The sequence below is a fragment of the Callithrix jacchus genome, chromosome 7 (genome assembly GCF_049354715.1).
Source record: "Callithrix jacchus isolate 240 chromosome 7, calJac240_pri, whole genome shotgun sequence".
In the NCBI taxonomy this organism is placed as follows: domain Eukaryota; kingdom Metazoa; phylum Chordata; class Mammalia; order Primates; family Cebidae; genus Callithrix; species Callithrix jacchus.
This window is the reverse complement of record NC_133508.1, coordinates 86886919-87990707: the sequence shown is the minus strand read 5'-3', so window position 1 is coordinate 87990707 and position 1103789 is coordinate 86886919. Positions and strand designations below refer to the sequence as shown.

Below are 1103789 nucleotides of genomic sequence, written 5' to 3'. Positions count from 1 at the left end.
AGGGGACATTTTAGGGTTACTAATTGGCCTAATTTTAATATTATTTTTCTCTGGAAATAAGGAGGCTCCAGCAGAGAGAGAGATATGGAAGAATGGCCAGTTAGTGGAGCAATCAGAATATACAGTTTATTGATTAAGTTCGCTATCTTAGGTCAGCATAGTTCATGGTGCCCCCAAGTAAATACAATAATATCAAAGATCACAGATCAGTGATAACCATATGAGATATAATATAATAAAATAATTTGAAATGTCATGAGAATTGCCAAAATGTAACACAGAGACATGAAGTGAATACATGTTTGGAAAAATGGCATCACTGGTAGATGTGCTTGATGCAGGGTTATCATAAACCTTTAGTTTATTAAAAAATACAATATTTGTAAAGCACAATAAAGCGAAGCACAATAAAATGAGGTATGCCTGTAATTGTCACTTGACTGGCTTAAGATGGGTTACTTACCAGTAGCTCACATGTAAATTATTAATTTCTCCTTTTGCTTCCAAAAGCATTTTACAGTGATCATCTCTTCAATACATCTGTGAGGTAAATAGATGGCAATTATGGTTAACCTTATCCCTATTGGGATATCAGGAATAACGAGAGGTAAATTACCTATTTAAGGTCACCTAGGGAATCAGTGGCAGAGTCAAAATATTTTTTAAACTGCAATTCTAACTTCCATAAAGACATGCTGATGAGCTTCTATGAAACTAATAGTTGTTACAGTTAATCTGGGATTCAAATATGATCAAGTTTCAAAAGAAACCCATATAATGAATACAATATTGCACAAATATGATTTTTTCTCTTTTTCTTCTTAGCAAAACTGTTTCAAAGAATGAAACATTTCCCTGAACTGTATATTACATGAAAATTTTCGCATGGTCCTTGTCTCCTGAACTGTGTCAATGTAAATACAATTGCTAATTATATAAAGTATACACCCATGTACACATATGTAACAAAAGTAGAAAAATGGCATTTAATAAAGTCTTCACCAATATCAACAGTTATTGGCAAAAATTTGAATAATTCATTTTTATAAAAGTAACATTTCTTTTTAGTATATAAAGAAAATCAGTTTATTTTAACAATATAAACTCCAAGATAGAGTCTTAGTTTTACTAAGGCTGTGAACATTAGCTCATATTTTAGATGAAATCCTTTCAAATTCTATTAAATTCTCAAGTATGGGAGTTTACACTAATGAAGCTTGGGTGTATTGAATGCCAAGCAAAATGCTACTCAAGGTTTAAAGATGCTGAAATCTCTGGATTGAATAACTTTTTGGTCCCTTTAAAAATTGTTGATGTTTTACTTTTTTTGTCGAGAGCTATTAAAGCTTGACTAGAAAGGCATCTGCAGATATGTGGTGTTATCTCTATTGTGTAATGTTCAGTTTTTTCAAATGGAAAAATGGCTTTCCCTCTGCATGCTCAGCATTCAGGTACTGGTTCAACCAGAAAATGCCTCAGATCAATGAAATGGATGGTACAGTTTTGGGGACTATGTAAGCCCTTCTAATTTTCAGTGTTCTTCCATGTTTGTTATAGAAGATCAAAGCTTGGTGGAAACACATGCTCATCTCACATAAGAGGAATGAGGCTTAAAAAAGCAAATGCAAATGGTGACCTTTAAAAATAATTCAAGTTGGTTCATAAAGTGTTTTAAAACCTAAAAAAAAAGGCATTAGTTCTGAGAAATAAATATGACAGAATCAAAACTGCCTTTATTAGTTTATATATTGTTTTTCACAAGACTCTCATTGATTTGTGTATAAGCATCAGTTCCCCCTTTTTAAATATATATTGGTTTGGTCCTTAGAAAATTTAAGTAAACTTTCTAATTATAGCAAATGAAAAAAAAACCAGTGCCATGATGAACATACATGTGCATGTTTCTTTATAATAGAATGATTTCTGGTGTTCATGAAATCCCTCAGGTTTTGTCTATCTGGGAAAGTTTTTTCTCCTTCATGTCTGAAGGATATTTATGCTGGATATACTAATTTTTTTGTTTGTTTTAAAAATTTTTATTTATTAATTTATTTTAATAGAGGTAGGGTTTCATCATGTTAGCCAGGCTGGTCTCAAACTCCTGACCTCAGGTAATCCACCCAAAGTGCTGGGATTACAGGTGTGAGCCACCACCATGCCCGGCCTGGGTATACTATTATAGAATAAACTTTTAAAATCCTTCACCACTTTAAATATGTCCTGGCATTCTCTCTTGCCCTGTAAGGTTTTCACTGAAAAGTGTCCTGACAGACATATTGGAATTCCGTTGTATGTTATTTCTTCCTTTTCTGTTGCTGCTTTTAGGATCCTTTCTTTATTGATTATTAAACATCTTGAGGCAATCTTCTTTGGCTTAAATCTGCTTGGTATTCTATAACCTTCTTGTACTTGAATATTATATCTTTCTCTAGAAGTTCTCATTATTATCCCTTTCAATAAGCTTTCTACCCCATCTCTCTATCTCCCCTTTAAGACCAAAAACTCTTAGATTTGCCCTTTTGAGGCTATTTTCTAGAACTTGTGGGTGTGCTTCTTTCTTTTTTATTCTCTTTTCTTTCCTCTCCTCTGTCTGTTTTCAAATAGCCTACCTTCAAGCTAATTCTTTCCTCTGCTTGATGAATTCTGCTGGTAAAAGACTCTGATGCATTTTTCAGTATGTCAATTGTATTTTCAACTCCAGAATTTCTTCTTGATTCTTTTTAATTCTTTCAATCTCTATGTTAAATTTATCTGATAGGATTTTGAATCCCTCCTCTGTATTATCTTGAGTTTCATTGCATTTCCTCAAAGAGCTATTTTGAATTCTCCATCTAAAGGGCCACCTCTCTCTCTCTCTCTCTCGGAATGGTCCCTGGTGTGGTAGTTCATTTGGTGAGATCACATTGTCGTAGATGGCCTTGATGCCTGTGGATGCTTGTTGATGTCTGAGCATTGAAGAGTTAAGTGTTTTTTGTAGTCTTTGCAGTCTGGGCTTGTTTGTACCTGTCCTTTTTAGTAAGGCTTCTCAAATATTTGAAGGGACTTGGGTGTTGTGATCAAAGTTTTTGGTCACTACAGCCATAACTGCATTAGGGGCACCCCAAACTGAGTAATTCTATGGCTCTTACAGACTCCTAGAGGTACTGCCTTGGTGGTCTTGGATAAGACCAGGAAGAACTCTCTGGATTACAAGGCAGAGACTTGTTCCCTTCCCTTACTTTCTGTCAAACAAGTGGAATATTGCTCTGTGTGCTGAGATGCCTACAGCTGGGAGAGCTACTGGGACTGTGCTGATTTAAACCTGAAGTTAGCATGGTACTGGGTCTTACCTAAAGCCTGTGGTAATCACTACCTGGCTACTGCCTATGTTCACTCAAGGCCTTAGGGCTCTACAATCAGCAGGTGGCAAAAGCCAGCCAGGATTGCATCCTTCCCTTCAGGGCAGCAAGTTACCCCTAATGCTAGGTGGGTCCAGAGATGTTGTCTGAGAGCCTGAAGTCAGAAACTTTAGGAAACTACCTGGTGCTCTATTTTACAATTGAGCTGGCACCTTGGCTGCAAGACAGTCTTCCCCACTCTTCCTCCCACTTTCTACAAGCAGAGAAGTCTCTCTCCATGGCTTTGGTAAGTACTGCCTGGCTACCTCTGATATTTACTCAAGGCCTAAGGGCTCTCCAGTCAACTCGTGGTGAATGTTGCCAGGCCTGGGACTCTCCCTTCAGGGCAATGGGCTCCCCTGTGGCCCAGGGCAGGTCCAGAAATGCTGTCCAAGAGCCAAGGCTGAAATCAGGGACCCCAAGAGACTGCTTGGTGCTCTACCCCACTGTGGCCAAGCTGGTATCTAAGCTGCAAGATCAAGTCTCCTTTACTCTTCCCTCTCCTTTTCTCAAACAGAAGGCTCTCCCTATAACCACCATAGATGGGAATGTGCTGGGTTACACCTAAAGCCAACATGTCTCTGAGTCTCACCCAAGGCTGATGGCAAATACTGCCTGGGTATTGCTGCTGGTTATTCAGGGCCCAAGGCTCTTAGGTTAGCCGATGATGAATCCTGCCAGGACTGGGTTCTTCCCTTCCAGGCAGTGGATTCCCTTTTAGCCCAGGGTGTGTCTAGAAATGTCATCCAGAAGCTAGGGCCTGGAATAGGAGCCCCAAGACTCTGTCTGGTGCAATACCCTAAGTGGCTGACCTGGTATCCAAGTTGCAAGACAAAACTCTTTTTTACTTTTTGCTCTCCTCTCCTCAAGCAGAGGGAAGGAGTCTTTTTTGTAGCTGCAAGCTGTGCTGCCTAGGAATGGAAGAGAGGTGTGCAAACACTCCTTTGGTTGCCTTGGTTGGTGTCTCACTAGGTTACTTGCCCCCAACTCCACTGGTTCCAAGCTCAGCACAGCAGCATTACTTGCTGAGAAATTGCAGTCCTTGTGGCCTAGACTGCCTTTCAAGTGTAATTAGGGCTCTAGAACACTTCAGCCCATGGTGGCAAGGCTTGCTGGAACTTAGGTTCTGACAATGGTTCTATTGGGATGGGCAATTCTCTTCTGTCTATGGCTGGTGTAAATGCTCCCTCCATGGGATCTGTCTGAGTTCTGCCTGGTATTTCTTTCTGCTGTAACAGGGCAGCACTGAGTTCCAAGGCAAAGTCCCACAGTCACTGCACTTTCCTCTTCCAAGCACACAGATTCTCTTTGCACTACAGAGCTGCTGTGGGGGATGGGGAAGGGGTGGCACTGGCAATTCAAAACTCTTTCCTACCCTCTTTAGTGCCTCTTTCACTGATATGAACTTTAAACCAAGTACTGTGAATGCTCATTTGATTATTGGTTCTTATAAAGGTGCTTTTTTGAGTGGATAGTTGTTCAACTGTGGATTGAACAATTGTTCAATTGTTGTGGATAGTTGCTGGGAGGACAATCAATTAAGTCTTCTATTTGTCCATCTTGCTCTGCCTCCACCCCCAAAGTGTTTTAATTTCCTTCTTAATTTCTTCATTGGCCCATTGATCATTTGGGAGCATATTGTGTAATTTCCATGTGTTGTGTAGTTTCTCAGGTTCCTCTTGCTACTGACTTCTAGTTTCATTCCATTGTGGTTAAAAAAAGATACTTGACATTATTTCTACTTTTTTCAATTTGTTGAGGCTTGCTTTATGGCCTAATATATGGTCTATTCTGTAGAATGTTCCATGTGCTGATGGAACTAAAAGTGTATTCTACAGTAATTGGGTGCAATGGACTGTAAATGTTAGATCTATTTTGTCCAGTGTACAGTTTAACCTCAATGTTTCTTTGTTGATTTTCTGTGGGGAAATGATCTGTCCATTTCTGAGAGAGGGCTGTTGAAATCACCTACTATTACTGCATTACAATCTCTCTCTCCCTTTTGATCTATTGTTTGCTTTATATACTTGGATACTCCAGTAGTGGTGCAGAAATATTTATAATTGTTATTTCCTCTTGCTGAATTGACCCCTTTATCATTATACAGTGACCATCTTAGTCTCTTTTTATAGGTGTGTAGTCCATTTTATCTGATGTAAGTTTAGCTATTCCTGCTCTTTTTTGCTTTCCACTTGCATGGAATAACATTTTTCACATCTTCACTTTCAATCTGTGTGTGTTTTTATAGTTGAGGTGGATTTTTTTCAGGCAGTATACAACTGGGTCTTGTTTCTTTATACATTCATATACTTTGTGACTTTTAATTAAAGAATGGCGTCCACTTACATTCAGTGTTATTATTGACAAGTTGGGACTTACTGATGCCATTTTGTTGATGTTTTCCTGGTTGTTTTGTAACTCTTCCTTTCTTCCCATCTTCCTTTGTAATTAAGTGTTCTTTACTAGTAGTATATTTTAATTTATGACATCTTATTTTTATTGTAACTATTATAGGTTTTTTTGCATAATGGTTATCATGAGGATTACAAAAAAATCTTATAAATATAACCAGTTATTGGGAGGCCAAGGCGGGTGGATCACGAGGTCAAGAGATCGAGACCATCCTGGTCAAATTGGTGAAACCCCATCTCTACTCAAAATACAAAAAATTAGCTGGGCATGGTGGCACGTGCCTGTAATCCCAGCTACTCGGGAGGCTGAGGCGGGAGAATTGCCTGAACCCAGGAGGCGGAGGTTGCAGTGAGCCGAGATTGCACCATTGCACTCCAGCCTGGACAACAAGAGCGAAACTCCGTCTCAAAAAAATGTATATATATATATAACCAGTTATTTTAAAGAGATGACAACTTATCTTAGATCACAAAAAATAGAAACAAAAGATAAACTTAAAAACTCTGTACTTTAACTCCACCCTCCACACACATTTTGTTGTCTCAATTTACATATTTTTATATTGTCTATCTATTAACAGGTTGCTATAGCAATTATTGTTTTTGATGTATTTGTCTTTTAGGCTTCATACTAGAGGTATGCATGGATTGCACACCATAATTACACTATTGGAATATTCTCTGGTTGTCCTTATAATTAATTTTACCAGTAGGTTTTATACGTTCAAATGTTTCTTTTTGCATGTTAGTGTTTTTTCTTTCAGATTGAAAAACTCTATGATTTCTGGTAAGAAAGGACTAGTGGTAGTAAATTCTCTTAGTTTTTGTTTTTCATGAACAGACTATCTTTCCTTGCTGAATACAGTATTCTTGGGTGGCAGTTCTTTTTTTTCAGCTCTTTGAACTCTTGGTGTCAAGCAGTCCTCCTACATCATCCTCCCAAAGCACTGGATTACAAGTGTGTGTCCTCATGCCCAGCTTTATTTCAGCATCTTTAAAAATTTTTCTTTTTGTTTTATTAATATGTTATATTACATTAATTGTTTTTAACAACTTTACTGAAGTATAATTGGTACAACCCCCATATATATTTAGCATATACTATTTGAGTCTGAATTTATGCATATACTTGTGATACTCCCATCATAATTAGGATAATAAACATATCCACATTAAGCATTCATACCATAAGTAACACACACACACACACACACACACACACGAAGAAACTTCTGGAAGTGAACATGGACAGATAAGCTAACAGTTTATTACATGTCAGACAAACTATGTATTTGTTTACACTATCACACTTAGTAATACTGTATAATCCTTTTAATATGTTTTGTATTCAGTTTGCTGGCATTACCCTGAATATTTCTTTGTGGACATTCAAGAGAGATATGTTCTGTAGTTTTCTTTTCTTGTGCTGCTTTTGTGTGGTTGTTAGATTATGGTAATCCTGGCCTAGTAAAATTAATGGAGAAGTATTCCCTCCTTTTCTGTTTTTTGTAAAAGTATTTGTGAATTGTTTTTTTTAATTCTTAATTAAAAATTGGCAGGGTGCACTTGTGATACCACTTGGATCTGAGATATTCTTTGTAAAAGTTTTAAAAATCAATTTAATATCTTTACTTTTTACAGATTTATTGATGTCTTCTATTACTTCTTGAGTTTGTTTTTTAATCATTTTTATCTTTATATAAGTTTGCTTATAATTTGGAGTGTTCCAATTTCTCTCATTGTCGTGGTAGTTGATATACAAAAATAATGTGGGAGAATGAGTCAATCCAGGAATACCCTATCTAAGGGTCCTCTGATATAGGAGAGAGAAAACAACTATAACTGCTGTACCTACCTACCCCTCAGATTTACTGTATGAGACAAATTAGATATTGAATTTAAAGTAAATTAAGAAATTATGCCATTTTATTTTGAGTTTTATCCAAATAGTAGACTGAGCCTATATCTTCTTTTGTGTCAAAATTTAGGTAACATAAAAAATGCAGCTTGTAATTAGAAAAAAATACAAAATAGTATCATGAGGGATTCTATCAATGGTCAATAATTTCATGAACCATAGTGGCTAATTTTTAATATTTGTACAGCACATGGAATATATATTTATTGTGTTCATATATTTATTATACACCAAACAATTGATTTTATGATAATGTCACCTAAGATAATTTCAAATGTGCCAATTTATTCTTTTCAATGAATCATTGTGTGATATACTTAAAACTATAATGTATTAGGAATACATGTTAAAGTGGTTTGGGAAAATGCGTAATACATTCTTTCAGCATCTTGAAAATGTAGTCCCACTCCCTACTGTCCTGCATAGTTTCTGCTAAGAAGTCTCCTGCCAGACAACTTGGAGTTCTTTCATGTTATTTGCTTCTTTTCTCTTGCTACTTTTAGAATCCTCTCTTTGTCCTTGAACTTTGAACATTTGATTATTATATGCCTTGGGTTAGTCTTATTTGGGCCAAGTCTCTCTGGTGTTCTCTGACCTTTCTGTATATCTTTTATATATTTTTCAAGTTTTGGAAAGTTTTCTGTTATTATTTCTTTCAGTAAGCTTTCTACTCCTTGTTCTTGCTCAAATCCCTCTTGAATACCAATAACTTAGATTTTGTCTTTTGAGATAACTTTCTATAAATCTTCTAGGCAGTCTTCACTCTTTTACATTCTTTTTCCTCCTCTGATTGTGTAATTTCAAATACCCTGTCTTTTTCTTTCTTTTTTTCTTTCTTTCTTTCTCTTTCTTTCCTTCTTTCTTTTCTTTCTTTTTCTTTTTTCCTTTTTTTTTGTGACAGAGTTTTATTGCCCAGGCCAGAATGCAATGGCATGATCTTGGCTCACTGCCACTAGAGAACAAGAGAAGTCTGCTGACCTTCTCCTGGATTCAAGTGATTCTCCTGCCTCAACCTCCAAAGTAACTGGAATTATAGGCACCCACAGGCACAGGTACCCACCACCATGCCTGGCTAGTTTTGTATTTTAAGCAGAGATGGAATTTCACCATGTTATCCAGGCTGGTCTCAAACTCCTGACTTCAGGTGATTGATTCACCTGCCTCAGCCTCCTAAAGTGCTGGAATTATAGGTATGAGCCACCACACCCGGCCATGTGTTCCTTTTTTTTTTTTTTTTTTTTTTTTTGAGATAGAGTCTTGCTCTGTTACCCAGGCTGAAATACAATGGCATGATCTCAGTTCACTGCAACCTCTGCCTCCCAGGTTTAAGTAATTCTCCCTCTTCAGCCTCCCAAGTAGCTAGGATTACAGGTGTATGCCACCACACCCAGCTAGTTTTTCATGTTTTTAGTAGAGATGGGGTTTCACCATGTTGGTCAGACTGGTCTTGAACTCATGACCTCAATGATCTGCCTGCCTTGGCCTCCCAAAGTGCTAGGATTACAGGCATGAGCCACCATGCCTGATTTCTTACTGCTTTTTGATTTTTTCCTCTGCTTGATCCATTTGCTGCTGAGAGTCTCTAATTATTTGTCACTTCAGCCAATGTATTTCTTAGTTCCAAGATTTGCTGATTTTTAAAAAATTATTTCAGAATCTTTGTTAAATTTCTCCTATAAATTTCTGAATTGTTTTTCAGTCATCTTGGAGGTCACTGAGTTTCCTTAAAACTGCTGCTTTGAATAATTGGTCAGAGACCTCATTTTAGTCATCTTGTTAAGGTCAGTCACTGGTTCTTTGTTCATTTGGGGAAATCTCTGTTTGCTAATATTTCTTATGGATGTATGTCTGTGTTTGCAGTGAAAGATTATTTATCCAATAATATCTGTCTCACTTGTTTTGATTTTTATTGGGTATGTTTGCTGAGAGATTCATGGTAATTTACGTGTTGAATTCCTTACTTTTTAAAATGTCAGGTCTTAGAGAAATCACCTAATACCCAAGTGGAAGTTGCAAAGGATCTCTCAAGAGAACATGTATTCTCATCCTGTCATTCATAGAAATATCTGAATTGTCAATATGAAAGACACACTACATACATGTGTCACGAATTGGTATGATTTGAATATATGTCCCCACCAAATCTCATGTTAAACTGTAATCCCCAGTGTTGAAGATGTGGCCTGTGGGAGATATTTAGATCATGGGGCAGATCCCTCATGGCTTGGTGCTGTCTTCATGATATTGAGTTCTTGTTTTGTGGTAATGTGTGCCCCCCTGACTCTCTCTTGCTCCTGCTTTCACCATGTGATGTGCTTGCTCCCCCTTCACCTTCTGCCATGAGTAAAAGCTCTCACCCCAGAAGCTGAGCAGATGCCAGCAGTATGCTTGTATAACCTGCAGAACTATGAGCCAGTTAAACCTCGTTTCTTTAAAAATTACCCAGTCTCAGATATTCCTTTATGGCAAAGCGAAAACAGCCTAATATACCAATTCAATCACTAAGGGCATTTTTAAAATGGCGTTAGGGAGTATTATTTAAAGCTGCAGAAATAGATGTTGAACAGTTTTGATGCCACTAGAGAACAAGAGAAGTCTGCCAAACTTCAGGCCAAGGTAGTCTTCCAATTTTATCCCTCAAGTTTCCTCTGAATTTTCCTAGGTTCTCTTCACTGTAACTCTTCTTCCAAAAGTTCAATGGGTTATAAGCCAGAAGACAAATGTGCATCACTGCCTAGGATAAGTATGTGTTAGTTTCCCTGACTTGAATTAGGAAGATGTGATGTCACTAAGGCCATTGTTTGCTTTTCTCCCTGCAGTTGCAGCATCCTCTGGTGGGCATTACACTTTATAGTTTTTAAGAAAGGCTTTTATAGCTTTTGAGGAATAGCTTTTATAGCTTTTGGCATAGAAACAAAATATATAGTGCTTCATTATTTTCATTAAGGTATTAATGTCACAAAGCACCATTTAGTGCTTATTGTAAGATTTAAATATATAAGAGAAATCAAATTATATAAATACAAATAATATTAATATTATCACTAATAAGTGGTAATATGCTATTCTGAAAACATTTCCACTCAAAAAACAGTTTTTAGAGTTGGGATCTGACTCTGTTGTCCAGGCTAGAGTACAATGACATAATCATAACTCACTGCAGCCTTGAATCCCTGGACTCAAATGATCTTCCTTCCTCAGCCTCCCCAAGTAGCTGGGACTACAGATGCATGTTACTATGCTCAATTAATTTTTAAAAAATGTTTTCTATTTCTAATTATTTGGAGGTGGAACCACACTATGTGGTCCAGGCTGGCCTAGAATTCTTGGCCTCAAGCAATCCTCCTTACCTCCCAAGACAGTGGGATTATAGGTATAAGCCACTATGCCTAGGTTCAATTAAAATTTTAAGAGGAGGACATCAGCTAGATTGTTGACTAGAAGCTCCTGTGCTTGTCTCTCACACAAAGACAGCCAAAGTAATGAATAAACAAATATAATTTGATGAAAATAACTGAAGGAGGAAACAGAAATATGTCAAAGTAGTAGTATAGGCTGGCACAGTGGCTCATGGCTATAATCCCAGCACTTTGGGAGGCCAAGGCAGCGGCTCACTTGAGGTCAGGAGTTTGGGACCAGACTGGCCAACATGGTGAAACCTCATCTCTACTAAAAATACAAAAATCAGCTGGGCATGGTGGTGCACACCCATAAACCCAGCTATTCAGGTGGCTGAGGCATGATAATTGCTTAAACCTGGGAGACAGAGGTTGCAATGAGCCAAGATTACACCACAGCACTCCAGCCTGGGTGACGAAATGAGACTTCATCTCAAAAAGAAAGAAAAAAGTAGTAATATAAACTCTGTAGAACATAGAAACCCAGGATAGTTGCATAGAGAAAAGAAGGAAGCGGCTCACATTCTACACCAGCTATACTCCAGTCAGGACCAGCTCAGAACCAGGATGAACTTTTCAGTGGAGGGAAAAGGTAAGCAAGAGGAACCCAGCAGCCCTCATCACCACTGAGGTTACCTACAGTCCTTACCACTGGGAAATCCTGTATTCCTCAAAGGTGCTAAGCACATCAGAGGGAATTGCCTGGTATCCCTATGGCTGCACTTTCCCCAGAGAAGGAGTCAATGCTGCACTCTGCCCATCATGTGCTGCTGCTCTGCTGTGCTGTCTTAGATCCAGAACCATGGCTGGAGGGAGTCCTGCTCTGGAGTTGAGTGGCTATTGCACCTCCATTCTCGACACTTTGTTACATCTGTACCACCACTGTCTGGTGGTTCACAATCCCTGAATCAAGCAGCTGCTACATGCTATTCCATTGGGTCAAGCTGCTGTGCCCTACCCTTCCCAGTGACTGCTGTACCCTGCCCCCCCAGTGCAGGAGCTGCAGCTGCAGCATCCTACCTTCCAGGGATATGGTGCCTTGGCCACCCAGATCAGTAATGCCCCTAGCACTGGAGCTAAAGCAGTGCCTCCTGGGAAACTGGTGCCCTGGCTACCCAGAGCAGTCATGTCCCCCTGTACTGGACCTCAGTCAATGTTTTCTGGGGAACTGGTACTGTGGCCACTCAGAGCAGCCATCCCTCCCTACCCGCCACCCCATGTTGGAGCTGACAAATCACTCCACTTCACAAATTTATGGGTCCCTTGGCCGAGCCAAGCAGCTGCAGTTCCCAGGGCTGAGCCAACATGGTGCCCCACATCCCAGGAAAACAGAGCATTGGGTGAACTGAAACAACCTACTCTCGAGGCTGAATGACTGCAGAACCCTGCTTCCATGAAACTGGACTCTCCCCTAGCAAAGGATGTACCCTGCCTTCCCAGGGAGAAGAGTCATCACTGTGCTGCTCCCTGTACCCCAGGGCCCAAGCCACAGCTATCCCCTGCTATTCCTGGGACATTAGTGTCACTGCACTTGACTTCACAGAGCCTGGAATGCTACTATGTCCTCCCATCCCACAGTCTGGGGTCCCCACCACACAGTTTCTCATCCCCCGCCAGGGCCTGAGTTGCTGCTGTGCCCTATAAGCTTCTGGTTCCCAAATTGCAGCTGTGCCCTGCTTCCCAAAGCCTGAGACTGTGGAGCACCCCTTCTTTACCAAAGCTGGGCCAATACTGTGTTCTGCTCCTCAGTGGCAGAGTCACAGCTACAACCTAGCCCCCTAGGCCTGAGCAGCTGGGGTATGCACCAGAGTCACAGACCTCAGCTTTAAGGCAGTCAGGACCTACCTATGCCTCAGAGAGTGAACTTGTGTCCAAATTCCCAGGTGCCACAGTAGACTGATGAGGTCCTGAGCACACGACCCTGGCTCCACAGCTGCTCTGAGCATGTCTTCCCTGGAACCCAGTGCCATTGCAGTTGCTTGTGGTTCCTGTCAGACTTGATACCAAGAAGGATTCCCTCAGTAAAGACTCCCCATTTTGGGGAAAACAAACACAGGAGGACCCTAAAAGCCATTGCCACTGAGGACACTAATGGCACATGCTGCTGCCACCCTTGCAACAAACTTCTGCAGCCTAAGTCACTAAGACACTCATGTCATGACTGACATTGATTGCAGCTGAAGATTCCGCATGGCAGCTATACTATTACATCTGCTTGTAACCAAAGCCTCCACACCCTTCAAACTGCACCCTAAGACCCATCTTCAGGTAAAAGCCTTTTCATATGAAAATCACTCTGTAAAGTTTGGAAACACTGAGAATTCCACCAGATGTGCAGACACCAATTCACAGACAGAAATACATGAAAAAGAAAAAATGGGGCCAGGTGCGGTGGCTTACGCCTGTAATCCCAGCACTTTGAGAGGCTGAGGCAGGCAGATCATGAGGTCAAGCGATTGACACCATTCTGGCCAACATGGTGAAATCCTGCCTCTAAAAAAAAAGAAAAAGAAAAAGGAAATATGACATCACCAAAAGAACAAAATAATTCTCCAATAACTGACCCTAAAGAAAAGTAAATTTATAGATTTCCTGTAAAGGAATTCAAGATAATGATCTTAAGGAAGCTCAGCAAGATACATGAGAATACAGACAGACAATTCAATGAAATTAGAAAAACAACAAAAATGTAAATTACAGGGAAGACTAAAAGTTTACAGTATTTATGTGACCAAATTCAAGACATTATCATCTTAAAATAGTCTATTGTAACTATAAGAAGTTTTATATAAGCCCCATACAGATACACAAATGAGAAAGATAAAGAATTAAAGCTTAGCGACTAGACAAAATTACCAAACCACAAAGGTGGACTACAGAGAGAAAGCAAAAAAAAAAAAAAAAAAAAAAGTGACTAGAAGACAACAGTAAAAAGCAGTTCTAAGAGGGAAGTATGTAGCAATAAATGCCTATGTTAAAAAAGGAGGAAGATCGAAGATCTCAAATAGCCTAACATTACACATCAAAGGGCTAGAAAAGGAACTAAACCTAATGTTAGCAGAGGGAGGATCAGAACAGAAATACATTAAAAAGAGAACAGTAAAATTATAGGAAAAATTAACAAAATCAGGAGTTTGTTCTTTGAAAAAATAACCAAAATCAACAAACCCCTAGCTAAGTACTAAGTATGAAGAAAAGAGAGAAGACACAAATAAACAAAATCAGAAATGAAAGTGGAGACATTATAACAGATACCTTAGGACAAAAGTATCATAAGGGATTATTATGAACTTGATATGCCACCAAGTTGGATAACCTGAAAGAAATAATAACCTAACAAGACTCAATTAGAAAGAATAGGTAGCTTGAACACACTAAAGACAAGCAAAAAGACTAAAAAAGTAATCTGATGATGCACCTTAAGGAACTAGAAAAGCAAGAACAAACCAAACCCAAAATTAGTAGAAAGAAAAAAATAATAAAAGTCAGAGAAGAAATAAACAAAGTAGAAACTAAAAGAAATACAAAAGATCAATGAAACAAAATGTTGGTATTTTGAAAAGATAAAATTAACAAACTATTAACTAAACATTCGCTAAACTGACTCCCCTTTTAAAATTTTTTAACTAAGCTCCTTGAGCCATATCACTCCCTCTTTTTTAATAAAGAGAGAAGACTCAAAGTCAGAAATGAAAAAGGAGGCATCACAATAGATACTACAAATATACAAATGATTAACAGAGACTATTTTAAACACCTATACACCAAAACAAACATACAAACAAACAAAAAACTAGAGGAAATGTATAAATTCCTGGCCACATGTAACCCACCAAGATTTAACCAAGAAGGAATGAAAAACCTGAACAGATCAGTAACAAGTAATGAGATTGACTCAGTAATATAAAGTCTCCCAACAAAGAAAAGTCCAGGAGCAAATGAGTTTACCACTGAATTCCACCAAACTTTTAAAGAAAAACTAACAATTCTTCTCAAACTATTTAAAAAATCTGAAGAGAAAAGGGATTCTTCTTAATTCATTCTGTGAGACCAGCATTACCCTGATGAAAAACCAGACAAGGACACAACAACAACAAAATTACAGGGCAATATCCTTCATGAACATAGACACAAATGTTTTCAATAAAATGCTAGCAAGCTGAATCCAACAACATATGGAAAAGATAAAACACTGTGATCAAGTGGGTCTTATCCTGAGGATTCAAGGATGGCTCAATATATACAAATCAATACGTGTGGTATATCACAACAACAGAATGAAGGATAAAAAGTGTATGACTATCTTGATTGATGCAGAAAAAGCATTTCATAACATTCAACATCCCTTCATGATACAAACTATTCAACAAATTAGTCATAGAAGGAGCATATCTCAAGACAACAAAGTCCATATATTAGAAAACCCACAGCTAACATCATATTGAATGGGGAAAAGCTGGAGGACTTTCCTCTAAGAAATGAAGTAAGATAAGGATGCCACCTTTATTTAGTGTATTACAGAAGTCCTAGCCAGAACAATTGGGCAAGAGAAAGAAAGAGCATCCAAACAGGAAAAGAGAAATTCAAACTGTCCCTCTTGCAGATGACATGATTTTATATATGGAAAACCCTAAAGACTGCACCAAAAACTCTTAGAAGAGATAAACAAATTCAGTAAAGTTGTAGGATACAAAATTAACAAACAAAAATCAGTAGTGTTTCTATAGACCAATAACAAACTAGCTGAAAAAGAAATCCGGAAAGCAAGCCCATTTATAATAGCTACAAAAAATAAAATACCTAGGAATAAGTTTAATCAAGGAGGTAAAAGATCTCTACAATGAATATTTTAAAACATCGATGAAAGAAATTGAAGAAGACAAACAAATGGAAAGACATCCCATGCTCATGGATCAAAGTAATTAATATTGTTGGCCTGATATGGTGGCTCACACCTGTAGTCCTAGCACTTTGGGAGGTAGAGGCAGGTGGATCACCTAAGGTCAGGAATTCGAGACCAGCCTGACCAACATAGTGAAACCCTGTCTCTACTAAAAATATAAAATTAGCCAGGCATGGTGATGCAAGCCTGTAATCCCAGCTATTCAGGAGAATTGCTTGAACGCGGGAGGTGGAACTTGCAGTGAGACAAGGTGGCGCCACTGCACTCCAACCTGGGTAACAAGAGTGAAACTCCATCTCAAAAAAAAAAAAAAATTAATATTGTTAAAATGACCATACTACCCATGTTCCTTGCAGCATTATGGACAATTGTCACAATATGGGAACAACCTAAGTGTCTATAAACAGATGGATAAATAAAGAAAACATGGTATAATACACAACAAAATACTATTCAGCCTTTAAAAAGAAGAAAATCCTGTTATTTGTGACAGCATGAATGAATCTGGTAGATACTATGTTAAGTGAAATAAGCCAGGCATAGAAAGACAAATACCACATGATCTTACTTATATGGAATCTTAAAAAGTTGAACTGGTGCAGTGGCTCACACCTATAATCCCAGCACTTGGGGAGGTCAAGACAGGCAGATCACTTGAGGTCAGGAGTTCGAGACCAGCCTGGCCGACATGGTGAACTCCCATCTCTACTAAAAATACAAAAGTTGGCTGGGTATGGTGGCACCCACCTGTAATTCCAGCTACTTGGAGGCTGAGGCATGAGAATCACTTGAACCCTGGAGGCCGAGGTTGCAGTGAGCCAAGATTGCACCACTACACTCCAGCCTGGGTGACAGGGTGAGATGCCATCTTAAAAAAAAAGTTGAACTAATTGAAGTAGAGAGTAGAATGGCGGTGGAGGGTGAAGTGGTGGTGGAGAAATTATTTTCTCTTTACTATAGTGTAGAATGGTGGAATGGGGGGCAATGGTGTAACAAAAAAAAGAAAAAATAATTTAGATTTACTTGAGAGTATATCACCCTCAAATACCAACTTAGCTCACTTTTTTTAAGCTTTAGATAGTGAAGAGCTGAGGTAGACATCAGCTTATAACTGCTTAAAGAGGAGAAAATTGCAGATATGCAAAGATGCAATTTGGGTAGCATCTTTACACATGGAGGGGAATAAGGCAAAGTTGTTAAATTTATGTCATTAAGAGATCTGTGATACATGATGCCAGCAAGAAAAAAAATTAAAACTGCTGCTCAAATAGTTTCAATAGTTCCCTAAAGTTCAAACTTCTATCATAAGATTCTAGATCTTTTTATGAATAAAGAAAACATACAAAGAGTGCAAAGGCATTACTAATTCTCTGTTGCTAGACAGGCCACATGGTTTAAGGAATGAATGTAGGATTTGGAGACAGGATTTGAATTGAAGTCCCTTGCTCCAATACTCAGCAGCATTGCTATTTTAGTTACTAAATTCGATTTTGCCTCAATTGTCTTTCAAACTTTGTCTCCCAATGCATTTGCTTGCCATATATATACCTTGTTTTTCTTTTCACGCCAGAATACTCATCACTTCCTAATTATGCCCCAAGTTTGTCCCAAGTTTTCCATCTTTAGTCATCATTTACCTAGTTCCATACTTCTGAAATGCTTTTCACTCAACTTTTTTACTTGTTGGAAGCTTGCCTGTTTTTTTTAAAGTTTAGTATAAATGCCACTTTGTCTATGAAGCCATTTCAGATTTCACCAGAGAATTAATTCTCCTTCACCTTTTTTTTTTTTTTTTTTTTTTTGACACAGAGTCTTACTCTGTCACCCTGGCTGTAGTGCAGATGGCATGATCTTGGCTCACTGCAACCTCCACCTCCCAGCTTCAAGCAATTATCTGCCTCAGCCTCCCAAGTAGTTGGTATTACAGGTGTGTGCCACCATGCCCAGCTAACTTCTTGTATTTTTAGTAGAGATGGGGTTTCACCATCTTGGCCAGGCTGGTCTTGAACTCCTGACCTTGTGATCCACATACCTTGACCTCCCAAAGTGCTGGGATTACAGGTGTGAGCCACCACACCCAGCCTCTCCTTCACCTTTCTTACCTCTATTTGTAGTTTATCTATAGCACCATCAGCCTATTATCTGTCTCACAAAATCACATAAAGTCAGAACTGGAACCTGAAAGAGACTGACAGCTGAAGGGGCAGTTTGGTCACTTTAGTTCTCCCTTAATATCAATAGATCTCTATCCAAGCCATCCCAAATACAGTCTAAATATTATGTGCTTGCTATTGTCAGTATCAAGACAAGTCTCCTAAATCTCACTTCCAATCAGAATGCACATTCTTAAGCTCCTCTTTAAGGAAATCCAGGACCTCTTACAGCTAAGAGGTGGTCTTTTCCACTAGATAGTAAACTCTTTTCAGAGCTATGTTTTCATATCCCTCAGAGTTCCTGACTACATTCCCTATTTGCTGCACTGAAGGAAAAACAAAAATCCCTCAAGAATCAGGAGAAACAGCAAGACCCCTTCTTGACAAAAATAAAACTCAGGTGTGGTGGCGTACACCTGTAGTGAGGTTGAGATGGGAAGATTGCTTGAGCCCAGGAGTTTGAGGATACAGTGAGGTATGCACTCCAGCCTGGGTGACAAAGTGAGACCTTGTCTCAAAAGAAAGAAAGAGAGAAAGAAGGAAAGAGAGAGAGAAGGAAAGACAGAGAAAAGGGGAGGGGAGGGGAGGGGAGGGGAAAAAAAAAAAGACCAGTCAGGAGGAGGCAACTGAGCATGCATGTGCTAAGGCTATTTTAACAAAAGGTCAGTAGAAAGAGATGCCTTTTTATCATTAAAAGATCTAAAACTTATGCTAGTAAGAAGAATATGAATGTGGTGCACATATCAGATGAGAGCTATTGACAAAAGATTAATTTTCACAGTGAGAGATGTCTAGATGTCTGATTTTAATATACATCTAAGAGAAGGTCTTAGATGTATATTAAATACAAAAGAGAGAAGGTCTTCTAAGGAAGAGAAAGTTCTCTGTCAAATCCCCTACAGTCTAGGGGATTTGGGATGAGGCATTCACTTCTCTGAATTTTGATTAAAGTGAAAATAGAGATTTCTGTGAGAAAGTTAAATGAGACAATGTAGGCAAAACTAGTTAAAACATTGTATTATATAAATATATAACATTTCAGGCCAGGCATGGTGGCTCACACCTGTAATCCCAGTGTTTTGGGAGGCCGAGGTGGGAGGATCACTTGAGCCCAAGAGTTTGAGACCAGCTTGGGCAACATAGCGAGACCCTCTCTTTACAGAAATAATAATAACAATTTAAAAACTTAGCTGGGCATGTTAGTGTGCACTTGTAGTCCTAGCTACTAGGGAGACTGAGGCAGGAAAATTGTTTGAGCCCAGGAGTTGGAAGCTGCCATGAGTTATGCTCACACCACTGCATCTCAGCCTAAGTTACAGAGTGAGACCTGTCCCTAAAATAAAAAAAAATACACACACTCAAAAGTTAAGTAGGAGGAAGTCTAATCTGACACATATTAGACTTCATTCTACTTACCCTGAAAAAATAATCCATTTAATACTTACATGGTTAAAGAAGATATTATTAGTACATTTGTGGTGAGAACTACATTAATGCTGTGAAAAAGAAATAATCATAAATATTCCAGAATTGATTTCAACTTTTTTCAGCAAAGAAATAATTTGTTGCTAGAAAGAGGACTTGTTAAAACCTCACTATGGAGGGACTCAAGATGGCGCAGTGAGAACAACCCAGGATTGAAGCTCTCGGTGAACGTGAGGAGGGTGAGTCAGGGCCGCATTTCCAGACGGATCTTTGTTGCCCACAGAATGGGGAAATTCCCAGGTATAAAAGAGACGTGGGATGCCAGGCAGAGGTTTTGGCTGGTGCAGCCGGCGGCCTGCGCTTTAGTGCAGCAGCGCTCCACAGCACTCCGCACAAAGCGCACTGGTCCGGGTGCCCTGTTGAACCGGCAATCTGAGACTTGAGAGGGCAGATTGGCATATCTATCTGACTGAACGGGACTTGGACAGTGAGCCAGGCCAGGAGATTCCAGGGAAACGGTGTTTGGGGTAGCACAGTGGGACAAACAAAACGGCGATTCCAAACGCTCTGGGTGGAGAGTTTCACTGCAGGCACAGTGGAACCCAGGACGGTGCAGCTCGGTGGGGGAGGGGCATCCGCCATTACCAAGGCAATCTGCCCCTACTGAGGTACATGCCCATTGCTGACGCAGGCTGCCGTTGCCGAGGCAACCTGCCACTACAGAGAGACTCCGCCACAGGGCGTAGGCCGTGGCAGCAGAGCAGAGACTGCAGCAGCAGGGCAGAGCCTGCAGCAACAGGGAGAACCTCACACCAGCAGGGCGGAGCCTCAGCAGGCAAATAGTGACTAGACTGCCTCCTAGCTGGGCAGGACAGCGCAACAGACACTCACAAAGAAAGCCCCAACCCCCTGAGACAGAGCAGCTGAGAAAAAAAGGGGTTTTTTAATGAGTTCTGCTGCAGCAAAATTAAACGTAGCAGCCTAACAGCCCTGAATGAACAACAGAGCTCACAGCTCAGCACTTGAGCTCCTATAAAGTACAGACTGTCTCCTCAAGCAGCTCCCTGACCCCTCTATATCCAAAAGACTGACATTTTGCAGGCATCATTCTGGGACAAAGACAGCAGAAAAAGAAACTGGTAGCATACCTCACTGTTCCGCAGCTGCTATTGGTGCACCCCAGACAAGCAGGGCCTGGAGTGAACCTCAACAGTCATACAGTGGAGGGGCTAGACTGGTAGAAGGAAAAGCAAGTAACAGAAATACTTCATCATCAACAATCTGGGCGTCCACTCAGAGACCCAATTGAAAAGTCAACAACTACTCAGACGACAGGTGGATAAATCCACAAAGATGGGAAGAAACCAGCGCAAAACTCCTCACCAGCAAGGGAACAAAGCTGGACAGAGAATGACTGTGACAAAATGACAGAATTAGACTTCAGAAGGTGGATAATGAGAAACTTTTGTGAGCTAAAAGAACATGTTTTAAATCAATGCAAAGAGACTAAGAACCTTGAAAAAAGATATGAAAAAAAATTCGAGGAAATGACAACAAGAATGGATAACTTAGAGAGGAATATGAATGAATTAAAGGAGCTGAAAAACACAATATGAGAACTTCGCGAAGCATGCACAAGTTTCAACAGCCGAATTGACCAAGCAGAAGAAAGAATATCAGAAGTCGAAGATCAACTCAATGAAATAAAATGAGAAACCAAGATCAGAGAAAAAAGCACAAAAAGGAATAAACAAAGTCTCCAAGAAATGTGGGACCATGTGAAGAGAGCTGACCTATGTTTGATAGGTGTACCAGAATATGACGAAGAGAATGAATCCAAGCTGGAAAATACTCTTCAGGACATTATCCAGGAAAATTTCCCCCACCTAGCAAGACAGGCCAACACTCAAAGGCAGGAAATACAGAGAACACCACAAAGATATTCTGCAAGAAGAGCACCCCCAAGGCACATAATCGTCAGATTCAACAAGGTTGAAATAAAGGAGAAAATACTAAGGGCATCCAGAGAGAAAGGTCGGGTCACCCACAAAGGGAAGCCCATCAGACTCACAGCGGATCTCTCGGCAGAAACACTACAAGCCAGAAGAGAGTGGGGGCCAATATTCAACATCCTTAAAGAAAAGAACTTTCAACCCAGAATTTCATATCCAGCCAAACTGAGCTTCATAAGTGAAGGAAAAAGAATCCTTTGCGAACAAGCAAGTAATCAGAGAGTTTGTCACCACCAGGCCTGCTTTACAAGAGCTCCTGAAAGAGGCACTACACATAGAAAGGAACAACCAGTACCAGCCATTCCAAAATCACACTAAATGCTAAAGAGCATCAACATAATGAAGAATCTACAACAACTAACAGGCAAAACAGCCAGCTAGCATCAAAATGGCAGTATCAAATTCACACATAACAATATTAACCCTAAATGTAAATGGACTAAATGCACCAATCAAAAGACACAGACTGACAAATTGGATAAAAAACCAAAACCCATCAGTGTGCTGTATCCAGGAAACCCAGCTCACATGCAAGGATACATAAAGGCTCAAAATGAAGGGATGGAGGAAGATTTACCAAGCAAATGGAGAGAAAAAAAAAGCAGGAGTTGCAATTCTCATCTTTGATAAAATAGACTTTAAAGCAAGAAAGATCAAAAGAGACAAAGAAAGCCATTACATAATGGTAAAAGGATCGATACAACAAGAAGAGCTAACGATCCTAAACATATATGGACCCAATACAGGAGCACCCAGATACATAAGGCAAGTTCTTAATGACTTACAGAGACTTAGACTCCCACACAATAATAGTGGGAGACTTTAACACTCCACTGTCAATATTAGACAGATCAACCAGACAGAAAATCAACAAGGATATCCAGGGCTTGAACTCAGACCTGGAGCAAGCAAACCCGATAGACATTTACAGAACTGTCCACCCTAAATGCACAGAATATACATTCTTCTCAGCACCGCATCACACCTACTCTAAAATTGACCACATAACTGGAAGTAAAGCAGTCCTCAGCAAATGCAAAACAACTGAAATCATAACAAACAGTCTCTCAGACCATAGTGCAATCAAGTTAGAACTCAGAATTCAGAAACCAACCGAAAACCACACAGCTTCATGGAAACTGAACAACTGGCCCTTGAATGTTGACTGGATAAACAATGAAATGAAGGCAGAAATAAAGAAGTTCTTCGAAACCAATGAGAATGAAGACACAACATGCCAGAATCTCTGGGACACATTTAAAGCAGTCTCTAGAGGAAAATATATAGCAATAAGTGCCCATATGAGGAGAATGGAGAGATCCAAAATTGACACCCTACCATCAAAATTGAAAGAGCTGCAGGAGCAAGATAAAAAAAACTCAAAACCCAGCAGAAGACAAGAAATAACTAAGATCAGAGCTGAACTGAAGGAGATTGAGACACGAAAAACCCTTCAAAAAATCAATAAACCCAAGAACTGGTTTTTTGAAAAGATCAACAAAAGAGACAGACCACTAGCCCGATTGATTAAAAATAAAAGAGAGAACAACCAAATAGATGCAATAAAAATGATAAAGGGGAAATCACCACAGATTCCACAGAAATTCAAACCATCATCAGAGAATATTACAAACAACTCTATGCACATAAACTAGTAAACCTGCAAGAAATGGATAAATTCCTGGACTCCTGTGTCCTCCCAAGCCTAAACCAGGAGGAAGCTGAAATTATGAATAGACCAATAACAAGGTCAGAAGTCGAGGCAGCAATTAAGAGCCTACCACACAAAAAAAGCTCAGGTACAGATGGGTTCACAGCTGAATTCTACCAGATACACAAAGAGGAGCTGGTACCATTCCTTCTGAAACTATTCCAAATAATCCAAAAAGAGGGAATCCTTCCCAAATCATTCTATGAGACCAATATCATCCTGATACCAAAATCCGGCAGAGACCCAACAAGAAAAGAAAACTTCAGGCCAATATCCATGATGAACATAGATGCAAAAATCTTCAAGAAAATATTGGCAAGCTGATTGCAACAGCAAATCAAAAACTTATCCATCATGATCAAGTAGGATTTATCCCAGGGATGCAAGGCTGGTTCAACATACGCAAGTCTATAAACGTAATTCACCACATAAACAGAACCAAAAACAAAAACCACATGATTATCTCAATTGATGCAGAGAAGGCATTGGACAAAATTCAACAGCTCTTTATGCTAAAAACCCTCAATAAACTCGGTATCGATGGAACGTATCTCAAAGTAATAAAAGCTATTTATGACAAACCAACAGCCAATATCATACTGAACGGGCAAAAACTGGAAGCATTCCCTTTGAAATCTGGCACTAGACAAGGATGCCCTCTTTCACCACTCCTATTCATTATAGTACTGGAAGTTCTAGCCAGAGCAATCAGGCAAGAAAAAGAAATAAAGGATATTCAAATAGGAAAGGAAGAAGCCAAATTGTCTCTATTTGCAGACAACATGATAGTATACCTAGGAGACCCCATCGCCTCAGCCCAAAAACTCCTGAAACTGATAAGCAACTTCAGCAAAGTCTCAGGATATAAAATCAATGTGCAAAAATCACAAGCATTCCTCTACAGCAATAACAGACTTAAAGAAAGCCAAATCAAGAACAAACTGCCATTCACAATTGCTACAAAAAGAATAAAATACCTTGGAATACAACTCACAAGGAATGTAAGGGAACTCTTCAAGGAAAACTACAAACCACTGCTCAATGAAATCAGAGAGGACACAAACAGATGGAGAAACATTCCATGTTCATGGTTAGGAAGAATTAATATCATGAAAATGGCTATACTGCCCAAAGTAATTTACAGAATCAATGCTATCCCCATCAAGCTACCATTGACTTTCTTCACAGAACTGGAAAAAACCACCATGAACTTCATATGGAACCAAAAGAGAGCCCGCATAGCCAAGTCAATCTAAGCAAAAAGAACACAGCAGGGGGTATCACACTACCGGATTTCAAACTATACTACAAGGCTACAGTAATCAAAACAGCATGGTACTGATACCAAAACAGAGATATAGACCAATGGAACAAAACAGAGGCATAGGAGGCAACACAACATATCTACAACCATACAATCTTTGATAAATCTGACAAAAACAAGCAATGGGGAAAGGATTTCCTGTTTAGCAAACAGTGTTGGGAAAACTGGCTAGCCATGTGCAGAAAGCAGAAACTGGACCCCTTCCTGACACCTTACACTAAAATTAACTCCAGATGGATTAAAGACTTAAACATAAGACCTGGCACCATAAAAACCCTAGAAGGAAATCTAGGCAAAACCATCCAGGACATAGGAGTAGGCAGGGACTTCATGAACAAAACACCAAAAGCATTGGCAACAAAAGCCAAAATAGACAGATGGGACCTAATCAAACTCCACAGCTTCTGCATGGCAAAAGAAACAGTCACTAGAGTGAATCGGCAACCAACAGAATGGGAAAAAATTTTTGCAGTTTACCCATCTGACAAAGGGCTGATATCCAGAATTTACAAAGAAATCAAACAGATTTACAGGAGAAAAACAAACAAGCCCATTCAAAAGTGGCCAAAGGATATGAACAGACACTTTACAAAAGAAGACATATATGAGGCCAACAATCATATGAAAAAATGCTCATCATCACTGGTCATCAGAGAGATGCAAATCAAAACCACATTGAGATACCATCTCACGCCAGTTAGAATGGCGATCATTAAAAAATCTGGAGACAACAGATGCTGGAGAGGATGTGGAGACAAAGGAACACTTTTACACTGTTGGTGGGAGTGTAAATTAGTTCAACCATTGTGGAAGACAGTGTGGCGATTCCTTAACGCCTTAGAAATAGAAATTCCATCTGACCCAGCAATCCCATTACTGGGTATATATCCAAAGGACTATACATTGTTCTACTATAAGGACACATGCACACGAATGTTCATTGCAGCACTATTTACAATAGCAAAGACCTGGAATCAACCCAAATGCCCATTGATGATAGACTGGATTGGGAAAATGTGGCACATATACACCATGGAATATTATGCAGCAATCAGAAATGATGAGTTCGTGTCATTTGTAGGGACATGGCTGAATCTGGAGAACATCATTCTCAGCAAACTGACACAAGAACAGAAAATGAAATACCGCATATTCTCACTCATAGGCGGGTGATGATAAATGAGAACACATGGACACAGAGGGGGAGTACTAAACACTGGGGTCTATTGGGGGGAAAAGGGGAGGGCCAGCGGGGGTGGGGAGGAGCTGGGGAGTTATAGCCTGGGGAGAAATGCCAAATGTGGGTGAAGGGGAGAAAGGAAGCAAAACGCACTGCCATGTGTGTACCTATGCAACTGTCTTGCATGTTCTGCACATGTACCCCAAAACCTAAAATGCAATAAAAAATTTTAAAAAAACCTCACTATGCAATTCCTTTTCACTCTGCTTACATAAACTCTTATTTAAAGGAGACCCTGTTAAGTACAATACCGTCACACATAAAACTGACAGAAGTTTTGAGGAGAGGGGAAAAGTACTTGGATCCTTAATTTTTTTTGTTCAAGATATGTATAAAAGTCACAGGTGTCCATATTCCTTATGACAGTTCTTTTATGTTAGGAACAGAGAAATAATGTCTTCAGAAGCTTTTCTCTAGTAACCTAGGATATATTTCAATGCAATGACCTTAGCCTAAATAATGAAAATTGAAGAACGAGTTAACTGGCAAAAGTATAATCTATGAAATTGTTGGACAACTATATAGCCTATGGACTGCTTTTGCAAATCTAAGAAATAACATTTTAAGATACTAATAATATGCACTCATACACAGGAAAAGCATTGTGATCTAAAGCTTACCTATAGTTACTGGGACAGTTTGATCATCTGTGGTGCACGTCTTTCTTTTATTTAAGGTACTTGAAGCAGCAGGCTTATAAAAGTTCAGTTTTAATGATGAGAAATCCATCTCACTAAGGAATATATAAAATTAACTATTAGTTTTCCGATTCCTCTTGTTTGTCTGGCAGTACTTTCTGGCCTTTGAGTTTTAAATCTATCAGAAGAAAATTATACTTTACATTTGTGAAAAATGTACCTGTGTTTTCCCCTGATGCTACTATTTTGTAGTTAAAATATACACATATAAATATACATATATTTACAATAAGACAATTTTTTTTTTAGTTTTAAATACATTTGAACTTATTAGGACACTCTCACAAATTTTTAAGAAATGTCATGTTAACTTTTTTGCGTTTTCCCCTTTGTCATTCCAAAGGAAGTTGGTTTTCCCCTGCGTTTTACTACTATTCAGTAGTAAAAAAATACATATATATTTATAGTAAGACAGTTTTTTTGTTAGTCTTTATTTCATAATCATAAACTTAACTCTGCAATCCAGCTAGGCATGGAAGGGAACAAGAAAATCATGGAAACCCAGAGGGAACTGCAGCAAGAGCACAGATTCTAGGATACTGTGAGCAAATGGGGTGGAGGGTGCTATCCTGAGCTACAGAAGGAATGGTCTAGTGGTTGAGATAAAACATAAGTCAAACTTACTAAAGTTGTCCACAGTCAGCAATGGTGGTATTCTTGCTGGTTTTGCCATTCCTGGACCCAAAGTGCTCCATGGCCTCCACAATATTCATGCCTTCTTTCACCTTGTCAAAGACCACATGCTTGCCATCCAACCACTCAGTCTTGACAGTGCAGATGAAAAACTGAGAACCATTTGTGTTGGGTCCAGCATTTGCCATGGACAAGATGCCAGGACCTGTATGCTTTAGAATGAAGTTCTCATCATCAAATTTCTTTCCATAGATGGACTTGCCATCAGTGCCATTATGGCGTGTGAAGTCCCCACCCTGACACATAAACTCTGGAATAATTCTGTGAAAGCAGGAACCCTTATAACCAAATCCTTTCTCTCCAGTGCTCAAGCATGAAAGTTTTCTGCTGTCTTTGGAACCTTGTCTGCAAACAGCTCGAAGGAGATGTGGCCCAAGGGCTCGCCGTTGACGGCAATGTCGAAGAACACGGTGGGTTTGACCATGGCTGATACTACAAAGCTCCAGGCGGCGGCGGTGGCATCTGCAAAGCCTATAACAAGACAGTTTTTAAAGTTTTTAATAATATATTCAATTTGTTAAGAGATTATCATGATTTTTAAATAAATGTAATAGTTTTTTGATGCATTTGTAATATTTGAATGTGATTTAATAACTTGAATGTGACATTGACTAATACCTTGAATATTCTTGTCCTGCTACAATAAAATCTACATTTTCTGTAACTTGACTCTTGCACTTTGGTTGATTTTGCTCAATGGAGGTTAGAAAGACCAAGGACTTTGACTTTGCTTTTTTTGGGTAAAGTTTGGTTGGTAAATAATTTTTCTGAAAATACTTGCCAAGAGTCTCTACCATTTATTAAACTGTGTAAAGACCGTAAACCTCCATGACATGCTTTCAAATAAAACACTGTGGGACTTTTGTCCCTTACTTTCCTATTTAACACACAGAATAGTTTTGAACACAGTTGTTTAAACAGGTCATATGATTTTCATGTTCTGAAACTCAAGTTATCTTTGAGTTAAGAAATGTTAACCATCTACTAGAAACATAATATCTATTTTTTGCTTTTAGTTTGAAATGATTGTTTCTGTCATTCCAAAGCAAGTTGGTTAAATTAAATACTAAGATACTTAATAACCCTTTTTAAACAAAATTTCCATGAGCTTTTCTCAATGATTTACCAACAATGTGTCAGATCACACTGTTAATTTTATTAAAGTATTTTGGATTAGGTATTCTTTTCAACTGCTTTCTTTTTTTTTTGTTAATTTAAAATTTTCTTATAATACATAATTTGATATCTCCATGTTTCTTCAAGTTTATAATTCCCAACAATATCACTTTTTCTGTTAAAGTAGAATTGTCTTTTTCTTGTTTATTTTTATAGATATTTTTATCTTGCTGACATTTTCTTGTTTGCATATTATAAAAATGATTTTTAAATATTTCCAAATAAAAGTTTTGTTGTCAATTCTTAACTTTATTTTGTGTTCAAACCCTTAGCTTGAATATCCACAAAATCATTTTCCTCCCAACACTTAGTAAGTTAAATTCTTTGAAGTATAGCCTGCTCTGAATTTTAAAATGGTAGCTGTCCAATATAAGTAGTTTAGTTTAGCACTCACAATTGATTCCCTTTTATTTAATCTGAAAAGCATAATAAAATACAACTATAGTATAACAAAACATGTGTTTTAGATCACATTGTTATTTAATATGAAATCATTAATGCTTGTTGTTATCATTGGTTTGTAAATCTCCAAGAAATGATTTAAAAATAACATTGAAAAAAATCTGCTGAATAATATGTATTCAGCAAGAATATGTAAGAAAATTGATCATAAAATAAAGCTGCCTTATGAAAATTTGATTCTATTAGCTTAATTTGGAAAAGTAATCAAAACCACGTTATCTGTTAAATCAAAGTAATGATAGTATTTACCTTACTAAGGATTAAGTAAGAGAGTGCATACAAAGCTAGCTCAATATAGTAGCTAGTACTCTAAAAACTTAATAAAAGCCAGCTATGATCACGCTCCCCCTACTTTCCATCCCATTCTGCACCCTCACCCCACCTCAGTCCCAAACTGCTTTTCCTCTGAAACTTCAACTCTTATATTCCACTCTTTGATGATAAAATGCTTTTCTCTGATCATTGTTTCAGTTTTTACTACCTTAATTCCACTATAATTTTAGTACATTGAGATTTTCATACACTTGACTTACCCCTCCCCACTCCCCCAATTTACTACCACTCTTAGGCTTTACTTCCAGCCCTGCTTCTTTTCCTATACAGCACAAAACCCCATAGTCTACAAATTTAATAGCACTTCCTTGGGTTTTGTTAATTCCTAATGGTGCATCAGTCATAGGATCTGAAACCAGAAAAACTCTGAAATTATGGATCTATCATTTACCAGCTGTGAGAACTAAGCAAGATGTTTAGCCTCTTTTGGTATATGTATAATGATGATTATTAGAGTTAAATGCAATAATGTATACAGAGCATTTACCACAGGGGCTGGCATATATTAGACCTTCAAGCTAATGCTTTTTTTTTTTTTAACTACACAAACAACTGATGATTACACATTCTTTATAAAACATTCACACAACACAAAAATATAAACAGTAAAAAGTTAAGTATTTTTTCATCTTGATCTCCCCTCTCGACACACACACACACACACACACACGCATGCATGCATACACACATACACTTCTCTCTCCGCAGATAACCACTGTTAACAGTCTGATCTGTATTATTCTGGACTAAATTCTATTTATTCATTGACTCTATGCTTAGGTACCATCTCTTTCTGAAGTTTTCTCTCATTCTCATACACGGGGTCAGTTAACTCCTCCTATTTGCTTCTATACCTTTATCAGAGTACCATAATGTATTTATGTTGTTTAATTTTTGGTTTATATTGAGCCTGAATTGTGACTATCCTGAGAGTGGGAGCTTTTTTTTTTTTTGTAGAGACAGGGTTTCACCATGTTGCCCAGGTTGGTCTTGATCTCCTGATCTCAAGCGATCTGTCTGCCTTGGCCTCCCAAGTGCTGGGATTACAGGCAGGAACCACTGTGACCGGCTGGGGGTTTTCTTTTTAATCTTTATATTCCTTGGTTTGTTGAAGTGTTTCATACATTTTTGTTGAAGGATAAATTACAGTGTCTTCATTCTCTTCATGGTCTAGTGGGATGCATAAATAATTGCAGGGGGAAAAGTAGGGTGTTAAGGAATCAGGTTAGAAACATATTCCAGATAAAGCAATAGTTAAGCATCCTAATAAGTGTGAACAGATGTAGACTACAGAAAACAGGAATGTGTGCCACAAAAAGAGTGGCACCACAATCAAACATTAATGTATGCCAAAAAAATTAAAAAGAAGTGCACACATCATATTAACACATTGAAACGATTATTTAGTTTAGTTTTTTTTTGAATTTTTTATTGGATTTTAGGTTTTGGGGTACATGAGCAGAGCATGCAAGAGAGTTGCGTAGGTACACGCATGGCAGTGTGCTTTGCTTTCCTTCTCCCCTTCACCCACATTTGGCATTTCTCCCCAGACTATCCCTCCCCACCACCCCCTCCCACTGGCCCTCCCCTTTTCCCCCAATAGGCCCCAGTGTTTAGTACTCCCCTTTCTGTGTCCATGTGTTCTCATTTTTCATCACCCACCTATGAGTGAGAATCTGCGGTGTTTCATTTTCTGTTCTTGTGTCAGTTTGCTGAGGATGATGTTCTCCAGATTCATCCATGTCCCTACAAACGACACAAACTCATCATTTCTGATTGCTGCATAATATTCCATGGTGTATGTGTGCCACATTTTTCCAATCCAGTCTATCATCGATGGGCATTTGGGTTGATTCCAGGTCTTTGCTATTGTAAACAGTGCTGCAATGAACATTCGTGTACATGTGTCCTTATAGTAGAACAATTTATAGTCTCCTGAATATATACCCAGTAATGGGATTGCTGGGTCAAATGGAATTTCTATTTCTAAGGCCTTGAGGAATCGCCACACTGTCTTCCACAATGGTTGAACTAATTTACACTCCCACCAACAGTGTAAAAGTGTTCCTTTGTCTCCACATCCTCTCCAGCATCTGTTGTCTCCAGATTTTTTAATGATCGCCATTCTAACTGGCGTGAGATGGTATCTCAATGTGGTTTTGATTCGCATCTCTCTGATGACCAGTGATGATGAGCATTTTTTCATATGATTGTTGGCCTCATATATGTCTTCTTTTGTAAAGTGTCTGTTCATATCCTTTGGCCACTTTTGAATGGGCTTGTTTGTTTTTCTCCTGTAAATCTGTTTGAGTTCTTTGTAAATTCTGGATATCAGCCCTTTGTCAGATGGGTAAACTGCAAAAATTTTTTCCCATTCTGTTGGTTGCCGATTCACTCTAGTGACTGTTTCTTTTGCCGTGCAGAAGCTGTGGAGTTTCATTAGGTCCCATTTGTCTATTTTGGCTTTTGTTGCCAATGCTTTTGGTGTTTTGTTCATGAAGTCCTTGCCTACTCCTATGTCCTGGATAGTTTTGCCTAGATTTCCTTCTAGGGTTTTTATGGTGCCAGGTCTTATGTTTAAGTCTTTAATCCATCTGGAGTTAATTTTAGTGTAAGGTGTCAGGAAGGGGTCCAGTTTCTGCTTTCTGCACATGGCTAGCCGGTTTTCCCAACACCATTTGTTAAACAGGGAATCCTTTCCCCATTGCTTGTTTTTGTCAGGTTTATCAAAGATTGTATAGTCGTAGATGTGTTGTGTTGCCTCTGGTGCCTCTGTTTTGTTCCATTGGTCTATATCTCTGTTTTGGTACCAGTACCATGCTGTTTTGATTACTGTAGCCTTGTAGTGTAGTTTGAAATCCGGTAGTGTGATGTCCCCCGCTGTGTTCTTTTTGCTTAGAATTGACTTGGCTATGCGGGCTCTCTTTTGGTTCCATATGAAGTTCATGGTGGTTTTTTCTAGTTCTGTGAAGAAAGTCAATGGAAGCTTGATGGGGATAGCATTGATTCTGCAAATTACTTTGGGCAGTATAGCCATTTTCACGATATTAATTCTTCCTAACCATGAACATGGAATGTTTCTCCATCTGTTTGTGTCCTCTCTGATTTTGTTGAGTAGTGGTTTGTAGTTTTCCTTGAAGAGGTCCCTTACGTTCCTTGTGAGTTGTATTCCAAGGTATTTTATTCTTTTTGTAGCAATTGTGAATGGCAGTTCGTTCTTGATTTGGCTTTCTTTAAGTCTGTTATTGCTGTAGAGGAATGCTTGTGATTTTTGCACATTGATTTTATATCCTGAGACTTTGCTGAAGTTGCTTATCAGTTTCAGGAGTTTTTGGGCTGAGGCGATGGGGTCTCCTAGGTATACTATCATGTCATCTGCAAATAGAGACAATTTGGCTTCCTTTTTTCCTATTTGAATATCCTTTATTTCTTTTTCTTGCCTGATTGCTCTGGCTAGAACTTCCAGTACTATAATGAATAGGAGTGGTGAAAGAGGGCATCCTTGTCTAGTGCCAGATTTCAAAGGGAATGCTTCCAGTTTTTGCCCATTCAGTATGATATTGGCTGTTGGTTTGTCATAAATAGCTTTTATTACTTTGAGATAAGTTCCATCGATACCGAGTTTATTGAGGGTTTTTAGCATAAAGGGCTGTTGAATTTTGTCCAATGCCTTCTCTGCGTCATTGAGATAATCATGTGGTTTTTGTTTTTGGTTCTGTTTATGTGGTGAATTACGTTTATAGACTTGCGTATGTTGAACCAGCCTTGCATCCCCAGGATAAACCCTACTTGATCATGATGGATAAGTTTTTGATTTGCTGTTGCAATCAGCTTGCCAATATTTTCTTGAAGATTTTTGCATCTATGTTCATCATGGATATTGGCCTGAAGTTTTCTTTTCTTGTTGGGTCTCTGCTGGGTTTTGGTATCAGGATGATATTAGTCTCATAAAATGATTTGGGAAGGCTTCCCTCTTTTTTGATTGTTTGAAATAGTTTTAGAAGGAATGGTACCAGCTCCTCTTTGTGTGTCTGGTAGAATTCGGCTGTGAATCCGTCTGTACCTGAGCTTTTTTTGAGTGGTAGGCTCTTAATTGCTGCCTCGACTTCTGACCTTGTTATTGGTCTATTCATAGTTTCAGCTTCCTCCTGGTTTAGGCTTGGGAGGACACAGGAGTCCAGGAATTTATTCATTTCTTGCAGGTTTACTAGTTTATGTGCGTAGAGTTGTTTGTAATATTCTCTGATGATGGTTTGAATTTCTGTGGAATCTGTGGTGATTTCCCCTTTATCATTTTTTATTGCATCTATTTGGTTGTTCTCTCTTTTCTTTTTAATCAATCGGGCTAGTGGTCTGTCTCTTTTGTTGATCTTTTCAAAAAACCAGCTCTTGGGTTTATTGATTTTTTGAAGGGTTTTTCGTGTCTCTATCTCCTTCAGTTCAGCTCTGATCTTAGTTATTTCTTGTCTTCTGCTGGGTTTTGAGTTTTTCTTATCTTGCTCCTGCAGCTCTTTCAACTTTGACGATAGGGTGTCAATTTTGGATCTCTCCATTCTCCTCATATGGGCACTTATTGCTATATACTTTCGTCTAGAGACTGCTTTAAATGTGTCCCAGAGATTCTGGCATGTTGTGTCTTCGTTCTCAGTGGTTTCGAAGAACTTCTTTATTTCTGTCTTCATTTCATTGTTTACCCCGTCAACATTCAAGAGCCAGTTGTTCAGTTTCCATGAAGCTGTGCGGTTCTGGGTTGGTTTGTTTCTTTATTCTGAGTTCTAACTTGATTGCACTATGGTCTGAGAGGCTGTTTGTTATGATTTTAGTTGTTTTGCATTTGTTGAGGAGTGCTTTACTTCCAATTATGTGGTCAATTTTAGAGTAGGTGTGATGTAGTGCTGAGAAGAATGTGTATTCTTGGGTTTGGGGTGGACAGTTCTGTAAATGTCTATCGGGTTTGCTTGCTCCAGGTCTGAGTTCAAGCCCTGGATATTCTTGTTGATTTTCTGTCTGGTTGATCTGTCTAATATTGACAGTGGAGTGTTAAAGTCTCCCACTATTATTGTGTGGGAGTCTAAGTCTCTGTAAGTCATTAAGAACTTGCCTTATGTATCTGGGTGCTCCTGCATTGGGTCCATATATGTTCAGGATCGTTAGCTCTTCTTGTTGTATCGATCCTTTTACCATTATGTAACGCCCTTCTCTGTCTCTTTTGATCTTTGTTGCTTTAAAGTCTATTTTATCAGAGATGAGAATTGCAACTCTTGCTTTTTTTTGCTCTCCATTTGCTTGGTAAATCTTCCTCCATCCCTTTATTTTGAGCCTTTGTGTATCCTTGCATGTGAGTTGGGTTTCCTGGATACAGCACACCAACGGGTTTTGGCTTTTTATCCAATTTGCCTGTCTGTGTCTTTTGATTGGTGCATTTAGTCCATTTACATTTAGGGTTAATATTGTTATGTGTGAATTTGATACTGCCATTTTGATGCTAAGTGGCTGTTTTGCCTGTTAGTTGTAGATTCCTCATTATGTTGATGCTCTTTAGCATTTAGTGTGATTTTGGAATGGCTGGTACTGGTTGTTCCTTTCTTTGTGTAGTGCCTCTTTCAGGAGCTCTTGTAAAGCAGGCCTGGTGGTGACAAAATCTCTGAGTACTTGCTTGTTCGCAAAGGATTTTATTTTTCCTTCACTTATGAAGCTCAGTTTGGCTGGATATGAAATTCTGGGTTGAAAGTTCTTTTCTTTAAGGATGTTGAATATTGGCCCCCACTCTCTTCTGGCTTGTAGTGTTTCTGCCGAGAGATCTGCTGTGAGTCTGATGGGCTTCCCTTTCAGGGGGGGGGTTCGGGCTTTATTTTTGGATGCCCGTTGAGGTGTCCCGCCCAGCTAGGAGGCAGACTAGCCACTGTTTGCCTGCCGAGGCTCCGCCCTACTGTTGTGTGGTTCACCCTGTTGCTGCAGGCTCTGCTGTTCTGCTGTGGTCTCCGCCACGCCCTGTGGCGGAGTCTCTCTGTTGTAGCGGGTTGCCTCGGCGACGGCAGGTTGTGTCAGCAGTGGGCGTGTATCTCAGTAGGGATGGGTTGCCTCGGCAACAGCTGGCTGCATCAGCAGTGGGTGTGTATCTCAGTTGGGGCGGGTTGCCTCGGTAATGGTGGACGCCCCTCCCCCTCAGAGCATCTCGGACCGTCTGCACGGGGATCGTTTGAAATCGCGATTTTGTTCATCTTACTGGGCTACCACAAATGCTCTGTCCCTGCAATCCCCTGGGCTGGCCCACTGTCCAAGTCTCGTTCAGTCTCAAGTCCAGCCCTCTCAAGTCTCAGGTTGCCGGTTCAACAGGACACCTGGACAAGCGTGCCCTGTGGGGAGCGCTGGGTAGGGCCAGCCACCGCCACCCTGGCTGCCGGCTTCACCAGGCAGAGGTACTGCCTGGCGTCCCGCGTCTCCTTTATACTTGGGAATTTCCCCGTTCTGTGGGCAACAAAGTTCAGTCTGGAAATGCAGCTCCGACTCACCTCTCTGCGGAATCAAGGAGAGCTCCAATCCTGGGTTATTCTCACAGCGCCATCTTGAGTCCTCTCCCCTTAGTTAATTTTTTTTTTTTTTGAGACAGAGTTTTGCTCTTGTTACCCAGGCTGGAATGCAATGGCGCAATCTCAGCTCACCACAACCTCCGCCTCCTGGGTTCAGGCAATTCTCCTGCCTCAGCCTCCTGAGTAGCTGGGATTACAGGCATGCACCACCATGCCCAGCTAATTTTTTTTTTTTTGGTATTTTTAGTAGAGACAGGGTTTCACCATGTTGGCCAGGATGGTCTCGATCTCTTGACCTTGTGATCCACCTGCCTCAGCCTCCCAAAGTGCTGGGATTACAGGCGTGAGCCACCGTGCCCGGCCAAGTTTTTATGAGCAAGAGACTTAACATCACTCTATGAGGTGGGTAATTATTATCTCCAGTTTACACAGAAATGAACTGAATGAATATGGACATTATCAATGCCCTGCCCATATCCTCTTGCCCACCACTAAGGCCACCTGCAGCTTTAGTGCCAGTTCCCATGTATCTCATGCCAATGGCTTCAAATCTCAACTACTTACCTTTCTGGTGGCAAGAGCATGCTGCTCAAGGGAAGGCTGCCAAGGGAAGTACCAGAGAATTACATTCCCAGGAGAAACCCTCAACTACCGAGGGAAGGGAACTGGTGCATCCCAGTTTTCTTGTCCCTGAGTGGAATAATTCTGAGTTCTGTTTTTTTATATAGTCTTTCAGAGGGTCTCCAGTAGAACTGAGTTCCAGTTGCCCTCAGTAGAAACCTATTAATTGACACAATTTTTATTGGTTTTCTTCCCTTCCTGGTCTCACTTTCTTACCATACTTCCCAAATAAAATTCTCTGTACCCTAATCCTTGTCTTAGGGCCTTAGCTGTGAGGGAGCCCAATTTAAGACACATAAATGGCTTAAAGTGATACATAGCTAATTCATGTGACTCCACCTAGCCCACCCTCCATTATACTACATTTTTAACTTGTTTTGAACATTCTTTTTCCAATTTATTAGGCATGTTACATAGGCTAGCAATTATGTTCGTATGTAGCATAAACTCAGAGGGTGGGGCTGTAGAAATTCAAAAGTGAAATACTAACTTTGAACACATCGTTTTTGACAGTGAATAAGATGGATCCCATTTTGAAAAACATTTGATGGATTATACTAATGGAAAATACATTCAAGTAGAATTGGTTGCTTTTATCATGTTCTCTGCCTAAGTTTCATATGTTAAGTTTCAGCAAATCTTAATTTTGGAATAAGTTAGTCTAGATATTACTTTTTACCCCTAGAGTGCAAAGTATACTTCATTATCATTTCAGCTCCTGCAAAAATAAGGTCGTACATAAAGGAGAGGCTCCTGACTTCTACCTTAATTAGTGTGTGGTGGGAAATTAGTTTCTTTCCAGAAAGTGTTCAGATGTAAGTAAGAAAATGGGGAATGCGGATTATGTCATTATTCCAAAGACAATTTTGGAAGGGCGAGAATAAGGCAACTGTTTTAGTTTTGGAGTTACACTCTTCTTTTTTTAAAAAGATTTGAGCCTTTCTTTACAATCAGTGCGAAGGATCCTTTACTGCAAGCCTCAGGTGTCAACTAGTGCACAGGCTCTTCAAGTGACTCTAGATCAGAGAGGAAAGCCATTGACTCCAAACCACCAAAGCCAAGTGTATGCCAAAGAATGGGAGCAAGAGAAAACGAGTGAAAATGGATGCCATGTTGCTAACTCAGACCTGCAAACAGGATACTCCACATAGGCCACCAACCTCCATGGGAGCAAAAGGAGTGGGGGCCCTTTTTTCCCTCCAGTACGTTTGAAGCTTTCTAGGGTGGCAGGAATAGAGAGTTAGAACTGAGGACAAGTGAGGAGCAATAAGACCAACCAGGCCTACTCACGAGCCTAGAGGTGATGTGCATGTCCAGAGCTTTTGCAACAGGGCTGTGCCTCTGCTACTGTCTGGAAGCCAGAGCCTGGAGAGCTGGAATCTCTGGAAAACCAGAACCTGAAGACAGGAGGCCTGAAGCTCGGGGATCAGAAGTTGTCGCCTCTTTTAGAACGGTTAGCTGAAGTTGGTGCCAGGCCCTGGTTGGATGTAACCTTTATGGAAGGGAACCAAGCCTCCCACTGCGCTCCCAGCAGTCTCCTCAAGTCAGTTGTCACAGTCCCCGATCTGGGCTCAGTTTCTTTTCAGGTAACCTGTTTCTGCAGCTCACCAAACCTAGTGGTGTGTCAGGTCTTCATCCTGGAGAATTTCACCTTTGCCCTTCCTTCTAGGCAGTGGCTACAGTGAAGAGGTTTAGGCTGTTTCCCCAGGGCACACTGCAGTTAAGTCACCTACTATTAGCATTTAAGTCAGCAGCATGTAGTAGATGTATATGTTCATCCAAGTCATGAAACAAAGGTCAAACAGTTTGACTTTTCATATCAACTTGGCTTATTAATTTAATATTTTTCAACCAACATGTGGTACTGAGAGTATTTGTGCCAAATCCTAAGGAAGTGAAACATAGTTCTTGGTCTCAGGGAGACCCAAATTAGGTAAGAATGCTCAATTCAAGCACATCAATACTTCTTCATAGGTGTTAAATTCAATAAGCATTTATTAAGCATCCATTAGTATTAAGCTCTGTGCTAGGTATCGAACATAGGAAGTTGAATCATTCTTTGTCCTAGTGCTCTGAGCTCACAGTGGTGGGGAAAGGGAAAGAGCAGAAAACAATTACCTTTAAAGGTACAAGACGGACACAGATCAATGCTACTACCCCAATTTAAACAATCAAAAGTACGGGAGACAGAAAACTGAGTTATATGTATAGAGAGAATTGGAAAGGCTTTGTAGAGGAGGTAACATGAGTAAGCTGGCCTTGGAAGGAGAGGTTATGTTTACAAGTAGAGTTCTGGCTTAAGTACTTTCTAACAGACCTTACATGAGGGATTTGCTCCATTTTTATCTTTTATTTTCTCCTGCCGTCTAGTCTGCTTTGCCATCCACTGATCCAGCCCTTTACCTGTTTTCTTGGAACTAGCCTATGCTAAGTTACCACATTTACAAAGGATAATCACCTTTTATTTAAAAAACCTTATTTCTGCAGGGATAGTATATGTGAAGAATGCATTTTCATTTTTTAGAATTTGTTTTAGCCAAGTCAACACAGCGAGGTTCCTGTAGCCCATCTGTTAGAACACAAAAATAGTCTCGCTATGTAGAAACAGATGTTTAAAATGGTATTCATTAAATGGATTCCACCTGTAATAGAAAACAGAAAGTGTATGCTAAAGGAATGTTGTAAGCTGGCAGTACTCACTATCACTTTCCATTCCGTTAGGAACGTATATTTCTGAGTAAAATCTTACTAATAGGAATATGCTTCTGGTTTTAGTGTCTAGTGACAGGGTTACACAATTACGCTAGACTCCTTAGGAGGACAGAAGTCAGGGGAAAAAGATAACTCTGGAGTGAGTGTCTTCTTACCAATGAACAAAGTTATCTTTGATAGAAAATTCATGACTACCCTATATTGGTGATAGAAATTAACATTGATTACCGATTACCTTCTGTGTCGGGTGCTTTGTTGTTCACTTTTAGAAGAACCCTATAATGGAGATATTATCCTTATTCTATAGGTGAGGAATTGGAGAATGTGCAATAGAGTAAATAACTTGCCCAAAGTCACAGCTAGACTGGAATCCAAGACTCACATTCCTAAGCCAATGTGCCCTTTCCACTATTTTGTTGTCAAATGCCAGGAGTTTGGCGTAGGTCTTATCGCTCTCCACATAGAAAGCCAATCACTGAGAAAGGGAATATTGCCCTGAAAGGAAAGCTTTATTGCAGATGATGTCAACCTAGTCATCAAATCTGTCTCCCCTTAACTGACGAAAATTATGGGCTTGTATAACAGGGAAGGAAAACAGGAGGGACTAGGAAGGGGAGCTGATCAACAAGGAACAGGTGCATCTCATTTTTCAGATGTGGCGATCTGGAAAGCCTCAGCTCCCTGCTGCTATCTGGGAGGCCTGATGGTGGTTTCCTGAGAAAGAAATTCTGATAAGACATATGTAAGTTTCTCAAGCTTCAGTTTTGTGGGAAGATTGGGCTAGTTTTAATTTCACACTGTTTTTGCAACAATGGAGGCACAAAGAGGTTAAGTCACTTATACTGTCAAGTGGCATATTTGGGATGTAAATCCAGGGCTCTCTGATTTCAAAACCCATACCCATGTCCCTCTTCTATATATTTTTGGTCTTTGCCTCTAGTTCATTTAGCCCCATTTATGGCATACAGAAAAAGCAAACACCATCTAGTGGAATAGACAGAGTTCTAAATTATAATTAGCAAGCCCAGGCTAGTTTTTTTTTTTTTTAAGACAGAGTCATGCTCTGTTGCCCAGGTTAGATGCAGTGGCGTGATCTTGGCTTGCTGCAACCTCCGCCTCCTGGGTTCAAGCGATTTTTCTGCCTCAGCCTCCGGAGTAGCTGGGATTACAGGTGTCCACCACTGCATTCAGCTAATTTTTGTATTTTTAGTACAGACAGGTTTTCACCACCTGCCTCGGCCTCCCAAAATGCTGGGATCATAAGTGTGAGCCACTGCGTCCGGCCATGCTAACATTTATAACTGTAAGCAGCTCAGAAAAGCATTATGCTAACTGGTGAAAATACATGAGCCATTTTTTAATGGCTATCAAAGGGAGATTAACTTTATTACTTCTTAAATCATAGCTTTTCACTCATTGATGCAACACATATTTGTTGATTTCTTACTTTGTGTGAGGCATAGGAGAACTCAGACAAATGTTTCTGTCTTCATAGAGTTTGCATCCTGATTGGAGATGCAGGCAACAAGATAAATATAAATAATTTGTTTATTTTACCTTGCAAAAAAAGACAAGTATAAATCAGAAAAGTATCTTGCACATTAGTTGATAAGTGTCGAATAGAAAAATAAAGTAGGGAGCAGGAGTGATGGCTCATGCCTGTAATCCCAGCACTTTGGGAGGCCGAGGCAGGTGGATCACTTGAGGTCAAGAGTTTGAGACCAGCCTGGCAAACATGAAGAAACCCCATCTTTACTAAAAATACAAAAAATTAGCCGGTCAGAGTGGCATATGCCTGTAATCTCAGCTACTCAGGAGGCTGAGGCAGGAGAATAGCTTGAACCCAGGAGGCAGAGGTTGCAATGAACTGAGATCACACCACTGCACTCCAGCCTGGGTGACAGAGTGAAACCCCATCTCAAAAAAAAAAAAAAAAAAAAAAGAAAGAAAAAGAAAAGAAAGTAGGGAATGGGTATGGTGGGGATGGTTGGAATCTTCCCTGTGGCCAGGGAGGACAATATCCAAAGGAGCCATGCAGAGATTTGCAGGAAATGTATTACAATGGATGGAATATCAAGCGTACAGGCTTTGAGATAGGTGTGGCAGGAGCCGAATATGGGAGGAGAAAATATTAAGATAAGACTGGAGTGATAATGAAAGGAGACTCAGATCATGAAGGACCTTGTGACTTCTAAAAAGGGCTTTGACTTTTATTCTGAGTGAGATGGAAACGTTGAAGGATATTGAAGTAATGAGCGACCTGATCTGCCTTCTATTTTAACAGGTAAGTTTGGCTGCTGTGTTGGGAATACAACAGTGGAAGAAGCACAGACATCAATTAGGAGGATATTGCAGTAAGTAACCCAAGTGAAGGATCCCAAACAAGACATTGGAGAGAGGAATAAAACTGAGGTCAGGGTAATTATTCCCCTGAATTTCTCCCTACGAGGTCACCTGGTTGTCTCTTGACAAAAGGCTATTATTCTTCTCAAGATAGCTAATTCTACAAAATTATTTCCTTTCAAATTGTAACCTCCTTTCTTGTCTCTTTGGGCCTAGGAGTGGTGGCATCTTGGCTACTACAGGTAGTAGTATTGACATTATTGAACTATCCCTAGAGGTTTGCCTATACCTATATCTTGTAAGTATTCCTTTATACAGTAAGCCCTCATTGCATTATACTTTTTCAAGTGTGCCATATGTTTCCTGTTGAAACTCTGATGGATACATGAATTCTTCAGTTTGAGATGCAATGTTTAAGTATTTCCATTAAATCAAGATTATCAATTATGTTCAAATATTCTATATTGCTGCATTTTAAAAAATCTGTATGATCTATGAGTTACTGACTGATACATTAAAATCTTCTATTATTATTATTATCCGGTGTCTTCAAGAACCAGATTCTCAAACAGAAGAGAGGAAATAATGTAGATTATAGGAGAGGTCATAAAAACTCTGTAGCACTAAATTTGAATTGGAAGTATTAATATGAACCTGAGGGATGTACTTATATGTGTATGTATGGATGTGTATCTTAGCCCTGTCCACCAAGACTAGAAAAATAACCAATCCAATTATAATGAGCAACCCTGGCACCCAGATACCCAGATTGTGGTTTTGAATTAACATTTGCTGCTCAAAGAAACCAAGGCATCTTAAAAAAATTGTTCATTCCAGGAAATGGGCAAGATGATCCTGGAACATCTTGTCATACTAGTTAGCAAGGAAGCTATCAAAGATTACTAAGTGATTTGCTTTGGCTCTGTGTCCCCACATGAATTTCATCTTGTAGCTCTCATAATTCCTACATGTTGTGAGAAGGGCCTGGTGAGAGGTGATGAAATTTTGGGGGTGGGTCTATCCTGTGCTGTTCTCATGATAGTGAATGAGTCTCATTGGATCTGATGGTTTTAAAAATGGAAATTTCCCTGCCAAGCTCTCTTTGCCTGCTGTCATCCACATAACACAGGACTTTGTTCCTCCTTGCCTTCCCCCATGATTGTGAGGCTTCCCCAGCCATGTGGAACTGTAAGTCCAATTAAACCTCTTTATTTTATAAATTGACCAGTCTTGGGTATGTCTTGATAAGCAGCATGAAAACAGAATAATACCGTAAATTGGTACTGAGAGTGGGGTGTTGCTGAAGATACCTGAAAATGTGGAAGTGACTTTGGAACGGGTTAACAGGCAGAGACTGCAAAAGTTTGGAGGCTCAGAAGAAGATAGGAAAATGTGGGAAAGTTTGTAATTTGTTGAATGGCTTTGCCCAAAATGCTGATAGCAATATGGACAATAAGGTCCAGGCTGAGGTGGTCTCAGATAGAGATGAAGAACTTGTTGGGAACTGGAGCAAAGGTGATCTTGTTATGTTTTAGCAAAGAGACTGGTGCCAATTTTCCCCTGCCCTAGAGATTTATGGAATTTTGAACTTGAGAGAGATGATTTAGGGTATGTGGCAGAAGAAATTTCTAAGCAGTAAAGGATTTAAGAGGTGACTTGGGTGCTGTTAAAAGCATTCAGTTTTAGAAGGGAAACAGGGCATTAAAATTTTAAAAATCTGTAGCCTGACAATGTAATAGAAGAGAAAATCCAATTCTCTGAGGAGAAATGTAAGCCAACTGTAGAAATTTGCATAAGTAACAAGAAGTCAAATATTAATCCCCAAGACAATAGAGAAAATGTCTGCAGGGCATATCAGAGGTCTTCATGGCAGCTCCCAGATGCTTAGGAGGTTTTGTGGGCTGGACCCAGGACCCCCGAGCTATATGCACCCTAGGGACTTGCCCTACATCCCAGTCACTCCAGCCATGGCTGAAAATGGCCAATGTAGGGCTTGAATTGTGGCTTCAGATGGTGCAAGTCCAAAGCCTTGGCAGCTTCCACATGGTCTTGAGCCCACAGGTGCAGAGAAGTCAAGAATTGAAGTTTGGGAACCTCTACCTAGATTTCAGAAGCTGTATGGAAATGCCTGGAAAAAGTTTGCTGCAGGAATGGGGCCCTCATGGAGACCTCTGCTAGGGCAGTGTGGAAGGGAAATGTGGAGTTAGAGCCTTCACATCGAGTCCCCACTGGAGCACAGCCTAGTGGAGCTGTGAGAAGAGGGCCGTTGTCCTCTAGACCCCAGAATGGTAGATCCACTGACAGCTTGCACCATGTACCTAGAAAAGCTGCAGGCACTAAATGCCAGCCCATGAAAGCTGGGCTGAGTGAGGCTATACCCTGCAAAGCCACAGGGGTGGAGCTGTCCAAGACAGCTCTTGCATCAGGGTGACCTGGGTGTGAGACATAGAGAACCCACCTCTTGCATCAGGGTAACCTAGATGTGAGACATGGAGTCAAAGAAGATTATCTTGGAGACTTAAGATTTTACTGCCACACTGGATTTCAGACTTGCATAGGCCCTGTAGCCCTTTTATTTTGGCTAATTTCTTGCATTTGAATGGCTGTATTTATCCAATGCCTGTACCCCTATTGTATCTAGGAGTAACTAACTTGCTTTTAATTTTACAGGCTCATAGGCAGAAGGGACTTGCCTTATCTCAGATAAGACTTTGGACTGTGGATGGGGCGTGGTGGCTAACACCTGTAATCTCAGCACTTTGGGAGGCTGAGGTGGGCAGATCAAGAGATTATTAGGTCAAGAGATCCAGACCATCCTGGCCAACATGGTGAAACACAAAAAATTAGATGGGCATGGTAGTGCATGCCTGTAGTCTCAACTACTCAGGAGGCTGAGGCAGAGGAATCACTTGAACCAGGAGGTGCAGGTTGCAGTGAGCTGAGACAGTACCCCTGCATGCTGCCTCAAAAAAAAAAAAAAAAAAAAGACTTCGGACTGTGGACTTTTGAGTTAATGCTGACATGAGTTGAGACTTTGGGGGACTGTTGGAAAGGCATGATTGGTTTTGAAATGTGAATATATAAGATTTGGGAGGGGCCGGGGCAGAATGATATGGTTTGGCTCTGTGCCCCCACCCAAATTTCACCTTATAATTCCCATGTGTTGTGGAAGGGACCTGGTGAGATGTAACTGAATTATGTGGTGGGTCTTTCCTGCACTGTCCTTGTGATGGTCCATGAGTCTTACAAGATCTGATGATTTTAGAAATGGAAATTTCCCTGCACAAGCTCTCTTTGCCTGCTGCCACCCATGTAAGATGGAACTTGCTTCTCCTTGCCTTCCACCATAATTGTAAGGCTTCCCCAGCCACATGGACTGTAAGTCCAATTAAACCTCTTTATTTTGTAAATTGACCAGTGTTGGGTATGTCTTTATCAGGAGCATGAAAACAGATTAATACACTAGGATTAAATCAAAACCACAAACTTGAAGTGGTTCCCATTCCAGATATGAGAGAAATTTAAGCTTCAATAAGGATCATAATCGCAACAGACTGAAACTCATCAAATCCATGAGTTCATAATGATAAAAAAATTGTGAGCACACAAATGGATTTGAGTAACAAATATGTTACCTTGAAAACCAATAAAGGAAAAGATCAAAAATTTAGCCTGCCTTTCCCAGGCTGGGTGCAATGGCTCATGTCTGTAATCACAGCACTTTGGGAGGCCAAGGCAGGCAGATCACCTGAGGTCAGGAGTTCAAGACCAGCCTGGCCAACATGGTGAAACCATGTCACTATTAAAAATACAAAAATTATCTGGGTGTGATGGCACACACCTGTAATCCCAACAACTCAGGAGACTAAGGCAGGAGAATTACTTGAACCTGGGAAGTGGAGGTTGCAGTGAGCTGAGACTACGTCACTGCACTCCAGCCTGGGACTCCATCTCAAAAAAAAAAAAAAAAAATTATCCTGCCTTTCCTACATGAATTATACCATTGGGTAACCAAATGATAGATGAAGAGAAGTGTCACTTTACTGAACTATTTCAACTAACAAAATAGAAATGTTAGAATTAGAAGACTGGGTGCAGTGTCTCACGCCTGTAATCCCAGCACTTTGGGAGGCCAAGGTGGATGGATCATTTGAGGTCAGGAGTTTGAAACCAGCCTGACCAATATGGTGAAACTCTGTCTCTACTAAAAATACAAAAAAAAAAAAAAAAAAAAAATAGCTGGACCTGTGGTCCCAGCTACTTGGGAGGCTGAGGCAGGAAAACTGCTTGAACCTGGGAGGTAGAGGTTGCAGTGAGCTGAGATCATGCCACTGCACTCCAGCCTGGGTGACAGAGTAAGACTCTGTCTTAAAAAAAAAAACCAAATGTTAGAATTAGAATACTACCACTTTGAAAGTCCCAGTAAATTAATGTCTATAAGTATTTAACAGCAATAATTGTTAATATCACAACCAGACATAACGTGCCTCTTAATGAAAGACCACAACACTATATGGTTTGGCCAAAGTGAATAACCCTGATTCTGTTCAGACCTCTGAATCTAGCTGCCGATTTGCAAGAAATAGAAGATTCAGAGAAACACAATGAATTGTATGCTCCTCTGACATAGTTTTAGGGTGGTCATTTTCTAATAATTCATTAAGCTACACATTTTTTTAAGCTGCACATTTTTATGTTACTCTTTGTGTTTTAGTTTATAGTAAAAAACAATAAATGAAATTTCCCACCATGCTTGGTAGAATTGCCTTTTCCTCCTTGGAGTTCTCTGTTTTTGTTCTCTCTCTCTCTCTCTCTCTCTGTGTGTGTGTGTGTGTGTGTGTGTGTGTGTGTGTGTTTATATATCTATCTTTATACAGTTTACCCTTGAACACCATGGGGCTTAGGGACACTGACCCCATGGAGTTGAAATCCACATGCAACTTTTTTTTGAGACAGGATCTTGCTCTGTCGCTCAGAAAACTGAAGCTCAGTGGCATGATCATGGCTCACTGTAGGCTTGACCTCCCAGGCCCAAATAATCCTCCTATGTCAGCTTCCCAGGTAGATGGGACCATAGATAAATACCAGCCTGGCTAATTTGTATTTTTTGTAGGGATAGGGTCCAGCCATGTTGCCCAGGCTGGTCTTGAACTTCTGGACTCAAGCAATCTGTCCTCCTCAGCCTCCCAAAGTGCTGGGATTATAGGCATGAGACACTGCGCCTGGCCACATATAATTTGTGACATGCAAAAAACTTAACTACTAATAGCTTTGATCTGAAGCTTTATTGATGACATAGTCAATTAACACATATTTTGTATGTTACGTGTATTGTATACTGTATAGTAATTAAGCAAGCTAGAGAAAATAAGTTATTAAGAAAATATGAAGGAAGAGAAAATGTATTCACTATTCATTAGGTGGAAGTGGATCACCAGAAACGTCTCCATCCCACTCAACATTGAGTAGGCTGAAGAGGTGGGATTGGTCTTTTTGTTTCAGGGGTGGCAGAGTTGGAAGAAAATCTGTGTATAAGTTGGACCTGCAGAGTTTAAGCCAATGTTGTTTTGGGGTTTTATATGTGTGTATATACACACACACACACATATGTATACACACATGTGTGTGTGCATGTATATTTGGCTATTTATGGTGGTAGTACCATTTGGGACAAACAAGAATGTAACTGAAGAACTTAAAATCTGGGGAATGAGATGTCCATATGGAGGCTTTGAAAAGCTTTGACATATAACTGGAAATTTTGAGGGCTACTCACAATGCAGAGAACTGTGGATGTGCCTGAGTTATGCACATGGTCAGAAAAGACTTGAGAAGGCCTTAAGCTCTCACCTCTGACTGACTTTGAGTCTGCACAAGCAAGAATTTACAGCTAAAGCAGAGATGTAAACTGCCTGCTGAGTGTTAAAGGTTTGCCCCAGTGTACACACAGGGACCCTCAGCAAAGCCTGGGAAACTTACTGATTGTAGATGTTTGAGGAAATCTCTGCAATTCTAAGCTGATGACTAAGCTAACTGAGCAGAGACTTCGATGACCACACATGAAAAAGGTTAGAGACTTTATAGATTTGGTTTAGGAAAGTTACTGAGAAAGAGCAACAACAACAACAACAAACAGAACAAATAACGAGCAATATTAATAAACCCTGGGAAAGGACAGAGTCTGATTTCCATAGCTGTTACATTATATTATTTAAAATTACTATTTTCAACAGGAAATTATGAGAGTCAAGGTAGGGCCCATATACTGGAAAAAAAGCAGTTAATAGAATCAGTCCCTCAGAAAGTCTCAATACTGAAGTTACGAGGCTAAGTTATTGAATCAGCTATATTAAATATTTGAAGAACTAAAGGAAGCTATGTCAAAAGAACCAAAGTATGAAAATGGTATAAAACTTAAGAGAGAATATCAGTAGGAGGTAGGTGGGGCCACCTAGGCAGCGAGCTGCAGTACGACCCTGGCACTCACCCAAGGACCCTGGAAGCTACTGTTACCCCGCCGGGCAGCATGGGCACCATGAGCAGCGCGGGACTGAATTCAAAGAAGGTAGCTGCTCTGATACAGAAACTGAATTCTGACCTCCAGTTCGTACTTGCTCAGAATGTCGGAACCACCACGATCTGCTGGACATCTGAAGCTGGCCACAGTGCAGCGCACGCAGCAGGCATTCCAGGACACCATGCCCCAGGAAGGCAAGCCCGTCACCAAGCAGAAGAGCTCAGGGCGATGTCTTTCCTTGTCTGAATGTAATGAGGCTTCCATTTGTGAAAAAATTAAATATTGGAGGATTTGAGTTTAGTCAATCTTACCTGTTTTTTGGGGACAAGGTTGAATGCTGTTATTTCCTCTCAAATGCTTTTGTGGAGGCAGCCCAGAGAAAAGAGCCTGAGGATGGGAGACTGGTGCAGTGTTTGCTTATGAACCCTGGAAATGATGGTGGCCAATGGGATATACTTGTCAATAGAGTTGCAAAATATGGTGTTATCCTTAATAAATGCTTCCCTGAATCTTATAGAACAGAGGCAACCAGAAGGATGAATGATACTCGAATCACAAGATGAGTTAATTCTGTATACAACTATGGAACCTGGTACACAGTGGAGCCACCATAGGAGCCACACAGGATGCTGTGATGAAGATGTTCCCAGTGGTGTGTTTCTGTTTGGGTGATCCACCAGACATTCACCTGGGAGTATCAAGACAAAGATAAAAATTATCAGAAGATTGGCCCCACAATACCCTTGGAGTTTTACAGGGAACATGTCAAGCCACTCTTCAACATGGAAGATAAGATTTGTTTGGTGAATGACCCTAGGCCCAGCACAAGTACAACAAACTTCACACAGTGGAATACTTAAGCAATATGGTTGGAGGGAGAAAAACTCTATACAACAACCATTGACTTCCTGTAAAAGATGGTTGCTGCCACCATCACAGATGGAGAGGCTGTGTGGTTTGGCTGTGATGTTGGAAAACACTTCAATGGCAAGCTGGGCCTCAGTGACATGAATGTCTAGGACCATGGGTTAGTGTTTGGTGTCTCCTTGAAGAACATGAATAAAGCAGAGAGGCTGACTTTTGGTGACTCACTTATGACCCACGCCATGACCTTCACTGCTGTCTCAGAGATGGATGATCAGGATGGTGCTTTCACGAAGTGGAGTGGAGAATTCATGGGGTGAAGACCATGGCCACAAAGGTTAACCTCTACATGACAGTTGAGTGGTTCTCTGAGTATGTCTATGAGGTGGTGTTGGACAGGAAGCATGTCCCTGAAGAGGTGCTAGCTGTGTTAGAGCAGGAACCCATTGTCCTGCCAGCATGGGACCCCATGGGAACTCTGGCTGAGCGATACTGCCTCCAGCTCTTTCCTCCTCCCATGGAATCTGACGTAGCTGCAAAGGACAGATTCAGGGACTGAAGCCAAAGTTATGTAAGGGACTATGTGTTGCCACAGGACACAGTAAGATTTCCAGTCTTCTCCAGGAACCTCTTCAGGAAATGTGCTTTATGCTGAAACAGAATACTCTTAAAGAAAATAAAAAGGGAAAGATCAGATCATACTGTCTATTCTCCTAATCTCTAACAGCTCAGGATCCCTTATAGCATTTTAACCAGATGTAATTGTTTGTCTTTAACTCTGTCAAAAAGTTTGGTTCTGTGACTGTGTTTTAATAAGAAGAGAAGATGAGTGACTGAGATATATGGAGAGCATGAAGACCTAATGCTCCTTGTTCCTAGAGTAGAGTGGAGGGGAGGGTGGCCTGAAAATTGAGCTCTCGGAACTGCATGCTGCCAGACAGTATCACTGTCTTTCCTCGATGGCAGTCACTGAATTTCATTTTTTCAAGGTAATTTCTTATGCCTCTAATAGCCCAAGAATGGGAGGTTGATCAGCTCTGACATGATTCCTTCCTATTCTGAACTGTGGGGAGCACAGCTCTGCTTGAGTCAGGTTTGAGTAGAGGCTTGGAGACTGTTGGATGAGAACAACCAAAATCTTATCATGGTCTCAGTTATAATCATTAGGGGGAGCTCTAGCCAAATGGTTTAACTTCTGCCTTTGGAACTGGGGATTGGGTGGGCAGAAAAAGGTGATATCCATTCTTTTTGATAACTAGATGGTGCTGAGAAGCTTTTGAATACAAACTTTGCTCAATGAGAAAAGAAAAAGAGAGAGAGAATATCAATAAAGAAATAGAATTTTTGATAATTTCTTTTTAAATAAAAGAACCAAATGGAAATTCTAGAATCAAAAAGTACTGACACAAAAAAATTCACTATAGAGGCTCAAGAGCAGATTTGAAAAAGAATCAGTGAACCTGAAGATAAATTAATTGAGAAAATCTGGCTGAGAAAGAAAGAATAAGATAAAAGGATGAGCAAAAATGGGCTTCCGGGTCAGCTGCTGCCACCGTCGCTGTGCCGCTGCGGCCGGGGGATTGGGCCGGGGACTCCACCGCCGACCGAGGGGAGCGGGCTCCGCTCGGCGCCGCTTTTTGCGACCTGGCCGTCAGCCCCACGTCGCCGGCCTGGAGGGGCGAGGAGGACGAGGGGGCCAAGGCTTCCTCCGGGGACATTGGCCCTCTGGATTATCAAGAGTTTGTAGCTGACATTGAATCCAGGCTGAGGATAGAAGGTGTGGAACTTAAAGAAGAATGGCAAGATGAAGATTTTCCAATACCTTTACCAGAAGATGATAGTACTGAAGCAGATATACTGGCTATAACTGGACCAGAGAACCGGCCTGGTTCCCTAGAAGTCAATGAAAATAAAGTGAGAAAGAAACTAATGCCTCCAGACATTAGCCTGACACTGGATCCTAGCGATGGCTCTGTGTTGTCGGACGATCTGGATGAAAGTGGGGAGATTGAGTTAGATGGCTTAGACACACCCTCTGAGAATGAGTTTGAGTGGGAAGATGATCTTCCAAAACCCAAGACTACTGAAGTAATTAGGAAAGGCTCAATTACTGAATATACAGCAGCAGAGGAAAAAGAAGATGGACGACGCTGGCGTATGTTCAGGATTGGAGAGCAGGACCACAGAGTTGACATGAAAGCGATTGAACCCTATAAAAAAGTTATCAGCCATGGGGGATATTATGGGGATGGATTAAATGCCATTGTTGTGTTTGCTGTCTGTTTCATGCCTGAAAGTAGTCAACCTAACTATAGATACCTGATGGACAATCTCTTTAAATATGTTATTGGCACTTTGGAGCTATTGGTAGCAGAGAACTACATGATAGTTTATTTAAATGGTGCGACAACTCGAAGAAAAATGCCCAGTCTGGGGTGGCTCAGGAAATGTTATCAGCAAATCGATAGAAGGTTACGGAAAAATCTAAAATCCCTAATCATTGTACATCCTTCTTGGTTTATCAGAACACTTCTGGCTGTTACAAGACCATTTATTAGCTCAAAATTCAGTCAAAAAATTAGATACGTCTTTAATTTGGCAGAACTAGCAGAACTTGTCCCCATGGAATACGTTGGCATACCAGAATGCATAAAACAAGTTGATCAAGAGCTTAATGGAAAGCAAGACGAACCGAGAAATGAACAGTAAGTTTGGCGTCTAGTCCAAACAAGACCGAAGAATGTGCTGATGACGCAGTGCTGTTTTTGCATTCATAATGCATTTGTTGGCCCATATTTTTATGTAACCTGTGACAAGATTGACTGACTCTTCTTAATGGACTTTTGTATAATACAAGGGACTGTTCACTGCTGTACTGGTTTGCAAATCTCTTGAATTTAGCTCTTTAATAGCTAACGGTATTATCATTGTATGTTTTATATTGCTGAATAGCAGAGAACCACACTTTATATACAACAGTTTTTGCATTTGTTTATTGAATGACACGTCATCTTCAGTGAAATATATGCATAAAAGGCAAAGGAAAGAAATGATATATATTTTTATGTTTTTAAGCAATATTTTTAAATGTATACCTGTCGTGTGGAAAAAATATGCAGGTAAATAAGACCATGATTTTGTAAAGTACATATTAGAATTTTTGTTTTTGTAGATGGTTAAATACATTTCCTAGGTAACTTGGAAAATTGAGTTTCTCATAAGGCAATGAACAGTTCAATTGATTCTCATGAATACCCAAAGATCATGTACATAATCAAAGTGTATTAGTCCATCCCAAGGTTCTTTTCTCATTTAACGTAATATCGTTTCATAATTCAGCAAGTGCATTGCATACTTTTTTCTTTTTAAAGACAAGCCAAAAAGCCATTTTTAGAACTAGAGGATTTAAGACATTAGGAATGGAGGTTTGTCAATATGTATATATGGGACGTTTTATTTTCTGACCTGAAGTCAGAACTTTATAAAAATCTCAAGTTTGTTCACTAATGTGAAATAAGCTGTGTGTCCAGGGCATTGCTCCCCTGAATGTGTGTGAGTGTTGTGTAGTATTGCAAAGGATATGATGAGTTATTCACTGTCACAACTTTTTCTGTAGAAAACAGGGGCTGCTTTTTAAACCGCTCTCACTGTGGGCACTTTACCAAAATACTTCCATATCAATTATTTGAACTCAGTAGTTGTTTGACCTAATTAGATGTGGTGTTTGTTCAAAATTCTATGAAATCATGTTTGACAATACTGTAAATTAGGTTAATTCTGTAAGTCTTAGAGAGCATCATTATATTGTGCTGTTTTGGATAACACATTTGATACAAGCATTTAAATGGTTTCATTTGGTAAGTACCATTACGTTGACATAAATTGTGTTTGTGCCTCCAGAAAAAAAAAAAAGGATGAGCAAAAATGAACAGAATCTCAGAGATCTATAGGATACCATCAAGCATATCAGTATATATATAATGGTAGTCTCAGAAGAAAGAAAAAGGAGCCAAAAATATGCTTGACAAAATAATGATCAAAAACTCCCCAACGTTGATGAAAAACATTAATCAACACATTAAAGAAGCTCAACAGACTCCAAGTATAGTTGACCCTTGAACAACATGGGTTTGAACTGTTCAGGTCCTTATATGGAACTTTCACCCACCTCTGCCATCCCTGAGTCAACAAGACCAACTCCTCTTTAGCCTATTCAATGTGAAAACAGAGAGGATGAAGTTCTTTCTGATTACCCATTTAATGAATAGTAAACATATTTTTCTTATTATTTTCTTTTCTCTGGCTGACTTAATTGTGAAAATACAGTATATGATACTTAGAACACAAAATATATGTTATTTAGCTGTTTATGTTATCAGTAAGACTTCTGGTCAGTAGTAGACTATTGGTAGTTAAGTTTTTGGGAAGTCAAAAGTTATATGTGGATTTTTTTCCTACCCTCTTCTCACATGTATATATGTGTGAATTTTTGACTAGTGGGGTTAGCACCCCAACCCCCATGTTATTCAAGGTTATGCTGTAGAATAAACTAAAAGAGATCCACACCTATACAAAACATAACCAACTGGAAAACCAAGGGTATGGAGAGTATCTTGAAAGCGGAAAGAGAGAAGCAACTCATCATCTATGAGGTATTCTTGATAAGATTAACAGCCAAATTCTCTCCAGTAACTTTATGAATATAAACTATTATTATGAATATAGACTATCAGACTGATTCTAGCTCTACATAAAAATATTTATGGACCATAACAAAGGGATTTGTTATGGACCACAACAAAAGGATTTATTCCAGGAATATAGGCTCAACATACATTATAATATTTATATAATATTTAATGTATGTAAACATACATTAAAATATTTATGGACCATGACAAAGCAATTTATTCCAGGAATATAGGCTCAACATGCATTATAATATATCATATTAATAGAATAATAGACAAAGCCACACAGTCATGTCACAGGTATGAAAAACACTCGACAAAATCCACACTTTAATGATGAAAAAAACAAACAAGAAACCTGGAATAGAAGGAAACTTCCTCAGCCTGAATAACAGTCTATGAAAACACACTGCTAATATCACTTTGTGGTGAAAGACTTGAAAAATTTCTCCCATCTCAGTCTGTGTTGCTATTAATATAAAGGCATACCTGAGGCTGGGTAATTCATAAAGAAAAGAGGTTCATTTGTCTCATGGTTCTGCAGGCTGCACAAGAAGCATGGCATCTGCATCTGCTTCTACTGAAGGCTCCAGACTGATTCTACTTACGTCAGAAAGTGAAGAGGAGCTGGTATATGCATATCATGTGGTGAGAGAGGAAGCGAGAGAGACTAGAGGAGGTGCCAGGCTCTTTTCAACAACCAGTTCTCATGGGAACTAAGAGTGACTCACTCTTATGAGAATGGCACAGAGCCATTCATGAAGGATCGACCCCCACAATCCAAACACCTCCTACCAGGACCCACCTTCAACACTGGGGATCAAATAGCAACATGAGACTTGGCAGGGCCAAACAAACCATATTTAAACCATAGTACCACCTAAGATCAAGAATAAGACAAGGACATTCACTCTTGCCATTTATATTCGGTGTTGTACCAAGGGCTGCATATCCGTCAGTCAGAATCCTTGTGTCATGGTATCCTTAAGGTGTAACTTTTCCAACTGGAAACCTCTGTGGCCAGTGGTGCCTTTGCCTGAGTTTTGCTCAGGCCTTGTTCCGCCCACTCAGGCTGGCAGGCTGCGCTCAGCTAGTGCTACTGGTCTGGCTCCCACACCTTCAAAGGATGAGCCAGGCATGAAGAGGTGAGGGGTGCATGAGTGAGCAAGTGCAAGGTCTGGCTGCTGCACACAGCTAGGCACATTGGCTGCTCTGGTGAGGTGGGCAGCTTCAGGTGCTGGGTCTGTGCAAGCCTGTGGCTGAATCAGTTGCACTGTGAGTGGCTTCCACTGTGGGCACACACATCTGAACAAGGTGCTAGAGTGGAGATGCTAGAAATCACAGAGCCCCAAAGAGGATGTCACAGCTCTTGCTGGGAGAGCCTGTGGGCCTGTGCTCCCTGAAGGGCCACAGATCTTCTCTGCTTCTCATTGCCTGCAATGTGACGAGTCAGGTGGAGGCAGGTGTTTAAGCCCTTTTTGTGTTATAGCTCTTTCAGTCCCACCACTCAGCAGTTCCCAAGTTCTTGTCCCGTGTCCAGGAAGAATGAGGTATGCAGACCACTGGAGGGTGAGCAAGGCAGAGAGGAACTTTCTTGAGCAAAAGAGTGATGGAACAGCTCTTGGGAGACCCGGAGTTGTTAGCTCCTTTCCACAGGCAGGTCATTCCAATGAGTGCAGCCCTCAGTGGAGAGGAGCCCCAGAGTGGGCAGCTCATTTTCATAGGCAGGTCATCCTGACAAATGTCTAGCTCTCAGTGGAGAGGAGACCCAGAGTGGGTAGCTTCTTTCTGCAGGCAGGTTATTCTGACAAGTGTCCAGCTCTTAGCAGAGAGGACACCTGGAGTGGATAGCTCCTTTCTGCAGCAGGTAGTCCTGATGAGTGTGGCCCTCAGCAGAGAGGAGATCCAGAGTGGGTAGCTTCTATCTGCAGGCAGGTTTTGTCTGGATGAGTGTCTAGCTCTCAGGGGAGAGGAAACCAGGAGTGCGTAGCTGCTTTCCACAGGCAGGTTGTACTGAGTAGTCAAGGAGACCCAAAGTGGGTAGCTCCTTCCTGCAGCTGGTAGTCCCAACATCTGTATGAGTCTGACCAGGTACAGAGTTTTTATGGGCTCAGAAGGGAGGAAGTATGTGCTGATTGGTCCATGGGTGGTCATGTGCAGGCCCAGGAAAAGCACTGTAAGTTCTCACTCCAGGCCACAGACTCCACCCTGAACTGACAGCCCAGTCCCCAGGCTTCATACCATCCCTGGCTTGAAGGTGGGGTTTCACTCGGGACCCACCCCTTTCTGCCCAGGAACCTGTCTGCCTCTTCCCACCATCAACATGTTGTCCATAGCATTCAGGCTCTTCATGCTAAGGGTTGCCTACAGGCCCACAGTGAGCCACCATCAGCACCCCCTTGGTCTTCCTCTCATGTTCTTCAGTTCCCAAAGTCTGGAGGGGTCTGAGACGGCAGGGGCCTGGCATGTCAGCACCATCCTGAGTGCATGCACACCCAGCTGGGTAACAATAGTGCCCAGGCTCTGCCACAACTTTACTCTGCCCTAGAGTGGGGGCCAGGAGCAGAGAGAGGCTAGTCAGTGAGAGCAGACATTTTCAAGCCTGTAGGGACAAGTGGCTTCCTGGGCCCCTGAGACCTCAGAAATGCCAGGGTCCAAAGCTGCAGCTGTGCCTGGGAGCATTGGGTAAGGGGTGACTTGGTAAGGGGTGGGATTCCCACCTGTTCCCAACCCCCGTGGGCTCAACAGACTGTGCAGCCCCAGCTGTGCCTCCCCTGTTGCAGCCAGCATCTTCACAGTGGTCACTCCAGATGGGCTGCTGCTGCCATCATTTGCACCAACCTGTAGGTGACAGTCTTCCTCCATGAAGCCAGGTCATATATTCTAGAAGTTACTGCTCCATCAAATGTTCAAAGAAACAGCACAAGGCTACAAGAATATACACACAAAATCAAAGAAACAGGACACCACCAAAGGAACACAATAATTTTCCAGTAACCAACCCCTGAAAAATGGGTATCTACAAATTGCCTTACAAACCATTAGATATAATTGTTTTTAAAGACGCTCAGCATGCAAGAGGAGAATACAATTTGACATGTCGGATCTCATCTGAAAACAGAGAAAGAATACATGAACCATACAAGAAGTTCAAAAGGAAGGTAGAACTTATAAAAAAAGAACCAAAGAAATTGTGGAACTGAAAAGCCTAATGAATTATATGAAAAATACAATAGAGAACTGCAAAAATAGACTATCAAGCAGAAGAAATAATTTGTGCCCTTGAAGACAGGTTATTTGAAATCATCCAGTCAGAGGAGAAGAAGAATAAAAAAGAGTGAAGAAAGTTTATAGGACTTATGGGAAACCATCAAGCAAACCAATATATGCATAATGAGAATACTAGAAGATGAAAAGCAAGAGAAAGAGGCAAAAAGCTTTTTAAAAAGATACTTTATGCATAGGCTTTACCATAAAAAAAAGTGAAACAAAAAATACTTTAAGTTCTGAGAGACATGTGCAGGTTTGTTACATAGGTACACATGTGCCATGGTGGTTTCCTGCACCCATCAATCTGTCATCTACATTAGATATTTCTCCTAATGCTATCCCTCCCCTAGCACCCACCAACAGACAGGCCCCAGTGTGTGATGTTCCCCTCCCTGTGCCCATATGTTCTCATTGTTTAACTCCCACTTTATGCAGTCTCTCATTAATGGGCATTTAGGTTGGTTCCAAGTCTTTGCTATTGTGAACAGTGCTACAATAAACATACATGAACATGTGTCTTTAGTGTAGAGTGATTTATAATCCTTTGGGTACATACCCAGTAAATGGTATTTCAAATAGTATTTCTGGTTCTAGATCCTTGAGGAATTGCCACACTGTCTTCCACAATGGTTGAACTAATTTACACTCCCACCAACAGTGTAAAAGTGTTCTTATTTTTCCACATCCTCTCCAGTATCTGTTGTTTCCTGACTTTTTAAGGATTGCCATTCTAACTGGCATGAGATAGTATCTCATTGTGGTTTTGATTTGCATTTCTCTAATGAGCAGTGATGATGAGCTTTTTTCATGTTTGTTGTCCACATAAATGCCTTCTTTTGAGAAGTGTCTGTTCATATCCTTTGCCCACTTTTTGATGGGGTTCTTTGTTTTTTTTCTTATAAATTTGTTTAAGTTATTTTTAGATTCTGGCCATGAGCATGGAATGTTTTTCCATTTGTTTGTGTCCTCTCTTATTTCCTTAAGCAGTGGTTTGTAGTTCTCCTTGAAGAGGTGCTTTGCATCACTTAATAAGTTGTATTCCTAGGTATTTAATTTTCTTTGTAGCAATTGTGAATGAGAGTTCACTTATGATTTGGCTCTCTGTTTGTCTGTTATGGGTGTATAGGAATGCTAGTAATTTTGTCACATTAATTTTGTATCCAGAGAATTTGCTGAAGTTGCTTATCAGCTTAAGGAGATTTTGATCTGAGATAATGGGGTTTTCTTTTCTTTTCTTTTTTTTTTTTTTTTTTGAGACAGTCTCACCCTGTCACCAGGCACCAGGCTGGAGTGCAGTGGCACAATCTCGGCTCACTGCAACCTCCGCCTCCCAGGTTCAAGCAATTCTTCTGCCTCAGCCTCCCAAGTAGCTGGGATTACAGGTGCACGCCACCATGCCCAGCTAATTTTTGTATTTTTTTTTAGTAGAGACAAGGTTTCACCATGTTGGCCAGGATGGTCTCGATCTCTTGACCTCATGATCTGCCTGCCTCAGCCTCCCAAAGTGCTGGGATTACAGGCTTGAGCCACTGCACCCGGCCCAGAGTTTTCTAAATATACAATCATGTCACCTGAAAACAGAGACAATTTTACCTCTTCTCTTCCTGTTTCAGTACCGTTTATTTCTTTCTTTTGCCTAATTGCCCTGGCCAGAACTTCCGATACTATGTTGAATAGGAGTGATGAGAGAGGGCATCCTTGTCTTGTGTTGGTTTTCAAAGGGAATGCTTCTAGCTTTTGCCCATTCAGTATGATATTGGCTGTGGGTTTGTCATAAATAGCTCTTATTATTTTGAGATACTTTACATCAATACCTAGTTTATTGAGAGTTTTTAGCATGAAGGAGTGTTGACGTTTATTGAAGGCCTTTTCTGCATCTATTGAGATAATCATGTGGTTTTTGTCTTTGATTCTGTTTATGTGATCGATTATGTTTATTGATTTGCATATGCTAAACCAGCCTTGCATTCCAGGGATAAAGCCGACTTGATTGTGGTGGATAAGCTTCTTGATATGTTGCTAGATTTGGTTTGCCAGTATTTTACTGAGTATTTTCACATTGATGTTCATCAGGGATATTGGCTGAAATTTTCTTTTTTTGTGTGTGTCTCTGCCAGGTTTTAGTATCACGATGATGCTGGCCTTATAAAATGAGTTAGGGAGAAGTCTCTCTTTTTCTATTGTTTGGAATAGTTTCAGAAAGAATGATAACAGCTTCTCTTTGTACCTCTGGTAGAATTCAACTGTGAATCTGTCTGGTCCTGGACTATTTTGGGCTGGTAGGCTATTAATTACTGCCTTGATTTCAGAACTTGTTATCGGGCTATTCAGGTATTTGACTTCTTCATGGTTTAGTCTTGGGAGGGTGTATGTGTCCAGGAATTTATCCATTTCTTCTAGATGTTCTAGTTTATTTGTGCAGAAGTGTTTATAGTATTGTCTGGTGGTAGCTTGTATTTCTGTGGGATCAGTGATGATATCCCCTTTATCATTTTTTATTCTGTCTGTTTGATTCTCCTCTTTTTTCTTCTTTATTAATCTGCCTAATGATCTATCTATTTCGTTAATCTTTTCAAAAAACCAGCTCCTGGATTCATTGATTTATTTGAAGTGTTTTCCATGTCTCTATCTCCTTCAGTTCTGCTCTGATCTTAGTTATTTCTTATCTACTGCTAGCTTTTGAATTTGTTTGCTCTTGCTTCTCTAGTTCTTTTAATTGTGATGTTAGGGTGTCAATTTTAGATCTTTCCCGCTTTCTCCTGTGGGCATTTAGTACTATAAATTCCCCTCTAAACACTGCTTTAGCTGTGTCCCAGAGATTCTGGTATGTAGTGTCTTTGTTCTCATTGGTTTCAAATAACTTCTTTATTTCTGCCTTAATTTCATTATTCTGTAGTCATTCAGGATCAAGTTCAGTTTCCATGTAGTTGTATGGTTTTGAGTGAGTTTCTTAATCCTGAGTTCTAATTTGACTGCACTGTGGTCTGATAGACTGTTTCGTTGTGATTTTTGTTATTTTGTATTTGCTGAGGAGTGTTTTACTTCCAATTATGTGGTCAATTTTAGAATAAGTGTGATGTGGTACTGAGAAGAATGTATATTCTGTTGACTTGGGGTGGCTAGTTCTGTAGATGCCTATTAGGTCTGGTTGGTCCAGAGCTGTGTTCAAGTCCTGAATATCCTTGCTAATTTTATGTCTCGTTGATCTAACATTGACAGTGGAGTGTTAAGTCTCCCACTATTATTGTATGGAAATCTCTTTGGAGGTTTCTAAGAACTTGCTTTATGAATCTGGGTGCTCCTGTACTGGGTGCATATATATTTCAGACAGTTAGCTCTTCTCATTGCATTGATCCTTTTACCATTATGTAATGCCCTTCTTCATCTTTTTTGATCTTCATTGGTTTAAAGTCTGTTTTATCAGAGGCTAGGATTACAACCCTGCTTTTTTTTTTTTGCTTTCCATTTGCTTCGTAAATATTCCTGCATCTCTCTGTATTGAGCCTGTGTGTGTCATTGCACGTGAGATGGGTCTCCTGAATACAGCACCAATAGGTCTCGATTCTTTATCCAATTTGCCGGTCTGTGTCTTTTAATTGGAGCATTTAGCTTGTTTAGATTTAAGGTTAATATTGTTATCTATTAATTTGATTCTGTCATTATGGTGCTAGCTGGTTATTTTGCCCATTAGCTGATGCAGTTTCTCATAGTGTCGATGGTCTTTACAATTTAGTATGTTTTTGCAGTGGCTGGTACCAGTTTTCCATCCCACGTTTAGTGCTTCCTTTAGGAACTCTTATAAGACAGGCCTGGTGGTGACAAAATCTCTCAGCATTTGCTTTTCTTTAATGGATATGATTTCTCCTTCACTTTATGCAGCTTAGTTTAGCTGGATATGAAATTCTGGTTTGAAAATTCTTTTTTAAGAATGTTGAATGTTGGCCCCCCTCTTTCCTCGCTTGTAGGGTTTCTGCAGAGATCTGCTGTTAGTCTGATGAGCTTCCCTTTGTGGGTAACCCTTTGTTTCTCTCTGGCTGCCCTTAACATTTTTTCCTTCATTTTAACCTTGATGAATCTGACAATTATGTGTCTTGGGGTTGTTCTTCTTGAGGAGTATCTTTGTGGTGTTCTCTGTATTTCCTGAATTGTAATGTTGGCCTGTCTTGCTAGGTTTGGGAAATTCTCCTGGATAATATCCTGAAGAGTGTTTGCCAACTTGATTCTGTTCTCCCCATCACTTTCAGGTACACCAATCAAACTTAGGTTTGGTCTTTTCACATAGTCCCATATTTCCTGGAGGCTTTGTTCATTCCTTTTCATTCTTTTTTCTCTAATCTTGTCTTATGCTTTATTTCATTAAGTTGATCTTCAATCTCTGATATCCTTTCTTCCACTTGATCAATTTGGCTATTGATACTTGTGTTAGCTTGACAAGGCTCACATGCTGTATTTTTTCAGCTCCATTAGGTCATCTATGTTCTTCTGTAAACTGGTTATTCTATTTAGCAATTCTTCTAACCCTTTTTCAAAGTTCTTAGCTTCCTTGCATTGGATTAGAACATGCTCCTTTAGCTCAGAGGAGTGTGTTATTACCCACCTTCTGAAGCCTACTTCTATCAGTTCATCAAACTCATTCTCTGACTGGTTTTGTTCCCTTGCTGGCAATGAGTTGTGATCATTTGTAAGAGAAGAGGTGTTCTGGTCTTTGGAATTGCCAGCCTTTTTGTGCTGGTTTTTCCTCATCTTTGTGGATTTATCTACTTTTAGTCTTTGATTTTGGTGACCTTCGGATAGGGTCTTTGTGTGGGCATCCTTTTCGTTGATGTTGATGCTATTCCTTTCTGTTTGTTAGTTTTCCTTCTAACTGCTGCAGGTCTGCTGGAGTTTACTGGAAGTATCACCAGCCAAAGCTGTAAAAATCAAAGATTGCTGCCTATTCCTTCCTCTGGAAGCTTCATCCCAGAGGGGCACCTGCCAGATGCCAGCCGGAGCTTTCCTGTATAAAGTGTCTGTCAACCCTTGCTGAGAGGTGTCTCCCAGTAAGGAGGCATGAGACCAGGGACCCACTTGAGGAAGCAGTCTGTCCCTTAGCAGAGCTCGAGCACTGTGCTGGGAGAACTGCTGCTCTCTTCAGAGCTGGTAGGCAGGAATGTTGAAGTCTGCTGAAGCTGCTCCCACAGCCACCCCTTCCTCCAGATGCTCTGTACCAGAGAGATGGGAGTTTTATCTATAAGCCCGTGACTGAGGCTGCTGCCTTTCTTTCAGAGATACCCTGCCCAGAAAGGAGGAATCTAGAGAGGCAGTCTTGCTACAGCAGCTTTGCCAAGCTGTGGTGGGCTGTACCCAGTCTGAACTTCCCCATGTCTTTGTTTACATTGTGAGGGGAAAACCACCTCAGTAATGGCAGATGCCCATCCTCCCTTCTTCCTTTCACCCACCAAGCTCAAGCATCACAGGTTGACTTCAGACTGTTGTGCTGGCAGTGAGAATTTCAATCCAGTGGATCTTAGCTTGCTGGGCTCATCGGGGGTAGGATCTACTGAGCTAGGCCACTTGGCTCCCTGGCTTCAGCCCCCTTTCCAGGGAAGTGAACAGTTCTGTCCCACTGGGGTTTTAGGCACCACTGGAGTATGAAAAACAACTCCTGCAGTGAGCTTGGTGTCTGCCCAAATGGCCACCCAGTTTTATGCTTGAAACCCGGGGCCCTAGTAGCATAAGCAAGCAAGGGAATCTCCTGATCTGTGGGTTGTGAAGACCATAGGAAAAGCGTAGTCTCTGGGCCAGAGTGCACCATTCCTTACAGCACAGTCCCTCGTGGCTTCTTTTGGCTAGGGGAAGGAGTTCCCCAATCACTTGCACTTCCCAGGTGAGACAATGCCCCTGCCCTGCTTAACCTCACCCTCCATGGGCTGCACCCACTGCCTAACTCATCCCAATGAGATGAGCCAGGTACCTCAGTTGAAAATGCAGAAATCATCCATCTTCTGCATTGATCTCGCTGGGAGCTGGAGACCAGAGCTGTTCCTGTTTAGTCATGTTGCTAGCCATCTTTGTAAAAAGCGTTTTCAAAGAAATAATGGGTTGAGTGCTGTGGCTCATACATATAGTCCCAGCTACTTGGAAGGCTGAGGCACAAGAATTGCTTGAACCCAGGAGGGGGAGGTTGCAGTGAGCTGAGATCATGCCACTGCACTCCAGCCTGGGTAATAGAGTGAGACTCTGTCAAAAAAAAAAAAAGAAGAGAGAGAGACAGAGAGAGTCATAAGGGACTGTTATGAACAATTTAATTATATACCAATAAACTGTATAACCAAAGATTATAACCATATACTCTACCAAGTTTGAATTAAGAAAATACAGAAAGCTTGAAGAGACCAATAACAAGTGAGAATAGCGGAGCGCGGTGGCTCACGTCTGTAATCCCAGCACTTTGGGAGGCCGAGGCGGGTGGATCACGAGGTCAAGAGATCGAGATCATCCTGGTCAACATGGTGAAACCCTGTCTCTACTAAAAATACAAAAAATTAGCTGGGCATGGTGGCGCATGCCTGTAATCTCAGCTACTCAGGAGGCTGAGGCAGGAGAATTGCCTGAACCCAGGTGGCGGAAGTTGCGGTGAGCCGAGATTGCTCCATTGCACTCCAGCTTGGGTAACAAGAGTGAAACCCTGTCTCAAAAAAAAAAAAAAAAAAAAAGTGAGAATACTGAGTCAATAATCAAAGCCTTCCAATAAAGAAAAACCCAGACCCAGATGGCTTCCTGGGTGAATTCTAGGAAACGTTTATAAAAGAATTAATATCATTTCTCCTTAAACTCTTCCAAAAAAGATAAGGAACACTTCCAAATTCATTCTGTGAGGCCAGCATCACCCTGACACCAAAACCAGATAAAATTACTATACAAAGAAAAAAAAAGAAAAGAAAACTAAAGGACAATAATCCTAATAAACATACATCCAAAAGTTCTCAATAAAATGCTACCAAGCTGAATTCAATTGCACATTAAAGGGATCATGCACTATGATAAAAGCAACTTGAGTTTATCCTTGGGAGGTAAGGATGGTTCACTATATGCAAATCAAACAATGAGATATAGCACATTAACAAAATGAAAGGAAAAAAACACATGATCTTCTCAATAGAGTCAGGAAAAACATTTAACAAAATTTGCCATTTATTCATGATTAAAGCTATAACAAAATAAATATAGTAGGAACTTACCTCAAAACAACAAAGATCATATATGAAAAGCCCAAACCCAACATCATAATGGGGAAAGGTCGAAAGCTTTCCCTTCAAGATCCAATACAAGGCTTGTTCATGCTTGCCACTTTTATTCAACATATTACTGGAAGTTCTTGCCAGAATAGACCAAAATAACATCCAAATTGTAAAAGAAGAAGTAAAATTATCTCTGTTTGCAGATGACACAATCAACTATGTACAAAACCCTAAAGGAAAATAAACTTTTGGAACTAATTAACCAATTCAGTAAAGTTGCAGGATAATCAACATACTAAAACACACAAACAGCAAAACTACCTGAAAAGGAAATTTTAAAAACAATTCCATTTACAATAACTACAAACTTAACCAAAACAGAAACACTTGCTTGCTGAAAATTATGAAACATTGATGAAGGGAATTGAATAAGACACAGATAAATGGAAATACATTCTATGTTCATGGATTGGAAGAGTCAATATTGTTAAAATGTTCACATTACCCAAAGTAATCTACAGATTCAGTACAATCTCTGTCAAAATCTCACTGACATTCCTTATAGAAATAGGAAAAATAATACTAAAATTCATATGGAACCACAATAGACCCCACATAGCCAAGTCAGTCTTGAGCAAGAAAAATGAAGCTGGAGGCATCACACTTCCTGACTTCAAAATATGTTACAAAGTGACATTAATCAAAGTAATGTGTTGCTGACATAAAAAACAGACATATACACTAATGGAACAGAATAGAGAACCCAGAAATAAATCTATGCATCTTCAGTCTACTGATCATGGACAAAGGTGCCAAGAACACACAATGGGAAAAGGATAGCCTCTTCCATATGTGGTGGGAGGAAAACTGATACAGGCATACTTAATTTTTTTGTAGTTTGCTTCACAGATACTGCATTTTTTTTTACAAAGTGAAGATTTGTGGCAACCCTGCATTGACCATGTCTATCAGTGCCATTTTTCCAATGGCAGGTGCTCACTTTTGGGTCTCTGTCACATTTAGGTAATTCTTTCGATATTTAAAATTTTGTTATTATTATATCTATTATGGTGATCTGTGGTCATTAATCTTTCATGCTACTATTGTAATTGCTTTGGGGCACCACAAACTGCACCCATATGAGATGGTGAACTTAATTGACAAGTATTGGGTGTGTTTTGACTGTCCCACCAACCAACATTCCCCCTTTCTCTCTCTCTCTGCTTGGGTCTTTTCCCCAAGACACAAGAATATTAAAATTAAGCCAACTAATCAAACTAAAATAGCCTATAATTGTAAAAGTGATAGAAAGAATTGCACATTTATTATCGTAAAAGCTAAAAGCAATTAAGCTTAATGAGGAAGGCATGTTGAAAGCTGAGGTGGGCTAAAAGCTTGCCCTCTTGCAGCAAACAATTAGCAAAGTTGTGAACGCAAAGGAAAAGTTCTTGAACGATATTAAGGTGCTACTTCAGTGAACATATGAATAATAAGAAAGCAAAACAGCCTTATTGTTCACAGGAGAAAGTTTAGTGGTCTAGATAGAAAATCAAACCAGTCACAATACTGTATTAAGCCAAAGCCTAATTCAGAACCAGGCCTTAATTCTCTTCAATTCTGTGAAGGTTAGGAGAGGTGAGGAAGCTGCAGAAGAAAAGTTTGAGACTAGCTAAGATAATTGATAACGAACAAATTTTCAATGTACACAAAATAGCCTTCTATTGGAAAAAGATGCCATCTAGGACTGTGATAGCTAAAGAGAAGTCAACGCCTGGCTTCATAGTTTCAAAGTACAGACTGACTCTCTCATTAGGGGCTAATATGGAATGTGACTTTCAGTTGAAGCCAATGCCCATCGACCATTCTGAAAATCCTAGGGCCCTTTGAAATTATGCCAAATCAATTCTGCCTGTGCTCTCTAAATGCAACAACAAAGCCTGAATGACAGCCCATCTTTTTACAGCGTGGTTTACTAAATATTTTAAGTCCACTCTTGAGACCTGCTACTCAGGAAAAAGATTCCTTTCAAACTATTACTGGTTATGGACATGCAACCAATTATCCAAGAGTTCTGATAGAGATGTGCAAGGAAATGAATATTGTTTTTATATCTGGTAACACAATATCCATTCTGCAGTTTGTGGGGCAAGGAGAAATTTTGAGTATCAAGCCTTATTTTTTAGAAATATATTTTGTAAGGCTATAGCTGCCATAGATTGTGATTCCTCTTACAGATCTGGGCAAAGTACATTGAAAACCTTCTGGAAAGGAACCACTATTCTAGATGCCATTAAGAAAATGCATCATTCATGGGAGGTCAAAATATCAGCATTAGCAGGAATTTGAAAGAAGTTGACTTCAGCCCTCATGAATGACTTTGAGCGGGTCAGGACTTCTGGGTAAGGAGTCACTGAAGATTGGTAGAAATATCAAGAGAACTGGAATTAGAAATGAAGCCTGAAGATGTGACTGAATTGCTGCAATCTCATGATAAAACTTGAATGGAAGAGGAGTTGCTTCTTATGGATGAGCAAACAGTGGTTTCTTATAATGGAATCTACTCCAGGTGAAGATGTGAACATTGCTGAAATGACAACAAAAAATTTAGGATATGACATAACCTTAGTTGATAAAGCAGCAGTAGAGCTTAAGAGGATTGAGGCCAATTTTGGAAGAAGTTATCCTGTGGGTAAAATGCTATCAAACAACATCACATGCCAGAGAGAAATCTTTCACACAGCCTGAAATTTTATATAAACAATTTAACCATGCTAGAACCATTTCAATAATTTATTTATATAGTTGAAGCACTTTGAGAGTGAGGATAATTACTTGCTAATATTTTATTTTATTAACAAACATTTTTAATGTTCATTTTTTTCATAAATAACTTTCATTTACAACATTTCCAAATAATGTTTGTATAGCCCAGCTATTTGATAAATATCCACAAGATGGTGCCATGGTTAACATGTTAACATGGGAATTTAAGAATTAAAAAGTAGAAGTGTTTGACGCATCATTGTATATGACAAAGTTAACATTAATTTTATGCTCTTATTATAATAATACTTAAGCATTTCAAATTTTTAATTTACTACATTTCACTATCAAAATTTATTATTTGTAAACATGTATTTCCTCATATGGAATATTAAGTAATAAAATGATATCCAAGTTACAAACACAAACATAAATTGGACTTTTTGTACTTCATAGATTAATGGATATGTCTTTAATGATCTCCTCAGTTTTTAATGCCAGGATTTAAAATAATATTCAAATGGCATCTCATTAACTAGTTTCAGTTAAACCTAGTTATTGGCAAGGTCTTTGCTAGCTGTGGACTGAATTGAGTTTCTCCTAGATTCATTTGTTGAAGTCCTAACCTCCAATGTGATATTTGGAGATGAGACTTTTGGGAGGTAACTAAAGTTAATGAGTTCTTGAGAGTGGGGTTTTCGTGATGGAATTGGTACCTTTATAGGAAGAGACACTAGAGAACTCACTTTCTCTCTGTCCATCATGGAGAACACAGCTAGAAGGTAGCCATCTCCTTGCCAGGAGATCCCTTACCAGAAACTGACTGTGCTGGTACACTGATGTCAGACTTCCAGCCTTTGGAACTGTGAGAAGATAAATGTCTGGGTCAGGTGCAGTGGCTCATGCCTGTAATCTCAGCATTTTGGGAGGCTGAGTCAGGAGGATCACTTGAGACCAGGAGCTTGAGACAAGCCTGGGAAACATAGTGAGACCTCTGTCTCTACAAAAAAAATTGTTTTTTTAATTAGCCTGGCATAGTAGTTCGTACCGGTAGTCCCAGCTACTTGAAGTCTGAGCAAGGAAGATTACTTGAGCCCTGGAATTTAAGGCTGAGTTGTGATTGCCACTGCACTCCAGCCTGGACAACAGAGTAAGACCCTGTCTCTAAAACAGAGTAACAAAACAAAACAAAAATAGCAAGAATAGCACAAAATCTTGTATATCCCTCACTCCAATTCACTACTTGTAAATGTTTTGCTACTTTAAAAAAAAATCACCTTTCTCTCTCTCACTCTCTCTCTCCCTACACACACACACATACATACATATTTATAGAATTTCCTGAGTCACTTGAGATTGAGAGTTATAAAAATAATGTTCCAAAATACTTCTGTGTATATTTCCTAAGAATAAGAAAACTCATGCTTATATATTCACAATACAATTAGCATAGGAAATGTAACATCAGTACATCAGTATTATCTAATGTACAGTCCATGTTCAATTTTTGCCAGTTTTCTAGTAATGTCCCTTATGACATTTATTTCCTTGATTCACAATTTAATCTAGGCTTACCCCTTGAATTTTGTTGCCACAGCTCTTTCATCTCCTTTTAATCTGAAATGATTTTCATCCTTTCTTTGTCTTTCATGATACTGATATTTTTAAAGTATACAGCCTAGTTGTTTTGCAAAATGTCCCTTGATTTGGATTTGTCTAATGTTTCCTCATGATCAGATTCAGATTATACATTTTTGACCAAATACTACATGACATGGTTTGGCTCTGTGTCCCCACCCAAATCTCATGTCAAATTGTAATTCCCAATGTTGAGGGGGTGGACCTGGTGGGAGGTGATTGGATCATGGGGTGGATTTCCCCCTTGCTGTTTTTGTGATAGTAAGTTAGTTCTCAGGAGATCTGGCTGATTAAAAATGTGTAGCACTTCCCACTTCGCTATCTCTCTCCTGTCACCACATGATGATGTGCTTGCTCCCCTTCCATCATGGCTCAGTGCAGCCTCAAACTCCCAGGCTCAAGCAATCTACTTGTTGGTTCTCTCTATGTAGGCCTTTCCCTGGGGCTACTTGAATATTTTTACAACATGGTGACTGACTTCCCCAAGAGCAAAAGATCAAAGCAAATCTAGACCAAAAGAGAAGCTAAAATGCCTTGTATCACCTAGCCTTGGCAATTATACATATTGTTAGCTCCATCATACTCTGGCTGTGGAACATACCAGCCTTGATTCATAGTGAGAGAAGACTCCAAAAGAGCATTAATAACAGGAGACGGACATCATTGGAGGCCAACATGGAGGCTGTCTACCATACCCAACCTAACCCTTCCACCTTATTTTCTCCAATCAATCCTAGGTAGTCAATTATGTCACTTATTTGTTTGTTTGTCATATGCTTCTCTCTTTTTTATTTTTGTAAAAATAAGGAGGTAGGTGCATATTCTGTTATTCTTCTATCTTATACAAAAGATAGCATATTTACTCTTCTTACTTTTTTTTCCACATTACACTATATCCTCAAAATCCCTCCATTTTGATTCATACAGATCTTTATTTTCTTTTACAGCTGCATACTCTGTTGCTTGATTGTGCCACAATTTATTCAACTAATCTCCAATGTATGAGTATATAGGTTTGTTTCAGTATTCTGTAATTACAAATAAGGGAGCAACAAATAATCTTGTAAACATGTATTTTCATATTGTTAGAGATGTGTCATTAGGGCAAATTTAGACATGGGATTGCTAATCAAAGGATAAATGTATACATAACTTGTTAGATATTGCCATATTATCCTGTATAGAAAAGATACTTTTTTTTTTTTTTGAGACGGAGTTTCACTGTTGTTACCCAGACTGGAGTGCAATGGCACAATCTTGGCTCACCGCAACCTTGGCCTTCTGGGTTCAAGCAATTCTCCTGCCTCAGCCTCCCGAGTAGCTGGGACTACAGGTGCGCACCACCATGCCCAGCTAATTTTTGTATTTTTAGTAGAGATGGAGTTTCACCTTGTTGACCAGGATGGTCTCGATCTCTTGACCTTGTGATCCACCCACCTTGGCCTCCCAAAGTGCTGAGATTATAAGCATGAGCCACCATACCCAGTCACTTTTTTTTTTTTTTGAGATGGAGTCTCACACTGTTTCCCAGACTGCAGTGCAGTGGTGTGATTTTGGCTTACTACAACCTCCACCTCCCAGGTTCAAGTGATTTTCCTGCCTCAATCTCCCAAATAGCTGGGACTACAGGCATGTGCCACCATGCCCGGCTAATTTTTTGTATTTTTAGTAGAAAGACAGTTTCACCATGTTGCCCAGGCTGGTCTCAAACTCCTGATGTCAAGTGATCCACCCATCTCTGCCTCCCAAATTGCTGGGATTACAGACATCACCCATCATGCCAGGCTGGGAAGATACTATTTTGCATTCCCATCAACAAAGTATGAGAGCACTGTTTCCTGATAGCCTCTCCAACACATTGTGTTGAAACGTTTGTTAAGTTTGGTCAATCAGACAGGTGAGAAATGTTATCATAGTGTAGTTTTTGACCTGAAGGACTCCCTTAAATATTTCTTGTAGTACAGGTTTGCTAGCAATGAATTCTCTCAATTTTTGTTTATTTGGAAATGATTTAAGTTCTTGTTCAGTTCTGAAAGATGGTTTTGCTGAATATAGAATTCTTGTCAGACAGTCTTTTTCTTTTAGCACTGTGACTATGTCCTCCCATGCCTTCTCACTTCCATGGTTTCTTCTAAGAAGTCATCTATTGGCTGGGCACGGTGGCTCACGCCTGTAATCCCAGCACTTTGGGAGGCTGAGGTGGGTGGATCACAAGGTCAAGAGATCGAGACCATCCTAGCCAACATGGTGAAACCCTGTCTCTACTAAAAATACAAAAATTAGCTGGGTGTGGTGATGCACACCTGTAACCCCAGCTACTTGGGAGGCTGAGACAGGAGAATTGCTTGAACCCAGGACGCAGAGGTTGCAGTGAGCTGAGATCGCACCACTGCACTTCAGCCTGGGACCTGGCGATGGAGCAAGACTCTGTCTCAAAAAAATGAAAAAGGTCATGTATTAATTGTATTCAGGATACCTTGTACATGATAAGTTGCATCCATCTCCTTGGCTGTTTTAGTATTCTCTTTGTCTTTCCATAGTTTGATTATGATGTGTCTAGATGTGGATCTCTTTGAATTTATTCTACTTGGAGTCCATTTGGCTACTTCAATACATAGATAATAAATGTTTTTTAAATAAAATCTGGGAAGTTTTCAGCTATTGTTTCTTCAAATATTTTTTTCTTCCCTGGAAAGAATATTTGAATAGTTTCACTTCTTCCAGAATTCCTGTTATGCATATGTTGATCTTCTTGATGGTGTTCCACAGGTCTTTGAAATTCTATTTATTTTTGTTCATTCTTCTTTCTTTCTGTTCCTCAAACCAGGTAATCTCAATTATGCATTCTCATATTCATAGTGATATATATATATATATATATATATATATATATTGCATAATGGCAGTCCCAGAAGAAAAGGAGAAAGAGAAAGGAGCAGAAAAAAAATTTTTGAAGATATAATGGCCCCAAATATCTCAAATTATACTCCAAAACATTAGTTTACACTTAAAGAAGCTTAATGGACTCTAAGTAGGTTTAACTTAAAGAAATTCACTCATAGACACAATCATAGACTTCTATAAGCCAGGCTTATGTTTTCTTTGGCAACACAATTTCCTAAAATATTTTAGGAAATACTTAGTAGATTTCTGACTTGCTTCCAGAAAACTCTGTGTTAATAATCACCCTCAAAATTGTTTTCTCAAGACTAATTTATTTGCATTTTTGTCTGTACAAGACCTATCCTTTCCTAATTTAATGGCAGCTTGAGTCCATTTAAATTAATAACAGGCTTAGGTGGAAAGGCATCATCTTTAATTCAATCTTTGCAGATATACTAACTGCAATTTTTCTGGAAAAGAAGTCTAAATGGAAGAAGCTTGAGAAAATTCTGGGCCTTATACTCTGTTGTTTGTGGGAACACAAGCACTTGAGTTTTTTGAACCCTCCTGAGCATGAGTAATTTAGATTTTAGTCCACTGGCATAAAGACTCCTTTAACAGAACTGAAATTTCTTTCATATCTGCTTGAAAATTGGCCAATTCTTGCCTGAATTCATTGCTTTCTTATAATATCTTGCTGCAAACAGCAACAAAGAGCCAATACACATTACATTCTGATATTTTCTAACCCTTTCATCTAGAATTTCAAGGTCTGTCAGCACATAATTGTACTTTCATGGCATCAGAGGCAGCAATTTATTAAGTATTTTGCCACAGCATACAAAGATAATCAGGTTTCCAGCATGCAATTGTTTTCTTTCCAAGAACTGCTAGACTATTATGCAGACACTGCTTATATGAGTAATTTTGACATAGCATCAGCCATTTTTAATATTACATACTCTGTCAGTCAGGGTTTGGTCCAGTTAACGAAAGTGACATTAGGCATTTTAAGCAGTAAATGCTTTAATATAAGGAGTTAGGTGCTTACAAAATCTTTGGTGAGTTGAGGAAGCATCTGCTTAACACCTGGAATGACTACCAAAATAAGTCTGAAGTGCTACACTGGGAGACAACTACCACTGACACCACCACTGCATCTATGCTTTAAGAGCTGCTGCCATGACTGTCTCTTACACTATAGAAGGTAAAGAATGAATATTAACACAGCAAACTAGAGATTACAAAGCATGAATTCAGGCAGAGAAACATTGCCTGCTGCTTCTTTACTCACAGGGTCAAAGACACTGAAATGCTATTGCAGAAAGCTGTACATTTACAAATCTTGCTTTTTAACAGCAGTAGACCAGACCTATAGCTAATAGCACCTATCATACTTTCACCTTCCAGCTCTCAGTTGGGTATATTTGACTGATGGAACCTCATTCATATCTAGAACTCTAGCCGCAAAAAGGAGTCTGGGAGAAGTATTTTAAAGCTTTCCAACCTCTCCAAACACACAGTTTGAGAAAATTAGTCTAAAAGAGTTACCATAGTCCATTAACATAGTTAATTTCATTAATAAATTTATTTATATTGCTAAGCTAAGTCCATTTAATCATGTTGCAGTTTTAAAATACATTGTTGGATTTAGTTATTTAGGATTTTTACATCTATTTTCTTGAATGAATTTGGCTTGTAAATTTTTCAATACTATTCTTATATATATGCTATGTCAAAGTTACTCTTGCCTCAGAAAGAATTAGCTTTTGCTCTATTTCTATGTTCTATTCTTGGAAAGTTTGGTAGAACTCTATTATTTGACACTAGCAAATAATAGACTTGGGAACCAGAAAATGGGAAAGAAGAGGAGTTGATTCTTATTTCATCATCTTTACATGTTATTTGTTTATGAAAGTTCTACTGCATGTTGTACTATTTTTTCCATTTAAAAAATCATTCCAGGAATTTATTTATCTAAGTTTTCAGATATTTTGGCAAATATGTCTCACTCTGTAACCCAGGCTGGAGTGCAGTGGCACAATCTGGGCTCATTGCAACCTCCATCTCCAGGCCTCAAATGATCCCAATTCCCCCATCTCAGCATCCCAAGTAGGGGGAACCACACCACCATGCCTGGCTAATTTTTGCCTTTTTTTTTTTTTGTAGAGACACAGTTTTGCCATCTTGCCTAGGTTGGTCTCAAACTCTTGAGCTCAAGCAGTCTGCTTAACTTAGCCTCTCAAAGTGTTGGGATTACTGGTGGGAGTTGCCACACCTGGCTTCATCATTTCTTATACAAGTTTAAAATCTTGGTTATATCTGTGATTTTTTTTTTCTTTTTTTAGGTTACAAAGAGACATATTTACTTTCTAGAACATGTTGATTTCTCCAACATAGATAGATGGGAGTTTTAAAAAAATTACCGGGCCAGGCATGGTTGCTTGAGCTTAGGAGTTCAAGACCAGTCTGGACAACATGGTGAAACCCTAGCTTTACAAAAAAACACAAAAATTAGTAGGGCATTGTAGCACATGCCTGTAGTACCCCCTACTCAGGATGCTGAGTTACAAAAATGGCTTGAGCCTGGGAAGCTGAGGTTGCAGTAAGCCAAGGTTGTGCCACTGCAACCCAGCCTGGGTTACAGAGCCAGATCCTGTCTCAAAAAAAAAAATTAATAAATGACTGTGCTTCTAAAGGTGCAAGGTTACATTCCACCCTGTAGAAAGCAGGGCAATGTTCATGTGGCTTAGAGTTCTCTTGTTTACATCCTAGAAACCAGAACAAATTCTATGGGACCACCCAGCCCCAACAGGCAGAACCAGCAGGAGAGGGCCACAGTCATCTTTGGATAGGACATGTGTGTGTGCATGTGCTGGAGAGACTCAGGCATAGAGAAAAGCCCAAGTGATATGGGGAAAGTGAGTCTCTTGGCTGCTCCAGTCCCTTCTTTCCAGGCACAAAGCTGTTGAACTTATTAGTCACATAGGTCCCCTTCATCTCACACCAGCTTTTAGTAAATGTGTGTACATGTATGGGTGTGTCATAGAGTCATTAAGTCCCTGAGCATTCCTAAATTTCAGTAATTTAGGTTTGCAGTTTCAGTAGAAATCTGTAAATGCCATTTAAAAGCAAATTTGCTAATTAGATCAGCAAGTTTACATTGCTTAATATCCAATGTCATATAAAAAAAGTGCCCCTGGGTACAGGCAAAATTATGTCTTACAGCCACTGGAACTTGTCTTTGTCAGCTATGTGAAGAAAAATTCACAGGTTGTTTATTTTATCTCTGCATTTTAAAGTAGCAAAATATTAAGCATTAGGTTATTAATTCTGTAACATCCCACAAGGGTTTATGACTACGCTGTGTTATTTAATTAATTTTCCCAGACTCTGGTATGATATATTCAATTTGCATTAGACTGCTTCCTTTCCCTCTTAGGCATTTGGTCTGCAAAGTTAGGAAGGTAAAAGTATCATTTTAAAAAATTATTTAAGAGACTTCACTTTGCCCAGGCTGGTCTTGAAATCCTAGACTCAAGTGATCCACCCGCCTCAGCCTCCCAAAGTGCTGGGATTACAGATGTGAGCTGGCACAACTGGCCAAAAGTATGGTTTTTAAGGACTTTACCTGTTGGGGATTTCCCAGTTGGTTCTCCTGGAGAGCACGCAGCTGGCCTGGAGCAGTTTGATGTTATAATACCAATCAGTGGGGAGAGAAGAGATGTATACCCCAAAGCCAAGGGGTGGCCAGGTGTAGGACAGCAGGATCTTCTACAGGATCCAAGGGGAAAGTTCTGACTGGACCCTGAGAAAGGACACTGGAGCCCATTTGGATAACCTGTGTCCTTCCAATGCCAGTTATCCCCAAGAGGGCCCCAAACCTGGGCCTCCCTGAGAAGTACAGATGTGCTGCTGCCTTGAGGAGCTAACACTGAGGTTTGGGAGGGGCTAACACTGAATTCACCACACAGCTATCAGAACCCAAATTTTGTACAAGTATACACAGGAAGTAAGCAGTTCTTGGTGATCCCAAAGAGGCCCACCCTTAAATAAACAAGAAGCCAAATGCCACCACACTGTTTTTTAAGGAAACATATCTACTCTTTCCAACCAGTGACCATGTATGGAGAGGGAATGGGGACAGTGGAAGGACACAGCTCAAATGAAGACATTGCTAACATCTTTCTACAGCTATCTACATTCATATCATTATCATCCAGTGTTCTCGTCTGCAGAGAGTAAGCATAACATTCTTCCCATGCTCCTGGCGAATGGGCCAAGCTGAACATAAGGCTTCCAGGGCACGACAGCAGAAGGGAAAACTTGCACTTTGTTGCAAAGGACTTCACACTATTTCATCCCCTCTGTTATCTAAGAGGCATCTTGACCCTTCCAAAATCAGATGTAAAAGACAAGGTCAGTAAAATTGGTCTCTATGCCACCTGAAATTATGATTAGCCATTGTGCCTGAACATGGCACTTTTTAAAAGATTTTTTTCTAAGTAAAATGGACCCCAAAGAACACAAAAATAAAGGGGGGTTATTTTTAATTTTTGAAAAACAGATAAAAATGAAAGATGTGAAGTATGGAAAGCAGAACAAGAGAGCTATGATTGTTTTCTGATTTTAGTTCTATATTCTCTCCCTTTCTCTCTTTCTCTTTTTACTGATATCTTTTCTTTTGATTGGTTCTGCATTAGTGTGCCATTGCATTTGTATTCTCAATATACAAAAGCAATAGGGAATCACTGGTAAAATCCCAGTCTCCCCAATGTGGATCATACTTTTGTTGGTGTTGGACTTGCATGGAACACCAACAAAAGCAACATGGAAGAGAAAGGAGTACTATTAGAAATATCTTTTCTGTCTTGTCCCTTGTCTGTGGTCCATAGTCCCCTTTGACTACAGGACATTCTTCTACACTTTGTAGGAGAAATCTCTCTGAAGTTTTCTTGTAGCTCTTGAGTTAGTTGATGAGAATAGATCTGAGATCTATCAATTCCCCTTTCCTGTGGCCTTTCTAGTATAGCATTTAATGGCAAAAGCCAGTAGATCAGAGTCCATCAGAGACAATGGTCATACTAGTTATTGATATATAAAGATTTATTTATTCTATTCTATTTATTTATTATTATTATTTTTCGAGATGGAGTCTTGCTCTGTCACCCAAGCTGAAGTGTAATGACGTGATCTCAGCTCACTGCAACCTCCACCTCCTGAGTTCAAGCAATTCTCCTGCCTCAGCTTCCTGAGTAGCTGGGATTACAGGCACCCATCATCATGCCAGCTAATTTTTGTAGAGATGGGGTTTCACCATGTTGGCCAGGTTGGTCTTGAAATTGTGACCTCAGGTCTTGGCCTCTCAATGTTCGGGATTATAGGAATGAGCCACCATGCCTGGTCAGGTTATTTATATATAAATAATTTAATATAAAGATTTTTAACTAGATAACTGAAAGGCAAACAGAGACCTGTAAGGTATGACAGAAGTAGCAATTGCAGGAAGCAGCTGTCACTCCTAGGGCTGAAAAAACACAGGGAAGATGTGAGAATTACTGAAATTTGGAAACTTAAAGGAGTGCCACAAAGACGAGACTCAGACACCTGAGGAGGCAGTGTTGCTTGATTGCTACTGGTAACCCTGAGTTTGAGGGGCCTCGTAGGCCTGGGACCCAAACCTCTGAGGAGGGGCACTCACAGGCTAAAGCTAGTACCTTTGGGGAGAAACAAGAATAATGAAGCTGGGTATGCAAGTGTTGGAACAACTGCATCCTGTATTTAGTCGAGGTGATGGGAAGGAACTCCTGTTGTGGGTGGAAGAATGACTGGGGTGCCTCTTGTGGGAACTGTAGGCAGACAGGGGCTCACAGAAGCCGAAACAGAGCCAATAGAAAAGAGCAAGTTTCTTCTTTCTCCTGCATCTTTGTAGTTCCCCTCAGTCACCAGCTATTGGTAAAACCACTTTTAATCTCCTGAAAGTTTTCTCACAGTTCTTATGTTAGTTGTTGAGGATTGTCCTGAAATCTACCAGCTACCTAGTTAAAGTCTGCAGAAACACAGGAATAGCATCACAAAGGATACTGTAGATTCTACACTGTAGAAGAATAGATTTGGAGCTCAGGGACAGTAAAGTAATAACTGAGACAGCCAGCACCTGCAGCTAGTTCACTGTCCTGTATGACAGGGGTCCCCAACCCCTGGACCATGAACGGTACTTGTCAGCCTGTTAGGAACAGGGCCATACAGCAGGAGAGGAGCCATGGCAAAGGAGCATTACCTCCTGAGTTCTGCCTCCTGTGAGATCAGCCATAGCATTAGATTCTTACAGGAGCACGAAGCCTATTGTGAACTGTGCATGCAAGGGATCTAGGTTGTGCATTCATTAGAAGAATCAACGGTGCTTTCCCCCACTCCCAGCCCTGTGGAAAAATTGTCTTCCATGAAACCAGTCCCTGGTGCCAAAAAGGTTGGGGACTGCTACTGTATGAAATCAAAAATTAGAGTTTGAATGTAATGGTTAATGCCACAGCTAAAATTCTATAGAAAGAATGATAACGCTAAAAGAGTGAGACTATTTCACTTCCTTTGGTTATAACTCTGCATCAGTCTGTCCTGCAGGCATGGCTTTGCAAACATGATTGGAATAAACAAAGGAGTTAGCCACCTACCATTACCTTTGGGCATTGCTTAGATAAGTATTGCTACTATTTGCTCCTCTTCTCCTATGCTCTTGGATAACATACTCTATTTATCCAACATATTCTAATTTTCTTCTTTTAGATTCATTAATACATTTAATAAATAAGGCCTAACTGGTCTAACAGCCTTTGTTTTATAGCATTGGCTCTACCTGCTGAACAGAAACTTCAATATCTGTAGAAGTGGTTTCAGAATCTCAATATATAAAAGAATCTGACAGTAATTTAGTTAAGAGCAATGCTTTTCAAATTCTGTATGGTGAAAAATTAGTTTTGTTTCTTATCGATCATATACCAATTCTTTTTTTTTTTTTTTTTAATTTGAGACAGAGTCTTGCTCCGTTGTCCTGGCTGGAGTACAGTGGTACCATCTCGGCTCACTGCAACCTCCATTTCCAAGGTTCACGTGATATCATGCCTCATCTTTCCTCCTGAGTAGCTGGGGTTACAGGTGTGCACCACCACACCTGGCTAATTTTTTTTTTTTTAAGATAGAGTCTCACTCTGTTGCCCAGGCTGGAGTGCAGTGATGGGATCTCAGCTCAGTGCAACCTCTGCCTCCTGGGTTTAAACAATTCTCCCTGCCTCAGCCTCCCAAGTAGCTGGGATTACAGACACCCACTACCACACCCAGCTAACTTTCTGTAGAGATGGGGTTTCGCCATATTGTCCAGGCTGGTCTTGAACTCCTGACCTCAAGCAATCCACCCACCTCGGCCTCCCAAAGTGCTGGGATTATAGGCATGAGCCACCATGCCTGGTCACCTAGCTAATTTTTTATGTTTTTAGTAGAGACAGGGTTTCACCATGTTGGCCAGGCTGATCTAGAACTCCTGGACTTAAGTGCCCCACCTGCTTTGGCCTCCCAAAGTGCTGGGATTACAGGTGCTTATCAATCATATACCAATACTTTTGAAAACACGATAAAAATGCATTAGCTAAAAAAAAGAAACAGTAAAAGAGATATACAAAAAGCAAGCTAATTTTTATTATCAGATTTGTCAGACATAAAATTACATTAATATTTCAATAAATATAACCAGTACAAACATCAAATAGGAATAAGAAAAAACATATAAATCTGTGTGCTTTTAATATCTTTTTTTGCTATATTACACTGGATATAATTTCCACCAAAATGTTGACTAGAAGTGGTAAGAGATAGCTTCCTTGAATAGAATACAGATTCAGAAATAAAGCCACATACTTGCAGCCATTTTATCTTTGACAAGACTGACAGAACAAGCAATGGGGAGAGGACATGCTATGTAATAAATGGTGCTGAATAACTGGCTAGCTGTAAACAGAAGAATGAAATGAGACCCTTACCTTTCACAAAAATTAACTCAATGTGTATTAAGTATTTAAATGAAAGACCTCAAACTAGAAAAATTCTTCAAGAAAACCTAGGAAATATCCTTCTTGATGCTGGCCCTGACAAATAATTTTTGGCTAAGTCCCCAAAAGCAATTGCAACCAAAACAAAAACTGACAAATGGGACCTAATTAAACTAAAGGGCTTCTGCACAGAAAAAGAAACTATCAACAGAGTAAAGAGATAACCTACAGAGTGGGAAATATCTGCAAACTATGCATCTGACAAAGGTCTAATGTCCAGAATCTATAAGGAATTTAACAACTGAACAAGCAAAAGCCAAATAACCCCGTTAAAAAATGGGCAAAGGGCAAGGTGTGGTGGTTCACAATTATAATCCCAGCACTTTGAGTGGCTGAGGCAGGCGGATCACCTGAGGGCAAGAGTTCAAGACCAGCCTGGCCAAGATGATAAAACCTCATCTCTGCGAAAAATACAAAAATTAGGTGGGCATGGTGCCACACACCTGTAGTCCCAGCTACTCAGGAAGCTGAGGCACAAGAATTGCTTGAACCTGGGAAGCAGAAGTTGCAGTGAGCTGAGATTGTACCACTGCACTCCAGCCTGGGTGATAGAGTGAGACTGTTTCAAAAAAAAAAAAAAAATGGGCAAAGGACATGAACAGACACTTCTCAAAAGAAGACATACAAGTGGCTGGTAAACATGAAAAAATGCTCCACTTCACCAATCATCAGAGAAATGCAAATCAAAACTGCAATGATACCATCATAACATCAGAATAGTTATTATTAAAAAGCCAAGATCAGGCACAGTGGCTCACGCCTGTAATCCCAGTACATTGGGAGGCTGAGGCAGGAGAATCACTTGAGTCCACAGGTTCAAAACCAGTCTGCGTAATATAGTGAGACCCCCCTCTTTACAAAATAAAAATAAAAATAAATCAGCCAGGTGCAGTGGTACACCACTATAGTCCCGCTACTCAGGAGGCTGAGGTGGGAAGATCACTTGAACCTAGAAGATTAAGGCTGCAGTGACCCATGATTATGCCACTGCACTCCAGCCTGGGCAACAGAGCAAGCCCTGTCTCAGGAAAAAAAAAATCAGATGTTGGAAAGTCTGTGGAGAAAAGAGAATGTAACTGTTGCTGGGAATGAAAATTCGTTCAGCTACTGTGGAAAGCAATTTGGATATTTCTAGAAGAACTTAACACAGAACTCCTATTTGACCCAGCAATCCCATTACTGAGTATATATCCATAAATTAATAAATAAATAATTCTACCAAAAAGACACATGTACTGACATGTTCATTACAGCACTATTCACAATAGCAAACACATGGAATCAATCTAGGTGCCCATCATTGGTGGATAAAAGAAAACGTGGTACATATACACTTTGGCATACTGTGTAGCCATTAAAAAAGAACAAAATCATGTCCTTTGCAACAGCATGAATGCACCTGGAGGCCATTATCCTAGGTGAATTAATGTAGGAACAGAAAAGCAAATATCATATGTTCTCATTTATAAGTAGCAGCTAAGCACTGGGCACTACAGACATAAAGATGGCAACAATAGAAACGGGACTGCTAGAGGAGGCAAGGAGGGAGGGAGGGAGGCAAGGATTGAAAAACTATTGGGTACTATGCTCAGTATTTAGGCGACAGGATCTGTCATATCCCAAACTTTGGCATCATACAATATGCCCAGGTAACTAATCTGCACATGTACCTCCTGAATCTAAAATAAACTTGGCCAAGTGCAGTGGCTCACACCTGTAATCCCAGCACTTTGGGAGGCTGAGGTGGGCAGATCACCTGAGGTCAGGGGTTTGAGACCAGCTTGGCCAACATGGTGAAACCCCATTCCTACTAAAAATACAAAAATTCGCCAGGTGTTGTGGTGGGTGCCTGTAGTCCCAGCTTCTTGGGAGGCTAAGGCACAATAATCGCATCAACATGGGAGGCGGAGGTTGCAGTGAGCCGAGATCGTGCCACTGCACTCCAGCCTGGGTGACACAGTGAGACTCCGTCTCAAAAAATAATAATAAAATAAAATAAAACGAAGTTATTTTGAAACAGAAAAAATAAAAATAACATATGGCTTCCTTGACTTAATCCTGATATTAGAAGGAAGTATTTAGTTTTGCATTATTAAATATGATGTTAGATGTTTAAGGTCATTTTTATCTTTAAGGTCTCTATTAGGTTGAGGAAATACTCTTATTTCTAGTTTGTAAAAAGATTTTATCACAAATAGGTGTGAAATTTTGTCATTTAGTTTTCTGACTTAATTGAAATTTTCATGCCTTTGTCCTTTATTCTGTTAATATGGCATATTAATGAATTTTCAACTGTTAAACCAATTCCTAGGATAAATCTTACTTGGTCATGGTGTATAATCCTTTTTATATGTTGTTGGATTCTATACACAAATGCTCTTTTTTTTTTTTTTTTTGAGGCAGAATCTCCCTCTGTTGCTCAGGCTTCAGTGCAGTGGTGCTATCTTGGCTCACTACAACCTCCTTTTCTGGAGTTCAGGGTATTCTCCCACATCAGCCTCCCAAGTAGCTGGGACTACAGGCACATGCCATCATGCCCAGCTAATTTTTATATTTTTGTAGAGATGGGGTTTCGCCATGTTGTCCAGGTAGTCTCGAACTCCTGGGTTTGAGTAATTCTCCCACCCTGGCCTCCCAAAGTGCTAAGATTACAGGCATGAGCCACCGTGTCTGACCTATTTACAAATACTTTGTTAAAGATTTTGCATTTGTGTTCATAAAGACTATTTGTTTATAGATTTCTTGTGACGTCTTTTTCTGGCTTTGGTATCAGAGTAATATTGTCCTTGTGAGTTAGGAAGTTTTCCTTCCTCTATTTTCTGAAAGAGTTTATATATAATTGGCATTATTTCTTCTTTAAATGTTTGATAGAATTTATCAGTGATTCTATCTGAGCCTGTGTGTATGCACATATACAATTGTGTGTGTGTGTGTGTGTGTGTGTAATTGTTTTATTACTGATTTATTTCTTTGTTATATGTCTATTCAGATTTTCTGTTACTTCTTAGATCAGTTTTGGTAATTCATGTTCCTCCAGGAATTTGTCTATATCATCTGTATTGTCTAAATTGGCATAAAGTTGTTTACAGTAATCCCCCTTGTTTTTTTCTTTTGAGACGGAGTCTCGCTCTGTCGCCCAGGCTGGAGTGCAGTGGCGCAGTCTCAGCTCACTTCAACCTCTGTCTCCAGGTTCAAGCGATTCTCCTCCTGAGTAGCTGGGATTACAAGTATGTGCTACCACACCCAGTTAATTTTTGTATTTTTAGTACAGATGGGGTTTCACCATGTTGGCTCGGTTGGTCTCAAACTGCTGCGCTCAAGTGATGCATCCATCCACCTTGGCCTCCCAAAGTGCCGAGATTACAGGCGTGAGCCACCACGCCCATCCAGTTCACAGTAATTCCTTTAACTTTGATTTCTTTTTTCTGTAGGATTGCTGGTTGGTGGCATATCCCTTCCTTCATTCCTTATTTTGATAATTTGGGTCTTTTTTTTCTTTGTCAATCTTGCTAAAGGTTTAATAATTTTGTTGATCATCTTAAACAACCAAATTTTGTTTTCACTGTTTCTTAAAGTTATTTTTTATTTTCTGTTTCATTGATGCTCACTGCTCTTTATTATTTTCTTCCTTTTGCTTTCTTTGGGTTTAATTCTTTTTGTTTGTTTTGTAAGGTTGTATCTTAGATATTGTCTTGAAACCTTTACTTTTTTTCTAATATATGTGTTTAAAGCTATATTTTCATCTCAACACTGTTTTATCTAAAAATTTAGTACGTTATGTGTTCATTCATTTTTGTTACCTTCCAAATGTTTTCTAATTTCTCTTGCGATTTCTTCATTGACCCATGAGTTATTTAAAATTACTTGGTTTAATTTCCAAATGTTTGGGAATTTCCCAAATTTCTTTCTGTTGTTGGTTTCTAATTTAATTCCATGGATTGGCAAGCATGTGCTTAATGATTACAATCCTTTTGAATTGGGGAACTTGTTTTACATGACCATATGACCTTGCATAAGAAGATGTATCTTTTTTTTTGAGACAGAGTCTGTTCTGTTCCCCAGGCTGGAGTACAGTGGTGTAATCACAGCTCACTGCAGCTTCAACTTCCCAGGCTCAAGTAATCCTATAGCCTCACCTGCCTGAGCAGCTGGGACTACAGGCCTGGATCAGTTTTTAAATTTTTAATAGAGATAAGGTCTCGCTATGTTGCCCAGACTGGTCTCAAACTCCTGTCCTCAAGCAATTCTCCCACCTCAACCTCCCAAAGTGCTGGCGTTACAAGCATGAGGCAACATGACCAGCCAAGAAGCTGTATTCTGCTCTTGTTGGGTGGACTATTCTAAAAATGCCTCCTAGGACAAGAGGTTGATAGTGTGAACTTTTCTCTTTTATTGTTGATTTTCTGCCTAGTTGTTCTATCAGTTATGAGAATGATATATTGAAATTTTTACCACAAACTGTTGAACTGTCAATTTCTCCCTTTAATTGTTATTTTTTGCATCATGTATTTCATGCCTCTGTTTTAGGTATATGCATATTTTAATTGCTTTATTTTCCTGGTATATTTAACTTTTTAACACTATGAAATACTCTTTGTCTTAAAATGTACTTTGTCTGATGTCAGTATAGTTACTCTAACTCTCTTATGGTTACTGTTTCCATGATACATATTTTTCTTTCATTTTATTTATACTTTTTATGATTGTACTTTTTACTTTTTACTATTTGTGTCTTTGAATCTAAAGTGTGTCTCTTATAAGTGGTGTATAGTTCTTCAATCTTGTCTTTTAAAAAGAAGCCTGAAATCCTCTGCCTTTTGGTTGGGATGTTCAGTCCATTTGCATTTAATTCATTATGATGTGGTTGGATATACATCTGCTGTTTTGCTAATGTCTAATGTCTTTTTCATTCCTCTGTTTTTTCTTTACTGTGTTCTTGTGTTAAATATATTTTAATGTATAATTTCAATTCCTCTGTTGACTTTTTTATCTGAATGTTTTGTAATTTTTTTCATATTTGTTCTAGAGATCACAATATGCTTCTTAATAAGACTATCTACTTCAGGTTAATACTAATTCAACTGCAGTAAAATATAGCAACTTCCTTTGTTAATATTGTTATATATATGTATATATACCATTAATTCAACAACAGTGTTATGATTGTTGCTTCATAAATCTTGTCTTGTAAAGAAATTAAGAGAAAAATAGATATTTATATAGACTTTTATATTTACCAACATTTTTACCATTTCTGATGCTCTTCATTTCTTCCTATGGATTCAAGTTATTGTCTTATGCCATTTCCTTTCAGTCTAAAGGACTTCCTTAGTATTGATTATAAGGTAGGTCTGCTAGCAGTGAATTCACTCAGTGCTTGTTTAATCTAGGAATGTCTTTATTTTTCCTTATTTTTTATTATAGAATTCTTTGGTGGTAGTTCCCTGACCCCACCCCCGGAACTTTGAACATACTCCCACTGCCTTTTATGTTCCATTGTTCCTGATAAGAAGACAACTGTTAATCATATTGTTGCTTTCCTGTCTTTAAATCTTTTTTTCTCTTGTTGCTTTTTATTTTTTTCTTCATACCTGTGGTTTGTGGAGCTTCTGGAATATTTAATGTTTTCTTACTTCAATCAAATTTGGGAAGAGTTCAACCATTATTGTTCAGTTAACTGTTCTATCCCTTTCTCCTCCTTTCCTTCCGAGACTTCCGCTACATATATGTTGGTATACTACATACATGTTAGTACATTTCATTTTTGAACTATAATTTTTCTATACCATGTTAGGTGGGAAGTTCTTTTTTCTCTGCACTTTGAAGGTATTATTTCATTTCTTCTGGCTTCAGTGATAGCTGCTGGGAGAGCTGTCCTTTTTCTCTAGAAAAGTGACCTATACATTTTATCTGGCTACTTTTAAGATCTATCATTTTTCATCTATATATATGTTTTTCAGTTTCTCAGCAATATATCTAGTAGTAGATTTCATTTCCTTTTTCTTTTTCTTCTGCTTATCCTGACTAGTACTTGTTATGGTTCTCATACCTATATATCCATGTTTTTCTTCAGTTCTGGAAAATTGTAAGCTAGTATTTCTTTGAGTATTATATTTCTTGCATTCTTTCCTGGAATCTACTTAGACATAAGTTAGAGCTTCTAACAGCTCTTAAACTCTCTTTAATGTTTTCTTTCTTGCTCTTTGTAATAGGCCCATTCTCACACTGCTATAAAGAAATAACATACATGAGGCCAACAAACATATGAAAAATGCTCATCATCACTGGTCATTAGAGAAATGCAAATCAAAACTACATTGAGATACCGCCTCACACCAGATAGAATGGTGATCATTAAAAAATCTGGAGACAACAGACACTGGAGAGGATATGGAGAAATAGGAACACTTTTACACTGTTGGTGGGGGTGTAAATTAGTTCAACCATTATGGAAGACAGTGTGGCAATCCCTTAAGGACCTAGACATAGAAATTCAGTGGACACTCAGAGGCAACTATTATGTGCCCAGCAGCTTTTAAGATTTAAAAAACAGGACAAATAAAACTGTATTTAAAAATGCAAAAAAAGAAAGAAAGAAAGAACTGAAACTGGGTAATTTGTAAAGAAAAGAGGCTTAAATGGCTCATGGTTCCACAGGCTGTACAGGAAGCATGGCTGGGGCACTCTCAAGAAACTTATGATAATGGTAAAAAATGATGGGAAAGCAGGGATATGTTACATGGCTCACAGTCTAGTAAGTATCTGCCAGGTATGAAGAAGGATAATTACAAATTGCTTGCTACATATTGTCCTTCATTAATGCTTGCTAGGATTTTGTTTGCGTTTTTAACAGGTTTACAGAATTACACTTACTCTCAGGTTGTGATATCTTGTTCTTCAAATCTTTTCCTCTTCATTTTTTTCTTTTTCTTTTTTTTTTAAGATGGGGGTAGGGATGATCTTGTTCTGATGCACAGGCTGGAGAACTTTGGCACAATCATGGGTCACTGCAAACTGGATCTTCTGAGCTCAAGCAATCCTCCCATCTCAGCCTCCCAAGTAGCTGGGACTACAAGCACTTGCCTCCATGCCTGGCTGATTTTATTTTATTTTTTTTTGTAGTACAGACAACGTGATGTTATGTTGCCCAGGCTGGTCTTGAGCTCCTAGGCTCAAGCAATCCTTCTGCCTTGGTCTCCCAAAGTGTTGGGATTACAGGCATGAGCCACTGCACACAGCCTGTATCTTTTTCAATCATGCTTTCCCATAGCCTCTGTTCCATAAGAAACCATATAAAATAAACCCTTTCTTTTATTTGAGTAATGTCATTAGAAATTATTAATAGATTCCAAGCATGGTAGCTCACGCCTATAACCCAGCACATTAGGAGGCCAAGACTAGAGGATCACTTGAGCACAGGAGTTTGAGACCAACCTGGGCAACATGGTAAGATCTAATCTCTTTAAAAATAAATAAGTAAATAATTTTAAAGGAAGAAATTATTAATAGACTTTTATTAGAAGAAGGAAACCATTGTATATCATGTCTGGATTTCAATTAATGCTCTCTGGACCTAATCTTCTTTGACAACAGATAGTGTATAAAAAGGGCATGTTTATTTGATAAATAATCAATAAAATGAGTAATTATATTAACAACAATATTCTAGGCTGGGCACGGTAGCTCATGCCTGTAATCCCAGCACTTTGGGAGACCGAGGCTGGTGGATCACTTGAGGTGGGAGTTCAAGAGCAGCCTGATCAACATAGTGAAACCCCGTCTCTACTAAAAATACAAAAATTAGCCAGGTGTGGTGGCCTGCACCTGTGGTCCCAGCTACTTGGGAGGCTGAGGCAGAAGAATTGTTTGAACCTGGGAGGCAGAGGTTGCAGGGAGCCGAGATCGTGCCACTGCACTACAGCCTGGGTGACAGAGTGAGACTCCATCTCAAAAGAAGAAAAAAAAGCTTATCTTGTATAAATATTAATCGTTTTCTAATGATTTGGTTAGAATGGATAGCTAACTTGTTAAGTAAGGTCATCGAAATTTTCAAAGATCTCAGCAGACTGGAATAATGGACCGACAGATTTCTAATAAGATACTTATTTCTAATAATTTCATAAGGCTAAATAATTTAAATTTGTTTTCAAAAATCAATTGCACATGTAAACTATGTTTATTAGCTGTAATATATGTGGAAAATATAGAGGTATTACTTTATAATTAATAGGAATCTATATGTTTTTGCTGTCTAAAAAGTCAATATCCATCGACATTAATAGCATTTAGAATGGTTAATTGGGATTCCTGAAGATTAGGAAAAAACAAATTTAAAAAAGTAAAAATAGAATGAATGGTAATGGTGCTATTCTATTGCAGTCAAAATACTTCTTGAATATAGAATTCAGTTGAGAATGGTGCACTTTAAGAGACAGAAGAAAAATTGGAGCATGTCCAGAAACAAAAAAGTAAAAATGTGAGGAAATTCCACTGTGTACATGAAGAAATTTGGAAGGAAATAGAATATTTAAGCAAGGGTGGGGGTGGGGAATTAGAACATAGTTGGTTTCTTTGCATATTTTAAGGCAGCAGTGTTAAAGAGAAGTGAGATTAATTTTGTGTGACCTTAGAAGATAGGATAGAAACAGGATAAAACACTCCCACTTGGGCAACAGATGGAGATCCTACCTCTAAAAGAAATATGGTTTTTACAGGAGGCATATATCAGGAAATAAAATTCTGTACCTTAATATGAGTTCCCTGTCACTGGAAGTATTCAAGTAAAGTCTATATGATCTCTTGTTGAAATCTTCATGAAGAATTCAAGTATTTATGAGGAGTTTTAGTTGAATATAGTATATTTCCTTGGTTTTTAGGTTTTTTGACATTTCGTTCAATTAAAAACATTTCTAATATTACTATTTTCTGATGCTAGTTAATTTTCTGAAGGCCTGATATTAGACGTTGAGAAGGCAGCAGAGCACGTAGTTGATAAGATCATAGACTTTGAAGTGATTGAGTTTAGGTCTGGCTCTGCTACTTATTATTAAAGCTTTATGACCTTGGTCCATTAACTTGCATATTTTGGAGCCTTTATCCAGACAAAAGCAATGTGTTTCCTCATTTGTAAAATGAGGATAATGATTCCTACCTTGTGAGGTTATTATAAAGATTTAATGACTTAGTATTTGTAAAATGCTTAGAACAGTAACAGGTATGTTGTAAGCACTATAAAAGTGTTACTAAAAAATAATGAGGATTTTTAGTAAAGGTTTTAAGGGACACTAGGTTTAAGACTGAACTCTAGGGCTGGGCGCGGTGGCTCACGCCTGTAATCCCAGCCCTTTGAGAGGCCGAGGCGGGTGGATCACGCGGTCAAGAGATCGAGACCATCCTGGTCAACATGGTGAAACCCCGTCTCTACTAAAAATACAAAATATTAGCTGGGCATGGTGGCGCGTGCCTATAATCCCAGCTACTCAGGAGGCTGAGACAGGAGAATTGCCTGAACCTAGGAGGCGGAGGTTGCGGTGAGCCGAGATCACGGTATTGCACTCCAGCCTGGGTAACAAGAGCGAAACTCGGTCTCAAAAAAAAAAAAAAAAAAAAAAAGACTGAACTCTATTTTATACGGTACATTTAAATGTCAAAATACATAGTTTTTACTTTGATTTCAACTTTTTGGTGCTGTTTTATTTTTAAATAACAGGAAGTCTTTTCGTGCCGTAATTTAAAAATAATAAATCTAATAAGATCAGTGAATTAATGATCCTGTGCTATGTAATGTTTAATGTTTACACATTAAAAACTTATTTGCTGTTATTTTCCCCTACATTTACTCTATATCAAGTTTAAATTCCAAAGCGTTTTACCCCTAACTTATTTTAAGACCTGACTTTCATCACTTTCTTTTTGCTCACCCCAAATGCAACAATTTCCTTGCTTAACTAACTTATGCATCTGGAGTTGCAACACAAAGGTCCCAAAACAGCACTTAAGAAACTATGATTTATACTTAATGTGTTACAGGTGGCTTCTCAGGAAAAATGCTTATTTCTAATGTCATTAAAATGATAAATTTCTAAATTCTCAAGTTCTATTTCTGTTAAAAGTTTACTGTGGTTCATTTTCTTCCAAATTTGGTTTTGCATACACATTCCCAAATATTTTTGACCTTATGTTTACAAGAATGAAATTACTGTTAAAATTCTAGTAGAAGTAGATGGATGTTAACAAATTCAGCAATAGGATTTCCTGCTATTAAAACATCATAAATTGTTTGGACTAATCTATGCTAGGCTTTATAACAGATTCTAGAGATCATCTGGCTAAAAAATTTACATTAAATTACTATCAAAATCAAGAGGAGTGTAATGGATAAGGCAATCTCAAATATAAACTACAACAAAATAAGCAACTACTATAGATTTTAACATTGAATTCTGAGATTAACTAGCAGCGAATTTATGTCCTTTGAGAATATTAACTCAGTTTCTAGTTTTTTTAAAGTGGTTTAAAATGAAATAAATGTGATAATCATGTTGTAAAAAAGCATTTGACTATACCTTTGCTAAGTTAATGTTTTCCATTTAAAACTACTTTTAAAATGTACATAGAGGGCCAAGTGTGGTGGCTCACGCCTATCATCCCAGCACCTTGGGATTCTGAGGCAGGCAAATTATGAGGGCAAGAGATCAAAACCATCCTGGCCAAAATGGTGAAACCCTGTATCTACTGAAAATACAAAAATTAGCTGGGCATGGTGGCCCGTGCCTGTAGTCCCAGCTACTCGGGAGGCTGAGGCAGGAGAATTGCTTGAATGCAGGAGGTGGAGGTTGCAGTGAGTCCAGATTGCACCATTGCACTCCAACCTGGGTAACAGAACAAGACTCCATCTCAAAAAAAAAAAAGAGAAACATACATAGAGGCCAAACATGATTTCTAGTAGCTTTGGTGTGTTACTGAAAACATGTATTGGTTTAAAGGAAAAAAGTGTATTGTACTACAGTTACACAACTAGGCTGAATTTTAGGTACATATTTATTTACCAATTAAATATCCATTATTTCAGTATAAAAGATAATCCTGTATAACTGAACAGGTGATATTTTAGGAACGAAGACAGCCATTTCTGTATTTTCTAATGTTTAATGGCATTGTGTTCCTGATGAATGAGGATATGAACAAGCTGTGCTAACTTAATTTGCCCCAGTTTTCCATGTTCTCATGGCTACTGTTAAGGAGAGAGAGTAGATCTACTGCTTGTTGGGCCTGCCATGGACAGAATTTTCTACCCACTATTTAGGTCATTTGGCTGATAAAATGGTTTCTGGGATCATGAACAATTTTCTACATTTGAATGTCTCCCCGTAACCAAAGAAAGTAAATTTAGTACCATCTTTGCAATATTCAAGTCCATAATGGGGTTGTGTCTTCTGAGCCCGTGAACTGTAAGGAAAGCCCTAATCTACTACTGAACATGTAGGAGAAACTCAATATAGAAACTACTAGGATTTTCCCTAATTGTTTTCTTGTTCTAACCCTGACCAAAACTCTTATTTTGCCTACTTTATGTCAGACCCTATGTTATGCATTAATAATATTTTAAAAACAAAACAAAAATGCCCATTCTGAAGGACTTTATAATCTAGTGAGTGTCAGAAAAATAAGAAAAGCTTTTAATACAGTTTGAAAATGTTATGATAGGATGCTAAAAGAATATAGCAAAAATGTACCTAATTATGCCTGAGTTGGCTTGGGAATGTTATCTGGATAACATAATGACTGAATTAAGATGTGAAATTTTGTGGAAATTACTGGGGAAAATTTAGGGTAAAATAAGAAGATGGTAGGTATATATATCCAAGGAAAGAACAGCATTTGCAAAGGCAAAGAGGTTTAAGAGTGTGTGGTATATTGTTTTAAAACACTAAATATTTTAGTATAGCCAGTAAACCAGGAACCTATCGTTAGAGTGCAGAAATATTTCTGGAAAGGCAACATCCAGGACAGGAAGTGTTTTCTTTTTTTTTTTTTTTTTTTTAAGACGGAGTCTCGCTCTGTCACCCAGCTTGAGTGCAATGGTGCAATCTCGGCTCACTGCAACCTCTGCCTCCCAGGTTCAAGCGATTCTCCTGCCTCCGCCTCCTGAGTAGCTCGGATTACAAGCACGTGTCACCACGCCCAGGTAATTTTTGTATTTTTAGTAAAGACAGAGTTTCACCATGTTGGTCAGGCTGGTCTCAAACTCCTGACCTCGTGATCCGCCCACTGCGGCCTCCCAAAGTGCTGGGATTACAGGCATGAGACATCATGACCAGCCAAGAAGGGTTTTCAATAAAATCCTGTGATAGAAAATTTCATTCTAAACATGGCACATTGTTAGACAGTTTTGTGGTAGCCATATTACCATTTTTCAAGGTAGTATGAGATATACATACAGCAAAGTGCATTAAGTCTAAAACTCTATGAATGGAAATATGTAAACACTTCTGTACCACTCAGACTAAAGATATTGAACATTTCTAGCACTCCAGATTCTCTCATGCTTCTTTCTTATCTATAACTATCACTCATCCAGACAACAATTATTCTAACTTATATTACCATGGATTAACTTTGCCTTCTCTCATACTCTTTCTAAACTTAAAAAAATTTATTCTTTCACTCAACATAATATTTGTGAGATTGATCCATGTTAATATATTGCAATACTAAGTGTTTTTTTCCTATTACTGGGTAGTCTCTAGTTATATGATTTTATCAGTTTGTACATTGTACTATTCACTGACATTTGCATTGTTTTCGTTTGTTTGCTACAATAAAATAAAAGTACTATAAATGTTCTTTGTGTATGTTAGTATGTTATTTGCATTTACATATGCATTCAGTTTTTCAGGTGGGTTCCTTTGGAGTGAATTGGATTTCTAGGTTTATTTGATACTGCCAAAAAGTTTTCTAAAGTGATTGTACCAATTTATACTTTCACCATCAATGTACAAGTTCTAATTAAACTACATTTTCTTCAATACCTGGTACTCTTAATTTTTTCATTACTATTTATTCTGGTGGGGTGTGATATCTCATTGTAGTTGTAAATTGCATTTCCCTAATGATAATGATGTGGATACTTATTGACCACTTGAACATCTTCTATTAGGAGGATGTGTTCAATTCTTTTGCAATTTTAATGTTTAAAAAAATGTTTTCCTTTATCTTATTTGTAGGAATTCTGTATAAACTCAGAATACATACAAAGGTTATATGTATGTATTGTGAATATTGTCTCTGTATTGTTGCTTCCTTTTCATTCTCTTACTGCTGTTTTCTTTATTTATTTTATTATTTTTTGAGACTAAGTTTTACTCTTATTGCCCAGGCTTGAGTGCAGTGGTGCGATCTTGACTCACTGCAACCTCTGCCTTCCAGGTTCAAGCGATTCTTCTGCCTCAGCCTCCCAAGTAGCTGGGATTTTGGGCATCTGCCACCATGCCTGGCTAATTTTTTGTATTTTCAGTAGAGACAGGGTTTCACCATGTTGGCCAGGCTGGTCTCGAACTCCTGACCTCAGATGATCCATCCACCTTAGACTTCTTACTGGTGTTTTTGATGAATTAAAGCTCTTAGTAAAGCTCAATTTATTAATTTTTATTTTACAGTTAGTGTTTCTTTGTATCCTGCTTAAATCTTTGCCTACAACAAGGTCATAAAGATATACTTCTATGTTTTCCCTCCACAAAGTTTATTGTTTGGTCTTCATAATTAGATTTGTGATTCATCTCAACTATTCTTATGGATGGTATGACTTAGGGGTTAAGTTTTGTTGTTTGTCTTACAGGTATTCAATTAGTCTAGCAACATTTGTTTAAAAATTTTTTTTTACTTAATTACAGTTATAACTTCATTGTAAATCAGGTGACTGTACATGTATGAATCTATTTCTGAACTCCCTATTCGGTACCATTATTGGTCTGTATGTCTATTGTGTCAATACTGCAATAATTACTCTAACTTTATAGTAAGTCTTAAAATCATGTTCTTCAAGATTATCTTGGCTATCCAAGTTCCCTTACACTTCCACATAAATTTTCGAATCAGCCTGTCAATTTCCACAAAGTTCAAACCTGGAATTTTGATTCATATTGCATTTAATATATAGATAAAGTTGTGAAAAATTGTCATATATTAATATTAAGGTTTATTCCTTCATGAACATTAATTACCTCTCTTTTTAGGAAGATGTTCTTTAATTTCTCCTAGCAGTGTCTCATAGTTTTCAGTGTAGAGCTCTTTCACATCTTTTGTTAGATTTAATCCTAGGTAGTGGCTTTTTAAGCACTATTGTCAATGATGTTGCTTTATAAATTTCACTTTTTTGTAGCTAGTATATAGAATTATAATTAATTTTTATTTATTAACCTTGTATCCACCTACCTTGCAAAATACAATTTTTTTTGTAGAATTTCTGTTATATACAATCATGTTATCTGCAATAATTTATTTTTTACTTTCTTTCCAATTTTTATACCTTGAATTTTTTTCTTATTGCACAGGTTGGGAGTTCTAATATAATACTAAGTAGATAGTAGTGAACACTGCTGTCATGTTTCCAAATTCAGGGGAAAGTGTCACCCCTATATCCTAGTGATAGGCTTTGTGCAGTTGCTTTTTATCAGACTTAAAAAATTTTTTTTCTTAGTTTGCTGAAAGCTTTTATCAGAAATAGGTGTTAAACTTTATCAAATGCTTCTGTTGCAGCTATTGAGATGATCTTGTTTTTCTTCTTATTGTGTTAATGCAGTAATTAAATTATTTAATTTTTCAAATGTTAAACCAGTTTTACTTCCTGGAATAAATCTAACTTGGTCATGATATGTTATCCTTTCTACACATCACAAGGTTTAATTTGTTAATATCTTGTTCAGGATTTTGGCATCTAAATTCATGGGAGATACTGGCCTGTAATTTTCCTTTTTTATATTGTCTTTCTCAAATGTTAAAGTTATTCTGGCTATATAAAATGAGTTGAGAAATGTTCATTCTTTCACTATAGTCTAAAAGAGGTTGTTAACATTGATGTTCTTTCCTTAAATGTTTGGAATAATTCTCCAGGAAACCATCTAGGCATGAAATTTTCTTTGTGGAAAGGGTTTTAATTATAAATACAAGTTTTTTTTTTTTTAACATCATTCAGATTTTTTCCTTCCTTCCTTCTTAACTTCCTCCCTCCTTCCCCTTCTTGCCCCCCTTCCCTCCCTCCCTTCATTCCTTCCTCCCTTCTTTCTTTCTTCCTTCCTTCCTTCCTTTCCTTTTTCCTTCCTTCTTTATATATTGTGAAACTACGTTATTAGGTGCATACAAATTTAGGATTGTTTTATGTTGCTTTTTAATTGAAATGTTAGTGATTATAAAATGTCTTTATATCTAGCAATACATCTGCCTTAAAGTTTACTTTTTCCCACATGAAAAAACCATGATAGGGTATTGTTTTTGGTTTTGATTAGGGTTTCTTTTCTTTTCTAAAATGGAGTTTTGCTCTTGTTACCAGACTAGAGTGTAGTGGTATGATCTCAGCTCACTGCAACCTCTGCCTCCTAGGTTCAAGCGATTCTCCTGCCTTAGCCTCCCAAGTAGCTGGGACGACAGGAGTATGCCATTATATCTGGCTATTTTTTTGTGTGTATTTTTTAATAGAGACAGGGTTTTCCCATTTTGGCCAGGCCATTCTTGAACTCCTGACCTCAGGTGATCTGCCTGCTTCGACCTCCCAAAGTGCTGGGATTACAGGCGTGAGCCACTGCACCCAGCCAGTTAGGGTTTATTTTCAACCTTTCTCTGTTCTTATCATTTTTTTTTTTCGAGATGGAGTCTCACTCTGTTGCCCAGGCTGGAGTGCAGTGGTGCAATCTCGGCTCACTGCAACTTCCGCCTCCCAGGTTCAAGCAATGCTCCTGCCTCAGCCTCCTGAGTAGCTGAGATTACAGGCATGTGCCACCACACCAGGCTAATTTTTTGTATTTTTAGTAGAGATGGGGTTTCACTATGTTAGCCAGGATGGTGTCGATCTCCTGACCTTGTGATCTGCCTGCCTTGGCCTCCCAAAGTGTTGGGATCACAGGCATGAACCACTGTGCCCGGCTCCCTTTTTTTTTTTTTTTCTTTTTTCTTTTTTTTTTTTTTTTGAGACAGAGTTTCACCATTATTGCCCAGGCTGGAGTGCAATGGCACAACCTCGGCTGACTGCAACCTCTGCTTCTTGGGTTCAAGCGATTCTCCTGCCTCAGCCTCCTGAGTAGCTGGGGTTAACAGTATGCTCCACTATGTCCAGCTAATTTTTGTATTTTTAGTACAGAGGGGGTTTCATTATGTTGGCCAGACTGGTCTTGAACTCCTGATCTCAGGCGATCCACCTGCCTTGGCCTCCCAAAGTGCTGGAATTATAGGCATGAGCCACCATGCCCAGCCTGTTCTTATCTTTATAGCATGTTCTCTGTAAAAAGCACACAACTGGTTCTTGCTTTTCAGTGATTCTGACAGTATTTATCTTTTATTTGGAGTGTCCATGTACATCTAATTTAAGTACTGATATATTTAAACCTACCATCTTGCCTTTTGTTTTCTAATTGTTTCATCTATCTTTGTTTCTTTACTTCTCCTTTTCTGTTGTCACCTTCCTCCTCTTCCTCATCTTGTTCTTGACTATTTGAGAATTTTTAGTTATACATTTTTTGGTATTCATCTCTTAAAGATCACCTTAGAGCTAAGTTTCTTCATCTTAGCACTATTGATATTTTGGAGCTGATATTCTTTGCTGTGAAAGGCTGTCCTGTACGTTGTAGGATATTTAGCAGCATCTCTGGCCTCTAGCCAGTAGCAACATCCCCCCCTTCTCCACTGTGACATCCAAAAATATCTCCAGACATTGGCAAATGTCCCCTGGGGTGGCCATATCAACCCTGGTTGAGAATTACTACTCCAGAGCAGTGCTGTGCAATAGATATATAAAAGCAAGCCATATATGTAATTTTAAATTTTGTAGTAGCCACATTAAAAAAGCAAAAAGAGAGAAGTTACATTAATTTGAATAATGTTTTATTTAACCAAATATACCCGATATACTATCATTTCAACACATATTTAATGTAAAAAATTGTTATAAGATATTTTACATTCTTTCATACTACAGCTTCCACATCGTTGTATGTTTTATTCTTACATTGGATTTCAGTTTGAGCTAGTCACATCAGGGGCTCCATAGTGACATGTGGCTAGTAGCTACCAAATTACACAATACTCTAGAGACCTCTTTATATTTGACTCATTATACTCACTCATCAGTAAGGCAGTAAATATACTCAAAGTAAATCAGTACTTCTACAACAGAAGAATCTTAAAACAGCTTAATTCCTTTTACTCCCCTTCATCCTTTTGTAGTGTTGTCATATATTTTATTTCTACATATGGAATAAACCTCACAAGACACCGTATATACTCCTCAACTTATGATGGGGTTGTGTTCTGATAAACCCATTCTAAATTGAAGATATCTAAGTCAAAAATGCATTTAGGGCCAGACCCAGTGGCTCACACCTATAATCTTAGTATTTTGGAAGGCTGAGGCAGGAGGATTGCCTGAGTCAGGAGTTGGAATACAAGCCTGGGCAATCTGGGGAGATCCCGTCTCTACAAAAATAATAAAAAAAAAATAGCCAGGTGTGGTGACATGCATGTGTGGTCCCAGTTACTCAGGAGGCTGAGACGGGAGGATTACTTGAGCCCAGGAAGTCGAGGCTGCAGTGAGTCCTGTTCTTGCCACTGCATTCCAGCCTGGGCAACAGAGCAAGACCCTGTCTCAATTTTTTCTTTTTAGAAAAAGCATTTAATAACCGAATCTACCAGGCATCATAGCTTAGTGTAGCCGACCTTCAGTATGCTTAGGACACTTCATTAGCCTACATGGGCAAAATTAACACAAAGTCTACTTTATAACAATATGTTGAATATCTCATGTAACTTATCGAATACGGTACTGAAAATGAAAAACAGAATGGTTGTATGGGTACTGAAAGTATGCTTTCTACTGAATGTTATTGCTTTTGCACCATTGTAAAGTTAAAAACTCTTAAGTTAACCCATTGCAAGTTGGGGACCATCTGTATTATAGTTATTGTTGCTTTTTAAAAATCTTTTATACTAACTCACATATTTACCTCTCTGGTATTTTTCATTTCTCCTGTAGCTCTGTACTTCATCTGAGATAATTTTTCTTCAGCCTAAAGAAAACTTATTTTAGAATTTATTGTGTGGATTTTCTGGCAATAAATTCACTTAGTTTTTGTTTTTTGGGGTTTTCCCCCCTTTGGTCTGAAGTTGTCTTTATTTCACCATTTTTTTCTTTTTCTTTCTTTCTTTCTTTTTTTTTTAATACAGGGTCTCACTCTGTCATCCAGGCTGGAGTGCAGTGGTACTAAATCAGCTCACTGCAACCATTGCCTCCCAGGCTCAAGCAATTCTCCTGCCTCGGCCTCCCAAGTAGCTGGGATTACAGGCATGCGCCACCATGCCTGAATAATTTTTAAATTTTTAGTAGAGGCAGGGTTGTATGTACCATGTTGGCCAGGCTGGTCTCAAACTCCTGGCCTTAAGTGATCCACCTGCCTCAGCCTCCCAAAGTGCTGGGATTACAGGCGTGAGCCACCATGCCTGGACTATCTCCCTTTATTCTGAAGAAAATTTTTTCTTGGTATAGAATTCTACATTAGAAATTCCTTTTAGCAAGTGAATGATGTCATTCCATAATCTTTATTGCTTCTGCTGAAAAGTCAGGAGGAAATCTTATTGTTGCTTTTTTAAAGATAATTATTCCTGTTTTCTAGTTGATGTTAAGATTATAGTTTTTTATTTCTGATTTTCAGAAGTTTTACCAAGCTGTATCTGGGCATGGTAATCTTTGCATTCTTCCTGAACCTCTTGAATATGTATTTTTTTTTAAGATACATGTATCTTTTGAGACAGGATCTCACTCTGTTGTTCAGGCTGAGTGCAGTGGTGCAATCATGGCTCACTGCAGCCTCAACTTCCTGGGCTCATATGATCCTTCCACCTCAGCCTTGTGAGTATCTGGGACCACAGGTACATACCACATGCCCAGATAATTTTGGGGGGTGGGTATTTTTTAGTAGAAATGGGGTTTCACCATGTTGCCAAGGCTGGTCTTGAACTCTAGAGTTCAAGCAATCTACCTGCATTAGCCTCCCAAAGTGCTGGGATTATATACCGTTGCACCTGGCCTGATATATTTTTTAAATAAAGTTTAGAAAATTATTGGCCATTATTTCTTTAATATTACTTCTGCCCCATTCTCTTTCTCTTCTCCATTCGTGATTCAAAATATATATGTTAGACCATTTGACTCTGTCCTTCATGTTTTTTATTACTGTTGTTTTTCTCATTTTTCTTTCTTTCTATGCTTCAGTTTGAATATTTGTATCTAACCTGTCTTTGGGTTCACTAGTCTTTCTAATATGTCCTTAAACCCATTTGATTAGTTTATTATTTTATTTCTGGATTGTTCATTTGATTCTTTTAAATACATTTTAATTGACTTGACTTTTTCACCTACTTATAAATCTCTTCTTTGATTTTATTTTTTACAAAGCATTATAATAGTGATTTTAAAACTCTTGGGGCCAGGCATGGTGGCTCACTCCTGTTAATCCCAACACTTCAGGAGGTCAAGGCAGGCTGGTCACTTGGGGCTAGGAGTTCAAGACCAGCATGGCCAACATGGTGAAACCCCATCTCTAAGAAGAAAAAATTGATTAATTAAAATTAAAATTAAAAAATGTGTCTGCTAATTCCACCATATAGATCATGGGTGGATTTGGCTCTATTTGTTTTTTATCTTGATTATTGATGTCCTTTTTCTTCTTCCTATATGCATTATAATTTTAATTATATGCATACATTGCATATAATAGAAAATATAGGTAATATTATTTTACATCAGAGATGGCTCAAACTTTTCCTTGTTAACTAGATGTGGTAAGGTGAAAATCACCACATCCAATCTGGAATTGAGCTAGGTTGAAGCTGAGGTATAGTTTTAATGAGACTTGGTTCACCTCTGATTTATCCCTGTTCATTAGAGGTGACCCTTCTGACCTTTTGGTTGAAAGATTGGTAAATCTGAAGTACTTGCCTAGGTAGGGAATACCTGAAATACCAATGGAGATTCATCTGTCCTTCAGAGATTTGAACACCATGAAATCACAAGATATTTTACTTTGCCTTCCCAGCCCAGCACCTTGCTCAAGTGTGACCACCTCAGGCTTTTGATTGAAAGCCTCATGAGTCTCTGTCTTCTCAGTCCTGAAATTTCTGTGCTGTGGAGTTTTGAACTTAATTCTTTCATGCCCCCATGTAGTTTTACAATCTGGCAAATTTCTTAAGAGGGAGGCCTGTTGCATATTTGTTGCAGGACCATTCACTTTATTTTAGCAAGGCTCTTTGTTATCTAAGCATCATGAAATTTCACTCTGCCTTCCTGGCCCAGGCCCACCAGTTTCCTGCTTCACTCTGTGAGAAGATGTCCCATGTGATAAACTGGTGGCACATTTGTAGCACCTTTAAATTCCAATCCATTATGCCGGCCCATGTAGCTGCCAATTGCTCTTCTGTTTCTCTTTTCCCCAAGGGAATACTTCTTATTAGTCCAAGCCCAATTCGTTAGTCTGTCCCTAGAATTAGAAAGTATGAGAAAAGAAAATAGTTATTGCCAGCTTCAGTAGAAGGGATTCTTCCTGCTGAAATTTTAATTCATCTAAATGAACACAGATGTATTGAAAAATGATTTTTGTAATTATTTGTCTTGTTTTTTCTTTTCTTTTTTTTTGAGACAGAGTCTTTGTCACCCAGATTGGAGTGCAGTGGCACAATCTCGGCTCACTGAAACCTCCACCTCCTGGGTTCAAGCTTCAGCCGCCCGAGTAGCTGGGATTACAGGTGTATGCCACCATGCCTGGCTAAGTTTTGTATTTTTAGTAGAGACAGGGTTTCACCGTGTTGACCAGGCTGGTCTTGAACTCCCGGCCTCAAGTTATCCACCTGCCTCAGCCTCCCAGAGAGTTGGGATTACAGGCGTGAGCCACTGTGCCCAGACTTACCAATTTTTTTCTAGTTGTTGCAGCAGAATATTGGTCTATCTTTCCTACTATATCCTATCTACAAGGTGAATTATTGTTATTTAAAGTGAATTTTCCATATTACTAATTAAATAGAGCTATTGTCATATATTTATTGGGCATTTGGATTTCTCTTTTTATAAAATATATATTAAGTTTTTGCCTCTTTTTTTCTACTAGATTATTTATTTTTTATTGATTCAAAGGAACTTTTCACATAGTCTTCTAGAATGGGTCTTTTTAAAGTTTTATGTGTTACAATTCTCTCTCCTGCTCTATGAATTTTTTACCTTTCTGTCAGTATGTAATACATCATAATAAAAAAGGTTAAAAATACTTTGGGAGATGTTGAGATTGAGATACCTGTGGCCCATCTAAGTACTAATATCTGGACCACAGATGTAGATTTGGGAGTATACTTGACACTTTATGAATTGCCTCAGATTCTCCACTAGTATTCCTGACCATCAGCTGCTTGCTCTGCCCTGGCCACTGCATAAATGGCCAATTTCACAGACTCTAGTGGGTCCAAATGGTTTTACAACTGATTTTTGGGGTTTCTCACTTCTCTCACAAATTCCAGACTTATATGAATGATGACACTACCAGGTATGGAATTTCGCTTATCCAGAAAGTACAGAAGGGGCCAGATGACAGGAGGGTATGGGGTAATTAACTCTGTGAGGGGCAAACTTTGCCAGTGGCGAATAGACACAGGAAAGAACCAACTAATAAATTCCATTTTCATTCTTTGCCAATAGATTTTTCTGAGGCATGTTTTTAAAAAAATATAAATATATATGTATATATATTTATACTTTATTAAAATATAAATGTATATACATATATATTTGTTACATAGGTTTGTTACATAGGTATACATGTGCCATGGTGGTTTGCTGCACCCAGCAACCTGTCATCTATATTAGGTATTTCTCCTAATGCTCTCCCTCCCCTGGCCCCCACCCCCAACAGGCCCCAGTGTGTGATATTCCCCTCCCTGTGTCCATCCATGTGTTCTCATTGTTCAACTCCCACTTATGAGTGAGAACATGCAGTGTTTGGTTTTCTGTTCCTGTGTTAGTTTGCTGAGAATGATGGTTTCCAGCTTCATCCATGTCCCTGCAAAGGACATGAACTCATCCTTTTTTATGGCTGCATAGTATTCTATAGTGTATATCTGCCACATTTTCTTTATCCAGTCTATCATTGATGGGCATTTGGGTTGGTTGCAAGTCTTTACTATTGCGAATAGTGCTGCAATAAACATACATGTGCATATGTCTTTATAGTAGAATGATTTATAATCCTTTGGGTATTTACCCAGTAATGGGATTGCTGGGTCAAATGGTATTTCTGGTTCTAGATTCTTGAGGAATTGCCACACTGTCTTCCACGATGGCTGAACTAATTTACACACCCACCAACAGTTTAAAAGTGTTCCTATTTCTCTACATCATCTCCAACATCTGTTATTTCCTGACTTTTTTATGATTGCCATTCTAACTGGCATGAGATAGTATCTCATTGTGGTTTTGATTTGCATTTCTCTAATGAGCAGTGATGATGAGCTTTTTTTCATATGTTTGTTGGCTGCATAAAGGTCTTCTTTTGAGAAGTGTCTGTTCATGTCCTTCACCCACTTTTTGACGGGGTTGTTTTCATCTTGTAAATTTGTTTAAGTTCCTTATAGATTCTGGATATTAGCCCTTTGTCAGATGGATACATTGCAAAAATTTTCTCCCACTCTTTAGGTTGCCTGTTCACTCTGGTAATAGTTTCTTTTGCTGTGCAGAAGTTCTTTAGTTTAATTAGATCTTATTTGTCAATTTTGGCTTTTGTTGCCATTGCTTTTGGTGTTTTAATCATGAAGTCTTTGCCCATGCCTATGTCTGGAATGGTATTGCCTAGGTTTTCTTCTAGGGTTTTTTGGTTTTATGTTTTATGTTTATGTCTTTAAAAATTAAGTTTTACATGATTAATTTAAAAATTAATCTTGGCCGGGCGCAGTGGCTCATACCTGCAATCGCGTCACTTTGGGAGGCCGAGGCAGGTGGATCACAAGGTCAAGAGATCGAGACCATCCTGGTCAGCATGGTAAAACCCCGTCTCTACTAAAAAAAATACAAAAAATTAGCTGGGCATGGTGGCGCGTGCCTGTAATCCCAGCTACTCAGGAGGCTGAGGCAGGAGAATTGCCTGAACCCAGGAGGCGGAGGTTGCGGTGAGCCGAGATTGCACCATTGCACTCCAGCCTGGGTAACGAGAGCGAAACTCCATCTCAAAAAAAAAAAAAAATTAATCTTGAGTTAATTTTTGTATATGGTGTAAGAAAGGAGTCCAGTTTCAGTTTTCTGCATATGGCTAGCCAGTTTTCCCAACACTATTTATTAAATAAATCATCCTTCCCCCATTGCTTGTTTTTATAAGGTTTTTCAAAGACCAGATGGTTATAGATGTGTGGCATTATTTCTGTTCTGTTCCATTGGTCTGTATATCTGTTTTGGTACCAGTACCATGCTGTTATAGTTACTGTAGTCTTGTAGTATAATTTGAAGTCAGACAGTCTGATGCCTCCAGCTTTGTTGTTTTTGTTAAGGATTTTCTTGGCTATATGGGCTCTTTTTTGGTTCCATATGAAGTTTAAAGTAGTTTTTTCTAATTCTGTGAAGAAAGTCAATGGTAGCTTGATGGGGATAGCATTGAATCTATAAGTTACTTTGGACAGTATCGCCATTTTCACAATATTGATTCTTCCTATCCGTGAGCATGGAAAGATTTTCCATTTGTTTGTGTCCTCTCTTATTTCCTTGAGCAGAGGTTTGTAGTTCTCCTTGAAAAGTTCCTTCACCACTTGCAAGTTGTATTCCTAGGTATTTTATTCTCTTTGTAGCAATTGTGATTGGGAGTTTACTCATGATTTGGCTCTCTATATTTGTCTATTACTGGTGTAAAGGAATGCTTGTGATATTAATTTTGTATCCTGAGACTTTGCTGAAGTTGCTTATCATCTTAAGGAAATTTTGGGTTGAGATAATGGGGTTTTCTAAATATACAATCATGTCATCTGCAAACAGAGACAATTTGACTTACTCTCTTCCTGTTTGAATATTCTTTATTTCTTTCTCTTGCCTGATTGCCCTGGCCAAAACTTCCAATACTATTTGAATAGGAGTGGTGAGAGAGAACATCTTTGTCTTGTGCTGGTTTTCAAAGGGTGCTTCCAGCTTTTACCCATTCAGTATGATATTGGCTGTGGGTCTGTCATAAATAGCTCTTATCATTTTGAGATACATTCCATCAATACCTAGTTTATTGAGAGTTTTTAGCATGAAAGGGTGTTGAAGTTTATCGAAGGCCTTTTCTGCATCTATTCAGATAATCATGTGCTTTTTGTCATTAGCTCTGTTTATATGATGGATTACATTTAATGATTTGCATATGTTAAACCAGCCTTGCATCCCTGGGATGAAACTGACTTGATCATGGTGGATAAACTTTTTGATGTGTTGCTGGATTTGGTTTGCCAGTATTTTATTGGGTATTTTTACATTAATGTTCATCAAGGATATTGGCCTTGAAATTTTCTTTTTTTGTTGTGTCTCTGCCAGGTTTTAGTATCAGGATGATGCTGGCCTCATAAAATAAGTTAGGGAGAAGTCCCTCTTTTTCTATTGTTTGAAATAGTTTCAGAAAGAATGATACCAGCTCCTCTTTGTACCTCTGGTAGAATTTGGCTGTGAATTCATCTGGTCCTGGGCTTTTGTTGGTTGATAGGCTATTAATTACTGCCTCAATTTCAGAACTTGTTATTGGTCTATTCAGGGATTTGACTTCTTCCCGAGTCAGTCTTGGGAGGGTGTATGTGTCCAGGAATTTATCTAGATGTTCTAGTTTATTTGTGTAGAGGTGTTTATAGTATTCTCTGGTGGTAGTTTGTATTTCTGTGGGATCAGTGATGATAGCCCCTTTATCATTTTTTATTGTGTCTATTTGATTCTCTTTTTTCTTCTTTATTAGTCTGGCTAATGGTCTATCTATTTTGTTAATCTTTTCAAAAAACCAGCTCCTGGATTCATTGATTTATTTGAAGTGTTTTTTATATCTCTATCTCCTTCAGTTCTGCTCTGATCTTAGTTACTTCTTGTCTTCTGCTAGCTGTTGAATTTGTTTGCTCTTGCTTCTCTAGTTCTTTTAATTGTGATGTTAGGGTGTCAATTTTAGATCTTTCCTGCTTTCGCCAGGCACGGTGGCTCACACCTGTAATCCCAGCACTTTGGGAGGCTGAGGCAGGTGGATCACCTGAGGTCAGGAGTTCGAGACCAGCCTGACCAATATGGTGAAGCCTCATCTTTAAAAATAAAAAAATGAAAAAAAAAATCTTTCCTGCTTTCTCCTGTGGGCCTTTAGTGCTATTAATTTCCCTCTATACCCTGCTTTAGCTGTGTCAAAAAAGATTCTGGTATGTTGTGTTTGTTCTCAATGGTTTCAAAGAACTTACTAATTTCTGCCTTACTTTTTTTTTTTTTGAGACGGAGTTTCGCTCTTGTTACCCAGGCTGGAGTGCAATGGCGTGATCTTGGCTCACTGCAACCTCCGCCTCTGGGGTTCAGGCAGTTCTTCTGCCTCAGCCTTTTGAGTAGCTGGGATTACAGGCACGTGCCACCGTGCCCAGCTAATTTTTTGTATTTTTAGTAGAGACGGGATTTCACCATGTTGACCAGGATGGTATCGATCTCTTGACCTCGTGATCCACCTGCCTCGGGTGATTCCAGGAGGTGGAGTGTTGAAGTCTCCCACTATTATTGTGTGGGAGTCTAAGTCTCTTTGTAGGTCTCTAAGAGCTTGCTTTATGAAGCTGGGTACCTCTGAATTGGATGAATATATATTAGGATAGTTAGCTCTTCTCATTGCATTGATCCCTTTACCATTATATAATGCCCATCTTTGTCTTTTTTGATCTTCATTGGTTTAACGTCTGTTCTATCAGAGACTAGGATTGCAACCGCTGCTTTTTTTTTATTGCTTTCCATTTTCTTGGTCAATATTCCTCCATCCCTTTATTTTGAGCCTATGTGTGTCTTTGCACATGAGATAGGTCTCCTGAATACAGCACACTGAAGGGTCTTGACTCTTTATCCAGTTTGCCAGTCTGTGTCTTTTAATTGGGGCATTTAGCCTGTTTACGTTTAAGGTTAATATTGTTATGTGTGAATTTGGTCCTGTCATTATGATGCTAGCTAGTTATTTTGCCCATTAGTTGTTGCAGTTTCTTCATAGTGTCAGTATTCTTTACAATTTGCTGTTTTTGCAGTGGCTGGTACTGGTTTTTCCATTCTATATTTAGTGCTTCCTTCGGGAGCTCTTGTAAGGCAGGCATGGTGGTGACAATATCTCTCAGCATTTGCTTGTCTGTGAAGGATTTTATTTCTCCTTTGCATATGAAGCTTAGTTTGGCTGGATATGAAATTTTGGGTTGACAATTCTTTTCTTTAAGCATATTGAGCTCAGCACAGTGGCTCATGCTTGTAATCCCAGCACTTTGGGAGGCTGAGGTGCGCAGATCATAAGGTCAGGGATCAAGACCATCCTGGCTAACATGGTGAAACCCTGTCTGTACTAAAAATACAAAAAATTAGCCGGGCATGGTGGCACATGGCTGTAATCCCAGCTACTTGGGAGGCTGAGGCAGAACAATTGAGAATAACTTGAACCCAGGAGGTGGAGGTTTCAGTGAGCCGAGATCATGCTTGGGCAGCAGAGCGAGACTGTGTCTCAAAAAAAATTGTTGAATCTTGGCCTCTACTCTCTTCTGGCTTGTAGGGTTTCTGCAGAGAGATCTGCTGTTAGTCTTATGGGCTTCCCTTTGTGGATAACTGATGTTTCTCTCTGGCTTCCCTTAACATTTTTTTCTTCATTTCAACCTTAGTGAATCTAACGATTATGTGTCTTGGGGTTGCCCTTCAGGAAGTATCTTTGTGGTGTTCTATGTATTTCCTGAATTTGAATGTTGGCCTGTCTTGTTAGGCTGGGGAAGTTTTCCTGGATAATATCCTGAAGAGTATTTTCCTACTTGGTTCTGTTCTCTCCATCATTTTAAGGTATATCAATCAAACATAGGTTTGGTCCTTTCACACAGTACCATATTTCTTGGAGGCTTTGTTCTTTCCTTTTCATTCTTTTTTCTCTAATCTTGTCTTCATGCTTTCCTTAAGTTGATCTTCAATCTCTGATATCCTTTCTTCTGCTTAATCGATTAGGCTATTGATATTTGTGTATGCTTCATAAAGTTCTTGTGCTGTGTTTTTCAGCTCCACCATGTCATTTATGTTCTTCTCTAAACTGGTTATTCTAGTTAGCAATTCCTCTACCCTTTTATCAAGGTTCTTAGCTTCCTTGCATTGAGTTAGAACATGCTCCTAATTTAGCTTGGAGGAGTTTGTTATTACCCACCTTCTGAAGCCTGCCTCCATTAATTTGTCAAATTTATTCTCCATCCAGTTTTGTTCCCTTACTGGTGAAGAGTTGTGATCCTTTGGAGGAGAAGAAGGGTTCTGGTTTTTTGAATTTTCAGATTTTTGCACTGTTTTTTCCTCATTTTCATGGATTTATCTACCTTTGGTCTTTGACGTTGGTGACTTTTGGATGGGGTTTCTGTGTGGATTACCTTTTTGTTGATGTTGATGCTATTCCTTTCTGTTAGTTTTCCTTCTAATGGTCAGGCCCCTCTGCTGCAGGTCTGCTGGAGTCTGCTGGAGGTCCACTCTAGACCCTGTTTGCCTGGGTATCACCAGCAGAGGCTGCAGAACAGCAAAAATTGCTGCCTGTTCCTACCTCTGAAAGTTTCATCCCAGAGGATCACCCACCAGATGCCAGCCAGATCTCTCCTGTGTGAGGTGTCTGTCGACCCCTGCAGGGAGGTGTCTCCCAGTACGGATACACAGGAGAAGGCAGTCTGTCCCTTAGCAGAGCTTAGCACTGTGCTGGGAGATCCACTGCTTTTTCAGAGCCAGCAGGCAGGAACATTTAAGTCTGCTGAAGCTGCTCCCATAGCTGCCCTTTCCCCAAGGTACTCTTTCTCCCAGGGAGATGGGAGTTTTATCTATAAGCCCCTCACTGGGGCTGCTTCTTTTCTTTTAGAGATGCCCTGCCCAAAGAGGAGGAATCTAGAGAGGCAGTCCAGCTACAGCAGCTTTGCCAAGCTGCAGTGGGCTCTGCCCAGTTAGAACTTCCCAGAAGCATTGTTTACATTGTGAGGGGAAAGCAGCCTACTGAAGCCTTAGTAATGGCAGAGACCCCTCCCTCCACCAAGCTCGAGTGTCCCCAGTCAACTTCAGACTGCTATACTGGCAGCAAGAATTTCAAGTCAGTGGATCTTGGCTTGCTGGGCTTCATGGGGGTGCAATCCACTGAGCTAGACCACTTGGCTCCCTGGCTTCAGCCCCTGTTCCAGGGGAGTGAACAGTTCTGTCTTGCTGGCATTCCAGGCATCACTGGGGTATGAAAAAAAAAATCCTGCAGCTAGCTCAGTGTCTGCCCAAACAGCCATACAGTTTTGTGCTTGAAGTCCAGGGCCCTGGTAGCATAGGCACCCAAGAGAATCTCTTGGTCTGTGGGTTGTGAAGACTGTGGGAAAAGTGTAGTGTCTGTACTGGAATACACCTTTCCTCACAGCACCTTCCCCAACCCCTTGCCCTTCCTGGGTGAGGCGACGCCCCACCCTGCTTTGGCTCACCCTCTGGGGGCTGCACCCACTGTCTAACTAGTCCCAATGAGATGAGCCTGGTACCTCATTTGGTAATGCAGAAATCACTCACCTTTTGTGTCGATCTCGCTGGGAGCTGCAGACTGGAGCTATTTCTGTTTGGCCATCTTGCCAGCCATCTCCACATGGTTTCTTTATAACCTGCCCAGAGATATCCTGTATGGATAAGTTTCTGGTTACGTAACTTTGAGAAGTAATGGTCAGTGTAGTAACACACCACCTTAAATTTGCTCCATATTTTTTCCTGTCTCAATTCCCTTTTTCCCTCACTGTTACATGAACAATTCAGCTTTGCCTCAGGATTTGTTTTCTAGAGAACCCAAATCTACAAATCAGGTAAGTTTTTCCTTCTCTCCTTTAAATTCTATCCACTCTCCCAATCCCTTTCCCTCTTCTGAAATAAAAAATATTATTTTTAGGTCCTGCTCAAACAGTGCTTTTTCCAGTTTACTTGTTAGATTCTTTTTTTCATTTGACCCTGCTAGAAGTTTTCCTCTTCTTTTTCTACAACACTTACCATTTTCCTCCTTATAATTATAACCTTTTCATTGAACAGGCTGGACCTGGTACAGTACTAGCACAAAGTAATTTTATTCTTTCCTACTGATTCCTTCAAGCCTACTCTCTCAGCTTTTTCTTCTCCATCCCTTTTCCATAGCTTTGGTGGTAACTTTTAGTAATTAAGATAAAAAAAGAAACCCTACCAGTTAATCTCTTTTTTAAAATAAAAAAAAAATGTCCAGTCCAAACTCTCCTCCTTCCAACTCTCATACAATTTAAACTTCTCCTGTACACAGTTTGGCCTGCTTTCTGTGTAATAGCCTTAGTTGGGGAGAGTGACATAATTGACTTCTTTTCTACTTCACCGCTTTGTGCTTCCCCTCTTACTCCTCCATTCACAAGACTATATTTGGATTAGAACAAAGGAAAAGGAGGAGAGGTAAGGGACAGAAAAATCTCGCTTGACTGATGGAGTTATAATCTGCCTCCAGGGTGCTCTTTGTGGCGGTTACACAATCGTTGGCTCTAACTTTAATAGAGCACTTTTGTAGACCCCTCTTTTAAATCCCCTGGGGATCTCTCTGTTCTCAATGCCTATTCCGCATATTAATTACAACTCCACCCAACATTAGTTTTTTAAAAATCTTCCTTAGTTAAAAAATAAAAACCCAGCCTTAGTTTCTGGCAGTCCACCCATCTGCCTTGTCCCTCTCAAGAAGACCCAATCTGGCTCTCTGGCACCTTTCTAAGCCAGGGATAGAAATTGAAGCCAGACTACAGTAGGGTGACCACAAGATTTTCTTATACTTATTCTGAGTACAGCACCTTAGCATTCAATAAATGCTAAGTTTTGTTATACCTCAGTGCCTCCACTAGGAGTCAAGGGGTGACCCAAAACTCTCAGCTTGGCAAGACTTTCTCTTGCACTAATTACTACTTTATTACCAAAATCTTCTCTGGGACCTTCAGAAGTAATCTTGTCATGTCATTTATCTCTGTTGTATCAAGCACTACAAAAAGCCCCAGATCTCACAGGTCACCCCTCTTACCCCAGATATAACCTCCATTAGGCTATGTACATTTCATTACCTGACCCCTTTTCCCAACTACCTCTGCTACTCATTACCATATTAACACCCTAGATCTTGTCTTACCTATAAACTATAACCTTTCCCTAATTTCCCTAATCAATTTCATGCATGTCACTCTTTAACCATCATCTCCTGTCTTTCCACTCACTCTCTTAGGGCTCCTGACTTTAATAATTCTCAAAGTTACCTGAAACTTAGACCCTATTGCTCCTATGACCTTTTACTTGTCCTTCACCCCACTTATGACCTCACACCATTCTTACCTACTTTAAACTCCATGGTTAATGATTATCATTACTTCCCTCCACACAACCTGCCTTGCTTTTCTCTCACTTTGGCAAGACTAGTGAAATTACACTCTCTACCATTATTCTCATATAGCTAAATGTGACTGGAGAAGAAAACAACAATACTGCCACTCTCACTTTAAATGTATCATCACTAGTCTCAAGTGGGCCATTAATGCTTTTCAGAAATTATACTATATACTCTACCACTCTCATAGAGAACGATTCATACCGTCTGTCGCCTCAATCTCTAATTTCTTTCCCTCCCCTTTCTCCTCTTCATTATGGGCTGTGCCTGCCAAATGGACTGAGCATTCTTCCATGATGTCTGAAGAGGGCCCTAGGGCAGAATTCAGGTTTACTGGAGAAGGAAATGGCAATGTGAGGTGAACTGGAATGGACTAACACATATGTGGCTGAAATCAGAAATGGCCTGTGAATATGTAATGTGGGTGCCAGAGACATCTGCTACAGAGGGGGAACATGCCATTGTTATAATAATTATTTTCAATTAAAAATGAAGTTGCTGGCCAGGTACGATGGCTCACGCCTGTAATCCTAGCACTTTGGGAGGCCGAGGTGGGTGGATCACCTGAGGTCAGGAGTTCAAGACCAGCCTGGCCATCATGGTGAAACCCATCTAAAAAAAAAAAAGATAAAAGGAAAAAAAAAAATGAAGTTGCCACTGGGCACAGCAGCTCATGCCTGTAATCCCAGCACTTTGGGAGGCTGAGGTGGGCAGATCATGAGGTCAGGAGTTCAAGACCAGCCTGACCAACATGGTGAAACTCCATCTTTACTAAAAATACAAAAATTAGCCAGGTGTTGTGGCATGCACCTGTAATCCCAGCTACTCAGGAGGCTGAGGCAGGAGAATTAAGTGAATCCAGGAGGCAGAGGTTGCAGTGAGCTGAGATTGTGCCACTGCATTCCAGCCCAGGTGACAGAGCGAGACTCCATCTCAAAACAAAAAAACAAAAAAACAAACAAAAAAAATTGCCTAGGCCATGAGTGGCAGCTCACACATGTAATCTCAGCACCTTGGGAGGCCGAGGTGGGAGGATCACTTGAGGCCAAAAGTTCAAGACCATGGTGAAACCCCATCGCTACTAAAAATACAAAAATTAGCCAGGCTTGGTTGTGCATCCCATCTATTTAGGAGGCTGAGGCAGAAGAATCACTTGAGCCAGGGAGGCGGAGCTTGCAGTGAGATGAGATCATGTCACTGAACTCCAGCCTGGGAGGCAGAGCAAAACCCTGCCTCAAAAAAAAAAAAAAAAAAGAAAAAGAAAAAGAAAAAGAGAATGAAGTTGCCTCTGTACAAAAACAGTTAAATCTGGAATCTATATTTCAATGGTTAGCCATTTTCTTTCTCAAAATCAAATTTAGTTTTTGGTTTAGTTAAGATGAAGTGGGAATATTCATTACATTTTTATTTATTGGTTTTCTTTTTTAAAATTGATTGATTGATTGATTTTCTATTACATGAACTGACGTTGAGGAATTTACAATCTATTTGGGACAGAAAAGATAATTTGTAATCTGTAAGACAAAAATTGGTGAATGGGCCGGGCGTGGTGGCTCACGCCTATAATCCCAGCACTTTGGGAGGCCGAGGCGGGTGGATCACGAGGTCAAGAGATCGAGACCATCCTGGTCAACAACATGAAATCTGTCTCTACTAAAAATACAAAAATGAGCTGGGCATGGTGGTGCGCGTCTGTAGTCCCAGCTACTCGGGAGGCTGAGGCAGGAGAATTGCTTGAATCCAGGAGGCGGAGGTTGCGGTGAGCCAAGATCATGCCATTGCACTCCAGCCTGGGTAACAACAGTGAAACTCTGTCTCAAAAAAAAAAAAAAGAGAGGACTCAAGATGGCGCTGTGAGAACAACCCAGGATTGAAGCTCGCAGTCAATGCGTGGAGGGGGTGAGTCAGGGCCGCATTTCCAGATGGATCTTTGTTGCCCACAGAACGGGGAAATTCCTAGGTATAGAGGAGATGCGGGATGCCAGGCAGAGGTTTTGGCTGGTGTAGCTGGCGGCCGGTGCGGAGGCGGCCTGCACTGTGGCGGCGCTACACAGTGCTCCGCTCAAAGCGCGCTCATCCGGGTGCCCTGTTGGGCTGGCAACCTGAGACTTGGAAGGGCTGAACTTGAGACAGAACAAGACTTGGACAGTGAGCCAGCCCAGGAGATTCCAGGGTGACAGCGTTCAAGGTAGCGCAGTGGGTCAAACAAAATGGCGATTACAAACGCTCCCCGTGGAGGGATTCCCTGAGGCCGCAGCTCCGTGGGGGAGGGGAGTCCGCCATTACCGAGGCAAACCACCCCTACTGAGGTACACGCCCATTGCTGACGCAGCCTGCCGTTGCCGGGGCAACCCACTACAACAGAGAGACTCCACCGCAGGGCGTAGCCCGTGGCAGCAGGGCGGAGACCGCAGCAGAAGGGCAGAGCCTGCAGCAACAGGGCGAACCTCACACCAGCAGGGCGGAGCCTCGGCAGGCAAATAGTGACTAGACTGCCTCCTAGCTGGGCAGGACAGCGCGGCGGACACTAACAAGGAAAGCCCCAACCCCGCCAGACAGAGCATCTGAGAAAAAAAGGGTTTTTTTTAATGAGTTATGTTGCAGCAGAATTAAACATAGCAGCCTAACAGCCCTGAATGAACAACAGAGCTCACAGCTCAGCACTTGAGCTCCTATAAAGTACGGACTGTCTCCTCAAGCAGCTCCTTGACCCCTCTATATCCAAAAGACTGACATTTGGCAGGCATCATTCTGGGACAAAGATAGCAGAAAAAGAAACTGGTAGCATCCCTTACTGTTCCACAGCTGCTATAGGTGCACCCCAGACAAGCAGGGACTGGAGTGGACCTCAGCAGTCGTACAGTGGAGGGGCTAGACTGGTAGAAGGAAAACCAAGTAACAGAAATACTTCATCATCAACAATCTGGGTGTCCACTCAGAGACCCAATCGAAAAGTCAGCAACTACACAGACGACAGGTGGATAAATCCACAAAGATGGGAAGAAACCAGTGCAAAAAGGTGGAAAACACCCGAAACCAGAACACCTCGCCTCCTAGAAAGGACCAAAACTCCTCACCAGCAAGGGAACAAAGCTGAATGGAGAATGACTGTGATGACATGACGAAATTAGACTTCAGAAGGTGGATAATGAGAAACTTTTGTGAGCTACAAGAACATGTTTTAAATCAGTGCAAAGAAAGTAAGAACCTTGAAAAAAGATATGAAAAAAGATTCGAGGAAATGATAACAAGAATGGATAACTTAGAGAGGAATATGAATGAATTAAAGGAGCTGAAAAACACAATATGAGAACTTCGCGAAGCACGCACAAGTTTCAATAGCCGAATTGACCAAGCAGAAGAAAGAATATCAGAAGTCGAAGATCAACTCAATGAAATAAAACGAGAAACCAAGATCAGAGAAAAAAGCACAAAAAAAAATGAACAAAGTGGGACTATGTGAAGAGACATAACCTAGGTTTGATAGGCGTACCAGAATGTGACGAAGAGAATGAATCCAAGCTGGAAAATACTCTTCAGGACATTATCCAGGAAAATTTCCCCCACCTAGCAAGACAGGCCAACACTCAATTGCAGGAAATACAGAGAACACCACAAAGATATTCCGCAAGAAGAGCAACCCCAAGGCACATAATCATCAGATTCAACAAGGTTGAAATAAAGGAGAAAATACTAAGGGCAGCCAGGGAGAAAGGTCGGGTCACCCACAAAGGGAAGCCCATCAGACTCACAGCAGATCTCTCGGCAGAAACACTACAAGCCAGAAGAGAGTGGGGGCCAATATTCAACATCCTTAAAGAAAAGAACTTTCAACCCAGAATTTCATATCCAGCCAAACTGAGCTTTAGAAGTGAAGGAAAAATAAAATCCTTTGTGAACAAGCAAGTACTCAGAGAGTTTGTCACCACCAGGCCTGCTTTACAAGAGCTCCTGAAAAAGGCACTACACATAGAAAGGAACAACCAGTACCAGCCATTCCAAAATCACACTAAATGCTAAAGAGCATCAACATAATGAAGAATCTACAACAACTAACGGGAAGAACAGCCAGCTAGCATCAAAATGGCAGTATCAAATTCACACATAACAATATTAACCCTAAATGTAAATGGACTAAATGCACCAATCAAAAGACACAGACTGGCAAATTGGATAAAAATCCAAAACCCATCAGTGTGCGGTATCCAGGAAACCCATCTCACATGCAAGGATACACAAAGGCTCAAAATAAAGGGATGGAGGAAGATTTACCAAGCAAATGGAGAGCAAAAAAAAGCAGGAGCTGCAATTTTCATCTCTGATAAAATAGACTTTAAAGCAACAAAGATCAAAAGAGACAAAGAAGGACATTACATAATGGTAAAAGGATCGATACAACAAGAAGAGCTAACGATCCTAAACATATATGGACTTAATACAGGAGCACCCAGATACATAAGGCAAGTTCTTAATGACTTACAAAGAGACTTAGACTCCCACACAATAATAGTGGGAGACTTTAACACTCCACTGTCAATATTAGACAGATCAACCAGACAGAAAATCAACAAGGATATCCAGGGCTTGAACTCAGACCTGGAACAAGCAAACCTGATAGACATTTACAGAACTCTCCACCTCAAATCCACAGAATATACATTCTTCTCAGCACCACATCACACCTACTCTAAAATTGACCACATAATTGGAAGTAAAGCACTGCTCTGCAAATGCAAAACAACTGAAATCATAACAAACAGCCTCTCAGACCATAGTGCAATCAAGTTAGAACTCAGAATTCAGAAACCAACCCAGAACCGCACAGCTTCATGGAAACTGAACAACTGGCTCTTGAATGTTGACTGGATAAACAAGGAAATGAAGGCAGAAATAAAGAAGTTTTTCGAAACCAGTGAGAACGAAGACACAACATGCCAGAATCTCTGGGACACATTTAAAGCAGTCTCTAGAGGAAAGTATATAGCAATAAGTGCCCATATGAGAAGAATGGAGAGATCCAAAATTGACACCCTATCGTCAAAATTGAAAGAGCTAGAGGAGCAAGATCAAAAAAACTCAAAACCCAGCAGAAGACAAGAAATAACTAAGATCAGAGCTGAACTGAAGGAGATTGAGACACGAAAAACCCTCCAAAAAAATCAATAAATCCAAGAGCTGGTTTTTTGAAAAGATCAACAAAATAGACAGACCACTAGCCAGACTGATTAAAAATAAAAGAGAGAACAACCAAATAGATGCAATAAAAAATGATAAAGGGGAAATCACCACAGATTCCACAGAAATTCAAACCATCATCAGAGAATATTACAAAAAACTCTATGCACATAAACTAGTAAACCTGAAAGAAATTGATTAAATCCTGGACTCCTGTGTCATCCCAAGCCTAAACCAGGAGGAAGCTGTAACTATGAATAGACCAATAACAAGGGCAGAAGTCGAGGCAGCAATTAAGAGCCTACCACACAAAAAAAGCCCAGGTCCAGACGGGTTCACAGCCGAATTCTACCAGACACACAAAGAGGAGCTGGTACCATTCCTTCTGATACTATTCCAAATAATCCAAAAAGAAGGAATCCTTCCCAAATCATTCTATGAGACCAATATCATCCTGATACCAAAACCCGGCAGAGACCCAACAAGAAAAGAAAACTTCAGGCCAATATCCATGATGAACATAGATGCAAAAATCTTCAATAAAATATTGGCAAGCGGATTGCAACAGCAAATCAGAAAACTTATTCATCATGATCAAGTAGGATTCATCCCGGGGATGCAAGGCTGGTTCAACATACGCAAGTCTATAAACGTAATTCACCACATAAACAGAACCAAAAACAAAAACCACATGATTATCTCAATTGATGCAGAGAAGGCATTTGACAAAATTCAACAGCCCTTTATGCTAAAAACCCTCAATAAACTCGGTATCGATGGAACGTATCTCAAAGTAATAAAAGCTGTTTATGACAAACCAACAGCCAATATCATACTTAATGGGCAAAAACTGGAAGCATTCCCTTTGAAATCCGGCACTAGACAAGGATGCCCTCTTTCACCACTCCTATTCAATATAGTACTGGAAGTTCTAGCCACAGCAATCAGGCAAGAAAAAGAAATAAAGGGTATTCAAATAGGAAAGGTGGATACCAAATTGCCTTTATTTGCAGACAACATAATAGTATACCTAGAAGACCCCATCGCCTCAGCCCAAAAACTCCTGAAACTGATAAGCAACTTCAGCAAAGTCTCAGGATATAAAATCAATGTGCAAAAATCACAAGCATTCTTCTACACCAATAACAGACTTAAAGAAAGCCAAATCAAGAACGAACTGCCATTCACAATTGCTACAAAAAGAATAAAATACCTTGGACTACAACTCACAAGGAACGTAAGGGACCTCTTCAAGGAAAACTACAAACCACTGCTCAACGAAATAAGAGAGGACACAAACAGATGGAGAAACATTCCATGTTCATGGTTAGGAAGAATTAATATCATCAAAATGGCTATACTGCCCAAAGTAATTTACAGAATCAACGCTATCCCCATCAAGCTACCATTGACTTTCTTCACAGAACTGGAAAAAACCACCATGAACTTCATATAGAACCAAAAGAGAGCCCGCATAGCCAAGTCAATTCTAAGCAAAAAGAACACAGTGGGGGGCATCACACTACCGGATTTCAAACTATACTACAAGGCTACAGTAATCAAAACAGCATGGTACTGGTACCAAAACAGAGATATAGACCAATGGAACAGAACAGAGGCATCGGAGGCAACACAACATATCTACAACCATACAATCTTTGATAAACCTGACAAAAACAAGCAATGGGGAAAGGATTCCCTGTTTAACAAATGGTGTTGGGAAAACTGGCTAGCCATGTGCAGAAAGCAGAAACTGGACCCCATCCTGACACCTTACACTAAAATTAACTCCAGATGGATTAGAGACATAAACATAAAACCTGGCACCAATAAACCCTAGAGGAAAATCTAGGCAAAACAATCCAAGACATAGGAGTAGGCAAGGACTTCATGAACAAAACACCAAAAGCATTGGCAACAAAGGCCAAAATAGACAAATGGGACCTAATGAAACTCCACAGCTTCTGCACGGCAAAAGAAACAGTCACTAGAGTGAATCGGCAACCAACAGAATGGGAAAAAATTTTTGCAGTTTACCCATCTGACAAAGGGCTGATATCCAGAATTTACAAAGAACTCAAACAGATTTACAGGAAAAAAACAAACAAGCCCATTCAAATTTGGCAAAGGAGATGAACAGACACTTTACGAAAGAAGACGTATATGAGGCCAACAATCATATGAAAAAATGCTCATTGTCACTGGTCATCAGAGAGATGCAAATCAAAACCACATTGAGATACCATCTCATGCCAGTTAGAATGGCGATCATTAAAAAATCTGGAGACAACAGATGCTGGAGAGGATGTGGAGAAAAAGGAACACTTTGACACTGTTGGTGGGAGTGTAAATTAGTTCAACCATTGTGGAAGACAGTGTGGCGATTCCTCAAGGCCTTAGAAATAGAAATTCCATTTGACCCAGCAATCCCATTACTGGGTATATATCCAAAGGACTATAAATCGTTCTACTATAAGGACACATGCACACGAATGTTCACTGCAGCACTGTTTACAATAGCAAAGACCTGGAATCCACCAAAATGCCCATCGATGATAGACTGGATTGGGAAATTGTGGCACAAATACACCATGGAATATTATCCAGCAATCAGAAATGATGAGTTTGTGTCGTTTGTAGGGACATGGATGAATCTGGAGAACATCATTCTCAGCAAACTGACACAAGGACAGAAAATGAAACACCGCATATTCTCAGTCATAGGCAGGTGATGAAAAATGAGAACACATGGACACAGGGAGGGGAGTACTAAACACTGGGGTCTATTGGGGGGAAAAGGGGAGGCCCAGCGGGAGGGGGCGGTGGGGAGGGATAGCCTGGGGAGAAATGCCAAATGTGGGTGAAGGGGAGAAAGGAAGCAAAACACACTGCCATGTGTGTAACTATGCAACTGTCTTGCATGTTCTGCACATGTACCCCCAACCTAAAATGCAATAAAAAATTTTTAAAAAAATTGGCAAATGATTCACAATGAAATATAAAAAATAAGTCCCATGAATTCAGATATGGAATGTTCAGGAAATAACATTTTAAATGTCATTTTAAAATATTAAATTTTTATTACTACAAGTAGTGGTATATTACTGCATTTTAAAAATATTAAATTGTTATTACTACAAGTAGTTGTAGTATGTTTGGCACCAAGATTGGATCATTTTGTTAACACATTTCCCCTCTCGATGAAAAGATTTTTTAAATAAAAATCAGAAAATGAAATGAATAATGATAATGGCCTGAAAATAAATAGAAACAGTGAAATATTCTTTTGTTCAAAAGAGGAAAATAAATATTAAAGTATGAAAAAATAAAGTAATTTCAATTAATTTAGTTTTTCTTTTCTTTTATTTATTTTTTGAGTTGGAGTTTCACTCTGTCATCCAGGCTGGAGTGCAGTGGTGTGATGGCTCGCTGCAACTTCCACCTCCTGGGTTCGAGTGAGTCTCCTGCCTCAGCTTCCTGATTAGATGCGATTACAGGTGCCCACCACCATGCCTAGCTAATTTTTGTATTTTTAATAGGGACAGGAGTTCACCATGTTGGTCAGGCTGGTCTCGAACTCCTGACCTCAAGTGATCTGCCCGCCTCGGCCTCCCAAAGTGCTTGGATTACAGGCATGATCTACCATGATGGGCCTAATTCATTTTTTAAATAGAAAAGAAAGGCTGGGCATGGTGGCTCACACCTGTAACCCAGCACTTTGGGAGGCTGAGGCAGGCGGATCCCTTGAGGCCAGGAGTTGGAGACCATCCTTAGCAACATGAAGGAACCCTGCCTCTACAAAAAATAACAAAAATTAGCCCAGTGTGGTGGCATGCGCCCGCAGTCCCAGCTACTCCAGAGGCTGAAGTGGGAGAATCACATGAGCCTGGGAGGTCAAGGTTGCAGTTAGCCGAAATCATGCCACTTGCACTCAAGCACCTGCCTGCAACAGAGTGAGACCCTGTCTCAAAAAAAAAAAAGAACAAAAGAAAGAAAAAAGTACGTGGGAAACAAACTTGTAGTAACAAATGACAACATTTTGTTTTTGAGCCTTAACTTCTATATATTTGTCAATGACTTCATCAACATTAATTTTCACATACTCACATTAAATAGACAGTATAGCCAGATTTGTCAATCTGTCTTCACTTACTGTTGATTGAAGAACTCTTTTTATTAATTTTAATTTTGAAAAGTTTTCTTCAAATGAAGCATCCTATCTACAAATAGGAAGTCTTAAACAAAAAGAATGTGGCAGAGATTCATAGCCATTGTCCCTCACAATAAATTTTAGAAATTATGTGTCTGTTTCTTCAGGATTGATTTGAGTGTCTTTCAAATGTTTCTATATTTTATATTTTAGCTGTTAAACACAGATAACTGCATGTAGTTATGTAAAATGACAGAATTGATGTAACTCAAGTATTTCTTCATCTTTACTATCTAGTATCATTATTTATACCAAGTTTGCTGTTTAAATGCAGGGGTTAGAGACAAGAACAGTATCTGCAGTGAGCTCAAGCAATTCTGAACCATTATGAACTTACTCAAAACAAATGTGCAGCTGAGTCTGATTGTGTCACAAGCTGACTATGAATAAACATCCATATAGAATATATATTTAAGTAATTAAAAATGTGCTAATTGGAAACGTGTATATTGCTAAAACTCACAGTGTAACTGCACAGTTGTCTAGAACGTAGACCAAGAAAACATTTTGAGGAGAGGGTATTTTATCACTGACATAGTTTAAAATTGTTGGTGCCTGGTGACTGTAAAAAGTAGATCTATCTTTAGTCAGTTTTATTATTGCTTTCAAATTCTCTACACTTAGTATACCTTAATGCATTCATTCAGAGCAGACTACTCCCACCACTGAATCCTTGGCACACCACTGACTGTAGGTAGGTTTCTAGTTTTAGTCTAAGCTATATGCCTATTTCTCGTATTTAGACTTAAAAGACCAGGGTATTAGGCCAACTAGGCATTTGCATGAATTGATTTGCATGAAGTTTGAAGAGGGGGCAGAGGTCATAAAAATAGCAGGGTGGCTGGGCGCAGTGGCTCACGCCTATAATCCCAGCACTTTGGGAGGCCGAGGCAGGTGGATCACAAGGTCAAGAGATTGAGACCATCCTGGTCAACATGGTGAAACCCTGTCTGTACTAAAAATACAAAAATTAGCTGGGCATGTTGGCACGCGCCTGTAGTCCCAGCTGCTCGGGAGGCTGAGGCAGGAGAATTGCTTGAATCCAGGAGGCAGAGATTGCGGTGAGCCGAGATCGCACCATTGCACTCCAGCCTGGTTAACAAGAGTGAAACTCCGTCTCAAAGAAAAAAAAAATAGCAGGGTGGGCCGGGCGTGGTGGCTCATGCCTGTAATCCCAGCACTTTGGGAAGCTGAGGCAGGCGGATTACCTGAAGTCCGGAGTTTGAGACCAGCCTGGCCAATGTGGTGAAACCTTGCCTCTACTAAAAAAAAAAAAAAGAAAAAAACCTACAAAAATTAGCCAAGTGTGGTGGCATGCACCTGTAATCCCAGCTACTCAGGAGGCTGAGGCACGAAAATCACTTAAACCTGAAAGGAGGAGGTTGCAGTGAGTCAAGATCGCACCATTGCACTTCAGCCTGGGCGACAGAACAAGACTCTGTCTCAAAAAAAAAAAAAAAAAAAAAAAAAAAAAAAAAAAAAAAAAAAAAAAAAAACAGCAGGGTGACACCAGGTGCTGTAGTTTAAATGCCTGTAACCCCAGCTCCTCAGGAGGCTTAGGCAGGATGATCTCTTAAGCCAGGAGTTTGAGTCTAGCATGGGCAAAATAGCAAGACCCTGTTTTAAAAAATTGTTTTTAAATGAATGTAACAATTGGGAAGGTGGCATGGAGGTCCTAAAGAATGGGCCCAACTAATAAATTTAAGTTTGAGCCCCTTAGGGACCAGTACTCCAACTAGAAACTGAAAAGGCTATTTTTATTTTTAACTTTTAATTTTTATGGGTACATAGTTGGTGTGTGTATTTGTGGAGTACATGAGATGTTTCGGTACAGGCATGCAATGCATAATAATTACATCATGGAAGATGGGGTATCCATCTCCTCAAGCATTCATCCCTTGTGTTACAAATAATCCAATTATATTAGTTATTTTTTAATGTACAATGAAATTATTATTAACTATGGTCACCCTGTTGTGCTATCAAATACTAGGTCTTATTTATTCTTTCTATTTTTTGTACCCATTAACCATTCCCACCTGCCTCCAACACCTACTACCCCTTCTAGCCTCTGGTAACCATGCTCCTACTCTGTCTCCATAAGTTCAATTGTTTTGATTTTTAGATCCCACCTATAAGTAAGAACATGTGATGTTTATCTTTCTGTGCCTGGCTTATTTCACTTAACATAATGACCTTTGGTTCCATCCACATTGTTGTTGCAAATGACAGAATCTCATTCTTTTTTATGGCTGAATAGTCCTCCATTATGTATAAGCACCATATTTTCTTTATCCGTTCATCTGCTGATGGACACTTAGGTTGCTTCCAAATCTTGGCTATTGTGAACAGTGCTGCAACAAATGTGGAAGTGCAGCTATTTCTTCAGTACACTGACTTCCTTTCTTTTGGATATATGCCCAACAGTGGAAATCCTGGATCATGTGATAGCTCTATTTTAAGGTTTTTGAGAAACCTCCAAACTGTTCTTTATTGTGGTTTCACTAATTTACATTCTTACCAACAATGTACAAAGATTCCCTTTTCTCCATATCGTCACCAGCATTTGTTATTGCCTCTCTTTTGGATATAACCCATTTTAACTGGAGGTAAGATGATATCTTGTAGTTTTGATTTGCATTTCTCTGATGATCAGTGATGTTGAGCACCTTTTCATATGCTTGTTTTATTTATGTCTTTTTTTTTTTTTTTTTTAAGGTGGAGTCTCACTCTTTTACCCAGTCTGGAGTGAAATGGCGAGATCTCGGCTCACTGCAATCTCTGCTTCCCAGGTTCAAGCGATTCTCCTGTCTCAGCCTCCGGATTAGCTGGGATTACAGGAGTGTACCACTACGCCTGGCTAATTTTTGTATTTTTATTTTTAGTAGAGACGAGGTTTTGCCATGTTGGCCAGGCTGGTCTCAAATTCCTAACCTCAAGCGATCCACCACTTTGGCCTCCCGAAGTGCTGGGATTACAGGCATGAGCTACCACGCCTGGCCTGTTTGTCTTCTTCTGAGAAACTTCTATTGAACTATTTTGTCGATTTTTAATTGGATTATTAAATTTTTTTCCTATAGAGTTATTTAAGCTCTGTATATATTCCAGTTACTAATCCCCTTGTCAGATGGACAGTTTGCAGATATTTTCTCCCATTCTTTGGGTTGTCTCTTTACTTTGTTGATTGTTCCCTTTGCTGTGCAGAAGATTTTTCATGTGATGTGATCCCATTTGTCCACTTTTGCTTTTGTTGCCTGTGCTTCTTGGGTATTATTCAAAAAATCTTTGCTCAGACCAATGTCCTGGAGAGTTTTCCCAAGTTTTCTTTTAGTAGTTTCATAGTTTGAGGTCTTAGATTTAAGTCTTTAATTCATTTTCATTTGAGTTTTGTATATGGTAAGAGATAAGGGTCAAGTTTTCCCAGCACCATTTATTGAAGAGACTGTCCTTTCACCAATGTATGTTCTTGACACCTTTGTTGAAAATGAGTTCACTGTAGGTGTGTGGATTTATTTCTGGGTTCTCTATTTTGTTCCATTGGTCTGTGTGTCTGTTTTTATGTCAGCACCATGTTGTTTTGATAACTATAGCTCTGTTGTATAATTTTAAGTCAAATAATATGAGTCCTCCAGTTTTGTTCTTTTTGCTTAAGATAGCTTTGCTATTCTGGGTCTTTGTTGTTCCATATACATTTTAGGATTTTTTTTTCTATTTCTGTGAAGAATGTCATTGGTATTTTGATAGGGATTGAATTGAATCTGTAGCTTACTTTGGGTACTATGGACATTTTAATATTGATTCTTCCAATCCATGAACATTTTTTGGTGTCCTCTTCAATTTCTCTCATCAGTGATTTATAGTTTTCCTTATAGAGATATTTTCCTTGTTTAAGTTAATTCCTAGGTATTTAATTTTATTTGTGGCTATTATGAATGGATTACTTTTAAATTTCTTTTTCAGATTGTTCACTGTTAGCATATAAAAATGCCACGGATTTTTGTATATTTATTTTGTAGCCTCCAACTTTTCAGAATTTGTTTATCAGTTTTAATAGTTTCTCATGGAGTCTTTAGGTTTTTCCAAATATAAGATAATACCATCTGCAAACAAAGATAAGTTGACTTCTTTTCCAATTTGGATCCCCTTTATTTTGTTCTCTTGTCTGATTGCCCCAAACAGGCTATTTTTAGAAATTACTCTGGGAAACCATAAGTCATGACTGGCATTGCTTGGTTCCAAGGTAAATAAAGTGAGGGAGAAGGGCATTCTCACCTCTTCTGTCCCAAATATTGCCCATTGAAAACTTGAAGAAGTTTATACTATTTTGGCACCTAAAGGATTTTGGCATATTGGCATCATCAGCTTTGGGAGCATCAGGACATAGTGCCTTTGGAATGAACATCAGAATACTCAAGATAATAGGCATCAGGACAAGTGGCAGTGCAGATGAATCATTAAATAATATCACAGGCAGTGGGAAATCAGGAGATTTCACTGAAGGGAGTCTTGCAGAAGAGTACTACATGACAGATGGTAGAAGAGGGACTATTCATGATCTCACATGAGATATACTCAGACTTCCAGACATAGCTGGGTGAGATTCTGGAGGTGGGAGACTGGAGATCCAATAATAATGAAAGCAAAAAACAAAACAAAACAAAAAACCTCTTAAGTACCCAGCTGTATGCTAGATTTCTTACTTTTCACAGGATCCTTCTACTCCTACAAACATACTCTAGTGTATGACACTAAATTCACCTTCAACTATTAGCTCATTTCTTTGCTCCTTTTCACAGCAAAATTCTCAAGCTTTTCTACACTCACTGTCCATTCTTCCCCATCTCCCATTTACTCTTCAACCCACTTCATTTCAGCTTCTGCCCTTATTACTTCATATGTAACTGAGACTACTCATGCCAATGTCATCAGCAACCTTAGTATTACCAAATCCAATCTTTCCTCATTCTATTTGACCTCTTTGCAGTATTCAGCACTTTTCTTCTTGAACTTTTCTTTCTAATATCTATGACATCATTGTCTCCTGATTTTTCTCCTCCCCTCTCTGGTTCTTTTTCTTAAGCTGTTTATTTATTTATTTATTCTATTTTTTCCTGGTTCTTCTGATATTTGAGCTCTAGTTGTTGGCATGTTCCCCAGATTAACTTACCCACTCCCAAAACTGGAAAGCTAAATTCTATCTCCAGCCTTAACCTCTTCTCAGCATTCAAGACACTCATATATAACCATTTATTTCAGTTTACCACTTGGAGATCTAATAAGCATTTAAAATTTAACAGGTCTAAAACTGAACTCCGACTATTTTCTGTCTTCCTTCCATCAAAAAAAAAAGGCTTTTTCTTTCTTGGTTCTCTTCACAGTAGGCACTCAATAATAATGAATAGAATGAATGAAAGAATGTTTTTACCTTACTTCATGTCATTCTATCAATAACCTTATACAGTCAGTCATTGTAGGTGCTAATTTTAGCACCATTCTTAAAATGAGGGAATTAGAGAGGTAAAGTGTGTATAACTTGCCTAAGGTCACAAAGCTTGTAAAGATTCAGAGCTAGGCTTTTAATCTGGGTGCTATTCTCTAAAGTTCACATGCTTCTTCTCTATGCCACAGTGGCTTCTGTTGAAACAAGGATGACGATTATAAATGAGATTATATTTGCGACTATAAACTAGTACAAATTAGAAAAACATAGGTTATATTATTATTAATGATAATGATGGTAACAATGATTATCAGCTTTCACATACCAGGCATCATTATAGGCTTTTAAAAAATTAATCAAGTTTATTATTTAACAGTTTTAGATTTATAGAAAAATTAAGCAGATAGTACAGAGAGTTCCCTTATACCCCTGACCTGATCCACACAGTTTCCCCTATTAGCATCTTACATTACAGTATGGTACATTATTATAATTAATAAACAAAAATATACATTATTATTAAAGTCCATAGTTTTTTCATGTTTTCTTAATTTTTACCTAATGTCCTTTTACTGTTCCATAATCCCATCCAGGATCCCACATTACATTTAGTTCTATTGTCTCTGTAGGTACCTGTTGGCTGTGACATTTTCTCAGACTTTGTTTTTCATGACCTTCCAGTTTTGAGTAGGACTGGTCAGGTATATTGTAGGATGCCTCTCTATTAGAATTTGTCTAATGTTTTTCTCATGATTAGACTGGGGTTATACATGTTTTAAAGGAATATCACAAATGTAAAGTGCCATTTTCATCACATACCAGGATTACACACCACCAACACAATTTTGGACTGTTGATGTTTACCTTCATTATTCAACTAAAGTAGTGTTTGTCAGGCTTTTCTGCTGTAAAATATCTCTTTTTTTTCTGCCTTTCCATGTTGTACTCTTTGCTAGAAAAATCACTATATGGAGCCCAAAATTCAGGAGTAGAGAGATGGGCTCCCCTTCTTTAGTGTGGAATATCTACATAATATATTTGGAATTCTTCTGTATGAGAGATTTATTCACTTCAATTTATTCAATCATTTATTTATATTAGTATGGACTCCTAGATACTTATAGTTTGAGTTATAATCCAATGCTACTTTATTTATTTTGTTGCTCAAATTGTTTCACCTTTTGTCATTACGAGTTCTTTCAATGGGCTTTTGTGCCCCTTTGACATATCCCATCTGCGTGTGTGTGTGAGTGGGATGGGGGGGATGTTTTGAACAATTCCTTACCTATGAGATGATCCTGGTTCATCTTGCATATTTGCTGCCCCAGTCCCTAGAATCAGCTATTTCTCCAAGAAGCCCTGGATCCTTTTCATAGAGAATGGTATTAGAAACCAAGATCTGAGCACTAAGTCTGCTCATTGCTAATGGGGTATCATTTCTTCTAGGCCTTCTCAGCTGACAGAAATATATGTGGGTATACTAATCCATATATATACACATATCTGTAAATATTTCAAAATGTAACCATTTGTATCTATATTAAGTTAAACATGGTTCTTACTGATGTCTCCAACTCTAGTCCACTACCACATGGATTATTCTAGCCTGTTCCCCTGGCTTGTCTGTAATCTCCCATTCATGAGAGAAATTCTATGTATATGATCTTATTTAATCCTATGAGGTAGCTATTATTATCTCATTTTATAGCTGAAGAAACTGAGGCTCAGTGATGATAAATTTTTTTTCAAATACATAGCGATTAGGAGGTGTAACTAAACTGGGCATGGTGGCTCATGGCTGTAATCTCAGAACTTTGGAAGGCTGAGACAAGGGAATCACTTGAGCCCATGAGTTTGAGACCAGCCTGGGCAACATAGTGAGACCACCATGAACTCCTGGACTCAAGCAATCCTCCCACTTCAGCCTCCCAAAATGCTGGGATTACAAGCATGAGCCACAAACAGGCATGAGCTTGTTAAATAAGTGGACTAGCCAAAAGCCAAATAGACAAATGGGACCTAATCAAACTCCACAGCTTCTGCACAGCAAAAGAAACAGTCACTAGAGTGAATCGGCAACCAACAGAATGGGAAAAAATTTTTGCAGTTTACCCATCTGACAAAGGGCTGATATCCAGAATTTACAAAGAACTCAAACAGATTTACAGGAAAAAAACAAACAAGCCCATTCAAAAGTGGGCAAAGGATATGAACAGACACTTTATGAAAGAAGACATATATGAGGCCAACAGTCATGTGAAAAAATGCTCATCATCACTGGTCATCAGAGAGATGCAAATCAAAACCACATTGAGATACCATCTCACGCCAGTTAGAATGGCGATCATTAAAAAATCTGGAGACAACAGATGCTGGAGAGGATGTGGAGAAAAAGGAACACTTTGACACTGTTGGTGGGAGTGTAAATTAGTTCAACCATTGTGGAAGACAGTGTGGCGATTCCTCAAGGCCTTAGAAATAGAAATTCCATTTGACCCAGCAATCCTATTACTGGGTATATATCCAAAGGACTATAAATCTTTCTACTATAAGGACACATGCACACGAATGTTCATTGCAGCACTGTTTACAATAGCAAAGACCTGGAATCAACCCAAATGCCCATCGATGATAGACTGGACTGGGAAAATGTGGCACATATACACCATGGAATATTATGCAGCAATCAGAAATGATGAGTTCGTGTCATTTGTAGGGACATGGCTGAATCTGGAGAACATCATTCTCAGCAAACTGACACAAGAACAGAAAATGAAATACCGCATATTCTCACTCATAGGCGGGTGATGAAAAATGAGAACATATGGACACAGGGAGGGGAGTACTAAACACTGGGGTCTATTGGGGGGAAAAGGGGAGGCCCAGTGGGGGGGGAGGTGGGGAGGAATAGCCTGGGGAGAAATGCCAAATGTGGGTGAAGGGGAGAAAGGAAGCAAAACACACTGCCATGTGTGTACCTATGCAACTGTCTTGCATGTTCTGCACATGTACCCCAAAACCTAAAATGCAATAAAAAATTAAAAAAAAATAAGTGGACTAGCAAGTTATCTACTATATGCCAGTCACAAGGAATACAATGGTGAAAAGATCAACATGGTTCCTGTCCTCCTGTAATTTACAGCCTTCTGGAGATTATAAAAAAGCAAGTAAAAAGGTTAAATCTTAGATAAGAGTTATGAATATAAAACTCTTTAGATAAGAGTTATGGAAACAAACAGAATGTTGAGATGGAGAATAAAGGAGGTAGAGGAAGTGTTACTTTCAAAAATAAGCAGCTAGCTTTTTAATGCATTTACCCATACAAGTCTATAGCTAACCAGAATCTGAGTATTTCAAACATCAACCTTCATTCAGATCACATATTCACAAAGATTATATTAATCAAGATCCTTGCATAAAACGAAAGGCATACTCAAAATACTTAAATTAAGAGAGTTTTATAAAAGAACGATTTGCATACTGGGCACAGCGGCTCACACCTGTAGTCCCAGCACTTTGGGAAGCCCAGGCAGGCAGATGGCTTGAGGTCGGGAGTTTGCAGACCTGGTGAAACCCTGTCTCTACTAAAAATACAAAAATTAGGCTGGGTGCAGTGGCTCATGCCTGTAATCCCAGCACTTTGGGAGTCTGAGGCAGGCGGTTCAGGAGTCCAGGAGCTGGAGACCAGCTTGACCAACATGGTAAAACCCCGTCTCTACTAAAAAAAAAAATACAAAAAACAAATAGCTGGGCGTGGTCGTGCGCACCTGTAATCCCAGCTACTCAAGATGCTGAGGCAGGAGAATCGTTTAAAGCCAGGAGGAGGAAGTTGCAGTGAGTCGAGATCACGCCACTGCACTCCAGCCTGGGCCACAGAGTAAGACTCCATCTCAGATTTAAAAAAAAAAAAAATATATATATATATATATATATATATATACACACACACACACACACACACAAATATATACACACATATACATATATATGTATATACACACATATACATATACATATATATGTATATACACACATATACATATACATATATATATGTATATACACACATATACATATACATATATATATATGTATATACACACATAAAAAATACAAAAATTAGCCAGGCCTAGTGGTGCATGCCTGTATTCCCAGCTACTTGGGAGGCTGAGGCAGAAGAATCATTTGAACCTGGGAGGCAGAGGTTGCAGTGAGCCGAGATCGTGCCACTGCACTCCAGCCTGGGCAACAGAGCAAGACTCTGTCTCAAAAAAAAACCAAAAAACTATTTACAGAGATATGGACAAGATTAAGGGAAAAAACAAGGGAAGCAAAACATCTTAAGAACCAAAGACAGCCAGAAGCCATTACAACACCCTTAGACCTGAAGGACATGGAAGTCAATGGGAACAAGGTATTAGGTGTCAGCTGAAAAGAAATTATATTTATTTATAATTTATTAAATATAATATAAATTTGTAATTTATTAATAAATTATATTTAAGCACAAGGCGGCACAAACCACTTCTATATAAATAGGCCTAAATTGTAATTCCATGTAAGCAAAAACTAAGTTTTTGTACCTCTGCACCTATTACAGTCCTCACATATAGTGGTGCTGTTGGATGCGATGTATACATGTGTATTGAATGTACAAATTGCATCCAACAGACATAACTTTCTTGAACAGCAATAATCATATGCAATTAAATGTAAAGAAATTATTTATTTTAAAGAGTTATAATTCTTCTAAAATTTTGCAGTTAAAACAGTTACTACAGTTACATAGGGTGACTTTTATAAGACTGTGTTTCAAGTTTAGAACTATGCCCTAATTGGCAATTATATATTTCAAATGAAGAAAACTGTTCTCTTGGGGGGGTCTAATGAAGAAACCAAATAAATCAGCAATAAACTGAGTAGAGGTTTTAAAGGATTCTTGAACAAAAATGTAATGCAGGTCTTTTTTTATGTTTAGGTTTACATGTGTGAGCAGTGAATTTAAATAGCCCCTTAGTAAAAAGTATTTTTATGCTAGGCATGGTGGCTCACTTCTGTAATCGTAGTACTCTGGGGTGCCAAGGCAGGCAAATTGCTTGAGGTCAGGAGTTTGACCTCAAGAATAGCCTGGTCAACATGGTGAAACCCTGTCTCTACTAAAAATACAAAAATTAGTTGGGAATGGTGGTGGGCACCTGTAATCCCATCTACTCAGGAGGCTGAGGTATGAGAATCACTTGAACCCAGGAGATGGAGGTTGCAGCAAGCTGAGATCCCACCACTGCACTGCAGCCTGGGTGACAGAGCAAGACTCTGTCTCAATAAAAGAAAGTATTTTTGCCATATAAAGGACTTTATCATGACTGCATATAACATCAAATTGTTCCATTCTATGTGAAAAAAGATTTATTAAGTATAAATATGACTTTTTAAAATAATAAACTGGCTCTAGATAATTTTAAATGTGTTAAAAATGATTTGTTTAGGTTGCAAAAATTAATTCACATTTGAAAACAGGCATTTTTTCTTATGTTTACACATAATATTTTATAGCACATTATAAACACTAAATGCTGTTTATTTTTCTTTCCATTTTTTCTAGTCTACCACATATGTATAGAATTTTAATGTTTATAACAGAGAACATAAGCAGTTAAACAATCATCCTGCAGCATTTTAGCCAAACTTTATCTTGCTGCCAGTATCCATTCATCCAGGTGCTTTGGGTAGAAATGACTTCATGCCCCAGAGATGGGCATGATTCAAGGTTGGACAAAGCCATAGTGATTACATCAGAGATTGGTATACCAGCTGATTAGAGCCAGTGAGGCACAATAATGAAGAAGGTAAAAAGTCATCTGATTCATAATACATAAATATGTTTTTGTGATGCAGTTGACAGGATTTGCTAATTATTTAGATGGTATAAAAGAAGAATCAAGATTGATTGTCCTTAGCACTTCGGTGATGGTAGGTCATTTACTGAGAGGAAACACAGAAGAAATAGGTTTTATGGAATAAAAGTTAAAAATTTAGTTTGGGATATCATAAATTTGAGATGCCTACTAGACACACAATAAGAGATGTTAATAAACAGTTGTACAAATGAGTTTAAGGGAAATTTAGAATTCCTTAGGGTAGATTCCTAGTAGTAGAGTTGCTGGATCAAAGGTTATGTTCATTTTTAGTGTTGTGCTGGAGCCAATATATTTGGCTTAGTGTTGGCTAAGATGGCCAGTGCAACATTGAATAGAAGTAGAGTGTGCATTCTCACCTTGTTCCTGATCTGAGAGAGAAAACATTCAGTATACCAATTAAATATGAGATCAGCTGTAAGTTTTGCCTAAATGCCTTTAGAGAATGAAGAAGTTCTATTTTCTTACTATTTTTGAGAGTTTCTATTTCAATCATGAATGGTTGCTGAGTTTTGCAAATGCTTTTTCTATATCAATTGAGATAATTATATGATTTTTCTTCTATACTTTGTGAATGCAGTGAATTAAATTGATTGACCTTTGAATGTTAAACCAACCTTGACTTCTGCACTAAACTTCACTTGCTCAAACTATATTACATATTATTGAATTCTATTTGCTAATATTTTGTTAAGAATTTTTGTATCTGTTGCCAGATGCAGTGGTTCATGCCTGTAATCCCAGCACTTTAAGAGGCTGAGGCAGGCAGATCACCTGAGGTCAGAAGTTCGACACCAGCCTGGCCACCATGGTGAAACGCCATCTCTACTAAAAAAAAATACGAAAAATTAGCTGGGCATGGTGGCACACACCTGTAGTCCCAGCTACTCAAGAGGCTGAGGCAGGAGAATTGCTTGAATCCAGGAGGCAGAGGTGCAGTGAGCTGAGATTGTGCCACTGTACTCCAGTCTCAGCAACAGAGCGAGACTCTGTCTCAAAAATAAATAAAATAAAATGAAAAAAATTATTTTTATATCTATGTTCATGAATGATAATCTTTTATTTTCTTGTAATGCCTGTTTAAATATCAGGTTATGCTGATGTCATAAAATGAATCAATAATTATTTCTCTCTCCTCTATTTTCTGAAAGAGTTTGTGTAGTATTGTTTCTTAAAAGTTTGATAAAATTAACCAGTATAGTCATTTGTACATGGAGTTTCCTCTACAGGAGTGTTTTAAATTAAGAATTCAGTTTCTTTCTTTTTCTTTCTTTTCTGCATACATTTGTTCACAATATTTCCCTTTATCCTTTAAATATCTGCAGTAATATTTGTTTTCTGTATTTCTTGATCAATCCAGCTAAAGGTTCATCAATATTATTAACCTTTTCAAAGAATCAACTCTTGGTATTTTCTAAGAACAAGGATATTTTCCTACATAATCACAGTGGCATCGCACCCAAGAAATTTAACACTGATATGATCATCTTGTCCAATTTTCAGTCCATATTGACATTTCCTTAATTGTCCAAAAATGTCCTTTGAAGTTGTCTTTATTCAATTGAAAATCCAAGCAAAGACCATGCATTGTTGCTGCATGTATTATCCTTTTAGTCACTTTTAATCTATAAAATTCATTCTTTTAATAGTTTACAATTTAGTGGTTTTAGTATATTCATAAAGTTGTGCAGCAATCACCAAAATCCAGTTCACCAACATTTTCATCACCCTGAAAGGAACTTTGTACCCATTAGCAGTAATTCCTAGTCTCCCCCTCTCACAGCCCCTGACAACCATTAATCTACTCCTGTCTTTATAAATGTGTCTGTTGTGGACATTTAATGTAAATGGAATTATACAATATGTGGTCTTTTTGTTGGCTTTTTCCACTCAGCATAATGTTTTCAAGGTTAATCTATGTTGTAGCATTTATCAGTACTTTTTATAACTGAAAATATTCCTTTGTATAGATATAGTATTTTGTTTATCCACTTATCACTCCATATCAGTTTATACAGCTCTTAAATTATAAACTTCTTTTCAAAAGACACAAGCTGAGCTTGGTGGCACTCATCTGTAATCCCTGCTACTTGGAAGGCTGATGTGGGAGGATCAGTTGAACCCAGGAGTTGAGCCCAGCTGGGCAACACAGTGGGACCCTGCCTTGGAAAAAAAGACACAAGAAAAATGACAAGCCAAGCCACAGAGGAGGAGACAATATCTACAAAACACGTAGTTGATAAAAGACTTGTATCCAGAATGTACAAAGGAAAAACTCAATAATAAGATAATAAAACAGAAACATAAAGATGAGCAAAAATTTTTAATAAACAATTTAACTTTTCTCTCTGGGTACTACCCTTTGGGATACTAGCTTTATAAAGGGGCCTTCTATCAGTCAACCCACTTTGCAGCTGCCCTAAGCTTTGGCTTTTATCCCTCTCTGAGTCTCTTTAAAATGAAATTTGCAGTTTACCAGGTGTTAGCAGTTGAACTGTGTCGCTCCAGAAGATGCTGAAGTCCTAACCTCCAGTACCTGTGAATGTGACTTTATTTGGAAATAGAATCTTTGCAGATGATCGAGTTAAGATGAAGTCATTAGGGTGGGCCCTAAATCAATATGATTGATGTCTTTCTAAAAAGTGAAGACACTGAAGGAAAACCATCTACAAGCCATGGAATGTCTGAGGTTATCAGAACCCAGGAGAAAGGAATGAAACAGATTCTCCTCACTGCCCTCAGAAAGAACCAATTCTATAAACACCTTGATTTCAGACTTCCAGGCTCCAGAACTGTGAAACAATAAATTTCGGTTTGAACAAGGCACTGAGTTTGTCGTACATTTTTATGGCAGCCTCACGAAACTAATACTCCAGGGATCAGTAGCTGCCCCCTAGAGCAGCTGGCACCAGGACTTGGCTTTTTCTCATTTTTGGTCTCTGTAGATTTTTGTTACTTTTTTCCTAATGCAACTCTGTATTCCAAAATATGTTTTAAAAAATGTGTTATCCAGCAATTTATTTGTTTTGTGCTGGGAAGATTTTAAAAGATATTTAGTTTTCATTTTGTTGGAAATGGAAGTCTACTTTATTCTTCAAGAATAACTTTCTGAAAATGGAGTTTGGTTTCTCTCAGGTACTTATTATTACTTCCCAAATGAAATTTATTATTTCTTTTATGTCTTAATTATGCCTAACATCCTACTGTATTCTGTACGTGGCATTTTGTTTCTCACAAAATTGCTAGTTTCTTGAGAGTTGAGATGGTGTCTTACTTCCATTGAATATAAGCATATAGAACAATACTTCACTTATAGTAAATATTTCCTAAATTACCTATTGGTTAAACTGAATGTACTTGTTTATTGACCAGATGCAAAGGTATGTAAAGTTGCTTGGTCTTAATTTGAAGATTTTATTAATTCACAGATGTCTGTGTTACTCAGGGTCATGGCCACCTAGGATGGGTTTTCTTTTTTTTCTGATTAATATAATTAAATACAGGTCTCAGGAAACCTATAGATTTATGGCCTGTCAAGTTTCCTATATTACAGTTTGAAGTGACTTTATTAATAAATATTATTTGTAAATATTACAACTCTGTAAATATTATACCCATTTTTCAAATTCAGAAAGGTCAGAGAGATTAAATTCCTGTTCCAAGGTGAGATATATATATAGTAAGTACCAGAGTTAGAAATAAGTTTATTTTGCCCTAAAGCCATTCACTATCCTACTACTTATTATGGATCCCATTTTGTAATGATTATGAAACTCCTTGCTGTTTTTCTATTCCTATTGGTATCAGAGTATCATCATATTTACTTAATCCAAAATAATGAAAGGTATCTTTCAAAATACTTGCTTATGTATGACTTTAACATTTTCTGTCCATACAGTCACTTTCCATTGTTCATTGATATATTTGTTAGACACAAACACCCTCAGAGGTTACAGGCTAGAAAAGCAAACATTTTGAGGTAGCTTTTCCTTTTTCTTCTCAGTAAGGAAAGGTTTCCATAGGACACTTAAATCCAAATCATAGCCTTCTATAAGATTTTCTTTAATAAGGCTGCTTTTGGGTGCAATCTGCACCACACACTACTATGCACTTGCTTATACCCTGCTTACTTTCTAGTTGCTATAGTATGCCATATGCAAATTTTATTTACCCAAATCATTTTTAAGTTCCTTGAGATCCAGCATGGATTTTCTGTTGCTGTGTATTCCTGTAATAGTGGCTATTAAAGGCTTACTGAGTACCAGGAACTTTGTACACATTTCCTTTATTATTTACAATAATAACATGGCAAATTAGATATTATTATTCCCATTTCACAGATGTGGAAAGCCTCAGATATAATTAGTCCCAAGACTGTAAACCTATTAAGTAACCATAATGATGGGTCCTTAATGTGTGATTGTTGAGTTAACAGATTTGTGGTAATTTTCCTGAAAGATCTTTCCATCTGGCCATAGTGCATTAGAAAAAGACACCAGTTTGTATCCTTATGCTATAAATTACTAGCCTGTGACTGTAGACAAGTTACTTAGCATCATCAAATCTGAGTTCCTGATTTGTAAAATGGGATAATAAAACCCAATCCATAAAGGAGTCATAAATATTAAACTAGGTCATACAGATGTAAGATAAATATTGATTTATTAACTTGCTTATGTGTTTCCTTTCTCTCTCTGAAATATGCACCGAATAAATAAGTGAATAAATTAAGAAGTACCAAAAAAAGGCATTTATCAAAGTATCTTTTTGTATAAATGATTTAATAGTCTATAAATTATGAGGAGAAAATTCAATATAATTCAGTATTTTGTTGAGCATTCTTCTATAAAACATCTTCAGATCATCCTCTCAGATCAATTACTATTACACTTGTAAATGGAGACCACTTGTTTTTAGCATGTTCAGATCCTTTTCCTAAATATCTAGGATTTTATTTCCTCCTACAATATTAGATAAGAGGCCAGTACTCTTTTAATCTAATGGGAAGGTATTTAAATCCCCTTTTCACTACTCCTTTTCCCCAAATTAATAGATAATTTTTGTGTGAGGTGATTTTTCCGTCAGGTGATTTAATATCATTGTTGTTGTGTAGCTTGAATTTTATGTCTGATGTTTTGATCTTCTTTCTCTTCAGCATGTTCTGTTGCTGAGTAGAGAAATCTCATAATAGCCATAGACTGTTCTATTGTTTAAATTCTGTGATAAACTCAAAACAATGATATAAAACATGACTTTAATATCTTTGTTTGTAGAAGACAAAAAAGTGCTACTAAAAATTCCCAGATCTCCATCCTGGTAATTCAAAACAGAATATTTTCCTTAGACGGCACTAATCTCTAAAACCCTTTTATGTTGGTAAGCCAAAACCTTTACTTGCTGATCTTAGGGCATGGTGCAAGATCTTTCAATAAGGTTTGATGAACCAACAAGTATTCTGGAGTACTTTTTGAGGAAATTTTAAAAATTAGAATATTAATAAGTTACTATGTATTGTTATAGATAATAGTCTTATGTTTGAATAACTGTGCATTTTGAACCTTTAAAATATAAATAAGCCTTTTTTTAAAAAATGAAAGCAATCATTGGTCTTCAGCTGATGTTGTTATGTACAATTCTCTATTATATTGCCAAATTAATATTTTACTTATGACATCTGTGGTGTCCCTCTGGACTAAAAAGACATACATATACTTTTTCTGTTAACTGTCTTTATATAGTTATTTGCTTTTCCAGTAGGTACATGGTATATTTAAACAACTGGAGGCAATTTATACTAGCTCAGAGTCATTTTGATCAGTCTTGAGCAAATTAACCAGCATTCAGTCAGCTCAGTGTTCTCTCCTATGTGGCCTTACTCTAGCTTCACATTGAATAGTCCCTCAGTTTAGTCCAGATGACCAACTGCATCCACTTACCCTTTCAGAATGGTGTTGTGCTTGCTATTTTTAGATAGAATATGTGTCTGCTGTATGTTAGTAAAACATGTAAATTATATATGTAATTTATACATAAGTAGTGTGTTTTTCTACTGTGTTTCAAAAGCATTATCCAAATGAAAATGGTAAAAAAACACTTCACATAAAACTGGAAAATGTTCCATACCAAGAAAATTAATTGGTTTAAATTTACCATTGTGATGCAATGAAGAAAATTTTTTTGGTCTTGTTTGCCCTGCTTTTGGATTCTTGGGCAAATGTCTTTTACTGGTCTTTTTTGTCCTGGCTTTTGGATTCTTTAGGAAATTGTCTATCATGTTATTAAATTAACCTACAGGCATTGCTATATAAAACATTTTAAATATTCATTATTCCTCTTGTCACTATCATACTTTCATTTCTAATGTTTGAAATTTCTAAATTGTGGATAAGTGGCTTTTTAATATGCCTCATGACTAGCTTTTGAAACATTAACTTAGGTAGAACAAGGATCTGCATTGGTGTTGTCTGTTCTAAGATTTTAATTATCTTTCCAGGATCATTAATTAAAATGATTTAACCTATATCTAAAACATTATCAGCTTATATTTCCGTAGTAGATCATAATTTGTCATCTTAAAATAGTAATGGGAAGTGAATTGATAGTATTTGTTCCACATCCATTTGCTTAGTACTGAACTTTAGTAAGAAATATCTCAACATACACACATATACATAAGGATACTCACATAGGACAGGACTACAACATTATTTTGATTAGCTGCTTAGTGCCGACTATATACTTATGGATAAACATAGCAAACCTTGGTCCATGTACAAAGTGTAAAATATAACTAGAAAATAACAAACACTACAATTAAAATATCTAATTTACCAGTAGGAGTAATTTATTTTTATCAATATGACAAATTAAAACGTGTTATTTTCTGAAGATCACAAATTAAGATTTTCTAGATCTAAATTATATGCTGAAAATCTTAGCATGTGTTTAAATATTAAATATCATAAAACATTTCAACTAATTTATATGCCAAACATAAATACACAATTGATGTAACCTAATGTACATTTTTTTCACTTAACTTTATTTTAAATACAATAGAGACTGAATGCTTTTTCACTCATAGGCCTATGATAAGTCTGAATTAATGGATATAATAGCTACTTTTTAGCATCAATAAATATGACTTTAAAAGGAAGCAATGTTTGTTAATAGGTAAACAGATGGCTGAAGAATCAGGAATAAAGAAGTACTGGAAATGTCTATCTATATGCTATTTTTGTTGATCACCTAAAATATGGAGACAAAAAAATGCAGATAAATTTTTTTTTAAAGAGAGGTGGACAGCCAAAACTATACGTGATAGTATAGTGAAATATTTTCTAAACCATTGTTTTTAATTCTGTTTTGAAAAAGAGACTTTGGAGTGATCAATTACTTTTATATCTCATGATGATTATTATATATTATCATTCATAGTTAAAAAGCATACCACAATATACAGTATTGTCTATGTGAATATTGAAACAAGGAATTTATCTTGTTAATCATCAAGTCCTGATTAATTTAACAATTTTATTTTATTTATTCTTCTAACGTGTCTTTTTCATCTTGAATCATCACCATACTATAACATTCTTGTTGATTTGCAAATTAATTATTTTAGGCCTTTGAAATGTTAGCAGTTATTCATAGCTGTCCCAAAGTTTGACAAAAATAAGAATACATGTTCATATTTAAATGGCCTGTATAGGTTTGGTGTGAAGTGCCTAAATTAGCAGAATGGGTATCAGAATGCTGATATATCACTGAGGACAGTTACTTTTTATGAAAATTATCTGAAGGAGAAAACTATGGAACAAGAACTCCCAGAAAAGTTCCACAATATAAGACAAGGATATATTTTATATATTGGCTGTGCATGGAATAGCCAAATTACTAAAAATCAGTTAAGTTTTTATTTATTTATTTTTTTACTTTAGAAAATCATGTTTCCAAAGCACAAATTTTAAACTCAGGACAAACCTCTTTACCAGCCAGTTGTGCAGACTGTCCACTGAGAAAGAACAGGGAGTGGATTGTATTTTAACATAGTTGTGATAAACAATTTAGTTGCATTTCTAGATAAAAATTCAACATTAAAAGATGTTGGCAGTTTTCCTTTTTATGTGATATTTCACTATTCATACAACTAATCTGAAAATCTAAGACATATAATGAAAATAAAATTCGAAAGATACTGCTTCATATGGTCAAGATAAAGTATCAGCTTTTTCTAAGTAACTATTTTTAGTTACTTAGAAAATTTAAGGAGCAGAAACTTCTGTCTCCAAAAATGTTCGGGAAGATTTGTGAGTTTTTCATGCATCAGTTTCAGAAACTGTTCCATTATTTCATGTTAAAAGACAATATCGCTTTAATTATGCCAAATTAAATCCGTTTGAAGTCCTAGTAAATTATTTCTTTCACAGCATGGCTTGTATGTAGCATTTCTTCTTAGTGCTCAAAAGAAATGACGTGTAGTTGGATAAGGATTGGTGGTTTTTTACTTCCTCCCCCAAAGAGCTGATGTTTTTGGCTGGTTGTTTTTTGTTTTTGTTTTTATTTCGTGGGGGCGGGGGAGACATGAGAGAAGAGAAAAAGGCTGTATTTAGAATTACTGAACAGGCCTACACTAAAATTCTTCCTTGTCTGATGAGGATGAGGGCTGGGGGAGAGAGGTGAGGTGAACAATTGAATTGTAATAGCACCTGCGTAGTTTTTAAAATGTACGATTTCTCCCCCGGTCTCGGGTCCCCCTCCTCGTATGTGCTGGTACCTCTGGACGGTTCAGTAGCCATTTTAGAACTCAGGAAGCAAAATATGTGAGTTCGACTGTGCTTCTGCAGGTGCTGTGGTGGCAAGGATAACCTTTGCTCGCTTGCCGGGTGTGTTACCATGCTGTTATTTAATGTCTTTGAGGATTAAAGACAGCACAGAAAATTCCAAACCCATATCCTAACACCTGAAGCTCGCTCAAGGTTTCTAGAGCAAATGACAAAACATTTCACTGGAACCTTAATTTAGCAAGTCTATATCCAGATCTGGGGATTTAAAAAAAAAAATTGTTTTGAGGCATCGTTGATGATCCACACAGTACTCAGTTTTCAAAACTATTCCGGGTTGAAAATAGACCCCTTTCTTGGTGTTTTGCGCACCCGAGCCCTGAAGTTCACTGTGTTTCAGGAGGAGGGTCTTTTGGAATTGAACGTGCATTTTCAGTCCTGAACGTCCAGTAATTTGTGGAAGTGGGTGTTGGGGGGGCAGACAAAACTGTAGGGCAACTTCCCGAATAGTCTGAGGGACTGAGAAGCCAGAGACGCATTTGCCTCCTCGCAACTGGACGCGAGGCTCAGAGCCCGACTGTCCTCAGCTGTCAGGGGGGAGGGGAAGACAGTGCTGGCGTCCGCGTCGGGCGCCGTTCGCTCAGCAGCCCCGCCGCGTCCCGCCGCCAGCTCACCTCCGCGAAGAGCTAGGCGCTCACCGGCCCGCTGGCCCTTGCTCCCAGGCCGGTCTCCGGCCCCAGTCCTCAGGCACAGGTCTCCAGAACCGTCCGGTGGGATGGCTGCCGCCTCCTCGGGGACCGCTGCCTGAGGGCCAGGGCCGGGGTCGCCTGGCCGCCCGGGGAACCCGCAGTTCCCGGGGCGCTGCGCTGGCGGCTAGGAGGCGCCGGCGCCCGCTCCCGCTCCTCCTCCCCGCCCCCCGCTCCCGCCTCCCGCCTGCGGCGCGGAGATCCTGCTCACCCCGACCGGCCGCCCGGCCGCGCACACACTTACTCCGAGGGCGCCTCCAAGGTTACCCGCGGGTGGGGGCTGGGGCAGGCTCCGGCCACTGGCCTCCTTCGCTGCTTTCCTATCGCTGCAGCCCTTCTGCTGCTCCAGGGCCACGGGGATCCAAACCCCAACGCAGAAGACGCTCCAAAGTCCGGGGAGGGAAGTCAAGCTGAGAGGCAGGCCGGCGTCTGGGCTGGGGGCGGCCTTAGTTGGCTCCTCGTGCCCCGACAGCCGGGTCAGGCGAGGTCGCGGCAGGAGGGGGCTGTGGCTCCGGCGGGCACGCTCCGTGCGGCGCAAGCTGGGCCGGGGGCAGCGCACAGGGGCTGCAGGCAGCACCGAGGCGCTCCGGGCCCGTAGGGGGGCAGAGACAAGCGGGCGGCCAGACCTGCCGAGAAAACTAACTAAATAAAAGGAGACTGTTATTTAAGGCGCGGAAATTTGAAATATTTGGACAGGAAGAGAAAAGAAAAGAAACCTTAGCGAGGGAGGGGGAAAAAACGCGAGCTAACGGTTTTGAAGCTCCCCCACCCCCTCCCCGGGCTTTTCTGCGCGCCCTAAGGGAGCTCTGGGCTCCAGCTTCCTCACTAGGGCCCCGGGGGCTGGAGATGGAGTCTGGAGAAGGATTTTCAGATAGACAGAAAAGATGTCTTCGAAGCCCCTCCGTGGAGGGCTTGGGTTGGCTATGGGCAGCGGTTTACCCGAGGTCTTAGGCGGGAAGTTTGTCTCCTGCCTCTCACTAGATTCCTGCATGGATCTGTTTTCATGGGACTGCCATATAAAAGCAGAATGGTCTCCAGAGACCGAGACAGGGACTTTCCCCGGTAGCCTTTTGATGAAGGTTGCTCAGGGCAGCCAAGAAGGCTGCGAGCACGACCGTTTCTTGCTCCGGCACTGTGATTACCCGGCGCCTATGGACTATTTACTTCTACCCCCGGCAAAAGCCGAAAGCACCTTTTTGAGAACTGAGATTTCGAAACCAGTCCTGGGCCACTGACTACACAACGTTCTTTGATCAATACGATAAGGGAAATATATCATTGCTTTCCTGGGACAGAATACTTAACCTACTTATTGATCAGTCACCCACTGTGTGTGTAAATGAACTCATCGCACCATTGCAAGATACATAATGTTTATCAGAAAACTATTAAGTCATTACCAAAATATGATAAAAGACACTTTGCTTAGCAGTTCGGGGACCAGAACGTGGACCGGGGTCATGTTAGTACCCTTCACCCCAGGTGTAAGCCTGGCTGCAGCTTACTGGGCAAAGGCTGAGCCCAAGTTTCCCGCTGTGGATGCGGACACAGCAGTGAATAACTGAATTTGAGAGCGCATCCTCTGCTTTGTATCCTGTCCTTACAACAGCGTCTTCCCCTGGAGCTCTGGGCACTCCATTAGTTAGCACTTGCATCCCCACTCTCTGCATCCGAATAAGTTCAGACCCCTCTCTCCCCACCTCAGGTCGCTAAAAATAGGGCCGCAGCAGCACCGTTTCGTCCATCCTATACATTTCGGCATGTTTAAGAGGCTTACAGAATATTGTTGAGGTTTTTGAGATTGAATAATGGCTTTTCATATTTCCTAGAGGGGACCACATAACTCATTTCTAAAATACTTAGATTAGCAAAGCTACTTCCTGCACAGAGCCAGAGTAATATGGCGATGTTTTAATGCCTAACAAATTTTAGGCTGATGAAAAGATAGCGTCCTTTCCTCTATTGTGCTCCGACCATCCGAGAACAAAGCAACTGCAGAAGTACTACTTTTTTTCTTTATGAACGTCCTATGCATTCATATTTGAAACCTCTAAAGGGAAATTTTACTTTATTAAATAAAGTAAATGCTGAGACATGTTGGATGCTGTGAAATCCATTAAACTGGATTTTAAAATCATAAACGCCCATCTTTACAATTGTAACATATAAGAAGGGTTCTTTTTAAAAAATTACTTTCAGTTAGTGTTTTGTTAAAAAATATTCGGCATATTGAAGTAGTATATTTTGTATATTGACTCTATTTTAAAATCCAAAGTACACTATTACTTCAAAACCATCTCAATCCCTACTTTTCTCTTAAATAAGTGTTTTAATTTTGTTGCCATCAAAAATAAATTTATTTTGTAATTTGTGGTTAAAGGTGTCAGAGGATGAAGTCTTTTTGCACTAAGGGAATGTAAATTTTACTGCAAAATTAAAAGGATTAACCTTTTCCTCCTATATTCTTTTATACTATCATGGAAAATAAATTATTGCAAACCACTTGCCTGCAACCCAGCCATTCCAATCCTTGTTAGGTCAGGCATCAGAAACATGTCCTTCAATAAACCTTAAGGTATTTTGTTCTTTTTGAAGTGAGGGCAGAGAGCTTATGAAGAGGGAGGGAACTTTCACTTAAAGCATCTTTGATCGTATAGGAGATGATGAATAAAATATGAATTTGTAAATGATAACTGCATTGAAATCCGTTGTTGAAAACTATAAATTAAAATGACAGAGTTATAGATGCTGGAAAATCATCTTGGAAATTTAATATTTCTACTTCCTTCAAAAAATATTTAAAAAAATTTTTTTAGGTAAATGTGCTCCTAAAAAGATTGTATATTATTTTACTAAAAAGTTTTGTGGAAAGTAAGTACCATTTGTGGGAGTGGCTCATTTATTATTAAATTATATTAAAAGTTTCTACATTTATTTTTCTGCAGATCTTAAAATAGTTATGACCTATAGATATAATTTATACATTTGTATTGCTGTGTTTTTCATTCCCTAAAAATTGGTATTTGCACTTTAATACTTAAACATTTTGTAGTTTTACATTTCTTACACTCAGGGAGAAAAAGTCTACATTACACTTAGTATATTTATGATATAATTTTGGAAAATATATTATTTAACCATTTGCTTCATTTTGTGATTAAAAATCAATTCATGGTAAGCACTTTTAAGATAGTATTTTCTTTTAAAACTGGGTTTTAGAGCTAAAATATATTTTCATATAGCTACTTTTGAACTCTGTCCTTCAACTATTTGACTTAACGTCAAGAAAAAGGGAAGATTGAACATTAGGAAAATTCACACTGAAATTTCAGGCTTGATCTTCAACAACAACAACAAAAAAGGTGTCCTTACTTTGTTTTAAAGCAGAAATACTAGGCACCAAAATGGACGGGACATGGGTAAAGGATGAAAACAATAATTGAATCATCAAGAGAATATGTCTAGTTTTCCCATTAGTCTACTTTTTCTAGTGTAAAGACTTAAGACATCAATAGCTTTTAGTACAGTTCTCCTTAGCAAGTGGCAAATTGTGTATGCGTTATAGAGGAGGGAAAATCACAGAAAAATGTCCTGTTTTGAAAGAGTTTTAATTAGGCAAAAGAAGCATCAGGACAAACCATTTTAAAAACAAAATCTTCAAGTTGGGTGTTCAGATTGGCAAAAGGGGAAGCAAGGAAAAAGCCAAGGAAAGATAAAATATTCAGAAGACAGTCAAAGCTATTTGCAATTACATGTTAGAACAGATTTTACAGGTGAAAAAGATGTTGCTTAAATATATTCATAAACCTGTTGTAAGATTTTCACTTATGCAGTTTCAGGAAATTTGGCTGCTTAAAATATGACAGAACTGTATTTTAACAAAGGACATTATAAGTCAGGATAGCCACCCAATTAACTGATAAAGTAGAGGCAATGTGGGGGAGCCCTTCCCACATTTATTGAAGATTTATGGCTCCCCCAGCCCCATTTGCCTGCATCAGGCTAACAACCTCGTTTCTCCCATAGAGCCTGGCCAAATCGCAGGCGGTGTCCCCCTTATGGTTCCGATGACCCACATTGCTGGCCGTGTGCTTCACCAGGAACTCCACCACCGGGAGGTGGCCTTCTTTGGCAGCCAAGTGCAAGGGCAGGTTCCCTTCATTATCCTCGATGTTAACATCAGCTTGAAACTCCAGTAAAGTCTGTAAAGTGTCCAGGAAACCTGCTCTGGCCGCATCATGAATGACAGCGAAGCCAGTTCGGTCTTTCAAATCAGGATTAGCACCTCTCAGTAGTAGTCTCCGGGCTATCTCGGGATTTCCAAGTTTCATAACCTGGAAAAGAAGTACAAATGGTAGAATCCTTCAAGTGCTCATGCTACAGAAATATTTTTAAATATCTACCTGTCCTTCCATTTATGTAACTATTTATTTTTTATGGAGTACTTGGGGAAGACCCATAGAATGGGGCTTGAAGCAGTCAAATGCAGAAAAGTGCTAGTAGGTGAAAGTAGAAGACAACTTCTAAAAATTGAGCTTCTATGATGAAACATCTTAAATGGGCCCAAAAGTAGAATAAATTGATCAATAAGATAGAATTTGTGCAATATGTATAGCATTTACTGACAATTCAGTTCTCTATGTTCTATGAAGAGTTATGTAATTTCATGAATTTATTAAAATAAAAGAAATGGAATTTTGGATTTAAATAAGAATCTCCTCTGTTTGTTCATGCTCATCAAATGTGCCAGTGATATTAATTCTAGAAAATCAAATGTGGTTAAACTTTATTTTCTAAATGGCTACTGCAAACAAATAAGGATGTTGAGTTTCTCTAAACCAACTCCATCAGCTAGTGTAAAAATGATGTCTTAAAAATCCAGGCCTAATATTTTCTTAAATGATCAATTTTTACAAGTTCCCTCCAAATAGATATAGCTCCAAATTTCCAAGCATTTCTTTAAAAATATTTTTTATTTGCAAGTTATTTAATATTGGCTACTAGGTGTATTCAATGCTTAGAATCCTTCATTTTAAGTTACAAAACATTACTCATTATTAAGGTGTTAAAAAACCACAGTGTTCTAAATTGCATGATATCAATTTATATAAAACTAAGTTCCTGATATGCCTTGTATCACAATAGAAAATTATTATATGACAACTGTTCTTGAAAATAATGAAATAGTCACTTTACTATATTCAAACTGTTTCTTGAAGTTCTGACAAGCCTCCTAATTTTCAAGTGAGCAAAAGAAGAAAAAGTAAGATATTTAATGGGTGTTTTGGGACACAGACAGCCTTGTCTTGTGGTTTAAGCTCATTGAATAATCAACTGGTGATTCTGTGTTAGTTCCTTTTTCAGTTATTATCAAGCATTTAAGGAATAGCTATTTGTAAATTGCCAACATTTTAAAAGTCAGAACGTGGTATTAACACTTGCTATCAACATGCAAATAATTCACATAACAAAGATTATCTACTGTTGTTTGAATATATTTCACTCTATAAGTGCTCTCTTATAAAATATCTTGTAGAACAGCATGCAAGTATAAAATACATATAATTTAGCTGTGAAAAAATACTACTTTCATTGACGTGTCACACATTTTCAGCATTTACTGGTTTGATTTATATTTAGGTATATTCATAATCTAAATTTATAATAAATAGCTTGCATAATAGATGCTCAGTGTTTATGAAATTAAATGCTAATGGAAAATACAAAGTCGATCTATCTTTTTTAAATGTTTAAGAAATAAACTATTCACACATTAAATAATAAAATATATTTAGAATTAATAATATCTTATAAATGCAAACTATATAGATGGACAAGATATTAAGCTCCCATGTTGATAAAACTCTGTTGACTTTTAGTTCTTCCTTTGGAGCAGTGCTAAAAAGTGATACATAATTTATTTTTCAAGAACGCCAATGAAACATACTTTTTAATTATTAAAAATTGATATCACCACAACTGTCTCTAAAGATTTAGGCATATTTAAGGACCTGGAATGAGAAAAATAAGAGACAGATCCTTGGATCTTTGTAAAGCAAATGTACGATTAAGGCCTTTGATGTTAACCTGATAGAAAAATGTACTCTAGGAAGGTAGAAAAGGCTTTTGAAATTGAATTAAACAAACATAATTGTAGAAAAAAATTCATCTTTTTTCACAGAAAATAATAGTAATATTGGAAATGATTTTGAAGAAAGTTCTTTCTTGACTTATGACACAACTTCAGAGTCAGAATTATACATATTGAAAATGAGCCTTGAAACTCCTGTTTCTGTGTGTGTGTGTGTGTATTTTATTATATGTAGAAGGACTAAGCCACAATAATTGAGTTGTACCTTGATAAGTATGTTTAATATAAACAAGATTGCAAAGTTGTATTTAAAATGTTTGTCAAAACTTTTTAAAAGAACAGTATTAATCTCTCAGTCTTCCTGTTCGTCAAAAATCCTGTAAAATGTTATTGTGAACATGGGTTAAGTAGCTTATTCTTTGTGAAATTTATATAATCTTTTGAGTTTTCAAAAGGAAACTTTTCAGTATATTAAATTTGTTACCTTGCTATCATCACTAAACCTGTTCAAAACTACTAAGTAAAAAAATCATTTCTTAATGTAGCAGAAATAACAAGATAAATAATTTAGTATCTGTGCATAAACTTCCTTAATACTGAAATTTTTGCAAGGTCAGTGTATTCTGATTAAAAATGTACAGATTGTACGAACTTTGTTAATAGTATATCTCCTGCCACTTAAATTTTTAATTCTTGTAACTGAAACAAAGCCCTCTAAAAACCCTCTCCCCACTGGGTTTTCAAAAACAGCTTCAAGTGTTGCATTTCCAAATAAGAATAGCTCATAAGAATATCATCAGGACTCTGATAAAACAACTATTTTAGACTATTTTGTCATTTTTCTGTTTCTAAGCTTTTCTTCTAAGTTACATGGTAACATTCAGAAGAGGAAAAAATATATCAGGTACAATACTTGGCAGCTGGACATGTGTCAATTGTTGCCTGTAAACCTAATTACTGAAAATTAGAGCACACCACGGCTTGACCGTAGAGACAAAGACACTGCAGCTGAGCTCTGATTAGAAAATTCAACTTTTTATTCCTCCCGACTCCTGAATTAGTGGATGGTATTACATTAACTGTGAAATGTACATCCTGTCCCGGTGCCCAGGGCACCCCTTCCAAACAAGGAAAGGTCGTTTGTCAAAACTTGAAGCATTTGAAGGAAAAACATCCTCACCAGTAGTTAAGAAAATCAACGATAAAGTCAATTATTGAGGGCAAAATACGTGAAACCACTAATAGCAGTGTATTTACTACAAATAATAATCATAATAATGTGTTTACAAAGCTGTCTTTAAAAACAAAGCAAAGCAAACAAACCTCGGCCCTACTATGACTACTTTAAAATCCCCACCGTCACAAAAACATTCCAAAAACTAAGACCAAACCTCGACCCTACTTGATATCAAGAATGTTATTGGATTTCAGGAGTTTGTTCAAAGTACGTCATTTTGAGAAGTTGGATCCACTTAAGATATAAAATATGGCAACCAACTAGGTTTAAAAACAGTGAAATTTTGAACCCTTGAAAGCATAAAAGCTATAATTCTAGAAACCCGGCTCACGTAGGCAACATTATTGACCTGTTTTCCCCACCTCTCTGAATACCAACCTGCAGCGCAGTCCTTCCAAATCCATTTTGCGCATTGACGTTTACATTATTTTGCAACAAACTAGTAAGTTGCTGTAGGTCCCCCCTGGCAGCTGCGGACGCCAACTCGTTCCCCCAAGGCTCGGCCATTCTTTAGGGTCCTGACGATCGGGAAAAGATGAATTAGTCGTTTTTCTTTTTCCCCTTTCCTTTGCTCCTAACCAGGCTGCATGATGGCATCGGAGACTGACAGAAGGACTGGGATGGTTAATCTGGAGTAGAGCTTGGTAGTAAATACTAGTAAGATCTGCCTGCCAAAAGCCCGCCCCTAGATTCACACGTGATTATTCAGCAAAACTGAGCCATTGGAGAGGGGCTCCTCGCCTCGCTTTTTAGCTTAACCCCTATGAAGAATTCTGAGGACTCCACGGAGAGACACACAGACACACAAACATTCCTGGTTAATGACTCCGGACGTCAGATGTAGGCAGAGCTGTCACGTACCTACGCTACAGATCTCCGTGAGGAGTGTGTGTGGAGACTTAAGGGACTAGATCGGGGCAGAAAATACCGCGGAAGGCAAGACATTCGGGGGGAAGAAAAGACATTCACCCACCCTTGTTCACGGTGGTGACTTGAGCCGTGTGCGGCAGAACTGCAGGGGCAGGTCCTCCAGGGGGCTCGGTTTCCATCCGTCTCGCCGAAGGGGTAATCCTGGGTCCTCCGCTGCTGGGAGAGCGCCGCGGTGGCTGGATGCTGACGTGCTCCGGGGGGTTAAAAGATGATCGCCAAAGGCGAACGGGAGTAGCAGTTCCTTGGCCCTCAAGTTACAGGTCGTAACTACTGCCCAGTGCTCTGGACTTCTCCAGAAAAGCCTTTAGTCGCGTCTGGGCCAAGCAGTGAGCTAATGCCGCTCAGGAAAGCTCTGGAGCTCGCCAGCCAGGCAGCCGCAGCCCCGCCGAGCCTCAGAGGCCGTGGGAGCCGGGCTCGGCGCGCGTCTCCGGAGGCTGCCGGGCGTGCGGCGGGTCCCGGAGAAGCCCGTCATGCCGGCCCCGCCAGGTCCCGGGACTCCCGGCAGCCTAAGGGAGGAGGAGAGCGATGCGGGAAGCGTCTAAGGGGCCCGGGCTGTTGGGGCAGCTCGCGGCAGCATTGCGGCTGCACTGGGCAGCCCCCCGGGAACTTCCTGCCTACGACCGAGCTCGTTCAGGCTTTCTGCTGCAGGCACTCATTGAGCTGCCGCCGTCGCCGTCCTATCCCGGTTTTGTGGGGTCTCCGGAGTTGGGGAGAGTCCGGGAAAGCGTAGGCCAAGTTCTGAATAGAGGTAGTCGCCACAGTTCCAGGGCGCAGCCAGTCCCGCCGCCGTCTCGGCGAGAGCTCAGCAGCTTCAGCGCCCGGTGCCACTTCGCCAACCTCTCGCGGTCCCTGGCCTGTGCCCCTTTGCTGCGGACAGGGCAGCCGCCAGCCAGCTGTGCCCTGGAGACGAGCCTGGCAGCACTGCTTACTCCCTGGACGCACCGCTCCCAGTGACAGTTTCTTTTGTAGCTGATCCCCTCCTAGATCGCCGGTCCCTGCTCTCTTCACCCCTACAGGCACTCGCGCGTCGCCCCTTTTTTTGCTTTTTTCCTTCCCTCCCTCTCTTGCTGCTTTTTTCGCTGAAACAATTGCTGCTTCTGCTGCCTCTCAGAGACGGTGCCGGTTTCTTCTCCCTTTTTTCCGACCTCATCAGCTTTTTTTGAAAAGAAAAAAATTGAGCGCTTTTTGAGTTGAAAAACCCGCCCCCATTTTAACGGCAGAGTTTTAAGGAGGCTCGGCGGAGTTGCAGCTCCGCGGGAGCGGGAAGGCCGGGCACCGCCCACGCCCCGCCCTCCGCCCCGCTGGCGCTCGCGCTAGCCGCCTCGCAAGCTCCGCCCGCCCGGCCCAGCGCCTTCACTCCCGCCTCGCGTTCCCCGCCTCCTCCCGTCTAGTCTCTCGCGCCGGCTCCCGCCCGCGGGCTAGGCGGCCTGGCCCCAGCTGGAGCGGGGTTCGGCACCGCGAAGCCCGGCCTGCCTTTCTTCTGCTAGCGGGTTGGGTCTGCGACGCGAACCCCCCAGCTGCCTCGATTCCTATGGGGGCGAGGGCGGGGGGTTGTTATTTAAGACGGTCTAGAAGGGCCGCAGAGCCTTTGAGGCTCGCGGAGCTGGTTGCGGGAAGGCGGAGAGCTAGCTGGCAAAAAGGGAGTCGTTCTCCAGCTCTAGCGGGGCAGGTCGGCCCGCCTCAGAGCTCCCCCGCCAGGCTAGCAAAGTTCGTGCGGCCAGGCCTGCCTTCTGCTGCCGCTGCCTCCTCTAGGGCGCTCGCGCTCTGTAAACTCGGCTGCTTTGGCTGAGCTCTGGGCCTCGGCCGGCCTCGCACCTGCTAGATCCACGCAGACGGCTGCGGTGGGCAGAGGTGGCCCCGGGGGTGGAGGGAAAAATCCGGGCTGCCACTAAGCGCAGTGCTCACAAAAAGCAAGTCTTGTATAGACTGAATTTTATGAAAACTTAAGTAGGTAAGAATAACGAACTCTGAAGCCTTAATCAAGGACTAGAAACTGAAATAGTCCAATTATTGGAGAAAAAGGAGAAAAGCAATCAAATTTAAAGCAAAATTTAAAATAAGTCGTGTGAAGTGTTTTCTAACAAAGTCATTTCTTTGTTGCCTAAGTTCTCTCACTACTTAGAAGCGGCTTGGTTTTTCGGGGGTCTCGGGTTAGGGAGGGTGTCTAGATGTAAAGGAATGGTCTCTCTCCTAATCCTTTACTTAATCATCCAACACCAATTTTTATTACTTTTAACTTCCTCTTTTAGTTGTGCGAGATAGGTTAACTATTGCTTTCTATATTTTTATACTCTTAATCCAACAGGGTTGCATGATGCACCCAGTGGTCAAAATGAAACCAAGCAAAAAATGACAAGTCTAATTAGAACCGGCCTTTGGCAAGCGGATGCGCAAGCAATATCTGTACCCTTCTCCCTGAAGTACACAGAGTATTAGCAACAAGACACACCAGAAACATCTGGATAATTATGTAGCAGCAGACTGGCTGATAGAGGGAGAGTTGAAGCTGGGAAAAATCTGGCAGTGTTTTCTTTAACGTAATTGTTGAGAAAAAAACTAGTTATCTTCTTCTTCTTTTTTTTTTTTTTTCTTTGAGACGGAGTTTCGCTCTTGTTACCCAGGCTGGAGTGCAATGGCGCGATCTCGGCTCACCGCAACCTCTGCCCCCTGGGTTCAGGCAATTCTCCTGCCTCAGCCTCCTGAGTAGCTGGGATTACAGGCACGCACCACCGTGCCCAGCTAATTTTTTGTAATTTTTAGTAGAGATAGGGGTTCACCATGTTGACCAGGATGGTCTCGATCTGTCGACCTCGTGATCCACCTGCCTCGGCCTCCCAAAGTGCCGGGATTACAGGCTTGAGTAGTTATCTTCTTAAGTAACTAAACTTGAATTGTGAATGAAATGAGAACTACAGAACAAGAAATTACATATATTTAGATGTTTCAAGTAGAAACATTTAAGATTCCATTTATACCAGTAAGAAATAAAAAATAATTTACTTTTGATTATTCTGGGAACTATGTAGTCTTTTCATACGGTCAGAGGGTGTGATGACATACTAGTACTGTTGGCTGATAAGAGAGAACTGGTTTTAGTCCAATTAATGAGGATTGCCTTCTAGCATTTATTATGGTTTCTTACTTAGAGATAAATTGTAAAGAGGAAGAATCTTAAATTGTATGATTATATAAAGTACGGGAAAACATGCTATAATTTTCATGAAATAAAATACTTTTTGCTGAACAACTCAGTAAATCAAATTTACGATAATTTAAGATGTACACAGAGTTGTATTAAGATTTTTGGAGACCCTAAGCACTAAAAAGATTTTGATGTTCTACCACATCTTCCTCATAAAGATCTAAAAAGAAAAATAACAGAACCCCAAAATAAGAGTAAAAAAGTCCAACAAAGTTCTGTTTTTTTTCCCCCATGATGGCTTCTTCAATGGTGTTGCTGAAATATTATTTGGGTTTTCTTTTTTCTTTTCTTTTTTTACATTCTGGTTTTGCTGGTGCTCTGAAGTATATGCTTCATCTGCCTATTGGGTAAACCAGAATTGGCAGTGCAGAGCTTAGGGTCTTAGTTCAGAAGGCATACATAAGTATTACAGTAACTCCAATGCAAATCTAGTGTTTATTGAGGCCTAGTTTACTAAAGTGGATTCACGGGTATCTCTACCCTCAATAAGCTTATATTCTAACATGGCTTACAAGAAACATTCACAATTAAGCTCTCTACTATATGGAGAGTGGTGGTTTCTCTTTTAACATTGTAATGATAAGTACATCAAATATTGAAATACAGCCTTTATTGTTAGATATTAAATACTAACAGTCATGAAAACCATTTTCTCCAGCAGTTCATAATCATTTAAAGAGACATAGAAATATGATCTAGTCAAATTATTCTGTGCTTTTCCCTCACTGACTCAGGTAGGCACAGTTTCTGAATGATTAACTTTTGGAAATGTGTATGTGGTATTTATCATTTCTTTAACTTGTCTCAAAGTCTTCCTTTTTGTTGTAGTTATAGATCAAGAGAGGTGAAAAACAGACTGGGCACCACCAGGCATGCTTTTTTTTTAAAAAATCACTTTATAATTGTGGCTTCAGCATTTTATTTCTGAGATTCAGTGGCTTTTTTCATATGGGTACTTATTTATGAAAATTTATCATTATTTTTATTTCATTTTTGAGACAGGTTCTCACTCTGTTGCCCAAGCTAGAGTGCAGTGGCTTGGTTATGATCATGGCTCACTGAAGCCTTGACTTCCCAGGCCCAAATGATCCTCCTACCTCAGCCTCCTGAGTAGCTGGAATTACAGGCGTGCATCACCACGCCCAACTAATTTTTGTATTTTTAGTACAGATGGGGTTTCACCATGTTGGTCAGACTGATCTTGAACTCCTGACCTGGTGACCTGGTGATCCACCTGCCTTGGCCTCCCAAAGTGCTGGGATTACAGGCGTGAGCATATATTAATCTTTATGCATATATTAATCTTTACAGCAATTCTGTGAGGTGACTATGATAATCCCCATTTTTCAGATGAGGGAATTGAGGCTGACAGAAATTGTGATTTAAAGTCAGTAAATAGTGGACATAGAATTTGAACTCAGTTCTTGGGGCTCCAAGCCTTATACTTTTTAGTTGCATTTACAGATCAAAATTATTTTATTGGTTGACAGTCCAGGGTCAGCCACTAGTCTCTTAAACAACATTAAATCACTAGATGAAATACATATGTGTAGTAGCGTTAGTGTTCTCATGAATTACATTATAAGCAGGAAGTATTATTTAAGAAATTGGTTATCTTAGCCAAAGAATCAAGGTTACCACTACCAGTAATCAGTCAAGTTGATAACACATGGCCCTGATATGATGTAACAAGGACATATCACCTCTTCCCCCAAATTTATAAACTCAGTGTAATTCTGAGAATACATTAGGCAATCCCAGATTGAGGGAGATTTTATAAAGTTCCTGACTCTTCAGACGTGTCCACTGAGAAACTGTACAGATTAGAAGAGGCTACTGAGACATGACAACTAAAAGTAATATGGTATTACTGGACTGTGGAACGAGAAAAGGACATTAGTGTAAAAATCCAAATAGCGCCTCTAGAATATAATAGTTTCTAGCAGTGTTAATTTCTTAGTTTTGATAGATGTACCATGATTAAATAAGATAGTAACATTAGAGAAAGATGGACTAAAAGCATATAGGAACAATCTGTACTATTACTATCTTAGGAAGCATTCTAAAATAATTTCAAATAAAGACTTAGTAAAATATAAATAATATTTATTTATTTATTTTTGTTTTTATTTTTCTTTGAGACAGAGTTTCACTCTGTTGCCCAGGCTGGAGTGCAATGGCGCAACCTCAGCTCACTGCAATCTCTGTCTCCTGGGTTCAAGCGATTTTCCTGCCTTAGCCTCTGCAAGTAGCTGGGATTACAGGCATGCGCCACCATGCCAAGCTAATTTTGTATTTTTAGTAGAGATGGGGTTTCTCTATGTTGGTCAGGCTGTTCTTGAACTCCTGACCTCTCAGGTGATCTGCCAGCCTCAGCCTCCCAAAGTGCTGGGATTACAGGCATGAGAAATAATATTTATTATTTATATTTGAAATAAAAATGATATAAAAGTTTCTTTTAAAAGAACATGGAGATTCTAGAAAAAGATCTGTATTTAACTTAGGCTGAGCTCCATGAACTCCTACTGTGGGCCAACTATGAGAATGAATAAATTAAAATGACTTTGCTTCTGCATGGACCGAATTTCTTTACATTTCCTTCTTTTGGTTTACAACACTTAAATAAAATTGTTTCTCTGGAGAAAAACAAAAAATGGAATTCTGGAGAAATGAAAAATGATTTTTTCTCCTAATTCAGTATTTATTTTTCTTCCCTTCTTTTCTCTATAGTAGATAATTACTCTGGATGCTAGGTATCCAACCATGAAGCGTTAGGCCTAGAGAAGAAACAGTGTCTTTGGGAATGGTATAAACTAAGCAGCATGGAAGGCAAATTGTAGAGAGGCAATAGGGTAAGTAGAAAAAGCACTAATTTGACCTAGCATTGAATCCTAGGTCTGTCACTTTGTAGCATGACTTTGAGCAAATTCTTAACTTGCCAGAGCAGCTTTTTATTCTGTAAAGTAGTAGTTGTAAACATTAAATGAGATAAAGTTTGTAATGTATCTGTACATAGTAGATTCCCAATAAAAATTAACAAATTCCAAATAACTCTCTGTTATTTCACAAGACTTTGCTATGTATGAACTATGGTGAATATAAAAACACAAGACATAAAATAGTTCATAATGTCAAGAAGCTTTTGACCTTTGGGGAGAGATTAAACATACATATATGAAAACAATTAGAGAAAAAAAAATTACAGGATTTACTAGAGCACTAAGTTGTGTTGTAAAGATAGTAAAAGCAGTGATTAGAAAGGAGAAAGATCCTTGCTGGCTTTAATTTTCTGAAAGGGGTGGTCTTGAGGAAAGCATTTAGGAACTGGTCGACAGGAATAACTAATATGTTTGGAGAGTTTTAAGGTTTATGAGGAGTTTTCACAAGCATTTTATCACTCAGCATTCAAAATCACAAGTTTTATTTACCCCGTTTTAGAGATAAAGAAAGAGAACCAGAGAGCCTTTGTCAAGGAGCAGAGTTGGAACTCAAAACATGAATACTGACTATGAAATTTATATTAGTTTGATACCAATATTTTATATTTTCTATGTATTTTCATAATTGCTTTCTCATTTATCAGAGGAAATAGTCCTGTCAGAAGCTGAAGTTAGAGAGATAGACTCATCCAAGTTCCCTCAGCTAATTATTTGGAAAAGCAATACTAATATATGCCTGAATGTCTAGTGTGTTCTTCCCACCTTTCTACAAACCATATTGTTTTAATTTCCAGATGGAGAGAAAGGAAGGAAAAAGGTAGCAACGTTTGATTGGGTTCTGATTGGGTTCTGAGATAGACATGCATCATCACAGAGAAAAACCCTCAACTTTTTAGGACTGCCTGGACCTTGGCCATATAACTAAAAAAAATTATTCCTGCCTTATACTGAGGGTGGCCTATATGAATGGGGCAACTGAATTGCCCCATTTATATTATTGGTGCTGTGTTTTCCTCATAATTCACATTTGTGCTGACTTTTGTAATTACTTTTTTTTAAAAAAAAATATTTATTTATTTATTTGGAAACAAAGTTTCGCTCTCGTTACCCAGGCTGTAGTGCAATGGCAAGATCTCGGCTCACAGCAACCTCTGCCTCCTGGGTTCAGGCAATTCTCCTGCCTCACCCTCCTTAGTAGCTGGGATTACAGGCACGCACCACCATGCCCAGCTAATTTTTTGTATTTTTAGTAGAGACGGAGTTTCACTATGTTGACCAGGATGATCTCGATCTCTTGACCTCGTGATCCACCCGCCTCGGCCTCCCAAAGTGCTAGGATTACAGGCGTGAGCCACCGCACCCGGCGGCCTTTATGCTATATGATGATTTCATTAGTTTTTATTTTAGCTCTATAGCATAAAATCAGCAATCTTATATTTTCACACTTTTACACACTTTCTAAAGCAAGTCAATGTCCTGTGACAGTCCAGAGCTGATATTTTCCCAAGTCAAGAATGAACAACTTCCACTGTTACACTTTCTCTAACCTGGATGACAATCACAAACTGTCACACTTCATTGTACATAGTCTTTGGCTATTTTAGATACAGAGGCTGTCAATTTCTGACCATGAGTTGAAACTTTCAATAATTTGGTGAATATTCCAAAATAGTTTCTTATGAAAATAAATAGGCCAGGCACGGCGGCTGAGGCCTGTAATCCCAGAACTTTGGAAGGCCAAGGCGGGCGGATCACGAGGTCAGGAGCTGGAGACCAGTCTGGCCAACACAGTGAAACCCTGTCTACTAAAAATGCAAAAAATTTAGCGGGGTGTGGTGTTGCAGTGAGCAGAGATCGCACCACTGCACTCCAGCCCGGGCGACAGTGGGAGACTCCGTCTCAAAAAAAGAAAAAAGAAAATAGACTGACCCTATATTCAAAGCTGGATTCAAGTTTTACACCATTTGTAAGATGTCTCAGCTTAAAAAAAAAACAAATAACTGCAGCAGTAGAAAAGTTTTCCCTTTTTTCCCCCTTTGGAACAACCCTGTTAACTGAAGGTTTTTATTTCTCATAACTACCTTATCAATTTTAAAAAATGCTCCTCCTCTTCTCTGGGACGACATTTTCACCTTTCTACGCTTCCCGGTCTCTCTCTTGTCTACCGTGGGAGTTTGGTTACTTCTATGTTACTTAGTCTGAGGATGCAGACGTCAGGGAGCTTGGGATTGGGTGTGACAGCGTGGAAGCAGTTTTGACAGGTTGAGCATGAGAAACTATATGAAGTTGTACTTTGGTGAAACGTTGCAGGGAAAACGTATATTTCTGAAATGCTGCTTGTTAGACGAGTTGTAAGAGAGTTCAGTTGGTTTCTGAGGCTGGATGTGTATTTGTGTGACTAACCACGCGAGGCGCACAATCTGGTCCCTGCGTCAGCTAGAGGGAAGCGCTACTCCTTTGCTTAAATCCAAACTGGAATAACCTGTTGCGAGACTTGAAGCTTCCGCAGCTGCAGGTTGCCGTCTCTGCTATCAGAGAAGAGATTCTGGCTGGGTAGTAGAGCGCCCAGCGCTTGACAGGAGGGCGGTCACGTGGAAGCCGCAAAGCGGCGCTTTGCGACCTCGATGACAGGCAAAATGTGCGACAGCCGTGGCGCTGGCCAACCAGGGGCGGAGGCGGCGGCCAGGGAGGAAGCGGAGGAGGCGGAGGCGGCCGTGGCGTTCACCCGCCCGCTCGCTCTCTCGGTTTCCCCGCCCCCGCCGGCTTAACGCAGCTGAAGGGAGCCGGGTGCGCGCTGCCGCAACCTACCCTCATCGTGGCCGGCGACTGTAAGACCAGACCCACATCCAGACCAATCTCCCTGTCCGGGCGTCTGCGACGCGGGCTGCGCAGGTTGCAGGCAGGCGGCCGGGGCGCCTGAAGGTTACCGAGTGCATGAGCGCCTAGCGCCTCCTGCGCTGCCCCGCCCGCCGGCCAGCCGGCCAGTTCGCCGGCTCGCCCGGCAGCCCCTCGGTGCCCGGCGGCGGCGGCGGCGGCGGCGGCGACGGTCGCAGGAAGCGCGGTCTCCCTCCCAGGTACGCGCTTTGCTCCGGGAGCCGCGGAACTCGGCGGCCGCCATGGCGTCCAACATGGACCGGGAGATGATCCTGGCGGATTTTCAGGTGAAGTATCTGGCCCTGTTCCCCTCCCACTTCCAACCTCGTGGGTTTCCGGTGCCACAAGGGTGGCTTCTTCCCAGCGTTTGAGCCCTACACTGGTGTGTGGTTTTTATACGGTACGTGGGTTTGTATGTGTTTGTGTGTGTGTGTGTTGTGAGATGTGGAGGAAAATATAATGTGTTAAGTGCGGGTTGAATGGGGTTGGAGGTATTAATGACTTTTGGGTTACTATGTGTGTGATGTTTCCTGTATTATGTGGGGGAACGTGTAGAATTTTGGTTTTAACTGGAACCATTAAGTATGGGGTGTTTTGGGTTTCATGAGATGTATGGAGTGTGGGCGTGGTGCGTGTGGTGTTATGGGCGTGGTGTATTTATATTATATTAAGGGAAAAGTGAAAAAACAGAATTGATGAGATTGGTGAGGGTACTGAGGCCCTCTTCAAGGAGGCGTAAACATTTGAGACTTTGCTTTATTGGAATCTTTGGAGAGTAAGAAGATAATGAGGAGACAGATAAGACTGTATTCCGGAGTATCACAAGCTTAATAAATTACCCATTCATATTCGCGGATTCCCTTCCCCTACAGACTTGAATTGCTTGGTTGGTGTTTTCTTCTTCAGGAATACTTTAAAGGATAAGTAAAGGCTGTTCTCTTAGTAAACCCAGCTGTAGTGCCACTGTCATGTAAGTACCTTATGGAGGCCCTTTGAAAGTAGAGCTGTATGCATTGTGAAAGACTTGGAGTTAGAACTAATACCCTGTGAGCTCTACCTTTGCCTTTTGATGTTTGTTGAAGAAATTATTTTAGTGAGATATTTTTAGCCATTTTGGCATCAACTTAGAAGATACTGTCAAGTATAGGCAGACGTTTCCTTCTCTTTAACGGTCATCATTGCACAGGGTCTAACACTAGCATAGTAGGTAGTATTTTTCCTTGCTGAGATCTTGTTGGGCTTTTCTCTCTCTCTGTTCCATGAAGTTCCTTATTTTTACGAATTAATGTTCAGATAACCATTTTCTCTGATATACAGGTATTAGGAATATGCATATATCTACTTGGATTAAACCATGACCTCCAAACTAATAAAGGAGGGTCCTTAAAAGTTGACCACTAGATTTTGATGTTTTGTAGGTTTAGGACTGGCCTGAGGCTTTTTGCCTGCCTAAAATTTTTTAAAATTTTCAGTTAATTGATTTTTTAGAGATGCACCTGGCCATGTACACCTGGGCTCAAGTGATCTTTGCCTGCCTTAGCCTTCCAAAGTGCTGGGATTACAAGTGCCACACCCAGCCCTAAGTTTTTCATCATTGTCTTTTTGTTTTGATTTTGTTCTTCAATTCAATCTCTTATCTAATGTTAACTGCACTGTGTGAAAAAGGACTCTATATTTCTAGTGTAGTTTTATCGTGTTAACAAAATTGTGTTCTGATGGCAAAGGCTTTGAACAACAAAGTATAGTTTTCCCTCATTAAAAACTTTATAAGGTAATTATAGCTTTGTTTTCATTTTACCTAACTTCTTACCTCTAATAACTTGCAGCTGCTTTCTATTTTTGTGTGTGTAACAATTATTATGCTTAACTGTTAACCTTGTATTGGCTATAGAACAGGAAATTTAGGCTTCTTGTACTCAGGCAAAGTAAGATTTTCCTGACAAGTATCAGGGATTTTGGTTTGGAAATGAAAGTTATCATTTTGATCACATTAATAGGATGGGAATAAGTTTTTCTCTTCAGATTAATGGTAATGCTATACACAGTTGTTTGCAAATGGAAAAAATAGAATGGCATCTGCAGTGAATAATTGTTTGCCTAATCGTGTTAACTTTATATTGTCAAATAGGTAAAAGAATGTTATTGATAGAAGAAAAAATTATTTAGGAAACTACACACATTAAACACAGCCATTTGTGGTTTAGGAACCTTGAGTCCTCTTACCAATGTTGGTCTTAGAAAAAAATGAATATTCTTCCTGTTTTTAATATTATATGAGTTTTTATAGGATTAACTTAAAAGCAAGCATTTATTCAGTTATAAGAAAACCAGGTAATTTGTTTTAAGGATTGCAGCTTAAGACTTAGCTTATGGATACTTGGATGACACTGGTCTCTTCTATAACTGGGCAAATCAATTTCCTCACCGGAAAGTGAATGTAGTAAAATTACATGTTTATGTCATATGATTATAAGGCTTAGTAGTAGTGTGAGAGCTCAGTATTGTCTTTGTAGAAAAGACATAATTTCCAAATTTGATTAGAATTAAAATAAATGTCACATTGTAATCATTGCTAGATACAGTGTCTAAATGTGGAAAAACCTTTGAGAAGGATTTTTGTATTTTTTTTTGACTATTTCAAGTCAATAGAGAAAATAATTCTGTCGAAATCAGTGAAGTGGTGATAAGTAGTGGGTAGAAGATTACAGCACAGACCTAATGGGATAGATTTGGAATATTATAGATGGGTGAATCTATTAGAAAGCAAATATTATTTCAAATTGTCTTCTAAAAAATCTTCTCCAGTCTGTTAATGAAAAAAAAATTGTGGTACAGTTCTTATCAAATTTACCATTTTAGCCATTTTAAAGTGTACAGTTCAGTGGCATTAAGTACATTCATAGTAGCTGTGCTACTATCACCACCATCCATCTCCAGAAAGCTTTTCATCTTGTAAACTTATTACCGTACTTATTAAACAGTAACTCCTTGTATCCCTCTCTCTTCAGCCTCTGACAATCACCATTCTACGGTCTATCTCTGAATTTGACTATTCTATTAATAGGTACCTGAGTGGAATCATACAGTATTTGTCCTTTTTTGTGACTGGCTTACTTCACTTAGCATAATGTGCCCAAGATTCATTCATGTTAGCATGCATCAGGATTTTATTTCTTTTAAAGACTAAATAATATTCTGTTGTATGGATACACCATATTTTGTTTATTCTTTCACCTTCCATGGACATTTAGGTTGTTTCTACCTTGTAGCTATTGTGAATCATGCTGCTATAAACATTGGTGTACAAGTATATGTTCCAGTTTCTGCTTTCAGTTCTTTTGTGTATATACCCAGAAGTTAAATTGCTGGATCACATAGTCATTCTATTTTTAATTTTTTGAGAAACTGTCATATTGCTTTCTATAGTGGCTGCACCACCAAAATTTTGGATGGAAAGCATGTCAGCATTTGGTTTAATAAATTAGTTTTAAAATCAGATCTGAGCAATTGAATTTAGAATTTGGAATAGTCGGCCGAAAATTAGTTTACATGTACGTAGTGTTAACATAGTACGCCACCAGTAAAGGAATGACTAGAGTAGTACACCTACAGTTCTTGCTGGCTAGAGCCAGGAGGGGGTGTAAAGGAATTTCCTGGGTTTAAAAAAACAGGCGGCATTGATGAATCATGAAGTTCCCTCTACTCCCCTTAATGGTTTTGTAACAAAGAGATACATTCAGGTGAAAGTTTAAAGTCTTTTTGTAACTATAGAATAACTGTTCTTTTTGTAATTGTAGATTTTTTAAACTTTTTTTGAGGTTAGAGAACATAAATCATTTGGTTTACTTATGTGAAAATAGTTATCCAAACAATTACAGTTGCTATCAAATAATTTCAATAGTATCAGTTACTACTTTTGATCTAGAGTCTTCTCCTCAATCTCTCTCTCTCTCTCTTTTTTTTTTTTTTTTTTTTTTGGTGATTCAGGGTCTCACTCTGTCACCCAGGCTGGAGTACAATGGAGTGATCACTGTAGCTTTGAACTTAGGGGCTCAACTGATCCTCTCACCTCAGCTTCCTGAGTAGCTGGGACTACAGATGTGTACCACCATGCCTGGCTAATTAAAAACAAATGTTTAGGCCAAGGATGGTGGCTCACACCTGTAATTTCAGCACTGTGGGAGGCCGAGGTAGCTGAATCATTTGAGATCAGGAGTTCAAGACCAGCCTGGCCAACATGGTGAAACCCATCTCTACTAAAAATTAGCCGAGCATGGTGGCTGGTGCCTCTAATCCCAGCTATGGGAGGCTAAGGCAGGAGAAACTCGAACCTGGGAGGTGGAGGTTGCAGTGAGCCGAGATCACACCACTGCACTCCAGGCTAGGTGACAGAGTGAGACTTTGTCTAAAAAAAAAAAAAAATTAAAAAAAATTAAAAATGGTTTTTTAGAGCTAGGGTCTCACCATGTTGCCCAGGCCGGTCTTGAACTCCTGGCCTTAAATGATCCTTCTGCCTCAGCCTCCAGAATGCTGAGATTATAGGTACGAGCCACCACACCTGGCCTGGTGTTATCTGTTTATTTATGTTTCTGTTGCTGTTAATATAGAGGCAGAGATCATGGCTGTACTCAAGTGAAGAAGGAAAGAGAACAGCTCTCACTAGTGGTAATACTTTGTTTTAGACTTTCTGAGAAACCCTTATCTGCCTTGCTAAAAAGGTATTCTTTCTGAATTTAGTTCCTTTGGTCATAGATTGAGCCCCTTTATTTCTTCTCTAATTTGACATTGATTTTAATGTTATTTTCGATTATGTTTCCTGTACCACACAAATGTGCTTTTGGTTTTTATCCCTGGTCTTTCCAGCTAGTAATATTTTTTGCTGCCTAAATTGCTTTATGAATTTTCTTTTTCTTTTTTGTTTTGAGATGGCGTTTTGCTCTTGTTGCCCAATGGAGTACAGTGGTGCAGTCTCAGCTCACTGCAACCTCTGCCTCCTGGGTTCAAGTGATTCTCCTGCCTCCGCCTCCCAAGTAGTTGGGATTACAGGTGAGCACTACTATGCCTGGCTGATTTTTGTACTTTTAGTAGAGATGGGGTTTCATCATCTTGGCCAGGCTGGTCTTGAACTGACCTCAGTTGATCCACCCACCTCAGCCTCCCAAAGTGCTGGGATTACAGGCATGAGCCACCTTGCCTGGCTGAATTTTCTTATATTGGGTTATCACCATGGGGCTTTGAAGCTTTCCTTTGCATATGAGCCCCTCTTTGAAGCATGGACTTTTCTGTTTCATGCTTACTTATGTTGAGTGACACATAAGTAGTTTCTGTCCCTTCATAACATTTTCTCTTTCTAAATGAAGCTGTGAATCCTTCTTCTTTCTTTTTTAGTTTGACCCAAAGAAATATCGTCTACAAAAGACAATACCAGCCTGAGCAGAAATGGTATTGATCCAAACAGATAGGTATCCTTTGTGATGTTGCGGATTAGGGACCAAACTAATTATCCATGGAACATTATATTTTATTCCTGGGAGCAAGTAATCTTGTTATTTGTCCTTTTTTTCCTTTTTCTTCTGTCATCTTTACTTATTAGAGAGACACATCATGTTGTTTAGTATTTGGATTGTAGGTCATTGGGAAAATAAGGTTTTTGCATGTAGAATAAAGTTTAATAGTTAGTTGTTACGGACATGGACTTTGGATTCTCATCACTTGTATTTAAATCACAGCCCTGCCACTGACTCTTCTTGTGTTCTTTGACCAATCACTTCCCACCCCTCTGCCTCAGTTTCCTCATATGAAAAATAAGTTAGTACATGTAAAGTGAGTGGAAAAGGTGTCTGACATAGAAAGTGTTCAACAACTTTTTGCTGTTATTTTTTGACAATTTTAAGGTATATACTTGTTCTCTGTTGGGAACTCTGTCAGAGATCACCTATTTGAAGCAGATCAGTTTTCCTTTTGTGGAAATTTAGACCCACAAAAGAGAAGTGACTTTTACAAAGTCATTGGTTGGTTTGAACAAATTTTTTTTTTTTTTGAGACAGGGTCTTACTTGGCCACCCAGGCTGGAGTGCAGTGTTGAGATCTTGGCTCAGTGCAACCTCCACCTCCCAGGTTCAAGCGATTCTCCTTCCTTAGCCTCCTGAGTAGCTGGGCTTACAGGCGCGTGACACCACACCATCTAATTTTTTTTTTTTGTATTTTTAGTAGAGACGGGGTTTCACCATATTGGCCAGGCTGGTCTTGAACTCCTGACCTCAAGTGATCTGCCCACCTTCGCCTCCCAAAGTGTTGGGATTACAGGTGTGAGTCACTTCACCCAGCTGAAACAAATATTTTATCCAGGTACACATAGTGTGTTTAAAACCTGCTCTTTAGAAAATTTTCCAAATGAGGAAACTTACATATAAAATAAATTAACAATGCCTGGCTATTATGTAGTATACCTTTAGGAAAGAAGGAAGGAAGAGAAAGGGGGCACTTTGTTTACCACTTAATGCGGTGCTTCTATGCTCACAGGTGTTCAGAAGCCTTGGAATGAACATAATGTCTCTAAATTTGCTGAGCATGATTGGGTTGATGCCTGTTGTTTGCCTAACAGGTTTTATGGACCTTGTAGATCAGGGGTTAGCAAACTATATCTTGCAGGTCAGCTGCCTGTTTTTATAAATAAGGATTGATTGGAACACAGCCATATGCATTCATTTCGCTTTATCTGTGGTGGTTTTCTTGCTACAGTGACAGATGAGTAGTTGAGACAGAGATTTTAATGGCCTATAAGCCTAAACTATTTACTGTCTGGGCATTTAAGGTAAAGTTATCTCCTTCCCTGCCTCCCCACCAACCCCAGTACTTTTCTAGGTTTTAGTACATTCAGAGAGCTGAAATGTTTGAATGCCTGCTAGGTAGCAACATGTGGTTACACCTCTATAAGGGGCAGTTGTTAGAGCAGTACTTAGGTAGACTGGCTGTAGCTGTTTTTGTTTGTTTGTTTTTTGTTTTGTTTTAGGTTTTCTTGGAAATGGTTCTTTGAGAAAGTAATTTACCCTTTATGGGCTTTATTTATTAGTCTATAAAGTGGTGATCTAGGCCATGTGTGGTGGCTCCCACCTGTATTCCCAACACTTTGGGAAGCAGAAGGGGGGGGGGGATCACTTAAGGCCAGGAGTTTGAGACCAGCCTGGGCAACATAGCAAGATCCTGTCTCTACAAAAAATTTTAAAATCAGTTGGGTGTGGTAGAATGTGCCTGTAGTCCTAGCTGCTCAGGAGGCTGAGGTGGGAGTATATGATTGCACGACTGCAAACCAGCCTGGGTGGGTGACAGAGACCCTGCCTCAAAAAAAAAAAAAAAAAAAAAAAAAAAGAATGGTGAGGTGATCTATGTGGAGAAATATGTACCTGTAAGCAGAAGACTGAACTAGGTCAGGTCAAATAGGGTCAGGACAATCACTTGGCAGCAGTGGGATAGAGGACACTCAATTGTAATTCAGGTAACTGATCTAGAGTAGGGGTGGGGAGATTATGGCTTGAAGGCCAAACCACCACCTTTTTTCTTTTGTAAATAAAGTCTTATTAGAATACAGTCATGCATGTTTGTTTACATATTGTCTCTCGTTATTTTTGTCCTTAATAGCAGAGTTGAGTAGTTGACTGCATGTCCTGCAAAGCCTAAAATATTTACCTTGCTCCTTTTAGGAAAGTTTGTTGATTCTTGATCTAGATCAATGTCTGGAAACATTTTGGTTGTCACAGCTTCAGGGTGCTACTGGCATTTAGTGCATAGAAGCAAAGGTTGCTGCTATACATTCTATAATGCACAGGCATCCCTAATAGTAAAGAATTTTCTGGTCCAAAATGTTGACAGTGTTGGAAAATCCTGTTTTAAATCAGTGGTTCTCAAACTTTAGTTTACATCAGAATAATTTGGAGCGTTTGTTAAACCACAGAGTTTCTGATTCAGTGGGTCTGACGTAGGATCTGCAAAGTTGCCTTTTTTTTTCCAGGTTTCCTGGTTATGCTGATGCTTCTGATCCAAGGACTACACTTGAGAATTGCTGAGCTAGATGACTTTTGACATTCCATCCATTCCTGTGATTGTTTGATTCTGTCATCTTAAGTACTGTTCCATTTCTGTGACTTGGCAAAATGTAGTATGATATGGGTTGGATGTTTGTCCCCTCCAAATCTTATATTGAAATATGACCTCCAAAGTTGGAGGTGAGTCCTAGAGGTAGGTATTGGATCATGGGGGTGGATCCTTCATAAAAGGCCTGTCACCATTCCTTTGGTGATGAGTGAATTCTTGCTCAGTTAGTTCACATGAGATCAGATTGTTTAAAAGAGTCTGGGACAGGCATGAGTGCAGTGTCTCATGCCTGTAATCTCAGCACTTTGGGAGGCCAAGGCAGGTAGATCACTTGAGGTTAGGAGTCTGAGACCAGCCTGGCCAACATGGTGAAATGCCATCTCTACTAAAAATAGAAAAATTAACCAGGCTTTGTGGCATGCACCTGTAGTCTCAGCTACTGCAGAGGCTGAGGCATGAGAACCACTTGGGCCTGGGAGGCAGAAGTGTCAGTGAGCTGAAATCATGTCACTGAACTCCAGCCTGGGTAACAGAGCAAGACTCTGTCTCAGAAAATTAAAAATAAAATAGGAGTCTGGGATCTTTACCCTTCTTTCCCTCTCTGGCTCCCTCTCTTACCATGTGAGAGTTGGGCTTGACTGTGAGAGGCCGTCTCCCACTTTTTCTTAGACCATGACTGTAAGCTCCCTGAAGCCCTCACCAGAAGCTAAGTAGATGTTGGCACCATGCTTTCTATGTGCCTTAAGAACCACGAGCCAATAAACCTCTTTTCTGTGTAAATTACCCAGCCTCAGATTTGTTTTTTTTGTAGCGACACAAGAATGGACTAACAGAATATATATTTCAGTATACTGATGGTTGATGCTTAGGCTGTTTCATGACTCTATGTTTTTGGATCCTTTTCATTTTCCTTTGGAAAATTTTGATTTCTCTTTTAAAAACCACCTCCTAACTTTTGCTTATAACATTCATACCTTGTACCCAGTTAGGGTTAATAGTTTCTTATGTATTGTATGTCTCTCTTCCTTTGAGTCTTAGGTTAGATTAATAGTGATCAATTTACATGTTTGTTTCTCCTACTGTCAGCTCTCGGGGAACAACTGTCTGGATCTTAATCATCTGTTCCTACAGTATCTAGTAAGAGGTTCTCAGTGACTATTTACTGAGGGAATATTCTTAATTTAGGCTGTTATGGTACAAACAGAATAAAATGGTAAATTTTTACGTATTTTTGATATCTACCATTGAAGCATGATTTTGAATAATAAAATCTGTCATTGGGAAAATAAAGATTTCATTAAATCGAGAGTTATTACTTTAAAGTGACTCATATATAGAGAAGTACAAAACACTTCTGTTCTCATTTAGCTTTTTTTTTTTTTTTTTGAGATAGAGTCTTGCTCTGTCACCAGGTGCCAGGCTGGAGTACAGGGGCACGATCTTGGCTCACTGCAACCTCTGCCTCCTGGGTTCAAGCAATTCTCCTGCCTCAGCCTCCCATGTAGTTGGGACTACAGGCGCACGCCACCATGCCCAGCTAATTTTTTTGTATTTTTAGTAGAGACGGGGTTTCACCATGTTGGCCAGGATGGTCTTGATCTCTTGACCTCGTGACCTCGTGATCGGCCCACCTTGGCCTCCCAAAGTGCTGGGATTACAGGCTTGAGGCACTGTGCCTGGCCCTCATTTAGCTTTTATTGAGGGGCTCAATAAGGTGATAAAATATAGGCCTTGAGGCCAGGAAGTTTGTTAAATTCTAATGTTGCTACTGAATTTGCTGTGTTATTCACTCTTCCTGATTATAATTTCACTCTCAAATGGTTTTTAAGGCAGATATTTTACTTTCAAGTCAAAATTGTTTACCATGTTAAATCACTAGTAGTTGACTTTTAAGGTCAGTTTAAATGAGATAATTTCAAAAAGCAGTCCGGTAAAATTAACAGAATAATTACACCTGCCTTTGTATTTATTTGTGGTGATGGTGGAATGATAGAGATAGGAAGAATGACATGTCAGGTTGTGGTAAAGAAAGAAGAGTTTTCAGGTTATGTGCACCTTAATGGCTTTCAGGTTGGGTGTGAGTCACCTAGTTTTCGCTTTGCATTTCATCCTGGCTCCCTGGATTCTTTAATGATTGAACTACATTAGAAGAGTGTTATTGAGAGGAAAGCTGCTGCTTTTTTGCCCTCCCCATCCTCTTTTTCTCTAAGGGAAAGCAGTGGTTGAATTTGTTTTTTAAAGTCAATTTTAGATGTATCCTTTGGCATATAGTTAAAGAGAGTTGGAGACACAATTGAGTATTCTTATTTTAAGTTTAATAGGAAAGGAGAAATAACACTAATTTCTAGCTTTTGATTACTTTGTATATGTCAGGTACTATGCTAGGCTCTTAACATCTAACTTTTACAGCGATCCTTTATTGGGATATAATGATATGGTTCTCCATGCATGGTTTCTGTATATCTTCTCAGCAGAGGCACTGAATGCCTTTGTTTCTACCTTTTCAAAGATTTTTGTATTCTGAACAGCCTTTGAAGATAAGAGATAATATCTCCCTTTGGGGTGAAGTAGGCATAATGTCTACCTTTGGAGTGAAGGAAATAGTGGAAGTATACTTTCCACTATAAAAGATTTGGGTTCTTTAGGCTGTGAGTTCCTCTTCTGTATGCATTTCACTGCATGTGCAGGTATCACTTGGCCTATTTTGTTTTGCCCTATAGGAAATGGGACTGGAGAACCAGCCAAAGAACATGCTGATACTTTGGCTATTAATATTGCTGTGAATCATATAGTTCATTGTGTCTGACCTGGGAGTCAATGTCTTCTGTCAGCATCCCTGAAACTGGCAGACTAAGTTGTTAGCTTGCAAATAGGATAAAACTCAGATCCTTTAGTTTTTAAGTTTTGGCATCAAGGATGGATGTTGACAGACACATGACATTCTGGAAGAAGAAAGATGAGAGTGTCCTCATAGGTTTGTTAACAGAATTGAGGGAAGTCCTTGGGAATTGGTAGAAACATGTTGACCAAATTAAGTGGTTCTCTGCTTTATTGACTGTTAAAAATGAGGTATAAGGAAAGTGATTACAGACTGAATTCCAGGACATAGGTTCAAAGACAGCTGTCTGAACATTCCTCTGGTTGTTGCCAACTCTCCTTTGGATGGGGAAGTTATTTTTCACCAGTCTGGAGTCAACCTTACATTCTCCCCAGTGTAATGACTGGGGAGATGTGTCCTGGTTGGGCAAAAGCTTCTGTTCCCTTTCAGACAAGAGTTATAAATGTATGTGTACCTACACTGAGTGTGAAAGGAAGCAAATTTGTAACTTATGTGGGCAGAAAAGAAAGTTGTTAGAATTTTGCTTTGCCTGAGAGATGGAGTACATAATGTCTCAGGGTTCAGTCCTCCTCTGGAGGAAACTTTAGTTACCACTTCAGTGTCTGAAGCAGAGTTGTTGCCTCATTGGGGTCATTAATTCTTAGAGGTTTCACCCTAAACCTGGTCCTGGTTTGCTGATGGTTTAGTCAAGCTGAAAGCTCACTGTGTCTCCTTGACTTCTAGGGTTGTTCAGCCTCTGTACTAGTTATGCAGACTGATAATGGATGTGATTGCTCTGCTCACTGGACAGAACTCAAGGCTTTTCTTATAGCTCTGATTGGTACTCTCATTGATGAGGCTTGTTATATTTCTACTGACCTTTGCCTATTGCTATTGGCCTAGCTCTTTGGTCTGCCACTTGGAAAGCTATAGACTTGACAAGTTAAAGACAGCTCTCCTTAAAGCTGTGAACTATGAAAACAAATTATACTTGCTGGTCAAACCGTCTGGATCACTCATATAGATGCCCATGGTAAGGGCCTGTCTTCTGCTGAAGCCCACTGGAATCAAGCTTCTAATTGAGAGTACACTTCCCAGAGCCATATTTATTATATTGGATATGATAAATATCAACAATCATAAATTGGACATAAAGCAAAGGACTGTGACACAGAGGGTACCATTATATGCCAGACTTGTGCCTCCTGCTAAAAATTTAATTGTTTGTCACATGATAAGAGAAGTCAGTGGCATGGAATGTGACTGCTGCCTGCTCCTGGCAGGTTGAATACACCGGACCTTTAACCTTCCTATCACCACAGCCAACTTCCTATCAATGGTGCCTCATTGCTGTTGACGTTTTTTCGTAGTTTTGATTTTGCTGTTCTAGTCCAATCAGTTGGCTCTGGCCACACCGTCATGATCCTAGAAACCAATCTGCATTATGCTTTTGGTTTTCTGAACTGTAGTGCAACTTTTATCATACAAGCCACTCAGCAATGAGCTGATTGTCAAGTTCATTGTCAAGTTCATATTTGATGCTTCCATGTTCCCTGCTGTTCATAGGCATCTGGTATGTGGATAAACATTGAATATTGGAACAGGTTCTTTGAAAATTGACTCAGTGATTTCTGATTCTACATTCTTCATCTCCTCTTAGTCCACACACCTTACTAAGTAAGCCAGTTTTGTCACTGATTGTAGCTGTCCTCAGAAAGGGATCATCTCATGTTGATCACTCCTGGGTAATGATCGGAATGGAAGGGGTGGGAGGTTATATAGCCCTATTTTGAGAATTCAGGATTCCACCCTGACCAGTTTTTGGCATGATGTTTCTTTTTCCCCCTAGTAACAACCCGAGGCCAGCCTGGTTGGTATGTGTCTTCTATGTGGCAGCTAGGCTAAAAGATGACTTAAGGAATTCAGACTTAATTCTTGTTCAGTTACCTGGATTCTCTTGTTGCATTGATATTGTTCTGAGTCATCAAGATAGCGACTGTTTGGTTGAGTATACTGCTTGCTGAGTCCCTGTATGGTGGACAATGGGGGCCATAATGGGTATCTGTAGGTTTTATACAAATTCCCTTGATCCTCTTGTACCTGACATTTCCAGATGAAAGGTCTGGGTGTTGTGAGTAAAAGATGATTGGGAAAAAGGTGAAGTTATAGCTACTGAATGGGACATGCTGATTTTGTGGGAATGGGCAGAGAGCAACAATCCTGATACTTGGGGGAGGGACCACCTTAAACTCCAGGAGGTTTGGAGAAGGGAAAGACATGCATGCTTATTCTCTTTCAGAATCACCCTCAAAGCCTTCTTCATAAAGGAAAACATTCTGGTGCAGCTCCTCCAAAGTGTTGTAAGCACAATAAGTTTAGCTGACTGCTGGGTCTGCCATCCCTCATGGCTCTGATCATGATTTGTCATTTCCCATAACCTTACTTGGAAATCTACTGGAAACAGTAGTGGTTGGCTCCAGGTCCCGTGCCTGCCATGCAAAACACCTGTGAATGCTTCTTTACTCCCAACTCAGAGATTCTGTGCAGGCAGATTTTGGCCGTCTAGATTATGGCCTGGACAAATGGGACAGATTGGACCGACTGCCATCATTCAGTCCTTTCAAAAATGAGGACTAGACTTATTGTTTTGAACTGAACTGGATGGGAACCCTGTGTTGGGACACAAGTTGACAATGCCTCCTTGACTGATGTAGGTCCTCCTTGGAAAGACCTGGTGATTCTAAACAACCTTTCCTTTTCCTGATGTACCATGTGTGTCCTTGGGACTGTACTTCTTTTGTGTAAGCCAGGTATTAGCTTATCTCCCTCCTAGAAACATGGACCTTCCTTTCCCTTTGAATGTTTGAGGAAACACTGTTAAATCTTGTAGCCCTTATATAACTGTGGAGATCTCTCTAAAATGAGGCCATCCTTGCTTACTTGGGGAAGCTTCCTGGAATGATGACTGATTTGTTATTTAGGCACACTCTGTGAACAATTATCTCTATGAGAGGAATCATTCAATTAGACTAGGCAGTGCAAAATTCATTCCTGAATTTTTAACTGAAGTAATCAGTGTCAACACCTTGGCCCTGGAAGACCTTAAGATCAGCCTCAATCTACTGACCAGAGTTGTTATGGATGATAAAATTGCCCTGGACTTTTTTCTTGTGAGCCAAGGCAGAGTCTGTACAATTGCTAATATATCTTATTGTTCCTAGATTAATACCTTAGGCCAAATGGAAAGTTCAATACAGAAAGCCACTTGGCCTTCTGAGGTAGGCCCTGATGGCTTATGGGATTTCATTTTCTTATTTGGGTGTGGGATTCGAAGAAACATGGTTGAAATCAGTTCTGAAAATTGACCTCATCCTACTGCTTGGGGTCTTGTTGCTGGTAGCCTTAATTAAATGATGTATGATATTTAGTTCAAGCCTCTGTCTGTTGGATCAATCAGAATGCCTGACAGAGTGGCATACTTGTGAGAAAATTTATCAGCTGCCAAAATGGTTAGAAATGAGAAGTGGATGTTGTTGGGACACAGTTCTCTATGTCTTGTATGTTTCTACACATCTTATGAATAGAGGACTGATTGTTCTAGATTTTCTTCTCTAGAATGTTATATTGCTACCAGACTAGATAGCATTTCCCCAGAGGACTGGTTGTTTACACCCTGAACATAAAGATACTTTCTCCCTCCACAGCAAAGGTCAGGTATGCTTACAGTCCATTATAAAAGATTCACATTCCCTAAGCTCAGGGTTCCTCTTCTGTAAATGCAATCCACTGTGTGTGTAGATGCCACCTAGTCCGCTCTGTGTCACCCTATGAGAAATTGGCCTTGGGAATTGATGTGAAAATTGCTGATACTCTGTAACAAAAAAAAAAAAAAAAAAGAAAAAAAGAAAAGAAAAAGAAAAAAACTAAAACTCCGGCTACCATTATTGTTGTGAGGAATAAAGTGCTTCGTCCTTGATGAAGTTCTGTATCTTCCTCCTGGCCAAGTTGTTAGCTTGCCAGTAAGTAGGGTGCATTCTTAGCTCTTCTGCAGTTCTTACCGCCTTGCAAGGTAGTTAATTCCTCATTTTGCAGATTGATCTTAGAGATAGTAATTATAATAACTACAACTAACATTTACTGAACATTTCATTCCCTTCCCCTCCTTCTCCATCCTCTTCCCTTAAAATACAGTGTAGTTTACAACAAAGTTCACATGTAATGTGGTACAGTGGCACCTTCATGGCTTACTACACCTGGCTAATTTTGTGTACACACACACACACACACACACACACACACAACTTTTGTAGGGACAGGGTTTTACTATGTTGCCCAGGCTGGTCTCGAACTCCTGGGCCCCAGTGATCTGCCCACCTTGGCCTCCCTAAGTACTGGCATTATAGGTGTGAGCCACTGCATCCATCCTGAACATTTTCTTTCTGCTGGGCTCTGTGGTAACTGTTTCATTTGCATTAGCTCATCTAATTGTTATATGCCATCTAATTTGTAATAGCCATTGTTAGTATTTCCATGTAAAGGTGAGAATATGGATGCGTAAAGAGGTTAAGTAATTATCTAATGTCAGATAGTGAATAACAAGGCTGGGATTGGAACTCATATTGGTTCGACTACAAAATAAAATGTATGTATGATCTTATATATCCACATTTTCTCAAATGGATATGCTGGGCAGTACTTAGCAGCAATTTACTGGAATAATATAAAAAGAAATATGTGGTTTTAAAAATCGTTTAAATATTTTCATGAAGAGTATATAAAATTTTACATGGATTTTAAATAGAAAATGAGATTTCAAAGACGTTGTAAGGTGGTAGCTTGCTTCTCTTTGGGTCCAATAGGGGAACATGTTTCCCTCCAATGAGGGAACATATTTCCCTTCTGTTGTTATGACCACAGTTGGTGGAAAAATTTAATAAGTACTGCACTTTGCCACATTGCCTTTTATAAAGCAAATCCAAATGCATCCAAGCTGGGCTTAGTAGCTCATGCCTGTAGTCCCAGCACTTTGGAAGCTGAGGTGGGAGGATCGATTGAGCCCAGGAGTTCAGTATTGCCTAGGCAATATAGTGACATCTTGTCTCTATAAAAAACTTGAAAAATTAGCTGGGGCCTGGTGCAGTGGCTCATGCTTGTAATCTCAGCACTTTGAGAGGCCAAGGTGAGTGGATCACTTGAGGTCAGGAGTTTGAGACCAGCCTGGTCAACTTGGTGAAATCCTGTCTCTGCCAAAGAAAGAAAATATAAAAATTAGCCGGGCATGGTGGCTGGCACCTTAGTCTCAGCTACTAGGGAGGCTGAGGCATAAGAATCACTTGGACTCAGGAGGTGGAGGTTGCAATGAGCTGAGGTGGAACTGCTGCACTCCATCCTGGGCAACAGAGTGAGCCCTGTCTCAAAAATACATACATACATACATATATAATAAAACAAATAAAATAAGCTGAGTGTGGCAACACACACCTGTAGTCCCAGGTATTCAAGAAGCTGAGATGGGAGGATTGCTTGATGCTGGTAGGTAGAAGTGAGTCAAGATTATACCACTGCACTCTAGCCTGAGTGACAGAGTGAGACTCTGTCTTAAGAAAAAAAAAAAAAAGCAAAAAAACCCCCAAACTGCATCCAAGTATTTTTTGATTCCCTCTTTTTCTTTATTCTTTAAAGATTTTTTTATTCTTTTATCCTATTGTAGCTTTGTGGCATGCAAAAAGAGAGGACAGTGTAGTTTTTCTGGTGTCCCTGCATTGACTAAGGCTAGTGGAGAGATGGAAAAACAAAATCTTCCAAAAAAATGAGAGCTTATTGACTGCTTATCTTGAAGCTGTGTGTGACAATGACTGCTACTGAGATTATGTAGTTACTAGTATTTTTACATCACTTTTACATTTATCAGTGCCTGTACATTACTTTCATTTTTAAAATTCTTTTTTGAAAGTACTAAAAGTACCTGTAAATAATTATGTTAAATTATATACATCTATATCAATGCTAAGTAATTTGCTTAATCTTTCTGGGAGTACTGTCAGTTTTGGGTATATTCTCAATGTCCTAGTAGTAGAATGTAAAAAAAAAGTAATGGTGTAGACAAGGCATGTTGGCTCATGCCTATAATCCCAGCACTTTTGGAAGCAGAGGCAGAATTGCTTGAGGCCAGCCAGGTGTTTGATAACAGCCTGGACAACATATTGAGACCCCATCTCTACAGAACGAGCAAATGAACAACAACAACAACAACAACAACAACAACAACAACAAAAACATAATGGTATAGTGGCAAAAGTTGATACATGTGAACTTTGTTGTAAACTACATTGTATTTTAGAAGAGTAAAATAATGCTTGCTGATTACTTTGGAATAACATAGTAAAAATACTTTGCCAGTGCTGACTGGATAAATATTTGATGATATGAAATAATTTCTTTTTAAAGTCTGGTAATATACTTATTGGTTTTTTTTTTTTTTAAGAAAAGGAGTCCTGCAGCTGGGCATGGTGGCTCCATGCCTGTAATCCCAGCAATTTGGGATGCCAGGGTGGGCAGATTCCTTGAGCTCAGGAGTTTGAGACCTGCCTAGGCAGCATGGTGAAACCCCATCTTTACAAAAAAATAGAAAAATTAGCCAAGTGTGGTGATGTGTCCCTGTAGTCCCAGCTACTCGGGCACAAGAATCGCTTGAACCCATGAGGCAGTGGTTGCAGTAAGCCAAGATCGTGCCGCCTCATTCCAGCCTGCATGACAGAGTGAGATCTTGTCTTAAAGAAAAAAAAAAAAAAGAAAAAAAAAGTACTTTTAGAGACATACTGTAATACTTATGGGTGAAATGATGTGTCTAGAATTTATTTCAAAATGGCCTTCAATAAATGTGATTCACCACATAAACAGAATTAAAAACAAAAACCATATGATCATTTCAATAGATGCAGAAAAAGCTTTCAAGAAAATCTACCATCATTTCATGATAAAAACCTTTCACTGACTGGGCATGGAAGGAACAAACCTCAAAAATAATAAGAGCCATCTATGACAAAACCACAGCTAATATCATACTTAATGGACAAAAACTGGGACCATTCCCCTTGAGAACCGGGACCAGACAAAGATGCCTGCTCTCACCACTTCTATTCATCATAGTACTGGTCATAGTACATAGTCCTAGCTAGAGCAGGCACTGAAATAGGAAATGAAGAAGACAGACTATATCTAGAAAACCCTAAGGTCTCTGCCAAAGTTCCTGGAACTGATAAACAATTTTAGCAAGGTTTCAGGATGTAAAATCAATGTACAAAAATCCAGTAGCATTTCTATACACCAGTAATGCCCAGGCTTAGAGTCAAACCAAGAACACAATCCCATTTACAATAGTCACAAAGAGTATGAAATACCTAGGAATACAGCTAACTAAAGACGTGAAAAATCTCTACAAGGAGAACTACAAAATGCTATTGAGCCTTGTCTGTCAAGGAAAGTATACCCTGAGCGGTCAGGCTGTGGCTGCTGTCAGTGAGTCCCTCTTCATCTCTAATCATGCCTATTAGGCAGAGGTGTTCCCAGGCTGCCCACAGTGCTCCAGGCCACACCCCCTCCCACACTCTCTTGAAGAGGGGGCCTCCTCCCAGGGCTCCAGGCCTGCTTGCCTGCACGTTTGCCTACCTCGTGACAGTGGTGTGTGGTGGCATTTGTGAATGCTAACTCCATCACCCGTTCCAGCACACTGCCAATAATTGGGGGAGGAAAAAACAAACAAACAAATAAACAAAATGCTGTTGAAAGAAATCAGAGTTGAAACAAATAAATTAAACAACATTTCATGCTTATGCATTGGAAGAATGAATAACATTAAAATAGCCATACTCTCCAGAGCAGTTTATACATTCAATGCTATTCCTATCAAACTACCAAGATTATTTTTAACAAAACTAAAAAAAGCTATTTTAAAATTCACATAGAAGCAAAAAAGGGTCCAAATAGCCAAAGCATTCCTAAGCAAAAGAACAAAATGGGAGGCATTACACCACCCAACTTCAGACTATGCTATTAGGCTCCAGTAACCAAAACAGCATGGTACTGGTACAAAAACAGACACATAAACCAATGGAACAGAATAGAAAACTCAGAAATAAAGTTGCACTTCTACAACTGTGATCTTTGAAAAGGCTGACAAAAACAAACAATGAGGAGAGAACCCCTTATTCAGTAAATGGTGCTGAGATAACTAGTTGTGTGTGGAAGGATGAAACTAGACCCTTACCTTTCACTATATATGAGAATTAACTCAAGATGGATTAAAGATTTAAATGAAAGCCCTCAAACTGGAAAAATCCCAGTAGAAGAAACCTAGGAAATGTCCTTCTTGTCATTGGCCTTGGCAAATAATTTTTGGTTAAGTCCCCAAAAGTAATTGCAACCAAAACAAAAATTGACAAGTGGGACCTCATTAAATTAAAGAGTTTCTGGACCACAAAAGAAACTATCAACAGGGTAAACAGAGAACCTACAGAATGGGAGAAAATATTTGCAAATTTATGCAGATCGTGTGTGTTTATAGCAGAGCCATAGCATTTCCAGGGGATGGATCCTGGGGGTACCCTGAATTAATGTGGATAGAGTCATTTTTTGATGAAAGGGTGCTGGGGACATACACAGCTGGTCCTAGGACTCAGTTTCATATGCATTCCTGCTGAGTTTTTAGAAGACCTTAATGAAGGTAGCAGCAAGGAGCTCCCTGCTGGCCAGGGAATATCTGTGTTGTAGTTGCTATTTGTTACCCATGGGAAATGTATGAAACTGTAGAGTCCTGGCTCTTAGTTATTTTTCACAATTGCTGTAGTAATGTCAGATAGGATGTTCTGAGCTTCCCTAAGCAGGCATTTACTCAGAATATTATTAGTGATATGATTAGAATTGTGGTCAGAGAAAGGAGATGGGTATATCATGGAGTTTTGTCGGTATAAACTATTGTGCCTAATTACAAAAAGTGTCTTTAATTCTTACTGTTTTAAATCAGAATGTACTGAGGGTATACCACACATTAATTTATTCAACAGATATTTATATGACCTCACATTGTCTTGTGATGTAAAGATGTAAGGAATACAGAGAAATACATATTACCTGACATGATTTTTATTCATATTTTCACTCACTTGACAAAAATTTATCAAATATCTGCTCTGTGGCAGGCATTATACTAGATGAATAGGAATTAGGAAGAGGAGGAAGAGATACAAAAATTAAGATGGGGCATTGTGCTTAAAATCCTCATAAATAAATAATATAGTGCAGAGTAACAATAAAGGAATATAGGACTTGGTTCCAGTGGTTAAAATGAGTATACTCATATAGTACTTTAAACTAAGAATATTAGATATAGGACAAAATACAGCTAACACTCAGATCAAAATACAACTAACTGTTGGTAAAACCATGAGAATCATGTGGTACACAGTGCCAGGGCTGAAATCCCTTCTCTGTCTTTCCTCATGTCCGTCTTTTGCTTGCAAACTTTTGGTAATTAGGGAATCACTACTTTGTAAGGCAGCTAATAAAATTTTACATCTTTGGAACTTACTGATTTACTTCAGGCCTATATAGAATATGCCCCCTCATATGAAGGCAACTATGTTAGCATTAACTCTTATTTGAGTCCTAATTTTTCAGTTTTTTCCACCACTCTTACTACTTAGCTCCTTTTCTCTGAATGTGCTTGTCTGTTAAACACTTCAAAAGAAGAGATCACCACGTCTCTACTAAAAATACAAAAAATTAGCGGGGCATGGTCGTGCGTGCCTGTAATCCCAGCTACTCAGGAGGCTGAGGCAAGAGAATTGCGTGAACCCAGGAGGCGGAGGAGGTTGCGGTGAGCCGAGATCGCGCCATTGCACTCCAGCCTGGGTAACAAGAGCTAAACTCCGTCTCAAAAAAAAAAAAAAAAAAAGAGAGATCAAGAATGAATACAGTATTCCAAAAGAGATTTGGAATACGGAAGAATGGCCTTTCCCCTAGTTGTGTACATTGTATTACTATTAATGCACAATGTAATACTAATACCTTACAATTTTGGCACATGTTGAGTAGGTGGTAACATAAAGATCTCACTTGAGTAAGGCATACCTCCCTCATCTTAAAGTCAGTCATTTTAATTTCTCCAGCTCAGTGAAGAACTTTATCTTAGTCAACTCGAATTTTTCTACCTGCTCTTAAATCATCTCTCTAGGAATTTCTGTAGGAGAAAGTAAGTTTTCTGCTACATTTCCTTTGGCTTCTGCATCTCTCTCTTTCAACTGACTCCCTCTTCATAACCTATTTCCAGGTTAAAAATTTGCCAGGCTTCTCCCGGTATAAAAAATACCTTTCATTGATCCTATGTTTTATTCTAGATGATTTCATATTTCTCTCTCTTTCCCTCCGTATTTTCAGCGTTAATGTACATTAAGAGTTTGTCCTGTCCCCTTCTCCTTTCTACCCTACCTCATCCCATATGGTTTCCAAATAAGCACCCTTTCTTTGGTTTTCACTCCATTAAATATATGCTGCTAAGTCTGAAAGCAGCAGCCTAATTTCTGTCCTGTTTTGAACTCCATATTAAATTGCTTGCATAGAATGAGGGGTCAAGCTCACTGCAGGCTAACAAAGGTCCTTGTGATTTGGCCTATATACCCTATAACTTGTGCTGTAGTAATGCTTTATTGCTTGTAATTTTCTTGAACTTATGTCATTTTGTGTCTCTGCTTTTGTCAGTTTTCCTTTCAGTTTTGCCTGACTCTGTCTTTGTAGACTTGTATGTAGGCATTTTTATCTCCTATGAAGTCTTCTCTGACAGTTACTTACTTCCTCCTCTGTATTTCTCATTCTTCTTCTTTTTTAAAAAAATAAATCTGCAATACTCATAAATATTTCTCATTCTTATATGTCCATCTGTCATTACAGTTATCACATTATTTTGTAAATATCTATTTGTCTTTCTAACTAATTTGTGAATTCTTTACAGCCAGGAGCTGTGCCTTATTTGTTTTGCTATTTTGGGTGTCTAGTATGCTTCCTGGCACATAGTGTGTTCTCACTGAATATTAAATTGAACTGAACTAGTTAATCTTGAGCTTGTTGAAATAAGGCAAAGATATGATTGGGTCTTTGGATCTTGGTTTTGTCATCAGAATGTAGCTGTTTGAGCTTTGCGTCATTTTATATATAAATGAACATTAGTTTGTGAACACTGTCTGAGTGTTCTGAGATTTGAGACTGTGTCATATTCATGTCTGTATTACTAGTACCTAATACATTGCCTGGTAAATGTCACAGTGTCAGTACTTACTGAAATGGGGCAAATGAAGTTGAAATCAGATGTAAGCATTCATGCTGCAAATATACCACATCAGTAGTAGCATTCATAATTACTTGTGTATATTAGCTTTAAGAATAAATCAGGTCAGGCATGGTGGCTCATGCCTGTAATCCCAGCACTTTGGGAGGCTGAGACAGGAAGATCACTTGAGGTCAGGAGTTGGAGACAGCCTGGCCAGCATGATGTAACCCCATCTCTACTAAAAATAAAAAAAAATTAGCTGGGGACGTGGTGGTGGGTGCTTATAATCCCAGCTACTTGGGAGGCTGAGGCATAAGAATTGCTTGAACCCGGCAGGCGGAGGATGCAGTGAGCTGATTCTCTGCCACTGCACTCCAGTGCCTGGGTGACAGAGTGAGACTCCACCTCAAAAAAAAGAAAAAAGAGTAAATCAGGTCAGGAGTAGTGACTCATGTCTGTAATCCCAACACTTTGGTGAGACCAGCCTGAGAAATATATGTTATATTCTTGGCATGCTAGTCAAGTTATACATCATAATGAATTCATGGTGATTTCTAATAATCATCCTTCCTAGAAAAAAATGTATAGGCCAACATCTTTATCAAAATTTTGGCATGAATTGATGGCAGTGTTCAAAGTTTGTAATTATCTTAACTTTTCTGTTTTTCCCTGTTGAAATTCTACCATTTGTCCTATTAAAAAAAATTCCCAAAGATTTCTTGTTGGTTATATGGATTTTATTGCCACATTTTTCAGTACGTTTGCAGTTAGTTGGTGTAAGACATAAATTTACAAATTGAAGAAGCTTAGTGAATACCAAGTGGGTTTAATACAAAGAAAATCACATGTAGGAACATCATAATCAAACTGCTGAAAACCAAAGATAAAGAGAAAAATCTTAAAACCATCCATAGGAGGGGGAAAAACATTCATGAATAGAACAATGAGAAGAGTGATAGCTAATGTCTAATCAGAAACAGTGGAATCCAGACTTTATTTCAACACTTTAAAGTGTTGAAAGAAAAAAAATTAACAAAAAATCAATGGAATTTTATATTCAGCAAAATTATCCTTCAAAATGAAAGTGAAGACTTTAACAAAAATTTTTAAGTTACTTATTTATTATTATTTTTGAAATAGGATCTCACTTTGTCACCCAGGCTTGACTGCAGTGGTGTGAACATGGCTCATTGCAGCCTTAATCTCCTGTGCTCACATGATCCTTCTACTTGAGCTTCTTGTGAAGCTGGGCCTACAGGTATATACCACCATGCTTGGCTAATTAAAAAAATTTTTTTTGTAGAGACAGAGTCTCACTTAATTGCCCAGGGTGGTCTTGAACTCCTGGGCTCAAGGGATTCTCCTGCCTTGGCCTCCCAAAGTACTGGAATAATAGGCATGAGCCACTGTACCTGGCTGAGCCATTGTTATATGACAAAACATGAGAAGATTTGTTGCCCACAGACCTGCATATTATAAGAAATTATGAAGAAATTTCTTTAGGTTGTAGAGGAATGGTATCAGATGGAAATATGGATCTATGGAAGACATGAAGAATGCTGAAAATTGCATATATATGGATAAGTATTTAAAACATAATATTATGTAGAAGTAAAATATGTGACAACAGTAGCAGAAAGGAAAGAAGTAAATGGACTTCTTTTGTTAGGTTCTTACATTATATGGGGTGTGGTAATATTAACTCAAGGTATACTGATAAGTTCTGGATGCCTATTGTAATTCTGAGAGCAACCACTAATAAACAGAAGAAATATAGTTAAAAAGTCAATAGAAGAGATAAAACGGATTACTAAAAATGTGGTGATATGGTTTGACTGTGTCCCCACCCAAATCTCAACTTGATTGTATCTCCCAGAATAACCACATGTTGTGGGAGGGACCCAGGGGGAGGTAATTGAATCATGGGGCCTGGTCTTTTTCTGGCTATTTGTCTGAAAATAAGTAAGTCTCACGAGATCTAATGGGTTTATCAGGGGTTTCTGCTTTTGCTTCCTCATTTTTCTCTTGCCGCTGCCATGTAAGAAGTACCTTTTGCCTCCTGCCATGATTCTGAGGCCTCCCCCGCCAATTTAACCTCTTTTTGTTCCCTGTTTTGGGTGTGTCTTCATCAGCAGCTTGAAAACAATCTAATAAAGTAAATTGGTACCAGTACAGTGGGGTGTTGCCGAAAAGATACCTGAAAATTTGGAAGCAATGTTGGAACTGGGCAACAGGCAGTGGTTGGAACAATTTGAAGGGCTCAGAAGACATGAAAATATGGGGAAGTGGGGAAGTTTGGAACCTCCTAGAGACTTGTCAAACGGCTTTGACAAAACTACTGATAATGATATGAACAATAAGGTCTAGTCTCAGCTGGTCTCAGATGGAGATGAGGAACTTGTTGGGAACTGGAGCAAAGGTGACTCTTGTTATGTTTTAGCAAAGAGACTGGTGGCATTTTGCCGCTGTCCTGGAGATTTATAGAACTTTGAACTTGAGGGAGATGATTTAGGGTATGTGGCAGAAGACATTTCTAAGCAGCAAAGCATTCAAAAGGTGACTTGGGTATGGTTAAAAGCATTCGATTTTAAAAGGGAAACAGCATAAAAGTTGAGAAAATATGCAGCCTGATGCAGTAGAAAAGAAAAACCCATTTTTTTAAGGAGAAATTCAAGTTGGCTGCAGAAATTTGCATAAGTAGCAAGGAGCCTAATATTAATACTCAAGACCATAGGGAAAAATGTCTCCAGGTCATATCAGAGACCTTTATGGCAGCCCCTCCCATTACAGGCCTGGAGGCCCAGGAGGAAAAAGTGGTTTCGTGGGCTGGGCCTAGGCTACTGTGTGTAGCCTAGGTACTTGACCTGTGTTCCAGCCACTCTAGCCATGGCTGAAACAGGCCAACATAGAGCTTGGCCTGTGGCTTCAGAAGGTGGAAGCCCCAAGCCTTGACAGCTTCCACATGATGTTGAGCCTGCAGGTGCACAGAAGTCAAGAATTGAGGTTTAGGAACCTCTGCCTAGATTTCAGAAGATGTATGGAAACACCTGGATGCCCTGGCAAAAGTTTGCTGCAGGGGCAGGGCTCTTATGGAGAACCTCTGCTAGGGCAGTACAGAATGGAAATGTGGGGTTGGAGCCCCCACACAGAGTCCCTGCTGGGGCACTGCCTAGTGCAGCTCTGAGAAGAGGGCCACCATCCTCCAGACCCCAGAATTGCAGATCCATTGAGAGCTTGCACCCTGTGCCTGGAAAAGCTGCAGACACTCTATGCCAGCTCATGAAAGCAACCAGGAGGGAAGCTGTACCCTGCAAAGCTACAGGGGCGGAGCTGCCGAAGACTATGGGAACCCACCTTTTGCATCAGCATGACCTGGATGTGGGACCTGGAGTGAAAGGAGATCATTTTGGAGCTTTAAAATATAAATGCCCCACTGGATTTCAGACTTGAATGGGCCCTGTAACTCATTTGTTTTGGCCAATTTCTCCCATTTGGAATGGCAGTGTTTACCTAATACCTGTAATCCCATTGAATCTAGGAAGTAACCAGCTTGCTTTTGGTTTTACAGGCTCATAGTTGGAAGGGACTTGCCTTGTCTTAGATAAGACTTTGGACTATGGACTTTTGTGTTAATGTTGAAATGAGTTTTGACTTAAGGGACTGTTGGGAAGGCACGATTGGTTTTGAAATGTGAGGACATGAGATTTGAAGGGGCCAGGGCGGAATGATACGGTTTGGTTGTGTCCCGACCCAAATCTCAACTTAAATTGTATCTCCCAGAATTGCCACATGTTGTGGGAGGGACCCAGGGGGAGGTAATTGAATCATGGGTGCCAGTCTTTCATGTGCCATTCTTGTGATAGTGAATAAGTCTCATGAGATCTGATGGGTTTATGAGGAGTTTCTGCTTTTGCTTTCTCTTCATTTTTCTCTCACTACCACCATGTAAGAAGTATCTTTCGCTTCCTGCTGTGATTCGGAGGCCTCTCCAGCCATGTAGAACTGTAAGTTCAATTAAACCTCTTTTTATTCCCAGTTTTGGATGTGTCTTTATCTGCAGCATGAAAACAAACTAATGCATATGCTCAATCCTAAAAAAATGCAGATAAGAAAATATAACTGAAGAAAAACAATGGGGACAGATTGAAAACAAAAGAACCAAGATAGTAAACTTACAGTAAGCTACTGCCATATTAGTAATTACATTAAATGTAAATAGGGTAAACAGTGATCAAAAGGTAGAGACTGTCAGGTTGGATGAAAATTAAATATTGATCTGTATTGTTTATAAGAGAAGCATCTGGAATACAAAGATGCTTCTCTAGGTTGTAAATAAAAGGATGGACAAACAACATATCTTGTAGACACCTATTATAACAAAGCTGCTGTGATTAATGAATATTAGACTTAGACTTAAAGTTAAGGAGTATTACTAGAAATAAAGGAGTATTGGCCCACAATATTTCTGTCTAACTCTAGTTATGTGGCCTTCTTTAGTTTTCTCATTGTAAAATTGGGCTATTATGTTTGGTGTTTTACTTGTGTTATTATTAATCCTTGTAGCAGCCTTGAAAGATTATTGTTATTCCCTTTGTATGAGTGAGAATACCGAGGCTCAGAGAGGTTAATAACTAAAGTAACAGGGCTAGTTAAATGATAAAGCTTGCATTTGAAGCTAGTTGTGCTTTGAATCAGAGTGTTTTTTCACTATACATTGTTTCCCGCCAATATACCTTCCTGAATAGTACTGTAGCCTAAGCTTTGATTCTGTATAAACACACCTACTTGGAAAAGCTCTCCTGAGGTCACCTACTTAGCTCATTATGCCCTTTTGGAATCCATTCTTCTTTAAAATAAAAGAAACATGATGTATTAAAATGTCATTAATAGGCTGTAATTGAGAATTTCTTGTGTTGGCATTGTGATTTTATCACTTATCACTACATTTCAAAGATACCTCTCTCTTGAAATGCTTTGTTAACTATAGCTCCAGATTCCCCTAAATAAATGTTAATTTTCTAGCATTTTGGTTAAGCTAAATGAAAAAAATGAGTGGCATAGATCATTGGAGTCTACTTGGAAAAAAGAAGATATTTGCATCATAGTGCTTATTGTTAATTCTTTATGCAATGAATTGCCAAATATATGTTGTTTATTTCTTAAGAGTTGTAGACTGTAAATTACTGATAATTTGCATAGCATTACATCATTTTTATAGCTTCTGGTAAGACAGACTACTTGTAAATTATAGTTTGTAATAATTATAAAAAAGCTAAGTATGGTTTGTGTTCATTTAAAGAACTTTATAAATCTTTAGATGTACTTTGTTACCTGAATAATTGTGAATCGTGAGGGCAGGAGCCGAATCTTTTACCCACTATATTTCCAGACCCTAGCACTATGCCTGACACATGATAGACATTCAATAAATATTTTTGGTGGTTTTATTATTTTTCCCAGTTTTTGTTTTCTGAAAGTCTTGTGTGAAAACTAGTGTGTAATGAAATTCCCAAGATGCGTTAAATGTTTGCTCCCTCTTGTGGCTAGAAAATATAAGCTCTTATAATGAATCTGTTCTCTAGTTTTTGTTACCAAAAGATATACTGTAAACAGTGTGCAAAATTTACTGAAATTTTTCTCTTTTTGAAGGGATCTGAATACAATTTTATTAGCCAAAGATCTTTTAGTTCACATATATTCATAACACATGCATAATTCTTGTTCAGGTATCATTTTTTAAAACTCTCCAGGATAACATTTATATACTAGTACTCAGTTTAGAACTTAAATAGCACTGTTTTTGGAGCCCACTCCTTCTGCTTTCTTTCTTTTTTTATTATTATTGTTTGAGACGGAGTTTCGCTCTTGTTGCCCAGGCTGGAGTGCAGTGGCGTGAGTTTGGCTCACTGCAATCTCCGCGTCCTGGGTTCATGTGATTCTCCTGCCTCAACCTCCTGAGTAGCTGGGATTACAGTCATGTGCCACCATGCCCGGCTAACTTTTTGTGTTTTTAGTAGAGATGGGGTGTCTCCATGTTGGCCAGGCTGGTTTCTAACTCCTGACCTCAGCTGATCTGCCCACTTTGGCCTCCCAAAGTGCTGGAATTACAGACATGAGCCACTGCACCTGGCCTGCTTTCATATGTATAAATCGTATAAATGATGAAAGAACTTTCTGTTTTAATTCTGTTAATAAAGCTATATTGGGGAAAAATGCCAAATGTGGGTGAAGGGGAGAAGAAAAGCAAAGCACACTGCCATGTGTGTACCTACGCAACTGTCTTGCATGCTCTGCTCATGTACCCCAAAACCTAAAATCCAATAAAAAATTAAAAAAAAAAATAAAGCTATATTAAATATTGTTGGATATCCTTTGACAGTATTATTGAACAATTATTTCCTAATAATGTCAAGCATTTTTTGTTTTGATTTAAAAAAGAATCATTTTGCTAGCCTTCCCAGTTTTTTTTTTTTTTTTTTTTGAGACAGGGTCTTGCTCTGTCACCCAGGCTAGGGTGCAGTGAGCTCAAGTGATCCTCCCATCTCTGACTCCCGTGCAGCTGGGACTACAGATGCATACCACCACGCCTGACTATTTCTTTGTATGTTTAATAGAGATGGTGTTTCATCATGTTGGCCAGGCTGGTCTTGAACTCCTGAGCTTGGCTTGGACTCCCAAAGTGCTGGGATTACAGGCGTGTGCCACTGCGCCTAGCCAGCCTTCCCCAGTTTTTAAATACAGAACACCTATTTTCTTTTAAGCATGATATTTTTATTCTAAAGAATTAGTGCCACTGAGACTAAAAGCAGCTGGGCTTTGGAAATGCTTTGACAGGTAGAATAAATCTTTTAAACAAAGGTTTAGATTCTTGACATTCTTTTCTCCATATACTCAGAGTCTTTCATATTATTTCCTTAGACCTTCATTTTTCTGTTATTAATAGTAAAAGTTGACTTTGATTTTGAGGCCACTTTTGAAATAGAACCAATATTTTTGCCATTTCAGAAAAATTATACTCTATGTGTCAAAGACAGATAGCATGCAGTAAAAGTGCACTGTAGTGTGGATGTTGGACTCTTCAGTAGGGCTCACTTCTTTGAAACCAGTCTAGCTATGAACATGATCCAGATCCTCACCTCAGCAAAATCACAGTTTGTTGTTAACTAAAGCAAATGAAAACCCTAAACTTTATGAAGGTGTAATAATCAGATAGCAGAGAACACAAATCCTAAGAGTATAGTTTGAACAATATGAACAAATCCATATAAACAACACTTTGGTTAAGAGAACAGAATATATAATAAGAGTAGAAAAAAAAAGGAGATTAGGGCTCATAGAGACACAGGGAAGAACAACATGAAGACACAGGGAGAAGACAGCCATCTACAATCCAAGGAGAGAGGCCTCAGAGGACACCCAAACTGCTGATACCTTGATCTTGGATTTATAGTCTCAAAATTGTGAGAAAATAAATTTATGTTGTTTAAACAAACAGAAAAAAAAAAGCAGAGTATAATCAGAGTTCCAGAAGCCTTCTTTCATTCAATTACCCCTTATCCTTCAGGGTAACCTAGTACATTGACTTCTAACATTACATATATATTAGTTTTGTCAGTTTTAAAACTTTATGTATATGAAACCACACAGCTTTTATTTTATTTTATTTATTTATTTTAAATTTTTAAATTTTTTTGGAGACAGGGCCTCACTCTGCTGTCCAGGCCAGAGTGCAGTAGCACCATCTTGGCTCAGGATTCAGCCTCAGCCTTCCAAGTAGCTGGGATTATAGGCGTGTGCCACCACATCGGTTGATGTTTTGTAATTTTAGTAGAAATGGGGTTTTATCATGTTGGCCAGGCTGGTCTCGAATTCCTGACCTGAAGTGATCCACCTGCCTTGGCCTCCCAGTGTACTGGGATTACAGGTGTGAGCCACCACACTTGGCCCCCATGCAGTAAGCTTTAAAAAAGAATTCTGGTAAAATATACATAACATAAAATTTATACTGTTTTAGTCATTTTAAACGTACAGTTCAGTGGTATTAAGTACCCTCACATTGTTATGTAGCATCACCACCACTCATCTCTAGAACTTTTTCATCTTCCCAAACTCTATTGATGAAACATTAACTCTCCATTCCCCTTTCTGCTTCTATACATTAACTACCTATTCTCCTTTCTGCTTCTGTGACTTTGAGTATTTATAGACATGATATTATACAATGATTGTCCTTTTATGTCTGGCTTATTTCACTTAACTTAATATTTTTAAGGTGTATCCATTTTATAGCATATGTCAGAATTTTCTTGCCTTTTTAAGGAGCAATAATAAATACTCTGTTGCATGAACACACTACATTTTATTCATTTATGGATGGACTTTTGAGTGTTTTATACATTTTGGCTATTGTCAGCAATGGTATTATGAACATGGGTGTATAAACGTGTTTTGAGTCTTTGCTTCCTTAGAAGTCTTTCGAGCATATGACCACAAGCACAATTACTGGATCATATGGTAATTTTTCCCCTTGTATTTTAAGTTGACATGTAATAATTATATACACTAGAGAAAAAAATAATTGTATATACTTACAGGATACAAAGTGATCTTTTCATAAGAATATGCAATGTGTAGTGATCAAATCAGGGTAATTAGTGTATCCATCACCTTAAACTTTTTTTTTCTTCTTGTTGGGAACATTTAAAGTCTGCTCTTTTAGCATTTTGAAAATATACAATAAATTGTAGTTAACCATGTCGCCTAAAGTGCTGTAGAACACCAGAACTCATTCCTCCTATCTAGCTGTAATTTTATATCTGTTAACCAGGTTCTCCCCATTTTCCCCTCCTCACCGCCTGTCCCAGTCTCTAATATCTACAATTCTGCACTCTAATTCCATGAGCTCAGAATTCTTTTTAGCTCCTACATATGACTGAGAGCATGTATTTATCTTTCTGTGCATTATTTAGTTTAATATACTGTCCTCCAGGCTTATCCATGTTGCTGCAAGTGTTAGGATTTTATTCTTTTTCTTTGTAGATTTTTTTTAATTTTTAAAGTTTAGAGACAGTGTCTTGCTGTTGTCCAGACTGGAGTGCAGTGGTATGATCATAGGTCTCAGTAATGTTAAACTCTGGGGCTTAAGCTATCCTCCCTCCTCTGTCTCCCAAGTAACTAGGACTACAAGCATGTGCCGCCATACCTGGCTAACTTGTTTTACTTTTTGTAGAGATAAGGTCTTGCAATGTTAACCAGGCAGATCTTCAACTCTTGGCCTTAAGTGATCCTCCTGCCTCAGTCTCCCAAATCACTGAGATTACATTACATGTATGAGACACACTACACCTGGCCCTATTTCATTCTTTTTCATGGAGGAATAGTATTCCATTGTGTATATAAATCACATTTTTCTTTATTTGCCTGTTGATGGACATTTAGGCTGACTCCATATCTGGGCTATTATGAATAGTGCTGCAGTAAACATGGGAGTGCAGGTATCCTTTTGATGTTGATTTCCTTTCTTTTGGATAAATTGTTGGATCATATACTACTATTTTTAGTTTTTTGAGAAAGCGCCACACTGTTTTATAATGACTGTACTAATTTATATTCCCACCAATAGTGTATAGGTTCCCTTTTCTCTGCATCCTTGTCAGCATTTGTTGTTTTTTGCCTTTGATAATAGCCATTCTAACTGGGGTGAAATGATTATTTGTTGGCCAATTTTATGTGTTCTTTTGAGAAATGTCTGTTCAGATCCTCTGCCCACTTTTTAGTAGTGGGATTATTTATTTGTTTCGCTGCTGAGTTGTTTGAATTTCTTGTATATTCTGGTTGTTAGTTCTTCGTTAGTCAAATGGTTTGTAAATATTTTCCTACCTACAGGTTGTCTCCTCACTGTTTTGATTGTTTCTTTTGCCCTGGACAAATTTAGTTTAGTGCAGACCCATTTGTCTGTTTTTGTTGTCTCTGTTTTTGTCCTGACATGTTTTCCGTTTTTTATTTCCCAGCATTTTTATAGCATTGAGTCTTATGTTTTAGTCTTTAATCCATTTTGAGTTAATTTATGTATACAGTGATAGCTAGAGGTCTAGTTTCACTCCTCTGCATATGCCTATTCATTTTTCTCAGCACCATTTATTGAAGAGATCGTTGTCTTCGCAATGTGTATTCTTAGCACTTTTGCTGAATATCAGTTGGCCACAAATATGTGGATTTATTAATATTTTGGGGCTCTCTGTTCTCTTTGTGTATCTGTTTGTTTTTTTTTGAGATGGAGTTTCGTTCTTGTTACCCAGGCTGGAGTGCAATGGCAAGATCTTGGCTCACAGCAACCTCCGCCTTCTGGGTTCAGGCAATTCTCCTGCCTCAGCCTCCTGAGTAGCTGGGATTACAGGCACGCACCACGGTGCCCAGCTAATTTTTTGTATTTTTAGTAGAGAAGGGGTTTCACCATGTTGACCAGGATCCACCCACCTCGGTCTCCCAAAGTGTTTGTTTTTTGAGACGGTGTTTCATACTCGTCACCCAGGCTGGAGTGCAATGGTGCAATCTCAGCTCACTGCAACCTCCGCCTCCTAGGTTTGAGTAATTCACCTGCCTCAGCCTCCCGAGTAGCTGGGATTACAGGCACCCACCACCACACCTGGCTAGTTTTTGTATTTTTTGTAGAGACAGGGTTTCACCATGTTGGCCAGGCTGGTTTTGAACTCTTGCACTCAGGTGATCTGCCTGCCTCAGCCTCCCAAAGTATTGGGATTACAGGTGTAAGCCACAGCACCTGGCCTATGTATCTTTTTTTTATACCAGTACCATGGTGTTTTGGTTACTATAGCTCTGCTATATATTTTGAGGTCAGTTTTGTTCTTTTTGCTGATTATTGCTTTGGGTATTAAGGGTCTTTTGTGCTACTGTACGAATTTTAGGATTGCTTTTTCTATTTCTATAAAGAATGTCCTTGACATTTTATAGAGATTATGCTGTATCTATAGATTGCTTTGGGTAGTTTGGTCATTTTAGTAATATTAATTCTTCTAATTAATGAGTATGGGATGCTTTGTTTGTGTTTTTACAATCTCTTTCATTAGTGTCATAATTTTCATTGCAGAGGTCTTTTACCACCTTGGTTAAATTGATTCCTAGGTTTTTGTTTTTTTTTTTAATTTAAATAGCTATTGTAAATTGGATTGGTTTCTTGATTTGTTTTTTCAAATTGTTCATTTTGGTGTATAAACGTACTAGCGATTTTTGTTTGTTTATTTTATATCTTGCAACTTCACTGAGTTTGTTTATCAGTTCTAAGAGTTTCTTGGTGAAGTGTTAGGTTTTTCTATATGTAAGATCATGTCATCTGCAAACAAGAATGATTTGACCTCTTCCTTTCTAATTAGGATGCCTTTTACTTCTTTCTCTTGTCTGATTGCTGTAGCTAAGACTTCTAGCAATATGTTTAATAACAATGGTGAAAGGGGGCATCTTTGACATGTTCCAGTTATTAGAGGAAAGTGTTTCAGTTTCTCCCCATTTGGTATGATATTAGCTGTGAGTCTGTCATATATGGCTTTTATTATTGAGATATGTTTCTTCTGCACTCAGTTGGGAGTTTTTTTAAAATCAGAAATGGATGTTGAATTTTATTGAAGGCTATTTCAGTGTCTATTTATTTAAAAAAATTGTTTTTTTTTTTTTTTTTTTTTTTTTTGGAGTTGGAGTCTCTTTCTCTGTTGCCAGGCTGGAATGCAGTGGCCTGATCTTGGCTCCCTGCAACCTCCACCTCCTGGTTCAAGCAATTCTCCTGCATCAGCCTCCTGAATAACTGGGACTACAGGCGTGCTAATACAGCTAATATTTGTATTTTTGGTAGAGATGGGGTTTCATCATGTTGGCCAGGATGGTCTCACTCTTTTGACCTTGTGATCCGCCCGCCTCTGCCTCCCAGAGTGTTGGGATTACAGGCGTGAGCCACTGCACTGGCCTTCAGTGTCTATTTAAATAATAATATGATTCTGGTTCTTGATTTTGTTAATATGATGTACTGTATTTATTGATTTGTGCATGTTGACTCATCTTTGCATTCCTGGCATGAATCCCCCTTATGATGAGTGATCTTTTTAATGTGCCATTGATTTCAGTTTGCTAGTATTTTGTTGAGGATTTTCAAATCTGTGTTCATCAGGGATATCGACCTGTAGTTTTCTTATTTTGTTGTATTTTGTCTGGTTTTGGTATCAGGGTAATGCTGTCTCATAGAAGGAATGGGAAAGAATTTCCTTCTTTTCAATTTTTTGAATATTTGAGAAGAATTGGTGTTAGTTTTTCTTAAGTGTTTTGTAGGATTCAGCAGTGAAGCCATCTGGTCCTGGGCTTCCCTTTTTTGAGAATTTTTTTTTTTTTTTTAAAGTTACAAGGTCTTACCCTTTCACCCAGGCTGAAATGCAGTGGTATTATCATAGCTCACTGCAGCTGCAAACTCCTAGAGTCAGGGGATCTTCCTGCCTCAGCCTCCCAAGTAGATAGGACTACAGGTTTGCACCTCCTTGCCTGGCTAAATTTTTTTGGAATACTGTTTGTAGTGATGGTTTATTCTGTGTTGCCCAGGCTGGTCACAAACTCCTGGATTCAAGCTTCCTTCCACCTCAGCCTCCCAAAGCATTGATATTATAGGTGTGAGTTACTGCACTTAGCTTTAGGAGACTTTATTACTGATTCAATCTTATTGCTCCTTATGGGTCTGTTAGGTTTTCTGTTTCTTCATGCTTTATTCTTGATGGTTATCTGTATCTAGAAATTTATCCATTTACTCTAGGTTTTCCAATTTGTTGGTATATAACTATTCATAATAACCTGCAATGATCTTTTGTGTTTCTTTGGTATCAGTTATGATGACTTCATTTTCATTTCTGAATTTTTTTTTTGTTAGTCTTATGAGCAGTTTATTGATGTTTTTTATCTTTTCAAAAAACCAACTTTTGTTGATCTTTTGTCTTTTGTTGTTTTTTGAGACCGAGTCTCACATTGTCACCTGGGCTGGAGTGCAGTGGCGCGATCTTTGCTCACTGCAACCTCCGCCTCCCAGGTTCATGCGATTCTTCTGCCTCAGCTTCCTGAGTAGCTGGGATTACAGGCGCACACCACTACACCCGGCTAATTTTTTGTATTTTTAGTAGAGATGGGGATTCACCATGTTAGCCAGGCTGGTCTTGAACTCCTAACCTCATGATCTGCCTGCCTCACCCTCCCAGCGTGCTGGGATTACAGACATGCGCCACTGAGTCTGGCCTTTTTTTTTTTTTTTTTAAACTCACTGTTTTGTTAACTTCTACTCTCAACCTTATTATTTCTTTCCTGTTGCTAATTTTGAGTTTGGTTTGTTCTTGCTTTTCAGGTTCCTTGAGGTGCATTGTTAGGTACTTTGTTTGAAATCGCTCTACTTTTTAATGTAGGGATTTATTATTATAGCTTTTCCTCTTAGCACTGCTTTTGCTGTATTCCATAGATCATGATAATTTCCATTTTAATTTATTTTAAGAAATTTTTTATTTTTTCCTTAATTCCTTTATGGAACCAGTGGTTATTCAGGAGCATATTATTTATGTTTTTATTTTTTGAGACATGGTCTTACTTTGTCGCCCAGGTTGGAGTACAGTGGTGTGATTATAGCTCACTGTAATCTTGAACTCTTCGACTCAAGTGATCCTCCCACTTCAGTCTCCTGAGTAGCTAGGACTACAGGTGAGTGCCACCGTGCCCAGCTATTTTTTTTACTTTTTATAGAGATGGCATCTTCTTTGTTGTCTCGGTGATCTTAAACTCTTAGGCTCAAACCATCTTCCTGCCTTGGCCTCTCAAAGTGCTGGGAGTTTAGGCATGAGGCACCGTGCCTGGCCAATGTTGTTTTAATTTTCATGGATTTTTTAGTTTCCAGAGTTGCTCTTGTTACTGGTTTCTAGCTGTATTTTATTATTTTCTGAGAATATACTTGATATTATTTTGATTTAAAAACATTTGTTGAGTCTTGTTTTGTGGCCTAATATGGGGTCTGTCCTAGAGAATATTCCATGTGCCGATGAGAAGAATGGGTATTCTGCAGCTTATGAATGAATTGGTCTGTAAATGTCTGTTAGATCTATTTTGTCTGTAATGGAGATGAGATTCGATGTTTTTTTGTTAATTTTCTGTCTAGATGACTTGCCAAGAGTGGAGTGTTGAAATCTCCAACTACTGTTGATTAGAATCTATCTCTCTTTTTGGATCTATTAGTATTTGTTTCAAATATCTGGGTTCTCTGGTGTTGGGTGAGTATACATTTATAATTGTTATATCCTCTTGTGGAATTAATCACTTTATCAGTATACAGTGACTTTTTTTTGGTCTCGTTTTACTGTTTATGAGTTGAAGTTTGTTTTATCTCATGTAAGTATAGTGACTCCTCCTTGCTTTTGATTTACATTTGCATGGAATATCTTTTTCTATCACTTCTCTTTCAGTCTATATGTGTCTTTACAGGTAAATGAGTTTATTGCAAGTAAAATGTGTCTTTACAGGTAAATGAGTTTAATGATAGTTGTATCATTTTTTTTCCCCATCATTCAGTCAGTATGTATCTGGGCGATTTAATCCTTTTATAGTCAAGATTATTATTTATAGGCGAGGACTTATTCCTGTCAGTTTAATTTTTTTCTCATTTTTAAAAATCTTTTGTTCCTTTCTTTCTTTCTTTAACTTTGCAGTTTGGTTATTTTCTTTTTTCTTTTTCTTTTTGAGATGGAGTTTCGCTCTTGTGTTGCGCAGGCTGGAGTGTGATGGCGTGATCTCAGCTCACTGCAACCTCTGTCTCCTGGGTTCAAGTGATTCTCCTGCCTCAGCCCCCAAGTAGCTGGGATTACAGGTGTGTACCACCACATCTGGCTAATTTTGTGTTTTTAGTAGAGACGGGGTTTCACGATGTTGGTCTTGAACTCCTGACCTCAGATCCATCTGCCTCGGCCTCTCAAAGTGCTGGGATTACAAGCATGAGCTACCACATGCAGCCTCTTTTTTTTTTTTTAAATACAGGTTCTGTCTCTGTTGCCCAGATTGGAGTGCAATGGTGTGTGATCTTGGCTTACAGCAACCTCCATCTCCTGGCTTCTAAGCAATTCTCCTATCTCAGCCTCCTCAGTAGCTAGGATTACAGGTGCGTGCCACCAGGCCTGGCTAATTTGTATTTTTGGTAGAGATGGGGTTTCACCATGTTAGCCTGGCTGGTCTCAAATGCCTGAGCTCAGGTGATCCACCTGCCTCGGTCTCCCAAAGTGCTGGGATTACAGGCGCCATTTGGTGGCTTTCTGTAGTGGTTACATTTGAGCCCTTTCCTTTTCTCATGTGTGTGTTTGCTTTCTACCAATGGGTTTTATCCTTTTTTTTTTTTTTCTTTTTTAAGACAAGGTCTTTGCTTTGTTTCCCAGGCTAGAGTAGAGTGGTGTAATCTTGGCTCACTGCACCCAGCTCAGGTGATCCTTCCACCTTAGCCTCCTGAGTAGCTAGGACTACAGTCATGCACCACCATTCCTGGCTAATTGTTATATTTTTAATAGAGATGGGATTTCACCATGTTACCCAGGCTGGTCTTAAACTCCTGGCCTCAAGCATTCTGCCCACCTTGGCTTCACAAAGTGCTGTGATTACAGGCATACCACACCTGGCCACTTTAATGTGGTTTCATGATGATAGATATTATTCTTTCACTTCTAGATGTAGGACCTCCTTAAACATTTCTTGTAGGACTGGTCTTGTTATGAATTCCCTCAGTGGTGACAGAGGTCGGGAGTGTCAAGCTGATTCTCAGACCCTTTGATGGTGCATGCAGCCACTGACAGTGGGTTGCCAGGTTGGGCAGGCCAGCCCACAGGCTTTAGGATGGCATCTGGGGGTGTTGGCCACTATAGGTGGGGCAGGTCGGTCCCTATGCCCTGGGTTGGCTCGCTCAGGCCCTGGCAGTTGTGGGCAGGGTGGGCCAACCTAAGGCCCCTGGATAGTGTATACCTCATATGATAATTGTATGTTTGGTTTTTTTTGAGGACACAGTGGGCTTTTGTCATAGATGTATTTTATTTTGTTACTGTATGCATTTACTTATTTCTTCTAGAGGTTTTTAAATAATGCAGAGTTTTCTTTAACCATTTGTCTGTGATAAAAGACAGCTATATTTCTTTCCAATCTTTATGACTTTTTCTTACTTTATTGCATGTGCTAGGACCTCTAGTACAGTGTTGAATAGAAGTGGTGACAGCAAACATTCTTGCCTTTTTCTCAATTGTAGGGAGAAATATTCAGTCTTTCACTATTAAGTGTGGTGTTAGCTATAGGTTTCTCATAGATGTCCTTCAGCTGGTTAAAGAAATTGCCTTCTATTCTTAGTTTGCCAAGTGTTTTTATTATGAATATTTATTAAATTTTTTTTTTTTGGGGTATTTACTATTTTTTTTTTTATTGCATTTTAGGTTTTGGGGTACATGTGCAGAGCATGCAATACAGATGCATAGGTACACACAGGGCAGTGTGTTTTGTTTGCTTTCTCCCCTTTACCCACATTTGGTATTTCTCCCCTGGCAATCCCTCCCCACCTCCCCCTCCCACTGGTCCTCCCCTTTTCCCCCTATAGACCCCAGTGTTTAGTACTCCCCTCTCTGTGTCCATGTGTTCTCATTTTTCATCACCCGCCTATGAGTGAGAATATGCAGTATTTCATTTTCTGTTCCTGTGTCAGTTTGCTGAGAATGATGTTCTCTAGATTCATCCATGTCCCTATGAACGACACGAACTCATCATTTCTGATTGCTGTATAATATTCCATGGTGTATATGTGCCACATTTTCCCAATCCAGTCTATCATCGATGGGCATTTGGGTTGATTCCAGGTCTTTGCTATTGTAAACAGTGCTGCAATGAACATTCGTGTGCATGTGTCCTTGTAGTAGAACGATTTATAGTCCTTTGGATATATACCCAGTAATGGGATTGCTGGGTCAAATGGGATTTCTATTTTTAAAGCCTTGAGGAATCGCCACACCGTCTTCCACAATGGTTGGACTAATTTACACTCCCACCAACAGTGTAAAAGTGTTCCTTTTTCTCCACATCCTCTCCAGCATCTGTTGTCTCCAGATTTTTTAATGATCGCCATTCTAACTGGCGTGAGATGGTATCTCAGTGTGGTTTTGATTTGCATCTCTCTGATGACCAGTGACGATGAGCATTTTTTCATATGATTGTTGGCCTCATATACGTCTTCTTTCGTAAAGTGTCTGTTCATATCCTTTGCCCACTTTTGAATGGGCTTGTTTGTTTTTTTCCTGTAAATCTGTTTGAGTTCTTTGTAAATTCTGGATATCAGCCCTTTGTCAGATGGGTAAACTGCAAAAATTTTTTCCCATTCTGTTGGTTGCCGATTCACACTAGAGACTGTTTCTTTTGCTGTGCAGAAGCTGTGGAGTTTCATTAGGTCCCATTTGTCTATTTTGGCTTTTGTTGCCAGTGCTTTTGGTGTTTTGTTCATGAAGTCCTTGCCTACTCCTATGTCTTGGATGGTTTTGCCTAGAGTACCTTCTAGGGTTTTTATGGTGCCGGGTCTTATGTTTAAGTCTTTAATCCATCTGGAGTTAATTTTGGTGTAAGGTGTCAGGAAGGGGTCCAGTTTCTGCTTTCTACACATGGCTAGCCAGTTTTCCCAACACCATTTGTTGAACAGGGAATCCTTTCCCCATTGCTTGTTTTTGTCAGGTTTATCAAAGATTGTATGGTTGTAGCTACTCTTTTTCTTTTTCTTTTTTTTGAGGCAGAGTCTTGGTCTGTCACCAGGCTTGAGTGCGGTGGTGCAATCTTGGTTCACTGCAACCTCCATCTCCCAGGTTCAAACGATTCTCCTGCCTCAGCCTCTTAGTAGCTGGGACTACAGGCGTGTGCCACCATGCCCAGCTGATTTTTTGTATTTTAGTAGACAGGGTTTCACAGCCTTGGCCATGATGGTCTTGATCTCCTGACCTTGTGATCTGCTCGCCTCAGCCTCCCAAAGTGCTGGGATTACAGGCATGAGCCACTGCGCCCGGCCTGAATATTCTTTTTCTTCTAGTGAAATGGTAATATAGATTTTCTCCTTTGTTTGGTTAATATGGTAAATTACGCTGATTTCTGAATGTTAAACCAACTCTGCATTGCTGAGGGAGCAACCTTAGTTGGTCATGAGTTGTTATCCTTTACAGAATCCTGGATTTGATTTGCTAATATTTTGTTAAGGATTTTTGCATCTATGTTCATGAGGAAAATTGGCCTGGATTTAGAGGAAGCTTGGATTCATCTGCCATATATCAGTGTTGTGAGCCAGGCAGTCAGGGACAATGTCTGTCAGCTGCAGTAGTACTTGGTGCTGTACCTATACCTTTTGGGAGCAGTAATGCCTGCTGTTTTTCTTCTACCTTCCAAAGTAAATTTTCTTTTTGTTTTTGAGATGGAGTCTTGCTCTGTTGCCCAGGCTGGAGTCTGGTGACACGATCTTGGTTCACTGCAGTCTCTGCCCCCTGGGCTCAAGCGATTCTCCTGCCTCAACCTCCTGAGTAGCTGGGACTACAGGTGAGTGCCACCATGCCCAGCTAACTTTTTGTATTTTTAGTAGAGATGGGGTTTCACTATATTGGCCAGGCTGGTCCTGAACTCGTGACCTCAGGTAGTCTACCTGACTTGGCCACCTAAAGTGTTGGGATTATAGGCATGAGGTACTGTGCCCAGCATGCACAAGTTTTTTTATGGCCATTCCTGACCTCACACCACTCAGGGAAGGAATTTTCAGAAATTTAGTTTCAGCTTAGGTGAGTTGATATAGTATGAAACCAGCAGATCTCATCTTTGCTATACTTCTAACATTGCTTTTTTCCCCACCCTTGTTCTAGAGATTACAATGTACATGGTTTACTTATCACAGTCTCTCTTAATTACTTTATACTATTTCATATAAATATAAGAACTTTATAAGAATATTCTTCTATTTACCTCCTTGCAGCCTTTAATTTATTCTTTTTATATATTTTATTTGTACATATTATATAGCTCATAATTATGTGATGATTTTTGCTTTAAAGAGTTCATTGTCTTTTTAAAGAATATCAGAAATAATTAAAAATGTCTTAAATTTACTATTTCTGATACTCTTTGTGTAGATTAGAGGTTCCATCTAGTATTATTTCCCTTCAGTTGAAAACCTTTGCTGTTTTTTATATGCAGATCTGTTGGTGAGAAATTCTCTCAGCTTTTGTTTATCTGGAAATTTCTTTCTTTTGATTTTTTCATTATGTGTGTGTTTTTCATTTAGGAGTTGTAGTCAGTGGCAAACCTGTCTGTTGGGCATTTAAAAGCATTTAGTAAAGAATATAAAACAAAATTATTAAGGAAGTAACATTCCTGACACTTCATAATTTTATTATTCTGCCTTTATTGATAAGTAAAAGTGTTTTTTGTTCTTTATAATTAAAAAGTTTTACTTTATGTGAGATTTACAATTAGTGCAATTTACTCTTTGTGAGTGGACAATTTTATGAGTTTTAATAATTGTATAGGCAGGATGTGTGGTGGCTTACTCCTGTAACCCCAGCACTTTGGGAGGCCAAGGTAGGTGGATCACTTGAGGCCAGAAAGGTTTCTTCATGGTCTCAATCATTCTGCATTCCCTATGTGAAACCATAGATTACTTTTGCCTGTGGTTGGTCTTCATGTAAATGAGGTCATACAGTGTGCAGTCTTTTGAGTATGGTTCATTTCTCTCAACTTAATGCCTTTGAGGTTCATCAGATAAATGTACTGTGAACATAATCTCCCAGTATGTGACTTATCTTTTTACTTTACCTTAGATTTTGGTGATTTCTCTGAGGTCTTAACCCTGGGCTGGTCTTATTGTTTTGTAAAACTGTCAAAAATTATGTTTTTTTTTTTTTTTCTTAAAGAGGCTTTTAACTAAGCTTTTTAGCTCTCTGACCCATAGATACATTGACTTTAGTAAATGTTGCTTGGGAAAAAAATCTGGCATTATGTTTGAGGCCCTTTGATTGCTGCAAACATCTCTGTTGGTTTCTGTTCTTATTTGTTGGTTCTGTTGATGCAAAACCTGTGTATTCAAGTTCTTGCTTGCAATTAAAAAGTCATTAGCAGAAGTCAGCTTATCTCTGAAATTCTCTTGATTTAGGAATCTTAAGCCATCTTGTTCTTGTTGCCTCCTCTGAAGAAGCTTTTCTTAGCCTGAAAATAGATTATTGCAGTATGTTTTTCAGCTTTTCAATTTGTTCTCAGCGAGAGTTAGTCTTCTGCAAGCTACCCTAGCTCATCTGGAAGCAGAACCTTTTGAATGTATTGATGGGAATACTTTTTAAAAATAGTTTGTATTTTAAGTTTTGCTGTTTACCCAAGCCTAAGCCATCATCTTCCACTGTTCTTAATTCCTCCTCTCCTTGTCTATTTTGATAGCTGATTCTCTTATGGTGATAGATTTGGGACTTTGTAGTTATCATGTGATTCATCTGGCAGAATCTTTCATTGCCAGTTATCTAGGACTTGGCTAATTAAAAATTAAAACTAGGGCTTGGTTCATTTCCCTTTATCTTTTAATTTCCTTTGATTTGTCTGCTTTTTATTTCTCTCTCTGTTTTGCTTATAATCATGAATGCATAAGATAGATATTGCCTTAACTTACTTATTGACATTAATTCTATCCTCTGCTAATACTTGCTATTCTCAGCAGCATTTGATCATTAAAACTTCATTTCTGTGTTTCTCTAAGTCTTCTAAGAGGAGTAATATGAAGGCTTCCATTCTCTTTCCAATCTATGATTTGTTAGTGCTCCTCTCCTTTCATTTGTCAAGACCTTTGCAACCTGTCAGGGAGTATGTCATGTGGGAAATTATTATCCTCTGAAGAGTTTGAAGATCTTTGTCTCTGTTTAGAAAGATTCATTTTACATCAAGGCTTCTGAAGAATTGGGGCTCTAGAACTCTGAGAAAGGACCTTTCAACTTGTCCATTAGGAAGAAGGGTAGTGTCACAAGAAAGAGGCATAATTATTATGAAATTGAGGAGTTTGTATGTGAAGATAAGTCCTAAAAGGAATGGTAATGCTTATGGTTAAAAGCCTAGGTTTTGGGATCAAGTAGCCTTGTGTTCTTTTCCTGTCTTTACTGCTTCTTAGCTGTGTGACTGAGTAATTTACTTAACCCTGTGTCATTTCCTCATATTGAAGATGGGGATATTAATAAGTTAAAGAATGCTATCAAGACTGAATACTATGTAAGTGTAAGAAATAGCATGGTGCCTGTCCTGCATTCTACCTTTCCTCCTCTCACCCCCTTTTGTTTGTTTTTTTCTGTCTTTCACACACTAGGCTTTCATCAGATGTCTGGTGATCTTTTATTATCTATTCACATTTAAGAGTATGTACTGAAAAATTATTTAGAAGCTCAGAGGACATGGGCTGGCATTATCAAACAGAGGGTTGTATTATCTTTAAGGTTATTGTTTGATTTGCTTTTTTCTTTGGGAACATCCAGGTGTCACTGTATGAAGTTATTTTCAGCTTTAGGGAAAAAAAAAAGGATTTTTAAAGGTTCCTGTTTGTCTACCAGTGTTCTAGAGTTGGATGGGAATAGGTACTGTGGCTCTCACCTTTCAGAATGCTGATTTAGCCTGATTTTCAGTCCAACAGTTCACTCTTGTCCTCCTATGGGACTAGTTTCCATGAGTCTGAAATACTTATTTCAACATCTCTAAAGTACATACCCCTTTTTTTGTGAGGAGGTGAAGAGGAAGGTTAGTTGCTTCACTGTGTGAAGATGGAGTTTGGGGAACTGGGAGGTTGCCTGTGGATTAAAAAAAAAAAAATCTCCTTTTTTTTTTTTTTTTTTTTTGCCCCCTGTCTTAGCTTTGCCTCCTGAGGTACCTGGAATATACCATTCCTGAGCCTTTCTTCAGGGCACCTCAGCTTACTTACCAGGCATCATCTCTGTAAACAGTTAGGTTTGGTCTTCTAATTTTTTTTTTTTTGGAGATGGAGTTTTGCTCTTGATGCCCAAGCTGGAGTGCAATGGTGCAATCTCGGCTCACTGCAACCTACCCGCACTGAGTTCAAGTGAGTCTCCTGCCTCAGCCTCTCTAGTATCTGGGATGACAGGCATGCACCATCACACACGGCTAATTTTGTATTTTTAGTAAAGATAGGGTTTCTCCATTTTGGTCAGGCTGGTCTCAAACTCCTGACCTCAGGTGATCCGCCCACTTCACCCTCCCAAAGTGCTGGGATTACAGGCGTGAGCCACTGTGCCCCGCTGATCTTCTACTCTTCTCAGTAGTTTACTATTTGTAACTGCATCATAACATGGTTCAGGGATATAGATATCTTATTGCATGAAAGATGCAGTTTGTTTTTCAGTAACTTGTTCTTGTTTTTAAGTCATGAATAAGAAGAGTAGAAGAGGACAGAAACATCTTCCTCTGTGAGCCTAGAACTAGAAGTCCAGATGTTTTAAAAACTGTGTGTGCAATGTGGAGAGCTGGTTAGGGGAGTTCATAATTTAGGAAGATCAGTTAGGAACCTATTGGAGAAATCCAAGGATAGGGAGAAACATGCTTGGTCTAGGCTGGTGAAAACAGATAAGAAGAAGGTGGGTGCACATATTAATAGTGATTTGTTTGGATCTAGGGAATGAGATGAAAGGAGAGATCTAGGACGACCATTTGGACATTACTTTGATAGTGAGACAGAAGAAATATGGCAATTATAGCATATTGTCTTTTCTATTGCTTTTCAGTTATGTGGGAGGGATCAGAAATCGATAAAGAGTTAAATAACCTATGAGACAAATAATAGAGTATTTGTATAATTAAATGCACGGTGATTGATACAGTTACTCAGAAGAGAACAGAATAGGCAGAACTCTGTTTTTCAGGAGCATAAGTGTAAAGGCATAAAATCTATCATCTTATGGCTGTTTTATCTGTCACATTCTCAAAATGAAATGTGCTAAGTAAATCAAGGTTTTTGTTTTGATGCACTAACTAGAGTAGTTTTGGAAAAGCAATTTGCCAATGGGCTAAGCTTGAAGAATAATTAAGAATTGATGGTAAACAATTAGAGAGTAGCATTGATTTTATTCTAGCGTATATTAAAAATGCTTCTTACTGGCTTGTATAGTTTTGTATACTTATTTACATGCCTTTGGTATCATAAACCAAATTCCCTCTTGGGTGTGTTTGGTGAATGGCGAAGATCTAACTTTAAAACACTGCTAAAATTAAATCATAGCTGTTAATACTAGGTTCTGATATTTCTGTGAAATGTGGCTTAAAAAATAAGAGAAGTTTGGCTGAGTCATCAGGAATCCATGGTCTGGTTCTTTCTTTGCAGACTAAAATATTTTATTTTTACTTGTTATCTATCAGTGCTAATGTTCTGGGAAGTTGATTCAGAGTAACAGATATACAGGAGACTGATCTGTTATGTGGAATATTAAGTTACAAAGAGATAGACATTTTTTTTGGAGATGGAGTTTCGCTCTTATCCAGGCTGGAGTGCAATGGCACGATCGGCTCACCGCAACATCTGCCTCCTGGGTTCAGGCAATTCTCCTGCCTCAGCCTCCTGAGTAGCTGGGATTACAGGCACGCGCCACCGTGCCCAGCGAATTTTTTGTATTTTTAGTAGAGACGGGGTTTCACCATTTTGACCAGGATGGTCTCGATCTGTGGACCTCGTAATCCACCCGCCTCGGCCTCCCAAAGTGCTGGAATTACAGGCTTGAGCCACCGCGCCTGGCCGAGATAGACATTTTTATATTGACCATGAGACTTGTAATCATTATTCAGAGCATCTTCTTCTTGGTAGGATACCTGAAAAACCAATTTGGTCACTAGAACATGGATGGGTGAGCATGGAAACAGAACAAATTACCTGTAGTGGTTTGGGGGATGGTTTACTCAGGCTATAGTAAGTCTAGAAAGTTATTCCTGCTCTATTTCTAGTGTTTGGATATTCATCCATCAGTTCCATCAGTACTATTTTTAGTATCTTTACTATGTCTTTAGTCTTTTGGACAGTAATAGACAAATTCTTGCTTCTCATTTTATTCCCAATACAATGTATAGAGACTACTTTTGTTAGAAACTCACTTAAGACATATATTATTGTGATTATTTTGATTGATAATTATCTGCTATTACTGACAGTTTACTCTTGATGAAATTTGAGAACAACTCAAGACTGTGCTACAGATTCTCTTCCTTTTTTGATGATAACATCTTGAAGAAATTAGCAAGGTAACTAACAGGTAGATTTAGCCCTTTGGTGTTGTGGCTTTAGATTCAGATTCTGGTTCTGCCACCAAGTAGCTGAGTAAAGTGCAGTTGCCACTTCCTTACTGCTAATACCTTCTCGTGCAAGGATGATGAGACAATTATGAATTAATGTGTCTAAAATGTCTGTGCAAAAGAAATGTTATTTGTATAGAACTGATTCATCTATTCATCCTTTTAGCAAATATTAATTGAACAGTCTACTGTTTCTCAGGCAATTTGTTATGTATTGGGTTATAACACTGATCATGATAGTCATAATCTGTGCACTCATGGCATGTGTAGTCCAGTGGGGGAAGAGAGGCACATTAACAGGCAATTATAAAACTGTATGGTAAATGCCATAATAAGTGACAGAGCATTTTTATAAGTGTTTTTAGAGGTGCTTTAAAAAGATGCAGTGCCAAAATAGTTTTTTTTTTTTTTTTTGGGCTGAAGTTTTATTTAAAACATAAAGGAAATGTTCCCCCAAAATGCTGGTGAACAAAGCAAAAGGATATGACACAGTGCTCTCTTCCTACGAGTTAGCCAGCCTATCCAAGTAAAGGGTAATATACAGTACTTAATGCTGGTAGAATTTCACAGTAGTTTAGTGTTAAGGATTATCTATGCCTAAATTATGAAGAGATTGTCAGTGTGTGATGATTAGTTCTGGGTTTACACCTTACTGGACATGAACAAGAGCCCCTACTCCTTGGCCATAGCCAAATCCCTTGGGCCCAAAGTTCTTTGCATAGCATCCTTTACAATAGATTTCACCTTCTTTTTCAGTCAGAGTTGTTGATTTAAATACCCTTCCCACACTTTGCACATCGGAAACAGTTTTTGTGCCAGGGCTTTCCAGCTCCAATGATTTTCTCGGCAGCATATACAGAATCCCCACATCTGGAACACTTCTCAGCACCCCCATATTTCTTTTTCTTTTTTTTTATTAATTGCATTTTAGGTTTTGGGGTACATGTGCAGAACATGCAAGATAGTTGCATAGGTACACACATAGCAGTCTGATTTGCTGCCTTCCTCCCCTTTACCCACATCTGGCATGTTTCCCCATGCTATCCCTCCCCAGCTCCCCCACCTGCTGTCCCTCCCCTATTCCCCGCAATAGACCCCAGTGTCTAGTGCTCCCCTCCCTGTGTCCATGTGTTTTCATTGTTCATCACCCACCTATGAGTGAGAACATGCGGTATTTCATTTTCTGTTCTTGTGTCAGTTTGCTGAGAATGTTGTTCTGCAGATTCATCCATGTCCCTACAAAGGACACGAACTCATCGTTTTTGATTGCTGCATAATATTCCATGGTGTATATGTGCCGCATTTTCCCAGTCCACTCTTATCATCGATGGGCATTTGGGTCGGTTCCAAGTCTTTGCTATTGTAAACAGTGCTGCAATGAACATTCATGTGCATGTGTCCTTATAGTAGACTGATTTATAGTCCTTTGGATATATACCTGGTAATGGGATTGCTGGGTCAAATGGAATTTCTATTTCTAAGGCCTTGAGGAATCGCCACACTGTCTTCCACAATGGTTGAACTAGTTTACACTCCCACCAACAGTGTAAAAGTGTTCCTATTTCTCCACATCCTCTCCACATCCTCTCCAGCATCTGCTGTCTCCATATTTTTTAATGATCGCCATTCTAACTGGCGTGAGATGGTATCTCAATGTAGTTTTCATTTGCATTTCTCTAATGGCCAGTGATGATGAGCATTTTTTCATATGTTTGTTGGCCTCATGTATGTCTTCTTTTGTAAAGTGTCTGTTCATATCCTTTGCCCATTTTTGAATGGGCTTGTTTGTTTTTTTCCTGTAAATCTGTTTGAGTTCTTTGTAAATTCTGGATATCAGCCCTTTGTCAGATGGGTAAACTGCAAAAATTTTTTCCCATTCTGTTGGTTGCCGATACACTCTAATGACTGTTTCTTTTGCCGTGCAGAAGCCGTGGAGTTTGATTAGGTCCCATTTGTCTATTTTGGCTTTTGTTGCCAATGCTTTCGGTGTTTTGGTCATGAAGTCCTGCCTACTCCTATGTCCTGAATGGTTTTGGGTTGATTTTCTTCTAGAGTTTTTATGGTGCCAGGTCTTATGTTTAAGTCTTTAATCCATCTGGAGTTAATTTTAGTGTAAAGTGTCAGGAAGGGGTCCAGTTTCTGCTTTCTATACATGGCTAGCCAGTTTTCCCAACACCATTTCTTAAACAGGGAATCCTTTCCCCATTGCTTGTTTTTGTCAGGTTTATCAAAGATTGTATGGTTGTAGATATGTTGTGTTGCCTCCGATGCCTCGGTTCTGTTCCATTGGTCTATATCTCTGTTTTGGTAACAGTGCCATGCTTTTTTGATTACTGTAGCCTTGTAGTATAATTTGAAGTCCAGTAGTGTGATACCTCCCGCTGTGTTCTTTTTGCTTAGAATTGACTTGGCTATGCGGGTTCTCTTTTGGTTCCATATGAAGTTTAAGGTGGTTTTTTTCCAGTTCTGTGAGGAAGGTCATTGGTAGCCTGATGGGGATAGCATTGAATCTGTAAATTACTTTGGGCAGTATGGCCATTTTCACGATATTGGTTCTTCCTAACCATGAACATGGAATGTTTCTCCGTCTGTTTGTGTCCTCTCTTATTTCGTTGAGCAGTGGTTTGTAGTTCTCCTTGAGGAGGTCCTTTATGTTCCTTGTGAGTTGTATTTCTAGGTATTTTATTGTTTTTGTAGCAATTGTGAATGGCAGTTCATTCTTGATTTGGCTCTCTTTAAGTCTGCTATTGGTGTATAGGAATGCTTGTGATTTTTGCATATTGATTTTATATCCTGAGACTTTGTTGAAGTTGCTTATCAGTTTCAGGAGCTTTTGGGCTGAGATGATGGGGTCTTCTAAATATACTGTCATGTCGTCTGCAAATAGAGACAGTCTCCTGAGTAGCTGGGATTACAGGCACGTGCCACCATGCCCAGCTAATTTTCATATTTTTAGTAGAGATGGGGTTTCACAATGTTGACCAGGATGGTCTTGATCTCTTGAGCTTGTGATCCACCCACCTCGGCCTTCCAAAATGCTGGGATTACAGGCATGAGCCACTGTGCCCAGCCTATTTCTTTTTCTTGTCTGAGTGCTCTGGCTAGAACTTCCAGTACTATATTGAATAAGAGTGGTGAGAGAGGGCATCCTTTCTAGTGCCAGATTTCAAAGGGAATGCTTCCAGTTTTTGCCCATTCAGTATGATTTTGACTGTTGGTGTGTCGTAAATAGCTTTTATTATTTTGAGATACGTTCCATCAATACTGAGTTTACTGAGGGTTTTTAGCATAAAGGGCTGTTAAATTTTGTCAAAGGCCTTCTCTGCGTCAATTGAGATAATCATGGGGTTTTTGTTTTTGGTTCTGTTTACGTGGTGTATTACGTTTATAGACTTGCGTATGTTGAACCAGCCTTGCATCCCCGGGATGAATCCTACTTGATCATGGTGGATAAGCTTTTTGATGTGCTGTTGCAATCGGCTTGCCAGTATTTTATTGAAGATTTTTGCATCTATGTTCATCGTGGGTATTGGGCTGAAGTTTTCTTTTCTTGTTGGATCTCTGCCGGCTTTTGGTATCAGGATGATGTTGGTCTCATCAAATGATTTGGGAAGGATTCCCTCTTTTTGGATTATTTGGAATAGTTTCAGAAGGAATGGTACCAGCTCCTCTTTGTGTGTCTGGTAGAATTTGGCTGTGAACCCATCTGGACTTGGGCTTTTTTTGTGTGGTAGGCTCTTAATTGCTGCCTAAACTTCAGACTTGTTATTGGTCTGTTCATAGTTTCGGCTTCCTCCTGGTTTAGGCTTGAGAGGACACAAGTGTTCAGGAATTTATCCATTTCCTCCAGGTTTACTATTTTATGTGCTTAGAGTTGTTTGTAATATTCTCTGATGATGGTTTGAATTTCTGTGGAATCTGTGGTGATTTCCCCTTTATTGTTTTTTATTGTATCTATTTGGTTGTTCTCTCTTTTCTATCAGTCTGGGTAGTGGTCTATTTTGTTGATCTTTTCAAAAAACCAGCTCTTGGATTTATTGATTTTTTTTGAAGGGTTTTTTTGTTTCTCTATCTCCTTCAGTTCAGCTCTGATCTTAGTTATTTCTTGTCTTCTGCTAGGTTTTGGGTATTTTTGATCTTGCTCCTCTAGCTCTTTCAATTTTGATGATAGGGTGTCAATTTTGGATCTCTCCACTTTTCTCATGTCGGGACTTATTGCTATGTATTTTCCTCTAGAGACTGCATTAAATGTGTCCCAGAGATTCTGGTATGTTGTGTGTTTGTTCTCGTTGGTTTCGAAGAACTACTTTATTTCTGCCTTCATTTCATTGTTTATCCAGTCAACGTTCAAGAGCCAGTTGTTCCGGTTTCCATGAAGCTGTGCGGTTCTGAGTTAGTTTCTGAATTCTGAGTTCTAACTTGATTGCACTATGGTCTCAGAGACTGTTTGTTATGATTTCAGTTGTTTTGCATTTTCTGAGGAGTGCTTTACTTCCAATTATGTGGTCAGTTTTAGAGCAGGTGTGATGTGGTGCTCAGAAGAAGGTATATTCTGTGGATTTGGGGTGGAGAGTCCTGTAAATGTCTATCAGGTTTGCTTGTTCCAGGTCCGAATTCAAGTCCTGGATATGCTTGTTAATTTTCTGTCTGGTTGATCTGTCTAATATTGACAGTGGAGTGTTAAAGTCTCCCACTATTATTGTGTGGGAGTCTAAGTCTCTTTGTAAGTCATTAAGAACTTGCCTTATATATCTGGGTGCTCCTGTATTGGGTCCATATATATTTAGGAACGTTAGCTCTTCTTGTTGTATCGATCCTTTTACCATTATGTAATGGCCTTCTTTGTCTCTTTTGATCTTTGTTGCTTTGAAGTCTATTTTATCAGAGATGAGAATTGCAACTTCTGCTTTTTTTTGCTCTCCATTTGCTTGGTAAATCTTCCTCCATCCCTTTATTTTGAGCCTTTGTGTATCCTTGCATGTGAGATGGGTTTCCTGGATACAGCACACCGATGGGTTTTGGCTTTTTATCGAATTTGCCAGTCTGTGTCTTTTGATTGGTGCATTTAGCCTATTTACATTTAGGGTTAATATTGTTATGTGTGAATTTGATACTGCCATGTTGATGCTAGCTGACTGTTTTGCCCATTAGTTGATGCAGATTCTTCATTTTGTTGATGCTCTTTAGCATTTGGTATGTTTTTGGAATGGCTGGTACTGGTTGTTCCTTTCTATGTATAGTGCCTCTTTCAGGAGCTCTTGTAAAGCAGGCCTGGTGGTGACAAAATCTCTGAGTACTTGCTTGTTTGGAAAGGATTTATTTTTTCTTCACTTCCGAAGCTCAGTTTGGCTGGATATGAAATTCTGGGTTGAAAGTTCTTGTCTTTAAGGATGTTGAATATTGGCCTGCACTCTCTTCTGGCTTGTAGGGTTTCTGCTGAGAGATCTGCTGTGAGTCTGATGGGCTTCCCTTTGTGGGTGACCTGACCTTTCTCTCTGGCTGCCCTTAGCATTTTCTCCTTCATTTCAACCCTGGTGAATCTGATGATTATGTGCCTTGGGGTTGCTCTTTTTGAGGAATATCTTTGTGGTGTTCTCTGTATTTCCTGGATTTGAATATTGACCTGCCTTGCTATGTTGGGGAAGTTTTCCTGGATAATATCCTGAAGAGTATTTTCCAGCGTGGATTCAGTCTCTTCATCACATTCAGGTGCACCTATCAAACGTAGATTAGGTCTCTTCACATAATCCCACATTTCTTGGAGACTTTGTTCAATCTTTTTGCGCTCTTTTCTCTAATCTTGCCTTCTCGTTTTATTTCGTTGAGTTGATCTTCGACCTCTGATATTCTTTCTTCTGCTTGGTCAATTCGGCTGTTGAAACTTGTGCATGCTTCGCGAAGTTCTCGTGTTGTGTTTTTCAGGTCCTTCAGTTTACTCATATTCCTCTCTAAGTTGTCCATTCTGTTATCATTTCCTCAAATCTCTTTTCAAATCTTTTTTCCAGGTTCTTAGTTTCTTTGCATTGATTTGGAACATGTTCTTTTAGCTCAGGGAAGTTTCTCATTACCCACCTTCTGAAGTATCATTCCGTCATTTCATCACACTCATTTTCCGTCCAGCTTTGTTCCCTTGCTGGTGAGGAGTTTTGGTCCTTTTTAGGAGGTGAGGTGTTCTGGTTTCGGGTGTTTTTCTCCCTTTTGCGCTGGTTTCTTTTCATCTTTGTGGATTTATTCACCTGTTGTCTGAGTGGTTGCTGATTTTCTGATTGGGTCTCTGGATGTACGTCCATATTGTTGATGATGATGTATTTCTGTTTCTTAGTTTTTCTTCTAACAGTCTGGCCCCACTGCTGTAGGACTGCTGAGGTCTACTCCAGGCCCTGCTTGCCTGGGGGTCATCTGTAGCAGCTGCGGAACCGTGAGGGTTGCTACCAGATTCTTCTTCTATCTTTGTCCCTGAATGATGCCCGCCAAATGTCAGTCTGAGCAGTCCTTTTTGAGGTGAGTCTTTGGATATACGGGGGTCAGGGAGCTGCTTGAGGAGACTGTCTGTACTTTATAGGAGCTCAAGGGCTGAGCTGCGAGTTCCGTTGTTCATTCAGGGCTGTTAGGCAGGTACGTTTAAGTCTGCTGCAGCAGAACTCTTAAGGCCCTTTTTTTTCTCTCAGGTGGTTTGTCCCAGGGAGTTAGGACTCCATTTATTAGTGTCTGTTGCACTGTCCTGTCCATGAAGGTGGCAGTCTAATCACTGCTTGTCTCTAGTGGCTATGCTGAGCTGCCGTGGCCTCTGCCGAGCTGCCGTGGGCTCCGCCCTATTGTCGTGGGCTCCGCCCTGCTGCCTTGTGTAATTCCCTGTAGTCCTGTTTTTATCGGTGTGCTCGCCTCTAGTGGTGGACTCTTTCTGTTATTGCGGGTTGCCTCGGCAACGGCAGGCTGCGTCAGCAATGGCAGTGTAGCTCCATAGGGGTCGAGTGCCTTGGTAATGGCTGAGGCCTCTGCCCCTCCGAGCTGCACCGTCCTGGGTTCAGCTGTGCTTGCCATAAAACTCTCAACCCCGAGCGTTTCCAAGTGCTGTTTTGTTTGTTTTTGTGGGGGTGGGACCTGCCGAACCTGATCACCTGGCTCCCTGCCTCAGAGCCCCCCACTTTTTTTTATTTGTTAAGTTGAACGGTTGACGCTCTCCTAGGTGTTCCAGTCGCCTGCTGCAAGGGCGCCGGGATCTGTGTGATTTCCAGTGCAGTGACCCACTGCTCCGGCTCAAACCACGTTGCTGCCCAGGAATCTCCTGGGCTGGCTTTCTGTTTAACTCTCGTTTAATCAGATGAATGTGCTAATCTGCTTTCCGAAATCTCCAATTGCCTGTTTAACAGGGCAACCAAACCAGCATATTTTGTACGGAGTGTCGCTACGCTGTGGCTTCGGCCCAAACAGTCGCGCCGGCCCAAACAGTGGGCGCTGGCCCAAACTGCCGCACGGCCCATGGGGCTCTTACACCTGGGAATCTCCTAGTCTGTGGACAATAAAGATCTGTATGGAAATGTGGCATCCGCTCACCCTCTGCGGATTGACTGGGAGCTGTAATCCTGAGTTGGTCCTACAGAGCCATCTTCCTAAGTCCCCCTCAAATAATTCTTTTAAGGGTTAGAAGTTAGGGATAGTTAAGGAAAGCTTTACTTAATGAGATATCTTAGATGGCAGAGAAGATGATAAACCAAGGAAATAGCATAGGAAATAACTTGAGCAAAAGGTGATAGTAGTTCGAATATACATTAGATATGAACAGATATCTGTGTTGTGCACTGGGGATAAAAAAAAAATGACTTAAGGCACAGGTCCTAAATTTCAAGAGATAAGAATGTAGTAGAAGAGAGAGAAGATAGGTTTGTAAACAAAATTATAGTCTGTTAAGTGCCCAGATTTATTTGGAGAGTAATAGGGAGAAGAACCAAGATTACCAGAAATAACACCTGAAGTGTATAGTTGGATAACTGTGATTTGATTGAAACTCCCATCCCAAATGATTTAATGTAGGATTTATATTAATATCCTTGGGTTCAGCATTTCCAGATTCAACCAACCACAAGTTGAAAATAATTGGGGAAAAAAACCAAACACAATAAAAATAATATATATAAAAAGCGGATATAGTATAACAGCTATTTACATACATTTACATTGTATTGGGTATTATCAGTAATCTCGAGGTGATTTAAAGTACAGTGGCGGACTGTGCATAGGGTATATGCAAATACTATGCCATTTTATAAAGGGACTTGTATTCTCAGATTTTGGTATCCAGGGGAGGGGCACTGAAACCAATCCCCATGCATACTAAGAGAGAACTGCATATAGTTTGTGTGACTTTGAATAAAGGGAGGTGAGTTTAGGGTAGTACACATCCAATAGAAAAAGAATGTGAGCCACATATATAATTTCAAAATTTTAAGTAGACTTATTTTTAGTAAAAATAGATGAATTAAATTTAATAATTCATTTTACCCAGTATAACCAAAGTATTATTTTAATATGTAATCAACATGAAAATTATTAATGAAATGTTTTCTTTAATTTCTAAGAAATGTAGTGTGTATTTTGTACTTACTGCACAGCTCAGTTCTTATTACACATACTTCAGATGCTCAGTAGTCACATAAGGTTAGTGGCTACCATATTAGATAGCACAGGTTTTAAAATTCTATTAAAGCTATTAGAATTTCTGGAATAGTTTCAAAAAATCCCTAAGTACTTTTTCTTTTATAATTATGGAAGGATCTTATTTACAGTAATCAACTAATCACTTCTATCGGTGACATGGACTGAAATCCTTATATTAGTAGGGTTTATGAGGAACTTTGAGAGTGATGCAATAACAAAATTTATACTCTTTGGAAGTTCATTATTTCCTAATGAAAATTAGGTGCCTTGTAATTTCATTAATCAAAGCTATCTAGAAATGTCATGGTTTACAGTGTGGAAGGAAGCTTGAAGAGCTGTTCTAAAAGAGCTGCTTATAGTACTACTGAACCATGTGATTGTTAACTAGCTGTAACAGGAATTGTTGTTTTTGAGACAGAATCTCACTCTGTTGCTCAGGCTGGAGTGCAGTGGTGTGATCTTGGCCCACTACAACCTCTGCCTTCTGGGTTCAAGGGATTCTCCAGCCTTAGCCTTCCAAGTAGCTGAGACCTCCGGTATATGCCACCATGCCTGGCTAATTTTTGCATTTTTTGTAGAAAATGTTGCCTAGGCTGGTCTTGAACTCCTGAGCTCAAAGTGATCTGCCTGCCTCAGCCTCTCAAAGTGCTGAGATTACAGGTATGAGCCACTGTGCCCAGCCAACAGTTGTTTTTTCTTTTTAATTTTTAAATTTTATTTTACAGAAACTATGTCTTAGTATGTAGCGCAGGCTGGTCTCAAACTGCTGGGCTTAAGCTGTCTTCCCACCTCGGCCTCCCAGAGTGCTGGACTTACAGAAATGAGCCACTGTGTTCAGCCCTGTAACAGTTGGCTTTAATAAGGCACAAATGTGTTTTGGGGAAGCTGAAGTATTATTTATAATAAATGGCTTAGACTTAAAATAATTGATCATTGTTTATTCCCTTCTTCCCCATCCCCTTTGGGTGCCCTAGGGTCTTTTTTTCTTTTGATGGTTTTTGTTGCATTTTATGAGAACAATAAATCTTAGCCCCGCAGGTGGATTCCTAACCATTTCAAGTAGGATTGTATTTTTTAGGAAGAAATAAGTAGCTGAATTACTAACACAGATTCATATTATTTTCATACAGATGTTGTTAATGAAAAACAAGTAGAGAAATATATAATGCATTCTGAATACTTCCATATTTTTGTATCTACTGGTTTTTTAATGTTTTAAACAATTCACTCTGTCACAGCAAAATCAAATGTTTAAATTGTAACTGTACATAGGGGAAGTGATTTTACCTCTATTAGAACTATATATAGTTATACATAGTGTATGAATATGTATACCCCCCCACATAAATAGAATTTACTAAGTGAAAGATAAATGTGAATGAATAAATTACTCATTTGAGGCTATATTATATATTAGTACATGATGATATTTATAAAAACTGACAATTTATATTGGAATCCTTTAACTGAAAGGGAAATATGAGAAAGGTACTTATTGAGCATGTGTTGTGAGCTTGTTGCTTAACTTACTCATTTACTTTTCATAACTTCATAAGGAAGGTATTATTTTTCTCTGTAGATAATAGGTAGAGAGATGAAGTAACTTGCTCTGGGTTGTAAAGTTTGTGAATTCAGACTCTGGTCCGACTCCAAAGCCTATACTCTTTGCTCTGTCACACTCAAAATTGCTTCCATCCATTCATCAGTCCATCATAACTCTGTTTAATGCAGGGAATTAGGAAGAAAACAATAACTACCACTGCAACAAAAAACACCTTAATTTTGCCAAATATTAGACTAAGAGAAACAAAATTGAAAGTAGTAAAAATGTAAAACAAATTATCATTTTCTAAGATTGTGGGATGTAATATGTTTTATGTGAAATGAAGCTTTTAGTCTTCATTTAGTTAGTTTAGAAAAAGTTGGAAGAATTTCTTTTCTGAAGTGTTTATGTAGGCTTTAATATGCTAAAATTTCTTGTAAGTTTTTGAGAGATAATATATACAGTTTCCTAGCTTATTTGCCATGAAACCTATCTTTCCAGGCATTTCTCAGATGATTAAAATTTTTTGAGGAACGCTGGAGCTATTCACAAAAAATGAAGAAAAAGTAAAGTAAATGGCAAGTATGAAGTAAAATATCTTCAGAACTCTCACACAAAGCGTAGACTGTTTCTTGTTCCTATCAACTGAAGGAAAATCCTTTATAATAAATAGAACATCCTAAGTAAATAAATGGGTGCCTTAGTATACTCAGAAGGATATTGCCTTAGTAGTAGGCAGGAAGTAGCTCTAATACTAAAGGCTTCTCTGTTAATGCCTAACAAAACTTAGAAGCCTGAAAATGATCAATTATTTTCAAGCATCTCAGAGCAAAGCTCAAGAATATTTAAAGGAGGCTGGTCTCAGTGGATCATGAGGTCAGGAGTTCAAGACCAAACTGGCCAATATGGTGAAACCCTGTCTGTACTTAAAAAAATAAATAAATTAGCCGGGCCTGGTGGCGTGCACTCATAGTTCCAGCTGCTTGGGAGTCTGAGGCAGGAGAATTGCTTGAACCTGGCAGGCAGAGGCTGCAGTGAGCAGAGATTGTGCCACTGCACTCTAGCCTGGGCAACAAAGCAAGACTCTGTCAAAAAAAAAACCCAAAAAACAGTATTTAAAGGAATACATAAATACCTAACATATAACAAGTATAAAAGTCACAGTATTTAAACCCATTAAAAAATTATCAAGCATGTAAGAAGCTGGAAGATATGACCCATAATCATGAGAAAAATCAATAGAGACCTAGAAATGATATAGATGATAGAAGGTCATTAAAACTTATACCTATATTTTATATGTTTAAAATAGTAGAGGAAAACATGAATAGGTTAAGGAAATACATTGAATATGTGAAAAAGTCCTAAATTAAACATCTTCAGATAAATAGCATAAATGTCTTAGATGAAAAATGCAATAAATGAGATTAACAGCAGATTAGACATTGCAGAGGAAAAATACTAATGAACTTGAAAACACAGAAGTAAGGAATTATGCAGAACAAAACAGAGAAAAAGCTGGGGAATTAAAAGAGAAACAGTGATATGTGGGACAATTTCAAGCAGTCTAAAAAACATCATTGGAATCCCTGGAAGGCAGAAATGGGAGGAGAGAGAAGACAGAAAAATATTTGAGGAAATAATCACCAAAATGTTCTAAATTTGAGGAAAACCATGAACCAACATATCAAAGAAGCCATTGAACCCCAAACACAGGGAACATGAAGAAAATTAGCATCAAATCAAATTGCTTAAAACCTGTGAAAATCGAAAAATTTAAGAAAAGTAAAAGGAAAAGATAGACACAAAGTTAACAAAGATAAGACTGACAGAAGACTTCCCATAATAAAGAATGCAAGCCAGAAGTCAGTGAAGGAATATCTATTTTTAAAATGTACAGTTTAGTTTTATATGGTCTGTCCTGAAGAATGCCCTATTCTCTCCCTTCTATGGGAAACATTTAAAAAATTATCTTTTATTTTTTCATTGTAAAAAAAATGAAGTATATGTGTCTATATTTTCATATTCTTATGAGTCATAAATGGTAGCATATTATACAGAGTTTTTTGTGCTGTTATTTTTTATTTGAGGATATATTCTGGAGATTTCTTCATTGTAGAATATAGGACAAGCTCAAATATACATATATATTTATTTTTATGTAATGTGTTTATCTGTATAGGTATAGATATCAGCTTATTTCTTTTATAACTTCATAGTGCTCCTAGAATTTTTTTTTTTTTTAATGAGATGGGATCTTGCTAGCTATGTTTATCTATGCTGGTGGGCAGTGCACTAGCAGTTCACAGGCATATCTTCTAACTCTTGAGCTCAAGAGATCCTCCTATCAGCCTCCTGGGTAGCTGAGAGTACAGGAATGCGCCATGGGCCTGGCTGGAGTATTTTTAAAATGTAAATCGTAGACATAGTATTTCACTTGAAACTAATGCTGTTGCTGTGCTAGCAAACAACTTCATAGTGAAGTGGCTGAAAACAATTATTTATTCTCATTCAGATATTTGCTAGGAGTTGGCTCATTGTTTGGGTGACTGTTTCAAGTTCCGGATCTGGTTGGTCAGAACAGATTGGGCTCAGATATGTTCCATGTGTATTTTTTCTGATATCCTCTGATGAGATCACAGATAAATCAAAGGAAAGATCTTATGATCATGATGACACAAAGTTAAGACTGCAAGCAGAAACTTATGATGCTTCTAAAGACTTAGGCTCAGAATTGTCACAATGTGACTTCTGATGATATTCTGCATTGGCAGAGTAAAGTCATATGTCTGAGCCTAGTGACAATGGAAAATATATATTAGCAGGAGGGACTGTAGAGTTGAATGGTATGGATGCATGGAAGACCACAGTCAGTTTTGTCCTTGCTCTATAAAATTAGAAAATTTTTAAAGTTGACTTTATAGTGAACATTTACACTGTCAGCCATTTTTCTCATAGAGTATATTATAGCTTTGGATATAATAAACTACACAGGATATAGTGTGGGGAGTCACATTGGAAGCAACCTAGTTCAGTTCCTTCTGAAAATAGGCATATATTTTATAATACCAATGATTAGTTGGCCACTTAAAAAATTCACTTATTTATTCATCTATATGTTTATCCATTTATTATTTAATATGGGAAAAGGAATGTAGCTGTGTCTTTCCAGAAGTTTAAGTTGTGGGAACAGACAATCACTCTCCTCTACTCATGCACGTCAGTGTGTATTGGATAAGTGGTGTATTAAATGGTGAAAGTTTGACATTGCCTCATAAGGGGGTAGTGATATGAGGGGAATTATTCAGAGATGACATTTACCAATACTGTGTGTTCCTGTCTATGAACATGGAATATCTCTTCATTTATTTATGTATTCTTTAATTACTTTAATTAGACTTTTATAGTTTTCCTAATATAGATCTTATACACATTTTGTTAGATTTATACCCATGTATTTAATTTTTAAGTGGAGCTAATGTAAATGGTGTTATGTTGAAAGGTGTTGAAATTCTATTTATTTATTGTTGGGTATGTAGGAAAGCAATTGACTTTTTCGTTTCCTTTTTTTTCCTTTGTGTTTAAATACATATAATGTAATATTTACCATCTTAAGCCATTTTTAAATATACAGATCCAATGGTATTAAGTATATTGTACAACCATCACTATTGTCCATCTCCATAACGTTTTCATCTAGCAAAACTGAAACTGCGTTAAACACAAATTTTCCTTTCCCTCGTGCCATTGTCTGACAGTCACTATTTTATTTTCTGTCTCTATGAATAGGTACTTTATTTTACTGGAATGATACAATCAGTATTTGTCTTTTTGTAACTGGCTCATTTCATTTAGCATAATGTCCTTAAAGGTTCGTTCATGTTGTAGCCTATATCAGAATTTCCTGCCTTTTTAAGGATAAGTAACATTCTGTTGCACATATATTCCACATTTTCTTTATCCATTTAACATCCATTCATGGACACTGAGGTTGCTTCCATATCTTGGCTATTATGAATATTGCTGTAGTGAACATGGGAGTACAGATCTTTTCTCATTTTTCTTTTTTTTTTTTTGAGGCGGAGTCTCGCTCTGTCACCAGGCCGGAGTGCATTGGCATGATCTCAGTTCACTGCCACCTCTGCCTCCCGGGTTCAAGCGATTCTCCTGCCTCAGCCTCCTGAGTAGCTGGGACTACAGGTATGTGACACCACACGCAGCTAATTTTTGTATTTTTAGTAGAGACGGGGTTTTACCATGTTGGCCGGGATGGTCTCCACCTCTTGACCTTGTGATCCGCCCACCTCAGCCTCCCAAAGTGCTGGAATTACAGGCGCGAGCCACTGTGCCCAGCCCTCATTTTTCTTTTCTTAAAAAACTTTTTAATTTTTGTGATACATAGCAGGTATATATATTTATAGGGCACATGAAATATTTTTATACAGGCATACACTGTGTAGTAATCACATCAGTGTAAATAGGGTATCAATAGGGTATCCATCACTTCAAGCATTTATCCTTTGTGTTACAAACAATCTAGTTATACTGTCTTTTTTTTTTTTTTTTTTTTTTTAAAGACAGGGTCTCACTCCATCACCCAGGCTGGAGTGCAGTGGTGCAATCACGGCTCACTGCAGTCTCAGCCTCCCAGCTCAGGTGACCCAAGCCTCTCAAGTAGCTACCTGGGACTTCAGGCATATACCACCATGCCTGGCTAATTTTTCTATTTTTTGGTAGCAAACAAGGGTGATTTGACTTCTTCTTTTCCAGGATGCCCTTTATTTGTTTCCCTTGTCTGATTGCTCCAGCTAGTACTTCCAGTACTATGTTGAATAGCAGTGGTGAAAGTGGGCATTCTTGTGTTTCCAATCTTAGAGGAAAGAATTTTAGTTTTTCCCCATTCAGTATGATGCTAGCTGTGGGTTCGTCATATATGGTTTTTCTTATGTTGAGTCTATACATGTTCTCTCTATACCCAGTGTGTTGAGGCTTTTCTTTTCCAATCATGAAGCGATATTGAATTTTATCAGATGCTTTTTCAGTATCTATTGCAGTCACCATATGGATTTTGTCCTTCATTATGTTGATATGATGTGCCACATTGATTGATTTGTGTATGTTGAACCAACCTTGCATCTCTGGGATAAATACCACTTGGTCATGATTAATGATCTTTTGATGTGCTGTTGAATTTAGTTTGTTGGTATTTTGTTGAGGATTTTTGCATCAATGTTCATCAGGGATGTTGGCCTGTAGTTTTGTTGTCATCGTCATTTTTTGAGGTGTCCTTGTCTTTTTGGTTATCAAGGTAACACTGGCCTCATAGAATGAGTTTGCAAGTATTCTCTCCTCTGTTTTTTGGAATAGTTTGAGTGGGATTGGTATTAGTTCTTCTTTAACTGTTTGGTAAGATTCAGTGAAGCCATCAGGTAAAGCTATCAGGTCACAGAATTTTCTTTTCTGGCAGACTTTTTATTACAGCTTTGATCTTGTTACTTGTTACTGGTCTATTCACGTTTTGGATTTCGTCAGGGTTCAGTCTTGGTAGTTGAGATGAGTTTAGGAATTTCCCCGTTTCATCTAAGTTTTCAAATTTATTGGCATATATATGTATATATATATTATTTGTTGGCATAAATTTATTGGTCGTGGTAGCCTCTAATCCTTTGAATTTCTGTGGTATGGGTTCTAATTTTTTTTTAAATCTGATTTTATTTATTTTCCTCTTTCTCTTTTATTTAGTCTGGTTAAAGGTTTGTCAATTTTCTTTTCTAAAAACCAGCTTTTAGTTTCATTCATCTTTCATATTGTTTTATTTGTTTTAATTTCATTTATTTCTGCTCTGATCTTTATTATTTCTTTTCTTCTACTAATTTTGGGCTTGCTTTGCGTTTATTTTTCTAGTTCTTTAAGATGCATCCTTAAGTTGTTTGCTTTTCCGCTTTTTGATGTAGGTGCTTATACTTATTAACGTCCCTCTTGGTACTTGGTACTTTCCTCTTGCTTTTGCTGTAGTCCCATAGGTTTTGGCATGCTGTGTTTTTATTATCATTTGTTTCAGTTGATTTTTCAAGTTCTTCCTTAATTTGTTCATTGACCCACTGGTCATTCAGGAGCATATTGTTTAATTTTCATGTATTTGTGTTGTTTCCAATATTTCTCATTATTGATTTCTAGGTTTATTCCATTGTGATCAGAGAAGATACTTGATATTCTTCTCCTTTTTTTTTTTTTTTAGTGTTTTAAGACCTGTTTTGTGGCCTAATAATATATGTTCTGCCCTTCAGAATGATTCATGTGCTATAGAGAATAATGTGTACTCTGCAAGAGGTTTTTCTTGCAACTTAGGTAACAGCTTGGCTATAGGGGTAGAGCACCAGGTGGGTTCCTGTGGTTCCTAACTTTCTGCCTTGGCTCTTGGCATTTTTGGACCTGCCTTGAAACAGAGTGGAACCCACTGCCTTGAAGACAGAGTCCCAGGCAAGCTGACTGAAGAGCCCTTGTTTTTTTAAATTTTCTTTTCTTTCTTTCTTTTTTTTTTTTTTGGTGACATCTCTCTGTCACCTAGGCTGGAGTGCAGTGGCTCACTGCAACCTCTACCTCCTGGGTTCAAGCGATTCTCATGCCCCAGCCTTCTGAGTAGTTGGGATTACAGGCATGCGCCACCATACCTGGCTAATTTTTGTATTTTTAGGAAAGACAGGGTTTCACCATATTGGCCAGGCTGGTCTCAACCTCCTGGCTTCAAGGGATCTGCCCCTTGGCCTCCAAAAGTGCTGGGATTACAGACAGCCTTTGGGCTTCAAGAGAACATTGGCAGCAGCATGGCAGTAGTCCCCATGGGTCTGTGGTGGTGATCACCACAAGGTGAGGTCCTCTTCCTATGGAAAGGGGAGGAAGTATGGGAAGGGCTACATCTTGTGGTGTGAGTACCAGTTCAGCTGCTGTATAATAGAATACCAGGTAGATTTCTAAGGTGTTTGATTCTAGTCTGGCTTCTATGCAGTATCCCTGGACCTGCCTAATGCCTAGGGGGAAATTTTCACACTTTAGGGAAGGACACAAGCCTGGTTGGCTTCACTGTCTACTGATTGTTGAGACCTGGGACCTTGTGCAAACATAGTCAGTAGCAAGGTATTAGTTACAGCCACTCTGGTACGTGACTCAGTACTATGCTGGCATCAGGTCTGACCCAGCATGGTCCCAGTGGTGGCGACCATAGCAGTGCTTGCTTCACTCCACCCTCAGCTCCAAGCAGTTCAGTACAGAGAGAGAGAGAGAGTCTCTGTTTGTTTGGGAGAAAGTATGGGAAAAGAAGAAGAGTTTTGCATGCTAATCCATAAAATTCTTCCAGATCTTCTCTAAGACCATCAAGGCAATACCTCTAGAAATCTCTAAGAGCTACAGTGTTACTGGGCTTGAGGTGCCGCCTAATGCAGGTATGACTTAGATCACAACACTGAAGTTCTTTCCAGTGCCTCAAAAGTTTTCCCAAGGACAGATACAAAGAAGTCCTGACTGCAAAAATTATAATAAATACCTAACTCATATATATATCCAGATACCAGGAAACATTCACAAGCACCAAGATTATCCAGGAAAACATGACCTCACCAAATGAGTTAAGTAAGGCACCAGGGACCAATCCTGGAGAAACAGGTCTATGACTTTTCAGACAGAGAATTCCAAAGAGCTGCTTTGAGGAAACTCAAAGAAATTCGAGGTAATATGGAAAAGGAATTCAGATATCAGAGAGATTGAATTAATTAAAAAGAATCAAGTAGAAATCTTTGAGTTAAAATGCAATTGAACGACTCAAGAATGCATTAAAGTCTTTTAGTAGCAGAATTTACCATACAAAAAGTATTAGTGAGCGTGAAGACAACCTTCTTAAAAATACAGTCAGAGGAGACAGAAGAAAAAAGAATAAAGAAAGAATGATGTGTGCCTTCTTTATTGTCGGCAGAAGATCTAGGAAATAGCCACAAAAGGGCAAATCTAAGAATTGCTGGTCTTAAAGAGGGAGTAGAGAAAGAGATAAGGGTAGAGAGTTTATTTAAAGGAATAACAGAGCTTCCCAAATCTAGAGAAAAATTCCAGTATCCAATTACAAAATGGTTATAAACACCAAGCAGATTCAACCTAGAGAAGACTACCTCAAGACATTTAAAAAAAATTTTTTTATGTTTTATTGCATTTTAGGTTTTGGGGTACATGTGCATACCTCAAGACATTTAATAATCAAACTCCAAGAGATCAAAGATAACATATCCTAAAAGCAGCAGGAGAAAAGAAACAACATGCAATGGAGCTCCAGTATGTCTGGCAGCAGACTTTTCAGTCGAAACCTTATAGGCTGGGAGAGAGTGGCATGACATATTTAAAGAGCTGAAGAAAAAAATCTTTGACCCTAGGACAATAGAAAATATTCAGTGAAAATAACCTTCAAATGTGAGGAGAAATACTTTCCCGGACAAAGAAAAGCGGCAGGATTTCGTCAACACCAGACCTGTCCTACATGAATTGTTAAAGGGAGTAGTTCAATCCGAAAGAAAAGGATGATAATGAGCAATAAGGTATCACCTGAGGGTAAAAAAAACCCTACTGGCAATAGTAAATACACAGAAAAACACTGAATATTATAATACTAGAATTGTGGTATGTAAACTGCTCTCAAGTAGAAAGCCTATGTGAACTGATCAAAAATAACTAACTTTTCAAGACATAGACAGTACACGAGATATAATAGAAAAAAACAAAATGTTAAAAAGAGTGGGGCCAACATTAAGGGGTAGAGTTTTTATTTTTGCTTCTTTTCTTGTTTATATAAACAGTTTCAAGTTTTTATCATCTTAAAATAATGGGTTATAAGATATTATTTGGAAGCCTCGTGGTAACCTCAAATAACACATACAACACACTCATACACAAAAAATAAAGAGCAATAAATTAACTCATACTACCAGAGAAAATCACCTTCAATAAAAGAAAGAAAGCAAGGCAGCAAGGAACAAAGAGAAGACCACAAAACAACCAGAAAACAAGTAACACAATGGCAGAAGTAAATCTTTGCTTACCATGATAACATTGATTGTAAATGGAGTAAACTCTTTAATGGAAAGAAAGTGACTGAATGGATATAAAAACAAGACACAAAGGATCTGCCTGCAAGAAGCACACTTCACCTGTAAAGACACACATAGACTGAAAATAAAGGGATGGAAAGAGCTATGCCATGTAATGGAAACCAAAAAAGAGCATGCATAACTATAGTTATATCACACAAAATAATATTCAAGAGAACTGTAAGAAAAGACAAAGGTTACTGTATAATGATAAATGGGTCAGTTCAAAAGGCTGTAACAATTGTGAATATATATTCATCTAACTGGAACACACCTAGATATGTAAAGCAAATATTATTAGAATTGTGTGTTTGTGTTTGTGTGTGTGAGAGAGAAAGAGATAAAAGAGAAAAAGAAGGAAAAAAGAAAGATGGAGAGAATGGGAAACCTTAATTCAGTAATAGCTGGAGACTTCAGCATTGGACAGATCATCTAGACAGGCAAAAATTGGACTTAATCTGCACTGTAAAATGAATGGACTTAATAGGTATTTACAGAACACTTTTTCCATCAGTTGCAAAATATACAGTTTTGCATATGGATCATTCTGAATGATATGTTAGGTCACAAAACTTGTCTTAAAGCATTAAAAAATAATAATAATATCAAACATCTTCTTTCTGACCACAATGGACTAAAACTAGAAATCAACAACAAGAGGAATTTGGGAAAGTATAGGAACACATGGAAATTAAACAATATGCTCCTGAATGACCAGTGGGTCAATGAAGAAATTAAGAAGGAATTTGAAATATTTCTTGAATCTAATGATAATGAAAACAGAACATACCAGAAAACTGCGGGACATAGCTAAAACAATACTATGAAGGAATTTTATGGCTGTAAATCCCTAAATCAAAAAAGAATTAACATTTTACAGAAACAGAGTAACAATGCATTTTAAAGGACTGGAAATGTAAGAGCAAATGAAACCCAAAATTAGTAGAAGAAAAGATAAAGATTAAGCAGAAATAAATGAAATTAGTATGAAGAAAACAATACAAAAAATCAATGAAAGGAAAGTTGTTTTTTCTGAAAAGATAAACAATACTGAAACATCTTTAGCCAGACTAAGAAAAGACAGAAGACTCAAATCAGAAATGAAAAATAAGACATTACATCTGATACTGTAGAAATTCAAAGGTTCATGAGTGGCTACTCTGAGCAACTATATGCCAATAAACTGACAAATCTAAAGGAAATAAATTTCTAGACAAATAAAATCTACCAAGATTGAACCATAAGGAAATCCAAAACCTGGAGACCAGTAACGAGCAGCAACATGATCGAAGGTGTAATGAAAAATCTGCCAGCAAAGAAAAGCCTCATTGGACTCATTGGTCTCAACTGCTGAATTCTAACATATCCTTAAAGAAGAACGAATACCAATTTTACTCAACCTAATCTGAAAAATAAAGGAGGGAATACTTAAAAACTCATTCTACAAGGCCAATGTTACCCTAATGCCAAAATCAGACAAAAACACATCAAAAAAAGAAAACTACAGCTTAATATCCCCTACTAATATTGATGCAAAAATCCTCAACAAAATACTAGCAAACCAAATTCAACAACACATTAAATTAAGTCATTTATCATGACCAATAATTACACCTTTTCTTGTCAGATACATCTGAGGGATCTAAGGATGGTTCAACATACACAAATAAATCTGCTTATATTTAAGAAAAATTTTCTTTTTTGGAGGCTGAATCTTGCTCTATGGCCCAGGCTGGAGTGCAGTGGTGTGATCTTGGATTACTGTAACCTCCACCTCCTGGGTTCAAGTGATTCTTCTGCCTCAGCCTCCCGAGTAACTGGGACTACAGGTGCATATCATCACGCCTGGCTAATTTTTTTTTTTTTTAAAGTATTGACAGGGTTTTGCCTGTTGGCCAAGCTAGTCTTGAACCCCTGGCCTCAAGTGATCCGTCCACTTCAGCCTCCCAAAGTGCTGGAATAACAGGCGTGAACCACTGTGCCTGGCCTATATTTAAGAATTTTTAACATATTGTCATATTTTTTATTTCTATGTATACATGTATGTTTGTTGCTTTGTTGTTTGAAAGTAACTTGTAGACATTATTATACTTCATTGTTAAATGCTTCAGCATGCAACTCTTAATGGGGACAATTTTTTTGTTTTTGTTTTTGTTTTGAGGTGGAGTCTCGCTGTGTTGCCCGGACTGGAGTGCAGTGGTGCATTCTCGGCTCACTGCAGCCTCCGCCTCCTGGTTTCAAGCAATTCTCCTGCCTCAGCCTCTCGAGTAGCTGGGATCACAGGCATGCATCACCATGCCTGCCTACTTTTTATATATCTAGTAGAGTTGGGGTTTCACCATGTTGGCCAGGCCATGCTGGTCTCGAACTTCTGATGTCAGGTGATCTGCCTACTTTGGCCTCCCAAAGTGTTGAGATTACAGGGTTGAGCCACTGTGCCTGGCCTAATTTCCTGTATACTCAATAGTATATTTACTTCCCAGTAAATTAGTAATTCCATAGTATCTTCTAAAATCCAGGCCACACTGAAAATTTCCCAGTTATGCAAAAAAAAATTTTTTTTATATCTTTTCCTGTCAGTATCTAATTTACAGTTATATGTTACATTTGGTAGTTGTATAGTTGTATCTTTATTCTCTTTTAATGTGGAAGAGGTCTCCTAACTCTTTGTGGTATTAACTTGTGAGGTATCCTGGATAGTCTTGTGAAATTTACATTTTAAATTTGTCCAGTTGTTTCTTCATGGTGTCATTTGACTTGTTCTTCCTTTAAGTCTAGAGACTTAGCAAGACATTGGTGAAAGACTGGTGGAAGACTTTGCATAATGAGTGATGATACCATCAAGTTTGTATCTTATTATACCAGAAAGCTTATATAAACCTGACATTGTCTTAGTATTTGTGATAGTTTGGTCATTTAATTTAGGTGGTGACTGGCAAATTTTAGCAAGTGATCTGGGGGTGATACTTTAGCATTTTGCAAATAAAAATCCATTTTTTAAAAGAATCAACATGGACTTTTATTTATTCAATGTATTATAATTCAGTATAGACATTTTTATTTTTCTTTTTATTTCGGATATTTTTATTTTTGATGTTCATATTTTCCCATACATTTGTTAGTTGGCCCAATGTTGTTTTGACATTTAGAGAGGCATTCCAATTGCATCCTGGCTGGGTAAATAGAGTTTTCCAGGTGGATCTAACAGTGACTTCCTAGTTATCAAATCTCATGGCATTTATGATCCCTGATTTTAGATTTCTTAGCTGCATTTCAAAATCAATGCATTAATCTAGTTGTTTTTTTTTTTCCGAGAAACTATGTATTTCGACATTTAAATATACTGTATAAAATAGAGTTCAGTCTTTTCTTTTTTTGAGACGGAGTTTTGCTCTTGTTACCCAGGCTGGAGTGCAGTGGCGCAATCTCGGCTCACCACAACCTCCGCCTCCTGAGTTCAGGCAATTCTCCTGCCTCAGCCTCCTGAGTAGCTGGGATTACCGGCATGCGCCACTATGCCCAGCTAATTTTTTGTATTTTTAGTAGAGACGGGGTTTCACTGTGTTGACCAGGATGGTCTTGATCTCTTGACCTCATCATCCACTTGCCTCGGCCTCCCAAAGTGCTGGGATTACAGGCATGAGCCACCGTGCCCGGCTCTGTTTTTTTTTTTAAAGACAAGAGTCTCACTCTGTTGCCCAGGCTGGAGTGCAGGGGTGCAATCTCGGCTCCTGGGTTCAAGTGATTCTCCTGCCTCAGCTTCCTGAGTGGCTGGGATGACAGGTGCCCACCACCATGTCCAGCTAATTATTGTATTTTTAGTAGAGATGGGGTTTCACCATGTTGGCCAGGCAGGTCTTTAACTCCTGGCCTCCGGCCATCCACCTGGGCCTCCCAAAGTGCTGGAATACAGGTGTAAGCCACCACACCCAGCCATTAATCTAGTATTTTCTGTGTTTGTGTGTGTGTACACATACATACATATTCATTCATTCATTCATTCATTCATTCATTCATTCATTCATTTGAGACAGAGTCTTGCTCTGTTGCCCAGGCCGGAATGCAGTGACGTGATCTCAGCTCATTGTGACCTGCGCCTTCTGGGCTCCAGCCATACTTCTACCTCAGTCTCCTAAGTAGCTGGGATTACAGGTGTGTGCCACCATGCCCAGCTAATTTTTAAATTTTTATATTTTCAGTAGAGACAGGATTTTACCATGTTAGGCTTGGTCTCAAACTCCTGACCTCAAGTGATCCACCCGCCTTGGCCTCCCAAAGTGCTGGAATTACAGGTGTGAGTCACTGTATCCAGCCTACATATATATTTAATGCAGCAACTCATCTTTCATTTTAGATCTTCTTACACTGTAAATTTACCATTCTTGTTGTGTTACTTTCAGGGTGTTTTGGGGCTTAATTTAGGATTTAGGCTTTAGTAATATGGAACTTGGTTTCTTTTAAACTGTGTGCTTTTATATGTATTGTGTGTGTGTGTGTGTGTGTGTGTGTGTGTGTATATACATATATACATTTTTTTCTGGGTTCGTTCCAAGTCTTTGCTATTGTAAAAAGTGCCACAATGAACCTAGAACTAGAAATACCATTTGATCCAGCAATCCCAATACTGGGTATTATAAATAGTTGTATTTTTTTTTCTTTTTTGAAAGAAAGAGAAAGAGAAAAGGGGGAGAGAGAACAGGAGTGTTGCTCTATTGCCCAGGCTGGAATACAATCTAGAAATAGGTATTAAAAACCTCTTTTTAAGCTGATGATTGTGCTTAACAGCGGAGACAGGAAGGAATAAGGAAAGAAAATAACAAACAAACAGCCAACCAATATTTCGTTTAAATCTGTGAAATGCTGTGCAAGTGCTGAAGAGTGATTTGCTTCCATTTATGTGGTCACTTTCAAAATAGGTATAATGTGATACTAAAAAAGAAATGTATGTTCTGTGGACCTGGGGTGTAGAATTCTATAAATATTCACTGAGTTTACTTGTTCCAGGTCTGAGTTCAAATCATAAATGTGTCTGTTAATTTTCTTTTCTTTTTTTTTTTTGAGACGGAGTTTCGCTCTTGTTACCCAGGCTGGAGTGCAATGGCGCGATCTCGGCTCACTGCAACCTCCGCCTCCTGGGTTCAGGCAATTCTCCTGCCTCAGCCTCCTGAGTAGCTGGGATTACAGGCATGTGCCACCATGCCCAGCTAATTTTTTGTATTTTTAGTAGAGACAGGTTTCACCATTTTGACCAGGATGGTCTTGATCTCTTGACCTTGTGATCTACCCGCCTCGGCCTCCCAAAGTGCTGGGATTACAGGCTTGAGCCACCACGCCCGGCTGTCTCTGTTAATTTTCTATCTCATTGATCCGTTGAATATTAACAATGTGGTGTCAGAGTCTCCCGCTATTAGTGTGGGAGTCCAAGTCTCTTTATAAGTCATTGAAAACTTGTTTTATATATCTGGGTGCCCCTATATTGGGTACATATATATTTATGATCATTGACTCCTATTGTTGCATTGATCTTTTTATCATTATGTAATGTCCTTCTTTGTTTCTTTTAGTCTTGGTTACTATTGTAGTCTATTTTGTCAGAGACGAAAGTTATGACTCCTGTTTTTTCTTTCTTTTTTTTGTTTGTTTGTTTTATTTTTCTTTTTTCTCCATTTGATTGGTGAGTCTTCCTCCAACCTTTTGTTTTGAGTCTTTGTTGTCCTTGCTTATGAGATGGATCTGGATACAGAGTGCCGATGTGTTTTGACTTTTTACTCAGTTTGCGTGTCTGTGTCTTTGATTGGGGCGTTTAATCCATTTAAATTCAGGATTAATATTGATATTTGTGAGTTTAATATTGTCATTTAATGCTGGCTGGCTATTTTGCCCATTAGTTGATATAAATACTTCATTATGGAGATACTCTTTATCTTTTGGAAAGTTTTTGGGTTGACTGATACTGGTTGTTCCTTTCTGTGTATAGTGCTTCTTTCAGAAGCTCTTGTAAAGCAGGCCTGGTGGTGATGAAATCTCTGAATGCTTGCTGGTTCATGAAAAATTTTATTTTTCCTTCATTTATAAAGCTTAGTTTGGCTGGATATGAGATTCTGGGTTGAAAATTCTTTTCTTTGAGGATATTGAATATTAACCCCTACTCTCTTCTAGCTTGTAGGGTTTCTGCTGAGAGATCTGCTGAAAGTCTGGTAGGCTTCCCTTTATGGGTAACCTGACCTTTCTCTCTAGCTGCCCTTAGAATTTTCTCTTTTATTTCAACCCTGGTGAATCTAACAATTACATGTCTTGGGGTTGCTCTACTTGAGGGATATCTTTGTGGTGTTCTCTGTATTACCTGGAGATGAGTATTGTCCCACCTTACTAGGTTAGGGAAGTTTTCCTGAATAATATCCTGAAGAATACTTTCCAGCTTGGATTCATTCTCTTCATGACATTCAGGTACACCTATCAAACATAAATTAGGTCTTTTCACATAGTCCCATATTCTTGGAGACTTTGCTCATTCCTTTTTATTTTTTCTTCTCTAATCTTGTCTTCTTGTTTCATTTCATTAAGTTGGTCTTTGACCTCTGATATCCTTTCTTCTGCTTGATCAATTCGAGTGTTAAAACCTATGCAGACTTCTTGGAGTTCTAGTATAGTATTCTTTAGTTCCATTAATTCACTTATATTCCTCTCTAAATTGTCTATTCTCGTTAGGATTTCGTCAAATCTTTTTTCAAAGTTCTTAGTTTCTTTACGTTGGGCTAGAACATGTTCTTTTAACTCACAGAAGTTTCTTATTATCCACCTTCTGAAGCCTAATTCTGTTATTGGAATGCACTTGTTTTCCATCAGGCCTTGTTCCCCTGTTGATGAGGAACTGTGATCCTCCTGAATCCCTTCTTCAATCAGCTCCAAACGTTGGCCAAAAGGGGAACCCGTATCGTTTACTCTGCACCAAGAACTGCCGCACCGGGGCACTGGCAAAACCGCAGAGCCTGAGGCAAGAGTCGCGCTGGCGACCCGTGGGGTTCCTCCACTGGCAATCTGCTGGTCCTTGTGCAAGAAAGATTTGTCTAAAAGTGTGGCATCCTCTTGTTCTCTGTGCTTTCACTGGGAGCCTAAGCTGCTAGTGGTCAGCCATCTTGGATCTCTCTGTAGTGTATATTTTATGTATTTATATTTTGGTGCAATAATCTTTGTTCAGAGTAATGACATTTCAGATGCTTACTGTTTTTTTTTTTTTTTTTTTAACATTGTTATTCTTCATGGGTATTGAAACAATGTGCTTTTTTAAAAGATGGGGTTTCACCATGATGGCCAGGCTGGTTTTGAACTCCTGATCTCAGGTAATCTACCCACCTCAGCCTCCCAAAGTGCTAGGATTACAGGCATGAGCCACCGTGCCCAGCGAAACAATGTCTTTTGTGGGAAGTCACCATTAAAATATATAGACTGAAATACATCCAAATACATCAACTGAAGAGCAAAAATCTTAGAATTTTCAGAGTTTCCAGCTTAAACATTTATGTTTTACCTGTGTATGTTTTCAATGCACGTATTAATGTTGCCTACTCATAATTGAACTTTTTCTATAGTCATTAAAGAATTTCTTAGTTCAACATTAAAATTACATATAGGGATTTAATATGATCCTTGGTGGTAGATGAAATAAGATTCAGGTGTTTTAGAAACCACTCTTATAATGTTAAAGATAACAGTGATGAGCTTGTTTTCTTTGCTTTATGGAAAACAACCTCAGCTCTGCAAAAGTACCTGCAGGTGTTGGGAAGAGTTTTCCTGGTTGATACTTTCAACTTACCCATATGTATGGAAGTATTTACTCAAATCCCTAGTGTTCTGTATCATAGTATCTGGAAGACTTAATTGTAGCCTGGATGTTCCTTCTTTTGGTAGTGTGAGGGAGTGTGATAGGTAGATTTTTGGAATAATTAACTCAGTCATATAAATAATCTGTTACCATCAAACTCAAGGTGGGACAGTATTTAAGTTTTCAGTCTTTCAGGATGAGTTAACCAGGAGTACAACTTTGAAAGTAGCCTAATTTTTGTATTTTTAGTAGAGGCAGGATTTTACCATGTTGGTCAGGCTAGTTTGGAACTCCTGACCTCAAATGATCCACCCAACTCAGCCTCCCAAATGTTGGGATTACAGGCGTGAGCCACCGTGCCCACCCTTATCTAATTCATTTATGCTTTCATTTAGCAAACACTTACCAAGAAAGGCAGTGCTATTGTAAGGATTTTAATAGGCATAATTATATCTATCTTGTGGTACTATTGAGAGGATCAAAAGGTATTGTAAATTGCTTGGCTCCTCATAAATAACTTGTTAATTTGCTACTAATGTGTAAAAGTTTTATGCTGAGGATACCAAATTGATTTTGAGTGTTTTTTGTGGTCTCAATTCCCTAATTTCAGAATTTTGTTACTTGAATATTCCTTGCTTCATTTTGGTAACTTTTATATCTCAGCTCTAGGTCTTAGGGTGAAGTGAGAAGAAACCACCCACAGCAGATGTTTCTATGTCTGCTTCAAAAGGTTGTGAGTTACCTGACTAGAATCCTAGCCTTTATTGGTTTCTTAGGCTTTTGAGTAATAGCTGAATTTAATTCTCTGAGGACTGCTTAGGAAAGCAGATAGCTTTGACTACCAGTGGACAACACTGTAACTCATCAAAAACAACTTTCATGCTTATTAAGTTCATTTTGTTTCAAGGGACACAGCGTTGAAGTCGAGATGAATCTCTAAATTTAACGTTATATTTTGGGAAGAAAGAATTGCAGTTTGGGGCATACACACAGATTGGGTGGTCTTTAGTATGTCTGAAGAACAAAGAAAAGGTTACTTTTATTAGAAAGAGAAATGTATTGTTTTGAAGTTAAGCTGATTGGTACAAGAGAAGCTTTTGGGAGCTGGCAAGCTTAGACTGGCGAGTGATAGTGGCAGATAAAACCAGTCTTAGTTCCACAACAGGTTGTTTCAGCAGCTGCTAGGTAAAACTGGTCTTAGAGTTATAGAAGGCCATTGAAGCAACTAGGCTTGTGGAAAATTTAATTCTTGGAGCAAGTGCTATGTGCCTTGAGAGCTTTTTCCCTCTGGCTCCTTGACTCCAATTTAGCTTGTTATCACAAGAATGCCTCAATATATAAACGTTCGCAACAGCCATTTCATTTAGTCAGCAGTAAACTGAAGGGAGAAAACACTAATTAGAATGATGAAACATTTCTTCCTGGCCAGGAGGGTACTTGAAAAACAAACCTGTTGCATATTGGTATAAAAAAGGAATAATGTAACTAGTAGAGCATACAGTAACTGTATATTTTCTATAATATAAAATATTTATATATTTAAAATTACATGTTTAATATTTACGTATTATAAATGTAATATTACATATGTATTGTAAATGTAATTATATTACATATGTAATATATACATGTATTTTAAATATTACATATTTATACCTATATTAGGGTTAGGTATAGGTAGCCCCAACCCTAATATATATTTACATGTGTTTTTACTATCTAATATAGGATATTTTTACCTATGGTTCTCTTCTGTTCCAGGATGCCATCTAAGATACCATATTAGATTTAGTTGCTGTGCTTCCTTAGGCTCCACTTGCAGTGTTAGTTTCACAGCCATACCTTGTTTTTGATGTCTGACAGTTTTCAGGAGTACCATTTAAATATTTTGTAAAATGTACCTTAATAGGGATTTGTCTATTGTTTTTCTCATGATTAAACTGGAGTTACAGGATTTGGGAAGGTAAAGTACCATTTTCATCACATTATATTTTAACATGACTTAGCATTGTTGATGCTGACCTTGATCACCTGGCTGAGTGTTATTAGGTTTCTCCACTGTAAAGATACTCTTTGTCCCCACTACCTACGCTGTGCTCTTGGGAAGGAAGTTACTATGTGCATCCCATACTTTAGGAACAGGGAATTATACTCAACCTCCTGAGGGTGGAGTAGCTACATAAATTATTTGAAATTCTTCTACACAGAGAATTTGTCTCTTCCTTATTTATTTATTCAATTGTTTATTTATAGCTATCTGGACTTGTGTATATTTATTTTATAATTTGGGTTATAGTTCAATACTACTTAATTTTGCTGAAATGTTTTAGGTTTTGGCTGGACTCTGTGGCTCATGCCTGTTATCTCAACATTTTGGGAGGCTGAGGCAGGCAGATCACCTGAGGTCAGGAGTTCCAGATCAGCCTGGCCAACGTGGCGAAACCCCGTCTCTACTGAAAATACAAAAATTAGCCAGGCATGGTGGCGTGTGCCTGTAATCTCAGCTACTCAGGAGGCTGAGACAGAAGAATCACTTGAATCTGGGAGGCAGAGGTTGCCATGAGCTGAGATTACACCACTGCACTCCAGCCTGGGTGATAGAGTGAGACTCCATCTCAAAAAAAAAAAAGAAAAAGAAAAAGAAATGTTTTAGCTTTGGCCATTAGGAGTTCCTTTCAGTTAGCTTTATATCCCTTTGACATATTCCTTTGCTGTATCCCCATCATTAGTATACATGTGTGTATGTATGTGTGGTGTGTTTACATTTGAACACCTACTTGCATTCTGGTACTACAAGATGTTCCAGGCTCATTTTGTATATTGCCTTCCTAGTACCAGTCCTAGAATGAGTCATTTCTATAAGGAACACCAGTTCCTTTTATTGGACAGTGGTATTACAGACTAAAATCAGGGTACTATGTATTCTTTTTTTTTTTTTATTGCATTTTCGGTTTTGGGGTACATGTGCAGAACATGCAAGATAGTTGCATAGGTACACACATAGCAGTCTGATTTGCTGTCTTCCTCCCCTTTACCCACATCTGGCATGTCCCCCCATGCTATCCCTCCCCGGCTTCCCCACCCGCTGTCCCTCCCATATTCCCCCCAACAGACCCCAGTGTGTAGTGCTTCCCTCCCTGTGTCCATGTGTTCTCATTGTTCATCACCCGCCTATGAGTGAGAATATGCGGTATTTCATATTTCATTTTCTGTTCTTGTGTCAGTTTGCTGAGAATGATGTTCTGCAGATTCATCCATGTCCCTACAAAGGACACGAACTCATCACTTCTGATTGCTGCATAATATTCCATGGTGTATATGTGCCACATTTTCCCAGTCCAGTCTATCATCGATGGGCATTTGGGTCGGTTCCAGGTCTTTGCTATTGTAAACAGTGCTGCAATGAACATTCGTGTGCATGTGTCCTTATAGTAGGACGATTTATAGTCCTTTGGATATATACCCAGTAATGGGATTGCTGGGTCAAATGGAATTTCTATATCTAGGTCCTTGAGGAATCGCCACACTGTCTTCCACAATGGTTGAACTAGTTTACACTCCCACCAACAGTGTAAAAGTGTTCCTATTTCTCCACATCCTCTCCACATCCTCTCCAGCATCTGCTGTCTCCATATTTTTTAATGATCGCCATTCTAACTGGCGTGAGATGGTATCTCAATGTAGTTTTAATTTGCATTTCTCTAATGGCCAGTGATGATGAGCATTTTTTCATATGTTTGTTGGCCTCATGTATGTCTTCTTTTGTAAAGTGTCTGTTCATATCCTTTGCCCATTTTTGAATGGGCTTGTTTGTTTTTTTCCTGTAAATCTGTTTGAGTTCTTTGTAAATTCTGGATATCAGCCCTTTGCCAGATGGGTAAATTGCAAAAATGTTTTCCCATTCTGTTGGTTGCCGATTGACTCTAATGACTGTTTCTTTTGCTGTGCAGAAGCCGTGGAGTTTGATTAGGTCCCATTTGTCTATTTGGCTTTTGATGCCAATGCTTTTGGTGTTTTGGTCATGAAGTCCTGGCCTACTCCTATGTCCTGAATGGTTTTGGGTTGATTTTCTTCTAGGGTTTTTATGGTGCCAGGTCTTATGTTTAAGTCTTTAATTTATCTGGAGTTAATTTTAGTGTAAGGTGTCAGGAAGGAGTTCAGTTTCTGCTTTCTGCACATGGCTAGTCAGTTTTCCCAACACCATTTATTAAACAGGGAATCCTTTCCCCATTGCTTGTTTTTGTCAGGTTTATCAAAGATTGTATGGTTGTAGATATGTTGTGTTGCCTCCGATGCCTCGAATCTGTTCCATTGGTCTACATCTCTGTTTTGCTGCCAGTACCATGATGTTTTGATTACTGTAGCTTTGTAGTATAGTTTAAAGTCCAGTAGTGTGATGCCTCCTGCTGTGTTCTTTTTGCTTAGAATTGACTTGGCTATATGGGCTCTCTTTTGGTTCCATGTGAAGTTTAAGGTAGTTTTTTCCAGTTCTGTGAAGAAAGTCATTGGTAGCTTGATGGGGATAGCGTTGAGTCTATAAATTACTTTGGGCCGTATGGCCATTTTCACAATATTGATTCTTCCTAACCATGAATATGGAATGTTTCTCCATCTGTTTGTGTCCTCTCTGATTTCGTTGAGCAGTGGTTTGTAGTTCTCCTTGAAGAGGTCCTTTACGTTCCTTGTTAGTTGTATTCCTAGTTAATTTATTCTCTTTGTAGCAATTGTGAATGGCAGTTCATTCTTGATTTGGTTCTCTTTAAGTCTGTTATTGGTGTATAGGAATGCTTGTGATTTCTGCACATTGATTTTATATCCTGAGACTTTGCTGAAGTTGCTTATCAGTTTCAGGAGTTTTTTGGCTGAGACGATGGGTTCTTCTAAATATACTATCATGTTGTCTGCAAATAGAGACAGTTTGGCTTCCTTCTTTCCTGTTTGAATACCCTTTATTTCTTTTTCTTGCCTGATTGCTCTGGCTAGAACTTCCGGTACTATATTGAGTAAGAGTGGTGAGAGAGGGCATCCTTGTCTAGTGCCAGATTTCAAAGGGAATGCTTCCAGCTTTTGCCCATTCAGTATGATATTGGCTGTTGGTTTGTCATAAATAGCTTTTATTATTTTGAGATACATTCCATCAATACCGAGTTCATTGAGGGTTTTTAGCATAAAGGGCTGTTGAATTTTGTCAAAGGTCTTCTCTGCGTCAATTGAGGTAATCATGGGGTTTTTGTTTTTGGTTTTGTTTATGTGGTTATAGACTTGTGTATGTTGAACCAGCCTTGCATCCCCGGGATGCATCCTACTTGATCATGGTGGATAAGCTTTCTGATGCGCTGTTGCAATCGGCTTGCCAGTATTTTATTGAAGATTTTTGCATCTACATTCATCATGGGTATTGGTCTGAAGTTTTTTTTTCCTCGTTGAGTCTCTGCCGGCTTTTGGTATCAGGATGATGTTGGTTTCGTAGAATGATTTGGGAAGGATTCCCTCTTTTTGGATTATTTGGAATACTTTCAGGAGGAATCGTAACAGTTCCTCTTTGTGTGTCTGGTAGAATTCGGCTGTGAACCCATCTGGACCTGGGCTTTTTTTGTGTGGTAGGCTCTTAATTGCTGCCTCAACTTCAGATCTTGTTATTGGTCTGTTCACAGTTTCGACTTTTTCCTGGTTTAGGCTAGGGAGGATACAAGTGTCTAGGAATTTATCCATTTCTTTCAGGTTTACTAGTTTATGTGCATAAAGTTGTTTGTGATATACTCTGATGATGGTTTGAATTTCTGTGGAATCTGTGGTGATTTCCCCTTTATCGTTTTTTATTGCATCTATTTGGTTGTTCTCTCTTTTCTTTTTTGTCAGTCTGGCTAGTGGTCTATTTTGTTGATCTTTTCAAAAAACCAGCTCTTGGATTTATTGATTTTTTGAAGGGTTTTTTGTTTCTCTATCTCCTTCAGTTCAGCTCTGATCTTAGTTATTTCTTGTCTTCTGCTGGGTTTTGAGTTTTTTTGATCTTGCTCCTCTAGCTCTTTCAATTTTGACGATAGGGTGTCAATTTTGGATCTCTCCATTCTCCTCATATGGGCACTTATTGGTATATACTTTCCTCTAGAGACTGCTTTAAATGTGTCCCAGAGATTCTGGTATGTTGTGTCTTCGTTCTCATTGGTTTCGAAGAACTTCTTTATTTCTGTCTTCATTTCATTGTTTACCCAGTCCACATTCAAGAGCCAATTGTTCAGTTTCCATGAAGCTGTGCGGTTCTGGGTTGGATTCTGAATTCTGAGTTCAAATTTGATTGGACTATGGTCTGAGAGGCTGTTTGTTATGATTTCAGTTGTTTTGCATTTGTTGAGCAGTGCTTTACTTCCAATTATGTGGTCAATTTTAGAGTAGGTGTGATGTGGTGCTGAGAAGAATGTGTATTCTTGGATTTGGGGTGGACAGTTCTGTGAATGTCTATCAGGTTTGCTTGCTCCAGGTCTGAGTTCAAGCCCTGGATATCCTTGTTGGTTTTCTGTCTGGTTGATCTGTCTAATATTGACAGTGGAGTGGTAAAGTCTCCCACTATTATTGTGTGGGAGTCTAAGTCTCTTTGTAAGTCATTAAGAACTTGCCTTATGTATCTGGGTGCTCCTGTATTGGGTCCATATATGTTCATGATCGTTAGCTCTTCTTGTTGTATCGATCCTTTTACCATTATGTAATGGCCTTCTTTGTCTCTTTTGATCTTTGTTGCTTTGAAGTCTATTTTATCAGAGATGAGAATTGCAACTCCTGCTTTTTTTTTTCTCTCCATTTGCTTGGTAAATCTTCCTCCATCCCTTTATTTTGAGCCTTTGTGTATCCTTGCATGTGAGATGGGTTTCCTGGATACAGCACACTGATGGGTTTTGGCTTTTTATCGAATTTGCCAGTCTGTGTCTTTTGATTGGTGCATTTAATCCATTTACATTTAGGGTTAATATTGTTATGTGTGAATTTGATACTGCCATGTTGATGCTAGCTGACTGTTTTGCCCATTAGTTGATGCAGATTGTTGATTTTGTTGATGCTTTTTAGCATTGTTATGTTTTTGGAATGGCTGGTACTGGTTATTTCTTTCTATGTGTAGTGCTTCTTTCAGGAGCTCTTGTAAAGCAGGCCTGGTGGTGACAAAATCTCTGAGTACTTGCTTGTTCACAAAGGATTTTATTTTTTCTTTACTTCTGAAGTTCAGTTTGGCTGGATATGAAATTCTGGGTTGAAAGTTCTTGTCTTTAAGGATGTTGAATATTGGCCTCCACTCTCTTCTGGCTTGCAGGGTTTCTGCCGAGAGATCTGCTGTGAGTCTGATGGGCTTCCCTTTGTGGGTGACCTGACCTTTCTCTCTGGCTGCCCTTAGCATTTTCTCCTTCATTTCAACCCTGGTGAATCTGATGATTATGTGCCTTGGGGTTGCTCTTTTTGAGGAATATCTTTGTGGTGTTCTCTGTATTTCCTGGATTTGAATATTGACCTGCCTTGCTATGTTGGGGAAGTTTTCCTGGATAATATCCTGAAGAGTATTTTCCAGCGTGGATTCAGTCTCTTCATCACATTCAGGTGCACCTATCAAACGTAGATTAGGTCTCTTCACATAATCCCACATTTCTTGGAGACTTTGTTCAATCTTTTTGCGCTCTTTTCTCTAATCTTGCCTTCTCGTTTTATTTCGTTGAGTTGATCTTCGACCTCTGATATTCTTTCTTCTGCTTGTTCAATCGGCTGTTGAAACTTGTGCATGCTTCGCGAAGTTTTTGTGTTGTGTTTTTCAGCTCCATCAGTTCACTCATATTTCTCTCTACGTTGTCCATTTTTGTTATCATTTCATCAAACCTTTTTTCAAGGTTCTTAGTTTCTTTGCGTTGACTTAGAACATGTTCTTTTAGCTCAAGGAAGTTTCTCATTACCCACCTTCTAAAGTCTGATTCTGTCATTTTGTCACACTCATTCTCCATCCAGGTTTGTTCCCTTGCTGGTGAGGAGTTGTGATCCCTTGTAGGAGGTGAGGTGTTCTCATTTCAGGCATTTTTCTCCTTTTTGTGCAGGTTTCTTCCCATCTTTGTGGGTTTATCCACCTGTTGTCTGAGTAGTTGCTGATTTTCCGATTGGGTCTCTGAGTGGACGTCCAGATTGTTGATGATGAAGTTATTTCTGTTTCTTAGTTTTCCTTCTAACAGACTGGCCCCTCTGCTTTAGGACTGCTGAGGTTTACTCCAGGCCCTGCTTGCCTGGGGGTCACCTGCAGCAGCTGCAGAACAGTAAGGGTTGCTAGTAGTTTCTTCTTCTTCTTCTATCTTTGTCCCAGAATGATGCCCGCTAAATGTCAGTCTGATCATTCCTTTGTGAGGTGAGTCTTTAGATATACGGGGGTTAGGGAGCTGCTTGAGGAGACAGTCTGTTCTTTATAGGAGCTCAAGTGCTGAGCTGTGAGCTCCATTGTTCATTCAGAGCTGCTAGGAAGGTATGTTTAAGTCTGCTGCAGCAGAACTCATAATCCCCTTATTGTTCCCCAGGTGCTCTGTCCCAGGGGGTTAGGGCTTTATTTATGGTATCCGTTGGGTTACTGCCTTTTTTTCCCCCTTCTGGGCTGTTCTGCCCAGCAGGGGGGCAGCCTAGTCACTGCCTGTAGAGGTTTTGCTCCGCCTCTGTTGTGGGTTCCTCCTGCTGCTGGCTCCGCCCTGCTGCTATTTGTGTTTCCCTGCAGTCCTGTTTATATGGGTGTGGTTAGAACTGCCACAGCAATGTTGGCCTACCTCTGTAATGGTGGACTCTCTCTGTTATGGCAGGTTGCCTCGGGAACGGCAGGCTGCATCAGCAATGGCAGACTACATCGTAGGGGTGGAGTGCCTCGGTAATGGCAGACGTTTCTCCCCCACAGAGCTGGGTTGTATGGGTTTCAGCTGTGCTGGTCGTGAAACTCTGAACTTTGAGCGTTTCCAATTGCTGTTTGTTTTTGTGGGTGTGGGACCCGCCGAGCCTGATCACCTGGCTCCCTGCCTCAGAGCCCCCCTTTTTTTTAAGTTGAACGTTTGACTCTCTCCCAGGTATTCCAGTTGCCTGCTGAAAGGGCGCCGGGATCTGTGTGATTTCCCGTGCGGCGACCCACTGCGCCGGCTGAAGCAATGTGGCTGCCTGGGAATCTCCTGGTCTGCTTTATGTTTGAATCCCGTTTAATCAGAAGAATGGGCTAATCTGCCTTCCTGGATCTCGAATTGCCAGTTTAACATGGTAACCAGACCAGTGTGTTTCGTATGGAGAGCCGCTTTCCTGCGGCAATGGCTGAAAGAGCCGCGCCGGCCACAAAAGCCATTCTGGTGACCCTTGGGGCTCCTCCACCTGGGAATCTCCTGGTCTGTGGGCAATAAAGATCTGTCTGGAAATACGGCATCCACTCACCCTCTGCGCTTTCACTGGTAGCTGCAATCCTCAGCTGCTCCTAACAGCGCCATCTTCCTATGAATTCTACTATGTATTCTTGATTTGACCTACAATTTCATGCCTCTTGTCTTTGGCCATGATGTTTTCTCTGTATGGATTGTTCTCTGCCTTTTGTCTGCCTGATGCACTCTGTTTCATCTTGAGCAGTACAAGGCTGCTCAGTACTGTGTCTTCTGGAATGAATACCTTTATTCTCTGTAGGTCATTTACTGTTTCTTTTTAGTCTTTTTGCACATTTTATATACTATTATAGCACAAATCCTACTGTAGTATTGTTTACATGTTTTTGTCCTCTTAGACAATGAGCTGCTTCAGGGCAATAGTTGGGGCCTTCTTATTTGTTAAAACACAAAAACACACATACAAAATAATAATAATAAAATAGTTGTCTTTTTGAGGAAAAAGATGGTGGTGATAATTAAATGAATGATTGGTTTTATTAAAACTAGAGTCTAGGGAGTTGGGGAGGAGTTGGTCAAAGATCCAAATTTCGGTTAGGAGCAAATTGAAGGCTGTATTATACAACATGATGACAGTAGTTAATAAGAATGTATGCATTAGGCGGGGGGAGCTGGTTCACGCCTGTAATCAACCCCAGCACTTTGGGAGGCTGGAAGGCTGAGGCAGGTGGATCACTAGGTCAGGAGTTTGAAACCACCCTAACCAACATGGTGAAACCCTGTCTCTTCTAAAAATACAAAAATGAGCCAGGTGTGGTGGTGAGTGCCTGTAATCCCAGCCAGTTGGGAGGCTGAGGCAGGAGAATTGCTTGAACCTGGGAGGCGGAGGTTGCAGTGAGCTGAGATCGCACCACTGCACTCCAGCCTGGACAACACAGTGAGACCCTGTGGCCAACAAAAAAAAAAAAAAAAGAGAATGTATGTATTGTATTTTTGAAAACTGGGTAGAGAGTTGATTATAGGTGTTCTCACCAAAAAAATGCTAAAATATGTAAGGAATACATATGTTAGCTCCATTTAACCATTCCACAATGTATATATATTTGAAAACATAATATTGTACATGATAAATGTATTCAAAAAATACATATTTTTGTTAACTAAAATACATAAATATAACAAGAAACCCCCAAAATCTACAGTCTGAAAGACTGTATTTATGCAAATAAACGAGTATAGTGACAGTTAGAACCCATTGCTTTTATAACAAAACAGTAGAATCATATTGGTATGATTTATAGAACACTTTGAAAAGCAAAGGAATATTCAATATTTTTTAATAGATATGATTTGTAATGTAAAAATATAAAAACCTGTTGGTATAACTTTGTCACACTTTTGGGGAGGGTTGAAGGAAAAGAAATGAGATACCAACTTGGGCAACATGACAAAACCCTGTCTCTACAAAAACAGAAAACAAAAAACAAAAATTAGTTTGGAGTGGTGGTGCATGCCTGTAGTCTCAGCTACTCTAGAGCCTGAGACAGGAGAACTGCTTGAGCCCGGGCGATTGAGGCTGCAGTGACCTGTGACTGCACCAATGCACTCCAGCCCAGATGACAGAGTGAGATCTTGTCTCCCAAAAAAAAAAAAAAAAAAAAAAAAGAAAGAAAATAAGATGAAGGATTGGAGAGTTAAATAATCTATGAACTTTTCTTACTTTTTTAGAAAGTGGGTTTAAAATATATATGGCAGTTGGCTGTGCATGGTGGCTAATTGCCAGTAGTCCTTGTACTTTGGGAGACTGAGGCAGGTGGATTGTATGAGACCAGTAGCTCAGGACCAGCCTGAATAATAGTGAGACTCAATCTCTACAAAAAATTTTAAAAAAATTAGCTGGGTTTTGTGATGCTTGCTTGTAGTCTTAGCTACTTGGGAAGCTGAGGTGGGAGGATCACTTGAGTGTAGGAGTTCAGTATTATAGTGAGCTGTGATCGCACTACTGTATTCCAGCCTGGGTGACAGGGTAAGACTCTGTCTCAAAACAAACAATAAATTAGAAAAATATGGCAAATATTAAAATTATGAAGTGTTGGTGGAGAGTATACCAGGACATGGGATAGTTTTCTTTTTATGTTTAAGAAGTTAGTTTTAAGACAGAATGAAGAAAATAATAAACAATAAACTTTTAAACAGTCTGGTAGACTGAACTGAAGACTGTCTTTAATACTAAATAAAATCAGCCAGTAAAATAGAATAAAGTAGTAACAGTAACAAAAATATTAAACATCGTCAGGCTAGAAAGGAAAACAATTCGCAGGTACTGAACTAAGAAGAGAAAATCACTGCCATTGCAATGGTTTTATCAAAACCTCCCAGGCTAAGCCCCAAATTTTGAGTCTCGCATACTCTGCATCATTTCTGCAGTTGCTTCCAGCAACTGACCCTCTCAACTGGATACAGATACTAGGAGCTGAAAACTGGTCTTATGCCTGGCGATGAGATATAATTTCTGTCCTGTAGAAGTGATGTAGAGTATGCAAGACCCAAAATTTGGGGCTTAGCCTGGGAGGTTTCTTGGCTTTGCACAGTAAAGAATTCAAGAATGGGACGGGCATGGTGGCTTACGGCTGTAATCCCAGCACTTTGGGAGTCCAAGGTGGGCAGATCACGAGGTCAGGAGTTCAAGACCAGCCTGACCAATATAATGAAACCTGGTCTCCACTAAAAATAACAAAAATTACCCAGATGTGGTGGTGTGTGCCTGTAGTCCCAGGTACTCAGGAGGCTGAGGCAGGGGAATCGCTTGAACCTGAAAGACGGAGGTTGCAGTGAGTCAAGATCGTGCTACTGCACTCCAGCATGGGTGACAGAGCGAGACTCCGTCTCAAAAAAAAAAAAAAGAAAAAAAGGAATTCAATAATGAGTCAGGCTGGGCACAGTGGCTCACACCTGTAATCCTAGCACTTTGGGAGGCCGAAGCGGGTGGATCACGAGGTCAGGAGATCGAGACCTTCCTGGTTAATATGGTGAAACCCTGTTTCTACTAAAAATTCAAAAATTAGCTGGGCAAGGTGGCATGTGCCTATAATCCCAGCTACTTGTGAGGCTGAGGCAGGAGAATTGCTTGAACCTGGGAGGCAGAGGTTGCAGTGAGCTGAGATCACACCATTGCACTCCAGCCTGGGCGACAGAGCTAGACTCCATCTCAAAAAAAAAAAAAGAGGGGGGAGAATGAGTCAGCATTCAGCAGTGAAACACGGCAGCTTTTTATCAAACTCTCACTGCTCCTTATGGAGCAGGGCTAACCTGTAGGCAGTGTGCCAAGAGCCCCTGTGGGCTATTGGCTAACAGTATTTATATTCCCTTTTAATAACTTGCAAATTAAGGGGCAGGTATTCAGAAATCCCTAGAAAAGGAGTAGTAACTTCTGTATTGTTGTGGCATTTGTGAAGTGTCATGGTGGTGGTGGGAGTAAGTATCTTATGCTAATAAACTGAGGGCCACTAGAGGTTACTTTTGGCGCCATCTGCAGGTTCTGGCCATTTTCTTCAGTTTGTAAGTCCTGCTGGTCTCCTGTTACAGAAGGAAGGAGCTATAAAAGCCTGGCATGTACATTTCAAATAATGTCTAGTACAATTTTACCTGAAGATTCAGGGAAGCATTAAAAACGGCAACCATTTACCCAGGGCCATAGGGGAAAAAGGCATCATTAGCTTCAAAAAGTTAGAACTACCAGGATACCTCAACAATGTTTTAGGTTCAGTTCTCGACCACTGCAATAAAATAGATATCTTAATAAAATGAGTCACTATTTTCTTGGTTTCCCAGTGCATATAAGTTATATTTACACTATTCTGTAATCCATGAAGTGTACAGAAGCATTATGTCTTTTAAAAAAAAAGGCATGTACCTTAATTTTAATATACTTTATTGTTAAAAAATGCTAATTTTCACCTGAGCCTTCAGCAAGTATTAATCTCTTTGCTGGCGAAGGGTCTTGCCTCAGCATTGGTGGCTGCTGACTGATCAAGACAGTGGTTGCTGAAAGTTGGGGTAGCTCTGGCAATTTCTTAAAATGAGACAACAATGACATTTGCTGCTTTGGTTGGCCTTTCTTTTATGAAAGGTTATTCTGTAGCATGCATTTCTGCTTGATAGCATTTACACACACTAGAGCTTCTTTCAAAATTAGAGTCAATCCTCTGAAACCCTACTGCTGCTTTATCTGTTAAGGTTATGTCATATGCTAAATATTTTGTTCTCATTTCAACAGTGTTCATAGCATCTACATCATCTCAAGAAACCACTTTGTTTGCTCATCCATAAGAAGCAACTTCTTATCTATTCAGGTTTTATCATAAGATTGCAGCAATTCCGTAATCCCAGCACTTTGGGAAGCTGAGGCGGGCGGATTACCAGGTCAAGAGATGGAGACCATCCTGGCCAACATGGTGAAACCCCATCTCTACTAAAAATACAAAAATTAGCTGGGTGTCATGGATGGTGTGCGCCTATAGTCCCAGCTACTTGGGAGGCTGAGGCAGGAGAATTGCTTGAAGCCGGGAGGTGGAGGTTACAGTGAGCTGAGATTGTGCCACTGTACTTCAGCCTGGCAACAGAGCGAGACTCTGTCTCAAAAAGCAGAAGATTGCAGCAATTCATGCATATCTTCCCACTCCACTTCTAATTCTAGTTATCTTGCTGTTTTCACCATATCTGTAGTGACTTCCTCTATCGAAGTCTTTAATTTCTCAAAATTATCCATGAGGTTTGGAATCAACTTTTCCCAAATTCCTGTTGATGTTGATATTTTGACCTCTTCCCATGAATTATGAATGTTCCTAATGGCATCTAAAATAGTGAATCCTTTCCAGAAAGTTTTCATTGCACTTTACCCAGATCTATAAGAGGAATCACTATCAATGGCAGCTATGACACCCTTATGAAATGTATTTTCTTAATAATAAGACTTGAAATTCAGAAATAATCCTTGACCCATGAGCTACAGAATAAATGTTGTGTTAGCAGCCAGAAAAACAACTTTGATCTCTTTGTACATTTCCATCTGAGCTCTTGAGTCACCAAGAACATTATCAATGAATAGTAATAGTTTGAAAAGAATCTGTTTTTCTGAGCAGTGAGTCCCAGAAGCTGGCTTAAAAGTATTCAGTAACCTATGCTGTAAAGAGATGTGCTGTCACTCAGGCTTTGTTGTTTCATTTAGAGACCACAGGCAGAATAGATTTAGTATAATTCTGAAGGGTTGTAGGATTTTCAGAACATTCACTAAGCATTGGCCTCAGTTTAAAGTCACCAGCTGCATTAGCCCCTAAAGAGAGAGTCAGCCTGCTCTTTGAAGCTCTGAAGCCAGACATTAACTTCTCTTTTGCTATGAAAGTCCTAGATGATGTCTTCTTTCAATAGAAGGCTGTTTCATCCACACAGACTGTTATTACTTGTTTAATGTAGGCATCTTCATCAATTATCTTAGCTAGGTCTTCTGAATAAAACTTACTACAGCTTCTACATCAGCACTTGCTGTTTCACCTAGGATTTTTATATTGTGGAGATGACTTCCTTCCTTGAACTTCATGAACCAACCTTTGCAAGCTTCAAACTCTTCTTCTTCAGTGTCCTCACCTGTGTCATAGAGTGTAAACAAGTTAGGTCCTTGATCTGCATTAGGTTTTGGCTTAAGCAAAAGTTTCAACTGGTTTGATCTTCTATTCAGAACACTAAAACTTTCTCCATATTAGCAATCAGGCTGTTTTGCTTTCTTATTATTTGTATATTTGCTGGAGTAACACTTAATTTCCCTTAATAACTTTTCCTTTGCATTCACAACTTGGCTATTTGGTACAAGGAACCTGGTTTTGAGCTTATCTCAACTTTCAGCATTTCTTTCTCATTAAGCATAATCATTTGTAGCTTTTGATTTAAAATGAGAAACATGACTTGAACACTTAGACGCTATTGTTGGGTTATTAATTGGCCTCATTTCAATATTGTGTCTGAGATAATAGGGAGTCCCAAGGAGAAGGAGAGAGATGGGAAACTGGCAGTTCTGTGGAGCAGTCAGGACACATATAACATTTATTGATGAAGTTCATTGTCTTATGTGGGCATGGTTCCTGGTGCCTCAAAACAATTACAATAGTAACATCAAAGATCATAGATTACCATAATATGTATAATAATAGTGAAAAAGTTTGAAACATTGTAAGAATTGCCAAAATGTGACACAGAAACATGCAATCAGCACCTACTATTGGAAAAATGGTTCTGATAGACTTGCTTGATGCAGGGATGCCAGAAACCTTTAATTTTTTAAATATATATTTTTTTGTATTTATTATTATTTTTTGGAGATGGAATTTCTCTCTGTTGCCTAGGTGGGCGTGCAGTGGTGTGATTTCGGCTCACTGCAACTTCTGCCTCCCAGGTTCAAGCGATTCTCCTGCCTCAGCCTCTGAAGTAGCTGGGACTACAGGTGCACGCCGCCACGCCCAGCTAATGTTTTGTATTTTAGTAGAGGCAGGGTCTCACCAAGTTGCCCAGGCTGGTCTCGAGCTCGAACTCCTGAGCTCATGCAGTTTGCCTGCCTCGGGCTTCCGAAGTGCTAGGATTACAGGCATGAGCCACTGTACCTTTTAAATTAAAAAAAAAAATGCAGTATCTGCAGAGTGTTGTAGAGTGTAATAAAATGAGTTTGCTTATACAAAATTCTGTCAAATGATTAAGATTGAATTTATACAAATTAAAACTGTTCGAGAACTAATGAAATCCATAAAGTTCCAGCCAATGCATGTACAGGAAACACTTTATAAGGATACCATCATAATGCATGGTATACAAATAAATTTTTCTGAAGATGAACTAGTTGTTAGACACTATATACCATGGGATAAGCCACAATCACTTTCAGCAGATGCCAAAATCATAGAACTAATAACTTGAGACCTGGTAACAAAGAGACTTCACAACAGGTATGTTTAAAATATATAAAACTGTAAAGAATAGAATTCATAAGCCAGAAATACTGAAAATATAGAATAGATTGGATTTTGTAAAGAATCTAAAAGTATATCCTCTAAGAAAAAAATCTATAATAGATAGGTAAATTGGAAAACTCTAGGCTTAAAAAATGATATAGAAGTTAGATTAAAGTGAATCATCACTATACAAATTTGTATGGAAAATTTAAAAGATGACAACTGGGTGTGGTGGCTCACACCTTTAATCTCAGCACTTTGGGAGGCCAAAATGGGTGGGTCATGAGGTAGGAGATAGAGACCATCCTGGCTAACATGATGAAACCCCATCTCTCCTAAAAATACAAAAAATTAGCCAGGTGTGGTGGCATGTGCTGTAATCCCAGCTACTCAGGAGGCTGAGGCAGGAGAATCGCTTGAACCCAGGAGGCAGAGGTTGCAGTGAGCTGAGATTGTACCACTGTACTCCAGCCTGGGTGAAAGAGCAAGACTCCATCTAAAAGAAAAAAAAGGAGGGAGGACTCAAGATGGCGCTGTGAGAACGACCCAGGATTGAAGCTCTCGGAAAATCCGCGGAGAGGTGAGTCACAGCTGAATTTCCAGACTGATCTTTGTTGCCCACAGAATGGGGAAATTCCCAAGTATAAAGGAGATGCGGGACGCCAGGCAGAGGTACTGCCTGGCAAAGCCTGCAGCCGGGGTGGCGGCGGCAGGCCCTACTCAGCGCTCCCCACAGGGCGCGCTTGTCCGGGTGCCCTGTTGAACCGGCAACCTGAGACTTGAGAGGGCTGGAATTGAGACTGAACGGGACTTGGACAGTGGGCCAGCCCAGGGGATTGCAGGGACACAGCATTTGGGGTAGCCCAGTAGGATGGACAAAACCGCGATTCCAAACGCTCCCCGTGCAGATGGTCCCTGAGACGCTCTGTGGGGGAGGGGCGTCCACCATTACCGAGGCAACCCGCCCCTACTGAGATACACGCCCACTGATGACGCAGCCTGCCGTTGCCGAGGCAACCCTCTACAACAGAGAGACTCGGCCGCAGTGCATAGCCCCAGCAGAAGAGCAGAGCCTGCAGCAACAGGGTGAACCACACAACAGCAGGGCGGAGCCTCGGCAGGCAAACAGTGACTAGACTGCCTCCTAGCTGGGCAGGACATCTCAACAGACATCCAAAAATAAAGCCCAAAACCCCCAAGACAGAGCATTTGAGAAAAAAAGGGTTTTTTTAATGAGCTCTGTTGCATCAGAATCAAACATAGCAGCCTAACAGCCCTGAATGAACAACAGAGCTCACAGCTCAGCAATTGAGCTCCTATAAAGTGCAGACTGTCTCCTCAAGCAGCTCCCTGACCCCTCTATATCCAAAAGACTGACATTTGGCAGGAATCATCCTGGGGCAAAGATAGCAGAAAAAGAAACTGGTAGCATCCCTCACTGTTCCACAGGTGCTATAGGTGCACCCCAGACAAGCAGGGCCTGGAGTGGACCTCAGCAGTCATACAGCAAAGGGGCTAGACTGGTAGAAGGAAACCCAAGTAACAGAAATACTTGATCATCAACAATCTGGGTGTCCACTCAGAGACCCAATCGAAAAGTCAGCAACTACGCAGACGACAAGCGGATAAATCCACAAAGATGGGAAGAAACCAGCGCAAAAAGGAGGAAAACACCTGAAACCAGAACACCTCGCCTCCTAGAAAGGACCAAAACTCCTCACCAGCAAGGGAACAAAGCTGGACGGAGAATGACTGTGACGAAATGACGGAATTAGACTTCAGAAGGTGGATAATGAGAAACTTTTGTGAGCTAAAAGAACATGTATTAAATCAATGCAAAGAAACTAAGGAACTTGAAAAAAGATATGAAAAAAGATTTGAGGAAATGATAACAAGAATGGATAACTTAGAGAGGAATATGAATGAATTAAAGGAGCTGAAAAACACAATACGAGAACTTCGCGAAGCATGCACAAGTTTCAATAGCTGAATTGACCAAGCAGAAGAAAGAATATCTGAAATCGAAGATCAACTCAATGAAATAAAACGAGAAACCAAGATCAGAGAAAAAAGCACAAAAAGGAATGAACAAAGTCTCCAAGAAATGTGGGACTATGTGAAAGACCTAACCTACGTTTGATAGGTGTACCAGAAGGGGACGAAGAGAATGAATCCAAGCTGGAAAATACTCTCCAGGACATCATCCAGGAAAATTTCCCCACCTAGCAAGACAGGCCAACACTCAATTGCAGGAAATACAGAGAACACCACAAAGATATTCCGCAGGAAGAGCAACCCCAAGGCACATAATCGTCAGATTCAACAAGGTTGAAATAAAGGAGAAAATACTAAGGGCAGCCAGAGAGAAAGGTCGGGTCACCCACAAAGGGAAGCCCATCAGACTCATAGCAGATCTCTCGGCAGAAACACTACAAGCCAGAAGAGAGTGGGGGCCAATATTCAACATTCTTAAAGAAAAGAACTTTCAACCGAGAATTTCATATCCAGCCAAACTGAGCTTCAGAAGTGAAGGAAAAATAAAATCCTTTGCGAACAAGCAAGTACTCAGAGATTTTGTCACCACCAGGCCTGCTTTACAAGAGCTCCTGAAAGAGGCACTACACATAGAAAGGAACAACCAGTACCAGCCATTCCAAAATCACACTAAATGCTAAAGAGCATCAACATAATGAAGACTCTACAACAACTAAAAGGCAAAACAGCCACTTAGCATCAAAATGGCAGTATCAAATTCACACATAACAATATTAACCCTAAATGTAAATGGATTAAATGCACCAATCAAAAGACACAGACTGGCAAATTCGATAAAAAGCCAAAACCCATCATCACTGTGCTGTATCCAGGAAACCCATCTCACATGCAAGGATACCCAAAGGCTCAAAATAAAGGGATGGAGGAAGATTTACCAAGCAAATGGAGAGCAAAAAAAAAGCAGGAGTTGCAATTCTCATCTCTGATAAAATAGACTTTAAAGCAACAAAGATCAAAAGAGACAAAGAAGGACATTACATAGTGGTAAAAGGATCGATACAACAAGAAGAGCTAACGATCATGAACATATATGGACCCAATACAGGAGCACCCAGATACATAAGGCAAGTTCTTAATGACTTACAAAGAGACTTAGACTCCCACACAATAATAGTGGGAGACTTTACCACTCCACTGTCAATATTAGACAGATCAACCAGACAGAAAATCAACAAGGATATCCAGGGCTTGAACTCAGACCTGGAGCAAGCAAACCTGATAGACATTCACAGAACTGTCCACCCCAAATCCAAGAATACACATTCTTCTCAGCACCACATCACTACTCTAAAATTGACCACATAATTGGAAGTAAAGCACTGCTCAACAAATGCAAAACAACTGAAATCATAACAAACAGCCTCTCAGACCATAGTCCAATCAAATTTGAACTCAGAATTCAGAATCCAACCCAGAACCGCACAGCTTCATGGAAACTGAACAATTGGCTCTTGAATGTGGACTGGGTAAACAATGAAATGAAGACAGAAATAAAGAAGTTCTTCGAAACCAATGAGAACGAAGACACAACATACCAGAATCTCTGGGACACATTTAAAGCAGTCTCTAGAGGAAAGTATATACCAATAAGTGCCCATAAGAGGAGAATGGAGAGATCCAAAATTGACACCCTATCGTCAAAATTGAAAGAGCTAGAGGAGCAAGATCAAAAAAACTCAAAACCCAGCAGAAGACAAGAAATAACTAAGATCAGAGCTGAACTGAAGGAGATTGAGACACGGAAAACCCTTCAAAAAAATCAATAAATCCAAGAGCTGCTTTTTGAAAACATCAACAAAATAGACAGACCACTAGCCAGATTGATTAAAAATAAAAGAGAGAACAACCAAATAGATGCAATAAAAAACGATAAAGGGGAAATCACCACAGATTCCACAGAAATTCAAACCATCATCAGAGAATATTACAAACAACTCTATGCACATAAACTAGTAAACCTGGAAGAAATGGATAAATTCCTGGACTCCTGTGTCCTCCCAAGCCTAAACCAGGAGGAAGCTAAAACTATGAATAGACCAGTAACAAGGTCAGAAGTCGAGGCAGCAATTAAGAGCCTACCACGCAAAAAAAGCCCAGGTCCAGATGGGTTCACAGCCGAATTCTACCAGACACACAAAGAGGAGCTGGTACCATTCCTTCTGAAACTATTCCAAATAATCCAAAAAGAAGGAATCCTTCCCAAATCATTTTATGAGACCAACATCATCCTGATACCAAAACCCGGCAGAGACCCAACAAGAAAAGAAAACTTCAGGCCAGTATCCATGATGAACATAGATGCAAAAATCTTCAATAAAATATTGGCAAGCCGATTGCAACAGCAAATCAAAAAACTTATTCATCATGATCAAGTAGGATTCATCCCGGGGATGCAAGGCTGGTTCAACATACGCAAGTCTATCAACGTAATTCACCTCATAAACAGAACCAAAAACAAAAACCACACGATTATCTCAATTGACGCAGAGAAGGCATTGGACAAAATTCAACAGCCCTTTATGCTAAAAACCCTCAATAAACTCGGTATCGATGGAACGTATCTCAAAGTAATAAAAGCAATTTATGACAAACCAACAGCCAATATCATACTGAATGGGCAAAAACTGGAAGCATTCCCTTTGAAATCCGGCACTAGACAAGGATGCCCTCTTTCACCACTCCTATTCAATATAGTACTGGAAGTTCTAGCCACAGCAATCAGGCAAGAAAAAGAAATAAAGGGTATTCAAATAGGAAAGGTGGAAGCCAACTTGTCTCTATTTGCAGACGACATGATAGTATACCTAGAAGACCCCATCGCCTCAGCCCAAAAACTCTTGAAACTGATAAGCAACTTCAGCAAAGTCTCAGGATATAAAATCAATGTGCAAAAATCACAAGCATTCCTCTACACCAATAACAGACTTAAAGAAAGCCAAATCAAGAACGAACTGCCATTCACAATTGCTACAAAAAGAATAAAATGCCTAGGAATACAACTCACAAGGAATGTAAGGGACCTCTTCAAGGAAAAGTACAAACCACTGCTCAACGAAATAAGAGAGGACACAAACAGATGGAGAAACATTCCATGTTCATGGTTAGGAAGAATTAATATCGTGAAAATGGCTATACTGCCCAAAGTAATTTACAGAATCAACGCTATCCCCATCAAGCTACCATTGACTTTCTTCACAGAACTGGAAAAAACCACCATGAACTTCATATGGAACCAAAAGAGAGCCTGTATAGCCAAGTCAATTCTAAGCAAAAGGAACACAGCGGGGGTATCACACTACCAGATTTCAAACTATACTACAAGACTACAGTAATCAAAACAGCATGGCACTGGTACCAAAACAGAGATATAGACCAATGGTACAAAACAGAGGCACCGGAGGCAACACAATATATCTACAACTATACAGTCTTTGATAAACCTGACAAAAACAAGCAATGGGGAAAGGATTCCCTGTTTAACAAATGGTGTGGGAAAACTGGCTAGCTATGTGCACAAAGCAGAAATTGGACCCCTTCCTGACACCTTACACTAAAATTAACTCCAGATGGATTAAAGACTTAAACACAAGACCTGGCAGGATAAAAATTCTAGAAGGAAATCCAGGCAAAACTATCCAGGACATAGGAGTAGGCAAGGACTTCATGACCAAAACACCAAAAGCATTGGCAACAAAAGCCAAAAGAGTCAAATGGGACCTAATGAAACTGCACAGCTTCTGCACGGCAAAAGCAACAGTCAGTAGAGTGAATCGGCAACCAACAGAATGGGAAAATATTTTTGCAGTTTACCCATCTGACAAAGGGCTGATATCCAGAATTTGCAAAGAACTCAAACAGATTTACAGGAAAAAAAACAAGCCCATTCAAATTTGGGCAAAGAATATGAACAGACACTTTATGAAAGAAGACATATATGAGGCCAACAATCATATGAAAAAATGCTCATCCTCACTGGTCATCAGAGAGATGCAAATCAAAACCACATTGAGATACCATCTCACGCCAGTTAGAATGGCGATCATTAAAAAATCTGGAGACAACAGATGCTGGAGAGGATGTGGAGAAAAAGGAACACTTTTACACTGTTGGTGGGAGTGTAAATTAGTTCAACCATTGTGGAAGACAGTGTGGCGATTCCTCAAGGCCTTAGGAATAGAAATTTCATTTGACCCAGCAATTTCATTACTGGGTATATATCCAAAAGACTATAAATCGTTCTACTATAAGGACACATGTACACGAATGTTCATTGCAGCACTGTTTACAATAGCAAAGACCTGGAATCAACCCAAATGCCCATTGATAATAGACTGGAATTGAAAAATGTGGCACATATACAGCATGGAATATTATGCAGCAATCAGAAATGATGAGTTTGTGTCGTTTGTAGGGACATGGATGAATCTGGAGAACATCATTCTCAGCAAACTGACACAAGAACAGAAAATGAAACACCGCATATTGTCAGTCATAGGCGGGTGATGAAAAATGAGAACACATAGACACAGGGAGGGGAGTACTAAACACTGGGGTCTATTGGGGGGAAAAGGGGAGGGCCAGTGGGAGGGGGTGGTGGGGAGGGATAACCTGGGGAGAAATGCCAAATGTGGGTGAAGGGGAGAAAGGAAGCAAAACACACTGCCATGTGTGTACCTATGCAACTGTCTTGCATGCTCTGTTCATGTACCCCAAAACCTAAAATGCAATAAAAAATTAAAAAATAAAATTAAAAAAAGAAGATTTAAAAAGATGACATGGAGGCTAGAATAAGATGCACCTACATGGCCAGTAGGAGCTCTGAAAGGGCAGAATTGATTATGTAGGAGAGATAATATTCAAATGAATAAAAGTAGAGAATGTCTTAGATGTATAAAAATATGCAACAGCAAACACCATGTCATATACTTGAACTCATAATAGCAAAAGAAAAAAATAAGCACCAATAGCCACCAGGGAATGGGATGTTTAGAAAACATGGCAGACTTAAGCCCAATCATAGTAATTACATGAAATGTAAGTACTTTAAATACTTTATATAAAAGCAGATATTTTATAGTAGATAAAAGCAAGACTTGACTGTAATCTGTCAGGTTAAAAATATGGAAAGTTATATACTATTAAACTATTATTGAAAAGCTAGATGACAGTATTAATACCAGACTAAATAGACTTTAGTACAAGACATATTACCAAAGATAAAAGAAACATAATCACAAGAGAATCAATTTTTCAAGAAGTTAACACTTCAAATTTGTATACACTCATTATAACAAGCAAAAATTAGCAAAACTGAAAGCGGATATAGACAAATCCACAGGTACAAGTGGAGATTTTCACAGTTCTCTCTCAGTAATTAATAGAACAAGTAGAATCAGTAAAGATACAGATAATTTGAACAGTAATATCAATAACTAGACTTAATTCCAATAGAGTAAATGGCAATTGTACACAATAACAGGTAGAATGCATATTTATGTGCATATGAAACAGTAGGCAATACAAATTATTGAGCTATTAACTCTTCATAAACTTTTAAGGACAGAAATGATACAGATAAAATTATACATCCACAATGGAATTAAATTAGAAACGAATAACAGAAAGATGTTTGGAAAACCCCTAAGTGTTAGGAATTAAGTAACATTCTTCCAAATATAAAACATCGGCCAAAAAACAGATCATGAGGAAAACTTTAGAAAAACCTTTGAACTGAGTGATAATGAAAACAATATAAAAATTTGTGAGATGTGGCTACAGCAGTGACTAGAGGTAAATTTGCAGCTGTAAATGATTACATCAGAAGGGAAGAAGGGATCAAAATTGTTGCTCTATACTTCCACCTTAAGAAGCTGGAAGAGCAACTTATGCCAAATAAGTGGAAAGAAGGAAATAAAGGTGAATCCAGAAATAAGTGAAATAAAAAATAGAGAAAATAATTAAACACTAGTAGTTAAAAAAATTTGTTTTTACATTTTTTAATTTTATCTTTTTAAAAAAATTCAGTAGTTTTTGGGGAAGAGGTGTTATTTGGTTACATGGATAACTTTTTCTTTAGTGGTGATTTCTGAGATTTTGGTGATCCCATCACCTGAGCACTGTACACTATTCCCATTGTGTAGTCTTTTATCCCTCACCCCACGCCCACCCTTCCCCTCAAGTCCCCAAAGTCCATTGTATCATTCTTAGGCCTTTGCATTCTCATAGCTTAGCTCCCACTAAAACTGAGAACATACAATGTTTGCCTTTCCATTCCTGAGTTACTTTACTCATGATGGTCTCCAACTCCATCTTGGTTGCTGCAAATGCCATTATTTTCTTCCTTTTTATGGCTGGGTAGTATTCCGTGGAATATATATACCACATTTTCTTTATTCACTCATTGATTGATGGAAATTTAGACTGGTTCCATATTTTTGTAATTGTGAATTGTGCTGCTATAAACATGTTGTGCAAGTGTCTTAATGACTTCTTTTCCTCTGGGTAGATACCTAGGAATGGGATTGCTGGATAAAATGGTGGACCTACTTTTAGATTTTGATTAAGGCCATCCTTGCAAGAGTAACATAGTATCACATTGTGGTTTTGATTTGCATTTGCCTGATCATTAGTGATGTTGAGCATTTTTTCATGTTTTTTTTTTTTTTTTTTTTTTTTGCCATTTGTATATCTTCTTTTGAGAATTGTCTATTCATATCCTTAGCCCCATTTTTGATAGGATTTTTTTTTTTTCTTGCTGTTTTGTTTGAGTTCCTTGTAGATTCAGGGTATTAGTTCTTTGTTGGATGCATAGTTTGCCAAGATTTTTTCCCACTCTGTGGGTTGTCTGTTTACACTGCTGATTGTTTCTTTTAATTTGCAGAAGGTTTTAAGATTAGTGTCACCTATTTATCTTGGATTTTGTTGCATTTGCTTTTGTGTTCTTGGTTATGAAGTCTTTTCCTAAGCCAATGTCCACAATAGTTTTTCCGGTGTTATCTTCTAGACTTGTATGGTTTTAGGTCTTAGATTTAAGTCTTTGTTCCATGCTGAGTTGAGTTTTAATAAGGTGAGAGATGAGAATCCAGTTTCATTCTTATGTGGTTAGCCAGTTATCCCAGCATCATTTGTTGAATAGAGTGTTCTTTCCCCACTTTATGTTTTTGTTTGCTTTGTTCAAAATTAGTTGGCTGTAAGTATTTGGCTTTATTTCTGTTCTGTATTCTGTTCCATTGGTCTATATGCCTATTTTTATGCTAATACTGTGATGTTTTGGTGACCATAGCCTTGTAGTATAGTTTGAAGTTCGGTAATGTGATCCCTCCAGATTTGTTCTTTTTGTTTAGTCTTAGTTTGGCTGTATTGGCACATTTTCAGTTTCATATGAATTTTAGGATTGTTTTTGCTAGATCTGTGAAGAATGATGATGGTATGTTGATGGCAATTGCATTGAAGTTGCAGATTGTTTTTGGCAGTATGGTCATCTTCCCAATGTTGATTTTACCCATCCATGAGTATGGGATGTGTCCATTTGGATCATCTATGATTTCTTTCAGCAGTGTTTTGTAGACATCTTTCACCTCCTTGGTTAAGTATATTCCTAAGTGGTGGTGGTGTTTTTGTTATTACTATTATTTGCAGCTGTTTTAAAAGAGATTGAGTTCTCAATCTGATTCTCAGCTTGGTCACTGTTAGCATATAGCGGGTGCTACTGATTTGTATATTGGATTTTGTATCCTGAAACTAAAACTAAATTCATTTATCATATCTAGGAGCTTTTTGGATGAGTCTTTAACTGTTTCCTAGGTATACAATTATATCATTAGCAGACAGCAACAGTTTGACTTGCTCTTTACTGATTTGGATGCCCTTTAATTCTGTCTCTTATCTGATTCCTCTGGCTAGCACTTCTAGTACTATGTTTAATAGAAGGTTGTGAAAGTGGGCATCCTTGTCTTGTTCCAGTTCTCGGGGAATGCTTTCAGCTTTTCCTGGAACTTCAGTATAATGTTAGCTGAGGGTTTGTGATTAATGGGTTTTATTACCTTAAGGTATGTCCTTTCTATTGCTGATTTTGCTGAGTGTTTTAATCACAGAGGGATGCTGGATTTTGTCAACTGCTTTTTCTGAATCTCTTGAGATGATCATGTGATTTTTTTGTTTTTAATTTTATGTGGTGTATGACGTTTACTGACTTGTGTATGTTAAACCATCCTGGCATTCCTGGTATGAAACTCATTTGATCAGGGCAGATTCTCTTTTTGATCTGCAGTTGGATTTGGTTAGTATCAGTTGTAATATCTCCCCTTTCATTTGTAATTGAACTTAGTTTGATCTTTTCTTTTGGTTCATCTAGGTAATGATCTGTTCATTTTGTTCATCTTTTCAAAGAACCAGCTTTTCGTTTCATATATCTTTTGTATTTTTGTTTGTTTGTCTCAATTTCATTTAGTTCTACTCTGACCTTGGTTATTTCCTTTTTTTTCTGCTGGGTTTGGGTTTGTTTTCTTCTTGTTTCTCTAATTTCTTTAGGTGTGACCTTAGATTGTCTTATCTGTGCTCTTTGAGACTTTTTGATGGTATGAACTTTCCTCTTATTACCACTTTTGCTGTATCCCAGAGGTTTTGATAGGTTATATCACTATTGTTCAATTCAAAGAATTTTTTAGTTTCTATCTTGATTTCATTGTTGACCCAAAGATCATTCAGGAGCAAATTATTTAGTTTCCATGTATTTGCATGGTTTCGAGGCTTTCTTTTGGAGCGATTTCCAATTTTATTCCACTGTGGTCTGACAGTATTTGATGTAATTTCCGTTTTTTTAAATTGATTGAAAATCATTTTGTGGCCTACCATATGGTCTGTCTTGGAGAATGTTCTCTGTACTGATGAATAGAATGTATATTCTGCAGTTGTTGGGTAGAATATTCTGTAAACATCTATTGAGTCCATTTGTTGTAGGGTATAGTTTAAGTCCATTGTTTCTTTGTTGACTTTCTGTCTTGATACCTGTCTAGTGCTGTCAGTGGAATATTGAAGTCTCCTGCTGTTACTGTGTTGCCATCCATCTCAGTGTTAGGTGTGTATATATTTAGCATTGTGATATTTTCCTGTTGGACTAGTCCCTTTATTGTTGTATAATGTCCCTCTTTGTCTTTTTTAACTGTTGCTTTAAAGTTTGTTTTGTCTGGTACAAGGATAGCTTACTTTTGGTGTCCATATGTCTGGAATATCTTCGTCCATCCCTTTACCTTTAGTTTCTATGAGTCTTTACCTGTTAGGCGAGTCTCTTGAAGACAACAGATAATTGGTTCGTGAATTTGTATCCATTCTGTCATTCTGTATATTTTAAGTGGAGCATTTAGGCCATTTACGTTCAATGTTAGGGTTGAGATCTGAGGTACAGTCACTCTGTTGTGCTAACAAATACTAGATCTTATTTCTCTAGTATTAAAAAAAAAACCAAACTCTTTTTGTACCCATTAACTATCTTGTCTTTATTCTCCTCTGCCCACTGCCCATGGCAGCTGCTAGTTACCGTCATTCTACTCTCTATCCAACATTCTCTATTTTTGATACTTTGTTCCTCTGGTTTCTTTTAGATTTTTGTTCATGATTTTTAGCTCTTTGAGCATGTTTAAAATGATGATTGATAGACTGTCTACTGAGTCTGACATCTGTTTTTCCTCAGGGATAGCTTCTGTTAATTTCTCCCTTGAGTGGGCCACGTACTTTGTTGCTTCTCTCTATACATATATTTAAATGGGCATTTAAAACATATATCTCTGGAACTTAGATTGGTCTTCATTCTCATGTTTTTTTTTTGTTGTTGTTGTTGCTTTCTGTGGGTTGCAATTGTTTGTTTAATGACTTCTAAACTATTTTTTTAACTTAGTTTTCTTTGTCACAGGTGGTTTCTGTCTTAGTCTACTTGTTCATCATAACAAAATACCATAGTCTAGTTGGCTTCAACAAAAGACATTTATGTTCTTGTAGTTCTTTGCTGATGGTCTGTCCTCAAGGTACCAGCATGGTCAGTTTCTGGTGAGGGCTCTCTTCCTGACTTGCAGATGGCTGACTTCTTACTGTGTTATCACCTGATACAATGGCGAGAGAGACAGCAATTTTTTTTTTTTTCTTAAAGTCTTTCAAGTTGAAACAAGTTCTTTGGTATCTCTTCTTACAAGGGCATTAATCTTTTTTTTTTTTTAATAACTTTTTATTTTTATTGACTTAGGAGTACAAGTGCAGTTGAGTTACATGGATATATTGTGTAGTGGTAAAGTTTGGGCTTTTAGTGACCTATCACCTAAATAGTGTACATTGTACCTGTTAAGTAGCATTTTGTCCCTTTTCCCCTCCTACCCTGCCATATTTTGGAGTCTCCAGTGTCTGTCATTCTACTCTGTATGTTTCCGTGTACCCACTGTTTAACTCTCACAAATAAGAACATAGGTTCTTGACTTTCTGTTTTGGGATCATTTCACTAAGGATAATTGCCTCCGGATTCATCCATGTAAGGGTACTAATCCTATCATGAAGGTTCTACCTTTATAACCTCATCTAGTAACCTTTGAGGTTACCGCTCAAAGACCTCATACCCAAATACCAGCATCGTGGAGTTTAGGATATCACCATGTAAATTTTGAGGAGGATGTTGATATTCAATCCATAGCAGTCTCTTGTTTTTAAGCTGTGGTTTACTAATGTTTTGTTTTTCTACTTTTGTTTTAGATTCGGGGGTACAGATAGAAATTTATAACCTGGGTATGTTGTGTGATGTTTGGGGTATGAATGATCTTGTCACTCAGGTACTCAACATAGTAACAAAATAGTCAACCCTTGCCTTTCTCCCCATTCTAGCAGTGCACTTTTATTGTTGCTATCTTTCTGTCCATGAGTACCCAATGTTTAGCTCTCAGTTATAAGTGAGAAAATGTGGTGTGTGGCTTTTTTCTTTCTGCATTAATTTGCTTAGGATTATGGCTTCCAGCTTAATCCATGGTGCTGCAAAGGACATGATGTAGCTATCTTCATGGCTGTATAGTATTCCACAATAACGCTGCAGGGGTTGATTATTCTTCCCCTTTTCATGGTCTTCCAGTTACTTAACACTTTCTAGTTCCAGGAATTCATCTGCAGTGTCTGTGCAGGTCACAGAGGTTACCATAGTGTCCATGGTGCCATCAGTCAGCTTAAAAGACCTTGCAAGTTGATTTCTTGACTATTTTCCAGAGCTCTGACACGCTTGATTCTGAAGGTTTTTGCTCAGTTTTTTAGTGTTTCTGTGGAGGAACAGATTACCTACTCTACCTTGGACTACACTCCATCTTAGAACTAGCTACTCCTCCATTTTTGTTGACAACACTGAGGAAGTGTATTTTTCTTGTGCTTTTTTATATTTATTGCTGTTGGGCTCTCTGTGCACTCCTTGTGATTCTTCTGTTCTCTTCTGTGCATATTCGCCCTATTGTAACTGTTCTTTATAGCTCTTATAAGTATTTGGGAGCTGTTGGATTACCCTCATTTATCTGAAAATGAAGATTGCATTTTTTGCCACTGTTTTACTTGTTTGCCTTAGTTTTATATGATATCCAGAATCAAAAGTGTTCCACTGTGCCCTCAAATTCCCTTTTGCTGCCCTTTCATCATTAGTCCTTAGTCTCATCCACATTCCTGCCAATCATTTACATTTCAGTTCTCATAATTTTGTCTTTTTCAGAATGTCATACAAGTGGAAACATATAGTCTATAGCCTAAACAAGGCTATATACTATATGTTATTTTGTGTTGTCAGTAGTTCATTTTTGTTTCTGAGTAGTTTGCTTTTCAGATGTACAGTTAAAGGACATTTGGGGTGTTTTTTGTTTTTAATAGAATAAAGCTGCTATAAAAATTCATATATAGGTTTTCATGTGAGCTAAAATACTCATATCTTTTGGAGAAATACCTAAGAGTGGGATTTTTGGGTCATAACTTTCTAAGAAATTGCCAAACTCTTCCCAAGTGGCTATATAATTTTGCATCCTGATCAATGTAGGAGAGTTCCAGTTCTTCTGCATCCTCACCACCCCTTGGTACTGTCAGTATTTGGGATTTTAATACTCTAACATGTGGAAGTGGTATCTCTCTGTGTTTTGCATTTCCCTAATGACTTATGATGTCAAGCATGTTTTCATGTGCTTAACTCATTATCTGTATATCTTTTTGGTGACTTTTCTGTTAAAATACTTTGTTTTAAATAATTTAGTTTTAGGTCAAGTGCAGTGTCTCACACCTGTAATCCCAACAATTTGGGAAGCTGAGCCAAGATGATTGCTTGAGCCCAAGAGTTTGAGATGGGCCTGAACAATGCTATCTCTTCAAAAAATGAAAAAAAATTAGCTGAGTGTGGCATCATGTACCTGTGGTCCCCGCTACTTGGGAGGCTGAGGTGGGATCATTGCCTGAGCACAGGAGGTCGAGGCTATAGTGAGCTGTGTTTGTGCCACTGCACTCTAGCTTGGACAATGTAGTGATGCCCTGTCTCTTAAAAAAAATTATATATATATATATTATATTAGTTTTATGAATTCTTATATTCTGTTTACAAATCCTCGGTTAGACATATATTTTGCAGCTATTTTTTTCCAAGTCTGTGATTGCCTTTTCTTAACCATGTCTTTCAAAGAGCAGTAGTTGGCTGAGCACGATGGCTCATGCCTGTAATCCCAGCATTTTCGGAGGCCAAGGTGGACAGATTACCTGAGGTCAGTTGTTCAAGACCAGCTTGACCAACATAGTGAAACCCTGTCTCTACTAAAAATACAAAAATTAGCTGGGTGTGATGGTGTGTGCCTGTAGTCTCAGCTATTCAGGAGGCAGGAGAATTGCTTGAACTCAGGAGGTGGAGGTTGCAGTCCGCAAAGATGGTGCCATTGCATTTTAGCCTAGGTGACAGAGTGAGACTCTGTCTAAAAAAAAAAAAGAGCAGTAGTAATTAATTTTAATAAAGTCAATTTTATCATAGTTTTGAGTTGTGCTTTTCCTGTTTTATCTAATTAACGTTTGCCTTGTCTGGTCACAAGTATGTGTTCCTATATTTTTTTTAAGAACAGTACCAGAAATATAATTTCATATATGTAGTTAAAATTTTTAAAATATTTATGTTAAAAGGGTAAAAAGAAATGTGTGAAATTAATTTTAACATTATGTTTTATTTAAGCCAGTTTGTCAAGCATTTCCATTTCCACATGTATTCTAAGGAAAAATTATTAATGAGATAGCTTACATTTTTAATTTTTGTGCTAAGTCTTACCTGATGTATATTTTGTACTTACAGCACATCTTAACTCAATTGAGCCACATTTCAAGGATTCATTAGCTACATATATCTAGTGGTTACCAGAGAGTGGCTGGTAGTAGCTATCAGACAGCAGAGATCTAGAATTTTTATTGGTTTATATTTTACTTTAGGTCTGTTAGACATTTTCAGTTAGTTTTTATATAAAGTACAAGTTATGAGTTGAAATTAATTTGTTTTACAGGTGGATGTCCATCAGAATCATTTGAATAAAAGTTGCTCTTGGTAATGAGAGATCATCTTGGGTGTCAAAGCTCAAGTTTTAAATGCGCTTTCTTTTGTTGCTTTATTTTCTTTAGAGCAGTGTAAATTTACTTTGTAATTAATAATGTCCACAGATATGTCAAATGCTTAGAGTTGCTAAACGTTTAGTGTTTGACTTTATTCATATACCTATTTGAATTTAAATTACATGTCATGCTATTTACATTTTTAAGTCTGATTTACCTCCCCATTTCTAAAATTATATGTAAAATGCTTATTTACTTTGTTTCCAGGCATGTACTGGCATTGAAAACATTGATGAAGCTATTACATTGCTTGAACAAAATAATTGGGACTTAGTGGTAAGTACTTTTTTCTTTCTCTGACCAGTAATTAAATTTTATGAATTCTTAAATGTCTTTAATATTTTTTCACACATGGGTCCAGGATACCATAGCTCATCTATAACTCTAAGCTGAATTAATAAATTCTAAATGCTATACCTTTTATATGAAGTTTATATTTAGCTCAGTATTAAATTTTTGTGAATACTTAGATAATTTAAATGACTTTTAAAGTTGTTCTCTTATTTTACTGTGTATTATGGTTCATCTTCCTATGTGGTATTTTGGTGGAGATGCTTGAAAGGAGAGAAGGGTCAGACTTGTCTGACTGAATAATTTATTTGATGTTTACCCCTCACTTCTGGGGCCTTCACTGGTAATTAATCCTTTCTAAAGCTGTTTTTTTTTTTTTGAGATGGAGTTTCGCTCTTGTTGCCCAGGCTGGAGTGCAATGGCGCGATCTCGGCTCACCGCAACCTCCGCCTCCTGGGTTCAGGCAATTCTCCTGCCTCAGCCTCCTGAGTAGCTGGGATTACAGGCACGCGCCACCATGCCCAGCTAATTTTTTGTATTTTTAGTAGAGACGGGGTTTCACCATGTTGACCAGGTTGGTCTCGATCTCTCGACCTCGTGATCCACCCACCTCGGCCTCCCAAAGTGCTGGGATTACAGGCTTGAGCCACCGTGCCCGGCCCTAAAGCTGTTAAAGTAGTTACATTCTGCTGTGGTTTTCCTTACAAACTTCAGGCAGTATATTATAGAGGTGGCTTAGTTTTTTCTTTCTTTTCTGGCAATAACTCAAAAGGCAAGGCAAAGCATATCACTAAACATTCACCTATTACAAAGCAGACTAAAAATGGATTGCGTAATGGTATTGGAGCAGTATTGGTTGTGTCATGATGACACAGACATCTCTTAATGCCTTTGAAATGCTAAAAAAAAAAAAAGTTTAAAATATAATTTTGAAGAAGTGCTAATTTTCAAAAGTCAGAACTTAAGACACGTACTTAGAGAAGTGAGTTTGGATATGTAGGTATATGTACACATATGTTATATGGGCTTACATAATTAACTGTTGATGTCCGTGTGCTTTATGTAGACTTACTAGTTCTTTAAACTTGCAATATGGAAAGCTTTTCTTCTCAGATTATAAAAGTAATGATGCTAATGTAATGAAATGAGAAGATGAAAAATTTACAAAGAAAATATTAATTACCTTTAATTGCATCACTCAGATAATAATTGTTGCACAGTTTTAAGGTATATTATTCCAGATTATCTTCTATAATTATGTGATTAAAAATTTTAAAAATATACAAGTGATTGTTTTATACCTTCTGTTCTGTAATCTGCATTTTTCACTGAATTGTGGCTGTTCAAACATTAAAGTTTGTCTAGTATTTCATAGTGTAGCTGTAACATAATAATTTAACCAACTAGTCCTATGTTTCTTGGGCATTTAAGATATTTGCAGCATTTTGCTATTATGAAATTACTGTAGAGAACATCCCTGCATATACATGTTACATATTTAACCTATTCTTTACCAGAAGAAATGGAATAAATTAAATTTGTAATTAAATTTCGGAGTCAAATTACATGCATATTTTTGGAGTGTTGAATACTTTTTAACCAAACGGACTTCCGATTGGTTTTACTAATTTAAAATTCTACCAATGATGTACATTTTTGAGATTTCCTATTTTGTTAAACCAATGCTTCCTTTTTTTGTGTTTTCATACTTGTCAAATTTTAGAAATATTTGTATAGCTTGACTTTAAATGTATATTTTTAACCACTGTTACTCGACTACAACAAAGTATGATATAGGTGACAGCTCCATGATTGCCATGTAGAGGAAAGGAGAAAGGCAGCAACTTAATTGAAATGATGCTTCCAGGTTTCTTGTCTTGAGTTTTCTTTCTCAATAAAAAGTGCTGTGTTTTATTTGGTTGTATATTTTGGGAGTGTCTATTGGAGAGGCTGATGGAAATTACTGGGGTGATTAAAAATTCCTCTATGCCACTCTTGCATGGTACTTATAAGGATGATATGGAATAGAGGAAAGGGTGATTGTGGGCTGGGAGTACAAGTCTTTAATGTGGGAATTACCAGTTTTGGGAGGGAAGTATGTTCCTTCCTTATCTGCTTCCTATTGGTTCATGTCCATTAGTTTTGAAGTTAAAACACTTATTGGTTGTGAATATTTTCTCAGTATAGCCTATGCAGAGTATTGCAAAAGGAGACTTTTCCCAGATAGTGTTGAATAACTGAATGGTAAGGTACACTATTTCTGAGTTATTTATTTAGAAAATATTCTAAGAACACTTGGGTTTAAAACACTGGTGTTATATTTGTGCAGAAATGCAATCATACATTGTATCAGGCCCAAGCAAAAACATCAGGCTGTCTTTCAGAACCTTTAATTTTGGCTTTCTTTTGAGATATATCTCCCAGCTGCCTTTTCTTCACAAATAATCCACTTTTATTAACAGTAAAGATTTACTGTGCTGGCTCGGTACAGTGGCTCATGCCTGTAATCCCAGCACTTTGGGAGGCTGAAGTGGGTGAATTACCTGAGGTCAGGAGTTCAAGACGAGCCTGGTTAACATGGTGAAACTCTGTCTCTAATAAAAGTACAAAAAATTAGGTGGGCATGGTGGCGGGTGCCTGCAATCCCAGCTACTCATGAAACTAAGGCAGGAGAATTGCTTGAACCGGGGAGGCAGACGTTGCAGTGAAATAAGATTGTGCGACTGTACTCCAGCCTGGGTAACAGAGCAAAACTCTGTCTCAAAAAAAAAAAGAAAGGATTTACTATGCTTTGTAGCAATCTTGCTGTTTACATTTTATCATTTCCCCTGTTTTTATACAGCGCCCACTTTGTTTTTTAAAAATTAAATTTAGGCCGGGTGCGGTGGCTCACGCCTGTAATCCCAGCACTTTGGGAGGCTGAAGCTGGTGGATCATGAGGTCAAGAGATTGAGACCATCCTGGTCAACATGGTGAAACCCCGTCTCTACTAAAAATACAAAAATTAGCTGGGTACGGTGGCGCATGCCTGTAATCCCAGCTACTCAGGAGGCTGAGGCAGGAGAATTGCCTGAACCCAGGAGGCGGAGGTTGCGGTGAGCCGAGATCGCGCCATTGCACTCCAGCCTGGGTAACAAGAGCGAAACTCTTGTCTCAAAAAAAAAAAAAAAAAAAAAAATTAAATTTAAATATTTTGAATAATTCATCACTGGTTTAAACTTTTCAGTAGCATCAAGGAACTTTACACTATGTTCTCTATATTTTGCTTATGTCTTATATTTTGTGTTTCTAAATTATTACTATCACTGCATTTTCTAGGCTTTACAGAATAGTTTACATTAATTGAGTTTTAACCTAGGACATGTCTGTATTTTGTATTTCCTGCGCATATCACCTGGATGTCTCCTTTGGTGTTTTTGTGCACATTTTTGCTAGGGAAATGTAAAGGAATCTCAGTCACTACAGTCTGGAATTGTGATGAAGTGAAAAAAAAAATCTAATAAAAAAACGCACTCAGTGAGCATTGAGTGCTTACAGTGCATCCGGATTTTTGCTAGATACAGTGAGGACTTAAAAAATAACACAAGAGCTGGGCGCGGTGGCTCAAGCCTGTAATCCCAGCACTTTGGGAGGCTGAGGCGGGTGGATCACGAGGTCAAGAGATCAAGACCATCCTGGTCAACATGGTGAAACCCCATCTCTACTAAAATTACAGAAAATTAGCTGGGCATGGTGGCGCGTGCCTGTAATCCCAGCTACTCAGGAGGCTGAGGCAGGAGAATTGCCTGAACCCAGGAGGTGGAGGTTGCGGTGAGCCAAGATCACGCCATTGCACTCCAGCCTGGGTAACAAGAGCGAAACTCCGTCTCAAAAAAAAAAGGAAAAAAATAACACAAGATATAGTCTCTAACTTTGAGAATTGTGCTGAAAAATCAGTAAGACACATGATCTCGGATCTGTGTGTATTACACAGGTCTAGTATTACTTATGAGAAATGCTTGGGACCAAAAGAATGTCCAGATTTTGGATTTTTTCCGATTTTGCAATATTTACATTATACTATTGAATATTAGTATTGCTAATCCAGAAATCTGAAATCCAAAATGTTTCATCAGGCATTTCCTGTTGAACATCCTGTTAGCACTCAAAAGGTTTAGGATTTCGGAACATTTTGGATTTTAAATTTTTGGATTAGGGATGCTCAAAGTAACTTCCTAAAAAAAGCAGTGATTGCAAATATTTTAGCTATTTTGTAGATCTAAACACACTTATAACACCTATTCTACATGAAAATAGAGTCCAGTCCCAGGAATTCTAGTTATTACTTACTTTTCCCAGATCTGTCACATTATTTTGTTATATAGGCTGCTATCTGCAAAAGAGGTATTCGAAACTCTGTTTTAAATACTCCACAGTTGGCTCTACTTATTTGGGGTAACCACAGGTTAGATTGTGTATATCAAAATTCTGAAAACAAAGTAATATGAACTAATACTTTTAGGAAATGTATCAGTCTACTGTTTTACTTGACAGGAATCCTGTGGGTCTCTTCCAAGGTTATCTCCTTCTAACTGTTGTCATTTTTCACATTGCTCTGCACTGAGAGTTAAGAGAAGCTGAATATCATTACAGTTGAGATTCCTTCTTTGAGATGAATATTTTCTATTTATATCCAGAAAGGTAAGTACCTAAGGAAGAACTAGTGAGAGTGAGTTTTAGAATCTTTTTCTGTGGAAGTGTGCTGTGTGAACATTCTAAATTCTAATCTAGGCCTTAGAATTGACCCACTTCTCACTTTCTGTTTTCACTATAGAAGAATTTGGGCCAGGGGAGAATAAAAATCTATATGGCTTATGTGATTTTGACTAATCAAAATGTTAGCTATAGTGGTAAACATATTGCCTTAATATTGAATTGAAGGAAGAGCCCTGGCTTTTCAAACCCCTTAGTAATTTATTGAGTATGGCCTGGGCCAAGTTACTTCTCTCTAACTTCTGAATTTCCTCATATAAAATAAAGGATTTGTACTAGATTATGCTCAAGCTCCCATGATATATGAAGTATTTCTGAAGGATCTATTATGTCCTAATTTTTTGTTAAAAAATCTGTGAATAGCAGTCATTTATAAATAGTAGTACAAAAAGATTTTTAGTAGAATTTTATAAGTTTGAAACATTTTAACACAGACTATTAAAAAATTCTTTTAACAACTTTATAGTGTAGATGATGGCAGGAGAAGATGCCCTGCCAGTTATTTTATACAAGTTCTCTAGATATGAAACTTCTTCAATAAGTTAAAATTTCCAATAATCTCTAGCAGTTCCAGGGAAAGATATCTGACATATACTTGATAACACAATGCCAAGTGAAATAAAGTGAAAGTAAACATTAATCTAGCCCATACTACATTTTAAGTGCACTGTGCTCTTAGGAAATGATTTTTGAACTTTGCACTCAATTTCTGCTGTAGTTTGCTGCCTCTGCTGACATTGCTGTTTTGCTGAAGAAAGACTCTATTCAGAGTGCTGTATTTATTTTCAACTACGTGTTTCAACCTATGGCGAGAGTGAAACAAATCTGCATATGTGTTTCTGTATTGTTATTTAATTTTTAGTCCTCAAAGATAATTTTGTACTAATAGAAGCTTATAGTACAGTCATTTACACTGAAGAGTCAAAACTAAGAAAAATCATAATGCACATAATCTACCTCATTTTAAGATCCATTGAGGTACTTTGAGACATTTCCACCAATTTTCACTTTTGAAAAACCATATTTTCATGATTGCCCTAACATTTTGTATAACAGTTTCTTCCACAGTTATTCTCAGGATTTGGCTATAGAAGTCCTCAAATATGCACTGCTTTTCTCACTTTATACAGTGTTATGAACACCTGCAGTTTTGTGAATGAATAGACTAACCATTGATAATAATGACTTTCTGTTCTCATCTGAAAGCAGCCAAGCATTGAGCACTGGCCTTCATCAGTGGCCATCAGACACTGGTTTATATTTGCACAGATGCTTGCTATAACAAAAGAGAAGTTACTATGAAAGAATAGCTCATTATATCAATTTCTGCTTTACTACAGCTCATTATATACAAAATTTTTCAATTTCTCAATTTTTAAGGTGACAATTATTCCATCTTCTATTGTCTCTTCTTTAATTGAGGGTTTATTTTGTGTTAGGTATCATGTCAAGTGACATACTTACATTATATCACTGAATCCTCACAGCAGTCCCAAAAGGTAAATAGGGAAATGTTAGATTATACAGATGAGAAACTGAGGGCTAACAAAGTTAAGTAAACTGTCCAAGCTTACATAGCTATTAAGTGGTAAAATTTTGAACCTAGGCCTGTCAGTTGATGAGGAATTGTCATAGCTGTAAACCACATTTTAAGATTACTTATTATATTTTCCCTACCTAGTATGCTGTTCTTCTCTGTACTAGTTTTTTCTTCCTGCTACTTATAAATAGTGTTATATTGGGTTTTGGCTGTAATCACATAGTGGTGCTTTACTCTAAATATGTTTGTGCTTTGTTTTCAAATAGATTCTCAGTTCTAGAGGAAAGGAATTGTGTTTCTTAGTAGTTTGTCTTTGGCACATAGTAGTTGCCTAATGAATACTTGACTGATTGAGTTTATTATTAGCAAGTTTATTTTTAGGTCTGTTCTTTCTCTATCGTTTGGATATTTGAGTATCTTTGCTGTTAAGACTTACTCTTACTGATACTACTTTTCCTTGTCTGGCAAACATAAGGTTTGAGGAAAGAGCAGGATAACCTAGATACTCAAGGAATAGGAAAGGGCTGATTTTGATATCTAACTGGTAAAATGACATGATTTCTACCAATTGTGGCTTTTTTAAGAAATACTTTTCACAAATCTTTTCTTTGCAGTTTTCTAAGCATGTCATACGAATCTTTCCTGTTTACATGTGGTTGTGCCGTTCTACTATAAGGAAAGCTCATTATATAGCCTAACCTATTTAAAAGTTTTTTTTTTTTTTATCAGTTCTGATTCTCAGGAGAAAACTTAAGGTGATAAAACACTGCTAAAATGTAATTAGGTGTGAAAGAATTTTTTTTTTACCTTTCAAAGGAAAATCTAAGTTTTTAGAAACATGAAATTCTCAGTTTACTAAATGCACATTGGTTTACCTGATCAAATCAAAACCCTTTGAAGTTCACAATTTTTCTCAATTGCAATTTGACCTTCTGCTTATTTTTACATTGGATTTTGCACTACCTATTGTATCATTTTGCCTACCACTGTAATCTAGTTCTAGATTTACTTTATTGCATGAAAGAAACATCTGTTTCATAAAATCTATGATAGACAACAGTTCAGAGGCTTTAGGACCCAATAAATATGTGTTGTGTTAATCCTCTAGCAGAACATGCTGGTGCCTATTGTTGAATGCATTTTGGAAACATGTAGCTAATATTTACTGTTTTTTGGTATCTAGTACTACTTATATAAATTGACAGTATAAATATGTTTTAGAACATAAACTATTTAAATGAAACAGGGATTCAGCTCACGGCTGGAAAACCAATTTAAAGGCTTTATGCTAATTCTGAACAAGTAGCATATGCTACTTATGACTTGGACATTTAAAAGAAAGTAAAAATTTAGACTGGGCGCTGTAGCGCATGCCTTATAGTCCCAGCACTTTGGGAAGCCAAGGTGGGTGAATCATTTAATTGAAGACCAGCGTGGCCAACATAGCAAAAACTCATCTCTACCAGAATATACAAAAATTAGCCCCACGTGGTGGTGCATGCCTGTGGTCCCAGCTACTCAGGAGGCTGAGGTGGGAGGATGGCTTGAATCTGGAAAGCAGAAGTTGCAGTGAGCTGAGATCACACCGTTGCACTTCAGCCTGGGTAACAGAGTGAGACACTGTCTCAAAAAAAAAAAAGAAGAAAAATGTAAATTGCTCCATTTTTAGATTGTTCATATCAATCAGATGCATTGTGTACTTAATGTTTTTTAAAGCTTACTAACCTACAAGCTAGCTTGATTTAATTTATTTTTATTACTGCAAGTTATTTAGACAAAATATCATCACAGCCAAGTTTAGCTTACCTGTAAATGTGATGACTTGACAGTTCTTCTTGCTGGTTTCAAAAATCAGCTGACATAAATCAGTAAGGGCTTGGAAAATAAAATAATATGGCAGTTAAAATTCCTGATCCTACTGTCAGTTTTTTAAAAATTTGCTATTTAATGGTAATATAATTTCTTAAAATTTTAAATTAGACTTCTCTATCTTTAAGTAAAATGTTAAAGTGTTCATGTACAAATATTAATCTCTTTTTGGTTTTGATTTATATTTAATGCTTAATTTTAAAATATTTTATATTTTTATATTATGCTCATCTAAATACTTCATCTCTTGTGCATGTACTCAATTTCTCTCAAACACATACTTGCTCTATATCTTAAAAAGCCAAGTTTAAAATTTATGTGGTAATTATAATTCTTTAGATTCCAAGGTATTCTAAGATTAATCTTTGTGTATATCTGCTTTAGTTACAGGAAACTGAATAGTGGAGTTGTTCTTTAAATGCTTTTGTTACTGGAGTTGGGCTTTCTTCTTTAGCTTAATGTTAAAAGCTCTACCATTTAACCCCTCTTCTTCATCATGAATGAGTTTTCATAACTCTTGGAGTGTGTATAACTTCATAATCTAGCTAGTTACCCTATAACCTCAAACATGCCATATGTATTTCTGCCTCTAAGTTTTTTGCTATTATTGGTCTCCCTTGGATGTTTTCCTCTATTTCGTGGTGACCATCCAGTGTTTTTTTTTTTTTTTCATAAAAGCCTTCAGGAACTATCCAAATTTCATCTTTCCTTTAAAGCTCACCTGAAGTCTTATCCCTTATTCCTTAACAGGCTATTCTCTCAGTGGGGACACCTGTCAATATTTTGTTGCCTCTTTCCCTCACTTAAACACACATGTGTGTGTACATGCACGCGCATGCACACACACACATACACACCCTCTTCTACATTTAAAGAGAATGTCTATTAATTGTTGAAAGGATTTAAATGATTTCCAGCTAAGGTGTGTAAGGAAGAGCTGTATTGATAGATGTACACTTTGATTCAAGATACAGCTGGGGAAATGCATCGTATGATACCTTTAATAAAGCCATGACTAGCAGCTGTGTAGATGTCTTTGAAGATATTTAAGTAGCCCTAATGTAATGTGATATTGTTACCAGCATGTTGGCGTTTTGACTCTTTTTTTTAACCGGGAGATTTATTGTATCTTTCTTATGCCAAAACTGACATATAGTTCTAGAGGTTAGTAGTCTATATAGTCAGAGTTCTGTATTTTAGGAGTATGGCAGGTCCAATAGCACTCTTACAAGTTCTGTGGCTGAATTTTGGGACTTATTTTTTTTCTTACTAATTGCTTTACTGCACAGAGGATGAATATTTTAAAATGTATAATGAGTGATAACAGTGTGCTTAGAACACAATGATATGTAAAAATGTAAAGGAACTACAGTAAACTTGCAAATGAGTGTAGAGCTCTCAATACCCTTTTTCAGACTTCTGCTAATGTTAACATCTTACAGCTACGGTACACAACAATTGGCACAGTGCTATTGGTAATTTTCTGTCTTTTCTTTCCCACCTTTTTGAGACAGAGTCTCATTTTGTTGCCCAGGCTGGAGTGCAGTGATGCAATCTCGGCTTACTGCAGCCTCCACCTCCCGGGTTCAAGCAATTCATCTGCCTCAGCCTTCCGAGTAGCTGGGACTTCAGGCATATGCCACCACACCTCCTAACTTTTGTATTTTTAGTAGAGACGGGGTTTCGCCATATTGGCCAGGCTGGTCTTGAATTCCTGACCCTGTGACCCGCCCGTTTCAACCTCCCAAAGTGCTGGGATTACAGGCGAAAGCCACTGTGCCTGGCCGAGTTTGAGCAATTCTTTTGCCTCAGCCTCCCTAGTAACTGGGACCACAGGTGTGTGCCACCACACCCAGCTAATTTGTATTTTTAGTAAAGACAGGGTTTCACCATGCTGGCCAGGCTAGTCTCGAACTCCTGACCTCAGGTGATCCACCTGCTGTGGCCTCCCAAAATGCCGGGATTACAGGTGTGAGCCACTGCGCCCAGCCAGTACTTTTCATACAGTACTACTGTGATATAATATTACTGTTATACTACTAGTACAATATTATATTATTTTATTTATTTACTTATTTATTTTTGAGATGGAGACTCACTCCCTCGCCCAGGCTGGAGTGCAGTGACACAGTCTCGGCTCACTGCAACCTTTGCCTCCCTGTTTAAGTGATTTTTCTGCCTTAGCCTCCTGGGTAGCTGGGATTACAGGTATGTACCACCACTCCTGGCAAATTTTTTTGCAATTTTAGTAGAGATGAGGTTTCATCACATTGGCCAGGCTGGTCTTGAACTCCTGACCTTGTGATCTGCCCACCTCAGCCTCCCAAAGTGCTAGGATTACAGGCGTGAGCCACAGTGCCCGGCCTAGTACAATATTATTAACTGTTGACCTTATTTGACTATTACTAGATTTTCTACTAATGTGCTTTTTCTGGTTCAAGATCAGATATAATGTCCACAATGCATTTTGTTTTCACATCTCTGTAGCCTCTTCCAACCTTTGCTAATTCTTCAGCCATTCCTTGTTCCATGACCTTGACACTTTGAGAGATTACTGATTGGGTATTTTGGGGCGTGTTCCTCAGTTTGGGTTTGTCTGGTGTTTTTTCTTGAGAGATTGAGTTTATGCATTCTTGGGAAGAATATCACAGGTGTGATTTTGTATTTTTCTCAGTATAACAGGAGGTACATGATGTCAATATGTGTTTTTATTGATGCTGTTAATTTTGACATGTGGTTAAGATAGTGTCTCCCAGTTTTCTCCACTGAAGAGTTACCGTTCTTCCCTTTGTAATTAGTAAGTATCTTGTGGGAAATATTTTGAGACTATGCAAATATCCTGTTTCTCATTAAATTTTGCCAATGAATTTCTTATCCTCCACTGACTTATAATTATACCTCTTAAAATTATTTTTAGTAGTTATTCTAGGATTAACAATATAATTTTTAATCAGACAGAACCTACATTAGGTAATAATATATTGCTTCATGTAACAGCACCATACAGCATTGTATTTCCAATTTTTCTGGTTTTTTTTTTTTTGGTATTATTTTTGTCATGTAATTTACTTTTGCATATGCCAGTAATATAATATTTTGCTACTGTTTTTACTTCTGGTAATCAGTTATCTGTTGGAGCAATTAACTGTAGGGAGAACATTAATTTAATTTTATTTTCATTTGGTTTAGTTCCATTTTTTAAAAAATTTTTTGGTATAAGTTTTTGTCTGACATAATATTCCTTTTGATTGAACTACTTTAGCATTTCTTGTAGAATGCATTTGTTGGCAATAAATTCTCAGTTTTTTTTTTGTTTTGGGAAGCTTTTATTTCTTCTTCATTTTTGAAAGGTGCTTTCACTAGATATGGAATTCTGTGTTGACAGGCTCTTTTTTAGACTTCGTGTTTTTTTTTTTCAGTTTCAATATGATATGCCTAGAGGTGTGTGTGTGTGTATGTTTGTGAGTGTGTGTGTTTCTAAAGCCTTGTAGCCGTGGTTGCGTTGGTGCTCTTGGATCTGTGATTTTGAAATATTTTTCTTCTTTATTGAGGTGAAATTTATATAATATATAGTTAAAGCATACATTTTAAAGCATACAATTCAGTGATATTGAGTGTATTCACAATGTTGTGAACCCACCAGCTTTATCTAGTTGGTTTTGAAAATTCGTGGTTAGTTTTTTCTTTTCTTTCTCTCTCCACTTTCTAAGATTCTGACTATGCATACATTAAATCATTTATTTTTTGTCTATAGCTTCTGTTTGTTCTTTTCAATGTGTTTCAGTTTGAGTAATTTTTAGCTCTATAGTTTCTATAGATTTATCTTCAGTTTCACTGATTCTTTCCTCTGTGTCAGTTCTACTAATGAGCCTGTTGTGGGCATTCTTCATCTCTGTGACTGTGTGTTTTTTTTTTTAATTTCAAGCATAGTTTCTTTTTCTTTACTGTAATTATGCATCTGATCTTAATGTGTTGTCTGTTTTTAAATTTATTGTTCTAACATCTGTGCTCTGTCTCGGTCTGTTTTTTTTTTTTTTAATTTCTAAAATGAAGTTTATTATTCAAAGCAAATAATAACATTGGTCTTCAATTTATTTTTATTTTGTTTTGATGTCACCACGTCGATCGGAAATGGTTTTCAATTTTTATTTCTGTGTGGTTATGGAGTCTGAATGACTAGCTCACAATCCCAGGTGATACTATAAGTTTTGCTCTTTACAATGGTGTTACTGTTGTTAGGGGAAAAGTCTTCACTGACAAAGAAATGACACTAATGAAAACAAAATCAAGAATGATCCACTGGTACCACAGATTACAGAGAAGCCGTTAGTAAGCAGTTCCCCACCTCTCACAGCAAAGGGATCAGGAGCTAAAAATATTTTAGAAAAATCATATAGCACCTGCAATACGCTCTTATATAAAGGCCAAGCTTGTAAACGATTCCTTCTCATCCATGCTGCTCAAATGTGAAGGTATTAAATATAAGGCTAAACTCTGGCGAATCTTCTCACTTCTTCCTCTTCTTTGTGTAATAGAATTTTTTTTTCAAGTGGGATTGGGACAGTCCCTTCACATTCTTTTAGTTCTTGGGTCAGAGTGTGTTTGACAATATTCAGTCTGATCACATCTATGTTTGGAGACAGGTGCTTCATCATGCTTTCAACAGTTGTGGTTGTTGCATAAAAATCCACCAGGAGATACCCACCTCTGTTGTGCCACTGATTGTGGGTGGAGATTTTACAAGGAAGTGCTTGCTCACTCAGGTTTTCCAAGTCCCTCACTATTGCTCCTCTGTCCATCAGAGGCTCTATTTTACGTTTCAGAGCAGCAGCAGTCTTTGCCGCATGGCTTTCAGGATTAAAGCCAGATCATAGCAGGGCATGCCCAGAGGCTCAGAATTGGTTCTTGGGATGTGAACAGGCAGGACATCAGGGATGACGGGGACCTACAGGTGGCTGGGCCGGACAGCTTCTGGGAGACAAAAGCACACTCCAGCCACACAAGCTGGGGCCCCTTCAGTCTGTTTCTTATGACAGCTTCTCACTTGAAAATGTACTTTTTCGTTTTTTTTTTTTTTTTTTTGTATGCTTTGTAATTTTTATTGAAAGCTGTACATCTTATGTAGCATAATATAGACAAAGGCAAATAGATTTTATGCTTGGAAATGAGTCTCCCTTTCTTTTATGCTAAGAGTTGGAGCATAATTTTGAGTTAGATTGCATTTGAGATTTATTTCTCCCAAGAAATTGTCCCAAGGAAAGGCAAACTTAGAAGGGATTCACATTCTGTTGAAGATGTAGTTCAGCCTACTGAATAGAGAAAACGTTCACTTGTTTGGCTACACCAGGACAGGGCTGGTTCATAGTCACTGGACAAGCAGTTAGCATCTTCTTCTGTGCAGGTCGGGGAGCAAATCAGCAAGGAGAAGAGTGGGTGCACAGTAGGGTTGCAAAGAGTGTGGGGTCCCTCTGTGCATGGACAGGCTGCACATAGGGGAAGGCAATTTGCAGGAGCAGCAGCGTGGTGCTAACCCTCTAATCACAGGAAAGGCAGGCTGTGTACAGGGTTTTACAGAGAAAGTAAGAGTCTTAGTGGGTGGGCAGGAGGTCTTTGAACACTAGTTTGCATGTTGAGAAGTCCATGGAAAGGTTATTGGTAGACTAAGACTGCAAGGTTGCAAAGAGAGTGTGTTCTGGACCGATGGCCGAGAATACTGGATATCCTCACACTCATACTGCCAGCTTCCATGTTGCAGCAAGAAACTGAAGGCAAGCATCTTCCTTCTGTGCCCTTCAAGTGCCTTTTACAGAGAAAGGTTAGTATCATGCTTGTTTTAAAGGAGAGCGATACCTATAGATTCCTCTTTTTTTTTTTTTTTTTCTTAAATTGCGGAACATAATTGAAGGATGCTTTTGGATCTGAGAGTCAATAAATTGATAACTGAGACAGATGGAGATATTGGATGACAGATAGTAAGCAGTCACTGTTGACGTGAGCTAGATGGAAGTCCCACCCCATTTTACATTTCTGTACCTTTTCTTATATTAAGCCTTTATTTGGAATCACTGTTCCTTGGTACTTAAAACATTTTCTTCCACACAGCCTTTCAAACATTTATCTTGCTCAGGGCACCGTCTGTTATAATCTTGATCATAACTTTATCGTTACCAACTACTGCCACCTCCTTCAATAATCTTATTTTCAGGCACACTAACACCATCTTATACCCATAACCTGACTTGGGAAATCCTTGAAGCACAGTAGCATCTGTAATTTACTGATACTGCCACCTTCACATTGTTTTCCAGATTCTTTGTATTCATTTTTCCTGAATCAATTTCTTGGCTTCATCATTATCTTAACACTGCTGTGGGATGAAAACTTGAAGCCCAGGTCTTCGGACTCTAGATTCAGGTAACAGTATAGTAGAGACGACAATTTTAACACTTAGGCCAGTTCCGTTCAGTTATATTTTGCTGTGCACAAATATCATTGATAGTGTCTTCCTCAGGCAGTATATTAAGGCTTATGGAATTATGTACAGGTTTAGCAGAAAAAGTGGATATCTGAGTATCTGCCACATACACATATTTCTCCCTGTAGCCATGTTTGTTTCAAAGCCTCTTAAAAATAGTTGCGATTGACAACCTGCAGAATGGGAGAAAATATTTGCAAACTATCCACCTGACAAGGGATTGAAAACCAGAACATATAAGGAACTGCAGAAAAACAAATGTTATGATTTTAAAAATAGGCAAATGATCTGAATAAACATTTCTCTAAAGAAGAAATGCAGATGGCCAACAGGTACATGAAAAAGTGTTAAGCATCACTAATCATCAGGGAAATGCTAATCAAAACCATAATGAAATATAATCTCATCCTAGTTAAAGTGGCTGTTATAAAAAAGACAGAAAATGTCAAATGCTGGTAAATGCAGACAGAGGAAGGGGAACACTTACACCCTGTTGGTGGGAATGTAAATTAGTACAGCCATTATGGAAAACAGTATGGAGGTTCCTCAAAAAAACAGAAAGAGCTGCCATATACCCAGCAATTTTCACAGCTAGGTATATATCCAAAATATGGGAAATCAGTATTTTGAAGTGGTATCTGCACCACTATGCTTATTGCAGTACTGTTTACAATAGCCAAGATATAGAATCAACCTAAGTGTTCATCAAAGGATGAATGAATAAAGGAAATGCAATACACACACACACACACACACACACACACACACACACACACAATGGAATATCATTCAGGCATAAAAAAATGAAATCCTGTCATTTACAGCAATATGGATAGAACTGGAGGACATTATGCTAAATGAAGTGTCAGGCACAGAAAGACAAATATTGCATGTTCTTATATGTGAGAGCTAAAAAGTTTCATCTCATTGAGGTAGTGAACAGAATGGTGGTAAACAGAGGCCGGAAGGGTGGTAGGGAGCAGGGGATGAAGAGAGGTTGGTTAGTGTGTACAAAATTAGATAGAAGGAATAAGTTCTGATATTCTGTAGCACAATAGAGTGACTATAATGAACAATAATTTATTGTCTATATGTAAGTAGCTAGATTTGGAGTGTCCCTAAAACAAAGAAATGATAAATGTTTGAGGTGATGGATATCCCTGTTACCCAGATTTGATCATTGTACATTATATGCTTGTATCAAAATATTACATGTACTCCATAAATATGTACAGCTATTATATATCCATAAAATGAAAAAAATTATGTCAGAAACCATAGACAAACTCTCTTAATCACATATGTGACACATAGCCCTCAATATTAAAAATTATCAGTTGTGATCACTAGTGGTGTGTTGAAGTAGAAAATTAAAGTGTTGGTTTTAGACAAAGATAACTGGCATTCAATAATATCCCTATATCTATCACCTGCCATGATGCTTTATGAAGCTAGTAAATAATTCCAAAATGAATTTATGTCATTCTCTTATTCTGAATGAATTCAAAAATTATGCTGAGTTCCTTACTATCTGCTAGCACTTTTTTAGGCACAGGGGATGTAGCAGTGAATAGGACAAAGGAAGTCCACAGTTTTGCTGGATTTTATATTCTTGAATAGATGGAAGTCAGATAATCTGCAAAAGTAAATTCATAAATATATAGTGTAATTTTATAATATGATAAATACCATGAAGAAAACCAAATAGAATAATAGAATAGTGTGACTAAAGATATAGAGAAGGTTATTTTATGTTGTAGAGTCAGATAAAGGTAGCATTTTAACTGAAATGTGAAAATGAGGAGCCAGCCAGGTGAAGATCTCAGGAAAAAGCACGGTGAAAACAGAGGGAAAAGCAAACGCAAAAGCACTGAGTTGAGAGCAAATGTGTTTCAGAAAGAGATAGAAATCTAATGTGGCTAGACGATAGTGAGCAAAGGAGTGTCTTTAGAGAAGACCAGGCAGACGTAGGGGATCTGGTTTTTATGACTTCGTAGACAAGAATTTTGTGTGTGGCAAGAATATTTTAGTTTTATTATTCATAATCCAAAAGTAATTTTTTCAGTAATGCATGTAATATTAAAATGCATGCTTAAGAATGATCTAAAATTACACTGGTTTGGATTACAATACGGTGTTCTCTTAACAGAGACCTCAAATGACAAGCTAAGAACTAATTATTGTTTCAAGGAAATAATTACTCAGACGCTTGGTTCTTTTTCTTGGTATCGACCCACCTGCCTTTCACCGTTTGGGCTGCAACAGTCTAGGAACTCAAAATCTAGAGTTTTATGTCAGAATGGAAGTATTCGTTTCAGTTAGTCAATGAGAAAGGGTTAGTACTCCTAGCTAGTGAGTTTAATGAGGCTCAGTGCCATTAGTCAGTGTATCTGGATCCAACACTCCTGCTTAGGGTAATGAAACTTAATATGCTTAGAGTATAATTGAGTCTTAAATTTTTGGTCACTGAGGAGAAATGAAGTTCAGAATTCCAAGTAAGAAAGTATAATGAGGCCTTTGCATTCCTCGTCAGTCAGGAAGTGTAACAGAGTCCAAAACTTTTAGTCTGGAAATGTAATGATCCAGCATTCCTAGTTAGTCAGGAAGTATAACAGTCCAGCACTTAGGCAGCTATTGCTAAGCAACTAGTATGAAGGTTGATGAAAAGGAAACAGAAACTGATGGTTAAAGTGAAGTTTTGGAATCATCAATTTATTTAGGCCATGATTGATATCCTTAAAAATTTTATGTCTCATATGTGGGTTTTTCTTTTTGCCTTAATAACTTTAAAAAAAATTTACTATTTGGCTTTTTATTTTTTATAATTATCTTCATTTCTTACCATGTTAACTGATTGGCTACTTCAAAATGTTTTTCAGATAACTTCATATCTTTCTTTTCTTTGCTAGTCAAAGGCTTAGGCCTTTTTCTTCCTGTTTACTACAATGCTAAAGGCAAAGAAAGAAATGGGAAGAAAGCTTGGTTTTCTGAGTAGTTGCTGGCTTTTCAATTGGGTCTCTTGAGTGGACATCCAGATTGTTGATGATGAAGTATTTCTGTTTCTTAGTTTTCCTTCTAACAGTCTAGCCCCTCTGCTGTAAGACTGCTGAGGTCCACTCCAGGCCCTGCTTGCCTGGGGAACAACTGTAGCAGCTGCAGAACAGTGAGGGTTGCTACCAGTTTCTTCTGCTATCTTTGTCCCAGAATGATGCCCGCCAAATGTCAGTCTGATCAGACGTTTGTTAGGTGACTCTTTGGATATACAGGGGTCAGGGAGCTGCTTGAGGAGACAGTCTGTACTTTATAGGAGCTCAAGGGCTGAGCTGTGAGCTCCGTTGTTCATTCAGGGCTGTTAGGCAGGTACATTTAAGTCTGCTGCAGCAGAACTCATAAAGCCCCTTTTTTTCCTCAGGTGCTCTGTCCTGGGGAGTTAGGACTTTATTTATGAGTATCCATTGCACTGTCCTGCCCAGCAAGGAGGCAGTCTAGTCACTGCCTGCCTGCCGAGGCTCCACCCTGCTGCCATGGGCTCCGCCCTGCTGCTGAGTGTAATTCCCTGTAGTCCTATTTATATGGGTGTGGTTAGAACTGCCATGGTGATGGTGGCCCGCCTCTCTAATGGCGGACTCTCTCTGTTATGGTGGGTTGCCTCGGCAATGGCAGGCTGCATCAGCAATGGGAGAGTACCTCAGTAGGGGTGGAGTGCCTCAGTAATGGCGGTCGCCCCTCCCCATTGAGCTGCACTGTCCTGGGTTCAGCGGTGCTTGCCGTGAAACTCTCAACCCTGAGCGTTTCCAATTGCTGTTTTGTTTGTTTTGATGGGGGTGGGACCTGGTGAGCCTGATCACCTGGCTCCCTGCCTCAGAGCCCTTTTTTTTTTTGGAAGTTGAACGGTTGACTCTCTCCCAGGTGTTTCAATTGCCAGTTGAAAGGGCACCAGGATCTGTGTGATTTCCCATGCAGCGACCCACTGCGCTGGCTCAAACAACGTCACTGCCCGGGAATCTTCTGGCCTGGCTTACTGTTTAAGTCCCGTTTAATCAGATGAATGTGCTAATCTGCCTTCCCAAATCTCAAATTGCCAGTTCAACAGGGCAACCAGACCAGTGTATTTTGTATAGAGTGCCACTGCGCTGCAGCGCCGGCTGAAATGGCCGTGCCAGCCGAAATGTGGCACATATACACCATGGAATATTATGCAGCCATCAAAAATGATGAGTTCGTGTCCTTTGTAGGGACATGGATGAATCTGGAGAACATCATTCTCAGCAAACTGACACAAGAACAGAAAATGAAATACCACATGTTCTCACTCATAGGTGGGTGATGAACAGTGAGAACACATGGACACAGGGAGGGGAGCATTACACACTGGGGTCATTGGGGGGAATAGGGGAGGGACAGTGGGGGGGTCTGGGGAGGGACAGCATGGAGAGACATGCCAGATGTGGGTGAAGGGGAGGAAGACAGCAAATCACACTGCCATGTGTGTACCTATGCAACTATCTTGCATGTTCTGCACATGTACCCCAAAACTTTAAATGCAATTTAAAAAAAAGCTTGGTTTATCCTATGTTTCTTCTGAGTTTACTGTTATTATTTTTTAAATATATTTTGTTTTAATACATGAACATACATGGATATTATTGAAAAATTTTAGACTGTATGGAAACACAAAGGAGAAAGTCACCATCTTACACTGCAACTTTTGGCACTTTGGTATGTTTCCTTCTAGTCTTTTTTCCTTCCTGTGATTATATATAAAGATATGTACGTATATACCAATTTATTGTAAACTGTTGGTTCACAAATATCTTAAAAAAATTTTGAAGACTTAGCTGTGTACCTCATACAGGAAAAAACAAAACACAACAAAAATTTTGAAGCCTACAAATGAGAGAAAATACGTAAATGTCGAAGATAAAATTTTATATATATATTTCGGCCGGGCGCGGTGGCTCAAGCCTGTAATCCCAGCACTTTGGGAGGCCGAGGCGGGTGGATCACAAGGTCAAGAGATCGAGATCGTCCTGGTCAACTTGGTGAAACCCCATCTCTACTAAAAATACAAAAAATTAGCTGGGCATGGTGGCATGTGCCTGTAATCCCAGCTACTCAGGAGGCTGAGGCAGGAGAATTGCCTGAACCCAGGAGGCGGAGGTTGTGGTGAGCCGAGATTGTGCCATTGCACTCCAGCCTGGGTAACAAGAGTGAAACTCCATCTCAAAAAAAAAAAAAAAAATTTTTTTTTTAATATATATATTTCAAGGGGATTTAGGAATCAGTTATCAGCAAGGTTCTTTTTCATTCCCTGCCATGTGTTGTTTCTGAAACTTCTTTTAAATCTTGTTCTTATTGCTGTAGTGGAGCCACTGCTGTGCCAGATCTTTGGCTATAGTAGTGCTGTAGTTGGGATGTAAGGTTACTTTTACTACTCTTACAGTTTGTGTTCACTATTAGCTATTTTTATCAAATAATAGCATTCTTGTGCAAAGGGGCTGGATCCTGATGGACTTCCAGTCTCAGTAATATGTGGCATCTATACCAGTCTTAACTGCAGTTAACCCACGTGATCACTTTTCTTTACTGAGTGATATTTCATTATAGAATATGTCATAATTTATTTAATTAGTCATTTATTAATGTAAATTTAGGCTCTGTAATTTTTCTCCACCATAAGTAAAACAATAGTGCAGTAAATACTCTTGCATTTACTTGTCTACCAATTTTCTTGGAATAAATTCCTAAAAGTGAAATTGCTCAGTTAAATTTGATACAAATTGCCTGATTGTGCCTGACAAATATACCAATTTATAGATAACAGTGTGGTCTAGCTAACACTAGGCCTCATTATGGAATACTTTGATGACTTATAGTTTTTATAAAGTGAAATACATAAATCTAAAGTATTTTGTTTGAATTTTGATGGTTCTATACATCTGTGTATTTAATACCTTTAGCATATATAGAACATTTCTGGCTGGGCGTGGTGGCTCACGCCTGTAATCCCAGCACTTTGGGAGGCCGAGGCGGGTGGATCATGAGGTCAAGAGATCGAGACCATCCTGATCAACATGGTGAAACCCCGTCTCTACTAAAAATACAAAAAATTAGCTGGGCATGGTGGTGCCTGCCTGTAATCCCAGCTACTCAGGAGGCTGAGGCAGGAGAATTGCCTGAACCCAGGAGGCGGAGGTTGTGGTGAGCCGAGATCGCGCCATTGCACTCCAGCCTGGGTAAACAAGAGCGAAATTCCATCTCAAAAAAAAAAAAAAAAAAACAAACATTTCCATTGTCACAGAAAGATTCCTTATATGTTTTTCTGTGTTCTTATTGGCTGTTATATATTTTTTTCTTTTGGTGAAGTATCTATTAAAATCTTTCTTGCAGTATATTTGCATTTTCTTATTGGGTTATAGAAGTTCTTTATATATTGTGTATACTAGTCTTTTGTCACTTACTTGTAGAATAAACATATTGTTCTGGTATGTGGCTGGCCATTTTATTTTCTTCGTGGGGTCCTTTGACAGTCAAAGGTTTTAATTTGAATACAGTTCAATTTATGGGCCAGGCACAGTGGCTCACACCTGTAATCCTCACACTTTGGGAGGCTGAGGTGGGTGGATTGCCTGAGCTCTGGAGTTTGAGATCAGCCTAGGCAACACAGTGAAACCTCGTCTCTACTAAAATATAAAGTATTAGCTGGGTGTGGCAGTGTGCACCTGTAGTCCCAGCTACTTGGGAGCCTGAGGCAGGAGAATTGCCTGAACCTGGGAGGTGGAGGTTGCCGTGAGCCAAGATTGCACTACTGTACTCCAGCCTGGGGGACAGAGCAAGACTCTGTCTCAAAAATAAATAACATTCAGTTTATGAATTACCGTATTTTATTGTGTATGCTTTCATGCCCTCTGTGGGAAATCTGTTCCTTAACTAAGGGCTCAAAGTTTTTTTTCCTATATTTTCTTCCTAGAAGTTTTATAGTTTTAACTTTTATGTTAAGGTATATGATACATTTTGAGGTAATTTTTGTCTAGAGTGTGAGTGTTGGTTTGAAGTTTTTTTATTGTATTTTTTTTCCTGCCAATGGAAATTCAGTTGTTTTAGGACCAGTTTTGAAAAAATTATTCCTTCCTTATTAAATTACCTTATTGAACATCAATTAGGTTTATGGAAATTTTATGCTACGGCTTTGAGGAATGGGTTTGTTCATAGTACTGAAGTATAAGGAGTAAGGATCTAGGCTTTGTATGTTTGGAAGTTGATTAAATTTGAAAAGCCTTAGCTTTTTAAAATTCTTTTTCTTTTATTTTTCAAGTCTCTTGGGATGGCTGTAGTGGAGTGTGATTTGTAATGCATTTTTTTCAGTGTGGCATGTCCAGATTTTTTCTCTCCCCTTTTTCAATTACTAGTTTTTGTCAAACTATATTCTGGTATTAAGGTTAAACAGGTTTGTAGCCATCTTGAAATAGATATTATAAAGACCTGACAGGTCATAAGTCTCCTTATGTAGAACACCTCACTCTTGCTTCTTGTGAAAGCATAAAATGTTGGAATTGGCAAAATCTGATCAACAGTATTTAGGCCATTTCTTTATTACTTTTATTTACTGACATCTTTTTCTCTTGTTAGGCTATTAGTGATCATGGCCTTATGAAATTGTGGTTGAATAAAGAACTCGGAGAAATAGTAATTATAAATATGAAATACGACTAAAGTCTACTAATACCAGACTTCTTTGCATATCAAACAAATATTGTGAATTTTTAGCAGGAGTATGTGAACTCAGAGTGTGTGACTGGCCATTTGGTAGTAGTCATTTGCTTGGTGTTGGTGTCACCATTATAAACTAATCCAAGCAAATGCATCTCATAAGTAGGCAATAGCTTGTTTACAAAAATAATAGTAGAAATGAAATGAACTCCTTTTTGTCTGCTTTTCTTGCACAGTTGCCAACAAAATATGCTGTTGTTAAGCAGCAGGCTAATAAATATATATAAGAAATATATATTTCTTTTTATGAATAATACTTCTCTGCTTCTTGCAATAGAGTTCTTTGTGCTCTGATCACATCAAAAAAGCAGTACCTGAGGTTGTAGGTGTGCCTGGTAGCACCCCTAAGTTGGATATTTTCCCCCTTGTGTTTTTGTCACAAATATTGATCTTGGGTTTATACTTTGGTACTGAATGCAGGAAACATATATTGAGCTTCGATTGTTAGTGTATAAAGAACATCATCTGATGGATTAGTTGGAGTTAAATTTGAATCTGATTTGGTTGCTTTTATTGTTATAACTTTCAAAGAATTATTATGAAATCTAATAGTAATAGTGATGTATTCTTTATAGTCAACACATCAAGGAGTTTTCAAAAGAATCCTCTTCATGTTATTTCTCTAAGAGAAAATTACATTAATTAAAATGTTTATATTTGCAAAACTCAGTAACATCTGTGGGAGCAGCTGGTTGTCACAGATTTTTCTAGAGAGATTGCAGAATAATGTTTATTTATAATTTAATTTTTCTAATTATATAAAATATAAAACATGCATGCTTTAAATTTATAATTCTACATGTAAAATTGTTTTAAATTTATAATTTAAATTTAAAATTATGCTTTAAATTTATAATTCTACATGTAAAATTATAGTTATAGCAAAGCATATATAGCTCATATAAAATTAGATATAATTTATTTGTAACTTTACATTAACATGTAAAATTATATTTACATTAATGGAATATTAAAAGTAATGTAAAATTTTACATTAACATGTAAGTTAATGTAAAATCGTAATGTAAAATCTGTAGCTTTTTGTGATTACGTGAGTTTCATAGGATAAAGTTTTTTGTTAAACAATTTAGAGCTTTGAAAAATATCAGTTGATGAATATCCTCAAATATAGATTCTTCACTTGGTTATTTTTTTTTTAAAGAAACCTCCACTATTTGATGGTTTCCGCAGGCTTTACCCCAGCTGGTTCAGTCCATAAAACCATGCTGTTGTAACACACCAAAATGTGTTTAAAAAGCTGTGCATGCCTTTATGATTTGACTTTTTTAAAATTGTACTTTAAGTTCTGGAGTACATGTGCAGATCTTGCAGGATTATTGTATAAGTACACATATGCCATGGTGGTTTGCTGCGTCCATCCCCCTGTCAACTACATCAGGCATTTCTCCCAGTGTTATCCCTCCTCAACCTCCCCACCCCCTGCTGTCCCTCCCCTAGCCACCCACCCCGAAACAGACCGCAGTGTGTGCTGTTCCCCTCCTTGTGCCTATGTGGTCTCATTGTTCACCTGCCGATGAGTGAGAATTTGCAGTGTTTGGTTTTCTGTTCTTGTGTAGGTTTGCTGATAATGATGGTTTCCAGATTCATCCATATCCCTACAAAGACATGAACTCATTCTTTTTACGGCTGCATAGTATTCCATGGTGTATATGTACCACATTTTCTTTATCCAGTCTATCATTGATGGGGATTTGGGTTGGTTCCAAGTCTTTGCTATTGCGAATAGTGCCGCAGTGAACGTAAGTGTGTGTGCGTCTTTATAATAGAACAATTTATACCCAGTGATGGGATTGCTGGGTCAAATGGTATTTCTATTTCTAGATCCTTGAGGAATCACCACACTGTCTTCCACAATGGTTGAACTAATTTACACTCCCACCAACAGTGTAAAAGTATTCCTATTTCTCCACATCCTCTCCAGCATCTGTTGTCTACATATTTTTTAATGATTGCCATTTTAACTGGCATGAGATGGTATCTCAATGTGGTTTTAATTTGCATTTCACTAATGACCAGTGATATTGACCATTTTTTTCTATGTTTCTTGGCCTCATAAATGCCTTCTTTTGAAGTGTCTGTTCATATCCTTCACCTACTTTTGAATGGGTTTCTTTGTTCGTATCTGCTTCAGTTATTTGTAGATTCTGGATATTATCCCTTTGTCAGAAGGGTAGATTGCAAATTTTTTAAAATTATTTAATTATTTATTTATTTTGAGTGGAGTTTCACTCTTGTTACCCAGGCTAGAGTGCAATGGCACAATCTTGGCTCACCACAGTCTCTGCCTCCTGCATTCAGGCAATTCTCCTACCTCAGCCTCCTGAGTAGCTGGGATTACAGGCACGCACCACCATGCCCAGCTAATTTTTTGTATTTTTAGTAGAGATGGAGTTTCACCATGTTGACCAGGATGGTCTCGATCTCTTGACCTCATGATCCACTTGCCTCGGCCTCCCAAAGTGCTGGGATTACAGACGTGAGCCACTGTGCCTGGCTGCAAAAAATTTTTTTCCATTCTGTTGGTTGCTGGTTCACTGTAGTGATTGTTTCTTTTGCTGTGCAGAAACTCTTAAGTTTAATTATATCCCATTTGTCTATTTTGGCTTTTGTTGCCATTGCTTTTGGTGTTTTAGTCATGAAGCCCTTGCCCATGCCTATGTCCTGAATGGTATTGCCTAGGTTTTCTTCTAGAGTTTCTATGGTGTTAGGCCTTACGTTTAAATTTTTAATCCATCTAGAGTTAATTTTTGTATAAGGTGTAAGGAAGGAATCCAGTTTCAGCTTTCTGCATATAGCTAGCCAGTTTTCCCAACATGATTTATTAAATAGGGAATCCTTTCCTTATTGCTTGTTTTTGTCAGGTTTGTCAAAGAACGGATGGTTGTAGTTGTGTGGCGTTCTTTCTGAGGCCTCTGTGCTGTTCCATTGGTCTGTATCTCTGTTTCGGTACTCGTACCATGCTGTTTTGATTACAGTAGCCTAGTAATGTAGTTTGAAGTCAGGTAGGGTGATGCCTCTAGCTTTGTTTTTTTTTTTTTTTTTTTTTTTTTTTGCTTAGGATTTTCTTGGCTATGCAGGCTCTTTTTTGGTTCCATACAAAGTTTAAGGTGTTTTTTTCCCCCCACTTCTGTGAAGAAAGTCATTGGTAGCTTGATGGGGATAACACTGAATCTATAAATTACTTTGGGCAGTATGGCCATTTTCATGAGATTGATTCTTCCTAACCATGAGCATGGAATGTTTTTCCATCTGTTTATAGCCTCTTTTATTTCCTTGAGCAGTGGTTTGTAGTTCTCCTTGAAGGGGTTCTTCATATTCTTTTTTAGTTGTATTCCTAGGTCCTTCATTTTCTTTATAGAAACTGTTGAGTGGGAGTTCACTCATGATTTGGCTCTTTGTTTGTCTGTTATTGATATATATGAATGCTTATGATTTTTGCACATTGATTGAAGGCAGAAATAAAGATGTTCTTTGAAACCAATGAGAATGAAGACACAATGTACCAGAATCTCTGGGACATATTTAAAGCAGTGTCTAGAGGGAATTTATAGCAATAAATGCCCACATGAGAAGCGAGGAAAGATCTAAAATCAACACCCTAATGCCACAATTAAAAGAACTAGAGGAGCAAGGTCAAACAAATTCAAAAACTGGCACAAGGCAAGAAATAACTAAGACCAAAGCAGAACTGAAGGAGATAGAGACACAAGAAACACTTAAAAAAAAAAATCAATAAATTCAGGATCTGGTTTCTTGAAAAGATCAACAAAATATACAGACTGCTAGCCAGACAAATAAAAAAGAAAAGAGAGAAGAATTGAATAGATACAATAAAAAATGATAAAGGGTATATTACCATCAATTCCACAGAAATACAGACTACCATCAGAGATTACTACAAACAACTGTATGCACATAAACCAGTAAATCTGGAAAAATGGATAAACTCCTGGATACTTACACCCTCCCAAGACTAAACCAGGAAGAAGTTGAATCCCTGAATAGACCAATAACAAGGTCTGGAGTTGAGGCAGCAATTAATAGCCTACCAACCAAAAGAATCCAGGCTTAGACGGGTTCAATGCTTAATTCCAGCAGACGTACAAAGAGGAGCTGGTACCATTCCTTCTGAAACTATTCCAAACAATACAAAAAGAGGGACTCCTCTCTAACTCATTTTATGAGATCAACATCGTCCTGATACCAAAACCTGACAGAAACACAACTAAAAAGGAAAACTTCAGACCAAATCCCTGACGAACATCAATGCAGAAATCTTCAATAAAATACTGGCAAACCAAATGCAACAGCACATCAAAAAGCTTATCCATCATGATCAAGTAGGCTTCATCCCGGGATGCAAGGCTGGTTCATCATCCGCAAATCTATAAGTGTAATCCATCACATAAACAGAACCAAAGACAAAAATCACATGATCATCTCAATGATCCAGAGAAGGCCTTCGACAAAATCCTGCAGCCCTTTATGCTAAAAACTCTCAATAAACTAGGTATCGATGAACTGTATTTCAAAATAATAAAAGCTGTTTACAACAAAACCACAGCCAACATCATACTGAATGGGCACAAACTGGAAGCATTTGCTTTGAAAACTGGCACTAGACAAGGATGCCCTTTCTCACCATTCCAATTCAATATAATATTGGAAGTGCCAGCCAGAGCAATCAGGCAAGAAAAAGAAGTAAAGGGTATTCAGTTAGGAAAAGAGAGGAGGTCAAATTATCTCTATTTGCAGACAACATGATTATATATTTTTAGAAGACCACACTGTCTCAGCCCAAAATCTCCTTAAGCTAATTTGATTTTCTTTTCTTTTCTTTTCTTTTTTTTTTTTTTTTTGAGACAGAGTCTCACTCCGTCACCAGGTACCAGGCTGGAGTGCAGTGGCAATGACCCCGGCTCACTGCAACCTCCACCACCTGGGTTCAAGCAGTTCTCCTGCCTCAGCCTCCTGAGTAGCTGGGACTACAGGCACGCACCACCACGCCCAGCTAATTTTTTCTGTATTTTTAGTAGAGACGGGGTTTCACTGTGTTGGCCAGGATGGTCTCAATCTCTTGACCTTGTGATCCACCCGCCTCGGCCTCCCAAAGTGCTGGGATTACAGGCATGAGCCATGGTACCCGGCCCCTGATTTGATTTTTTTTAAATGGATGATAGAGGTGCTTTATGTTTTTAAGGGACACATAGTATGAAGGAGCTTCCCCTTTCCCAACCCTGTTCTTTACTATTTTCATGAAGTTGATGTCTGAATTTAGTTTCCAGATTGGGTATGTATTTGGCACAAACTTTATGGGTCAGTGTTAGATCCAAGAACTATCTTTCAATTGTTGTCTTTGAGTTTATATAATAGAAGTTACTTGACTAGCCTTTTACTCTTTGTAGAAAACATATAGATTCCACATTCAAATCAACATGTTGATTAACATGTTAAAATATTTGTAAAGAAAGAAATCCCTCATATAGTATTCTTGCCAAAAATGTTTAACTGAATCTAAACATGAGGAAGCAACCAGACACATTGAAATTGGAGGACATTTTGTAAAATAGTTCATTTAAAATTGTTAATGGCATGTAAAGCAAACAAAAAGGTATGAAAGTTGTTCCAGATTCAAGACCAAGAGAAAAGACAACTACATACTACAATGTGTGCTCCCTAAGTAGATCTAGATCCAAAGCCAGAACAAGAAACATAACACACACTTATAAAGATACAATTGGTAGTGTTGGAAGAATTCAGATATATACTATTATGTAGGTGCAACATAGAGACAATATTAATTTTTTTGATTTTGATAATGATATTGTGGTTATAAAGAGAATATCCCAAGATTAAATGCTGGGACAGAGTGTCATAATAGTTGCAATGAACATTATTCATTTTTAATTGACACATAATAATTGTATATGTTTATAAGGTTGCAGTTTACCTTCAGATGTGAAAGAAATGGTATATGTCGATGGCCAGAAAGGATGAAAGTAATCTTGTGAGAGTATTAATAATTATTGAATCCATATGAAAGGTATATTGATGTTCATTGTACTTTTCTTTCAAGTTTTCTCTAGCTGGAAATTTTTTAAAACAGAAAAGCTGGGGACAAAATCTCCACAAAGAATAAACTGTGACATTAGGACAGTGTGACTTACTATTTTTGGTCCAATTTTTGTCTCTAACATCATCCTTTGTAAGTGATTATTGAATATATGTTCAATACTTATTTATTATTTTGTTTTCTATAGTTTAATGATGCCACTCTATGGTTTTAGAATGTGGCATTCTAAAACCATACAGTTTATAAACTTATGGCTGGGCGTGGTAACTCGTGCTATAATCTCAACACTTTGGGAGGTTAAGGTTGGAGAATTGCCTGAGCCCAGGAGTTCAGAGTTAAAGTGACCTATGATCACACCACTGCGCACCAGCCTGGATGACAGAATGAGACCTTGTCTCAGGAAAAAACAAAACAAAATGAAAACGCACAAAAAATGCCTCCGAATACCTACATACAGAGAGTATTTATGTACATCCTATTTCTGTTTTGTGAAATAGACAAGATAGGTGGTATTTTCCTCACTTTACAAATGAACAGTGGGAGTTTTCGAGAAATGTGCCCAAGATCTTAGCCAGCCACTTTTGTGCCCAGACTTCCCTCTTAAGCCTTGGAGTCTTCCTTGTATCTAAGGACCCATTAGACACTTCAAACTTGATGTGTCCACAAACTTCTTTCTTTTTTCCTCTTTATATTATTTCTTGGTAATGGTGCTTTGATCTACCCAAACAGACCAGTCACACATCTGGGAGGCATCATACAATTACTATACTCTTACCTAATTGGCTCTAGGGAGAGAAGAAATGGAGAAGAGAACTAATATTTTTCAAGTACATATTCAATACCTGGTTTTATGTGTTCGGTGATTTTCATTAATCTTATCAAATCCTCTCAGCAGCTACTGTGTTTATATGGTGTCTCCAATTTTACAGTTTTATAATAGAGATTAGGAAATAGGCTTAACGAGGTTAAGTGATTGATTATTATTATTATTTTTTGAGATGGGGTCTCACTCTGTCACCTAGGCTGGAGTGCAGTGGCATGATATCGGCTCACTGCAACCCCCATGTCCTGGGTTCAAGTGAGTCTCCTGCCTCAGCCTCCTGTTAAGTAATTTGTTCTAAGTTGCAAAGCTCATAGACAGTGACTGTGGGATTTGAATTTAGGTCTTGACTAGGCATGGTGGCTCACGCCTATAATCCCAGCACTTCGGGAGGCTGAGGCGGGTGGATCACAAGGTCGAGAGATCGAGACCATCCTCGTCAACATGGTGAAACCCCGTCTCTACTAAAAATACAAAAAATTAGCTGGGCATGGTGGCGCATGCCTGTAGTCTTAGCTACTTGGGAGGCTGAGGCAGGAGAATTGCTTAAACCCAGGAGGCAGAGGTTGCAGTGAGCCGATATCGCGCCATTGCACTTCAGCCTGGGTAACAAGAGCAAAACTCCGTCTCAGAAAAAAAAAAGATAAAAGAATTTAGGTCTTAAACTTTCTGAAGTCTGGATTCTTTCCAGTGTACATAAGCAAATTTCTTTATATCTTCTCTTAACTTTTTATAACACTACCATTGCTTAGATCTCAATTTGGATTACTGAAAGAGCCTCAATTTTTCTGTATTCAACCTTATTTTCTTTAGTTAAGCCTCCATGCTGTTGACAGAGTGATCTTTTTATATTGTCACTTTGGTCATATTGCTTTTCTTCATTGATAGAATGAAAATGGCAAATAAAGCACTTCATATAATCTAGTTCTTGCCTTCTTTTCTCATCTTCACATGCTTCCTCACATCTGTGCTACTCTTCGCCATACTGAAAAATGGAATTAAAGCTTTAGTCTGTCATTAACTGCTTGCCTTTATAATTGTTACTCCCCTAATCTTTCATTCTTTGCTGTGTTATCTGTCACATTCATTATTTAAGACTCCAAAGAGTAAGTTTCTATAGGAAGTCTTTGTAATGCCTTCACTGGCTGTATTAGGTACTTTTTCTTTTCTGTGTCCATACATCTGTTATAGAACCACATTATTATAACTATTTGTTTTCATGCCTTTTTCTGTAATACTGTAAATTCCTTGAAAGTCATACCTAGCACATATCCAGTGTTCAGTAAATGTTTATTATTGAATGAAGATTAATGAACCTCCTTCTAATCCCCACACTATGAATATACTTTTCCTTAGGGAGGCTAACATATATCAATTTTTCCATAGAAGTTGTTGTGACTTCTGTATTTGTTTTGCTCATCCTGAGTATTGGAATAGTAATTAGGGAACCTGATTCTAGTTTTGGCTGTGCCCCTTATTTGCCATACTTTCTTAGGCAAGTTACTGTAATTTAGCATTGGCCTCTTGGCCTCAATTATGTCATCTCATTTAATAGCAGGTTGAATTAAGTGTTTCCTGATCTCTTACCCATCTTTCTCAATGACTCTTATTTTCTTTGGAAGGGTTTTGAGCAGAGATGTGACATGTTGGTAGTGGTCTTATGAGTTTCACTTTCACTGAATGTGTAAGATGGATTGGAAGGGTGCATTAGCCTATTCTCTCTTTGCTGTAAAGAACTACCTGAGGCTGGGTAATTTATAGAGAAAAGAAATTTAATTGGCTCACAGTTCTACAGGCTGTATAGGAAACTTGCTGGAGAGGCCTCCAGAAACTTACAGTCATAGTGGAAGCAAAGCAAAGGGAAAGCAGGCATGTCCTACATGGCTGGTGCCAGGAGGAAGAGGGTGAAGGGAGAGGTGCTACACCCTTTTAAACAACCAGATCTCATGAGAACTCATCATCATGAGAACAGCAAGGGGGAAATCTGCCACCATGGTCCAGTCGCCTCCATGGTCCAATCACCTCCCACCAGGCCCTTCCTCCAATATTGGGGATTACAGTTTAGCATGAGATTTGGGCAAGAACATAAATCCAAACCATATAAAAGGGGATAAACCAGATGAATGCAGAGAGACCAGTTAAGAGAGTAATGTTGTTTGATAGCATCTGGAATAGGATCAGTATTTGGAAAAGGAGAAATAATTATGAAAGAAACTGCAATTTGCAATGGTAAGGGCAGATGTGGTATCACAGAAAGATATCTGGCCTTTGTTCCTGATTTTTGGCACAGAGATCTTGAAACCCTTTGAATTTCCTGAGCCATAGAATAATGGAAGTGTCTTTTGTTCTAATGAGGCTACTATTGGTGGGTCCCTAGATAGCTTCAGGGTCGGGGCTAGTTGCCAGGAAGATCAAGCCTTGATTAGAAGCTTGGAACTTTCAGTATGACCTCTCCAACCTCTGGGGCGAGGACAGGGGCTGGAGATTGAGTTGATCAGTGGCTAATGATAATCCATTGTGCCTATGTAATGAAATCTCCATAAAACCCCTAAACAAACAGGATTTGGGGAGCTTCCACATTGGTGAGTGCAGTGAGGTACTGGGATGTTGGCATACTTGGAGAGTGCATGGAAGATCTGTCCCCCATACACCTGCCCCCTACACACCTCACCACCCCATGTATCTTTTCCATTTGGCTGTTCCCAAGTTCAAATTTTTAAATAATAAATCTGTAATGGTAAGGAAAAAGTATTTTCCTGAGTTCTGTGACTATTAGCAAACTATCAAATCTCAGGAGGGGGTTATGGAAACTTCAAATTTGTAGTCAAGATGGACCAAAATGTGGGTAGCCAGGGGACCTAATACTTGCAATTGGCTTTTGAAGGGAGGGCAATCAAAAAAATCCAAGATGGCTGATCACTAGCAGCTTAGGCTTGTAGCTCCCAGTGAAAGCGCAGAGAACGAGAGGACGCCACACTTTCAGATGAATTTTTGTTGCTCATGGACCAGGAGATCCCCAGCGAAGGAGCCCCACGGGTCGCCAGCGTGACTCTTGTGGCCAGCATGGCAGTTTTGTTGATGCCTCGGCACGGCAGTTCTTGGTGCAGAATAAACGGGACTCAGTTCCCTTTTTGACCGACGTTTGGAGCTCCGGGAAGGCAGAGTTGCCTATTCAGCTGATTGAAGGATGGACTCAAGAAGGAAGCCAGACCAGAGATTCCCGGGCAGAAAAGCACCATCAATCTTAACGCTGGCACAGTGGGTTGCTCAGATTCCGGCCTGGGAATCAATAAATTGGACATCCACTTAGAAACCTAGTTAGAAAGGTGATGATTACAAAGACGACAGATGGATAAATTTATAACAAAGGGAAGAACCAGACTAAAAAGGCTGAGAATACCCCAAATCAGAACGCCTCTCCCTCTACAGGGGATTACAGTTCCTCATCAGCAATGGAACAAGGCCTGATGGAGAAAGACTGTGTTCCATTAACAGAAGTAGGCTTCAGAAGGTGGATGATAAACTTCTGGGAGTTAAAAGAATTTGTTTTAACCCAATGCAAAGAAACTAAGAAATTTAAAAAAAGGTCTGACGAAATACTAACAAGAATAGTAAATATAGAGAGGAATATAAGTGAATTAACGGAGTTGAAAAGCACAACATGAGAACTTCGCAAAGTATGCACAAGTTTTAACAGCCGACTTGATCAAGCAGAAGAAAGGATATCAGAGGTTGAAGACCAACTTAATGAAATAAAACGAGAAGGCAAGATTAGAGCAAAAAGGATAAAAAGGAATGAGCAAAGTCTCCAAGAAATATGGGACTATCTGAAAAGACCTAATTTGCGTTTGATAGGTGTACCTGAATACTACAAAGAGAATGAATCCAAGCTGGAAAATACTCTTCAGGATATTATTCAGGAAAACTTTCCCAACCTAGCAAGGCAGGACAATATTCAACTCCAGGTAATACGGAGAACACCACAAAGATATTCCTCAAGAAGAGCAACCCCAAGGCACATAATCATTAGATTTACCAGGGTTGAAATGAAGGAGAAAATACTAAGGGCAACCAGAGAGAAGGTCAGGTTACCCATAAAGGGAAGCCTATCAGACTTACAGCAGATCTCTTGGCAGAAACCCTACAAGCCAGAAGAGAGTGGGGGCCAATATTCAACATCCTTAAAGAAAAGAACTTTCAACCCACAATTTTATATCCAGCCAAACTAAGCTTCACAAGCGAAGGAAAAATAAAATCTTTAATGAACAAGCAAGTACTCAGAGATTTCATTACCACCAGGCCTGCTTTACAAGAGCTTCTGAAAGAAGCATTACACATAGAAAGGAACAATCAGTATTAGCCTTTCCAAAAATATACCAAAAAGTAAAGAGCATCAACATAATGAAGAATTTACATCAACTAATGGGCAAAACAGCCAGCTAACATCAAATGGCAGTAACCCTAAATTTAAATTGACTAGATCCCCCAATCAAAAGATACAGCCAAAACCCATCGGTATGTTGCATCCAGACCCATCTCACATGCAAGGATACACAAAGACTCAAAACAAAGGGATGGAAAAAGATTTACCAACCAAATGGAAAGCAAAAATAAATAAATAAAAAGCAGGAGTTGCAATTCTCACATCTGATAAAATAGATTTTAAAGCAACAAAGATATAATGGTAAAAGGATCAATGCAACAAAAAGAGCTAACAATCCTAAATATATACACACCCAATACAGGAACACCCAGATACATAAGACCTATAAAGAAACTTAGACTCCCACACAATAAAAGTGGGAGACTTCAACATCAATATTAGATAGATCAACGAGACAGAAAATTAATAAGGATATCTAGGACTTGAACTCAGATCTGGAACAAGTAAATTTAATAGACATTATCAGTACTACATCACACCTACTCACAGGTTTAAATGAAATATTAGTTGGCCATTATTAAGCACAATTATTGGCATAAAAGAAGTTTTCAATACCCATTTTTAGAATAAAGCAACACTCCCATTCTCTCTCCCTCTTTCTCTTCCTCTCCTTCATTCCTCTTTCTTTTCCTTTCTTCTTTTCTCCTTCCTTCCTTCCTTCCTTCCTTCCTTCCTTCCTTCCTTCCTTCCTTCCTTCCTTCCTTCCTTCCTTCCTTCCCCTTCCTTCCTTCCTTCCTTCCTTCCTTCCTTCCTTCCTTCCTTCCTTCCTTCCTTCCTTCCTTCCTTCCCCTTCCTTCCTTCCTTCCTTCCTTCCTTCCTTCCTTCCTTCCTTCCTTCCTTCCTTCCTTCCTTCCTTCCTTCCTTCCTTCCTTCCTCTTTCGTTCTTTCTCTTTCTTTCTTTCAAAAAATCCAAATTAAATAAATAAATAAACTGATGGGCCATAGTATGAAAGGGGACATCCATGTGTGTGTTGAGTTCACCAAGAATGACTGGAATTGTACTAGAGAGAGTGACAATGAGGGAGATGCTAAAGTTTTCAAGAAATGAGGAATTAGTATTTGCACCCAGAAGTGGCAGCAGATGGTGCAGTCTGGTGTCATGAGTTTCAAAATTGGAGGCTTTAGGGGAGAAGAGGGGATGGGATAATCATCTAGTTAGGTGCAAGGAGAAGCAAGGAGGACCTCAGTCCTACTTTTAGGTCAAAAAAAAAGAAGTGAGGGCAATCTTGTGGGACTTTTATTTTTTATTTTATTTTTTTTTGAGATGGAGTTTCGCTCTTGTTACCCAGGCTGGAGTGCAATGGTGCGATCTCGGCTTATCGCAATCTCCGCCTCCTGGGTTCAGGCAATTCTCCTGCCTCAGCCTCCTGAGTAGCTGGGATTACAGGCACGCGCCACCTTGCCCAGCTAATTTTTTGTATCTTTAGTAGAGATGGGGTTTCACCATTTTGACCAGGATGGTCTCAATATCTTGACCTCGTGATCCACCCGCCTTGGCCTCCCTAAGTGCTGGGATTACAGGCTTGAGCCACTGCGCCTGGCCCCTTGTGGGACTTTTAAACCTATGGAGTCCAATAGTAACTCTGGGTAGTTAGTGTTAGAATAGAATTGAATTGTTGGAGACCCAGTTGGTATTCAGAGGATTGGAGAATTGTAAAGTTGATGTCAGAATTGGATGGCTTGAGGGGAAAAAAAAGCAATAACAGTATAGTAGAATAACTATCTTCTCTGCAGACCCTGTCTTCCCTACAAAAAAGGACTCCAAGATTTGAAGCCTGTGTTGAGTTAAACAGAGAACTGGATATTCTATTTTGAGAGAAATAAATAGTTTAATTTTTTTCAAATTTCTGCCTTAGCTTGAAAGAGGATGGGAAGAAATGGAACTTTATAACTAAAGACATAGTTATTTTCAGATTTACACAGAAAATGTTATTTTTCCACATGGGGAAACACCTCCCTAAAACACACACAGAAAGAAACAGAAACAGCATAACGACAGGGAAAAGAGGTTGGGACTTTCAATGAAAACAAATATCTGTACTTGCTCATCGTGTTCCAAGGTTGTGAAGTTTTGGTTTTGAGGATTTTCTTTACCTGGACATGCACTGTGAGGAAGATCTCCTTCTTAATATTACTGAAATTGCACACTTAAATTTTAGTCACACTCTCATATTTGTTAAAAAGGGAGCTTTAAAAAACCTCTCTACTGTTCTGTAAGGGTGCTATTGGCACTTACTAGCCCAGGCAGTCAAGAGAGCTAGGAATCTTTCTTTATTAAAGTTGATACTCAGACTGGGAAGTTCTGAGTGACCAATGTGTTCCCATTGCTACTGCTGGATTCTGTACCTGTATAGGACAGTGGTAGTAAACTGTTGAGGCTGCTGGTGCTAATGTCTTTTCTGCCAGTAGTCCTCTAAATTGGTGGTCTCCAACCTTTTTAGCACCCGGGACTGGCTTTGTAGATGAAAGTTTTTCCAGTTTTTTACAATTATTCTGTACTTTATTTATAGTATTATTGCATTGTAATATATAATGAAATAATTATACAGCTCACTGTGATGTAGAATCAATGGGAACCCTGAGCTTATTTTCCTGCAACTAGACAGTCCCATCCAGTGGTGATAGGAGACAGTGACAGATCATCAGGCATTAGATTCTCATAAGAGTCACACAGCCTAGATCCTTCGCATGTACAGTTTACAGTGGTGTTTGCTGTCCTGTGAAACTCTATTGCTGCTGCTCATCTGACAAGAGGTGGAGCTCAGGTGGTAATGTGAGCCATGGGGAGTGACTCACATTACCATCCTTCACAGGACCTTCTCTGTCTCAGTCCTTTTTTTGTCTCTGATAAGGATACTCTTATGGGATCTAGGATCTACCATAATCCAACATTATGTAATCCCACTCCTTACCTTCATTCCACCTACAAAGATCCTGTTTCCAAGTAAGGCTCACATTTTTAGATTCTGGGTAGACATGAATTTTTCAACCCACTATAGGAAGGTACTAGCAATTAGAAAAAACTCTGTTTAGTGGCGGGGGGCCTTGTTTTCTCTTGATCATATTCATCCATTTGCTGAACAAACATGTAAAGTGCCAACACTGTACAAGGAGACAGTTTAGAGAAAGATGGCAGATATATTCTTTGCTTTAAGGAGCTCCCAATGTCACTGGAAGGCAGATGGTAGACATCAGTATCTGTAGTACAATATGACAGGCTGGGCATGGAAGGTTATACTTGGTGCTATAGGAATACAGAAGACAGATTCTATATTTCTTTTGGAGGGGCCTAAAGGTGTACAGTTCAATCTTGAAGAAAGACCAGGAAGTTGCTGAAAAGGTAATACCCAGTGTAAAGACACTGTGGGTCAAAAGAAAGTAGCTTAGTAAACCACAGGTTTTTAAGTGCTACTGGATCATGGAGTACATATGGAGAAATGATAATAAATAATAAGCTCTGTTTTCCTACAGCATTGACCTCCTAGTTCTGGATTACAGTAGTCCTATGAGTACTGTGGCAAAGACAATGCTGTACTAAATTTCTCCAAATCTGTTTTCATATTACTTCTTCCTGGGCAAACTGAAAAGTAGATCGCGTCTTTGAAGTTAGGTGGAGACTTCTGCCTCCTCTCATCCCTCCTTCCCTTCCAAGCTGATAGTGGCTTGTGGTCCTGTGGTGGAGCAACAAAATTAGAATACCCTGAATCACATATATTTTCAGCAGGTTTTGAGTGACTGAGAAATAAACTTTTTGATTTGTCAGGTGACTGTAATTTCAGTTTTTATTACTGCAATATAACCTATGCTAATCTGACATTTAAAAAAAATGTCAGTAATTTTTTAAAGTAATTTTTTTAAAAACTTCCTTTACGTATACTTCCAAATTAAAAATGGAGAGGAAGCTAGTGGCTTGTTTTACATTTTAGCTTAAAAATATATTTCAAATGAAAATATTTCAAAATTCCCCCTTGTTATCTTTTGCCAATTTTTTCAGTTATTTAAAAAAATGTTTTTAGGCTGGGCACGGTGGCTCACACCAGTAATCCCAGCACTTTGGGAGGCCGGCGAGTATTCAAGACCAGCCTGACCAACATGGAGAAACCCTGTCCCTACTAAAAATACAAAATTAGCCCGACCAACATGGAGAAACATGGACCAACATGGAGAAATTAGCCTGACCAACATGGAGAAACCCCATGTCTACTAAAATGCAAAATATTTTTTAGTGAATTTCTATTAAAATCCTAGAAGAAAACCTAGGAAATAGCCTTCTGGACTTCAACCTAGGCAAAGATTTATGACTAAGTCCTCAAAATCCCTTGCAACCACAACAAAAATTGACAAGTAGGATCTAATTAAACTAAAGAGCTTCTGGACAGCAAAAGAAACCATCACCAGAGTAAACAAACAACCTACAGACTGGAGAAAATATTTGCAAACGATGCATCAAAGGCCTAATATCTAGAATCTGTAAGCAACTTAAGCAGATCAACAAGCAAAAAACAACCCCATTAAAAAGTGGACAAACAACATGAACAGACCCTTCTCAAAAGAAGACATACATATGGCCAACAAACATTTGAGAAAATGCTCCACATCACTAATCATCCGACAATTGCAAGTCAAAACCACAGTGAGATACCATCTCACATCAGTCAGAATCGCTATTATCAAAAAGTTCAAAAAATAACAGATGCTGGAGAGGCTATGGAGAAAAGGGAATGCTTATACACTATTGGTGGGAATGTAAATTAATCCATCCTCTGTGGAAAGTTTGGAGAGTTCTCAAAGAACTAAAAATAGAACCATCATTTGACTCACAAATTTAATTACTGGTATATACCCAAAGGAAAAGTAATCATTCTACCAAAAAGTCACATGTACTTGAATGTTTATCACAATGCTATTCACAATAGCAAAGACACGGAATCAATCTAGTTGCCCATCAGTGGTGGTCTGCATGAAGGAAATGTAGAGGGATACACACAAACACACACGTGCACACGCATGTGTGTGCACCATGGAATACTATACAGCCATAAAAAAGAACTACATCATATCCTCTGCAGTAACGTGGATGCAGCTGGAAGCTATAATCCTAAGCAAATTAATGCAGAAACAGATCACTCTTATAAGCAGGAGCTAAACATTGGGTACACATGGACATAAAGATGGGAACAGTAGACACTGGGGTCTGCAAGAGTGTTGGGGAAGAGAAGGAAGGAGGAAGGGTTGAAAAAGCAGTTGTTGAGTACTGTGCTTACTACCTGGGTGATGAGCTCAGTTGTTCTCCAGATCTCAGTCCCATGCAGTATACCCTTGTAACAGTCCTGCACATATACTCCCTGAATCTAAAATAAAAGTCAAAATTAAAAATACATATATTTTCTGGGCCAGGTGCCATGGCTCATGCCAGTAATCCTGGTGCTTTGGGAGGCCAAAGTGGGCAGATTGCTTGAGCCCAGGAGTTCGAGACCAGCCCAGGGAACATGGCAAAACCCTGCCTCTACAAAAAATACCCCCCAAAATTAGTTGGGTGTGGTGTCATATGCCTGTAGATCCAGCTGCTCTGGAGGCTGAAGTGGAAGGATCACTTGCATCGAGGTGACTGAGGTTGTGGTGAGCCTTGATTGCACCACTGCTCCAGCTTGGATGATGGAGTGAGACCCTGTCTCAAAAAAAACCCAAAAAACAAAAAACTTTTTTTTTAAAGTGAGTTTCTAAAAACTGACTACTAAAGATAGACTTTTTCCAAACTATCATGTATGTGCATGCATTTTTTCCTATTTTGTCATTTGTCTTTTAAATTTTTTGTGTCTTAGCATACATTTTAGTTTTTATGTAGCCAAATCCATCAATTTATTTCTTATATTTTTCTTTGTAGGACTGCTTTGACAGAACTTCTTTACTGTTAGAGTAGATAAAACATGCATGTATATTTCTCCTGGTACTGCTGTGTTTTCATATTTTTGCACATTCATCTCTTTAATGCACGTAAGGAGTGCATTAAAGATCTGTTACTGTGTAAATAGTGATTCAACTTCTCAGCTTATTAGTTGTTAATTTCATTTAATCAGGAACTTGAAAAAAAGAATTCCTGCTTTATTGACTCAAGTTACCTTTACCACATGTTGAAATTTTCTATGTACAGTGGTTTCTTTGGGGCTATTCCTTTTTGTTTTTGTGATTTAAAAATCTATTTTTGAACTAGATTCAAATGATTTTTCTTAATGTAACTTTATAATGTGTACTTACAAATGATGGGTCAGATATATTTTCATTACACTCTTTTAAAAAATTGTTCTGGTTGTTTTCAACTTTTTTTCTTCTAGATGGGTTTAGGTTACAAAAAAGATTCTGTTGATAATTACTTCAAAAATTCTTATAAATTCATTTGGGAGCAATTGGCATCATTTCAGTAGTCTTTGCAGTCAGGAATAGCTTCTCATTTTTTCAACTTTTTATATTCTTCAGTAAAGTTTTAAATGTGTTTATTTTTTATTTTAAAATGAGATGAGAAGCCATTGGAGTTGGTAACTAAGACTTCGAGCCCTGGAGGAAGCCGCAATATACACTGGCTAATCTGTTTGATAAACTAATAAATTCTATTTAGATTATAAAATGTTGGTTGGTAAAACTTGGGAACATTTTATAAAAGATGTATTAATTGGTGAGATGCTCAGTCTGTATTGATCTATTGGTCAATTTGAATTAACTCTAATAACTATTGTAGAAAGTTTATAAGAACAACCTGTTTTTTCCCAATGTCTCTATGTCTTAAATGAGACCCTGGGGGCCAAAGTGTGGTGGCTCATGCCCATAATCCCAGCACTTTGGGAGGCTCATACGGGTAGATCACTTGAGGTCAGGAGTTCGAGACCGGCCTGACCAACATGGTGAAACTTTGTTTTTTATTTATTATTAGTTTATCAAACAGATTAGCCAGTGTATATTGTGGCTTCCTCCAGGGTTCGAAGTCTGAGTTACCAACTCCAATGGCTTCTCATCTCATTTTAAAATAAAAAATGAACATATTTAAAATTTTACTGAAGAACATAAAAAGAAAAGTTGAAAAAATGAGAGGCTATTCCTGACTGCAAAGACTACTGAAATGATGCCAATTGCTCCCAAATGTATTTTTAGTAATACAAAAATTAGCTGGGCGTGGTGGCATGCACCTGTAATCCTAGCTATTCAGGAGCCTGACACAGGAGAATCACTTGAATCCAGGAGGTGGAGGGTTACAGTGAGCCAAGGTCATGCCACTGCACTCCAGCTTTGGCAATACACCAAGACTCTGTCTCAAAAAACAAACCAAAACAAACACACAAAAATAAGAATGATACCCTGGGAGTCATGAGGAGAGAGTTAGACATACCGTGATTACTCTAGATGTCCGTGATTTAGATGTAGTTCTCTTCCATCAGCCCACCTGAACCTAAAAGGGACATAGCAAGACACCAAGGTTTAGGTGGTACCTGCATGCCAGATTCTAATTAGCAAACCATTATTTCTTTTGTAAGTTTACAATTCTTTTCAAACTAATAGTGCTTTTTAAAAATTTTAGAATGATGCTTTTCTTATTCTTTTCACTTGCAAAAGCAGTTTGGCTCATGAGGTTTAAACAACTGGAATGCTGGCTCTTGGTTTGTCAATAATTGGCAGCTCAGTAACAGGATGTAATGTCAGCTGTCCAGATTTAGAAGAAACAAGTGAAATAAGAAAAAAGAGAAGGGTGTGTGGGTAGTTTCTTCGTTTCCTGACGTTTCCACTAAGTACAGAATCCTCTGAAAGAGAAATGGACATTTGGGAAGGGGTATTACCTTTGACTGCCTTTAATCCTGAGCTGCAGTCTCAGCTTCCTACTTTGGCACACATGCCTGTTTTCCTTCTGTGGAATGTGTTAAGGAAGGCAGCAGATGGTTGTCGACACTGTTGAGGTTAGACTCTAATGAGAGGCTGCTTAGTTGGGGGTGAATTGATTTATAGTTTAGAGTACATTGTGTATTCACAGTAGGTAATACTGTGAAAGCAAAACTGTGAGATCTCATTTAAAAAGAAATTGAAGGATAATGCCTTTTTTGTGTAGTTTACCCCACCAAACAACAGACCCTTCAGTTTGGCCTGGTTCCATCATCTACTTTGACTTTAAAATACAGCTCCTCACAGGAATGCCTCTCCTTTACCCACTCCTCTCCACACTATGATTGTATTACATTACTGGTTTCATGAAAGTGGTTGTCAGCACAACCCATCTCCTACTTTCTACTGGAAGTTTGAAAGTTCTAGTTGCTCTACATTCTTGCCACTTCCTGTCAGACTTTTTAGTTTTTAATCCATTATTTTGAACTTAGAGGCATTTCATTGTGGTTTTAAATTATATTTCCCTGGTTATTAATAGCCATTTGGGGATGCTGTCTTCTGAGTGCCCTTTCAAATCCTTTTCTTACTTTTCTGTTGAACTTTGTGTCTTTTTCCTGTTGATTCACAAGAATTTTTAAATATTTTCTGGATAGAAGCTTTTTGTTGTGTGTTGTGAAGATTATCTTCTATTCTGTGGCTTGTGGTTTTGCCCTTTCAATGTCTTTAATGAGCAAGAATAACTAATTTTAATGTAGTTCAGTTTATTCTTTCCTTTATTGATTTTGTTTTTTTGGATCCTGTTTTTAAAGAAATCTCTGTCCACTTTCAGCTCATGAAGATGTTTTTCTGCGTTTCTTTTAGAAGCAGAAGTTTACATTTAGTGTTATAATTTACTAAAAGTTAATTTTTGTGTTGGTATAAGAGAGGCTGCAGTTTTGCTTTATTTTTTTCTAAAGGGGTATCTGTTTAACCTACTATCATTTATTGAAAAGATTCTTCTTTCTCTATTTCTTTGTAGTGCCATCTTTGTCATACATCAAGTATTCCTACTGTATGCAACTGTTTATGAATTCTCTAGTCTTTTATATTTGTTTATTTGTCTATACTTGCTTCATTCAATACTACCCTGTTTTATTTACTGTTTATTTATTAAAAGTCTTGATAACCTGGTAGTATAGGTCTTTGAACTTTTTCTTTACTAAGATGGTCTTAGATATTCTTGGTTCTTTGCATCTTCGTATATATTTACATTCAGGTTATCAATTTCCTCAAAAAATATTCCAGTATTGTAATTGAGATTATATCAAATTTTAAGATGAAGCTGGGAAGAATACATATTTACAGTATAAAGTCTTCAAATCCATAAACATAGAATATCTTTTCATTTATTAAACTTGTCTTTGATTATCTCTTAGTACTCCTTCAGTCTCTCTGTTGTAATTATGCATATTTTTCTTTGCATATTGGTTTAGGTATTTTAAAGATATTCTTTAGGTATTCTTTAAATATTCTTTAGGTATGTTTAGTGGAATTCAAATGTCTGTGCCTGGAATTTTTTGGTGAGGGTTCTCCCGCCCCCCGTTTTTTGTTTGTTTTTGAGATGGAGCCTGGCTCCGAGCCCAGGCTGGAGTGCAGTGGTGCAATCTTGGCTCACCGCAACTTCCACCTCCCAGGTTCAAGTGATTCTCCTGCCTCAGCCTCCTGAGTAGCTAGGATTATGCTAATCTTTGTCTTTTTAGTAGAGACAGGGTTTCACCATCTTGATCAGGCTGTTCTTGAACTCCTGACCTCGTGATCCGCCTGCCTCGGCCTCCCAAAGTATTGGGATTATAGGTGTGAGCGATTGCGCCCGGCTTTGTGAGGTTTTTAATTAAAGATTTGATATTTGTAGTAGCTATAAGACTAAACTGATTTTCCAATTTTCTTCTTGTGTTTTGACAAATTGTGTTTTGCTAGGAATTTGTCTATCTAAATTTTCATATTTATTGGCATAAAGTTGTTCAAAATATTCTTATACGATCTTTTAAATATCTGTAGAATTTGTGCAGACTCTTACATTTCTAATACTGAGCATGTGTATCTACTGTTTTTTGTTCTTAACTATGGCCAAGAGTGTATTAATTTTAGCAGTCTTAATAAACATCTGGGTTTTGTTTTTTTTGGAGACAATCTCACTCTTGCCCAGGCGGTTCAAATATAATGGTGCAATCTTGGCTGACTGCACCATACACCTCCCAGGTGCAAGTAATTCTCCTGCATTAGCCTCCTGAGTAGCTGGGATTACAGGTGTGTGCCACTGTGCTTGGCTAATTTTTTCATTTTAGTAGAGATGGCGGTTACACCATGTTGGCCAGGCTGGTCTTGAACTCCAGATCTCAAGTGATCCACCCGCTTCAGCCTCCAAAAGTGATGGGATTATAGGCGCCACTGTGCCCAGCTTAAAGATTCAGTTTTTATTGGATTCTTTTTTATGGACTTTTGAGAATATTTGTGAATTTCTCTGCACAACAAAGACTATTGGTTTACTCTTTTAAAAAATTTTCATATTTATCTTTACATTTAAATTCTTCTTTTTTTTGCTTTTATTTGCTTCCATTTTTATAATTTATTGATATTAGTGCTTAATCATTTCTTAAAGTCTTTATATATCATTAAGACTATACATTTTTACTCAAACATGGCTTTAGATGCATACGATGTTTTGCCATTATGTATCTTCATTATTATTTAAACATTAAATATCTAATTTCTGTTTTAATTTCTTTTTTGACTCTGAGAGTTATTTTGAGGTATACTGCTTGATTTTCAAACATAGAAACATTGTCTATTTAACTTCTTAGTATTGTTTTCTAGCTTAACTCCACTTTGTTTAGAGAATATACTATGTGATTTCAGTCCTTTGAAATTCATTGAGATTTCTTTATTGCTCAATACATATTGAAATTTTAGTAAATGTTTACTTGAAAAGAATGTCTAACCTGCATTTATTAGATCAAGTTGTCTTTTAAGTTGTTATGTTGTCAAGTTTTTTTGTGTTCAGGTCTTCTATATTCTTACTAATTCCCTCCCCCCCCCATCAATTACTGGTTGATATATGTTAAAAATCTCCCTCTATGATTATGGAGTTTTCTATTTTTTCAATTCTGTTTTGATCATGTGCTCTTAGGTATCTACAGGTTTAGAAATGATACATATTCTGGGTAGATTGACTCTTTTATTATTATGAAAAAGATTTCCCTCTTGCCTTAAAGTCTCGTGTCTCATATTACTACATCTGTATTAGTTCCCCTTTTGTTCGTATTTTCATATTTATTTTTCTAGTTTTACAAACTTGATTTTCACATTTTTGGGTGTTTATATTTAAGGTGTGTCTCAGAAATATTTTTGGGCTTTTCCTCCCCAATTAAAAAAATCGACACACAATTTTACATATGTACGGGTTTCATGTGATATTTTGATATATGTGTACAGTGTGTAATGATAAAATCAGGGTAATTAGGATATCCATCACTTCAAACATTTATTATTTCTTTGTATTGAGAGCATTTCAAATCTTCTAGCTGTTTTGAAATATACACACTAAATTATTGTTAACTGTAGTCACTCTGTTGAGTTACTGATATTAGAAATTACTGCTTCTATCTAATTGTATTTCTATACTAATTAACTAAACTCTCTTATCTCCCCTTTCCCCTATTCTTCCCAACCTTCCCTAACCTTTCCATTGTTCTACTCTCTACTTTCATGAGATAAACTTTTTTTTAACTCTTACATATGAATAAGAACATGTAATATTTGTCTCCTTGTGCCTGGCTTATTTCATTTAACATAATGTCCTTCATTTCCATCCATCTTGCTGCAAATGATATGATTTCATAAAAGAGTTATGGCTGAATCATATTCCATTGTGTATATACACCATATTTTAAAAAATCTGTTCATCTGTTGAAAGGCATTTTGGTTGGATTCGTATCTTGGCTATTGTGAATAGTACAGCAAATAAACATGGGAGTCTAACTATCTCTTCTTTGGATGTATACCCAGCAGTGGAATTGCTACCTCATACAGTAAATGTGTCTTTAGTTTGTTTTTTTGTTTTCCAGACAGAGTTTTGCTCTCGTTTCCCAAGCTGTAGTGCAATGGCATGCTTGGCTCAGTACAACCTCTGCCTCTGTGTTCAAGTGATTCTTCTGCCTCAGTCACCTGAGTAGCTGGGATTACAGGCACGCGGTACCACGCCCAACTAATTTTTTGTATTTTAGTAGAAATGGGGTTTCACCCTGTTAGCCAGTCTGGTCTGGGTGATAAGCCTGCCTCAGCCTCCCAAAGTGCTGCGATTTCAGGTGTGAGCCATGACGCCTGGTTTATCTTTAGTTTTTTGAGGAACCTCTATATTGGTTTCCATAACAGTTGTACTAATTTATATTCCCACTCACAATATACAAGTGTTCCTTTTTTTCACATTAATCAGTCAACTTTAAGTGCTATGGTAGATGCAAAGAAGAAATATAGTGGAGAAAGGGATTAACATTATAAGGCAGAATACAGTATGTGCTAAATGAATGATCAGTATAATAGCTATCTTCAGGTAGGTTTTGGCAGTAAAAAATGAGAGAGGATGAGAATGATTGAGAATGCTCATGTAATGGAGAAGAGACTTGAATTAGGCTTGACCCTACTGGAATTGATAAGCCTAGATGATTTAAAATAAACATAAGGATTTATTACATGTATCTCAATATGAGGTTTATTCAGGATTTATTATATGTATCTGAAAATGTATTTGGGAAAAATTTGAATCTGAATATGATTCTCATTTTTCTAATGTCATGATAGTGAAAGTGTTTTGATCAGCTTCAATATATAAACTTTTAAGCTGGTAGAAGAAATAATTATATTTAGCTTGTTAAAACAGTCATACACGCATATTTAAAAGTATTACTTTAGAACTTTTTAATACATGTTTTATGAAATAACATTATTCACACTCTTCGTATTCATTTTAAAATTAGTCTTTCTCTTTACCAGAATTAGTCTCTCTCATAATTTTTCAGAACACATGATTTTAATTTTTACTTAACATGGTTTGAAATAAAGCATTTAAAAAAAATCTAATTATGATACTTTCCCTGGGAATTTTTATCTCCTGTCAAAAGTAACCATTTGCTATTCATAAGCTTTACAGTGAAATCCTTTCAATTGATCATTAATGGATCTATTTATATTAGCATCTAAAAGTTTTAATTGTGAATCTATACCCCCAAATAATTATGAAATCTGTTTTTAATTTCTTTGCCATTCTTTTTAACTGTTTCCACTGGGTAGCCTCTTTTCAGTGTCCCAAACTGGTATTCCCTGAAGTTGTTTTAGGATATATGTCTTTTCCAAACAATTTTTTAAATTATTTTCAAAAATAAAGTAAAAAGAAGAACTCATTTATAAGGTAATTTTCTCTTTTCTTTGGGATATTTTTGGGAAAAGAACTTTACCTTATGCTCACTGTTATCATCTAAAATGATGATAATGAGATGAAGAGGGAGGGAGTCAAGGATAACTCGGGAATTTTTGACTTGGTCAAATGGAAGAATGGAGTTGCCTTTTAATGAGGTATAGGCACTTATGGTATTCTGCTTAATATTGTAGATATTTTTTGTGCTTACTTTATTACTTGGGTGCTTATCTTATTTCTCCTAGTTCCTCAAGGTTTGGGGCTATCTTATCCATGATTATTCACAATATCCAGCACAGTTCTTTGTACAGAGTAATTGCTACCTACTTTCCTTAATTAAATTGATTTTAAATGTACATCAATCTCAAAATGTAGGCAGCTTATATTCAGGGCTGCTATTAACAAGGAAGAGTGTTTTTCTTCTGCTGCTGCTTATAATATAAAGCAGATACAGCTTGTTGGCTTTGTTCAACCATCTCATCCAAAAATCATCCCTTGCATACTGTAAGATGTCTAACTCATAAACCCTTAAAACATTTAGCCTTTAGACATTTCAGCTGCTTTTAGGTTTTAGCTTAGAAATTCAATCTAGAAAAGGACTATTAGTTGACATTTGTTCTTTCCTCTCTACATTTCATTGAATAGAGAAGGCTGTTATACAGTGAGCAGAAGGGAAAGAGGTGGGTGGGAGTTTATCTGAGGCTGTCTAAAGTCTAATCACTGTGTTACCCAGAGTGGGGCAAAGACCTGTGGGGGGACGTAGGTGACTGTCATACAAAACACCTTTCTTATATTTTGGTTTCAGTAAATGAAATCTTGGTTGTCAAATCCTTTGGTTCATAGCCCTGTGGTTTTTCCAGTCTGCGATTTGGTTTTCACTCATAGATGTTAATTTGACAAGAGGTGAATTGTTTAAGGTACCATTAGTTTTAGGATCTGCCTCATATTCCCTTGGGTTTAATTTGGTCTGGCCCAGTCTTGATTCTGCCTGTTGGTCTATTCTGATAGTGATATCTACTTGGAAGAGTTCAGTGAGCATTCTTTGCATTTGACTAAAAACAGATTGTGGAATGGTTACATTTCTTACATTGTTCTGCTTTCTGGTTTTTTTTTTCTCCTGGAAAAAAGAAATCAAATTAGAACTTATTAAAACAAAATATTTGGCTGTTAGGATCTGTTTTAGGATTGCCAGTTGGAATTCTTTTCTACAGCAGGGTTAATAAAAAAGAAATTTAAATTTTAAGTTGTAGGGCTGTTAAACTACTCCCTTTTCTTCTGCTTTGGGCTCCTCATCTTATCTGTAATCCATAGAACATTTTGATGATGGTAGTCCATTTATAAAGTGAAAAGAGGAAACATCTGAGAAATAAGTTGTCTGTAATCTATTTCTTTATAGTGTTCTTTCCTTGCCTTCAAAAAGTTTGATTAAAAACCATTTATGATTTTAAAAAAGGTTATCAATATGACAGTATTTACAGTAAAAGCAGTTCGTCACTATTGAGTACTTTTCTATGTATCAAGCATTATTTAAGCACTTTTGATGTTTTAGCAAGTTTCCTAAAAACCTGATAAACAAGTATTGTTGTCCACTTCCATTTTATCAGGAGAAAACTGAAGCAGAAAGAAACTAAGTAACTTTCTTGAAATTATGCTCCTAGTAGGTGCTGGAGCTGATATACATACAGTAGCTTTCTGGCTTCAGAGCCTGAGTACTTTGAGCATATTTAATAATATATGAGTTTATGAAGGATCTATGCCTTTAGACATTAACTTCTAAAATAATAAAAGGCCAGTGGGAAATAAGAATGGTATGACATAGTAAAAGATTTTTTTAAATGTTTCTTTAATATATATCTGCTAAGAACTATCTGAATTTTTCTCAAACTTGGCTGTGCCTCAGATTCATTTGAAGAGCTTGTAAAAGAATATGATTTTTGGGACTCATTCCATACTAACTCCCTGGAAGCTGAACTTTGATATATCTGAATTTCTAGCCCAGTGTGAGGCACATATTTATGCACCACTGGCATATAACAGACAACAAAATAGATTTTTTTTAAAGTTACATATTGATGATAGCTAATTATGGTAACTAACATTTACAGAGTGCTTTATTTGTATTATTTCATTTAATTCTTATAACAACCTTGTGATATCAGGCAGCATTATTTCCTCCATTTTATAGATGAAGAAACTATTGGGTTGGTGGAAAAGTAATTGTGGTTTTTGCCATTACTTTGAGTAGCAAGAACTGAGATTACTTCTGCATCAACCATAAATCTTAGAGTAGTAACATGACCAAGGCTTGTGCTCATTGCAACATTATTCATGTTAGCTAAGATATGGAAACAACCTAAGTGTTCATCAATGAATGAATGGATAAAGAAAATCTGGGGGAGGGGGTGGGTGTCTATTTGAAATGCTAAGGCAGAAGGATCACTTGAACTCCTAGGCTCAAGTGATCCTTCTGCCTTAGCATTTCAAATAGCTGGGATTACAGGTGTGCACCATCATGCCTAGCTAAATTTTTTTGATTTTTAATTTTTGTAGAGTTAAGAGTCTTACTGTAATGCCCAGGCTGGTCTCAAACTCCTAGGCTCACACGATCTCCATTCCTCAGCCTCCCAAAGTGCTGAGATTACAGGTGTGAGCCACTGCAATTTACATACAGTACAACGTACAAGATTTAACTATAGACAGCCTATGAATTTTGGCATATATTTATATCATATGTCCAACCCCCTTCCCTCAATCAAGATTCTGTCATGTCAGAAAATTTCTCTTTTGGTTAGTAACCCCCAACTCTACTCCAGGTAACCACTGATCTAATTTTTACTACCACATATTAGTAGTTTTGTCTATTCTAGAATTTATATGGGTTGAGCATCTTTATCTGAAATCCAAAATGCTCCACAATCTGAAACTTTTTTGAATGCCAACTTGATGCCACAAGTAGAAAATTTTACTTTTGACCTTATGTGGTTGGTTCTCGTCTAAACGAAGCCAAAACTTTGTTTCATGTAGAAAATTATTTAAAATACTATATAAAATTAACTTTGGACTATGTGCATAAGATATATATGAAACAAATGAATTTTGTGTTTAGACTGGGGTCCCATCTCCAAGATTTCTTATTGTGTGTCTGCACATATTCCAAAATCTGAAAAAATCTAAAAGCTGAAGTGATTCTGGTCCCAAGCATTTTAGATAAGATCCCAAGTTGTCTGAAGGAAATAATACAGTATGCACTCTTTTATACCTGACAATGTTCACATAATGTCTGAGAGATTCATTGATTATTGAATTGCATTATTTTGTGTGGATATACTTCAGTCTGTTTATTCATTGGCTGATGGACATTTTGGCTGTATCTGCTGTGAATATTTGTATACTGGTCTTTGGTAGACATGTTTTTATTTCTTTTGGGTAAATTCTTAAGAGTGGAATTGTGGGAATGTATGCTTAACTTTATATGAAAGTTGTATTTAACTTTATATGAAACTGCCAAGCTGTTTCCAAAGTAGCTGTACCATTTTACATTCCCACCAGCAATATATAAGAGTTCTACTAGCTCCAAATCCTTGCCATTATTTGGTGTTGACAGTCTTTTCAATTTCACCCATTTTAGTGTCTTTGAGATGGGTTTCTTTGTGGTTCTTCTTTAAACATTAACTTTATTGAGGTATAATTTACATACAAACCCATTTCAGCTGTAAAATTTGATTAGTTTTGACAGATGTGTGCACCTGTGTAACAAACATCATAGTTATGCTAAATTTTCTTGTTATCCATTCTCTGTCTACTGTAAGCAATTTTTGATCTGTTTTTTTTATAGATTAGAATTTTCTAGAGTTTTCATGTACATGGAATCATATAGTATTTACTTTTTTTGAGCTCTTTATTAATTATTGCAGAATATGTATTGAAAATATTTTGTGAATTAAAGATAAAATATCATTATTCTTTGTTTACAGCTTTATTGAGATATAATTCACACATCATGGAATTCACCCATTTAAAGAGCACAATTCATTGTTTTAAAATGTATTCACAGGATTATACAACCAACACTATAATCTAATTTTAGAACATTTCATCCCTGCCAAAAGAAACGTGATGTCTGTTAGTAGTGAATCCCTATTGCTGTTTAAATTTTTAAAAATAATTTTTATTGTGATAAAATACATATAACATAAAACTTACCATCTTAACCATTTCTAAGTTTACAGTTCAGTGTCTTTAAATATATTCATAATTTTATGCAACCATCACTACCACCCATCTCTACTTTTTTCATCTTTTAAAACTGAAACCCTGTACCCACTAAACAGTAACTCCCCATTACCTTGTACAGCCAGCCTCTAGCAACCAACATTCTGCTGTCTGTCTCTATAATTTTGACTACTCTTACTACCTCATGTAAGTGGAATCAAAGTGTTTGTCTTTTTGTGACATACTTGTTTCACTTAGTATAATATCTTCAGGGGTCTTTCATTTTGTAGTATGACAGAATTTCCTTCCTTTTTAAGGCTGAATAGTATTCCTTTGTATGGATATATTACATTTTGCTTATTTGTTCATTTGTTGATGGACACTTGGGTTGCTTCCATGTTTTATCTATTGTAAATAATGCTCCTATGAACATACGAACATGGGTATAGAAATATCTCTTTTATAAATAGCCAAAGCCATCCTGAGCAAAAAGAACAAAGTTGGAGGCATCACAGTACTTGACTTCAAAATATACTATAAGACTAAAGTAACCTTAACAGCATGGTACTAGTACAAAATCAAACACACAGACCTATGGAATAGAACAGAGAACCCAGAAATAGTGCTGCACATCTACAGCCATCTGATTTTTGACAAGTCAACAAAAATAAGCAACGAAGAAAGGACTTCTTATTCAATAAATGGTGCTAGGATAGCTGGTTAGCCATATTCAGAAAAATGAAAGTAGATTCCTACCATTCACCATATACAAAGATTAACTTAGGATGGATGAAAGATTTAAATGTAAGACCCCAAACTATAAGAATCTAGAAGAAAACCTAGGAAATACCGTTCTGAACATCAGTCTTGGCAAAGAATTATGACTAAGTCCTCAAAAGCAATTGCAACCAAAACAAAAATTGCCAAGTGAAACCTAATTAAACTAAAGAGTTTCTGCACAGCTAAAGAAGCTATCAATCTAGTAAACAGACAACCTACAAAATGGGAGAAAATATTTGCAACCTATGCACCTGACAAAAGTCTAATATCCAGGATCTACAAGGGACTTAAATAATTAAACAAGCTAAAAAAACAAATAGCCCCATTAAAAAGTAGGCAAAATACATGAATGGACACTTCTCAAAATAAGACATACAAGTGGGCAGCGACATGAAAAGATATCACTAATCTTCAGAGAAATGCAAATCAAAACTATAATGAGATTCCATCTCACACCAGTAAGAATGGCTTTTTTTCTTTTTTTTTTTTGTGGACAGAATCTCACTCTGTTGCCTGGACTGGAGTGTTGTGGCTCATTGCAACCTCTGCCTCCTGGTTCAAGCGATTCTCTTGCCTCAGCCTCCTGTGTAGCTGGGGTTACAGGCATGCACCATCATGCCTGGCTAATTTATTTTTTATTTTTAGTGGAGACAGGGTTTCACCATGTTGGGCAGGCTGGTCTCGAACTCCTGACCTCAAGTGATCTGCCTGCCTCAGCTTCCCAAAATGCTGGGATTACAGTTATGAGCCACCACGCCTGGCCAGAATGGCTATTGCTAAGAGTCAAAAAATAATACATGGAAGAGTATAAGGAAACACTTACACCCTTTGGAGAAATGTAGAAATGTAATTTAGTTCATCCACCATGGATAGAAGTTTAGAGATTTCTCAAATAACTTAAAAAAACTGCCATTGTACCCAGCAATTTCATTACTAGGTATATATCCTGAGGGAAATACATTTTTCTATGGAAATGACACAGCACTCATGTTCATCACAGCAGTATTCAACATAGCGAAGACGTGGAATCAATCTAGGTGCCCATTAACAGAGTGGATAGTGAAAATATGGTACATATACACCATGGGATATTATGCAGCCATAAAAAATAATGAAATTCTGTCCTTTACAGTAACACGGACACAGCTGGAGGCCATAATCCTAAGTGAATTAAAGCAGGACAAAATGCTGCACATTCTCACACAAGCAGGAGCTAAACACTGGGTACTCAGGGAAATAAAGATGGCAACAGTAGGTACATGTGATTACTAGAGAGGAGAGTGGGGAGGTGGACAGGGGTTGAAGAAGTACCTATTAGGTACTCTGCTGACTACTTGGGATGAGTTGTACACCAAACCTCAGCATCATGCAATATAGCCATGTAATGAATCAGAAGATGTAACCCCTGAATCTAAAACAAACACTGAAATTATTAAAAATAATTTAAAAAATCTTTTTAAGAGACTGCTTTTAATTCTTTTTGTTGTATACCCAGAAGTGGAATTGCTGCACCATGTGGTAATCATATTTTTAACTTTTTGAGGAAATGTCATATTGTTTTTGACAGCAGCGATACCATTTTACATTCCCATTAGCAGTACAAAAGGGTTCCAGTTTTTCCACATCTTGCCAGCACTTATTTTCTGGGGCGCGTGTGTGTGTGTGTGTGTGTTTAAGATAATGGCTATTCTAATGGGTTTGAGGTGGTTTTCATTGTAGTTTTGATTTGCATTTCTCTAATGATTTGTGGAACTGGGCATCTTTAATGATTAGTGGTGTTGGGCGTCTTTTCTTGTACTTATTGGCCATTTGTATATCTTTGGAGAATGTCTATTCAAGTCCTTTGCCTATTTTTTGAATAAGGTTGTTTGCTGGTTTTTGTTTATTTTGAGTTAATATTTACTCTTACTTATCTACCTTTATAAAATAACTTAGCATAATGTTTTTGAGATACATCCATGTAGATAAATGTATCTACAATCTTTTTTTTTTGTCTACAGTTGGTTATTTTATTGTACTCATACAATGTGGTATATCCAAAACAACATTTGTCTGTAGTTGGGCATTTGGTTTGCTTCTAATTATTGGGTATGATATTAGTAATATGATGCCTAATATTATTTTGCAATATAGTATATACTAACATGCATAGTTACTATGTATACTATACTCATAATATGCAGCTTTAATATTAGGCTAATATTATGCCTAATATTACTTTGCCTAGGCTTATTACGCCTAATATGCATCTATGCAGCGTATTACGCCTAATATGCATCTATGCATATTAGTGTAGAGTTGTCTTCCCTTATTAATGGTTTCAATTACCTCCATTATAGTATAGTGAGATATTAAGAGAGAAAGACCATAGTCACATAACTTTTATTACAATATGTTGTTATAATTGTTGTATTTTATTATTATTGCTATTAATATCTTACTGTACCTAATTTATAAATTAAACTTTATCATAGCTATATATATATATATATGTAAAAAACATAGTATATACATGGTTTGGTACTATTTATAGTTTCAGACATCCTCTGGGTGTCTTGTAACGTATTCCCCCAAAGACAAGGAGGAACTGTAGTATGAATCTTTGGAGTATACGTTTTCATTTTTTCAGGATAAATACTTAAGAGTGGAATTGCTAGTTCTTTTTAATGAAGCTGTGGGTGTATTCTGAGTGTATGGAGATATGCCAACAATACAGTGTTAAATGAGAAGCCAGCACTTTGGGAAGCCAAGGCAAGAGAATCACTTGAGCCTAGGAATTTGAGACAAGCCTCAGCAACATGGTGAGACCCTATCTCTACAAACAAATTTTTAAAATTAGTTGGGCATGGTGGTACTTGACTGTAGTCCCAGCTACTCAGGAGGCTGAGGTGGGAGGATTGCTTCAGCCATGGAGGTTGAGGCTACAGTGAGATATGATTGTGCCACTGCACTCCAGCCTGGGCAACAGAGGGAGACCTTGTCTCAAACAAACAAACAAAAAAACTTCTTAAAGGACAGCATAAAATAGTATATATAGTAAGATCTCATTTTTGGAAAAATGTATATGCAGGAGGAAAAAACACTGGAAGGATATACAGTTAAATATTAGCAGTGGTTTTCCTCTCAGTGAAATGTTCTTTATGCTTTTCTCTGTTTTCTTATTTCTTTTGCAATAAGTATGTATAAGTTTAATAATTTAAAAAATAAGGTCTTTAAGATTTTTCCCGTATGCGTTTTTTTTTTTTTTTTTTAAACAAATAATTTATTTTACATTCAAGAGTACATGTGCAGGTTTCTTATATAGGAAAATATGTGTCATGGGATGTGGAGTACAGATTTATTAATCACTAATAAGCATAGTACCTGATACATAGTTTTTGATCCTCACCCTTTTCCCGCCTTCTTCTCTCAAGAAGGCCCCGGTGTCTGTTGTTCCCTTCTTTGTGTCTATGTATAATTAGTATTTACCCCCTGCTTATGAGAACACACTATGTTTGGTTTTCTGTTCCTGCATTAGTTTGTTTGGGATAATGGCCTCCATCCAGCACTATCCATGTTGCTGCAAAGTACACATTCTTGTTCTTTTTTATGGCTGTGGAGTATTCTTGTGGTATAAAGGTGCCATATTTTCTTTTCCAGTCTACCCTTAATGAGCCTTTAGGTTGATTCCATGTCTTTGCTATGGTGAATAGTGCTGTGATAAATGGACATATGCATGTGTCTTTATGATAGAACAATTTATATTCTTTGGGTATATACCCAGTAATGGGATCTTAGGTTGAATGGTAATTCTTTCTTAAGTTCTTTGAGAAATTGCCAAACTGGTTTCCATAATAGCTGAACTAATTTACATTCCCACCAACAGCATATAAGCACTCCCTTTTCTGTGCTACCTCACCAGCACCTTTTATTTTTTGAGATTTAAATAATAGCCATTCTGACTGGTTTTAGATGGTTTCTCATTGAGGTTTTGATTTGCTTTCTCTCTAATGCTTAGTGATAATGAGCATTTTTTTGTATGCTTTCTGGCTGCATGTATGTCTTATTTTCAAAAGTGATATGTCCTTTTGCCCGCTTTTTAATGGGGTGGTTTGTTTTTTGCTCATTAAGTTCTTTAAGTTTCTTATAAATTCTGGATATTAGACCTTTTTCAGATGCACGTATCTTCTCTCATTATGTAGGTTTGCAAATATTTTCTCCATTCTGTAAGTTGTGTGGTTACTCTGTTGATAGTTTCTTTTGCTGTGCAGAAGCTCTTTAGTTTAATTAGGTCTCATTTGTCAATTTTTGTTTTTGTTGCAGTTGCTTTTAGCATGTTTGTCATGAAATCTTTGCCAGGATCCATGTCTAGAATGGTATCGCCTAGGTTATCTTCGAGGTTTTATGTTTTCCTTTTGAGTCTTTAATCTTGAGTAGTTTATTTTTGTATATGCTGTATGGAACGGGTCCAATTTCAGTCTTCTGCATATGACTAACCAGCTACCCCAACACTATTCATTGAATAGGAAGTCCTTTCCCCATTGCTTGTTTTTGTTACCTTTGTCAAAGATCTGGTGGTGGTTGGTGTGTGGCATTATTTCTGGGCTGTCTGTTCTGCTCCATGGGTCTACGTGTTTTTGTCTCAGTACCCTGCTGTAATGGTTACTGCAGCCTTGTAGTATAGTTTGAAGTTGGGTAATATTGTGTCTCCAGTTTTTTGCTTAGGTTCTTTTTGCTTGGAATTGTCTTGGCTACTCAGGCTTCTTTTTGGTTCCATGTGAATTTTAAAATATGTTGTGCAAAGAAATAGTTTGTTAAGAGTAGCATTGAATCTGTAAATTGCTTTGGGCAGTAGGGCCATTTTCACAATATTGATTCTTCCTATTGGTGAGCATGAAATGCGTTTTCATTTCTTTGTGTCATGTCTGATATCTTCGAGCAATTTTTTGTAATTTTCATTGTAGAGATCTTTCACCTCCCCTAGTTAGCTGTATTCCTAGGGCATTTCATTTTCTTTGTGGCTATGGTATATGGAATTGCATTCTTTTTTTTTTTTTTTTTTTTTTTTTTTGAGACGGGGTTTTGTTCTTATTACCCAGGCTGGAGTGCAATGGCAGGATCTCAGCTCACCACAACCTCTGCCTCCTGGGTTCAAGCAGGAATTGCATTCTTGTATCGACTCTCAGCTTGGACATTGTAGGTTTATAGAAATGCTACTGATTTTTGTACATTGATTTTGTTGTTGTTGTTTGAGACGGGGCTTCCTCCTGTCAATCAGGCTAATCTTGGCTTGCTGCAACCTCTGCCTCCTGGGCTCGAGTGATCTTCCCACATCAGTCTCTGGAGCAGTTTGGACTAGAGATGCACGCTCCCTTAACTGGCTAATTACTTTTGTGTTTTTTGTAGAGATGGGTTTATGCCATGTTGCCCACGCTGGTCTTGAACTCCTGAGCTTGAGCAATCCTCTTGCCTCAGCCTCTCAGATTGCCATAATTATAGCCATGAGTTATCACACCTGGTCTTTTTTTTTTTTTTTTTTAAGACAGAGTCACTCTGTCACCCAGGCTGGAGCAGTGGCACAACCTCGTCTCACTGCAACCTCTGCCTACCTGGTTCAAGTGATTTTCCTGCTTCAGCCTCCAGAATAGCTGGGACCACAGGCGCCACCATGCCTGGCCAGTTTTTTTGTTTTCAGTAGAATTGAGATCTCACCATATTGGCCACACTAGACTCAAACTCTTGGACTCACGTGATCCACCCATCTCGGCCTCCCAGAGTGCTGGGATTACAGGCGTGAGTCACTGTCCCTGGCCTGGCCATTTTTGTACCTTAATTTTAAATTCCGAAATGTTGCTGGAGTTATCAGTTAGTAGCTTTTGGACAGAAACTATGAGGTTTCTGGGTATGCAATCATGTCATCTGCAAACAGAGATAGTTTGACTTCCTCTCTTCCTATTTGGATGCCTTTTATTTCTTTCTCTTGCCATACTGCTCTGGCTAGGACTTCCAGTGCCATGTTGAATAGAGTGGTGAGAGAGACCATCCTTTTCTTTTTTTGGCTTTCAAGGGGAATATTTCCAGCTTTTTCCCATTCAGTATGATATTGGCTATGGATTTGTCATAGATGGTTCTTGTTATTTTGAAGTGTGCTCCTTCAGTGCCTAGTTTCTTGAGGGTTTTTAACATGAAGGATGGTGAATTTTACTGGACGCCTTTTCTGTCTACTGAGATGGTCCTGTTGTTTTGTTTTTAGTTCTGTTTATGTGGTAAATTACGTTAATTGATTTGTGTATTTGTTTTTTAATTTTTAAATTAAAAAAATTATTTTTTTAGACAGAGTCTCACTCTTGTTGCCCAGGCTGGAGTGCAATGGGACAATCTTGGCTCACTGCAACCTCCGCCTCCCAGGTTCAAGCAATTCTCCTGGCTCAGACTTACAAGTAGCTGGGATTACAGGCATGTACCACCACGCCTGGCTAATTTTATATTTTTAGTAGAGATGGGGTTTCACCATGTTGGTCAGGCTGGTCTTGAACTCCTGACCTCATATGATCTACGTGCCTCCACCTCCCAAAGTTCTGGGATTACAGGCATGAGCCACCACACCCAGCCAATTGATTTGTGTGTATTCAACCAACCTTGTATCCCAAGGCCCACTTGATCATGAAGAATTAGCTTTTGGATGTGCTTCTGGATTTGGTTTGCTAGTATTTTGTCAAGGGTTTTTGTATCTGTGTTCATCAACAATATTTGCCTGAAGCTTTCATTTTTTTGTTGTGTCTCTGCCAGGTTTTGGTGTCAAGATGATGCTGGCCTCCTACAATGAGTTAGAGAGGAGTCTCTCTTTCTTAAACATTGGGAATAGTTTCAGTAAGAATGGTACCCGATCTTCTATATACACCTGGTAAAATTCAGCTGTGAATGACTATGTCTGGTCCTGGCCTTTTTTTCATAGGTACACTTCTTCTTATTATTCATTAAATTTTACATCTTCTTACTGGTCTGTTCAGAGATGCAGTTTCTTTCTGGTCCAATCTTGGAGGGTTGTATGTTTCCAGAGATTTATTCATTTCTTCTACATTTTCTACCCTGTGTGTGTAGAGAGGTGTTCATAGTAGTCTCTGAGCATTCTTCGTATTTCTGTGGGTTTGGTGGTAATGTCCCCTTTGTTATTTTTGATTGTGTTTATTTGGAGCTTGTATCTTTTTTTTCATTCATTAGTCTAGCTATTCTGTCAGTTTTACTTATTCTTTCAAGCTTGGACTTGTTGATCTCTTATATGCTTTTTTCATGTCTCAGTTTCCTTCAGTTCAGCTTTGATTTTGGTTATTTCCTTGTCTTCTGTTAGCTTTGTGGTTGGTTTCCTCTTGTTTCTTTAATTCAAAGTGTGATGTGAGGTTGTTAATTTGAGGTCTTTCTAACTTTCTGCTGTGGGTGTTCAGCCCTATAAACTTTTCTTCTAACAATGCTTTAAGTATGTCCCAGAGTTTCTGGTATATTTTGTCTTTGATCTCATTAGTTTCAAATGGTTTCTTTTTTTTTTTTTCTTTTTCTTTATTTTGGGGGAGGGGGAGATGGAGGCTTGCTCTGTAGCCCAGGCTGGAGTACAGCGGCATGATCTCGGCTCATTGCAACCTAGGCCTCCTGGGTCCTGGTTCAGGTAATTCTCCTACCTCAGCTTCCGAAGTAGCTGGGGTTACAGGCACAAGCTATCCTGCCCAGCTAATTTTCGTATTGAATTTCTTGAATTCTGCCTTTATTTTATTGTTTACCCAAAGTCATTCAGGAGCAGGTGGTTTAACTTCCATTAAATTATATGCTTTTCAGTGATTTTTTGGTATTGATTTCTGTTTTTATTGCACTGTGGTTGAAGAGTGTGGTTGGTATGGTTTTCATTTTTTTCGGTTTGTTTTATGGCCGATTATGTGGTCAATTTTAGAGCATGTGACGTGCAGATGAGAAGAATGTATATTCTGTTGTTTTGGGTGGAGAGTTCTGTAGATGTCTATTAGGCTTCTTTGGTCAAGTGTCCAGTTTGGATCTGGAATGCCTGTGTTAATTTTTTCCCTTGATGATCTGTCTAATAATGTCAGTAGAGTGTTGAAGTTTCCAATTATTGTGTGGTTACTAAGTCTTCACTGATCTCTAAGTATTTGCTGTTTGAATCTGGGTGCTTCTGTGCTTGGTGCATATATATTTAGGATAGTTAGGTCTTCTCGTTGAATTGAACTCTTGAGCATTATGTAATGCCTTTATTAGATGTGCTGCTGGATTTGATATGCTAGTATTTTGAATCATCCAATGATCACTCAAAAACATACAGTTTCATGGACGTTAACCTGATTCTGAATGACTTTGGGTAAACAATAAAATAAAGGCAGAACTCAAGAAATTATTTGAAACTAATGAGATCAAAGATACAATATACCAGAAACTCTGGGACATACCTAAAGCAGTGTTAGGAGAAAAGTTCTTTTTTAAATCTTTATTTGTATAAAGTGAGTTTTATGTGAAATTAGAACAGTAACCCCTGCTTTTTTGTGTTTTCTGTTTGCTTAGTAGATTTTCTCCATCCCTTTACTCTGAGCCTGTGGGTGTGATGGGTCTTTTGCATGTGTGATGGGTCTCTTGATGACAGCATACAGTTGAGTCTTGCTTTCTTATCCAACTTGCTAGCCTGCGCCTTTTAATTGGGGCATTAACCCATTAACATACAAGGTTAATATTAAGTGAGGATTTATCCTGTCATTGTGTTGTTACATGGTTGTTATGCATACTTAATTGTGTGGTTGCTTTATATTATCAATGATCTATATACATAAGAGTGTTTTTGTGATTGCCTGTATTGGTCCTTTTTTTCCATATTTAGCACTCCCTTAAGGAGTTCTGGTAAGTCAGATCTAGTGGTAACAAATTCCCTTAGTATTTACTTGTCTGAAAAGGTTCTTATTTATCCTTTTCTTTTGAAGCTTATCTTAGTTTGGCTGTATATGGAATTCTTGGTTGGATATAACCCCCCAATCTCTTCTGGCTTCTAGGGTTTCTGCTGAAAGTTCCACTGTTAACCTGAGGTGGTTTCCTTTCCAGGTGATCTCCTTCTTTCTAGCTGCCTTTAACATTTTATCTTTCATTTTGAACTTAGAGAATCTGATTAATACTCTGTCTCTTGGGAAAGGTCATCCTTTATAGTACCTTGCAGGGATTCTCTGCATTTCCTGAATTTGAATGTTGGCATGTCTAGCAAGTTTGGGGAAATTTTTGTGAATGATATTCTAAAGTATGTTTTCCATGTTTCTTGCTTTCTCTCTCTTTTAGGGATGCCAATGAGATGTAGATTTGGTCTCTTTACATAATCCCATGTTTCTTGGAGGCTTTGTTTATTCTTGAATCTGTTTTCTTTATTTTTGTTTGACTGAATTATTTTGGAGAACTAGTCTTCAGACTCTGAGATTTTTTCCTCTCCGTGGTTGATTTTCTGCTGTTAAAATTTGTTAATATTGTTTGCCTCTGTGTCCCCATCCAAATTTCATGTTGAATTGTAATTCCTAATATTGGGGAAGGGACTTGGTGGGAGGTGGTTGAATAATTGGGGTAGATTTCCCCCCAGTGTTCTTGTCATAGTGCATTTTCATGAGCTTTGATGGTTTAAAAGTGTGTGGCACCTCTCCCTTCAGTCTCTCTCTCCTGCTGCCAGGTGAAGATGTGCTTGCTTCCCTTTTCCCCTTCTGGCATTGTTGTAAGTTTCCTAAGGCCTTCCCAGCCATGCCTCCTATACAGCCTGTGGAACTGTAAGTCAATTAAACCTCTTTTCTTTATAAATTACCCAGTCTGAAGTAATTCTTTATAACAGTATGAAAATGAATTAATACATCTGTGACTGTGTTTTGAAATTGCTGGAGTTTTTCAGCTCTATCAGATTCTTTCTTACAATTGCTATTTGTCTTTTATCTCCTGTATTATTTTATTCTTTAGAATCCTTTTATTGGGTTTCAACTTTTTCGTGAATCCAGATGATTTTTGTTCCTTTTTTCTTTATAGTTTAATGTATTTTACTAGCAACTTACAGGAACAGCACAGAAGACAGACAATATTAACAATATGTACTTGCATGTAGGACAACTCAGTTAGAAAAGTATAGTGAACGGATGGAATCCTCTGTATGATAAAAATGCTACAAACACCATTTAGTTGCCATCAATAGGAAATTTACTTGTTTAAAAAAAAATCCAGGGCTGGGCATGGTGGCTCAAGCCTGTAATCCCAGCACTTTGGGAGGCCGAGGCAGGTGGATCACGAGGTCAAGAGATTGAGACCATCCTGGTCAACATGGTGAAACTCCATCTCTACTAAAAATACAAAAAATTAGCTGGGCATGGTGGTGTGTGCCTGTAATCCCAGCTACTCAGGAGGCTGAGGCAGGAGAATTGCTTGAACCCAGGAGGCGGAGGTTGTGGTGAGCCGAGATTGCGCCATTGCACTCCAGCCTGGGTAACAAGAGCGAAACTCCATCTCAAAAAAAAAAAAAAAAATCCAGATGCTAGCGTTGTCCAGAAAAATTTAACAGGTTTATAATTATTATAAAGTCGAACCACTGAAACTTGTTCACTGAAACATTTTAACCTGCATTAATGCTTTACATCTCATTTATATTAAAAATTCACACACAACTGAAAATGGAAAAACTGCCAATACCTGATTTCTGTCCCCTGTTTTTCCACTTGCAGTCATATACTTAGGCACCTTTTGACCCCATGGGGAAAAATATCTAATGTTCAGAACTACCAGTCACAGGAAGAAGAGAAATTTTTTTAAAAATGAGAATTAAATGTTTCCCATCATAGTAGATTCTTAAGCATGTTCTGCATGTATGCGGCATGCTAGCTGGTTGTCTTTCGGCATAATTGTTACATGTTTGGCATGGACAGCACAAAGGGTGTCTTCAAAAAGGCCAACCAGATAGGCCTCACTTGCCTCCTGCAAAGCACTGATAGCTGCGCTCTGGAAGTGCAGATGTGTTTTAAAGTCCTGAGCAATTTCTTGCACCAGACACTGGAAGGGAAGTTGCGAATCAGAAGTTCAGGGGACTTCTGATAATGTCTAATTATACGGAGTGCCACAGTACCATGCTTGTAACAATGAGGTTTCTTCACCCCTCCAGTGGAGGGCACACTCTTGCAAGTGGCTATTGTAGCCAGCTGCTTCCTTGGTGCTTTACCACTGGTTGACTTGCGGGCAGTCTGCTTTGTACGAGCCATGGTACAGAGACCTCCTTACTTACCCCTCTTCTTCTTTGGCTGGAGCTTGGTAAGCGAGAGGCAGCACTGGTGTTGGAGAGCTATGACGGTATGGCGGCAGCTGCCTTTGTTCCTATTTATACTCTGAATTCTATTTCTTTCATTTCATCCATTTAGTCTGGTTAAGACCCAGTACTGGGGAATTAGTGTGATTGCTTTTAGGTGAGAAGACACTGAGCTTTTTTGATTTGCCAGAGTTCTTGCAGGTTCTTTCGCATCTGTGTGGGCTGATTTTCCTTCAGTCTTTGAAAACGATAATCCTTTGAGAGAGAAATTAAAAGAGAGAGAGAGTGGGTGTGTGTGTGTTTTCTTTTCTTTGATGCATTTGGGGGTTTCATCGTAGTATAAGGTAAGTTCAGTGAAGTCACTTCTTTAGTGAAAGATTTTAGGGAGCCAAGGCCTCTTAGGCCTCATGCTCTCACTTTGGGGGAGCTGACACCAGGTCCCTAGCTTTCTGTCTCGAGCTTAGGAACATGCCATACTGGAGGGTCTGAGATGTTCCCAGTCCTCTGGCCATGAAACCTCCATGCTAGCCAGTACCCTTAGTCTTGATGGTGTTAGCTTGTGTGTTTCAGCAGCTGTGGCATTGTGGCAGGGTGTACATACATCTAATGGAGCAGAGTACCAGTGTAAGCAAGGCTGTGGTGTTTCTTTGTGTGCTTCCACTGGTGATGGCTGCCTACATCACATATTTACCTGTATATCAAACTACCACAGAATTTCGAAAGTTGTTTATACAACGTATGAGATGTTCTTTTGCTTGATATTATTGCTAACACTTGTATTGTCTGATTTAACTTAACCATTGGGTGTGTGGTGGTATCTTATTGTGGTTTTAGTTTGTATTTGTCTGATGACTAATTTGAACATCTTTTTATGTGCTTGTCATCATTCATGTATCTTCTTTTGAGAAGTATCTGTTCAGATCTTTCCCCCATTTTCTTATTGACTTGTTTGTCTTAAGTCTCCAGAATTCTTTTTAATTTTTAATATAAATCCATCTCAGATATATACATTATAAATATTTTTTTCCTAGTCTGAAGCTTGTATTTTTATTTTTATTTTTTTAATTTTTTATTGCATTTTAGGTTTTGGGGTACATGTGCAGAATATGCAAGACAGTTGCATAGGCAGTGTGTTTTGCTTCCTTTCTCCCTTTCACCCACATTTGGCATTTCTTCCCAGGTTATCCCTCGCCACTTGCCCCTCCCACTTGCCCTCCCCTTTTCCCCCCGATAGACCCCAGTGTTTAGTACTCCCCTCCCTGTGTCCATGTGTTCTCATTTTTCATCACCCGTCTATGAGTGAGAATATGCGGTATTTCATTTTCTGTTCTTGTGTCAGTTTGCTGAGAATGATGTTCTCCAGATTCATTCATATCCCTACAAAGGACACGAACTCATCATTTCTGATTACTGCAAAATATTCCATGGTGTATATGTGCCACATTTTCCCAAACCAGTCTATCATCATTGGGCATTTGGGTTGATTCCACGTCCTTGCTATTGTAAACAGTGCTGCAATGAACATTCGTGTACATGTGTCCTTATAGTAGAACGATTTATAGTCCTTTGGATATATACCCAGTAATGGGATTGCTGGGTCAAATGGAATTTCTATTTCTAAGGCCTTGAGGAATCGCCACACTGTCTTCCACAATGGTTGAACTAATTTACACTCCCACCAACAGTGTCAAAGTGTTCCTTTTTCTCCACATCCTCTCCAGCATCTGTTGTCTCCAGATTTTTTAATGATCGCCATTCTAACTGGCGTGAGATGGTATCTCAATGTGGTTTTGATTTGCATCTCTCTGATGACCAGTGACGATGAGCATTTTTTCATATGATTGTTGGCCTCATATATGTCTTCTTTTGTAAAGTGTCTGTTCATATCCTTTGCCCACTTTTGAATGGGCTTGTTTGTTTTATTCCTGTAAATCTGTTTGCATTCTTTGTAAATTCTGGATATCAGCCCTTTGTCAGATGGGTAAATTGCAAAAATTTTTCCCAATTCTGTTGGTTGCCGATTCACTCTAGTGACTGTTTCTTCTGCCGTGCAGAAGCTGTGGAGTTTCATTAGGTCTCATTTGTCTATTTTGGCTTTTGTTGCCAATGCTTTTGGTGTTTTGTTCATGGAGTCCTTGCCTTCTCCTATGTCCTGGATGGTTTTGCCTAGATTTCCTTCTAGGGTTTTTATGGTGCCAGGTCTTATGTTTAAGTCTTTAATCCATCTGGAGTTAATTTTAGTGTAAGGTGTCAGGAAGGGGTCCAGTTTCTGCGCTCTGCACATGGCTAGCCAGTTTTCTCAACACCATTTGTTTAAACAGGGAATCCTTTCCCCATTGCTTGTTTTTGTCAGGTTTATCCAAGTTTGTATGGTGGTAGATATGTTGTGTTGCCTCCGATGCCTCTGTTTTGTTCCATTGGTCTATATCTTTGTTTTGGTACCAGTACCATGCTGTTTTGATTACTGTAGCCTTGTAGTATAGTTTGAAATCCGGTAGTGTGATGCCCCCCGCTGTGTTCTTTTTGCTTAGAATTGACTTGGCTATGCGGGCTCTCTTTTGGTTCTATATGAAGTTCATGGTGGTTTTTTCCAGTTCTGTGAAGAAAGTCAATGGTAGCTTGATGGGGATAGCGTTGATTCTGTAAATTACTTTGGGCAGTATAGCCATTTTGATGATATTAATTCTTCCTAACCATGAACATGGAATGTTTCTCCATCTGTTTGTGTCCTCTCTTATTTCGTTGAGCAGTGGTTTGTAGTTTTCCTTGAAGAGGTCCCTTACGTTCCTTGTGAGTTGTATTCCAAGGTATTTTATTCTTTTTGTAGCAATTGTGAATGGCAGTTCGTTCTTGATTTGGCTTTCTTTAAGTCTGTTATTGGTGTAGAGGAATGCTTGTGATTTTTGCACATTGATTTTATATCCTGAGACTTTGCTGAAGTTGCTTATCAGTTTCAGGAGTTTTTGGGCTGAGGCGATGGGGTCTTCTGGGTATACTATCATGTCGTCTGCAAATAGAGACAATTTGGCTTCCACCTTTCCTATTTGAATACCCTTTATTTCTTTTTCTTGCCTGATTGCTGTGGCTAGAACTTCCAGTACTATATTGAATAGGAGTGGTGAAAGAGGGCATCCTTGTCTAGTGCCGGATTTCAAAGGGAATGCTTCCAGTTTTTGCCCATTCAGTATGATATTGGCTGTTGGTTTGTCATAAATAGCTTTTATTACTTTGAGATACGTTCCATCGATACCGAGTTTATTGAGGGTTTTTAGCATAAAGGGCTGTTGAATTTTGTCCAATGCCTTCTCTGCGTCAATTGAGATAATCGTGTGGTTTTTGTTTTTGGTTCTGTTTATGTGGTGAATTACGTTGATAGACTTGCGTATGTTGAACCAGCCTTGCATCCCCGGGATGAATCCTACTTGATCATGATGAATAAGTTTTTTGATTTGCTGTTGCAATCGGCTTGCCAATATTTTATTGAAGATTTTTGCATCTATGTTCATCATGGATATTGGCCTGAAGTTTTCTTTTCTTGTTGGGTCTCTGCCGGGTTTTGGTATCAGGATGATATTGGTCTCAGAAAATGATTTGGGAAGGATTCCCTCTTTTTGGATTATTTGGAATAGTTTCAGAAGGAATGGTACCAGCTCCTCTTTGTGTGTCTAGTAGAATATGGCTGTGAACCCATCTGGACCTGGGCTTTTTTTGTGTGGTATGCTCTTAATTGCTGCCTCAACTTCTGACCTTGTTACTGGTCTATTCATAGTTTCAGCTTCCTCCTGGTTTAGGCTTGGGAGGACACAGGAGTCCAGGAATTTATCCATTTCTTGCAGGTTTACTAGTTTATGTGCATAGAGTTGTTTGTAATATTCTCTGATGATGGTTTGAATTTGTGTGGAATCTGTGGTGATTTCCCCTTTATCATTTTTTATTGCGTCTATTTGGTTGTTCTCTCTTTTATTTTTAATCAATCTGGCTAGTGGTCTATTTTGTTGATCTTTTCAAAAAAGCAGCTCTTGGATTTATTGATTTTTTGAAGGGTTTTTCGTGTCTCAATCTCCTTCAGTTCAGCTCTGATCTTAGTTATTTCTTGTCTTCTGCTGGGTTTTGAGTTTTTTTGATCTTGCTCCTCTAGCTCTTTCAATTTTGACGATAGGGTGTCAAATTTGGATCTCTCTATTCTTCTCATATGGGCACTTATTGGTATATACTTTCCTCTAGAGACTGCTTTAAATGTGTCCCAGAGGTTCTGGCATGTTGTGTCTTCGTTCTCATTGGTTTCGAAGAACTTCTTTATTTCTGCCTTCATTTCATTGTTTATCCAGTCAACATTCAAGAGCCAGTTGTTCAGTTTCCATGAAGCTGTGCGGTTTTGGGTTGGTTTCTGTATTCTGAGTTCTAACTTGATTGCACTATGGTCTGAGAGGCTGTTTGTTATGATTTCAGTTGTTTTGCATTTGCTGAGCAGTGCTTTACTTCCAATTATGTGTTCAATTTTAGAGTAGGTGTGATGTGGTGCTGAGAAGAATGTATATTCTATGGATTTGGGGTGGACAGTTCTGTAAATGTCTATCAGGTTTGCTTGCTCCAGGTCTGAGTTCAAGCCCTGGATATCCTTGTTGATTTTCTGTCTGGTTGATCTGTCTAATATTGACAGTGGAGTGTTAAAGTCTCCCACTATTATTGTGTGGGAGTCTAAGTCTCTGTAAGTCATTAAGAACTTGCCTTATGTATCTGGGTGCTCCTCTATTGGGTCCATATATGTTTAGGATCGTTAGCTCTTCTTGTTGTATCGATCCTTTTACCATTATGTAGTGGCCTTCTGTGTCTCTTTTGATCTTTGTTGCTTTAAGGTCTATTTTATCAGAGATGAGAATTGCAACTCCTGCTTTTTTTTTTCTCTCCATTTGCTTGGTAAATCTTCCTCCATCCCTTTATTTTGAGCCTTTGTGTATCCTTGCATGTGAGTTGGGTTTCCTGGATACAGCACACTGACAGGTTTTGGATTTTTATCCAATTTGCCAGTCTGTGTCTTTTGATTGGTGCATTCAGTCCATTTACATTTAGGGTTAATATTGTTATGTGTGAATTTGATACTGCCATTTTGATGCTAGCTGGCTGTTTTACCCATTAGTTGTTGTAGATTCTTCATTGTGTTGTTACTCTTTAGTATTTAGTGTGATTTTGGAATGGCTGATACTGGTTGTTCCTTTCTATGTGTAGTGCCTCTTTTAGGAGCTCTTGTAAAGCAGGCCTGGTGGTGACAAAATCTCTGAGTACTTGCTTGTTCGCAAAGAATTTTATTTTTCCTTCACTTCTGAAGCTCAGTTTGGCTGGATATGAAATTCTGGGTTGAAAGTTCTTGTCTTTAAGGATGTTCAATATTGGCCCCCACTCTCTTGTGGCTTGTAGTGTTTCTGCCGAGAGATCTGCTGTGAGTCTGATGGGCTTCCCTTTGTGGGTGACCCGACCTTTCGCCCTGGCCGCCCTTAGTATTTTCTCCTTTATTTCAACCTTGTTGAATCTGACGATTATGTGCCTTGGGGTTGCTCTTCTTGCGGAGTATCTTTGTGGTGTTCTCTGTATTTCCTACATTTGAGTGTTGGCCTGTCTTGCTAGGTGGGGAAATTTTCCTGGATAATGTCCTGAAGAGTATTTTCCAGCTTGTATTCCTTCTCTTCGTCCCCTTCTGGTACACCTATCAAACGTAGGTTATGTCTCTTCTCATAGTTTTACATTTCTTGGAGACTTTGTTCATTCCTTTTTGTGCTTTTTTCTCTGATCTTGGCTTTTCGTTTTATTTCATTGAGTTGATCTTCGACTTCTGATATTCTTTCTTCTGCTTGGTCAATTCGGCTATTGAAACTTGCGCATGCTTCACGAAGTTCTCGCATTGTGTTTTTCAGCTCCTTTAATTCATTCATATTCCTTTCTAAGTTATCCATTCTTGTTTTCATTTCCTCGAATCTTTTTTCATGTCTTTTTTCAAGGTTCTTAGTTTCTTTGCATTGATTTAAAACATGTTCTTTTAGCTCACAAAAGTTTCTCATTATCCACCTTCTGAAGTCTAATTCCGTCATTTCGTCACAGTCATTCTCCGTCCAGCTTTGTTCCCTTGCTGGTGAGGAGTTTTGGTCCTTTCTAGGAGGCGATATGTTCTGGTTTCAGGTGTTTTCCTCCTTTTTGCGCTGGTTTCTTCCCATCTTTGTGGATTTATCCACCTGTCGTCTGTATAGTTGCTGACTTTTCCATTGGGTCTCTGAACGGACACCCAGGTTGTTGATGATGAAGTATTTTTGTTACTTGGTTTTCCTTCTACCAGTCTAGGCCCTTTGCGGTACGACTGCTGAGGTCCATTCTAGGCCCTGCTTGTCTGGGGTGCACCTATAGCAGCTGTGGAACAGTAAGGGATGCTACCAGTTTCTTTTTCTGCTATCTTTGTCCCAGAATGATGCCTGCCAAAGGTCAGTGTTTTGGATATAGAGGGGTCAGGGAGCTGCTTGAGGAGACAGTCTGTACTTTATAGGAACTCAGTTGCTGAGCTGTGAGCTCTTTTGTTCATTCAGGGCTGTTAGGCTGCTATGTTTAATTCTGCTGCAACAGAAGTCATAAAAAAACCTTTTTTTTCTCAGATGCTCTGTCTGGGGGGGTTGGGGCTTTATTTTTGAGTGTCCATTGAGGTGTCTTGCCCAGCTAGGAGGCAGTCTAGTCACTATTTGCCTGCTGAGGCTCCGCCCTTCAGGTGTGAAGTTCGCTCTGTTGCTGCAGGCTCTGCCCTTCTGCTGCGGTCTCCGCCCTGCTGCCACAGGCTACACCCTGCAGCAAAGCCTCTCTGTTGTAGCGGGTTGCCTTGGCAACGGCAGGCTGCGTCAGCAATGGGCATGTACCTCAGTAGGTGCGGGTTGCCTTGGTAATTGCGGACGCCCCTCCCCCATGGAGCTGCGCTCTCAGGGAACCTCTCCACCAGGAGTGTTTGGAATCGCCGTTTTTTTTGTTGCACTGCGCTACCCCAAACGCTGTGTCCCTGGAATCTCCTGGGCTGGCTCTCTGTCCAAGTCCCGTTCAGTCTCAGGGACAGCCCTCTCAAGTCTCAGGTTGCCGGTTCAGCAGGGCACCCAGACCAGTGCGCTTTGTGCAGAGCGCTGTGTAGCGCCACTGTGCTACTGCGCGGTCCGCTGCCACACCGGCTGCCGGCTACACCAGCCAAAACCTCTGCCTGGTGTCCCGCGTCTCTTTTATACCTGGAAATTTTCTTGTTCTGTGGGCATCAAAGATTTGTCTGGAAATGCGGCCCTGACTCACCCTCTCCGCACATGCACCGAGAGCTTCAATCCTGGGTTGTTCTCACAGCGCCATCTTGAGTCCTCCCCTCGTCTTTTTATTTTCTTAATGGTATCTTTCAAAGGGCAAACACTTTGAATTTTGATGTCCAATTTAGCAATTCTTTATTTTTCATCATTTGCCTACCTATTGTTATGACAGTTTTCTTGGTGTCCTTTTCTGTCAAATTGAGGTAATGTGAGAGTTAAATGAATTGATATATGTAATGTACTTTGAAAAGCCTCACATTTAATAAAAATGGTACAATGTTAGCTGCCATTATTGTTACTACAACTCCTTTACTCGTAAGTTATTTTTGAGGTTGTTGGATACTATCCATATATCCCTGTGTCATCTCTGTTCTTCTTAAAAATTTGTCATTGCCATTTTCTTTAACGGTCTTTTGTTTATAATAAAGGATTAAAATTAAGATTTGTTTATAATAAAGGATTAAAATTAAGATTTTCCATATATGTTAGAGAAAGGATATCCTAGCATTCTATGTAGTGGATGATTTATATTACATGCCACAGTTTTATAATCTACCGATTTACCAGTGACTCAGTTTCCTTTCATATGTGATGTTATAATGAAATTTATAGAAATTTTTGCCATTTTCTTTCCCCAGAGGTCTAAGGCCCACCATGAATATCATGATTTTCCGCCTTTTTTAAGGCTCCTTTGGCCATCTCTGACATTGGCTTCCACTGTGTTTTATGCATACCTTAAATGTTTTTCAGTGTATTATGGAAAATAACATTTTAGAGGGTGGTGTTTTTGTTGTCAGTTTTGCTAAACAGAATTTAGAGGCTAGATTTTGATTGAGGTATATTAATTGATTACAATATTATGAATATAATTAGTACGAAGGGAATAATAGTTATATTAAAATGGAGTTTCCAGTGATTATAAACTAGGTCAAGTCAAGATGTTCTTCTTAAAATACATTACAGTATGATCATGATCCACTGTAGTTGTTTGAGTCAGTCTCAGAAATGAAAATATTTTCCTGATTCTGTTCTCTATTATTTTGACCAAATATTTAATCAGTCTTTCATTTTGCTATTTATAGAGTGAGAGATATTATATCTTCCTAGCAAAAATAGTATTAACAATGAGATAGTTTTTCGCAAGTAAAGTAGTTTTTATAATAAACTCAGTATAATTTTTAGTCTACAGTCCAGATCTTACTGATCTCTTTTCTAAAAGTATCCCCTCTATCTGAGCCCCTCTCCTGAGCTGTAGATCAGGCACTGGGCCATCCACAAAGTCTTGCATAGTGCTTGGCAATGAATAGGCAATTGGAAGAGTGTTGTAATTAACTAAACTTTCAATTTTACCCGTTTCTTGAGTCTTTTTTATCTTTTTTTTTTTTGTGGATTGTATAAATTCAAGAAATCAATATTCTTATGGAGGAAAAAAAAAGCAAACAAAAACTTACTGCAGCCATTCTTCTTACAGTTTCTGTCTTTATGCTTTTCACACTAAATGTTTTAAGAGAGTCAGTTGTTCTTAGTTTCGCATTTATCTTTAAGTCTTCTATAATTTAGTTATTGTCAAAATATATCTAATAACCTTAAGGCCTCATAATTTTAGTGTATTCTTATATTTTCCAGCTTTCTTCTCTCTGCCCTTTACATTTTTATTTTTCTCCCTCCCTCCCTCCCTTCCTTCCTTCCTTCCTTTTTTTTTCTTTCTTTCATTTTGAGATGGAGTCTTGCTCTGTCACCAGGCTGGAGTGCGGTGGCGCAATCTCGGCTCACTGCAACCTCCTCCTCCTGGGTTCAAGCTATTCTTCTGCCTCAGCCTTCTGAGTAGCTGGGACTACAGGCATGTGCTACCATGCCTAGCAAATTTTTTTTTTAGTAGAGACGAGGTTTCACCACATTGGCCAGGATGCTCTCGATCTCTTGACCTCGTGATCCGCCCACCTCGGCCTCCCAAAGTGCTGGGATTTCAGGTGTGAGCCACCACGCCAGCCTATTTGTTTTCTTTGTAATGAATTTACTCAACATTTTATCTTTTTCTCCTTTTTCTTCAACAAAGAAGATACCTGAGTGAGGGAGGGAATTAAAATATTTCTAGGGCTTCATTTATTTGCCTTTAAACAGATGTTGCTTTTCTTAATGTAGCTGTGATTTTTTTCAGTTAATTTTTAGACATCTCCATTTTGGTATTAGCCGAATTTTTCATAATAAAACTAATTATTGAATATACTTTGTCCTTCCTAGAAGGCAAGCTGTGTTATGTTCATCACTATATCTTAATTGCCTAGCATAGTTCTTGGTACATAGTTGACAATTAATACACATTTATTTTATGAACAAATGATATCTTTCTGTCACCTGAAAGTTAACATTGAATTGAACATGTTGGAATCTGGAATTTTCCTTTGATTCTATATCTTCTCATTGTTTGACGTATAGAATAAATGTCCCTTCTTCTCTAAAGCTTTCCTTAATCCTCACAGGCAGAAATCTGTTTCCTATTTTCTATTCCTTTGCCATATTATACTTTTATTGTACTTTTGTTCTGGATTACATTTGACTCATTTATGTACGTAGTTTGTTGTTTGATGTCAGGAGCCAACTTCTCCAGATAAATTAACTATTTAAAATAGTCTAAGATTTTGGGAAAGGAAAGAGTTGAAAAGTGGATTTGTGTCACTGTTCCTTCTGCATAGAATCCCCTCCCCATCTTGCTACTTTTCACTCTTTCTTCAGTCTCAACTGAAAGAATGAGGCTTTATTTTAGTCAGGCTTTTCTGGGCCAACTTTAAAGTCTTGAATAGGTGACTTTTCTTTATATTCTTCTATTATTAATTTCTTTAATAAATGATTAATGAGTACTTTCAATGTGCAGACATTGTGCTAGACAGGCCTTTGAGAAACAAAAAAGGTAGGACTTTTGTGGCTGAGTATGTAATGTTTAACTGATTATACAATTATGTATTATACAGACAAGGAAACTGAGGCTCAAATAAGTTCAGTGAATATACTAAGGTTACCAAATTAATAAATGGGAGAGCCTGGTTTCAGACTTTGGACTTTCTGAGTCCTTAGTGTTCTTTCCATTATACTTCGGCATTCCTCAGTGAAATTTTTTTTTGAAAGATTTGAACCAAATCTTTCTAAGCTCTGGTATTTTATTTCTTCTTCAGCACCACAGAGTATTCTCTTAACCATCTACTGTTATTTAGCAAAGGAGATATATGTACATGGAACCCTTGCTATTAACAGAAAGAGGATAGTTGACCTAGTAATGGGCAGAAATACTTCCATTGACTTTGTATCTGAAAACTGATTTTAGCATTTGCTTTGCTCAAAGGATTTTTGAGCCTCCAGAGTTTCCAGGGTTCTATGGTATCTATTTTCTATATTAATCTGTGGATTTCTTTTTTTTTTTTCCACTGGAACATTACAATTCCCAAAATTCATAGCAAACACCCTATACTCTATTTCCATTCAGCAGTACAATGGTGTGAATTTTACCTACCTCTGGCAAATATTTAAGTTAATATTTCATAAAATATCCAAACTCCTTTTAGCAATGGATTTCCAGGCAGCTGATAAAACATTAAAGTGGTAAGCGTTTTTTTGTTTTTGTGGATTATTCATTTTGATGTGGATGCCGGAAGTGTAGGGAAAGAGAAGTTGTTATGATATAAAGACAACGTTGGAAAAGTTGGGCTTTCGTTCTTGTTTGTTTTTGTTTTCTTTTCCTGAGAATATTCTCTATTCCCCTGCAGTAAGCTGTCTACAGTCCAGGATTTGACAGCCTGCTTTCTTAATAGCCTTCAAAACATCCGTCTCCTGTCATACCTGTGCTATGTTCTGACTGCTTGGTAACTTGATAGCTTAGAAATTAATTTTAGGGATGTTTTATATAAGGAAACCTCTCCTAATGCTACTTCCTTTTGTCACCTGTTACTAGTCATGGTATTAGGTTTATTGAAGGACTTTTGCCTCTGTATTCATTTCTTTTCAATGTTCTTTTCTTTAAGAATAATGATCATAACATAAAATAGTACATGCATTTGTGATTTTATATCTTGCTCTTCTCAGTTTGAGAAAGGAAATAATGTTTGTAAGATTAAGTTACTGATTTTTTCTGTTTTGACCTCCTTAAACTTTGTTTTTTGTGGGTGTTTTGCCTGAATTAGGACTGTGGAACTAGACTTTTTTATGACTCAAGGTTTGGGGATATTATATGCCAAATGCATGTTTTTTAATTTTCTAAAATTTGATTTATAACTGAGAAATAGAGAAACATTTAATAGAGAACATTTGGATCACTAAAAAAATTTATTATTTAAATAAATTTTTCAAAGTATACTTATTTCCTTTTAAAGTGTTCCCCACTGCACTTGAGTACTTACCTGTTTCTTTAAATGGCCTTCTCTGTTTCTTGTTTGCAGGCAGCTATCAATGGTGTAATACCCCAGGAAAATGGCATTCTACAAAGGTATGTTATAAAGCTCTTACCAGTTAAGATGACTGTTTAGCAGAACAAAAACAGAGAGCTAGCTGTTAATTTTTTTTGTTTTATTTTTTAATAGAGCATTGATTTTGTATATATAAGTTCATTAATATTGTTCTTTCAGATATTTCTATGTATTAATTCCCTAGGCGTTCAACTTTTAACTGTATAAAAGTATTGCATATTTGATAATACATCTTTTAAGGTGGTTTTGTTTAATTTTTAAGAAAGCTTTTCAAGGTTATCCTTTGATTTATAAGATGAAAAGAACTGAATTTTTAAAACCATTAGCACTGGCTATTGGTTTAATAAACCCAGAATATGGTTATCAATCTTAATTGTACAGGCTTTATTTCCAGGCTTACTACAGACTTTTTATCCTTCCCTTTTAGTTTCTAATTCAAGCATATAATAACTTGCAGCAATTTGAGGCAGTCCTTAATAATGCAACTTTTCAGAATACTGAACTGTTTTACTTGAAGTATCTAGTGTTAACAAGTGAGATGGTTTTAGAGGTATTGTGTTATGGCCAGAAGGTAAAATTGGAAGATGTGTCCCAGAGAATTATAATAGTTATAACATAACTATAAGCTTAAGTTAAAAATGAATTCATAACTTTTGTGTCCTTAAATTTAGACTCTGGTTCTGGATTAAAGAACACTGTATAAAGTCATAGGAGGTAAAACCGTTCTCTCTTTCAAGTGTAGTTTAATTACTTGATTTTTCCCCCCTTTCCTCTCAGTTCAAACTTTGGCTTGAATTTTGGTGGCTGGGATTTCTAAGTCACTGAAGCATGATCTGCTAAGTGCAGATGAGGCAAACAGAAACAGCAGATTAGGAATGAGATCGTTTTGGAGAGCAAGAAAAGTACTCTTGCAAAAGCATCGGGAGATTCACCATGAACTGCAAAACTTGCTGTATCTTATAAGAAAACATATATTTAGGATGGAAGCAAAATTCTCTTTGGTACCTGTACCACCCTTAATGATTAATGGTTTTTAGATGAAAGCGATGATAAAACAGACCTATACCCCCATTCCTCTCTTTTAAACTGTCAGAAAGAGTTTCATCCAGAGTAAATGTGGCCGATTTCCAGAGCCTCTATCAACTTCTGTTTGTTTAATTGTTACTTTGTTGTTTGTTCAAAAGCATTCAATTCTATCAAAACCCTTGTCTAGAAAGCAAACCAGATGAACTTCCTTCATGGTCATTTTTTTCTTAGTTTAGAAAGTTTTACACTGTTAAATATCACTCCAGTTTTATTTTTGAATAAATGTTATTACCACTTTTTGTGCCAAAATTTTTGCTATGCAAAACCTTTGCGAGTTCAGCTATTGGATTCTGAGTATATATTGGATATATCGTTCAATTAAAAGCATTTGCTGCTACAGGTGAACTGTAGAAATTTCTTCTCCCCTGGAAACATTCCATCTTTCCTGTCACAGATTATACTTTTTGTTTAATATATTTTGTGACTAGGAATTCAGTATTAAACTGATTTCTCATAAAGTTTCTATAATATTTGGGGTTAAACTTTGATCAGAGTAGGAATTTGGTGGTATCATTTGCTTTTTTTGAAGGAATGAATCATATGTCTCCACAAGGAAGTCAGTTGTTATCTAGTGATATTTTTCAACTATTTCCTTCCTAACCTTTTTCTTTAGCTTTGAAATCATTGTGGATTTAACATAACTGAAAATTCCTCTTGTGTATCTACTGACCAGAGGAAAACAAAAGAGGGCTCTTTGTGTACTTTCTCATAGGCTTACTACTGAAAGTAGAAGGCGCAATGCTAGAAATGTTATATGCAAGCAGTTAAAAGGATTTTTGTTTTGTATTTTTGGTTTTCATAATAAAGTTGAATATAGTCCATGTAAATAACTGAGTTAAATTGTTAGTTCATCCCTTAACAAAGAAAGGTGCTATCAAATACTATAGTTTAAAGAAATGACTACATAAAACAATATTCTCATGAGATATTAAACTTTTTGGTAGGAAATAAATACCCACCTCACTGATACATGTGTTGATAGTAAATTCCTTTGACCAGAGATTATCAGAAACAAAAAACTGTACTAATTATCTGCAATCTAAAAAAGTTGGGTTTGTTTTTTTTGTTTGTTTGTTTTTTGTTTTGTTTTGTTTTAAGAGGGAGAAGAGCCAGTATGTGCTTTATAGCTTGTCTTGAAATCAAGTTTTTGTGTGAATCCAAGAGGGAATATGATTTTTAATGTAACCATAAACTCCAAGGGAAAGAAACTTTTTATGAATGCTTAAGGCAGTGTGCTAGGCAATTGAGATATTTGTATTCATTTAATACTCACTACAACCTGTAAGAGGTAAATGTTTGTATTTTACTTATGAGGAAATTCAAAGTTAGAGAGTTTACATAGACTTGCCCAAGATCACAAGCAGGTGGTGAAGTCTAGATTATCTTATTTTCAAAGCCTTGTTCTGTCTTCTCTATTACTCTGTCTTCTTCAAGATCAGTCAGTGAGACATTTCAAAACTTTTAAGATTTTCCTTTGAGAGCTAGGCATGGTGGCTCAGGCCTGTAATTCCAGCCCTTTGGGAGGCCAAGGTCAGCAGGTCACTTGTGGTCAGGAGTTCAAGACCAGCTTGGCCAACATGGTAAAACTCTGTCTCTACTAGAAATAGAACTTGAACCCGGGAGGCCAAAGTTGCAGTAAGCTGAGATTGCAACACTGCACTGTAGCCTAGGCGACAGCGACAGGGTGAGAATCCATCTAAAAATAAAAATAAAAATTTAAAAAAAGCTTTTTCTTTTGGGTAAAGAAGTTGCCATTCAATACATGTACATAATGTCTGTCTTCCACAGCTTTGTTTTTTGATAGTTATTATTTTAGTTATAAGCTAGTACAGGCAGATATTATTATTCCTCATTTTACAGGTAGATAGGATAAGTCATAAGTGACTTGGCCCAGATGATACAGCCTGATGTTGATGGAGTCAGGAATATAAGCAAGTCTTCTGGCTCTTTCTCGAAGGTTTATTTCATGAGAAAGTATATTGCTAACACAGCATATTGTGTGTAACTTATCCAGTCATAAATGTAAACTATTCAGTCATAAACAAACATTGAGTATGTGTATTTACATGGTTCAATATATTATTTATTTAGCATATTGTCCAGAGCCTCTTTATAAATTATTTCTGGGGAAGAAATGTTAGCGAATTACTTGTGTAAGTTGAGAGCTGATGCTATGCTTTTTAAAAGTAAACTTTATAAATGCCCAGGTTTTTAAACTTAGAGAATAGCCACTATAGCCAGTTAGTTTCTATGTATGGCTTTGTCTAATTTCCATTTTAAAAATCTGATTTGATTCACAAGTTTATCTCCAAAATAAATGTGGAATTTTTTTTTAAGGAGGTGCCTACAAATTTTGCCATGGCATGGACTTTAAAAAATTGAAATAATAAACAAGCACAGAGTTCCTGTTTACTTTGCTTTCTGCTTATTGCCTTCCAAGAGCCTGAGTTGTTTGTAGAGGAAAGTTGAGTAAGGATAAAAACACTTATTTAGTTGAAGTTTTAGAACTAAAATAGATTTGTGTGTACAGCTTCCAAATCAGTGTCGTTTTAATATTGATTTTTAGGTACAGGGGTCTTGCTATGCTGCTTAGAATGGATTTGAACTCCTCCTAAGCTCAAACAATCTTTCTGACTCAGCCTCCTAAGTAACTGGGACTACAGGCATGTGACACCTTTTGCAGTTTCCCAGCTTCCAAATAGTATCTTTTTTTTTTTTTTTTTTTTTTTTTTGAGACAAGGTCTTGCTTTGTATCTCAGGTGGGAGTGCAGTGGCACAATCACAGCCTCCTATAGCCATGAATTCTTGGGCTGAAGTGATCCTCCCACCTCAGCCTCCTGAGTAGCTTGGACCTGGCTGATTTTTGTGTGTTTTGCAGGGGTGGGGTCTCATTATGTTGCTCAGGAGTTCTAGACTCCTGGGTTCAAGCCATCCTCCCACTGTGGCGTCCCAAAGTCCTAGAGCATGAGCCACCACGCCTGGCCTTCAATTAATATCTCTTTTTTTAAAAAAGATAACTATAGATTATTTAATCTATAATGATTAAATGATTAGATGACTAAACAGAAAAGAATACCAAGGTCAAATTATAAGATGGTGGTTTTCACAGATAGGAAATTTAAAAAATACATTGCTGTTTTCGCATTCTTTGGATCTCATTAAAGGTTAGTGAAAACTTTAGGATTATTCATTGACGGATAAGATCTCTTCCTTCCTCTCATTTGTTTGATAGCTTTATTATTATTTTTAAATTTTTTGAGATGGGGGTCTCACTCTGTCACCCAGGCTGGAGTGCAGTGGCATGATCTCAGCTCACTGTAACCTGGGCTCAATTAATCCTCCCACATCAGTCTCCTGAGTACCTGGGACTACAGGCATGTGCCACCAAGCCCAGCTAACTTTTGCTATTTTTTGTAGAGATGGGGTTTTGCCCCAGCCATCTTGCCAGACTATTGTTGAATCCCAGACTAATGTTGAACTCCTAAGCTCAAGTGATCCTCCCACTTTGGCCTCCCAAAACACTGGGATTATAGGTGTGAGCCTCTGCACCTGGCCTACCCTAGAAATTTTACCAGAGGGAATTTCATGTAAGGTAGTCAATTACACAGTTGTGGAAAAAGTTCCAAGATCAGAAAAGGGATACTGAGACAACCCAGATATAATGACTGCAGGAGACAACTGGACCACCAAGCCCAGGTATGGGTGGTTCCTTCTGCTTGGCAAGGAAGGGAGCACAGGATGAAGAGCAGACTCATAGCTTCAGTGAGAAGGGTAGGGATGTAGAGGTAGTGATTCCCATTCCAGGCCAAGAAGCAGTAGGTAGAACACATCCACCAGGAGAGCCCCCTGTCGACCACCAAAGGGCATAAAGGAAAGTGATAGAGGAAAGAGGTTGGTAGAGGTTGAGGTTAACAACTTTATTTGTAGCTCAGCGGAAGAGCCCTAGGAACTTGGCTCCAGACATAAGAGAAGGAAGTTCTGTTCAGCTGATACTGCTAGCTTTGGCAGGATGCAGAGAGACTTGTGGAAAAGGTGCTGAAAAAAAGAAAAGCTAGAAGCTAACATCAGTGGTTGATGCTAAAACAAAATGAGTGCCACTGTTGGGTGATATATTGCTGCTAGGGTGATGTTGATAGGATCAATGTACAAACTGCAAGAAGATAGAGGCCGTGTGTGTGTGTGTGTGTGTGTGTGTGTGTGTGTGTGTGTGTTTGCTACCGAAGTTTTTGTTTCTGTTACTGGTCATAAGGCCATAGTTGATACTTTGAATTTCATCTTTCACTGTTTATTCTGTATTCCCTGTTTTCAGCCAGCACTTCAAACGGTCGGGGTTTGTTTGTTTGTTTTTACCTGGTGGGCACCTTACGCCTTCATTTTTGAAGAGTCAGAATCCTCAGTGTACCTGTCTTTTTTATTAGTTGTAATTTTCCATTCTCACTAGACATGCCCCATAAAATCTCCTGGGCTCCAGACATAGTCCATTATGTAGCAGCAGCCCAATTTTTTTCTTGGTAATCAGGACGAGTCACTCTAGCCACTACTCCTTCCCTAAATTCAGTGCCATTAGGAGTACAAAATGGCCAAGCCACATTCTCAAGTTCCAATTTGATGGAAGTGTTCTAGAAATGTTTCATCTTTGGGAACCATGATTTCTGAACCATCGGCACCCAAAGTTGTAGGAGGCAAAAATTTAGTAAGCTATTAGTCGTGTAAGAAGAATCACTGTTAACACTTAATTCCTATGCATGTGTTTTCTGGCAGTATGAAAAATAGTGTGGTGTTCAAATGTTGTCACTCATAAGTGGGTGTTGAACAATGAGAACACATTGACACAGGGAGGGGAACATCACACACTGGGGCCTGCTTGGGGTGGAGGGCTAGGGAAGGGATTGTGGGGCTGGGGGTGGGGGTGGGGAGGGATAGCATTAGGAGAAGTACCTAATGTAGATGATGGGGGTGATGGATACAGCAAACCACCATGGCACCTGTATACCTGTGTAACAAACCTGCACATTCTGCACGTGTACCCCAGAACTTAAAGTATAATAAATAAATATTTTTAAAAAAGAAAAACAGTGTGGTATTTCAACACCAATATAAAGCATTTATACCATATACTTTAAGGAGGAGCCCCAAGCTTTGAGGTTATCTCCTAATCTGTGTTATAACTGTGTCTTCTTTTTTTGTTTTTGTTTGTTTTTGAGATGGAGTCTCATTCTGTTGCCCAGGCTGGTGTGCAGTGCCATGATCTTGGCTCACTGCAACCTCTGCCTCCCAGGTTTGAATGATTCCCTTGCCTCAGCCTCCCGAGTAGCTGGGATTACAGGTATGCGCCACCATGCCTGGCTAATTTTTTGTATTTTTAGTAGAGACAAGGTTTCACCATGTTGATCAGGCTGGTCTCAAACTCCTGACCTCGTGATCCACCTGCCTCAGCCTCCCAAAGTGCTGGAATTACAGGCATGTGCCACCGTGCCTGGCTTCATAACTGAGTCTTTAGTAAGTCATTCTATTGTGCTGTCAAGCTAGCTGCTCCTAGGTAATGGCATACACAATGATCACAGTGCTGAATATCTTTTGCTGTGAAACAAGTTCCTTAGTTAGAACAAGTGTTCTGGAGTCCTAGCACTTTGGGAAGCTGAGGCTGGTAGATCATGAGGTCAGAAGTTCAAGACCAGCCTGGCCAAGATGGTGAAAACCCATCTCTACTAAAAATACAAAAATTAGCCGGGCGTGGTGGCAGGCAGCTGTAATCCTGGTTACTGTAGAGGCTGAGGCAGAGAATTGCTTGAAACTGGGAGGTGGAGGTTGCAGTGAGCCAAGATTGCGCCACTGCACTCTAGCCAGGGTGACAGAGCGAGACTCTGTCTCAACAACAACAACAACAAAAAGAACCAGCGTTGTGTGGGAAGCCATCAATATGGTATTCCCTAAGTCCATGAATGGTGGTCCTGACAGATGCGTCGCTGTCAGGTAAGTCAAATTTCTATTTAGAAAAGTGTCTTTTTCAGAAAAGATAGATCACTGCCCCCTCCATTATGGAAATAGTTTATTACCAGATCCCTAGGAAATAGCACATTATTGGGGACTCAATATTAGTCCATGTCATTTGCAGTTTAGGCACTCCATAGTTTACCTAGCTAGATGCAGCCTTGGTGGGGGAAGTTCATGTTGTCATGTCCATGCCTATCTTCCATCTCTGTTGATATGGCCGCATTGTACATTAATGCATCGAGCAGCCTCAGTAGCAAGGGAAAAAAATGCGGACTGAACAATGTCTCTATCCATGTTGCTAAGATCCCTTTTTCTGGCCGGGCGCGGTGACTCATGCCTGCAATCCTAGCACTATGGGAGGCTGAGGCAGGCGGATCACAAGGTTAGGAGACTGAGACCATCCTGGCTAACACAGAGAGACCTCATCTCTACTAAAAATACAAAAAATTAGCTGGGCGTGTTGGCCCACTTCTGTGGTCTCAGCTACTCAGGAGGCTGAGGCAGGAGAATTGCTTGAACCGGGGAGGCGGTGGTTGCAGTGAGCCGAGATGGCACCACTGCACTCCAGCCTGGGTGTCAGAGGAGATTCTGTCTCAAAAAACAAAAACAAAAACAAAAGATCCTTTTTTAAATTGATTAGCCTTTAGAGAATATTCATTTAAAAAACAAATATATTTAGCCGGGTGCAGTGGTTCATGCCTGTAATCCCAGCACTTTGGGAGGCTAAGGCGGGTAGATCACCTGAGGTCAGGAGTTCCAGACCAGCCTGGCCAACATAATGTAAACCTGTCTCTACTAAAAATACAAAAAATTAGCTGGGTGTAGTGGCAGGCATCTGTAATCCCAGCTACTCAGGAGGCTGAGACAGGAGAATTGCTTGAACCCTAGAGACGGAGGTTGCAGTGAGCTGAGATCACGCCATTTCACTCCAACCTGGGCAACAAGAGTGAAACTTCGTCTCAAAATAATAATAATAATAATAAATTCTGTGTGCACTCTAAAAGATCTGTTTTCATATCTCTTTCCCAGACTTTCTTGTCACCCAGTTTTTCAGTTTTATTCTTTTCAGGACCTGAACAGCTGGCTAACCCATTATCTGTTGCCTATGGTTCAATGTAGATTTATACTCCAGGCTTTCTCTCCTTCCAGATGAAATGGTGAACATAGTACAACATTAAGTTCTCTGCAGTGGGAGGCTTTTTTCACTGCTCTCTTTCAGGGATATCATTGATTGTGGTTATAGTACTACAGCAGCATAATTTGGCTGGTGCCAGCATATAGTACATAATCATTTTTTCTCTTCCCAGTCCAAATTTTTTTTCCCCTCAGTTAACTTAGTTATTTCTTACTTATTGTTGGGAAGTACAAAGTAGAGCATTCACCCTCATGTCCTTTCAGCCATTGAACTCTAGAAACTTTATCAAGGTGGCAGTCCCTATATTTTTGTGATATGTGTCTGCTAATTCCTAACATGCATGCGTCTTACCAAAGTATCAAAGTTTAGGTTTAGTTTTCCTTATCCAAAGTGCATGGGGCCAGAAGTATTTCACATTTCAGAGTTTCTCAGATTTGGGGATATTTGCATTATACATACTGATTAAGCATCCCTAATCCAAAAATCTGAAATCTGAAATGTTCCAGTGAGCATTTCCTTTGAGTGTTACGTCAGCGCTCAAAAAGTTTCAGATTTGGGAGCATTTCAAATTTCAGACTTTTGGATTAGGGAGACTTGCTACTTATGCACTTTGGGACCAATCTATGTTGTCATCAGTGTAATATTATTCTGTGGAATGTCAAGTTAGTCAAGATTTCTTTTTCTTTTTTTGAGACTGAGTTTTGCCCTTGTTACCCAGGCTGGAGTGCAATGGCGTGATCTTGGCTCACTGCAACCTCCGTCTCCTGGGTTCAGGCAATTCTCCTGCCTCAGCCTCCTGAGTAGCTGGGATTACAGGCATGCGCCACCATGCCCAGCTAATTTTTTGTATTTTTAATAGAGACGGGGTTTCACCACGTTGACCAGGATGGTCTCGATCTCTTGACCTTGTGATCCACCAACCTCGGCCTCCCAAAGTGCTGGGATTACAGGCGTGAGCCACCACGCCCGGCCCATCAAGATTTCTACAGACTAGATTATTAGGACAAAGAGCAGGAGAGTTGACATAATCTTTAGGAAAAGACAGTGAAGACATTTCTGTACCCTGCTGAGTTAAAGCAAAATATACGTCCCGGTGCTTACAAATTAGAATAGAATAAAAACATATGCAAGATCGTTTGTTTCCAGTGGTCCCGTCTTACATTATAGTCCTAACTCCATGGATCAGAAAACCAATATGGAATATCTTCTATTACGAGTATGTCTTTTTCTATTATACCTCCAGGACCTAGGGAAATAACTGCAGGGTAGATTGACTGATTGATGGAATTTACTGTGAGTTTGATTTGGGCCAAAACTTCACTGCCAACCCTAATCTTTCACTTTTGTAAATTCCCCAATAATTAGCATCATTTTAGAGTTAGCATCTAGTAATCTCCTGCAAATCTGGATATTTTCTTTTTATTGGCACACAGATACTCTAGTAAACAGCTGCAGGTGTCTTAGTGGAAACCTTCGAGGAAAATTTACAATAAATACTTGTGGCTCTGTTGTGTTTTAGGGGACCATGCCTCATTTAATCCGGAGCTTTATGTCTGTAAACCAACTTATGTTTGGAAACTGGAAGTGACCCCATTGTGGTCACTGAAGTCAGGATTTACGCTACCAAGTCTGGGGTTCCTACTATTTACAGATCAAGTGGTATTTTAGTAGATTGATCTTTAATTTTGTTCCCTAAAAATACCGTGCTCAGTTAAGTACTTCTAAAGGTCTCTGCAGGTCTTGTATGTCAAAACCTTCTGATTGCCACTTTCTATCCATGCTATGCTTTAACATGATTGTTCTTACCTTTTCTCTATCAAGTTTTGCCATTTTACCTCTGCCACTCTGGAATCTGATCAGTTTGTTAAGGAGTCTTTCTCAGTTGTGTCATCTCTTCATGTAATTCCTAACTCACAGAAAACAGTCACCACAGAGTCTTTCAAATACAGATTCCTTTGCTAATGTATTTTAAAATGCTTTAGTGCAGTATCCTCTAGGACCTCATGGATATGGGAGGGCGTGTTATACGTGGTATATTCAGGTTATACATGGTAAATCTACTCTAGCATTCCTGTTTCTTTAAGCATCTGCATTTCTTCTACATTATCCTAGGACGATGTGCAGGCATCTCATCTTCATGAAATGTGGACTCTTGAGAGTTTTCATTTAGCCAGCTATTAAACTATTAAGAGTTTAAGCTAAAAGCTTAAACTGAGGGGGATACTAGCCTTCTAGTACAAGGGGAAGCTAGCTTTCTCAGTCATAGGAGAAGGAGCTGTTCACCCAGGTATCATTTCATATTTTAGGGCCTCTCTCCTTTCAAAACAAAGGACACTTAGAAAGTATGTTTATTCAACTTTCACCATAATTCTACAGTCTGCAAAATTAAATTTTTGACCTAATTCTTGGCAGAGTCATACCTATGGTTACAAGAGGTAAGAAACATTTTTAAAAAATTAAATATATATTTTACTGGATTTTAGGTTTTGGGGGGTACATGTGAAGAACATGCAAGATTGTGTTTTTAAAATTTTATAGCTATCTTGTCATGACCTGAGCTGAAAGTTAAAAACTTTAAAACTCTGTATGGTTTTCTTTTTTAAGTCTCTTGAGTCAGAAGCAGCCATCTTGGAGTCCTTGGTGTCATTATTACCATCAAAATAGTCAAGTCAAACAGTCATTTGGTTCTCTTAGAGACTTGTTACAATAGGCATATCATCATAATTAGCTACAAGTGATAATGCAATAATCATTATGCCAGTACATGGAATGGATCACTAGTATTCTATTTTTTATTGACAAGGAGCTAGCAGTGAATTGAAGATCAAGGGCACATAATCAAGCCAATTCTTGAGTCTTGTCTTTGAAAGTATGTTTCCTGGGAAACTCTTTACTATATCAGAATCCAGCCAGGAAAATGAAACATACTAGATATTTCACCAGAGGAAATTTAAGGTAGGATTGTTTACATAAGTATGGAAGACTGAAAGAGCAAAAAGAGGTAACTTGGATATGATAAAAGCTAGAGGAAGCTACCACTGTTAGGTTTAGGGAACAAAGGGGTTAACAGAACCATGAAGCATAGAGGAGACTCCTGAAGCTGCGGATCAGACCTCTGTGAGTGTACACTGACAGCTGCCGCTCATTTCTAAGAGAATATCATGAAGCTGGTTATAAGAATGTTGGAAAGATAAGACTGGAATCTACCTACAGGGTGATGCTGATGGAAATGAATGCAAGCAGGAAAAAAGAAGTCTCTCCTCCCCTCTTTAACTACTAATCTCTAGATAGTGTCTCCTGTTGGTAGAATCTAACAGGAAAACATCTAGAAGACAAAAATACAGTTTTGTAGAATCCTGGCCCCAGCATCACAGAGTAGACTATATGGAAAGGTAGATTTAAAGTTAAAAAACAGTATGTCAGTGACTAGCTTTTTCTTAGTTTTTTCTTTGGGTCTTGAGAAGTAGCGACAAACTTTAGAGATGTGAAATGTTATTGCACAGATTCTGTTCATAGATATTTAAGAGCTCACTTTGGATTTCAGCTGTGGCACTCTTGCCTGCCTTTGGACATTTTCTTCGTTTCCATGTTTTTTTATACAAGATTATTTTCTTTGAATTTAACAACTAGGAAAAGGGGTCAGTTTTTGTCTTGGATCAGTGATTACTGGAGTATCTGAGCTCTGTTGATTCAAAAACTATTTTTGAACTTTTTGGAGTATGATTTAAAATGAGCAATACTTGGAATCCCAAACACACATATACAACTATATAACAGAATAAAAAGTTTTATGGAACAATACATGGTCCTATTAAGTGACACAATGCTGATAATTTCTATTCTAATCTTTAAAAGACTGATCACAACTCACCAAGTCGATTATGTAATCTGTAGTCTGATGAACACTGTTCGGAGCAACAGTATGAATAAATGAAATTAAATATAAATATTTTTCTACTTAATTATATGAACATTGCTTAACTCAGCATGCTTTTGGTTATTGTTGTTGTTGTTTTGTGCAGGTTCCCAGGCCATTGTTTTCTCTTAAATTCAGGTTGAGAAGAAAGATGTTTTAGAGCTGGTCTTGAGTTGTAGTGATCGTGGAAGATACATACAATAATGATGTTGCAACCGAAACATTCCTATGGTTCCCTCTCTCCCCACCACCTTCTCTCAGGGAGGGAAAAAAAAGTGATAATACATATGATAAATTAAGTCAGAGAAAAGCCCAATTTTAAAATAATTATTCCTTATTAGTTTGACAAATATTTGAGTGCCTCCTATGTATAAAATCTTAAGCTCAAGGCAGAGGATACAGCTATTAAAAACACAAATATGAGCTTTATTCTTGGGGGACTTACATTCCAGTGGAGACATAGATATCAAATCATTAATTATACAACTAACTAATTCTAGTGTGGAATTAGACCTAGTGCCCTGAGTTAAGACATTCAATCTGAGATATGAAGCCTTGAGTATAATTTTTTAAAAGAAAGACAGAAGTAGATGGGTAATGGAGGAAAAGATATTCTTAGAGGGAATAGCCTGTATTCCTCTGTGAAATGGGAATGATTAAGGTGAGAGAAGAAATGAAAGACCATGTGCCTGTTAGCATAGAAGGCTGGAAATAGTGTAGCACAAGAAGATGGAAAGCTAGGTAGGATTCAGATCATGCAGGGCCTTATAAGCCACTTTAAGTATTTATCTGAAGAGCAAAGGAGAACATTTGAAGGGTTGAGAAAGAGAATGATATGAAGACATTTGTGTCTTTAATTTCACTCTAGGGGCATGATGGAATGGAACTCAGTGTTGCAGAAATGCATATAAAGAGATTAGTTAGGAGGCAATTGCATTAGTTCATACAAGAGGTAATCATGGCTTGTACTAGAGTGACAGCATCCGAGGGTAAAGGTGGATGACTTAAACAAAACATACTTAGGAGATACAATTTAAAGGACTGATTAGATATGTGGGTTGAAAAAGAAGGAATCAAGGATAACACCACAGGTTTCTGGATTGAGTTGTTATTAGGAGTAATAGAGGAGGGTCAGACTTGAGGAAATACTAATGAATTAAGCTGTGGACATACTGAGTTGGGGGTCTGGGATCTTACTAAGTACCAGATGTGCAAATATAATTATTGTTCCCATTTTACAAACGGGACAGTTATTAAGTGGGCAGAGCCAGGATTTTATTTTTATTTTTTAAGAAGGGAGAGATTTGAACTTGTTTAAATGTTATTTAAAAGAATCCAGAAGAGAAAGAGATATCAAAGATACTGGATATAAAAGGGATAATCCCTATTGTAGAGCTAATGAGGAGATTGTTTTAGCCTGGGTGCAGTGCCTCATGCCTGTAATCTTAGCACTTTGGGAGTCAGAAGTGGTAGGATCACTTGAGGCCAGGAGTTGAACACTGGCTTGGCCAGCATAACAAGACCCCATTTCTACAAAAAAAATACAAAAATGAGATGGGCTTGGTGGCATGCACATGTAGTCCCAGCTACTCAGGAGGCTGAGGTGGATTGATTGCTGGAGCCCAGGAGTTCAAGGCTGCAGTGAGCCAAGATTGTGCCACTGCTCTCCAGTCTGGGTGACAGAGTGAGACCCCCATCTCAAAGAAACAAACAAACAAATAAAATTGTTTTAGATTTTGAACAGATTAAAAAAATGATAGCGCCTGTATTTTACAGGCAGTGAGAAAGAGTGTGTATGCGGGATTATTTGTGTATTTAATGTTAAGAAGATAAGAGAAATTTCTCTTGATGGCTTTTGTTTTCTTGGTAAAATGGAAAAAGATACCTTTTAAGACAGAGTTGTGAGGTAGGGAGAATTAAGGTTTAAGGACAGTAAAGTTTCAAAATAGTGGAAAGCAGAGTTAATCAGTCAAATAATAGTTCAGTGAGTAAATGAGAGTGAGTGAAAAAGACACTGTTCTTAATTTGCAGAGTTAAAAATGATGTTTTAGTAACATCATAACAACATAAGGTAAAAATCTAAATGATAAATGATATAATATTGCTAATAGACATAGAAAGGCTAGTATAAGAAGGAGAGTGATACGGCCTTCAGTTAATGGGAAAGATTTTGTGGAGGAAGTAGAACTCAAGTTTGGCCTTGACACACATGTAGGTAAACTTACTTGATAGGAAGAACAACACAAGCCATGTATGGAGAGGGTCCCTAGGGTATTCTATAATGATTTAGTTGACAATAATCCTTCTTTTATGTCAACATTTTAGTGAATATGGAAGTGAGACCATACCAGGACCTGCATTTAATCCAGCAAGTCATCCAACTCCAGTTTCTACTTCCTCCTCCTCTTCCTCTTCTTCGGCGTTTCGACCTGTAATGCCATCCAGGCAGATTGTAGAAAGGCAACCTCGGATGCTGGACTTCAGGGTTGAATACAGAGACAGAAATGTTGATGTGGTACTTGAAGACAGCTGTACTGTTGGTAAGATTTTTGCTGCCTTAAAGCCTTCACAGATAAATAATTAGGTAAACATTCAGTTTATATTTTTTTTATTTTGAGTTGACTACCAGCAAGAAGGGGAAAAAAAGCAGTTGAAACTGGTAACTTTCCAATACTGATTATTGTGCTTTATTTTTAAATGGTGTGTTGAGATTGAGGTAAGTTTGAGAATACTTTTTTTTTGTTGTTCCATGCAAGTGGAGTGGTATATGATGCTGTTTGAGGGCTGATGCAAATCAAACATCTAAGAACTTCAATAAAATACCCTAAACAAGTACACTGCATATCACACTTCACAACTGAGACTCACTCCTTTTTCATAGGATATATCTTGGTCCTTTTTGTGCTGCTCTAACAATACATGAGACTGGGTAATTTATAAGGAACAGAAATTTATTTTCTCGTATTTCTGGAGACTTGGAAGTCTAAGATGAAGGCTTAGAAGATTTAGTGTCTGGTGAGGGCTGCTCTCTGTTTGCATGTGGCACCTTAATGCTCCATCCTCCCAAGTGGGGAACATTGTGCCCTCACATAGCAGAAGGGCAAAAGGGACAGACTCCCTTTATCAAACTCTTTTTATAAGGGCACCTAATCCCATTAATGAAGCTCTCATTGCCTAATCGCCTCTTAAAGGACCTGCATCTTAATACTATCTCATAGACAACACCTGAATTTTGGTGGAGATACATTCAAACCATTACACTAAATTTAATGATAAATCAGACATGAGACATGTTTCCATCACTTTTCTTTCTGCCAGTTGAAAAAATGCTATTTTTCAAATGGAGGTTAAAGTATATGCCTGACACACTTTACCAAATTACTGTAGTTTAACTATGTTGAACTTATTTATATTTGATTCAGATTATCTGATCTATTTTCATTGTAGAACTACATATTAACTTTCTCTTAATGTAATTTACCTTAAATCTGAATTCTAGATGTTTCTGAAAATTTCTCTTTATTCCTTTTAGGGGAGACCCTTTTCTAATTTTATTAATTGAGTCTTGGAAAGCAAGGCTATTAGTAGTGTTCATTCCTACACATTACTCAGATTATGTTATTCCTTTTCTTAAAGCCATTCAAAAACTTTCCATTGATTTTAGGATATAATTCAAATCTTTAAGATGGCCTATAAGTCCCTGCTTGATCAAGCCCCTGCCCGCATTTCTAGTTTCATCTATTACCACTCTCCTTCTAGTTCACTATGCCTGTGCCATAATGGACTTACTTCAGTTTACCGAACAGGTTATTAGTCTTCTCTGAGCCTTTGCACTTGTTTCTTCTTCTATGTAGATAATTCTTCTAAATGAACCCCTTCTCCCTGTACCCATTTCCATGCCCCCAAATATTCTGTACATTCTTGTTTTTTATTTTTAAAAAATTATGGTAAAAAATTACATAATATGAGATTTAGCCTCTCAAATTTCTAAGTGTACAGCACGATTGTTAACTGTATGCACTTTTTCATCTTACATAACTGAAACTCTATACCCATTGGATAGCAGCTCTTCGTTTTCCCCTCCCTCAAGCTCCTGACAACTGCTAGGAGCAGTTTTATATTCTCTATTCTGTTTCTATAAGCTTGACTCCAAATACCTCATATAAGTGGAATAATGCAGTATTTGCTCTGATGGCTTATTTCACTTAGCATAATGGCCTCAGCACTTATATATGTTCTAGCATATAGCAGGACTTTCTTCTTTTTTAAAACTGAATAATATTCCATTGTGTGTATATATTTTTTAATTCATTAACCTATCATCAGTGGACATTTAGGTTGTTTCTACCTTTTGGGTATTGTGAATAATGCTGCAATGAACATGAGAATGTGATTTTTCTTTTTTGAGAGAGACAGAGTCTCACTCTGTTACCCAGGCTGGAGTGCAGTGGCATGATCATGGCTCACCGTAGCCTCAAACTCCTGGGCTCAAGCAATCCCCCTGTCTTGGCCTTCTGAGTAGTGGGACTATAGGTTTGTGCCACCATGACTGGCTAATTTTTTTTTTTTTTTTTGCTTTGTAGAGAAGGGGTCTCACTTTCTTGCCCAGTCTGGTCTTGGACTCCTGGGCTCAAGTGATCCTCCTGCCTCAGACTCCCAAAGTGTTGGGATCACAGGAATGAGTCACCATGCCCAGCTGTGGGAGTGCAAATATTTTATAGAAATCTTGTTTCCAATTCTGTTGGCAGTATGTCCAAAAGTGGGATTGCTGGATTAGATGGTAATTTCATTTATAATTTTTTGAGGAATGTCCAAACTGTTTTGTATAGCAACTACACCATTTTACATTCCAACCACCAACTTTGTTAACACTTATTATTTTCTGTTTTTCTTTTCTTTTTTTTTTTTCTTTAAATAATAGCCATCCTAAAAGATGAAGTGATACCTCATTGTGGGTTTGATTTATATTTGTCTGATTAGTGATGTTGAGTATCTTTTCATATACCTTTGCCCATTTGTATGTCTTGTTTTGAGAAATCTCTATTGAAGTCCTTTGCACATTTTAAAAATAGGTTATTTGATATTTTATTATTGAGTTATAGCAGTTTTACTGTATTTTGTATTTTAACCCCTTATTAGATATATGGTTTGCATGTATTTCCTCTCATTCTGTAGGTTGCCTTTTTACTCTGTTTTTTACTTTTCTGTGCAGAAGCTTTCTAATTTGATATAGTCTCACTTGTCTATTTTTTTTTTTATTGTCTGTGCTTTTAGAGTCATTTCAAAGAAACCATTGCCAAGATCAGTGTTATGAAGCATTTCGTCTCTGCTTTCTTATAGTTTTATAGTTTCAAGTTTTTGTTTTGTTTTTTAAAAAAGGGTCTTTCTCTGTCACCCAGGCTGGAGGACAGTGGCAGAGTCTTGGCTTGTATAGTTTTAAGTCTTATATTTAAGTCTTTAATTCATACAGTACAGTGAGATGATGTTTGTGTATGTTATAAGGGTCCAATTCTTTTGCATGCAGATATCCAGTTTTCTCAGTACCATTTGTTGAAGAAACTATTCTTTCCATCTTGTAGAATCTTGGCACTTTTGTCAAAGATCATTTCACTGTGTGGGTTTTATTTCCAGGATTCTTGTTTTGTTCCATTAGTTGGTGTGTCTGTCTTTATGCCACTACCAAACTGATCTTATTACTCTGGCTTGTAGTATGTTTTGAAGTTAGGAAGTGGGAGGCCTCCAGTGTTGTTCTTCTTTCTCACAACTGTGTTTGGAGTTTCTTGTGGTTACTTATGGAATTTAGGATTCTTTCTTTATTTTTGTAAAAAATAGCATTGGCATTTTGATAGAGATTGCATTGAATCTGCAGATCACTATGAATAGTATGGACATTTTAACAATGCTAAGTTTTTCAGTCTGTGACCATGGGAAGCTTTTGCAGTGTTTTTAATTTCTTTCAGCAATGTTTTATATTTTTTAGTGGACAAGTCCTTTGTCTCTTTGGATAAGTTTATTCATAAGCATTTTATTCTTTTGAAGCTATTGTGAACAGGACTGTTTTCTTAATTACCTTTTCAGATAGTTCATTGTTAGTATATAGAAATGCAACTGATTTTTATGTGTTGATTTTGCATCTTATAACAAGATTGATTAATTTTGTATTCGTTCTAACAGTTTTTTTTTTCTTTTTTCTTTTTTTTTGGTAGAATCCTTAGTGTTTTCTACTTATAAGATAATGTCAAAAAAGACAAAAAAAGATAAGCATAACTCCCCTCAAAGGCCAGGCACAGTGGCTCACACCAGTAATCCCAGTTCTTAGGGAGGCACAGGCGGGAGGATAGCTTGAGCTGAGGAGTTTGAGACCTGCCTGGGTAATACAGTAAGACCCCATTCTCTACAAAAAGGGGGGGAAAAAAAGTGTAAGATCATGTTATCTGTAAAAAGATAGTTGTATTTCTTCCTTTCCAATTTGGATGCCTTTTTTTTTTTTTTTTTTCCTAATTGTTCTAGCTAGGCTTTCCAGTCCTACATTGAGTAGAACTGGTGAGAGGTTATCCTAGCTTGTTCCTGATATTAGAAGAAAACCTTACAGTTCTTATTCCTTGAATATGATGTTTGCTGTAGGACTTTTATATATGGCTTTTATTATGTAGAGGCTATTTGCTTTAATTTATAGTTTGTTCAGTATTTTTATTATGAAAAAATGTTGAATTTTGTCAAATGCTTTTTGTTTATCTGTTGAGATGATTGTGTGACATTTATTCTTCTTTCTGTTAATGTGGTGTGTCGCATTGGTTGATTTTCTTTTTTTTTTTTGAGATGGAGGCTTGCTCTTCTACCCAGGCTGGAGTGTAGCAGTACGATCTTGGCTCACTGCAACCTCTGCCTCCTGGGTTCAAGTGATTCTCATGCCTCAGCCTCCTCAGTAGCTGTGATCACAGATGCACAGCCACCATGCCTGGCTAGTTTTTGTGTTTTTAGTAGACATGAAGTTTCGCCATGTTGGCCAGGCTATTTTCAAACTCCCGACCTCAAGTAATCCACCTGCCTTGGCCTCCCAAAGTGCTGGGATTATAGTCGTGAGCCACCGCCGCTGGCTGATTTCATATGTTGAATAATCCTTTCATCCTAGAGATGCCACACTTGGTCATGGTGTGTGATCCTTTTAATGTGCTGTTGAATTTAGTTTCAATAATATTTTATTGAGGATCTTCGCATCTGTATTTATCAGTGATAGTGGACTATAGTTTTCTTTTCGTCTGATAGCTTCTTTGTCTTTGGTATTGGTGTAATGCTAGCCTCATAAAAGAAATCAGAAAGTTGGCCAGGCGCGGTGACTCACACCTATAATCCCAGCACTTTGGGAGGCCGAGGTGGGTGGATCACGAGGTCAAGAGATCGAGACCATCCTGGTCAACGAGGTGAAACCCCGTCTCTACTAAAAATACAAAAATTAGCTGGGCATGGTGGCACGCGCCTGTAATCCCAGCTACTCGGGAGGGTGAAGCAGGAGAATTGCTTGAACCTAGAAGGCGGAGGTTGCGGTGAGCCGAGAACGTGCCATTGCACTCCAGTCTGGGTAACACCAGTGAAATTCCGTCTCAAAAAAAAAAAAGAAATCAGAAAGTATTCCCTCCTTCAGTTTTTTTGGAGGAGTGTGAGAAGGGTTGGCAGTAATTCTTCTTTAAATGTTCAATAACATTCTCCAGTGATACCATCTGGTCCTGTGTGTTTCTTTGTTGGGAGGTTTTTTATTACTGATTCACTTTTAATAACAGACTCGTTACATGTGTCTGTTCAGATTTTCAGTTTCTTCATGATTCAGTCTTGGTAGGTTGTATGTTTCTAGGAACTTATCAATCTCTTCTCTGTTATCTAATTTGTTGGCATATGATTGTTCATGGTAGTCACATAATTTTTAATTTTTTTTTCTTTTTCTTTTTCTTGAGACAAGAGTTTCACTCTTGTTACCCAGGCTGGAGTGCAATGGCGCGATCTTTGCTCACCGCAACCTCTGACTCCTGGGTTCAGGCAATTCTCCCCCCTCAGCCTCCTGAGTAGCTGGGATTACAGGCACACGCCACCATGCCCAGCTAATTTTTTGTATTTTTAGTAGAGACGGGGGTTTCACCATGTTGACCAGGATGGTCTCGATCTCTTGACCTCGTGATCCACCCACCTCGGCCTCCCAAAGTGCTGGGATTACAGGCTTGAGCCACTGTGCCCGGCCCTATTTTTCTGTTTTTTTCTTAGTCTAATAAAGGTTGATGAATTTGGTTGATCTTTAAAAAAACTGTTAGTATTGTTGATTTTATTCCTGTTATTTCTGTATATTAAAATATGGTACAAAAAGTAACATGTTAATAGGATAGTTACTATGAATGGAGCTTGCAGGACTGGAAGTTGCTCTCAATGAGCGAGTAGTGAGTGAATGTGCAGGCCTAGGACATTACTGTACATTGATGTAGACTTTATACACACTGTACTCTTAGGCTACGCTAAATGTATTTAAAAATATATTTCTTTAATAATGAGTTAACCTTAGCTTACTGTAACTTTTTTACTTTATAAGCTTTAAAACTTTTAAAACTTTTTGAGGATGGGCACAGTGGCTCATGCCAGTAATCTCAGCATTTTGTGGGGCCTAGACAGATGGATTGCTGGAGCCGAGGAATTCAAAATCAGGTTGGTCTCGAATTTTTTTAAGTGAGACCTTGTCTCTTTTAAAAAATATAAAAATAAAAAACTTTTCGACATTTTTATAACACCTTGCTGAAAACACAAACACATGGTACAGTTGTACAAATGTCTTTTTATAATCCTTTTTGTGTATTCTTTTATGTTTTAAAATTTTTTAGTTATTATTTTTTAACTTTTAAAACTTTTTTGTTAAAAACTAAAACACATGTAGGGTCCAGCCCTACAGAGTTCTGTGAGCCCCTCTCTGCTTGTGTGGAGACGAGAAATTGTAGAAATAAAAGACACATGACACAGAGATAGAGAAAAGAGAGTTTGGGCCCGGGGGTCCACTGCCAGCCAAAGTGTGGAGTCCAGCAGTGGCTCCAAATGCCTAGATGCTCTCACTTTTATTGAGTTGCAAATGTGGGGGCAGCCTAGGTAGGGCGTGGCCTTGGTGGTCGGCAACTAGGGGCAGGGTAGGTAGGGCATGGCAGTGATAGGGTCAAGTACATCATGAGTCTTACAAATAGGGGCTAAAGACTTTCAGGTAGCGGAGATGAAGTAAGGAGCATAATGCCTCAGCATTTTTCTATACTTGTTAGGAAAGAACAAAGACATTAAGATTTACATTACTTTTACTGATTATCTGCATTACATAGAGACAACTAAGCTCCCAGGTATCTGCAGGCCTATCTGACAGCGTCAGGCCTACTGCAAGAGCTTGGAGAAGCAGAGTTTTCTTCTAAGTCCTCCAAGGAAGGAGACGTCTCATCCATTCTGGACGTCTCCTTCCCTAGCTGACTATACAGCGGGTGCTTTCCCAACGCTGGCACTGCTGCACAACCGAGGTGCCTTCCAGCAGCCCTTACCTGGGCATGACAGAGGGCTTAAAGTGTCTTGCCTTAGGGTCATTACTTTCACAATGCCACCCCAGGTTCACACTTCTGACCTGAGAGGCATTAGTAAAAGAATTAGGATCACCTATGAATAGCTAAGAATGACTAATAACTACTACAGTTGTATTTATGGTTACTTTCTTCTTCATTGTTTATATGGAAATAGGCTGAGGCTTCTGTCTTCTGCCTCAGTACTTATGGGGTCTCCCCACCACAGACACAAACGCATACATTACTTAGGCCTATACAAGGTCAGCATCATCATTATCACTGTTTTCCACTTTCACATCTTGTCCCACTGGAAGGTTTTCAGAGGCAGTAACAGACATAGAGATGTCATCTGCTATGGGTAATGATACTTTTGGAATACTTCCTGAAGGACTAGCCTGAGGCTGTTTTACTATTAACTTAAAAAAAAAGTAGAAAGTGTATACTTTAACAATAAAAAGTGTAGTATGGTGAATATATAAACCAGTAACAGTTGTTTATTATCATTATCAAGTATTATGTACTATATACGATTCTGTGTGCTATACTTTTATATTACTGGCAGTGCAGTAGGTTTATACCAGCATCACCAAAAAATATGTGAATAACGTGTTGTGCCACAATGTTAACAGTGGCTAAGGTGTCATTAGATGATGATAGGAGTTTTTCAGCTCAGGGCCACCTTGGTATAATATCCTTGTTGATAGAAATCTGTTATGAGGAGCATGACTGTATCTGTGACTTTTCCAGTTTTCCTTCTGTTAATTCGTTAGTTTTTGCTTTTTTTCATTTTGTTTGGGAAGGATAGTAAGATTTCAGTCTTCTTAAGTTTAAGACTTTTTTTTATGGCATGATATGTGCTGTACCTTATGGAATATCCTCTGTACTTGTGAAGAATATATATTCTGCTGTGGTAGAATGGATGTTTAGTATATGTCTGTTAGATCTATTTGGGTGATAGCATTGTTCAAGTCCTCATTTTCCATATTGGTCTTCTGGTCTGGATGTTTCTATTCAACAGAAACATCTCCCACTATAATTATGTTGGTGTCTGTTTTCCCCTTCAGTTTTGTCAATGTTTGCTTCGTATATTTGGGTACTTCAGTATTGGATGCATATGTATTTGTGGACATCTTCCTGGTGAATTGACCATTTTGTCATTATATGATGCCTTTCTTTATCTCTTGTGACAGTTTTTTACTTAAAGTCTATTTCATTTGATATGAATATGGCACCCCTACTTTGTTTTTGTTACCATTTCCATTTAATACCTTTTTTTTTTTTCTTTTTCTTTTTGAAGTGATTTTATTTTTATTTCCTTTACTTCAAGCCAATCATGAAATTTCACAGTGATTTCTGGGGTGGAGGCAGAAAGAAGATGGTGGTAAGAATCATCGGGGCTCTGGCCTAGTTGGCCAAAGGAGGTGCAGGCAGGGTAGATCCTTACCAGGGCACCTGGAGGAGCATTGTCTGCCCTGGCAGCAGGTAGGTTATGTTGTGAGAGTGCATGAGCTGATACTCAGTGTTCTATGTGACTTCCAGCTGGCACAGTTCAATTGGACTGTCACCCACAGTGGCCAGTGAATTGGCAGTCAGCAAGCTGCCTTGGAGTCACCCTCAGCAGAGATGATGGCCTCCTGTTCCTGCTGCTCAGCCTTTTGCACCACATTTTTGGCCCTCTCTGCTTCTTGCTGAGCCACATGTTTGGCTTCTACCACTTCTGTGAACTCTTCTTGAAGGTCAGATGCATCAAGGACATGTCATCCAGGATAAACCCAAAAGTAGCTGCTCACTCCATAAGGAGTGCTCACTCACCTGTGTGGAGACCAGCTCTCTGGATAACTTGTTCTCCAGCATCAGAGCAAGTCGCCACTGACTTGAGGATTTCTGTGTTGATACATGGTATCACCTCTCTGATACTGGTTAAGAGGGGAGGAAGCTGGCTAGAGACAGGCTAGAAGAAGATGTGCAGTATGATACACATTGTATAAATTTTTGCTACCAGTGATGACTGGCATGCTGTTTGGTCAAGAATGACAAAGATCATTGGTTTCTATACCCAGGGTATGAGAAAGTGAGTCCCTTTCCCTACTAGTGTGTGTGCTCTATGAAATCAGGCAAAGGTGATAGCTCTGTATCCAGCATCCACATTATCTGAGGCAGAGTTCACCATACTTTCTGCTATGGCTAAGGCCAGGTGGAACTTGCTGATGGACGAAACCCTTTGACAGCCATGTTTCCTTCTGCTGGACCCTCTCACACTTGCTTCCACTCTGATCTCCACATGAATTCCCAAGCTACACATTGGGATATCTTTTTCTATCTTTCAGTTTTCAGGCTATGTGTGTCCATAAATCTAAAGTGAGTCTATTGTAATCAGCATATAATTGGATCCTGTTTTTAGTATAAATTCAGTTACGTTATGTCTTTTGGTTGGGAAGTTAATCCATTTAAATTTAAAGCAATTACTGATAGGAAAGGGCTTACTGTCAACATTTTGTTATATGTTTTCTGTCTTGTAGATCCCCATCACCCTTCCTCTTTTATTGCCTTCCTGTGTGTGTGTGTGTGTGTGCATGTGTGTGTGTATGCACACTTGTAGTGACATGCTTTGATTCCTTTTTTTTTTTCTTTTTCTTGGAGAGACAGGTTTTCACTAAGCAGCCCAGGCTGATCTTGAACTCCCTGATTCAAGTGATCCTTCTGCCTCAGCCCCCTGAGTAGCTGAGAAGACAGGTGTGTGCCACTGCACCCAGCTCTTTTCTAAGTTTTAAAAATTTATCATCTACAGGTGTTTCCTTTGTGGTGACCATATGGCTTCGATAAGACATCTTATAGTTATATGAATCTATTTTAAGTTGGTAACAAGCTAACTTCAATGACATACAAATACTCTTTTATTTCCCCCACCCCCAAATGTTTTTTTTAATTGGTGTCACAAATTATATTTTTAAAAATTTTGTATCCATTTTCATATTTTATAGAGCATTTTATATATCATTTTATATATTAATATCAATATCTAAATATTGATATTTGCATAAATATCAATATATGCAAGAGGATGGATATTGTCTTTCCACCTGCTAATACAGTATCAGTTCTGCAGCCCATGGATCATGGAATAATTTCAAATTTCAAGTCTTGTTATTCAAAAAATACATTTCATAAGGGTATAGCTGCCATATGTGGTGATTATTCTGATGGATTTTGGCAAAGTGCATTGAAAACCTTCTGGAAAAGATTCACCATTGTAAGATGTCCTGAAGAACACTCATGATTAATGGGAGGAGGTCAAGATATCAACATTAATAGGAGTTTGGAAGAAGCTGATTTCAACTCTCAGGGATGACTTTGAGGGGTTCAAGACTTTAGTGGAGGAAGTAACTGCACATGTGGTAGAAATAGCAAAGGAATTAGAATAGGAGTCTGAAGGTGTGATTGAATTGCTGCAATCTCATAAAACTTGAATGGAAGAGCAAACAAAGTGGTTTCTTGAGATGTAATCTATTGCTGATGAAGATACTATGCATAAACATGGTTGAAATGACAAAAAAGGATTTAGAATATAACATAATTAATAAAACAGTGGCAGGGTTTGAAAGGATTGACTCCAACTGTAAAAGAAGTTCTAATGTGGGTAAAATACTATCAAACAGCATCACATGTTACAGCAAAATCTTTGCATGAAAGGAAGTTAATCCATGCAGCAAACTGTATTTTGTGTATGCATGCATGTACGTGTTTGTGTGTTGTTTTGTTTTGTTTGTTTAAGGGATGGCCTTGCTCTGTCACTCAGGCTGAAGCTAAGAGCAGTGGCACACTCTTAGCTTACTGCAGCCTTGAACTCCTGTGTTCAAGCAAATTTTCTACTGTCTCTGCCAGCCCAGAGATAGCAGGACCAACCCCTGTTCTTTCGCCTTCTCTTCAGTCTATTCAACATGAAGACAATGAGGAAGATGATCCACTTTCACTTAATGAATAGTAAATATATTTTGGATTTCTTAATAACATTTTCTTTCTCTAGTTTAGTGTGGGAAATATATATATATAATGCACATAATACACAAAATATTTGTTATTCAATGGTTTATGCTATCAGTAAGGTTTCTGGTCAACTGTGGGCTATTAGTTTCTGGAGAGTCAAAAGCTATACCTAGATTTTTGACTGCGTGGAAGGGTTTGTACCCTAACCTTCCCACCCCTATTATTGAAGGGTCAATTATATGTAAATATTAAACTTATACCCTTGGAACCACCACAACCCAGATCCAGCTAGAGAATATATCTTGCGCCTCAGAAGCCTCTCTTATTCCCCCTACTAGCTATTTAACTTTCCTCTGAAACCACTATTTTGACCCTTGTAACCTTGGATTGTATTTGTGTATTTTGACCTTCATATAATTGAAATAATACCCTATATACTGTGCTTAACTTCTTTCACTCAATATTATATCTTTGAGATTTAATAATTCATTCATTCTAACTGCTATGTAGTATTCTATTATCTGAAAATACCATAAATTACCCAATCTGTTGGTGATAGATATTTGGGTTCTTTGTAGTGTTTTTTGTTACAAAACTGCTATGAACATTCTTATACATGTCTTTGGCACACTTAAACATTTTTCTTTTGAGCTTCTAGTAGAGCTACTGAATCATAGCATAACATTTTTGTAGAGTGGTTGAACTAGTTCACTCCTACCAATAGAGCAGAGTTTCAGTTGCTCTCCATCCTTGCCATCACTTAATCTGGTTAATCTTTTCAGTTTTAGCCATATTCCTGATCTTTTCTGATTTTTTTTTTCTCTTAAAATGAATTCAAATTCCAAAGTTCATTTTTAATTTAGACTTCATAACAGGCTGGAAATCTTTTTTCTAACTTGGTAGCTATCTGCATTCTTATTTCAGATTGATTGTTGAAACTCATTACATTTTCTTAGATGCATTCAGGATATCTCTGGTATAGTTTACGGCATCTGTGTTTTTCAATTTTTTTCCAGTTTAAGGCCTTCTTTGAAAAAATGTTTTTGTAGTATTGGTTTAGGAAATATATGTTATGAATTTTTATAGTATTGGTTTAGGAAATGCAGTTATGAATTCACTGTAGCATTTTTGAATTCATATGACTTTAAATGATTTTTTTTTTTAAGTGACAGGGTCTTGCTGTGTCACCCAGGTTGGAATGCAGTATATGACCATAGATCACTGTTAAGCTTGAACTAGGCTCAAGTGATCCTCCCGTCTACCTCAGCCTCCCAAGTAGCTGGGACTACAGGTGCATACCACCATGTTCTGCTAATTTTTTTTTTTTTTAACTTTTTGAAGAAATGGGATCTCATTATGTTACCCAGGCTGTTATTGAACTCCTGGCCTCATGCAATTCTCCTGCATTGCCCTCCTAACACTGGGATGACAGGTGTGAACGACCTTGCCAGTCTATGTTATTTACTTTATTTTTATTATCATCATTTTTATAGATGGGGGTCTCACTATGTTGCCCAGGCTGCTCTTGAACTCCTGGGCTCAAGCACCTCAGTCTCCCAAAGTGCTGGGATTACAAGTATGAGCTACTACACTGGCTGATTCCGTATTTTTTTTTTAATTACCAAACCTTCTCTATTAATATTTTTAAAATAATGTTATTTATCTTTACAGTATTAGTCAGAATTGACAGTGCTTCTTGTTCATATGGATTTTCAGTAGTATTGCTAAGGCATCTTGGGCTTATTAGTTGGAAACTGCTACGAAGGGTGTGATTTAGCCTTTACTTTCTTTGTTTGATGATGAATATTTTTATTATCCATAGGGATAAATTCAGTGCCACATGAAACTTTTTCTTTTGAATCTTAAAATTACTAATTAGCTGGGCATGGAGGTGCGTGCCTGTGATCCCAGCTACTCAGGAGGCTGAGGCAGAATTGCCTGAACCCAGGAGGCGGAGGTTGCGGTGAGCCAAGATCGCGCCACTGCACTCCAGCCTGGGTAGCAAGAGCGAAACTCTGCCTCCAAAAAAAAAAAACCAAAAACTATAATCCAAAACAAATAAAACTGGAACAGCTAGAAGCAGGAATAGGTACATGTAATAATAATATCTGGTTTAAAAGTCATTTTGTATTTGAAAACAAATACAAATTTGTTGTATTTGTTTTCAAGCAGAAGGACACTTTGACTGTTCCTACTCCATCACTCTTGAGCATAAGTTAGCTTTTACAGTGAATGATAAAGCCAAAAGTTTATGAAAAGTGATTCCTGAAAATTCTTTCATATACTTCAGTGGTAAAGCTTTAAAATATTTCCAGTCATCGGCTGGCACGGTGGCTCATACTTGTAATCCCAGCACTTTGGGAGGCTGAGGTGGGAGGATCGCCTGAAATTAGGAGTTCGAGACCAGCCTCTGGTCAACATGGAGAAACGCTGTCTCTACTAAAAAATACAAAAATTAGCCAGGCGTGGTGGCATATGCTTGTAATCTCAGCTACTTGGGAGACTGAGGCAGGAGAATTACTTGAACCTGGGAGGTGGAAGTTGCAGTGAGCCGAGATTGTGCTACTGGGCAACTAACTGTGAGTGAGACTCTGTCTCAAAAAAAAGAAAAAAAAAAGTAATTTTTTTTCCAGTCATATTCTTCATATTAAGATGGTTATGGACAGACATACAGCCAAGTTTGACTCAAAATGAATTTAAAATCAGATATTGTTATTATATGATATGTACCTGCTCCTGCTGTTTCTAGATGTATATAATATGTACTCTCTGCTGTTTCTTCTTTCTGTTCCAGTTTTATTTGTTTTCTGGATTATAGTTACTGCCTTATTACAAGTTATGTGGCAGGCAGAGGATCATGTTATTTACTTTCTCTGTTTTCCCTGTTGGAAAGTTCATTTGTATAACTGTGGAAGGCATACTTAAGGATAATACTTGACAGAATTTTTTTCTGATTTCACCCCATTTCATCAATAAAGTTTTGTGAATTCTCTTACATTATCACTGAATCTTCCCTTCATTTTTCATCCCCCTTTGTTACAGTTCAAAAATTTCTTTAATGAGTTAAAATAATTTCCCTATCTGATTTCCATATGTTGGTTTCTTTCTTCCTTTAGTCCATATTTTCTGTATTGCTGCCCTTGTATTGATTTTTCTAAAACACAAATCTCATATATCTTTTAGTGGCTCCGTATTTCCTGTATTCTGTATTCTGTTTGATAGACCTTTTGTTGCTTTAGCGTTCTAGAAAACTCCTGCACAGCTTCCAAGGTCCCATGTAAATATTTCCTCTTCTATGAAGCCTTTCCTAACCTTCATGGACATGTAGTTAAGTTGAATCACCCCCTCTGATCCCATAAAATTTTGTGTATACTTTAAACATGGATTTTAATACATCTTACCCTTTGTGTTTCAGATTTTCCTTGTGAAATGTTAACTTCTCAAGCTTAGAGACCAGGTCTTAATCTTCTCTAAATTCTTTATTCTAGCCCAGTGTTTGGCACAGAATAGTGTTTGTTGAGGAAACGAATGGCTTAATAAATGAGTACATGAATATTTAATTCATCCATCATGGGAAATTTTTTAAATGTACACTCATTGAAGTTTATGTGACTAGCAATAGAATTGTTATAAATCATTTTGGTGTTACTGGAATTATATAAATAATAATTTTCTTTAACTATATACATATAATAGTAAAATGCAAAGATAGGCTCAATCAGCTAATGCATCTTTTCCACATTATTACCAGGAAGATATAACAAGGTTTGAAAGTGAGCCCAAAGGCAGCTAAGAACTTTGTATCAGAGTGACACCTAGTGGTAATTTCACTGGGCTGTTAATGTTTTTAGGGTCCTATTATTGCAGTTTCGTTTCACTACCCAAAACCTTCTGAATTTTATTTTCTTATCTTGAATAAATTAAAGAATTATTTTAAAGCTTTTGTTCTCCTACAAAATGCCACCTGATATGAATTATTTGATCTCTTTGAAGGTAGGGATTATTGTATATTGTTTTATCTCTCAGATCTAGCAATGGATTTAACCTAACATGCAGGTATTTAATAAAGTTTGTTAAATCGGTGCTGTTAACAAACTTAATTTACTGAAGCCTAGTAGGCATAGCCTTAATTCTATTTCTGAAATATAGCAGAAAAATAGGTCTGTTGTTACTTGAACTGTTTACCTTATTTTTTTTCTTTCTGATCCACTTTCTTAAAGCTACTTTTATTATATTGGATACTGTTTTAGTTTTTTAAAAATCAGGTTGAATATTGAAAGATTTAAAACATTAAGCAAATGCATTTTCAGTCTGAAAAAGTAGTTCAGGTTATTTCAAATCAGTTTTTGTCCTGAATCTATAAATTTAGATCCTCATCGTGACTCTGTGACTTATTAGCTATATAGGTCTTTGGCAAAAGCCTTAATCCCTCCCCCCACATGCCTCAGCCATGCTTTAGGAATAATAAATACTAGTTAAACGTTCTTCTGTTGTTAGCACATGTGAAAAGAAGGAAAGAGTGACAATTTTGTGTGCCTTGAAAGATACTGAGCATGAAATGACAATGCAGTTGATTTTAGCTTGTACTTTTGGGGAAGAAAGAAAGCATATGTTGTGTGTTAGTAGTATTGTTTAGTCCACCTGCAAACAGATGTCTGTTGCCTCCATGCCATAAACTGTGTACGCCCCAAATAATATTTATTATTGGATCATTTTAAAACCTGAATAAAATAGCATCTCAAACTGCAGTCTCAATGTGCATAGTTTATTTTTATTTATGCATTATAAACTTTAATTCAGCTTCAGATTTTTAAATTGATATTTACTAAGTATATATGTTTATGAGGTATGATGTGATGTTTTAATACATGTATACATTGTAGAATGAGCAAATACATATCTGTCTTCTCGTTTAGTTACCATTTCTTTGTGGTGAAAACACTTAAAGTCCACCCTTTTAGCAATTTTGAGTGATACATTATTTTTTAACTGTATTCAATTTACTGTACATTAGATCACCAGAATATTTTCCTCCTGACTAACTGATCAAAGAGACCCTTTGATTAATAACTTTCCCTTTATCCGCAGAGCTCACTATATGCCCCTGCCTCTGTTAACTGCCATTCTACCCTCTACTTCTGTGGGTTCAGATGTTTAGATTCCATATGTAAGTGAGATCATGTGATATTTGCTTTTCTGTGCCTGGCTTATTTCACTTAGCAGAATGTTCTCTAGACTCATCCATGTTGCTGCAAATAACAGAATTTTGTTCTTTTTCTTAAGGCTGAATATTATTCCATTGTGTTTATATACCTCATTTTTCTATCCTTTCATCTATTGACAGGCACATAGATTGTTCCTGTCTCTTGGCTATTGTGCAGAGTCCTGCAGTGAACATAGAAGTGCAGACATCTCTTCAACACGTTTTAATTACATTGGCTATAGACTCAGAAGTAGGATTGCTGGATCTAATGTTACGTTTTTAAATGTGCTTAAGGTAAAAAAAAAAAAATTTAGAAACAGAGTTTTACTCTGTTACCTAGGCTAGAATGCAGTGGTACAGTTATGGCCCACTACAGCCTCAAACTCTTAGGCTCAAACAGTTCTTCCAAGCTAAGCTTCCTGGAATCCTTTGTTCAGAACCTCAAAATACTCACATATTTATATTTCTTCCTATAATTGTAGGTATTATGTTAAAGCATTTTAAATGTAAATGTATGTCTGTAAGTAGCAAGTTATACAGGAATTACATCTTTCAGTTAGTGATATCAGAATAGTACATAGGGAAAGGCAATGGGCATTGTCTTATAGTCTTTGCCATTAAGTCATTTCTTGTTCTTGGGTAGCCTTATCCCAAAGTGGTTTTATTTTTTATTTTAAAATTTTTATTGATGTCTAATGAATGTTTGCACTAATGAGATTTATTTATTTTAACATTTATTTTAGGTTCTCTAGGGTACATTAGCAGGTTTGTTTTATATAGGTAAATTGTATGTCACTGGGGTATGGTGTGCAGATTATTTCACTCAGGTAATAAGTGTTGTACCTGATAGGTAGTTGTTTAATCTTCAACCTCTTCCCACCCTCCACTGTCAAGTAGGCCCCCATGTTAGTTGTTACTTTCTTTGTATCCATGTGTACTCAGTGTTTAGCTCCCACTTGTAAGTAAGAACATGTGATATTTGGTTTTTTGTTTCTGTGTTAGTTCATTTAGGATAATGGCCTCCAGCTCCATCCATGTTACTGAAGAGGACATGATCTCATTCTTTTTATGGCTGTGTAGTATTCTGTGGTGTAAATGTACCACATTTCCTTCATCCAGCCTACCTTTGATGGGTATTTAGTTTAATTCCATGTCTTAACTATTGTGAATAGTGTTGCAGTGAACATATGAGTGCATGTGTCTTTATGGTGTAATGACTAATATTTCTTTGCCTATATACCCAACAATGGGATTGTGGGGTAGAATGGTAATTCTTTCTTAAGTTTTTTGAAACTGCTTTCCACAAAGGCTGAACTAATTTGCATTCCTACCAACAGTGTATAAGCATTCCCTTTTCTTAGCAACCTTGACAGCATCTATTATTTTTTGTTTTTAATAATAGCCATTCTGACTAATATGAGATGGTATCTCGTTGTGGTTTTGACTTGCATTTCTCTGACAATTAGTGATACTGAGCATTTTTTGTATGCTTTTTTGGCCACATATATATATGGCTTCTTTCCAAAAGTGTCTGATCATGTCCTTTCCCCACTTTTTAGTGAGGTTGTTTTTTGCTCATTAATTTGGTTAAGTTTCTTATAGATTCTGAAAATTAGACCTTTGTTAGATGCAAATATCTTCTATTCTGTAGTTGCAAATGTTTTCTCCCATTCTGTAGATTGCATGATTACTCTGTTGATAGTTTCTTTTGCTGTGCTGAAGCTCTTTAGTTTAATTAGGTCTCATTTGTCAATTTTTGATTTTCTTGCAATTGCTTTTGCCACCTTTGTCATGAAATCTTTGCCAGGGTCTTTGTCCAGAATGGTATCTTCTAGGTCGTCTTCTACGGTTTTTATAGTTTTAGGTGTTACATTTGAGTCTTAATCCACCTTAAATTGATTTTTGTATATGCTGTAAGGAAGGGGTCCAGTTTCAGTCTTCTGCATATTACTAACCAGCTACCCCAACACCATTTATTGAATAGGGAGTCCTTTCCCCATTGTTTGTTTTTGTCAGCTTTGTCAAAGATCAGTTGGTTGTAGATGTGTGGCATTATTTCTGGGCTCTCCATTCCATGTTTCTGTGTGTCTGTTTTTATACCAGTAACACGGCATTATGGTTATTGCAGCCCTGTAGTATAGTTTGAAGTCGGGTAATGTGGTGCCTCCAGCTTTCTGCTTAGGTTCTTTCTGCTTAGGATTGTCTTGGCTATTCAGGCTCCTTTTTGGTTCCATATGAATTTTAAAACATTTTTTTTCTAATTGAGTGAAGAATGTCCTTGGTAGTGTGATGGAAATAGCATTGAATCTGTAAATTGCTTTGGGCAGTATGGCCATTTTCACAATACTGATGCTTCCTATCAATGAGCATGAAATGTTTTTTAATTTCTTTGTGTAGCGTCTGATATCTTCATGCAGTCTTTTGTAATTCTCATTGTAGAGGTCTTTCACCTCCCTAGTTAGCTGTATTCCTAGGCATTTCATTTTCTTCATGGCTACTGTAAATGGGATTCTGTTCTTGAATTGACTCTAAGCTTGGACATTATAAGTATATAGAAATGCTACTGATTTTTGTACATTTATTTTGTATCCTGAATTGTTGCTGGAGTTGTTTATCAGAGCTAGTAGCGTTTGGACAGAGACTACGGGTTTCCTAGGTATAACGTCATGTCATCTGCAGAGATAGTTTGACTTCCTCTCTTCCTATTTGGATGCCTTTTATTTCTTTCTTTTGCCTGATTGCTCTGTCTAGGACTTCCAGAGCAGTGTTGAATAGAGTGGTAAGAGAGGGCATCCTTTTCTTGTTCTAGTTTCAAGGGAAATGATTCTAACTTTTGCTCAGTTAGTATGATGTTGGCTATGGGTTTGTCATAGATGGGTCTTAATATTTTGAAGTGCTTCTTCAGTGCTTAGTTTGTTTAAGGTTTTTGTTTTCTTTGATTTTTTTTAATTGCATTTTAGGTTTTGGGGTACATCTGAAGAACACGTAAGATTGTTGCATAGGTACACAGATGGCAGTGTGGTTTGCTGCCTTCCTCCCCATCACCTATATCTGGCATTTCTCCCCATGTTATCCCTCCCTGGTTTTTGTTTTTAATACAGAGTCTCACTTTGTCACTTAGGCTGGAGTGCAGTGGCATGATCTCGGCTCACTTGCTTCTGTTGGGTCCACCTCCCAGGTTCAAGTGATTCTTTCACCTCAGCCTCCTGAGTAGCTGGGATTACACGCGTGGGCCACCACGCCCAGCTAAATTGTGTATTTTTAGTGGAGATGGGGCTTCACCATATTTGCCAGGCTGGTCTCGAACTCCTCACCTCAAGTGATCCACCCATCTCAGCATCCCAAAAGTGCTGGGATTACAGGCATGAGCCACTGCACCCGGCCTGTTGAGGGTTTTTAACATGAGTGGTGTTGAATTTTATTGAAAGCCTTTTTTGTGTCTGCTGAGATGGTCATGTGGTTTTTGTTTACACTTCTGTTTATGTATTAAATCACATTAATTGATTTGAATATATTAAACCAACCTTGCATCCTGGGATAAAGCCCACTTGATCGTGAAGGATTAGGTTTTGGATGTGCTGCTGGGTTTGGTTTGCTAGTATTTTGTTGAGGATTTTTGCACGCATGTTCATCAGTGATGTTGGCCTGAAGCTTTCAATTTTTGTTGTGTCTCTGCCAGGTCTTGGTGTCAGGATGATGCTGGCCTCATAAAATGAGTTAGAAAGGAGTCTCTCTTCCTCAAGTATTTGGAATAGTTTCAGTAGAATGATACCAGTTCCTCCTATGCATCTGGTAGAATTCAGTTTTGAGCTCATCTGGTCCTGGGCATTATCTGGTTGGTAGGCTTTTTATTATTCGTTCAATTTCACTTTATTATTGGTCTTTTCAGGGATTCAGTATCTTCCTAGTCCAATCTTGAGAGATTGTATGTTTCCAGGAATTTATTAATTTCTTCTGTGTTTTCTAGTTTTTGTGTAGAGGTGTTCATAATAGTCTCTGAGAATATTTTGTATTTCTGTGGGTTTGGTACTAATGTTCCCTTTGTCATTTTTTTATTGTGTGTATTTGGAGTGCGCGCTCTCTCTCTTGCACTCTCTCTCTCTGTCTCTTTTTTAAGTCTACTTAGTAGTATATCAGTTATAGTCATTCAAGGAACTAATTCCTGGACTCAATCTTTTGTATTTTTTTAATGTCTCAATTTCTTTCTTTCTTTCTTTTTTTTATCTTCTTGATTCAAAGTGTGTTTTGTTCGAAGTTAGAATAGCAACTCCTGCTTTGTTCTATTTTCTCAGGGGTTGGTAGATTTTTCTCTGTCCCTTTACGTTTAGCCTATGGGTGTCATTGATTGTGTGGTGGTTCTCTTTGTGACAGCATACAGTTGGGTCTTGCTTCTGTATCCGACTTGCAACTCTGTGCCTTTTAATTGGGGCTTTTAGCCTGTTTACATTCAAAGTTTATATTGATAGGTGTGAATTTGATTCAGTCATTGGATTGTTAGCTGGTTATTATGCAGACTTGATTGTGCAATTTTTTTGTAGTGCTAATGGGCTATGTATTTGAGTTTTTGTGGTGTCTAGTAATGGTCTTTTCTTTCCGTATTTATCCCTTAAGGAGTGTCTATAAGGCAGGTCTTGTGGTGACGAATTCCTGCCATTTGCTCATTGAAAAGGATCTTATATCTCTTTCATTTATGAAGCGTGGTCTGGAAAGATATGAAGCTCTTGGTTGGAATTTCTTTTCTTTAAGAACGTTGAATATAACCCCCTCGCCCCTACCCTCCCCCCCCCCGCATCCCTTCTGGCTTGTAGATTTTCTACTGAAAGGTACATTGTTAGTCTGATGGGGTTTCCTTTGTAGGTTACCTGTCCCTTTTCTCCAGCTGCCTTTAACATTTTGTCTTTTATTTCAACCTTTAAGAATCTGATGACTATGTGTCTTGGGCAAAGTTGTCTTATATAGTATCTCAGATGCATTCTCTGCATTTCTTTCTTTCTCTCTCTCCTTCCTTCCTTCCTCTCTTCTTTCCTTCCTTCTCTTTCTTTTCTTTTCTTCTTTCTTTTTTTAAATAAAGATGGGTCAGGCTGGTCTTAAACTCCTGACCTCAGGTGATCTGCCCACCTTGGCCTCCAAAGTGCTTGGATTACAGGCATGAGCCACCACACCTGGCCAATTCTCTGCATTTCTTAAATGTGAATGTTGGCATGTCTAGTGAGGTTGGAAAATTTTTCATGAATGATATCCTAAAATATATTTTCCAAGTTGCATGCTTTCACTCCCTCTTTTTCAGGGACACCAATTGATGTAGATGTAGTCTCTTAATGTAATGCCAAATTTTTAAAGAGGTTTGTTTATTCTTATTTGAATCTTTTTAATTTTAGTCTGAGTTATTTTGGGGAACCAGTGTTTGAGTTTGGGATTCTTTTCTCCAGGTGGCTAATTCTGATGTTAATATTTGGATTGTGTTCTGAAATTCTTAGAGTTTATCAGTTCTTATCAGAGATCACTTTGGTTCTTTCTTACAATGGCCATTTCACTTTTCGTCTCCCAAATCATTTTATTATATTCCTTAGAATTCTTTGTAATTCTGGGTTTCAACTTTTCTTCTGAATCTTGATGATCTTCATTCGTACCCATATTCTGAATTCTATTTCTGTCATTTTAGTTATTTCAGCCTGGTTAAGACCTATTGCAGGGGAACTAGTGTGGTTGGTTGGAGGTGAGAAGACACTGTGGCTTTTTAAATTGGCTGAGTTCTTACACTGGTTCTTTCTTATCTGTATGAGCTGAGGATTCAGTCTTTGAAGTTGTTGTCTTTTGGATGTATGTGTTTTTTATTTATTTGCTTGCTTTTATCTTCTTTGATGCCCTTGGTGGTGTGATTGTGGGATAAAGGTGAGTTTAGTCAGCTGACTTCGTTTCCCTTCCTTTGGAGTTGTTGGGGGCAAGAATGAATCCCTGAGCATGCTAGCCCTATGCAGCATCCCCAGCTTCCTACCCCTTTAGTCCAGCATCTGTGTCCTCCCTTCATGTACTCTGTGAATGCCTTCCCTCCAAAGATATGCTTAGACTGCCTCAGTCTTCCTGATGTCCCAGTCTCTCGGTGGCAGCAGATGTTCCTCCTGGCAACAGCAAATTGGCTATCTTTGGCACTTCCCCAGAGTGGCTTTAAACATCTGTTTGGATGGACCTTTCCAGCCATACAGTCTGAATTGCCTCTTCCAATACAGAATCTTAATTTGATTTTGCTCAAAGAAATAACTTTTCATAAACAGTAAGTATTCTGGGGGTAATGGCTTATAATGTTTAAAATAAAGAAATGAATGGAGGCAGTTTTCTAACATTACAAAACATGTTAATGGAACAAAGGGAAGAAATTTGCTTTTGATAATTGTGCTTGAGAAAAATCCAAATGATGTAATATTATTGCACATTTTGTTTCTTCTGGGTAACAGGTTTGATTTTTTTTATTATATATACTCCAAGGTGATGGCTAGGTGTCTTTTTTTTTTTTTGAGACAGAGTTTTATTTTTGTCACTCAGGCTGGAGTGCAGTGGCACCATCTCAGCCCACTGCAGCCTCTACCTCCCAGGTTCAAGCAATTCTCCTGTCTCAGTCTCCCACATAGTTGGGATTGCAGGTGCTCGCCACCATGCCCAGCTAATTTTTGTATTTTTAGTCGAGACAGGTTGCATGTTGGCCAGGTTGGTCTCGAACTCCTGACCTCAGGTGATCCACCCGCCTTGGCCTTCTAGAGTGCTGGGATTACAGGTGTAAGCCACTGCGCCTGGCCCTATTTTACTCTTTTTAGTGTTGATATTTTAAATTTTACAAAGTGGTAACAGGCAGTATTAATATGAAATATATCTAGTCATTTTTTTTGTTTTTAAATAATATGAAATTTGAAGTCCAGAGGCCCATAGAGGGCCTGTAATTTGGCTCAGTAATAGTCATTTAGACATATAATAGGGATTATGCTTTTCATCTTAGTGATCATAAGATTGCAATAATGTGCTACATTCTGATTGGAAATGGTTAGTAGAGCCACAGTATCCAACTTTCCCTACGTTTTTTTTTCTCTGAATGGAAATAACTGGACTATATTAATAGCCATTTGTTTTATAGGAGCAGAGTCCCCTCTCCCCCATTTTTAGTTGCCCTCTAGAAATTATGAAGGTTTAATACTATAAATTTAAGTAATAAATTCCTTCCAAATGACCTTGAAAAAAGGTAGTTAATTCTGTAGATAATGTATTGGATAAAATTTGAGACTCTGAACAAATGATTTTTCAGGCATTTAAACAGCAGATAGAGTATGTGTAAAGTGTTTTCAGTTTATTGGAGTGTAGCCAACTAAACTGAATGAAATTTTGCTAATTATTTCTCTCCTTGGCAGGCAAATATCCACTTAGAATTATTGCTGATTTAGGTTTGAGGTAGACCTTTTTTCTTTTTTTAGCTTTCTTGTCACTGTGCGCTGGAAAATTCTAGAGAAAGATTGCTGTTAAAAACGTAAAGCAAAGAATTGTACTCAGAACAACATTTGCAATATCCATATTAATCTATAAGATAAATTGTTAGATGAAATTATTACATAACTTGGTTTGTGCTAACATAGAGCTGCATGAATATACACCACCCTAGTTTCCAATGTAAAGATACACATTTTCATGTAAAATTGAATTAATATGTTAAAAATATGGGGGAATAAGCTCTTATAAATGATATCTCTGACAGGTTGGTTTATCTGAAACTCTTTAAATCTGAGAAAACATTGAAAATTTTCTTGGCAGTAATGAATCATAGAAATTACCAGAATTTCTGCTTTTGTCCTTGAGGGAATAACTGATACAGTACCTCTGTTTCTGTTGTAAGTACCTGAAAGCTGGATAAAATAGATGAAACAACTGTTTGTAGGCATCAGGAAGCATAGGCCTATGATTAATGAGAAATGGGAAACAACCAAGGTGAACCCTGTAGATGCCCCTGATTTCTGCATGGAGAAAATTTATGTATTGCAGTTCATGAAAAGGAATGTAAGCAGAGCTCAATAGTCTTGCAGAGTTAAAGAACTACAAGATTCCTGAGACTGAGAAGATTGGAATGTATAGGGTTCAATACTAGGAGGAAGATTGCTACATAAAGAAACATTTCAAGTATCTGAATGATGCTTTCTGCAAATCTTTGGCTGAAGAGTAATCTGTACATGATTGAGTATGCTGAACAATTCCTCAACCTCATAGGTAGGACTAGAATCCTACTGAATTCCTTCCCACTAGAGGAAAAAGACTTTGTTGCACACATGGTATATTTAGTACTGAGACCCCAAAAGAAATATTTCTTTTTTTTTTTTTTAATTTTTTATTGGATTTTAGGTTTTGGGGTACATGAGCAGAGCATGCAAGACAGTTGCGTAGGTACGCACATGTCAGTGTGCTTTGCTTTGCTTTTCCCCTTCACCCACATTTGGCATTTCTCCCCAGGCTATCCCTCCCCACCTCCCTCTCCCACTGGCCCTCCCCTTTTCCCCCCAATAGACCCCAGTGTTTAGTACTCCCCTCCCTGTGTCCATGTGTTCTCATTTTTCATCACCCGCCTATGAGTGAGAATATGCGGTTCATTTTCTGTTCTTGTGTCAGTTTGCTGAGAATGATGTTCTCTAGATTCATCCATGTCCCTACAAACGACACGAACTCATCATTTCTGATTGCTGCATAATATTCCATGGTGTATATGTGCCACATTTTCCCAGTCCAGTCTATCATCGATGGGCATTTGGGTTGGTTCCAGGTCTTTGCTATTGTAAACAGTGCTGCAATGAACATTCGTGTGCATGTGTCCTTATAGTAGAACGATTTATAGTCTTTTGGATATATACCCAGTAATGGGATTGCTGGGTCAAATGGAATTTCTATTTCTAAGGCCTTGAGGAATCGCCACACTGTCTTCCACAATGGTTGAACTAATTTACACTCCCACCAACAGTGTCAAAGTGTTCCTTTTTCTCCACATCCTCTCCAGCATCTGTTGTCTCCAGATATTTTAATGATCGCCATTCTAACTGGCGTGAGATGGTATCTCAATGTGGTTTTGATTTGCATCTCTCTGATGACCAGTGATGATGAGCATTTTTTCATAAGATTGTTGACCTCATGTATGTCTTCTTTCGTAAAGTGTCTGTTCATATCCTTTGCCCACTTTTGAATGGGCTTGTTTGTTTTGTTCCTGTAAATCTGTTTGAGTTCTTTGTAAATTCTGGATATCAGCCCTTTGTCAGATGGGTAAACTGCAAAAATTTTTTCCCATTCTGTTGGTTGCCGATTCACTCTAGTGACTGTTTCTTTTGCTGTGCAGAAGCTGTGGAGTTTGATTAGGTCCCATTTGTCTATTTTGGCTTTTGTTGCCAATGCTTTTGGTGTTTTGTTCATGAAGTCCTTGCCTACTCTTATGTCCTGGATAGTTTTGCCTAGATTTCCTTCTAGGGTTTTTATGGTGCCAGGTCTTATGTTTAAGTCTTTAATCCATCTGGAGTTAATTTTAGTGTAAGGTGTCAGGAAGGGGTCCAGTTTCTCCTTTCTGCACATGGCTAGCCAGTTTTCCCAACAACATTTGTTAAACAGGGAATCCTTTCCCCATTGCTTGTTTTTGTCAAGTTTATCAAAGATTGTATAGTCGTAGATATGTTGTGTTGCCTCCGGTGTCTCTGTTTTGTTCCATTGGTCTATATCTCTGTTTTGGTACCAGTACCATGCTGTTTTGATTACTGTAGCCTTGTAGTATAGTTTGAAATCCGGTAGCGTGATGGCCCCCGCTGTGTTCTTTTTGCTTAGAATTGACTTGGCTATGCGGGCTCTCTTTTGGTTCCATATGAAGTTAATGGTGGTTTTTTCCAGTTCTGTGAAGAAAGTCAATGGTAGCTTGATGGGGATAGCATTGATTCTGTAAATTACTTTGGGCAGTATAGCCATTTTCACAATATTAATTCTTCCTAACCATGAACATGGAATGTTTCTCCATCTGTTTGTGTCCTCTCTGATTTCGTTGAGCAGTGGTTTGTAGTTCTCCTTGAAGAGGTCCCTTACGTTCCTTGTGAGTTGTATTCCTAGGTATTTTATTCTTTTTGTAGCAATTGTGAATGGCAGTTCGTTCTTGATTTGGCTTTCCTTAAGTCTGTTATTGGTGTAGATGAATGCTTGTGATTTTTGCACATTGATTTTATATCCTGAGACTTTGCTGAAGTTGCTTATCAGTTTCAGGAGTTTTTGGGCTGAGGTGATGGGGTCTTCTAGGTATACTATCATGTCGTCTGCAAATAGAGACAATGTGGCTTCCACCTTTCCTATTTGAATACCCTTTATTTCTTTTTCTTGCCTGATTGCTGTGGCTAGAACTTCCAGTACTATATTGAATAGGAGTGGTGAAAGAGGGCATTCTTGTCTAGTGCCGGATTTCAAAGGGAATGCTTCCAGTTTTTGCCCATTCAGTATGATATTGGCTGTTGGTTTGTCATAAATAGCTTTTATTACTTTGAGATACGTTCCATCGATACCGAGTTTATTGAGGGTTTTTAGCATAAATGGCTGTTGAATTTTGTCCAATGCCTTCTCTGCATCAATTGAGATGATCGTGTGGTTTTTGTTTTTGGTTCTGTTTATGTGGTGAATTACGTTGATAGACTTGCGTATGTTGAACCAGCCTTGCATCCCCGGGATGAATCCTACTTGATCATGATGAATAAGTTTTTTGATTTGCTGTTGCAATCGGCTTGCCAATATTTTATTGAAGATTTTTGCATCTATGTTCATCATGAATGTTGGCCTGAAGTTTTCTTTTCTTGTTGGGTCTCTGCCGGGTTTTGGTATCAGAATGATATTGGTCTCAGAAAATGATTTGGGAAGGCTTCCCTCTTTTGGATTGTTTGAAATAGTTTTAGAAGGAATGGTACCAGCTCCTCTTTGTGTGTCTGGTAGAATTCGGCTGTGAATCCGTCTGGACCTGGGCTTTTTTTGTGTGGTAGGCTCTTAATTGCTGCCTCGACTTCTGACCTTGTTATTGGTCTGTTCATAGTTTCAGCTTCCTCCTGGTTTAGGCTTGGGAGGACACAGGAGTCCAGGAATTTATCCATTTCTTCCAGGTTTACTAGTTTATGTGCATAGAGTTGTTTGTAATATTCTCTGATGATGGTTTGAATTTCTGTGGAGTCTGTGGTGATTTCCCCTTTATCATTTTTTATTGCATCTATTTGGTTGTTCTCTCTTTTCTTTTTAATCAATCTGGCTAGTGGTCTGTCTATTTTGTTGATCTTTTCAAAAAACCAGTTCTTGGATTTATTGATTTTTTGAAGGGTTTTTCGTGTCTCAATCTCCTTCAGTTCAGCTCTGATCTTAGTTATTTCTTGTCTTCTGCTGGGTTTTGAGTTTTTTTGATCTTGCCCCTGTAGCTCTTTCAATTTTGATGATAGGGTGTCTATTTTGGATCTCTCTATTCTCCTCATATGGGCACTTATTGCTATATACTTTCCTCTAGAGACTGCTTTAAATGTGTCCCAGAGGTTCTGGCATGTTGTGTCTTCATTCTCATTGGTTTCGAAGAACTTCTTTATTTCTGTCCTCATTTCATTGTTTACCCAGTCCACATTCAAGAGCCAGTTGTTCAGTTTCCTTGAAGCTATGCGGTTCTGGGTTGGTTTCTGTATTCTGAGTTCTAACTTGATTGCACTATGGTCTGAGAGGCTGTTTTTTTATGATTTCAGTTGTTTTGCATTTGTTGAGCAGTGCTTTACTTCCAATTATGTGGTCAGTTTTAGATTAGGTGTGATGTGGTGCTGAGAAGAATGTGTATTCTGTGGATTTGGGATGGAGAGTTCTGTAAATGTCTATCAGGTTTGCTTGCTCCAGGTCTGAGTTCAAGCCCTGGATATCCTTGTTGATTTTCTGTCTGGTTGATCTGTCTGATATTGACAGTGGAGTGTTAAAGTCTCCCACTATTATTGTGTGGGAGTCTAAGTCTCTTTGTAAGTCATTAAGAACTTGCCTTATGTATCTGGGTGCTCCTGCGTTGGGTCCATATATGTTCAGGGTCCTTAGCTCTTCTTGTTGTATCAATCCTTTTACCATTATGTAATGGCCTTCTTTGTTACTTTTGATCTTTGTTGCTTTAAAGTCTATTTTATCAAAGATGAGAATTGCAACTCCTGCTTTTTTTTGCTCTCCGTTTGCTTGGTAAATCTTCCTCCATCCCTTTATTTTGAGCCTTTGTGTATCCTTGCATGCGAGATGGGTTTCCTGGATACAGCACACTGATGGGTTTTGGATTTTTATCCAATTTGCCAGTCTTTGTCTTTTGATTGGTGCATTTAGTCCATTTACATTTAGGGTTAGTATTGTTATGTGTGAATTTGATACTGCCATTTTGATGCTAAGTGGCTGTTTTGCCTGTTAGTTGTTGTAGATTCTTCATTATGTTGATGCTCTTTAGCATTTAGTGTGATTTTGGAGTGGCTGGTACCTGTTGTTCCTTTCTATGTGTAGTGCCTCTTTTAGGAGCTCTTGTAAAGCAGGCCTGGTGGTGACAAAATCTCTGAGTACTTGCTTGTTCACAAAGGATTTTATTTTTCCTTCACTTCTGAAGCTCAGTTTGGCTGGATATGAAATTCTGGGTTGAAAGTTCTTGTCTTTAAGAATGTTGAATATTGGCCCCCACTCTCTTCTGGCTTGTAGTGTTTCTGCCGAGAGATCTGCTGTGAGTCTGATGGGCTTCCCTTTGTGGGTGACCCGACCTTTCTCTCTGGCTGCCTTTAGTATTTTCTCCTTTATTTCAACCTTGTTGAATCTGACGATTATGTGCCTTGGGGTTGCTCTTCTTGTGGAATATCTTTGTGGTGTTCTCTGTATTTCCTGCATTTGAGTGTTGGCCTGTCTTGCTAGGTGGGGGAAAATTTCCTGGATGATGTCCTGAAGAGTATTTTCCAGCTTGGATTCATTCTCTTCGTCCCTTTCTGGTACACCTATCAAACGTAAGTTAGGTCTTTTCACATAGTCCCACATTTCTTAGAGACTTTGTTCATTCCTTTTTGCGCCTTTTTCTCTAATCTTGGTTTCTCGTTTTATTTCATTGAGTTGGTCTTCGACTTCAGATATTCTTTCTTCTGCTAGGTCAATTCGGCTATTGAAACTTGTGCGTGCTTCATGAAGTTCTCGTATTGTGTTTTTCAGCTCCTTTAATTCATTCATATTCCTCTCTAAGTTATCCATTCTTGTTATCATTTCCTCATATCTTTTTTCAAGTTCCTTAGTCTCTTTGCATTGATTTAAAACATGTTCTTTTAGCTCACAAAAGTTTCTCATTAACCACCTTCTGAAGTCTAATTCCGTCATTTCGTCACAGTCATTCTCCGTCCAGCTTTGTTCCCTTGCTGGTGAGGAGTTTTGGTCCTTTCTAGGAGGCGAGGTGTTCTGGTTTCGCGTGTTTTCCTCCTTTTTTCGCTGGTTTCTTCCCATCTTTGTGGATTTATCCGCTTGTCGTCTGCGTAGTTGCTGACTTTTCGATTGGGTCTCTGAGTGGACACCCAGATTGTTGATGATGAAGTATTTTTGTTACTTGGTTTTCCTTCTACCAGTCTAGCCCCTTCGCTGTACAACTGCTGAGGTCCACTTTAGGCCCTGCTTGTCTGGGGTGCACCTCTAGCAGCTGTGGCACAGCGAGGGATGCTACCAGTTTCTTTTTCTGCTATCTTTTTCCCAGGATGATGCCTGCCAAATGTCAGTCTTTTGGATATAGAGGGGTCAGGGAGCTGCTTGAGGAGACAGTCTGCACTTTATAGGAGCTCAATTGCTGAGCTGTGAGCTCTGTTGTTCATTCAGGGCTGTTAGGCTGCTATGTTTGATTCTGCTGTAACAGAGCTCATTAAAAAACCCCTTTTTTTCTCAAATGCTCTGTGTTGGGGGGTTCGGGCTTTATTTTTGGATGTTCGTTGAGGTGTCCTGCCCAGCTCGGAGGCAGACTAGCCACTGTTTGCCTGCCGAGGCTCCGCCCTGCTGTTGTGAGGCTCGCCCTGTTGGGGCAGGCTCTGATGTTCTGCTGTGGTCTCCGCCACGCCCTGAGGCGGAGTCTATCTGTTTTAGCAGATTGCCTTGGCAACGGCAGGCTGCGTCAGCAGTGGGCGTGTATCTCTGTAGGGACGGGTTGCCTTGGCAATGGCAGGCTGCGTCAGCAGTGGGCGTGTGTCTCAGTAGGGACGGGTTGCTTCGGCAACGGCTGGCTGCGTCAGCAGTGGGCATGTATCTCAGTTGGGGCGGGTTGCCTCGGTAATGGTGGACGCCCCTCCCCCACAGAGCATCTCGGACCGACTGCACGGGGATTGTTTGAAATCGCGGTTTTGTTCGTCCCACTGGGCTAGCCCAATTGCTCTGTCCCTGCAATCCCCTGGGCTGGTCCACTGTCCAAGTCTCGTTCAGTCTCAAGTCCAGCCCTCTCAAGTCTCAGGTTGCCGGTTCAACAGGGCACCTGGACAAGCGCTCCCTGTGGGGAGTGCTGGGTAGGGCCGGCCGCCGCCACCCCAGCTGCCGGCTTCGCCAGGCAGAGGTACTGCCAGGCGTCCCGTGTCTCCTTTATACTTGGGAATTTCCCCGTTCTGTGGGCAACAAAGATCAGTCTGGAAATGCAGCTCTGACTCACCTCTCCGCGGATTCAAGGAGAGCTCCAATCCTGGGTTGTTCTTGCAGCGCCATCTTGAGTCCTCCCCCGAAATATTCTTAATAAAAGTAATGAACCCATTACATAAACATAAATAAGACTTTTAATGAAAAATATTTTTTCAAAACAAAAAATAATGAGGAAGTGATATTGTCTTATGTACATTGCAAACTCTTCAATATCTGTTCATATCTGCTTCTCTATTTATTCTATTGCAGTATGTTACTTCTGTTGAAGTATATAAAGAAAATGCCACCTCAAACAGATATATAGTTGGTGAAGGGAGGAATATTTTAATAGCCAGAGAATTATGGATATTCTTAACTGATAGTACACTGAAACTTGGCAAATGGTGGTTTCTTAAAGGTTTATTGCAGTGTAAAATCTGAAACCACATCAGCGAAATTTTTGTGTTGTGTTATATTAAAATCCATTGGCCATTTGGAAAATATTGGTTCACTTTGTTACGATATTAACAAAATGTAGATATATTACATTATGTGATATCATAATTTACTCTGATGGATTTAACAGTTTAACTACTGAAGAAAAGTTCAACGAATATGAAGACATAGCAGTAAAAGCAATGCAAACTTAAGCATACACAGCAAAAATACTGGGGGCTGGAGTCTGGAGAGGGAAGGATGTTGTCTGAATGACTTCTAGGCAAATACAAAATGGTACAATATATGTCTGATGAGAGCCCCTAAAATAGAGGAGAGAGTCAAAAGTGGGAAATTTTTATTAAAGAATAGCCTAGACCAGGTGCGGTGGCTCACACCTGTAATCCCAGCACTTTGGGAGCCTGAGGCGGGTGGATCATGAGGTCAGGAGTTTGAGACCAGCCTGACCAACATAGTGAAACCCCATCTCTACCAAAAATACAAAAATTAGTTGGGTGTGGTGGGGCATGCCTGTAATCCCAGCTACTTAGGAGGTTGAGGCAGGAGACCCACTTGAACTTGGGAGACGGACATTGCTCCATCTGAAAAGAAAGAGAGAGAGAGAGAGATCCAATGCTAGCCAAATTGGTAAGAACTATAAACTCACAAATCTAAGAAGTTTCATAACCACAAGCAGGAGTAACTCAAAGAAAACAACATCAAGGCACATCATAATGAAATTGTTAAAATTCAGTGGTAGGAAAGTCTTAAAAGCAGCCAGTGTCAGAAACAAAGATACATTCTATATTTTATTTTATTTATTTTTTGAGATGGAGCCTCACTCTGTCACCCAGGTTGGAGTGCAGTAGCATGATATTGGCTCACTGCAGTCTCTACCTCCAGGTTCAAGTGATTCTTCTGCCTCAGTCACCTGAGTAGCTGGGCACAGTGGCATGCACCATCCTGGCCAACATGGTGAAACCCTGTCTCTACTAAAAATACAAAAATTAGGGCAGGCATGATGGCTCACTCCTCTAATCCCAGCATTTGGGGAGGCCAAGGTAGGGGATCACTTGAGGTCAGGAGTTAGAGACCAAACTGGCCAACATAGCAAAACCCCATCTCTACTAAAAATACAAAAATCATCTGGGTGTTGTAGCACATGCCTGTAGTTTCAGCTACTTGAGAAGCTGAGGCACAAGAATCAGTTGATCGTGGGAGGCAGAGTTGCAGTGAGCTGAACTCATACCACTGCATTCCAGCCTGGGCAACAGAGTGAGACTTCATCTTAAAAAAAAAAAATATGTTGTACATGTTATAGCAATCACTGAAACAGTGAATACAGATAATGGTTATTAAGCCCAGTGTTGAGATGAAATAGTACTTAAAAATACTCAAAAAATCCAAATGAAGACAGGAAAAGATGATAAATGAAATAAACAGATAAGACCAATAGAAAAGAAATAAGACTACATAAGTAATTATAATACATATAACATAGAACATGATCTCATGTTCTAATTAAAAGGTAGAAATTGTTAGACTGAATAAGAGAGGGAAACCCATTTGTATGATATATACAAGAAACCTACTTTGTAAAGCATAGAAATTGAATTTAAAAAATGAAAAGAACTGAAAAATATATATGAAAATTGTAATCATAACCTGAAGGATCTGTGTTAACATGAGGAGAGCCTAGACTCTGGATGAAGAATATTACAAAGGACAAATGGGGACATTTTATAATGATGAAAGTGTCAATTCATCAAGAAGATTTAAGTAGCCCAATGGTGTACATATCTAATAACAGAGTTTGAAATATTTAAAAGCAAAAACTGAAGTGAGAAGTGGACAAATCCAAACTGACAGAACTGAAATAAGAAATTGACAAATTAACAACTGGAGATGAAAACGTTCCTCTCTCATAATAATGTTCACAACAACAGACAAAAAAATCTGAACAGTATAGAAACCAATTTGATTTGCTTAAAACATGTATAATACTCCTCATTATAACAGCAAAAGACATGTTCTTTACTTGGGCAGTTGATCATTTATTAAGGTAGAACATATACTCAGTCACAAAACAAATTAAAAAATTTTTAAATTATGTGACATGTGCTCTGTCAACAGTGGAATTAAGTTAGAAACCACAGGAATTTGGAATATCCCTATATACTTGGAAGTTAAAGAACATATTCCTAAATAAAGCATAGGTCAAATCACAGGGAAAGTAAAAAATATTTTGAATTGAATTGTGATGAAACATGATGATATGGTTTGGTTGTGTCCCCTCCCAAATCTCATCTTGAATTCCCACATATTGTGGGAGGGACCTGGTGGGGGGTAATTGTGTTATGGGGACGGGTCTTTCCCATGCTGTTTTTGTGATGTCTCATGAGATCTCATGGTTTTATAAGGAGGAGTTTCCCTGCACAAGCTCTATCTCTTTGCCTGCCTTTATTCATGTAAGATGTGACTTGCTCTACCTTGTGATTGTGAGGCATCCTCAACCATGTGGAACTGTAAGTCCATTAAACCCTTTTTTCTGTATAAATTACCCAGTCTCAGGCATGTCTTTATCAGCAGTGTGAAAGTGAACTAATATAGTAAATTGGTACCAAGAGTGGGGTGCTGTTGAAAAGATACCTAAAATTTGGAACAGGAAGAGACTGGAACAGTTGGAGGGCTCAGAAGAAGACAAAAAAATTTGGGAAAGTTTGGAACCTCCTAGAAACTTGTTGAATGGCTTTGCCCAAAATGCTGATAGAAATATGAACAATAAAGTTCAGGCTTAGGTGGTCTCAGATAGAGATGAAGAACTTGTTGGGAACTGGAGCAAAGATGACTCTTGTTATGTTTTAGCAAAGAGACTGGTGGCATTTTGCCCCTGCCTTAGAGATTTGTAGAACTTTGAACTTGAGAGAGATGATTTAGGGTATTTGGCAGAAGAAATTTCTTAGCAGCAAAGCATTCAAGAGGTAACTTGGATGCTGTTAAAGGCATTCAGTTTCATAAGGGAAGCAGAACATAAACGTTCAGAAGATTTGCAGCGCAACAATGTGATGGAAAAGATCCCATTTTTTTGAGAATTTAAGCCAGTTGCAAAAAGTTGCATAAGTAACAAGGAGCCAAATCTGTGTGGTTTTTTTTTTTTTTTTTTGAGATGGAGTTTCACTCTTGTTGCCCAGGCTGGAGTGCAGTGGTGCGATCTTGCCTCACTGCAACCTCTGCCTCCCATGTCCAAGTAATTCTCATGCCTCAGCCTTCCAAGTAGCTGGGATTATAGGCATGTACCACCACGCCCAGCTAATTTTTGTATTTTTAGTAGAGACCAGGTTTCTTCATGTTGGTCAGGCTGGTCTTGAACTCCAGACCTCAGGTGATCACCTGCCTCAGCCTCCCAAAGTGCTGGGATTACAGGTATGAGCCACCACACCCGGCCTAACAAGGAGCCAAATGTTAATCCCCAAGACAATGGGGGAAATTATCTCTAGCATGTGTCAGAGGTCTTCATGGCAGGCCCTCTTATCACAGACTCAGAGGCCTAGAAGGAAAAAGTGGTTTCATTGGCTGGACCCACGGTCTCTTGCTGTGTGCAGCCTAAGGACTTGGCGACTTGCATCCTAGCTGCTACAGCTGTGGCTGAAAGGAGTCAATGTAGAGCTCAGGCCGTGGCTTCAGAGGGTACAAACTTCAAGCCTTGGCAGCTTCCACGTGGTGTTGAGCCTGCAAGCAAGTGCACAGAAGTCAAGAATTAAGGTTTGGGAACCTCCGCCTAGATTTCAAAGACGTATAGAAGTGCCTGGATGCCCAGACAGAAGTTTGCTGTTGGGATCGGGGGGCCCCTCATGGAGAACCTCTGCTAGGGCTGTGCAGAGGGAAGTGTGGTGTTGGAGCCCCCACAGAGAGTCCCTACTTAGACACCGCATAGTGGAGATGTGGGAAGAGAGCCACTGTTTTCCAGACCCCAGAATGGTATATCCACCAGCAGCTTGCACCAGGAACCTGGAAAAGCCACAGACACTCAGTGCCAGCCCTTGAAAGCAGCCAGGTGGGGGCAATACCCTGCAAAGCCACAGGGGCGGAGCTGCCCAAGGCTATGGGAGCCCACCTCTTGCATCAGCATAACCTAAATGTGAGACGTGGAGTCAAAGGAGATCATTTGGGAGCTTTAAGATTTGACTGCCAGCCAAGTGCAGTGGTTAATGCCTGTAATCCCAGCACTTTGGGAGGCCGAGGTGGTGGGTCATGAGGTCAAGAGATCAAGACCATCCTGGCCAACATGGTGAAACCCCCGTCTCTACTAAAAATACAAAAATTAGCTAGGCGTGGTGGTGTGCGCATGTAGTCCCAGATACTCGGGAGGCTGAGGCAGGAGAATTGCTTGAACCTGGGAGGTGGAGGTTACAGTGAGCAGAGATTGCACCAGTGCACTCCAGCCTGGCGCCTGGCAACAGAGCAAGACTTGGTCTCAAAAAAAAAAAAAAAAAAAAAGATTTGACTGTCCTTCTGGAGTTTGGACTTTCATGGAGCCTTTAGCCCTTCATTTTGGCCAATTTGTCACATTTGTAATGGGTGTGTTTATCCAATGCCTGTACCCCCATTGTATCTATGTAGTGACTAACTTGCTTTCAATTTTACAGGCTCATAGGCAGAAAGGACTTGCCTTGTCTCAGGTGAAGCTTTGGACTGTGGACTTTTGAGTTAATGCTAAAATGAGTTAAGACTTCAAGTGACTATTGGGAAGGCATAATTGGCTTGGAAATGTGAGGACATGAGATTTGGGAGGGGCCAGGGACAGAATGATATGGTTTGGCTGTGTTCCTAACCGAATCTCATCTTGAATTCCCACGTGTTGTAGGAGGAACCTGGCGGGAGGTAACTGAATCATGGGGGTGGGTCTTTCTTGTGCTTTTCTCATAATAGTGAATAAATCTCATGAGATCTGGTGGTTTTGTAAGGAGGAGTTTCCCTGCACAACCTCTCTCTCTTTGCTTGCTGCCATTCATGTAAGATATGACTTGCTCCTCTTTGCCTTCAACCATGATTATAGGGCCTCCCCAGCCATGTGGAACTGTAAGTTTATTAAACTTCTTTCTTTGTAAATTGCCCAGTCTCAGGTATATCTTTACCAGTAGTGTGAAAATGGACTAATACACATGGCATATCAGCATTTGTTTGATACTGAGAAGTTGGTATTGAGAGGGAAACTTACAGTTCAGATGCTTAATTACAAATGCAATGACTAAAGCTTCCATCTAAGAAGTAAGAAAAGTCCTCACTTTCATTTCCAGCCAGTATGGAATAACAGGAGTCAGATTTGCTATCATTCCTATTGGAACTAAAAACCACCCAAAAGGTTTAGTGGGAACAAGATTGGGAATAGTATCTGTTTCTACCAGTTAGATTGGAAAACCTCATAATTCATATGGCTTTGGTTATACTACTCAGAAGGATCTTTCCTCAGTAAGTGGAGAGTACTGCTCAGGCGATGCTGACTAACAAATCTTAAAAGCAAAACACAAAAGGGTTGAACTGTGTCTAAGTAACTTAACTCCATCCCAAAATTAAGCTCAGTGATATTTGTAGGAATACAAAAATATCCAGCAATTAACAAGATAAAATTAACAGTGTCAGGCATCCAGTAAAAAATTACCAGGCATGCAAAGATATAGGAAAACCTGGCTCATAATGAAGAGAGAAACTGATAAATCATAACCAACCCAGATCTAGCATAGATGTTAGAATGAGCAGATAATGACGTTAGAACAGTTATTATAACTGTATTACCTGTGTTCGAAAAGGGAGAGGGAAGATTTGAAATAAGGCTTTGGAAATGTGAAAATGACCCAATTGAACAACTGGAGATGAAGACTATGATGTCTGAGATGAAAAGCTACCAGATGAGATTAACAACAGATATGACATTGAACTTGAAGACTTGCAATGGAAACCGCTTTGTGAAACAGTTTGGTAGTTTCCTACAAAATTAAAAATAAACTGGCCATTTCTCTTCTAAGTGTATTCTAGAGAGAAATGGAGGCCTATGTCCACCAAATATATGTACATTATTGTTTATAGCAACTTTCTTTATAATAGCCTCAAACAGGAAAAAACCCCAAATGTACAAAAACCAAATTGTTGTATATGCATATAGTGGTATACATAGTAATAAAAGGAGTATGGTATTGTTACCTGCAATGATATGAAAGAATCTCAGACAGTTTATTTTGAGTGAAAGAAGTCAGAATACATTCTGCAATTCCATTTATATAAAATTATAGAATATTCAAACTAATGCACAGTCACAGAAATCAAATCAGTGGTTCTCTAGGGAAGAAGTCGGGGATACCATGGTGGAATTACCAAGGGGCACAAGGAAATCATTGAGGGTGATGGATAAATTTATAACATTGATTATGTTGGTGGTTTCATTGTTGGATCCATTGTTAAAACTTACTAAATTTTAGATTTTAAATATGTGCAGTTTATTTTACATCAAACATTTTAATGAAGCTGTTAAAACCTTTTAAAGAGGAGGATGGCTGGGTGCAGTTGTTCACACCTGTAATCCCAGCACTTTGGGAGGCTGAGGTGGGTGGAACACTTCAATTCAGGAGTTCAAAACCAGCCTGGCCAACATGGTGAAATCCCCTCTCTACTGAAAATACAAAAATTAGCCAGGTATGGTGGTGTGCACCTGTAGTTCCAGCTACTCCGGAGGCTGAGGCAGGAGAATCACTTGAACCTGGGAGGCGGAGGCTGCATTGAGCTGAGAATCACACCACTGGACTCCAGCCTTGGTGACAAAATGAGACTCCATCTCAAAAACAAAACAAAACAAAAACCGAGCAGATCAAACCCAAAGTACAGAAGCATAATATGTGTAAGAGCAGAAAACAGTAAGTGGAAAGTAGATAAGTAGAAAATGAAGAGAAAATGAACAAAGCTTAAAACTGTTTTTTAAAAAGATTAATAAAACTGATTATTGTTTTGCCAGTGAAAAACAAGAACAAAAGAGAAAACACAAGTTACCCATATTGGGAACGATCGAAGTGCCTATAGACATTACATGGACTATAAGGTGATAATGAGAACAAACTTATGCTGGTAAATGTATATGAAACTCTAAAAGGTTAGAAAAATTATTTTAAAGGTACAAGTTACCACTTTCACAGAAGAAAAAATTTGAATAGCTGTACATTAAATATATAAATTAAATTGGCAATCAGAACCTTCCCACATAAATGGCTGGGCATGGTGTCTCACACATGTAATGCCAGCACTTTGAGAGGCTGAGATTTACATGCTTTTTCTTGTTTACTATATTAATGTGGGGAAGTACCGTGATGGATTATAAGCTGTTAAACAAGCCCACATGGCCTACTTGGTAGGCAGATCACCTGAGGTCAGGAGTTCAAGACCAGCCTGGCTAACAGGGTTAACCCCATCTCTACTAAAAATACAAAAATTAGCTGGGCGTGGTGGCACACGCCTGTAGTCCCAGCTATTCAGGAGGCTGAGGCAGGAGAATCACTTAAACCTACAAGGTGGAGGTTGCAGTGAGCTGAGATTGTGCCACTGTGCTGTAGCCTGGCCAGCAGAGTAAGATTCTGTCTCAAAAAACACAGTAAAAAACAAAACCTTCCCACAAAGAAAACCTGAAACCCTAGATGGCTTTACTGGTGAATTCTTTCTAATATTTAAGGAAGAATTATTACCAGCCCTTCACAAAAATAGAAAGATGAAACATTGCCTCATTTATGAGGCCAACATTACCATAATATAAATATAAAATATTTCTTATAACTATGGAGGGAGAACTCCTTAGAAAATAGTTGCAAGCTGAATTTAGTAGAATATAATAAAATATATACATATGTTTATAGTATGCATCATAGCCAAGGAGGCCATGTAGACTTGTTTAACAGCTTATAATCCATCACGAAGTGTACTTCCCCATATTAGTATAGTAAATGAGAAAAAGCATTTGACAATATTCAACACCCATTTTATGTATTTTTTTTAAAAAAGATCTAGCAGTAAAGTAGGAATAGAAGGGAGTACTGTCAACTTGATACAGAACATTGCTGAAGAACCTACAGCTAATATAGTTGATAATGAAAAACTAAATATTAAGTATTTCCTTCCTAAGATCAAGAGCAATGCTAGGGCCACTCAACACTATTCAGCATTTCTTTTTGTTTGTTTGCTTTTTGAGATGGAGTCTCACTCTGTGGCCCAGGCTAGAGTGCAGTGGCACCATCTTGGCTCACTGCAACCTCCTCTTTCCCAGTTCAAGTGATTCTCCTGCTTCAGCCTTCTGAGTAGCTAGGACTACAGGTGCCTGCTACCACGCCCAGCTAATTTTTGTATTTTTAGTAGAGACAGGGTTTCACTATGTTGGCCAGGCTGATCTCGAACTCCTGACCTTGTGATCTGCCTCCCTCCCTCCCTCCCAAAATGGTGGGATTACAGGAGTGAGCCACCATGTCTGGCCTGCTATTCAGCATTTCATAGATGATATGTAAATAGCCAATAAGCACATGAAAATATACCCAACAACATTAGTTACTATTAATCATTAGGGAATTCAAATTGAAACCACAATGAGAAACCACTTTATATCTGTTAGAATGGCTGAAATTAAAAAGACTTTAAATTTCAGTTGTCATCAGTGATACAGAATAACTGAAACATTGGTGAGACACAAATGGGAACAATCATTCTGGAAAACACTTTGGTAGTTTTTATGAAGTTGTTTACTTGAGGAATATTTAATGGTCACAGAAAGAGTTCACACAATAAAGTTCATAGCAGCTTTATTTATAATAGGGAAAAACAGAAACATTCCACATGTTCATCCACTGGTGAAGGGATAAGCAATTGTACCATATTCATATATGTTAATTATTTGTTGCTGTGCAATGAATTGTCCAAATTTTACTGTCTTTAAAAAACAACTAGGTGGCACAGTGGCTCACACCTGTAATCCCAGCACTTTGGGAGTCCAAGGCAGGCGAATCATGTGTTCAGGAGTTCAAGCCCAGCCTCGCCAACATGGTGAAACCCCATCTCTACTAAAAATACAAAAAGTTAGCTGGACATGGTGGTGGGCACCTGTAATCCCAGCTACTCAGGAGGCTGAGGCAAGAGAATTGCTTGAACCTGGGAGGCAAAGGTTGCAGTGAGCTGAGATTGTGCCACTGCACTCCAGTCCAGGTGACAGTGCGAGACTGTCCCAAAGAGAAAAAATTCTTACCTCACTGTCCATATAGGTCAAGAAAGGGGCACAAATGGTATATTGTGGATTGAAATCAATATGTCATCTCAAGGCTTAACTAATGAAGGATCTACCTTTGAGATCACTGGTGGTTGCTGGCAGGATTTCTTTCATATGAGCTGTTGAACTGGGGGCTTCAGAGTAATATGGAAATCTCAGTCTTACTAACCTAACTCAGAAGTGACATCCCATCACCTTTGCCATATTTCATTTTTTAGAGGCAAATATCTAGGTACAGCCTACACTAAAGGGAGGGGATTATGAGTGACATTAATACCAGGAGATAGGGATCATTAGAAGCCATTTCAGAAGCAGCCTATCACACCATATAATAGACTAGTACTCAGTAACAAAACAGAGCTACTTATTTGTACATATTAAAACACTGTTAAATCTGGCCGAATGCTGTGGCTCATGCCTGTAATCCCAGCACTTTGGGAGGCCAAGGCAGGCAGATCACTCGAGGTCAGGAGTTCGAGACCAGCCTGGCCTGCATGATTTACTCCCATCTCTACTAAAAATACAAAAATTAGCTGGGTTGTAGTGACACGTGCCTGTGACCCAGCTACTCAGGAGGCTGAGGCAGGTGGAGGTTGCAGTAGCCTGAGATTGCACCACTGCACTCCAGCCTGGGCAACAGAGAGATACTGTTTCAAACAAAAAAAAAAAAAGAAAAAGGTTAAATACCAAAAACATTATGCCAAACAAAAGAACCCAGACAAAACTAATCTTTAGGTTGAGAAGGAGGATCAGTGGGATGGGTGCAGGCTTTTGATTCAAAAGTATGTGAGGAAACTGTGCTACGGGAAATGTTCTTTATCTTGATTCTATGGTGGTTACAACAGTATATATTTGTCAGAACTCACAAGTGAATTTTATTGTATATAAATCATAATCCAATTAACTTAATTTTTTAAAATTCTTATTTTTCATGCTAATCTTCTCTGTATTGTTCCAGTTTTAGTATATATGCCCCCAAAGCAAGCACTTAAGTTAATTTTTTTTTAATATAAAAGTATGCTATTGGATTCAGTGATTTATTCTTGATGACATCTGCATGTCTTTTCAAGGAACATGGCCGGGGGTGGGATACTGTAGTGGCAGTGCCATCTTGTGGTAAGATTTTTGGAGTCAGGCAGACACAAATATGAATTCAGGCTTTGAAACTTGCTACATTTCAGTACTTTGTTCCCCTGAATTATTTTGGGTATCATAAAAACAATAAATAATAACTACTGTGTTTTGAGAACCTGTACTGCCCAGGTACTATACTAGACACTTACGTGTATGTTATCTCATTAATTGTAATAACAATACGACTCAAAATAATCAACATTTTTTGAGTTTCTCAGTATGTATTAAGCACTCTGCAAAACATTTTTCATGAATTACATCACTTAATACAGCAACCCAATGAAGTGTTGTTTCTATAATTATCATTTCCACTTCACAGAAGATGAGATCGAGGCCAATAGATATTTTTTTTTTGAGGGAGGAAGACAGGTTCTCACTTTGTCATCCAGGATGGGGTGCAGTGGCACGATTATGGCTCACTGCAGCCACCATCTCCTGATTTCAAGCATTCCTTCTACCTCACTGTCCTAAATAGCTGGGATTACAGGCATGTACCACCATGCCTGGCTAATTATTAAAAATTTTTTGTAGAGGTGATGTCTCACTATGTTGCTCAGGTTGGTCTCAAACTTTTGAGCTCAAGCTGTCCTTCTACCTTGGCCCCCAAAGTGCTAGGATTATGGGCATGAGCCACCTTGCAATAGAGAATAATTTTTAAAATGTGAGGAACACAGGTTGCTGTTATGATTCCAACTTAGTTTTCTGTTTCTCTCTTCCTGTGGATCAAAACGCTGTTTGTCTTATGTGTTACCCAGGCTTTCTGCAAGAGTAACTGGGACTTTAAGTTAAAATTCCTTCTTGTTTTTCCATTAAGAAACTTCTTGTAAGTCATGAAGGCTCAGAGTGTTTTCAAGAGTGTATGACAGTGGTGCAGGTCTTGGAGATTGGTTTCTGAGCACTGGCCAGACTTGCAAATACATAAGCCCAGTTCCACACAGGTGTAGTTCTAGAAACAGCAACCACAGCCACCAGCCAAAAGACAATGTTTATATGTGTTTGGTATAAAAACTGTGGCTTATTTTTCTACTGTTTCTATAAACAGAATGAGAATGATTCTTTGTCAGCAGTGACAGTTTTGAAGGCCAAGATTGATTAAAGTTTTTGCTTCCACAACTATAATGTTGAAACAGAATTATTTTTATGATAGTTAATCACTATTTAAAGTGCTCAGATAGGGATCTTTTTAAGGAAAGTTAAAAAATATCACTGAGGCCATGAATAATTAATTGCATTGTAGCATTGCTTACTTAGGTAATTGTGTTCCCGTAGAACTTGTGTATCATGTTTTCCCCTCACCCTTCTTTTTCTTTAGCATGGAATTATTTTTCTTCTTTTAATATGTAATATAATCAGTCTTTTTGACATTCATATGCTTATATAAATGGAACTAAATTACATTTTAATCTGAAACTGTAGACTAGCAGCAGCCTAACATAAGCAGATGCATGAAAGATTAGTACATTCTGATTCAGTGATCTTTAAAATAGTATAGTACCAGAAATCAGCTGATTAATTTATAGGTAGATTTGATTGCTGAAAAAGAATTTGTGGAGCACTGGGAAAATTGTGATTTCTCACTGTTTTTCATTAGCATCATGCCTATTTTTGCTTTTTTACCTTTCAGTCATTTTTCTTCACTGTATAGAGTTTCCTTCCTTATTTTGGTTTGTCTGTCCTTCACAGACCAGCTATACTTCAAGTTTGTTTTAAGTCTCATTTCTCTCACAAAGCCTTCTCTGGCTATTTGATACAACACATTTGTATTAGTCTGTTCTGGCACTACTATGAAAAAAAATACCTGAGACTGGGTAATTCATAAAGAAAAAAAGGTTTAATTGGTTCACAGCTCTGTAGGCTGTACAGAAAGCATGGAAACATCTTCTTCTGGAGAGGCTTCAGGAGCTTTTACTCATGGTAGAAGGCAAAGCAGGAGCAGACATCTTCACATTGCTGGAGCAGGAGGAAGAGAGAGAGTGGGGAGGTGGCATGCACTTTTAAACAACCAGATCTCATGAGAACTGTATCATGAGAACAGCCCCAGAGGGGGAAATCTGCCTCACATGATCCAGTAACCTCATACCAGACTCTATCACCAACACTTAGGATTATAATTTAACATGAGATTTGGGTGGAGATGCAAATCCATGTAAATTCACCCATGGCCCCTCCCAAATCTCGTGTCCTTCTCACATTGCAAAATACAGTCATCCCTTCTCAGCAGTCCTCCAAAGTCTTAACTTATTCTGGCATTAACTCAAAAGTCCGAAGTCTCATCTGGGATAAGGCTGGTCCCTTTCACCTATGAGCCTGTATAATCAAAAGCAAGTTACTTACTCCCAAGATACAATAAGGGTATAGGCATTGGGTAAAAGGGAGAAAATGGCCAAAATAACGGGGCTGTGCAAGTTTGAAACCCATCAGGGCAGTCATTAAATCTTAATGTTCCAAATAATCCTGCTTGACTCCTTGTCTCATATCCAAGACACAATGATGCCAGGTGTGGGCTCCCAAGGCCTTGGGCAGCTACACCCCAGTGGTTTGGAAGGGTTCAGCTTCCATGACTGCTCTCAAGGGCTGGTGTTGAGTGCCTGTGGCTTGTCCAGGTTCAGGGTATTAGTGGACCTGTCATTCCAGGGTCTGGATGATGCTGGCCCTTTTCTCACAGCTCCACCAAGCAGTGCCCCAGTGGAGACTGTGTATGTGAGGATCTAACCCCACATTTCTTCTCTGCACTCTCTCAGAAAGAGGATCTCTATGAGGGCTCTGCCCCTTTACCAGACTTCTGCCTGGACATCCAGGCTTTTCGATAGATCATCTGAAATCTAAACCCATGCCTCAACTCTTGGATTCTGTGCACCTGCAGGCTTAACACCACATGGCAGCGGCCCAAACTGTACCCAGCTTCCTTTGAGCCATGGCTGGAGATAGAGCAGCCAGGATGCAGGGAGCAGTGTCCTGAGGTTGTGAGGGTGGTGAGGCCCTGGGCCTTGCCACATGTAGACCTTTGGGCCTGTGATGGCAAGGGCTGCAGTTAAAGTCTCTAAAATGCCTTTGAGGCCGGCCTTTTCTCCATTGTTTTAGCTATCAGCACTTGGCTCCTTTTTACTTATGCAAATTTCTGCAGGATGCTTGAATTTCTCCCCTAAAAATGGACTTTTCTTTTCTATCACATAACTACAAAGTTTTCAAACTTTTACTGCTTTACTTTTAAATATAATTCGTTTCAGGTCATTTCTTTGCTCACACATATGAATGTAGGATACTAGAAGCAGCCAGGCAACATCTTGAATACTTTGTTCCTTAGAAATTTCTTCCTCTAGATACCCTAAGTCATCATTCTCAACTCAAAGTTCCACAGATCTCTACACAGGGGCACAATGCCACCAGGTTCTTTGCTAACACGTAACAGAAGTGACCTTAGCTCTAGTTCCCAGTAAGTTCCTCATTTCCATCTGACTTCATTGTCCATATCACTGTCAGCATTTTGGTCACAACAATTTAATACATCTCTATGAAGTTACTAATTTTCCCTCATCTTCTTGTTTTCTGAGCTCTCCACACTCTTCCAGCCCCTGCCCATTACCCATTTCCAAAGTTACTTCCACACATTTTCAAGTGTCTTTATGGCAGTGTTCCACTCCTCAGTACCAATTTTCTCTATTAGTTTGGTTTCACACTGCTATAAAAAATACCTGAGACTGGGTAATTTATAAAGGAAAAGGGTTTAATTGGTTCATGGTGCCATGGGCTGTGTAGGAAGCATGGCAGCATCTGCTTCTGAGGAGGCCCAGGGAGCTTTTACTTATGGAAGAAGACAAAGTGAGAGCAGGCCAGAGCAGGAGAAAGAGAGAGAGAAAGGAAAGGTGACATACACTTTTAAACAACCAGATCTCACAAGAACCCTACTACAAGAACAGCATCAAAGAGGGAAATCAGCCCCCTATGATCTAATCACCTCCCATCAGGCCCCACCTCTAACACTAGGAATTACAACTTGACATGAGATGAGCAGGGCCACAATTCAAACCGTATCAACATTGTTTTCTTTTCTGAAGTTCTTGTTGTTTTTCTCTTTAACACAATAGAAATTGTCTTCTATATATTAGCTTTATTTATTTATTTTTTGAGATGTGGTTTTTCTCATCGCCCAGGCTGGAGTACAGTGGAATGATCTTGACTTACTCCAACGTCCACCTCCCGGGTTCAAGTGATTCTCCTGCCTCAGCCTCCTGAGTAGCTGGGGTTACAGGTGTGCGCCACCACATTTGGCTATTTTTTTTTTGTATTTTTAGTAGAGACAGGGTTTCAACAGGGTTTCACCATGTTGGTCAGGCCAGTCTTGAGTTCCTGACCTCAGGTGTTCTGTCCACCTTGGCCTCCCAAAGTGCTGGGATTACAGGCGTGAGCAACCACACCCAGGCTAGCTTTATTTTTTAGTTTCATTAATATATGCTATCTTTTGTCATCCTCAGATCCTAGGGCAAGGTAAGATAAATAATATTCCCATTTTATGGATACAGAAATATTCATTAGGCACATGTCATTGACTATATGCTGTATGCCACATATTAGTGTTAGCTGTGGATATGGACAAATGTTGACTGTATTATTTTGTTAGTAATATTTGATCTCTTCTTATTTATACAGGAGAGATTAAACAGATTCTAGAAAATGAACTTCAGATACCTGTGTCCAAAATGCTGTTAAAAGGCTGGAAGACGGGAGATGTGGAAGACAGTGTGAGTTTCTTAACTGCATAGAAATAAAAGAAAATTAAGTTATGCCATTGATTAAATGATATGTAAAAATTGGTTTTAATTAGTGTTACATATAGCAGAAGTAGGTTTGGTAATAGTAATTTAGTTTAAGGAATCAGCAAATAATGTTTTCTAAGCTAAAACATTTCACGATAAACCAGTAACAATTTTAAATGAGTTAGGTTTGTAAATGCAAACAGTGTATGGCATGTTTTTCCTATTTCTAACTTGTAAAGGAGTTTTGCCTTCTTTTTGAGAGCCTTTACCTTTTTCTCAAACCACCTAGAGTATCAGTGAATCCCCTGGAATAATAATTTTCTAAGCAATTACATATTGGTTTGGAAAGAAGTCACATTAAGTGTATACATTTATGTAAAGTATTGATTATGGAACAAAGATAATGGGAAACTTTTTAAACTTGTAGAATTTAAATGGTAAGAATGTTGTTTTCTTTGCTGACTTTGATAGTGGCAGGTGCATGGAATGAATTATATTTTAAGAATTTGCAGAAAGTGTGACAATTTTAAGGAAATAGTTGCTATTCTCAGGGACCCAGTAGCAACCTCAGGTATAAAATTGTTTGCATACTTTTTTTTTTTAATTGAAATGAGTCTCACTGCATTGCCCAGGCTGGAGTACAGGAGCATGATCTTGGCTCACTGCAACCTCCACCTCCTGAGTTCGACTAATTCTCCTGCCTCAGCCTCCCAAGTAGCTGGGACTGCAGGCCCATGCCACTGTGCCCAGCTAATTTTTGTATTTTTAGTAGAGACAGGGTTTCACTATGTTGGCCAGGCTGGTCTTCAACTCCTGACCTCATGATCCACCCAATCCTGTGCTAGGATTACAGGTGTCAACTACTGTGCATGTTTTTTTTTTTTTTTTTTCCAGAAAGAGTGGAAAAAGAGGGAAGAAAATGAGTTAGTGCTTAGTTTTAGATGTTTGAGGTGGAAATAATTACTGAATCTTTTCACATTAGTTACTGAGTCATTTTAATGGCCAGGAATAAACTTAGAATTTTCAACTTTTTGCCAGGCGCAGTGGCTCATGCCTATATAATCTCAACACTTTGGGAGGCAGGTGAATCATCTGAGATCAGGAGTTCGAGACCAGCCTGGCCAACATGGTGAAACCCTATCTCTACTAAAAATGCAAAAATTAGCTGGGTGTAGCATGCCACTTTAATCCCAGCTACTCGGGAGGCTGATATGGGAGAATTGCTTGAACCTGGGTGGCAGAGGCTGCAGTGAGCTGAGATTGCACCACTGTACTCCAACCTGGGTGACAGAGCAAGATTCTGTCTCAAAAACAAACAAGGAAACAAAAACCTTCAACTTTTGGTTCAAGTCTTTTTTGTGAATGGCTTCTTGTAGCCATTGTGCTTATAAGTACTTATATGTAAGTTCATTTGAAACTTGGGGATGTTCTGAGTATTTCAGTGAGGTACTCATAGGAATCTGGGGTTGGCAAGATATGGATAAATTTAGATGTGCTATTTTAGCTGTACAGAGACAGGTAGTAAATATTTTAGGCTTTGTGTGTCATACAGCTACTCAATCACTGCTCTCTTAGTGGGAAAGCACACGTAGACAATATGTGAAACAGCGGGCATAACTGTGTTTCACTGTGCTTATGGACACAGAAATTTGAATTTTACGTCATTTCACATGCCATAAAATATTCTTCTGATTTCTTTTCAACCATTAAAAAAAGTGAAAACCATTCTTAACTCACAGGCCATACAAAACCAGGCAGCAGGCTGGGATTGAAAGAAAATTTTCTTTAAGCTATGTATTCTAACATTTGAACACAGTCAGCTGGGTGCAATGGCTCACACCTGTAATCCCAACACTTTGGGAGGCTGAGTCTGGCAGATTACTTGAGGCCAGGAGTCTGAGATCAGCTTGGACAACATGGCGAAACCCCCATCTCTACTAAAAATACAAAAATTTGCTGAGCGTGGTGGTACACACCTGTAGTCCCAGCTGCTTGGGAGGCTGAGGCACAAGAATTGCTTGAACCTGGGAGGTGGAGGTTGCAGTGAACTGAGATCTGCCACTACACTCCATCCTGGGCGACAGAGCAAAAGTCTGTATCCCCCACCTCCACCCCCCCCACCTCAAGATTTGAACACAGTCTTGATTACAAATACTTTGAGTTACTTATTTGTTCTTTTTTCTTTCATTCTGTTCCTTAGGCTGGAGTGCAGTGGCACAACCATGGCTCATTGCTGCCTTGACCTCCTTGGCTCAAGTGATCCTCCTGCCTCAGCCTTCCAAGTAGTTAGGATTACAGATGTGCACTACCACGCCTGACTAGTTTTTTTTTTTTTTTAATTTTTGTAGAGACAGGGTCTTGCTATGTTGTCCAGACTGGTCTTGAATTCCTGGGCTCATGTGATCCTCCTGCCTCAGCCTCCCAAAGTGCTGAGATTATAGGCATGAGCTGTGGCACCCAGCCGTAGTTACTTATTTCTTTTTTTTTTAAATTTTGTTCTGCTTCCTCATCACAGGATACTTATTTCTATATACTCTTTTCCCTAGGGGATTTCTGCTATTCCCGTACCATTAATTTTCTGATTGCCTCCAAGTTTATATTTCTAGCTTACACTTTTATGAATTCACATATTCATATTGGTAATTGACTTTTGTACTTGTATATCTTATTGGTGTCTCAAACTTAACATGTGGCCAGCAGTCTTTTCTTATTTCTTAAAATACCTAATCCTTTGGTAAATCCTATAGATTCTGTCTCCAAAATATATCTCAACCACGACCACTTTTTAGTATTTCTTTTGCAACTGCTTAATTCAGGCCATGAGCATCTCTTGTCTGGAGCAATATGATAATTTCATTATTGTTGTCTCAGCTTCCTTTCAGTGTTTCTTCCAGTGCATTCTTCACACAGCAGAGTGATCTCTTAAAAAAAACATAAATTCAATTATATCACTCTCCCATTAAAAGATAACTTTTTATTACATTTCAAATAAAATTCAGACTACTCACAATAGTTTAAAAGGTATTGTATTGTTTACCCCATTCTCACCTCTACAACATCATCTTGAACCTTTCTTATTCTCACTTTCCGTGCTGCAGCCACAGAAACCTTTTTTGAAATCTTTTAGTAGGCTCCAGCTCTTTACATGTTTATCTGACAGATGTTATTCAACTGCTTGGAATGCTTTTCCTCCAGTTCTTCACATGGCTGACTCTTTTTCATCATTCAAGTCTCAGCTTAAAGTTACCTTCTCCAACAGGGTTCTGTATCTAATTTGGCTCCCATCCCAGCATTCTCCATCACATCAGTATTAATAGAGGGACCATATCTGTTTTTTCATCATTGTATATTTAATGCCTGGCATAACTGACCTGAAATAAATGTTTATAGGATGAATGCATGAATAATTGACTTAAGGAAAATACACATTTTATTTAATCTTGCCATATGTGGCTTGATGAGAAAGATTTAATAGAAAATCTTTGGATAGTGGCATGGCAAAAGGACAAAAATGACTTGATCAAATGACAAGCATTTACCAATAATTCACAAAGTAAAACAATGAAAAGATAAAAAAAACTAAAAATAATTTGTGTGTGTGTGTTGTTTGTTTGCATGTTAACTCTATAGAGATAACTCATCAATTTGAAAAGGATATCACATATCTGACATAAAGTTTCAGGATGTCAGTGTCTCCTGGGAGATTGTGAAGTTATAGGTAATTGCCTAATTCAATGTTCTTTTCAAACCGTGGACCATAAACCATTAATGGATTGAGAAGTTAATTGAGTGGGTTACAGTCAACAGCATTAAACCAAAGGAAAAAAAAAAGAAGAAGGAAATTAAAGAAGAGAAATAGAATAGTATAGGAAACACCAGAGTGTATTTGAACTAATAAAGATAATTATGTATTTCTTTTCATTTAACACGTAACTAATACGAGTCAATCGATGCCCTTGAATTAAGACTGCACGCCTTAATAAGCTGGGTCTTCTCATGGAGGGGTCAAGAATAAGTTCCTTATGTTCCATGCTTGGGTAAGATTGCCCCTTCCCAGGAAAGAATATATGCTTTCTCTGTATATTTTCATGGTTTGTTTTTAAATTTTTGCTCAAATGTCACGTTCTCCAAGTGAGACCCACTTTGATCATCCTGTTTAAAATTTTCAAGCTCCCAATCCCCACGTTCTTTCTCCCCACTTCCCTGCTTTTATGTTTAGTCAAAAAATTGTCACCCTCAGCATTCAACTATTTAGGGTTACTTATTTTATTTATTCCAACTAAAATGTAAGCTCCATAAGATCAGAGAATTTTATTTTAGGCTATTCTGTTCACTGCTATATTCTCAGTGACTGGAGTAGTTCTGATACAGAGTAGGTGGCTCAATAAATATCTGTTGAATAAGTACATGTCCTGGCTTATGATATAAAGATGTACAATGTATTTCTCAATGTATATTGCTGTCAAGAAAAGTTTGAAGTACCTCAGCAAGTTTTTCCCTTCAGGTTAGGAGTTTGAAATGTATGTGAGTTTTCTGGCAAACAAATGTAGTGAAATTTTCTATGCTTATCAAAATAGTAGGTCGTATGTAGGCCAATAGTAGAGTTTATTCACTCCAAAAAGAGAGAACTTTAACAAAAAAGACATCTGGAGTAAGATATCTAGGTAACACTAAAGACCTCATCCCAGTTACTTAGCCTTTCAGGCTATATAGCTTCCCATCTATAAAATCAGTGATTTAAGGTACTCTGAGTGATCTTTTCAAGGTCTAATGATCTATGAAAACCTGTATTCCTAATTTTTGCCATGATGATCCTGAAATGAAGTATATATTAATTGCAAGGATCTAAAAAGTAATTGAGTCCCAACTGTGTTCTTTTATATTTGTTTTGCTTCATGAACTAAAGAGTTTATATATTAACATTCAGGTTTATGCTAGTTTATTTTATATATGTATATATGTGTGTGTATATATACACGCGCATACATAAAGTAAACCAGCATAAACCTGAATGTTGTATACATACAGTTATATAGGTATACAACCATATTTCCCATATATAATATATATATATATATGCTATATATATATATTATGAAAATAGTAGGTCATATGTAGCCCAGTAGTAGTTTACTCATTCCAAAGAGTGAGAGCTTTAACAAACAAAGTCTGGAGTGTATGTGTGTATATATCTACATATATATATATATATATATATATACACACACATACGTATATATATACACACATACACTCCAGATATACTCTATTACATATGGGAAATAAGGTTACTTGGATTCAGTAGTTCTTCTGCATTGACCTATTTAGGAAATTATCAAAAGATGAAGAAAATCAAACTATAAAATTAACAATTTTTCAAAAATTATAGGAAAAATCAGTAATGAATAATCAACATAATCAACCTTCATTTTTTTTGTTGTTTTATTTTTTCTTTTGCAGACGGTCCTAAAATCGCTACACTTGCCAAAAAACAACAGTCTTTATGTCCTTACACCGGATTTGCCACCACCTTCATCATCTAGTCATGCTGGGTAAGGTGTTTATATTTCCTGGGAATCTGAAATACAACCTCAGTTGTTAAAATTGCTTTAAGTTGTATATGAGCCTCAAAATTAAATCAAATACAAATCTTGTTGAAGCTTGACCTTACCAACTACTATGAAGTATGTCAGTTTTGACAAAATTTGGTCTGGGTAGTTTGTTTTAGTGATATAATCTTCTTATACCACTTTAAAATTTTTAGCAGAACTTCAGTATAATTTTTTTAAATAGTCAAAATGGTGTTTCTCTGACTGAAGGGGAAGGATTCAAGTTGGAAGGAAAAGGAAATGTAAATAGCATTCTAATCGCTCTCATTGCCAAAGACACATACCTCTGAGGAAAATTCATTGAGCTCTGCAGAGTAAAGCTTGAAAAACACTAATATAATTTTTTTTTTTTTTGAGACCGTGTTTTGCTCTTGTTGCCCAGGCTGGAGGCAATCTTGTCTCACTGCAACCTTCACCTCCCAGGTTCAAGCGATTCTCCTGCCTTAGTCTCCTGGGTAGCTGGGATTACAGGCATGTGTCACTACACCCAGCTAATTTTGTATTTTTAGTGGAAACAAGGTTTCTCCATGTTGGTCAGGCTGGTCTCAAACTCCCGACCTCAGGTTATCGTCCGCCTTGGCCTCCCAAAGTGCTGGGATTACAGGCATGAGCCACCGTGCCCAGCGATATAAATTTTTTATTAAGATTTTCTCTCTGTTTGGAATAGAGGGTCTCATTGTTTTTTCAGTTTTCACAGTGGAATTCAATACATTTATACAATGATCACATGATTTTAATTTTTAATTATATGTTATGTTTTTTTATTGCTAAATGAAGCAAACTGATCTATAGTGAATGATTATGCTAGTGATAATTTTTATGAAGAATGTTTTCATACAGTATTATTCCAGAACTATGTTTGTAATTTTTTAATTTTCTATTTATGTATATATAAGGTTTATGTATATATTCTTGCATTCTTGCATTTGCATGTATTATCTCACTTATAAATTTTTCTCTCTGAAATACAACTTGGTGGTTTTTTGTGGTAGAGACCTGTGTCCCTAAACTTTGAATATTGTCAAGCTTTCTCCCCACCACTTCCCAAATATCTTAATTTTTATGTAGATAGTAGCAAAAAGAAAATTAAATTCGGCTTCACTCAAGTAGAAATCACTGAACTGAAAAGTTAAATCTTGTGTAGTTTTATTTCATGGTCTGTTAATAGTTTGTTTGGGGTTAAGAATTTAAAGAGTTCTTGGATTGCTCTTTATAATCTATGTTTAGATCATATATTAATAAAATGTGGAATTTGCACATAGTAACAAAATTACAAAAACAAACTTACAGGCCATGTGTTTATAATAATGCTAATATATACTTCAGATGAGATTAAGTTAAAGAGTTACAGATATGGTTCTGTATCTAGTCAGATAGAACATTATTTTGTAGGTTAGTTAACAAAGCGTAATCACTGTCATAAAATATGTAAGCCATATAATTAAAAGCAGACAGGAGATATCATTGTTTATAATCTGTTGCTTTCCAGTAGCATGATTAAATGGATTAATTTTTTTATCGAAATGTCTTCCTGGGCTAATGGAAATGTTCTTCATTGCCATGTAGCTGACCTTAGTTTGGTTGCCAATTGCTCACTCCCTAGGCAAGTAGGAGTCTACCGGGCTGCTGAAATATAGTGTTTATTGGAGAATGAATACTTTATATAGTGTTTATTGGAGAATGAATACTTTATATAGTATTAAAGTATCCTTCTCTAGCTGGCTTTGTGGATTTTTATCAAGTTATAATGATTCTGTTCTTGTTTTAGAAGAATAACAAAGAAGCATTCTCCAGTGTTTATTGGAAAATGAGTACTTTATATAGCATTAAAGTATCCTTCTCTACTTGGCTCTGAGGACTTTTACCAAGTTATAATGATTCTGTTTCTTGTGTTGGAAGAATAAGAAAGGGAGAAAAATTCAAAGGTGAACAAAAAATGTAGTGTGAGGAAGGACAAATGAAGACTCCTGCTAATGTAAAAGTCATATTAATGCACATTTTATTAAAACATAACTTCAAAGCCAGTGTTTACTTCTTGTAGTATGTTTATTCAGTATATCTTAATAAAATGAGAGATTTTTAAAATAACATATATCTTAAAAGCTGATTTTGTGGGAGGCAATTTAAAAAACAAAACAAAATCCATACAGAACCTTAAAAGCTAATGGTAATTATTTTTGAGTTGTGAGTTTTATTTTGTGATTCATCAAATAAAAATAAGTTTTGGGGCCGGGTGTGGTGGCTCACGCCTGTAATCCCAGCACTTTGGGAGGCTGAGGCGGGTGGATCACGAGGTTAAGAGGTCGAGACCATCCTGGTCAACATGGTGAAACCCCGTCTCTACTAAAAATACAAAAAAATTTGCTGGGCATGGTGGTGCGTGGCTGTAATCCCAGCTACTCGGGAGGCTGAGGCAGGAGAATTGCCTGAACCCAGGAGGCGGAGGTTGCGGTGAGCCGAGATCGCGCCATTGCACTCCAGCCTGAGTAACAAGAGTGAAACTGCGTCTCAAAAAAAATAAATAAATAAAAATAAAAATAAGTTTTGGCATCTTAACTATATAGTAGAATCAAACAAACAATATCCCAGTAAGTTATATAGAATATCATATTATCAAAAATGGTAGATAAACTTGCTTTGTACTAGACTTTCTAATGAATCAAACTGATTTGCTTTTGCAGAATTTTGTTATCGATAGATTCATAGAAATCTTAGTTGTAATTTGTAACCTAATTTGTAATTTTAAAAGGAGAAAAGAGTAATTATGATTCTAAGTGTTATATTTGGGAATTGGCAAATGAATCTACCAATTCTGTAATTGGTAGAGTAAAATGGGAAGGTTTATGTATATATTCTTGTATTCTTGCATTTGTGTGTATTATCTCACTTATAATTCTTAAGAATTTGGATGAAATTTCAGTGTGTGAATTCACTCTAAGTTACAGTATATTATGGGAGTATAGGCTCATACCTATAATCCCAACACTTTGGGAGGTTGAAGTGGGAGAATCACTTGAGGGTAGAAGTTTGAGGCCAGCCTGGAGAAACATAGTGAGACTGCATCTCTACAAAAAATTTTTGTGAAATAGCTGTGTGTCGTGGCACACACCTGGAGTCCTAACTACTCAGGAGGCTGAGGCATGAGAATTGCTTGAGCCCAAGAGTTCGAGGTTAGAGTGAGCTGTGATCATACCACTGCACTTCAGCCTCGGCAGCAGAGCAAGACCCTGTCTCTAAATAAAATAAAGTAAAATAGTTCTTAAATTGTTCACTGACAGTATCCCATTCTTAAGTTTTGTTAAGGAAGTATAAATACAGAAAACTATATCTCAAACCATGTCCTATTTAAAAAAACAAACAAAAAAAAAACTTCTTAACTTGCTTTTACTGCCACTAGGGGGTGCCTGGTAATTGAGTCTTTGTATTAATACATAATTTCTCTCTAGCGGAAGAAATAGTATAAACTGAGAGCAGCAAAATTACCATATGAGTACCTATAATTGTAAATTGAATGTTTTTAAAGTAAATTATGTGTTTCAGAAAACAATTTCAAGCTTTTTGGGAATTAAAGAGCAAACTCTTAATCATAATCTTTATAGTAGTTAAAAGCATTTTAAGCCCTTTTAAGAAAGAAATCAGATCTCACTGATTAATTGAAAGGGTGAAGCAGTACTTCAGTGGCCTCTATGATACAGCTGTAAATTCTATTATAAATCACAGTAAGATTAGAAAGGAGAAAAAAACTGTTAATTATACTGTTTCATATTATAGGAAATATTCAGTCCATCAATGACTTATTGATTACTTAATAAAAATAAGCTGTGTCCTCAAGTAGCCTGTAACCTATTTATTAAAACTATTAGGCCTTTTCTTAAGTTATTCCTGTACAGAAAATTTTCTTAGATAACAACTCACTCTTGGTGTTCTGATTGCTTCATCCAGTTTCCTTCCTAAACTCTTCGTTTCTTCACCTGCTCTAAATGTTGGTATTCTGGAGAGTTCTCTTCTCAGCAGTCTTTCTTATTGTATCTTCTCTCTGATATCTGCTCTCAACTCTTCAATTTCTAAATCTGTATAGATAACTTACAAATCTTTGTTTAGCAACTCACATGTTCCAGTTGTCTGTGGAACTTTTCATTTGTGTATGTCCTGTCTGTAATTCAAAGTCATATGTCTCTTTACTACTCCCTGTACTACTCTGTACTACTACTATTTTTTGTTTCAAATATCCAACAGTATAAAATACTGAAGTATATTCTAACTTAGATGCTGATTATTTTAAAAGCCACTGGGTTGGGAATATAAGTAATGACTTTGTTAAAATCATTTTTGGTAGAACAGTGAGAATGAGAACCCAATTATAGGAGATTTTAAGGGATAAACAAATGAAGATATGGCTACTATTATTTTTAGGAAACTTGACTGTGAAGGGAAGGAGAAGTTGAGGGAGAAGTCAAGGTAAGATACTAGAGAAGTATGGGAAGCACAAGGAGTAAGAGACAGCAGGTAGGAAAAATATAAACAAGTGCAACAATGATAGAATATGTGGCCAAAGCTCAGCGTGGTGGCTCACATCTGTGATCCCAGCACTTTGGGAGGCTTGAGGATTGCTTGAGGTCAGGAGTTCAAGACCAGCCTGGCCAACATGGTGAAACCCCATCTTCACTAAAAACACAAAAATTAGCTGGGTATGGTGGTGTGTGCCTGTAACTCCAGCTACTCAGGAGGCTGAGACAGGAAAATCACTTGAATCCGGGAGGCAGAGATTGCAGTGAGTTGAGATCACGCCACTGCATTCCAGCCTGGCAACATTGCAGAAATAGAACTATATTAGTTTATACAAAAAATTAGCTGGGCATGGTGGCGCGCGCCTGTAATCCCAGCTACTTGGGAGGCTGAGGCAGGAGAATTGCCTGAACCTAGGAGGCGGAGGTTGCGGTGAGCCGAGATCGCGCCATTGCACTCCTCCAGCCTGGGTAACGAGAGCGAAACTCTGTCTCAAAAAAAAAAAAAAAAAAAAAAAAACTATTTTAGTTTGCTAGGGCTGGGTAGTTTGTTTGTTTATTTATTTATTTTTTAAGATGGAGTTTCACCATGTTGGTCATTCCGGACATAGGCATGGGCAACAGCTTCATGACTAAAACACCAAAAGCAATGGCAACAAAAGCCAAAATAGACAAATGGGATATAATTAAACTTAAGAGCTTCTGCACAGCAAAAGAAACTATCAGTAGAATGAACCAGTAACCAACAGAATGAGAAAATTTTTGCAATCTACCCATCTGTTAAAGGGCTCATATCCAGAATCTATGGAGAACTTAAAGAAATTTACAGGAAAAAAACAACTACATCAAAAAGTGGGCAAAGGATATGAGCAGACACTTTTCAAAAGAAGACATTTATGCAGCCAACAAACATGTGAAAAAAAAGGTCATGATCACTGGCCATTAAAGAAATGCAAATCAAAACCACATTAAGATACCACTTCATACCAGTCAGAATGGTGATCATTAAAAAATCAGGAGACAGATGCTGGAGAGGATGCAGAGAAATAGGAACACTTTTACACTGTTGGTGGGAGTTTAAATTAATTTAACCATTGTGGAAGACAGTGTGGCAATTCCTCAAGGATCTAGAAATAGAAATACCATTGGACCCAGCAATCCCATTACTGGGTATATACCCAAAGGTTTATAAATCATTCTATTATAAATACACATGTACATGCATGTTTATTGCAGCACTATTCACCATAGCAAAGACTTGGAACCAACCCAAATGCCCAATGATAGACTGGATAAAGAAAATATGGTACATATACACCATGGATGACTATGCTGCCCTAAAAAAGGATGAGTTCATGTCCTTTGCAGGGACATAGGTGAATCTGGAAACCATCATTCTCAGCAAACTGACACAAGAATGGAAAACCAAACACTGCATCAGTGAGTGTTTTCTCACTCATCAGTGGGTGTTGAATGATGAAAAAACATGGACACAGGGAGGGGAACATCACAGAGGCTACGGGGGGAAGAGGAAGGGGTGGGAAGATCGGGGAGGGATAGCATTAGGAGAAATACCTAATGTAGATAACAGGGCGAAGGATGCAGCTAACCACCACCATGGCACGTGTATACCTATGTAACAAACCTTCATGATATGCACATGTACCCCAGAACTTAAAGTATAATAAATATATGTGTATTTATGTGTGTGTGTGTGATCCTGCCATTTTGATGCTAGCTGGTTGTTTTGCCCATTAGTTGACGTGGTTTCTTCATAGTGTTGATGGTCTTTACAGTTTGATGTGCTTTTGCAGTGGCTGGTACTGTTTGTTCCTTTCCACGTTTAGGGCTTCCTTCAGGAGCTCTTGTAAGGCAGGCCTGGTGGTGACAAAATCTCTCAGCTGCTTGTTCGTAAAGGATTTTATTTCTCCTTTGCTTATGAAGCTTAGTTTGACTGGATGTGAAATTCTGGGTTGAAAATTCTTTTATTTTAGGATGTGGAATATTGGCCCCCACTCTCTTCTGGCTTGTAGGGTTTCTGCCAAGAGATCCGCTGTGAGTCTGATGGGCTTCCCTTTGTGGGTAACCCTACCTTTCTCTCTGGCTACGCTTAGCATTTTTTCCCTTCATTTCAACCCTGGTGAACCTGATAATAATGTGCTTTGGGGTTGCACTTCTCAAGGAATACCTTTGCAGTGTTCTCTGTATTTCCTGTATTTGATTGTTGGCCTGCCTTATGAGGTTGGGTAAGTTCTCCTGGATAATATCCTGAAGAGTGTTTTCCAACTTGGTTTCGTTCTCCCCATCACTTTCAGGTACACCAATCAAATGTAGATTTGGTCTTTTCATATAATCCTTTATTTCTTGGAGGCTTTGTTCATTTCTTTTCACTGTTTTTTCTCTAGTCTTGCCTTCTCCATTTATTTCATTGAGTTGATCTTCAGTCTCTGATATCCTTTCTTCTGCTTGATCAATTTGGCTATTGAAACTTTCGTATGCTCCATGAAGTTCTCGTGCTGTGTTTTTCACCTCCAACATGTTGTTTATTTTCTTCCCCATGCTGGTTATTCTCATTAGCATTTCGTCTAACCTTTTTTCAAGGTTCTTAGTTTCCTTGCATTGGGTTAGAACATGCTCCGTTAGCTTGGAGAAGTTTGTTATTACCCACCTGCTGAAGCCTGCTTCTGTCAATTCATCATACTCATTCCCCATCCAGTTTTGTTCCCTTTTTGGTGAAGGGTTGTGATCCCTAGGAGGAGAAGAGGCTTTCTGGCTTTTGGCGATTTCAGGGTTTTTGCACTGGTTCCTTCCCGTCTTTGTGTATTTATCTACCTTTGGTCTTTGAAGTTGGTGACTTTTTGAATGGGGTTTCTGAGTGGACGTACTTTCTGTTGATGTTGAAGCTATTTCTTTTTGTTTGTTAGTTTTTCTTCTAATAGTTCCCTCTGCTGCAGGTCTGCTGGAGTTTGCTGGAGGTCCACTCCAGACCCTGCTTACCTGGGAATCAGCTACAGGGGCTGCAAAACAGTAATGATTGCTGCCTGATTCTTCCTCTGGTAGCTTCGTCCCAAAAGGGTACCTGCCAGATGTCAGCCAGAGCTCTTCTTATGATGTGTCTCCCAGTTAGGTTATATGGGGGTTCAGGGAGCCACTTGAGGAGGCAGCTTGTCCCTTAATGGAGCTCCAGCAGTGTTCTGGGGGATCTATTGCTCCCTTCAGGGCTGCCAGGCAGGGACATTTACGTCTGCTGAAGCAGAACCCACAACTGCCCCTTTTCCCAGGTGCCCTTCTCCACCAGGATGGTGGGGGCTTTATAAGTCCCTGACTGACTGCTATCTTTTTTTTTCTGAGATGCCCTGCCCAACAAGAAGGGAATCTACTTGACAGTCTGCCTGCAGAGGCCTTGCTGAGCTGCTGTGCTCTGCCCAGTTGCTGTGTAAACTTTCTGGAGGCTTTGTTTACACTGGCAATGCTGAAGATGCCTACCAGAGCCTCAGCAATGGCAAGTGCCCCTCCCCCCACCAAGCTCAGCTGTCCTGGGTCAAGCTCATACTGCTGCAGGAATTTCCAGCCAGTGGGTCTTAGCTTGCCCGTCTTCATGGGGGTGAGACCCGCCGAGCCAGCTCACTTGGTTCCCTGGCTTCAGCCCCCTTTTTCAGGGGAATGGGCAGTTCTGTCTTGCTGGTGTTCCAAGTGCCACTCGGCCACCCAATTTTGGGCTGGAAACCTGAGGCGCTGGTGTTGTAAGCACCAGAAGGAATCTTCTGGTCTGCAGGTTATGTAGACCATGGGAAAAACACAGTATCTGAGCCAGAGTGCTGGAGTGACTATAAAAGTCCCTAATGGTTTTCCTTGGCTGGGAGCGAGAGTTTTCTGGCCCCTTGTGCCTCCTTAGTGAGGTGATACCCCACCCTGCTTCGGGTTGCCCACCTAGGACTGCTCCCACTGTCTAACCAGTCCCCATGAGATAAACCTGGTACCTCAGTTGGAAGTGCGGAGATCACTGATCTTGGCGTGCTCTCACTGGGAACTGCATACCAGAGCTGTTGCTATTTGACCATCTTGGCGGAATTACCTTCAGTTAATATTTAATGACTTCATATGAGGGTATTATTGATCTCTGGTCCTGCAGTCAAGCATATCACCCTCTTGGTTGGCCTCTGGGTTGTGAAGTTGCATTTAACTATAGCTTTGAATTAGTTGCTATTTGTTCAAGCAGGAGTAAATTCAGGATGCTAACTGGCACTTCTGTGATAGTTGAGTAAACCAGTGGTATTAAAATATTTGGCTTTTTGGCTGGGTGTGGTGGCTCATGCCTGTAATCCCAACACTTTAGGAGGCCAAGGCAGTTGGATCACTTGATGTCAGAAGTTTGAGACCAGCCTGGCCAACATGGCGAAACCCCAGCTCTACTAAAAATACAAAAATTAGCTGGACATGGTGGCGTGTGCCTGTAATTATAGCTACTCTGTTGGCTGAGGCATGAGAATTGCTGGAACCTGGGAAGCAGAAGTTGCCGTGAGCCAAGATTGTACCACTGCACTCCAGCCTGGGCAACAGAGTGAGACTCTGTCTCAAAAAAAAAAAAAGGCTTTTTGTTTTTGTCCTTGGAAAACCATTGGTGGGAAAGTGGATGAAAGTAGCCATGAATTAAGCAAAAATAGAGTTATTGTATTTTCCCATGGGTGCTCTGGAAGGAATTGAGGAGTAGCAAGTCAAGATAGCTGAGTTTTAGGTCCAGCTCTGCTACTGTATGACTTAGGGAAGTCTGCAATGGGCCTCAGATCATACCTGAAAATAGACGGTCTTCTAGATTTTTAGGTATTCATGCCACTCATCCTTCCTTTCTTCTAGTTCTTTGCAGTAGATTAGACACATAGAAATCAATAGCCAAATTGGAACACAAAACTGCTTTGATGGCTGAGCAAGCACCTGATGGAGAGGATGTGGCCTAGACCTGAGCCCTAAATGGTTTTTTTTTTTTTACCTTTTGCCCTAGATCTAAATCTTAGGACCTTTATGCTCATGTGGTCTGTTGGAGTTATGATTGAGTCTTCAGAGCCTGATGGACTGATGCAGTAGACCTGCCCTACTAACCTAGTCACACTTAGAAAGACAGCTTAGAGATCTCATAGTAAGCTTTGTCCAGAGTGCACCTACCATAATGAGTAAAAAGAAAAATGGTAGAGAACTTGATGAACTAGGGCACAGGAAGTGAAAGAGGAAGCTGCTAGTCTTCTGCCTTCTGTGAAATCTATCCTAGTATATATGACCTTGTAAAAGTAATTCAATTTGATTCTATTCTTCCACTGACAGAAACAAATCTAGAATGGAAGAAGCAGGAGTGGGAAAGCTACATATTTTCTCATTTAAACTCTACCCTTATGGGGAGAATCAGCATGGGCAGAAATCTTATTCTCCCTATGAACAGAGGCAGAGGTCTGAGAAAAAGCAAAAGAAACCTTCTCCCTGAGATCTTTTCGGACTCTCTGTGTTTGATATGGACTCCACTATACCCATTAAGTTTGGTATAATAAGTGAAAAATTCTTAAATACTACTTTATCTCTGCTTTTATAACCATCCAGCAGCAGTGATGATAGGTATTTACCAGTGCTCCTAGCCCTTATCCTAGCAAAGGGGTGCATGCACCCTCCAAGCAGGGTGTGTGTGTGTGTGTGTGTGTGTGTGTGTGTGTATGTGTGTATGTTTTTTTCCATTATCATAGCTCACTGTAACCTTGAACCCCTGGGCTCAAGCAGTTGTCCTCCTGCCTTAGACTCCCAAGTAGCTGGGACTAACTACGGGCATAGGCCATCATGCCTGGCTAATTATTAATTTTTTTGTAGAGATGGGATTTTGCCATGTTGCTCAGGCTGGTCTTGAACTTCTGTCCTGAAGCAGTCCTCTCTTGTCAATCTCTCAAAGCACTGAAATTAAGGTGTGAGCCACTGCACTGGTCGGAATGTGCGTTGATATTCATATAAACAGTGTGGGTTTTTCTTTTGGTAATTTCTCTTTGTCATCCTGTATTGAGGCCATTCTACCCACTCTCTCTGTCCCCGTTTTTCCAACCATGAAAGATAACTGAGAAGCGTCATAGAACTGTTGTGAGACTTAGTTATTAGAAGCTCAAATATTTCTCATCCTACTTTTTTTTTGAGACAGAGTCTCGCTCTGTTGCCCAGGCTAGAGTACAGTGGCACAATCTCTGCTCACTGCAACCTCTGCCTCCCGAGTCCAAGAAGTTCTCCTGCCTCGGCCTCCTGAGTAGCTGGGACTGCAGGTTCATGCCACCATACCTGGCACATTTTTGTATTTGTAGTGGAGATTTGTAGTATGGGGAGGCTAAGGTAGGAGGACAACTGCTTGAGCCCAGGGGTTCAAGGTTACAATGCAAATGTAGCATGATTTGTAGTAGGTTTTGCCATGTTGGCCAGGCTGGTCTCAAACTCCTGAACTCAGGTTATCCACCCACCTTGGCCTCCCAAAGTGCTGGGATTAAAAGCATGAGCCACCATGCCCAGTCCTCATCCTACTTCTGTTTTTCTACCACCTCATAATCTCTGCACAAATATTAATCCTTATATTTTTCACTCTCCTATTTTCTACCATTTCGGTTTTTGGTGTCCTCCCTTAATACAAGATAAGTCACATCTATGAGAGCTCTGACTTAGAATTGAGAGGAAAGTTCTAGGATACTATCTTTTGAAGGAGCTAAAGCAATCAGCCAATTTTTGATTAGGAGAGGTACTGAAAGAGGAAGTAAAATGGTTGATTGAGGCGTTAGCTTCTTCACTCAGGATCATTTCTGCCTTCTAGGATTTTAGAGAGGTGCAGTTGTGATAAAATAAGATAGCATATATGAGCATTGGGCCTGGCATAGTGCATGTGCCAGGATGAGCCAGGACTTGGATTTTATAGAGCTCTTAACTCTAAGTTATTCATCATAGTACCTTCGAGCATTTTAGAGGTGAGTTTTTAACCAACTCACAGGTTGCTCTAAAGGTCAGAATCAGTGTGGTCCTCAACATAAAGTCTCATTTCAACCTAGTTCATTTGTGAAGTAAACTAGACACAGTGCTTGTTGGCCCTTGTAGATGCTCAGTAAGTTGTTTAAGTGAACAGACGAAATGATGATGCCTTTTCAGGAATAGATGAGCAACTACCAGTAGGGGACTCCTGTGGCTAAGTATTTTTATTTTCAAAGTAGAAAAAAAACAATAGGTTTTAAACTTGTTAATATCTCCAAATAATTTGCTACAATTTCTTTTGAAATTATTTCTCTATGAGTGTGAGTTCTTCATGTTGGCTTTTTAGTGATCAGTATTTGTGAGGTTTTAGCAGTGCAACAGAAGAGGAGACCTGGCCAGGTGCAGTGGCTTCCTCCTGTAATCTCAATACTTTCGGAGGCCAAGGTGGAAGGATTGCTTGAACCCAGGTGTTCGAGACCAGGCTGGGCAACATAGTGGAACCTCATCTCTACAAAAAAGTAAAAAAAATCAGCCAGGCATAGTGGCACATGCCTGTAGTCCCAGCTACTTGGGAGGCTGATATGGAAGGATTGCTTGAGCTTAGGAGGTTGATGTTGTACCACTGCACTCCAGTGTGGGTGACAGAGTGAGACCCTGTCTCAAAAGCAAACAAAAAAATGATTTAATAAAAAGAAAAGGAGACCTTTAAGTAGCCCATAAATAAGTTTTTTGAAAACTTTGTATCTTTAAGTAAATGTTCTTAATGATTCAGTTTTCCCAAAGTGCCTTATGAAACAACTTTTTTTGTTGTTTTCATGAGGGATATTATAGGGAAGCAATAAATGTCGTCCTTCCACTCTCTGGGTTCTTGGCTGGGCTACAAATTACATTTACGTAAAACAGACTAACAAGAAAAACTTATTTAATTTTATGTGTACACACAGGAGCCCCACAAAATATGAGACTCAAAGAATTATCAAATGATTGACACTTACATAGCATCCTGAGCTACAGAAAGGAATAGGAGCTTGGGGCTTCTGGTGGGGGTGGTGATACAAGTTATAAGGTGGTGAGAAGAGGAAATATATGAATAAAGATTGTCTTATTATACAGATAAAAGGTCTCTCAGGTAATAAAAATGGTCTCAGAGCATCCCTCAGAAGAAGTGATCTCTCTGGGTATGGTTTTAGCCTTCAGTCTCCTCATCTGTGACCCGCGTTAATTTTCCCTGGTTGATAAGATTTCCAGAGTGGGGATACAGGACAGTTGAGTTCCTTTTGGAGGATCTGTCTTTAGGCAGAAGAGGGGAGCTCATAGAAAGCCTGTGTCTGTGTCAGCTGTTCCCCAGGTGCCCTCAGTTCAAAGTAGTCAGCATACCAAAGCGTCACATTGTGGGTTGGCATTTCCTGAACTGGGTCAGTATTTATCTGTAAAAGTATTTTAAGTTACCAGTGGTGTAATTAGAACAATGCATGATTTGATTATAGATTATTCTTAAAGTAATGTCATTTCTCAATAATAAATTGGGCTAGACACGGTGGCTCACACCTATAATCCCAGGACTTTGGGAGGCCAAGGTGGGCAGATCATGAGGTCAGGAGATTGAGACCACCCTGGCCAGCGTGGTGAAACCCCATCTCTACTAAAATGCAAAAAATTAGCCGGGCATGGTGGCTAGCGTCTGTAATCCCAGTAACTCGGGAGACAGGGGAGTCCCTTGAACCTGGGAGGTAGAGGTTGCAGTGAGCCAAGATTGAGCCACTGCATTGCATTCCAGCCTGGGCAACAGAGGAAACTCAATCTCAAAAAATAAATAAATAAATAAAGAATAAATTGATATAATCAGTATTTCAAGTAGATTGTGATTACTGTTCAACTTAAATTTAATTGTAGTGAGCATCTTTATTAGATTTTGTGAAAGTGAAACTTGAAAATACTGGGCTGGTAAATGTTTTTTAATAAGGGGCCACTTACAAGTGGCTCATTTTTTGGGAGGCCGAGGTCAGGAGTTTGAAACCAGCCTGGCCAACATGGCAAAACCCCATCTTTACTAAAAATACAAAATTCACTGGGTGTGGTGGTGCATGCCTGTAATCCCAGCTACTCAGGAGGCTGAAGCAAGAGAATCACTTGAACTCAAGAGGCAGAGATTGCAGTGAGCCAAGACTGCACCACTGCACTCCAGCCTGGGTGACAGAGCAAGTCTCCACAAAAAAAAAAAAGAGTGGTTCATTTTAAGAAAAGGACATTTTCAAAAAGTTATGCACTCTGGATGAAAGAAGAAACTTGTCCTCAGTTAAAGCACTGATGGAAATCACAACACATCTAATTGGAGTGAGGTACCAAACCCATTTATACAGTTTACTGCCTATTGATAGTTCAGTGACTACTGAGATTAGCTTGTTAGCATCACACTTTGAAAAAGAACTGCAGGTATTCTCTATCGCTGATTTAATGGATAGTCAGAAACTTGGTCACTAGGAAACAAAAATTCATATATCTATAAATATTTCTTTGCTTTTTAAATATTTTGTCTAGATGGATAGAATTCTGTTCTGACAGTTTTGCCATGACTACTTGATGCATCACAATATATCACCATCATTACTAATTACCACATTTTGATTAATTTTCCATGCTTTGGTTAATACATTTTGCTGAATCTGATATATCACTATATTGATTAAACAGTAATTCTAGACATAAGGCCACGTGAACTTTGAAATCATCATGAAAAATGTTATTAAAAATTATGTGAAACCAAATGTTTATTCATCTAGACAGATTTAATTGCCAGCAAAGAAAGCAATTAAAAGTAGCTGTTGAGTAAGACGCTAACCTTCCTTAAACATGGTTTTAAGACTGTTACAGAACTTGTGGTGATGATAACATGGTGTCTTGGAGGATGTTAACAACTGTAGCAGAGTGTTAATTAAGAATGATGTAATCGGCCGCTCAGAATTATTAGTATATGTTAGTTTAGCTGGGCAGGAGCAAAACCTAGTTTCAGTTATGATGAGAGCTCAAATCATATTTATAGTGGAAAGATTAACATTTTATTTTTATGCTGTTCCTGAGACAATTTAAAAATCCTGAATGAAATACAATCAAATGTAAACATCAAGGCTGTAGCTCATTTACATATGTGCCAGATTTTCAAACTGATTGCTATTTGAACCTAATCTGTCATTGCTAGCTGCATTAGCTACAACAAACATTACATTTACATATTGATTTCTTATTTTGTTTTAGTGTAAATAATCCATAATTATGGTAAATTTGATCTTTTGTTGACAAGAGCTCATATGACTCTGTAAGTTTAGAATGGAAATTTAAATTGCCTTGTGTCATGCTTTTTAATTTAAAATTTTGATGTAGCTAAAGGGATAAAATTAATATTGTAGATCACAAAATATTCCTGAAGAGACAAAAGAGAAAAAAATTTAGGGCCTTTGGAAAGATATAAATGATAAAGTATTAATGAAAAATTCAATACCACATTTTAAAATTATTACTTACATTTTTATAAGTAAATCACAGTAATTTGAAATAAAGTATTTGTTCTTGTTTCACCATCAGGCCATATTTAAAAAATAAAAGCTTGTGAAAATGAACTTTACAAGCCAATTTTAAATTGTTATTTTTAAAATATTCAGTGCAAGAAAGGGAATAACATATGCTCATAGCAGATATGGAATGAGACTTTCAATCACTGTATTGATGTTAGTACTTTATTCGTCTTAACTGCACACACAGCACTGATTTGAGAAGTATTATTTCACTGCTGACAGCTCATATGTGTCAGTGGACATATAATGTTATTTGCTATACACAATGCAGCAAATCCATGGTTCCCATTTACACTGGCTGAAAGTGGATTGTGGCCAGGCGCGGTGGCTTACATCTGTAATCCTAGCATTTTGGGAGTCATGAGGTGGGTGGATCACTAGGTCAAGAGTTGAAGACCAGTCTGGCCAACATGGTGAAACCCTGTCTCTACTAAAAATACAAAAATTTGCCGGGCATGGTGGCAGGTGCCTGTAATCCCAGATACTCAGGAGGCTGCGGCAGGAGAATCACTTGAACCCAGGAGGTGGAGGTTGCGGTGAGCCATGACCACGTCATTGCACTCCAGCCTGGGTGACAGAGCCAGACTCTATCTCAAAAATTAAAAAAGAGGATTGTATTTTTGAAGTTAAAAATATAGGGCCCATGTAACTGCAAAAATGGTCACTATTCAATTATTCAAGCATTTTTTATGGTTAATGTTTTTATGAAGTTATAATTCATATACAATAAACATACAGTTCTTTTAAAAATTATTTTCTAGAGATAAGGTCTTGCTACGTTGCCCACGTGGTCTTGAACTCCTGGCCTCAAGTCATCCTCCCACCTCAGCCTCACAAAGTCCTGGGATTAAAGGCATGAGCCACCACTCCTAGCCAGGTCTAGAGTGTGTCTAAATTATATGAGTTTTGACAAAAGTGTATTGCTTTCTGTGGTACCCTAGGAAATGGGATTTTAGTGAGTGAGATTTCAGTTTGGATTTGTATATTATAAGCCTGTGCTGAACTCACGGCAGCTGTTTACTTGAGTACTATGAATACAGAAGTCCTAAAAGCCTTTATATTAGTCACCTTGGGCTGCCATAACAAAATACCATTTACTGGGTAGCTTAAACAATAGCCCTTTATTTCTTAATGTTGAAAGTCCAAGACAATGGTGCTGGCAAAGTCAGTCCCTCATCCTGGCTTGGTCAACTTCTCATTGTGTCTTCCCAAGGCAGAAAGAGAGAAAAGCTCTTATCTGTCTTTCTCTTATAAAAATACTAATTCCATCATGAAGGTCTCACTCTCATGACCTCATCTAAACCTCATTACCTCCCAAAGACCCCATATCCAAATAGCATCACTTTGGGGTTAGGGCTTCAGTGTGTGAATTTTGGAAAGTACACAAACATTCAGTTCATAGCAGCCCTGAAGCCCAAGTATGAATTTATCTTTCCTGGTCTAGTTGTTTAATGTTGATGTATACTTTGTAACAGTGAGCGTTTCCCCTAGTACTATTAATGTTTTAATAGGTGGGCTATGGGTTAACTTAGCCAATTCTTCTGTCTACTGAAGACTTTAAGAGGGAGTTCTGGATTCAAGGAATTCCTGGAGGAGAAATACTTAAATTACTATGATTATTATTGGTTCGAGACGGTTTGCCTACTACAGTAGTACCCTGTGAAATGGGCCTGCTGCTAGTTGGTGGGTGGGGGGTGGTGAGGGGGTGGGGGGAGGGAGTCATTCCTCTTCTTCTTCATCAGTCATTCCTTCTTCTTCAATTAATAAAGTGGATTGTTTTGCTAACATAATGCAGCCTTAAGTTATCCCTGAAAAATTGCTATATATATTAAAATAACCCTTAGTTTTCTCCTAAGTGGGTTGCTGAAGTACTCCCTGAATGAGAAATAAACTCAGTCAAGACAATAAAGAGTGTTACATTTATTTTCTTAGTGTTGCTGCTGATTTTATCAATACTTGACATATGTAAGCTAATAATATATGGCTTTGTATGTTCAATTGTATAAAAATACCTGTGCTAGAGCTTCAAATTTATTAGGGCCTATGTTTTAAAATTTGCTATACCTGATTTACCCCTTTTTTAAAAATGGGAAGAGGTATGTAAAATGTATAAACTAAGCCAGTGAATTAAAATTACATTGGTACTCATTAGAAGGCTGGTATTTTACAGGTAACCTCTCTGTTCCTGATAAATATTCATAGTTAAATTTGAATGGGATCTTCCCAGGCATAGCTAGATGGACATTCTGCTACTGAAAGAGCATTGGGGGCTGAGCACGGTGGCTCATGCCTGTAATCCCAGCACTATGGGAGGCTGAGGTGGGCGGATTATGAGGTCAAGAGATCGAGACCATCCTGGCCAGCAAAATGAAACCCCATCTCATCTCTACTAAAAATACAAAAGTCAGCTGGGTGTGGTGGTGTGCGCCTATAGTCCCAGCTACTCAGGAGGCTGAGGCAAGAGAATTGCTTGAACCTGGGAGGCAGAGGCTGCAATGAGCCAAGGTTGTGCCACTGCACTCCAGCCTGGTGCCTAGCAACAGAGTGAGACTCTGTCTCAAAAAAAAAAAGGAAAGAAAGAGCATTGGAATCCTAAGACTTGCAGACAAAGAAGAGAGTAGAGAAAAGAAGTTTTACTAAAATGATTTCTAGAACTGTTAATGACTTAGGTATTAATGTTTAAGTAATAGTACTGAGAATTTTAAATTGGTTATCTATCTGTATTTTTATAGTTTCTTCTGTTACATGCTACTCCTCCCTACCCCTTATGCCAGATTGACTGGTTGATTGATTTAGAGACAGGGTCTTCCTGTGTTGCCCAGGCTGGTCTCAAACTCCTGAACTCAAGCAGTTCTCCTGTCTCATCCTCCCAAGTAGCTGGGATTACAGGCACACAGCACTGTGCTTGGCTCCCACCCCACCACTTTCAATTTTAAAATTAAGAAACAGTGTAGAAAAATTATAAGGTGATGTATGTGAAAATGGGTAGCACTTTGCATACTAGGTGCTTAATAATGCTTTCATTTTTATTTTGTTGCAAATAGCACTGGAGCCCCAGGGACAAAGTATATGATTCTGATTATATTTGAAATATTATCTTCAGTCTGTGTCTGAGGATAGAGCAAGAACAATTAGTTTTAATTGTCTTTTTCTGTTTGTAGAAACCAAATTGTGTCCTTGTTCATAATGCAAATATTTCAAAAGTTTTTACATTTACCGGGCTCAGTGGCTTACACTTGTCATTTCAACTACTCAAGAGGCTGTATGAGAAGGAGAAGACTCAACATAGCAAGACCTGGTCTCTGTTTTTGTTTTTTTAAGGTTCTATATTTGCTTATATCTTTTCTTCTCCCTCTAAAAGAAAACATGCAGTTTTTAAGCCATGTGTGATGGCTCATGCCTGTAATCCCAACACTTTGGGAGGCTGAGACAGGGAATCACTGAGGTCAGGAGTTTGAGACCAGCCGGGCCAACACGGTGAAAACCCGTCTCTACTAAAAATACAGAAATTAGCTTGTCATGGTGGCATGTGCCTATGGTCCCAGCTACTAGGGAGGCTGAGGCAGGAGAATCACTTAAACCCTGGAGGCGGAGGTTGCAGTGAGCCGAGATTGCACCTCTGCATTCCAGCCTGGGTGACAGAGTGAGACTCCGTCTCAATAAAAAGAAAAAGAAAACATGCAGGTTTTTTTTTTAAGTGGTTTCATTATTTCTTACCGGCTTTGTTTAACACTCATCCTTTTGAGCCTGAAGATCAAAAGTTGAAGTAGATAAACTTTTTTTTTTTTTAAGAGATAGGGTCTGGCTCTTTCACTCAGGCTGGAGTGTAGTGGTGTGATCTCGGCTCACTGCAGCCTCCGCCTCCCATCCCGGGTAGCTGGGACTATAGGCGCAAGCTACCACGCCGGGGTTATTTTTGTATTTTTTGTAGAGTCTGGGTTTCACCTTGTTGTCCAGGCTAGTCTAGAACTCCTGGGTTCAAGCACTCCACCCACCTAGGCCTCCCAAAATGTTGGGATTACAGGCGTGAGCCACAGGGCGTAGTCAACTTGAAGATAAAAGACTGCTCAAAGGTGGTTTAACCGTGGCTATCATAACCAATCATTAGAGGGCACTGTGTGGGAGAAAACTGCTTCTGGATGCTGCAGTTGAGGATTCATCTCATAGTTAGCTTTAGAAGCTAGGATCAGTTTGCCTCGATAACATTTTAGCAAAAACGTCTTTGCAAATTATTCAAATTACCATGGCATTTTTAAAAGTTATTTTTTGAGACAAAATCTCTGTTGACCAGGCTGGAATACAGTGGCGTGATCTCAGCTCACTGCAACCTCTGCCTCTCAGATTCAAGCTATTTTTGTGCCTCAGCCTCCCGAGTAGCTGGGATTAGAGGTGTGTACCACCACACATGGCTTATTTTTGTAGTTTTATTAGAGACAAGGTTTCGCCTTGTTGGCCCGGCTGGTCTCGAATTCCCGGCCTCAAAGGATCCACCCACCTCTGCCTCCCAAAGTGCTAGGATTACAGGCATGAGCTACCAAGCCCGGCAACCATGGTATATTTCTTACAGCCTTCCCCACTAACCCCTCCCCTCATAGCCATCACAAAACAAAACTTACACAGTTCACATACCAGTTTCTGTGGAAAACATCACCAGCCTAAGTTAGTTGTTATTCTGTGTTTCCATAGTTCTTTAGGGATAATAGGTATTAGAGTTCAGAAACACAGGGTACAATATGTGAATTTTAAGTTTGCTGCTTTGCCCATCCCTCATTAGACTCAGTGAGGGCAAATATATGATTTTACTCTGTTCACTTCCTTGGTACCTGGAAGTCTAATCATAAGAATGTAATCTCTGAAGTTAGACCTAGGTCATTGGTACTTTTTTGTATGACATTGATTAAGCAAATAACTTAACATCAGTTTCCTTATCTGTAAAATGGAAATGATGATAATAACTTCATAATGATATGAATCTTTTAGTGGTTGATATGTGGTAGAACTTATTGTTAGTCACTATTATTAATGGCTAAGTAAATGGATCAGGCTAGAGTCTAAGTTTAAAGATAATACCTTTATCTGACTCCTCCAACAAACTGTTCTCACAAGGAGCATGAATGTGGTCGAATCAGCCCCAAACAAGACCTATGTAAAACAAAACAAAACAAAAAAACAGTGTCAGTCTGGATAATACACAGTTAGGTTCAGTGATCAGAACAAGGTTTTACTTTGTACGAACTCCTGCCATGGGATAGAACTAAAACATGAAAAGTAACTGCCACAAAAACACTGTTGATCCTTTTGCTGATGTTTCACTATCACTGTAAGATTTTAAAGTATGAGTACCCTTCAAAAGTATTTTATTTTCAACAGGTTGTAATAGCTCATAACCTTATAACTTGCATGCGATGAAAATTCTCACGGCTTTTTAAATATAATATTTATACTTCTATGAAGGAAGTATTTTATTCTTCTTCTTCTAAAAATTTGCAGAGTAGTTAAGTACCAAAAATAGGGTCTTGTATGTGGTATAGACTCAATAAATATGTTGAAAGAATGAGTGATTGACTTGTCAAGGTCAAAGAACTAGCAATTAGTGAAACAGGGATTCAGATCTGGCTTTATGACTCCCAAGCAGATTAAAGCCATAAATATTATTCTTGCCAACTTACCCTCTTCCACAGCTATCCGGAATTGTAGAACTAGACAAAGTTGGTGTTCCAAAGTAGTCTGGCAGTCAAACTGGTCCTGGCAAACCTGTTTGTAAAGTTATTACACAAGTCTGCCAGTCAAGATCAAGAAACATATATGAGGAATTGCATAAAGGCAAGCACTAAAAATATTAAACATATGCATAGATTTATATGTAAAGATAAAGAAAGATCTATGTGCTAATCAAGACTTCTGGAACTCTGAGCTCCTTAGCCTAGCATTTGAAGCCCTCCATAATGTAGGTCTTTAATATTGTTAAGGTTTTCTCTGTCACAGACTCTTCTTTACATCCCCTTAGACTTCTTCCTCATTGCTTTCTACACATTTCTTAATATTCCCCCATCTTCATTTCTGTTCAAATTATTCTAGGTCTGAAATAATCTTCCGTATCTACTTACCAAATTATTATCAATTTTTATTCATAGTACTTCAAAGTGTTCTCCCTTCTCCACAATCTTAACTTCTGTTTGATGTTTTTCTCTAGAGCCTCTCTGAGGTCAGTGATTTCTGTCTTTTATTCCAGTATTATTACAAATACTAGAAATCAAATAATTATAGAGTGAATGAATGAGTGGTAAACTTCTAGCAGGCAGGAGTCTTGTTCACCTAGTGTTGCCCAGCAGACCAGCCTTTTGGGAGGTAGGATGCTCAGGTTTGAAGAACATAGAATGAAATATAGGTTAGGAACTGGGTTCCACCTCTTTGTAGCTTGATGACCAGGGGCAGTTACTTAACCTGTCAGAAGTAGAATTTTGTGAGTAAAATGAAACCTCAGATAGGCTAAAAAAAAAAAAAGATCATCAGTAGTTTTTTATATGCAATTCAGAATATGCAGAAGTATTTTTTAAGTCTTTATACAGTTGAATTGAATCACCTTCTAGTGTGCTACTTTCCAAGGGATATCCTGATAATCAGTTATAAAAACATATGGTCTAGAATTCAGGGCATCCACACATGAAACAAAGCAAACTGTATAAGACGAGCTATAATTGTTAAATAAAATATGTGATAGGAATTCAGAGGAGAAGAGAAGGTCATTAGTAAATGCAAATAGAGGCCTGAAAGGTGATCTGAAAGTTGTGCAGTATTTGGAAGGGAGCAAAGGAAAGAAGGATGAGAACAGTATGAACAAAGATTGTAGTGAGCATGTTTTTGACATGAGGGCATGTCAGCCAAGCTCTAGAGAAAAAGGCACATTTTGTAGAATAGTCGGAAAATAGATATACCTATGGAAGGCCTTGAAACTTCAATAAGTCTTTCCACCATTACTTGCCACTTCTGTCCCCAAATTCATTGTATATATATATAAAACATTGACTCCATCTATTGTTTGGGCCTCATTTCCCAGTAGACTTCTCTCACACAGCCTTTGTTATAGTCTCATTGAGCTTTTTACTGTTTCCTGAACATGGTCATTTTTCTGTCCTTCCCACCTTTAATGTCTCATCAGCATTTGGTGTAATTGATCCTGCCCTCCTATTTGAAACAGTCATTTCTTTGGCTCCCTTATACTATAGTTTCTTGATTTTTCTCTTCTCTCACTGATGATTTATCACTCTTCTTTAAACTGACTCATTCTCCTCTGCTTGACTTCAAATGACTGAAATGCCCCAGGGTTCCATCTTGGCCTCTCTTTTCTCGATGTCACTTATTTTTTCTAGGTGATTTGTTTTGGCCACAAAGTCTAAAAACTGGCTATATGCTACTGACGCTCCTGCTCTGGGTTATCTTACTTGACCTTGACTCTTGTATTCAACTGTACATGACATTTTTTTCCAAAATGTCTAATAGACATCTCAAAACATCTTGATACACATCTCAAACTTGGAACCAAAACTTCTCTCTCAATTTCTTCACCTCACCTGCCACCACTCCACTTTTTCTTGTTAAATGTAATTCCATTCTTCTATTTACTAACGCCAGAAATCTTGGGGTTATATTTTTCTCTCATATCCATCAGTAAGTGGTCTAACTTCTACCTCTAAAATATATTCTGAACTTTACATCTTTTCATCTCTTCCTCTACCACCCTACTCCAAGCTACCATCACTTTTTTTTGGTGCCAGACTTTCACTCTTGTCCCCAGGCTGGAGTGCAATGGCATGATCTCAGCTCACTGCCACCTCCCTTCCCCCCACCTCCAGTTCACTCGATTCTCCTGCTTCAGCCTTCCTAGTAGCTGGGTTACAGGCCTACACCACCACACCCAGCTAATCTTTTATATTTTTAGTAGAGACGGGATTTCACTATATTGGCCAGACTGGTCTTGAACTTCTGACCTTGTGATCCGTCTGCCTCAGCCAGCTACCATCACTTCTTTCCTGAACCAACCTCCTATCTGTTCTCTTTCCTCCAGTCTTTGCTCTCTGTAGCCAGAGCAGCCAGAATAATCTTGTGTAAGTGTAAATGTAAGTCAGATCTTACCAGTTCCCTTTATAAAATGTTCCAGGGGTGGGCTGGGCATGGTAGCTCACTCCTATAATCTCAGCATTTTGGGAGGCCGAGGCGAATGGATTGGAGTTCAAGACCAGCCTGACAAACATGGTGAAACCTACACCTGACTGAACCAGAGTCTTTGAGTATACATTTTAGTAACATATTTGGATGTAACTGACAGTTTTGTTGGAGGAGATACATATGCAGATATTATGAGTTAGCATATGACTTGTAGAAATTTCTTAAGTGTACAAATCATTTAGACTTGAAATTTAAAAACACCTTGGTAGAGAAAGAGTTAACAGGTTAGTTCCCCTTGGCTGTTCTCAGTGTGTTCTCTTGCCTTTAGGAGCTGAAAATATGATAACATTGGGCCCGGACATGCCTGTGTGGAGGTTAGGGTACTCCTGGGGTTTTTGCAGCTAGCTGTAAAGCAAGCTAGAACTTGTTCATCTCTAAGTTCCTTGTTTTTCTTTCAACCCTTTCAGTGCCCTGCAGGAGTCATTAAATCAAAACTTCATGCTGATCATCACCCACCGAGAAGTCCAGCGGGAGTACAACCTGAACTTCTCAGGAAGCAGTACTATTCAAGAGGTGAGTTATGTCTCACAGCTAAGAAATAAAGGTAGCTCATTATAGCTAATGTTGACCCTGTTAAAGAGGGCTTATCTGTTCTGGTTGGAAATTCTCTTTATGTTTCATTATTGCATTCTTAAATTTTAATTAACTGGAGCATCAATGATTACTGTAGATATACTAAATGACTTGACCTAGAAAGAAAGATGTAAATGGGAACTCTAGATAATTTTTAAACTAGTCAACTTGAAACACTGCTTAAACATAAATGATTATTATGTAATATATTTCATGGTTTTATAGTAATTATTCAAAATACTAATTTGGAAATTGTTGACAACATTCATTCTGGAGGATCCTTTATTTTATTTGAAAGTTCGCTCTCAAATATTTATTTATATTGCATACCCTGTTTCTAAAAGGAATTTGAGCAGCTCAATCCTAGCCTTGAGCAGTATTCCTAAAATGCTGCTGGAGGCTATCTTATAGTGTCAGTATTTTCTTCAACATGACCAACTGGGGCCACTCTTTCAAAAGAGAACCAACCCCAAGAGAGAAGTGGTACCTTCTTAGTATGCCTTGGGCCCCACCCACCTAAAGCTAGTAATTTTTCTCTATGGAGGGTGAGGGGAGCATTTAAGGCTATGACAGCACTTGTGTTTACAAACATTAAAATGATGACTATGTCATATTACAACTTATAAGTTATGAAAGCCAGTCATTTGTCTACTAATTTCTCTAAAGAGAATTAATAATCCTTAATTTTGGATTATTTTATAATTTTTTTCTTAAGACTACATTGCTTAAAATAATCAATGTCATTTTGAAAGAACAAGTCATTTTCACCCTAGTGTTTTCTTTCAGAAGTATATGAATTGTTTCTGTAGACTGTTAATAGTTTTATTTTTTTATATTGTGTCACTGAATTTCAGCTTCTGAATTTGATGTAAATAACTCATTGCTTTCAGTTTATTTTCTTTGATTACTTGAATAGTTTGTTGACTAGCAGCAAAAGTCTTTAAATCTTTTTCTGATCTGATTCCTAAACTGAATCATAGGTTTGCGTTATTTGATTTTTTTTCAGGACTTTAAAATGTATAAATTGTGATTTCATTTTTAGCCTCCATAATATTTTATTCTCTAAATGAAAAAATTTAATTCCTTGAAGAATTATTTGTGTTTTTCTGGTAGAAATAATATTTTGCTGTGGCTCCATCTCAGAGTTATTATAGTATTTGAAATTTCACAGGATGGTAAAATGTAAATTATGTATGTGAATATAATTAAACAAGGAAATTTAGATTTAAAATAACTTGTTTTTTCAAAACAAAGGTAATAGGTAAACCTATTTTGTTGCTGACTTTTTAAAAATTGCAGAATAGTATAATACAAGATAGATAAATATAGTTTGCCTTTTTTCCTTTGGATTGAATTTTCTAGCCATAATTTTGCTGCCACCCCCACAACCCCCACCCCCCATTTCTGTTATTTGGGTGTGTTTCAGCTTTCTCCCACAAGAGGGCAGAAAGGACTATTCAGCAGATAGCCTAAAAATGCCATTCAGTGTTTTCAAATTAGCTTCTCTTATATTAACAAAAAGGAGCATAATGGCCAAGTTATTGTTTGATTTACAGATAATTGGCATATTGCAGGGAGGAGACTTAATTTCACCCTTTTAAATTAAACAGGGAGATTTAAAAAGACATAAAATATTCATTAATGTTCGGTGATTATAAAGTAGTGGCATATATTTATTTTACCTTTATTACTGTTTCGATGGGAAAATACTGCAAATATTTCCGAAATCGAGTTGGCCATACTGACAAGTTGAAATGTTTAAGCAGCGTTAATGCAATCTGCTCACACCTGATATCCTATGCAGAATGATTCAAAATGACTACATCAATTATTAAAAGAAATATTTAAAATTCTGTAAATGTCCCATTGTGTGCCACAGTTGGCTGAAACTGTTCTCCATGGCCTGCTATTTAGATTATCAAATATATCTTAAGCTTCAAGGACTTAAAAACAGTTAATTTTTTTATACAATTTTTTAAATGTCATTTTAAAAATGTTCCAGAAATATTTTTGCCAAGACAGATAATCTCATGTATTCCTTGTCAAGAGTTTGGTTTCTTCTCCTTTTTTCTTTTTTTCCCTTTTTAATTTAAAATAATATTTTTAAATTATAGTTTGCTAGTAACAAATAAATGCAGTTGCTACTTATGTCACTTGCTTCTCTGTTAGTAGACAGCTCCACATAGGCTCTTTTAGTTTGTAAAACATAGATAAAGGATGTGGGTCACCTCTTTGGGCCTAGTTCTGTGACTTTTCTGCTTCAACTTGTGGAATGGATGGGGTGGTTTTAGGTGAAGGACAAGATGTTCTTATCTACAGCCATGCAATTTACAATGACACTTAAGTATGTACATTTTTTCTTGTTGCATGATTGGAAAGTTAGTTTGATGGCATCAAGATAAAAATATAATTGTGAAACAATTTTGTAGTTTTATTTTATAATGCTAGTATTGGTTTTTTATTAATATGAATGCTTACTATGCCATATATGCTAAATTGTAAATTAATCTCTGCCACCAGTTTCAGGAATTTCATTTCAGTATTAATAGGTCCAAGAATAAATTCTGACTAACATAATTGAGGGAAAGGAAAAAATGTTTGAAACACAAAACAAAAAATTCCTGGTCATTTTTTTTTTTTTAATTTTTGAAAGCCTTGCATTTTTAAAAGAAAGCTTTGCACTATTTTTCACCCTGAGGGAAATTTCTATTAAATAAAATAGAATTGAAAAAGGCACTATGATTTCAACTTTTACTTAGAACAAAGTAGATTTTTAAAAAATACTGAGTTAGAATATAGAAATAAAATGCAGTTTGAATTTCAAATAAACTATTCAATGACCATATGGTCATTGCAAGTAAGTGGTGATAAACCAAGAGTTGTACAAGTGTTTGTTCATTCTGGCTTTGTGGTCTGCTGCCTCACAATGCATGACTTGTGTCCTTTGGGTGCTCTAGATTTTAATTTAAGCCAGTTAGTTATTGAGGGTTTTCGTTTGATTTTGTTTTTATAAAGCTCTGTACAAATCCTTCCACTTACATTATCCTCCTAGTTGAGGAAAAAGCAGTGACAATATAAAAAGGTCAGAATGGAGAGAGTTACAAGTAGTCTTTTATCTTTTCCATTATGGCAAAACAGCTTATAAAATTCATCAATGAATGTGACAGTAACTTTGTGATAATCTGTCTTTTTTTTTACCTTTTTTGGGTCCTAAATTAGCTATTTGTCACACTTTAAAATTGTGAATTTTCTTAAACAGGCTTACCTTATTTTAATACATTTTTTTATGCTGAGAATTCAGATTTTTCAACAGTTTATTGTGCAGATTCTAGTAATTCTCACTAATGCTATTAAAGATCTGTGGTTACAAATGCACTTGGGATGGGTTAAATTAAGGGGAAAAAAAGATTGATTTGCTTTCAGCAAATCCAAAACCCAGGTGTGGAAAAGGATATGAAGTCCCTGAAATCAAGCCAACTTTTCTTGGAAACTGATTCTTTGTTATCGGTCTTACTACTGCAAAAGCTTCTGTTAGGTAAAATATTGTTTTCTTTGAATGTATTATATAAATTTAAGGAATATACACATGACCCAGAATAACAATAAGAAACCTAAGTATTCTTAGTGCAGAATCATGGAGTATTACTTATCTCTTATATCAAGAAGCATGATGCATAACTACTGGAATTATTTAAATCCTCTCCCAAGTTTCACTTTACCCCAGAATTCTCACTGCTCTTATTAATGTTGATTTAGTTCTTAATGGCATGAAAGGGGAAAATTGACAACCTGTAAAGATATATCTTAGGGAGTAGTAAAACATTTCAGTACTAGTACGACATTGTACAAACTAGTCATTAAGTGGGAAGCCATTAGAGTCGAATTAGTCAGGAACTGAAAGAACTAAATACATTATGCCAATCCTTAAAAATAATCTTGGTTACATAATCATGAAGTTAACTGATTCTGAACATTTGAACCTAATGTCAGAGTTTGTGTGTTGTGTTTATTATTTTTCTACTTGCTACTTTCTTAACTTGCTTTAGTAATGTCAAATATTTTGAACTATTTTCCTTTAATGCTGGTGGCCAGTAACAGTAATTAAAATATGTAGTCTTTTATAAATTGTGTTAATTATTGATATTCTAGTAGTGGGTTGAATATACATTCTTAACTAACATGGCCTTTCTGTAAATGTTTTAAGTATTGGGTGTTTTTTTGGTTTGTTTGTTTGTTTTCCAGTATGGGGAGGTTTGGGGTTGCTGGCACAGAACCGAAATAAGAGTAGGATAACTGAGAATGTGCATATGCAAGAGGGTAAATTAAGTTGTGTGCTTATTTAATTAAAAGTTTAAGTGGTTTGTTTTTACTGCAAGATAAATGGCATATATTGGATCAATTATAATGAACCAATTTAATTAACATATATTATAGTTTGATTTTTTAAAAATTTGAAATCATAAATGACATTTTAGCAAGAATGAAAGATAATTTCTTCGGCTACTGTGCAGTGAATTCAAGCTTTCAGAAAAGAAGATTATGTGTTTCTTTTAAATATGCATATATATTATTAGTTTCAAGTTGCATTTGGAAATGGAGATCTGTTGAAATCATACCACTTCAAATGAATAAATCAGTAGGGATCATTTTATAAATATTGAGGTTTCCTGTGATTCTTAATAAATTATCCCCTGAGGTAATAAATTTAATATTTATAATGCAGCTCTTTGGAACTGACAAGTCTTTATCCCCCTCTAGAAGTATTTTAGAATAATCTAAATTGGATATCTTTTTCGACCCATATAAGTATTTGTCTACCTACATTTCAAGAAGACAGAGGCAGTGAAATTTTAAGAATTAAGGATAGTCTTTAGCCTTTTGTTAGTTAAGATATGTGTATCAAACATCATAGCCAGCTACCTTTTATAATTTGTGATTTCTGTGTTGGTAGTTTTGAAATGCCTGGGTTAAGAGAAATTACATTCAGTTATCAGAAGCTAATAAACGTAAGATTTTTTTATATGCAAGAAAAGGCAGAGAGTAAATAATTGCACTGGTGACCAATACTGTAATAATCCTGTTTTACAATATGCACTTGACAGGTTGTAATAGTGCTAATTGAAGAGACTAATTCACACTTGCTTCATTCTATTCAAAGGCAAAATCAGCAGCTTGTTTTGCTTTTGACCAGATGGTCCTCATGAACACCTACTGTGCACTTTAAGTGCTTTACTAGAATTACAAAGGCCGGGGGCTGCGTTCGACTCCAAATGATTTGAGAAGGGTGGGGGGAAGAACCTCTGTGCTCAATGGATTTGGTGCAAGTAAATTAATTCTAGTGGACCCATTACACATTGAGCCCCCTTTTCAAAGCTCTGAGCCTCCTCGCTTGCTCTGTAGCAATGAGAAAGAGAAAGGCAGATTACTGCAAACAGAAATAAAAAAAAAAAGGGGGTATGAAAGGGAGAAAAGAGGCCTTGAAGCCTTTCATATCATTTGAGTTTTTCAAGTGCGTTATTTTTGGGGAGGGTGGATGTATGAAAAGCCAATTGGAGTTTTTTTTGTTTTAAAGTGCGCTATTTAAGCACCATGAATATAGGCGCAAGAGCAACAGTTGACTGAGTTTACTGTGGTGAAGCTTTGTGTCCGAGGATGAATCAAATTCATTATATTCAACTCTTTGTGTTTTAACATGAATGTAGGGTTAGTTTCACAAGACTGTGTCTGTTTAGGATAATTATAATTTAATATTTTCCTTTCATAAAGTTATCACTGTAGATGTCTAAAATTTTAATCAAAGCAGATTTTGTACATTGACTTTGAAGCACCCTGACAGTTTAAAATTCAAAGGAAAGCTTTTTTAGTTTTCAGAAGAAAAGAAAGGCTCATTCTAATGGCATTGAAGCAGAGATTATTATAACTAATTAGAAGTCACACATCTGTTAGCGTTTGGTTTGTGACTTATTTATGTATTTTTTTAGTAAAATATATACTTTAAAAATATATTGCTGTTATTGTATGAACCTAAAGGGATAAAATGCACTTAAAAGGGAACCATTTATTTGAGCCAACCATTTTTTTTGCAAGTCTCTAGATGGTCCTATAAAAATATGTAATGTAATAAAGTACATTAAATGTGAATTACAGTTGTATAATTAATAATCTTAATTTGGAATATGTTTTCAAACAAAATATTTTCACATAGTTCTGTTATAATTCTGATTATTAATCAAAGTTATGAGATAAATAAGCCTGTGCAGTTTGTGCAAATTTATAGTTATTTCTTATCCTTAAAGCTTATAGTACTATAATTTGGAATACTAACACTGTAAAATAATTCATTCTTATTGTAAACTATGTGGGTTAGGATACAATAAATCAAATTTAGAGTATACATCACTTGATTTTTATATTATTATAGTTCTAAGTTTAATTCTTGTGATATATTTTAGTGGCATTGTTTACTTTCGTTTGATGACATATATTACTACCACCATGTTCCAGTTTATTTTAATTATAGCTATTAGCAAAGAATACAACAGAATCTTACCAATAGTACATAATGACAATTGTGAATGATTCATAGTCTTTTTAAAGTTCAGATCATTTCTTCAAATGAATGTCTGGAATTTATATTTTAAAAGGCATATTGCATCAATATGCTTTTTATGTCAATAAGTTTTAATTATGTTTTTACAAAATAAAACACAGAAATGCACAAGCAACCACAAAAATCTTATTTCTTAAAGACTTAATTTAAGAGGGTAACATGCTTTTTTTGATATTTAAAATAAAATTTGATTCATATTAATATACTCATACTTTGGGACTGCTCATTGAAATGTAAGTTATAGGGTGAGGAGGGATATAAGGGGAATTCCCAAACCTTCCACCAGCAAAATATCCAATGAAATTTATAAGTAATGAAGCATTAATGAATTGATATCCTTAGGGAGAAAAATATTTCAAGAAAAAATATGAAGATTAAGAAAAACTCACTGCAAAAAATTTGTTGCAGCAGACCATTTAAAATAAAAGTAAAGGTACTAGATTTCCTTCTTGTAGGCACAATAAAAAGCTATTTTTAATGCCAGAACCTCAGTTACAGAAGTGATTGATCATGACAATGTAGTCACTTACTTAGATCGGGCTGATTCTTTGGTTTCACAGAGACAGTGCCTCATGCATGAAGAAGGGGTTTTTCTTTTTCAGCATTAAAATATTAACTCCTAGATTTCTGAATGCCAGTGACAAGGTTTTTTTCCTAGGATATGTGTTGAGAAAGGTTGTAATTTCTTCATAGATGTGGAAAGTACCACATTACTTAAGCTGAGAAGTATTTTAACATTTAACTATCCTCCAGTCATGAAATAAGAAATAGTAACCTCTTTATTCCTTACCAACCCTCTGTAAAACAAATACACCACACACACACACACAAGGAATTAAACCAAAGGGCGGGTAAGTGAATATAAAGTGCTCATAAATATAAGCTGTACCAAGCCTAGGCATATTAAGGTAAAGCCTGCATGTAAAAAAGTATTTACATGTTTATCTTTACATGCCAAAGGTTATTACAGCCTCTTAAAACATCTGATTATGGTAACTTTTCTTTTGTCTAATATGTCTTGTATATGACTCAGTGTTACATAGTCAAGGAGTTTTTCTTTTTCAAACATACTTTTTGTGGTAAATGTTCTTCTAAAAAAATTACTGCTCAATATAGGGCTATAGGATAGTACTTATTACCCTCAGTGTATTCCTATTATTATTTTGAAAACCTTTTTTTAAGAGAAAAAAGATTTTAAAAGCCTGTAGTAAACATTTTATATAAATGACAAAATGTATTCCTTGCTTTGTGGTCATTGCGTGACCAGACAGTAGAGTACTGGATTGTTCTAGGGTTTTACAGCTGCAAGGCAAAAGCATCTGCTCACTGCAAAGCCGGCATTGTTTAATTTTGACACTGACTTTTCCATGAGTCTTGTACCAAGCACTGGATTAGATGCCACTAAGATGAAATTTGTTTTAAGTTGCTCCCAAAGTGCAGCTGTTCCTATATACGGCCTGCCTTGTAGCTTAACCAGAACAGACAGACATAGGATCAATCAGAATCTTTGTACAGGGTCACCTCAGTAGGCTAGGGGGCCCAGAGAGAGAATGTTAATGATATTATTTATCATGAATAACTGCAAAATTAGTTTCTGAACTTATTTAATGTCTATAGTACAGCCCCTTTTAAAAGCAATAGAACTGTTATTAAATATTTAGCTTTTTAAACTGGATTATCATGGCTAAGTATTAGAATGCCCCTGTATGCATTAGCATTAGGCACTATTCCGCCATAATCAATTGCAAGAAAAATGATTAGTTTATTGGTCACTAAAGTAGTGATTGGCTGAAAATAAAACCTATTCTAAAGTGGCTTTGCTAAAATCTTGAAAAGTGGACATTTTTATAGAATGATAATTTTTCTTTAATGTTTCAAGTGAATGAAAAATGAAAGAGCACCTCACTTCCCAGGTTTCCTGGGATTGTGTGAATTTCTACCCAGCTGGTCCAAATTGATTGATACAGGGCCAAATATTTGTCTGCCTACATTTCAAAGTCTATAATTTGCTAATGAATTGTGGTAATAATCTTTCATCATACATGAAAGATTTAGCCAAACAATTTGCTAAGTATATATTTTGATCATAAAATTTTTGGACTTACACCAAGCTTTACATCTACTTTATAGCTAATGCATGGGGGCGGAGGGAGGGCAGTAGGAAAAATAATACTGAGCATGGACACTTGATGGAAAGAAAGCATGAGGAAAGAAGGTACTTTGGAAAAGAATGATACTAGAAAAGTCCCATGAGTGACAGAGGAGAACCAATTATATTTGCACTTAAGAGTTCAAAATAGAATTTTTAAAAATGCCAGTACAGTTTTAGTTCACAGTATCCAGAGATATATGGTATCCATTTAGATGAAGGCAAGGAAGGAATCTTTTTCTATTTTGGCTACAGCTATTCCACACATTGATTATGATTGTAGTTTCTAAAAACTTGATGCTATAAAAGTCAAATGCCCACAAAGTTTAAATAATTGAGAAATAACAGTCAAAGCCAAATGTTTGTTGGGGTTGATTAACAAGAAGCCAGTGAAGAAATAAATGTGATTTGACTAATTCCAGAAGAAGCTGGGAGAGTAACCTCCTAGTCAAGCTTTTGAAATGACTGTAGGCACCCAAGAGAACATTTTCTTCCTCCAAACAAGGAAAGACTGTATAAAGGAAAACTAGGCTTGTTTCTGGGAGGCTATATATCTTTGCTTGGAAAAGTGTAAACCTTATTTTTTATGTATTTTGAGAGTGGAGCATAAGATACACTCCAGAGGAAATCCAGGATTACACTGTGGAATGAGAGAGCTAGGCAATGTTCAAAATAAGACTCTATCTTACATATGTAATACCTCTTCCATTGTTAGAAATCAAGGTGCCATGATTTCCTATTTGACTTAAAGAATTTGAATTGTTTTCAAGTTGTCCATGTGGAGAATCTTAAATAATATTGGTGGAATTTCCCTTGCCTAGCCATTTAATAGCAAGTAGTTTAAAAAACAAATAAATAAAAGGGACAGGTGCAGTAGCTCACGCCTGTAATCCCAGCACTTTGGGAGGCCAAGGCGGATGGATCACCTGAGGTCAGGAGCTCAAGACCAGCCTGGCCAACATGGTGAAACTCCATCTCTACTAAAAGTACTAAAATTAGCCGGGCATAGTGGTAGGCACCTGTAATCCCAGCTACTCAAGGCTGAGGCAGTAGAATCGCTTGAACTCAGGAGGCAGAGGTTGCAGTGAGCTGAGATTGTGCCACTGCACTCCAGCCTGGGTGACAAGAGTGAGACTCTGTCTCAAAAAAAAGAAAAAAAAGAACTTTGTTCTATAGAGAGAAATCACATATACTATAAAAGAGATGGATCCTCCATTTTATAAAGAGAAGCAACTCTAGAATTTTTATATACCTGTAGGACCTCTTGAATGTATAGTTAAATGTCACATTTACAGAGCATGAATTTGTATTCATTTGTATAATTCCCCTTTTGTTCTCTGCTAGAAATAAGCCTGTTTTAGATGTTAGTACAGTGGATGTCTATCCAAGGTGGTATCATTAGACACTATCTTGAAAGTATTTAGGAAGGTTAAAAATCTATGTCTGACTATAGCTTTATTCAGATGAATAGAAAATTTTGTTTTACACACTGACTTTCTTAGCCTCTTTCCTTCTATTTTGCTGCCAGTTAAAATCTATCAATTTAATAAATGCCATAATTTTTTTTTGAGACGGAGTTTCACTCTTGTTACCCAGGCTAGAGTGCAATGGCACGATCTTGGCTCACCGCAACCTCTGCCTCCTGGGTTCAGGCAATTCTCCTGCCTCAGCATCCTGAGTAGCTGGGATTACAGGCATGCACCACCATGCCCAACTAATTTTTTGTATTTTTAGTAGAGACAGGGTTTCACCATATTGACCAGGATGGTCTCGATCTCCTGCCTCATGATCCACCCACCTCGCCCTCCCAAAGTGCTGGGATTACAGGTATGAGCCACCACGCCTGGCCCCATAATTTTTTTTTTTTAATTTGAAACAGTCTTGCTCTGTCGCCCAGGCTGGAATGCAGTGGCGCAATTTGGGCTCACTGCAACCCCTGCCTTCTGTGTTCAAGCAATTCTCCACCTCAGCCTCCTAAGTAGTGGGTCTACAGGCACCTGTCACCATACCTGGCTAATTTTTTTTAACATTTTTTAGTAGAGACAGGGTTTCACCATGGTGACCAAGCTAAGTAACTTCTGACCGCAGGTGATCCTGCCCACCTCAGCCTCCCAAAGTACTTGTATTATAGGCGTGTGCCACCATGCCCGGCCTATATGCCATAATTTTTTGTAGGTATATTGTTACCACATTATAGTTGTTACTATAGCAAATACTTCTTAAAGTTTTGGTTTGGAGACTTTTGTGGGGTTTTTTTTTTCCAGACTAGTATAGAAGAGATCCATAATCATTACTATGAAGAAAAACTTATAATGAAAATCACATTTAAATAAAATTAATTATAAGTGAGATAATTAGTAAGATTCCTTTTTTTAATGAAAACTCAATTTCAAAAGCAAATATTAGAGTTATAGGTTACGTATATGAAATTCAAAATACGCTGTTAGCATTTGTTTCTAGTCCTTTTGGTGTTCTGTTATCAAAGGCACTTTATATTTACATGCCTTCCTTTGCCTAATGAAAATGTAAAATAATTTTGCCTAAGAGGTATGTTTATAATGCCCTATAGTCATCATCATAATAATAAGAAAAACATCATTTAAATATCAGTTCATTGCTGTTGAATTGGGAGATGTTTCCCTTATTCTTCGTATCGTAAACAAGGAAATCTTAAGGCATTTTTAAAGGCTGCTATTTTTTTGCTGGTCATTTTTTTTTTATAATGACATATATACATATAGATCACTTTGCTTGAAATTCGAAATATCAGAAATATAGTAAATACGTTAAGAGTCTTGATTTTGCCGCGCACAGTGGCTCACACCTATAATCCTAGCACTTTGGGAGGCCAAGGCGGGTGGATCACGAGGTTAAGAGATTGAGACCATCCTGGTCAACAAGATGAAACCCCATCTCTACTAAAAATACAAAAATTAGCCGGGCCTGTAGTCCCAGCTACTCAGGAGGCTGAGGCAGAATTGCTTGAACCCAGAAGCGGAGGTTGCGGTGAGCCAAGATCGTGCCATTGCACTCCAGTCTGGGTAACAACAGCGAAACTCCGCCTCGAAAAAAAAAGAGTCTTGATTTCTGTTAACAATTGTCACTTCAAATATTGGTTGTAAAATTTGGTGATTATGTGGGAATTTAGAAATCTCATGTGCTTTGGCCAGGCGCAGTAACTCATGCCTGTAATCCCAGCACTTTGGGAGGCCGAGGCAGGTGGATAAGGAGATGGAGACCCTTCTGGCCAACATGGTGAAACCCCATCTCTACTAAATATACAAAAAAATAGCCGGGCATGGTGGCACGCGCCTTTAGTCCCAGCCTCTCGGGAGGCTGAGGCAGGAGAATCACTTGAGCCCACGAGGCGGAGGTTGCAGTGAGCCGAGATTGCGCCACTGCACTCCAGCCTAGGTGACAGAGCGAGACTCTGTATCAAAAAAAGAAAGAAAGAAAGAAAAAAAAAAAAAATCTCACGTGCTTCAAGTGAACCATTTGTGTAGGTGTGTGTGTGAGAAAGCGAGAGAGAAAGACAGCATATGCTGGTCTATAGGCAGCGACTATATATATAAATGTGTAAATATGTTGCTATGAAATATAAGTAATATTTTAATCCTTAAGGTATTACTTAAAGGAAATAGAGTTGAAATAGAGTTTTCTGTTGCCATGGTGTTTGAATTTCTATAAATCAGTTTTTTCCATGAATAATGAGGAGTTTTATTTTTTATCTTAAAGTAGACTTTTACCTTATATGAATATGCTACAATAAGACTGTAACAGTGGGCCAGGCACGGTGGCTCACGCCTATAATCCCAGCACTTTGGGAGGCCGAGGCGGGTGGATCACGAGGTCAAGAGATCGAGACCATCCTGGTCAACATGGTGAAACCCCGTCTCTACTAAAAATACAAAAAATTAGCTGGGCACGGTGGCGCGAGCCTATAATCCCAGCTACTCAGGAGGCTGAGGCAGGGGAATTGCCTGAACCCAGGAGGCAGAGGTTGCGGTGAGCCGAGACTGTACCATTGCACTCCAGCCTGGGTAACAAGTGCAAAACTCCATCTCAAAAAAAAAAAAAAAAAAAAAAGACTGTAAAAGTAAGTTGTATTTGCATAACAAGGCTTTCTAATAAATAAGATTTTATAATATTGAGAGGCAGTAAATGTAAATGGTACTAATTTGATGTCATTAACTTGTGGTAAGTGAATTAAAATTCCACATGGGCATTAAGACTGTGAAACCATTAGCCAGGTGTGGTGGCAGGGGCTTGTAATACCAGCTACTCAGGAGGTTGAGGCAGAGAATCACTTGAACCCAGGAGGCAGAGGTTGCAGTGAGCCGAGATCGTACCACTGCACTCCAGCCTTGGTGATAGAGTGAGAGTCTGTCTCCAAAAAAAAAAAGCTGGGTGGGGTGGCTCACACCTGTAATCCCAGCACTTTGGGAGGCTGAGGTGGGAGGATCATGAGGTCAGGGGTTCGAGACCAGCCTGACCAACATGGTGAAACCGAGTCTCTACTTAAAAATAGAAAAATTAGCCAGGCATGGTGATGCACACCTGTAATCCCAGCTACTTGGGAGGCTGAGGCAGGAGAATTGCTTGAAGCTGGGAGGCGGAGGCTACAGTGAGCCAAGCGCGCCATTGCACTCCAGCTTGTGTGATAGAGCGAGACTCCATCTCAAAAAATATATATAATAATCAAACAAAATAAATAAAGACTATGGAATCAGCATAAGCACAGACAGACAGATCAGTGTACTAGAATTGAGAACCTAGAAAGAAACCCTTACATTTATGGTCAATTAATTTGTAGCAAGATTACCAAGAAAATTCAACATGTGGTGCTGGAACAACTGGATATCTACATGCAAAAGAATGAAATTGGACTGTTCCCTCACACCATACAGAAAGAAAAATTAACTCAAATTGGATCACAGATCTAAATCTAAGACTTAAAACTATAAACCTCATAGAAGAAAACATGAAAAATTTTTCATGGTTGTTGGGTTAGGTAATGGTTTCTCAGATAGGACACCAAAACCACAAACAAGGAAAAGCAGGTTAATTGAACTTCATCAAAATTAAAAACTTTAGTGCCTCAGAGGGCATCATCAGTAAAATGAAATGACAACTTATAGAAGGAAGAAAATATTTCCAAATTGTATATTGATAAGAAACTTATATCTAGGATATATAAAGAACTCTTATAACTCAATAATAAAAAGACAAATAATCTAATTGAAAATTGGCAAGATTTGAATACACATTTCTCAAGACAAGATATGCAAACAGCCAATAAGCAAATGAAAAGTTGCCCAACATCTTTAGTCATTAGGGAAATGCAAATAAAAAATCCAAAGAAATTGAAATCAGTGTATGAAAGAGATATATCTACATTCCAGTATTCATTGAAGCATTTTTCACAATAAGCAAGCAAGACATGGAAACAATCTAAGTGTTCATCAATGAATAAATGGATAGAGATCATGTGGTATGTATTAATATATATAACAGAATACTATTCAGTCTTTAAAAAGAAAACAGTTTTGTCATTTTCCCCAACATGGGCAGACCTGGAAGACAGTATGCTAAGTGAATAAACATGGTCTCTTTTATATATGGATTCTAGAAAAGTCAAACTCATAGAAGTAGAGAGAGGAGAATGTTGATTATCAGAAGCAAAGATCATGTGGTATATATTAATATATACAACAGAATATTATTCAACCTCTAAAATGAAGAAAATTCTGTCATTTGCAACAACATGAGCAGACCTGGAAGACAGTATGCTGAGTAAACATGATCTCCTATATTTATAAATTCTAGAAAAGTCAAATTTATAGAAGTAGAGAGGAGAATGGTGATAACCAGAGGATGGTGGTAGGGTATAGAGGGGTAGGAATGAGGAAAGAGGAGATATGGTTCGAAGGGTACAGAGTTTCAGTTTGACAGGAGTAATAAATTTTAATGATCTTTTGCACAGCAGGCTGACTATATTTAATAATGTGTTATATATTTCAAAATTGCTAAAAAATTAGAATTTAAATGTTCTCACCACAAAAAAAAACAATAAATACTTCAAGTGCTGGATATGTGGGGATTATTGTTTTGTTTTGTTACCCAGGCTAGAGTGCAGTGGCTCACTGCAGTCTCAAACTCCTGGGTTTAATCAGTCCTCCCACCTCAGCCACCTGAGTAGATGGGACTACAGGCACTTGCCACAATGCCCAGCTAATTTTTGTATTTTTTGTAGGGATGAGGTTTCACCATGTTGCCCAGGCTGGTCTGAAACTCCTTGGGCTCAAGTGATCTGACTGCCTGGGCCTCCCAAAGGGCTGGGATTACAGGTGTCAGCCTCCACACCCAGCCTGCTGAATATGTTAATTAACTTGATTTAATCATTTCACAATGTAAACATGTATCAAAACATAACTTTATACTCCATAAATATACACAGTTATTATTTGTCAATTAAAACAAAGGAAAAAGCACGATGAACTTCCCCTTTACACCACTAGGATGACTAGAATTGTAAAAGGTGGGCTGTATGTGGCGGCTCACGCCTGTAATCCCAGTCTCTACTAAAAATACAAAAATAGCCAGGCATGGTAGCCCATCCTTGTAATCCCAGCTACTCAGGAGGTTGAGACCAGTGGATCACTAGAGGTCAGCAGTTCAAGACCAGCCTGGGCAACGTGGCGAAACACCATCTCTACTAATAACACAAACATTAACTGGATGTGGTGGTGGGTGCCTGTAATCTCAGTTACTGGGGAGACTAAGGCATGAGAATCATTTGAACCCAGGAGGCAGAGGCTGCAGTGAGCTGATATCGTGCCACTGCACTCCAGCCTGGCTGACAGAGTGAAACTGTGTCTTGAAAAAAAAAAAAGGTGACAGTGACAAGTGTTGTACTGCAAGGATGTTGAGAAATGAAAACTATTACACATTGCTGGTGGAATTATGACATGATGTAGTAGCTGTGGAAAAAAGTTTGATAGTTCCTCAAAATGTTAAACATAGTTACTATCTATCTGACTCAGCAATTCTAGATATGTAAGGAGAATTGAAAACATACGTCCATACAAAAATGTGTATGTGAATGTTTATAGTAGATGGTTCATAATAGCCAAAATGTAGAAGTCCTTTAATAGATGAATGGATAAACAAAATGTGGTATATTCATACAATGGAATATTTCCAGTCACAAAAAATGAAATGAAATATGGATACATATGACAACATCAATGAACCTTAAAAACATGCTAAATGAGGCCAGGCATGGTGGCTCACACCTGTAATCCCAGCACTTTGGGAAGCTGAGATGGGTGGATCACATGAGGTCGGGAGTTCAAGACCAGCCTGAACAACATGGAGAAACCCTGTCTCTACTAAAAATACAAAAATAGCCAGGCATGGTGGCCCATCCTTGTAATCCCAGCTACTCAGGCAGCTGAGACAGGAGAATCACTTGAACCCAGGAGGCAGAGGTTGCCGTGAGCCAAGATTGCACCATTGCACTCCAGCCTGGCCAACAAGAGCGAAACTTCATCTCAAAAAAAAAAAAAAAAGCGAAATGAAAGAAATTTGACACAAAAAGCCACATATTATATAATTATGTTTACATAAAATGCCCCGAGTAGCTTCGGTGTGGTGGCTCACGCCTGTTATCCCAGTGCTTTGGGTTGCTGAGGCGGACGAATCACTTGGTCAGGAGTTCGAGACCAGTTTAGCCAACAGGTTGAAACCCCATCTCTACTAAAAATACAAAAAAATAGCCAGACATGGTGGCAGGCTCCTGTAATCCCAGGTACTCTTGAGGCTGAGGCAGGAGAATGGCTTGAACTCGGGAGGGGGATGTTGCAGTGAGCCAAGATTGCACTATTGCACCCCATGGGCCAGAAAAGCAAGATTCCTTAAAAAAAAAAAAAATGCCCAGAATTCATGAGTCTATGGGGCACCCAGCTGGAGGGAAAGGAAAATAGGTAATGACTGCTATTGTCTTTGAGGTTTTTGTTGTTTTTGTTTTGACGTTTCATTAATAATCACAAGTTATGCAGCATAATGCATTTTAAACTTCTTCAAGTAATTATTTTCTTTGTTTGCAGCAGTTTTTTTGTTTGTTTTTGAGGCAGTCTTGCTCTGTCACCCAGGCTGGAGTGCAGTGGCACAGTGCAACCTCTGCTTCCCGGGGTCAAGCTCATTCCAACCTCTGCCTCCCCAGTTCAAGCAATTCTCCTGCCCAGACTCCTGAGTAGCTGGGATTGCAAATATGCGCCACCACACCCAGCTAGTTTTTGTATTTTTAGTAGAGACATGTTTTCACCACATTGGCCAGGCTGGTCTTGAACTCCTAACCTCATGATCGCCTGCCTCGGCCTCCCGAAGTGCTGGGGTTACAGGCATGTGTCACCATGCCCAGCCAATGTGCAACTGTTTTATACAAGAAATATAATGTAATTTAAACACAATTTAAAACAATGATCTTTCTATTTATACTGTAGAATGTTTAATAAATGTGGAGAATCTGTTTAAATCTTCGTGTTTCATGGGTACAAATTTGTATTTGATATCTTACCTCTCCCTACATAAGCTAATTTTCAGAATTCTAAAACAAAAGTAACAGAAAATAGAATGGCATGTTTTTAGGGTTTGTCTGTATTGCCACATGCAATCTGCATTTTATTCCTTTTTTAAGACTGAACAATATTCCATTGTATGGATATACCACATTTTTGTTCATTCATTAATGGACACTTGGGTTACTTCCACCTCTTAGCTATTATGAATAATGTTGCTGTGAACATTCATGTACATGTTTTTGTTGGACATATATTTTCAATTATCTTGTTATATATCTAGGAGTAGAATTACTGTGTCAGATGGTAACTTTATCATATATATGATTTTTCTGTGTTTTTCTAATTGTAAAATATGTATAACATAAAATTTAGCATTTTAGCCATTTTTACAGGTAAAGTTCAGTGACATCAAGTGACATTCACATTCTTGTGCAATCATTACTTTACCCCATTTTCAAAACCTTTTTTGTCTTTACAAATTAAAACTCTGTACCCATTAAACAGTAACTACTCCCTATTCCCCTTTGCTTCTAGCTCCTAGGCAACCACCACTCTACTTTCTGTCAAATTCTTAGTTTGACTGCCCTAGGTACCTCATAAAGTGAAATAATACAGTATGTGGCCTTTTGTATCTGGCTTATTTCACTTAGCTTCCTCTTTTCAAGGTTCATTCATGTCGTAGCATGTGGTAGAATTTTATTTTTTTTTAAGACTGAATATTCCATCATATGTAAGTACCACATTTTGTTTGTCCTTTCACACACTGATAGACTGTTGGGTTGTTTTCACCTTTTGGGTATTGTGAATAATGCTGCTATAAATATGAGTTGTACAGATACATTTTCAAGGTCCTGCTTTCAGTTCTGTCTATTAACGTATATATTCAAGAAATGAAATTGCTGACTCATATGGTAATTCTGTGTTTACGTTTTTGAGGAACAGATTTTCACAGTGACTATACCATTTTATATTTCTTCCAGCAATGCATAAGAGTTTCCATTTCTCCATGTACTAACCAATACGTGTTATGTTCTTTTTTTTTTTCCCCAAGAATAGTCATTCTAGTGGAGGTAAAGTGGCATCTCGTTGTGGTTTTGGTTTGCATTTTCCTAATGGCTAGATTTTGAGCATCATTCCTTTTTTTTTTTTTTTTTTTTTTTTTTTTTTTTTTTTTTTTTTTTTTGAGATGAAATCTTGCTCTGTTGCCTAGGCTGGAGTGCAGTGGCATGATCTCGGCTCACTGCAACCTCTCCCTTCTGGGTTAAAGCAGTTCTCCTGCCTCAGCCTCCCAAGTAGCTGGGATTATAGGCGCAGGACCCATGCCTGGCTAATTTTTGTATTTTTAATAGACATGGGGTTTCACTATTTTGGCTAGGCTGGTCTCTAACTCCTGACTTTAGGTGATCCATCCACCTTGGCCTCCCAAAGTGCTGGGATTACAGGCATGAGCCACCGCACCCAGCCCATTTTGAGCATCATTTAATGTGTTTATTGACCATTTATATATTTTCTTTGGAGAAATGTCTATGCAAATCCTTCGCCCATTTTTTAGGTTGTTTTTGTTTTTGTTTGTTTGTTTGTTTTTTGAGTGATAAAATGTTCTGGAATTAGTGAAAGTGTTTGTATGACTTTGTGAATAGACTGAAAACCACTGAGTTGTACATTGAAAAATAAAAAGGAAACTAAATATGAGATTGAGAACTGAGGGCTTAAAAGGAGAGCTACACATATAAAATAAAAAATTGTTCCAAAAAGGGAAACTAGAGAATTGGAAATTGTCCCACCTGGGTAAAATATAAAAAAATATCGAGTTTCAGGCTGGACTCAATGGCTCATGTGTGTAATCCCAGCACTTTGGGAGGCCAAGGTGTGTGGATCAGCTGAGGTCAGGAGTTTGAGTACAGCCTGGATAACGTGGCAAAGCCTCATCTCTGCTAAAAATGCCAAAATTAGCTGGGTGTGGTGGCACACACCTGTGGTCCCAGCTACTTGGGAGGCTGAGGCGAAAGAATCGCTTGAACCCAGGAGGCAGAGGTTGCAGTGAGCTGAGATTGCACCACTGCACTCCAGCCTGGTGACAGAGCAAGACTCCATCTCAAAAAAAAAACCAAGTTTCAATATACCAATGTTTGCCAAGAGTTTAAAGAACTCTTTGTGAGGTATTGCCTAGGTATTTTTTCTCACTATTAAAGTGAAATCAAGAAAAAATAGACTTCATAATGTTGGAGGCAGTTTTCTTGAGTTTGATATTAAGCATTGGAGAGTTTTATGTAACCATAGTTTATATGTGTTTCTGTTTTATTGTTTTTTATTTTTATTTTTATTTTTTTTTTGAGACGGAGTTTCGCTGTTGTTACCCAGGCTGGAATGCAAATGGCACGATCTTGGCTCACTGCAACCTCCGCCTTCTGAGTTCAAGCAATTCTCCTGCCTCAGCCTCCTGAGTAGCTGGGACTACAGGCACGCACCACCATGCCCAGCTAATTTTTGTGTTTTTAGTAGAGACGGGGTTTCACCTTGTTGACCAGGATGGTCTCGATCTCTTGACCTCGTGATCCACCCGCCTCGGCCTCCCAAAGTGCTGGGATTATAGGCATGAGCCACCGCGCCCGGCCTCTGTTATATTGTTTTAAAGGGGACATACTTCTACTCTTTTTCCAATTATTAGCTAGCAGTTATGTTGCACTGCTAGAATACCAACTTTTCTAGGTGTTAACATGGCCTATTAGTGGGTACTGTTTACATTATCATACAAAGTTATTGTGACTAACCTTGCATAGTGCTTCCATCAGTATTTTTCTGTTGCTATAATGTAGTGGAAGTGTATTTGAGCAGGGAATGAATACTTTAGGGAATAAACATATTAATTAGCCTGTTTGAAAACATACTCTCTATGGGGAAATTATTGTATATCATCTATATTTCTACTTGAGATCCATTAGGAAGGAGAATGGTTTCTACTTCATAGTAATTTGAGTGTATTTCTGGGGAAAGTCTGCTAGTTGGTGATACTCTAGTAGCTGACCTTGAAAGTTTATGCCAACTTCATTGAGGGGAAAGAGGAGGAAGCTTCATGTTGAGTTAATGTTTTATACTTTGCAACTCCTTTCCCCAACCTTAGTTAATTTGATTCTTAAAGCATCTAATTAGTGTCAGTAGCTGTACACTTGTACACATATAGTTGAACAAGTTAAAAATGGCATCTCCGAAAGCTGTGCAACACAGTGAGTGGTCTTGGTGAGGGTCCTAATATAGGACTTAATGGTCAACTCTTCCTGCTGTATAAACAGAGGTACTGATGCAGAAGATAGGTAAGTGTACTTAAGAGTTCACAATAAGGTCATTGCTTTTCTCCATTTTATGATTTGTAGTGCTTTCTGTGATTTCATTTCCTCAATCTTTCATCCATTTACTATACTATATGCTATAGCAGTAGTTTATGTCACTCTCCTTCTATCTTGCTACGCTACATGGGCTCTTTCCTTATCCATAAAATTAGCATAACAGTAGTATTACTTCCCTGACAGATGTTGTTTGTGAGAATGAAAGTCAGGCAATGGGCTGGGCATGATGGCTCATATTTTTAATCCCAGCACTTATAGGCAAGGAAGATTACCTGAGGTCAGGAGTTCCAGACCAGCCTGGCCAATGTGGTGAAACCCCATCTCTACTAAAAATACAAAAATTAGCCGGGCATGGTAGCACACACCTGTAATCCCAGCTACTCAGGAGGCTGAGACAGGAGAATTGCTTGAGCCCAGGAGATGGAAGTTGCAGTGAGCCAAGATTGTGCCACTGCACTCCAGCCTGGCCGACAAAGCAAGACTTTGTCTCCAAAAAAAAAGACAATGTAGGTGAATACAACTTTATTAACTCTAGAATATTTTTTATAGAAGTTATTCGTCTTTCCATGTACCTCAGATTTTACTAACTGATATTTACTTACCTGCTTCTGAACACATGTATTTTTTAAAAGGATGTGATTTCTTGCTCATGTAGTTCCTTCAGCCTTACCCCTTCTCCTCATGCTATTCAAAGATCCATATATGTTTCAAGAAGACTACATTCAGCTGACACATCCTTCAGGAAACCTTCTATAATCCTGTGTCCTATGTGAACACAACCTTTCCTTATTTCCTGAGTTAGCCTTCAAATACCACACAGTAGTATTTGTGCCTCATACTACATTCATGTAATTGGCTTCGTCTGTCTTATAGCCTATATACTCTTTGGTGGGGGGAGTGACTATATCTTACTGATGTTTATGTTCTCTATAGAAAAGAACAGAATGTTTTAAGAATAGTCAAAGAGGGCTGGGCGTGGTGGCTCACGCCTTTAATCCCAGCACTTCGGGAGGCCAAGGCGGGTGGATCACGAGGTCAAGAGATCGAGACCATCCTGGTCAACATGGTGAAACCCCGTCTCTACTAAAAATGTGAAAAATTAGCTGGGCGTGGTGGCGTGTACCTGTAATCCCAGCTACTCAGGAGGCTGAGGCAGGAGAATTGTCTGAACCCAAGAGGTGGAGGTTGCGGTGAGCCAAGATCACGCCATTGTACTCCAGCCTGGGTAACAAGAGCGAAACTCCGTCTCAAAAAAAAAAAAAAAAGAATAGTCAAAGAACAAAAAGTATTTGTTGAAATTAACTGAATTTCTTTAAACCAATTTAACTATAGCACTTTTTTTTTTTTTTGAGGCGAAGTCTCGCTTTGTCACCAGGCTAGAGTTCAGTGGCTCGATCTTGGCTCACTGCAAACTCTGCCTCTGGGGTTCAAGCTATTCTCTTGCCTCAGCCTCCCAAGTAGCTGGGATTACAGGCACGTGCAACCACACCCAGCTAATTTTTGTATTTTTAGTATTGGGTTTCACCATGTGGTCAGGTTGGTCTTGATCTCTTGACCTCGTGATCTGCCCGCCTCGGCCTCCCAAAGTGCTGGGATTACAGGTGTGAGTCACCGAGCCCAGCCTCTAGCACTTTCTATATTGTATCTATATTGTAGCATGTATAGGTGTTAACTTGCAAACATTCCATTGAAGTTATTAGTTGAATGCTGGAGCTCACTCCTATTAGTGCAAGAAAGCTGATTGTTAAATATTCAGTTATTTTGTCCATCTGACAAAGTGTTGGTACTTTGAAATTGCTTCAGTGGGATTATTTATCTCATGGAAATTGGCAAACTCTTCAAAACACTGTTTTTCATTTTGGGAGACCCATTTACTAGTACATCATTGGTTGTATGTCTCTGACCCCCACTAGAGTATAAGCTCCTTCAGATTCATCTCTGCCTGAATGATAGGAACATCTCTGCCTTGACTATGATAGGAACATTTAATGAATAAATAAGTGATTGAGTATATCAGCTGCTTTATTCCTCTACTGCCTGACCCCTGCTGGCAGAGACCAAATTTCAGAATCAGGTGAATTTTTCGAGACTGAGTTTTAAAATGGCCCATTGTCATGGGCTGTAGCTTCTTTCTGCTTCAGAGTTTGAACCAAAAAAAAAAAAAAAGTCTATTGGAAATCAAGGCTATTAAACACTACATGTTTCAATAGCACAGAAAGGATGGCATTTCTGTCTATTATCACCTTGTTAAGCTACTCCTGCTATGACTTTGCTGCCTACTAAGTTTTTGGCATCTATTGCTTAACTAACTCACCTTTCAATTTCCAAGTTGGAAACCAATAGTGTGAACCATCTCAAATTAGCTTGAAGATTTCCTTTCACATTTTAAGAGCTAACTGATTTGTTTTTTCTAGTTATAAATGGTATAAATACCAACAAATGAAAATACGATGTCTTGAGGCCTTAAAATATTACTCTAAAATAACTTGTGTTTCCTATTAACGTTCCTGTCAGATTTTACCAAAAGTAACATTTATATAAAATTGAAATTGAGGTATAATTTTTTTTTTTTAATGAAATAGGGTCTCACTCTGTCACCCGGGCTGGAGTGCAGTGGCGCAGTCTTGGCTCACTGCAACATCCACCTCCCAGCTTCAAGCAATTCTCCCACCTCAACTCTGGAGTAGCTGGGAGTACAGGTGCTTGCCACCACACTCAGCTAATTTTTGTATTTTTAGTAGAGATGGTGTTTCACCATGTTGGCCAGTCTGGTCTCGAACTCCTGTCCTCAAGTGATCCACTCACTTCGACCTCCAAAAGTGCTAGGATTACAGGGATGAGCCACTACACCTGGTCGAGGTATAATGTTTTTTTTTTAAATTGCATTTTAGGTTTTGGGGTACATGTGAAGAACGTGCAAGATAGTTGCATAGGTACATACGTGGCAGTGTTATTTGTTGCCTTCCTCCCCTTCACCCATATCTGGCATTTCTCCCCATGCTATCTCTCCCCAACTACCCCCCTGCTATCCCTCCCCTATTTCCCCCAATAAACCCCAGTGTGTAGTGCTACCCTCCCTGTGTCCATGTGTTCTCATTGTTCATCACCCACCTATGAGTGAGAACATGCGGTATTTCATTTTCTGTTCTTGTGTCAGTTTGCTGAGAATAATGTTCTCCAGGTTCATCCATGTCCCTACAAAGGACACGAACTCATCGTTTTTTATTGCTGCATAATATTCCACATATACATTCCAATGTATATGTGCCACATTTTCCCAGTCCAGTCTATCATCGATGGGCATTTGGGTTGGTTCCAGGTCTTTGCTATTGTAAACAGTGCTGCAATGAACATTCATGTGCATGTGTCCTTATAGTAGGACGATTTATAGTCCTTTGGATATCTACCCAGTAATGGGATTGCTGGGTCAAATGGAATTTCTATTTCTAGGTCCTTGAGGAATCGCCACACTGTCTTCCACAGTGGTTGAACTAATTTATACTCCCACCATCAGTGTAAAAGTGTTCCTTTTTCTCCACATTCTCTTCAGCATCTGCTGTCTCCAGGTTTTTTAATGATCGCCATTCTAACTGGCGTGAGATGGTATCTCAGTGTGGTTTTGATTTGCATTTCTCTAATGACCAGTGATGATGAGCATTTTTTCATATGTTTGTTGTCCTCATGTATGTCTTCTTTTGTAAAGTGTCTGTTCATATCCTTTGCCCATTTTTGAATGGGCTTGTTTGTTTTTTTTTTTCTTGTAAATCTGTTTTAGTTCTTTGTAAATTCTGGATATCAGCCCTTTGTCAGATGGGTAAACTGCAAAAACTTTTCCCCATTCCGTCGGTTGCCGATTTACTCTAATGACAGTTTCTTTTGCCGTGCAGAAGCTGTGGAATTTGATTAGGTCCCTTTTGTCTACTTTGGCTTTTGTTGCCAATGCTTTTGGTGTTTTGGTCATGAAGTCCTTGTCTATTCCTATGTCCTGAATGGTTTTGCCTAGATTTTCTTCTAGGGTTTTTATGGTGTTTGGTCTTATGTTTAAGCTTTAATCCATCTGGAGTTAATTATAGTGTAAGGTGTCAGGAAGGGGTCCAGTTTCTGCTTTCTGCACATGGCTAGCCAGTTTTCCCAACACCATTTATCAAACAGGGAATCCTTTCCCCATTGCTTGTTTTTGTCAGGTTTATCAAAGATTATATGGTTGTAGATATGTTGTGTTGCCTCCAATGCTTCTGTTCTGTTCCATTAGTCTATATCTCTATTTTGGTACAGTACCATGCTGTTTTGATTACTGTAGCTTTGTAGTATAGTTTGAAGTTAGGTAGTGTGATGCCTCCCGCTGTGTTCTTTTTACTTAGAATTGACTTGGCTATGTGGGCTCTCTTTTGGTTTCATATGCAGTTTAAGGTGGTTTTTTCCAGTTCTGTGAAAAAGGACATTGGTAGCTTGATGGGGATAGCTTTGAATCTGTAGATTACTTTGGGCAGTATGGCCATTTTCAAGATATTGATTCTTCCTAACCATGAACATGGAATGTTTCTCCATCTGTTTGTGTCCTCTCTTATTTCGTTGAGCAGTGATTTGTAGTTGTCCTTGAAGAGGTCCTTTACGTTCCTTGTTAGTTGTATTTCTAGGTATTTTATTCTCTTTGTAGCAATTGTGAATGGTAGTTCATTCTTGAGTAGTTCGTTCGCTCTCTTTAAGTCTGTAATTGGTGTATAGGAATGCTTGTGATTTTTGCACATTGATTTTGTATCCTGAGACTTTGCTGATGTTGCTTATCAGGTTCAGGAGTTTTTGGGCTGAGACGATGGGGTCTTCTAGATATACTATTATGTCATCTGCAAATAGAGACAATTTGGCCTCCTCCTTTCCTATTTGAATACTCTTTATTTCTTTTTCTTGCCTGATTGCTCTGGCTAGAACTTCCAGTACTATATTGAATAGGAGTGGTGAGAGAGGGCATCCTTGTCTAGTGGCAGATTTCAAAGGGAATGCTTCCAGTTTTTGCCCATTTAGTATGATATTGGCTGTTGGTTTGTCATAAATAGCTTTTATTATTTTGAAATACATTCCATAGATACCGAGTTTATTGAGGGTTTTTAGCATAAATGGCTGTTGAATTTTGTCAAAGGCCTTCTCTACGTCAATTGAGATAATCATGTGGTTTTTGTTTTGGTTCTGTTTATGTGGTGAATTACGTTTATAGACTTGCGTATGTTGAACCAGTCTTGCATCCCCGGGATGAATCCCACTTGATCATGATGGATAAGTTTTTTGATGTGCTGTTGCAATCAGCTTGCCAGTATTTTATTGAAGATTTTTGCGTCTATGTTCATCATGGATATTGGCCTGAAGTTTTCTTTTCTTGTTGAGTCTCTGCTGGGTTTTGGTATCAGGATGATGTTGGTCTCGTAAAATGATTTGGGAAGGATTCCCTCCTTTTTGATTGTTTGGAATAGTTTCAGAAGGAATAGTAACAGTTCCTCTTTGTGTGTCTGGTAGAATTCGGCTGTGAACCCATCTGGATCTGGGCATTTTTTGTGTGGTAGGCTCTTAATTGCTGCCTCAACTTCAGACTTTGTTATTGGTCTGTTTATTGTTTTGACTTCCTCCTTGTTTAGGCTGGGGAGGACACATGTGTCCAGGAATTTATCCATTTCTTCCAGGTTTACTAGTTTATGTGCATAGAGTTGTTTGTAATATTCTCTGATGATGGTTTGAATTTCTGTGGAATCTGTGGTGATTTCCCCTTTACCATTTTTTATTGCATCTGTTTGGTTATTCTCTCTTTTCTTTTATATTAATCTGGCTAGTGGTTTGTCTATTTTGTTGATCTTTTCGAAAAACCAGCTCTTGGATTTATTGATTTTTTGAAGGGTTTTTCGTGTCTCTATCTCCTTCAGTTCAGCTCTGATCTTAGTTATTTCTTGTCTTCTACTAGGTTTTGAGTTTTTTTGATCTTGCTCTTCTACCTCTTTCAATTTTGACGATAGGGTGTCAATTTTGGATCTCTCCTTTTTTCTCATGTGGGCATTTATTGCTATATATTTTCCTCTAGAGACTGCTTTAAATGTGTCCCAGACATTCTAGTATGTTGTGTCTTCATTCTCATTGGTTTTGAAGAACTTCCTTATTTCTGCCTTCATTTCATTGTTTATCCAGTCAGCGTTCAAGCGCCAGTTGTTCAGTTTCTATGAAACTCTGCGGTTCTGAGTTAGTTTCTGAATTCTGAGTTCTAACTTGATTGCACTGTGGTCTGAGAGACTGTTTGTTATGCTTTCCGTTCTTTTGCATTTGCAGAGGAGTGATTTACATCCAATTATGTGATCAGTTTTTGAGTAGGTGTGATGTGGTGCTAAGAATAATATATATTCTGTGGATTTGGGGTGGAGAGTTCTGTAAATGTCTTATCAGGTTTGCTTGTTCCAGGTCTGAGTTCAAGTCCTGGATATCCTTGTTAATTTTCTGTGTGGTTGATCTGTCTAATATTGACAGTGAAGTGTTAAAGTCTCCCACTATTATTGTGTGGGAGTCTAAGTCTCTTTGTAAGTCATTAAGTACTTGCCTCATATATCTGGGTGCTCCTGTATTGGGTCCGTATATATTCAGGATCATTAGCTTTTCTTGTTGTATCGATCCTTTTACCATTATGTAATGTCCTTCTTTGTCTCTTTTGATCTTTGTTGCTTTAAAGGCTATTTTATCAGAGACGAGAATTGCAACTCCTGGTTTTTTTGTTTTTTTTTTTGCTCTCCCTTTGCTTGGTAAATCTTCCTCCATCCCTTTATTTTGAGCCTTTGTGTATCCTTGCCTGTGAGGTGGGTTTCCTGGATATAGCACACCGACGGGTTTTGGCTTTTTATGCAATTTGCCAGTCTGTGTCTTTTGATTGGTGCATTTAGCCCATTTACATTTAGGGTTAATATTGTTATGTGTGAATTTGATACTGCCATTTTGATTCTAGCTGGCTGTTTTGCTTGTTAGTTGATGCAGATTCCTCATTTTGTTGATGCTCTTTAGCATTTGGTATGTTTTTGGAGTGGCTGGTACTGGTTGTTCCTTTCTATGTGCAGTAGTGCCTCTTGCCAGTTTAACAGGGCAACCAGACCAGTGTATTCTGTATGGAGAGCCGCTGCACTGTGGTGCTGGCGACCCGTGGGGCTTCTCTGCCTGGGAATCTCCTGGTCTGTGGGCAATAAAGATCTGTCTGGAAATGCGGCATCCACTCATCCTCTGCACTTTCACTGGGAGCTGCAATCCTGAGCTGCTCCTACAGCACCATCTTCTGTATAATGTTAAGAGTCATTTGGATTTTGTGTTTTCTCTAAAACAGCCTCCATAACCATGATGTATATATGTTTTCTTTTAAAATAGTGTCTTTTTAACCATCATATTTAACATCTACTGTTGTCTATATCTGAAACGGTTTTTAATTTCTTGTTAAATTTTGGATAAGATAAGCACGATATTCAGATCTTAACACTAAATATTAGAAGAATAAAAATAGCTGGCTGGGTACGGTGGCTCACGCCTGTAATCCCAGCACTTTGGGAGGCTGGGGTGGGTGGATCACAAGTTTGGGAGTTCAAGACCACTCTCGCCAAGATGGTGAAACACCATCTCTAGTAAAAATACAGAAAATTAGCCAGGCATGGTCCCACGTGCCTATAATCCCAGTTACTTGGGAGGCTGAGGCAGGAGAATCGCTTGACCCTGAGAGGCAGAGGTTGCAGTGAGCCGAGATTGCGCCACACACTCTAGCCTGGATGACAGAGTGGGACTCCGTCTCAAAAAAAAAAAAAGAATAAAAATAGCAGCTTCTCCCTGAAGTCCTCAGTTTTATGTTCTGTATACAGTATTTACTGTTAGTTATAGTACCTGAAGTTCTTTTCAAAAAGGCTGAGATATACCAGTTTATATAATATTAAATACATAGCAGATTTACTTTTGTAACTGAGGAGATAAGTAGGCTAACCAATTACCAACATAATTTTTGTTTTGGAGTTCTGCTATCTTTGTAAACAGTCGTTTTAATATTTTGTGGGAAAATCTAAATAGAAAATGACATTAGATGACCTGCGTATTTGTTGGTTTTATTGAAAGATGCAAATCTTTCACAATTCCATGGCTCACTGCAACCTCAACCTCCCGGCTTAATCAATCAATTCTCCCACCTCAGCCTCCCAAGTAGGTTAAGACTTCAGGTGTGTGCCACCACAAATAGCTAATTTTTTTTTTAAAATAGAGACAGGGTCTCCCTATGTTTCCCAGGCTTGTCTGGAACTCCTGGGATCAAGTGATGGACCCACCTTGGCCTCCCAAAGTGCTGAGATTGACACATGTGAGGACCGTGCCGGGCCTTACAGTTTTAATTAGGTACAGGTACCCTCTATCTCTAGAGTTACATTCTTTGGCATCAGCTACTCAGTTACATATTGAAATACTGTTCTGGTGGCTATGTGTGGTGGTCACACCTGTAATCCCTTCACTTTGGGAGGCCAAGGTGGGTGGATTGCTTGAGCCCAGGAGTTCATGACCAGCCTTAGCAACATGGTCAGACCCTGCTTCTACCAAAAAAAAAAAAAAAAAAAAAAAAGACAAAAATTAGCCAGGCATCGTAGTGTGGTACCAGCTACCCAGAGGCTGAGGAGGCAAGATCACTTGGGCCTGGGAGGTGGAAGTTACAGTGAGCCCATATTGCACCACCACCCTCCAGCCTGGGGACAGAACAAGATCCTGTCTCAAAAAGGAAAAGAAAAAAAAGAGGCCGGGTACAGTGGCTCACGCCTGTAATCCCAGTACTTTGGGAGGCTGAGGTGGGCAGATTTTGAGATTAGCCTGGCCAACAAGATGAAACCCCAGTATCTACAAAAAATACAAAAAAAAGAAAAAGCATTAGCTAGGCATGGTGGCACATGTCTGCTGCTCGGGAGTCTGAGGTAGGAGAATCGCCTGAACTTGGAAGGCAGAGGTTGCAGTGAACCGAGATCACACCATTGCACTCCAGCCTGGACAACAAGAGCAAAACTCTATCTCCAAAAAGAAAAGAAAAGAGAAAGAAATATTGTGCTGTATGAAATTGATATACCACAGCTATTGAAGATATTTAAGAATTATAACATCTCCAGGCTGGGCATGGTGGCTCACGCCTGTAATCCCAGCACTCTGGGAGGCTGAGGTAGACAGATTACCTGACATCAGGAGTTCAAGACCAGCCAACATGCAGAAACCCATCTCTACTAAAAATACAAAATAAGCCAGGTGGCTCATGCCTTTCATCCCAGCTACTCAGGAGGCTGAGAAAGGAGAATTGCTTGAACCCGGGAAGTGGAGGTTGCAGTGAGCTTCCTGCCATTGCACTCCAGGGTGAGTGACAGAGCAAGACTCTGTCTCAAAAGAAAAGGTTGGACATGTTGGCTTACGCCTGTAATCCCAGCACTTTGGGAGGCTGAAGTAGACAGATCATGAGGTCAGGATTTTAAGAACTGCCTGACCAACGTGGTGAAACTTCACCTCTACTAAAAATACAAAAATTAGCCAGGCATGGTGGCATGTGTGCTTGTAATCCCAGCTACTCAAGAGGCTGAGGCAGGAGAACCACTTGAACCCAGCAGGTGGAGGTTCCAGTGAGCCGAGATTGTGCCACTGTACTCCAGCCTGGGTGACAGAGTGAGACTTTATCTTAAATTAATAATAATAATAATAATAATAACAACAACAACAGCTCCAGTATGTATTCTAGATGTAAAAACGGGCACAGTGGCTCACGCCTGTAATCCCAGCACTTTGGGAGGCCAAGGTGGGTGGATCACGAGGTCAAGAGATTGAGACCATCCTGGTCAACATGGTGAAACTCAGTCTTTACTAAAAATACAAAAAAAAATTAGCTGGGCATGGTGGCGCACGCCTGTAATCCCAGCTACTCAGGAGGCTGAGGCAGGAGAATGGCCTGAACCCAGGAGGCAGAGGTTGCGGTGAGCCGAGATCACGCCATTGCACTCCAGTCTGGGTAACAAGAGTGAAACTCCGTCTCAAAAAACAATAAAAATAGAGTGGTGACATTTTAATAAAACCATGCCTGTTCTGTGGAAAAGTTAAGTGATAGAAAAGTTAAGTGATAGGCCGGGCATGGTGGCTCAAGCCTGTAATCCCACCACTTTGGGAGGCCGAGGCGGGTGGATCATGAGGTCAAGAGATCGAGACCATCCTGGTCAACATGGTGAAACCCCATCTCTACTAAAAATACAAAAAATTAGCTGGGCATGGTGGCGTGTGCCTGTAGTCCCAGCTACTCAGGAGGCTGAGGCAGGAGAATTGCTTGAACCCAGGAGGTGGAGGTTGCAGTGAGCCGAGATCGCGCCATTGCACTCCAGCCTGTGTAACAAGAGTGAAACTCCGTCTCAAAAAAAAAAAAAGAAAAGTTAAGTGATAGAAGCTAATTAGGATGGGCACAGTGACTCATGCCTGTAATCACAGCACTTTGGGAGGTTGAGGCAGGCAGATCACTTGAGTTCAGGAGTTCGAGACCAGCTTGACCAACATGGTGAAACACTGTCTCTACTAAAAATAGAAAAATCAGCTGGGTGTGGTGGTAGGTGCCTGTAATCCTAGCTACTTGAGAGGCTGAGGCAAGAGAATCGCTTGACCTGAGAGGCAGGGGTTGTAGTGACCTGAGATTGCATTACTGTACTCCAGCCTGGGCAACAGAGTGAGACTCCATCTCAAATACAAACAAATGAAAAAAGAAGCCAGAGAGATCCAAGATGGCTCATCGTTAGCAGCTCGGGATTGTGGCTCCCAGTGAAAGCGCAGAAAGTGAGAGGACACCACACTTTTAGATGAATTTTTGCTGCTCACGGACCAGGATATTCCCAGCGGAGGAGCCCCACAGGTCGCCACTGTGACTCTTGTGGCTGGCGCGGTGGTTTTGCTGGTGCCTTGGCACAGCAATTTTTAGTGCAGTCAGAAAAGCACCATCAATCTTTTTGAGACGGAGTTTCACTCTTGTTACACAGGCTGGAGTGCAATGATGCTATCTCGGCTCACCGCAACCTCTGCCTCCTGGGTTCAGGCAATTCTCCTGCCTCAGCCTCCTGAGTAGCTGGGATTACAGGCACGTGCCACTATGCCCAGCTAATTTTTTGTATTTTTAGTAGAGATGGGGTTTCACCATGTTGACCAGGATGGTCTCGATCTCTTCACCTTGTGATCCACCCGCCTTGGCCTCCCAAAGTGTTGGGATTACAGGAGTGAGCCACCGCATCTGGCCCTTAGTGTTTTCTTAATAATATGAGAGCATATTATAACTTGTGTTTGAAGGCATTCTTTCTATAAAATGTACCTTATATAAATAAAGCATAGCAGAGAGCAAACCAAAAAAGAAGTTGTAATATTTAGTGATAAAACTAATTATCAGTAACTCTCAAACCCTAGTTTTACAAAACATTAATTTAATATATTTGTTATCAATCTGTTATACAGTATCAGAGATTAATGTTCTTCAATTTGGAAAATATCAATTTAATATTCTTAGATTCCCTAATTCCGAATTATAATTAATTCAACATGAAACCAAAGTAATTTCTTAAGCATTTGCTATCTGTTCTAGTTATATTACAGTGAAAGTGATTTTCCTATTTTAGCCAGATTTTAACTCAAGGCAAACTATTACCAGCCTCTAGAGCTTATTCCTGTTTAAGTGATTTACCAGAAATTGAATATACTGTGAGTTCATGTAGTATTGTTATTAGATGTCTTAGTTGCCGAGATGTGTGCTTCAGACTCTATGAAAGTAAATCTATCTACAGAAGTGATTATGTTTTAGTATTTGCATTTAGAATGTCTGTTACATGCAAATACCTGTGGAAATAAATAGCAGTTACCAACATTTTTATTTTATGTTTACAACTATGTGCTTTACATTTAGAATATATACTGTGATACTTTTATTCATCATTAATAATGTGGATGTTGAGATTCAGGGAATGAAAAATGATTCCTAAATATTTGACTTGAGTAACTGAATTCATGGTAGTGCTATTTATTGGTACTGCAAGGACCAGGTAGGAGGATAGTTTAGTTCTGGCTGTGTTACCTTTTTATTGCCTGTTAAATGTCTGAGTAGAGAGGCAGGATCATCTGTTGGGCAAATCCTTAGGTGTCTTTTGTTTTTTCATCTGTAAAGTAGAAATAATGCCATCTATTTAATCGGGTGACTGAGGAGTATATTAATGTATAAAGCATATGACCTATAATGCTTGAATGAATGAATGAAATTGCTATTTTTTTTGTGTGTGCTTTTTATTTTTATTTTTTAAAGTAAAGGAATAAAGAATGGTTACTCCATAGGCAGAGCAGCTGAAATTGATATTCAAAGCCTGTAACAACAGCTTTAAAAAATTGGTACTGGCTTCCTTTCTATTAGTAATTTTGTTGCCACATGTAGCATTTACAAAACAATGTACTGTGTGTTAATTGTCATGTTTGGTAGATAAAAGATCTGGCATAGAAAAATGTTTTGTTTTATTTTATTTTTGAGATAAAGTCTAGCTCTGTCACCAGAATTCAATGCAGTGGCATGATCTCAGCTCACTGTAACCTCCGCCTCCTGGGTTCAAGCGATTCTCCTGCCTCAGCTTCTGGAGTAGCTGGGATTACAGGCATGCACTGCCACGCCCAGCTAATTTTATATTTTTAGTAGAGATGGGGTTTCACCATGTTGGCCAGGATGGTCTTGATCTCCTGACCTCGTTATCCACCCACCTTGGCCTCCCAAAGTGCTGGGAGTGCAGGTGTGAGCCACAATGCCCAGACAAAAAATCAATTTTTATTTAAAAATGGGGTTTCACCATGTTGGTCAGGCTGGTCTTGAACTCCCGACCTCAGGTGATCCACCTGCCTTGGCCTCCAAAGTGCTTGGATTACAGGCGTGAGCCACCACACCCTGCCCAAAAAATCTATTTTTTAAAAAACAACTAGTTTTACTTTATTGAGTTGTGCAGTTCTTGCTGTCTTCTATTTATAAAAATGTTCTATTTATAAAAATGGTGAGTTTTATAAGATATGTAGGCTTAGAGGCATAACAGATTCTCTATAATGCACTAGTCAATGAACTTACCTTTCCATATATGCTTGACATTGACGCTAATGAACTTGTCCCTTGATACATGCTTGACATTCCCTGACCCATGAGTTAATAAAACTGACATTGTAATTTCAATAGAGTATAGTTGCCTGGTTACCCAGTCCCTATACACTTGCCTGTGAGGCTGATGCTGTTTGAACTTATGAAAGATTGGAGAAACTCGTATCCAGTTTTTAGATCTTATATTATGGGATAGTTCAAGGAGGGTGGGAGTAGTTAAAGCTGGCTGGAGCAGGTAAAGGGCGTAGAGTCAAGTGTTAGTTTTGAATGAAAAGTGGTTATATCAAACAGTCTTAAGTTATCCAAAACATACAAATTAGTACTTTCCCTTTATCATTTACACATTTGGCCAGATTTTCTTCACAATTTGTATTTTTAAAGCTTAGTTATAGGAGCTAAAATGAAATTATCTCATTCAGTCAGATTGGCATTTGAAAGTAAAACAATTTTTCCATCACAGTGATTACTTTTTTAATTACTCAAGAGATCTCACTCATAGATGGGTGTTGAACAATGAGAACACATGGACACAGGGAGGGGAGCATCACATACTGGGGTCTGTTGATGTGGGCTAGGGGAGGGACGGTGGGGAGGTTGCAGATGGATGACATGGGGAGAAATGCCAGAAATAGATGATGAGGGGATGGAGGCAGCAAAGCACATTGCCATGTATGTGCCTGTGCAACAATCCTGCATGATCTGCACATGTACCCCAGAACCTAAAGTACAATTAAAAAAAAATTATTCAAGAAATACATGAGTTATTTTCATTATACATGACTCAAGAATTCAGAAATCTAAAAAACTAAAACATAAGAGCTAATTTTTGTGAATTGTATGAACTTCTTCAGGATAAGTTCTTAGAAATGAAATGGCAGTGTTGAAGGGTACATTAATTTTATTGTGATATTGCCAAATTGCTCCTCAAAAAAGCTTTACCTACTTCTTCACCTAGATAGAATATGTGAGCAGGCGTGTTAGAATATATAGAAGTATATTCTTACCAACAACAGATAAGACAATATTTTTAATTTTTGCCCGGTTGAAAGGTGAGAATGAGGCCAGGCGTGGTGGCTCAAACCTGTAATCCCAGCACTTTGGGAGGCCGAGGTAGGTGGATCACGAGGTCAAGAGATCGAGGCCATCCTGGCCAACATGGTGAAACCCTGTGTCTATTTAAAAAAAAAAAAAAAAGTGAGAATGATACCTGGTTTTCTTTACTAGTGAAGTTACACATTTTTCTTTGTGTATTGGTTTATTTTAATGATATACTTTCTGAACCAAGTTACTTTAGTATTTATTCAATTTCAAAGTGATTAATATGCATGTAGCAGTGGATTATAACAATACTGAAGCACCCGATTCACATTGTTAATTTGACTACTAAGTATATGTCGCTGTGTGTATTTTATTGCCCTTTTTCATATATATCACAGTTGGAATAGAATGGAGAGAGGCAGCATGGGATATTGGTTAAAAGTACTTACTCCCAGCTGGGCACGGTGGCTCAGACCTATAATCTCAGCACTTTGGGAGGCTGAGGTGGGAGGATCACAAGGTCAGGAGATCAAGACCATCCTGGCCATGGTGAAACCCCATCTCTACTAAAATACAAAAAATTAGCCAGGCATGGTGGCATGTGCCTGTAGTCCCAGCTACTCAGGAGGCTGAGTCAGGGGAATCACTTGAACCTGGGAGACGGAGGTTGCAGTGAGCCAAGATTGCGCCACTGCACTCTAGCCTGGTGACAGAGCAAGACTCTATCTCAGAAAAAAAAAAGTATGTACTCCTGCATCTCAGTGTTAATGTCTTAAAATTACCTCTTGAATATATTTATATATATATTTATATATATTATAACATCTTGAATATATTTATATATGTATGTATATATATATTATAATGTCTTGAATATATATATATATAATTTTTTTTGACAGAGTCTCATTCTTTTGTCCAGGCTGGAGTGTGCAATGACATCATCTTGGCTCACTGCAACCTCTGCCTCCTGGATTCAAGCAATTCTCCTGCCTCAGCGTCCCAAGTAGCTGGGATCACAGGTGCCTGCTAACATGCCTGACTAATTTTTGTGTTTTTAGTAGAGGTGGGATTTCACCGTGTTGGCCAGGCTGGTCTCAAACTCCTGACCTCGGGTGATCCTCCTGCCTCCACCTCACTAAGTGCTGGGATTACAGGCATGAGCCACCTTGCAGGGCCTTGAATATATTTTTTATATTATATTCCAGGGTGATTGTTACATTGAAAATAATATCTAATTTTTTTTTTTTTTGAGATGGAGTTTCAGTCTTGTTACCCAGGCTGGAGTGCAATGGCATGATCTTGGCTCACCACAACCTCCACCTACTGGGTTCAAGCGATTCTCCTGCCTCAGACTCCCAAATAGCTGGAACTACAGGTACGCGCCACCATGCCCAGCTAATTTTTGTATTTTTAGTAGAGATAGGGTTTCACCGTGTTGACCAGGATAGTCTCGATCACTTGACCTCATGATCCACCCACCTCGGCCTCCCAAAGTGCTGGGATTATAGGCATGAGACACTGTGCCTGGCCTTTTTTTTTTTCCCCTCACTGGAATGAAATGGGTGACAAATAAATTAGTTTCATTTTCTTTTTTCTTTTTTTGAGAAAGTTTTACTCTTATTGCTTAGGCTGGAGTGCAGTGGCATGATCTTGGCTCACCTCCCAAGTTCAAGCAGTTTTTCTGCTTCAAGCCTCCTGAGTAGCTGGGAATACAGGTGCCCGCCCACACCCAGCTAATTTTTGTATTTTTAGTAGAGATGTGGTTTCTATTTATATATATATATATATATATATATGTGGAGTCTCACTCTGTTGCCCAGGCTGGAGAGCAGTGGTGCTATCTTGGCTCACTGCAGCCTCTGCCTCCTGGGTTCAAGTGGTTCTCCTGCCTCAGCCTCCTGAGTAGCTGGTATTATAGGCGTCCACCACTATGCCCAGCTAATTTTTGTATCTTTAGTAGAGACAGCATTTCACATGTTGGCCAGGCTGGACTTCAATTCCTGACCTCAGGTGATCTGCCTGCCTTGGCCTCCCAAAGTGTTGGGATTACAGGCATGAGCCACCGCACCTGGCCTTAGTTTAATTTTCAAATGTTCATATGGTTGATTTTTTTTTTTTTTTTTGAGACGGAGTTTCGCTGTTGTTACCCAGACTGGAGTGCAATGGCACAATCTTGGCTCACCGCAACCTCTGCCTTCTGGGTTCAAGCAGTTCTCCTGCCTCAGCCTCCCGAGTAGCTGGGACTACAGGCGCGCACCACCATGCCCAGCTAATTTTTGTATTTTTAGTAGAGACGGGGTTTCACCGCATTGACCAGGATGGTCTCGATCTCTTGACCTCGTGATCCACCCTCCTCGGCCTCCCAGAGTGCTGGGATTATAGGCGTGAGCCACCGCGCCTGGCCATATGGTTGATTTTTAAACACTAAGACTTGGTTGGAGGAATGGCTGGCAGTATGATATGTTAGGGGAAAAAAAACCAGATTTTTGAAGTCACAAAGAATAGGGGTTCAAATTCCCATTCAGCTCTACCCCATAATAAAGCAATTTCTATACCCACAGAATTGATGTGAGCATGAAATAGAGTAACATGTGCAGTACCTGGACCAGTGCCTCTGGTACTCAATGAATGGTAGTTTCAGCTACTGTTGTGGCCTCTTATACCTTATTGATGTCTTTATCATTATAACTATCACATTGTATCATAAAGCTTTGTTTGTAGATATGACCCTTAGAGGATTTTGTGCTTCTTTATGGCAAGAATATTGCATCTTTATCTATCTTTGTATTTCTCCTGCAGAGGTTGCAAACTGGCAGCCACAAAATTGCTTTGCAGCCAGTTTGGGTCCCAGCATGTTTTAAATTTGAACTGATTGCCAACATTTAAAAGTTAGTAGATTTCACATTTAAAATGAAATGAAACCAGGATCTGTGACTTCTGGCTTCTTGCAAAGAATCAGAAAATCCTGGTGATGCTGAACCCTAGATTTTCTCTAGCAGCAATCAGCTAGTCTGGAGCATCATCTGCCTCTTTGGATAGGCTATGCTCTCTAATTTGCCTTCATCCCTAACATTCCAATGTTGTATTCTCGAAACAAAGGCTGAATGCCATTTGCTCATCACCTTTCATTCGTTTGTGTTACTTACTGGGCTGCTATAGAAATTTGCATTTTCAACTGCTGCTCTAGTGAACTATCTGAAAGTCTGGAACTTAAGGAAGCACTCAATAAATGTTTGTTGAATGGAATAATGAAGAACCATAAATACATACACATAAAGAAAATTTACCAGGGGTCTAGCATTGATCTAGCAATAGCTATTGTCATCTTTTTCAATATACAACATCAAGAATGGGTGGTAATACTGGGGAGTTGAAAGAATTATACTCTGAAATAAGTGACTTAAGTTGGCCGTGATTGCCAGGCTGTGACAATTTTCAAGAATAGACAACCTCAAATTTATTTGTTACTGGCATAATGCAGTAAAACATGACAAAAAAATAAAATATGATCAAATGCAGTTGCCATTTATTTTGGAATGCGTGACAGTATGTATTCACTTTCACAAAAACATACAAACAACACCCACTTGTGTTTGAAGGCAAGCAATCTTTGATCAAAACCTCTGAAATATCTCTTTGAGTTAGCTATCACTATAGCAAACTTTATTAATTTGTACCTGACAGTAATTTGGGATTTATCATTATTTAGTTGAACTAAAGCATGTCCCAAATATATGAAGAGTTAGCCAAGTAAGTGAATAGTGTGAGGAACAATTTTTTTGGGAAGGAATGAGGGGAGAGGGGATGATCTGCAGAAAAAGAACAAACTATTCCAGTTTAGTTTTTAGAGACGTGTTATGGTACAATAAAAAAGAAAAAAAGTTCCTCAGACTCACATAGATTTCCTTTTGAATCCTGCTTCTGCTACTTACTCTGGAGAGTTTTAGACCCTCTGTTTATTTTTTAAAGAAAGAATTATAGCTGCATTAAACTTGATGGTATTACAGAATATATATGTAATGTATATATGTTACATGATGTTAAGTTTTAGAGAATGTATGTGTAATGTATACGTGTAATGGATCTGTGAATATGCCTAAAAGAGCCTTTGCTTTTTGTTTTCTCTATCTGGAACACTCTTGGGACTTGTACCTTCTCATTGAGATTTTGCCTCATTTAAAATAAACAATGACTGGCAAGAGTCTGTTATCACCCATCATATCACATATCTAACTCTGAAATTTATGAATTTATATATTCACTTAGTCATTTTGTTTCCTTCCTCCCTCACTGTCCCTTACCACCATGAACATAATACATAGTGAATGTAAGTTCCATGAACACAGAGGCTTTGTCTCTTTAAGTCCCTGCTATAAGATAATACTTTACTCATATTAGGTACTCAGTATGTGTTTATTGACTGACTGGATAACTAAATGAATGCTCATGAATTATTAGCACTCAATGTACTTGTTAAACTTAAGTTTATCAGTTGCTTATAGGTCTGTTGGGAGATTCTTCTAGTCCTTTATTAGCAGTACATTATGTATTTTCTTAAATTTTTTTGTCATCCTAATTTTCATAGGTCTTCCTAATTTTCCTTTTTTAAGATTAGTGAAAAGATGATCTGCATTTTGTAAGGAGGCAGAGTTGTTTTTTGTTTTGTTTTGTTTTTGAGACAGAATCTTACTCTGTCACCCAGGCTGGAGTGCAATGGCGTGATCTTGGCTCACTGCAACCTCCACCTGCTGGTTCAAGCAATTTTCCTGCCTCAGCCTTGAAAGTAGCTAGGATTACAGGTATGTGTCACCATACCTGGCTAATTTTTTTTTTCCCTTTGAAACTGAGTCTCACTCTCTTGCCAGGCTGGAATACAATGGCACGATCTCAGCTCACTGCAACCTCTCCCTCCCGGGTTCAAGAAATTCTCCTGCCTCAGCCTCCCAAGTAGCTGGGACTACAGATGCATGACACCATGCCCAGTTAATTTTTGTGTTTTTAGTAGAGACGGGGTTTCACCATGTTGGCCAGGATGTTCTCAATCTGTTGACCTCATGATGGGGTTTCACCATGTTGGCCAGGATGGTCTCAATCTCTTGACCTCATGATCTGCCCACCTCGGACTCCCAAAGTGCTGGGATTACAGGCATGAGCCACCGTGCCCAGCCCACACCCAACTAATTTTTTGTGTTTTTAGTAGAGAAAGGCTTTTGCCATGTTGGCCAGGCTGGTCTCAAACTCCTGAAGTCAGGTGATCCACCTGAGAAGGCAGAGTTTATATATTCAGTTTTATGTCTCTTCTCTGGTCTCAGCTACATTTTTTTTCCATCTGCATTTTTTAAAATTAATTCATTCAGTCAGTCACTTTATTTAATCTTTTAAAGAAATCCTGGCTGGGTGTGATGGTTCACACCTAAAATCCCAGCACTTTGGGAATTTGAGGAGGAAGGATCACCTGAGGCCAAGCGTTTAAGACCAGCTTTCACAGTGGTTCATACCTGTAATCCCAACACTTTGAGAGACTGACGCAGGAGGATCACCTGAGGTCAGGAGTTCAAGATCAGCCTGACCAACATGGTAGAACCTCATGTTTCACCTAAAAATACAAAAATACAAAATTTAGCTGGGTGCAATGGCACGTTCCTGTCATCCCAACGATTCTGGAGGCTGAGGCAGGAGAACTGCTTGAATCTGGGAGGTGGAGGTTGCCGTGAGTTGAGATCACACCATTGCACTCCAGCCTGGGTGACAAGAGTAAAACTCTGTCTCAAAAAAACCCAAAAAAACAAACCAAAAAACACAAAAAACTGGCCAAGCGCTTTGGCTCATGCCTGTAATCCCAGCACTTTGGGAGGCTGAGGTGGGTGGATCACAAGATTAGGAGTTCAAGATCAGCCTGGCCAAGAAGGTAAAACCCAGTGACCTGCAACCTTGATCATGTCAGTGAACTCCAGCCTGGGGGATAGAGCCAGACCCTGTCTCTCAAAAAATAATAAAATGTAATAATAAAGTGTTCAGTAGGTAGTTAATGAATCCATAAGGTAATGAAAATTAGCTGGTAGTGATTGCAATATCTGTTACACCTGCTGCTTACCTAATATGTGAGTACATTAAGGATCTTGACCCCAAAAAATGAATTGAGTTTGAATCCTCACCCTTTTAAATAAAAAACTGCCAGATATACAGTTAACATTATTGATTACAGTAACATCTAATTCACTGTAATCATGCTCAAGCAATCATTTGTGAATGAATGAATGGACTGATGAATAATTAGATTCTAAGTTATATAATGTGGCAGCTATGGAAGTCATACTTACCTTGTTTTTTTTTTTTTTTTTTAAGATGAAGTCTTGCTCTGTTGCCCAGGCTGGAATGCACTGGCATGATCTTGGTTCGTTGCAACCTCTGTTTCCCGGGTTCATGGCAATTCTCCTGCTTCAGACTCCCGAGTAACTGGGATTACAGGTGCATACCACCTTGCCTGGCTAAGTTTTGTATTTTTAGTAGAGACGAGGTTTCACTGTGTTGGCCAGGTTGGTCTTGAACTCCTGATCTCCAGTCATCCACCTCCTCAGCCTCCCAAAGTGCTGGGATTACAGGCATGAACTACCATGCCTGGCCTTCAAACCGACATTTTTAACCAAAGAGTGTTTAGACTATTTGATGATTATAAATATAGCTGATTATTTCCTGTTTTTTGAGACAGAGTCTCACTCTGTCACCAGGCTAGAGTACAGTGGCACAATCTTGGCTCACTGTAACCTCTGACCCCCAGATTGAAGTGATTCTCCTGCCTCAGGCTCCCAAGTAGCTGGAACTACAGGTGAGTGCCACCACACTCAGCTAATTAGTACAGGGATGAGTCACCTCACCTGGCCTTTTGTTTTTGTTTTTTTCAAATAAGGTATTATTTATATATATTCTGTCTCCCTTCAATTTTGAAATACTCAAGCATATGGTTTCTACTGATACTTATCAGGCTACTTTATTTATTTATTTGAGGCAGGGTCTCACTCTGTCACCCAGGCTGGAGTGCAGTGGCGAGATGTCAGCTCACTGCAACTTCCACCTCCTGGGCTCAGGAAGCCATTTCCCCACCTCAGTCTCTCAAGTAGCTGGGAGTACAGACATGCACTACCACACCTGGCTAATTTTTGTATTGTGTGGAGATGGGGTTTTGCCATGTTGCCCAGGCTGGTCTGGAATTCCTAAATTCAAGTGATTCACCCACCTCAGCCCCCAAAGTGCTGAGATTACAGGTGTGAACCACTCCACCTCACCTCAGATTACTTTAAAGTAGCACTATTAAAAACAATAAAAGTAGCTGGGTGCCTTGGCTCACACCTGTAATCCTAGTATTTTGGGAGTCCGAGGCAGGTGGATCACGAGGTCAGGAGTTCAAGACCAGCCTGGCCAACATGGTAAAAACCTGTCTCTACTAAAAATACAAAAATTAGCTGGGCGTGATGGCTGCTAGGGAGGCTAAGGCAGAGAATTGCTTGAACCCCAGAGGCAGAGGTTGCAGTGAGCCGAGATCGTGTCTTTACACTCCAGACTGGGCAACAGAGTAAGACTCTGTCTCAAAAATGAATGAATGAATGCATAAATAAATGTATAATTTTGAAGAATTAATTTAACCACAGTATTGTTGCCTTTGTAGTTCAAGGACTATAATGAAATAAAAATGAAGTGAAGCATTGAAGTATATAGTTTATCAGTAGCATGTTTTTGTGTTGCTTTATATTTTCTACTTTCTTAAGTAATATCAATATATAGGGTCACTACTAGCTGTGAGTGGCAATTTAAACTTAAATTTCTGGCCAGGTGCCGTGGCTCACGCCTGTAATCCCAGCACTTTAGGAGGCTGAAGTGGACAGATTGTTTGAACCCAGGAGTTTGAAACTAGCCTGGGCAATATGGCGAAATTCCATCTCTACAAAAAAAAAAAATTACTCAATTAGTGGGATGATATCCTGTCCCTTCCCCATCCCATATCCTACTGATCCAAAAATAAATAAACTTTTTTTTAAGTTTAATTTTTTAATTATTATTTTTTGAGACAGAGTTTTGCTCTTGTTGCTCCGGTTGGAGTACAGTGGCATGATCTTGGCTCACTGCAACCTCTGTCTTCCAGGTTCGAGCAATTCTCCTGCCTCAGCCTCCCGAGTAGCCACAGGCGCACCCACCACGCCCAGCTAATTTTTATATTTTTAGTAGAGCCGACATTTCACCACGTTGGCCAGGCTGGTCTTGAACTCCTGACCTCGTGATCCACCCGCGTTGACCTCCCAGAGTTTTAGGATTACAGATGTGAGCCACCGCTCCTGGCTTAAAGTTTAAAATTTTATCCCTCAGTCAGACTAACTACATTTCAAGTGCTCAGTAGCCATATGTGGTTAGTGGCCACCGTATTGGACAGCACAAAGAATATTTTTATCTTCATACATAATTCTGTTTGCTCTTGTAGATTATTACATATATAATTACTTACCCTTTATTTTGCTACATTGTCATTAGAGTTTTTGTTTGTAATTTGATAATGCAGTTTCATATGTCTTAGAAATACTAACTTTTGCTTTCTTGAAATCTTGTATTCCTCAAATGTGTTTTTTTAATCAACTATATATTTAAATCAACATTTTTTCTTTGTTGTTCCATTACGATGGTCAATATCTGACAGTTTTGTCATTGAAAATTATAAGTTCTCTGATGAATATAGTGAAGTAATGCCTCTAGGTATTCTTTTTTTTCTTGTACTATTCATTTTTAAGACAACATAGCATATGACAGTGCCTCTCCATGTACCTCTTTTACCATATACAGTGAAAAACCACTTATTAAATGGTGATTCCCCCCCTTTATCTTATTAAGTAAATTATATGGTCTTTTTTTTTATGGAAGCCTCCATAGTTAGAGATGTAAAACAGCAATTTCTTGGTTCTATAGCATGACATAGTTCAGAGCTGAGATTAGAGAAACCCCGTAGAGTTGTTAATACTTGAGGGCATCCCCAACTAGAAAAGTATGTGAATTTAGGCATGGGAGGAAGGAAGGATCTGCTTTAAATTTAGTGTAGGGTCACTGAATCTTAATGATAGATTAAACAAGGGAGGTAGAATAATGAATAGGGGTATACTGTGTGTAGCACTAATACCAGAAGTCCATGGTTTGTGGCGGTTTTTTAATGTCCTTTCCCATATGGTTTTGAATAGAGCAGGTTATGGCAGGGATGAGCTAAGGAATAGCTTTGTTAATGGATAAATAGGAGTAATTTTTTAACAGGAGACTTCAGTTTATTCAGAATCCCTGCTTATTTAATGAATCATGTGGTTAAATTTTTTTTCCTGATCTTAATGATACATTAGGTAGGATTGCTAAAGTATTCCTGGTATTTTCTTTCTAAAACAGCTATATCTACATTTCAGAGCCAACCCTAACAGTGAATCCCTGGGTTGGGTTTTACTTTCTTAATTAAAGGCCAGTCATATGGAGTTTTTGAGTACTGGCAGCATCAGTCCTTAGGGTTTGATGTGCAGTATTAGACTTTCTTTCGTAGTGTCAATTCATTTTTATGACTTAATTAAATTGTCATTTGGAGCCAGTTTCCAACTCTACTGCATTCACCTAAACTTAACTACGTATGTAATTTTAGTGACTTCACTCTTACAACTTTGTTCATGGCCAAGGCGGCTACCTTTCTTAAGATATGCTTGAGAATGATGCTGAAACCTGATCTTGCAAAGTAGCAAGTTAGAATCAGATAACCTGACCAGACACACTTTTAAGTATCTCTCAGGGCTGTTCTTTGAAGGAGCTTACTTAATATTTCCTAAAGGAGAGGTTAAGTAGGTTGTCTTTGGTGCCTTAGTTATGCAGGGAGAAGGAAAATGTAACTCTCCTGACTCCAGGGCTCCAAATGCAAACACTGGCCTAGTTGTTCCCAAACTTTCTTCTTGATGTGGGTGACTTGAATGGTTTATTTTCACTTGATGAGCCACACCCCCAGGCCACTTTAGTATTCATGGCAGACCCCAACACTAAGTCCCTTTGTTGTCTTTGTTTTTTGCATTTTTTTGTTAACTAGAAAAGATAAAATTATGAGAGACCTGATTATAGACTGAGGTTCTGTTGCTGATGGTTCCCACCACTTTTTTTCACAATTCAGAGAAAGGCAAAGACCTGGATGGGCAACAGAAAACAGCAAAGCAAACATAAACATCACATCATGTCTGAGCATCAATGTGGTGCTACCAGAGTGGGAAAGGATATAGTCATTATCAAAATATAAACATGGTTCTTTGCCAAAGGCATTAAGATTATCAGCATTTTTTAAAGTTTTGAGCTTGCTGTAGAAGCAGTGTTTTTTTTTTTTTTAACAACAAATTTTTTTTGAAGAAAAGGGAAATGGGTTAAGAATTTTAAAAATCTATATTATTGTTCTGATCCAGATATTAAGTGAATGACATTTAGGCAAGTAGCTTAATTTGTCTGTCTTTGCGCATGTGTGCACTTGTGTTTTTTAACTCACATGAAATATTAAAAAGGAAGTGTAATTCTATAAAAAACAGGTGGGCAGAGTGGATTAATGGCACTGTCCTATATATCTTTTTCCTTATAGATGCAGTTTTATTTTGGAACTTACAGAGGTTGCAAGTAAAACACAGCTGTGTCTGATAAGAGTTTCACTTGTCCAGATAAAAGCATAGAAGAGGAGTTGGCAAGAATGTCCAACTGTTGAGAGAGGGAAAACTGGAATAACAGGATAGGGCATAATTGATTTACTGTACATTGGCCAAGTAGAAGTAGCAGGCCCATAGTGTGAATATCATCATATTCTTTTATTCCAGCCAAAATCCTTACCTAATGTAAAGGGTGAGGGAGACTCAGAAGGCATTGGTCAAAAGTTTATGAGAGGAAGAGCCTTGGTAACTCTCATGATAAGATTTATCTATTTTAATATGTTCTTCTTTTTCCTTGGGAATTTTTTATCTTGCTATCTTTCCCAGATCTGTATGACACCAGGAACTCTGCCCCCTTTCTGTGAAGCATTCAGTTGTTGAAACAAGTTGCTATTTGTTCTGGCAGTTGTTCTTCCTCTACAGCACTTAAAAGTACAAAGTGGACAGACTGTAACTGCATTATCCATTGCAACATAGTAGCTGTCAAAAGGCTCATTTGCTCTCATGACAGAGGCTTTGCCCATAGTTGGTCACTCTCACTAGTTACTACCTTTTTTTTTGAGACAAAGTCTCACTCTGTTGCGAGTCTGGAGTGCAGTAGTGCATTCTTGGCTCACTGCAACCTCTGCCTCCCAGGTTCAAGTGGTTCTCCTGCCTCAGCCTCTGGAGTAGGTGGGGTTACAGTTGTGTGCCACCATGCCTGGCTAATTTTTGTTTTTAGTAGAGACACAGTTTCACCGTGATCCACCTGCCTGGGCTTCCCAAAGTGCTGGGATTACAGGCGTGAGTCATTGCCACCAGTCCACTTGTTACTATTTAATGACCACTGTTCAGAATTAAGTGCAAATGGTCTCATGGAAGATTCATACACCTTCCAATTATAAAAGTATCTGGTAACCGGGCACAGTGGCTTACAAGCTGTAATCCCAGCACTTTGAGGGGGCTGAGGTGGGAGGATTGCTTGAGTCCAGGAGTTTGAGACCAGCCTGAGGAAAATAGTGATACCTCCTCTCTACAAAAGTTTAAAAATTACCCAGGCATGGTAGTATGCATCTGTAGTCCCAGCCACTCAGAAGGCTGAGTTGGGAGGATCTCAGCAGCCCAGGAGATCCAGGCTGAAGTGAGCTGTGATGGTGCCACTTCACTCCAGCATGGGTGACAGAATAAGACACTGTTTCGAAAAACACAAAAAAAGTGTCTAGTGGACAGCTGGGTGTGGTAGTTCACACCTGTAATCCCAGCACTTTGGGAGGCTGAGGTCAGGAGTTCAAGACCAGCCTGACCAACATGGAGAAAAGCTCCATCTCTACAAAAATTACAAAATTAGCTGGGTGTGGTGGCACATGCCTGTAATCCCAGCTACTCGGGAGGCTGAGGGAGGAGAATCACTTGAACCCAGGAGGTGGAGGTTGCGGAGACTGTCATTGCACTCCAGCCTGGACAACAAGAGCGAAATACAGTCTCAAAAAAAAAAAAAGTATACAGTTTAAAAGAAAGATAATTTATTTCAACTCATTATTTTACAAAAGAAAAAATTCAGGCTAAGAGAAGGTATGTCACCGTCATGAAAGAATCTAGATTTGAGAGTTTCATAGAACTAAATTAAATCCTAATCTCATCATTTAGTAATTGAAGTAACCTTGAGCAGATTATTGTCTCTGGGCCTCAGTTTCCTCATTTGTGAATTGAAGATAATAACGCATGTTTAAGGTATTGTGAGGATGCTATGTTAACATAAAACCTAGTATCTGGTTTATTGAAGATGCTTGGCCAGGTGTGAAAAATAACGCACACACACATTCTCTTTTTTTTTTCCTGAGATGGAGTCTTGCTCTGTCACCCAGCTGGAGTGCAGTGGTGTGATCTCGGCTCACTGCAACCTCTGCCTCATTCTTCCATATTAGGGGTCAGCAAATTTTTTTTCTGGAAAGGGACAAATAATTCCTATTTTAGGGTGTTTAGACCATGCAGTCTCTGTTGCATCTACTCAGTTCTGCTATCTTGGTAGAGCAAAAACAGCCAGAGAAAATAAACAAATGGATGTGACTGTGTTCCAGTGTAACTTTATGGACAAAAACAGACAGTAGACTGGATTTGGCCTCTGGGCTATTCTTTGCTGATGCTGGTTCATCACTTTAATGGCTGCACAATATTTTATTTATTTATTTAACTGTTCTATTATTAGATATTAGAGTATGCCAATTTTGTGTGTTGATATGATTTTGTGAGATGATAAACAAGGCTGTAATGAATATTCTTATAACGAAATACTTGGTTACAGGTATGATTATGTTTTTAAGATTAACTAGGGCTGGGCCTGGTGGCTCACCCTTGTAATTCCAGCACTTTGGGAGGCTGAGGCTGGCAGATTGCTAGGTCAGGAGTTCAGGATCAGCCTGGCCAACATGGTGAAACCCCGTCTCTACTAAAGATACAAAAATATTAGCTGGGCATGGTGGCAGATGCTTGTAATACCAGCTACTCGGGAGGCTGAGGCAGGAGAATATCTTGAACCTGGGAGGCAGAGGTTGCAGTGAGCTGTGATCTCGCCATTGCACTCCAGCCTGGGCGGCAGGGCAAGACTGTATCAAAACAAAAACAAACAAATTAAAAAAAAAAAACAAAGATTAACTAGTATATTGTCTGACATTGTATCAAATTGTCTACTAAAATTCAGATAAAAAATTAAAACATTTCTGGTCCACAGTATTTCCTGATTTATGTTTCCAATCTTTAAAGTATTAAATGAAATTGAATTTCACAAATGGTGTTAAAGTAAAATTCCTTCCTAAAAATGTTCCTGTAATTATTCCAGCTATTTCTAGAATTGACTTTGGGCTTAACTGGTGTTTTCCTTCCTGGAAGGAATTATAAATTGATTAATTTGATTTTTAAATGAGAAGATTTTAAGAGATTTTATTGATTGCTATTTTATTTATCGCAGGCTGTAAGAAACATTTTTTTTCATGGTGTTTACTGGGCCATTAAACAATTAGAATAATTTGTTTCCTCACTGTTTCCATAAAATGTACAGAGGAAATACTGCCCTCCATGACAAGGTCTTGTCTGACTGACAGGAAATTAACCTTTTTCTTTTGGGCCTTGTTTCAGTTAGCTTATGAAAGGAAAAAATAACCTGTTTAGTTTTTCTATATGGCTCAAACATAGTTTTCTGGTGGTCAGGGACATTTCTTCAGTTTAGCTGACATATATAGGTATCTTCCAAGTTTATTTAGTGAGTCTAGTAGGTCATTTATTGTGAATTTGCAGGTTTACTGCAATTTCCAAATATGTATTCTGACCAGGAAGCAGTCACACTTAAGCTTGAGACAGACTGAAACACAAATTTTCAATTAGCAGATATTTAGATTAAACTAAGAATGCAATGAAGTCTGTAGTAAAAAGGTAGAGCCTTCTCTCATTAATTTCTTAGGCTAATAAAATCCCATTATCCAAATGAAATTGCAACATTTTTAGAATTTCTGTAACAAATCATTATTAATTATATTTCTTCTCAAAAGACTTGCCACCTTAGGCAGAGTTCAGAGAATTTCAGTATCAGTAAACCCGAGAGGGATGGCTATCTGGAAGAGCCTATTTGCATATTCTAAAGCAGTGCTTCTTAAAATTTGACTTGGTAACAGTTACCTAGTGAGTTTATTAAAACATAGATTGCTGGGCATCCAGAGTATTCCATACACTAGGTCTGTGGTGGGGCCCATGAATTTGCATTTTTAATAGTTTCTGGGTGATACTAATACCTGATCAGGCCGCCACCCCCCCTTTAAGAACCACTGCTGGGTTGGGCGCGGTGGCTCACACCTATAATCCCAGCACTTTGGGAGGCTGAGGTGAGTGGATCATGAGGTCAAGAGATCGAGGCCATCCTGGTCAACATGGTGAAACGCTGTCTCTACTGAAAATACAAAAATATTAGCTAGGCATGGTGGTGCGTGCCTGTAGTCCCAGCTACTCAGGAGGCTGAGGCAGGAGAATTGCTTGAACCCAGGAGGCGGAGGTTGCGGTGAGCCAAGGTTGTGCCATTGCACTCCAGCCTGGGTAACAATAGCGAAAACTCCGTCTCAAAAAAAAAAAAAAAAAAAAAAGAACCACTGTTGTAGAAAAATAATTGACCTTTTTTTCAGTTATACTTTTAATTCCTGCAGCTTCACAGTCTCTCTAAACTTTTATTTTTCAGAAAATTTAGCTTCTTTTTAATTTGTGAAATATGCTTAGCTTTTCTTAGCTGTAAACATTTTCTTAGTACTTTGGGAATTGTCTTGTATCTTAAAATCCAGGTTTAACCTTTATTTAAAGATACAATTCATTTTAATAAATGTGTGATTATTAGTTATTATTTTAAATAATATCTAACTTTGTAATTTTCAAGTTGCTGTCACCCACGCCAGTCTTTCAGTGTAGGAAATTATGAACATAACCATGTTACCCATGGAAGTGTTAAATCTTATGCTGGATAGTGTTTCAGGATGGCCAAAATCTATCTCCAATTAAATGCATTTAAGTTCATTTCCACATTTGATTAGTTTTATTATCATCTAATAATCTCTTAGAAAGGCAGTTGTCAAATTTATAGCCAAGTAAGAGTTGAAATAAGTTTTTAAAGTATGGTACAAAGCAAAACTAAGTTACAGTTATTAGAATGAAGAATTCATTTAGAGCCAAAAGATGTTTTAAAACTGTGGAGTACAGTCAGTTCAAAGCCTGATTGAAAGCAACTGCAATTTTATAGATTTCTTGAAACAGATCTTCATTGTTTTCTAGAAAGATAGTATTTGAGAAAAAGAAATGTCTCCAGTTACTGTTTTTATGAGGAGAGAATAGCTTGGTCTTTTTAATGGTTAATGAGAAGAAGTAATAGTTAAACACTTAGAGCATTGATTTCTGATTTGAATTCTCCAACACAGGCCAGCCCTGGGGGGAAGGAAAAAAAAAAGCTTGCTAATTAACATTTGATTACTGATGCCACCTTCTCATTCCCCTTGCACCATCCGTTTTCAAGCGTTTTTTGTTCAGAAAGGATTTTGAGGAGGGTTTTAACTTCCATCTTAGTAAAACAAATCCATGTGCAACTGCAATGTGTATACAATAATTTTAAAAAGAAGAGAAAAAGAAGGCCTTAGGTATGGAGTATGTGTTCAAAATTCACTCTGAATCACTTCTGATTCAGAAATGATTGCTTTCTTAACTATAAGCCTTTTAGAGCACCAGTGATTGCTAGGATACTGGAATTAAGCCTGGTTTGTATGCCTTATTTTGATTTAAATACACACACATACAAATACTTATTTGTTCAATGTAGTTATTTAGCAAACTCTTAACCAGAACATCTGATAATGTGATGTACTGGGAGCTTAAAGTTTGATATATTTAATATTTGGCTAAGCTCAGGTTTTAATATGACCAGAGTCCTTTTTCTTCTAAGAAAAAAGAATGAGATGTCTGGCTGTAGTTTTAGGGTACTTTTTTGTAAGGGCTGTACTATAAAGTGCCACAGTGTGTTAATTCAGAAAATGTAGAAACTAAAACACAGATAACTGAACATTTTGTTTTATATTTTACCATAACAAAATGTTTTATACGTGAAGAATTGTGGGCCAGATTTTAAAAAATTTTTTAAATTGAGATAAATTAATAAAATTTGAAATCTGTATCACTTAGCTAGTAGTGTTCTGGTAAAATCACATAACTACTCTGGTGACATTTGGTTGATAGAATAGTTTTCTGGGAAACCAGTGTGATAAGCTTTATTTTTAAATGAGATCTCATAAGGGGAAAATATTAATTAGCTTTTTTAAAAAAGTGTAATAAAAGTAAGTAGTAAGGCTCATGCAAAAAAAAAACTTAAAATGCTTATTTTTCTTTTTTATATATTATATTTATTCGATTGTTTTTGCATTTTCTAGCATTAATCGTTTTAAATTTTCTCTCATTACTTTCTCATCTTGTATATATTTAGCACTTCTTTTAACTTAAAATAACTCCAGTATTTTCATGAAATAACATTTTGGAGGTTTGAAAATCAGATTTGATCACATTTAATTCTTTTTTTTTTTTTTTTTGAGACAGAGTTTTGTTCTTGTTGCCCAGGCTGGAGTGCAATGGCACGGTCTCGGCTCAGCCCCCCGAGTAGCTGGGATTACAGGCATGAACCACTATGCCCAGCTAATTTTTGTATTTTTAGTAGGGACAGGGTTTTACCATGTTGGCCAGGTTGGTCTTGAGCTCCTGACCTTGTGATCTGCCTGCCAAAGTGCTGGGATTACAGGTGTGAGCCACCGCACCCAGCAGTTTTATTCTTTTCTAAGGTGAAGTAAATGAGATCTCAGAAAGGCTCCACCAGTTTTCCCACAGTAACAGTTGAGCAGAATTAGGATTAGAAATCTAGTTCTCTGGCTGGGCGTGGTGGCTCACGCCTGTAATCTTAGCACTGTGGGAGGCCAAGACAGGAGGATCTGTAGGTCAGGAGTTTGAGACCATCCTGGCCAACATTGTGAAACCCCGTCTCTACTAAAAATACGAAAAATTAGCTGGGCATGGTGGCACACACCTGTAATCCCAACTACTCAGGAGGCTGAGGCAGGAAAATCACTTAAACCCGGGACATGGAGGTTACATTCTTTGAGCTTAGATCAAGCCACTGCACTCCGACCTGGGCAACAGAGCAAGATTCTGTCTCAGAAAAAAAGAAAAAGAATCTAGTTCTCTGCCTCAAGGTATGCCATAACACCTTAAACTTTGTGACTTTTTTTTTTTTTATTAGAGTTTGCTTTCATGTGACTAATATCTGAAAGACATTTAAAATTCCCTAAAAGTTTTTCAATAGTGACCAATATTTAGCTCACAAGGAATGATTTTATTATAACTGATAATGTTATATACTAAAGCTTCACAGTTTAGCCTTTAGCAGAGCAACTTTTCCTAAGCATTACTTTCCTAAGAAATTCTAATGAAATTTAACTAAAAAATAAAACTGTTTGAAAATTTAACTGAATCGAAAGAAAAGTTTGTGGGAGATGAATATCTTGTAAATGTACTTTTATAATTTTATATTGAGCAGGTTATAATGAAATGAGCTTTTCCCCAGTGATGTGTTTAGTATTGAAATTTCCACAGACAATGAGGAAGTATGAAGATTGAAATGGAGATTATTATTTAGTTTTTTACATTAATTATAGTATATAACTAGGTGTTTATTAGCAATGACTAAGAATAAGGAAACAAATCAGTACCACATTAATTCTATACTATTAAAAGTTAATCTGATTTGTGTATTTTCTCAGTTGCAAACAATTGTCTTATCTGAAACAATATGCAAGAAATTAAACTATCCCTTTAGAAAATCTTGAAAAATCTTGAATGCAAGTTGGAAAATCTGTTGTCAATCTGGAACTCTTGATCCAAATACAGTATAGTTTGTAACTTAATTTTAATGTTCAGCTGGTAATCACAACATTTATTAAATTCCTTCAGAACTAATTGAAACATTTGCATGGTATAGGAGTCTGAAATCTCATAGATTTAGAGCTTAATGTGAAACAAGAATTGAAAATATTATGAAGGTTCAGCATGATCTTGAGCCAATGCTGATCAAAAAAAAAAAAAAAATATGTAAGACAAAAGGCCCTTAGGAAATGTTACCCTGTGAAGTGCCACTTGTCCTTAACTGGAATTTAACACACTAAAGATGAAAGTCCATCAGAAGCAGCACAATATTGGCAGCTGGGCATGCCAGCCACTGCAACCCAGCCTGTGTGTGTTTTCTTTCTGCTTCTCGAAAGTGCTTTCAAATCCCAAATCAATCAATCAGGGTCCTTCCTCCTCTCTTTCTCACTTCCCTCTCCTCTTTCTATCATCTCCTTCTCTCTGTCTCTTTACCATCTATCTGCCTCTCTCTCCTTCCTTCTTTTCCCTTTTCCCCTTCTTCCTCTTCTCCATCTCTCTTCCTCCTCCCTCTTTCTTCCTCTTATTTCTTCATCTTCCCTCCTTCTCTGAAAGAACTATGTTCGTCATCTGATTTATGATGACTTTAAATTCATCTGTATAATTTTATACAAAGCTATATTTTATCATTTAGGTTTCCTTGAATAATAACTTTTAAGAATCGTTTTTACATTTGCTTTGTATACATTTTGGATTTTTTTTCTTCCCTGCAGGATTATGATTTCAATTTTTTATTAAATATAACTATCAATAAAGAAAATGGAATTGTAATCTCTCTTAGTAAAATCCCCACTCTTGATGCTTTTGCCATCTTATCACTTGTGCTTCATCCATATACTGGTAACATCTATATGTGCTTACAACACTGGTATGCATGGAATTATTTTTGAAAAACAAATTTGTTTTCAGTTAAATTGTTGTTTAGTGATTGTGGTTCAACACAAGATTCTTTTAACTTAAACTCAGAATACTCTGTGAATTTAACCCTTGCATTGGAACAATCAAACATCAGTCTAATATGCTTTATATGGGACTCTCTCAGCCAAGTTCTGTCTACGTTAACCAGTTTATTCTATGACAAATTGCTTAACAGATGTCATTCTGGGGAGAACAATGAAGCCAAATACTTGTGCAGTGGCTAACATTACTCTAACTTTGATCACTTTTGTTCAGCACATCAGTCTGGCGTTGTGCTTTATACCAACATAACACTATAGCCAGAACATGCTTTTCAGGCTTAGAATAGCAAAGGAATGTTATTCAATTCAGTGCAGTTACAGATGAGTTAATGAAAGAAGAAAATACTGTTTATTTCATAATACCTTATTGTTGTATTTTGGAATTAAGGTGGAATTTAAAGAATCCCACTCCAAAGTTATTTGTTTATATACTCATAGTATTTGTGTATTTACAATGCTAGGGTAGCTTTACTACCTTTCTGAAAGGCTGTAAATATTTGTCCTGCTTTTTTTCCAAAAATAGCTGATAAGATTTGTTATATCTAGACAACATAATCAAAAACAATTTTAAGAAAGAGTTTTGTCTTTTTTTTTTTGCCTGGAAGCCTAAAGACTCCTCATACTCCTTCTTCTATCCTTCTCTCTTTTATTAATATAACACTTTAGGTTTGTGGAATACATTTCTCTTTAAGAACACTGATGTTTAAAAATGACAAAATAATAACAACTAGTGAAAGTGGTTAGAGGTTGACCCAAATGCATTTGGTTACATCGTTGGGTTTATAATGACTGATAAAAATTTCCAAACGATGGCCAGGCATGGTGGCTCACGCCTGTAATCCCAGCACTTTGGGAGGCTGGCAGATCACCTGAGGTCAGGAGTTTGAGACCAGCCTGACCAACATGGAGAAACCCTGTCTCTACTGAAAAAAACCTTACAAAATTAGCTGGGCATGGTGGCACATACCTATAATCCCAGCTACTCGAGAGGCTGAGGCAGGAGAATCGCTTGAACCTGGGAGGTGGAGGTTGCAGTGAGCCGAGATTACACCATTGCACTCCAGCCTGGGAAGTAAGAGTGAAACTCCGTCTCAAACAAACAAACAAACAAACAAATTTATTCATTTATTTCCAAATGATATAACTGACTATAAACAAAATATTGCACAGTAGACTAGCCATTTGCTAGGAAAACCTGTTGGTTTGAATTGAATACAGATCAAGCCGTGCCCAAGCTCCTCAGAACTCATTTACTAATTCTTTTTTCCACAGCTGGGAATTAGAGATAAAAATCGAGTGACTTTTGTGTTTTTGTTTATTTTTTGTTTCTCCTTTCCCATAGTGAACTTGTATCTCTATTTCACTGGAATGGTAACTTAGATGTGATTATGTATAAGAAAGGGTAAATGTGGGGCTGAGCACGGTGGCTCACACCTATAATCCCAGCAATTTGGGAGGCCAAGGACAGTGGATCACCTGAGGTCAGGAGTTTGGAGACCAGTTTGACCAATATGATGAAACACTGTCTCTACTAAAAATACAAAAATTAGCTGAGTGTGGTGGCACATGCCTGTAATCTCAGCTACTCAGGAGGCTGAGATGGGAGAATCACTTGAACCCCGGACATGGAGGTTGCAATGAGCCGAGATTGCACCATTGCACTCCAGCCTGGGTAACAAGAGTGAAACTCTGTCTCAAAAAAAAAAAAAAAAAAAGGGGAGGGGAGTAATATGAAAGCCAAATGCTGTAACTGGACAATATGATACTTTAGGCTTCTCCATTTTTAAAACATAAATCATGATGCTTGTTGAAGTATGAAGAACCCTATTGAAGTCTTCAGGTTTTGTTTTTTGTTTTTTTGAGACAGGGTCTCACTATGTCAACCAGGGTCCAGTGGCACAGTCACGGCTCACTGTTGTCTCAATCTGTTGGCTCAAGCAATCTTCCCAGCTTGGCCTCCCAAAGGGTTGGGATTACAGGTGTGAGCCACCATGCCTGGCCTCAAGTCTCAACGTAATACATATGATGGGAAACATTTCAACCCTAGCTTCATTTGATACAGTAGGATAATAATGCCATAATTAACTTGAAGAATTAGTTAAAATGGATAATCTCTCCACTCTGTTATGATTCGTTAATTTATTTGTGAATAAAAATTTAAAAATAGAGATTTTTTGGGGGGTGGGGGGAACAGGGTCTTGTTCTGTCTGCCACGTGGGAATGCAGTGGAATGATCATGACTCACTGTATCTTCAACCTCCTGAACTCAAGCAATCATCCTACCTCAGCTTCCTCTGTAGTGGGGACGACAGGCATGAGCCACCACACCTAGCTAAGCTGTTATTTTTTGGTAGAGATGGGGTTTCACTATGTTGCCCAATCATCTTGAACTCCTGAGCTCAAGTGATCCTTATAACTTGACCTCCTAAAGTGCTGGGATTACAGGCTTGAGTTACCATGCCCAGTAACACTTTTTAATTTAATTTAATTTTGAGAAGGAGTTTCACTTTTGTTACCCAGGCTGGAGTGCAATGGCGTGATCTCGGCTCACCGCAACCTTCACCTCCTGGGTTCAGGCAATTCTTCTGCCTCAGCCTCCTGAGTAGCTGGGATTACAGGCACACACCACTACGCCCAGCTAATTCTTTGCATTTTTTTAGTAGAGACGGGGTTTCACCATGTTGACCAGGATGGTCTCGATCTCTTGACCTCATGATCCACCCGCCTTGGCCTTCCAAAGTGCTGGGATTACAGGCATGAGCCACAGCGCCTGGCTTATTTTATTTTATTTATTTATGAGGCAGAGTCTTGCTCTTTTGCCCAGGCTGGAGTCCAGTGGCATGATCTCAGCTTACCATCAACTCTGCCTCCCTGGTTCAAGCCATTCTTCTGCCTCAGCCTCCCAAGTAGCTGGGATTACAAGTGTGAGCCACCAAACCTGGCTAATTTTTGTGTTTTTTTCATAGAGATGGGGTTTCGCCATGTTGGCTAGCCTGGTCTTGAACACCTGACCTCAAGTGATCCACCCACCTTGGCCTCCCAAAGTGCTAGGATTACAGGTGTGAGTCACTGCGCCTAGCCAACACTTCTTAATTGCTGGCTAACGTAGAGTTTGATTTTCCACCACTTTATTCTGATACATTTACCTCCTTTACTTTGAAAGTAAAAGGTATAATGTTGCATGTTGGAAATAGTTTCTCATCTTTACCAATTTTCTGTATTTTCTTTTCAGGAAGTGCCTATAGTTCTGATGTTAGTAAATATTCCATGAAATCGTTTTTAATTTAGAGTGATTTCCAAAAAAAGGAAAAAAAAAAAACCCTGTGCTTTTTTTACTTTTTTTTTTTTTTTTTTTTTGTCAGTGGTCGGAAGACAGAGTCTCACTCTGTTGCCCAGGCTGGAGTGCAGTGGTGTTATCTTGGCTCACTGCAACCTCCACCTCCCAGATACAAATGATTTTCCTATGCTACTTTATTAATAAGTTTCTGTATCTTTGAAACTTACATCAAAATATAAAGGCAACTTTAGGTTTTGTTTTTGGTTTTGAATCATTGTACATTTTAATGATTCAATCAATTGTAAATATTTATAATTACACTTTGCCGTTAATCAACTGTGTGCCTGAAGTTTCTTTCTTTCTTTCCTTTTTTTTTTTTTTAACTGTACTTTAAGTTCTGGGGTACATGTGCAGATCTTGCAGGATTGTTGCATAGGTACACACATGCCATGGTGATTTGCTGCTTCCATCCCCCTGTCACCTACATCAGACATTTCTCCCAATGTTATCCCTCCCCAACCTCCTCACACCCTGCTGTCCCTCCCCTAGCTCCCCAACCCCCAACAGACCTCAGTTTGTGATGTTCCCTTCTCTGTGCCCACATGTTCTCATTGTTCAACACCCTCCCATGAATGAGAACATGCAGTGTTTGGTTTTCTGTTCTTGTGTCAGTTTGCTGAGAATGATGGTTTCCAGATTCATCCATATCCCTACAAAGGACATGAACTCATCCTTTTTATGGCTGCATAGTATTCCATGGTGTATATGTGCCACATTTTCCTTATCCAGTCTATCATTGATGTACATTTGGGTTGGTTCCAGGTCTATGCTATTGTGAACAGTGCCGCAACAAACATACGTCTGCATGTGTTTTTATAATAGAACAATTTATAATCTTTTGGGTGTATATCCTTGAATAAAAAGAAATGAAGTCAACCAGGCGCGGTGGCTCACACCTGTAATCCCAGCACTTTGGGAGGCCGAGGCGGGTGGATCATGAGGTCAAGAGATCGAGACCATCCTGGTCAACATGGTGAAACCCCATCTCTACCAAAAATACAAAAAATTAGCTGGGCATGGTAGTGCGTGCTGTAGTCCCAGCTACTCGGGAGGCTGAGGTAGGAGATTTGCCTGAACCCAGGAGGCAGAGGTTGTGGTGAACCGAGATCGTGCCATTGCACTCCAGCCTGGGTAACAAGAGCAAAACTCCATGTCAAAAAAAAAAGAAAAAAAAAGAAATGAAGTCAGCCAGGAGTTGAAAACAAGAGAGGAGGGATGTTTCTTGAATTATTATTTCATCTAGTCTTCATTGAGAATCTGCTTTTAAATTTGGTTTTGTTCTTTTTAAAAAAAATTTTTTTGACTTATGTTTTTATTGTTTCAAATCTTTGTTTTGAATCTAGAAGGAGACAGGAAATACACTGTATGTCTCATAAATTGACCAGAAACTATAAGTCACGCGAAAATTCCATTTTAATTGTGCTGTCTCTTTCTTTTCATAGGTAAAGAGAAATGTATATGACCTTACAAGTATCCCTGTTCGCCATCAGTTATGGGAGGGCTGGCCAACTTCTGCTACAGACGATTCAGTAAGTGACAGTCAAATGCTTAGTTTTGTATTCTCCTCTCACTTTTGCCACTTTCAGTCTAATTGGCTTTGATAATAAGCACAATCAAATGCTTTGAGTGTTCCACTGAAAGAATTATCTAGCTTGGCTTGGTGGCACATGCCTCTAATCCTAGCACTTTGGGAGGCTGAGGCAGGTGGATCACTTGAGGTCAGTAGTTCGAGAATAGCCTGGCCAACATGGTGAAACCCCATCTCTCCTAAAAACACAAAATTTAGCTGGATATGGTGGTGGGTGACTGTTATTCCAGCTACTCAGGAGGCTGAGGCAGGAGAATCGCTTGAAGCTGGGAGGCGGAGGTTTCGGTGAGCCAAGATTGTGCCATTGCACTCCAGCCTGGGCAACAAGAGCAAAACTTCATCTCAAAAAAAAAAAAAAAAATTTGGAAAGAATTACTTAAACCAAACAATGTGAAAGTAAGAGAAGTTGTAATAATTTGAGTTCACTTTTAGAATGAAATCACAAGCCAAGTAGGCCAACATTCTGTTGGTAATATTACAGTATCAGTGCAAGAATTTGAGGTTGTTTGATTTGATTTATTTTTTTCTTGATGAGATTATATTCAGATACTACTAATGAAATGTTCAAGGCAAAAACATTTTCTTTCCTGAATTACAGATATTTTTAAATCAAGCTAATCATTCTATTTAATTTTAAAACTACCTTTTTCATAGTAGACTGACACTTTAAAAGTTAATTTTTATCATTAATATTAATAGCACTTTAATCTCAAACATACCCATAAATTTCACCATCATAAAAAGCTCGAAGAAAATAGCCTATTTTTACCATTATTATATTTTTATAATGATTTTCCTATTGTAAATTTCGAAGCCTTTCCTATCTCTGTAATTTCTATTCCTTGCTATTTTCTATGAGAGTAAATTTCATCATATGAGGAGGCCTGTTGAAATTAAGTTTTGACCACTTTTCCCCATAAACTTGCTTGTTCTAATCAGATACTTATGTTTTTTAAAAGTTAAAAATAAGAATGTTTCTGGAATTCTCAAGTTACATCTAATTTTAAAAATAAATAGGGCTGAAAAGAAATTGGGACTTTGTAAACATCTCGTAATGATCAATAATGAAATGATAATTATGCCTAAGAATTGAATTACCTCTTCATACTTTCTAATGTTTCTGTCTGGATAATAACTACAGTTCATGCCTCTTCAGCACCATCAGTATATATTTTAATGCAAAGGAATTCTCTGTGGAAGACAGAAATGTTTAAGACCATTTGCTTATGTAGATGCTACTTGAATCTAATTACAATGTGAACACTCTGCCTTTGGAAGATGCTTTGTTAATAAACAGTCTGATTTAAAAATCAGAAACTTTAATAATCAGAAAACAGAAAAACTTTTATTTATGGCCAGGTGTGGTGGCTTACACCTGTAATCCCAACCCTTTGGGAGGCCAGGGTGGGTGGATCACCTGAGGTCAGGAGTGAGTTTGTTTGTTTATAAGATGGAATCTTGCTCTGTCACCCAGGCTAGAGTACGATAATGCACTCTTGGCTCACTGCAACCTCCGCCTCCCGGGTTCAAGCAATTCTCCTGCGTAAGCCTCCCCAGTAGATGGAATTATAGGCGCCTGCCTCAACGCCGGGCTAATTTTTGTATTTTTAGTAGAAACGAGGTTTCACCACATTGACCAGACTGGTCTTTAACTCCTGACCTTAGGTGATCCTGCCTCCTTGGCCTCCCAAAGTGCTGAGATTGCAGGCATGAGCCACTGTGGCTGGCCGAGGTCAGGATTTTGAAACCAGCCTGGCCAACATGGTAAAACCCTGTCTTTACTAAAAATACAAAATTAGCTGATTATGGTGGCGCATGCATGTAATCCCAGATGCTTGGGGGTCTAAGGCAGGAGAATTGCTTGAACCTGGGAAGGGAAGGTTGCAGTGAGCCGACATCTTGCTATTGCACTCCAGCTTGGGCAACAAAAGCGAAACTCCACATTAAAAACAAACAAAAAGACAAAACCTTTATTTTTAATAAACATTTACAGGAAAAAAAAAACTTTAGGTTTAGGTACTTAAATTTGTTTCTGAAAAACTGATTTTAACATTGATATTATAGTATATGATTAGAATTATTGGCTGGTCATCTATGGCTAAGGATAGGGAAATGTTCTTGGTTTTCTTCTGGTTTTTGTTGTTTTTCTTGCTTGGGTGAGAAATTTGATAGAAAATGTGCTACATTTATTTTTACAAAAATGAAAGAGTATTGTTTATACATGATGGTCTACTGTTTACCTGAGGAGGCGTGTAGAAAACAGAAATCTTAGTATTGTCTAAGAACTTGTTACAAGAAAAAACAATATTAATAGAAGAAAATAATTAAAACCTGAGCATGTCATTAAATTCTCTGAGCTTTAATTTTCTCATCCATTTGCAGAACTATTATGAAGATACGTGATAATATAAGTATAGTACCTGGCTCATAGTAGACACTCAGTAAATGAGAGTCAATATTGTAATTAAGGTAACTTAAAAATGTTATAATTACAGATTACAATTACAGGCAAGAATTGGCTGGTTTAAATGAAGTGGTGTCTGAGATTTGCTTCAGAATAAACTGTGTGTGGCAGATTGAGTGATGCTAGAACTAATTTAGATTAGGCATCTATCGAATCTGGGTGATGTTGTATATTGGGTTTATTATACTATTCTCTCAACTTTTGTATATGTTTGAAAATTTTCATAATAAAAAGCTTAAAGCAAAAATAATTGTCTTGTTTAAGAGCAGGGACATAAGATAATAGAGAAACTCTGGAAATGTGGGGCTTCACAGGGTTGGAAAAGCCGACTGCTTTTGCACCCCACTCTTGTAGAAACCAGACTGAAATTCGCTTATCAGGTACAAGTTCCAAGAGTGATAGGCAAAGTCAATGAAATATGATCAGTTCTTCTGTCTGTAAATAGTGCCTTGTACATTTTAGGTGCTATTCATTGAATTGAGTCGGCATGGTCTTTTATGAGACTCACATTTTAATCATTTTTATAATATATAATTTTTTTGTCAAAGAGTTGTCATGCAGTTTAATTACTATAGGAAAATATGGAAAGCAGCTAAAACTGTTTGTTTCCAAGACTGTAATGCTACTTGGTTCTCTGAAGTCATAGCAAACACAAGAGGGAATCCCCATTAAGAGGCTTGATTCTTTTAGCCTCATTATTCCCATTTGCACCTTGTCCCAGAACCTGTGAAGTGGTGCCTGCCCACACCTCCCCAGAGCAAATGTTGCTGCATTGGCAGGATGTTGCCTTGAGCTTGCATGATTTGATACAACAAAGATGTTTAGGGCCAGGCTGCTTTTAACTGATGCCACGGCAGATTCACTAGCTCCAGTGCTTGAATTTAGCCAATAATGGCTTATAACAAGTATTCCGAGGAGATCCTGGCCAAATAATATGTCATGAAACCTTTCTTTCATTATGAGTATAAAAACTCTTAAAGCTGGTACTTGTAGTGTATATTTCTTGCAGGCAGTGGTGTCTTTATACTTACTGAAATCATTCAAGTGGAGGCATCTGCTACAAAACAAAATAGTCTTCACAGCTTAGGGCATGAATTGGGTACAGCTGAGAAATGTCAGCTGTGTAAACAGCCTGAAATGTGTTACCAACAAAAATATAATTAATTTCTTTCCAAGACAATGTGCCATAACGTAATACTTAGAATGGTTTAACTTTCAGAGAAAGCACCTGAACATTTGCTTCCTAGTGCCAGAGTAGAGGACTGGTTATAAAGGTCATTAAAATTGAGGTTATTTTGTACTTTTACTGGTCAGTTGCTGAAATTTGTATTTTGAATATACAGTAGCCTTAGATATCATTGGGTTCTATGAATTTATGAAAATATCATAGATCAAGAAGTGAATGGATTTGGGGTGATGAAAATGTTCTAAAATTACGGTGGTAAAGGTTGCACATGTCTAAATTTTTTTAAAAATAATTGAACATTTAAAATGAGTGAATTTTATGGCATGTAAATTATCCCTCAGTGAAGCTATTTTTTAAAAAAAGAAGTTAATGAACTAAATTAAAATACTTTCCCACTTACATTTTATCTTGCATGACAAATACTTTGAAATAGCGCAAGAGGCGTTTTGTTCAGTACACTTCTCATTAACCTTTGACTTACCCAACAGGACAAAGAAACAGACCTCTTGTAATCAGATTCTTTTATAATCTTGAGTCTCTTATGAACCTAATAGACTTCAGTCTCGGACATTTTCAGGCTACTGAGTGAAGTCAGTGATCATGTACAACATTGTCGCCCATCTCCCTTCAGAGTTAACATATTTTCTTGCTTGTAGTTGTACTCTAATAGGGTATGGGATACTGTATGAACTATCAGTAACTCAGTTCCTTTTGTACTCTTTTCATCAGGGAAATAGGTATCTAAAGCCTCACCAGTAGGAAAATGTTTTCATGCTGTGACAATTCAGCTGTGAAAACAAGGAGTTACAAGTAGGCAAAATCTCATTTTACACTTGAACAAGGAAGCTCTTGGTTTCTAGAGAGTAGAAATAATTTTAACACTGGGAATTATGTTTAGACACCTTATTATAATGCAGACAATATGAATACATATAGTTCTTTTTAAATTCCAGGATTTAATAATGCTTATACAATTAAAACTCTTTCAGTTTTTTGTTTTGTTTTGTTTTTATTTTTTGTTTTTTGCTTTTTTTTTGAGACAGAGTCTTGCTCAGTCACCCAGGCTTGAGTGCAGTGGTGTGATCTCAGCTCACTGCAGCCTCCACCTCCTGGTTCAAGCAATTCTGCTTCAGACTCCCAAGTAGCTGAAACTACAGGCGTGTGCTACCACACCTGGCTAATTTTTGTATTTTAGTAGAGACAGAGTTTCGCCATAGGCTGGTTTCAAACTCCTGACCTTGTGATCTGCCCGCCGCAACCTCCTAAAGTACTGGGACAACAGATGTGAGCCACCGCACCTGGACATTTTTTATTTTTATTTTATTTTATTTAATAATTTTTTTTTCTGAGCTGGAGTCTCACTCTGTTGCCAGGCTGGAGTGCAATGGCGCGATCTTGGCTCACTACAACCTCCGCCTCCCGGGTTTAAGCAATTCTCCTGTCTCCGCCTCCTGAGTTCAAGCAATTCTCCTGTCTCAGCCTCCCGAGTAGCTGGGACTACAGGCGCGTGCCACCATGCCCAGCTAATTTTTGCATTTTTAGTAGAGATGAGGTTTTACCATGTTGGCCAGCATGGTCTTGATCTCTTGACCTCGTGATCTGCCCTCCTCGGCCTCCCAAAGTGCTGGGATTACAAGTGTGAGCCACCACACCCTGCCTCTGATTTTTATTTTATTTTATTTATTGAGACAGAGTCTCACTCTGTCACCCAGGCTGGAGTGCAGTGGCGAGATCTCAGCTGACTGTAACCTCCGCCTCCCAGGTTCAAGTGATTTTTATGCCTCAGCCTCTGGAGTAGCTGGGATTATAGGCGTGTACCACCATGCCTGGCTAATTTTTGTATTTTTTTGAGATGGAGTCTCATTCTATCACCAGGCCAGAATGCAGTGGCACGATTTTGGCTCACTGCAGCCTCCGCCTCCGGGGTTCAAGCGAGTCTCCTGCCTCAGCCTCCTGAGTAGTACGGGCATGTGCCACCACGCCCAGGTAATTTTTGTATTTTTTAGTGGAGATGGGGTTTCACCACGTTGGCCAGGATGGTCTCGGTCTCCTGACCTTGTGATTCGCCTGCCTCGGCCTCCCAAAGTGCTGGGATTACAGGTATGCGCCACTGTGCCTGTCTTTTAATTTTTGTATTTTTAGTAGAGACAGGGTTTTGCCATGTTGGTCAGGCTGCTCTGGAACTCCTGGCCTCAAGTGATCCACCTGCCTAGGCCTCCCAAAGTGCTGGAATTACACTGCACCCAGTCAACTCTTTCAGTTTAAATACCTCTTTTTTTTTTAATTGTGCTCTCTCCCCACCCCACTTTTAAATAGAAATGAATCTGAATGAGAAAATGTCATCTGTTTTGATCCTTGGGATAGAACTCATGTTCTTCTATGATTTCTCCCTGAAGCCTTGTGTTTAGCAGCTGTCAAATTGTGGACATTCTCCTGATACCGGACCCAAGCTCCCACTTTACAGGATCTACTCTTTGCAAAATACAGACTATTACAGTTACCACGGACTTACCACACTGTAGTTACTAAGTAAACTTTCAAGCCTCTATTACGGTCATTCTGTTCCCTGCTGCAAAGTTAATATTTCCAAAGTATAACATGAATCACATTCAGCCTTACTTACTTATGTTTAATGACTCGATTGTGTATAGATTTTTTTTTAAGTAGAGACGGGGTGATGGGGTTTCTCCATGTTGGTCAGGCTGGTCTCAAACTCCCGACCTTAGGTGATCTGCCTGCCTTGGTCTCCTAACGTGCTGGGATTACAGGCTTGAGCCACCACGCCCAGCCAGTTATATAGAGATTTTTTTTTTTTTTTCCAAATTTAGACAGGGTTTCACCATGTTGGTCAGGCTGGTCTTGAACTCCTGACCTCAGGTGATCCACCCACCTTGGCCTCCAAAGTGCTTGGATTACAGGCGTGAGCTACCACGCCCAGCTTATGTACAGATTTTTATGCTAGCATTCAAAACCCTTCATTATTTAGTCTGAAACTTCCCTTCCAGGTTTGTTTTCCCATACAGGCTCTGAGTAAATGCTTGATAAATATTTGTTGAATATTACACCATATATGTCTCAGCTTTAGCTAAATACTTACCTATTTTTCAAATATACTTGGTACTCTCCCACTTTGTCATTTAATCATACTCTTCCACCTAGAATACCTGCAACAATTATCTCCTTTCTTCAAGACCTTTAAGAAACCCTGCCTGTGTCCTTCCCATGGTCCCTTTGCCAAACCTTTTAGAAATTCATTTATAGTTCTCTTCTTCTACTTAAATTCTGTTCACTTTTTTCTTAGTTTGTTCTTTATTTTCTTCATTTCTCTCTTCCTTCCTCCTCTCTGGGTTCATCTGAGTCACTACAAGCAACTTAACGTCTGTGGGTCTCAGTCTCTATAACTGTCAATCAAGGATAATTACTCATAGAGTTATTGCAAAGATTAAAGAATCAATAGCTACATGAATAGTTACTGCTAGGTTTATTTTGAAGATTGAAGTAGTATGTACTAGAAAGAATGCCTTAACATAATTGACCATTGGCTATTATTGTTTCTTTAAATTCATCTATGTGTTCATTCACTTGACATTTGTGGAACAACGCTGTTAAAAGAAAACTTAAGACAAATTAAATTTAATGGAGTTTAATTGAACAACAACAAAAAAAAATGAGTGACAAATTGGGCAGCCCCCTGAATCATAGCAGATTCAGAGAGACTCCAGGAATGCCTTACGGTTAGAACAAATTTATAGACAAAAAAAGGAAAGTGACATACAGAAAGAAGTGAGGTACAGAAACAGCTGTATTGGTTACAGGTTGGTATTTGCCTTATTTGGACACGGTTGGAACATTCAGCAGTGTATCAGTGATTGAAGTCTGGCTGCTGAGATTGGCCAAGACTCAACTATTATTATAGGCATATACTTATAAGTTAGGTTTTCAGTCTTATCTACCTATTAAGTTAGATTAAGCTTCCTCCATCAGGACTCAAATCTAGAAGTACAGAGCTCTTGGCTGGGCGTGGTGGCTCATGCCCGTAATCCCAGCAATTTGGGAGTCTGAGGCAGGTGCATTGCATAAGATCAGGAGTTTGAGACTAGCCTGGCCAACATGGCAAAACCCTGTCTCTACTAAAAATACAAAAAAATCAGCTGGGTGTGGTGGCATACACATGTGATCCCAGCTACTCACGAGGCTGAGACATAAAAATTGCTTGAACCCAGGAGGCGGAGGAGGTTGCAGTGAGTAGAGAATGTGTCACTGGACTCCAGTCTGGGTGGCAGAGCAAGACTCTCAAAAGAAAGAAGAAATACAAAGTCCTTCTCAGGTCATACTTAGTTCTCTTTAACTTTTACAGGCCAGTAACTGTGCTGGCCCTTAAAGTTGCAAGGGTAAGATCTTGCTTCTCAGAGATTGATGAGTTTAGTAGGAGACATATGTAAATAAACAATTACAACTCAAATATATAAATGCAAGGGGATCACAGAAGAGGGAACAATCAATTTTGCTAACAATTAGTGGTAATGAAAAAATGACTTCTCAGAGAAAGGAACATTTGATTACATTTTAATTTGTATACTTACATTCCTCCTTTTATAAATTATAAGCATTAGAAGAACTGTTGTCAGGCATGGTGGCTCTTGCCTGTAATCACAGTACTTTGGGAGGCCAAGGTGGGCAGATCACCTGAGGTCAGGAGTTCGAGACCAGCCTGGCTAACATGGTAAAGCCCCATTTCTAATAAAAATACAAAAAACTAGCTGGGCGTGGCGGCATGTGCCTGTAATCCCAGCTACCAGGGAGGCTGAGGCAAGAGAATCCCTGGAACCCGGGAGGCAGAGGTTGCAGTGAGCTGAGATCACACCATTGCGTTCCAGCTTGGGAAATAACAGTTGGGAAAAAACTCCAACTCAAAAAAAAAAAAAAAGGCCGGGCACGGTGGCTCACACCTGTAATCCCAGCACTTTGGGAGGCTGAAGTGGGTGGATCACGTGGTCGAGTTCAAGACCAATCTGGCCAACATAGTGAAGCTCCCTCTCTACTAAAAATACAAAAATTAGCTGGGAGTGGTGGTGGGTGCCTGTAGTCCCAGCTATTCAGGAGGCTGAGGCAGGAGAATCGCTTGAGCCTGGAAGGTGGAGGTTGCAGTGAGCTGAGATTATACCACTGCACTCCAGCCTAGCACAGGCGACAGAGTGAGACTCCATCTCAAAAAAAACAAAAAAACAAAAAAACAAAACAAAACCTGTCTACTGTCTTCTTCACATTGTATCAAATGTGTGTTTTATGCATTTATTTAAATGTCATTCATTTATTTAAATTGTTTAATGCTCCAGTAGGTTGACATCTATGGCAATAAGCAACTAAAGGATTGATTTGTATGATTACAGTAGCTTGATAAACTTTTTGATAATCAGATTATTTTATTTCTAATAAAAATTAAATTATCAAAACTAAGTATTTTATAGCAACAAGTAGAGAATAACAGATTTAAGAGTGTGTGGAACTACACTGTAAGCGATTTTTGCCAGAGTGTGTGTGTGTGTGTGTGTTATATGTGTATGGGTGGGAGGTAGAGGAAATGGAAGTGGGGGATAATGCAAATGAGCAGACCAGTTCAAGTTCATTGAATCCCAGCATTACTATTATTTAAATGTTAATGTTTGAGCTTCAGTTTCTTTATCTACAAAATGGAGATGATATTAACACACTTGAAAGCCTATTGTGATGATTACAAGGGGTTAACGTATTATTAGCTTGGACCATATGAAATTGCCATTTTTTAAGGGACAAAAATGGTTGCATATTGGAAGTTTAGTATGGTTATATCTAATATGTAAAGCACTTAATATAATGCCGGGGTTGACAGTTATGACTGTGAGCTCAAATCTTACTCAGCATATGTTTTTGTCAGTAATGTTTTCTTAGAACACATTCACACTGATTTCTTTCTTTCTTTTTTTTTTTTTTGAGACAGAGGCTTGCTCTGTCACCCAGGCTGTAGTGCAGTGGCTCAGTCTCTGCTCACTGCAACCTCTGTCTTCTAGATTCAAGCAATTCTGCCTCAGCCTCCTGAGTAGTTAGGACAACAGGCGTGTGCAACCACACCCGGCTAATTTTTGTATTTTTAATAGAGATGGGGTTTCACCATGTTGGCCAGGTTGGCCTCAACCTCCTGACCTCAAGTGATCCACCCACCTCTGTTTCCCAAAATGCTGGGATTACAGGTGTGAACCACTGCACCCCGCCACACCGATTTCTTAATGTATGTACTGTGCCACAGCTGTTTTCACACTATAAGCAGGGATGTATAGTTGCAAACAAAGCCCATATGGCCCTGAAAGCCTGAAATATCTACTGTCTGGCCCTTTACGGAGAAAGTTTGCCAACCCCTAGTGTAATGTCTGGCATTTAGTAGGCATTCAACAAACATTAACTCTCTTTCCCTTGAGTAAGCACCTTCTTTATATTGCATACACATGCAGAATCAGAAGCATTCTTTGAATAGCTTCAGGGTCATCTTATACTATTTAAATTACTTTGTTAGCCTGTCCTAGGGCAGACAGATTCAGGCAATCTTTGGACATTTTCACTGACTTTTTCTTTATTTGGGAAGGTCATGGATAATGTTGCTTCTGATGTTGGTGAGACTCAGTAGCTTCAGAGGGTTCATTGCCCTTGTCAACATATAGAGTCTTTTGCAAATAACACAGGCAAAGACTAAACAGATGGAAAGAACAGCTTTGAAAGCAATAGAAGAAAGTTTGGGTTTAAAAGGAAAGAAAAGTTGTGAAACGAACTCTATTCTGAACAAGAGTGGGAAGTTTGGGAGTGTGGATGAAACACTCAAGGGAAATGTTCACTCAGTAAATATGAGGAAGAATGCATGGAAGCAAGACATCCCCCAGTTGGAAACTTACAAGCACTAAGATCTGATGCTTTGGGTCCTGATTTCAGTTTATTAAAATCCCAAACTTGTAGACTGCTACTTCTGCCCATGAAGGGATAACTGCTTTGGGATTTTCCCTCTCTCTGTAAACAACTACAAGACAGGATAAAATACATAAAACAACTGTTTTCAGATATTAGCCAACAGGCAATTCAGTACTCTGAAGAAGGAAACAAGAGTCCTATGAGAGTCTTAAATTCTGCCTGGAGGCAACTTCCGGATCCCATGGCAGGAAAGAGAAAGTAAAACAGGACTTGGTGTTTCTTTTTGTTGAAGGACAGAGATTGGAGTTTTGGGAGGCTTCAGCAGCTAGATTTTGCAAAGCAGACTACTGGCAGAAGAAAATCTCCAGAAATCTGCATAGGGTTCCCCAAGTCTTTAGTCTGTATATGCATAGGGTAAAATTCCAGGAGGCTAGGCAAAGAAAAATTGTCAGGAAAAAGAACAGTTAACTGGGAGCTATAAGGTAAACCATGCCCAGAGTTTACACAAAACTAAAATTACTTCAAGTAATTACTATACATTGTAGAGACACCTCAGTGAATACACAGGGCATTCAGTAGCTATCTTCAGAAGAGTTGCACCTTAGTGGAGTGGATAAATTGGCCCTAGAGTGAAGGCTACTCTAGGACTTCTATTTTTAAAAGCTTAAAAATGGCCAAGCTTTGTGGCTCATGCCTGTAACCCAGCAATTTGGGAGGCCGAGGCAGGTGGATCACCTGAGGTCAGGAGTTTGAGACCAGCCTGACCAACGTGGAAAAACTCCATCTCTATTAAAAATACAAAACTAGCCAGGTGTGGTGGTACATGCCTGTAATCCCAACTACTTCGGAAGCTGAGACAGGAGAATCACTTTAACCTGGGAGGCGGAGGTTGTGGTGATCTGAGATTGCACCATTGCACTCCATCCTGGGCACCAAGAATGAAACTCCATTTCAAAAAAAAGCTTAAAACAAGCCTCAATAACGAATAAGCCGATCAGTAACTCCCTCTAAAAACAAAGTCTAGCATCCAATCAAAAGCAGGAAAGAAATCAGTCAAAAGAGACAGATGTGGAAGTTACTTAGATAATGAAATTGGCAGACATAGACTTTAAAGTAGCTGTGATAGGCTGGGTGCTGTGTCTCACGCCTGTAATCTGTAATCCCAGTACTTTGGGAGGCCGAGGAGGGAAGATCATGAGGTCAGTTGATCAAGACCACCCCGGCAACATGGCAAAACCCCGTCTCTACTAAAAAATACAAAAATTAACTGGGTGTGGTGGCGCGCGCCTGTAGTCCCAGATACTCCGGAGGCTGAGGCAGGAGAATTGCTTGAATCCAGGAGGCTGAGGTTGCAGTGAGCCAAGATTGCATCACTGCGCCCCAGCCTGGCACCTGGTGACAGAGTGAGACTGTCTCAAAAAAAAAAAGTAGCTGTTATAAATGCTATGAATGTGCTCAAGGATTTAAGTGAAAACATAAGCAGTCATAAAATATATAAAAGGGAAGAAATAAATTATAAAAGAGAGCAAAAATATCATGGCAAGGCACGGGGAAGGGGGTGGGGTGGTTATGGCTCATGCTTGTAATCCTAGCACTCTGGGAGGCTGAGGTGGGTGGATCACTTAAACTCAGGAGTTTGAGACCAGCCTGGCCAATATATTGAAACCCAGCTCTACTAAAAGTACAAAAATTATCCAGTCATGGCGGCACATGCTTGTAGTCCCAGATACTCAGGAGGTTGAAACAGGATAATCCCTTGAATCCAGGAGGCAGAGGTTGCAGTGAGCTGAGATTGTGCCACTGCACTCCAGCCTGGGTGACAGAGTGAGACTGTGTCTCAAAATAAAACATTTTTCTTTAAAGAACAAAGTAACACTTTTAGAGATAATATAGTATCTGAAGTACAAATTTTACTGGATGGGATGAATAACAGCTTAGATAGTGCCAAAGAAAAGATTAGTGAACTTAAGATACAGCAACAGAAACAGTCCAAACTGAAGCACAGAGAGGAAAAAATAATGAATGAACAAAGTATCAGTGACCTCTGGGACAAAATCAGTTATTAAACATACCTGCAAGTGGAGTTGTAGAAGAAGAAGATTGATGGAGGGAAGAGGTCAAAGAGAAAAAAAAAATGAAGAAATAGGCTGGGCATGGTAGCTCATGCCTGTAATCCCAGCACTTTGGGAGACTGAGGCAGGCAGATCACGAGGTCAGGAGTTTGAGACCAGGCTGGCCAACACGGTGAAACCCCATCTCTACTAAAAGTACAAAAATTAGCCTGGCATGGTGGCACTTACCTGTAATACTAGCTACTCAGGAGGCTGAGGCAGGAGACTTGCTTGAACCTGGGAGGCAGATGTTGGCAGTGAGCTGAGATCGTGCCACTGCACTCTAGCCTGGGTGACAGAGCCAGATTCCACCCAGGGAAAAAAATATTTTTTGAAGAAGAAATAGTGCCTTAAGTTTTTGGTTATATTTATGAAAACTGTAAACTCATCAATCCAAAAAGTTCAGTAAACTCAAAGAAGGCTGTACAAAGAATTTCACACTGAAAGTGTGTCATAATTAAATTGCTAAAAACCAGTGAAAAAGAGAAATATATCAAAACAGAACTTTAAAACATACATTACACACAGGGGAACAAATATAGAATCTTTAGATTTCTTATCAGAAAAAAAATGCAAGTCTGGTGCAATGCTTCCTGCCTGTAATCCCAGCTAGTCTGGAAGCTCAGGTGAGAAGATTGCTTGAAGCTGGGAGTTCAAAAGCAACTTGGGCACTGTAGCAAGATCCTGGCTCTATTAAAAAAAGGTGGCTCACGCCTGTAATCCCAACACTTTGGAAGGCTGAGGTGGGTGGATCAGGAGGTCAGGAGATCAAGACCATCCTGGCTAACACGGTGAAACCCCATCTCTACTAAAAATACAAAAATTAGCTGAATGTGGTGATGTGTGCCTGTAGTCTCAACTACTCTGGAGGCTAAGGCAGGAGAATCGTTTGAACCCAGGAGGTGGAGGTTGCAGTGAGCTGAGATTGCGCCACTGCACTCCAGCCTGGGAGACAGAGCAAGACTCCATCTTAAAAATAAAAATGCTGGACATGGTGGTGCATGCCTGTTTTCCCAATACTTGGGAGGCTGAGGTAGGAGGATCGCTTGAACCCAGGAGTTCTCGGCTACAGTGTGCTATGCTGGTCGGGTGTCCGCACTAAGTTTGGCATCAATATGGTAACCTCCCAGGAGCGGGGGACCACCAGGTTGCCTAAGGAAGGGTGAACTGGCCCAGGTCGGAAAGAAGAGTGGGTCAAAACTCCCATGCTGATCATTAGTGGGATCAGGCCTGTGAATAGCCACTGTACTCCAGCCTGGGCAACATAGCAAGACCCTGTCTCTTAAAAAAAAAAAAAGAAAAAAAAGGAGCAATGCAAGCCAGAAGACAATGGAATGACATTTTAAGGGGGCTGAAAGATTTTGTTTAAATTTCAAATCAGAATTTTATATCCAGTGAAAATAATCTTTGAAAATTGAGAGTGAGGCTGGGCTCAGTGGCTATGCCCTGTAACCTAGCCCTTTGGGAGGCTGAAGTGGGAGGATCACTTGAATCCAGCAGTTTGAGACCAGACTGGGCAACAAAGTGAGACCCCCATCTCTACAAAAAAAAAAAAAAAAGCTAGACATTGGTGATACATGCCTGTAGTCTGAGCTACACAGGAGGCTGAGGCAGGAGGATAGCCTGAGCCCAGGAATTCAAAGCTGCAGTGAACCATGATCATGCACTCCAGCCTGGGTGACAGAATGAGACCCTGTCTCAAAAATAAGAAAGAAAAAGAAAAAAAAAAAAAACCTGAAAGTAAAATAGAATTTTTCAGGTAAACAAAGACTAAATGAATTTAGTGCCAACAAACCTGAGTTACAAGAAATATTAAAGGAATTTCTTTAGGCGAAAGGAAAACTGCATTTTCCAGATACCAGATGGAAATTTGAATCTACAAAAAAAAAAAGAAGAGTGCCAAATGGGGTTAAATATAAAAGAGATATTTTTCTTTGTGCCTTTTTTTTTTTTTTTGAGACAGAGTCTCACTCCACTGCCAGTCTCCAGGCTGGAGTGCAGCGGTGCGATCTCAGCTCACTGCAACCTCCACCTCCCGGGTTCAAGCAATTCTCCTGCCTCAGCTTCCCAAGTAGCTGGGAGCCACCACACCCAGCTAATTTTTGTATTTTTAGTAGAGACAGGGTTTCACCAGGTTGGCCAGGATGGTCTCAATCTCTCGACCTCGTGATCTGCCTGCCTTGGCCTCCCAAAGTGCTGGGATTACAGGCGTGAGCCACTGCGCCCGGCTTTCCTTGTGCTTTTAACTTTCTAAAGATGATTTTTAAATTATTTTTTCAAATTTAATGTAAATTCAGGAGGGTACATGTACAGGTTTGTTACAAGGGAGGTTTGGAGCTGAATTGAACTCATCACTCACATAGTGAGCATAGTATCCTGTAGGTGGTTTTTCAAACCTTATCTCTCTCCCTCCCTACACTTGTAGACCCCAGTGTCTATTGTTCCCATTAAAAGATAAATTTTAAGGAAAAGATTAATAAGCAATATGGACTTTTTAACATATGTAGAAGTAAAACGTTTAACAACAGTAGCACAAAAAAAAATGGAAGTGTACTGTTAGTGTTACTACATTATACATGAAATTGTATACTGTTTTATTTTTATTTATTTATTATTTTTTGAGATGGAGTTAACGCTGTTGTTTCCCAGGCTAGAGCGCAATGGCACAATCTCGGCTCACAGCAATCTCCACCTCCCAGATTCAAGCCATTCTCCTGCCTCATCCTCCCGAGTAGCTGGTATTACAGATGTCCACTACCACGCCTGGCTAATTTTTGTATTTTTTGTACAGATTTTTTGAATTTGTACAGATGGGGTTTCACCATGTTGGTCTGGCTGGTCTCAAACTCCTGACCTTGTGATCTGCCTGCCTCGGCCTCCCAAAGTGCTGGGATTATGCCTGGGATTACAGGCGTAATCCCAGCCACTGTGCCCATCCAAAGCTGTATAATGTTAAAGGTAATCTGTTAGGTTAATAATGCATGTTGTAAACCTTAGAGCCACCACTAAAGAAATAATAATAAGAAATATAGCTAAAAAGCCATTAAAAGAAATAAAACACAATGCTGAAAAAAAGTACAAAAGAAAACAGAAAAAAGGTTGGGTGAGGTGGCTCACGCCTATAATCTCAGCACTTTGGGAGGCTGAGGTGGGCAGATCACCTGAGGTCAGGAGTTTAAGACCAGCCTTGCCAACATGGTGAGACCCCATCTTTAAAATAAAAAAAAGTTATATTGACTATGTGACACCAGAAAAGATACAGAAGAAGGAATTTTTTTGTTTGTTTTCCACAAAAGGAATTTTTATTTCTTGCTTTTAAACAAAATAAGATGCTCTCAGAGCTTCACCCCTGCCCCCTCTCCACTATGTTGTCCAGCAGGTCTCAAACTCCTGGCCTCAAATGATTCTCCCACCTCAGCCTCCCAGGGTGCTGGGATTACGACGTGAGCCACCACACCCGGCCCAGAGAACTTTTTTTTACTGTAGAAAACATTTTTAGAACATTAGAACTTCTTAAAAAAAAAAAACAGAATGTTAGAACTTCTCTAAAATACTGCTTTGTCAGCAGAACACTTTGATATAGAAAGCTGCAGAGGCAAGTGCCTGTCCAGAACCACGTGGTAACTTAGAAGCAGGGAGTGGCCAGTATACCAAATGTCGCATCTGACTTCCTGCCCTGGGGCCCATGCCACTCATTCTTCTCCAGCATTCATGCCCGGCTCTTCCTTACCACTCCTGCCTCGAAATCCTGAATGGGACCCTCTCATAGGTGAACATGGACCCCCTGGGCTCATCTTTACGCTGATTTTCACTTAGCCCCTCTGGGATAAACGTCAAAGGCCCAGAAAACAAGCAGAGGTAGAACTTCTTTCCTTTGGCACTGGCGGGGTAGTCTACCACCATGCCACCGGAGGAGCCCGCCTTTGTCGCCTGTGTTGTGATCAGCCCCTACAAGCTCTGAGTTCTCAGGTTATAGCTGCAAGACAGCTTGGGATCCCTGGACAAGAACAGAAAAAAGAGAAGCTAAAAAGCAGTACAGGTGCTTGACAGGATATTCAGATTTCTTGTTAGCATTACAGAACCACTGCACAGCAGAAATGCTGCTGCAACCATCAGATATGCCTAGCTTGAAATGGATGCCCTGGCCCATGTCCCCCAAAAGCAGGTCTCCCTCTATATCTCAGTCCACGGCCTTATACTGCATGGCAGGGCTGATATCCAGGCCCACCCAATAGTGCCCTTCATCTGAGAGAGAACCTTCACTCAGCCCAGTGCCACAGCCAGTATCCAGCAGGTAACAGGGCTTATTCTCTGGCAGATAAAGAAGCTCCAATGCTCGCCCAGCCATCCTGATCTGGAAATCAAAGCATCTGTGAGTTGGGAATGTATTTCCAGGCTTTTTTTTTTTTCTTGTCATAAAACAGCTCCAGGGGTCTGCCATGCTCCAGCCACCAGCCGCAGGACACCTCAGCTGCAGGCCTACTGTTTTTGTTTGTTTGTTTGTTTGTTTGTTTTGAGACAGAGTTTTGCTTTGTGGCCCAGGCTGGATTGCAGTGGCACAATCTCAGCTCACTGCAACCTCCGCCTCCTGGGTTCAAGCAATTCTTGTGCCTCAGCCTCCTGTGTAGCTGGGATTACAGGCATCCACCACCATGCCCGGCTGATTTTTTTTTTTTTTTTTTTGTATTTCAGTAGAGACGGGGTTTCACCATGTCTCCCAGGCTGGTCTTGAACTCCTGAGCTCAGGCAGTCCTCCTAAGCTCAGGCAGTCCTCCCATCTCTGCCTCCCAAAGTGCTAGGATTACAGGCGTGAGCCCCCACGCCCGGCCTGAGAAAGGAATATTATCAGGACTAAAAGGAGAGATTTTGTAATAAAGGTCATTTCATCAAGAAGAGAAAATGATCCTAAATGTGTATGTACCCAAAAACAATTTCAAAATATGCAAAGCCAAAACTGACACACAATTTCATTTTCCTGTCTGAGTAGTTTATAAAAAAATGATAGGTGAGAACATAGATTTGGCCAACATGATTAATCGGCTTTGCCTAATTTAAATTTGTAGACACTTCACCCAATAATATCAGAATACATATTCCTTTCAAGTATGCATGATGCATTTACCAAGATAGACTATAACCTGGACCATAAATATTTATTTATTGTCTCAATATATTTTAGAGGATTGCAATTAGTATTATCACTAACCAAACATAATTAAATTACATATTAATAACAGAATGATATCTGAAGCTCTTCAAATATTTGAAATAAAAAACATACTTTTAAAAAAAAATTCATGAGTCAGAAGGAATCACAGCAAAGACTGGAAACATGTTAAACTAAATGCAAATATAGCATATCAGGGCCTGGCATGGTGGCTCACGCCTGTAATTCCAGCACTTTGGGAGACTGAGGCAGGTGGATCACGAGGTCTAGAGATCGAGACCATCCTGGTCAACATGGTGAAACCCCGTCTCTACTAAAAATACAAAAAATTAGCTGGGCATGGTGGCGCGTGCCTGTAATCCCAGCTACTCAGGAGGCTGAGGCAGGAGAATTGCCTGAACCCAGGAGGCGGAGGTTGCGGTGAGCCGAGATTGCACCATTGCACTCCAGCCTGGGTAACAAGAGCGAAACTCTGTCTCAAAAAGAAAAAAAAAAAAAGAAAAGAAAATATAGCATATCACATCTGTGGTATTCAACTAAAACAGTGCTTAGAGGAGAATTTACAGTTTAAATGCTTATATTAGAAAAGGAGGTCCAATATCAATTTATAACCATCTGCCTGAAGAAGACAGAAAAAGAGGAGCAAACTAAATCCAAGTAGGTTAAATGACATAATAAAGATAAAAAGAAAATCAGGCCGGGCCTGGTGTCTCACACCTGTAATCCTAGCACTTTGGGAGGCTGAGGTGGGCAGATCACCTGAGGTTGGGAGTTTAAGACCAGCCTGCTCAACGTGGAGAAACTCTGCCTCTACTAAAAATACAAAATTAGCCAGGCTTGGTGGCACATGCCTGTAATCCCAGGTACTGGGGAGGGTGAGGCAGGAGAATCCCTTGAACCTTGGAGGTGGAGGTTGCAGTGAGCTGAGATCATGCCATTGCACTCCAGCTGGGGCAACAAGAGTGAAATTCTGTCTCAAAAAAAGAAAGAAAAAACAATCAGACCACGCATGGTGGCTCTGTAACCCCAGCACTTTGGGAGGCCAAGATGTGCGGATCACCTGAGTTCGGGAGTTTGAGATCTGTCTATCCAACGTGGAGAAACCCCATTTCTACTAAAAATACAAAACTGCTTGGCGTGGTGGCTCATGCCTGTAATCCCAGTACTTTGGGAGGCCGAGGCAGGCGGATCACGAGGTCAAGAGATCAAGACCATCGTGGCCAACATAGTGAAACCCCGTCTCTACTAAAATATAAAAATTAGCTGGGCATAGTGACATGCTTCTGTAGTCCCAGCTACTCGGGAGGCTAAGGCAGGAGAATTGCTTGAACCCAGGAGGCGGAGGTTGCAGTGAGCCGAGATCATGGCACCACACTCCAGCCTGGAGCCTGGTGATAGAGTGAGACTCTGTCTCAAAAAATAAAAACACAGCACAAAACTAACCAGGTGTGGTGGCGCATGCCTGCAATCTCAGCTACTGGGGAGGCTAAGGCAGGAGAATTGCTTGAACCCAAGGAGGTGGAGGTTGTGGTGAGCCAAGATTGAAGTAAAAGACAGATTAGGAAAAAATCATTGAAATCAAATGCTGACTCTTTGAAAAGATCAATTAAAAAAACTCCTTCCTAGACTGATCAAGAGAAAAAAGGAATAGATACAAATTACAAATGCCAGTAAAAAATGAGAGAACACTACTACAAATCATACAGTTAGTTAAAAGATAAAAATGAAATATGAGAAATATGAATGACTTTAGGCCAATACATTTTGCAACACGAGGCTGAAATGGACAAGTCATTTAAAAGATTAAAATTGCCAAATTGATCTAAGAAGAAATAGAAAACTAGAATAGCCCAAATATAATTTTAAAAATTGAATTTGCAATTGAAAATCTCACCACAACAAAAACTTCAGGACCAGGTTATTACATTGGCAAATACCACCAGATATTTAAGGTAAACTAATGCTAATCCTCTTATTATTTTGTTGTTGTTGTTTTTTTCTTGAGACGAAGACTTGCTCTGTCACCCAGGCTGGAGTGCAGTGGTGCGATCTCTCTCACTGCAACCTCCGCCTCCCAAGTTCAAGGGATTCTCTGCCTCAGCCTCCCAAGTAGCTAAGATTACAGGCACCCGCCACCACGCCTAGCTAATTTTTATATTTTTAGTAGAGACGGGGTTTCATTATCTTGGCCAGGCTGGTCTGGAACTCCTGACCTCGTGATCCATCTGCCTCGGCCTCTCAAAGTGCTGGGATTATAGGTGTGAACAACCGTTCCCAGCTTCCTCTTCAAATTTTTTCTTGCTCACTCTCGCTCTCGCTTTCTCGCTCTGTTGCCAAGCTGGGTTATAGTGGCATGATCTTGGCTCACTGCAATCTCCATCTCCTGGGTTCAAGCAATTCTCCTGCCTCAGCCTCCTGAGTAGCTGGGATTACAGGTGTGCGCTATCATGCCCAGCTAATTTTTGTATTTTTAGTAGTGATAGGGTTTCACCATGTTGGCCAGGCTGGTCTTGAACACCTGACCTCATGATCCGTCCGCCTCAGTCTCCCAATCACACCTGAGATTACAGGTGTGAGCCACTGCACCCTGCCCATGTTCTTTCTTAACTCATTTTATGAGGTTGCTGTTACATATTTACCAAAATTGGTCAGAGACATGAGAGAAAAAAAAGCTACAGAGCAATATCCTCTATGAAATATGTGTTAAAACTTTTAACACATTTTACCAAATTGAATTTCACAATAGATAAAAACAAGAGTACATGAAACGTACATTTTAAAAGGGTGAATTTGTGTTATATGGTCTGGTACCATATAACAATGAAGCTGTTACTTTAAAAAGAAGGAAGAGGGAAGAATGGCAAAAAGAAGAACAAAAAAGAACAAAAAGGGTCATGCATCACCATTAGGATTTATCTCAGGAGTACACGGATGGTGCAACATTGGAACATGAACCAGTGTAACTAATTTCATTAACTAAACTAAGAAAACATGCACGATCAGCTGAATAGATCCTGGAAAAGCATTCAATAAAATTTAGCCTACATTCATGATAAAAATCAATCAGCAAGGTAGGAAAGCAAAATATATAGCCAGTTTGGAAAACAGTGGCAACTGCTTAGAAAATTAAGTAGACACTTAACATACAATCTCAACTCTTAGATATTTGCCAGTGGGGAATGAAAACATGTTCTCACAAAGATTTGTACTTGAATATTTATTGGAGCTTTATAGTAGACAAAACCCAGAAGCAACCCAAATGTTTGTCAACTAGTGAATGGTAAACAAATTGTGGTATATCCATTCAACGGACTGCTACTCCAAATGAAAAGGAGCAAACTACTGATATATATAACACTTAAGTTGATGACAGGCACAAAAGACTATATCACTGTGTGATTCCACATATATGAAATATGAAAAAAACCAAAGCTATAGCTTACAGAAATCCAGTCAGTGGGTTGCCAAGGGGTGATGGAGAAGACTGAGTCCAATAGGGACACAAAGACATTTTTGGGAGTTGTAGAAATGTGTGTATTAGAATTGTGTTTGTGCTTATTAGAATGAATATTGTGCAACTGGAATACTGGTGAATTTTGTATATGTAAATGAGTCTTTCAAAATATAAGTGTTTTCCAAAGCAAAAGCAAACTAACTCAGCAAACTGGGAATACAGAAGAATTTCTTCGGCCTGATAGAAGGGCTCTATGAAAAAGTAATAGCTAACTTATTTAGTGGGGGAATATTTTCATTCTAAGATTGGAAGTGATGTAAGGATGTTCGTTGTCACAAGTTCTGCTCAGTGTTATACTGCTAGTCCTAATCAGTACATTAGGAGGAAAAAAAATACATGCAGATTAGAAAGGAGGAAATAAAACGTTTTTTCTTGTGTAAAATATTTAGTAGTTTGTTTCTTGGTAGATCTAACATAATCCACCAAAAGCTAATAGAAGTGGCAAGTGAAATTAGCAAGGCCATGCATGGGCTATGAGATAAGTATACAAAAATCAATTGTGTTACAGTATAATAGTAAAGAACATTTTGAAATGGGTTTAAAAAAATGTGACTCACAATTCTATCCAAAAACATGCAATATTTAAGGATACATTTAAAAAAATATATAAAATCTGTACATTGAAAATGGCAAATAATTAGAGAGAAATTAACAAAATTAAGAAATGGAATGAGCTACCATGATCATATGTAGGAACATATATATATATATTTATATATTTATATATATATATTTAGAGACAGGGACTTGCCATGTTTCCCAGACTGGTCTCTATCTCCTGGGCTCAAGTGATCCACTCATCTTAGCCTCCCAAAGTGCTGGTATTATATGAGTGAGCCACAGATCCTGGCCTACATTTAATATTTTTAAGGCGGTACCTCCTCCCAGAGAGCTATGGATTCACTGCAATGTCAATCAAAATCTCAGTAGCCTTTTTTGTAGAAGTTGGCAATTTGGTTCAAAAATTACATGGAAATGTAAAAGAGCTAGAGTTCCTAAAACAATTTTCCTTTTTTTTTTTTGAGATCGAGTCTTGCTCTGTCGCCCAGGCTGGAGTGCAATGGGAAGATCTTGGCTCACTCAACTTGCACCTTCCAGGTTCAGGCAGTGCTCCTGCCACAGCCTCCCCGGTAGCTGGGATATCAGGTGCCCACCACCATGCCTGGCTAATTTTTGTATTTTTTAGTAGAGACAGGGTTTCACCATGTTGGCCAGGCTAGTCTCGAACTCCTTAACTCAGGTGATCCACCCACCTTGGCCTCCCAGAGTACTGGGATTACAGGCATGAGCCACCACACCTGGCCTAAAACAGTTTTCAAAAATAACCAAGTTGGAAGGCTTACACTCCCTGATTTCAAAAAATATTACCACAGTATTCAATACAATGTGGTAATTGTGTAAAGACAGACATAAATCAGAAGGTAAAATAGAATGTTCAGGAATAGATCCATATGTATGTGCTGTTGATTGGTTTTGTACAAAGATACCAAAGTAACGCAATGGAGACAGTATGTTCTTTATTTAACAAATGGCAATGAGGCAACTGGATATTGATAAGGATAGATAACTTCAGTTTATCTTAAATAGATCATAGATGACTTAAATGTAAAAGTTACAACTATTTAACTTGTTGGAGAAAATGTAGGAGAAAATCTTGGGATAGGAAAATTTCTGAGAGAGGACACTAAAAGCCCTTGTCATAAAAGGAAAAAAAAAAATGGATAAATTGGACTTCATTATAGTTTGCAAGTTTGCTTTTCAAAAGATGCTATTAAAAAGAAAGACAGGGCATGATGGCTCACACCTATAATCCCAGCGCTTTGGGAGGCCAAGGCAGGTGGATCACCTGAGGTCAGGAGTTCAAGACCAGCCTGGGCAACATGGTGTAACCCCGTCTCTACTAAAAATACAAAAATTAGCTGGGCACAGTGGTGCGTGCCTGTAGTCCCAGCTACTTGGGAGGCTGAGGTAGGAGAATTGCTTGGGCCCGGGAGGCAGAGGTTGCAGTGAGCTGTGATTACGCCATTACATTCCAGCCTGGGTGACGGAGCAAGACTGTTTCAACAAACAACAACAACAAAAAAGACAAGGCTGGGCCTGGTGGCTCATGCCTGTAATCCCAGCACTTTGGGAGGCCAAGGTCAGGAGTTCGAGACCAGTCTGGCCGACATGGTGAAACCACGTCTCTACTAAAAATATAAAAAATTAGCTGGGCATAGTGGCGGGTGTCTGTAGTCCCAGCTACTCAGGAGGCTGAGGCAGGAAAATCTCTTGAGCTTGTGAGGCAGAGGTTGCAGTGAGTCGATATCACGCCGCTGCACTCCAGCCTGGGCTATAGAGCAAGACTTTGTTTCAACAACAACAACAAACAAACAAACAAAAAGCATGGGACAAGCCCCAAAATAAGAGAAAATACAAACTTAGTGGTGTTTGCCTCAGATCAGGTATGGTTGACTAGAAGAACATAAGGAAATTTTGAGAAGTGATGGAAATTTTCTGTAATTTGAAAATTATACTAGTTGTTACAAGATTTTATAGGTACATAAAAACTCACGAAATGTACTTTAAAATGGGTCAGTTTTACTGTAGGCAACTAGACGTCTATAAATTTTATTTTTAACTAGTAGATTTATGATGAATATATTAATCTGAGACCTTAACTGAGAAGGTAAAGTACAGAACTAGTATTCAACTCCAAATCTGTCCCTCTTCCCTTTTGCTTTCTCTTGTACCATGCTATTTTTTATATGTCCGTGTTTCTCAGAACAGTTCCAGTTTTAAAATACCTAGTCCAGTTTATCTTATAATTGCATTCACACTGGCCAAACCATATGTCTCTACTGAGATTTAGGAACTTTAATAGCAAGAGGCATGGATGGCTTTCCAAAGTATTTAGTCTATTCCCCTAATATCTGACCTAAATTTCTATTTATTCAGTTGAGCAATTGTCTTTACCTCTGCAGTAGTCTAAGAAACCAGTAGCTAAGGTCAGGCATGGAATCAAGGAGTCGCTAAGGCCAGACGAGTGAGCTAAATGGCATCTATACAATTGAATTTTCAGTCAGGGCAGGTGTTTTGCTTGAGCTCAGGAGTTCAAGACCAGCCTGGGCAATATGGTGAAACTCCATCTCTACCAAAAATACAAAAAATTAGCTGGGTGTAGTGGCATGGGACTGTGGACTCAGCTACTCAGGAGGCTGAGGTGGGAAGATCACTGGAGCCTGGGAAGTCAAGGCTTCAGTGATCCATGATCACGCCACCGCACTCCAGCCTGGGTGACAGAGTGAGACCTGGTCTCAAAAAAACAAAACAACAGGCTGGGTGCGGTGGCTCAAGCCTGTAATCCCAGCACTTTGGGAGGCCGAGGCAGGTGGATCATGAGGTCAAGAGATCAAGACCATCCTGGTCAACATGGTGAAACCTCGTCTCTACTGAAAATACAAAAAAATCAGCTGGGCATGGTGGCACATGCCTGTAATCCCAGCTACTCAGGAGGCTGAGGCAGGAGAATTCCCTGAACCCAGGAGGCCGAGGTTGCGGTGAGCCGAGATCGCGCCATTGCACTCCAGTCTGGGTAACAAGAGCGAAACTCCGTCTCAAAAAAAAAAAAAATTACTCTGGAGTAGGATAGTGTGCTGAAAATAATTTAGATTCTTTGCATTTAAAGTTGTAGAAGTAAAGTAGAGAAATTAGGCTGAATTTTTCTTCATGTGATTAAACTGAGCAAAAGTTTGCCTTTATTTTCCTTTATTAGGTAGGCACTTATGTCTTTGAATATAAGTGAATTTCAAATCTTCATTATGGTACTTTGGTTTGTATGTCTTGTATGTTCTTGAATGGTAGCCATATTATTAATGTGTCAGGGAATAAGCAGTAGTACTCTATTTTGGGATTCACAGTTAACAAAGTACTAGGTGAGTATATTAAGAGTCATGTATATAGTGATTTGTAGTTTACAAAGTGTATTTCTTGTACATGATCTTATTTGAGTCAAGTAGTAGATTATAGTGACTAATTTATGATAGAAATTATATATAGTAGACTACAGTTACTATCTGTTTTCCTAATTTTTCTTAGGGTTGCTTGAAACCACCTAGTTAGCTCATAAGAACAGGGCTTGTAATCATTTTCCTTCCATGAGACTATGCATTCCTTGAGGGCAGGAAACAGATCTTAGTCATCTTCATGTCTAAACTGCCCAGAATGCCTCTGGCATTAAATGAATAGTAAAAGTTTCTTGCATTTTATTAAGCTTGGCAATTTAGAGTGATTGGCTCTAAATTGCATTTAATAACTGCTAGCCCAGTATTCCAATGCATATTGCTGCTTTCTCCACAAACAATCAAACAAATATAAACCACAAACAGGCTTTCTTTCTGTTACAGAGAAAGGTCTTGTTGGAAGCCTTGTGCCCAACCCTATTTTATAACTGAAAAATGGAAGGTTGTTTATAATACATATATGCACTACTTAATCTCTGGCATTTCTGTTTGCAAGTTAACATGCTGTCTATTGCATTTGAACAGATGTAATATATGTGATAAGATTTCTTAATAAGTCATTTTCTTGAGCAATGGAAATATTGCTCAAGTACTAGTCCAGCTTATTAAGTTGTACTTTTAGACCCTTGGGTTTTACATATATAATTAATTACCTATAATTCTGTATTTGAGAAAGATTGTAAAGACAGCATTATAGCCTGTTTGGAGGTAACAGAAATTTCATGACTTTTTTTGATGTGCAAACATAGAGGGGTGTTTACAACTGTATCCAATTGGCTATAAAGTCTTACAAATTTTCTCACCCAAAAAGAAGGCTTAAAATGAACATTCATGCATGGTAAATAGGCTTTTTTAACCCAAGGTGACTTAATCAACAGTCAAATCAATTGTTGCTTCACATCATGACATTGTTTAATATTCTACATGTAGAATATATATATATAGTTTTTTAAAAATAAATATCCACAGGAGATTGTTGGTACTGATTGTTCCCAGAGCCAATGAAAGTCTTTTTGTTCTTTTATTGTATGTTTGTTGACAGTTGTGATCAACATGGAATGAATTGCTTTACAGTTTATTACTTTCAAAGTACAAATTTGAATGCTGTGGATTCAGATGTATAAAAGAGATAAAATTACAGACAGCTTTGAGTGGCAGTTACATATCAAACCTCATGGGGGTTTGACAGGCAACGAATATCGTTATTAGACGCTTTTTCCATAATTGCTGACATTTATCCAGTGTTTCACAGTATTTGCTAATGTATTAATGCAGTCAATCTCTGAGAGGCTGCACATGCCTTTTTAGCCCTGGCTTTTATGGGATTCTGAAATTCATAGACCCACAGATACTTATTCCCTGCTGGTTGCCGTAGTGACAGAGCTCAGAGATAAGCCAAGACAGAGCCCTTTTGTGATTGCTTTTCAGGTGACATTCAGCGGCAGCTTGAGTAGAGTGTCCTTTTATAGTTCCTGTAATTCAGAAAATGATAACAGCTTTTTGCTGCTTAGAAGAGAAGTCTGTGGACTGCTCCCCGTGGGATTTTGGTTTGCTGTGCCACTTCATACCAACACCAGCCTGATAAAGTTCTTATTATTGTGGAGATTTCAAAGTGCAAGGAGACGGAATTAATTATAACAGGTTAGAAGATACAGGACTGATTTTACAAATAAAACTTTAAAGAATCAATACATGTTCCCCAACCATATGTAACAAGTTAATTTGGACATTTTAAGCTATTAGTGGCAATATAGTTAGCCACTTGTTTAATAACTAAATGCACACAGCTTCTGAATTGCTTGTGAACCCTGCTGGCTGTTCCGTCCAAAGTGTAGAAATTATCTTTCATTTCTGTATATCATTTTCTCATTTGAAACTATTGCTTCAATATTTTGTTGTTTAGAGGCTTATTTGAACATTGTCTTGGTCAGGGTATTTATAATTTCACTATTCTCAGCATTGCAATAATTAAAAATAGATGCTTTATAAATAGCAGTTTATCTGAATTACTTCACATTCAGAAGAAAAACAACTATGATGTTGGAGAAGAACAGTGGGAAGGAACACAGTTCAAAAAATAACTATAGAAAGTAGAATCTTACCTGGAAGGATCATAGAGGAGGCCATTATTTTTACCTAGACCGTTAAAGCTAAGAGAGTTAATAATATTTTATTTTTTTGAGATGGAGTTTCGCTGTTGTTACCCAGGCTGGAGTGCAATGGTGCGATCATGGCTCACTGCAACCTCTGCCTCCCAGGTTCAGGCAATTCTTCTCCCTCAGCCTCCTGAGTAGCTGGGATTACAGGCACGCGCCACTGTGCCCAGCTAATTTTTTGTATTTTTAGTAGAGACGGTGTTTTACCATGTTGACCAGGATGGTCTCGATCTCTTGACCTCATGATCCACCCGCCTCAGCCTCCCAAAGTGCTGGGATTATAGGCTTGAACCACCGCGCCTGGCAAGAGAGTTCATCTTAATTATGGAAGAAGAAGAACACCGTAAACAATGGATAAGTGTGGGACACCTTGACAGCTAGAAACCACTGTCTGGGTAGTTGATGTTATTGTGAAAGAGGCAAAAAACCAAAAACGACATAAAACAAAAATTGTCAAGAAGAATCAGAGACACTACCCTAAATTGAACCATGCAAATCTGCTTAGAGATAGGAAGCATTTAGAAATTTAAATGTAATTTATATTTACATTGTAAATGTAAATGTAATTCACAGTTAAACTGGAAGCAAGTAGAATGAACTAAATAGAGAAGTAACTTGAGAATCTGAAGAGTTTAAAAAGAATAGATGTGTTCCCAATTCCTAGTAGATGTGTTCCTGATTTATTGATGAGCAAGCATATGCATAGCACATGAATGAGGGTCCAGAAAAGCAATTTGTCCTAACAAAATCCAATCAGTTATTGTGAATTAGGTGTTCAGTTGAAAACTGGAGATGTGATTTGTGTTACTTGTTTTTAACTTTTCTTTCTTCTTTCTTTTTTTTTTTGAGACGGAGTCTTGCTCTGTCACCAGCCTGGAGTCCAGTGGCACAATCTTGGCTCACTGCAACCTCTGCCTCCTGGGTTCAAATGATTCTTCTGCCTCAGCCTCCCGAGTAGCTGGGACCACAGGCGCGTGCCACCATGCCCAGCTAATTTTTTTGTATTTTTAATAGAGATGGGTTTCACCGTGTTGGCCAGGATGGTCTCGATCTCTTGACCTTATGATCTGCCTACCTTGCCTCCCAAAGTGCTGGGATTACAGGTATGAGCCACCGCGCCCAGCCGTTTTTAACTTTTCAGTCTCATTTAGAATATACTAAACTCAACTCCCATAAAATTCAAATATTTGTAATTCAGACTAAAAATGGTAACCTTCAGACTAATGACAAATATGGCATTGTCTTTTTTAATTTTTTTTTAATAGAGATGGGGTGTCACCATGTTGGCCAGGCTGGTCTTGAACTCCTGACCTGAGGTGATCCACCCATCTCTGCTTCCCAAAGTGCTGAGATTACAGGTATGAGCTACCATGCCCAGCCCCTAAATATGGCATTTTCAAATGATATTTAGTAGACCTTTATTAACACTGTGTTACCCTGTGGTGTTCATCTTATCTCCCTTACTACTTATTGTTAACTTACTCATTGGTCATTTGCTTTGATATACAGCACTCCCCCATATCCTCAGGTGATATGTTTAAAGACCTCAGTGAATGCCTGAAACTACTGATAATACCAACCCCTATATATACTATGTTTTTCATATGTATGCACATCTATAGTAAAGTTTAATTTGTAAATTAGGCACAGTAAGAGATTTACAACAATAACTAATAGTAAAACAAGACAGTCTTTTTAATAATAGCATAAAATGCCGGGCGCAGTGGCTCACGCCTATAATCCCAGCACTTTGGGAGGCCGAGGCCGGTGGATCACGAGGTCAAGAGATCGAGATCATCCTGGTCAACAAGGTGAAACACTGTCTCTACTAAAAATACAAAAATTAGCTGGGCATGGTGGCGCGTGCCTGTAGCCCCAGCTACTCAGGAGGCTGAGGCAGGAGAATTGCCTGAACCCAGGAGGCAGAGGTTGCGGTGAGCCGAGATTGCACCATTGCACTCCAGCCTGGGTAACAAGAGCAAAACTCCCACTCAAAAAATAATAATAATAATAATAATAGCATAAAACACTTATTTCAGAGGATCCCTTGCTAAAATCTTCCTATAGGCTCAGTACTTTCTGATGCAACATGCTACTGTTAATTGGAACATGTTTTCTCTTTATGTCTTTCACCCACAAATTTCATGCCTTATCCATCTTAACCAAGCACTTACCACACACATCTCGGTTATAACTTTTGCACTTTGGGGTGCAGCAGCAAAACTAGCAGACATTTCTTTTTCCTTCACATACAATTTCACTGATAGAAAATAAGTTTTTTTTGTAGATTTTAGCAACCTTAGCATGTGATTTTTTTTCTTATTAAGTGAAGAGCGTTCTCCTTTTCACTTAAAGGAAGCATGTTTTTGCTTCTCTTTGGCATGTCTGAATTGCCAACATCACTACTCTTGAGCTTTGGGGCCATTATTAAGTAAAGTAAGGGTAACTTAAACACAAGCACTGTGATACCTTGACAGCCAATTTGGTAAATCTGATAAGGTTTACTAAATGACTAATAGGCCGGTCGAGTATACAGCGTAGATACACTGGACAAAGGGATGGTTTATGTCCTGAGGAGGATAGATCTGGCTGGCGCAAGACTTCATCATGCTACTCAGGATGTCACACAATTTAAAACTTATGAATAAATATCAAATTGGACATTCCAAAAATAAACATTGTTGGACCACAGTTGAATTGCTGGTATAAGGAGGGACTACAGGAGTTCCATTTCATAACATAAAACAGGACAGCTAGGAAAAAGTGCGTTTAGACAGTAGAGATAACTGCAGTGTGGCAGAGGAATGGTAGGAGAATGAAAATAGAGGCTGGGCATGGTGGCTTATGCTTGTAATCCCAGCACTTTGGGAGGCCAAGGTGGGTGGATCAGGAGGTCAGGAGTTCAAGACCAGCCTGGCCCACATGGTGAAATCCCATCTCTACTAAAAATATAAAAATAAGCCAGGCATTGTGGCGGGTGCCTGTAATCTTAGCTACTCAGGAGGCTAAGGCAGAGAATTGCTTGAATGCAGGAGGCAGAGGTTGCAATGAGCAGAGATCACGCCACTGCACTCCAGACTGGGCAACAGAGAAAGACTCTATCTTAAAAAAAAAAAAAGATACACTAATATAAACTGTGGAAAGTGAAACTACAGATAAGTGGAGACTACTATATGAAACAAAAGAGAGAAAGTAGAGAGATTTGTAAGAATTGTATTATTATATGATGTACTTTTCAACTGTGGTTATCCATTTAAAAGGTCTTTCTCAGAATATTGTTATCCACTGAGAAGGTCTTTAACACTATGTCATTCCCTCAGTGTTTTTACAATACATAAGTATCAGTTTATAATTGCTACTAAAAAAAATAAGAAAGCAAGCAAAACATATGCAACCTACAGAATAGGGAGAAAGGGCCTGTAGTCTTAAAAATATAGAGACACCATGTTTAAAAAACGTTTATTATATTCAGGGAATTGGTTCTTTTTACTAACATGGCAACTTATTCCTGAATCCAGAGTTCAAAAATGTTATCATCGTTCTTACCCATGCTACTTATCTATTTTCAGATGATTGCAAAGTCAAAAATAATGAAAATTAGCTTTTTACACAGTGACATTACAAGTTTTGAAGTGAGCAGTAAAATCACTTTTTGAATATTAGTTTAATGCAAAATATGTTGTACAGCTAAACATCAAGTAATTTTGTGACTTGACTCCAAGGAACCAAAATAAAATTTTATATGAACTATAACCATTCTCTTGACCTCTATATTATTTTTGCTTTATTGATAAAAAATTAGTAACAGGAGGCCAAGCATGGTGGCTCACACCTGTAATCCTAGCATTTTGGGGGAGGCCAAGGCGGGTGGATCACGTGAGGTCAGGAATTTGAGACGATCCTGACTAACATGAAGAAACCTCATCTCTACTAAAAATACAAAATTAGCCTAGCATGGTGGTACATGCCTGTAATCCCAGGTACTTAGGAGGCTGAGGCAGTCCCAAAAGAACTTAAATTCAATTCCTCTCCATTTTAGCTCCTGCATGTCTCCCATTTATTCACTTTTGTCTATTTCCACTGCCACTACTCTAATATAAGATACCAGCTTTGGCTGGGCGCGGTGGCTCAAGCCTGTAATCCCAGCACTTTGGGAGGCCGAGGCGGGTGGATCACAAGATCAAGAGATCAAGACCATCCTGGTCAACATGGTGAAACCCCGTCTCTACTAAAAATGCAAAAAATTAGCTGGGCATGGTGGTGCGTGCCTGTAATCCCAGCTACTCAGGAGGCTGAGGCAGGAGAATTGCCTGAACCCAGGAGGCGGAGGCTGCGGTGAGCCAAGATCGCGCCATTGCACTCCAGCCTGGGTAACGAGCGAAACTCCGTCTCAAAAAACAAACAAACAAAAAGATACCAGCTTTTCATTGTGGACTGTTTATTGCAAAAGCTTCCAAACTGGGCTTCTGTATCCACTCTCACTTCCCCTTAATCAACTCTCCACACTACATCAGAATAACACTTTATAAAAGAGATATAATCTGCTGGGTGTGGTGGCTCACATCTGTAATCCTAGCACTTTGGGAAGCTGAGGCGGGAGGATCATGAGGTCAAGAGATTGAGACCATCCTGGCCAACATAGTGAAACCCCATTTCTACTTAAAAAAAATTAGCTGCGCATGGTGGTGCATGCCTGTAGTCCTAGCTACTTGGGAGGATGAGGCAGGAGAATCGCTTGAACCTGGGAGGTGGAGGTTGCAGTGAGCTGAGATTGCACCACTGCACTAAGGCCTAGCAACAGGGTGAGACTCTGTCAAAAAAATAAATAAATAAAGATACAAATCTACTCAGGTAATCTCCCTGCATGTAAAGACCAGACCCCTTATCTGACCAACCAGGCACTGCATAGTCTGATTCTTGCTTACTTCTTTAGTGTTACCTTATATTTTACTGTCTCTTGTTTTCTGTGTCCTAGCTATACTGGTCTGAGTTCTTCTGATGTACCATCATTGGGCATTTTGTCCTGTTCCCTGATATATCCTGTATAATTCTTACTCATTCCTTCAACTCAAACATTTCTTGATGGAAGCTGTCTTTTTACTGCATTTACAGTTGTGATTTTATATTTTATTTAGGGATATTTCCTATTTTATACTATAGGTGTTAAACAAGGGCATATGTCTATTTTTGTTCATTATTGTATACCTAATCCCTTAGGATGGTAGGTGCTCAGTAAAGACTGTTTGAATGAATAAACCTCTCTAAAACTGTTTCCAATTCTTCGGTTGTTTTCTTTTGCTTTTGTGGCTTTTTTTGTTGTTGTTTTTTGTTTTTTTTTTCTTTAGACGGAGTCTTGCTCTGTCACCAGGCTGGAGCACAGTGGCACAATCCTGGCTCACTGCAACCTCCGCCTTCCAGATTAAAGTGATTCTTCCGCCTCAGCCTCCCTAGTAGCTGGGAGTACAGGCATGTACCACGATGCCTGGCTAATTTTTTTTATTTTTTTGGTATTTAATTTTTTCAAATTGTATTTTAGGTTTTGGGGTACATGTGAAGAACACGCAAGATTGTTACATAGGTACACACATGGCAGTGTGGTTTATTGCCTTCCTCCCCATCTGGCATTTCTCCCCTGCTATCTCTCCCCAAGTCCCCACCCACCGCTGTCCCTCCCCTATTTCCCCCCAATAGACCCCAGTGTGTGATGCTCCCCTCCCTGTGTCCATGTGTTCGTATTGTTCAACACCCACCTGTAAGTGAGAAGATGCAGTGTTTGATTTCTGTTCTCGTGTCAGTTTGCTGAGAATGATGGTTTCCAGCTTCATCCATGTCCCGACAACCGGCATGAACTCATCCTTTTTGATGGCTGCATAGTATTCCATAGTGTATATGTGCCACATTTTCCCTGTCCAGTCTATCATCAGTGGGCATTTGGGTTGGTTCCAGGTCTTTGCTATTGTAAATAGTGCTACAATGAACATTTGTGTACATGTATCCTTATAGTAGAACAATTTATAATCTTTTGGATATATACCCAGTAATGGGATTGCTGGGTGAAATAGAATTTCTGTGTCTATAGGTTCTTGAGGAATTGCCACACTGTCTTCCACAATGGTTGAACTAATTTACATTCCCACCAACAGTGTGAAAGTGTCCCTATTTCTCCACATCCTCTCCAGCATCTGTTGTCTCCAGATTTTTTTTTTTTTAAGATGGGATTCTCTCTTGTTACCCAGGCTGGAGTGCAATGGCACAATCTTGGCTCACCACAACCTCTGCCTCCTGGGTTCAGGCAATTCTCCTGCCTCAGCCTCCTGAGTAGCTGGGATTACAGGCACGCGCCACCATGCCCAGCTAATTTTTAAAATATTTTTAGTAGAGACGGGGTTTCACCATGTTTACCAGGATGATCTCTTGACGTTGTGATCCACCCGCCTCAGCCTCCCAAAATGCTGGGATTACAGGCGTGAGCCATCGCCCCTGGCTGTCTCCAGATTTTTTAATGATTGCCATTCTAACTGGCATGAGGTGGTATATCAATGTAGTTTTGATTTGCATTTCTCTAATGACCAGTGATGATGAGCATTTTTTCATATGATTGTTGGCCTCATATATGTCTTCTTTTGTAAAGTGTCTGTTCATGTCCTTTGCCCACTTTTGAATGGGGTTGTTTGTTTTTTTCTTCTAAATCTGTTTTAGTTCTTTGTAGATTCTGGATATCAGCCCTTTGACAGATGGGTAGATTGCAAAAATTTTTTCCCATTCTCTTGGTTGCCGATTCACTCTAATGACTATTTCTTTTGCCGTGCAGAAGCTGCGGAGTTTGATTAGGTCCCATTCGTCTATTTTGGCTTTTGTTGGTGTTTTGGTCATGAAGTCCTTGCCTATGCCTGTGTCCTAAATGGTTTTGACTAGATTTTCTTCTAGGGTTTCTGTGGTGTTAGATCTTATGTTTAAGTCTTTAATCCATCTGGAGTTAATTTTAGGGTAAGGTGTCAGGAATGGGTCCAGTTTCTGCTTTCTGCACATGGCTAGCCAGTTTTCCCAACACCATTTATTAAACAGGGACTCCTTTCCCCATTGCTCGTTTTTGTCAGGTTTGTCAAAGATTAGATGGTTGTAGATGTGTGGTGTTGCCTCTGAGGCCTGTGTTCTGTTCTATTGGTCTATAGCTCTGTTTTGGTACCAGTACCATGCTATTTTGATTACTGTAGCCTTGTAGTATAGTTTGAAGTCTGGTAGTGTGATGCCTCCTGCGGGTTTTTTTTTTTTTTTTTTTGCATAGAATTGACTTGGCTATGCAGGCTCTCTTTTGGTTCCCTGTGAAGTTTAAGGTGGCTTTTTACAGTTCTGCGAAGGTCACTGGTAGCTTGATGGCGATAGCGTTGAATCTGTAAATTACTTTGGGCAGTGTGGCCATTTTCAGGATATTGATTCTTCCTAACCATGAACATGGAATGTTTCTCCATCTGTTTGTGTCCTCTCATCTTCATGAGCAGTGGTTTGTAGTTCTCCTTGAAGAGGTCCTTTACATCCTATGTTAATTGTATTCCCAGGTATTTTATTCTCTTTGTAGCAATTGTGAATGTTAGTTCATTCTCGATTTGGCTCTCTTTAAGTCTGTTATTGGTGTATAGGAATGCTTGTGGTTTTTGCACATTGATTTTGTATCCTGAGACTTTGCTGAAGTTGCTTATCAGTTTCAGGAGATTTTGGGCTGAGACGATGGGATCTTCTAGATACACAATCATGTTGTCTTCAAATAGAGACTATTTGAATTCCTCCTTTCCTATTTGAATGCCCTTTATTTCTTTTTCTTGCCTGATTGCTCTTCCAATACTATATGGAATAGGACTTCCAATACTATATGGAATAGGAGTGGTGAGAGAGGGCATCCTTGTCTGGTGCCGTATTTCAAAGGGAATGCTTCCAGTTTTTGCTCATTCAGTATGATATTGGCTGTTGGTTTGTCGTAATTAGCTTTTATTATTTTGAGATACGTTCCATCAATACCTAGTTTATTGAGGGTTTTTTGCATAAAGGGCTGTTGAATTTTGTCAAAGGCCTTCTCTATATTAATTGAGATAATCATGTAGTTTTTGTCTTTGGTTCTGTTTATGTGGTGAATTATGTTTATAGACTTGCGGATGCTGAACCAGCCTTGCATCCCCGGGATGAATCCTACTTGATCATGGTGGATAAGCTTTTTGATGTGCTGTTGCAATCAGCTTGCCAGTATTTTATTGAAGATTTTTGCATCTATGTTCATCATGGATATTGGCCTGAAGTTTTATTTTCTTGTTGAGTCTCTGCCAGGTTTTGGTATCAGGATGATGTTGGTCTCATAAAATGATTTGGGAAGAATTCCCTCTTTTTGTATTGTTTGGAATAGTTTCAGAAGGAATGGTACCAGCTCCTTTTTGTATGTCTGGTAGAATTCGGCTGTGAACCCATCTGGACCTAGGCTTTTTTTGTGTGGTAGGCTCTTAATTGCTGCCTCAACTTCAAACCTTGTTGTTGGTCTATTCAGGGTTTCATCTTTTTCCTGGTTTAGGCTTGGGAGGATGCAAGTGTCCAGGAATTTATCTATTTCTTTTGGTTTACTAGTTTATGTGCATAGAGATGTTCATAATAATCTCTGATGATTGTTTGTATTTCTGTGGATTCTGTGGTGATATCCCCTTTATTGTTTTTTATTGCATCTATTTGATTCTTTTCTTTTTTATTAATCTGGCTAGTGGTCTATTTTGTTGATCTTTTTGAAAAACCAGCTCCTTGATTTATTGATTTTCTGAATGGTTTTTTGTGTCTCTATGTTCTTCAGTTCTGCTCTGATCTTAGTTATTTCTTGTCTTCTGCTAGGTTTTGAGTTTTTTTCATCTGACTCCTCTAGCTCTTTTAATTTTGATGATAGGGTATCGATTTTAGAGCTTTCCTTGCTTCTCATATGGGCGTTTTTTATTGCTATATATTTTCCTCTAGACACTACCTTAAATGTGTCCCAGAGATTGTAGTATGTTGTGTCTTCATTCTCATTGGTTTTGAAGAATATCTTTATTTCTGCCTTCATTTTATTGTTTATGCAGTCAACATTCAAGAGCCAGTTGTTCCGTTTCCATGAAGCTGTGCAGTTCTGAGTTAGTTTCTGAATTCTGAGTTCTAACTTGATTGCACTGTGTTGTGAGAGACTTATGATTTCAGTTGTTTTGCATTTGCTGAGGAGTGCTTTACTTCCAATTATGTGGTCAATTTTAGAGTAGGTGTGATGTGGTGCTGAGAAGAAGGTATATCCTGTGGATTTGGGTTGGAGAGTTCTGTAAATGTCTATCAGGTTTGCTTGTTTCAGATCCAAGTTCAAGTCCTTGTTAATTTTCTGTCTGGTTGATCTGTCTAATATTGACAATGGAGTGTTAAAGTCTTCCACTATTATTGTGTGGGAGTCTAAGTCTCTTTGTAAGTCATTAAGAACTTGCCTTTTATATCTGGGTGCTCCTGTATTGGGTCCATACATATTTAGGATCGTTAGCTCTTCTTGTTGTATCGATCCTTTTACCGTTATGTAATGTCCTTCTTTGTCTCTTTTGATCTTTGTTGCTTTAACGTCTATTTTATCGGAGACGAGAATCGCAACTCCTGCTTTTTTTTTGCTCTCCATTTGCTTGGTAAATCTTCCTCCATCCCTTTATTTTGAGCCTTTGTGTATCCTCGCCTGTGAGATGGGTTTCCTGGATATAGCACACCGACAGGTTTTGGCTTTTTATCCAATTTGCCAGTCTGTGTCTTTTGATTGGAGCGTTTAGCCCATTTACATTTAGGGTTAATATTGTTATGTGTGAATTTGATGCTGCCATTTTAATGCTAGTTGGCTGTTCTGCCCATTAGTTGCTGCAGTTTCTTCATTGTGTTGATGCTCTTTACAATTTGGTATGTTTTTGGAGTGGCTGGTACTGGTTGTTCCTTTCTATGTTTAGTGCTTCTTTCAGGAGCTCTTGTAAAGCAGGCCTGGTGGTGATGAAATCTTTGAGTAATTGCTTGTTTGTAAAGGATTTTATTTTTTCTTCACTTAAGAAGCTCAGTTTGACTGGATAAGAAATTCTGGGTTGAAAGTTTTTTTCTTTAAGGAAGTTGAATATTGGCCCCCACTCTCTCCTGGCTTATACGGTTTCAGCTGAGAGAACTGCTGTGAGTCTGATGGGCTTCTCTTTGTGGGTAACCCGGCCTTTTTCTCTGGCTGCCCTTAGCATTTTCTCCTTCATTTCAACCCTGGTGAACCTGATAATTTTGTGCCTTGGGGTTGCTTTTCTTGCGGAATATCTTTGTGGTGTTCTCTATATTTCCTAGACTTGAATATTGTCCTGCCTTGCTAGGTTGGGGAAGTTTTCCTGGATAATATCCTGGAGAGTATTTTCCAGCTTGTTTTCACTTTCTCCGTCACATTCAGGTACACCTATCAAATGTAGATTAAGTCTTTTCACATAGTTCCATATTTCTTGGAGACTTTGTTCATTCTTTTTTACCCTTTTTTTCTAATCTTGCCTTCTTGTTCTATTTCATTTAGTTGATCTTCGACCTCTGATATTTTTTCTTCTGCTTGGTCAATTCGGCTGTTGAAACTTGAGAATGCTTCGTGAAGTTCTCGTGTTGTGTTTTTCAGCTCCTTCAATTCACTTATATTCCTCTCTAAGTTGTTTATGCTAATTAGCATTTTATCAAATCTTTTTTCAAGTTTCTTAGTTTCTTTGCATTGGGTTGGAATATGTTCTTTTAGCTCAGAAAAGTTTCTTATTACCCACCTTCTGAGGCCTGATTCTGTCAGTTCATCACTCTCATTCTTCATCCAGCCTTGTTCCCTTGCTTGTTAGGAGTTGTGATCACTTGTAGGAGGAGAGGCATTCTGGATTCAGGTGTTTTCATCCTTTTTGCGCCGTTTTCTTTTTTGTTATTGTTGTTTTTGTTTTGAGACGGAGTTTCACTCTTATTACCCAGGCTGGAGTGCAATGGCGCAATCTCAGCTCACCGCAACCTCCGCCTCCTGGGTTCAAGCAATTCTCCTGCCTCAGCCTTCCGAGTAGCTGGGACTACAGGCGCATGCCACCATGCCCAGCTAATTTTGCACTGTTTTCTTCCCATCTTTGTGGATTTATCTACCTGTCATCTTCGTAGTTGTTGACTTTCAGATTGGGTCTCTGAGTGGACGTCCAGTTTGTTGATGATGAAGTTACTTCTTTCTGTTTCTTAGTTTTCTTCTAACAGTCAGGCCCCTCTGCTGTAGGATTGCTGAGGTCCACTCCAGGCCCTGCTTCCCTGGGCATCACCTGCAGTGGCTGCAGGACAATAAGGGTTGCTGTCAGTTTCTTCTTCTGCTGTCTTTGTCCCAGAGGATACCCACAAGATGTCAGTCTGAGCTCTCCTTTATGAGGTGATTCTTTGGATATACAGGGGTCAGGGAGCTGCTTGAGGACACAATCTGTCCTTTATAGGAGCTTAAGTGCTGAGCTGTGAGCTCTGTTGTTTTCAGAGCTGCTGGGCTGGTACGTTTAAGTCTGCTGCAGCAGAACTCATAAATCCCCCACTTTTTTTTCCTGGGTGCTCTGTCCCAGGAAGTCAGTGCTTTATTCTTAAGTTTCTGTTGTGCTGCTGCCTTTTTTCAGGGCTGTCCTCCCCAGCGAGGAGGCAGCCTAGTCACTGTCTGCCTGCAGGGGCTTTGCTGAGCTGCTGTGGGTTCCACCCAGCTGCCATTTGAACTTCCCTGCAGTCCTGTTTATACAGGTATAGTTAGAACTGCCTCGGCAATGGCAGCCCACCTCTATAATGACAGACTCTCTCTAATAACGAGCTGCCTCGGCAATGGTGGGCTGTCTCGGCAATGGCAGATACCTCCTTATTGGTGAACAGCCTCGGTAATGGTGGACACCCCTCCCCCACAGAGCTGGATTGTCCCAGATTCAGGTGTGCTTGCTGCAAAACTCTCAATCCACAGCGTTTCTGATTGCTGTGTTTTTGTGGGGGTGGGACCAGCCGAGCCTTATCACCTGGCTTCCTGCCTCAGAGCCCTTTTTTTTTCTTTTTAGTTGGATGGTCAACTCTGTCTCTCAGGTGTTCCAGTCACCTGTTGGAAAGGTGCCAGGATCTGTGTGATTTCCCGTGTTGTGACCCACTGCGCTAACTGAACACCCACGCTAAGATTTGTGGTGCTTTTTTGCCCAGGTATCTCCTGGCCTGGCTCTCTGTTTTAGTCCCCTTTATTATCAGTTGAATGGGTGACTCTGTCTCCTAGGAGCTCCAATTGCCAGCTAAAACAGCGCCCGGACCTGTGTATTTTGTAGAGACCGCCCTACCAGGGCTCTGGCCAAAACAGCCACACTCGCAACCCATGGGGCTCTTCCACTTGGGAATCTCCTGGTCTGTGGGCAATAAAAATTTGTCTGGAAATGCGGCGTCCACTCACCCCCCGCGCTTTCACTGGGAGCTGCAATCCTGAGCTGCTCCTAATCAGCCATCTTGGATCGTATCGCCTGGCTAATTTATTTGTATTTTTAGTAGAGGTTGGTTTTCACTATGTTGGCCAGGATGGTCTCGATCTCTTGACCTCATGATCCTCCCACCTCAGCCTCCCAAAGTGTTGGCATTACAGGCATCAGCCACCATACCCAACTGTTTCCAATTCTTAACAACTATCCACCATTGTTGTCAGTTCAAATAAGATGACATATTTGGAAACACATCTAAAAATATAGCACATTAAGGGAATATAAGGGAATGTAAGCAAATAGATTCTTGTTACTGAATGATTATAATTCTTTAATTTTACTGTGATCTTGGAGTATGGGAAAACATGGCAACAGGTATGGTTTCAGCTCTTTTGATCCTTTGATCTGTCTCTCCTGTAGTTCTACCATTCTTGCCATAGTTTAGACTCTTATCATTTTCTCTTTATTTTTCTGTTTCAGGTCTTTCTCTCTTGCTTCCCTTACTCCATTCTCCAGAACTTGAGGGGTATGAGTTATCTTTGCTAAATGCATTTGCATCATATTACTCACTTGCTTCAAATCTCTCAGTGATTTCCCATTACCTACAAGATAATGTCTAAACTCCTTAATGAAACATATTTGACTCTTCGTAATCTGACCAATGCCTCCCTTCCTACCTGTGTTCCTCACTATTTTGTGCCTTAACTGGCCTCCAACCACTCTAAACTACTTGTTTCTTAGATGTGTTGCCTTTTTTCTTGCCATTGTGCCATTGCTTATATCATTTCCTTCTCTTCTAAGGTGCTTACACTCCTCCTGGCCTACCCTTTAATTAAATCATCCTTTAAGACTCAGCTGACACTCCTTTGTGACATTTCCCTTGAAGTCTTCAGGAAAAATTAGACATTTTCTCTTCTTGTACTACCAAAGCATTGATTATGGGACTTAACACATTAGTAAAATTACTTACACTTCTTTTGTATAAGTTTATTCACTACTTGTTTGTGAACTCTTCAAAGGCAAGAATACCACTCTTTTTATCTCTCTATAGTTAGGCACATAGTAGATACTTAATATTTAGTGACAGGATAATTAGAGAAGAATGCCCAGAAGAAATGGGGAATGGCCAGATTTAAGGTGTGAGAAGTTGTATGGGAAGAAATGTATGCTGTAATAGTGAATTCCTTGTATCGTTGTTAAGAGTGTAGGATTCTCTGCTGGTGTAGTGGCTCACACATGTAATCTCAGCACTTTGGGAGGCTAAGGTGGGTGGATCATCTGAGGTCAGAAGTTCAAGACCACCCTGACCAATATGGTGAAACCCTGTCTTTACTAAAAATACAAAATTAACTGTGCTTGGTGGCGCACACCTGTAATCCCAGCTACTTGGGAGGGTGAGGCAGGAGAATCACTTGAACATGGGAGGAGGAGATTGCAGTGAGCTGAGTTCACACCATTGCACTTTAGCCTGGGCAACACCAAAACCCTGTCTCAAAAAAAAAAGGTTGTAGGATTCTGGTGCTGTATAAAGGGGAGAGTTAAACCTGATTTCTTTTTGGATGGAGCAGGTTAACAATCAGATGTTTTTATTGCACATCTACTTAGGACACTTGGATTTTACTTTGGGGTTTCATAAGTCAAACAAAGTGAATATATGTGAAAAGTTAGAGATATGACAATACTGATGTTATTTAATAAATAGGATAAGCCTATTAGAAAATGTTCTAAAAATCAGTTACCAGTTTTTCCTTTTTGTTTCCTTTTTCATATGTTGGAGCCCTGTCTGTTTTTCAGTTTTAAAATTCTTTCATATAGACCAGCTAATTTTTTTCATATCTGCGTAATCAGGCAGAGGAGTTATTGCTTTTGTTTGTTTTGTTAACGAATAAGGCAGCTGAGATTCAGAGAGGTAAATGACTTTTGCAAGAACACTAGAAAGTTCAAAAGTTGGCTGGGCGTGGTAGCTCACGCCTGTAATCCCAGCACTTTGAGAGGCCAAGGCAAGCAGATCATGAGGAGTTTGAAACTGGCGTGGCCAACACAGTGAAGCCCCATCTCTTCTAAAAAATTCAAAAAAATTAGCTGCATGTGGTGGCAAGCAGCTGTAATTCCATCTACTCGGGAGGCTGAGGCAGGAGAATTGCTTGAACCTGGGAGGTGGAGGTTGCACTGAGCTGAGATCACACCACTGCACTCGGTGATCTAATCCTGGGCGACAGAGCTAGACTCCGTCTCAAAAAAAAGAAAGTTTGAAAATTATGTCTGGCTGGACTAGGACTAGTCATTTCTGACTGACTGCCTCTTATGGAACTACGTGGTCTTTCTAGTGGCAACACCAGCACATAGTGCCATTTGTATTTGTGCTTTCTTCTTCTTTTTTTTTTTTGAGACAGGGTCTCACTCTGTCACCTAAGTTGGAGTGCAGTGGTGCATTCACAGCTCACTGCAGCCTTGCCCTCCTGGTTCCTGGGCACCTCAGCTTCCTGGGTAGCTGGGACTACAGGCACATACTGGCTAATTTTTTGTAGAGACAGTGTTTCGCCAAGTTGCCCAGCCTGGTCTTGAATGACTGGGATCAAGTGATCCTCCCACCTCAGCCTCTCAAAGTGCTTGGATTACAGACATGAGCTACCATACCTGACCTCATTTGTGCTTTGATTTATGAGGAATTTTTTTAACCTGAGCCAAAATTTCTAAAAATTTCCAAACTACACTCAAAATGGAAGATTGTCTCCCAAATGCCACAGTTTTAATGAATGAATATGATCTAGCAATGTCCTCAAATACTGTTTACTTTGTATGGGCTGGTTTGAGCTTGATGCATTTATTGAGCTAATTGATACTTGAGGCTCCAAGGAAATGAAGCAATACAGGTAAGGTTCAGTAAAGTTGGGAGCCAGTGAGAACAGGGTCATGGTATAGGAAATGATGATATTAGGCCTAGGGAGAAGAAACTGGGGTATAGCATGGGATTACCACCAAGTCCAAGATAATGAGGGAGAGAATCAGGTCCTAGAGGAGGATTTGAGAAATCCTCCTCTCAAATTTTGTAGAGATGGGGTTTCACTATGTTGGCCAGGCTGGTCAGGAGTTTGAGACCAGCCTGGCCAACATAGTGAAACCCCATCTCTACAAAAGAAACTTCAAGCTACCTCTCATTTATGATCAGTTGTGTCCACCACTGCTCCCTGATGTGTACAGGTACACTATCAAAGGTTCCCCAGGGAAGCCAGATTTCCCTACTCCTCAGTTTTCTCAGGGATATCCCACTTTAGTAAAGAGGAGCTCATAGGTGTTCAATAAATACTGGCATCCTCTCCATTCTTCTTCACTATCCTCCCCACCCCCTAGTCCAAGATTTCCCTTAATTCTGAAATTTTATGATTCTGTACAATTCTAATAGTTCTTCGTCAAAGGAAATGGATCAATTAAAAATAAGTAAATTTCACCAGGTGCCGTGCTCACACCTGTAATCCCAGCACTTTGGGAGGCCGAGGCCGGCAGATCACAAGGTCAGGAGTTTGAGACCATCCTGGCCACATAGTGAAATCCCATCTCTACAAAAAATTAGCTGGGTGTGGTGATGGGCACTTGTAATCCCAGCTACTCAGGAGGCTGAGGCAGGAGAATTGCTTGAACCCAGAAGGTGGAGGTTGCAGTGAGCCGATATTGTGCCATTGAACTCCAGCCTGGGCAACAAAGCAAGACTCCATCTCAAAAAAAAAAAAATGTAAATTTCAAGTATTGGACTTCTGGATGTCAACTGTACTAATATGCTTTAAAAATAATGCTCAAGAGGGTGGACAAGATAGCCAACTAAATGCTGCCTGTAAGTGCCACTCCCACCAAGAGAGACCAATTATCAAGTAAGCATAATTTGGGCAACTCTTAAGAGAGAAAATGCCTAGAGTAGTTAGAGAGGTGATGCTGAAGCCAAGGCAGAAGAGGGAGAAAGCTGGGAACCTTTCGTGGGGTATCTGAATGCTGGTGCCAGTTCTTGGCCCTGAATAGCTTTTGGGAGTATGAGGGAAATGAGGGATAGTTCAATCTTGCCAAAGACCACTGAGATCCTATCTACAGGGTACCCTGTGACCTGGCAGGGGAATCTTTCTAGGGAGCAAGACAGACAGGAGTGTGGTCAGCAAGTAGCCCAGGAGTTTTTGTATGCTGGTCAGCTCTGGCAGAGATTAGCCATAGACACCCACCCTCCAGGGCTCTTCATCTTCCTCCAGGAGGTGCTGGTCCCAGCTAACCTCCAACCTAAGAAAGACTGGGGATGGGCAGGGCACGGTGGCTCACGCTTGTAATCCCAGCACTTTGGGAGGCCGAGGCGGGTGGATCGCCTGAGCTCAGAAGTTCAAGACCACGCAGGGCAACATGGATAAACCTGGTCTCTATTAAAAATACAAAAAATTAACCAGGTGTGGTGGTGTGCACCTGTAGTCCCAACTACTTGGGAGGCTGAGTAATCTATTTTCAAGATGTGTGGCAATATAGAATACTTACTCTTTCTCTATAAATAAACTTGAGAGACAGGCTTAGAATTAATACTTCTAATAAGGTTATAACTAATAGAGGGGACGAAGAAACAAAAACGATTCCTTAAAAAAACCCTAACCAACCAGCATTTGGCAACAAATTGTCATGTGGTGTTACATACATACTTATGAAAGCATTCTGTGCAACCATCTTTAATATTTCCAATTTTCTTATAATACATAGATGCTATATCATAGTTATGTAGAGAGTAAGCAAATTTAAGTGCTCTGTTAACATGCAAATGACTTGGGAATCCAAAAATCAGTTTGTTATAAAGGAAAAATTCAAGAAGGTTTTCCCTGGAAGGCATATCATCATTCAGTTTAAAACCTTATATTTATAGTTTTAAAAAATTGCCTTTATAAAAATGGTTGGCCCACTGAAACCATCCAAAAGAAAGTATTTGTTTTGGAAAAACGTATACTGTTGTTGGGCCTCAAATTGGTAATTTATCAATTCTGAATGCTGGCTCTTAATACAGTATAAAGAAGGTCCAATTTAAAAACATGTAAATTAAAATTTTGGAAAAAGTAATACTTTGGTTCCAGCCCTACTGCCAAATGAAACCAATATGCACAAAAATGTACAAAGTCTTACAGGCTGAATCACTTGAGCCTCAGAGGCAAAGGTTGCAGTGAGCCGAGATCATGCCACTACATTCCAGCTTGGGCTACAGAGTGAGACTGTGTCTCAAAAAAAAAAAAAAAATCAGGCTGGCTTCCCCATAAGACTGGGGCATATCTGTTCTATAAGCCCTCCTTCTCACTGGCTCCTGCTAAGACCCTATCTAGCTGTCCAGGAACACCTAACAAAAGAAAATGTGGGCACAGCACCAGTGATTTGAGGGGGCACCCCCAAGGCTCAGGAACAGACCTGGTGAGGGAGCCATCTCCTCCCCTTCCACACCATAGAGCATACCTGAGAATGCAACAAAGTACAAAAGATTTGTGTGGCTGGATATTTGCCTAGTTATTGGCCATTACTCTAAGCACCATCTACTGGATCACAGCTCAAACTACAACAACAAAAATTATCCTGCTAATATACCTGTGAAACCAAGTGCAAGAATTCACCCACACTTAAAGAATCTACACAAGAACTCTGGCAGTTCAAACAACCAGAATGTCCCGTTAACTCCAGACAAGTCCACTAGCTTCCCAACAATGGTTCTTAACTATTCCAAAATGACTGCAATGGCAGACACAGAATTGAGAATCTGGATGTCAAGAAAGTCCACTGAGACTGGATAGAAAATTGAAACTCAATCCAACGAATCTAGCAACATGATCCAAGAGCTGAAAGATGAAATAGCCATTTTAAAAAAGAACCAAACAGAACTTCTAGAGCTGCAACGTTTACTACAAGAATTTCACAGTACAATCCAAGTATGAACAGCAGAATAGACCAAAAGGAGGAAGGAGACTCGGAGCTCAAAGACTGGTTTTTCAAATCAACTCAGACAAAAATAAACAATTTAAAACAATGAACAAAACCTCCAAGAAAGGTGGAGTTATGTTAAGAGACCAAATCTAGGCTGGATACGGTGGCTCACACCTGTAATCCCAGCACTTTGGGGAGGCTGAGGCAGGTGGATCACAAGGTCAGGAGTTGGAGACCAGCCTGGCCAACATGGTGAAACCCTGTCTCTACTAAAAATACAAAAATTACCTGGGCATGGTGGTAGGTGCCTATAGTCACGGCTATGTGTGAGTCTGAGGCAGGAGAATCACTTGAACCCGGGAAGTGGTGGTTGCAGTGAACCAAGATTGCACCACTGCACTCCAGCCTGGGCAACAGAGTGAGACTCCAGCTTTAAAAAAAAGCCAATGAATAGATTTGGTCTCTCTGTTTTTTTTTTTTTTTTAGATGGAGTCTTACTTTGTCTCCCAGGCTGGAGTGCAGTGGCACATTCTTGGCTCACTGCAACTACCACCTCCCAGATTCAAGTAATTCTCCTGTTTCAGCCTCCCGAGTATCTGGGACTACAGGCGCATGCTACCATGCCCAGCTAATTTTTGTATTTTTAGTAGAGACAGGGTTTCACCATGTTGGCCAGGCTGGTCTCAAACTCCTGACCTTGTGATCCACCAGTCTCAGCCTCCCAAAGTGCTGGGATTATAGGGGTGAGCCACTGCTCCTGGCCTATTCATTTGCATTTTAAAGAGAGAACAGAGAGAATAAGCAACTTGGGAAATATATTTGAGGATATAGTCCATGAAAATTTCTCTAATCTAACTACAAAGGTTGATATGCAAATTCAGGAAATACAGAGAACCTGGCTATATACTATATGAGATGACCATCCCCAGGCATGTACTCATTAGATTCACCAAGGGAAATGTAAAAGAAAAAATCTTTTTTTATAGACAGTCTTGCTGTGTCACCAGGCTGGAGTGCAGTGGCATGGTCTTGGCTCAGTGCAACCTCCGCCTCCTGGATTCAGGCAGTTCTCCTGTCTCAGCCTCCCGAGTAGCTGGGACTATAGGTGTGAGCCACCACACCCAGGTAATTTTTGTATTTTTTAGTAGAGACGAGGTTTCACCATGTTGGCCAGGATGGTCTCGATTTCTTGACCTCGCGATCCACCCACCTCGGCCTCCCAAAGTGCTGGGATTACAGGTGTGAGCCACCACACCCGGCCAAGAAAAAATCTTAAAGGCAGCTAGAGAGAATGATCAAGTCATATATGGAGAGAATCCCATTAGGCTAAACAACCCCATTAGCAGCAGGCCTGTGAGCAGAAACCCTACAAACTAAAAGATATTTGGGGCCTATGTTCAGCATCCTTAAAGGAAAACCATTTCAACCAAGAATTTCATATTTCACCAAACTAAGTTTTATAGGTGAAGGAGTAACAAAATCCTTCTCAGACAAGCAAATGCTGAGGGAATTTGTTTCAACTAGACCACCCTTATAAGTAGTCCTTCTGGGAGTGCTAAAGTGAAATCAAAAGAATGACACCAACTACAACAAACACACACTTAAGCACGTAGCTCACAGACACTAAAAAGCGACTATACAATCAGGTCTACATAGCAACCAGCTAACACCACGATGACAGGATCAAAATCACATATATCAATACTTTTGAATATAAATGGGCTAAATGCCTCACTTGAAAGACATAGAGTGACAAGCTGAATGAAAAGATAAGACTTAACTATCTGTTGTTGTCAAGAGACACATCTTACACATAATGACACCCACAGTCTCAAAGTAAAGGAATGGAGAAAGATCTACCATGCAGAAAGAAAACATAATAGAGCAAGGGGCTGGGTGCATTGGCTCACACCTATAATCTTAACACTGTGGGAGGCTGAGGCAGGCAGATCACATGAGGTCAGGAGTTTGAGACCAGCCTGGCTAATATGGTGAAACCTCATCTCTACTAAAAATGCAAAAATCAGCTGGGCATGGTGGTGCATGCCTATAATCCCAGCTACCTAGGTGGCTGAGGCAGGAGAATCACTGGAACCCAGTAGGCAGAGGCTGTAGTGAGCCGAGATTACACCACTGCACTCCAGCCTGGGTGACAGAGCAAGACTCTGTCTCCAAAAAAAAAAAAAAAAAAAAAAAAGCAAAGGTTGCTATTGCTATTCTTATATCAGATAAAACAAACTTTAGTAAAAATTAAGGACAATAAAGTGCCTTATGTAATGGTAAAGGGTACAACACAATAGGAAGACTTAACCATTCTAAATATATACACACCCAGCACTGGAGCACCCAGATTTATAAAACAAGTTCTTGGCATTAAAAAAGACTTAGAAAGCTGGGCGTGGTGACTCATGCTTGTAATCCCAGCACTTTGGGAGGCCAAGGCAGGCAGATCACCTGAGGTGAGGAGCTTGAGACTAGCCTGGCCAACATGGCGAAACCCTGTCTCTATTAAAAATACAGAATTAGCCAGGTGTGGTGGTGGGTACCTGTGATCCCAGCTACTCAGGAGGCTGAGGCAGGAGAATTCCTTGAACCTGGGAGGTGGAGGTTGCAGTGAGCCGAGATCATACCGCTACACTCCAGCCTGAGTAACAGAGTGAGACTCTGTTTAAAAAAAAAAAAAAGACTTAGGTAACCACACAATAATAGCGAGAGACTTCAACATCCCACTGACAGCATTAGACAGATCATTGAGGCAGAAAATAACAAAGAAATTCTGGACTTAAACCCAACACTTGACCAATTAGACCTAATAGAAATTTACAGAGCCCTCCACCCAACAACCACAGAATGTACATTTTTCTCATCTGTACACAGAACATATTCTAAGACTGACCACGTGCTCAGACATAAAGCAAGTCCCAATAAATTCAAGAAAACCGAAATGATATTAAGCACACTCTCAGAGCACAGTGCAATAAAAATAGAAATCAATATTGAGAAGATCTCTTAGGTCAGATGTGGTGGCTCACTCTTGTAATCCCAGCACTTTGGGAGGCTGAGGCAGGAGGATCACTTAAGGTCAGGAGTTCAAGACCAGCCTGGCCAACGTGGTGGCGCATGCCTGTAATCCCAGCTATTCAGTTGCAGTGAGCCGCAGTCACACCACTGCACTCTAGTCTGAGCAATTTTGTCTCAAAAAAAAAAAAAATCTCTTAAAAGTACACAGAGATGGAAATTAAACAACTTGCTCCAGAATAATGCCTGGGTGAACATCAGAATTAAGGCAGAAATCAAAAAAGTCTTTGAAAGTAATGAAAATTACCCAAATCTCTGGAATGCAGCTAAAGCAGTGTTAAGAGGAAAGTTTATAGCTCTAAACAAACACCCTCATCAATTAGTTAGAAAACTCTAAAATTAACAGTCTAACATTAAACCTAAAAGAACTAGAAAGAACAAATCAACTCCAAAGGTAGCAGAAGAAAAAAAATAACCAAAATTGGAAAAGCACATAATGAAATTGAGATGCAAAAATCTATACAAAAGATCAATGAAAACAAGAGTTGGCTCTTTGAAAAAATAAGCAAGATTGAGCAGGGTGTGGTGGCTCATGCCTGTAATCCCAACACTTTGGGAGGCTGAGGCGGGCGGATCACCCAAGGTCAGGAGTTTGAGACCAGCCTGACCAACATGGAGAAAGCCTGTCTCTACTAAAAATACAAGATTAGCCAGGCATGGTGGCACATGCCTATAATCCCAGCTACTCAGGAGGCTGAGGCAGGAAAATCGCTTGAACACAGGAGGTGGAGGTTGTGGTTAGCTGAGATCGCCCCATTGTACTCTAGCCTGGGTAATAAGAACAAAATTCCGTCTCAAAAGAAAAAAATAAGCAAGATTGAGAGACCACTAGCTAGATTAACCAAGAGAAGATCCAAATAAATACAATCAGAAATGACAATGATGACATTACAGCTGATCCCACAGAAATACAAAAGATCTTTGGAGACTACTATCAACAACTCTATGCATACAAATTAGAAAATTTGGAGGAAATAGAGGAATTCCTGGAAACACACCATCTCCCAAGATTGAATCAGGAGGAAATTGAATCCCTGAATAGACCAGTATCAAACTTTGAAATTGAATCAATAATAAAAAACTTCCCAATCAAAAAAAGCCCTGGACCAGATGGATTCATAGCTAAATTCTGCCAGACATATAAAGATGAACTGGTATCAGTGCTACTGAAATTATTTTAAAATATGTATATGTAAGAGGAGGGACTCCTTCCGTAGCTCATGCTGTGAGGCCAGCATCACCTAATACCGAAGTCTGGCAGAAACAATAAAGAAAGAGAACTATGACCAATATTGCTAATGAACACATATGCAAAACTCCTCAATAAAATACTAGTGAACTGAATTCAGAAGCACATCAAAAACTTAATTCACCACAGTTAAGTAGGCTTTATTCGTGGGATGCAAGGTTGGTTTTACATACACAAATCAATAAATGTGATTCAACACAAACAGAATTAAAAGCAAAAACCATATGATCATCTCAATAGATGCCGTAAAAACTTTTGATAAAAACTGATCCCAGCACTTTGGGAGGCTGAGGTGGGTGGATCACGAGGTCAAGAGATCGAGACCATCCTGGTCAACATGGTGAAACCTGTCTCTACTAAAAATACAAAAAATTAGCTCAGCATGGTGGCACGTGCCTATAGTCCCAGCTACTCAGGAAGCTGAGGCAGGAGAATTGCCTGAACCCAGGAGGCGGAGGTTGCAGTGAGCCGAGATCACGCCATTGCACTCCAGCCTGGGTAACAAGAGTGAAACTCCTCAAAAAACAAAAAAAAACCAAAAAACTGAACATCCCTTCCTGATTTAAAAAAAAACAAAAAAAAAAACCTCACGAGACTACCCATTGAAGGAACATACCTCAAAATAATAAGAGCCCTCTATCATTAACCACAAACCTACAACTAACATACTGAATGGAGAAAAGCTGGGACAATTTCCCTTGAGAACTGGAACAAGACAAGGATGCCTACTCTCACCACTCCTATTCAGTGTAGTCTGAAAGTCGTAGCCATAGCAATCAGGCAAGAGAAAGATATGAAAGGCATCCAAATGGAAAAAGAAGTCAAATTATGTCTCTTTGCTGATGACATGATTCTATACCTAGAAAACTCTAAAGACTCTGCCAGAAGCTCCTAGAACTGATAGACAATTTAGCAAGGTTTCTGGATATAAAATCAATGTACAGGCCGAGTGTAGTGCTTCATTCCTGTAATCCCAGCACTTTGGGAGGCAGACGTGGGTGGATCACTTGAGGTCAGGAGTTTGAGACCAGCCTGGCCAACATGGCAAAACCCTAACTCTACTAAAAGTACAAAAATTATCCTGGCACAGTGGTATGTACTTGTAATCCCAAATTCTCAGGAGACTGAGGCACAACAATCACTTGAACCCAGGAGATGGATGTTGCAGTGAGCCAAGATTGTTCCACTGTACTTTAGCCTGGTCAACAGAGTGTGACAGTCTGTCAAAACAAACAACCCCACAATATATAAAAATATACGATATACAAAAATCAGTAGCATTTCTATACACCAGTAACACCCAGGCAGAGAGTCAAACTGAGAACACAGTCCAATTTATATTAGCCACAAAGAAAATTAAATGCCTAGGAATACAGCTAACCAAGGAGGTGAAAGATCTCTACAATGAGAACTACAAAACACTGCTGAAAGAAATCAGAGATGACACAAGTAAATGGCAAAACATTTCATTCTCATGCATTGGAAGAATCAGTATCATTATAATGGCCACATTGACGAAAGCAATGTACAGATTTCTGTCAAATAACCAGTGTCATTTTTCAGTGAACTAGCAGAAAACAAAACTAATATGGAACCTAAAAAGAGCCTGAATGACCGAAGCAATACTAAGCAGAAAGAACAAAGTGAGAGGCGTCACACTGCCTGACTTCAAACTAAATTATAAGGCTACAGTAACCAAAACAGCATGGTACTGGTACAAAAACAGACACATAGACTAATGGAATAGAATAAAAAACTCAAAAATGAAGTCACATACCTGAAACCATCTGATCTTTGACAAGGCCAGCAAAAGAAGCAATGTGGAAAGGGCTTCCTTTTCAATAAATATGCTGGGATAACTGGCTAGCCATATGCAGAAGAATGAAACTAGATACCTTAAATTTTATACAAAAATTATCTCAAGATAGATTAAAGATTTAAATATAAAACCTCAAACTATAAAAATTCCATAAGAAAATGTAGGAAATACCCTTCTCAGTAAGACCTTGCCAAAGATTTTTTGGCTTAGTCCCCAAAACCAGTTGCAACAAAAGCAAAAATTGACAAGTAGGACCTAATTAAACTAAAGAGCTTCTGCACAGAAAAAGAAACTATTGACAGAGCAAACAACCTACAGTATGGGAGAAAAACAATTTCAAACTATACATCCAACAAAAATTCTCTGTCTAGAAATCTATAAGTAACTGAAACAAGCAGAAAACAAGCACATTAAAAGACAGGCAAAGGACATAAATAGACATTTCTCAAAAGAAGACATGTAAGCAGGCAACAAACGTGAAAAAATACTAATCATCAGAGAAATGCAAATTAAAACTACAGTGAGATACCATGTCACACCAGACAGAATGGCTATATTAAAAAGTCAAAAAACAATAGATGCTGGCAAGACTGCATAGAAAAGGAAGCACTTATATACTGTGAGTGGGAATGTAAATTAATTCAGCTACTGTGGAAAGCAGTTTGGAGATTTCTCAAAGAACTTAGAGCTACCATTCAACCCAGCATTTCCATTACTGGGATGTACAGCCTCCCCTCAAATAATTATTATACCAAAATGACACATACACTTATATGTTCATCGTAGTGCTATTCATAATAGCAAAGACATGGAATCAACCTAGGTGCACATCAATAGTGAATTGGATAAAGAAAATATGGTACATATGTACCATGGAGTACTATGCTGCCATGAAAAACAATGAAAGCATATCTTTTGCAGCAACATGGATGGAGCTGGAGACCATAATCCTAAACTAATGAATGCACGAACAGACAACCAAATACTGTATATTCTCACTTACAAGTAGAAGGTAAACATTGAGCACAGATGGACATAAACATGGGAGCAGTAGACACTGTGGACTACTGTAACAGGGAGGGAGGGCTTGCATTGTAAAACTATCTATTGGGTATTATACTCACTACCTGGTGCAATATACCCATGTAACAAACCTGCACGTGTACTCCCTGTATCTAAAATGAAAGTTGAAATTTAAAAAAGAAAAATTAAAAAATCATGCCCACATTAATTCTCACTTATGCCATTTTTTCCTCATTTTGCTGGGAGATTTTATTTTGTTTTTGTTTGTTTTTTGTTTTGAGGTAGAGTTTTGTTCTTGTTGCCCAGGCTGCAGTGCATTGGTGCAATCTCAGCTCACCACAACCTCCGCTTCCCGAGTTCAAGTGATTCTCTTGCCTCAGCCTCCCGAGTAGCTGGGATTACGGGCATGTGTATTTTTGGTATTTTTAGTGGAGATGGGATTTCTCCATGTTGGTCTTGCTGGTCTCAAACTCTCCTGACCGGAGGTGATCCACCCACCTGGGCCTCCCAAAATTCTGGGATTACAGGTGTGAGCCACTGTGCCCGGCCCATTTTGTTTTAGTTTTTTTTTTATTTTTTGAGATGAAGTCTCACTCTGTCATCTGGGCTGGAGTGCAGTGGCATGATCTTGGCTCACTGCAACCTCCACCTCCCAGGTTCAGGCAATTCTCCTGCCTCAGCCTCCTGAGTAGCTGGGATTACAGGCGTGTGCCACCACACCCAGCTAATTTTTGTGTTTTTAGTAGAGACGAGGTTTCACCATGTTGGTCAGGCTGGTCTCAAACTCCTGACCTTTTGATCCTCCTGCCTCAGCCTCCCAAAGTGCTGGGATTACAGGTGTGAGCCACCACGCTCAGTGATTTTGTTTTATTTTTAAAGGAAGTTTTCTAATATTATTACTATGTGTTGATCAAAATAATTTATAAAATGATTTATTCCAAGTCTCTAGAAAATGTTTTTGAGTTTTTAGTTTTTTTACACTCATAAACATTCTTTTTTCCCCCTTAACTCTGATATTTCAGTGAATTTATTCAGCTTGAAATTATAGGTTAACTTACTTTTTTTAATAATCGGACTTACACAACAATAGTTTCTGCTTGAAGAGTTAACACTTCACTGCTTTCATTTTACACTAAATTTGTGGCATTAACATAAATATGTACTGTAGGTATGAGTCTGCCCACAGAATACATACTTGTCTTGGGAGTGGATCATTATTTTACCATGTGTCAAAGTATTTTTTTTTTTTTTTTTTTTTGAGACGGAGTTTCGCTCTTGTTACCCAGGCTGGAGTGCAATGGCGCGATCTCGGCTCACCGCAACCTCCGCCTCCTGGGTTCAAGCAATTCTCCTGCCTCAGCCTCCTGAGTAGCTGGGATTACAGGCACGCGCCACCATGCCTAGCCAATTTTTTTTGTATCTTTAGTAGAGACGGGGTTTCACCATGTTGACCAGGATGGTCTCGATCTCTTGACCTCGTGATCCACCCGCCTCGGCCTCCCAAAGTGCTGGGATTACAGGCTTGAGCCACCACGCCCGGCCCAAAGTATTTTTCAAAGGAGTTTTGGATCTTTTGGATTTTTTCATTTTTGTCTCTTGTTTTTTTTTTTAAAATATAGTTTATTTTTACAATGCATGTGTATATGTAAGAACTAGTAAGTAATCACATGTATGTTGAGTGATTACTTACTGGTTACATGTGGGTAAAGACGTATGTTGAGTGATTTCTTATTGTTTCTTGTATTTACTTGAGTGGGAGTCCTAAAAGTATAATTCCTAATGTAATAATGTTGGGTGTATTATTCTTATGTGAGACATTTAAAGTGTGTTGGATTTTTTGGTTTTTTGTTTTGTTTTGAGATGGAGTCTGGCTCTGTTGCCGAGGCTGGAGTGCGATGGTCCTATCTCAGCTCACTGCAGCCTCCGCCTCTAGAGTTCAAGTGATTTTCCAGCTGCAGCCTCCCGAATAGCTGGAATTACAGGCGTGTGCCACCATGAGGCCTGGCTAATTTTTGTGTTTTTAGTAGAGATGGGGCTTCAACATGTTGGCCAGGCTGGTCTTGAACTCCTGGCCTCAAGTGATCTGCCTGCCTTATCCTCCCAAAGTGCTAGAATTACAGGCATGAGCCACCATGTTTGGCTGGCAAAACAGTAGATTTTTTAAGTCTAATATACATTATAAATTTGAAAATGTTTTTATTAGCTATATTATTCATCCTCATAAATTTAAGAGCGATCATGTCTTACAAAGTAGAGCTGAATGACATTTGCATTACTCTAATTTCTGTGAAGTCCACAGAGATGAAATATATTAGAATGCAAAGCTAATTATACAGAAACATTAAGTATGAAATAAAAAAGTATGTCTTTGTCAAAAGATGAAAATGTGTAAGTTCAAATTATGTTGAAGTTGAATTTGGTCTGTATTTTGCATATTTTAATTGGTAGTTTTAAGTCTTCATGACTATCAAATTAAATTTAATATGCCCTATCATGTCAGAATGTTTTTGAACCTTCTACTTTTCACTGAGACCCAGATGTCAATCAGATAGTTATTTAGACTGTAATGACAGTTTTTAGTATTTATCTCACTTTGGAGTGGTTTCCAGGCCTTGGATTATGGGAGTAGGTAGGTTGTATGTTTCTCTAGAAAATTACAAGTCTTTCATACTTTATCTTGGCAAAGGAAGTAGGAAAATTACCTATATAAATTAAAGCATTAGAAATTTATTGCATGGCATATGCAAAGCAACCTACTAAGAACTCTGTGACAGCTAAAAATGAGAATGTAAGATCCAGTCTGTCTTCAAGGACGTTAGAGTCACCTAAACACAGATACAATGAAACTTGTAGTTCTTTTAAATCACAAAACATGAATTCTAGAGCTTCACAATAAGGGTTATAAGAGTTGAGCAGAAGGAAAAAAATTATTTGGCTGAGCTGGGCCAGCAAGGATTAACTGGCAAGGTGAAATTACTTTTTCTTGTTCCTAGATAGTACCCATTTATGCTGTTGTGCCTAACATGGTATAGTTAATTCGGACTCTTTTCCTAGGAGGAAAAGCCAGGACAAGATGTCCAGCAGCACTATGTCCATGTCCTGAGACCAAAGTTGTTAGCATAACTGCCTGAGTTTTGCCAAGGAATTAGATGCTGCTGGAAAAATATCCAGAGCTCTTATATTTGCTATCCAAAGAATTCCACAGTGTTGAGGGGTAAATGGCATCTCACTATTGACTAGACATGTGCCAAGTGGCTGGTTGGTACCCTTCATGCATACAAAGCAGGCTTGAGATGTATCCTTGCATATTTGAAGGTTCTGTGGTTATGATGAGCTGAAATGACCACTGATTAATACTGTAGCTATCTAAAATTATGAGGTTTTTCCACTATCAGAACCTCTTCGTTTATCAAAATAAAATGAGGAACCTGCCTGAGGTAAAAGAACCTTTTCATTATGACTGAAGATTTGATCTTGATTCTCTGTGAATGTGTTGTGACTGTAGAATAAGGCAAAGGGCTTGTTTTGATAAGATCCTGGACTGTTATAATCAATGTTTCCTATGTTGACTTCTTATGCTCTTGCTAATGTGACTTTCTAAATGTTAGGAAAGTAAAGAAAAATATCTTCAGAAAACATTTCTAATCACCTTTCATGTGTATGATGGTTTTTAAATCTGTCAAACTATTAAGATACTGAAATTATGTGGCCATACGAAGATTACTATTGAACTGTTTTCATTCACCAATAGATATGATTTTCTGCAAACAAGCAATTTCTTCTGTTGAATTTCCTGCTCAGCATTGTTATTTTGCCCTTTACTTTTCATGAGTGTTTAACACTTTTAAATTCTGTTTCCAAGCCAGTTTCCATGACCTCTGCCTTGTATCTTCCATCGTGTGTGTGTGTGTGTGTGTGTGTGTGTGTATACATGTGTGGGTATGTGGGGAGGTTGTCGGTGGGGGAGGAGGCGAAATGATAGTTAATTCCTGTTAACTCTGACCAAGTAATGTACATGGGCATTTGTGAAGCAAATTGTGTGCATTGTGAAAAATACAAATCTGTCCACTCTTGTTTTGCTAGTGAACATTAGTATTGATTATGATGAGGACATATTTCTCAGACTTTTGGGGTCTTCATCTAAATAGCAGCAGCAAATAATGATGTATTCAGAGCTTAGCCATCATCATCTTGTATTTCCTTGAGTTTAAATTGAAGTAAAAATGGAGTAAAAGACCATCTTATTTATTTTTAAAATCCCCTATCAGCAGAAAGTAATTAACTCAAGATCCACAATTAGCCTCACAGCAGTCCGTATTAACTACCTCCAACTATCCTAGGTTTTTCAGAGGTGGTATAATTTTGAGATTATTTTGCACTTGAAACAGAGAGGCTTATAATAACTAGCTTGAAACACATTTAAGGGTGTGAGGTTTTTCCTTTTTCTTTTTGTGTTAATATCTACCTTGTCTAATGATAATTTTCTGGTTTGTAAGTGGAAAAAAGCAAATATTAGAAGAAAATTATTTATCTCTTGTATAAAGCTAAGTCTTTCATAAGTCTAAAAGTAGCTGCTTGGCTTTAACTGGAAATTTCATTATTGAATTAGTAACTTGACACAAAAGAATTAACAAAGTGAATCAAATACTCAAGCACAATGAAGGAAATTTAAAGAGGCTCACTCATCACCATTGCTGGCTGGTAAAGCATAATCGCTGGCGCAGCCTTGTTTACCTTTTTGGTTTGGTTTTGTTTTAAAGGAAATGTTCACTTGTATAGCATTCCTGCATAATTCAGATACTACACAAAGCTCAATCCTGGGAACCTATTTCGTAGCTCTCAGAATGTTTTTTATGCAACCTGCTTTTACAGGTTTAAATTACATTTTGTGACATTGTTTTTGTGATTGAATTAGAAACTTTTTTTTTCTTTAGTTAAACCTGTGATAAGTAATTGTCACAGTTAGCGCCCTGGTACAATGCTAATTTGAAGTGACATGTCCATACTGGCCCTCTGTAACATGAAGAAGCCTAACAGGTGTGAGGGGTGTGGCTTCCCATGGGCTCTCTTGAACTTCTAACCAGAGAAAAATAGCAGAAAAAGTGAAATGAACCTTGAATAAAGCTGTCAGCAGTAATTATCTCAGCAACACTTTGTGGGGAGATAAAATAAGCACTGATGCTTTTATAACCTGAGCACACTGCATCCAAGATAGATTTTTCACCCATTTCATATAAACTTCTAAATACCTTTCAAAAGTATTTTCATACAGCCTGATTAAACAATAACAATTAACATGAAATATAAATTGTTGAAAAACATGCATTTGTTTTTAGTTTAACACTTGGTTTCTTTTTGATATTTGTTTAAGTAGTTTTAATAACAGAAAACTTTTTTCCATGCTTTTTTTTTGGTAAGCCATTATGGTATGAAATCTCAAGTAATATGTAGAAAATTATATTCTCTTTTCCACAGTTAGAAAAATGCTTGAAAGTTTGGTTTTCAGTTTTTTTGAGAGGTATTCAGTGTTTTGAACATATCATCATATAGATTATATATGAAACAGATAATACATATATGTAAATGAGCTGGATGACCTGCAGGTCATCATGTCAACACCACTGTATTGGAATGGAGTAGGAATCACAGAAGATTTGATCAGTGTTTTTCAGTCTGTTCTCCAAACATAATTCACTGCCTTTTTCTTTGACAGCTGTCTTTTAAAAGTATGCTTTAATTTATTTAGCAAAATAATTCAAATCACTAATGACTTTGTTTGCCTGACCAGAGTAGAGTATAGAAAAGCTAAAGTGAGATTTTTGTTTATAAATTTCCTGGCTATAGAAGCCAACCGTGGGAAACAACAACAACAACCAAAAAAAAAAAAAAAAAAAAAAAAAAAACAGATGAAACATGGTTTTGCAACGTAAGTTCTTCTCTTTGTTTTTTTCATGTTATATATTTTGAGCAATCTAACGACTTAACTTTTTTTTTCCCCATAATTCAGCTTTACCATGTTCCTGCATCCCCAAAATTAAAAGCTTGACAAGTCAGCCTGGTTGGTTTACATTTCAGGTGGAGGTGATAATTATTTTTAAAAGCTAGGAATCTCCAGGCACAGTAGCTCACACCTGTAATCCCACCACTTTGGGAGGCTAAGGTAGGAGGATTACTTGAGCCCAGGAGTTTGAGACCAGTGTGGGCAACATAGCTAGACTCTACTAAAAATTTAAAAAGTTGGCCAGATATGGTGGCATGTGCCTATAGTCCCAGCTGCTCAAGAGGCTGAGGTGGAAAAATTGCTGGAGTCTGGGAGGTCGAGGCTGCAGTGAGCTGTGATCAAGCCACTGCACTCCAGCCTGGGTGACAAAGTGAGACCTTGCCTCAAATAAGTAAATATTAGACATGAAGTTAGTTCTTACTCTGTTTTGCTGTTAGCACTGTGATTGATCCTGAGTGAAAATATGAGCCTCATTTTTCTTGTCTGTGAAATGGCAGTGTGGCAAACTGTGCCATGTTTCTTCTCACTAAGAGGAAATAACAAGGATTAGGCAGAATAGCATAAAATAAAACTAGCATGATCTATACTTTATTCACAAACCTAAAGCTGGAAAATTTTTGGCTTTATCAAAGCAGAAACTGTTCACCATTGGTTGTGTCTCTAGTACTCAGCTGAGGTCTTGGCACATTGTGGTTGCTCAGTAACTATTGGTTAAGTGAGTGGATGATGGTATTTTACACTCTACTTACAGTACTGTCTGTTTATCTGTTCACCCAGAGTGATGTAGCAAAATTCATACAATCAAGCATATATAGATAGATTGGTTGATAGACAGATGTAGACACACATACTCTTTAATCTTCACAATAATCTTATAACTTAGAAAACTTCACAGAGGTGGAAATTAAGGCACTGAGAAGGTAAGAGAATTGTCCAGAGTCATACAAGCCGTTAACCAGCAGAGCCAAGATTTTGAACCCTGGAAGAATGGCTTTGGAGTCCAAGTTCATAATCGCTCTGCTTTTATACCTCTCCAGTGAATTACAGTGACATCTACCCATGAAGGAAATTGCTTTACAGTGACACATTTTTTCAGACACTTCCTTGTCATTGATACAAATTATTTAAGAGATACGGGGATACATTTTGGGGTAATATTTCTCCTTCTTCAGTGACATACTACTTCTTCCCCTGCCCTCCGAGGACAGCAAGTCCCCTGATCCATTACAGTCATTGAAGCAATGTTGCTGCCTTTCTTAGGACTGCCATTTCCCTAGTGAACAGAAATGTCATACATGGTTATGGCCTGGGCAGGTGTCCACAAATGTAGGATGACAGAGTTTTGATTTCTAGGAATTTGGCTTTCCCCTCATTTGGGGAAATGAGTGGTCATTTCCTGACCCACTCATGTAAAACCTCAGCCTATTAAGGTATAAGGTGGACCAAACTCCAGAGGCAGGGCTTGCTTAAGCACCTGACCAAATTGAGGACTACCTAAAATAGGGACAGGGCAAAAGCAGCTTTCCATAAGACATGCCCGCCAATGTGCCATGTCAGTTTACCATTACCATGGCAACACCCAGAAGTTACCACCCCTTTCCATGTCAACAACCAAACAACAAAGAAGTTACCCCCCTTTTCCTAGAAATTTCTGCATAACCACCCCTTAATTTGCATGTAATTAAAAGCAGGTATAAATAAAGTAGGAGAACAGCCTTTGAGCTCCTACTCTGGGCACACTGCCTATGGGGGATCCCTGCTCTGCAAGGAGCAGTACCTTTGCTGCTGTTGTATGCTGCCACTTTAATAAAAGTTGCTATCTAATGCCTCCAGCCCACCCTTGAATTCTTTTCTAGGCAAAGCCAAGAACCCTCCTGTACTAAGCTCCAGTTTTGGGACTTGCGTGCTCTGCCTCACTGTGACATCCACTTTGCCTCTGTCTACTCAGTTCCCACCTGGGATTCTGGGTCTCCCCTTAGGAACTAGCTGAATAAATGAGGTTTATTTCTGAAAGATTTGTCAAAGTATCACTGGGTATGATTGACTACCAAAAGATACCAAGTGTTTTGGGGACAGAGAAAAATTTGAAATTGGGGAGATTATATAGAAGGCTTTCAGAAAGAGATTGAGCTGAGTTTTGAAGAGGTTCTGTCACTTAAGTTTTTCTCGTATTATCTTCACATACCTGAGAAATAGACTGGTGGAAAAGAATGGTGAGGGAAACCCAGGCAAGAGTAATGGAATGAGCAGAAGCTGAAGAGTAGGCAAGTGCAAGGCACACTTTTGAATGACTGAACAAACCAACCTATATACAAAAATAGTGGGAGGTAATGACTGGAAAGATAGGCAGGGTTATGGCCTTGAACATCAGACTGAAAGAGTTTGCAGTGTGGGAGAAAAGAACACGAGAATCATCTAGTCCAGTTTTTTCATCATACAGGTGATAAAACTTAAAGAAGAGAGTTGATCAAGGTCACAGAATGAGTAAGAGGCAGATTTTGAGCTTTAACACAGGTCCTTTGATTGATGTACGATGTTCTTCCCATGTATTTACACACATGGAATCATACCACAGGCAGACTGATGGGCTAAAGAAGTCATAAAATGGCACCATGCAGCCTAAAGACAATTCTTGCTTTGCTTTAATGGTGGCAACAGGAAAAAAAAAAGTGGCTTACAGGCTAGTTAAATGTTTTTAAGCTAAATGTTCTTAGTAGGCTTAACTGGTCTCCCAAAGTCACTGCAGCAGAGACACTCTTTTTAGTTTGTTTGATTGTTTTATTGTTGTTGTTGTTGTTCTTATTTTTGCCTCCAATAGCCTGTTGTCCTGTCTCTCAATTTTAGTTTAGTTCCTCTCGCAGGAATTAAATGGGAACCTGTAGCAAGTTCTACTTTTGGACATAGCTATGTAATGTATCCTTTTGAAATTCCCAGTCATAAGCAGGTATTGAGTGATGTAACATATGGGCCCTTGAAACTCTTACAGCTACAATATATGTAAAAAAGAGTGGCACTCATAAGAATGTTAGGTGGGAAAGGATAAGAAACCCTTCTCTCTTGGTAATTTAAATTTGTTCACTTAAGAAGAAATATTTATTTAGTATTTGTCAGCATCATTTGGATATCTTTGGTATGGAAAAGACCAAATAATATATTTGGTTGTTATATGTATGTTTTAGAAAATATACTAATATAGTTAAATTTAATTGATGTAAGTTGGTATAAAACACTTAAATGATACCAATTCTGTCATCTAGGCTTACCTTCTAAAGACAGAAATAATTGGGCATTGCAACTGAAAATGCCTATATGATAATCCTTCTTCTAGCAAGGAGACAAACATAAGGTCGTGTGTGATTTTTATCCTTTTTAAAGTTGAAAATCTAGTCTACTGTGCTATATACTTTTTCACTTACCTTTTTATTGCTGTCAACAAAGATATTATCCCCATTTCTCAGACAAGGAAACAGATCTTTTGAGATAAGTAGCTTTCCTGAGAAATGACAGTAGATATCAAAGCCAGGATCCAAGGCCAGGTTATTTGGATTCTGGTACCTGATATATGCTAACTTAGTATTTCTTTAATAAGTTATCAACTCTCAGTAAGTATATGGTTAGTATAACATTCAACAATTAGTTCTAAATTATCAAGTAATATGGGGAAGAAAAGCAGATTCAGGAGATATCTGCACATATTCCAGATCTCTTTTCCCCACCTCACGATTCTTTACTGGTTATAGGCCTATGTTTAATGTGTTATTTTCCCTCTTCTGCCCTCCACCAGAGGGTGCTGTAAGCAACTAAATGACAAAGCTGTAGCAATAGGAACTGAGAAAGAAGGGCTATTTTAATTCACAGTGTGGATTATTGGCCTCTTTGATTTAAAAAAAAAAAGTTGACTTTGAAACAGAGCTCTTGATTCAGCTGAAATAACTTTGGTTTAAAGTTGCCTTACAAATAATATCTTGAGCACTTACTTACCTGAGGATAGTACTTTTTTATATAGGTAAAGTTGACCATTCTCTCTAAATAGATAGGTATGAGGGGCTATGGCACTAGACAGTGTTAGGTTGGTCTAATAGGGCTGTATTTCTTATTGTGTAACTTAATGTAATTCAGAAGTATTTTAATATTGTGAAATACTAAAGAACCTCTTCTAGTATATTCACTAAAATCAATAAGTAATAAAGTACAAGAATATTGATACCTGTGTTTACTTATAAAAGCATATTCATTTAGAAATTTTGCTACTTCTGTTACAGTGAGCAGCTCTTTATCTCCCTATGACATAATCTGGTTTTGGGGGATGAAATGCACTCAAAAATCTTAAAAAAAAAGTTTTTGTGTTGAATAAACTCTCTTTATAGGCAAAATCTCAAGATAATGTTGGGCAGCATAAGAAAGCGTAAAAGTAGGTAATTATAATGTGGAAAAATAGCATCAGGTGATTCTCCTTGATTTTGAGAGTCCTACCAGATTAAACAAAAGATACTAAAAAAGTAAGTCAGGAGCATTTAAAATTATTATATATGTTTCCAAAAGGTTTTTTTTTTTGGTGGTGGTGGTGTTTGTTTTTTGTTTCTTTTTTTCTCTTTGAGATGGACTTTTGTTCTTGTTGCCCAGGCTGGAGTGCAGTGGCAAAATCTTGGCTCACCACAACCTCTGCCTCCAGGGTTCAAGTGATCTTCCTGCCTCAGCCTCCAGAGTAGGTGGGGATTATAGGCATGTGCCACCATGCCCAGCTAATTTTGCATTTTTAATAGAGATGGGGATTCTCCATATTGGGCAGGCTGGTCTCAAACTCCCAACCTCAGGTGATCCACCAACCTCAGCCTCCCAAAGTGCTAGGATTACAGGCATGAGCCACCGCACCTGGCCAAAAGCTTTTTAAAAGAAAATATTAGATAATTAAATCAAGATTCTTGTTAGTATTTTACAATTAACTGTAACATCTTTAAAACACACACACACACACACACACACACACACACACACACAGTTGGCTAGGTGTGTTGGCTCACACCTGTAATCCCAGCACTTTGAGAGGCCAAAGGGGGAGGATTGCTTGAGCCCAGGAGATCGAGACCAGCCTGGGCAACAGATGAGACTCCATCTCTACAAAAAATAAGGAAACCCTCATTTCTACAAAAAAAATTTTAGAATTAGCTGGGCATGATGGCCTGCACCTGTAGACTCAGCCACTCAGAAGGCTGAGGTGAGAGGACTTCTTGATGCTGGGAGATTGAAGTGGCAGTCAGCCATGATTGTACCACAGCACTCCAGTCTGGGCAACAAAGCAAGACTCTGTCTCAAAGAAAGAAAGAAAGAAAGAAAAAAACTGAGATTGGGAGTCAAGAGAACATGCTTATGCTATCATTAAGCAGATGTGAGACTTGGGACAAACACTTCACCTCTCTATACCTCAATTTCTTTTCCTGTTAAGTGAGAGGATTAGACTCTATCTTGTGAGGAGAAGCTGCCTTTCATTTGGAATCTGTTAGGGATGGTGGGATCACTGATAGAAGTTTACGAGAAGGCTACTGCTACCTTCTCTCTGGAAATTCTCATTATTAGTTTGGAATGGGGCGGGGGATACTGGGTGCGGGAGGGTATGGCCGCAGCACTTGACTCAGCTAAGACTTCAGCTAAGTTCTCCTGGTTGGGATACCAGCAACTGATGAATTCTGAGGACTCTTCCAAATCTAGTATCTTGTGTGTAAAATGAAGCCATGTATAGCGGCCATCCTTGTTTCTTCCAACTCCGCTTGCATACATGGTAGCATTTGTGTTTATGTACATAGCAAAAACCCTCAGAACTTGTAACTGTTGGTGTTTATTTCATTAAACGTTACCAACTTGCCAAATCAATTGAGGACTGTAATACAGCAAGGCCAGTCAGAGAACACAGTTTTTTGAGCTATTTACACAGGAGTTTTGTTGATAATTGAGCTTGACCTGCATATCTCTTTTAATATTCTGTTGGTTCCAGAATATTATTAGTCACTTCCTTTTTAACAGTGTGCTTTTATGAGGTAACTAAACTGCTATTTAACCCTGCTACAAGAATGTGGCAGTGGGCTAGTCCAGACAAGTGCATGTATACTTGGTAACTAGCATTCTTAATAAGCTTGCTTCAACCTGCCATAAATTAAAGCTCTGTGTGACTTTTCTAGCACATAAGTGACAAAAAAAAAAGAGCTGGGGAAAGGCCAGTAGAAACCTCAGATTGTGAATAAAAATAAATAAGCTTTTCTGATTGGCACTTTGGTTGGCAACAAATAAAATTTTAGCCTCATGACTCAGTTTGGTTTAAAACTACCTCAGTAATCTATTTAGCTGAACAGTAAGCATGTGAAAATTTAAAAGAGATATTCCAGCAGTCATCTTCAGGGCTCCTTACTATAAATAACCTTATTTATGTTGGAAATGTACTGTAATAGAAAACTCCATGGCTTTTGGAGTTAAGTCTGGTTTGCTACCTAGTATGTGATTTATCTCGGACAAGTTACTCCACCTCTCTAAGGCTGTTTTATGATTTGTACAATTATGATAGTCTTTAATTTACAGAGTTGTCATGTATTGTAGACATATGTTAAGCACTTATGTCGTTTCTGACGAATTGATGGTCTCCAGGAGTAGCTGTTTTCATTAAACCAAAGAAAGTTATCAGATAGTAAGACAAGATCTATTAGAGCCTTAGTAGTTGTTTGATTGGATACTTTTTATTTTATTTTATTTTATTTTATTTTATTATTTTTTTTTTTTCCGAGACGGAGTTTCGCTTTTGACTGGATACTTTTTAAATGGTTGTGACATAAACTGCCTGAGTTTTAATTTTGGTTCACCACTCAGTACCTGTTTTTTGACTTTGGGCAATCTTCTTCATCTGTGTGAGGTTTAGTAACCACATCTCTGAAATGAGAATTATAATCCTTATGTGGCAGAGTTATTTTGAGAATTAAGTGGGGTAGTGCATATAAAGCACTTCGTGTAATAACAATACATATTAAGCTCTAATAGCAGTTATTATTCAATTATTTTTTAAAATACTGAATGGTTTCATGGGTATATGTATACATATGTCAAAAGCAATACTTCAGGCTGAGTGAGGTGGCTCCTGTCTATAATCTTAACATTTTGGGAGACTGAGGTGGGCAGATCACTTGAGGTCAGGAGTTCAGGACCAGCCTGGGTAACATGATGAAACCCCATCTCTGCAAAAATACAAAAATTAGCTAGACTTCTTGATGTACGCCTGTAGTCCCAGCTACTCAGGAGGCTGAGGCAGGAGAATCACTTGAACCTGGGAGGTGGAGGTTGCAGTGAGCCAAGATCACACCACTGCACTCTAGCCTGGGCAACAGAGTGAGATTCTGTCTCAAAAAATTTTAAAAAGCAATACTTTATATGAAGATAAAAATGCATATATTAATATAACTGAATGTTGCCGTATTGAAGTATAATTGACCTGTAATAAGGCACACATATTTTTAAGTGTACAGTTGGATATATTTTGATGTATGCATACATAGATTATGAAGACCATCAGTGCAGTGTATTCAATGCTAATACCCAGTAGCATTCCCAAATCTAGATGAAATTAATTATGTTGGTGCCTCGTTAGTATGACAAGCTTGAGATACAGTTTTTTAAAAACGTCTCCTATTAATTGTTCTTTTTAAAGCACATGAGTATTGTATTTTACAAACTGAGTGAATAAAAGATACAAAAAATAAAGCTATAGTTTGAATCTCATCCATTCGCATTATTGGGTCTGTCACATGCAGAGTAAGGATTCTGCAGGTAAAAATCATATCTCCTTAGTAATGTATGAAGATCATAGCCCATTAGGGTTAAAAGGGATCTGAGAGGCCATTTAGTTGGTTGTCCCTATATTTTACAAAAGCAGACGTTAAGACTGTTGGTTTCTAACCCACCATCACATAACGGGTGTTTTAGCTTCCACTCTGGTACTCTTAAAATGTCTTAGTCATTGTCATTTATAATTAGAAAAAAAGACACACTGCAAGCATGTATTTGGGAGAGGGTTAAAATTTGGCTATAAAATAAAAAATACTTTGAAGAACTAATTCAAATGCCTGTAATCCCAGCACTTTGGAAGGCCGAGGCAGATGGATCACCTGAGGTCGGGGGTTCAAGACCAGCCTGGCCAGCTTGATGAAACCCTATCTCTACTAAAAAAAAAAAAAATACAAAACTTACCTTCACGTGGTGGCAGGTACCTGTAATCCCAGCTACTCGGGAAGCTGAGGACGGAGAATCACTTGAACCAGGGAGGCAGTAGTTGCAGTGAGCCAAGATTGTGCAGTTATACTCCAACCTGGACAACAGAGCAAGACTCCGTCACAAAAAAAAAAAAAAGGTCGTCATTATTCATGAAAGATGGTTGCACATGTACACATTGCATAGTTCAGCAGTTCACAGCTTTTTGATCTCAGGATCGCACATATAAAGAAATCATCAAAGACGCCAAAAAGCTTTTTTTAATGTGGATTATATCCATTGACATTTACCATTCTAAAAATTAATATTGAAGAAATATAATATAAAATATAATAAGTGAATTACATGTTAATATAAATAGCTTTTTTTTTTTTTTTTTTGAGACAGAGTCTTGCTCTGTTGCCCAGGCTGCAGTGCAACTGCAACCTCCTCCTCCTAAGTTCAAGCGATTCTCCTGCCTCAGCCTCCTGTAGCTAGGATTACAGGCACACGCCACCACACCTGGCTAATTTTTGTATTTTCAGTAGAGACGGGGTTTCACCATGTTGGCCAGGCTGGTCTTGAATTCCTGACCTCAGGTGATCCATTCAAATCTGCCTCCCAGACTGCTGGGATTACAGGCGTAAGCCACTGTGCCAAAATAGCATTTTTTTTTTTTTTGGCATTAAGAGTTTTTATTTATTGATTGATTTTTTGTATTTTTCAAATTTTTTATTGCATTTTTGGTTTTGGGGTACATGTGCAGAACATGCAAGACAGTTGCATAGGTACACACATGGCAGTGTGCTTTTCTTTCCTTCTCCCCTTCACACACATTTGGCATTTCTGCCCAGGCTATCTCTCCCCAGCTCCCCCCCACACTGGCCCTCCCCTTTTCCCCCCAATAGACCCCAGTATTTAGTACTCCCCTCCCTGTGTCCATGTGTTCTGTGTTCTCATTTTTCATCACCTGCCTATGAGTGAGAATATGCGGTTCATTTTCTGTTCTTCTGTCAGTTTGCTGAGAATGATGTTCTCTAGATTCATCCATGTCCCTACAAACGACACGAACTCATCATTTCTGATTGCTGCATAATATTCCATGGTGTATATGTGCCACATTTTCCCAATCCAGTCTAGCATCGATGGGCATTTGGGTTGGTTCCAGGTCTTTGCTATTGTAAACAGTGCTGCAATGAACATTCATGTGCATGTGTCCTTATGGTAGAACGATTTATAGTCTTTTGGATATATACCCAGTAATGGGATTGCTGGGTCAAATGGAATTTCTATTTCTAAGGCCTTGAGGAATTGCCACACTGTCTTCCACAATGGTTGAACTAATTTACACTCCCACCAACGTGTAAAAGTGTTCCTTTTTCTTGACATCCTCTCCAGCATCTGTTGTCTCCAGATTTTTTAATGATCGCCATTCTAACTGGTGTGAGATGGTATCTCAATGTGGTTTTGATTTGCATCTCTCTGATGACCAGTGACGATGAGCATTTTTTCATATGATTGTTGGCCTCATATATGTCTTCTTTCGTAAAGTGTCTGTTCATATCCTTTGCCCATTTTTGAATGGGCTTGTTTTTTTCCTGTAAATCTGTTTGAGTTCTTCGTAAATTCTGGATATCAGCCCGTTGTCAGATGGGTAAACTGCAAAAATTTTTTCCCATTCTGTTGGTTGCCAATTCACTCTAGTGACTGTTTCTTTTGCCGTGCAGAAGCTGTGGAGTTTGATTAGGTCCCATTTGTCTATTTTGGCTTTTGTTGCCAATGCTTTTGGTGTTTTGGTCATGAAGTCCTTGCCTACTCTCTGTCCTGGATGGTTTTGCCTGGATGGTTTCTTCTAGGGTTTTTATGGTGCCAGGTCTTATGTTTAAGTCTTTAATCCATCTGGAGTTAATTTTAGTGTAAGGTGTCAGGAAGGGGTCCAGTTTCTGCTTTCTGCACATGGCTAGCCAGTTTTCCCAACACCATTTATTAAACAGGGAATCCTTTCCCCATTGCTTGTTTTTGTCAGGTTTATCCAAGATTGTATGGTGGTAGATATGCTGTGTTGCCTCCGATGCCTCTGTTTTGTTCCATTGGTCTATATCTCTGTTTTGGTACCAGTACCATGCTGTTTTGATTACTGTAGCCTTGTAGTATAGTTCGAAATCCGGTAGTGTGATGCCCCCCGCTGTGTTCTTTTTGCTTAGAATTGACTTGGCCATGCGGGCTCTCTTTTGGTTCCATATGAAGTTCATGGTGGTTTTTTCCAGTTCTGTGAAGAAAGTCAATGGTAGCTTGATGGGGATAGCATTGATTCTGTAAATTACTTTGGGCAGTATAGCCATTTTCACAATATTAATTCTTCCTAACCATGAACATGGAATGTTTCTCCATCTGTTTGTGTCCTCTCTTATTTCATTGAGCAGTGTTTTGTAGTTTTCCTTGAAGAAGTCCCTTACTTTCCTTGTGAGTTGTATTCTTAGGTATTTTATTCTTTTTGTAGCAATTGTGAATGGCTGTTCGTTCTTGATTTGGCTCTCTTTAAGTCTGTTATTTATGTAGAGGAATGCTTGTGATTTTTGCACATTGATTTTATATCCTGAGACTTTGCTGAAGTTGCTTATCAGTTTCAGGAGTTTTTGGGCTGAGGCGATGGGGTCTTCTAGGTATACTATCATGTCGTCTGCAAATAGAGACAATCTGGCTTCCTCCTTTCCTATTTGAATACCTGTATTTCTTTTTCTTGCCTGATTGCTGTGGCTAGAACTTCCAGTACTATATTGAATAGGAGTGGTAAAAGAGGGGGTCCTTGCCTAGTGCCGGATTTCAAAGGGAATTCTTCCAGTTTTTGCCCATTCAGTATGATATTGGCTGTTGGTTTGTCATAAATAGCTTTTATTACTTTGAGATACGTTCCATCGATACCGAGTTTATTGAGGGTTTTTAGCGTAAAGGGCTGTTGAATTTTGTTGAATGCCTTCTCTGCGTCAATTGAGATGATCATGTGGTTTTTGTTTTTGGTTCTGTTTATGTGGTGAATTACGTTTATAGACTTGCGTATGTTGAACCAGCCTTGCATCCCCAGGATGAATCCTACTTGATCATGATGGATAAGTTTTTTGATTTGCTGTTGCAATCGGCTTGCCAATATTTTATTGAAGATTTTTGCATCTATGTTCATCATGGATATTGGCCTGAAGTTTTCTTTTCTTGTTGAGTCTCTGCCGGGTTTTGGTATCAGCATGATGTTGGTCTCATAAACTGATTTGGGAAGGATTCCCTCCTTTTGGATTATTTGGAATAGATTCAGAAGGAATGGTACCAGCTTCTCCCTGTGTGTCTGGTAGAATTCGGCTGGGAACCCATCTGGACCTGGGCTTTTTTTGTGCGGTAGGCTCTTAATTGCTGCCTCGACTTCAGACCCTGTTATTGGTCTATTCATAGTTTCAGCTTCCTCCTGGTTTAGGCTTGGGAGGACACAGGAGTCCAGGAATTTATCCATTTCTTCCAGGTTTACTAGTTTATGTGCATAGAGTTGTTTGTAATATTCTCTGATGGTGGTTTGAATTTCTGTGGTATCTGTGGTGATTTCCCCTTTATCATTTTTTATTGCATCTATTTGGTTGTTCTCTCTCTTTTTTTTTTTTTTTTTATCAATCTGGCTAGTGGTTTGTCTATTTTGTTGATCTTTTCAAAAAACCAGCTCTTGGATTTATTGATTTTTTGAAGGGTTTTTCGTGTCTCTATCTCCTTCAGTTCAGCTCTGATCTTAGTTATTTCTTGTCTTCTGCTAGGTTTTGAGTTTTTTTGATCTTGCTCCTCTAGCTCTTTCAATTTTGACAATAGGGTGTCAATTTTGGATCTCTCCATTCTCCTCATATGGGCACTTATTGCTATATATTTTCCTTTAGAGACTGCTTTAAATGTGTCCCAGAGATTCTGGCATGTTGTGTCTTTGTTCTCATTGGTTTTGAAGAACTTCTTTATTTCTGCCTTCATTTCATTGTTTATCCAGTCAACATTCAAGAGCGAGTTGTTCAGTTTCCATGAAGCTGTGCGGTTCTGGGTTGGTTTCTGAATTCTGAGTTCTAACTTGATTGCACTATGGTCTGAGAGACTGTTTGTTATGATTTCAGTTGTTTTGCATTTGCTGAGGAGTGCTTTACTTCCAATTATGTGGTCAGTTTTAGAGTAGGTGTGATGTGGTGCTGAGAAGAATGTATATTCTGTGGATTTGGGGTGGACAGTTCTGTAAATGTCTATCAGGTTTGCTTGTTCCAGGTCTGAGTTCAAGCCCTGGATATCCTTGTTGATTTTCTGTCTGGTTGATCTGTCTAATATTGACAGTGGAGTGTTAAAGTCTCCCACTATTATTGTGTGGGAGTCTAAGTCTCTTTGTAAGTCATTAAGAACTTGCCTTTTGTATCTGGGTGCTCCTGTGTTGGGTCCATATATGTTTAGGATCGTTAGCTCTTCTTGTTGTATCGATCCTTTTACCATTATGTAATGACCTTCTTTGTCTATTTTGATCTTTGTTCCTTTAAAGTCTATTTTATCAGAGATGAGAATTGCAACTCCTGCGTTTTTTTGCTCTCCATTTGCTTGGTAAATCTTTCTCCATCCCTTTATTTTGAGCCTTTGTGTATCCTTGCATGTGAGATGGGTTTCCTGGATACAGCACACTGATGGGTTTTGGATTTTTATGCAATTTGCCAGTCTGCGTCTTTTGATTGGTGCATTTAGTTTATTTACATTTAGGGTTAATATTGTTATGTGTGGATTTGATACTGCCATTTTGATGGTAGCTGGCTGTTTTGTCCGTTAGTTGATGTAGATCCTTCATTATGTTGATGCTCTTTAGCATTTAGTGTGATTTTGGAATGGCTGATACTGGTTGTTTCTTTCTATGTGTAGTGCCTCTTTCAGGAGCTCTTGTAAAGCAGGCCTGGTGGTGACAAAATTTCTGAGTACTTGCTTGTTCGAAAAGAATTTTATTTTTCCTTCACTTACGAAGCTCAGTTTGGCTGATATGAAATTCTGGGTTGAAAGTTCTTTTCTTTAAGGATGTTGAATATTCGCCTCCACTCTCTTTTGACTTGTAGGGTTTCTGCCGAGAAATCTACTGTGAGTCTGATGGGCTTCCCTTTGTGGGTGACCCGACTTTTCTCTCTAGCTGCCCTTAGTATTTTCTCCTTTATTTCAACCCTGGTGAATGTGACGATTATGTGCCTTGGTGTTGCTCTTCTTGTGGAATATCTTTGTGGTGTTCTCTGTATTTTCTGCATTTGAGTGTTGGCCTGCCTTGGTAGGTGGGGGAAGTTTTCCTGGATAATATCCTGAAGAGTGTTTTCCAGCTTGGATTCATTCTCTTTGTCACATTCTGGTACACCTATCAAACGTAGGTTAGGTCTCTTCACATAGTCCCACATTTCTTGGAGACTTTGTTCATTCCTTTTTGCGTGTTTTTCTCTAATCTTGGTTTCTAGTTTTATATCATTGAGTTGATCTTCAACTTCTGATATTCTTTCTTTTGCTTGATCAATTCAGCTGTTGAAACTTGTGCATGCTTTGTGAAGTTCTCGTATTGTGTTTTTCAGCTCCTTCAATTCATTCATATTTCTCTCTATGTTATCCATTCTTGTTATCATTTCCTCGATTCTTTTTTCAAATCTTTTTTCAAGGTTCTTAGTTTCTTTGCATTGAATTGAAACATGTTTTTTTAGCTCACAAAAGTTTCTCATCATCCACCTTCTGAAGTCTAATTCCGTCATTTCGTCACAGTCATTCTCCATCCAGCTTTGTTCCCTTGCTGATGAGGAGTTTTGGTCCTTTTTAGGAGGCGAAGTGTTCTGATTTCGGGTGTTTTCCTCCTTTTTGCACGGGTTTCTTCCCATCTTTGTGGATTTATCCACCTGTCGTCCGAGTAGTTGCTGACTTTTCGATTGGGTCTCTGAGTGGACGCCCAGATTGTTGATGATGAGGTCTTTCTGTTACTTGGTTTTCCTTCTACCAGTCTAGCCGCTCTGCTGTACGACTGCTGAGGTCCACTCCAGGCCCTGCTTGTCTGGTGTGCACCTATAGCGGCTGCGGAACAGTGAGGGATGCTACCAGTTTCTTTTTCTGCTATCTTTGTCCCAGAATGATGCCTGCCAAATGTCAGTCTTATGGATATAGAGGGGTCAGGGAGCTGCTTGATGAGACAGTCTGTACCTTATAGGAGCTCAAGTGCTGATCTGTGTGCTCTGTTGTTCATTCAGGGCTGTTAGGCTACTACATTTAATTCTGCTGCAGTAGAACTCATAAAAAAAAAAAAAACCCTTTTTTTCTCAGATGTTCTGTCTCCGGGGTTTGGGGCTTTCTTTTTGAGTGTCCGTTGCTCTGTCCTGCCCAGCTAGGAGGCAGTCTAGTCACTATTTCCCTGCCGAGGCTCTGCCCTTCTGGTGTGAGGTCTGCCCTATTGCTGCAGGCTCTGCCCTGCTGCTGAGGTCTCCACCCTGCTGCCACGGGCTATGCCCTGTGGCGGAGTCTCTCTGTTGTGGCGGGTTGCCTCGGCAACGGCAGGCTGTGTCAGCAATGGGCGTGTACCTCAGTAGGGCTGATTGCCTCAGTAATGGCGGACGCCCCTCCCGCACCGAGCTGCACCGTCCTGGGTTCAGCTGTGCCTGCAGTGAAACTCTCCACCCGGAGCATTTGGAATCACTGTTTTGTTTGTCCCACTGTGCTGGCCCAAATTCCGTTTCCCTGGAATCTTCTGGCCTGGCTCACTGTCCAAGTCCCGTTCGATCAGATGGATATGCCAATCTGCTCTCTCAAGTCTCAGATTGCCGGTTCAACAGGGCACCCAGACCAGTGCGCTTTGTGCGGAGTGCTGTGGAGCGCCGCTGTGCTGCGCGCGGCCGCCAGCTGCACCAGCCAAAACCGCTGCCCTGGCGTCCTGCGTCTCTTTTATACCTGGGAATTTCCCCATTCTGTTGGCAACAAAGATTTGTCTGAAAATGCGGCCCTGACTCACCCTTAGTGCGTTCACCGAGAGCTTCAATCCTGGGTTGTTCTCACCGTGCCATCTTGAGTCGGTCCTACCCCAAAATAGTATTTTTATATAAAGTAATTATATTTTCTAAAAACTCGGTAAGTAAAGTGACGTTGTTTTTATACCTTTACAAATCTCTTTAATGTCTGTCTTAATTGAAGACAACTGGATTTTCGTGTCTTCCTTCTTCTTCATTTAACCTGTTGTAATGAATTTTTTTGGTTGAAGATATGAAGAAAATCTGACCTCATACAGATCTGTAGTTGGAAAAGGGAGGAATATTTTAATAGTCTTTTCAAATGAGTGTAGATATTCTTCTTTGATACTAAACTAGAACTCGAGAAGTGGTAGTTGCGTAAAGGTTAGTTTCATTTTAATTATTTTATGTGTATATGTGGCAACGCACTTTCTCTGGTTGAACTAAATGTTAATGTAGAATCTGGATCCATATCAGTATACCTTTTGTATTAATACTTTTAGTAAGATACACTGGTCTTCCTCACACTATGAATTAAACCTTTATTCATGCATTTTATAACATTATGCACTCACCATTCATTTGGAGAATATTGGTCTTGTGAGCTATACAGATTTTCTAAATGTTGACACATTTCATTATATGATATCAAAAATCACGTCTATTATATTAATATCACCACTGAACTCATCACAAAAGCTTGAAGCATTGAGAAGCTGTCAAGCTCATGATGGATGATAGTTTTTAAAACCCTTAATTTTTACTTGAAAACTCAAATTTTGTCATTGGCAGTTAATACTGTCAGACCTGTTTCTTGAAATAGTAGTCTTACTTCATTCATTTTGGAGAAAATATTCAGCAAGTAGGGATACTCAATTATAGTTGAGTACCATAATCTGGAAATCTGAAACTTTTTGAGCAGCAACATGACATTAAAAGGAAATGCTCATTGGATCATTTCAGATTTAAAATGATTTTTAGATTCAGAATGCTCGACTGTTTAGTTAAATATGATGCAAATATTCCAAAATCAAAAACAGTTCTAAGTCCGAAACACCTCTGGTTCCAAGTGTTTTGAATAAGGGATACTTATCCAAATACCAAATCCAAATAACCAGTTTGTCTGCCCATCATTTGTTTAAGTGGTAATGGTGTTTCATGAAAAAAGTAGCTGGTTCAGCATGTAACTCAAACACAAGTGCTTTTTCTTCATTCGTTATACTTTGGTATGCTGCACAAGTGCTTTATACGTACTTCCCATTGTCACATAGAATATTAAAAGACATGTATTGAGAGTCAATTTAATTAAAAGTGATCATTTTTTACTGATTTAACAGAGATGTTCTTAAATGAAACTGCCGTTTTTACAGTGAGTACACGAACTGGGGATTTTAACAGTTTGGTGCTACTACCCTTTGTGCTGAAGTACCAGCAGATTTGCCCACCATTGCTTTTTTAACATCAGTATAAAACAGAGTTTGGCCAGGCATGATGGCTCACATCTGTAATCCCAGCACTTTGGGAGACCGAGGCAGGCAGATCACCTGAGGTCAGGAGTTCAAGACCAGCCTGGCTAATAGGGTAAAACCCCGTCTCCACAAAAATACAAAAATTAACTGGACATGGTGGCATACACCTGTAATCCTGGCTGCCTTAGAGGCTGAAGCAGGAGAATTGCCTGAACCTGGGAGGTGGAGGTTGTAGTGAGCTGAGATGACACCACCACACTCCAGACCGGATGACAGAGCGAGACTCCGTCTCAGATAGATAGATAGATTAGATAGATAGATAGATAAAAAAAACCCACATTGAAAAAGTCTAATACCATTTAAGTATTATTTTGAAATAATTTTGACCTTATGGAATTCCTGAAAGGATCTCAAGAACCCTGTGCCTATAGTACATAGTTTAAGAATCACATAGTATGTTCTTAACACTAAATGCTGTCTGTAAGAAGAAGAGTGATGGAATATCACTGTATAGCAAGTGTATTCTCATTTAAGCCATCCTCACAGAAGGCCTGTTAGGAAAGGTCATGTTACTTTTATAGAACAGAAAACTTAGCAATTATTTTTATTTTTTTTTTTGAAACAGAGTCTTACTCTGTCACCCAGGCTAGAATACAGTGGCGTGATCTCAGCTCTCTGCCACCTTGACCTCCTGGGCTCAAGCAATCCTCCCACCTCAGCCTCTGTAGTAGCTGGGACTATGGTTGTATGTTACCATGGCCAGCTAATTGTTTTTTCCCTTTTTGGAGACATGGTCTCACTGTCACTCAGGCTGGAGTACAGTGGCGTGATCACAACTCACTGCAGCCTTGACCATCTAGGCTTAAATGATCCCCTGCCTTAGCAGTCCAAGTAGCAGGGACTACAGGTGTGCACCACCACACCCAGCCTATCTTTTGCTTGTGTTTTTAGAGACAAGGTCTCACTATGATGCCCAGGCTGGTCTTGAACTCCTGAGCTCAACAGTCCTCCTGCTTCAGCCTTGCAAAGTGCTGGAATTACAGGCATGAGCCACCACACCCAGCCAGGAAACTTAGCTTTAAGATGTAAAATATTGATTAGAGTGAATAGTAGAAGTGAATTTGAACTCAGGACACTCTAACCTTATAAGTCCATTCCATACTTAGCTGTCTTCTGTTATTAAATAGAAAAAAGTTCCTTTAGCATTCAACAGTAATCTGTTAAGTGCCTGCCTTTTCCGTGAATTACTTTTTAACAGAGCAAATTTACTTAATTTTGGTCATTTTTCTTCATATCTTGTCAAAAAAATGATTTACCATCCTTATATTTCAATCATTGACAGCTGACAAGAACAATTAAATTCTTGCCTACTATAGCTACTTTTTTCTTAAGATGTGGGCTTAAAAATATAAATACTATAAAACAATTATTACTTTTGTAAAAAAGGGTTTTCTTTGGATAATTTAAGTGCATAAACTTTTGTGTTGATGTAGTATAACTGTCAATTTATTTAATTGGATACACATACCTAAAATAAAGTTAATATTATAAGCATCGTCATCACCACTAGGGTCACTTTTTTTTTTCTTTTTGGTTGGCATTGTAAAGACAAAATAATTTAATTGAATAAGATAACTACTGTTGGGTTAATTGAGGAACAGGGTAACAGAATACAAGGTAACAGTGGTTCCACTAAAGTCGTGTTTTCTAGAGTCCATCATTCTCACTGGACATTTTATCTCAAGCCACAGATATTTACAGAATAGTAAAAAGTAATGTTTGCTGAGCCACTACTATGTGCTAGGCATTTTCTCATTGTTTTACCCATAAACTCAACCGTATTATCCCTACGCTATGGAGAAAGTACTAATACTATTTATATTTGGTTGTCATTAAGACAGTTGTAATTTTTTCATTTGCTTATTTACTGTTTTGTTTTGATTTCGTTTGTCCTGTATATGTATATTCATCATCTTCCCATGACATTTTTCAAAGTATCTTTTAAAGGCTTGTTTACAAGGGCTTTTAATACCTGGAATTGTGAGATTATACCTCTAGGAATAATCATGTCTTATCATTGTCTTCTTTATTAACCAGTTTTGACAAGTAAACTGTGAGAACCTGAAGCATCATTGACTTAGGTTATTTAAGGCTAATCTGTCCAAACAGTACATTGAAATGAAGTATTTGAGGAAGCACCCTGTAACAGGAGAACTTTTGTAACTAGTCAAATATAAGGCATCTTTCTCTTTTCTGAGAGATTACTTTGGGTAAGAGATTACTTTAGGGTAAACCCAAACTTATGCTTTTGTATATTTTTGGCATATGTATCTTACGGAAATTTTAAACTCTGTATCTCACCTACAATTTTATTTTTCTATCCTTACTGCCCTGGGTTAGGAAACAGGTATTACTTTGCTAATCAGAAAAGTAGCAGACACACATCGGGGCAGTGGGGGCTTGGGGGTGAGTATGTATGATATGCCTTAGTTTGGGTTCATTGCAGTTTACTAGAGCGTCAGTCTATTAACTAATGAAAATTAGCCTTGGCTACCAAAACATCCTATGTGTGGAAGAATTTCAGATTTTCAAAGCCCTCCTGTTAATGTAATACCCAGGCAACTAGAGTAAACTTTCTAATCTAGCTTCAGCAATAATAGAAAATTTCTCAAAAATAAAATCCTTTTGTGAAACATGGCCATATTTTGTTTACAAATGATGGATTCTATTTTTGCAGATGTGTCTTGCTGAATCAGGGCTCTCTTATCCCTGCCATCGACTTACAGTGGGAAGACGATCTTCACCTGCACAGATCCGCGAACAGTCGGAAGAAGTAAGCCTGTTTGCTAGCTTTTCATTGAACAGAAAGCTTATCCCTCACCTACCTGTCCACTTACCTTTCTTTTTTATCTGCCAGAGCAATGAATAGATAAAGTTAATGTAGCGTGAATTAAATCTCAGTAAATTTTTGAAGTCAGAAACTGGCCATGCAAAGTTATTACTAATGTCGTCCTTATTGCTCTATTAGTTTCATGTTTCAACAGACAGAATTCAGGTGGATTGGTTGAAATGATTTTTACTTAGAGCTATTGGGCTAGCAAATAACGCTCTAGGCTGGGCACAGTGACTCATACCTGTAATCTTAGCACTTTGGGAGGCCGAGATGGGCAGATCACTTGAGGCCAGGAGTTTGAGACCAACCAGGCTAGTCAACATGGCGAAACCCCGTATCTACTAAAAATACACAAAAAAATGAGCCGGGCATGGTAATGCGTACCCGTAATCCCAGCTACCCTGGAGGCTAAGGCACAAGAAATACTCCAACCTAGGAGGTGGAGGTTGCAGTAAGCTGAGATCACACCACTGTACTCCAGCCTGGGTGACAGAGTGAGACCCTGTCTCCAAAAATAAAAACTAAAGAAAAGTGAGCCACCACACCCAGCCTTAAATTAGGTAGAGCATGATTCAAGTATTTAAAAGCTTAGGCTTGTCCAATAAAACCTTTTTCTGCTTAAATACTATGCAAAATGTGGTTGCTCATTTTAATTTAAACTGCCTGTATATTTTAGATACCCATTATGGAAGCTATCACAGGACATCTCCAGCCATCCTTTGAATTTGTATTTATATCACTTAAATATGTGAAAGAGAAATGGAGCTACATAATTGAAGCTGTAGTCTCTAATCATCCTGTGAAAATTATAATTTGCCACTCTTGTTTTTAACATTTTTTAGAAAGCCACTGAGAAGAAAGCTTTCTCCCCTGCTAATAATATGACTGTGTTATACTATACTGTACTTGGTCTCCAAAAATCCACTAACATTAAAAGGTGGCCAGCTAGCCACAACCAAATTTCTGTTTTGTTTTGTTTTTTTATTTTTGAGTTAGAGTCTCACTCTGTTGCCAGGGCTGGAGTACAGTGGTGTTATTTCGGCTCACTGCAACCTCTGCCTCCCAGGTTCAAGCAATTCTCCTGCCTCAGCCTCCTGAGTAATTGGGATTACAGGCACTTGCCACACTATGCCCAGCTAATTTTTTATATTTTTAGTAGAAACGGGATTTCACCATGTTGGCCAGGCTGGTCTTGAACTCCTGACCTCATGATTCACCCACCTCAGCCTCCCAAAGTACTGGGGTTATAGACATGAGCTACTGTGCCCAGCCTACCAACCAAAATTCTTGATTATTCTATGTCCTCTCTGAGAGGTGACAGGGATAGTGTTGCACACAAGGTTTCACTTCATTTATTTTCTTCTCTCACCCTCACCATTATATGTGTTATTTGGGTGGTCCAAACAGCAGAGAGAAGTCAGTTCCATATAGTGAAAAGCAGTGTTTGTGAGGCTAGCATATTATTTAGGTTATTTTGAGAAAATGGTAATGTAGGATTGGGAGGCTTTGCCAAACTAAAACAGTCACGATCTCAGTAATATGTTATTATTACTGAATAATAATATCTTATTATAACCAGTTTCATTGTTGAGCAGGCTTTTCTGCTGTCTTCCTTATATTAAGTTGAAATACGTGTAATTGTACCATTCACCCAGTGATTCTGCTGCTTTCTTCTGGTTCTACTCTTCTATGTGACTTTGTGTGTTTTAAGACAATCTTGTTTTTGTTTTTGTTTTTTGAGACAGTCTTGCTCTGCTACCCAGGCTAAAGTGTAGTGGCATGATCTTAGTTCACTGCAGCCTCCTCCCCATGGGTTCAAGCAGTTCTTGTGCCTTAGCCTCCCGAGTAGCTGGGACTACAGGCATGTGCCATCACGCCTGGCTACTTTTTTTATTTTGAGTAGAGATGGGGTGTTGCCATGTTGGCCAGACTAGTTTTAAGCTCCTGACTTCAAGTGATCTACCTTCCTTGGCCTCCCAATGTGCTGAGTTTATAGGTGTGAGCCACTGTGCCCAGCCAACAATCATCATTTGGCTTTTGACTTTCATAAACTTTGAGTTAGGAAGAAAATATTTGAGACCAGCAGTTAAATTCAGGTTTTAGATTTTATGGATTGTAGTTATGTGTCCTTCAGCTGGGAGAATTTTGATTCTTACACTATTTCTCTGGCCTTACAGATACAGTTTCTTTATGATCATTTAATATTTTTTCTTCTCATCCTCCCCTTGTTCCTGAGACCCCATTTAAAGATTTTTTCCATATTTCTGGATACCTAGCTAGGTAACAATTTATCCTGAGTTGCTTGGATGAGACAGTGTGGGGGCCTTGTTGACTCTGGCTCCTTGGGAATTGTTTAGTTCTCAGTTGACAGTGAAGAAGGAGAGGCAATCCAAAAATGTAACCAAAAACAAAACATTTCTAATGTAATGTTAAAAGCATTAGTTTATAAGTATGGCTAAAGAAAGGTTTATTGAATGCTCACTATGTACTAGTTAGATGAATATAAATTATAATTTTATATTGCATGATTAATGAGAAAATTGAGGCAAGCATGAGATGCTAAGGGACCATAGATATGGGGAATGTTGTAACTTTCAAGAATGCTTACAGGCAAGAGCCATGTTTGCCTTTCTCCTCTCTGTAGCCCTAACACCTAGCATAGTGCCTGGCATGTAACAGATACATAGTAGTTATTTGTAAATGAATATTTTTTTAAAATAAAGAAAATAAAAGTAAAAAGACTAAAGGAGTTAACATCCAAATTCAATTATAAAGAATGAGTCACAGCCAAATAAAGAATCAAAGGAATCATATTCCATTCATTCTATTCAGAGGGATAAGCATGATTTGATGTAGCAAATGAGAAGAGATAAGTGTAGTTTGCTATTAGTGCAGAAGAAAGTGGGGGGAAAAGGAACATAAGAGATGAGGTGAAAGTGAATAAGTCTTATATGACACGTTGAGAACTTGAACTGTAAAGAGCAGTAAAAGACTTTTTTTTGAGATGAGGTCTTGCCCTGATACCCAGGCTGGAGTGCAGTGGTGCAATCTTGGCTCACTGCGGCCTCCACCTCTCCAGTACAAGCAATTCTTGTTCCTCAGCCTCCCGAGTAGCTGGAAGTATAGGTGCCCACCACCAAGCTCAGTGAAATTTTTGTATTTTTTGTACAGATGGGGTTTTGCCACATTGGCCAGGATGGTAACTCCTGACCTCAAGTGATCCACCTGCCTTGGTCTTTCAAAGTGCTGGGATTGCAGAAATGAGCTACTGTGCCTGGCTAGCAGTAAAAGACTTTTAAGTGGGGAGTGATATCTCCTCACAAATACACATTTTAGTTAAGAGCATTCTGCTGTGCACAGGCCAGATTTAAGCGAAGGGAGACTGAAGACAGAGAAATCAGGTATGAGTCTGTTGTACTAGTAGTGCAAGCAAGAGATAATGGGATCCTTAATGTAATACAGCACGTTAACAGAATGAAGGAAAAAAAACACGTCATCATCTCAATTGATGCAGTAAAAGCATTTGACAACATTCAACACCCTTTCATGGTAAAATTAGAAATAGAGGAAAACTACTTCAACATAGTAAAAGACATATGAAAAACTCGCAGCAAAGATCATACTCAAGGGCGAAAGACTGAAAACTTTTTCTCTAAAATCAGAAACAAGGTAAGAATGCCCCCTTTCTTCACTTCTGTTTGACATAGTTCTGGAAGTTCTTGCCAGGGCAAAAAAAATATATATATATATAAAAGGAAGATTTAAAATAATCTCTGTTCACATATGATATGATTTTATATGTAGACAACTCCAAAGATTACATTTTTAAAAAACTATTGAAACTACAAAATGATTTCAGCAAAATCACAGGATACAAAGTCAACACAAAAATCACTTGCATTTCTATAAACCAGCAGTCAACAAACTGAACAGAAAATTAGAAAAACAATTCCAGTGACAACAGCATCAGACAGCATGATGCTTAGTGATTATCTAACAAAAGAAGTGGAAGACTTGTACTGTGAAAGCTACCAAACATTGCTGAAAAATTAAAGAAGATACAAATAAGTGGAAACACATTTCATGCACATGGGTTGGAAGGCTTAATATTGTTCAAATGTCCATCGTGCCCAAAGCTGTTTACAGAAATTCCTATCAAAATTCCAATGGTATTTTTTTGCAGAAATAGGAAAACTTATCCTAAAATGTATAAGGAATTTCATGGGACCTTGAATTGCCAAAACAATCCTGAAAAAGCACAGCCGGAGGACTCACTCTTCCTGATTTCAATATTTAGTAAAAAGATATAGTAATCTAGACAGTGCAGTGCTAGCATAAAGACTGATATATAGACCAATGGAATATAATAGCCTCAAAATAAACCCCAGCATACCAGCATATTATGATAAAATGATTTTTGACAAGGGCACTAATTCCATTCAATGGAGAAAGGATAGTTTTTTTTAACAAATGGTACTGGGAAACCTGGATAGCCACATGCAAAAGAATTAATTGGATCCTTACCTAATAGGATATGCAAAAATAAACTCAAAATATATTAAAGACCTAATTGTAAGATCTAAAACAATACAACTGTTAAAAGAAAACATAGGGCAGAAGTTTTATACATTGGATTTGGCAATGGTTTCTTGGTTATGACACTAACGGTACGGGTAACAAAAGAAAAAATAGAGAAACTAGACTTCGTGAAAATTAAAAACTTTTGTGCATCAAAAAACACTAGCCATGGAGTTAAAAAGGCAACCCACAGAATGGGAGAAAATATTTGCAATTTATACATCTGATATGGGATCAATGTCTATAAAATGTAGAGAACTCCTAAAACTAAGTAATATAACAACCCAGTTAAAAAATGGGCAAAGACCCAGAGCTGCAAGACTGCTACTGCTATAGTTGTTCTGGACTGGGAACCCAGCCCAGCAGCCTTTGCAGTCTCTGGGTATGTAAACTACTACTTTTCTCCCTCTTCTCTACCTGGAGTCACCTGAGCTACTCCTGCTTGGGTCTAGAGTCCCTCCTCAACAGACTTTATATTTTTCAGATGCCTAAGCACCTGAAATCCCTTCTCCTCAGAGCCACCCCAGCTGCTGCCTCTGTGGGTTCTTTGACACAGGGACACAGCACATCTACTGCATGTGTGCCTGAAAACAGCTCCGTGACCACTCATCACAGTTTTCAAACCCACCACTACATATACCTGAGGCTTACCCCTGCAGCTAGGCTACTGCATGCTGCCAGCCCTGGCTCCCACAGTTTTATATGCATAAGCAGCTGATCCTGCCCCTTGGCTCCTGCCCCTACCACTGTGCTTGCAATCACAGATGGCCCTGCAGCTGCCCACATACACACAGAGAGTCTTAATTCCTATCACCTAACCCTGGCTGGTTCCTACAATTGAGCATAAGCAAGCTTCCAGCCTCCGCCATCCCACATGTGCTTTTACAGTCTTCCCCATCTCCTGTTTCTGTCTCCAGCACTTACCCCAGTGCTTGAGCCTACATTTGGATCTGTGGCCAGAGGCCTGTCTGCAGCCAGCCTCTACACCAGAGGATGTGCATTCCACTGGCTCTGGCCTTTGTTGTTTCTAGCCGTGGCCCTTTGTTGCTGGACACAGAGGCACAGCAGAGGACTCCAGTAGCCCTTGCAGCCTCTGCAGACATCCTACAGCTCTTGCCATCAAGGGTCACACAGGTGTCAATGTCACAGACTCTAACTGAACTCACAAGATTCAGTGCCCCCCTAGATCTCAAGTCACCACACACACCACACTTGGTACCTTGTGCCCTTAGACCCAGTGCCACAGCATGCCTCAGGATGCCTCTGTTTCTCCCTATCCTCTCTCCACACCCACAGGTGAAGGTCTCTCCTTACTGGTGGCAGCCCATAAAGTTTGGAAGAGTTAACTTTTTCATCAAATGCACAGACACCTTTGCAAGAATACAAGGATCATAAAGAATTTGGGAAATATTATGCCACCAAAGGAACATAATAAACTCTAGTAACTAACCCCAAAGAATTAGAGATACAGGAATTGCCTAACAAATAGTTTAAAATAAATTTATGCTCAGCCTCGGCAAATAGTGAGACCCTGTGTCTACAAAAAATATAAAAATTAGCTGGATGTAGTGGCACACACTACAACTTCCACCTCCCACGTTCAAGTGATTCTCCTGCCTCAGCCTTCCAAGTTGCTAGGATTATAGGCATCTGCCATGCCCCACTAATATTTGTATTTTTAGTAGAAATGGGGTTTCACCATGTTGACCAGGCTGGTCTCAAACTCCTGACCTTAAGTGATCTCCCCACCTTGGCCTCCCAAAGTGCTGGGGTTACAGGCGTGAGCCATCGCACCAAGCTGACATACCTAGTTTTTAACATAGTGCCTTGACATAGTAGGTAGTTGCTGAGTGTTGCTGAAAGGAGCATCTGCTGCAATTATAAGCTTGCTTTAATGCTAGTTATGAGTTCTAAATTTTTGCCTTAAACAGTTTAGTTATCATCTCCTTCAGGAAGTTTTTTCCTGATTCCTGTTCCCCATGATTTAGGGGCTCTCTTCTGAATTTACATGTCATAGCACTAATCACTCTGTTTTTAATATATGATGCTCCTTGAGAGAGGATAGACTGTACCTTTCACACAGGCCCAAACAGTGTGGCGCTTGCCAGGGATTTGTAAATGTTTGTTAAATGTTAAAGGTAATAAATGAATGCACTAAACAGCCCAAAATAGAATCACTAATTTTTTTAGCTGTTTGTTTGTTTGTTTTGAGACAAAATTTCACTCTTGCTGCCCAGGCTGGAGTGCAGTGGTGTAATCTTGGCTTACTGCAACCTCCATCTTCAAGTTCAAGCTCTTCTCCTGCCTCAGCCTCCTGAATAACTGGGATTACAGGCATGCGCCACCATACCTGGCTAATTTTGTATTTTTAGTAGAAACTGGGTTTCACCATGTTGGTCAGGCTGGTCTCAGACTCCCAACCTCAGGTGATCTGCCTGCCTCGGCCTCCCAAAGTCCTGGGATTACAGGCATGAGCCACCGCACCAGGCAGCTGTTTTTAAAATTATGAATAAATATGTTTTCTGGGTTTAAAGAGTTTTAGGGCAGCCATGACAGATACCAAGAGATTATCTATTCTCATCAGCAAACACTAATGAAAAAAAGATTGTTTATCTTATTTTTTAGAAAAAGCTTTTTCTAACCTGTTAGATGCCTGATAAGAAAATATGAGGAGACTAGGAGTTCCTTATACATAATTAAGTAGCTCATTCTTGCAGATATTTCAATAATTCATATTTGAAATATACTTTTTTCCAACAAAATTGGCTTTTTAGATACTTCCCTTTGAAGATGTTGTGGTATAGGATTTTGTTTTTAGGGATTTTAAGAGGTTTGGGTCTATACTTTGCTAAGGGAAAATGAATAATGGAGACACATGGAGAATATTAAAATCACTATCTTAGTATGAAGTAAGGTCCTGTTGTTATAGAAGGAGCTAATTTATTGAAATGGATTTGGAGGATAGATGTGGGACGGCAAGGTTAAAGGGGTAAGAATAGAAAGAAGTACATATAGAACATTTGCTTGTTTCTCCCATGTCTCCCACCTGTTCTTAACCTGATTCTTCTCAAAGGAAGGGGTGAGTACTAGGTAAGATTAAGCAAAGACTGAAATGATAGCTTACCTGATACAGGATGTGAGATTTGTCGTACTGGTCCTTTGTTTCTTTTCACTTGCCTGTGAACCTGGCTAAGCACTGTAAAGGAACATGCAGTGTACCTTGTAAATGTTGAGTCTTTACCTGTTTAAAACTAAGCCTGAAATTTAAAGGGGACTTCATGCTCCAGATATTTGACTACCCGAAACACAGAGGGTACTCAAGCACTGTTGTCCTAGTAAATGTGTTGTTCTGTGGTGGAGGCTTCTTCACTGCTCTAAAGTGAAAAGGGATTGTGAGTTTTTAAGCTGTTGACTAGCTTAAACCAGGAGGACATCTTAGATCTACGAACAAAATTAAGGGAGGAGAACCAATGTTTCTGTGACAAATAGCGTTAGAATTAAGATAGCAGGTAAATGATTAAGGGAATGATCATTTATTCATCCAACAAGTATATCTTCATTATCTTGTCTATTCAAAGCATTAGAAAGATTGTCTTAAAGATGAGAGGGAAAATATTACTATTATGATTCTCTGCATTAATGCTTGAGTATGCCTGAGGAGGAAATGCTGAGCACACTAAGAGAAATAATGAGAAATATCTTGACTTCCTCATTTGGAACTTTGAGAATCACTAGATCAGCAGTATTAAAGTGTTTCAAAGGGTCCTGAGATCCTTTGGAGATACTCCAGCTGTCAGCAGATATAAGGAAGAAAAGGCCAACTCCAAGAGCATTCAGCTCCCCATTGACCTCTCCCCAAATCAACCAGAGTAGTCCTACTTTTATGTATTGTAAGTTTTTGTAATATTTTGTTTGGGCCTAGGGGAGGGAGGTAACCATGTGAAAAAAAGTTAGAAAACTGCCAATGACAGATTTTTAAGATCCTTCCAGCTTTAAAATATATGATTTGACAACTGTCTGACCTCTGACATTCCCTCTAGCTAAATTTTTATGCATCTTTTTGTTTGTTTGTTTCTTTGTTGTTTTGAGGCAGGGTCTCACTCTGTCACTCAGGCTAGAGTGCAGTGGCACAAACGAGGCTCACTACAGCCTTGACCTCCTGGGCTCAAGCAATTCTACCTCAGCCTCCCAAGTATCTAGGACCATAGGCGTACACCATCATGCCAGGCTTTTTGGTTTTTTTTTTCCCAGACGGAGTTTCTGGTCATTCAGGCTGGAGCGCAATGGCATGTTCTCAAATCATTGTAACCTTCGCCTCTTGGTTCAAGTGATTTTCCTGCCTCAGTCTCCCAAGTGGCTAGGATTACAGGTGCCTGCCACCACGCCTGGCTAATTTTTTTTTTGTATTTTTAATAGAGACAGGGTTTCACCGTCTTGGCCAGGCTGGTCTCAAACTCCTGACCTCAGGCGATCCATCCGCCTCGGTCTCCCAAAGTGCTGGGATTACAGGTGTGAGTCACCATGCCCGATCTTTTTTTTTTTTTTTGTAGAGATGAGGTCTGGCCATGTTGCCCAGGCTAATTTTATGAGTCTTAGCTTTTGTTTCTGTTAGTGCTTTTCTGGCAAAATGTTTACCTATATGTTAGGTTTTTCTGCATAGACTGAAGGATCAATTAGTTTCCCCATTTTATAATTTAAGTACATAGTGCCACATTTTAAAAGATAGAAATTTTATTTACTAACTAGTATTTACACACTTTATTTATTGAACATAGTACAGACAAACATGTAGCCAGATACCTTGCTTGGACCCTTTTCTTACTTAAGGCATGAATATTCAGCAGTACTTACAACCCAGTCCAAAAGTTTTAAATCTCAGTATTTCAGAATCACATTCTAGCCTAGAGAATAACAGCCTAGTTCTTTGAAGCTGATGTTTTTAATACCTTTTCAACTGATGTTGCTGAAAACAAACTAAACAGAGCATATTTATAATGCTTAGCAGGTAGTAATTCTCAATAAATTTTTACTGAATTGAAACATTCAATTCATATGTAAAACATTATTATTGCATCTCATCTTCAGTTTACAAAGAGCTTTCATACATAGTATACTTCTTGTTATAATCCATAACAATATGAGGATAGCGTACCGTATTTCACTAAGAGAAACCTGAGAACCACTGCAGTGAGGGAGTAGAAAGTTTAAAAATACTACCTTGCTTCTACCTGCCAAATGTAAATTAGTGTGAGCTTTTTGAGATACTCATAGTTTACTTTGTCTCTGACTTCTCTACTTGTACCCATTTTCTCATTTATTTTGTACTTAATTGTGTACTATACGCTGGGGGAAAAAAAAAAGACAAAAAAGCCCTGTATTTAGTTTATAAGCATTCTTCATTTTCCCTGAGTCTCCAACCTTTGGTATATGGTATTACAGCAAGTTTAGAAAATATGTAAGCCTTAAAAGGAAAAATGAGTAAGCTTTACTCTAGCAAATGACTTTATTTGATAAAAATTTTATAACACTTATGTCCTGTTATTATATAATTTATTCTTATTTATTATATACTTTATTCATATGTGTTATAATCTTATAACACTTATGTCCTGTTATTATATAATTTGACATGCCAAAATCAACATGAAACTAATCAGAACTTTTCTTAAATAGCAAAGCACCGATGTTCATATGGTTAGTGATAGCGATGGAGATGACTTTGAAGATGCTACAGAATTTGGGGTGGATGATGGAGAAGTATTTGGCATGGCGTCATCTGCCTTGAGAAAATCTCCAATGAGTAAGTATTAGTAGCTCTTTGGGTACAGCAATAGAATTCTTTCTTCTAGTACTCAGACTTATGAAGAACATTAAACTTAAAAATCTCTTACAGACCTCCACATTTGGGAATATAAGATAACAGAGAGTAGGCATTCTTCATTAGAACTAGAGCCTTTTGAATTTTGATTTTATTAAGCTGAAAAATTCCCAGTGCATTAGGAAAATTCATTTAAAAATGCAAAGGAGTGTAACTTTTGTTTTGTATGCATAATCAATTATGACAGTCTCTCTTTAAAGCTAGAGATTGATTAACAAACCAGGTGTACTTTCTGTGACTGATAATGTTTTCCCACATCTTATTAGAGATGCCAGTTTTAAGATTAGTAATGTTACTTTTCCATTCAATGGTACCCATCTTTGGAAGGAAAACAGTAAACTAAATGTGCCAGCTCTTTGACTTCCACTTACAAAATGCATACTATAGAATTACAGCAATGCTATGTGCAAAATGGCCACTAAAATAATAATGGCCTGTTTGCTTTGTGAAATTAGAGAACTCCTGTGGGCATAAATAGATGTGACGTTACATAAAATTGGCTATTTTCTCAATTAATGAGGTCTTTAAAATAATGTCAGACCCATTTAATATAATTTAGTCATAAAATGTCTATTTAGAGAAAACACTGAAATCCTAAATGATAACTGGGCACATATTTTAAATGTTTAGCAGGATTGTGACTGTTGGTTTTTCAAAATTTATGAGCTTGAAATGTTTTAAGGTTCTTTTTGATTCTGATTTGATGAGATCTAATATATGTTGAGTTAAACTGTCCCCTCAGATACATCACAGAAGCTAAAATTTAATTTGATTTCCTCTTTATTGATTAAATATATTTCTTATCTGTGGGACTAGATGTTATGTGGTTTGTTTTCTGTGTCTATTTGTTTTGTTTTTTTTGTTTTTGTTTTTTCTTTTGTTTGTTTTTTAGTGCCAGAAAACGCAGAAAATGAAGGAGATGCCTTATTACAATTTACAGCAGAGTTTTCTTCAAGGTAGGGTTAGGACATTAACTATATAAAATTGATGCTTTTTATACTACTGTGATTTTTTTCTTTGGCAATTTTAATTATGGATTGTTTAAAATTTCTCCTTAAAGTATCCAAAGGATATACTTGTTAATTTATGTAGTCCTAATAGTGAAACACATACTGTTCAATATGAAATAACTAGTAAAACATTAATGCCAGTTCAGAGATAGATTCAATTTATTTCTCTATCTTTATAGACATTCAATAAACGGATCCTAATTTAATATTTTTATTCTATTCCCAAAGGACCAGGATACAGTATACTACTTTTTAGTATATCCTAGGACAATCACATGGAAAATCCTTTAAAATAATATTAAATTTAAAAATAAATGTTTTTAAATCCAACTGAATTTTTTCTTTTGGAATTGTTTTACATTTCTTCCTTAAGTGTCAAATATAAAATGTTTTGTATGAATTTGAGAGTCTGCTGTGATGTTCAAATATAAAGAGAATTAATGTTTAATCCTCAATTTGGTATAAATGATTTTTTTAAATTATATTTTCTGTTGAAATGTAATATGGAAACTTAAAAGAAAGTTTTTTCCCTCTGTATTGGAATTCTGGAATAAATGAACTAAAATGAGAAAATAAGGCTAATGTAACTAGAAAAATCATATGCAAGTGAATAATCAAGAATTTCTCCTTATAAATGACATGGTTTCATAGCACTTATTAATTCATTTGCTAGGTGTACTTAAAACTCCAGTATTCTAGTATATCAGTATAGGCCAAAAAGAATTCTGAAAACCAATGAAGTTCATTTCTAAGCTTTTAAAGAAATGTTTTTATGTTTAGTATGCACTAGACATTGGCACCAACATTTACTTAAAAGTCATTGATTAGACTTGTGAAACTTTGAATTTGAAATGTATTTTAATTAATAGAGTTAATTTTTTCTATAGATATGGTGATTGCCATCCTGTATTTTTTATTGGCTCATTAGAAGCTGCTTTTCAAGAGGCCTTCTATGTGAAAGCCCGAGATGTAAGTACAGTTTGACCTTATCTGATTAAAAAGTGCATCCTACAGGTTTACTACTAGGTCTGAGGCAATGATTAAATGTTTTCTAGTTTTTTTGTTTTACAAAAAGCATGGAACTCTTCATGAATATGAATTTGTGTGTGATCATTGTGCAGGGGACATGCTAATCTCTGTATAAGTCCAGGTTTAGAATATGTGCTGCTGAAACAAAATGAAAAGCATTTTCTGTTTTTATTTTGAGATCGGAGACTTCATTTGTTTCTGGTTCATCTGCTAACCAAGTCTTCACCAAGATGCCCGTTTCACAAGGGACATTAATGTGATTAGGGTACTGCTGGCTCTGGCAGAAGGCCTTGTGAAGCACTGAAACAGTGCTTTTCTTAATGGGAAAAAAGGTGGACATGCTTAGAAGGCACCAGGCTACATGTTTGTATTCTTTTCAGTTATGCAATTGACTAGTTGTTGATAGATTTGTTCTTTAGTCTTTTCCCAAAGTGATTATTCTGTGTAGTGATATGTATCTAACAATTGCAGTATTTTCCCCAGTCACTTTGGGCCAAAAAAAAAAAGATGTTAAACATAGAAATGAACTTTGTGATCTTGAAGTCTATATAACAAGAAGTTCGTAACAAAGATTTAGAAGATAAATTTTGAGCAAGAAGATTCTAATCGCTCTTTGTAGGTTGACATAGCAGTCAAAACGTCAGTAATCCGGCTCCTGCCTATCTGTGTAGCTTCAGCTCTTCCCATTCCCTGCCTCACACTTAATACATCTGGCAATAGTGCACCATTTGTATTTCCCCAGAATCTTACCTTTTTTCATGCTTCTTCACTGCTAGAAATGCCTTTCATCCTGCTTTTTACCTGGATGACTTCTCCTCTTTCTCCTCTGAAACTTACCTTTTCTGGCTTCTTCCCCTCTCTCTCACATTGGTGGCACCTACCCTTTTAGCACTTCCTAGTACAAAACCATCTACTTATCTCTTATTGTTACACTTAACATAGTGTTTATAATTATCCATTCTACATATGTCTTCCCAGGAGTTTTGATTTTCTTTTGGCAGGGACTACATTCTTTATGTCCCTGTATTTAGTAAAAATTCATTAAGGGTTTGGTGAATGAAGGAATAAAGGAAGGGAAGAAGGAAGAAATAATGTGTATATGGAGTAGAGAGGAAAGCTATTGGAATTAAAGAGGGCAAGGAGTTTTGAGAACAGACTGCAAGGATGCCTCAGAGTTCTGTTTTCTAAATTATGTTAAATTCTGATACAAAGAAAAATCATTTAAAAATAAATTTTAAAAATCAAATTCCATAATGATTAATAATCAAATTAGAGCTATAATTGGTAGTCTAATGAATTTAGAGTAAGAAACTATTCTTTACCCTACAAATATCAGAATAGCCCTTTTAAATTGTTTTAAGCAATTGTTTCAACTAGTAAATCTATATAAAATGGATGTTTTTAAAGAAATGCATGTTTATGATAATATATATTTATGGTGTTCATAAATATGGGTTTATGGAAAATACTGGGCTGGATGTGATGACTCACGACTGTAAACCCAGCACTTTGGGAAGCCGCAGCAGGTAGATCACTTGAGCTCAGGAGTTCAGGATCAGCCCGGGCAACGTGGTGAAACCCCATCTTTACAAAACAATTACAAAAATTAGCTAGGCATGGTGGCACATGCTGGTAACCCCAGCTTCTTGGGGGACTGAGGTGGGAGGCTTACTTGAGCCCAGGAGGTAGAGGTTGCAGTGAGCTAAGATCATGTCACTGCACTCCATCCCGGGTAATAGGTGATATTCTGTTTCCAGAAGAAAAAAGAAGATACTGAAAAGCAAAGAGAAAGTATTCTAACACAGATTAACTGTTAAATATATTATGCTCTTTACATATTTATTATATATTTAGATGAGTATACATATGGAATTTTAGTATAAAATTTAGTCATGTTATAATCTTGTAATAACAGCTTTTTTACCTTTTAATATTATATGATCACTTTCTTAATTATAACTTCTTTTATATTATTTTAACTTTTATAAAAATATTTAAATTTTAATACAGAAAAAGTAGAAAGACTATTACAATAAATAACCAAATCTCTATACCTACATTTAATAATTATGAAAATTTTATCATATTTGCCTCTTCCATATATAGCCATCTCAAAGTTATAATGCAGCCTTAAGGCCTAAATGGTTTAAAAGGATTAACTGCTACAGATGGACAAAAAAGCAACATTTGAAATTTAATTATTTATATTTTTATACTTATTTGGATTTGTGATTTTGATGAATAAATTTTTATGGTAAATTTTTGTTTCAGTTTTTCTCTGATTGAAAATGGCAAATGTTGACTGGAACAGAGAATAAATTAAAAATTTATTCAAAATTCATAAAAACAAACAAGTATAAAAAATATAAATAAAACTTCAAATAATTTTTTAATAGTTTATAGAAGTTAAGTTATTGAATTTTTGAAACTTAAACTGAACAGAAACATTTAGGGTATCCTGTATTTTCATTGTTTTTTGCTAAGCTATTTCAAAATAAATTATAGATGTCATGCTTTACCCCTAAAAACATAAGCATGCATTTTCCAAAAATAATGATATTCTCCTACATAATCAGAATATTATTTTCACAAATAACTAAATAATCCCCTAATATTATCTAATACTCAGTGCATATTCAGACTTCACCGGTCATCCCCAGAATTTCTTTTTAGCTGTTGTTTTGGAACCACAGTCCACCCAGGATCACAAGTTATATTTGAGTATTAGATATCTTAAATACCTTTTAAGCAAGCACCATCTCTCCCCATTTTTTTCCCCTGGCATTTTCTTTGTGAAGATATCAGACGAGATAACTTGTAGATTGTTCCAAATTCTGTATTTGTATGATTGTTTCCTTGTGATATTATTTAACCCGCTATCTCTGATTTCCTGAAAAATGGATATTAGGTCTAAAAACTTTGTTAGATTCGGGTGAAATGCTTTGTAAAATAATGCTGAATATTTTATTTTAACAAGATTTTTAATGGTTTTGGAGCCTTTCATTGTATGGCCATGTTGTTATATTTAAATAATCACTTATTAGACATATATATGTTTGAAAGAATATCTACAGTTTTAAAATAATGTAGTTTTCAACTTATTCTTTGATAATAGTGCATTTGGGATATATCTTTCTCTGCTTTCCAGCAAGATTGCAAAACAGTTGAAGTAAACCAGAAAATGTCATGGCCTTTTATAACTTAAACTGTAGCTCCCAAAATTGGTATAGGTAATCTAAAAAACACATTCCAAAGCTTCTGTAAGATATACTATGTATACCTCAAACATTTTAGTTTTAAATGCAGATAACTTGCACTTAAAATACAGTATATCATAGACAAGAGAACTTTTAGTAAGTGTCTTGTACAGTAAATTGGCATTTGGATTTATTCAGACTGATAATCCCCTGAGGAATATAAGCTCTTGTTTATTAACTCCTGGATATTTCTAATGAAACAATTGATTGTTTGCTTTTCTTAGTATCTGGATGTTTTAGCAGATGAAAAATTATTGGTTCATGTAATTAAATATTTTGCTTCATGTTAGATTCATAACCAAAATCCACTGACCTCTCTGGACTGAAAAAATGTCCTTATCTTTATTCCTTTGTCCAGGGCTTTTTTCTTTTCTCGTTCCTCTTTTCCAAGTTACAGATCAACACTTTATGTACAGTTTATTACATTTTTAAAAACTTAAGTAAAGTTTAACTTCATGACAGATAAGTAACTCAGAATTAAATCTAAGTAGGTATATTTATTATGGTCCTCAAGCAGATTGTATAGATCTTCTTTTAATTGTGTAAGTATAGTAATTGTAATGTTACTTAAGAATTATATGATGCTCTGTGGTTTGTAAAACATGTTCCTATACGTATCTCATTTGAACCCCACAACCAATCAGTGAAATAGGGATATAGAATACTCATATTCCCATTTTAGAGATGCAAAAGCCCAAAAATGCTACATAACTTGCCTACAACACACTAAGAGCTCACATGTTCCAACACAGGTAAATATGGTTTACACTACCCCACCACACTTGAGTTTTCATTGCTAACTACTGTGCTGCAGGATTTAATCAAATTTCATCTCCTTTTCATATTTCACACTGGAGAATTAAAACAAATCTTGCTCAAGATTATTTTTAAAACTTTGGAATGAATCAGTTTTCAGAAAACAGTTTCTGATGTTCAAACATTTTAAGGCAAATGTGACAGACACTGTCGCACTCTTACTAAATTTTCATCTTAAATATCACATGTTTAATTTAAACTGTGGGAGGCACATTAATTTTACCAGGGCAACAGATGAGCCTCAAGCACCAGCATTCCTCACTTGAAGTGAGAAATTGAGTTCCAAGAGTAAATAAAAACAAGATTGAAGGTTTAAATCCTCTGCTAGGCTTTTTGAACTTATATACTCATTAAATGTTTATTGGAGTGGTGGGATTACAAAGGATTTGGGGAGCTTCATCAACTGGTATATAGTTAATCACTAAGTAAAACACTACATTTGATAAAGTGTTTCTCACGATGCCACATTCAATCCATCTTAATGAAAACTGCTTCAAACTGATTTCATTTGAGAGCACTTGGTGGTGAGAGTGCTCCTAGTTCTTTTTGCCTTTTTTCTTGAGGAATTTACAATACCATACCAAGCAGAGCCTCCAACTTTGGTAAAGCAATTATTCTAAGTTTTTATGTTTCTTTTAAGTATCTTGTGACCAAGTTTTGACTTCTGATAATATACTGATCTGTTTTATGACTTCCTTGCTTGCCCTTATCTATGAAGGACACTCATCCAGTTGAGGACTATAAATGTTTGTTACATGTCCTCTAAGGATCTGGGAAATAGAGGTTTCCTGCTTTTGCTCAGTCTAACAAGGAAAATAAAATAATATAAACAGATCCATACGGTATAGTATGCTATAGAAGAAAAGAGAAGAGGTACCTTCAACTACCTTATAAGTTCAGGGGGAAGATTTAGTTTCTTTCTTTTTTTTTTGAGATGAAGTCTCACTCTGTCACCCAATTTGGAGTGCAGTGACGTGATCTCGCTCACTGCAAACTCTGTCTCCTGTGTTCAAGCAATTCTCCTTCTCAACCTCCTGACTACAGGTGCGTGCCACCACGCCCTGCTAATTTTTGTGTTTTTAGTAGAGATGGGGTTTCACCATGTTGGCCAGGCTGGTCTTGAACTCCTGATCTCAGGTGATCCACCTGCCTCAGCCTCCCAGAGTGCTGGAATTACAGGCATGAGCACCCAGCCCAGGGAGAAGATTTCTAGAGAAAGTACCTCTGACTTGAATTTTAAATGATGAGAAATACATAGGCAAATAACAGAATTTTAAACTGAAGGAAGAACAAAAGTAAAGGCAATGGAAGATTAATGTGAGGGAACTATAACCAGTTTGGTATTAGTGGAGGAAAAAAATGCAGGACAGAGAATTCCATTGCTAAGCATGAGGCTGATAAAATCAATGGGGGCCAAGGCATGAAGGGGCCTGTGATTCCCTGGCATTAGCTGGCATTTGAAATCTGTTTTTAGCCTGTGCATGGTAGCTTACATACACCTGTAATCCCAATACTTTGAGGGGCCAAGGTGGCAGGATTGTTTGACCCCAGGAGTTCTAGACCAGACTGGGCAACATGGTGCCATCTCTACAAAAAAAAAAAACCAGCCAGGTGTGATGGCATGTGCCTGTGGTCCCAGTTACTCAAGAGGCTGAATCGGGAGGATTACTTGAGTCCAGAAGGTCCAACTTGTAGTGAGCCATGTTCATGCCACTGCACTCCAGCCTGAGGAACAGAACAAGACCCTATCTCAGGCAGGGGGGAAAGATTATTCTTTTTTTTTCCTTGTAGCCTCCCCACCTCTCATGCCTGCTGTCCTGAATTCTCTTATTCTATACCACCAAAAGTACCCTAGAGAATCATTAGACATTTATAGTAACTAAAAATCAGAGTAGCAGGGCTTATCTCCCATGTGAAAGATTGTTCCTTTCTCAAGCATCCCTTTGGGAATCTGAGCTTTGATATTAGTAATTTCATTACAGCTCCAAAGATCTGACTTCACACCAGTGTTTCTAAATATTATACATAAATTAAGGGAATCAGTACTCAATTTCTGATTTCCCACTAAGTAACTCTGTAATGACCCCCAAACAAGTAATGAGACTGTGTCTAATATGGGGAAAAAATGATGATGATATTATCTGCTTTATTAAGATCGTTTTGAGACTTAAATGGGATGTTACCCATAAATGCACCCAGCACTGTGGATAAGATAGCTGGTGCCATTAAGCAGTTTTGGACAAATTTGAGAAATGTTTGTAAAATAACAAAACTGATTTTCTCATTCAGTTATGAACTAGTCCTAGTAACAGTTTCAGAAAGGAACTTTGAGAACCCCATGAGCCTTTCTACCACTAAAATTAGTAGTTCACTTTTAACAGTGCTGTTAGTTATTAAGTTTTATTATAGTTACTTTAAAAAATCAGCCCATTTTAATGTCGTGCTATTTCTGCTGCTTCATGTTGAAAGAAATCTAAATGCCATTATTGATCATTGTCTTTTAAGAAAAAAAGTTCCACACAAATTTGAAGCCACAGCTGTAGCTGGTAAGTTTCTAGCTCACCACACAATATCCAGAAAACCAGGCAAACAAACTTCTTTGTGCTTTGGAAAATATGCTCAATCTGCTCATCTTGTCTGTGTTATTTTTTTCATTTAAATTCCTTAAAGGCAGGACAGTGTCTTTTATAGTAATTTTGTATGACAGCTGGGACAACATCCTGCACATGTGTGAAATAAGACCTAGAGTGCTAATATATATTTTTAAAATATCTTTTAATTATACAAATAATATATTTGTTATAAGACAATGAAAATACAAATGTGGTGTAAGTAGAAAATGATACTACATAATTCCAAACCTGAAAATCACACTATTTATTAAATGCTCTTACTTTTTTTAAATGTGATTTAAAAAAAACACTATCAACATGTATATCAGTCAGAAAGCTGATACAGTTTACATAAATACACCGTACTAAACCTACTGTTCTGCAATTAGATGTTTCTACTAAATAGTATATTTGTTAGCACCACTTAGAATTTGCCAGTAATTCTCCAATTAATTATCGGATCTGCCTAATTAAAAATTGTAAAAATCTTTTAGCACCCATATTAAAATTATTTCTTAAATTAGTTTAAAACTTAATTAGTTTAGAAATACACTGCCATTTAAAACTTTCTTAACTTTAAAATTTTTTTTCAATTTAAGAGTTAAATTGGATTTCTAAATATTGCCCTTATAAGTTCTGGAAACCTGTTCTATATCTAATCCTAAACTTTTTCGCTTAAAGAGCTGTGGTAAAAAGAGTACTAATCAGAATTCTCAGGTTTGAATTTTGGTATGTCCTTTACTAGCTATTATTAATAGTTGTATTCTATTAACCAAGTTATTCAACTCCCATTACTACATTTAAAACTTTGGATTGTAATTCGTACCTCACAAGGCTGTTGGATAAAAAAAGTAATATATGTAAAACGTCTTTGAAATTGCATGTGAAACATCTTTGAGTTTGTTTGCTTATAGTAGATGGACATTTACTAAATCAAGCAGATTTGAATTTGAAACTTTGCCCTGATATGATTAGCTGTATAAGCCACCATTTTGTTTTCTCTGAAATGGGGATAAAAATATCTTAGCAATGAACCCACTTTGGAGTCATGAATCCTTACCTTAATAGTAACCCAGTTATTCAGAAATACAGCTTAGAGAAGATGAATTGGCCTGTTTAATTGGTAGTTAGGGTACCTATAAGAGAGCAGCAAGGGATAGGGCTAGAAGAGAGAGAGTCTGGGAATGATGGTTATCATGGAAATCCCCAAATGCCAGCTAAAAACTTTTTTCTGTTGTTAGGTAATGGTTAACTTTTTGGAGTTTTTGAAGCAAGATTGTCAGGGATATAATAAAGGAATAAGTAATATGGTAGAAGTTGTGGTATGGTTGAAGGGCAGAAATTGGTGACAGTGAGACTGATCTGTGTACATTTGGGCATGTATACCTAATGAGTATCAGGCAATGATCAGAAAACCATGGTACAGTAATGTCACAATATAGTTTACAAACTTTTTGGACCTAAATATCACAACCTGTTTGCTTTTGTATACGTTTTTATACACACATATTTTCTGGTATCCTGGTTCTCTCCCACACTCCTTGAAGTGGTTAACAAAATTAAAAAGAATAATACTCTTTTGTCAGACATACTCTAATATGTTCTTGCCTTCCCCCCCTCCTCTTTAGAACATTTCAGTAGAATCTGTTGAATTTTGTATTTGCATTATCATGTATGGTCTTTTAAAGATAACCATATTGAGAAAAGCAAAGGATTTCTTGTGTCAGATTATACATATCATCATCATTAAAGAAACTGGAAACTTATACCACAGAGAGCTAATTTCTCCAATATATACACTTATGAAGAACTTAAAAAAGCATTAAGAAAAAACAACCACCTTAGTATGGGCAAGCAATATAAACAGGTATCTCACACAAAAGGAAATAAAAATGACTCACAAAATTTGAAAAGATGATTCATATCTTTTATTACTGTGTATACTAATACATAATTTTCACCTATTTCTACATATATACTTATGCAAATGAGAAATAAGATAAGGATACTTACTATAGCATTATTTATAATAGCAAAAACAGGAATAAATGTTCATCATTAAAGGACTGATTAAATAAATAATGATGCAATCACATAATAGAATACTGTGCAACCATTTAAAAGAGTGGAGCTACGGGGGTTTTCAAGATGGCGCAGTAAGAACAACTCGGGATCAGAGCTCTCAGCGAATGCTCAGAGGGTGAGCCAAAGCCACGTTTCCAGACGGATCTTTGTTGCCCACAGAATGGGGAAAGTCCCAGGTGTAGGAAAGACATGGGATGCAAGCGCAGCCAGTTTGGCTGTTGCGGCCGCTTCGGCTGGTGCTGCAGCGCAGGCATTCCCCAAAAATCCACACAAAACACATGAGTCTGGGTGCCCTGCTAAACTGGCAATCTGAGATTTGGGAGGGCAGATTAGCATATCCATCAGATTAAATGGGACTTGGACAGTGAGCCAGACCAGGAGATTCCTGGGAAGTGGCGTTTGAGCCAGCGCACTGGTTAGCTGCACGGGAAATCACACAGATCCCGGTGCTCTAATAGCGGGCGACTGAAACACCTGGGAGAGAGCCTTCTGCTCAACTTAAAAAAAAAAAAAAAAAAAAGAAAGAAAGAAAGGCGCTCCGAGGCAGGGAGCCAGGCGAGCAGGCTTGGTGGGTTTCACTCCCACAGGGACAAACAAAACGGCAACTCGAAATGCTCCAGGTGGAGATTTTCACTGCGAGCACAGCTGAACCCAGGATGGTGCAGCTCGGTGGGGGAGGGGCGTTCACCATTACCGAGGATATCCGCCCCTACGGAGGTATACTCCCATTGCTGACGCAGCCTGCCATTGCTGAGGCAACACGCCATAACCGAGAGACTTCGCTGCAGGGCGGAGCTGGTGGCAGCAGGGCAGAGCCTGCTGCGGAAACCGCGGCTGCAGGGCAGGGCCTGCAGCAACAGGGCCCAGACCACATCAGCAGGGCGGAGCCTCAGCAGGCAAATAGTAACTAGACTGCCTCCTAGCTGGGCAGGATAGTGCCACAGACACTCATAAAGAAAGCCCCAACCCCCCCGAGACAGAGTATCTGAGAAAAAAAAGGGGTTCTAAGAGTTGTGCTGCAGCAGAATTAAACGCACCTGCCTAACAGCCCTGAATGAACAACGGAGCTCACAGCTCAGCACTTGAGCTCCTATAAAGTGCAGACTGTCTCCTCAAGCAGCTCCCTGACCCCTGTATATCCAGAGTCACCTCAAAAAGGACTGATCAGACTGACATTAGGCGGGCACCATTCTGGAACAAAGATGGCAGAAGAAGAAACTGGTAGCATCCCTCACCGTTCTGCAGCTGCTACAGGTGTACCCCAGACAAGCAGGGCCTGGAGTGGACCTCAGCAGTCGTACAGCAGAGGGGCTAGACTGGTAGAAGGAAAACCAAGTAACAGAAAGACCTCATCATCAACAATCTGGGCATCGACTCAGAGACCCAATCGAAAAATCAGCAACTACTCAGATGACAGGTGGACAAATCCACAAAGATGGGAAGAAACCAGCGCAAAAAGGAGGAAAACACCCAAAACCAGAACACTGCGTCTCCTACAAAGGACCAAAACTCCTCACCAGCAAGGGAACAAAGCTGGACGGAGAATGAGTGTGATGAAATCACGGAATTAGACTTCAGAAGGTGGGTAATGAGAAACTTCTGTAAGCTAAAAGAACATGTTCTAAATCAATGCAAAGAAACTAAGAACCTTGAAAAAACATTCGAGGAAATGATAACAAGAATGGATAACTTAGAGAGAAATATGAATGAATTGAAGGAGCTGAAAAACACAACACGAGAACTTCACGAAGCATGCACAAGTTTCAACAGCCGAATTGACCAAGCAGAAGAAAGAATATCAGAAGTCGAAGATCAACTCAGTGAAATAAAACAAGAAACCAAGATTAGAGAAAAAAGCGCAAAAAGGAATGAACAAAGTCTCCAAGAAATGTGGGACTATGTGAAGAGACCTAACCTATGTTTGATAGGTGTACCAGAATGTGACAAAGAGAATGAATCCAAGCTGGAAAACACTCTTCAGGATATTATCCAGGAAAATTTCCCCCACCTAGCAAGGCAGGCCAACTCTCAAATTCAGGAAATACAGAGAACGCCACAAAGATATTCCACAAGAAGAGCAACCCCAAGGCACATAATCGTCAGATTCAACAAGGTTGAAATAAAGGAGAAAATACTAAGGGCAGCCAGAGAGAAAGGTTGGGTCACCCACAAAGGGAAGGCCATCAGACTCACAGCCGATCTCTCGGCAGAAACTCTACAAGCCAGAAGAGAGTGGGGGCCAATATTCAACATCCTTAAAGAAAAGAACTTTCAACCCAGAATTTCATATCCAGCCAAACTGAGCTTCGTAAGTGAAGGAAAAATAAAATTCTTTGCGAACAAGCAAGTACTCAGAGATTTTGTCACCACCAGGCCTGCTTTACAAGAGCTCCTGTAACAGGCACTACACATAGAAAGGAACAACCATTACCAGCCATTCCAAAATCACACTAAATGCTAAAGAGCATCAACATAATGAAGGATCTACATCAACTAACGGGCAAAACAGCCACTTAGCATCAAAATGGCAGTATCAAATTCACACATAACAATATTAACCCTAAATATAAATGGACTAAATGCACCAATCAAAAGACACAGACTGGCAAACTGGATAAAAAACCAAAACCCATCAGTGTGCTGTATCCAGGAAACCCATCTCACATGCAAGGATACACAAAGGCTCAAAATAAAGGGGTGGAGGAAGATTTACCAAGCAAATGCAGAGCAAAAAAAAGCAGGAGTTGCAATTCTCATCTCTGATAAAATAGACTTTAAAGCAACAAAGATCAAAAGAGACAAAGAAGGTCATTACATAATGGTAAAATGATCAATACAACAAGAAGCGCTAACGATCCTAAACATATATGGACCCAATACAGGAGCACCCAGATACATAAGGCAAGTTCTTAATGACTTACAAAGAGACTTAGACTCCCACACAATAATAGTGGGAGACTTTAACACTCCACTGTCAATATTAGACAGATCAACCAGACAGAAAATCAACAAGAATATCCAGGGCTTGAACTCAGACCTGGAACAAGCAAACCTGATAGACATTTACAGAACTGTCCACCCCAAATCCACAGAATATACATTCTTCTCAGCACCACATCACACCTACTCTAAAATTGAACACATAATTGGAAGTAAAGCACTCCTCAGCAAATGCAAAACAACTGAAATCATAACAAACAGTCTCTCAGACCATAGTGCAATCAAGTTAGAACTCAGAATTCAGAAACCAACCCAGAACCGCACAGCTTCATGGAAACTGAACAACTCGCTCTTGAATGTTGACTGGATAAACAATGAAATGAAGGCAGAAATAAAGAAGTTCTTTGAAACCAATGAGAACGAAGACACAACATGCCAGAATCTCTGGGACACATTTAAAGCAATCTCTAGAGGAAAATATATAGCAATAAGTGCCCATATGAGGAGAATGGAGAGATCCAAAATTGACACCCTATTGTCAAAATTGAAAGAGCTAGAGGAGCAAGATCAAAAAAACTCAAAACCTAGCAGAAGACAAGAAATAACTAAGATCAGAGCTGAACTGAAGGAGATAGAGACACGAAAAACCCTTCAAAAAATCAATAAATCCAAGAGCTGGTTTTTTGAAAAGATCAACAAAATAGACAAACCACTAGCCAGATTGATAAAAAAGAAAAGAGAGAACAACCAAATAGATGCAATAAAAAATGATAAAGGGGAAATCACCACAGATTCCACAGAAATTCAAACCATCATCAGAGAATATTACAAACAACTCTATGCACATAAACTAGTAAACCTGGAAGAAATGGATAAATTCCTGGACTCCTGTGTCCTCCCAAGCCTAAACCAGGAGGAAGCTGAAACTATGAATAGACCAATAACAAGGTCTGAAGTCGAGGCAGCAATTAAGAGCCTGCCGCACAAAAAAAGCCCAGGTCCAGATGGGTTCCCAGCCGAATTCTACCAGACACACAAAGAGGAGCTGGTACCATTCCTTCTGAAACTATTCCAAATAATCCAAAAGGAGGGAATCCTTCCCAAATCATTTTATGAGACCAACATCATCCTGATACCAAAACCTGGCAGAGACTCAACAAGAAAAGAAAACTTCAGGCCAATATCCATGATGAACATAGATGCAAAAATCTTCAATAAAATATTGGCAAGCTGATTGCAACAGCAAATCAAAAAACTTATTCATCATGATCAAGTAGGATTCATCCTGTGGATGCAAGGCTGGTTCAACATACGCAAGTCTATAAACGTAATTCACCACATAAACAGAACCAAAACAAAAACCACATGATCATCTCAATTGACGCAGAGAAGGCATTCTACAAAATTCAACAGCTCTTTATGCTAAAAACCCTCAATAAACTCGGTATCGATGGAACATATCTCAAAGTAATAAAAGCTATTTATTACAAACCAATAGTCAATATCATACTGAATGGGCAAAAACTGGAAGAATTCCCTTTGAAATCCAGCACTAGACAAGGATGCCCTCTTTCACCACTCCTATTCAATATAGTACTGGAAGTTTTCGCCAGAGCAATCAGGCAAGAAAAAGAAATAAAGGGTATTCAAATAGGAAAGGTGGAAGCCAAATTGTCTCTATTTGCAGACAACATGATAGTATACCTAGAAGACCCCATCGCCTCAGCCCAAAAACTCCTGAAACTGATAAGCAACTTCAGCAAAGTCTCAGGATATAAAATCAATGTGCAAAAATCACAAGTATTCCTCTACACCAATAACAGACTTAAAGCCAAATCAAGAACGAACTGCCATTCACAATTGCTACAAAAAGAATAAAATACCTTGGAATACAACTCACAAGGAACGTAAGGGACCTCTTCAAGGAAAACTACAAACCACTGCTCAACGAAATAAGAGAGGACACAAACAGATGGAGAAACATTCCATGTTCATGGTTAGGAAGAATTAATATCATGAAAATGGCTATACTGCCCAAAGTAATTTACAGAATCAATGCTATCCCCATCAAGCTACCATTGACTTTCTTCACTGAACTGGAAAAAACCACCATGAACTTCATATGGAACCAAAAGAGAGCCTGCATGGCCAAAAATAAAAGCCATTTCTAATTTCTTAATTCTAAGCAAAAAGAACACAACGGGGGGCATCACACTACTGGATTTCAAACTATACTATAAGGCTACAGTAATCAAAACAGCATGGTACTGGTACCAAAACAGAGATATAGACCAATGGAACAAAACAGAGGTATCGGAGGCAACACAACATATCTACAACCATACACTCTTTGATAAACCTGACAAAAACAAGCAATGGGGAAAGGATTCCCTGTTTAATAAATGGTGTTGCGAAAACTGGCTAGCCATGTGCAGAAAGCAGAAACTGGACCCCTTCCTGACACCTTACACTAAAATTAACTCCAGATGGATTAAAGACTTAAACATAAGACCTGGCACCATAAAAACCCTAGAAGGATATCTAGGCAAAACCATCCAGGACATAGGAGTAGGGAAGGACTTCATGACCAAAACACCAAAAGCATTGGCAACAAAAGCCAAAATAGACAAATGGGACCTAATCAAACTCCACAGCTTTTGCACGGCAAAAGAAACAGTTATTAGAGTGAATCGGCAACCAACAGAATGGGAAAAAATTTTTGCAGTTTACCCATCTGACAAAGGGCTGATATCCAGAATCTACAAAGAACTAAAACAGATTTAGAAGAAAAAAACAAACAAGCCCATTCAAAAATGGGCAAAGGATATGAACAGACACTTTACAAAAGAAGACATATATGAGGCTAACAATCATATGAAAAAATGCTCATCATCACTGGTCATCAGAGAGATGCAAATCAAAACCACATTGAGATACCATCTCACGCCAGTTAGAATGGCGATCATTAAAAAATCTGGAGACTACAGATGCTGGAGAGGATGTGGAGAAAAAGGAACACTTTTACACTGTTGGTGGGAGTGTAAATTAGTTCAACCATTGTGGAAGACAGTGTGGCGATTCCTCAAGGCCTTAGAAATAGAAATTCCATTTGACCCAGCAATCCCATTACTGGGTATATATCCAAAGGACTATAAATCTTTCTACTATAAGGACACATGCACACAAATGTTCATTGCAGCACTGTTTACAATAGCAAAGACCTGGAACCAACCCAAATGCCCATCGATGATAGACTGGATTGGGAAAATGTGGCACATATACACCATGCAATATTATGCAGCAATCAGAAATGATGAGTTCGTGTCATTTGTAGGGACATGGATGAATCTGGAGAACATCATTCTCAGCAAACTGACACAAGAACAGAAAATGAAATACCGCATATTCTCACTCATAGGCGGGTGATGAAAAATGAGAACACATGGACACATGTAGGGGAGTACTAAACACTGGGGTCTATTGGGGGGAAAAGGGGAGGACCAGTGGGGAGGGCGGAGCTGGGGAGGGATAGCCTGGGGGAAAATGACAAATGTGGGTAAAGGGGAGAAAGCAAGATAAACACACTGCCATGTGTGTACCTATGAAACTGTCTTGCACGTTCTGCACATGTACCCCAAAACCTAAAATGCAGTAAAAAAAAAGTAAAAAAAAAAAAAAAAATAGAGGAGCTACTTTATATATTGATGTGGAATTTTGTTAAAGATACAATTTTTGTTTTTCTGAGACAGGGTGTTACTCTGTCACCCAGGTTGGAGTGTAATGGCATTATCTTGGCTCACTGCAACTTCCACCTCCTGGGTTCAAGGAGTTCTTTGCCTTAGCCTCCTGAGTAGATGGAGTTAGAGGGACCTGCTTCCACACCCAGCTAGTTTTTGTATTTTTGGTAGAGACTGGGTTTCACCATCTTGGCCAGGCTGGTCTCGAACACCTGACTTCATGATCTTCCCGCCTCGGCCTCCCAAAGTGCTGGGATTACTGGCGTGAGCCACCTTGCCTGGCCAACACATTGTTAAGTGAAAAAAGTGAAGTGTATACTGTATCTGCTTTTGTGTTATAAAATTTACCTAAATGTATAGGTAGGTAGGTACAGAGATGATAAAAATTTTTTTTAAATTCTGGACCAAACACTTGCTGTGACTTCAACCATCCTGTTGGGCCTTGAATATATATAATCTGGCATACATGTTAGTTTGCTATTTCTTCTATCTTGTTATTTTATTATTCAGGTTATATCATGTTGCAAGATAAATTCTAACTAGCACTTCTGGTTAAAAATTGACCAGCAGTTAGTTATGGAGCCACACTTGATTAAAAGGGAGGCAAAGAAATAGTCTTTATTTTAGGCATTATCTAACAAAAAAAAAAAAGAAATGAAAAATATTATGGGACAACTAACGAGTCTCTGCCATGCATATTGAGTGATTAAGAGTTAACCCAGCTTTATATGCTTAAACACAGTTTGTTTTTATAATATATAATATTCTTCTTAGAAATCTGTTTTCCAGACAATATTTGATGGTATTAAAAAACTGCTGAACATATGCACTTGTAAATCATTGTAATCTTACAATTTTCAGTAAGAATACATTGGTATATTTTCAATGAAAAATTACTATCTTCTTTACTGCTGTGGTTCTGCCACCTCTTGCAATGTGGAAATAGATATAAGTAGGCTGTGGGTTCTTGTTCTGTTCCTTAGTGGCCTAAACATGGGGGAGAGGAGTACACTTGACATTGACACTCTGGTTGTCCTGCTTGTTTAACTGGCCTATTGCCGACTGGGAGTTGTGTTATCCCTCTCCACAGAGAATAGTAGAGGATCTGAAAAATCCTTCCTGCACTTGTAAGAGGGTATTATACCAAAGTCTTTAGTACTGTCTCTAAATGTTTACCTGGAAAACCAGTGAAGATCTGTGATTGGCGTAACATTCCCTACTTCCTTGCCTACACAGTCCCTCTTCCAGCCTCCCCAAAGAGCATGCCTGCCCCTCTCTTTAATAGAGCCAATCACTTCAGCTTCTTATTTTCTTATTCATATGAACTTTAGCCACATGGTGACCTTCCTCAAATATATTGCATTGCCTGAATATTGCAGTCTAAGCAATGAAAACTGATAAAGATCTATGCCCAAGGACCATCTATCAGCTTATTTTGAGAGTTTGATTTTACTTTACACTTTTCTTTCAGACAGAATATCTCTCCATTGCCCAGGCTGGAGTGTAGTGGCACAATCTTGGCTCACTGCAACCTCTGCCTCCTGGGTTCAAGCAATTCTCCTGCCTTAGCCTCCTGAGTAGCTGGGACTACAGGCATGCACTACCACACCCAGCTAATGTTTTGTATTTTTAATAGAGGTGGGTTTTTGCCATGTTGGCCAGGCTGGTCTTGAACTCCTGACCTCTGGTGATCCACCTGCCTCGGCCTCCCAAAACGTTGGATTACAGGCGTAAGGCACCACGCCCGGCCAAGGGCTTTTTTTTTTTTATTTAAGCTCTCTGACTTCCATATGACAGTGCTCCCTATGTAAGATTCAAAGACATCTGTGTCCTCAAAATTGCAGAATGCCATCCCAACATGTGCTTCAGAAAATGAGAGGAAAAAGACACCATCCAGGCATCTCCTCATCTTCGGTAGCTGACTTTTTTTTTTTTTTTTTTGGAACCTCTCCAGTTTGGTTGATACCTGTTGGTCTTTGAAATCATATTCAGGACCCAAACATGGTGAAGTGTCATGATTCTTTTCACAATACAACCTGTGCTCTCATTCTTTACTCTTTAAAAATAACTAGCTTGGAGTTCTTTGAAGAGATGGAGTCATTGACATTGCTGGGCCTTTCCCAAACTTTTTGTTTTTTATCATTTTTACTCTTCTTATCCTCTCTCTCACTATATTTAAAATTCAGCTTCAGGCTAGGCACGGTAGCTCATGCCTGTAATCCTAGCACTTTGGGAGGCCAAAGCAGGCAGATCACCTGAGGTCAGGAGTTTGAGACCAGTCTGGCCAACATGGTGAAACCCCATCTCTACTAAAAATACAGAAATCAGCCGGGCGTGGTGGCAGGTGCCTGCAATCTCAGTTACTCAGGAGGCTGAGGCAGGAGAATCACTTGAACCCAGGAGGCACAGTTTGCAGTGAGCTGAGATCACGCCACCAGCCTGCGCAACAGAGCAAACTCAGTCTCAAAAATAAAATAAAATTCAGCTTCAGTCACAGAGATGTCGATTACTCTGTCCTGCTTTTATTGTGGTTTGTTTGTTTCCACTTACAGCATTGATGTCCTGCTTTTAAAATTCAGCTAAAGTATCACCTTTGCAGGCCGGATGGGTAATGCTAGCACTTTGGGAGGCCAGGACAGGAGAATCACTTGAGCCCAGGAGTTCGAGACCAGCTTGGGCAACATAGTGAAACCCCCATCTCTATTTAAAAAAAGTTATTTAAGTATCATCTTCATAAAGAAGCAGCCAATTTGATGATGTTCATACCTAGACCCCAGGACTGCCTCTATTACTACTCATTACTACTGATTTGCCAGCCTTTCTTCCTCACAACTCCCATCTAGGACAGAGTTCTAACAGACTTATAACCTTCAGAACTGTATGCCACCCAAGCACAAAAAAGTATAGTGACTTTTCCAAGGTCACATAGCTGGGCAAAGGCAAAGCAGGAATTTGAACCCAGATAGTGTGGCTTCCTACTGTCCTGCTTCTGTTCTCACGTTGCACTTATCTTGAGTAATGGTTGTATACTGGGCTGTACCTGTGAACATCCATATACAAGAATAGCGTTGTAGAAGTTGGCAAGCACTGAAATGATCCAAATTAGATGCTAGATTTAAAACAATAAAAACAGCTACAAAGGACATGTGAGAGTACTTGGGGGAAACTTGAATATGAACTCTATATTAGGTGATATTGTAACAATATTAAATGTCTTAGGTGTGATATAAATCTCATTACACAAAGGAATGTATTATTCTCAGAAGGCAGATTTAGAGTGGAAGTGTCATGGTATCTGCCAACATTCAAATGTTTCATGGAAAGAAATATTGAAAAAATGATAAAGCAAATATGGCAAAATGCTAATAATTGGTAATATAGGTGAAGAATAAATGGGTGTTTATTGTATCATTGTATCCATTGTTTGTATCAATGAGCCATCTCCAAACTTAAAAAGTCATAGTGATAATGATTCTGATTACTATGGTGATGATAATGATGAGGGAAACGGAGAACAGAAATGGGAAGGAGAGAAAGCACGTCAGGTCCAATTTACACAAAGGAAATTATTTTATACTATAATTTTTACACTGAAAAACACTATGAACTACATGGTACCATTCCCAGAAATTGTCCTATCAACTTTAAAAGCATTGAACATGCAGATTATGGATGTTCTGGTATTCAAAAAGCAACCCTTCCTTTTTAGTTCATCAGCAAATATTTCCTTATATGTGCTCTCTGCCTGGCTTATTTTGAAACACAGCATATTTCTTCCAGCTCTAATATTCTATAGTACTGTGACACTAAGAGTCTAAATACAATAGCTGCTGTAGCTCAAGGCCAAGTGACATTGGTTGCTGTCAGCTGGGCATTTCTTAAGTATCAACTGTACCTTAGCTCCTGTATTTGAATGTGAAGATTAGTGAGGCACCAAACACAAAGACACAATAAACATCCCAGAGACTATTGCCAGTAGGAAAAATGACGGAGCTGCTTAATCTTTAATACATTTTCATGACCATTATTTCTCTTGAAATTGCTTTCAAAACCCTTTATTTTGCATGGATAGTTCAGGAATCTTCATCGTAACAGCTACCTTTCATTCAGCACCTACTGTGGGCCAGGTATTGTAAATAGGTACTTAATTTACTTTATCCACAATGCTTACAACAACCCATTTGCCCCATGGTCACACAGCTGCTAAGTGGCAGAACTGGATTTAGAACAGAGCTCTCTGTTAGTTTAAAGCTTGGAAACTTCCCTTTGCACTGTGTTACTAAAACTTAGATTACAGAGAGGGAGTCAGGATAGTGTGGCTGGGTTGTTTTGCCTTCGTGGTCCACCAGACTTAGACCCTCTCTGCCAAATTATGAAGGACAAATAAAATATATTCTTTTTAATGCCCCAGTATTATCATTTGTTAAATGGTACCACAGTTAAACGTTTGCCTCCCACATTGTTTCCCACAACTTTTTGAGGGTAAGGAAACTGTTTTGTTCCTCTTTATAGTCTCAATGCCTAACACATAGGTACTCCTTAAATGGTATTGAACTAAATTATTAATGGGCCAAAGGAAAAACTGATTAAAGTAATGGAAATCAAAGCATTTTCTTACGTGTTTTCTGTGGTACTGCTTTTCTTCGTGAAAGCAGTTTTCTGATTACTTTGTCATTTCATCTCTTCCAAATTGGTTGATATACTGAACCCAGTTCTCACTCTTTTGGCCTGTACTTAATTGAGCTCAGTAAGGCAATCATAAATCTGAGTCTGGAGTTCATTTATCTGTGACTATAATGTAATCAGATTTAAATAGCCCAAATTTAGTAGCACTTCCATACTATTAAGAGTCTTTATATTTTGCTTATTTATTGTCATAAAAGCAGCAGAAAATTTTTTGTTGAAATCTTACGTTGGAGAAAAGATTATTTAAAAATTACTAATTTTCTTGTTGAAAGCTACTTGTGGTAGTACCCACAGCCTGAAGATTCTCTTGTGATACTCTTTTTATCATCTCCTTTCTCACATTCAGTCTAGAGCTTAAAGTGGGAATTTTTTCAAGTGTGTTTTCCTGGCATCTCATGTTTAACAGTGTCAGGGGTTTGTGTCCCTGGAACGAAAACTGTTTCTCCAGAGTCTTTTTTCTCTCAGCTTCTGGTGAAAAGAGGGGCGAGTCGAGCCAGTCGCTTACCACAAAGCAGTGCCACCACAAAGGAAAGATTAAGGGTTTAGAGAGAGGTCAATGTGGGTTTTTCTCTAACTAAACACTTTCCTAAAGTTTCCTTGTGGAAAAATAATGAAGTCATCTCAGAGTTTTTAAAGAATTTTTATTTCTTTTTCACCGTCTGCATTCGCTTGTCTTCTCAGCATGGATGTTTAATCTTCCTAGGCTTTGTGAATTGGCCCAAATGAATAAGTGGTGAGCTGTCTCTCTAGGAGCTAGAGGCTTATTCTAAGGGCCTAATCACTGAGTAAACACATCTTTGCCCTCCCTCTCACAACTGCGATATAATAGTCGAGATTCTAGCACAGTAACCTGGATATTGCAGGGACCAATGCTTTGAAATGCAGAATGGTTGATCCTCCAAAACAGACAGTGCCTGATCTTCGCCTCCCTCTTTCTTCTTTTTTAAATTAAATATTGCCAAAGAGATGCTGTTTTATTGCTTGATATTGTGCATTAGTGCCCTGGATTTCCAAGTTTAGTTTCAGTCAACACTGTCAGGCGCACTTATAGGGAACTCTGCATGTTGGGTTTCTTAGTAGCCTCTTCGGCACATGTGTGTTTAGTTTGGAAGAGCATTTAAATTAAATCAGTAAGATAGCAATGTAAATCACTAATCTCTTTCCCAAAGTCTAAATGTTCCATTGCAGTGTTCTTGAGAGAAACAGTCATTTTAAAGATTTAGCCATTGCCATTGTTTAGTTAGAAATATGCTGATTTTAAAGTGGACAGCTCTCTTGTTCCCAGTGTCTCATTAAATGTAGTTGCTGAGATACGATCAAGCTGAATGAGAGGTTGACATCCCTCTGTCTATTCAGTTAGAGAACTCCTAAGAAGAGGAGCTCTGAATTTGTTAATGGTGCCAGGTTCCCGTTACTTTCCCTAAATCAGCAGAATTCTTGATTCACTTACTAAAACGGATTTTGCATTGCCACTGCTATTGGGTATCTTTTTTGTCAAGGAACCGTGGCTTGTATCAGTGTTGTTTCTTTCATCAAACAGGCTGAGACCCATGCTAGTTTAAAGATGCAAAGAAGACTTAAAGAGACCTCATCCTCTCCCTTGAGAAAGTTAATCTAGAGGGGAAACTGGTAAACAATTACATTACTAATGGAAAGAGAAGGAAAGCCCAGGAAAGGAAGCTCTTAACTCTGCCTGACAGAGTCAAGGAAGGTTTCATAGAGGCATTTGTTTTGAGCCTTATGGGATGAGTAGGAATTTACTAGATAAGTATCTCTAAGAATGTATCTGATTACAAACCTCCTAGAAGCCTGATACTGTTCTTTGCAGACATCAACATAGATGAAGAAACCCTGAGTCTTTCTTGTTCACCATTTTATTGCCACTGCTTCCTGCTGAGCCTGACACAAAGAGTATTTCAACAAATGCTTGTTGAATGAATGAATAAATGAATTAACACATAGAAGCAGGGTGGGATCAGCTGAGCTACTTATACCCAGGAGTCCTGCCCTTATTCCCATTACAAGCCGTCTGAGTCTCAGTTCAAAGCAGTCTGGCATCTTCATGTTACATGAGTGCTCCCACAAGCCTTGACTACAGTGTGGTTGATTTCCCTGCTACCACTGTAGTATCAGAGAAAAAAAACAGACTTGGACTTGCAGTTAGACAATCTAGGAGCCAGTCCTCATTGTATTACCTACTAACTAGCTGTGAAATTTGGGACAAGTCTGTTTTCTAAACCTCAGTTTCCTCATATTCTAATGGGGTTAAGGATGCTATTTTAAAGATTTATTCTGGAAATTAAGGTACATATGGTTGTGAAAGTAACAGTGTCCCCTATTCATAGTAGATGCTTTTAGAATCTTAATCTACTTAACTGTGGCTACCCTCATCTAGTATAAAATTTACCTTTGAAGAAAATAATTTTAGTGATAATTACTATTACTATTACTTGGATTCTTTATCAAGGTAATTCCTAACATCAGATTTCATTAGCCTTTCATCAGCATGAACCTTATATTTTTCTGTTAGTATCCTTCTTTTGTTCAGAATCCCACACAGCAAATTTTTATTTGCTGTCATCACATTCTTATTTAACATGAAGGGAAAGATACTAAGCTTCCTTGAAATTTTCTTTTGGCAGAATTTCACAGATTGGTTTGTATATTGTCTTAGTAATCTTAAACTGAGCTCTTCTTTGAGGTAGTACCAAGAAGTTAGTCAACAATTTGAGCTCTTTAATCATTATAGTCATTGTTGGTAAAGCTAACCTGTTGTAAACCATATATGGCTACTTACACCCATTATTTCTATTATACTTATTATCTTGTTCAAGTTCAGTTTTTAGTTTTAATTATTGTATTGAGTATCCAACTATAACAGAGGGCACATTTAAGAGACCAAAAGTCATTTCTTGAAGGCAACTTTTATTATGGTGAAAGGGAAAGAATAATTTTCCATATGACAAACCATAGTGGACATTTTCTGAAATACAAACTAGAAAGAATGCATATAAACTGAATATTTTTCCATCTTTTCATATGGCAGTTAGATGTTACATGCTGTTAAATAAGGGCTTAATGTGGGAATATATTAAGGACTTTAAAATTATCTATAGAACAAGAACAAAACTTCATTTCAGACCCTTTCCCTTCAAATGGAGGATACTATCCATTGTTTAGATTAAAACCATAAAAAATATGTAAGACAAATTTTGTCATTCTGTTTTAATGAATTTTTTTCTCTATGTTGTTGAACAGTTCAAAGTTAATGTTTCTCTTTACATAAAAAGAAAAAGATGGTAAATTCATTTTCTTTAAGGAGAATACAGTTCTATTTCAACTTCATTTGAGATAGGCTTGCACGTTAACAGAAATCTGCAATAACAGTCTGCAAAATTAGATATAATCATCCTGGCCTTTTTAAAGTGTAAGGAAGCAAAATTTTTTGATATTTTAGATGCTTTAGGAACTCCAAAATGTAAAATACTCTTTTAGGGAATAGCATTTAATTTTTGTCTTTACTGTTCATATAGACTAATTATGCCTCTCTAAAATTTAAGAAATCTTACATTAGTGGATATTTTAATTGATCAGATTTTTCTCCTCTTTTCAGAGAAAGCTTCTTGCTATCTACCTCCACCATGATGAAAGTGTATTAACCAACGTGTTCTGCTCACAAATGCTTTGTGCTGAATCCATTGTTTCTTATCTGAGTCAAAATTTTATAACCTGGGCTTGGGATCTGACAAAGGACTCCAACAGAGCAAGGTAATACTGTTGTTCACAAGTTATTAGTTAGGCTTCTATTTAAGTAAAAAAAAAAAAAACAGACATCGTTTTGTCATCATCATAAACAATTTTCATCTTCAGCATTAAACTCTCTACCATTGCATTTCATTAGACAAAAGCTGCTCATTGCAGCTCACACGTTATAGTTACTTGCAATTGTGAAAATATACTTTAACTTATAAAAACTTTTTAAATTCAAGAATAGCCTGAAGACAAAAGTACATTTCTCATCTTATTTTTGCAGTGCAACAGACATTTCTAATATGTTTTTGAACTTTTAGAGAAAACTGATATTTTCAATGATGTTCAGAAAAGGCAAAACAAGTCTAATATATGATCCTAGTAGTAAGTTTACTTTTTAATAACTTCAGTGAAAACGGCAGGACTTTCTGCACAAGTCCAATGGAGTTGGTAATAGCTTAACTCTAGCATATGCTAATTGATGTAATCGCTTTATTGCACACATTCTTTTGCACACAGCCAGCAATACATCTATATTCTCAATAGGAAAAAAAAAATTCCTTTCCTGGTTGTCAGGATGAGTTTACTTTGTTTGTTAATCATAATATCTCTAAGTGATTAACAATTCTTCATGTTTTACCTATTTCAGTTTCCCATCTGAAATATATTTCATTGTGTTTAATTACACATGTGGTCATAACATCCCATGATGCTACTTTGGGTGTGTTAACACAGTCATAATCACAGGCTGCTGACTTATGAACAGAGAGATTAAATTAATTCATTTCAAGGCAAGCATATTATAGTTACCTAATTTAAACACTTATAGAACAATTAGAAACCATCTGATTTGCCTTTTGTTTTATGGCTCACTGAGTTTTTGGTCATCATTTAGACTTTGTTTTATTTAATCTGAATCAGAAAAGAAGATGATTCTTTCCTTAAATGTGAGGCAAAAGAATGTTGAAGCAATTTCATAATCTAATACCTCATTTCTTTAAGCAAATGGTTAGGAAATTTCATGGGATGACTTTGTTTTGCTTCTGAAATGTTCCCGTTATACATAAATAAAGAATCTTTAGCACCTGTATTTGTTTAAATTAAATCAGGTTATTATTCACACTCAGTTAAAGGTGATGAAAAGCAGTGCCAAAAACAGATAAAAATGCCACATCGAAGGTCTTTCATGAGGCAAAATACAGAGACTGGAGACTTGGCTAAATCTTTTGCCATTCACTGGCAGTAAGGAATCTCCTCCTTTCCTTTTATCCACAACTTGATGGAGAAGGAAACACTATTTCTAAACCATCTGTAGTGGCTAAGTTCAGTGGGCTACCTGCTGTTATTTTGTTCTATCCTCCATTTAATTCCTTAGTTCCTTTTATTTTACAATGACAAAAAATTGCAGTGTAGTTTCTTTTGAAACCCGGTGTTTGAGGGTCTTTTTTTTTTTTTATGACTGGCAATCAACAGCCATGTAATTGCTTTGTTATGTTTTACTAAAGAAGTCTGTTAAGTAGCACAACTTTGATACACTAGTAATAAGAGTTTGCAGGTTACAGAGACACCTGTGGTGACCAAAGCGCCAGAAGCTGCTTGTTAGAAAGAGCTTGTACAGCTGTGTCCTATTAACTCCTTATGACACTTTTTTAAAAACACTAAATAAAGGTCTTGTTTAAGGCTTTAGAGCTATTTCTCAATGAACTGCAGGACTGACTTAAGTATGGTAGGATATTTCAATCTGCATTTTGAATTAAGTAACTCATGAAAATTTGTAAGAGGTAATATTAACGATAAAATATGAACATCTAGAAATTCAATTTAATGAACATTTATAGAAACCACAAATGGGGCAATAGGGGAATGACATGATTTCTAGAATTTAAGATACTTGCCATCCTTATTCAAAATCGATTTTCTGTCCATATTACAAATTTAAAACGTATTATATTTCTCTATATTAAAGTAACAAAATATAATTATTGGGTACTGGGTTTAATACCTGGTTGATGAAATAATCTGTACAACAAACACCCATGACACCAATTTACCTGTGTAACAAACCTTCACATGTATCCCCCAAACATGGAAGTTTTTTTAAAATATTAAAAAATTAAAAAGCAAGTAATACAAAAAGAAACAAGGTAGCAAAATTACATAGCTACTTTTGATTCATTGTTATTCCTGTTAAAGCAAATTGGAAAATACACATTTTATAAACACAAGGTGAAAATTCATTAGAATGACATTGCCCAAAAGGGGATTGACTTTGACATATGAAACTTTAAGATAATTAATTAGGCGTGTTTATTGCTCAAAAAAAGGTTTTAGTTTAACCACAATTTTCTTGCCACTGATCATATCCTAGATTGATCTAAATAAAATTGTCTAATTGTGTTTCCTACTGTATTATCTTTCTTGGATTTTTACAACACATTTATCCAGAGGTGTTTATCATGAAAACTGATTGTATCACTCATTAAATGCTTCTAACTTTGAGTAACAAAACCTTAAGCTTTTACTCTCAATTCAGTAGATGACTACATGCACTAATATTTGTTGATCTATAGACTGCATATCAAAAGGTGTTATGCCATCATTTGCAAGCTGAAATGGGGACATATTAATATATGGAAATACAGAAGAGATTTCTAGGCATCACAAGTAAGATTGTTGTGAGCTTACTTTTAACTGTGAATTCTTTATGATAGACGTAAGTTTGGAAATAAATTCCTAGTTAATAGCTTCCCTGGTCCCATATCTGGTTAACCTAGTTCAGACTAGTTATAAAAATTTAGAGAGTCCTGGACCTGTAAGCTATTTGGATGTTTTCTTAGTGGTTTCTTAGGACTATCACCTGATGTTATAGCTGTGGATGTTGATATCCAAGTTGGGAAGAGACTTGCCAAGCAAATATACTTTTGCTTAAGGATTACTCTGATTAAGCCTATAGAGACATTAGTTCTCCAATCACAGTCTAGTATGAATCTCTCATGTGTGTAAGAGATAAGTGAAGAGTATTAAACTAAGTGAGTGCATTGGTCACCAGAATATGAGTATCACTTGCTATTATAAATTAAATTCCCTAATTTCTCTAATGAATTGGAATAAAAAAAGAAACATTTCTATAGAATGTCATAACCCCTGTGATGTTGATGATTTGGAGTTTTAGTACTCTTAAATGAATCTGATAACTTTCTTTCTTAGTTGAATACTTAGATTTTTCAGCCCCCTGTGTATAAAATATATTGGAATAATTTTTAGGTTGATCTTGAAACATGCCAAATATGAACTGAGACATGAAACTTTTTTTTGAGACGGAGTTTCACTCTTGTTACCTAGGCTGGAATGCAATGGCGCAATCTCTGCTCACTACAACTTCCGCCTCCTGAGTTCAGGCAGTTCTCCTCCCTCAGCCTCCTGAGTAGCTGGGACTACAGGCACACGCCACCATGCCCAGCTAATTTTTTTTTTTTGTATTTTTAGTAGAGACAGGTTTCACCATGTTGACCAGGATGGTCTTGATCTCTTGACCTCGTGATCCACCTGCCTCAGCCCCCCAAAGTGCTGGGATTACAGGCATGAGCCACCGCGCCCGGCCCGAGACATGAAACTTTAACTGCAATGATTAATGTCTTTTATCTCCCCTGCTAAATTAAGATCTCCTGGAAGGTCTTATTCATTTTATTGGTTTCAGTAAACAAGGCACGTTTTAAAATTCTAGGAAAAAGAAATCCTATAAGCATTTAGCAAATAAATTGTATGCATTTAATTCCATCTAAAAATGCTGCTTATAATTTCAATATTGCATATCTAAATAGGAGGTTTTTTCCCTCCGAAAATATTGTGCAGTCTTCTTGGGCCACCATGTCTAGCTGGATTTCAAAGCCATTCTTTCTTAAAGCAGTGACAGGAAGCTCTTGGTAGTCTTGAGAAGTGCTAAAGGCATACTTTCTTTTTTTTTTAAGAGACAGGATCTCATCATGTTGCCCTGGCTGGAGTGCATAATCATACTGCACTGCAGCCTGAAACTCCTGGCCTCAAGCAGTCCTCCTGTCTCAGCCTTCCAAGTAGCTGGGACTACAGGTGTGTGACACTGCGCCCTGTTCTAATTTCTTAAATATTGGTTGACCAGTGATTCTGATGGAATAGTAGGATATACCTGTAAAATACAGAGCTAAAAACAGATAGATAGGTAGTAGTAACAAGAAGATCCTGCAAATCACTTCATATTTATGTGGGATTGGTTCCAGGAACCTCCTGCAGATACCAAAATTCACAGATATTCAGGTCCCTGATAGAAAATGGCATAGTATTTGCATATAATCTGTGCACATCCTCTCATCTACTTTAAGTTGTCTCTAGATTACTTGTAATACCTAATACAATATAAGTGCTATGTAAATAGTTGTTATACTGTATTGTTTAGGTAATAATGACAAGAAAAAATGTACATGTTCAGTACAGACACAGTTTTTTTCTGAATATTTTCGATACTTGGCTAGTTGAATCGACAGGTACAGAACCCACAGATACAGAGGACCAACAGTGTTTCTAATGTTTGTTCACTGAGTAAACACTTATTAAATATTTAATATGAACCCGAATGGTGCTGTTATCTGAGAATGAAAGGTGGAACAAGACACAATCCTAACCCTCAAAACACTCATAGTCTAGTAGGCAAGACAGACATAAGAACCGATATATAATATGAGGTATGTACAAGGTACTTTAGGAGTGTAGATGAACTTTGTAGTGAGCTGCTGTACCCAAGTGGGTCAAAGAGGGACTTGAAAGAGATGACTCACAGAAAGATGAAGTGAGAACTTTATTTAGAGATTTTTATGTTACTGTAGAAGCATTCCTAGTATTTTAGGTTGCAGATTTTGCTATTCTTTACAAAAGGGTGTTGGTGTTTAAAATCTCATAATTAAATATGGGGATCAAAGGGTCAGTGGTTGAAATAATTGGGGAGAGAAAGAATACAGGGAGCTGGCCAGCTAACATAATCCTGTATAGTCTGAACCTGATTGAAGATTAAAGTCAACCAGCCAGCATGGACATATCCAAAGAAGTTGTTTTGTTAATGATTCATCCTAGCATTGGCATGTGTCTGCAGGCAGGATGTGAAGCAGAGATTAGATAATCTTTTGGATATGTAGTATGTAGAAAGCCGTCATAGATTTAACTAATACAATAAAAATATTGTTAGTACAATGTATTCTTAATGAGTGCTTAGCTGTGAAAGAATAATTTCTTAAAATTCAGGACAGGTATCACTTCCAGGAAGCCTTGCCTCCTTCTCTTGCCTCAGTCAGGGTTAAAATGCATATTCTGTATGCTCTCATAATATATCTATACTAACTTGTATTGAGTGCTATTATACTAACTTGTAATGAGTGCTATAATAAATCTCTAATGGATTATAGAAAAATAATTAATAAGAAAGAACCAGATGGGTAATGGCAAGAACATTGGAAATGTAGCTACATCTCCCTAATTGTGTGATCTTCCCCTGTAGCCACTAATGGTACTAATATATGGTACCAAAACCTTCATCCTCCTTACAGAATGAACTAAAAATGTTCACATTGGATACTTCATCTTCTGCTGGTATTGTAGGATCCTAGAATATCATGCCGTATGCTCCTCAGACTTCACCAAGTCTCTGTGATACCCCAGAAGCAATTGGCCTCCCAAATTGGGCCATTCTGGGATGGTACTGAACCTTCTACAATGGCGGGAGCCTTGATTAAACATGTTCCCAGGCCTGGAGTGCTAGACTGGCTACATGGTGGAAGATACCAAGCATTCAGGCACATTCAGGCATGTTCTTTATAGGCACCATCAGAATTAATCATAAATAGTACTATGTAAAGCACCAGTACAGTAAGTATTAATCTGTTTCCCTCAATAAAGGCTGTGCCCTCCATGCTGAGCTATGGATTCTTAGCTGAAGTTGCTTCATCAAGGAAAGCCACATCACATATGTGACACAATGAACCACTAGTATTAACCAGTAATAAGTGAGTTAGTGTATATCTCTTCTTCTGCCTAGGAGGGTCCACAAAGCAAATATAGGTGCTGGTTTAGATTATCTAATTCTAGAACACTTAGAATCAAACATTGAATTTGACTAGAATAGTGCCAACTGAGTAATCAGCTAGCTGTGACAGCTGGAGAATGAATTGCTTATGTATGTACCTGAGATGAAAACACCTTGCACATCAGTGTACATGCTACTAAGTGTTAAATCAGGCATTACACACTATTTCTAAGCAGTGTTCAGAGTACCTGTAATCAGTTCCCCAGGAGTTGCTGATAGTGCTTTGGTTATACAAGTTGCATGTAACATATACATAGCATTGTGTTAAATTTTGTACACACATTTAATACCAATATTCACGGACAGAATTCTGTTGCCTGTCAATATTAGCTTTTGAACTTAATACCCCTGGATGTGGTATTTCAGGTCACTGTAAATTTCCACTGCTGTGCTGACAGGTACTTGTTAGGCTTAATATTCAAGTGATAGTTTTCCACATTACTTAATCTTTGGTAAGAGTTAATTGACTTAAAGCACTTATTATCAGTAAGCTGTCTTCACATGTACTTTCCATCTCAGTAATTAGCCATATTCACAGTGGCTTACCCTTAATTCCGAACTACTCAGTGGTTCATGCCTGGCTGAAGCCTCGCTGACCATGTTACTCTAACCCTATACTTCCATTTGATCCAGCAAATATAGCCCAGGTGTGAGATCCAGGAGACACAGGAGTATTAATTTCCAGCTGCTACCCTAGATAAAAATATGGATTCTGCAGAGGTAGCTGATAAAACAGATGAACATGTTGTGGTCAGGGTACTAAGACTTAAGGAGAGCCTTCATGCCAGATTTCCATATAATTTTCCCCAAACTTCTTTATTCCCTTTGTGCAACATTTTCCTTCCAGTACTTTTAAAGGAAGTGTATTGCCATCCTAAGCATCCCAGGTCAAGAGCTTAATTAATGCTTTAAAATGAAGGTTCCAAAACACCAGGAGAGTTTGTCATTTTCTTCCTGGTTTGTTTTGTGAAGAGGGAGGAGAGAAGGTGAGGAGGAACCCCTCCTGTTCCATGATTACATCCTACCCACTCATTTTCTCCTTTTCTCTTCTGCTTTTGATTTTTAGTGGCGGTCTTAACAGAATGTCAAGATCAATTTGCAGCATGGTTTAACTCAGGGTTTGCGTTCTGCCAACAGCAATTGTCCCTGCAAACAATGCCGTGTGTTCTTGTAACTTCAGAAGCTTTTAGAGGGATCATGGCAAGGGCAGCATCTAATGACTTTATTAGTGTAGGGTTTCAAAATGGGCTCAGTAATTGTTCATATCTCTTTGTCAGCAAGTCATAATTACTGCTCAGCATTGTCCAAGGGTACACTTGTGAATAGTTTCTTAATAGTACTGAAAGGAAAGGAAAGGGGAAATAGATAAAAGGTGATGGCCTCTTACAATTGAGAACAAGCCAGTCTCTATGTAGTTGATGGCTTAACTGTTTATAATACATTCAACATTCTTTTTTAACATAGATTATCCTTTTTTTTTTTTTTTTTTTTAAAGACTTGCTTTATCACCCAGGCTGGAGTGCAGTAGCGCAATCTCAGCTCACTACAACCTCTACCTCCCGGGTTCAAGCAGTTCTCCTGTCTCAGCCTGCCAAGCAGCTGGGTGTACAGGCACCGCTCACCATGCCCGGATAATTTTTGTATTTTTAGTAGAGACTGGATTTCACCTTGTTGGTCAGGCTCGTCTTGAACTCCTGACGGCAGGTGATCCACCTGCCTCAGCCTCCCAAAGTTCTGGTATTACAGATGTGAGCCACTGCACCTGGCCAAAATAGATAATCCTTTTAACAGTGTTCTTTGAGATAATTTAAAATTGCTAATACACGAGCCTTTTTTACTCTAATTTGGATACTTCCCACATGCCTGCCTAGTACTACAGTTATAACTACCTGATTGCATATGCATTATATTTGAATCAAAGCATTTGTTTTTAAAAAGAGCCCATTTTCCTTTGTACTAATCTAATTAATGCTATTCAGGAAATATGCATTTAACTCAGATACAGTTGTCCATAAATAGTCTATGAAAACTTGTTAGAAGATACAAAGGTGATATTATTGGCAAGCCATTCTAAAAGAATAACATTTTAAGTTTCTATCAAATCTTATATTTCTCATGCACTAGATCTTTCTTACAAGTCTATGGTGTTCTCCTTGGTCTTCTCTCAATTACTCTGTGCTTTGAATATTCTAGGTATCTTGATTACAAGAGTCACAGAATTAAAAGAATCATCACTGTCTCAAGATGAAGTTTGAGGTTAATTCCAAACCTTTGCCTGTTTGTGATCTGTTGCTGAATCCTTCCCCATTCTCTGACCCATCCCCCCACCCCACCAGTGTACTCATGTATAGTTATATGCAAATAGTTACTCCCAATAACTGGTTATGCTTATATTTTAGAACATACAGTTTTTATGTTGATACAAAATATAAGTAATCTAATGAAACAAATTCTAAAGATAAATACCTTATTCTAAAAATAAGATATTTGGGCTGAGCGTGGTGGCTCACACCTGTAATCCCAGTGCTTTGGGAGGCTGAGGCAGGTGGATCACTTAAAGTCAGGAGTTCAAGACCAGCCTAGCCAACATAGTGAAACCCTGTCTCTACTAAAAATACAAAAATTGACTGGGCATGGTGGCACATGCCTGTAGTCCTAGCTACTTGGAAGGCTGACACATGAGAATTGCTTGAGTCTGTGAGATGGAGGTTGCAATGAGCCAAGATTGTGCCGATGCACTCCAGCCTGGGCAACAGAGCAAGACCCATATCTAAATAAATAAATAAAAATAAATATTTATAAAGTGAAATATCTTAAATATGTATATGCTATCATGTTTTTTGCTTTTCTTCTTGCCTGAAATTAAAAAGGTCTGAAAATATTTGTTTCCTTAACTGCTCTCATTAATAATTTTTATATTCATATTTCAGCAGACTTTTTACTAAATCCTATCACCTAGGCCATTGAAATTGGTAGCACATTTCTTCTGTTCTATAAATACTAATAGTAAAACAGTCAGAGGAATTATAAAAGGAACATGTTCAGTGATATAAAACCACATAAGTAATTTGGTTCATCTGACATATTTTACAGTGTTTGCCTGTCAGTCTACACTAACAGTCTTAATGTTCTAATCTACCAAATGTACCACCAAAAAGCAGAAAGTTTCTGTTAGTGTAGAATTGGAGAGTAAGGTGGAATCCTGTTTCTGATGTGTTCAGGTAATTCATTAAAGAATAGATTTGATATCCTTTCCTCAAGCATATGCTTGTGTTTCTGTACTTAAGAGCATTAGGGTAATAGAAGAATGATAGATAGTTTTGTATTATTCAAAATAAAGTTAATTATAAAGACTTTTTAAAAGCTATTTGATGTATTATCTACTGTTGGCTAACTCAGTCTGTAGCTACAATTTAACAATCCGAGATTGCTTTCATGCACTTTTTTTCCACTCAATACATGATCAGCACCAAGAAAGTCCTTTTCAGCAAATACTTTTCTACATACCGCAGCTAAGGAAGGAATGAGTCAAGGTTATGGGAAAATAAAAAAGCCTTGATTGCCATACATCAAATCTGAGAAATTACATTGCCCAGTCCCAGTAATAAATGAGCTATTGGAGTCTCTGAGCAGCTTTTGAATAATTTACTGTCTCAGCAACAAATTTTATTATGTGGCTATTAGGCAAGTTATGTATTAACTTGTTAGTTCTTGAAGCAGACCTGTACACATTTAAATGTGTCGGTTGCTGTTCTTAAAAACTGGTTTTATATTTTATTATATTTTTGAAACAGGGGTCTCACTCTGGTGCCCAGGCTAGAATGCAGTGGCACAGTCTCAACTCACTGCAGCCTCAACCTGCTAGGCTCAAGCAGTCCTCTCACTTCAGCCTCCCAAGTATCTGTGAATACAGACATGTAACATCACATCTGGCTAAGTTTTTTTTTCTTTCCTTCTTTTTTTTTAAGAGATGGGGTCTAACCGTGTTGCCAAGGCTGGTCTCAAATTTCTGAGCTCAAGCAGTCTGTCCATTTCAGCCTCCCAAAGTGCTGGGAAGAGTGGATAAGCCACTGTGACTGACCAATTTTCTTTGTAAATTTCAATAGATTTAGGGGTACAAGTGGTTTTTGGTTACATCGATGAATTATATAGTGGTAAAATCTGGGTTTTTAGTATACCCATCTTTCAAATACTGTACCTTGTACCCAATAGGTAATCTTTGATTCCTAACCTCCCTCCTACTTTCCCTCTTCTGAGTCTTCAGTGTTATACCTTCTATAGGACCCTGCACAACCATAGCTTAGCCTCCACTTGTATGTGAGAACATAATGACCTCCAGTTTCATCCAAGTTGTTACAGAAGACCTTATTCTTTTTTGTAGATGAGTTGTATTCCATTATATATACACACACCATATATATATACCATATATATTATATATACACAGACCATATATCTACCATATATACATATCCATATATATACATGATGTATATATACCCACACACATACCATGTGCATGTGTGTGTGTGTACGTGTGTGTGCGTATACATACCACATTTTCTTTATCCACTCATAGGTTAATGGGTACTTAGGTTGATTCCTTATCTTTGCTGTTGTGAATTGTGCTGCAATAAACATATGCATGCAGGTATCTTTTTATATAATGACTTCCTTTCCTTTGGGTACTCAGTAGTGGGATTGCTGGATCCAATGGTAGACCTATTATTAGTTCTTAGACAAATATTAATACTGTTTTTCATAGAGGTTGTACTAATTTACATTCCCACCAACAGTGTATAAGAGTTCCTTTTTACTGCATTTGTGTCAACATCTTTTTTTTTTTTTTGACTTTTTAATAATGGCAATTCTGACTGGGGTAAGGTGGTATCTCATGGTTTTAATTTGCATTTCCCTGATGATTAGTGATATTAGGAATTTTTTTCATGTTTGTTGGTCATTTGGATATCTTATTTTGAAAAAATGTCTGTTCATGTTATTTGCCTACTTTTAAATGGGATTATTATTTTTTTTTTCTGGCTGAATTGTTTGAGTATTTTGTAGATTCTGGATATTAATCCTTTGTTGGATGTATTTTCTCTCATTCTTTTGCTATGCAGAAGCTTTTTAGAAGCTTTGGGTTTTATTTTGGGGGCCTGGGGTATGTGTGTGTCAAGGTCTCACCCTTTCACCCAGGCTGGAGTGCAGTGGCATGATCTTTGCTCACTGCAGCCTCAACCACCTGGGCTCAAGTGATCCTCTTACTTTAGCCAGGAGGATTTTAGTAGAGACAGGGTTTCACCGTGTTGGCCAATGATCCAAACTCCTGACCTCAGGTGATCCACCTGTCTTGGCCTCCCAAAGTGCTGGGATTACAGGTGTGGGCCACTGCACCCGGCCTGCAGTTTTCATATCATGAAGTGGAGATAGCACACCCAGCTGATTGATTGATTGATTGATTGATTTGTTTATTTATTTATTTTTCTTTCTTTCTCTTTCTTTCTTTCTCTTTCTTTCTCTTTCTTTCTTTTTCTTTCTTTCTCTTTCTTTCTTTCTTTCTTTCTTTCTTTCTTTCTTTCTTTCTTTCTTTCTTTCTTTTCTTTCTTTCTTCTTTCTTTCTTTCTTTCTTCATAGGGTTTTACCATGTTACTCAGGCTGGTCTCTTGGGCTCAGAGAAACAATGATTTTCAATATAACTGTTTTTTCATTGTTTATGCAGACAGATGTCAATCATAGAATGTAGAGGAATTGAGAAGTAAGGCTCAGTCAGGCTGGAAATATGAAAAACAAGATGATATTAGACAAATAGTGTAACATTTCTAGATCTTTGTTTTTCATCTGTGAAAAAGGTGACTCATCTATTTGACCTGAGACTTTTGTCTGTAATATTCTGACTTGGACACAATTGTTTTCAATAGGAAAATGTGAGTTAAGCAAGGGTTCATTTTTAAAATAAATTTTGGTGAAGTTTTATATAATATATCAGATTATAACATGAGCTTGCTACCCTTACCAGTTGGTGATAATCTGATCAGAGTGATTTCAGTGGGGTGTAGTGAAGAAGATGACATTAATTTTCTTCCTCTTTTGTTTCGTAACAAGAAATATCTGTTAAAGGTATATCAGTAGCTAAGAGCAAGACTATCAGACTTCTTTTTAGAAAACCAAACTACATAAGGACAACTACAATCATTAATTAAGCACCTACTTAATTATAGTGCCAGACACTATATAAATGAGCTAATTTAATGTTCACTTTGTGTGTGTGTGTGTATATATGTATATATATTACTTCATTTAATCTTTTCCACAGTTCTTCAGGGTAAATAGCAAGATCCCATTTCACATGTGAGGAAACTATTTGTGGTTCAGAGAGGCCCTATAAGGTCATGCAATGGCTGTACCAGATATAAATCCCAATGCTACCTATGCTTTTCTACCACATAATACTTCCTTTTCATGATCTTGCCATGCTGAATGATTCAGGGACAGAAATGTACTAGATAATTATTGTGTGCAAAGTCCTGCAGGAGGTATAAGGGAAGTCTATGGACCTTTTGTTCAAGGAACAAATAAGCATGAAATTCACCCAATCTTAGAGTTAGGGATCAGATGTGTCCTTAGCGGTACAACTTGCAGCCATGCAGGCCTTTTTTTCTATAACAGCTTAGCTGACGTTGCTCCAGCCTGTGCTTGAATATTTCCAGGACAGGGAAATGAAAACGTCAAAAGATAGCTTTTTTTTTTTTTAAGCTGCTCTAAAAATTGGAAATTTTTTTCTTTTTTTAGCTGCTCTAAAAACTGGAAATGTCTTTATTACAATGCTTCTTCTGTGGAGAGCTTTTGCAACTTTATCCTTTTGGGGTCTATTTCATACCATTAATCATTCCCCAAATATATCATTCCCCCTCTACCTCCCCTTCCCAGCTGCCCACACTGGTTAGTTGAGAAAAAAAGAAGTTATCAGAAAGACAGAAATGAGCCAATTTTTCTGTCCTGTCTATATGTCCCTTCAGAAAGGTCTGATGCACCTTTCTAGAGAAGACTTCCCCATCATTCTTTTTCATAGCACCCTCCTAGAACTTACCATAATAAGCCACTACTTTTACTTACTTTAAAATTTATTTTCTATTTCTTCCACTTGAATATAAGCTTCCTAAGGACAAGAGTTATATCAATCTTTTCCACTTTTGTTTCTTACTAAAATGTTAAATAATTATTTGTTGATGTTAAAATAATTCAGAACATCATGATGATTAAGAATATGAATGACCTTTGGATTTATTCAGACCAGGATTGGAATTCTAGCTATGCCACTAGGCCACCGTAGTGACCGTGGGTGAGTTTCTTAAACCCTCAAGCTGCAGTTTTTGTTTGTTTGTTTGTTTGTTTTGAGACAGAGTCTCACCCTCTTGCCCAGGCTTGAGTGCAGTGGCACAATCTCAGCTCACTCCAACCTCCACTTCCCGGATTCAAGCAATTCCCCTGCCTCAGTCTCCTGAGTAGCTGGAACTACAGACGTGCGCTACCATGCCTGGCTAATTTTTTTGTACTTTTAATAGATATGTGGTTTCACCATGTTGGCCAGGCTGGTCTCGAACTCCTGACTTCAGGTGATCCGCCTGCCTTGGCCTCCCAAAGTGCTGGGATTACAGGTGTGAGCCATCACACCCAGCCTGCAGTTTTCATACTATGAAATGGAGATAAAACTACATTCCTCAGAGAGTTGTTATTATAATTAAATGGAATGATTTATTTTAAAGTCTGGCACACCGAAGTGCTCAGTGCATTTATCTACATGTAAGTATTTTATTTGTCTCATATATTTATGAAAATGTTAACAGGACAAAGCCAACTAATAAACTCTTTGAGACCACTTTCAATTTGGTAGCATTCTACAGATTCAATTTCCTGATGACAAATGACCTTTCTACCTTAGCCTATATTTCCGAATCTTATCCTAAAGGATCTCTTGATTATATGCCCTACTGAAGTACAGATAGTCAAAACTTTTATGGAATGCTCATGCATTCTCAGTCTAGGAAACTCACACTTTTGGGAATACTATGTTCCTAATGGCCTATGCTGCCTGCCATTCATCACTACTGTATTCTGTGTTCATAAACGATCTTTCAAAGTGACTTTTTACAGTTTTGTTGGGGATTGAGAGCAAGTTTACTGATCTGTACATTTTAAAATCATGGCATTTACTTGTTTTTAGGGACACAGATTCCTCAGATAATAGTCACTTCATTATCATTAATTTTAGCTTTTTACTGTCCCATTCATTCTATCATCTATTAATTTCTTTATCCAAAAAAGTATTCATTAAGCATTAACTGTGTACTATATACTGTGCTTGAATTGGGAAAACATTCTTGCTTCTCTTATTTTCCTTCCTGCATATATGTCTAGGCTTTTTTTTTTCCATTTAGCATTTACAGTTTGCCTCCTTTAAAAAATGGATATAACCTCTATATATAATTTCATAATATCTGTATATACAATATAAAATAGGAAAATTAAAAAATGGGTAAAAACCAATTAAAAATAGCAAATAGATATGAATATTTATAAGCACCTGAGTTGAAGTTTGGCTCTAGAATTCCAGCAGGTAAAGGAGAGAAAGGAAATGTCATAGGCATATAATCATTCATTCATTTGTCCATTTCATATGTATCTATTGTATTTCTCTTATGTGCCAGATCCTATACTTTAGAGCATTTACATTTTACCATTTACAGTTCTCATTGTCTGATATATGGAATCATAATAGTTCTTGTCAAGATTTCCTGACACTGAAGTCAAAGGAGAATTTTGTTGCCTGATTTTTTTTGAGAGTCCTTAGGAAAAGTAGTAGACAATAATCTTCTACTGTTGTTTTGCAGAAGACAGATGATTTTAAATAGATTTTTAAAATATAAATCCCCTGTAAAACAGGGGGCTTTGTATTTAATCTTTTTTTCAGTAATGATAATTCTTCAGGGAGTTTAGGTGATATGGTCCTTAAATATTCCTTTTTGATTATCTAACTCATAACAGGTATAAAGTTTAGAAGAAAAGTCTACACAGTCAACCTCTCTATTCAACTCTTTCTGTTAAATATCAGCTGTCTCAAGGGAGCCTTAGTAAGTGCTGGGTTATAATCAGCTCTTGCTTGAAAGCTTTGATGAGTGACTGAGATGCCAATATTCTGTGCTCCTGGTCACTTATCTGTTAAAGACTTTCCTCCTGTGTGTGAGATTATAACTGAGGCACTCCCACGTTTTTATATCCGTTAGGGTGATAGTTGTTTTCAAATACATAAGGGCATTAAGTATAAATGTCAGGGTTCCAAGAGAAACCATCGAATCCTGAAATAAATGATGCTGAATCATTTTACATAATAATGAAATCACAAACTGTTTAAATTTGACTGAGTGCAGTGGCTCATGTATGTAATCCCAGTTACTTGGAAGGATCATTGAGCCCAGGAGTTTGGGACCAGCCTGGGCAACATAGCAAAACTGTGTCTCTTAAATTTTTTTAAAACTTAGCTGGGCGTGGTGGTACATGCCTGTAGTCTATTCATTTCAGGAGGCTGAGGGAGTAGGATCTCTTGAGCCCAGGAGTTCAAGGCCTCAGTGAGCTATGATCATGCCACTGCACTGCAGCCTGGGCAATAGAGACCCCATTACTAAAACAAAAACAAAAAAACAAAGTCTCTAAATTTGGCAGCTAGAAAAAAATCAGAGAACATGACAACATTAAATATATAGATAGATTTAAAGTAAAGATGTATATACTTTAAATCTCTGAGTAGGACATTATCTTACAATGATGTTGGTACATATTCCAGAAGGTATGCAGCAATATAATACAGTGGCAAGCATGGTGTAAAGAATAACTTTTTGTTTAGTAATATGAGTTTGAGATTGCTGCTATAACTTATTTTAAGAAACATTTTACCATATCTTTAAATTTGGTGGAATAGGAGAGGAAAAACCAATTTTGACTTAAAAGCACACACAAAGAAATTAAAAGAGGTAGTATTTATTTACCCACAGACCAATTCCAAAAGTAGGTATCTTTATCTTCATTTTATAGATGAGAAAGCTGAGGGCCTTAAGTTATCCAAAGAAACAGCTAACGGACGAAATCAGGTTTGTTTGATTTTATAGTCTTTGTTCTTCCCACAATACTATGCTGCTTGCAGTAATTCCTAATTTCTCTAATATATTAACATTTGGATATTTTATACTTTTCTAAGTCACATTTTTCAGTCAGTGGGTGATGACAGTATGTAATTATATAAAAAGTGCAGTTTGCCAAAAATCAGTTAGTAAGTTTAGAATCATAAACTTGTGGACCAATACCTGCTTATTTTGAGGGTTCAAGTGGCCTGTGGAGGTGGTAACACAGTGAAAAGGACCCTGAGGACTGTAATTATTCACACTGACTGTCTTTGAATTAAACTGATTCAGAAGTAGTTGGAAGAGAAAAAGGAAGATTGTACAGTCAGCATTGTCATAGTGAAGATAAAGGTTATTGAAGCATGAATTGGCTCATTCATGCAACAAATATAGTAGGTGCTAGGAATGCAGAGGTAAGTGATGGTTCTTCTGATGTCTGTCCTAGGAGGTCTTACCTTACAACATCAAGTTCTCCCCGACTTCTAAGCACCCATTCCTTTCACTGATTTCCCCCAGCACTTAATCTGAACCACTTAAACTAGGCCCCAGTAATATACTATATTACATTTACTATTTGGGGGCCTTGATTTATCAAAGGCAAAAGATTCTTAGTGTGCTAAAGATAAAAACCATATCTTACCTTGTCATATATTTGGTGGGGCCTCATAAATATTTATTCATTGGTAAAAGGCAAAACATAGAAGAAATGTTATATGGCATTAAACATAAATTAGCTCTTTTATTCAGGCCCTGGAAAGTGAATCTTTTCTTTACACTGCTAGAGAAGGAATTTCTGCATTTGATAAAAGATTGAATTGGATGTTCTTTATTATCCCTCCTAAGAGTCTATGATCAGCACTTAAGAAAAAGTAAACGCCTTTTTATGAAGAAATTTTCAAGTACTTAAAATCAGTGTTTATGTTCTTAGTGGTAAGAAAAAGACAATTACTATTTATGATTATTGTTTCTCAAAAAAATTAGGATAAATTAGTCTCCTATAGATTAGCTGTATCCTTGTTATTAAACTTTCAGTGCCTCAAAGCCTTTTTCATTTGAGCAATTTATAGATGACAACAAGGGGAAAGTTTAAGAAATTACAATTACAGGGCTTTTTTTTTTTTTTAGATGGAGTTTCACTCTTGGTGCCCAGGCTGGAGTGCAGTGGTGCTATCTCGGCTCATTGCAACCCCTGCCTCCTGGGTTCAAGCGATTCTCCTGCCTCAGCCTCCCAAGTAGCTGGATTACAAGCGCTACCATGCCTGACTACTTTTTTGTATTTTTAATAGAGATGGGGTTTCTCCATATTAGTCAGGCTGATCTCGAACTCCGACCTCAGGTGATCTGTTCATCTTGGCCTCCCAAAGTGTTGGGATTACAGGCATGAGCTACCATGACAGGCCAATTAACATGGCTTTTTAAAACTCTATTAATCTATTGAGACAATTCAACAGGTTATTATTACCGGTAGCTTCAGGCAGATGAGAGATGCTTTTTTAGGTTAAATTCTCCCAAAATCTCATTCTGTGTTTTCTTAAAATTGCTTTTGGTTTGTATTCTCAAACATGCATACAATATTTGCATTGCATAGTGTGGCATTATACTGTCCTTTTAGAAAACAATTTGCAGTCTGGATGTGGTGGCTCATACCTGTAATCCCAACACTTTGGGAGGCAGAGGCCAGTGGATTGCTTGAGCCCATGAGTTCAAGACCAGCCTAGGCAATACAGTAAAACCCATCCCTACAAAAAAATATATATATGTATACAAAAATTAGCCAGGCATGGTGTCACTTACCTGTAGTCTCATCTATTCCAAAGGCTGAGGGAGAAGGATCACTTGAGCCCACGAGGTAGAGGTTGCAGTGAGCCAGGATCACACTACTGCAAAAAAGATAGATTTGAACAGAAGACTCATATAAAATAGAAAAATGTAATGAACACTGTTAAAGGTTTGGGATTACATGCAATTTTTATTTATGTAAGGGACTTACTCTTTTAACAAATTTGATTCAAAGTCATAAAAAGGTATGTAATAAAAAATCTCCTGTAATCCCAGCACTTTGGGAGGCTGAGGCAGGCGGATCACGAGATCAAGAGATCGAGACCATCCTGACCAACATGGTGAAATCCATCTCTACCAAAAATACAAAAATTAGCAGGTCATGGTGGCACATGCCTGTAGTCTCAGCTACTTGGGAGGCTGAGGCAGGAGCATTGCTTGAACCTGGGAGGTGGAGGTTGCAGTGAGCCTAGCTCATGCCACTGCACTGTAGCTTGGTGCCTGGTGACAGAGCAAGACTCTGTCTCAAAAAAAAAAAAAAAAAAAAAAAGTCTCCTTCTTACCCCATAGCTATGTGACCCTCCCCAGTGTTGTTTCTTATTTATCCATCCAAAGGTTATTTTGTATATAAACAAATTAATATATATATTTTTTCCAGTTTTACACAAATGGAAAACACAATTTCATACCTTCCTTTTATCACTAACATTTTATCGTAAAGATATTCCATATCAGTTCATAAAGAAATCTATTTAGTAGCTACATAATATCCCTTTACATTCCATAAGATACTATAATTTTATTTAACCAAGATTGATTGATTTAGACACTGGGTCTCGCTCTGTTGCCCAGTCTAGAGTGCAGTGATACGATTGGCTCACTGTAACCTCAAACTCCTGGCTTTAAGCAGTGCTTCCGCCCCAGCCACCCGAGTAGTTGGGATTATAGGCATATGCCACCATGCCCAGCTAATTGGTTTATTTTTTGTAGAGGAAGGTCTCGCTTTGTTATCCAGGTTATCTTCAGCTTTCTGGGCTTAAGCAATTTCCTACCCCAACCTTGGTGTCCCAAAGTGCTGGCATTACTGGTGTGAGCTACTGTACCCAGTTATCAATGGGTTACATCCAGTTTCTGCTGTTACAAACATGCAGTAATTAACTGTGTACACAGGTGATTTCCATATGAAAATACATCTGTAGACTAAATGCTTGGTTAAGAATATGTGTGCATTTATAATTTTAATTGGCAAATTGCTTATGAAGGAATTGTATCAATTTCACTTCTACTAATAGTGTTTAGTAGTGACTTTTTGTGTAACCTTGCCAATGCCATTTTTTTTTCCTTTACTAATCTAATAGGTGAAAAAATTTTTTTTAAGATAGCTTTAGGCTGATGTGGTAGCCCATGCCTTTATAATCCCAGCATTTTGGGAAGCCGAGGCAAGTGGATCACTTGAGGTCAGGAGTTTGAGACCAGCCCGGCCAACGTGGTAAAACCCCATCTCTATTAAAAATGCAAAGATTAGCCAGGCATGGTGGCATACACCTGTAATCCCAGCTACTTGGGAGGCTGAGGCAGGAGAATCACTCAGGAGGGGGAGGTTGCAATAAACCGAGATGGTGTCACTGAACTCCAGCCTGGGCGACAGAGCAAAACTCCATTATATATATGTAGCTTTAAATAGGAGCAAACTCAGTATGAGTAATTTTGCATATCTTTTTAATATGCGTATGTGCCATTACTGTTTCCATTTCTAGAAACTTTATATATTATTTGTTGATCTTTTACTTATTAGTTTGTAAGAATTCTATATATAATGAGGAAATTAGCTTCTTTTGGGGAATTTGGAATTCAGAAAATTTCCCCATTTGTTATTTATGTTTTGGCCTAGTTGTGTGTGTGTGTGTGTGTTTTACCATATAAGTGTAGTAAAATTCATCAATTTGTCTTTTATACTTCACTCTGCTCCAGCTATAGTAACCTCCTTGTTACCTTTCAAATATGCTAGATACTTTCCAACTTCAAGGACTTTTATTTGCCATTCTCTATGCCTGAAATTCTCTTCCCTGAGGTATATATTTCATTCCCTCCTTCACCTCTTTTCAGTCTTTAATCAAATACCAGCTTTTGAGACTTTCCCTGACCACTTTATGTTATATTACAACCTCCCCTTCCCTGCTTTGTTTTCCCTCCATCCTATGGAACTCACAGAGTTTTGAGGTATTTGTTAGTATTACTTTCAGATCAGATTGGAGTTCACCCATACAAATGAAGCAAGTGGGAATTAACATTTTTAAAGTGGTTGCCTCAGGAGAAGACCTACTTGGTCCAGTGAAGCTACCATTGCCCAAAACACTTTTATGATGACTTCTTTTAAGAACTGCCTTCAGAGACAGAGTAAAGCCTTATAAAAAAAGTAGTGGTGTGTCCAGGAAGCAGTGTTTCTCAAAGTGTGGCCATTAATCACTTGCATCAAAATTACATGGGGAGGGGTTGGAGACCTATTAAAAAGGCTGTTTCCTGGACCTCACCCCAAATCTATTGAATAACCTTCTCTGGGGGAATGGAATTGAGGAACTTACCTTTTAAATAAACTCCTTAGGTGATATATAGGCCACTAAAGGTTGAGGATCACTGCCTTTACCTTTAGTTTCCCCTAGCTTAGTCTGTTTTCCTAACTCTGTTTAGTTTGAACCAAAGATTTAGGATTATGCTATGGTTTGAGCGTCCCCACCGAAACTCATATGGGGAACCTTAATTCCTGGTATGGAAATGTTGGGAGGTGGAAGCTTTAAGAAGTGAAGCCTAAAAGGAGATGTCTGGGCCATTGACCCTTCATGTCCTTGACTGGTCTCCTGGAAGTGGGTTCTCCTTCTTGTTCTCATTAAGCTAGATTAATAGTCCCAGGAATGGATTTCTTCTCAGGAGAGCAAATTGTTTTAAGGGGAGGATGTGGCTGGGCGCGGTGGCCCACGCCTATAATCCCAGTACTTTGGGAGGCTGAGGTGGGTGAATCACAAGGTCAGGAGTTCAAGACCTGCCTGGTCAAGGTGGTGAAACCCCGTCTCTGCTAAAAATACAAAAAGAATTAGCCAGACATGATGGCAGGCACTTGTAATCCCAGCTACTCAGGATGCTGAGGCAGAGAATTGCTTGAACCCAGGAGGCAGAGGTTGCAGTGAGCCAAGATTGCACCACTGCACCCCAGCCTGGGTGACAAAGTAAGACTCTTATCTCAAAAATGAATAAATACATAAAAATTTAAAAAATAAAGAGAGGATGCCTTTTCCATATGGTCCACTTCCCCCTTCACCTTTCACCATGTTATGATTAAATATAAATGTATTTAAAAGAAAATAGTGATTTTAGTTTTGTGTCCAGTTGTGAATGTTTAAAATTTTGTGCTGTGGTACAAATGCAGCATCTATAATGTTGTCTTATTTTCTAAATATTGATACCTGCCCATTCATTTTCTGAATGGAAATTAAAAAAACAAACAGTGTTTGTTTAGTCAACAAATCTTTGCTGCTGTATCTTCCTTTGCAAAAAAAGTCTCTTAGTGCTGGCCTGTAGGCATAAACAATCATTTTTAATCCTAAAAGAAATGATAAAACTGTTAAATATTATTGTATATTTAATAATAGTAAAATAGCTGCCAATTTTAAGGGCCTACCATATTTTAGGCACAAGTCCAAGTGTTTTCTGTTTCTTATTTCATCCTTACAAGAAGACAAGTGTTTTAAAGATAAATATTATTCCCACTTTATACCTGAGGCTCCTTTAAACTCATGAGAATCACACTGAAAGGTAGTAATCAGAAACCCTTAAATAGAGTAGTTGACAGTGTTGTGCCCTCTATTTTTTATCAGATATTCTTCCTTTTATAGTACCTAGTATATGGTAGGTAGGCAGTGAGCATTTGTGGAATTTCATCTCCCTTCCCGTAAATTGCTAGGTTCCATGTAATATATATTTTATGTTAGAATACATCTTGGTAAGAGCCAGTGACTTAGATAATTATGACTTAAGTTGAAAGAAACTAAACAATATCCTGTTTTGAATTTAAACAAGATTACTTTTTTCCATATCTGATTTCTTAGTAATCCTGGTTTCCATTAACAAGATAGAAATATCTGTGCTTCAGCAATGAAAAATTTTACAAGTGATTAATATGTCATAGCCATCAGATATTCCTTTTATATTTCTCTCCAAACTTTAGATTCAAACCATTTCATCTTATCTTACCAGTTTTCTAAAAGCAAGAACTGGTAAATATAAAAGTATATCTGACTTATGATTAATGATTTTCTTTCACTCATTGTCTCAACCCTTCCTTCTTCCTTCTCTCCCTTATTCCTTTGTATTATCCCCTTAGTGAGAGCATATGTTCTTTGCCTTTTCAAATTTGTAATTTTAGCATTTGGCCTTGGGTTGATTTGGCAACTTGTTAGTCCCCTCCTCAAATGTTCTATGATGGGTAGCCTGTTTGATTTATTTCAAAATTTCATTATTTAAAAACAGAGCCATTTCCCTTTGTTATAGAATGGTTTGCCCGCAAACCATTCTATAACCTTTGGGTTTGACATTGCTGGAATTTAATTTCTTGTGGAAACCATTTATCCCTTCATGATATCTGACTCTGATGAACCCCATGTGCAGTTGGGTTGACAACTTTGGACCTGTCACTGGATGCACTGGTACACTTTTATCTCTTCAAAAGCAAGAAAATACCACAATTATGAGAACTGTGCATTTTCTCTTAAAACAACTAGTTTTTCCCACATCTGTTTTTCTTCTAATGTTTCGAACTGAATTTTTTGCTGCTGGTAGTGTATTATGAATGGTAGCCCTGTGCATGCATGATCTTGGGAGGAAGAAGCAGAGCCTCCTAGCCATGAGAAAGATTTAACATCTGTACTGTGAAGTGCCACCTTAGGTTCTTGTTAATTATAATGGAATGAACTGACAAGTAGAAATTTTTACAATTTTGTACTGTCCACTGGCCCTACAGGCTCTTCATGATTGCAATTTGAAAATCTTAAACATGATTCATGTTTTAGGAAGATTAATCAGATTAAAATTTTAAGTATCCCTTTGATTACAGCAAATTGTTGGTTAAGGCTACTATAAAGTGTCAGCTGGCTGTGTAATCCCTGTATATCTCCCAACTATTTGCAAAAAATTAGAGTGATTTTCCAATAACTAGTAGAAAATTGATCACTTTTTTTCCTTTTTTTTTTTTTTTTGAGATGGAGTTTTGCTCTTGTTACCCAGGCTGGAGTGCAATGGCACTCCTGGGTTCAGGCAATTTTCCTGCCTCAGCCTCCTGAGTAGCTGGGATTACAGGCACATGCCACCATGCCCAGCTAATTTTTTGTATTTTTAGTAGAGACGGGGTTTCACCATGTTGACCAGGATGGTCTCGATCTCTTGACCTTGTGATCCACCCGCCTCGGCCTCCCAAAGTGCTAGGATTACAGGCTTGAGCCATGGCGCCCGGCCTTGATCACTTTTTTTTTATAGTTTATTGAATGGCTGTGTGCTCTGAGATCTGTACCACAAATATGCTTTGTGTAGTGGTGAAAGTTTTGTTATATAGTATTTTATACCCCATAAGATACCTATATTTTTATAATTATTTTATCTTGCTCATTTTCACAAAAAGAACATGGGAAATACAAAATTTCCAGGCAAAATTGTCTTGAGATGAAATTCTTAAAATCACTGAACTTACCTGCTTTTCCCTTTTATTTTTTTCTCTCTCTCTTCCTTTCCTTTATTTCTTTCTTCATTCCTTTTTTTGTAGGTATTCTTTTTAGCTAGTATGTAATAGCACTTATGGGCAGGTATTTTGTGACATCTGCTTAATCCATTGGTGTGAAAGCAACAAGGACTTACTCTCTTTTGTAGGAAATTACATTCCAACTATTTTTTGACATCTTTTATTTTTGAGGTTGCCAATGATCAGATCAGAGTCAAGACTGACTTGAAATACTTTAGAAAAAAAGCACCAAAAAAAGGAGATCCTCATTTTCTAGTCTCATGATCCATACATCCCCACTGATGAGTTAAGCTATATGGATGTGAAATTTGGTATGGAAGGTTAGGCTGCTGGATCACCCTTTATCCCATTATAGTTGAGAACATGAGAATTTGAATTTTCATAGTGGCACTGATATGAAATTGCCATAAAATCTGGTTATTGCTCTTCTAAATGTGTATTTAAACCTGCCTTCCAGTGAACTTATTGCAGTGGTGCTAACTTGTCTCAACACTCTTGCCAGCGGTTCTAGTGGCCCTTAACAACACCTACTTTCTATAGTCATAGCACAGATTTTATGGTGGATTCAGTCTAAATTTTTGAGTTAAATTTCTATAGGCAGAAAATATATTGGCTTTAAAAATTAAGAGGTTTGATTCTGTTTTGAATTTGGATATCAAATGAATCTGAACACATGACATTTTAATGCCATTTGTCTTTTCAAATAGATTTACCTTCTAATGCATGTGATGACGGGACTTTGCTCATCAGCTAGAGCATACATTTCAGAGGAGTTGTTACCTAAAATATTATCATAAGGCATAAGAAAACAGACGATTTAAGTTGCTTTTCATGAACATAATTAAGAATTAATAAGCCAGTACCAGTGGCTAGTCCCCAGAATTTCCACTGTTTTGCCTTTTGTGACCTGTGTTATTAAAAGTCCATTATTTTTACAGACTTTATTAAATTGGATCTTATTAAAGCATTCTATATTTGCATTTGGTCTTTCATAATTCATTATTATTATGACATTTACTTTTTACCATCAGATCTGAAAACATATCATAAGCTACCCTTTTCTCTTGAAAGAAATGCTAATTTCAAACAGTCCTCTAATAGAAGAGAAAAGCTTTATCAGTTTTTTCATTTATTCCAGATCGTGTTAAGAATACTAATGCTAGACTTCAGTATGCTAATATCTAAGAGCTTTTTTTGGTCAAAAGCTTAGAATTATTATTTTTATCTCATGCTGAGTATGAAACTAGGAGACCCACTACTACTGGAGAAAACACAGTTGTAAAGTACAGTTCTTGATTCTAAAGACTTGAGAAAATGTTGCTAAATTCTGTTTTTTAGGATGATGCTAGTCAATTTGGCTTTGTACAACACAATATTATTCTATTTAAGAAATCTTATCCTCTTGATATTAGTTCGTTTTTCTCATAGTTTAAGGGTAGTGTTACCGTGTTTAAGAATCCTATGCTGTTAGCCTCAGACAGCATTTAGGGTATGCTTCTTGCTTTTCTATATGATAATCACTTCTGTATCATGTCAGATATGTTGAAAGCTCAATATAGCAATATGTTACATATTGATATCAGGCAGACTGTCTAATTTAACATAACTAATAAGACAGTGAGTTCTTTGTTGAGTACTAGTAAATATATTAAGCTATAAAGCAAAACTCACTTTGTATTTTGTCTCCTTTTAGATTTCTCACCATGTGCAATAGACACTTTGGCAGTGTTGTGGCACAAACCATTCGGACTCAAAAAACAGATCAGTTTCCACTTTTCCTGATTATTATGGGAAAGCGATCATCTAATGAAGTGTTGAATGTGATACAAGGTAAAGTACATGTCACAAGGAGAGTAAAGTCTTCCTGGTATGTGATAGCTTTATCGTTTTTCTGTCAAAACTGACAATATTTCTATTTGTGAATATCTTTGCATTTGAAAATGTACAACATCCTGAAGAATGTCTTCAAAAAGTATAGGTGCTATAAAAAATAATATGCTGCATGAAAATCTAACAGAAACATCTTAATAAAATTGCACAACCCTTGGGACACAGGATGTTCAAGTTAAATGTTCAGAATTGCTAAATTCTGTAATCTAGCAATTAGGACATAATCAGTTGTCAAATATGACATTCCTTATTTATATTGATTTATTGCTATAATGTTGATTTATTGAAAGAAATGCTTATCTTTAGTTATCTAGAAAATCCAGTTACTGTATATTGAAGATAGAATTTTTCACAGTGACAATTGTGTCTTCTTATTTGTATGATTCTGTGTTTAGGGTACAACCCTAAAGCATGAAGCTAAAACTGTATATGGGATACTAATTTCTGCCTCCATTTAAGTCTGATTGGGAGGAGAGGATATGTGTGAAATTCAGTGCCTTGAAAACCCAAACAAAACCAGATCGCTAGCATTTTATGTTTTCTCTATAACTACAGCATTCAGTTCAAAACAGTGTTTAAAAAGACCTGCAGGGGAGCTTATTTGCATAGGATAAATGGATAATGAAGATAACACTTCTTTCCTGCTTTCCCTGTCAGAGGCAATATTGCAAGAACTAGTGGTTCTCAAGGTGTGGTGTGTAGACTTCAGACTAGACCCTTGCAAGGGATCTGTAAGGACAAAATTATTTTCATACTGTGACAACACTTTTTTTTTTTTTGCCTTTTTTACTATGTTGATATTTGTACTAGTGGCTCAAAAAGAATAGTTTATAAAAACTCTCGGCACCTTAGCTCAAATCAATGCCATAATACAAAACTGTGCTAGTAGTCATATTCTTCATTGCCATGTATTTAGTTAAAAAGAAATGAAAAAGTCTTAAGAATGTTCTCGATGAAGCAGTAAAAATTATTGCTTTCATTAAATTTTAGCCCTCTTAATAGTTTGTGTGGCACAATAAGAGGTATGGGTAAGCACTTCTGCTGCATACTGAAGTACACTGGTGGTCTCAAAGAAAACACTGGTGTGGTTGCTTACACTGAACTACTTGTTTTTTATTTCTTATAGAAAGTATTTTTACCTGAAAATACTACTGACAGGGAAACTGTGCTTATGTAGCCTGGGTAGTTGCCAGACATTTTCTGCAAAATGAACAAAGTGAATCTGTGGTCTCTGTTGTTATTCATAAAATTCAAGTTTTCAAGCAAAAATTTGTATCATCCACCTTAAGGCTGGTATCTTAAATACTTTTTAATAAAATCAGTGGTGATATTAGCAAGTGTGATATTTTTAAATATCATATAATGAAGTGTGTCAGCATTCAGCAGAGAAATGCATAACACAGTGAACCAGTGTTTTACAAATGACTGATGCATGACATTATAAAATCATGTACAGATAAAAGATCCATTCAAAGGGCAATGGATTTTAATATAACAGAGTACACACATTTCATTGATATTGTTTCAAATTCCATGTGCATCTAATTTGAAGAAACTTAGACTTGTCAGTTTAAGTGTAGTATCAAAAGAATATCCACATTTATCTATGAAAATACTTCTCCCTTTTCCAGCTACCTAGCTTACCAGATTTTCTTCATAAATTTCAACCAGTACAACATGTTGTAATTGGTTAGTACAGAAGTAGGTATGAGAATACGGTTGTTTCTAATAAGCACACACATTACAGAGATTTGCAAAAATGTTATAATAATGCTGCTCTTCTCACTAAACTTTTTCTTTTGGAAAATAGTCATGTTTGATAAAACATAATATTTATATTAACATGTGATAGGTTTATTATCATTACTTTTAAATGGATTTCTATTTTAATTTCTAATACAGTAAATGTTAATAGCCATAATCCACATAAACAAAAGTTCTTTGGGGATCTCAGTAATTTTTAACAGTGTTAAGGGGTCTGAGACCAAAAAGTTTGAGAACTGCTGCAATCAACTATAAAGAGTAAGTTTGCCCTGAACTGCATTAACTGGTACACTTTTTCTCTGTCTTTGATCAGTAGGGCTTAAGTATGAAGTACCTACAAGTCCAGTTTGGCAGTGTATCCTTCCAGTTAGGGCTAAAACATAGCTGATAAGCAGTGACTTAAGCCTAAAAATTAATGGCCAGTATGTAGTCACCTATACAACTGTGACTACAGTATTTTCCCACTGATGATTCCAGTATACTTCATATAGTATCCATTTCCCATGCTCTGAGTCTTAGCCACTACCATTTTAAATAAAATATAGAAACCCAGAGACTTGCCCAATAATAAAATCTACATTGGCTAGGTGTGGTGGCATATACCTATAATCCCAGCTACTTGGGAGGCTGAGGTGGTAGGATCATTTGAGATCTGGGCAAAAAACCAAAACCCTGTCTCAAAAAAATAAACAATAAATCTACATTGAAGGTGCTCCTAAACTTATTTTGTCATCTGTCATATCTATTAATATTAACTACCAATGATTGTATGTATACTTTACATTGTCTCCACTCCTTCTAAGAACATTACAGTCTCCATTTTGAGAAAAGGAAATTGATCCTTAGAGAGCTACAGTCCATTTATTCACTTATTTATTTGATTATTGAATAAATACTCATTAAAGTCTTTGTCATGTGCTAGACAGTTTCCAGGTACTAGATCATATAACTTATAAGTAATGGAATTAGAGTTAGAACTCTGACTATAAAACCAGTTCTGTTTTCTTAGTGCCAAGGTGAGTAACATTTATTCTGTAGCTCATTTACGGAGTAGTATTGATGTGAACAAATTAGATCATTTCTTTTGCCAAGGACCATAGATGTTCCCTAAACCCATGCTGCCAATGATCATAAGAATAATTAGGGAAAGGACCATTGAAAAATCATGTTAGTCAAGCCCTCTGGAAAAATGCCAGCAAGGATGCTTGGTCTTTATTGTCCTGTTGGTGGCCATTTCATGAATGGGGAAGAAGACCCCTTCTGAAGCCTTGGAGAAAACTTAACTCTTTCTGCCTGAAGGTTTGAGAGAAGATACTTGTCATATCTTTATATATCCTCATGAATTTTTTTCTTATAGGTACATCCCAAGCAAATAACAATGACTTAACTGTGTTTAGGAAATGGCATATATGTGCTATATGTTTGTTACGGACTTGGTCAGGGAATAAAATGACATTAAGAAAAATCAAACGTTTTAAATACCTTCTTATAAAGATTATAAAAATCATTTAAAAGCAGCTGAAAGGGAGAAATATCAATTGGGCCAAAAGAGAAAATTTTTTTCAGAAATTGAATTACTGTTTGTTTCACTAGAGGATTTTTAGTGATAGAAGGTAATTCTAAGTAAAGGTAATAGACTGAGGTGGGTGGCAAAGAGGACAGGCTTCCAGACAGCCTCTTCTGGTTTCAGATTCTTGCCTGACTGCTTAACCAGCTTGACCTTGGTCAGGCAGGTTTTTTTGAGCTCTCTAAGACTCATTTTTCTTCTTTTTAAAAACAAATCATAGTGACTCCTTCATAAAATTGTTGTGCAGATTAAATGAGATAGTATATATAAAGTGCTTAGCCTAATCAGTGATATGTAAACAATTGGTAATTGTTGCTAGTGTTATTAACTAGATTTATGTTTTCGTAATTTGACAGAACTTGTATATAGACATGATTTGTCTATATATGATTTGGACATTCTTGTATATAGTGCTAAAAGTCCTTCTTATTAAGAAACTGCTCCCTTGGGCGGGCGCGGTGGCTCAAACCTGTAATCCCAGCACTTTGGGAGGCCGAGGCGGGTGGATCACGAAGTCAGGAGATCGAGACCATCTTGGTCAACATGGTGAAACCCCATCTCTACTAAAAATACAAAAAATTAGCTGGGCATGGTGGTGCGTGCCTGTAATCCCAGCTACTCAGGAGGCTGAGGCAGGAGAATTGCCTGGACCCAGGAGTTGGAGCTTGCAGTGAGCGGAGATCGCGCCATTGCACTCCAGCCTGGGTAACAAAAGCGAAACTCCGTCTCAAAAAAAAAAAAAAAAGAAACTGCTCCCTCAAATATAACTGTTCTGAAATTTGAACTGCCAGTATACTAGTTTACTCTTTCTTGTTGAACATATGAAACATTTCATAAAACCACAAAAGTATTTTAACTATAATTTTTTTAGACTGGTTATTCCTTTCTGGTTAATTCTAGAATGACTTTCTAGTTTCTAATACTTTAATAATTTGAAGTTATATATAAAAAGCTTATATAAAGTTTGGCAATCTCTTTATTTTAGGTAACACAACAGTAGATGAGTTAATGATGAGACTCATGGCCGCAATGGAGATCTTCACAGCCCAACAACAGGAAGATATAAAGGATGAGGTAAGGTAAAGGTTAAGCAGATCTTTAACAGGATTTTGATGAGGTAATCTGTCAAATGATGGTACATGCTTATGATATGATTGATAAATAAGGATGATGAAGATCTATTTCCCAATTCGAGGGTTTTTATACAATGGAGTTTATCATTGGCATTACTATTACCAGTCCATTCTTTTTATAACCACAAAACCCAATAATTTCTTTTAATTTATGGACTATTTATACTTTGCTAGATTTGGGGTGGTTACAGGAAGTCGATTTGCAAGAAATGAGTTCAGAAGCATGTTTATAGAAGAAACTATAATCTGGGAAATTATGTCTACTATATGAATTATATCACTCACTTTTAAGGTCCTCTTATTCTTTTTAAATATTTAGATCAATTAGCAATAAACACATTTTACATTTGAATATATTTTTGAAGTACTGTGAGAATTAGCAAAAGATCTCCAGCATTCTGAATTTCTCAACCTCCTATACATATTCAGGTGTTAGAGATAACATGAACATAGAACCTCAAAATAATAACAAAACCATTATTGATGGCAAGATGGCAATAATGTTCAATCCTTACCTGGTATTTGTCATGTGCCAGGCACTGTACTAAGTACTAATCATCATCTCATATGATCCTCAAAATAACCCATGAAGTTGTATATCAGTCAGCATTCTGGCAGTAAATAGATGACACTTTTAAACTAGGTTATTTAAGAAGAATTTAATAAGGTGACCATTTGTAAATATGTGGGCAGGGTTTTCAAAAATCAACAGAAAAGGCTGGACACAGTGGCTCACGCCTGTTATTCTAGGACTCTGGGAGGCTGAGGTGGGTCAATCACTGAGTTTAAGAGTTTAAGACCAGCCTGACCAATGTGGTGAAACTCTATCTCTACTAAAAATACAAAAATTAGCCAGGCATGGTGTGCCTGTGATCCCAGCTACTCAGGAGGCTGAGGCAGGATAATCGCTTGAACCTGGGAGGCGGAGGTTGCAGTGAGTGAGCCAAGATCACGCCACTGTTCTCCAGCCTGGGTCTGTCTCAAAAAAAAAAGAAGAAGAAGAAGAAGTTAATACAGACTCCAAGGCTAAAAGGCTAAAGGGAACCATTATTATCTCTGGGCCTGAAAGCCTAGGAGAGGGTGCTATATATGGAGAAAACTGCTTTTGATAGAGGGATATAGCTAACCTTGGTGGCCTAGTAGGGAGGAAACCAGGAAACAGCTTCATCTTCCTTCTCTAATCTCCTGCTAGTATCTCCAATTCATTTAGCCCAATTAGAAGCTGGAAGGTAGGAGAACCTTCTTGGGAACAAAGCTGTGTAGAACATGGATCCTGAGGGGGTTAATGACAGGTAATCTAGCACAGATTGGTATGATTATCTCCACTTTACAGAAAAGAAAACTGAGAGGCAAAGTTAAGTAAATTTGCCCTTGGTCATATAGCTGACAAGAGCTGCAAATAATAATCTCAAGTAGTCATTAGTACTTGGATCAATCAAGACATTTCTGGATTTAGAAAACAGCCTTAAAATAAAATATGAAACAGATATTAGAATTTGTTAATTTGAGATGCTATGTTCACAGATGTTTGTAAGATTATCATTTTTAATGTATCTGTTTTAAATTTCTTTTTAAAAGATTTCCCTAAAACAAGTAAGAGTTTTATTTCTGAACAGTGATGAAAAGATGCTAAGGATAGTTTGAATAGACTATCGTTTAGTTATTGCAAATGTGAAACATACACAATTTTAGTATAACCCTGAACTATTATATTTTATTTTATTTACTTATCCCTGTATTACATTAAACTGTGAGTTTGTTAAGAGCAAGAATCATATCAAATTCATGTTTGTAACCCTGTCCCCTAACAGTGTACCTAGGACAAAGTCAGTACTCAGTAAATATTTGTTAAGTGATTGAATAAATGAGTATTTGAATTTACATAAAATAAAGTAACTTGGAAAAAACAATATTTGATTACAACACAATATAAAACCTGGCCAGGGCCAGGGGTGGATCACTTGAGCTCAGGAGTTAAGAGACCAGCCTAGGCAACATGGTGAAACCCCATTTCTACAGAAAATACAAAAATTAGCCAGGTGTGGTGTTGCCTTCCTGTAGTACCAGCTACTTGGAGAGTTGAGGCTACAGTGAGCCATGTTCATGCCATTGCATTCCAACCTGGACAACAAAGTGGGACCCTGTAATAAGTGTGGCCCAGCACAGTGGCTCAAACCTGTAATCTCAGCAGTTTGGGAGGCCAAGACAGAAGGATGGCTTGAGGCCAGGAGTTTGAGATCAGCCTGGGCAACATAGCAAGGCCCATCTCTACCAAAAAAATTTTTAAAAACAATAGCTGGGCATGATGGTGCATGCCTTTAGTCCTAGCTACTCAGGAGGCTCCAGTGGGAGGATCACTTGAGCCCAGGGGTTTAAGGTGGCAGTGAGCTATATGCTTGCACCACTACACTTCATTCTGAGTGACAGAGTAAGACCTTGTCACTTAAAAGCAAACAAAAAAGGTAACTTTTAAAATATTTTTAAAAAATGAAACCCAATATATCCACATTAACAAATGTGAAAATTTGGAGTGCTGTGACTAGTTTAGAGTTTTAATGCACATTCGATTTCTTCTATTGCTGTAAAAATATTGTTTATACTTTTTAATAGTCAGTGTTTCATTTACTCTAGTAGAGGCAATCAGATATATGGTAGAAAGATGTTTATCTGTTACTCTACAAATTGACAGTGACATTTTGAAATAATGAAGTACTGTACTTAGTTAGGAATTTGTAATAATAGGTGTTCTGCCTTTCAAGATTACATTTATCCTGGAACAGAGGCATTGATTGACAATAATTCACTAAAAACATTCTTCAGCCATTTAAATCTTGAGTCTCATTAGTACTAGATTTACTACAGATTATGCTGTATAAGAATATGAATGCACAATATTTGCATTCATATTCCCAGTTCATTTTTTCATCTTAATTTGTGTTCCCCATAATGCACTAGTAAAGAAATTGACTTTAATTCCTTTAATACTGAGCACAAAATTTAATATGAGGGCTACAGGAAAAATCCAGCACTTCATATAATTGAAATTTTTATTGAAATTTAATTGCAAAAGGTAAAGATTTCTCTTTGTTTTTAGAATGTCTTCATAAAAGTTGTAGCTCAAGTTATAATAGAGTTCCTAAGAAAAATAAAAGGCACTTCTAACTTTAAAAACTTCTTTTGGACTATACATAGACCATAATGATTTGGTATCTGCTGAATATGTGACAAGAAACATTATTCCTTGTAATTGTGAATTTGCCTTTTTTTTTTAATTGCAAATAAGACTTTACTTAAATTTGAAATTAAAATTAAATCAGTGAAGAGGTTTGGAGGCTGGCTTCCTAGGCCCGAATTTATTTAAACTTAACTTTAAATTATATTCATCACTTTGATGATTTTGTAGCACAACCAGAGATACCTATGTTTAAAACTTTTGTGAAATAAACCCAAGTCTAAACCATATTTACACACTGAATCACCCTTCAGTGGCCCAGAAATGACTAACCTTTATATCACTGATTGCTCTGTTTTTAATTAGGGTATATACATTATGTGGACCTCTGTTTTAGACAGAACTGCTTATTGCTTTCTCTCTTAGACATTTTCATTAGTAGTATTAGTTTGGTTTTATAAAGGTTTGTTGAGCTTCTACCAAGTACTTATCACTGGACAAATAAATCTTTTCCTTTAATGAGGGGCTATTGGCAAAGAGTGGGTGAGGAGGAAAACAAGCATTATTACATTACAGTAGCCACATTTTAGAATCTATTTTTGCCTAAAGGCTGGTTCCAAATGATAGATGCTTTCTAACATGTAAATGGGTTGATTTTTTATATGCACTGTTTTTTAAACTACCTAGAAACCTCTGATAATCAAGAGTTTGTGATACTTAGTTGGTGATCTATTTATTGTTTCATTTGTTTATTCATTCAACACAAATTTGTTTATAATCCTCTATCCTGTTTGCAAGGATTACTTGATTCCAGGCTTACCTCTATGATTAACTTGTATCTGAACAATAGCTCAGTAATTGTCACAATCCAGATGTTGGAGATCAGGGCAGATTTCAAGGGCAGTTACAGCATTCTCATCTCTGGAATTCTAAGAATACACTGGTGGAACATGGGCAAAATATACCAGAGGGGCATTCTAGGCTTATTTTAAAGGGTTCTAATTTAGAATTTAAAAATTGCATTGCCACAGTACAGGGAGAATATGTTTATTACGTCACAGCAGCTATTTTGTTGCCAAAGGAAATTGTTGGCTTTGTCGTTTGCTACATGGAATATGTAACTTTTTCCCCCTAAGCTTTGTCTTAGTCTCTTTTCAGCAGTACATTCCTTTTCCTTTCCTCCGTTTAAAATCTCATGACTGTCATACCCATTCTCTTTGCAGAGCTAACAATGACAAACAGAACTGATTCTGCTTCTGTTGCAGTTTTTTAAAATTGTTTTTCATGTTTTTGGGTACACAGTAGTTTTATATATTTTTGGGGCAGATGAGATGTTTTGATACAGGCATGCAATGAAACAATCTCTTTGTACAAAAAGCAAAGCAAAACTTACTAAACAGACTTTTAAAGGGAGATTTCACTCTTATTCTTTAAAAAATACACACACACACACACACACACACACACACACACCACTTCTTAAAGCTTGCAGAGCTACTCATTGGTCAGTTGTTAAGAGAGTTTTCCCTGATATAGCTATATATAAATTTATATGTGAGATTAAAAATCCAAAAATATGATATTTTTGAACATTAGAATTCCACTGAAAATGCTAAAGTCATGGAAGTTCTAATATTTATAAGTAACTTCAAGGAGAAAGGTCTGTGTTAACTGTTAATGATTAGATTGCTAAATGGTTAGCCAAGCACACCGTAGGTACCTTTCCAAAGGTAGCTACATTCTGCTTAGAAAAATAGTTATTTATCTAGTGATTTCTCTCCTTTTTTAGGCCCAAATCACAGAAAATTAATTGCTCTCATTTTGATTTATGTATTCATTTTATATGTATTTATTGAGCTTTTACTGTATAGCAGACACTGTAGGACCTAAGGACACAGCTGTGAGCAAGATAAACAAGGTCCTTAGGCTTACAACCCAGAAATTCCAATAAAGTCTACCAACTAATCAGGTGGCTGAAGCTCAGGGAGCACCTAGCCAGGGTGAGACAGACATGTTCTCAAGCTACAAGGCAGGTAGAGCAGGTGAGAATGTAGATAGTCATAGCCACTGTTCAAGTTCCTTCTACATGCTAGGTTCTGGGTTTTGGGGCAATGTTTCTCAATGGGTTTCCTGAACTACTGAAATACCTGTCTACATACTAAGATTCCCAAGTACTTAGGTATGAGTAAGCAACAGGTTTATTTTTTTCACATTTAGAAACGTAAGGTAAATTATATTCTTCCAAATCCCATTTAATTTATAGTATCTGTTAAAATTTATTAGACTGTTAATGGATAACAAGTATTGACTGCATTGGTTGTTTTGTCTTGGAAAACATTCATTTAACAGAAGCATTTGACTCTGACATCTGAATTTTCATGTCATTCATATGTTATGATTAAATTTATATTCATTCTTCCTTGCTTAAGTTAATTACATTCTTAGCTTCCCAAAATGGATCATGGCTCAACAGTGGTTCACTGAAGCGTAAAAATAATGATGAATATAGTATAATAAATACTGCAAACCAGGACAACATAGTTCAAACTACAGCTGACCCTTAAACAACGTGGAGGTTAGGTTGTCGACTCTTGGTACAGTCAAATGCAAGTATAACTTTTGACTCCCCCAAAACTTTACTAATAGCCTACTGGTGACCAGAAGTCTTACCAATAACATTAATCTATTAACACATATTTTGTATGTTATATGTATTATATAGAGATTAATAAGGTGAACTAGAGAAATAAAGTGTTGTTAAGAAAATCCTAAGCAAGAAGAAATGTATTTACTGTTCATTAAGTAGAAGTGGATTATCATAAAGGTCTTTGTTCTTGTCACTTTCACATAGAGCAGGTGAGGGAAAGAGGCAGAAGTAAGGTTGGTCTTGCCATCTTAGAGGCAGCAGAGGCAAAAGAGGTGGAGGAAGTGGCAGAGGTGGCAGAAGAGGCAGGCACACTCAGCATAACTTTTATTGAATAAACTCTCCATATAAGTAGACTCACACAGTTCAGACCTGTGTCATTTAAGGGTCAACTGTGGTTCAACATTAGTATAGACATAATGCAAAGAACTCCAGTAGTAGTATTAGATTATTTTTACACTAGTTTCCATAAAAGAAAATTTGATTAAGAAGTGAATAGGCCAGGCACAGTGGCTCATGCCTGTAAACCCAGCACTTTGGGAGGCTGAGGTGGGCAGATCGTGAGGTCAGAAGTTTGAGACCACCCTGGCCAACATTATGAAACCCCATCTCCACTAAAAATACAAAAATTAGCTGGGCGTGGTGGCGTGCACCTGTAGTCCCAGCTACTCAGGAGTCTGAGGCAGGAGAATTGCTTGAACCCGAGAGGCAGAGGTTGCAGTGAGCTGAGATCATGCCACTGCACCACACCAGCCTGGTGACAGAGTGAGACTCTGTCTCAAAAAAAAAAAAAAAAAGTGAGTATGTAAAAATTGATCATATAAGAGAAGGGATCCATTTACCTCTAGTATCAGTGTTTCTCTCTTAGAACATTTTTTCATGAAAGTGTATGGCCTTCAAAGTTTTTGCTTCATTATTAAGTAAAGCCTAACGATCTACCTCTCTGTTAAGTCAATACAATTTTTTTCAGAGCAGAAGAAAAGTAATACCACTAAAGTAAAAAAATCTATTGCTAAAAGCAGAGAAGATACAAAATTCCAGAGAAGTTGTTTACAAGTGCACTCGAAGTAAAAATATATGCAAATCCTACTATTACCAAGAAACTTATAAAGCCCCTGCAAAATTAGCAATAAGAAGTTAATGCTTAGGCCGGGCGCGGTGGCTGATGCCTATAATCCCAGCACTTTGGGAGGTTGAGGTGGGTGTATCACGAGGTCAAGAGATCGAGACCATCCTGGTCAACATGTTGAAAACCCGTCTCTACTAAAAATACAAAAATTAGCTGGGCATGGTGGCATGTTCCTGTAGTCCCAGCTGCTCAGGAGGCTGGGGCAGGAGAATTGCTTGAACCCAGGAGGTGGAGGTTGCAGTGAGCCGAGATCGTGCCACTGCACTCCAGCCTGGGTAACAACAGCAAAACTCGGTCTCAAAAAAAAAAAAAAAAGTAGTTAATGCTTAAAAGAGACAGCAGGCCAGGTGCAGTGGCTCATGCCTATAATCCCAGCACTTTGGGATGCTGAAATAGGAGGATAATTTGAACTCAGGAGTTTGAGACCACCAGCCTGGGCAACATATGGAGACCCCATCTCTACAAAAAATAAGGGGAAAAAATTAGCCAAACGGCCGGGTGCAGTGGCTCATGCAGCACTTTGGGAGGCCAAGGCGGGTGGATCACAAGGTCAGGAGTTTGAGACCAGCTTGGCCAATATAGTGAAACTCCACCCATCTCTACTAAAAATACAAAAATTAGCCAGGCATCATCGTGGGCACCTGTAGTCCCAGCTACTCGGGAGGCTGAAGTAGGAGGATCACTGGAACCCAGGAAGCAGAGGTTGCAGTGAGCCAAGATCATGCCACTACACTCCAGCCTGGGTGACAGAATGAGACTCCATCTTTAAAAAAAAATTATCCAAGCATGGTGGTGCATGCCTGTAGTCCCAGCTACTTGGGAGACTGAGGTGGGAGAATTGCTTAAGCCCAGGAGATCAAGACTACAGTAAGCTGTGATCTTGCCACTGCACTCCAGCCTAGGCAAGAGTAAGACAGCAGAATGAGTTCTTTGGTTAAATACTTCATCAAATGACACTGTTAGATGGCATATGCAGTGGTAATGGGATGGTTGATGGAAGAGTGATAACTACATTGTGGACACTACTAGAGAGGGAGAGGTTGCTTTACAGTTGGATGAAACTACGAATGTGTACAAAGTAAGAATCAGTTCTTGTCACATGTACTGTATGTATGCTGAAGAAGTGGGAGTAGTGATCACTATTTATCAATGACAAATATATATTACAAGAGAAGTTTTTCACTTAGTGATTATTTTTACAAGTGCTGAGTTAGATTTTAAAAGATGAGGCAGTATCAGTCCTGTTGACTAACTATACTTCAAAAGGACACCACCAGGAAAGTGAAAGTACAACCCACAGACAATTACTGTAAATCGTTTATTTAATAAGGGACTTATATCTGGATATATAAAGAAAGAACTCTTACAACTCAGTAACAAAAAAGATAAATTATCCCAGCAACAACTGGCAAAGAATTTGAAAAGGTGTTTCTCCAAGGATGATATGCAAGTGGCCAATAGCACATGGAAAGAAGCTCAACATTATTATTCACCAGACAAATGCAAATCAAAACCGTAATGACGTACCACTTTATACTTGCTACAATGTGTAGAATCAAAAAAAGTCATCAGGGGTCTGGCACAGTGGCTCACTCCTGTAATCCCAGCACTTTGGTAGGCCAAGGTGGGCAGATCACTTGAGGCTGGGATTTCTAGACCAGCTTGGCCAAAATGGCGAAACCCTGTCTCTACTTAATATACAAAAAACTTTGCTGGGTTGGTGGCATGCACATGTAGTCCCAGCTACTTGGGAGGCTGAGGCAGGAGAACCTGAGGCAGGCTTGAACCTGAGAAGCGGAGGTTGCAGGAAGTCAAGATCATACCACTATACTCCAACTGGGGAATGGAGCAAGATTCTGTCTCAAAAAAAAAAAAAAAAAAAAAGGCATCAGGTAGCAACAAATGTTGGCAAAGATGTGGAGAAATCTGAACCCTCACTGGCTGCCATTGGAAATGTAAAATGATGCAACAGCTTTGGAAAACAGTCTGGCAGTTCTTCAATTGATTAAATGTAGTTACCATGTAATCCAGCAATTCCACTCCTAGTTAAATGCTCAAGAGAAATGAAAACCTGTGTTCATGTACAAATTTGTACGTGACTGTTTATAGTATCATTACTCATAATAGCCAAAAGGTGGAGGCTGGGCGCAGTGGCTCATGCCTGTAATCCCAGCCCTTTGGGAGGTGGAAGCAGGAGGATTGCTTGCAGTCAGGAGTTTAAGACCAGCTTGGGCCACACAGAAAAACTCCCATTTCTACAAAAAAAATTGTAATTATTTAAAAACAATAAACAGTCTTCTTATTATTATTATTTTGACTGTCCTAAATTGTTTATTAGGTCTGAATTTTACAAACGTTACTTATATTAGTGGTAACAGTGGAGCTAGAGAGTATTGCGTCTTCTCGAAGCTGCCCAGCAAGAACCACCAATAGTGTGGTGGAACCTACGGCCCTTTCCAAGGCCATCACTCAGGCTGCATATGTCAGCCCACGCATCTCCCTGGGCTTGTGGACTAATTTGCAGGTCCATTAGTTATCAGGATTTCTTCTGATAGCTTTATGGAATGGATCAATGAGAATAACCTCAAAAATTTGTATGTGGAATCTTCACCAACCCAGTAAGAATACAGGACTCTTAGAGCCCCACAGTGCCACCCAGCTCACTCCTCTGCAATGGACTGAAGGCTTTGAGCAAACTTTAGCTGGTTAACACCATGATGGACAGGCTTGCCATAAGTTGCACCCTTAGGAACTGGGCGTTTTCAGCCACCATTGTGAACACTAATCCTATATATAATGTAACCTTGCTTGGCCTTATGGCCCAGGCAGCACACTTTATCTGGCCAGGGGGGGCGGGGAGCCCTGTGGAGAGCAGAGAGCTCATGGTACTGCCAGCAATGGACCCTCAGAAGAAAGCACATGACATCAGACTGCTTCTTTCTCCATAGTTCCTGGATGTACTTCTATGCACCCATCTTGGCTTACCTGATGGCTGCTGCCGGATGGAAACAAAAGAGCTGTACTATTATTGTTTTGTTTTGTTTTGTTTTTTAAGAGAGATTGGATCTCACTATGTTGTGCAGGCTGGTCTTGAACTCCTGGGCTCAAGAGATCCACCTACCTCAGCCTCCCAAAGTGCTGAGATTACACCAAAACAGCTTATAGATTCAGTGATATTCCTATTAAACTAGCCACTGTGCCCAGCCTAGAAATAATAAATAATTTTAAAATTGTTTTGGCCAGGCGCAGTGGCTCATGCCACCATGAGCTGGCCAAGACAGGCAAATTGCTTGAGCAGGCACTCAAGACCAGCCTGGGCAACATGGCGAAACCCTATCTCCACAAAAAATGGGATATGAAGCTAACCTTCAGTTCAAAACAGGAATCATTAAACTGGATGTAAACAACCTTCGTGAAATATCTCAAACAATATCAATTACCGTCTACTGTTTAAAAACTATCATTAGTGTTATTTAAATATTATGTTTCATTTTTATTATCTGAAAGTTATGATCTTAAAAATTTTCCTCAAATTTGTGGTTTGCATCTGGGTATCATGTACTCAGTATTAAAGGAATTAAAGTCAGCTTCTTTACCAATGAATTGTAGGGAACACAAGTTAAGATGAAAGAGTAGACTGGAAATACGCATGCAGATATTTTGCATTCACATTATTATGCAACATAATCTTAACTCTGATACTAAAAAGACTCAACTGATGCAGAAAAAAACATTGGCCAAAATCCAACATCTTTTCATGATAAACACCCTTTCACAATGAACTAGGAACAAAGGGAACCTTCTCAGCATAATAAAGCTCGTTTATGAAAAACCCACAGCCAGCACTGTAGTCAGTGGTGAACCTTCTAAGGCTTTTCTTCTAAGATCAGGAAAAAAGCAAGGATTCCATCTTCCACTACTGCCTTTTGACATAGTACTGTAACTTCTAGCCAGGGTAGGAAAAAGAAATAAAAGACATCCACATTTGAAAGGAAGAAGTAAAATGATCTCTGTTTGCAGATGACATGACCTTATATGTAGAAAACCCTAGAGATTCCATACCAGAAAAACTGAGCTTACAACAAAGTCAGCAAATTTGCAGGATATGAATTTAACACATACAAATCTGTTATGTCTCTGTACAGTAGTAGTAAAGAATCTGAAAGATATAAACAAACGGAAAAATTTCTCACCCAAAGGTAAGAAGAATCAGTATTGTTAAAATGGCCATACTGCCCAAAGCAGTTTATAGATTCAGTGCTATTCCTATTAAACTACCTTTGAGATTCTTCACAGAACTAGAAAAAACTTCTAAAATTCATATGGGAGCCAAGCATAGTGGCTCATATCTGTAATTCCAGCATTTTGGGAGGCTGAGGTGGGCAGATCACCTGAGGCAAGGAGTTTGAGACCAGCCTGACCAACATAGTGAAACCCTACTTCTATTAAAAATACAAAAATTAGCTGGGCATGGTAGTGGGCACCTGTAATCCTAGCTACTTGGGAGGCTGATGTAGAAGAATCACTTGAACCCAAGAAGTGGAGGTTATATACGGTGAGCCAAGATCTCACCACTGCACACCAGCCAGGGCAACAAAGCAAGACACCATCTCAAAAAAAAAAACATATATACAAAATCAAAAAAAGAGCCTGGATAGTTCTCAACTTCAGACTACACCACAGGGCTGCAATACCCAAAACAACATGGTACTGGTACAAAAACAGACACATAACCAATGGAACAGAATAGAAAACTCAGAAAGAAGACCACACACCTTCAACTATCTGATTTTTGACAAAGCTGACAAAAACAAGCAATGGGTTAAGGACTCTCTATTTAATAAATGGTGCTGGGATAACTGGCTTGCCATATGCAGAAAATTTAAACTGGACCCTTTCTTTACTCCATATGCAAAAAATAACTCAGGATAAATTAATGTCTTAAATGGAAAACCCAAAACTATTAAAAACCCTGGAAGACAACCTAGGCAGTACCATTAAGGACATAGGCACGGGCAAAAATTTCATGACAGAAACACCAAAAGCAATCAGAACAAAAGCAAAAATTGACAAATGGGATCTAATTAAACTAAATACCTTCTGCACAGCAAAAGACACTATCAGAAAACAGACAACCTGCAGAATGGAAGAAAATTTTTGCAAACTATGCATCTGACAAAGGTCTAATATCCAGCATTTATAAAGAATTTAAACAAATTTACAAATAATGAACAACCCCATTAAAAAGTGGAAAAGGGCATGAACAGACACTTTTCAAAAGAAGACATACAGCCAGCAATCATGTGAATAAAAATCTCAGCATCAGTGATCATTAGAGACATGCAAATCAAAACCACAATGAGATACCTTCTCACACCAGTCAGAATGGCTACTATTAAACATTTTTTTTTAAAGTCAAAAAAATAATAGATGCTGGCAAGGTTGCAGAGAAAAAGGAACCCTTATACACTCTTAGTGGGAGGGTAATTTAGTTCAACCATTGTGTGGCGATTTCCTCAGAGACCTACAGGCAGAAATACCATTCAACCCAGCAATCCCATTGTTGGGTATTTACCCAAAGGAATATAAATCATTCAGTTATATTGACCGGGCATGGTGGCTCACACCTGTAATCCAAGCACCTTGGAGGCCAAGGCGGGAGGACCACCTGAGGCTGGGAGTTCAAGGTAAATCATTCTGTTATAAAGGCACATGCACAATTATGTTCATTGCAACACTGTTCACAATAGGAAAGACATGAAATCAACCTAAAGTTGATTAAAGACATGAAAGTCTCCCCATCAATAAGAGACTTGGTAAAGAAAATGGGCTGTATATGCACCATGGAATACTATGCATCCATTAAAAAATGAGATAAACCACAGAATGGGAGAAAATATTTGCAAATCATATATCTGATAAGGGTTTAATATCCAGAATATATTAAATATATTAGGCAACTCCTCCAACTCAACAACAGGAAATTAAACAAAAAATGGGCAAAGAACTTGAATAGACATTTCTTCAAAGATATACAAATGACCAACAAGTGCATGGAAAGATGCTCAGTGTCAGTTGTCCTTGAGGAAATACAAATCTAAGCCACAAATGAGATGCCACTTCATACCTAGAAGGATGGCTGTAATTTTAAAAATGGAACATAAGAGTTTATGAGAATATAGACACAAATTTATAAGCATTGTACATTGCTGATTGAGATGTAAAATGGTAGCTGCTGTGGAAAACATTTTATTGATTACTCAAAAAGTTAAACATAGAGTAACTATATGACCCAGGAATTCCACTCCTGGCCATATACCCAAAAGAATTGAAAACAGGGACTCAAATAGATATTTGTGCCTGAAAGTTCATTGCATTATTATTCACAATAGCCAAAAAGTGGAAATAATCCAAGCATCTATCAACAGATTAATGGATATATCCATACACTGGTATATTATTTAGCCATAATAAAGGATTGAAGTAATGATAAATGCTACAACATAGATGAACCTTGAAAATATGCTAAGTAAAAGAAGCCAGACATAAAAGGAAAATGTATGATTCATCAATAGGCAAATATTTGAAAACAATTGAATAAGCAAATTTATAGAGACAAAAAGTAGATTTGAATTTGCCAGGAACTAAAGATGTGGGTAAATTGGGAAGTTACTGCTTAATGGGTACAGAGTTCCTTTTTGGGTGATGAAAAGTTAGGAAATAGATGGTGGTGACAGTTTCACAACATTATGAATGTACTTAATGCCACTAAATTGTATACTTAAAATAGTATATTACATATATTTTACAATAATAAAAAAGAAAGAACACAAATAATATATACAGTGTTCAATCCTTCTGAGTACAGAGAAGTGACAGGTTACAATGGGCTGGAAATTGGAAAAGTTGTTGATTCTTGGGCTCAGTATTTACTGGATACTACTGGGAACTGACATAGTGTGGAAAGGATTCAAGCTCTGCCTTCATGAACTTCAATCCTGAGCAGTTTGTTACAATTCCAAACTTATTTCACAGGGAAGTAAGGAGTCAGGTAAAGTATCTTAAAGAAAGGACTAAGCTTGTGTTGCATATCGCTAGGGCCAAGCACTTTGTTAGATACTTCCTTTAAATCATCTCTTCTAGTTTTTATGATAATCTTAAGTGATAGTTATTGCCCCCGTTTACTGAGGAGAGATGAAACTGAGGCTTATAGAGGTTAAGCAATTTGCCCAAGGTAATACAACTGTGTAAAGGCCAGAATACACACTTGTGTGCTTTTGATACATCATGATTCCTTGTAAAGCTGAGGTACAATTATATTAAAGATTTATGGGATAAACTAAATCAGTGCTCTTACCAAGATTAGGTAGGATTTGAGTGGACTGACCTGAAGAGCAGATCAGACATTCCCAGATTTGCAAATATATTCACTAGATTAGAATAAGAAAGTTTCACATAACTGTCTACTTCTACTTTCGTGTGTGGACTAATGCTCACTGTTAAAAAGATATATCCACATCCTTTGTTTGCATTTGTTGTTCTTAAAGTGCCTGCTGATAGATCAGTTTATCCATGTCTGACACCTCACAGTAGAAGTTAATTGTCATATCTGAAACTAATGTAAAGAGATTTGTGACTCAACATTGGCATTATAATTCAGCACACCTGTTCAGAGCCAGCCCTCCACATTTTTCCCTTTTGCCTGAGGTGAAGACTTCTTCATGGATTACAGTAACACTTTTTGACAAGCTTAGACTGGGTGGAGCTGCCATGTAATGACAGAACACAATTGATGATATCTCATTAATGCATTCTTTTTTGATTTGGGCTGTCACCATTTATTACTGTAAAAACATTCATCATTAAATAGCTGGTCCAACCTGTCCACTTTTTGTTTTCAGTAATGGTAATGCCTAAGAAAGTATATTTAATTTTCTAGTTATGAAATATTAGCTGGCTTTGGGGGTAATATATCTAGTGGTATTTTCTTTTATGTATCATTTTAAAAAGTAGCCGTCATAGTATTTTCCAAATAAAAATTAAAACCTACTTCTAAAGCCTTCTGAAGAGGCTATGTCATAAACCTGACAGGCACCTAGAAACATTTTTCTTCTTATGCATATCGCTCATGAATTTTTATTCCCCACAGGACCTTATATGGCCATGTTTGTGAGAATTTGGGAGCTGAAAGTGCACTTTCATGTGCATTGTACCTTTACCTTGTTTGCTACCAAACAAATTTGCTAACAAATGGAGGCACTCCTACTGGTTGTTTCTGGGGACATTAAAAAAATACTGTGAGTTCTCACCACAAAAAGCAATAAGTATGTGAGGTTATGCATATGTTGTTTAACTCAATTTAGCTATTCTGTAACATATATATAGTTCAGAACATCAGAGTCTACATTATGTATTCAATTTTTGTCTATTAAATGGATTATTATATAAAAACAGTATGAGTGCCAGTCTTGTTCTTTAAGGAATTTACCACCTAAAGTTGGAGAGCCAAGGCATATCCTTACAAAAAGTATACCTAGCAAAACTTTGTTATATGACCTAGAAGAATTCAGAAGGAACAATCTTAATAGGAAAGACGTTTTAAAAGAGGTACAGGTTTTGTTTTGGTTTGTTTGTTTTGTTTTGTCTTGTCGAGACAGGGTCTCACTCTGTTGCCCAGACTGGAGTGCATTGGCACAATCAGGGCTCACTGCAGCCTTAACCTCCCAAACCAAGCAATCCTCCTGCCTCCCTCCAAGTCGCTAGGACTGCAGGCATGCACCACCATGCCCGGCTAATTTTTTGTATTTTTAGTAGAGATGGGGTTTTGCCATGTTGCCCAGGCTGGTTCTGAACTCCTGGACTCCAGTGGTCTACCTGCCTCAGCCTCCCAAAGTTCTGGGATTACAGGAGTGAGCCACTGTGCACGGCCTAAGAGGTAAGATTTGATTTGGGTCTGGAAAGCACAGTGTAGTTCGCATGTACAGAGGTAAGAGGAGAGATCGTTGCAAGGTTAGGAAAATATGAGCAAAGGAATAGTGTAAAGATGTTGAAATCATGTTGGTCCAGTTTGCAGAAAGAAGACAATTTGTATAGAAAAAATAGCACAAAGAGAGATATTCAGTTGCCTTCCATTTGTATTTTTGACAAGTCACTTTTACCTCTCCAAACTACTTTACCCTGGTTTTCTGACTCTCATGGGGGATTCTGAGAATTATCTGGCATGTTTCTTCCAGTTACAGATTTGCCTTGACCCTGGTTTTTTCCAATTACCTATCATCCCAGGAAACGGGTACTTGCAATATCGTATGAAAAGCAGCAATGGCAATAAGTATGATACAGAAATGACACAAAGAAGACTTCTTGAGGAGTAAACATTTGAGTCTTAAAGGATAATATGTAGACATTTAGTAGGTAAACTACCATTTTTGGGTGATGAAAAAGGAAATAGATGGTGGTGACAGTTTCACAATATTATGAGTGTACAAAACCATTAATTTGTTTTCACCACTAAATCTACACATTTTTTAGGGACTTGCTACATATCCACATTGTGCTCAACACCAGGAGATATAAGGATGATACATTGCTTTACATGTTCAGTGACATGTAAACAAAGGATTGCATGTATTATGACATAAATTACATGATGGAAATACATGTAGGGTGTTAGATCTGCCTAGCAGAGTTAGGGCTTACCAGGGAATTTTTTTTAAAGCTGAGACAAAAAAATTTGCAACACTGTGGCAGATAGACTTGCAAGGAAGTATCTTCTAGAAGAAAGAAGAGTACTTTTTTAATTGATGGCTAGATTGGAGGAATACACTATCAGCCAGTAACACACATCATAATTAAATGAGGGCTACTTAGTTAAGCAGAAAGATTCTAATTTCAGATTAGATATTTCATTTTAACAATAGCCATATATACTTCTCATTTCCTATTATACTCTTCTTTGCAGAGTATTTTTAGCATAAACCATACCAAAATTTGTCAGAGGTTTTTCGTTTTACACCTTGATGTATGTAGCAAAGTACCCCGATCAAAAATTGTAGCTGACTAGTGAAAATTATTTTAATAGATTTGCTTTTGGAATTCTCAACTGCCCACTGTTGTTTCATTGAAGAAATTTGCTGCTTGTTTGCTAAAATACACGTCATAGCTTTGCACACCTTTGGGAACCTCAGTTACAGAGGCTTATTACCCTTAAGTTAAAAGTGTTCTACACTAAGGTACCCGATGGAGAACAACCAAAACGATTATTAATTGCTGATAAAAATACAAAGTGGTTCAGCCACTCTGATAAACAGTTTGACAGTTTCTCAGAAAGTTAAACATAAATTTAACTTATGACCCAGCAACCTACTTGGTATTACTCTAGAAAAATGAAAACTTAGGTTCACACAAAAACTTGTGCATGAGTGTTTATGGAAACTGTGTTCATAATTGCCAAAACTACAAACAACCCAAATGTCTTTTAGTATCCTTCAGTTGACTTTCAGTGGGTAGATAAATAAGCATACTGCTCAGAAATAAGAAGGAGCCAACTTTTTGATGCATACAGCAACTTGAATGTATCACAAAGGCATTATGCTTAGTAAAATCTATCAGTCTCTAAAAGTTATATACTGTACAATTCTATGATATTTTTGAAAAGGCAAAACTGTAGGGACAGAGAACTGATCAGCAGTTGCTAGAAAGTATTCAGGAAAATATAAAACTACAGAGAGATACCACAAAGGATATTTTTTGTGTGATGAAACTGTTTTCTATCCTGATTGTGGTGGTGGTTACATGAATATGTTAGAATTCATAGAACTGTATCTTAAAAATAATCAATTTTACTGTATGTTCATTTGAAAATAAAATTAAAAACAAGGAAAATTAACAGTCTATGGAATGGACTTTAAAATGGGTTTTAACAAATTTTATTGTTCTTTCATTTGTTTTAGTAACTTTTTGGATGCCTTTGATAATGGTAACAATTATAGACATAAGACTAGGCCATTTGCAAATTCTGCAAGACAAGTTTTATTATACCCATTTTATAGGAGAGGAAACTGTAACACAGAGCATTAAATAACTTTCCCAAGTCATATGCTAATTGGAAAAATATCTTACTTGACAGACTACAATTGGGATTGCACAATCTTTCCCAATATAGACTGCAGCCATTGATGTTCGAGTTCTCAAAATATAGTACAGTAATTACTAGCATCACTATCACCTCGGGAACTTGTTTAAAGGACATTCCTGGGCCTCTGACCTATTGTCAGTTTCTAATTTCCTCTTAAATAAAGTAAGGATAATAATAGTAACATGCACTGATACTAGTATGTAATAAGCACTATGTAAATAAAAATATCTATTATTGTTATTATTTTTAGTCCAGGCTGATCTGGAAGGACCTTTAGAATTTACTTAATCTAACTTACTCTATAGTTTAGGAAACTGAGACCTATATAAGTTATTTGCCCAAGATTACTTATAGAGTCAGGCGTTTTGTGTTATTTTTTTCTCCTTTTAGTGTTGTTTTCTCTTAATTCAAATTAAATAGTTCTCTTATAATGGGGCATCCAGTAGGTAAGGGCAGGGATTGGGGAAAAATATCTGCAAATGATTTTGAATTCTAGCATTTTGTTTTTAAATGGCATTTTTCTTTTAAAAAATTTGTCCGTGCACTTTTGTTAGAAAAATACCGCCTTAAATTCTCTTTTTCGTAAAGCTCTTACGTGCACATGAATGTATTTGATTATACCATTTTAGCAGTTGTAAAATATTTACCCTGAGGAAAAGATATACTAGAATAATGATATGTAAATACAAAGAATACAACCTCTGGAATCTGTTCACTGCATATATTCCAAGTGTAACTGAGACAAAGAGCATATACTTTGTAATCCTGAACTAGTTTATTCATGCAAAGCAGTACATAGAGTCAGCTTTGCAACTGATCCAAAGTGTTTTTGAAAATCTCTTGTCTGAAAAGGGAGTACACCTTCTATGCAGCTCTTTAATCCAAAGATCAATTTGAATGTATAGCTGTAGGTATCTAATTACTGTTTACTAGAAGATTGAACTACGGGATTTCACTTTGAAAGTCAGGACCAGCCGACCATGGAGAACAAACCTACATATTCTTGAGAGCCTTTTCGTGTTTGCTTCTCAGTCTTTTGTCAAGAAAGCAGCTGTCTAACATATACCTGCCTACTCATTCGCTCTTCACTTGGAGGGACTCTGATTACTCATTCACATGCTATCTCTTTAACCACTGAATACAGTTTAGTTGCTAAAATGCATGCCCTGTGTTTTGGTCCAAGAAAAATTCATTCAGTGTCTGCCATGTGACAAGCCCAGGCCAAGGTACACCACAGGGTAGCAAAGTTTCTACCTTTAGGGTACTTGCCACTTATCTCTAAAAATGAAACCTCAATACCTAAAGCAATTAGAGACCAGATTGGTTCAAAATGGAGGGATATAGTCCGTGAACAGGTGGAATGGAAGGAAGTTCAGAAGAATAAGAGATGAGGATAGGTTAGATGAATCTAAAGAGAAATAGGGTTTGAATTAGGCCCTAGGTAAATGGAAGAGTCCATGGCTCATGAGAACTAGCTGTAAGTTAGTGGTTAAGAGTTTGCAGTGCTATATTGCCTGAATTCAAATCCTGGCTCTTCCTCCTAGCAACTGTATAACCTTGAGAAAAATCACTTAATCTTTCTGTGCTTCAGTTACTTCAGTTAATAGCCACTTGATGGGACTGTTGTGAAGATTAAATCAGTTGATACATGTAAAGTGCTTAGACTGGTGCCTGACATCTAATAAATCATCAGGAAATACTATCTGCAATAATACTAATAATATGCACTAAGTTTGGAAGAATGATAAGAAGAATCATTTGGATTAAGAAAGAGCATTGCAAAAATTTGGATATGTGATACATCTTGGAAGTGTCGAATGGCTTGGGATATGTGGGAAAGAAGTAATTCAATAAATCAAGAAGTTGTTCATAGAAGTGAGGAAAGAGAAGGCTGAAAATGTGCATTAGGGCACATTTTTCTTGAAGGTATGTCTATGTTCTGCTGTAAAGCTTGAACCTTAAATTGTGGGCAGTTAAGTATTCATCGCTTCTTTTAAGCAGGAAATGAGCAAGATTAGATTTGCAATTTAGGAAACTAATTCAATAGGTATGACATTTGCTTACTCACCTTGTTCATGTCTTTATGATAATACCATCTTTTTAATGATTTCTGTTACTTTGTTTGTTTTTTAAACGACATTGCTTTTCCAAGTATGGTCCATTGAGCATACCTTTGGCTTCCAAGCTAGACCTACTGAATCAGAATCTCTGCAGGTGGGCCAGAGAATCTGTGCTTTTACAAGTTTCTTGTATAACAAATGATTTCTATGTGTCTTTAAATTTAAGAACTATTGGTTTAGTGGAAAGAACATAAGCTTTTGAAACAACCTGCACACAAAATCTGATTCTGTCCCTTATGAGATATATACCATGGGCAAGTTACATAGCCAGTTCAAGTCGTAGTTTCCCCATCTGTCAAGTAGAAATAATATCCAGTTGTGGTATTGTGGGAATGAAAAGAAACAGCATATGTAAAATAACTAACCCATTATAGGTCCTCCTATATATTGACTTCCTTTTCAAGCTTATATATCTATCTCGTACAACTAATGAGAGAAGGAAACTGTCTTACTCATCTTACCTCTATTTCTAATGCAGGGCCTGCATCTAGTAGGTGTGCAGTAACTATTTGATAAATGTGTAAGTGGATAAATGAATTTTATGGGGAAAAACTGGAAGTTAGGAGACTTATTAACAGGCTAATGCCATAATTTATGAGTAGGAGATGACAGAATCTAAACTGAGGCATTATTCTTGAAAAATGTACAGGTTCCATCCTAGGTTACTAGGTAAAGGTATACATTGTCTCTGGATTGGTTTAGCCTTAACATAAACTCTCACTAGTTACCCAATTTCCTCTCTGAAACGGCAGTCCATAGTTTGAAATTCTGCCGCTAAAGAAATTAGTAAGCCAGTCCTAAATCCAGCTTTTCAGCTGACTCCCACATACCACTTCTATCCAGATGAAAAAGAATCTTTTCTAAACATCTCCACCGGAAATTCCAGAGACTTACATTCTAGCAAAGCAAGACAATCTCAGTTAGGACTTGGAAGTTACTTGCTACTTGTGAATTCCTCTCTGTTTTTATAGTCCTATACCAACTATTTTGAAATTTCTGTGTTTAAAACTGTTGATTACTGGAATTTAAAAAATAACCAATTAGTCTGACATTATATCAAAGGCTCAATCTTTGATATAATAAGTAGTAACCTGAAAGAATGTCATGTCATATTTGCCATAATTCTAATTTCACTGTTTTTGAGCACCAGCAGATAATTAATGGTTTTACAGACAAATCCGTTTAGCAGATATGAACTTGCAATGCAGTTGTCTATGGAACCAAATGCTCATTTGATGTTTATTTTTTTTAAATCTGCCAAGCACCAGGCACTGCTTGGGAGTCAGAATAAAGAGATAAATATGACAAAGTCTCTTCAATTTGCTTAAGGTCTGAAGAGAAAAATAGACATATAAATAAGTGGTGACAACTCTGCAGAATAATACAAGGCTGGAGGTAAATATCATTCCTTAGCATCTTGCTCTTCTCTAAAGAGAGTCCATTGAGAATTAAATGAACTAAATCCATATTTGTTTTTCCTATACAATTCATTCAGCAAGTTGAAACAGATTATTCCTTACACACCCAGGAAGATCATTCCATAACAGTCTGCTACGCTAATTGAAGGACTGTATTTGCACTGTTTGGAAGGAAGAAAATATATAGGTGGAGAAATACAATAAGCACGTAGGTTCAAGATAAGTTAAATAACAGAAAGAGCAAAAAGAGCTGTAAATTAGGTATCACAAGGCCTGCATTCTAACAAGCTGTTTGACTCTGGGAAAATCACTTATGCTTTCTGAGTCTCAGTTTCCTCATCTCTGAATAGGGATTAAAGTCCCTTCCTGGCCAGCCTAATTGTTGTATCACATGAAAAGTGCTTTGTTAACTTTGAAATACAAGACTTTAAAGGATTTAAAGTCTTAGATAAAAATATAGGTAGGAGGATATTCATTAGTACTTAGTACATTTCTCCTTTGCAGATACTTACTTACTTAATGGTAGATTTGGTGAGATAAAGAAGGAAATGAGAACTTTTTGCAGAATAAAATCCACAGTGATAAATTAGGCCTAGGGCCAGGGAATTCTTTTTTTTGAAACGGTCTCACTCTGGTCGCCCAAACAGAAGTGCAATGGTGCGATCTGGTCTCACTACAACCTCTGCCTCCCAAGCTCAAACAGTTCTCCTGCCTTTCAGGTATTCTTAGCCTTGCAAGTATTAATTACTGGGATTGCAGGCATGTACCACCATGTCCGGTTAATTTTTGTATTTTTTTGGTAGACAGGGTTTCGCCATGTTGCCCAGACTGGTTTTGAACTCCTTGGCTCAAGTAATCCGCTCGTCTTGGCCTCCCAAAGTGCCGGGATTACAGGGGTGAACCACCATGCCTAGCCATTGAGAATTCATTTTTATCACATAGATGAGGCCTTGTAAATCATTGCTGATTTTTTTCTTCCAGTCTGGAAACACTTAGTACATTTCAGAGCAGAGTCCCACCATCTGTTTTCCATTTGATCCTCACAGTCTGGACTACCCTGAAGTAGAGCAAACCTATGGGCTTGCTCTGGGCCCTCATACAAAAAAACTACCTTCCTCCTCTATCTGCTCCCACTTCCTTCACTTAGAGTGTGATTACCTAAAGGCAGACTAGGCACTTATGGAATCAGCAGAGCAGATTTACCAAATCAATAGATAGACAGTAAAAATAAAAAGAGAAACCTTTTTGAAATGTGGTATTTCAGAAATCAAACTAGTCATTGTGAGAAAAATAAGAATGATGTCAGACTTCTGAAATGTATTTACAATTGAAGTGTTACTTTTCTTCTGAATTACATCTGGTGCATAATCTGTGCTTAAGACTTCTATGTTCTTATTTTTGGCCCTGGGACACTTATTAGAGCCCTGGCTCTGGGTAGTGAGGTACAAAAGTCAGTTAGGGACTAATGGAAGGATGCTTCAGAGACCTGAGGCTCATGTTCGTGTAATTATTCATGAACCATCCCCTACTTCCCCTCCTTTACCATTTCCATTTTACCTATAGAAAAATGATGCTATTTAGTGGCAGCTGACTTGCCCCAGGTCCTTCCTATACAGTCCTTAGGGGAAAGTCAACTATTTTCCCTAAAGTCACACATCTATTTATTACAAGGATGAAGATTAATATTATTGGGATTATTATTAGGATAATATTCATCAAATACATACCATAGTCCCAGATGCTATGTGATATATTTATTTCATTTTATTTCATTCATTAATCTAGTTAGCCGAGTTTTTAAATTAATTTTAGAGATAAAATTTATCAGTGTTGGAAGAGGTCAAGGAACTTGCCCAAGGACATAGAAATTAAGTGGCAGACCTAGAATTCAAACCAAGGCTGTCTGTATTTGAAGCCCATGACCTTTTCCCTGTACTGTTCAGCCACCAGGATGAAATGACGACTAGAATCCAAGTCATTTGGCTGAAGGTGAATGTCCTGATTCTAGTACACCATGAATCCCATACTACCAGGAACTTCTTTTGCTTTTTTGATATTTATTTATTTATTTATTGACATTCTCACTCCGTCACCCAGACTGGAATGCAGTGGCACAGTCATAACTCCCTGCAGCCTCAACTTCCCAGGCTCAAACAATCCTCCCACCTCAGCCTCCCAAGTAACTGGGACCTCAGGTGTGTGCCACCACACCTAGCTAATTTTTAAATTTTTTGTAGATATGGTATATCACTGTGTTGCCTAGGCTAGTCTGGAACTCCTGGGCTCAAAACGTCCTCCTGCCTCAACCTCCGAAAGTGCCAGGATTACAGGCATGAGACACTGTGCCTCTCCTGTACTTCTTTTGAGTGCCAATTTAACATATCTTGTTAAGCAATGCCCTCATCATTTATACTTTAAATGTGGAAAGATGAAAATATTTATCTCCCTCTTTCCATTACAGTCAGCTCTGTTGTTGTTTAGCCATCAAGTGTCAGTACTTCATTCTTTTTATGGTTGAATAATATTCTATTGTAATACCACATTTTGTTGTTTAGCCATTGGCTTAATAGCCATCAAGACAGCAGCTTGTATGGCCTCCCTCTGTAATTTTGATAATTTTTTAGGTGAAATTCACATAACAGAAAATTAACCATTTTAAAGTGTACAATTCAGGCTGGGCATGTTGCTCATGCTTATAATCCCAGCACTTTGGGAGACCAAGTTGGGTGGATCACCTGAGATCCAGGAGTTCAAGACCAGCTTGGCCAACATGGTGAAACCCCATCTCTACTAAAAATACAAAAAAATTAGCCAGATGTGGTGGCCCATGCCTATAATCCCAGTTACTTGGGAACTGAGGTAGGAGAATCACTAGAACCTGACAGGTAGAGGTTGCAGTGAGCTGAAATTATGCCACTGCACTTCAGCCTGAGTGACAAAATGAGACTCCATCTAAAATAAATACATAAAATAAAATAAAAATGAACTGTACAATTAAGGGGCATTTTGTATATTCACAACGTTGTACAATCATGGCATCTGTCTAGTTTATTGTGAACAATGATGCAATGAATGTTCACATATTAACAATCTGTTTGAGTTTCTGTTTTCATTTCTTTTGGGCATATTCCTAGAAGTGCAGTTGTTGGGTCATATGGTAATGCTATGTTTAACTTTTTGAGGAACCACCAAACTGTTTTCTAGAGAGGCTACACCATTTTACACTCCAACCAGCAATGTACAAGGGTTCCAGTTTCTGTACATCTTCACCAGTGCTTATTTTCCCTTTAAGAAACAAAAGTCATCCTGGTAGATATAAGGTGGTATCTTGTTTTGATAAGGTGGTTTTGATTTTCTTAATTAATGTAGAACATACTTTTTTTTTCTTTTTTTTTAATCGCATTTTAGGTTTTAGGGTACATGTGAAGAAAATGCAAGATTTTGCATAGGTATACACATGACAGTGTGATTTGCTGCCTTCCTCCGCATCACCTATGTCTGGCATTTCTCCCTGTGCTCTCTCTCCCCAATTCCCCACCCCCCGCTGTCCCTCCCCTATTTGCCCCAACAGACCCCAGTGTGTGATGCTCCCCTCCCTGTGTCGGTGTGTTCTCATTATTCAACACGCACCTATGAGTGGGAATATGTGGTGTTTGATTTTCTGTTCTTGTGTCAGTTTGCTGAGAATGTTGGTTTCCAGCTTCATCCATGTCCCTGCAAAGGACACGAAGTCATTGTTTTTTATAACTGCATAGTATTCCATGGTGTATATGTGCCACATTTTCCCTGTCCATTCTATAATTGATGGACATTTGGGTTGGTTCCAGGTCTTTGCTATTGTAAACAGTGCTGCAATGAACATTCATGTGCATGTGTCCTTATAGTAGAACGATTTATAATCCTTTGGATATATACCCAGTAATAGGATTGCTGGGTCAAATGGAATTTCTGTTTCTAGGTCCTTGAGGAATTGCCACACTGTCTTCCACAATGGTTGAACTAATTTACACTCCCACCAACAGTGAAAAAGTGTTCCTATTTCTCCACATCCTCTCCAGCATTTGTTGTCTCCAGACTTTTTAATGATCTCCATTCTAACTGGCATGAGATGGTATCTCAATGTAGTTTTGATTTGCTTTTCTCTGATGACCAGTGACGATGAGCATTTTTTCATATGTTTGTTGGCCTCATGTATGTCTTTTTTTGTAAAGTGTCTGTTCATATCCTTTGCCCACTTTTGAATGGGCTTGTTTGTTTTTTTCTTGTAAATCTGTTTTAGTTCTTTATAGATTCTGGATATCAGTCCTTTGTCGGATGGGTAGACTGCAAAAATTTTTCCCATTCTGTTGGTTGCCGATTCACTCTAATGACTGTTTCTTTTGCCGTGCAGAAGCTGTGGAGTTTGATTAGGTCCCATTTGTCTATTTTGGCTTTTGTTGCCAATGCTTTTGGTGTTTTAGTCATGGCATCCTTGCCTATGCCTATGTCCTGAATGGTTTTGCCTAGGTTTTCTTCTAGGGTTTTTATGGCAATAGGACTTATGTTTAAGTCTTTAATCCATCTGTACTTAATTTTAGTGTAAGGTGTCAGGAAGGGGTCCAGTTTCTGCTTTCTGCACATGGCTAACCACTTTTCCCAACACTGTTGATTAAACAGGGAATCCTTTCCCCATTGCTTGTTTTTGTCAGGTTTGTCAAAGATTAGATGGTTGTAGATATGTGGTGTTGCCTCCAAGGCCTCTGTTCTGTTCCATTGGTCCACATCTCTGTTTTGGTACCAGTACCATCCTGTTTTGATTACTGTAGCCTTGTAATATAGTTTGAAGTCTGGTAGTGTGATGTTCTTTTTGCTTAGAATTGACTTGGCTATGCAGGCTCTCTTTTGGTTCCATATGAAGTTTAAGGTGGCTTTTTCCAGTTCTGTGAAGAAGGTCATTGGTAGCTTGATGGCGATAGCATTGAATCTGTAAATTACTTTGGTCACCATGGCCTCATTTAATTTTCACGATATTGATTCTTCCTGACCATGAACATGGAATGTTCCTCCATCTGTGTGTCCTCTCTTATTTCATTGAGCAGTGGTTTGTAGTTCTCCTTGAAGAGGTCCTTTACATTCCTTGTTCCTTGTATTCTTAGGTATTTTATTCTCTTTGTAGCAATTGTGAATGGCAGTTTGTTCTTGATTTGGCTATCTTTAAGTCTATTACTGGTGTATAGGAATGCTTGTGATTTTTGCACATTGATTTTGTATCCTGAGACCTTGCTGAAGTTGCTTATCAGTTTCAGGAGATGATGGGGGTCTTATAAATATACAATCATGTTGTCTGCAAATAGACACAATTTGACTTCCTCTTTTCCTATTTGAATATTTCCTTTATTTCTTTTTCTCACCTGATTGCTCTGGCTGGAACTTCCAATACTATATTGAATAGGAGTGGTGAGAGAGGGGATCCTTGTCTAGTGCCAGATTTCAAAGGGAATACTTCCAGTTTTTGCCAATATTCAGTATGATATTGGCTATTGGTTTCTCATAAATAGTTTTTATTATTTTGAGATATGTTCCATCAATACCTAGTTTATTGTGGGTTTTTAGCATAAAAGGGTGTTGAATTTTGTCAAAGGCCTTCTCTGCATCAATTGAGATAATCATGTGGTTTTTGCTTTTGGTTCTGTTTATGCAATGAATTACATTTATAGACTTGCATATATTGAACCAGCCTTGCCTCCCTGGGATGAAGCCTACTTGATCATGGTGGATAAGCTTTTTGATGTGCTGCTGCAATCGGCTTGCCAGCATTTTATTGAAGATTTTTGCATTGATGTTCATCATGGATATTGGCCTGAAGTTCTCTTTTCTTGCTGAGTCTCTGCCGGATTTTAGTATCAGGATGATGTTGGTCTCATAAAATGAGTTGGGTAGGATTCCCTCTTTGCCGATTGATTTGAATAGTTTTAGAAGGAATGGTACCAGCTCCTGTTTGTATGTCTGGTAGAATTCAGCTGTGAACCCATCTGGACCTGGGCTTTTTTTGGATGGTAGGCTCTTAATTGCTGTCTCAACTTTAGTCCTTGTTACTGGTCTGTTGACTTCTTCCTGGTTTAGGCTTGAGAGGATGCAAGTTTATCAGTTTTTTCCAGTTTTACTATTTATGTGTATAGAGATGTTTGTAATAATCTCTGATGATGGTTTATATTTCTGTGGATTCTGTGGTGATATCCCCTCTATTGTTTTTTATTGCATCTATTTGATTCTTCTCTCTTTTCTTTTTTATTAATCTGGCTAGTGGTCTATTTTGTTGATCTTTTTGAAAAACCAGCTCCTGGATTTATTGATTTTTTTGAAGCATTTTTTTTAATGTCTCTATGTCCTTCAGTTCTGTTCTGATCTTAGTTATTTCTTGTCTTCTGCTAGGTTTTGAGTTTTTTTGATCTTGCTCCGCTAGCTCTTTCAATTTTGATGATAGGGTGTCGATTTTAGATCTTTCCTTGCTTCCCATGTGGGCATTTATTGCTATATATTTTCCTCTAGACACTGCTTTAAATGTGTCCCAGATATTGTGGTATGTTGTGTCTTCATTATCGTTGGTTTCGAAGAACATCTTTATTTCTGCCTTCATTTCATTGTTTATCCAGTCTACATTCAAGAGCCAGTTGTTCAGTTTCCATGAAGATGTGCGGTTCTGAGTTAGTTTCTGAATTCTGAGTTCTAACTTGATTGCACTGTGGTCTGAGAGACTGTTCGTTATGATTTCTGTTCTTTTGCATTTGCTGAGGAGTGCTTTACTTCCAATTATGTGGTCAATTTTAGAGTAGGTGTGATGTGGTGCTGAGAAGAATGTATATTCTGTGGATTTGGGGTGGCGAGTTCTGTAAATGTCTATTAGGTTTTCTTGGTCCAGGTTGAGTTCAAGTCCTGAATACGCTTGTTAATTTTCTATCTTGTTGATCTGTCTAATATTGACAGTGGGGTGTTAAAGTCTCCCACTATTATTGTATGGGAGTCTAAGTCTCTTTGTAAGTCATTAAGAACTTGCTTTATGTATCTGGCTGCTCCTGTATTGGGTGCGTATATATTTAAGATCGTTAGTTCTTCCTGTCGTATTGCTCCTTTTACCATTATGTAATGTCCTTCTTTGTCTCTTTTGATCTTTGTTGGTTTAAAGTCTATTTTATCAGAGACGAGAATTGCAACTCCTGCTTTTTTTTTGCTCTCCATTTGCTTGGTAAATCTTCCTCCATCCCTTTATTTTGAACCTTCGTGTCTCCTTGCATGTAAGATGGGTTTCCTGGATACAGTACACTGATGGGTTTTGGCTTTTTATCCAGTTTGCCAGTCTTTGTCTTTTGATTGGGGCATTTAGCCCATTTACATTTAGGGTTAATATTGTTATGTGTGAATCTGATCCTTCCATTTTGATGCTAGCTGGCTGTTTTGCCCATTAGTTGATGCAGTTTCTTCATTGTGTTGATGCACTTTACCATTTGGTATGTTTTTGGAGTGGCTGGTACTGGTTGTTCCTTGCTATGTTTAGTGCCTCTTTCAGGAACTCTTGCAAAGCAGGCCTGGTGGTGACGAAATCTCTGAGTAATTGCTTATTTGCAAAGGATTTTATTTCTCCTTCATTTATGAAGCTTAGTTTGGCTGGATATGAAATTCTGGGTTGAAAGTTCTTTTCTTTAAGGATGTTGAATATTGACCCCTACTCTCTTCTGGTTTGTAGGGTTTCTGCTGAGAGATCTGCTGTGAGTCTGATGGGCTTCCCTTTGTGGGTAACTGGACCTTTCTCTCTGGCTGCCCATAGCATTTTCTCCTTCATTTTAACCCTGGTGAATCTGACGATTATGTGCCTTGGGGTTGCCCTTTGTGAGGAATATCTTAATGATGTTCACTGTATTTTTTGGACTTGAATATTGGCCCGCTTTACTAGGTTGAGCAAGTTTTCCTGGATAATATCCTGAAGAGCATTTTCCAGCTTGGATTCATTCTCTCCGTCACATTCAGGTACACCTATCAAACATAGATTAGGTCTTTTCACCTAGTACCATATTTCTTGGAGACTTTGTTCATTCCTTTTTACCCTTTTTTTCTCTAATCTTGGCTTCTCGTTTTATTTCATTGAGTTGATCTTCGACCTCTGATATCCTTTCTTCTGCATGGTCAATTCAGCTGTTGAAACTTGTGTATGCTTTGTGAAGTTCTCATGTTGTGTTTTTCAGCTCCATCAATTCACTTATATTCCTCTCTAAGCTGTTTATTCTCATTAGCACTTCGTCAAATCTTTTTTCAGGTTCTTAGTTTCTTTGCCTTGGGTTAGAACATGTTCTTTTAGCTCAGAGAAGTTTCTTTTTACCCACCTTCTGAAGCCTGTTTCTATCAATTTATCACACTCATTCTCCCTCCAGCTTTGTTTCCTTGCTGGTGAAGAGTTGTGATCCCTTATAGGAGGAGAGGTGTTCTGATTTTGGGTGTTTTCATCCTTTTTCCACTGGTTTCTTCCCATCTCTGTGGATTTATCCACCTGTCATCTTCATAATTGTTGACTTTCAGATTGGGTCTCTGAGTGGACGTCCAGTTTGTTGATGATGAAGTTATTTCTTTCTGTTTCTTAGTTTTCCTTCTAAGAGTCAGGCACCTCTGCTGTAGGACTGCTGAGGTCCACTCCAGGCCCTGCTTGCCTGGGGATCACCTGCAGTAGCTGCAGGACAGTAAGGGTTGCTGTCAGTTTCTTCTGCTGCTGTCTTTGTCCCAGAAGGATACCCGCCAGATGTCAGTCTGAGCTCTCCTTTATGTGGTGACTCTTTGGATATACAAGGGTCAGGGAGCTGCTTGAGGTGACAGTCTGTCCTTCATAGGAGCTCAAGTGCTGATCTGTGAGCACTGTTGTTCATTCAGAGCTGCAGGCAGGTACATTTAACTGTGCTGCAGTAGAACTCATAAACACTTTTTTTCCCCCCCAGGTGCTCTGTCACAGGAAGTTAGGGCTTTATTCTTAAGTTTCTGTTGTGCTGCTGCCTTTTTTCCAGGCTGCTCTGCCCAGCGAGGAGGCAGCCTAGTCACAGTCTGCCTGCAGAGGCTTTGCTGAGCTGCTGTGGGCTCCACCCAGCTGCCATGTGAACTTCCCTGTAGTCCTGTTTATACAGGTATAGTTAGAACTGCCTCGGCAGTGGCGGCCCACCTCTGTAATGGCAAGCTCTCTCTGTAATGGCGGGCTGCCTTGGCAATGGCAGACTACCTATATAGTGGTGGACTGCCTCTGTAATGGCAGACGCCCCTTCCCCACAGAGCTGGACCATCCCGGGTTCAGCTGTGCTTTCTGTGAAACTCTCAATCCAGAGCATTTCAGATTGCTGGTTTTTTGGGGGGCAGGACCAGCTGAGGCTGATCACCTGGCTCCCTGCCCTGAGGCAGGCTCCTTTTTTTTTTTTTCAATTGAATGGGCAACTCTGTCTCCCAGGTGTTCCAGTTGCCTGTTGAAAAGGTGCTGGGATCTGTGCGATTTCCCATGCAATGTCCCACTGCACTGGCTCAAACAGCCGTGCTGAGATTTGTAGCACTCTTTTGCCTGGGAATCTCCTGGCCTGGCTCCCTGCTTTAGTCCCCTTTTTTTATCAGTTGAATGGGTGACTCTGTCTCCCAGGAGCTCCAATTGCCAGCTAAAACAGTGCCCATACCCATGTATTTTGTGCAGAAACCCGCCGTGCTGGCGACCCTTGGGGCTCCTCCACCTGGGAATCTCCTGGTCTGTGGGCAATAAAAATCCATCTGGAAATGTGGCATCCACTCACCCTCTAAGCTTTCGCTGGGAGCTGCAGTCATGAGCTGCTCCTAATCGGCCAACTTGGAGCCATCCAGAACATATTTTTATGTCCTTCTTAGCCATTAATATAATATATCTTCTTCGGAGAGATGTCTAATTCTGACACTTTGAAAATATCTGATAGTATGTAATATCTTGTTTTGTAAGCAAGATTATCAGAATGTCCTATGGCCTGAGAAATTTTCAAAAATAAGATTTGAAATATCTGAACTTTATTTCTATCCTTATTAGACCATAACATTTTTTTTTTTTTTTTTGAGATGGAGTTTCACTCTTGTTACCCAGGCTGGAGTGCAATGGCGCGATCTCGGCTCACCGCAACCTCCACCTCCTGGGTTCAGGCAATTCTCCTGCCTCAGCCTCCTGAGTAGCTGGCATTACAGGCACACGCCACCATGCCCAGCTAATTTTTTGTATTTCTAGTAGAGACGGGGTTTCACCACATTGACCAGGATGGTCTCGATCTCTTGACCTCGTGATCCACCTGCCTCGGCCTCCCAAAGTGCTGGGATTATAGGCGTGAGCCACCGCGCCCGGCCAGCATTTTTTTTTTTTTGAGATAGAGTTTTGCTCTGTTGCCCAGACTGGAGTGTAATGGCACAATCTTGGCTCACTGCAACCTCCGCCTCCTGGGTTCAAGCAATTCTACTTCCTCAGCCTCCTGATTAACTGGGACTTCAGGCGCTTGCCACCATATCCAGCACATTTTTGTATATTAGTAGACATGGGGTTTCACCATGTTGGCCAGGCTGATCTTGAACTCCTGACTTTGTGATCCACCCGCCTCGGCCTCCCAAAGTGCAGGGATTGCAGGCATGAGCCACCATACCGAGCTGGAAAATTTTTAAAAAGTAATCTTTCACCTCCCAAACACTAAAGAAGAAATTGAGACAAATTTTACCTTTTTTTCTTTTTTAAGACAGGGTTTCACAATATTGCCTAGGCTAGAATGACATGATTGTAGCTCACTGTGACATGATTGTAGTTCACTGTAACCTCAAACTCCTGGGCTCAAACAGCCTCCCACCTCAGCTTCCCGAGTAGCTAGGACTACAGGTTAATTTTTTTATTATCTTTTGCGGAGACAGGGTCTTACCATGTTACCCAGGCTGATCTTGAACTCCTGGCCTTAAGGAATCCTCCCATTGTGACCCCCCAAAAACACTGGAATTACAGACATGAGCCACTGTAGCCGGCAGATTCTTAAGATCTTCCTAGTGCCTAACTAGTCCCCATTAGAATGGTTTCATTACTGAAATCTGTTTCCTCTGTTCTCACACCAGCCAGGTACTAACTTAGAAAATATAATTATCAATTTGGTGGGGGCAGATTTTGAAAACTTGGCTTTCAGTTATCAAATATTTGAGTTACTTCACTTGTATTCTTTTTGACATCACTGAGTCTACAAATTTGACAGGGACTTGCTTGTCTGTTTTGGTGACTCAGGAGGTCAGTTAGTTTTCCTTGGTTTAATTCAGTGCACATTTGTAGAATACTTACTAAGTACCCTGCCTTGTGTCCAGTCTGAAAAGAAATATGTCATGCATGCAGATTATATTACAAGGGGTAGTAGTCTTGGAATAACCTGGCACTCCACACAAGAGGATAATTTTCCTCATTAGATGTATTTTTCCATTCCCATTCCTCCCTATGATTTCTTCCAGCCTTCTTTTAAATCTCAGAACTTAAGATAGAGGTAATGGCAGTAATGGCAGGAAGAAAGTAAAGCAAGAACAATTTAGCTTGCAGAGGCTGTCGACACTTTTGAGATCCATGACAGTTTCTAGAGCAGGCACCTTAGCTGCTATTCCTTTTTTTTTTCTTTTTTCTTGTTACATATATGGATACTTCTTTTTTTTCTTCTTCTTCTTTCCTGTAATCTTTTCCTCAACTTATGTTGGGGATTAAATAAGACAATAAAGTATAAATTAATTAGAAGGGTATGTATAGTAAGCATTCACTACCAAGCATCAACCAAATTTTAACTTATGCTGAAAATTCAGAGATTAATAAAAGTGCCCCTGCTAAGTACTCACAGTCTAGTGAGAGACAAATATGTAAATATATAATTATAATAATATAGTGCAAGTAGAGCACAGAAGTGAAGCCATCCAGTCCAGGATTTGGGGAGGAGGGAGTACCTATGATTGCATAGAGCTGAACACTTAGGTTGGGCCTGAAAGATGAATGAGTTTTCCTGAAGGAGAAGTGGTGGAGAGTATTCCAGGCCAAGTCTAATGGGTGTACAAAGGCAGAGAGGCATCAAAAGTCTAGTCTGTTCAGGGAATTGTGAGAGCGCTTGTTTGGGCCAAGCATAGAATATGTGGAAGAGGAAAGTAGATAGGGAAAACAATAAAGTATCAAAAGCCAACTGTGCTAAGATTAGGTGTTCAGTAGAGTCATTACCTGAAACAAAGGTGAAATACCAAGTGGTTCAGAATAAAAAATTCTATATGTAAGCTTCTAAGACATGTGGGTTTTTTGTGTCCAGAATTAGAAATTATTTCTTATTCCTAGAAAACCTGGCCATTCTTCCTTGCCCTTATATGCTTGATCAAATCATTTTTATCTTTGCTCCAAAACCCCTTCAAGACTTCTACTGTTAGCCCTTGTAAAGGCTGCTTGAGACCTTTGACTTTAAATCTTTCATACTAGTGTCAGAACTAAGTTATAGCTTCTGATTTTTTTGTAATGAGCAGATTAGTTACTCTTTCCATTTGACCTTTCCTTTTCCTGAAGCTCTCCCTAGATTTTATAAACTTTAAATCCCATTAGGATTTTATTCCCTCCTTACTGAAAGTTGAACGTTTAAGAGGCTGAAACTAGCATTTATACTGATTTTAAAGGTCAGCAAAATTTTTCTATAAAGGACTAGATAGTAAATATTTTTGGCCTTTGGGCCATATACTTTCTGTCAAAGCTACTCACTCTGTCATTGTGGCACAAAAGTAGCCATAAACAATATGCAGATGAATGGATATAGCTATGTTCCAACAAGCTTTATTTATAAAAACAGACCACAGGTCAGCTTTAGCCCAAAGACCAGTTTACTAACCTGTGATTGAAAGTAAGCATTTTCCTATTTTCTTATCTGTCTCCTTTCAGGAAGGACTACTGACTGGAGACGTGTTCACAGAACATAGTCGGTCTTCCCTCCCTCCCTCCCTCCCTCCGTCCCTCCCTCCCTCCCTCCCTTCCTTCCCTCCCTCCCTCCCTCTCCCTTCTCTCCTTCTTTCCCTCCCTCCTTCCTTCCCTCCCTCCCTCCTTCCCACTTTCCCTCCTTCCCTCCTTCCTTCCTTCCTTCCTTCCTTCCTGTACTTTAGAGATGTTGCCCCACTGTCTTCTCAGTTGCACTGTTTCTGATGAAAAGTCTGCTGTCATTGTTTGCTGTACATATATATCTTTTCTTTTTCCTCCAGCTGCTTTTAAGATTTTTTTTAATTATTAACTTCAAGTAATTTGGTTATGATGTGCCTTGATGTAGTTTCTTTTGCTTAATGTTTGTTTGGATTCTTGAATCAGTGGCTTTCTCATTTTCATCAAATTTGAAAAAATTTCAATCATTATTTCTTAAAGTAACTTTTCTTCCCCTCACCCCCACACCTCATTCCCAGACTCCATCTTCACTTCCATTAGGCTGCAGAAGTTATCCCAGAGATAACTTTTTTTTTTGAGTTGGAGTTTCATTCTTATTGCCCAGGCTGGAGTACCATAGCACAATCTCAGCTCACTGCAACGTCTACCTCTGCCTCCCAGGTTCAAGGAATTGTCCTGCTTCAGCCTCCCAAGGAACTGGGATTGCAGGCATGCACCACCATGCCTGGCTAGTTTTTTGTATTTAGTTAACGTGTTTCACCATGTTGGTCAGGTTTGTCTCAAACTCCTGACTTTAGGTGATCCACCCACCTTGGTCTCCCGAGTGTTGGGATTACAGGTGTGAGCCATTGTGCCCTGTCCCCAGAGATAACTTTTACACCTCCTCACCTTGCTTAAGTCCAAAATGAGATCTCTGATCACAATTGAGCTTCCAGGTTATCAGAATGGATAATCTACCTTGTCAGGCTCTGAATTACTTCATCATTTACATCTCTGATTTTCAGTTTCCTCTTTATTTCTGGTACTTAGAAACTTATTTTTCTTTGGTATTTTTTGGAGTTTTTTTTCTGACATGCTTAGTAATACTTTTGAACATATATGTTATATTTCACCTACTATCTCTAAGTATTTATATTGGGAAAACTTCAGGTTATCTTGATTTATATCTCTAGAGATATATAGCAGGGCTATGTCTCTGTTGACAAGAACCTATTAGTATAGCAGGGAGCAGAGTATGCACTCTAACCTAGGCATTCAGAAGAACCAGTAAATATTCTGTGTGTGTATGCATTTGTTAAGTATTTGAAAAAAGTCTATAGCCACTTCAGTTTAATAATTTGGAATTTTGAATTAGTCTTTTAGGAATTAACTGATGATTACTAATCTTTAACACTGCTGAGGGTGTAGTAAATTACATCTAAATTTTATTTTTTTGCTAAATTATTCCTTTTGGAACCATTTGGCAACTAATAAAATATTATTATTATTTTTAATAGACATTATTTTCAGTAAACCATAGTAAAATTCAATGGCTGTTGTCTCAGAGATACAGGACTATGCTGGACCACTTAGTGTGCCACAGTGGGGAAGAAACAGGCTTTATGGTGAGAATGACTATGTTTAAATTCTAGTTCTGATACAAATCAAAACTACAGTGAGGTATCAGTTAAAATGGCTTTTATCCCAAAGACAGGAAGTAACATGCTGGAGAGGATGTGGAGAAAAGAGAGCACTTGTACCCTGTTAGTGGGAATGTAAATTAGTACAACACTAGGAGAACAGTGTGAAGGTTCCTTTAAAAACTAAAAATAGAGTTACCATATGGTCCAGCAATTCCACTGCTGGTATATACCCAAAAGAAGGGAAATCAGTATATCAAAGAGGTACCTGTACTAACATTTTTGTTGCAGCATTGATCACAGTAGCCAAGATTTGGAAGCAACCTAAATGTCCATCATTAGGCAAATGGATAAAGAAAATGTGGTACATACACACAAGAGTACTATTCAGCAATAAAAAAGAATTAGATCCTGTGATTTGCAACAACATGGACTTAACTGGAGGCCATTATGTTAAGTGAAATAAGCCAGACACAGAACTACAGACATCACATGTTCTCACTTGTTTGTAGGATGTAAAAATCAAAACAATTAAACACATAGAAATAGATAGTATAAGCATGATTACCAAAGGCTAGGAAGAGTAGTGGGATGTGGAGGAAGGTGGAGTGGTTAATGGGTACAAAAAATAGGGTAAGAGTGAGTAATACTGGTCTTTGATAGCACAACAGGGTGACTATAGTCAAAATAATTTTACATTTAAAAATAACTGGATTGTTTTTAACGTAAAGGATAAATGTTTGAGGGGATAGTTACCCCATTTTAATCCATGATGTGATTATTACCCATTGCATGCCTGTATCAAAATATCTCCTATATCCCACAAATATATAGACCTACTATGTACTCAAAAATTTTTTTAACTAAAAATAAGTAAATTATAATTCTGGTACTTTTTAACTCATTATAATACCTGGGATAGAAAATATATTTAAATAAAAATTACTAGACTGAAGAATACTTAGAGGCTCCTGAATTTTTGGTATTTAACTGTTGAGCACTGATAATTCCATTTATTCATCCAACAAATATATATATTAGATGCTTGTCATATGTAAGATAGTACACTCGATGCTATAGGAAAGACAAAGACATAGACAAAGAGAAAGACATGAAATAGAGTCTTTTCCCTCTGGGAGCATACAGCTCAGGTAGGGAGCAATGAGACAAATACACAAATGGGTATCTCAGAGCACTATGAGAGCAGTGACAAGTATGTTACAAATGAAAACTACCTATTGGGGCTATTACTTATGAGCAATCCAGTTTCTCACTTTGGTGTGACAAGGAGTGTTTGAATAATAAGTAGCCTAAGCTGTAGCACAACACTTAAGACCTGTTTCTGAATCTCATAATCTAGCCATTCCACCTCCACCCAATTAATGTGTAGAAATTTCTAGTTACTTTGATGTGTCCTCTCAGATTTAGCAAAAGGAACCTCTACAAGAACAGTATTTGTAGGACACAAGAGAAGTTCCAGAGGCACATCTACAGGTTATGAGAACAAATTATGAAGTGTTAACCACAATACCTTGGATTTTCTAAAAAGTCTAATAATATGGAATAATATAGGGGAAACACATAAGTAATTTTCTCTTTCTCAAAATTGGAGACTACTCTGAAGAGGACAGTTGGAGAGGCAAGTATAAAATCTGAGAAACAAATAAGAAGAAATGATAACTATTCACCAACAACTACCAAACATACAAGAAGCTATGACCATGATAAATTTAGGAAAATTCATCCTGAGCCACATGTGCAAGCTAGCCCATCTGTCAGGATGGTCAGAGAGAGCCGTGGGCAAGAGAAAGAACACACAACAGGTGCCACGTTCTGTTGCAGAGATCCCTGTATCTGATGACTTTTGATATCTGCTACAGTTTGTTTTACAACAGAGCTGTTTACTTAGAATGCTTTTATTATAAACCATATTTGTGATCAAAGGGCTTCCAGCTGTGATTGCTTTTAGATGGTCTTTCTTATATGTACATAGTGGCATAACATGTCATTCTTGCACAGCCAGTCAATGTCAGACTCAGATTGGGCCAGCCATTTTGTATGTTTTTCTTTTGTAATTTCTGCTGCAGACAATAAGTATTTTATGCCTGGAAAGATAATTCATTTATTCAGCATATGCTTATTAAACACCTCCCAAAGACTAGGCAGTGTGTGAAATACAGAAATATATAATATAGATAAGTTCTCTGCCTTTCTGTAGTTTACAGTGTCATGGGGTAGTTTCACATTAAATAAATAATTATGTGATAATTATTGTAATTGTGGTAAGTGCTTTAAAGGGAAAGTACAGAATGTTGTGAAAAACTTTAAATAATTTGAAAGGGTGAGGTCAGGAAAGTAAAGTCAAATTAAAATTTTAAACATCTTGCGCATTTCCCCCATTTAAAATGTAGAAAGATAAGATTACTCTCGTAATTGAATGATTACATTCAAGAGATATCTAAATTTGAAAAGATAGACTTATCAACAGAGGCATTGGATCCTTAGGAGTTTAATCTTTGGTTGGGTGCAGTGACTCACACCTGTAATCCTGGCACTTGGGAAGGCCAAGGCGGGCAGATCACTTCAGGTCAGGAGTTTGAGACCAGCCTGGTTAACATGGTGAAACCCCATCTCTACTAAAAATACAAAAATTAGCCAGGTGTGGTGGCAGGTACCTGTAATTCCAGCTATTCAGGAGGCTGAGGCAGGAGAATCACTTGAACCCAGGAGGCTGAGGTTGCAGTAAATGGAGATTGCATCACTGCCCTCCAGCCTGGGTGACAGAGCAAGACTCCTTCTCCAAAAAAAAAAAAAAGAAGTTTAATTCTTTAACAGATGACTAAAAGGATAGACATTACCCTTTCAGTTTTAACATGGTTTTTCATATTTTGTAGAATGACAATTAGCTTTAGGCCAGCAACATCTAATTCTTCCTAATTTTTTTTGAAAGATTAGGAAGCAATGAAATATTACTGTTCATACTAGAACTTTTAGGAATTTGCTGAATTATTTGAACTAGAAGATGTATTAGGCTTGAGGGATAAGGCTAGTCTTGATTAGGTATCAAGGCACCTAAGAGAATGCTGAGCATATATTCAGCCTTGAATAAGCATATACTGGGGAGACAAAAAGTGAGAAATTAGGTTAAACTATGTAAAATTTCCAGCTTTATAGGTCACAAATATTTGTGGCTTTATATGGTTCTGCCTAATCAATAAATGACCAAAAAGGGAACCTACACTCTAGTGTAGACAGGTGTGGGTATTTATTATTAAAGTTAAGTGTATGTATATTGGCTATACTTCTGAATATAACAAATGAGAAACTCAGTTCATGAATTAACTTTTAATTTTAAATGAATTCATGATTTAAATATGGGCAGATGGTATAATCATTTCAGAAGCTAAAAATATTCTAAGAGATTTTCAACTTAGATAACTTGTGTTATTCATACTTCATGAGTGTGAATGTAATGTGGAAATATTTAATTGGTAACCAGATCTTTAGTGGTGTGGTGTGGTATGGTATGGAATGACATTAACCAGAGTATTTTGCTTTCGGCCTTTTTCTACACTGACCCAGGGATTACTTCCTAGTCTTTACACTCCCTCCCAGTCCTTAGTTTCAGTACTCACAGTCTCCAAGTTTATCTCAGAAAAATAGGAGAAAGGGAGAAGAGAACTAATAATGAAAATGAACTAAGCGCCAGGTCCTTTGCTAGACCGTTTATATTATTGCACTTAATTCTCACAATAGCCCTACAAGACAAATATTATTTCTGTTTTACAAGTGAGGAAACTGAGATGTGGATAAGTTAAATAACTTATACAAGGTCACACAGTTTGTAAATGGTAGAGCTAGGATTCAAACATTCTTATTTCTACCATATACCATGCTGCTCATCTTACTGTTTGCTTATTTATATCCTATACACTTTAAAAGTCTCTTGTTTAATTTTAAGTCCATATAGGGGTAAAACAAGGGAATTACCATTAGTTTTTTTTTTCCCTCTTTTTTTTTTTTAAGTAATATGGCAAAACCTGTTTGAATCTTTTTCTTTCTTTAAGGATGAACGTGAAGCCAGAGAAAATGTGAAGAGAGAGCAAGATGAGGCCTATCGCCTTTCACTTGAGGCTGACAGAGCAAAGGTAGGCTTGGTCGAGTACTTCTGGGATAAAGAACTCAACTGTTCATTATTTAAATGCAACTCTTTATCACTTTGATCTCTAAGAATACTGGGTTTGCAATAGAGAAAGCTAGGTTTAGTAAACAGAAAGAATATAATTCTATACATGCTTATTAAAGCATGGTTCATTTTGACAAAATAAAGTTTGTTTCATGAAAAATAAAAACAAAAATGAACCTGATATCTATCTTATTTGTCTTTTAGTTGGTATATGAGAGAACCCAACAGTTTTTCCAAACCCTGACTGCACATGAGAATCACCTAAGGGTGATTCTCATGTGCAGTCAGGGTTTGGAACCATTGATTTATTGAATACTTCATAAACACCTGCTTCTTGAGCTTTGAAGGAGAGAGAAATGAATAGGCCACAGTTTCTTCTCACATAGGAAGTCTCACAGTGTGGTAGAGTAGATTAAGTAAAGAACTCAGGTAGCTGTAACGTAAGGCAAGAATCCTAAGTGTCATAAGGGAAACACTGAGTTAGCAGTTTTAGTGGAAATTTTTTTCCAGGTTGTTTTTTGTTTTTTTTTTTTTTTTTGAGAGCCAGAGGGTGGGACTGTACCAGGAATATTTCATAGAAGAGATGGTATATGTGAACTGGACAGAATAACAGCAGTAGGAGGGTGGAGGAAGCAACATAAGCTAGCATCAATCAAGGGTCCAGAACGCATAGAGGATAGATAGAGGCTGATTAAATAGAGCTTTAGATTTGGGTACAGGACAGATAGAAAAGGCCAGGAAGGAAGACCAAAGGATGTCCCGAAGGATTCTGAATGCCACTTTACCCAGAGCTATCAAAGATATTGGAATAGGAACCTAACATTATCAGAGAGCTATGCTTTAGTTTTGCTTTAATTTCCATTCTTGTCCTAGAAAGAAACATTTCCATTACCACAATATACCTCTGAGTCATGTTGACAATGAGCCTTTGAATGTCACTTGCTGTTTCTTTTCTTTTCCTTCCTCTTTTTTCTCTTTTCTTATTTCTCTCTTCCTTTGTAAGCAAATATGTGTTAAGTGTTTGTTCCTTTTCTGTTTTATCAACAGAGAGAAGCTCATGAGAGAGAGATGGCAGAACAATTTCGTTTGGAGCAGATTCGCAAAGAACAAGAAGAGGAACGTGAGGTGGGGCATAATTTTAAGAAAAAGTATTCAAAAGCTGGACTATATTTTCAATGTATTTGATACTGAAGCTGTGCAGTGGCACCATCTCGGCTCACTGTAACCTCTGCCTCCCAGGTTCAAGTGCTTCTCCCGCTTCATCCTCCCAAGTAGCTGGGATTACAGGTGCACGCCACCATGCCCGGCTGGTTTTTGTATTTTAATTAGAGACAGGTTTTCACGATGTTGGCAGGCTGGTCTCGATCACCTGACCTCAAGTGATCCACCCACCTTGGCCTTCCAAGGTGCTGGGATTACAGGCATGAACCACCGCATCCAGCAAAGTTGTTAATATTTCTCACAACTTATTTCTCTCTACTTTTCCTAGACTCATTTTAGTATGAAAGACCTAATGTTTCCGTAATCATTCCTGATTCGTTGCATGAAACTCATAGAAAACTTGATCTTGTATTAGATTCATGATGTTCTGTAATCTTCCCATTTTGTTACCAACAAATATTTATTTACGAATATTTCCCATCCTTCCTGGATATTGTTTCACTCTAAGAATAGAAAGATTATATCTCCTCTCTTTTCCACAGGCTTCACTTTACCCACCAAAAGATACTGTGAATTACTTTTGTAACATCTTGCATTGAACCCCTAAATATGGGAAATTCATTTAGCTTCACAGATGTATATTTCTTCTTGAGTTCATGTTATGTCCACAGCAATATAGAGGATTTTTCATTCACTCATTTTGCAAACATTTTTTGGATATGTACTATGTACCCCAAATCTGTTAGGGAACAGTGGTGCAGACTTGGATCCTGCCCTCCAGGAGTTCCTAGTCTTATAAAAATATAATTATAATACTCTATGTAAATGTTATTATAGAGGTATGCCTAAGGTACAGTGGGCACTAATAGAATGGGGGTCCACTCCTAGGATGGCTTCATAAAAAAGAACATTCAGAACTTTTTTTTTTTTTAGATACAGGATTAATGGCAAGATTCACTTATAAAAAGAGGAAGCCATCTAACAAGCAATAGAAAGGCCTGAAGGGCCCTAACTGGGGTTAAAGAAAACTCTGTTCTTACTCTCAGTCAAAGGATGCCACCACTTTCACTTGTTAAACAAATGATTTTTGAAGAAGAGCTGTGCTGAGCACTGCAAGGGAAACAAAAGATAATAAAATGTTTTCTACCTATAAGAAGACATAACGTTTTTGAGGGAAGATACAGCCTGTCTAGGAGTAACAGCAAATCAAGAAAAAATGTGCTAAATGATATAGAAATAAAAGCAAAATACTTAGAGAGTTCAAGGCCAAAGGAAAAATCTTTTACAGCTGAGATAATAAGACAGTGTACAGAAAAAGTAATATTTGAGTCATATCTTGAAAGATATGTGAAATCTAATTGTTTAGAAATCAAAGTTTATTCATATTAAGACTCTTATTAGTATCTATTACCTATATACAAGATATTATGCCTGACAAACCCTAGTCTCTCTATTCTGAGGACTCTTTGTAATGGAAGGTAGAAAATATTTTGCTGAGTGTCTTCTGTGTATCAAGTAATCTGCTAGCTGCTTTATATATTACCAATTAACCATTAAAACAAGCTATAAGGTCACAGATTTATCCTCATAAGTGAGAAAACTGAAGTTCACTGAGGAGTTACACATATAAAAATCAGAACAGCTAAGATTCTCATCCAGGACTTTTTGACTGCAAAGCTCTTTCTCCTACTCCATTCCAGTACAAGGCCATATGTTATTGTGTCTATAAGAGTCACATGTGTCAAGTTTCAGAAAAGTTTACATGAGGGAGAGATTAGCCACTATCCTTTTAGGCTAATTCAAGAAATATAGTTTAGGATTCTTGCTTCTTTATGCTGTTGTTCACAAATGCTCACGCTCTCTTGCTCTGTATGTATGTTTGTGTGTGTGTGTCTGTGTGTGTATTGGTGTATCTTCAACCATACCGGCTTGCTAAAATGTCAAGGATACACAATTAACTCTATGTTCTGGATCTAGAGCTTGGCAGCATATGTAATTTCATCTGATGTTTTACCATGAGCTGAAACTTTCTAAATGTAGATTAAGCCTGTCATCTTACAGAAGACCCTATAAACACCTTTTTGCATAATTCAGTATATATGTTCCAGCTGTTAACATGTGAGAGGTTGGGGTACAGTGGGAGAGAGGACAGGTCAGATTGTGCACCTAGTCATTACTTGCATTTGTCCATTGATATGCTCCCATAATATGCAAATTTGGATAATATTTGCACTCTATTCTCTCTCACCCAAAGGTCGCAAAGGCTCTTATAAATGCCACCATTAAGGAATGGTTTATTTTTATTTAGTCCAGTTTTATCCAAATTTATTTGCCCCTTTTATTCATGGAACAACAATTAGCATATCATGGCACCTTCGTGTATCTCAAACCACTCTTTGGGAAAAGCCGGTATTGTGTAACCTCTGAAGAAACTGAGACCCAGAAAGATTATATGGTTTACCTGTGGTCGCCAAACTGGTTGAACACATGATCAGGATCAGAAGCCAGGTCACCTGACTTTTCACAGCAACACTACCTGTCTTCTAACTGGAAATCCTAACCCATATGATTACATTGAGAAACAAGAGTGGTTTTGATTATCTTCAATATTCTAAGATCCTTTAGAAAAAAGATGTATTGTCAAATCACCTTGGTTGCAGGGAAACTCCTTAATGGAATTCCTCATTTTGCTGTGTGATAACTGTTGTAGTGAAATCAAAAATCTAGAAAAGTATATTGATCTGCTCATTGGCCCTGATAAGGAGAAAGACTATAAGACCATTCTGAAGGAGAAACAAATAAATGGCAGCAACGATCTCCCCTATTTTATTAATGTGTATATGTACTTATTCTTTCCAAAATCAGTTTCAAGAAACTTATATAATTACATGCAATTCAAAGGGACTAAGAAAGAATAGATATAGAAATCAGGGAAAAGGACAAATGAAGGAAGATAATGGCAAAGATAAGACTAGCATGCTGACAATGGATATTCTGGCACAGGCACCAAATCCACATGATAGAGTACTGTGCATTTGTTCCACATGTACCACAAAATCTGTTCTGTACTTACCTTGGGCCAAAACAAAGGAAAATATGATAAGTTTTACTTTGTGCGTAACATCAGATCTAAAGGCTAGTATCTCAGAAGGTTTCCACATTTTCTAGCACTGAGATTTTAGAGCAACGTTTCCTGTTCAAGAGGAAGCTGTGCAATGTGGTGAATAATATCCACAACTATATCTAATAGCTACTATGACAATAGCAAGTTAGGCATGATAGCTTCTTAAAACTCTTTAAACATAATTCTAGAATCATCCCTGCAAAGGCCCAAATAATACATTTTTTCTGATTAATATATGGACTTTATAGTAACTAGAGAAATGTGTGAACTATATATACTCCCAAAAAAGTCTTCCTGAGTACTTCTTTTTTCTTTTCTTTTTTTAATTTTTTATTCATTTATGTATTTTAATTTATTATACTTTAAGTTCTGGGGTACATGTGCAGAACGTGCAGGTTTGTTACATAGGTATACAAATGCCATGGTGGTTTGTTGCATCCATCACCCCATCATGTACAGTAGGTGTTTCTCCTAATGCTATCCCTCCCCTATTCCTCTACCCGCTGCTATCCCTCCCCTAGTCCCCCACCAGCTGACAGGCCCTGGTGTGTGATGTTCCCCTCCTTGTCCATGTGTGTTCTCGTTGTTCAACACCTAGTTATGAGTGAAAATATGCAGTGTTTGCTTTTCTGCTCTTGTGTTGGTTTGCTGAGAATGATTGTTTCCAGATTCATCCATGTCCCTGCAAAGGACATAAACTCATCCTTTTTTATGGCTGCATAGCATTGCATAATGTGTATGTGGCACATTTTCTTTATCCAGTCTATCATTGATGGGCATTTGGGTTGGTTCCAAGTCTTTGCTATTGTGAACCGTGCCACAATAAACATGTGTGCACATGTCATTATAAAAGAATGATTTATATTCCTTTGGGTATATAACAAGTAATGGGATTGCTGGGTCAAATGGTATTTCTATTTCTAGATCCTTGAGGAATCACTACACTGTCTTCCACAATGGTTGAACTAGCTTACACTCCCACCAGCAGTGTAAAAGTGTTCCTATTTCTCCATCCTCTCCAGCATCTGTTGTCTCCTGATTTTTTAACGATTGCCATTCTAACTGACAGCAGATAGTATCTCAATGTGGTTTTGATTGCATTTCTCTAATGACGAGTGATGATGAGCTTTTTTTCATATGTTTGTTGGCTGCATAAATGTCTTCTTTTGAAAAATGCCTGTTCATTATCCTTCACCCACTTTTTGATTTTTTTTTTTTTTTCTTGTAAATCTGTTTCAGTTCTTTGTAGATTCTGGATATTAGCCCTTTGTCAGATGGATAGATGGCAAAAAAATTTTTCATTCTTTTGGTTGGTTGTTGGTTCACTCTAATGATAGTTTCTTTTTCTGTGCAGAAGCTCTTAAGTTTAATTAGATCTCATTTGTCTATTTTGGCTTTTGTCGCCATTGCTTTTGGTGTTTTAGTCATGAAGTCCTTGCCCATGCCTATGTCCTGAATGGCATTGCCTAGGTTTTCTTCTGGGTTTTTTATGGTGTTATGTCTTATGTTTAAATCTTTAATCCATTTGGAGTTAATTTTTGTATAAGGTATAAGGAAGGGATCCAGTTTCAGCTTTCTGCATATGGCTAGTCAGTTTTTCCCAGCACCATTTATTAAATAGGGAATGCTTTCCCCATTGCTTGTTTTTGTCAGGTTTCAAAGATCAGGTGGTTGTAGATGTGTGGCATTATTTCTGAGGCCTCTGTTCTGTTTCATTGGTCTGTATCTGGTACTGTTCTGGTACCAGTACTATGCTGTTCTGATTACTGTAGCCTTGTAGTATAGTTTGAAGTCAGGTAGGGTGATGCCTGCAGCTTTGGTTTTTTTGTTTGTTTTGTTTTGTTTGCTTAGGATTTTGTTGGCTATGCAGGCTCTTTTTTTGGTTCCATATGAAGTTTAAGGTGTTTTTTTTTCCAATTCTGTGAAGAAAATCAATGGTAGCTTGATGGGAATAGCATTGAATCCATATATTACTTTGGGCAGTATGGCCATTTTCACAATATTGATTCTTCCTAACCATGAGCATGGAATGTTTTTCTGTCTGTTTGTGTCCTCTCTTATTTCCTTGAGCAGTGGTTTGTAGCTCTCCTTGAAGAGGTCCTTTACATCCTTTGACAGTTGTATTCCTAGATATTTTATTCTCTTTCTAGCATTTATGAATGGGAGTTCACTCATGATTTGGCTCTCTGTTTATCTTATTGGTACGTAGAAATGCTTGTGATTTTTCCACATTGATTTTGTATTCTGAGACTTTGCTGAAGTTGCTTATTAGCTTAAGGAGATTTTGGGCTGAGACAATGGGGTTTTCTAAATATGCAATCATGTTGTATGCAAATAGAGACAATTTGACTTCCTTTTTTCCTAATTGAATACTCTGTTTCTTTTTCTTGTCTAGTCCTGCTTTTCTCTACTGAGTTGTTGATAAGCAGAGAAATTTTTGGCTAATGTTTTTGACTCTCAGATCTTTTATTGAGTTAATATATAGCAAATATTTAATCTCCTTCTGTGTGCAAATTATTAAGTCAGGTGCTGTGGACATTATGCTATTGGTACAAAGCACAGTCCAGCCCTCAAGAAGCTTGCTGTCTACTGCAAGAGGGTAGACAAATACAAAATCACTATTAGAAATGATACCATACATTATAAAAACCACTAAAATCACACAGGATGCTGAAGCAATTTGGTGGAAGCTGATATGTAACTAGAAGGGCAACAAGAAAGATTTCCTGGTGCCACCAGTAGAGATGTGAATTAAAAAAAAAAGACTTCACAGATTTTGATGGTTAAAGATGAAGTAGAAGAACATTTTGATTGGACTAATGAATAGATAGATGGATGGATGGTTGGATGGATGGCAAAGAGAAGTGCAAGAGTTGAGTAGTCATGAACAAAAGAAGAAAGGCACAGGACTTGCTCAGGGAACAGTACATGAACAAACTTAGTATACAGTCGAATAATTAGAGATATGGCTAAAAGGACTGAATTTTTGAGAATCATGGGTGAAAGAGAATAGCTACTAAGCTATTCCCTTTTGCTGATGGTTTTCTAAGACAAAAAGAAAAGTTAATTTTTGCCTGTCTACCCAAACTTGTTTCCTTTTATGCCTTGATGCCACCTTAAGTAGAAAATATTTAATAATATTAATGACTACTAAGTGAGAAAACAGAAGAACATGGAATTAGAAACCTTGGCACTTTTTCTTCAGTTTTCTGTTTCACCTTCACAGCCATTCTACAAAATTGGCAATATGGTTTGGCTCTGTGTCCCCACCCAAATCTCATATCAAATTGTAATCCCCACATGTTGAAAGAGGGGCCTGGTGTAAAGTGATTGGATCATGGGGGGGGCATCCTTCCCCCTTGCTGTTCTCATGATAGAGTTCTCACAAGATCTGATGGTTTAAAAGTGTGGCACTTCCTCCCTCGCTCTCTCTTTCTTGCCACCATGTGAAGGAGGGCTTTTTTTCCCTTCGCCTTCCACCATGATTATAAGTTTCCTGAGGCCTCCCAGTCATCCTTCCTGTTAAGCCTGTGAGTCAATTAAACCACTTTTCTTCATAAATTACCCAGTTTCAGGTAGTTCTTTATAGCAGTATGCAGACAGACTAATACAATTGGTAAGGATGATATTATCATTACTGTTTTACAGAGGATGAAAGTAAGATCACAGCAGGATTTAAAAACCTATTTTTTAGCAAACAGAGTGGCACACACCTATAATCCCAGCTACTTGGGAGGCTGAGGTGGGAGGATCACTTGAGTCCAGGAGTTCAGGGCCCTCCAGAGCAATATGGCATGACCCTGTCTCTTTTTAAATATAATAATAATAATTTTTATAAGACATTTTTAAGCCTACTTTAAAATTTTTATGTAACATTAGCCTGATAAAAGCAGAACCAGAGCTTCTGTCCAGTATTCATTCTACTTATTACTCCAAATTTGAAGAATGAAGGTGGGACTCTAAATTAGTTATTAAGGTAAAACTGCTGTTTATAATTTGTATTTTTATCTTATGTAAGTTACTTTTGTCACAAAAAGATAATACCACCACCACTGGACCATAATAATAATCATCCCTGTCATCATCATCACCACTATCTATTGTGCAATTAATATGTGCTAAACTCGGTGGTGATCACTTTATAAGCATTAATTATCTTATTGAATTTTTACAATGCAATAAGGTGGGTGCCAACACATAAATATACCTTATTATAATTATGGAGACTATATAGCCACAATTTCTTCAATATTTCCAGTTTGAAGTATTCCATTGTTCTCATGAACCAGTAAAACAGACCAGAAATTCTAGCTTCATGGTGTCCAAATCACAGCCTACAGACTGTTCTTTATATTCAGAAGCAACCAAAAATCATCTATCTGAATTTTGATTCAGGAAATATGATCATTTGCCTTATTTACTTTATCCAGAAATGAGGTCATAGAGGTAGTAACCTATCCATACTCTTCCATTGCCAGGAGCAGAGAAAGACCGTAGAATCGGATCAAATGAATTGTCCCTGTATGGAATCCATTCTACTCCTTTGATGATATCATCCAATATTATGACTATTATACTATTTTAAATGACTATATTGTATTGTCTATACATTTGACTCCCATATTTATATTTTCAGCTCCTCCCTTTCCCTGAACTCCAGACTTTAATACCTAACTGCTAGCCCATTATGTCTACTTAGATGTCTCATATACATCAGAAACTTAATATGTTTTAAACTGCACAACCTCCCAACCCAAACCTGCTCTTTCTACAATCTTCCCTATCTCAATAAATGGAAAATCTTTCTAGTTGTTTGAGCCATAAACCTTGGAACTATCCTTGACTTCTTTCTTCTACATCCATATTTAATGAGCAAATCCTGTGGGTCTACAAATATATGCAAAAGTTAAATGCTTAACTCCACCACTATCACCCTCATCTAAGCCAGCATTGTCTGTTTCTGGATTACTTTAGTAGCTTCCCAACTTGACTCCATGTCTTCATTTTTGTCTTTCCTATAGTCTTAATCCTTTAAAAATTATTTGTCACATCTTGTCACTTCAAAAACTTGCAGTGGTTTACATCTCAAAATAAAACCTGAATTCTTACGGTAATTGTAATCAGATCTCTACAGGATTTTCTGTAGAGATTGACAAACTGATTCTTAAATTTATATGAAAAAGCAATAGAACTGGAATAGTCAAAACAATTTTGAAAAAGAAAACAAAGTTGGAAGATTCACATTATCAAAGTTCAAGACTTACTATATCAAGACATTGTTGTATTTACAAAAAGATGGACCCATGAGTCAATGGAGTCCAGAAATAGACCCATACATATATGGTCAATTGATTGTCAACAGAGATACAAAGGCAATTCAATGAAGAAAGGATAGTCTTTTCAACACATGGTTCTGCAACAACTGGATATTCATATCCAAAAAATCCCATAGAAAAGAAATGTGAAAACCCTTCAGTTTACATCTTGCATGCATCACAAGCAAAAATTAACTCAAAATGGGTAATATACCTAAATGTAAAATCTAAAACTATTCAAGTCCTAGAAGAAAACATAGGAGACCTTGAGTCAGACAAAGATTTCTTAGATCTGACACCAAAGATACAATCTATAAAATAACAAATATCTAAATTACACTTTATCAAAATTAGAAACTTCTACTATTTGTAAAATACTACTAGGAAATTGAAAAAACAAACCACAGACTGGGGGAATATCATATATCTGATGTCCAGAATACACAAAGAACTCTAAAAACTCAATAATAAGAAAGCAACCCAAATATTAATATTTGAAAGACACTTCATCAAAGAAAATATACAGAAGGCAAATAAACATATCAAAATAGCTCAACATATGTACACCTTTTGGAGTGGCTTTTTAAAAGAAAAAGGGACAATACCATGTACTGGAAAAGATGAGGAGCAACTGAACTCTTATACATTAATTATGGGAATGCTAAACAGTATATCCACTTTGGAAATTAGCTTGATACTTTCTTGTAAAGTTATATATATACCATATGATCCAGCAATCAGACTCCTAGGTATATATTTACACAAGTGAAATGAAAGTAACAGTAAACTGCTTTCACACGAAGCAGTTTACATTTATACAAAAATATGTATGAAAATATTTATAGCAGCTTTATTTGTAGTCACCTAAACTTGGAAACAGCTCAGGTATCCCTCAACTGGTGAAGGGGTCATCAAACTGTACATGTAGCTATACAATGGAATACTACTCAGCAATAAATAGCAACAAACTACTGATATATTCAACAACATTAATGAATCTTAAATATATTGTGCTATGTGAAGGAAGTCATTTATATTAACATTTATTTATATATAACATTTATGTATTTATATAATATTCTAGAAAAGACAAAACTAGAATCAATAAAGATTAGAGGTTAGGAGCTGGGGATGAAGAAATTTGGTTGGGGAGAGAGGTAACAGAACTCTTCTTTATTGGTGATTGTAGTTATGCAAATGTATATATTTGTCAAAACTCACAAAACTGTACATTTAAACAGATAGAATTTGCTGTATGTAAATTATACACTAATTTTAAAATAGGAAAATAATTATTAATTAGCCTTCCCAAAGCCATATATGACCTAACCACGCCTCTCCTTTGTTTCCACTTTTAACTTTAACTTCTGCCCCTCTACCCTTGCTTATTGTGTTCCAGCTACATTGGCTGCCTTGCTATTCTTCAATCAACCCAGGTACCCGGGCCTTGTTATTTACTGTGACTCCTGCCTATTGTGTACTTCTTTTAGATCTAAATGTCCATGTGACACCCTCTTTCCTTTAGACCTTTGCTTACTGAGGTTTAGAGTATTTAAAATTTTACCCCTACCCCCACCTTCTACCAGCATTCCCTGCACTCCCTCCATAGCACTCACCACTTTGTGACAAATGATACACTCTGTGTCACCTAATGATGGGAAAATGTGTCATTGGCAATTTCATTGATGTGCAAACATCCCAGACTTTACTTACACAAACAAAGAGTGTAGCCTGCTACACTCCTAGGCTATATGGTATACCCTGTTGCTCCTAGGCTACAAACCTGTACAGCATGTTACTATATTGAATACTGCAGGCAACTATAATACAATGGTAAGTATTTGTATACCTAAACATATCTAAACATAGAAAAGGTACAATAAAAAGGATAAAAAGGTACAGTACAAAGGATAAAAAATGGTGCACCTGTATAGGATACTTACCATGAATGGAGCTTGCAAGAGTGAAGTTGCTCTGAGTGAGTCAGTGAGCAAGTGATGAGTGAATATGAAGGCCTAGGACATTAAACTACAGTAGACTTTATAATCATTGTATACTTAGGCCACAGTAGGTCTACTTTTTTCTTTTTTCAGCAATGAATTAAGCCTAGCTTACTATAACTTTTACTTTATGTCAACTTTTAATTTTTTTTAACTTTCTGATTCTTTTGTAATAACAGTTTAAAACACACATTGTACAGCTGTCCAAATTTTTCTTTCTTTATATCCTTATTCTATAAGTTTTTCTCTATTAAAATTTTTTTTCTTCTTTTTAAACTGTTTTGTTAAAAACTAAGATTCATGCACATTAGCCTAGGCCTATACAGGGTAAGCTGTCAATAGCATTGTCTTTCACATTCACATCTTGTCTACTGGAAGGTCTTTGGGGCAGTAACACATATGGAGCCGTCATCTCTTATTATAATAATGCTTTCTTCTGGAATACCTTCTGAAGGACCTTCCTGGGGCTAATTTATTGTTAACTTTTTTAAAAAGTACATAGAAGGAGTATATCCTAAAATAACAATTAAAATATAGTGTGCTAAATACTAGGCAATAGGAATTTTTCAGCTCTGTTATAATCTTATTAGACCACCATGGTATATACAGTCATTCTTGACTGAAAAGTCCTTATGTAGGACATACTATGTTTTCCTATGTGTGTGTTTGTTGTCTTTATTCCTACCCTACTAGAACGTAGGCCCCATTTAGGCAGAATTTTTTTATCCAAAACATAGCAGTTACTTTCCCATCATTTGGAACAATGCATGCCTGATAGAAGATGCTCAGTAAGAAATCATGGAATTAATGAATGTTAGCTTTAGCCTATTTAACACTATGCCTCAGCCAGCTATAAATGGTTATTAGTACATACTCATAGAAGCCTAGAGGTTATTGTGTTTGTTTATTTATGCTTACATCTGTGTGTATATAAGTAAATTAAGCAAGTCTTTGATTCTTATTGTAAGAGACTATTGTAAGTGTATATTATTCTTTCTGATTAAAAAATGTAACGGTGTAGCAACAGTCTTTTGTGGGTATCTATTTTCACAGCCTAATTTCACTTCAAAAAATAGCCCCATTTCTCATTGATTGGCCGTGAATGCTTTAAATACTCACATATTTTTAGTAAAAGAAGTCAAAGATTAGTTAATATTTCTAACCTATACCAGGTTTCCGTGTTTTATTCCAAACCAAAAATAATGCAAATAAACTATATTTGTTGAGCAGATCAAACTGAAGCTTAACAATGGTGTTTACTATGACTGTGTTTGAATGTAGGTGTCCTTTATATGGTTGTTTTACAACAGTGTAAACCGAACTACTAATGTATTTTGTTGTTGTTGTTGTTTGCCAGTAGAACTCTTGGGTCTTCAAATCCCAAGGTTGCTGATTTGCCTCATATCTCTTCATTGTTTTCCATGTTGGTCCATTGGTGTGGGATATATGAGGTCTGTTTTCATTCTAGAGAAAAGCCCTGGAGACTGTATACATTAAGGAGCAGATATTGTCTGCACAATGAATGGAATAACGAGCTACTGTTGTTTATTCTTCTGTAAGATAATTGATTGAATTCAGACAATAATGTAGCATCTGTTGTTATACTGTGCAGGGAAATGTCAAAACAGAAAGCAAGCAGACAGGTGGATTAAAGGGAGAGAAGGAGGGAAAACCAAGAAATATCACATTAGGTTCTGATTTAAAGTAGGTGAGAAAAAATAATCATAAAATGATAACACCAACATAAAATAAAAAATGATAACACCAACAACTGTCATCTGTTGATCACAGTATTATGTATTGCATGAGGATCAGTGCTCAGCACTTGTCACTGAGTGCCAACCAAGTGTCAGCACTTGCTAAGTGGGGTCAGGGACAGGGCCAAGATGGCCAACTAGAAGCAGTGGTGATCAGAGGCTCCCATAAAAAGAATCATAATTAGCATGTGAATCCTGCACCAGCAACCAAGGTATCCAGGTTCTCTCATCAGAACTGACTGAGCAGCTGGTGTGATGCACGGAGAGGAAGTAAGAGCAGTGTGGTGTGGTGGCCCACCTAAAACCATTCTGCATCTTATAGAAGGATGCTGTGAGGAGGATGTTATTAGCTCTGTTTCTATGAGGAAACAGAAATTCATAAATACTGTCATTTGCCTAATTGCCAGGATTTGAATGCATGTCTGTCATACTCCAAAACTTATGTTTCTAACTATAACATTGCATTTAATTAAAATTTTTAAAACTGGACTCACTGTTAGAAGTCAGAATACTGACTTTAAGGGGAAGTAGTTCCCAGGAAAGGGCATGCTTGATCAGGGTTCTAGTTTTAGAGATATGTTAACTTTGAAACTTTATCAAGTTGTACACATAACATTTGTACACTTTTTCATATATACATTATACTTTAATAAAAACTTTAAAACTATTACAAAATACATGACTTTGAACAGAAAGGATAAAGCTATATACAACACTGACTCAAATTTTGAAAAAAGTTTCAAATATACTTAAAAAAATCTGCCTGAAAAATTAAGGAAAAGTATCTGGGTGATGAAAAGGTTTTGGAAGTAAATAGTAGTGATGATTGTACAACATTGTGAATTTACTTAATACCACCAAATTGTACATTTAAAAATGGTCAAAATATTTTTTAAATTAGTGGATCTACCTATACACCAATAACAGACTACAAGAGAGCCAAATCAAGAACAAACTGCCATTCACAACTGCTACAAAGAGAATAAAATACCTAGGAATACAACTATCAAAGGATGTAAAGGACCTCTTCAAGGAGAACTACAAACCACTGCTCAAGAAAATAAGAGAGGTCACAAACAGATGGAAAAACATTCCATGCTCATGGTTAGGAAGAATCAATATTGTGAAAATGGCCATACTGCCCAAAGTAACTTATAGATTCAATGCTATCCCCATCAAGCTACCTATGACCCTCTTCACAGAACTGAAAAAAACCACCTTAAACTTCATATGGAACCAAAAGAGAGCCCACATCACCAAGTTAATCCTAAGCAAAAAAGAACAAAGCTGGAGACATCATGCTACCTGACTTCAAACTACATTACAAGGCTACAGTAACTAAAACAGCATGGTACTTGTACCAAAACAGAGATATAGACCAATGGACAGAACAGAGGCCTCAGAGGCAATGCCACACATCTGCAACCATCTGATCTTTGTCAAACCTGACAAAAACAAGCAATGGGGAAAGGATTCCCTGTTTAATAAATGGTGTTTGGAAAACTGGCTAGCCATGTGCAGAAAACAGAAACTGGACCCCTTTCTGTCACTTTACATAAAATTAAGTACAGATGGATTAAAGACTTAAACATAAGACCTAACACCACAAAAATCCTAGAAGAAAACCTAGGAAAAACCATTCAGGACATAGGCATAGGCAAGGACTTCATGACTAGAACACCAAAAGCATTGGCAAAAAAGCCAAAATAGACAAATGGTATCTAATTAAACTCTGAGCTTCTGTACAGCAAAAGAAACAATCATTAGAGTGAACCGGTAACCAACAGAATGGGAAAAAATTTTTGCCATCTACCCATCTGACAAAGGGCTAATATCCAGAATCTACAAAGAACTAAAACAGATTTACAAGAAAAAACAAACCCATTCAAAAGTGGGTGAAGGACATGCACAGACACTTTTCAAAAGAAGACATATATGAGGCCAAAAAACATGAAAAAATGCTCATCATCACTGGTCATTAGAGAAATGCAAATCAAAACCACATTGAGATACCATCTCACACCAGTTAGAATGGCGATCATTAAAAAATCTGGAGACAACATATGCTGGAGAGGATATGGAGAAATAGGAACACTTTTACACTGTTGGTGGGAGTGTAAATTAATTTAACCGTTGTGGAAGACAGTGTGGCAATTCCTCAAGGACCTAAAAATAGAAATTACATTTGACCCAGCAATCCCATTACTGGGTATATATCCAAAGGATTATAAATCGTTCTGTTATAAAGACACATGCACATGTATGTTCATTGCAGCACTGTTTACAATAGCAAAGACCTGGAACCAACCCAAATGCCCATGGATGATAGACTGGACAAGGAAAATGTGGCACATATACACCATGGAATACTATGCAGCCATAAAAAACAATGAGTTCATGTCCTTTGTAGGGATGTGGATGAAGCTGGAAACCGTCATTCTCAGCAAACTGACAAGAACAGAAAATCAAACACTGTGTGTTCTCACTCACAGGCAGCTCTTGAGCAATGACAACACCTGGACACAGGGATGGGAGCATCACACAGCAGGGTCTGTTGGAGGAGAATAGGGGAGGGACAGTGGGGAGTAGGGATGTTTGGGAGGTATAACTTAGGGAGAAATGCCAGATATAAATGACAGGGGGATGGAGGCAGCAAACCACACTGCCATGTATGTACCTATGCAACAATCCTGCATGTTCTACACATGTACCCCAGAATCTAAAGTGCAATAAAATATATATATATTTTTTAAAAATTAGTGGATATAAACAATGATGGTGATGGCTATCTCAATGGTGAATCTACAGATTAGTTTTAATGTTTTTCTTTTAATCTATTTTTACAATGAATTTATATTCTGTAATCAGAAAAAAATGTTTTGTAATCTCAAAGATATGGTTGAAAAGAACCACCATTGTTGCCAGGAGTGGTGATTCACACCTGTAATCCCAGCACTTTGGGAGGCTAGGCGGACAGATCACTTGAGGTCAGGAGTTTGAGACTAGCCTGGCCAACATGGCGAAATCCCATTTCTACTTAAAATACAAAAATTAACCGGGTGTGGTGGCACGTGTCTATAATCCTAGCTACTTGGGAGGCTAAGGTGGGAGATTCACTTGAACCTGGGAGACGGAGGTTGCAGAGAGCTGAGGTAGTGCCATTATACTCCAGCCTGAGCAACAGAGTGAGACTCTGTCTCGAAAAATAAAAGAACTACCATTGTAACTGAGAAATAGATGATCCCATTAACAGTTTAGAAAATGTATAGAACTCTAATACACTTACAAGCAACTCATGGTTTCCCTTCAAAGGACACATGTGGAAAATTAATCTGAACAGTTAATGCAAGAAGGAGTCAGATCTCAGAGGAAGGAGAAGATGTTCAATTCTTGATTATTAGAAGTAGAGGCCGTGAGACTCACATTTTTCTAGCATTTATTGAACACCTACTGTTTGCCTACAATCATACTAAGTACTTTCACATATCTTATTTCAGTTAATATGTTAGCTTATTCCTTCCCTTCCAAATGCATATTGAGCATCTACTTTACGCTCTGCACTATATTTGGAGTAAGAATTCATACATGCTCTCATGCCATTATGCAGCTTGCAGGCTAGTAAGAAAGCCAGGCATTAAATAAATAACTATGGTACTATAGAGTGAATGCTGAAGTTGACATATATCAAGTAGCATTTAATTTTGATATACACAGGTTCATCCATTCATTGGGTTACTAATATATGATGGTGTTACTAAAATAGTTTAATATTTGGAATACTCAGCTGAAACTCATTGCTACCTCAGAACACCAATATCAGGTAAACTGCCACTCATGCTACTCAAAAAAAAAAAAAAAAGGCAAAAGGGACTAAAACAAAAGGCAAAAATATATTTTTTACTGTATTTCTTCTGTCTCCACTTCTGGATATCAGTTTCCCCATACAAAAAAATGAGAATATTGGGCTGTTTGGCAAATGCAGCCCCCTTCCAGACCTGATATTCTGTGTAGATCTCTTCATTATAACAAAAGCAACTGTCACTGAAGCCTATTATGTGTCAGATACCACACTGAAAATTTTACATATGTTGTCTATGTAATTTCCATCTCTGTAATCCCCTATAAGGTAGGTGGTTATTCAGTGCCTCCAGAAGGAAAGTAACCTCAAAGACCCAGCTTATTTGTTAGCTGACTAGCTACATATTTCTTTTTTTCCCTAAATTATTTCTTTATACTTTTATTCTCAGCCTTCCTTCCACTTATGTTATTGTTTTTTCCCCACTAGCTTTTAATTTGTTTTATTCCCAGACACTCATAATTCACTAGTTTTTTAAATCTAATTCTTAATTCACTTATTTTTCTTATTTGATTTATAATGGCATAAGAATGTTAAGGCTATGAATTTCCTCAGGGCACTGCTTTGGATGAATCTCATAGATTCTAACATGAAATCTTTCTCAGGGTGCTAGACAAAAAAAGGTTTTAGTTATTTTTATAGATTCCAAGGTTATCAGGGACCTCAGAGACAATCTCCTTTTAATGGAATGTCTCAAATGTGAAACAATGTAATATAATGGTAAAACCTGTAATACTCAAGCCTGTGCTAGCCATGAGATCTTCCAACAGTTTACCCCACCTGCCTAAGTCTGTATTTCATCTGTAAAATGAAGGGTTTGGTCCATCTTGTAGATCCAGAAATGAATCACTAAGATTTGGCCAAATCCCATAGTGTGTTAGTGGTAAAGCCAGAAGTAGGACTGTGGTCTCCTTCTGCCAATAAGCCTGATATTTGAAGTTCTTTACATTTTTAAAAATTTTTCTTTTATTGTGGCAAAATATATATACAGTAACTTGCTATTCTTAAGTATACAATTCAGTGGCAGTAATTGTATTCACAGTATTGTTCAGTCATCACTATTTCCAGAACATTTCATCACCCTAAACAATTTTCCCATTCCATTTTGACATAAACATAGTAATCCAGTATTCTATAAACTGTGCAGTTGCTTCTACTTGAAAAATATATTTCTCAAGTATAAATATATCTCTGTGTGTGTTTATGTGTCTTTTCTGCATGCATCTAAAAGCTTTAATTCACACCCTAGAAAGATATCAATTGGGTATTTGATACGAATGTCTCTGATCACAAATATCTGAGCCCTTCAGTTTAAAAAAATGCCTTTTCTCCGTAGTTTACTATCAATTTAATAACATGTGTCATCAAAGTGGGATTTATTTTAATTAATTGCTTGTCAGGCTAATATTAAGAAAATGAAAAATACATGATTCTATTGTCCAAGCATTAGGCTTGGTTAATAAATGAGGCAGTGACTTTTCAATGAATTTCTGGAAAGCAGCAGCTTTTTTTCTGGTCTCTTTCTCCCCCACTCTCCATAGTCCAGTCCATCCCACATTTTAACACCTGGTTTTTGCTCTCCTTAGGCCATCCGGCTGTCCTTAGAGCAAGCCCTGCCTCCTGAGCCAAAAGAAGAAAATGCTGAGCCTGTGAGCAAACTGCGGATCCGGACCCCCAGTGGCGAGTTCTTGGAACGGCGTTTCCTGGCCAGCAGCAAGCTCCAGATTGTCTTTGATTTCGTAGCTTCCAAAGGATTTCCATGGGATGAGTACAAGTTACTGAGCACCTTTCCTAGGAGAGATGTAAGTTCCCACACTTATCTCAGGAAGCATATCCTGGTGGGAGATGTGCCATCATTAAGCTGAACAAAGGAGTTCAAGAAAAGTCCCATGGTGCAGGCAACTCCAAGGCATCCCAGGAGTCCTTTGTTCTGCACACCATTCTCTCCTTAGCTTTTGGAGAATGTATGGCTTCTCAGGCCAGCAGACATAAACCCAGTAACCTATGTAAGAAATTAGGTACTAGATCTTCCCTCCTAGCTATTTTCCCTATTCCAGCATTCCAGTCTTTGCTCAGGTCTCATATGTATTCCTCAAATGAGATATATTCTGTAGACCTCAGAATCTACCCAAGAATTGTATGTTTAACAGCTTAACACTTAGATATCAGGATCAACGAATATAGGTTTACAAAGAATGAGTCATGCAAAACAAAGAGTATTTTGTGATTTGATAATCTTACTGGCCTGGGAAGTCAGAGAGGATGACCTATATTCACTGCGTACTTGATTTTCAGCACAATATTTGATAGTCTCTCATAGTATTCTGGGGCAAAGTAGAGAGATGTAGATACGTTAGATTCATTGCTGATTAAATGGTTGCGTCTAAAAAATGTTAACCACCATCTCCTTGTAAGGAACCAAGAGGCTCTGTTTTTAATCTTTTATTACTTACCTTATTTATTAACAACCTAAATGAAGACTTTATCAGATTTATAGATTATGAAAAATAAGATTCAAGAAATCTTAAAATACTAAAACTTACACAAAATGAAGCTGCAGAAATTTTACAGAAATATGTAGAAATAGTTTCCTTTAGTAGAGGTTAAGGTTTAATTAAGCTGAATATACATAAATAACATGTTGTGGCTGCCAACAAAAAAGCTAGCTCCCATTTAGAGGTGAAATCCCAACCAGAGGATAACATAATGGTCCTGTTTAGCTCTGCACTAAGATAAACTACCCCTGGGTGATGGGTGTACCAAAATCTCACTAATCACCACTAAACAACTTACCCATGTAACCAAATACCACCTGTTCCCCAAAAACCTATGGAAATAAAAAATTTTAAAAGCTACCCCTGATACCCCTGAAAGAGTCTTTCAGCTTCATGCTGAAAAAGGAAGCCTGAAGAAACAGGAGCATGTCTGGAGCAGGGTCGGTAGGAAGGTGAGGGAACTGGAAATCATCATTTGAGGAACATTACCTCTAAATAAGTAAAGACCAGAGCATTTTCTAAGAAAGGAATATCTTGTGTGGTGAAGTGTTAATTTTCCTGTCATTGGAGATTACCGGGTACTGCTCTTTTCAGCAGTAACAGATATATATGGAGAAGGATTCATCCCTGGTATTCCTGTTTTGTGTGGGATGGGACTTGGACTTGCTGTGATTTCATTATGCTAGGTTACTATACCTAATCTAGTCACCTAGTAGGTATAGTATAGTAACCTATATTAGGTATACCTAGATTAGGTATAGTAACCTAGCATACCAAAACCCAGAATTTCATTAAAGCTCATCTAAGTCTCTCATGTTGGCTGTCAGGTTTGTAGCTTAGAGACACAAACTAGTGCTGTCCCCTCTGGGTGGAAAGAGGATCTTGCCACTTGTTTATTTCTAAGCGCAGGAGACTATAGTGGATTCCCAGGTTCTGACTATTGTTCCTTTTCTCACTAGCCCTGCCTACTGCTCCAAGGTCATCCCCTTTATTTGCATATAAGGCACACAGGCATGCATAAGGGAACACATGCCTACATATGTTCTTATCACACAGCCAAGTAAGAAAACTACCTTAACTTCTGTCACTGAAGTTGAACTCTCAGTGTGTGAACATTTGACAAAGAACCATTATCAGAGAGTTCAAGATCAGCCCGGTTCTCATACTTTATGTTCTTTGACGAAAAATCTCACCTCAGAGAACTTAAAAAACTTAGGAGCTAAGTTTGCCCTTCCCAACCCTTAGGTTTAAGTCACTCCCTTTCTGGGTGGACCTCATTTTTAAAAATGGAGGTACTAGAAGAAATAGAGTCTAAGGACTTTATGTCTTTTGAACTTAAACTTTATTTTCTTCCAAATTAATTTTTAAAGCTTGTTACTGACAGCGATGGGGTAAAAATATCTTAAAAGAAGCTAGACTTTTTGATCAGTATTAAGAACTTCTTTCCACAGGGTAAAACTGTGGACCGTGGAAAGTTGCTATTGAAAGGAAACAGGAGAAATGTGTGGTGAATTGCAGAGTGTTCTTGGGCCTGCTACTATCTCCCTGTAGTTGCCAGCATAGTGCCTCACACATAAGCATCAGTAACTGTTGTTGAATGTTAACAACCTCAGGCTCCCCCAATCTCTGGTTCCAGAATGAACAGAGAGGCTGTTCCAAATAAGAACAGATGCTCTAGGCCCACCCAGATTCCAGACCTAAACTAAGAAAGCCCACCCAGGACTCTTTAGGCCTCCTAGAGCCAGGGGTGGGGTGAGAGTTAAAGACCCTTCATTCTTCTCTGAGTTCTCTTTCAAGTCAAATGACTAGTGTTTTTGCAAGGCTATTCTGTAACAGCCATCTGTGTCTGCAAGGATTAGGATCTAATTTGTAAAAGTCATCTTAAATTACAGCAAACTAAAGACTGTTAAAAAGCACATCTTAAGACCTTGCCTCTTTAATAACAAATAATATAAGCCTTAACTCTAGGAGTCTTAATTGTGTCTGCAGCCTTTTCTCCACAAAGCAGAGACTGGTTTCTCAGCAGAGGACCTGTTAAGTGTTCTTCTGTACCTCCCATGCCTGCTACCCACCCCCAACCAAAATACTTCATGTTAAGATTTCCCAGCTGTCTAACCATTTACTAAATGTCTACTGGGCATACTTCCCTGAACTGAGCACTGTACGACAACCAGAATAGCAGCAGACTTAGGCCTTCCCCAGAAAAGCTGATTGTCAAGTTGTGGAAGCATTGAGTTACTTGATTTTGAGGGTGTGTGTGTGTGTGTGTGTGTGTGTGTGTGTGTGTGTTTTTCCCCTATTTTGCTAATAACAATTACTAAGAGAAGGAATAGTATTTATTTCCAGAGCTCTACCTCTTAGACATGTTGGAGCCATGTGAACATCAGTGGCCCATTTGCCTTACTTGGGCATTGTCTTGGAAATGAGGTAGTTGAATCCTAAAAGCTGAGTAAGGGTACTCACCCCACTACTCTTCCTATAGTCCAACTCCTGTTTCTGCTGCCAGCCCCCAGCTCCTCTCCGGACCTACAGTGGCCCAGACATAGGCCCTTCCCAGAAAAGCTGATTATCACGTATGCCACTTGTTATGAGGTTGTCAGTATCTCCCAGCCTTCCTCTTCTGTGCCACTTCCTTATCTTCCCTTTTCTCCCCTCCCCACTTCTTCCCCTTCCCTTTTTTCTAATCCTATTTTACCAGTTTTATCTTCTCCCCCATCTTTCCATTCTTCCCTTCTCTTTATTTCTTTATCCCACAACTCTTCTCTCTGTTTTTTGTCTACCTATGTCCACATCCCTCAGAGGAGCTCTGCCTACAATTGGAAAGTGAGGTCTTTCAATTCATAAAACCAAGAATTCCATTAAGGCTCATCTAAGTCCATTTTTTGCCTACCCATATTCACATTCTTCAGAGGAACTGTACCTACAATTGGAAAATGAGATCTTTCAGTTTATAAGATGACTGGAAAGCACTAGAAAAGGAGGATGAGGGATGGCAGGTGAACTCCAAGAGTCCACTGATAGCCCATGTGTATTGCCAGTGATATAATCACACAACTCCTGTTCTAGCATAGAGAACATGCCTTTTTCCAGATTTATAGGTATGAATCCCCAAACAGACATGCATTCAGGAATAAACTATATTCTTATATTTTATATCTAAAACAAAGTAATGAAGGAATTGATATTTTGTCCCATCTTTCTAGGTTTCTTTCTGTGTAACTATAACTTAAAATTTTTGTGTCACCTCTAAGACTTAAAGGAGCAGGAGAATGAGTATAAGCACACTACAGCAGGATTTTCCTAGAGTAGGCCTTCAGTAAAGGTTTGTTTAAATATACTGGGGGAAAAGCCTTTCAAATTTATACAAATTCCTTCCTCTGTCACCCATCCACTTTTATTGTGCTAAGAACCAAGCTAAACAATGTAAACACAGTGAAGAAAAACAATGGCAAGCTACTGCTAGATGAAGTTTGACCTGACTTCATAGATAGCACAAGGATACTGTTTGCCACCATAAGGAAATAAAAGCAATTTAATTCATGTATTTGTTCTCTCCTTATTGCAAAACATTTGCTGTGCAACCACTCTGTGTCAGCCTTCATACCAGACGCTGGTGATACAGAAATTTTTTAAAAATTGTTACTGACCTTGAAGAGTTCACATTCTAGTAAAAACACACATTTAATGCAAATTGCATTACAAGTTATACCCACAGTTAGAAGGATAAGTAGTTCCAGCATTAAAAAGGAAGTGAATTTGACCTGAGCCTTGCACAGAGAGATGTTCAGTGAGTGGAAGCAGAATAGCATAGTCAGAAGCAAATGTTTCAGTGGTAGACTTGCATGTGAATCTCACTCCATTACACTGAACATTGGACAACTTACTGAACCCTGCTGAACTTTGATTTCTTCATCTTTGAAAGAGAAATGATAATATCTGAGAGGGTTGTGGTAAGAGTTATATTAAATGAATATAAATTACTATGTTTATACCACATAAAACCTAAATAGAGAGAGGCAGAAGAGGTGGGAAGGGCGTATAGTTAAAGAAAGCATGGCAGCAGTAAATTCTTTCTCTAGAACAGGGATGGATATCAAATTTGAGTTTCAAATATCTAGATGTAACCCAGACTTAAGAATATATCATTGAAATCTTAATATCTGATATTTGCAGAGGATCTCAGAGATATGAAGGCCAATGCTGCCACTTTACTGATGGGAGAATCAAATTAAGCACCTAAGTCACTTGAACAATTATAAAAGCAGAGCTGATACTGACACTCAGGTTTTTTCGTGGCCATTGCTTTTTGAGATTATTGAGTCCTTTTAAAAAACTGTTAATAAATTATAGACTTCAACTTTAAAATTAGAGTCATAGGACTAGAAAGTCAACATTAGAGACCACCTAGTAAATGCAATAAATTGCAGCTGCAAGCACCAGTGTTTTTATATATTTTGTACTTCAACAATCTTCGTATGTTAATACCTCTAATATTGCAGTGGGATTGATTTTCAATTTATATTAGACTAAGTTTTATTTTTTTAAAAAACAGCCAGAAGGAAAAACTTTAATGCCATTGAACGACCTGTATCTTAAAAGCTTTGTTCTCAAAATAAACCAAGATGAAGCGTCTGATTGGTGAACTACATGTTAAAGGTACTACTGCTGAGATTGTTCCATTCCCCTGAGGTATTTTATATCACTATACCTGATTATTTGAGATTTTCCAATATCCCTGAATAATCAGATTCAGATTTAAAAAACTATGACTGTGTAATGGAACACAACTAATATCTAGATGGATGCAATATTAATTTTGCCTGTAAACTTCTCTCGAATCTGTTTTTTAATTCTCTTTCCCTGTGTACCACTGCCCAAGTCGTCATAGCCCAAATTAAACCTGTGGCTTCCTAATTCACCTCCCTACCTCCAGTCTTGCCTCCCCACATCTATCCTCCCCACTGTCTTTTGAGTTATTTTTTTAAACAGCTTTGATGATCTTTCTCTCTCTCTCTCTATCTCTCTCTCTCTCTCTCTCTCTCTCTCTCTCTCTCTCTCTCTCTCTCTCTCCCCCCCCCTCCCCTTCCCCCCTCTCACCACCCACCTTTGCTTAAAAGCCTCCAGTGGTTTTAATGGCCCACAGGAAAAGTCTAAACTCCTTACCATGGCATATAAAATCTTTCAAAACTTCACACCATCTCCTTTTCCTGCTTAGTCCTCACCACATGCATCTCACCATTAAACCACAATAAACTGCTTGATTGAAAGAAACAGACCTCACTAAGGTACCGGATACATTCACAGAATTATTCTACTCCTCTTCTGTCAGCTTTAGGAGATACCAAGACAGGTGTGGTGTTACTGGGGGAACATGAGATCTTGAGGAGAAATTACTTGCTTGAGGGTGTACCTTCAATTAATTAATGACCACTGAGGACTGCCCCGTAGGCCTCTTGATTGCCTTATTTTCAAAAGTTATGTTGTAAAGAAAAATGCTCCTAGATTATTTGGACAGCACACCTGAATTTATAGGTAGAAATCATTTGGTAAAAAATGGTTTACATAATATTTACAATATCTGAAAGAATGTAAATAGCAAAAGGTTTAAAAGAATAATACAGCTGCTGCTTGTCTATATATGAAACTGTAAACGGACACAACAGCAACATAACTAAAAGGAAAAATACTAGCAAGGGCAGTTTATATTTCTTCAGGTTATTCATTTTTTTAATAAATTTATTATTTTCTAAATTATAAGTTTAAAATTTTTTTGAGGACCGCAAACATTTTTACTTTTACTGTGTGTACTTTGTGTTACACTCTACATCGTTCACTAGTCTAGGTGAGATGATACGTGAAATATAGAGGAATGTTATTTATAAAATACCCAAAACCTTTCAAGTTTTTGCTCATTAATTTTACCACATGCTCTGAAATAATTTGCATCCCTGGGCACAAATTTTATTTCTTCCTTCATAATACCCACAATATGTAACAGTTATTAGTAACTCACCTAAGTATGGCAAAAGATGCAAAACAGGAGCACAGAAATGGAATGCAAAAGGAAAACAACACATTTACGTGGTAGTTTATAAACAAGGAAAAGTCTGGAAAATGAATTTTAGCAACTAATTCAGTTTTTTCATAAACCAAAGTTATATTACCTTACCTACAAATCATGTACACGTGTGTGAAACAGTGTTTCTTAGAGTAAACCCATTTTGAATCATTCAACACAGTTCAAAGGCAAAAAATTAAGATCTTTTGTAGAGAAAAGCCTTTTAAAAACCCAAGAGATATCTTTCACACAAACTAGACCCTAATTTTGCACGTAACGGCCTGTTGATTTGGCTTAATTTTATCACACACCAGAATTACCACAATAGTGAAGGGAAGACAAAAGCAGGCTAACAACAACAACAAAAAATCACAAAGACAACAGTATATTTCAGTTTGAGAGCAAGTGCTGTTTATTAACTGACCAGCTTAGAAAAATAATCATGGTGGACACCTTAGTTCATTCTTCCTATAAGCCCGTTGATCTACTCCTCCCTGTTGCGAACATCTCTACCTTCTACAAAATGGGTGGTCATTTTCTTCATTCCACCTCGTGGAGAAGATAATTTGAAGGGCCACAGGAATTTACTTGCTTCTTTGAAGCATTTTCCAACAGTATAGATCTCATAAATCAGATCCTCCTTGCAGATGATGCCGTATTTATGAAGAGATCGAGCAATCAAAGCGTTATCTGTCAAAGCAATTCGCTTCTTATTGATTTTGTCATAACCACATTTGTAGTTTACTTCATTTACTGACTTCAGATTTGGGTACCCCCATGCAGTATAGTGCTCTACAATCCTCAGCATGTTAACTGAGGCCTTGTTGAGCTTCACAAAGGTTCCATTGAAGATTTGACAAAGGTGAAGAAGCTGCAACACCTTTCGGACCTTTGGGCTCACACCACTGGTACTTCTGATCCTGACGAAAAACGCCAATTTGGGTTCTGCAGTTATATGGAAGTCACCAGCTTTCCTTGCTATCCTTGTCATTTGAATTTCGGTTCTGTACATCTGCCTATATTCCTTGTGACAGTGCTTCACTTCTTCATAGATAAGCTTCCTCCTTGACTTTCAAAGCATCTTTTGAGCAAACTTCTTTCTCAGGTGCTTGATCTTCAGCTCTGAGAAACTCCTTGGCTTTTTCTTAAGTGTCTCTGGCACAGCAGGAAACTTCTTCTTCTCTTCTATACCCTCCATGGTTCCAGCCAGAAAAAGAGAAGTTTAAATTTTTTTAATTCTAATTGTCAGTTCAGCACAGTGCCTCATGCCTGAAATCCCAGCACTTGGGGTAGGCAGATCCCTTGAGGTCAAGAGTTTGAAACCAGCCTGATGAATATGGTGAGACCCTGCCTCTATTAAAAATACAAAAGTCAGTCAGATGTGATTGCCTGCACCTATAATCCCACCTACTCTACTTGGGAGGCCGAGACACGAGAATCTCTTGAACCTGGGAGGCAGAGGTTGCAGTGAGCCAAGATCATGACACTGCATTCCAGCCTGGGCAACAGAGCAAGACTCCATCTCAAAAAAATAAATAAAAATAAAATTTTAATTGTCATATAATTTTATATTGTTATGGGGTACAATGTGATGCAGTTTTGTTGTCATTTGAGACAGAGTGCCTATCATCCAGGCTGGAATGCAGTGATGTGATTATGGCTCACTGCAGGCTCAGCCTCCTGTGCTCAAGTGATCCTCCCACCTCAGCCTTCTGAGTAGCTGGGATCACAGGTGCAAGACACTGCACCCAGCTAATTTTTGTATTTCTTATAGAAATGGGATTTCGCCATTTGCCCAGACTAGTCTCAAACTCCTGGACTCAAATGATCTGTGCACTTTAGCCATCCAGAGTGCTAGGGTTACAGGCATGAGCCACTGCACCTGATGCAATGTGATATTTATATTTATTTATTTATATATATTTGATATAAATATATATATTCGTTGTAGAAAGAGTAAATCAAACTAATTAGCATATCTGTCACCTCACCTACTTCCTTTTAAAAAGGTAAGAACTTTTAAAATCTATCCTTTTAGCAATTTTGAAATATTTAATACATTATTATTAACTATGGTCACCATGCTGTGCAGTCAATCTCTAGGACTTATATTTCATGTCTCATGTAACTTTGTACTCTTCAGCTAACATCTCCCCTTTCCTATCCCCTAACAATGATGCTTTCCTTACACACTGAATCAGTCTGAACTCATAATTCTAAGGGGTCTCTGCTTTATCACTAGAATGATTGAGTAGATGAAAAAGAGAGAAAACGGTACAGAGGAAGGAACTGAGAATCAGAAGATCATTTAGTAGCTGTGTAACCTTGAACAAGGCACACCCCCTCTCCAAACCTCAGTTCTTTATAAAATAGAAACATTAAATTCTGCTTATTTCCCAGGACCATAGCATTGCTCAAATAAGGCAATGTGCATAAAAGTGCATTGTAAATTGTGAGGTAGCATTCAAATATGAAAAGTGATGATGAGCATGATGGTTATCCTATAACCAAATGTTCAGGATAAAAATTTTTTTAATATTTCTTGAGGGCTTACTATACGAGATACTATTCTAAGTGCCTATATACATTATGTCACTTAATCCTAAAAACTGTCCTTAAGATAAATACTTATATTCACTTTGGAATAGGAAAACTGAGACAAAAAAAGAGGTTAGGTAACTTGCCCACTGTTGTAGTAAATACCAGAACTAAATACAAACCTTAGGTATATGACTGCAGAGCCTGTGTTCTTAATCCTTATGTTATCATGTCTCCTGAGCCTGATAAGAAATAAATCAGTCAGATGGATTATCATCTAGAAAAATACTTTCAACACGTAAATGAAGCTCAGTGTTATATATTTGGAAAGATTTCATTATCTCTGATTTCTTCATTTTACCTTGTAATTCCTATTTCTGGGTCACTGCCAAATGCTGGTAAAATATACACTTACTTGTATTTCACACTCTGTTTATCCAATACAGTTTTGTTTTGCCCACCACTCTGCTTATTGTCATGCCAAGGAATAAGGCATGGTCCTACATTTAAGAATATTTCAGCCTCTCATACAAACAATCCCAAATAATCTTGCCATGGGTCCAAAGAATAGTCAAGGCAAAGGGGCAGTAGATCCTTGATGGCCTAGGTAACCAAGAAAGGCTGTTTAAAAGAGAGAGCAGTTAAACAAAACTGAGATAGATAGGATTTTTTGGTGGGTTGCTAAGAGGAGAACATTTTCCAGTAGTTAGGACAGCTTGAGAGAAAAGGGCTAATGTTGAAAAGCACAAAGCCATGGCTAGATAGTGGAGTATAGACCAAACTGGCTGAAACAAGGGGGCTTTGTATAATAAAGTCCTGAGAAAAGGCTGAAGGAAGATTGAGGACAGGATATATAAAACCTGGAATACCAGGCAAAGGAGCTTGCCTTTATTCCATGCAAAATTTGTTGAGTAACAGAATGATAATCATGATTATCATTACAGAATAATCACCCATACAGTATTCCATAATTTACAGAGTCACATTACTGGCACATAGCAGGTGCTCAATAAATGCCAGTCCTTTGATCTCTTTCAACTGTCATTATCTAAGTGAGCTCATCCACTCTTGTGGCGATAAATGTAATATACACAGTTACAATTCACAAATGTATATAACCAGTCTAAATTCTCTCATCTCCAGACATTTCTACATACAGCTGTCTACTCCACTTAGCATCCAGTAGGCATCTCACATGAAACAGTCAAAACTGAACTCCTGATTCCTACTATACCCCAAAACCTGCTCCACCCATAGTCTTTCTTGCCTCATTAAATGCCAGCTTCATTATTTTTGTTCAGGCAAGAAGCCTTAGTGTTATGCTTGACTCCTCTTTCTCTCATTTCTCCATCCAACTCATAAGCAAAATCTGTTGGTTTTGCTTTCAAGGTATACCCAGAATCTACTTCTCACTACTTCTACAAGTGAACCTAACCCAAACCCCTATAATCTCTTGTTCAAATTATTGTAATGATGTCCTACTGGCCTCTGCCTCCATCTGTGATCCCCTTCAGTCTTGTTTTCAAAAAAGACAGTGATTTTTTTAATAAGGCAAATCATGTCACTTCTCTTTTCAAACCCTGTAATAGCTCCCCATCCAGCTCAGAATGAAAGACCTTTCTTGATCTAATTACCTGGCATTTCTCTGACCCCTCTCCCACTCAGTCATTTCCATTTACCCCATTGTCTTTGCTGTTTGTACAACACCATGAAACGTGTGGCCACTTCAGGGCCTTGCACTTGCTCTTTCTTCCGCTAAAATATTCTTCCTCTAGATAGTGCTCTCACTTCCTGCTCAAATACTGCCTTTTTATTGAGGCCTTTGCTGACCAACCCATGTAAAATAATAGTCTACCTTACCTCCCCTCTTTGCCCTACCTTCCCCACCCTGCCAAACTGACAACCCCTATTCCTCTTTTCCTGCTCTTTTTCTCCACTGAACTGTTCACTATCTGACATAATATGTATATAGTTGTTTATTGTCTCCCCACTACTAGAATACAAGTTCTTAGAGGGCAGGAACTTTATTTGTTAACTGCTACATTCCTGCCACCTAGGATAATACCTGAAACCTAACTGATGCTCAGTAAATACCTGTTAAATTAGTGAATTAATGATGTAAATGAACAAACAGCCTGTGAAATAATAATACTGTCTTCTATTTATTGAGTTCCCATTATGTGTTCCCATTATATATTAAAGTGCTAGGCACGTTATAGGTATCATGTAATTGAATTCTTACAACAACCCTATGAGATTGGGGTATCCTTACTTTACAGTTAAGAAATAAAAAAGCTCAAAGAAGCAGATTTCAAACTCATATCCAAAACCTTTTATAACAGGCAGATATTACCTCCATTTTTTATAGCTTCTAAACTGAAACTGTAAATGAAGTGTTTTAACCAAGATCACATAGCCACACAGTGGCAGAGCTGGCAATTAAATGTGAAGGTAATAATTCTTTCTGTTATATCTCACTGGCGACCTGGAAAGATGAATTCACGTGGAATAAAGACTGAACCCAGAAGAATAATTAAGAGTATTGTAGGCTTTAAAATGAGATGTTAGAAATACCATCAGGCAGGGTAAGATTGGAGAGATGGTTGGATGTAAAGGTTCCCAATGCCTAGACTAAGTATTTGATAAATGGCTCCATATATTCTCCTGTCCTCTTTATACTTGGAGTCAGACAGATCTTTGTCCTAATGCTGGCATTTCCACCTATTTGTTGAGTTACTCTGAGTATATCATTTCTCTTTTCTGTATTTCAGCTACTTCATCTTTTAAGTGAGGATAAGGTCATGTGTCCTCACAGATAAATTGTGATGATAAGATCAAAAGTGATAATGAAAATACTTGGTAACTGGCAGAGGGCCATGCCATTTAAGTTGATAATGGGTAAGCTTCTTTAATCCGTGTCCCAAAAGTCACTGCTTTTGACCTATCTCTAGCCTTTTAAAAAATAAGTTTTTAGACACATTCTTTATTCTTAATATGACAGTCACCTGCACTTTGCCAATTGCATTATAATAGACTCTTCCTTGGAAGGAATTCCACTATTTATTGTAGTCCCCTTAGTAAAATGCAATAAAAATGGGTTCTGAGCCTTGGCAATCATGACAGAGAGACAGCATGATGATATAATATAAAGAACCAACTATCATGGGGTGCCTTGGGGAAGCCATATAACCAGTCTAAACTGGTTCTTTCACCTGTAAAAGGCAGATAATAATAACCACCTATGGGCTGGTTATAAGAATTAAGTGAAGGCCAGGTGCAGTGGCTCATGCCTATAATCTCAACTCTTTGAGAGGCCAAGATAAGAGGATCGTTTGGGCCCAGGTGTTCAAGACCAGCCTGGGCAACGTAGAGAGACCCCCTTCTCTATAAAAAAAATAAGTTAAAAATAATTAAGTGAGGTAATATGAGGGCACAGACATGTCACATAGTATACTCAAGACATGTGAGGCTTTAAGATGTGTAAACCTTGCACTGGGAAAGAATAGCACAGCTCGCCAACTATATCTATGCCTGGTGTATAGGATGACACACACCATCTCACTTTCACTCCTACTTTCCTCTAAGGAAGCATATTCTCTTGTCTTTTCTCCACACTACTTTTTCCACAAAGCAAAATCCTCTCAGCTAGGGTTGCACAGAAATGTGACCAAACATCTGAGAAGTTTTCGGTGACTTTTGTTGGTACAGTTTTCTGCTTAGTTTAAAGAACAGTTTGCCCTGAGCCTTCCAAGAGGTGGTGGATCTCCAATGTGCAAGTTTTCTTTGTGACCTCTTTAGTTCTTACAGCGTTTTCCAGCTTTTAGTTAGACAGAGGAATTAACAATTATTAATGTTGTGTTCCATGCCAGACCTTGTGCAGACATTTCAGAAAGTATTCTCTCATGTAATCTTCATACAACCCTAAAGCATAGATAGTGGTCCTATTTTACAGGTAAGACAACTGGGGCTAAGAGATGTTAGGTGATGTTTCCATACCACACACATAGTAACTGATATAACTGGGACACTAACCTCCAAAGTCTATGCCCTTTATCTTAAGCAGGAAACATTTGCATATGTGTTGGAGGTCCCCAAGACTATTTCTAAGTTCCGTGATTTCCTAGGAAGACTCACAGGACTCAGCATATAATCACACTATTACATGCTGAGTTATTACAGCAAAAGGATACAAAGTAAAATCATCAAAGAGAAAGGGTACATGGGCAAAGCTCAGGGGAAACCAGGCACAGCCTTCCAAGGTTCCTCTCTCAGTAGAGTCAGAGGATGTGGTTCATTCCCCCCAACAGTGATTTGAAACAGCCCAAGTGAAATGTTGCCAACCAAGGAAGCTTATAGGGACTCTGTGCCCCGGGTTTTTATTGGGGGTTGACCACATAGGTACACTCTGCCAGACATATACCAAAATGCCAAACTCCCAGAAGGAAAGCAAGTGTTCTCATAAACTATATTGTTTGCACAGTTTAGGCATAATGAGCTACTCTTATCAGTTGTAGGAATAATGGTAACCCTTCTCAAACCCAACTTTCTAGATGCCAACCAAGGGCCAAACTTGTAAACAGCCCTTTCAAACACTAGCAGTCCTGCTGTGTTAATGCTTCTCTGAACATATAATTTTGTTTTTTAAGATATTCATGTCTCAAATTCACTTCTGGGGTTTACTGCTAGATATGTGAGGGGACTTCTGTAAACAGGGAAACTTTTAAGCATTTGACTTTGCCTCCCACCTTCGCTTGGAACATAACTTAGTCCTTGTAGCAAAACGTATAAAAGTAATCTCAGAAGAATCCTAACAAGCACCAGTCAATCTGTATTTTCAAAGGAGATTTTCAAAACATGAGGGAAGCACAATCCCTAGAGACAGCCATCACCTAATTTGTAGAGTATCAACATATTCAATGCAAACTTGCCCCACATTCTATTATGATCTGCTCCAAACCCGTACAGTTGTCCTTGAGCCTGCAGCCACTTTCCCTCACTGCCTAGGAAGAATACTTTCTTCAAATTGGCTCCTTAAAAAAGTGAAGAGTTGTTATTTATTTTTCTTGCTTGTTACTATAAACAAATACAGGTCAACACTATAAGGATGATGTATTTAACACGACCTCTCCTCAGTCACATTTCATAGGCACTGAAGGCTGAAACAAGAACACATGCATGTTGTGGAGTCAAGTGGATTAACTCTTCACTGAGTGATCTTAGGCTACTTAATTTTTTGGTAAAATAAAAGTAGCAATACCTATTTCAAAGGCTTGTAGTGAGCATTAAAAAATCAATATAAAATGTTTCATTCCTGTATATATGATTTCCTAGGAAGATTCACAGGACTCAGCATATGAATTCTTAGAGCAAAAGGATACAAAATAAAATCAGCAAGGAGAAAAGGTACATGGGCAAAGCCCAGGGAAAACCAAGCACAGCCTCCCAATTCTCTCTCTTCGTCTGTCTCTCTCTCTCTCTCTATTAACTGTTTGGAAACTACCAGTTTTCAATTAAGTAAAGATATCAGACAATGTGCCTTACATGCCTAATAACAAAAGGTTGAGAGTGAAGTTCAAGTAGAAATATCTAGAGTTTAACATCTATCTTCTGTTTGACCAAACCAGCAAATTTCTTTTATAATTGGAAATATTCCTGAATTAGTTTATGGTTTTTCCTAGTAGGAGAGACAGGCGTATTTCCTCATAAAGATTTTTACCTCATTTATGTCAGGGCCCTGCAGAAATTGCTCTGTATATGCTCATTTGGGGCAGCAGCCATACTGTTTTATTTGCCTTCATACCCCTAGTTTCTGGCACAAGACCTACACAAGCCTAGCACAGAGTAGAGGCTCACTGAGTTGTGGGCAGGTAGATGGATAGATAGATGAATGGATGACAGGTATACACTTTGAAGGGTATGATGATAATTACAAGTTGGTCTTTTCTGTAAGGGCCAACCAAGTCTGGCAGGACAGATACAATGGGAGAAGATCACCCTGGCAGGCTTGTGGCACATACTGCCAAGCTAGATACAACATGAAAAATACACAGATTTGGCCGAACAAAAAGTCTTCTATCAGCAGTCTATACTGTAATAATTCACCTGAGGTTAAGAAATTAGTATACTTATTCTACAGGCTGTGGGGAGCTATTAGTTTTAGAACTGGGAAATACGGTTGATTCCCATTATTCACAGTAGTTATGTTGTATAATGTTGCCACAGACACTGAATTAGTGAATACTCAACCACTGTTCCTAGGGGAAATACAGGGTTAAGTTCTTGTGAGCCTCTGGTCATATTTTCATTGGCCACTAAATACATAACTTTGTTATGTATGTTATTTGTGTTGCCGTTTAGAGATACTTTACTTAGGCCAGGTACTGTGGCTCATGCCAGTAATCCCAGCACTTTGGGAGGCCAAGACAGGAGGATGGCTAGAGCACAGGAATTCTAGACCAGCCTGGGCAACATAGTGAGTCCCTTTCTCTACTAAAAAAAAAAAAAAAAAAAATTAACTGGGCATGGTGGTGTATCCTGTAGTCCTAGATACTTGGGAGTGAGGTGAGAGGATCACTTGAGCCTGGGAGGTTGAGGCTACAGTGTGTATACAGTTTATATATACACACATACACACACCCCTGTACATACACATATATACATATATAAAGACATATTAATATATACTGTTGATTCAACATTGAATTAATAGCTAACAGTCCTAAGACTCATACCTGAATGAAGCTTATCTAACACACATTTTTTTCCATGAGGCATATCACAGCCCTCCTTCACTTTTCCCTTCTTCCCTTCCCTTCCCTTCCCTTCCCTTCCCTTCCCTTCCCTTCCCTTCCCTTCCCTCCCCTCCCCTCCCCTCCCCTCCCCTCCCCTCCCCTCCCCTCCCCTTCCCTCCCCTTCCCTCCCCTTCCCTTCCCTTTTCCCTCCCCTCCCCTCCCCTTCCCTTTCTTTTCTTTTCTTTCTTTTTTTTTTTGGAGACAGGATCTCACTCTGTCACCCGGTCACCCAGGCTGGAGTATAGTGGTGCGATTGCAGCAATCTCAGCCTCCCCAGTAGCTGATACTACAAGTGCACACCACCATACCCAGATAATTTTTGCATTTTTTATAGAGATGGGGTTTTACCACATTGTCCAAGCTGGTCTCAAATTCCTGACCTCAAGCAGTCTGCCTGCCTCAGCCTCCCAAAGTGGTGGGATTACAGGCCACCACACCTGACCAAGAAATCAAATAAACTTTTGAAGGCTGTTTTAATCTGATTCTATCTAGCCATAAATTAAAAATCATTAGTTCTGTACCCAGTATTCTAGGTGCTTTCGCAGACACACTTTGCTCACTTAAAGTCTGTATAGTAACACCATTGTAAATACAATCACCTGCAAATGTGTATGGTGCAGATTAACCTTTTCTAGACATTTTTTGTAATTTTCAAAGCCATTACTGGAGCTCTAGAGTACATTAGCACATGCATCAACATGCCAAATTCCCCAGGACCTCACTGCAGTGCAACTATAGCCCCAGCCCCAGCCTACTTCACCAAAACCACATCCTACTTTTCGTCCAGAACCAGGACCTCAAGGATTCAGGTTTAATGTCAAAATCTGAATCTTCAGATTTGGCTGAATCCCAAACCTGAAGATTCTTTTGCTGTTTCTAGGTTTTTTCACTTTCCTTCCTCTAATTGGCTTTATGTAAGACCTGTGTGAACAGGCCTTCCTCTTGCATGCATTCTTTACTGTGAAAACTAGAAAAAGTCCTATTTTCTAGATGAAATAACTGAGATGCAGAGGTGGAAAATAATTTGCCCAAGGCTTAGGAAAACGAAAAGCAGAAATGGCTGATTCAAGTTTACAGAGTCACAAAGTGAAGGTAAGATATACGTTTTTTAAACAAACAAAAAAGAATTGTACACATGAAGTTTGAGACAAGGAGGAAAGAGAAATGTGGAACTAATTGACACCCTAGGACTGAGTCAGGCATTTGCCTTCCTTGTGCTTTCCTGGTGCCTTTTTCCCTATTGTGGCCTTTTACTTTTCTGAATTTCAGTGTTCTAAATTCTTTTCTTGTCAGCATTCTGCCCTAGACTGTAAACTTCTGAGAGCAGAAATAGTGTCTTGTTTACTATTGTAATCCAGTACCTAGCATGGTTTCTTACATGTAGTAAACACTCAGGAAATACTTGTTTAGTAAATAAATGAGAAGAAATAAAATGTTCCCAGCTATTCATGCATCCACTGTTTTTGTTTGTTTGGTTGGTTGGTTAGCTTTATATTTTCCATCTCACCAGTCAGAAATTCATATCTTCATGGCTTGAGGACAGGCAAGTGAGGGAGGCCACATTATGGTGACATTCCTGGTTTCTTTCTCACCTTCCCCTTACTCCCTCCTTATGTGGTCTTAGAAGTAAAACTCCCAGGTTTGGGGGAGGGGGCATGGCAGAAGCATGGAGTTTCTAGAACTCAAGCACCAGAAGTGACCTATCTGATAAAAATTTTTAGATGTGTTTTTGTAGCCAGTTGTTATCCTCTCATTTTGACATCTCCAGCAAGACATTCTCAGAAGAATGTGGGTGGTGCATTCTTCTGTCCCTGCTACTCAGGAGGCTGAGGCAGGAGGATAACTTGAGCCAGGAGTTCCAAGCTGTAGTGCACTATAATTGAGCCTGAATAGGTCACTGCACTCTAGCCTAGGCATATAGTGAAATCTCATCTCTAAAAAAAACTTTTTTTTTTAAACAGGGTCTCACTCTGTCACCCAGACTGGAGTGCAGTGGTGCAATCTCAGCTCACTTCAACCTCTGCCGCCCAGACTCAAGCTATTCTCCTACCTCAGCCTCCCGAGTAGCTGGGATTACAGGTGCATGCCATATACTGCCTGGCTAATTTTTGTATTTTTAGTAGAATGGGGGTTTACCATGTTGGCCAGGCTGGTCTCGATCTCCTGACCTCAAGTGATCCACCCACCTCAGCTTACCAAAGTGCTCGGATTACAGGCATGAGCCACTGCACCTGGCCTCCAAAATTTTTTTAATCAAAAAAAAGTGAGAAGAATGTAGTTCAGTGGGATGGGAACTAAGCTGGTGCAAAATTTAAATTCTTCTAGCCACTTGTTATGTGAAATCAAGCAAGGTACATATGTTTCTGGGTCTTTTTTTCTTTATCCAAAATATGAACACATTAAATGTTTTCTTAATTTTCTTTCAGCTCTGATATTATGTGAGTCTATGATTAAATGACCGGATGTTGATAATACATGCGCCATTGACAACTCTCTTCTGAAAACTAGAACAAAACCATTGGCTTCCTGTCCTACTAGCTTTATTTAAGATCATCTTCTTTCCTTTTACAGGACATTGTCTCTGTCACAGGCAGTTTGTGGGGACTTAAGCTTTTATTTACTGTAGCTGGAGGCTCCTATAAGCCAAGGCTTTGACAATATTTCACATTTATTTATCTGAGCTAGAGCTTAGGATCAGGTGGCAGCTGAGTCACTTAAGGTTATTCAAATGCATCGAAAATGTTGCTTAATAATTCAGAACCAGTTTTCTCTGTTTAGAATATTAAGATTTTTTAAATCCTTCTAATTAGCCAATTCCAACAGCAGTTTAAATAGACAAGGAAAAGTCTATCCCTTCTGAAAGGGCAACTGATGCAGACTTATTGTCAGCCCCTGTATCTCTGCAGCAGAACTGACAGAAGCTAAGGCCAGAGAGCTTCCAGAGCCAAGGGACCTGCTGGGATGTCCTGCTGATGGTATCACCAATGGAGTCTGCCTGCTGTAGGAATGAGGCTGGGGGAAGAGGTCTGAGGGAGGAGTGGCGAGTTTCCATTCAGTAGGTCAGTCTTTCAGCAAACATGTAGTGAACTTATTGTTTCCACCAGTATGCTAGGACCTGGGGATAGGGAGCCAGTGAAATCTCTTATGTGTCCTCAAAATTCAACCTGGCTGGAGAGACAGACTCATAAACAAATAATCAAAAGGCACAGCAGATAACTCAGTGTGCAACTGTAGCTGATCCCTTGAGCTAGATCCTCTAGGATCTCTTGCCTGGTCAAAGTATAAGAATGCTGTTTTAGCAAGACAGCGTTGGCATTGCTAGTACCTGCATTCCACTTTAAACGCTGAACTTGAGTCAGCCAGCAGACCTTGGCAACTGCCTTGTCTAAGAATCCTAAGGTGAAATAAAGGTATTAGTTCAGTAAACATGGATTGACCACATGCAGGACAATGGGATAGGCATATGAGAGAGATACCACAATGAACATATATGGTCACTGTGTTCCATGAACCTATGGCCTAGTGAATGATGCCAGCTATGATTAATTCTGTTACAGGAATAGGAGAAACAGATTAATTTAGGCTCTATCACTCAGGCCTGGTTTTATGGAGAAAGTAGCATCTGAGCTGAGCCTTGAAGAATATATAGGTTGGGACAGGACAGGTAGAACTGGAGAGAAAGGACAGTCTAGGTGGAGGAAACAACATGGCAAAGGTTCAGGGAGGAAAAGCACAAGACATATTTGGGGAATAGCAAACTGCTCTAATTGTCTGGAGCATAGGGTCTATGAGAGGATAATATTTAGAGATCAGCATAGTAAGCAGCATTGGGGCCAAGCCACTACTACCCATTCGAAAATTTAGACCCAGATTTCACTTATTTGATGTATTTTTTGAGAGAAAATATTTTCCACTTCTAAAATGTTGTTAATAGGACAAGCTGTCATGATGCTCATAACAGGTCCATATGGTGGTACACCAGGTATCAACATCCTTGTTTAACAGACAAGGAAACTCAGGATGAAAAATGTCTTGTCCTAGAGCACATAGGTAATCAGAGCAGCATGCGAAGGTCAGGTTTGCAGTTCCCTGACTCTCCTCGCCGGCCCTGAGCACCTGACCGTTTGTGGATATGACAACTAAACTGATAGGGAATATAGGGAATAAGAATGAAGAAAAGGCAGGCCAGGTAAAAGTGTGTATCTCCAGCCTCCTTCAAGTACCACTTTCTTAGCATCCTCTCTTCCTAAATACTTTTCTTTCTCATCATGGTAATTTTGCTTAAGCCCAGGAGTTTGGGAATTTTTGGTATAGGTTTGGTATTGTATAGGCTGCTTGCTGGACCAGCCTTCAAAGAAAACACCTGCTCTGTTCATGATTCTTGCCTTCCAGTTTTATAAGCTTTTGGGTAGATGAAATGTACTATCAAAATAGCTCAGAGAGAGCCTTGGTAACATTTAAGATATTGAACGTGCTGCATCTGGTAACTAGAAAATTTAATGATCTCCTGCTGTTTTGGTAATTGGATAAGTAAATACATCAGAATAAATCACACCGGCAAGTCTTTTGTATGTCGTTAGGGACTAAACTCTTTTAACTCCTGTTCAAAGCTCCAGCTCTTGAGTGGTGTTTGTGTGCAGAGCAATGCACATACCAGCTCACATGGCCCTGCTTGGATATTAAAATTCATTCAAAATGCTCACTTTCTCCCTAGCCCACTCAGCCTGAGGAGTGCATCTAGCCCACCACTCCAGATCTCTCTGAAGCCAAGGAGAAAAAATTTTTTTTCAGAAGTTTAAATGATACCTAATAAGATATTTGAGCTCTTAATGATCAATGTCCAAACTGCCCTTCCAGCCATGTCTTTCATTGAAGGCCTGCTGGGAGCCTTCTCTGAAACACTACCCGTGGACAAACTGGGAAAATGAGGCCCAAACAAAAGGGGACTATCCTGTTTTGGCAAGGAATCATTTAAGAACTTTAAGAAGGAGCAGGACAGGATCCGACATTTTGCTCAACTCTCTCACAAGTGGAAGTGTGAAGGAGATAGACCCAGAGGGACATGGTCTGTTAAGAGACCGTGTGGTATTGGGTGATGTTGTCACCAACTTACAGATTTCGGATCTTATCTTATGGTAAGAGGTTAAATGACTTACTCAAGAGCACACATGCAGTGCTAGAATTTAAAAGCCACCAGTGCTTTTTTTTTTTTTTATTGCCTCTCTAATTAGCACTTAATCCATGCCTAGTAGTGAAACTCCGAGGCTAGCAATCAGGATCTCTCAGAAGGCTTTTAAGCTGAGCTAACAATTTTAAACCTAACCAGAAAACAAGTGTCTCCCCTTTCAGTTGTCTCTTAATGTCTTGTTCCAAACACAGTGGTTAGTGTTGTGGACCAACCTTTTATACAAGGACCTGGCTGCTTCCATGGTATTGGCCTCTGAAAGTGAGGCATGTCCCCTGACTCAGTGATTCCCAGCCTTTTACAAGTCACCACACACATTGAAAACGGTGTTTGTGTGCCTTACTTGGGGAGCTATACTAGGCTGCTCAGAGGCAGAAGCAACCCAGCTCTGAGGATCCTGGCTGTCCCAAGGGTTGAGAACAATCAGTGTCTTAGCATACCTGTAAGCTGGGCACATTGCTGGGGCTGATCTGCATTAGGTTTGTCTTGCCACAGTACAGAATCTTCACTCATGAATTTGCCTGTATCCAGTTTATGCTTTCAGGGACAATGAGCTTGCAAATTGTTCTGTAAAGCAGGACTTCCTTTTATTTACTTGAAATTGTGTCTTCCAGATTCCAGGACTTTCCAGGATGGGGAAATGTGCCTGTTCTCATTCTTTTTATATTCATTTTATGCTCTTTATTCTCATTCTGAAGACTTGAATTATCTCCTGTTTTTAGACTAAGAAGGCTTTTTCCTCCCCATTCCATTCTTATTAGAATTCCCTCTGGGCCTTCCCCACTTATATTGTCATTTAATAGTATAGTGGCCAAAGCCACTATTAGGGATATCAATATAAGGAGAAGGTTACATCTCTTGTTTGGTGTCCAGGGTGTCCCTGACAGTGTGCCAAATTTGAGGCCATTTTAACATTATAATACCTTAAAGTTGGTGTCTTCACTAAACAGTCCATCTAAAGGCACAGGCTAGGAATGAAGAATCCAGATTTTCCATGAATGCTGAATAAATTTGAGAAAGGTCTTTGCACTCACTGGGCTTTTCTGTCCCCATATGCTACAGAGATGACTTCTAAAGGCCCATCCAGCTCTAACAATTACTAGCTCTGTAACATCTGAATGAGTAAATTCGCCCAAATGCCTAAGTTAAAATACACTCTGTTATTGGGGAGATAGGCGCTTCAGCTACGTGAAGGATACTGTCCTCCCAAGCAAGGGACTTAGAATAGTCTAGTACATAACTACAATACTGAAATAATCTAGCATGGCAGCTAAGAACACAGACTTTGAAGTCAGGTCTAGTTTTAAATCCTTGCTCTGCCCCTTCTTGCTTGTGCAGTCTTGGGCAGATTATATAATCTCTCTGAGCCTCTTGTCTTTATTTTTTAAATGGAGGTAATATACCTCCCTCATAGAATTGCAGTAGTGCTTATAAAGCACTTAGCACAGTTAGCACCCTAGTAAGCTTCCAACAAATGTTAGCTCTTGTTACCATTATTATAATGTAATAAAGAACAAACAGGGCAGCCTACAAGACACAATTTCTATTCCTCTATTACTTTAATCTTCTCTCCCTTTGTTCTTCCTTTAATTTTTCTTTCATTCTCTTTCCCACCTTAAAAAAGTCATCAAAGAAAGAAAATGTCCTTGACACCTATTCTTTGCAGCCACAGAAACCCACCAGCCTTATTCTCTAGCACCCCAATTGATCTGTCACAGTTCAGTAATGAAGAGAGGAGCATCTGTCACTGTTTCCTGGAAACCCTCACCCCAGTGCCACTTCTTTCCTGTGGTCCAGGGAGACAGACTGGCCTAGCAACTGCACCGGAAGCTGAGATAAACCGTACAGTAGTCTCATAGAGGGACCCTTCCAGATTGGAAATTTTATTTTGGGGTGTGTTACCACCTGCAGCAAAGGTAAAGAAGAAATTGCTAAGAGCTACAACTGGCGTTGTTCTCATAGTTGTTTATAATAATAATTATTATTAATACAATCCCTATGTTTGCAAAGGACTTTATCATTACCAAAGCTTTTTTATACCCTGACTCAGCATATGCCCAGCAATTCCCCTAAGTTCTCCCTCTGATACTTTGTGGGTGTAACTGCTTTCTTTAGGGATTCCTAGCTCATCAAAAGGTGTGTAAAGAAAATAGATGATTAGCTGTTAGGACTAAGTTGACAGTAACAAAAGACAACTTGAGTTTCTCTTGTGGAACAACAAAGCCCATTAGGGACATGAGCCATGACACAGCTGCAGAATGTAGCTTTTTTTATGCCCAAGGGAAAGCCAGTTAGTCATATTAACTGTCCCCTGTTTAGAAGTAGGTCAGAAGTTGAGAGGAAGTGAAGGGTAATGCATTGGATGTAGGCTGGAAGCTCGCAAACCAGGGTGCAATTCTGGCCTTCTCTTTCCTAGCTATGTAATCTTGAGCAAGTCTCTGAACCATTTTTGACCTCAGAGAATTCATCTGTAAAATAGAAATAATAGGAGTACTTATTTCATAGAATTGTTGTGACCATTTAATTAGCTAATATATAGAACAACTAGCATAGTGCCTAACACTTAGAAAAATACCAAATGAATGGTAGCTTGCTTTTTGGGGGGGGCGGGGACGAGAGGGATGGAATCTTGCTCTGTCACCCAGGCTGGAATACAGTGGTATGATCTCAGCTCACTGCAACCTCTGCCTCCAGGTTCAAGCAATTCTCTTGCCTCAGCCTCCTGAGTAGCTGGGACTACAGGCACGCGCCACCATGCGCAGCTAATTTTTATACCTTTAGTAGAGATGGTGTTTCACCATGGTGGCCATGCTGGTCTTGAACTTCTGACCTCAAGTGATCTGCCTGCCTCAGCCTCCCGAAGTGCTGGGATTATAGGCATGAGCCACTGCACCCAGCCATAGTAACTTTTTATAGTGATGGTGATAATAATTACTTATTAAGCTTCTGATATTTAATAGCATGTTTTCCTAATAGAGTAACTAATAGAATAGGTTACTCATATCGTACCAAAAACATTAGTTAGGATGGGAGTGGTGGCTCATGCCTCTAATCCCAGCACTTTGGGAGACCAAGGTGGGTGGATCACAAGGTCAAGAGATCGAGACCATCCTGGCCAACATGGTGAAACACCATCTCTACTAAAAATAAAAAACTTAGCTGGGCATGGTGGTATGTGCCTGTAGTCCCAGCTACTCAGGAGGCTAAAGTAGGAGAATTGTTTGAACCCGGGAGGCCGAGGTTACAGTGAGCCGAGATCGCGCCACTGCACTCCAGCTTGGTGACAGAGCAAGACTCTGTCTCAAAAAAAAAAAAAGTTGTTCCCCCAAGTTCAAAATAAATGCTAACTTTTAACAAAATCAAAAGCAAATATGGTCAGCTTCACTATAATCCGGGAACTTACATATGCAGCCCATAAATATGCCTCAGAGTACAAAGGACTTTAGTATTTGAAAGGAGAGGACCTGTGTTCAAATCTAAGCTCTGCCAATTTCTAGTTGTATGACTGTGCTTAGGAAATGTTCCTATTTGAGCTTTGGTGTTCTCATCTGTAAAAATGAGGATAAATGAATCCAATATTAGGATAGCTTTAAGGTTTAGATAATACATGTGAAAATGTTTTGAGAACTGTAAAATAATATTATGTATGTGGTCTTCAGAAGGAAGTTTAGTAGCACATTTATTTTGTATTCAAATAACTTGGCTTTAAAGAAGCATTTCTTTAAGAATAATCTTTGTTGTGGCTTTATGTTACAGATGGGAAATGTATTTTAAAATTAATTTATGCCCTGACTAGTTGATTTTCACATCTTTTAATCAAGATCAAACTGACCTTGAGAAAAAAACGGGTTGTGACCCTTGTATCATGTTACATCAAAACCTAATTTTTAAGTATTTGCTTAGTGCTCTGAGGTATTTGGGATTTTAGGGGCCATTAAATAATACTCTTTCACTTAACTAGTTCAAGACTAATTGAAAGACATAAGAGCAATTGAAAGATAGACATAGGACTCAGGTGGCGATAAAAATATCACCTTTGTTACCAAAAAGGTTGATCAGAGATTTTTGTTTGGGATTAAGCAGCCGAGGGGCTTGCTGATATGTTTTTTGCCTGTAAATTAGACAGATTTGTCCACCCAGTTCATGGTACAGCTGGATATAGTAGGCCCTCGTACTTTGTAACACAGGTTGGTTCCAGAAAAGGGAAAGGAAGGGGATGAGCTCAGATCCTTCTCCCACATTCACCAAGCAAATAAGTTTATTGTCACCACTATGTGGGAGATAGGGAAGACATCCAGAAGTCATTTCATGTGGATGCATAAATGTGAAATAAATACTTCCCCCAATAGGAGTTATAAGCTTTATATTATTGACTCCTCACAACAACTCTAGGAGGCAAAAAAAGTCTCAATTTTATAAGTAAACATTGAATTTGCCCAGGGTCATCAGACAGCTGGGAGGTTATAGCAATGGGAATCCAACCAGGTATCCCTCCCTGGGATCACACTTCAACAGTTCCAGCCACTGGGGAACTCAAACCACCCAAATGACATGTATTTACACATAAAGAAGGTACTGAATCATAATAGCTTCCATGTGTCAGGCCCTTGATGGCTATTTCAATCCCTATAATAACCTTTCACCCACCCAGTGGAGAAGGAAACTGGAGCACAAGTAAGCATCTTACTGACTTGGCTAAGAGATTTGAACTTAAGTGTTTATTATATTTCCAGAGCTCAACTGCAATCCAATTTACTCCACTGACTCATCCTCACACTTCTAAAAATGCAAAAATTAAAGCCTGGTCAAGAAAAGTGACTTGTCCAAAGTCATACTGCTAGAGTCAGGACTGGAACCTGTATAGTCTGGTCCTTTATATCCTGATAACATTAGATAGTGTGCAGCCTTGGCAGTCAGCACAAAGGAATTCAGAGAGGAGAGGGCTTTCTGAAGTACATAGTTCATAACTGAAGGGATGGATTTCCTTAAGCTCGGGGAAATTTATTTTGCTCTATCTGTGTCTAATATAGAGGATGGGACATGCTAGTCTTTGATACTGGTGTAAGGGGTAAGATGAGAATGGGTGAGGTTCTGGTGTTTGTTCTGTGTGGACTCAAAGAGACTTACAGATTTTCTGCCAGTGTGGCAAAGGGTTGCTCCTGGTAGTCAGAATATGCAGAGCCCCCTCAGCTCACAGTGCTACCAGCACAGTCTAGAGAATGAAGGTTATTGGTCACCAGAGGCAAGCAAACAAATACTAGATAAAATTTGGTAACATCTGCCTTTATGATGCTGGAACTTTCTCAAATGCAAATGTTACTTTAAAAGCAGTAATACATTTTGAGAAACCCAGCAGCCACATTAGCAGCTGCTGTCTGTCTGGTTTATTGTTTTCCAGTTCTACATATTGAACCTGAAGTCTTAACTCATGGAATGAGAAAGAACCCTTTTAGGCCACTTGTAACAGGTGGGGAGTTACTATGAAAAATATTAGGGAACAAACGGAAGGCCTGGGTTCTGGTTCTGCCTCTACCACTTACATGTGTGATCATAGACAAACCCGGCCTCTGGGTCTTGTTTCCTAATCTACAGAATGGGGCTGATTTTCAAATACCACTGCAATGCATTTCCCCCATAAACTGTTAAAATGCTTTAGGAACATTAAAAAAGAAGAAGAAAAAAATCCAACCTAGCATTTTTTCTTAAAATAACATATTAATTCCAGATCCTTTATTTTATTCAAAATAAAAGCATTACCTCATTAAAATTAAATGTAAAAGATCAAACTTCCTCACACAATTGTGAGTTAATGTTTGTGTAAATATCTTACAAACTGTGAAGTGCTATACAAGTATTGCTGCTACTATTCTTTTTTAGTATTACTCAACTCCTGCCCTCAGGTAACTTCCAGCCTAGTAGTACAGGTTGAGTTTCCCTTATCTGAAGTGCATGGGACCAGAAATGTTTTGGATTTTGGATTTTTTCAGAGTTTGCAATATTCACTTACTGGTTGAGCATCCCAAATCAGAACATCCAAAATCTGAAATGTTCCAAAGAGCATTTGTTTTGAGCACGATGTCAGCACTCAAAAAGTTTTGGATTTTGAAACATTTTGGATTTTTATATTATTGGTACTCATCCTGTAGTATTATATTTATGCTCAGGTACTAAAAAGTGAGAGGCAGAGTGATGTGACTAGTAAAATCCCCAAAACAGAAGTCAGAAACTCTAGGGGCAGAGTGCTGTATCTGCTCCTATTCAACCCTGTGACCTCGGCTAAGTCACTTGACCTCTCTAAGCCTCAGATTGCCCTTCTATGAAATGAAGGGGTTGGGCAATTTGGTATCTAAGGAGCTTTCCCTCCCTAACATTCCAGGATTCACAGTGTGGCCTAGGATGAGAATCTGTCACATGGATTCACATTTTTCTCAACAGCAATGTTAGGCTTTTTAGAAAAGGAACCGAAGCCCAGGAAGTAATGGAAACAGTATATGAAATTTCAATCTGCTAAGAAAATCGATCTACAAAGGAATAGCTCTGTTTAGCAAAGAACACCTGTCCCATTTTTTGTTATATAAACATGTTTCACAAAGCCAGTTTGCTAAATTATTAAGCTAATGAGAAAATATATCCATTTAGGTTTTCTAAGTACAGTGAAGAAAATGTCAAGATGGTTGACTTTCCTTTTCTAACTATAGACAAAGTCAGGCAATACCTCTTATCTGAGAATGACCCTCCTCCCCCAAGGAGTCCCAAAGGGTGAGCTTCTTTGTTGATTTAGAGAGTCAATAATTCAGTAAAGTCCCAAGTAAATGGCACAACACAAGCTCAGATTGGGTTTTTGTATTCGTATTTTATAAACATTTCAGGACTTCCTTCCTGACTCTTGACTTATTGCCATTCTTAAAGTGAAGATTTTATACCCCAGAAGCTTGGTTAGAAACAACTTCAGGATCATCTCATCCAACTTCTTTCTCTGTGTGGATCCTACTCTCAGCAATACCTCCGACAATATAATGTAGTGGGTTCCAAATCTGGACTGCCTTGATTCACAGTCTGGCTCTGCCCTTAATAGCTCTGAGACCTTGGGCAAGTTACTTAATCTCCTCCAGGGCTCAATTTATCCACTGGCCTTTTGGCTTAATGGGGAAAATAATTGCCCCTACCTCAAAACAAAGGCATAAAAATGATATAACGGATTTTGGGGACTCAGGGGGAAGGTTGTGGGTGGTGGTAAGGAATAAAACGCTATACATTGGGTACAATGTACAGTCCCTGGGAGACAGGTACACCAAAGTCTTAGAAATTATCACTAAAGAACTTACCCATGTAACCAAAAACCACCTGCTCCCAAAACCACTGAAATAAAGTAAGATAAAAATAATTTTCCCTACCTCAGATAACCTACCTTTTATATTTTATAAAAGTAAAGTGCTTGGCATATACCTGGCACAAAGTAAATGCTTAGTAAACATTAGCTATTATAATCTTCATCTGCAAGTAAGCCCCTATTTGAGTGCTTCTGGGAACAGCGGAGAGTTCACTCACCCTACTTTCCCTACCCCTCCATTTCTGCAAGACAGCCTGTTGACATGTTAGTCAGAACCATTCATGTCATCGGCTTTAGATTCAGACCTGAGTATGAAACCTTATTCTGTCTGCAGCCTTGGGCAAGATAACCTACGGTATCTTCATGTGTAAAATAGAAATAATTATACCTATTTCACTGACCTGTTGTGAGGACTGGTTAAGGTACTACATTAAAAGTATATAAAGTACTTAGCATGGTTCCCAGCTACATAGTAGGCACTCAATAAATGATAGTTGCTGCTATGATGATAACTGAAGAACAAGAAAATACAGAACAGAGAGAGGAGGTAGAAAGATAAAAGAAGAGAAGCAGTAGTAGCCACATCAGCAGCTGCTGTCTGTCTGTAAAAAGTTGTTTCTGACTAGCTGGGTTCTGCTTCCCTGTGATTTTATTTCACCACCCCTAGGTCTACTCATCAGATCTGCACAGAACACATCTGCACTATCTTCTGCTTATCAGCCCTTTGGATATTCAAAGAGGGCTAGCACAGCCCCCTCTCTACCCATATAGCAGCACCACCACCGCCTCTTCTCAATGCCCTCTCTCCAGGGAGATATCTCCCATTCTTCAGCTGTATCTCGGAAAACATAGTTTTTAGGCTCATCCCTAAGCAGGAGGTCCCTCCTGGCATGCTCCATGTCCTTCTTGAACAGGGCACAGAGCACTGCAGGATGGTTTCACAGTGTGGCCACCATCTTGCTGAGGAGAAACATGATGTCCTATATTCCCCATGGTTTCCTTTAATCGGTTTGCCCAAGCCAGGCAAATAAGAATGGAAATAGAGATTGTCCTTGCTCACTTTGAAATTCTTACTTAAAATGACCTTCAAAGAAAAAAAAATGCTTGATTATATTTTTAGGGCACCAGAGGGAGCAGTCAGCACAGCCATGTTTGCTTCGAAGCAGTCCAGTGGTGACACAGCCGCACTGAAGCTGTAGACGGGGTTCTCCAGAGATGGAGGCATTACCTGATCAGAAAAAGGGGGGCACTCTTGCTAGGCACTGGGGAAGAAACAAGAAAGATAGCCTGGTATCCTGGTATAGATCAGGGTTCCAGGAGGTTTTGGTGCAAGAGCTGCAGCCTTGAAGTTAGAAAGATCAGGGCCCCTACCCAGTCAGTTATGGCTACACCTACTGAGCATACTGGCTCAGACGCTGTACCAGAGGCTGCACCAACATTATTCCATCTAACTGTTACAACATCTTATAAAGGAGAAACTATGATTCCCATTTTACAGGTGAGGAAACTGGCTCTCAGGTTATTTAATTTCTTCAAGGTCACATTGGTAGGTAGTGACAAAGCTAGGATTTGACTCTGGGTTTACTTCACTCTTTTTAACCATTGTGCTGTATACACAGATGTGGCTATAAACAAGTGGCAACCACTTTAAGCTTCAGTGTAATCATCTCTGCTGTCTTGCACGGTTGTTGTGTGGATATGTTGTGTGATATGGTAGGCATTCAAGAAATTTTTTCTTCCTTCTCAAATTCCAGCTCTCCCACTCAAAGTAACTGAGGAAAGTCACTTAACTTTTCTTGGACACAACTTTCTCATATGAAAACTAGATGTGGTTTATGAATCTCTAACCTTGCATATGACAGCCCCAGCATGGTGCAACTCAGTCCTGATACTTCAGCCTTCCGGGCTCTTTTGCTTCCTAGCACACTATTACAATGATCCTTTCTCCCAGCAAACACTATATTTACAAGCCACAAATAACAAAGTAGAAGATGCTGGAAGAGCTCTGGCATGTTAATTAAGAACATTATCAGAAGCAGCTGGGCAGAAAATGCCAACGAGTGGGAAGCAGAGGCAGTGTAACTGTTTGTTGACAGAAGCCAGTGCAGTATTGTACGCTAATTGGGGAAGTGGGTAAACATTTGCCAGCAGCTTGCCCCTCAGTGCATTTGAAGATAGACAGCAGGCTAGGCCCTTCCCACTCCTTGCCTGTCCATCTGCCCACAACCCAAGAGATACAAATATAGCATGCTTTGCTCTGAGTTCCTTATAAGCAGAAAGGATTCCAGGGGTAGATGTGTCTTTTTAATGACCCTCCTGAGTGATATGCTCAGGTTTTCATCTAGATACAGCTGAAGATAGTTTTCACCCCCTTCCCCTTGCCAGCATGCCTTTGATACTTGGCCTTGGCCCCCAGGGCCTCCCCTTCCCGGTATCCCCCACCTCTCCCTGGAAGAAGACACCAGAACCATCTTATTAGAAGCATCTTGAGTTAAGTAGAAGATAAGATTGCCTGCCTCCGGTGCTGCAATCAGGCCCAGAGCAGCAGAGCAGCAGCTTCAGGCCTGACTAGAGATTGCTTGCCCTCCCATCACACACACTTGGAGCTACTCATTTATCCGTGTGTCCACCATCTTTACAGTTGCTCTCACACACAGCAGCCATTATGGAACACCTGTTCTGGGCAAGACACTTTGTTAAGTATATATTTTTTCTCATTTAATTCTCACATCGGTCCTGTAAGATTGATACTAACTCCAAAGCCACAAAGCTGATAGCCAATGCAGCTGTAATTTAAACTAGAGTCTTTCTAGTTCCAAAGCCTATGTCCTTTCCACTAAACCAGTATTGTTCAACTTTTAAACATTCCTGACCTCTTTTGATAAACAGGAAAGTTTTGTTTCTTCTCTCACTCACAGATTCAGAAAATCTGCATGTCCCATCTCTGCCCCTTGTCTAAAAGGGCATAAACCTAATTTTAGGATCCCTATATGATTAATGTATCCCATTGAGCCAAGATTTTGTCTAGCTTGACTTTCAATAGTTCATATTACAAAATTGTGATTTTTTAAATTCTTAAAATATAAAGTATTATGATATTGACTCTTTTTTTTTTTTTTCAAACTAAATATACCATTAACAAGGATATGATTTGCCTCCCCTAACCAGGGGAGATATTCATCGTTGGGCATGGTGGAATAGCCATTCTACAGTTTATAATGTAGTTTTAACAGGAAGGTCAGCCCCAAAGGCTAGCTGTAGTTGCACCAAGCAGAAAAGTTCCTTCCCTCTATTAGGGGTTAACCAAGCAGAGGTCTCTAGGAATGCCAGTCAGTCATTAACCAGCACCTTTCCTAAGGTCCCCTGTTCTGCTGGCCAGGCTGAGCTGTGCAGGAGGCAAGGTAGCTTCACCAAACTAAACTACAAGATTTGATCTTCCTGAGCTCTGGTTTCCTCACTGATTAAATGAGAATAACAACACCTGCCTTGCAGGTTATTTTGAAGATCAAATAAGATTCTGCCAGACTCTTCATGCCAGTGCATAGTTTCAGAATCACTGTGCATAGATAAAATGAATGCCATGTAGAGAATATAGTGCTTGTTTCAGTCTTTTGAATATGTGTTCTTCATTTTAGGTAACTCAACTGGACCCAAATAAGTCATTATTGGAGGTAAAGCTGTTCCCTCAAGAAACACTTTTCCTTGAAGCAAAAGAGTAAACACGGCCCAGCGGTGGAACCAGCCGTTCCTTGACAAGCCGGCAGCCTGCGTCAGGAGAAGGGCTCCTCGCCAACCCACCCACACGCTCGTCTCACTCAGTTCAGTGTCACACTTCTGCCTCTTGCAAAATTGCTGGAAAAAGTAATAATAAACATAGCTACTTAAGATTTCCCATCCATGAGTATATATTCCCAACCCTCATTACAGAGAATTACAACTCTGCCACTCTCCCCTACCCCCTGCACTTCACCCTCCCTCAATGATGAATGCATTGTTCAAGTGTGAGTGATCACTAAATAGAATTTTTACTTCTTCAGTGCCCATCTTCTCCCCACAGTGTCTAGAACAGTTCTGTCTGTTCTGTGACACCAGAATGCTGTATATTTGATATATGTCTTTTTATTTTCATGACTGAATTTCTACCTTGTCACCTAATTTTAAGGGGCAGAGGGAAAAAAGTCAAATGGGACATTCTCGGCATGGGGAGTAAACATTGTTGTAGGAAAAAAGTGTACCATTTTTGTTAGTACTTTCTGATGGCTTTACTAAGATATAAGGTTTTGTTTGAGGACTGAATTTGACATATATGCAAGATATTTATTACTGCTGCTGCCTTGGGTGTCCAGGTTCCACCTGGGAGATATTTGCTGTTCCACTGCAGCATAGGGCAACTGTTCGCAATGTGAATGTTGAGATTATGTGCAGAGAGGACTAGTACCAAAACTTCAGTATCTGGCCCAGTGGCAGGAGGCTACTGTTAGGTTTGCATTTGGGCAGTTAGAACCTCACAGATAACAGCTCCCAAGTTGCTAGTCCATCAGCATAAACTGAACACAATTCTCTCTTGCTTTCTCTCCCTCTACTCCCTCACACATTTGGACCTTGTCACTTGGTGTTGAAGCACCTTGTCTATCAACAAAATCTGATCAGCAGCCCCATGGACTCTCCTGTAATAAGGAACTTGCTCTACTATTTTATTCTTTTAATGTTTTAGTATTTGATATTGGGCTCAAGTGAAAGGGATCTCATTCTATGGCTGAAAAATCAGACTTCATATGTTGAAGAGAGCAAACTTGGGGTCTCAACTCAGAAGACATGTGTTGCCTGAAACCTGCATATAATTTTTGATTTGATTTAGTAAGTGTGGGTTTTTCTTAATCTACAGATTTGGGGTTTGGGGTTTAGTTCATGGGAACACTGTTTATACCTTCACAGCCAGTGATTTATTTTTAATCTTGAAATCTTTCTCCATTTCTGCTTTTGTGTCACCTGTGGTTTTTATCCTAGGGGTTGGGATCCTGATTCTGACATTTTGTACTTGTCTGAAAAAGAGTTCAAGGGCCAGGTTTGTTCCCCTAGCCCCAGCCAAGGGATTCTCAGAAGATTCTAATCAGAACTGGAGATTTGCCAGCCCATTTCCTTTCTGCCCAGAAGCAGATGTTGGCCAGGAAAATTATACCTTGTGTCTTCTCTGACGCTCCAACCAGGGACCTCTCCAGATTACTGTCTAGCACAGAGTACTGCTACATCTGCCTAGATGTGGGCCTTCTGTGGCCCCAGGGGTCTTTATAGGAAGGCTGAAAGGAAAGGAGACCCACTGTGGGTCTTCCTTCAGGGGGAGTGTTCAGGGAAGTTCAAACTGAACACTTCTCTCCAGCTCTACGCCTATCTTCCTAATCTAATGGTTCCACAAGATAGTCATTTCCAGTGCTACAGATGCACTAGGGCACGACCTCTTTTTTTTTTTTTTCTAGGTAGACCTTGTTCTGTAGCTGCTGTGAAGAAGCTGCAGCCCTGAACTCAGGTCATACTCAGGAAAAGCAGCAGGGGTGTGGGTGGGGTTTGAGGGAAAGTACTCTGAATTGACCTTCATGTTTAACCTGTTCTGTCTGACTTGGGTTTGACTTCATTATATTGTTCTCTCCCACTCACCCTCACTTCTGTATTACAACAATATAGACTTTACTCTAAAGCCAGTTTGATAAAAGTTATTAAATGCTACTTGAATGTGTGTGAAGTTGACACAGCCTTGTTCAGCCTGCCTTGGAAAGTTCTTCTCAGTCTGGCCTGCTCAGCCCCATGATTTTCTATGCTCTAGGCCTCATAACTGGGAAAGGCCTCAGCTAATTGTCAGTGTTCACTCAAGACATGATGGTCTACTAAGCTTCAGACAGAGACCAAAGCAATTTTATACCTTTTAATACAAGCACAACATTAAAATGACTTGCTGTCACCACAGAAATAGCAGTGTCCTCTGCAGTTCTTCCTCCTACCATTAGGGTTCCTTGGGCTTTACATCCCAGCCTCCAGACTCAGTAAGTGAGTCAATCTGAATATTTGCTCGGCATTCTTACGCCCTGCTGTTTACAGAGAAGCTCCAGGACTCTTTGTCATCCCGCATTCCAGTTTACTCCCTTGTGTTCTTGGACTGCTGGATGTGCATTTGGAGCATTAGTTTGAAAGTTTAAGCAAGTGTTGCCAGTTTCCCATTGCCTTTAAGAAGGTGCAGGGGGGTTTTTCTAGGCTTCTGGTTTGGGGTGTTGCCATTCTCTGGCACTGCTAGTTTTATAACACACACAGGTGTTCATCTCTGGATTGTAAGCATCCAGAATCAAAGTTGAATGAGAGCATCTTTTATGGAATCTATCTTTTTTAACATAGAGTAAGATTTAGGTTTTTATAGATTTTACTGGTGGCTGACATTAGAAACATATTAGTCACACACTAACATCTAAGTGTGCTGGTTAGTGGAATGGGTTTTTAAGAGGTTGGAGAGCTCTGGCAAATTTCCCCCAAAGTATGGAATTTTCATTTGGATGTGGGAGAGGGTCTTAATTCTCTCCACAGCGGCATCATAGATTGACACATTTCCACTCATCCTTCTCAGTCCCTCAACCATCCAGTCCTGGGTCACCACAAGTGGATGGGACATGGAGTCTTTAGTTCAGTCCAGGAGTAACTCATATAGGCATTGCACATGATAGCCTGTGTAACTCTTTCACATGCATTTTCTCTTTTGATCCTTTTTAAAATCCTTAGAGGAAGAGAGATCTTCACATACATATAACCACAGCCACATACACACACATTCCAGAGACTTCAGTGTCTTCCAAGTTGAACCTCTCTTCTGCTACTTGGTAGCTGTGTGACCTTACGGTAAGTAACCTCTCTAAACCTGAGTGTCCTGACAACATTCTGATAGCACTTTGTAATTGACCACACCTTTCACACTAATCGTAATAGTTTATTGCTGTGAGGGGAGCAGGGCAGAGATGATTATTCCATTTTTGCACAAGGGGCTTAAAGGATAGTGGCTTGCCTAAAATCACACAGCTTGTAAGTAGAAGAGGCAGGACTTAAAGTGCTAGCTTTAATTTTCCACTGCCACTGCTTGTCTATAAAGAATCTCTAAAAAAAATTTTTTTTTTTTTGAGACAGAGTTTTGCTCTATTAGCCAGGCTGGAGTGCAATGGCACAATCTCAGCTCACTGCAACCTCCATCTCCTAGGCTCATGCAATTCTCCTGCCTCAGCCTCCCAAGTGGCTGGGATTACAGGCATGTGCCACCATGCCTGGCTGATTTTTGTATTTTTAGTAGAGACAGGGTTTCGCCATGTTTGCCAGGCCGTTCTCGAACTCCTGATCTCAGGTAATCCACCTGCCTCAGCCTCCCAAAGTGCTAGGATTACAGATATGAGCCACTGGGCCCTGCCAAGATTCTCTAAATTTTATATTCAAGAACAGATCCTGAAATCCTCTACAGTTGTACATAAAAAGTTAAACGTCACTTTGGGTGGCCAGGACAGGAAGATTGCTTGAGGCCAGGAGTTCAAGATCAGCCCCAACAACATACCAATAGCCCGTCTCTTAAAAAAAAAAAAAAAAAAAAAAAAACTCTTTTTAATTAGCCAGGCATCCTGGTACTTGCCTGTAGTCCCAGCTACTCTGGAGGCTGAGGCAGAGGGATCACTTGAGCCCAGGATTCCAGGCTTCAGTGAGCCATGATAGTGTGACTGCTACTCTGGCCTAGGCATCACAGCAAGACCCCATCTCTAAAAAATACAGAAAAAGTTAAACGTATATTTTCCTAGAAAGGGAATCTGTATTCATCAGATTCTCAGTGAGACCTATTGACCAAAAAATTTTGAGAATCACCATTTACATCATGCTGTTTACATCATTCTATCTGAGAAGATAAATCTGTCCATTCTTCTTTTTATCAAGCCATATTTTTATCTAAAAGAAACCTCCAGAGGATGAAATACAATCACTAGACTTTCTTGCCTTGAATCTCTCTCTGCATTTAGTAGTTTTTTCTTGTTTCAAATAATCTGTTTTGGAAGGTGATACTTAACCCCAACTGGCCATACAGCTCACTGCTGCATTTGAAAGTCCAATCTGAAAGAGACACGATGTCCAGTCTTCAGTCTATAAACTCTTGCTTTGTACACTGTCTATTAGTTGTGGTTCTCAGTTTTTGGAGGGGGTGTGTTGTGTGGTTGAGAACAGCCTCTGGAACCATATTGCCTGAGTCTGAGCCAATCCTCCACTTACTAGCTACATGTCCTTAAGAAGTCACATCACATTCACATTCCTGTGCCTCAGCTTTTTAACTATAAAAATGAAAATAACAGTACCTGATTGATAAGGTTTTATGAAGATTAAGTGAATTAATGTAGAGCAGTTAGGAAGCTATTATCTGTTCTGTAAACTCATATGAGATTATCACAGGAAAGGAGAGTGGGTGATGGCAGCAGTAAGAAGTGTCAGTTTATGGGAGAGGACACAGAAAATGTGAAAAGTAGACATAGGATGTCCAGGCACACCGCTCTGGGACCCATCAGAGAAGGGTCACAGAGCCCTTCACAATGTCACTGTGTTACAGGTATCTAAGGGTAAACCTAGAATGTGAGGTGACAAAGACAGGAGGGACTAACTTGCTGAGCACTTAGGATGTGCCCAGTACTGTGACCGGAGCATTACAGACGTCTTTCCTTATGTAACCTCACTATAACTCTGTGAGATGGTGGTCTTGGCCCTATTTTGAAGAGGGAACAGGCTCAAAGAGGTGAAATTATATGCCTGAGTTCAACAGCTAACAAAGAACAGAGCAGAGTTTTGGACCAAGACCTTTGACTCAAAAACCCCTGCTGTGTTTATGACAATGTGGTGTCTTCAAGGAAAATAGCATATTTGACCAAGGCATTTCATTTTTTATTATTTTTTTCTGTAGAGACAAGGTCTTGCTATGTTGCCCAGGCTGGTCTTGAACTTCTAGGCTCAAGCAGTCCTCCTGCCTTAGCCTACTGAAGTGTTGGGATTACAGGAGTGAGCCACCATGCCCAGCCTAAGGCGTTGCAATTAATAATGGCAATAATAATAACATTTTTTAAGTATTGGTGGATGCTAACAGGGGTAAAGTCATATTTTTATAGTAAACTCAGCTCTCGTTCTTCAAACAGTTCTTAGTGCTACTGTTATATAGAAATGTGTCAGGAGCCAGAATTTAAACAACACCTTATAAGTGCATGATTTAAGAAGGATCCTATATATTCTACTTATTTGACATCTTCAAAATCTATTCTCTGCTCCTTCATCCTTCATCACACTGCCATTTCTTCCCTTTAGACATTCACTGTCTTTCACTTGGGTTATAAAACTGTACCCTAATTGATCTCCATTTTTCCAGTCCCTTCTGTTATAGACCTGTCTCCACACACCTGCCAAAAAGAACTTTCTAAAACACCTGCTTCACCATGTCACATCCTACTTTGATCCTCTTAAAGGCATGCAGTTGCCCTCCAAATAAAATCCAAACTCTTTTGTCTTGGATTTAAAATTCTGTCATTTGGCCCCTACCTGCTTCCCCATCTGCATCTCCAGCCATGCCCTCAACACACATCCTGAGCCACCTGCAGTTTCCTAGAAGTGCCAGTTCTCTGTCATCTCTGGCCCTGCACACTGTATCCTCTGCCCTAATAGATGCCTACCACCGGTCCATCCTTCACTTTCCGTTTAGACTTCACTTCCTCAAGATGGTTTCTTGACCATTGTCACACCATCCCCACACTCCTCAGGTTAGACACGAGTGCTGTGAGTCTTCAGACTTGTTGCTGCCCTTTTCATAGCACTGGATCACTCTGAACTATAACTCTCAGCTTACTTGCTCTTTCTCACCTAACCCCCAGACTGGGAGCCCTGTAAAGGGTCTGAGTCACTTCATATGCTTGAAGCCTAGTAAAATGGCTAGTACATAATAAGCACACAGTAAGTTTGGGTTTATTAACTGAATTTATACAAATAAATAATGGCATCCATATACTAATTAGATGGTCACTTCCATCTCTAGCATCCAACTCACGTGGGAACATTGAAAGGGAAGAGACTAGATCTTAATCATCTGTTTATTTCCAGAGTCAGCCCAGGTCTGGCACATAACAGTTACACCCAATGGTTGCTGAAGGCGTTAGTTAATTGCAGCTGGAGCAAAAGCAACCAGAGCTGCTGAGGAAAGAGTAAAGGAATTGGTTTTGAGTACCTAGGTAAGTGCAGCACAATGCTACGGCCTTTATACACTGTCCTCACAATTACTCTGCGAGGTTGGTACTATTATTATCCTTATTTTACAGCTAAGAAAACATTCAGAGAGATTGTGTCACTTGTCTCAGAGACACAGGTAGTAGGGAGAGGAGCTGGGCTTCTACTCTGGATCTGTGTCCAAAGCTCATGCTTACTCTTTTCCCTCATTGATGAGGTCCCCATCCCTGAGCTGCTTCAATGTTGAACTTCTTACCCACAGAGAGTAGAGTATAATAAAAATCCTCACACACTCCCACCCCCTACCTCTCGCTTTCTAGGTTACTGTACTGGCCTCATTTTCTTCTCACCTCTGTGAAAGATTCTTCTCTCTCTCTTACGTAGGGTTTTCTGCCTGCCTATTAAACATCAGCAGTCCCTGGGTTCCTTCCTCAGTTTGCTGCTCTTCTCTCAAACTCTCCTTAGATAAGAGGCAATTTGTACTTTGGGACTCAGCTCCAATTTTGCCTAAGGTCTAAACTCCATGAGAATAGGGTCGATCTGACTTGTCTTATCCTGATCACAGGTCTGGCCCTGCACAGGTGCTTAATAAGTACCTGTTGATAATATAGTAACACTTATATCATGTTTACTGTATGCCAGTCGCTATGAGATGTGTTTGTGTTAACTCATTTTCTCCTCACAACAACCTTAAAAACTAGGAGCTATTGGCCGGGCGCGGTGACTCAAGCCTGTAATCCCAGCACTTTGGGAGGCCGAGGCGGGTGGATCACGAGGTCATGAGATCGAGACCATCCTGGTCAAAATGGTGAAACCCCGTCTCTACTAAAGATACAAAAAATTAGGTGGGCACGGTGGCGCGTGCCTGTAATCCCAGCTACTCGGGAGGCTGAGGCAGGAGAATTGCCTGAACCCAGGAGGCGGAGGTTGAGGTGAGCCGAGATCGCGCCATTGCACTCCAGCCTGGGTAACAAGAGTGAAACTCCGTCTCAAAAAAAAAAAAGTAGGAGCTATTATCCTCACATTATTTGTGAGCAAACTGAGACACAAGAGGTGCTTTGCTCACATTGACAAAGCTAGTAAACCAAGGAGTCAGGATTCAAGCACAGGCAATTTGGCTCCAGAGTTCAAGCTCGTATTATACCTCTCTCCTTCTCCAGGAAGGCTCCTGAACCCCCAGGACAAGTTAAAGGCCTCTTCTAGTCCCTTTCCTTACCCCTAGCAGAGCAGTTATCACATTATTGTGATTATTTGTACAGAAGATTCCCTCTTTGGATCCTGACAGGTCCATCTTTACAGGACCTGACACAGGGCACAGACAGTAAGTGTTACATGAATGAATAAACTCCAAAACTACCCTGTGAGGTGGATCATACCATACCTGTTTCATACTTTGATACACTGAGGCTTAGAGCAGTTCAGTCATTTGTCCAAAATCTCATAACTACTATACGACATTTCTATGACCCATGATTGAGCCTATGTCCAAAGCAAATAGTTTTCCTACCATGCATTTCTGGCAAACCAGCATTTAATTTAGGTAATATTTAAGTACCTTTGCCTTATGGAGAGCAAGTAAGCTTTGACCCATCCATTCATTGTTGAGGTCTTTAGTTAAACACCAGATCCTCAGCCTCTCTCTACTTTTGACCCAGAACTTCTAAGCTGGGGTGGTTGGGGCCACTAATTTCAGGGCAGTGCTAGAAGAGCTTCAGGAGCTATGGGAACCCAAAGGAGGACGCCAGTCTGGGCTGTCAGAAAGGATTCTGAGGACAGGTAAACCCCATCTGGGAGTCTGGTAATCTGAGATCCAGGAATTAGAAAAAGGAGTCATCCTACAGGATCAGAATGGAGCCTGCCCTTCTGGGATGGGAACTCCAGACCCCTGGGAATATTACCTGCCTTACACATCAGCAACATTTGTATAGGACTTCTGAGGAGAGTCTTACTGAAACTTTCCTCTGATTTGGGGGTCAGGTGGAAGTACATTTAAGGGGAACCAGGTGGACAGCCAGGAACTTTGATAATTCCCAGAGGGCTCAGCTGAGCATCTCACACGAGAATCATAATCTTCCTAGCTGTGTCTGCATAGTCCTTGGCTCATTTCAGATCATTTTCAGTTGCAGTCAGTCTACCTTTCCTCATTCTATAGATGGAGAAATAGGCTCAGAGCAGTGAAGTGACTTGCCATGGCCTCCATTCTGGCATGGCTTTAACCATAGCAAGCATCAGTGAGGAACTAGTTTGTGCAGCTGTCATCTGCATGCCTTGGTTTTTCAAACAGTGCATTTTATGCATCTTTTGCATGTTGCCGGAAGTCAGGGACTCAGAGGGAAGAACACATCCTCTGCAATAAAAGTGGTACCGTGCCATGGGGGCATGGAGCCCAGCCCCTGGATTTGGGGAGCCCCACTAGGACCCAGCAGTGCTAGGGTGTGCCCCAAAGAGTGAAGGCCCTGAGAAGAGAGAGGGTGAAGGGGGCAGGTGCACTTCCCATAGAGGCTTGGGGCAGGCCCCGGACTGTGCTTCTCCCTACTTACTGGGGCAGTACCACTTTGTGCCTTGTGGCAAACAGGTTCTGGTTAATGGAACCTCTGGAGAGGGTGGTAGGTGGAGTAGATGAAGTGACATAGGGAAGGAGATGGCCCAGAATCTCTCTAGGATCTTGAGCATCCCAGGCCTGTGAAGGTGTCTGGGCCATGCAAATCTGCCAGAATTCTGGTTCTAAAAGGAGTTTTAACATTAGAGTTCGAAATCAGAGGCACTTCAGAAAGCACCTCCTATTGCCAGCTCCCAGCTTCCCAGTCTTCCTTCTCTTGAAGGCAGAAAGGTGCTGAGAAGGGAACTATTCCTCTATGGACTGAAGGCAGAGAGGGATTCATTCATTCATTTAATAACTGCCTAATAAATAATACCCAGCACTTCTTGAGTGTTTACTATATGTCAGACATAGAGAAGGACTTTACATGAATTGCATTATTGAATCCTCACAATGATGCAATGAAAGTTTTACTTTTACCCACGTTACATGTCATAAATATAGGACTCCAGCTCAGCTCAGCTTCCACACTAGTAGCCCTGCTCAGCCCAGGCCCTATGACCAGAGGTGCTGAGGACACTTGCAGGGGCTGCCAAACATTTGACTGGCAGTGAGAACACAGTGTAGTCCATCCTGGAGGGTAAAGGAGGCTGTAGGTGCACAGAAGGGAGTGAAAGAGGAGTCTTTCAAACAGTGAGAGAAGTGCTCCCTTCCTCCACCCTTGTGCCCCCCACCCCAGAGGCCAGTTCAGGGAACTGGATAGGGAAAGTGGCCTCAACCCCATTTCCAAATCTCCAACAGCTCTCTTCTGAAGATGCAAAGAACAGTTCTCACCCCTTCCCCCACTAGCTGTATGCCCCTGGGAAAGTCACCTGCTCTCTATACCTCAGTTTCCTCTGGTATAAATTAGAGGTGAAGATGGGTAACTATGTGGCTTCAGAGAGGGTAGAATGCAGAGGTACTTGGAAAGTTTTCAGAGTCAGTGTGTGCCTCCTGTGCCTCTGACAAAATATCTGAGGCTGGGTGTAAAGAGTGAGAAGAAGTTCTCCAGGTAGCTGAATGTCTTGGGACTGGGAATCTGTAGAAGGCAGGCATTTGTGCATCAGTGCCGCAGCAAGCCTGGAGTCCCCACTCCTAATCGCAGCTGGCAGTCTGCTTGTGAGCCAGCTCCTCCACCCTGACCCTGCCAGGAAGGGGTTATGTTGGGCTCTGCACCAACTAGTATTGAGCTCCAAGTTGAAGAAGGATGGACCAGGCAGGCCCTGAGCCAGTCAGGTTGCTAAAAACTCCCTGGTCCACACACAGCCTAGGAGACTGCGCATTTTAGCAGGAAATGTGAGGGGTGGGGGAAGAAGTCTGAGTAGAAGAACTCTTTGAGGGAAAACTGCCAACGTACGCACGCGTGTGTGTGTGTGTGTGTGTGTGTGTGTGTGTGTGTGTGTGTGTGTGTGTCTTCCCCCTCCCAGGCCTGTACCTCTTATCTCCAGTTTGGTCGATGGTCCCAAGGATACAGGCTGGGAATCGGCTGAGAGTAGGTGGCTGCCGAGGCGAAGGTCACTTGCCCCACTATTGAGGAGGGAGTCTGGACCCAAACCCAGGCTGACCCAGCCAGGAGCCAGTCTAAATGCCTCTCCTCTCTACAGTCTCCTTTTCCCCCAGGTAGTGGTCTCACTCCAGGGTGGCCAGGAGGCGAGCCCAGAGAGGGCTGGCGACTCGCTTACAGTCACACCACGCGCGGCGGAAGCTCCGTATCTGGGTGGCGCATCAGCCCAAGAGCTGATTCTCGGAATCACTGTCTCAAGGGGTCCTGACGGGAGATGGAAATCAGAAGGATGGCCCAAAGAAGACTATGTAGCTGGGGCACGCCATCCACAAAGCCCCAGGAAGACCTGCAAATCACTTCTACATCTTCAAGCCTCCCTCTTCCTGCTCATTTCCAGGTCCTTCTAAACTCAGCTGGGTGGCAAAACTACAAAAACTAACTTAAAAATTGTTAATGGGAGAGAGGTCACAAAGGAGGCCGGTTCCAAGATAAATATACTATATTGGTAACTTTCTTATGCTCCTGTCATAACCAGTTAAACGCTGTAATGGGTGAAAAGATTCTATTTACAATAGCTACATAAAATACGAAGTGTGAATATATGTTTAAGAAACAGAATTGTTGAGAAAAAATGACAGCAGTTACCAAGAGACATAAAAGTCATGATAACATCACACCAAAATAGACACGTCTCATATTATGAAGATGCATAATCTCCCTCAAATTAATTTCTAAAGGTACTTAAATTTCCCTCCAACATTTTTTACTTTCTTTTTTGGAACTAGGTTTAAAATTCCCAAAATATTTATTCAGAAACCTGTATTTTAAAAATAGCCATGAGAATGTGGAAAAAGAAAAATCAGAAGGATGACTTGCCCTCCCAAATACTACAGAACTACAATAATTAAAATAGAAGAGTAAATAGCTCCCTAGAAGAGAATATGCTGAGATAAACCAACCAAATCTGAGAATCTGGTACATAGTATATGGTCAGTAGGGGAAAGGGTTCATTGAAGAATGCTGTGATAAATGGCTATTTGGAGAAAGTTAAGCTACAGACCACACCTTTCATCAAAATTAGTTTCCAACGAACTAAAGATATACATGTAAATGAAAAAAAGCTAATACAAAATATAGGCGACTGCTTTTAGAAGGTTGGATTTGAGAAATCCTTACATATAAAACTGTAAATAGAATCTATCAAGAAAATAGTGGTCTACATAAATGCTTTAAAACTCCAGCATAACAATAGCAAGACAACCACAAAAAAGTGAAAAAATGCAGCACATATTGTAGACAGAAGATACTGTCTTTGACACACAAATTACTAGTACAAATTAAGAAAAGGAGAAGCTCTGTGATTGAAAAATAAGCAAATGATGTATATAAATAATTTTCAAAACAACGGACCGACCCAGGTAGGAAGAACTAAGGAATAACTAAGGAAATGCAAATTATAACAATGATATACTATTTTTCGTGTTCAAATTGGCAAAGATTTATAAGATCGGAAAGAAGTGCTTGTACCGTATTCATTGATATCTTTCCTTTGTGCTATTTGATAGCTATCAAAAGCCTTAAAAAATGTAAAAAGACTGACTGATCAATCTTATTTTTAGGAATTTATCCTAAAGAAATAACTAGGCAAATTCACAAAGGACGTTTGTGGTAGCAATGTTTATTAGAGCAAAAACTGGAAAAAAACAAAATACCTATTAACAGGGAAATGGCTAAAGAAAGATGCATCCATGCAATAGAACATTAAACGATCATTTAAAAATGTTATGTAGATAGATTAACGTTAAAATGCCTAGCATATTTGTAAACAAAAAAGTACTGTAAAATACATTTTTGTAAGTGTGGGTACACAAGAAAAAAATTAGCAAAATTCACCAAATATATTTTGCTGAATTTTCTAAAATGTTTTATAAGGCTTTTATTCTGTCAGAACAAGCAATAAGAGTGTTTCCTTTGGGGAAACCTAACCTCTCACATCAGAGGTCCCTTTCTTCAGGAAGCTTCTCCTCAAACTCCTTCCCTCATTCCCAAGATTAGACTTCTCACTGTGAGTTCACTGATAGATGACTGTGTCACCAGTTGTCTAACAAGTCCTGTAAGGGCCCATTTTGGTTGATTTGTCTTGGATCCATAGAGCCTGGCACATACTAGATGCTCAACAAATGCAGTTACATAAACGAATTAATACGTGAATGAATGAATGATTCGTACTTTCATGTTTCTGTGAATCATCAGTGAACTGAATGTAATCAAACCAAACGGAAGCCCCTAGGTCTGATCCTACCCCCCAGAACCAAAGGTGAGTAAAAAAACCTGAGAGTGGGAATCGGATCTGGATTTCTGGGTTTTTTTTGTTTGTTTGTTTGTTTTAAGTTCGGCAGCACTGTGGCCCCAGGCAAGTTATGTCGCCTTGCTGAACCTTGGCTATCTCGTGTTTGAAACGTGGAACACCGCATCTTCCCCCAGAACTGCGTGCCGAGCAAGACAGCACACACCAAGTGTTTAGCAGAGTGGCTGTACTCAGTAGGCACTCACAAATAGAAACGAATTGTGGGGCGGTGAACACCACTCTCCACGCGTTGGTGTCAGGCTTAGATGTCCCCAGTCAGAAGGTCGTGGAGAAGCCTGGCGACACTAGGCAGACGCCCGCCTTTCGCTTGCCGGGCAGACGCAATGGCTAGATCCAAAGGAGGGCTGTAGCCGCTGGGGCTCCACCTCCGAGGCTCCTGCCTTTCACACAGCGCCAAAGCCCGTGCTCCTCCGCCTTCAGTCGGCTGCTCCGCCCTGCCTTTAAGTCCACGGCCCGGGAAGAAGCAAAGCACCAGCGGGTTCCCGGCCGACGAGTGTGGAGGGGTGCGTCGGGCCAGGAGCCAGTCCGCTGCGCCTGCACTGTGCAGACAGACCTGGCGTTGGATGACGGTACTCCCGGGTTTGATTTTGCACTGTTACGCACTAATTGTGAGATGTGGAACAAGTCATCTCACCTCTCCGAATCCATTCTCTCACCTGACAAGTGGAATAATAGGACCTGCCTCGCAGAGAGAGGTGCGACTTCAGTAAGACACTGTAGGGAAATCGCTGGGCGCCTGGCCCTTAGCTGGAAGAGCGCCTGAGAAACCAGGCGCCACCATAGGAGTTCTTTCTGGCTTCGCAATTATGACAGGTTCCTGGTTCCGGCATAGATCCGTGGCTATGACCACGGAAAATGACCATTTTAGCAGTGTCAGAGGACGGGGACAGGAAACCAAGCTGCGAGTCTCCCTATCCACAGAGGGCGTGAGCGGCTAAGGGTCTTAATCAGCATGACTCATGAGTTGATCTGGAGGAAAATGTCGCTACGTGTCTATATGTACACGTGCGTGTGTCCACATAACAGGAGCGTCTGTGGTCGTGGGGGAAAACGCGTGACGGGCAACTCGTAGAGATTCCTTCTCCCACAGGCATCTTCCCCCTTTCTTCTGCGCCCATTCCCGGGCGAAGAGTATCAGCCAAACTAACGGAATCCGGCGCGGCCAAGGAAGGGGTGGGTGCGGGAGGGGCCATTCCGTCCCGGAGCCACCGGTTTGGGGATAATTACTTTTAATGTCAGAAAGATTTAGTTTAATATCATCTCTATTAGGCTGCCGGGAGGGTAATTAAACGGGACGCGTCGCAGCCGGCAAACAGATGGCGTCTGCTTGCTCCGAGGCCGCGGGCAAACAGCGCAAAAGTCAATGCCTCCCGGGTCCCCCATCGGCGCTCTTGGCTCTTCTCCTACTCAGAGCCACACTCCTCACCCTCGGCCCCCTTTCCCAAGCCGCGCCTCGAGCCGGTTCAGCGCCCTAGGACCTCAACCCCAGCCTCACCCCAGTGCAGTCCCTTTGGACGCCACCACTGCCTGGGCGTGGGGGTGGGGGATGGGGCCAGGGGCGAATAGGGATGGGGTGGATTTTCTTGGCTGGGTCCTCTCACCCGGTCGGTCCCCAAGCCCCTGGCACTGCAGAGGCGTCAGCAAATGATTCTGAGCTGAGAGGATTCGTGTGAATGTGTGAGGAGGGCCCTCTGCTCTCAGCCGACTCATTTGTCCCGGAAGGCTGTGGCTTTTTCTGCCTGGGGCCCAAATGTAGAAGTAAGGATGGAGGTCTGCGCATAAACCAGGGCATACGTGCGTGAGGATGTGCTTCTGTCGGGGTGTCCAGTCACCGAGGTGGAAATCTGTGGGAGTCTGGGAGTGTTACATACCAAGTGGATGTCCCAGGATGAGGACATGTTTATGAGAACACTGTGAGGTCAAACTCACTGAAAAGGTCCCCTTGGCGGGAGGCTAGCATCAGAGTTGAGCCTAGGGCCCAGGGTGCTCTCTGAATGCCGGCGTGAGAGTGTGTTCCAAACTTTGCAGAGAGTGGTCACACTTGCGGAGGAGGGAGTGTGTCCAAGTGTGAAGCTAGTTGTGTGTGTGTGGGGGTCGCCCCTACTGCCTCAACCGGGGCGTGCTCTTCTAGTGCTGGCGGCTCAGTAGAGCCATGCCCTTCCTTTCCCCTCCGACCGACCCACTCCAAATCAGGAGGAACTGCCCGTGGAGTGGCCTGCGAAGCTGGGCAGAGGATTCCTGCCTGGTCTAAGTGTGAGTGCTATGACCTTGGCCCAGGACGGGTTTATTTTGCCCTCCTCCTTAACACATTCACTCACAGGAATTCCCTAACCTTCGGGGAGTGGGAGAAAAGGCTGTGGGTCCCAGACCTTTGGGGATGAGGAAAGGAATGAGAGAAGAGAGAGGTGCCTCCACCAGGGGTGGGCGGATTCCCTCTGGTTGGGCTGTGTTAGGTGTCAGGATGCTCCTCCACCCCCTTCTGAGAAAATGAAGTCCTTCACGCATCTGCGGTGACCCCTCGGTTCCCGAGCCCTTGTGGCTCTACCCTTGGCTTTTGCGGGACCCTCGACCCGGAGCGGGGAAATCTCACGATGGCCTGGCCTCAAGAGCAAAGAAGGATACCTGACCCCCCGCCCCCCGCCAAAGCTAGGCAGATTTGTATAGTTTATTTCGTTTTAGGTTTAATATAATTTCCCGAAAATTTTGTCCAATTTTCGGAGCTCTGGGAGCAGGCGCCTGGGGCTCCTACAGGGAATCCGGTGGTGATCGGCGCTCTTCCCCAATCCCTCCGCAAGTGCAGCCGGGGCGTAGACGTACTTGGCCGCGGAACCTCAAGGTGTTGGAAGGTGGGGTGTGGGTCCTGCGCTCCTAGAGAACATATTATCCCTGAAACATTCCCTTACCCTCACCTCACGCGGGAGACCCTCGCGGGGGCTGACCCCTTATTCTCTCTCCTAAACCCATTCACAGACTCCAGCGAGTGGCATTTCCGGAGAGCGAGTGACCAGGTTTTTACGCTATCTTAGACCTTGTCCGGGTCGGAGCGCCCTCGCGCCGGGGCCTGGTCAACTTCCTGGAAGCTCTCTGCCAGGTCCTCCGGCGCATCACCCCCACCAGGGCCTCCCTCCAGCCTCAACCTCTGGGTAGGCTTCTTCCAGGGCTCTCCCGGGGCGTCAGGTTAGGGGCCCATTCGGTCTTCGGTTGGGGGCCCCTCGGTCGCACCTTCCTTCCTGCACCCCCACCCCTGGGCTCGGAAGCGGCGAATAGACTGATGGGGCGCGGCCCAGTAGTTGTGCCAGGCGGGAGGGGCTGCGTCCTAAGCCGCGATTCCCCGGGCCAAGTCTGCGCGCCCAAATTCCCGGAGGCCTGGAGGTTCGAAAGAGCAACGCGGAAACGCATGGTAAAGAGTGGAAAGGAGAACGACCGGAACGCTCATTTTCCTCATTATTTAAACGAATGTTCTTTACTCTGAAGGAGAGAGAGAGAGAAAAGGAGAGAATAAAAGCGAGAGTGACAGAACATTAGGCATTAGAGGGAAAGACAGAATGAAAAGACACAGAGATAGAATCAGAGCTACAGAAACCGAGGGCAACCCGCCCGAGGGCCGCGGCACTAATACCAGATGTTGCCTTTCAAAAAGGAAACAAAATCTGAAACCTGTTACCTCCTCTTCAGAAGGAGCTGTTCCTCAGGGCCGCGACATCAGGGCAGGATGAGAATAAGGCCAAAGTTAAAACTGAAAACTGTCCCCGGGGGCCTCCCCGCAGTGACTTTGTCTCTTGCCTGGAAGGACCGACAGACGGGTGAGCGTCCTGAGTCTAAGAGAATCTGCGAAGACACAGAGGCCACTTTTTACTTTCGTTTAGAAAAAAAAAAGGGGTGGGGGGCTGTTCGTTCACTTACAACAACGACAAAAAGAATCCCACCACCACGAAAAAGAAATCGAGATGCTGGAAAAATGAGGAAAAGAAGGAGCAGAAGGGGCCGAGGGACGCGAAAGACGGGAGGGGAGAGGAAAGGCTCAGGGCGCGAGGGACGCGGCGGGCACCAACAGGAAGCGCAATCTCATTTATCTTCTCTGGGCTTCTCTTTTAAACACAAAAATCTTCATAAACCACACTTACCCTCCAGGATGCCTATCGTATCAGGACTTTTACAATAAAGTAACTGAGCTTTAAAGGCGACAGAAGAAAAAAACCAAAGCAGCCCCCAACTTCGGACTAGGGAGCGCGCTGAAACATAGCAGGAAGAAGACAGGAAAAATCGTCATGGCATTTATGCCTTGAACACCCTCCCTTCCTCACCCCCGCACCCCTGTCCCGCCCACACCCCAACCGCAGTAATTGAATTGTCACCTGCCCCCCATCCCGCCCCAGTGCTCCAGGGCCACTTGGGAAGCTCGGCTTTGCCAAGCGCCCCCGGCCAGTGAGAGCGGCGCAGCCGAGCCGGCGCCCCAGAAGCTGAGGGGTTACACACGTCTACGCAGAGAGGCGCACCGGACACGGTAATTAGGAGCAATTCACACGCTCTCGGGCGCACGGAAACTACAAGTCACGAAATTTTCAACGCTTCTCCTCGCCCACTTTTTTCCACTCCTTCCCTGGCGCGCCCCCTCCCCTCCCGGAGGCACACAGTGGAGCTTTTGGAGTTTCGAATCTTTCGGACACTGTAGAATGCGGGGCTCCCCGGGCGCGGGCCCGGCCAATCAGAGCGCCGTCTGCCTCCTCTGGCCAATGGCAGGAGCCACATTGTTGTCCAATTCTGTCTAATGGAGCCCTAAGGAGCAACAATAGAGCTGGCGAGCTGCTCATTGAGAGTCTGGCAGCGCCGGGCAACTGGGCCCCGGCTGCGCGCAGCGTCCCGCGAGCACCGCGAGGGGACGCGGCACGAAGAGAGTCCGGTCACGGGTTCCAACCAGGCGGCCGGCAGACAGGCCTCCGACCCGGATTTCTGAAGGGAGAGCTGGACTGCGCTGCGTTCTGAGGGGTCCGGAAGTTTGGACATGGTGACTGAAGGAGGGTGACGTAGTCAGATCAGGGGCCCGGGACAAGGCGAAGAGGCCAAGAACGCCAGCGTCGCCAGTGGAGCCGGGAGGCGTGTGCAGCGCCGGCGGAGGAGGAGGATCCCGCAGCCCTAGGCAGGTAGTTGAGGGCCTCAGGGAGAGCAGCGGGTGGCGACCTGGTCTGCCGCCCCTGTTGAGGAGGCCCGGCCCCGTGGGCCTTAGGGACGGCGCGGCCCGAGGGTTCTGGGGGAGGAGGCTCCTAGAGAGGAGGTCTGAGACTCTCGGACGGAAACACGACGACTCTGTCCCGGGCTCTGGCGGGACAGAGAAAGCGGGAAGCAGAGGGAGACCGCGGCGGAAGCGGTGAGCTGGGCCTGCTTGGGCCTTGCGGGGCTGCGGCGCGAGTGGGACTCCAGTGTCCGTTTGTGGCCACTTCGGATGGCGACTCCCCTGGCTCGGTGAGGCCTACTGGGCCATGCGCGTTCTAGGACCCCAACTCTGAGATCAGAACGCAGGAGCCTGGGCTTGAGCGGGGTCCCCAGGGGCCCCAAGGCGGGGAGGGCGTGTCTGAGGACTCTGTCCCTAAACCTGGAGGGGAGGGTAAGGGAGGACAGTGTGAGGTGGTCTTCGAGAAAGATCCCCTTCCCGAATTACCGAACTTTTCTCAGGATACGTCTTCTGCCCCGACTTCTCCAGACTGCGAGGCTAAAAAATTGCACCACAGATTTTACCCAATCCCTTCCCCCAGGCTTTGCTTGTGGGTTTTTTTTTTTTTTTTTTCTTACACATTCCCCATCTCCCGGGTGCGGCCCCTGGATCCCGGACACCCCCCAGATCAGCTGCTTTTCACTGTTTTCCTTGCCCATGAAGCTCATCTTTGGGCTGCGTTTGCTTATACAGAAAGTTTCTTTAGCTGAATTTTTCTCTTTAATACTTCCCAATCCTAAACTAAATCTACATATATTTTCTCTCCCACTCTCTGGAGGCCCGCACGGTGGAACTTTTTGGGGCTTACATTTTTACGGGTCCCAGAGCCACTGGGCCTAACTTTGGCGGAGTTGTTTCCTCGCTCCCACTCTAGTTCCTAGAGCTATTCTTTCTGCTCCTGGTTTTTCTCTCCAACGCTTCTGTCCCAACCTGCATTAAAAACAAAAAGAAACAAAACTCTGGCCCAACCAGCTCAACTCTGCAACTCCGCCTCTCTCTCCTTCCCTTCACCCTTCAACCTAACTGACCGTTTTGCTCCCGGTTTTCCTGTTTTGCCCTTGGCATCTTCCTAACTTCTGGGCCAAAACTGTCTCTCTAATCCCAGTCCCGTCAAACTAACATTTCTCTAGCCCGTCTCACCCCAATTAGGCTAAACTTTAGAGAATCATCTTTCCTTTTTCAAATGCTCATTACATCCATCCGAATCAGTGACTTTCACACTTTACATGTCACTTTATTTTTTTTCCAGCGGAATCACTGATTCAGACAAAATCTAACCCCCAGCGTGTAAAGCAGGTCTAAGAGCAGCCGTGGGGAGTCTAGGGAGGAGGCGCTCGGGCTCTGGAGGAGGTTCCGACTGCTCCTTTTCCCAGCAATTCGGGCCCCGCTAGCCCAGCCTCTGCTGCCCAAATTTCCCTTTCCAACTTGGGTTCCTCAAGGCTGAGCTTCAGCCTATCGCGCGGTGTGCTCCTCACCGGGGTTTCTTCCCTCTCCCACCTTCTTTCCCATCAGGTCGTGTCATGGAGCTGCGCTCGGAGCTGCCCAGCGTGCCCGGCGCGGCGACGGCGGCAGCGGCTACAGCGACGGGGCCGCCTGTGGCGTCGGTGGCGTCGGTGGCGGCGGCCGCGGCGGCCGCCGCATCACTACCGGTGAGCGTGGCAGGCGGCTTGCTGCGGGGGCCGCCGCTGTTGCTGCGGGCAGCCGAGAAGTACCCGCGGACCCCCAAGTGCGCACGCTGCCGCAATCATGGCGTGGTGTCTGCACTCAAGGGCCACAAACGCTACTGTCGCTGGAAGGACTGCCTGTGCGCCAAGTGCACGCTCATCGCGGAGCGCCAGCGTGTCATGGCGGCGCAGGTGGCGCTGCGCAGGCAGCAGGCGCAGGAAGAGAACGAGGCGCGCGAGCTGCAGCTGCTCTACGGCACTGCCGAGGGGCTGGCGCTGGCCGCCGCCAACGGCATCATCCCCCCGAGGCCCGCCTACGAGGTCTTCGGTTCAGTGTGCACCGCCGACGGCGGGGGACCTGGAGCGGGAGCGCCCGCGGGGACTGGAGGCGGAGCCGCGGGCGCAGGGGGCGCAGGTGAGAGCGCGGCCAGGCCGCAGGATCGCAGCTCTGGGGTACGCGGCCCAGGAACTTGTCACTGTTCAGAAAGAGTAGAACCCCGGTGTCCAGTCGCCCCGACTACTAGGGTTCACCGCTCGCCTAGCGTCGGGTATGGGGCGTGGGTACAGAAACTCTGTTCTTCCGCTTCTGAAGCATTTGCACTTCACCCCTTTTTCCCGCTGTTACCCAAACTCAGGCAAGTCCCTGCTTCCTCCATTTGTCTTCTCCCCAGGTGGAAACCTGCGCATCTCATCTTCCTTCGCTCTGCGCTTCTCCACAGGCCCCTTCCCTCGGCTACTTCCCAACTCTGTTAAGAAATCCAACTTCCTTTAACCGACCCCCACCCCACTGCTTTCCCTAGGTATTAAGAAACCCTCGTTTCTTTTCCCCATGTAATCCCCCTTCTCGCGTTCCTAACGCCCTCTGGACAACCGCTTCCTTCGCTCTCCCTCCTTCTAGCTTCTTCCGCACCTCCCCGGTTTCTCTGGGTCTGCTTTCCTTTGCCTTTTACTCTTCGCTGCCTGGCCCCACCCTCTTTTTCTGGACCCCGGTGGCTTTTGCTGGGGAGGGAGGAAATTAGGCCAGGACCATTGAGGGGAAGGAGGGATCAGCTCTAAGCTTGGGAGAGAAGAACTTATTAGGTCTCAATTTTGGAAAGAGTGGATTAGAATTAGGGGTTCTACTTCTGCCTGTAGAGAAGCTTAGGACCTCCTAGATAACTAAGGCCCCTTTCCTTACAGGCTGCGCTGCCCAGGGCAGGCATCTTCTATACAGTGGGCTCTTCTTTACAGCTTTATATTGCCTCCCGTTTGAACCCTGGACCAGGCCACTTCTCCAGGGCAGCGCAGGACTGGAAAGGAAGTTAAGGGGGGAGGTGTTGGAGCACAGATGTGGGAAGAGCAGGCTTGAACATCGACTTTACTGGGCCCGAGGGGGGATTCTGGGTACAGAAAGAGAGGGAGCCCTGGGGTCAAGGAAAGAGAGACAGGGCTGTAGGGGCTCTGAGCGGAAGGAATGCTAGAGCAAAAAAGGAAGAGGGGCACTGGAGCCTAGTGAATAAGGGCTGTGGGGCTGAGGGAGAGGAAACTAAGATCCAAAGGGCTGAGGTGCTGTGAGTGTGGTCTTCTAGCTAACCGCTCCTCACGACACGTTTTCTCCCCTCCCAGAGGCCAAGTTGCAGAAGTTTGACCTGTTTCCTAAAACGCTGCTTCAGGCAGGCCGCCCAGGCAGCCCGCAGCCACCGCCGGTGAAGCCCTTATCACCCGATGGCGCAGACTCGGGGCCCGGAACGTCGTCCCCGGAGGTGCGGCCCGGCTCAGGCTCGGAGAACGGCGACGGCGAATCCTTTTCTGGTTCGCCCCTAGCTCGGGCCTCCAAAGAGGCAGGTGGCAGCTGCCCAGGCAGTGCTGGCCCTGGCGGCGGCGAGGACGACAGCCCGGGCTCCGCTAGCCCTCTGGGCTCTGAATCAGGTTCAGAGGCCGACAAAGAAGAGGGTGAGGCCGCGCCGGCGCCCGGGCTGGGCGGAGGCCCGGGTCCACGGCAGCGGACGCCGCTGGACATCTTGACCCGCGTCTTCCCAGGCCACCGGCGAGGCGTCCTGGAGCTGGTGTTGCAGGGCTGCGGCGGCGACGTGGTGCAGGCCATAGAGCAGGTGCTGAACCACCACCGCGGGGGCCTGGCGGCCGGCCTGGGCCCTGCGGCGCCCCCAGATAAGGTCGCTGTGGGTGCCGCAGCAGCTGCAGACGACGCGTGGCCGGGCCGTGTCGACGCCTCCGCCGCCGGAGGGCCCGGGCTGCCTGCGCCGCTGCAGGCCGGGCCCGCCGCACCGCCGCACCACAGACCCTTGCTGGCGAGCGCCATGGCGCCTGGGGCGCTGGGCTCCTTGAGCAGCCGTTCCGCCTTCTCGCCGCTGCAGCCGAACGCCAGTCACTTCGGTGCGGACGCGGGCGCCTACCCGCTGGGCGCGCCGCTCGGCCTCAGCCCGCTGCGCCTGGCCTACTCGGCGGCGGCGGCGCACAGCCGCGGTCTGGCCTTCATGGCGCCCTACTCTACCGCCGGCCTGGTGCCCACGCTCGGCTTCCGCCCGCCCATGGACTACGCCTTCAGCGATCTCATGCGCGACCGCTCCGCCGCCGCTGCGGCAGCTGTGCACAAGGAGCCGACCTACGGCGGCGGCCTGTACGGGCCTATGGTCAACGGTGCTCCGGAGAAGCAGTAGGGCGAGGGGCCTGGCAGCTGGCCGGTCCCCAAACAGAAACCCTAGTCCTGTCCCCGCGAGTCGCCTACCCCTCTTCGCCCAGCGCGGCTTCTGCGCCCTGGCTGGGGTCCTCTCACTCCAAGGTGGTTTTGGGGTTTTGTTCTGGAGGTGGATGGGGAAGGCTGAGCAAAGGGGGAGCAGCTACGGACAGGTGCAGGTGTTCTCGGAGTGGGTGCGCCACCTGGGTCCTCATCTTCCACCCAAAGAGGCTTGACCGCTCTTCAAGCCTCCGCAGCCCCCTTTCCAAAAGGCCGGGAATTTAGGAGAATTAAGAGGCTGCGACAGCAGCGCAGGGTCCTGCGGCTCCTTAGCTGTGCTCATCCGGTTCTCGGTGGATGGCGGGATAATCTGAGAGTCTTTTCTGTGTCTCCCCAGCCCCTACTTTAAAAAAATTTAAATGTTCACTCTAACAAATATAAATTTAGGATGTATAAATCTCTTGGCACTGAGTTGAGCCTTTGGGACACACGTATATATCGATACAATTATAAAAAAAAAAAAAAAAAGGAAATGAGTTCTAAGGTGCACTTTCCTTGTTGCGGTATTTGTCGCTCTCTTTGTTGCTTATGCCGATAAGCATGGGTTTCCTTGGTGCAGTGTGTTTTTATATATGTATAAATCTATATATAATCTATACATATATATATACAAGCCAGTGTAAAATATTATAAAATGGAATTCTAAGTTATTAATTGTAATCTGTAGGTGACCTCGGTATTAACGTAAAAAACATTCAAAAACAAGCAAAAAAAGGACAAAATGGAAAAAAATTAGACTGCGCGCATTGTACTTATCAGGTTTATAGATTAAATATATTGGAAACTCGGGACGAATCCTGCCCACCTGCCCCTCTTGCCTGCGGCTGGTCTGTCCCTAAGGAGCCGTGAAGGTGCGCGCTGAAGCAGGAACAGAGCGACGTGTGACTGAGCCAGAACCGCCCGCTCGCGGGCCCATCCTAGCCTCCCGGGACTCGCCAAACGCCCTGACTGAAGGGCCGGCAGCGGAAAACGCTGCTGCAGAGCAGCACTTCGTGCTTTCCTTTGCATAGATATGAGCTAGAAATAAATGTTATTTTCTAAGAAAACAATGCGGAATCCCGTCCCGCTCCTCGAGAAGTGGGGGGTGGGAAGGCACGGGGGGTAAGGTCTTGATTTCCCGCTCAGGCCGCGGTGTTAAGGAGATGCGTGACCGAGGTCCCGCGAGAGCTGCGACCCTCGGGGAGACTGGGAGAGAAAACTTCCTGTGGTACCCGGGAGGACGTATCCTACCAGAGTGGGGCGGGGCTCACAACCTCCGAAGGACCCGCGACCGCTGCGCAGCGAGAACCAGCGTGTACCCCAGCTTGGGCGTGCAGGCTGCTGAGGGGTCGCCTTGCCAGGGCTCTTAGTTTTTAGATCGCGGGCCCGAGCCTTCACAGGGATCTTGCAAGAATGGGGCCCAGTTCCCGCCCTTTTCTGGGTGCAGATTTGGGTATAGCTCAGGTCGCACACATTGCGCGCCCCATTTCAGAGTTGGAACCACAGGCAGCGGAGGCCAAGGCTGAGCAGAGTGACTGCTACCATTCTCCTGACAAGGGCTACTGCCTGGGAGTTACGGGGTCGTGAGGGTTGGGAGTGGCAGGCTGCCTTCCTTGAAGCAGTGTAATACGGGAGAGTGGCCGCGAGGACGCGACTTCGAGCTAGACCTCGTCTCTCACCCTTTTCACCTTCGCTCCTCACGTCGAGCTGAGCAAATTAACCGCTCCTTGGCCGACCCTCTCCTTCAACCTCCAGTCCCTCTCTCCCGCTCCCCGCAGAGTGACTCCCCAGCTCCAGGAAAAGAGTGACTCCTCCCCTCGGCTGGGTCCGGCGATATCCCAAGGTAAACTTCTGCGGCCGGCTCTAGTTCCGCCAGGCAGTGAAACTTAATAGCAGGACAAGAAAACCGTTTAATAAAGAAGGGCTTTAATGGGGAACTAATTTGATTGAGTTGCCTAATTCCACTTTAATTGGAAAGGAGGTTTGGCTGTCTGGTGAAGAAGTACGAGCGCGAAGAGATGAAAGTGGGGGAGAAGGACCCAGAGAAGAAAGATGCCGGCAAGAGCCGTGGACGAAAAGGGGAGTAAAAAGGAGAAAAAAGAGGGAGAGAGGAGAGAGAAGAGTTAGAAAAAAAAGAGGAAGGCGGGGGGGGGGGTGGGTAGGGGGAAGCGTGCGGGAGCTTCTGAGAGTGTAAACTTTCTTGCCCTCGGCCGCCGCGCCCGCTAAAGCCCCCGTGCGCTCCCCCTACTCCAGGCCTTGGAGCCTCCCAGCCTCGCTTCGCAGGGCGGTTCCGGCCGCCTCTTCTCCGTCCTCTGCCCCACCGCACCCAAGGTGGAGCTGAGAACGCCCTGGGTCTGTTGGTTTCGGGAAGGACCTACGCTGGATCCCCTGAGGCTTCTCGGTTCCCGGCGGTCCTCTTGCCAACCGGAGAGGGCGGCAGTGGACCCGCGTTACTCATTCCCAAGAACATCTGGAGCGTCACAGACTTCAAGACTATTATATTAGTTAATCCTCACAGCAAACCAGGGTGGATCTAGAGAATTGCTTATTACCGGCCGCATTTTACAGGAGAGGAAACTGAGGGCCATCTGGTCCAGGGACTTGTCCAACCTTCCGGGACCCTGGATCTCCTCGCCTCTCCACCGCCCGGGTGGGTCTTCCTCTCCTCTCACGATGCGGGGTCTGCTAGCCAAGAGTGGGCGGTTTGCGGAAACTCCCCTTCCATGAACACTGGCGGCCCAGAGAGAAGCGGCATGCCGGGAGCGCCCAGGCCTCAGCTCCAGGCTGTCAGCACCTTCGGGTAGCGCTCAGGAAGGCTTCGTAAGCGGTGGGGGTTCCAGGAGTGGGGTAGTGGGTCACCCGAGGTCCTCCCTTACCGGGCACAGAGCGTCTCCACCGCCCAGGCCCCGCTGTGGAAGCACAGGTCGGTCAGTCACAGCCCTTGGCGCCTGGGAACGTCCTGTGCCCACTACACTCTCCTGCCCCGCTGCCCATTGCACAGTCAGGAACAGGAAGGCTCAGAGACCCGCAATGACTCGCCTGGGGTCGCACACCCAGGCCCCAAGGAGCCAGAATCTGAACCCCGGACTCTCTGGCCTGCTCTCTGGCCTGGTGTTAGGGGCAGGGGGGCGAGTGAGACTCTTCTTCTGGGAGCTTCCGCAGCCGGCAGGAGAGGACTGCAGGCTGAACCCCGCTGGGATTAGCGCCAGGGAGGAGTGTGGGGTAACCTGGTTGCAGGCGGCGCTCGCACCCTCGAAGGAGAGGTCAACTGCGGCAGCGTTACCTCTTTTCCTCTTGGGAGAAAGGGAAGCTGGAGTCCCCTTCCTGACCGCAATTGTCCACGTTTATTCCCGAACGCTTCCCGAAGCAAGCTGGAGCTGACGCGGCCTGGGCACTGGGAGGATGCGAACCCAGGCCGCCGCGGGGAGCCCGGACTGGTAGGGGAGACAGACTTGAAGTAGAAGGCGTCCTTTCCCTTTCCGCGCCCCACCCCACTGCACAGCAGCAGCAGCAGCGACACACTACTGAGTACCTACTGTGTGCCAAGTCCTGTACCAACCATATTCCCCAGAGATATCCTGCTCAGTGGGCAAGAAAGAGCCTAGAGATGGGAGTCCAGGCTCAGGCTCTGGCTGGGTAATTCATTCTCTGATTACTTCAGTTAGCAAATATTTGCAAAGCACTTACTGTATGCCAGGCCCAGTTCTAGGACCCTGGGATACTGAAGTGCACACAGGGAGGTCTGGCCAGGGAAAGGCCACTTCTGCAAGGCACTCTGCCTCAATTAAATGGTGGAAGAATGGGGTCTGTCTCTCTGGGTACTGCAAGGAGTAAATGAAATAATATGCACAAGCTCTCAGCTCAATGCTTGCTCACTAGGTGTTCACTATTACAATTCTCATATTTTTTGGTGTGGATGTTGTGGTCCCATCCAACAAAGGAGTCAACAGCTCAAAGGGATCCAGTGATGGGATCAAATGGGACTTCTGGGCCCTCTAAAGTGTCACAGATTATAGAAGACATCCCGCCCAGGGCAAGGGGCCATACAGACAGGTGGGAGAGTGTGATTCTGTAAATGCCTCAGAGGAAGTAAGCCAAGTCCTGAGGGGGTTGGTGAGGGGCAGCATTGTGATCTGTGGTAGGAAGTTGGGGAGGCAGTCAGGGGTGCCGCTGGACTAGCAGATGGAAAGGAAGGAGGTGCGGACAGTCTGGTGAGGTTGCACAGAGTCGGAGGTTAGATCACCGAGAACCCTGAGTGCCAGAAAATAGGCCAGGACCTCAGTACTGGGAGTTGTTGACAATAAGACCTGGTAAGATTTGCATCTGTATTTGCTAGATTATTTATAAACAGGCCCAACCTCTCTTTCAGGAGCCATGACAAATGATAGTGCCAAAAAGGAATCAGTGGAAATAGGGAGAGGGAGAGAAGAGGGCCCCTTCAAGAACTGCTAGGAGCCAAACTACCCACTGCTGATACAGTGTGGGGAGTAAGGGAGGAAGAGGGCTGATTCCCACCTGGAGCAGAGACAAGATTGGAGGGTGGTTAAAAAAAAAAAAAAGCTTCGTGTTTGACTTCAGAGTTTGAGGCACTGGCAGGTCTTCTCAGCATGGACACCATATGGTAAAAAAGAGTCAGCTGTTATCTTGGGAAGAATGAGGTGGCCCAGCTCCCTGTCCCCAGAAGACACAGGACTCCCTTAGTGGAGGCTATGGGCCTGGGAAAGTGTTGAGACCCTCTCACCATGTCTCTTGGTGCCAAGAGGACTGGCCTCTTAAAATCATTCTCTTAAAATTTTACACCCTGTTAAGGTCATTGTTCTGAGAGAGACAGCCTGTCCTTGAGTTAATTGTGACACCAAATCCTAAATGTCAGGGCTCCCTACTTCTAAAAGTCCGTTTCAACCTGTCTCTGCTCTCTGCTCCCTGAAGCTGTAGTGTCAGCTGCTTTTCTCCCCTCTCCCCATCTGTTCACTCCTGCCTCCCCACACTGTGCTCCTCAGACCTACATAACAGACCGTGCCTTGCTCATGCAGGTCCCCTCTGCCTGGAATGCTCTCCTCTTTTTCCTCTTCTTTAAGGATTCTCCTCACCTTCCCTAGGGTCCAGCTTCACAGGTGGATTTGCTGTGAACCAATGAAGCTTAAACTTCAGGGCTGCCCACCTGGTATGTTCCTCTCAAGGTCTTGCACTTTGCGCACACAGTCAAGTGGTTTCTATCCTAAAACTTCAGGCCCCGTTAAAAACTGCATCTGCCATTGCCCAGTTTAGCTGTACCCTTCTGGCTGCCTGTTCCTGTTAACTATTGTTGCATGACAAATGACCCCAAAATGTAGTGGTTAAAGCCATAAACCATTTTATTGTATCATTTGTGGGCCAGGAATTTGGGTAGAACTTGGCTGCATCATCTTTTGTTTCATATATCGTTGACCAAGATCTCTTTGTGATATTCAGCTGGTAGATGTGTTGGTCTGGAGACCCCAAGACAGGTTCAGTCACACATCTGATTCCTTGGAATGGATGGCTGGAAGGCCGGGCTCAGCTGGACAGTTGATTGGAGCACTTATATGTAGTCCTTCCATCATGGTATCCTCAAGATATCAGACCTCTTACATGTTGACTCAGGGTTCCAAGGCAGATGTCCCAGAGAGCAAAGTGGAATCTACATGGCCTTTTATGACCTAATCTCAGAGATCAGAGAATGTGGCAAGAGTCAATTATTTGTAAGTGATTGACAAACAAGTCATGCTGACTTAAAAAGGAGGAATTTTCTCCTTTTTTCTTCTTCATAATGACAATGATCATAATCATAGACATTTACAGCTAAAATGTCCAGTGTATCTCCGGAAGAGTCGGAGCCAGGTGCTCAAACACCACCAGCTGAAGTGCTTTTCTCTGTCTCTTAGATCAGCTGTGCTCTATGTTGTCTTCATGTCAGGCAAACTGTCTCCAAATGAAGTGCACATGGGTATCATTGGCCTCAGGCTTGCATTCTGCTTTCTCTCCCAGTAGTTAAACAAACCTCTTGGAACTGACTCATTGGCTAGACTTTTGTCATCTTTCCATCCCAGAACCAATGGGGAATGGGACCTACTGGAAAATCAAACTTTCAGGATAGCTGAATGTTTGCCCATTTCAGCCCTGTATAGTCTTTGTCTTAGCATTTTAGGGTAGGAGCTTTAGGAATATGTTACTTGTTTTTCCATTTTCTTTTCCAAAGGCTACTGAGATGCTGCAGGTATTCTTTGATTTGGCATCTTGTGATGTGCCCTAACAGGGCCATGGGATCTTATTAGAGTGAGAGTTCACTCATTCTGGCACTAAGAAATGCTTTTCCAATGTGCTTTTTATTTTGAAAACTTTTTATTACAAAAAATTTCAAGTGTATAAGAAAGTAGAGAACAGTATAATAAATCTGAATCTTTGTATACTAATTACATAACTAATGATATCTAACATTTTGTCATATTTATTTCCACCTTGGTGAAAATAAATATATTTTATATTTATTTATTTTCACCTTTGTGAAAATAAATATTTTCTTTGGCTTATTTAAAAGCAAATTACAGACATTGTGAAATGTCACTGTGAAATACCTCAATATGAATTCCTCATCTCTAAAACATGAGAATATTTTCTTACAAAGCCACGGTACACTAGTATACTATCAATATTAAAATAATTCCTTTATATAACTTAATACTCAATTTATATTAAAATTTACCTAATTGCCCTAGTTGGACATACTTTTTAAATTTAACAGTTGATTTGTTCAAACCAGGATTTGGTTCCCTATAGCAGACACTGTCAGAGCCCCACCCATAGCCCTTGGACCTTTTAGTCTACTAGATTTCCAACTTCCAAGATCAGTTTCCCTGTGCCTATGGGCTTCTATTCTAGAATCACAAAAGGGAGAGACATACCAAGCTTGTAATGGTGGGACCCATCCTTCCTAGAAGAAGGCAATAAGAAGGCTCATTGTTTGTAGAGAATTTAAAACAATAATAATACTAAAAGTTGGTCTGCTTTTTTTTTTTTTTTTGAGACGCAGTCTGGCTCTGTCACCCAGGCTGGAGTGCAATGGCATGATCTTGGCTCACCACAACCTCCGCCTCCCGGGTTCAAGTGATTCTCCTGCCTCAGCCTCCTGAGTAGCTGGGACTGCACGTGCCACCACGCCCAGCTAATTTTTTTTTTTTTTAGTAGAGACGAGGTTTCACTGTGTTAGCCAGGATGGTCTCAATCTCCTGACCTCGTGATCCGCCCGCCTCAGACTCTCAAAGTGCTGGGTTTACAGGCGTGAGCCACCAAGGCCAGACTACTTTTTAAATTGTTAACATTTCCCAGCAATACTGAGCAATGTCAGAGATAAAATATTTCTCACCTCAAAAAATTTTTGTTGACGGTCTAAATTCTAAACAATCCCTGCAGAGATTGTTGAGTTTAAATTGTGTGTGTGTATACACACAAACACACACACACAGACACATACAAACACTATATATTTCTTTATTTACATATATCTCAAATTATCACAAGTATTCTTTTTGGTTTACATGCAGTGAAATTGATTTTTTCATAGTACATTTCTAAAAGGTTGACCGTATGTATAGATTTGTCTAACTACCATCACAATCAGGATTCAGAACAGTTCTATCACCCCAGAAAACTTCCTTGGGCTGCCCCTGCATAATCAAACCCTCTCCCCTACCTACTCCCTGGAAACCACTGATCTGCTCTCTGTCTTTACAGCTTCTTCTTTTCCAGAATGTTATACAAATGAAACTAGACAATACGTAGCCTTTTGAGACTGGCTTCTTTCACTTAGCATAATCCCTTTGCGAGTCATCTAAGTTGTTGCATGTGTCATTAGTTCATTCTTTTTATTGCTAAATAGTATTCAATGTCATTAATCTACCAGTATTTGTTTATTCATTCATAGTTACAGGACATTTGGGTTGTTTCAGTTTTTGGTAATTATAGATCAGGTTGCTATAAACATTCACAAACAGGCTTTCCTGTGATCATAAGTTTTCGCTTCTCCAGGTAAATACCTCCCCAGTCCCAGAGGAGTTTCTGTTTCTAATCTACTCTTTGTCTCTATAAATTTGTTTAGTCTGAACAATTCATATAAATAGAATCATACAACATATGGTCTTTTGTGACTGGCTTCTTTCACTTAGCATAAATGTTTTTAAGGTTCATCCATGTTGCGTTATGCATCAGTTCATCATTCCCTTTCATAGCCAAATAATATTCATATATATATATATATATATATATATATATATATATATATAATGTATCCATTCATCAGTTGATGGATGTTTGGATTGTTTCCACTTTTTGGCTATTGTGAATACTGCTGCTATATGTTTTCATTCTCTTGGATATATACCTAGGAGTGGAATTGCTAGGTCATTTTACTCTATGTTAACCTTTTGAGGAACTACCAATTTTTTTTAAACACAGCAGCTGCATCATTTTACAATTCCAAAAGCAGTGCAATAGGGTATCAGTTTCTTCACATTCTCACCAATACTTGTTTTTATATATATATATATTTTTTGAGATAGGGTCTCACTGTTGCCCAGGCTGGAGGGCAGTGGCACAATCACAGCTCACTGCAGCCTTGACCTCTGGGCTCAAGTGATCCTCCCACATCAGCCTCCCGAGTAGCTGGGACTACAAATGCATGCCACCAGGCCCAGCTAATTTTTAAATTTTTTGTAGACATGGGGTCTCCTTATGTTGCCCAGGTTTATCTTGAATTCCTGGACTCCAGCAATCCTCCTGCCTCAACCTCTCGAAGTTATGGTATTACAAGTGTGAGCTACTGTGTCTGGACATTTTAATCTGTCTTTTAAATTCTAGCCATCCTAGTGGGTGTAAAGTGGTATCTCATTGTGGTTCTGATTTGCATTTCTCTGACAATTAATAATGTTGAGCATCTTTTCATGTGCTGTCTGGCCATTTGTGTGTCTTCTTTGAAAAAATGTCTATTCAAGTCATTTGACTACTTTGAAATTGTATTTGTCTTTTTACTATTGAGTTGTAAAATTTATTTATGTCTTCTAGATACAAGCCCCTTATCAGTTAGATGAGTTACAAGTATTTTCTTCCATTTTACAGTTTGTCTTTTCACTTTCTTGGTGGTGTCTTTTGTAACACAAGTTTTTAGTTTTGATGAAGTCCAATTCATCTATTTTTTTTTCTCTTTTGTAGTTTGTATTTTTGGTATCACATCTAAGAAGCCACTACCTAGACCAAGGTCATGAAGATTTACACATGTATGTTTTTCTTCAAAGAGTTTTATAGTTTTAACTCTTATATTTAAGTTTTTAATTCATTTTAAGTTAATTTTTACATATGTTTGAGGTATTGATCTTAATTCATTCTTTTGCATGTGAATATCCAATTGTTCCAGGATTAGTTGTTGAAAAGACTATATTTCAAAGGAAAAATGCTTGAAGGAATGGTGTACTCCATTTCCCATGATGTGATTATTACACACTGCATGTCTCCATCAAAATATCTCACGTGCCACATAAATATATACACCTACTATGTACCCACAAAAATTAAAAGTACAAAAATTTTAAAAATAAAGACTACTTTTCCCCCATTGAATTGTCTTGGGACCCTTGTCAAAACTCAGTTAACCCTAAGAAGAACTTTGACAATGAAAGAAAACAATAAAACCTAAACTAAAAAGGATTCTCAATTAACCACAAATGTGGGGGCTTATTTCTGAACTTTGTTTATTCTATTGATTTATATACCTATCTTTATACCAGTACCATACTGTATCAATTACTGTATATTTGTAGTAAGTTTAAAATTGGGAAGTATGAATCTTCCAACTTTGTTCTTTCCTAAGATTATTTTGGCTATGTGGTGTTCCTTGAATTTCCACATAAATTTTAAAATCAGCCTGTCAGTTTCTACAAAGTAGTTAGCTGGAAACTGATATGAATAGCATTAAATTTGTAGATCAACTTGAGAAGTATTACCATCTTAACAATATTAAGTCTTTACCCATGAACATGGGATGTCTTTCTATTTATTTGGGTCTTTAATTTCTTTCAATATTTTGTAGTTTTCAGAGTATAAGTTTTGCATTTCTTTTGCTAAATATATTACTAAGTATTTTACTGTTTTTGATATTACTGTAAAATAAATTGTTTCTTTAATTTCATATTTGGATTATTCTTTCCAAATGTATAGAGATATGATTTATTTTGTATATTGACCTAGTATCCTGCAACCTTATCAAACTAATTTGTTAGTTCTAATTGTATTAATTGGGTTCCTTAGGCTATTCCTTTCATGTCTTCTGAAAACACAGATAGTTTCTCTTGTTCATTTCAAATCTGGATGCCTTTTATTTCACTTTCTTGTCTAATTTTCCTGGCTATAACCTTCAGTAAAGTGTTGAATATCAGCAGCAAGACTGGATATCCTTGTTTTGTTCTTGTTCTTCAGGTGGAATCATTTAATCTTTCCCCACTAAATATAATGTTAATTGTTATTTTTTGTAGATACCCTTTATCAGGTTGAAGAAGTTTCCTTCTATTCTAGTTTATTGAAAGTTTTTATTATGATGAGGTGTTGAATTTTATCAAATGCCTTTTTCTGAATCAATTGGGACAATCATATGGTTTTTAACATCTATTGATGTGGGTATATTCTTTTTTTTTTTTGAGATAAAGTCTTGCTCTGCTGTCTAGGCTGGAGTGAAGTGATGTAATCTTGGCTCACTGCAACCTCTGCCTCCTGGGTTTGAGTGATGGTTCTGCCTCCATCTCTCAAGTAGTTGGGACTACAGGTACATGCCACCAAGCCTGGCTAGTTTTCGTATTTTTAGTAGAGATGGGGTTTCACCATGTTGGACAGGCTGGTCTCAAACTCCTGATCACAGGTGATCTTCCTGCCTCAACCTCCCGAAGTGCTGGGATTATAGGCATGAGCCACTGAACCCTGCCATGATATGATATATTTTATTAATTGGTTTTCAAATTTTAAATCAGCTTCATAATCTTGGGTTAAATCCCACTTGGTCATGTTGTATAATACTTTTTGTATATTGCTGGATTTAGCCTGTTAGTATTTTGTTGAGAATTTTTATATCTATATTCATAAAAGATATTGGTCTGTAGTTTTCTTTTCTTGTGATGTCTTTGTTTGGTTTTGGTATCAAAATAATGCTAGCCTCATAGAATGAATTAGGAAATGGTCCTTCCTCTTTGATTTTTTGGAAAAGTTTGTGAAGAATTGGTATTAATTATTTAAGTGTTAATATTTAAGTGTAGAATTTGCCAGTGAAACCATCTGGGCCTGGGCTTTTCTTTATGAGTGTTTTTTAAATTACTAATTCAATCTCTTAACTTGTAATAGATCTATTCAGATTTTCTATTTTTCTTGAGTCACTTCCGGTAGTTTGTGTCTTTCTAGGAATTTGGGTTCCTATTATAATATAATAGGGAATTTGTTCCTTATTTTTTTCTGTCAGGTCAGTAGTAATATCCCTTCTTTCACTCCTGATTTTAGTAATATTTTTGAGACAGTCTTGCTCTGTCACCCAGGCTGAAGTACAGTGGCACAATCTTGGCTCATCACAACCTCCATCTCCCAAGTTCAAGCAATTCTTCTGCCTCAGCATCCCAAGTAGCTGGGATTACAGGCATGTGCCACCACACCTGGCTAATTTTTGTATTTTTAGTAGAGATGGGGTTTCACCATGTTGGCCAGTCTGGTCTCAAACTCCTTACCTCAAGTGATTTGCCTGCCTCAACCTGACAAAGTACTGGTATTACAGGTGTGAGCCTTGCCAATTTTAGTAATTTGAGTCTTCAGTTTTTTTTACTTGGTCAGTCTAGCTAAAAGTTTGTCAATTTTGTTCATGCTTTCAAAGAACCAAGTTATTTTTTATTTTCACTATTGTTTTTCTTTATTTCCAATTTATTCTTTATCATTTTCTTCTTTCTGCTTCCTTTTGGTTTAGTTCACTCATTTTATTGTTGACTGTTGATATGACTTGCCTCTGTGTCCCCACTCAAATCTCGTCTCTAATTGTAATCCCCTTTTTTGAGAAAGACCTGGTGGGAGGTGATTAGATCATGAGGGTGGTTTCCCCGGTGCTGTTCTTATGACAGTGAGGGAGTTCTATGAGATATGATGATTTTTTAAAAATGGCCATTTCCCCTGAACTCTGTCTCCTGCCACCATGTAAGATGTTCCTTGCTTCCCCTTCACCTTCTGCCTGACCATAAGTTTTCTGAGGCCTCTCTAGCCATGTGGAACTGTGAGTCAATTAAACCTCCTTTCTTTATAAACTACTCTGTCTCAGGTATTCTTTATAGCAGTGTGAAAATGGGCCAGTACAAGTGGTGACATTTCTTTATATACTCTCTATACAAGTACTTTGTTGAATATAATTTACATGTATTTTCTTCCAGTCTGTAGATTGTCTTTTCATTGTCTTAGTATCTTTTATTAGATTTATACCTGTTTCAGTCAATTGTGGTGACTTGCACCTTAGTGCATTTTCATTGTCTTAGTATCTTTTATAGAGCAAAAGTTCTTAATTTTTACTAAGTCTAATATAAAAGCTATTTACGACAAACCCACAGCCAATATCATACTGAATGGGCAAAAACTGGAAGCACTCCCTTTGAAAACTGGCACTAGACAAAGGTGCCCTCTCTCACCACTCCTATTCAACATAGTTTTGGAAGTTCTAGCCAGAGCAATCAGGCAAGAAGAATAAATAAAGGATATTCAATTAGGAAAAGAGGAAGTCAACTTGTCTCTATTTGCAGATGACATCATTGAATATTTAGAAGACCCCATCATCTCAGCTCAAAATCTCCTTAAGATGATAAGCAACTTCAGCAGAGTCTCAGGATACAAAATCATATCTTTTCATATCGAATTGTCTTTATACCTTTGTCAAAAGATCAATTGGTCACCTTTCTGTGCATCTACTTCTGGACTCTATTCTGTTTCACTGATCTGTGTATCTATCTTTTTGCTAATACCATGCTATTTTGATTAGATTTAGAATAAATATTAAAAGTGGGTACCATGAATTCTCCAACTTTATTATTCTTTTTTTTTTTTTTTTTTTGAGACGGAGTTTCGCTCTTGTTACCCAGGCTGGAGTGCAATGGCGTGATCTCGGCTCACCACAACCTCCGCCTCCTGGGTTCAGGCAATTCTCCTGCCTCAGCCTCCTGAGTAGCTGGGATTACAGGCACGCGCCACCATGCCCAGTTAATTTTTTGTAGTTTTAGTAGAGACGGGGTTTCACCATGTTGACCAGGATGGTCTTGATCTCTTGACCTCGTGATCCACCTGCCTCTGCCTCCCAAAGTGCTGGGATTACAGGCCTGAACCACTGCACCCGGCCTATTATTCTTTTTCAAATTTTTTGACTATTCTTATTCCTTTGGCTTTCCATATAAATTTTAGAATAGGCTTATTTATATCTATAAAAACAAATTCTGGGATTTTTATTGGAGTTGTGTCAAACCTACAGATCTATTTAGAGAGAGTTAAAATTCTCACTATATTGAGTATTCCAACCCATAAACTTGATATATTTTCCCTCCATTTAGATTCTTAATTTATTTTTATCAACATTTTGTAGTTTTCAGCATACAGATTGTGAGCGTGCATTAGATTTATACCTGTTACAGTCAATTGTGGTGACTTGCACCTGTAATCACAGCTACTCAGGAGACTGAGATAGGAAGATAGCTTGAGCCCAGGAGTTTGAGGCTGCAGTGAGCTATGATTGCACAATTATACTTCAACCTGGAAGAAAGAATGATACCTTTTTTACTTTTTTTGAGACGAAGTCTGGCTCTGTTGCCCAGGCTGGCGTGCAATGGCAGTCTTGGCTCACTGTAACTCTTGCCCCTTGGCTTCAAGTGTTCTCCTGTCTTAGCCTCCTGAGTTGCTGAAATTACAGGTGTGCACCACCACTTCTGACTAATTTTTTGTATTTTTAGTAGAGATAGAGTTTCACCATGTTGGCCAGGCTGATCTTGAACTCCTGACCTCAAGTGATCTGCACACCTTGGCCTCCCAAAGTGCTGAGATTACAGGTGTGAGCCACGATGCCCAGCCCCCTATTTCTTTTCTTTCTTTTTTTTTTTTTTTAAAAAAGATTTATACCTATTTGGTCTTCAATTGTTCATTGCTATTATATAGATGGACATTTCATATTTGAATGCTGACATTGTATCAAGCAACTATGCTACATTCACTTATTATTTATAGGAGCTTCATTTGGATATTCCTTGGAATTTCCTACATGGATAATCATGTCATCTGTAAGGAAAGATAGTTTTATCTCAGTATTGAATAGGAATGATGAGAGTAAAGATTCTTGCTTTGTCCCATTTTTGGAGTGCAAAGTTTTCAGTCTTTCCCCGTTAAATATTTGTAGCATTTAACTACAGTATTTATGGTATTAATACTGGATATGGTGTTCTGGGATTCAGGCTACCTCTATGTCCAGGCTGGGATATATTAAAGGAATAAAAACCAGAGACCGACTCAAGATGGTGTGGAGAGAACAACCCAGGATTGAAGCCCTCGGTGAACGTGTGGAGGGTGAGTCAGGGCCACATTTCCAGACGGATCTTTGTTGCCCACAGAACGGGGAAATTCCCAGGTATAAAAGAGACGTAGGACTCCAACAAAGCGGTTTTGGCTGGTGCAGCTGGAGGCCGGTGCAGCTGGCGGCTGGCGCTGCAGCGCAGTGGTTCTCCACAGCGCTCCGCACAAAGCACACTGGTCCGGGTGCCCTGTTGAACCAGCAATCTGAGACTTGAGAGGGCAGATTGGCATATCCACCTGATTGAACAGGACTTGGACAGTGAGCCAGGCCAGGAGATTCCAGGGAAACGGCGTTTGGGCCAGGGCAGTGGGAAAAACAAAACGGCGATTCCAAACGCTCCAGGTGGAGAGTTTCACTGCGGGCACAGCTGAACCCAGGATGGTGAAGCTTGGTGGGGGAGGGGCGTTTGCCATTACCGAGGCAATCCGCCCCTACTGAGGTACACTCCCATTGCTGATGCAGCCTGCCGTTGGCGAGGCAACCCACCACAACAGAGAGACTCTGCCATAGGGCATAGCCTGTGGCAGCAGGGCGGAGATCGCAGCAGCAGGGCAGAGTCTGCAGCAACAGGGCGGATGTCACACCAGCAGGGTGGAGCCTCGGCAGGCAAATAGTGACTAGACTGCCTACTACCTGGGCAGGACAGTGCAACGGACACATAAAGAAAACCCCAACCCCCCGAGACAGAGCATCCCAGAAAAAAAGGGTTTTTTTAATGAGTTCTGCTGCAGCAGAATTAAATGTAGCAGCCTAACAGCCCTGAATGAACAACAGCGCTCAGAGATCAGCACTTGAGCTCCTATAAACTGCAGACTGTCTCCTCAAGCAGCTCCCTAACCCCTCTATATCCAGAAGACTGACATTTGGCAGGCATCATTCTGGGACAAAGATAGCAGAAAAAGAAACTGGTAGCATCCCTCACTGTTCTGCAGCTGCTATAGGTGCACCCCAGACAAGCAGGGCCTGGAGTGGACCTCAGCAGTCGTACAGTGGAGGGGCTAGACTGGTAGAAGGAAAACCAAGTAACAGAAATACTTCATCATCAACAATCTGGGCATCCACTCAGAGACCCAATTGAAAAGTCAGCAACTACTCAGACGACAGGTGGATAAATCCACAAAGATGGGAAGAAACCAGTGCAAAAAGAAGGAAAACACCCAAAACCAGAACACTGTGACTCCTACAAAAGACCAAAACTCCTCACCAGCAAGGGAACAAAGCTGGACAGAGAATGACTGTGATGAAATGATGGAATTAGACTTCAGAAGGCAGATGATGAGAAACTTTCATGAGCTAAAAGAACACGTTTTAAATCAATGCAAAGAAACTAAGAACCTTGAAAAGAGATTTGAGAAAAGATTCGAGGAAATGATAACAAGAATGGATAACTTAGAGAGGAATATGAATGAATTAAAGGAGCTGAAAAACACAATACGAGAACTTCACGAAGCATGCACAAGTTTCAACAGCCGAACTGACCAAGCAGAAGAAAGAATATCAGAAGTCAAAGATCAACTCAATGAAATAAAACGAGAAACCAAGATTAGAGAAAAAAGCACGAAAAGGAATGAACAAAGTCTCCAAGAAATGTGGGACTATGTGAAGAGACCTAACCTATGCTTGATAGGTGTCCCAGAATGTGACAAAGAGAATGAATCCAAGCTGGAAAATACTCTTCAGGATATTATCCAGGAAAATTTCCCCCACCTAGCAAGGCAGGCCAACACTCAAATTCAGGAAATACAGAGAACACCACAAAGATATTCCACAAGAAGAGCAACCCCAAGGCATATAATCGTCAGGTTCACCAGGGTTGAAATAAAGGAGAATATACTAAGGGCAGCCAGAGAGAAAGATTGGGTCACCCACAAAGGGAAGGCCATCAGACTCACAGCAGATCTCTCGGCAGAAACTCTACAAGCCAGAAGAGAGTGGGGGCCAATATTCAACATCCTTAAAGACAAGAACTTTCAACCCAGAATTTCATATCCAGCCAAACTGAGCTTCAGAAGTGAAGGAAAAATAAAATCCTTTGTGAACAAGCAAGTACTCAGAGATTTTGTCACCACCAGGCCTGCTTTACAAGAGCTCCTGAAAGAGGCACTATACATAGAAAGGAACAATCAGTACCAGCCATTCCAAAATCACACTAAATGCTAAAGAGCATCAACATAATGAAGAATCTACAACAACTAACAGGCAAAACAGCCAGCTAGCATCAAAATGGCAGTATCAAATTCACACATAACAATATTAACCCTAAGTGTAAATGGACTAAATGCACCAATCAAAAGACACAGACTGGCAAACTGGATAAAAAACCAAAACCCATCAGTGTGCTGTATCCAGGAAACCCATCTCACATGCAAGGATACACAAAGGCTCAAAATAAAGGGATGGAGGAAGATTTACCAAGCAAATGGAGAGGAAAAAAAAGCAGGAGTTGCAATTCTCATCTCTGATAAAATAGACTTTAAAACAACAAAGATCAAAAGAGACAAAGAAGGATATTACATAATGGTAAAAGGATCAATACAACAAGAAGAGCTAACAATTTTAAACATATATGGACCCAATACAGGAGCACCCAGATACATAAGGCAAGTTCTTAATGACTTACAAAGAGACTTAGACTCCCACACAATAATAGTGGGAGACTTTAAAACTCCACTGTCAATATTAGACAGATCAACCAGACAGAAAATCAACAAGGATATCCAGGGCTTGAACTCAGACCTGGAACAAGCAAGCCTTATAGACATTTACAGAACTCACCACCCCAAATCCACAGAATATACGTTCTTCTCAGCACCACATCACACCTACTCTAAAATTGACCACATAATTGGAAGTAAAGCACTCCTCAGCAAATGCAAAACAACAAAAAACATAACAAACAGTCTCTCAGACCATAGTGCAATCAAGTTAGAACTCAGAATTCAGAAGCCAACCCAGAACCGCACAGCTTCATGGAAACTGAATAACTGGCTCTTGAATGTTGACAGGATAAATAATGAAATGAAGGCAGAAATAAAGTAGTTCTTTGAAACCAATGAGAACGAAGACACAACATGCCAGAATCTCTGGAACACATTTAAAGCAGTCTCTAGAGGAAAATATATAGCAATAAGTGCCCATATGAGGAGAATGGAGAGATCCAAAATTGACACCCTATCGTCAAAATTGAAAGAGCTAGAGGAGCAAGATCAAAAAACTCAAAACCTAGCAGAAGACAAGAAATAACTAAGATCAGAGCAGAACTGAAGGAGATAGAGATACGAAAAACCCTTCAAAAAATCAATAAACCCAAGAGCTGGTTTTTTGAAAAGATCAACAAAATAGACAAACCACTAGCCAGATTGATAAAAAAGAAAAGAGAGAACAACCAAATAGATGCAATAAAAAATGTTAAAGAGGAAATCACCACAGATTCCACAGAAATTCAAACCATCATCAGAGAATATTACAAACAACTCTATGCACATAAACTGGTAAACCTGGAAGAAATAGATAAATTCCTGGACTTCTGTGTCCTCCCAAGCCTAAACCAGGAGGAAGCTGAAACTATGAGTAGACCAATAACAAGGTCAGAAGTCGAGGCAGCAATTAAGAGCCTACCGCACAAAAAAAGGCCAGGTCCAGATGGTTTCACAGCCAAATTCTACCAGACACACAAAAAGGAGCTGGTACCATTCCTTCTGAAACTATTCCAAATAATCCAAAAACAGGGAATCCTTCCCAAATCATTTTATGAGACCAACATCATCCTGATATCAAAACCCGGCAGAGACTGAACAAGAAAAGAAAACTTCAGGCCAATATCCATGATGAACATAGATGCAAAAATTTTCAATAAAATATTGGCAAGCCAATTGCAACAGCAAATAAAAAAACCTATCCATCATGATCAAGTAGGATTCATCCCGGGGATGCAAGGCTGGTTCAACATACGCAAGTCTATCAACGTAATTCACCACATAAACAGAACCAAAAACAAAAATCACATGATCATCTCAATTGACACAGAAAAGGCATTCGACAAAATTCAACAACTCTTTATGCTAAAAACCCTCAGTAAACTCGGTATCGATGGAACGTATCTCAAAGTAATAAAAGCTATTTATGACAAATCAACAGCCAATATTCACTGAATGGGCAAAAACTGGAAGCATTCCCTTTGAAATCTGGCACTAGACAAGGATGCCCTCTTTCACCACTCCTATTCAATATAGTACTGGAAGTTCTAGCCAGAGCAATCAAACAAAAAAAAGAAATAAAGGGCATTCAAATAGGAAAGGTGGAAGCCAAATTGTCTCTATTTGCAGATGACATGATAGTATACCTAGAAGACCCCATCGCCTCAGCCCAAAAACTCCTGAAACTGATAAGCAACTTCAGCAAAGTCTCAGGATATAAAATCAATGTGCAAAAATCACAAGCATTCCTCTACACCAATAACAGACTTAAAGAAAGCCAAATCAAGAACGAACTGCCATTCACAATTGCTACAAAAAGAATAAAATACCTAGGAATACAACTCACAAGGAACATAAGGGACCTCTTCAAGGAAAACTACAAAACACTGCTCAACGAAGTAAGAGAGGACACAAACAGATGGAGAAACATTCCATGTTCACGGTTAGGAAGAATTAATATCGTGAAAATGGCTATACTGCCCAAAGTAATTTACAGAATCAATGCTATCCCCATCAAGCTACCATTGACTTTCTTCACAGAACTGGAAAAAACCACCATGAACTTCATATGGAACCAAAAGAGAGCCCACATAGCCAAGTCAATTCTAAGCAAAAAGAACACAGTGGGGGGCATCACACTACTGGATTTCAAACTATACTACAAGGCTACAGTAATCAAAACAGCATGGTACTGGTACCAAAACAGAGATATAGACCAATGGAACAAAACAGAGGCATCGGAGGCAACACAACATATCTACAACCATACAATCTTTGATAAACCTGACAAAAACAAGCAATGGGGAAAGGATTCCCTGTTTAATAAATGGTGTTGGGAAAACTGGCTAGCCATGTGCAGAAAGCAGAAACTGGAACCCTTCCTGACACCTTACACTAAAATTAACTCCAGATGGATTAAAGACTTAAACATAAGACCCGGCACCATAAAAACCCTAGAAGAAAATCTAGGCAAAACCATCCAGGACATAGGAGTAGGCAAGGACTTCATGAACAAAACACCAAAAGCATTGGCAACAAAAGCCTAAATAGACAAATGGGACCTAATCAAACTCCACAGCTTCTGCACGGCAAAAGAAACAGTCACTAGAGTGGATCGGCAACCAACAGAATGGGAAAAAATTTTTGCAGTTTACCCATCTGACAAAGGGCTGATATCCAGAATTTACAAAGAACTCAAACAGATTTACAGGAAAAAAACAAACAAGCCTGTTCAAAAATGGTCAAAGGATGTGAACAGACACTTTACGAAAGAAGACATATATGAGGCCAACAATCATATGAAAAAATGCTCATCGTCACTGGTCATCAGAGAGATGCAAATCAAAACCACATTGAGATACCATCTCACGCCAGTTAGAATGGCGATCATTAAAAAATCTGGAGACAACAGATGCTGGAGAGGATGTGGAGAAAAAGGAACACTTTTACACTGTTGGTGGGAGTGTAAATTAGTTCAACCATTGTGGAAGACAGTGTGGCGATTCCTCAAGGCCTTAGAAATAGAAATTCCATTTGACCCAGCAATCCCATTACTGGGTATATATCCAAAGGACTATAAATCATTCTACTATAAGGACACATGCACACCAATGTTCATTGCAGCACTGTTTACAATAGCAAAGACCTGGAATCAACCCAAATGCCCATTGATGCTAGACTGGATTGGGAAAATGTGGCACATATACACCATGGAATATTATGCAGCAATCAGAAATAACGAGTTCGTGTCGTTTGTAGAGACATGGATGAATCTGGAGTACATCATCCTCAGCAAACTGACACAAGAACAGAAAATGAAATACTGCATATTCTCACTCATAGGCGGGTGATGAAAAATGAGAACATATGGACACAGGGAGGGGAGTACTAAACACTGGGGTCTATTGGGGGGAAAAGGGGAGGGCCTGTTTTGGGGGGGAGCTGGGAAGGGATAGCCTGGGGAGAAATGCCAAATGTGGGTGAAGGGGAGAAAGGAAGCAAAACACACTGCCATGTGTGTACCTATGCAACTGTCTTGCATGTTCTGCACATGTACCCCAAAACCTAAAATGCAATAAAAAATAAAATAAAAAAAAACAAGAAAACTCACCACTATAGTAATGATTCTTCGACTTTTGGTTTCCTTTTCCAATCCTCTTGTTACTATTTACTTTTCAGAGTCCTCAGAGCTGCTTCATGCATTCTTTCCAGGACTTTTTGTTGCATTCAATGTGAGAGACAGAGTGGAATGTGCCTACTTCATCTTAACTGGAACCAGAACCAAATGATTCCTACTTCATCTTAACTGGAACCAGAACCAAATGATTCCTACTTCATCTTAACTGGAACCAGAACCAAATGATCACTTACATATCCTTCACTAAGCATTGTATTCTACATGGAAGTTAATTCAGAGGAATCTCAGTTCAACAGTCAGTCCTAACATATGTAGACTCAGCTGTAGACTCATATGTGGAGCCACATTTATTTCAGGAGTAAGTTTGTAAAGTTTTGGAGCAATGGACGCTTGCTTAGGGTGCAGTTCATTCCTCCAATATCTGTTGTACAACATATTCCTATTTAAATGGTAGATATGAAATAAATGATGATAGTTTAGTGAGTTGAAGGTGAAGAATCAGAACCTGAGTTACTTAAATCTGTTACGTACCCTCTTAGAGGTTTTATTTATGTTAAAAATTTAAAACAGTAGAACAAAGTGTGAATTCTGAGGTGCAATATTTTTGTTTGGTATGCGTGGTGCAGTTCAGGTAAAAATGGGAGATATTAATCTCAAATCTTTACATGTCTCTTGTATAATTATTCTCTGAATTTTTATGGTGTTCACATTTTCAGAAGTGTTTTGAATGTGTGACATTTGTTCAAACTTTGCTTGAAAATTATCCATTCGGTTGGTGATTACGGAAGAAAAAGGAGTGTGTTGTGACCATGGGGAAGCAAAAGAAAACACGGAAGTGCGCGGCCATGAAGCGGATTCTTAGCCTCAGAGATCGGAAGATTAAAGAAAATGACAGATTAAAACCTAAAAAGAAAGAGAAGAATGATCCCAGCACATAAGGAAAAAGAAGTTCCCCAACACCCTTTCTGCTTATTTTTCCAACATAATACACAGCTGGTCCCACCTTACCACATCCTCCTTGATACCAACTTTGTCGACTTTTCCATAAAAACCAAACTGTACTGTCTATATGCCAAGTGTATCCCTTGTATAACTGATTGTGTAATGGTTGAAATTGAGAAATTGGGGCAGAAGTATCGAATGGTTCTAATGATCGCCAAGGATCCAAGATTTGGATCCAATGATTACTGTGTACACACAAAGGCACCCATGCAGATGACTGCTTAGTACAGAGGGTAACTCAGCGTGTGTGTTACATTGTGGCCACAGTTGACTAGACCTTTAAAGAAGAATCCTTAAGATTCCTGGAGTTCCTATTATGTACATTTCTAACCATAGATACAACATTGAACGGATGCCAGATGATTATGGAGCCCCTCGATTTTAATTCTTACAAAACAGTTCCTTTGCCTTTCTTCGATCAACATACTCTTGTTATGAATTATTATTCTGTTGACCTATTTGGTCTATTATGAGCTGAGGATGGTTAAACATGCTCACTCTATTTTTTTTTTTTTTTAGGTAAAGTTTCGCTCTTGTTGCCCAGGCTGGGTGGGGTGCGGTGGCACGATCTCAGCTTGCTGCAGCCTCTGCCTCCCAGGTTCAGGTTCTCCTGCCTCCTCAGTCTCCCTCCCAAATGGCTGGGATTGCGAGTATGCACCACCATGCCGAGAATTTTTTTTTTTTTGGCACTCTTAGTTAAGACAAATACTTTTGTATTTTTAGTACAGAAAAATATGTCTCGACCTCCCTGGGTGCTGAGATTACAGGTGTGGGCCACCGTGCATGGCCTGCTCACTTTTTGATGCTATTTTGAAATTGATATTTTGTCTCAAAAATTTTAGGCCAAGCATGATGGCTCATGCCTGTGGTCTCAATACTTTGGGAGACTGAGATGGGCTGACTACCTTAGGTCAGGAGTTCGAGACCAGTCTGGACAACATGGCAAAACCCCATATCTACTAAAAATAGAGAAAAAGTTGGCTGGGTATGGTGTCGCATGCCTGGCTGCTGAGGAGGTTGGCTGGGGTCCTGTCTGCTGGGGAGGCTGAGGCAGCAGAGTCGCTTGAACCCAGGAGGCAGAGGTTGTGGTGGGCCAGGATTATGCCACTGCATTCCAGCCTGGGTGACAGAGTGAGACTGTCTCAAAAAAAAAAGTTTAATGATGGTCAAAGGATACAAAATCTCAGACAGAAAGAGTGTGTTTTATACTTTTTTGACTTCCGTTGTACAGTATGGTACATATACTTAGTGGAGTACTATACATTTCAAAATTGATGTTCTCATCACAGAAATGTATTTGAAGTATTGGATATGTTAACTAGCTTGATTTAATTATTCCACATTGTATCCACAATTTATGACATCACTTTAGAACCCACAAATTTATGCAATCATAAATCGTCAATTTACAATAAAAAAATTCTGTTGCATCTTTTTAGAAAAAGAATTATCCATTCTTTTCCATCTCTCCTTATCTATAAAAAAAATGCTGCCAAATGTAGTTGTAACAGTGAAACAGACTATACCAGTCAAATGAAGCTGTGTGCATAGTAAGGAAAATTTTCTGTTTTTATTTAACTTTTAAGTTCAGGGATACATGTGTGCAGGTGTTTTATATAGGTAAACTCGTGTCACAGGGATTTGATGTACAGATTATTTCATCACTCAGGTACTCAGACTAGTACCCAATAGTTATTTTTTCTGCTTTTCTCCCTCCTCCCAACCTCCATCCTCTGATAAGCTCCAGTGTCTGTCGTTTCCCTCTATGTGTCCATGTAGTCTCATCATTTAGCTCCTACTTATAAGTGAGAACATGTGGTATTTGATTTTCTGTTCCTGAGTTAGTTTGTTAAGGACTAATGGCCTCCAACTCCATCTATGTTCCTGCAAAGGACAAGATCTCATTCTTTTTATGGCTGCATAGTATTCCATAGCATACATGTACCACAATTTCTTTGTCCAGTCTTCTGATGATGGGCATTTAGGTCGATTCCATGTATTTACTATTGTGAATAGTGGTGCAATGAACCTATAAAGGCATGCATGTCTTTATGATAGAATGACTTATATTCTTTTGGGATTATACCCAGAAATGAGATTGCTGGGTCAAATGGTATTTCTGTCTTTAGGTCTTTGAGTAATTGCTACACTGTCTTTCACAAGGAACTAATTTACACTCCCACCAACACATATATTCCTTCTCTTTTTTTAACAACCAACCATGCCAGTATCTGTTGTGTTTTGACTTTTTAATAATAGGCATTCTGTTTGGTGTGAGATGGTATCTTGTTGTGGTTTTGATTTGCTTTTCTCGAATGATCAGTGATGTTGAGCGTTTTTTCATGATTGTTGGCTGCATGTATGTCTTCTTTTGAAAAGTGTTCATGTCATTCACCCACGTTAATGGGGTTGTTTGTTGTTATTTGTAAATTTGTTTAAGTTCCTGATAGATTCTATTGTGGATAGCATTACTGTGAATATTAGAACTTTGTCAGATGCATAGTTTGCAAACATTTTCTCCCATTCTCTAGGTTTTCTGTTCACTCTGTTGATAGCTTCCTTGGGTGTCCAGTAGCTCTTTAGTTTGAATAGAACCCATGTGTCAATTTTTGCTTTTGTTGCAATTCCTTTTGGTGTCTTCATTATGAAATCTAAGTCCAGGTTGTCTTCCGGGGATTTTATAGTTTTAGGTTTTCCATTTAAGTCTTTAATTCATCTTAAGTTATTTTTTGTATATGGTATAAAGAAGGGATGCAATTTCAATCTTTTGCATATGGGTAGACATTTATCCCAGCACCATTCATTGATCAGGGAATCCTTTCTCCATTGCTGATTTTTGTCAGCTTTGTTGAATATCGATAGTTATAGCTGTGTGGCCTTATTTCTAGGCTCTCTGTTCTGTTCCATTGCTCTATGTGTCTGTTTTCGTATCAGTACCCTGCTGTTTTGGTTACTGTGGCCCTGTAGTATAGTTCAAGTGGGGTTGGATTGCCTTAACTCTTCAGGCTTTTTTTGTTTTGGTTTCATGTGAATTTTAAAATAGTTTTTTTCTAGTTCTGTGAAAAATTTCAGTGATAGTTTAATAGGAATAGCATCAAATTTATGAATTGCTTTGGGCCTTATGGCCATTTTAATGAGATTGATTCTTCCTATTGATGAGCATGGAATGTTTTTTCCATCTGTTTGTGTCATCTCTAATTTTTTTGAGCAGTGTTTTATAGTTCTCATTGTAAAGATTGTTCACCTCCCTGGTTAGCTGTATTCCTAGGTATTGTATAATTTTTCTGTGTGGCAATTGTGAATGGGATTGTGTTTCTGATTTGGTACTTGGTTTGGCTGTTGGTGTATAAGAATGTTAGTGATTTTTGCACATTTATTTTGAATTCTGAGACTTTGCTGAAGTTGTTTATCAACTTAAGGAGCTTTTGGGCTGAGACTATGGGTTTTTCTAGATACAGGATCATGTCGCCTGCAAACAGGGGTAGTTTGACTTCTTCTCTTCTTATTTAGATGCCTTTTATTTCTTTCTCTTGCCTGATTGCCCTGCCTAGGACTTCCAATACTATGTTGAATCAGAGTGATGAGAGAGGGCATCCTTGTCTTGTGCTGATTTTCAAGGGGAATGCTTCAAGTTTTTGGGCATTCAGCATGATGTTAGCTGTGGGTTTGTCATAGATGGCTCTCATTATTTTGAGATATATTCCTTCAATATCTAATTTATTGAGAGTTTTTAACATGAAGGGGTGTTGAATTTTATTGAAAGCACTTTTGCATCTATTGAGGGAATCATGTGGTTTTGTCTTTAGTTGTGTTTATGTGATGAATCACACTTATTGATTCACATATGTTGAACCAAACTTGCATCCCAGAGATAAAGCCTACTTGATTGTGGTGGATAAGGTTTTTGATGTGCTGTTGGATTCAGTTTGCCAGTATTTTGTTGAGGATTTTCGCATCGATGTTCACCAAGGATATTATTGGCCTAAAATGGGTTTTGTTTTTATTTTGTTTTGTTTTGTTTTTTGTTTTTGCATCTCAACCAGGATTTGGTATCAGGATGATGCTGAACCTGTAGAATGAGTTAAGGATAATTCTCTCCTCTTCAATTTTTTGTGATAGTTTCAGCAGGAATGGTACCAGCTCTTCTTTGTACATGAGGTAGCATTCAGCTATGAATCCATCTGGGCCTGGGCTTTTTCTGGTTGGTAGGCTATTACTGACAATTTCAGAGCTTGTTATTGGTCTGTGCAGGGATTCAATTTCTTCTTGCTTCAGTCTTGGGTGGGTATATGTGTCCAGGAATTTATCAATTTCTTCTAGATTTTCTAGTTTATGTGCATAGAGATGTTTGTACTCTCCTGACAGTTATTTGTATTTCTAAGGGGTCAGTGTTAATATCCCCTTTGTTGTTTCTGATTGTGTTTATTTGAATCTTCTCTCTTTCTTCCTTATTAGTCTAGCTAGTGGTCTATCTATTTTATTAATATTTTTCAAAAGACCAGCTTCCAGGGTTTGTTGATCTTTTGAATGATTTCTTGTGTCTCCATTTCTTTCATTTCAGCTCTGATTTTGGTTATTTCCTGTCTTCTGCCAGCTTTGGGATTTGTTTGCTTTTGGTTCTCTAGTTCTTTTAGTTGTGACATTAGGTTAACATTGACTTTTGAAATACAGTTGTACCTTCAAGATACTGTGGATTCAATTTCAGATGACTGCAATAAAGTGAATATCACAATAAAGCAAGTCACACAAATTTTGGTTTCTCAGTGTGTATAAAAGTTATGCTTATACTATTACCATAGTCTATCAAGTGTACAATAGCATTATGTCTAAAGAAATAATGTGCATACCTTAATTGAGAATACTTTATTGCTAAAAAATGCTGGTGATCATTTAAGTCTTCAGCAAGTCATTTTTTTTTCTTTGCTTGTGGAGAGTCTTGCTTCAGTGTTGATGGCTGCTGACTTATTAGGTTGGTAGTTGCTGAAAATGGAGGTGGTTGTGGCCATTTCTTAAAATAAGATAAAAATAAAGTTTGCCACATCAATTAACTCTTCCTTTCATGAAAGATTTCTCTATAGCTTGCAATACTCTTTGATGACATTTTACCCACCATAGGCATTCTTTCAAAATTGAAATCAGTCCTCTCAAGCCCTGCCAGTGCCTTCTCATATAAGTTTAAGTAATATAATAAATTCTTTTTTGTCATTTCAACAACATTCACAGTGTCTTTACCAAGAGTAGGTTCTATCTCAAGAAACCATTTTCTTTACTTGTCCATAAGAAGCTTCTCATCCATTGAAGTTTTATCAGGAGAGTGCAGCAATTCAGTCACATTGTCAGGCATGGCTTCTACTTCTAGGTCTCCTGCTGTTTCCACATCTGTAGTTACTTTCTCCTCTCATGAACCATGAACGTTTTTAACAACATCTAAAATGGTGAATCCTTTCCAAGAGGTTTTATATTTATTTTGCCTAGATCCATCAGAGGAATCACTATCTATGGCAACTATAATAGTCTTATAAAATGAGCCTCATTTCTGAGGCTGGGTGTGGTGGTTCATACCTGTAATCCCAGCACTTTGGGAGACTGAGACAGGGGGATCACTTGAGGTCCGGAGTTCAAAACCAACCTGGCCAACATGGTGAAATGCTGTTTCTACTAAAAATATAAAAATTAGCCAGGCACTGTGGTGCATGCTTGTAATCCCAGCACTTTGGGAGGCTGAAGTGGGGGGAACACTTGAGGTCAGGAGTTCAAAACCAGCCTGGCCAACATGGTGAAACCCAGTCTCTAATAAAAATATAAAAATTAGCCAGGCAGAGTGGTGCATGCTTGTAATCCTAGCACTTTGGGAGGCCAAGGTGGGCAGATCACTTGAGGTCAGGAGTTTGAGACCAGCCTGGCCACCATGTTGAAACCCCATCTCTACTAACAATATGGGAAAAAAATTAGCTAGGTGTGGTGGCAGGTATCTGTAATCTCAGCAACTGGAAGGCTGAGGCAAGAGAATTACTTGAACCCAGGAGGTGGAGCTTGCACTGAGCCAAGATCACATCACTGCACTCCAGCCTGAGTGACAGAGTGAGAGTCTGTCTAAATAAATAAATGTATTTCTTAAATAACAAGACTTGAAAGAAAAAATTACTCCTTGCTCCTTGAGCTGCAGAACGGATGCTGAGTTAGCAAGCATGAACATAGCATTCATCTCCTTGTCCAACTTCATCAGAACTCTTGGGTGACTAGATGCATTGCCAATTAACAGTAATATTTTGAAATGAACCTTTTTTTCTGAGCAGTAGTTCTTAGCTGTGGGTTTTAAATATTTAGTAAACCATGCTGTAAACAGAAGTGCTGTCATCAGGCTTTATTGTTCCATTGCTAGAGCATAGGCAGAGTAGATTTAGCATAATGTTTAAGGGCCCTAGAATTTTTAGAGTAGTAAATAAACATTGGCTTCAACTGAAAGTCACCATCTGCATTAGCTCCTAACAAGAAAATCAGTTGGTCCTTTGAAGTTTTGAAGCTTTGAAGCCAGGCATTGACTTTTCTCTAGCTTTGAAAGCCCTAGACAACATCTTCCTACAACAGAAGCCTGTTTGGTCTACCTTGAAAATCTGTTGTTTAGTGTAGTCACCTTCAAGAACTGTCTTAACTAGGTCTTCCGGATAACTTGTTGCAGCTTCTCCATCAGCACTTGCTGCTTCACCTTGAACTTTTATGTTATGAAGTTGGCTTCTTTCCTTAAAGCTCAAGAACCAACCTTTTCTAGCTCAAATTTTTCTTCTACAGCTTTGTCACCTCTTTCAACCTTCAGAGAATGGAAGAGAGTTCAAGTCTTGCTCTGGATTAGGCTTTGACTTAAGCAAATGTTGAGGTTGGTTTGATCTTCTATCCAGACCACAATTACTTTCTCCAAATCAGCAGTAAGGCTTTTTATTTTTATCTTTCTTTTTTGTCATTCATGTGTTCACTGGAGTTTTAATGTCCTTCTAGGACTTTTCCTTTGCATTCACAATTTGGGTAACTGGTGCAAGAGGCCTAGCTTATGGCCAGTTTTGGCTTTTGGCATGCCTTCCTCACTAAGCTTAATCATTTCTAGTTTTCTATTTAAAGTGAAAGAAGTGTGACTCTTCCTTTCACTTGGACACTTAGAGGCCATTTTAGGGTCATTAACTGGCTTCGTTTTAATATTCTTGGGTCCCAAGAAATAGGGGGGCCTGAATGGAGGGAGATGGGGGCATGGCCGAGTTGGTGGGGCAATCTGAACACACACATTTTTTTGAGACGGAGTTTCGCTCTTGTTACCCAGGCTGGAGTGCAATGGCGCGATCTCGGCTCACCGCAACCTCCGCCTCCTGGGTTCAGGCAATTCTCCTGCCTCATCCTCCTGAGTAGCTGGGATTACAGGCACGCGCCACCATGCCCAGCTAATTTTTTGTATTTTTAGTAGAGAAGGGGTTTCACCATGTTGACCAGGATGGTCTCAATCTCTTGACCTCGGAACACACACATTTATCCATTAAGTTTGCTGTCTTATATGGGAATAGTTCGTGGTGCCCCCAAACCATTACAATAGTAATATCAAGAATCATTGGTCACAGATTACCATAACAGGTATAACAATATTGAAAAACAGGGTGGGCACAGTGGCTCATGCCTATAATCCCAGCATTTTTGGAGGCTAAGGCAGAAGGATAACAGAATTTTGTGTTGAATTGTAAAAATTCTCTAGCAGAAATTTTCAACTCTGGAGACCATTGAAATCCACTAGAATTTATCCCCCTAAAACAAAAGTACAGTATTCTCATTTCTAGAAGTTGTGAAATTGGTTTGTAGGAATTTCTGACAAACCGTTTATATATGGGATGCTTCATGTAAAAGAAACTTTTCACAGAGTGGAGAGGGTAAGGAGGCTGTATCTGGTTCCTGCTCTTACCACTGTTAGAATGCATTGAGCTCCATAGAGACAGTGCTGGGGCAAGTGGGAGCTAGATGGGCACTGAGTGACTCTGTGCCTCGCTGAGGAAAAAATAACTAAACATGGGCAAAGGAGATCCTAAGAAGCCAAGAGGTAAAATGTTATCACATGCATTTCTTGTGCAAACTTGTCAGAAGGAGCATAAGAAGCTTCCGTCAACTTCTCAGAGTTTTCTAAGAAGTGCTCAGAAAGAAAGAAGCCAGGTGCAGTGGCTCATGCCTGTAATCTCAGCACTTTGAGAGGCCAAAGCGGGTGGATCACTTGAGGTCAGGAGTTCAAGACTAGCCTGGCCAACATGGTGAAACCCCATCTCTACTAATAATCCAAAAATTAACTGGGCATGGTGTTGGGGGCCTGTAATCCCAGCTCCTCAGAAGGCTGAGGCAAGAGAATCACTTGAACCCCCGAGGCGGAGGCTGCAGTGAACTGAGACCTCACCAATGCACTCCACCCTGGGCGACAAAGACTGACTCTGTCTTAGGGGGAAAAAAGTGCTCAGAGAGGTGGAAGACCATGTCTGCTAAAGAGAAAGGAAAATTTGAAGATATGGCAAAGGCCAACTAGGCCCTTTATGAAAGAGAAATGAAAACCTATACCCACCTAAAGGCGAGACAAAAAAGAAGTTAAAGGATCCCAGTGCACCCAAGAGGCCTCCTGCAGCCTGTTTCATGTTCTATTCTGAGTGTTACTCCACAATCCAAGAACATCCTGGCCTGTCCCATTGGTGATGTTGAGAAGAAATGGGAGAGATGTGGAATAACACTGCTGCAGATGACAAGCAGCCACATGAAAAGAAGGCTGCGTGAGGGAAATACAAAAGGATCCTGCTGGGTATCCAACTAAAGGAAAGCCTGATGCAGCAAAAAAGAGAGTAGTCAAGGCTGAAAAAAGCAAGAGGAAGAAGGAAGGGGAGGAAGATGAAGAGGATGATGAGAAGGAGGAAGATGAAGATGAAGAGGATGATGATGAATAAATGGATTCTAGTGCAGTTTATTTTCTTATCTATAAAGCATTTAACCCCCCTGTACACAACTCACTCATTTTAAAGAAAAAAATGGAAATTTAAGGCTTTAACATCAATTAATGTAAAGCTTTAATTATCTCTAAAACATTTATCTTTATGTTTTCCTTTTTGATCTTATAATTTGTATTTAGTATTATTTTATACTGTCATACTTACACATACAGAGTTCAACAAAAGAAACTTTTCACTGTCTGCATTTCTTTTCTATTTAATTTTCCCCACTACTTTTCATTTTATTTCATAATAATTTCTGAACCTAATTTTTCATATAGAGAAAGGGACTTAAAACGCAGTGCCCTGCAGACGTGACGTATTTGAGGTACATCACTGGTAAAAGACAGCTTTCCCTGCTTGCCACAGGTTCCAAGTGCCAAATTCACACTCCCAAAGACCAGTTCTCTACAAATTAATTTTTTGAGTTGGTGCACAAATATGTCAGCTGCCTTGCCCTTTGTGATTCTGGTGTATCATGTCACTTTCCAGAGTTTCTCGCGGGATTGGGGTTCGGCTGCTCACTGTGGTGGCCGGTTCAACCACAAACCCAGCATTGGGTCTTCTTTTCTGTTTTCTGTTTCACTGCCTCACCACCCTACTGGTATCTCTAGTACCTCCCAAATAAACTCAGATCCATGTATCCTGGAGGAACCAGTATCATTTAATCTAGAACAGTCCCCAACTTTTTTTTTTTTTTTTTGAGACGGAGTCTTGCTCTGTCACCACGTTGGAGTGCAATGGCACTACCTCGCCTCAGTGCAACCTCCACCTCCCGGGTTCAAGCAATTCTTCTGCCTCAGCCTCTGGAGTAGCTGGGACTACAGGTGTGCGCCACCAGGCCCATCTAATTTTTGTACTTTTAGTAGAGACGGGGTTTCACCATGTTGGTCCGGATGGTCTCCATCTCTTGACGTTGGCCTCTGCTTCCTCGGCCTCCCAAAGTGCTGAGATTGCAGGCATGACCACTGCGCCCGGCCCCCAACTTTTTTTTAATGCCAATTATTTATTAAGGAAACATAGGCAGCTTTCCACTACAATGGCCCATCTTCAGGATTTATCTGATTGCTTCTTCATGGTATTATTTAACTTTTTCTACTATTCCCTGTATTTCTGGTAAATGGAAGACCCAAAAGTTGCTTAAAGTAATGTAAAGCTTTATTGGTAAGAATATTTCACAGGCAATGTTATTTATATTATATAACATTAGAATACATGCTGTGGTGGAACTATCAAACATGGCATAACATCTTAACATAGATGTTAAGATCTACCAGTGGGTTCAGCTGGGGACAGTCTGACTCCTTCATTGTTAAGGTGTGTTTTCCACCTTATAACCTCTAATCTGTGAGTTGATAACTTGACACCTCATAAATCTCCAGTTCCCCATTGTGGCAGGCAAAATAATGGTCTCTCCTAGACATGTTTATGCCCTAATCTCTAGAACCGGTGAATATGTTAAGTTACATGGCAAGAGAAAATAAAGGTTGTAGAAGGAATTTAAGTTGCTAAACAGCTGACCTTAAAAAGATTATTATGGGATTATCATGGATAACGCAGGTGAGCCTAATTAATCACAAGGTCTTTTAAAGTGGAAAAGGGATGCTTAGAGGGGGTCCGGGTCAGAGAGAAGTTTGAAGCTGTTCCACTGCTCGCATTGAAACAGGAAGGAGCAACTAGCCAAGGAATGAAGGCAGCTTCTAGAATCTGGAAAAGGCAAAGAACTGAATTCTTTCCTAGGGCCTGGCTATGGTTTGAAAATTTTTATCTTCCCCCAAACTCATGTTGAAATTTAATTGTCATTGTAAAAATATTGAGACATGGGAGTTTTAAGGAGTGATTAGGCCCCGAGGACTCTGCTCTCACAGGTGAGATTAATGCAGTTATAAAAGGGCAAGTTTGTCTTCTGTCTCTCTTTGTCCTTCAACCATGTGATGCCTTCTGCCATGCCATGATGCACCAAGAAGGCCCTTACCAGCTGCTGGCACCTTAATATTGGACTTCCCAGCCTCCAGAACTGTGAGCCAATACATTTTTATTCATTATAAATTAGAAGATCTGCAGTATTCTGTTATAACAGCACAAAACAGACCAGAACAGGCCTGCATTAAGAACACAGCCTGTGTGAACCTTGATTTTAGCTCATTGAAATCTATTTTAGGCTTCTAACCTTCAGAACTATAAGATAATGCATTTACTTTATTATTGTTTTAAGCCACTACTTTCTGGTAATTTGTTACAGAAGCAATAGGAAGCTAATATCCACTGAAGTTTCATTGAATGTATTTTGTATCCATTGTTCATTGTTACCTAGAATATTATTCCATAAGGGTTACAAAAAAATGTTTTTCTAATTTCTTCAACATTTTCTAGCTGGAATTCTTTTATAAGAAAAAAATGTTTCCTTTTCAACCAAGGCTATACAGTTTTATATAATTTGACATGTGGTTTGAATAGAAAAGTCAGAATTAATACTTAATAATTTTCATTAACTGCCAAATTCAGAGTTAAGAATGGAGACAATAGCTATTTCCAACAGTGATAAATACGTTTTTAAAAATTATCATACGGGACAGGCATAGTGGCTGATGCCTGTAATCCCAGCACATTGGGAGACTGAGGTGAAAGGATCACTGGAAGCCAGGAGTTTGAAACCAGCCTGGGCAACATAACAATACTTAACTTCCTAAACAAAATTATTATTATAAGTGTTGACCTCAGGTAAGATACTTCTTTTCTCTGTGTCTTATTTTCCTCATTTACAAAATAGGGATAAAAACAGTCTTAGTTTGTAGTTTGTCACCAAGATTAATAGTAATGATGATAATAATTACTACATTCATACACCTAATAACAGACCCTCAAAATATATGAAGGAAAAGTTGACAAAATTGAAGATAGAAGTAGAATGTTCTACAATAATAGTCTTAGTATTCAACAATTCACTTTTAGTAATGGATAAAACAACCAGGCAGAAAATAAGTAAGGCAGCCTTAAAAAGGGATGAGGTTCTGATACGTGTTACAACATAGATGAACCTTGAAGATGTTATGCCAAGTGAAAGAAGCCAGACAAAAACAGGACAAATAACGTATTATTACACTTATATGAGGTACTTAGAACAGTCAAATGTATAGATAGAAAGTAGAACAATGGCTGTCAGGGCCTGGAGGGAGGGGAAAGAGAAATAAGTGCTTCGTGGGTACAGGGTTTCAGTATGGGTGATTCAAGTTTGGGAGATGGATGGTGCTGAGGGTTGCACAAAAAGGTGAGTGTAATTGATGCTACTGAACCATACACTTAAAAATGATTAAAATGGTAGATTTTATGTCGTGACCATTTTATCACAATAAAAATAAATTTAAAACATACAATACAAATGTAGTGCTGACTCTGTTCTACATACTGTTCTAAGTACTTTACATAACATAAACATACTTATGTAAGTAATGCACTTAGCATAAAGCCTAAAATTTAGAAGGCGTTTAATGAATGGTAGCTAATGATAACAATATTTTAAATCTCTATTTAAAAAATAAGAGACTGAGGCTTGGGGATCTTAAGGGACTTGTCCAAGATCACTCAGCCTGAAGGTGTCGGTACAGGGTCAATACAGACTCCAAAACCCTCAGTGTCTTGCTTTGCTGCTTCCCATGAATTACTGAATCTTATAGCCAGCAACTAATAGCAATGGAAAAGATATAGGGAAATAAATCCATTAATGCAAACAGCCGTTAGGCATCACAATTTTCAGTGCAAAAAAAATTCTAAAATTATAATTTTAGTGCAAGAGAAAATTATAAAATTAGGAGTTGTACAAGAAAAGATGTTCAATATCACCAATCATCAGGGAAATGCAAATGTAAACAATCATGGGATACTAGTACTCAACCACTAGAATGATTAAAGTGAAAAAGTCTGATAATATCAAATGATGACAAGCTTGGGGCGTAATTAGAACTTTCATACATGCTAATGGGAATGCAAAATTGTTCGACTACTTTGGAAAACAGCTTGGCATATCTAATAAAATTAAACATGCACTGATATTTTCTAACAGTTCTTACATGTTTTTTCAAGAGAAAAATAAAACACTTGTTCACACAAAGATTTGTACTGGAGTGTTTACAGCAGCTTTACTAATAATAGTCAAAAGCTGGGGACAAAACAAATGTTCATCAGCTGGTAAATGGATAAAGAAAGTGTTGTATACTCACACGATGGAATTATATTTTTGGCAATAAAAATAAATGTAATATTATATGCAGAAATGTATGAATCTCAAAAGCATTAAGAGGTCAAACACAAAAAACATATTATCAAAAAAATATTGCAACAAATTTAGTTTAAAGGTCTCACTCAGTTGGCTTTATTAAGATTCTAGAATTGGGCAACACTTATTTCATAAACTGGAATAATTGTTCCCATGGCTCAAGCAGAGGATGTTGGCTTCATAGACAGAAAAGGCTGAAGAAAGCAGAAACACAGAACAAAAACTGGATTGGTAATTTCAAAGTTACTTCCCTTGTAAGGCTAGGACAGGAAGACAGAACAATGGGATATAACTGATGGGTTAACAACCTGTTACTCCAGGTTACTCTTTGTTGTAAGGGTTAGAACAGAGGAAACTTCATTCACATGCTGATAGAAGGTTGAAATTGGCCTGTTTGGGAAATTAGGCTCTTTCTCACTTCTGTTTTCCAAAAGGGCAGATAGCAGGTCAGTTTTGGTTTGGTGAGTCTGGGTGACTCCATTTTGAGTTTTAGTCTTGTCTGTTGGGGCCCAGTGTAGGAGTTTAGTCCAAAACAATGGCCTCCCGGCTAGGCATGGGCTCACACCTGTAATGCCAGCACTTTGGGAGATCAAGGTTGGAAGATTGCTTGAACTCAGGAGTTCAAGATCAGCCTTGGCAACACAGCAAGATTACAGCTCTACAAAAAATAAAAATAAGAAAATTAGCCCAGTGTGGTGGTGTACACCTGTAGTCCTAGCTACCAGGGAGGCTGAAGCAGAAGGATTGCTTGAGTCTGGGAGGTAAAGGCTATAGTGACCTGTGATCGTGCCATTGCACTCCAGCTGGGGGTGACAGAGTGAGATCCCATTTCCCCCCCAAAAAAGGCCCCCTATAATTTTTGTTTAACAATGTGATACCATTTATGTAAAATTATAGAAAAGGTAAACTAAAGTGACAAAAGTGGATCAGTAGTTGCCAGGGATTGAGGGTCAGGAGAGAGAATCAACTGCAAAGGGGCATGAGCAAATATTTTAGGGTGTTGGTGTTACACAATTTTATACCTAAAATTGAGTGAATTTCTCTGTGTCTAAATTATGCATCCATTATGAAATCAAAGGAATTAATTAAGACTCCATAAAGTTAATTTTGAATTAGAAATATTAAACTCACCATTTAAAATATTAAGATATTCCTATTTTTTCACTGTTTTCAATGAAAACGCTTAGATGCAATGACAACCTAGGAGAAAAGAGTACTCCTATCACCCAGAACTTGGTCCTAAATACTATTCCCTCTTCATGGTACTATGGGGAACCAGGGCTCTCTGGAAAAATGACTGATTCCAGGTTACTGGCTGGTAATGTACAAGATGAGTCTGGGATACCTTCTCTTACTAGAAAGTAATAATGCTATCAAAAAGGTAAGTGGGGCTGGATCAAAAGCACACAGAAGCCAGCAGTGGCTTCCCTTGGTCAAAGATGAAATAATTTGAGTATAAAAGTTAATGACAACTGCACTTGATTAAAGCACAGATGTGTTTCTGCCCTCATAAGCATATAATCTAGTAGGGAGACATACAATAACCATGCAAATAAGCATACTGAATTAAGCAGGTTAAGCCAAGCTGTACCTTAGTAACAACCCCGAATCTGCTTAACATAATGAAAGCATAAGACACTATGAAACAGAAAACAAAAAATCTTGAAAAAGAATTAGATCAATTTCTAGAATGAAAAATGTAATCATTAAAATTAAAAACTCCATGAACAGACTAAATATGAGATGAAACACAGCTGAGGAAAGAATTAATGACCTGGTAGATAGAACTGAGAAAATTACCCAGGATGTATATATAGATATAGAGATGGAAAATATAAAAGATGGGTTCAGAAACATAGAGGATGTAAAGGAAAGTTCAGCATTCATTTAATAAAATTTCCAGAAGTTAAGAATAAAGAGAATGGAGGGAGAGACAATATTCAAAGCAATTTGAAATAAGGATTATCCAGACTTCAAGAAAGACATAAACCTTCAGATGTAGAAAGGATAAAATATCTTACGTAGGATAAAAAAAAAATCTATACACACTGAAGTGAAACTGAAAAACCCCTAAATCAATGAGAATATCTTGAAATAACTGGAGAGAATGAAGATATTAACCAGAGAGAATAGAAATTAGAGTAATTTTAGACTTATCAACAGCAACAGTAGAAACTGGTGTTCGGTTGTTCAGCAGTATTATATTGTCAAAGTAGCTGGAGAAAATAAGTATCACCTAGAATTTTAACTCCCCAAAAAAGAAGCATCCAAGAGTAAGGGGGAAATTTTTCAGATAAAGACTTAAATATTTACCAGTAATTGACCTATGGTTAAAGAACAACTAAAGGATATACTTCTAAAAGAAGGAAATCTAACTCAGGAATAAATTATAATACAATGATTATTTAAAAATTATATATATAATTATACATAAATTTGGGTTTACTAAATAAGCATTGATTATATAAGGTGATAAAGGTTAAATTTCAGTGGATCACACCACTGCACTCCAGCCTAAAGGACAGAGCAAAGCTCTGTCTCAAAAAACAAAAAAAGAGACATGCACATCGAAGCCACAGTGAGCTGTCATCTCCACGAGTCACAATGGCTATAACTAAAAAGTCAAAAAATAACTGATGCTGGTGAGGTTGTGAAGAAAAGGGAACACTTATGCACTGTTGGTGGGAGTGTAAATTAGTTCAACCACTGTGGAAGACTGTGTGGTGATTCCTCAAAAACCTGAAGACAGAAATACCATTTGACCCAGCAATCCCATTACTGGGTATTTACCCAAAGGAATATAAATTATTCTAGTATAAAGACACTTGCACATGTATGTTCATTGCAGCACTATTCACAATAGCAAATACAGATAATCAACCTAAATGTCCATCAATGGAAGACTGGACAAAGAAAATGTGGTACATATATGCCATAGAATACTATGCAGCCATAAAAAGAATGAGATCATGTCCTTTGCAGGAACCTAGATGGAGCTGGAGGCCATTATCCTTAGCAAACTAACTCAGGAACAGAAAATCAAATACCACATGTTCTCACTTATAAGTAGGAGCTAAATGATGAGACTACATGGACACATAGAGGGAAACAACAGACACTGGGGCTTGCCAGAGGGTGGGGATTGGGAGGAGGGAGAAGAGCAGACAAAATAACTATTGGGTACTAGTCTGAGTATCTGAGTGATGAAATAATCTGTACATCAAACCCCTGTGACACGAGTTTACTTATATAAAAACCTGCACATGTACCCCTGAACCTAAAATAAATTTTTTAAAAAGTCACAAACAGAAAAAAATGTTAATGTTAGCTCTCAAAATAAAAATGAGGCTGGGCACAGTGGCTTACACCTGTAATCCCAGCACTTTGGGAAGCTGAGGCAGACAGATCACCTGTGGTCAGGAGTTTGAAACCAGCCTGACCAACATGATAAAACCCCGCCTCTACTAAAAATACAAAAATTAACTGGGTGTGGTGGCAGGTGCCTGTAATCCCAGCTACTCAGGAGGCTAAGGCAGGAGAATTGCTTGAACCCAGGAGGCGGAGGTTACAGTGAGCTGACATTGCACCACTGCACTCCAGCCTGGGGGACAGAGCAAGACTCTGGTTCAAAAAATATGTATATATCTTTTTATATATTTTGAAATAATGTCAATAGGACTGATACAAATTCTTCTTTGAATGTCTGATAGAATTCAGCTGTGAATCCATCTGGTCCTGGACCTTTTTCATGTCAGTAGCTTTTTGTCATTTTAATCTCATTACTCGTTCAATCTCACTGCTTATTATTAATCTGTTCAGAGTTTCTATTTCTTCCTGGTTTAATCTAGGAGGATTGTATGTTTCCAGGAATTTACCCATCTCCTTTAGGTTTTCTAAAGGTGTTCATAGTTGCCCTGAATCTTGTTTTATATTTCTGTGGTATTGGTTGTAAATATTTCCCATTTCATTTTTAATTGTGCTTATTTGGATCTTCTCTCTTCTTTTCTTGGTTAATCTCGCTAATAATCTACATATTTTATTTATCTTTTCAAATAACCAGATTTTTGTTTCATTTATTGTTGTAGTTTTTTTGTTTCAATTTCATTTAGTTATGCTACAATCTTGGTTATTTCCTTTTTTTCTGCTGGGTTTGGGTTTGGTTTGTTCTTGTTTCTCTAGCTCATTGAGGTGTGATCTTAGATTATCTGTTTGTTATACCTTTCTACCTTCTTGTGTGTAGTTTCCTTTAACTAGAATGCTTTTTCTCCTTTCTACATCTTGCAAATGCCTTTTTGTCTTTCAAGGCTCAGCTCAGGTGATGCCTCCTCCAGGGAGTCCTCCTGGCCTCCCAGGCAGAGTTAGCTCCTCTTTGATGCTGCCACATTCTCTGTGTTCTCTATGGGAATACTGACTTTGACTTTCTGGCATTCTGTTTGACTCTTTAAGTGTTCATGCCTGTGCCAGGAATGCTTGAATAAGTACTCAGTGGATATTTGCAGGTGATTGAAGAATCAACTCACCCATTTTAGTTCTCACTTATTGCTAGCTTGTGGTATTTCTCCACTTTTTTTTTTTTAAAAAAAACATTTATAAGTTTATTCAAGGCCATGTTGTTGGCTTCTGGGGGAAGTAGTCTCCGTTTTCTTGAAAGCTGGTTTTCCCTGGATTGGAAGCTTCAGGAGGGCAGGAAAGTTAATGCACCCTCTCATCAGTATATCCCAACCTCTAGCCCAGGCCTGGCATGGAGTGGAGCTAGACACATATAGCTGAATAAATGAATGAATAATGAACTCTTTATAATGTGTTCATTAATTGAGCTCTGTTCTGTGGATGGTGAGATGAATAAGGCAAGCGGGCCATGTTTCTGTCCTCAAATTTGGTTTTCTCTAGAGGCCCACCTGGAGATAAGGGCTCATGTGCAAGTAGCTTATCTGAGAGATGATCCCAGGAAGCGCTTCCTCAGGAGAGAGGGAAGTGAGAGAGGGCAGACAGTGAGCCAACTGAGGGTATGTTGCAGAAACAAGTTGCCACTGTGAGTAGCTGGAGCTTCACCCTGCAGAGGGGACTCTGAGCTCTCAAGTGTAGAACTCATGCCTTAGAAAGGTTCCAGCTGAGGGGTGAGGGAGCTGATGTATTGATACACCAACTTTCGTCAGTCCATAAAGATGGGCTAGGGGTAGGAAAAAGGGTCTCTGGTAGCCAGAGGAAGCCCTTAGGTAAAGTACTGTAGATGCTCAAAGTTAGAAGATGAGTAGGCAGGCTCAAGAATGGTAAATAAGGACAAGGGGATATGGGTGGGGTATGAACAGGGTCATCCAGTGAGCAAGAGTCTCATGAACATGTTGTTGTTGTACAGCCACGCTGCAGATGAAAATTTCTACAGGAGCCTGGCAGATAACATAAATGAGTGAAGTGCTTGGGGTGACAGCTGGTTCCTCTTGAAAAGTTGCACACCACTCTCCCCTTTGCTACCTTCTCTCACTCAGACAGAAAGTCATTACTAGTTTCAAGGAAGATAAGTTTGGGTTACTTCTTTAATACTTTCCTGCTATTGCAGTTGTTGGACCTCTTGAGGAAGGGACTGTGATAAATGGAGAGTATGTGCCCAGTGCAGATGGGACCAAGGAGGCTGCTTCTCAGTTCCAGCAACTATGCGGGAATCTGAGATGCAGGATGTGGGGCCAGATCTGATTTTTTTTAAAAAAGTGGTAATCTTGATATTTATTTGAAATCTCCATATTTTAAATGTATTGAGTTGAGGGTGGGTGTTGTGCTCACACCTGTAATGACAGCACTCTGGGAAGCTGAGATGGGAGGATGTCTTGAAGTCAGGAGTTTGAGACCAGCCTGGGCAACACAGGGAGAACCCTCCCAGCACTTCAAAAAAGTATTGAGTTGAAGAGTTTCCCTCCAAAATTTGTCTCCCTGGAACCTCCGAATGTGACCTTATTTGGAAATAGGTTCTTTGCAGATGTGAGATGAAGTCATAGGGATTAGGGTGGGTCCTAACCCAATATGTCTTTATTCAAGGAAAAGCAGGAACAGAGATGGAGGGAAGATGACCATGTGAAGACAGGCAGAGATTGGAGTGATGCTGCCACCGCTGAGGAATGCCAAGGATTGTTGGCATCTACAAGAAGCTAGAAGCAAGAAAGCATTTTCCCCTAGAGCTGTTGGAGGGAGCATGCCTAACTGACCCTTGATTTCAGACTCCTAGCCTTGAGAACTGTGAGAGGATAAATTTAAGTCAGCCAGTGATGTTAGGCAGCTCTAGGCAATAGTTGATAGTGACTTGTTTTTAAAAGCTGTGTGCTGACCTTAGTGAGGGAAAACACTATGCATCTGCAGGCTGGCCCTGGTCCCTGAGTGGCCAATTCACCACCTGTGGTGTACAGAGGGCAGGGGGTTCCAAGGAGGGAGCACCCAATGGTGCCTGGGGCAAGCATGGAAGACTTCCCAGCAGATGGGCTGGAGGAATGGAGTCTGACTGTTCCCTAGGCTGTCTGGAGAAAGGTGGACTCAAGCGAGTTTTGGAGAGCAGAGTTGACAGGACATGAAGGTTGACTGGCCGTGGGGATGAGGACAAGAGAAGCGTCGGGTCAGGCAGAGGTTTTGGCCTTGGTTGGCTGAGGGCGTGGAGATGGTGATGTCTGAGGAGGGGAGAAGGAAGTCAGCTCAGTTGTTGATACTTTGAGTCACAGGTTTCTGTGGACATGCAAATGGAGATGGAGAGGAAGCAGCTGGGCATGTGGGTCTGTATTCAGAAAGATCTGGGCTGAAGACAGATTTTGGCAGCAGGGAAAATGAAGACTCTACTGAGGAGTTAAAGGAGATGAGGTCAGAGAGGTGGGAGGAAAACCTGGAGCACTGGCATCAAAGGAGCAAGGGAGGTTTTTGAAGGAGGGATGGTTGACACTGCTTCAGGCTGCTAAAGGGTTGCTTTGGTAAATAGAGAGGTTTCCTTTCATTGCTTGTTTGGAAAATTCACTAAGCCTCTTCAGAGAGGGTGAGAAACCTTCAAGAGGTGATAAGGGGTCTTTGTTTCAGAGGAATCAGGTGGAGGTGGAAGCCAGGGGAGAAAAGAGGAGCATGTAGGTGGGAGGGGAGAAAGCAAAGACTGGGGTGACAATCTGCTGGTGTGTGGAGCTAGCTTCATGGCTGGTGGGAAGCTGCCAGGAGAGAGTAGCTGGTGGATCAAGAGGTGCATGGGCAGAGGGTAGCTTTGGGCAGGAGAAAGAACTCTGCTTTTCAGAGGGGCAGGAGGACAGGGGCAAAGATTGTGGAGGTTGCTGGCCACTGTTCAAGAGCAAGTTGTGAATCAGAGTCTGGGGTCACACATTAAGAGTGAGGGGATGCATCAAGAGAGAGGACCATCTGGTCACCAGTGGGCACAGCAGGGGCTGACCCAGGGCTCCTTGAAGGAAGCCCCAAAGCTCACTCTCCTTTGAACTGTTCACCGTCCCATGCACACATTCTCCTTGAGGTACATGGTTGAAAGGTGCAAAGGCACTTTCCTCAAGTTATTGTTGTTGACTGAAAAGGCCAACTTGTATTGGGACATTGCATCCCTGTGAGGGCCACCATTGCTACGAAGCATGGCAGCAGAGCTGATTTAAGGAGGCAGAGCTGATTGAATATCTGCTGTGTCTCAGGTACTGGAGCACCAATAATCTCTCTCACTCTATCAAATAACCAAGTGAGAATACTATCATTCTCTTCCAGATAGCAGAACCCCCTGCTTGGAGCATCCTGTGTGCCAGCTTGACCCTTTGCATTCATCACATCGTTTCATCTTCTCACTCTCCCTTGTTGAGGAAAAAAGGATCACGATTATTCTTATTTTGCACATGAAGAGGTTGCAGCAGGGGAGGATGGTTAAGTAACCAGCTGCAATTGTAGGTCAGGCTGTGGAGACCAGGTGCAGCCTTCCTCCCAGAGAATGTGCTCCCTCTCCTGGTGCCATCTGTTTGGCGTGCTTACTATCCAGATATTAGTCTTTGGCAAGCCAGAAATTGAGCATGTGGGACATGAGCAGGGCTGGATCCCCTTCCTTTTGTCCATGACAGGGATGGTGAGTACATCCAACAGACCTTACACCTGCTCTCCAGCTCTGACCTTTCATTCCCAAGAGTAAGCTGCTTGAGAGCAAAACATGGTGCTGACCACTTTCAAGCCTGCAGCCTGGCATCAGGCTGCAGCCAGCAGGTAAGTGTGGCACATATTTTAGCAATTGGGATGAAAGGGAACTTTTTGTCCCATGCTGAGCTAGAGGGTGAGGTGGAAGAAAGGGTCAAATGACCTGATTTTGAATCCTGGCCCTGGTATTGCCTGGCTCTAGATCCCTGTGCTGTCATGCAATCTTCCTGGGCTTCAGTTTGCCCATTTGTAATATGGTGAAAGATTTTTCAGCAGCACTCCACCAACCTGGAAATCAAGGGTCATTCTCCATGTAAGGATTCAACAATATCATTATCACCATTATCATCATCATCACTATAATCATTATCACCATCACCATAATCACCATCATTCTCACCACCATTATTGTCATCACTACCATTATCACCACCACCATCATCATCACCACCACCATCATCACCACGACCATCATCATCACTATCATCATCACCACAACCACCATCACCACCACCACCCACCATCACCACCACCACTACCATCACCATCACCATCACTACCATCACCATCACCATCACCACCACCACCACCACCACCATCACCACCACCACCACTGCCATCACCACCACCACCACCGTCATCACCACCACCACCACCATCACCATCATCATCACCACCACCATCACCAGCACCATCATCACCACCATCACCATCATCATCACCACCACCATCACCACCACCACCATCATCACCACCATCACCATCATCATCACCACCACCACCATCACCACCAACACCACCATCATCATCACGACCGCCACCATCATCATCGCCATCACCATCACCATCATCATCATCGTCACCATCACCATCATCACCATCACCATCATCACTATAATCATTATCACCACCACCATCATCATCCCCATCACCATAATAATCATCATCATCATCATTACTGCCATTACCATCATCATCAGTACTACCATTACCATCATCCATCATCATTATTACAACCATTATCATCATCACCACCACCACCATCACCACCATCACTTCACCACCATCATTATCATCACCATCACCATCATCATCATTACTACCATTACCATCATCATCACTACTACCATTATCATCATCACCACCACACCCATTATCACCATCAGCACCATCGTTATCAGCACCATCATCATCATCACCATCATCATCACCACCACCATTATCATCATTACTACCATTACCATCATCATCATTATTACTACCATTATCATCACCACCGCCACCATCACCACAATCATCACCATCACCACCACCATCATCATTACTACCATCATCATCACCATCACCATCATCACCATTATTATTATACCACCATTGTCATCATCATCATCACCACCATCATCATCATGATCATCATCGTTGGCGTTTGTTGAATGTTAACCATGTGCCAGGTGCTGTTCTGGAGCTTTGCATGTGTTATCTCATTTCATACTCACAATTCTGTGAGGTAGATAAGGAAAGCAAGGCACAGAGAAGTTAAATAACCCTGCCAGTAAGTGCTAGTGCCCATGCTATGACCTGATCGCTGGTCCCGTCGCCTCCCATCCTGTTCATTCACCTATGGAATGAGCTCCTGTACTCCACGACACAGCGAATGCCCTCACCTTGCAGACAGTAACTGTCCACACATGCGGGATCACTACGTTTGTAGTGCTTTCTCCCTTTATAGCTCTGAGTCTTCCGCGCCCTTCTTTTTCCTGCCATCTCTTTTTAGTGTATTTTCTGTTCCATTATAGTCTCTCCCAGTCTCCTACCTTCTCCCACCCAACCCCCGAGACCCTCTCGATTTTCTCCGCCTGTCCTCTGCTGCCCTCGTGTGGTACAATATGGAAAGTAAGCTCCTCTTGAGCCCCACTTTACCCCGGCCGCCGCGCCCCTGAGTTTGCCGCGGGAGCTGAGCGCGGGTAGATACAGATGTGGACCGCCTTATGCATCCATCCGGCTGGGGGTGTGGGTATGGCACCAAGCTTCTGACTTGACCTACTCCCTGGATTTATTTTTACCTTGTTTTTGGTGCCGGGGGACAGAGGAATGGTTGGAGCCTCAGTTCCTAGTTAACTGCGGGTACGGACAGGCTCTTTCCTGAGCCTCAACCTCAAAGCAGGGCTTTGGCCTGGGTGCAGGTGGTCCTTTTTCGCCTCTGGAATTCAGTGAGATTTGAATTCACAAGCCTTGTGTGGTTCACCCTCCTGACGCTTCTCCCCATATGGTAACCGAGGGTTAAAATGCATTTACAGAGGGTTGTATTCACCTTCATGTCACAATGCCAATGAGAGATAGTATTGGGATTTCAGCCCAAGGCATCGTCAGATTTTTTCACATCACCCAGCCTCTTTTCAGGGCTTAATTATCCTCCTGTCAGAAGCCTGATGAACATCCTATTTCTAAACTGTTTTTTATGATTTCACAACATGTAGTTCTTTTATGTGCTTCAATATATTTTAAAATTGCACAAGCAATGCATGTCATTGTAGAAGATTAGAAAACACAGCAAAGGACTTCAATTGAGGATGACAGGTTTGACATGTGGCTTTTCCTGAAACTCCACTAAAATGACAGCAAAGAGATTTTATTAAAATATTTAAACCCACTAGGACAAAGAGAACAGCAGAGAAGACAGTAGCAGTAGCATTAAAATCTTCTTCCAGCTTTATTGATGTAATTGACAAATAATTGACAAAGAATTGAATGTATTTACGGTGTACAACATGATGTTTTATATAAGCATACATTGTAAAATGATTCCACAATCAAGCTAATTAACATATCTGTCACCTCACATAGTTACCTTTTTTTTCTTTTTTGGTGTAGTGAGAATAATTAAGGTTTAGTCTCTTAGGAAATTTCAAGTATTATTGAAGCAGCATTTTGCAATCTAGAACAGAGAGCAACATTTGACTCAACGGACCTCAGAAAGCTGCATCTTACACGCCAACGCCAACAGGTCTACACGAGCAACTGGGTTTACGTTGGGAACCCCCAAAATACTCAGGCACTTCTAAAAGTAGGTTAGGCTAAAAACAGAAAGTAGTTAGAGTCCTTGATTCTTCTCCCTGCAGTGAGATGACACTCTCCCCCTCTAGTCCAGGAGACTAAGGGTTTATTTAGAGAGGATCAAACGGAGGGTCTGTGGCCTGGGAGGGGAGGCACTTGGGGGTGGGAACCCTGTACTAAACATAGATTAGGTGAATGTTTATGTCCTGCATGTTCAGCACAGCACCCCTTTTGCTGCCTCCCTGGGTTCCTACCACCTCCTTCCAGGCAGGAAACTGGAAGATGGTACTGGGTTGGTGTGGGGGAACACCCAATGAAATGGCCCAGTCAGAATGCCCCCACTCCAGGGAGGCCCATTGTCAACAAATCAGACCCATGTGCACAGAGTTCCTGACCAGCTTTTAAATTTTCTCTTTTAAAAAACTTTTCTCCCTTAATTTTAGACAGGGAAAAAATTGTAAGAATTCCTATATATATATATATTTTTTTGGTGATGGAGTCTCTCTCTGTTGCCCAGGCTGGAGTGAAGCGGTGCCATTTTGGCTCACTGCAAACTCCACCTCCTGGGTTCAAGTGATTCTCCTGCCTCAGCCTCCTGAGTAGCTGGGATTACAAGCCTGGGCCACCACTCCTGACTAATTTTTTTGTATTTTTAGTAGAGATGTGGTTTAACTATGATGGTCAGGCTGGTCTATGAACTCCTGACCTCGTGATCCACCCACCTTGGCTTCCCAAAGTGCTGGGATTACAGGCATGAGTCACCGTGCCTGACCCTTATCTACTTTTCACACCAGATTCCCCTAATATGTGCTTATATATATATATATAATATATATATATATAATGATGCCCCTTTATTTGAACTTTGAAATGGGCTCTAGGCAGGGTGCTGTGGCTCATGCCTATAATCCCAACCCTTTGGGAGGTCAAGACAGGAGGACGGTTGAACTCAGAGTTCAAGACCAACCTGGGCAACATGGTGAAACCCCATCTCTACAAAAAAAAAAAAAAAAAAAAATTAGCCAGGTATGGAGATGGATCCCTGTAGTCTCAGCTACTCAGGAGGCTGAGATGGGAGAATTGCTTGATCCCAGGAGGCAGAGGTTGCTGTGATTCACGCCACTTGCACTCCAGCTTGGGTGACAAAGTCAGAACTCTGTTAAAAAAAAAAAAGGGCCAGGAGTGGTGGCTCACACCTGTAAGCCCAGCACTTTGGGAGGCCAAGGCGGGCAGATCATTAGGTCAGGAGATCAAGACCGTCCTGCCCAACATGGTGAAACTCCATCTCTACTAAAAATACAAAAATTAACCAAGTGTGGTTGCATGCCCCTGTAGTCCCACCTCTATTGGGGAGGCTGAGGCAGGAGAATTGCTTGAACCCAGGAGACAGAGGTTGCAGTGAGCTGAGATGGCGCCACTGTACTCCAGAGTGAGACTCCATCAGAAAGAAAGGAGAGAGAGAGAGAGAGAGAGAGAGAGAGAAGGAAGGAAGGAAGGAAGAGAAGGAAGGAAGGAAGGGAGGGAGGGAGGGAGGGAGGGAGGGAAGGAAGGAAGGAAGGGAAGAGACTTTGATTTAGTGCTATTATTTTATGTACAGACCTTATTCAGGTTTTGCCAACTGTGCCTATAATGCCCTTTAGAGCAGAAAAATTCCATATTTTGTACTGCATTTAGTTGTCGTGTCTATTTACTCTCTCTCTCTCAATTTTTTTTTTTGAGACAGAGTTTCACTCTTGTTGCTGAGGCTGGAGTGCAATAGTGCAATCTCGGCTCTCTGCAAACCCTGCCTCCTGGATTCAAGTGATTCTCCTGCCTCAGCCTCCTGAGTAGTTGGGATTACAGGCATGCGTCTCTTTAGTAGTGGCAGGGTTTCTCCATATTGGTCTGGCAGGTCTTGAACTCCGGACTTCAGGTGATCTTCCCACCTTGGCCTCCCAAAGTGCTGGGATTACAGGTGCAAGCCACCACGCCTGGCCTCCTTAGTCTCTTAATTTGCAGCAGTTCCTTAGTTTTTCTTTGCCTTCATGACATTAACATTTTTTCAAGAATACAGGACAGGTGTTTTGCAGAACATCACTCAGATTGGGTATGTCTGATGTTTCCTACAAGCTACATTTAGGTTGTGCACTGTTGTCAGGAACATCACGGAAATGATGCTGTTTTTGTCAGTGCATTATCTCTGGAGGAGCATGATATCTGTTACTGTTGCTGGTGATGGTAACTTTAATCACGTGTTTAAGGAGGTGCCTGCCATGTTTCTCCAGTGTAGTTATTGTTTTTCATTTTGTAATTAATAAGCATCTATATGTTACTAGTTTTAGCATCATTTAGTTATAATGATGCTAGCCGGTGGTAATTTTCTAATTCCACTATTCTTTCTATATTTATCAGTTTGTTTTCAACTATTAAGAAGAACTTTCCTTTGTGTAGTGAATTCTTAGGAATTAGATTGCCTCTGCATTTTTTTTTTTTTTGAAACGGAGTCTCTATCACCCAGGTTGGAGTGCAGTGATGTGATCTTGGCTCCCTGCAAACTCTGCGTCCTGGGTTTAAATAATTCTCTTGGCTCAGCCTCCCAAGCAGCTGGGATTACAGGCATGTACCTGTAATTTTTGTTTGTTCTTTAGAATGTGAAGTTTTCATTTATTTATGTTTTAAAATTTTATTTTACTTTAAATTTTGGAATACATGTGCAGAACATGTACGTTTATTACATAGGTAAACATGTGCCATGGTGGTTTGCTGTATCTATCAACCCATCACCTAGGTATTAAGCCTCTCATGCATTAGCTCTTTGTCCCAATGCTCTCCCTCCCCTCACCCTGCTGACAGGTCCCAGTGTATGTTGTTCCCTTCCCTGTGTCCAGATGTTCTCATTGTTCAACTCTCACTTATAAGTGAGAACATGTGGTGTTTGGTTTTCTGCTCCTGTGTTAGTTTGCTGAGGGTGATGGCTTCCAGCTTTATCTATGTCCCTGCAAAGGACATGATCTCATTCCTTTTTATGGCTGCATAGTATTCCATGGTATATATGTACCACATTTTCTTTATCCAATCTATCATTGATGGGCATCTGGGTTGGTTCCATGTCTTTGCTATTGTGAATAGTGCTGCAATAAACATATGTGTGCATATGTTTTCATAATAGAATGATTTACATTCCTTTGGGTAAATACCCAGTAATGGGATTGCTGGGTCAAATGGTATTTCTGGTTCTAGATCCTTGAGTAATCATCACAATGTCTTCCATAATGGTTGAACTAATTTACATTTCCATCAATAGTATAAAAGGTTCCTGTTTCTCCACAGCCTCACCAGCATCTGTTGTTTCTTGACTTTTTAATAATCACCATTCTGACTAGCATAAGATGATATCTCATTGTGGTTTTGATTTGTATTTCTCTAATGATCAGTAATGTTGAACTTTTAAAATACATGTCTTCTTTTGAGAAGTGTCTGTTCATGTCGTTTGCCCACTTTTTGATTTTTTTTTCTTGTACATTTGTTTAAGTTCTTTGTAAATTCTGGATATTAGACCTTTGTCAGATGGGGAGATTGCAAAAATTTTCTCCCATTCTGTAGTTTGCCTGTACACTCTGATGATAGTTTCTTTTGCTGTGCAGAAGCTCCTTAGTTTAATTAGATACCGTTTGTTAATTTTAGCTTTTTGCAATTGCTTTTGGTGATTTCATCATAAAATCTTTGCCCATGCCTGTGTTTTGAATGATATTGCCTAGATTTTCTTCTAGGGTTTTTATGGTTTTGGGTTCTGCATTTAAGTATTTAATCCACCTTGAGTTAATTTTTGTATAAGGTATAAAGAAGGGGTCCAATTTCAGTTTTCTGCATATGGCTCGTCACTTTTCCCAGCCTCATTTATTAAATAGGGAATTCTTTCCCATTACTTATTTTTATCAGGTTTATTGAAGATCAGATGGTTGTAGATTTGTGGTCTTATTTCTGAGGTCTCTATTCTGTTCCATTGGTCTATGTGTCTGTTTTAGTACCATGCTGTTTTGGTTACTGTAGCCTCATAGTATAGTTTGAAGTCAGGTAGTGTGATGCCTCCAGTTTTTGTTTTTTTTTTTTGCTTGGGATCGTCTTGGCTATACAGGCCCTTTTTTAGTTCCATATGAATTTTAAAGTCATTTTTTCTAATTCTGTGAATAATGTTGATGGTAGTTTGATGGGAATAGCATTGAATCTATAAATTACTTTGGGCAGTATGTTCATTTCCATGATACTGTCTTCCTATCCATGAAGATGACATGTTTTTTTCATTTGTTTGTGTCCTCTCTTATTTCCTTGAGCAGTGGTTTGTAATTCTCCTTGAAGAGGTCCTTCACATTCCTTGTCAGCTGTATTCTTAGGTATTTTATTCTCTTTGTAGCAATTGTGAATGAGAGTTCATTCACGATTTGGCTCTCTGCTTGTCTATTGTTGGTGTATAGAAATGCTTGTGATTTTTGCACATTGATTTTGTATCCTGAGCCTTTGCTGAAGTTGCTTATCAGCTTAAGGAGATTTTGGGCTGAGATGTTGGGGTTTTCTAGATATAGGATCATGTCATCTGCAGAGACAGTTTGACTTCCTTTTTTCCTATTTGAATGCCCTTTGTTTCTTTCTCTTGCTTGATTGCCCTGGGCAGAATTTGCAATATGATGTTGAGTAGGGGTGGTGAGAGAAAGCATCCTTATCTTGTGCCGGTTTATGCTTCCAGCTTTTGCCCATTCAGTATGATATTTGCTGTGGGTTTCTCATAAATAGCTTTGAGATATGTTCCATAAATACCTAGTTTATTAAGAATTTTTAAATGGAGAAATGTTGAATTATTTTCTGCATCTATTGAGATAATCATGTGGGTTTTTTTGTCATTGGTTTTGTTTATGTGATGGATTGCATCTATTGATTTGTCTTGCATCTCAGGGATAAAGCTGACTAGATCATGGTGGATAAACTTTTTGATGTGCTGCCGGATTCAATTTTCCAGTATTTTACTGAGGATTTTTGTATCAATGTTCATCAGGGATATTGGCCTGAAGTCTTCTTCTTTTGTTGTGTCTCTACCAGGTTTTAGCATCGGGATGATGCTGGCTTCACAAAATGAGTTAGGAGGGAGTCCCTCCTTTTCAATTATTTTGAACAGTTTCAGAAGGAGTGGTACCAAATCCTCTTTGAACCTCTGATAGAATTTGGCTTTGAATCCTTCTGGTCCTGGGCTTTTTTGGGTTGGTAGGCCATTTATTACTGCCTCAATTTCAGAACTGGTTGTTGGTCTGTTCAAGGATTTGACTTCTTCCTGGTTTAGTCTCAGGAGGGTGTATATGTCCAGGAATTTATCAATTATCAATTTCTTCTAGATTTTCCAGTTTATTTGCATAGGGGTTTTTATACTATTCTCTGATGGTAGTTTATATTTCTGTGTCGTCAGTGGTGATATCCTCTTTATCATTTTTTATTGTGTCTCTTTTCTCTTTTCTTCTTTAAAATAGCTATCATTCTATTTTATTATTTTTTACAAAAAACCAGCTCCTGGATTCATTGATTTTTTTTTAAAGGATTTTTCATGTCTCTGTCTCCTTCAGTTCCACTCTGATCTTAGTTATTTCTTGTCTTCTGCTAGGTTTTGAATTTGTTTGCTTTTGCTTCTCTAGTTCTTTCAGTTGTAATGTTTGGATGTTGATTTGAGATCTTTCTAGCTTTCTGATGTTGTTATGTAGTGCTACAAATTTTCTTCTTATCACTGCTTTAGCTGAGTCCCAGAGATTCTGGTACATTTTCTCTTTGTTATCATTGGTTTTAAAGAACTTCTTGATGTCTGCCTTAATTTCATTATTTAGCCAGGAGTCATTCAGGAGCAGGTTGTTCCATTTCCATGTAGTTGTTGGTTTTGAGGGAGTTTCTTGATCTTGAGTTTTAATTTCATTGCACTGTGATCTGTGAAATTATTTGTTATGATTTCAGTTCTTTTGCATTTGCTGGGGAATGTTTTATTTCCAATTATGTGATCAATTTTTGAGTAAGTGCCATGTGGTAATGAGAAGAATGTATATTCTGTTGCTTCGGGGTGGAGAGTTCTGCAGATATCTAACAGGTCCACTTGATCCAGAGCTGAGTTCAAGTCCCAAATATCTTTGTTAATTTTCTATTTCATTGATCTGTTTAATATTGACAATGGGGTGTTAAAGTCTCCTGCTATTACTGTATGAGACGCTAAGTCTCTTTGTAGGTCTCCAAAAACTTGATGCATAAATCTAGGTGCTCCTGTATTGGGTGCATATGTATTTAGAATAGTTAGCTCTTCTTGTTGAATGGATACCTTTACCATTATGTAATACCTTTCTTTTGTCTTTTTTGATCTTTGTTGGTTTAAAGTCTGTTTTGTCAGAAACTAGGATTGCAACCCCTGCTTTTTTCTGCTTTCCATTTCTTGGTAAATTTTCCTCAATTTATTTTATTTTGAGCCTCTGTGTGTCTTTGCGTGTGAGATGGGTCTCTTGAATACAGCACATTGATGATTCTTGACTTTTTATCTAATTTGCCAGTCTATGTCTTTTTATTGGGGCATTTAGCCTATTTACATTTAAGGTTAATATTGTTATGTGTGAATTTGATCCTGTCATCAAAATTCTAGCTGGTTACTTTGTACACTAGTGATACAAATTCTTCATGTCATTGGTTTGTCCTTTCCATATTTATTGCTTCCTTCAGGATCTCTTGCAAGACAGGCCTGGTAGTGATGAATTCCCTTAGCATTTGCTTGCCTGAAAAGGATTTTATTTCTCCTTCACTTATGAAGCTTAATTTGGCCAGATATGAAATTCTGGGTTGAAAATTCTTTTCTTTAAGAATGTTGAATATTGGCCTCCCACTCTTTTCTGACTTGTAGGGTTTCCACTGAGAGATCCATTGTTAGTCTAATGGGCTTCCCTTTGTAGGTGACCTGGCCTTTCTCTCTGGCTGCCCTTAACACTTTTTCCTTCATTTTGACCTTGGAGAATCTGATGATTGTGTGTCTTGGGGTTGATCTTCTCATATCTTACTGGGGTTCTCTGTATTTCCTAAATTTGAATGTTGGCCTGTCTTGGTAAGTTGGGGAAGTTCTGGATGATATTCTGAAGTGTATTTTCCAAATGGTTCCTTTCTCCCCATCTCTTTTAGGTACTCCAATCAGTTGTAGGTTCAGTCTTTTTCCATAGTCCCATAGTTAATGGGTCCCATAGTTAATACATAGTCCCATAGTTAATACAAGGTTCTGTTCCTTTTTTTTACTATTCTTTTTTCTCCATTCTTGTCTACTTGCCTTATTTCAGCAAGTTGGTCTTCGAGCTCTGATACTCTTCACTCTGCTTGATTGATTCAGTTATTAATACTTGTGTATGCTTCATGGAGTTCTTGTGCTGTGTTTTTTTTTTTTAGCTCCATCAGGTCATTTATGGTCCTCTTTAAACTGGTTATTCTAGTTAGCAGCTCCTTTTATCATGGTTCTTAGCTTCTTTGCATTGGGTTAGAACATGCTCCTTTACCTCAGTGAAGTTGTTATTAAGCACCTTCAGAAGTTTACTTCTGTTAATTCATCCATTTCATCCTCTGTCCAATTCTGTGCCCTTGCATGAGAGGTGTTGTGATCATTTGGAGAGGAGGCATGCTGGCCTTTGGGTTTTGAGGATTTTTTCACTGTTTCTTTCTCATCTTTATGAGTTTGTTTGGTTTTGATCTTTGAGGCTGCTGACCCTTGGATGAGGTTTTTGTGGGGACTTTTTTGTTGTTGTTGCTTTCTGTTTGTTTGTTTTTCTTTCAATAGGTCCCTCTACTGCAGGGCTGCTGGAGTTTGCTGGGGGTTCATTTCAGGCTCTATTCATCTGGGTCACTCCTGCACCTGGAGGTGTCACCTGAGGAGGCTGGAGAACAGCAAAAATGGGTGCCTGCTCCTTCCTCTGTGATCTCTGACCTCGAGGGGCACCCACATGATGCCAGTAGGAAAACTCCTGTATAGGGTGCCTGGTGACCCCTGTTGGGGGATGTCTCACCCAGTTGAGGAGCATGGGAACCAGGACCCATTTAACAAAAGACTTTGGCTTTCCCTTGATGGAGGGGATGAGTTCTGTCCCCGAGTCGTTGGTTGGAGTTGTTGGGGTTCCTGCAGGGAGGCCCCCACCCAGTAATGAGGGATGAGATAGGGTCCAGCCTAAAGAGGCAGTGTGGCCATGGCCTGCCACAGCCAGTGTGCTGTGCTGTGGGGAATACCTCTTGGACCAAGCTGTCCAGTCTCCCCGGATCCAGCGGGTAAAAATGCGGCCTGCAGCTACAGTGATGACTGCTGCTCTTCCTCTGGGAGCTTAGTATCAGGTAGTTAGCAGCAGTAGTGACGGCTGCTGCCCCTCCCCCAGGGAACTCAGATGGCTTAGACAGCAGGTAGCAGCAGTGGTGATGGCTGCTCCTCCCTCAGGGAGCTCCGTTGTCTCAGGCAGCCACAGTGATGGCTGCCACCCCTCGGCCAAGGAGCTCAGATGGCATAGACAGCAGGCAGCAGCATTGATAATGGCTACCCCCCCAGCCCAACTTGGTGGTCATATGCAGATTCCAGCTGAGTGGCTATTGAGGATATGTGTGGCTCCATGGTTGGGACCCAAGGCCCTGGTGGCGTGGGCTCATGAGTGGGATATTCATGAGGTTTACGCAATTCCAGGTAAAAAGTCTGGTTTTCCCGGTTGGGTAGCATGCTCACTGACTGCCTCCCTTGGCTGAGGATAGGGGTTCCCCTGCCCCAGGTGGCTCTTGGGTGGGCCACACACCACTCTGCTCTTCCCTCCTCTCCATGGGTCACACCAACCGCCTCATCAGTCCTGATGACAGAACGTGGATACCTCAGTTGCTGGTGCAGGATTTGCATGTTGGTTTGGTTCTTCTTGGTAGGAGCCTCTAATTGCCTGCTTCTAGTTGGCCATTTTGGCGCTGCCACAACTTTTGTATTTTTAGTAGAGTTGAGATTTCACCATGTTGGCCAGGCTGGTCTTGAACTCATGACCTCAAGTGATTTGCCTGCCTCAGCCTCCCAAAGTGCTGGGATCACAGGTATGAGCCACTGTGCCTGGCCCTCTGCATTCATTTTGAACACAAGTTTAAATTTCCTACACCAGAAGTAGGGCTCAGTCACCCTTGACACAGTTTCCAGGTCTGTACCACACCCGCATGGCCCAAGCCCGTGTTCAGAGAGAAGTTCTTTGAGACATTTCTCCTGCCCAGCAGAGTGGGCTCCTCACTTTCCTGCCACTTCCTTTAAATGGAATTTCAGACATTTGCTTGTAAACTTAGTGACTCACCGTATTCCCTAATACATACCACTAATTGCCCGATGCTTTTCTTTCAACTGCCCCATGCTTTTCTCTCTCTGCCTGACTTATCATTCCTGCCTCATATGATTTGGGGCTGGAGAGTTGCCCTCCCAACTCATGGTTCCCTCCCTGCCCAGGATCTGCAAGTAAAGAAGCTTTGAACTTGTTTCCTATTTGGTGGTGCATTAAATTTGTGCCTTACATCTGAAGAAGCAGGGGCTGTCCTAGGCTGGGTTTTCCCCAGTATGCCAGGGAGAACACAAGGTTGAGTTCCTGGTGCAGAGCGACAGTCAGGCAGATACAAACTAGACACAGGCCATACAAGAGCCGCAAGGGCATCAACCAGCATAAACAAGTTTTCCACGTGAGGCATCCCCTGGTCATGGGCATTAGGTCATCTTCCAGGTAAAACCTGTATTCTGTGAAGGGCACACTGTAAACACCCTTATCCAGTTCCTCTTATTTCCTGTTAGAACAGTATGGCTAGCCGCTCTGGTACTGGAACCCCAATTTAGCTGGGGGCTCTTAAATCAACTGGCCATGAAGGATGGGATGTGTTGGTGCAGGGTATACACCGCCACAATACCTATTAGCTGTGAATGGCTTACTAGCTGCCACTCCCAGGTGGCCCAGTCCCTTTGGGAAGGAACCGCTGCTTGCTAGTAACTGTAGCTGCTTTGCACTGCTGTGTCATGCTGTTGTCAGGTATTGCCTTGGGGATTCTCTTAAAATTATGGATAACACATTTGTGGTTAACTGTGAATAGCACTTGGAGCCACAGGACTCCCCTGCAGCTCTCTGCGGGCAGGTCCCAGTATAAGAAGAGTGTGTTTTCCTGTGTGGCATCACCTGTCCTTCCTAGGATCGGGTCCTTAGACATTGGGCTACTCCTTTAAGGCATGCAGCCCTTTGTGCCAGGTGCACTGTTTCAGTGACCTAGTATCTTGTTAGTGGTCAGGACTGTGCTGGCTATAGGTTGTGAAATCCTGGTGTTGAGCCAGGACGGTGGAGCTCTACCTCCATCTTGCTGGTGATAGAGATACAAGCTACCAGGCTCCTGCAGAGCAAGGACTCCCCCGTAGTAAAGTCAGAAAGGGTAATACAATGCTGGTTTTTCTGTGTCGGTGAAGTGGATGTGGGGTGAAATGATCAAATTGCCTAACCCTAGCCTCAGATGGGGGTGACTTTATCTGAGGCCTCATGAAACCTTGCAGGAGTAGGTGCCGCTGGGACCTGCAGGGGCCTACAGAAGGTAGCCACATTCTTCGCTGCTGTTGCCTTTCATCCTTAACTCCAGGGGGTATGACGGGTCTAATCACTGGCCCTGGAATGGGCAAATACAAATGTCCTGAACACCTGATCTCTGCCCCACTAGAGACACCAGAGGATATAAAAAAGCTCTTAGATAAATGCAAATCTCCCATGGAAGCTGCGTGGGTTTAACTCAGTGCTGCTGCCTGTAAACATGCAACACTCTAGTGCTGCACTCCTGGGGTTTGGGAGCCAATGCTAGCAGTAATTTAAAAGAATGATTGTAGTGGGAGACACTGCCCCTGATCCTTCAGAGGAGTGATTGGCTCACCCTGGAACAGGAGACAGCGGCATATGAGTCTGCAGTGAGGCACCTCTTTCCCAGGTGTTCCTGGTCACTCACCACAGAGGTCAATTGATGCCACCAGGAACTTAACAGGAAAAAATCCAGAAAGAGCGAGGAAATAAAAAATATATATACAGACATATCTGGGAGACAGTGCATATTTGGTTCCAGACCACAACAATAAAGTGACTGGCTCAACAAAGAAAGTCACACAAATTTTTTGGTTTCCCAGCGCATATAAAGTTAAGGTTACATGATACGGCAGTCTATTAAGTGTGCAATAGCACCATGTCTAAAAAACAACGCACGCACCTTACATTAAAAAAATACTTAATTGCTGAAAAACTCTGATGATCATCAGAGCCTTCAGTGAACAGTAATCTTTTTGCTGGTGGACAGTCTTGCCTTGACGTTGATGGCTGCTGACTGGTCAGGGTGGTGGTTGCTGAAGAGTGGGGTGGTTGTGGCCATTTCTTAAAATAAGATGAAAATTAAGTTTGCCACATCAATTAACTGTTCCTTTCACAAAATATTTTTCTGTAGTGTGTAATGCTGTTTGATGGCATTTTAACCACAGTTAAACTTCTTTCAAAATTGGGATACGTCCTCTAAAACTCTGCCACTGCTTTACTAGCTAAGTTTAAGTAAAATAACAAATCATTTCTTGTCATTCCAACAATGTTTCCAGCATCTTCACCAGAGTAGACTCATCTCAATAAACCTCTTTTTTTGCTTATCTGTAAGAAGCAACTTTTCATTTGTTCAAGCCTGACTGTGAGACTACAGCAGTTCAGTCACATCTTCAGGCTCCACTTCTGCTTCTAGTTCTCTTGCTGTTTCTACAACATCTGTAGTTACTTCCTCCACTGAAGTCTTGAGCCACAAAAAGTCATCCATGAGGGTTGGAATCAACTTTTCCAAACTCTTGTTAATGTTGCTATTTTGACTTCCTCCCAGGAATCATGAATGTTCTTAATGGCATCTAGAATGGTGAATCTTTCCAGAAGATTTTCTATTTATTTTGCTCAAATCCATCAAAGGAATCACTATCTATAGCAGCTATACCCTTATGAAATATTTCTTAAATAATAAGACTTGAAAGCCAAAATTACTCCGTGCTCCGTGGGCTGCAGAATGGGCTTGGTGTTAGCAGACATGAACACAGCATTCATCTCCGTGCACATCTCCATCAGGGGTCTTTGGGGACCAGGTGCCTTGTCAGTGAGCAGTAATATTTTGAAATGAATCTTTTTTTCTGAGCAGTAGGTTTCAACAGTGGCTTAAAATATTCAGTAAACCATGCTGTAAACAGATGTGCTCTCATCTTGGCTTTGTTGTTCCACTTCCAGAGCACAGGCAGAGTAGATTTAGCATAGTGCATAAGGGCCCTAGAATTTTTAGAATAGTAAATGAGCATTGGCTTCAACTGACAGTCACCATCTGCATTAGCCCCTAATGAGAGAGTCAGCCCGCCCTTTGAAGCTTTGAAGTCAGGCATTGACTTCTCCTCTCTAACTAGGAAGGTCCTAGATGGCATCTTCTAACGGGAGACTGTTTCATCTACATTGAACACCCCAAAACAACTGTTTAGTGTAGCCATCTTCATCAATTTTCTTAGCAGGTCTTCTGGATAACTTGCTGCAGCTCCTCCAACAGCACCTGCTTTCACTTTGCACTTTTATGTTATGGTGTTGGCTTCTTCCCTTGAACTTCACGAACCAATCTCTGCTAGCTTCAAACATTTCTTCTGCAGCTTCATTGCCTCTCTCAGCCTTTATAGAATGAAAGAGGGTTAGGGTCTTGCTCTGGATTAGGCTTTGGTTGAAGGAAATGTTGAGGCCGCTTTGATGATCTATTCAGGCCACTAATACTTTCTTGATAACAGCAAAAAGGCAGTTTTCTTGCTTATTATTTGTATGTTCACTGGAGTAGCACTCTTCATTTTCTTCAAGAACTTTTCCTTTGCATTCACAAGTTGGATAACTATTGCAAGAGGCCTGCCTTTCATCCTGTCTTGGCTTTTGACATACCTTCCCCAGTAAGCTTATTCCTCTCTTGGCATTGATTTAAAGTGAGTGGAGAGTGACTCTTTCACTTTAATACTTAGAGGACATTGTAGGGTTATTTATTTTTTTTCTGAGGTGGATTCTTGCTCTGTTGCCCAGGCTGGAGTGCAGTGGCATGGTCTTGGCTTACTGCAACCTCCACCTCCCAGGTTCAAGGGATTCTCTCTCCTGCCTCAGCCTCCTGAGTAGCTAGGATTACAGGCCTGCACCACCATGCCCAGCTAATTTTTTGCATTTTTAGTAGAGACAGGGTTTCACCGTGTTGGCTAGGCTGGTCTCAAACTCCTGACCTCGTGATCTGCCTGGCTCAGCTTCCCACAGTGCTGAGATTACAGGCATGAGCCACCGCACCTGATCCCAGTGTAGGGCTATTAATCCTCCTTCTTTTTCCTCCTCCTTCTTCTTTTTCTTCCAGAGACAGAGTCTTGTTCTGCTGGTCTCAAACTCCTGGGCTCAAGTGATACTCCTGTCTTGGCCTCCTTAAGTGCTGGGATTAGTGTGAGCCACTGTGCCCAGCCCTAATTTCAATGTTGTCCTGTCTTAGGGAATAGGGAAGCCTAGGGAGAGGGAGAGAGACGGGGAAAGGGTGGGTCTGTGGAGCAGTCACAACACACACATTTATCCACTAAGTTCACTGTCTTGTATGGGTGTGGCTGGTGACACCCCAAAACAATTACAATGGTAACATCAAAGATCACTAACCACAGATCACATAGCACATATAGTAATACTGGAAAAGTTTAAAATATTGTGAACATCAGAAAAATGTGACATAGAGACATGCATGATGTGAGTACATGATGTTGGCAAATGATACTGATAGACTTGCTGGACTCAGGGTTGCCCAAAACCTTCAATTTGTAAAAAACACAATATCTGTGAAGCACAATAAAGTGATGTATGTCTGTATATTTATTTTAGCCATCTAGAAATATAAGGCATTCTAAAGATTTCATCTGAAGAAAAAAAGGAAAAAGGGACTGATTATATTGAGGAGTTGCGGGGCTGTCTCAGAGAGAGGCTCTCTTCTAGAGGCATTGGGACCCTTTCCTCTTCCCTCTTTTCCTCTTATCAACTGGAGACAGAAACTAAGAACTTTGGCTTCAGGTAGCTAAAAGCTGAGAGAGAGAGATGGTGGGGGGGAGAGAGAGAGAGAGAGAGACTGTTGCTTTAGGCAGCTTCAAATTCAAGTAAAACTTTAAACTTTACTTTTTTTATTTTTTAAATTAATTTATTAACTTTAGGTGCATACTATATCTGGCATTTCTCCCCATGTTATCCCTCCCCACCCTCCCCTCCCTCCCCACCCCCTACTGTCTCTCCCTACTCTCCCTACCCCCCTGAACTGTCCCCAGTGTGTGATGCTCCTTTCCCTGAGTCCACATGTTCTCGTTGTTTAACACCCACGTATGAGTGAGGATGTACAGTGTTTGGCTTCCTGTTCTTGTGTTAGTTTGCTGACAATGATGGTTTTCAGATTCATCCAAGTCCCTACAAAGGACACAAACTCATTTTTTATGGTTGCGTAGTATTCCATGGTGTATATGTACCACATTTTCTTTGTCCAGTCTATCATTGATGGGCATTTGGGTTGATTCTATGGAAGTCTAGTATTTCTTTTTTTTTTTTTTGAGACAGAGTTTCCAGTCAACACTCAGAAGCAGGTTGTTCAGTTTCCAAGTGGTTGTGCGGGTTTGTGTGTGTTTCTTGATCCTGAGTCCTAGTCTGACTGTGCTGTGGTCTGATAGACTGTTATGATTTCTGTTCTTTTGGATTTGCTGAGGAGTGATTTGCTTCCAATGATGTGGTCAATTTTAGAGTATGTGCAATGTGGTGCTGAGAAAAATGTATATTCTGTAAATTTGGGGTGGAGCATTCTATATAAGTGTATTAGGTCCACTTGGTCCAGCTCTGCATCCAAGTCCTGGATATCCTTGTTAATTTTCTGTCTCATTGATCTAGTATTGACAGTGAAGTGTTGAAGTCTCCCACTATTATTGTGTGGGAGTCTAAGTCTTGTTTTAGGTTATTAAGAACTTGCTTTATGTATCTGGGTGCTCCTGTGTTGGGGGCGTATGTGTTTAGGATACTTAGCTCTTCCTGTTGGATTGATACTTTTACTATTATGTAGTGTCCTTCTCTGTCTCTTTTGATCTTTGTTGGTTTGAAGTCCATTTTATCAGAGACTAGGATTGCAACCCCTGCTTTTTTTTTGTTCTCCATTTGCTTGGTAAATCTTCTTCCAGTCCTTTATTTTGAGTCTATGTGTGTCTTTGTATGTGAGATGGGTTTCCGGAATACAGCACACTGATGGGTCCTGATTTTTTTTTTTTGAGACAGAGTTTCACTCTTGTTTACCCAGGCTGGAGTGCAATGGCGCGATCTTGGCTCACCACAACCTCTGCCTCCTGGGTTCAGGCAATTCTCCTGCCTCAGCCTCCTGAGTAGCTGGGATTACAGGCATGCACCACCATGCCCAGCTAATTTTTTAAATATTTTTAGTAGAGACAGGGTTTCACCATGTTGACCAGGATGGTCTCGATCTCTTGACCTTGTGGTCCACCCGCCTTGGCATCCCAAAATGCTGGGATTACAGGCATGAGCCACTGTGCCCGGCGGGTTCTGACTTTTTATCCAGTTTGCCAGTCTGTGTCTTTTGATTGGGGTGTTTAGGCCATTTACATTCAATGTTAATATTGTTATGTGTGGATTTGATTCTGCCATTTTGTTACTAACTGGTTTTGTTTCCCATTAGTTGCCTCATTTTCTTCATTGCATTTTTGGTCTTTGCCAACTGGTTTGCTTTTGCAGTGACTGGTATTTGTTCCTTTCCATGCTTAGTGTTTCTTTCAGGAGCTCTTGTAGGGCAGATCTGGTGGTGAGAAAATCTCTCAATAATTGCTTGCCTGTAAAGGATTTTATTTCTCCTTCACTTTCAAAGCTTTGTTTGGCTGGATATGAGATTCTGGGTTGAAAGTTCTTTTCTTTAAGGATGTTGAATATTGGCCCCCACTCTCTTCTGGCTTGTAGGGTTTCTGCAGAGAGATCTGCTGTGAGTCTGATTGGCTTCCCTCTGTGGGTGACCTGGCCTTTCTCTCTAGCTGCCCTTAGCATTTTTTCCTTCATTTCAACCCTGGTGAATCGACAATTATGTGCCTTGAGTTTACTCTTCTTGAGGAATATCTTTGGGGAGTTCTCTGTATTTCTTGTATTTGAAATTTGAACTGCCTTGCTAGGCTTGGGAAGTTCTCCTGGGTAATATCCTGGAACATGTTTTCCAGCTTGGATTCATTCTCCCAATCATATTCAGGTACACCGATCAAGCGTAGATTAAGTCTTTTCACATAATCCCTTATTTTTTGGAGGCTTTGTTCATTTCTTTTCACTCTTTTTTCTCTTGTCTTGCCTTCTCTTTTTATTTCATTGAGTTGATCTTTAACCTCTGATATCCTTTCTTCTCCTTGATCGATCTGGCTATTTAAACTTGTGTTTGCTTCATGTAGTTCTTGTGCTGTGTTTTTCAACTCCATCAAGTTGTTTACATTCTTCTCTATCCTGGTTATTCCAATTAGCATTTTGTCTAACTTTTTCCCAAGGTTTTTGGTTACTTTGCATTGAGTTAGAACATGTTCCTTTAGCTCAGAAATGTTTGTTATTAGCCACCTTCTGAAGTCTGCATCTGTCAATTCGTTGCACTCCTTGGTCAAGTTGTGATCCTGTGTTGAGAAATTGTGATGCCTTGAAGGAGAAGAGTTGTTCTGGTCTTTGATGGTTTCATCTTTTTTGTGCTCGTTTTTTCCCATCTTTGTGGATTTACCTGGCTGTGGTGTCAGGGAGCTGCTTGATGAGGTTGCTTGTCTGACCAGGAAGGCCAGGTTTCTGTAGTTCTCTAACATCACATTCCCATATAAATTCTGCTGTGCAGTGTCCAGGCACTGCCACTCCTCCAGAGAGAATTCTATGGCTACATCCCTAAATGTCAGCAGTTCCATTTCTAGGCTTCCAGGGGATCCTGGCGTCTTAGCTGTGGATCTCCAATACCTGCAGGTCACAGGGCCACACAAGGTAGGCATCTAGAAGAACAGGACAGAGAAGTGAAGATGAGACCTGGAGCTGCCAGGGCAAAACTTTAAACTTTAAATGCTGAGTACATTCCAGGCCTAGCAAACATAATGCTAGCCCTAGATTATTCACCAGTTTATGAACAAACCCTTAGATACAGGGGGAAATAAAAAGTAATGAAATAAATTTTTTAATAAAATTTTTTAATGTAAATAGTGTGTAATAAATGGTATATATGATATAATTCCAAATTTGATTCTATTGGATATTTAAAATTTATATACTAAAGAATTTATATAACAAAGATAAAATGGGTACTGATTGGTATTTGTGCTTCTATAGTATAGGTTTTAATTTGACTTTAATATTTGCTAAAATGCACTGATTAACAACAATTCGTGAACTTAATCAATACTGGGGCTGAAAGTACAGATATACCTGGGGATCCCACTAAGTTTAAACACTCTGCCCCATAACCTTGAGCAGGTGACTAATTATAAAATAGAAATAATGAATATGCCCACTTTAACTATAGCTTTGTCTAAATTTCTCATAGTTATATACCCATTGGCATAAAACAGTCTGTGTTGGACATAGATGCTCCAACACAGTAAGCAATAAGGCATAATTAAAATAAGTAGACATTTACAAAGTGGCTTGGTAGAATGGGACTCCATGAATCCCAAGTTAAGATAGTTAATATGGCCCAGTGTAAGTTAAAGTAAGGCCTCAAGAATTAAAATCTGTTATATAAAACCTAATCAATAAAGGGATGAGTATCCATACCACTTTCCATTTCCCTGTTCCTAATATTTCTTTTTCCAAATCTGAAAAAAAAAAAAGCAAATAAAGGATGCTTTATGATGGGTTACTACAACCTCAGCGCTGTGGTTCCATCTACCAGGGACCTTATACCCAATACCAGATATTAGTAAGATTTCTGACTTTATTCAAGCCTCATCTGGTATATATTTTGCTTTTAAAGATTTGGCTAACATATTCTGTTTAGTGCCTATTTCAACAGCCTCTCAGCTGCAGTTTGCTTCCACCTCTGAAGGGTCACAGTACACCTTTTAGGGTATTTACAGGGGACAACTTTGTCATCACATACAATCACAGGCAAGATCTTAATGACATCCACCTTCTCCAGAAGCACAGGTACAACATTGCATTGAGACGTCCTCCTCCAAGGAGATTCGTTTGATACATGCATAAGGAATATTTACGGTCAGTATGTCTTGTAGTACTTTTAGGGTTCTGGTGGCAACATATTCTTCCTTTACAAATTTTACTTCTAAACTAAAATCAGCAGGCACTCCTGTGAGTATCCTCAAAAAACTCCTTCTCTGTGGAGGCTCTGGCAACCTTCTGTAATGCCTTCTGGAATCTCTGGACCACTTATGGTGACCTTCAGTTGTACCAGGGCTTTTGATGCAACATATTGCCCCTTTTGGCCTTGTGCCACACATCATTGAAACAACAAATGATTGGCTACCTACTGGGTTCTCTTGGACATAGAGGCTCTCATAGACCCTGAGCCTGTGACCACCTGTGCCCAGCTGCTCATTATGCTTTGGGTCTTGGAAACAGCACCCCTACAGGGGGCCCAGCTGCTGAGACCTCTCTAAGCCAGGATGGAGCCAAACCTTGGCCCTCTGGATATTCCTCCTACAGAAGGAAGTGGCTTCCCTTGTCCTCAATCCCTTGCCAGATGCCAGGGTGCTAGAGGAGGGCACCCCCAACCATGCCCCTTGAGTACCTGGAAAGCCCCCCAGTATTGATATTCACTGAGTGAACAGTAATAGTAGTTCATAGACTACATGAATGGTACTGAGGTTCTCATAGGTGATGGAGCTTGGTGGAGGTCCTATAACTTGGCGAGTAAGAGGACCACCCACTCGTCAGATCTCTTAGCTAGGATATCCCTAATAAACAACACACTTCCCCAAACTTTAGGCAGTCATCTTAGCATTAGAGGCCCTCACCAACAAACAATCCCATCTTCACATTTATCATAAATGATTAGGCCATTATCCAAAAATTGTCCCCATCAAGCTAAAAAAAATGCCCCCAAATCCCCCAAAACTCTGGATTCTCTTGCTTTATAGATGCCCAAAGTATAAGTCAAAATCAAGCATCACCACATGTACTAAGGCCATAATGCAAGGCCTTACTCAAATGCTCCTTATCCTCTTCAGAGTTGCAGACATTTCTAACAGGAACCAAGGAACACATTTCACTTCTTAGAATGGACACGCTATGCTCTTAGAGGAGGCATTCAATAGAACTTTCATGTCCCTTGTAGGTCCCAAACAGTCGGTTTAATGGAAAACATAGTGACATCCTTGAACGACTCCTTTTCAAATTCCAATACAACAAATACACATCTAAAGGTCTCTGGTTAGCCCTGGGCTTTAACCTATTTTTTTCTAAATTTTTGATCTCACTCCCATCCCACAAAGGTCAGAGGCCCGATTAAGGGCACACATACTCCTGAGGACAGGGAGCTGCTTATCTGATAGGGGACTCATTGTAACCTAAACGTCCTCCCAGAACAAAACCCTGCCAGGTATAGATGCACACTATTTTGTTGATTGTTGGCCTGAACATTACTGGTTTGGGTGCTTTCATTGGTTTACAATCCAGATGCCCACACCCTTCAGTAGACCTAACTGTTTCAACCAAACATGAAAAATGCTGAAGCCACATTAGCTGGATTGGGTTCTAGTCCCACATCCTAGATGACATTGTCCTGGCCTAAAGCCTTGCTGCTGGAGATAATGTCCTCAGAGGACACTGGAGACTTCCCCAACCAGAGACCTCAACGTTGGGGTGACTTCGTCCCCTGTGCAACTTTACCATTTATGCTAAACCTCCACCCAGCGATGCCTATGCACTTCTAAGACTTAAATGGACACAGACATTTTTCCCCTTCTTCTGAACTCATTGTCTGCTTAGCCTTGGCTCATGATCCTGGTATATTTCCTGCTCTCTGCTCAGATGTACATGCCCACACTTCCATACCTGAAGGGAACTCCAATACAGGTTGCTACAATTAACGGAGATGATTGCTTTCCCCAGGAGGACCAGCCCTGTATCAGCCAACATCCTGGCCTCCTGGGGAGAGGACCACCCACTCGTAGGTGTCTTTTCCTACTCCCCGCCCCTCCAGCTTTCTACCACAGGATCTTGCCTTGCATCTCCAAACATAACCACTACGACCATTCTTTCTAGGCCACTGGGTCGCCACTGCTCAACTTCACATGTTTTACATTTACAGTATAGTGTGGAGGCAGCAAGGGGTGGAGTGCGGCCAATTCTTAGAATTTTATGTTGCCTCAGCATCCATTTTGCATTCAAGTTGCACTTTCTCATACCAGAAGCAGGGCTCAGTCACCCTGGACAGTTTCCAATTCTACACCACACCCAAATGGCTGAAGCTGGTGGGCAGGGATTAGCATTTAGACACATCTCCCCCACCTACCTACTGGGCTCCCGGCTCTCCTGCTGCTTCTTTTAAAGAAACCATTCAAGCATTTCGCTGGGAACTTAAAGTGACCCACGCCCTATTCCCTTATATTGACTGCTAGTTGCCATGCCTCTGCCTGACTCTTCATTCCTGCTTCACTTGATCTGGTGATGGAGGACGACTCTCCCAACTCGTGGCTCCCTCCCTGCCCAGGATCTGCAAGTAAAGAATCTTTGAACTTGTTTCCTTTTGTGGTGGTGCATTGAATTTGTGCCTTGCATCCAAAGAACCAGGGGCTGCCCCAGGCTGTGTTTTTCCCAGGTTACCAGGGAGAACATAAGGTCAGACTCCCAGAGCCAGAGCGATGGTCAGGCAGGCACAAACAGACGTGGGTTGGACAGGAGCCACAGCGGTCTATGCATCTGGCGGTATAAGCAAGTTTCCTGTGTGAGGGGCCCCCTGGGTCACAATTCAGGCAATTAGGCATTAGGCCGACTGCCAGCTAAAAGAAGCATCCTGTGAAAGACACACTGTAAACACATCCAGTCCCCCTTCATTTCCCATTAGGGCTTGGTGGCTAGCCACTCTGGCACTGGAAACTCAGTTTAGCTGGGGGCTCTCCAAACACCTTCATTCCATATGTTTATTTGTTAAGTTATATCAATGTGGACTGTTGGATTTTATTTCAACCAAGAGCCATAGTTTTATATATATATAGATCAGAGGGTGTTATATACATATAACATATATATATATATAATAAACACATATATATGTTTATGCTCCATTTGCTCTATGTTTGCCCATTGGAGGAGGCCTCTTCAAGCTGGCTCTTGTGTCATTTTGGTATATGTCCCAAATTCTTTGAGCACTTTCTGTCACGGAGTGACGTTCTGGCCTCATCTACTACTTTCCCAGCCCCAGACCAGGAATTAGCCAATTCTTCAAAGAATCTTTTAGTTTTTTTTTTAAATGATGCCTTACATAAAGACAGCCAAAGATAATGAGAGAGCCAAGGAAAGCTTCCAGGAGAAAGGACAGAGACAAAATGAAAGAAACAGATACAAGCTACTTGGCAGGAGCAGAGACTAGCCAGGGAGATAAAAACTTAAAATCAGTGTGCTATCATTAATATTTTCAGAGCCAAGAGAAGCTGCTGCATCCGTTAAAGAAGAACAGGATGCCATGACAAGAAATGATAAGGGAAGAAAAAAACTCTTGGACGTTAAACGTTTGAGAGCATAAATAAAAAGCTCAATTATGAGGGGTTATGAGATAAAGCTGAGGGAGTATCTAGAAAGGTAAAGCAAAAAGACAGAGAAGGAAAACGTAAAAGCAAAAATACAACAAATCAGAGGTCCAAATTCTGAAAGGTAGGGGTTCTAGAGAAAGACAGCAGGGACAAACGGAGGTGAGGTCCCTGGTATGAGCAGACTGGGTATAGGCAGACATGAGTAAACCAGGCCTTTTTTGGAAGGAGGGATGGAGCTTCCTGCTTCGGGGTTTTGAAAGGGCTGCTGGGCAGTACTGTGGTAGCAAAATTTTAATAACCAATCTCCAAAAATGTACATATATTTATACATACATAACTTCATTATACATTTTACCCATATGAGTAACACTAAATTTACAATAATAAACTATACAATATTCTTTATCATAAATTCTAAATAGCCAGTTGATTTTCTCAGGATTCTTTCACTGTTTTTTTGCCAAACTCAGATCTGTGGCTAACTGATGGTTGTGATTCAACCATAACTTGACAAGTGGAATTGCATCTAAACCTGCTCTTTCTCACAGAAATTATTGTCATGAAATCTTTTTTTTTTAATTCTTTTTAAATTGTACTTTAGGTTCTGGGGTACAGATCATGCAGGATTGTTGCACAGGTACACATGTGGCAATGTGGTTTGCTGCCTCCATCCCCACAGTCACCAACATCCGGCATTTCTCCCCACGTTATCCCTCCCGGACCTCTCCACCCCCCTGCTGTCTCACCCTTGCCCCCACCAACAGACCCCGGTGTATGATGCTCCCCTCCTTGTGTCCATGTGTTCACATTGTTCAACACCCACCTATAAGTGAGAACACGCAGTGTTAGATTTTCTGTTCTTGTGTCAGTTTGCTGAGAATGATGGTTTCCAGATTCATCCATGTCCCTACAAAGGACATGAGCTTATTGTTTTTTATGGCTGCATAGTATTCCATGGTGCATATGTGCCACATTTTCTTTGTCCAGTCTATCATCGATGGGCATCTGAGTTGGTTCCAAGTCTTTGCTATTGTAAACAGTGCTGCTATGAACATATGTGTGCATGTGTCTTTATAACAGAATTATTTATAATCCTTTGGGTATATACCCAGTAATGGGATTGCTGGGTCAAATGGAATTTCTCTTTCTAGGTCCTTGAGGAATCACCACACTGTCTTCCACAATGGTTGAACTACTTGACACTCCCACCAAAAGTGTAAAACCGCCCCTATTACTCCACATCCTCTCCAGCATCTGTTGTCTCCAGATTTTTTAATGATTGCCATCCTAACTGGCATGAGGTGGTATCTCAATATGGTTTTGAGTTGCATTTCTCTAATGACCAGTGATGATGAACATTTTTTCATATGTTTGTTGGCCTTATATATGCCTTCTTTGAAAAGTGTCTGTTCATATCCTTCTCCCAGTTTGGGGTGGGTTTGTTTGTTTTTTTCTTGTAAATCTATTTTAGTTCTTTGTAGATTCTGGATATTAGCCCTTTGCCAGTTGGGTAGATTGCAAACATTTTTTCCCATTCTCTTGGTTGCTAGTTCACTCTAATGATTGTTTCTTTTGCTGTACAGAAGTTCTGGAGTTTAATTAGGTGCCATTTGTCTATTTTGGCTTTTGTTGTCAATGCTTTTGGTGTTTTAGTAATGAAGTCCTTGCCTATGCCTATGTCCCGAATGGTTTTGCCTGGATTTTCTTCTAGGGTTTTTGTGGTGTTAGGTCTTATGTTTGAGTCTTTAATCCATCTGGAGTTAATTTTAGTGTAAGGTGTCAGGAAGGGGTCCAGTTTTGACTTTCTGCACACTGCTAGCCAGTAGCCACCATTTATTAAACAGGGAATCCTTTCCCCATTGCTTGTTTTTGTCAGGTTTGTCAAAGATCAGATGGTTGCAGATGTGTGGTGTTGCCTCCAAGGCCTTTGTTCTGTTCCATTGGTCTATATCTCTGTTTTGGTACCAGTACCATGTTGTTTTGATTACTGTGGCCTTGTGGTATAGTTTGAAAGCAGGTAGCGTGATGCCTCCTTTGTTCTTTTTGCTTAGGATTGTCTTGGCTATGCGGGCTCTCTTTTGGTTCCATATGAAGTTTAAGGTGGTTTTTTCCAGTTCTGTGAACAAGGTCATTGGTAGCTTGATGGGGATAGCATTGAATCTATAAATTACTTTGGGCAGTATGGCCATTTTCATGATATTGATTCTTCCTAATGGTGAGCATGTAATGTTTCTCCATTTGTTTGTGTCCTCTCTTACTTCCTTGAGCAGTGGATGTAGTTCTCCTTGAAGAGGTCCTTTACATCCTTTGTTAGTTGTATTCCTAGGTATTTTATTCTCTTTGTAGCAGTTGTGAATGGCAGTTCACTCATGATTTGGCTGTTAGCCTGTTATTGGTGTATAGAAATGCTTTGATTTCTGCACATTGATTTTGTATCCTGAGATTGCTGAAGTTGCTTATCAGTTTAAGGAGATTTTGGGCTGAGATGATAGGGTCTTCTAAATATACACAATTTGACTTCCTCTTTTTGTTATTGAATATCCTTTATTTTTTTTTCTTGCCTAATTGCTCTGGCTAGAACTTCCAATACTATATTGAATAGGAGTGGTGACAGAGGACATCCTTGTCTAGTGCCGGATTTCAAAGGGAATGCTTCCAGTTTTTGCCCATTCAGTATGATATTGGCTGTAGGTTTGTCATAAATAGCTTTTATTATTTTAATATATGTTCCTTTGTACCTAATATATGAAGAGTTTTTAATCATAAAGGGCTGCTGAATTTTGTTGAAGGCCGTCTTTGCATCTATTGAGATGATCGTACGGTTTTTGTCTTTGGTTCTGTTTATGTGATGGATTACGTTTATAGACTTGCGTATGTTGAACCAGCCTTGCATCCCTGGAATGAAGCCAACTTGATCCTGATGGATAAGCTTTTTGATGTGCTGTTGTAATTGGTTTGCCAGTACCTTATTGAAGATTTTTGCATCTATGTTCATTGTGGATATTGGCCTGACGTTTTCTTTTTTTGTTGAGTCTCTGCCGTGTTTTGGTATCAGGATGATGTTGGTCTCATAACATGATTTGGGAAGGATTCCCTCTCTTTGTATTGTTTGGAATAGTCTCAGAAGGAATGGTACCAGCTCCTCTTTGTACATCTGGTAGAATTCAGCTGTGAACCCATCTGGACCTGGGCTTTTTTTGGTTGGTAGGCTATTAATTGCTGCTTCAACTTCAGCCCTTGTTATTGGTCTATTTAAGGTTTCAGCTTCTTCCTGGTTTAGGCTTGGGAGGGTGCAAGTGTCCAGGAATTTATCTGTTTCTTCCAGGTTTACTGGTTTATGTGCATAGAGTTGTTTGTAGTAATCTCTGATGGTAGTTCGTATTTCTGTGGAGTCAATGGTGATATCCCCTTTATCATTTTTTATTGCATCTATTTGATTCTTCCCCTTTTTCTTTTTTATTAATCTGGCTAGTGGTCTGTCTATTTTGTTGATCTTTTCAAAAACCCAGCTCCCGAATTTACCAATTTTTTGAAGGATTTTTTGTGTTTCTGTCTTATTCAGTTCTGCTCTGACATTTCTTGTCTTCTGCCAGCTTTTGAGTTTTTTTGATCTTGCTCCTCTAGCTCTTTCAATTTTGATGCTAGGGTGTTTAATTTAGATCTTTCCTCGCTTCTCTGGTGGACATTTATTGCTATAAAGTTCCCTCTAGACACTGATCTAAATGTGTCCTAGAGATTCTGGTACATTGTGTCTTCGTTCTCACTCGTTTCAAAGAACGTCTTTATTTCTGCCTTCATTTCATTGTTTATCCAGTCGACATTCAGGAGCCAGTTGTTCAGTTTCCATGAGGTTGTGCAGTTCTGAGTTAGTTTCTTAATTCTGTGTTCTAATTGGATTGCACTGTGGTCTGAGAGACTGTTATGATTTCTATTCTTTTGCATTTGCTGAGGAGTGATTTACTTCCAATATGTGGTCAGTTTTAGAATAGGTGCAATGTGGTGCTGAGAAGAATGTATATTCTATGGATTTGGGGTGGAGACTTCTGTAGCTGTCCATTAGATCCACTTGGTCCAGATCTGAGTTCAAGTACTGGATATCCTTGTTAATTTTCTGTCTCATTGATTTGTTTAACTGTCATTAAATCTTATATGGGATCTACTGTAAAACTGTTTCCCAGACTTCAAAGTACAGTCATTAAATTTAAACCTCTTTCAGCTTCAGCAATTCATATTTGGAATTTCACCTGTTTATCAATGATGTGTGCCTGCTTATGCTACATTAGATAATAGATTTCAAATGCTTGAAAAATATTTCCTCAAACTTTTGTTGTGAATTATGATGTAACAGTTATAGACAAGAAATGTTACTAATATGAATTATTAACATTTTCTTCATCTCTTTTAGTGTCTAGACCAGAGTTCAGCAAACTCTTTCCATAAAGGTCCAGTTGGTAAGTATTTTAGGCTTTGAGAGCTTTATATGGTCGCTGCTGCATATTCTCCTCTGTTGTATTTTTACAGCAGTTTGAAAGTGTAAAAATTATTCTTAGTTCAACATGCACAAATAGTATATTGGCTACGGTTTGCTGATTCCTTTTCTAGATAATCAATAAGATGATAACTCAAGCCTGAATTTGCTGTGTTTGCTGATTTCTGTGGTGTAAATGCTCTCACCGTGATGAATTTCAAGCTATTAATGCGATGTCTCTGAGCACAGAACAGGGCGGGATATGCAGTAGCCTACCATTAGACGGCATTTACACATACACTTATGATAGACCTAAATCAGCTTAAGAGCATAGAGTAGTGAATTGCAATAAAATAATTAGAAAGCAATACATTCAGTGTGTGTATTTATTACCTTTGTTTTTCTATATACCTTCTTTAATTATAAATTTGTGTAATTTGATTTTTAATAATAGTGATGTTTACCAACTGGCTTGCAAATTACTTCCAAATTTAATTACTGGCTCTTGTAATCTGGTATGAGTCAGCTCCAGCACAGCTCTGCTGTTGGGTGAGAAAGGGCACAACTTTCCTCTAAGTAGCTTCTAACAGAATCTATACCAATAGTGGGGATGACTGGGAGGCAGCTATAAGGAAGGACTTCTTTTTTTTTTTTTGAGATGGAGTTTGGCTCTTGTTACCAAGGCTGGAGTGCAATGCCACGATCTCGGCTCACTGCAACCTCTGCCTCCTGGGTTCAGGCAATTCTCCTGCCTCAGCCTCCTGAGTAGCTGGGATTACAGGCACATGCCACCATGCCCAGCTAATTTTTTGCATTTTTAGTAGAGACGGGGTTTCACCATGTTGACCAGGATGGTCTTGATTTCTTGACCTCGTGATCCACCCGCCTCAGCCTCCCAAAGTGCTGGGATTACAGGCTTGAGCCACCGCGCCCGGCAGAAGGACTTCTATAGTAGAGACTGCTGGTCCCCAATACCCTGATAAAACGGGAGGAGTTCCCTTTTTATCCCCCTTACATGGTGTGAAATAGGGGTGGGGCTTGCTTCTTTGGTGCACTGCTGCTCAAACCTCTAGGGGGAGCATGCAGAGGGCAGGTAATGGGGCTCTGACCCCATAGCAGTGTCTAGGGTTGAGTATTTACTGCTCCTGAGGCCCCAGTGACTACGTGTTACAGTGCACTCTTTCAGTTTTGCCATCTGCAGTCAGCCTGTGTAAATCAGCTCAGTTAGACCCTCTGCCTTATGGCAAGGACAGAGGGCTTTCTGTATCCTGGGATCTTCCCCTAGCGTACTGGAAAAATCAGATCACACGTGGGCTTGGAGGATGAGTCCAAGGTTTTACTGAGTGGTGGAGGTAGCTCTCAGTGAGATAGATGGGGAGTCAGAAGGGGGATGGAGTGGGAGGTGGCTTCTGGTGGAGTTAGGCTCCCCACCGAATTCCGCATCGTCCTGCCTCAACGGCTTGTGGTGTCTGTCGGTGTGCTCTTCTGCTCCTCTTGACATCCAGCTGCTTCTGGTGTGTGCCTGCTATGTCCCAGGTTTTTATGGGCACAGGATGCGGGGTGTGATGGGCCACAGTGATCTTGGAAAATGCAACATTTGGGTTCAAAAACAGGAGTGCTTGTCTTCATTTAGGTCCAAGGGCACAGGCCTGAGGGTGGAGCCCTCGCCAGGAACCCTGCCCTTCTCTACCCAGTACTTTCTTGCCTCCTTTTTATATCACTGAGACTATCTGCTCTTGGGATTTTGAGATTCGCTATAGCCTTACAATCCCTTTTGGTTTCAGCTGACTTCAGGGGGCTCCTGTTCCTTAGCAGCAAGAGTCCCAGCTAATATGCAAATAACCAAGGTCTGCCAAGGAAAGGAGGTGGAGGGAGAAGAGCAGGTGGCCTAGGATGAAAACCTGGGACCACCAGCACATTACTGCCACGTTGGGGAGGGGAAGAGAGCCCTGCAAAAAAGACTGAGGAGCAGGAGGAAAATCAGGAAAGGTGGTTGCAAATGCTACCAGGGCAAGGAATGATGGAGAAGAGTCCATTGCAATGTGAGGATGCATGAGGACCTTGAGAACAGTGCTGGGTGAATGCGGATGAAGTCATGCTGCAGTTGATGCAGAGAAAGTGCACAAATGAGGAAGTTCATCTAACAGGGTAGATGCCTCTGGAGGAAGCTTGGCTGTGAAAGGGGATAAGGAGGACACTGGTAAAGCTCAAGGGAAGAGGGTTGAGGGAGGCTCTCTCTCTCTCTCTCTTTAGTGCAGAAGAGACTTGAGGGTGTTTATAGATTGAGGGGAGGTGTTAATGATGCCCAGTTGAGAGGGGCTGATTTGTGCTCCCTGAAGATCCAGGCACTGGGGACAGGCTAGACTTGAACAGAGAAGGGAGGCTTATCTTCCAAGATGGAAGGGGAGGTGGCAGGCGTGGTTTATAGTGTATGAGGGGAGTGTATGGTGCTTCCAGCCTGATGCCTCAATCTTCCCGTTGTAGTGAGAGGAGAGCATAGCTAAGTGAGCTGGAGGAGAGTTTGTGCAGGTGTCTTGAAAGGAGAATGGGAGGAAGTGCTTACAGAGACTGAGCCAAGCGTGGGACGGTGTGGGGGCCCTGTCACGGTGGGCCAGGTGCAGTGGAGCCTTCTGCACAGCAGGGAGGCCTTCATCAGCCAGTGCAGGAGCTGAGCAGTAGACGGTGGGTGCTGGTGGGGGTCACTGGGCCGTGGACTAAGAGGGCAGGGGTGCAGGGTGTTGCAAGTGCTGGTTCAGATGATCCTCGTGGGGTTACCCAGGCAACAGGGGAAGGAGAGGTGGGATCAGCTGAGAGAAAAGAGCAGGGAAGAGGCCCAGAGGCCTTCGGGAGGTCCAGAGTTGCAGGATGCTGCCAAAGGGCTCCTGGGAGGCAGGTGAGGGGAACGGCATATGTTTGGTGGATTCTGTAGGTGGGTTTAGTCTCTAGACAAAGTTAAAACTCAGTCTACGGCCAAGGTCAGGCTCAGGCTGCAGTCATGCTCAGTCTTAGCAAGGCTCAGTCTGGGGTTACTTTTGTGCTCACTATATGATCTGGGAGAAGTTGAGCATCTCTCCTGGTGAAGCAGAAGGACCCATGCACAACTGCAAGCTCAAACCCATGCTTATCCATTCACAAACTTGGGGACCAACTCACAGACCCTAGGCTGAGCAAAGTTACCAGAGATTTCTTCCTACTTTCTTGGGGAAGCCTTTTCCCTGTCATCTCCGTATCTACCACTTGAGAGCAGCAGAGACCTGACTAATGGAATTGCCAGCACTTTAACCCAGCAACAGAGGCTGAAACTCGTGCCAAGTTTGACTCACAGGATCAGGGGGCTGGGGAAGGATTTCTCACTTCTACCTGTACCACCACTTGCTTCCAGGCACAACCTTCTTGCTGAGATCAGCTCCGAGGGTCAGAGGTCCAGACTCTGGAACCCCAGCACTGACATCAACCCCTAAACAAGGGACCCTTACCCTGCCTCAGCCCAGGACCTATCTCTTTGGCCAGATCATGAGTCTGGGAGGCTGGGAGTGGGTTTGATTGCATCTGTACCCACAGTGCCTAGCACAGAGCCCAGCACCGAGTGTGTGCTCAGGAAATGTTTATCCAAACAGCCCTTGGAAGGTGGAGCAGTGCAGTGTGTTGGAAAGCGCCTGGCTTTGGAGTCAGATAGATCTGATTTAAAGTTTGGGTTTAGCTGTGTGATCTTAAGCAAGTCACTCAGCCTCTCTGAGCCTCTAATTCACCATCTGTTAGACGAAATACTGGCACCTAGTTGAAGGGCCGTCGTGAGGATTAAATGAAATGACCCAGGGATGTACCCAGTACCAGAGACCAGTTGCTTAATGAAGGCAGCAATTACGATGATGCATTTTTGAGGGATGGTAGTTTCGAGGTGTGGTAGAGAAATAGCTGGCAGATGGAAGATGTGATTGTCAGAGGAGGCTGGAGGTCACAAAGGAGCCTAAATGCCATGCTAAGGACATGGAGTTTTCTTCTGTCTGCAACAGGGAGCCCCCGAGGAGTCCTTGATCCATTTGGTGAGATGAAACCATGATATAAGACACGGGAAAGCCTTTCTCTCAGCTCTTTGGCAAACTCACTTGTTGAGAATTCAGCACACCCATGCAATTTAGAAATTATCTCAAATTTGCAAGAGTTGCAAGTATAATAGAAAGAATAGCCACATCCTTTTTGCCCACAATCGCCTATTGCAAATGGTCACATCTGCTGTATCTCTCTCTCTCTCTCTCTCTCTCTCTCATTATTCCTGAACTGCTTGAGAGTAAGTTGACCCTTCATCTCTAAATACATCAGTGTATGTTTTTAAAGAATAAGAATAGTTTCTGAGGTAGGCACAGGACACTTACCAACTCCAGTAAATGTAACTTTGATACAATACTTCTGTCAATGACTGTTGTCCTCAGAATATTGGCTCCCTCAAAGATGTTCACATCCTAAATAAATTTGTGTTGTTTTAAGGCACTAACTTGGTGATAATTTGTTATAGCAGAAATAGAAAGTGACACTAATACTTGCATCAATTCTGATTGCATTCGGTTTTGTGGATTGGCCCAGTAATGTTCTTTATAGCATTTCTCTCTCCAGTGCGTGATTCAGTTTGGGTTCACATATCTTACTTAGCTGTCACATTTCCTTGGTCTCCTATAACTTAGAACAGTTCCTCAACATTTCTTCATTTTTTGACAATGACATTTTTGAGGATACAGTCTGTCCACCCTCCTCCTTTCTTCCCCTACCCCAGCTCCTTTTTCAATGGACTGTTTCTCATTTGGGGTTTGTCTGATGTTTCCTTGTGCTTAGATTCAGGTGATGCATTGCTGGCTGGAGCACTGAACAATGACTGATGTGTTCTTCTCGGGGTAACATCTAGAGGCAAGCAATGTCCATGTGCCTCTCATTGATGATGTTAATTTTGATCCCTGGTCTATGTGTTTAAATTTTTTTAAATGCTTGGAACATGGGGAAGTATCTCACCTGTCCCCACTCACCTGTGTCCCACCTGGTGGGAACTGGTACGATTTGCATCATGATTGTCATTGCTCTCCTGGGAACTGAGCACCAGGAGGTAATGTCTAATTCTTGCCCTTGAGGATTACACAGACACCCTAGAAACTCCCTGGGTAGTGGGAAGGCAGGCAAGTAGACGCATCCATTCATTCATGCATTTATTCCACAGATATATACTGAGCACCTATGTGGGCCAAGCTAGGATATGAAGGTGAACATGAGGGAATACCTACCTTCATGATGCTTCCAGCCTAGTGGAGATGATTAAAGGAGTGATATATCCCCAGCACCTAGAACTGTGCCTGCCACATACTAGGTGCTCAGTAAACAGGGGTTGACTGAATGAATAAACTACTGCATGTCATAGCAGCACCAGTTGTTCCCTAGAAGTCATGTTTTGCCTCTGTTCCTTTCACAGGTGAAGTAACTGAGGCTCAAAGAGGGGAAACAGCCCTCTGTCCCTAATTAGGTGGCCTTGGGTATTGAAAGCCCTGATCCTCCCAAGCAGAACTGGGCCAGCAGGTTGGTTTCCTGTCTGTGGGCATCTGGGGGTAGGGCTCATTGGGAAAAAGCTGGCTCCCCCGCCTTCTGGCTGCTCTCCCTCCTCTCCCCAACCTGCTCTGGGGCCTGAGGGCCCTTGATTGGGCCTGTGGTTATTTAGCCAGTGATAATATTGGATTTACTTTCATCTCTGAATTGCATCAAATGTCGCCAGTGACATTTAGCTGACACACAAGGAGGAGGCTGGCATTTTTAGACTGTCAGCGTGTTACAGATGTAGAAGCGGATTGTGTCGGGGCATCTGGCTTATTGTTAATTAGATGGAGCCAGCAAGGCCTCCTTGGCGAGTGGCTGGATGAGTCCCGCCATAGCTCCCGCTTCAAACCAACTTCAGACCCCATCCCACAAATTAACAAGGCCTGCCAGCTTTCGCATTGTGATAGGGAATTCATTTCAGAAGTTTGGGGAGCAAATGACAAAGTGAGTTGTTCTCCATCTGTGGATTTCTTTTATATTTCAATTATGCCCTGACAACTTACTGTCTTTCTTTTTTGCAACTGGAGAGATCAAGTAAAGGGGAAACAGCCAGATTTGGACAGCAATTCACATTAGTTGAACAGTTACACATTCGACAGATATTTATTGAATGCTTACTAGCTGCCTGAACCCTGGTTCATTCCTTAACCTCTGCCTCAGTTTTCTTATCTGTTAATTGAGATAATCATAGTCCTACCTCACAGGGCTGTTGTAAGGATTAAATGACTTAAAATATTCAAAGGACCTGGAAGAGAGCCTTGTACATAGTAGACACCATGTACTTTCTTTTTTACAATTTTTTAAATTTAAAAAATTTTTATTTTACTTTAGGTTCTGGGTTACGTGTACAGGTCATACAGGGTTGTTGCATAGGTGCAAACTATATCCTGCATTTCTCCCAATGTTATCCCTCCCCACCCTTCCCACCCTCATGGTCCCTCCCCTAGCCCCACCCAACTGCCCCCAGTGTGTGATGCTCCTTTCCCTGAGTCCACGTGTTCTCACCGTTCAACACCCACCTATGAGTGAGGACATATGGTGTTTGGTTTTCTATTCTTGCGTCAGTTTGCTGAGAATGATCATTTCCAGATTCATCCAAGTCCCTACAAAGGACATGAACTCATCATTTTTAATGGCAGTGTAGTATTCCATGGTGTATATGTGTCACATTTTCTTTGTGAGCCTATCATTGATGGGCATTTGGATTGGTTCCAGGTCTTTGCTATTGTAAACAGTGTTGCAATGAACATACATATGCATTTGTCTTTATAGTAGAATGATTTATAGTTCTTTGGGTATATACCCAGTAATGGGATTGCTGGGTCAAATGGAATTTCTGCTTCTAGAACCCTGAGAAATCACCACACTTAGACACCATGTACTTTCTACAACCATGACGTCCCTATTATTATGATGATTAGTGTGGTGGGTACAGAGGAGTTTCAGAACATACACTCCCTTTCCTCAAGTAATTTACAATCTTATGGAGGAGATGGACACATTCACAGCAAACTCTAAGGAGTCTAGGATTGTATTATTTTGGGATTCTATGATTATGAGACATGAAACTTCTACAATTCCCAATTTTTAAGATTCTCTCACAGTCCTTGTGTTCTCTGGGTCTATGAATCTAGGGTTCTGTGATTCTAAATGCCAAGAAGTGATCTGAAGTGACAAATGCTGGCATGATGTTTTTCAAACCCATTTCCCTTTCTTCCTAGGCACACAGACTGTTTTTGCAGCCTCCCTTACAGTTAGATCTGTGTCTGTGTGGCTGAGTTCTGGCGAAGGAAGGTGGGCAGGTGTGATGTTAGCCACTGCCAGGCCTGGTCCTGAAGCCTCCAGTGCCCTCTTTCTTTCTCTATTTCCTGACTGGATGTAGAGCACACCAAGGACCTATTGGGGCAGAGTCACAATATGGAAGGAACCTGGGTTCCTGAATGAGCACATGGAAGGTTGTCCAGCCAGTAATGTGAGCAGGAAATACACTTTCATTGTCTTAAGCCATTGAAATTTCAGAATTTATCTAACTTGGCAGCTGGAGAAATTTTAATACATTCAGCACTCTTTAGAAGTTATAACGAGTCAGAGGTCACAGAAGTTTGGGCCAAGTGAGAAGTCAGGTCAGAACTTTTCCTGATAGAACCTCCTTCTCATCCTTTTCCCATCAGCTTCCATCTGCACCAGTTCTCTGTGTAGCTGGGGCATGACATCCCAAATGTCCAGGTCCAGGCCTGCCCCATTCAAAGCCAACCTCAACTCTCAGCAGGTAGGGTATAAGGCTGTCTGATATGGTCACACTGTGTGGCCAAGATCTCTGCCTCTCCTCACCCTGCAACAAGTACAGAAACCCTGACTAGAGTTGAAGTTGTCATTGCTCTGACCAGGGTGCCCGGGACCCCACCCTGTTGTCGGCAGGTCCAGGTCATCATGCCCACCCCTTGCTTTCCCTTTCTCTTTTGGAGTGAGCTGGGCCAAGCTCACCCTGTCCCTCTCTCACCTTCTCTCTCTTGTCACTGGGCACCTGCACAATCCCCACTCCCCAGATCCCTCCTCCTTGAGTGTGCCTGCCAGAATAGAGTCTGTTCCTTGTCAAAGCAAATTTTCTGTAATTTGTGCTTAAACTGCACTGGAAAGATTGTGTTTTCAGCTGGCACTAGCTTGGTAAGTCAATGGACATAAAGGTTAAGAACTTTGCTTCTGCCAGGGCCTGGCTGGGATCTGAACAACCTGAGATCTAAACTTGAAAGAACTTCAGCCACTAGGCTACAAAGGCAGTGGGGGAGATGGGCATGTGGAAAACCCTCCCTCTTCTCCATTTAGCAAGTGAGCTCCTATGTCACCTTCTCCAGGATGTCTTCCATGATTCTCTCAGAGAGTTAGCTGTTCCTTTCTCTGTGCTTCGGTTTACTTATCTGTAAAAGGCAGATGCCTATTCACAGGGACATGCTAGGGATTAAATTAGATAACACGGGTCACATGCTCAGAACAGGGCTGGCCCTAGTAAGCACCCAGTTCTGTTAGCTGAGGTTGTTGCTAGTGGTGGTGTTAGTATGGCTCACCAGGACTCCAGTTTGCAAGGAGATGCACTGGTTTTCTGGGAGAAAGACGGGTAAAGAAAACTCTGACCTGAGGACACCAATATTAGCCTTGAATTGAAGAAAGGGGAACAAAACCTGTCTCTGGAATCTGGGAAGGGAGTCCAGGCAGAAACTGAACTCAGTGATCTGTCTTCAGTGGAGAGGAACTGCTGGGCAGGGGCTCTGACATTTCAGATCAACCCAGGGTATTTCAACCCAGATCCAGCAAATATTTGTCCCAGGTTCTCAAAGAGAATGGGACACATGTTCTGTGGAAGGCCATTAACGAGACTGGAACAATCTGGAGGTCAGACACTTTATACCTTAAGAAGCTTAATTTAAGAGAGGGTAAGTCGCCTCCCCAAGGTCACACAGCCATTAACTGGGAGAGCTAGGATTAGCACTGCAATCTGAGAGACTCAGTTGTTCCAGATCTTTTCCTTGGTCTTGGCCAGGGCCACACTGGAGACAGCAACAGCTGCAGAGGTGGAGAACTCAAGAAAAGCCTCTAGGCAGGCAGTGCTGTGAGGGCAGCTGGAAAGCTCTGAATGTCACCACACAGAAATCACAAGCCCGCCCAGGGCCAGGAGAAGGAGATTGGAGTCTCATGGACTCATCATTCCCTGTCCCAGGGATGGCCTTCCCCTACAGCTGGCATGGCAGGGAAGCCAGCAATATTGCACAGGATGCTTGCTCCCTGCAGATTAGTGCTTGTTTGCAAGGGCTGTGTACACTGCACATTTGCTCTATGTAAATAACAAAATAAAAGGCAGGCACTGGCACCGTGTGGTTCCGCAGTCCCTGTGTAATCCTGCTGTCCTTTGGAGCGGGAGGCTTCCAACGGAAAGATGTTTAGCTACTAATGGATTCTACCTGAGTTGCCATCTAAACAGCAAACACCTTTGCAGCTGCATAAAATCTTTCCCATTTCAGGTGGTGGCAGGGGGAGAAAGAAAAGGCGAGCTGGGCGGAGTAGGCTTTACGTGCTGTTATTTTTAGGACATGAGGGAGGGCCTTAGAGATTTGAGCTGGTGTGGGTGTTACAGAGGGAGGTCTTTCAGGTTGGACATGCTCTCTAAAAATGGAAAGAGGCCAGAAAACATGGTGATTCTTTAACGGCAGAGCCTAAGACAAAGGGCTAAAATATTTATGTCACCTTTTTAACCTGAGTTTTATAGGGATGGAATTTAGCATTTATCTTCCGTTATGTGTTGTCAACCTTATGGCTGCACCCAGTTATGGAGCTCTTATAATGTGCAGCAGACAGTTTTATTTCTCTTGTTTACACAAGTCTTCTCTGCCATCTGAATGAGTCCCTGACACGCATGTCTATGGCAATTCGCTCGAACACCTGTATATTAGAGGTGGCCTTGGTGACACAGAGCTTTGAATATATTGGAGGTCTTTTCCCCCTCTATGGCTGCTGCAAAGTCAGAAGACATGGACAACTGATCTCTGATTAATGGTGAACTCATAAATACCCTTAGGATGTGAACAAAGCTCAGGAGGCAGCCGAGTCCACCGGAGGGAGGGGAGATTATTTGATGGCGTCTGGCATGTGTTTGGGGCAGCCTCACAAAGCAGAAAAGGCACATGTTTCCCAGCGAGACAGAACTAGGCTGCAGTCTCAGATCTGCCACGTTTGACTGTGAGGCTAGGGAAGTCACTTTACCTCTCTGAGATTCAGCTTTCTTATCTGTGGAATGATAATAGTCCCTGCCTCATGGGGATGAGATGACATAGAGAATGTAAAGTTCCAGCAACAAATGGTTGATCCACAATGCTGGTTTTTATCCCCTTTGGGGACAGCTGGTTTTAATCTGTCTTAGGTTTGCTGTATTTCTCTATTTTTTTTTCCTTCTGTGTATGTCTACTGACTACAACCTAGGCTGAGTAGAACAAAGACTCCGGGTCTGAGGATATTGTGTGTCCTGTTTTCTGTCAAACATCTGACATGGTTGAGGTTTGGGATGTTGTGGTACAGACTGTTAAAACTTAAAGGATGTGGTCCTTGGTTCACAGTAGGTCCTCACTAACTCTTTGTGATGGAATGCTGGCCAATGAATTGACAACTCATCTACATCATCCAGGGGCTCCATATTGGAGTTCCACACAGGGAACATGTATTAACCGCCTGCTGCACAGAAAGAGATGAGCAGATACTAACCACAGCTTGGACACGAAGAACGCTTCTGCTTCCTTTGGTAAAGGGTCTGCACAACGTGACATATATACCGCAGAGGCATGCGAATTGAGCTTTAGTCTGTATACTAAGTGAAATCTGAGTAGTCAGATAGCAGTTCTGTGCCCCCACTAGCAGCCCGTGCTTCAGAAAGGCAGAGTTCTGCCACAGAGCTGCAGCTGAGGATGTTGTCCATCATGGTAATAAGTTAGGTAGCATTTATGGAGCACTTACTCCTATGTACTTGGCACCGTAGGTGCTCTACACATATTAACTCCTTCCATCTCCATCAATTTATGAGATAACCATTATATATCCCTTTAGAGATGAGAAAACCAATGCCTAGAGGCCAAATAATTTGCTGAAGGTCATGGAGCTAAAGATGACAAGCACCCCAATCTCCCTTTCTTCCAGAAGAGGGGAGACCATTTTAGTGCACTCAGTTATTTGATATCTTCCCTGAGAGAAATGTGCTGCCCACACATTTATTGTATGATAAAGCCAGAATGAGCCACTAATTTGGAAATCATTGTTCAGCTGGGAATGGGGAGGAGAGAGAAGAAGAAATTGCATGTGGTGACAAGATGGAAAATTGGAGGTGGCTAAAACTAAGTGATATTACTCACACGTCTTAGACCTACTCCCCCACATGCCTGTTTTTTCTTCCTGTTTTCTTCCTTTGTTCTCTCCCTGGTTTTTAGGAGAGCTGGGCACAGGTTGCCGGTGATAAGAAGCCCAGAGAATGACAGTGTCCCGGATGGCCTCTCTGATGGCACTGACCTAGAAGGCAGTGACAACTCCATTGTGCAGGAGCCACTCTCATTTCTGCCTTCCTCCTTTGTCTTTTTCTTCTAAGGCTCAAGTTTAAATTAAGTTTATCCCCCTTACTTGTTGAAGGCACTTGGTGAAAGGGGTCAGGGAGTTTGTCAGTAGGGATGGTGGGTGCAGGTGGTTGAGGGACAAAAGCAGAGAGAAGGAGGAGAGGGGGGTGAAAGAGGGGAGTGGGATGAAACTAAAGAGAATGGGAAGGGGAGGCCAAGAGGAGGGGAGGAGAAGCGGGGGAAATGAGAGAGACAGAGAAGGTGTCAGATAGTTGATTTCCTCTTAGCGCTCTGGAGACACTCTTCTCCCTGCCTCTCTGCCTGCCTCTGAGGTTCTGAAGGTGGAGGTTTTCCTTTTGGTCCACAGACCCCAGTACCTGGGAAAGGTCTGTTACTGGACCTTGGGTATCCACCTATGTAGTTCTGAACAGCACTGTTGGCTCAGTGACTGTGGAAGTAAACTGAATGGATATGGTCACTGGAAGGGGCTAGGTGGCCACCAGCAAGTGTGGGTGAAGCTCAGTCTGTGATTCTAGAAGAGGGATGGCCTGGGCTAGGAGGGGTGGTGCTGGGCTTTAGACTCCAAGTAGACCTGTGTTCAGATCCCAGCTTCTGCCAAGTAGCTGGGACTACAGACATGTGCCACCACACCTGGCTGACTTAATTTTTAATGATATTAATACATTGTTAAAATTTTAAAGTAAGTTAGGGTATTTGAAACAGAGAAAAAATCCTTACTTTTTACAGATACATGTTGAAATGTTTAAGAACAAAATGAATGAAATTTCATGTTTTTTTTTTTGAGACAGAGTTTAGTTCTTGTTGCCCAGGCTGGAGTCCAATGGCACAATCTTGGCTCACTGCAACCTCCACTTCCTGGGTTCAAGCGATTCTCCTGCCTCAACTTCCTGAGTAGCTGGGATTACAGGCACCTGCCACCATGCTAATTTTTGTATTTTTAGTAGAGCTGTGGTTTCACCATGTTGGCCAGCCTGGTCTTGAACTTCTGACCTCAGATGATCCGCCCGCCTTAAGTTCACAAAATGTTGGGATTACAGGTGTGAGCCACTGCACCTGGCTAGAATTTGATTTAACAAAAAACCCAACAACCCAAGTGGTTGGAAGGAATGGGTGAGTAGAAATGTAGAGGAATCAAGACTAGCCAGGGATTGGTACCTGATGAAGTTGGGAGATGGGTACTTGCAGGTTTACCATTCTCTCTACTTTTATATATTTTTGAAATGTCCATAATGAAACCCCCTTTTTTTTTGAGACAGAGTTTTGCTCTTGTTGCCTAGGCTGGAGTGCAGTAGTGCGATCTTGGCTCACTTTAACCTCCACTGGGGTTAAATTGCTGGGTTCCAGCAATTCTCCTGCCTCAGCCTCCCGAGTAGCCATGATTACAGGCACACACCATCACACCTGGCTAATTAAGTATTTTTACTAGAGAAGGGGTTTCACCATGTTGGTCAGGCTGGTCTTGAACTCCTGACCTCAAGATTCACCCGTCTTGGCCTCCCAGAGTGCTGGGATTTCAGGCTTGAGCCACCGCGTCTGGCCCCATAATGAAAACTTTAAAAAAGTATTGAGAGGCTTGTATACACCATCACCAACTGAAATTTATGGCAGGTATGAAAGGCTGGTTCAACACTTGAAAATCAATTACTGTGATTCATCATATTTACAGCCTAAAGAAGAAAAATCACATATTGTATCAAGAGATGCAGAAACAGCATTTGGCATAATCCGAAATCCACTAATGATAAAAACAATTCTTGGTAAGGTAGGAATAGAAAGGAATCTCCTCAACTTGATAAAGAACACCTATAAACAAACAAACAAACAAACCAAAAACTACTGGCTAACATTGTATTTGATGAGAAACTAGAGGCTTTCCTGCTAAGGTAGGAACAAAGCAAGCATGTCCCATCTCTTTACTTCTTTTCAACTTTGCACTAGAATTTCTAGCTGATATGATAAGACAAGAAAAGAAAATAAAAAGTGTAAGATTGGGAAGGAAGAGATAAAACTATCTTTGTTCACAGATGACATGATCATCTGTGTAGTAAATCTGAAATAATTGACAAAAAAACAAAACAAAGCAAACTTCTGAAACTAATCAACAATTTTAGCAAGGTTGCAGGTACAAGGTTAATATATAAAAGTTAATAATTTTTCCACCTGCCAGCAACCAACCCATGGAATTTGAAATAAAAAACATATTGCCATTTACATTAACACCACAAAAAAGGATATACTTAGGTATAAATCTAAGAAAGTATGTAAAACATCTATGTGAGAAAAACTATAAAGCTTTGATGAAATAACTCAAAGAACTAAATAAATGGAGATATATCCCATGTTCATAGACAGACTCAGTATTATCTTATTGTCAGTTCTTCCTAACTTGATCTATAGATTTGATGCAATGTCAATTAAAATCCCAGCAAGTTATTTTGTAGATATTGACAAACTGATTCCAAAGTTTATGTGGAGAGGAAAATCATCTAGAACAGCTAATACAACATTGAAGGAGAAGAACAAAGTTGAAGGATTGATGCTATGTGATCTTGAAACTTAACTGCAAAACCATGGCAATTAAAATGGTGTGGTATTGGCAAAATAGGCTAATAGATCATTGGAACAGAACAGAGAGCCCCAAAATAGAACCACATAAATATTGTCAACTGAACTTTGACAAAGGAGGAAAGGTAATATGATGAAGAAAAGAGAGTCTTTTCAATAAAAGTATGTCTTTTCTTTTTCTTTTTTTTAAATATTTTATTGGATTTTAGGTTTTGGGGTACATGTGCAGAGCATGCAAGACAGTTGCGTAGGAACACACATGGCAGTGTGCTTTTTTTTCCTTCTCCCCTTCACCCACATTTGGCATTTCTCCCCAGGCTATCCCTCCCCACCTCCCCCTCCCACTGGCCCTCCCCTTTTCCCCCCAATAGACCCCAGTGTTTAGTACTCCCCTTTCTGTGTCCATGTGTTCTCATTTTTCATCACCCGCCTATGAGTGAGAATATACGGTGTTTCATTTTCTGTTCTTGTGTCAGTTTGCTGAGGATGACGTTCTCCAGATTCATCCATGTCCCTACAAACGACACAAACTCATCATTTCTGATTGCTGCATAATATTCCATGGTGTATATGTGCCACATTTTTCCAATCCAGTCTATTATCAATGGGCATTTGGGTTGATTCCAGGTCTTTGCTATTGTAAACAGTGCTGCAATGAACATTCGTGTACATGTGTCCTTAGAGTAGAACGATTTATAGTCTTTTGGATATATACACAGTAATGGGATTGCTGGGTCAAATGGAATTTCTATTTCTAAGGCCTTGAGGAATCGCCACACTGTCTTCCACAATGGTTGAACTAATTTACACTCCCACCAACAGTGTAAAAGTGTTCCTTTTTCTCCACATCCTCTCCAGCATCTGTTGTCTCCAGATTTTTTATTGATCGCCATTCTAACTGGCGTGAGATGGTATCTCAATGTGGTTTTGATTTGCATCTCTCTGATGACCAGTGACGATGAGCATTTTTTCATATGATTGTTGGCCTCATATATGTCTTCTTTTGTAAAGTGTCTGTTCATATCCTTTGACCATTTTTGAATGGGCTTGTTTGTTTTTTTCCTGTAAATCTGTTTGAGTTCTTTGTAAATTCTGGATATCAGCCCTTTGTCAGATGGGGAAACTGCAAAAATGTTTTCCCATTCTGTTGGTTGCCGATCCACTCTAGTGACTGTTTCTTTTGCCGTGCAGAAGCTGTGGAGTTTCATTAGGTCCCATTTGTCTATTTTGGCTTTTGTTGCCAATGCTTTTGGTGTTTTGTTCATGAAGTCCTTGCCTACTCCTATGTCCTGGATGGTTTTGCCTAGATTTCCTTCTAGGGTTTTTATGGTGCCAGGTCTTATGTTTAAGTCTTTAATCCATCTGGAGTTAATTTTAGTGTAAGGTGTCAGGAAGGGTTCCAGTTTCTGCTTTCTGCACATGGCTAGCCAGTTTTCCCAACACCATTTGTTAAACAGGGAATCCTTTCCCCCTTGCTTGTTTTTGTCAGGTTTATCAAAGATTGTATAGTTGTAGATATGTTGTGTTGCCTCTGGTGCCTCTGTTTTTTTCCATTGGTCTATATCTCTGTTTTGGTACCAGTACCATGCTGTTTTGATTACTGTAGCCTTGTAGTATAGTTTGAAATCCGGTAGTGTGATGCCCCCCTGCTGTGTTCTTTTTGCTTAGAATTGACTTGGCTATGCGGGCTCTCTTTTGGTTCCATATGAAGTTCATGGTGGTTTTTTCCAGTTCTGTGAAGAAAGTCAATGGTAGCTTGATGGGGATAGCATTGATTCTGTAAATTACTTTGGGCAGTATAGCCATTTTCACGATGTTAATTCTTCCTAACCATGAACATGGAATGTTTCTCCATCTGTTTGTGTCCTCTCTGATTTCGTTGAGCAGTGGTTTGTAGTTCTCCTTGAAGAGGTCCCTTACATTCCTTGTGAGTTGTAGTCCAAGGTATTTTATTCTTTTTGTAGCAATTGTGAATGGCAGTTCGTTCTTGATTTGGCTTTCTTTAAGTCTGTTATTGGTGTAGATGAATGCTTGTGATTTTTGCGCATTGATTTTATATCCTGAGACTTTGCTGAAGTTGCCTATCAGTTTCAGGAGTTTTTGGGCTGAGGCGATGGGGTCTTCTAGGTATACTATCATGTCGTCTGCAAATAGAGACAATTTGGCTTCCTCCTTTCCTATTTGAATACCCTTTATTTCTTTTTCTTGCCTGATTGCTCCGGCTAGAACTTCCAGTACTATATTGAATAGGAGTGGTGAAAGAGGGCATCCTTGTCTAGTGCCAGATTTCAAAGGGAATGCTTCCAATTTTTGCCCATTCAGTATGATATTGGCTGTTGGTTTGTCATAAATAGCTTTTATTACTTTGAGATACGTTCCATCGATACCGAGTTTATTGAGGGTTTTTAGCATAAAGGGCTGTTGAATTTTGTCAAATGCCTTCTCTGCATCAATTGAGATAATCATGTGGTTTTTGTTTTTGGTTCTGTTTATGTGGTGAATTACGTTTATAGACTTGCGTATGTTGAACCAGCCTTGCATCCCCAGGATGAATCCTACTTGATCATGGTGAATAAGTTTTTTGATTTGCTGTTGCATTCGGCTTGCCAATATTTTATTGGAGATTTTTGCATCTATGTTCATCATGGATATTGGCCTGAAGTTTTCTTTTCTTGTTGGGTCTCTGCCGGGTTTTGGTATCAGAATGATGTTGGTCTCGTAAAATGATTTGGGAAGTATTCCCTCTTTTTGGATTGTTTGAAATAGTTTTAGAAGGAATGGTACCAGCTCCTCCTTGTGTGTCTGGTAGAATTCGGCTGTGAACCCGTCTGGACCTGGGCTTTTTTTGTGTGGTAGGCTCTTAATTGCTGCCTCGACTTCTGACCTTGTTATTGGTCTAGTCATAGTTTCACCTTCCTCCTGGTTTAGGCTTGGGAGGATGCAGGAGTCCAGGAATTTATCCATTTCTTCCATGTTTACTAGTTTATGTGCATAGAGTTGTTTGTAATATTCTCTGATGATGGTTTGAATTTCTGTGGAATCTGTGGTGATTTCCCCTTTATCATTTTTTATTGCATCTATTTGGTTGTTCTCTCTTTTCTTTTTAATCAATCTGGCTAGTGGTCTGTCTATTTTGTTGATCTTTTAAAAAAAACAGCTCTTGGATTTATTGATTTTTTGAAGGGTTTTTCGTGTCTTTATCTCCTTCAGTTCAGCTCTGATCTTAGTTATTTCTTGTCTTCTGCTGGGTTTTGAGTTTTTTTGATCTTGCTCCTCTAGCTCTTTCAATTTTGAGGATAGGGTGTCAATTTTGGATCTCTCCATTCTCCTCATATGGGCGCTTATTGCTATATACTTTCCTCTAGAGACTGCTTTAAATGTGTCCCAGAGGTTCTGGCATGTTGTGTCTTCATTCTCATTGGTTTCGAAGAACTTCTTTATTTCTGACTTCATTTCATTGTTTACCCAGTCAACATTCAAGAGCCAGTTGTTCAGTTTCCATGAAGCTGTGCGGTTTTGGGTTGGTTTCTGAATTCTGAGTTCTAACTTGATTGCACTATGGTCTGAGAGGCTGTTTGTTATGATTTCAGTTGTTTTGCATTTGTTGAGCAGTGCTTTACTTCCAATTATGTGGTCAATTTTTGAGTAGGTGTGATGTGGTGCTGAGAAGAATGTATATTCTGTGGATTTGGGGTGGAGAGTTCTGTAAATGTCTATCAGGTTTGCTTGCTCCAGGTCTGAGTTCAAGCCCTGGATATCCTTGTTGATTTTCTGTCTGGTTGATCTGTCTAATATTGACAGTGGAGTGTTAAAGTCTCCCACTATTATTGTGTGGGAGTCTAAGTCTCTTTGTAAGTCATTAAGAACTTGCCTTATGTATCTGGGTGCTCCTGCATTGGGTCCATATATGTTCAGGATCGTTAGCTCTTCTTGTTTTATTGATCCTTTTACCATTATGTAATGGCCTTCTTTGTCTCTTTTGATCTTTGTTGCTTTAAAGTCTATTTTATCAGAGATGAGAATTGCAACTCCTGCTTTTTTTTGCTCTCCGTTTGCTTGGTAAATCTTCCTCCATCCCTTTATTTTGAGCCTTTGTGTATCCTTGCATGTGAGATGGGTTTCCTGGATACAGCACACTGATGGGTTTTGGTTTTTTATCCAATTTGCCAGTCTGTGTCTTTTGATTGGTGCATTTAGTCCATTTACATTTAGGGTTAATATTGTTATGTGTGAATTTGATACTGCCATTTTGATGCTAAGTGGCTGTTTTGCCTGTTAGTTGTTGTAGATTCTTCATTATGTTGATGCTCTTTAGCATTTAGTGTCATTTTGGAATGGCTGGTAGTGGTTGTTCCTTTCTATGTTTAGTGCCTCTTTTAGGAGCTCTTGTAAAGCAGGCCTGGTGGTGACAAAATCTCTGAGTACTTGCTTGTTCGCAAAGGATTTTATTTTTCCTTCACTTCTGAAGCTCAGTTTGGCTGGATATGAAATTCTGGGTTGAAAGTTCTTTTCTTTAAGAATGTTGAATATTGGCCCCCACTCTCTTCTGGCTTGTAGTGTTTCTGCTGAGAGATCTGCTGTGAGTCTGATGGGCTTCCCTTTGTGGGTAACTCGACCTTTCTCTCTGGCTGCCCTTAGTATTTTCTCCTTTATTTCAACCTTGTTGAATCTGACGATTATGTGCCTTGGGGTTGCTCTTCTTGCAGAATATCTTTGTGGTGTTCTCTGTATTTCCTACATTTGAGTGTTGGCCTGTCTTGCTAGGTGGGGGAAGTTTTCCTGGATGATGTCCTGAAGAGTATTTTCCAGCTTGGATTCATTCTCTTCGTCCCCTTCTGGTACACCTATCAAACGCAGGTTAGGTCTTTTCACATAGTCCCACATTTCTTGGAGACTTTGTTCATTCCTTTTTGCACTTTTTTCTCTAATCTTGGTTTCTCGTTTAATTTCATTGAATTGGTCTTCAACTTCAGATATTCTTTCTTCTGCTTGGTCAATTTGGCTATTGAAACTTGTGCATGCTTCGCGAAGTTCTCGTATTGTGTTTTTCAGCTCCTTAAATTCATTCATATTCCTCTCTACGTTATCCATTCTTGTTATCATTTCCTCATATCTTTTTTTAAGTTCCTTAGTTTCTTTGCATTGATTCAATACATGTTCTTTTAGCTCACAAAAGTTTCTCATTTTCCACCTTCTGAAGTCTAATTCCGTCATTTCATCACACTCATTCTCGGTCCAGCTTTGTTCCCTTGCTGGTGAGGAGTTTTGGTCCTTTCTAGGAGGCGAGGTATTCTGGTTTCCGGTGTTTTCCTCCTTTTTTCGCTGGTTTCTTCCCATCTTTGTGGGTTTATCCGCTTGTCGTCTGTGTAGTTGCTGACTTTTCGATTGGGTCTCTGAGTGGACACCCAGATTGTTGATGATGAAGTATTTCTGTTACTTTGTTTTCCTTCTACCAGCCTAGCCCCTTCGCTGTACGACTGCTGAGGTCCACTCTAGGCCCTGCTTGTCTGGGGTGCACCTCTAGCAGCTGTGGCACAGCGAGGAATGCTACCCGTTTCTTTTTCTGCTATCTTTGTCCCAGGATGATGCCTGCCAAATGTCAGTCTTTTGGATATAGAGGGGTCAGGGAGCTGCTTGAGGAGACAGTCTGTTCTTTTTAGGAGCTCAATTTCTGAGCTGTGAGGTCTGTTGTTCATTCAGGGCTGTTAGGCTGCTATGTTTGATTCTGCTGCAACAGAGCTCATTAAAAAAACCCTTTTTTTTCTCAAATGCTGTGTGTTGGGGGATTCGGGCTTTATTTTTCGATGTTCTTTGAGGTGTCCTGCCCAGCTAGGAGGCAGACTAGCCACTGTTTGCCTGCCGAGACTCCGCCCTGATGTTGTGTGATTCGCCCTGTTCCTGCAGGCTCTGCTGTGGTCTCTGCCACGCCCTGCGGCAGAGTCTCTTCGTTGTAGCGTGTTGCCTCGGCAACGGCAGGCTGCGTCAGCAGTGGGCATGTATCTCAGTAGGGACGGGTTGCCTCGGCAACGGGAGGCTGCGTCCGCGTGGGTGTGTATCTCAGTAGGGACGGGTTGCCTCGGCAACGGCTGGCTGCGTCAGCAGTGGGCGTGTATCTCAGTTGGGGCAGGTTGCCTCGGTAGTGGTGGATTCCCCTCCCCCACAGAGCGTCTTGGACCGTCTGCTCGGGATAGTTTGAAATCGCGGTTTTGTTCGTCCCACTGGGTATCCCGAACGCTCTGTCCCTGCAATCCCCTGGGCTGGCCTACTGTCCAAGTCTCGTTCAGTCTCAAGTCCAGCCCTCTCAAGTCTCAGGTTGCTGGTTCAACAGGGCACCCGGACAAGCGCACCCTGTGGGGATTGCTGGGTAGGGCTGGCCGCCGCCGCCCCGGCTGCCGGCTTCGCCAGGCAGACTTACTGCCTGGCGTCCCGTGTCTTTTCTATACTTGGGAGTTTCCCCGTTCTGTGGGCAACAAAGATCAGTCTAAAAATGCAGCTCGGACTCACCTCTTTGCGGATTCAATGAGAGCTCCAATCCTGGGTTGTTCTCACAGCGCCATCTTGAGTCCTCCCCAAAAGTATGTCTTTTCAATAAAAGGTGCTGGAACAGCTGAACATCCAAACACAAACATTAAACCTTTCAAAATTTAACTCATTTTTGTTAATTTTGTAAAAGGATCATACATTTAAATGTAAAATGAAAATGACAAAACTTCTTGAAGATAACATAGGAAGAAATCCAGATGCTCTTGGATATGGCAATGATATTTTAGATACAACACCAAAGGCACAATCCATGAAAGAAATAATTGATAGGGTGGACTTCATCAAAATTTAAAACTTCTTCTCTCTGAAAGACACTGTTGAGAATAAGACAACCACAAACCGAGAGAAAATATTTGCAAAATGTACACCAAATAAAGGACAGTTACCCATAACACACAAAGAACTCTGAAAACTCAACAGTTAGAAAACGAACAACTCTATTTTAAAAATGGGCAAAAGACCTGAACACACACTGCACTGAAGAAGATGCCAAGAGGAGAACAAAAGATGAATAGGTAGAGCACAGAAGATTTCTAGAGCAGTGGAAATATTCTGTATGACACTGTAATGGTGGATATGTGTTATTGTAAATTCTTCTAAACCCAAAGACAGCACCAAGAGTGAACCCTAATGTGAATTATGGACTTTGGGTGATAATGACATGTCACTGTAGGTTCATTGATGGGAAAAAAAATGTCACTCTCTAATGCAGGATGTTGATAGTGGAACAGGCTGTGGGTAGGGGTGGCCAGGGGGTATACAGGAATTCTCTGTACCTTTTGCTCAATTTTGCTGTGAACCTTAAAAAATAAAGTTTGTTAAAAATATATTGATAAGTTTGGAGTCAAGTCCACCTTGGTTTGAGGCCAGGTTTGCCACTAACTTGTTGGTGACTTCGGGCAAGATTCATAAACGTCTGAGCCTCAGTTTCTCCCAACCATAAAAGAAAAGATAATGGAGAATGGTGATCATTTAAAAATAAAAATATCTGAAGTACTCAGAGCTGTTTTGGGCTCCTAATAGTGTTAGTTAGGACAGGCATATTGTATAGTGGTTGAAAGCTTAAACTCTAGAGCTGGACTTGCTGCTACAATGTCACTTCCAGCTCTGTCACTTATGAGCTGTGTAACCTTGGGCAAGATACTGACCCTCTCTAGATGCCTCAGTTTAACCGGAGACAGCATAGGCTCAAGATGTCAAGGGTTAGAGATTCGTAAGACAGGCCACATGGTCTGGGCTTCTCTGCTTCACTCTGGTGGAACCCAGGCTAAAGAAAAAAGGTAAAAACGACACGGTGAGTCAGGGTAAGGAACAAAGCTAACATTTATTGAAACGTACTGTGTTCCCTATTGATTGATTTACTTCACAAGAATTTAACTGAACACCTACCATGTGCTAGGGGGCACTCTAGTTGCAGACAAGACAGAGGGCCCTCATGGAGCTTATATTCTCATAGAGCAGACAGACAATAGGCAACGGAACAGGTGAACAAGTTAACTTTCGTTTGTGACAGTACCCTGGATGTGAGGGGGATGCTGAGATGGAAGGAACTGGAACACCTCCTCCAGGCTAGGTAGTCAGAGAAGCCTTCCCTGGGAAACCTTTGACTCATCTAAGGTTTGAAGGGTGACAAGGAGGAGCCAGCCATGTGAGTGTCTGGGAGAAGATAATTTCAGGCCCTGGCCTAGGAATTGGTTATGTCATTTCATGTAATTCTCACAATAGCTTCAGATAAAATTATACCTCTTTTGGAGGCTGAAAGGCTAAGCTGCTTGAGGAAGTGGTAGAGACAAATTGAGCCTGGGTCATCAGATAGAAAGTGCCCTTTCAGGTAGTTTTTGCAAAGAAAACAAAGGTAAAAACTCAGCATTTTATCTGAGAGAAATAAAAGAATAAATTGGCATCTGTTGTGAATGATGCTGCCTTAAAAACAATTCTCCCCATAAGTGGGTTCTCAAGGCAGATTTCCCTCTTCCATATCTTTGCCTGGGCCAGCTTCTCAGTCCAGAAGGCCTTTCCTGCTTCTCCATGCCCGTCCATATCCTCCCATCTCTTGGGGCCCAACTCCAGCTCCACTTCTCAGGAACCCTTCCAGGAGGGCTCCAGGCCCTGGCAGTTTCAGGAAATGTCTTCCAGAGAGGGAGAGGGAACGAGTTTTGTCCAGGGTCATAGGAAACGGGTGTCAGAGCCAGGAGGTCAGACCTCCTCCTGACCCCCAGGGAAAGGCCCTTCCTCCCTCCCCCCAGGAGCACCACCCCCAGCTGCTAGACCTCTTCACCCCATGCCCAGTTGGCAGCTGCGCATTGCCTTCTGCAGGCTTCAGTTCCCATCCCCTCCCTCTCTGTTCTCAGATTTGCTTCTGGGAGGAAAGAGCATTTTTTTGTGCAGAGATGACTCTGTTCTTGTGGCCATAGATTACTCTTGACACCTAATTACTGTATATCATTGTGCCATAAAATAATGATTGGAGGTGTCACTGTCCCAAATTTGCGCTCATAAAATACGTGTTCTTTTTGTTTTCCTCCTCTGCATTTGTCTGGGAGAAAAGACAGGCAAATTTATTCCAACTTTTTAGAGGAACTTTAAAGCACAGGAACAGAAGAATTTTAGAGGTGGGTGGTTTTAAAAATATCCTGCAGAGGGAGGAGGCCTTGGCCCAGTTGATTTTATGTGGCCTGGGGAGAAAATGAAGACCTTGGCTAAGACGTTGTCTCCTTCCAATCTGCATTTCTCTGTCTTTGCCTGCCTGGCAAAAACCCCTCCTCTGTCTTTTTCTCCCTAACCTTCTGCTCCCTGATCACCCCTACCCCACATCAGGTCTTTCTAAGGAAACATTGGAATGTGGTGGAAAAGATTCCCATTCTAATGTTACCCAGACTTGATTTCAAATCTTGCCTCTGTTGCTCGCCAGCCCTGTGACCTTGGGTAAGCTCTGCCACTTCTGGAGTCTTGGTTCCATCACGTAGACAATGGGGAATAATAAATACTATCTCTGCCTCCTGCGGCTGCTCTGGGGACTAGGAACAAAACAATCATAGATGTAAAGCATCTAGTAAGGGATCTGCACAAAAGAAGGGCTCAACAAACATCTGCTGCTTGCTTTTCCCTCCAAAGTTCTTCTGTTTGTTCTCCCTAAGTGGGCCCAGAAATCCTAGAATCCATCCTTACCTGATTAACATCTCCCTCCTCTGGCAAGCTCAGGCTGCAATCAGGAGTCTGTAGGAAAGACATCTGATTAAACTGGCTGGCATGGGGGAAGAGCGGCTGAGATCCACGCAGCCCTCCAAGGGGCATCAGCAAGGACATTTTGAAAGCGCAATCTTATTTGTCACCAGAAGGAAACAGTGAAGTCAGCTTGTTCCACTGCTCTGCCTGCACAGGGAGGCCCCTGTCCCCTGCAGGTGGCTTTCTAGCCTCTTGTCCACCTTTACAGGGATGAGTTCTCTGTCTCCTGAGGGGGCCCATTTAGAGTGCATCTCTCTGAGGCCTCATGCTCTCCCCAACATCACACCTCTCCCCGCCTGGAAAAATATTCTCTCTGGGTTTTGGGAGTGGTTCTTTAAACCAAGATAATTTGTCTTATTAATCCAAACCAACCTGCCAGATTCCTGCCTTAGAAGGGAGGACTTGAGGATTTCTAGGTGGAGGCGGAGTGAATGGCTGTGAGAGGGGGCCCTTATCCCATCTCACCTCTGGCCTGGCGAAGACCTCGGCTCTCAAGGCTCAAGTCAGAAGCCACCTCCTCTGAGTGCCTTTCTCAGCTTGGGGTGTCTGTTTCCTACTCCCGGATCTCTGTACTGGACTCTTCTACAGGGTCGGCCCCTGTCAGTGGCTGCGTCTGGGTCTGGGCTGCCCTCTGGCCTAGGATTCTGACTCTCAGGGCAACCTGAATGTTTGTCAGACTTGCTCAGTGTCTGCCTCTCCAGGCTGGCAGCTTCATCAGGGTGTGGCTGGATCCGCCTGCTCACTGCTGTATCTCAGGTATCTAGTACAGTGCTGGACACAGTAGGTGCTCAGTGAACACTTCCCTGCAGGCTACCGTGTGCCAGTCACCATTCTAAACACTTTACATGGGTCAGCTCATACAACCCTCAGTACAACTCTAAGATGTGGGTTCTATTACCATTCAGGTCTAGCATGGTGTATAAAAGCAGGGATCCTGGAGCCTGGATTTTTATTCTAACTCCACGACCTATTTCCCGTGTGGCCTTGGTTAAGTTACCTGACCTTTCTGTGGCTCATCATTCAATCAGAATAACTGTAACTACTTCATAGGGTTGCAATGCTGTTCAATTAAACGTTCACATACATACAGAGTCCATGTATTAGGTATGATTTGCATTTTATGGTGGCAAAAATTGAGACGCAGAGAGTTTTAGTAACTTGTCTAAGGTCACACAGCTGAGGAGAGGCAGAGCCAAGACTCACGCAGCCGGACTCCGGAGTGCACGCTCTTAACCACGACCCTGCGCTGCTCTTACTGAGGGCGGATTTGAGGACCTGGTTTCACGCACCCTAAGAAGCGCGTTTAGGTACCTGGTACGGGTCCGGGCCCGTGCCTGAGCTTCTCTTCCTCGAGTGAGCACAGCGCGCGGGGACTCCCCCGAGGGTGAGAAGGTGGCAGCCAGGCCGAGGAGGCGAGGAGAACGGCGGCCGCCACCGGCCCCGGCGCGGCGACTCTTCCTTTCGCCAGCAGGGGGCAGCCGCGGCCGCCGTTGATGTCTCAGATGAGTCGCTGCCAAGCGCCGCATGCCTCGCGGGACGAGCTCCAGAAGGACCCTTGGAGGTCACGCGCACGTAGGCTGCACCGAGGCCCCGAGACGGTGCGCTTCCCGCCCAAGGTCACCCAGGGGTCCGTGCTAACGTGGTGTGGTCACACCTCTTCCCTAAAGCCCACGAGGCCAGTTCGAGGAGCTCTAGAACCCAGGAGGTTTGGGCCCCTGCAAGGTTCCGCGGAAGGTGTGGGTGCCAGTCCCGGCTGTGCCACTGCGGCGCTGTGTGACCTTGGGCAGGTCGTTACCCTCTCCAGTCCCAGCGCCCGTCCACTGTCCTTGGGAGGACGCTCGGGGAGCCGACACGTCCTGTGGAGAGGGTACCGCTTTCATTGTAGCGTGCAATGAAAGCCTAGGCGGGCCAGAGTCAGCCCAGCCCGAGCGGGAGCCTGTCCTGGACCCCAGTGTTTGTGGGGTCCGGACCCCTTTCCCGGAGCACTAGCCGAGCCGGCTGGGAGCGGAGCGCCCGAAGCCCGGCAGGGGGCGCTGCCGCATCGTGCGCGGCTTCCCTGCATGTCCTCCCAAGGACAGCGTGGACGCGGCGGGCGGCGCCGGCCAGTGCAGGCTGAGTGAGGTCCGGCCGCGCCCGCGCTAGCGCTGCGGGGCCGAGGTCGGCGACACGGTCTGGGGCGTCGACGGGGCAGGGCGAGTCGTCTGGGGCCGCAGCTGGCCTTTAGCGGGTTTCCGGTTCTGAGTGTGGGGTGGGTGTTAGGGACGGTGTGGCGGGGTGGGGAGGAGGCTGGGGAGGGGGGTGGGGGCTACCAAACCAGCTCTGGGGGACCAGGCTTCGCTGCGTGACCTTGAGCTGTCACTGTTCTGTCCGGGCCTCGGTTTCCTGTCTCTGTAATGGGGGTTCTTGAGGAAACCAATTCATATATTGCATATGAAAGTGCTTCAGGAAATCTGAGGCCCCGGCTGGAGGCAAATTGAAAGGCTTTTATCGAAAAACAGCCATCCCCTGCCTCACACAATGCATCCTCCCCGTTCTGCACTCTGATGGCAACCACTTTAGCAACTTTTACCTGTATTTTCTGGCATTTACCCTCATACTTCAAAATAATATGCTCGTACTGCGATTCCTTAATTTACCTACTTTAGACTTTACCTATTGTCGCCCTGTTAGAATAAATAAGGAATTAGTTGTCTTCCAGCCCCATCCGCATGCCCGGTGTATCTGAATCACTATTTTTCGGTAATTGAGTGATCATCATTCCTTTTAAGAAAAATGTCGCTGTTCGTTTTCCGAAAAGCTCTGTCAGAACTGCCATGGCTTCTCATCCCATGCTTCCCAACAAAACCTCCTCTGTCATGTTCGGTATTCTGCCTTGAGGAATGCTGTCTCCGAAACTGCAGTACCTAGCTGTCTGCAGGAACCCTCTGGTTCAAGACTGTCTCTCCGAGATCGTTTCATGGTCCTCTGTCTGTCTCTATTGGTTTGCTCCCTTCTTTTGCAAACTTTAATTGCTTCCTAAGAAATTGGGCAGGGACAGGGGAATTTTCGTCTACATGGACTTATCTGTATTCGGCCCTTGCACTAGATCAATAATTCAGCTAAGCATGGAATTCTGGGTTGGAAATCATTTTCCTTTCGACCTGGGTGCCCTGTACTGTCTTTGCACCTAGAGTAACCCTACAGAAGCTTCACACCTTCTGATCCACGTTCCTTATGTGCCACTTTTCTTTCTCTCTGGCTGTTTTTGAGGATTTTTTTTTTTTTGTCCTTGGAATTCTGAAATTTCACAAAACATGTGACATGGTGGCTTTTATCATTCATTGTGCTAGGCTCTGGGTGGTCCTTTTCAATATGGAAACTCGTGTCCTTCAGTCCTGTGAAAGTTTATTTTTCCTAGTAATCTCTGCTTGCTCTCCACAACTACTGCAAATTGGAGCTTGGGCCTCCAGCACGGATTTTCCTGTGTCTTTTCACTTTTCTGTATTTCCCTTCTCCTTGCCTTTCTCTTCTACTCTCTAGATTATCCCTTATATATATATATATATGTCCCAACTCTTCTATTGAAGTTTTAATTTCAGCTATCATACTTGTTTATTCTCTGTTCTTCCTTCCCCTCCCCTCTGCAACGTAGACACAGCCTCTGTATTTGTCTCTGAGAATACCAATAGTGATTTTTTCCTCCTGTTTGTTGACTTACCTCTGTCCTCCTGCTTCCCTCTTTTGTTTGGTTGCTTTATTGCGGTCTCTCTGTGGTTCTGCATCCCTCCTCCTGTTGGATGGAGGCTTTTTAAATCTGTACTGGTCCTTGACTTTTGTCCATAGTTAAAGATAAGTGTCCAAGAAGTTGACTGGCATTGATGTCCTGTGAAGGCAGATGGTGCCGATTTCCCTTTGGGTGGACCAGACAGGTCCTGGCCTTTTGTTTTGGGGGAGATGTAAATATCAACAAGGGGAGTTCTTTTCTCTGGGACTGCTCTATTTCTCCAGTAAGGCAGGATGGATATGGTGAAGAGGATGGATTTTGGAGCCAGACTACTTGGGTTTGAATCTGAGCTGTGCCACTTTCTAGCTATATGACCATGGACAAATCACTTAATTTTTCTCTGCCTGTTTCCTGTCTGTAAATTAGGCCTAATAAGAATAGTGCTGCATGAGTTGTTGAGTTTATTTATGTAAAGTTTTTAACCTGGAATATAGTGATAGGTCTAGAGTCACTGCCATGTTCTTTATAGAGTGGGAAGAGGGCTGGGGCAGGGGGATCTGGCTGTTCCCTAGCAGATTCTCAGTTAATCCTGCTGTTTTCAGTCCTTTCTGGCCTTCAAATCTCATGCCCTTTTCCCCCTCTAGAGGCAGTTGCCTTTCTTCTCATTGGTACATCTTCTGCAGGTCTTATCTAACTCAATAGAAAGCAGTTGGCTAATCAAAAAAAAAATTGTGTCAAGCAAGAAATCATTAAAAATGATTTTATTTTATTTTGACTGAAAACTACAGATGCCTATTCCAGTTTCTTTGAGTATGGGCCTGTTAGTTGGAATTCTATAAGGTCTTTCTTGCACAAATCCCAATGCATAAAACATTGTCTACCGTTTCCAGGTTCACCTTCTTTATTGTGCAACTAAAACTTAAAAGGCACTTATGGAACAATATGAGTACAGATACCTTCTAGATTTATGTGATTTCCTCCTAGTCTGTTGCAACTGCTTGTCTGTAACTCAGATAAACATTTTTCAAAAAATGGCAATCTGCTTTCATTGAGTCTTTCAAAATGTTCAACATAGCTTTCATAAAAACAACTCCCTTTTCACAATCATATTTTATTGGTTTAATAATATTAAATGGAATCACATAATTACAAAAGTAAGTACCATTGGCATAAACAAGTTTGAGAATAAGCAGTTGTTTCTGGGAAAGCAGACAGTTAACTGGAAGGGACATGTTTGGGCATTCGCAGGAACAACTTACCTGACAAGGTTTTCAGCCCATAATGTTTGTAGAGAGAACGGCAAGTGTGGCTCTTCCAAGAATGCTCACCCAGTGTTGGTGGATCATGAAAGTTTAGGTTGTGTTGTGTATTCTACCACTCATGCCTCCATCTCCCTTTAACCTTATAGAAATTTGTTGAACTCACTTATCCATAAATGATTCTTCTTCCTTTCTTCCTGTCCTCATGGGTTTATATCTTCTGTTTTCCTGTCATTTTAAGGGGAGAGGGTATAGAGAAGGCAAGGAGATAAGCCTTAAAGTTCCATTTTTATCCAGTCTTTTTTATTTGAGATTCCCAATATCCAGTAAGCAGCAGAGCCTATTATGATCTCCACAAAGGTAACACAGCTGTAAGTGACAGAAGCAAGTGTGAAGCTCAGGTCTGCCTGAGGCTGTAGTGGATACTGTGGTGCTTCTGTCTAGATCCCCTCTCTAGGTTTGACACAGCACCCCCCACCTGCTGGGGATATTGGTTGCTGGCTGGTCCTGTGGCAGCTCACTGGAAATTGCCCTTGGCTATGAGAACTGCCTCACTCTAGCACACTCTTACTTTCGGGGATGGCCGTGGCCATGATTGGCTGAGGCTGGGGTATAAAAGCCCAGCGCTTTTCCCCCAACTTGAGACAAAATTCCATTTAGGATAGGATGAGATGTTGCAATTCATTAATGATCAGTTTGGCCCCCTGCCCAGCTACAGGTGCAACTCCAAAGAACACTCCAATGAATCTTCTGCACACAACTCTTAGTTCCAGAATCTGTCTCTAGGAAGCCCAATATAAGGCAGAGGCCATGGTCCGTGTTCATTTTGGTGCCTCTTCCGGTAGTGGAGACCCAATTCCCAGGCTATTTTGGGGCAGGATTCATTAGCAAAGAGAAGACTGTGATAGTGTCTCACCCAAGACCAGGAAAGAAAGGAGAGAAGACTCATGTTTGGTATTGAGTAGATGCTGAGGTCATGTCTTTAGTTGGTGATGCTGCAGTGGAATGGCCCTGGGTAGGAGGCACCAGGCTTGAATTGTCTAAATAATAAATAACCACCATCCAGGAATTGTAAGGTGCTCAGCAGTTTACACACTATGTGTGCTTACATGTTACTGTGTGATGCATGTGTGACTGCAGGCCCCACCTTACATATGAGGAATCAAAGGCTTTCTAGGGTCACCTGCCTGGGGAGTGCAGGGTGGGGCTCAGCTCCAGGGTCCTCTGACTCTCCATTCCCTGCTTTCTCAGGTGGTTCTACTGGGCACTGGTGAGTGACCTCAGCTCTGTAGGCTTCAGTTTCTCTCTGTCAAGAGAGGTAAAGTCGTTTAACCTGAGAAGCACTCTGGAACCCCGATCGGGGTCTCCTTCCTTTTCCAATGGTTTCCAAGGTACCGACTGCTGCATCACATTTGAGTCATCATGGGACTGAGGAAACTGTTTGTCACAGAAGCAGATCTGGCTTATGGACAGGAAACACAAGGGAGAGATAAACAACCACTTTCCAGAATAAAAAACATTAAGGACGGGATCTCCATGGCAGCACTGGAACTTGTTTGTTTAGTTTTGATGTTTTTCTTTGGTGACCCAGAGATGATCTTTCCACGATGCGCTGATTTCTGGTTGGATGCTTAAACAAGGGTGTGTGGCATCTCAGAGTCAGCATTTCCAGGCTGCTTCTGCTCTGTCTTCATGGCATCACTGGCCTCCATCTGAAAAATTGCGACTCCTTCCTGCTTCCTCATTATCTGTCTTTTGTTATTGTTTGGAAATATTTTTATTTTGTCTTTGCCCTCTAATAAAAGTTTTATTGTGGAAAATTCAAACTTACACAACAATAGAGAGAATAACATGATGAACCCAATGTACCTGTCAGCGAGTTTCAACAGTTATCAGCCTGTGGCCAATCGTGTTTCATCCGCTGCTGCCTGCTATTCTCATCCTATCCTGCCTCCAGGTTATTTTGAAACAAAATCCAAACAGCATATCATCACATCTATCAATATAATGATGCATTAAAATATATAATTATAATGTCATTACCATACCTAAAAATAACAAAAAATTCCCAGTTATAAAATATGTTGTGTTTAAACTTCTTAGGTTAACTTATAATTTTATTTTATTGTTTTACAATTTGTTTGATTCAGGATCCCAATAATTCATATGTTGCAATTGGCTGATAGTGTCTTTATTAGTTTTTAATGTGTATGCTCATCCCTCTTATTTTTCCTCAGCTCTGTATTTGTTGAGGCAACTGGGTTGTTTATACTGTTTTCCACATTTGGATTTTGCTGAATTTGTCCCATGGTGGTATTTGATGTGTTCATCTGTTTGCTGAATTTTCTGTATATCACTAGTTGAATATAGAGGTCTCATCAGATTCAGATTTGATTTTGGCAAGAATGCTTCAGAGGTGATGCTGTGAACTTTTACTAAGAAGCACAAACTGCCTAATTGTCGTCTCTCTTTTTGTTATTAGCAGCTACTGATGATTGTTGACTAGATCCATTGTTTCTTCAGAATTTGCATATTAGTAATAATCTTTCTTTTCTTTTTTTTTTTTCTTGAGACAAGGTCTTGCTCCAATGCAGTGGCATGATCATGGCTCACTGCTGCCTCGACTTCCCCAGCTCAGGTGATCCACCTCCTCAACCTCCTGAATAGCTAGGACTACAGGCATGCACCACCACGGCAAGCTAATTTTATTTTATGTTTTGTATTTTTTGTAGAGATGAGGTTTCGCCATGTTGCGCAGGCTGGTCTTGAACTCCTGGGCTGAAGCGATCTGCCTACCTTGGCCTCCTGAAGTGCTGGAATTACAGGTGTGAGTCACTGCATCTAGCCATAATAGTTTATTGTTTTTTTGTTTGTTAGCTGGACTTTTATAAAGGGTAACATCCTTTCATAAATTATTTGGTTACCCTGAGGTACTGTTCATTCAGGAAAGGCAGGGTAAATGCTCAATTCTTCCCATTTGTTTCCAGTTTAAAAAATAATGAATTTGTTCTGTAGCATTATCCAAAGGTGACCGATGAGATTACTTTGTGTCATTATGGATTCATAATGAGTTCATATGGGTTTAAATACATGAGATATGTTTCAATCCATTTCAGTTTTTATCCTTATTGACATTCAAATTATCCTGTTTTTGGCTAAGAGAAATCTCTTCAACTTGGCTTCCGGGCCATTTTGATTAGGATCCCAGTAGTCTCTGTTAGCTTCCCTGCTTTCTAGAATGACAAGATATACCATTTTGTACATTTCCTGCTCCAGAACTGCAATCCGCCTCTCCAAGGAGCCTTTTTGTTTTTTTAGTAGGAAATGATATTTAGAGGCCACAGTCTGGGTGCTAGGGGTTTATTATCTTTTTAAGATTATATTTGGTACATACAAAATAGTATATGTATCATTATGTGATTATGAAGCATCATAATAAAATGGCTGCCTATCAGCCACAACCCAACTTAAGAATCGGAACATTATCAACAACAGGTATGTACTCCTCCTTTAACTTAATCTTCAGACTCCACCCAAGAGGGTGAATTGTGTATTTATTATTTTCTTGCGTAAAAAAATTTTAGCACATATGTATGTATTCTGAAGTATATATATTTAGCTTAGTTTGTTTTTGAGCTTTGTAAAAATGATGTAATGTTTGTTGTCTTCTGGACCTGTCTTGCTTTTACCAATGTATTTTTCTAAGATTTATCTATTTTTTTTTAAAGCTGCAGTTCATTTACTTTCAGTGCTGTATAACATACCATTGTGTGACTGTACCACAATTTATTTTATCCATTATTCTGTCTGTGGACATTTGTGTTATGTTCAGTTTTTGCTACTACAAATATTTAGCTAAGACAGTCCTGTTACAGGCCTCCTTGTTCACAGCCTCAGAAGCATGTGCAGGAGTTTGTGTGGGGCAGTGATTACCAAACATTTTAGTCTCAGGATCCCAAAGAGCTTTTGTTTATGTGAGTTATACCCAAAGATATTCACTGTATTAGAAATTGAAACTGAGAAAAACATATTTATTAATTCATTTTAAAATAACGATAAGAAACTCATTGTATGTTAACATAAATCACACAGTTTAAATAAAAAATAACTATTTTTTGAGACAAAATAAATGGGGAACAGTGACATTGTTGACATTTTTGCAAATTTCTTTAATGTCTGACTTAACAGAAGACGGGTGAATTCTCATGTCTGTATCCATGTTTAATCTGTTGCAATATCATACATCATGTGTCCTCTGAAAAATACTGTACACCTGAGAGACAAGTGTGAAAAAGTCAAATAATACTTTTCAAATATATTATGAAAATAGTTTTGACCTCATGGATCCCCTGAAAAAATCTCAAGTCCCTGGACCACATTTTGAGAATTGCTGCTCTGCAGAATACTGGTCTAGGGGTGAAATTGCTGGGTTATAGGGTTGCAGAGAACATATGCAAATGTTTAGCTGTATAAGATAATGCCAAATCATTTTCCAAAATGGCTGTGGTAATGAATACTCCACCACCAGTGTCTGAGAATTTCCATTCCTACAGATCTTCTGTAACACTTGGTGTTATTAGACATTCTAGTTTTGATCCATCTAGTGAATGTGAAATGGCATTCCATTGTGACCTATCTGTGCCCCAGTTTCTTCCCGTTTTAATCCATTCTTCTCACCCTGCCAGATTAATCTTTCTATGAAGATATTTTGCTCATGTTATCCTTGGTCTTCAAAAACGTTTAAAGGCCTTTTTTCCCCCGCCTCAACAGAGTAGGAACAAGTTTATCATCCTTCCATTCAAGGTGCTTTACTCCAAAGGCTGAAATCACTTGGTGGTACTTCCTCTACAGCCTTACTGGTACCACATATTCTAGGCAAATGGAAATATCTACTTTCCCAAACAGGCCCTGACATTTCTCCACTCCATGTTTTTGCCCAGGATATCTTTCTACCTCGAATGCCCTCTCTATCCCACATCTGCCCATTGGAAACCAGTCATCTCTCATGACAGCTCAAATACTACCCCTTCCAAGAAGCCTGCTCACATCTTTCCCTCCCCAGACCCCTCACCACCCAAGGCTTGTCCCTGCTTTGTCCCTCTACTGCACACCACCCTGGGTTCTTGTTATGAATGTCCAGTAGCTCCTTGACATCAGAGACTATGCATTTTTATTCTTGAATTCCCCACAACCCCTAATATTGGGCCTGGAATAGAGTGGCTGCTAAAAGTCTAATAGTTGTCAATGTCTCTGTTTTACATATGAGGAAACTGAGGCTTGGCCAGATTAAGGGCTCAAGGTGCTTTCTCTAGAGATGGGGAATCAGGGCCCAGTGTAAAGATAGAGCAGTACTAGGTGTTCTTTGATAAAGGATTTTTATGGGTGATCTATTAAGTGAAGCACCAGAGAGAAAGGATGGTAAGGGATCAGAAGTCGGAGGGGACTGGGGCAGGCCGGATGGGCTTCTCAGGGGCAACAGAGCTTGGAATAAGCATGGGAAGATGGGATATGGATGAGTGGAATGGAGGCGCACCGTACCTGGTGCTGTAGGGAGGAGAGCCGTGGGGCTGAAATACAAGACTGAAGGATTTGGGTTGGATCCCAAGGCACAGTGTCTGTGCGAATCCTTAGAGCCAGGTCTCATTGACTGCCCTAGCCATCAAGGGGCTAGCCTGGCTGGAGCAGAGACACAGGGAGAGCAAGAAATGAAATGGGAGGGCTCAGGGCCTGGAGCATGTGCTGCAGCTCCCATGCCAGCTACAGAGGACTGGGCCCACCTGGGAGCCCTAGGGGAATCTGGGGGCCCCTCTATTATCCTTCAGAGGAGAGCTGTTCTGAGGGATCTTTTCTGGGCCACGGGTTTCTAGAGATTTCAGAGATGACCAAGGTCAGCCCAGGGCTGTGGCCTTTCTCCCCCCACTGCAGTCTGGGCTGCATCCCTGCTTTTATTCTTCTTCTTTTTTTTTTTTGAAAGAAAGAAAGAGAAAGAGAAAGGGGGAGAGAGAACAGGAGTCTTGCTCTATTGCCCAGGCTGAAATGCAATCTAAAAATAGGTATTAAAAACCTCTTTTATGTCAATAGTTGTGCTTAACAGCGGGGAAGGAATAAGGGAAGAAAATAACAAACAGCCAACCAATATTTCATTTAAGTCTGTAAAATACTATGCAAATGCTGAAGAGTGATTTACTTCCAATTATGTGGTCACTTTCAAAACAGGTGTAATGCGATACTAAGCAAAATGTATGTTCTGTGGACCTGGGGTGAAGAATTCTATAAATATTCACTGAGTTTACTTGTTCCAGGTCTGAGTTCAAATCATAGATGTCCCTGTTAATTTTCTATCTCGTTGATCCATTGAATATTAACATTGTGGTGTCAAAGTCTCCCACTATTATTGTGCGGGAGTCCAAATCTCTTTATAAGTCGTTAAGAACTTGTCTTATATATCTAGGTGTTCCTATATTGGGTGCATATATATTTATGATCATTGACTCCTGTGGTTGCATTGATCTTTTTACCATTAGGTAATGTCCTTCTTTGTTTCTTTTAGTCTTTGTTACTATTAAAGTCTATTTTGTCAGAGACGAAAGTTACAACTCCTGTTTTTTTTTTTTTTTTCCTGCTCTCCATTTGATTGGTAAGTCTTCCACCAACCCTTTGTTTTGAGTCTTTGTGTGTCCTTGCTTATGAGATGGATCTGGATACAGCATACTGATGGGTTTTGACTTTTTATTCAATTTGCATGTCTGTGTCTTTGATTGGGGCATTTAATCCATTTAAATTTAGGATTAATATTGATATTTGTGAGTTTAATATTGTCATTTAATGCTAGCTGGCTATTTTGTCCATTAGTTGATATAGATTCTTCATTATGGAGATACTCTTTACCTTTTGGTAAGTTTTTGGGATGACTGATACTGGTTGTTCCTTTCTGTGTATAATGCTTCTTTCAGAAGCTCTTGTAAAGCAGGCCTGGTGGTGGTGAAATCTCTGAGTGCTTGCTTGTTCGTGAAAAATTTTATTTTTCCTTCATTTATAAAGCTTATTTGGCTGGATATGAGATTCTGGGTTGAAAATTCTTTTCTTTGAGGATATTGAATATTGACCCCACTCTCTTCTAGTTTGTAGGGTTTCATCTGAGAGATCTGTTGTGAGTCTGATAGGCTTCCCTTTATGGGTAACCTGACCTTTTTCTCTAGCTGCCCTTAGAATTTTCTCCTTTATTTCAACCCTGGTGAATCTAATGATTATGTGTCATGGAGTTGCTCTACTTGAGGAAAATCTTTTTGGTGTTCTTTGTATTACCTGAAGTTGAGTATTGTCCAGCCTTACTAGGTTAGGAAAGTTTTCCTGAATAATATACTGAAGAATATTTTCCAGCTTGGATTCATTCTCTTCATGACATTCAGGTACTCCTATCAATCATAAATTAGGTCTTTTCACATAGTCCCATATTTCTTAGAGACTTTGCTCATTTCTTTTAACTCTTTCTTCTCTAATCTTGTCATTTCATTAAGTTGGTTTTCAACCTCTGATATCCTTTCTTCTGCTTGATCAATTTGACTGTTAAAACCTGTGCATACTTCACGGAGTTCTCGTATTGTATTCTTCAGTTCCATTAATTCACTTATATTCCTCTCTAGATTGTCTATTCTCATTAGGATTTCGTCAAACCTTTTTTCAAGGTTCTTAGTTTCTTTACATTGGGCTAGAATGTGTTCTTTTAACTCACAGAAGTTTCTTATCCACTTTCTGAAGCCTAATTCTGTTATTGGAATGCACTCGTTCTCCATCAGGCCTTGTTCCCTTGTTGGTGAGGAACTGTGATTTCCTGTAGAGGGAGAGGCATTCTGATTTTGGGTATTCTCAGCCTTTGTACGCTTGTTTCTTCCCATCATTGTAAATTTATCCACCTGTCGTCTTTGTAATTACCAACTTTCAAATTAGGTCTCTGAATGGACGTCCAACTTGTTAATTCCCAGCGATGGAATCTGAGCAACCCACTGCACCGGCCAAAACAGCAGTGTTAAGACTCGTGGTGCTTTCCTGCCTGGGAATCTCCAGTCTGGCTTCCTTCCTGAGTCCCTCCTTCAATTAGCTGAATAGGTGACCCTGCCTTCCCGGAGCTCCAAACGTCGACCAAAAGGGGAGCCAGTTTACTCTGCACCAAGAACAGCCACGCTGGCCAAAGAGTCACGCTGGCGACCCGTGGGGCTCCTCCGCTGGGAATCTCCTGGTCCAAGAGCAACAAAAATTCGTCTGAAAGTGTGGCGTCCTCTTGTTCTCTGCACTTTCACTGGGAGCTACAATCCCGAGCTGCTAGTAATCAGCCATCTTGGATCTCTCTAATCTCCCTGCTCTTCTTAAGACACTGGTCAGCCTCTCTCCTTCACCCTTGATCTCCTTCTCTGTTTATCCAGGTGCAGAGGTGCTGTGTTGCCAAGGTTTGGGACTTCCATTTGATCATGGGCTGAACTAATTAATTGGGGGCCTGCTTAGGTTCCGACCAGAAGGGTTCACCTTATCCAGGTAAGGAGCCTTCCCCATAGGTCAGCTCAATTTTCAGCACTGAGTTTGGGGCCAAAGCCTCTGTTAAAAATCAGTGTCACTTAACTTCCTATTTTCTAATTATTGTCCTGGTTACTTTCTTCACTCAGAGACTTGAAGAAGGTGAAGGCAGGGCAGGTTTGGGCATAATAACCTTCAGTGACACCTGGGTTCACCCTGGTTTCTAATAGTGTTCCCTGATCCATCAGGATAAACATGCTCAGTGCTTATTCGAGTGGGCCCCAAATCTTGCTGAGGCCTTGGTCCCACTCTACTGAGAAATTTTTATCATCATGATCATCATCATCATCACCACTACCATCATCATCGTCTTCAAATAGTTTCCATTTACTTTGTGGACCAGGTACTATCTTAGGTACTTTATGCACAATAGGTCATGGGGTCCTTGAATAACTGTGCAAAGCAGGTGTTAGCATCCCTGGAGAAGGACAGGTGAGGAAATCGAGGCTAAGAGAGGGGCGGTCAAAGTCACACAGATGCTGACTGTGTGAATAGAAGGTAATGCCCAGTGCTTCCAGCTCTTGGTGCAGGACTGTCAGTGGTGCCACCAGAGCAGAAGTGTCACCATCCCATGGCTAATGTGGTCTTGGGCTTTTAGAGAGAAATTGAGGCAAAGGGTAGGTCTAGTTCACAGGATCTAAGTTTGTAGAAGTAGCAGGCCTATTCAAAACCTTGGTCACCATGAGAACCACCTGCCCTCCCCTCAGGGTACTATTTCCTGCCTTGAGGGAGCCTCTAGGGTCTGCTAAATTAATTGTGTATGAAAGCAGGAAGGAGCTGGTGGTGTCTGTGGGACCTGTGTGATCCAGGGCTTACCACCTAGGCTCCTTAGTGGAAGGAGAGGTGGGATTTGAACTCAGTTCTCTATGAGCTGCTATGAGTTTTGTAATGGTAGTGGTGGCAGTGTGAGATGGTGTGTGTTGATTTCACATGAATAAGGGCTCTGGGCAATGCTGGTATGCAATGAGTCAGGCTTTTTGCAGAAGACAGATCAGGGTAGGTTAAACCAGCTGGAGATGTTACATTTGCCAAAAGACATGACAGAGAAGAGAAATAAAGGGTGGGTTTCAGGAGGGATGGTGGGTGGTGGCAGAAGTAGCACCTAGCAAACAGCTGTTGGGCACCTGCTCCATGCCAGACTCTGGGATGGTCTCTGTGCTGGTTTCCAAGGCCCCAGTTATGGAGCTGACCTAGGTTTACCCTTGGGGAGCTCAATCAGGGGGAGATGGACATCTTGAAGAACACCAGTTGTGTGCTGTGCTCTCTTAGGATGTGGAGTTTGCATTCCTAAGAAATCTTGTGTTATAAAAAATGGAATTACAGAGACAATTGCTTCAATGGAGAAAATGAGGTTGGGGTTTGAGAGTGTCAGAATTGCCATAAAAAAGTTATTTTTCCTTCAGGAATGACAATAATAAAGATGCTTTTACAGCGTAAGTGTATGGCTATGAAAGATGAACATCACAGAGCAAATCCAGCTTTAGACTTCCTCATGAATTTGCTCAAGAGGAACAGCCTTTTTATCACTAGCTCAGACCTCCAATCACCTTGACCATCCTCTGCTAGAGTCACAAAGCATCGAGTCCCTCTAAGGAGGCATCCTAAAGACATCAGGACATGCCTTCGTCAGTGCCTACCATCTCCTCCTCTAGTTCCCCTGTAGCAGATTCCTCTCCTTCATTGTATTATAACTAACTGTGATCTGCTCAGTATAATTGTGCTCTTTAATTAAAGGATCACATTATATTTAATTTGCATTGAAAAATCCCACCATAGGAGAAATTCCTGGAGGTGTGAGAACATTAATGGCAGTATGTAGAGGTAGTGTTGTGTCACAGTTAAGGGTGGGGCCTCTGGAGCCAGCCTTCCTGAGGTAAAATCCTAACTTTGCCACTTACTAGCTATGTGAACTTGGGCAAGTGACCTAATCCTCTGTGCTTCATCTTTCAGTTGGGGAGAATAGAAGCATCTACTTCATGTAGTGGCCTGGATTAGAAGAGGTAATGGTTGTGGTAGCTCACTAGAGAGCCTAGCACATGGTCAGCACTCAGTAAATGTTAGCTATGTCACAGGGCAGAGAGAGGAGGGGTCTATTTTAGCCTGTAGCATGGGGTGTCTATGAAGGAGGAGAGATTGGAGCTGGACTTAAAAGGTGGGTGACATTGGATGGGAGAATGAAGCAGAGGGAACAGAAAGACATAGCAAAGCTCTTTTGAAGTCCCTGAAGGAGTTGGGAATAACAAAGACCTTGGTTTCTACTTAACACCAGCTACTGTAACAGATAAAATGCTAAAAGGTGAATAGCTTAGTGTAATAGATGTTAATTTCTCATTCACATGAAGTTCAATCAGTGGCAGTGGAGGAGGAAGTGGAGGAGGCATTATGGTGAGGCGCAGAGTACCCTTCCTCCATCAGCAGGCTAATGGAGGCTCTGCCATTGTCCATGTGGCTTCCAGGGTCACACTGGGCACTGACATCCAGCCCGCGAGTGGGGACAGAGCATACAGGATGATGCAGGAAGTTTTTATGGGCCAAGGTTAGAAGTGCCACTCATCACTTCCTCCTACATTTCACTGGCTAGAACTTAACATATGGACATCTGCATGGGAGTCTGCAGAATATAGTTTATATGTGTTCCCAAAAGGAAAGTGAAATGGATTTGGTGACTAGCTAGCCAGTCTCCTGCCCCAGGTTCTGGGGCTAAGAGGTGCACCAGCCCAGAGAAGAAGCTGTCCAAAGGTGAGGACTCTGATTCTGAGCAATGAGCTTGACCTTGACTTTAATTAATCCCATCCACCTGGCCAGAGGTGCACCTCTAACTCAGCTGGACTGATCAGGGGGCTTCCTTGGGAATTTTCAAACTGGAATGAAGGGAAGAAAATCCTAGATCTGTCTGATGATGGGAGTTGTTGGACATGAGGCTTGGGAGGTGTAGGTGGTTTCATTTCATGTTGTATGGGGGATGCTACTTCTGCCTTGAATGGAATGATGCTGATATGCAAAAAGATCAAGATGCAGACAGACGCCAGGGGCATTTGAGGCCCTGGCTTCTGCCATTTCTGAGGCCCAGCTGCACCTCAGTCATAGGAGATACTTCAGTATTCTTCTGATTTTAAATTTATTTTTAATTTACTTTTTTTTTTTTGTAGAAACAGGGTCTAACTATGTTGCCCAGGCTGGTCTTGAACTCCTGGGCTCAAGTGATCCTCCTGGCTCGGCCTCCCAATGTGCTGGGATTACAGGTGTGAGCCACTGTGCCTGGCCTCCTTCTCCTTGAAGTCTAGCCAAGTTTCAACTGGTCTTCTGGCATTTGTAACTGTGATGAATACATTATTCACTTAAGAAGTACTCATTGACCACTTACACTCTGCTAGCCTTTGTGTTATAGGCTGCCCAACCGATATATAGTGGGCAAGGCCTTTTTTTCAATGCCTCCAGGCCTGTTCTGCCTGTCTCCTCTTTACTCTTTAGCAAGAACCTGCAGAGTCCACACCATCCCCTGCTTAGCCAGACCAATGGACAAAATCGCAGAATCATAGAACCTGGTCTCTTAAAATTAGTAAGGCAGAGAATAAATAAATCTTAATTCTTATAGACTTTGAGAAAAATGCATGCATGGAAGATACAAAGTATCACTCTCAACTCATGCTATGGGAAATGACCTTTTCATGCTACTCACTGGCCTTGGGCTGGCGTAGGAAACCAAGAATATTTCAAGGGAGTCCTCTTGCTTTTAACCACCACTGAAAATTGGAAATTATTTCAGAACTTATTTAAAAGTACAGATTTGGAGGCTCTGTCCAAACCATCTGAATCATTATCTTCGTGGGCAGGAACTGGGGATCAGTATGTTTAAAAATCTTTAGGAGTGCATCTCATGCAGCCAGCCTATAGGAACACCACAGTGAAGGTCCATATGTTCCTTCCTCTCCTTTTATAAAAACAAGAGAAAGTGGATAAGGAGGGGATGAGTGACGTGGCTCAGAGGGGCAAAAACTAGAGGGGCTTAGCATCATTATCTGTGTGACTTGCAGCAAATTGCTTCCCCTCTCAGAGCCTTGTTTCCTCATCTGAAAATCAGGATCGATGATCACTTTTGCATTATGGGGTTGTTATGAAGAATAATTTATTCCCTTCTCCTGTATTTTTTTTTTTTTTTTGTGACGGAGTTTTGCTCTTGTTACCCAGGCTGGAGTGCAATCCCAGCTACTCGGGAGGCTGAGGCAGGAGAATTGCCTCCTGGGTTCAGGCAATTCTCCTGCCTCAGCCTCCCGAGTAGCTGGGATTACAGGCACGCGCCACCATGCCCAGCTAATTTTTTGTATTTTTAGTAGAGACGGGGTTTCACCATGTTGACCAGGATGGTCTCGATCTTCCCTTCTCCTGTATTTAGGGCCTCTCCCACAGAGAGGAGTGAGGGTTCCATGAGGGCGGGGCTTCAGGCATTTTCCTCGTATCCCCAAAAGGGCTGAAGATGTAGATAGTCCTGTGGATGCTTGTTGACAGGCCATCCCTTCTTCTCCATCTTCACAGTCATTAGGTGAGGCCTAATTCTCTGCCAACTGGTTATGGCCCCAGCCTCTTTGTAGGTCTTGCCAGACCTTCTCAGAGGCTCTGTAAGGGGCAAATTTGGCCCTTCCAAATGGCTTCTTCTAAAAACTCCACGAAGTGGGCACTCTCCAGCTTGGCTGCCCACTTGCCTTGGAGGCCTTTAAAGTTCTGGGCCAGCCTCCAGCTAGCTGGCTGGGACTTCCTCCTGGCTTGATTTCTTCTAGTGTCCCAATCTCAGGCCTCCAAAGGAGCTAATGATGAATAATACAGACTTTGGCCTGGACGTCAACTCCAGAGGTTCTTGATTTCTACTTCGTGATGAGTGAGCTGAGAGGAGGTGTTAATATTTGGAACCCTAGTTGAGTGACCCAAAGGAAGTTTTTAGGGGCCTGAGTTTCCTTGATGCCAAAGGGAAGATGCTGGGACTTGTCTTACAGGATTCTGTGAAGGTTAGAAATAACACAGATTGGGTGCCTGGAAAGAGGAGTTGTTTAACGAATGGTAGCAAACATTGTTTCTTGGGTACACTCCCTTCTTAGGAAGATGGGAGCTCTTAGAGGGCAGGGATTGTGCTTTTGTGTAATATAACTGTACTGAACACTTCCTATGAATTTGGCAGAACTTTCATGGGGTGTTAACAATTACACTTACCTCATAGGGTTGTGTGTGGATTAAATGAGGAACACTGTGCCCATTTTACAGATAAGGCAACTGAGGCTCAATAGGTTAATGCTCTTTCTTTTGCAGTTTTGTTTTTCTTTGTCCCTGCCTAGGGCCTCGCACATACTTGAATGACTGTGAAATTGCAGTACCTAGTATGGTCATGACTTGGCTCTGCTCACAGGGCATTTTGGGAGGGACGCTTCCCTGCCCCTTTCCCTTCCCTGTCCTGGCGTCCCTGGCAAGAAGGGAGGTTGTGAGCCTGTTGCTGGGCTGGCATTAAGGAAGGGCCTCAAAAGTCTCAGAGCCAAGGGAAGGGAAGAGGAAACCCAGCAGAGGCCCTACCCTTGGTGTGGGGGTCAGGGGGGACATTCTAAAGAGCCAAGGAGCAACCTGGGAGAGGTTGAGTCAGATTAAAGTGGACACCTGGAAGGTAGGATGGGGATGGCAGGGGATATGTGCACAAACCCACCTCTCCTCTGATCAGCAGAGTTTTCTGTTAATGGTTTCAGTTGGCAGTGAGGCTCAATGCTCCCTTTGTCTCTTTCTAACAGTGTCTCTACTGTTCTATTTTCTTGGTTCTCTCCAATGATGAAACTATATTTGTTTCATTTTCTAGATGGGATCACTGAGGGCCATGGAGGGAAAAGACCTACCCAAGGGCACATAATCTGTGCATCAGGGAGAGCCGGGTATAACAGACTGAGTGCTGGACTTGGTGTTAAACAGACTGTGAATCCTTCCACCCCACTGCCAAGTTACCTTAGACAAGTTACTTTAATCTCCCTGAGCCTTAATCTGCTCATCTTTAAGACGGGGGTCTTAATAATCTCCTCACAGAGTCAACACGAGGATTAAACAAGAACATAAGTGCACCTTGTCTAACACAGTGTCTGAGATGAGTAGATGTTCAAAATAGGGGAACATTTGTTTCTTTGCTCTTTGGCTCCCACCTTTTTTCAACTGCCCCAAATCCCTTTCTGTCACCTTTTCTTGTTCTGTGGGGTCTTTACACCACCGTGTTAGTGTGTATTTCTGCCACATGGTTCTTTCCCTTTTAGAAGCAAGTGAGTAAAGGAAGAGCCCAGTGGGCAGCTCAGAACCTCGATAATGAAACCACATAGAATCCATCTCAAATGAAACAGCAAACTGACAAGTGACCTGCATGTAGTTTTTTATTTCATTTACAGTATACAAGGACTGTAGGAGGAGAGTGGGAGGGTGAGTCAGGAGATGGGGATTTAAGTCCATGGAGTGGCTATGTGATTCTGGGCTGGCCTGTTTTCCTCTCTGGGCCTCAGTTTCCCCATGTGACAATAAGGGGTCAGGCCAGGAAATACTCTGACACTCTGAATTTTTAATTTTATTCTAATTATATGTTTCAGGGAGGAATAACTGGGCTCTGGATAGGAAGTGATGAATGGATATTCTTAATGAGAAGTGGAAATAATTTGTGGTTGAGAGCTGTGCCTCAGATCAGAGTGACAGGATACATGGCTAGGCTATATTTTCCAGCAGATTAAGTTAAGAGCTGTAGCCCAAGACTCTGAAATATGAAGGAAAAAGGAGAAGATGACAGGATATCTTTTTAAAGAAATATTTTCCAGCCAAATGCTGCAGCAGAGGACTTCCAGGAATTTGTTCTTGTTCTCTATCAAAGGTGAAGAGTTCACAGCCTTCAAGGAAACAAGAAATCATGAGATGGAGTGAAGGAAGGTGGCCTGGAACCAGCTGCTGAGCCTCTCTGAGCCCCAGTTTCCTCATCTCTAAAATGGGCCTGATCTCCTCTCCCTCAGACGGTTGTTGCAGAAATTAAATGAGGTATTGAGTGGGAAAGCATCAGTCATGTAGCAAATGTTCCCTAAGTAGAAGGATCTGAGTTCTGGTTCTGGTCCTGCTGGGGTATGGCTGGTTGAAAGGTGAAGGAGACAATTGAAGGGATTGCCAGCTTCATTACTGGGAGCTGAGATTCCATTTTAGACCAAGAGTGTGACCAAGGTGGTAACCTTAACATTTCATTTCTTCATATTTATTTATTGAGCCAATATATATGTATTTTTTTTGGCAAAGCTAGCTGAGGTTTTATTTTGGATAAAACAACAACAACAACAACAACAACAACAACCAAAAAAAGCAACTGAATTGTTTTGTAGCGAGACATGAGCAAGTGGGGGTCCCCAGGCAGTAAACTTCCCCGGGTGGGCTGAGGGCTAGAGCTGAGCCTCAGGTGGGTCTCCTGTTCCCTGTGTTCCCCTGCACAGTGGCCTCCCTCCCTGCTCTGGGGCAGCTGCAGGAGGGGCAGGCTGGGAGGGGCTGCCACAGCTGTTCACTTGGGCAGGATGTCAGAGGACTCGAACACCAGCTTCCCATCTCGAGTCTCGATCTCTTTCACAACCATGGCTGTGGTGGAGCTGGTGCGGCTGAAGGAGCTGGAGCCCATGCCAGAACCAAAGCTGGAGCCCATGCCAGAGCCAAAGCTGGAGCCCAGGCCATAGCCAAGGCTGGGGCTTGTGAGGCCTCCATAGACCGAGCTCAGTTTACCTGCATAGTTGCTGGTAGTTTTCGTATGGATATTCATGTTCTGCATCCCAGACTCCAGCCAGCTTTCCTCCTCCTCCAGCAGCTTCCTGTAGGTGGCGATCTCAATGTCCAGGGCCAGTTTGACGTTCCTCAGCTCCTGGTACTCACACAGCTGCTGCGCCATGTCGTGCTTGGCCTGTTGCAGGGCGGCCTCCAGCTCAGATAGCTTGGCGACAGCATCCTTAATGGCCAGCTTCCCACACTGCTCAGCGTCTGTGATGGTGGCCTCCAGGGAAGCCCTCTGTCCTGTGAGTCCCTCAATCTCAGCCTGTAGCGGGCTAATATTCTGGTTCATCTCGGAGATCTCAGTCTTTGCATGCTGCAGGTCATCCCCGTGCTTCCTAGCCTGCGTCTGCAGCTCCTCATACTTGATGTGGTACATATTCTCCGCCTCGGGCCGGCTGTGATTGGCGATCTCCTTGTACAGCAATGATGCTGTCCATGTCCAGCACCACAGACACATCTGAGACCTGGGACTGCAGCTCCTGGGTCTCCTCTTCATGCAGCTGCCTGAGGAAGTTGATCTTGTCAGTCAGCCCTTCCAGGTGAGACTCCAGCTCCACCTTGTTCATGTAAGCTTCAGCCACATCCTTCTTGATGAGGACAAATTTATTCTCCATCTCTGTACGCTTAGTGATCTCATTCTCATACTTTTTCTCCAGCCCCTGCATGTTGCCAAGCTCAGCCTCCAGCTTCAGCTTCTCTTGGCCCAGTCTCCAGCTGCTGCCGAAGGTTGTTGATGTAGCTCTTGAACCTGTTGTCCATGTTGCTCTGAGCTGCCTTCTGCTGCTGCAGGAGACTTCACTTGGTCTCCAGCATCTTGTTCTGCTGCCCCAGGAACCATACCTTGTCTATGAAGGAGGCAAACTTGTTGTTGAGGGTCTTGATCTACTCCTTCTCCTGGGTGTGCATGGCCTGGATATTGCGGTCCACCTCCAGGTTAAGGGGGCTTACTAGGCTCTGGTTGACTGTGATGGTGGTGATACCTCCCATGCCACTGGCCCCACCATAGCCTCCGCCCAGGCCACCCTGAAGCTGCTGTTGCTACTCACTCAGGAGAAGCTTGAGGAGCTGATGCGGGTATCAGGCCCACTCATGTAGGAGCGGCTACTGAAGGTCTGGGGTCCAGAGGTGGACACCTTGTAGGACTTCTGGGTCACCTCGATGGACATGGTGGAGGCAGGAGGGGAGGCAGGTGGGCTGAACCAGGTGGAGATTCCAGAAGGAGCAGATAAGCTGCTTCTTGGTCAAGCCAATATTTTTCAAGCATCTATCATGTACCTAGCATTTTGTTTGTGCTGGGGTGGAAAACAGCCCCCTCATCCCCCAATGTAGAAAGTACTTTCACATCCATAGGCCGCTCTCTACCCCAGTCCAGCCCACCAAGCCACTGCATGAGTAGGGAATGGGACACAACATCCCTAACCTTCCTGACCCCATCCAGACAAGCACATCCCATCCATTCTGTCTCCTGATGTCATTCGCACTGCCCCTTCTCCTGCAGCACCCCATGTTGGGCTTTCCAGTCACCTTCCTCCCTGCCTTTCCAATCCAGGTACCACATAGCAGGCAGAGTGGCCCTTCTAAAGCACAAACCATGTCACTCTCTTCTTCAAAACTCTTCAGTGGCTCCTTTCTGCCCTCAGAAAGGACACAGCCCTTTGCATGGCTTAGCAGGACCCCCACAACCTGGCCCTGCCATTCAGGCTCATCATGCATAGCTTCTTTCCTGGCAATGCAGTTCAGCTCTTTCAAGCATTTGTGGCTTTGCTGATGGAAAACCACCCAGCAAAGAATTCACCCTTCCTGCCAGCATCTAGTCGGTTTTGAGCATCACCTTCTCTGTGAGAATATTCCTAATTTGCCCCCAGCCATGCTAACTCCTGTTCTCAGTTATAGAAAGAGTCTTGGAGAAAAGAAATGACCATCCAAGATCACATGTGAAATGTGACACAGGCCCTTTGTATCAGCCTGTGCAGGGTGCCATAACAGAATACCACAGGCTTAAACTGCAGAACTTATTTTTCTCACAGTTCAGGAGGCTGCAAGTCCAAAATGGAGATGGCATCAGGGTTGGTTTCTGGTGAGGCCTCTCTTCCTGATTTGTAGATGGGCACCTTCTGGTTGTGTCCCCATAGGGCCTTTTCTCTGTGGGTGCACACTCCTGGCATCTCTTCCTCTTCTTATAAGGATACTAGTCCTATTGGATTAGGGCAGTATCCTCATGACCTCATTTAACCTTAATTAGCTCCTTAAAGGTCCTATTTCTAAATAAAGTCACATTGGGGGTTACAGCTTCAACAAATGAATTCTAGGGGGACACGATTAAGTCCATAACACCCTTCTTGCTGGATATCTGAGGCCAGAACACAGAAAATGGTTCCCGGGCAAGAGCAGCTCCTGTGTGTCTTATGGAGCTAATGGGGCACGGATGCAAGGAGGAGCTTGGTGATTAGAGGAGGAAAGGTAGAAGACTGGGACAGGCAGGGATGAGAAGGGGAGGGTCCCCGTGGCCTGGAGAGAAGGTAAGAGCAGCCTGTGAAGGGGTGTGAGGCCTGGACTGAGAGTGAACAAGCAGGTTGGGCTATGGAGTGGGGGTAAAGGGGAGGCTGGTGAGTGCAGCCCACCTTGATGTTGAGAGCAGGTAGAGAGCATATCGCCTTATCTGCAGAGCAGGTGATCACTAAAGGCTGCCATTACTGCATGAGCTCAGCACCTCTCATCTAGTCCTCACATCACTCTTAATTGTAGGGATACACACCTCTATTTTTGGGAAGAGGTAAATCCAGTTCCATAATTGCCTGGCAAGTAGCAGAACCAGGACCTCATCACAGGGGTCCTGATCCCCAGGCTGGAGCCTATTTTCATCTCAGAGTCAGGGTTAGGGTAAGGCAAGTGAGGCACCAAGGAGGCACTTGCACAATGTGGAGGGTGGGGGCCTCCTTAAATTTTGCGCCCTAGGCACCTTGCTCATCTTACCTGAGTCCTGACCCTGACTGACCTCCTCCTCTGTGGCTCTATTCTCTCTAATCTTCTGTGCAGCAGAGGCAATAGGCACAAGTAGCTGTAGCTAGACTTGGCTTTGCTCCTAACCAAGTGGGAGGCATTAATTTAATGGCCCTACAGGTGAAGTCAATTCAGTTAAAGTTATCACCCTTTGCTTTTCCTGCCCACCTTCAGAGCTAGCCATGCAGTTATCTGCTCTCACTCATCACATTGGTTCATGTGGCTCGTAGGTCCACTTTCAGCCACTAGCACTTTTTACCATCTAGCACCTCGGTTTCTCCATCTTCCAAATGCGGACGATAATGATGATTATGATAGGGATTGTGGTGGTGATAATTCATATATCATGGGGCTATATGAGAATAGATGTGTACAGCACGTATTATAAAAGTGTTAGCAATTATGAATTTCAATTTTGCTTCACTCCTGCTCAGCATTCAAAGAATTTTCACACCAGGTTCTCATTGTGACCTGGAAGGTGGGAGGGCAAAATTTATTGTACCCCCTTTACAGAGGAGGCGAGGAGACTCAGAGAGAAGCCTGGGGACTTGCTCAAGTCACACAACCAAGAGATGGGAGAGCAAGATCTGGCACAGAACTGAGGCAGGGCGTGTGGAAAGCCGGGGGAGACCCCTCTCTCCTCACTCTGTCCCATGGCCTAGGCAGCTGTTGTCAGAGGCCAGGAGGAGCTCAGGACTCATAGCTTGAAACTTGAGTTTAAGACCTAGCAGGAGTGAGGCAAAATTGAATTAATAATCACTAGCACTTTTATAATACTTACTGTATGCCTCTATTCTCATACAACCCTATGACATATGAATTATCACCACCATCATCACTATCATAATAATCATTGTTATCCACACTTGGAGGATGAAGAAACCGAGGTGCTAGAGGGTAAGTAGCTTGCCTAAGGCCACACAGCTAATAAACAGTAAACTGGGTTCAAATACCTACAGTCCAGCTGTAGATCTGTGCTCTTAATCACAGTGCTATTTTTTCCCTCTGGGTCTTTTTCTACTTATTTGTAAATGTTAATTCAGAATGTTAGGTTTCTTACTAAGGGCCTGGCAATTTACATAGTTTTTTTTCATTTGATCATCCTGAGTTGACGGAAATTATTTACCCATTTTGCAGATAAAAAAATTGATGATTAAAAGGGGGCATAGAACTAGTAAAGAGAGACTCAGAGTTCAAGCCTAGCTCTGTCTGGTTCTAAAATAATAACAATAGTAATGACAAAAATGATTATATTAGTAAGTTACCAGCCAGACATTACACTCAGAGTCAAGAGTGCATTGTCTCTGGTTTCTAATTTGTGTGTGACTTTTTGCAAGACCCTCTCCTCTTAGGATCCTATATTGTGGTCTCTGGTTCTGAGGCTCCTCCATCCTTGGCAGGTCGTGATTCACCAGGGTTGGCAGTTTGAGGGCAGCTGATTCCCTTAGATGGAGGCATTTGTTATCTGTACATTGGAAATTATTTTTGTCTCAACCTAATTAGGAAACCAACATAATAAAAAAAGCCATCCTGGAAAACGAATTGCTGTTGGAAACAATTGTTTAGACAAACACCATTTGTTCCCAGCTTTTGCTACCCACTGGAAAGGCGGGCCACTTGTTTTGGTGACAGATGCCTTTTGCCTGGGATTTTGGAGCATGAGGAGCTGCATGGGGTGAGGGTGGGGGCTGGAGCTGTCTCACTCTCAGCTGGCCTCTGAGGGGAAACCCTGAGGTGCCCTGGAGGTGGGATATTCTACCACTCTGCAACTAAGGGGGCTCCAGTCCTCCCACGAAAGTCTGATCCCTCAGTCCTGATGTTGCCCTATAGACTTTGATTCAGAACTGAAGTCCAGAGAGGCACAGTGACTTGCCAAAGGCTGCTCAGCAAGATGATGGTAGAACTACAACTAGAATCCGCATCTCCTCATTCTTTCCATGGTGGCATATGGTCTTCTGAATCAATGATGATGTTACCTCACCTGACTTTAGTATCTGATACCCAGTCTATCTGCTTATACTGAAGGCTTGTTGGGAATTACTAACTTCTTCTGTTTTGCCACTGACCCTAAGAAATTTGGGTTTCTACCTGGCACTGTTGTTCTGTGGACTAGAAAGGTCTCACTGGGGCTAGATCTGGTAATGTGACCCAGCAGAACAACTGTTCAGATTCAGGCAGAGCAAGAGGGGCCTTCGGTCAAGTGTACTGGTTTTTGTCTTGGTTATGTGACTTCCTTGCTTGTGTGTAATTAGTGGACACCTCCATTCACTGTGTGTTTTGATTTCAGATTCCTTATTTATAAAATGGGGCAGTATTCTCTGTTCTCCATACTCATTTACAAGAGCACCTTGAGAATCAATTACATGAAGAAATTAAAAGTACTTGTGAACTAAAGAGTGATATAAAAATTTGATTAACAATAATGGCCAACATTTACCAAGTACTTTATATGTGTGTATTAGTTGAAGTAAAGTGCTTGCTGTTGGAGCATGCAACCTTCAAATCCCAGTGGATTAAACAACAAAATTATTTCTCAACCACTGTAGCCAGTGGTAGACCAAGTGGCTCTTGGGAACAGATCTTTTCTAACTTTACCTTCCTGGATTCTTTCACGTTCAGCCTCATTGACAGGGGCAAGAGAAAAGTGTGGAAGATTGTTTGGGAGGTTTAGGGGCCAAGGCTGGAAGTGGCATGCCCACATTCTATTGACCAGAATTCAGACTCCTGGTTCCTTGTGGCAACTGTGTGCCTAGTAGGAAAATAAATCTATTTGGTGGACACATGGCATTTTATCAGCTACAATGTGTTATGCACCTTAGTTCTGATAACAATTCTCTAAATGGTTTTATTATCTTTTTAAAAAATATGAGGAAGAAAGGCTCAGAGAGATCAAATAACTTTGAGAAAATGCCAAATTAATTGGAGGGTGGTGGTCTGAACTTAGCCTGTCCAGCTACATAGTCCCTGCTTTTTAAAAAATTTTTTTATTTTAGAAAGAGCTTCTAGTTGCAAGTGGAGCAGTTTAATTCATTTTATTTGTTCAGTGCCTACTATGCACTGAACGCTGTGCTATCTCCTGAACAATGTCATGATGATTCCTTTTCCTCTTCCCCATGCTGAGATTGCCTTTTTCCTTCAGCAATTCTAATTCTTTCTAATCTTCAAGGTTCAACTTCAAACTGTTGCTTTAAGGAAGTTTCCTCTGTTTACCCATAAGGAACACTGTTTTCAGAACCTCTCTTGTGCTAGCCTCAATTCTAAGAAATAGAACAAAAGAGTGAACTGTAGAGTTTATCATTCCCCCAGCCATGAACTAGAAACTGACACCTAAAGTTTATGCTTGAAAAAAAAAGCACAAAGTTTTCACGTGTTAAAGAGACTGACTAAGAGTCACGGTGCCCACCTTCTCACAGGACTAGCTGAGGGGCTCCTGGTTTTAAAAACCAGCCATACTATGACCTCTTCTTCCTAGAAAAGGAGAAAAAGCTGTTTTCTCCTGTCTCATTTCCATGGAAGAGACAAAGGATTGAACTTTTCCCCAAGGAAAAGTAGACTGACATTATGTTTCTTATTTAACTACGTGGCCTCATTCTGCCATAGTAAAGGAAGAGCATGGAGAGACAAGAGTGGTGGTTTGGCCAGACAAAAGGGACAAGGCTTTCTTCCCCCCAGAGATTGGATGAGATGAGAGACCTTGTACAGTGAGGGGCATCAGGGGACTGGGTTTGTGAGACTGTGATGGTAGGTGTTAGTCAATAATGAGGCAAAGTTCAATTGGGATTGGCAGTACATATAAGCTGGTCAGGGATGGCCCCCATCAGTAGAGTTTATGGGGGTTTACCCTGCACCTGTAAAGAGTCCACAGACAACAAATCAGGTCAGCAGCTAGGGTACAATTAGGGGAGGATTGTCTCACTGTGAGCTGTTACACCAGAAGTTGATACTCCTGTCTCTCTTCTCACACCCCAATGCCAGAGCAGTGGAAGAGGGAGGAGGTAAGTGGGAGCAGATGCTGGAACTGGATTAGGGATGGTGAGGGGAGGAGGTGAGAGGAGAATAACAAGGGCTGGCTAAGAATAACTTTCAATCAAACATAAGCATACAAAATACAAGTAAATAGGATTGAATCCTAAAGAACCCAATGAAACTGTTCTAATAGCTGAAAGTGACTGAACAGTTATGGCCTCAGATTGAGTTTGTTAAGGCAGTCTGCTACCCAGCAGGAAAAGGGAGGGCTCAACAGAGCACAGTTGGTAGCAATTATTGGTAAAATAAAACTATTCTGGGTTTATAACCCAGTGAGCTGAAACTCCACATTAAATCAGTTTCATACTCATCCATTTTAGCTACTATTTGCTGAACTTCTAGTCTTTGCGAGACAATGCTCTTGGCACTGTTGAGTCCAAGGAGCTTACCCTGGTAGGGAGACAGACACGGGAAAAAAGTAACTGTTCAGCATGATAAATGCTATGAGAAAGGATGGTAGAGTATAGTATTTCCAATCTCTCCCCTGACACACACAAACATGAGTAAGTGCTTCACAGATAGTGGAGCATGCAGATAGTCATGGTTGTGTGTGTCAGGGGAGAGGTTAGAAAGATTTTCCAGGGTCTTGAAGAATGAGTTGGGGTTGACAGAGCAGCTGTATTTGGAAATGGTGTCCATATACAAAGGCACAGATGCAAGACAGATCAGAACACAGTAGAGAAACTGAGTAGTTTGAGCAATACATAAGGGGTGCTCATTATTATCATTTATTTTTATTTGATTTTTTTGAGACAGGATCTTGCTCTGTTGCCCAGTCTGGAGTACAATGGTATGATCTCGGCTCATTGCAATCTCTGAATACTGGGTTCAAGTAATTCTCATGCCTCAGCCTCCTAAGTAGCTGGGATTATAGGTGTGCATTAGCATACCCAGCTAATTTTTGTATTTTTAGTAGAAATTGGGTTTTACCATGTTGGCCCGGCTGGTCTTGAACTCCTTAAGTGATCCACCCATGTTGGCCTCCCAGAGTGTTGGGATTAAAGGTATGAGCCACCAAGCTTGGCCCATTATTGTCATTTATGCCTCTTATTTTCATTTAATGTCCTTTCCCCAACTAGACTATAAACTCCTTCAAGGAAAAGTAATGTCAAATTTCACTTTCATCCCCTTACTATGAATTGCGTTAGGTGCACAAATGTAATGCTAAGCTGTTTTTCACTGGAGGTAATACAGCAGAGGTTGCGTGATTCTCAGGGCTTGGGGAAACCTGCAGAAGGTAGATGGGTTTGAATGTGGCTTAGGACAAGTTAGCTTCCTGTTTTTTTTCTTCTGTGTGTAAGAAAGTTGACCAGATGATTTCTAGACTTAGCTTTAAAATAGTTTAAATTTAGAATTTGTGAGACAAAAGCAGTGGATTGGAAATCAGGAGACTTGGTCCCTACGTCTAGCTCTGCCATTGACTTAGTGTGTTACCTACACTTTCTCATTTCCCTTCCAAGCCCAGGTTCCCTATTTGGGAAGATGCAGGAGCAGCACACTATAGCTGTAAAGTCCCTTTTAGCTCCAACCTTCTATCCTTTCCACACTGAATTCAGTTGACCTTGTCCTGGACTGATGTCCTTGCTGAGGAAGGCCTCACTTTCCTCAATATTCTTCAGACACATTTTCAAACTCTATGGGGTAGGGGAGGGAGATTAGGGCCAGGAGAGGGTATTTGGGTGAGGCAATGAATATTTATAACAGACGCTCCCACCAGAGGACACATTAAGTCTTGCAGCATAACAAAACTGAATTACCATGAAATAAACTTTCTTAATTAAACCAATTAAATTTCTTCCCAGTATGTAATTTAGAAACTCTGATAAACCCTGGTTGAAAAGGTTTGTTTTAGCCTTAAGCTGGCTGAGAAAGCAGGAACATCTGGTTGGTGGTGGAAAGGCCTGTTTAGGCTCCAGGCCATGGGGGCAGCCCTATGGAGCTATCCGTGGTGCTGAAACAGCCTCTGCCACATGGCCTCGATAAAGGGCACAGGCAGGCCAGAGCCTGGTGGTGCTCATGAGATGTGCTATTTGAGGACAGTGTCTTCCACTTAAGGCATGGTACACTTTTCTGTTTCCTATGCATGACAGCACCACTCAGAAGTTAATCATGTGTCCTTCTCCACTATCCTGATCTACTAGAGTTTGAAAAGTTGTCATGATTTTTCTTATGCTTATGAAACCCAAGACTCTTAGAGCTGGAAGGGATGGCCTGGTTCACCCTTCTCATAAATGTAAGAAAACTGGATTTTAGAGAGGTACAATGACTTGACCCAAGGTCACACAACTTGTAAGTGACAGAACTGAGATTCAAGCCCAAGTCTCTGACTAAATTCAGATCTGTTTTCACTAGGATGTTCAGTGAAGCCTTTCAGGGTAGAGGCCATGTCTTATTCACCTTTGTATTCATCTGGAATCTCTTTTAATACTTGGAAAACTTTAATAAAAGAATAAACTAAAATAAGTAAAAACATGCATGTTTTTATTCTTCCATAGTCCATAGTACCATAGTGCAGTTGGTACTCAATAACAGCCATACCAGAGTACCAATTACACTGCACAATCCTTTGTAAGATTATTATAATTTACAAAGTGCTTTTACTTGTTATTCAAATTGATTCTCACAATAATAGTAAAAATAGGTCATGTTAGTCCCATTTTACACCAAAGGAAACTAAGGGTCTAGTGACTTGTCCAAGGTCACATAGAGAGTCGATGAAGTAGGACCCAGCTCTCCTGATTCCCATCCATGAACTCAAGGCTGAAGTTAGCACATAGGGAGGGAAAAATAGAAGGGTAGCATGTGACTCCTTCTCTGAAGCTACAATACAGTTGTGGGAATAAGCTCCACAATCCAATGTGTGGAAACAAGGTACACGTACTCAGGAAACAGGTAATAGAATGAGGTGGTATGGGCTAAAGTCTGATGAATGGTTCAGATAGTCAATGCTTTGGCCCCAAAGCCCTGTCAGGGTTTAGAGAAATTCTCTGAGAACAGATGGGAGCTGACCTGGCACTGGAAGGTGAGTGAGATTTTGTTAGGTAGAGGAAACATCATTCTCAAGAAATCCAAGTTTTCATGCTGGAAGAATCTTAGAGAGAGATTGCTCCTCCCACTACTCCTTCATTTTATAGATAGGAGAACAGAAATATAAAATCAATGAATGACTTATATAATACTATAAAGTCATTTATGGCAGGCTTTTGTGAGTAGACACTGGGGCACAGGACAGGTAAGATAGAGAGTCTCTGCTCTCAGAGGGTTCTTAGGCTAGTAGAAGGTAAGACATGGAAATAAACAGGTACATTCAAGTGTCACAGGCAATGATGGAGTCTATGTGGAGCTCAGAGCAGTTGCAGAGGAGGGGTACCCATTTATAGAGTAGCACCTTGAAGTTCAAAAGACTTCATTTCAACTAGTCAAAGTCAATCAAGATCAGAAACCAAAAGCTAAAATCCATTTCCTGACTTCTGAAACCACTGACCAGAAGGAATTTCTGCCTAGGAATGGGTTGAGCTGGACACAGGAGAGAAGCAATTGGAAGGGCTGAGTTCCAGTTCTGGCTTTGTCTCTTTCTGATCGTGTAGCATTATGCTTGCTGCTCCTGCTTCTAAGACTATCAGTTGTCTCATAAAATGAGGGGCAACTTTTCCTTTTTTCAGGGTTGCAGGGATAATCAAGAAACATCTAAGGAAAAGTGCTTTGTCAATTATAAACTAATAAAGCAATATATATGTTAATTTTTTTATTCCTCCTACATAGAGAGCTTGATGCAGAAGAAAATACCCTGGATTATAATTGAGTCATGTCTCTGGGCTTCTGATTTCTTGTCTATAGAATGGGAGGATACCTGTCCTATTTACCTTATGGAAATTGTATACAATAAAAAAAATACCCATGATGATAAAATGATAGGTGTAAACAAGAAAAGGGTAGTTGTATTCCTGAATGGGGATAAGTGATTGACCATAAGGAAAACTGGACTTTATTATTGTAAACTCACATTTGTGCCTTGAATACACTTACAAAGAGAATTCACAGCCATTATCCTATCCAATTCCCTTAACAGTTCTGTGAGCTAGGAATGAGCTTATCACAGATGATTAGCCTCAACTCACAGATGAGAAAACTGAGTCTCTGAGAAAGCAATGAGCCCAGAAGCTGAATCTCGATCATTTCCTCCCGTTTCTTTTTAGCCAACCCTCAGTTTCCTAGTGCCCAGAACTCAGTGTTCATGCAAGTCTATTTGTAAGACAGGCCAAAGTCATGTTCATTTGGACTTCCCCCTTGCTTTGGGGGCATTTCTGGTCTTCTCCTGCATTCAGTACTTAGCCTTGGGAGTGCTTGATAAAATCCCAGAGGTGGGTTGGGATGCCATATCAGTCTGCATGGGGTGCCCCCTGAAAGTGAACACCAAGCCACAGGTACCTTTTTATGTGTTCAAAGGACTCCAGATGGAAGACTAACACAGCTGGCATACTCCCTAGGCATGTTTTCAGCTGCTCAGGCTGCCTCAGTCAAGACATGCTATCCTTTATTCATAATCTCAGTTGAGGACTGTCCTCCTCATGAGTCGGGCAGGAACCTAGGGGCTATTGTCCGCTTCCCTGTTATTCCTCTCCTTTGCTGAAACCCTCTAGTAACTGGATTAAGCCAGTGTCCCATGAGTGCTCCATTCTCCATAAAGATTCTAAAAAAGAGAAGGGAAGAGAATCATTCTATTTTGGGATCTGGGGACATAATTGAATTGTGTTTAGTTGAAAGGTTTACTGAAATACTCTTCCACAGTGTAGTCACAGATGTTTGGGGGACTGTTAAGATGGAGCCTCCAATGACAACTGATTATTCAGAACTCAGGAAGTAGGGCTTTGCTGAGTTTACTCTCACTAGGGGCAGGATCTAGTTGTGAAGAACAGATCCAATTAGGAAGGGAAGGGATTATCAGGACCAGAGCTGGCCCAAGCATAGGAAACACTAATGACTGCCTCCTGAGGAGCAATTATTGGCAGCTGATTATCCTTCAAGGGCAACCCAGGTACCTACTCTTTCAGGATGCCTTTCTGATCCCTAGTGTGGGTTCAGGGAAATCTTTTCTGGGCTTCCAGAGCCCTAAGCTTCTCTTTCCAGCACTGATTACACTGCTATTATTGTCTGTGTTGGTGACTCCTATGTCCTTTTTTTTAGACTGTGAGCTCCCTTGATACTGGATCTGGTTTAGCTTTTTATTCAGCTTCCATCACAGGGTTTGGCACACAGTAGGTTTGCATTGCAGTTAGGAGCATGGGCTCTGGACCCAGACTGCCTGTGTTTGAATGTCACTCTACTACTTACTAGCCTGAAGACTCAAGGCCAGTCACTTAACCTCTCTGGGTCTTAATTTCCTCATTTGTAAACTGAGAGTAATGCAATAATAGTAATTACCTCATGGGTTTGTTACAAGGGTTAAAAATGTAAAGCACTTAGAACAGTGAATAGCACAGAGTGCTACATAGGAGCTGCATATTATTATTTGACTCCTCATTCTGTATTTTGGATCTTCACTTTACTTAAAGCAGGGGCACCTGTACCAGGAGGTATGATTTCATGCCCCCTTTACCCTTAGTCCAGCTGTGAGAATGAGTTCCACGGGTCTTGGTCTGGAGGGCAGGACACATCAAGAAAGATTGCAAATAAGGTATAATTCTTTTGCATAATTTGACCCTCGATGAAATCTCAGTGTTCTGTGACATGAAATGCAATTAGACTGAGTTCTCCTTTCTCTACTCCTAATCTGCTCATGTGACACCTATCACCTATCCATCATCTGGATCCAGCAGATGCTGAGACATATTAGTGTTCTACATACAGCAACAGGAAGACCCTCAGAAGACTGATGTGAACTGGCCTTAGCTGGTCTGTATTGAATGGCATGGGTGGGAGTTGAGGTTGGAGGGCAGCTAGTGGAGATGGGTGAGCAGAAAGTACCAGAATGTTTCCTGCTGGAGAAGCTATGGATAGGATAGTCCTATTGGATATGTTTTAAGGGTACAATGACTGGATAATAGAAGTGTTTTTAAAAATAAAATAAAACACTCTTAATGGGTGTGGTGAAGGAAGAGCTCTGGGATGGTATTTGGAATCAGGCAGTTTGGGCTCTGCCACTTACCAGCTGTATGGCCTTTGGGAAATTCATTGGTCATTTTAAGCCTCAGTTTCCCCTTGTGGAAAAAAGAACCTTAAAATGAATATTATTCAACTAAAGCAGATTCCCAGACTTTCATTAATTTGGCCCAGAATGGGGTCCAGGAACCTATGCTTCTAACAAGCAACAAGGCAATTGTGTGCATGGACTACACTCCATATGCACAAATTTCTTCTTCCTATATCTAATACATTATGAGCCTCTAATTTCCTCAAGAGTAAGATACAAATCTGACCACATTGAGCCCCTGTATAAACCCTTCAGTGACCCTTATTGTTTTTAAGCGAAAGTCCTGCCTTCTTAGCCTGGTGTGAGCGCTGGCTCCTAGTTCCATCTCTCAATTTATCTCTCTCACACCATTGTCATCTTTCACTCTGCACTCTAGCCTTACAAGGACTGTTTGTAACATGTAGATTTTTCACCTCCATACCTCTGCTCAAGCTGTTCTTCCTTTATGGTACATTCTCGCTCTTTCTTTCCTTCCTTCTTTCTTTCTTTTTCTTTCTTCTTTCTCTTTCTTCCTTCACTTTTTCTCTTTCTTTCTTTCCCTATTTCCTTCCTTCCTTCTTTCTTTCTTTCCTTCTTTCTCTTTTTCTCTTTCTTTTCCTAGTTCCTTCCTTCCTTCTTTCTTTCCCTCTCTCTTTCCTTCTTTCTTTCTTCTTTCACCTTGCTCAGTCCAGTCACAGGTATTCTGCTCTCTGAGCTACAGAAGTACTAACACTTGGTACCACTCTCTGGTCATGGATAGGTTGCTGTGTATGGTTATTTATGTGTCAGCTTAATCTTGTCCCCTACTTCATTAGCCTATAAACTGTCAGAAAGCAGGTACTCATCCATGTCTCCCTATCCCCTGCTTTCAGTTGGCAGAATGTCATAGATATCCAGTAAGTGTCTAAAGATCAGTGACACCTTAAAGAGATGACACTTCTCTCTTAGGTGATGAGTTTGCTGCTTGGCCCATCTTGCAGTGAATCACATTTGTTTCCTAGGTAAGACACACACTGTAACAGCCAATTACAAAGTAAAAGAAAATTTCATGACAGCAATATTTTTTTCACTTGTAATCCCATCATTGGTGAAATTATCACCAATTACATGTTGAGTATCCTTTATCTGGAATGCTTGGGACCAGAAGTGTTTTGGATTTCAATTTTTTTCAGGTTTTGGAATATTAGCGTTTATAACTGAGCATCCCAAATCTAGAAAGTTCCAATGAGCATTTTCTTTGAGTGTGCATCATGTTAACACTCAAAAAGTTTTGGACTTTGGAGCATTTTGTGTTTTGTGTTTTTGGATTTGGATATTCAACCTGCAATAAGAACAACAAACTATTTTATAATTTGTTAAAACTGGAAACAATTCATAGCTATTATTTAAGATTTAAGGAAAAGTGTGCTTATGCTTTTTTGTGTATCTGTTTAACAAACATAACATGGTTAAGGGGTGTCTATGGAGATGAGTTTATGGAGCACTTTTGGGCTCTGAAAGCCCCACCCAGAAATATTTTGCCCTCCCTCTCTGCCTCCCTCCACCTAGACCACATGGCTGTCATTAATTCTGCATGGTAACAGCAGTGTCATCTAAATAAATAATTGTGATTTTCAATTAAGGATGCCAGGACCTCTGGTACCTAAGCTGACCCAGACATCATGAAGCCCTGTGTCCCCAAGAGGCCATAGGGGCAGCTGCAGCTCTGCCCTTAGCTAAACCACCAGACTGGCTCAGATTATAGGAGCTCTTCAGGACCTGAGGCTGTTGGCCTTAATTGCCCACTACTTCCACTGCCAATCATTGTGATACAAAGACAGCAGCTCTTGGCCAGGAGTCAGGTGACCTAGTATCTAATCCCAAATTCACTTCTTGTCTGCTAGACTAGTGATTCTCAAACTTGAATGTGCCTATGCAATACCTGGGGATCTTGCTAAAATACAGATTCTGATTTACTAAGTCCAGGGTGAGGTCTTGAATTCTGCATTTCTAACGAGCTCCCAGGAGATGCCGATGCAGCTGATTCATGGGCTACACTTTGAGGGGCAAGGAGTTAAACCATGAGCTTTCCCCTCTGAGCTCATTTTCTTTATCTTCAGTATGAAGATGCTAGATTTGGTGATCTCTGAGGACCTGTCCAGCTCTGATTTTCTGTGATTCTAAATAACTAATAACCACAGCTTTAGTACTAAATATTTATAGCAGTGATGTTCATAAAAGGCCAGATATAGAAACAACCCAAATGTCCATCAAACTGTCAAAAGGATAAACTGTCAAAAAATTGTGGTATACCCATACAGTGGAAAACTACTCATCAATAAAAAGGAGTGAACTACTGATACACTTAACCACATGGATGAATCTCAAGTGTATTATGCTAAGTGAAAGAAGCAAGATACAAAAGACCCCCGAATGTGTTATTCCATTTATATGAAATTCTAGAAGAGGAAAACTATAAGGACAGAAATCAGATTGGTGGCTGCTAGGGGCCATGAGTCAGGAGGCGGGGACTGCTTGAGAAGGGATGCAAGGAAAGCTTTTAGGGTGATGGAATTGTTATTATCATGATTTTTATGGTGACTACATGACTATATACACTTGTCAAAAGTCGTTCAATTATACACTTAAAATTGATGAATTTTATGACATATAGATTATCCTCAAGAAAGCTGATCAACCCCCCAAGCAGCAAAACAATAGCTACTGTTTATTGAGTACCCACTATGTGCCAGGCATTTTACAGAGACTATTGCTATTTTTTTCTAACAACACTTTGAGGTAGGATTATCCCCAGATTATGAAACCAGAGCTCAGAGGAAAACTGATCATTTTCAAAGAAGAGGTAGGATTTGAACCAGCTACTGTTTGATGATTCCAAGACCTGGTCTGCTTCTGTATGGCTGTCTTGCAAGACCAGTAAGTTCTAAAAGGTATCTCCGGGTCATGCCTGGCTCTTGGCCTATCTGCCAGGGACTTTCACTTTAAGAGGTATTGTTATTATGTATTTCTCTGTTGAGCAGGGAGACCATTCTGTTTAGAACATGTCCCAAAAGTGGTATCAGCAGCCTGGTGGGTGCAATAAATCATCAGCACATATACTGTTTTGTGTCATTTTTAATTAAAGAAGTAAAAGTCCTATGGAGAACACAGAGTGTTTGTGGGGAGTGGGGATAGCTGGCCCAGTGGGAGGTGGAGCTTCCTGGTAAGGAGGTGGGGAACACAGCCCCACTCGCCCTTCTCAACATGTCTGGGGAGGCTGGGATTACTATCATCTCCATTTTGCAGATTGAGAAGCTGAGGCTCGTAGAGGTTGAGTGACTTCTCTGAGGTCATACATTTTGTTAGTGGCAGAGATCAGGCTTGAAATCTGTTCTTATACAGCTCCCAGTTCTATGCATTTTCTCTTTTCCCACAAGCAAGGAGAAGACAGGGCACTGCCCTTAAAAAGTTTACAAGCATATATCAGCTGCTCACAGCCATAAAAGAACACTGCAAACCAGTATATAATTCTGTGGACTCCAGGGAGTGGCTCAGGATAAAAACAATTTAGCAAAGATATGAGCCAGGGAGGGTAGAATCAGTCAAGGACTTCTTGGAGGAGGTGAGTCTTGTGTTAGGTTAGCCATGGAGGTTGGGCACAGCTAGGGTAAGCAGAGGTGGGAGAATTGTTATTTGTGTGCCCAGACTTAGGTCCCTAAGAGTCATGGAGAAAAAACTTGCATGGAGCTAGACTTGGACCTAGTCAAGATGGCTGGAAAAGGTCTCTGTTATTCTTCTCCCACAGGTTCTATGCAGGGGACCTGTTTGGGAAGGGGAGGCATCAGTCACTGATGGCAGAAGGGCCAGGGAAGGGTGTCCTCAACCTTGGTGTCCTCAGCTATTTGGTAAGGGCATCCAAATAGCCTTGTCCCTCAGCATCATCAAGGATGGCCAGCAGGTCTCTCCACTCAAGGCAGGGCACCAGATCCTGTTGTCCTATGGCTCCAGATGAGCTGCTGGGCCTTATTCAGCCACCATCTCCACTCTGACATCATCCCTATCCAGGACCAGGCAACCCTTCTGGGCACCCAGGAGACCTGGTGGCTCCAGCAGCTGGTGCAGGATTAGTAATTGAGGCTCTCTCCTGAGCCCTGGGTTCATCAGGGACTAGTTCTCCTGCTGCCTGCTATTACTGTATTTTGATCAATTAGTGGGGAAGAAATGAGGTCAGAGAGAGCAGGTGTGGCCTTGGCTTTGTTTCTGGAGAGGGGCTAAGCTGGGTTGGGGTTGGGTAGGGGTGATGAGGAGGAGATGGTTCTTAAGGCTTTAGGCCATGAGCAGTAGAGAGGAGAGTGAACCACAAGTACTGGGCTTGTAGCTCAGAGGGCTTGGCCTCACTGTTGCCAGGAGATAAAAATGGCATTTGGAAAACATTTGTGCTCCAGGCTGCACAGGGTACTCGGGTGGGCCCATTAGCCACTTAATGTCCTAGATAATGACCCTCAGCTTCCGAGAATGTCAGCTGGAAACCCGGACTCTACCAGAGGCATGGAAACTGGCCAGTATCCTCGGCCTCATGTTCAAAGCCGTTTCCATCTACAAACCAACCTCACCCACTTTCTCTACAGCCTTCCTCTCATGTGGCTCTGTCCTTCAACTCTCTGAACAAGTCCTAGGCTCTCTCATTTCCCTTCCTTTGCTTAAGATGTTTCCCACCCCTGCACTACCCTGTTCCATTTATGCCTGGTGAAATCTTCCTCATTCTTCTTGCACTGCATCCTTCATATGCCAGCTTCCTCAAAAGCTTTCTGTTATAGTCCCAGTCAGAAGTTGTCTCTTGCCTCTGACCTCCAGTATGCCAATGGCAGTTTGTCTTATACTAAGGGAATCTGAGCTTATTCTCATCTTCTTTTCCTTCCTGGGAACCCTGGAATCACAGAATGTCATGACTTGTCTAATGTGCTTTCTGGCACACAGTAGGTTCTAGTGACTGTTTGTTAAATCAAATACCCACCTGCACATATGCAATTTATTTCTCTGTATTACTCTGAACACCTCCTGACTGTGCAACTTCTTTCAAATGTCTATGCCTTTGCATTTGCTCTTCCCTTTGGCTTAAGTGCCCTTCCCTGCTTTTCTGTCTGGCAAGATCCAGTTACAAATCAGGCTAATCTGTAGTCTCTTTGTATCTTTTACACCTTTCTTTGATGGCATGATTTACACCATGCTGTGAATAAGATAGGCTTTTTGCCCTCAAAGGATTCACAGTCTGGCGGGCTGACAAATAGCTATAGTGCAGTCTTCAAATCTAGGGCTGACTCTCAGGCTTTAAGCTTTGGTGTGGTAAAAATTCAAACAGCAAGCATAATCAAAGCAGGTAATGAAAAGTTTTCCTTCTCTAAAATCAAATCTTCTGCTGTGTTGCACAGTTCCAGGGGACACTGTTAGCATTATGGTCTAGATATGTGGCTCCAATTGGGCTTGCACAGTGTACAAGCTTTACCACTGTACCTGGCAGCCCTGGCTCAACAATTCAATTGCAGTTCCATTCCTCAAGGGTAATACCGCTGTCACATTTCTTGTGTATCATTTCAGATGTCCTATATATGTCAAGCATTTATGTGTATGTATGTATCCTTATTTTTTACACAAGTGGAATTATGTCATATATAATCTTTTGCAACCTGCTTTCTTAATGATCTTGGAAATCATTTCTAATCAGAACATCTGAATCTACTCTATTTTTACCACACTATTTTAAATAGCAGTAGAATGTTCATGATATGTGTGCCATAATGTAATCTCTCCCCAACTGATCCACAGTTAGGTTGTTCCAGTTTTTTTTAGCACTCCAAACAGTACTGCAACAAACATTCTCACAGGTACATCTTTGAGCACTCGTTTGATTTTGTCGGTGGGACAGATTCCTCGAAGTTGAATTATGAAGCAAACAGAGGGTATATGTGTTTCAAATATAGATGGACATTACCAAATTTCCCTTCAGAGACTGAGCTGAGTCATCTAAGATGAGTAAGAACTACTGAGACAAAGGCATGGGCATAAGGAACAGCATAGAAAGAGGTTTGGGTGGGCGCAGTGGCTCACACCTGCAATCCTAGCACTTTGGGAGCCCTAGTCAGGTGGATCGCCTGAGCTCTGGAGTTGGGGACCAGCCTGGGCAATGTGGCAAAACCCAATCTCTACAAAAATTAGCCGGGCGTGGTGGTGCATAATTGTAGTCCCAGCTATTTGTGGGGCTGAGGCAGGAGGATTGCTTGCGTCCAGGAGGTTAAGGCTGCAGTGAGCCACATTTGCACCACTGCACTCTAGCCTGGGTGGCAGAGCAAGACCCCCGACCCCATGAAAAAAAGACACTGTCTCAAAAAACAAAACAAAAAAAAGGCAAAGAAAGAATTTTGATGAGAGTTTGATAAAATATAGCCTGTTTGGAGGAAGTGAGTCATACTTTGTGGCTGGATTGTAAATGAAAAATTTAAGCATGGTGATTGGTGAAGATAACCTCTGTGAGGCAGTGGCTAAGTCACCCAGGGCATCATGGGTTGGTTTAAGTAACAGAGGTTGGCAAATGATGGCTTGCTGGCAGCATCTGGCTCGTGTGATGCTGCTCATTGCGTAGGCTGAATTTTATTGAAGCACAGCTATGCCCATTTATTTATTTGCTCTCTATAGCCACTTTTGCTACAATGGCACAGTTGAATAGTTGCAACAGAGTCCATTTGCTCACAAAGCCTGAAATAATTACTTTGTAGCCCATCACAGAAGTTTTCTGGTCTAAGAAGTTTGACTAGCCTGCGAACAGTGACAGGCCTTTGACGGTTTCATAGGAAGAGAGACATAGTCAGTGTGGTAGTTTTGAAAGTTCCTTTTGTTGCTGTGCAGAGAGAGGATTGGGGTGGGGCAAGGGCTGAAAGATCAGGGAGGAAGCTAGTGCAGTGACCCAGGTGGGAGGTTATGGGGCCTGGAATAAGACAGAGGAAATGGGTTGGAGAGAAGAGGATGGACTTGCTAGGTATTTGAGAGGGTTTGAAGAATGGTTGAGTATCTGGGTGGGGAAGGTGAAAAAGTCAAGGATGTTTGGGAAGATGTCATGTTCTTATGTTGACATGGAAGCAGGCAATTCAGGCACCCCATGGCCTCTAGCTGTATCCTGGCTGCTAGTGCCAGTACTCAGAGCAGGGCTGCCTCTGATCCAGGGTCTCTGGTCTCCTTTGACTTGAAGAAACAACCTCTTCTAACCCTCAAGCTGGCACTAGCAAAAGGAGACATAGAGATGTCTTCTAAGATTGTGCTCATTTTCATCTTCACTTAAAGCACTAATTTGACTTTTATTTTTATTTTTTGAGACAGAGTCTCATTCTGTTGCCCAGGCTCGAGTGCCATGGTGTAATCTCAGCTCACTGCAACCTCTGCCTCCCAGATTCAAGCGATTCTCCTGTCTCAGCCTCCTGAGTAGCTGAGACTACAGGCATGGGACACTGCCAACTAATTTTTGTATTTTTAGTAGACATAGGGTTTTGCCAGTTTGAGCCAGGCTAATCTTGAACTCCTGACCTCAAATGATCTGCCTGCCTCAGCCTCCCAAAGTGTTGGGATTACAGGTGTGAGCCACCGCACCTGGCCAACTTTGATTTTTATATCCCATCTCCTTGCTTTCTTTCCATTTAAAAGTTAATTAACAAGATGACTCAAATGATTCATGAAGTGGTGAGGGAACCTGGGCTCCTGGACCAGATCAGGCTACTATTTTTTTTGTTTTGCTCAGTTTTATAAAGATAATGCCCTGGTCCATTCCCACAGAGAATGCTTTCCTCTCTTTTTGAGCTTATAGGCTATCTCAATAAAATCAGAAATATAGAAAGCAGGTAAAGAACTGAGAATAATGGCTTGCTAGAATTTGGAAGGGTGGTGACAAAAGATTCGAGGGTCCATTGGAATCTCTGCCTTTCCAGAAGTCAGTAACATAGTCTCAGAAACATTATCCAAGTCAGAAGGATTATATTCTAATGATAACACAAGATAGAACATAGTTGTTCAGATAAAGGCAGAGCACAAAGACCAAGCTTAGTTCAAGGGGCTTGTGGTAGTAATCACTCTGATTTTTAGGACACAGCAGTCTGGGACATTCTCTGGAGGTTTTAGGACTGACATGACCTACAGAGAAGCAGAGATGAGAGAAGAAGAAGAGGGAAGAAGAGCAGAGGAAAGAGAAAATGAGAAATTGATTAAGAATAGAGATGGAGAAGAGGAAACTGAATAGGCTCCTATGCATAGTAGTTGCAGGTTATGCTCTTTCCTGTGCCAGGAACACCACACTCATGACTCATTTGTGCCTTTTAATAATTCTGGCATGTGAGAAGCATCACCATCACATGATGCACGAGGAAATGCAGGGAAAGTTGCACAAAGAGCAACTTGTACAAAATTCCCCAGAGAATAAGTGGTAGATGTGGGGCTTGAACCCAGGACAAATTGGCTCCAAAGCCTGGGTTCTTTCTTCCACACTTTGTGGGACTGAGAGTGGGTAATGGATAGAACAGAAGGAAGAGCACTTCAGGAAGGCAACAGGGCGGGAGGAGACTCACAAAATCCACCACACTCACCAAGCCCAGCTACTCATGCCTGAGCAGCTGGCTGATTCTTTTATAAAATAAAAGAAGTCCCTGAATTGAGAAATATGTGTGTCTCCTAGATTGGATTGTGCAGTGAACAGTAGCCAGAGTGAGCAGTAATCCATCATGGCCTGGCATTGGCGGGTGCTGCCAGCTGAAACCCTGGTGGAACTGTCATGAAGGTGACCTTGGCAGGGAAAGCCAATCTCTAACTGCTTCCTGGAAGTCAGTGTAGGCTAGAAGGGAGTGGGGTAGCAAGGTTCCTTTTCTCTACTGGTGAGCTGATTTCCTCCATTTTTTTTTCCAGCTTTTTACATGCTGCACCAATACCTGTTCTAGCTGCAGCTTGGCTGAGTCACAGAGGCTGAGCATGGAGCTAAACCTGGAGAGCTAGGCTACACCAGACAGACCCAAAATCTCTTACACCAATTTCTCAACTTATTATCCCTTGTGACTCCAAGGTCATCTGCCCTCCGTTGTTGGTTGAGGATCCAGGTGTGGAGCCAGTTGGCCAAGATGGGCCCTGGAGGGTCTCTCCTCACCCAGAGAAGGGGAATGGTTTAAAGAGTTTGGCTGTATAATCATTCAGACCTGAGTTCAAGTCCTTGCTTGGCTGCCTACTTACTATTTATGTGGCTTGGGTGTTAACCCCTGAGCCTCAGTTTCATTACCTGTAAAATGGGAATTATTAGTGTTCTTAGGATTAATAAATAAGATAATAAGGATGAAGTCAATAGTTAAATGCCTAATGCACAATCCATATTTTGATTAAATGGTAGTTATTATAATTATTTTATTTGTTCCTTGGGGTCACTCTGTTGGATGGATTTATTAAGTCTGTTTCACAGACACTCAAAGAGACACCTCTATGCTTTTGTGGGTTTAGAAGAGACAGGATACAACAGGCTTGTTTTCTGCAACCAGTGCAAGTTTTGATATAATCTCCTGCAACATTGTTGGCCTTTTTGATTTCCTGAATTCTTAGCTACCATAAACTAAGTGCTCACTATGTTCCAGGCACAGAATTACACTTTTTGCAAGCAGTAGCATTAGTTAGGCTGTTATTAGCTGCAGTAACAAGTAAGTCCATGAAAGCATAATGGTTCAACCACTATAGAAGTTTATTTCTTTCTCTGATAAAGTCCAGAATGAGTGTTTTGACTGATAGGAAGTTCTACTTCAAGTGGTGAGTCAGACAAAGCTGCATACATACTACTGTGGCTCTCTCAAGTTCAACATGTGGCTCTAGAGGTATGCTCTAATCTTCACGCAGTGGCAGAAGGGGAAAGAGCATGGATTTTCTTTTTTCATGTGCCAGGTCAGGAAGTGGCATACATCACACATCACTTCTGCTCAGATTCCATTGTTCATAATGCAATTGTATGGCTAATCCTAATGACAGGAAGACTGGGAAGTGTAGTCTAGCCATGTGTGCAGGAGAAGAGGACGTGGGTTTCATAAAAAGCTAGCCAGTCTCTGTCATGCATTATCATCCCATTTTATTTTTACAACAATTAGATGAGAAGACAGAGGAAGGGTGGAGAGAGGAAGAGAGAGAGGCAACTCCTTCTGTCTTAGCCAGCACTTTGCACTGAGTTCCATTTCAACATTCCAATATATACCTGGTTCTTTAGCCCTTCTGATCCCAGTTGATACCCCTTTTATCCCCTCCTTCCCCAATTCAAGTTCTCTTGTTCTAATTATTTTCTGTAGGGTGCCAGATATTTGTATAAGAGTCAATGTGTCTATAAATGGTTTTCTATAGTGTATCTTATAGCAGATGGTGAAGATGATCTATACACTTATTGAGAGCTGATGAGATGCCTAAAAATTTCCAAGCATTTTACATGTATTAACTTGTGTAATCTTCACAACCGTTTATGACATAGGTTCTATAAGGATCCCATTTTACAGATGGGAAAACTGAGACAAAGTGAAGTTACATAACTTCCCCAAGATTACCCAATGGTGAAGCCAGAATTGGAATCCAGCCAGTCTAGGTCTATAATCCGTGCTGTGGACACTGCTATTACCATGGGCCAGGCTTGGAACACAATGCTCCCTATGAATTAACTACAAATCCATGAGGAGGAGATTATTGCTGTCATTGTCCTCACTTTCTGTATGATGAGATCAAAGCTCAGAGGAGTTAATCAGCTTGTCCAAGATCACACAACTAGAAAGTAACAGGTTTGAATGATACCAAAGTCAAAACTCCTCATCACTGAACTATAAGAACAATAAGAACTTGGAGCCATAATCATATTTTCATTTTCCGCTGGGAAGTAGAAAGACATTTTTTAGAGGATGAGAGGGCAGATGGTTAGTGTACCATTTCAGGTGGTTTATGTATGTTTCAAAGAGAAGGGCAAGCAAGCCCTGAGGGTGTGGAAGGCCCTCCAGTTTGTGGAATGTGACAAGGAGCTATGAGTCCCTCTGTGTCCCATTCACATTCTCATACCTGCCGAGTCTGCCTAGTCTTGCAGAAACTTGTACATATTAGCATCTAACAAATCTATGTTTAAATCCCAGCTTTGCCCTTTACTCCCTGTGTGGTCTTTAACAAGACTGCACGTCTCTGAGTCTCATTTTTCTCCCTCCCTTCCTCCCTCCCTCTCTTTTCTCTTCCTCCTCTCCTCTCCTCCTTTCTCTTCTCCTCTCCTCTCTCTTCTTTTCTTTTCTCTCTTCTCTTCTCCTCTCCTTTTCTTTTTTTTCTTTCTGATACAGTCACATTTTGTAGCCCAGGCTGGATAGCAGTGGCACAATCTCAGCTCACTGTAACCTCACCTCTCAGGTTAAAACATTCTTGTGCCTCAGCCCCACTTCCGAGTAGGTTGGATTACAGGCATGTGCCCCCTAGTCCGGTTAATTTTTTTGTATTTTTAGTAGAGATGGGGTTTCACCATGTTGACCAGGCTGGTCTGGAACTCTTGGCCTCAAGGATCCACCCACCTCGGCTTCCCAAAGTGCTGGGATTACAGGTGTGAGCCACCAGGCCAAGTCTCATTTTCATATTTCTAAAATTGTAATAATAGTGTCTATCTGCATTGGAGGGGTTTGGGTGTGTGTGTGTGTGTGTGTGTGTGTGTGTGTGTGTGTGTGTGTGTATGTGTTTATAGTGTCCTTCACAGAGTCTGGCATACACTAGGTTCTTAATAAATGGTGGCTTTTGTCATTGTGCCAACTGAGAAGCTGGGTAGCTGGCCCGTTACCCAAGAGAAGAAGACAGACAGCAAGCAGAAGACAGCAAGCAGAGGTGCTGTCCTCAGGTGAGTGCACAGCAGTCTTTCTCTCAAGATGAGGAAACTGAGGCTGAGGTACAGCGGATTGACTTCGTCCCCTTTGACACAGCCAGGTAGTGGCAGCAGCAGGACTCCTGGCCCAGAACTCTTTTGATGACTCGGCCTCAAACCACAGCCTTCTGAGTCCATGCTCTGCAGCTCCTCTCTGATGGGTCGAATGACAGATGCTGACCCACAGAGCCACTTGTTGAAAGATAAATGGTGACTGAACCTTGTGCAGTGAGTTGGAGCTACTTCTTCCTGTCTTTTTCAAGGTCTGGGGGTTATAATGGGTGAGTCAGATAGATAGTCGTGGCATGGGAACATACTGTGGGGACTCAGCCAATAACCTGCCCCTGTTTGTTGTTCCCAGGCTTGGCTAAATGCATGAGGATTAAATTCCTCATCTACCAGGATCCCCTTGGCTCTCAGATGCTTTGCCGTTCCCTCCATCCAGAATATGAACTACTCCTTTTGGCCAAGACTTGCCTAATGTGGCTGATGTTTTCTGAGAGGATGCTGCCCACTTATGCCCCTCATCTTTCCTCTGTCTCACTGGCTACTCCACACTCTGGCCCAGCCCCCACCCTCCCTAATTGGTACCTCTGCTCGGCCCCTCTGCCTCCCATCTGGCCCCCTCCAACCCACTCTCCACATTGAAGCCAGATTCAGTTTTCTTGCCAAATCCAGACATGTCCTGTACCTATCTAAAATGTATTCTTGGCTTTTCTCTGCCAATTGAATAAAACTCTAAGCTTCTTGAAGGGGCATATGATTCTCACTCTTCAAAGTCTGAGTCCAGCCTGCTCCTCCGCCTACATTCCTTTCCAGCCTTGTTCCCTCAAGACGTCCCACACCTGCCTGGTTCCAGGCGTTTGGCCTTGCTGTTCTCACTGCCTGCAGTGCTCGTCCCTCTTTGCCTACCTGGCTAGAACTCCAAGACCTCCAAAATATCTCCTCCTTTTTCTGTAGCACCAGTCTCATCCAAGCCTGGGTCGTCTTCCTTCGATGGACTCCCATAGCATTTTGCGTGCACTTCTTTTATAGCATTTGTCTTACTGGGGGATGACTGCTTGCTTGCGTTTTAGCCTGGCTCCCCAGTAACCCACTGGGAAGTAAATTACTGGAGGACAAGAGTTTGAGTCTCCTTCGTTGCTATATTCAGGTCTAATAGCTGGGCTATAAAAATAGAGCCCTGCTGGTTGTCAAAATACTGAAATATTTTTATGCCGGATGGCAAATAGCTGTCTTGTCATCTCCCCTAGGATCCTCAGCTCTCCTCTGGTCAAGCAGGTGTAGGGTTAATGGTAAGCATAGCAGGGGTCTCCAGATTGGTCAGTGCCTTAGGTAGAGCCTGTTGCTACGTTTCCAATTTTACTCAGTGAAGACTCTCACAGGAATGGGCCCTGCTCCTATCCTTCGCTACCAGACACACACCCTATGTTCTTCCCAGGTCTTGAATTCCAGCTTGTGAGCAGTCTCAGTGGCTTTGGAGGCATTGCTCTCTGGAAAGAAACAGAAATCTTCCTGCAAGATGCCCAGGTCTGAGGAAAGTGTGATCCCTCCCGTGGCGACCAGCTCTGAGGCAGGCACTAAAGGCTTTAGATTTCAGGCCACAGGCTCTGGGCTGGGGAGGACTTGGCAGCTCTCCTCAGTTATGGAGCATATGTTGTGGGCCTGGCACCAGGCAAGGCACTGGGGCTCCAAGAGTTGCACTGGGGTGGATACTGCCAGTTTGGAGCTCACAGCCTGGGTGGGGGGACAGATGTAAGCAGATAATGACAACACAGAGTGGTACAGAAGTGGGGGGCTGCAGGGGAACTCAGGAGGCCCAGGGTCAGGGAGGGCTCCTTGGAGAATGGAGAGGGCAGGCTGGAGCTGAGTCCTGAAGTATGACACAGAGGAGCCCTGGCCCCAGGGTCACTCCCTTCAAGCCACCACCCTCTTGGAAGGCAATGCTCAGTCGTTGCTCTGTCTCACTGCAGTGTGAATAATCACATCAATAACCATATTTATTGTGAAGAATCACATCGATAACCATATTTAAATAATGCTTACTATGTTTTACATGCTTGATTTGTGGCAAGTCCTTTAGTTTTCACGATGGCTCTATAAGGTAGGTGCAGTGAATATTCCTCTTTTTAAATAGGGAAACCAGGCACAGAATATTTTTGTAACTTATCCAAGGCCTCAGAAGTAGAATATGGTAGAGCCAGGATTCAAACCCAAACAGCCTAGCTCTAGGGTCTCTATGGGCATAACCATCACACCACTCTGCCTCACACTAGCTCCCAGGACCACTGTTGGGGCCCTGGCCTCCTGTGATCAGCAGGAGAGGATACCTCAGGTATCCAGAAGGTCTTTTTCCCTGAGTGTACCATGTGGTTGTTAGTCCCCATGGTCTCAGGCAACAGACATCTCTGACATGAGCTCTTGAGGGTCCAGGTGCTTTGTGTGTCTGTGAGGTCAGTGACCCACACTGAGAGCCTCAGCCATGGGCAATTACACCCCCCACCTCGAAGCCATTGGTAAGCTCACCACCCACGAGAGATTCCAGGAGCCCAGCCCTGATGGAGGGTCCCTGAAGCTGCAAGGTCCATTTTGCCCAAACCTATCTCATTCTTTCCTGTGTCCATGTCCTCACAATGCCCCTCCTCTCCTCTCAGAGAAGGATGCATGCAGGAGGTGACATTTAAGTTGAATCATGAGAGGTGAGGAGGAGTTTTCCATGCAGAGGAGAGAGGCACAGACCTTTCGAATGGAGAGAGTGACCCCAGCACAGGTGTGGGAGTGTGATGTGTTTGGGGAAGGGGGAACGCCAAGGCTGGGATGATGAGGGTGGGTAGGTAGTCTGGGGCTATGGTCTTGCCCTTTAGTCAGTAGGCAATGGGGAGCCACTGAAGAGCATGGAGCAGGGGAGTTAAACAGGTATGCTGGTGTTTTAGAAAGACCATAGTGGGTGGCTTCACAGGGAGAGGCTGGTGGCATTCCCAGAGAGAGGCTGGAGCTGTAATCCCCTTATGATAATGCCCTGAACTGAGGTGGTGACAGAGAAGGGGAAGACCAGAGATGCTTTTTCGAACCTAGGCTTGGGTGACTGGGACTTGGTTCACCAGGAGGAGGGGTACATGTGGGTAGAAGGTGATGAGAAGGCTTTAGACTCTGACTTAGGTGGAGCCCTGGTGGAGAAGTCTCCTGGATGCTCACCTAAACAGGTCAGCACAAGAGCAGGCTCTGGTCTAGAGACAAAGATCTGAGAGTCCTCAGAGGAGGCTGGAACCTGAATCCCCAGAAGGTGTCAAATCCTCCAAGGAGAGTGTGTTGGTGACACCAGAAAGGAGAAGCAGTGTCTGGACCCTGAGAAATACCAGCAGTTCAGGGGAGGGCTGCAGAGATTAAAGTGTAAGGAATAATTCATTTACTCAACAAACTGAGTGCTTTCTACGTGCCAGGCTCTGCTCTGTGAACACTGTGAATGCAGCAGAGAACAAGGCAGAAAAAACCCTGCCCCACGGCAGTACATTTGAGTGGGAAGAGGCAAACAAAAGTAGGACGTGTTACAGTGATAAGTGCTATGGAAGCTGATTAAGCAAAGGAGGTAGGGAGCGTCAGATGGGGCAGCAATGATAAACGGAGGAGATCCCACTGAAAAGGTGACTTTGAACAAAGATTTGAAGGAGATAAGCAAGGTGGATTTTGTTTCTTCTTCTAGAAAGAGGAAAAACACAAAGACTCTGAGGCAAGAGTATGCCCGATATGTGGGAAAAATGGCTAGGAAGCCTTGCGGTTGTCATAAAAAATGTATTATTATTGTATAATTATTATGTAGTTTGGTATCTACCCCTGCTGTGTGATGCAATGAGTTTTGTAGGGGTGACCCTGGGTAAGCCCCTTAACTCTCTGTGCCTTAGTTACCTCATTGATACAATAGGAATAATAATAGTTTCTATTTATTAGTAGAATTAAATGAGTTAATGTAGGTAAAGTACCTAGCACAGTGCTGGACACAGAGTGTTTACTGCTATTATTATCCTCCTCATTTTTATCACCATCATATTCCTCTTTCTAGACTTTGAACCCTTTAAGGACAATGGCTGTGCATGGTCCTTCCTTTCAGCCCAGGGACAGCCCATGGCAAGGCTCACAGTATGGGCTTGAAAAGGGGAGGGGTTTGGATAGAACAAATGAAAGAATAGATGGCAGGACAGGGAAGGCAGCCAGGTCCCTTCTTGCTCCACTCCCGCAGCTCCCCAGACCCCCAGAGCTGGGCAGAGGCCGGGTGTCAAATCAGGCCCATTCTCAAGTCAGTGTGTGTGGAGCCTCCAGGCCTGACAATCTATTTGTTATTAGGGTAATAAATAAACAAGGTGCTTGTCAGCACGGGGACTGGCACGAGTGTCTTAGAAGATAAATGCTGCCTCTGAAATAGACAAATATTTACCATGCTCCAGACGAAGTTGTCAGCCCTGCTAAAGGCCTCCAGGGCTTAGAATTAAAGTGAACATTAAGATATTTTTGTTTTACCTTAATGGAAATATATCCATGTACTTCTTCAGAGCAAAGAATGTGAAATTGCTTGTTCTTGAGCACCCACTATGTGCCTGGGCTTTCTCACAAGCTCACCACAACCCTTTAGAGCAGGGATTGTGATCATCATTTACAGAGGAGGATACTGAGACTTGAATGAGTGGAGTGACTTGCTAAAGGCCACACAGCTGGAGATGGTAGAGCGAGGATATGAATCCGACTCCCAGCCCCGGCTCTGGGTTGGAGCTTCCTATAGCCAAAGTGTTGAGATCGTTAGCTCAGTGGGTAGCATGGTAGGCAGGAAGACAAGCTCCCCTGAGGATGCCGGGGCTGCTTTTGCTTCATGGGATAGACAAATGAAGCCCATGAGGGTCTATGCACCCAAGTGAGGTTGTCCTGGGAGGTTGAAGGAAGTTGTTTGAGTTATAAGACTGGGAGTGTTAGAGATGGCAGAGGCCTTCCAGGTGGAGCATCTCCTGAGCATGCAGGTAGAGTGATTGCAGCACCTCCATGCCGGATTGCCAAGGTTCGATCCTAGCTCTGTCAATCATTAACTGCATGACCTCGGCCAAGTTACTCAGCTCTCTAGTTTCTGTTTGTTTCTCTGTGAAAGGAACATAATAATAACTTACCTTGAAGGGTTACTAAAAGGATGCAGAAAGTGAGTAGGTACAAAGTACTTAAACTGTGCCTCACACATACGAAACAATAAATGTTAGTTATCATTATTATCACTATTGAGTTGTGTGTCAATCATCCATTCAGAAAAATTTATGTGCCTGAAGCAGATGCCATCAGTGGCTATTCACATGTACCTGGCATTTACCAATTTCTGAGCACAAGAGGTGGGCCAGAAGTACTGGGGCATTAACATTATGCCTCCCTCTGCAACCCCTCACCCCCCACCTCACCCAGAGCAGCTCTCAGCCAATGTGTGTAGGAGCTAAATAAATGGGGATAGAAACCCCATTTATTCTTCCTTTGGGTGGGTTAACTCTGAGAAAGGAGTTTTACCTATACTGGCTCCCACAGTTAGGTTCTAGTTACTCATGGAGGTAACTTGCTTGAACAGTGCATCTTTGTTGGTGCTTTCCCTACTCTGTCTCATCTTTCAATGTCCCTTCATGTTAGTTGGGGTTATTTTCCAGATTCACTACCTGCACTCAAATCCTTGCTTTAGAATCTGCTTCTGGGGAAACCCAAACTAAGGCATTTTCTAATATACATCAGATCCTATGTTTGGGACAGCTGAGCCAGATGAAGTGGGGAGATGGAGAGGGAAATTTTAGCAGAGGGAATGGCATCTGCAAAGACACAGAAGTGAGCAAACTGTGCTTGGCAACATGTGAGGAGAGTAATGTGGCTGAGGCAGAGGGCTAACTGCCTTCAAATTCAAATTTAAGTTTGGCTGTGATGTGGACAGGCTTAGGGAAGATCCCTCTGATGGCTGTGAGGAAGAGTCTGCTCAGACAATCACCCAAATTTAAATATTTGAGGATGTGTTTGGCAAAGGATGGGGTGTCCATCTGCATTTTTTTTCTGGAAGTCCCTAACAATGTTCATCAGCTTGAGGATGGTTTTTCAGTTCTTTTTGGATGCTTACTCTCTTCATCATCCACTTCAGCAAAAAGTCCCTAAGCTTGTATTTATGCACGATTCTTTGCGAGGCCCCAGAGACCCAGAGATGCCTCAGATGTAGGTCTGTGCCCCAGAGAATCTCCCACTCTGGACAAGGAGATAGATAAATTGACAAGGGCAATGTGGTCAAGATGTTTCAATAGAAATTCAGAGAGAGGGATTAATTAAATCTAGGGAAGAGCTCATGGAAATAATTTTAACACCAATGAAGTCTAATAGGGTTTTGAAGGATGGAGAAGAGTTGGGTACTGCTCTTCCTTGATCAGGTGTGTGCCTTCCTAAGAGGATGAGCATCAGACTCTGCCCAACTTTCAGCTTCTTCCTCTGTCTCAGACCCCTCCACAGCCAGGTATATTTAGGCCCTCCCTGTCCTCAGCCACACATTGAGTCTCACCCATCCTGGTGGGAAGCAGGAAGTGCCTGAGAACGTTGGCCTGGGACCAGCACTACCCCTCCTCACCACTTTGCTTTTGAACTCCTGAGCTGAAGCTCCCCTCCCAACCTTGTGAGACTTGGGGCTTTTTTAGTTTTCCCAGTGAGACCTTTGCATTTCACGCTTTTTTACCTCATATGGAGCCTCTGCCTTAGTCCTCCATCCTTGGTAGATACAGCCTGAATTTCCCCTTCTAATTTGTGACTCTTATATAAGCCTCGGTCCCAAAATTCCCAAGATTCTTGGAGCCCCACTGTAGAAAGACTGCGGATATCCCAGAATTTCAAGGTGGATGTGCAGATGTTTCCAGTGGCACACAGCAGGCTTCACAGGGAAGGTGGCATAGTATACAGATGGGACATTCAGGCTTTACCCTTTGAGAGGTGTTGCTTTGAATCCACCTCTGCCCCTTCCTTTGCCTTTGGTGAGTAACTAACCTCTCTGAGCATCATTCTCCTCTTGTGTAAAATCGAGACATAATAACCTGTCTTACAATAGTAAGACATGACTTATGTAAAAGGCTAAGCTTAGTACCTCTCAGGGTGTCAGGAGGAAAAAGTGGCCTTATGCTTCCCATCAACACCCAAATGGCTGTCTACCTCTGGCCTGGAATCCTCCCTGCAGAGCTGGGACATCCTATTTCACCTGCTTTATTCCTTTGCTGTCTCCCCCTCTAGATTATGAGACCCCTGATGAACTCCAAATCCATTATCTGATTTATTTTATATTTAGAATATAAGGTAGGTCCATAGAGGTGGAGTGAGGTTCTCAGGGTCATACAGACAGGTAGAGTCTGAGAGGGTCCTTGGACATGGGTCTAGCTGAGTTCCTGCTCAAATATGTCAGAGCCTGGGAGATGCTGAAACATTCTGATAGAGCTGAAACATTCTGAAGCTGCTGACTATTTGTCAATCAACATGGTTCCAATCTCAGTTTCTCTCTACTGACATTCAAAATTTGCAAAAATTCAGAATTTGTGAGTGGGCCTGAAATTTATCTTTGCATTTGCCGTGAAAAGTCTTAGCAAGGTAATTATTTCTGAAGAAAAAAAAAGTCTGTGGATATGTTTAATTTATATTAAATATATTAACATAATGTACCCATGGCAAAGATTAATACCCATTCTAAGCATGGCTTTGACGGGCAATAGAATATACCACTTGTAGAGATGGGGGAAAGAACATACTTCCTTGCTTTCATCCTGAAATTCACTTTTTAATTTGCCAAATGGCTCTGACTTCCTCCCCTACAGCCACACTAATTCTGTTTCTTTTTCATGTGCTTTTACAATAGGACATCCCCCTACTCTTGCCAGCCACTGTACCTTAGTAATGTTGACTATGAGGGCAGAGTGGTGAAAGAAAAGAGTCCTGAAGTCCAGTCCTAGATCCTCAAATAATTCTTTGTGTCCCTGGACCAGTTATTTTACCTTTCTGGGCACCTGAGTGGCATTCAAATCTCTCTTTGTCCCAACTTCTTTTTCATGGTCTCAGATCTCATTTATATTCCACAGATCCCTAAGCCTTCCAGCCAAACAGACTTACTTCCCATTCCAGGAACATGCCCCAGGCTCTCTTCTGTCTTCACCAGGAATGTTTTCCTTCCTTTGCCATTAAAATTCCATGCATTTTCAAAGACTCAAATAAGAAACTTCTCCATTAAGCCTTTCTCTCGGTTGACTGTGAGCCTTCCCCTAAGATCACATTCTGCCTGGCACTAGAATTCTTGTAGACAAATTTTTTTCCACCACTAGATTGCAAGCTCCTTGAAGGCAGAGTCAATATCTTCTACATCCACACAAATCCACATCATAGACTCAGGGTGTATGATTGTAAGTGGAGGAGCTAGAATTTAGAGTTGCAGGTTTTGAGAGCAAAGCCCCTGTGTGATGGTTCATTTTATGTGTCAACTTGGCTGGGTGAGAGATACCCAGATGACTGGTAACACATTACTTCTTGTGTCTGTAAGGGTGCTTCCAGAAGACATGAGCATTTGAATCAATAGATGGAGTAAAGAAGCTCTCCCTTATCAGTGTGGGCAGGCATTGTCCAATCTGCTAAGGGCCTGGATGGAAAAAAGGTGGAGGAAGGATGAAGTCACTCTCTCTACTTGAAGTGTGACATCCTTTTTTTTTTTTTCCTACCTTTGGGCATCAGAGCTCCTGGTTCTGAGGCCTTCAGACTCTGACTGAACCACACCTCTGACACACCTGGTTCTCTGCCTTGCAAACAGCATTTTGTGGGACTTCTTGGCCTCTATAATTATATGAGCTCATTTCTCATAATAAATCCCCTCTTATCTATCTCTTATCTATCTATCTGTCTATCATCTATTTATCCTATTGGTTCTATTTCTCTGGAAAATCCTGAATAATACACCCTGATTCTATATCCTTAGAGAATGGAAGAAAGAACCTCGGTTTCCCTGGCTTTCAAATGTAAATAATATTCTGTGCTTTGTGTTACCTCTAAGGGAAAATCATAAACTCTAAAGCTCTCTCCTTCTCAGGGGGGTGTGGGATAATGCTGGCTTTCTTGGATGAACAGCCTGGAAATTCAGCAGGTAACAGATCTATTTTAGGGACTTCACCATGGCGTTCATTACTACATCTTGGGGATATTCAGGCTTGAGACTGACTATTTCTTGTTTCTGGACTTTGGGGCTGGGTGTATCTCAGGCAAAGATGGATTCTAAGCTGGCTTCTAGTCAGCCTTCTTAGTTTTTAGCATCCACTCTCCTAGTCTCTTTGCCATCCAGTGTCTAGTCAAGAAACATTGATTGAGTCCTACTGTGTGTCATGCATTGGGCTAAGCCTGGGAATACAAAGATTAACCAGACACTGTCCTTGTCCTCCAGGAGAAGGTGGACATGTGAACAGACGGCAACCCAGGAGACATGTGTTATAGTAGAGAGCAGCCCAGGGCTCATGGTGTCCCAGAGCAGGTATCATAGGAGATCTAAGAGATCACATTGCCTGCCTCTAGCTCTTTCTGGGCTATGAATTACATTAACTCATTGTAAGATCTTAAATTACATTTATTCTCTGGCCTTAGTTTTCTTTCTCTATACAACAGGGCAGCTGGACTCACTGGTACTCCACATACTCACCTCTTCTGCTCATGCTGCTGGGCACCATGCAGTCCTCCTTAAACCCTCTGTGCTTCTCAAGAGGCAGAGGCCTCCTCAGAGTTCCAAGTCCCATTAGGCAGAAGCCTTGGCAGTGGGGGATAGGAAGGTTGACTCTGGGACCTCCATAGAGGTTCCAGGATTCCTTTTGGTATTTGCCAGTGTTAGACATAGCCAGGCCTGCTCTGGGCACATTGCTTACCCTCCAAGTCATGGGGGGTGGGGAGGCTGCTTCTTGTGAGCATTGTACCAGGACCTGAGAGTGTAATGGCAAGCAAAACAGACATGGTTTGTAGCCTCATGGAGTTCACTCATGGAGCTCCAGTTCCTCATGGAGTCTAGTTAAAGAGAAGGTATTAATAAAACAGGCACATAAATGAATGTATAATTATATCCTGGGGTAAGTGCTGGAGAGCAAAAAACATAGTCCTAGGAAAGTAAGTATAATGAGGATTGAAAAATAGGTTTAGCAGCATGAGGTCATTATTGAGAGTTGTTTTGTCAGAATGATGAGTCCAGAAGCCACATGGGAGTGAGCTGAGGAGCAAGCTGGAGGTGAAGAATTGGAGGTGGTCAGTGCAGATAACTCTCATTCAATGAGCACTGAAAAGACTGGGAGGAACCTTTGAGGTCTTCCATGGCAAGCACTTTAAAAAAGATTACAAAGAGATTCATAGACGTCATCTTTTGTAATCTTTACAACAATCTTGTGACGTGGGAAGGTAAGGTTTTGTTTCCATTTGACATGAGAAAATGGAAATCCAGGAAGGTTTTGTGTCTTGAGTATAGTGTTCATAGCAGAGCCAGGACTGGATCTGAAGTCCCCAGAATCCCTGACCTCTTCCACTTTCCAAACAAAATGCCATCTGTTTGGATGTTATCTGAATGAATGAGGACTGTATTCACCACACTCAAGGTTTCTTTGTTACATCTTCTGTACTCAGGCCCTAGAGATTCAGGACCACGGCCAGCACCCTCACTGCCTTCTGTAAACACTGAGCTCAACATAGAGCCTTGGTGATGAGGTTAGCACTGCCTTTGTAAGTTGGTTTATTAATAAACATCAACTGAACATCTACTAAGCATAAGGTGAGATGACAGGTTCTGGGGACATGGAACTAGAAAACCGCCCATAGGGAGCCCACAGTCTAGGATGGAGAAGACATGGACCCAGAGTGTGAGAATGTGGAATCATAAAGGAGAGGGAGGGTCAAAGAAGGCTTCCTGGAGAAGCAGCCGGAGTTGAATATTGAAGACAGAAGATGGCAGTGAGGAGTTACTGAGGGGTTTTAAGCAGGTGTGTGACAAGGTCACATATGTGTTTTAGAGAGATTTGCAGTGCAATGTGAGAATAGAGGAAGTGTGAGAGAAGAGATAGGGAATGACTCAGGAGGACTGAATAAGAAGTCTCCCAAAGCACATTCTAAAAGGCATAGCCAGGTTTTAATCTTGCTTGCAAAAGCAGATGGAAATATTCTGTGTTTTATATGCTTTTCTTTTGACATGGAAAGTTTCACTTTCTTGACCAGCAGAAGCTGATACTGAGGGAATTATTTTGCTAGTGGGCAGGAGGAAAATGGAATGTAGAGAAAGGAAGGAGGAAAATATGATTTGTTGAGCTGTTATGCTAGGTGCTTTTACATAGCCTAATTTAATTCTCCCAACAACCTGTGAAGTAATGAGGTCCTCATATTTTATAACGAGAAACTGAGGATTAGAGAGGTTAATTACCTGTGGCCCATGGTCAAACACACAAATAAAAAAAAGAGGCAGGATTTGAACCCAGGTCTCTGTGGCTCCAAATGCCTCACATTCCCTTCTCATGCATATGGTGTCTCAGTGGAGAATGCCGTGGAGACCCAGCTGACAGGAGAGCAGAAAAGGCCCCTGGGCACCTACCCCTGCAGGTTTCTTGTTCACACACAAACGAATAATCACAATAAGCATTCTTTCCTTAGCGCCTAAGTGCCTGAGCTTAGTGCCCGAGCTTTAGAAGGCTACAAATGGACTCAGTATGTGTGACATAGTCACTCCTAGGCTGGGTGGGTTTTACTTGCTTCTTATTACCCCATGGTATCTTGCAGAAAAGAGCGCTTCTGTGTTCAGGGACAAGAAGATAAAAGGTTTCATATCGGTGCCAATTACCTTCTTTGACACCCCTGAGGTACCCTTGGCCCCCAAATTTTGGAGACTGCACCATTCTCTCTGGGCCTTTTGTGGTGGCTCTGGCAGCATCTGTCGCAGAGCCTGAGGAAGCTTTATGAAGATGGTCACACTCCAGTGCCCAGCCTACTTGTTGGAACTTTCCAGAAATATTGCACTGCAGACATTTTCCACGCCGTTATGCTAATGGAATCAGGAAAAATCAATTGTCCTTAAGGAACAGGGGAATGAGACGTGCTGTAAATGCCACGGGATGAGTGATTGGTTGATTGCTTGCCTGCGATCGGAGCGTGTCTCATCCCTACATTATTCTGATGAATTTTTATGGCATGCCTCCTTTCTTGCTTGCTCCCTCTCCCCACCCCCACCCCCCCTTAGCTGGGGAAGAAGGTTTATGGCTTGCAGCTTCTCAGTTGATTGAATGCAGCTGGCATTGTTGCAGCAGAGGACAAATAGGTACATTTGCTTTACAGGCTGAGAAAAGTGGGTTTGGAGAAATTGCACGTCCCTCTGCAACAAAGGCGCCCTTAAAAATGTAGATATTTTTAATGAAATGACTTTACTCTCCTTCCAGGCTGGCCCTAGTCTTTCTATCAGAGGAAAGGGCAAAGAAAAAAGGTTGGGGAAAAGAAATATATAGCTTGTGATTCTGCGGAAATCCGATTTTTCATTCTCATCACAAAGGAAGCTAACGAAGGCATTTCATTAGTATTCATTTTAGGCCAATGTGATTTTCTCCTCTTTGCTAACACAAAAATAAATAAATAAACAGTTGAGCTACGTCTGTGACACTGCCGACAAGGCGGCTTGGAGCAGAGGTCAGCATTTTCTGGAATGAGTGTGCACCGCATTCAGTAAGGTGGCCAAGAAAATGGATCCAGCTCAAATAAGGGCCATCTGGGGCGGGGAAGAGACAAGGTTTGGGTGGAGACAGGTCCTTTGGGTTTCCAACCTGGTGTCCAGCTTGGCCATGGCAGTCTGTGGACTGGAGAAGTCAAACAGGCTGTGACTGCTGTTTTCCATGGGGAGTTAGCTGCAGCTGATACTCTCTGTGCCTGTCTGCTGGTTCTGAGGAAGCTGGGGATATTTCAGTCCTGATCAGAGCACTAGGCAACTCCTTCTATCGCTCTTCTTTCCTGTTTCTTCCTCGAAGGCAACTAAACCCTGTTGAGGGCTGGGAAATTCTCCTGGGTGAAAATCTGGGAACGTTTGGCTGGAAAGAGGAGATTTGGGGACACAGCTGTTGTCTTCATCCATCCAAAGGAGTATTGTGGACGGAGGAGCAGGCTTATTGTATTGGACATCAGAGGGCTAAACTAGACTCAGTGGGTGGAAGCGAGAAAGTAGCAGAAAAATCCATCAGATTTGAGATCAAATTTCAGATCAAGCATTTTCTGAATATGTCCACAGGCAAGTTATTGATGTCTCTGAGCCCCACTGTCCACACTTTTAAAAGGAAGTAAATGAGAATAAACCCCAATGTATTCTTTCCAGGCTACTGTAAAGTACAGTAAGTTGGAAGTTACTGTGCTAGGAAGTGGTTCTCGGTGACCCCTTTGTAAAGAAGGAAAACCCCAGATTCAGAGGTGGTAAGTAGCACAACCTCCAGGAAACAGGCCCCTAGACTCTGAGGCCAGAACCCTTTTCCTGCCCCAGCCAAAGGCATCCTTGTTCAGCTACTTCTCAGGGCTGCTCTATGGAAGAGGTGAGTGAGATACACAAGCAGAACACTGTTTGTTCTTGGATAAAAATTCTTACCCAGTTCACCTCAAAAACCAAGTCATTTGACATATTTCCATCTCTCTCGGCAGTACACTCCCGGAGGCCAGTGTCCCTTTGTACTCTCTGTGCTTAATTCAGATGTTTCAGCAATTCCTGACTTGCCTTAACACGCTGTGTCTTTTGATACTTCCTAGCGCCGGCCTATGCTCCTGTCCCTTAGTGGAACATACTCACCTGCCTTTTTCATTAGGCTGAATCTCACCCATCCTTCAACTCAGATTCTATAGCTTCTAAGAAAACTTCCTTGATACCCCACACAGGCCTGTTATTGTCTCTGCTCTTGTTGGGTCACTATGTAGTTGTTTATAGAACCATAATGATAGTGTTAATAGTAATACAACAAGAGTGGGAATCATGATGTCAGGCTGACCTGAGTTCAAATCTTGACACTGCTGTGCAATCATGAATGAGTTACCTAAACTCTCTGAGCCTCCCTTTCCTCATTGGTCAATGGTGATAGTTATAGGAATGGTACCTATTCTAAAAGGCTATTTGGAGAATTCAATGAGAAATATTTGTAAAGTACTTTCTCCATGCCTGGTACATAGGAGACTTCAAGCAATTAAAAATGAATGATTGAATAAACTTTCTTTTAGGCTGGCTAAAAATCTTGATAGAGGTGACCAAGGACACATTTGTTTTTCCGTTTCCTCACGCTTCTTGTCCATTTTCCCCTGGCCTTATTCCTTCCTGCATGTGCCGTGAATGACAATTAACACCCACAGTGTGCCAGGCAGTTAGTAGCAGACCCAGGATAGAACTAGGGTCTCTGAGGCCCTAGTCTAGGACTCTTTTTCATGGTCTGTCTCCCAATCAGGTAGCTTCTCCAGGCAGGGGTTGCATCTTTCTCCCTTCCTGTTCCTCCCACAGGTCAGGCCCCACCATGGGTAGTCTGTGAAGCCTGTGAAGGTGCCAGGGTCGTGGGCTCACTGGCCAGGGGATCTGGAGCCCAGTTCAATCTCTGCCTGCCTGTGTGACCCCCGAGGCCATCAGTTTTCTCATCTATCAGGGAGTGGCGGTACTTCCTGCCTGACTTGCTATTGTTAATGAGAGAGGAAGAGGAGGGTGCTTTGTCAGCTCTCTTTCGTGGTAGGAGTTGAAGCGATTGCTGCTGTTTCTGTGTCCTTGTTGTTATTATTGCCTCTCAAAATAAAAACAGTCCCCATAGCCAGGGTCCTGGAGCCAGTCTGTTAGAGGAGATGGCTCTGCCCTTGAAAGCCACTCTCCGGGTCTGGCGTTTCCTGTGGGTAATTTGAAACTGGGGCTCAGGGAACTGAACTCCAGTTAATGGTTTTCAATAAAGAATTAAGTGCTGCTTGTCAGGCTGGCGCTGGGGCCAGGCTTCCCGGAAAAGGGGAGAGTGCTGGGGGCTGGGGAAGCAGTTGCATGCGTTTAGGGATGCGTTTGCATTTTCCGGTCAGTTAGGCAGCCTGATGAAAAAGGGATAAGATCAAGCCACAGTAGCCAGAGGGCGGAGGTGGTGGGGGTAGCAAGAGAGACCCAGACCACACACTGTGGAGGCTGCAGGGAGGGAGTACTGGTCACTACCATTAGAGCTAGATCAGCTGTTTCTACAAAAAGCTTGTCAGGCGCCTGGCTCTTGCCCCCTCCCCTTGGGGCAGCCCCTGTGGGAAGGAATGCTGAAGGTTTTTCTGCTAATGCTGCCTTCCACATCAGAAGACATCACCTTTATAATAACCACAGCTCTCCTTACATGCTTTCTGCATAAAATAATTCTTTAAAGCCTCATCCACAACCCTAAAAAGTTGCTATTACTTTCATCACTCTTGTTTTTCAGATAAGGAAATTAAGGTACAGAGAAGTTAAGGTACCTGCCCAAAGTCACACAGCTTCTGGAGTAGGAGATCACGGCTTTAAATTCAGGTAGTCTGGCACCCACATTCTTTTGTTTAACCACTCTTCTGTATTGCCTGTTATAGGGTCTTGAATCACTTTATCTCCAGCCTACAAGGTCGGCAGAGGGAGGTCATTCACTCCATCTCATAGATGAGTAGACAGGCTCATGGATGCTGTGCCTCTGCCAGGGGCACCAGAGAGAGGGAGTGGTAAATCAGGCATTCAGACATGGGGGAGAAGGAGAAAGGCCTCATGAGAAAGGTATTTGGTAGCAAGTATCAAAAGCCTTAAAAGTGTTCATCCCCTCTGCCCTAGTATTTCTGTTTTTGAGAGTCTGCTCTAAGGAAATAATCTTTCCAAAAAAAGACAATTCTAAATAAAAGATTGATCATTTATAATGTCAAATGATTAGAAGCAATTTAAGTACCTAACCATTGGAAATGGTTGAATAAAATCTGGTGTTTACACTCAATTTGACAGTCTGTAGCCATGAAAAATAATGGTTCTGAAGACAGCATAGTAATCTGAAAAATGCTTATGAGACTGTTAAATAAGGAGAAAAGTAAAAACCAAATTGCATGAAAAATAAAATTTCAAGTATGTACCAAACATGCAGGAGATAAGCAAAATAGCAGGTGCCATGTTGGAATGATGAAATTGTAAGTTCTTTTACTCTGTTCCCAACTTTCCGTCATGTGTTGCTTCAAGTATACATAAATTGATGGACTTGATCCAGAATATTGTTGTATGACCTAGAAAAAGCAACATCTTTCTGTGCTTCAGTTTCTTAATCAGTAAATATGGATAAAACCTTTATCCAGGATTGCTCTATTTAATGAGATAATAGACATAGTGTACCTAGCAGAAGGCCTGTGCACAGTAAATGACTAAATGATGTCAGTTACAACCCTGAGCTTTATTCTGTTTCTCACATGTTGCCTTGTGATTTATTGATATTTGCACAGTGAGGCTGGGATAGCCAGGCCCAAATCTGTATCCTAGAGATGAGGGCTTCCCAGAGTCAGATGCTCTACTGCCTTACATCTGCCAAAAGAATGAAGGCCAGATCCTCCAAGGAGAGTCAGCTGGATCTCAAGCCCCTAGGCAGCCACTGAGATTGACTTCCCCTCCAGGGTCTCTGAGAAACACACACCACTAAGTTGGCCTTATTTTCAGAGAATTTCTGGTGGGACATAGAGACTTCTGTGGTTCTGATGCTGCCAGCTGGGGGGCCCATAGGCCATCAGTTTCCTCATTCATTTCTCCATTCATCACTCATTCATTTCTCATTCACTGCATCATGTAGAGAGTCAGCTATAGCAGAACATTATTGAATGTTGACTATGCCTACTGGGCATAGGGGTGGGGGTCTGTCCAGGGGACTTTCACTTACCTTAGCTTGTTGAATCCTCACATCTGCATTGCAGAAGAGGTTCACTTAGCTAAGCATGGCAATTTAAAAAAGCAAGATACAAATGAATGTGTCTCCTCACATAGTGAGTCAATTAGTCCCCTGGCCCTGTCAATTCTGTCTCAGTGCCTCTCATATCTAATCCTTCTGCTGAGCCCTCAGCTTCACTCACTCTTTTTGCCAGAGTCATCTTTATAAAACCCAAACCTGACCTTAGGAGGACATCCCTGCTCAGCCTGTAAAAACCAGCTTCTTTTGGTCTGATCCCTCACAATATACCCCAACACACAGCCACTTCTGTGCCTCAGTGCCCCTTTATGACTTATGCTTCATACACTCTTCCTACCTTCTAGAATGTGCTTTCCTGCATGGCAGACTCTAACCCATCCTCTAAAACGTAGCTCAACACCCCTTCCTCTTTGGCTCCCGTAAAGGATTTGCTGCTCCTCTTCTGTGCCCATCTCTCACTGCAATAACTTTCAAGTCTGTTCTCCTCCCACGCCAGGACAGTTCTTTCCTCAAGGGCAAAGACCATGCCTTTTTATTTTTCTGTCCCCAGAGCTTAGCTCAGAGCCTGGCACAGGCAGAGGCCCAGTGAACGTTTGTTGAGTGAATTATGAATGACAGCATGATCTCAGAGCCTCCACTAGGGAGGAATAACAGGGCTCTTTGACCTCTTGGGAATGGGAATTGTTCTCAGCTGAATTCTCTTGGCAGACACTTTCCAGCATCACCAGCTGCTCACTCCCCAAAGGCCCTGTCTCTGCTCAGCCCCCCTGGCTGATACGAGAACATTTGGCCATAAACCTGGCTAGCTGTGGGATTGCGGCCAGCACCTTGCAGAGAGCTCATCCTGGCAAAGCCTTGACCTGAACAGCTGGGCATGCATAAATGCTTATGGTTTGGCCCTGCCACATCTCAGCCCATGCCATGTCTCCCTGCCCCCTTGTGCTCCAGGCTACAGCACTGCTGAAAAGTTTCCTGAAGGCATCTTGTGATTTCACTTTTTTTTATGGTTCCTTCTGCCTGGGATGTTCTCCATCTACCTACCCTTCCATCTTTGCTCAGCGAATTCCTACTGGTTCTTCTTCTTGGTTCAGGTGTCACCTCTCTTCTGGGGCAGGAGACTGCCCTGAGCACCTCCCAGTCTCTGGGGCACCTCCATCATTATACTGTTCACCCTGTGTTGTCATTATCTGTTTATTTTCCCAAGTCTCTCGGTTCCCTGAAGGCAAACATGTGTTTTAACTCACTTTGGTGTCCCTAGTACCTTGATCATGGTAGCTGCTCATAAGTATGTGCTGAATGGTTGGATGGTTGGATGCATATGTGGGTAAATTGTGCCAAGACCCTCCCCTGTTGCTCTGAGTCAAATAGTTGTATGAATGAGGTATTAAGGGTGAGGGTTACACCCAGACTTCAGCCTTGCAGGGTAAATAAAGCACACTGTCCATGAAGGGGACCTGAGAACACTTCCCAGTGCAGCAGTGGGTTAGAGAGAGGCCTGGGCTTCAGGACCAGCTCTGCTTCAAACTGGCTCTGAGTTTTCTCCTCACCTGTCTAAATGTTTCTTGACCTCTTAAATGGGAATCACAACCCTTGCTCATCATACACACTACAGTATTGTGAGGATCAATTGAAACAACGTCTCTGAAATTATTTTGTAAACTGTGAAGTGTTGTGTTTTTACCCTCTGTGGGAGAAAGTTCGGTGCTATGAGGTGGCAATGCCTACTAGGGGGAGTGGCAGGGCAGGCCAGGCCCTTATATAGGAGACACGGGGACAGTGGGTGCCAGCTCTGGGCTAGAACCCAGGCTGGCCCAGAAAGAGGAGATGCAGGGTCCAGGATGCTTCATGTTGAAATCCCTGGCCCCCTTCTACTTAGCACTTCTCTCCAGGTTTAAATGACATTCTTGGCTATCTTTGAATTGCTAAAGGAGAAAAAAATCAGAACAACAACAAAAAAACCCAGCTTGATGGCAAGGGGGACTGCCTTATTGTTGGGGTGGTGGGGGGTGGGAGGGAAGATAGCTCTGGGCAGACGGAAAGTGTAGTACTTCAGATTCTTTCCTTTAAACACCATTTTCTGTGACTAGCTCAAGAGTCTGGATTTCAGGGCTCTGAGGCCATTGTTTGACTGGTATAGGGCATATCTACTGGCTTATGGCATGCCACCTTGCTGGGACAGGGTCTGGGTCTGCACATACCTCTCTCCATGGGTGCTTGAAATCTGCAGGCCTGGCCTACAGTTGATTAGCTTCCTTTTTGCTGGGGGTTGCGGGGTGGGACCAGACAAGGAGACCAGCTGGAGGAAAGCTCTGTAACCCAATTTGCTGTGCAGAGAAGCCAGTCTGTCTGGCAAGAGCTAATTGGAAAGCTGCTTCCTCTAAGCCTGGACCCAGGAGGGCCCTAGGCCTGGCTGGGCAGGGCCACTTGGCTAGTTCAACAGCACTTAGTGCTTTGTGGGAGCCACTCCCAGCGGGAGAGCACTTAGCTCTGGTAATTGGCCAAGCAGGCTCATCATTAATTCATGCCAAATTGTATTTCTTCTTTTGAGAAAGCGGGGGAATGGGAGGGATGGAGAGAGAGAGAGAGAGTAGGCGTAGGTGGGAATAAATGAGTTCCTGAAGGGAGGAGTCTGTTTCAGGGCTGGGTTGAAGCAGCTTCTTCTTGGGATGGGGAAGATTGAGGATTCATTTGCTAACTTACTGTTGACCTGAGCAAGTCGCTTTCCCTCAGGTGGTCTTGGTTTCCTAATCTGTGGCAGGAAACAATAACCTGTGATCTATCTATCTCAGAGGACGGCTTTGAGGACTGAATCCAGATAATGAGGGATGAGTACTTTCAGATGTTCATTTCAACAGGCTAAGGGAGACAGGAAGCCATTTACATTTAATTTAATTATTGATGTGGTTAGGTTTCAGTCTATCATCTTTTGGAATAGTACCTTTTGGATAGTATTTTAAGTGACTCTATTTTATTTCTTTTGTTGTCTTATCGGTTCCTTGGTGTGTAATTTTAATGATTACCTTAGGGCTTATAGTATACATCTTTAACATTGCAGTCTACTTTCAAGCAGTATTGCAGCACTTCACATGTGGTATAAAACCTTAAAATAGTATTCCTCCCTTTTTTTCCCTCCTTGCCTTTATGCTAACTTAGTCATATATTTCACTTGTAATTTTCATAATACATTATTATTTTCATTTAAACAATCAACTATCCTTTAAAGAGATTTAAATAGTATTTTAAAAAATTTTACCCACTCCTGGTATTCTTCATTCTATTGTGAGGATATATTTCCATTTGGTTTCATTTTCCTTCTAACTGAAGGATTTCGTTCAATATTTTTATAGTGCTATTCTGCTGGTGATAAATTATTTTGGCTTTTTTTTTTTTTTTTTGTATTTTTTAGACAGAGTCTCGCTCTTTAGCTAGACTGGAGTGCAATGGCATGATCTCAGCTCACTGCAACCTCCGCCTCCCGGATTTAAGCTATTCTCCTGCCTCAGCCTCCTGAGTAGCTGGGACTACAGCTGCACACCACCATGCCGGGCTAATTTTTTGTATTTTCAGTAGAGATAGGGTTTCACCATGTTGGCCAGGATGTCTCAATCTCCTGACCTCGTGATCTACCCACCTGGGTCTCCTAAAGTCCTGGGATTATAGGTGTGAGCCACTGCACCTGGCCTATTTTGGCTTTTATATGTCAGGAAAAAAATTTATCTTGTTTTCACCTTTGAAAGGTATTTTTGTTGAGTATAAGATTCGAGGTTGACAGATTTCTTTTTATACTTAAAAAAATGCTGCTCCATTGTCTTCTGGCCTCATTATTTCTCTTTAGAACTCCTTTTTCACTTTATCTTTGTTCCTCTTTTTGTCACATTTCTTGTCTCTATGATTGCTTTTAATATTTTTCTTTAATTACAAGTTTTGAGAAACTGGATTTTGATGGGCCTTGGGGTAATTTTTTAAATTTTTCCTGTGTTTGGGGTTCATTGAGCTTCTTGGATCTGCAAGTTTATAATTCTCATCAAAGTTGAAAAAATTTGCAGCCATTATTTTCTGCACCCCTCCTCCTTCAGGGACTGTCATTATACATATATTAGGTTTCTTGAGGTTGTCCTGTGGATCACTGATGTTCTTTCCATTTTAAAATTCCTTTCTTTCTGCATCTCATTTTGAATATTTTCTATTTTTTCTACTTTACTATTTTTTTTTGCAAGGTGTAATCTGTCTTTAATTCACTCTGTTGAATTTTTCATCTCAGACTTGCAGTTTTCAACTCTGGAAGTTTAATTTAGATCCTTTTTATGTCTTCCATGACTCTACTTAATTTTTTTCAACAGAGAGAATACAGTCATAATAACTATTTAATGTCTGTATTTCCTAATTCTATAATATCTGTGTCAGTTCTGATTTACTATGTTCCTTCTCAATGTGGGTCTTATTTTTCTGCATTTTTACAGGCATTGTAGTTTTTGACTGAATTCCAGACATTGTGAATTTTACATTGTTTGGGGCTGGACATTTTAATATTTTTTAAAATATTCTTGAGATTTGTTCTGGAATGCAGTTAAGTTTCGATTTTTGATCAAAATCGAAAACATTTTGATCCATTTGGGTCTTTTTTAAGATTTGTTTGGCAGGATAAGAGCAAATTATTCCCCATAGCTAAGAGAAGACTCTTCTGAGTACTCTACCCAATGCCCTGTGAATTACGATTTTTTTTCCAAGTTGGCTGGTAGGAACAACTACTGTTTCTGATTCTGTGTGAGTACTGGGCTCTGATGGGTCTTTCCCCGGCCTTGTGTAGTTTCCTCACACATATGCATTCATTATTCGGTGAGAAACCTTCACAGATTTCTAGAATTCTCTCTTTGTGCAGTGTTGTCTTTCTCTCTCGTACCCTTTCCTGTGAACTCTAGTTGTTTTGCTCTCCTGGGACTCTCAGCTCTGACTCTACAATTCAGGAAGTCCACCAGATTCTCCCTCCCTGTGCTGAAGCCTGGAAATTCTCAAGGCAGTAAGCTGGGGGCAATAGTAGGGCCCATTTTGCTTGTTTCTCAAAGATGATTATTGTTCTTTGAGAAACAATAAAAACTATTGTTGCCTCACGTCCACTGTTTTAAAAAAACCATTGTTTCATATATTTTTTCTGTGTTTTGGGGAGTGGGTTGTTTTACACGAGAAGGCAAACCATATCCTTGCTACCACCTTGCCTACAAGTGGAAGTTCCCAAAGAGGCAGGAAATGAGAATCTTAAAAAAAAAAAAAAAAAGTATGCTCATATAGCTAAGCCTTGACACTGTGGGATTCCCAAGGCAGGTTACAGTATGGTGTGATAGTCAGAGTGGAGGACAGCAATAAAGAAGCCAAAGTCCTAAGTCATGGAATTTGTCCCTGATTATCCTGCTACTTATGATTTTTAGAACAGAGTCCAAAATTTCTATCATATTGTTCAGCATTCATTCCAAGGCAAGCACCTCCCGAAGGGTTCGTCAGAGACAATAAATAATGGATATCATAAATAAATAAATTATACAGTATGTTGGTATGTAATAAGTGGTATTGCCTAAGTCATCACCACTGTGCCTGACATATGGTAGGTAGCTAAGAACTCTTTCTAAGAAAGCCAAGGAGATTTCTTCATAATGGGAAGCCAATGGGAGCCAAGTCTTGAAGTATGATGAGAAGTTCAGCAGGTACCTGAGGGGGCAGTATCTGGCATAGGAAGAAACAAGATTAAATTTTGGAGATGACGGTTATGTTTGGGAAATGGCTATGGTCCCATCCCTGATAAACTCATGCAGATGGAAGTTGTGTCAGTACCACGGAGAGCTCCAAGGGAGGCCAAACTCGAGGGAGAGCCCTGGCTGCTCACCAGCTGATTTACCTGGTCAGCTCAATCCCAAGCTGGAGTGACTCTGTCCTAAATTCAGGCAAGGCTGATATCTTTTTTTTTTTTCCCCCTGAGATGGAGTCTTGCTCTGTCGCCCAGGCCGGAGTGCAGTGGCACAGTCTCAGCTCACTGAAACCTCCACCTCCTGGGTTCAAGCAATTCTCCTGCCTCAGCCTCCTGAGTAATTGGGATTACAGGCATATGCCACTGTGCCTGGCTAATTTTATATATTCTTAGTAGAGACAAGGTTTCACCACATTGGCCAGGCTGGTTTTGAACTCCTGACCTCAAGTAATCCACCTGCCTCAGCCTCCCAAAGTGCTAGGATTACAGGCGTGAGTCACTGCACCTGGCCCAGGCAAGGCTGGTATCTGAGTTTAACTCTCAGAATTGGAAGCTAGTCCTCTTCCATATTACATCTCTTGCTGTTGGAGTAGTTGGCAGAATCTTGTAGCACTGAAATCTCTGATCTAACTGCGATCTGAAGATCTGGGTTTGCTGTGTAACTTTAGACATATGATTTAGTTTTTCATCCATAAAGTGAAAATAATGATACTTATCTCATAGTGGTGTGAGGACTAAGTAGGAAAGAGCTAGTAAAGCAAACAGAAACATAGAAGATACCTTGCAATACCTGGCTGTGGGATTAGTGAAACCTTTAGCAATGGTAGAGCCTCTCTGGAGGTGATGCATAGGATTTCAGAGTTGATGGCAGAGAGAACAGCAGGAACAAAGGCAGGAAGGCATGAAAGTGAATGGCTTAGCCAGGAAATAGAGAGTAGTTTAATGAGACTGAAGCTATTCAGCTGCCACTTTTATTCTGAGGCCTCCTGAACCACTATTTTCAGCACAGAGCACTCTCTTGAACTCCTGACTTTATTTCCAGCTAGTCTATTGTGCATCCCTTTTGAAAGTTCTACATGCATCCCTAACCCACCTTTCCAAAACAGAATTCATCTCTCCTCCAACATGCTCTCTTCAGATAGCATGTCAGCAGGAAGAAGTATAACTTATGAATGGCCTTAAATTGGGTGAAAGTTTTCTTAAAGAATATGGTGACCTTATTCTCCTTTCCAACTAAGAGCAGAGAATGAGACAGGCTTAACCTGAAGCATGAGATAATTGGGTTAGAGAGAGGAAGGACTTCCAATATTGTAAATTGTAAGGAGCTCAGAAGGGCTGATCAAAAGAGACAAGTCTCTCCCCTGAACAAGAGGAGCCATTATCATCTAGCTAAGATACTTTTCTTCATCATCACTATTTAGTCACTATTATAATAATTGAATTATTAATATTCTTTTAACAACAGTTTACATTTGTTTAGAACTTTACAGCTTATAAAAAGTCTAATTTGATCTTAATTGCCACCCTATGAGGTTATCAAGATAAGGATGATTAACTCATTCCCCCCGCCCTCATTTTATACATGGAAAAACTGAAACTGCAAGCCACAGAAGTGATGCAATTGGCAAGAAATCAAGTGGTGCAGCCAGGAACAAAACTATGTCTCGCAGCTCACACCCAGACCCATATGTTTTTTTTCCAATAGAGCACTCTATCTGTGACCTGAAAACTGCAGCAGCAGCAGCAGCAGCAGTGACAACAACGATGACAACTGTTGAATATATAACTAAAGTTCCATAGAGTCCCTCTTTCTGGTGTTAGTTGCTACAAGGAGCAGGAGAATGAAGATCTGACCTCAAGGAATACAAGAGGTTTTGTTCATATTTCCAAGGCTAAGCTATTAGAAGGGAGGGAGAGCCTGAGGACCTGTCATCTCTGACCAACAGAATTAGAATAGAAATAATCTATTTCTCACATAATCTAGGACTTGACAATGTACATAGCAGTTTTGCATCCTCTACTTCATTTGACATGCTCCTACTACCCTGTGAAGCATGTGTCATTATTACCACCCACTTTAAAGATAAGGAGAGATGGGGAGGCTCAGAGAGGTGAATGGATTGGCCTGAGGCCATTGGTCCATGACTGAGCTGGGGTAGGAATTACTTTCTCTGGTCTCTGGATCTAAACTCTTTCTCTCATTCTTTCTGCTGCATCTCAGTTGCCTATGCTTCTGGCCAGACCCAAAAACAAATCCTGTAATTGAGTTGGAATGTGGGTGCTGGGGCCTGAGAGACAATGTTTTCTGCTTTTCAGTCTGTTCTTAATTTATTAAAGTTATGAAATAAGGAAGAGGCCCAGAAGGGTGGATGTTTTCCATCAGTGAGCCAGGGGAACACAAAGAGGCAGAAGGTCAGGAGAAAGCCGCTATTGCTCCAGCAGCTTCACCCACTCTGGCCAAGTCCCACAGACATGCTAGTGAGGGAGCCCTTGTTAGAGCTGCCCCAAGAGTGAAATAAACCAGGAAAGAGCAGGCCTTACTGGAGACTTCCTCCCTCCCCATAATGTCATCTCTGAATTCCCGAGAACCTTCCCTCTTACCTGACAAATGCCCAGTATCTAAGGGAGAGGCCCAGTGAAGGCAGGAGGGTGCCTAACTCAGCCTGAGGAGGGTCAGGGAAGGCCTTCTAGAGAAGATGAAACTAACACCTGAGACTTGAAAGCTGAAAAGAAGTGATCTGGGAAAGCGGGTGAGGAGGAGAAAGTGTTTTCCAGGTGGAGGAAATAGCAAGTAGGAGGTTTGGAGATGAGAGAGGGAATGGCTGGAGCCATCAGAGTGGAGAGAGGAGGCCGGGCCAGCAGAGGGGTTGGCAGTGCTGGTATCCAGAGGGCCTTCCAGGTCAGGTTGTTATAGCTCCTCTGAGAAAGGGTCCTGATTGTTGTCTCAATTCCTTTGGTTAGGCATAGAGAATGGATTGCAGGAGAGAGTGGCAGCTCAAGGCAAGTAAGGAAAAGGCTAGAGAGTTCATGGGGCCTGAGTAGGGGGCAGTGGGAATGGGAATCAAGAGACAGAGATGGAGGGAAGGATGGAATTTTTTTTTTGAGACAATGTCTCACTCTGTCACCCAGGCTGGAGTGCAGTGATGCAATCACAGCTCACTAGAGCCTTGATCTCCTGGGTTCCAACAGTCCTCCACTTCAGCCTCCTGAATAGCTGGGACTTCAGGCATGCATCATCACTCCCAGATGCTAATTTTAATTATTTTTTTCATTAGAGATGTGGTCTCACTATGTTGCCCTGGCTGGTTTCAAACTCCTGAACTTAAGCAATCCTCCCACCTCAGCCTCCCAAAGTGTTGGGATTTACAGGCATGAGCTAACACGTCCAGACTGGAATAGAATCTTATCAAACTGAAGCACCTTCTTGTGCAATGACTGGATGGTGGGTGGAGAAAGGAGGAGGAAGAAGCTGTCTTGGCCCAGGCCTTTGTGACTTGGCCCAGGTGGCTACTACAGATAGTTGTCTGTGTTCAGTGTACAGAGGGCCACGTTCTTGAATTGCTGTTCCTACCCAGACTGTTTGCTTGTCATCTGTACTAGTCAGGTTCTCCAGAGAAACAGAGCCAGTGGAATACACATGCATACACATACATACACAAAATAAGAAATTATCATGCAGTTATGGAAGCTGAGATGTCCCATAATCTGTCTGCAAACCAAGACTCACAAATGCCAGTGGTGTAATTCTGGTCCAAGTCCAAAGGCCTGAGAACCAGGGGAGTCGTTATATAAATCTCAGTCCAAAGGCGGGAGACAACTGATGTCCTAGCACAGACATGCAGGCAGGAAGGGGATGAATCTTCCCCTTTTCTGCTTTTCAATTTATTTAGGCTCTCAGTGGACTGGATGAGGCCCACCCATATTGGTGAGCACAGTCTACTTTGCTGAGTCTAATGATTCAAATCCTAATCTCATCCAGAAACATTCTCACAGAAATGCCTAGAAATAATGTTTAATCTGGGCACCTTTGGCCCAGCCAAGCTGACATATAAAACTAACCATCATATCATCTATTAGGTAAAAACTTTTCTGTGCCAGGCTCCATGCTGGGCATTGGGCATGCAGTGATTCAGAACCAGACCTTGTCCTCCAGGTGGGGAGTCAGGCACGTAGCACTGATGATTAACATGATGCTAAGGCTGAGACAGAGGAGTTTCAGGATCCCAGAAAGGGGACCTAAAGGAGGATAGGAATTCCAGGGAGTCTTCCTGGAACAGGTGACTTCTGAACCAGTTCTTAAAGCATGATAGGAGTTGGCCATGTGATTGAGGGATAATAGAATATTCTGAGGACAGAAAGGAAGTTGTGAAAGAGAATGGTAGGATCAGCAGGAGGCATATAGGTGGAGCCAGGTGTGGGGATAAGGAGACAGGTGGGGTTGGGCTTTCCTGGCCTGGTTCTTTGTGCTTTTTTTTCCGACGTAAGATGCCTTTCTCTTTGGCCCACATTACACCACCCTTCAAGGAAGGTCTACTTTAAATTCAAACTTCTTGAAGCCTTCCTTAATCCTCTCCCTTGTCAAAAGTAATTTGTTGAGCACCTATTAAGTGGTCCTTATATCCTTCATTTTATTAATTCATTAAGGCATCCCTGTGTGGTCAGCAGTTCAGTTCAGTTCAACATACCTATGGTCCCTGCTGTGTGCCTTGCATGCCCTAAAATATGGAGGTAAATCAGATATTATGGCTCACATTCTAGTGAATAAGACACACCTATTAACAGATTTTTTAAAAATGACATTGGGGGCCAGGTGCGGTGGCTCATGCCTATAATCCCAGAACTTTGGGAGGCTGAGGCAGGTGGATCACGAGGTCAGGAGATCAAGACTATCCTGGCCAACATGGTGAAATCCCATCTCTACTAAAAACACAAAAAAATTAAGCTGGGCCTTGTGGTCCTAGCTACTTGGGAGGCTGAAGCAGGGGAATCGCTTGAACCAGGAGGTGGAGGTTGCAGTGAGCTGAGGTTGTGCCACTGCACTCTAGCCTGGCGACAGAACAAGACTCCGTCTCAAAAAAAAAAAAAAAAAAAAAAAAAAGACATTGGGTGCTATTATCTCAATTTTGCAGAGAAGAAACTGAGGCATTTACTTATTAACTAATTTTGCCCAGGGTCATATGGGTAGTAAGTGGAACACCACTCTGGGTGGAGTTGAAGTCAGTGCTCCATCTTCTGCTCCAGTCAACTCCCATGGCACTTATCATGGTTTGTCTGGGAAGGATGTATAAATAAGGAGATGCTAGTAGTTTGACTTACCCTGGGACTTGGTTTTGAGCTCAGTGAAAGCAGGATCCAGTGTTGTAAAGTGGTCCTGCAGAGAGAGAGCTTGAGAAGAGGATGGGACTAACATTTAGGAGGTGTCTACCACATGTCAGCCTGTTATTCTGATGCCAGTCCCACTTCCCACCTCTGTGTGCCCCTTCCTCTGTGCTTCCCATATCCTCCCGCTATCCTCTGCCCTGGCTCTTTTCTCTTCTCTTAGTCATTGCCTGTCCACTTGTCTGTCTTCCCCCCTTGATCAGGTTGGAATCTTCAGAGTCCATCAAGTATGTGGACTGTAGTCAGAGTTCAGTAATCCTCAACTGGATTGAGAGAATTCTTATTGGTCCTGCTCTTACATAGAGTCTGCTTGTGTGTGTGTAAGATTTGTATTTCTAGGTGTTGAGTATTTGTAGATGTTGAGTCTGTGGGTTATCTGTGTGGGCTCGCCGTAGTTTGCCTGGTGTATGTAGCTCCCATGTGGGGCCTTGCATTGACTTCCTGCATATTCTCCATAAGGGTATTCCCACCCTCTTCCGAGCCTTATGCCTCCTCACCTCATTAGCATCTTACCCTGACCGGCCCTAAATGTCCCTCTCTCTCAGAAATATATTTCAGGGTAACTCGTGTCTGCTAGCCATGATTAAAATACTTAGGAACACCCCTGGGTGTGCGGCCTGGTCTCTTGGTGTATATTGAGTGCCTGCATTTGCCAGCTGAGCTCTGTATCTGCTGACAATGAGATGGGGCCCAGCTTGGTTTTAAAGGTGAGTGGGCAGTCAATGATAAAACTACACCCAACCTCTTGCACAGCCCGCAGCTCTGAAAGCACTCCCGCTGGTTTACAACTTCTCTAAGGGGCTGAACTTTTGCAGGGAAGGCTGGAAAGGCATGGATTTGAACATTGTTGTCTTCAGACAGTTTGTGTTTCTGGGTGTATAACAAAGTCTCCCCCTGCACCCCAAGCTGATCATTGTGTTTTAATGACTCAAAATCATGAATATTAAACCAAGGGAAAGTTGACAGTATTTAAATGAGCGTCATTAAGAGACACATAAATTAACAGGGTTTTACTTCTTGTGGAACTGCTGTTTCAATGTTAATTAAACAACCGGAGTGCTCGGGCGCTTTTGCAGCAAACTGTCCCCAAAGTGTGCTGCAGAATATCATTATGGGTGGCTGCCTTGCTGTTTATTATTTCCAAGTTGATTTTTTTTCCCATTACTGAAGTAGTTGTACGCTTGTTTTGCATTTGGAAAAGGTGATGGAGCTGAACCTGTACAGAAGTTGCCAGTGTGATCCCTGTTGGCCCCATGGTGAAGACCTGAGCTGAGCAATGCTTGTTCCTTCATGCCGCCTTCTGTGAAGGAAGCCCAGGTGCCCCTTTGGGTCTCCTGATGGGCTGGTCCCTGACTGGTAACTCAGGGTGTCTAGGAGGCACCTGGCTTCTTAGACCACCTTACTCTTAGAAATTTGGGGGTCTGAATTTGGATGGAGCCCTTAGATGCAGAAGGAAAGGCAGAAGCAAACCCTTAGATGCAAAGGAAAGTCAGACTAGGGGAAGGGGTACCAAAGGCTTCCATGACTATGCTTGAGGCAGTGTGAGTTGGAGGAGCCAGGAGCCCTGGGATCCGCTCTTGATTCCATTTGGTCTCAGCTAAGTGACCTTGAGGCATTCCTTTCCCCTCTCTGGCATCTGTCTCTTCAACTATAAAATAACAGGGCTACATTAGATCATGCATTCTCAAAGTGGGTGATGTTGCCCTCAAGAGGGTAAGAAATGGTTCTTGGGAGGGTAGAAAAAGTGTGCTCTTCTTTTAATGTGTAAAACAATAAGTGTGTATTACATAAACAGGTAGATAGTGTATTTGTGGTGTTAAAATTTTATGGGGGGAGAGTTAGAAGAAAAAAATGTTTAAAAAACTTAGGTAGGCAATAAAAAAAGGACTGAGAAATACTGGGCTGGATGAGCTGTAGGACCTTCATCTTTAAAGAAAAGAGTCTCCTGTGAGGTGGATCCCCAGATGGTCACATTCCCTGGAATATGGAAATGGTCTCTGTCATTACCTGTGTGAACTTGACTGGGCTCTTATTTCCTCGAGGCCTAGTCTGTCAAGTGAAGACATTAATCTCTTACCAGCCCAAAGGTGAAGGCTGGACTAAAGGAACTTTAGAAGTCAGCGAAACAGCCTGGTGGAGAAGGATGCCATCCTGGATCCTAGTGTGTGGCTTTTGAAACCAGCCTGCTGGCACCAAAGCCTGACTCTAGCACTTAAAAGATGAGTAAACTTGGGTCAGTTCTCAACCCCGTTAGCAAAATGGGATCGTGCACAGTACTTCAAGGGGTTGTTGTGAGGATTAATGTAGTCAACATAAAGAAAGAATTTCTTGGGGTTTCACATGTAGTAAGGGCTCACTAAATGTTGAGTATCTGCATCATTCTTAACATTAGTTTGCTTTATTGTTATTACTGAGCGGCCTTGAATGAGTTGCTGAGCCCCTCTGGGTCTGCGTTGCATGGTTCACAGCTGAGACATGTTTCATGGCCTCACCATATTTTTGCACACACTTTTTTTCTCTGCTAGAATGCCCTTCTGTCTGTGCCTGCTGGCCAAAGTTCCACTCATCCCTAAAGTCCATCTCAGCAATCACCTCCTTGGGAAGCTTCCTTGGCATCCTCAAACAGGCTTAGGTGTTCTTCTCTGGGCTCACATGAGGTATACCTCTGCCCCCTTCTTTATTTTTGCTATTTATTTTTGTGTTGCTTTCCTGCACCCTTCCCTCCTTCACCTCCTCCAAGTTGTTGCTCAGATATCACTTTCTCCGTGAGTCCTTCTTTGACCACTCAATTTAAAGCTACCACCCAAGACATTGCTCATTGCTTCCCTTGTTTTTCTTCTTACACATTTTGTTTATGTTCAGTCCCTCACCAGAATTCAAATTCTCAGAGGACATAGATTTAGGTTTGTTTTAGTTACTGCTGAAACCCTAGCATCTAGAAGAGCCCCACACAACAAGAGACAATATTTATTGAACAAATAAATGAATGAAGTAGGCTTCCCTCTTACAGCATTCCATGCTGAGTGTTGGAGATATTTGTAAGACCAGTTTGCTACTAGATGGTGCTATGATTGAGGGACCTAAGACCAGCTGAATCCCACTATGGCGAAGCTTCCTCTTCCTCCCTTCCTCCTGTCACTGTTTCTAAGGATATTACTGTATGGGCTAGGGACTGACAAATCAACTGGAGGGCCCAGACATGCTTTACTCTTAACTAAGGTTTTCATTCCAATGCCCAGCACCAAGAATCCCAGGGAGCTGAGCTGGGCTGCTGAGCATGCTCCTTTCTCCTCGCTCATTAGGATTGCACTTCCCCACACCACAGCAGGCCACCAATGCCCACATCTATGTCTCATCTCTTACTAATGTGATTCAAGGAAATATTAACCCAATGTCCAGAAAAGTAGAGGGAGTAAGAGGGAGTAAGGCTTACCCCTATGCCCAGTGCTGAGCTGACCCAGTTGCAGTGGCAGGATGAGGTAGAGAGATCCTCCAAGGAGAGATGCTTGGACAAACAGCTTCTCTTTTAGGATATTTTAGTATACATTTATTCATGATACATTCCCCAGGATAGGTTTATTTAACATCATAGGGCAAGATTCCAAATACAAGGTTAATTGGAAAAAAGTAAAAAGATAGAAAACTATCATCTATCTATCATCTGTCTATCTATATCTATATCTATCACTATGTATGTATGCATGTATGTATGTATGTATGTACATACTGGAATTAAGTCCAATCGAATGCTTCTGAGAGCTCTAAATATCCATCAGGATGTACATTAAAGCACCTGTGGTAGGGGCCCAACAGGAGATTACACAAAAGAAAACATCCTGGAATTGGGGTGTCAATATCAGGCCAAAGCTGATAGAGTAGGGCCTTTAACCTCTCTAGGAGGGTGATTACCTGGGGTGAGAATACAATGTGAAAAGAGTACAGTACTGGTTTTTTCCAGAAAGGGTCAAAGCCTGGGTCTGGAGATGAACTGGAATTTCTCTTTCTTTGGTCTTAACTTTCTGGCTGGGCTCAGGTTTGCTCCCTGGGGATCCCAAGGTAAAAGAGTTTCCAGCCAGGGGTGCAACTTTCAAAAACTCTTTTATAGAAATTAATATATATTTAATCCAGAGAAGCCTTTAAAACTCAGGACTCTAACGACAAAAACATAAAGGAAAAATTAACAAAGCTATACAATTTTTAGACATAATACTTATCAAGTTGTTGGAATTACTTGTTTAAGATATTTTCTGTATTAGACCACAAGCCCCATGGGAACAAGTACTGTGTATATCTTTTTATTTTTATTTGGCTGGTCTCTGGCACATAGGAGGTGCTCAATAAATAATAATGATAATGTGTAAACAGGGAATTCACCTTGCTTCCAGCATTTGTTATGGTTACACAAAATAATTAACAACAATAACAAAAACTTTCTTTGAAATGTTTTACATTCTTTCTTCCTTGTGTATACCAGGATTAATGGAAGAAAGTTTATACACCTTGAATTAGATTGGAAAAATGGCCACAGCACTTTGCAAATTCTCCCCTCATGAGGTAGAATGCATTTCAGGCTGGCTTTGTGACTTGCTTTGGCCAATAAAACAAATGACACTGGGTGAGTTATAAGCCTAGTTCAAGAGGCCTTGCAGCTACTTCTCATTCTCTTCTTGGAATACTGAGGCTATAATCATGTGACTAAGTCCAGACTAGCCTCCTAGATGATAAAAAAATCACACGGCTCAGTTGCTACCCATAACCACAGAGTTGATAGCCAGACAGTCTCCAAAGCAGGGCTTCCTAACTGACCCAAGACTGTACGTAAACAAATGAATGAGCCCAGCCAAGATCAGCAGTGGAACTGCCTGCCTGAGGAAAGCCCAAATACAAGCCTACAGAATCATGAGCTATATAAATGGGTGTGTTAAGCCAATACATTTTAGATGATTTGTTACACAGCTATAGATAACTAGTAAAGATATTCAGGGATAATTAGGTGTTTCATCATATGCCCTGCCAATAAAAACACAAGTAAAATAATCGAACAAAGCTCACTGGAAAATGTGCAATGAAGTAATAATGTAGGAACAACATTTTCAAGAAGAACTTATTGAGCAAGTATTTTCACAGTAGGTAGCTATCCAAGGGAGAGATTGCTGAAGCTTGGTGGCAGTGGTGGTTGTGTGTTGGTGGTGAAGGTCCAGAAGTTTCTCCAGTTCTTAAGGTACTGTTACCACAACTCTTCTTCCTAGGACTCAAGCAAGCTTTGCTCACTTATTCCTGTCATCTCAGTGCCACTGCAACTCTCATGCCAAAGAGGGTTTCCAATACTTATAGAAAAATATTCAAATCCCCTCTATATGATCTGATCTCAAAAGACTTTCTCATTTCGTTTTATATCCTACCACCATGCCACATGCATTATGCCATCCAGAACAACCCCCTGGTTTAAACACACTGCTTTTTCACCCCCTGTGTCTTCATATATTGTCTCTCTACTTGGACCCCTCCTTCATTGATACACCCACACTTAGCCATCGAGGTACACTTAGACAAATTTTACCTTATTTGGGAGACCTTCTTCACTGAGCTCTCTGAGCTCCCAGATTGTGATTATGGCAACTTGTCTCATTGTGAGCTAAACTTCTCTACTCTCCTTGTCTCCTTGCCTTCTCTCCTAAACTGTTCTCCTCTCTACTTAACAAACAGAGTCCCTATCTAGTTCCTATTTCTAGGTCAAAGTCCCAGTGCATGACCTGGAAGAGACTAGGAACTCCAAACTATTCTTTGAATAAATAAATGAATGAAAACTAATATTTGAACAGGGTTTTTCAGCTTACAGAATATTTTTACATCCATTGTTTCATATTAGATATTCTCATTAGCCCTGTTTTCCAAATGAGGAAACTGAGGTTCAGAGTGGTTAAATAAGTTGTTTGAGGTTTTTCAGTGAGTAAATGGAAGAGACAGGAATCAGGCTTTTGAATTCTAAAGCCCATAATATGTAAAACTTGTGTGGTTATTCACTCATGTACTCATTGCACAAATATTTATTTTGTGACTGCTCTGTACCATGCCTGCTCACAATTCCCCTACATTTCTCCAATGCTGCAGATCCTGCCAGGATCACTCTTTCTCCACCTATCTACCTTCTTTGTCTTCACATTTGCTCCCCATGGGAAGTCTTCACTGAAATCAGGCTGTTAGGTTCCTTATCTCTATTCCCATAAACTCCTAGATTTGCCTGTTATGTTTCTGTCTTCTCCAGTGGTCTATGAGCAGTTTTAAGGCTTCATGGAACCCCTCTACAATTCCCATACAACAGCAAGGTCTTGTCTGGTTCCTGTAGTGTGAGGGGCCATGTGAAGATGAGGCTTGGGGGTAGTCAGCAGAAGGCAGAGGATGAAGGGTCTTCTTAATCATGTGAAGGGACTTGGACTTTATCCTCAAGGCAGTAGGGAGACAGGGAAGAGTTTTAAGTAGGTGAAATGCCATCACTTAAGGCATAGAGGAAGTGGAACTCTTAAAGGAAACTGAGAAGAGATAGCCAGTGAGGCTGGGAAAATCAGCACACCTAGGAACATTCTAGCAGATAATGTTGGTGCTCCACACAGGTCCCCTTGTGTCCCCATACCTCACTTCATGTTCTTTCAAAAGCACCTGGGCTCTTCCTTGGTGAATGGCTCTTAGGCTACTGGGAATTAGCACTAGTCCATTATCACAGACAGCAAGAAGTGTCTGGGAGTTTACAATGATTGTTGGATGTTGGAAGGGGGAGGGTGAAAGCCCAGCTCCCTTGCCTTGAGTTGGGATGATGTACACTTCAGATTTCTCCTTCAGGATCAGGCTCAAATCTACCCTCTGGGGACTTTTGCCTGAGAACACAGCCTTATTTGGCTCCTTTTCCTTCTTGTCCTGCTTTTGTTACTCCCTCACCATTTTCCCCTAGAAACATTTCCTTAATACATCACTTGCATATGAATCTCCACGTCAGGGTCTGCTCTGAAGAAGTCAACCTAAGACGCATACGTGAGTACAGACATTGACCTATAAACGGGAATACAAACTGTTCATGCCCCAGCATAGGAGCTCAGAAACACATTCTGTCCCTTCTTCCTGTTCTTGGGCTGTGAACAGACACAGAAGACCATGGATCCGACCTCCTCAGACCCCAGTAAGAACTGGCCAATCCCACGAAGCTGAGCTGCCTTCTTCTTCCATGAGTGATTTGTTGTAATCCTCTCCATCTTCAGAGCCCTTTTACATCAGTCCTCTTAGTGGGCCTCCAAAACATTCTACAATAAAGGCAGAGAAACTGTCAGTTTCACTTACTAGGTGAAGAAACTGAAGCTGTGAGTGGCTATGTGACTTACCTGAGGCCACATAGCTCCCCTAGTTTTCTTGATGTCATCGTCTGATTTTCTCTACCATGCTGCTCCTCTGTGAGCTACTGGACCTATTAATAAACCTGGGGAATGTTCATAGCTTTGTGCTGCAAGATGAAGATGAGTAGTACAAGGGAGTAAATGGATTCCTGTATAGAAATTCAGTACATTCAACCAGAGATAAAGGTGGCTGGGAGTTAGTGTTAGGACTACACAGATTGCCTATATGGCAGGCAGAAAATAATAGGAGGTACTGAGGTTGAAGAAAATGACTTGTTCTCCAGGATCTTGTCCAGAGGAAGTGTAATAGTGTCCCTCAAAGCACACATTGCATCCAGTGCAGAGTGTTGGGGGAAATTGGAAAATCACAAAGGAAATAAAGACATGTACTCAAAGTGATGATATAAAAAAAGGACATTGAAATGAAGTTATTCATGCCCTTCTGGACACAGTTTTGGCATTGTCTTCTCTGGAAGGTGTTCCCTGGCACACTCACCACCCCCAGCCCCAGACTGGAAAAGAAGCACTGTCCTGTGGTCTTCTTTCCTGTTTCCCTCTGTTTGTTTGTTTGTTTTTTAATGGAATCTTGCTTTGTCGCAGTGGCACAATCTCAGTTCACTGCAACCTCCACATCCCAGGTTCAAGCAATTCTCCTGCCTCAGCTTTCCAAGTAGCTGGGGCTAGAAGTGTGCACACCACACCCAGCTAATTTTTGTATTTTTAGTAGAGATGAGGTTTCATCATGTTGGCCAGGATGGTCTTGATCTATTGACCTCGTGATCTGCCCACCTTAGCCTCCCAAAGTGCCAGGATTACAGGTGTGAGCCACCATGCCCAGCCTCTGTCATTAACCATTTTTTTTTTTTGGTGATGGAGTTTTGCTCTTGTTACCCAGGCTGGAGTGCAATGGCGCAATCTCGGCTCACTACAACCTCCACCTCCTGGGTTCAAGCAATTCTCCTGCATCAGCCTCCTGAGTAGCTGGGATTACAGGCACGCGCCACCATGGCCAGCTAATTTTTTGTATTTTTAGTAGAGACGGGGTTTCACCATGTTGACCAGGATGGTCTCGATCTCTTGACCTCGTGATCCACCCGCCTCGGCCTCCCAAAGTGCTGGGATTACAGGCTTGAGCCACTGCACCTGACCTGTCATTAACTCTTAATAGTTGGTAGAGTAATTTCAATTTGATGTTTCCCAGAGAAGACTATGAGATACTTGAGCAGAGACTAGGTCTAAGTCAATCATGAATCCCACTGCCATGATCACAAACAAGCCATGATCCTGACTACAGTGTAGCCTGGTCTTGCCGGAGACTGTTCCTGGACCTCAGGTCTTAAGTGCCTTAATCTTGGCCACAGACTGAGTGATCCTGGCCTCAACCTGAGCTCTGATTCTGGCTACAGACTGAACCCTAAACCTGATCATTCTCTGAACCTCAATCTTGGTCACATCCTGATCCCTGATCTTGGTTCATGCTGAGGACTGATCCCAGCTATTGATTGAGTCATAAACCTGGCCCTGACCTAGTCATAGACTAAATCTGGACCCATCTAATATGCCCATTATCTCACAAAGGGCCCAGTGCACCACCCTCCTGATATTTCAACAACCTGTTACTCACATGTTTACTGCTCCTTGTTTCTTGTCTCAGCCTCACACCTTGATTAGACCTTGAGTACTCCTGGGACACATCTGCCCCACAGGCTGGCATAGTGTGGGGCCTCTACAGGCTGCTGACAAGGGCAGCTTGCTGAGTGACCACACTCTGATAAGAATGTGTTCACAGTGGCTGCAGGAGGGTAAAAACAGGAACCACTAAGGTCCAATCACAGAAGAATGTGTTGACTGCCTCTACCTGGCCATCTCTCTGATCAAAGCACAATTGAGAAAAACATTTGCCTTTTTACATATAACACAACAGAGTTCGAGGTAACAAAATCTGCTTTTCCTTAATTAAGAATTTGCCAGAAGTGGCAGAACAGTCGGGGACCTGAGGACAAAGAACATGAGAAGGAGAACTTTCACCTTCCCAGGCAGAAAATTAATGATAAAATCAGATTGTGTTACCAGAATTGTTTATATCTGTGTTTTAAGGAATTTGCCACTTCTGAATCTAATAGATGCAGCAGTCAGAGCTTGACTGCTACAAGTTTTTAATTTGTTTGGAAATTAGTTCAAATAATAAAGAAATGCTTTTCAATACAACATGAAGGCAATACAATCGGCACATCTCCCTTTAAACAATGAAACAACAGTTTTCAACATTGAATAATTAAACCAAAACAGAGATATAGACCAATGGAACAAAACAGAGACACCGGAGGCAACACAACATATCTACAACTATACAATCTTTGATGAACCTGACAAAAACAAGCAATGGGGAAAGGATTCCCTGTTTAATAAATGGTGTTGGGAAAACTGGCTAGCCATGTGCAGAAAGCAGAAACTGGAACCCTTCCTGACACCTTACACTAAAATTAACTCCAGGTGGATTAAAGACTTAAACATAAGACCTGGCACAATAAAAGCCCTAGAAGGAAATCTAGACAAAACTATCCAGGACATAGGAGTAGGCAAGGACTTCATGAACAAAACACCAAAAGCATTGACAACAAAAGCCAAAATAGACAAATGGGACCTAATGAAACTCCACAGCTTCTGCACAGCAAAAGAAACAGTCACTAGAGTGAATCGGCAACCAACAGAATGGGAAAAAATTTTTGCAGTTTACCCATCTGACAAAGGGCTGATATCCAGAATTTACAAAGAACTCAAACAGATTTACAGGAAAAAAACAAGCCCATTCAAAAGTGGGCAAAGGATATGAACAGACACTTTACGAAAGAAGACGTATATGAGGCCAACATTCATATGAAAAAATGCTCATCGTCACTGGTCATCAGAGAGATGCAAATCAAAACCACATTGAGATACCATCTCACGCCAGTTAGAATGGCGATCATTAAAAAATCTGGAGACAACAGATGCTGGAGAGGATGTGGAGAAAAAGGAACACTTTTACACTGTTGGTGGGAGTGTAAATTAGTTCAACCATTGTGGAAGACAGTGTGGCGATTCCTCAAGGCCTTAGAAATAGAAATTCCATTTGACCCAGCAATCCCATTACTGGGTATATATCCAAAAGACTATAAATCGTTCTACTATAAGGACACATGTACACGAATGTTCATTGCAGCACTGTTTACAATAGCAAAGACCTGGAATCAACCAAAATGCCCACTGATAATAGACTGGATTGGAAAAATGTGGCACATATACACCATGGAATATTATGCAGCGATCAGAAATGATGAGTTTGTGTCGTTTGTAGGGACATGGATGAATCTGGAGAACATCATCCTCAGCAAACTGACACAAGAACAGAAAATGAAACACCGTATATTCTCACTCATAGGCGGGTGATGAAAAATGAGAACACATGGACACCGAAAGGGGAGTACTAAACACTGGGGTCTATTGGGGGGAAAAGGGGAGGGCCAGTGGGAGGGGGAGGTGGGGAGGGATAGCCTGGGGAGAAATGCCAAATGTGGGTGAAGGGGAGAAGCAAAGCAAAGCACACTGCCATGTGCGTACCTACGCAACTGTCTTGCATGCTCTGCTCATGTACCCCAAAACCTAAAATCCAATAAAAAATTAAAAAAAAAAAAAAAAAAAGAAAAGAAAAGTATGTGTCAGAAACAGGTTTTGAACCTCTGGTTTGGAGCAATGCCACTTCTAAGGATATACTAATATCTATCAAAACTTCATACTTAGCACTGTTTTGGTCTGTATCATTTTTGTCCCTCAAAATAGACCTGAGAATCTGGTAGGTAACCTCCTTGTCTTCCATTTCAGAGAGAGGAAGCCCCGGCTCAGCAGAATGGAGTCACTTGCCCAGGGACATCCAACTGAGCTGATACTCTTTGTCTTCCCTATGCTGCTTCTCTCTGGGTTTGGTAAAAGTTTTTATCTTTACAAAAAACAGGTAAGTGGCTTTGTGTTTCAACTTGTGAGTTTCTTTTCAATGGGCAAACTAGTCTGAAACGTTAATGATGACTGATGATGTAGACAAAGTCCATACATTATAGCTGCTTAGGCCGTTTTAATGTAAGACTGCATACCAGCCCCAGTTTGACCGCCACCCACCCACTGTGTGATCTTGTACGTCACCTTTCCTCTCTGAGCCTCCATTCTTCCTCAGTAAGTGGGGGTAATGTCTACTTCGCTGATTTGTATGAAAAGTAAAGGTTTTGTTGGTATGTTAAGGAGTAATTGTGAATTAGTTAGTGGTTATGAGTGTTAACAACTCCAGTGCAAAACCACAGTGGTGTTATGGCACCTAGAACCGTGCTGGGTGTCTGGTAAGTCCCTGAGCTATGTTTTCTGAGGTTCCTCCTTGCCCATCTTCAGGGTGAGACATAGCCCTCAGGATACAGGAGCCACAGAATGACATTCCTCAATGGGTAACTGAACTTTAAGAGAGAGCTTCTCAAACTCACCACCGAAGAAAGGAGAGTCTTTTCTTGGTTCCCTGCTCCAAGAATTTTCCCACTGGAAAGTGGATTGGGGAATGGTCTCGTGGGCAGGGTTTCTTACTGAAGTTAATTTTAACTTGTTTTATAGTCCTTAGAGGTGAACCAGACTTTAGAAAGTGAAGAGCAAAGGGAGGGGCTTCTAGGGAGATGCTGTACCCAAAGAAAGGTACAGAGGTTCAGGGACTGGGGAGCACAAGGCTGGGGGAGGTGGGTAGGAACAATGTCAGGTTAATTGAGTGCCATTGAAGTTTGGGGGATAGGAGTGGCATTTACTGATTTTCTGTTAGGTGCTTCACATATGGCAGCCATTTAACCCTGTGAAGGTAGATATCATCATGCCGATTGTATAGATTGAGAAGCTGAAATTTCAAAAAAGAAGTAAATGACTGTAGTCATACCTCTAGGGAGGGCAAACACCTAGATGTGAGGCGAGTTCTAATGAATTCCAAAGCCTTGTTCTTTCCAGCACAACTTGCTACCTCCCGGTGCAAAATGGTGTATGCATGCTCAAATAGGAAATTGTGAGGTCACATTCCTGGGAGTGGGGGCCATTAGGGGTTGTGTAGAAGAGGGGAGCACAACTACCAGCTTCTAATTTCCTCTGTTCTTCCCAACAGGAGGCTCAGAGTCCTCCAATACTGGGTGTGCAAGGCAGCATCCTCCCTTCCTTCCTTTCTCTCATCTTCTCACTCCTGCTGCTGTACTGGCTTCCTTCCCCCTCCCCATTATCCAATATTTTATTGCCTGCCAAGATGTCTAGGGACAGCCCTCAGTGGCTGGCTATGTCCTGATAAGTAATTTGCATGCACAACACACAGCTGAGTAACAGTGGGGCTGGGCTGGGATCCAGGAAGTTAGAGCTTTTTGCATTGTACAGTTCTCGTGCCAAACACTGCCTAGCACATAGTAAGTGCTCAATGAATAGTAACTCTTTTTCTGCAGGAGCTAATGTCCTTCCCACTGGAGGTTCAGAATTTTAGAGCCTGAAGATGCATTTGCCCTCCCTTCCCTTTGGAAGCAGCTCTTGTCCCTGGTCAGATTTCAGCCTTGTTCAGAAGTAGGAGGACTAAAGCTTCCCAGTGTCTGTAGCTTAGGCTAGGAAGGCTGTGGCCAAAGGGTCTGACCCCCATTGAAAAAGGTGGCCGAGCCTCAGCTCCAGCAGCCTCTCCAAAGAGTGAGGCCCTGGCTGCTTTGCATGCAGGATGAAGGCTCCTCTGGTCAATTTGCTTTCACTAATGTCAGGCCCCCGCGGCGCTGTCGTTGGTTGCATAGCAACTGGCCGAGCAGCGCGGCAGAGGTGGCCATGCATAAAAGATGACACACGACGGTGGGGCACGGGGTGACGATTTGCAAATTTAGATACAGTCGCAGCAGGAATATGAACTGGGCACTCGACAGGCATGGGGGTGGGTGGCTCTCTTTGTCTCCTCCCATCTCATTCAGAAAGCCAGGTTCCCACTGTATCGACAGAGGTCTGAGGAAAGGGAGTAGAAGTGGGGAAGTGCGGCTTGACTTCAGTCCCCAGGAAACCAGCGCTGGGCTGAAGGGGAAAAGGGGAAGTAAACAAGTTTGGGCAGCATGGTCCCCTGAGGACCCCTCCCAGGCAACCTGGCTTCCCCACAGATTCCTCCAACCCGGTGGAAGGCTGAGGAAAGCAGCTGGTCCAAACACCCTTCCTCTGCTATGGGTCTTCTCTTACCCTCTCCTGACAGCTGTAGGGAGAAGAGATGTGCTGGACTTGGAGTCTTCAGTCCTGGGTTCAAGTCCTGGTTCTACCATTTCCTGATATTAGGTACCTCAGCAGGTGACTTTAAATCACATTCAATTCAATCTATCTAATACCAATTTAGCACCAGGCACTGATCTGGGGCTGAGGACACAACCTTATAAAATACAGTCCCTGTCCTTGAGGAGTTCTCAGTGTTGTGGGAGAAACAGATATTCACGTGATGAGATTTACCTAGGTGGGGACAGAGAAAGAAGAGGGCATAGCAGTGAGTAGGGCAGTAGGGTACCTGTCAATGTGGATTCTGAAATTCTCCTATGATGGGAACACAGTGATTTCATGCATAGAGACAGGTTCTTTCAGGAAGAGTTGATCTGGGGAACAACTCTAGTGCAAACACCATCTTCAAATGTAAACTCTCTGAGGGCAGGGACATTTCCCCCTCTTTGACAGCAACAGTGATAGGTCCTTGCTGAATCGCTATTGAATGAATTAATTGCTCAGGGTTTTGACACTCATTATTTTATTATATGTATATATATTTTGAGACAGGATCTCACTCTGTCACTGGCTGGAGTTAAGTGGTCTGGTCATGGCTCACTGCAGCACCAAACTCCTGGGCTCAAGCAATCTTCCTGTCTCAGCTTTCCAAGTAGCTAGGATTGCAGGTGCACACCACTACATCCAGCTAATTTTAAACGTTTTCTTGGAGATGGAGTCTCACTGTTGTCAAGGCTGATCTCAAACTCCTGGCCTCAAGTGATCCTCCTGCCTCTGCTTCCCAAGATACCCGTTGTTTTATTTGATCCTCCCCAAATCTCTGAGGTAGGTATTGCATCTCCATGTTTTCAGATGAGGAAACAGCTCAGAGAGGAGCAGGAACTTGCCCAAATCACATTCAGCCTCACCTCTTACCCCATTTTCTGATTCATGATGCCATGTCCTTGTCCTTCCACAGCTTGGACTTCTATTCTGGGGTGAATTTGGGTAATCGTGACAATGACAACAGACAAAATTACCGATGCTGGGAGCAGAAAGTTGGGTTTGGAGGCCCAAAACAAAAGAAGTGATTTGACTCTAAACTTTGCCTGGGCCTCCCTGAACAGGATCACATACCACAGTGAAACCTCTGACAGGTAAGATGGCTTCCCTCATGCCCCATCATACTTTTTCATCATTTGTGAGAACCATGGAGGAGTTCAAATGCCAGCTCAGATACTTACTTGCTAGATGACCTCAGGTAATTCATTTTGCCTCTATTTCTCAGTTTCCTTTTTGGTAAAATAAGGACACAATTAGCATCCACCTTATGGGGTTGTGAAAAGTAAATACATTCATATATGTGAAGTCTTAGAACAGTGCCTGACATATGGTAAGTGCTTAATAAAAGTTTGACATTATACCGAAAACCTAATAATAATTATTGGAGCAGAGAGAAGAAACACAATTCAGCTTAAGATAGGAATTGGAAGATGGAGGATGGGAAAAGGCCTCCTAAGGGATCTGATAGGATGAGTTGAGTCTAGAAAGACCTAGGAGTTAGACAGTGTAAGAAGTAGAGAAGAAGGGTGTTCCAGACAGGGAGAACAGTGGCTACTAAACCTCAGAGGCTCCAACCTTTTATTTGGAAACTGAGATGCAGGGAGGGTAACTCATCTGTTGAAGGCCGTGCAGCAAGCATTAGCGGAGCCAGGCTGGCCTCCAGGCCTCAGGCTTAAGGGAAGAGATCTGGATATCCCAGGGGGCAAGGTCTGCAGATGAACATGGCCTCATGCCCTCTCTGCTGGGATTATATGTAAAGGGCACAAGGCTGGAAAGGTAGACAGGTGAGGCAAAACTTCTCCAATGTGCAGGGGACTAGTGGGGAAGCCAGATCCCGTGTGACTTTTGAGCTTCCGCCTGGAGAAGGGGGAGCGGGGACCCTGAGATGGGCTGGTAGGCTGGTGCCTTGAGCCTCTGGAAGCTGAGGGGCTCGCTGAGGGGCTCCCTGAGCTGCTGAGAAAACTTGTAAAGCCCCAGATCCTGGTGAAGATGTGAGATCTGCATTGTTGATAAATCTGGAATCTGTGTGGTAGCATACACCTGGTCTGTGTAAGGAGCCCAGAAGAGGCAAATGCCTCCACAGTTCAGATCCTCCAGTGTGGGGCCCACGCATTCCCAGTGGTCTTTCCATGCTTTATATGCTCTGGCATCTGTGAGGGGCTGGCCGAGGATCATTTCTCCTTCTTTGCTGAGAACCCCCATGGAGGGTTCCTGGGTGAGGCCTTGACTGACATGAGCCCAAGAATTTTGGTTCTGACATCTGAAGACAAGACATATTCTCTCTTAAGATGCATTCTGGTTACTCTTGGGAGATGTGAATCATGGGGGCCAGGGGGCCTAGTAGTTTCGTGAGGACAATCGCTACAGTCTAGAGAAATGCCAGAAGATTCAAATCCCTGATCTACTGTCTCCTGGGTGTCTGAACTTGACCAAGTTATTTAACCTCCTCCTCAGTCATACAATGGGGATAGTAACAGCACCAACCTCGGGATTATTTAGAAGATTAAATGAGGCTGTGCATATAAAACATTTGGCAAATGAATGACCTGACACAAAGGAAATGTGAACTGTTTAGTAGGTTCTCAAATTTAATTCACATTCCAACTCAAATCTGCAGAAAAAATGTATTACTTTTTTCTATTGATGATCTGGAGTTCCTTCTGAGCCTCCTCTCCTCCTTTTCGTTCAGGTCAGGATAAAATTCTGGCTTTTTTTTTCTTAATGTCAGAGGCCGAATATTACTTTCCCTTTCTCTCGGAATCCCTTTTGGAAGATTCTCAACTTCACACTAGTTAGACGGGGCAAGGCTCACATACTTGGAGGTGCAAAAGAGAATAATGTTTTATTAATTTCCAAAATATTCCATCTGCTACTCTTTTAGTATTCTAATAATGATGCAGGGCCCCTGTCACCCAATTCAGGTTGTAGTTAGGATTGCAGTATGTTTTAAATCCCAAGGCCAGAACAAGGCATCGGCTGTCCAGGGAGGGACTGCCAGAGTGAGCTCCTCAAGGGCACCTCCCTGCATTTGCAGAGGCAGCTGGTCACAGAAACCCTCCCTCCAAAGAGGGCCCCTCATCTCTACACCATTCCATCTGCACCCACCACTGCCATTGTGCTAAGGGAATCCGCCATCTCCTCAGATCCCAGCCACCTGACCATCAGTGAAAGCCCCTGTCTGGTCCTTAAAGACTTCTGCCAAGAACAGTTAGCAGAGAAAAGCAGAAAAGGGCTTATGTTATATCTCTTTATATATTTTTTAAAAACCCACAAAACAAAAAAACAAGAAAATCACTCCCTTCTCTCCTAGAGACTCTTTTTTTGAATCAGCATCCAACTGTCTCTTGCCTGCCACCCACGGAACTCAGACTTAACAGTCAGATGGAGAGCCTCAGAGGGCTTAGGAGGAGGGACCCCCCCCAGGGTCTACCCAGTGATGCCACCACTGGCCTGGCCTGGCCTGGGCCATGAGGAGTCAGTCTGCAGCTATCTAGAACTCCCTGTCTATATACTGTTCCTTCCCACATGTCTGTAGCTCTGGTCCAGACAGTGGCTGGAGGATCTCTGGGCCACTCTGGCCACTGAAGGGTAGAATGACCAGTACAGGATTTTAGATGGTTTGAAGTGACCTCTAGTAAGCTACTAAACCTCTCTGTGCCTCAGTCTTCTCTCTCTAAAATGGAAATAATGCTATACAGGGTTGGTATAGGAATTAAATGAGTTGATTTTTTAAAAGTTTTTAGAACAGTCTCTGACACATAGTATGTGCTATGTAAATGTTTGTTAAATAAAATGCAAAGATCATAGCATTACACAGCACTGACTCACAAGTGCAAAAGTAGTTTCCATTTAATTCTTCTTTCAATCTGATTACAACAAGAGGTGCTTACACCTCTGTTTTGCACTAATATGTCTTGAGCACCTCTCTTAACATGCTTTTCCCCAAATGGGGGCAGGTTTCAGACTCAGAGCCTTTGGCAGGTAAGGGCTGCTCTAGAATTTAGTAATTTTGTTTTATTTTCAGTGTAATTAATTTTACATTTACCTTTTCTTCTTAGCATGCAATATTGGTTTTCCATTTATGATAGAAGTAATATAAAACTCATTTAAGATACAGATTGAGTAAATTTAAAGAAAAACATAAAGTAAGTAATAACATTGGTGACTAATGGTCATGGCAAAAACTGACTTTGGGAAATGAATCCCAGAAGTTAGTGACTCTCTCTCTCTCTCTCTCTTTCTCTCTCTCTCTCTCTCTCTCTCTCTCTCTCTCTCTCTCTCTTTCTCTCTCCCCCCCTGTCTGTCTCTGTCTCTGTCTCTCTCTCTCTAAAGAGAGGACTGCCCGCACTGCCCCAACTGGGCCTGGGGCACTGATTTTTGATCTACTTTGTGGAGTGTCTCTCCTTGCCCCTATCCCTGTGTCTCACATGGGCACACCCGGCTGACGCCACCTTCATGGTGCCCAGTGCATATGGTCCAGCTCTCCAGACATGCCCTAAATTGGTGCCCCTCAAGGTTCTGCCATTGCAGAGGTCTCTCCCCTCACTCTCTCTTCCCTCACTCTCTCTCCTCTCACTCTCTGTCTCTTTTTTAATCTTCCTGCCTGGCAGAGTGACTGTAAATTGCCACATTAATTTCCAAATCAAGCCAAGTTCCATAGTAACAGACCAGCTCCCATCCAGACCTGAAAAGATTCATTAGGAAGTTGATTTGCTAAGTGCCCTCAACTTACTCCTTCAAAACAACAGCTGCATTTACCCAATTCTGATAGCTCAACAGGGGTGAGGGCTCCAAGTGGCTGCGATGCCAGAGTGAGCCCTTGAACAGAAAGGGTGGGGATTTCAGGAGCAGTGGAATCTGCCCAGGTGGCCGTCAGAAGAAATCTGGGTACTTCAGTGAGGGGGATGCTGATCGTCCTGCCCCTCACTTCCCTGGAGAACTCCTGGATGCCTATTCCATTTGTTCTGTTTGTGGACAGACTTGTTAAACCCATTGGAGAGGTGGCTGGGGAATGTCTTGAGCACTGGCAGGCCCTGGGACATTGGAACTTTGTGGAGTGTCTCTCCTTGCCTCCATCCCTCTGTCCCTCATGAGCCCAGCCCATGTTGGAACTGTGGCTGTGGGGCAATAAGTAGGGGACACAGACCACCCCAATCTCTTTATGCTGAGGGGAAGGACTGAGAAGCTAGAGAAAATATTTCATGGTTTAAAGGGTTCAGTAAAAATATTTCTTTATAAGGTTCAGGTAATTTTCTGTGTAAACTGTCCCCAGCAGGGTATTCTTTGAAAGCCTCCATATTCTCATTTATAAAATGGAGACAATAATACTTTCTCACAGGTTGCCGTGAGACCTGAATGGGACAGCATATGAACAGTATTTAGTACAGTGCCTTGCATGAAGTTAGCTCTCTTTTTCTGTGATGCTGATGATAGTGATGATTCAAAGTTCACGTTCTGTCAACAGCACCACCATCTACCCAGTGATCCATCCCTCTCCCTTGGCACTTCCTCATCCAGCAGGTGGACAGATCCTGAAGGTGCCTCTTCCTAAGCATGTCTCTGTCCCACTGCTGGCTCGTCTTCTCCCTGCCCTAGTAAGGCTGTCCTCAGCTTTTATTGGGATGTTAACTGATGTCCCTCCCCCAGTCAGAGCTGAGAGGAGCAAGTGAGGCAATGTGTCCTCATTTCTCCCTCCTTTCTCTCCCCTAAGAAGCAGCAGTTAAGGTTGAGTCTCTGGAGTGGCTAAAGCTCTAAGGAAGACTGACATGGAGTCTCAGGATTTGTGACACACTCACTGTGTGATTCTGGGCAAGGAACTTGACTTCTCTGAGCCTACATTTTCTCATCTGTAAAACTGTAGACGTTCTTCTCACCTAATAAAATACTGTGAGGTTAAATGATATTGTGTTTGCAAATTGATTAGCCCAGGGCCTGGTCTAGAATAAATGTTAGCTACTCTGTCCCTTTTCCAGGTCTGGGCCTTGTGTTGGGCCCTGGAGCTCAGCGCTGGGTGCAACTTACACTCTGCCCTCCAGGTGCTCACTTGCAGGTGGGAGAGATGGGCATTGAAGATGTAATCATAACTCAAGGCGCCGGAGGTGGTAGGGGGCTCTCCAGGAAGAATTCCTGAAGGAGGCCACATAGACTGGAAGGACTGGCCATGTGGCATAGCAGGATGGGAATTGCACATGAGCAGAGATACTCAAACTTGTTCCAAACACACTCTGAGGCCAAGGCCCTGGGCCCAAGTTTCCTGCAGAAATCTGAAGAGTGTGTAGTCAGAGGTCAGCTGGCCAGGCCAATATGCCTGTAAAAAACCAAGGTTCATCATAACACCAGGAGAAATGCCTGATGTAGGCGATGGGGTAGGGGTGGGGTTGGAGACAGCAAACCACCATGGCATGTATGTACCTATGCAACAATCCTGCAAGATGCAGGATGTGTACATATACCCCAGAACCCAACAGGGCTTAGGGCTGTGGTGATCATTTTGAAATGGGGTTGCGGGGCAGTGGTGCAGGACTCAGGACTGGCCCTGGGGAAGACTGAGGCAGGGACAAGTGGGAGGGATCACCCTACCAGGAAGATAACCAAGGTACAGCCATGCCTGGAAGAGCTCTCCCCTGCTTTTTGTTTTGTTTTGTTTTGTTTTGAGATGGAGTCTTGCTCTGTCGTCCAGGTTGGGGTGCAGTGGCACGATCTCGGCTCACCGCAACCTCCACCTCCTGGGTTCAAGCAATTCATCTGCCCCAGCCTCCCGAGTAGCTGGGACCACAGGCACCTACCACCACACCTGGCTAATTTTTGTATTTTTATTAGAAATGTGGTTTCACCATATTGGCCAGTCTGGTCTCAAACTCCTGACCTTGTGATCTGCCCACCTCAGCTCCCAAACTGCTGGAATTACAGGCGTGAGCCACTGCACTTGGCCAAAAGTTCCCCTTTTGATAGTGCCTAGTTTTGGGGTGACAATTTCCTAGCAGTTTCCTGTCTGTGCTGAAACAGCTTCAAGCCAGTGTGCAGGTTCTCCTGGCAGCTGCCCAAAGGCGAAGTCTTCCTAATGGCATTTGTATTTGCATTACACATTCCTACAGCCTGCCTGGCGGAGGGTAGGGGGACTTGTTTTAATTTGGCAGAAATTAATAAGTCTGAGTGGAGAGACATCACACACAGGGCTGAACATGGCATTGTCACCCCTTCTAATTTGTTAGACAATACAGCCCTGCTGCAGCTTCCAGTGTAGATTAGGAAAAATAAACACATGTATATTAATGACTTTAAAAGATTTCTATTTATCCAAGCATGTCTCTTTCTTTTTATTCAGCATATCATCAGATCAATAATTAGTCCCCATACATTTTAATAACTAGAGTTTTCACTTATGATTGTTTTTCATAATTTTGCATTTATGTTTGACAAGTTCCTGTTTAGTTTGAAAAGGGAAAAAGAAAGTCAGGGATTGTTTCTTCTTGTGTCGCGGTGTCTCAAATCAAAAAGAGCAGAGAAGATGTGAGCTGGGAAGGGTTCGCTGAAATCTGGTGAGTCTCCTGGACTGCTTGTGTTCTGGGGGCTGCTAACCTCAGGGATATGTGTGTTGGGTGGGAGCAGGGATTGGATTCTTCATCATTCGCTGGTTGTAAAATGTTGTAATTAGCGATGCGAACTGCTCAGAAAGGAGATCCAGTGGGGGAAGATGGGGAGCTGTTTCACATGCTGCAACCAGCTAAGCATCTTCAACAGGTATTTTATCAATTATAACAAATGTACCACACTAATACATGAAGTTAGTAATAGGGAAAACCTTGCAGAGATGGGGCAGGGATATATGTGAATTATGTGCTTTCTGCTCATTCTTCTATAAACCTAAATAAGCTGCTCTAAAGAAGAGGAGTAAAATTTTAGTCCCCCACACTTTTAACTTTGAGCTCCTTTGTCCTTCAGGAAAGGCCATTGTCACAGTGTGGTGGGAGGTACCTGATAATTCATTGACACCTACTTTAAACCAGGTACTTTCTGTATTGCCGTTGAACCTGTAACCAACTTGTTCAGCAGGTATTATTATTCTGCCTTACAGAAGTGGGGACATGAGTCACAGCAGGTCACACAGCTGGGAGGGCCCTGAACTGTGGTCTGCCCAACTCTGTGTCTGTGCTCCGTGACTGCTTCCCACTCCTACCCCTTCACGTGACTTCTTTCTGCTCTTCTATTATGACGCAGCACATAATAATTTCTCCCAGGAAGCCTGCGCTGGCTCCTCAGGTTTCCTCTGTGGCCTCCACTGTGCTTCCCTCTGTCATGGCACCAATCTGTGCTGCAGGAGTGTAGATCAATGCTCTGTGTCTGCACCGGTGGGTTGTCATCCTCTGTTGACATGATGTCTCTCCCATTAGAATCTGAGCTCCTCGGGGTGAGGACTCTACTTATTTATCTTTGCCTTTTCAGGCCTTGAAAATAAATATTTGTGGAAGAAAGAAAGGGAGGGAAGAAAGGAGGGTGATAAGAAAAGAAGAATGAATTATACTAAAATAAATTGGACAGATTATAAAGCTTTAGACTTTCTTGATGCAAAACATTCAGGCTGAATAGAAAAGCTTCATTTCTCTTTCTCCATCTTTCTCTTTTTAGTTTTTGTGAATGTGAAGGTTTTCATTCATTATTAAAGGCATATTATTATTTTTTAAAGAACTAAATGCTCTAAGCAAGGCAAAGAAAGCTAAGACATGTCTTTATTTTCTCAGACCTTATCATGGAGCTTGGGAGACACATATATATGTTAAATAACGAAATAAGGGAGCTTATTTTTAAGAAGAGGGGGAATGGGGGACTTATTTATTAAGCATCCGCAACCAGCCAGGAGCTGAATTAAGTACTTTGCATATTTTATCTCATCCAATCCTCACACTTGTGCAGTGGGCATGACAGCCCCCATTTTATAAATAAGGACACTGAGGCTCAGGTTTGGGGAACCAAATGACTCATAGAACTAGCTGGTAAGGAATATGGGTCAGAGGGCTCGCAGATTTGTCAATTTCCCAAAGCTGATTCTCAGTCAAGTTCTCAAATGAAGAAGCCAGTCAACACATATGGGTTCCCAGGGGCAGTAGCAGCAGGGAGAAGATACTCTGCTGGCCCTCACCTGATAGCTTGCTCAGCCGCCAGCCCCAAGGCTCTCTTGCATTGCCCAGGCCCTGAGCCATCCTGAAGCTGGCAGGATGGCTTTGTGCTTAGCCTTAACAGTGGATGGGTTCTGGAATTAGGCTCACAGCCCAAGCCTAGCATGTCAGATGCCTGCTGGGAGCTCTTTGATCCATATCCTCCTTTCTTGGTGGTGGCCCAGTAGATGCTTGTTGCAGTTTCCCTGATAGATCTCCAGTGTCCTACAGATGCCTCAGCCTTGCCCTCAGCCTGCTTGGCTGACACCTTGATCCTATAACTGGCTATTCCCTCTAGCTGAAGGAGCAGAAAGAGTAACAGCATGTCAACCAGTGTCCACTTTGCAGTGAAGCAAATCCTTCTGGGCATTTCAAGCAGAAGACTTGGTTATAAAGCTATTGATGGACTGGAGAGCAAAAGGGGAAAGGAGGTGCTCCTCAGTGATTAGTTACTATAGGGAAGCCATTACTGCTACCAGGTCTGAAGAAGTAAAAGGAAGACAGTGGAGGCTATACCCTACAGAGACATTCCTAGAACTGATGTCAGTGCAGCTTCTGGAATCCAAGAGCCCACACTCCCACAGATGACAGAAGCCAACAATGGCTTCAATTTTCTTCCTGCCTTCTGATGGCCCATGTGTGTCCCTCAACTGCAGAGCAGACTGGAACCCAGCTGGAATGGGAATCTGAAAAATATACTTCTTGGATTTCCAACTGTGATGGTACATGAAAGACCAATTGACCACATCTAACATAGGGTAGAAAGAGCAGGGGCTTGAGAATCAGATGCCTTTGGGTTCAAATCCTGTCTCTGCTTTAATGGGTCCTTGGGGAATTTACTTAACTCCCTCTGACTCATTTTCTCATCTGTAAAATGGAAATAATAATAACTTATTCAAAGGGCTATTGTGAAGCTTAATTGAGATTATACATATTGAAGCACTTAACACAGTCCCTGTCCATAATAAGTACTCTCTATAGACATTAGATACCATTGGCAGTAGTGTATTTCAGTTTACTTTCTTTCTATTTATAATCGTTCATTTCCTGAACTGCTCATCTCTAACTCCTTACCACTACAAATCTGTGCCCAGGTTCCCCATCTGTGAAGACCTTTAAAAATGAATCAGATCCTCACAAGATATTGTACATTTGCAGATCACCTCCACCGATGCTGCATGGAAGTGGGATCCTACCCAAAGTTGTACTTTTCCTCACTCTCTTCACCTCAGTTTCCCTGGTGATTATGAGAAAGTTAACGGGGTTCAAGAAGAAGGGTTAACAGGGTTCAACCAATCACACCTTCCCAACAGTCCCCCAAAGTCTTAACTCATTTCAACATTAACTCAAAAGTCCACAGTCCAAAGTCTCATCTGAGACAAAGCAAGTCCCTTCCACCTACGAGCCTGTAAAATCAAAAGTGTGTTATTACTTCCTAGATATAATGGGACTACAGGCATTGGGTAAATGCATATGTTCAAAATGGGAGAAATTTGCTAAAACAAAGGGGCACAGGCCCCATGCAAGTCTGGGACCACTATGTGCCCATATCTTTGCCCTTAACTCCCCATTGCAACTATGAAGGCAGGATTATTGAATCCATTTAGTAGAGGAGAAGACTGAGGCCTAGAAATGTTGTAGGTTCAGGTGATTCCCCTTCTTCCCTCCACCTACTCTTGTCTCCAATGTCCTGTGGTAGGAATCAGAGGGCAGGACTGCTTGGGTGGTGCTCAGCTCCTTTTGGCATGTTTCCTGGGTGCCCATGGGTGGTGGGCACACAGCCAGGCAGTTGCTGCCAAGCCCATCCTGTCTGGAGTCAGCTCACGAGACTCACGCAGCTAGGAGGGGATTGGCAGCAGGAAGAGGATGGTGTGAGAAAAGAACATCTCATGCTCCCCTTGCCCACGCATGAGCCACTCCTGGAGAAGTTGGATTCAGCCACTTTATTCTGCTTTCTGGCTCTTAAAATGCAATATTGGGCTTGTTCCAATTCAATCCCATTTCACATGAGTTTATTGAGTATCTACACAGATGGGTGAGGCCCAGGGTCTGCTCTGGAGGGACTCACAGTCTGGGGAGGCAGATATGTGACAGCAAAGATGACACTCTTGTATCAGTGCTATGTCATGGAGGCACAGGGGCTATGAGAACAGAGAAATGGGGCTTCTAATTCTGCCTGGGGAGTCAAGAAAGACACCTTAGAAGATGTAACTACCCAGCTAAGACTTGAAGGAAACAGTAGAACTGGTTTGATGAAGGAGCTGCAGATGGTGGCCCAGGCAGAGGGAGGAGAATGTGCAAAAGCCATTGGGGGAAACTGAGAAAGGCTCATGCCACTGACACATGAAGGGCAGAAAAAAAAAAAAAAAAGTTTGGCAAATACTGAGGCTGTGAGGGGTAGGAAAGGACTGAATCATCCCAGGCCTGGGTACCGTGGATTATGTGAAGGTTTTAAGCAGGAAAGTGGCATGCTAGATTTATGATTCAGAGAGAGCATTTTGGGGCCAGAGTGGAATAAGAGAGCATCCAACAGAAGACAGGGAGGCCACTGAGGTGAAGGCTGTTGCCGTATCTGGGGAGGAATGGTGGTTGCCTGGACTGGGGCAGCAGTACAAGGAATGGAGTCAATTCATGAGATACTTAGGAGGAAAAGCAACCACTAAAATAATAGTAATCAATGTCTAATACATAGAATTCTTGCCATATGTCAAGCATTGTTCTAAGTGCTTAATGTCTAACTAAATTAGTTCTCACAATAACCCAAAGACACATGCCCAGAGGGGCTGTAGAAACACATTCAAGGTTATATACATAGTAAGTGGTGGAGTCAGAATTTGAACTCAGGAAGACTAGCTCCAGAGTCCCTGTCCTCAACTCCACTGCCTCTTGAGACAGTGCTTGGTAGCTGCTTAAGTGTGAGGGATGAGGGTCAGTGTATTAGTCTGTTCTCATGCTGCTAATAAAGACATACCTGAGATTGGCTAATTTATAATGAAAAACAGGTTTACACTTTTACACTGTTGGTGGGAGTGTAAATTAGTTCAACCATTGTGGAAGACAGTGTGGCGATTCCTCAAGGCCTTAGAAATAGAAATTCCATTTGACCCAGCAATCCCATTACTGGGTGTATACCCAAAGGACTATAAATCATTCTACTATAAGGACACATGCACACGAATGTTTATTGCAGCACTGTTTACAATAGCAAAGACCTGGAATCAACCCAAATGCCCATTGATGATAGACTGGATTGCAAAAATGTGGCACATATACACCATGGAATATTATGCAACAATCAGAAATGATGAGTTCGTGTCGTTTGTAGGGACATGGATGAATCTAGAGAACATCATTCTCAGCAAACTGACACAAGAACAGAAAATGATACACCTCATATTCTCACTCATAGGCGGGTGATGAAAAATGAGAACACATGGACACCGAAAGGGGAGTACTAAACACTGGGGTCTATTGGGGGGAAAAGGGGAGGGCCAGTGGGAGGGGGAGGTGGGGAGGGATAGCCTGGGGAGAAACGCCAAATGTGGGTGAAGGGGTGAAAGCAAACAGAACACAATGCCGTGTGTGTACCTATGCAACTGTATTGCATCCTCTGCACATATACCCCAAAACCTAAAATGCAATAAAAAAAATAAGAAAAAGAAAAAAAAAAAACAGGTTTAATAGACTCACAGTTCTACATGGCTGGGGAGGCCTCACAATCATGGTGGAAGGCAAAAGAGGAGCTAAAGCATGTAGCAAGCAAGAGAGCATGTGTAGAAGGACTGCCCTTTATAAAACCGTCAGATCATTGGAGCTCACCTCTTGCAACAGCATGACCTGGATATGAGACATGGAGTCAAAGGAGATCACTGTCATGTCACTATCATGAGAACAGCACAGGAAAAACTCATCTCCATGATTCAATTACCTCCCACTGGGTCCCTCCCACAACACATGGGGATTATGAGAGCTATAATTCAAGATGAGATTTGGGTGGGACACAGAAAAACCACATCATTCTACCCTGGCCCCTCCTAAATCTCATGTTCTCACATTTCAAAACCAATCATGCCTTCCCAACAGTTCTCCAAAGACTTAACTCATCTCAGCATTAATTCAAAAGTCCATAGTCAAAAGTCTCATTTGAAACAAGGCAAGTCCCTTCAGCCTATGAGCCTGTAAATTCAAAAGCAAGTTGGTTACTTCCTAGATACAACAGGGTCACAGACACTGGGTAAATACATATGTTCCAAAAGGGAGATAGTGGCCAAAACAAAGGGGATACAAGCTTCATGCAAGTCTAAAATTCAGCAGGGCAGTCAAATCATTTTTTTAAATTATTGCACTTTAGGTTCTGGGGTACATGTGCAGATCATGCAGGATTGTTGCATAGGTATATACATGGCAAGGTGGTTTGCTGCCTTCATCCCCTCATCACCTATATCTGGTATTTCTCCCCTCATTATCCCTCCCACCCTCCCCACACCCTGCTGTCCCTCCCCTAGCACTCCCCTACTGACCACAGTGTGTGATGCTCCCCTCCCTGTGTCCACAGGTTCTAATAGTTCAACACCTGCCTATGAGTGATAACATGCAGTGTTTGGTTTTCTGTTTTTGTGTCAGTTTGCTGAGAATGATGTTTTCCAGATTCATCCATGTCCCTATGAAGGATATGAACTTATCACTTTTTATGGTTGAGTAGTATTCCATGGTATATATGTGCCACGTTTTCTTTATCCAGTCTATCAATAATAAACATTTGGGTTGGTTCCAGGTCTTTGCTATTGTAAACAGATGCCACAATTAACATACATGTTCATGTTTCTTTGTAATAGAACAATTTATAATTCTTTGGGTATATACCCAGTAATGGGATTGTTGGGTCAAATGGAATTTCTACTTCTAGGTCCTTGGGGAATTGCCACACTGTCTTCTACAATGGTTGAACTAATTTACACTCCCACCAACAATGTAAAAGTGTTCCAATTTCTCCACATCCTCTTCAGCATCTGTTGTCTCCAGATTATTTAATGATCACCATTCTAACTGATGTGAGATGGTATCTCAATGTAGTTTTGATTTGCAATTCTCTAATGACCAGTGATGATGAGCATTTTTCATGTTTGTTGGCCTCATTGATGTCTTCTTTTGTGAAGTGTCTGTTCATATCCTTTGCCCACTTTTGAATTGGTTTGTTTGCTTTTTTTTCTTGTAAATCTGTTTTAGTTCTTTGTAGATTCTGGATATTAGCCCGTTGTCAGTTGGGTAGATTGCAAAAATTTTTTCCCATTCTGTTGGTTGCCAGTTTGCTCTAATGATTGTTTCCTTTGCTGTACAGAAGCTCTGGAGTTTAATTAGATCCCATTTGTCTATTTTGGCTTTTGTTGCCAATGCTTTTAGTGTTTTAGCCATGAAGTCCATGTCTATGCCTATATCCTGAATGGTTTTGCCCAGGTTTTCTTCTGGGGTTTTTATGGTGTTAGGTCTTATGTTTACATCTTTAATCCATCTGAAGTTCATTTTAGTGTAAGATGTCAGGAAGGAGTCCAGTTTCTGCTTTCTGCACACTGATATCCTGTTTTCCCAACACCATTTATTAAACAGGGAATCCTTTCCCCATTGCTTGTTTTTCTTAGATTTGTCAAAGATCAGATAATTGTAGATGTGTGGTGTTGCTTCTGAGGCCTCTGTTCTGTTCCATTGGTCTATGTCTCTGTTTTGGTACCAGTATCATGCTGTTTTGATTACTGTGGGCTTTTAGTATAGTTTGAAGTCAGGCAGCATGATGCCTCCAGCTTTGTTCTTTCTGCTTAGGATTGTTTTGGCTATGTCGGCTCTCTTTTGGTTCCATATGAAGTTTGAAGTGGTTTTTTCCAATTCTGTGAAGAAGGCCATTGGTAGCTTGATGGGGATAGCATAGAATCTATAAATTACTTTGGGCAGTATGGGCATTTTCATGATGTTGATTCTTCCCAACCATGAGCATGGGATGTTTTTCTATCTGTTTGTGTCCTCTCTTATTTTGTTGAGCAGTGGTCTGTGGTTCTCCTTGAAGAGATCCTTTACATCCTTTGTTAGTTGTATTCCTAGGTATTTTATTCTCTTTGCAGAAATTGTGAATTGGAGTTCACTTTAGATTTGGCTCTCTATTTGTCTGTTATTGGTGTATAGAAATGCTTGTGATTTCTGCACATTGATTTTGTATCTTGAGACTTTGGTGAAGTTGCTTATCAGTTTCAGGAGATTTTGGGCTGAGATGATGGGGTCTTCTAAATATACAATCATGTCATCTGCAAATAAAGACAATTTGACTTCCTCTTTTCCTAATTGAATATGCTTTATTTCTTTTTCTTGCCTGATTGCTCTGGCCAGAACTTCCATTGCTGTATTGAATAAGAGTGGTGAGAGAGGGCATCCTTATCTTGTGCCAGATTTCAAAGGGAATGCTTCCAGTTTTTGCCCATTCAGTATGGTATTTGCTGTGGGTTTATTGTAAATAGGTTTTATTATTTTGTAATACCTACAATTGATACCATGTTTATTGAGGGTTTTCAGCATAAAGGACTGTTGAATTTTGTCAAAGGCCTTTTATGCATCTATTGGGATAATCATGTGGTTTTGTTCTTTGGTTCTGTTTATGTGATAGATTACTTTTATAGACTTAGGTATGTAGAACCAGCCTTGCATCCCCAGGATGAAGCTTATTTGATCATGATGAATAAGCTTTTTGATTTGCTGTTGCATTCTGTTTGCCAGTATTTTACTGAAGATTTTGTGTCAATGTTCATCATGGATACTGGCCTGGAGTTTTCTTTTTAAGTTGCATCTCTGCCCAGTTTTGGTTTTAAAATTATGTTGGTCTCATAAAATGAGTTTCTTCTTTTTGTTGTTTGGAATAGTTTCAGAAGGAATGGTACCAACTCCTCTTTGTACGTCTGGTAGAATTCGGCTGTAAACCCATCTGGACCTGGGCTTTTTTTTAGTTAGTAGGCTATTAATTGCTGCCTCAATTTCTGCCCCTGTTATTGGTCTATTCAGAGATTCAACTTCTTCCTGGTTTAGTCTTGGGAGAGTGCAAGTGTCCAGGAATTTATCCATTTCTTCCAGATTTTCTGGTTTGTGTGCATAGAGTTGTTTGTAGTAATCTCTGATGGTAGTTTGTATTTCTGTGGAATCGATGTCCCCTTTATCATTTTTTATTGCATCTATTTGATTCTTCTCTCTTTCTTTTTTTAGTCTGGCTAGTGGTCTATCTATTTTGTTGATCTTTTCAAAAAACCAGTTCCTAGATTTGTTGATTTTTTGAAGGGTTTTTTGTGTCTTTATCTCCTTCAGTTCTGCCCTGATCTTAGTTATTTCTTGTCTTCTGCTAGCTTTTGAGTTTTTTTTTATCTTGCTCCTCTAACTCTTTCAATTTTGATGCTAGGGTATCAGTTTTAGACCTTTCCTTCCTCCACATGTGGGCATTTATTGCCATGAATTTCTCTCTAGATACTGCTTTAAATGTGTCCCAGAGATTCTAGTATGTTATGTCTTCATTCTCGTTGGTTTTGAAGAACATCTTTATTTCTGCCTTCGTTTCATTATTCATCCAGTCTACATTCAGGAGCGAGTTGTTCATTTTCCATGATGTTTTACAGTTTTGAGTTAGTTTCTTAATCCTGAGTTCTAATTTGATTGCACTGTGGTCTGAGAGACTGTTATGATTTCCGTTCTTTTGCATTTGCTGAGGAGTTATTTACTTCGAATTATGTGGTCAATTTTAGAGTAAGTGCAATGTGGTGCTGAGAAGAATGTATATTCTGTGGATTTCAGGTTAAGAGTTCTATAAATGTCTATTAAGTTCACTTGGTCCAGATCTGCATTCAAGTCCTGGATTTCCTTGTTGATTTTCTGTCTCATTGATATGTCTAATATTGACAATGGAGTGTTAAAGTCTCCCACTATTATTGTGTGGGAGTCTCTTTGTAGGTTCTTAAGGACTTGCTTTATGTATCTAGGTGCTCCTTTATTGGGTGCATATATAGTTAGCTCTTCTTGTTGTATTGATCCTTTTAACTTTATGTAATGCCCTTCTTTGTCTCTTTTGATTTTTGTTGGTTTAAAGTCCATTTTATCAGAGACTAGGATTGCTACCCCTGCTTTTTATTGCTCTCCATTTGCTTGGTAACTCTTCTTCCATCCCTTTATTTTGAGTCTATGTGTGCCTTTACACATGAGATGGGTCTCCTGAATACAACACACGGATGGTTCTTGGCTTTTTATCCAAATTGCCAGTCTGTGTCTTTTTATTGGGGTATTTAGTCCATTTACATTTCATGTTAATATTGTTATGTGTGAATTTGGTCCTGCCATTTTATTACTGGTTGGTTGTTTTGCCTTTTGGTTGACATGATTTCTTCATTGCATGGTTGGTCTTTACCAGTTGGTTCTTTTTTTCAGTGGTTGGTACTGGTTTTTCCTGTCTGTGTTTAGTGCTTCCTTCAGGAGCTCTTGCAGGGCAGGTCTGGTAGTGACAAAATCTCTCAGCAATTGCTTGTCTGTAAAGGATTTCATTTCTCCTTCACTTATGAAGCTTAGGTTAGCTGGATGTAAAATTCTGGGTTGAAAGTTCTTTTCCTTAAAGGTGTTGAATATTGGCCCTCACTTTCTTCTGGCTTGTAGGGTTTCTGCTGACAGATCTGCTGTGAGTCTGATGTGCTTTCCTTTGTGGGTGACCCGAACTTTCTCTCCGGCTGTGCTTAGTATTTTTTCCTTCATTTCAACCCTGGTGAACCTGAGGATTATGTGCCTTGGGGTTGCTCTCCTAGAGAAGTATCGTTGTGGTGTTCTCTGTATTTCCTGTATTTGAATGTTGGCCTGCCTTGCTAAGTTGAGGAAGTTCTCCTGGGTAATATCCTGAAGAGTGTTTTCCAGCTTGGATTCATTCTCCTCATTGTCTTCCGGTACACTGATCAGGCATAGATTAGGTTTCTTTCATGTAATCCCATATTTCTCGAAGGCTTTGTTCATTTCTTTTCATTCTTCATTCTCTTTTCTTGCCTTCTCATTTTATTTCATTGAGTTGATCTTCAATCTTTGATATCCTTTCTTCTGCTTGATCTATTTGGCTATTAAAACTTGTGCATGCTTCATGAAGTTCTTGTGCTGTGTTTTTCAGCTCCATCAATTCATTTACGTTCTTCTCTGAGCTGGTTATTCTAATTAGCATTTTGTCTAACCTTTTTTCAAGGTTTTAAATTTCTTTGCATTGGGATAGAATATGTTCCTTTTACTCAGAGAAGTTTGTTATTACCCACCTTCTGACACCTGCTTCTGTCAATTCATCAAATTTGTTCTCTGTCCTGCTTTGTTCCCTTGCTGGTGAGGAGTCATGATCTCATGGTGGGGGAGAGACGTTCTGGTTTTTGACGGTTTCATTCTTCTTGCACTGGTTTCTCCCCATCTCTTGGATTTATATAGTTTTGACCTCAGGTAGCTGCTTGGGGAGGCGGCCTTTCCTTTGTCTGCCTGCAGAGGCACTGCTGGGCTGCCACAGATTCAGTGGTGCTGCTGCATCTTTTACTTACTCAGGAAAATTAGGCTGGCTTCTGCAATGGCGGCTTCCCTTCCACCTGCTGAGCTGGATTGTCCCTGGTTGCTCTCTAACTGATGTTCTGGGTGCCTAACTCTGGAGTAAGAGTTTTTTGGCCTGCTAGGCTTTGTGCGGCAAGGACCTGTCCTGCTGTTTGGGCTGTTTCCCTGTGTTCTGTTCTTCTTCTTACTCGGGGGCCAGTAGCTCCGTCCCATCAGCTTTTTGGCTTTCTCTGTGTCAACCAGTGCTTCTGCCTAGATCTATGCTGACAGCCCCGGCACCAGCCAAAGTTGCTGTTCTGCCCTGTTTAGGCAGCTCACTAAGGCTTTTCAGCCCAGTGAAGATCTCCTGTTCTGTGGGTTGTGGAGGGCTTGGATGAAGTGCTATATCCGAACCGAAGTCCCAGAGTGGGAGATCCCCTGGTTCTCCAGTTGGTTGCATACTCCTCCTGGGTGGGGCAGTGCCCCACCTTGCCGAAACTTGCCCTATTTCGTTTATACCCATGGGCAGTCAAATCTTAAAGCTCCAAAATGATCTTCTTTGACTCCATGGCTCACATCCAGGTCATGCTGATGTGAGAAGTGGGTTCCCATGGACTTGGGCAGCTCTACCCCTGTGGCTTTGTAGAGTACAGCCCCCCTCCCAACTGCTTTTACAGGCTGATGATGAGTGCCAGTGGCTTTTCCAGGCACACGGTGCAAACTGTCAATGGATCCTTCTGGCATCTGGAGGACAGTGGCCCTCTTCTCGCAGCTCCAATAGGCAGTGTCCCAGTGGGGACTCTGTGTGGGGGCTCTGACCCCGTATTTCCCTTCCACATTGTCCTAGCAGACGTTCTCCATGAGGGTTCCATCCCTGCAGCACACCTCTGCCTGGATATCTAGGCATTTCCACATGTCCTCTGAAATCTAGGCAGAGGTTCTCAATTCTTGACTTCTGTGCACCTGCAGGCCCAACACCACATGTAAGCTGCCAAGGCTTGGGGCTTGCACCCTCTGGAGCCATGGACTAAGCTGTAAGTTGGTCCCTTTTAGCCACGACTGGAGCAGCTGGGATGCAAAGCACCCAGTCCCGAGGCTGCACAAAGCAGGAAAGGCCTGGACCTACCCCAGGAAACCATTTTTCCCTCCTAGGCCTCTGGGCCTGTGATGGGAGGAGCTGCTGGAAAGTTCTCTGACATGGCCTGGAGATACTTTCCCCTTTGTTTTGGTGATTAGCATTTGGCTCATTGTTACTTATGCAAATTTCTGCTGCTGAGCTCGAATTTCTCCCCAGAAACTGGGGTTTTATTTTCTACTGCATCAGCAGGCTGCATATTTTCAAAACTTTTATGCCCTGCTGCTTCTTGAACACTTTGCCACTTAGAAATTTCTTCCACCAGATACTCTAAATTAGCTCTCTCAAGTTCAAAGTTCCACAGATCTCTAGGGCAGGGGCAAAATGCTGCCAGTCTCTTTGCATAGCAAGAGTTACCTTTACTCCAGTTCCCAACAAGTTCCTCATCTCTATCTGAGATCACCTCAGCCTGGACTTTATTGTTCATGTCACTATCAGCATTTCAGTCAAAGCCATTTAACAAGTCTCTAGGAAATTCCAAACTTTCCCATGTCTTCCTATCTTCTGAGCTCTCCAAGTCTCCAGGAAGTTCTAAACTTTCCATGTTTTCCTGTCTTCTTCTGAGCCCTCCAAACTGTTCCAAACTTTGCCTGTTACCCAGTTCCAAAGTTGCTTCCACATTTTTGGGTTTATTTACAGCAGCACCTTACTCCTGGTACCAATTTACTATATTTATCTGTTCTCACATTGCTAATAAAGACATACCCAAGACTGGGTAGTTTGTAAAGAATAAGAAGTCTAATGGACTCAGAGTTCTACATGGCTGGGGAGGCCTCACAGTCATGATGGAAGGCAAAGGAGGAGCAAAGTTACACCTTACATGGCAGCAGGCAAGAGAATGTGTGCAGGGGAACTGCACTTTATAAAACCATCAGATCTTGTGAGACTTATTCACTGTCACAAGAAAAGCACAGGAAAATCTGCCCATGTGATTCAATTACCTCACACTGGGACCCTCACTCAACACATGCGGATTATGGGAGCTACAATTCAAGGTGAGATTCGGGTGGAGACACAGCCAAACCATGTTAGTCAGGGAGGAGTTCAACATGACTCCCAATTTCCACAGAAGCTCATACTATCCTAAGCCTTTTAGCAGGGGAAGGGCAAAGTTGGAGGAAGATGAAGGAAGCACAGCTGTACTTCTGTGGCTGATGACCACCTAAGCCCAGATCCAGTTTTCTTTCTGGACCCAGCTTTTTGTCCTCATCTTTTCTGGCATCCTGTGAAATCCCTGACATTTTTCAAAACCACCAGCTTTTGATGAACCCTGGAAGTTTATTTAGCAAACATTTCCTCCCCAAGCAAGGAAATAGAGATGCTTCTGACATGCCTCTATCATTGACAGTCTTGCTGGGGTCATCCCTGTTTCCTCTCTCTCCCACCCACCAACATACTGCATTCATTAGCTTGTCCCCTAAACTATCTGTGGTGAAGTAACTTTAATTTTTCTGCTTTCAATATTCTGTGGCCTGATACTTTTGTAAAATACAATAAAAATGCCTCAGAAATGTCAAATTACTACCAAGTCCTTGTTCTCTCCTCTTGCTTTTTGTACTTGTCTTGCTATGGACTGGTTTTAGTTTACAGATCAGCTCCAGTTCACAGACCACTTTGTTGAGAACTGCTCAAGTTTTCTCTAATTCTATGCCACTACCCTGAACTAAGCCACCATCATCACTTGCCTGAACTCGCAGTAGTTTCTTAAATGGTTCATTCTCATCTGTTATGGTCCTCTCCAACCCATTCTTCACTTAATAGCTAAGGAATCCTCTAACCCATAAATCTTACTATGTCATACCCTTGCTTAAACCCTTCACACACTGCCCATTGCCCTCAGGAAGGTTTATGATAGGCCAATTCCTACATCTTATTTCCTATCTTAACTCTCACTTTCTTCCTCATTGACATACTCCAGACTTCAAGTCATATCAAACTGTTACAGGTTTTTAATAATGAATGTGCTCTCTCATGCCTTAGGGCTTTTGCACAGGCTGTTCTCTCTCTGTGGAATGCCTTTTCCTCTAAAATTCTTTCATTCATTCATTCATTCATTCATTCATTTAACCAACACTTGTAGGACACCCAATATAAGCTAAATACTATGCTAAGTACTGGGACTGCATAGATGAAGAAGATGCAGTCCCTTTCCTTGAGGAACTCATGATCTAACAGGGAGAGACAAGAAAATTGACAATGATCACACAATAGGGCAAGGTGATAGGGCAATATGACAATATTGGGCAGGGTTATGACAAAAGAAAGTTCAAGGGCAGTGAGAGTCCAGAGCAGAGTCCTATAACCTAATCTGGGATCCAGAAAGTCTTCCTGGAATAGATGACAGTTGGGCAGATCACCAAATAATCATTCAGGGCTAGCCAGGAAACAGCAGAGGTGGGAGTAAGGAAGGAAACATGATCTGGGCCAAGGAGTACCTGGCAGGGAAAGGGGAAAAGGAATGGCAAAAGTTTTCCTCATTGCCCAGCTATTCTTTGTCAGGCCCTGCACTCTAGGGATGCGGCGGTGGTACCAAGGACTCCATGCATGAACACACACCTACAGACTAAATACACACCGATGTAGAAACATATATGGAGAACTTTGGAAACATTATGCTAGTTGAAACAATTCAGACACAAAAAGTTACATATCATGTTATTCCATTTACTTAAAGTATCCAGAATATGTAAATCCATAGAGGCAGAAAGCAGGTTAGAAGTTGCCAGGAACTGAGGGAGGGAGGAACATGGAGTGACTGCTTAATGGGTACAGAGTTTCTTTTGGGGAAGATGAAAATGTTTTGGAACTATTTGGAGGTGATGGTTGCACAACACTGTGAATGTACTAAGGGCCACTGAACTGTACTCTTAAAAATGGTTTTTTTTATGTTATGTAAATTTTACCTAACTTAAAAAATGTGGAAATATATACATACCATATGTGTGTATGTGTGTGTGTGTGTGTGTGTGTGTGTGTGTGTGTATACAGTCAACAAATACTCACTACATGCCTGCCATGTGTCAGGTACTACATAAACACCAGAAATTCAGAGTTCCTTTCCCTGAAAGTCCCACTTCTGGGAATAGAAGCACGCATATCTGAACCCATATACACTAAAACACATGCTTTATGAAAACATACAGAAACATTCATTTATTCATTCAACAAGTAGTTATTGAGGCCTACTATGTGTCAGGCAATAGGGCAGGTGCTGGGCCTCCAGTGGCAAACAAATAGACATAATTACTGTCCTCATGGCTCATGGACACATTTATATAATCACCCATAGAGGCACACCTGATTGAAGTCCACAAAAACATACCTACTGAAACAAAGACACAGCCAAAGCCCACCAGCCAAATTTGTGTTGGGTGAAAGAAATGGGCAATAACCCACAGACAGGCAAGAATAGTCCTTATGCTCCCTGACTTGCACATTTCCCTCATGCAATCAATGGGAGTTCCATTAAAAGTCAGATTAAAATGAACTTGGGATTTGGTGCCTTCTCAGGAGAGAGGAATAAACAGGCCTCAGCAGAAAGGCCTGGAGCACTGAGAAAAAAAAATCCCCAAGTCTCACTTAAGTGATTTTTGGCAGAAATCAAATTAACGGCAAGACTATGGACTGCTGACAAGGTGTTCCATCATGCTCTGCTGTGTGAATATGTTTTTTCTACGTGTTGTTTTCATTAGCACTTCATTTGATAATGATAAATGGCATTTTCATTTGAAAGGAAAATATTAAAAAGTTCTGATTTGCAAGAGCAAGTTGGAATAAACGATATTATTATGTCTTGTCACTTGGAGAAAAATAATAATAATGTTAATAAAAAACTCCAACAGCTTTCCCTGCTGAAGAAACACAGGCATTTTATTTCTCCAGTGGGCCATTTTCTCGCTATCAAATCTGTCCTTGGCACAGAGACTGCCGAAAGGCAATGGTCACGGAGGGTGAAGAAATTGTGGAGACGTCAAGAGCTATCAGGAGAAGGTGACCTTGGGACGTCTTGGTCCCCTTGGAGTCTAGCAGGGAGAGGGATTACTCACTGGCCTAATCTCTGTCGGGACCTGGAATGCATTTGCTTGCCTTTGGGTCAAATTTTAGAGGCTTTCTTTCTACTAGTTTATAGAAGACTGGGCTCTTAGGAGTTTACGTTAAAGGCTCCAGGGTCGTTATTCTGGTTGATTAAGTCACTACCTTGCTTAAAACCATTGCAGTCCTCCTCTTCACATACAGAATAAAGTCCTAACTCCTTAGCTTGGCATCCAGTGCTCTTTGTGACCTTGCCCCTGCCCCCAGGCTTAACTCTCACAGATTCTCCTACACTTATCTAGTGCTATAGTTACACTGAACTTCTTACTATTCCCCATGTATGCTTTCTCTTTTACCCAAGTGCCATGCAGATCCCCTTGACCACTCCTTGGGTGAACTACTGATTCCGAGATCCAGCTCAAGCACCTCCTTGTGAGATCTAGTTTGAACCCTCCTCTGGAAGGGTATTCATTTATAGATTCCCAAGCCTTGTTTCTACATATTCCACCATGGGCATGAATGCATTAAAAAGCCTGGTGCCAATGAAAGGCTGCAAGTCATTGGCATGGCGGGTGCAAATGGTGTGAGCAGGTGCTGCAACGGGGAGTGCTGAGCTGGAACTGGGCCTAGTCTGCAGAAGGGCTGGTGTCTTTAAAACCCCACCTCAGGCTAGTGAGTGCTTTCTTCTCTGGCTCCCACAGCACCCTGGGCTATCCCAGTCCTATGACTCAGCATACTTCAGTGTCCACAGTTGTTGGGGTTCATGGTTTTTCCCCTTTCCTGCCCGCAGACTGTGAGTTTCTTTAGCACAGAGTCTGTTCTGTGGTCTCTTGCTGTTTCCAGGACCCAGCACAGGATCTGCTTAAAGTGAACACTTGTTAATCGAGTGAGTAAATGATACTATGATGGCCTCTCTAAGAAGGGTTGTATTATCTGAACTTAATCAGAAGTTGTGATACTGAGGTCTGGGGAGAGTTGTTTGGACTTTTCTCCTAGTATTTCTTCATATCAACAGTGTAACCTTTCTTTTATCCAGAGGTGAATCAGAGTCAAATAAGCTTGTTTGATGGCCCAGCACATCTCAGCAAGGGTCGATGGCATTAGCATGCATTGGGAGATTTTCAATGTCTGGCCTCGGCCCAGGCGATTGATGAATGAATCTCCTTTCTTTCTCCTTTGCTGCAGAAGGAGGAGCATGCTGCGATGAGAGAAGGCCGAGTGTTTACTGCCTCTGGAGGAAATGAGAACTGCTCAAGGTCAGGGACCACAGCAATAATGCAGGATTTTGAGGCTGTCCTCAGTCTTTCTTCCTAAGCATTAGACCATCTACTGCCTCTTTGATGCCCCCAAGAACCCCATAAGATGGCAGTTTAACTAACATGAGATGAGCTCCACTAAGTGCCAAACACCTTGTTTTGTATGATCAGCAGGAGACGTATGACTATTCCCATTTTACAGATTAAGAGACTGAGGTTCAGAGATGGAAAGGGTCTTGCCCAAGGTCACACAGCTGGCTAGTAGATGAAGCAGGACCAGAATCCAAGTTTGTCAGGTTAAGGGTCTCCCTCCCTGAAAGTTAGACATCCTTGAGCATCCATAGGGTGCTTAGCTCTGGAATCAGTGCTGGGGGAGAGAAAGGGCTGAATGAATTGTAGAAACTGAGATGGAGAGTAGAGAGTCTGCGTCCTGGCTGACATTGAAGCCCAGACCTTATTCTGACTTCAGCCTCCTCCCTGCTCATTCCACATCTAAGCCTATACTAGGCTCACATCTTTCCCTGTGCAGGGCCTGCTACATTCTTAACTCCATGCCTTTTGTCAATACAGTCTTCCTGCCTGGCAGGTGCCTATCTTAACTTATCCTTAAGTTAAGATTCCAAGCATCATTTAGGATCTAGCTCATATTCCACCTCCTCCAAGAAGTCTGCCTGCAACATGTGGCTTATCGTCTCTTTGTCATTATGAGCCTTCAAGGGATATATATAATATATACCTAGTGTATTCTCTAATTCATTCTTGAATTATGCCCTACACATAGTAGGTGCTCGGTAAATGTATATGTAATTATCATACCACATTCATCATTATTAACATCATAATACTTGCAATATTTGTCTAAAATGGTACTTCCCAATAAACTTTGAATCACCTTTAAGAATCTGCTGCTGGAAGCCATGAACTCTCTGGTCACAAATGCACAGAGGAGTCACATCATATCCAGGTGTTCAGCTCTAAAGATAGTCTCCGAGACAAAAATCACATGTAGTTGAAATTACCCTTGCAAATCCTTTGAATGCCTTTAAAAGTTCAGAGTATATAGTACAGTATTTACATAGAAGTTAGTTGGTTTACATTTGGGAGCCATGTTGTATTAAAAAACCTTTCTTTAAATAATAGAATCACTTCCAGCACAGCAAGAAGCTCACCAATAAGAGGCACAGGGGAACTCAGATTGTGTGAGAGACCAGCAGGTCTATGCCTGTATACACAAAATTTAGCATCATCTTCAAGAGACTCATAGACCTCAAAGCTCAGGCATGGACCTCAGGTTAAAGGTCTTTAGTACAGAGCTTTAAAATTTGCAAAGTGCTTCCCACACACTAGTTCATTTAAATGCTCTCAGACTCCAGTGAGATGGACTCTTCTCTTTATTCCTGCATGTCTTGGGAGAAGTGGTGGGCCCTGCATTTGCTAAATTGGTGGTTACCCCACTTTCTCTTGGTTACCCTTTCAGCTCTTCTAACACCTTTATAACTAATGCCCTACATTAAATAATCCCTACTAAATTACCTGGTATGGATTGTGTTTCCCAGCTGGACTCTGACTAATAAAGACTTCATAGGCCCCTGTAAGACTTGAGCTTTTACTCTAAGTAAAATGGGCAGCCGTTGGGGAGTTTGAGTAGAGATTCATGAATTGCCTTGAAGCCTGAATGAATGGAAAAAAAATTGTGTTTCCAAAAATGTTTCTTGAATTGAAGACACCTGCCCAATGTTACATAGAATTTGTGATGGGAGAGACTCATAGTACCTGCTCCTCTGCTCTCCACTCCATTTTAAATAAATGGCATTGAGAACCTCAGAAGCTTCAAAAACAAAGAAAGGTGTTTGGATATTCTCTAATAGTTTTATATAAGACTCCAACTCTTTGAAGGCCTTTGGAGGTGAGAGTTGACACTGAGAAGGCCCAGTCATCATTGACAGGACCTCACCAATAATGCAGAGGAAGGGTTTTGTCTGTTTGGTTTCCTGGGAGAGTGCCAGTTTTAGCAGAAAAGGGGAAGAAAATCCAGCCCCTGAGGAGCCCCTGCCAAGCAATTTTACATTCAATGGCTCATTTAATCCTACAAGGACACTGCTCAGTGGATATTAATATCTTTGTTTTGAAAAAAAAAAAAGTGCTTTCAGAGAGGTTAGGTAACTATACTAAGGTCACATATCCTCTTATTCCATCAACAAGTGGATCAAGGACCAGCCCCTTCAAGGTGGTCATGAAGGCAGGGGAGCGTGGGAGACTTTAAGAAAAGTCATTGAATAAGAAAGCCAGGTCTTTGGACTCAAAGTCATTTTGCCTCTTGGAGTCTCAATTTCCTCATCTGTAAAGTAGGAATAACATCAGTGCTACCCATTTCAAAAAATGTTTTTGAGCATTTAAATGAACTAGTATGTGGGAAGCACTTTGCAAATTTTAAAGCTCTGTACTAAAGACCTTTAACCTGAGGTCCATGCCTGAGCTTTGAGGTCTATGAGTCTCTTGAAGATGATGCTAAATTTTGTGTATACAGGCTCTTTGGCCTTTACATTTTCTATTCCCTCTGTCTGGATTTTATTCACTAGATAGCCACATGGCTCCATTCCCTGTTTCTATCACCTTCTAAGTGAGAGGCCTTCTCCAACCACCCTATTTAAAGTTGTACCTACTTCCCCTTCACTGGCTGTATGAGTCAATTTTCATACTGCCATAAAGAACCACCTGGGGCTGGGTAATTTATACAGAAAAGAAGTTTAATGGACTCACAGTTCTGCATGCTGTACAGAAAGCATGGCTGGGAGGCCTCAGGAAACTTATGGTCATGATGGAAGGGCAAAGGGGAAGCAAGTATGTCTTGCCAGGATGACAGGAGAGAGAAAGAGCAAAGGAGAAAGTGCTATGTGCTTTAAAACAACCAGATCTCATGAGAACTTACTATTATAAGGACTGCAAGGGGAAATCCACCCCCATGATCCAGTCACTTCCCACCAGGTCCCTTCCCCAACATTGGGGATTACAATTCAACATGAGATATAGGTGGAGACACAGAGCCAAACCATATCATTCTGCCCTCCTAAATCTCATGTCTTTCTCACATTTCAAAATACAATCATGCCTTCCCAACAGTCCCCAAAGTCTTAACTCATTCCAGTGTAAACTTGAAAGTCTGAGAGACTTCAGAAGTCTCATCTGAGACAAGGCAACTCCCTTCCACCTATGAGCCTGTAAGATAAAAAACAAGTTAGTTACTTGCAAGATACCATAGGGGTGCAGGCATTGGGCAAATTCTTCCATTCCAAAAGGGAGAAATTGGTCAAAACAAAGGGGTTATATGCCCCATGCAAGTCCAAGACCCAGCAGGGTAGTCATTAAATCTTAAAGTTCTGAAATAATCTCCTTTGACTCCATGTCTCACATCTAGGACATGCTGATCTAAGGTGTGTGTTCCCAAGGTCTTAAGAAGCTCCATTTTTGTGACTCTGTAGGGTACATCCCCTGTGTCTGCTTTCATGAGCTGGCATTGAGTGCCTGTGGCTTTTCCAGATGTAAGGTGCAAGCTGTCAGTGGATCTAACATTCTGTTGTTTAGAGGATGTTGGTCCTCTTCTCACAATTCCTCTAGGCAGTGTTGCAGTGGGAACCCTGTGTGGGGGATCCAACCCCAGGCTCCCCCTCTTCACTGCCCTAGTGGAGTTCTCTCCATGAGGGCCCTGACTGTGAAGCAGACTTCTGCCTGGATAACCAGACATTTCCATACATCCTTTGAAATCTAGGCAGAGGTCCTCAAACCTCAGCTTTTCCCTTCTGCATACCCACAGGCCAAACACCACATGTAAGCCTTGAGCCTTGCAAGCCACATCAAGGCTTGAGGCTTGCAGCCTCTGAAGAAATGGCTAGAGCTTTATCTTGGCCCCTTTTAGCCACAACTGAGCCGGAGCATTTGGGATGCGGGGTGCCACATCCTGAGGCTTCACAGAGCAGCAGGGCCCTGGGCCTGGCCCACAAAACCATTTTTCCCTTCTAGGCCTCTAGGCCTGTGATGGGAGGGGCTGCTGTGAAGGTCTCTGAAGTACCCTGGAGACATTTTCCCCTGTTGTCTTGGCTATTAACATTCAGCTCTTCATTTATGCAAACTTCTGCAGCCTTGAATTCCTCCCCAGAAAATGAGTTTTTCTTTTCTACTACATGGTCAAGCTGCAAAATTTCCAAACTTTTGTGATATGCTTCCCTTTTAAATATAAGTTCTAGTTTCAGGTAATTTCTTTGTTTATGCAAATGAGTATATGCTTTTAGAAGAAGCCAGGCCACATCTTGAATGGTTTGCTGCTTAGAATTTTCTTCCCCCAGATACCCCAAATCATCTCTCTTAAGTTTAAAGTTCCACAGATGTCTAGAGCAGGGGCACAGTTCCACCAGTCTCTTTGCTAAAGCATAGCAAGAGTGACCTTTACTCCAATTCTCACTAAGTTCCTCATCTCCACCTGAAACCATCTCAGCCTGGACTTTATTGTTTATATCATCATCAGCATTTTGGTCACAACCATTCAATGAATCTCTAGGAAGTTCCAAACTTTCCCACATGGTCTTCTCTTCTTCTGAGCCCTCCAAACTCTTCCAACCTCTTCCCATTACCCAGGTCCAAAGCTGCTTCCACATTTTCAGGTGTCTTTATAGCAATACCCATCTCCTGGTACCAATTTTCTGTATTAGTCCATTCCTACGTTACTATAAATAACTACCTGAGACTGGGTGATTTATTTTTACTTTATTTTTGAGATGGAGTCTCACTCTGTCACCTAGACTGGAGTGCAGTGGCATGATCTAGGCTCACTGCAACCTCTGTCTCCTGGATTCAAGTGATTCTTGTGCCTCAGCCTCCCAAGGATGGGATGACAGGCACCTACCACCATACTCAGCTAATTTTTGTATTTTTAGTAGAGACAGGGTTTCATCATGTTGGGCAGGCTGGTCTCGAACTCCTGACCTCAAGTGATCCACCTGCCTTAGCCTCCCAAAGTGCTGGGATTATAGGTGTGAGCCACCACACCAGCCAAGACTGGGTAATTTATAAAGAAAAGAGGTGTAATGGACTCACAATTCTGTAGGATGTGCAGGAAACATGGCTGGGAGGCCTCAGAAATTTGCAATCATGGTCAAGGTAAGGGGGAAACAAACCCAACTTCACATGTTGGAACAGGAGGAGGAGAGAGTGAAGGTGGGAGTGTTATGCATTTTCAAACAACCAGATCTTGTGAGAACTCACTCACTACCATGAGAAAATCAAGGGGGAAATCTGCTCTTATGATTTAGTCACCTCCCACCAGATCTGTCCTCCAACATTGGGGATTACAATTCAACATGAGATTTGGGTGGGACACAGAGCTAAACCATATCACTGGCCCTCCTTTTTGCTTTATTCTTCTCCCTAGCATTTATAACCAGTCAACAGTCTAGGCAGTCTACTGCCTCTCTCTAGAATGTGAGCTCCATGGAGGCAGGGATTTTTATCTGGTTTGTTTACTGCTGTATTCCCTGTGCCTAGAACAGTGACAGGCAAATAGTAGATATTCAATAAATGCTTTCTGAATAAATGAATGGGTGAATCAAGACCAAATGCCTCCTTCATTTTTATTTCTTTGATCATTCAATAAATTCTAGTTGGAGGATAGATTGGAGGGAGAGTGAAAGCAGGTAGGCTGAATAATTAGAATGCAATTCTGATCTCTGATCTCCTGTTTCCCCATTCATAAGACAAATGAGCTGAGGAGACCTCAAAGTACTCTTTCAGCCCCACTATTCTATGAATCTAAGAGCTTTTCCCAGTAGAAATACTTGGAAGATAAAATTAATTCTGTCTTTAATCAACAGTTCCTATCTCTGCACGTGACTTGTCAGGGGAACTTTTCTCTGATGCTCACACGATGTGGGAACTTGTCACATCTTCAATCTCTGGGAACATCCTCACCTGAAATTGAAAGGTAAATATTTCAGTTGTGAGTCTCTCTGTCATGACTCAAATAATTTTAAAATTGCTTAGATGTCTTTGCCTAACAATGTTCAGATTGTTCTAATGCAGGGGAAAACGGTAGTTTTAGACACAGTAATATTGATAGCAGCTAGTAATTTCCATGTACTTCTCACAGTGGTTGGCACTGTGAGGATTACCAAGGAGAACTTTTTACTTACTAAAAAGACATTCTATGTTGAGGGCCCAGCATGGTGCCTGGCAATAGAAGATGCTCACTAGATGGTGAGTTTTGCAATAATTATTACCATGGAGTTGGGTTGAGAAATAGCTGTGCTTCTCTCCAAGATGCTATAAAGTAATCAGGCATCTCAGCTCATAGGGATTTTATCCCTAGAAGACCTTTTTAGATAGACAGCTCAGAATTGGCACAATCTTCCCCTTATTCTTTCAGCAGATGGGCTCTAGTGCCTTCATGAGAATCGAACTCCATCCCTGCCCCCAAGTAGCTCCCTATCTAGTCAGAAGGACAATATAATGTGAAATAAATATCAGTTAGTGGATGTCAATACAATAATAAAGGAAGGTTTTGGGTATTGACCTGAGTCCTTAGAAGATCAAAAACGATGTTTCAAAAACTGTACACTGAATCGAGCACAAATTTTGTTTTGTTACCTTCACTTACCAGTCCTAAAAGAAAAAGAAAAGAGAACTAAGTTAGTAAGAAATTATCAACATCTGAAAGACGTTTATTTATGTGATTATTTTTATTGTCCGTTTCCTTTTCAAGGCCAGGGAATTTTATTTTGATCCCAGCTTCTAGAATCATGCTGGGTGCATAAGAAGTCCCAAATAAATATTTGTTGACAGATAGACTAGACTAGTCCAGTCAGTCTAGGTCACTGTGAAAAAGAAATAAAAGTGGGCCCAGTCAAGAGAGAAGCTGGAAGAGACCCCAAGGCCCATAGGTCAGTGGGATGCATAGTGATTGGGGGAAGTTGGGAGAGGGAGGAGAAAAGGTTGCAGAGATTGGAGGGGTGGCAAGATCCTGGGAAGCTTGAACACCAGGCTAGGCATTCTTGCCCTGTGTTCTGAGGCCCTGGAGGGACAGTGAAGGATTTTAAGCTACAGTGAGGCCTGCTTAAACTCCTGCTACAGGACCTTCTCTTTCTTTTCAAAGTTTCCAGGTTTCTTTTGTGTATTTTGCTTTATTTGACATGTCTAGTCTTATTTCAGAGTTGTCTTGGCCAGCCAAAGTCTTTCAGTGAGTGGGAGGGATCCAGTTACCTGCTCTTCCCTTCCCCAAATTCAATGTAACCTAACTCAAGCCCACGTTTCTTCCTATAATTAAACTCAAACTCCAGCTAAATTGGGCAAATATTTTAAAATGACAACTCAAAAGGATGTTTTAGTAATTGTGTGATGAAGATGTCAGATCTTTGTCATTTCATTGCAGCAGAAGGCCAGCTGGGAGGGAAGTCACTGTTTGAGATTTTAATAATGTGTACAATTCTTTATATATATATATATATATATATATATATATATATATATATGATGACAACTGGATGCCAGCTTCACAGAGGATAGATCCAGCTTTGGTTTGGTGTGTCTGTGCTATCTGCCTTGTCTCAGGATCTTCTTTAGTTGATATTAACAAAAGTCTTTATATTAATTGACAAATATTTATTAAGCACCTTCCAGGTTTCAAACACTGCCCTAGTTGCTGCGGCTGGGGAGTCAATGTTGGCAAGAATCTAGGTCTTTACCATCAAGGACTTTTTAGTCTAGTAGGGAAGATTTAACACATGACCATAAGATCACCATAGCAAAACAGCTATCTTAATATACTATGTGTGATTTGCATACATTTTCTCATTTAACTCTCACAGTAATCCATTGTGGTTGTCAGTTTTGCCCCTATTTTGTAAGACAAGAAAACCAACTGTCATGTGGTCAGTAAGTGGTACAGTCAGGATTTGAGCTTAGGTCTGACCCCAACCCCATGTTCTTTCCATAATGCTTGTGTCTTATTTTAGAGCAGAGCTTTATGGTATGTATGTAGGATGGGGATGGGAGAAGGCCAGCCATGCAGTACATCAGGTGTCCTTAGAAAAGAAGAAAGAGCAAATGGAAAATGGAAACTGGCTAACATAAGGAATGGGGAAACTGAAAGAAATAGAATTGTTGGTCTGCTTTGCAGGTGGTCAAATCACCAAGCTCCAGGAGTGTAGGGGCTTTATTTCAATGAAAGCAAGGCCCAATGTTTTAGGGTTTCTGTCAAAAGACAGTGATGTGGAGGTACAGTGGAGCCCCAGACTATCCTTAGTAGAGAAAGTACTCCAAAAATGGCGTTGACACAGGGAAAGGCCTTGGGGAACTAGACTAGATTCCATGCAAGGGTTAGGCAAGATAGGGAGAGAATATGTTCAACTGACTAACACACTCTTGTAAGCATTTGCTGATTTCCCCTGGAGTTGCATGCAGATTCATTCCACTATCATTTACACTCACCATATATCGCACACACATCTCTCCATGGATATGACCCACTCACTCTGTGCTAATCATAAGGTTGTCCACAGAGATATCACTTATCTTCCCCTTTCAGGCATTTTTCTGCTCACTTGTATTTAGGCATGCCCATATGACTTACTTTAGTTAGTTGCATATGTGAAAGTGATGCCTGCAGAAGGTAGCTTTAAGAGTCAGTGCAAGACTGAGCACATTCTCTTTCCCCTGCTGTGGTGAAAGCCAGTATCAGTCAAGATAAAGCCTTCATAATCCTGGGTCCCTGAGTGACTACAATGAGCAAGGCCTCCCTGGTGATCCACAATGGATATCTAATGAGAAATAAACCTTTGTTGTTTTAAGTCATCAAGACTCTAGATTTGTTGTTATTGTAGCATAACCTAGCTAATTCTGACTGATACACAAGTTACAGTCTCTCTGGTTCATTCAATCAACCATCCATCAATTGATCCATTTATATTCATTTATTAATAAAAATTTATTAATCCTCAACTATGTACCAGCCATTTCACCTACTGGCTGATGGGAATAAAGCAGTGAACAAGATCAAGTTTCCATTCCAATGTAGCTTAATTTCTACTGTGGCAAACAGACTCTCTCTCCCTCTCTGCAACCTCTCTCTCTCTCTCTCTCTCTGTCTCTCTCTCTCTCTCTCTCTCTCTCTCTCTATATATATATATATATATATATATAGATATAGATAGATAGATAGATAGATAGATAGATATAGATATATATGTATGTATAAAACAACAGTATTAGTGGGACAGGCGGTGAGAAGTGGTCAGATTTGGGGTTATTTTTGAAGGTATTTTGCTGATGTACTGATGTGGAAGATGAAGAAAGAGAGAAGGTGTTACTGTGAAGTCACTCATTCACTTTGATGCCTCACCCCCATCTCATCTGCAGGATAACCAACCCTAGCCAAGAGATGCTGTGGGGCTTCCATCTTAGCACTTGTACACTTGGGATTTTCCTCAGGGATCCATGTCATCCCTAGTCCTTTTCTCTCTGTTTATCTTGATTTTCTGGTTTCTGGATGGTTCATATCTACCTTTGCTTCCTCCAAGGTATTTGTGAACTATCTCATGCTTTTTCCAAGACCTCATCTCTCATGGGTTCCTTATCGGAACTTATACTGGAGGAGGTGAAGAGAGATGGTAGAGGTGCCACTGTTATTGAACAAAAGGGGCTTGTTGCCTGATGTGCCAGAAGTCAATGCTACGACATCGACTTTTTTTTAGAAAAGAAAAGCTTTGTATTGAAAGTTTACTCTTAAGGATATAGGAGTCAAGCCCAAATCTGTCTCCCTGTGCTGGCTTTAACCTAGTGTTTTTACTAGAAAAGGCTCAAGGGGGTGGATTCTGAGATTAGTAGGTGACTGGTGGGAGGAAAGGGGAGGTCTGGAAATTCCTTGGGCATGCACAATTATGTCTTCATGTTAAATCATGGGTTGCATGTGCAAATTCTGGAGGAGTTAGTATGAAACGTGGTGATTGTGATGTCAGCAAGCTCGCTCTGCACAACCTCCAGTCAACCATCTTGGTTCTAGCTGATTTCAGTCGAGGAGTTTCAGTGTTTTTGACAGGTTGTTTTTTTCTTCTCTGCCATCCTAAAAACTAATACTTTCTGTTAGTCATTTATTTCTTTAACTCTTTAGGACACAGTCTCACCACCAGGAGCTTCTGCCATAGAGAGAATTTCTGAGAAGGCTCACAGCCCAATCACTGCTGGGCCACTGGATTCTAATTCCCTTCTGACTCCCAGGAGCTTCTGGCTGATCTGTCTATCCTTCACAGAGTTTGGGCCACCCTTGATGACAATGTCCCCTACAGAAAGAATCCAAGAGAACCTCACACTTCAGCAACAAGATTTAGAATCTAGAAATTGTTATTATTTTGGGATGTATGTGATAAGGGAGAATTGGGAGTCAAGGGCAAAACCAAGATAAAATGGGGATAATTGAAGGTGACAGTCCCTGAGATGAGAACACCTCAGGAGGCACAGAGTTCAGGGGGAAGATACTATGTTCTGTTTGGGACATGTTGAGTTGACATGTCCAAAAGTACCTGTTGACATCCAATTGAAGAGGTCTAACGGATACCTGGAAAAATAGGTTCAAAGATTGAGGCTGAAGATATAGATCTGTCCATCAGAATACAAATTACTTATAGTCATGGGATTGGGTAAAATCTCCCACAAAAAATAAGTATAGACATACAAGAAATTGTCGATAAGGGAACTTGACAGAAGGTTTCCAGGAGAAGTCTAGAGAGAACAGCATGGAGGTTCAATTATTCAATTGAACAGACATTTTTGAGTACCCACGGAGTACTCTGTGCCTGACTCTTGTCCCTGTCCTAAAGTCAGAGGGTGGGGATAGAGTGCCCATTGCTACAAGTTCCATATTATCACTCAGGGCTTGCAGTATGTGAGGGGCTGCTTTTCATTGCAATCTTATAGGGACTTGGTTGGCAGTAGTGATTCTTATCAGGTCTGGTCTTAGCAGGGCCTAGAATTGTGGTTTGTAGAGAGAGATATATTTTAACCACAGATAGTGTCTGCCTTCTGAAACACCCATAGAGACAGTTACACTATGTGACATGAGGTAAATACAAGCAATTACTAGATTTATAGCTAAGTTAGAATAACCAATCCACTCCTGCTTTTCGTTAGTTGGTTAGTTTTGTCAAACTCACAATAAAACCCTGGGTTGGACCAAGAGAGTGAGCCACTCTAGTCCTTGGCTTTCTCTATAGCAGGAGGTGCAGATGTTGGAAGCTGGAGGACTCTCTGGTGCCCCTCCCTTGGCCTTTAACTTTTACCCCATCCTCTTCCTTTTCTGAGGCTTGCTGGGGCTCATCTCTGTACTGAATGCAACAGTGTCCACACTTGGCATTCAAGGCTCTTCATGACTTAGCCCTTGCCTACTTCTCCAGCTCCCCGATGTCTCCCAGAACCCTTCTCCTTTTCCTCTTGGTTCTTTTGCCATGCTGGCCATTTGTTGTTTCCTAGAACCCATTAAGCCCATACCTACCTCTGGGCCTTTCCATCAATGTTCTTTTCTTGGCTCTTTCCACAATGGCTCATTCCATCTCATTTCAAAGTCATTTTCTCAGGGAGAGAGAACCCGTTCATTATTTTCTAAGTAGAACCTCCCAGTTATCTTACTCCATAGGAAGTTCCTTCTTATCCCTTATTGCAATCTGTAATAATTATTTTATTTATTGAATGAACAGGTGATTAATTTAGTTATACCTTTATTTGGGAAATATTTCTTGAGTACCTACTAAGGACCAGGCAGTCTTTTAGGAGCTGAAGTTATAGTAGTGAACAAAATAGATACAAATCTGTACACAATGGAGAGACTTTTTAGGGAATAGAAGCAAAAAAATGGAGCTAAGTGTAACTCTAAGGGATTTGGCCTGAGTGACTGAGAAGACAGTGCTGCCATTTGTTGACATGGAGAAGAGAGCAGGTTGGGTGGAAAGGGCAAAAAGAAACTGGGTGGGTTTTTTTTGTGGTGGGGGGCAAGTTTAAGATGTCCTTTAGGTAGTCAGGTGGAAATGCATATTAGGCAATAGAATATGTGTCTCCAGAGTTCAGGAGAGAGGTCTATGCTAGAAATATATTTAGAAGTCATTACAACATTAATTATCTTGAAAGCCACGACATTAGATGAGTGACCATGGGGAGTGACTGTAGTTAGAGAAGAGGTCCTAGAACTCAGCCTCCAACATTTACAGGTCAAACAGAGGAGGTGACTGTGGGATGACCAGAAAGGTAGGAAGAAAAGATGTGAAATGGGGAGTCCTGTAAGGCAGGGAAAGAAGGGGTTTCAAGGAAGAGAAAGTGATTGGCTGAGACAAATACTGTTGCAAGATTGAGCACTGTGAGGACTGAGACTCACCATGTGGATTTAGCAATGGGGAGATCAAAGATGACTTTCACAAGAGCAGTTTGGGAAGAGCAGTGGGGCAGCAGATCTCACGAACATTCAAGGGAGAATGGGGAAAAGAGAAATTGGACAGTGAAAATCACTCTAAGAAGTTTTTTTTGTTGAGGGAATACGTAATGAAAGGAGTTACGGTAAAGAGGGAGTTTTTTTTTAAGATGGGAGAAGTAAAAGTATGTTTGTATGCTTATGGGAATGACTCACTAGAGAGGGAATAATCTAATGATGCAGGGTAAGAGAGGAGAACTGCTAGATCAACGTTCTTGAGTAGGTGAGGGGGGATCTAACACAGGTAGAAGAGCAATGGATAGCTCACCATGGTAACAGGAGAGAGGAGGAGGAGGGAATTAGTGGGAGTTCTCTTCTGATTGATTCAATTTTCAGTGAGATAGGAAGCAGGGTCTTCTGCTAAGAATGAAGGTGAGGGAGGTTCTACAGGTGTTAAGAGGTTTGAAGAAAGAGGATAAAGTAGGAAAATGCCACATAGGAGAGAGGGAGAGTGATTGGACTAGAGAAATACAGTGTGAGCTTCAGGCAGTTTCAGGGCCCATATGAGGCTCATGGTCACTAATGTAAGGGAGCCTGGTCAGCATGAATATGTGTTTTCCTCTTGCAGTACATGTTCATCTGTGGGGGGTGCAGGTACACAGTAGATGAAGAGCTTTGGTTGAAGCAAAAGAATACAATGAACTGAGGGAGGGGTGAGGAAAATGAGAGTGTACACAAGGGAAGGATTATATATTTTATATGGAATTTAAACTGGGTAGAAAGGGAAAGAGGACACAGTGGGGGTGAGGGACAGTAAAAGTGAGTTGAAGGTTCCAGGAGGGTTGAAGGGTTATTTTGAGTCAAGATAGTAAAGGGAGTGAGATAAGAAGTAGGTATTGACAAGAGGATGCTTACAATTGAAATTAAGGTATTAAAGCCTAAGGAAGGAGCAGGGAGGGCGTAACTGAGGTGGAAGGAGGAGTGTAGGTTGAGGAGCCAGGGTATCGGAAAGATTGTCTTTGTGCATATTGAAATCAAGAATTATGGCAGATGTAGTTTGGAAATCTTTGTGTGGTTTGGGATAGTATTAATGGGATAAAAGGTACATGTCTGGCACACAGTGGGTTGTCAATCAATGCAGTTTAGTCAGTTATTCATCTAATATTTTTTCAGAAACCTGGGACTTCTCCCTCAGCAGCTTCCAAATTGTGGAGTGTTACAGCATTGCATTGGGGATGGGGGTGGGGTTGGGAGACACAGCTGGGGCATGAGCCTGGCCTCAAGGGTCCCTGCTGCTGAGGTTGACCTATAGACAAGGGTCTGGGCCCCCTTCTGGCTTCCGGCTGGGCTCCCACCAGAGCTGCATGCCTTTGGCTCAGCGGCAGCCGCAGCAGATGGCAAAAAGTGGGTGGGCTGGGGGTATCTGCAACTGATCCCACAGCCGCCGGATTAATGAAGCCTCGTGCCCGCCTTCTTTTCTGCAGCATGCCAGCCAACAGTAGCTTCCTTTGCTGGGGTGGGTTTGTTTGCAGGAAATTTTTGGCAGTGAAAGCTCAGCACCTGATTGAAAACTTCCTCTCCCCCTCATTTCTCCTTCTCTCCTAGCTCCTATACTGGTTCTAATGTACTCTGAGGCCTCTAGCTTGTCCCTGGGGTTCCTCCTGGTGTCAGGCTGATGAAACTGAGACCAGGTAGTCCTGCTACTACATTTACTGATGGAGAAACTGAGAGTTGGAGAATTTAATTATTCATTCAGTAGCAGGAAGCTCAGGACTCTATGTACATTTCATGCCCTCTCGTGTCTAGCTACATACCTGGGTTGGCATAGATCTCATGAATAAGAACTTGGATTGCTTATATTGAAGGTTGAGGCATATATAAGCCTATTTTATGGGCATTGAAGTCATGGGGATGGTGGCATTGCATTGGAATCCAGATTATAATAAGGATAATGGGGGCTGCTGGGAAAAAATATTTGGTGAGGAGAAAGTCCAGCACTGATGACCAGAGTAACAAATGGATTCAGGGCTAAAGAGTACTAGTTGTAGGCACTGTGTGAAGCTCTTCTTAGCCTTCTCTAACTAGGCCCTGCCAGCAAATAAAAAAAATATATTTTACTGAGTCATTAAAGATCCAAGCAACTCTGTGGTAGAACTGTTCCTTCCTCATCAAAATGGGTTAAAAGTAAGGAAGGGTGCATCTTTGATGACAAGCAAGAGTAAGAGCAAGAGGGTGGGTTCAAGAGTTGGGGAGAGACAGAGGAGCTCTAGAAATGTGGAGGTGGGCAAAGATGTTCACATATCCTAGTCAGTATGATGGCAGGAACTGAGGCATCAAGGAGCATTGGGGGTCAAAGATAGATCAGTGCCACTGGATGGGCATCCAAGTGGAGTCTTGGATGCATGGAAGACTGATGCAGGCAGCAATAAGTTGATGAAAATCTGGGGACAGGTGGTGATGGAGCTTCTAGCAGTGGAGACACGTAGAGGAACATTGGAAATCTCAGTGCATAGGTAATGGTCAAGTGGGATAGAGCAATAATCAGACTTAAACCAGAGAGACAAGTTATGTAACTTTTTTTTACACAGCAGTACACATATGAAAATGTTTGTATGGCCCAGTAGGGTAGGGGGACAGGCTGTTTGGGGCCAGAGATCAATCGCTTGGGGACTCTAACAGCCCAGGACCCCACCCGTTGGATCAGAGGGTTAAGGAAATAAATTAAGCAAATTAGTAAGGAATGTGTTCATTGGTTGGGAAGCTCTTCATCAAGGAGTGTATTTTTCTCAAATAATAAGATGTTGAGAGGAGATAATCCAGGGTTGCTCTTGCAGCTTAGGGATACTACTGAGGACATAGGTTCTCCAGGTGTTTCTAACCTGCCATCATGGCTTTTGTCTGTTTCTTCATTGTTGCAATATGGCACTTGCAGCTTTAGATATCACACCAGCATTCCAGATGGTAAGAAGGGAAAGGGAAAGGAGGGCAATGGCAGAGGGAAAATAGTGTGCCAGTTGAGTTTTCTCCCATTTAAGGAGATTTCCTAGAAGACTCACAAAGGACTTCTTACTTCTCATTGGCCAGAGTTGTGTGATGTGAAAGATGTTTTGTAGCTAGACATTTTGTTGCCCTAATAAAATCAGGATTTTGTTAGTAAAGAAGACCCACTGATTTTTCTCCCGCTCCACCTTCCACCAAGTCCATGAGATCCAAGGCTGATGATGCTATGATGCTAATATGGTGGCAGTATCTTGCTTCCTGAGGGCCCAGAGTGATGAATGTGTGCTAAGAGAGTAGATATGGCAACCACCATCAATTCTGTCCCTCTTCTCACCAATGCCAGGAGCCAGGAAGGGCCAGGACTGAACATTGGCTTCTTCCCACAACTATCCTTTTTCTAACTCCTGCTTTATGAGTAATGTATCAGTTTTCTATTACTGCTATGAAAACTTACCACAAATTTAGTGGCTTAAAACAATACAAACTTATTTTCCTATCTGAAGGTCACAAGTTTAAAATCAAGGTGTTACATGGGCTGTGCTCCTTCTGGAGGTTTGAGGAAAAAAATCAATTTCCTTACCTTTTTCAGCTTCCAGAGGCAGAATGCATTCCTTTGCTTATGGGTCCTTCTTCCCCTTACTCCAATCTTCTGGTTCCATTGTTGCTTCTCCTACTACTCACTGAATCCTTCTGCCTCCCTTTTAAAATGATTCTTGTGATTACATTGGGCCCACCTGGATAATCCACGATACTCTCCCATTTAACTGATTCACATTTGCAAAGTCCTTTTAACCATTTAAGGTAATGCAGTGGTCTGAATGTTTGTGGCCCTTCAAAATTAGTAAATTTAAACCTTATTCCTAATGTGGTATTATTAAGAGGTGGGACCTTTGGGAAGTGAGTAGATCATGAGGCATTCACCCTTCTGACTGGTATTAGTGCCTTTATAAAAGGGCTGAGGGAGCTTGGTCACCTCTTCTACTATGTGAGGACACAGTAAGAAAGTGCCAACTATGAGACACATAGCAAATCCTCACCAGACATCAAATCTGCTGGCACTTTGATCTTGGACTTCCCAGCCTCCAGAACTGTGAGCCATACATTTCTGTTGTTTGTAAATTACCCATTTTAAGATGTTTTGTTATAGTATCCCAAATGAGACAGCCAGGTGGGAGGGGAGGTCCATGGAGAAACTCCATCCAGCCTGTCAACTGAGGTGGCGCCTGGAGAAGTTCATGACATTTGCAGCAGGGAGGAACCTGACACCTCCTCTTCCTGTGTGGGTCCTGGGATTCAAATGGCCAGCTGGGAAGTGCTCTAGCAGGTACTCTGGCCTTGTGAGAGTCCCTGTTTCCCCTTTTCTTCCATTTCACTCAATAAAACCCTGTCTTACTCACCATCCAAATAGTCTGTGGGCCTGAATTTTCATGGCTGTGGGACAAAGAACCCTGTCTTTAGCAGAACTAAGGAAAAGACCTGCAACACAAATAGGCTAAAACAGATAACATATTCACATGTCCAGGGATTAGAATGTGGACATATTTAGGGGGCCATTATTCAGCCTACCATAACTGCACACCTTCAGTGGCATTCTTTTTGTGCATAATTTTGTACTAATGAACGGGGCACACTTCTTGCCATTGATGAGCTTATGATTTAGGGGAGAAGGCATAGAGGCAGACAACAAACAATTCTACAGGGTGAGAAAGGACTTTGGGAACCCAGAGAAATGGTATATAACTTTGTCTAAGAGGTTGAGGAAGGAGCTCCAGGGGAGAAGATATTCATGTTGAATTTTGAGGTATGTGTAAGAATTAGCCAGATGAATAATAAGAATGATAGCAGTAGTAATAGCAAACATTTATATAGTCATTACTATCTGTCAGGTAGTGTTTTAAGCACTTACCACATTTTAATGCATTTGACCCTCCCAACACTAAATAAGGCCCTTATAAGAGACCTTATAAGTACTGTTATCGGTCATCTCTGTTTTACAGATGAGTGTAACAGTCAAGGTTCTCCAGAACCAATAGAGATGATAGATTGACAGATAAAAATATATAGGTTAGATATAGATTTATGAGGGGGGGTTTATTATTTATTATTGTTCATCAAAATGAGTAAACTGAGATTGAGAGAAGAGAATGCATTGGTTAAAATGTAGGCCCTTCCCATTACTCTTAAGGATCAAAGTCCTTTCTGTGGCTTGCAAGATTCTTGATAATCTGGTCCCTACTACCACTCCTGCCCCAGTCCCATTCCCCTCTCCACTGCTGAGTCACTGAGTTCCTCGCAGCCCCTCAGCTGAAACATCGCTCCCCTCCACTCTGGCCTTTTGCCCGTGCTGTTCCCCTGGCCTGGGATAGGACACACAGTCCTCATCCTTCAGATCTCGGCTCAAATACCACAGTCTGAGAAAGGGTGTTCCTCCTCCTCAGCCAGGCAGGAGCTGTTGCTCATTGTCTGAACATCCTGCACTTGACCTTGACAGCACTCATCCCAGCTGTATATAGCCATCTTTGTCATCCTCTCATTGTTTCCTTAGTGACACAAATATTTGCTGACCCTATGAAAAATGTAGGGGCAGGTGAATGTCTAGGAGTCCACAGGAGCAAGACCATCAGAGGCCATCTAGTCTCACGCATTCCTTTAACTTCTGGGAAATTGAGAGGGCCAGTGACTTGCCCAATATTACAAAGCAAATCAGGGCAAAGCTGACGATTCTGACTCCTGGTCCTGGATCACTTCCATTATTCCTGGTGGGATGCTCTTTGCCTCACTCCAATGCTACCTGTCCAAGTCTGCTCTATCTTCCATGAGACAGCTAAGTCCCAAACATGTCTAGGATGCCTTTCTTATTGTAGTTCAACCTCACCCAACAAAGTTAGAATTGACTGCTCTTTTCTCTGTGCTCCCCAAACACCCTGCAGATTTGCTCTTGCCCTTCTATGCTCTGCTTACACCTGAGCTTTTCCAAGGCAGGCACCATGCCAGATTCCTCTGTACCCATGGAGGCTGCATGCAGCAGTACAAATATGGTATGTGAGTGTGCTGTAATACAGGAAAATAGAGAGATGTGGGATTGTCAAAGAATCCTTAATCCAGCCAAGGTCAAGAAAGGTTTCCAGTGGGCAGTGAATCCTGAGCTGAACAAACAGGATTGGTCAGGTGGGTGGTACATGCATGCTTTGAGAAAAATGTGGGTTTGGGGTGGAGGAAAGGGCATTTTTAGGAGAGGAACCCTAATATTTGTGGAATAAGATGATAACTAGTTGCATAGAGTGATGTAGAGGCTGAACAACTCAAAACCCTTTTAAATTTCTCAGAGATTCAAATGAGGAAGTTGAACTGACTTCCAAGGGCTTTCCAGAGCTAAGTAATCAGGCAATGACAAGGCTGATTGTGTGACAAGCAAGAGAGGACTACCCTTTACAAATGGTTTAATTGGATTCATTTCCCGTCTTGGCTGAGACAGAACTTTTGATTCTTTCTTGTTCCTACAGCCAAGAGGAGTAGGGCTTAGAAATATTTGCCCTTTACCAGATATTTACTTATGAACCCAGGGCCCTCACTTCCCTGCTTGAAAGCCTTCTGATGCTCTGCCTTCCTAAAGATGTTCCCTGGCTCAGCCTGCATAACCAACGCTTTCCCTCTTATTCCTGTGCTCTCCCTTTCCACTGTTGCCCGCCTAAGCTCCTTAGTGTGTCCTCAACCCCTTTACTCTGAGGCAAAATCCCTGTGACTCTTTCATGATGCTCCCAGCAGTCTAATTATCAGCAGTGAATAAGATGGAGTGGCTGACACAGTAATGGCCAGACACCAGAGGAGGGACCAATGGGGTCTCTGGTTGCTGAGGGCAATCAGAGATTCTGCTGGTAAGTGGCTGGAGTTATTGTATTTCAAAAGCAGCTTAAGTTCCATGAGGCCAAGTGAGATTCCCAGCAACTTATTTCCACATGTATTCCTAGTATTTCTTCCCTCTCTCACTTGAAGTGACCAAACAGGATTTCTTGGTTCTTTGCATATAGGGGCATGCACCAAACCCACCTCTCCCTGCCGAAGGGCCTGGCCCAAGTGTTCTTATGGGAACTCATTCTGGCCATTGTTTAATTCCTGCTACTCTTCATTCAGTGCCAGGAACTTGGCATATTTTACTTCTAATCCTCCCTTCTCTGATCAGGAATCTCAGAGACATTAATTTTTTTTCCCCTGGGACCCAAACCCAGAACTTCTTCAGTAGAGCTAGTCCTCTTTCCATCAGGGCAAACTCTCCTTCCTTCCTGGGTCCAAGAATACTCTTACTCCCCACAGATTTTAAAAGTCTCCTAAAATTCTCCCTACAATGCAGAAGGTACTCTGTGGCTAGAAGATTGTTCCACAGGTCTTGTCTTTGTAATAGAACTCTAAATTTCCTCTCTTGCTTTTTTGGTTTTCTGTTATAACCCATTGCACAATTTCATGCACAAAACAGGTTACCAAAAAAAAAAAAAAAAAAGCTAGACATGTTTATTCATCGTCATGCCCCTAGCTGAGTATCTGGCATATGGCAGCTGTTCAGTGTAAGGGTTCTAGTGTAGACACAGTTTAGGCTGATTTCCTCAACCCCCACCCTGCTGTACCTCAATACCTAGGTAGATGATCAACAAATGGTGTCACATTGAAAGCCATCAATATGGTTTAGTAGAAAGACGTTGGATAGGAACCAGAAGACTTTTGTGCAAATTCCCACCCTGCAACATACTGTGCAACTTTGGGCAAGGTATTTAACTTCTCCGTTTTTGTCAGATGTAAAATGGGGATTATGTTATATGCCTCCCAGGATTGTTCTTAGGATTCAGAGGCAATACAGATAGTGAAAGAAGTGGCCACTATGGTGCTCTTGGTCCACACAGTGGACCTATCTGTGGACCACAGTAGGACCTATCATCTGGGGAGACCCTTGGGGCCGGCTCTGAGGGTCCTTAAGTTGGCTTGTTAACATTCTTACCTGTCTGTTCTATCCTCAACTCCTTTCTACCTCAGTGACTTTTGGTGGTTAAAATAGACCTATTAAGAAACTAATTTCATGTTTAAATACTGCTGAACAACAGTGCTGAAAAACTATCACTTAGTTTTCCTTTGTTAATTTGCTTATAAACCAGTGTTGTTTGGTTTGTTTTTCCATTAAAGATTTGGGGAGAGGGTTAGATTCAGGCACAGTACATTAATATAATTTCCTTTATTTCTTATATAATAGGACTTGTCTCACCTTTAGTTGAGGTGTGGACCACTTGGTAACTGTTTCGGATCTAATTCTAACATAATTGACTTGGAGCCAGGGTATATAACTGGGGATCTTGGGGGTCAGACAGACCTGGGTTTGAATTCTGGCTTTGCCACCTACTTACTCACTTTCACAAAATACCTAATCTCTCTGAGTTTCTTTTTGTTCAATGTAAGTGAGGAATGATACCCCTCACTAAGACTATATACATAGAGTGCCTGGCATAAGAAAAACTTAAATGCCAGTGCTCTTTCTAGAAACAATTTTTTAAATCTTAAGGACTTTGCTGAAAACTGTTTAAAATAATTACATGGCACACTGGAATGTCATATGAGTCCACTTTGCATTTGAACCACTAGTAGATTAAGCTGAACTTGCATAGAAAAACCTTTTGGGAATTAACCCGGGGTTGGGAGATTTTAAGCCAGTTTTCATTCTGCTGCCGAAACAAAAAGGACGAGACTGGAGAAACACTATTCCTTTAATTGAAGGAACACTTTTATGTTCTCAGGTCTATTTTAATCTTAAGTGCCGATTATGTGTCATTCTCTCCTGTTAACAGACACTTCTGTAAGTGATCTGCACAGAGAGAAATATGATTCTTACATAAATACTGTACCATGAGAAATTATCTTATTACCTAATATGCCAAAAAGCTAATAAGATAAGGGAATGGTACGAGTCATTTTTGGACAATATTAAAACTTGATTTCAGCTCATGGAAATAAAATGTAATTTCCTTTTATTATTCTCTTCTTCAGGTAGAACAAAGGCAGTGAAGGGTGCAAGGATATTAGAACTCTGTTCTGTGAGCTTTCATGAACGCTGTGGAAGGATCCAGGCAAGATGGCCTCAAATTAAGATTTTAATGACTCTTTGGTTTAGAAAGCACACTCTTGTTGTTAATGCTATCTTATCAGGTGTCTTTTTTAATTTACAGATGAAAGTTTAAAAAATTCATAATTACACAAACACTTGCCTCTGTGTGTTTGCATGTATGTGTCTGTTAAGGAAGAAATGCATAGTGCCTACAGGAAGTAAGGGCAAAATAATTTCAAGGACTGAGAGTTTCTGGAATTACCTTATGGTAAAGGCAATTATGTGCTGCATTTTAACAAGGTTAAAAGCATCCACACCCAAATACTGACTCAAGGAGACTCTGGGCCCCACAAGACCTTGTGAGTTTCAAATGTACATATAAATGTTATACTTTGGGGGTTAAAATGTTTTATTTACAAATGAGCAAAGAATGATTGATCTTGATGAAAGACATTTAAACAGAACCCTAGCTGATAAAAATTTCTGGCAGTAACCATCATTTGGTCAGTGTTTGATCTTCGGTAATAGAAGTAAGTTTTGATGCAGATGGTGATGATGTGGGGTGGTTTTAGATACAAGCACATTTTTTTTTTTTGCACTCCTCCTATCACGACAGAAATAACAGTAAGTAAATGCCGTCAGCTTTCTATGACATGCAACTTTTCATCCAAGCAAAATATAACATACCTAGGACCTCAAAGAAATTTAATAATGTTAGTATTCTTGTGATTTGTTAGACCTTTTCCACAAACACCTATAGAAACTATATATGTTTGCCTGGAGATTTAAGGTAACAGGCTTATACTCGCAACAAGATGAATTTTTATTAAATGTTAGGCAGACACATTGTGCTGATGCTGGAAACTGTTTCTGAGACAGTATATGTAGAATGTCTTCTATGGATATTTTCAAGACCTCTTTAAATACCTACATCTGTTTGTAAAACTTTCAGCATAGATCTGTAGGAGGCAGGTGAATGAACTATATGAACTGGGAAGACTGTACCAACTTTGGATATCCCCCAAAAAATGCAGCTGTCTATTTAAAGTATACTAAAATGACACCTTTAAGGAGCAAGGGTGGTGATGACTGGCGACTATCATAGGTTTGGCAGCAACATTTTTAGACCTACAAACATGGTTGTGAAGCTGTGTTATCCCTGTGGGAAACTATTCTTTTGAATGCCCTTTTTTTTTATTCTCCAGTAAAGAAATACAGGAGCTGTCTTTAAGATAAAACTATAAAAAGAACCTTTAAGTTCAACTATATGAGGTTCAGGCTGACATAGAGGTTCAATATTTAGTTTGGTTAATTAAATCCCATTCTTTGCCCTGAATTTAATTATTCCAACCAATGTGGTAACTTAATATAATAATAAAAAAGAGGTTAATTAGAAATAGAAGAGAATCAGACTATTTGTTCATCTGGCTCAGTGGGGGCATTTCATGAAGTGTCAGTTTATGGATGGCAATGTTTCACAGAGTATGAATTTTCAGTTAGTGAGAAAATGAAAATGAAAGACAGTAGATCATCAATGAGTGATTGTATCAGGAAATCACTAAAAAGCTAATCTGTAAAGTTCAGGGCATATTTTAAAGTGACTTCATGATAATATAGATAGTTTTTCTTTCCCTAGGTTGAGCTTAAATCATATTCTTAAGACATAATGAGTAATTCCTTGTTTAGACTTTCTATTCAAAGGTAAGAAAGCCACATATTTGCTACTTTTAAACAAAAATAAAAAGGTGACCTTTCTTTCTTGGCTGTCACTTTCAATGCAAATGATCTGCTTTCTTAATATTGCTCAAGTTCTGCAACCTCAATGTTGAGGTGCTGTGCAGTAGAATCAGACTTGGACTCAAATCACAGCTGGAAACTTGCTTGTGGTGTCAAGTTACTATTCTTATTGCGCCTCAGTCTTGTCATCTGTGAAATGAGGATAATGTTGTCTATACCCCTTGGGTTGCTGAGAATAAAGTGAGAGAATGTAGGGAATACCATACCATACCGCCTGCTTGTTACACAATAGATGCTCTGCAAATGGTGGTTCCCTGTCCTCTGAACAAGTCACAAGCCTTCTTATAAATGAATAACAGATGCTAATGTAACAACACCAAAGGTAAGGCCAAGTGTTCTGGTTTAGCCACCAGGGCAGTGCTCCTCAAACTTGAAAGTACCAGTGATTCATTCACCTGGGATCTGGTTAAATGCAGATTCTACATTTCTAACAAGCTTCCAGAAGATGCTGATACTACTGGTTGGGGACCACCACACTTTTAATAGCATGGAACCAGAACAATGACTTCTGAATATCGAACTGACTTTAAGAGACTGGACTAAGTTGTAAAATAGAATTTTACTCTGCCTTTTTTTTCCTGGTTTAATGATAAAAATAATGGGGAAATCTGAAGATGGTACATATAAAAAGTTTGAATAAACACATTTAAAAATTTGGGAAGTCAGATCCATTCTACACACTTTCATTTATTGTCTGGACAGATAAAGTACAAATAATTCAAACACAACAAGATTATGAAAAAAAAACAGTTACAATACTTTCCCTTGGAAATCATCTAAACTAGCAAGATTAACATGAAGTCATTCATTAATAACTAAAGTATACAACTGCCTGGTCCTAAGATTTTTTTTCCTTTTTTTTTCCCCCCAAGATTGAACACGTTATAGAGAAGATTTTGGCATGCCTTTTTCCCACTAATGCTTAGCAAATGCGTCAAAACTTTGCCAGCAAACTGCGTTCATTCATAGCAGGTGACGTTAAAAGATTTTCCTGAATGTTGAACAAGTGTTCTCCAAACTGAAATCTGGTGTTATATATCCAAAACCAAAAAGAGGAAAAAAAACAGAAAAAAAATTGAAAGGAGGAGTCTCTGATGCAGCCTTGGTATTCGTTATCTGTCTACCACTACAACGACTACTACAAAGTTTGCCTCTTCAGTGTGAAAACAACAGTCCTGTCTACATGCACTTAGTGGGTTCAGCATGGGAAAAAATGCACAAAATAAGCACAAGTTATAAATAACCATAACGTTTTATTACCATTAAGACTAAACTTGTATTGAAAAGATTTTATATAACAAGACAAGAAAAGCAATAGCAAATTTAACTATCAACTAGATTATGCATAGCGAGTAACTGTTTCTATTACCCAGGGAAGAGCATGAACCCTTGTATTTTTTTGTTTTGTTTTTGTTTTAAATATATAACCGTACAAAGCACAAACATACTAAAATGATCAGTGCACTGGACGTGGGAGAGTGCTCCCTCAGTCATTTTGTTCCCTTAGCTCTGTTTTGTTTTCCCCAATCTGAGTTACATTAAAATAAAGACTCAGTTGTTTTTATTTTTCTACTGTGCAGTAAGAAAAAATATTCACAACAAACATGACAATATATCAAACAATAGTTCTACACAAGTTACCTTGATACCTCTTTAACTGTCACTTAAATATCATAAGAAAACATTTTAAGACATATACAAACAAAACTAGCCAAGTGTTACAACTTATAATAAATTAACCCAAAGAAAAAAATAACTTTATATATATATATTTATATTGTATATACACATACACACACAACAGAATGACACAATAATATGCTTCTTCCCATAGTTTAAGTAAACAAATAAGTAGTCTAGCCAATCTAGCTATATTTGATCTCGGCCATAGGCATCATCACATCTGCGATTAAATAAATAAGTGTTTCAAGCAACATAAACAGTGGTTTCAAATGTACCAACACAGCCCAATTCTATCAGCATGGGCTACAAAGTGAATTTGAAAATTTCTTAATGAATTTAAAGCAAATGTATCTTTTGTTTTCCTCTCCTAAACACATTACATTTAACTATGATACTAAGATATGTAAATAATTTTGTAGCACCTACTGCTCAAACTAAGGAAGTTTTAGATCAAAAGGAAAATTAATCTTTTTAATTTTTGTTCTGCTGACATCCCATACTGATGACTTAAAGAAAAACTGTCTTTCAACTCATCTCCTTGCTTTTGGGTTTTGACTGTGGGGAACTGTGGTACCCTGGGTAGAACGAACACTCCTTTCCCCTAGTAATTAATAATTGTTTTTTAATTATTATTACATGCTATGAAAAGATATGAAGATCATCTGTTTATAGCCCATCCTTCAAAAAACAGTCTACGAATCCAGTTTAAAACACACATCTTGATCTCTAAAAAGTTACCAGTGCAGTATGAACGCGACAAAGTTGTCAATTTCCCCTAAATTAGCCAGTCAAAATATTTTTTTCTCAAATCCAGATTCTCTTGTAAAAATTCTTTATATTTTATAAAAATAGATTTTTCTTGAAACCCATTTTCAGCAAAGAGACCACCTCTTTGGCAACAATGTTAATGTTATTAAATTGTTAATGTCATCAGGTATCCCCCTTGCCCCCATCCCCTAACAGAAGACTGTTTTAGTTCACATGATATAAAAGAAAAAAGGAAAAATAAAAAAATTTGCAAAAGTTGTTTTTTTTTTTTTTTTTGCAATTTTTATTATTCCTCTTTAATTTGTGTGGGGGTTTTTACCAATCTGATTGGATCAACATTTTGACAAAAAAGAAAAATCTTTTTTTCCTTTCTTTGAATCCCATTACTTTGTAAAAATTGTTTCATTTTTATTATTTTTTTTGTTTTTTGTTTTTCTTCTTCAAATGAGCGAATGGTCATCTTAAAAAGACCCACCTTCAAGGAAGGTAGTAAAGTTAGCTGGCTGGGTAAAAATCCCTGCACATCGCTATCTATGTATATTATATTCAACAACGACAGCTATGAAAGAACATTCAATGCATCAAAGGTATTTTTTTGTTTTTTTTTTCTTTTTTTTCTAAGCATTATAAAATCCTTTCCTGGTACACCTCAGGATAATCCAATGTTTTAATACTTAGGCAACACTGGCTTATAAAGTCCATGGTTGAATATAAGCCTTGTAAAGTTTGTTTCTCTCTCTTTTGTGTATGTGTGTGTGTGCGCGCATGTGTTTTGTTCGTATATATTTATATATATATTTTAGTAAATAAGAATGGGAAATTCAGGACTTGTGGGCTTTGTTGGTTTTAAAGGAAACTTGCAACACTCTGTCTCCCAGGCGGTACCCGTTGAGGCTGGCAATGGCCATGGCCGCCTCATCATAGTTGGTCATGGTGACAAAGCCGAATCCCTTGCACTTGTTGGTGTTGAAGTCACGGATCACTTTGACATTGTTCACTGCTCCAAAGGGGCCAAAAAGCTGCCAGAGGACGCTCTCATCAGAATCAGGGGACAGGTTGTAGACAAAGATGCACCACCCAGTTCCTGTGTGACCAGGGATGTTCATTCCTACAAGGCTTGTCATTCCATCAATGGTAATTGGGGAGAACCTGGGGGGACAAGCAGAAGGGGGGACTGGTCCAGACATCAGTCTGACCAAGGATAACACACAGATGCACAGACACAGACACGGGGCAGAGGGCTAAGTGAGTGTTTGCAGGAGAGTCTTCAGGGTTCAAAAACCAAAATGTAAAAACTAATGTCTATGGCATTTCCTCTGATGGGAATGGCTTGATTGGCTGGGGCATGTTCATGCTGAGAGAAAGACCTAGGTCAATTTCTAAAAACCATGAGGGACTTTCAGGGCTCCCAGAGCAAGGCTCTAAAATAGTTCTATCACAGTATATGCTCATAGAGCACCCCACCCTGACTCCACCCCACCCCCAACAACAGACTATGTGCTCTTGGGGGAAAGGGTCTATTTCATTCATTCTGTGGCTCTATTAGTTTATTCAGTGGAGCACATATGGGAATCTCACAGATATAGTGACACATAGAAAATGCTCAATAAATATTTATTGGTTGAATAAGTGACTAACTTTGGCCAGTACTTGGGAAATTTTATTTTTTCTTAAGGTGGATTAGAGGATGACCCTAAAGTGCTTAAGTCTACCATTTTTGCATTCCCTTGACCTATGGTTGTCAAAGATTTCTTGGTGAGGATGGAGATATACGACAATGAACAGCCATGTCTTGCTATTAAACAGATGGGTGGCTCATGTTTCATTTAGCATTTATTCAGAAGGGTTGCCCCCACAAATGCAGGCAATAAAAATAAAAACATATCACTCCTTTATGCTGTGTTATCCGGAATTTATTTCTAAGCAGCATTGGAGCAAGATTTCAAGTGGTTTGTGCACTTATATATCTTGAATAGCTGCATATTAGAAAAGAATAAAAATTGTTATTTGCCCTATTGCAGCTGCTTTTATATTAGGCCTAGGAATCTTCTCAGTTTTTGTGTAATCCTGAAAAGAAAAAAAATGACCCTTTAGATTCTATTCACTGTCTGATAAAATAAATCCTTGTGTGATTTGAGATGGATGCATTAGATGAAGCAATTAGGTTTCCAGTGCCTACAGCAGAACATTTGTTAACGTTTTGTTTCATATCAAGCTTATATAGGGATTTTTTTCTTTTTTTTTTTTTTTTGAGACAGAGTCTCTCTGTCACCCAGGCTGGAGTGCAGTGGTGTGATCTCAGCTTACTGCAACCTCCGCCATCCAGGTTCAAGCAATTCTCTTGCCTCAGCCTCCCAAGTAGCTGGGACTACAGGCATGTGCCACCATGCCCAGCTAATCTTTTTGTATTTTTAGTAGAGATGGGATTTTGCCATGTTGGCCAGACAGGTCTTAAACTCCTGACCTCAGGTGATCCACCCACCTTGGCCTCCCAAAGTGCTGTGATTACAGGCATGAACTTATATAGAGATTTTTGATGCTGTACACTGACTAGTTTCTTGCTTTTCATTTGGCCGGGATTTTACTGGGGGAAATAGGAAAAGGAAAGGAAGCAAAAACTAGGGAAGAACATGGTGTAAAGAGTGAGTTACAACTGTTCTTAAAAATAAGCAAATATTCTTATAGATTTGAAAGTCCAATTAAAGAATAGTTCTCTAACTAGAATTTGAATAATCAAATGGCTACTGAATATATGATAAATATAATAACTCAATAGATAATATTTTTGCTATTATTTACTAAGTCAATCTTCCCTCTCGTTTAAAAACAATTAACAAGAAAAAGCCAAAAAATATCATGGTACAGATTCTAGAACTGCAAATCCATGTCTATTTGTAACTTTTATCATTTCTGGATTGACTTTTCAACATTTTCTCCTCCAACCAGGTGAATTGACCTGAATTGACCTCTTTCTGTTTATAGATAGAAAACAGCTAAGTATTTATTAAGTATTAAGTCAAAAGTCAGGGCCAGCAAAGAGATTGCAAGTACAGCCTCTATCCTAGTTGGTGGTAGCTAATTGCAGCATTTTGAAAGGAAGGATTCTAAATCCAAATCTGGGTTCAATAGGAAAAGAGAATGCTATTATCAACTAGTGATGTCTACTCTGGCTGGGGCAGCGGAGGAGGTGGTGGCAGGTCTATTACAGCTCTGTCTTCCCCTATCTTATTTATGTTATAAGCACTTCTCTTTTTATAACATTTAGAACTACCTCACTAAAGTCAGAGAGGAGCAAAGGAATGAGATAGAGCTAAGAAACATGTAAAATGCCTGAGAACAGGCAAACAGTGTGCTAGACATGTGGAGATAATTCATAGTTATCCTCACTGATGCTGGGATTGAGATTTGAGAGGCTGGTCCTCTGATAGTGAAGTCTGCAGTCAGGTTACTTCCTCTACAGTGCACCAGTTCCCAGAGTCAGGGTACTTACCATGCATAGCCAGTGAAAGAACTGCCTAGTACAAGGAGTGTGATGTGGACTAGTAAAGACCACATTTCTTTCCCTTGACTGTCGGAAGGGGAATTAAAGTGTGCAGCTCTACTGAGCAAGATGATGAAGACACTATGTCCCTAGTAGTGCAGTGGAGCTTATCAGAAGCACATATGGGAATCTCATGGACACAGTGACATAACACATCCAGCTTTACGAGATTCAGATTTCATACTGGGTCTGGAATACCTTTGAATCTGCATTCAGAGAGAGCCCCAAAAGCCTCGACTCTGTTTGGGCCCCCAACCCCACAAAAAGGCTTTCAATGAAAGGAACAGCGAGTTTAAAACACACATAACATATAATCAAGGGAGGATTTATAATAACTGTTAAAACCTGTAACAAAAGAAACCCCTGGTTGAGGTGCACACAGATACACTTCATTCTCAGTATGCGCTCTGAAATGCACACTGAAGTGGGGGCAGGAGTCAGAAAGTCATCCATGTGTTTGTTTATCCTTTGGCCAGAGCTGGTAGTCCAAAATCTAATTTTTCTACTGAAAATCATAAGATTGTCAACCACAATTAGCAAAATGTTCTAATTCTGATTTGCTGGAATCTGCCCTCTTAACTGAATCTTGGCAATGCTAATGCAAAACAGTTTGCTCTGCAAGTTTGCAAAACCAGCCAGCAAAGAGTGGGAGCCTTTCCCCTTAGGGGAGCCATTCAAAGGACTGGATTATCAAGGGCTTGGTAGCTGTGGCACCTGAACCATCGGAGAAGCCCACCTGCAAATAAAAGAAAAAGTGAAACACACAAATACATTTTGTGTGCCCTAAAAGAAACAAAATCAACTGAGGTCCGAAATTAAAATTAAGAATTTGACATGCTGGTGGAAGAAAAAGGAAGATTTTTTTAAAAGTAAAGTTAGTGAATTAAAAAAAAAAAAATTCTAGCCCCAGTCTGTGCCAACATGGACATCTGGCAATCTGTGGAGTTTTAATTACCTCTTTACGCCATAGGCCATATTAAGCAAATTGTCCAGCCTGCAAAGAGAAGGAGGGTCTCTGGGTTAATGCCTCACAGATGGCAAGATCGCTCAATGGAACTATTAATAAGAATGCTCCATTTTCAAAGAAGAAAAGCTCAACAACTTTCCCCACTGCTTAGGAGTCTATCCACCGGTAGTTTCCCCCTTTTCTGTCTCTAACTGCAAGTAATTCATGTTCAGGTCAATGCTAGAGTTTAAAGCAAGTGTCTAATGAGTCTCCCTTTCTTTCAAGGTCTGAATTAATCCCATTCCCCCCACCTCTCAGAACATTGTGTGGATTTTGTTTTATATTGTATGTGAAATTGTACAAAGCGGGGGCTTCTTAAATTGTTCACATTTTTACTATAATTAAACTTGTAAATAAAGACCTCTGTTCCAGATTAACAATACACAGGCACACAATATGTATCAGAACGGATCTTTTCTGTTAGCCTTGCTACATTAACTAAATCATCTGACCACACACATTTTTGGGAGGCAGGGGGAGTTTGCAGACTAAGATTTTTAAAAATTAGCTTACTGTTTACTCTCTGATAGCACCTCCCAGCAAACTGCCCTTATGCTATAATCTTCCTCACATTCAATACCTTACTTGGGGACAAGCTATTCACACCGCAGGGCAGTAGTAACCATAGCTTCCACCATTAGAAACCCGCTGGAGAGGCTTTTTACATAAATACTGCATGTGCTCTCATGCAAAATAAAAATTAGATGACTTGGACTCTTCATGAAATCATTAACCATTTCAAATTCACAGGGCATAGGAGGACACGAAAGAGGATGCTTTTTCTCCTCATGTGGCCAGATGGAGCATACTATCCTAGAGAGAAGGAACTACTATTTTCCCATGTCAAGTTTCACAAAGAGAAAAACATTTTCATCAAAGGGAAGTTGGGATGTGGTATGGAATAAAACAATTGTTTAGAATGTATCATGGTAAGTCAAAAATATTTTTGTCTCCAGTATGATAGAGACCAGTCAAGGTCATACTGCCTTCATGAAGAGAAACCTGTCTTTTAGAAAAAGTCCCAGGAGAGGGGCAATGCCTCCCTGCACCAGGAGCTTCCTGGATACTCGAAAGAAAAACTAATCAGGCTTGGACAGGATCTTCCTCCCTGTCTTCCCAGAATCTACTGACTTCGCATAATAAGGTTAACACCAATGACAGTTCCCCCTCCCCTGAACTCAACAGAGTTACCTGACGAGGGAAAAGAAGACAGGAAAAACCACTCCCTCTAGCAAGGATCATGGTCTATTTTTTGAAATTATTAAAAGCCACTGTCCAGCCTTAAGTCTAATCTGCTGAATGTGGTCACTGATCTGTGATTAACTCTTGTTGAAACTGAACCTTCATGTTTGGTTAAATACAGAAATTTTGTTTCTACCAAAGAATCTGAAGTTTATACAGTCACAGTAGTAAATTGGCAAAGGGCTTGGAAGAGCATCTGGTCCAACGGTCTCATTTTATAGGAATGGAGACTGAGGCTCTGGGGGAGTTTTGCACAGTGATTCCTGGGGGTGGAAGCTTTTACCCTTGTCCCATTTGTCAAAACATGGGCTTCCCTGGCTCTTGCCCAGCTCTGAACCCCTGTAGCAGGGCTTCTTCCTCTTTGGGCATGCCTACCTGAACCTCTGAGCCTGGTGGTGAAGTGGGCCCGGGTAGCGCCGGTTGGGGGACTGGTAGAGCTGGGAGAGCAGAGCTTGGCTGGACTTCTGGCTAGGGTTGTTGGCAAACTTCACAGTAATCGGTTCCGTAGCACCGCTGGGCTTCTGGCCATTCAGCCCTTTGATGGCTTCTTCTGCCTCGATCCTCTTATCAAAGCGGATGAATCCCACCCCTCTGGACACTCCTGGGGAAAGAGAAAGAGCCTTTGTAAAGAGTGAACAAACCAAACTGGTAAACATCTCTGGGAAGAGTAGGTTCTATGGATATTGTGAGAGGAGTGAGCCCACCTGTGGGGCCAGGGCTGAGCCCAGCTCCCTGATCTCTCTCACCCATCAAAACATGTTTACCTGCATTTCTGCCATCATGGCTCTGGACTGATGCCTCCCATCCATAGAACATAGGGATCTCTTGTATCTGGCCCTTCTAGTCCTCTCCACCACCCTGCTCCATGCTCATCTTCCAAAAGTTACTGTAACTCATCACCCACTGTCCAGTTTCTAGTCTTCTCATGTGTCCTCCACACATAGCAAATGTTCACTTTACAAAGTGAAGTGAAACTTCTGACCACATCACACCCTTTAAAAACATCTTCTATAACTTTTTGGCACTTTTTTTTGTACCTTGTACATAGTACCTATTCTTCACTGACTCCCATTCTAAAATGAATAACAAACAAAATCTACAAAATACCCTTCCATGGCTCCATTCTGCACTCAGATAAAGTCCAGACTTCTTGGCACAGCATTCAATGCCTCTGGTAATCTGGCCCCAAATTCCCTATTGAGGCTCACACCAGTTACCCTGAACTGCCTGACCCTCCTTAAATAGATTCCATGCCTTGGAATATGCTCTCCTCTCCACCTAGAATGCTCTGTCCCTTCTTTTTGCTGGATAGCTTTGAAACATCCTCCAGACCCCTATTCAAACACTGTCTCCTCAATGGGGCTTTCCTGGCAATTCCCACCAGGCATGGCACACCTTCTTCTGAGCAATCAGGGGCACTTGACAGCTTGTAGCAAGTCCTTGTCATACTGGAGTCCTGTAAGGATGGGGCTTGGTTTCCATTGTCCCTCTGCACAATGTCTGGGGCACAGTCAACTTCTGTGAAGGTTTATCTCATTAAACACATGATAAACGTGCTAAACTATTCTTAGGGGGTGAGTTCTAAATTGGAATCAAATTGGAGGTAGGCGAAAACACCTTGTCATTAAAAATGCGACCCAGAGTACCTGACATTTCTTACTGAGAGGTGGTGCTGCCTTTCTTTTTACGGACAAAGAACCCCTGTACCAGATCCTAGGTTCATTTCCCTCTACTGCTACTAACTAGCTTTGGGGACTCATATCCCCGCTTTTGACTTTTTTCCTCATGTGTGAAACGGGACAATTCCTTCTAACTCCCTAATGGTATGAATTGGAGTTACAGCTATGCATACAGGTTCTTTTCACATACAAAAGTGATGTTATTTGGTTGAGGGCTGAAAGAGACTTTGAAGGTCATACAGTTCTGCTCTCAACCTGATGCCTGAATCCTTTCTACAACCCTGCCAAGTAGTTTAGCTGCTGCTAAAACAAGTCCCATGATAGAGAACTCCTACCTCCCAACATGGCCCATTTTAAATTTGGGCAGTTGACTGATAAGAAGTCTTTCTTCCAAGTTAACAATCTGTCTATTTATGATCCATATCCTCTGCCTTAAGTAGCCATCAGCCTTCTGCTCTTATGAGTAACAGGGCTGGTGACATTGACGTACAAGGAAAGAAATTACAAAGATACACTTAACCTGTGACTTGATCAACCAGGATTCGTGAGGTGATGATACGGCCGTATTGCGAGAAAAGTTGCTCCAGTTCCTTCTGGGTCATGGTTTTGGGAAGGCCGCTAACATAGAGGTTAGCATCCCTGATTGAGGCAGAGCTCGGACGGGCATATGAGACCTAGGAAAAGGCAAGAGGAGCTAAATCCATTATAGGCAATCACCCTCAGAGTAGACACTGTGTCCACAACCAAGATGACAGCCCCTCGTCTACCGTTACAACTCATGGTGTCAGTTTAAATCACTCAGAAGTTCAGATTTTTGGCTACTCTTATAATAGTAATGAGAACCAAGAGAACAACAATAGAGGAACAAGAGAAGAGTTGACGATAACTTAAAACAAATGCACAGATAAGGGTCTCTAAGTGCAGAACAAAATAGCTACTGTATGGCAGCTGTTAAATGCAGAGCTACCCACGCATGGAATTCTGAAGATTTACCTCCTGGATGTGGGTGTATAGATGATTTACTGTATCCAACACATAATAATCTTTCAATAACCCCCCTTCCCCAAATAACCTCATGAAATTCTGCTCTGCACATTTCTCTCCTTGCCACCCTCCCTACCCCCATCCCCTACTTCTTGAATACATAAAAGCAATCAGGTTCTCTGCAAGATTTTTTATGTTCCATCCTTTGTGTTGCTTCAGTCTGTTCCCATGAGGTCTGCTCTCACCAAATGACAAAGTGCTGGTGAAACAGGGCTGAATGAACATCTGCTTGCGAAACTGGATATGTGACCTTGTTGTCACATCTGCAAGGACCAGTTGCCTCTAACTTTGAAGCAGGGCAGATAAAAACCACAACAAACAAAATGGGGGCACGATGGAAAGGAGGGAGGGAAAGGGCAGTAGAGAGAGAGAAGAAAGCCTTACCAACGGTTATAATAAGTTCGACTTTGTAAATTTGTCCTCCCAGATCTCTTAACTGCTTTTTTTTCCCCCAAAAAGCTAACACAGAAGTGTAAACAGATCTGAAATTCCATCTGCAAGAAGCCAAATCTGTAGCAGTACACATAAGCAAAGCAAACCCCAGCAGTCATTAATTTTAGACTTTCATTTACTTATTTATTTATTTTTTAAGAAAACAACATCAGACATTTGAAATATAATTTACAGCTAGTCTAACAAAAGCACTTTCCTGCTAAAGCTATTTCTGGGGTGGTTATGGCTCAGAATAGATGATGAAAACAGTCATTTTAGAGCACATCTGACAACGTTGGACAGGAAGAGACCTATATGCCTTAGCATTTTTCAGTTGGAAGTTTTATTTAATCCATATAACTAATTCATAAGACCTATTAAGACCGTTGGAGTGTGTGTGTGTGTGTGTGCACATGTGCAAGCAAGGGCACACATGCATGCTCAAAAGCATGTGTGCAAAAGGAATTGAACACATTAAACCGTACCTTTGACATTAAGACCTAAACCTCCAGCAGTAAAGTGGGCCTCACTTCTGTGACCTTCAGGGGAGAGTATGGATCTATTAAAGAAGATGAAGGATGAGCAGACTCCTCATCCATGGCACTCTCCCCCTTTCCATGACACAGATGCCAGGTCCCTTTATGGGTTCCACACCTAAAAATAGATGTTGACTCAACAGATAAAATGATATGAATGACTAATCTGTCTCACTGGCCTCCTCCTGCTGATGGAGTGAGGCAGCTGCCTTCAGTATCTTCATCTTCTAGAAACTCATAGGTGGGCTGAGCCCTCTGTAGGCTCCTTCCCAGCACATGGCTGAGAGGTATAGGGGCCTTTACATTGAGAGCCCCAGTGTGTGAAACTGGGATGTTGGCTGAAGGACTAAGAAACCGATGTGACAGAGCTTCACTCCACAGAAGGTTCTCCCACCCCTGTTCTTTAAGGGACAAAGTCTGTCAATAGCAGGACTATTTTTGAGTAGGAGGAAGAAGTGACAGGAGAAAGAAAGAAAAACATCACAGTAATATGCCCATGGCAATGAGGGTCACCCTTGTTTCACCCTGCCAATTACCGACAAATTAATTATCTGAATGACATTTGTGTTCCCCCAAAACACAACCTCCCACCATTATGCCTTTGCTCATGCAGACATGTTTTCTACTTACTTCCTCAAGTCCAAATCCTACGTCTCTTCAGGGCTCAGATCAAATGACATCTTCTCTAGGCAGCTTTCTCTAATCCTGCCTTCTCCTAAAAATCTCCCCAGCAATGCTCTCAATGAACATGGAATTTAACCCATTTCAACCTTAACTCACCACCTCACCTCTCCATGTAGGCTGATGATCTCTTTAGGTAGTAGGTCTTCTGTATGTGTGTCTTATTCAACTCTGTAGCTCTAGCTTCTAGCACAGAGCCTGATAACCTATAGAGTGTTCAACGCCTACTGAAAAAATGAATAAACACCCACAGCTCATGAGAAATGATGCTGGCATTACTGGCTCTTTGGATTTACTACTGTAGCTTTAGTAAGGTAGAGCACTGAGAGTCAGGCACCCAGAACCCCAGCTGTGTTTCTCCACCAAGCCAAGAGCTAGGGAACAAATTTCCCATTTTCCAATGCCTGGGGTTGATAGGAGTGAAAGGTTGTTCTAGGACTAGACATCACATAAAAGCCTTCTCTTAGCAAATATTTCCTGAGGATCTACTATGAACCAGGGACAGTGGTATGTGCTGGGGACACAGCAAAACAAGACTTAGTCTATTGCTGTAAAGGAACTCCAAGTCCAAACAGGTCAACAGTCAACACACAGGAGGTGGTCAATAAAATGTGTTGAACAGAAGAATGGATGAGTAAACATATAGACCAATTATCACAGTGCCACAAGATGTGTGTTATGCCAGGGACATATATGAGTGTGACGGAAACACAGAGGAGGGAGAATTAATTAAAGGTTAAAAGGGCCAGGAAGAAGACAGAGTTGAGCTGTGACTGATGGTGAGAAAGGTGGTGGTGGAGTCAGGGAATGGTGGCCTGATAATAGCCTTCCTCTGTTGTGAGTACAAATGAGGTGATGAAGATCAAGGGCTTAGAACAGTACCTGGCACCCAATAAATGCACAATGGATAGTCATGACCTTAACTCCCATTAGTTCTGCACAGCCAGAGCTGGGGATACAGAGGGAACAGGGTGAACTCTGCCCGGGAAGAGGAGCTGGAACTTCAACGTCAGTGACACAATAAAACCGCTTCCCTAAAAGTTAATTCCAATACAGATAGAATCTCAGTCAGGGAGAATTAATGCAATGTATCTCCAGAGACAGACCCTAAATCCCCAAAAGCAGCAACAAATCCCAAAGGTGAACAGCACATCAATCATTCTCTACCAAGCCTAATTCCTGTTTAGTATTTCTCATCTATATGGAACCTTAAGTCTATTGTTCTCTTAGTCCCCTGTCCATGAAACCTGTGGGGTTAAGATAGACAAAAATGATCTTCCCATATTCAATATCCAAATGCTCATCCTACTATCCAAACTTTCCATATACATGTATTAAATTCTAACTGAATGACCACAGTTGTCAGGCCCTTTGTTAGGATGAAAAATTTCCAAAAATTTTCCAATTTTCAGCCCCTGCAGAACGTCAGCATTGCTGGCATATTAATCCCCCTGAGCCAGTGGCCTGGAGTCACAGGGCTTCTGACACTGAAGCCAGCGCCCTGGAGAACCCTTCTTGCCTCAGCACTCAGGATTCTGTTTGCTTCATTCATCCAGAATCTCTGAAGACAAGACTGGCATCTCTAGGCCAGCACTGACCTCCCTCTGGAACTCAGAAAGAGCTGGGAGTGAAGAAGCCACCCTCTCTCTGGGTAGGGGTAGCTCAAAGCTGGGTGATGTGAACAGCTAACTTTACAGATGAACTCTATGGAAAATTTGCAGTCCCTCCAAGCTCCTCACCTCTCTCCATCCCTGATGTTTGCAGTCTTCCCATCCTCCACCAGAAGGATGCTATAGCATCATGCTTATGACCCCTAACTGTGGGTCAGCTTCAGTACTCACTAGCTGCATGACCTTGGGCAAGTAATTTGATCTTGATAAGTCTCAACATCTTTGCTGGTAAAAAGGGGGTCAATTCTCCTTTGATGGGTTATGATAAGAACTGGGATAATATATTTAATATGTCTAGCACATGCCTAGAACTTAGTAGATATTAATATGTGACAAGTCCTACAGGCTTTTGTGGGCCAGCCTGGGAATCTAGCTCCCACTGGGACATACCTTCCAATTTCATCAAAAAAGAAAACACGTGGCACACTATCAGGGAATGCCTGTAGAGGCACTGCTCTCCTCTACCTCCCTGGTGGAGTCTGGACCATCTTTTACCACTTTACTGACATGAATTTCCTCTAATACATTCCCACAGATTCCACTGCTTTATGCCTACAAAGTACTTTCTGCTTTCAAAGTGACTTCCCAGTGCTGCTGTCAGCAAGTCTCACCAACGTGGGTAAGGCAGGCATTATCATTCATCACAGATGGGGCATTAGGACCAGGGCTGGTTCTGCCTCTTCCCAAGCAGCACCCACAACTCTGTTTACCTGTACACAGCCAAGGCTTGGCCTGGGCAGGGTGGGAAGAACAGCATGACCTTGGAAAAAATGTTCCCTGAATCATCCAGCAATATCTCACTCCTTGTCTGTCCTCCATAATAAAGAAAAGGGAGAGGACATAGAAAACACGATAAAGGCATGTTGGGTGGATAAAATGAAAGGGAAAAGGCATCCTTTTCAGCCCCAGAAAGTCACTTCTTTAGAAAAACACTGGCATTAGAAGATGGGAGTCCATTCATTCCACCCCTTCCTAAACACCTATTGTGTGCCAGGCCCTGGGAAGGGTACTGGGAGTGTCTCTGCTTTAAGAATCCCACAGTCTGGAGAAGGAAGTAAACAAACAAATGAAGCATGCAATACAGAAGACTGCTTCCAATAAGGACATACTCATTTACCACTCCCAGTGTTTCCTTCCATGTGGAGAGAGTCCCCTGCAGTAACAGAGCAGGCCTATTGCTATCCCTTCACTCATGCTTCTGCAGGGGAGATAGAGTGACTCCTCTAAATGGAGGCCTCAATAAAAGAAATGGGCATGTGAGGCTTAGATGCTGCCTGCTTCTTTCCTTCTGGGAGCCAGACACCAGTTGGAAGGACACATTCTGTTCCAGGCTCTCAGTCTTACGGGGGCAGGCTCTGCTCTCATACGGGGAGGCCTGTGGGGTCTAGAGCACCTGTGACAAGGTGTGTCAGTCTGTCAAAGTGTAAGGTTTAGTGTCATGAAGCCCACTGTATCCATGCAACTGATCCAGGCCTTAACTGGCAATAAAGATGACCTTAGGATTCCATAAACTTTTCTCTTTTGTCTTACTTCCCAATCAGTTTAGAACCCGGATGTGGAAAACAGCAATGCCATTTGTTGGGCCCCTCTGAATTAGAGTAATGACATGTTCTCTATCATTGATTGGATTTTTTTCATGAGCTAGGCATTCTATTCAAAAAACTGCAAATTTCTATAACTGTGGTTCATAGTGGAGACATAGTAGTGTCACATAAAGGTAACATACAGTGGCAATGGTGAACTCTGCAGAAAGTTACATTCCTGAAATCTGCTTCACAGAAATTTGGTGCTGGAAGTGGCCCCAAAAGTTTAGGGCAGGATCCAAGACAGCTGACCATTCAACTTACACGTTTCCAAGGACAGGAAACTCACCACCTCATGAGGCATTCTATACTACTGCTGGCCATCATTAATTGTTTTTTTTTGTTTGTTTTTTTTGTTTTTTTTGAGACAGAGTCTCACTCTGTCACCCAGGCTGGAGTGCAGTGGCACCATCTTGGCTCACTGCAACCTTTGCCTCCTGGGTTCAAGAAATTCTCATGTCTCAGCCTCCTGAGTAGCTGGGATTACAGGTATGTGCCACCAAGCCCCGCTAATTTTGTATTTTTAGTAGAGACGGGATTTCACCATCTTGACCAGACTGGTGTTAAACTCCTGACCTCAGGTGATCTGCCCACCTCAACCTCCCAAAGTGCTGGGATACAGGCCACCATGCCCAGTCTCATGAATTGTTGAAAAGTTCTTCCTTCAGTAGAAGGAAGGTCACATCTGTTTCCCCCATAGCTTCCCTTCTTCTCCTATTACTATTCTAGCTTCACACCCCAGGGCCATCTTTTCTGTCCTTACCACCCCTTATCCAATGGGTCTCATTGATAGGTGCTAGTTAGAGTACTGGGTAACTATATTTCGAGACAAGTCACTCCAAAGTTTTTTTTAATGTTACTTTAACTGAAAGTGAGCACTTACTCTAGAATGAAAAGGAGATAGCAATTAAGAGCAAGTGCTAGCCAGGCATGGTGGCTCATGTCTGGAATCCCAGCACTTTGGGGGGCCGAGGCAGGTGGATCATGAGGTCAGGAGTTCAAGACCAGCCTGGCAAAGATGGTGAAACCCTGTCTCTACTAAAAATACAAAAATAGCTAGGCATGGTGGTGGGTACCTGTAATCCCAGCTACTCAGGAGGCTGAGGCGGGAGAATTATTTGAATCTGGGAGGCAGGGGTTGCAGTGAGCTGATACTGCACCACTGCACTCCAGCCTGGGTGACAGAGAAAAACTCCATCCCTTCCCCCTCCAAAAAAGAGCAAGTGCTTTGGGGTTGGAGACAAATAGATTTGAAACCTGATCCTTATTAGCTGTGTGACTATAGGGTGAGTCACTTAACCTTTCTGAGCTGCATCACTTGAATACACAGTTTAGAAACTCTGTAATAGAGCTGTTTGAAGGTTAAACAAGAAAATGCATTTAAGATTCCTAGGCACAATGCCTGGCACACAGTAAATGCTCAATAAACAATGGCTTTGACACACTTGCTATATAATCAGGCCTTATGCTAGATACCAAGAGTGTAGAGATAAATACAATAGTTCCTGACATGTAGGACTATTAGTCTAGTAGAGGAGACACACATACACAAACCAGAAGATCAGGCTGCAGACTTTCCCCCATCTGTTGTAACACCCTTTTCTCTGAGTCCTACAAACTCCCCAGAGCAGACAAGTCCCTGGGGTGATGAGGAGAATGGAATCAGAGAACAGATTCTGATGCTGCCAGGGCCTTCTAGGAACAAACCCTCACAAGGACCTACAATCCCACTTCCAGGAGCAGAGACAGAAGAAAGAAGTCAACTGCTTCCTGGAAGAAGGAGCTTTGATCGTGAAGATCAGTTTACCTCTGTGCCTGTGGCCGTAGGTCTGTCCACAGGCAGGACAGGCATCTGCTTATGTAGGACCAGTCTTCATACTTCCTCTACCTGCCGCCTGATACGTGCTATTCTTTTATCAGAGGTAAAACTTGACGGTAACAGTTCTAATGAGTTCTGATTGTGCCATTTTGTGATGGAAGTTTAAACCCCTTACTTGGGCATTCAAGGCCCTCTTGAATGAGAGGAACCTGCCCAACCTCTCATCTCCTGCTAACTCCTTCATGCACCCTATGCTCCAGTTCAAACAAAAACATGGTCACAGTTGGCAGGGAGCAGTGGCTTATTCCTGCAATATCACCACTTTGGGAGGCCAAGGTGGACAGATCACGAGGTCAGGAGATCAAGACCATCCTGGCCAACATGGTGAAACCCCATCTCTACTAAAAAACACACACAAACACAAAAATTAGCCAGGTGTGGTGGTGCGCACCTGTGGACCCAGCTACTTGGGAGGCTGAGGCAGGGGAATCACTTGAACATGGGTGGTGGAGGTTGCAGTGAGCCAAGACTGTACCACTGCACTCCACCTTGGCAACAGAGCAAGACTTTGTCTCAAAAACAAAAAACAAAAACAAAAAAACCATGGTCACAGTTTTCTGAATATGTCCAGAAAATCTCTACTTCCATGTCTTTGTTTTGCTGTTTGTTCACCATCATGACAAAATTAACTTCTGCCCATCTTTCTAGGTCCATACTGAATGCCACCTCCTCCACGAGACCCAGGAACAAATGACTTTCCTCTCCTTTGACTCCACCGAAGATACACGTTTCAGTGGCAGTAGTTATAGTTACCGTACCTCCCATTATTGGCATCTGTGATAATACCTTACCTGCTATATGAGTCTGAGCATTCTCGTGATCTCAACAGACCCCTGTGGCATCTAGTCTCAAAGCTTTACTGGGGCAAGAGTTCAAAAAAATGCTCTCTCAATTGAAATGAAATGTATCATATACTTTATGCCATGGATTTTAGTTTCTTTTCTAGGAGCTGACTCTGACATGATGAAGGAGCCAGAGAGAATCATGCAGGTAAAGAGAATGCAAGAATATTATAAGGGTCTCTGGCACACAGTACGCCAGATAAGTATTTCTTTTTTTTTTTTTTGAGACAGAGTTTCACTTTTGTTGGCCAGGCTGGAGTGTAATGGCACAATCTTGGCTCATCGCAACCTCTGCCTCCTGGATTCAAGCGATTCTCCTGCCTCAGCCTCCTGAGTAACTGGCATTATAGGCATACGCCACCATGCCTGGCTAATTTTTTTTTTTTTTTGTATTTTTAGTAGAGACGGGGTTTCTCCGTGTTGGTCAGGCTGGTCTTGAACTCCCGACCTCAGTGATCCATGCACTTCAGCCTCCCAATGTGCTGGGATTGCAGGTTTGAGCCACCGTGCTCAGCCAAGTATTTCTTTTAAAGAATAAAAAAGATGTGATATAGATTCATGTGTCTTGCAACTTCTTTAAAAATATATATCAAATTATTACAGAGGCATACTTAGTATGTACTAAGTTCTCCCTGTCTGTGTAGTGGCCTCCAGGAGGGAGAGATGTGCTATGGCCTGGTTAGTGGAATATCTGATTTTGGACTCAGGGCCCCAGATTCAGTCCCTTCACTAGACTGCAACTCCTGGCTCCAGCTTTACAAGACTGATAAAATGACTGTGGCCACCTTGAAGCTTCATAATACTTTCCCCTGTGCAAAGCTTTTTATATATGTTGCCCGAGTCTTAGTAAAATTCAGACTCATTCTTTACGCTCTTACTCATCTCTGAAACATGTAGATGGAAAAAAAGTCCTCCCCTCTCTTCATGTAATGTTCACCTTAGGGGTAGCACCATTCACCATCATCTTCATCTTGGGGAGCATTTCTTGAGCATCCACTGTAAGCTACGATTACCTACAAGTGAGATATCATTAGTTCCATTTTCCAGATGACAAACTCTGGCTCAGTGAGATCAAGTACTTATCCAAGGTCACACAGCTGAACTAAGAGACAAAATGGGATATAATTCCATGTTCTGGGATGTTTCCACTATCCCACACTAACCTGGACAGCAAAATAAATGCCATGTGCTTGGCACAAACTGTTACTTTCCCTGAAAAGTTACCAAGCCAGAAAGACCACACTATAGTTCATTAGCTACACTGTTGGAGCTGGAAGGAATCATTTTACAGATGAAGAAACCAGCCTGGAGAAGTAAAGTAGGTTGCCCAAGTCATCCTTAGAAGTTTTTGACAGAGCTGGAACTTGACTCTCCACCTGAACTGAGAGCTCTTTCGAACAGACAAAAGGGGAGAAGGAAGAGGAGTGTGGTGCTCTATGATCAGCTCTAATATCACTGATGGACCAGCTGTCCTGCCCACAGGCTGCATGAGCACCATAGAAAAGTGATTCTTTAATCCTTAGGGCCACTGATGTTTTAGGCCAGCACTGTCCCACAAAATTTTCTGGGATCAGGAAAACATTCTATATCTGTGCTGTCTAATATAGGTAGCCATTAGCTACAAGTGGCTACTGAGCACTTAAAACATGCCTAGTGTAACTAAGAAAGTAAACTTTGAATTTTATTAAATTTTAATTATTTAAATTCAAATATAATCAGCCATATGTGGCTAGTGGCTACTATGCTGGACAGGGCAGCTCTACATCCAGAAATAACACAAAATTATAGCATCTTAGAGCTAGAAGGGACCTTTAGAATCATTTAGTCAGACTCCACTGAGGGGATGAAATGACTTCCGATGATCGGAGCCTCACTACCACCCAAGGCAAATATTCTACTCTGATAGCTACACAGGTTCTCTTCCCAGATTCTTGAAATATAGGATCAAACTAATGCCTCATGGTCACTGCAGAATTTTCTTTCCTAGAGAATAGAAAAGCAACCATTGTGAGGTGAATTTGTGGGTGCAGAGCCTTCTTTGCCATCTTTGTCATTCACCTTTAGGCAACCTGCTAAAATGTGAAGCTGAGAATGAGACATAAGACACTAGGATGGGCTGACCAGAGTGGACAAGAAAGGACCACTGTTTACTGTGATATGGAGTCCATAATTTTCCTCCATAAAACACAGCCAAGGCTACGCTGATTTTTTTTTTAAGCAGCTCACATCACACTGTTGGCTTCTTTTGCATTTGCAGACAGCAAAAGCCCCCAAACCCTATTCCATGTACTTCTGAAAACTTGTGTCTTCCCAACCCATACCTGTCTAATTCCCTTTTTCAATGTGGACACAGGACACTATGAATGACCTTCAAGATACTGGGATCATATCAACTTCACTGAGCAGAGACAAGAAGGGAAGTGTATTTCCATCTCTCCAACTCCTATCCCTGTATTTGAAATGATTCACTCAAAGGAAGTGAACAGGGCACTGGGAAGCAGAGCAGCCAAATAAAATCTCCCACAAGAAAGAGAGGGCAGCTAGTACAAGTGGGGTAAACGTGTCTCTGGTTTCTGCTGGCACTGCCATGTGCTCTCTCTTGGTTTCCTGGGGATTCAGTGATCCAGTCGCCCCTGCTGACCTTGGCAGAGAAGTGTTCTTGCCCAGGCTTTGACTATAGCGGTAATGGAGGAGGAGAGAAAATGCCTTTTTATTATTAACAAGACTGAGGGAGGCAGTCTATCATTTCTGGGTGGGGTGATATCCGTCAGCAAAAAATGATCTGCTAACTCTCCAGGAAGCATTAAGAGCAGTGATAGGAGGAATAATTGCTTATGCTGAGTGCAAAGAAAAGATGCCTCAGCGGAATGGAGGCCCTTAGCAAGGCAGGTGGATGCAGGGAGGAGTGGGGGAGGCGCAGGTCCCTGATGACCCCTGGCAAGAGAAAGAAGTGGGAGGGACAAACTGGAACCTGCAAAGCTCAAGTGTGGAGAGATCCCCTGGAGGCACCATTAGTGCTATTAGAAGAAGAAAGCAAAAATGGAGAAGTGGTTAAGCAGCATCACAACAGGAAGAGGCAGAAATAAAGGAGCTCACTCTCCTTCCTAGAGAAGGAAGGTGTTTCCTTCTGAAAAGCCTTCCCTCACACACCTTCCCCTTCACCAATCCTGCTCCCTCCAGAATTGGGCTGCTGCCTCCTGCCTAAGTGTCTTTCTTATTCTCTCACCTGCTGCCTGCCTCAGTGCTAACTCTCAGATTTGCTCAGAGTGGCAGGAGCAGCTCTTTTGCCCCTTCATCCCAGATCAAGTCCTGCAATCACTCACAAGACCTGTGCTCTGAAAATATTTTGTTTAAAGTCATATGGTAATCATTTGAGTAATAGCTTAATGTAATTATTAGAAAAAGGTAAGTCACTAAGTCATTTGTGCACATATAATACAATGAAAAAAGGATGGAAATTGGCCGGCACAGTGGCTCACACCTGTAATCCCTGCACTTTGGGAGGCCAAGGTGGGTGGATCACTTAAGGTCAGGCATTTGAGACCAGCCTGCCCAACATGATGAATCCCTGTCTCTACTAAAAATACAAAAAATTAGCCTGGTGTGATGGCAGGTGCCTGTAATCCAGCTACTCAGGAGGCTGAGGCACAAGAATTGCTTGAACCCAGGAGGCGGAGGTTATAGTGAGCCAGGATCATGCCACTGCACGCCTGAGTGAGACTCTTTCTCAATTTAAAAAAAAAAGGATGGAAATATATAAAAACGTTAACACTATTGGTTTAGGATTGGCCGATATTGCCTTCATGGTATGATTTTGTATATCCCAAATTATTTACAAATGAGCATTTTTTACTTTAAAAATGAGTAGATAAGGCTCCTAATAGAGATGATGAAAACCAATGTCTAAGGCTGACAAAAACCTACCTCAGCAGCCGGAAAGCTCCGGTTTCATCTGCCAAACATTCTGTGGTGCATCATTGACAGATAAATTTTCTTGGAACTTTACTTTGACCAGATCTTTTGCTCACTCAAACCTTGCACAGCTCCCTGTCTCCCCAGTCCCAGTATCAAATAGAAACCTCTGCAGCCCCATGACTGCCCTGTTTCACTGCTGTAGAGTTGGTCCTTTGCATGTCTGTGTCCCCCATGAGACATGAGCTTCTGGAGGCAGAGCCAGCAGTGAACACTTGTCTAATCCCACTCCTCACATTTAGGTCAAAATCCAAACCCCTCACATTCCATTTTGGATCACTTTTTACTGAGGGCTCTCAATGTAACTTGAACATCAATCCAAAACTTTGGTAAACATAATGAATGTGACACAGCTGGACCAAATGCAACTTCTCTTAAGTGATTCTTATTAAAAGGCTAAAATTACAATGTAAATTCAGAAGCTGTTCTTTTGAAGCCCAAGAGAGGGTCAGACTTGGTAAGGGCATCAGGTATGGGGTCAAGGAGTACCAGGAGTACCAATTTTTCAGAATCCACAGCCATTTCCAGAGTCTAAAATGATCCCTGTTAGAGACAACTGGAAAAAGCAAAGCTAAACAAATAGTTTCCCCAAACCCCTAAATGGGGCAAGTCATCTTCACTGGGCTTACGGTTGAAACACTGAACAATGACCCAGTTTCCCAAGTGGAGTTCCACATTGCTCTGGCAGGCTAGTGGATGTAAGCCCACAGTCCATACTCCGTGGCTCTCTGACACACATGGATGGAAGACTCTCTAGGGCACAGCCATTTAGGGTTCATCTAAATCCAAGGACCTAGCACAGAGCTTGGAGAGCAGGGACCCAAGAAGAAATGAAGTTAGTTCTGTCCCTAGGTTGATGGCAGAAGCCCTGAGCGATGTCTGTTTACTAAAGAACCTGAAGGAGCCACACAATTCATTTGTTTGCTTTTTATATCTCCTTCCTATGTCAGAGAGTATAACCCATATGTGCGCAGAGCCAAATACACACCCACACACCCTCACAGAAAATGCACGTGTTGCTGAGCAAGCAGGCAGTGTGACATTCCAACACTTACAACCTACTGCCAGAGAGTTATTTTTAAAACATACTCCATGTCTTGCTTATCAATTGCGTGATCCTGGTTATGTCTCTAAACCTCCTTGGGCCTCAGTTTTCTCACTTGTATAAAGGTGGTAATAGTGACTCCTGACAGGGCTATTTTAAGAATTAAGAGTTGATGTGTGTAAAGCACCTAACCTAGCTCCAGGGATATTTCAAAGATGAAATGATATCAAACATGTAAAAGGGTTATAACAATATTGGACGTAGAGTGAATACTCACTGCAAGTTAGCATTACTATTATTATTTATTATTATTGTTTCAAGCTCATGCTAACACATTAAGCAACTCCTCTTCTGGCAGAATCCTTCAGAGGCCCTTTTGAAACTAACTTGAACTCCACTGCTGGCCTGTTGTATGGCTTTGGACAAATCACTTCATGTCTCCGAGCCTGATCTCCAACACATGTGGTGGGAACTTCCTTTCACTAAAGAGGTTATAATTCGATGAACAATTCCCCTAGAGTCACCATCCACACTATGCATCGGGAGCTTAATTACTCATCATGCTCTTTCTGTGCTTCGGTGCTGTGCCGATGCCTAGATTGCATGTACCTGGAGAACAGAGGTCTGGATTGCCCTCTGAATGCTGTCAGTATTCACACACAGTCACATAACACTGCCCCTAATAAAAGGGAAATGGATATTTGTTGACAGGGAACCATCATTTGTGGGTACCTCCTAGTACAGTTTGAGCAAACTTTATCAGAAATGGGACCTCAGATTTTAAGATTTTGGAATATTTGCATTATCCTGATTCAACATCCTTAATCTAAAAACTTGAAATCCGAAATGCACCAATGAGCATTTCCTTTGGGTGTCATGTACGTGCTCAAAAAGTTTCAAATTTTGGAGCATTTTGGGTTTCAGATTTTCCAATTTGGGATGCTCAGCCTGTAGTGGTCCTGTAATGAGCCATTCACTACCAATTGGCAAAACAATGTTTTCATATTTAAATTTGAATTATTATTATTATTTTTTTTGGTGGTGATGGGTTGGGGGTGGTTTTTGTAAACTGCCTGTCCAAAGGTCAACAATTACTTTCTGTTTGACCCACCCACATAATTCTTAAAATTCTTTGAGTTATTTTCTAGCTTTTAAAAATTGGGAAATTGGCATTAAAAAAAATCTAGATTTTGATATATATTGAACAACCAGTAGAACTGGCAACAATCTGGGTTTAAACAGTTATCAGCAGCAGCAGAATAGCTATCCTCTTTACTGGTCACTACAGTCTCCACCACCTCCTCAGAGCTTTCCAGAACCTTCCCTGAATCCAGCTGTTAATCATTAACCTTCACAGCTTTGGAAATAACTATTGGTTTGCCTGAACCTATTTTGTGCATTACACTTAGAGTGTTTTGCACAAAGCTCTCCAGAAATTTGAAAAGGAGGGAGAAGAGAAATTTGACAAAAGTTCACAAACATGCACTAAATGGTCCTGAGACCTCTGTAATGCACATTTCCAAAGAAGACACTTGTTTTTTTCCATATAGGCAAGTTATCTATTCCTTCATGAGAGTCAGAGCAAAGAGATAAATCTCACGTCACTTATCAAAGCAAACTGAAGCAGAGGTAAACAGTGGCCTGAAAGACAAAAAAGCAATTTAAAAAAATTAATAAATGATGAGACTATTAAACAGCACACAAAAGGGGTTTGCTTTTTTTCTTCCTTTTAATATGATTTTCACCTTAAACATTGTGTCCCCTTAGAAAAGGGAAGAAAAGTTAATAAAGGAACCTATCACTCAAACTTAATTTTCAGTACGGCAAATAAACTACTTTAATGAAAGGGCTGAAATCCCCAGGTTTGCACATTAAATTTTCATTTGTAGTGGAGAATGGAAATTATTGATTCAGCCGTGGCATCATGCATTTTGAATCCTACAGTGCCTCAGAAGCCCACATTACCACTGGGTGCAAATGTGTTGGCAGCGTTTTGATGCAGGTTGAGCACAGGGTGGGTGAGGGGGTGGAGAAAGGAATATAGATAACGGAAGGAGGCAGACTGGCTCTTTATAGAACGAAAATAATCAATGTTCCTTGTCTCTAAGATCCACTTAGATAAAGCATCTGATGGCATGATGGACTGGGGGTACATCCTGAGACTAGAAAAACCAGGTCTACTCAGTCTTTGGGGAAACCACAATGGCCTTATGGAATACTTAAAAAAAAAAAAAAAAAAAAGCAGAATGGAAGATTGATGATTTGATCCTAAGCCCCTGGAGAAGAGTTGGGGTTTCAAGAAAACTAAAGAAAAGTACCTTTTTCAGTTCAAGGTCAGGGTGTCTGTCAAGGGAAGAGTAAACGTCTGACATTCTAATGCTGAACTGGACAGCATAGAAAATTGATCAAAGCTACAAATACAGCTCTAGGTCTAGAATGACCTCATCAAAGAGTCAGGTGACATGCGCATCCAGTCTTTACTTAAAGCATGAAAATATGTATGTTTTTCCTTTAAAAGAAATTAACCCTTCTGCCTCTCAGAGGACTACCCCATAATTAAACAACTCTTAATTATTTCCCCATTAGAGAACTCATAGGAAATGATTCTAAGCATAGACTGAGACAGCCTGAATTGGGTCCACTTTGGGATCTTTGTGTAGGCTGTATGAGATCAGGGAAAGCAATCAACTTTAGAAATAAGCTAAACTCAATTGCAAAAGTAAAGCTGCTTAAAAAATAAAGATAGATAATCACATATTCTAAAAAGAGAAAGGTTTTGCTTTGTTTTGATTACCTTCCAGCTAAGATTATCTTATACCAGTAGTCTCCTCTATCAGGCTGGATGTTGGAAAAGTAGCTTTGTTAGACTAAAAAGTTCTGGTTTTGTGTTTTCAGATGCTGAGAGCTGGTGCCATCTATAGATTTCCATTCTGGGAGAGGTTTCTCTTTTGTCCTACTTTGCGTCAGACCTGCTGTCGTGAGGAGAAGAGCGCCCAGGAGACACTTCCCTGCAGTTTAATAGGCTATGAAAGATGGGGACTCATTAATTGGCTGGCAGCTGCCCCTAAACAGGATGCTGCCTGGAGGTGGGGGAAGAAAGGGAAGGAAGGCCAAGGAGAAGGCAGACTCCATCCACTAGACCACCACTGGCTGCCCAAGGGAATCCCCAAGGCAAACAGCACTATCTCCTGAAGGATCCCACAAGTGAAGTCTGAACTGAGAGCATGACTATCCAGTGAAAGAAACTTAAACCTCCTTCTGGAAGAGCAGGCTCTGGGTTATTGTTTTTCTTTTTTAACTTAAAACAACCCTTCCTGATATATTATCTACCCACCTGATTATTTTCAGATTGCTGAAATGTTACTTTTTCTGTCGTTCCCATACGATGTTCTCATCGATTTTATTATAGTACCTATCCCTCCCTATTACCCTGGTGTGTTTATATCTAACTAACGTAACGCTCCCTTTTCCAGTCTCGATTAGGAGAGTCCTAGCCACCCTTAAGTAAAGCCAAGTTGCAGCCTGGCACACAAATCCTCCTGACTCGGCCCTGCTACCTCCCATCCTCATCTTTTCACCTTCCTATCCAAACTTAGGCCACACTATTTATATGCTGTCCCTGCTCACAACATCTTACATTTTCACAGCTTTGCATGCCCTGTTTCCTCTGCCTGGAACAGCTTCCTTGCCTCAGCTTTTTCCCTTGGCTCAGTTCTGGCCATCTTTGCAGACTCAGGCACAGAGGCCCTCTTGATGGGGTCTTGAATCTCAAATATCCCATCTGCCCTCTTAACTGGAGGTCCCACAGCTTGTGGTTCCTTCCCTCTACTCAACCCTCACATCTCACTCTTCTGTAATACTCATTTAGTATAATCGATGGTAAATGTTCTTTGAATAAATCAAGAACACTGCTTCCAGCCCCCACATAGCCTGGATTTATTAGATCAACAGAAGGAAATTTAACCAGTGCCTCCTGAACCAGGAGCCAGTACATCACCTCTTACCTTTATGGTTTTGGTCTGGAGTCTGAGTCCATTTAAAGTGTTGATGGCTTTCTCTGCATCCTTTGGATCAATATAGTTAACAAATCCATACCCTAAACTCTGTCCTGTGGAAATATTAAAAAGAGAGAGAGAAAGGGGGAGAGGGAGAGAGAGACAGAGACAGAGACAGAGAGAGAGAGAGACAGAGAGAGAGAGAGAGAGAGAGAGAGAGAGAGAGAGAGAGAGAGAGAGAGAGAGAGAGCTTGCTCAGTATCTTTATAGAGGTAACACTTCCCACTGCAGTGAGTCAAAACTCTCCTTTGGTATACAGTTCCTCTTACACCAGGGTTTACCCCCAGTCTGAGAGGTTTCCAATTCCTCCAACTTTCACTCTCATTGACTTTTAAACTTTAGGAGCTGTGCAAGCTAAAACTGGGTAAGTACCCCTGCACAGCAACACAAGACATATACAAGTGTCCACATTATCAGGAAGAGGCAGGACATGGTTGTGGAAAGAGAACAGGTGTGGTTTGTCAGAAGAGACTTAAACAGGAGTCCTAGAGCTTTCCCTATCAGCTGTGTGACTCTGTAAAGAAGTCATTTAATCTCTCTCCCCCTCCCACCTCCAATCACTATTCTGGAGATGACAGCACTTACCTCAGGTAGGTTTGAGAGAGTGAGAGATTGTATACAAAATGTCTACCAAGTATATTGCCTAGATTGGAGTAGGTGCTCAACAAAAGACAGCTATGCTCTGCTCAGGCCTGTAAAATTGGGGCAAGTGCTGGACTATTGCCTTGGTCATGGCAGCCACACCCACACTCAGAGGGATGTAGCAAGATTTGAGCAGCAAAGACTGGAGATGTGTATAGTGAAGGATGTAGGCATGGCTAGAATTTAAAGCAGTTGCTACAAATCATTTCTTTACCCTCATCATGCCCTGAGCCAAAGACCAATAAAGAAAACGGAGAGGGGGTTTCTACTGGAAAGGGCTGGGGAGCTCTTAACACAAAGGGAAGAGTGCAAACACACTCTGCAAGAGAATTTAGCTACTTCAGGTGGAGATGGCATCAACTTGTCTGCAAAGAGAGGTAGCAAGTGACAGGGCTCCCTCCAAGTGAAATAAAAATAATGTGCTTGCAATCGTGCCACTGATTATAAATAGTCCATCAGCTCTGCCATGTGTCATCAGCCAGAAATATCATTAGCAAACTTTACATTTTCTGACATACCCTTTAAGAAACACAGAGCTTGGGGTGGCTGCAAAACCAGCTTGAACTTCCCCGGCAATGTTATTGATTTGTGGGCGGCAGCAGAACCGGAGGGGAGGAAAATGACAGGACGTCACATGTCAGCAAAGACTGATTACATAAAGCTCTCTTTGGAGTACCGGGGCCAGGGCTGGGAGATAATACAGCAAAAAGCCTGCCATGTCCTGGTGACAGGAGCCCATTTCAGCGGCCAAAAAATCTTTCCAACAGCTTCTGTTTTGCTGGTAAATGTCTGTGTTTGTGTTGGTTGTAGGAGGAAACCTGGGAAAACAAGTTGGGTTCTGGATCAAAAAATGGGTGACTTTGTTATAGGATGGAGCAAAGAGAATCACAAGAAAGCTCAATGGCATTTAACCCCCAAATGGAAAACCCAAAATGACAACACCTTCCATTAGGATATTCCTTTATTTTGGAAGAACAGGGTGAGAAGAAGAAAGACAGGGGAGAACTTTACCAGACATGCCCTTCACCAGCCAGGATTAGTAACTGAAGAGGAAGGAGAGAATGCTGGGCGCACGCCAGCTGCTGGGACCCTTCTCTTTCCATCTCACTGTGTAAGTATGGTGTGTGAGTGGTGTGTGTTGGGGGGGGGTGGGGTGGGTGGTGAATTAGAAGACCCTGCCACATGTTCCAAGAAATTTCATTTAGCAAATACAAAGACTAATTTCATTGGTTTAAAAATGTCATTTATCCTAAATTTGGCTCCATCTCATCAAACCTAGCTAAATCATTCACCTAATTAAATCAATTTTCATCATGCAGATTTCTCAGTCATATTTATGTTGCATATGCGAGGAGCTTTAAAAATTGCTGTACTAAAGTATTCCTATAATCACTTTTAAAAACAGTCATTCACCAAGTTAAGCTGCTTTTAAAGGGCATTTTAAAAACAATTATCTCAATGATAAACCTTATGTATAAGTTCTAGGAAACTGATCAGATGGTCAATCTATCCAGCCCAATTTAACTTGTGTAAAATTAGAATAAATTATGAAAAATATAAACAAAACACTCACCACTTAACAGCAAACATTAGACCTAACTCACATTGAAATAGTACTTGATTTACTATACTGATGGAATATATGTGGAGGAATCATGCTTACCAGTGGTACATGCTCCTGGATACACTATCCTTCTTTCTAAAATTACTCATATATTGATGAAAATCTAAAATAAATAATGGGTGTAATTTTTGCATTCTATATTTTATCTTTGTTTTAGACCTTTGCTTCTGGAGGAAGGAAAACATATTCAAGTCCTAGGAAGATTCTGAAGGTCAAGTAAGGGAAAGGAGCCCTGTCCAGCAAGATGTATCATGTCAAGCCACCTGCCTGTATCAATCCCAAATCCACCAATACCTTAGTTCCTGACTGCAATTAGCACAACTGTGTTATCATCACCTGCTCTAGCTTTAGAGCGAGATAGCATTTAACATCAAGAATGAGGATGCTTTAGGGAAAATGAAAAAAAAAAACAGACGAATATCGTTTCAGAAAGGAAAAGGAAAAAAAGATGACGATTCTCCTTGATATAAAGTAACAAACTGCAAGCTCTGAAACAGAACATTGCATTGAACAAGAGGAGGACAGAGGCAGAAAAACTTGCCTGTGAATTGAAAGATATGAGATAAACTGGCAGCACAATGAAACTAACTGTGGTTAGCCTAGTTCATGAACAGGTTTTCTTAACATGATTCTCACCATCACAGGAGCCCAGCTAAGTCTAATAAAAAATACTCTATGGATCTAAGCATTCTCTTTTAACATTCCCTAGAGAGGATTAAATGTCTAAGTAGAAAATACAAAAATCCAAGCTTTACTTCTTTTAGAAACTATTTCAGTAGTAGAGGAGAGTAAAATGAGGAAAAATTTTATGTTTTAATTTTGGTGACCATATATTTATTGGTGACGGGTTTTAGATTTGCAGTTCTGTATGTAAGTGTATCTAGAAAAAAAAGAGATGAAACACATTCACAAAAAATACCAACACTTTTTCTATGGGGACCAAGAGAAATGCTATGCTGGGAGGGCCTAAGGGATGCAGTCCCGAGCCTAGAGCTAGTGTGTATGCATCTGCATTCCGGAAAGAATATCTTTTTATTATTCTTTTTTTTCCCAAATAGCTACATCTTCTCCCTTTATCAGCAGTAGCAAGATTTGAGAATACAGGAATGGCAATGGTATTTTCAGAATACAAAATTAAAACAAACTTTATTTTTATTCCCAATTTATGAGTTTATTTTGATGGGAAGTTGAATAAATAAAAAGGAAATCACTGAAGTTGTTTATTGAATCATCTTTATTTTAAAAAATAAGATGTTATGAAATTAAGACTGTCTCCAAAATTTAGAAACTATAGTGAACATTTGGCTCCTCGGTGCCCAGGTCACCCACAACCCTTACTGTGACCAGTGCCTAATAATCCTTCCAGCAGGCATGGGTGAGTGGTCCCCAGTTACCATGCATGGGCAGGAAATGCATTCTTGGCAGTTTGAGATGAAAACTTATAATTTAGAATGTACTTTCCAAGAGAAAACTGCTATACACAATGGCTACACTTTAAAGCAAATTTAATTCAAATACTCTTAGAGTATTTTGAATTAAACAGGTTTTTGTGTTTAACAAGCTGTTCTTAAATCTGAATTCACTTCAACATTTTATAAAGCATAGGCACATGCACACACAACACAAATACACAATGTCTCCTCCTACTATGACATGGCAACATCTTTATTCTGTTATAATAATTTGTATATCTAAATTTTCCCCTTAGAAACCAAACACATCTTCTCATAATAACTAGCTCCTAAAAGTTTGCATCCTTGCACATAGTAAGTAATCAACAAATGATTGATAAATGAAATGAAAGAATGGATGTATGCATTTGTACTAATCGTCCATTTCTGAAAGCATATAACAGAAAGTTAGGGGAAGAGGGGGAAAACAGGAAGTACCCGGGGAATTAATTTTGGATTTGTAAGAAAGAAAAAACACAACAAACTGACTCTGGGGATTGGAAAATAAAACACAAACAAGGAATGTCCTGGGTAGGTTCTCCTCTGGTCACAGGTCAGATGAACAACAAAAATCACCCTTGTCCACCTTTCCACAGAGATTCTGAGTGTACAGAATGCTTTTCCATCTTTCTATGCATTTGATTCTCACAACAACCCTGTGTGAGAGATAATCATCATTTTATAAATGTGGAAATTGAAGCTCAGAGAAAATGGTGATTTGCTTAAGATCACAGAGCTAGATCCTAGTCTGGATCAAGGGTGAGAAAATGTTTTTATGTATAGGGCAAGACAGTAAATAGTTTAGGCTTGGTAGGTCTTATGTTCCCTGACAACTCTGCCATTGTGCAGCAGCCGTAGACAGTATATAAACAAATGAGTGTGGCTGTGTTCCAATAAAACTTTATCTAGAAAAACAGGCAGTTGGCCCAGTTTAGCCCATGAGCTGTAGTTTGTTGATCTTCTGGTCTAGATCTTTTGACTTCAAATCCTGTACCCTCTGCCATAACCAGTTATTCCATTTGAGCTAAAATGTTATTATAATAACAATGATTCTGAGGCCCTGAAATATGTCAGAGGCTTCTGAATCAGCTATGAAAAAGTAAATTGTCTCCAGTGGTTTGCGTTAAGCATTTTTATTATATTTAATCTCTAGAAAATGTTGAGCACATAGCTGGTTATAACTCCTTAATTTCCCAGCATTTCTGGATAGACACAGCTTTTCCTTGCCTTTAGGGTCCTGGGGATTATTCGGATCCTGACATCCTCATGGTTGATGGATGCAGTAGAGAAGCTGGCCAGAAAGAACCTCAGCATTTCTGCACTGCCAATCTGCACACCTTGCTCTTTCTCTCTTTAAAAACTATCATTCTCCAGAAACTGAATAGTTACTCCCCTCATCTGCAAAGCCCCTGAGGAGGCAGCCAGATGGGTAGCTGCTGTTGAAAACTTCTTAGTTGAATAAGGAATTTTGATGGATGTAGAACCCCTAGCTCAGGCTGAAATCCTGTTCTCAAAGCACATGTTAAAATCCCCAGTCACCTCAAGATCACCTGCATGATGATAATCCATATACTAGGTTAATTGCAGCCAACTCTGTATCTATCCTAGGACTCCTTCACTGCCCATTGTGAGACATCTTTCCTGCTTTCAGCTGCCTCAGATCTACCCAAACACACCCAAGAAAGGGTCAGATGAATGGTTGTTACTGCACGTTTCAATGTGTGTGTGGTTCAAAACTACTTTCCGTATAACCTTGGTAAAGTCATTTAAGCTTTATCAGCATGCTCTCTAATCTGGAAAAATAGGGATAATCCCTTAATTCTCATAATCAAAGAATCACTGTGAAGATTATATTAACATTGGGACTAATAGCAGCTACAATTTATTTAGTGCCTACTCTGTGCCAGGCACTGTGCTAACTGGCTTATTAATGTTACCTCATTTAATTCGGTGTGAAATAGGTATCATCAGGCCCACTGTGTAGATAAGAAAAGTGAGGCTTGAAATATGTTAAATAACCTGTCAAAGTCAACCAGCAAGTAGGCTCAGGCTAGGATTTGAATAAACTGAAGTCTGTTGGATATCTCAGTTCATGTTTTCTCTCTGCAGGCGCTGGCCTGAGTGCAAGTGTCCAGCAGAGTGTCTGGCATCGGGCAGGTCCTCAAGGGGATGCATTCATCCTGCATTGGGGGTCTCTTTTCCTTTGTAACACACTGACTGGGAATGCCTTGGGTTCTAGAGCACCTCTGACTGTTCTCTCCCATCCCACCTCTGTGAGGCTTACAATGAGTCTTGGCTTTTTTCCTGCAAGCCCAGTGTTATTACAGCCAACTAGTCAGAGGATTTATTTTCTTTTGGTCATTCACACAATTTCCTCAAAGGAAGTATGTATGTTTTTTGTTTTTGTTTTTTTGACTCATTCTATTGCCCTAGCTGGAGTACAGTGGCATGATCATAGCTTATTGCAGCCTCAAACTCCTGTGCTCAAGTTATCCTCCCACCTCAGCCTCCAGGGTAGCTGAGATTACAGGCACATGCCACCACACCTGGCTAAATGTATTTATTTATTTATTTAAGAAATCGGGTCTTGTTTTGTTGCTCAGCCTGGTCCCAAACTAAATGCTCCTCCTGCCTCGTCCTCTCAAAATGTTGGGATCACAGGCCACCACGACCAGCTTAAGCATGGTTTAGAATCTTGCTACTCAAGGTGTGGTTTCTGTATCAACGTCACTGGCATCGCCTAGGGACTTGTGAGAAATGCAGATCTTCAGGTCCCATCCCAGACCTATTGAATCAAAGTCTGTATTTTCACAAAATCCTCAGATAAGTCAAATGGACATGAAAGATTAAGAAGCACTAGTTTAAAGTATGACGAGAAACACTGGAAAGAAAGGGACTTGGAGTTGGTCAGATGTGTGTCTGAATCCCAGATCTTCAATTTACTGCTGTGTGACTCTGGCTAAGCTAAATTAACCTTCTTGTGCTTTGGTTTCTGGAGATACTACACACCCAACTCATGGTAACCGAGAAGCGAAGTTCTGATGGGAAATCTCTCCAAATTTCTTGATATATGCTATTTCTTTTTGTCTCCAAATTTTCCATTCCTACTTTGCCTCTTTCTGCTTCAATAATCTCATTTATAAAATGGAACTAATATTACTTTTTTAAAGGGGTTAATAGGAGGAATAAAAGTGATAATGCATTTAAAGTGACTGGCATATGCTCAATAGATGTTGGTTCCTTTTCCTTCTTCTCTCATGCCCCATGAGATATTGCCTGACACTACTGCCTAGGTGAATGTTATTCCTCAATGAAACTGCTACCGTTTTGAAGGTAGAAACTGTTTCTGATGACTTTCTTTTACATTGGAGCATATAATAGTCAACAGGTACACAAATCCCACATATAACTGACACCTACCACATGCTAGACACTATGGGTAGATCCCCAAATGACCAAAAATTTGTTTCTGCATTCAGAGAGCTTATAATGTAGATGGGAAAGAGAGTTATAAAAACTAATTATAGCCCAGCAAAAATAATACATATAACAGATATTTTTCTTTTAAAGCTATGTATAAGAACAGAGAAGAAACTGAAATTGATTCTGACTGAGAAGAGTAGGGAAGGCTTCATGGAGGTGAATACATTTGAGCTGGGCTTTGAAGATAAAGGAGAGTTTTTATAGCGTTCCCCTATGACATGGATGATATTCCAACTTGAGGGAGAATCCAAGTACTACATTTATCCCACAGATATTTAGTGAGCATGTGTATGTGCCAGACATATTCCATTCACCTACTTGGTTTCTGCCATCACTGGATTTATATTCTGATTGGGGTTGAGAGAGATGGACAAGAAATACACAAATAAATACGACATCTGTTAGATGATAGTGAGTTGCAGGGAGAAAATAAAGCTGAGAAGGAGGAAAGGCAGTGTAGGGGTGGAGTTGTGATTTTTAAATAGGTATGATGGTTAATACTGTCAACTTGATTAGATTGAAGGGTACAAAGTATTGATCCTAGGTGTGTCTGGGAAGGTGTTGCCAAAAGAGATTAACATTTGAGTCAGTGGGCTGGGAAAGATAAATCCACCCTTAATCTGGTGGGAACAATCTAATCAGCTGCCAGCGAATATAAAGCAGGATGAAAAATGTGAAAAGGAGAGACTGGCCTAGCCTCCCAGCCTAAATCTTTCTCCCATGCTGATGCTTGGGAACATCTGCCGTCGAACATCTGACTACAAGTTTTTCAGTTCTGGGACTTGTACTGGTTCTCTTTGCTCCTCAGCTTGCAGACTCCTATTGTGGGACCTTGTGATCATGTAAGTTAATACTTAATAACTCCCCTTGTTACATATATACATATATCTCTATTCTATTAGTTTTGTCCCTCTAGAGAACCCTGACCAATACAGATTTTGGTTCTACGAGTGGTTCTAGAGGAAAAGAATATTAAGGATGGAGTTCTTTTATTGGTTTTGGGGTTTCTGGAGTTGGCTGCTTAATATGATTAGACCCCAAAATATGCTAAGGACTCTATTTCTAATAGTATGGAGAACAATGATAGTCCTTGGTGTGAACTGTTTAGAGAATTATGCAAAATAAATGCATTTGATATTCCTGACTCACTGCTCATGAAAGGCAAGTTTAGTGATTCTATACATAACACCTTTGACTGTATGTGGAGAACCAAGAAACATAATGAAGCTGATTGGTTGCTCCTAAGTTCAGTGGACAAAGTGATGAAAGAAAATGATGAACTCAGGGATTCTGTCTCCCGGCTTCTGAAGCAGATACTGAGCCTCAAATCTGCTAAGACTGCCCTGAGTGAGAGTCTTATCTCCTATAGAGAAAGAGCTGAAATCGTGGAAAAACAGACACAAGCTCTTATCATGTGAGTGGCTGATCTGCAACTAAAGATGCATGCGCAGCCTCACCAGATACCTATTGCTAAAGTGAGGGCATTGACTGGAAAAGAATGGGACCCTCAAAGTTGGAATGGGGATGTGTGAGAAGATCCTAAGGAAGCTGGGGACACTCCTGCTACCCTGCCTTCTCTTCCCCAGCTTGCACCAATGGCCTCATGGGGAGTTCCCTATGATCAGTTGACAGAGAAGACTAGGGCCTGGTTTACAGATGGTTCTGCACCAAATGCAGGAATCACACAAAAGTGGACAGCTGCAGCACTACAGCCCCTTTCTAAGACATCCCTGAAGGACAACAGTGAAGGGAAATCTTCCCAGTGGACAGAACTTTGAGCAATGCACCTGGGTGTGCACTTTTCATAGAAGGATAAAGGGCCAGATGTGCCATTATATATTGATTTGTGGGCTGTAGCCAATGGTTTGGCTGGATGGTCAGGGACTTGGAAGAAGCATGACTGGAGAACTGGTGACAAAGAAATTTTGAGAGAGGTATGTGGATGGACCTCTCTGAGTGGTCAAAAACTGTGAAGATATTTGTATCCCATGTGAGTTCTCACCAAGGGGTAACCTCAGCAGAGGAGGATTTTAATAATCAAGTAAATAAAATGGCCCATTCTGTGGACACCACTCAGCCTCTTTTCCCAGCCACCCCTGTCATCACCCAATGGGCCTAAGAATAAAGGTGGCACAGGGATGGAGGTTATGTACAGGCTCAGCAACATGGACTTCCACTCACCAAGGCTGACCTGGCTATAGCCACTCCTGAGTGCCCAATTTGCCATCAGCAAAGACCAACATCAAGCTTTTGATATGGCACCATTGCTGGGGTGATTAGCCAGCCTGGGGGTGATTAATCAACCCTGTGGCAAGTTGATTATATTAGATCTCTTCCATCATGGAAAGGGCTGAGGTTTGTCCTCACTGGAACAGACACTTATGCTTCTGCCAAGACTACCATCTGTGGACTCACAGAATGCTTTCTCCATCATTATGGTATTCCACACAGCATTGCCTCTGACCAGGCACTCACTTTATAGCTAAAGAAGTGCAGCGGTGGGCTCATGCTCATGGAATTTCACTGGTCTTACTATGTTCCCCATCATCCTGAAGTAACTGGATTGACAGAATGGTGGAATGTTCTTTGAAGTCATAATTACAACACCAACTAGGTGACAATACTTTTCAGGGTTGGGGAAAAGTTCTCCAGAAAGCCATGTATGCTCTGAATCAGCATCCAATATATGGTACTGTTTCTCCCATAGCTCCAGAATTCACAAGTCCAGGAATCAAGGGATGGAAGTGGAAGTGGCACCACTCACCATCACTCCTAGTGATCCACTAGCAAAATTTTTGTTTTCTGTTCCTGCAATACTATGTTCTGCTGGCCTAGAGGTCTTAGTTCCAGAGTGCAGAAAGCTGCCAACAGGAGACACGACAACGATTCCATTAAACTGGAAATGCAGATTGCCGCCTGGACACCTTGGGCTCCTCCTACCTTAAAATCAACAGGCTAAGAAGGAAGTTACAGTGCTGGCTGGGGTGATTGACCCAGACTATCAGGATGAAATCAGTCTAAGAAGGTAAGGAAAAGTATGCATGGAATACAGGAGATCCAGTAATACAGGGTATCTCTTAGTATTACACGCCCTGTGATTAAGGAAACTACAACAGCCCAATCCAGGCAGGACTACAAATGGCCCAGATCCCTCAAGAATGAAGGTTTGGGCCACTGCTCCAGGAAAAAAAAAAAAACAAAACATGATCTGCTGAGGTGCTTGCTGAAGTCAAAGGGAATACAGAACGGGTAGTAGAAGGTAGTCATCAATACCAGCTATGACCACATGACCAGCTGCAGAAACAGACTGTAATTGTCATGAGTATTTCCTCCTTCTCTGCTAAAAACATGTTTGTGCAGGTGTACACTTGTACTAAGAAAAATCTTTATTTTATTTCCTTTTCCTCTATCATGCAACATAAGATTTATTGACTTCATATCAGCATTTAAGTATTGGTAACTGTACGTAATTGTAATGGTATTTGGGTTGGGGATTGGTGGGTTTCTGGTTGTTTGAACACACAAATACCTAACATAATTATGTTAGGTAAAATCATGACCTTATTATTGTCTTTATTTGAAGATTGCGTATGACCTCAGAGATGCATATGGGTTCAAGTTGACAAGGGGTGGACTTGTGATGGTTAATAGTCAACTTGATTGGATTGAAGGATACAAAGTATTGATCCTGGACTGGGTGTGTCTGAGGGTGTGGCAAAAAGAGATTAATATTTGAGTCAGTGGCCTGGGGAAGGCAGATCCACCCTTAATCTAGTAGGTACAGTCTAATCAGCTGCTATAGAATATAAAGCAGGCAGAAAAACATGAAAAGGAGAGACTGGCCAAGCCTCCCAGCCTAAATCTCCCATGCTGGATGCTTCCTGCCATCAAACATCGGACTCCAGTTTATTCAGTTTTGGGACTTGGACTGGCTCTCCTTGCTCCTCAGCTTGTGGGACCTCCTATCGTGGGACCTTGTGATCATGTAAGTTAATACTTAATAAACTTCTCTTTTCATATATATATATATATATATATATATATATATATATATATATATCCTATTAGTTCTGTCCCTCTAGAGAACTCTCACTAATATAAGTGGTCAGGTAAGGCCTCACTGCTAATGCGATGTGAGAGCAGAGACCTGAGGGAAAGGGCTGGGGTGACTGAAACCCATGGTAGCCAGTCACTCCTATCAGACAAAAGGGCATTCCAGGCAGAGGGAATCTCACATGCAAAGGTCCTGAAGCAGGAACATGCTTGGCATGTTGGAGCAATGGCACAAGTGGATGTGAGGGCAATCCACCATCACACTTGTCAAATGACTGAAAAGAGGAAAGGGCATCCTTGGTTTCTTCAATCTGAATTACCACACTGCTGAATAAGACATATATGAAAAAACTACACTGGCCCCTTCCCCTCAGTTTTGCAGATCAGGTGAACATTTCCACTGGCATATTCGTTAAAACTGTCTTGTAATGTGTCTCTGTTCCCCACTAGACTGGGAGCAATGTGGGAACAAGATGATGCTTTATTCATTTCTGTCCCCCCAGGAATTAACAAAGGGCCCATGACATTATTGGATATCCACTATGTGTCTGCTGGGTAAATTAATGAATATTATCTGTTCAAATGGGTATTTACATTCTCTTAACTACCTTTAGTCTCCCAAATACCAAACATAAAAAGACCAGGAAAATTAGCAAAATCTTTCTTACCAGAGTCTCACCCATCTCCATAGGAAGTTGGTAGGAGGAACCCGATCCCATAAGACACATGTGAAAGACCTGTGGGCATTTAATTTGAAGAAGAGAAGACTCTAGAGGTACCCAAAGCCCTTTGTCGAGACAGGGTCTTGCTGTGTTGCCCAGGCTGGTCTTGAACTCCTGGCCTCAAGTAACCCTCCCACCTTAGCTTCCCAAAGCACTGGAAAAACAGGCATGAGCCACTGTGCCTGACCTCAAAGCCCCTTCTAATATTTTGAAATGCCATGGTGGGAAAATAGGGATAGACTTGCTATGTGGGAAAAAACAAGATTTTTGCCTTAATAAAAGGAGAACTTTCTAATAATGCTTTTATAAGGGGTGGGCTGTCTTGTGAGGTGGTAAGAGCCCCAGGACTAGAAAGGTACAAACCGAAGCCAGACCTAGTATTTGTCAGAGGAAATAATAGATTTGTAGTGACACCAGTCGGTAAGACTGACCCATAAGATCCCTTCAAAGGTTCTAAATTATATTTATTTTAGACTCAATGCTCATAGTGGGTTTCAGTTTATCCTTATTTCTAACTGAGAAAAATAATACGAATATGTTTTGAGCACCTATTCTGGGCCAAGCACTTTATTTACATCATTACTTAAATAATCTTTACAACCCTCTGAAGTAGGCATTTTGATATCTGTTTTACTGAAGGGGAAACTAAGGCCTGCTATGGCCCAGAGGCAGAAGTAGCTTACCCAAAGTTACTTGTCTAGAAAATAATGGCCAGACCCATCTGACTCCATAGCCAGTGCACCTTCTGCTGTGCCCTGGTTTCTTGAATTTGTGTTCATATGTATGCTAAATACCTGCCCTGACATAGCATAGCATGCCTGAGACTTGGAGAGAGCATGTGTTTTTTTTTGTTTTTTGAGACCGAGTCTCACTCTGTCACCTAGGCTGGGAAAACAGTGGCATGATCTTGGCTCACTGCAACCTCTGCCTCTTGGGTTCAAGCAATTCTCATGCCTTAGCCTCCTGAGTAGCTGGGGTTATGGGCACGCACCACCACTCCTGGGTAATTTTTGTATTTTTAGTAGAGATGGAATTTTGCCATGTTGGCCAGGCTAGTCTTGAACTTCTAGCCTAAAGTGATCTACCCACCTTAGCCTCCCAGAATGCTAGTATTACAGGCATGAGCCACTCTACCTGGTGAGAGAGCATGGGTTTTCTAGTACCATCTCCAAGTCTTTGTTCTCCCATTTAATTCCAATATATATCCCAAAGTATCCCATTCCCATCTCCTAGCCTGGTTGTGCCTTTCAAACTGGATTCGGTGCATCATAGAATGACAGTCTTGGAAAGAACTTTAGTATCAATCATCTTCAAATCCCTTCTACAGATGTGGAAAATGAGGACCAAGAAAGAAGCAAGGAGCTCATGATCTAGTATAAAAGTCGGATTCATGAATTATCAATGATAGTAGAGTACAGTTGAGTGTTACAATGGTGAGAAGAGAGAGGGCTTTCTAGAGAATGTAATATCTGAATTGAGACTAATTTGAAAAAATTGACAAGAGACAGCCATGCAATAGGCAGTCAAAGGCAACAGGTTTAGTAGGGCATTCCAGAAGGAGAGAACACAATGAGTGCCCACTACTTGAGAAGAAAGAACTGTCACGAAACTTATAGTAATCACTTCCACTTGTTGTTAATATCAACCTCTACTGTCAATACCATTTCTAAATTGAATCCATTTTCAGATGTGTACATGAGGTCTCCTTATATCTCTGGCAGAAATTCAGGAATCATTTAGGCATCTGTAATTTTGAGTGTGTCTGCTCTCTGCCAAAAACATTTAAAAAAAAACAGGACTGGCTGGGAACGGTGGCTCACACCAGTAATCCCAGCATTTTAGGAGGCCAAGGCAAGTGGAACACTCGAGGTCAAGGGTTTGAGACCAGCCTGACCAACATAGCAAAACCCTGTCTCTACAAAAAGTACAATTAGCTGGGCATGGTGGTGTGTGCCTGTGGTCCCAGCTACTTGGTTGGCTGAGGAGGCAGGGGATTCACTTAAACCTGGGAGGCAGAGGTTGCAGTGAGCCAAGATCACAGCACTGCACTTCAGTCTGGGCTCAAAATAACAACAACAAACCCAGGACGTAGTCACCCTTATTTTGAGTTCCCAAAGTATTTAAAATTACTTGAGCCAGTCTTTGGTTATTTCCAGAGGGCATATTCTGGAAATCCTAAGCACATGTTTATACTCATCATGTGGCATCAAGATGGCAACAAAGTGCCTGGCCCACAGTAGGTATTTAATATAAGCTTGTTGAACTGAATGTCTTTCTCAATGGACCTTAAGTTCCTTAAGGGAAGGGGGGCATGAGTCTTATTATGACCCACGTGAATCTTGTTATGACCAATGTCTGGCACATAGTAGATTTTCAATAAATCTATGTTGAATAGGTGGATGAACAAATTAATTCAACAAATGAATGAATAGTAACAAAAACAGTTATCATTTTTTGAGTGCCAGTCAGTATACTAAACACTTTATTTCTATCATTTTATCTATTCTCTAAGGCAATCCTACAAGGTAGGCCAAACTGTTCACATAGATGTAAAATTATGTCTCTGCATATGAAAATGCACAGAGTATATACACTCAATTCTAGCAGTTCCCAAAGCAGAAAGGACCAATTACAAAGTTACACTATTCATTAAGAAAGGCCAACTGCTGGATGCAGTGGTTCACACATATAATCCCAGCACTTTGGGAAGCTGAGGCAGGAGGATTGCTTGGAACTGGGAGGTTGGGGTTGCAGGAAGCCATGACGCTGCCATTGCACTCCACGTTAGGTGACAGAGGGAGACCCTGCCTCAAAAAATAAAGGCCAACCAACTGTTGCTCAAAGGCGGCTCCTCCCCCCACCCCCCGCGTTTTTGGTTTGTTATATAAAATAAATTGCTCCAAATGACAGGTCTGCAAATATACATTTCAAAAATAAACCTCAGTAAACAAAAACCTGAACTAATCTGAACCAGATTTTTCTTCTGTTTGTTCAGAAAAGAAAGGAAATCTGTAAGATAAAAAGGTGGTATCAAGTACTTGGTTAAAAAAAACTGAAAAGGAAAAGATTTTCTAAGTAGTGCACTAGGACAATAGAAGCCTCAGTGACAACTATCTCACCTTCAGCATTTATCATACAAAAAGAAGGAGTATTCAGACTGATGACCATGGGGCAATGAAAGATTCTTAACTGAAGCAACATTAAATTATGTTCAGAATATTCTTATAAGACAGGAAAGAATAGTCACACGTTTAAAAATATTTTTTAACAAGAGTTGAAAAAAAAAGAGGAGGATTTTGGCAAACTCCCAGCTAGCCAGAAAAATGAACCAGAATTCTTAAGTCTTGGTTGGCTTACTCTCATGAAACAAAGATCTGGATGTCAGATAGACAAGACGTTCCACCCCAAGTGGATGAAAACCAACAGGTGATTCCAGCAATGCAGCTGATGTTAACCAGGAGGGTTTAGCAACAAAGGAGAAAGAGGTAGAAAAAAATATCAGGTTAATACTAATTACATACACTGTAATTAGCCTTTGGGCAAAATGAGACTTTCTGTGGGTGAAACGTCTGTGCGTGAAAGGAACTGCTATATTTAACACTAAGACAATGGCTTCTAAAACTCCCAGCAGACACCATTCTTACAAAGGGCATGTAGAAGCTCCTGATATCATGTTGGGATTTAGATCAAAAGAGGTAAGTTATATGATCGGGGCTGGCACAGAGTAATACTTCATAAACATTAACTGAATATAAATCCATTAAAACTGCCTTATTCAAAGTAAAAGACATTCATGGCTCTCACTCAAGGAGATGAGATAAACAACTTATCCATACAGAGATAAGTCCAGATGCCAAATGTTAGCTGAAGGACTTTGTCTGAATACTTCTGTCAGCATCTCCTTCCTGAAATAACGCTTAGGGGTTCTCCGCCCTTGGATTTACCACTAATATCTGTGTGAAATGCAGAAATGAACACCTCGGTCCTTATCATCAAGGAGTTTGCTGATAATAAAGTACCATGAAGCTCACCACCATGCTTTAACATCTTAGCTTGATTTCAACAAATGTTTAAAAAGAAAGAAATTCCCAGACCCATGAAGAAGAAAAAAATAAACAAAAGTATGTTTTCCCTTTTCATCACTTTTTAACTTGCAGGTGGGAAATAAGGCAAAATAAAGACATAAAAACCCAAGAACAACTCATGCAGGAATAGGTCTTTAGGGTAGAAAATGAGGGAAAAGTTATCTTCTTTGGTTTTCTATAAAGCTGGGGATTCCTGGACAATGGAAGAATGCAAGCAAGAATGACCAGCTTCATTACATGGAGTCAAGTACCTGGCAGATGTGAAAATGAAGGAGTGCCCCGGAATACCTGTGAGACTGCAAAATGCGAACACCTTCTAATGGCTCAGCTCTTCGAGGCAATGGAAAATGAAATGTCACTGAGACATCAGGACACCAAATAAACCCAAAGTTTGAATCATAGCCAGAATGTGCTCAGTACTCAATAATTTTCAAAAAAATGCCTAGTGTGAGATGCGACTGTGCTGACGCTAGAGTTTGGATCCATATGGGATCATTTTCTGTTCCTCCTGGGAGTAGGTGAGACTCCCCCAGGACACCAAGGCTTTTATTTGCCCACCCCGGGGCAATAGAGGATCTCCTCTCTTTCTTAATGAAAGAAATGAGGTCATCAGATAGGAACTGTCCCAAACTGCCTCCTTGTCCCCTACCCTCAAATTTATCCTCCAAGGAGCTTATTTCTTCTCTCCCTGCTTGGAAAGGATAGCATACAAAATGCCGTAGGGAAAAAGGTTCCTTGGATAATGCTCCATATTATACCATTCCTTTTAAGTCATGTTAGCACAGGTTCAGAGAAGTAATTATATAAAGAGCATCCCACTTTTTTGGGGGGTGACAGAATCTCACTCTGTCACCTAGGTTGGAGTGCAGTGGCGTGATCTCGGCTCACTGCAACCTCCGCCTCCCAGGTTCAAGTGCTTCAGTCTCATGCAAGTTCTCATGCTTCAGTCTCCCAAGTAGCTGGGATTACAGGCACCCACCACCATGCCCGGCTAATTTTTGTATTTTTAGTGGAGACAGGGTTTCACCATGTTGGCCAGGCTGGTCTTGAACTCTTGACCTCAAGTGATCCGCCCGCCTCCGCCTCCAAAAGTGCTGGGATTACAGGCGTGAGCCACCATACCCAGCCAAGAAACCCCTTTTAAACCTGGTTCACTTCAGTTTTTCAAACTCATCTGGTCAATTAAGCACCTTTGGGAAAGACTTTTAGATGGGATTCTCAAATGAATATTACCCTTTGAAATAAGACAGTCTCAAGATTTTTACCTAAGGTGGGGGATCTGGTCCCCAAAGTTGAACTAACAGGGCCAGTCAAAAATAAGACCAAGCCACAGAGTACTTTTTTTCTTTGAGATGGAGTCTCACTCTGTTGCCCAGGCTGGAGTGCAGTGGCGCAATCTCGGCTTACTGCAATCTCCGCCTCCCGGGTTCAAGCAATTCTCTGCCTCAGCCTCCAGAGTAGCTGGGATTACAGAAGCCCGCCACCACGCTTGGCTATTTTTTTTTTTTTTTTGTATTTTTGGTTGAGACAGGGTTTCACCATCTTGGCCAGGCTGGTCTTGAACTCCTGACCTTATGATCCATTCACCTCAGCCTCCCAAAGTGTTGGGATTACAGGCATGAACCATCACGCCTAGTGGCCACAGAATACTTCTAAGGTCTCTTTTCACTGTAACAGTCTATTATTTGGCTTCTCAGATGACATCACACAGTCTTGCTTCTGGGATAATCTAGACACAGGACAGCGATGCATAGTGGGGAGGGGAGTCAGACATTTGAAGATACATTTTCATGTTGGTACAAGTCTGGTTCTAGCTCACTGTGTGAGTAGTCAGCAAGTAGTGAGCTCCCAGATTTTCAAAAGAAGAACCAAAAACCCAAGGAAAAAAACACAAAACAATTGTGTATGACTGTATGGATATTCAAGCAGAAGCAGTCTCATAGGTACACACATATACACACGCAGACACACATAGACACACAGTACCTACACTTAATGACTAGGCATATGACCTTGGAAGCTAGTACAGCATAGTAAATAAAAATAGAGGTTTTGGAGTCAAACATTGGTTCAACTTTGCCACTTAGAAGCTGTGTGATCTTGGATAAGTTAGTTAACCTTTCTGAGTCTGTTTCCTCATCTATAAAATGGGACTAGTAATACCTACATCTCACAGAACTGCTGTAAGAATTATATTACTATATGCCAGGTATTGTTCTGAGTAGTTTACATAAATTAATGTTCATAATAATCCTACCAATATCCCTATTTTATAAATGTAAAACCTGAGGCCCAGAGAGGTTAAGAATTTGCCTGTTACACAGCTAGTAAATGGTAAGGCTGAGAAGTAGATAATAGGCAGTCTAGCTCTTAATCACTAGGCTCTCCTGTCTAGCACAGTGCTGGATTGCTTAGGCCCGAAATATTCCCTTAGCAAACACAGATACACATACCCATATATGCAAACACCCTATACTTCCTCTTCCTCTCTAGTTTTTAAAATCTGATGTTTTGGTAATTAGTTTATTACATGGTGCCATTCAAATGGGCAACATGTGGACACCAGCTTCCCAAACACAAGGATCCTATGTGGCTCCTCAAGGAACAGAAGAACAAATTCAAGCCTGAGAATTGTTAGTTCATTCTGAATGATGACTCACAGCCGTTATTTTCACAAACAGCCTGCTAATTAAACTTTCTTATGAACTCTGCTAACCAATTTTTCCAATGCATGGAGGAAAAATCATTCATTATAGACCGGAATCCAAAATCTAATATTAACAGCATAAGTAGGATCTGTGCCATTGTAATTTGATCAGCTTGAGCATTAATAACAGTTAGACACTGATGACTGAGAGAGTTAATCAGCTTTTGTTGAGATGTACGTAGATAACTGAACAAAACATCTGGAAGGCAGACTAGGAAGGAAAGATAGCTTATCACAGGGGCTTTAGTGCTTGTTTTACCCTCATAAATCCCCTGCTTACAATGCCCTATCTTATAGGTGACCATAGTAATATCCTGAATTTACCAACACGTTAGCAGTCATCTGATCTCACAACACACAGAAAGGTGCGAAAAGTCAGTATTATCTCCATTTCATGCACAACAACCTGAGGCACAGAATGGCTTGATCCACCAAAAGTCCAATAGCTAGCACAGGAATAAGAACTTGGTGGATCCTTTCGTTTTATCATGTTACCACTCATAAAAGTGGCCTCTTTAAAAACAATCTCAGAAATGATCCTGACATATTCAAATACAGACTGTCCCCGACTCATGATAGTTGTATTTATGATGATTTGAGTTTACAGTGAGTTTGCCAGAGTATTAAATGCATTTCAACTTACGATATTTTCAATGTATGATGATGTATCAGGATATAATCCCGCAGTAAATGGAGGAGTATCTTATTGAACTAAAGGCTTTCATTTACAGTCTTCCAGAACCACCGAAATTGATGTTCATTATTACTGCAGCTATTCCTGAGGCTTACTGGAATACATCCTACAGCCGCATTCGTGACTCAGGATGAAACAGCAAGAATGTGGGAAACCATCTCTGTGAAGATCTCTTGTCCCAACTGGCAGACAGACATGGGTATGTGGCTGGCTTGGCTACTTGCTTGCTGTGTGACCTTAGGCCAGTCACGTTAAACTCCATGAGCCCTGGTTTCCTTGTATTAATATGGGGGTCACTAGTATCTACCTACTGGAGATGTGGTCAGGATTAAATGAGATAAATGCAAGGCAACATCTAGTAGCTGGCATCTAGTGAGTGCTTAATAAATATAAGTTCCCATTCTATTCTTCTGCCTTCTCAGATGCTATCTCCTGCTTCCTACTTGGAATTACATAACCTGGGATTGAACCAGAAACAGACATCCACCTTCACTCTCTTCCCCCTTTATCCATCCTTTGGCCTAGGGCTAAAACCCTTGGTGAGAAGTGGTTAGGAGTTATGAGATAGGAGCAACCTATTTATAGGTTGCTTTCATTTACGAAGTGCCTTCACGTGTGTCACCTGGTTTGAATTCACAAGTACCATCCAAAGAAAGTAAGGTTAAGATTTATCTTCTCTACTGTATATTTAGGAAATGGAGCTCCAAAGGGATAACATGACTTACACAAGGCTACAAATACATCTATCAAGTATGGGGGTGGGGAAGATAAGGCAGGACTTTCAGTGAAGTCTGTCTTGATTCTGGTTAGCACTGTCTTTGATATTTCTGACCAGAAAGTGTTTGGGGTGTGTGTGTGTGTGTGTGTGTGTGTGTGTGTGTGTATGTGTTAGTGCACACATGGGCGCACCCAGAAAAGTGTGGGATGTGTCTGTGTGCTGGGGTGTATGGAGCTCTTGGGTAGTGCTCTCTTTCTTTTGTACTTAGAGGGTGGTCTGTGTCCATTGACTGGTGAGGGGTAGTGGGAAGAGCAAAGGTGGCTGAGGTTTCCACAGTCAGGGCCAGGAAATGAGAGTGACATCTGAGTTTCCTGTTTGTTGTCCAGCTCAGGGCTCTGGGCAATGAGGGGCTAGCCAGAACTCACTGCAGAAATCCCTCACCAGAAAGACGGAAGCTGAAAACTGAAGTTCCTGCATGACCATCCTTGGTGTCTGAAGGGAGAGGAAAGACTGGAGTGACTCAGAAGGCAGTAAGTAACACCTCAGTAATGCCTCAGCTCAGGGCAGTAGGCAAGGAAGGCCTGCTTCAGAACACCTCCTCCATAGGACACACTGTTTATACTTTATGTTAATAAAAACAAGAACTTCACTCAGGCAATTTCTCTGTGTTACTGCTGGTCCTAGCCATAAAAAGCAAGTCAATACATCCAAAGTGGACCTAGGCAAGAAAGATGAGGAAAATTCCATGTATGTGATTTCAGGCTTTCTATCTAATCCAGCATTATAGTGGGCAACTATCTCCACAATCAGAGGACTGTTTATCCAGAGAAAGGGCTACAGAGCTGGTGGTGGTAAAGGGTGTGGGGCTGGGATTCCGGTAACCACTTGAGAAAGGAACCAAAGCTGTCACAATTCATTTTTCCTTGATGTAAGAAAACTCAAACTAGGTGGTCTGTTTGAGTCATTTAGCCACATTTAATTTACTAATCTTCCTCTGGTATCTTTTTACCATTCTATATCCATTTCCTTCTACCCTGCTTTAAAAAAGTTGATGGTTATTTCAATTTTAGTTTTTTCCATGTTATCTAATAAGCCAACACAAATCCTTTCTGGATCAAAGTGACATGTAAAAAAACAAGAAAGCAGAAAGAGGAACCTGAACAGAAAACAAACAAAACCACACACACACACACACACACACACACACACACACTACGACAACAATAAACCTGGCAAAGAAAAGAAGAGAGGAAGAAAGAGCCAGAAAAATAAGAAGCCAAGTGCTCTTGACTTATCTTTGGGCTACAATGGCCTCATCTGTAAAGTGGGTGTAGATATTGCCTATGTTGGATACTTCCACAAGGCAAAGGAAGTACTGAGTATAAAATACTCTGAAAACAAACACAAAGAGCAAATATCAGGGATTTCTAAGTATATATTTTATGTTTATGCCACCAATAAAATTATTTAATCTGATTCAAGATGTTTGTGATGAGAAATTCCATTAGCAGCCATAGGAATTAGAGTTATTATCCTAGCTAGCTCTATCCACTTTGTGTTTATGAGGGCTTGCATCTCACCAGACATTCAACTACAAAATAAGGGATGTGCAGAAAACTAAACTTAGAAATCTGCAAGAACTTGAAGTAGGTGGAAAGCAAGTAACTGAGCAAACAGGTACGTCACCTTAGAGAGATAAACAATGATTCTCAGATCACAGATGCCATGGGAAGTCTAAAAGTGGTCCTTCTGCGTTAGGTAGAGTTAGTTATTAGCAAAGTAGAAGGAACACAGACCTCAGAAACAGGCTTGGGTTCAACTCTCAGCTCCACCACTTATTAGCTGTGACCTTGGATTAATTACTTAACGTCTCTGAGCTTCAGGTATTTCATTGACACGAAGGTGGTATCCTCACTTACCTGAGGGAATAGTCCTGGCTGATCTATTCACTATCTCTTTAAGATGTCTGTATTAGGCAGCTTGGGCTGCCATAAGAAAATACTACAGACTGGGTGGCTTAAATAACAGAAATCTATTTTTTCGCAGTTGTGGAGTCTGGAAATCCAAGATCAGGGTGCAGGCATGGTTGGGTTCTGGTGAAGGCTTTTTCTGGCTTGCAGATAGCTGCCTTCCTGCTTGTTGCATGTATATGGAGAAAACTCCAGTCTCTCTTCTTCTTCTTATAAGAGCACTAATCCTATTAGATCAGGGCTCTACCATTATTGCCTCATTTAACCTTAATTACTTCCGAAGAGGCCCTATCTCCAAACACAATTACATTGGGGGTTAGAATTTCAACGTAAGAATTTTGGGGGGACATAAACATTCACTCCGTAACAACCTCTCTGAAGCTTGGTTCAGCTGCCTCTTCTGCATGGACTGCTTTCCTACAACCTAATCTCTGCCAAATACAGGGCCACGCTGAAGGCTCGCTTTTCTTTAATGCTTGCTTTGAGACTCTCAGTTCATTGTCATCGTTTTCTCCTTTGAACACCCATAACTGATGTTGTCTTCGTTCAGCACAGAGAGAGTGGTAAGGTAACAGAAACCTTCCCATAGACTTTGCAGTCAGACAACCTAACCCCACTCACCAGCTGACTAATTCTGGGTCTTGGCTTCTGCATCTGCAAAATGGGAATAAAACCACTGATCATGCAACACCGATGAAAAGCTTCAATGAGATAACATCTGTAATATGCCTAGCACTGTAGCTGACACATAGCAGGCATTCCATCAAACCTCCGACTTCATTCTATCTTTATGAATCCTTTTTCACTATCTTTCCAATGACATTAATAGGACCAAGGAAGGGTAAGATTGGGCCTTGGTGAAGAACAAAATAAAATAACTCCCATTATCCCCTTGCCCCTACCCACAAAACAGCAAAGGTAGAGTGTAGTAATACGCGTAATAAGTGGCAGGCTCCCAGTCCCTTCCAGGCTTTCATGGAGGGCTGTTGTTTGTTCTGGTTTCTCTGACTCATTGGCCCTGCAGCAACACATGGGCACAAACTATGTCTTACCCTTTTTGGCCTCCTCACATACTGTGACACAGAATTTCAGAGAATGGAAGGAAAGGGAATAACATTTATTTGGTCTGAGAGAGTAAACACTAAATAAATACTGTTGGCTGATTGAAAATGTTTTACAAATGTAAAAACCTTATACAAATATATGACCTCTATCTGAATTTTATCTTCTCTCCAAACTAGAAATATCTTCTCCTCTCAAAGCTCAATTTTGGGACTGTAGAAAAAACGAAAAGGCAACTTAAAGATCTTTAGTTCTTAAGAGGAATAAACACAGATACAGAATTGTTATCAGTTAAGAGCAGTAAGGGAGATGTGAAATGGGGGTGAGAGGGTAGATTGAAAAAAGAAATCACCACTATTACACCTCACAGAAGACACGAAGAAAATGAATTTCCCATTAACACATTTCAGAAAGCACTTTCCTCCTACCCTGAAGCTGATGAATTACATTTTTAGATAATGTGTGGAAATTTCAGTTTGACATTACCTTCCTCCTTAGTTCCTAGTCTCAATCAACCAGGCCATTCTACAGAGAAGGGAGGAGTGAGTGAGTGAGTGTGCGGGTGTGTGTGTGTGTTTGTGTGTGTGTGTTGGGGAAAGAAGAGAAGGCTGCGTGAACAGGGAATTGGTCTTACGAACCAAACAGTCAGCTAAAGTACAGAAATAGAAAATTCTTAAAATACCCAGGCCTGATTCACATCCTAGGTAAAAATCCTTTGAGACATCTCTCCTGGGATGTGAGAATACTTTCCTACGGTTATCTGAGTTCAGAAGCAGGGCAGAACTGTCTGATTTGGAAGGTAAGATGAAGGGGAACACAGTCAGGAGGCAAAAGGAAACCATACCCGGTCTGTAATCCTGACTACTGCCATCCTGGGAAGAAATTATGTCGAAAGATGCATGATGTACCTGCACAAACCCTAAACCTCACAGCTCTACTCAACTGCCAAGCTGCCCTAATTAGAAAGGATGGAAAGTTTCTGATTCCTCTTGATGAGTGTGTAAGAAGCACAATGATTACATGGTTTACTGTTTGCACTTCACGTTCTGACATTCTTCAAGTTCCCCCTAATAAGGCAGACTCCAAATCTCCTGTTTTGTAACCCCACTAGGCTGCCAAATCTTCTCCATACCTAAAAATTTTCCATTCACCTCCAACAATAACCAACCCCCCTTCCCATGTCAACAAATCAAAACTCTTTTATTCTTCTTTGTAGAATATGTATGACTGCAGGGAGGTGATAAATAAAATGACAGATGCAAATCTGCCTGATTTTCCTGTGAATTCAGGAGACACATCACATTATACTAAGCACATTTTCCAAATCAGCAGCAAAATATGCTGATAAATGCTACCATTTGCTCTACTCTTCCCATCACTAATGACTCTGCCTCTGATGTGCATGTAGAAAAGTTCGTTTAGTTAATCAATATCTTGGGATTTTCTTGGATATGCCTAAATGAAGCTGGGTTTTTATTACGCTTAAATTGTAAGCAGCATCCATTTCAATACAGTTCTCGCACAGTAAAGAAAAGGGGAATATAGTTAAGAGTATTACATGAAAGGAGAATATCATAAGTGAAAAAACCACTCCAAGTCTAGTCTTCTTTGTTCAGGTAAGCAATGACCTGTTTAATACAAAAAAAAAAAAAAAAAAAACTATCTTTTTAGTGCACAGTGTGATAACAAAAGATTCGAAAACAAAAGATTCTGAGCTCTAATTATGTTTTTCTTGTACTCAAAAATTTCATTCTCCAGGTATACAAGCTGAGTTGGTTTGTAAGGGGGAGGAGTCAGTTTAGTATTTGGGGGAAACCGCCAGAGATAAAGTATAAATTAGATTATTCACAATTAGTCAAACATTGCTGGGTTCAGATACCAGCTCCCTTAACTTGGAAGCTAAGTCACGTTGGCAAGTAAATCAATGATCCTAATTTCAAGTTTCTGCATCTATAAAATGGCCATCTTAAGGATTACGTGAGACTGTCTGCTGATGTCAGCACAATGCTTAGCACATAGTAAGTACTCAAAAGCATTGGCCATTCTGATTCTCCAAGCTAGCTTGATTTATTATTTAAACGAGCTACTATATTTAAAGCATTATTATAGTGCCCAGTACACACATTAAAGCACAAATGTAAGAAATTATGCCAACAAACTCACCTTGGGGCTGAATTCACATTTTGGGAGTGAGTTCAAGGAATTTTTATATATTAGGATTTTTCAGAGCCTTTTATTATTATTTCAGAAATAAAATTCAACCAAATTCCCATACTGTTCCTGTAAGTCCAGTACATGAAAGTATATAAGGTACATTACAACAATCCAGAACCCTCACCCCCCTCTCCTTTCAACTCAATAGCCTGTGCTCTGTCATGACTCTTGCCCTAGATGCTCTAATAGATACTGTCTCCACAGCCGTGGTCCCTGCCCCACATCTCACCTACTGAGAGAGACACATACAGGATTGTTAGCAGAAATTCGAGAAAGAACACAAGTTGTCCAATGTTACTGCATCAAAACTGAGTTGGTCCCTTTAATTAGAGATGTAAATTCAGATACAAAGGCAGCAGCAAAATATCCACCCTCTTGTCCACAGTAGTGAAGGTTATTTTTTTGGCCTTATTCTTTTTTCTCAAAATAATATTAATTAAACCAAAGATATGTATTATAAAGGAAGAAATGAAGGCATGGATTAGAAGTGGTGTTTAGGAAATGTTGCCTTTGTCATTGGGGTACAACTCTAACTGACTTAATTTTTTGGTATGCTTAACTGCATTTGGTAATGCTGCTTCATATTAGACCACTGCTTCCAAAGAGATATGTTCCAGCTCTACTTCTTTTGTCCAAAGCACAGAGAAATAAAATAAAATGCTTTTGTTCTTTGACTAAAATTTTGGCTCTATTTCTTTGCCTTTCTTTCCTCTAACTAAATCCTAACCCTATCTTTTAACCTTTCCCCAACAACTCCAGCTAACACCAACCTCACCTCTTCCAACCATCCATAGCACTTACATATTAATAGCATGTTCCATATACTTGTCTCTTAATAGATTCAGTTTTGTTATCAATAATGTTCACTTTGGTCTGTCCTGTCCTCAAAAACTCCCCTTCAGAGCTCACACTCATCTGAAATGAATAGAAAACTACTCTTAAAAAGTACATTAGAAAGTACACTGCACAAATACACAGAGTGACATAAAGTAAAAATATAATTCCTTTTTTTAATCACTGTGATGTAAATAATCACACAATATAAACGGGCAGGTCAAAACTGTTTGTTGTCTTACACTGATTTCTTTTTTCGTTTTTGAGATGGAGTTTCATGCTTGTCAATCAGGCTGGAGTACAATGGCATGATCTCAGCTCACTGCAACCTCCACCTCCCGGGTTCAAGCAATGTTCCTGCCTCAGCTGTCCAGTAGCTGGGATTACAGGAGCACACCGCCACGCCCAGTTAATTTTTGTATTTTCAGTAGAGACAGTTTCACCATGTGGGCCAGGATGGTCTCGAACTCCTGACCTCAGGTGATCCACCTGCCTCGGCCTCCCAAAGAGCTGGGATTACAGGCATGAGTCAATGCGCCTGGCCTAATTTCTTTCTAGAGATTTTTCTTTGTTTTTTATTTTATTATTTGTTTTCTTTCCTTATTTGTTTTGGGGTGGTAACTAGATAAACTCTTACAAAAATGTAAAATAAGGCAAAGAAATAATAATTCAGCTCTGCTGGTTTCAAAACATATCCTGAGCCTCCTAACCCTGCCTTGGTCAAGCTGTATGTTTTCTCCCCTAAAATACTGATCATATAGGAAGTTGGATTCAGTAAGGCAATCTCAACATTTACAAGCCAATACCAAAATGGTAACAAAACAAAAACATTAGAAACTAATTTTTTAGAAAACTCGTTTCTAAAAAATTAGAAACTAAAAAATCAACTACTTGGAGTCCATGGGAATAATACAATTTCTACCAGGTATTTGGTGTTCTTTGCCTGAGTTACTAGGTTGCAGGTGACCCTATGGGTCACATGCCACTTCCTTTTGTTTCCCCAGCAGCAGAAGCTGCAGGTTAATGAAGAAGAAAAGCTAAAGACTTAGCGTCCAGTTCCATCACGTGTCACGGCTGCACACAAAAGCAACTCAGGATATGCCTTTCTTCTCCCTGGTACCTGGATTATCCTGATAAGTATCCTTTCCCAATTGCAGAAAGCAAAATCTGATGTCTCTGAGAAGATAAGTAACAGAGATGTAAACCAGCATTTTCAGTAAATTTGGTTCCACTCTGAAGGAAAACAAAGGCTGAGTTATATCCCCAGATGATGATAAATATTGTTATCTGTGCTTCCCTTTATACACATGAGTTTTGATTAAAGCCATGGTGCATTAGATAGATTCTCCAGAGGGTGCCCAGCAACCTCTGCTCAGAAGAACACAATGTTACACTGGGTTATTAAGTGGGGGTTAGGAAAGGTCTTTACCCTGTACACGCTTCTAAATAAAATCATGCTTTTGGAAACTAGGGGTGACTCCCAGCTCCACCACCTGCTAATAACTATGCTGCCTGGGGAAATCACTAAGCTTTAGTTTCCTCATTTAAGAAAATGGAGGCTGTCCTCCATGTTAAATGAAATAGGGTATGTCCAGCTTTCAGCAAGTATTCAGAGCAGAGGAAGCGCTTGATAAATGGTGATGTTTATACAATGTAACACTTAAGTCCATGTCCGAATTTCTTCTATCTGTTCTCAAACAGAGAATTCATTGACAATTCACAGCCCGGGGTGAATCCAGCCTGCTGGTAAGGCTATCAACAGAATCACTTCCTCTCTCTCTCTCAAGAGATTTTAACATTACAGAAGCCAGAACCTTCTAAGGGAATCCATTACATTCTCTTAGGGAGTGGTTGGGGCTGGAAAATCTTAATCTTCAATTCTTATCTCTTTGCCACCTCCCACCCCCCCAATCCTCCCACTGGATATTTAGAACTCCTTGTAAACTTCACAGGATCGAGATGCATTGAGATCTGTAGGAGGTGTTGGAGGAAAAGGGGGGACTGGGATGTTAAAAATCAGGGCAACAAAAATACCCATGATGTCATTTACCCTGACTTCTGAACCACCAGCGGCAGCCTCTCCACTTGCCTGGTGTGATATACCTCACCTCTCTCAGTCTGCGTCGTGACCTAACTCCAAATGTTGGCCTCGGGAAAGTCTTCTGCTAGAGAGATTCCCACTCCCTCCCTGTCTCCCCACAGCCCTATCTCTCCCTCCTCTGACTTTTAGCATAGCCAATTAAACCTGAACAACGGGTGGAGGGAGGAAATATGCTGCATCTATAGAATGGTACAGCAGGGACTAGTTTCACTGTTAATTTAAAATGCTAGAATTAATTAGGTAGTGTAAATGAAGAATTTAATAAGCACTCTTTACAACCACAAGTTTTACTTTTATTAAACACTGCTACCAAATGAGGGCAAATATCTCTGGTTTCTCTATATTTCCCTGCCTCATTTCCATAAGGTCTCTACAAATAAAATTTGGGGGGGGGCACTGAATTTTAAAAGAATGCATAATTATAAATTTATGCCTGAACTGTATTCCTGCTTTCAACCCATAAGCTTCTTCTTTGAGCTCAGATGCTACTGTATGTCTCTGCTTGTGCTGGAGAGGGTGATAAGCAAACCAAAGTTGACAATTTTGGTTTTGTATACCAAATTAAAGGCTGTCTTCGAAGCTGTCACTCCTATTCAAATCCACTCGGTGAACTACCAAATTAGCATTCTTTCAGTAAAGGAATCTGCTTGTTTAAACATGTGTCTTTAGAAAACAAGGAACAACACCATGAATCAGTGCTTCTCAAAAATCTCACTACAGTTCTGAAGGAATTCTGAAAAGGTGATTAATAATATTCACTAATATAGCTGGCAGAGTCTGTATTTTGAAGGTAAGGCTACACCAAAAATACATTTGCTGTATAGGAGTAGGAGGAAGAATCATATGCTTAACTGGTTTTAATTTGGTTTGAATTATCATCCTATTATAGAAAGATTATTCAGGAATCTAAATATTGGCTTTCTGAAAGTATGGGAAATTCTCTTAAAAGATAAATGTTCCAGTGCTCTCGTATAAGATCATCAAAGGCTGGCCCTATTTAGAGAACTTGATAGATACAATTTTTCTGTTCTGGCCACTTTCCTTGAAGCATACTAGCTGTACTTATAATAATAGATTTATTTACTAAGGGACCACTATGCAATAGACATTGTGCTAGATGCAGTGTATCCAGCCTCTCATTTAATCCTCACAATAAGCCCTTTGAGACAAGCATTATCTTCCAATTTTTCAGATAAGAAAATTGCGCCTAGGGTGTTATGTGACTTATATTTTTGAAAGTAGCACTAGTATTTAAGTTTTATGATTTTGCAAACTAATTAATTTATAAGGGGAACAAATTTACATGTAAATTATGAGAACAGAAGAATGTATATATTTACACCTACACATATAGAATGTATTCTCTGATTTAAAATCAAGATGATGTATCTCTCTATTTTAATAATACAGCTTCCTTTTTTACAAAAATGATAGGACGGTTGCTAAGTAAACTATCTAGAAAAAGGGAAACAAAAGTCAATACTCAAAACTGACAAGTATTCGAAGTTGAATATGAACGATTTCAGGAGTGGAGTATCAGAGAGTAGCAGCTTCACTGCCGTCATTATGTAGCCTAATATATTTCTAAGAAAATATTCTCACTGCCAATAAGATTACAGGGAAACATTCACCCAAGGAATTATAGTGTCAGTGTCTGGCAAACATCTGGTTATCAATGAACAGTTGTCAATTAGGAGAAAATCAGAACCTACAAATCTCATGTATTGAAGTCGTATAGAGTATTGTTTCACTTTCAAGTAAAAATTCCCTCACTTCTCAAAGAGTATCTTCAAAACAAACAGATGAAATAGAACAAAATACCTCAAATGCAGATCTTCATTAAGCATGCCCCTCCTACAGTAGAGTGGTTGTATTCCAGAATAATCTGCTATCCTTAGGGCCTGTTTCTCCCCAAGGACAAGGGCAGTTGTGTCAACCGTCCACACATCCACAGTGGCCCCCTTTAAAACACTTGTTTCAGGCACATGGAAGAACATTGGACACACATGAACCAAATATTGAGAGAATACATGAACAAAAACTAGTGTAGAATATAGGGAGGGCAGTGTGTGGGACTGGAAACTAAACAAGAAGGGATGGCTGATTAAGAATAAAAGGGGACAGAATCAAAGGATCATTTCACATGAGGATGAAGATGTGCCAAAATCGTCATCTGCTTCCAAGTAGTACCAATCTACAAGCAGGTCTGATGTGGTGTATGTGGTGTGAGTTTATGACTGTGTATCATGCCATCTTGCATGCAGGGTACATGATACACTCAGGTGCATAATCACATGTGCATTTCTGCTAAGATCTGCACATCTAATGGAATAACATAGCTTCAAATCCCATGCCTACAGTATGGAAGAAGAGCATACCTGTAATTTTGTCTCTCACAAGTTTGCAGGATTCTATTTCACCAATGCTCCCGAAGAGACTCCTGAATTCTTCTTGGGTCATATTCTGGGGTAAATAGTTGACGATGAGGTTGGTTTTGCTGTCATCTGTGGTTGCCCCTGTTTGCATGGGAGAAGGACAGTTTCTGTTGTTGTTGGAGGGTCCATTGCTTGTATTGGATGTCGGACCATTTGACACCTGAGGCTCCATGGTGCTAATTATCTAAATAAAAATAAAAACAATTGAAAAAGACTTTTGAAATCTTAGACACAATTAAAGTCTCTTTTAAAAGTTTATTTTTTTGAAAAGAAAGAGAAGATAAAGCAAGATGGAGCAAGAGACTGGGTTGTGAACACAGCCAATTTAAAAGCATGTTGTTAACCAAAATGTTAAACTCCCCTTTCTATTTTTAGGCCAGCCCATAGATTTTGAACACAGACTAGAATGCAGTAGGAACTCTCCCATTATTTTGTTAATGAAAAGCTAATTCCTGTTTTCATTACACAATCACTCTCAGAAATGTATACTTAAGCCACACCAAATTATAATTAAAATGTAAAGTAATAATCATGATTAAAATTACAGTTCCATTAAAGCTGAAAAAGCTAAATATAGAGGGCTACACTCACAAGATCAAATACAGTACCTGTTTATTAACTAACTCATAAAGTAAAATGACATTAAATTAAGTGGGGTTGTTCCATATGGGAAAGGTTTAGATTTTCACTGATGCTTAATCCCTGATCAAACTTTAGATTTTATAGGTACATGCTGGGGAGTTGCAAAGTCATCTAATGTCTTTTTTTTTTTTTTAATCTAGCCGTTCTGTTATTGTTTCTCCCAGACCACTAACAGAACAAAAAACATGGAGGCAAAGTTTTCTCTAGGTCTCCACCTTAAGTCCAGCACTACCTGAGGCTGTCCACTCACACATTACTCAACAAGGACTTTCTTGGACCTGGCGTGGTGGCTCATGCCTGTAATACCAGCACTTTGGGAGGCCGAGGCGGGCAGATCACGGGGTCAGGAGTTTGAGACCAGCCTGACCAACATGGTGAAACCTTGTTTCTACTAAAAATACAAAAATCAGCTGGGCATGGTGGCGTGCCTGTAATCTCACCTACTCAGGAGGCTGAGGCAGGAGAATTGCTTGAACCTGGGAGGCGGAAGTTGCAGTGAGCCAAGATCGTGCCACTGCACTCCAGCCTGGGTGACAGGGTGAGACTCCGTCTCAAAAAAAAAGGACTTCGTCTCTTGATTTAAATATTTTGATAAACAAAGAATTCTGCCTGCTGTGAATGTTCCAGGCAGCATGCATAAGAATAAAGAAATGAATGAATCTCTATCATCAGGAAGCTTACAGTCTATAGAGGACACAGACAGGTAAATAGCTGGTGTAGGGCAATGATCATGCAATACAGAAGCAATTACTTTTGCTTACAGGATAGGGAGATTCAGGGAGAGTCCTGAGAAGATGCTAGAATAGGGTTTTACATGAAAAAATGAGTTTAAGCTTATGAAGTCATGTCATGAAGATGACAAACATGGAGATTTGCAAAATTGCAGAGCTGGAAGGCACTTAAGGAAACAAAATCTAGCTCAACACTCTCACATTCAAGATGAAGCCCAGAGATGTCCAGTGACTTCTCTGTTATCATAGAAAAATGGGGTCTAAGTCTAGGCCTGCACCTGGGTTTCCTGGCCCCAGACACAGCCCATAATTCCCAACTTTCCATTTTGTCTTATCATCATCCTCTATTTGTCCATCATAAAATGGCTTCTGTCACCTCAGAAATTAGTCATCAACTCCTTGGAAATTAAATCATGCTCTGCCACTTACTAGCCGTGTGACCTTGGGCAAGGGACTTAAACCCTAGGAGCCTCCCTTATGTGAAAAATGGGAACAATGCCACCTGCCTTGCAAAGTGGTAAGAACCAATCCAGTGATATGACTTACGTAAAGCACCAGAACAGTGGTGGGCACTTAACGACAATCACTGATATTTTATTAGTTACTCTGCCAATCATCCAATGTGACTTCTCTCACTGTCTCCTCACAAGAAGGCAATATTCTATATTCTCTACATCGTATAGATGAGGATATCAAGGCATAAAAGACATCCAATAACTAGTAGCTTCCATTATTATTCCCATTTGCCTGCTCAGAGGATTTGGGGGGTAAGTATCTTCATTTACTATACATGTAATAAAGTGTATAAATCTTAAGGGTACAACACAAAGAATGTTTACAAAGTGAACACATTTCACACCTTTCAGATCATAATATAGAACATGACTGGCACCCCAAAAGCCTTTCTCAGGTTCTCACCCCTGTCATTTACTTCACCCCTCAAAGTTAACCGCTATTTTGAATTCTAGTCCACAGATCTGTTTTACCTATTTTTTAACCTTTATATACATGAATCATACAATACATACTCTTTTGTGCCTTTTCACACAGGTATGGAGAGTCATCTGCTCTGTTACAAGTAACAATTCATTGTTCTTCCCTCTGCTACAGCAATTTCCATTGTGTGGAAATACTACATTTTATTTATCTGTTGATGAACATTTGGTTGTTTCTAATTTTGAATGATTATAGATAATACTGCTATGAGCATTATGTACATGTATTTTGGTACATAAATGTACAGATTTCTATTGAGGATAGTCCTAGGATTCTATTTTTGGTGTCATAGGGTGTATGTATGTTTAGCTTCCGTAGATACTACCAGCAGTATTTCAAAGTGGCTCTATCCATTTGTATTCCCACCAGCAGAGTATGAAAGTTCCAGTTGTTCCACATCCCCATCAATGTTTGAAGACCATTTGTTGTTTTTGTTTTTATTTTCTATTTGAAGCAGGGTGGAATAGTAAAAAAGTAATGAGAGTTTGAGTCAAGACAACAGCTGATTTAAAATCCTAGTTCTATCACTTATTAGTTGTGTGATCTGAGGCAGGTTACTTCAATACTCTAATCCTCAGTTTCCTCTTCTGCAAAACTGGAATAAAAGCTTGCCATGTAGGGTTATCTTCAGGATGAGAGATCATGTACATTAAATGTCTAAAATACAAAGGGCTCAGAGGCATCATAACTATTATTCCTCATCATGCCCCACGCAGGTGTTACTCTAATTCTTTCATCTTCTGATGGTCACAAATGATAAATGAAACAAAAAGGAAAACATGAAGTCTCAAGAAGAGCCAAGGAAGTAAAGCAGACTGAGAAAGATGGGGACCATCTAAGATTCTTTACCATCATGTAAGTAATTTAAATGGCTCCGCTTCTCCCATCACCAGAACTTTCTTCTTGGCTTCAGGTCAACTTTAGGATTCTAGAAGACTGGTCCAGACAGCAAGGATAAAGCAAAAAGCTTCTGAGAAGACTCTGAAATCAAGCTCCCCTCAGAACTCATAGAAGTTGTACCCAGCAAAGCCTATTTAGCCGCTTTGCCCTCTAGGCAAGGGTCCAGGAAAAAAAATCAAGGAGATGGTCCCCAGGGAGGAGGCATGGTAAGGGAGATGGCATTATAGAGCATCAGCACAACTCCTGGCTAAGAGGCAGGTTTCAGCTCTGCCAAGCTGTAGGGCCTTCTGGGTCTTTGCAGTACCTGCCTTTGCTGTGTTGTTTCATCGCTTCACCAAGTCAGGTGTCCAGGCAACAAACATAAGAAGCACTGCCAACTCGATAACAAACATGAAAATCAGAATTTATCCATTCAGGAGGTTTGACTAGCAGAACCACAAAGCTGTCCAACTACTGCATTTTGATTTAATACCAAAAACACCCCAGACCCACAATCTTTAGAAACCCTTCCCTGTTCTCAGGTTACACTTCTTTCAGCTTCCCCAAAAACATCTAGAAAATATCTGCACCGAGGAGGCTTATTTGGTGCTAATGATGGAGTATGTGGAAGAATTTCATGCTGAGATTCTGTGGGACCAAAACTCTTAAAGGTCACCTGACAGTCAGGTTCATTTTTCGTCTGCAGACACACAGAGAAAACGAGCACTTCTCCATGTAGAACATCTCACAGGTCCACCTGAGGCAGGAAGGTTATGAAGCAACTGCAGCAAAGTAATTTCAGTTCCCCCTTCAGCTTTTTGGCTCTCCTTATGTTCTATGTGGATTTCCTCATTTATGTTGACTCCTGGAGATGAGCCCTATCTGTAGATTAGACAATCCCAAATGATCCCAAAGCTTCTAAAAGGAGCCGTGATATGCAGTGTTCACTACTGAGCTACTTCAGCTGACCACATCTATAAATTAGGTCAAGTCATTCTCATCCAATGTAAATGGAGCTCTCTTTGCTCTGCACCTACACTACGCAGTTATTCTTTTGTATATTCAGAAGGAACTGATGAAAACACACAAATGCACACATACAGAGAGAGTTTTCTCAAAAAGAATGTACAGTCTGAAAAGTGAGAAACATCTGTAAATGTGTTATTATACATCCTATAATAAGACCCCTCACGGGTCTTACTGATACATCTTAGGATGCAACACAAGCTAAAAAAAAAAAAAGAATCAGAAATGTAAAACATCAGAATCAAATCTGACATGTGACTGAACCAAGAGGATTTTAAAATATGACCTGGAAAGTAAGAGAAGTTGCCAAGATGTAAAGATATTAAATGCATGAAAATGAAACTACAGCATTTTAAGGTTAAGTGCTAGCTCTCAAAGAGAGGACACCTGTACTCTCTACTTGGGAAACAGAGGGACAGACCCAGGTAGAAAAGGTGTGTGCTGGTGGAAAACACATCCTCCAGTAAGCACGGAGGCTGGCTGGGCAAAATCAGAACACTTGCTTCCTCAGGCTAACGCCTTTGATTTCTAACAGCACAATTTTCATTGCAAATAAATATATCAGTTACCCAAATGTGCATATGTACTTTAACGAAACATTCTGTATGGGTCTCACAGCCAACTTTGCAGCTGACCAGGTTCCAAGCCCCTGACTAGCCCTCCTTTCCTCTTTTGAATAGCAATTAAGAACAGAATTACAGTCAGCATCCAGGATAGAGCATTGAGGAGGTTCAGTTGACTTCAAACTCTAATGGTTGCACAAAGCACTACATTAAATCTTTTATGTTTCTGTGATATATTTTAAGAAACATTATACAGGCAGAAAATTTCAGGGATAAACTATTAGAGCGGTGCACAATAACGTAGGCACTCAAATCCTGTCATTGTAACTGTCGATGGTTTGAATGACTAATTACTCACACTCAACGCATTAACCTCACCCCTCCTACCACTCTTTTCTGCAAAATATACAACAAAAGCAAGAGGGAAGGCTTCAGATGTGCAGCTGCCAGATCATCACCAGGGTTGTTTATCTCTGCAGAGGGGAAGTGAGGAGTGAAGGCACAGCCAGCCTCCTGCTCCTGGAAAATAAAAAGCCACCCCTTTCTTCCCTTCTGGCACCTCTCAACACAATCCAGGCTCCTTTTGTCTACCCAAGTTACCTGTAACACTACTTCCTGGATATGTCAGGTCATACGCACATTTAAAAAGGGTTTATTTTCACTATGACTAGATCTGGGTATGTTAGATAAACAGAGATGGATCCGAGATGTGTGCTGGGCCTGGCGATATGGCAATAACAAAGACAAAGAGAGGACTCTTCTTGAATCCACAGTGTGGATGTGCAACAGACACCAGAGAACATTAGGGTCCATGAAGCCCAATCCTGTAATTTCGAAGTGGAGGAAACTACGGACCAGAAGGGGGAAATGACTTGCTCAAGGGCACACTGCTAGTTAGAGGCAGAGATGGGACTGGAGCCCAGGTTTACAGATTACCTCCTTTGTGTATTTTTGTGACAATCCAGTCATGGTCATTTGGATGAGGATTTATTTGTCCTTTTGGGCAGGGAGTGAGGGGTGGTCATATTATAGAAATGCACTTGAACAGGCTGGGCATGGTGGCTCATGCCTATAATCCCAGCACTTTAGGAGGCTATGGTGGGAGGACCGCTTGAATCCAGGGGTTTGAGACCAGCCTGGGCAACATAGTGAGACCTTGTCTCTATGAAAAGCAAAAAATAAATTTAGCTGGGCATGGTGATCAGCTTGCCTGTGGTCCCAGGTACTTGGAAGGCTGAGGTGGGAGGATGGCTTGAGCCTGGGAGATCAAGGCTGCAATGAGCTAAGATTGTGCCATTCCACTCTAACCTGGGAGATAGAGTGAGACTGTCTCAAGGAAAATAAAAGAAAAAAAAATGCACTTGAACAGATGTATGGAGACATGTTTACCTCCATACTTTTCTGAGTGTAGCACTTTACAGTTCATAAAAATTCGTGTCCCGAATGCTGAGGTTCACAGCACAGAGTTCACATGTGTTTTGTTTATTACAGCATATCCTGAATATAGAACAAAGCCTAACAATTGGTAGGTCCCAGATAAAGGACTGTAGAATGAATGAAAGTCATTACATGTCCATTAGCTCACCGGATCCCTCAAACAACCCTGTGAAGTACAAGCCAACAAAGTATTAATATCATCCCCATTTTACAGATAACAAAGAGAACAGGACAGGTAAGCAACCAGTCATCTATTGAGCACCGATTATATGCCAGGCATACACAAATATATTTCAAATGCAGATTTTTTACAATTTGTAAAAGTGTGGTAAAATACACATAACATAAAATTTGCCATCTAAATCACTTTAAAGTGTACAGTTCAGTGGTTATTAAATACATTCATATTGCTTTGCAGCCATCACCAGAATTCTTGTCATATTGTAAATCTGAAAGTCTATACCCATTAAACAATACCTCCCCATTCCCCTACTTTCCTCAGCTCCTGGCAATGAACATTCTACTTTCCATCTGTATGTCAAATACAGATTTTAAGAAGCATTCATTCAAGCAGGAGGGTTAAACCTTGGGCTGGTATGGGCCTACTAGAGAACCTAATGAATGCCTTGGCCCTATATCCTCAGAAAAATTATACTCATACAACATTTTATGTACACTAAAGCTAATCTAGTATCTCCAGATTGCAAGTTCCCAAATTGTTCCTTCCCATTCAAACCTGCAGCATTTTTGGAGCATATCTGTGTAGACTAACACTCTCACTTCTTACAGGAAAGTTTAGAATCCGGCCTTACCCCAGCTCTTCATTGACCTACCCTCTACCTACTCCCCACACCAAGGTGGCTGAGAACTGTTAATTAAGCATGTTGGCAGTGTACAGTGTCTAGCGTCTTCACTTGGCCCCTCCACACCTTCATCTCAGCCCTATTTAATGATTCAAAAGGAAGAGAATATAACCTGGTGGTTCAGGGCAGCCTTTGCTCTTACTGGCATAAAAAGGACTGAATGAAATAATGTACATGGAACACTCAGCACTATTCCTGGCATGGTAATCCCTCCACAGATGCTAGTGGTGACTGATGCTAATATTATTAGAAGAGAACAAGGAGGAAGATAAAAACCAATACCTAAGAAACTAGGTTGGGAGTTAGACAAGAAAAGCTGATTAGCACTATAATCAAAAGTAAAACCTCTCCTTCCTTCCCAAATCACTCTTTTCATATGATTTTTTGCTCTCAGAATTCATTAATTTACTAATCAAACAAATATTTATTGATGAAGGGTTCACATGTCAGAGGAGAGAGAGAGCAGTACATCTTGTGGCCAGGAAAATCTTTGAAGTATATTAAGCAAGACTACTCTAAAATCTAAAAGTGTATGGATGTACTAAAAATATATTTAAAGCTCCCTTAAAAATTTTTTCTCCCTCCCTCCCTCTCTCCCTCCCTTCTTTCCTTCCCTCCTCCCTCCCTCCCTTCCTTCCTTCCTTATTTTTGACTCGGTCTCTCTATGTTGCGCAGGCTGCACTTGAACTCTTGGGCTCAAGTGAACCTCCCACCTCAACCTCCTGAGTAGATATTTATTCCATCAGCTCATGACTTTCTTACATCTCCTTCCATCTTCCACTCTTCACAAAGCTTTAATTTTCTCAAGTTTGGGGGCAATCAGGCTAGAGTTACAGGATTGATCCTCTTCCTCACAATTGAGGAGAATCATTGTCCCTACCATAGTCTTCTCACCATCCTGCCAACCACACCATATTGTGTCCTTGTCCTAATATTTTCCCAAAATTGTAGTATGAAAATAAAGATGGGAAGTCCCCAAACTGTTCCTTCCATTCAAGCCTGTGACATTTTTGGAATACTTCAGTGTAGACTAACACTCTTTTACTTCTTAATAGCAAAGTTTAGAACCCTGTCTTACACCAGCCCCTCCACTTTACCTACCCACTACCCCACTTTATTATTTTGCATTTACATATTTTAACCTAGTTAACCTACACCTTCTTTCAGGATTTACTTCGTGAGGCAAATAAAAGGTTACAACTTTACCTGCCCTGTTACAGAACTCATTACTGACATTCACCATCTAAGAGCCCAGTGCAGGGTCTTTGTACACCTGTCACCATACTTTTGGCAGTCCTTAACTCCCAGTTTTCTGGTGGAGATACAGCCTTACTGTTTAATTCATACAAAAGGATCAAGAGGAAAGAACGAAAGAAGGTCACAGGAGCATGATGTTTCATTTACAATATACTGTTACCCTCTATCTTCAGCCACCTTTAAATGTCAGTATTCCCAGAAATGAGAAAGATGTTAAAGGAATGTACTGATTGCAAATATGTCTCAGGTGTGTACATCTGAGACTCACACATGAATTTTATTAAATATTTTAATGAGTATGTAAAGGTGTTTTCTTTTACCATGTTGGAAGGACTTTTGAAAATATACATATAAAGCTAACCCTTACGTAATAGAACAAGCTTTCCCAGGTGCATGAAGAATAATGTTTACCAAGGGCAGTCACTGAATTGAACCATTAAAGAAATAGATTTAAATTATTCATGAGAACAAAAATAAAAGTCCTAATTCTCTTTGTAGGCATTTCCCACTTAACCCTTGTAAAATTCTGACATGCCATATGTTAGACTCTGGTGGACGCAATAGCCCAGACTATTGCATCTCACCCGCCTTTTAAAGCCTGAAAAACAAATTCCCAAAGTTAGAAAATTACACAGCAGGCTCTGTGTTCCTGAAGACAGACATTATTTTTTGTAAAATTCCTCACTTCTCTTTTTGCTCCTTAAAAGATACTAAAAATGTCCTTACAACCCCCCAATTTCATATTTCTTTAACGTGTCTTACATCAGCTCATAAAATCTATTCTCTCCCTTCCTTCTTTTCAAGAGGCTTTAATTCACTCAAGTCCCTTCAGGTTAATATTTTTTTCTAAATGCAGCACTTTCTTGGTTATGATTCAACTGTGAAGGAGACATATGTTATTAATGGGACCCAAGAGGAGGGGCTGAGGCTGATGATCTGATAACTCTAGGAAAAGGGAACTTGGAAATACCACCCTTCCAACCAAATTGCACGTGATGACTCACCAAGACCACTGGACTGAGGGACCGTGGCTAAAGACTGTACTCATGTTCCCCAAAACCATTCATACCATGTTTCTGTAGTTTCTGCTGGAAGGTAACTAGAAAACTCTAGAAAAAAATATTTAATTCCATCCAGGAAACACACGCTGACAGCTTAATAATACCTTTGGGCAGATGCACAAATAACCTGAAAGACCTATTTACTCTGGGAAGTTATGTGGTAATAAATTCTCAGCATATCCTTAAAACAAGTGTATTCAATTCAACACAAGTTTATTGAATGCTATTCAATAAGCCAAGGCATTCTTCTAGAAGGTAGGAAAACAAAAATAATTTGGTCTCTACCTATTGAGGGTTCAAGCTGGGAGGATGGCAGAGGAGGGCAGGCAAACAATTGATTAATTAAAATTGATTTTATATCCCTTTCTTTCAAGCAGTCCCCTTCAGGGTTTCTCAAATGACTCCCCCCTCAGCAAAAGCATATAAATCATATACACTCAGACTAATCCTGTTCTGATACTGAACTGACACTTCTATTCCTGGTATAAATGCCTGCATCCTAAAAAAATGACCTGTTTACTTGTCGACTCTTTGTTTTGTTTCTACAATGAAAATATAGCGCTTTATAATCTAAAAGGAAGTTATATTTGTAACAATGAGGTAAGCGTGAGGCATCCCTTCTTTGAAACAGCATCTTCTGCTCTGGAGATGAATACCAGGCATGCCAAAAGTATTCTCAGTGGTGGTAGTCAGGGCTTTTAAAAAACCAGCAGCCACTGGAGAGAACAAGAGGCATTAATACTTAAAGTAGTAGGACGAGCACAGATATGAAAAGCATAATCAAAATTTAATTTCTCTTAGGCATCATTCTCAAATTCACAGAAATCCAAGTTTTAATCTTTTTCCCCAGACACATCATACACATTTCCCCTCCTAAATAAATACTGGCCTCCTTTACATCTTACAACGTTTCTTTAGAGTTTCATTTTGGACCTAAGATGATGTCCTGGTGTATCCATCTTCTGGTAAGACCCCTGGGTGTTTGGTTTTGACTGACTTTTACAGCTAACTCTCCAGAGCTGAGGGACAGCCTGATCACTTAGCACACTGTAAAGATGAGGAAACCCTTTCTTTATCCCCCACAATTCAGTTCCCTTTTCCAAAATGGCCAGTAAACAAATAAATAAAGTCTCATACTTTCAATAAGCTTTAAGTCAGATTTGTAAAAGACAAATGTTTGCATTTTAATAAAAATACAATTTCATGCACAAGCTAAGTCTTCCTTTAAAACTATCAGCTCTAATAAAAAAAAATCTATTGGAAAACAATTCCTTCCCATTCTTTTTCTTAAGCCCTTCTGAATTCTGAAGGTTTAATGTGGATAAAATAACTAAAATGCCTAATAATAATCTCTGGATACCTGTTGGGATGGGAACCAGTTGTGATGGGAAATACGTTATTTTCATCTTCCATACAAAGAACAGTTAATGAATCATTTGAAAAACTGCCCACAAACTGATTAAGCCAGACTTATTTTTCCAATTAAATGTATTAACAACAGTCAATGGCACAACATTAGTATTGTATATTTATAAAATGCCTGCTAGTGGCTCAGTGGCAGCAAACTCCTGAGGTTTAGCTGTAAACAGCAATGTGCTATTCTACATATGTAACATGATCTAAAACATTAGGTCACATCTCTGAAATTAAGTTTATGCACACTCAGATTAAATTCTCCAGAAATCTACATAGAAATGTATTTTATTTTGAAAAAAAAAAAAACACATGTTTTCTTAGCTATGTTAAGGGAGTGAAGGGAGTTTGTCTCTAGAAAAATCTGTGTAGCAGCCTCATTCTTTTTAAGAGAAATTGTATAATGTCAACGGCTCTTCTAATTGTGCAATTCAAAAAATTAAGTCATTCTGAAGGTAAAGATAATAAGTGAAATAAAATAGCTCTTAGCACCTCAATGTGTGTATAACTGGTCATGATAAATTTTACTCACAATTCATACAGCCTCATACAGCTACATGTTCATTCATGAAAAGATCCTGAATGTCGTTCTGGTAAAGTAGTTTTAAATCTGAGAATTACTTTATCACGCTTGAAACTTTATTGTTAACTTCTCCCTTCATTGCCTGTCTTCCTTTATTTTTTATGTAAGAGATAAACATTAGAAAAAAAGAACTTCTTGACTTGATAGGGGAACTTTATCCCTCAAACTTCGTCTGAGAGCCAGTTGGACACCACTGCCCCTGGACATTCCCTGGGAAGGTAGCAGGGGCAGGAGTAAAACTGGACTCCACTGAATCAGTGTTGGTGAGAAATCAGGCCTGGGCAAGGAGAAGTGCGCCTTTGAATTATTTGTGGGCAACATGTTTACACAGAAACTAGAAATTTAAGGTTTGCAACTGTCAAGTTCTAAGATGCAGTGAAATAGTCTTTCTTATAATTATGGGTGGAAGGAGAAATTGGCACATCTTTGCTTATGTTCATATTCTTGGACCTGATGATCCATTCCGAAAGTCAGAAAAGAATCCAAAATTCTGCAGACCAAAAGCACGCACAATGAGGTACATTAAGAGGAGCGCGAAAAACAGAAACAGCCCAAGGGTCTAACAAGGGGGATGGCTAAATAACTCATTGTACAGTTTTTGGATACAGTGTTCTGCAATTGTTAAAGTTAAGTTTATAATAGGTTTTTATAATGTGAGAAACTGTATATAATGAATGTAGAAAAAGAAGTGAAATAAAAGATTGATTAACTCAATTATATAAACATGCATAGAGTAGGAGAGAAAAATAAAGAACACTAACAATAAATGGCAGAATTACAGCTGATTGTTACACTTTCCTCCATCTTTATTTGTCAATTCTGTTTTGTTTTTACAATGAGAATATAGCACTTTCATAATCTGAAAGGAAGTTGTTTTTTAAAAAAGAAAGAAAATGTCAAGTTCTTCAAACCCGTTTAGAGCCACAGTATTTAAAATGATTCTATCTCCTCCCCAGAGCTACCCTGTAGGATCTCTCCTTGGCCACACTCTGTTTGTTACTTTATTAGAGGACACACGGGAGCCCAAATGAATAAAAATCACATTTCTAGAAAGAGTCTCTGGTTCAGTCTCCCCTTCTCCTAAATCACTGCGAATTAGCAAGGTTACAATCTTGGGTCTGCCTATTGCCTGGCAGCAATCTTCAGGAGGACAGCAAGGAGAGAAGGTGATTTATAAGAAAACCATTCCCTGGATCAGGGAGTGAAAAGTACTGATCCGTTCTAAAAGCTCCTGCTGACAAAATCCGATGTTATGAACATTTTGCACTTGGACAAAAGCTCCCACTTTTCTTAATTACATGGTTTGAGCAGGAGTCTGCTTTCAGGATCTGCCCAATCACACAACAGCCATTTATTTTCCCAACTGCAGCTGCCAAAATTTTCCTGATCGCTGTTCTGTGCTCCATCTTCAAGGACACCTTGCGAATGTATGACACTGTCAAGCTGCATTCCACACCATGCTTTTTAAGCTTCTCTCTCTCTCTTTCTTGCATTTGAAGATCCTCCTAATACATATTGATTAAAAATATCACGAACAAGAAGCAAAGTAGAAGAAGAAAAAGCAAACAAACAAAATGCAGAAATCACAAGTATCAGAATACTTATGTCTGCTCTGAGGCAAGGACTTTTTATGACATTGAACCACTAATATTCTCTGTCCTCTGTGTGATGGGTTTGCTTTTGTTTTCCATATTAGGAAAATGAGTGCCAAATCTTTAGCTTTCTGTGTGTAAAGAGCACAGGACTTCACTACAAACTTCTATGTCTTTTTATTTTTAACATAAATTTTACCTCTGAATTTATCTTTAAAAAAAATCCTCTTAGTTTCTCTTAACTTCAATTTCTTCATTTTTCTGTTTTTTTTAAAAAACTCATACTATACATATTTTTATGATTTGCCACATAAAATAGGATTTTAGACTGAAAGAGAATTAAAAAGTTAGTATTTCTGTTTTCAAAATCTTTTGCCTTTTGAAAATATGCTTTTGAAAGGTCACACTCACTAACTGGGCAAAAGTCAAGTTGGTATTTTTAAAAATCAGAAATAAGACTTTTAAAAACACATGATAAAATTTCAAAAATTATATTTGTATTATAATTCAAGCTGCATAATCTACAATTCTCAGATAAGGCCCTTTTAGAATTAATTTACTATGTCTCTAAGAACAATTAGTATATGATACATGGATATTATCATGTATACTTATCAAATGGATATAATACATGTATTTTGAAACTAAAATATTACTTCTTTGAGTAGAGTAAGCTTGTCCTTTGAATTACAGACACAAAGAAAATTTGCTTGGTAAACTCTTGCAACTCTTAATACATTCTTTTTATCCTAGAAATTTGCCTTTCTAAAAAGTACAATATTAACACATATTCAGATTCTCTGTTGTCAATTAGAACAACCTAAAATTTCTTTAGTTACAGGAATATATTTGAAAGCAAATTATAAGCCACAATTTAATGATGTTAATATAGTGCTTCATTGAACAGCCCCTCCCCCAAACTGAAGTTAGTTCTCTAAAGAAGGAATAAAAGCCAAGCTAAGTTCCCTAACATTAATGAGTTCCTTTGATGGGCCAGAAACCATTATGTTGAATGGCAGGGATATGAAGGAGAGAAAAAGAGTTCCTGCCTGCAAGGAAGTAAATAAATAAGTAAATAAGAAATTACTGTGTAATGTCATAAATGTAGTAATGGAACAGTATATACAAAGTGCCTCAAATATGACAAACACTCAATAAAAGGAAATCCTGTTACAATGCTGATTAAAAAGTGCTTTGGGTTACACAGGAAAATGTTTAGGCAAGTAATTATCATTAACTCCTTCCAATACTACTAACAGTAAAAACATAAGACATGGTGAGAGGTGTCTTTACATATACCATTTCACTTAATTCTCACACAACTTTGAGAAGTGGGTATTGTTATTCCTCTCATCTACAGATGGAGAAGTGCTGTCATTCTATACATGATGGAGAAATGAGGCTTCAGACAGTGTTTATGTCACTCAACTAGGATTGTAACTTGAACTCAAGGCTGAAACCAAATTCATGCCCTTTCTTCAATCTCTGAGTCTGAGGATTTTTCCTATCACTATGAAGTGCAACCCAGTAATCTTAGAGAATGTAAATTATCCAATCCTATTAAAATCAACTAGCTTGTGTATGTGCTGTTTATTAGTCAGTAAATACTGCCAAATAAATGGGTGTTACAGGAAAGATAATAATTCGAAATTCTACATGGTGTAATGGGAAAAGTATGAGATTTGGAGGTGATCTGACTTGGATTGGAAATTCAGCTCCAGCCTTGACCTTGGTTTAGCCAGTCGAGACTCTCTGCCGTGCAATTTAAGTTTACTCATTTGAAAAATGTGAACAATTCTATCTGCCTTGCAGGGTTGCCATGAGGATTAAAAACAACAAATTTTAGGGGATCTGGTTCAGAGCTCAGCACACAGTAAGCACTCAGTACATGTTAATTTTCCTTGCCCAAAAAGTAACATTCTGAAATATGTGCCCATTAAAATGTGCTGCAGGTGGCAAAGTTGACTAATCTAAGAGCTGGTAAGATTTGCCCTTGGAATTTAATTTCTGAAATAGAAAAGTATACTAAAAACACTACTGGCTGGGGAGGTGGTTCACTTCTGTAATCCCAGCACTTTGGGAGGCAAGGCGGGTGGATCACTTGAGGTCAGCTGTTCAACACCAGCGTGGCCAACATGGTGAAACCCCAGCTCTACTAAAAATACCAAAATTAGACAGCCATGGTGGTGGGCGCCTGTAATCCCAGCTACTTGGGAGGCTGAAGCAGGAGAGAATCACTTGAACCTGGGAGGAGGATGTTGCAGTGAGCTGAGATCCTGCCACTGCACTCCAGCCTGAGCGAAAGAGCGAAACTCTGTCTCAAAAACAAAAACAAAAACACATTACTACTCATTACCTATGCCAATAGCTATTCTTTTCATCTTCACAATGCTCCACAAACATTCACTAATAAGTTCTCACAATAATGCCAAACTGGAAAACACATAGCAAAGGGGTAGGGAGTCGTGAATTCTAAAAAAGACATAATCAAAGTACGGTTTTTGACACAAACACAATTTCTGGTATCTTTCGCCCTTTCAAAAAGTCCTCCACTATGAATGGCTCAAGTTAGGTACTTCAAATGTAAATAAGCAGTCAGGGGTTTCTGATTTCCTACAAGGAAAACCATCATGTTTTCATCGGAAATTTCAGATCACTGCCACAGTGCAGTCTGCATACTGATAGCAGAGGGCCTTTTCGGCTTTCCACAAGAAAACTCCGGGAGGAAGAGCAGAGCTGTTCTTGGTCCATCTTCCACTTGGACAGCTCCTTTCTTCCTGTGTACCCCCAAGAAGCAGCTAAACTGACAGAATGCACTTCAACAGGGTTTTCCAGGGCACAGTCAGAAAGGTGTGGGGGGAAGTGTAGAGATAACAGAACAAGTGTTATTCCCCCTGAAGAAATGAGACTAACTCTTACAAAGCCCTTACAAAACCTTCACTTAAAAATAATAATAATAATTTTTTATAACGATTAAATTACATGTGGACTCAGAGGATTTTGTAAGTACATTCACACTTATCACCTCACTTAATTTTCATGAAGACCCTGAGAGATGGGGGTGGAGTCTTCCCTTGCCATCACTTGCATTTTACAGGTGAGCAAACTAAGGGCTAAGGAACAAAGGAAGGTAAAGCTAACTAGCCTCTATTCAGGTGGTGCAAAGCCTGGATCTGAACTGACATCTTCCAGTCACTGACTTCCATCTTCCTTCTTTACCCACTACAAGTTCCATAAGCCCTGGAATGCGTATTGCAGGCAACAGCCTTCTGTAGCCTTCTGCAGCCAGCAATGACAAACCAGAGCACACTGTGTTCTCTCCTGTGCCACACTCTGCACATAAGCACTCCCTTGGCCTGGAAAGCCCTTCTCTCTCTGCCATTAGACCTAACCTGCCCCTTCCCCAATCCCCCATTGTGGCACCTACCTCTGTCCCTCATACACATTTCCCTTACAGACGTGCCACACAGCATTGAAACTCTCCAGCCTCCTATCTTTCTCTATCACTGGACTGTGAGCTCCTTGAGGGCTGGGACTGTGTTTGATTCATTTGTAATTCCAGGGATGAGTGCAGAGCTCCTAATTTTGCTGGTAGTACAAATGAATAAATGGATGACTCTCTAGGTCCTCACAGCTTTCTATAGCCAAATCTGCTTTCCTTGCCCTGTTCATCCTCACTTCACTCTAACCATAAACCTCTCTTATCTCTCTCCTTTTCAGAATCAATGCAAAAGTAGAAGCAAATTCATTCTTTTAAAGCTATATTGACCTTATCATTTTTGTCTCCCTCAACTTCCTTCAAACTATCCCAAAAGACTATTTGCTAAACCTGGGGTCTTCCATTTTCCAAGTAAGGCCATCTTAACAGCCTTTTTTTCTTCATCTCCACATAGGAAATTAGATCTCCTCTGTTTCAGGCGTAAGCTCATATTTTATTTTCACGTTGAGTCTGAATTTGGCTGAAGTGTGCAGTACCATCTTGACGTTGACAGCCCCAGAGAACATTTCCACCTGTAAGAGTTTCTGCAAGTCAAAAGCCAGTGGGGGCTCTTAACATTTTCCTGCAACAACTATTAGACCTGAGCATGCCTGGCATGTTATTTCTTTTAAATAAGTGAATAAATAAATTATCATTTAATCATTTTTTTTTTTTTTTTGAGATGGAGTCTTGCTCTGTCACCAGGCTGGAGTACAGTGGCATGATCTTGGCTCACTGCAACCTCCATCTCCTGGGTTTAGGCAATTCCCCACCTTAGCCTCCTGAGTAGCTAGAACTACAGGCACGCGCCACCCCACCCAGCTAATTTTTTTTGTATTTTAGTAGAGATGAGGTTCACCATAGCCAGGATGGTCTGGATCTCCTGACCTCGTGATCCGCCCGCCTCAGCCTCCCAAAGTGCTGGGATTACAGGCATGAGCCACGGCGCCTGGCCTCATGTAATCACTTGTACATCCATTCAGTTAACATCAATTTAGCCATGTATTAAGTATCAGTTGCATAGCATAATGGTTAAGAACATAGTCACCAGAGCTTGACTGCTCAGCTTTAAATTCCTGTTTAGCTGTGTGACCTTGGACAAGTTACTTAACCATTCTGTGTCTCAGTTTTCCAAGTGTATTGGGCCATATCAATAGGATAACATTGATAGGCTTCACAGAAATGTGGTTCACAGGAATATGGCAAAGATTAAATCTGTTATCATTGTTGGATAACTGAGTTCCATGGCACTTGATCACTGCCCTCTAGGAATTCAGTCTTGGAAGGTTAGTAGACATTTGAAAACAGACGAAGTTCCAGATGCAGTGAGGCAAGTACCATATTCTGAATGCCTTTGGCAGTAGGTCCCTTCCATGTCTTTCCATATGTGTCCACCGAAATGCTTTTGCCATCACCATCTAAATTACCCTGCCATTTTGCAAAACTCCTCAGAGCCCACCTCCTTGACCTACATGGCCTCAGACAACTCCTCTTTCTCCTCTGTCCTGGTACTCACCACTTGCTTTTTACCTGCCTGTCTTCCCACTGACAGGGAATGCCTTGAAAATAGGGGCTAAATTTTGGTTGACTTCTTACTCCCAGCATGCAGTACATGGGGGAATCCAACCAATGCCCACTGAATGGATCAGCAATCAGAGGCAGGTGCAGGGTGCTAGGAGAGTTTAGAGGGAAAGCACATAGGGACATAGGAGGAAATATCCTTACCTCCAACCCACCAGGCTTCTTTCTCAGCATGCTGAGATAATTATAAGAGGAATGAGTGATTCTTTATTTTAAAAGCATTAGCTTACTCTTCCTGCTCAGTTTATTTTACATGAGTGCAGCCATCAAGATCAAAACAAATGTGAATTAGTGATCAAGGGGGTCAAATAAATTCTGGGTGAATCACAATACTAACATGCCATTAACCACAAGAGGAAGAAAATATTTAGCGTTTCATCCAGTGCCCTGTATAAAACATGCACTGCCAAATATTTGGAAAATCATTCTTTTATTCTTAAGCATATTTGATGGAGAGTATTGTTTTGTTTTTAAAGTAATTTCAAGTCTACACATTGCTATTGAAAACAAAGGAGCTTTGGGATGAGAATAAACTGTGCCCTTTTTTCTCTTTCTCTTCAATCTTAATCAGGTAAATTGATTTTAATCAGTGAAATTTAAAAGTTTAATTTTAATCTTCAATTTTATTGAATAGCATACACAATGAACAGAGGCGATACAATACATAAAAGTTTATACCTACATTCCAAAACTAGTGCTTTCCAGTTGCTCTCACCAGAGCATCAAGTAGGTTTATGTATAAATACAGTTAGCATATGAGTCCTTCCTTGAAATTTTTGACCTATGAAAATAATCAAATCATCCTTCCCCTTCATCCCCCATTAAAAAGTAAATATTCTAACTTATTACTAGAAAGAATTGGACTCAGGATTTAAGACTCCAGAACGCTTTTAACCAAGTACTTTTCATCATAGAGCCCCAGGCCTCTAAAAGCCTGTGACACCAGGAGGATGGAGCCAACACAGTTTTTGACAGAGACCAGTCTCTATCATACCGATTTACAGCAAATCTAATCTGATTTTCTTCATAGTCATTTCTGAGATGATATATCTTCAGTTTTGAGATGATCTCTCTTTTTTGAAAGTTATAGAATGGGAAGTAGCTCTCATTTTTAGTCTAAATCTTTTCTCCCTGTGAGCCCTGAAATAAATTACCAATATCTAAAATGCACACCCTAGGGGGGACTGAACTTATTTTCAAAATCTTCCTTTATTAGATGCCTACTATGTGCCAGGCCCTGAACCGGATTCTTTACACATGTTAATTAGTTCATCTTCTAAACAAGCTTTGGAGGAAGGTATTATTATTCCAATTTTACAGATAAGGAAACTGAGGCTCAGACAAGTTAATGACTTTACCAAGACCCCACCACAAGTAAGTGAAGGAAAAAAACACCCCATTTTGCAGATTCCTAAGATGTGCTTAACCAGCAGAATACTCATGGACAGGTGGAATCCTATGATAATGCCAGTGACTACCTCATCTTATAGTTTCAGGCTCCGGAAAGGAGCCATCAGCAGATCTTAACAGCCTTACTTGAGAAGACATTCTGGCTGACCCTGTCCTTAGATGAGTGATTGGCCAAATCCTCCTCCTGATCTTCCCGGAACATTTATCCCATTTCACAGTCTAACACAGGGAAATAGAATAGAACCTCTCTTCACAGGCCGGGACCCCTGGCCTATTTATGAGTTCTCTATGTTAAGTTTCCCTGAGGCTCAGACACCTCAATTCAATTGACCAATCATTCCATGGATGACCACCTTACACCAAATGCAGGTCAGGCAAGTCTGTGTCCAAGGGTTAGTAGCTGGACATATGAAGCTCAACCTTTCAGAGTAGAGCACTGACTGTGCCAGCTCATCAAGCAGAAGCAAGTCACTGGCAGAACTATTGTGGCCTAACTGTGTGCCCACAAACAAGGACTCATTAGTGTCACTCTCTAACCTAGCATCTCTTATTTTTTAAACAGCATTTTGCTATGTGAAATTATAAAATACCACATAGTATATAATATCTATCTTTAGTTTATTTTTTTATAAAGATACATAGTCTGCTACCTAGGCTGGAGTGCAGTGGTGTGATCACAGCTTATTACAGCCTCGAAATCCCAGGCTCAGGTGATCCTTCCACCTAAGTCTCCTGCATAACTGGGGCTGCAGGCACATACCATTATACCATGATTTACTTATTACTTACTTACTCTACTACATCTTCCCCTCTAAAATGAAAACTCCTTAAAGGCAAGGACTTGTCTTAGTCACTACTATCACTATTACCTAGTACAGTGTTTGGCAGGCATTCAACAAATATTTGAAGAATGGGAAACAAATTAATATTATATGATAACAGTAACGATGATGATCATTATCAGTTTATATGCCAAGTAACTGTTTTAAATCCTTAATATTTCATTAGTCCACCACATCCTCACAACAATCCCAGTTTACAAATGAAAAGTTGAGGCATAGGGAGAGGAACTGATTTGCCCAAGGTCACAACTGATAAAGCCACAATTTGAATACAGGCAGTCTTAATTAAAAGTCCCCATTACCTTGGATGGTTGAGGCTGCAGTGAGCTGTGATTGCACCACTGCACTCCACTCTGGGTGACATAGTGAGACCCTATCTCAAAAAAAAATCCCTATTAATAACCAGTAGGCTAAATGCCTCTCATTAATTCCTACCTTTTAAGGGATGAGTAATATAAAATAGGAGAACATGAGCTTTGGAGTGAAACAAACTAGGTTTTGAATTCCCAGTCTGATATTTTCCTAGCCATGTTACCTTGTACAAGTTACTTAAACTACATTGTTCTCTTTCTTCAAAATGGGAATAAAAATATCTGCTTCTTACAGTTGTGACATTTAATGAGATAACCTAAGTAAAGTTCTTTCTGCAAAGCCTGACACAAGCATTACAAAAAGGGTCACTATTATTGTGATGTGTCATTGTTAACTGCATGTGGTACAGGCAGCAAGTGACATAAAGGAGTCTAGAGGAAAGAAGAATCTGAGCAATTACAGGTGAGTCATGGTGATCAGGGAAAAGTTTCATGTAAATATACTCAAAACCTTCAGCTCAAAGTTATAGAACTGGGGTTGGTCAGCAAGCTGTGTCAAAACCAGTCTTCATAACAAGGGAGATTTGGGTCCAATATCCACTCATAGTCTAGGGGGCACCTGATGGGAACACATTATGAAAAACCTAATTAATATCTAACTATATCAGTTAACAATTACTGAGCACCTACTTGGTACCAGGCATAAAGATAAACCCAGTGTTGACTGTTGAGGCAGCAGTAAAACCTAGACAAGTAAACATTTGATTATGTTGCGTCGAAGACCAGTGATGAAATGATGCTGGCAGTGTTAAGAGAGACAGCTCCAACCCAGAGTGAGGTAGGGCAAGGCTTTCTGGGTAACACTGGCCTCCTATTTGTTTCATGAAGCCAGGTGAAGAAAGTAGAAAGATGTTGGAGTCTGAGGGATCTGTGTGAGCATCAGTAGGGAACACTGTGGTGTACTTCTACAGTGGAGCATGAACAGAAGGCAAACAGCCCCAAGATGGGAGGCTGGAAAGGAGAGAAGGAGTCTGGCCACAGAGGGGCTCCTGGGTTTTGTGAAGCTACCTGGACTTGGTCCTGAGCCACAGATCAATTAAGTAGCCATCTCTGAGATCTCATCTTAACTGTGTGCCTGTAGCAAATACACTGTTTCTTCATGATATACAAACAAAACAGCACTGGGAGAGGGAAAAATACATTATTTTTTAGGCTTACTGTCGAATTTTCTTTAGGGCCCTATTTTCTTCCTGAGTAGATCACAGGTATTTTTAGCAGTAGTGTAGTATATTACTTCATGACACTGTTCCCCTTTTATGCTCTAAAGTTGTTTTAAATTCAACTCTGTTCAGCAAATGTTACCCTCCAATTCCCAGCACTGTACCCTGAGTGAATTCGTAAATATTTGCTGAATTGGGCTGAATGCATCTAGCAACTACTGTATAAGGTAACATTGTGTCAACAGGCAAGGATGAAACATAGGGGTAGGTGGAGATAAACAGATGAATATCAGAGCTCACTCACCCTCAATAAACTTGAAATTATAATGATGCAATTGAGACATGCATATGACAATACAGGCATACCCCAAGGAGGACGGTAGAGTGCTGCATTCTATCAGAAGTGACCTTTGCAGGTGGCGGGTGTCTGAATCCCACTTCTCACAGCACATTCACCAGATACTCAGCTCTTTGAGTGCAGGAGGCCATGTCTTTTTTACTACTAAATATTTATAGACTACCAAATAGTAAGCATTGGTAAGCTTTTATCAAATGGGTCTATTTAATCCTAACAATCCTGATTGGTTTTAATCCTTTTACAAATGTGGAAACTGAGGCTTAGAGAGGTAATATGACTTCCTTGAAGTTATAAGGCTAGTAAATGGCCTAGTAAAAATAACAATAACAGTTCAATCGGTAGCAGGAGCGGAGAGCGGACCCCAGAGAGCCCTGAGAAGCCCCACCGCCGCGGAGGCCTAGTTACCATCACACCCCGGGAGGAGCCGCAGCTGCCAAAGCCGGCCCAGTCACCATCACGGCAACCATGAGCGGCAAGACCGAGACCCAGCAGCAGCCGGCCGCCCGCCGCCCGCCCCACGTGGCCCCCTGCCGCCCCCGCCCTCCGTGCCGTCAACCCCAAGCCCGGGACTACGGGCAGCGGCGCAGGGAGCTGTGGCCTGGGCGGCTTCATATCTGCGGCGCCTGCCAGAGGGGACAAGAAGGTCATAGCAACGAAAGTTTTGGGAACCTTAAAATGGTTCAATGTAAGGAACGGATAGGGTTTCACCAACAGGAATGACACCAAGGAAGATGTATTTGTACACCAGACCGCCTTAAAGAATAACCCCAGGAGGTACCTTTACAGTATCGACGATGGGGAGATTGTGGAGTTTGATGTTGTTGAAGGAGAAAAGGGTGCAGAGGCAGCAAATATTACAGGTCCTGGTGGCCTTCCAGCTCAAGACAGTCAATATACAGCAGACCATAACCTATGACCTATCCACATAGTAGGGGTCCTCCACGCAATTACCAGCAAAATTACCAGGATATTGGAATTGGGGAAAGAACAAGGGATCAGAGAGTGCTCCCGAAGGCCAGGCCCAACAACGCGAAGGTTCCCTCCTTACTACATGCGGCGACCCTATGGGTGTGGATCACAATGTTCCAACCCTCCTGTGCAGGGAGAAGTGCTGACAACCAGGGTGCAGGAGAACAAGGTAGACCAGTGAGGTAGAATATGTATGAGGATATAGACCACGATTCCGCAGGGGCCCTCCTCGCCAAAGACAGCCTAGAGGGGACGGCAGTGAAGAGGATAAAGAAAATCAAGGAGATGAGACCCAAGGTCAGCAGCCACCTCAAGGTAGGTACTGCGGCAACTTCAATTACCGAGGCAGAAGGTAGAAAACCCTAAACCACAAGATGGCAAAGAGACAAAAGCAGCCGATCCACCAGCTGAAAATTCGTCCTGTGCTGAGGCTGAGCAGGGCAGGGCTGAGTAAATGCGGGCTTACCATCTCTACCATCATCCAGTTTAGTCATCCAACAGGAAGAAATATGAAATTACAGCAATAAGAATGAACAAAAGATCGGGGCTGAATACCTTAAGTGCTTGCTTTTTGCCCGTTGACCAAATAAATATAACTATCTGCCTTATGTATGCAGCATGGAATTTTTATTATTTTTACCTAAAGATGTCTCTTTTTGGTAATAACAAACGTGTTTTTTTTTTAAATAGCAATAACAATGATAATAACAATCTTCCATTCTAAGGAAGCCCACCTTTTATTTATCATTCTCCAAATGTCTCTGCCATGGGAATTGCTTTTCACAATAAAATGGAAAATATTCTGTCTGAATGAAACTTAAAGTTTACAATTTGAGTTCTTGAGCTCTTGTTGGCTTTTCTGTGCTGCCAGTTTTAGGAGCTCCAAAAGGCACTGAATGGATTTGGGACAGATGGATCTGCCCACATTGCAGGTAAGAATACCAGTGCCACTAGGCATATACAGCTAAACATATGAAAATGTACCGTGTTTCTTTGCACAAAGGTTCCCTAATCCCTAGAGAAGAATTAATCCAACTTCAATTCAGCAGAATAAATATTTAGTGAATGCCTACTGTGTGCCAAGCACTTTTCTTAATACTTCTAAAATAAAATATACAGTATTCTATGTGCCTGTCCTACCTCCTGTTGTGATAAAATAAATCCTGATTCACATTCTCACAAAGTAAAACACAAAGGGCAGCTAGTAAACCCTCAAGGACAGAGACTGACTGACCCACTTATCTTTTTAGAGGAGTGCAGAGCTAACACCTAGTAAGCACTTTAATATATTTTCACGGAACAGAGTAAATTTTTGAAATTTTATTCTGAAATCAGACAAATCTGGCTTCAAATCAAATCCTGGCCAATCAATTACTGGCTGTGTAACCTTAATCTACCCCTCAAAACCTCAGTTAGCTTGTCCATAAAATAGAGAAATTAACATTTACCTTTTAAGTTTGTTCTAAGGATTAAAAGAGATGGTATTTGTAAGGCACAGTGCCGGACTCAAGAGCTCAAGAAATGAAAGCTAATCTCATTATTACTAGTCCCACCTCTAGGTCACCTTCACTACTGATTATTGTCACTTTTTTTTATTATATTGCAGGTTCAGCTAGGTAGCACAACTAAGGTATAAAGTTTCCTAGTTAATAAATATTTTGGTTAATAGTTCTTAATAGAGAGCCCCAACATATATCATGCAGACATCAATAGTTATCAAAGATGTAAGATACGATGCTTCATATTAAATCTAAAACAACTAGAAGTCATCCTTTCTTTAATAATTTGTAAGACACTAGAGATCTTGCAATGCATAGTTCTAAAAAAACTGACTGCTATTTTTCCTTTGGATAAATAGCTCACAGTTATCTAAACCAGTATTTCTCCAACTTTTCTGACCATGACCCAACAAAGTAAAACAAAAAAGTAAGGAACATATTGAACACCATATTGAACACCACAGCTTCATATCACAACTCAGAACATAGGCAACTGAAACAAAGACTCATAAAATAATACTTACTCTTAATAAGTACCATCCACTAATATTTTCTTTTCTATTTTATTTAATTCTATCATCCCATTGTTTTAATTTTTAATGCTGGTCAAGACCCAGTAAAATATCTATAGGTAAAACTAGAACCCAGTAACTTACTAATATTGTTATCCTGTCCAATAGAGTGTATCAAAGATACAATTCAACTGATCCTCCCATTAAACCATGAAGTTGTATTCATTCTGTTTTACATATCAAGATGCTGAAAGTCAGAAAGGTTAGGTTAGTTGGGTTTAATAGGCTCCCATAAGTTGATGACAGGTCCAAGATCCACAAGTCTAATTCTGTAGTCCAGGCTCTTTAAAAATCAAAAATAAAAACAAAACCCCCAACAAAACCCATATTATGACAACTCAATTTAATAAACATTTTTTTGAGTACTTACTATGTACTAGACATTGAAATAAGAGAGCATTTGACATGATCTCTGCCTTCCAGGGCTAACAGATGATGAAGCAAGACAAGTATGCCCTGGTACATGTACTTGCAAGTTTGAAGTGGTACCTTTTTATACTGGAGAAACAAAGTGTATTCCCCACTCACCACCATCTTCTCTCTGGCCACACATTATCCCACAAAATGAGTACTGGGTACCTGTTGGTGAGAGAATGCAGTGTACTCCACTAATGGCACATTTCTTTACAATCTGAAATAAAGTCGATATTTTTCCTCCTGCTTTCTGCCACTGTAACCCTAAAAGCAGTCCTCAATGTGACTTCACCAATGAGCATCATCATCATAACATCACATTATGACCAGAAGAGTGCTCTAATGCCAATTCCCCTAACCAATATCTAATTTAGAAATATCTTTAGGGTGACTTCAACTTCTGAGAAATAACGACTTAAAAAAGACAGGTCTTGACCCTGAAAAAGAATTAAGAAAGGACAGTCCTCTGACCTAAGACATTCCATAGCTACCACTTCAAAGTCAAAACACCTGAACCTTCCTAAATCATAGCTTTTTTCCATCTCTATGGGAACTTTATCTCTTCTTATTTATACAAAGGCATATCACTTTATAAAGTTTACTCATATGATTCCCTTCACGTAGAATTCCCCTTCTAATTTTCCATCTATCCAGCTTCCCTGGCTCCATTCAAATGGCATTTCCTCTACAAAGTGTGTCTCCTTCCCCCAACAAGAACTAATGTCTCCCTCTTCTGTACATTGTACCTCCACTGCTGAGACACTGTCCAATCATTTTGCCTCTCGTTGTCCTTGCTTACTATAATATGTTTTAAATACTATGATGTTCCAGGAGGCATCTAGAATATGGTTTATGTGCAACAGACATGCAATATATATATTTGTTGATTCTCCAATGAAAAATTTGATATAGAAAAGAAATTACCTTATTTTCCCCCAAGAAAAGTAAACTTTGGCTGTGCTGCACATATTTCCAAATGCTCTGGAGCGAGGACTTCTGATATTGCTAAACATGCAAGCTTAGTCAAATGTTTAAGCTTTATTTTCTATCAAAAGGAGTTAAGAGTACCTGCCCTAATTACATTAAAGAGATCAAACTGACACCACTGGGCAAAAATTATACAATGCTGAATGAATATGAGAGATGATCTCTACGGTCACAGATCTGTTAAAAGCAGAACTATGCTGGGAACAGCTGAAGTTCTAGAATGCAAACTTGTTCTTCTGTTCTTGAGAAATGGGCGTGGGATAGTTCAGGAAGAATACTGTTAAGATTACACTAACTGCAAGACCATGTCTCCAAAATTCGAGGACTTGAGACCTGTTTAAAAACAGAGTTCTTAGTAGTCTGGGCGCAGAGGCTCACACCTGTAATTAATCCCAGCACTTTGGGAGGCCGAGGTGCGCAGATCATGATTTCAAGAGATTGAGACCATGCTGACCAACATGGTGAAACCCTAACTCTACTACAAACAAAAAATTAGCTGGGTGTGGTGGCATGCACCTGTAGTCTTAGCTACTCGGGAGGCTGAAGCAGGAGAATTGCTTGAACCTGGGAGGCCGAGGTTGCAGTGAGCTGAGATTGTGCCACTGTACTCCAGCCTGGCGGCAGAGTGAGACTCTGTCTCAAAAAAAAAAAAAAAAAAAAAATCTTACTAAAGCATTTTTAAGCTCCAAGTCTTTTTTCTTCTCATGAAAAACTTTAGCCAGAAATGTACAAAAAAGAAAGAACTGAGATTCAAGTATTGACCTAAATATGGATGAATTTTTAACTTTTAAATAAACAAACACCTACCTAGCAAGAAGGTCCTAGGAATATCCAACGTTCTCATTTGCCTGCTCAAATAGCTAAATCATTTCTTTTTTGTCCTTCATTAATAGGCATGAGATTTTCCAAGGCTAAAATATGGAGGAGCATCTTCTATACCATCTTTTCTCCAAAATCAAGTCCCTCCCCACTTTTTACAGATATATTTCTGCCCATACAAACACAGTCTAAAAACCAACCAAATTCTTCCAGAGAGCTTGCACACTGCGTACAATATCTATAGACACACACCTGCAAAATCCTCCAAAGATTCTTGGTGAAGACTTAAAATAGATTCATACGGAAAGAGAAAAATTTTGTAGTCTACCTGTTTCACAACAAAGGATCTCTTTCTTTCTTTCTTTCTTTCTTTCTTTCTTTCTTTCTTTCTTTTTCTTTCTTTCTTTCTTTCTTTTTTAACATAGTACCTGTAAAATGGTGTTTGGGATATCAGATCAACTTATAACACCTTCCCTTAGTTTTAAGGATTAAATTGAAGGAAAAAAAATGGTTACCCTTTTCACCCTTCCTGTGAGCATATGAAGTAGAATTCAAAATCAGTGTTTCAAGATCATGTTTTCAATTTAAGTCTTGAATCCCTTCAGGAACAATTTGTATTTCTCTATAACGGCAACAGGTAACAGCAACAAGTCCCCATTTATAGAACAACTTGTGAATTTATTTATCGTGCCTATTTATTTATTTCCCCCTTCAGAGCCTTGGAAAAAAGGTACAAAATTAGGTTTAACCTAATACTGACACCACCCATTACCCCTTCCCAAGTGTGTTTAATCAACAACTACGTCAAGGCCTATGTAGTAGTTTTCCTCTTTTCCCTTGTTTTTCTTTTTCCTTCAAATGGGAGGGTAATGAATTAAGGGTCAGCATTCTGCTCACATCCTGCACATCTCTTCAGTCAATCTGATCACTTCTAGCAGTGTTCACACTGCCAAAGCCATCCATCATCCTGCCTTGCCAAGCAGAAGGAAAACTGATGGCAAGTTAGAAAAATCTCATTAAGCCACTTTGTGCCTCAACCTCTTCACCATTCCATGAGAAACAGAACTTCAAAGTTCAGCCTATTGGGAAAACAAGGGGAAAGGAGAAAAAAAGCTGATGTATTGAAGAGGAAAAAAAATAGATCCAAAGTAAGTTCATTTCTGGGAAAAAGTCAAATAATTTGCAAGTTACAATATATAAACGGCAAAGATGCGACCATATCAATTAAACTCAGCCTATTTTTATTTTCTTTCTGTCTGACTTCTAACTTTCCTAGCAGGCTCTTTCATGAAATTAAAAGACAGCACTGGTTAAAATTAATTTTATCTTCATCTTTTTGACAACTACATCCCAAGTGAATTCTAATTCCAAAAGAGATCATGGATATAGCTTGCAAAATCCTAGGAGGATGCAGAAAACTTAATAAAGCCATACAATTCCAAGGAAGAACTGAGGTCTTGATATAGAAACAAACAAACAACAACAAAAAAAAAAACTGTATGCCATCCTCCTTGCATGCTGGGGACAGTATGGAGACTGTGAGGGTAGCATGCAATGTCACTGACCAGGACATCTGGCATGGGCAGATGGGACTCTTTCTGGAGAACGGCTTTTGCCAAGGGACAGAAAGACTGACAGACTGAAAGAGACTTAACATCCTCAAAGCACCCTTATTTTTCAAGTCCTATGTATGACTGGTGCCTTCAAATGCTATTTCTCATCTGATTCTCACAGAAACCCTGTGAGTTAAATATTATCATCACCATCATAAAGATGAGGAATTGTGGGCATCTGTGATTGCCTAGTTAGTAATTGGAAGAGTTAGGATTCTAACTCAAGTTCATCTGACCCTGAAGTCCTTTGCTTTTGCCAGCTTCTTAAGACAAAGAACAATCTTTTTAGAGACTTGCCCAGACAGGCACACCATTGATGTTCCTTGGAGGCCAGAGGCAGACTCATGGTTCTCTGGTCTCTGAGATAGCCTTGCCAACAAAGGCATGATGATAGTGGTATCCAGTTAAAAAAAAAATCTACTTTTCCTACATGTGGACAGGTCAATACAATATGTTTTTAGCCCCATCTGAACACAGGCCCTCTGGGTCCTAATCACAATAACCAGGTTGCTTTTAAGATTGGAAACTTTTCTGCTACAGAGGCGATTAAAATATAATCAAGCTAGAAAGTTATCCTCCCCCAAAGCCACCTAAAACAGAGCAACTCCAAAATAAAACCAATTTACATATTTTAGCCCAAATTAAAAAGTATAAGCTAAGGATTCCTTTTTAATATATTGAATAATAAGTGCACATTTATGTGAAGCTTCCTTTGGGGAATGGTTACTATGAGGACAACTTTCCCAATATTATTAATAAATATCACTTTTGTTTTGGTGTTACAGTAAGAATCTGGACTTGTGGGAATTGTACTATCTGTACCCAGTGCATCAACAGTGATAATTAATGTTGAAGACATGTTTAATATCCAGAATTTTGGATGTGTGGTTGGCTGCATTACAAAAACTAACACAAGAAAAGATGGGTCAAATCTGGACAAAATCACAAATTTCAGGGACTTGGTCGTTTACTACAGTTTAAGTGAGCACATTCCTAATAAAAGCTTCATTAGTAAAGACGGCAAGTTCTCAGCCTTTCCACCACAGACTTTTAAATAGCACTTAGAACTAAAGTTTATCATTAGAGCAGTATTTACTGCTGCTGCATCTTCAAAGGGGGCACTTGAAAAAAAAGTTCAACTTGGCCTGTTATTTTTCATGTACAAATTAGAAAGCAAACCTTTAAAGGGTTTAGACTGGCAGCTTAGGAAAACACAGAGTACTTGAGAAGCCATTATTGGCACATCCTGCGGCACACTGGGGGTCACAGCTGTCTACAACACATGCCACCCCCCACAACTACAGTATTTAGATGTGTATGACAAAGTAACTGACTTCTGCTCCACTAGCGAACTTCCACTTTGGCATACCAAAAGGGTCACTATCTGTTCAGATGCTCCTGGGAGGTAACAGAGGAAAAGGAATTCAAAAAGCGGTTTATATCAGAAGCAAGGAGGCAAGACATTTGTGTTTCTGTAAAATTGACCGGTTCCAGTCAAGCTTCATGGTCAGCTGACTGAAAGACATGTCCTTGCAATTGTCCAAACTTCTATATTTCTTCCTGAGGCTGAAGATCTGGATACATGGAACCTTATAGACTAAAATGTCCAAAAGATCTCTTATTTCTATCTTTTGGAGTCATGCCTAGACACGTACAAATACAGAAGGAAAGACATTTATGTACTTGAATGTTCCAGCAGACCTTTACTCATTATTTGACACAAACCTCATCGTGCCACCTTAAAAATCCCTCACCATAACTTTATCTCCAATCACAGGGACTTATCCTCTAATTAACTAATTAACCATTGCCAAAAGAAAAAGAAATGGTGACCTTGGATTCCATGTTCCAAAGAAATACACATAGTAAGTCCTAACAAATACATCTTCATCCAACAAGGAATGACAGCCAGCCTCTACTATGAATACTGTTGGCAAAACAACTTCAAGGGGTAGTTGTTATGAGAGAATAGATAAGAATAAAGGGTAACTCATAGAAGCAGGAGAAGATTCAAAGCCACGAAGTGCAGACAGAGGAAACCTCTGTGCTATGTTCTTTTTTCGGAATTCACCATCTTCTCCACTTTTCCATATCCTGAAAAAAGAACTAAACTTTCTATAGAAAAAATACTTAGAAGTGTATTGTATAGTCTAAAATGAGTAATTCAAAAATTAAGCTAAAGTTTAAACGTTATTTTTTAAATGAAGAGTTCAGGGAAGTTATTTTCAGGATAAACCTATGACATATGTTTTTTAATAAAAAAACTCATATATGCTAGCTTTGCACTTACTTTTGGGGTTAAAAATAAGACTTTCCAAAAACAACAAAAAACAAAAATGCAAGCACAAAAATTACACTGACCTTATTTCCTCAACACTTTTACTGCTTTCTCAACCAAAATTTATTTAAGGATTCCTTTAGGGATCTCGGCATTTCTTGATCATTGTAGAGGGGGATCTTTATTGAGGGGAGAAATAACTCTGGTATTAGATACAACAAGGATCTGAATATGAGCCCCCCCCAAAACCAAAACTGTCAGTCCTAAAATGGTCTGAGCAAAGACAGTCTCAGGGGTGGGGTGGAGAGAAAGAGATAGGTGGAGCAAGACAGAGAGAGAGAAAGTCACCAGCCTATTAGGAACCTTGACACTGCATAAGTTATTTCTTAATGAATGTACAAGGGAAAGCATAAATATTATCATTAAGCAGAGTGGATGTGAACATCCAAGGCAAGCTAGCTGGCTGATTGCTTTCTTATTTTTTTGTTCTTTTTTTAACAATTCCATTTCCAAAGTGCTCGATTCCTAACACTGATGCTCTAAAGCTACTGTGAACACGCTGCCTGAATACTTAATGAAGTAAACAACAAACAAAATGGCTCATCTTTGGTGCTCCCAGTTAGCATCCCAAACTGGATATAATTAAAGGTGTGAACAAGCAGGCAAGGAAGTAATGGACCTGCAAAGTCAAGGTTCTGAGAAATTATCAAGCATCCTCTACTGCACCAGTTCAAATTTATCACTCATTATCTCCTATGCAGGAAAGATGCAGACCCACATGTTGGTACTCTTCTCCACTCTTGTCCTCCAGCCTTTTTTTCCTTTTCACTGCTAAATAGCTAATTTAAGACAATTACTGCTTGTGACTCCCACCCCCCAGATCACCTTTTCTTTTTTTTTTAACCCTTAGAAAGCCAGTGACCTATAAAAGTCCTTTACTCCTAAAATACGTGGAGATTTTAAAAATATAAGGATGTTCCTAACACACACACACACTTGCACACCAACTTACAGAGCAAAGCACAGATGCTAATACTGCCATCTTAACTCTTCCTTATTTATACCAATGGTAAAGACTAGGTTCAAATGCCCTCAAAGAAAAACATCCTCCGCACCCCGTCATACGCACACACATATACATATACACACACATTAACACATTTTAATTCTTACCCAGGCCCTTGATTGAAGGGACAGCTATTAGGTCACAAACATCGTTATGGATTTGCACACTTACAGTTTCTCAAGTGGCAGCTAAAGAAAGATGTTTGGTTACTAAGAGACTACAGAGTCTGGATATATCTTTTTTGATGAATGTTTGAAATTTTATATTTTTCTAATAAGAGAACTCTTGGAGTCATGAAGAGAAGCCACTTCTTATGGAAAGCAGCCCAGTTTGTTTTTTTTTCCATTTATAGATGCACATATACTTGCAAGTAAGTGTGTATACATGTTTAGTAATACCAAATAAGAAAAGCCTAAGACAGGTGCAGGAATCCGTAACACACTTAGACTGACACATACAGAGTCTCTCTCCTCTTTCTCGCACAAACACATTTTCCACATAAACATTAAATGGATGGGGGAATGGATAGTGGTAAATGAAAGGTTGACTTTACTTTCAAAAGGGGAATTGACCAATTCTGTACAACATGGCCCATCGACTGGACAAATAGTAAGATGAAAAGCTTGAAAACGTTCATGTCCCTTCTTAGCCCCCAAATTCCCAATGACATTGGGAAAAAAAAATACTGCATTGCAGCATTTGGCAGCGCATACTCATGTGTTTAGCATCTGTTGGCCAGCTCACCAACAAATGTACATATTAAATGTCTAGGCATATAAATTAACTGCCTGGTGGCTGCAGATCATTGGAGCTAATGAAGAAATTTGTCAAGGCCAAAGTACTTTTGCCCATGTATCATGACCTCTATGAAGACAACCGTTTCTTACTTGAGGTACACACAGATAATTTGTTTATTTCTTTTCTTTTTTTTTTTTAAATAAAAAGGTGTTAAGATGCCCAGGGCTAAATGAAGCACCACATCTCCACATGGAAGAAATAACTTTGGTCTACATATAGGAAAAGAACTCACCCATAATAAGGAAATAAGTGTAAAGGGAATAAATCAAACCAAAGAAAGGACTTACTCTGAGGAAACCCTATTGTTGTTCATAGTAACTCTAACTTGAGAAAGACACCTCAATTCATCCACAAGTCCTTTTAGAGATATTGAATACACACATACAAAGCACCATTCATGCAATAATTTCTAGATATGAAATTTCAAGTAGATTATCCCCAATAGAAATCCTAAGTTTAAAATATCCGAAGTCTAACATGTCCCAAACCAAATTTCAAGACTGAGTTTAGAACTAAAATGCAAATGCGTAGATATTTCTCTTTCTCTCTCTCTTTTTTTTTTTAATTTTATTGTTATTATCTCACAACAATCTGGCCTTCCTCTCATAACAACACCCTAATTTTCAAAGGACCAAGGAAGGAGTATTGGGAGAGAAAAAGTTTTAAAGTTTTGTGCAAACCATCAAACGGAAGTAAGGCCGTCTATATCTGGCCAGAAGAATGACTTGAATGAATGGCAGGTAGAAATGAATGGGACTGAGATCACAAATGAATGATTAAGTTGTTAGCTTTTTAAAAAATGAAATATTAAATAGTCTTGCAAATAAGTGATTCTCAAAGTAATTTTTCAGCTACTTCCCCATCTATGTTAATTTTACCCTTTCAAAAATTTAAATATTAAATGATTTAGCTGTTACATTACTAGGAGATATATGGACATTCTGATCATTAAAACTGAGAAGTAGTCAGGTGTTTTTTGCAGAAATATTTCCAATTGCATTTTCACTTCTTAATAAATGCACATTTAGCCTTGTGCTCCCATAAAGGCACACCTCCACATGAAGATAGTAGGCATTAATATTTTTAAGACAAAGGAGCGAGAAAGGTCAGCATCAGAACCACGTGTCTTTTTTTACAACAACCAAGATGACACTTCTTACAAAAATTATTTTCCCCTAATTACAAATTGCCAGAAAATTCTCAGAAAATAGAAAAAGAAACTATATTAAAGACTTAAAAAAAACTATTCTATTTTTTAAAGGTGTCATAGGCTTATGCACTCAACATATGGCCGCAAGATTCAAATGTATGACAAAAAAGATGTTTATTTATTTTTACCTCAAGAGTGAAAATAAAAATTTTAAATCCTTCAATGAGAAGAGAAAGCAAAAAATGCATCTGAAAAGAAAAAAGAATTGGAGGGGGGGTTTGCAATGAAGAGAGTAAAAATTAAGAGTGCTTTCAATAAAGCCAATTATATTTCCTAACCTCTTAATATATTTCAGCATTTTAAAAATCTCTCTTTTTGGGGCTTACAATTAGCTACATGATCATATATCTATTTTGTCCCTTAGTAAAAACCCCTAACAGATCACCATTTCAGTTGTTTTTACGCTATCTCCTGTTCACCCAAGTACTACACCTTTCAGTTCTGGTACCTACCATCATGAGGAAAAAGAGACTATTAGTAAAACACACTTAGAGAGAAAAAAAGAGAGATGCTTGTCACCCAGTGCACACATACATCCCAGACATTCAAAGACACTAATATAAAAATCAGCTTTTCACTCAGTTTGTGACAAGATCAGAACCAGGACCAAATGCCAAATGGAAGGCAGTGGTTGTGAGAGTGCAAGCCTGATGGATCCCGTGACTGTGGGCATGGGGAAAGAAGGAAAGAAAAAGGCTCTTCATGTATTATTTTATAAAGTAATTTCTACTCAGGATAAAAAACGAACTCCCCTGAAACTATAGTATCAACATCTGATTTAGAAAAAAATACCAATATCACCTAACACAAAATCATTGCTTAGGTTAGGTCTATTCTACCTATATTTTTCCTATGAATATTTGCTGGAAATTTCTAAGAAATCATTTGCAGAACCTATCAGCTGTGGGAATTCACTATTATGCTTCCGTCAACTTCATTCAACATAATTTACATTTTTTTTCAAATGGTCTCACAGGATTCCTTGCGATTTTTCGCATGTACAATTTCACAGCAGGGTAAAGGGGGAAAAAGGAAGAAAAAAAAAAAGCAAGATTCCCTACCTTCCCTTCCCCCTCTCCTCCTCTCTGGGTTTTTTAAACAACAACAACAACAAAACACACACACACACACTCACACACACACACACACACACACACACACACGGGAGACAGAACAGATGCTTAAAAATAGATTTCTAAAAATCACTGTAAACCAGAGTTAGAAATGTAATTAACACCTATTTATAATGAATAATTAAAGTTGGGCTGGCCACAAAGAACAGCAAAGATAATCGAGGTCCTGTCCCCCTCCCCCCCCCCTTTTTTTTTAACACTGTTTGCAGTGTGTTCTCATGATAGCCACCTGCTCCCTAGTCGGCTTCTCCTCTGTTCGTTTCCCCGGCAACCTTTCATTGGGTTTTCCTCCCAGCTATCGCTTTCAGTTGGGCTGCTCGGTCTAATCTTATTTGTTTTACACCCATCAAAACAAGCAGCCAGACAAAGGCAATCTTCTAAGAATGGGAAAAAGACCACAGCTTTGTTATAACATCTATGCAGAGCGGAAAGTCCTCCCCAGGCTTTTCTAGGGAAAATAAGTAGATGGTTATGAATTTACAGCTTGACCCCATACACAGCTCTGAAACCCCGTGAAACCCATTGCTGGTGAAAATTCAAAGTCAAAGTGGGTACTCGTGGCATCTGATCATGGCATTTTGTGCCATATCTTCAGGGTCAACATCAGGCTACAGAAGCGGCACTCAAGGAGTTTCCCTGCTTCTTTTTTCAGAAAAAGATGATGCTAAAAATAGATTTACTACTTCGGCAGAAAGGTTTTCCACTTCCCCTTCCACATCCGAAAGTCCTGTTTCACAACTGCATCTGCTGGTACTGAATCTCACCTCCTCCACCCCTCATTCCCATCTTTCCCCATTACTCCTAGCATGAGACTGAAAAAGAAATGTGCCTTTAACTTTAGCAGTCGTGTAATTCCGTTGAAGGCTCACAGAGGCGGTGGACACGCCAGCCAACAGTGACGGTGACATTGATTGTCAAAAAAGACACCAACCTTCCTTGGCTAAAATGTGTGTTGCTGGAAGAGGCAGTATGTGTGCCGTGTGTGCATGCAGTGCCATTACACTTGGAGATGGATTCTGGTTTTCAGAAAAGAGAAATACTGATAAACACATACATACACACACAAACAATCAGCACAGTGATTTACGATGCACAGTCCAGCATCCTTACACATACACACACATACACGCACACACACACACAGGGCTGGAACCTCCAGGCTGCCTTCCTCTTTTCACTTACCATCTTCAAGCCATTCCACTCCATCTGTGATCAGAAGAAGATGGACCCTCACACAGTGTGTCAAAAGCGGAAAGAAACGTTATGTAAAAGCTGACATTCCTTCTTACAGAGCTGCTGCCCAGAGAAGGAAGCAACAACTCAACACGCCAGGCACTGCTACACATACAAGCCGCCTCCTCTTTTTTATGAGGTCATGACAGGAAACTCTTTGAAATACAAGATGCAGCATTTACTGAAGCCCAAATAAATCACTCTCTTTGCCGTTTTGGCTGCGCAGTCCCCCGAAACACAACTGCCCATCTCAATGTTCAGTATCCAGGAGCTGCCTCTCGAGGTTTAAATTTCCAGTACGGAAATGGAGAGATTCCTAACCCCGCTGCATCCACCCCCAGCCCCACAAAACCCAGGCACGTAGACAAACCCCCTCTCCCTTACAAAAAGAAAACCCTTCTTTTGCCATTGTATCTTAAGTAATATAACCTGTTTCAATAAACCAGCAATTATTTCAGCCCTTCCCCTCCACCCTTTGCCTTTATGTTGAAGGGAAAACTGACAACGACTTGTTAAAAATGACAATCTTATATCCCCACTGCTTTTCAATAAAAGGACCTACCCGCACTCTCTACACAAAAGAGATAGTAAATGTAGGAACCAAACAGCAGCACATAACTAAACTCTTGTGCAAGCATACGACTGGTCAAGGTGTAGATGCTTTTCTTCCCTCCAGCAACACAAACAACAGATTATAAATCTAGTCATACCTACCATAACCATTCTTATTGGCAAATATTGGGTCTCGCAGAGCTTCGACTCTTCTGTTAAAATTTGCAAAGATTTCAGAATATATATTTAAAATGACTACTATTGTTATATATAATTAAAGATCCACAAAACACAGTGTGGATGATTGTAAAGCAAATCAATTATTTGGGGGGGTGGGCGGGGGAAAGAAAGAAAAAAAAAAAAAGAAAAGGAGCAGTGAGCTGAAACCCCCGATTCTAGGATGTAGATAAGAACAACTGAACAGAGCCTTGCTGAAATTGGCTCGAAGCTTCCCCTTTTTACATCCATTTATGGGACCATCTGTCAGCCGAAGCCTGGATCTGATTGGCTCGGGAAACGAAGGGAGGCGTTGCAACATCAGGTGCTATTTAAATTAGCTACTGCCAGATTGACGATGTTAATGATTTGGTGACCTCTACAACAACAGAGACCAGATTTCTGAACTGCTTCTTGTGTCTGGTAATTAAGGCCCGGCTGAAGCAACAACAGCCATACTTGTATTTTTACCTTTTCCCTCCTCCCAGCTCAAAATTACTGTAACAACTGCAGATCACTGGAAGCTTGCAAACCTTAACAGTGGGAGGTTCCTTTCTTTCCCCTGTCCTGAGGGCTGAACCATCCTACCCCTCTGATGGAGGGCTTTTCCACTGTAGAATATTTTCAACCACCTTATCTTTCTAGACAGTTGCTTTCTAGCGAAATGCATATTTAATGATCTGCCTGTAGGCTTAAAGATACAACAAAAGCACTTTAATGTGCTAATTCATCTACAATTTAACTTTATTATTTCCGGATATTGCTGCTTTTTAGTAAGTAATGCTCCTTCTCCGGCTAACATGGACAACATTTCAAAATCAAACAAGTTGGGGATTAAGCTTGTTCCGTGAACTAGGTTCATACAAGTTTGTCTCAGAAAACTATTTCCTAATAAACAAAAAGAAAAAACTTGGTGGGGGTAAAGGAGGGGCAGCTGTCAGCTTCTACCTTTCTGCCTTCTGCCTGAGCTTTTCAAAACTGAGGATGATGAATGATTTATTTAAATGAATTTATTTTTCAACTTGGATAGGGGCATGATCTGAATTTTTAAAAATCCACTAACACACATTCTCCTGCCACTTTAGAGAAAGGTAAAACATGCTTTTGACAACAGTTTCATTTCAAAACCTGTGCAGAGTACTCATTTTGCTTAACTAAATAAGTGATTTTGCTTCTCTCCTTCAAAGGGAAGTCTTTTTTTCTTTGGCCTCTTAAGAGATTGCAAAGAGATATTTAGCAAGTGTGTTGTGATGTATACAGTTTGTCTGCCTATTTACGTATTTTATAACCTCTACACTACCAAGCCTTAGGTAGTGTATTTTTTGTTCTGGTTTGGGTTTTTTAAGTGGCTTACCTGAGAAGTTTATGCTTCACACCTATGCAAAAGACTAATGTGTCACTATTTATTTAACTCATAATTTAATCAATTTGTTCTTCAATAAATACACAGTGGTAACACATATTACCAAAGACAAAATTCAACATAATCTTTAATCTTTGACTAGAGTTGGCAGTGAGACAGAACTAGGCAGAGTAGAAATACAGGCCGAAAAATATGCTGTATTTCTGGGCTTCAAAGTCCAAGAATAAATGGGTTTGTGAAAAATTATTAGAAAAGAAAATAACCTTACATTTTTCAAAACTAAAACTATTCTCTCCAAGATACTGTTTCATGAATACATACATATAAACATACTTACGTATTCACACTTTAGAAAATACAGAAACATCATAAAACAGTATGTGTTGTGTACACTGCATCATCCATTAGACTTGAGTATAAATATATTCAGCTATTAGAAATGAAAATACATAAAACAGAAAAGTAAAAATGTTAAAACTAATTTTTTAAAGTGGAACAATGCTCAATTAAGTAAACTTTTAAAGTAATTTCTTTAGCAAATGTATGAAAAGTCCTGTGAGTCACAATAGTACTACATTATCAGTTGAACTGTGTACTAAGGATGAATTCACAGGTTAAAGTGTTTTAAACGGTTCAGCTTATGTTCACAGAGTAGGTAGGTGTGCCCCAAATCAACAACATAAACTCTGAGTGCAATCTCACCAATATTAAACCTTTGTGAAAAGCAAACATTAAGACAATGCTGACAAACACACAAATAAAAACAGCTTACTTGAAACAAAATATTTACTTAGATTTCTCTGGAGGTTATAAAAGATAAAAAATTTTAAAACCCTTTTCTCCCATCCATACTAACCTCAGCACACTTAGTGAACCATAAATTAACATTAGGTATATTAAAAGATATTCCTGCCGCTTTTCCAAAATAGTAGCTGTATCAGTATAGATAAGTAGCTGGTTTTGCTAGGCTAAAAAATTCATGCATTTCATATATTGCTCACTTTTCCACAAACCTCCACTCTAAAGTCTTTCAACGGAATCCTCAAACAAATGCACAAATATCCTCAGAGGCCTTTTCTCTAAAGACAAAGGCAGAATCCTATTGTTGAGAAAAGTCAACCTTATTATCGAATTTCCAATAGTACCATTCATCTTTCAGAGTGAGGGGCTGACCGCTACATCAGTGGTGTGACATTTGTAAAGCAACAGATTCTCAATATATTATCTCAAGAATCAGGCAGGCGAGTCTCCCAGTCATGCATGATTTTTTTTTTTTCTGCCACAATCCACCACCACAGAAAGAAACTTGTCTCACTCAAGCAGCTAAGGCAACCTAAAAATGATATCCTAGCATTGTGGGGCTGCCAGTGCCGCTGTATTCCTCTTACCATAAATGAGCAGTTTCTTGACTCATTAATAACAATTTCCCTTAAAAGAAGTAATCTCATGTCAGTCAGCCCCTTGCCACCATGCACACATCCCAAAGGTTGCAGATATCTCAGCATCAGTCGCCGGCAGCCAGCTTTCCCACACAGAGTCCAGATGGACTGTACCAGAAGCCAATTCAGCGTTAATAACTACCTACTCCGCGCAGTGGAGAAGCCTTACGTGGCACAATGGGCTAGGAAACAGCAGCCGGCTGAAACAGCAAATAAAAAAAGACAACCAAATTCTCCAAAAGCACCAAAAGGAAGGAACAGAAATGGAAGCGTGAATTGTATTTCCTTGACTTCCATGAGGGGGAAAAAGGAATCCTTCATAAACATAGGGGGAAAAAAAGAAGGTGGGGTGGGGGGAAAACAGATGCTGCCCAGAAAAAAGTGACAAAATATTACCTCATTATTTAACAAAGCAGCATTAAGCGTCCTGCTGATTTCAAACATCTTGCCACAGATTTTGTTTTAAGAGAAACAGATAGAATCCTTTGCAAAGCACTCCGTCTGCAAAGGGTTCTTCAGTTTTCTTGCGTGCCACAGAACAGTCAATATATTATTTCCCTAGAGTTTGTACATTAAAACCTCTAGTCAGTGAGCTGAATTTTCCCCTTATCTCATACACAGTAGACTCCTGTTATATGTACTGCTCTCTTTGCAAGAGCAGCCTGCCCCAAAGATGGCTGGTATTTAAACTACTCTTTAAAGTAACAGTTCACTATATAACCACCAGGTGGGTAGAGTGCACAGATTCAAATCTTAAAAGGTTTTTTTTTTTTTAATTTATTTTTATTTTCCCTTGGAATAGCTTTTGGGTGTAAAATGTGACATGAGAAACACCAATATCCTAACAGGCAAGATTGTCTCTCACTATATCTTGTCAAAATAAATAAATAAAACTCCTGCTCTTGACTTAAATCAAGGAAACGAAACAAAACAAAACACTACCACCAATTCTAATAAGAACTGTGAAGAATGAAACACAAACTAGCTTTGTTTCATTTAGCAAAGGATGAACAAGGAAATCAACACAGAGCAAGGGGGAAAGCCAAAAACTCATCGAAATATTTCTTTTTAGCAAAAACAGAAAAATATTCATGAGCAGTAATGAAAACTCAAAAGTGTGCATGTGGATGAAACACCTACAAGATGGAGGCCAGAGTTTAAAGGTGCAGGTTTTCCTCTGAGTAGAAATTAGGTTTCTTTGATATGGGTCTTTTCTGATAAAAAAAATAACTAAAAGCTTAAAAGTAAAGCCACTGGAAAAAACAAACACAAAATCTTAAGCCTCTCCTTTTAAAACACAATTATGTGAATAGTGATAAACAACCACAAGAGCAAGCCAATCACATATCTCTACCCATTGCTGTTCTTTTTCCCGAAGATCTGCCTCGAAGTGGAACATTTCTGTCGTATACTATTTTGGATGTGTAGCTAACTTGGCATCTCCTTTGTACCACTCTATTCCAATTAATCTGCTCCTCTGCCAAGAATAAATAGAATGTCCCAAGTTGAAAGCTCCAAGCGACTGGTACTGGGGGTATGTTAAAAGGATATAGAACCACCTGAACAAAAATAAATTACATCACTTATATTGTCATACGGCCTGATTTTAAGGAGGATCTTATTACTTACAAAGCATGCAACACCATTTATGTTCTGCATGTGTCTAAAACAGAAACCAACACACACAGATACCTGGGATTTTCTTATCTTGGCTGGACAAAATTAAAGCTCTGGAACTTCCACATTTTCTTGCAAACACAGGTGCTGACACTAATATTTTTCCAGCCCATCCAGGCAGTATTTAGCCATACACAATAGTGACTATCCCCTTCATCTTTAAGTCAAGACGGCATCACTTAATACCATTTAACCTCCTTGCATATATTAAGTTTCAAGTGACAGTTTTTAACTGGGGAGTGAGAATAAGGAGTTGCTCTCATCAAATTCTAGTTGTATGAAATAAGCTAATTTGTACACTCACCATATGTCTTAAACACTAATTAAAAAATGTCACTTTCTTCAAACATTAAAATGTAATCAGTCTAGTAAATAAAATATTCTCAAGTTTTCTTGCCTTAGCGATAATTTAGAGAGTGTTTATTTCAAGGTAACCTCTCTATTTTGATTACCAAGGAAGATTTTTAATTTGACAAGGGAAAAAGGAGATACTGGGAACTGGGGGGAGTAAGAAGAGAAAACCACTACTGTATGAAGCTGCACAAAGGAAAATAAGATGAAGCGGGTTTTTAAGGACCCATAGTCTTGTTACCCTAAGGCAAATCCAGCCAATCAATACCACCCATTGACGGTCTACCATCTGCCAGGCTATCCAGCGATGTGGCTAAACAGACCTGTTCCATATGACTGTAGCCGGCTCATTTTCAGTAGATTAGGGCAGTTCCAGAGCATTCACGTGCAACAGCACAAAACTCCAAGTCAGACTGAGCCTCTCTCTTCACACCAGTCCCTCCGAGCACAGCTGCAGACCTTTTCCTCCTGTTCCGGCTGTCTGGATTACCTCTTCTTGCCCTTCAATTGAATTAACAAAATGGGGTGGGAAGGTAGAGTGAACAGACACTCACATATCCACACACACAGAGATAGATAATTGCTGGCCCTTCTTCACTGTCATGCAGAAATCAGGAATTCCATGTGCTCTGCCCTAATATGATTATAGCACACCATTTAAATAGCGTCATCTGTGACTATGACCTGACATTTTCCTGTGGTTCAATTTCTTTTTATCCTTTACCTCTTCCCTTGAAAAATAAACCTAAACTGCTGGCATTTCTTTCTTTAGGAAAAATGCAATCAGTCTGCCCAGAAAATGGTATACTACATGTAAAAGCTTTTGATAACATTTAAAGCTTCATTTTCCTTTGTCGAATTGTGGTGTTGGTTTCTGTTTTTTTTTTCTTTTTTATATAGAAATATTAAATGCATTTTATAGGAAAATGCAAACATACTACAAAGGCAAGAAAGATGCACCAGACTGACATGAAGGAGTCTATCAGAAATTCACTATTGAATGTTCTCTGTGAGATATATGACCTGATAGTCAATAGTGCCTTTCTCCTTCCTAAGTAGTTTTGTCTGCTATAGATTGTGGAAAAGCTAGAAGAATGCTACTGTGTAGGGAAATGTGACAAATGGAAGTCTAACTTGTCTAAATCGCCAGGAGTTCGCTGTGCAGGTAAACTGACCTAAGAGTAGATTCATACTTCATCTTTCCATTTTCTTTCCATATTCTTAAGCCTTATACAAAAACAGCAACTGAAAGTAAAAATTTTCTTTCCAGAGTCAGTGTATGCTTACTTTTTCAAATCTGCCTTTGACTATACTCTTAAAGCACTAGGATGTCTCTCTGGGAAAGAAAATTGAAGTACGTGCAAACTATCTTACTTATAAAATTCTGAAGAAAAAGTAAATACACATTTACCCAAGCATCTGATTTAGGTGGAATCGCTGTCTGGACTTTTCCCTGATATATTCTTCATCACAGCCCCCCAAAATCTCAGTAGGGTCAATGTAAAAACACACAGAGATTTCTGAAGATCCCTATATTAAGGGATTTGGGGCCTTTTCATATCAGTTCAGATGAGCTTTACTAAAAATAAAAAAACGAAAACAAAGAAACAAAAAAACCCCTACTATAAATATACATTTTTACAAATCTAAGTGCACTGAGTAGATAAAATATGGAGTAGCTATTTATACCATTAAAGGATATAGTGTTAATCATTTTAATACATTTTTGAAAATGATTTGATATGGAATTTCTAAAAATCCTGGAGTTGTTTATATTTCTGTAACTGATAATAAAGGAATGGATGTAAAAGGCAAAGAAGGTACATCTTTGGAAAAAGAAGGGAGGAAGAGGAGGAGAAAGAAGGAAGAAAAGGTCAAAGGGAGAGGACGGGACAGGAGAAAGGGAGGAGAAGAAGAAATAAAGAAATTGCAGGAATTCTAAAGCACAAATAAAAATGCTATATTTTACCAGGAGTCTACTGTATACCAAACAGTGTAGTAGGCACTTGACACATACAATTTTACTCAACATCACAATAGTGACAATTATAATATCTAATCATACTTCTAGAAAGGTGTTTTCCTTATCTAAAAGTAAGGTATCTTTTCCACTATGCCACAGAAGAATATGCTTAGTAAATATGTGTTTTTTAATTTGAAAAAATTTTTTTGGTAGAGATGGGGTCTCAGTATGTTGCCCAGGCTAGTCTTGAACTCCTGGCCTTAAGAGACTCTCCTGGCTTAGCCTCTCAAAGTGCTAGGATTATAGGTATAAGCTTCTGTGCCTAGCCTTAGTAAATATTTATTGAATCAATGAGAAAGATGGGCACAGACTCGAAAAGAAAGGAAAGGGAAGGTAAAAGTCATGCTTAATTTTTTCACAACTAAAAACAAGATTAAAGAATTAAAAAAATTCTTTGAAAACTTTTTTTGAAAAGATTTCTTTGTGACATGCCTTTAGCTAGGTATGTCCTCAAGATGTCTCATTTAATCTCTCATTATGATCAGGCTGTAAATCTGGAGTGGAAGAAATACTAAAGATTAAAGCTGGAAAGCAAAACATTTTAGAAAGCAGGATGAGTACCTCACTGAGCCTCCAACCCTACCTTTTTTTAATATTTCAAACCTGAATAAAAACCCTTACACATAGTAGCTGCTCAACAAACAGTAGCTGAATTAAGCTATATGTTCTTATTTCTAAGTAGTACTGAGTTATGGGGAATTAATGAATATCAATAGTTCCACTTATTATCACTTCAAGTACTATCCCAAGGCCCATTTTGTTTGATTCAACTAGGGGTCACGGAACATCTCCTTAGGGAAAAATGATATGTTAGGCTCCATAAGCCTCAATTTCTTCATCTGTATAATGGGTACAATAATACTTCACTTATGGTTTGTTGCCAGAAAAAAGAGAAAACATACATAGGCTTGGTGGAGGCATCACTCTAAATGGCAGCAATCATTACTAATATTCAGAATGGGGAGGAAATGCATAAATTAGTATTAGTTTCAGGATAATTCAATCTTTTTGAGGAAGATATGATACAAAGACTCTCTAAACAGCAAGAGAATAATAAGACATCATAACAAATAAAGGCTGAATGATCTGTTCCAGTTCTAATAAAAAAGTGCCTACTGCAGACATTTACTTAGTCTTGTGGGCAAAGTTCAGTGCTAAATTATTGGTGTGAACAATAAAAAGAAATAGAAGTCATAGTCCCCACCTTCAAGGAGCTTAAAATCTCGTTGGGAAGGAGCTTTCATTTTTACGCATGAATCCTAATAGTATAAGGAAGAACATAAAAAGAATATCAAAAGTAAGTGTTAGAGATAGTTGATAGTGAAAATGACATCTGGAGTAATGGGGGAAGACTTCATGGGAGAAGCTTGAATTGAGGCAAGGTCTAAAGAATGATAAGAATTGGCTAAGAAAATGCAGAATATTTCATATAAGAATAGAGGTGGGGTAGGGGGAAAGGAAAGAGATACTGATAGCCATCGCATCCTAGCCAGAAATCCTGTGAGTGCTCCTCTAAATCTATTCCAACCTACTCTATTTTTAAAAGCTATAAATAGAGGAATATTAGGATATGATGACTGTGGGAGGGCAGACCTCTTATTCAGTAAGTTTTTTTTATAAAAGGAACAAGAATTAATATTGATGGAGCATTCACTATATGTTGAACATTATGCTAGGTGCTTTGCCTATAAACCTCATTTAATTTCATAATTCTGAGATTTCCAATAAGAAAACTAGAGATTACAGAATTTAACTGATTTTCTCATGATCATATAACTAGTAAGAGGTAAACTTAGTTTCATGCTTATGTATGCCCAACCTCAGTCCACAGTCTTTTCACTATATAACATACCAATTTATATAGAAAATTGTGAATCTAAAGACATTTAAGTCTTATTTTCTGTGTTACTCTATACTCAAAAACTAACATTCAAAATAATGTCTTTGACTTCTATTGACATTTAAAACAGTAACAATTAAAATAATCTATACCTGTAAATTCAGTATTCTGCCACCAGGTGTTAATAGAACCCTGGTCCTATGAGGATTACAAGGGAAATATTTTGTCTACTATTATTTTGTGCATGTGCTATTCCATTCCACATGCTTGGAAGTGGAGTAGAGAGTGACTGATCTTCAGATGAAATTGTCTACTGAAGACCCAAAACATTAATGTTTACAAATATATCCAAATTTTATTTATTAAAAATCCAACTATGAACATCATTCTAGACTTCAGTAATTTTCAAACAATTCAATTACAGATTGTATTCAATGGATTATAGTTCATTGTTACTTTCTTTTCTTTTTCTTTCTTTTTTTTTTTTGAGACAGAGTTTTGCTCTTGTTGCCCAAGCTGGAGTGCAATGGCACGATCTCAGCTCACCGCAACCTCTGCCTCCTGGATTTAAGCGATCCTCCTGCTTCAGCCTCCTGAGTAGCTGGGATTACAGGCATGCACCACCACACCGGCTAATTCTGTATTTTTAGTAGGGTTTCTCCATGTTTGTCAGGCTGGTCCCAAACTCCTGACCTCAGGTGATCCGCCTGCCTCAGTCTCCCAAAGTGCTGGGATTACAGGCATGAGCCACTGTGTGGGGCCAGTTCATTGTTACCTTCACACTGAACTGTGAGCTTGAATGGCAGAAATTGTACATTATTTGCCTTATAACCCCAGCACATAGAATAAGAGTACCTAGAATACAGTGGACACTCAATAAAAGAATATAAATTATTGATTTCAAATAATTCAGAAAAACTTTTGAACTAACTGCTTAGAGTATAATTAATTGGTGGTCAGTGCTTTATTCACTCATACATAACTTTCTTTATCAAGTCATCCTTAATGCTGACTTATTATAAAAAGCCTTTTCCTGAGTTTGGTCACCAGCAGAAGCCTCAGATCAACAGCCCATGGCTGCTTTTCTCTCAGTGGTCAAGCACTTCCCTTCTGCCTTAGCCAGGGACATCCTACATTTATTATAAGCCCTGCCCTACTCAGTAGTCTAGTTTCCAACCCTTTTGTGCCCAGAAAGGTTTCTTTCTTTCTCTATGAGAGGTGAAGAAAAAATATGTGAAAAACGAGAGAGACATGCTACATAACTGTCATAAAGAGGCAACTCTCCACTTGACCCTTTTTAGTTCTTTCGCTCTCTGACTCTGAAGCTGGGGAAATGATTTAAATACTTTTAAGCAGAAGAGTAAAGTTACACATTAATGCTGAGTAGCTCATTTCCCTTAGCAACCCCTTAGCAACAGCAGCTTCAAGTTCAAAATACCTTCTTGTAAAGGATCACATCTTTAACGAAGATGAGTATGTTTTTAATGTAAGGTTTTTGAACAGGAGTTTTAACAACACCCAAAGCCTTGTTTGCTACAAGTGTTTATTTCATGTTAACCTTCCTTTATGATATTATGAGATAACCATAATGATGCTAGGCTTCAACAAAATTTGGATGTCTAGAAAAGCCCTGGTCCTACCCCAAAATTATTCACAAAAATGTAACTTTTCCTTTTTTTTTTTTTTAAATCAAGTCATCATGAATCCTAGGTCATTATAGAAATTACACTTAAGTTCTTTCAAAAGGGTTATTGATATTGAACTCACTATTCAATCCGACCACTTGCTATTGCTCCCTTACTAAGAAGAGTGAATAAAGTATATTTACTAATTTTATTATTTGATACCTACCTTGCCCACTTCATTATCCATAAAATAGATCATGGGATAATCAAATAATCATCACATTTGATTATTTTTCCATTGTCAGTGAAACAAGAATGCTTGCAAAAAGTTTTGCTAGCCTTTGAAAATCCTATGAATGTAAATGTGTGTAATATATGTTATGCATATCAATAAACTTAAATCTCGTTTGAGAATTTTGAAACCCTGACATCATCTTCAAGGTTTCACAACTCAAATAAAGTAAAAACTCATGCTTGAAATTTTTTCTTTATTATTTGTTAATACATAGGTACCTTGGGGCAAAAGGAAACAAAACACACACGGGCTTAGAACAGTGATCTTAATGGACATCTTCACTATTAAAAATTTATTATCAATTTATGTGTGCCAATTCAATGATACGGATAGCTAAAAGACAGATTTCCCCCATATCTTTGACATAGTATCAGTAGTTAGCCAAACTGAACCATCTATCTAACATGAATTTTTACACACTTGCCTATGTAAGAGAACTGAAGAGCATACCTAGAACAATAGGCCTTAACCACAGTAGGTGCTTGGTGCATGTTTGTGAAAGTAAGATCCATTTTAATTCACTAGGAAGTGTAAAAGGAGGAGCCAGGGGACATCAAGGCCAGTTTCATCTCTGCTACTAGTAATTCTATGACCTTAGGCAAACCACTTCTCTCTGGACCAGAATCTTCTTGAGTTAATAAGAAATGAAACTAGATGATTCCTGAAGTCTCTGCTTGCTGTAAAATGTCGGAGTCTATAAATAAGTAGTTTTTAATTAGCAAACAAAATTTTCAGTAAGGTTGACTCAGATTTTCAACTGACTTTACACCATAATAATACTCGCTAAAGGGAAATTGAGCTTTTGAAAAAGATTTTAAAATCTGCCTCAAAGAAAGAGGCAGGGTAGTAGCACATTCCTCCAATACCCAGTCTGGTCACCAGAGATTTGTTTTTTTTCTTTCTTTTTGGGAGAGAGTCTTGCTCTGTCAGCCAGGCTGGAGCGCAGTGGCATGATCATGGTGCACTGCAGCCTTGACCTCTCAGGCTCAAGTGATCCTCCCACCTCATCCTCTCAACGTGCTGGGATTACACGCATGCACCACTGTGCCTAACCAAGTTATTTTAATAAAATGAAGAACTGGAGATGGTTGGTTACAATCATCGAAACCATGGGCTTTAAAAGTCAGGGACCAGGACCTTGATTAAATCCAAAGATACTCTCTGAACTTTAGTGTCATATTTAAACTGGGGACAACAATCATGCCTAAACTTGTTAGATGAGATCATCCCTGTCAGGCATGTATTACGGGGTGTGACATGCTGCTAGTTACTAAAAAATGTTCACCATTTTTTATTAGGTTGAAACAAAATTGTTTTTGTAGGTTAAAAGCAGTCACATGTGGTCAATTTCTTATGGTTTTTCCTATGTTCTGTTACTGCCCTGCTTAAAAATCTTTCTAAGATCCTTATTGCTTTTATCAAGTCCAGTTGTTCAGTGTGGCATTCAAGGCTCTTTACAGTCTTGCCTTTATTTAAGTTTCCTGATTCCTCCAAGACATTCCTTTCCATATACACAGTTCTAGACATGACAATCTAGTCTCTGTCATTTCTTCCATCTAAAATGGCTTCTCTCCCTGGAAAATTGTACTCATCCTTCAAGGCCTCAGCCTCACTAAGCAAAATGAGCTTCTCCATTATCTGAGCTTTCACAGTAGTTTGTTCTTCCTGTCCCCACAGAACACATATCAGAGCATTACCACAGTTGTTTACAGGTCTGTCTCTCCCACCTGTTTTCAAGATACTTGAGAGAAAAACTGTTTTTTTTTTTTTTTTGAGACAGAGTTTCTCTCTTGTTACCCAGGCTGGAGTTCAGTGGCATGATCTCGGCTCACCGCAACCTCCGCCTCCTGGGTTCAGGCAATTCTCCTGCCTCAGCCTCCTGAGTAGCTGGGATTACAGGCACGCGCCACCATGCCCAGCTAATTTTTTGTATTTTTAGTAGAGACGGGGTTTCACCGTGTTGACCGGGATGATCTCGATCTCTTGACCTCGTGACCTACCCGCCTCGGCATCCCAAAGTGTTGGGATTACAGGCTTGAGCCACCGCACCCGGCCCAAAAACTGTTCTTATTTGTCTTTGTATCCCTCCAGCTGAGCACAGTGGCTGTCATAGTTGGTGCTCAATAAATATTTGCTAAAGTAAAACAAATATGTTCATGTGGCAGGCTGAGATATGGCCTCTCTTAGAAATATATGAATCCCAAGGATGACTCCAAAACTTTTGGAATCTACCTTTTCACAAAATCATTTTTTCTGATGTGAGAAAATTCTGCCAAAGGAAGGTATTATTCTTCTTAAAAATGTTCAAGTGACTTAAAACGCGAAACTCCAGAGTGGAAGTTGCTCTTCAAACAGCAAATCCATTGAGCTCAAACTATGAGCTTTCAACACAGACACTGTTTTATTGATAGAGATAGGGATGCTCTGGCTGCAAACTTATTTGGTGAATAATGTGAGGGTTTGCCCCCTGAATTCGTGTGCTTCTATAGCTGGAGAGTCTTCAGTTACAGGGAACTCCAATAGACCTGGATGGTGTGAAAGCTATGGAAAAGAGGAAGGCACTGCTGATATTGTAGCCTGTATTCTCAGGTCTCTGTACAACCAGAAAAAAGGTCTCTGGAAAAACCCTAGGAAGTGCAGGTACTTAACAGAGCATCTATATAGGCAGTGATATTAGTTAATATGTATGTATGTATGTGTGTGTGTGTGTGTAAAATTTATATATTATATAAATATAAAATTAGTTTAAAAGAAGGGTGAGTATATAGTTTCATACTATAGGAATATCAGTCTATTTAGCTAATTTGTAGCTTCAGAGGATTTATTTTCAAACTTTTTTATAGCAAGTGCTTTTTTCTAAACAAAATTTTATGACCCTCAATATACAAATAAATAGAACAGTGCTGTTCTCCTAGTTGGGGGAAGATGTCTACCCCATACCCACACAGTTACTGAGGCACCCTGAGGAACTCAGCAACCAGTGATGTGACCAATCTAGTCTAGTCTAAATAATACTATAATGGAGGCCGGGCGCGGTGGCTCAAGCCTGTAATGCCAGCACTTTGGGATGCCGAGGCGGGTGGATCACGAAGTCAAGAGATCGAGACCATCCTGGTCAACATGGTGAAACCCCGTCTCTACTAAAAATACAAAAAATTAGTTGGGCACGGTGGTGCGTGCCTGTAATCCCAGCTACTCAGGAGGCTGAGGCAGGAGAATTGCCTGAACCCAGGAGGCGGAAGTTGCGGTGAGCCGAGATTGCGCCATTGCACTCCAGCCTGGGTAACAAGAGCGAAACTCCATCTCAAAATAATAATAATAATAATAATAATAATACTATAATGAAAAAAAAAGTGAATTGAAAGTCAGAAGATGGATTTGAGCACCAATGCTGCCATAAACTAGCTGTATGAACTTAAGAAAGTTCCTGAGCACTTCCACTGAACTCAAGCCTCCTTGTCTATTACTTTCATTTTGAAGCATTCATTCATTGCTATCAGAACTCCCAAATGGAATGTCTCCATTGCTGAGGCCTCCCAAGCATACAGGATAACAGTGCTTACTCCTCTCATACTTTTCAAGTACTTGAAAGCTTCACAATTAATCTTCCTCCTAATCATTCTTTTTTTTTTTTTTTTTCTGAGACGGATTCTCACTCTGTCACCCAGGCTGGAATACAGTGATGCAATCTAGGCTCACTGCAACCTCTGCTTCCAGGTTCAAGAGATTCTCCCACCTCAGCCTCCCCAGTAGCTGGGATTACAGGCACCCACCATCAAGCCTGGCTAATTTTTGTATTTTTTCTTTTGTAGAGATGGGGTTTTACCACGTTGGCCAGGGTGGTCTTGAACTCCTGACCTCAGCTGCTCCTCCCACCTTGGCCTCCCAAAGCGTTTGGATTGCAGATGTGAGCCACTGTGCCTGGCCAATCATTCTTTACTTACAGAAACATGAAATACAACAATTAACAGTGGAAACACTCAAGGTTGACAACACAGGTTTCACAAGTAACAAGATAGTGCTTGGAAATAAAGCTGGTAACTTGATCTTGTCTTGAATTATTATCATCAACATATCCTTACCTTCAGTTTTAACTGAATACCATCTACCAGGCACAGTAGGCTTTCTTAAATTTCAGTCTAACCACATTGCTTCTTTGAGTAATAACAATCAACATTCACCCTTCCGCTGAAACTGTCAATGAGTGGTCTGTGAAGTGGTAACCAGAAGACCTCTAACAGAACCCACAAATTTCTAGGACATGGTATGTAGATTCATAATCTTCTTTTGCAGGTTTGTCTCTCCCACTTGAGCTCCTTGAGTGTGGGGCTTATATCCAATTCATAATAAATTAGATGGTTAAATAAATTAACAAATGCAACATTTCCTAGACAAAGCTTCCAGACAGCTGCTTTTCTCATTTTTAAGCTGAAGAAAGCAATAAGTAGCTCTGTTGTGTTTGCAAAGTGCTTTCACACAATACTGCTATCAATTGAGCATTTACTCTGACCTCTTTATATACATTTACTCACTTAGTTTCACAACAATCTTCTAAGGTTGGTACTGTTATTGTTAACTCTGCATTGACATATAAGGAAAATTAAAAAAGAGGTTAAGCTACATACATTATTTACTCATTATAATCGTTCAACAAATATTCACAGAATATTTGCTGTGTTATTCTTATAACCACGAGAAAGATAGGCTACTTACAATCATCACTTTGAATTAAGGAGAAAGGGGAGACCATGTTTTGTTCATAGTTATGGGTCCCTGAAGTGTCCAGAAAAGAATCACATTCAATAAACATCTGCTGAATAAGCACTGAGTAACCTCCTGATATCTGGTAGTGGGGTTTTCTACATCAACCACTTTTATTGACTGATGCTTGAGAGAAGGGATCCTTCCTTCTCTTGGTCAAGCGCAAATATTTTTGAGAGTGCAAGGAGTCTCTACTAATAATTACAAGACCACAGGCAAAAAGCAGTACTGGCAAACCAGGTCACATGGTCACATTATCTATGACCAGTTTCACCTGATAGCCACTGTGGTTTCCAGCAAAGGGATGAGGATAGAGGATGCAGGTGCAACAATGTCCACCCTAATGCAAGTGATTCAAAATCACATCAGTTGTCAGAAGCCCTGGTTAAAAATGTGCTGGTATGGTCAATCTTCTCAAGACACTTAGCACAGTAATGTGTGGGGAGAATTCAAAAAGCTTAAAAACAAACAAACAAACAACAATAAAAAAAAAAAAAAAAAAGAAAGAAAGACCACTATACAGAAATCTCAATGATACCCAAACTTTATACAACCTCTGGGATTACATTCAGGGAGACAACATTTGGGCAAATGAAAACTTACACCTATGTTTGTTTCTTTACTCAAGCTATTCTCTGTCTGGAACACAATGCCCCCACTTCTTCTGTCTGATGATCATAAATCAAGTTCAAGTATTAATTTCAATAAATTCATTTGGCAAATGTTTATCGAACACCAACTATGTTCCAGACATTGGCGAGTCAACAATAAACAAGGCACACAAAATCCTCTCCCCTGGGAATTGACATTGGAGTGAGAATAGGCAGAATTAATGGTTCCCTATTTGAGCTCTCACAGAACTTGTTCCACAGGTTACCCTTGTCCTTATCAAACTATGATTACTAGCTTCCCTGTCTACCTTCCACTCAAGACTGTAAGATCTTTGACGTCAACAACATCTGTGCCCTCCATGCCTGGCATGCTGCTGATTTACCTAACTGAACTAAAGTCCATATAATTTCTCACTGATGGTGCTACATCCTGCTAATATACTCTTGCGCTCACTGCTTGATTTTTGAATATTTAAAAATCAGCAAGCAGTCCCTTGGTACTCACAATGCACTGTTATTGGTATTTACAGTCAGACTAGGGAGCCGAGGCCTAATGATGAAAACATTCAGAAGAAGGGAAAAGTACATGATCAAAGACCAAACTGTGTGGGTTAGACCCAAACTACTCCCTAAAGTCAGAAAATTTAGATGTCACATGACTCTAGGAGCAAGGATACACACAAGTATTACAGAACATCTTTCTTTACTTTTAGCTCTGCAATGCTGCCAGGGTGCCCCCTTGGGTTCATTACTCTCTAAAACCACCCCTAAATATGCCAGAACGTCCCTGCATAGGCCACATTCTATGCCTTTGCACAAGTTGTTGCCTTGCTTGGGATATCCCTTGATTCCTTGTGTGTCTGATGGTCATACACCAATAGGATTCAGCTCAAATGTCACTTTGTGACACCATCCCTGACCTTCTAAGGAAGAACTTACTATGCTTTGTGTTTCCAATCCTGTCACATATACCCATCATACCTTGTCTGCATATGTAATTATATCCATCATTTATTTATCTCCATCTCCATCTTTCCTACTAAGGTGTGAAGGCAAAGACCCTTATTCATCTCTGTATCTGAAGCACAATGCCAAGTACAGAGTTTGCGGATGGACAGATGGATTAATGGATCAACAGATGGACAGAGTCAGTTACAGTGAGCTAGAATGGCCAAAAAAAAAACCATCAACTGATATAACCTTGTGTGGTCTAGCAAAAGAGTTTGGAAGTATAGAGATTTGGGTACTCATCTTGCACACATGTCTCACAGACATTAAGGAAGCCACTTAATCTCTCTGCCTCTCATGTAGTCTCATCTATTAAATGGGGGTAAAATCTGCCAGTCCTACCTCACACAACAATGGCTGGGGATTTTATTGTGAGATGACAGATATGAAAGTGCTTAGAAAAAAATGTTGTTTCAGTACAATATGGCTTCAGGAAAAGAAAAGCAGTAGCCACTTTAATTTACTTGGAGATATTTTTAATGGAGGCCAGTACTTCTTTTCCTTCCAAACTGACACATGGCTGTGCTTTTTCTAGGTCTGTTACAGAACAATAGGTGACAAATTTCTGTGTTGGAACTCCTTGGGGTGAGTTTCTTTTTCTTTTGCTAGATGTGAGAAAGAGGATTTGTCCTCTTTGTAGGTCTGGAGTTTCAATTCTTGAAGTCTAAACATTTCTGATGACCTTGAACCAATTTCGGCCACCATCGACAGAATGGGAGTGGAAAAATCCCCACCACATCTGCCTTGTCAGGGGGTGGAGGAGAGAACTTTCTAAATAGCCTCATTATTGGTCCCAGCTGAATTCTGCTCCTGTTCCATGATGCCGGCAAAAGCATTTTAGTAAGATGCTGCCAGCATCAAAAGCAGATCCACTTACGGTTTCCTGTAAGCCTATCTGCAATGGCAGAAGGTGGCAAGCAGCCAGGTGTGAGCGTGCATGCTAAAAATCTCCAATACGTCAAGCTGGAAGAACAATTCATGAAATGAAATTCAACATTCTATTTCTACTCCAAAAACTCAGTTTAAGTCACCGGAAATTCAGCTGGGTAATTCAGCTCCAATTCCCTTCTGCTTTACTGAATCAGAGAACCTCAGAGATAGAAAGGCCCACTGCATTCTTCTAGCTTAAATTTCTCCTACCTTACCCCAGCAGGACTTGGAAACAAGGGGTCACTGGAATCTGCTTACATACCTTCAGTGAAAGGGAGCTCATTCACTACTTTTCCAATAATTTGCCCCAAATTATTGACTGATGCAGTCAGTGTCCAAGCATCCACCCAGTCCTGTTTCCTTTTCTGCATAGCCATATAGCTAGACTACAGTGGGGCTAAGTGATTAAACTCTGGCCAATGGAATGTGGGTGGAAGTGATGCACCTCACTTTTAAGACTGGTCTCTAAACAATTTCTGTATGATCTGCCATCTTCACTCTCTCTTCCCCTACCCACTAGGTGGATGCAAAGGGTACAAGGGAGAACTCTGAGACTCTAAAGGAGAACAGAGCCACTACATGAGAAGCACCTCAGTCTCTGAATGAGTGGAGCACAGTATCCTGTGGACACGCTGAACTGTGAAATGAGCAAGAGCTAACCCTGACTGTGTCAAACCATTGAGATTTCAGGGTTGTTTGTTACAGTAATTTGCCTATTGTGACTAATACACACTATTCGTTCATTTTTTTTTTCAAATTACAATATTAGAATAAGTGTCTTGAAAGTTACTATATCACCATCTCCCTTAGAAGCCTAGTGGTACACATTGTATAGAATATTTTAGAATAGTTCTTTCTCTATACTACTGGCTCCTGAAAAGTGAAAAAGAGTAGTGTGAGAAGGCAGAGGAAGGAGTATGAGGAGAGGTGGGGATTTTTTCAAGAACTCGTCTTTTTATATGTAAGAGTTTCATTTATAGCTTATGACAACCTTGAGATAGATACAATCATTAACTTTTTTTTTTTTGATAAAGAGTCTCGCTCTGTCGTCCAGGCTGGAGTGCAGGGGCACGATCTCGGCTCACTGCAACCTCCTATTCCTGGATTCAAGCAATTCTTTTGCCTCACCCTCCTGAGTAGCTGGGACTACAGGCATGCCCCACCACCTCCAGCTAATTTTTGTATTTTTAGTAGAGACGGGGTTTCACCATATTGGCCAGGCTGCTCTTGAACTCCTGACCTCGTGATCTACCCACCTCAGCCTCTCAAAGTGCTGGGATTACAGGTGTGAGCCACTGCACCAGGCCTCCAATCACTAACTTTTTAAACAGGAGGAAACAAGAGACTCAGTTGTTGTACATAGCCTCTCCTTGAGCCTGTTTAGCCTCTGCCATTCCCCACTGATTTCAGTACTAGAACCTTCCAACTGTCCTCTGTGGCAGACCTTTTCACAACCTCCACCCACCTCTCTGATGCCCAAATACCAGCCTGAGAATTCCTGTACTTCATATATTGGGACCTCAAATGCCTTTGAGGCTTTTACATGACTCTTAAACATCTGAATCTCCTAGACATTGAGTTTCTCCATCTGGCTAGTCTTCTGCAGGTGACCCTAGCAACCAGCTGTATTTTCATTGCTCCTGGCCTTATCCTTCCCACCTCTGACAGCATCAATGAGAAAATACACCCCATCCCCTAAGCCCATTCTAAAAACAGAGAGGGTTAGATAGTTTTTGTTTGTTTGTTTGTTTGTTTTAGAGACAGTCTCACTCTGTTGCGCAGGCTGGAGTGCAGTGGTACAATCATAGCTCACTGCAACCTCAATCTCCTGGGCTCAGGTATCTTCCCACCTCAGCCTCCTGAGTAGCTGGGGGACCACAGGCACGTGCCACCATGTCTGGCTAATTTTTACAACGTTTTGGTAGAGATGATGTTTCTCTGTGTTGCCTAAGCTGGTCTCAAACTCCTGGGCTCAACTGCTCTGCCCACCTCAGCCTCCCAAAGTGCTGGGATTACAGGAATAAGCCACCACGCCCAGCCAGAAAGAGGTTTTTTAAAAACACAAGAGAATGTTGAAATTAAACCAAAGTTTTTAAAAATCAAGTTTTTTTTTTTTTTTTTAAGAAAACTGTATTAGAAGCTACAGAGATCATCTTGGAATCTAAAAGGAAAACCTTTAAAATTAATAATGCCTTATATTTTTAATTCAATTTAGCCAGTTTTTAAGAATCTGCATTAGGTTGCCCTCCTCTGCTCCCATAGCCTCCTTGCTTCCTTTCCAACAATACAGCACTTTTCACACTGTAATGGTAAGTTTTTATGAGTCTTTCTTTTCTGCTACATTGAGAATTTTGCAAAGCCAGTGACCATGTCTGGTTCTCTTTATCCTAGTGCCTGGAAGTGTGGCAGAGTGGCAGATAATATTTGAGAAGCTCATTCACTTTCAGGATGGCTTGTAGTCAGAGCTGCTCAATTCCTTTGCTGTGGAGACCTCAAGCCTTGCTTTGGATTAGCACCATCAGCTGTGAAATGGGCCTATTGCTATACTCAACCTTCTGCAGAAAACAATTGCCAAGCCGTAGTAAAACCAATAGAGTCATTTGAATGGATCCGAAACATTATGGCACTCACTAAGTCTTAGCAGATTATTTTTCTGTCTAGTATTTGGAGAATAGGATCTGTGGGAGGATGTGAGAGGTGCTGGCTGGCTGTTTGGGTGGCTGCCCTTTCTCATTTCTTGGTTTCTAGAGCCCTGAGTGATCGAAGGAGCCTGTCTGTCCTTGGAGATGAAGGGCTAATGTCATGGAAGTAGCATTACCATTCTGCTAAGACATTCAGGCCAGCGGTTGGCTTTTTTTGATTTCAAGAAGTTTATGGAGCTTGACACTAAACATTTTTAGATTTCTTACTTTATCCAAGGTTGCATTAAATATTCGTTAATATTTGTTTCCAATTTTGACATCAGCTGAATCCATCAGTTCAAGTGTACCAACTCTTCAGTGGGGAAAATGAGAGCCTCTGAGTTTTGTTAGGGATGCTTGAGGAATAGTTGATGTAGAGATAGAAGAGATGAGCTGGAGGACCTCCCAAAAGGATTCCATGGTTCGGATGGTTTATGCAAATGTTAATGAGTAAGTCATCATGGCAGGGAAGACAAAAATAGTGCAGTGATGCTGTTCAAGTATTATGTGCATTTGCCTATAATTAAGTGATTTCGGGAATTCAGAAGTGAGTTCTCAATCCAGCATAAGCTTCTAGCCACTGTGACATCACAATGCTAATACATCCTTCACTTCTGCCTGGTTCAGTGAAGGACAGGTCAGCTTTCATCAATTTCATTTGTGAGCCAGGATGTTTCCAGTCAACAATAAGCTATTCCTTACAATTAAAGCAAATGCTCTGAAGCACTCACAACTCAATCACACAAAAGGCACACAGAGCCTCAAAGGAACTATCAGAATGATTTTTCTAAGACACAGATCAGCCTCAGTGATCTTGTAATTTGTGTGTCTACTGGGTCTAGAAACCAGAATTCAGTGAGACAATAAAGCTTTTATATTAGTCAACTTGGGCTTCCATAGCAAAATGTCATAGACTGGATGGTTTTTTTCTTTGAGACAGAGTCTCGCTCTGTCACCCGGCATCAGGCTGGAGTGCAGTGGCGCAATCTCAGCTCACTGCAACCTCCGCCTCCTGGGTTCAAGCAATTCTCCTGCCTCAGCCTCCTGAGTAGCTGGGATTACAGGCACGCGCCACCATGCCCAGCTAATTTTTGTATTTTTAGTAGAGATGGGGTTTTACCATGTTGGCCAGGATGGTCTTGATCTCCTGACCTTGTGATCTGCCCGCCTCAGCCTCCCAAAGTGCTGGGATTACAGGCATGAGCTGCTGCGCCTGGCTGACTGGATGGTTTTAACAAAAGAAATATATTTTCTCATAGTTGTGGAGGCTGGAAGTCTTAGATAAGGGTGCCAGCATGGTTGGGTTCTAGCAGGGACTCTCTTCCTGGCTTGCAAATGACTGCGTTCTCACTGTTACCTTGCATGGTAGAAAGAAAGATCTCTCTCTTCCTCTTTTTATAAGGCTACCAATCCTAGTCTGATCACAATCAGACTGTGATCCTACCCTAATAACCTCATGTAACCTTAATTAACCCCCACAAGCCTTATGTCCAAATACAGTCACATCAGGAGCTAGAGCTTCAAAAAGCAAATAGTGAGGACACAATTTAGTCCACAGCAACTTTTCATGTAGAAAATTCAGAGTCTACTTGAGGTGGTTACATTTTAAGTTACATACCTAAGGTGAAATTCATAAAAATTAAAGTATATTTATCTTCAATGGGTTATTTTAGCTAAGATTAAAAAAATTACAATCTAGAAGATGTAGTCTGCTGTATATAGCCACAGTTGTAAAATATACATCTCTGGAGATAGTGAGAAAAGAGACAGTAGAAAGTACTAAAGTAGAAGACATGAACACCAAGCATCTTTGCTCTGTCACTAATTAGCTGTGTCACCTTGGCTAAGTCCCTAGACCTTTCTGTGCCTCTCTGCTTCCTCATTGTACAAGCTGGTTTAAACAAGAAAATACATTAATTTAAAATAAATCATGTTTTAGAATTCCATTTCTGGTTGGCTCTTTTGGGGATCATTCAGCACAATGAAATAGAAAAGGATTATCCTGCTCCAAAGGGGTTGCAATAAGGAAAATGATGGTTGATGAAGTAGATATCCTTGAACCACAAATTCATTTTCTTTAGTTTTAAGCCCAAAAGATAATGATTGACTCTCTAAGCCCACCCTCTTCCTCAGCACTGGCATTTTCCCTTTGGAAAAATAGATGGGAACAATGGGAATCTCTTCCTTTAGCTAAAGAACAGCAGAGGCTAAGGAGTGATTTGAGGGGCTCAAAATGAAGAACTGGCCTTGGATCTGCAGAGTCCCTGAGATAACACATTTACACTATAGCAGTCCCTATTCCTTCCAGAATATAATACACAACCATCCCTCTCTGAAAAGCAAACAACAAAGAAGACTAGCTCCAATCCGATTATGTGGGGGTGGAGGGTACAGGGTGGGGAGGGTGCACCATTCCCAGGGTGGCAGGAGCAGGGGTTGGAGAGCTCATAGCAAGAAGAGCTCTGAAAATATATCTCTTATATAGAATGCATGCTTCTGGCTTTAAAACATTAATTCCATTTCAGAGAGTCACTGAACAATTTCCCAAGGATTCCCAAGATCTCTTAAGCCATAAAAAGCATCCTTATTATATTAGTATGCTAAAGGGTTCCTCCGCATACTATTCCAGGAGACAGAGCAGAGAGAGTATGAAAAAAAATGCTGAATGGTTCCAAGGAACTAAACAAAGAAATACCTTTAAAGCTTATCTAGTTATATCTTATTTTGAAATCTAGTTTTTTCAAAGCCAAACTAGAATAATTTCCCAATTTTAAGGAAAATGCTATGGAAGCAGGTATTTACAATTCATACAATTTCAATGTTCCTTTGTACAGTAGAAAGGACCTTCTAAGCAAGACATGCTTATCAAACCATAAAATAACTAGGAAAAAAAAGTAACCCATTAGCCAGTCTTGGACTATTATAAGCTTAAAAGCAATTAACAAGGAAAAATACTGACAGAATGGCCTACATGTATATTTAAAACTTCAGGAAGTCTAAAACAGAAAACGTTACAAGGAAAACAAGCTGGAAAGATATTTACCAAAGATATAAAAAAGGATCATTGCTTTTATTATTTAAAGCACTCACATAAATATATTACAAAAGACAACATAGACTCAGACAAAACACATGAACAGTTACCCAAAATAGGACTTAAAACTGGTGAACAAACATGTAGGAAAACATCTATCCTCATAACTAGTTTTACCACTCATACATGAAAATAATGCTTGGTTGACTTCTCTGCATCCATCTCCCATTCACTACCTCCATAAGAAGGAGGCTTGTAGCTGTAAATATGGTCAGATTCAAGAGCTTTATATTGGGTCAAAGTCTCAGAGGATAAAGTTTTTACCATGCCATGCATTAAATATTATGAATTTTTAAAGCATTTGTTAATTTGATATCTGAATAAAAATGGTACCTCATCTGTTAAGGAGATGATATTGAAATGGCATTTGGACAGGTCTATCCCAGCAATGACAATGCAGATATTCTTTCTTTGCTCTGAATAGGTTCTTCTTTACCTATTTGGATATAGATAAAGGGGAAAAGGAATAAGGGGCAACTGTATTTTTAGGCAATGGCTACCTCTAGGCCTAGCCAAATAAAGGCTTCAGAGATCCTGCCCAGATTATGAGGCCTGAAAATAGAGCCAATATGGGCACCTCTACTTGCCGCTCTTCTCTAGAACCCTTGGCCACAAGCCATCCTCCTACGATGGCCTCCCAAAGTGCTGTGATTATAGGTGTATGCCATGCCACTGGCTACTGCTGTTCTCTGTACTTACATTCTCTGTGTGACCTCAAAGGAAAAAGAGTCCAGGAAAGGATGTGGTTGTTCTTGGAACTCTGGCCAAATGTCAACTTTATATATCATCCCTTTAGCAAATGAAATTTACTGAGCACCTACAATTACAGGCATAGTTTGAGTCACCTATCAAAATAGCTAAGACTTTAAAAACTGATGATGCTGGAAAGGGTGCAGTGAAATTGGCACCCCCACATAATACTCACAGTTGTATATACTTTGGGATGCTGGGATGAAATTTTTATAATGTGAAGCAAGAGCCCTAAAAATGTTCCTACACTTTGATCTAGTTTGAACCCCTATGAAATTATCATAATGATAGAGAAAGTGTTTTATATAGAAAAATATTCAATGCAGCATTGTGTATAAGCCCATGTTAGGCCCAGACCTGTAAAGGTGAAGGTGCACAAGAACACAATTAAAAGGAAAATAAAAGGAACTAATGGTAAGTTATTATAAGTGTTATGAAGAAAATCCACCAAGTGCTAAGAAAGAAAACAGGACCTATACGAGGTAAGACTTTCAGGGAAAGCCTATACATCTAAAGGATGAGATACCCAAAGGATGAGAAAAAACTAACCATTGAGCCATTAAGATCTAAGACAAGAGTGTTTGAGGCAGAAGAAATGGCCAGTGCAAAGTCCCAAGGCAAGAACATTCTTGACTTGTTCCAGGAACAGAAAGAAGACCAATGGGATAGGAGTGTGGCATACAAGATAGAAGGGGGTAGGTATGAGATTAAGGTAGGGAGGGAGGCAGAGCCAGATTATATAAGGAAAATGCCTATGCCATTATGTTAAGGGTAAATGGGAGGGTCAAAATTGTGTTCACCATATGATCTCAGCCATAAAAAATACATTAAAAAAGACGTGGAGGAAACAATCTAGAATGGTAACAGTGGTTATGTGGGAGAGCACAGGCTTTGGAACTAGGGAAAAACAGAATGTTGTAAACTAAGCAGGACAATTATTTAATCTTTCTAAGTTTAGTTACCAAATCTATAAAATTAGAATTATGTCACCTACCCTACAACAGAGTTGACATATGGTAAACATGCCTTACTTAAAGAACTTTTTAAAAAATGACTGCTAGAACTACTCTTGGGTAAGAAAATAATGATTTATCATCTTTATACTGTTTTATATTTTCCTAATTGTTAACATTGAACATGTGCTTCTTTCATAATCAGAAAAACGCAAACCTTATTTTTTAAAATGTTCTGATGGCTAAAGAAAAATTAACTACACTGTGTTAAATTCGATGCCTTTCCACTGCAACAAATGTATTTCCATTAGCATACTAGGCATTTGAGGTACCTCTGAACAATGAGGGGAATGCAACATTCATAAAGGACCTTTTAACAATAAAGATTCAGCTATGCAAAAATGCAGACACTCACAATTAACTTGAAATATCAAACAAGTTGTTATTGACCTTTCAGGAGTGTCAACAATGCCACAGGTTCTTTACAAAATGCAAAATTAAGATACATGGCTGCGCAGTGTGGTCCTAAAACAATCTTCAGAAACTTCTAAAAATTCACAGCAAGCATTCTTTTTATTTCTATTTCAATAGTGATTTTCAGATTTCTCAGAAAGTGGGAAAATAGCAGCTGTGCCCTGGAGAAATGCTTTATTTGCTAACTTACTTTTTTGAATATGGAGTTTTTGCTCCAAATTTTGTGTTTAATGATAACAAAACTGACTAGTAGACCTAGAGAAGGCTGATGAACATTGGTACCCACCTGCCAGTAGTTAGATATATGTTCATCCTGTGAGAGAAAAAGAAGCTTTGAAGTCAGACATATCTGATACAAGTTATAGTTCAACCTTAAAGACTCTAGATGACTGACATAGTATATAACCTCTGCAAGCTTTTAATTTCCTCACCTGTGAAATACTTTGCTGAATTAGTAATAATGTACCTAAAAATTCTTATAGAATGCCTAGCATCTGGCAGGTGTTAAAGAAATGGCAGTTGGGAGAGGCTGAGGGAGGAGGATCACTTGACACTGGGGGTTTGAGACCACCCTTGGGCAACAAAGCAATACCCAGTGTCTCAAAAAATAAAAAAATAAAAAATATT

The 1103789-nt window shown here is 39.9% G+C and overlaps 4 protein-coding genes, 2 long non-coding RNA genes, 1 other non-coding gene and 8 pseudogenes across 26 annotated transcripts; 8 read left to right on the top strand and 7 right to left on the bottom strand.

Moving 5' to 3' along the window:
• Positions 1 to 27062: 27062 nt before the first annotated feature.
• Positions 27063 to 27715, bottom strand: LOC118142936 (peptidyl-prolyl cis-trans isomerase A pseudogene; annotated as a pseudogene).
• A 20260-nt stretch (positions 27716 to 47975) lies between these two features.
• On the top strand, positions 47976 to 49380 carry LOC100402127 (bleomycin hydrolase pseudogene; annotated as a pseudogene).
• Positions 49381 to 50378: 998 nt separating this feature from the next.
• On the top strand, positions 50379 to 53760 carry LOC100401760 (BCL2/adenovirus E1B 19 kDa protein-interacting protein 2 pseudogene; annotated as a pseudogene). The gene has a single exon (XR_013520473.1). The product of XR_013520473.1 is annotated as a BCL2/adenovirus E1B 19 kDa protein-interacting protein 2 pseudogene (transcript).
• Positions 53761 to 144097: 90337 nt separating this feature from the next.
• CDKN2C (cyclin dependent kinase inhibitor 2C) lies at positions 144098 to 150054 on the bottom strand. Its single transcript, XM_009001200.4, has 3 exons — positions 148810 to 150054; positions 148215 to 148354; positions 144098 to 144842 (listed from the first exon to the last, which is right to left on the bottom strand). The coding sequence occupies exons 2-3, from the start codon at positions 148341 to 148343 to the stop codon at positions 144465 to 144467; spliced, it is 507 nt and encodes a 168-aa protein (XP_008999448.1). The 5' UTR covers positions 148344 to 148354; positions 148810 to 150054; the 3' UTR covers positions 144098 to 144464.
• Positions 150055 to 157650: 7596 nt separating this feature from the next.
• On the top strand, positions 157651 to 727400 carry FAF1 (Fas associated factor 1). 10 transcript variants are annotated; one of them, XM_078331689.1, is made up of 23 exons: positions 157651 to 158068; positions 193644 to 193741; positions 194193 to 194304; positions 194774 to 194897; positions 263776 to 263844; positions 268393 to 268539; positions 338946 to 338992; positions 353429 to 353643; positions 399999 to 400090; positions 405566 to 405657; positions 429394 to 429499; positions 488317 to 488403; positions 566987 to 567082; positions 577394 to 577520; positions 578491 to 578554; positions 579496 to 579577; positions 603384 to 603538; positions 629053 to 629189; positions 633566 to 633654; positions 673930 to 674010; positions 675096 to 675173; positions 692848 to 693063; positions 725294 to 727400. In XM_078331689.1, exons 8-23 carry the CDS (start codon positions 353538 to 353540, stop codon positions 725375 to 725377), a joined length of 1692 nt encoding a protein of 563 aa, XP_078187815.1. In that variant the 5' UTR covers positions 157651 to 158068; positions 193644 to 193741; positions 194193 to 194304; positions 194774 to 194897; positions 263776 to 263844; positions 268393 to 268539; positions 338946 to 338992; positions 353429 to 353537; the 3' UTR covers positions 725378 to 727400. The 10 variants fall into 10 exon arrangements, with proteins under 10 accessions (XP_078187815.1, XP_078187809.1, XP_078187812.1 ...); XM_078331683.1 differs by lacking the exon at positions 268393 to 268539; XM_078331686.1 differs by lacking the exons at positions 193644 to 193741; positions 194193 to 194304; positions 194774 to 194897; positions 268393 to 268539 and adding an exon at positions 278329 to 278434.
• On the bottom strand, positions 276528 to 276902 carry LOC118142935 (small ribosomal subunit protein bS6m pseudogene; annotated as a pseudogene).
• Positions 504782 to 553328, bottom strand: LOC103794426 (18S rRNA (guanine-N(7))-methyltransferase pseudogene; annotated as a pseudogene).
• On the bottom strand, positions 579679 to 579784 carry LOC118143421 (U6 spliceosomal RNA). Its single transcript, XR_004727640.1, has one exon. It is a non-coding gene; the product is annotated as a U6 spliceosomal RNA (small nuclear RNA).
• On the bottom strand, positions 643042 to 643633 carry LOC100401016 (large ribosomal subunit protein eL15 pseudogene; annotated as a pseudogene).
• A 15770-nt stretch (positions 727401 to 743170) lies between the features above and the next one.
• On the top strand, positions 743171 to 748348 carry DMRTA2 (DMRT like family A2). Its single transcript, XM_002750806.6, has 3 exons — positions 743171 to 743506; positions 745087 to 745653; positions 746844 to 748348. Exons 2-3 carry the CDS (start codon positions 745095 to 745097, stop codon positions 747893 to 747895), a joined length of 1611 nt encoding a protein of 536 aa, XP_002750852.1. The 5' UTR covers positions 743171 to 743506; positions 745087 to 745094; the 3' UTR covers positions 747896 to 748348.
• Positions 748349 to 769719: 21371 nt separating this feature from the next.
• Positions 769720 to 770297, top strand: LOC100394508 (rRNA-processing protein FCF1 homolog pseudogene; annotated as a pseudogene).
• A 75823-nt stretch (positions 770298 to 846120) lies between these two features.
• On the top strand, positions 846121 to 979924 carry LOC103794420 (uncharacterized). 5 transcript variants are annotated; one of them, XR_013520052.1, is made up of 9 exons: positions 846675 to 852225; positions 852320 to 852412; positions 858008 to 858116; positions 865027 to 865187; positions 930343 to 930472; positions 932735 to 932826; positions 933707 to 933884; positions 963782 to 963891; positions 979378 to 979924. It is a non-coding gene; the product is annotated as an uncharacterized LOC103794420 (long non-coding RNA). The 5 variants fall into 5 exon arrangements; XR_013520051.1 differs by lacking the exon at positions 932735 to 932826; XR_008472879.2 differs by lacking the exons at positions 858008 to 858116; positions 865027 to 865187; positions 932735 to 932826 and having other exon boundaries at positions 846675 to 846873; positions 852165 to 852225.
• A 4498-nt stretch (positions 979925 to 984422) lies between these two features.
• On the bottom strand, positions 984423 to 1080201 carry ELAVL4 (ELAV like RNA binding protein 4). Of its 6 annotated transcripts, none has more exons than XM_035251407.3 (7): positions 1080039 to 1080201; positions 1039629 to 1039869; positions 1008840 to 1008943; positions 991672 to 991825; positions 989848 to 990073; positions 988180 to 988218; positions 984423 to 984874 (listed from the first exon to the last, which is right to left on the bottom strand). In XM_035251407.3, the coding sequence occupies exons 1-7, from the start codon at positions 1080153 to 1080155 to the stop codon at positions 984505 to 984507; spliced, it is 1251 nt and encodes a 416-aa protein (XP_035107298.1). In that variant the 5' UTR covers positions 1080156 to 1080201; the 3' UTR covers positions 984423 to 984504. The 6 variants fall into 6 exon arrangements, with proteins under 6 accessions (XP_035107298.1, XP_035107299.1, XP_003733492.1 ...); XM_035251408.3 differs by having other exon boundaries at positions 984423 to 984832; XM_003733444.6 differs by lacking the exon at positions 1080039 to 1080201 and adding an exon at positions 1077234 to 1077515.
• LOC144576994 (uncharacterized) lies at positions 1010216 to 1012367 on the top strand. The gene is made up of 2 exons (XR_013520050.1): positions 1010216 to 1010643; positions 1011314 to 1012367. It is a non-coding gene; the product is annotated as an uncharacterized LOC144576994 (long non-coding RNA).
• LOC128928162 (Y-box-binding protein 1 pseudogene) lies at positions 1062394 to 1063351 on the top strand (annotated as a pseudogene).
• Positions 1080202 to 1103789: the final 23588 nt, after the last annotated feature.

What these genes read in the sequence shown, in the direction of transcription:
- CDKN2C (XM_009001200.4), bottom strand. Translation starts at nt 148,343, where the DNA reads ATGGCCGAGCCTTGGGGGAACGAGTTGGCGTCCGCAGCTGCCAGGGGG. An exon ending in TTGGAAGGACTGCGCTGCAG is followed by an intron (nt 144,843 to 148,214) that starts GTTGGTATTCAG and finishes CTTCTTTTCCAG; the next exon opens with GTTATGAAACTTGGAAATCC.
- ELAVL4 (XM_035251407.3), bottom strand. Translation starts at nt 1,080,155, where the DNA reads ATGCTGAGATATCTGCAACCTTTGGGATGTGTGCATGGTGGCAAGGGG. An exon ending in CCTGGTTGATCAAGTCACAG is followed by an intron (nt 990,074 to 991,671) that starts GTTAAGTGTATC and finishes CTCTTTCCCCAG; the next exon opens with GAGTGTCCAGAGGGGTGGGA. An exon ending in CACCAGGCTCAGAGGTTCAG is followed by an intron (nt 988,219 to 989,847) that starts GTAGGCATGCCC and finishes TTCTCTTTGCAG; the next exon opens with GCTGGACAATTTGCTTAATA.
- DMRTA2 (XM_002750806.6), top strand. Translation starts at nt 745,095, where the DNA reads ATGGAGCTGCGCTCGGAGCTGCCCAGCGTGCCCGGCGCGGCGACGGCG. An exon ending in CGCGGGCGCAGGGGGCGCAG is followed by an intron (nt 745,654 to 746,843) that starts GTGAGAGCGCGG and finishes CTCCCCTCCCAG; the next exon opens with AGGCCAAGTTGCAGAAGTTT.
- FAF1 (XM_002750807.7), top strand. Translation starts at nt 158,024, where the DNA reads ATGGCGTCCAACATGGACCGGGAGATGATCCTGGCGGATTTTCAG. An exon ending in GAAAATGGCATTCTACAAAG is followed by an intron (nt 338,993 to 353,428) that starts GTATGTTATAAA and finishes TCAACATTTTAG; the next exon opens with TGAATATGGAAGTGAGACCA. An exon ending in TGAAGACAGCTGTACTGTTG is followed by an intron (nt 353,644 to 399,998) that starts GTAAGATTTTTG and finishes TTATTTATACAG; the next exon opens with GAGAGATTAAACAGATTCTA.